The sequence below is a fragment of the Trachypithecus francoisi genome, unplaced genomic scaffold, assembly GCF_009764315.1.
Source record: "Trachypithecus francoisi isolate TF-2019V2 unplaced genomic scaffold, Tfra_2.0 Lachesis_group8, whole genome shotgun sequence".
Classification (NCBI taxonomy): Eukaryota; Metazoa; Chordata; class Mammalia; order Primates; family Cercopithecidae; genus Trachypithecus; species Trachypithecus francoisi.
The window spans coordinates 82,066,474-83,219,906 of record NW_022681473.1 but is presented as its reverse complement, the minus strand read 5'-3'; the positions used below and the strand labels follow the sequence as shown (position 1 = coordinate 83,219,906).

Sequence of the window (1,153,433 nt, the reverse complement as noted above, 5' to 3'; positions counted from 1 at the left end):
TGTCTACTAAAAATACAAAAATTAGCCAGGTATGGTGACATGTGCCTGTAGTCCCAGCTACTTGGGAGGCTGAGGCATAATTGCTTGAACCTGGGAGGTGGAGGTTGCAGTGAGCCAAGACTGCACCACTGCACTCCAGCTGACCTGACAGAGAGAGACTCCGTCTCAAAAAAAAAAAAAAAAGAAAATCTGTGTTTCACTTTTGACTCCTATCAAACTTAATTACTAATAGCTTATTGTTGACTAGAAGCCTTGATGATAACATAAAAATACATATGACATATGTTATATGTATTCTATACTATATGCTTAATCTAGAGAAAAGAAATATTATTAAGAAAATAATAAAAAGAGAAAATACATCTGGAGTACTGTACTGTATTTGTCGATAGTATAAGTTTCTGTTGTTTGTTTATGAGATGAATCATCTGTCTCAAATGGTGGGCAACTACAGCTGCAGACCTCAATCTATGGTACACATTAAGCAATTCAGCTTTTTCTTATAATGCCATGACTTTTGTCTGTTTCTTGGGGGCACTTTTAGCATCACTAGTGGCATTTTGTATGGGTTCCATGGTGGTGTTCAAGGTTTATAGTACTGCCTTAAACGTGATGAAAATCAGGCAAGAACCATGAGAGATCACTTTTTATAGCAATAGGCAATTTACTGGAGAGATAAATTGCTCACATGGCGATGATTAGCATCACAGAGCATTTTAAGTGGATACTCGCAATTCTTGAGCTCACTGCCAATAGTAACAGGAGGTGGCTATGAAATTATTACAGTATAACCATATATATTACAATTAAGTTTATGAAATTATGATTTAATACTGCATCTTCATGTATGTTCACATTTCTCTTGACTGTGAAAGGTTCCAGGTATAGTCTGTTTGTGCATGTAAATTTTGATTAACTTTTTATAAATCTGTGTATATTTTTATGGTAGTAAATAATAAAATAGGCTAGTATCCACATATATTTTATGCATTAATGAAATAACTTTTTCTTAATTTTTCAATATTTCTAGGTTACACAGTTCATCTGAGTTTTTTCAAATTGTCATAAAGCTCCAAAAATTTTTTCAATACATTTATTTTAAAAAATCTGCATGTAAATGAACCCATGCAGTTCAAACCCACATTGTTCAGAAGTCAACTACAGCCATAATAATTACAATAAAGAAAGACTAGGTTTCAGATTATAGTTCCACCTTTCAGGGGTGGGCAGTGGATAATTCAAGAGCTTTTCAGAAATGTCCAAAGTTTTATAAGTTTAAGACCAGCCTGGCCAACATGGTGAAACCCCGTGTCTACTAAAAATACAAAAATTAGCCAGGTATGGTGGCATGCGCCTGTAGTCCCAGCTACTTGGGAGGCTGAGGCATAATGTAAACTTTACGAACATTTCAGAAATATGTTTTAGATTGTTTATTGTTGAGAGGATTTTTTCCAATAACGTGTTATATGCTTAGTTTTCCGTATCGTGATTATAAACTTAAGAATATTGTTGCAAAATTCTGTGAAAAGATAATGTAAATTCTGTTAACTGGTTTTTCAATTTAGATTTCCTTTTTCTCTAGAGTGTCACACTTTTCTAGGGAAACTTTCTTAGGTCAGTTAGTGAAACAACTAGTGTTTCATTCAATATCTTAAAAAACTTCCACATCATATGAAAAATTTACCCTGTCCCAACCCAAATGAAAAAAAATTATAATTTATAGTTGGTGATAAATTTTTACATGTAAAAACTTTAAAAGGAAAATGTATTACTGATTGGGTAAATTAGTATTATTTTAAACCAATTTCTTGTGGGTCAATAGTCTTTAACCAAAAGGTTCTCTCTCATTTTGACCATGAAATTTCAAAGGACTTTTCAGAAAATTCACTTTCTTCATAGTCTTGCCCTGTCACTAAAAATTTAGAATCTAAAACTGCTATGTCCTCTGTCATAGGGATGATTGGCATTAAAGACAAAGAACTTGAAAACAACTACAGAGCAGGAAAATACATGACTTTAAAAAACAATAAATATTATAGGTGACTTTGTTGGATATTTGTCCTAATAAAAATTAGTAATTGCCAGAGACTATGATTTTTTCTTTTTGTAAATTTGCATTTATTTTTATTATGCATTAGCTTAAATAATCAAATAAAACATAATGTGAAATAAATTCTTGCCTTATAGCTTGCTACAATTTCCTTTTTCAAGAGACAACCATTTTGAACTCTTTTGGTAATTCTATTTGGTATTTGCCTTCATATTTCTAAATGACAAGCTTATAGTACTATTAATTTTTTCAGTTTTAGATACTATTTTCTCACAACTATGAAAAGTGAGAATTTAGCTCTTTTACATAATCCTTCATACAGATAATTTCTCCTCACTCCACTCATATCTTCAGAGAGTTATATAATACACTCTCCACTACATTCACATTTTTATTATTATGCCTTTGCATGTATTATTCACTGCCAAAGCAAAATGGTATACTATACTTTTGTTTCTTTTATGACTATTATGTTAACTGGAGTTAGTTGCCTTTTCTTTTTTTTTTCATCTGCCTGGCTTTCTTCACATTTGTGGCTAAGTTTTCTCACCCTCCCTACAGCTCTAAATAACATCTCTTTGTCCAATTCTGCATACTTTTCAGATTATCGGTTTCACTGTTTCTTTTGTCTTTGGGGATAGCTGTTCCTGGTGCCTTCCATCTTCTTGCCCCAATTTGGACTGGTAGCTCTCTAGGCCCAGTGCAAAACTGCGATTTGGAGCTTACTTTTGGCATTCTCTTGAGAGTTCCTTTCTCCTTTGCCGAATTCCTGGTTTCCTGAATCCCATGTCTCCTTCTTTCTAAGTTTACTCCTTAATTTTGGGGGAGCATTTCTCCAGTGCTTTCTAAGAAAGGGCACATGGGAAGTACACATTGAGCTTTTATGCATATTAAAATGTATTTATTTTACTCTTTCATTTGATTGATAGTATGGTTAGGTATAGCATTCCAAGTTGGGTGTGTTTTCCATCAGAAATTGGAATGCCATGCTCCATTTCCCTCTAGCTAGCTTATGATATTACTACTGAGTGGTCAGATGTGATTCCAGTTGAATGTGATAGCCTTCACCCCCATTTTTTCATCTGGGGAAGCTTTTAGAATCTTCCTGTTATTATCAAATGTTCTAAAATGTTTTCAATGATATATCTTGACTTAGGTCTGTTTGCATTTGTTGTATTGGGCATTCAGTGAATTCTTCAAATCTGGAAATAAATGTTCTTCAATTTTGAGAAATTCTATTATTACTTTTATTTTATTTTTTTCCTTTTCTCTTTAATCTCTTTCTTTTTTTTTTTTTTTTGAGGCGGAGTCTCGCTCTGTCGCCTGGACTGGAGTGCAGTGGCCAGATCTCAGCTCACTGCAAGCTCCGCCTCCCGGGCTTACGCCATTCTCCTGCCTCAGCCTCCCGAGTAGCTGGGACTACAGGCGCCCGCCACCTCGCCCGGCTAGTTTTTGTATTTTTAGTAGAGACGGGGTTTCACCGTGTTAGCCAGGATGGTCTCGATCTCCTGACCTCGTGATCCGCCCGTCTCGGCCTCCCAAAGTGCTGGGATTACAGGCTTGAGCCACCGCGCCCGGCCTTCTCTTTAATCTCTTTCTGAATTAAGATACTGGAACTGCTAGATGGATCCTTTAATTTTATTTTTTTCTATTTGCTTTTTTTTTTTTTTGGTCCTTTTGCTCTACTTTCTGTTCCCTGGTTATTCCTTTTTCTTATGGCAGTCTATTCCTGTCTCATAGATGCAATATGTTTTTTAAAAGTCTACTTGAGAATATTGCAGAGGCTTGTTAAGAAGTTAAACTTCTGCTATCTGCATCGTTTCTCTTTCCCAGGCATTTAGTTTTCAGTTTTTTTAATCTGCTAAATCTGTCATAAAGAGTTAAATAAAATCAAGTTATTCTTAACAAAAGTAAGGTTATCAGGAACAATTACTCCAACAAAGAACCTCTTAAGAGAACCAATACTGATCAGCATGTTTCCTAGGTTCATCAACAGAATAAAGAAGTCATTAAGGCAGATACTAATTAAAAGATGGTGAGAAGCTTGTCTCTATTTCCACTGAAAACAGAGAAGGATAAAACAGCCTTAGGATACAAAATGAGTAATATTTTATATAGAGGAGAATCAAATAGAAAGGATACGTAAGATTTGGTCTGCTCAGCTGTTCCTTCGGAAAACCGTTTCCTTCTCCACAATGTCATCTACATGGTTGTATCAGGAACTACCACAATATATGACTTTGTCCAACACTCACTTACTTGACTAGTCCAGGTGTGGGAATCTGATCCAAGGTGACTCAATCACAGTTCTTACCTAGGAAATGTTTAAAACTGAAACCGCGAAAAAGAGACCAGTATGTTTCTGATCACTCAAACTCTAAGATAAAGGAATTGAGAGCTTTTAGGAAACATGTTTCCTACTAGGTGAACCTGAGAAACAGAGGAGTTCTGCAGTGGAAACTTGCACAGACACACAAGCAGATGCACAGACAAAAGCGATCACTGAAGAAGAGACTCTCAGAGGCATGAGAATCAGTTTCCTGCACCCAGTCTCATCTCTGTTTTAGCAATCTCAGTATCCTCATTAAATTCCTCTTTTGGCTTAAGCTAGTTTGAATTGGCCTCAGTATTGCAATAAAAAAAATCTCTAGCTAATACGCTCACTTTATTTGATGCTTCCTGTGAATCAGGCAATGTGTTGATGCTTTATATACTTTATCTCATTAAATCTTCTCAACTTGTAAGGTTGGTGACATTATTTTTCACATAAGAAAACTTTAGAGATCTAACTATTATATAATAGGCAACTCTACCTAGATGTTCCACAGGTGTCTAAAACAGAACTATTTCTCTATCTGTAAAAGAGGAAAGGCTAGACTCACTGCTGGAAACGCTCTTCTCTCTACACAAACCCAGCCAAGTCCTTCTTACCTTCATATGTCAGCTTAAGTGTCCTCAGATAAGACTATCCTGCCTTCTCAATCTAAAGTAGGTTCCCTGGTGGTACCCTGTTATTTTCCTCACCAACAATTGTAATGACATATTTAGTATTTTGTTTTGTTCTTTCACATGCTGTATACTATGAACTCCATGACAGTAGGGAACATATCAACATTATTTGCCATTCTAGCCCCTGCATCTAGCATAGTTCCTGACATATGGAAGGTGCTCCATAAAATGTGCTTGAATAAATTAAAGACTTCTAAATGTTTCCTTTCATATACCTCTGAGGCTATACTCATAACTTTCAACAACTGTTCATTGAGTGACCAGTATGTGCAAGTCACTGTGCTAGGCCTGTTGAGACAAAGACAAATACAGTCAATTCCTCAACAGGCCTAGCACAGTGCCTTGCACATAATAGTATACAGCATAGTATAAAGCCCAGAAATAGGAATAATTATAAGACGAGAAGTGTTATAACAGAGATATGAAAAAAGTGCTGCAGTTGCAAAGAAGGAAGTAGTTAAGATATGATCCAAGAAGTTAAAGTCAGGAAAAGAAAGGAATTTCCAGGGTTCAGATTGTCACATTGTGTATAATGTGTCCATTTTGATACAGCTGTACTTTATATCTGCTTCTAATTTATAAGACCTGGAGTAGAAGTCCTAGTAAATACATTCTCAAGTAGAGATGCAAGAAAAACACATTTCTCTTGAATCTTATGATCATCGTTACCACTTGCTTTATCTCCACATCACTGTAAAGACATTGAGCCTGGCCTCCTGCCTCAGCCCAAGCCTCTTCAAAAGATTCCAGGCCTATATTACAAGTCAAGCTTTTCTTCCTTCCATATTGCCAGATCTGCTTTCTCTGGAGCTGAGATTAGGGGACAATGACTTTTGATCCCTTTTAACACTCAAAGGATAATATTCTTCTTTTAAGATGCTGTCCCACATGTTCTCATTATAATGAGTGGTTTATGGAAAATTGCCGGAGTCCTGTAACTTCTGTCTGATGCCTGTCTTCTCTCCTGCTGATCTTTAACCAGGTGATCCACCCCAACACTGGTTGGGGAACATTTCTCTAGTTATGTTCCAGAATAGATTTCTTCTTGTTCTTTTATTTATTTATTTATTTATTTTGAGACGGAGTTTTGCTCTGTCGCCCAGGCTGGAGTGCAGTGGCCGGATCTCAGCTCACTGCAAGCTCCGCCTCCTGGGTTTACGCCATTCTCCTGCCTCAGCCTCCTGAGTAGCTGGGACTACAGGCGCCCGCCACCTCGCCCGGCTAGTTTTTGTATTTTTAGTAGAGACGGGGTTTCACCGTGTTAGCCAGGATGGTCTCGATCTCCTGACCTCGTGATCCGCCCGTCTCGGCCTCCCAAAGTGCTGGGATTACAGGCTTGAGCCACTGCGCCCGGCCTATTTATTTATTTATTTAAATCTCCTTTACACCTTTATTTGTCAAGAACACTTCAAATAAAACCTTCTTTTGGGATTTGCATGTATATGTATGTGAACAAATTGGGTTCACTTAAAGAAAAAAAAAGTGGGTTGGCAAACTGTCATTATCACTAGTTATCTAGTGAAAGCCTACAAAGGATGCAACAGGAGGAAAGATGTAGATAGTATGTAACTGTGTACCTTTTTAATCTCAGAATTTTAAATATTTAACACCATTGCCATATAGTTACATCAGTGACTGTTAATCAGAATTATCTCACAGATTGTCGTCAGAATTAAAGATAATGTATGTATGGTGCGTAGGAGTATTTGAAACTACATCAGTACACTTAGTTTTTACCTTAATTTTCTTTCAGCACCACGGTCAACGTCAAAAATCTGGAAGGACATTGAAATATCCTTAAAGTGAAATTGTATGTGACTTAATTAAATTCTATTTAAGTGTATCCGGTAACTCTAACTATAGAAACAGGGAGACGAATAACCAGAGTAGTCAGAACCTCAACATGGGTAGGGGACAAATCTCGTCCTTCTTCGCATTCTCCAAGGTGACTTACAGAACGCTTAACGCCTTGCATACGGACAGGCGCCCCAAATTTAAGTTCGCGGTCATCTTTAAAAACCCCCAGGGAGCTATGGACCCAGGGCTCGACCAGCTCTAAGGTCCCACCGTCGCTGATCTCAGGTTACCCAACCCTCCTCTCGGGTTACCCAACCCGGCCTTGCTGTAGTCCTCGGGTCTTCGGCCCCTCCCGCCCCTCGCCGGCAGTGCCCGCCGAGCCGGGCTGCCCCACTGCGCATGCTCCTCGCCGCGCGGGTAGAGAGCGCCGGGGCAGGGAGGCGAGCGCCAGGCGCTGGTCCCTCCGGGCAGGGGAGGTAGGCCTGGGCCTGACGCCGGCCACGCAGCGGCGGTAGAGTGAGCACCCGGGCGGCGGCGTCCTGGAGACCCGCGAGAGATGGAAGCGGCGGCGACGCCGGCGACGGCCGGGGCGGCGGGGTGCGAGGAGCTAGGTCGGTGTTGTGCCTGGGCAGGGACCCTGGGCTGACGTAGGCGGGGGTCGGGTGCGCCCACACCTCCCGGGGCCCCGCGCTCCGCCACGGCCGCTAGGAAGCGGACCCTGCCCCCCGCCCATCCGCATCCGGGTTCCACAGGGAAAGACGTGGGGCCGAGTGGGCGGTGTGTGTGTGTGTGTGTGTGTGTGTGTGTGTGTGTGTGCGTGCGCGCGCTCTTGAGGTTATGGGACTAAGCACGGGTTCTAATTTAAACCCAGCAAACAGACCTCCCCAGGAAGCTGGAATGAGTTGAGGCCTGATTGCTAACTGACCCTGTGGTCAGCATCCGCAAAGGAACCGGTTATCTGACCCCGAGAGCTTGGTCAGACGAAGCCCAGGCCTCAATAGGGCGTTAAAATGTGTGTGTGTGTGTTTGCGCGCGCGCGCGTGTGCTTGAGTGTGTGTGTGTTGAGTGGGGCGGGGCCCTGTGTATACACGTCGAAGACGCGAGAGCCTGCGCCGCGACTTTAACAGTTTTTTTCCCAAAGATGCTTTAAGGAAGTTATCATTGTTCTGCCTTTCAAATGCTGCAGCCCCTTTCGGAATCTCCAGATGAATCCTCATTTTACCCCTTGTTATCCCAGAGTTTCGAACAGGTCGTGCTGACCAGAACGAACAGGAGATACCTGTAGCTTGCTCACTTGGCAAAGTTTGTTTTCCTGCTTTCCTTCCATCCTGTTTCTTGGCGACAGGGCGTGTTTGTTTATGGTTTCCCGCTGTCCAAAACAAAAAAGTAGGGATTAGGGTGGTAAAATGATCGCTCTGCCAGTTACATGTACTGTTCTTGGAAGTATTTTTCATTCGATGCTGATTAAATGTAATTAAAAGATTAAATCTAAATGTAATCTTCAAGAAAACGGTTAAACTTTTAAAAATGCCGTATTGTAAGTAACTTATAAGTTTTATTCCTCTAATAGCTTGCAGGGCACTTTGCAGTGGAATTTTTTTCAGGCCATAATAGTAGAAACAATAAACTTAACATTTTATTGCATGCTTACTGTGTGCAAACACTGTGCTAAGTGCTTTACCAATGCCTTGTCTTTAACCCTCACAGCATTTGGGATAGGTGCTATTATGATCTCCATTTTATAGATACAGTAATTTTAAGCTTATTAATGGCAGAACCCAAATGTGAACTCAGGTTTGCCTGTTTTAAATTCATTAACAACCTGTCTTAGTGAGGATATGGAGAATGGGTATTCTCATGCATTGCTGGCAGGAAAGGGATAATACAGTTATCCTTAAAAATGTACATATCCTTTGACCCAGCAATTCTCCTTCTGAATATTTCCAGAGGAAATAAGTAATGTAACAAATACCTGTATCAAGAGGTTTTCATTATAGTATATAGATAAAAGCTGTTAACTAAAGTACAATGAAATGAAATTGGTTAAATTGTGGTATAGTTGTATACTGCCTAACCGTTAAAAGTGATATGGAAAGATGTTCACCATGTACATTTTCTTTAACTGAAAAAAAGTTTCAAATTATTTCCATTTTTTTAAGTTTTATGTATTCATTAATTCAACACATATTCATTGAGCTTCCCCTACGCACTTGAGATACATCGTGAGCAAAACAGATAAAAATTCCTGTTCTTATGGAGCTTGTATTTAGTAAGGGGAAGCAGAGAGTACGCAGTAAAGACAATAACCAGTTAATTATGTAGTATGTTAGGTGAAAAGTGCTATGGAAAACAAGAGCAGGGTAAGGGAAATCAGGAATGAGGGTGGGGGCTAGGCAGTTTGCAGTATTTTATAAAATGGTTGGGATGAGCCTTATTGAAAAGGTGCAGTTTGAGTAAAGACTTGGAAGAGGTAAGGAAATTAGCCAAATGGATATCTGGGGAAAGACTATTCCAGGCGGAAAGAATAAAGGAATAGCAAGGAGACCAAAGTGGCTGAAGCAGAGTGATGGAGGTAGCGATGAGGCCAAATTATGTAGGGTCTTGTAGACTGTGACTTTTACCCTGAGGGAAGCGGGGACCAGTGCAGGGTTTGAACAGAGGAATGTCATGATCTGCCTTGTTTTAAAAGGATTGCGTTGACTGCCCTGTGAAGAATAAACTGTAAGGGGGCAAAAGTAAAAGCAGGAGAATATTTCAGTAATTCAGGAAAGATGTGGGTGTCGTTCAGAGCAGTATGGCAGTGGCAGTGGAGGTGAAGAGACATAGTTAGCCTCTAGGTATATTTTGAAAGAACCAGTGTAATTTCCTGAGAGTGGATGAGGGTTAGAGAGTAAAACGGAGGAGACAAGGAAGACTCCAGAGTATCTAGAAGAATGAAATTGTTATTAACTGGGATATTATGGTGGTTTTGTAATATACCTACAGATTCTTTGATGTTTCTCTCTTAAGTAGGAGAAACTTAATTTTCTTCCTTCGAGTTGGGGCTGGACTTAGTAACTTGTGTCTAATGAAAGATTTTGGTAGAAGTGATGATGTATGACTTCAATACTAGATAATAAAGTGCATTGTACCTTCCTCCTTGCTTTCTCTTTTTGAATCATTCACTTGAAGGAAAGCTAGCTGTCATGTTGCAAGGAGACTCAAGCGGCTGTAAGGAAAGCTCCGTGTTGCACAGAACTGAGAGCTCCCGACAGTAGCCATAAATTGTTATACAGCAATAGATAACTAATACAAATGGGTAAAGTTGCAGGAATAGCAGGCTTGCTGGTGAAGACCAGTTCAGTTTGGGGCGTGTTAAGTTTGAGATGTCCATTAGATATCAAAGTGCAGATGTCAAGTAGGCAATTGGATTTATGTCTAGCATTAGTGAAAGGTCTGGTCTGGAAATGTAAGTTTCGATGTTATCAGCATATGAATAGTATTTAAAGATAGGAAACAGATTGAGAAGATATGAGAGTTGTTTGTGTGTATGTGTGTGTGCGCCTGTGAACATGTACTCTAAAATGTTAACAGTAGTAATTTCTGGGTAATGAAGTAATTTTTAATTTCAAAAATGTTGTTTATATATTTTCTGATTTTCTACAATGACCAAGTGTTATTTAATTTAAAAAAAGAATTTCCAAAAATGGGTATTTATGTAAAAAGCACTGGTAGAGATGTTAAGATACAGGTTCTCGTAAGGTATATGAATAGCTTAAGGTCTGCACTTTATTTCATAGCCCATGGGGCCCTCCGGAAAGTTTCTTGCTGTATATATTTCTTCCACCTCAGAAATGAACAAAATAGTTACGGTTCTTATTTTATATCTAGAGAGTAGTTTATAGATGCAGGTGACAATATTATGTTATTTTTAAAAATGAAACTATTTCTATTTTCTTTTAGTTTGTCTATTGCCAAAATACAAGTGATTTTTAAATTTTATTATAAAAGTAATGCAAGTTTGCTACAACTGCTTTTCTTTTTCTTTTTTTTTTTTTTTTAACATTTTCCAGAGAAGGAAAAGTGCACTAATGATCCAATTGTCCATCTATATTCTGGTAAATTTGTTTACATTTTGTTATATTTACTTTCCCTGATTTCTACTTAATTTTTAAAAACATGATTGGAATCCTATTGCAAATATTCAGCTTTTTCCCACTTCGCATATGATACCGTGTTCCCTGTTTTACTCAGACCTCAGTATTGCACCATAATGTCAGTGCAATACTTCATAAAGTGACTGTGCCTTAATTTAGTAATTTTCTAATTGCCACACATTTAGTTTGTTTTCCAATTTTCAACATCAATAATGTTTTAATGAACATTCTTGTGCAAAATCCTCTTCTGCATACACTAGCTTGCCAGAAGTAGAATTACTAGGTGAAAGAAATAAACATTTTTAAGACTTTAATACCTAGGATATTGCTAAATTAATGTTATTTTAGAACATTCTGTCTACAACTTGAAATTTACATTGGTTTTAGGCTTGAAAATTGAGATTCAAACAATTTTCTTGCCAAATAAGACAGCATACAAGCCCTGCCTAATTTAAGAATGTTCCATTTGTATGCACCATTAATGTATCCCTATGGTATACTCTGTAATACACCTAACATCAGATATATTGTGTATAATAAATGTTGTATAATATTGAATCAAGCTAGTGTTTCTTATTTATCTATAATTTTTCCACTCATAAATCAGTAGCACATGTATTCCTTAATAGTGTTTTAGTTTATAAGACATCATTAATTTTTACAATAATAATCACAGCATTTTCCAGAGCTGCCCAATTTAGTACTTAACTAAAAATTACAACAAAACATTGGGAACATAATAGACATTATATATGATGTAAATTGGGTTGTATAATCTTTAATTCCTTTGGGGTGTCAGTTTTTATTTCATATATTCTTAACTCTGTTTACTATGTTGAGTTGTTGAGTGTTTATCTCCCTTACCAGTCTTATTTACTTCTGGCAGGTATAACATGTTTTGCCCATCTTTGCATACTCAATCTTATAGCAGTTTATAGCTCATAAATGCTCAGAAGTATTAATTATTAAATTATTTCTAATTTTTGTCAAAGATTGGCATTTAAAAATCCTATACAGCTTAATATGCTTCTAATATATGGAGGAAGAGGAAAAAAAATGTTTATTGATTACTTATTTATGTGCCAAGGTCTAGGCCCTACGCTCATATATGTTATTTCATTCTTCATATTCTATGTAACATATATAATGTATATAATAATTTCATATACATTATCATTTGTGATGACATCACAAAACCCCTGTGTAATAGAAGTTATTATTTTCATTGTACATATGAGAAAATAGGCCCAGAGGAATCTGGTTAAAATGTAAATCAGATATCACTCCAAAGCCCAAAACTCTCTAGTGCTGTGCTGTCCAGTACAATAGCCATTAGTTATATGGTTGTTGAGCACTTGAAATATGGTGTGTTCAAGCTGAAATATGCTGCAAGTGTAAAATACATGCTGGATTTCAAAGACTTTGTATGAAAAATAGAATCTAAAATATCTTAATCTTTTACTGTTGATTACATGTTGAAATGATATTTTAGAGAATCAAGTTAAATAAAATATTAAAATTAATTTCCTGTTCCTTTTTTCTTTGTAAAAAACTTACTAGAAAAGTGTATATTTGTGTACTATAAATTTACATTTATATTTATATATAAATTTACATTTATATATAAATGTAAATATTTAATATTTACAATAAAATATTTATAATAAAATGTAAATATTTAATATAAACTTACATTTTTATTATAAATATTTTATAATATTAGATATAAATAAAAATTAAATTTAAATAAAAATTAAATTTAAATAAAAATTAAATATTAAATTTAAATTAATTTAAACTTAAATTAAATTAAAATTAAATATAAATATAAATTAAATATAAATTTACATGTATGTTACATTGCATTTCTATTGGAAGGCACTCTCTAGTGGCTTTTCATGTCACATGGAATGGTCTACAAGGCTGTGTACAGTCTGCCTTCTGTCACATCTGATCTGATCTCATCTCCTACTCCCCCGCACTCATTCCTCTCTAGCTACTCTACTCTGCCCTCCTTGTTCCTTAAACACACCAGACTCCCATCCTGAGGGCCTTTGCCTTTGTTCCTGCTGCCTAGATTACTCTCCCTCCCACAGGATGTGGACGCTGCTCACTCCTGCTCCTCCTTCGGGACTTCTTTGGCTGTCTATCCAAAATTAGAGGCTCTCTGTCTCAATCCTTGTGTTTCTCCTTAGCACTTAACACTATCTAACTTATCTCTGTTTTACTTATTATCTTATTGTCTCCTTCACTAGAATTTGAGCTCTATGAAGGCAGGATTTTTTTTTTTTTTTGAGTTTTAGTAATTATTCTCAGCATCTAATGGTGTTTAACGTATATTAGGGCCTCATTAATATTTGTGAAATTGAATAGGAATCCCTTGTAATCTCTTTAATTGAATACATTCAGTTGTGAGGCAGAGAGCATTTGTGTTGAGGGACTGTTGTTAGTGGATATTAGTGAAGATGACAGTCTATTAAAAGGGGTTTTTGAGAAGGGCCAGAAACCAGTAAATTTTGTGGAAGGGCTTATTCCTCTTTGCATCAGCTTCCATAATGTGTTTGCCTGTAATGTTGATGTGCATAAAAGCCATCATAGTCTTTGACATCCTTTTCACTAACAAACTAAAGGTAAGCCATGGGAGGCTGTTGTGCCAGGAAAAACAACTCCTGGTAACCACTTTCCTATATATGTCTTTCCAGGAGTTCCACAGGAAGTTCCCAGAGAGAGTATAAATGCTAATTCTTTACCTCATACCTCACTGCTTTTCATCTGACATCACGGTGTGAAATAACCAAGGGAAGGATATGGTGGTAGTGATGGGTGCTGTCTTTCTTGAATCTGAGCCAGAAACCTTCCATAGGAAAGGGGTGTGATTCTCGACAACACTGATTTGAAAACTTATGAAGCTTTCCAGCTTAATCTTCTGCCATATACATTTACCTTCAGTTTCAGTGACATTACACCAACCTAAAGTTTCTCAAGCACGCAATTGTATTCAAGCCTGGAATGTCCCACTCAGCCTTGTGACCAATGCCAGTGCTAAAAGCTCTCCTAAAAAATTAAGAGTTAAGTGTAAGACAATAATATTACTGCATTTTTCTATATTGTATACCTAAATTGGAAACAAAAATGCAATTTAGCATTTTATATTTAGTATTACCTGGGGCTTCTAAAAGTTATAAATGACTAATTGACTCTTTATTAATAAATCTAATGTTCAGAGATCTAGGTATATATAGGCTATTACCATTTAAAGATGTAACTTCTTGGGTACTAAGTATTTCCTAGATATTTCTAGTTAGGTGTCTTTCAATTTACTCTTTAGATTCAAGAGCTGTTTTATATCATTCAAGTTGATATGCTCAGTCTTAAAACCTGATTGCTTTACCTTTTCTTAGTTTAACAGATACACGTTTTTTAGTATGTAATGTTAGCTCCCTATGTAGACTAAAGCTGGAGGGAAAGTCTTAGAGATTTTTCAGATGCAGTAAGCCAAGACCATGCCATTGCACTCCAGTCTGGATGAGAGAGTGAGACTCTGTCTCAAAAAAAAAGAATATTTAAGCACATAGTTAGAACTTAGCTAATAACGTCACATTGCATGGTTCTTTAATGGTAGAATCAAAATAGTAAATAAATATGTACTTCTTAAATTCCTAACACTATTAAGAAGTATATTTATCTTTAATTAACTTACTTTAATCTCATTGTAAGAGAGTTAGAGGAGTTTCCTGGAATAATTCAGTTACAAATTTTTTTGTGGGCACATAATAATTGTACGTATTTGTGGAGTACATGAGATATTTTGATATAAATGTACAATATGTAATGATCAAATCAGGATAATTGGGATATCCATCATCTCAAATATTTATCCTTTTTTAGTATGTGTTGGGAAGATTTCAAATCCACTTCTCTAGTTATTTTGAAATACATAACAAATTATTGTTAACTACAGTTGCCCTATTGTGCTACAGAACATTAGATCTTATTCCGACTACCTGTCTGCATTTTTTGTACGCAGGAATAATCAAGTTTTTGTTAAGGTTTTAAACGTGAAGGATGAGATGACTTTAAAGCAAATATATATATGAAAAGCTGTTTTTCACAGTAAGTCATGTTTAATGTTTTCTAGACAATATAACATTGAAAATTCATGACTTTAAGAAGTAAGGGAAAGTGTAACCATAGGGATCACACTGTTGAACACAGTTAAATAAATATGACAGCTGCTAAACAATGTGAGAAGTTTGTTCAGAGTAACTGAGGTCCCAACTAATTTTTACTTGGGATTCTGAACATTATAATACTATTTTTAAAAACTTAATTCTGTGAATTACAAAACTAGTATTTATAGGTAATTTTAACAATTCTAGATTTCCAGGGTTATCTAAAAGGATATGAAAAATAAACTTTTCGATAATGCCATTACAAATAAACTTATTATTTACAGTTCATAGTGTTGTTAAAGATATGAAAAAACTTACCATTTTCCGTACTTTCCTTACTGCTGTGATCTCTTGGGCAGTGTGCTTTAAATAACAGATTGTTCAGTTTTTGAAATATTGGTAGTGATAACTATCTTTATTGAGGACAGATAGTGTACTTAGTACAGCACAGAACATGCTGCACACTTCCTGACAGAAAGAAATCAGAAAGTTCAAATAACTGATAATTTAGATAAGCTAAATGAATAAAAGCAAATGAACTCTAGTCAGCAAGGGCAGTGGAGTACATTTAGAAATAAAAATATTAACATATTAGTGGTTGAAACTGATGTTCGTACAACTAATAATGATGGTTATGGATTAAGTAGTCTCCCCACTCAATTTATATGTAGTCATAGTGCTGCGTACTTCAGGATGTGACCTTATTTAGAAATAGGGTCATTGTAGCTGTAATTAGCTAAGATGAAACCATGGCCAGGAGCGGTGGCTTATGCCTGTAATCCCAGCACTTTGGGAGGCTGAGGCAGATGGATCACCTGAGATTAGGAGTTCAAGACCAGCATGACCAACATGGTGAAACCTTGTCTCTACTAAAAATACAAAAATTAGCTGAATGTGGTGGTGCATGCCTGTAATCTCAGCTACTCTGGAGGCAGAGGCAGGAGAATTGCTTGAACTTGGGGGTGGAGGTTGCAGTGAGCCAAGATCGCGCCATTGTACTCCAGCCTGGTCAACAAGAGCGAAACTCTGTCTAAAAAAAAAAAAAAGATGAGGTTATGCTGGAGTAGGCTGGGCCCCTAATCCAATATGACTGGTGTCCTTATAAAAAGGGGAAATTTAAACACAGAGAGAATGTCGTGTGAACTTGAAGATGACTGTCCATAAACCAAGGAGAGAGGCCTACCTGGAACAGAGCTTTCCGTCCCAGCCTTTAGAAGGAACCAACCCTCCCAACACTTTTTCAGACTAACAGCTTCTAGAACTTTGAGGCAATAAATTATCTTGTAGTACTTGATTATGAGAGCCCTGGGAAACTAATGTGATGGTTTTATAAGAGTACCAATTTATTCTGTATAGAGTATAACAAAAAAGGATATAAGGGAGAATGTATCGAAATGAAAATTTAATGTGTCACTTAAGATACATATGAATGAAAATGAGGTAAAGACGGATACCAGAATGGTCAGAGATATAAAGTGGTTGAATGGAAGGCAGGCAAAGAAGATCCAACATGCATGTAATTGAAATAGCTAAAGAAGTAGTATTTGAACCAAATACATATTTAAAGCTATTATCCAAGAAAACTTTATAGTAGAAATAAGAAAAAACCTAAATCAACATCTCAAAAGCGGCCCACTGTGTCCCTGGGAAAACTGACTTAGCATGATCAACCCCAAGACATGTGGTAAAGTTATTAGACTTTAAAGACAAAATATTTTCAGGACCTCTAGGAAAAAGAACAAGTTACTTATGGCTGAGAAAATTAGTCTGCCATCAGACTTCTCAAAAGTAGCATATAAAAGCAAGGCAAACGTGGAGCAGCATTTTCAAGAAACTCAAGGAAAGAAAGTGTGAGCCAAGGATTTTATATCTAGTTGTTCTTCAAGTATCCAGTCTATAAAGAAAAACAGTTTGAAACATGTAAAAACTCAGGGAATACTGTGCCCATGAGACCGTCCTGAGGAATCAGTTAGAGCAGTGGTCCTCAAAGTGTGGTCCCCAGACCAGCAACATCAGCAGCACTGGGGAACTTATTAGAAATGCATATTTTCGAGCCCACCCCAGACTTGCTGAGTGAGAAACTTTGGGATGGAGTCCATCATTGTGTGTTTTAGCAAGCCCTACAGGCCATTCTGATGCATACCTTATAAGAAGATCTTCCAGCCAAGGGATGATTGAGGAAACTTTGGCAGAGAACTGATAGTGAATATTGATATTGATTGCAGCTATAGGTCTAAGAAATGAGTAGAGACACAGTTTGAAGAACAGTATGAAAAACATCCATATGTATTGTCAAAGTAGAAAGAATACAACTAAAAATGAGAAAATAAGGAACAGAGAAAGGAAAAAGTAGAATTAAATTATTAATTGTGGTATAGGTAATAAGTAGAAGTCAGAGAGTACCACTTAAAACAGTCAAACAAGATAGTAAAAAATTAAGTAAGAAAAAAGATGATTAAAGGCGTCTAAAAAATATAATGACAAAGAAACCACTAGAACAATTCAATTAAATGTAATATATAATCCTGGATGGAGGAAAAAATTGCTAAGAGGAATTTGTTGGTATAACTGATGAAAGTGGAATATGGAATGTAGTTTAAATAAAGTATTACATCAATGTTAACCTGAATTTGATAACTTAATATGAATATTTAAGAGAATATTCTTGTTCTCAGGAAATACACACTGAAAAAAAGTGGCAAAAGGGCAAATTTTGATACTGAAATTTTAAATATTGGAATGACTTAGTAATTTTCTTCAAGTATTTAAAAATGTGATTACTATATACCTGTACAGTATGATTCGAAGCTAAGCAGAGATGAAAATATATTTGATCATTCACATTTCTCATGGTGTAATTCTATGGTCATTTACTATAAATCTCTTATGGATAACGCAGAAAAAGTTTTGCATTGAATACTTAAGCTTTCACCTTGCACTGCATATTCCAAACAGCATATCCAGCAAATAAATTTAGTTGCTTCTTTTTAAATGTACTAAAACTCAGGGTATTAGTATGAACTAACTTTGGATGGAAATAGTAAAGATGAGTACAAATAGTATTTCCTAATATTTTAAAATTCATTTATACCAGCTTTATCCAAATTTTTAAAGCAATAGTGAAGTACTTTGTTTTTCTTTTTTAAAGAGATGGATGTAATGAGGCCTTTGATAAATGAGCAGAATTTTGATGGGACATCAGATGAAGAACATGAGCAAGAGCTTCTGCCTGTTCAGAAGCATTACCAACTTGATGATCAAGAGGGCATTTCGTAAGTGTTATGGTTTATAAGTCTCCTTTTCTTTTAATTCAGTATGTATTTTGTAATCTTCTGCAGGGAAGACATTCTGTTACATTACAAGACACAAATAGAAGACATATCTCCACCTTCAATGAGTTTATAGTCTGTTTGGGAAAGAAATGCATTTAGATCACAGAGCAGTGTATAGGAATTACTGCAGTGACGATGCGTAACAAATGCTAGGGATCTTGAAAGAAGGGAGATGTGATTAAGTGGAACAGGAATGTTAAGAGAAGTGATGTCTGAAATGATCAGGAGGTAGTAAATGCTTCTTTATGCTGAAACAAAGTCATGGAGGTAGGAAAGGAAACCTTTTTTGACATTTTGTCATCATTAATAGATTCGAGTAACTTCTCATTCTAGTGATAGTTTAATGGTTAAGCAAAGTAATACGCAATTGATCAGAAAAGAAGAATATAAACTGAAAAAATATTTAGGTAAACATTTTTGTTTCATAAGTTTAAACTTTTTGCTCTTCATTTTTGTTTCAACTTATTTCTTCCTGGTGAAGAGACTTCCTTCAGATGCCTCTGGAAACTACTTTTAGGTCAAATCCCTTAGGGAATTCATAGTATCTAAAAATTAATTAATGCTTATCTTACCTGTTGATGCATATAGTTTTTAAACTTGTATTTTTTTAAATTAACTTCTTAGGTTGACAATCATAGATCAAATATGTTTAGTGTCATGGTTACATAGGTAGTGTCAATACATTGCTTTGTTACTAGCCAGATACTCAACATTGTTTTGAAAATCATAGCAGCAAAATATCTCATGAGAAAATTACTTTTCTCATAAGTAAAAAAAATTTATTTCTTTACTGTGTACAAAACCACACTGTAAAGAGATGCCTTTAGCCTTTTTTAATTTAATTTTTTACTATCTTGTTTGGCAGATATTTCACTTAGCTATCTCATTTAATATCCACAATAACTCTTGTTATTCCGCTTTTAATTAGCAAAGATAGGACTTGAACCAAGTATGACTTCTAGCCCAGTGGTGGGATGGAAATGTTATTTGGTTCCTTGCCTAGATTAATTTTCAGTTCCCATCTAGTACTAAAACCATGATCATGTTATAATAGATTTTGTTTTAACATATTTAAGTCTTACAACTTTTACTTTTCAGATTTGTACAAACTCTTATGCACCTTCTTAAAGGAAATATTGGAACTGGCCTTTTAGGACTTCCATTGGCAATAAAAAATGCGGGCATAGTGGTAAGACTTATCTTTGTAATCACCAGTTAAGATACAGTTATCAGTCTCATTTATAGCAGCCTAATGTCTGACCTAGTCAAATATAACCTGGTAAGGTGACGTTTAGATGATCATTTAGATGTTGTCTTGAAAAAATTGTGTCAACTGTGATAATGATATCTAACAAAAAATACTAATTACTTTATTCATTTCTACCTCATTACTTATTTGTAATATTTAGCCAAGTAAAGCCACAAACCTAAAACAGTCTTTGATTTTTCCAGGTATAGTTATATCTTATTATTATTTTGGATTTTCAGGAATTGAATTTAGCAGTGTAATCATAGCAACAAATATATTTATAGATCAGATTATTGATAATGTGACATTGTATAGTTTTTTAGAGTCTAATATACAGTTTTCAGAATTTAAATAACAGTTAAGAAAAGTTGATCGGGCGTGGTGGCTCATGCCTGTAATCCCAGCACTCTGGGAGGCCGAGGTGGGTGGATCACGAGGTCAGAAGATTGAGACCATCCTGGCTAAAACGGTGAAACCCCGTCTCTACTGAAAAATACAAAAAATTAGCTGAGTGGGGTGGCAGACGCCTGTAGTCCCAGCTACTTGGGAGGCTGAGGCAGGAGAATGGCGTGAAACCAGGAGGTGGAGTTTACAGTGAGCTGAGATCGCACCACTGCACTCCAGCCTGGGTGACAGAGCGAGACTCTGTCTCAAAAAAAAAAGAAAAATAATAACAATAACTTTTAAAAACCAACATGTAAAGCATTGTTAGAGGCAGCTATTGTAATTATTATAATTACAGAGATCTTTGTTAGGGAGAAACCCATTTATGACGTAATAAAATTGTATTTAACCTTTTTTGAATAGACCAGTTTCTAAAAACAGTTTTAACTATCTCTGCATTTGACTGTTTTTTCCCCCCAATTTAGATGATAAAAACTTTTGATTATAAAAATAAACTTTGGCAGGATTTTGGTTGTATCTTGATAATTATTAGCATCGCTTTAATTTTAGTAAATAAATATTTGAAATATTTTATTTACTACTTTTTGAAGTAATTATTTTCTAAGCATGGTTTCTGACACATAGTAAGTACCCAACAAGCAGTCTGTAGAAGTAAATTGCTCGCAGTCTCCGTTTGACATTGTGCTTTTTAGGGATTTCAACAATGATGCATGGTTGTGTATTATTATAACGGTGGGTCACTGATAGTTGTAGACTTGCCATCTGATATTCAATATGATCTTGTGTTCTATCCTACTTTGTTATCTATGCTCCGTATTTGTAGGTTTGAGTAGCTAATAAGATGGAATTATACATTGTTGTCTTAAATATTACTCGAAATTCTTTCTGCATCAAGTTTATTAGTTTTCCCTTATGCAATGACTAATCATTTTGCCCAACAAATATTTATTCAGTGCACATGAAAAATCCATTGATTCATTGCTTATGAGATTACTCAATTTCTGTTAAATATTTAAACCTTATACATTTTTTTCCCCACAGCTTGGACCAATCAGCCTTGTGTTTATCGGAATTATTTCTGTTCACTGTATGCACATATTGGTACGTTGCAGTCACTTTCTGTGTCTGAGGTAAATGTGGATTTGTTAAGCCTATTTATTTTAAAGCTATCTTTTTATTTAGAGCATCAGATAGTCTTATATTCTACTGTGCTTTGTATTTGCTTTAAGCTCTGATATAGATACATCTAAGGTAATGAATATGGAAGAGGGTAGCATTTCATATGATTTAAATCTGATTAGAATCTATTTATTTTTAAAAGGTAGCCTTATTAGTGAAATAGTATGGTTTCTCAGTATAAATGGAAAAAATTAGAAAACATATATAGAGGCAATGGAGACAGTGGTGTGACTTTTAGCTATAGCATAATGGTCTTCAATGTGTTAGTAATTCTGTTTTGATTATAATGCCTTTGGTGCTTTCTGCTGATGTATGGGTTAGTAGAGAGTCAACAACATAATATTATTTTTCTTCATTTTTGTATCATGAAATACTTCTACTGGACAGTAGACCATATGTGTTCTAGTAGCCTAATGTCAAATCTTGACTCTCTTTTGTTGTTATTACATACTGTTAAAACTTTGGGCAAATCATTTATGAGCTTTATATAACAATGTATACTTGGGAAAAAAAAAAAAGAGATAATGGAGAAATAGTACCTACCTCATGGGAAGATTAAATGAGATAGTTTATGTGAAACTGTATTGTGCAGCCTTGCACAGATGTATTATTAATTAATGCTATTCTAAGAATGGAATAATTTAGACATGAATAATGTAGTTGATGTTTTAGGCATTTGAAATATTTAAATTAATAAAGCACAAATTTAAGTTAAAAGTTGTAAGTTATGTGCTAAAGTTACATAAACTTTAGCAGTAGATAAAATTAATATGCTGGTAGAAAGGACAGATTTAAACTTTTAAAACTTTATGAGGCATGCTTTAAAAATATGAAGATCTTAACATTTTGATAACTCATCTGTCAGTGCATAGCCTTGCATTTATTAATTCCTATTTATTTTATGTTTATTTAAAGAGGTGGTTTTATGGACCAACTTAAAATTTTTCTTTTTTCCTTTGTATGTATGTCATTAAATTACAGGTTTAAAAAGTCAACATTAGGTTATAGTGACACCGTGAGCTTTGCTATGGAAGTGAGTCCTTGGAGTTGTCTTCAGAAGCAAGCAGCGTGGGGACGGTAAGTACTTACTCTGTTATTAATATGTGATTATTAAAATTATATTAATTTTAGTATTTTAATCTAAAAAGATATATAAATAAAAATATGATAAAGCTGGAAAATAGACATATGTAACCCTTAAACAGACTTGGGTTCTAATCTGAACTTGACCGTTTTTCAGTTTTCTGACCTTGATCAAATTATTTATCATTGTGGTTTGGTTTTCTCACTATGAAATGAGTTTATAGTAATACCCATTTCACAGGATCATTATGGTAGATGAAATAAAATGGTATTTATAAAGCATGACCTGCTCAAATAATGACATAATCATGTTCATTAATTTTTTAAATAAAGGAAAACAAGAAAAATGTTGTAGTCTCATTATTTCAAATGAAGTTGTAGTATTATATGCTTATCTGAGGTATGGATATCTTTTAGCATAACCTTATTTTATTGTCTTGTTATTTAAATGTAACTTTATTATTGGTGGCTCTGCCTAATCAAAGTCAGATGAATACAGGACTAGAAAAATAAGGAAACATAAGCAGTCAGCAAAGTGCTACCTGTTGTACAGACGACATGTGAGATGGGAATTAAAAGAAGAACAGTGTTAGTAGAGTAGTTTATAGTTAAGTATGGCCTTTCTGGAGATTTTCAGGAAGTTAGATTTGGTATGAGCTGCTCAGAGTTCCTGATAATGCTGAGTAGGAGAATATATGCTATAATAAAATGTTTTAAAACTTTTGAAAAGAGAAATAAAATATATTGACATTTCAGTAGCTCTTATGGATGCTTATTTGTGGATATCTTTTTTCAGGAGTGTGGTTGACTTTTTTCTGGTGATAACACAGCTGGGATTCTGTAGTGTTTATATTGTCTTCTTAGCTGAAAATGTGAAACAAGTGAGTATTTTTCTTCAGTTAGTGAAATCATTTTCTTCTAAAGCCCTAGTTGTGGCTTCATATTTCTTCTGTGGAAGCCATGGTTGAATTTGAAAATGTGTTCCCTTTCATAAATGATCTTCCTTTACAGATTTTCCTTTAGTCTTTTTTTCTTGCAATTTGGATTTCTGCTGTAATTGTTGATTTTACTGTTTTGCTATAATACTGATAATGCTTGTTTTCTCAGATCAGAATATGACATAATTTACTGATTTCTTAGCTACGTGAAACTTAGATCTCAAAAGCATATACAGAGATGCTTTGGAAGCATATTCTTTACATTGACATTCTATAAAGAACTATATAAGGCTTTAGCCAGTAGCCTAAATAAAATCAAATAAAAATAGTGAGCATTCATTATTAAAATCCAGTAATTATAGACATTGTGTAAAAAGATACTGTGTCCAAAAATGAACAGCTTTCTGTAGTTCTTTCAGAAACTTTCTCATATTATGAAGGTTTGCTTTAAGAAGAAGCGGTGTGCAGTCTTGGAAGAGATTGACAGTGTATTTGGACAAATGTGGAAAGCACTAAAATAAAAAATCCCTCCATCAAAACAATACTATAAAGCACTTTTCTTTATGACTGGTATCATTATTCGTACATTATCCTCTGCTCTTCTTTAATCATTATTTTAATCAGTAATGTTTATTAATTATCCACATGTCCATGGTACAGTAAACATTTTACATAGTAATATATAGGATTGTCTTCTAGATATTTTTATGCAAAATGATGAAGTATGTTTTCTAAAGAACTTATGTTTGTGTAGATTCTTGTGCATTTGTGTGTATTGGCTCTCTTTTCTAAGTATAGACCATGCTTCATTTCACTGAGAATTGGCAAACTGTTTCTATAGAGGGCCAGATAATAAGTATTTTCTGCTTTGCAGGCCATATAGTCTCTGTTGTAACTATTCAATTCAACCATAGGCAACAATATATAAACTAATAGATATGGCTGTATTTAGGTAAAATTTTATTTACAAATATAGGTGGCCTACAGACGGTAGTTTTTTAACCTCTGATTTAGACTATCCCTATATGCTGTATTTGACCCATTCACTTAGATTTTTGTGTTGGAAGAAGTCATTGAGTTAAACCCTCTTTTATAAAAGAATTCATAGCTAGTTAGGAATTGGGGCTTGGATTTCTGGTCAGTTTTCTTTCCAGCGTACCATGTCTCAGCATCTAGAAAAGTTTTGTTTATATCTGGAACCTTGAATGTCTGGAAACTTAAATGTCACTTGTTCTGTGAAACCTTTCTTAACTGTTCCTTCCATGCTTTCCTTTTCTTTATCTCTTGCTAGAATTTATTGGTTTTTCTCGTGGCTTCTGTGTCACTTTTTTTTTTTTTTTTTGAGACGGAGTCTCGCTCTGTCACTCAGGCTGGAGTGCAGTGGCCGGATCTCAGCTCACTGCAAGCTCCGCCTCCCGGGTTTATGCCATTCTCCTGCCTCAGCCTCCCGAGTAGCTGGGACTACAGGTGCCCGCCACCTTGCCCGGCTAGTTGTTTGTATTTTTTAGTAGAGATGGGGTTTCACCGTGTTAGCCAGGATAGTCTCGATCTCCTGACCTCGTGATCCGCCCGTCTCGGCCTCCCAAAGTGCTGGGATTACAGGCTTGAGCCACCGCGCCCGGCCTTCTGTGTCACTTTTAAAAATAGCCTTAATCATGCTGTACTGAAGTTAATTTACAAGTTATTTTTCACCAGTAGACAGCAAGCCCCATGAAGGAAGGGACTCCCATATCCCTTGTGTTCATCACTGTAAACTAGCATCTAAGAGTGCCTGGCTTATCAGTACCCAATATGGTTATTGGCTCTGAAGAAAAATGAACTCCCGGCACTGGGAGAGATTATACCTTTTTCGTGTCTTTATTTCTCAGACCTAGTACTGTACCTGGTTGATTGCACAAGTGTCAGTAAAACTTTCTGGACTGAAAGGGTTTAATCCTTTTGTTTGATTTCCGCAGTGATGGTCTCTGCTACTTTTCTTGCTCCCACCCTGTGCAAAGACCCATTTTTCCCATTTTCTCTGTCAACTTTTCTCTTTCAGCACCTACATGATTGTTTTAGCTTGGTTTCTCACTTTCACAGCCATTTTCCTGTGTCTATAAAAGGAATGGTGTCCTTAGGGTTTTCAAGGTAAGTGATCATATCATCAACAAACAGGGACAGTTTGACTTCCTCTTTACCAATTTGGATGCCCTTTATTTCTTTCTCTTGTCTGATTGCTCTGGCTAGGACTTCCAGTACTATGTTGAAGAGGAGTGGTGAGAGTGGGCATCCTTGTCTTGCCCCAGTTCTCAGAGGGAATGCTTTAAACTTTTCCCCATTCAGTATTATGTTGGCTGTGGGTTTGTCATAGATGACTTTTATTACATTATGGTATGTCCGTGACTGATAAAATAATTCAGCAAAGTTTCTGGATACAAGATTAATGTACACAAATCAGTAGCTCTTCTTATAAACCAACAGTGACCAAGTGGAGAATCAAATCTGGAACTCAACCGCTTTTCCTTTTACAAAAGCTGCAAAAAAAATTAAACTACTCTCTGGTTGCAAGATGGCTGAATAGGAACAGCTCTAGTCTACAGCTCCCAGTGTGAGCGACGCAGAAGACAGGTGATTTCTGCATTTCCAACTGAGGTACTGGGTTCATCTCACTGGGGCTTGTCGGACAGTGGATGCAGCCCATGGAGTATGAGCCAAAGCAGGGCAGGGCATTGCCTCACCTAGGAAGCACAGGGTATCGGGAAATTCCCTTTCCTAGCCAAGGGAAGCCATGACAGATGGTACCTGGAAAATCGGGACACTCTCATCCTAATGCTGTGCTTTTCCAACATCTTAGCAAATGGCACACTAGGAGATTATATCCCATGCCTGGCTTGGAGGGTCCCACACCCACAGAGCCTTGCTCACTGCTAGCACAGCAGTCTGAGATCTAACTGCAAGGTGGCAGCAAGGCTGGGGGAGGGGCGTCCACCATTGCTGAGGCTTGAGCCTTTGTTGAGTAGGTACCTACCTTGAGTAGGTAAACAAAGCAGCGGGGAAGCTCAAACTGGGTGAAGCCAACTGCAGGTCAAGGAGGGCTGCCTGCCTCTGTAGACTGCACCTCTGGGGCCAGGGCATAGCTGAACAAAAGGCAGCAGAAACTTCTGCAGACTTAAACGTCCCCATCTGACAGCTTTGAAGAGAGTAGTGGTTCTCCGAGCATGGAGTTTGAGATCTGAGAATGGACAGACTGCCTCCTCAAGTGGGTCCCTGACCCCCGAGTAGCCTAACTGGGAGATACCTCCCAGTGGGGGCTGACTGACACCTCATACAGCCTGGTGCCCCTCTGAGACGAAGTTTCCAGAGGAAGGATCAGGCAGCAACATCTGCCGTTCTGCAATATTTGCTGTTCTGCAGCCTCTGCTGGTGATACCCAGGCAAACAGGATCTGGAGTGGACCTCCAGTAAACTCCAGCAGACCTGCAGCTGAGGGTCCTGACTGTTGAAGGACATCTAATGAACGGAAAGGACATCGATACCAAAACCCCATCTGTACGTTACCATCATCAAAGACCAAAGGAACACAGCTCCTTGCCAGCAACGGAACAAAGCTGGATGGAGAATTGACGAGTTGAGAGAAGAAGGCTTCAGACGATCGGTAATAACAAACTTCTCCGAGCTAAAGGAGGATGTTTGAACCCATCACAAAGAAGCTAAAAAACCTTGAGAAAAGATTAGACAAATGGCTAACTAGAATAAATAGTGTAGAGAAGACCTTAAATGACCTGATGGAGCTGAAAACCATGGCATGGGAACTACATGATGCATGCACAAGCTTCAGTAGCCTATTTGATCAAGTGGAAGAAAGGGTATCAGTGATTGAAGATCAAATGAACGAAATGAAGTGAGAAGAGAAGTTTAGAGAAAAAAGAGTAAAAAGAAATGAACAAAGCCTCCAAGAAATATTGGACTATGTGAAAAGACCAAATCTACGTCTGATTAGTGTACCTGAAAGTGACAAGGAGAATGGAACCAAATTGGAAAACACTTCAGGATATTATCCAGGAGAACTTCCCCAACCTAGCAAGGCAGGCCAACATTCAAATTCAGGAAATACAGAGAACACCACAAAGGTACTCCTCGAGAAGAGCAACTCCAAGACACATAATTGTCAGATTCACCAAAGTTGAAATGAAGGAAAAAATATTAAGGGCAGCCAGAGAGAAAGGTTGGCTTATCCACAAAGGGAAGCCCATCAGACGAACAGTGGATCTTTCGGCAGAAACTCTACAAGCCAGAAGAGAGTGGGGGCCTGTATTCAACATTCTTAAAGAAAAGAATATTCAACCCAAAATTTCATATCCAGACAAACCAAGCTTCATAAGTGAAGGAGAAATAAAATCCTTTACAGACAAGAAAATGCAGAGAGATTTTGTCACCACTAGACCACCAGAGAAATGCAAATCAAAACCACAATGAGTTCAGAAGGAATAGTAGCAGCTCCTCTTTGTACCTCTGGGATGTACCTCAAAATAGTAAGAGCTATTTATAAAAAACCTACAGCCAGTATCACACTGAATGGGGAAAAACTGGAAGCATTCCCTCTGAAAACTGGCACAAGACAGGGATGCCCTCTCTCACCACTCCTATTCAACATAGTGTTGGAAGTTCTAGTCAGGGTAATCAGGCAGGAGAAAGAAAGAAAGGGTATTCAATTAGGAAAAGAGTAAGTCAAATTGTCCCTGTTTGCAGATGACATGATTGTATATTTAGAAAACCTCTTTGTTTCAGAGCAAAATCTCCTTAAGCTGATAAGCAACTTCAGCAGTCTCAGGATACAAAATAAATGTACAAAAATCACAGGCATGCCTATACACCAATAACAAAAACAGAGACAGCCAAATCATGAGTGAACTCTCATTCACAGTTGCTTCAAAGAGAATAAAATACCTAGGAATCCAACTTACAAGTAATGTGAAGGACCTCTTCAAGGAGAACTACAAACCACTGCTCAGTGAAATAAAAGAGGACACAAACAAATGGAAGAACATTCCATGCTCGTGGATAGGAAGAATCAATATCATGAAAATGGCCATACTGCCCAAGGTAATTTATAGATTCAATGCTATCCCCATCAAGCTACCAATGACATTCTTCACAGAATTGGAAAAAAATACTTTAAAGTTCACATGGAACCAAAAAAGAGCCTGCATTGCAAGACAATCCTAAGCCAAAAGAACAAAGCTGGAGGCATCATGCTACCTGACTTCAAACTATAGTACAAGGCTACAGTAACCAAAACAGCATGGTACTGGTACCAAAACAGAGCTATAGACCAATGGAACAGAACATAGCCCTCAGAAATAATACCACACATCTACAACTATCAGATCTTTGACAAACCTGGCAAAAACAAGAAATGGGGAAAGGATTCGCTATTTAATAAATGGTGCTGGGAAAATTGGCTAGTCATGTATAGAAAGCTGAAACTGGATCCCTTCCTTACACTTCATACAAAAATTAACTCAAGATGGATTAAAGGATTAAATGTTAGACCTAAAACCATAAAAACCCTAGAAGAAAACCTAGGTAGTACCATTCAGGCCATAGGCATGGGCAAGGACTTCATGACTAAACCACCAAAAGCAATGGCAACAAAAGCAAGGATTGACAAATGGGATCTAATTAAACTAAAGAGCTTCTGCAGAACAAAAGAAACTACCATCAGAGTGAACAGGCAACCTACAGAATGGGAGAAAGTTTTTATAATCTACCCATCTGACAAAGGGCTAATATCCAGAATCTACAAAGAACTTAAACAAATTGACCAGAAAAAATCAAACCCATCAGAAAGTTGGTGAAGGATATGAACAGAGATTTCTCAAAAGAAGACGTTTATGCAGCCAACAGGTACATGAAAAAATGCTCATCATCACTGGTCATCAAAGAAATGCATATCAAAACCACAATGAGATACTGTCTCACCCCAGTTAGAATGACGATCATTAAAAAGTCAGGAAACAACATGTGCTGGAGAGGATGTGAAGAAATAGGAACACTTTTACACTGTTGATGGGACTGTAAACTAGTACAACCATTGTGGAAGACAGTGTGACAATTCCTGAAGGATCTAGAACTAGAAATGCCATGTGACCTAGCCATCCCATCACTGGGTATATACCCAAAGGATTAGAAATCATTGCTATAAAGACACATGCACACATATGTTTATTGTGGCACTATTCACAATAGCAACGACTTGGAACCCACCCTAATGTCCATCAGTGATAGACTGGATTAAGAAAATGTGGCACAAATACACCATGGAATACTATGCAGCCGTAAAAAAAGATGAGTTCATGTCCTTTATAAGGACATGGATGAAGCTGGAAACCATCATTCTGAGTAAACTATTGCAAGGACAGAAAGCCAAACACCGCATGTTCTCACTCGTAGGTGGGAATTGAACAATAAGAACACTTGGACACAGGGTAGGGAACATCACACACCGGGGCCTGTCGTGGGGTTGGGGGAGTGGGGAGGGATAGCATTAGGAGATATGCCTAATGTAAATGATGAGTTAATGGGTTTAGCACACCAAAGTGCCACATATATGCATATGCAACAAGCCTCCACTTTGTGCACATGTACCCTAGAACTTAAAGTATAATTAAAAAAAAAAAAAACAAAAAACAAAGCAAAACAAAAGACCCGCAAACACACAGGATAGCACCTGACACAGTTATCACTCCAAGTATTTGTTGTTCCAACCTCTCTCCCTCAGTCTGAGCTAACCTATGAGGAACAATAAAATAATGTAAAATAAAAATTGTAATTTAAGCAAAAAAAAAAAATTAAACTACTTAGGAATATAACTAACCAAAGAATCAAAAGACCTCTGCAAGGAAAACTACAAAACACTGCTGAAAGAAATCATAGAAAACAAAAACAAATGGAAGCACATCCCATATATGTGGATGGGTAGAATCAATATTGTGAAAATGACCATACTGCCAAAAGCAGTCTACAAATTCAACGCAATCCCCATCAAAATACCACCACCATTCTTTACAGAGTTAGAAAAAACAATTCTAAAATTCATATGGAGCTAAAAAAGAGCCTGCATAGCCAAAGCAAGACTAAGCAAGAATAACAAATCTGGAGGCATCACACTACCTGATTTTGAACTATACTATAAAGCCATAGTCATCAAAAGAGTGTGGTACTGGTATAAAAATAGGCGTATAGACCAATGGAACAGAATAGAGTACCCAGAAATAAAGCCAAATACTTATGGTCAACTGATCTTCAACAAAGCAAACAAAAACAAAAAGTGGGGAAAGGACACCCTTTTCAACATATGGTGCTAGGATAATTGGCTAGCCACATGTAGGAGAATGAAACTGGATCTTCATCCATCACCTTATACAAAAATCAACACAAGATGGATTAAGGACTTAAGACCTGAAAGTATAAAAAGTCTGGAAGATAACATTGAACAAACCCTTCTAAACATTGGCTTACGCAAGGATTTCATGACCAAAAACCCAAAAGCAAATGCAATAAAAACAAAGATAAAATAGCTGGGACCTAATGAAACTAAAGAGCTTTTGCACAGCAAAAGGAACAGTCAGTAGACAGACAACCCACAGAGTGGGAGAAAATCTTCACAATCTGTACATCTGACAAAGGACTAATATCCAGAATCTACAACGAACGCAAACAAATCAGGAAGAAAAAAAACAGCTGCGTCAAAAACTGGGCTAAGGACATGAATAGACAGTTCTCAAAAGAAGATATACAAATGGCCAACAAACATATGAAAAAATGCTCAACATCACTAATGATCAGGGAAATGCAAATCAAAACCACAATGCGATACCACCTTACTCCTGCATAATGGCCATAATCAAAACATTAAAAATGTAGATGTTTGTGTGGACGCAGTGATCAGGAAACACTTCTACACTTCTGGTGGGAATGTAAACTAGTACAGCCGCTATGGAAAACAGTGTAGAGATTCCTTAAAGAACTGAAAGTAGAACTACCATTTGATCCAGCATTCCCACTACTGGGTATCTACCCAGAGGAAAATAAGTCATTATTCGAAAAAGATACTGGCACATGCATGTTTATAGCAGCACAATTCACAATTGCAGAATTGTGGAAGCAGCTCAAATGCCCATCAATCAAGTGGATAAAGAAACTGTAATATATATATCATCATATATATATCTATCATATATATATATGATGGAGTACTACTCAGCCATAAAAAGGAGTGAATTAATAGCATTTGCAATGACCTGGATGAGATTGGAGACTATTATTCTAAGTGAAGTAACTCAGGAATGGAAAACCAAACATTGTATGTTCTCACTGATACGTGGGAGCTAAGCTATGAGGACACAAAGGCATAAGAATGATACAGTGGACTTTGGGGACTTGGGGGGAAGAGTGGGAGGGGACAAGGGATAAAAGACAACAAATATGGTGTAGTGTATACTGCTTTGTTGATGGGTGCACCAGGATCTCACAAATCACCAGTAAAGAACTTACTCATGTAACTACCACCTGTACCCCAATAATGTATGGAAAAATAAAATAATAAAATGTTTTTAAAAAAGGGAATGATATCAAGAGATTAGTGTTGTAACTGCTGACAGTTTTAGCCAGGAGAGTACTTTTAGATGCTGTCTGCATCTGAGAGTCCCAATAAATTCTGTAGTTTTTCTTTCTACCCTCATTTTATTTTATTTTTCAAAATATCCTACTTTTAAACTATTTATTCTATCTTTTACTAGATATTTGCAAATAATTAGGTTCTTATACACAGTTTCTGGCAGAAAAATCTGTAATGTAAACCATCAGACACAGGTGTTCCCTCATATGTATTGTGACTACAGAATAGAGTGAAAGGTCTTAGTGAGAGCAAGTAGCCATGGGAGATGTAGAGGACATAGAAAAGAGTAACAGTAATTAGAGTTAGAGTCCTGTTTATATATTCTTTTGTTTATCAAAATAAAGCATCAGTCCTTCCATTAGTATTACTTGTTAGAGATGTCATCCTTTTGATTTTACAAATATTTAATTCTACAAGTTGCATTTTCCTAGGACTCCTAACCCCATTAAGAGGCTTTTTATTAACAAGAAGTGATAAGACATACCATCTTACCAGTCATTTATATATAATATGATGGAAATTATGCCTTTCTAGGGTTGTGCAACGTGGTAGTGCTGTTATCTTTTCTAATACTTATCTTCTAAAGGAGTTACAAGCTCTGTTTGAATTTAAGAATAATGTTAATAATGCCTTATAATTTTATATTTACAAACCATGATATACATTATTTAATCTTTATAACTACTCTGTAAAGTAAGTACTATGCTCATTTTATGAATGAGAAAGCAGTCTCACAAAATATGAGTAGTGTGCCGTAAGTCATATGGAATTAGGTTGAAACCTAGATCTCTGTCACATCCAGTATGTTAATTGTTCATCACCCCACGGGACATTGTCTTGTTGGATTTTAGCTGTGAGTGTGTTTGTATGACAAAGAGTAGATAAGGTGGATAAAATAAATGTTTATAAGCTTAGAATTGGTGACTTTCTCCTATGAAATAGTATCAGTTACTTCTCAGGTTGAATGGAAAAGTTTAATTTGTTTGCACATGTCCTAAGAAGATCAGGTAGAAAAAGTGATTCTCTGGAGGTAAGGAGAATGCCTGCTGTAGACAGAAATGTAAAAGTCCTTTTGAATCGTAAAGGGTAACATGGGAAAAAAAAGGCAGTCAAGCTTGAGAAAGTAGTTGAGATGGTCACTGAAGCAGCATGACATCAGAGATTTTCACTCTCTACAGAGGTGTTCTTTTACATTTGATATCTTTATACAATCGTAGACACACTAGTTGATTAAACCTTACCAATTGCTACTTATTGTTATAGTTAAAAACCATAGGATTGTTACCCTCCCTTTAATGTACATGAAATTTAAATGTATTTTATTAACCCCAAAAATTAAGGGTTTAGTTGCCACACAAACGTAGAAACCTGCTATGTAACTGCCACAGGACTATTCTTGGTCCCATTAAGTCTTTATGCACAATCAGTAGGGGATAAAGAACCCTAGTGTTTCTGATGAGTCTAGTCCATAGTGGTTATGTTGTTCCTGTCTGTTCTTACTCTAGGATACTCTAGAAAATCTCATATAGATAAAATAGTGGTATGTGGGCTTGGAGAATGGGGGAGGAATACAGTATTACAAATAAAAAATGTAGCAATATCAAAGATCATTGTAGAATAGGAGTTCAAATCTCTGCTTTCTCAGTTTTAACTCACACATTGAGCAAAACCCCCTTATCCCTGGTCTAGCATCAGTTTCCTTATTTGTAAAATGGGAATAGTAACAAAATATGCCCTTGTTTCTCATAAACTTATTGTGAGGCTCAGCTGACACAAGGTTTATGAAAGCCTTTGTAAAATGTAAAACATTATACAAATATAGGGTACTATAACTGTAATTCTGCATTTGGCTTTACTGACAAACATAATCTGCCGTTGGAATTTTAACTATTAAATTACAGAATCATTGAAAACTTAATAAGTGGTGGATTTTAGTAAATTTGAGCTCCAATGGAAACAACTGAATTTAGTAATTTTATTTTATAATGTTTATTTCAGTGTTTTACATTTTGGTAAACATGTGAGATCATAGGAAGTCCTATTAGATAGCCAGTCTCTGTCTCTAGAGGGCACCAAAGGACTCAAATGTTTACCTGAATCTTGCTCTAGGTATGTATCTACATTTTTATTTTATTTTTTTAATCCTCAGAATTTTTATAACCACTTTTTTGCCAAAAGTGCTAAAATACTATATTTGTGATAGAATTAATTTTAAATTCCAAAGCGCCTAATAATAATTAAAACAACCCTTTAAAATATTGGTTTATATAACTGCTTTTCTCTTGCCAGCTAGCCTTGTTAGAGCTTTACTTTGATCATTATCTAATCTAATTATTGGAGATACTGCTTTCATAACAAGTATTTGGCTCTAAATAATTTAGTTACTAGAACATTAAATCAACAATCAAATATGTTTGTAAAAACCAAGGAATGTAAATCCCCAATTTTGCTTTTATTTTAAATTATAGAAAAGAAAATGTAAAGTTTTGATGGTCAGTTACAAGATAGTCATGTGCTGTGCATTTCTTAAATGGTACATGGTGTAACTTGAAAGTCTGTTAGTCCAGTATAAGTTATAAATTGCCTGTATAGGGCAAAAATCTGATAGATATTTTCTCTACAGTCTAAGATGATGTGTACATTTATGCTGACACTAAACATTACTTATGGTAGATTATACATGTAAAATTAAAGTAGAAGAAACACTTAAATTGTTAATCATATCAGAAATTTGTTTTAATCTTCTGATTTGTTGGCCTCTTAATTACTACATTTAGAGAGAGGTATGTAAGAGTGGAGGCCAGGTGGCTGCTTGGGCAGGGCCCTTCTTTCTGGGTTGCAGTATTTTGGCCAGGCTAATTCTAGAGTCACAGGCCTGGGTTTGAATCCTAGAACCACCACTTACTGGCTTGATATTACATAAGGTTTTAAAAAAATATTTCTCTAAGCCTCAGGTTCCTCAACTATAAATTGGGATTAATATTACCACCTGCTTTAGAGAGTCATTTTGAGGATTAAGTGAGATATTGTGTATAAAGCATGTAGTTCAGTACCTGATACAAAGAATGTACTCAAAAAACACTAGCTGTTATTATTACAAGGTCTTAAGAATTTTTAGAATGTGTGTATCCAGAGACTCGACAATATTGATGTGTTCGAAGGAGGGTACACTGTTTGGGGGCAAATAAGTTTTCACTGGTATTCAAGTTATAGTATGATCTGCCTCTGCTGTAAATTTTTAAGACTGTTTCTAAAGTCCTCTATAATTTCATTTCTATTTTAGTAAGTAGCATTATGTGATTAATTGGATCACAGATAGTTCTTAATATATGGAGTCTGTAAATCACATTTGTTTTGAAATCTGAAAATTGGGTTATAGGAGTGGCTGAATAAGTTTTAATATAAAGTTGATTTATCTTGTAGAAGTTTTTTGCTCTAGCAAAAATTTATGTACTGTCTACCATATGGCCATGCATGAGTGTAGTGGATTTTTAATAAATATTTATTGATGGTGATGATAATTTATAAATAATTGCTTTATAAGAGTTTTAAGGTTAGGCTATAATTTTAAAATTTTGCTCTGACTACATTTTTGAGAGATAATTGGAGCTTGTTTCCTATCTGAAGAAAACAAGCTAGAGGAGAATACTCAGTGGCCATCCTAGACAAGCATGGTCCCAAATTTGATGATCTCGAAAAGAGATACTTGAGCCTTTGGAGGTATCATGAGCATGATAGTGACAAAGCTTCAGAATACATTAGTAAATCTATCGTTATAATTTTCTAATGAACTTTATATTTACAGTATGATAAAAGAAATTACCTTTCAAGATTATTTTATGTCAGTTATCCTTATATTTGATACATATGTTTCTAGGAAACCAGAGTATCTTGAAAAAATGTAAATGTAAATATTTTAAAATATAGCAATGTATTATGAAGTGTATAGATTGTAATTTTCTTTGTACATGTGTTTTATGGTTGTAAATTGATGGAAGTTTTTGCCCTTCTTCATTCTCCTGGTAATCCTATATAGGTTCATGAAGGATTCCTGGAGAGTAAAGTGTTTATTTCGAATAGTACCAATTCATCAAATCCATGTGAGAGAAGAAGTGTTGACCTAAGGATATATATGCTTTGCTTTCTTCCGTTTATGATTCTTTTGGTCTTCATTCGTGAACTAAAGAATCTATTTGTACTTTCATTCCTTGCCAACGTTTCCATGGCTGTCAGTCTTGTGATAATTTACCAGTATGTTGTCAGGGTAAGTATAAAATGTTTTTAACTAAGTTCTTATCTTTCTTATATAAGTAAAGTTTTTGTTTACCGTGGAGGTAAAAGTAATGATATGTAAAGACCCCTACTTCATATGTGGCACACAGTGTACAATCAAGAGATGCTGGTTTCTTTTAGGGGGATGCTGTTGAGTTAGAAAAGTAAATGACAGAGAGATTAAACAGGCTTTGTGGTCAGATCTTGAATCTCAGTAAATATGCTTCTGGGCTTTGTGACAGTGCTTCAGAAGATAGGAATACCTACTCTGTTAGAGTTATTATGAGATTTAGGATTGTGTTCTTAGTACAGTGCCAAACGTGAAAGCAGGTACTCATTAAATGTATTATTATTTAAAATACTCATTAAATGTATTATTATTTAAATCTTGTGATTTAAACCAATCACAAGAGATGCATTTTATATATATATATATATATATATATATATGCCATTCTATAATTTCCTTTGACTTCTGAACTTTTATTTGCTGCCACTGCTTCAATCCACTGCCACTACACTAGTCTGAAATCTGAAGTATATGCAATTACCTCAACTGATTTCATTGTCCCATAGTCTGGGGATTCTTAACCCAGTTTCCTTAAAATAATCTATTGTTGAGATTCAGGGATTCTTCAAATTCCTTAAAATAGTTTGCAAGATTTAGTATTTCTGTTTGTATGTATGTGTTTTGCTGTTGAGCAGTTATATAGCTTTCATCTTGCAAGGGTGCCAAAGACCAAAAAAAGGTTGAGAATCCCTGCTCTAGTCACTCCTGATCTAATTAATCTTATATATTATTTCCAAGGTAATTGTTGTAAAATCTTCTTTAGCAATTTATTAAAAATTCTTACTATGGATCTGTGTTTCATTTCCTTCCTCTTCGAATTTCAAAACCTGTAGTTTCTCTTATAGCACTGAGTGGGAGGAAACAGACAGGAAGTTCCTGTAGGCTTTCCAGAGTTCATGGCCCCTTAGCTAAACATGTAAGAGTCAGTTAAGCCGAAAAGGAGGTTCCCAAAATAGAAGAAACAGCATGAGCTGCTGTTTGGAGAAGAGAAATAGCATCCTGCTTGCTTTAGATAATAGTTTAGTATTGAATGAGCCAAACATTGTAATACCCTTTCATTCTAAACCCAGTGTGTATGGTTTTAGTCATGTATCACCATTATATCACACAATTCTATCTATGCTTCAGATGTCCTAGATCTCTCTGTTCCCCAAATTATCTTTGAGCTTTCACACTTCAGTTGCTTTGTTCATCCTTTTTACTTGGCCTTGAATTCTACTTCCAATCGGGCAAAGCAGAGAATGTAAGATGGTGAGGAGAGTAGGGACCAGACTTGGGGTATCTGGAAGAAGTGGCTATTTAGAGCTAATGTGCACTTTGTCCAGATGATGAGAGTTGGAATAAGCCTGTGAGTCAGGACCAAGCAATCAGAGCCAGAGTCAGGACATATATATTCAAATAATAAGGGTAATGACAACCATCAGATCAAAGAGTAAGCACTGAAACAAGAAGGAAACCTGTTCTAGGCAGCAGCAGAGCTGTAAGGTAGAAAGCCAGTGTCAGGAACCAGGCATCTTAGAGAACTGAAAGAGCAATGAAAATAGAGTGGAGAATGAATTTCTATTGGGCACCAGCAGCAGTGGTTGATAACTTGACTGTATGGCTCTCAGCTTGGAACTTGAGTGTGCTTATGTATTTCCTGTTGTGGCAGGAACCATACCTAGTGTGCACAACCTGGGATTGCAGGTGGAAGCAGGTAGTCAGGAGCATTTTGCTCAGATGGAATGTATGGGCATGAGGGAAACAGTTGCTTTTGGCAGTGAAATCCTAACAGCTTGGCTACATTTAACATACCGTGCCTTAAGTGTTTATTGAAAAAATTATTCACTTTTATAATATATTTGCTGTGGTGAAGCTCAAAATTACATGATTTTTCTTTCAATTTTAAATTATTTAGAATAAGTAAAGATGTAACTGGTCTTCTTTTTTTCTTCCTTTCTTTAGAACATGCCGGATCCCCACAACCTTCCAATAGTAGCTGGTTGGAAGAAATACCTACTCTTTTTTGGTACTGCTGTATTTGCTTTTGAAGGCATAGGAGTGGTAAGAATTGAGTTATTATTATTATTATTTTTTAAAATCTTAATTCAACACAATGATTTATATAGCCTAGCTATATTTAAAATTGCATATTTTTCTTTTTTATTTCACTTTATTTCTAGAACATGATTTCCAATTTGGTGTGATAGATTAGAATTATAGTTTAGTCCTTCCACTAACAAGGAGCTTAATGTTAGACATACCACTTAGACTCTCTACTTCTCTTTTTCTTTATCTATAAAATGAATAAATTAGCCAGATCATTTTTAACATTTTATTGTGGAAAATTTCAAACCTATACAAAATTTAGAAAGTAGTATAATGAACTCCTATGTAAACGTCACCTGGCTTCAAAAATTATTAACTCAAGGCCAGTTTAAAAAAAAAACCTATATCCCACATACTCAGGCACATCTGAAGCATATTTTATAGATGACATTATTTGAAGAGAATCGGAATAGTTGCAGAATCACTGCTATATAAGAAGAGTTGGGTATAATTCTCCCTGTAGTTTTATGAGTATAATGTTTGTTTTGAGAAACAATGTTATAAAGCTAATACTAAGAGACACTCCAACGATTCTGAGGATTCTAAGATATTAAATATTTCCATGCAGGTAGCTCCCAGTTAAAGCCTAACATTTGTAGACTTGGGGAAAATAAGAGTCTTGCTGTGTGCTTTGCTCCATAGTTTATGTTTCATAGTCTGATGGTAGGTATGGGAGCAAAACCATTTGTAAACATCTATTTATATTAACCCCAGACAAAATAGATCTAAAATAAAATTTTATACCATTTTACTTGGGTTTCTGCTCTCTGTGAATTCTCCTTCAGATAATTCTCCCAAATTCTTACAAATTTTCACAGCTACAATTATTGCTGTTGCAAAATAACTGCAAATTTTCATGTCTGTCTTCAACTGATGAGCACTGGTTAACTATTGACATTTCCTCTGAATCTCAAATTCAACAATTCCAAAGTCTGATACATATTTTCTCATCGAAAACCAGCTTTACTTTCTCATTTCCTTTTTCTTTTAGTTTTATCTTCAGTTGCTTAACCTTGAAACACTGGAGTGGTTCCTTTTACTTTGTTCTTGGTTCCCTATTTCAATCAGGAATTAAGGCGTGTTAAGTCTTCTTTAATATTTCTCATATTAATTCCATCAAGGAGACTATACATAAAACAATTATAATGCTGCATGACACAGAGAAGGCCTCAGGAAATGTTCATTTCTTTCTCTTTCTCCCTTTCTAGCTGCACTGACACCATTCCTGGTCACTGCCCGTATTTCCTATCTGGATTATCTCCAGAGCATCCAAACTGTTCTCTGCCCTCTTGCTGCTATTAACAGTTAATGTTTCCATCTGGATCTGACTGACTGAAAAGTGGAAAAAATACTAGATTTATCATCTCATAGAGTTATTGTGAGGATTGCATAAGATGCTATATGCAAAGCTTTTAGAATCATACCTGGCATATCATAAACACTCCAGTAAATACTTGCTATTATTATTACTTAGCTATTTCACTATATGGCCTAATTTTATGGTTACAGTCTCTGAAGATTTGCCTTAAAAAACTTGATTTTTCAGTCAGCCTTTTCTTATTTTCTTTAAAGGTTCTTTTTCAATAAAATAAAAATCATTAGTTTTACTGACTTTGACAGTAGATACAGGTGGGTAGATGTAAAACCAGTTATAGATATGTGTGTATACATGGGTTAGTATACATGCATATACTTCCTAGTTCTGTCTCCTGAGAGGGGCTGCAAGTAGTGACACCCCAGTAGCAATAAGCACACACCCAGATCTTGATTTCCAAATACCAGATCTTCATTTCTAAATACCATTCTACAAGAGAATCAAAGTTCTTTGGAGAAATGGCTGATTTTAGGGCTGAAGCAAGGAAATGCAAGATGAGGCTAAAGCATCTTGTAGTGTCAGAAGGTAAGAATATGTTCAAGAAACGAAAGAATGGAGGCATGTCAAAGGGAAACAGAAGCCAACCTGATGGAATTTACAATGGCCAAAGGTGGAATAATATGAGTAACAAAACAAATAACAGAATATTGGATTATAATTCAATATTTTAAAAAAATACATAAAGCCATGCTAATATGCATACATACATACATACATACATGAGATTCCTAGAAATCCTCTTCCCTCCAGGCAATATAACTAATCCCCCTCCTACTCCCCAGGGAATGGGCTGGATTTAGGGACTTACTTTCAGTGAACAGAGTATGATGAGAGGGAAGAAAAGTAACTGTATAATAGAGAAACCTGACAAACATTACCTTAACCAAGTGATGAAAATTAACTTCACCAGTGATAAATCATGTTAATAACGTGTGATGAGACAGGCACTTCACCTCTATGTTATCCTTCTCTAAAACCTACAATACCAGTCATGAGAAAAACCTCAGACAAGCCTAAATAGAGGGGCATTATGTAAAATACCAAACCAGTGCTCCTTAAAACTGGCAAGATAATGAACAACAAGCAAAGATTGAGAAACTATCACAGACAGGAGGCATGGTGACAAAATGCACTGTGGGTATCCTGGATGGAACTCTGGGACAGAAAAAGGATATTAATGGAAAAACTAATGAAATCCAAATGAAATTTGCAGTTTAGTTAATAGTGATGTACCAATGTTGGTTTTTAGTTGTCGCAAATGTACTATGGTAATATAAAAAGTTAATGGTAAGAGAAACTGGGTCGGGGTATATGGGAGATCTCTGTGTTATCTTTGTAACTTTTCTGTAAATCTAAAATTATCCCAAAATAAAAAGGTTATTAAAACCAACTAGCAGGTTTACCTGCCAAGAGATGAGTTTAAATCTTTTTAAGAATTTTAAAATAGGTAGCATAAATATATAGCAATGGAAGTGTACTTCAACAATTATATATGTTTTAAAGGAAAAAAATTTGCATATAGCCTATAAATAACCAATTTGTATGTATAAGAGACACTGTTATTTGTAAATACTTGTATTCCCTTAAAAAAGAAAGAATTGTATTCTTTTCTTAGGTCCTTCCACTGGAAAACCAAATGAAAGAATCAAAGCGTTTCCCTCAAGCATTGAATATTGGCATGGGGATTGTTACAACTTTGTATGTAACATTAGCTACTTTAGGATATATGTGTTTCCGTGATGAAATCAAAGGCAGCATAACTTTAAATCTTCCCCAAGACGTATGGTAGGTGTATATGAATTTGTCAATATTGGTTTATATATTTTATAATGTACCACTGTTTGATGATAAAGGCATGTTCTTGGATTTATGGTTTAAACGTTTAAAATTTTTACTGTGATTTCCTGGAATCCCATCACTCTGGGAGACAGAGGTGGGTGGATCATCTGAGGTCAGGAGTTCGAGACCAGCCTGGCCAACATGGTGAAACCGTGTCTGTACTAAAAATACAAAAATTAGCTGGGCGTGGTGGCAGGTGCTTATAATCCCAGCTACTCAGGAGGCTGAGGCAGGAGAATCGCTTGAACCCGGGAGGCGGAGGTTGCAGTGAGCTGAGATCGTGCCATTGCAATCCAGCCTGGGTGACAAGAGCGAAATTTTGTCTCAAAAAAAAAAAAAAAATTACTGTGATTTATTTATTTGTGCAAACTGGAATTTTTTCATTCTCTTCAGAGGAGAGTAAATATGAATTTAGGGTTCTTCTGGGATTTTTTTTAAAAAATGTTTAAAATTGGAGGTTGTTCCAAATCCAAGTCAAGTATAAGAGTAGAACAGGGATTATTTTCATATGGACACATTTTAATAAAAAAATTAATACCTGTCCTTATTGCCCAAAAAAACCAAACAATCAGGGTTCCTGATAGAATAATAGATTACATCATACTTGCTATTTTGGTCAGCTTCATAGTGTGTATTTTCCAACTCCTTTCAGAACACAATTGGGACACATTATAAATAATAAAACAAAATGGTGCATCATCTTAATGTTCTCTTTAATATTGGGACCATATCCTGCTAAATAAAGCATCATATGTATATGATTTTTCCTTTTTCCAGAGGTTTGTCTTTGAAAAATTTTCAAAGATAGTGGCAGTGATTACCATGCAGACTTACTTCCTTATTTACAAGATGGAAGGTAACTCCTTAGTTTTCACATATGCAAAGAATAAATTCAGAATTGCTGACTGAATTATTGTCACATTACTACATTAGCTACTTGGATTAAAAAAGTCTGTGTAATCTTAAATGTCTTAAAATATTAGTGAAAAAGCAACAACAGCAGGAATTATATCTTCTGACTGGCCTCCTGGTGAGAATCTGTCTGTCATTTAATAGTCATTTGAATCCTGGGCATTGGAGTCAAAAATGTTGCTAGGACAAATGTTTGTAGGAAGCCATTTATGATAGAGCAAATGTACCTAGGATAGTTTCCAGATTGCACAAGGGGCACACATGTGATGTGTCTGTATTTTTTATTACAATTTTACTTTAACATAAGTGTATTTCAAAATGGAAACGTTTCAAATGTTATAAATATATTTCAAGGTAGAGTCATAATTGCAAATAAAGATATATGGTTATTTAGCATTTATTTTATTAACTCTTTATAGTTAACTATGTAATTTTGTTCCCTTTAAATGTGCTTTTTGGTTTCTTTTTTATAATATGAAACTAGAAGCTTAATGAACTAGAAGCCTAACAGCTTAGTATAAGAGAATCAAGCTAAAAATATGGTAGTAAGTTCATCTTTTCAAATACCATACAATGTTTGGAAAATAGAGTGATTTTTTTTTTTCCTTATTTAGAGTAATATTTTGAGCCAGGTATGGTGGCTTATGTCTGGAATCCCAGTGCTTTGGGAGGAAAAGGTGGGAGGATCACTTGAGGCCAGAAGTTTGAGACTAGCCTGCATAACACAGTGAAACTCCAACTCTACACAAAATTTAAAAATTAGCCATGCATGGTGGCCCAAGCCTGTAATCGCAGCTATTTGGGAGGCTGATGTGGGAGGATCACTTGAGCCCGGGAGGTTGATTATCCAGTGAGCTGTGATGGTACCATTGCGCTCCAGCCTGGGAAACAGAGAGACATTTTGTCTCAATAATATTAGTAATAACAATAATAAGATTTTGACTAAGTCTTAAAAATCATTTTAGAAATAAATTTGACAACTATTTTTAATGTCAAATATAAAATGTACATGGAAGTAATGTCAGAATTCTTTCCTGGTCTTATTTACAAAAGCATGTAAGAGTATTTTAGGGGGGAAGGTTCTGAAGTGGGAGTGTGCACACATTCACATTAAAAGGTTTGTATTCCCAGGCACGGAAGAATGTGGTGCAGAAATAGTGGGCAAGAATAAGACAGGATGCTTTTGGTATTCACAACTCAATCTTGGAGGGTGACACTGTCCCTGCAGTAGTTCGAATTAATCCTTCCCTTTTCCCACGGCCCCTTTCTACATCTGACCTTATTTCTAATTGCTGTGACTTTCCAATTAGAATGGAACTAGTTGAGATTCTTTATTTAAAAGGGACCATTAGATAGTAGTTTCTATTCAAGGACGTCTAGCTAGATACCACTTTTCATTAGAGGAAACCCTAGTACAAGTATCCTAAGAAACAACAAAAATCTGGAAAAAACAGGAAAGCCAGTCAAGATAAATATTTTCCTTTAGAGAACTTGCGTTGGTTGATGTCTTTGCACTGTGGAGATATGCCTTATGCAGCTTATAGTCTGTTTCTGTGTGGACTCTGCTGTTGTGGGACAATTAAAATGATAGTCACAACTGTGGGATACAAGAGAAGAGTTGCTTGTCTTTTTACAGTCATGGCATTCGGTAAAGTGAGAAGTTTGGACTAGAATAATTATGGGATTATATCTAATATTTCTTTCTTAATATACTATATATGAGTCTCTCTTTCACTTCTTTCCTGGGCTTCACATGAGAGGCCTCGGAAGTTAGAGATTGTGCAATGTACTCTATTGGCGGAGTATGAAAGCCAATGACTGTTGTAAGAGTATCCTAGAGAACTAATGGCTACTAGCTATGAAAAGCTATAAAGGGCGTTTGGTACAAATTGACAAAGTCTCAGAGTATATTTTGGTTATTTCTGCAAGAAAAGATTGAATTTGAAAGAGGCCATAGGATAAAGCAAGTATGGATTAGAGAAGCTCCAAGTTATTATTACCCTTAATTTTTCTGAACTGTCATCTTTGAAAATTAGTTATGAGCAATACTGTACATGTATTGCATTTAGCTTTCGAAGGAAAGAATGTATTTTAAAGGTTTTACTAGTTTAAGGCATTCAATCTAGTGATGAATGCTACATAATCATAGTTGTCTTATTTTTTAGCCTAGAATGAGATGAGGCTCTTGGCAAGGATTGCAGATAGTTCTCAGTTAAGATGACTTCTTGACAGAGCTAAATGCTGAAGATTCTCAACCTGAGCATCATGAAGGATCCAAGAGGGAAAGTGACTTACCAGGTTGTTTCCAAGGGTAGCTTCTGTATTCAACCTTGAGAGACAGAGAAGCAGTCAACAACTCATTTCCCAAGTTGGTTTTTAAAAAAATTAAAGTTATTCATACCTGAAGATTGACTTATTAGCCACTGTGGGGAAAAGAGTAAAAGCATTATTAATTTTGATAATCTATGTTTTCAAAACTGATATTTTCACTGGAACATTAAGATGTTTTCTCCCTATAATCTGATTCAATATATTGGCTGAAAAATAATTATTAAAAATACATTTCTGTCCTTTACTAAGGTATTAAATTCTTTACTATCATTATAATAGATTTTGTTTCCAAACATAAATAATTTTATTCTTTGAAGTGCTATTAATATTTATCATGTTGAATGGTTGTAGTTTCTAAGAATTACCTATCCATATCTATTTTGATAATTAATATTTAATAAGTATCAATCACCTATTAATACTAAATGCATTGAAGGGATATACAGAGAAGAATGAAACAGTCTGTAACTCAGGAGCTTTGGCAGCGAGGAGTTTTAAAAGACCATTTAATGTACACTAAGTGTTGTTTAAAGTTGTTTGATGTTTTTTATACCCTCAAAACAAATTCCTGTGACTTTAAGAAAGGTTATTTTTCTTTAGAAAGAGGGTTTACTGGGTGGATTTTTCCTTTCAACTTTCTTCATTTCTAAAACGTAGTACAAAAGAAGCCTTACAATAGTTGCTGCTTAAAACCCAAATGAAGAAAAGGTTGTGATAATATCTATACAAAAGTTAAGTAGAGAAAAATAGTTTAGAGTGATTGAAAATACAGATTCCAAACATAGAAATAAGTCGGTTCTTAGGCCGGGCACGGTGGCTCAAGCCTGTAATCCCAGCACTTTGGGAGGCCGAGACAGGCGGATCACGAGGTCAGGAGATCGAGACCATCCTGGCTAACACGATGAAACCCCGTCTCTACTAAAAAATACAAAAAAAAACTAGCCGGGCGAGGTGGCGGGCGCCTGTAGTCCCAGCTACTCGGGAGGCTGAGGCAGGAGAATGGCGTAAACCGGGAGGCGGAGCTTGCAGTGAGCTGAGATCTGGCCACTGCACTCCAGCCTGGGCGACAGAGCGAGACTCCGTCTCAAAAAAAAAAAAAAAAAAAGTAATAGTACTTATATGCAAAATGATGTATTTTTATTTTTAAAAATACTAAATATATTATTAACCACATTTTAAAAACATGTAAGTGAAAAGACAATTAAGACAAAGGAATGTCCTTTTGTTAAACTAATAAACTAACAAGAATATTTGTTTAATTATCCACAGTTACATATCAGAGTATAGGAAACACAAGTCTTTCAGTTATGTTGTATATATTCAGTAACTTGACCATTTGTGTTTAGCCTTTAAGTCTCAAGCTGAGAAATACATCCTTAGCTAATTTTTAAAATTAAGTTTTAAATGTTGTTAGCTCTAAGGAGTTCCTTCCTTCCTAATGGTGCTGTGTATTCTCAAATCTATTTTTACTGAGCTTTTAAATTTCTTCTTATTCTTGTATGATAAATATGTTATAGCAGAATACTTATTGAATCTTTTCTTGCTTGGCCATAGTTTAGAGACTGTTTATAATCATTACTACTGTCACCACTCCAATTCAGCATAGTATTGGAAGTCTTGGCCAGAGCAATCAGGCAAGAGAAAGAAACAAAGGGCATCCAAACAGGAAGAACTGCAGGATCTGCAAACTATCCCTGTTTTCAGATGACGTGATCCTATATCTGGAAAACCCCATAGTAAGCCCAAAGGCTTCTGAAGCTGATGAAGCAACTTCAGCAAAGTCTCAAGCTGCAAAATCAATGTGCAAAAAACGTCAACATTTCTATACGCCAATAACAGTCAAGCTGAAAGCCAAATCTTTATGTGGCAATTGTGAATGGCGTTGTGTTGCCCCAATTCACAAGTGCCACATAAAGAATAAAATACCTAGGGATACAGCTAACCAGGGAGGTGAAAGATCTCTACAACAAGAATTACAAAACACTGCTCAGAGAAATCAGAGACGACACAAACAAATGAAACAACATTCCATGCTCATGGATAGAAAGAATCAATATCAAAATGGCCACACTGCCCAAAGCAATTTATAGATCTAATGCTATTCCTATTAAACTGCCATTGACATTCTTCACAGAACTAGAAAAAACTATTTTAAAATTCATGTGGAACCAAAAATGAGCCTGAAGGGTCAAGGCAATCCTCAGCAAAAAGAACAAAGCTGGAGGCATCACACTGCCCAACTCTAAACTATACGACAGGGCTGCAGTAGCTGAAACAGCATTGTACTGGTACAAAAACAGACACATAGACACATAGACCAATGGAACAGAATAGAGAGCCCAGAAGTAAGGCCACACACCTGCAACTATCTAATCTTCGAAAAACCTGACAAAAACAAGCAGTGGGGAAAGGATTCGCTGTTCAATAAATGGTGCTAGGATAACTGGCCAGCCATATGGGATAGACTGAAACTGGACCCCTTCCTTAACACCATATACAAAAAATTAATTCGAGATGGAATAAACGCTTAAATGTAAAACCCCAGACTATAAAAACCCTGGAGGACAACCTAACCAGTACCATTCTGGACATAGGAATGAGCAAAGATTTTATAATGAAGATACCAAAAGCAATTGCAACAAAAGTGAAAATTGACAAATGGGATCTTATTAAACTAAAGAGCTTCTGCACAGCAAAGAAAACTATCAACAGAGTGAACAGACAATCTACAGAATGGAAGAAAATTTTTGCAAACTGCATTGAACAAAGATCTAATATCAAGCATGTAGAGGAACTTCAGGGAATTTATAAGAAAAAAATCTCATTAAAAAGTGGGCAAAGGGTTTGGGAGGCTAAGGTGGGCAGATCACAAGGTTGGGAGTTTGAGACCAGCCTGGCCAATATGGGGAAACCCCATTGCTACTAAAGATACAGAAATTAGACAGGTGTGGTGGCGGACACCTATAAGTCCCAGCTACTTGGGAGGCTGAGGCAGGAGAATCACTTGAACCAGGGAGTCAGAGGTTGCAGTGAGCTAAGATTGTGGCACTGCACTCCAGCCTGGGCAACAGAGTGAGACTCCGGCTCAAAAAAAAAAAAAAAAAGTGGGCAAAGGACATGAACAGACACTTCTCAGAAGAAGACATACGTGCTGCCAACAATCATATGAAAAAAAAAACTCAATATTACTGATCATTAGAGAAATGCAAATCAAAACCACAGCATGATACCATCTCACACTAGTCAGAATGGCTATTACTAAAAAGTCAAAAAATAACATGCTAGTGAGGTTACAGAGAAAAAGGAACAACACTTATTATAAACTGTTGGTGGGAGTATAAGTTAGTTCAAGACATTGTGGAAGACAGTGTGGTGATTGCTCAAAGACCTTAAAACAGAAATACCATTTGATCCAGTAGTCCCATTACTGGTTTTATACCCAAAGAAATATAAATCGTTCTGTTATAAAGACATATATGCCTTTGTTCATTGCAGCACAATTCACAATAGCAAAGAAAATGAATCAACCTAAATGCCTGTCAGTGATAGACTGGATAAAGAAGATGTGGTACATAGACATCATGGAATACTATGCAGCCATAAAAAAAGAGTTGAGATGATGTTCTTCGTAGGAACATAGATGGAGCTGGAGGTCATTATCCTTAGCAAACTAACATGGGAACAGAAAACCAAATACTACATTTTCTTACTTATAAGTGGGGGCTGAATGATGAGAGCACGTGGACACATGGAGGGGAGCAACACACACTGGGGCCTATTGAGGGTGAAGGGTGTGGGAGGGAGAGGATCAGAAAAAATAACCAATGGGTACTAGGCTTAATACCTGGGTGGTGAAATAATCTGTACAACAAGCCCCCATGATACAAATTACCTGTATAACCTGCACATGTACCCCTGAACTTAAAAGTGAAATTTAAAAATCCTTGCTGCTTTAAATCTTAAGACATCAGAAATAAAGCTCCATTAATGTTGACTTTATATACTTATATATTAAGTACATTTATACTTAAAGCTCCATTAATGTCAAGGTTTATATACCTTGACATTATATACCAAAAGTAGAATATAATCATTTTAAAATGATTGCATTTTTTTGTAAGAAAGAAAACACTTCCCTGTGCATGGGAATTTTAGGTGGGAAAGTAGAACTCTTAAATGAGAAAACTGGGAAGATGTTTCTGTTGAAAGAGGACGTAGGTGTTAATCACTGCCCCGATGCTGCAGCACACTGAACCAACAGTGTTTTCTCTGCTTTTTACTTAAAAAATGCAGGATGTTTGGGCTTTTCTTTTAAATGTTATAAAATGTTAAAATGTTTTTTTAAAATACAGCACATTAATTTTATTAGTCTGCAACCCAAAAGAGTGGATTCTACAACGTTCCTTCTTCTAGATCCTACAATTCTGTGTTTTCTCTTCATGTCATTATCATCATTTAAAAAGTCTTTTTCTGTGCTTAAGAAAGTTACTGAAGTCTTTATCAAGACATGCATGTGAAGTTTTGACAGGTTATCCACAATGTAGAAATCTAAAGATATTTATAAAACTGAAAATTGCTGTGCTGTTTTGAAGCACTGTATATCAAAGAGATAAGTTAATTTGCACAAAAGAATAACAACAACCTTACCCAGCAAATGTATGTCCCTTATTTAATGTAAATTTAAACATAGATTGTGTGTATAATTTAGAGAACTTTGCAAGTTGAAATGGTTTAGATGCCTGCTTTGAGACTTAAGATGGATGACATTTCTGCAACTAATGACATACCTCCAAAAATTTTCACCCAAGAACTATACTTTAGTTTAATGCGAGTTTTTATTCTATATAAAGATTAATGACAGTATGACTCAGGATTTAAGACATACAGTAGGCTCAATTTTTAAAAAGAAAGTTGAGAAAGCATTAGCTCTTCAGGGGGCTGAGTCTAATCTTCAGAATATTGGCTTATCCCAAAATGAAATCTTTTTACCAATATACCCCAAACCCTGGCATGCATGTTCAAGCTTTCCATTTTGTGAAAATGAATTGTTCTTGTATCCTCTAGAAATTTAGTTAGAGATCAATTTGCCTTTTTTTTAAACAAGCATTTTTAGTTAGTAAGGTTCTGGCCTAATTTGGTATTCTGGATTTCTTATTTATCTTAATATTAAAATTAAAGGAGGAAAGCTAAATTCACATTAAAAATGACTAAATTTTGAAAATTTTTTCCAACAGGTTATATCAATCAGTGAAAATTCTGTATTCCTTTGGCATTTTTGTGACATATTCAATTCAGTTCTATGTTCCAGCAGAGATCATTATCCCTGGGATCACATCCAAATTTCATACTAAATGGAAGCAAATCTGTGAATTTGGGATAAGATCCTTCTTGGTTAGTATTACTTGTAAGTATCATTATATATTTATATCGTAATTTTTATTGTTGAATTTCTTAAAATGAAAGCTACATAAGACATATTTTTCAATATTTTTAAAACAATTTTATTCACCCAGCTGGGTTACTTTTCAGGTTAAAATTCTGTTTTTCACCTGTAATCCCAGCACTTTGGGAGGCCGAGATGGGCGGATCACGAGGTCAGGAGATCGAGACCATCCTGGCTAACACGGTGAAAACCCGTCTCTACTAAAAAATACAAAAAAAAAACAAGCCGGGCGAGGTGGCGGGTGCCTGTAGTCCCAGCTACTCGGGAGGCTGAGGCAGGAGAATGGCATGAACCCGGGAGGCAGAGCTTGCAGTGAGTTGAGATCCGGCCACTGCACTCCAGCCTGGGCGACAGAGCAAGACTCCGTCTCAAAAAAAAAAAAAAAAAAAAAAAAAATTCCGTTTTTGTACTGCTACATAAGAAAAACACAAACCAGATCCTATCACACTTAAAATAACTAAAGAAGTTATTTTGAAAATTACATTACTGGTAATTAACATGTACGTGGGACTCCTTCCATTTTTGATACACATTTTATTTTGGTTCTAGCTTTCCTTGGGTTTTTTATTCCTGTTTTTGCATATTTTAACAATTTTCTTATCCATAACTACCTACAGGAAAGTGTTTAATTTTACTTGTATTGGTCTTTCATAATTTTAGTGGCTTATTTTCTTATTATTTGAAGAAGTGTATATAATATTTTATTAAGACTCTTTATCATAAAATGCCTTCTCAAGGTAGCGTTCATAATAGAGACTCATGGAACAGGAGCTTGAGTTCAGTATAGTGGAAAGAATGTAACTTTTGGAGTCAGACAGATCTGGGGATTCAAAGTCAAGCCTACCACTTACTTGCTGGTGTTTTCAGGCAAGTTACATGCCATTGTTGAGCCCCTCTTTCCTCAACTATGAAATGAAGATAAAACTTCCTTATGGCATTTTGGTGGTGTTAGAAATAATATTAACAAAGTATTAATAGCTGGAAGTTATTATGATCATTATTGTAACCATTACTATAACTACAAATATACAGATGATTGCATCACCAAACTAAACTAGGATTACCTAAAATGATACCTGGGACCAGATTACTAGTGTTCTGGGGAACAAGCAGCTTTGGAAATTCCTTGTGTAAGATACTAATAGACATCTTGCACTATTTAGAATGATAGAGCTAGAAATTCGAGGAGGCTCAATAAATTGATTTGAGCAGCCTGCCATGGAGTTCATGCCTAGATTTAAAGAATTTAGTATATTACATTTGGTTTGAAAAGGGAAATGCAACGCTGAAAAAGTAGATAAAATGTATTTTTCAAAGTAATTACTTAAATGAATTATATCACTAATAAGAGAAATCATATTAACGAATGAAGTCAATAAGTCCGTATTCTGATGACTAATGAAAAAACATTCAGTAGCAAAAAGATATTTTAAAACATTTTGAAATATTTTTATACATTTATTTTATTGACATTTTGGTATTGACTAAATAAAAAGACTAATTTCAGTAAAAGTGTTTTTATCAACAGATGTAAGGCAATTCTATTCTGAAAGTATATCGTCTTTTAAAGTTGGTAATGGAAATTCAGGTAAAGGAGTTTGAGGGCAATGGTAAAAGGGGTCCAGGATTTTTTTTTTTTTTAAAAACTTCAGCCATTTCTGCACATTGGCTGGCATTGTTGTATTGAAGTTATTAATCTGCTGAGGCACAGACCACACCACATCTGCTTCCATGATTTTGTTCCCAGAAGCCAGGGGCTTAGTTCATAGCACAGAGAACTGCAGCCTTTTCTTGGTTGCTGCTTTCTTTTAGTTAAAAGTCATTAAAGCTTCTCATCCATACAAGGGATATGCCTTGGAGAAAGAGAACAAAAACTATGTAATATTTCCTTTTGCTATATTGGGACACATCACTGGACAGTGAACTTCATTTGTGTCTTTGGCACATATCCTTCCAAATTAAAGTAAAAGCCAACTGATATTCATGGCAAAACTGCTTTTTATTCTGTTTTCAAAGGCATGTGAAAAGATTTGGGGGCTTGCACTTTACTGACCAATGTGTGTAGACAGTTGATGGGACCTAGTCATGTTTGTAGAGTAGGCTGTGCAGCAGCACTAGCAGTGAGAGTGGAGGCTCAGCCTGATTTGCATTGAAAATTGAATGTCTTTCAATGTTCCATAATCCTTTCTGAGTACTGAATCCATGTTTGTTGTATTGGTCTTTAAAGAAGTGGACTTACCAGCTTGGATTATGTTGGTTGTGTCCAGGTATCCATTTAGCATTTGAATCATGATTTCAAAATATCTTCTTCGTGAAACTCAAAAACTTTAGAAATGATTCAGACTCTTCCTGCGTGTTCCCTTTAGGTGCTTACCTGGTATATAGGCACCTCACAAGTGAAGAAGGAGGGAGGGTAGAAACCAGCCAAAGGTCACTATGGACATTTTAGGAGCAAACCTGTACTATGAGCCATTCCATTTTTAAATGTATTATAATAAACACTAAGACCAGTATTTCCATTCTGTGTATGAATTGAATCAACAAAATATACTAAGTACTCTTTACTTCTGTTATTCTCTAACTTGTTGATCCTTCTACTGTTTGTAATTTTTAAAGAGTCCTTGTTTTTATAATCTATAGTAGACTATGACTATATAAGTATCAAAACCTATAAATCTTTAGTAGTTTGTAGAGAAAACTCACTAAAATCCTTCATTTAAGTTAGTTGCCTCTGCAGATTAAAAACGTACCATTCTGTTTCCTGATATCCTGTCTTAGAGTCAGTAGTTTTGTGGAGAGCACCATTAACTATTTGTTTAATTAAAATTAATGTGCTAAGTTATTTTCCACATTTTTGTTTTTGGTGCTGTAATATCAAGTGCTTTGTTTTGTGCTCTGATATATCTGCATTTACCCTTCAGATGCAAATAATAGACTTAAATGGGCTTTTATTTTAATATCAGAGGGAACTTTATGCTCTAAGGATACTTTTTCTTGCTGTATATAGTTTTGGTAGACACTGAATAAGTATGATTAGTACTTAATAGATGTATTCATAATAGCTGTCTGTTAATGACATAGTATTTGTAATGAATAAAACTATCCTTACTTTAAACTCCCCTTTGAGTTTTTATTAATATATGTTGGATTCGGCTAAAAGTATATATACTTGTCTTTTTTGTCTACTAATAACATTACCAATAGCATATTTCAAGCCATTTTTACAAGCAAATATCTTTCAGTTATGTAATGTTTAAAATCTGACTTTAAACAGATTTTAGATGGGAATTATACTTCGTGATTTAAAAGTGTTTGCTAGATGGAAGTTTCATCTATAAATTCTAAAATGCTATAGTATTCCCCCACATAGTTTTCCAACAATATTTCACTGGATTTACTAAGGACAGCTTAGATTATAGATAAACAAAGAAAAATGGATTCCAAATTGAAAGCCTCTTCAGGTGGCAAGATAGTGGTAATATTTGTTTGGCCTCACTTTTATACCACTACTTACTGTAAGTAGGTGAAACAAACGTGTCTCCACGAATAATTTTGTTCAATGAATTTTGAGAGGTCCTAACTATGTTTGAGAGTTATGCTGTATAGTTCCCCATAGAGCGAAGTTAAAAGGCTATAACAAGCATCTATTAGACGAATAACCTACTTTATAAGGTATTTCTACTTTCGAGTTCTTTAGAGCTAGTTATTTCTACTTCTTTAGAATCAATTATTTCATTTATAAAAGGGTTATGCCACTTCAGCCCTATACATGTAAAGCTATATTTATAATTTCAAAACAGTTTTTAGGGCTTTAGCTTTCACAATAATTTGAATACAGAATGATAAATAACAACTTCTGGTTATATGAGGAACATAGTGGGAACTTAGTTCAAAATTGATCCCACAACCTCCTGGAAAATGTTGAGAGCCACAGAAAAAAATAGAAAAAGGAAAAAATAAAACGTCATAAATTAAAAATTAAGAAGTAGAGAAACCAGAGTACTGCAAACTGAAAGCTAAATTACTAACAGGAATATATATATATATATATATATATCTCCAACACATGCCATAATTGGAATCCCCAAAGAGGAAACATGATATAATCTTCATCAGTGGCAGTGGTGATGTAGTTGTCACAGCCTGCATATGAGTAAACACAGCTGTTGTTTTTGGTGGCAACTCCAAACCCTCAACAAATCATTTGGACAAATAAGGAAGGAATATGAGTCTTGGTTTTTTTGCAAGTCTTCTGTTGATGCATTTTGAAAAGATCAAGAAAGTACCAGACCAGAACTTGCAGAAAACTTGTCAACAGTTTGGAAATCTGCTGCCAATAGTGGAGTACTATTTTTTTTTTTTTTTTAAAGAACTTTTCATTTTGAGGTAATTTACACAGAAAGGGTGTAAAAGGAAGTAGTTACCGTAAACCTCTAGTCAGCTTCGTCTAACGTTCACAGCTCCCATAATCACAGTACAATTATTAAGACCAAGAAATTAGCATGGATACAATGCTATTAACTACTTTATAGACCTTGTTGTAATTTTGCCAGTTTTCCCACTAAGATCCTTTTCTGGTCCAGGACATTAGCCATGGTCCCACTTGAATTTCGCTGTCATATTCATTTGTCTCTTCCAATCTTGACTGTCCTTGACTTTCTTTGTCTTTCTTGACCTTGACACTTTCGAAATGTCAGTAATTTTGTAGAATTTCTTTCAATTTGAATTTTTCTGATGCTTTCCCATGATTAGGTTGAAGTTAAGCATTTATAGCAAGAATCCCATGGAAGTGATGCTGTGCACTTCTCAGCGTATCACATCATAGTATCAGTGTCTTATTGGTGATGTTAACTTTGCTTACTTGGTTAAGGTGGTCTCTTGACATATTTCTCCACTGTAAAGGTACTAGTTTTCCCTTGTAATTAATAAGTATCTTAAAGGAAGATATTTTGAAACTCTGTAACTATCCAGATCTCATCATTTTTGCCCACTAATTTCATCATTCATCAGTGACTCTTCCTATCCCGTGATTATTGTGGTATTTGCTGAATGCTTTTCTGTTTCCATTGGTCCTTCTATTTTGATAAATCGGAATTCTACTTTAAAGAATAGCTATCTCTTCTCTCTCATTTATTTATGTCCCACCACTGCATGTCTTGTGCATTATTGAGCTGTATGGGCAGACAAAGTAATGTAAATGCTTTGGAAATAAACTATCAAAACCTCTTTGCCCAGAATTTCAAAGCAAAAAATTGAAAGTTGTTTACATAAGAAACTGTTGACAAGTGAAAGTCTAGGAAATGTCACCTACTTTTAGTATTCAGGTAAGTAACAAACATTTAAATAAGAAAAATAAATGTATTTTCATTTTCTAGGTGCCGGAGCAATTCTTATTCCTCGTTTAGACATTGTGATTTCCTTCGTTGGAGCTGTGAGCAGCAGCACATTGGCCCTAATCTTGCCACCTTTGGTTGAAATTCTTACATTTTCTAAGGAACATTATAATATATGGATGGTCCTGAAAAATATTTCTATAGCATTCATTGGAGTTGTTGGCTTCTTACTAGGTACATATATAACTGTTGAAGAAATTATTTATCCTACTCCCAAAGTTGTAGCTGGCACTCCACAAAGTCCTTTTCTAAATTTGAATTCAACATGCTTAACATCTGGTTTGAAATAGTAAAAGCAGAATCATGAGTCTTCTATTTTTGTCTCATTTCTGAAAATTATCAAGATAACTAGTAAAATACATTGCCATGTACTTAAAAATGGTAACAATCTGTTTTCTTTGGCATAGTATTATTATTTTGGAAGTAATCATAGCTGTTTACCAGTAGTGGTAAACCTATGACAAATCCTTGCTTTTAAGTATTAGCAATAGTTTCAAAAATTATGTTCTGAAAATTGAAAAAATAGAAAAATGTAAAAAAATTAAAGAATAAGAATACTTCTATTATTCTTTTATCTCAGTAAGAAATACCTTAACCAAGATATCTCTTTTGCCTCTCACTTGAGAAGGGAATAGGATTTCAACAATAAGAGAATAAAATAAGAACATATATAACAAAAAGCTCTCTCCAGATCATCCCTGTGAATGCCAAAGTAAACTTTATGTATAATCTAAAAAAAAAAAAAAAAACTCAAATTATGTTTTTAGTAGCCAAATACTAATGAATAGCTCCTGGAAGTATAGAAAACTCCCATTTTAATGTAATATAAGCATCAGAAAATTGCAAACATTAGAATTAATTTTACATTCTAATGGTAGTTGATCTTCATAATCAAGAGTCACTGTTCAAGATCATGACTTAGTGTTTCAGTGAAATTTGAAAACAGACTTTAAAAGTTATCCAGTGCAACTTCCTTATTTTTCGTCAGAGGAAATGGAGGCCTAGAAAGGTTGAGTAACTTGGTCAAGACCACTCAACCTTGAGATTAAGAGAACCTAATCTTCTGACTCCCAGGCCAGAATGTTTTATTTCTCATATCATGTCCAAGGAAAAGAATAAATTATGTTCAGCTTAATTTTAGTATTGAATCTATTTGATTATATTTTAATACGTTGAAAATGAATTCATGATTTTTAATAGTATATGTGACCTGAGCAGAAAATCAGAGAACTCTAAGAAACCTACACTGTGGCCATATAAACCTCAGCAAGAGAAAGAAGCTATGTTCTTTTAAAACAGAATAGAGACCACTTGCTGGTGAAACTCCTGGCTAGTAAGATGTGTGTCCAGCTATACTATTTGTGGCTTGAGCTTTTTTTATTATTACCTTCCTTTCCTGAGTTTTGTAGGCACCATCCTCCTGAATGGCAGAAAATAGACACCTCAGAAAACAGAGGATTTGTGGACTCTTTCCAGCCCTGTGGCTTTTCTTATCACAGCCTTTTATTTATTATGAGCAGAATAAAAGAATCAGCTGGGTGTGGTGGTCTGTGCTTGTAATCCCAGCTATTCTGGAGGGTAAGTTGGGAGGATCATTTGAGAGACCAAGAGCTCGAGACCAGCCTGGGCAACATAGTGAGACCTCGACTCTATAAAACATAAAAATTTTAAAAAGCTTGACATAGTGGTATGTACCTATAGTCCCAGCTACTCAGGAGGCTAAAGCAGGAGAATCCCTTGAGCACAGGAGTTTGAGGGTGTGGTAAGCTATGAATGTGCCACTGCACTCCAGCCTGAGTAACAGAGGGAGATCCCAACTCTTAAAACAAAAACTAAAAAAAAATGTATACAAGAATCATAAATCATGAAGAGATTCATGCTTAGAAAAAATCAAGATAATAAACCCCCTTCTAAATATTGAGACACTCCATGCTGCTTTCAGACAAATAACTTCTAATTATTCCATATTTTTCAAATTATTAACCAAGATAATCTCGATGGGGAAAATGAAAATTATTAATAATAGAATTGTCTCCTGACTTAAAAAAAATTCATACTTTAAAACATAAACTGTTTACCCAGGCTGGTGATACTCTAGTTTGTTAGTATACTACACTTGAAGATATCATCAAGATCACTATAGTTGTATATATTCTCTATTTTTATATGTAAATGTTAACTTAGTTCAAGTATTTTTTGCTTATATCATTAACTGATCATCAAATACAATCCTAAAGATATATCAGAAGCTTTATTTTGGTACAAAGTCATAAGAATCAAAACTTTGTTAGCCATTCACATTAGGTATCAACAGTCATTGTTTGAGATACTTTTATATCAAATCTGTTACACTGAGCTTTTAGTCACACTAAGAGAATGCAGAAGAAGTTATAGGAAAACGAATCTTCACTGAAACTAGTATTATATAATCTTGAATTAGATGTTTAAAAAACTTTATAGCTTGATATAAAATGAGTTGAAAATTATTTAATAGGAAGCAGCCCTAGGTTTTTGTCACCTGTTTTCAGATAGTATTTCTAGTCTATGTGTATTATTTCATTTTTACACTTTGGCCCATTGTTTATTTTCCTTATGGAATTCATCAGATGCAATGAAATTTGAATAGTTGATCATAGCAATAAATTTTAAATTCAACACAAACACATCTTGAGCATGTTATCAGCCAGGCATCCTTCAGCGATAAGAATGTGGAATCAACATCCAGTACTAAATTCAATAAATGATGAATACTTTAAATACAAGAAAAAGTTAGATTGCAGAAAAGAAGAGGGGCTAAATAGGAAGAAAGTTTTAATTCTCAACAAGAAACACTATTTAGATGGAAAGCTTAAATGTATTCTTATTAAGGGTATTTGATGATACATTTTATTTGCAAAAATAACCAGTGGATAATTTTTTCTCTGAAAATTTAGCTTTAATGAGTCATAAAATTTCCTAAAGATTTTGGAGATGATATTTCGATTATACCAGCTCTTGCTTTTATTTTGGGAGCCTGGAGAAATTAGAGTGATTGCACCTGTCAAATTTTGTATCTCATTGCTTTTGGATCATCACACCGTGACTAAAGTGACTTCAGCATTTTGTCAGCCACCACAGTGAAGAACTATTCCCTGAAAGTTAATCAGTGGCCTGAGAGCTTTTTTTTGCTACTGAGGGGGAAGAAAGGAAAGCTTTATTTACCTCTAATTGAGCTCCGTTCCAAGTCAGTTATCACTGTTCCCTTACACCCAAGAGTTTCATCAGTATCGGAGTCAACTTGTCAAAACACTGGTTCTCAGATGTTTTTTTCAGAGGATCTTCTTTTCCCCACATGGCCAGATTTCTTTACAATTAAGAAAATAAGAGATACAGCATATTCTTGGTTAAAAACCAGTTTAGATGGTGTTACCAAATGAAAACAAGTCTGTATTAGCAAATGCCACATTATATTTAGTCGTATTCTCACTAAATTCTCCTTTATTAAAATGATTTCTGCATCTTGTCTAGACAATGCACTTACATATTTACAAGTGTTGTATGTCAATGTGCATGTTTTGAATTTCCTAACAGTGCCTAATCTTAGTAGTTTCAACAGTAGTTATGCAAAATCTCTTTAACTGCAAAATACTATAAAATATTACTTGAAATATTAAAAGTATTAGTGCCATTTCTAGCTGTGGCAAGGCACAAGTCTTACTATGACTGACTTATGTCTTCTCGTAGATTTCAGTACAGCATCTGAGTAGTGGATCTGTTTACTGACAGCATACACAAATTAGGTCTTGACCTAATGTCTTCATTAAAAGGGAGAAGATTTGAAATAGAGCTAATGTAAATAAATAAAATTATTTAAATAACATCAGTGGCCGAATACCATCTGTTGAGGAATAACTTGGTAAAAATATAGAACATTGATAATATACAATAATGACTTTCTAAAAAATGAATCCGATCTTTTTGGCTCACCTGGCTTCCCTTAATAAGAAAATTTGAGAAACTTGGATCCGAAAAGTATAGTAGTATACTTCCTAACATTAAATTCCTGACTGTAATAGTTAATACTTTGGCAGCATTATGGTTAGTCTTGTTTATGCCATTGGCACTTACTAGGCTAAACTTTCTGAAACTGATTGGTTTTGACCTATGAGATAAGGAAACATGCTTAAGAAATGGCTAGAAATGCTATTTATTGCCCTATGATAAGTGAAATAGCAAATCACTCTGATTCTTAAAATTTCATATTAAAATTAGTTCCTACATGCATGTGTGCACAAGTATACGCACACACACACACAAATCAGTAATCTATGTGAACTAGATACGAATACTAATTTGCTGTTCAAATTGGGTCCAGAAAGGTGCTGTTTTGAAAAGAACACTAAAAATATTTCCTTAGAGTTTTCTTGATAACAAGAAAATACATGTTTACACCCCGAAGAAATTCAGCTGTGGGTGGATATTTGTTTTTCAAAATGATTTTGTTAGTTTGAATGAAACCTAAATATCATTGCACTCAAGTCAATTCTTTTAACATTTTTCTTTACAACAGAATATGAAAAACTCTGTCTTAAAGTATTGTAACTTTTCTGAATTTTCAATAAAATATTTTGGTTGTGGTTGCCTTTTAGATACATTTTTATAAGGTTAAATGACATTGATAAGTGTCATAAGCTAAAAATGGCACTAGTATAATATTCTCATAATAACATTTTAATCGGTCTTTATGGTTAATTCTTGGTTATGCTGGAAGTTGATATTGTGTACTTCTAAGATTTAAGAGCAGAAGTTGATTAAAAATGAAAGAACACACTCAAAACTGTGACCTGAACTTCCTGCAGCATGAATGCAGGATGAGCTGTCTGCAGATGCTGCATTCATGATTTAATTTACTGCTTTTGTAAGGTCAAGAATATGTATCAATCATTTTGTTTGCTTTTGGAAAGCATTATGCCAATCCTGTAATAAAAGATCATAAAGATATTTATACCTTCACATTAGTAATCCTGCTCTTGTGAACTTAGCATAAAGACATATCATAGTTCACAGAAGAGAGCTGCTATGCCTAAAGGTGTGTGACAGCATTATGTGTTAATGTGAAAAATTGGAAACAACCTGCATTTCAGCAAGAGAGGGATCATAAATTACGATAACCTGGAATACAATGAAGATTATATTACACCAAATGTATACTGAGGACTGATAATTTGGGAAATTAAAAAATACATAAAATTAAATTTTAATTGCAGCTCTACAAAATATGCTTCTGGGCCAAGACAAGGAGATTTGTGGAAAATGGAACCGTAATGTCAGGATAAAGAAATAGGTTTTACTGTTTTTAAATGACTAGTGAAAGGAGGGATGTGAGAGGAATAAGCAGAAATGGTTTTGGGAACAGGACGTTGATAAAGCCTTAGTAGTAGTACATGCTTCTGGCAAGCAACAGAAAGAACACAAAGACACACACACACACCCCAAATTAGATAGGGATAGGACTAGGTGCTTGTAAACTGCAATGAAAAGCCCTGTGGGGTACTTGATGGAGGAAAAAAAATAAAGATGGTTGGTACTGTAACTGGTAGAACAAGGTACTACTCTGTCATTTAAAAACCAATGCACAACATTTTCCAAAGAAACCTTTATGAATTATTGGAGAAAGCTTTCTTTTGGAAAGGTTGTGCATTAAGTCCTGGGGTACCTGTGTAGGATGTGCAGGTTTGTTACATAGGTAAACGTGTGCCATGGTGGTTTGCTGCACGTCTCAATGCATCACCTAAGCCCAGCATGCATTAGCTATTTTTCCTAATGCTCTCCCTCCTCCCACCCCACCCCCAAACAGGCCCCAGTGTGTGTTGTTCCCCTGCCTGTGTCCATGTGTTCTCATTGTTCAGCTCCCACTTATAAGTGAGACCATGCAGTGTTTGGTTTTGTGTCCCCTTCGTTAGTTTGCTGAGGATAATGGCTTCCAGCTCCATCCATGTCCCTACGAAGGACATGATCTTGTTCCTTTTTATGGCTGCATAGTATTGCATGGTGGCGTTCCTTTTTATGGTTTCATAGTATTCCATGGTGTATATGTACCACGTTTTCTTTAGTCTATCATTGATTGGCAGTTGCGTTGATTCCAGGTCTTTGCTATTGTGAAGCATGCTGCACTGAACATACTCATGCATGTATCTTTGTAATGCAGTGATTTATATTCTTTTGGGTATTTACCCAGTAATGGGATTGCTGGGTCAAATGGTATTTCTAGTTCTAGATCTTTGAGGAATTGCACACTGTCTTCCACAATAGTTGAACTAATTTACATTCCCACCAACAGTGTAAAGGCATTCCTACTTCTGTGCAACCTCGCCAGTATCTTTTATTTCTTGACTGTTTAATAATTGCCATTCTGACTGGCATAAGATGGTATCTCATTTAGGTTTTTGTTTTTTTGAGATGGAGTCTCGCTCTGCTGCCCAGGCTGGAGTGCAGTGGTGCCGTCTTGGCTGGCTGCAAGCTCTGCCTCCCGGGTTCACGCCATTCTCCTGCCTCAGCCTCCTGAGTAGCTGGGACTACAGGGGCCTGCCATCATGCCTGGCTAATTTTTTTGTATTTTTAGTAGAGACAGGGCTTGACCATGTTAGCCTGGATGGTCTCGATATCCTGACCTCGTGATCCGCCTGCCTCGGCCTCCCAAAGTGATAGGATTACAGGCGTGAGCCACCGCGTCTGGCCTCTCATTTAGGTTTTGATTTGCATTTCTTTAATGATCGGTGATGATGAGTTTTTTTCCATATATTTGTTGGCCACATAAATGTCTTCTTTTGGGAAGTGTCTGTTCATATCCTTTGCCCACTTTTTAGTATGGTTGTTTTTTTCTTGTAGATTTAAGTTCCTTGTAGATTTTGGATATTAGTCCTTTGTCAGATGGATAGATTGCAAAAATTTTCTCCCACTCTGTAGGTTGCCTGTTCACTCTGATGCTAGTTTCTTTTGCTGTGCATAAGCTCTTTAGTTTATATACCACTTGTCATTTTTTGCTTTTGCTGCAATTGCTTTTGGTGATTTTGTCATGAAATCTTCGCCAGTGCCTATGTCCTGACTGCTATTGCCTAGATTTTCTTATAGGGTTTTTATAGTTTTGGGTGTTACATTTAAGTCTTTAATCCATCTTGAATTAATTTTTGTATATGGTGTAAGGAAGGGGTTCACTTTCAGTTTTCTGCATATGGCTAGCCAGTTCTCCCAGTACCATTTGTTGAATAGGGAGTCCTTTCCCCATTGCTTGTTTTGTCAGGTTTGTCAAAGATCAGATGGTTTTAGATGTGTGGTGTTGTTTCTGTGTTCTCTATTCTATTCCATTGGTTTATGTGTCTGTTGTGCATTGGTTTTTAAAGAACAGATTTGGTTTCAAGTTTCCCTGTAAAGGTAGATTTGTTTGGTGGCTTAAAATGTGAGGGAATTGGGACTTTTGGTCATCAGTTTTCTGGTGCCATGAAGCATGGGACTAGCAGGTGTTAATGATAGAAACTAAAGCTAATATATCTGCCTTGCTGAGGAGTTATGAAATAGTTTTGTTATTCTGCATGCTGGATCTCTGTGCGAAAGGACAGGGACTGGCCACCAAATGCCCAACCTGCACTGAAGGGAGAGGAAGGGTGTGCTGGGTGTGAATCAAGGGAGAGCAGGTGTAGAGTTGAATAAGAAAGTAAAATAGACCAAAAAGAAAAAAAGAGGTGGGTGGGCAGTGCAGAAGTGAGCACCTCAGATCATGGACCTGTGGTGTCTTCTTATCTTTGTAGCTCCCACACCCAGCAGTACCCCCAGAAGAGCACAGAATAAGGTGCTTGAAAATCTGATCTTGTCACTTTCTTAAATCTACTGTCTTCTCCAGTCTTGGTTGTACAAAGATCGAGCTCTTTAATGTGGTACTGTAGCTGACCTCACTCCCTGCCTCACCCCAAAAGTTGCAGCAACACCAAACTGCTGTCAGCACCCCAAGCACAGTACACACACTATTTCTTCTGCATGACTCCAGAACCTTCTCATACTAAAATGATTTCCTTCTCCCTCCCTGGTCAATTATTTCTTAAGATTCAGTTTAGGAGGCTCTTCTACTAGGAAGCCTTCACGTACATCCATACCTGTACCTAGAGTGAGTTACATATTCCTTCATTTTTTTGTTACTTCTCTGCCCTCCCCTAGACACTGTGAGCTCCATGAGCGAGGTAGTTTGATCAATTATGTTCAATTCTGAAAATTCAGTACTAGAAGAATGTCAGGCACATAGCAGACACTCAAAAAATTTTGTTGAACGAATGAATGAATTGACAGAAAAGCCCCTATTAGAGCTCTGGTACTTAAAATCTTCAAGTGCAGGGGCAAAACCATGCTTTCTGTGCTGTCTCTCCTCTGCCCCTGTGTCTTTTTGTTGAATGAATGTGACCAACCTTTTCCACATTGTTCAGCAGGCTACAATACTGTAAAGCAAAGACATCCATGTCTGAGTGTCTTACAGAAAATCATATGAATCAGACAAATCTTAAAAACATATTCACAAGTAATGTATGTGAAGTCTGTAAGAAGGAAAAAATTAAAAACCCTCAGCCCTTTCCGTTTCTGTGTTTTACATGAGCAGATTAAATTTTGTAAATAAATCAGTTATACTTTCTACCCATTGTTTGTAAAATTAGACGTAACCTGTACTGCAAGTGATCCTTTTCTAAGAAGACAAAAGCATAACACCCAGAGCTATTTTTCTAAATTTTTGATGCCTAAAGGTTCCCTGCTTGTAAAGAATCATTTATTCAGTAGTTTTTTGTGGATCTTCTCACAAAAGAGGGCATTCTCTGGCTGTTTTGAGAACCTACCTATTGTCTGAGTGCATTCTGGTATATGTCATAAACGGAGCCCACTCAATGCGAAGCAAGAATGAGAATCTCTATGTGTTGGGAAATGTGGCCTGGCCAAGGTGGCCATTGTATAGAAATAGCTCAAAAAGTAGAAAATAAGAATCTCAATGAGTGTCTGGAAGTGGGAATTATGTAACTGAAAATGCATTTGCTCCAGCGCATTGCCTTCCATGAGATGTTGCTCAAGTATGTAGTTTGCACATACAGCAGAGTGTGCTCTGTGGAAAAAAAAATTACCTCAACCAACCAGTATTAGTACTTTTCAGTATAAAACAGATAAATTTAGCCACTGGAAGAGGACAAGAGGCATCAATATAACACTTTGCACAGCAAAAACCTATCTGGGTCACCCTTTTTAGGATACGCTTGGAAAACTAGCCACCCAGTGTTAATGGCTGGTAAGTATTATACTGAAACGAACTGCTGGAAATCACACATAATCAATGATGCCCATCAAATGCATACTGGCAGAGATTTTGCTTTTTAGCCACTGTTGTATAGATATGAACTGCTTAATGACTTCTGGTTATTGTGATGCAGAAAATCCAAACCATAGGAGAAGATATTTTCTATAATTAAAATTGCTTTGGAGGCACTACATAGATGGGAAAAGATGTGTTGTACTCAATTCCGACAGAGGCCCAGATTATTACAAGGTTAGAGGAGTAGCCCCTAAATGGAAATCCACACACTAATTGTTTTTCAGAGGTTAACTAGCAATCTACCATAGTACCTCCTGACTGAAGTATGATGTTCAAGGAAACAGTGAAAATAATAATTCTGATCATCTTGCAGTTCTTGAGTGTACACCTTTCAACACATTCTGCCAGAAGATGGGCAGTGACTGCAGATATATTTTTTTTCTCTCAGAAAAAAAAATGTTGGTTGCCAGGGGGAAACATCTTAGGACCTGAAAAATCATGGATGGGGAAATTTCTCCATGACACTGATAATGCCAATAAAGACCGTTTCTATCACTTTCAAATGTGGTGTATCTTAGCAATAGCCTTAATTATCTTGACAAGCCAGAACTTACCACTTTGGGGATAAACTTTTGCCAATTTCCAATGATGAGGGTAAAGGGTTGGGATTAAAACAAAACAAGCTGTGGAACAAATGCCTCAGTCACTAGGAATTTGACTTATCCCCAATACTTGATTATTTTCTTTCTCATTAGAGAAAACAAAACAATGAAATCTTGGGGATGCTTTAAAAAATACATCAAGATGCCACAATAGAATATGAAGAATTGCTCTGCAGCATGCTTCCCAACATTTCTGGCACCAGAGACCAGTTTTGTGGAGGATGATTTTTCCACAGACGGGGTCGGGGGGTTGGTTTTGGGGTGAAACTGTTCCATTTCAGATCATCAGGCATTACCAGATTCCAATAAGAGGCGCACAGCCTACATCCCTTGCATGCACAGTTCATGAAAGAGTCCCGACTCCTATGAGAATCTAATGCTGCTGTTGATCTGACATGAGGCAGAGCTCAGGTGGTAATGCTTGCCAGCTGCTCACCTTTTGCTGTGTGGTCTGTTCCTAATGGGCTGTGGGACCCATGCCCTAAAGAGTGCAATGTAATCAGAGTAGATTAGGAATCTGTCACTAAGCCCAAGTAAAACCAATCAAACTTCCAGGTTTTGATTCCATTGTGGACTTAAGAGTTTTCAAGGTACTGCTCACTCATAAATCTCTCCATTCATTCCCTGTCCGTGTTTGAGCTGGACTGAGATAACATTCTGATAACAGAATTATCAGATGAAGCCCTTGATCACTTGCTGACATTCCTAATGACCTATCATTGTAATTTTAAGTTTTTTAACTTAGTAGCAATAAAGAGGCAGGAAAGAAACATACTGCATGTAGAACGTAATGCTTCTATTGAGCCAAAAACCTGGTGAAAGGTTAACAGTGAGATCAGCCATCTTCTACTGACATGAAATAATTTTTCTTACTTTTAATATTACCTTCAGTTTTTATAATTTAAATATGTGTCATGTCTCTTTCTGTTCACTTAAAGTTAATGGTCCAAGAGTCCACTTAACAACCAAGTGGTTTGGGGATAACAAAAATAGATTGTTGCTGGTGAGAGATTGTTGGTGGAATGAATGAGTCTGGGAATTGTCTAGACTACACAATGCCTGAATATGGTGAAAGATTGCCCTCAAATGGTTTTTTCTGGTTGTGTCCAGGGACATTGGAAATGTGTTAAGAATAGGTACATGAGTGGGAGTGTTACAAGTTCTAGGATTTGCTTTTGATGAAAACAACAGATTTTTGAGGAAGATTAATCTTTTGAGACCTAATATATAAGAGAGAGAAATGATCACATTAGTGTTAAATAAATTACATCATCAGTCATGTTTTAATATTGAGACAGAAGGGCAGTGGGTCAGAAACCTAAATCTGCCGAAGGATGCAAATAATTTTTCTTTTTGACAAGAAGATTCACTTGCCAAAATTTCAACGCAAACTTAAAATACTGCATTTTTCCCCCATGGTATTCTGGGCATATTCTCTCAATGGTTACCCTGATAGAGTTCATTGATATTTGTGAAAAAAGAAAGAAATGAAAAAAAAAAAAACCCAACTATTTTTGGTATCCACATGTTTTTGTAAGTCTGGGGCTGGAAATAGTTCAACAGTAAGAAAGAGGAGATAAGTTTCCTAGACACTAAGTCTGTTCACCATTCTTCAATTCAGCCCCATTTTCAAAATTGATTAACTCAATGAAACTGCATCTTGATGAATATGGCTGATAGGAAAAAATTGTTATCATAGTGTATTAATCATGACAATTAATATAGCAGCTGGAACAAACCACCCCTAAAATCCTAGTGGCTTAACATAATAAAAGTTTCTTTCTTTCTCATGTCACAATGTGCTGTATTATCAAGCTCATTGCCTCCACATAGGGATGCAGGATCCCGGCTCTTTGCACCTGTGTCACTACCATACTGAACACATGGCCTCTAGGGTCCCCACAGAAGAGGATGAAAAAGCACAGGCAACCATGCATGAGCTTTTATGGCCAGGCCTAGAAGAAGGGTACATCACTTCTACCCACTTCCTGTTACCTAGAACCTAATCACATGGCCCTATGTTATTAATTCCAACGTGTGCCCAGAAAGAGGAAATGTTATTTTATATTAAAAATCAATTATGCTATTGCTTAAGATCCAAAAAGCATGTGAATTTTAATACTTCAAAGAAATTTTGAGTTTAAGGATTCCAGTTGAAGTTATACTATGGACTCCTGAGAACCCACATTTGCACTCTGCCATCCTAAGAAGCATCTTTGGTGAAGAAGTTTGAGAAGTTAGTAGCAATGGGCTCAAACTGAGCTGTCCACACATTTTCAGTCATCAACATTAGAGAGTCAGAATCAGGTACACAATTAACAGACAATGAAATTTCTTCTCACACATTCCCTCTTGTCATTCCCTTAATGAAGAAAATGACTCATGAGAGACTGAAACAGATGAGATGCTGATCTTATTAGCGCTGTGATCCAAACCAAGCAGCCTCAACAGGGGAGCCTAAAAAGAGACAGTGATAGAGGACTACATTATATTATTAAAGAGATAGAAGGAAATCCTGTCATTTGCGGCAATGTGGATGGAACCGAAAGACATTATGTTAAGTGAAATAAGCCAGGAACAGAAAATTAAACACATGTTCTCACTCACGTGGAAGTTAAAAAAGGTGATATCATAGAAGTAAAAAGTAGGACAGAGGATATTAGATGATGGGAATGGTAGGGAGAAGGGAGGGATAGGGAGATATTTGTTAAAGGATAAAAAGTTACAGATATGAGAAATAAGGTCTAGTGCTATATACCACTGTAGGATGATTAGAGTTAACAACAAAATATGTATTTTCAAATAACTCAAAGGATATTGAGCATTCCCAAGGCAAAGAACCAATAAATGTTTGAGATAATGGATATGCTAATCTACCTAATCTGATCACTATAGAGAATATACATCGAAATATCTCTGTACCCCGTAAGTATGTACAACTATTATTTGTCAGTTGAAAAAGTTAAGGTGGAAGGAATTCAGTCCGTTCATCTTTTAACATTTGAAAAAAGAAAGGAGAAACTTTGGCAATGGAGAGGAATATGAAATGATGTCTCACATGTATTTTGATACCGAAATTTGCGTGCACTTTTTCTCTTCAAACTTTAATTGACAAAATTAAGCCAGCATCATACAGGAAATGCAGCCATGGAAATAAATTTAAAAAGTCCTTCCAAGCACAGCAAGGTGCCAATAAACATTTGATGAATTGAGGAACAGATGCAAAGAATAATAGTGCAGTACTGATAGCTTCTGACTACAGCACTTTATCATTTTTCATTAAAAGGATAATGTCAGGCTGGGCGCAGTGGCTCATGCCAGTAATCTCAGCACTTTGGGAAGCCAAGGTGAATGGATCACTTAAGGTCAAGAAACCAGCCTGACCAACATGGTGAAACCCCGTCTCTACTAAAAATACAAAAATTAGCTAGGCATGGTGGCAGGTGCCTGTGATCCCAGTTACTCTGGAGGCTGAGGCAGAAGAATTGCTTGAACCTGGGAGGTGGAGGTTGCAGTGAGCTGAGATTGTGCCAGTGTACTCCAGCCTGGGCAACAGAGTGAGACTCTGTCTAAAAATAAAAAAAATAAAAAATAAAAAATAAAAGGGTTAAGTCAGTAATTAAACTTGCTGTCTTGAGTTTCCGTACTCACTTAAAGAGATTTAATTTCTGGAAGTTGGAATAGCATTAAATATTTAATTATGGGTCAGGCACAGTGCCTCATGTCTGTAATCCCAGCAATTTATGAAGCTGAGGCAGGAGGATCTCTTGAGGCCAGCAGCTCAACACCAGCCTGGGCAACACAGACCTCATCTCTACAGAAAAAAAAAAAAAAATGTAATTATGATATGGCTGTAAGTAAATAGTTATTATAAGTTTCGTATTTTTAAGTAAAACCCATAGTCTAATACAATATTAGAATAAATATCTCTGGACATAATAGGTAAAAATGAAAGCAACTAAACCTTTAGAATAGGGTGCAGATCCCTCCAAATCACAAATGAAGCCCTATTCCTTTGTGCTCAATTTCACCATCAATTGCTGCTTTAGCTTAGTTACTGCTCACAGTTAAAAAACATCAAACTTAGGAGGTGATTCCATGATGATTTTAGTTCCCATCAATTATGTTCCCTTATTTCTGGGGTTTCCCAGTTTCAGCCTATGGTTTCCAAGCTGGGTAGTTGTCATCGTCTTAAATTGATGACCCTTCTTTGTGGTAGCGTAGGATGGCACTAGCAGAATGAAATGGTGGTCCTCATGCTTGCTTCCATTAGCTTCTCCCAGCAGAGAATTTGCCTCCTTTGGCAGCCTAAATTTTAAAATGCTGTCTCATCCCTCTCTTTTGTATCTTTCTTGTTAATTTTATCCTGTTCCCTTTCCTCTCTATTGGTCTTCACTTAATGGAGGTCCAATGCACTGAATAAAATAAGAATTTTTCCAAATATGTCCAACAGCTACTCTGCCATTGGTTGCTGAGAATTGCCACCCAAGGATCATTATCTATAGGCTTTTGACAAGCTCAGCAAGACTTAAGGACACTTGACTTCTGTGAAAATGAGGAAAACCAAAAGTAATTAAGAATAACATTTCTTTAAAGTTTATAAAGAGCTTCAGTGTTTTCCCTCTTCGTTTGGACTTAAGGAAACATTTTAAAAAACAAATAAAACTCCCATTATTACCTTCAAATTTGGTCTCATAGAACAATAAGCATGGCCCATTATCTCCTAAATAATTCATAAGGACAATTATCTATTACATGATATCTCATTGCTCTCCTTTAATAGAGTGGGTCTGCTATAGATAATAAACAGTAAAAACAAATAGTTACAGGGCTCTATGGGTGCCCTTTATATGGGTGGGGCCCTTTATACATAGTGTCTTGTTGAAGTCTTACTATATGAGGGAAGCAGCATTGTGATCCCATTTCACAGAAGAGGAAACTGAGACTGAAGAAAGTATGGAGCTATGCTAGTAAGTGGAGAAGCCGGGATAGAAATCTAAGTACGACCAACACTAAACCCCATGCCCTTAACCAATGTATTACTTATTATATTTCATTGCTTCTCTGTACAGGGAGATGACACTGAACAGTTGTGGATCAAATTAATTATCATCCTATGGCATTGTTTAACTTTAACGATAATAGCTCTTGGCATTTTTCAAAAGTCAGATGATGAAGCAGTAAATTCTTTGGTGATTATGTGAATGCTTCCAGGATGTTCTAGTCTACGTAAAAATGTCAGGGAGTAAAAGAAAGGAGACAAGCTCAAATCAGAACAGGTCAGATGTAAAAAAGAATTTCTCGAGAGTACAATAAGTATGGAAATGTTTTACCGAGAGATGGAGTAAGTTATCTTGAGATGCCTGCAAGAGATTTAAAGATTTCAGCTCAGGACAAAAGAAATTGGCTAAATTACTTCTGAAAGTCTTTAAGGGTTTTCATTTTTAAGAAAAATTTGGAAACAAGATCCAGATGTCTAAAATGTCTGCAGTTATAATAAGGAAAAACCAAACAATCTCAAATCTCCCTGAATGTAAGAATTATTTAGACAATTTAGATTTTGATAACATTCTATTACAATTAAGACCCCCAAATAAGAATAAAAAGTCACATACAATGATAATTTCAATGTTAATTCAATATGGCTACAATATTTTGGATATATATGTGTGCGTGTATGTATATGCATACACACATGTATGCATGTGTATACATATATATCATTAAAATCCTTCTAAAGAACATATATATATATATATCATTTAAGTGAAAACGTCTAAAATGTAATGATTATTTGAGTTGCATGTTCAGAGATATAAAAGCAAATCAAATGATATTTCAATTTTGTAAATATGAAAAACTTAAAGCAGTACTACAAATAACATAATACAGTTTTTGAAGTCCAAATACAATGGATTTAATTCATTTCAACCTCACAAACATTGAGGGAGCTGCTACAAAGTGTTAATCTCTACGTTAAGCACTGAGCTTTCATCTCATGATATAATGGTGGGTTCAGCACACATTTGCCTCTTCTGTGAGTCCCCTTTGAAATAGCAGTAGAGATATCAAAGGGAATAAATGCATTATAGCAAAGAGAATTGCAGGAGAGTCATCAGCAAATAAAAGGTTCCTGAAATATTATAAACCATTGAAAGTATGCAAATAAACAGAGCAGGAAAAAAGTGCAGCTCACAGAAAGTGAGCATGAAGGGGCTGCTGTGGGAACGGGAGCCAGTCCTCTCAGCTGAACTCTGGGGAGCACTGAGCCCCAGACCTAAAGGTATGGAAGCTAGAATTGAGAGACAGGGAAATTAATCATAGGTCTATCCATGGAAAAACTATGCCCATTCACCCCACTCCCCAATTCTAAAAGCTAAGCTAGTTTTAAAGAATTAACACAAATCCTTTACAAATTATTTCAAAGAAATAGAAGAGCAGATAATATGTCCAAACTGATGCAATGATGCCAGACACCAAATACCTTATACGAAAACCAAACAAAGACATCACAAAAAGAAAATTTTCCTTATGGATATAGACACAAAATATTCAACAAAGTGCTAGAAAACTGAATCCCACAACATATAAAAAAGTTATATGCCATAACCAAGTGAGATTTATCTCAGGAAGGCAAGGTTGTTTTAATATCCAAAAACCAACATGATACACCATATCGATAGACTAAAAAATGAAAACCATACAGTTATCTCAACAGATGCAGAAAAAGTACTCGGCAAAATTATATACCCTTTTATGATGAAAATTCTCAACAAATCAGAAATGTGATAGAGCACACCTGCAAAAAAAATCTGTAACTGACATGATGCTTAATGGCCAAAGAATGAATGCTTTCCCATTAAGATCAGGAAGAAGGTAAAGTTGCTCATTCTCACCACTTCTATTTAACATTGTGCTGGAAGTTCTAGCCAGGGCAATTGGACAAGTACTATAGATGGAATGTTTGCTTGTATCCCCTCACCTCCCAAATTCATGTTTGGAAGCCTAAATCCCCAGTGTGATGGTATTTGGAGTTGGGGCTTTGGAGAGGTAATTAGGTCACAAAGGTGGAGCCCTCATGAATGGGATTAGTGCCCTTAAAGGAGACAAAGAGACCAAAGCTCACTCTCTCTCTTGTCACCATACAGCAGAAGACAGCTATCTGTGAACCAGAAAAATGGCATTCACCAAGAACCTGACCATACTGGTGCCTTGATCTTGGACTTCCAATCCTCCAAAACTGTAAGAAATAAATGTCTGTTATTTAAGCTACCCACTCTACAGTATTCTGTTTTAGTAGCCCTAACTGACTGAGATAGAAATAAAATGAAATAAAAGACATTCAGATTGAAATGGAAGAAGTAAAAGGATCTTTATTTGGAGATAACATGACCTAGAATATAGAAAATCCTAAAGAATCTAATAAATTACTATTGGAACTAATAAATGAACTGTAGGATACAATATCAGTATTCAAAAATCAATTATATTTCAATAGAGTTGCAATGAACAATCCAAAATGAAAATTACAGCATTATTCACAATAACCAAAAGGTGAAAACAACCCTAATGTCCACTGACAGATGAATAAACAAAATGTGGTGTGTATATATATATATATATAATGGAATATTATTCAGTCTTAAAAAGGAAAGAAATTTGGCACATGCTACAACATGGGTAAACCTTGAAGACCTTATGCTAAATGAAATAATTCAGACAAATACTGTATAATTCCACTTATATGAGGTATCTAGAGTAGTCAAATTCATAGAAACAGCAGGCAGAATAGTGGTTTCCAGGGACTGGGGAGAGGGAGAAATGAAGAGTTATTGTTTAATGGGTACAGATTTTCAGTTTGGGGTGGTGAAAAGTTCTGGAGATGGATCATGGTCATGGTTGCACAGCAATCTGAATGTATTTAATGTGACTGAACTCTACACTTAAAAATGATTAAAGTGATACTTTTATGTTACATATGTATTTTTACCATAAAAAAATTGAAATTAAGAAAACAATTTCATTTATAATCACATCAAAAAGAATAAAATACTTAATAGTAAATTTAACAAAAGAAGGGCAGAGCATATACTCTGAAAACTGTAAAACATTGTTGAAAGAAATTACATATGACAAAGAAATTAAAAGACAGCTCATGTTCATGGATCAAAAAACTGAATATTGCTGAATGACAATACGCCACAAATTGATCTACAAAGGCAACATAATTCCTACCAAAATTCTAGCTTCTGCTTTGCAGAAATTGACAAGCTGATCCTAAAATGTATCTGGAAATTCAAGGGATACCAAATATTGATGTGGTTCTCATTGGCATTTCTGATTCCTCCTCCCTTGTCTCCATCAGGGAAGAGCAGAACCTCCCCTCTCACTCAGTGGCAATGATGCAGTAGGCAGTGTAAATGGACGTTCCAGATTCAACAGGAAGTAGATTTGCCAGTGGGGCCAAAATGGAAGCTGAACTTTCATCCACATCTAGACTTGTACACTATACCTAAAAAGGGTGACTGCAAAAAAGAACATTAAATAGGATCCAGAGCCTCACAACATAATATCAAACTGTATAGGATACAATAAAGAAATCACTTGCCATTTCAAGAGCCTCAAGAATCGCAACTTGAATAAGAAAAGACAATCAGCAGATGCCAACACTGTGATGGCGTAGATGTTGGCATTATCTAACAAGGATTTTACCCCAGCCACCACGAAACAAGCAATTATGACAGCATTTCAAACAAAAGATAAAACAAGAAGTCTCAGCAAAGAAATAGAAGATATGAGAACAAAATGAAAATTTTAGAACTGAAAAAATGTAATAACAGATATAAAAGATTCACTGGATGGACTCAATAGAATAATAAATACAACAGAGGAAAGAACCAGTAAACTTGAATGTAGGCCAACAGAAATGACCCAATTTGTAAAACAGGAGAAATTAGATGAAAAAGAAATGAACCTCAGGGACCTGTGGAACTATCTCAATTGATCTAACACTTGTATAATCAGAGAGCCAGAAGGAGAGGAGAAAAAGAGTAGGGCTTGGAGTATTTGAAAAGATAATTCAAACTTTTTTGAGCAAGACATTCCCATTTAGAACATTGAAAAATTTCAGAGACCTTTCCACCATCATTGCCATAATTTCAATTTGTATCCACAGGAAAAAATACAAATAGCAAAAAACTGCAATACATTTAATGGTGCTTTTGGTAAATTTGTTTGTGTTGCCACAATTACCTTGGGAACTGGCAGGCATGAGTAGATACATGGAATCTTTTCCTCAGCCTTCCAAGCAGCATTTGTTGCATACCATGATTTGCTGATTCCATGACATAACTAACTCTCTGACTTCTGAGGATGGTCACCTTTTCCTTCATTTGCTCATTCATTCGATAAGTAGTTACTGTTCCCTTACTCTGACCCACATATTGGTAAGTGCTGTTTTACAGAGAGAGTTCTGCATTGAAGGCTGTTGTCTGGCAGTCCATTTAGTGTGTTCTACACTTCTGGGAAGTAGCTCCTCTTGGCACTGGCGCATGTAAGCTTATCATTGTACAGCCTGCTGTAAATCTGATGAGGTCATAAGTTGGCCTTTCTTAGTATTGCTTTTTGAAATGTGATAAATTTTCTTTATTGTAAAGCAATTTTATTTAAAGACATGAAATTTTCCATAGCCCAGCTTACTCATGGTTGGTTTTGTTTTTGTTTTTTACAAAGTTTTGTGCTTCAACCATTAACCAAAATCCCAGCCTCATTCAGAATGAATCTTTTAAATATAGAAGCCCCTTCCAGTTCCCCATGACAATTGCTGCCTACTTTGGCTATTATCATCTCTGTTGAAACCACTGTTGATAGGCTTAGCCAACATGCATGTGAGTTACTATCAAATGAATTGGAAATTTGGGTGAAAGGAACTGGTTTCCACTTGGATTGGATTTTAGACCAGAATCTTTTTGTTCTTAAGTTGTAAGTATTTTGTCCCATCTTGCTGTGCTGACCAAAATGGCAGAAGGCCACATCAGTACTGAATCAACAAGTCAGTACAAGTTACTAATTAACTGAAAATTCGTGACTAAAATTAAATGTGATGTCAAAGAATAATTTTCAAAAAACGATAGAAATTATGACTTTCAGACATAAAATGAACACATATCAAAGTTTTTATTTAACTCATATGTGTAAATTTTGATGCAGTACAGAAATATTAAAATGAATTTGCAAAAAAAAATGTGCTCTATCCATAGAGCAATAGTCAATTTTATCCCAACTGGACATACCTAATTTACATTCTTACAGACAAGAATTGTTTGCACTGCTGTCAGTTTGCTGCAATGTAACTTCTATCTCTACAGAATTATAAAAGAGCCTAGTCAAAGTCACCCCTAGATGGAATTAAATAATTCCTGGGGCCTTCAGCCTTTCATTGAAAGGATATCCAATAATCTCTTTTGCTCATTTTAAAGTCTTGTATCTTTCTTTGCAGTGATAAAAGTGATAATTCTGCCTTAGCACAGTTATGGAAGGCAGAATAAAGAAGATACTTATTAATACCATACAGAAAGAAATCACATATCTTTTATGGCTTATGCTTAGTTTTTTAAAAAATACATAGAATAATGAAAACATAACTATTAATAATCATGAGGAGTGTATAGATATTACCTCACTGTCATTATCTAAGATAACAAGTGGAAATGTAACAACTATTACCTAAATTCAAAATGGACACCCATGGTAAATATGTCTTTTGTTTATGCACAAAGAGTATACACTCTGTCAAATCAAAATAGATTTTCTTAAAGATGTGAAATTAATCCAATCAGTTCTTTCCTCCTTTAACAACAACAGCAAAAATACACTGCCAGGTTAGTGAGTCAAACAAGAGAAGTCTAGGAATATGAATGGGGAAGAAAGGCTGTTCTGGTTTAATGTAAACAGCTTAAATACGATATTCAAAGGAGTCTGAGAAGCAATTTCCTAGGACTGTTGACTTACTTGCTTTAGGATTAATTTATTCTTTTTTCTTCAATGCAAGTCCAATGCATTTTAATTTTCAAATAGTACTATGTTCAACAGCATTTATTGTATGTTCTTGCTATATGCCCAGAACCTCAGAACCATGCTAATATTATCATCTATCATTCAATACTGTAAAAACAGTGCTATTATTACATCTAGTTGTAGTCAGGTCTTCTCTAGGCTTCAGCCATGAGTGGAGGAGTGGCAGGAGCTAAGATCAAGGCACAACTTTTGATCTCAGCTGGCAAGAAAGGAAAGTGGGTAGGGCAGGGCTGGTGAGTGCTTACTTCTTGGACTCAGGGTTCCACAGAGCATCAAGATCTAATCAGCTATGCTTCCTCTGTTACCACTCCCCTATCTCTGCCTCTCTCTGCTTCTGGAACCATCTTTTTCTTCCTGTCCAAGCTCAGAAATGACACCTCCATCCTTCCCTGAGCTCTTCATCAAAATTTCCAGTGCCCTTTTGATTGCACCAGGTATTAGAAAGGAATCCTTTGATATTAGTCCAATTGATGATCTTCTGATTCTTTCTGAGAGGTTTGAATTTTTATAGAAGATATTTGATAACAAATCTCAAACTGTTCATTTTTTTTTAACTTGTTATTTCTTCTTTCTTTTAACCATTTAGTCAACAGACATTTTGAGTACCTACTACTTGCTAGGTGTTCTAGGGCTAGGGGCAGTCTTCTTCCTTCATAGGTCTGCTGCTTACCTACTTGCTAGGGAACCGATGGGGAGCCATTTCTCCTTTGGGAAACCTGGGTCTAGCACTGATGAAAGAAAGTTTCATGGTTGCTTGTTAACCGCATCCTCCAACCTGGGAGTGCCACGGAGGCCAGTGCAGAAACCAGGGTTCTCAGAGTTTGTGTGAGGGACTGAGTCTCTGGAACCTGGACTGGGGGAAGGCCATTTACTTTGAAGAGCAGGGGTGAGAACTGGACTTTTCATCTGCATTTCCTGGGCAGCCTTTTTCTGTGAGCAGAACTGAACTGGATTTTTCATTTGCATTTCATGGGCGGCCTTGCCTTCAGTGTCACTGACAAGGGAAATACCATATGGGATTCCTCAGGCCTCCTCCCCCTCCTTCTCAATGTCCCTCAAGGTAGCACCCACTCCCATTTGTTTCTCTCTTGGGTGGGAAGGTACATGACATGAAAAATCCTGAATCTCACATCAAGATGTCTTTCGAAAGATGAATGGGCCAATTCTTAGTATCATCTCAAAGCAGGCAAGGCAAAGGCAGGATATTTATGAGGTTTTGGAGTGTAGTTTGAGTCAGGCCTTTTGTTTCAGGGGACTTGATTAGAAGTGGGTAATCTCATGACGTATTAGGATTAGTGGACAGAGTGAGGCAAGGGTTTTGAAGACAGTCTTGGACTGTAAACCATTGTTTGAGACTATATTGTAGTAGACCTGGACTATGAATAGTCTAATGTTTAAATAAATTTTCAGGATATTCTTGAAATGGATAATAAAGTTATTTGCAACTTTATCTTCCATGGCAAGAATGTCCTGGAATAATCATGTTGATGAAGACAATGGATAATAAAGTCATGTTAATGTAGACAATAAGCCCTGTGGGTATAGATAATTTCAGTTCTCAAAGATTAATGGCAACATTTGTCATGTATTGAGTGGCTACTACGCTATGTACTGGGCTGGCACTTTTAAGTTGCAGCGGTCTTCTATTTTCTTCCCTTTTATTTTTCCTCGTAAATTAAGCAGGTGTCAGTTCTGTATGCCTTTAGATACTTGCTATTCAAACTGTGGTCCTGGGACCTGCAGCATCATCAGCCTCACCCGGGAGCTTGTTAGAAATGCAGACTCTCAGGCCCCACCACGGACCTACTAATTAGAGTCTCCATTTTAACAAAATTTCCAGGAGAAGGGTGTACACATTAAAGTTGGTTAAAGTTTTGGGCCAGTTTTGGCAGAATGACATTAAAAATAAAAATTTTAATTTCAGTTTAGAAACATTAAGGACATCATGTTCGTTGGCATCTAAGCTTTTGAACTATACTTGTTAGTATTTCATAGACATTATCTGATTTAATCCCTGCAACAACCTATGAAGTAGGATTTTATGGATGAGAAAACAAAGACTCACACTGGCAAAGCATGTAGCTCAAAGTCACATCATCAGTATTAAGTGACAGAGCCAGGATTTGAATTCTGGTATGTCTTAACACAAAAGCCAAGGTTCTCAACCATAATGCCATGCTGCCCCCGAAGACTCTCTAGATGAGAGTTCCCCACCATCACACCCAGACTCCTGCCTTCATCTCCTAACAGCTCTACACATATCTCCTTGGTGCCTTCTCCACCTCCTCCGAGCCAGATGTCTTGCACAATCCAGACCACTGAGTACAATCTTTTTGACCTTCAGTCCACTGTCATGGTTGATATGCTTCTTCTGGATTGATGACAGAAGGTAGCCTCCCTGCTTCTCAGACATATTCAGGCATAGGAATCTCTTCCCATGGCTACCAATAACTTAGATTTCAGTGTATGCTGCCATCCTTTGTCTCTTCCCCAGAAACACCACCATCATTTGCCAGCACAAATGGAAAGCAAACTTTCAGGACCCTCTATATGGAAAAGGGCATAGGTGAAGTCCCCAAACCCTGGCCTCCATCCCTGGTCTGGTGATGAAAAAAATCCCTAAAAAAATCTCTGACTCTCAGGCCGGGCGCAGTGGCTCACGCCTGTAATCCCAGCCCTATGGGAGGCCAAGGTGGGCGGATCACCTGAGGTCAGGAGTTTGAGACCAGCCTTACCAACATGGAGAAACCCCGCCTCTACTAAACCTACAAAAAATTAGCCGGGCATGGTGGCACATGCCTGTAATCTCAGCTACTCAGGAGGCTGAGGCAGGAGAATTGCTTGAACCCGGAAGGCAGAGGTTGCAGTGAGCCAAGATTGCACCATTGCGCTCCAACCTGGGCAACAAGAGGGAAACTCGGTCTCAAAAAAACAAAAAACAAAAAACAAAAAAGAAAACAACCTCTGACTCTCCCATCCATTATGGTTGGTTCTAGCACTATTTGCCTTCATCACCACCTATAGGATCAACCTTGATGTGCTCAAACCCCAGAAAATTCTATACTTGAAAGTCATGTGGATGGTAGGATACAACAAAAGCACTACTAACCTTTCAAATACTGTGTTGATGCTGGTTTCCTAGGCAGGAGGTGAGAAAAGAAGACTTCAAGGGAATGATCTTTTTTCTTAATCTTTCAGCTTACTGTAAGAATATAAATGATCAGGCCGGGCACGGTGGCTCAAGCCTGTAATCCCAGCACTTTGGGAGGCCGAGATGGGCGGATCACGAGGTCAGGAGATCGAGACCATCCTGACTAACACGTTGAAACCCCGTCTCTACTAAAAAAAATACAAAAAACTAGCCGGGCGACATGGCGGGCGCCTGTAGTCCCAGCTACTCGGGAGGCTGAGGCAGGAGAATGGCATAAACCCGGGAGGTGGAGCTTGCAGTGAGCTGAGATTCCGCCACTGCACTCCAGCCTGGGTGACAGAGCCAGACTCCGTCTCAAAAAAAAAAAAAAAAAAAAAAAAAAATATATATATATATATATATATAAATGATCACTGTTTTTCAAGCACTTAGCATCTGGAGTGGGACATTTATTTTTTGCTTTCTGAAAGACAAAACTAACAAAGTGGTCTAAGAAAAAAATCCATGCACCCAGAAATCCAGAGAAAATGACATATTCTTATTGGAGTACAGGTGAAAGAGGACTTCTGAGAGGACCAGGCAAGGTAGCTCATGCCTATAATTCCAGTGCTGTGGGAGGCTGAGACTGAAGAATTGCTTGAGGCAGGAGTTTGAGATTAACTAGGGAAACATAGTGAGATCCTGTCTCTAAAAGCAATCATAAAATTAGCCAGGTGTAGTGGTACACCTGCAATCCTAGTGCCTGAGGCAGGAGGATCGCTTGAGCCCAGGGGTTTGTATGTTATGGTGAGCTATGATCACACCACCGCACTCCAGCCTGGGTGACAGAGCAAGATCCTGTCTCAAAAAAAAAAAAAAAAAGAAAAAGACTTCAAAGAAAATCCGAGTGTAACTGTTTGAATGTGTCCTCTCCCAAATTCAGGTGTTGCCAATGTGACACTATCAACAGGTGGGGCTTTAAGAGGTGATTAAACCGTGAGGACTCCTCCCTCATGAATAGGATTTGGTTCCCATATAAAGGGCCTTGACAGAGGGAGCTCCTCCCTTTTATCCTTCCGCCTTTTGTCATGTGAGGACACAGCACTCCTCCCCTCTGGAGAATCCAACATTAAGGTGCCGTCTTGCAAGCAGGATGCATCCTTCACTAGGCAAGCTGAACCTGCTGGTCTCTTGAGCTTGGATTTCACAGCCTCCAGAATTATGAGAAAGTAAGTTTCTCTTCTATAAAATACCCACTCTCAGTAATTCTGTTATAGCAGCACAAACAGACTTTAAACAGCTTTAGAGTGTGATTAGAGTCAACAACCCTAACTAGGGTCCGTAAATGGCATACTCTGTTATCTCTATTGCAAAGTCACTGCCTAACTCCAGGTGCACCACATTTTAGCACATTCCCACTTTGGCAATGTAGTGGTGGTGGTGGTGGTGGTGGTGAAGGTGTCCAGACAGAGGGGACAGTAAGAGGAAAAAGCCCTAAAATGACTGGGATGTTTAACACAGGTTTCTTTAACTCCCCACAACCTGTAGCAGGTACAAATAGGTTCACATTAGCATTAACTCCCTCATTTCAATGGCTCATCTTTGTTCTTTGCCTATGCTTTTCACTTATTTTCAGATGTCTCTAGAAATGTCTCACACACATGTAATAACGGTCTTCTGTTTCTCTGTTCCACCTTCCTAGTTGGTGTCTATCACCCACAAGCCACTTAAGGAAAATGCTTTTCCTCTGCTGTGACTGCTGTTGTCCTTCATGACATACTGCCCAGCCCAGGAAGCAAGCTTCAGACATTCCCAAAGTCACAACACACTCGAGGTGCCAAATGACAATGTGTTCCGTAAATCAAACGACGTGATGGAGGTAAGTCTCGATCATTTTACAGGTTTACTTTGCCAAGATTGAGCATGTGCCTTGGAAAAAGGAACACAAAATCACAGGAACATCTGTGATCTGTGCTGTTTCCAAACAGGGTTTGAGGACTTTTGTATTTAAAGGGGAAAGAGCAGGCACTAAGGCAAAATGGGAAGAAAAGGGGGTAGGGTAAATAAAAGAGAAAAGCAATTGCATTCTTTTGAGGCTTTGATCAGCATTCACTGAATCCATATTTAAATGTTGAAGAAGGGGGTAGAGGAATAGTCAATTATGCATTCATCTGGTGTGTGGTTAATCAACATTTTTACGTAAGATAAAATAAACAGTAAAGCAGTCAAATATGCATTTGTCTTAAGTGAGGGAGGGAAGACTCCGAATCCTGTCTTTGTCCTATACCTGTGAAGATAATCTGTTAATTTACATTGTCTGGTGAAATTCAACAGAATTGTTGTAGGGTAAAGATCTTGGGGTCAACAAGGAATTTCCGGGTAAGCAAATTGTGAGGCAGCCCCCATGGGGAGGTCAGTAACCTTCTTTCTTTTTATCAATTTAGGAACAAAATGGGAGGCAGTTTTGCATGACTCAGTTTCCAAGCTTGACTTTTCCCTTTGGCATAATGAGTTTGGGGTCCCAGAATTTTAGTTTCCTTTCACAGTGTTGTGGGCCTTTTTCTTAGTTCAGCTAAAGGTGAGGTCCTTGTCACACGGCCACAAAAATTTAGGGTCACAGACAAGTTGAAGGATGAGCAGGGCAGGGTTTATTGGGTAAAAGGAAAAAAGGGAAACAGGGACTCTCTGCAAAGCCAGAGTGCCTGCTGGTGCGCTTCCAGCCTGGCAGTTGGAGCCCCAGGTTCCACACAGGAAGAGGAGGGGCCAGGCTCCTGCCCACTACAAACAGCGCAAACGTCTGTGGCTCTGCCCAGGTGTGCACTCCTCCCAGTGCATAGGCTGGTTGGAGTTTCGCCAGGGAGCCCTTCCCACCTAGCAGTTTCAACAGTTTTCTCCAGAACTTGTTAGACTGCTAAGCCACACCATATTACATGCAGAAATGAGAATAACATCCCTTTCCCCCCGTTTGAGTGGGAGGCTTTATTGCATGGTGTTTAAAAGCATGGGTTTGGAGGACAGAAATAGATTTTATTTATCTGACTCTAAAATATGAATTAAAAAAATCTATTTCACAAGATTGTTATGTGGATTAAATTAGTGGCACAGAAATCTGTAGATACTGCGGCTCACTCTTTTCTGGGCATCATTAAAGTTCAAGTTCAAATGTTGGTCTTTAACACGATCTCAGAGACCTGTCGAAAAATGCCAAAAGGAAATGAAAACTTATATCCACAGAAAAACTGTTACTTGAGTGTTGATAGTGGCATTATTCATAATGTCTCCGAAGTGGAAACAACCCATGTATCTACCAACAGACGAATGGACGAAGTATGATCTAGCACCGCAATGGAATATTATTTTGGCAATAAAAAGAAATGAAGTGCTAACGCATGACGCATACAAAGATGAACCTTGCAAACATCATATTAAGTAAAAGAAGACAGTCACAAAAGTCATGTATTGCATGATTCTATTTATATGAAATATCCAGAATAGGCAAAATCACTGAAAAAGAAAGTAGGTGAGCAGTTGCCTAGCGCTGTGAGAGTGGAGAATTGGGGGATGATAACTAAGGTGTGAGAGATTTTTGAGGTGATTCAAATGTTCTAACATGTGGTGATAGTTGCACAACTCTGAATGTATTAAAACCATTTAATCATACACTTTAAATGGGTGAATCATATGATTTGTGATGTAATAATGTTACTGTAGGTAGCTAGTCAGACAGGAGCAGGGCAGGAGAGAGCTTCCGCCAACCCCCACCAGGAATATCAGTTGACCGTCAGGTGATGGTTAGGCAGTTTTTAAGCTATTTCGCTAAAATAATAATTGGTTGCAGCTGTCGCCAGGGACAGGGCGCCTCCCAGTAGATAGAAACATCTGAAACTGATGATCAGCAGCTTCCCAATAAGCTCCCAGGAGTTGGGCAAGTGGGCTCAAGCATGCGCACTAAGAGGGAAAATGGCAGACGACCTTTGTTTAGGAACACTGGATTGGTAAGGGGAAAATGCCTCAAGGGAGCATGCACACAACTCTGGTAAACACACTGTGCATGCGGCCCCTCCCAAGTGCTAGCAGGCCACTGTGCATGTGGACAGCCCACCTCAAGGGAAGAATCAGGGGAGAAGTAGTACAAGACCCTGGAAGCATGAAAACATATAAAACCCCAAGTTGAAAGGTCAAACCACACACTTGATCTCTCAAGTTGCCCGCCTGGCCCTCTTCCGAGTGTACTTTTCTTCCTTTCATTCCTGCTCTAAAGCTTTTTAATAAACTTTCACTCTGCTCTAAAACTTGGCTTGGTCTCTCACTCCGCGTTATACCCCCTCAGTCTTCTGAGGAGGCAAGAATTGAGGCTGATATAGACCCGTATGGATTCACCACTGGTAACAATAAGAAATATACAGTCATCCTTCAATGTCTGTGGGGGATTGGTTCTGGAATCCCCCTCAGAAATTAAATTTATGATGCTCAAGTACCTTATATAACATAGTGTGGTATTTGCGTATAACCTATACACTACCTCTCATGTACTTTAAATAATCTCTAGATTCTTATACTTATTACAATGTAATGCTATGTAAATTGTTGTTATGCTTTATTTTTAAAATTTGTGTTTTTGTTTTTTTTGTGTGTTTGTTATGTTTGTGTTATGTATTGTATTTTCCAAATATTTTCATTGAATTTACAGATGTAGAGAGCAGAGGGCTGACTGTACATTTGGTCTTTGTCTTAGGTTTCTAGCACACAGCTCCTAAATTCCTTAGAATCTCTAGAGGCATAAGGGTGCTGTTTTTATGCTAATGAGATGATGGGTGGCTGGTTGTGGGGGCAGTCCCTAGACAGCTTCAGGTAGGGGTTGGTCACCAGAAAAACCAACGGGTAATTAGAGGTTTAGAATTATCAGCTCCACTCACAGACCTCCAGGCAGGAGAGAGAAGCTGGAGATGAGTTAACCACCAGTGGCCAATGATGTAATCAGTCATGCCTATGAATGGAGCTTCCATTAAAACCTCCTAAATGAAGGAGTTCAGAGAGCTCCCGGGTTGGTGAACACATCAGGGATGCTGGGAGGGTGGTGTGGCCCTGCTCCCATACCTTGCCCCCTGCGTCTCTTCCATTTGGCCGTTCCCTAGTTGTGTCCTGTACAATAAACTGGTAACAGTAAAGTTCTTTCTCAGTTCTGTGAACCATTCAAATTATAAAACTCAAGGAGGGGGGTCCTGGGAACCCCCAGTTTATAGCTGGTCCATCTGGAAGGCCCAGACTTGTAATTAGCCTCTGCAGTGAAGGAAGTCTTGTGGCACTGAGCCCTTAACCTGTGGGGCCTGTGCTCTCTGGGTAGTTATTGTCAGAACTGAATTGAGTTGCAGAACACTCACTTGGTGTCTGGAGAGCTGGAGAAGTGGCTGGCAGGTGGAAAACCCCCTGTGTTTGGTGCCAGTGGTGTTGTGAGTAAAGGGAACATGGATATCTCAGTAAAGCTGTCCCTGAAAATGCCTATAGGGGGCTTCCTTAGCAGCTTGAATTGGCCCGCAGTGATGGCTGGGCCTTCCCAGGCTATGAGCCCTTCTGAAGAAACCTTGCCCGGATATCTCAGGCCTGCTCCTGACAGGGTGTAAAACCTTGAGCAAGTTACCTTGCTTCTCTGAATGAGTTTCCTCCTCTGTGATATGGGGATGAGAATAGTACCTTCTGTATAATGATACAACACCTGTTCTTTGCACAGTGTCTGGCAGATGGAATGATTTGGATAAATGTGAGCTAACATTATTAGGTGTGAAGTGCAGATAATAATATCTACCTCACAAGGTGGCCATTGATGATAAAATGAGTAAATGCAAGGAAACCACTTAGCAGTGTGCCTGGCAAATATATGGTGAACAATGAATGATAGAGAGGAGGAGTAGCTATCATTATTATAGTTCATAGTATTATTTTAGCCTGATTCAGGAACAGGAAGGGAGAAAATAAGGGACAGGGAAGAAGAGAGAGCTTCAAAATCTCAGTCCTCACGTGCATACACTAATTTTTTAGAAATGATCGCAACAAAGAACCATGGTTGTCTCTGGCTTTAAATTAGTGCCTTGGCATCATCCAGACCCTAGAATTGTGGCTTATAATGAATCCTTCTGGCTGCCCCAAGGTAAGAGGGAAAGAGGGGGTACACAGTGATGAGGGGGCCTCCCTCTTCTTAGGAATTGTTGGGTGGATGCATGGAGTTAGAGGTCTGACAAAGACTTCCCCGCCCCTCATATGGCTCTACTGCACCAGCCAGACTGGCAGAACTGGCCCCGTAGCCTGGGCAGTGGTCAGGCTAACCTCAGGTGGCCCTGCTTGGAGGGGCTTCAACCTCAAGTTGGCGGAGTTTCCAAGGAAGTGAGACAGCCCCTCTCCTGACTTTGCTTCCCTTCCTCCCCGGGATCATCCATGCCATTTAGTTATGTTAATTTTGGGGGTTTTGTTTTAATTTTTATTCTCATTCATTTTCTCTGCTTAGACTGCTCAAAAGCCCTTATCTAGTGAATTACTTTAAATTACTTTAAAAACAACAAGAGATTTATTTCCCCCCTCTCACTCTCAAATCTTCATTTTTTTCTTGGTTTCCACTCCAGTGCTCCTGAAACAAGCAGTCAGAGCTGAAGTCCTGTCCCACAGGGAGCAGGCTCATGAACTCTGAGAGGGCCTGGGGAAGCTCCCGTGGAAATGGGCATGGGGGGGCCTAGGCTTCTTTGCTAGCCTCCAATAACAGGAATTTTCTGGACTTTTGTTGAAGATCTTCACCAAGACCTATTAGAAGCTTGAGTCATGGGTTCACAAGAGCTAGAAAGGTCTGGAAAGATGAGGTCTGGTGTTTGTCCTCTAGGCTGCTCCTCTCTACTTCTTTTCCCATCTCCTTTTTCCACTCACATCCTACATCCAATGCATATTCAATTCCTAAGAGGTCCACTTTCAAAATATAGCCACATCTGATCCATTCTCGCTCACTGCCACACACTAGCCATGCCACCATCTCCACTCAGATGGATTCTAACAACAGCTTTATCACAAGTCTCACCTGTATTAATCTTGCCTGCCTGTAGTCAATCATTCACTATAGTTGGAGTATTTTTTTATTATCAAATATATCATGTCCAGGAAACAAATTTAAATAATTTAATTTGATTTAAGTAATAATTTAATTTGATTTAAATTTTTTAATTATCAAATATATCATGTCTAGGAAACAAATTTAAATAATAATTTAATTTGGTTTCAATAATAATAATAAAATGAACACCCCATGGCCACCCCCCAGCTTAAGAAATAGAATTTACAATACTCTAGATATCCCCTGGATTCTCTCACAAATTGCATTCTCCTGCCTCCCCTGAGAGGTAAATCACATCCTGAATTTTGTGTTCATCATTTTCTTGCTTTTCATATTTTAAAAATAAACTTGTATCCTTAAATAATATATTGATTAGTATTGTTTGTTTTGGACTCATTAATTCTTCTTTGACTTGCTTCTTTTTTCAACATTGTTTCTGAGTTCATCTGGTTGAGGCATCTTAAAAAAATCAGATTGTTGTTCATCTGCACAAAAGCCTTTAACAGCTGCCAATCACACTTAAAAATTACTGTTAACCTTGTTCTTTTTGCTTAGTATTGTTTTGGCTACATGGAATCTGTTTTTTGGTTCCATGTGAAATTTAAAGTAGTTTTTTCTAATTCTGTGAAGAAAGTCAATGATAGTTTAATGGGAATGCATTGAATATGTAAATTACTTTGGGAAGTATGGCCATTTTCACAATATTGATTCTTCCTATCCAGGAGCATGGAATGTTTTTCCATTTGTTTGTGTCCTCCCTTATTTCCTTCAGCAGTGGTTTATAGTTCTTGAAGAGGTACTTCACATCCCTTGTAAGCTGTATTCCTAGGTATTTTATTCTCTTGGAGCAATTGTGAATGGGAGTTCATTCATGATTTGGCTCTCTGCTTGTCTATTGTTGGTGTATAGTAATGCTTGGGATTTTTGCACATTGATTTCGTATCCTGAGACTTTGCTGAAGTTGCCTATCAGCTTAAGGAGATTTTGGGCTGAGACACTGGGGTTTTCTAAATATAGAATCATGCCATCTGCAAACAGAGACAATTTGACTTCCTCTCTTCCTATTTGAATATCCTTTATTACTTTCTCTTGCCTGATTGCCCTGGCTGGAACTTCCAATACAATGTGAATAAGAATGGTTAGATAGGGCATCCTTGTCTTGTGCCTGTTTTCAAAGTGAATGCTTCCAGCTTTTGCCCATGCAGTATGATATTGGCTATGGGTTTGTCATAAATAGCTGTTATTATTTTGAGATATGTTCCATGAATACCTAGTTTATTGAGAGTTTTTAGAATGAAAGGATGTTGGATTTTATTGAAGGCCTTTTCTGCATCTATTGAGATAATCATGTGATTTTTGTAATTGAGTCTGTTTATGTGATGGATTACATTGATTGGTTTGCGTATGTTGAAATAGCTTTGCATCCTAGGGATGAAGCCAACTTGATCATGATGCTGGAAGCATCATGCTAACTGACTTCAAACTATGCTAAAAGGCTACAGTAACCAAAACAGCATGGTACTAAGGGAGGAGACCCCCCTTCATATTGTCTTATGCCCAGTTTCTGCCTCCAAAGAAAGAAAAAGTAAAATCTAAAAGTCAGAAATGAAATCCACAGGCAGACAGCCCAGCACCACACCCTGGGCCTGGTAGTTAAAGATTGACCCTTGACCTAATGGGTTATATTATCTGTAGATTACAGACATTGTATAGAAAGCACTGTGAAAATCCCTATCCTGTTCTGTTCTGTTTTAATTACCGGTGCATGCAGCCCTCAGTCATGTACTACCTGCTTGCTCAATCAATCTTGACCCTCTCACGCGGACACCCTTAGAGTTGTAAGCCCTTAGGAGGGACAGGAGTTCCTCACTCAGGGAGCTTGGTCATTGGAGATGTGAGTCTTGCCGAAGCTCCCAGCCGAATAAAGCCCTTCCTTCTTTAATGTGGTGTCTGAGGGGTTTTGTCTGTGGCTTGTCCTGCTACATTTTTTGGTTCCCTGACTGGGAAGCGAGGTGATTAACAGGGGGTCAAGGCAGCCCCTTAGGCGGCTTAGGCCTGCCCTGTGGAGCATCCCTGTGGGGGACTCTGGCCGGCTTGAGTGACACAGATCCTGAGAGCGCTCCCAGGTAGGCAATTGCCCCAGTGGAATGCCTTGCCAGAGCAGCATGTGGCAGGTCCCCATGGAGGATCAATGCAGTGGCTGAACACCAGGAAGGAACTGGCACTTGGAGTCTGGACATCCGAAACTTAGTAAGACTAGTCTTTGGAACTTGCCCACTCCATTTGAGTGGAAGCGTGGCCTGATCACCCACGGCATGCCTGTACCGGCACTTTGGCTTTGTTTTTGATTTGACTTGGATTGCTTGATGCTTTGGTTTTGGTTTTGACCTGGCTTGAATTTCTTGATACTCTGATTTCGGTTTTGATTCTGGTTTGGTATAAACTGTAAAAGTGTGTGTGTGCCCTTTTAACCTGTTCTTTGTTTTGTGGTGTGCGTGTGATGTGAGCGTGGTGTTTTGTCTCAAAGAAGCATGGGTCAGGCACAAAGTAAGCCCACCCCACTAGGAACTATGTTGAAAAATTTCAAAAAAGGATTTAAGGGAGATTACGGTGTTACTATGACACCAGGAAAACTTAGAACTTTGTATGAAATAGACTGGCCAACAATAGAGGTGGGTTGGCCATCAGAAGGAAGCCTGGACAGGCCCCCTGTTTCAAAGGTATGGCACAAGGTAACCTGTAAGCCAAGGCCCCCAGACCAGTTCCCGTACACAGACACTTGGTTACGGCTGGTTTTAGACCCGTCAACACCCCCCCAACCCCACCCCACACAGTGGTTGAGAGAACAGCAGCATAAGTGGCTGGCAGAGGCAAGGAAAGACCAGCAAAGAAAGTGAGAGAAAAGAGACAGAGAGGAAAAGAGGTAGAGACAGAGAGGAAGAGACAGAGAGACAAAGAGGGAGTCAAGAAGAGAGGAGAGAGATATACAAGTAGTTAAAAAAAAAAAAAGTGTACTGTATTCCTTTCAAAGCCAAGGTAAATTTAAAACCTGTAATTGATAATTAAAGGTATTCTCCATAACCCTGTAACACTCCAACACCACTTTGTTGTCAGTGTAAACAAGGGCGTAGCCGAAGGCGCTGAGGCCACTGACAACCTGTGTAGCCTTCTTATCAAAAATCCTTAACCTAGTAATCTGCGGATGGCCCAAATGCATTCAGTCTGTAGCAGCAACTGCTTTGCTAACAGAAGAAAGTAGAAAAATAACTTTTAGAGGAAACCTCATTGTGAGCACACTTCACCAGTTCAGAAGTATCCTAAGGAAAAAAAAAAGATGATTTAACATTAACCACTGAAAATTCCCTTAACCCAGCAGGTTTCCTAAGAGGGGATCTAAATCTTCATTACCATTCAAAGGTCCCACCAGACCTAGGAGAAACTCCCTTCAGGACAGGACGATAGATGGTTCCTCCCAGGTAATTGAAGGAAAAAAGAAAAAAAAAGTTATAAAAGAAGAATTTATGCAAGAAGTGTTGTATAATTTAAAAGTAACTAGGCCTCCTGAATGTAAAACTATTAAAAAAACAGTTTATGTGCAAGGTGTATAAGGAAAGTAAAATATACCTTTGATAAAAAGATTATAAGTAGGCATAAGAATGTAAATGTTTACCTACATTAAAAGGTTAAAAAAGTATTGTTTTGAAGGTTTAAGCAAGTTTTAAAACGTTAATTGTAAAGAAAATTCTGTGTGTAAACATATTAGCTAAAGTTAAAGGGGTATCATCCAGTTTTTCTGTGAGCTGAACATTAAAGTAAAAATACAACAGGTTTTTCTTAAAGCACTAACTTGTTCTTTAACAAAGATTATAAAAGGTTAAAAAGGGTATAAAAATCTTACCTTATGGTGTGACATTAAAAATTGAATAAATATGTCTACAAAGTTTTATTAAAACTAAGTTTAACATTAATAGCACAGTAATATAAGGTGAAACTTTGCTTATCTGGTATAAAAATCATACAGGAAGCATTGTCAAATATAAAATGGTGTTTGGATTCTTTGGTCTAAAAACTAATTAAAAATAGTTACTAAAGGAAATTTCTCAGTAGAAAGGCACCAAGGACGACAAAGTCCACTGCTGATCTCCCCATATTTAAAACAAAAGGTCAGTTTCTTAGAAATTACATACTTGGTTTATCTTCCACTTTCCTTTCCCTGAAAACTAAAAGTCTTTTAGCATGTGTACCACCCCTAGAATTTCCGGTAAACCAGCACCAGTCTGAGGATCACGTTCTCATCAAAGGGTGAAAAGAAAGGAAACTCGAGCCAGCCTAGGAAGGACCCTACCTTGTGCTGCTAACCACTGAGACTGCTGTTCACACAGTGAAAAAAGATGGACTCATCACAACTGAGTCAAGAAAGCGCCACCCCCTCCAGAGTCGTGGGCCACAGTCCCAGGGGAAAACCCTACCAAACTAAAGCTAAGAAAAATTTAACTCTTTCATCTATTCTATTACTCTCTCTTCTTTCCTCGCTCTGTCGCTGACCATCTAGTTATTAACATAACCAAGTCAATTTCGCCTCAAACTATTGCATTTAATGCTTGCCTTGTTATACCCCGTGGGAACTTGCCAAGTCAAAGGCAGCTCTCTACTTCAGAAAAGTACCTCTGTCCCTCCTGACTCTCCTCAGACTGGGCATTAGTAAATTAGGACCATTTAATCCGGGGAAATTTCAACAAAGACTCCAGTGTCAACCAGGAGTCTTGCCCCCCAACATAGAGCTTTTAGGCCGTAGTTGGTCCAACGGTCTGCAGACTACTAAAGAGCAAGGATGGACTGCCTCAACTGGTTTTTGTAATTTCCTAAAATCATGCAGTGATTTTACTGGAGGATCATAGAAGTTAAAGACTTAAACTTTGGCAATTAAGACAGGATACCAAGATGCAAATGCCTGGTTGGAATGGATCAAATATTCCATCTGCACATTAAACAAAAGCAGTTGTTATGCTTGTGCACATGGCAGGCCAGAAGCCCAGATTGTCCTCTTTCCACTAAGGTGGTCCTCCAGTCGACCAGGCATGGGCTGCATGGTAGCTCTTTGCCAGGATTCTACAGTCTAGAGTAATAAGTCATGCCAAGCTTTCTCTGCTATATCCCAAAGTCTGGCACCCTGTGGGTCAGTCCCCGAGGGCCATCTGGCTTCCATCTCCCAATACTAAGTTCACTTCGTGTCTCTCATGGCAGGGAGGAGATTTAGCATTCCTTGGAGACCTGAAGGGATGCAGTGAGCTTAAGAATTTTCAAGAATTTATCAATCAGTCAGCCCTTGTTCATCCCCGAGCAGATGCGTGGTGGTATTGTGGTGGACCTTTACTGGGCACACTCTGCCGAATAACTGGAGTGGCACTTGTACTTTAGTCCAATTGGCTGTCCCTTTCACCCTGGCATTTCAACCAGAGGGAGGAAAAATAAGACATCATAAAGCAAGAGAAGCCCCTTATGGGTCTTTCGACTCTCACGTCTATTTAGATGCAATTGGAGTCCAGCGAGGAATACCAGATCAATTTAAAGCTTGAAATCAAATAGCTGCAGGATTTGAGTCAGTATTTTGGTGGGTAACAGTTAATAAAAATGTAAATTGGATAAAGTACGTCTATTACAACTAACAGCAACGAGCTTTTCATGAGTTAAAAGAAAAACTCATGTCGGCTCCAACCCTGGGGCTACCTGACCTGAGAAAACCTTTTACACTCCATGTGTCAGAAAGAGAAAAAATGGCAGTTGGAGTTCTCACCCAGACTGTGGGACCCTGGCCAAGGCCAGTGACCTATCTCTCAAAACAACTAGATAGGGTTTCCAAAGCCTGGCCCCCATGTCTAAGGGCCCTGGCAGCAACACCCCTGTTAGCACAAGAAGCAGATAAACTAACGGTTATGCCCCCCCATGTTGTGTTAACTTTGATGAATACCAAAGGACATCATTGTCTAACAAATGCTAGATTAACCAAGTACCAAAGCTTGCTATGTGAAAATTCCCACATAACCATTGAAGTTTGCAACACCCTAAACCCTGCCACCTTGCTCCCAGTATCTGAGAGCCCAGGTGAACATAACTGTGTAGAGGTATTGGACTCAGTTTATTCTAGTGGGCCTAACCTCTGAACATGAGTAGACTGTGAGCTGTACGTGGGTGGGAGCAGCTTCGCCAACCCCTACAAAGTGACTCTGAAGAAGATGACAAGCCCTGCTTCAGTCACACCCGGAAGCTGACTAGTCCACGCATGGCTGAAGAATGAGAAAACTCATTGCAGGACTCATTTTCCTTAAAATTTGGACTTGTACAGTAAGGACTTCAACTGGTCATCCTCAGACTGAGGACTGTTCCCAGTGTATACATCAGGTCACTGAGGTAGGAAAAAAAGTTGCTACAGTCCTATTATTTTATGGTTATTATAAGTGTACTGGGACTCTAAAAAGAACTTGTTTGTATAATGTTATTCTATAAAAGGTATATATCCCAGGACACGACCAACCTGATGTGTGTTATGACCCATCTGAGCCTCCCATGACCATAGTTTTGGAAATAAGATTAAGGACTGAGGACTGGTGGGGGCTCATAAACGATAGGAGTAAAGTGTTAGCCAAAACAAAAGCAAAAGGGGTGCCCAAACGAGTCACCTTGAAGTTTGATGCCTGTGCTGTCATTAATAGTAATATGTTAGGAATGGGATGTGGTTCTTTTAATTCGGAAAGAGGCTTTATGGCAGAAAATAAGTACATTTGTCATGAATTAGGACTGTGTGGAAATGAATGTGGATACTGGTCTTATGTCATTTAGGCTACTTAGATAAAAAACGAAAAGGATCCTGTCCACCTTCAGAAAAGGAAAAGTGGCCCTTTCTATACCAGTGGTCAGTGTAACCCCTTAGAACTGGTAATAACCAACCCCCTTGATCCTTGCTGGAGAAAAGGGGAGCATGTAACCCTAGAAATCGATGGGGCTGGACTAGATCCTTGAGTAAATATTATGGTTTGGGAGGTTTATAAACGCTCTCTTGAGCCAGTATTTCAAACCTTCTATGATGAACTGGATGTGCCAGTAGCAGAAATTCCAGGAAAAATAAGAGATTTGTTTTTGCAATTAGCCAAGCATGTAGCCGAGTTTCTCAGTGTCACTTCATGTTATGTATGTGGAGAAAGTGTAATGGGAGATCAATGGCCTTGGGAAGCCTGAGAATTAGTACCTACAGACCCAGTTCCTGACGAATTCCCAGCTCAAAAGAATCACCCTGATAACTTCTGGGTCCTAAAAGCCTCAATCATTAGACAATACTGTATAGCAAGAGTGGGGAAGAACTTCACCCTTCCTGTAGGAAGACTCAGCTGCCTTGGGCAAAAACTGTTAATAGCACTACAGAAACAGCCACCTGGTGGAGTTCAAGCTATGCTAAGAAAAATCCATTTAGTAAATTCCCCAAGTTGCAAACTGTGTGGATCCACTCGGAGTCCCACCAGGACTGGACAGCCCCCACTGGATTATACTGGATAGGTGGGCATACAGCCTATACTAAATTACCCAACCAGTGGGCAGGTAGTTGTGTTATTGGCACTATTAAACCATCTTTCTTCCTACTGCCTATAAAGACAGGCGAACTCTAGGCTTCCCTCTCTATGCTTCCTGTGAAAAAAGAAGCATAGCTATAGGAAATTGGAAAGATGATGAATGGCCCCCTGAGAGAATCATACAATATTATGGGCCTGCTACTTGGGCACAAGACGGCTCGTGGGGATACTGGACCCCCATTTACATGCTCAACCGAATCATATGGTTACAAGCTGTCTTAGAAATAATCACTAATAAGGCCGGCAGATCCTTGACTATTCTGGCCTGGCAAGAAACTCAGATGAGAAATGCTATCTATTAAAATAGATTGGCTCTTGACTACTTGCTAGCAGCCGAAGGAGGGGCCTGTAGGAAATTTAACCTTACTAATTGCTGTCTACACATAGTTGATCAAGAGCAAGTAGTTGAAGACATAGTTAGAGATATGACAAAATTGGCACATGTGCCTGTGCAAGTTAGGCATGGATTTCATCCTGGGGCCATGTTTAGAAAATGGTTCCCAGTGCTAAAAAGATTTAAAACTCTTATAATAGGAGTTATAATAGTAATAAAAACCTGCTTACTGCTGCCTTGTTTACTACCTGTACTTCTTCAAATGATAAAAAGCTTCATCACTACCTTAGTTCTCCAAAATGCTTTAGCACATGTATACTATATGAATCACTATTGATCTGTTTTGCAAGAAGACATGGGTAGTGAGAATGAAAGTGAGAAGTCCCACTATTGAGTGAAGTTCTCAAAGGAGGGGAAGAAGGGAGGAGACCACCCCTCATATTGTCTTATGCCCAGTTTCTGCCTCCGAAGAAAGAAAAAGTAAAAACTAAAAGGCAGAAATGAAATCCACAGGCAGACAGCCCAGCGCCACACCCTGGGCCTGGTAGTTAAAGATTGACCCCTGAACTAATCGTTAGCTATAGATTACAGACATCGTATAGCAAAGCACTGTGAAAATCTCTGTCCTGTTCTATTCCATTCTAATTACTGGTGCATGCAGCCCCCAGTCAAAACCTCCTGCTTGCTCAATTGATCACATCCCTCTTGTGTGGACCCCCTTAGAGCTGTGAGCCCTTAAGATGAACAGGAATTGCTCACTTGGGGAGCTTGGTTGTTGGAGATATGAGTCTTGCCAAAGCTCCTGGCTGAATAAAGTCCTTCCCTCTTTAACTTGGTGTCTGAGGGGTTTTGTCTGTGGCTTGTCCTGCTACAGTACTAGTACCAAAACAGACATATAGACCAATGGAACAGAACAGAGAGCTCAGAAATAACACCACACATCTACAATCATCTGATCTTCAACAAACCTGACAAAAACAAGCAATGGGGAAAGGAGTCCCTATTTAATAAATGGTGCTGGGAAAACTGGCTAGCCATATACAGAAAACTGAAACTGGACCCCTTCCTTACACCTTATACAAAAATTAAATCAAGATGAATGGAAGACTAAAATGTAAAACACAAAACCATAAAAACCATAGAAGAAAACTTGGCAATACCATTCAGGACATAGGCATGGGCCAATGCTTCATGACTAAAACACCTAAAGCAATTGCAAAAAAAGCCAAAACTGACAAATGGGATCTAATTAAACTGAAGCGCTTCTGCACAGCAAAGGAAACTAGCATCAGAGTAAACAGGCACCTTACAGAATAGGGGAAAATTTTTTGCAATCTACCCATCTGACAAAGGTCTAATATCCAGAATCTACAAGGGACTTAAACAAATTTACAAGGAAAAAAACCAAAAAACCCCATCAAAAAGTGGGCAAAGGATATTAACAGACACCTCTCAAAAGAAGACATTTACGTGGCCAACAAACACATGAAAAAAAAAAAAACTCATCATCACTGGTCATTAGAGAAATGCAAATTAAAACCACAATGAAATACCATCTCACACCAGTAAGAACGGTGATTATTAGAAAATCAGGAAACTATAGATGCTGGCAAGGCTGTGGAGAAGAAATAGGAACACTTTTACACTGAATATAGTATAATGATTTATATTTCTTTTGGGTATATACCCAGTAATAGGATTGCTGTGTCAAAATGGGTATTTCTAGTTCTAGATCATTCCAAAAGGAATATAAATCATTCTACTATAAAGATATATGTACACATGTTTATTGCAGCACTATTTATGATAGCAAAGACATAGAACCAACCCAAATGCCCATCAATGATAGACCAGATAAAGAAAATGTGGCACATATACACCATGGAATACTATGCAGCCATAAAAAGGAATGAGATAATATCCTTTGCAGGGACATAGATGAAGCTGGAAGCCATCATCCTCAGCAAACTAACACAGGAACCGAAAACCAAACACCACATATTCTTACTCATTAGCGGGAGTTGAACAATGAGAACACATGGGCACAGGGAGGGGAACAATACACACTAGGGTTTTTGGGGGTGGGGGGCAAGGGGAAGGAGAGCATTAAGAGAGATACCTTATGCATGTGGGGCTCAAAACCCAGATGATGGGTTGATAGGTGCAGCAAACCACCATGGCACATGTATACCTATGTAACAAACTTGCACACTCTGCACATGTATCCCAGAACTTAAAGTAAAATAAAATAAAATAAAATAGAATTACAATTAGCCCAGGAACAACAAAAGTTTGAAGTGCGGTGGATTTAGATATGGATTTTTTTTTTCAACCAAATGCAGATCAAAAATACAATATTCAGGGTATTTGAAACCCAAGTATGCAAAGAACTGATCTTTTCTTTTCTTTTTTTTTTTTTGTTTCTTTTCATCTTTTTTCTTTTCTTTTCTTTACTTTTCATTTCAGAGACAGTGCCTCGCTCTGTTGTCCAGGCTGGAGTGCAGCGGCATGATCTCAGTTCACTGCAACACCCACCTCTAAGGTTCAAGTGATTATCATGCCTCAGCCTCCTGAGTAGCTGAGATTACAGGCACGCACCACCATGCCTGGCTAAGTTTTGTAGTTTTAGTAGAGATGGGTTGTGCTATATTGGCCAGGCTGGTCTCAAACTCCTGGCCTCAAGTGTTCCACCCGCCTCGACCTCCCAAAGTGCTGGGATTACAGGCATGAGCCACCACACCTGGTCAAGAACTGACTTTTCTTATATGCGGGTTCCACAGAGACCACTGGGGGACTTGTGTCACAGATTTGAGTACACACAGAGAATCCTGGAACCAACCCTTGTATACTGAGAGATGACTGTAAATCCAGTCTCCTTTCTGGTCTCAGAAGGCCCTACACAACTGGCCCTTGCTTCTCTTATCTCATTGCCTATATTCTTGTCTTCATTTGTTCTGCTCTGGCTACACTGCCTTTCTTGTTTCTCAAACATGCCAACATTGTTTCTGCCTCAGTTTCTTTGAATTGGCTGCTCTCTTTGCCTGGAATTCTCCTTCTATCTTCACAGAACTTGCCTCCTTACTTCCTTCAGCATTCTTCTCAAGAGTCGCCTCGCAGAGGGGCCTTATTTAATTTACTCTATTTAAATAATTCCTGCCATTCCCTGCACTATCTCTTGCTTTATTTTTATTCATAACACATCATTATTTGTTCTTATGGGCTAATTTGTTTATTATCATTCTTCCCTATTATAACATATGAGGACAAGTACCTTGTCTTGTTCACGTCTCTATCAGGGCCTGGCATGTGTTAGGCATTCAATAATATTTTTGTATTAATAAATAATTGAATGAATGAATGAGGGGGCTTAATCTATGTCAGTTCACTTCTTCAAATCACCCAAATATGCAGTTAATCTAGATGTAAATGTTATGTATGCTTTGTAAATGCAGCTCTAAGATAAATACTTGCTCCTATGCCAGAGCCCACACAGTGCAGTTGTGCAGGTTGCACACTGCACAGTGTTAGAAGGCACCATACACACACACACACACAAGAAATTTTGGAACAGCCACTGTCTCATTACTCACTAAAATATTCACTGTTTGTTTTGCTTGTCTTTAGTTGCATGTAATAGAAAATGCAATTCAAAATTGGGATAAACAAGAAAGATTTGTTCATCTGTGTGCCTGGAAAGTCCAGAAGAAGAATAGGCATCAGTGTGGCTGAATCAGCAGCTCAACTGTGCTATTATCAAGGTTGCACTTTCTTTACATGTTTTTTTTTTTCTGTTCTGCCACCCAGAGTGTTGGCTCAATTTACAAGTGGATTCCAGCAGATTGGATGGTGCCTGACTTTAGTTCATGGCTTGCGGAAGAAAAGGCACAGCTTCCGCCCTGGCATTCAGCAGGAATCCTGATTGAGCTAGATTAGATCATGGGCAAAGTCTCAAGAACATGACTATGGTGAAGACAGTCACACAGGCTGCTTGGCTGTGCTTATCCAGGTTCCTGTGGGCCTGAGGGTGAGGTCAGTCTCCCCAGGCACAGGGCCTGCATGGGAAGGGTGGAAACCTTGGTACTATAAGCCATGGGTGCTGGGTAGACATTATAAATGTCCACTGAGTCATCCTTTGGGTGCCGTATGGGAGCTGTGAAGTCAAGTAAGATCACAGACCTGGGAGTGATTTAATGAAACAATAGAAGTAGAATAATACTGGCTATGAATTTTGTGAGCATTTCTGCCTAGGGCTAAGTGCAGCCCCTACATGATGAGGTTTTCAGTTAGAGAGAACAATATTTTTAGGAGACAGAACTGAAATTGGTCCTGACTGAGTATGAACTCTTCCCTTTGCTGGGTAGTTTTCTTCTGAGCTTTAGGTAACTTGGCTGATAGAGTGAGGAGGAAGAGAATGCTGTGCTCACTCAGGGTCAGCACTGCCTTTGATGCTGTCTGTGTTGGCTAATTTGCATTCCCAGGGCAGAGATCAAAGAATTTGAGATTCTGCTTCTTTGGAGCGAAGAAGCTCATAAGGAGGTCTGAGCAGTCAGTAAGTGATTATGCTGTGTCTGGCAATATCATGACCTTGGAAAAGAAAGTCTCAACCTTGGGGGAGGCATCCTTTAGAGAAGCTTAGGCCTCTACCCTGCAGAGTTCACTTCTCTGCTTTGAGTCACTCTGTACTTGAAGAATGATTTGACACATTATACCTGAGTTTCAAAGAGGAACTAGGGAGTAGGTATGATAATAAATGTGATGGAAAGGAGAGGAAAGAATGACTGGAGCACATGCAGGTGTGTGTGTGTGTGTGTGTGTGTGTGTGTATGTGTATGTGTGTGATGATTGGACCAGTAGAGATGGATCAAAAAATGACTTCTTAGAGGCTACCTCTAGGGATATTCCGGAAAGCTTACTGACCCCTTAGTCCTCCTCTCTGTCTGTCTGAAGAATCTGGTCTTCAGGTCTGAGTCACTTGGACATGAAGTTCCTAGCAGGGTGAGCAGGAAGGGAACTGATGCATTGATTACATGCTGCCCACATAGGCACAGTGCCCACTGCGTGTCACCACAAAGCCAGTGAGTGGGCCTGCCTTTCCAAACTCAGCCAGAAAGTTCAACTATGCCACCAGCCGTGAACTCCCACTAATGCCTGGAGGAAGTACTATAAGGAAGGAGAACTCTGTCAACTTAGTAGAGATACAGGAGAATCTTCTGGACATCAGTGTAGCATGCATGACTGTGCTTTTCAGGGCAGGGGAAGCTGTCATGCAGGTTCTTTCTGCACTTTGCTCCAGTCTCCTCTCTGCAAGCAGTTTTCTCCACTGTCCCATACATTCTGCATGCATATGGCTTGGCATACCATGGTACTGGTTTTGACTTCAGCTTGACAAGACTTCACAGCTCCAATGGTAAAGACCCTCTGAGTATACTTCTGTGCCTTTAAGTTAGGAGAGAGAGAGTGAGAGTGAGAGAGAAGGGGGAGAAGGGAGGTGTTAGGATTGGCCACTTAGGCCCATTTCTTTAGTATGGATATGTGGGTAAGATATCCAATATTTGAGGCATGCTTATACCCAAACTAATTTCTTATTTACCTGAAACTCAAATTTTGCTAGATGGCCTATGTTTTTATTTCTTATGTCTGGCAACCCTACATGGGGCACTCCAAAGGAGTCTGCTACAGGGGCCAAGGAAGTAATAGTGATTAAACAGTGTTATTTTTGTCTTTTAGTCTAGGACTCAAATATCAGCTTTACCATTTATAATGAGTATGAATCATGTAATCTTCTGAGTGTTAGTTTCTAATTGGGAATAATTATTTTATTAAGTAAGAATCATTTACATCCTGCTTTGCTCCAGTAAAACAATAGGAAATGTAGTAGTGAACTACAAAGGTCAAATGAGTATGTCACAAATTTGACCCTATGTGGCTCCAGATTAAAGATCCTATCAGGTAAAATAAAAAAGGCTCCTTAAAAACAGTTAAGATTCAGTTTAATCTGTTTTCTGGTGCTATAACAGAATACTACATAGTGGATAATTTGTAAAGAAAGAGATTTAGTTGGCTCATGGTTCTGGAGACTGGGAAGTCCAAGAGCATGGTGCTGGCATCCAATGAGGGCCTCTGTGCTCCATCATGACATGGTACAAGGGTAAGCGAGTGTGTGAGACAGAGAAACAGGGGCTGAACTACATCCTTTTATCAGAAACCCACCCTCGAGATAATTAACCCACTCCAGAGGTAATGGCATTATGACCTCATGACCTTATCAACTCTTAGAGGTCCCACCTCCCAATATCCTTACATTGGCAATTAAATTTCAACATGAGTTTTAGAGGGGATGTTCAAACCATAGTACTCAGTAATTTTTAGTTCCATTGGAAGCTTCACCTACCCCTTGCTCTAATCTACCCTTATATAATGAACAATACCCATGTCTAACCCATTATTTTTTTCTGGGGACTTCTAATCAATACCCTGAGAAATACTGATGAATTGTTAAGTGCACTTAATGATGTATCTAGGAGTAATGGCAACCATGTTCTTAAAAATTATGGCTAAGAATTACAAAGAAAATGTAAGAACTCTTAAGGTAATGGAATTGTGAGGGATTTTTCCTTTGTAATTTCATTTATGGCTAATATAATGTTTTATGTGTAATAACCATAAATTATAAAATACCTTTTGGGGGGCATTGTAGGGATCTGTACTGTTTGTTCAAAAAAATATATTGTGCAGTCTACTTGGGAAAAGGTTTGCAGCAGTTTCTGTCAGTCAGTAACAGCTAGTTTGATGAATAGAAATGAAAAAGTTGTCAAGCCATGCGATGGATGCCATTATTTATGAAAAAGACAGACCTGGCAGCCCGAAGACCTGGAGCTGGGAAAAGGCAGGTCATTCCTGAGGCAGCTTATAAAATCTGAGCAAACACAGGCTGCAAGATGAGAAACCTCACATTTCAGTCTCTCTGACTGTTGGAAGAAAGTCAGTGATTTGGCTGAGTATTAGGAATTACTGAAGCCAGGGACTCAAACAACAACAGGACTTAACTATATTTGTCTCAAGGTTGTGGTGAGAATAAATGAGTTGATGTAAATACTGCTTAAAACAGACAATTACAGAGCAAGCCCTATATAAGTATTAGTTATTATTATTATTATTATTATTATTTCTGTTTCTGGCTTCATGTCAATCTTATTTTCTTTTTTTTCCCCACATAGGAAATACAGCTACTGATAGCTTTTGGGTTTTATATGTTATCATTTGCTTCTATGAAAAACATTTGTCTTGATTTCTAAATTCAGTTAGAAAAATTCCACAAGTCTAAGGGTAAATTAGAAGTACAACAGCCCTTGTAGAGACTGACGACCAGATCAAAATCAACTGGTTGATCAAGGATACCCTAATCCATGAAGCCGTTAAGGTGATCTTGATTACTAATGTCACTTGGCATCTGGAAAACACAAACAAAAATTATCTCTGGAGGAAGATAAAGTCATTGTAGGCATTAAAATATTATTCAAAAGATTTTTTTTCAAATTCTATGTCTGATACATAAGGAATGATAACCAGCTATTCTCAAACATGAGATAACAAGAATAATCATCAATAGAAACAACAGATAATACTGATAGACTGGCAGGGGCTCCAAACACTAGAATTATTTGACACAAACTTTAAAATAAATTATGCTTATTACATTTATGAAGATAAAAAGCAAGTTTGAAAGTTTCAGCCAAAAGCTTGGAAACTACAAAAAGTGACATAAACATTCTGAAAAGACTTCTGCTTTTGGGTAGGATTAAATAACTGGCAGCAGACCAGCACACCCACCTAGAACAATTCCCACCTAGAAAACATGGATATAATTTAAAAAGCATCTCCTCAAGGCAGTGGAGAGCTGCTGAGATGATGAGAATTAGTGGGACTAAGACTCCAGGAAGGAAAATCCTTAGCTGAAGGAAAAACCTGAGCTAAGCCAGCTTCCACAGCCACTTTTATCCTAGAGGCATGTGTCAATTCTGAACATTTGATGCACAATTCATGAGGGTTGTTGCAAGGAAAGAAAGAAACCAGCAGAGAGATGTCCTCAAGCACATACTGGTTTTTCCTTCAAGACATTTGCTGAATACTAGGGATGCATGTGGTAGAAGCCTTCAAACTCAAGTGGGAAAACTTTTGAAACATAGAGGATGGCTTTTCAGCAATTTTGTAGGATAAGGAGACCACTCCATCTCTAACCTTGTCTTATAAAATTGCTAAAAAATACACAAAGTTGTTAGCTGAAAAGCCTAGAAAGCCAAAGGTAGGTGTTTCTAATTGGATTAAAGTGATAAACAACCTCTCCATGTGCCCAGTGGAGGGATAAATCCTTTCTAGAGAAGGTTCTGAAGTTTCAACACAGTTATACCTACCATGTCTGGCAATTAAAAAAAAATTATTAGGGAGGTCAAAGATAGGGTCCTATGTCTAAAAACCAAGAGAAACAGGTCCACAAGTGGTCAAAATATCTGAGTTAGCCAACAAGAATTTAAAAAGAAACCTGATTTATTTGTGTGTGTGTGTGTGTGTGTGTGTGTGAAGAAAAGGAGAAAAATGAAAGGCTGAAAATTTGTATTAAATAATTGAAATATAAGAAAAATTAAATCAAAATTCTAGAACTAAAAATATTATAAAAAACACTAAATTAAATTTTTGTACTTTAAGATAAGAAAGATTGATAATTCAGTGGTTATATCTGACAATAGATTAGATACAGCTGAATAGAAAATTAAAGAACTAGAAGATAGTTCAGAAGAAATTATACAGAATAAAATACAAAAAGAGAAAAGGATGAACAATACAAAACACAGGATCAGAGACACAGCAGAGACAGTGAGAAGGTATACTACTGTATGCTTAAATAAATTTCCAGAAGGATAAATGAGAAAAAAACCCACAGGACAGATGCAATATTTGAAATGATAATGGCTGTGAATCTCCCAAACAGATGAGTGACTTCAATTCACAGATAAAAATAAGTTCCACAAACTCAAGTATGATAAATAAAAAGACACCTCAAAGTGAAACTGGTGAAATCCCAAGACAAGTAGAAAATCCAAAATTAGATGGAAGAAGAAAAGGTCACCTTTAAAGGATCAACTATTAGACTGAAAGTTGGCTTTTCAAGAAAATCAAGTGAAAGTCAAAATAGGGAGTTTTTGCAGGAAGAAAATAACTGTCAGCCTGGAATTTCATACCTAACAAAAATTTCCTCCAAAAATGGAAGTGAAACAAAGACATTCAAGATATACAAAATTGAGAGGATTAATCAGCAGTAGACTTTAAAGGCTGTTCCTCAGGCAAGAGGAATATTATCCCTGAAAGAAGCTTATACTGGAATAAAAAATAAACAGTGAAAAAAAGGCAAATATATCAGTAAATGTAAATGAATGGTGCTTTTACAAGACAACAATAATAATAATATATTATGACATAGATCCATATGTTAGTACAGAGGAAGGCAGAAAGAGAGGGAAAAAAGGAAGAAGAGGGGAAGAAAAAGGAGGAGGCAGAGAAGGAAGAGGAAGAGAGATAATTTAAATATAGACCAGCACACACTTCAGCAGAAGCATAAAAGTTGAGAGAGTAAAATTATGTTAAGCTTCTTGCTTTATTGAGGAAGAGGATAAAAACATCAATTAATATTTGCTTTTAGTAATTCAAGAATTCATATTGTAGAGACTAGTAAAAGAGCCTATCACTTTCAAATGAGCACAGAAAAACAAAATAAATTATAAGAAATAATCCCCCCAAAAAAGGCAAAAAAGGAAAAGAAAGGAACATAGAATAGGGAGGGCAAACAGGAAGTGCATACACATGTATGTACAAATCAATACTGAATACATATAAATCCATGTGTATCAGTAATTATATTTAATGCAAATACCTTAATTGATCAATTAGAAGGCAAAACAATTTTAGACATTAAAAAAAAAACAGAATCTAAGCACATGCTACTTACAAATGACACACATTAAATATATAGACACAGAAGGTTGAATATAAAAGAATAGAAAAAGACGTGGCTATACCACTATCAGACGAAACAGATTTTATGGCTGAAAGCATTATTAGAGATGAAAGAGGTACTTCATAATGATAGAAGGTTCAACTCACCAGGATAATATAGCAATTCTAAATTTATGTGGATGAAATAATATGGCTTCTAAATGTATAAAGCAAACATTGACTGAACTACAAAGAGGAGCTGACAAATTAATAATTATAGTGGGAAATTTAGTGTACCTCTCTCGCTAACAGATAGAACAGACACCAATCATTAAGGCTATGGAAGATTTAAAGAACATGATAAACTTAACATAATGAACATATCTAGAACATTGCACCATGATAGCTGTAGATAGACCTTCTAATGAGTCATAAAGCAAGCTGCCACAAACCTTAAAGAGTGGGAATCACACAGCATATTTTTAATAACAATTTAATTAAGCTAGAAATCATTAATAAAATAACTAGAAAGTTCTTTTATATTTTATTTTATTTTATTTTATTTTATTTTATTTTATTTTTTTTTTTGAGACGGAGTCTCGCTCTGCCGCCCAGGCTGGAGTGCAGTGGCCGGGTCTCAGCTCACTGCAAGCTCCGCCTCCTGGGTTTACGCCATTCTCCTGCCTCAGCCTCCCAAGCAGCTGGGACTACAGGCGCCCGCCATGTCGCCCGGCTAGTTTTTTTTGTATTTTTTAGTAGAGACGGGGTTTCACCATGTTAGCCAGGATGGTCTCGATCTCCTGACCTCGTGATCCGCCCGTCTCGGCCTCCCAAAGTGCTGGGATTACAGGCTTGAGCCACCGCGCCCGGCCGATATTTTAATATATTTATAAATTTTTAAGATGTCAAATTTTGAAATGCATAATAAAAATTGTATGTATTGAAAACATTGGAATATAGTAAAAGCATGCTTAAAGAATAATGTTTGCTTTTAAATGCATGTATTTGAGAAGAATAAAAGTGACTAATGAGCTCAGCATTCATCTAAAAAAGTTGTAAAAGGAACTGCAAATGAAATCTTTAAAAAGTAGAAGAAAGGAAATAATGACAAGAACAGAAATTAATGAAATAGAAAAAAAGTACAAGTCAACAAAGCCAACATGTTTTCTGACAGCCGAGAGGGAAAGGACTTAAAACTTGCTAAATGCTTACCATGTTCTGTTTGGTCTGCTAGGACTTTTAAAAATACTCTCTAATTTAATTATTTTTAATTTATTGAGATATAATTCACATACCATAAGTTCACTGATTTAAAGTGTACAATTCAGGCCAGGCACAGTGGCTCACGCCTGTAATCCCAGCACTTTGGGAGGCTGAGGCAGGTGAATCATGAGGTCAGGAGTTCCAGACCAGCCTGGCCAACATGGTGAAACCCCACCTCTACTAAAAATATAAAAAATTAGCCGGGTGTAGTGACGGATGCCTGTAATCCCAGCTACTTGGGAGGCTGAGGCAGGAGAATTGCTTGAACCCAGGAGGTGGAGATTGCAGTGAGCCAAGATCATGCCACTGTACTCCAACCAGGGCGACAGAGTGAGGCTCTGTCTCAAAAAACAAACAAAAAACCCCAAAATACGCACACAAGGTTGTGCAACCATAATCACAATCTAATTTTAGAACATTTTCATCTTCACAAAGGAACCCTGTACTCCTAGGTAGTCACTCCCCATTCTCATTTACTCTCCCCTTCCCTGTCCAGCCCATGGCAACCACTAATCTACTTTTTCTCTATAAATTTGCCTTTTTTTTTTTTTTTTAACATTTCATATAAAATGAATCTTACCGTAGGTGGTCTTTTGTGACTGTCTTCTTTCACTTAGCATAATGTTTTTGAGATTCATCCATGTTGTGGTACATATCAGTACTTTATTCCTTTACATGGCTGAATAGTATTTCATTATGTGGATATACCACATTTTGTTTTTCTATTCATTAGTTAATAGAAATTACCTTGTTTCTACTTTCCATTATAAATAATGCTGCTATGAACATTCTTATCTAACTTTCTGTAGATGTATGTTTTTATTTCTCAAATTGAAAGAGTTCTTTATTTATTCTAGATACAAGTCCTTTATTAGACTTACTAGCTAGCAAATATTTTTTCCCATTCTCTGGGTTGTCTTTTCACTTTCTTGGTGGTATTGTTTTCTACAAACATGAAATTTTAAAATTTTGATATAGTCCTAAGAGTTTTATAATTGTAGCTATTACATTTAGGTCTATGATCCATTTTTAATTCACTTTTGTACATAATATAATATTTATGACAGCTCTGTAAGATGGATGTTGTTATCTTCCTTTTATATGTAAGAAAACTGAGACTCAGAGTCTAAATGAATTCCCATGATCAAACCCTTATACGTTGAAGCTAAGATTCAAACCTAAATTTTCAAACCAAGCTCAGAAACAAAGTTCACTAAAGCACAAAGCCTGCTTAACATTTCTAGCGTTATAATATCTCAGTTATTTTGGAGTACAAAGTATGCCTGTATTCTGTGATGAGATCAGATAGAGAAAATGTTGGCATTGTTTCAAGAATATACTAGTTTAATGAAATCCTATTTCATTACATGCTTAAATTGAAAAAATTAGGTTTTTGGCAAATATCTTCTGAGGCTGGAGTTCATTAAAAGGACACATACTGTGAGATGAAAATACATATCAGAGGACCAACTAAACTCTCTAGAGCATAGTTAATGAATCCCATAAACCACATCTCATTGCACTTTATTTCTTAATTAAATACTAAACTATTAAAATATACATTTTCTACCATAAAGCTGGCGATATCACTAATATCAAAGGACAGTAAATAGATGTCTTAAACCAGCTGCTTCATGCATCAAGTAACTGATGTTTTAACTGATGATTTGAGAAAACTCAAATAGAGCATAAACAAAAAATAGTTACTGCAGAAAGAAGAACAAAATGTGGGAGAGAAGGGAACTGTCACTTATTTTTGAGGGTGAAAGATTTAAACAATGTTTGTCTATAAAAATGTCAGCCTGAAATGACAGTCAAATGACATAGCTGTTTTCTGGAGAGTTTGCTGGAGAGTGTGAAAGTCCGCTAGTTCAGACCACTACAACAAATTACCCTAGACTTGGTGGTTTAAGCAGCAAACATTAATTTCTCACAATTCTGGAGGCTGGGAAGCCTAAGATCAAGGTGCTGGCAGATCTGGTGAGGGTCCACTTTCTGCTTTACAGATAGCTGTCTTGTCATTGTACCCTCACATGGCAAAGAGGGAAGAGAGAGAAAGAGAGGGAGCAAGCTCCAGTGTCTCCTCTTATAAAGGTGCTAATCCCATTCATGAGGGTTCCACACTTACTACTTAATTACTACCTAAAGACCTCATCTCCTAATACCATCACATTATCACATTGGAGGGTTAGAATTTCAACACACTAGTTTTCAGGACACACAAACATCCATCTATAACAGTCTAGTATAAAGTACAGACAGAGAAGGAGAAAAGGCAAGGGGGTAGGAAGAGATGCACAGGTGATGAATGCTTTCTTTGGTATAGAAAATCTAACTATTAAGTCCTCATTTCCTGATTTGGAGATGACCTAGAAATTGCACAGCAGTTTAGACAATACAGAGAATCAACTCAAATTCAGCCTTCCAATACATTTCCCAAGAGATAAATTGGAAGTACCTGATATAAAAAATTGACAATAATGGAAGGAATGGAGCAAGCAGGATTTACTGACATTACAAATGCATTGGCAAGGAAGTAAGAAGAGAATTTTGCTTTTGGGTTACTAATACATGAACAGCATGATATAAGCATGTAAGGCAAATTATTCAAAAATAATTTAGTGAACTTTATGCAACTACCCGAGAGCAGTGGCAGTCAAGAGATGCTTTGCTGTTGTTGTTTTAAAATAAGCGTTAAAAATGCTTATTTTTAAAAACTTATTTTTTTAGAGACGGAGTCTCACTTTGTCATGTAGGCTGGAGGCATGTGATGGTACAATCATAGCTCACTGCAGCTTCAAGCTCCTGGCCTTAAGTAATCCCCTGCCTCAACCTCTTGAGTTGCAGAGACTATAGGCACATGCTACTGTACCTGGCAAAATTTTTTTTTTTTTTTTTTTTTTTTTTTTTAAAGAGAGAGGATCTTGGCTGTGTGTGGTGGCTCATGCCTGCAATCCTAGCACTTTGGGAGGTCAAAGTGGGTGGATCGCTTGAGCCCAGGAATTTGAGATCAGCCTGGGCGGTATAGTGAAACCCCATCTCTACTAAAAAATCCCCCCAAAATTAACTGGATATAATGGTGTGTGCCTGTAGTCCCAGCTAAACAGAAGGCTGAGGCAGGAGGATCACCTGAGCCTGGGAGGTCAAGGCTTCAGTGGGCCATGATTGTGCCACTGCACTCCAGCCTGGGCGACAGGAGTGAGACCTTGTCTCAAAAAATAAGATAAAATAAAATAAAATAAAAAATGAAAAAGAAAAGAAATATTGAGTCTTGCTAAGTTGTCCAGGCTGGTCTCAAACTCCTGGGCTTAAACAACCCTTTTGCCTTGGCCTCCCAAAGTTCTGGAATTACAGTGGGAGCTACCACACTTAGCCTAATATGATGGAATAAATAGATGGCAGTTATTTTGTTTTTAAGGTTTGGCTTGGCATAAAACAAAACAGAAAACTGGCAACTATATATCATTTCAAAAAAAAAAAAAGCAGTCAAACTGTTATAGGTTGAGTTGTGTCACTCAAAAAGATGTTGAAGTTCTGATTCTCAGTAATTCAGAATGTGACCTTATTTGGAAATAGGGCCTTCACAGAGGTAATCAAAATGAGGTTTTTTGGGTGGGTCCTATCCAACATGGCTGTGTTCTAACAAAAAGGGGAAATTTGGATATAGAGAGACACATGGGGAAGGAAAACTATGTGAAGACACAGAGAGGATGCCATCTACAGGCCAGGAAGTGCCTGAGACTATTGGGAACTAGGAGAGAGGCATGGAACAGATTCTCCCTCACTGCCTTCAGAAGGAACCAACCCTGCTGACACATCAGTTTCACACTTCCAGGCTACCGAACTGGGAGACAATAGATGTCTGTTGTTTAAGCCACCCAGTTTGTGGCACTTTGCTATGGCAGCCCTAGGAAACTAATATACAAAGAAGAAACATTGTTGGTGCCTGAAATCTTCAAGTCTGGGGACTACCCAGTAAGCAGATTCTAAAGAAAAATAAGATAGTCTTATTTTTCAAGAAGGAAATCAATCAACCTCAATGCAGTCCCTGTCACATACCAGGCACTGGGCAAGGTTTGGTTTTACTTGTCATCTCATCTAATTTTCATGGCAGCCTCCAAACATTTGTTATTAATCCGATTCTTATGGATGAGGACATCAAAGCTCAGAGAGAAAAATTTGACCTTGTTCAAAGTCATACTACCAATAAGTGGTGAGTCTAATTTTAAAAATAATAATAGCTAATATTATGGAGCATTTCTTGTGTCCAAGAGTTATTATAACTCATTCATACATGCATTTACATGTACTGATTAATTCAATCTTTACAACAATGTTGGGAAATAGCATCCATAAACAGTTCTCATTTTAGTTAGTCCTTTTTTTAGTTTCTTTTTTAAGATAGAATTATCTTCAAGGAATTTTTGCCATAGATATCTTGTCAATTCTTTTTTTTTTTTTTTTTTTTTGAGACGGAGTCTCGCTCTGTCACCCAGGCTGGAGTGCAGTGGCCAGATCTCCGCTCACTGCAAGCTCTGCCTCCTGGGTTCACGCCATTCTCCTGCCTCAGCCTCCCGAGTAGCTGGGACTACAAGCGCCGCCATCTCGCCCGGCTAGTTTTTTGTATTTTTTAGTAGAGACGGGGTTTCACCGGGTTAGCCAGGATGGTCTCGATCTCCTGACCTCGTGATCCGCCCGTCTCGGCCTCCCAAAGTGCTGGGATTACAGGCTTGAGCCACCGCGCCAGGCCGTCAATTCTTTCTTAGATTAATTCCTTGAGACTATAGTTTTATCTCTGTTGTAACATTTTCCAGTTGCTTGTAAAGAGGAATGCTATTAATTGTTGTAAGTTGTATAACATTGTGGATAAACATAGGCTTGAGAACCACACTGCCTGCAATCTCACCCCTCACTCTGACCTTGGACAAGGAATTTAACCTCAGTCTTGTGCCCCTGTTTACTTTATCTGTATAATGGAGATTATAATAATAGCGTCTATGTCATGTGGTTGTTATGAGAATTAAATGAGTTAATACATTTAAATCACTTAAATAGGTCTGTCTTATGATAAAGATTAGCTCTCAGTATTAATTTATTGCTGTGATCTCATTTTGCAGGTGACAAAGTCTGTAAAATATACATTTTTGCCTTCTTTAGCCAGAAACATAGGCTCTCGAATCAGTAGGCCTGGGTTTGAGCTGCAGTTCTGTTCTGTCACTAGTTACACACCTACTAGCTGTGTAACATTTGCAAACTCCTCTTGGTCTTGCTTTCCTCCACTGGGGGATTTTAATTCTGTTTAAGAATAAACAAAGTTTTGTTTCCTTTTGGAGTTTTGAAGATTGCCCTAGCATATTTATTTTGAACTAGTACAGATGGAAGATGACAAAATGACTATTATCTAAAATACCAGAATTACTTTGAGTCTGTTATAGTGTTAAAGAACAAGTTTAGCTTTAGGTAGGAAATGAAAGAGAAAGATAGAGACAGGCAAAGACGTACAGAGAGAGAGAGAGAGAAAAGAAAGCCCAATAAATACATCTTTTTTTTTTTTTTTTTTTGTGAGACGGAGTCTCGCTCTGTCGCCCGGGCTGGAGTGCAGTGGCCGGATCTCAGCTCACTGCAAGCTCCGCCTCCCGGGTTCACACCATTCTCCTGCCTCAGCCTCCCGAGTAGCTGGGACTACAGGCGCCCGCCACCTCGCCCGGCTAGTTTTTTGAATTTTTTGTAGAGACGGGGTTTCACCGTGTTAGCCAGGATGGTCTCGATCTCCTGACCTCGTGATCCGCCCGCCTCGGCCTCCCAAAGTGCTGGGATTACAGGCTTGAGCCACCGCGCCCGGCCATAAATACATCTTAAGTTCAGTTACATCTATTGATAATACATACAATTTATTAATGACTTCCTATAATTATTAAAACAGGTTTTATAAGCCTTGATGCCTAGTCAAACATAGATAAGGGCAGATTTTTAAAATACAACAATTGAACATTACAAGAGTTTTCATTGGTTTGCCTTAACCAAGAGGAAAACATCACAGTCAGTTGTCAATTTGATAGAGAAGATAGCATAACAAATGTAACCCTACTTGGGATCAGCAAATGGATTCCAAATCTCTAGCTTCAGATTCAGTTACTTTGTCAGTCCTGGCCTTTACAGTATAGCATCTGTATAAACTAAGTGCTTTCAGGAGTCCTTAGCTGATGCCCTTCTTCATGGGACATTGCTATTTTAGATTACATATTTTTCTTCTTCAAAGAGAGGCCTTATTTTATTCTCTTTTATACTTCATGGGGTTGTTATAGGGATTAAATAAGATAGTGTAAAGTTCCTAGCACAGTGGCTGGCAATAAAAAAAAAAAAAAAAAGATCCTACAATTATACTTCCTGAAAAACTAAAACATTAACTTTCTATCAGAAGGAAAATAGAGATGATTTAATTTTCTTTTTCAGTTCTTTTTTGTTTCCTGGAGAAATGTTTCCTTTCACTTCTCTATCTTGTTTGTTTTTTTTTGTTTTTTTTTTTTTTGAGGCGGAGTCTCGCTGTGTCACCCGGACTGGAGTGCAGTGGCCAGATCTCAGCTCACTGCAAGCTCCGCCTCCCGGGTTTACGCCATTCTCCTGCCTCAGCCTCCCGAGTAGCTGGGACTACAGGCGCCCGCCACCTCGCCCGGCTAGTTTTTGTATTTTTAGTAGAGACGGGGTTTCACCGTGTTAGCCAGGATGGTCTCGATCTCCTGACCTCGTGATTCGCCCGTCTCGGCCTCCCAAAGTGCTGGGATTACAGGCTTGAGCCACCGTGCTCAGCCTGTTTTTTTTTTTTTTTTAAGTCAGTTGGCTATGTCAAGGCCCTTGAAAATTTTCAAAGCCTAATTTTTGTAGTCTTATTTTCAAAGAATAAAACAGTGAATTTAAAAAGAGAAAACACAGATGAAGACCAAGAAGTTTATGAAATAGTATTTGACAGTTTGGTCATCAAAAACAGCAATGCATTTGATTCATTCCTGACTTGGGAAAATAAATGCCATTTATTAATGCTGATGCACATTTGTTCTCTAGAAAAATCACACAAAAACCTTGGAGCACAACTCTGTAGCACCGTAGGGCGCCATCCAAGCATCTCTCTTTCATCACTTCTGGAGAAGTTTGCAAGGTTGTCTCCTGAGTTACAAACGCAAAAGAATAGATGGCATACAAAGAAGTTCCACAGAATAATAATTCCTTTTATTTTGAATTAGTCCTTCAAAATGGACCACAGCCATCTCAACTTATTATGTAATCTTAACCAAACTATATATGTACGAAAATATGTATTTATATTCCATCTACATCTTAAAAGGATTTTAAAGTGGCTCAAAATAAAGGACTTTCAAAAAGAAAAATAAAATTAGAATAGAAAGAAAATGATGTAGGAAAAAGACCATTACCAATTCTCAGAAATAGCAGGGTTAATGTATTTAGCATACAATTTTGTTGTAAACTTCCTGGAAGCCCAGGCAAAAAGGGAGTCTCATTATCAGAAAGTCATGTTGTGAGCCTGTGTAAGCCTTGAGGAGTGGGGTTTTTTCGAGCCACTGATGATTATATGGTACTCTCTGCTACATCTTTTTATCCACTGATAAAGCTAGGAAAGAAAAATTAAGCCCTTGTGATGCTGACTCCCAGCCATCCTCATGCCATTGGGCCACAGCACAGCCAGCCAAAGATGGAAATAAAGGCATTGTGTAACTTCTTAATGCAGTGGCCTCACAACAGATTTGTTTTGTCCCTTTAGTTGATGATTTCTTGGTTTTGTTTTGGCTAAAGTGAGTTGACCAATTGCTTTGATGTGATTAGAACCAGCCCATATCATTTTGGCCAACACATCTGGTTGCATGTAACAAGACTATGACTTATCCCGTCTCCCTTAATTCCCACACCTCCCAAAATGTTTAGAATTATTATCATTTTTTCACATGAAAGGGAATCTGGAGCTGGGCAGAGAATGGGTCAGGCAGCTTCATAACGGCAATAGGAATCTCGGCTTTTTTGCTTTTTGTTCCACCATCCTTAGTATGTGACTTGTCCCCTTTCAAAGCTGGATAGTTCTGGAGGCATGTGTCTATGTTTCAGGCAAAGCATGAAAGATAAAAGAATGTAGGGATTTTTGGCCTGGTGCGGTGGCTCACGCCTGTAATCTCAGCACTTTGGGAGGCCAAGGTGGGTGGATCATGAAGTCAGGAGATAGAGACCATCCTGGCCAACATGGTGAAACCCCATCTCTACTAAAATACAGAAAAATTTAGCCGGGTGTAGTGGTGCATGCCTGCAGTCCCAGCTACTCAGGAGGCTGAGACGGGAATTGAACCTGGGAGGTAGAGGTTGCAGTGAGCTGAGATAGCGCCACTGCACTCCAGCCTGGTGACAGAGCAAGACTCTGTCTAAAAACAAAGAATGTAGGGCTTTTTAACAAGCTTTCTAAGAGCTCAACATTCCTGTGTCTCTTATGAGCCATAACTTAGTCTCATGGCCACTCCTAATGGCACAGGAGCCTGGAGAAGAGAGTATTTTTAACTAGGTAACTTGACATCCCAAACAGAATTGGGTGTTGATAAGGAAGAAAGAAGGAAAGAATGGATATTGAGTGTGCAATTAATAGTGTTTGTCACACAGCCTTTGACTTCTGTACCTTAAAAAAGGATAAAGAAGTAAAACATAACCCTTTCCCTGCATTTCAGAAAGGCAGGATTTTTTTTCCCCCTGTAGGTTAGTTCTGAATCTCCTTTGTGTTTTTAAAACAGACTGTATTTTTTAAAAACAATTTTAAGTTTACAAAAAGAATGGAAAGATAGTACAGAAAGTTCCTATTTACCCCTCTTACCCAATTTCCCCTAACATCTTATAGCAGGACACATTTCTTACAGTTAATCAAACAATATTGGAAACTTGTTCAAGTGCATAGTTTATTCATATTTCTTTAGTTTTACTTAATGTATTTTTCCATTCTAGGATGTCATCTAGGGTACCATATTACATTTACTAGCCATGTTTCTTTAGGTTTCTCTTGTCTGTGACAGTTTCTTAGACTTTCCTTGTCTTTGATGCCCTTGACAGTTTTGGGGAGTTCTGGTAAAGTATTTTTTAGGATGCCCTCAATTGGAATTTGTATGAATTTTTTCTCATAATTTGTCTAGGGCTATTCATTCTTGGGAGGGAGATAACAGAGGTAAAGTGCCATTTTAATTTAATAGTATCAAGGATACATACTATCAACATGATTTATCACTATTGTTGACCTTGATCACCTGACTGAAGTAGTGTTTGTCGGGTTTCTCCACTACAAAGTTACTATTTTTGTGTGTGTCTTTCCATAATGTACTCTTTGAAAGGAAGTCACTGTGCACAGACCAAACCTAAGGAGTGGTGAGGAGTTAGCTCTTCCTCCTTGAGGGAGGAATATCTACATATATTATTTGAAATTCTTATACAAGGGAGATTTATCTCTTCTCTCTCATTTATTTATGTATTCAATCATTTATTTATATAAATATAAACTCATCAATATTTATTTTATATTTTGGGTTAAAATTCAATATTACTTTATTTTGTTGTTCAAATTGTTCCAGTTATGGCCATGGGAAATTCTTTCAGTTGGTTCCTATGTCCATTTGACATGCTCCCATTGATATGGTTTGGCTTTGTGTCCCCAACCAAATCTCATCTTGAATTGTAATCTCCAGGTGTTGAGGGAGAGACCTGGTGGGAGGTGATTGGATCATGGGGGCGGTTCCCCCATGTTGTTCTCATGATAGTGAGGGAGTTCTCACAAGATCTGAAGGTTTTATAAGCATCTGGTATTTCCCCTGCTCACACACACTCCTTCCTGCTGCCTTGTGAAAAAGGTGTCTGTTTCCCCTTTGCCTTCCACCATGATTGTAAGTTTCCTGAGGCTTCCCCAGCCACGTGGGACTGTGAGTCAATTAAACCTTTTTCCTTTATAAATTACCAGTCTTGGGTATTTCTTTATAGCAATGAGAAAACAGACTAATACATCCACTGATGCAGGATTTTTGCTCGTTTGTTTTTGAGCACTTTCTTACTTCTTGACACTACAAGATGCTCCAGATTCATCGTGATATTTCCTGCCCCAGTTCTAGAATAATTTCTCCAAGGAGGAGGGCAGAATTTTAAAGATATCATTTCTCCCACCTTTACAACTGAGATAATGGATGTAGATTAGTTAACTCATTTACATTTCCAGAGCTTTCTGGTATTAGAATCAGTGTAATAATTCCAGGTGCTTTCCACTAGATCACAACTTGTGTGTACTTATTTCATATATCTTATTAGGATTTATGCAAAAATGTCAAGTCGGCATGGACTTCTGAAAGTTCTTAGTATAGAACCCTATACATAGCCCTGAGAATTGTGAAGTTGTAAATGTTGAAACCTAGTGAACGTCACAATCTACAGGAAAAGAAGGAATATTATAGGCATATAGAGATCTTATGGGGAAACCTTGGTTAATTCACCTAGAAGCCGTCATTTTTCAGAGAATCAGAATCTCTGTGAGAGTCTGAGAGGTTACAGATGTAGGAAGGAGCCCCTAATGGGAATACAATCTCTGTCAGGGCCATAGAGATCCTGTGACTCAAGTCAGAGGGACTGGGTTATGCATCAGGAAGCTGGCTCTCTTTGTAAGAATCCAGTTATTTTGCACGTGATTCCTAGCCCTGCAAGGAGCTTATAGAAACTCTTGGAATAATTCTAGAAATGTCTCAAAAATTTAGGATGCTTTGGACATAAGATTAGCCTTTTGAATCAAAGGGGGGATTATTACAAAAAGAAGTATGTGATTGATAGCTCTCAGACATTTTGGAGGCAGAATGTACTCATCAGAACAGTACCTGGAAAAGATACTAAAACTGCCATGCTGGGATTACAAGCATGAAGTGTGTTTGCCCTGTGATTAAAACTCATTACTGTTCACATCCTATGAATTTGAGGAAAAAAGACTGTTAATCAAAATGGACCAGTGGGATTTATCATCCTAGACTCTGTTCCCTATTGATTCATTTTCTGGAAAAAATCCCATAGGGTGTAGATCCAGAGTTCCTCCAAGGAACTCCCATTCTTCTATTTCAATTTAATTGCCTTCCAACATTTTAGTGCCATATTAAATGTACATTTTTAAAGGTTCATTTCATACAGATTCTATTGGTCTCTCCAGTGTATTGTGTTTGCTTGCTTTGCCTGCATGTTCAGAGGCACCCCTGCCATGAAAAGTAGAATTGCAATCAAAGAATAAATCATCTCCATCATCACTTGTACCGTAATCTGTATTTTATTTTCCTCCACAATTTCATCATAAGCAAAAGATCAGATATGTTAACATTCTTGGTAAACATCACAGTTCCTAGGAGGCACTTTCAAATTTCTGAATAGACATAATAATTGCCTGAGTTGTATATAATATGTTCCGTTCTCTCCTTTGCCTTTGAGGGTGTTACCAATGAGCCTTCATAAGTGCTAAAGAGCATCTATATTTGTCAGGGGACAGCCAAAAGACAAAAACCATGCCAGTTATTTTATAAGAGGGAGAATTTAATACAAAGGACTGTTATCTAGGTATAGATAAATGCTAACTAGGTAACTAAAAAAATCAAAAGGGAACAATAAGTTTTCAAGAAGTAGCAAATGCAGAAAGCAGCCACTACCTGGGCGGTGAGTCAGGGGCCTGGGGGGAAGGGAGGAGGTTGAAATCACTGAGACCTAAAAGCTTGAAGGAGAACTCTGACAAGATATAACTTAGAGACTTCACCAGGTAGTTGCTGGCCCCTCCTCAGAGGTCTGGGTCTCGAGTCCTTAGTATCTCTCTGCCAAGCACAGAAATGCCCCAATCAGCTGAGTAGCATACCCCACATCCCTTAGAGACCTAAGTGTAGTACAATAAGCCTACCTCGGTGAATGTTGGAAAAGCTGCTGCTTCTGGGGAGAACTGCCACTGGTGGGGAAAAGAAGACAAGTTGCTGGGTGACACTGACAGGAATCTGCGAAGGGAGGTGAGACTATGCAGAATGGTGGTTAGAAGAACCAGCTCAAGTTAGGAGAACTGCTTCGTATCCCAGCTCTGCCATTTTCTAGATCTGTGACCTTGGGCACATTACTTAATCATTGCTAGCCTCATGTTTCCCCATACATAAAATAGGGCTAGTGTCCCTTATCTGTGACAGTCTGTGTGAAGTGCCTAGCAAAGTACCTAGTATATAAGCCCAGTGCACTATGCTTGCTTTTGCTGTTAATAAATGCATGAGAATTTAAATCAATGGTTTTTGACCCAGGGTGATTTTATCCCCCAGGGGATAATTTAACATGCCTGCAGATATTTTTGATTGTTGTGACTTGAGGGCAGTGCTTCTGGCATCTAGCAGGTAGAGGCCAGGGATGCTGCAAAACATTCTACAATGCACATGACAACAAATAATTATCTGGACCAAAATGTCAACAATGCTGAAGTTAAGAAACCCTGGCTTAAATAAAAACAAAAACTATATTCTAAGAACTACAAAGAAATATTAAGTCAGAGGGAGGAGAGTTAAGTGAAGACTAGAGTAGTCTGAGCATGCCAAGGAGGAGGAGTGCGTGCAAGGATGAGTGGATTTGGATAGTGGAGTAAAGAGAACATACCAGGCAGAGGATGACATGAGCAAAGGTTTGAAGGTGGGACCTGTCTTCTTCTGAACTTTTATGATTCAGTCGCACATCCCAAACCATACAGGGAGGCTGTGAATCACTGACTCGGAAGGGGAATGCCAAATATGAGTCTCCGTTCAGGTGGCTTGTAATTGAAATCTCACAACCACCTGTCATGAAGAGAAGAAGCTGCCTTTGCCAGACATATCCCTGTCTTCTCTATCCTGCCAATCAACCCTTCACGCAGTCAAAATAACCTCAGATCGTGATGGGGCACACAGCAAATGCTACTGCCTTTGCAGAGTCCTCCTCCAGGAACTTAATGACCTTCCAGAGTAATGGCTTTCATAGCAAGTGAGTCATTTTGGCTAAACTGTAGATAGCTTGGCAAATCATCTGGGCTTTGTATCGCATACTTGACCTCATTCAGATAATCTTATGCAGTTACTATAAAAAAAGACCCTGATCACAGTCAAGGCTGGAACATGCATGAATTTGCCTGACAGCTGCCATGTTTTAGAAGAATGGAGAAAACATTCAATGAGGTGTCAGGGGATTCAGCTCAGTTACCAATAAACCATGCAACTTTCCTTGAATAAATCCATGCACATGTGTTTGCCTTAGGTTTCCTCAAACTAAAAATAATGCCAAATGCTTGCTCAGGTTAATTCAGGATCAAATTTCTAAGATTTTATCTTGGTTCTTTCTTTTCAGAATCTAAGATTCCCAGGTCTTCTCTACTGATGTTAGGAAACCCCATGTAATTTGGGTTGTTTTTGTTCTTTTGTTGTTGTTGTCATTGTTTGTTTTTCCAAACCTCCCTGTCCCTGATAGAGTGGAGACTCCACAGGGGCAGGGGATTTCCTTTGTTCATGGCTGTATCCTCAGCACCTAGAGTAGTTCCTGTCTCATAGTAGGCACTCAATAAACCTTTGTTGAATGTTGAATGATCTTAAAAATCTTGGGATCTAGGGGTGGAGACAAAAAACAAAAAGAAGCAAAATGATAACTGAGAATTTAGACTAGAGAGAGGATAAATAAAAGCTTAAAGAGATGTTACTTGACTAAATCTTGTAGTATAAGTAGGAGTTTGTGAGTGAGGGAAACCAGGGAGAAGACTTTTCTGAACAGAGTATCAGACATGCAACAGGGTTGGAGAGCATGGAAGAGCCAGGTTCTTTTCAGAATCGCAGGTAGTTTGGCTATAGCTGGGCACAAGATGCAAGGGGCAGACATCAAGAGAGAATCCACAAGGACTGATACCAAACTGGGGAGAGCTTTGTGTTCCTGCTGGCATGGGAGCAACCAAAGGATGAGCGACTGCGGCATCACAAAGCTTTTCTTGGTAGCAGTGGGGAGCATGTCTGGGGCTGACTGCAAGGCAGTGGTTGATTAGGCACAAGGTCTGCCTGTGGCGAGAGGGATGGGGCAGAGGGATCAGATCAAGATCTCTCTAATCCATTAGAGCTTCTAAACTAACCACCAGGGGCTTATCTGTTTTCAAAGACAGTAAATAAAGTTCTTAAGATCTTCAAGACTCAAAACACCTGGTAATAGATTAATTATTCTGCTATAGATTATATATTACGCCAAACTCAAGTGAGATACTAGAATTTCCACTAAGAGTTTCTAGTTTGTAATGAATTGACTGGTTTTTGAATCAGTCTTAAAACAGGCAGGTTTCTGTATTTAGATCATATTTCATAAATTTTCTTGGAAATTTCAATAAGGCATTCTTATCATCATCAAATTATTCTGCAGGCTTTTATATGAGTATACAGGCAAATACTTGTTTTGAACATTGACTAATGGCATAATTTTCTCTACTAGACTTCTGTCAACCAAAGTAATGAGGAGGCTCGCTAAAAGAAAAGACATTTATTTGGGAATAAAGTATTACAGTTGAAATGCATGTGCCATGCATGGTAAACTATGTGCATATTCAGAGAGGTAAAGGAAGACAAATATTTTTAAAGGAAAAAATGAGGAGGATTACATATGTGCTTTGAAATGATTATCCTTGAATGCAAGGATCAATGACAAGGGTGGCACCAGCCCAAGGTCAAACAGGCAGTTGCTGGGCACATGTCCTCCCAGAAGTATTTTTGTGTTTGTGAGGCTGCAATGGCCTTTGTGCAAGACTGTAGTTTTTGCAGAGTCTTTTTCGTTATATATGTACAAGCATGAGCACCTTCTCTTCATGGCCTTCCTCAGCATTATTTGTCAGGATTTTCTTAACATTAGTAACTTCATTTTGATTCTGACAACTTTCACACTTCTCACTTCAGGAAATATAATGTTTTCAATATAGTCATTTTCTACCAAGCAATGTCAAAGTTACCAAATGGGTTCAAGAAAAAAAGATGAGAAAAAAGTTTCTCAAGATCTTATTATTTTGAGACTGAACATGTTCTTCTGGACAAAGGGACTCACATTTTGCTTATTAAAGCCTTGTGTTTCCCTTTTCCTTTAGCAAATATTTTCACATTATTGTCAAGGTCTCTTCACTGTCCCTTTATCATTGAAAGTTGCTATCTCTCCATATATAAGGTACACGGATGTGCTTTGGTCAAGGAATAGGCCAAGGCGGACATTCAGGCCAGAGTGACTCAGTGAGTTTAGGATGCAGGCACATACTTCACTTGTTATATACCTGTTTGTGGAAGCTCATACTTGGCTCTATGCCACTATTGTCTGCAGAAGGTATAACTGCCCTGCTGATACTGTACAGGCTTTTGGGCATGGCTTGACATGGCTCTTGTGTAGGCACTGGTGCCTGGAGAAAGAGAGAGAGAGAGAGAACCAAAGCTGTCCATCTTGCAGGCAGGCAGTGGGGAGCCAGGAACTGGCTTGTGCACACAGAGAGAGAGAGAATTAAGTTGTGGACCCTGAAGGGAGAGCCAGCTTCACAGCCGTGTGTGGGAGCAGCAGGCTCACGTAGCCGAAACAGAGCGGGCAGTGAGAGAAAGCTGCTTGTAAGAGAACTGCTAATAAAAGAGCTGTTTTGAGTAAGCTGCTGATGAGAGAGCTGCTGAATAAAACTACATTTCACCTGCTTACGGCCCCCGAGTGTTCTTTCAGCAATCTGCTCATCCACCCACTCTCCTCGGACTTCAGCAGGGGCTGGAACCTGACCCCAAGCATGACATTTGGCATAGTTGTGGACCTGACACCATATGTGCCTGTCTTCATATCAAGAAGGACAGAGATTATTAGGGTCCAGATACCACTCACATTGTTGGACTTATTGTTCACTTTTTGAATTGGGAGAGGTGGCAAGTGTCTCTAAGAGTCTCTAAGACTCTATTTCTACATTCGTAATTGTGATGCTTTTACAAACAGCAAGACCCCTGTGTATTTAGCAGAGCACACACTCTTCCCCTGACACACATAAGACACAAAGAGCACCACTGGATGGATAACAAGGAGTATGGTATCATTAGTGCAGAGCTACCTCATTACTGTGTTTTAATTAACCCTCTAATTACTTTCAGCTGCTACTAATGAACTTCAATCATGGCCAGAAACACACCCTTTAGTTAAATGTACTGAAAACTGCATTCACTCACATTTTCAGGTCAGTGGAAAGGGTATGTTAACAGGTTTTTTGATAGTAAAAGTCATGGTCACTTTTCCTAGGGATTCAGTCAATCATGTTGATCTTCCATCAGACTCATCATCCTTACTCCATGCTTTGGCTCTAGCTTTTCCATGAGTTTTCTCTATTCAGGGCTGAGGGATTCCCAGTCTATTCCCTAGATGCAGTCTCAATCAATCTAATTTCATGCAGTTCACAAAAATCAGGCGGAGTAAGTTTTAGCTGAAAGTACAATTTTTCTCCCTGGTGAGCATCTTCTGTTTACACATTCAGAGTGATTGTATAGGCTCTTTACAGACTTGCTAAAGCTTACAGAGAACTATGAACAGTCTTTGCTGTACCAAAAGTATTTCGTTTTATTTCCTTCCTCAGGTGTTCACTGAGCATTTACTATTAATATATGCTTCCATCAAATCACATGGCTGCAGAACATTTTTCAGTGGTGTTCTATTGCCTGTAGAATAAAATTCAAACTTCTCAGCCTAATGTTCCAGGCCCTGCTACACTTACTGTTACCCCTCCTCCCCAATTTCCACCAACACACACACATGCAGACAGACAGACACACACACATGCAGACAGACAGACACACACACATGCAGACAGACACACACACACATGCAGACAGACACACACACACACATCCACACACACTCCATATATGAATGCCATTCCTTCCTTTGGACTTTGCTTATTCTGTGGCAACTGCCCAGAATACTCCTCCCATCCTTATATATATGAACTCCCACCATCTTTCAAAGACACATTTTACATGGACTCTGTAGTGTGCTGGTAAATATTTCCCTAGCAGTTCTCCAGAAAACAAGCAAGCTGATTTGTATTATAGCATTTGTTGATTCTCATAAAGTAAATACTGATGCTATAGTCATTTTCAATCAAGGTGATATAACTGAACCTAGAGTTAGGAAGACATGAGCAGTAGCCACCATGAGAAAGTATTTCTATCCTCAGATACAATAAAATTAATCTCAAGAGCACAAGTAATAATAAATTAGTAAATAAGAAATAATGAGTTGAATATTTATTACCTTTATCTGTAACATAGTTTACTTAATTGTGCTTATTTAATTTAATTCTTAATGACGGCTGTATTTAACAACTGGCTTATCCTGAAAATATGACAGCTGGCTCTTGAAAGCTGGTACAAGCCAGCTCCAGTAACCCACTGCATGGATCCTACGTTTACTTCCCCAGCTCACAAAAATCTCCCTCTCTGTCTGCTTTCCCTCTATGTTACTGTTTTTGACAATTTACTCAAACAAATACTAAGTGCCTATGAAGTGTCAGGCATTCTAGCTCAGAGGGTCAGGTAAAAACCTCATAAGGAAACAAAAACAATTTCAGATGGAATAAGATCCATGAATAAAGGGTAGAAGCAAGACAAAGAGTGACTGAGTGGTGAGGAGTACCACTTCCAGGGATGAGGGAGACTAGCAGATGAGCGAAAACAGGGAGAGGAGGTCGAGGAGTAAGGGCTTAGTTTTAGAGAGGTTCAGTTTCAGATGCCTAGTAGACATCTGAGGAGCAAGGTGCATTTGGACAATTTCTATACAGACTCTAAGCTCAGGGTAGAGTCAGGGCTGAGGATATAGCTGTGGATGTCGTCAGCATAAAGCTGGTATTGAAAGTCACAGAGGGACTAAGATCACACAGTGAAGGAGTCAACATGGAGAAGCAAAGAAGGTAGAGCCTCGAGATATTCCAACAGTTGAAAACCAAGCAAAGAGATTAACCTGCTTTCTGTAAACCTTTCGTGTGTGTGTCTTCTTTCTTCAGCTAAGGTGTAGGCTCCTTGAAGACAGGAGTCATGTATTCCCCAGTATCTGTCACATAGTAGTTACCACACTTACCTTTGTGGGGTTATAAAGGGGGAAAACAGCCACAGAAGAGTGACTAGAACTCTTCATAAAAAGGAGAAAAGGGGGCCAGGCACAGTGGCTCAAGCCTGTAATCCCAGCACTTTGGGAGGCCGAGACGGGCGGATCACGAGGTCAGGAGATCGAGACCCTCCTGGCTAACACGGTGAAACCCCCGTCTCTACTAAAAAATACAAAAAACTACCTGGGCGAGGTGGCGGGCGCCTGTAGCCCCAGCTACTGGGGAGGCTGAGGCAGGAGAATGGCTTAAACCCGGGAGGCGGAGCTTGCAGTGAGCTGAGATCCGGCCACTGCACTCCAGCCTGGGCGACAGAGCGAGACTCCGTCTCAAAAAAAAAAAAAGAAAAGGAACTGAGACATCAGCATTTTTTGTTGCATACAAATCACAGTATTTCCAGGTATTCAAATTATCGCCAGCAATATTCCTATGCGATAAGACTATAGGAACATCTGTGTTTGCACTGGATTTCATATTTAATAAAGCCCTTTTCCCTATTCAACAGGCCACATGGTAGGCAGAGTAAGTATTATCACTATCATTCTATGGCAAAGAAAGCAAGTTCACAGAAGGCAGAGACCAGCTGGAGGGCAGAGACCAGAGGAAGGCCATGTCTGGTGCAAAACCAGGGATAGAACTCAGATTTTCTGTCTCCCTGAAGTTCAGGGTTCTGGGGAGATCAATGGTTGATTCCTCAATGGAACCCCAAGACCCAAGAAAGCATCAAGTTGAAAGTATCTTTAGGAGCACAGAGCAAAAACTCCCCTAGAGAACAAATAGCACTTAAGCCTAGGAAGGAAAAAAGCAGTCTTGGGACCAAAGTCAGAAGTAAAGAGGTTTGTGTTAGCATTATTCAGAAAAGATATTCCTTATCTTGACCCAAGGTGTCATTTCACTTTACTAGGTTGGGAATTTATCTTTTAAATAATAGACTCCGGGGTTCCGGAGACAAGAACGTTTCCTTCATCTGTAAACACAACCAAACTTCCTTTCTTTTTAAAATGACTGAAATGCAGGCTCTGAGTACCAATAAGGAAATTAATGTAATTCGCCTATGCAGCCTTTTCTACAAGGACAAACATAGAATGCATATTTTGTTATTCCCTCTAACCCATCATCTCTCCAGATACTTCAAAAGCTAAAAGCAGATTGATCTTTGATGTACTTATCTGGCATTAGCTGCTTTTCCATCTTCGCCTTTGCATAGAATATAATTCTTACACAACTGATGAACTTGCAAGTGCCTCTTGGCCCTTTGAATCAAATCCTTCAAATCTCAGCATTCCATTTTCAGCTATTTATTCATGCAACAGAAAGAGCACTTATCTACCTAGAAACCACAATTTGAAATGTCCTGCACGTAGAAACTAGTTTGACCATTTTAAGAAAGAACTGTCTGGGGTTGTTTTGTTTTTAAATCAGCAAGTCAGTCTCAATCCGCAAGTCACTTCTGGAGATAAACCTCTCAATCCACATATTTCACAGACACCAAGAAGGGGAAGGAAATCTTGGCAGGCAGCAGGGAGCTGCTAGATGGGCAGAAAGTGGACTGGTTGATGAATGAGAGTTTGTGTGAGCCTAGGAGAGCTTTGAGGGAAGTAGAGAACAAGAGTATGGGGAGATAAGAAGTTGTGCTCAGTTGGGAAGATGATGCAGCCTCAAACGTTAGAGAAAGAAAATTTCAGGAGAAAATGGAGGTGTGACCTGAGAGGAGGTAGCTAAGATAGAATAGAGTTGAAAGTTATGAATTAAGGAAATCATGTAACAAGTTGAAAAGATGGAGAATACTGTCCTGTCTATCTTGGAGGGACTCATGGAGCTATCCTTCCACCTGTGGAGGGGAGCCCCTCCGCAGACGCAAAGCTCTGTCAACATGACAGCTCCATTTACTAGTGTGTAGCATTAAATCAGTAAATAAAACTCACAACGCTAATCCCACAGTCTTAATCCATTCTGATTGCTGTAACAAAATCTCATCAACCGGGTGGCTTATATACAGCAGAAATTTATTTCCCACAGTCTGGAGGCTAGGAAGTCTAAGTTCAGGCCACTAGCAGGTTCAGTGTCTGGTAAGGGCCCATTTCCTCAGAGATGGCACCTTCTTGCTGTGCCCTTACATGGTGGAAGGAACTAACTAGCTCAGCTCTCTGGGGTCTCTTTTATGAGGGCACTAGTCCCAGTCATGAGGGGCTCCTCCCTCCTGAAGGCCCCGCCTCCTAATACTATCATCTTGGGTACTAGGATTTCCACATATGAATTTTGGGGTGACCCGTTCAGACCACAGTACCCATCAAAGTGCCTCAGCAGTTGCGGTCCTTTTGGCAGCAGTCTGGGGTGAGCCTCTGGGTAGATGCCAAGGTCAGGTAGATTCTTGGTAAAATGACCCAAAGCAACAAAGAGTTCATGTTTGTGTGCCATCAAAACACCTCCACCCGTGGTGATTCCTATAAGAATATCAAGGGTGCTAGAAATGAATGTCTTAGTATCTGTGAGGGCTCTGACAAAACTTATTTCAACCTTTGAGTATGAACGGAACAATCTGAGGGTGAGAAGAAAGGTCAAATATGAAGAGAATATAATCTTGCTGAACACATTATGGTTCACCCAAAGGACACAATTCTTTTTTTTTTTAAGACAGAGTCGCACTCTGTTGCCCAGGCTAGAGTGCAGTGGCATGATCTCGGCTCACTGCAACCTCCACCTCCAGGCTTCAAGCGATTCTCCTGCCTCAGCCTCCCAAGTCGCTGGAACTACAGGCACACACCACCATGCCTGGCTAATGTTTTTTCTTTTGTATTTTTAGTAGAGGCAGGGTTTCACAATGTTCTCAACTGCTGTTCCTCAAATGGCTGTTCTCAAACTCCTGACCTCAAATGATCCAGCCACCTCAACCTCCCAAAGTGCTGGGATTAGGCATGAGCTACCACGCCCAGCCAGGACACAACTCTTTATATGCACAATCACAGGCTGAATAAGGCTTATATGCTCTGAAATGCAATCTCCTGTCTCAAAACGTAGACATGATATTGGGGTATGAAGAACTGTACAGGGTACTAGATGTTACTGAACCAAACTTGGATCTACTCTCCCAGCATGCAGAAAAAGGCAAACCCTGACAGTGGGATTTACAGTGAGAGAGAATGAATCCCAAGCAGGGCACCAAGCAAGGAGGACAGGCAGCTAATACTTCAGACCTGAACTCCCTGATGGCTTACAAGCAAGGATTTTCAAAGGCAGCAGTGAGAAGTCTTCTGAAGTGAGTTAGGGTCTAAGGAATTTTTGAAACTTCCTTATCCATTTTCTGGTTCCAGTCTGTCTGAGGTCTATGTGACAGTGGTTGGCATTTTCCATCAGGTGGGGGTCCTGGCTTTTGAAAAACAACTCAAGGACATTTGTCAAAATGTTATCTTTAGTTTCTCCAGGGAACCAAACATCTTGTGACCCTGGCATACTTGGGTGGCTATTGTTTAAGTCATTATTATCTTCTTGTTTAGCAGGTTATTCATTCACTCCCCTACTTGCTGGTTGTGGGGCTGAGTGCCTGAAATTTCTTTTGAAGAACTCAAAATCTTTTATTTCTATGCTGAAGGGATAGGGGAGCCCAGCAGACCCCTAAGAGGGGGTCCCTGCTCTGTCTCAGAAAGAAAGGAAGAGGAAGCCTGACTCAGTCTGAGGAGCACGGGCTCTTTCTCTGTGGAAATGAATAGCTGCTGAGTAGTAAAGTGGATGAAGGAGGGTGGAGAATATTTCGGGCAAAGGGCAAAGCACATGCAAAGGCCCTGAGGTGAGAGAGAGAGAAAAAAATAAGTTGAAGAAATTTAAAATGTCTGATTTGGCTGGAATCAAATGAGGAAGATTTAGAGTGACTAAAGAAATAGGTAATGATCTCAGTATCAACTAGGGCATCTTTGGTTGCAGGTAAGAAAAGAGCCTCAGTCACCTTAGCAGAAGTTCAGAGGTAGCAGCAGGCAGAGGCAGGAATGAGCTTCTCTTCTGGTATCTCCTGCTTAGGAATAACAGGCATTTGCCAGCAACACCTCTGCAACATGTGTGTGCACGCACACACACACACACACACACATGCGCGCACAGTGTAACCTCCTGACAGGTTCTTCCTGACTGCTGCACAAACAAAATCAATTAACAGAGACCATGGCATTTCAGTAAAGAAAGTAATTGATGCGAGGCCAGCCATGCTAAGCGGGAGATGGAGTTATCACTCAAGTCAATCTCCTTGAAGGCTCACAGATTAGGAGTTTTTCAAAGGTAGTTTGGTGGGCAGGGACTGGGGTATGGGGAGTGCTGATTGGTTGGATCTGAGTTGAGTAATTTCTGGGTGAGGCCACAAGAACAATTGGCAGGTCCAGGTAGAGCCACTGGTCCTCAGACAGGCAAAACACCTGAAAAGTATCTCAAAAGGCCAATCTTAGATTCTACAATCATGATGTTCTTTGTGGGAGTAACTGGGGAGCCGCATATCTTGTGACTCCCTGGAATAATGGCTGGCAATCATTTACCTGTACTTAGCAGAATTCAGGCACCTCTATCCTCCTAGCCTAGTGCTGTCTTATTAGCTTTACAAAGGTGGCTGAATTTTGGGGAAAGGCTATTGTCATTTAAACTGTAAACTAAATGTCTCCCAAAGTTAGCTTGGCCTAAGCCCAGAAATAATTAAAGGCATTTTGAAGGCTAAAGGCAAGAGGCAGGGTTGGCTAGATCAGATCTCTCTCACTGACACAATTTTCTCACTGAAAATTTTTGCAAAGGGCATGTCAACAGCAGATCTCTTTCCATGTGACTTGACAGAACTGTATCACATGCTTACCCCTAGACCATTCCCTGCCAAGGGAACAGAAATCACTATCATTCACTCTGTGGGACCAGAAGAATATGCCACCCCGAAATCCCAAAATATGCCCCTTTGGTGTCAGGATTATTTTGAGCTGACTATTTTGAGACATAGCAGACACAGGAGAAGCTCCTTGAACTGAGTACACTGCCCTTTTGTAAGGGAAATGTACTTTATGTACTTTGTAAGGGTGACTTTCTCTCTATGCCAGGAGAGGAGGAAGACTCTAAATAACAAGAGACTGTTATCAAAGGAGGAGGCACCAAGTAAAATCTGCATAGCAAACCCTTCCTCTCATTTACTGTACTTTTCCTGATCACCCTCATGACTTTGTTTTTAGCTGCAGATAGTATTTAAACCTGAATTCTAAGCCAACTCTCTGAGAGTTACTCATTTCATGGGATATACATGTTAATACACTTCTCTTTGTTTTTCCCTTGTTAATCTGACTTCTGTTAAAGAGGCTCCAGTTTAGAACTTAGAAGGGTAGAGGAAAAACTATTTTTTCTTCCCCTATATTTGAATCAGGCCTTACCTCGGACCTACGGGTCGAGTCACCTTCCCGGAAACCAGGTGGAGAACTGGTGGACACTGAACAAAACTGTGGTTCTGCTAGCAAGAAGTAACAGAGAAATGAATGTCCTCAAATCATCTGGCAGAATTTTCCATAACTTGTAGGCTGTAACAAAAACTTGATCTTTAAGATACAGCTGTTTGTGTGAGGTATATCTCTCTTTGGGAAAGAGTCCAGTTAGTTGGCCATAAGGTTTAATTTTGTTTTAAAAACAGGTGAGTCTGTTCTGACTTGGAGGAATTATGTTTCTGGACAATTCTGGCAAAGTGAGGAAAAGCCTTAATTCTGTGTTTCCCAAAATTTCTTTTAGTAGGCACCAACCCTACTACATAATAAGTTATTAATTTTTTTAAAAAAGTTTATAAATTTGAGGTGTAAATATATACCACAAAGTGTATTAATCTTAAGTGTAGAGCTTATTGAATTTTTCCACATGTGAATGCTTATGTAGCCACTACCCAGGTCAGTATATAAAACATTTAACCACTACCCAGATCAATATAAAACATTTCTTCCCTTCTGAGGTTATAGAAAAAAATAAAGAAAAAGAAAAAAGATATTAAGCATTTCTATGCAGCCTCCTTGTGCAAGTAAAAAAAAAAAAAACTAAAGAAAAACATTTCTAGCACATTTCCCTAACCTAACTCCCACCCTAAAATAGTAACTATTATTCTGGCTTTTATAGTCATTCATTAATTTTGCCTCTTCTTGAGCTTTATATAAGCAGAATTGTGTTTGTATATACTGTTTTGTGTTAGGTTTGCATCACTCAACAAAGTGTGTGTGAAATTCATCCAAGTTGTTGTGTATAGTAGTCCTTTCTTTTTCATCACTGAATGGCATTTTGTTAGATGAATGTATGTGTGTATATATGTGAATACGTATATATACATGAAAAAGTGTGCATATATATGTGTGTAAATACACATACATGCACACACACAGTTTCCCTTTCCTGATAATAAACATTTATATTGTTTTCAGTTTGGAAAAATTATGAATAAAGCTGCTGTTAACATCCTTGTGTATGTCTTTTTGTTGTTGGAAAAAGAGTATCCTGATCCAGACCCCAAGTACAAGTTCCTGGATCTTGCACAAAAAAGAATTTGTGGGGAGTCACAGAGCACAGTGAAAGCAGCAAGTTTATTGGAAACTACTACATTATAAAGTAGGACGTCTTCAGAAGCCAGGAAGAAAAATGCTCCATCCTTTGTTAGTGTCTCTACTTTTAAAACACTCTTAGGAGTTAATTAAACATGGAATGTGCAGATGTGCTCACTAAAGGTAGGGGCTATTGCTGCTATAATGACCATTAATCTTTAACCTAAGCCTGCTCATTAATTTTATTTTTAAGTAAAGTGGGCTGCACACTTAGGACATCTGGGCATCTCTAGGCTTGGCAGGAAATGTTCTGGATGGCCATAAATATTTTGTAATTATAATTGGTGGTCAGCTTAGAATGTGGCTGTTTTCAGATCCTAAGCGTTAACTTTATAGGTGTCTTGAGAGTGCCTAGCTATTTACTTCAAGATGGAGTCACTCTAGTCGTGTTTTATCAAACTAGAGGTTTGGCCAACTAAGGTTCCTCTAGCATTTTAAGGAACATATGTACTCATTTCTCTTGGTTATTAGGTATCAAAAATATGATAGAAATGTTTTTCAAATGCTTTATCCACTTATACTTGCTCCAGGAATGTATGAGGGTTCTGGTGGCTCTTATGTTCACTAACACTTGAAATTGTTAGTCTTTTTAGCTTTAGTTATTGAGGTGGACATGCAGTTGGAAAACTATGGACATGTAGTTGGAAAAATTGTTGTGGTTTTAATTTGCATTTTTCTGAAAAGTCATGAGGCTGAACCTCTTTTCATAGATTTATTGGCTATTTCTTCTTTTGGGAAGAGCTTATATAAGTCTCTACCCATTGGTTATATTAAATTGTTTATCTTTTCCTTATTGATTTGTAGGAGTTCTTTATGTATTCTGGACATGATTCTTTTCTTGAATATAATTATTATAAATATTTTCTCCAAGTAAATGGCTGCCTTTTCACTTTTTAAATGGTATTGTTTAAGGAACAGAGTTCTTAATTTTAAGGAATTTTTATCGCTAAACCTTCCCTTTTATGATTAGGATTCTCTGGGTATTATTTAAGAAAGCTTTGCCTACCCCAAGGTCATGATGATATTTTCTTCTAAAATTTGTATTGTTTTCCCTTTAGCATTTAGAACTATGATTCATATGAAATTAATTTTGCAGACACTGTGAAGAACAGCCCAAGGTTATTTTTTTAAAATATAGAAATATGCATTTGTTCCAGTAACATTTATTTAAAGGAACATCCTTTCTCCCTATAATTGCAGTAGTTTTATATAAATAAAGTGACTGTATAACTGTAGATCTGTTTCTGGGCTCTCCATTCCATTCCATTGATCTATTTGTCTTTTCTTGCACCAACACAAATTTTTAATCATTATAGCTTTATAGTGAGGTTTTAGTTAAATCCTTGAACTTTATTTTTTTAATCCAAAGTATTCTTGGCAATTCTAGGTCCCTGAATATAAATATTTTAAAATCAACGTTTTAATCTCCAATGAAAAACCTACTTGAATTTTGATTGAGATTGTGCTGAGTATGTAGATTAATTTGCACATAATTACATCACAAAAATATTGAATCTTCCAGACTGTGAACATATCTTTCCACTGATTTAGGAGTAGAGATTTCTCTCAATATTGTTCAATAATTTTCAGCGTAGAGGTATTGCGCATCTTTTGTCAGATTTACTCTTCAGTTTTTTTAATATTATTTTAACTGATTTTTTTACTTCATTTACAAATTGTTGATTGCTAGTACACAGAAAACCAATTTTTATATACTGTCTTTGTATTCAATGATTCAATGACCGTTGAATCATTTTAGTTCTAATAATTTGTAGAAGTTTATTTTGGATTTTTTTCTATAAACAGTGAGTTTATCTATGAATATTTCTTTTGGATCTTTACACCTTGTGTTGTTATGCCCAGACTGTTTATTCCCCGAAGAAGACCACCAGAGTCCAGAGTCAAAGCCAAGCGGCAAGGATCTTTAATGCAAGTTCGAACTTGGTCCCTCCGTTCTACAACATACAAGAGGGCCCCGAATGATGCATATGCCCGCTTTTTATAGTCCGATGTATACAGGACATGTAGGGTTACAGAGGTACAAAGGAATTCTTTTGGTTGCAACATCACAACTGGTAATTGGTTAATAATTTAAGTTATACAATTAACAGTTTTCTATTTGTTCCCGCGCATTTAGTAAAACTACAAACGGTTGTGACCTTATCAGGGGCTCTCTAGGTGGTATTTCTGAGATGTGTGTGGGGGGGAATGTGTTTGTGTTGGGTTCAGGAAGTCGGGACAAAATAGAGGGATGTGTTTGTACTGGGCCCAGGACTAAGATATGTGGCAGACACCGGTAATTAGAACAGAACAGAGCAGGACAGAGACTTTCACAACGTTTGTCCTTACAATGTCTGGAGTCTATAGATAACCTAATCGGTTAGGTACAGGGTGGATCTTTAACTAGGCTCAGGGCGCCGCCCGGGCTGTTTGCCTATGGACTTCATTTCTGCCTCTTAGTCTCTTCATTTGATCTCTTTCAGTGTTTATTCCCCTTGCCTGATAGCAGTGGCCAGAATCCCCAGGTTAATGCTGAATAGATAAATTTTTTCCCCATTTCTCATTGTGAAGGCGCACTTTTGCATTCTGAGAGAGGGGAATGTTTAAGAGGAACACATGGTTTTCTAAGACAGAAATTGGAAGCTGTTGCAAGGTTGAAAAAGGCTCATGTTGGTTTGGGATTAATACTGCATGGAGCTTCAGTGATGACTGGGTCAAGAATGAGAAGCAGCTCCGGAGCTTATTTTGAAAGCCTATGTCTCTTCTGAAAGAAATTTTGATGTTTTTAGGCCTCATATGAGTTATAAAGTGCAATTGTGGATGTGTTGAGGAATGGTAAAAGACTGTTCAGTAAATAAATTGACCAAAAAGGAACTAACACTTCTGCAGAATGTAAATGAAAGAGGAAACCCAGGAGATAATTTTATTAAAAAAAGTAAAAACCTCAGAGAAAAAAAGCATGAGAAAAAAAAAGTCACCAGTCAACATTACAAGAGACACATAAAGGCACATATCATCACTCTACAGATTTTTCTCAGAATGTTTCAAACACACACACACACACACACAAACCCCACAAATAGTGACAGTGACTTTTAAATACATTATAGCTCAAAGAACAAACCAAGTCAGAGGTGGAGCTGTTTGAGATAACACAGATAACACACATATACATGCATTGAGAAAAGCATGTGTAATGAAGAACAGCCTCCAGAAGTATCTGATCTTCCTTTCCTGCATTGTGTGTAACTAGTAATGATGGTATCTGTAATAAGTATCTATTCTTCCCATCTTGTAAGATGAGGAAGGAAGGTCCTAATGGAGGGACTGCTGTAGCCCTGTTAAATCTCCATAACCCATCTCCTGACTATGTTAAATCTCAATAACCTATCTCCTAACTATGTTAAATTTCAATAACCCATCTCCTAACTATGTTAAATTTCAATAACCCATCTCCTAACTATGTTAAATTTCAATAACCCATCTCCTAACTAAATGTGAGACTGTCGTGTCAGCTAAATCAACACTTCCCACCCTTAAGGGACATTTATGACTTGTCACTTAATTACAGTGACTATGTGTGTCCAGGTCTGTGAAATCACAGCTGGGAAGAGTGATGCAAATGCCAATTTCTTCTATCTTCAATTGATTACGAGTCCTGAAATGTGACACAACTGTTAAAACTTTAAGGCTTTAGAAAGTAAAATGAAAATTTAAAGTAAAATTAACTTTAATCATGTATTTCATTTTACCCAACCTATCCAAAACATTATCATTTTAACATGTAATTAACATGAAGTATTTTTACATTCTTTTTTTCTCATATTAAGTCATCAAAGTCCAGTATTTTACACTTTACCACATCTCAATTCAAACAAGCCTCATTCTAATCGCTCAATAGCCACATATAACCAGTAGCTACTGCCGGGACACAGAACCTACTACCCCAAAATATGGCACCTTGGCATCCTGAGGATTTTAAGCTGAAGGAAACTGAGAAAACCACAGGAGAGAAGGTCTCTTTGACCTTCCCCCCATCCTCTCCTGAGGCAGGCCTTAGAAACCGGGTTTCCCTTGCCCATTCTCCCATGAAGCAAGCCGTATGTGACTTTTCCCTGAAAACAGGTCATAAATTCTCATTCTAGAGGGTTCCTCCTCATACCAGGAGGAATGTCCTCACCTCTGACGACATAGAGACATGGAAAACAATTGGAGACAAGCAGGCCTTGCTAAGTTATCCCTAGTTTATCGTCATGAGATCGTATCTCTTTTTGTCCAATCACGTTTCTCTACAACTATCCTCTTCTTCATCAGACTTAGCTTACAGCGCATGCAGGTTTCCCTGTTTCATTGCGTCCACATTTCCTTATGAAGGCTCCCGTATCATGTAAAATTTCTCAAATACATATAATATGGCTTGGCTGTTTCCCCATTGAAATCTCAACTTGAATTGTATCTCCCAGAATTCCCACTTGTTGTGGGAGGGACCCAGGGGAAGGTAATTGAATCACGGGGGCTGGTCTTTCCTGTGCTATGCTCGTGATAGTGACTAAATCTCAGGAGATCTGATGGGTTTATCAGGGGTTTCCACTTTTGCTTCTTCCTCATTTTGCTGTCTTGCTGCCACCACGTAAGAAGTGCCTTTCACCTTCTGCCATGATTATGAGACCTCCCCAGCCATGTGGAAGTATAAGTCAAATTAAACCTCCTTTCTTCCCAGTGTTGGGTATGTCTTCATCGGCAGCATGAAAACGAACTCATACAGTAAATTGGTACCAGTAGAGTGGGGTGTTGCTGAAAAGATACCTGAAAATGTGGAAGCAACTTTGGAAGTGGGTAACAGGCAGAGGTTGGAACAATTTGGAGGGCTCAGAAGAAGACAGGAAAATGTGGGAAAGTTTGGAACCTCCTAAAGATTTGTTGAATGACTTTGACCAAAATGCTGATAGTGATATGGACAATACAATTCAAGCTGAGTTGGTTTCAGATGGAGATGAGGAACTTGTTGGGAACTGGAGCAAAGGTCACTCTTAATTATGTTTTACCAAAGAGGCTGGCAGCATTTTGCCCCTGCCCTAGAAATTTATGGAACTTTGAACTTGAGAGAGATGATTTAGAATATCTGGAGAAAGAAATTTCTAAGCAGCAAAGCATTCAAGAGGTAACTTAGGTGCTGTTAAAGGCATTCGGTTTTATAAGGGAAGTAGAGCATAAAACTTTGGAAAATGTATAGCCTGACTATGTGATAGAAAAGAAATACCCATTTTCTGGGGAGAATTCAAGCCAACTGCAGACATTTGCATAAGTAGTAAGGAGCTTAATGTTAATCTCCAAGACCATGGGGAAAATGTCTCCAGACCATGTCAAAGAACTTCCCAGCAGCCCCTCCCATCACAGGCCCGGAGGCCTAGGAGGAAAACGTGGCTTTGTGGGCTGGGCCCAGGATCCCCATACTGTGTGCAGCCTAGGGACTTGGTGCCCTGTGTCCCAGCCACTCCAGCTGTGGCTGAAAGGGGCCAACATAGAGCTCTGGCTGTGGCTGCAGAGGGTGGAAGTCCCAAACTTGTCAGCTTCCATTTGGTCTTGAGCCTGCAGGTGCACAGAAGTCAAGAACTGAGGTTTGGGAACATACACCTAGATTTCAGAAGATATATGGAAATGCCTGGATGCCCAGGCAAAAGTTTGCTGCAGGGGCGGGGCTCTCATGGAGAACTTCTGCTAGGGCAGTGTGGAAGGGAAATGTGCGATGGGAGCCCCCACACAGAATCCCTACTGGGGCACTGCCTAGTGGAACTGTGAGAAGAGGGCCACCATCCTCCAGACCCCAGAATGATAGATCTACCGACAGCTTCTACCGTGTATCTGGAAAAGCTGCAGACACTCAGTGCCAGCCCGTGAAAGCAGCCAGAAGGGAGGCTATACCCTGCAAAGCCACAGGGTGGAACTGCCCAAGACCATGTGAACCCACCTCTTGCATCAGCATGACCTGGATATGAGACCTAGAGTCAAAGGAGATCATTCTGAAGCTTTAAGATTTGACTTCTCTGCTGGATTTTGGACTCACATGGGCCCTGCAACCCTTTGATTTTGGCAACATTTTTCCCATTTGGAATGGCTGCATTTACCCAATACCTCTAACCCCATTTTATCTAGGAAGTAGATAGCTTGCTTTTCAGTTTGCTGGCTCATAGGCGGAAGGGACTTGCCTTGTCTCAGATGAGACTTTGGACTGGAGACTTTTGGGTTACTGCTAAAATGAGTTAAGACTTTGGGGGATTGTTGAAAAGGCATGATTGTTTTTGAAATGTGAGGACATGAGATTTGGAGGGGTCAGGGGTGGAATAATATGGTTTGGCTGTGTCCCCACTGAAATCTCAACTTGAATTGTATCTCCCAGAATTCTCACATATTGTGGGAGGAACCCAGGGGGAGGTAATTGAATCTTGGGGGCCAGTCCTTCCATAGCTATTCTCCTGATAGTGAATGAGTGTCCAGAGATCTGATGGGTTTATCAAGGGTTTCTGCTTTTGCTTCTTCCTCATGTTTTCTCTCTTGCTGCTGCCATGTAAGAAGCTTCTTCATTATGTTTTCTCTCTTGCTGCTGCCATTTGCTGCAAAAATGAGGAAGAAGCTGCTGCCATGTAAGATGTGCCTTTTGCCCTCTGCATGATTATGAGACCTCCCCAGTCATGTGGAACTGGAAGTCAGATTAAACCTCCTTTTCTTCCCAGTCGCAGATATGTCTTTATCGGCAGCATAAAAACAGACTAATACAACATGTGTCTGCTCTTCTTCTGTTAATGTATCTGCCAACTCTATTTCCAGACCCAGCCAGGGACCCAAAGAGGGTTGTGGAAAACCTTTCTTTCTTACATTCCTGTATTGAATAGTGTAGTTTCTAGGCTTGATTAGATTCAGGATAAACGTTTTTGGCAAGAACATTTCATAGACAAAGTTGTATGCTTCATTAGGAGGCCCAAGATGTCATGTGACCCAGTTATGATCTGAGATTAAGGGAGTAAGCATCAGTTTCCTTCATTACAAAAGTATAGTTTTGCTTTTACATTTGTCAAAAATCTATAAGCTGAGACTTTGGCACCATGAAAATATCATCTTTTGCAACCAACTTTCAGTTACTGATTTGAACAGCCATTGATAATGCATGCCTGGATCCATTATTATATTAAACGTTGGAAAATAGTGACTCTCTAATTCCATTAGTCCTTCCACATTCATCAACTAGTATCCTTCTGTAAAAAAGAGCTTTATATTGTGTGAGCTGGCAACCTGAAGGGAGGAGACAAGAGCTTTGTCTTATCCCTTCCCTCCCCTTTTTGAGGATCACTATGGCTTGTGGACTTCAATTTACTTGGTTTGTTATTATTTCACTTGATGTTTAAATTATTAAAAATGTTTTGGCCTCTTCAAGCTCATTCCTATAAAACAACTTTTTTTTTTTTTTTTTTTTTTTACTTCTTTGGATACTTTCCTAAAAAATAATACTTCATAATCTGTTTTAAAGTAAAATAACAGTAACATTTCAGAACAACAGGAAATGTTCTCTGTTTAATTTATTCTCTGGAAAATAAAATAATAAAAATAAGTAAAAGATTTCAGAATAAGAATATTCCACATTTCATAACACATAGTTACACTACAGTGGTTTTTAAATGTTCATTTCTTAGAACAATATTGGCAAGATTTTTGTCTTTGCCAAAAAGCAAAATATATTTTAACTTCCTCTGTCTAAATAACAGGATGGTTATTTATTTTAAAAATGAAACAGCCAATTCTGCAGCAATAATGGACTGCTCCTGCCAATCTTCCACTCTCAAATAAATGTATCCCCCAACAGGAGTTCCATCAACTGTTGTAAAAAAGAAGATTATAATCTGTCAGTCACAAATGCACTCATAGCATTGTATTTTGTTTCCTTATGACCAATTTTTCACCTTTTCCTCAAACTCATACCTTCTCCCACACTAATAAATTAAGAAATTTGTTCTATTTTGTTTTAAAAGAAGAAAAGCAGAAGGTATAAAAATTATCTTTCCTTAAAAAAAAAAAAAAAAAAGCCAAGCTTTTTCCTCTTAGCAGCTGGGATCATCTTTTACTTTCCCAGAGACACCAGATGAGTATGTCTGGGATGCTGCACATTCATTCATGCCTCTACTGTGTATGTTTTCTCTGCTCAGTGAAGCCTGTGAGCGTGGTTAAGCCATGATGGATGTGTCCCTCCCTGGGCTGGTGCTTGCTGTGCCAGCTTGCACGACAAAGCAATCCAGGTCAGCAATGACACACTGGACACATCCCTCCAGTGACCTCACAGCCATTTGGTTGTGTGGCTGCATCTTGTTCAGTAGGAGTCTTGGGTTTTCTCGGTAGCATCAATTTACAATGTCCAAGATTTCTGCAGATGCAGACCAGGTTTGGTGCTCCCAGAATGTAGGATGGGCAGGTGGTATACACTGACTTTCAGGAAAGACAAATCTAAGCTTCTCCTCTGTTTGCCCACACTACTAATCAAAAGTTGATGTTGAGCACAACTGCAGACTTTATCTTTCCCACTCTATTTAAAACAGAGCAGGATGAAATTTCTCAATCAAGTGCTATCCACTAAAAATATAATGTGAATCACAAATGCAAGCCACACAGGTAATTGAAATTTTTCTAGTAGCCGTATTTAAAAAGTGAAAAGAAACAGAAGAAATTAAGTGTAATGATATATTTTCATCAATCAAATATATAAAAAGATTATTTCCATATGTAATCAAAATAAAAAATCATGAATGGGATATTTTACATTCTTTTTTAATGCTATTGGATTCTGGTGTGTATTTTATACTTAGAGCACATCTCACTTTGGACAAGTCGCATTTCAAGTGCTTGGGGGCTCTGTATGGCTAGTGGCTGCTGCACTGAACAGCACAGGTCTAGATTGTGGGTCAAAGTAATCATATTTTCCTCTGTAGAGGAAGTAGTTGTATGTTCTTACTTGTTCTACCTGATGACAGTTTATTCACCAGGTACAACTTGTTGTTACATTCCACTAACAAGTGGTCAGAAGTCTGAGCAACACAGGGATACTAGAACTTGCTAATATTTGAAGAATCCTACTGTCTCACCACGCTTTTAGTCAGTGGCCACCTTTGTTTAAAGTGCTGATTGACAGTAGCGTGACTATAGTTCACATTAATACCTTATACATTTCAAAATAGCTAGAAGGGAGTAAATCAAATGCTCCTAGGACAAAGAAAAGATAAATAGTGAAGGTGATAGATATCCCAATTTCCCTGATTTGATCTTTACACATTATATAAATGTATGAAATATCACATGTATGCCCAAATATGTACATCTATTATGTATCAGTGTTTAAAATGCAGAACTGGCTTGAGTTGATAACTTTTACCCTACAGTGTGTCAGGAGCAATCCCTGAGATTACAGAATTTAGATTAATTATAGCTTTGCTTTGTTTTGAGGATGCTCGCATAAGTAATTTCAATAAATCCAGATTCCTTAGCCTATCATCAGACATTGCTGATTCTGCACCATGCAAAGGTGTGTGGGCACAGGCTGCTGAAATGTTTCCTTCCTTTCAGCTTCCCAGAATGAACAGTTCCTTGAGACACTCAGAGCCAGCCAGTTGGGCTCAAAGACACCTGCTTTCCATGGGAGTTTGCCAAGGAATCAATATGCCAAGGAATCTCCAGTATATTTAATTTACCTGGAGGTCCGTGCAGGGGCAACTAAGAGGCACCACGGAGAGTTTCCAGAGGAAGCATGCATGAATGGAGTATATTTATCTGGTCTATGCAGGTATCTGGAATTTGTCTTAGGCAGGCAGTAAAAAGAATTGTGCATTTTATGGTTATATTGATAGTGAGGTTTTCCTTGCCATGGCCAGAATATATTTAGAATGTGACTAGGAACATACGCAGAAAATTGAAACTGGACCCCTTCCTTACACCTTACACAAAAATTAACTCAAGACGAGTTAAGGATTTAAAGGTAAGACCTAAAACCATGAAAACCTAGGCAATACCATTCAGGACACAGGCATGGTCAGAGATTTCATGACTAAAACACCAAAAGCAATGGCAACAAAAGCCAAAATTGACAAATAGGATCTAATTAAACTAAAAAGCTTCTACATAGCAAAAGAAACTATAATCAGAGTGAGCAGGCAACCTACAGAATGGGAGAAAAGTTTTGCAATCTATCCATCTGACAAAGGACTAATGTCCAGAATCTACAAGGAACTTAAACAAATTTATAAGAAAAAAACAACCCCATCAAAAAGTGGGGAGAGGATATGAACAGATACTTTTCAAAAGAAGACATTTATGCAGCCAACAAACATATGAAAAAAAGCTCATCATCACTGGTCATTAGAGAAATGCAAATCAAAACCACAATGAGATACCATCTCATGCCAGTTAGAATGGTGATCATTAAAAAGTCGGGAGACAACAGATGCTGGAGAGGATGTAGAAAAATAGGAATGCTTTTACACTGTTGGTGGGAGTGTAAATTAATTCAACCATTGTGGAAGACAGTGTGGCAATTCCTCAAGGTTCTAGAACTAGAAATACCATTTGACCCAGCAATCCCATTACTGGGTATATACCCAAAGGACTATAAATCATTCTATGATAAAGACACATGCACATGTATGTTTATTGCAGCACTAGTCACAATAGCAAAGACTTGGAACCAACCCAAATGCCCATCAATGCTAGACTGGATAAAGAAAATATGACACATATACACCATGGAATACTATGCAGCCATAAAAAAGGAAGAGTTCATGTCCTTTGCAGGGACATGGATGAAGCTGGAAGTCATCATTCTCAGCAAACTAACACAGGAACAGAAAACCAAACACCACATGTTCTCATTCATAAGTGGGAGTTCAACAATGAAACCATATGGGCACAGGGAGGGGAACATCACACACCAGGGCCTGTTAGGGGGTGGCGGATAAGGGGAGGGGTAGCATTAGGAGAAATACCTAATGTAGATGATGGGTTGATATGTGCAGCAAACTACCAGGGCACCTGTATACCTATATAACAAACCTGCATGTTCTGTACATGTATCCCAGAACTTCAAGTATAATAATAATAAATAGAGAATACGGCTAAGGATCATGATGTTGTTGGCATGACATAATTGATGAAGGCCTGTTTTGATTTTAACAATTGTCTACACCAGCATGTTCATAAATTCACCGCCCTGCATTATTATATATTGCAGGAAGGCCTCCGTAGATTAGATATAGCTTGCCTATAAAGACTGGCAGCACCAGATAATTTTCTTTAAAAACAAATTTCTGATAACACCTTATCTCCATTTCCCGTTAGGTTTGTCTTACACACATACACACCCACAAAGCTGTTTCCAGAATGAAAGAGCTTGGCTAGTATATCGCTGCCTTCCAAAGGATTCAGCAGCCAGAAGAGCGTGCCTTATTGTCATAATAATCACACAGATGGGGCCACCTTGCAGAGTTTCTTTTTCACCTTTTTCTTTATCCCTTGCTGTCTTTATCACAAACCATGGCCTGCTGCTACACAACAAAGCTGGAGGCTTCATTCTCCCTCTTTTTGAAATAATCAGACCCAGAGGTCTTTAACTTGTCAAAATTGACCTTGCTGCCCTTTCCCAGTGTTTGGTGTGACACCATTATCTTGAGCACCATTATGTCATAGAGCTGTAACACTTGGGGTGTGCAGAAATAACTCTCAGTGTGATGCCTAGGTGGCAATTCACTAGAATGTTCACCTAGGTTATTACCTAGAGATGGGTGCCAATCCTCCTCTATGATACTGACAGTCTCGGGGCCAGGCATGCTAAAGACTCCTGTTCTGTAATGTATGCTGCAGTTAAGCAGGCTCTGAAGATACTTGCTAGAGTTCATGTGGAGTTTTTGGCATGCTTCCACAAACTAAAGCCACATCATCATCTCTGAATTTTTCAAGAGGACATATGCTAAGAAGGTGAAAACTGATAGTTGCAAACTTCCAGACTTCTCACTAAAGTCATATCAGAAAGATCTGACCATAGCTCAACCTTCCCCCTCCAGCAGCAATTTTACTAATACTCTGCGGGTTCAAAGCAACCACTCTTTAAAGCAATAACCCTCAAAATATTCTGTTTACAGTCTGATAATCTCAGTGCAGCTGGGAAACTAAAGCTTCCTGCTTACAGTTGAGTTGTTGAACATAATGTTCACCAAAAGCTCTGTGGGAATGTCTTTAAAATGCAAACTTCACAAATCTCAGGAATGTTATCAGCCACTTGCAGTACTACATTTACTCTTAAAGCACGGCAAGTTCCCACTCTGGCTTTATAAACATGGAGGAGTCTGCTGACAGATCTTTGCCTGTGTGCAGTAGAGCATAAATATTAGCTTTCCACCAACACTTGAGAGCAGGGCAGACAAACATGTCCATTAGAGTGAAACAGTTTGGCCTTTCCAAGATCAAAATGATGTTTTTGAGTGTTTGCAGAATTACCATTATTAACATGTGAGTGCTCTTCCTCTTATTCCTGAAAGTAATAGAAACTTGTGCTGTGAACATCAGGCATCATCTCTCCAGTCTTTGAACCATTAGTGTAAGCAGATAGCATTTATTCAATGCCCCACAAACAGGAATCCTTGGGTTCCAGAGGCAAGACTAATTCATGCTGCCTTAGCAAACGGAGAATGGAATTGACCACAGTCCTAGTATAAATCACCTACCGGGTTGTTTAAATCCAATCACAGCACTATGGCTCACCTCTTTGAAGCAGGTGAAGATGATAGAAGCCCTAGAAGGAAATAACCATTACCTTCCCAGGCCATCATGCCTCTTGTGAAAGCTGTCAGAATCAAAACAGGGTCACTTGTGTTAAAAACCCTGACAAATAGAACCAGGAAAGGCCATGAAGAGAGAGCTCTCATGCACAAATGACTGATAACAAAAAACCACAACCTTACACAAAGGCCATTGCAACCTCACACACAAAAATACTCCTGCAAGGACATCTCCCTAGAAACTGCCAGCCAACCCGAGTCTGGTGCCGCTTTTGTTATTGATCCTTGTAGCCAAGAATAATTATATCAAAACAATCATGTAATCCCTCCAACTTTTTCCTTAAAACCCTTTATCTGCCTTTACCTCCTTGAATATGCACACAGTTTACCATGGCACATATATTCTCATTGCAATGCCCTGTTCTTGCATAAATATCATTTTTCTTTCAGAGAGCCTCTCTGTTATTTAGGTTGACACTCCATTGATCATGTAGGCAGGTCATATGGAAATGTCATCGTGGCATTTCTTGCTAGAAACCTCAGCCCTTGGATAACTAGGATGAAATGATCCTTCCATGCAGAGGTGGCCGTGTGGGAACAAAAAAGCCAGCATGTGTGGAATAAGAGGATCGACTTAGACACACAAACATAGAAGCCAGGTAGAATAGCGAGAGAGGGCACAGCATGCTTCACTAGAGACTCACCTTCACTGCACATATATTTGAAAGGTACATACAAGTCATCTGAGTAATGTCTTTACATTATAGAATACCAGCTGTATTCAGAATCTATACCTTCTTATTGCAATGCCATAACTTTGTCTACTGATGAAACAACTTACTCTTTTCCTATCACTCGGAAATCCTTCCTCTGTCAGCTAGTATCATCTGACAGCTATAATATTTCAGAACTGTCATGATACCTATATATTTCTGATTTTGAAACATTTTTTTAAGTGGGGAACGTGTCCCATATTCCTCAGAAAATCCAAGGCCTGTGGAAATGTGTTTAGCTTCAGGGAATAAAGATGCAGTCAGGGCTACAGATGCTGGCAAAGTTGTGGAGAAAAAGCAGCACTTATACACTGTTGGCAGGAGCATAAATTAGTTCAAACATCGTGAAAATTTTGTGAAGATTTCTCAAAGACCCAAACATAGAAATATCATTTGACCCAGCAATCCCATTATGGGGATTATATATACCCCCCCAATGTAAAGCATTCTATTATAAAGACACATGCATGCATATGTTCATTATAACACTATTTACAATAGCAAAGACATGGAATCAACCTGAATGTCAATCAATGATAGAAAGGACAAAGAAAATGTGGTACATATACACCATGGAATACTATGCAGCCATAAAAAAGAATATCAGCTGGGCATGGTGGCTCATGCCTGTAACCCTAGCACTTTGGGAGGTGAGGTTGGTGGATCACCTGAGATCAGGAGTTCAAGACTAGCCAGGCCAACATGCTGAAACCCCGTCTCTGCTAAAAATACAAAAAAAATTAGCCAGGTGTGGTGGCAGGCACCTGTAATCCCAGCTAATTGGGTGGCTGAGGCAGGAGAATCACTTGCACCTGGGAGGCGGAGGTTGCAGTGAGCCAAGATTGCGCCATTGCACTGCAGCCTGGGCAGGAAGAGTGAAACTCTGTCTCAAACAAAAACAAAAACAAACAAAAAAACCAAAAAATACCAAGATCATATCCTTTTCAGGGACATGGATGGAGCTGGAGGCCATTATCTTTAGCAAACTAATGCAGAAACAGAAACAGAAAACCAAATTACTGCATATTCTCAGTTATAAGTGGGAGCTAAAGGATGAGAACACATAGAAGCCTAGAGGGGAACGACACACACTGGAGCCTATCGGAGAGTGAAGGGTGGGAGGAGGGAGAGGATCAGGAAAAATAACCAATGGATATTAGGCTTAATACCAGGGTGATGAAATAATCTGTATAACAAACCCCCAAAGATACATGTTTACCTATGTAACAAACTTTCACATCCTGCACATGTACCCCTAAACCTAAAATAAAAGTAAAAAAAATGCCGTCAGGAGAGTGAGGCTCTATAGATATTGACATCCTTCCCGAGGTATCAGGTTCAGCGCAATCTCTCAGTAAGTAACTGTCTACTATAATGTACTCACCCTGAGACTTTGCATTGTGGTTGTAAGCAGTCTTGAAAATCAGTAGCAATAAATGCATTTAAATATTACTAAAATTCGTCCCCAAGCTCTCCCTCTAACTTCACTTGAACATGAGTGCTGCATAATTTAATATGAGGTCTGTAGCCTTGTTTCTTGTATACTTTCAGAGTATTTTGGGGGTCCAAAACCAAAGATACTTTATCCTTCAAAAAAGCCCTCCACATATTCCAATTAATACTCAGGGTCTTTTTCAAATTCTTGGTATTAGCTCCCTGTTAGTCATCTTGATAATGTCCCTTGTGTGTTATAATCTTTCGAGTCTTAAATGCTTCTCAGCAGCCATGAACTCTTCAGATTATCTCCATGAGGATTAAACAACAGCAACTACCTGGACAAGAATCACAGAATCCAATGAGATTCTAGTTTGCTCCTACAAATGTCTACAGAAAAGAAAATGTGATGGCCAAGAGTAATGACAGATAGTTGGTCAAACTCTGAGTTCAGCTGAGAGAATCACTAGAAGAAAGTATTGTTTAAAAAAAAAAAAGAAAAGAAATGGAGGTCATAGTTTAGATATAACCCAAGGCCAATTGCCCATAGCCAGGTAGCCAGAGCTGAAGTCATCCTAATTTTTCAGAAATGCTAGCCTAATAAATGAAACACAAAATATAAGCTTTATGTTTTTGCCAGCAGTATTCAGTAAAAGTAACCTAATCAGCAAAAGTCAGATCAACTTAAACAGCTCTACTTGCCCTAAAAGAATGTTAATGTATTAACAGCCAATCACAAAAAAGGTCACGATACTTCCTCCTTAATGCTTATAAACTGCACAGTAACTATTGTAAGCAGAGCTTCTTACCTCTTCTGGTTTGAAGCCTCCCAGTTCCTCAGCTGTTCTTTTGAGTGCACAATAAACTCCTACAATTTTTAAATCTGATCTAATTTTTTGTGACAAAACTTTCATTCCTATGTCTTTGAGGAAATGCACCAAAAGCACTCACCACTCCATGTCTCTCTTGAAAGCTAATCTCTGTGGTATTGTCTTTCCACTGTGCCAATCTGAAAGGGCCCAGGGGAGGGAGAAATGGTGTAGGTCACTTTTCATGCTGGGATAACGGACAGCTGAATCATCCTGAATGAGTGCAATTGCATGGGTGTTTATTACTACAAGTTATGTGGCGTTTGCCACAGATATAAGTCAGCCCAGATGCATCCTCATATTTGTCATCCTGTAATAATAATCAGAGTATGAAAGTACAAAAACCATTTGGGGGCATTGACGATCTCTCAGAAACAGAGCTTTCCCATCCACCCTGGCCACATTAATAGAAACATCTCTCCTCTGTATCTTTTTTTTTCTGAAAGACCCTGAGCCTTGCGAACTACCCCTATCTGCACCAGCAGTGTCCTACCTTAGCAACACTTTGTAAGAGTTCCGGCAAGACATGAGTGAGCTTCCAAGTGATGAGAATTCACCCGATGCTGATTACTATAATGAATCATCTGAGTAGGAAGAACAGATTTTACCTTTTCTTTTTTTTTTTTTTTTTTTTTTGAGACGGAGTCTCGCTCTGTCGCCCAGGCTGGAGTGCAGTGGCCAGATCTCAGCTCACTGCAAGCTCCGCCTCCCGGGTTTACGCCATTCTCCTGCCTCAGCCTCCCGAGTAGCTGGGACTACAGGTGCCCGCCACCACGCCCGGCTAGTTTTTTGTATTTTTTAGTAGAGACGGGGTTTCACTGTGTTAGCCAGGATGGTCTCGATCTCCTGACCTCGTGATCCGCCCGCCTCGGCCTCCCAAAGTGCTGGGATTACAGGCTTGAGCCACTGCGCCCGGCCCAGATTTTACCTTTTCATGTGCCCTCACCATTTTATCCTTTACCACCATTAACCTATGATCAGTACACTTTGCAACACTCTCCAACCAGGGATTCCATAGCACAGAAATGGGTGAGGACGATGGGCTGTTTATACCTTCTCTTGACCATGGGAGCTGGATGAAAACCTCTGGGCCTTGCACTGACCATAAGTCTCTGCAAACTTCTGGTGACCACCTCACATGCCAGGGGTCTGTATAAGATAGTGTCTGGTTTGGATTTCCAAAAGAAAAGGTAGGGTCATATTCAGCACAATAACAATTGCACACAGGAATTCTCGGTTTCTTAAAATAAATAAATAAAACCTCCCTATCATTACTCTTGGCTACTTCAGCCTCCTTCCCCACAGCTCCTGCATGGTTCCCAGAGCCCATGTTTCCGATGCCTTGTCTGGGGGAACCGCAGGAAGCATCTCCCCACTGTATCTCAGGAGAGCTGGGGGCAGCCCTGTGGCAGTTTGGTGCCGCTAAAAGGTGTATCACAGGTTGACAACAGAGATGCCCTCTCTGTCCTAGGGACTGAGGCTTCTATGGCAACAAAACAACCACAAAAATATAAAGAAATAGCCAGCAGCTCTGTCTCAACCAAATCCTTGGGGCTGTTGGATACATTCTCCCTAAACACTGCACCTTGACATCATCTGCTGTATTTTTAATAATCTGTGTTTCTAACCTCAGTTCTGTTATTGTGAGCATCTAAGCATTTCCTTCATGATGGATGATGGCCTTGCTGTGTTAACATCACAGTGACTTTCCTTTCCCTTTCAGCCAACTACAGCAGTATTATCATCTATCTACATACTAATATTTAAACATATGTATTTGTGATTTTAAAGTTTCCAACAATACATATTTGTAGCACAATTTCCAGCTATTAGCAGACAAATCACTTGTACATTTTTGCTGATCTAGAGGAGTGTCAGAGGTGGTATTGGCATCTGATTACTCATTTTCATTGCAGCTTCTGTCACATTCATACAACAAACAGCCATCATTATATAAAAGACAGAAATATATTTCCCAGAAATATTTTTTTTTGGGGGGGAAAGAGCTTAAAGTCCTCAACCAATTTTAAACATACTTCCCTACTGAACCTTGAAAATAAAACATCTTCATTCATCTTGTCCTGTATGGTATGATTGGACACATGGATTGAAGGGGTACAACAAAATTCCACCACGCATTATTGAAGCATATAAGAACTGCCTCATATTCACCCCCAAACTATTTGCTTCAGATTGCTGTAAGCAATCTTACAGTGAGGCTCAGGGACCTATCGGAGTGAACTGATGGGGTTTTCGGGTGGGCCATCCATTCCGCCCCTAATGTGGAGAAGAAAGGAGTGGGCTAAGGTTATAGCCCTCCACCCATAGGCAAAAAATGAAACGTGAATTGAGAGGCATCTCTCACCTTCGGATAACCAGACTAATTACTATAAAAATAGTCATCTCTTTTTTGCGGCCATTGCTGAAGTGGCAGAGACAAAATGAAATTCAATCCATTTGTCACTCTGGACTGAATCAAGAACCATAAAGGACATTTCAATGAGCCTTCCCACATTCTCAGGAGGATTATGTTTTCCCTTCTTTCCAAAGAGCTGAGACAGGAGTACGATGTTCAATCCATGCCCATCTGAAAGGATGATGAAGTTCAGTTGTGTGAGGACACTATAAAGGTCAGCAAATTGGCAAAGTAGTCCAGGTTTACAGGATGAAATATGTCATCTACATTGAACAGGTGCAGTGGAAAAAAGCTAATTGCACAACCGCCCATGTGGGCATTCACCACAGCAGGGCGGTTATCACCAGGCTAAAGCTGGACAAAGATGCAAAAAGATCCTTGAACAGAAAGCCAATTCTTGCCAAGTAGGAATGGGAAAGGGCAAATATAAGGAAGAAACAATCAAGATGCAGGAATAAGGTAATCTTATTTACAAATAGTCTATATCTCCCTGAGTCTGTTCTAGATTATTAAGAAAAGGCTCCTCAACCATGGCCTGAGGAGTAAGGAAGTATCTGTGCCATTCAAGCCATCAAAACACACCTCATTCTAATATCTCAAAAAAAGATCATCACCCCCTTCTCTCAGGGGTCTGTTTTCTTTCTGGAGCCTTGATTCCTATTTCGGTTGTACTGTAGGTCCAGAGACATCCCACCCCCAAAACCCTAAAAGCTTCTTCCTTTCTCTCTTTCCTTTTTTTTTTTTTTTTTGAGGCAAAGTGTTTCTCTGTCACCCCGGCTGGAGTGCAGTGGTGCCATCATAGCTCACTGTAACCTCAAACTCTAGGCTCAAGTGATCCTCATCCCTCATCCTCCTGCCTCAGCCTCCTGAGTATCTATGTCTATAGGCACATGTCACCACCACACCCTTCTACTTCTTTCTTTTTTCTTTTTTTGTTTCACGTAGGGTTTCACTATGTTGCACAGGCTGGTCTCCAACTCTGGGCCTAAAGTGATCCTCCCACCTCAGCCTCCCAACATGCTGGGGTGACGGACATGAGCCACCACACCTGGCCAGAAGCTTTTTTATTAAATACTATAGGGGAGATTAACATTATACTATCTGACTGTTAGCACAACATATTTTCCTGATACTAAGCTTATTTCGTTATTAAGTGGTGAATAGGACATACTTTTGGAGCTATCCTACCCATGGCGGTGCTGTCAAACCTTTATTTAATTAAAGGGTGCTATTCTTACATACTGACAAGAAACCCCTACATATTGTTGACAAGACATGCTAATACAAATTACCGTCCCCCTCCCCAAATTAGTGGATAAAAAGTAGTGCTGTACTATAGCAGAAACGAGTCTCTGTGGAGTTACTCTAGCCCTTCCCACCAATAGTCTCTGGGAGTTGAGGAACAAGTTGGTGGAATGCCTTGCCGGGATTTATAGTTTCGAGTCCTTTCCCTGGGAGATTGTGTGTAAAATGAATGACATGCATGCTTGTGAAGTGTTTTGTTTTAGGCATCATCTCTTAGGTATTGTATCTTTTAGTGAATGGGACAGGGGAGGTACATTTTTGTACTGCCAACAATGGTCAATATTATCCATTTTGGTGGAAACTTTGAGTATGACTCTGTGAGGATTTTGTACTTTTAAAAATAAAGTATTTTGAATTTTCCGTTTGGTAATTTATTTAAAAATACCTTAGTATAAATAGTATGGTACAAATTCATGTGCAGGGTAAACTTGATCTACACAGTTGGCATTTGGAGAAAACTAATCAGGAATTCACACAGCAGATATAAACAGTGGACACTTCAAATATTGTTATGTAAATTTACACAAAAGCAAGGCATGCAAGAAATAATTTTTTATTAATGAATGAGTAGTGCTTTAGATGTGTGGTTGAGAAAGATTTCACATAAGGGAGATACAAGAATTCAGTAAGCCTTGCAGTCCAACACCTTCAGAGGGGTGCCTGAAATCTAGAATTCCCTTTGGTCCTGTTTTTCCTGAATGAAGAGAGGACTGTGTTTTCCTCATCTAACTAGAAGCCTTTAGGATATCATGGCACCAGTCTCAAATTGAAATTTCCAGGCAGATACTTGTTGAAATGCATAAGAACAGAGCAGGACTTTATCATGCTTACAGAAGCAAGCTATAAGACCATTCTGTGCCAGCATGCGAATAAATATTGTACATATGGCAAAATTTGTAAGGCATTTGCTTTTACTGAAATTTAACACCTGAAAGCAATATTGGGGGTAAAGAATTCTGTAGCCTCTATATTCTGTAATTACCAGAGGCTACTCATATTTTCAAAATATTTTAACAATCACTGAATACAAAATTGGGGTAGATGCATTTGTAACACATGTATTTTGGGGTTCATTTATGTCACTGGACATAAAACTCTCCGTAGCAACCTCTACAGCAACTTAAATGGAGGGATGTAAAAAAAATTTAAGATAGAGGAATATGCACAGTTAGTAATTCCTAACACCACTCATCCTTCTCACAAATTCACACGTCAAAACAAACAAACAAAAAGCCCAAATTACATTAATCAGAAAATTTTGTTTAACTGACAGTGCCATTCATCCTAATGACAGAATTCCTCCAGGGAGAAGAACGTTTTCAGAAATTTGACCAAATCCTTAACCTGATGCCCTCTATCGGTCCTGCAGCATAGCTAGTTGCTTGCTGATTACATCTTCTGTTTTTCGAAGGGTAGTTGTTCTCATTAGTATTCACTCACTAGGAAGCAGAGGCAGAGGCCACCCTTTCACCAGTTTGCTTCAGGGACTGGTAATGAAAGGAAGAAATCACTCCACGTTTCCAAAAGAGGACCTAGGACACCAGAATGAGACTTTGACATTAGCTTTGTGCCTGGAGAGAAAAGAAATGTTTCACTGCTTTGTGAGCCATCCTATCTATAAATAGTTTTAATTACCTTTAGAATAATGGCAACTTCAGGTCTATTATCTCCAACCAGGAACTCTCACCTGAGCCTCGGTACGTCAATCCAGCTATCTAATAGACCCAGTATTTCACACATACTCATTATGCTTTCCCCAAAACCTGTCCTTGCTGCTGCTTCTCCTCTGTGTCTATCTCAGTGTATCTTCAGTTCATCCATCATCCATAACCCTATATGTATCCATATTGCTGCAATATGAATGATTAATTAAATAAAATTTTGTTTCTTATTCATGGCAGGGGAGTCTCTGTGTCCTTTTTGTCATTCAATGAACTGGGCTGAGAGATGCCATTTTTTGCGTGTGGGTTCCACGGTCATTGTGAGTGTGGCACACTGACCAGGCAGATGACAAGGGCAGAGAGAGTAAATTTGGCCTGCAGCCTATAGTTTACCAGCCTCTGCTTTAGAATGTCAAGTCCATGAGATCAGGGGCCTTGCCTGTCTTCTTCATTCTATATCTCCTATGTGTTCAATAGTACTTGATCTTCAAGGAAAAGAAAGTATCTTCATATTGTATTTAAACCTGAATCTGCAAGAGGAGCTTTTTATTTCAAGCAGACTGCAGAGAGAAAAATCTTCACTAGAATCTGGTGCTCTCTGGCTAATGAAAGAAAGCACTCAGTATGTATGAAGTAGAGAGTTAATTACTGTTAGGCTTGTGAGTAAAAGAGACTTGTGGATTAATTAACTCAAGACTTGGTGAATGCATTTAAGGCTTGAAAGCAAAATCAATTTCTTTAACAAATATATTTAACAGCCTAAGTGAACAAATAAAGTTTCCTAAAACAACTCTAAAAATCTTTGCTGTATAACAAATATATGGTGCAGTTTATAGTCTTATAAAAGTAAATAAAATTTTTCTAGTTGAATAGCTGAATATCTTGGAGAACCATCAACTTGCTTTTCAATACCTTGGGACTATTGGTGGGGAAGGGAGAGATATATACCCAAGATGTATTTGACGAGACTCATTGTATATCAGTGGGCATTAAAAGGGAGGATATAATTATAGAAAAAGAATGATTTGAGCCAAATTTCCTTCTAAAAACAATCACAAATACAGTAAATATATTTTAAAAAATATATCCTTGAAAACATTGGAGAATTGACAAGTGTGTTAGTCATTAGGGATGTTTACCATCATTTCAAGTTCTCTGAGCACTCACGTACTCAGCATTGTTCTTCCCACCCTCTTGAAATTGGTGTGGCCATGTGACTTGCTTTGGACAGTAAAATATGAGCAGAGGCAACTGATTTGTGTTACTTCTTTGCAGTCTTTTAAGGTCAATGTATGATTCACCATTCCCTGTGCCATGGTAATCATGGCTCCCTGAGTGAGGAAAATGGGGAGCACACCATCTGCCAACTTGACATAGAGTTTTGTTATTAAGAATACATTTCTAGCCAGGTGCGGTGGTGTGTGCCTCTAGTTTCAGCTACTAGGGAGGTTGAGGCAGGAGGATGGCTTGAGCCCAGGAGTTTGAGGCCAGCCTGTGCAACATAGGGAGACTCTCTCTCTCTCTTGTTTAAAGGAATACATTTCTATTGTTTTAAGTCACTAGTCTCGGGCAGTTTTGTTACCTCAGCATACCTTAGTTTCTTCTGACATATATATTAAGATTGTAAGAAGTTATCAGACTAAATTGTAAAGGAGAGTGTGAATTCAGAGGGCTTAAGCAAGAATAGAGTAAATAGAATCTGCTTTTACCCTGAAGACAGTGGCTGATCTGGTAAAACCTGAACCTGGTTTTGATGGTCTTGTAGTGCTGGAGATAGACATCAAAGTCTGGTGATGACCAAATGAGACCCCTGACAAGCTAAGCTGGATCCTAAAAAGGCTATACATCAGAATAAGGGTGAATTAAAAGGAAACTCATTCTCTGCCCAAAGGATTTCAAGGAAAGTTACTTTAACATTAAATAGAGCCAGGAAGGAATAAAAACAAGCAAGCAAACAAACAAGAAATAAAAGCCTCATTCTTGTGAAACTGAAACAAAAAATCAGCCCTCTCATGGACTTATAGTTCAAATTCACATCACAACACCTGATGGTATTAGCCTGGAAATGCCTCTTAGATGTCTTACAGTTGAAAACACAAATTTTTCATAGAGAAAAGATCTTTTAGCCTAAAGAACAACACAAATGATGGTGATCAGCCTACATAACTTTTACTAAGTACACAAGGAAGCAAAGCACTTTAATTGAGAATCAGCCAAACAAAACAACAACAACAACAACAAAAACAACAACAACAAACATTAGCAGACAGAGAGCCATGAGGACTTTGGATATTAGAATTCTCAGCTGTGTATCTTTTTTAAAGGCTTATTTTGTTTACATAAATGAATACAAATTTGAAAGTAACTGCAGGGAAGGAGGAAATTATTGAAAATGATCTAGGAGATTACACAAAGAATCAAGAATCAACTAGAGCCTCTAAACATGAAAAATGCAGTTTCCAAAATGTAAGACCTATCAGACAGATTTAAGAGCCAATTATACATAGCTGAAGAGAGATTTATGGAAATGGAACATAGGTCAGAAAAAGTTAGATAATATGCAGCATAGAGAGATAAAAATATAGAAAACATGAAAGTGAAGCTAAGAAGCATGAAGGACAGAATGAGAAGTTCTAATGTATATTTAATATATATATAATATATATTTAATATGCGTGTGTGTGTATGTGTATGTGTATATATGTATATTTAGAGTGCTAGAAAGAAGAAGAGTAGATGAGGCAGAGGCAATACTGGGTTAGATAATGGTTAAGAATTTTCCAGGACTGATGAGAAACAGCAATTCATAGATTTAGAATTGTGATTCCCAAGTAGGATAAACACAAACAAATCCCACCAAACTATATACAGTTTTGACATACAAATAAATCTTAAAAGCAGCTAGAGTAAAAAAGCTTACTTTCAAAAGAGCAATAGTTACACTGACAACTAACTGCTCAAGAACATCAGTGCTGGCCAGTTGCAGTGGTGCACACCCACTGAGGCTGGAGGATCTCTTGAGTCCAGGAATTTGAGGCCACAGTGTTCAGTGATTGCACCTGCAAATAGCCATGGCACACCAGCCTGGGCAACACAGCAATAACCCATCTACTAAAAAAATAAACAAAGAACATTAATGGAAGCCAGAAAACAGGAGAATGTTATCTGCAATGCAGTGCTAACCCATACTCCAAAACCTATAAAACATAACTTAAAAATAAGAATAAAATTAATACTTTTTTTTCAGGAAAACCAACATGAAAAGAGCTTACCAAAATGAGTGTTGATTAGAAAGAAATTCTAAAGGATGAACTTCAAATAGATAAGAGATAATAACAGATGACAGCCTGAGGTACAAAATTGGGGAAGAAAGAAAAGGTAGATATGTGAGTAATGAGAAATGAACATGGACTGTGCAACAATATTAATAATTTGTGTGATTAAAAAATAGAATGAAGAAACAATAATATCCAAATTATCAGAGGTATAAATAAAATAAAGTGCTCTAATGTCCTTGTGTGGTTTGGAAGGAATTAATTCTAGAGGTTTGTTAATTATGCATGTTTTAATTTCTAGGGTAGCCACTAAAAGCATAGACACTTCTGAGCTAATGGAATTTTAAAAAATCCATCCAAAAGAAGGCAAGAAAGAAGAGAAAACAAATATAGGCTAAATGGGACAAATAGAAAGCACATATCACATTGGTAGATTGATATCCACTAATATTAACAGTATATCAGTAATTGCGTTGAATGTAAGCATATTAGATATCTCAGCTAAAAAACTTAAAATCTGAGAAACTAGGGGAATAATCCTGCTTATAGGAGTATATGGAAAGGTTGAGATTAAAAAGAAAAGATACACAATGTGAATATTAACCAAAAGAAAGTTAATATGGCTATATTAGTATTAATTAAAATAGCTTTAGAGCAAAACCTTTGCTAATGATAAGAAAGATCACTTTTTAATGACAAAACATTCAGTTTACCAGAAAACATATAACAACTCTACTATTTTATTCATCTAATAATATGACCTCAAAATATATAAGTTCAAAGTTGTTAATACAAGGACAAATAAATCTAAAATTGTAGCAACAAATTTAACATAATTCTTTTAGTCATTGGTTCAAGAAGCAGACAAATGAGTTTTAAGTATACACTTTTGTGTGTGTGTGTGTTAAATTTTAGATTCAGGGGAACGTGGGCAGGTTTGTTGCACGGGTATATTGCATGATGCTGAGGTTCAGGCTTCAACTGAACCCATCACCCAAATAGCAAACTGTATTAGTCAGGGTTCTCTAAAGGGGCAAAGCTAATAGGATAAAAGTATATATGAAGGGAAGTTTCTTAGGGAGAATTGACTCATGATCACAAGGTGAAATCCCACAACAAGCTCTCCATAAGCTGAGGCGCAAGGAAGCCAGTCCAAGTCCCAAAACTTCTTAGGTAGGAAAGTTGACAGTGCAGCCTTCAGTCTGTGGTCAAAGGCCTGAAAGCCCCTGGGAAATCATTGGTGTAAATCCAAGAGTCCAAAAGCTGAGGAACCTGGAGTCTGATGTTCTAGGGCAGAAAGCATCCAGCATAGGAGAAAGATGAAGGCTGGAAGACTCAGCAAGTTAGTTCATTCTACTTTCTTCTGCCTGCTTTATTCTAGCCCTGACGGCAGCTGATTAGATTGTGTCCACCCAGACTGAGGGTGGGTCTGTCTCTCCCAGTCCACTGACTCAAATGTTAATCTCCTTTGGCAACACCCCCACAGACACACTCAGGAACAATACTTTGCATCCTTCAATGCAACCAAGTTGACACTCAGTGTTATCCATCACATGAATATAGAACTCAACAGGTAGTTTTTCAATCCTTGCCCCCATCCCTCCCCTCTTTTGGAATCGCCAGTGTCAGTTGTTCCCATCTTTATGTCCATATGTATATAAAACTTCAGCAACACAAGTAACAATTGTAACCTGCTGGATATACCTGACAAATATAGAATACATATTATTTTCTAACATACATAGAATGTTTTTATAAATTGACCAGTAGGGCCACCATGTATGACCAATACATTTCAATAAATTGCACTAATTCAGAGCATTCTCCCTCACCACAGTGCAATAAAACTAAAGATATATATCAAAAATATCACAAGAAAATCTCTATATTTTTGGAAATTATAAATACTTTATATAATACCAAGATCAAGAAAGAATCAAAAAAGAGAAATTAGAAAATATTTTATGCTGATAATTAACAAAATATGACAGATCAAACTTGAGATGCAGCTCAAGCAGGACTCAAAAAAATCCATTAGCAAAGGAAAAAGACTGAAAGAAATAAAGAATTAAGCATTCAAACAGCAAAATAAAAAAATTAAAGAGGTAAGGATTCATACAGCAAAGAAATTTTAAAGAAGAAAACAATAAAATTTTAATAAAGTAGAAAACAAATATGTAACAGAAAAGTTCTTTGTAAACTAATAAAACTGACAAATTCTTAGCAAGATTCATAAAAAGAGAGGAGGTGGCCAACAACAGAAATAGAAAGGAACCTTGTTATAGATGCTACGGATATTAAAACAGAGTAAGAAGATTTTGTGACTAATTTTAGGGCAGTAAATTTGAAAGTTTATATGAAACAAAAATGCAGTATGTCAGAACTGATGACTAAGAAACTTTGAAAATGAATAGAGTGGGTTGGGTGCAGGGGAGGCAAGGGGATCACTTAAAAAAAATAGAGTGAAAATCATTTAACAAATTGAATCAGATAGCAAAAAAGTTTTCCACAGGGAAAACTCAAGCCCCATCTGATTCTAAATGCAAATTCAATCTGATATTTAAAGAAAGAGAAGGAAGGAGAAGGAAAGAGAAAGAAATAAGTGGAAGATGAGGAGAAGGGGGAGGAAGGAAAGGGGGCAGGGAAGGTATAAGGACTGGAAAAGAAGAAATAGAATTGTCATAATTTGAAGATAATACATATATTTTTAAAATCTAAATGAAATTGATAAAAGAATTTAGAAAATTGCTGAATAACCAAAGCATTATAGAAAAGTGAGTTGTATTTCTACATATTAGCAAGAAAATGCTGAATAAATTATATTTTAAAAATATTCCACGTCCCAACAGGATCAGTGTTACCAGTTGCAAACAGCACTGACTCTGGATGTTGGGTAGCTCATATGGATGCTAAGCTACCAGGAACAATGGTTATAGCCATGCTGTAACAAAAAAAGGAATGAATGCAACCATGACTGCCCTAGTGATGCTGACTCTGCTCTGGTACTCAGCCAGAGTTCTGCCACAGCACCCTCCAGCAAACTGTTTTCTATGTGGGGCCACTTTCCTCAAGTTGCTCACTTTGTAATTAAAATCTTATGTGGGTGGATCTGACTGGTGAGACCCAGGCCACCTGTGTTTGTTACACCTGCGAAGGACACTGGGGAACAGAATTTTCTGGATTAACTACCATAAAAATATAAAATATCTTAAATAAATCTAATAAATTATGTTTAAGACCTTACAGAGAAATGAATAAAATATTGCTAAAAGAAATTAAAGCAGACCTAAATAAATTGACAAGTATACTATTATCATGGGTTCAAAGACTCAATGTTGTGAAAATGTAAATTTCCCCCAACTTTTTCTAGAGATTTTTGTAATTCCAAAAAACATTCTAAAACAATCTTTATGCAGTTCAACAATATGATGTCAAGATTTTTATAGAAATGACTAAAAGCCTGGCATAGTCAAGAAATGGGGAAGGGGGAGTTTTGTCTACCAGAAATCAAGGCTAATTTTAAAGATATGGTAATCAAGAAAGACAATGTGGTTTAGTGAAGGGATAAATCCATCAGAAGCAGAGTAGAGAGCTCTGAAATAAATCTATTAACACATGGGCACTGAAACACGATGGAAGTGGCACTGTAGATTAATGGAGTAAGATCAGTATTTACAATAAAAAGTGCGAGAAACCTGGATTATTGATATAAATAGAAATAAAACCTGTTTTCCTTTACATCATACACTCAGCCAATTCCATTTGGAAGATAAGATTATTAAGGCTAGAGGATAATTCTTTTAAAAAGCTTAAAAATATTAATAATAAAAAGTTTGATAAATTGGACCACATTAAATTAAGAAATTCTGTCCCTCAAAAAACACTGTAAAGAAAATAAAAAGACAAGGTGTAGAGAGGGAAAAGATATTTGTATCACATAAAACCAAAAAAGTACTACAATCCAGAATTTATGATGAACTTCCACAAATTACTAGAATCCAGAATTTATGATGAACTCCCACAAATCGTAAGAAACAATAGACAAGAAGCCAATAGGCAAAACATGTTGAACAAGCACGTTGCAAAAGAGGATATCCAAATGCACAAAAAGCATAAGAAAAAAAAGTGCTCAACATTATTAAGCACAAAGAAAATGGAAATTAAGGAGATAATATTGAATATCCTCCTGGCTGGTAAAACTAAAACATCTTACACTACCATATGGTGGCCAAGATAGGAATTATAAGTTGGTACCACCACTTTGAAAAACAATTAATTCAGCTAATTTGAAAATACACCTATCCTAAGACTCAACGCTCCGTTCCTAGGAATATTCTGTAGCAAAACAGGTGCACATGTGTAGCAGGATATATGCATGTGCAGAGTACAAAAGAATACACACTGATGATTTCTTTATATCAAATTGAAAACCAGGCAAAACAAAATGATATTATTTAGGTTGTAGACAGTGGTCAGAAATGGATATGAAAAGCAAGAAAATGATTATCACAAAATTCAGGATGGCCGTTAACTATTTGGGGTAAAGAGGTTTGTGATGGGGAAGGGGCACAAGGGGGCTTCTGAGGTGTTGACAATATGCTTTCTTGACTAGAGTGGGAGTTACATGGGTATTTGCTTTATAATTATTCTCTAAATCATCCATGTAGACTTTATGAACCATGTTGTATGTCATATTTCATAGTTGAAAAAGAAGTAGAATATGCAATGTTTTAAATTTAAGGAAGACTCTTGCCACACTTGCCCAGTCTCCTAATGCTGCTCCATTTTCGTAGTAGTCTTGTGGCCACCAAAATGTAAATATTCCCTGACTTTCTCTTTTTTATTTGCTGACAAGGAAAATAAGTAGCCTAATGCTTGAATTCTCTAAATACTTATTTCAACAAAATTATTTTTGTCTATGAAATATGGTAACACAGTTTATCTTATTTTTTTAAAAAAACAATGATTCAAAGTTTGAGCTTATCATTTAATTCCATATATAGTAGGTGCTCAAATCTATTACATTAATGCATATCCCACACATGCAATTATTTTGAGTAAGACTCTCTTTTATTCTTTCAGGAAATTTCCACCTTGGTTTTCAGTATCACCTGGAGCCTCCCTGGGGACTTGTAAAAGTTGTTGAAAGTACTAGAAACCAGAGATGAATTAATTTCACTTCTCACACAGAGAAAGAAAGTGGATTTTGCAAGCAACAGACGGGTTAGGATTAGATGAATTCTAAGCAGGATTCTGGGAAGTGTTGATTATGAGCATATAGATTTGATTTTAGTACTCATATAAAACAGGATGTGAACTTTTTTTTTAGAACTAAATAGAAGGCAAAGCTTTTTTTTTTTCCTGCTGCATAACCAGCATGAACTTTCTTTCCTTCAATTTTGATAAGAATTATGTAACGTACTGTTTCAAATTTTGCTATAAGCTGCGAGAAACAGCTTCAAGCTCGACTATATCAACTACGAAAACCTTTACAGTCTGGATAATTGGATCCTATTTTCTGCCCCTGGTTAGTCATCCTATTCTGATTTAAACTCATTGGTCCTGCTTGGTAGTGTTTATTTGTGGCTTACCATTATTTTGCATGATTTTTCTTTCCTATAAGACATCTCAAATCCTTAGTAAAACAAGATAAGGACAGCAGGAAGGGAAGGGGAAGGTGAGAAAAGAAGGCAAGGGATACAAATCTGACCACAGTTTTTAGCATGGTTTCATGGTGGACAAATCTAACTTTTTCTTTAATAAAAGTAAGATTGGACCATAGATAAGGAAGATGGAGGCATAGGTCCCCCTGTTTGGGCAAGGTCCTATGTGAAGTCCCATGATACCCTTCTAGTGAGCATGGAGAAATCTATACTAATGGCAAAGCACCAGGAGATTCAGACTATGTGCCCTTAAGCCAAGAAGGTTACCCAGAGGGAGCTTCTGAGTGGCAGGACTTGTGCTTGGGTCCAGGGTCTGGTGTCAGGCTTAGTATTTTTATCCGTGACTAGGTGAAGACCTAGAGACCATCCTCATCAAAGCTGCTAATGCAGTATATGATAATCTGACCAAGTCTTGAGCTTGGGAATGAAAAAACAATACTGGGTTCAAATCCTACTTCTTCCCATGTATTAGCATGTTACCTCGGGCAAGTTATTGATGAGCCTTAACCCTATAACCTATACATTGGAGATAATAATAATACTTCTGTGGTTTCAATGTCCCCTCCAAAACTCATGTTGAAATTTGACAGATGATGTAATGGTATTGGGAGGTGGTGCTAAGGTCATGAGGGCTCCACCCTCATGAATGGATTAATGGCATTATTCAGGGAATGGGGTAGTTATCACAGGAGTGGGATCCTGATAAAAAGGTAAGTTCAGCCCCCATTCCCTCTCTCTCTCATGTGTTTACTCGCCACATGATGCCTTTTGCCATGAGGTGACCCTCTTCAGATGCCAGTGCCATGCTCTAGGACATCCCAGCCTCCGGAACTGTGAGCCAAATGGACGTCTGTTCTTTATAAATTATACAGTCTGTGGTATTCTATTATAGCTGTAGAAAACAGACTAAGACACGTACCTTCAGGCTTATTATGCAAATTAGAGGCAATATACAAAGCACCTGGCGTGGAGTAGATACTCCATAAATGTTGAATATATTTGATTGCAAAATTAGGATCTGAAAAGATTAGGCAGACTCAAGAGAGGAATCAAATCTAATAACATATAGTAGTTTTATTTTATAATTTTGAATTTGGTTCAAAACAAAAAATAAATAAAACAAAATAAATTTTAAAAGTCCAGGGAAGAGAAATGAAAGGAGTAAGTTCTTTCTACAAACCTGTCTGCTCTGGACTCTGACAGGTTCACTGTCTGCATTGGACTCTGTAAACATTTTAGCCAAAATAAACCCTGTGAGGATTGATTTTAGTCAAAAGCAAACTCTCTTTTGTCAATCATGAGACTTTGCACTGCCCGACAATGTGAGCTCGTGGTTTTTCTCTCCTAGTAGTCTCTGTCTGGCAATTCTCCAGCAGTAGAACCTGTAGATCCTACCCCAGTAGTTTTTAGCCCCCAGTGCAGACAGAAACTGGAAAGCATTTGCTAAGTTACATCTTTAACCCTGTGTTTCCCTGAACCCACCTCTTCACTCCCTAGAGCACATCCTAGGAAACCTCTGGTCCTCTTTAGAATTCAGAGGTAGAATTACTGTTGGCAAAGACCAGAGATATTCTGGATTAATATTTTATCTGGCCTATAGTTAATAACAATATATTGTTTACTGGAAAATTGCTAAGAGGGTAGAATTTTAAGTGTTCTCACAACAAAACATATGTGTGTGGGGTAATGCATATTTTAATTAACTTGATTAGCTATTTCACAATGTGTACATATTATCAAGACATCACATACACTATAAATATATTCAATTTGTATTTGTCAATTAAAAAAATTTACAAATAATTTCTGGAAAGGTTAATGAAAGCTCCCAATTCACAGATAAAAGAATAAAATTAATTCCTTAAATTTCTTTCTTTATGCCTGAAGGGGCTAGGAGGGACGAAGGTTTTTCTGTAGTAGTCCTGTTCACCAGGTCTGAGGAAAAGTGTAAAGCTGACTTTTATGCTTTGGCTCTGCTAAACTCATCCATTCATCCAATAGAAATTTTTGATGAGGGCTACCCTGTGTCAAGCACTGCACTAGGAACATAAAAATGAATAATGCTCTTTTCTTAGCCCTCTTCACTGGTCATGGCTCAACCACGCCAGTGGCTACAGACATCCCTCAAAAAGTTACTGCTTTTCCCTGAATGGTGGCTCAATCCCTCCAAGCTCATCTTCCCTCCATCTACTGAGCTGTCATCACACATCAGTTCTCCAGAATCCCCGATCTGCTTGCTTTGTGACTCATCTTTTCTGGTTTGATTTATATCTTAGACTGTTATCTTGGCTCTGTCCCAGAACCCTACAGAAGGCTGCATCTGGTGACTGTCCCCCCGCTCCATGCCCCATTGCCACAGGCAAGTCAGACTCAAACCTGGGTCATGGCAGGTTTAGTCAGCAGCCTTCTCCAGGCCTTCACCACCTAGGGAGTGAGAAAGGGCAAACCTCAGTGGATCTCTCAACATGCAAGGCCATCTCTCACACTGGCCCATTCCACAGCCAGCACAGCTCAAAGGCCTTCTCATACACCCCAAGAGACCCTCAAGAGTAAAGCTGGTGGACTCTCTGAATTTTCCTTGTGAAATAATCTACATGAATGCACAGTGATTTAATGCTGGTGTGGATGGTATTCCAGGACCTGCATGGGATAGAAAGCCTGTGGCATCCTGCTTGCCTTCAGCCAGGTCGTCTGCTGGATGACAAGCCTATGCCTGCTTCAAAGCCAACCTGGCCTGTGCTCTCCACATCCCACAGCTTGGCAGCTTAACTAACTAATGCTTCAAACAGCTGGGCCCCTGGCTTCCGGGTGACTTCTGCTGTGAGCAAGTTGAAGCAGCATATGCTCACGCTAGAATGCAAGAGCCCGTCACAAGAGCTCAAATTGTGACTGTGTTGCACAGCAACGAACTTTTCTTTTCTGTCATTTACCCACCTCATCAAAAACCAGAGTGTGTTCCTTGCCCTATCTTCCTTTTAGAAAAAAATAATGAAAGTGTTATTCCCCACACTTGAAGGGGCCCGGGGGGTTTCTATTATGAGAAAATATATAATGTAGCCAGGAGAACTCTGGACTGCAAGCTGAAAACCAAAATATATTGAGCACCAACTATTTTGCAGTACTTTGCTCTTCATCACAACCCCAAAAGTGACTTTCATCTCCATTTTACCAATAAAGAAACTGAGACTCAGAGGAATTAAATAACTTGGCCACTGCCATATGGTTAATAAATGGCAAGGTCAGGATTTGTACCCAGGTCTACCCTCTCCAGGCCAGGTTGGCTTTGAAGCAGGCATAGGCTTGTCATCCAGCAGACGACCTGGCTGAAGGCAAGCAGGATGCCACAGGCTTTCTATCCCATGCAGGTCCTGGAATACCATCCACACCAGCATTAAATCACTGTGTATTTCTGTAGATTATTTCACAAGGAAAATTCAGAGAGTCCACCAGCTCTACTCTTGAGGGTCTCTTGGGGTGTGTGAGAAGGCCTTTGAGCTGTGCTGGCTGTGGAATGGGCCAGTGTGAGAGATGGCCTTGCATGTTGAGAGATCCACTGAGGTTTGCCCTTTCTTACTCCCTAGTCCTGGAGAAGGCTACCATCTGCCTTCTACTCCAGCTGCCTCTTTAGAGCAGTCCAATTCCCGCCCCTTCCATGCTGACCCTGGGAACTTCGCTCTCAAATGGGAATACCTGACCTCACAGAACTTGTAATAATCGCATGTGAAGGTGTATGTGAAGGCATTTTGAAAACTCCTAATCCCTCAGTCCTCAACTGCACACATGTGGTGAGAGCTACTGACTTCAGAGCATTTGCAAGTGCCCTGAGTGACTGGAACTTGACGTCACAATTTGGAATAGAGAGGCAAGGTCCCCAATTGAGTTGACGGTGAATTAGTCGAAGTGAGGAATGCTTTGGTTTCTGAGAACCCTAGGGTTTAGACGTTCCTCACTCCCACCCACTCTGGTATAGCTCAGTATGGGAACAGGAAGTTTTGACTCAGAGTCCTTCTTTTTTCAGCTCCTGGGCTAAGAAGTTGGGAAATCGCTGGTGAGATCCAGGTATGAGTAGGAGCCTTGGGGGCAGTGTGGGCTTTTTCTCTTCTGCCAAAGACAGAAAAGGGGGAAGTGAGGGCCCTGTCATCTTTGGGAAAGAGAGTAGCAGTAGCAGCAGTGAGAGCCAGTAGTACTGACGAAAGCAGTGGGCAAAACCAGGAGGAGTCCCTAGGAATTACAGCGGTCCCAGTGAGAGGACGCCAGAATTAGGGCAGCCGGCACTGCCTTCCTGGAGCAGTTATAGAGAGTGTGAGAGTGGGGTGGACCGATGAGCCAATGGGGACTCACAGAAGGAGGCCTCTGAGACACAGCAGCATCTGGGCAGTAGTTCAGAGCAAGGAGAGACGAATGACTGATGGGTTACCTTCAGATTGGACCATTCAAATTAACCGCAGAGAGGACATTTTGTTCATCAGGGTTGGTTAGGAGTCACTTGTATGTTAACTTGGGCAAACAGGATCACTTTAACTTCACCAAGATTCACTTTATCTCTATAATTCATGTCTTCCACGTCAAAGAAGTTAACCTAATTCTGGGGATAGGTAGGGTAACGGTCAGTTTGGGTACAAGCATATGTCACTAAAACAAAACAGCATTCCCATCTTTTAAAAACAAGAATAACCTTTTAAAAAAATTTACTTATAGCAAGTTTACTGTATATTCATTGAAGATAATTTAAAGATGAGGACAAGTCAAAAGAAGGGGAAATTACCCATTTTCCTTTGACTCAGAGTTAGTCAATCCCTTGGTGGAAACTTTGGTGGACTTACCCTTCCAGATGTTTTTCTACCCATGTATTTTCTACAAATAACATCATACTATTCTTGATGATCTATTATGTGTCTTTTATTCACTTGAAATAGGTTTTTAAAAATCTCAATAATGACTCATCTTCAATATAATTTTCAATGCTAGAATCATTACTATTATACAATATTGATGTAACTTAATGATTCTTCTATTGGTTGAATATTTACATAGCTGAAAATTGAATTTTTTAAATTTTGGGGGGTATTTAAAATAGAACTAAAAATATAAAGAATAGTTCAAAAATATCCATGTGAAAGTTGCACTTTGACTACTATTAAAATATGATAATTCTTGTATTTAAATCTTTGTGCTTACTTTTAATTATATCACTAAAATAAATTCTTCTAATCCTTCTGAGAATTTATCCTAGCCATCCACAGCCAATTCTGCAATACCCCGTTATTTACATGGGTCATCACTATTTAGTGGGTGAAGGGCCTGCCTGAGAGCATTAATACCAGGAGGCTAGTATCACCAGGGGCCATCTTGGCAGGTGGCTATCACACATGACAGGGACATTTTTTAAGTCGGGGTCAGTTGTCTTGTAGAGTACCACATGTTCTGGATTTGTATGATTATTTTCTCCTAACTAGATTCAGTGAATGTTGTGCATTTCCCATTGTATTACATCAAGATGTGCATAATTTCAGTTTATTCTGTTTCTGGTCATGCTAAGATTGGACACTTAGTTGAGGGGCATTGTAAGCACACTAGGTCTTTGGTTGACATGACTTTCTTGACTGTCTCTTTTGGTGAAGCATCAAATTTACATGCCAATGCCAGGCCTGATTTGTCCACAGAACTATAAAAAGTGTCCTAATGCATTTTTCACATTACTAACCTTTTTGCAACAACCTGCTCTCTGCATCCATGTGTCTGTGTGTTTGACGTTGATATTCATAGGCATTATGAATTGAAGAATGCAAATTTAATAGAGAAGAGGTAAAGGGGTATACCATGGAATGAACTCTCTGATAACAGAAACTGTCTTATTTTTCTTTGCCTTCTGACTGTGTTATATAATGTTAGACGAATAATAGGCACTTAGCAAATGCGTGTTGAATAAATACAAGAACAAACAAAACAGGGAAGAATCTGGGAGAAGTAGAAAGACACTTTCCAGGCCGGGCGCGGTGGCTCAAGCCTGTAATCCCAGCACTTTGGGAGGCCGAGGTGGGTGGATCACAAGGTCAGGAGATCGAGACCATCCTGGCTAACACGGTGAAACCCCATCTCTACTAAAAATATGAAAAAATTAGCCGGGCGTGATGGCGGGCGCCTGTAGTCCCAGCTACTCAGGAGGCTGAGGCAGGAGAATGGCGTGAACCCAGGAGGTGGAGTTTGCAGTGAGCCAAGATCACGCCACTGCACTCCAGCCTGGGCGACAGAGCGAGACTCTGCCTCAAAAAAAAAAAAAAAGAAAGACACTTTCCTGTTTATAGAAATCTAGAAACCAGAATATTACCTTTCATCAAAATAAATACGTCCCTGGAAACCTCATCCACTTCCGTTCCTGTATTAGGATGGTTTTAGGGGCTCCCATCCCTACTCTCTTCAGGTCCTGTCACCAGAAAGGGTTTGGGTCCTGAGAATACAAATATCCAGTCTCCAGGGTTCCTTAGGAAGCACATTGCATTCTAAACACACCTTTTACTTTCTCTATCATGCTTATAAATAGCTCATGTGACGTGTTGAGCCTTATTCAACCACTCAGTCACTCCAGGAAGAAAGTAAAGTACAGAGTAATGATATTTTCCTAATGGCAAGAGCACGTTAAATGGAATTGCCTGAGCTAATCTGAGTACACTTCTGTGTTCAGAATTATGCTCTCAAATTCAATTTCATTTTCAATTTGTTTTCTTTGTGCCATCCTGATTCATGAGGCCTCCCTCTGAGTTGCACAGAACTGTGGTAATGTGTCCCTTGGTGAACAAAATAATTAAGACAATGAGCCTTATTTTATAACTGCCTTTTTGCTATAAAAAAGAGGACATGGGAAAGCCTGGGTACCAAGCAATTAGAGGCCCACCTCTTCTAGCCTTAGCGAACTCCCTGTTACCCAGCTGAGCTGGGTCAGTGGAGAATGACCTGCTCAGACATTTTCTTTCTCTGATTCATATACATAAATGCAAGAAATGAGCAGCCCAGAGCATAGTAGAATAAAGAAAGGAGGGTGGTAGAGAGATTAAACTGAGAGCCTACTATGCCTTGAAACAAGGCCAGGCATTGTCCCACAAGCTATCTCACCTGAGAGGCGGATGTGGACTGAAGAACATCAATGGCTTCCTGAAGGCCACAGGCAATCAGGACATGGCAGAGGTGGGAGTCTAGAGCAACATCTTTTCACCACCAAAGACAGTGCTCGAAACACCACACTACCACAACAGTGGGCCTCTCTTCTTAAGCTGGGATAAAAAGCCCTTCACCTCCAACCATTTGAGGCTTATCTTCCACAGCTCCACTTGCCAATACATTCATACACATCCTTAATTGCAGTCACAGTAGACTGTTCTCCAAACAAACCACACACTTTAGAAAGGCATCTAATTCTATTTGACAGGTAATATAGTGTGTTAGTCTGTTCCCACATTGCTATAAAGAGCTACCTGAGACTGGGAAATTTATGAAGAAAAGAGGTTTCATTGACTCACAGTTCCACAGGCTTAACAGGAAGCATGACTGGGAGACCTCAGAAAAGTTGCAATCATGATGGAAAATGAAGGGAAAGCAAGCACCTTCTTCACATGGTAGCAGAGATGGGAGAAGTGCCACACACTTTTAAAGCATCAGATCTCATGAGAACTCACTCACTATCATGAGAACAGAAAGGGGGAAATCCGTCCTCATGATCCAGTCACCTCCCACCAGGCCCCTTCTCCAAATCAGCATGAGATTTGAATTGGCAGGGGCACATTCAACATGAGATTTGGGCAGGGGCACAATCCAAACCATATTATATGGCTACATTCAAGAGGCATATAGTGCACATTCTCCTGTCCACTCTTGTACCAGTCATCTTCTTCTTCTGTGGAAACACATTTATAAGTTTTATATAAGTTTTATATAAGTTTTTTTTTTTTTTTTTTTTTTTTTGAGACGGAGTCTCGCTCTGTCACCCAGGCTGGAGTACAGTGGCCGGATCTCAGCTCACTGCAAGCTCCGCCTCCTGGGTTCACGCCATTCTCCTGCCTCAGCCTCCTGAGTAGCTGGGACTACAGGCGCCCGCCACGTCGCCCGGCTAGTTTTTTGTATTTTTAGTAGAGACGGGGTTTCACTGCGTTAGCCAGGATGGTCTCGATCTCCTGACCTCGTGATTCGCCCGTCTCGGCCTCCCAAAGTGCTGGGATTACAGGCTTGAGCCACTGCGCCCGGCTTATATAAGTTTCTTGTGTCTTTTCAGACATACATTTTATGCATACATTACTTATTAGGGTTCTTCAGAGAAACAGAATCAATAGGATGGATGGATGGATGGACAGATAGATACAGAGATAAAAAGGACCTTTATTATGGAAATTGGCTCATACAATTATGGAACCAAGAAGTCCTGCCATATGACATCTGCAAGATGGAAAACCAGGATGCATCTTGGAGACCATGTGTCCCAAGTGTCAAGAGATGAGGGCTGCCTGACTTACATCAGATGAGTGATGAATATGTCTTGTCTTTATTTATTTTTTTGACTTACCTTTATTTTATTTGAGATGAGGTCTTGGTATGTTTCCCAGGCTGGAGTGCAGCAGTTATTTTCATAGGCACAATCATAGTGCATTACAGCCTCAAACTTCTGGTCTCAAGTGATCCTCCCACCTCAGCCTCCTGAGTAGCTGGGACTACAGGTGCCCACCACTGCAACTGGCCATCTTTTCTTTGTAAGCCTTTGTAATTTGGGGATAAGCTTATTGCCACACCATAGCCTATTCTATCCTGACTATTACATAAATCACTATACTCAATTTGGTGAGCACTATTTGGCTAAACAATAGTTTCTTATTTACTATTTTAATAATATTGCTGTGTGTATATAATTGATGGAATATACAGGGTACTATGATGTTTTAAAACATGATATAAATGGTATTATACTCTAATTGTACAACTTTCTCCATTAACATGAGTTTTGGGGGATTTGTCCATGTTGATACATGTAGGCTTAAGTTGGTTTATATAAAATATACTACAGTTGATTCATCAAAAAAGACAAAGGAAAGAAAAGATGGAAAACCAGGGAAACTGGTGTAATTCACCCTGAGTGCAAAGGCCTAAGAACCAGGGGAGCTGATGGGGTAACTGTCTGAGGTCAAAAGCCTGAGAAATCAGAGGGACACTGGTGTAAGCTGCAGAGTCTAAAGGCCCAAGAACCTGGAGTTCTGATGTCTAAGGACAGGAGAAGATGGATGCCCCAGCTCCAGAAGAGAGAGCAAATTTTCCCTTCCTCTGCCTTTTTTATTCTATTCAGACCCTCAACAGATTGGATGATACCCTACACTGGTGAGGGCAGATCTTCCTTAGGCTGTTAATTCACATGCTTAATTCTCCAGGAACACCAACACAGATACACTCAAAATAATGCTTTGCCTGCTATCTGGGTACCCCTTAACCCAGACAAGTTGACATCTAAAATTAACCATCACAGTTACCAGATATTTATGTTTACTCTATTTTGTTCACTTTATTTACACAAATAATATCTTCCATACTGCTGTTCTGTACCTTCCACTTTTCCTTAATCATGTATCTTAGAGATAATTTCATATCCAACCATAAGGCGCCTTCTCATTCTTTTGTGGTGCCAGTTATTCTGTTACAGAACTGCATCAGAGTTATTTTTCCAGTTCCCTGTGACATACGCTTAAGTTATTTACAGTATTTTGCTGTCAAAAACAGTGCTGTCATCATTAACTCAGTACAATTTGCACCAGGGTGAGTGTACCTCTAGGACAACTTCCTAAAAGAGAAATTGCTAGAGTAAACGTAGGTGCATTTGTAATCATGAGAGATTTGCCAAATTATTCTGAGTAAGGTCTCATACCAACTTACACTCCAACCAGCGGCACAGGAAAGGGTTTGTTTTCAACACAAGTTTCCATACAATATTATTTACTTTTTAAATTATTGACAATCAGATAGATAAAAATAATCTGACCATATATTTCAGGCAACTATGCCTTTGCTTTTGTAGTTCCCTCTGCCTCATATACTCTTCCTCCTCTGAAGGGTGACCTTTTCTCTACTCTGAGGCCTAACCCGGGGTCACGTCATAATGAGGACATCCACAATTCCTGTAAGCACTCCCATAATATGTTGTCCTTTCTCTATTGTTGTACCTTCCACATTATTTGTTTAGGTGTCTATCTCTCTGATGAATTTCTCCAGGGAAGGGTTCTTGACATTCACCAGGTGTCCTTAGCATTTAACCCCAGGCCTAGCAGATGTGTGTCCGTTTAATAAATTTAAAAAGTACTTTCATGACATTTAGGTGGGTGGTAAAATTAGCAAACTAGATTTTTGCAGTTTCTCCTTTCCCAATCCCTCTCCAGCACTTTGTCCTCTTTGACACACTAGAGTGGTGCTCTGCCAAATTGGAACCTGTCTAGGTCAGGACCATTCTCTGCTTTGTCACTGAGTCCTCATTCCTTGAGAACAGGGACATGGTGACTAAGAAAAATTTTGGAGTTAATCATCACATCTGATTCTGTACATCCTGGGGATGACCTGGCTTTGACTTCTGAATGCATATGAGCAAAGTCAGAAAGAACACTGACTCCTCCCTCCTGCCATGTTTGCCAGGCTCTGAGGAAGCTCATCTCACTCAAAACTTAGCTAGAAAGGTGTTATCACTTGAATATTTTAATCGTTGAGAATTTCCCAATTTTCCTTGCAAGTTTGCATTGCTGAAATAAAGGGTTATATTATTGCCAAATAGAACAAACCAGATATTGCTTTTAAATGAAAGCATAGAGCTGATTTACACACTGAATATGAATTTTAGATTCCTGAGAGCATGTCCTGAATATTCTCAAAAGGAAATTAATGTGAATCTATCACCAATGCTGCCATTTTTCTTGCATATGCGGTGCGTTTTCCTCCTGTCCCACCTCGCAGCTGGGTTAAATGAAGGGGAATGGTAATGTATCACATCTACTTACCTTGATTTCACTGTTACTTATCATAAGCAATTTATATGAGACTGACACTAATTAATTCCAGCTTCATCTATCATGTAGTTCAACATTTAATCTAGTCCCATGCATCAGATAAAACTATAGTACTCTGAATTCTGGAATCTCCTTACCTTGAGTGATAAAGGAGTTCATAAACCTAAGACAGCACTTTGTTTTGTCCATACTCCATCAACTACAAGTAGATATTGGCTTCACGAGAGTTCAGGAGAGAGAACCATCAAGATTGATGAGCTCAGACCTAACGTGGAGGTGTGTGCAACCATGACTAGTCTCTCAATTCTTAATGACCCTCAAAATAAGAAGTCTATTCTGAGGACTATATATCAGAAATTCTAGAAACCCTCACTTTGAGTCACTACTATTTCTAGTACTTCTTTAGAATGTGTTGTGGATTTTTTTTTTTTAAATCCACAGTCTAGACCAAACATATTCTGAGCTATACAGCTTTGGAGAGCCAAACAAGAGGCCAAGGCCTGTAGTTTCCTCAGTTGCCCTGAACGACACCAATGCCTGCCAGCCTGCCTGCTTTTCCTCCTTCTTGACCCAGAGTCAAGAATTCCTGACCGTCAAATGTAGACTTGGCCCTGCTCCACGCACTGGCTAGTAGTCATGTTATATGTGAATGGATATCTCACCACTGTTCTAAAACTGGAGTCTGCCTTGTTCTTTCTGGGCCTATAACTGTGGACCTGTGATTCTCCCTGACTTGAGGTTATATGTCCTCAGAAGGTTCTCTTTTGTCAATGCCATCTCCCTCTGCTCCACCTTATGCGCTGAGGCTCATTTCCTGCACTTGAAGCTTTTGGCTGGGCTTCTGATTCTTGCTGCCATCAACCATGTTTCAGCCAACTTTCTTCATCAGCCACTTGAGGGTGAAGATGTCCTATAAATCTCTGGGATCATGGACATTGGCAGCTTGTCTTGACCTGTCACTTCTCCCCATTGTCCCTGAACACCTGGTTCTAGGTGCTGGACGTCCTTCTTCCCTGTCTCATTAATACAACATCTTCTACCTCCCTCTGCTCCTCTTTTAGCACTTGTAGACCCCGAGAGTTCATCCGAACCCTGCTCTGTCCCCTTTTCCTGTGGTTAAGCCATTCTTCTCTGGTGACATGATAATAGACAATAGGCCTAGCTAAATTGTATATATTTTTTAAAAAGTATCTTATTTACAAAAACAAGAAGATATGCTCAACTTAAAAAAAAAGAAAAAGAAGTATATCAAGTAAAAAGTGAAGATTTCTCCCCTCCAAGCACAGTCCATCCCTTTTTCCAAAAGTAAAAATTTAGTAATATACCTCCAGACTTTTTATTATGTATACACACATTATAAATAAATGAATATATATAGGAGATACAATTTTTAGGGAGAAAAATAGTACCATTTGCTGTACATGATCTTCAATCTGTTTTTGTTTTCATTTAACTCTATATAGTGGACAAAATTCCATGTTAGTATATCAACTTGTGTCATGCTTTTGAACACCTGAGTAGTATTCCATTGCATTTATGTACTGTTTTCTGTTTACCTTCACTCTTTTGCTATGTTCTTAAATTGAATCCAGTTTTTCAGCACTTCACATAATGAGGGGATATAAATTTTTGTACTAAATGGTACAAATACTTCCACAAGTTAAATTTCTAGGTATGTACATTTAAAATTTTGATAAATGCTAAGCAAATTATTGTCCAAATACATTATGAAATTTGCATTTCTACAAGAGCAAATGACAATGCTCATACCCTTGCCAACATTGAATGTGATTCATCTTGTATTAGCTTGCCAATTCTGGTGAATGAAAAATAATATCACATTAAGTAGCATTTCTTTGATTTTTAGTTGAGTAGCTTTTCAATGTTTAATAGTCACTTATTTTTTCTCTGTACATTTTCTATTTAACTTTTTAAAATGTTTCTATATTGTAAAAATGTTTCATAAACTGTAATTTAGATATTATTACTTTTTTGTTATATGTTTTGCAAACATTTTCTCCTAATCTGTTGTTCTTTTTTTTTTTTTTTTTTTTTTTTTTTTTGAGACGGAGTCTCGCTCTGTCGCCCGGGCTGGAGTGCAGTGGCCGGATCTCAGCTCACTGCAAGCTCCGCCTCCCGGGTTTACGCCATTCTCCTACCTCAGCCTCCTGAGTAGCTGGGACTACAGGCGCCCGCCACCTCGCCCAGCTAGATTTTTGTATTTTTTTTAGTAGAGATGGGGTTTCACAGTGTTAGCCAGGATGGTCTCGATCTCCTGACCTCGTGATCCGCCCGTCTCGGCCTCCCAAAGTGCTGGGATTACAGGCTTGAGCCACCGCGCCCGGCCATGTTGTTCATTTTTTAAAAATTTATTCGTAACACATTTTGCTATGTAACGGTTTTACATTTTTACATAGTCAAATCTGTCAATCTTTTCCTTTAAGGCCTCTCCATGTCATGCCCCACTTAGGAAGGCCTTCTCCACTCTAGGAGTATACAAACATTCTATATGTTTTTCTAATACCTTCATAGTTTCATTTTATATGTTTAGTTCTGTAATTCATATTTACATATGTTATTAGTAAGGGATCTTTCATTTTTTCCAAAATAAAGAGACAGATATCTGAGGACTATTTATTGAACACTCTGTTCTTTCCTCACTGATTTGTAATAACAGTTTTTAAACACTAAATTTCCATTGTATTTGGAATTGTCCGAATATGAATGGAATATACTGTCTTTGGGCTTGTTTCTGTTCCACTTATCTGCTTGTGTATAACTGCAGTGTGCTTTATGTGAGCCCAGGATTAAATAGCTCATTCTATGTGAAGAACGCATGGTTAACCTTTATTTTTATTTGTATTGTAAAATAAAATTTAAAGGCTGTTGATTTGGACTGAACTCCTGCACTAGGTCCAACAGACCAAACCAAAATGGAGTCACGTATGCTGAAGTTCCATGCCACCACTGCTCAGCTGGTTTATCTGAACTTCTGAGAAAACAAGATAGAGCACGATAATGCCCAAGTCTCCAAACAAGCCAGATTTAGCTGGCATGATAAGGAAGTCCCTTCTGCTTTAACCTTTACAAGGAAAACAACTTTGAAATGATCAATCCGTGTTTTGTTCTCTATTTCTGCTTTCCTCAGCCTTCTTCTGTGTATAAACCCAAGTTCCCCTGCTCAGTTCATCAGAGGACCCATTCTATTTTATGGAACTAGATGTTGCCTGATTCTAGAATTGCAAATAAAAGCTAACTAAGATCTTTAAATTTGTTGTAACCTTGTTTTTTGATAGTATCATACCAATGAACACAAGTTTAGTACTCTGTGAACATTTTTAAAAGAGAATTTTGAACACTGATCCATTTGGATATCCACTAGCTTTAGTAGAAGCATAAGGAAAAGAGATTATGTGAATCTGAAAATTGAGAACAATTTAAAAGATTCATTCTCCTGGTTCTGCTCTCTGTAGCCCACCAAAAGACCTGCAAGGGTTGTCTGCTCATCATTCCTTCAGTTTACATGTATTGCATACTCCCTTACTACCTGTTGTGTAGACAGTTGTCCCTCAATATACACAGGGCACCGGTATCAGGACCCTGCGTATATCAAAATCCGTGCATACTCAAGTCCTGCAGTCAGCCCTGCACGAGTGTAGGCAAAGTAGGCCCTTTGTATTTTTGGGTTTCACATCCCAAGAATGCTATATTTTTGGTCCACATTTGGTTGAAAAAATGTATGTATAAGTGAACCCACACAGTTCAAACCTGTGTTCTTCAAGAGTCAACTGTACTGTATTAAGCACAGGAAAGAAAAAATAATTAAGACTCAGATGTTGCCCCAAACAACTTGCATCCTCATTATGGGACACAGGAATATGAACAAGCATCAGTTTAAAAAGGTATGGTGAAGATAAGAACAAGATAGAGTGGTGACCCAAAGTGGGGATAGATAGTCAGGGAAAGGGAGCAGATACATAGCAGGGTCCTGAAGGACAAATATTGGACTCACCACATGAAGGAAGGCAGGCTAGGGGATCCAGTAGAGCCAGTGCTGACAGAGGCACAGGCTGGGAGTCAGCCTGAAGCTCAGAGGCTCTGGGGGGCAGGTGTAGTGGTTGATGATGCAGGTAGAGAGACAAGCAAAGAAGAAATCAGGAAGGGCTTTTGAACTTCATAAATGCGAAGAGACAACAGATGATTTTCACAGGAGAATGACATTACCATTTTTACATTTAATAGATTAAGTAGCTATATTGTTTTCCCTTCAAGTTGCATTAATGATTAATCATTTAAAGAGCAAGATAATTCACATATACACTAATAGCCTATTACTAGATTTTTACTGGCAATAGGGAAACCAGGCAACAGAGTATGAACAGAATGTTAGGTAATACAAGTTGCTTACAAATCATAGCCCTAGAAAGATTTTCTAAGTTATTAAAATAAAAGAGACTTAATTTCAGGCTACATTTTAAATTCCTTCCAAGTTAATCTTTTCCCTGACTGAAATTTAGAGATGGGACATCTCTAAATCTTGCCTTTTCGGGGTCTAAAATAAGGTTTTAGGTACAGCCGGTTCACAATGACTCACACTCGGTATGGGGATAATTGGCATGCGAAGCAGACCAGGGATGGCAGTACTGTTTCCTTTTCTTCTTTGCTTTTCTTTTTTTTTTGTGGGACAGACAGGGTTTCATTATGTTGCCCAGGTTGTTCTTGAACTCCAGGCCTCGTGATCCTTCTAGAGATGGCAGTCCTCTTGAAAAGGGTCTCCAACCAGATGGGGAGTGGGGAGGGGGTCCCCACCTAAGCAGTAAGGGTCTGGAGGCCAATGTGCTTAGAAAACTGTTTTCTTCTCACTGTGCCGCCCGGGATACAACCCACTGTCCTTCTGCATTTCCTTATGGACTAAAAAAGAACATGTGCCTTTCCTTTTGTCTTAAAAATTTTCACCATTTTTAGCCAAGTTTATACTTGAAAGGAGTCCAAGAAACACTCCTGATCTTGTCCTCACATGTAGAACAAAGCCCAGATCCAGCTGGAAACCTTCCAGTGATTCCCAGGCAGGTGTCATCCATCTCAAGATACTGAAAGCTCACGGGGAGAGTGAGAACAGGAAATCTGAGGCTAAATTGAATGGGAGAGTCATTGGGCAGGCTTGCTTTTTCTATTTTTCCTGATAATGGCTCTGCCACTTGTTATAGGATGTGGTTGTTATGGTGACAGGGAAAGGAAGAGCGGGTAGTAGAGAGGGTGAACTCTGACGAAATCCTAAAATGCAGCAGGTAAAAGAGTTTTGGGTATGTTTGTTTATACTTATTTAGCTCTGCTTGAGTCTTAGGGCATCCATAGCCTGCTGCCATGATGAGGCCAAGAAGATCTAGGATTGTTTCCTGTCCTCCTGTGCCTCAGTGTCCCTCCAGCGTCCTCAGGCATTGTTGCCAAGTCCATCTCATTGTGTCTGACCAATCTTGTTTGTGTTTAATAATTTATCTCTCAAAATTTCTTTTATCTTCTGATGCAGTTTTGCTTCTCTCATGCCACTCTGGTAATCCATCAATCTTTATCTATTTATGTCTGCTGTGGTTTGAATGTGTCCCCTGAATTTCATGTGTTGGCAGTTTAACCCCCAAATTGATATGTTGATAGGAGGTGGGGCCTTTGGGAAGTAATTAGAATTAAAGTTATTAGGGTGTTCCCCCCCAATGATGGGACTGGTGGCTTTATAAGAAGAAGAGAAACCTGAGCTGGCATGCTCTTACCCTTTCACCATGTGCTACCTTCTGCCATGTTTCGATGCAGCAATAAGGCCCTCATCAGATGCAGTCCCTTGACCATGGACTCTATAGCCTCAAGAACTGTAGGAAATAAATTTAACTTCTTTATGAATTACCCAGTTTGTGGTATTGTGTTATAGCAATGCAAAAGGGACTAAGAAAATCGGGATCATTGCTATGACATTGCTATAAATATATCTGAAAATGTGAAAATGTATAAGCAGTTTCAGAGGTGATGGGTAGAGGCTGGAATCATTTGGAGAGGCAGGCTAGAAAAAGCCCATATTGGCCAGGCACAGTGGCTCACGCCTGTAATCCCAACACTTTGGGAGGCTGAGGCGGGCTGAACTCCTGACACTTGAGGTCAGGAGTTCAAGACCAACCTGGCCAACACGGTGAATCCCCGTCTCTACAAAAAATACAAAAATTAGCGGGGTGTGGTGGCACAAGCCTGTAATCCCAGCTTCTCAGGAGGATGAGGTTGGAGAATCGCTTGAACCTGGGGGTGTGGGGAGGTTGCAGTGAGCCGAGATTGCACCATTGCACTCCAGCCTGGATGACAGAAGGAGACTCCATCTCAAAAGAAAAGAAAAGAAAAGAAAAGAAAAAGCCTATATTGCCATAAACAGAGCATTAAGGGCACTTCTAGTAAGAACTCAGAAGATGAGAAGACTGACAAAGAAAGTCTGGAACTTCTTAAAGATTGGTGAGTGGTCATAACCAGAATGCCGATGGAAATGTAGACAGTAAAGACCATTTTGATGATGTCTCAGATAGAAATGAAGGCTATCTTACTGGGAACTGGAGTAAAGTCATCTTTGTTACACAGTAGCAAAGAACATGGCTGCATCATGTCCATGTCCTAGGACTTTGTGAAAGGCTAAACTCATGAGTGACAGAATAGCATATCTTGTGGAAGAAATTTCTAAGCAGCAAAGCACTCAGGCCGCTGCATATTTGCTTTTAACTGCTTACAGTTAGCTGCTAGAGAAAAGGGAAGCAGAACAAAAAGATTTAGAAAATTTGCAACCTGGCCAAGTGGTGGAGAATGTAAGAGCGTTTTCAGGAGAAGGTATAACCCAAAGACAATTTTTAAAGAAACTAGCATGGCTAAAACGAAGCCAGGTGCTAATCCTAGGACAATGATGGAATGGCCCCGAAGGCATTTCAGATCTTTGAGGTTGGCCGTCTCATCATAGGCTGAGAATGTGAGGGCCTGGAGGGCAGAAAGAGCTCCCTGCTTACTGTCCTACACTGCCTCAGTGTCTGCTCCTTGTATGTCTGCTCCCCAAATTCCAGTCCAGCACTCAGTCACCCCATCTGTTGCTCATATGGCCCCACATGCAACTCAACCTGTTCATAAAAAAGGTATAAACTGTAAACCTTGGCAGCAACACACCATGGCTCAAGCAGGTCCAGAGGTGGCTCATGATACTGCTCCAGAAGGCACAAGACATATGCCTTGACAGTGGTCCACATGGTGCTGACTCTAAAGGTACAGAGAATGCATGGGCTTTGGGGTCATGGCAACTTACATTTAGATTTCAAAAGATGTATCAAACAGCTTGCAGGCCCAGGGAAAAACCTGCCACAGGGGTGAAGCCACCACAGAGAGTCCCTACCAGAGCAATGCCTAATGGAGCTATAAGAGTGGGGCTACTGCCAGAACTCCAGAAGGATAGAGCCACCGGCAGCCTGAAACACTCATCTGAGAGAGCTACAGGCACTGGACTCCCATCTGGGAGAACAGCCAAGTGACATGTACCCAGCAAAACCATGGGGGCAGTGCTGCCCGGGGTCTTGGGAGCCTACCCCTTGCCCCAGTTTGTCCACGAGATGGCTCATGAAGTAGATTATCCTGGAGCTTTAAGATTTATTATCTGCCTTGCTGGGTTTTAGACTTTGGGCAGATGACACCTTTTTAATTTTTTTGTGTGTGTCTCTCCCTTTTGAAATGAAAATGTGTACCCTATGTCTCTCCCACCATTATTTGTATCTTGGAAGTAGATAGCTTGTTTTTAATTTTACAGGCTCACAACTAGAAAGAGTTTGCCTTGAGTCACAAATGAGACTGTGAACTTTGAACTTTTGAGTTGGTTCTGAAACAAGTTAAGACTTTGAGACTCTTGGGATGAGATGAATATATTTTGCATTGGGAGAACATGAGTTTTGGAGGGCCAGGGGCAATACCATGGCTCAATTTGTCTCTGCTAAAACTCATGTTGAAATTTAATTGCCAATGTAATAATACAGGCCAGGCACCCTGGCTCATACCTGTAATCGCAGCACTTTGTGAGACCAAAGTGAAAGAATTGCTTGAGGCCAGGAGTTCAAGGTTACAGTGAGCTATGATTGTGCCATTGCACTCCAGCCAGGCAACAGAGCAAGACCATATCTCTAAAACGTATAGAAAAATAAAACAGACTGGGCATGGTGGCTCACACCTATAATCCCAACACTTTGGGAGGCTGATGCAGGAGGATCACTTGAGCCTAGGAGTTTGAGACCAGCCTGGGCAACATAGCGAGACCCCATCTCTACAAAACAAAAAATAAATTAGCCTGGGTGTGGTATCATGTGCCTGTGTTCCTAGCTACTCAAGAGGCTGAGGTGGGAGGATCACTTGAGTCCAGGAGGTCAAAGCTTCAGTGAACTATACCACTGTATTCCAGACTGGGTGACAGAGAGAGACCCTGTCTCAAAAAAATTTTTTTTCAGAGAATGGTATTGAAGGGTGTTTGGGCCTTTAAGAAGTGTTTGGGTCATGGGGGCTCTGCTGTCATAAATGGATTAATAAAGTTCTCACTCTTGCAGTATTGGATTAATTACTATGAGAGTGAGTTGTTATAAAGTGGGGCTGCTCCTTGTGTTTCATCCCTTTTTCTCATATACCCACTTCCCCTTCTGCTTTTCTGCCACATTGTAAAGCAGAAGGAGGCTCTCACCAGAAGCAGAGAAGATGCTGGTGCCATGCTTCTTGGACTGCCCAGCCTCCAGAATCATGAGTCAACTAGACCTCTTTTTCTTTTTTTTTTTTTTCCTTTTCTCATTCCATTTTATGCTTATGTGAAACCTCTTTTCTTTATAAATGACCCAGCCCCAGGTATTTTGGTATAGCAACCAAAAACAGACTAAGACAATGCCTACGCTTTAATTAGAAACAGAGCTCCTATGCAGTAGAGCATCTGTCACCTGTTTTCCCTCAGCAGCATACCCAAACCTGAGCTCCATGCAGGCAGGATTCCCACTACATGCTTAGTAACACCAAGCACCAGTGCCCAGGACACAGTGGATGGTAATGAATCTTCAGTTTTTTTCTCCTTTTCTTTCCTCTTCCTGGACTTAATGTAATCCCTTTCTGAGGATATTTGAAAGTACAAGTTATTTCTCAATGTAGAATTTCCTCTGCAACAATATACTAATTTTGAAATTTTGATTGAGGTGCCACAATAAATGCTTATCAAATAACATTATCAACTTTCAGTAGGCTATCAAGATGCATATTTTCACAAGAAATATTTGAAAATCTGTAGCATGACCTTGAAGACCTCTTAACTATAAGAAGGACACAAAGGGTCTAGAGGGTGGAGTGAAGAGAATTTGATGAGGAAGAATTTCGGAGTGAACACTGCTTTGAAAACCAGAAAAACTCTTCTCCCACCTCTAAGAAAGATAAGAGATTGGAAAAGTGACTCCTAGAACAATCTCTGGAGAGTTAGCATATGACCTCACAGTTAGAGGGTCACAGTGGACTACTTCCAATCTGGGAATTCCAGAAGGCAAAAGAAAAGAAATGGAGATTTTGCAGATTCTAGCTCTCCCCACCCATTTCCAGCCCCCACACTATCCTGTGTGTCCATGAGCACCTGCCATACCTTGTACCCTGCGGTCTGATGCAGGCCTCAACACATGGGGAGCATGCAGAGCTGAGAGGATGCTGTGGGCAGGGGTTGGCCTCCAAGTGAGGAGGAAGTGTTGGATTTACAAAGGCAAACCCTAGCAAAGCCTTTGATTAAGACTAAAGTAGAAATTAATGTATGATGTCTATGGTTTAATGTACTTTAGATTTTGTTTTCTTTAAAAGTGGCTTTCTAAGCTGTGTGCTCAGTGTAGTTATAAAAAAAACATGGTTTCAAAAAAGAGTGCACAGTACGTGAGTTTTTTCTCAATTGTGCCTCCCGCAGTTTTTCCCTCATGATATAAGAAGTTCCAGGGATGGGACAGTACTTTGCTGAGAAACTCCTTTGTGCCAGGCTTGGCTACATGCAGTCATTTAATCCTCTCTGCAACCATAGGAAGTGCCCATTATCCTTCACATTTCATGGATGAGGAGTCCAGGGGTCAGGGAATTCAGATGACAAGGCCAAATTCTCATTGCTCGTTGGTGACAAGTCAGTCTTTAATTCCAGATCTGTTGGATGCCCATTTTATGTTGCCTCTTGAAGGCTAAATTTGCAAACCCAAACTGCAAAGGATCCCACTGCATCCCACCTCCACTCTGTTGCAGCCTGCTCCTGCCCTCACATTCCTGCTCCTCCCCCAGGTGACTGCGTTGCTCATGTTGACCAGCTCTGGTCTCTTGGTGAGGCCTTCTGCTTACACCCCTCTCCCACAGCACGAAGCCACTATGACTACTGCTATTACTCCTGCCATGACTAATGCTACTACTGATACTGTTCTTCTCACCCCTCCCTCTAATAATATTTTTGGCTAATGTTAATGAGTACACTCGCTGGTCAGGTACATCTCAGTGCTCTATAAACGTCATTATGAGTCTTTACAGCATGCCTTGCAGAGGGTGGAGGGTGGAGGCATTTAGATAAATATTTTAAACTGTTAGTTGAATTCTTCCATTTTTTTTTTTTTTTTTTTTTTGCAAACATTTGTCTTCATGTAAACAGAAGCTAGCATATTTGTTCCTGGTTCTGCCAGATCTGCCATCTCAACATTTTCTTGCAGCCTTCTCTTGTGTCTTAGTCAGCTAAAACAAAAGACCATGAAGTAGGTGGCTTAAACAACATAAATCTCTCAGGGTTCTGCAAGATAGGATGTTCAAGATCAAGGTGCTGGCAGATACAATGTCTGGTGAGGGCCCAATTCCTGGTTTCCATATGGCTGTCTCCTCACTATACCCTCATATGGCCAATAGAGAGTTAGTTCACTCTCTGCTCTCTTTTTAAAAGGGCACTAATTCCATTAGTGAGGGCCCTAACTTCATGAATTAATTACTTCCCGAAAACTCTTCCTTCAAATATGATCACATTGGGATTAGGGTTTCAACATATGAATTTTGAGTGGATGCAAAATTTCAGCCCATTGCACCTTGTATCAGTGGTATTTTCCTAAACCTAAGGAGACCACATATCCAGTTTATCTGGGTGTATTAGTCTGCTTTCACTCTGCTGGTAAAGACATACCTGAGACTGGGAAGAAAAAGAGGTTTAACTGGACTTATAGTTCTTCATGGCTGGGGAGGTCTTAGAATCATGGCAGAAGGTGAAAGACACTTCTTACATGGCAGTGGCAAGAGAAAATGAGAGAGAAGCAAAAGCAGAAACCCCTGATAAACCCATCAGATCTCATTAGACTTATTCACTATCACGAGACGAGCACAGGAAAGACCGGCCCCCATGATTCAATTACCTCCCCCTGAGTCCCTCCCACAGCATGTGGGAATTCTGGGAGATACAATTCAAGTTGAGATTTGGGTGGGGACACAGATAAATTATGTCACTGGGACAGTCTAGTTTGCAGCTATTGTTCTTACGTGACTAACAGAGCCATCTTTCATTCCCAAAAGTGTATGGTTACCTTAGTAAATCTGCCGTTTGAGCTGAGGTAAAACAGCAAGTGTTTGGCAAGGACGCATGGCTCACTGCAGCCTTTAATCCCAAACTGCTGTCAGAAAGCCCTGCCTGCCAGGCATCTTTGCAGCAGTCATGGGTCTCATCTGTTTCCTTCTCCTGGCCCAGGTGGGGAGCTTTGCTCACATGAGCATGTCTGGTACATACACATTGTGGCTACTTCCATACTTAGTGGGTTGCACTAGCCCAGAATTGGGCAATAATTTCTCTTCACAGGTTGAAGAAGAAGATGATGTGATTTGCAATTTATACTAAGGAAAATAAATAGCCAAAGAAACACGAGGGTTGGGGAATTTTTATGCCTACATTAAGATTAATTTCCCTGGCCTGATAGGAGTATAGTACAAAAAAAGATTAATTTTCCTACTGTGGTAAAGCCTTTAGAATGTATCTATCATTAAGAAGTGTTCAGGCTCAGTTGATGGGGTGATGGCTGCACAGAACTGATTTGGTAATTGCAACTTGGTCAAACATTAAGAAGGTTCTGGGTTTTCTTTTTTTAACCTCCATGTGCAATTAGAAAAACATTGAACAACTTCAGCTGTTAAAGAGCAATTACCCCCTGATTAGGGGTTTCCTGGAAGAAGAGAGCCCCCCCCCCAAGATACTCTCATTCAATAATATAGCAAAGTTAAGGATATCTTGAAGTCTCATACCAATTTTGCAGTGGTGGGCAGATGTGATTTTTGTTTTATAGATGTTGATATGATTTGGCTGTGTCCCTACCCAAATCTCACCTTGAATTGTAGCTCCCAGAATTCCCACATGTTGTGGGAGGGACCTAGTGGGAGATAATTGAATCATGTGGATTATTTCCTCCATACTGTTCTCCTGGTAGTAAATAAGTCTCATGAGATCTGATGGTTTTTTAAGAAGAAACCCCTTTCGCTTGGTTCTCGTTCTCTCGTCCACCATGTAAGACATGCCTTTCGCCTTCCACCATGATTGTGAGGCCTCCCCAGCCATGTGGAACTGTGAGTCCATTAAACCTCTTTTTCCTTATAAATAACCCAGTCTTGGGTATGTCTTTAACAGCAGCTTGACAATGGACTAATACAGATGTGAAAACTGAGACTTGGAGTTAGCCCTAGATTCTCCCATGTGAACTCAGGTTGGATCCATGTATCAATGTAGCCAAGTTACTTAACTTGAGCTTCTGTTTCTTCTTTTGTAAAATGGTGGTACTAATAACTAACCCATGGAAACAATAAAGGTAGTAATGCGCTTGTCAAGAAAAGAGTCAAAGTCTGTGAAATAATTAAAGAGATTTATTCTGAGCCAAATATGAGTGACCATTACCCAGCCCTCAGGAGGTCCTGAGAATATGTGCCCAAGGTGGTCGGGGTGCAGCTTGGTTTTATATATTTTAGGGAGCCATGAGATATCAACCACATTTAAGAAATACATTGGTTTGGTCCAGAAAGGCAGGACAGCTCAAAGTGGGGACTTCCAAGCTATAGGTAAATTTAAACATTTTCTGATTGACAATTGGTTGAGTTTGTCTAAAGACCTGGGATCAATAGAAAAGAAATGATCAGGTTAAGATAGAAGATTGTGGAGACCAAGGCTTTTTTGAAGTCTTGTAGTGGCTGCCCTTAGAGACAGTAGATGACAAATATTTCCTCTTCAGACCTTTAAAAGGTGCTAGACTCTTACTTAATCTCTTCGGGATTGGGAGAGCCTGGAATAAAAAGATCTAGCTGTGTTAATAGAGATTCTTTACAGATGCACATTTCCCCTGACAGAGGACAGCTTTGCGGGACCATTTCAAAACATGGCAAAGAAACATGTTTTGGGGTAAAATATTTTGACTTTCTTCTTTGTCGTGTAATGTTATGCCAGAGTCAGATTCGAAAGTAAGTCACAATATATATGGTTAAATAAAATCCATCTGATGAGAATTTATGGTTTGTGGGGCATGACTCCCCAGACCCCTTAGATAGAAATTTGGGCACGATAAAAAAAAAAAAAAAATCAGAGCTTAGTCCTCAGCTTTAAAGTACTTTATTGGGCCCGACCCACACCACACACTCAATCGATGATAAATAACCTTGTGAGTATCATGTGGTCCTCCTCCTCCTCTTCCTCTTGATAACTGTCATCATTACTGCCTCTGTTTACCATGGACATGGCTGGAGACCAAAATAGTCAGGTGTCTAGTAGGAAAGCCTCAAAAAGAAAGGTTTTCTCCCTGCTTTTCAAGTCCCTTCCCAGAGGACTGGGAGCAGCTTGGAGGGCAGGGACATGTGTGACTCATCTTTCTCCATGCCAAACACCATGCATGGTGCTGAGCACAGGTGAGGTCGATGTGGCAGCTGACTTGGCATGTGCAGATCAGCACTGCATTCCTGCAGCAGCTGTTGAAAATCGATCTCTCAAATCCAGCCTGTTGTTTGGCTCTGCACACTGGCTGCCTGAAGTAGGTCATCAAAAACTGCTTCATTTTCCCAGGCCCTTTTTTGACTTAGCTTTAGGGGGGTCAGCCAGCATGCACATTTTGGTCTGACCCAAGGGCATATCAAGTAGCTCACCAATTTCCAAGCTCCCAACTTATTATCATGAAAGAAATTGCACTGATGCACTATGAAAGTGCTTCAGATCTGACTGCAATTTGTCAGTATGGAATTTTCTAAAGAGACGAAACAGATAATTGTATTATTATTATTATTATTTTATGATTAATAATGTAATTTTTATTTTTATCTATTTTAAATTTTTTAAAATTATACTTTAAGGTCAGGGAAACATGTGCAGAATGTGCAGGTTTGTTACATAGGTATACACGTACCATGGTGGTTTGCTGCAGCCATCAACCTGTCATGTACATTAGGTATTTCTCTTAATGCTATCCATCCCCTTGCCCCCTAACCCCTGACATGCCCTGGTGTGTGATGTTCCTCTCCCTGTGTCCATGTATTCTCATTTGTCAACTCCCACTTATGAGTGAGAAAATGTGGTGGTTGGTTTTCTGTTCTTGTCTTAGTTTGCTGAGAATGATGGTTTCCAGGTTCATCTATGTCCATGCAAAGGCCATCAACTCATCCTTTTTTATGGCTGCATAGTATTCCATGGCGTATATGTGCCACATTTTCTTTATCCAGTCTATCATTGATGGACATTTGAGTTGGTTCCAAGTCTTTGCTATTGTGAATAGTGCTGCAATAAACATATGTGTACATGTGTCTTTATAGTAGAATGATTTATAATCCTTTCGGTATATACCCAGTATTGGGGTTGCTGGGTCAAATGGCATTTTTGGTTCTAGATCCTTGAGGAATCACCACACTGTCTTCCACAATGTTTGAAATAATTTACACCCCCACCAACAGTATAAAAGTGTTCCTATTTCTCCACATACTCTCCAGCAGCTGTTGTTTCCTGACTTTTTAATGATCGCCATTCTAAATGGCATGAGATGGTATCTCATTGTGGTTTTGATTTGCATTTCTCTAATGACCAGTAATGATGAGCTCTCTTTCATATGTTTGTTGGTGGCATAAATGTCTTCTTTTGAGAAGTGTCTGTTTATATCCTTCACCCACTTTTTAATGGGGTTGTTTTTTTTTTCTTGTAAATTTGTTTAAGTTCTTGTAGATTCTGGAATTAGCCCTTTGTCAGATGGATAGGTTGCAAAAATTTTCTCCCATTCTGTAGGTTGCTTGTTCACTATAATGATAGTTTCTTTTGCTGTGCAGAAGCTCTGTAGTTTAATTAGAACCCATTTGTCAATTTTGGCTTTTACCACTGCTCAGGGAAATAAGAGAGGACACAAACAAATGGAAAAACATTCCATGCTCAAGGATAGGAAGAATCAATATCGTGAAGATGGCCATACTGCTCATAGTAATTTATAGATTCAGTGCTATCCCCATCAAGCTACTATTGACTTTCTTCACAGAATTAGAGAAAACGACTTTAAATTTCATATGGAACCAAAGCAGAGCCCACATTGCCAAGACAATCCTAAGCAAAAAGAACAAAACTGGAGGCATCAGGCTATCTGACTTCTAACTATACTACAAGGCTACAGTAACCAAAACAGCATGGTACTGGTACCAAAACAGATATATAGACCAAGAGAACAGAACAGAGGCCTCAGAAATAACACCACACGTCTACAAACATTTGATCTTTGACAAACCTGACAGAAACAAGCAATGGGGAAAGAATTCCTTGTTTAATAAATGGTGTTGGGAAAACTGGCTAGCCATATGCAGAAAACTGAAACTGCACCCCTTCCTTACACCATATGCAAAAATGAACTCAAGATGGATTAAAGACTTAAATGTAAGACCTAAAACCATGAAAACCCTGGAAGAAAACCTAGGCAATACCATTTAGGACATAGGCATGGGCAAAGACTTCATGACTAAATTGTGTTATTATTAATAGTTATTCTTTATAACTTTCTCTTTTACACATATACATGTATTTTTTACTTGTAACTATATCTTATATACATGTTCTTCATAACTGTACCTTTTAATCTGTATAACTGTCTTTTATATTTTTTCATGACCAAACTATATCTTTAATATGTATATCCTTTATAGCTATTTAATATACATATATCTTTTGTATATTTTTCATCACCACAAACTGAAATAATAAAGAATAATCTTACTAAGTTTGCCTTAGAAAAATAAAAATGTATTTTTGAAAATTATATATTTAATCATCTGAATTAATATGAAGGGAAGTAGGAGAGTCAACTAGATCTTTTACATTTATTGTCCCTCTAGCATATCTGTAAGATAAAGAGGCAAGTGTTTATTTGAAAACACACTAGAATTTATACATCCAAATGGGAATTGTTCTTCAAAACAGCCATCTTTGGAGACTGTACCTTTATTCCTACAATGCTGTAGTCTCAGAGAATGTGAGGAGACCCCTTTCTAGGAGCTGCCTTTAGAAGTCAGTTTATAAACCATAGAAGAAAATTAACCTCAGTTCACAGCCATGGTTTTCAACCTTGGCTGCATATTAGCAATACTGAACCAGGCTTGTTCTGCCTGTGGTGCAAGAAGCCAATCACTGAGGTGATGAGTTTTGCAGTAGAGAAAGATTTTTTCACAGGGCAGCCCAGTGAGGAGATGGGAAAACAGCTCTCAAATCTATTGCCTGAAAGTTAGGGCTCAGGGATATTTATGGGGTAAAGGAGTGGGGTGATCTAAGGCATGGGGAAAGGTGATTGGCAGTGGGGAAAAATAATGTAATCAATGATTTGCACAAGCATAGTCAGGGTTCATGGCTTTTCATAGAAAACGTATTCAGGAAATAATGGCATTAGCGTGATCTGAGAGAGGAGTTTATGGTCCTCTGATGCCAGAAGGTCACCTCTTCGGCATTTACACAGGCCCATTTGAAGGGTCAGTGATCTCAGCTGCACTCAAACTGGACAAGGGCTGCCCCCAAGATCCTGAAAAACAACTTAGGCATTTATTACCATGGTAATATATACATCAGAGGTGTTAGCTATAAGGAAGCTAGTGAAGGCTAAGTTACAGTATGTGGTAGTGTAGTATGGCTTTCAGCTGTGTGGGTTAAAAAACATCAACAAGGGCCGGGCGCAGTGGCTTAAGCCTGTAATCCCAGCACTTTGGGAGGCCGAGACGGGCAGATCACGAGGTCAGGAGATTGAGACCATCCTGGCTAACACGGTGAAACCCCGTCTCTACTAAAAAAATACAAAAAACTAGCCGGGCGAGGTGGCGGGTGCCTGTAGTCCCCGCTACTCGGGAGGCTGAGGCAGGAGAATGGCCTAAACCCGGGAGGCGGAGCTTGCAGTGAGCTGAGATCCGGCCACTGCACTCCAGCCTGGGCGACAGAGCGAGACTCTGTCTCAAAAAAAAAAAAAAAAACAAGAAGTGAGCAACTGAAAAGATTAGGGCTTGGTTTTATTGGAATCATTTGGGGAGCTTTAACAAAATACCAACCTAAACCAATTAAGTTGGAACACCTGGGCATTCTAATTTTTCAGGTTTCTCAGGTCGTACTAATGTGACAAAGATTGAGAACCACACCTCTTTCTTTAATCAATAGATACACCCAATTTCTCGTTGAATAATTTTTTTTTTTGAGTCTTGCTCTTCACCGAGGCTGGAGTATAGTTGTGCAATCATAGCTCACTGCAGCTTCCAACTCCTGGGCTCAAGATATCCTCCCATTTCAGCATCTTGAATAGCTGGGACTACAGGTGCTCTCCACTACATCTGACTAACTTTTAAAATTTTTTGTAGAGACAAGGTCTTGCTATGTTGCTTAAGCTAGTCTCAAACTCCTCACCTCAGGTGATCCTCCTACCTTGGCCTCCTAAATTACTGGGATTACAGGTGTGAGCCACTGAGCCTGGTCCTCTTTGAATAATGTTGGCCTGTTTCCAAAATTTAAACCTGTTATTAAAAGACAGAAAATTGATACTTTTGAAAATGTACATCAAGAAAATATGCTACAGCTTCCAAAATCACCTCCAAAATTTTTCTGAACCACGGGATCTTATTGTTAGAATAAGCATGTACCTTCCCAGGGAGACCATTTGGAAAAGTACAAAGCCTTTTTTTTTGAGACGGAGTCTCGCTCTGTCACCCAGGCTGGAGTGCGGTGGCCGGATCTCAGCTCACTGCAAGCTCCGCCTCCCGGGTTTAGGCCATTCTCCTGCCTTAGCCTCCGGAGTAGCTGGGACTACAGGTGCCCCGCCACCTCGCCTGGCTAGTTTTTTGTATTTTTTTTAGTAGAGACGGGGTTTCACCGTGTTAGCCAGGATGGTCTCGATCTCCTGACCTCGTGATCCGCCCGTCTCGGCCTCCCAAAGTGCTGGGATTACAGGCTTGAGCCACCGCGCCCGGCCAAGCCTTTTTAAAAATACAAAGTTGTTCATTTATTCTCTTATTAATGAACATCTGGGTTGTTAAGTTTTTGGTAATTATGAAAAAAGCTGCTATGTACATTTGTGTGCAAGTCTTTCATTAAAATATTTTTTATTTTTCTTGCATGAATATCTAGGAGGGAAATAGCTGAGCCATGACTCAGCTGTTTATAAGATGTATGTTGGAGGCTGGTTGTGGTGGTTTATGCCTATAATGCCAGCATTTTGGGAGGCCAAGACGGGAGGATTACTTGAGGACAGGAGTTGGACACTGCAGAGAGATATGATCGAGTCGTTGTACTCCAGCCTGGGTGACAGAGTGAGACACTATCCCTTAAAAAGAATTTTTTTTTAAGAATGTATGTTTATAACAGACTGTCAAATAGTTCTCTAAAATGATTACAGTACAGTACAGTATCCGAGGGGGCACACATGTTTTAAGAGCCCCAGGAGATAGCTGAAACCAAGGATAGTACCAGGCCCTATATATACTACGCATGAATTTCTTTTTCCTTCACAATTTACAGACAGAATATTCATTTTTATCATAGATCTTAGCAACCTTATTTCTTTCCTTATTAACTTAAGAACTTTCATCTTTTCACTTAAAGGAAGAATTTTACGGCTTCTCTATGTCATATCCAAATTGCCAGCATCTCTACTTTTGCACTCTGGGGCCATTATTTAGTAATGCAAGGATGACTTGAACACAAGCACTGAGATACGCAACAGTCTGATAACCCTGAGGGCTACTAAGTGACTAACAGACAGGAAGCATCTACAGCATGGACATGCTGGACAAAGGGATGAGTCACATCCTGGGCAGGGTGGCAGGAGATTTCACCATGTTGCTCAGAATGGTGTGCAATTTAAAACTTACAAATTGTTTATTTCTGAAATTTTCCATTGAATATTTTCAGACCAAGGTTGACCATGGGTAACTGAAACTGTGAATAAGAGGGGACTACTTCAGAAATGTGAAATGGTTTAGAAAAAAATAAAAAAGAAAATAAAGAGAAAAAAGAAGAGACTATTATCTGTAATTTCATTCTCTAACCAACAGTGTCCTCTTTATCGGTGATAGCAGGACATTTAATTTTAGCCACTCTAAAAGAGCATTAGAGGAGAGCATTAGGGAAAAGAGCTAATGCATGCTGGGCTTAATACCTACATGATGGGTTGATAGGTGTAACAAACCACCAAGACACACATTTACCTATGTAACAAACCTGCATATCCTGCACATGTACCCTGGAACTTAAAATAAATAATACATTTTTTAAAAAAGATTATATCAATCCTCTGTCAGAAAACATCATGAAAATAAACCAGTAAAAAATTAAAATAAAAAATGGCCAGGAGCGGGGACTCACACCTGTAATCCTAGCACTTTGAGAGGCCAAAGAGGGCACGGATCACTTGAGGCCAGGAGTTCGAGACCAGCCTGGCCAGTATGGTGAAATCCCATCCCTGCTCAAAATACAAAGTTAACTGGCTCACTTGGGAGACCAAGGCAGGAGAATTGCTTGAACCCAGGAGGCAGAGGTTGCAATGAGCCGAGATGGTGCCACTGCACTCCAGCCTGGGCAACAGAGTGAGACTCTGTCTCAAAAATATATAAATAAATAAATAAATACTAAATAAATAGTTTTTATTGTGGTAAAGACACATAATATAAAATTTAACATGCTAACCATTTCTAAGTGTAAAGTTCAGTAGTGTTAAGTATATTCACACTGTTATGTAACCAATCTCCAGAATTTTTTCTTCTTGCAAAACTAACATTCTATACACATTAAACACTCCCACATTTGCTCCTTCCTCCAGTCCCTGACAACCAACATTCTACTTTCTGTTTCTATGAATTTGACTATTCTAGATATTACACATAAGTGGAATCATACAGTATTTCCCTTTTGGTGACTGACTTATTTCACTTAACATAATTTCCTCAAGGGTCCTCGGGGGTCATCCATGTTGTATGAAAGCTGTTCAGTATGTTCTAGCTATTAGTCTTTTGTTGGATATGTGGTCTGCAGATATTTTCTTTCAGTTCATAGCGCGTCTTTTCTTTCTCTTATAAAGGTCTTTTATAGAGCAAACCTTTTTAATTTTGGTGGGATCTAATTTATCAGTTTTTCTTTTTGGGGACTGAGCTTTTGGTGTAAAGTCTAAGAATTCTTTGCACAGCCCTGTAGCTTAAATATTTTCTTCTGTAGTTTTCTAAAAGTTTTGTACTTTTATATTTTACATTTAGGTTATCCATTTGACTTAACTTTTATATAAGGAGTGATATTTAAGTCAAAAATCATTATTTTTGCCCATTTTTTATTGGGTTGTTTGACTTTTTATTGTTAAACTGTAGGTGTTCTTTATATGTTCTGGATACAAGTGGTTCATCTACTTTCTTTTTAAAAAAAATTTCTAATACCTTTAGTTGCCTTTATCTTCCTTTTTTTTATTTTTTTATTTTTTATTTTTTATTATACTTTAAGTTCTAGGGTGCATGTGCATAACGTGCAGGTTTGTTACATATGTATACTTGTGCCATGTTGGTGTGCTGCACCCATCAACTCGTCAGCACCCATCAATTCATCATTTATATCATGTATAACTCCCAATGCAATCCCTCCCCCCTTCCCCCTCCCCATGATAGGCCCCAGTGTGTGATGTTCCCCTTCCCGAGTCCAAGTGATCTCATTGTTCAGTTCCCACCTATGAGTGAGAACATGCGGTGTTTGGTTTTCTGTTCTTATGACAGTTTGCTAAGAATGATGGTTTCCAGCTGCATCCATGCCCCTACAAAGGATGAAAACTCATCCTTTTTTATGGCTGCATAATATTCCATGGTGTATATGTGCCACATTTTCTTAATCCAGTCTGTCACAGATGGACATTTGGGTTGATTCCAAGTCTTTGCTATTGTGAATAGTGCCGCAATAAACATACATGTACATGTGTCTTTATAGCAGCATGATTTATAATCCTTTGGGTATATACCCAGTAGTGGGATGGCTGGGTCATATGGTACATCTAGTTCTAGATCCTTGAGGAATCGCCATACTGTTTTCCATAATGGTTGAACTAGTTTACAATCCCACCAACAGTGTAAAAGTGTTCCTATTTCTCCACATCCTCTCCAGCACCTGTTGTTTCCTGATTTTTTAATGATTGCCATTCTAACTGGTGTGAGATGGTATCTCATTGTGGTTTTGATTTGCGTTTCTCTGATGGCCAGTGATGATGAGCATTTTTTCATGTGTCTATTGGCTATATGAATGTCTTCTTTTGAGAAATGTCTGTTCATATCCTTTGTCCACTTTTTGATGGGGTTGTTTGTTTTTTTCTTGTAAATTTGTTTGAGTTCTTTGTAGGTTCTGGATATTAGCCCTTTGTCAGATGAGTAGATTGCAAAAATTTTCTCCCATTCTGTAGGTTGCCTGTTCACTCTGATGGTAGTTTCTTTTGCTGTGCAGAAGCTCTTTAGTTTGATTAGATCCCATTTGTCAATTTTGGCTTTTGCTGCCATTGCTTTTGGTGTTTTAGACATGAAGTCCTTGCCCATGCCTATGTCCTGAATGGTACTACCTAGGTTTCTTCTAGGGTTTTTATGGTATTAGGTCTAACATTAAGTCTCTAATTCATCTTGAATTAATTTTCGTATAAGGAGTAAGGAAAGGATCCAGTTTCAGCTTTTACTTATGGCTAGCCAATTTTCCCAGCACCATTCATTAAATAGGGAGTCCTTTCCCCATTTCTTGTTTCTCTCAGGTTTGTCAAAGATCAGATGGCGGTAGATGTGTGGTATTATTTCTGAGGACTCTGTTCTGTTCCGTTGGTCTGTATCTCTGTTTTGGTACCAATACCATGCTGTTTTGGTTACTGTGGCCTTGTAGTATAGTTTGAAGTCAGGTAGCGTGATGCCTCCAGCTTTGTGCTTTTGACTTAGGATTGTCTTGGCAATGCGGGCTCTTTTTTGGTTCCATATGAACTTTAAAGCCTTTTTTTCCAGTTCTGTGAAGAAACTCATTGGTAGCTTGATGGGGATGGCATTGAATCTATAAATAACCTTGGGCAGTATGGCCATTTTCACAATATTGATTCTTCCTATCCATGAGCATGGTATGTTCTTCCATTTGTTTGTGTCCTCTTTGATTTCACTGAGCAGTGGTTTGTAGTTCTCCTTGAAGAGGTCCTTGACATCCCTTGTAAGTTGGATTCCTAGGTATTTTATTCTCTTTGAAGCAATTGTGAATGGAAGTCATTCATGATTTGGCTCTCTGTTTGTCTATTACTGGTGTATAAGAATGCTTGTGATTTTTGCACATTGATTTTGTATCCTGAGACTTTGCTGAAGTTGCTTATCAGCTTAAGGAGATTTTGGGCTGAGACAATGGGGTTTCTTTTTTTTTTTTTTTTTTTTTTTTTTGAGACGGAGTCTCGCTCTGCCGCCAGGCTGGAGTGCTGTGGCCAGATCTCAGCTCACTGCAAGCTCCGCTCCCGGGTTCACGCCATTCTCCTGCCTCAGCCTCCCGAGTAGCTGGGACTACAGGCGTCCGCCACTCGCCCGGTAATTTTTTTGTTTTTTAGTAGAGACGGGGTTCACCGTGTTAGCCAGGATGGTCTCGATCTCCTGACCTCGTGATCCCGTCTCGGCTCCCAAAGTGCTGGGATTACAGGCTTGAGCCACCGCGCCCGGCCGACAATGGGGTTTTCTAAATATACAATCATGTCATCTGCAACCAGGGACAATTTGACTTCTTCTTTTCCTAACTGGATACCCTTGATTTCTTTCTCTTGCCTGATTGCCTAGCCAGAACTTCCAACACTATGTTGAATAGGAGTGGTGAGAGAGGGCATCCCTGTCTTGTGCCAGTTTTCAAAGGGAATTTTTCCAGTTTTTGCCCATTCAGTATGATATGGCTGTGGGTTTGTCATAAATAGCTTATTATTTTGAGGTACGTTCCATCAATACCAAATTATTGAGCATTTTTAGCATGAAGGGCTGTTGAATTTTGTCAAAAGCCTTTTCTGCATCTATTGAGATAATCATGTGGTTCTTGTCTTTGGTTCTGTTTATATACTGGATTACGTTTATTGATTTGCGAATGTTGAACCAGCCTTGCATCCCAGGGATGAAGCCCACTTGATCATGGTAGATAAGCTTTTTGATGTGCTGCTGAATCCGGTTTGCCAGTATTTTAGTGAGGATTTTTGCATCGATGTTCATCAGGGATATTGGTCTAAAATTTTCTTTTTTTGTTGTGTCTCTGCCAGGCTTTGGTATCAGGATGATGTTGGCCTCATAAAATGAGTTAGGGAGGATTCCCTCTTTTTCTATTGATTGGAATAGTTTCAGAAGGAATGGTACCAGCTCCTCCTTGTACCTCTGATAGAATTCAGCTGTGAATCCATCTGGTCCTGTACTTTTTTTGATTGGTAGGCTATTAATTATTGCCTCAATTTCAGAGCCTGCTATTGGTCTATTCAGGGATTCAACTTCTTCCTGGTTAGTCTTGGAAGAGTGTAAGTGTCCAGGAAATTATCCATTTCTTCTAGATTTTCTAGTTGATTTGTGTAGAGGTGTTTATAGTATTCTCTGATGGTAGTTTGTATTTCTGTGGGGTCGGTGGTGATATCCCTTTATCATTTTTTATTGCGTCTATTTGATTCTTCTCTCTTTTCTTTTTTATTAGTCTTGCTGGCGGTCTGTCAATTTTGTTGATTTTTTCAAAAAAACAACTCCTGGATTCATTGATTTTTTGGAGGTTTTTTTGTGTCTCTATCTCCTTCAGTTCTGCTCTGATCTTAGTTACTTCTTGCCTTCTGCTAGCTTTTGAATGTGTTTGCTCTTGCTTCTCCAGTTCTTTAATTTGTTTGTTAGAGTGTCAATTTTAGATCTTTCCAGCTTTCTCTTGTGGGCATTTAGTGCTATAAATTTCCCTCTACACACTGCTTTAAATGTGTCCCAGAGATTCTGGTATGTTGTATCTTTGTCCTCATCGGTTTCAAAGAACATCTTTATTTCTGCCTTCATTTCGTTATGTACCCAGTAGTCATTCAGGAGCAGGTTGTTCAGTTTCCATGTAGTTGAGCGGTTTTGACTGAGTTTCTTAGTCCTGAGTTCTAGTTTGATTGCACTGTGGTCTGAGAGACAGTTTGTTATAATTCTGTTCTTTTACATTTGCTAAGGAGTGCTTTACTTCCAATTATGTGGTCAATTTTGGAATAAGTGTGATGTGGTGCTGAGAAGAATGTATATTCTGTTGATTGGGGTGGAGAGTTCTATAGATGTCTATTAGGTCCTCTTGGTGCAGAGATGAGTTCAATTCCTGGATATCCTTGTTAACTTTCTGTCTCGTTGATCTGTCTAATGTTGACAGTGGAGTGTTGAAATCTCCCATTATTATTGTATGGTAGTCTAAGTCTCTTTGTAAGTCTCTAAGGACTTGCTTTATGAATTTGGGTGCTCCTGTATTGGGTGCATATATATTTAGGATAGTTAGCTCTTCCTGTTGAATTGATCCTTTCCCATTATGTAATGGCCTTCTTTGTCTCTTTTGATCTGATGGGTTTAAAGTCTATTTTGTCAGAGACTAGGATTGCAATCCCTGCTTTTTTTGTTCTCCATTTGCTTGGTAGATCTTCCTCCATCCTTTATTTTGAGCCTATGTATGTCTCTGCATGGTAGATGGGTCTCCTGAATACAGCAGACTGATGGGTCTTGACTCTTATCCAGTTGCCAGTCTGTGTCTTTTAATTGGAGCATTTAGTCCATTTACATTTAAGGTAAATTGTTATGTGTGAACTTGATCCTACCATTATGATATTAACTGGTTTTTTTGCTTGTTAGTTGATGCAGTTTCTTCCTAGCCTCGATGGTCTTTACATTTTGGCATGTTTTTGCAATGGCTGGTAGCGGTTTTTCCTTTCCATGTTTAGGGCTTCCTTCAGGGTCTCTTGTAAGGCAGGCCTGGTGGTGACAAAATCTCTAAGCATTTGCTTATCTGTAAAGAATTTTATTTCTCCTTCACTGATGAAACTTAGTTTGGCTGGATATGAAACTCTGGGTTGAAAATTCTTTTCTTTAAGAATGTTGAATATTGGCCCCCACTCTCTTCTGACTTGTAGAGGTTCTGCCGAGAGGTCTGCTGTTAGTCTGATGGGCTTCCCTTTGTGGGTACCCCGACCTTTCTCTCTGGCTGCCCTTAAGATTTTTTCCTTCATTTCAACTTTGGTGAATCTGGCAATTATGTGTCTTGGAGTTGCTCTTCTTGAGGAGTATCTTTGTGGCGTTCTCTGTATTTCCTGAATTTGAATGTTGGCCTGCCCTACTAGGTTGGGGAAGTTCTCCTGGATGATATCCTGAAGAGTGTTTTCCAACTTGGTTCCATTTTCCCCCTCACTTTCAGGCACCCCAATCAGACGTAGATTTGGTCTTTTACATAATCCCATACTTCTTGCAGGCTTTGTTCATTTCTTTTTCTTCTTTTTTCTTTTGGTTTCTCTTCTCACTTCATTTCATTCATTTGATCTTCAATCGCTGATACTCTTTCTTCCAGTTGATCAAGTCGGTTACTGAAGCTTCTGGATTTGTCACGTATTTCTCGTGTCATGGTTTTCATGTCTGTCATTTCATTTATGACCTTCTCTGCATTAATTATTATAGCTATCAATTCTTCCACTCTTTTTTCAAGATTTTTAGTTTCTTTGCGCTGGGTATGTAATTCCTCCTTTAGCTCTAAGAAGTTTGATGGACTGAAGCCTTCTTTTCTCATCTCGTCAAAGTGATTCTCTGACCAGCTTTGATCCGTTGCTGGTGATGAGCTGCGCTTCTTTGCAGGGGGAGATGCGCTTTTATTTTTTGAATTTCCAGCTTTTCTGCCCTGCTTCTCCCCATCTTTGTGGTTTTATCTGCCTCTGGTCTTTGATGATGGTGACGTACTGATGGGGTTTTGGTATAGGCGTTCTTCCTGTTTGATAGTTTTCCTTCTAATAGTCAGGACCCTCAGCTGTAGGTCTGTTGGAGATTGCTTGAGGTCCACTCCAGACTCTGTTTGCCTGGGTATCAGCAGCAGAGGTTGCAGAAGATAGAATATTGCTGAACAGCGAGTGTACCTGTCTGATTCTTACTTTGGAAGCTTCCTCTCAGGGGTGTACTCCACTCTGTGAGGTGTAGGGTGTCAGACTGCCCCTAGTGGGGGATGTCTCCCAGTTAGGCTACTCAGGGGTCAGGGACCCACTTGAGCAGGCAGTCTGTCCGTTCTCAGATCTCAACCTCTGTGTTGGGAGATCCACTGCTCTCTTCAAAGCTGTCAGACAGAGTCGTTTGGCTCTGCACAGGCCTCTGCTGCTTTCCCTGTTGTTTTTTTAGCTGTGCCCTGTCCCCAGAGGTGGAGTCTACAGAGACAGGCAGGTTTCCTTGAGCTGCTGTGAGCTCCACCCAGTTCGAGCTTCCCAGTGGCTTTGTTTACCTACTTAAGCCTCAGCAATGGTGGGCGCCCCTCCCCTAGCCTCGCTGCTGCCTTGTGGTTAGATCGTAGACTGCTGTGCTAGCAATGAGGGAGGCTCCGTGGCCGTGGGACCCTCCTGGCCAGGTGTGGGTATAATCTCCTGGTGTGCCCGTTTGCTTAAAGCACAGTATTGGGGTGGGAATTACCCGATTTTCCAGGTGTTGTGTGTCTCAGTTCCCCTGGCTAGGAAAAGGGACTCCCTTCCTTCTTGCGCTTCCCAGGTGAGGCAATGTCTCGCCCTACTTCAGCTCTCACTGGTTGGGCTGCAGCAGCTGACCAGCACCGATTGTCCGGCACTCCCCAGTGAGATGACCCCAGTACCTCAGTTGAAAATGCAGAAATCACCGGTCTTCTGTGTCGCTCGTGCCGGGAGTTGGAGACTGGAGCTGTTCCTATTCGGCCATCTTCGCCTTTATCTTCTTAATAGTATCTTTTAATGAGCAGATTTCTTTTTTAATTTTAAAAAAATGTATGGGTACATAGTAGGTGTATACATTTATTGGGTACATGAGATTTTTTTTTGCACAGGCATGCAATGTGAAATAAGCACATCATGGGGAATGGGGTTTTCATCCCCTCAGCATTTATCTTTTGAGTTACAAATAATCCAATTACACTCTTTAAATTATTTTAAAATGCACAATCAAGTTATTATTGACTGTAGTCCGCCTATTGTGTTATCAAATAGTAGGTCTTATTCATTCTTTCTAACTGTTTTTTGTACCCATTAATTATCCTTACCTCCCCTCCCACCCCCACTACCCTTCCCAGCCTCTGGTAACAATCCATCTACTCAGTGAACATACGTTTTTAATTTTGATGAAGTCAATATATCATGATGAAGCTTACAATTAGTTCTTTTGTGTCCCAGTTAAGAAATATTTTTCTGTCCAAAAGGCGTGAAAATATTCTCCTAAGTAGTCTTGAATTTTTATGATTCTGTCTATTACATTTATGGCCATGACCTATCTTACATTATTTTTGTATATGAGGTGAGGAGGGAATTGAAGTTTTGGGTTTTATTTTGGATTTGTTTTTTTCCACACAGATTTCAGTTTTTCCAGCACCATTTATTAGAAAAGATTTGCTTTCCTATTGAGTTGACTTAGTGATTTGGTTCAAAATTAGTTGACCATATATATATGGGTTAATTTCATGACTCTATTCTGTTCTCTTGAACTATTTGCTTATCCCTGTACGAAAACTACACTACCTTTATTCCTGTAAGTTTACAATACATCTTGAAATCAGTTTATTATGCTGGTCCTCCAACTTTATTCTTCTTAATCAATATTGTTTTGGTTATTCTATATCCTCTACATTTCTATATAAATTATAAAATCAAATTGTCAATTTCTTCTTAAAATCTTGTTAGGATATTGATTGGGATTTCATTGAATCTGTCAGCAAATTTAGGAAAGCAGATATTTTAACAATATTGTTCTAATCCATGAATATGGTATATTTTTTCTTTGATTCAGGTCTTCCTTAATTTATCTCAGCAGTGTTTTATAGTGTTAAGAGTAGAGATTTTAAACATCTCTCATTCGATTAATTCTATATTTGCTTGTTTTATCATACTGCAGATGGTATTGTTGCTAAATTTTTATTTTCAATTAATCATTGTGAGTATATAGAAACACTATAGATTTTTGTAAATTTACCCTGTGCTCTGTGACCTCACTAAATTCATTTACTAGGTCTAGCAGTTGTTTTTTGAGATTCCATTCACAATAGCAAAGACATTGAATCAACCTAAATGCCCATCAGTGATAGACTGGATAAGAGAAAATGTGATAGATATACAACATAGAATACTATGCAGCTATAAAAAGGAATGTGGTCATGTTCTTTGCAGGGACATGGCTGGAATTGGAAGCCATTATCTTCAGCAAAGTAATGCAGGAACACAAAACCAAACACCACATGTTCTCACTTGTAAGTGGGAGCTGAAAGACAAGAACACATGGACACATGGAGGGAAACAACACACACTGAGGCCTATTGGAGGGCTGTGGGGAGAGGGAGAGCATCATGAAGAATAGCTAATGGATGCTGGGCTTAATACCTAGGTAATGAGATGATCTGTGCAGCAAATCACCATGGCACACATTTACCTACATAACAAACCTGTACATGTACCCCGAACTTAAAATAAAAGTTGAAGGAAAAAAAAAGATTCTGTGGAGTTTTCTACACACACAATCGTGTAATCGGAGAATAAAAAACTTTTTTGCATTTCCTTTATAATATGCATACCTTTTATTTCTTTTTCTTGCCTTATTGAAATACTTTCATATTGAATTAAAGTGAGAGCAGACATGCTTGTTTCCTGTCTTAAGGAGAAAACATTTGTGGTTTCACCATTAAGTATGGTATTGGTTATAGATCTTTTGAAGATATCTTTTATCAAATTGAGGAAATTCCTTCTATTCTAGTTTTCCAAAAGTTTTTGTCATGAATTAATGTTGAATTGTGTGAAATAACTTACTTTGAATCAAATGAGATAAGATTTCTCTTTTTTTCTGCTAATATGATAAATTACATTATCAAATATAAAACAAACAAATATATACAAATATAAAACAAACTTTACATTCCTGGAAAAACCTTTTTTTTGGTCATGATATATTGTCCCTTTTATATATTACTGGGACCAATTTATTAATATATTATTATGGGTTTTTGCATCTTTGTTCATGAGAAATATTGGCTTGTAATTTTTATTGTCCTGTTATGACATTATAATACTGTGTTATGCTAATTACACAAAATGTATTGGGAAGTGCTTTCTCTATTTTCTGACTGTAAGCATAAGGTTAGTATTACTGTTTCTTACATGTTTGATAGACTTCACAAGTGAAACAATGTGGGCTGATAATTTTTTTGTGGAAAGATTTTTTTATTAGAAATTCAACTTTTTAATGAGATCATGTCCTTTGCAGGGACATGGATGGGGCTGGAGGCCATTATCCTTAGCAAACTAACACAGAAACAGAAAACCAAATACTGAATGTTCTCACTTATAAGGGAGAGCTAAACGATAAGAACATATGGACACATAGAGGGGAACAACATACAGTGGGGCCCCAGGAGGGTGAAGGGTGGGAGGAGGAGAGAAGCAGGAAAAATAACTAACGGGTACTATGCTTAATACCTGGGTGAGGAAATAATCTGTTCAACAATCCCCCATGACACAACTTTATCTATGTAACAAACTTGTACATGTACCCTGAACTTAAAATAAAGGTTAAAATAAAATTCAACTTTTAAAATAAATATGAGAATATTCATTTTTTTTCGATTTTACTTTTTGTCAGTTTTGTTAATCCATGGCTTTCATGAATTTTTTCCTTTTTGTCTAAGTTATTAAATTCATTGGCATAAAGTTTTTCATGATAGTCTCTTATGTTGTAATGCCTTTAGGGTTTTCAGTGATACTGTCTTTATTCCTAACATTTGTATCTTATTTCTCCCTCTGTCTCTCTTTCACTCGTTCTTAGTCTTTCTTGGGGTGGAAACTTAGATTATTAATTTTACATCTTTTTTTATTTTATAATATAGGCATTTAAAGTCATGGATTTCACTCTAAGTGTTGTTTTAGCTGTATCCCACAAATTTTAATACACAATTTTTACATTATCATCCAGTTCAAAATATTTCATTTTCCTTATCATTTTTCTTTGACCTGTGAAGAAGTATATACTTAATTTGCAATTAGGGGTTGTGCAGAAATAGTTAACATGGCAGGCTTGAGACTGCTATCTCTAGAAAGGTCTGCTTACAAGATTGGCCCTTGGATGCTATCTGGGAACTTAGTTTTCAGGAGGGTTCCACCATTCTGTAACTGATAAGAGTGGCTCACTATGTCTATACTTTATACAAATAAGTGCTTTGTGATAAGTATCTGCTTTCTTTCTGGGTTCTGGAATTTGGGTCCATGGTAGGTAGAGGATGCGTATGTGAATGATCTCCCAATAAAAACCCTGGACATCTAGGCCCAGGCCAGCTTCCCTGGTAGAAAACACTTCACACAAGTGTTGTCACAATTCATTGCTGAAGTAATTGTTTCCTGTGTGACTCTATGACTCCACTAGGAAAGGACTCTTGGAAACTTTTGACTGTTTTCTCCAGGTTTTACTCCATGCTCCTTTTCCCCTTGCTGATTTTGTTTTGTGCCATTTCCTTTGCTGTGCTCAATTTTCTGTTGTCTTTCAAATACACTTTTCACATCTCATATAACATTTTTTCACTTTAACATTCCCATTTTTAAATATAGTTTTCATTTATATGCTAAAATTCTCCATCACACTTATTGTTCACCTTTCCCACTGTATTTTTTATTTTTATTTTTTTGAGATGGAGTCTTGCTCTGTGCCCAGGCTGGAGGGCAGTGGTGCAATCTCAGCTCACTGCAACCTCTGCCTCCCTGGTTCAAGGGATTCTCCTGCCTCAGCCTGCTGAGCAGCTGGGACTATAGGGGCATGCCACCATGCCTGGCTAATTTTTGTATTTTTAGTAGAGACGGGGTTTCACCATGTTGGCCAGGCTGATCTTGAACTCCTGACCTCAAATGATCCACCTGCCTTGGCCTCCCAAAGTGCTAGGATTACAGGAATAAGCCACCGTGCCCACAGTACCCAGTCCTACTGTCTTTTTAAGAGATGAGGACATGTTTTGTTTTGTCTAGGAAAATGTTTGGATTTTCTCTTTTACATTTATTTATGAATAAGGAGGAGGAAAGTAAAGTAATATAAAGCAGACTGGACCTAGAGTTAAAAGACTTGAATTTAAGCTCCAGTTCTGCCACTATTTGTGTTTTTTAATGCTTCAGGCTTAGTATTATTATTATTATTTCAATCGTTTTGGGGAAACAGGTGGTGCCTGATTACATGGATAAGTTTTTTAGGGTGATTTCTGAGATTTTGGTGCACCCATCACCCGAGAAGTGTACACTGCACCCAATGTGTAGTCTTCTATCCCTCACCCACCTACCAACCTTCTCCCTGAATCCCCAGAGTCCATTATATCATTCTTATGCCTTTGTGTTCTCATAGCTTAGCTCCCATTTATAAGTGAGAACACATGATGTTTGGTTTTTCCATTCCTGAGTTACTTCACTTGGAATAATGGTCTCCAACTCCATCCAGGCTGCTGAAAATGCCGTTGTTTCATTTCTTTTTATGGTTGAGTAGTATTCCATGGTGTATGTGTATGTATATAGGCATATGTATGTGTATATATATGTGTGTGTGTTGTGTATGTGTGTGTGCGTGTGCGTGTATATATATATATAAAGTCTCCATACTATTTTCCATAGTGACTGTACTACTTTACACTCCCAACAGCAATGTAAAAGTGTTCCCTTTTCACCACATTCATGCCAACATCTATTATTTTTTGATTCTTTGATTAAGGCCATTCTTGCAGGAGTAAGGTGGTATTGCATTGTGGTTTTGATTTGCATTTCCCTGATAATTCCCACTATCTTCTTTAACATATTTTTAATATTTATTTTAAAGTATTATTCTGTAATTCAACATTTGCACCATCACTACATTTCCTTCTATTGATAATTCATTTCCTGTCCATGGGTCACATTTCCTTTCCTCTTTGCATATTTCATAATTTTTTAAATCATATGCCAGCCACCTTGTGGAAAGAACAGTCAAAACTGAAGTAAAAAAACATTTACCCCAGCAAAGGGCACACTCAGTCTCCTGTTAGGCCTCAAGTGTGGGGATCTGAGTTAATACATCTGTAGTTACCAGAGTCTAGGCTTTGTTGCAGCTTTAGTTAGGGTCTATGTAATGCTAGCTTCCAGGCTGGATGCAGTGGCTTACACCTGTAATCCCAGCACTTTGGCAGGCTGAGGCAAGAGGATAGGTTGAGGCCAGGAATTGGAGAACAGCTTGGGCAGCATAGCGAAACCCTATCTCTATAAAAAATATAAAAACTAAAATTAAAATAAAAAATGTAGCTTCAAACGTATTGAAGGTGGGAACATAACTTTCTCTTGATGAGAGAACATTGATGAGACTGGAGATTTCTTTATGCTTTATATCCTAGCCACCAGCTTTCTCAACCTTGAGAAATCTGCTTCATAGCTCAGCTGCCAGATTCTGGGTAGCTGTCGAGTTCTCTTTTTTTGCCGGTCCCACTGTTGCTTTTCATGCTTCAGTAATCTCTCTTTCCCGCTGCCCTGTCCCATGCCTTGGAGTGTAGCTACAGAACTTTCCATGAAGGAGTGCCATGGTGGGGCTTATCCTAGTGTTCTATTACTCTTCCCTCAGTCATCATCTGGTTATGGGAAGACCATGACTCAAGGGTCCTCTCTCAGCTGTCTTATCTTAGTCTCAGCCTTTGGTGTACTACACTCATGCATTAGTAAGGGCCCACGGGTAGGGACTGGCAAGTAAGCACTAACTCACTCTATGGCCGAGGTTTGCTTAGATTCTAATTTGTCATGTGATACGTGGTCACTGAAAGTTCCATTTCCATTGTGTATTCTTGATACCCTTGTCAAAGATCCATTGACTGTATATGTGTAGATTTATTTCCGGGTGTTCTAATCTTTTCCATTGGTCTATATGTCCCTTTATGTCAGTATCATACTCTTTTGATTACTGTCATTTTGTAATATGTTTTGAAAGGAAGTGTGAGGTCTCCAGCTTTGTTCTTTTTCAAGATTGCTTTGACTATTTAGGGTCCTGTGGGTTCTATATAAACTTTAGGATTGTTTTTTCTATTTCTATAAAAAATGCCATTGGGATTTACGTAGGGATTAGATTGAATCTGTGTATTCCTTTGGGTAGTATGGACATTTTAACAATATGAAGTCTTCTAATATGTGAACACGGAATGTCTATTTAATTGTGACTTTTTATGTTTATTTCAGCAATGTTTTGTAGTTTTCAGTGTAAAAGTCTTTCATCTCCTTAGTCATGTATACTCCTATTCTTTTTTTTTTTTTTTTTTTTTTGAGACGGAGTCTCGCTCTGTCGCCTGGGCTGGAGTGCAGTGGCCGGATCACAGCTCACTGCAAGCTCCGCCTCCCAGGTTTACGCCATTCTCCTGCCTCAGCCTCCCGAGTAGCTGGGACTACAGGCGCCCGCCACCTCGCCCAGCTAGTTTTTTGTATTTTTTTAGTAGAGACGGGGTTTCACCGTGTTGGTGCTATTGTAAATGTAATTATTTTCTTAATTTCATTTTCATATTACTTGTTGTTAGTGTATGAAAATGCAATTGACTTCTGTATATTGATTTTTTTGTATCCTGCAACTTACTGAATTTGCTTATTAATTCTAACAAGTTTTGTTAAAGAATCTTTAGAATTTTCTAAGACATAAGTAAGACAATGTCATCTGTGAACAGACAATTTTACTCCTTCCTTTCTAACTTGGATGCCTTTTATTTCTTTCTCTTGCAGATTGCTCTGTCTAGGACTTCCGGTATTATCTTGGATAGAAGTGGCCAGAGTGGTCACCATTGTCTTGGTCCTAATCTTAGAGAAAAAGCTTTCAGTTTTTCACCATTGAGTGTGATGATGTTAGATGTGAGCTTTTTATAAATGGGCTTTATTAAGTTGAGGCAATTTTACTTCTATTACTTTATTTCTAATTTGATAAGAGTGCCAAGAATACACAATGGGGAAAGGACAATCTCTTCAATGGTTTTGGGAAAACCAAGTATACACACGCAAAAAAGATAAAATTGGAGCCCATTTTACACCATATAGAAAACCACCTCAAAATGGGTTAAGGACTTAAACATAAGACTTGACACTGTAAAACTCTTAGAAGAAAACATGAGGGGAAGCTTCATAACATTGATCTTAGCAATGACTTCTTGCATATGACATCAGAAAGCACAGACAACAAAAGCAAAAATAGAGAAGTAGGATTACACATAACATTTAAATACACCCAGTGAAGGAAATGCACAGCAAAGGAAAAAACTCATCAGAGGGAAAAGGCAACCTACAGGATGGGAGAAAATATTAATATTTGTAAACCATGTATCTGATAAGAGGTTAATTGCTATAATGTATAAAGAAATTCTTACAACTTAACAGCAAAAAACCCCCAAATAACTCAATTTCTAAAAATAGACAGAGGACTTTGTCTTAGTTCATTTTGGCTGATATAACAAAATACCTTAAACTGAGTGGCTTTTAAACAACAAAATTTTATTTTTCGTAGCCTGGAGCCTGGGAAGTTCAAGATCAAGGCGCCAGCAGATTAGGTGTCTGGTAAGGGCCCACTTCCTGGTTCATAAATGGCAATCTTCTCATTGTAATCTCACATGGTGAAAGGGACAGTGAGCTCTGCAGGGCCCCTTTTATTAAAGCACTAATCTCATTCATGAGAGCTGTTTCCTTATGATCCAATCTCCTCTCAAAGTTCCCATTTCTAAACACCATCACATTGGAGATGAAAGTTTATGACGGTTAATATGAATGTCAACTTGATTGAATTGAAAGACATAAAGTATTGATCCTGGGTGTGTCTGTGAGGGTGTGTTGCCAAAGGAGATTAACATTTGAGTCAGTGGGTTGGGAAAGGCAGACCCTCCCTTAATCTGGGTGGGCACAATCTAATCAGCTGCCCACCTGGCTAGAATATAAGCAGGCAGAAAAATGTGAAAAGAGAGACTGGCCTAGCCTCCCAGCCTACATCTTTCTCTTGTGCTGCATGTTTCCTGCCCTTGAACATCAGACTCCAAGTTCTTCAGTTTGGGAACTTGGACTGGCTCTCCTTGCTCCTTAGCCTACAGATGGCCTATTGTGGGACCTTGTGATCATGGGAGTTAATACTTAATAAACTCATATATATATATATACATATTCCATTGTATATTCCATTAGTTTTGTCCCTCTACAGAACCCTGACTAATATTGATTTTGGTACCAAGAGTCATTCTAGAGGAACAGAATATTAAGGATGGAGTTCTTTCATTGATTTTGGGGTTTCTGCAGTTGGCTGCTTACTATGATTAGTACTCCAAAATGCTAATGACTCTACTTCCAATAGTATGGAGAGCACTGATAGTTCTTGATGGGAATTGTTTAGCGAGTTATGCAAAATAAATGCATTTGACATGCCTGATTCATTATTCGTGAGAGGCAAGGAGTTTAGTGACTCTATACATAATACCTTTGACCATTATGTGGAGAACGAAGGAACATAATGAAGCTGGTTGGTTGCTGCTAATTTCCATGGACAAAGTGATGAAAGAAAATGATGAACTCAGCAATTCTATCTCCCAGCTTCAGAAGCAGATACTGAACCTCAAATATGCTAAGATTGCCCTGAGTGAGAGTCTTCTCTCCTGTAGAGAAAGAGCTGAAATTGTGGAAAAATAGACACAAGCTCTTATCATGCAAGTGGCTGACCTGCAATCAAAGGTGCATGCACAGCCTTGCCAGGTGTCTACTGTTAAAGTGAGGGCATTGATTAGAAAAGAATGGGACTCTGCAACTTGGAATGGGGATATGTGGGAGGACCCTGATGAAGCTCAGGACACTGAGTTTGTAAACTCTGATAAACCTTTTTTGCCAGAAGAAACAGCTTTCCCTTCCCCATCCCCAGTAGTGGCAACATCCCCTCCCAACCCATGCTGCCATCAGCCTTTCCACCTTTATCTGAGGAAATAAACCCTGCTCTGCCTAAGGTAACAGTGATGGCCTCCCCTGAAGCAGTTTCCAGGCAAGATAATGTTGATTCTCCTCAGGAGCCACCCCAGCACCTCTATTTGCTTCTAAACCTATAACTATGTATATTTTCCATTAGTTCTGTCACTCCAGAGAACCCTGACTAATACAGGTTTCAACATATGAATTTTAGAGAGACAAAAACATTCAATATATAGGATATGTAAATAAACGTTTCTCCAAAGAAGACATACATATAGACACAGGTATATGAAAAGATGTTCAATGTCAATAATCACCAGGGAAATGCAAATCAAAACCACAATGAGACATCACCGCATACCTGTTACAATGTCCATTACAAAAACAAATCCTATAACAAGTGTTGGCTAGGATGTGGAGAAATTGGAACACTTGCACTCTGTTGGTGGGCATGTAAATGCTGCAGCCGTTATGGAAAACAGTATGGAAGGTCCTCAAAATACTAAAAATGGAACTACCATAGGACCCAGAAATCACATTTGTGAATATGTGAGCTTGAAGGAGGTAATATAGCCAGTGGCTAAGGATACAGGCTCTACAGTCAAATTATCTGGTTTCAGAACCTGGTTTAACCACTTACTAGCTATGTAACCCTCAGCAAAGTACATAACTTCCCTGTGCCTCAGTTTCCTCATCTATAAATTGAAGAAAATAATAGTACCTCCCTCTCAGAATTGTTTTTGGGGCTTAAATATGATAATTAATCCACATAAAGTCCTTAGAACAGTGTCTGGCATATAGTGAGCACTTAGTACATGCTAGGTGGAGACATGTGGCAGGCAGTTGGAGATTCACAGGTTCAGACAGCAGTCGTCGCCATGGGGATGAAAGTGAGCATCCAGGAAGCATTCACAGAACAGGGTCCTCAACCAGGTCTACAGATGAGAAGCACCTGAGTAGCATTTTCAAAGTACATGGGGGTTTGCAACCCCGGCCCTCATAGGGTGTGATTCTGTAGTGTTGAAGTATTCTCTAAAATCTTATTTTGATATATATCCCTAGGGGAAAGCCACTCATATGGAGCAAAAAGTGACCCTAGAAGAAGCTTCGCAAACAAGTACAGCATTTCAGAAGTGCACAAAGGGGATTGGGAAGAAATGAGTGGATGGTAAAAGGATGATAGAGGATAGCACAAACAGTGTGTGTGTCTGTGTTGTCTTTAGGCTTCATCCAGCGTGGCTGCCGTGTGAGTCCAGGTGTTGGTTCACCCCAGATGTCAACCCAGGCAGAAATCTGGACCTAGATTTAAGTCCTTTTGATGGCTGAGGGTTTCATAGAGGGCCCAGAACTGAGGGGTCCAGAGGAAGATCCTAGAAGGATGAGGAGAAAGGTAGCCAGGTGGCACCTCTGACCAGACTTTTCAGTCAAGGAGGTGGAAGACAGGGTTTCCCAAATTTTGCTGTTTTAGCAAAAGCATTTTTATTTACAATCAGGGCCCACAGCATGAGGTCATTCCAAATATGTACACTGCTTGATGTCCTGGGCCTGGGTTTTACCATTCTTTTTCATTCTCTCAGCTCCTGATTCATCACCAAAAACCTATGGATCCAAGAAAAAATTCCAGTTAGTGGATTGTCAGTGCCGAACCCTGGCAAACCAGGTAACAGCTATGGGCCCAGGAAACTGAAGACAGCCTTCAATCCATAGTTACTGAGCATGTGCTGTGCATTCAACTCAGTACTGAAAGATAGAGATAAGGAGAGGAAGTGTGGACATACTGTCACCAAGAAATCGATGCCTCCTTCTCCTCCAAATCGGGAATAAAGAGCAAATCTCTATAGTTTGTCAGTTTGTGTCTAGGGCGAGGGGAAACAGCGAGAACAGAAAACAATACGTGCCTGACCAGGTCGCGGCAAACTCTGCCCAGGGCCAGGAAAAGTGGCTGAAGCTCAAAGAGAATCCTTAGGACTCTTCTGCACCTCTCTGGGACTGAGGCGTGGACTGAGCGGCCTCTCTGGGTGGAGCACACTACCATTGCCATCATCAGGACTATAACACCTTCATTCCTAACAGTTAGGTCAAGGACCTCTAGTATTAGAATCAGATTCCTAGACCTGCCTCAAATTTCCAACATCAAAACCTTGTTGGCAGAGCCCAGAAGATTTGCATTTTTAACAAGCTCCCAGGTGGCTAGGTGACTAAGCACAGCACCCAGCCTAGATTCTTCACATTACAGGGGCAGAAAGAGGAACCAGAATAATGCTAAGAGGTCAGCACAACAAGAAAATTCTGGGCTCTTCATTCAGGAAAGCCGCTGGCTGGCCAAGGTCCCCAGGCACACTGTGGACATGCAGTACTTAGCCCGCTGCACTTTGTCCCTGCCACACATTCCAAGGTGGGATGAGGGGGGACAGAAGTAGGGTGCTGCCATCAGACAGACTTGAGCTCCACATCTAGCTCTAAACATAGCTCTGAATTCTGGCAATTATTCCATGTTTTTGAGTTTCAGTTTCTTACTATGAAAATTGATCATAGTATCTTTTTCCAAGAGTTTTGTGGGGATTAAATGACATAATGCATATCAAGCCGTTACCACAATGCCTGGTACAAAGAACGCACTAATGGATGTTACTTGACACTAATTTATCAACAGACTGTGACCTCCCAGAGGGCAGGCAACATACCAGACAGACCTGGCCCACAGAGGGCACTCAGTTAGTGTTTGTGGAACTGAAGAAAGCTATTAATTCTTTTGGCACTAAACAAAGATCTGAGATTTCTACAAATATAAAGTCCAAAAATACATAACCATAGAAAGGAATTGGGGTACAGCTGCCCTTCCCCCACTTCCATGTCCCCGACCCCACTTTCTCTCCTCCCCTTCCTGTCCTTCTACTTCTCTTTTTTACTTTTGAGACAGGATCACACTGTCACTTTGTCACCCAGTCTGGAGTGCAGTGGTACAATCTCAGCTCACTGCAGCCTCAACTTCCTAGGCTGAAGTGATCATCCCACCTCTGCGTCCTGAGTAGTTGGGACCACAGGAATGGGCCACCATGCCCAGCTAATTTTTGTAGAGACAGGGTTTTGCCATGTTGCTTGGGCTGGTCTTGAACTCCTGGGTTCAAGCTGAGGCAGGGGTGAGGCACCACGCCCGGTGATAGCCCCTCCTTTCTTTGTATATGACTTTTCTCCTTCATTTTATGTAGTTATAATAACAAAAGCTAATAATTACTGGGTGCTAGCCACATGTCAGGCACTGTCCTCAGTTCTGCAGATGTATTATCCCAGTGAATCCTCACAACAACCTGGGAGGCTGACTATGGCACGATCCTCACTTTAAGATGAGTAAACTGAGGAACAGGGAGGGTAAGAGATTTTCACCAAATCACACAACCTGAACGTGATGGAACCAGGAAGGGAGGCCAAGCAGACTTTGTGCTCCCAATACTGGAGAAGTGTGAGTGTGTGTGTGTGTGTGTGTGTGTGTGGTGTTCCGTGTTGTTTGTGATGTGGTGGCTATGTGTGTGTAACATATGTATGTGTACAGTGTGGAGTATGGTGGCTATGTGTGCATAGTGTGGTGTGTCTGTGGTGTGATGCATGTGTGGTTGTGATGTGTGTGTGATATGTGTGTGTGTGTGTGTGTGTAAGGAAGGTCAATGGGGGAGTGTGGAATGCTTGCCCTCTGCACCTGCCCCACCTGAGGCCCTTGCAGAGTTACCAAGTTCCAGCCCTACTGACCTCTCTCTTCATCCTTGCTAACAGGAAGAGATCCTGCCACACCCGGGGGAAGGGGAGAAAGTAGCCAGGAGGCCAAGGGAGGAGGATGAGGGTCACCTATGAGAAGGAGTTGGGCTCTTCTGCCCCAGGCCTTTCCTCATTCTGTCCCTTCCTTGGTCTTGTGTGCACCAAGTCCCCAAGACACCACCAAGAGTGTTTGCCAGGTCCCGTGGCTGTGAGCATCTCCTGGATCAGCCTGAACCCATGGCACTGATGAGCTCCTTGTCCCAGCATGAAGTTCCCCCAGCCTTGGGGCTGTGATGCCAACAGGACAGTGTGGTCCAGCATGCTGCCTGGTCTCACCCTTGCAGCAGACTCACTCCCACCATTTCATGAGTTTGTCGTGCAGCTGGTGTGCCCCAGATCCAGGCTAGAGAGCATCTGCCTGGTGCTGCACACCAACGATGGGTGGAGCTGGGCTCTGCAGCCCCTCTGCATGGCTGCCCTTGGAAGAGTCCTGAATGCAGTCCCGTGGGTTCCAAAGGGCCAAGAGGATCCTCTTGTACTCCCTGCGGAAGTTTTGGTTCAGGAGCCCATAGACAATGGCATTCAGGCAGCTGTTGAAATAAGCCAGTAAGTAGCTAGTGACAAATAGCCCCTCAGGGATCTGGGGAGCCATTTCTTGTGGGTTGATGGCCACAGCGAGGCCGATGCAGTTAAGTGGGGCCCAGCAGACGGCAAAGATCACAAACACCACAAACATAGTTAGAAAGCTCCGCAAGTCGCTGGGCCTCAGGCACAGCGTGCTCTCTGGCTTGGCTTTCCTGCGGGCTTGGAGCACCAGCACCCAGATGCGCAGGTAGCAGAAGGACACGACAGCGATGGGGAGGAGAAAGTGGATGACCACCACTGCTGCTGTGTACTGGGTGCTGGCTGTCTGGATGAAGGTGCAGGAATAGATGCGTGGGTCGTACTCCAGGGACCCCACAAAGAAGTTGGGCAGCAACGCCACCACGGTGAGGAGCCAGACAAGGCAGATGTGCAGAGGGGTGTGCCAGCGCCTGTAGATTCGGTGGTAGGCCACGCTGTGGCAGATGTAGCAGTAGCGGTTAATGGCGATGGCAGTGATGTTGAAGACAGAGCCGATGACGCTCAGGCCCATCACAAAGGCGCTGGCCTTACAGTGCTTCTCCCCCAGCGCCCAGCCGTCATAGAAGATGGCCACGAGGATTAGCGGGTAGGGGTACAAGGCTACCACCAGGTCAGCCAACGCCAGACTCACCAAGAACAAATTACCTGAAGCAGCAAACAGAGCAACAGTCAGCATGAGACCCCACGACTTAGATTCTGTAGAACATCCTACCCTCCACGAAGTTACTTTTGGCAATGTGAGTGGAAACAAAGTGGCTCCTAGAGGTGCAGAACTGAAGACTCAGATCGCATTTCTGCCATTCACTAGCTATATGACTGAGGCAAGCTATTTAAGCTCTCAGAACCCCATTTTCCTAATTTGTGAACTAGGGTCAGTGATACCTACCTCATAGTATAGCTGTAAGAATTAATGATACAAAGTTCTTGGGGATTTAACAGGTGCTCACACATGCTAACTGTTTCCATGATAGGCACAGATGCTCAGGGGCTTTGCATCATTTAAGCTCCAGCAAAGATTTCGGAGGAGGGGGGTCTGAAAGTCAGGAGTGTAGATTTCTCATCACTACCATCCCTCTCTCTCATTCCCTCACCTCCCCACACATCTCTCTGGTGGTCTCCTTTTGCATTTTCTCCCCACTGGTTAACAGGCTACTTTCTAAGTGTCTTTAAGTGGCTTTTGTAAATGTGAATTGCATTTTGCAGCTGGGCTAGAAGAAAGGTGTTGAGAGTGGGAACCATGTGTTTCTGGCATTCCCCTTTGTGCCCTGTCTGAGCCAGTACTCCCAGCCTTGTGGCCATGTTGACAGACACTTGCAGTAGTGGCACTGAGCCCCAGCCCTGTGGGGTGAGGAAGAGCTGTCAGCACTCCTAAGCCCACAGTCTCTGGGGGACCTCCCTGCTTTGCCTGCACCATGGCGGCCTTTCTGGACTATCTAGGCAATTATCCTTTGAATGGAGCCTTCTCCAACATCACCAAGCTTGGTCAACCAGAGAGAGCCTCAGGAAACCACACACCCATCAATTAATATGATTCAGGCATGTTCTAAGCTGAAGTCCTAGGGTGGAGGCAGGGCTTACTCCAAAAGAACACAATCTCTGCTCCTCAAGTGTTTGCATTCTAAAACCAACGCTGACTCACGAATAGAGCACCAAGAACCTAAAAGTTCGGACAATACAAAGCTCATAGTGTGAGCAGTTCCATCACTAATGCCAATTGTCTCATTCACCAAGTGTTGTACTTTTTGAATACCTACTGTATGCCCAAAAGATAACAGATTCTCCCTCCAGCAGGGGCCCTGAGTGATGCAGTGTGCACTGGGCATGGCTTTCAAATTTTCTGATCTCTTACCACATGGTGAAGCCTCTGGTCTTAGGGTGGCTGAATGCAGAGGGTGGCTTGGGATGGTGTGCAGGAGTAACTCCCAAGTCAGCAAAGACACAGACATGGAAACTCCATGGCCACTATGTGTCTGTCCCATTGCCACAGAGGCTATGATGGCTTCAGGGGTCCAGAAGGTCAGGCAGATGGAAAGAGCCCCCAGAGCACAGCAATTGGAGAGGCCAGGCTGTGGATGGATTCACATGGTACAGAAAAAGGGAGGCTGAGAGCCACCCAGCTGGGAGTTCACCTGAGTCAGCCCTTCAAGTCAAGTAGACGCCATACCTGGACTTACCCACAAGGGTAGGGAAAGGGCTGCCTCCAGCCTTCCCACATTCACGCCATCTCAAAGAAGATTTCCCGTAGCATGGTCCGTATGGGGATGGGAACCTGAAAGACCCTCGGGCAGCCTTCACGAAGGACCTATTTTGTCCTCAGAGGTATGGAGTCAACCCCACTCAGAACCCATACAAGTCTACTGGAGTCCTAGGAGTTCTCAAGACCTAACTATAATACTACTGTGTCCACAGCTAGGTTAGGAAACCAGGGAGACAGGATGTAAATGAATAGAAAGGAGATTGTCTGGACAATTAGTGCGCTTGTGAAGTAGTGAGCTTCCCTGTCTCAAGATTGTCCACCAGGTTGGATGGCGAAGGAGAATCATGACTCGACTGAACTGCTGGATTCCTACCTACTCTACTATTTACAGATTTATTTACTTCATGGGTTAAAAATGGCCTCATTTCCTTTCTGGTTTGTAAAGCGAGGCAAAAAATGTGCAACAAGGACCTGCTTAGGATGTGGAGGGGTTTCATGTCTTTTCATTTAATTCTCAGCCCATTGGCTGTCTCCACTGCTGGATCTCCATCTCTGACTCACCTACACAGACCTCACTTTGTTCCAAGATCACGAGGGATTCCCTCTCTCACATTGCTTGGCTTCAGCTGAATCAGGAGCCCTTGTCTCCTAGAATCTTAAGTGTCCTTTTGAAATCTAGAGGGTTGTGCTGAAGTCAGAGCAACCTGGGATAATCTGAGTCCTGCCACTTTCTGGTCGAGTGAATTTGGGTGAGTTCCCGCATTCCTTTCTTGGTGACTATTCCTTTATGAGCTCCCTTCTTTTCTTTCGGAGTGCTGCCACCACTTCCCCCTGCACACTCTTAGGGTTGGTTCTGTGAAGAGAATCACTTCTCTCCGGCACAGGAAGATGGGTCTCCACAGGACCCATTGGGCACCTAGCCCAGCAACACACAAGCTCGTGGCACTTGCAAGCTGAGCAGAGAAAGTCAAGAGCTGTTGGGAGCCGGTGCCAGCTCTGCCAGCTGTTTCCCTGGGAAGGCAGAGTCAAGTTCTGCTGTGTTAATGTGTCTTATCCCCTAATAATGCCCCAGAGGCTGGGAAACAGCTTGTAAATAGTAAGAAGAACACATTCAACTCCACGTGGAAAGTGATTCAATTACTATCCCCTATTACTCTGGCTGTTCCTAAAAGGCTGAAATCAACCACTTCCTGCTGCAGATTCATCTGCCCAGACATCCCACTGTCTCCAAGCTTTCTTGGCACAATTCCAAATTAGGTGAATAAAATTCTTGTTTTGTCTTCCATCTGTAAGCAGCCAGGTTCTATGTGGATGATAGTCAAGGGGAGATCCAGTTCTCCATCCATTTCTTCCCCAGACAGGTGAGAAATCACTCAGTATGCACACAGCACTGCAGTCACTCTGTGCATAATGAATATTTATATCACGAGTCCTGGCGTGACTCGTTTCCATCTGCCTCCAGCAGATAGGGTGTATTAGTGGAGAGAGGCTTTGACAACAGGGCTTTGTTCACTAACATGGAATCCCCTTCCAGGATTCATACGCAGAGTGCATCCTTTCACACACACAACCATCACAGCTTCCTCCCTCTTCTCTTCCTCTTTCTTTCTGGAAAAAGTATTTCTTAATGGAGACCTGGTAATCTAGGAAAGAGCCAGCCAGTGCTGAGCTATCTAATATTCGTCAGATAGGAGAATTCTGGAAGGTAAAGCTCCCTGTATCCCTTGCCCCTTTTCTCTGTGCTCACCCTTCATGCTCAGAAGAAAAATTTGGTTAAACATAAATTCTCCTTGGTCATTGAGCTAAAAGACAAGATAGAAAGAGAGAATCATCAAGTCATTTATGTGACAAATATTGCTGCGTACATACTAGGTTCTGCCTGTGACTATGTCAGAGGGACAGGCTACCTCCCCTTACAAAGTTTATGGTCTCTTAGAGAAGACCATTAAACAAATAAAAACAAGGTGCCAAGAGGGTTATACTGGGGAAGTCAACAAATGATCTATGTTTTCTAACAGTGTTAAACTTTCTGTGCCTTGAGGTCTTCTTCCACTCTTCCATCTGTTTAAATGTGTAATAGATTTATTGAGTGCCTACCACATTCAAGTAAGACACAGTGATGGATGAAAAACATGGCCCCTGCCATTGAGATGCCCATGGACCTGTTGGGGAAACAACAGAGAAACAGTAGCCATTCAATGTGGTGAGAGCTGGAAGAAAGGCCAGAACAAGGTGGTGGGAACAATGGGGAATTTGTGAGTCAACTTGGAACTGGGGACAATGGCAGGATATGGGGCTGGTCAGGCAGGACAATTCACCAAGGAGCCAGACAAAATTACCAAGACTTTTGCAACAGGACTCCTCACTCCCAGAATGGCTGTTTACCTTAAATGAGATCTTGTATGAGAAAGGTTATGAGAAATAATAATCCCCAAATTAATGTGAGATGTTCTTATTAGTTATGTTTTGGGGATGGGCATTCGAAGTAATTGACCATATCATTTATTCACAACTTGATTTTCAAACAAACACTAAAACAATGCATTCATTGTAAGCTCGTAATTAGATTCCCAAATCTCTTGAGAGCAGATACTTTTTCTTCCAAAGTCACATATTTATGAAAATCTTAGGATGTGTGGATGAATCATACAGGAGCTGAGTTGAAATCTAACTTTGATTTAGTTAAAAAATAAAAAATGGCTAATTAATAGAGTACACAGATATATACAGGGGTACTTCAGTCACTTAAAAGAAGAAAATATATTTAAAAACATAAGAAGTATCCATTTTAAAAATAACTAAGATGCTGTTACAAAACATTCTTCAATAACCATCAGAAGAGATCATTTTGAAATTCTGATAGGTAACATTTTATTACTTTACACTTAATAGCAACAAAACAATTGATATAACATGGTAAAATTGATAGTATAGTTTTACATAAACGGACTCCATTGTTTTTCACAAGAATTCCTTAAGGTTGATAGCATGATTTCTGTTTTATAGATAAAGAAACCCAGTTTGTATGAATTGCTCATAGCCAAAACACAGAAAGATTGAGAAAGAACAAGAAGAGGAGAAAACCAAAGAAAAGAAACATCGAGAGAATTAAGAGAAAAGGTGTAGAGAGTTTCTTGGTCATCTACAAAAGTGAGAAAAGGCAGAAAAGTGCTTATTGGACTTGGCAATTAGGAAGTCAGCAGTGACATTAATAAGAGAAAATTCTATTGAGTGCTGTGGGATCCAATTTTGCCCTGGAGATTGCTCTATCGGTGTTGCCTTCAAGAGAAGGAGACAGAGAGTGGTGCTTAGGAAGGACTATCCCTTTGATAGGGGACTATGGAGGGCTTTTTTCCCTTTTCTTTCTCTCTTTCTCTCTCTTTTAAAGGAAAGAGACTTGAATCTGGCATATAATAAGCACCTAGTAATGTTAGCTATTATTTGTTATTGTTGTTTTATATTATTAGCTGTACTGACAGGTCAAGAAAGAGGCTCATAAGGTGGGACTGGGATCCCTGTGAGATACGTTGTGAGAAGTAGTAGGGAGATGAAGATGAAGAAAGTAGGACATTCCCTCTAGATGGTAAACTCCCTAAGAACTGGGGCTTTACTTCCCAATTCTCTATCTTCTACTCCTCCAGCAGTAAGTATTTTAAGTTGTAAGAGCCAATAGGAGCTTTCAGTATTCTCTGAGTTTTGTGGTATATCATATCTGAATGCAGAATCCAGCTTTCTGGAGATGAAGACAGTCAAACATGAAAGTCTTTATCCCTTGAGCTACTGAGAGTTACGTGGAAGGAATTAAAGAGGATTATTTGCTTTCCTGATTATTCAGCTAAAGACATAATGATGGGATTTAAAAACTGTTCATTTTTGCTCAGTGAAGAGGCAATAAGGTATTCACAGCTGAAATGCAAAGTTGGACAGCTCAAGAAACATTCAGGAAGGAGTCCAAGGTAGCCCAGTTTGGTCTTGCATGCTGAGCAGGTCAAAAGACACCTGACGCCAAGTGATATCTCAATGAATGGTCGGTGGTAGGATAGAAGCCTGGATGGAGTGGGCTCCACTTCATCCTGGAATTCCTGGAGGGTAGAGGCTGTGGGCCTATTAAGCATTTCCCTCTAGGCTTTCCAGAGCCTTTGTCCAGAACCACACGGCTTATCAAGCATCATTGGCTGCCTCAGTCAACAAGTGTTGGAAGAGAAGAGGCAAGAAACAGGCGCCACAGTTCTTTTCTAATCTAACTGGGGAAGCAAAGCACCTGCATAGGCAGAATATTCCCACCAAGAACCTCCCAGGCAGTTACTCGTTCTGGATAGGAGATGGTGTGAATTCTCAGCATCAGTGGGGACCTGGAGGAGGGGCTGCTTTGCCAGCATAGACAGAGTGACCTTGGACAAAGATCTGTGTGTTCAGCAAGCAAATCCTCCATGTTTTCCTAGGGAATCTTAACATCAAATAGTTCATATATTTCTGCTTTACCAATCATCAGCGTACCCCAGAAATGCCAATTTGTGCATTCACTAAACCTCCCAGACAGCCTCTTTAACCCATTTGCAGCACAAAAATCCATTGTCAGACCATAGCTTTTGACTGTTACTTGGAAAACTAAGGTGGGTGTGCCTATGGAGCCAGGAATGACTGGTGTTGTTATGCCTTCCTCTCTGATAACGGAGTGTACTTGGATGTTACAGTGAGGACATGGTTCTCTCAGCTCTCTTACATGGCCTGCATATTACAGGCAGCTTAAAAGTGGCAACCTTGGGCCAGACCAAGAAAGGGGCTGTATTATAAAGGGGCTGGATTAGTCTGTTTTCATGCTGCTGATAAAGACATACCCAAGGCCAGGCACAGTGGCTCACACCTGTCATCCCAGCACTTTGGGAGGCTGAGGCAGGCGGATCACCTGAGGTCAGGAGTTTGAGACCAGCCTGACCAACATGGAGAAACCCCGTCTCTACTAAAAAACACAAAATTAGTTGGGTGTGGTGGCGCATGCCTGTAATCCTAGCTACTCGGGAGGCTGAGGCAGGAGAATAGCTTGAACCCAGGAGGCAGAGGTTGCGGTGAGCCAAGATCATGCCATTGCACTCTGGTGTGGGCAATAAGAGTGAAACTCCGTCTCAAAAAAAAAGACATACCCATGGCTGTGCAACTTACAAAAGAAAGAGGTTTCATTAGGCTTACAGTTCCACATGGCTGGGGAAGCCTCCCAATCATGGTGGAAAGCAAGGAAGAGCAAGTCGTGTCTTACGTGGATGGCAGCAGGCAAAGAGAGAGAGCTTGTGCAGGGGAGCTTCTCTTTTTCCATCAGATCTCATGAGATTTATTCACTATTGTGAGAACAGCATGGAAAAGACTTGCTCCCATGAATGAATTACCTCCCACCAGGTCCCTCCTACATGTGGGAATTCAAGATGAGATGTGGGCGGGGACACAGCCAAACCATGTCAGGGGCAAACTGCCCGAGAGGAATCACTAGGGTACAACCATGGCATGGCTGGAAACTGCTGAGCAACTTTAGCCACACAGGAGAATCACAGAACAGGCATGCCTTCATGTACAAGGTGCCAATAGTCAGCTTAAAGTGAGATATACTTTGGGCTGTTCTCAAAGCAATTCAGTTTCATGAAAACCCATATTGATTACTTATGCAGTGCTGAGTACTGTAACTGAGGTCTATCCCAGCTCATGGAGCAAAATCAGTTAATTTCCCCCCACTACCTGGTGTCTTGTCTATTTCCAATTTGTCTCATCAGAGATGTGTTCTGTTCTAACTATGCGTCTGGCTCTGTGGACAGAAACTGAATGAAAGTGTCTGCTCTCCACAGGTGCACAGTCCAGTGGGGAGGGACAAAGAACAATAGTACAGTGAGGGGGGTGCTGTACTGGGGAGGGCACAGGTATCTGAGAAGCCCAACAAAGGAGACATTTACTATCCCCTTCATGGTATTAATAATCTACATTGATAATCCTGCAGGGGAGTTAGGGAAGGGGTTGAAGGAGGAGCAGCTATTGACTGGGCAGAAGAGGCTGAGAAAGTACATCAGGGAGTGCAGACCCTTTGGGAAGTGGCAGCAGCTCACTGTGGCACCAGTGAGAGGAGGGCGATGAGGCTGTAAGTTAGGTGGGCTAGGCCAGTTACAAATGGCTATGGGAGCTGTGCTCTGGAGTTGAACGCTGTTCTGGAGAGGGAGGGCAGCCACTAAAGACAGGGCAACTCTTGGCAGTGGTAACAGCGACTGGAGGAGGAAGCAGGAAAAGCTTTCAAGCACTGTGGGTAGTGTTTGCTCAAGAGATGATGAAGGCATGAAATGGGGACAGTAAGAATAAGGAGGCAGGAAAGGGAGAAACTGAGAAAGAGTGGAAGGTAAAATCATTAGGACATGTGGAATGAAAGAGTAGGAGGAACCAAAGGAGTGAAAGAGTAGGAGGAACTACAGGTATCCGAGAGATGAAGAGAAAAAGGAGATCCAAAAACTAGCACCAGGTAAGCCAAGGGAATGAAAGGTCCTACAGAGGGAGTGGCCCTCAGTGTCACACACAGCACAGAGGAACATTTCCAGAGAATGGAGCTCAGAGGACTGAGGATAAATGGGAAGCAATGGGGTAGAGACAGTGGATGTCCACAACTACATTAAAATGTCTGGCTGAGGCCGGGCGTGGTGGCTCAAGCCTGTAATCCCAGCACTTTGGGAGGCCGAGACGGGCGGATCACGAGGTCAGGAGATCGAGACCATCCTGGCTAACACGGTGAAACCCCGTCTCTACTAAAAAAAAAAAAACTAGCCGGGCGAGGTGGCGGGCGCCTGTAGTCCCAGCTACTCGGGAGGCTGAGGCAGGAGAATGGCGTAAACCCGGGAGGCGGAGCTTGCAGTGAGCTGAGATCTGGCCACTGCACTCCAGCCTGGGCGACAGAGCAAGACCCCGTCTCAACAACAACAAAAAAAAATGTCTCGCTGAAAAGGGAGGGAGAGAGGTAGTGATGAAGTTAGGAGGGACATGAAGTCAAGAAAAGAGTCTTTTGTTCCTTTAAAACAGGAGACTTTGTGTATAGTGTGTGTGTGTAAAATGGAGGAAGTTTCCAGAAGAGAGAAAGGAACAGCTCAAAAATGCAAGAGATAAATATTAGTGAGGTGTAGCTCAAGGGTCAGGACAGCAGTGACGAGCCCAGGACGGAAAGTTCTTAACTGTTCTCAAGAGAGTCCAAAGTGTGGCAAGTCCCTGGGAAGCACACTCTGACAAGCGTAAGGTGCCAACTCAGTGCCATGGGCTGTGCGAGACACTGAGAATGTAGCAAAGAGTAAACACATTTGGCCTTACCTTTTAAGTTGGGTCAATGCTCTGACCCTACCTCCCACCTTGCCTCCACTCCTCCCTGTCTGCCTTTCTCTAGTGCTATCTCTGAAGTCAACCCACCACATGCAGCAACCGAAGCTGCAGATAGGATATCCCTGAAAAAAAGGACAATTAATGTAACCACTCACCCTGCCATCAGGAGCGACACTGTTAGGGATGATACAGAGCTGCTCCGCAGAAGAACTGGGTTTGTGATAGGCAAGGCAAGTGTCTCCTGGGAAACATGCTGTGATCTCAATATGGGCTATGCATCTTGGCTATCGGAAATATATGTATTCTCATTGTCACAGACTTAATTTTTTAATACCAATGATGTAAGGAGCCAGACTTCACTATGGAAAGGTCTGAAGAAACGTTTCTTTTTTTTTTTTTTGAGACGGAGTCTTGCTCTGTCGCCCAGGCTGGAGTGCAGTGGCGGGATCTCAGCTCACTGCAACCTCCGCCTCCCGGGTTCACGCCATTCTCCCGCCTCAGCCTCCTGAGTAGCTGGGACCACAGGCGCCCACCACCTCGCCCGGCTAATTTTTTGTATTTTTAGTAGAGACGGGGTTTCACCTTGTTAGCCAGGATGGTCTCGATCTCCTGACCTCGTGATCCGCCTGTCTCGGCCTCCCAAAGTGCTGGGATTACAGGCTTGAGCCACCGCGCCCGGCCAGAAACGTTTCTTAAAGTAAATCCAAGCTCTTCAGTAAGACAAGGCCTGATTAAGAGTAGAGTAGGTTCTAACTATTCAAAGAGCTGTAGGTTTTAAGCATCTTTTGAAATCTCACTCTGCTGAGATCATTTAGTTCAAGTCAGTACTACAATTGTTTGTGACTATCACCAATAAAGCCAGTGGTCACATAAGAACTGGTTAAATTGCAAGACTGTAGCAGTGGCAGGAATTGATGTCATTTAGATATAGTGTTAATTTTTTTTTTTTTTTCGGGTGCTGGGCTGTAGCAGACACATCGGGAGGTAGGAAAGATAGAACAGAAGATATGCCAGCAATTGAACATGCTCATGACCCTCCCCAGTGACGCTTTTAAATTGGTAAGGATTCTGTAGACCCTGCCAGGATCACAGAAAAGCCCAGCCCTTTGTAGGATGCAGTGGGGGAGGGGTGCTTTTCTCCTTCCAGCAAAAGGAAGCAACTCCTACTTCCCTCAACCACCTTTCTCATGGTGGGCAATCCAAATTACTGAGTAGGGAGCCACGACCTGACAGACCTGCTCTAAATACTCAATAAGTCAGGGACAGAAGGGGCCAATGTCAGAACCAGGAGGGCCCATTTCTCCCCCGCAGAGCCAGGAGTTGTCTCCCTTTTGCCTCCCTGTTCAGGGAATGAATGTTTATGATGGCTGCAAGGGACAATGTGTCAAAAATATTAAATGCAGTTTTCTAATCATAACCTGTTCTTCCCTAATATATAAGCTTTTCTTCAAAGGACACAATATTTTGAACAATGTATACCAGAAAACAGCCACCACTACCGAAGTGGCTGAGTTAGAAAGCTTACTTCTTCTTCATAATGTTATGTTTCACATATGATGGCTGGATACTCACTGTTGGAGCAGTTTTTTGTTTGTTTTTTCAGATAAAAATCCTAGAGTCAGCCAGATGCAGTGGCTCATGCCTGTGATCCCAGCACTTTGGGAAGCTGAGGCGGGTGGATCACTTGATTGAGGTCAGGGGTTTGAGACCAGCCTGGCCAACATGGTAAAACCCTGTCTCTACCAAAAACATAAAAAATTACCCGGGTGTAGTGGCACACGCCTGTAATCTCAGCTGCTTACGACCCTGAAGCAGGAGAATCCCTTGAACCTGGGAGACGGAGGTTGCAGTGAGCCTAGACTGTGCCACTGCACTCCAGCCTGGGCGACAGAGCGAGAGACTCCATCTCAAAAAAAGAAAAAAAAAGAAAAAAAAGAAAAAATTCTAGAGTCACAGGCCACACCAAATAGATACTACCATTTGCTAAAAATGGTCTAACTCCTTAAAAAAGGATTTTTAAGCTATATAATTGTTTTTCTGCTGCTATCTTTCCATTTTAATTCACTGTAATATTTGAATTTGCCCCCAAAGCCCAACTTGAGAGACTGCAAACTTAACAGGTCACTGAGCTCCCTCCTAGGCTGAAATGGTCAGCATGCCCCATGACCTGTGAGGGTGAGAGTTCAGACACCTACCCCTCCCCCCCACTCTGGTTTTCTTTCTTTGAAGACCTGACTAGGGGAATATTGAAATGAGAGTGGATTGAAATAGGAGAAATATTTTCAGGATCGCAACACGATTTAGCCAAATCATTGCTTTAATTTTCACAGTTAATCCCAGGAATTCCCAGTCTTCAGAAAAGACCACAATATTTCAAAGCAATTTAGTTCAGTCCAAGCAGAATCTGCAATTTCTGCATTTACACTCTGTCCACTGGAATTGGGTCTTCAGATGACCTGGAGATAAGTTTTTGACACAAAACCTACTGAAATGCTTCCATTGATTAACTCATTTTTTCAGCAAGGAATTTCTAAGCACTACTACATAAAGCTACAGTGTTTGGCAAGGAAGGAAGTGGGGTGTCAAGCACAAATGGTGTTCTGTGGCCTGATGTGGGCAGCTCTGGAAAGGCACACATTGGAGCGCGACGGGTAGCTATGGCATCCAGCAGCGTGGGTTCCCACAGCGCCAAAAAGCGCGCCAGTAAAACTTTCCGTAATTCCCTCTGTGCCAAGTGCATCCTGGGCAGTCGCATTTTGGAGGGGCAGAACTCACCCTAACTTTTGAGCGCAGAGTCAAACTTAGGGACTAGGTTAGAGTGAAGGGAAAGGGGAGCCCGGGCTGAGGAGGGAAAAGGCAGCGCGTATCCCAGGGTCAGGGACAAGACCAGAGGACAAGGAAGGGCCCTATCCCAGCACCCAGCGTCAGGAATGGTGCTTACCTGCGTTTCGGAGCTTGCGGTTCCTGAGCACTGAGAGGATCACCAGGAGGTTGCCCACAACGTCCACGGCGGTGGTGACGATGAGCACCACGGATAGCGCGGGAGCCACCCAGGGAGGTCGAGGGGTCCTGGAGGGTTGCGCGCTGCCAGTACCCAACCAGCCTGGGCGCACTGCCCACCCGCCGGCCTCGCAGCAGTTGGCGAAGGAGCCGTTCTCTGACATCGCAGACTCTCCCTCGCTGCGCTTTGGCCACCGCGCGGCCCCAGACAGCCGCAGGGCGAGCGCAATACTGAGCCGGGCGCTCCCTTCCCTGCCCAGCTCCCGTGTGCAAGGGAGGAGGCCAGTGGGGAGGGGTCTGGAGGAGATAACTAATTAAGCGTGGGCAGGGGATGGAGAAAAATATAGGAATGGGAGGAGGACTTGGGGTGCAGCCGTTGCAGAAAGGAGTGCGTCCCTCAGCGGTGCGCTCAGGAACAGCTGGGACCGCACAGCTATCTCTGCCACCCTGCCCCCAGCACGTGCCTAGCTCATCTCAGGCCGCGGAGCGCGTCTAGCCTCTGTCCCTCGGTACACAACTACACCCGAGACCCCGATTTCCTCCACAGCGTCCCCAAGAGAAGCTGTGTCCAGCTAGGGACATCCAACCCAGGTTTATAGACTGGAGAAGGTGCTGATGGTCGGGACCTCCCATCGGTTGTCAAGAAAGGCAAGGCTTGAGGTCCCACAGGGCTGTGCAGCTCGAAAGAGAATGCAGCTCCTAAGATGTGGGGACAGAGCCCAGAACAAAGTAGTGTAGACTTACATTCTAGGGAGCTGCAGAAAAATACGAACCTAGCCATTTTCCGAGCACTTGCTGGGTATTGTGGGGGGCATTAGTGATGTCTCTACTTGGTCCTCTTTATAAAGCCAATACTTTAATATATTTACCAATATATATTTACACATAATACTTAAATAGATGTATGGCCAATATTGGGGGTTATGATGTGGTTTTTGGAGGGGTTAGGACAAGAAAAAGAGTGAGGCATATTACAATAAAGAAGGAACTCGGGTGCCCTTTATTAAAAGTGTTTGAGTCGTGATCTGGTGATAATAATAATAGATAACTTCTCTTGGGGGATAATCTTATGTCAAGTTTGTCCTAAGCACTTTTCACACTCACTAGAATCACTAAAATCAAAATGACTGATTATCCTAAATTTGTGGAGGAAGTTAAGCAACCAGAACTCTCATACAGTGCTTTTATGAGAATGCAAAATGGTACAGCTACTTTGAAGAGCTGTCTGTTAGCTCCTAATAAAGTTAAACATACACCTATTCTATGACCAGAAGTTCCAAATGAAAAGGAAATATATTTCCACAAAAAGACATGTACAAGAATGTCCAGAGCAGCCTTGTTTGTAGGAGCTCAAATCTGGAAACACCCGCAATTTCCATCAACAGAAGAATGGATAAACAAATTGTGGTATGACTTTGAGATGGAATACCACTCAGCTATAAAGATGATTGACCTACACAACAGCATGAATTGATCACAAATATGTTGTATTGAACAAAAGAAGCCAGATACCAAAAAATATATACTATATTATTCCAATTATATGAAGTCCAAAATCAGGAAAAATTAATATATTTTCTAATAGAAATCAGAAAAGTGGTTACATTTGAGGGTGGGTATTGAGAAACGAACACCAAATAATTTCTGGATTGTTATTTTTACATATGTTATTTTACATAAATTATATTGCCCCTCTCCCTTAAAGGGGGGAAAAAAAGAAGGAAGGATGCAGTGCAGAGGGAGGGGCTGATGAGGCAGAGGTGTGAGTGGATGATGAAGGGAAGGGAGAGGGAAGGGAGAGGTGAAGTGAGCTCATCCTTGAAGTGAGCTAGTCCAGAACTCCTTAAAGTGAGCTCATCCAAAATCCAAGGAAGGAATATTATTTGTTAGGAGAGGGAGGCTTTCTTTCTTGTAGTAGAAAGGAATCAGAAGTCAGATGCAAATTCAGATGCGCTTCTAAACTGGTGTGAGGAAATAAGAGAGCTCCTGTCTGGCTTCTGTATTCTCAGGGAGTTAGGGGCTACTCATTAGCCAGGATTCAGGGAAACAGTGAGGGAGGTTTGAAGACAAAAAAAGGTATGAAGGAGCATTTCAGAAACTGGGAACATTAACTAGTAAAGTGTAACAGGTGTGTTAGGAGCATGAATGTCCCCCTGCAGCTTGAGATGATGGCTTCAAATGATGCCCCTCAGCCTGGCCAGTGGTTGTTATCAGCAACTTGGAGCTGCTCAGGACAGGCATGGAGAAGGCAGGGTGAATTTCAGTCAGAATTGGGGTCTGCTGGGTAGGAGCAAATAACAGAAGAAAGTTCAGGGGCCTGGTGAGAAGATGGATCCTGGGGTTTAAGTTAATGAGGGGTGATGAGAAAACAGAGGGGCTGATGGGCTGTGAGACAAAGGCAGAGTCAAGAGATTGGAGGCCCTGTGACGTCAAAGATTTGTGGTGAGTGAATTAGGAAATGTAAGTCGTGGTGCTGAAAGGGTGAGTTGTTTGAGATGTCTAAGGGGTGTAGATTCTGTTGCTGTGAAGGCTCTGATGGTGATTATGGGGAATGGGTTGCTGGTGGAAGGTCAGAAAAATGTTGTTAGAGATGAGAAGGTCAAGGAACTGAGAAGTCGGGGGTGGATATTAGGAAGTCGGGGGTGAGAAAAGGAAAACTATGAGTCAGGAGGCGAATCCCCAGTGAATGAGAAAGAATGACCAACAGGTCTGCAGGAGAGCAACAGGAAAGGGGAAAGAGACGCCAGTGGGCAGTGTGAAAGCCAAGGGGCTTTTTCAGGAAGAAGAGACCGCCACGCCTTCCCTGTCTTACAGGTGAAAACACTTCGTGGCACTTCTCAGCTTTCACAGGACAACATAGCAATAGGTGAGTTGGACACAGTATAAGTTGCCTCCATCCAGACACACCCTCTAATAACACACTTTTGGTTAACTGAGCATGAAACATAGGAATTTGCCCTATGCTGCCTTGGAATGTGATTGTCCATAATAGCATCTCTCAAGATAGGCACAAAGAATTGGGATGTTAACCTGCCTAAGAAGTCAATTCTATATCCTGGCATGGCTGGCCAGGCTGTGCCTTAAAAGGGTGGGGGAATGGTACAGCCACTTTGGAAGACAGTTTGGTGATGCATTACAAAACAACACATACCGTTACCTTAGCATGGAGCAATTGTGTTCCTTAGTACTTACCCAAGTGAGTTGAAAAATCAATGTCCATAGAAAGACCTGGGCACCGATGTTTGTAGCAATTTTACTCATAATTCCCAAACTTGGAAGCAACCAAGATGTCCTTCAATAGGTGAATAAATAAACTAACTGTGTGGCACATCCAGACGATGGAATATTATTCTGTGTTAAAAAGGAATGAGCCATGATGCCATGAACAGACATGGAGGAACCTTAAATGCATATTACTAAGTGAAATAAGCCAATCTGAAAGGGCTACATACTGTTTGATTCCAATTACATGACATTCTGGAAAAGGCAAAATTATGCATACAGTAAAAAGATTAGTGGTTGCTAGGAGTTTGGGGTGAGGGAAAGATGAACAGGTTAAGCATGGTGGATTTTTAACGCAGAGGAACTGTTCCATATGATACTATAATGGGTAATACATGTCATTATACATTTGTCAAAACCCAAAGAATGTACGACACCAAGAGTGAACTGTAATGTAAACTATTGCATTGCAGACACTGCTGTGCCTGAATATAAACTAAAAAGATTATTTGTACAATAGGTAAAAATACTAGTTGCTGCCAACAGTGAATGAAATTTTATGGGAAGAAAATAAAACTCTGGAGGAGAGGGAAAAAGACAAATAAGAGAGTTTCAAGATTTCTAGATGGTTTCTCAAAGAAATAAATCAACATTTTGAATGCTTACAGAGTATCCTAGGATTTAAAAATTGAGCAGAACTGCTTTTCTCAACACCTATCTCAAGTTCAAACTCAAATTAATATCTGCGCATAGAAGCTCATTGTCATGCATCCCAACAGTAACACCTTTTACTCCAGAGAGTACTTCAAACCTTTCCCAAACATCTTTCAACCAGGATATCTTGGGAGGCAGCAGTGATTGGCCCAGCTGGGAAAGAAGGAAACAGACTGTCAGAGAAGTGAATTGCCAAAGTTAGTGGCTGATGAGTGACCAGCGGCATTATGCAATCTGTTTTATTAAGTGTGTAATGAGGTCCAGGCACAATGGCTCACACCTGTAATCCCAACACTTTGTGGGAGCCAAGGCCAGAGGATCACTTGAGGCCAGGAGTTTGAGACCAGTCTAGGTAACAGAGTGAGACCTTGTCTGTACAAAAAATAAAATAATTAGCAGGCACAGTGGCATGCACCTGTGGTCCCTACTACCCAGTAGCCTGAGGCAGGAGACTTGCTTGAGCCTGGGAGGTCTAGGCTGAACGAGCTGTGATCACGCCAGGGCACTCCAGTCTGGGCAACTCAGTGAAACCCTGTCACTAAATAAACAAACAGATAAATAAATAATGTGTGACAGCTTTTACTCCTTCAGTATGAAATATACAAAGAAAATAAGCAAAATTTTCTTTTGGTAATAAGCTTGTAGCATGGCTGACAAGCACTTTTAATAATGCTATAAACAGTAACTAGCACAGTTAATATCTAGTAATTACTCTGCATTACGCATAGGGGACATCTGGATTCTTTTGTTTAATCCTCTCATCTCTACGTAACATATTACTGTGTACTGTGAGGAAACTGAGATTTACACAGGTTAAGAAACCTACCCAAGGTTGCCCAGGTAGTGGTTTCAGAGCTAGGATTGGAACCTAGGCTGCCCCATCCCAGAACCTGGGGCTATTTTACTCTTGCAGCGGGATATATTAAAATGTCTGGACGCTTCTTACCTCATAAGAAATACAGGGAAACTCAACAATGTTGAGTAGGTTGAACCCTGAGAGAAAATAGAGTAAGACTCCAGATGTTCTTGCTGTCAGTTTTGGAAAAAAAAAAAAATGGTTTATATAGATCACTAGAAAAATACACCACTGCCTAGCATCATGAAACTGCCCTAATCTTTCCCTGAAGTGAAGAATGGCCTGGAAAGAAGGATGCTCTGCAATAAAAGAGTTAAAAACAAGACACAAATACAAAGCCACCACCTTCTGGGCAGCCTCCCTCACATTTCCCAGCACATGCCCATGGCAGAAACCAGTTGGGCGATCCTGTAGCAGGGCCAGACTGGGCAGGGTCAGAGCAGGCATGTTCTCTCTGCTGCTGGTTGCATGATCTTTACCTTTCCTGACTTTCTCTTTCCCTTCAGGGGAATCAGAATGGGAGTTGCTGTGCCGGTTATTTCAGATTTGAATCTAATCTAACAGCTCAATGTTCAAGCAGAAGGGTCTTACTCTTCCCTCGGGATACAGTGACCCTAAGTAAGATTGGTCAGTGCTTCTCTATTATCACCCACTGCCCAGAATCAATTGTTTAGCAAATAAATACATACGTATTTAAATATATACATATATCTACATATGAATTATGTATAATTCAATGTTTGCCAGTTTATTCTAGAATCTACAACCCAGGAACAGCCAAAAGGAATAGCTGCACAGGGCCAGGTGTGTGTGTGTGTGTGTGTGTGGTGTGTGTGTGTGTGTGGTGTGCAGAGCTTCTTTCCAGGCACACCATCACCTGGTACCTTGATCTGTTCACCAACATGGGAGCTCTCCAGGTATACTGGTTCAAGAGTTTTTATAGAGCTCAGTCTCCAGTGCTCCTCAACATCCCTGTGCCAAGCAATGCGAACGCATCCTGGAGGTCTGTGGATGGAGCAGAAAGTTCCGATCCTCTAATGACTCGTTATTTCTAGTGAAAAGCCCCATCCTAAGCTGTCTAGGGGCCATATCCTAAGTCACTTCCTTAGGATAAACTCAGGGGTGATCAAAAGAATCTCCTCCTTATGAGTAACAAAAGACATACCTAGTACTCAGGAAATTCCAAGGGTTTTAGGAGCTCTGGGTCAGGAACCTGGGACAAAGGCAAAATATATTTTTGTATACTGTAGGAAGTTAAGTCCAGATCTAGCTGTGAGCCTGGATGAGCTGTATAAACTCTCTGTACCTCAGTTTGGACATCTATAAAAATCAGGATAAATATACCTATGTCACAAGGACGCTATGAGGAATAAATGAGATGCCTGGCTCATAGTTAGCCCTGGTAAATAATAGCTATTGCTGTTACATTTTCCAGAACTTTCAGATTCGTGTCTTATTTAATCCTCAAGGCTAGAGCCTAAATGTTTTCATTAAAAATTGTTTTATTCACAAATATTTGACCATATTTACGCAGTACCTGGTACATGTGATATTTTGTTACATGTATAGAATGTGTAATGATCAAGTCAGGATATTCAAGATATGCATCACCTCTAGTATTTATCATTTCTATGTGCTGAGAACATTTCAAGTCTTCTATTAGAACTATTTTCAAATACACTACACATTGTTGTTAAACTATGGTCACTCTACTTTGCTATGAAACATTAGAAGTTACACCTTCTATCCAACTGTGTATTTGTGCCCATTAACCAACCTCTCTTTATACCACCCCCCGCCACACACACACAAATACACACACCCACAAATACACACACCCCTCCCAGAGTCTAGCCTCTGGCATCTATCATCCTATTTTCTCCCCTGCATGAAATCAACTATTTTAGCTCCCACATGTGAGTAAGAACATGCGATATTTGTCTTTCTGTCCCTGGTTTATTTCACTTAGCATAATAACCTCCAGTACCATCCATGTTGCTGCAAATGGCAGGATTTTATTCTTTTATATGGATGAATAATATTCCATTGTGTATATACACCACATTTTCTTTATCCATTCATCCAGTGATGAACACTTAGGCTGAGTTCATATCTTTGCAAATGTGAATAGTGCTGCAATAAACATGAGATGCAGGTATCCCTTTGATATACCGATTTCATTTCTTTTGGATAAATACCAGTAGTGAGATTTCTGGATCGTATGTAGATATTTCTCAAAGAAAAAATCAAAAAACATACAAATGGCCAACAAGTAAAGTATATGAAAAAAAATGTTCTGACATAACAAAGTACCACAAAAATTTTTTAAAAAAGTGTTCAACATCACTTATCATCAGGGAAATGCAAATCAAAACCACAATGAGATATCATCTTACCGCAATTACAATAACTATTATATAAAAGACTAAAAAAAAAAATGTTGGTGAGGATGTAGAAAAAACAGAATTCACACATTGTTGATAGGTATATGCATTAGTACAGTTACTATGAAAAACAGTATAGAGATTTCTCAAAGAGCTAATATATGAATGTTCTCATTTTACACTGAGGCCCCTGGAGGCTAATTGTCCTGCCCAGGGCTCTATAGCCTGTGCGGAAGCCAGAGCTGGAACCAGCCTTGCCAGCCCCTCCAATCCACCTCTGTTCTCTCTTACTCTTGGGAACACACTGAGCTAGGTGGCCCACCCGTCGTTAGAACATATCTCCATCCACCGGGCACAGTGACTCACACTTGTAATCCCAGCACTTTGGAAGGCTGAAGCAGGTGGATCATTTGGGGCCAGGAGTTCGAGACGAGCCTGGACAACGTGGCAAAACCCTTTCTCTACAAAAAATTGTATTTTTTGGATGTGGTGATGCATGCTTGTAATCCCACTTACTTGGGAGGCTGAGTCAGGAAAATCACTTGAACCCAGGAGGCGGAGGTTGCAGTGAGCCTAGATTGTGCCATCGCACTGCAGTCTGGGCAACAGAGCAAGACTGTCTCAGAAAAATAAAGGAACAAATCTCCTTCAGATCGAACCTCAATTGACAGTTTGCTGTGTGCCCAGCTCACACATGTGACTACCTCGGCAGAACTAGCTAGCTCCTGAATTCAGTGTCTTGGACCCATGCTCCACAGGTGTGAAAAAGCCCATGCAGAGCTAGTGTAACCACAAATGGCCATCACACATAAAAATCATTTCTAAAATTCAAAACCTGGTGCTGCTATGTCTGACAGTCTGGTCTCTAAGAACATGATGTTGTGGGTCTTCCCTGCAGGGCTTTGACACACTGAGAGTGGAGAAGCAAGCTTATACATTTGACCAGAACTGAAAGCTAAGCTACAGTTGAGGATACCACAGGAGCCCCCCTTCTAACATGAAAAGGAGCCATATTGTGAACATAAAACCACTGCTCACCCCAACGGCTCCATATACCTGCCAGGCTAGGATACACCAAGCATATCCTCACCTCTTCCCAGGCTCCGCCCTCGCCCCTCAGTGAGCTTTCTCTTCTTGCTACAGTATCCAACTCTAGGACCAGGATTTTGCATGGCATCTCTTTATGGTCAGATGTCTTATTCTGTTGTCAGATCTTGGGTTCCTTGGTTTTCAGTTGGTTAAGTGCAGTCAGCACTCCTTTGTCATCCTTAGCCATGACCACTCACTTGGGCACGGTCTTAGGTAACCCACCTGGCTGTCTCATTCTCACCTTAAAGCAAATGCAAATATGACTACAGATGCGTTAAAGAGCACTGTGGATTTTATTTTAAATGTCTTGGGTATACAGGACAGAGTGTCATGTATACATCATATGGCAAAATAATTTAAGCCCCCCACTTTAAACCGTCCTCTGTCTTTTCCTAAAGTTCCTATCCCATCAGCACCTGCCCTGAATCTCTATCTTCTGCTTTTTCTCCCCTTTGCCGCAGTCTTTCTCTTCCTCTCCAGACTGTTTGTCTGTGGGTCCATCTTTGAGTAGAGAAATGTAGCTCTCTACTGACCTCCTTACCCATCAACCTCTTTGGCAAAACAAATGTTTGGTGCTGCTTTTCTTGGTCTCTCTTCTTCTCCAACTGGAGGAAGGAAATTGACCCTTCTTAGAAAGGAGTAGGAAAGATATGAAATGCCTATTGCTGACTTTTGTTTTCTGTCACATAAATACTATTTTATAATGGGAAAAAGAGGAAGAGGTTGAACGTATATTAAGTTCCGATTACACACCAGATATATTTTCATTTCATACTCAAGTTAGTAGGTATGTCTTATATATCCAGGCATGTGGCAACTTACTTAATTAAGGTCAGGGTCCATTTCTTCAGGGAATTATGCCAATTTTGTTTGATGACAGAATTATGGCTGCTAAGGTAATGTCTAAATATTTTCATTAGAGGCCAACAATTGGAAATATAAAGACCTCATAAAAATATTGATGTCTGGCTTCTCTTGAAAAATTGGAGGTCTGGTATGCCTATCATGACTATAACCAGAACCTAATAAAGGATGCCAGTCCCACCCAACTTAGATGGGGTCCTGGCTTTTCAGGACATCGTAGTACCCACCACTCCCCACTGTGTTCTTGATGACGAAGTAGAATCAATTGCCATCTATCATCATGCTTACATTGTTTCCTTACAGTAAATAGAAAAGTATAAATATTTTAAACAGAGGCAAATTAGAGACCTAGAGTGCTCCATGCTTCTTGTTCCTACCCACTGGTTCATTGGTCTTACCCGCCAGATCCCTGTACGCATTGGCATGCGAAAGCCCATTTTACCGAGTGCTTCTTTTGTACCTTCCCATGGTGCTGGTGCTACTGGATATTTGGCAGGTATCCCACAATTCCTGATGAATTGCAATGAATGGAAAAAAAGAGAAAAAAACCCAGAAAGCTTCACTGTTTGTTTGCTCTACTGCTCGCCTCTCCTCTCCTTCCCTCTTCCCTGCTGTGGCCTGGGGAAAAGTAGCTCTTTCTCATTGCCTAGAAAACCTCAGTGTCCTTTTGGCCTACTTAGTCCCAAATCCTTTGAAACATCAATGACTACGAAAACAAGGGAAATATTTCAAAATTATCTATCTTAGCAGGACTCTATCAATAAATCATGGCAGAGGACTCTCAACAGCTAGTTTGTTATATGCCAAGTCTGTGTTAGAAATGAATAATTCACAGTTCTATAGCCCCCACATTGATTTATACTCTATTAAACCACTGAGTTTGGGCCTCCTTTCTCAAAGAGAAGAGTTCAGGTTTTGGCAGTCAGGCCCAGGGAAAGGAACAGCATTGACAGAGCAGTGAATTATAGAGAGATTTTCCAGTATGCCTAACAGCGCCTTTTCCAATAGAGACAATTGGGTGACCAGGCACAGTGACTCACACCTGTAATCCCAGCATTTTGAGAGACTGAGGCAGGAGGATCACTTGAGGCCAGGAATTTGAGACCAGCCTGGGCAACATGGTGAAACCCTGTCTGTACAAAAAATGTTAAAAAATAACACACATTTGGCTACCTGGATAATCAAATGTGATCTCACTCTCATGTCTTTGTCAGTCTTTTCATATAAATAATTTTAAGAATTAGGGAGAAGGGAATTCATTGTCACACCATCTGTCCAGACGTTTTGCTGTAGAAAATGTGGGAGTTAAAACTATATAGCTGCACATGTATCACAGAACATAAAGTAAAATAAAAAAGAAAAGAAAATTGTCACTAGTCTAAAAAATAAAAATATAAACAAAAAACAAAAACAACTATATAACTTCTTTCCCAGTGAAACTGATGCTTCCTGGAGAAAGCATCAGTTCTGAGGCTAAGATGAAGGGGTAAAGTTAGGGTCGATGTAACCTCATTTCTTACTTATACCTGCCTCTCTCTATAGGCTACTTCACCTTTATTCTATACCACTGTTGGTGCCCTCCTGGCTTCTAATTAATGTATATTCTCTTCCTCAATTAGACCCAAACAGTTTTAGGATGGACTGTACCTTCTTTTGACTTTTCTAACCTCATTAGCACCTGCCATAGTACCACACGTGCAGCAAGTGCTTAAAAATGCTTTTTGAATGAATGAAAATGTTTTCCCACTGAGTGAAGACTCTCTGAATCACCTTCCATCACTCTGTCCCTCTCACAGCTCTTTCTCCTTGCTTGCCTCCTCGGCACCGAGGGAGACTCTGAGTGGTGCGGGACTTGGGAAGGAAGAAGCTGGGGCCAAATCTGCCTTCAGGTTTCCCACTTCAAGTCCTGCCTGTTTAATCCTAAGTCTGGAAGACTCATAAGAGGACTTATTTCCCAGCTGGGAGCAGTGGCTCACGCTTGTAAATCCCAAGTCTTTGGGAGGCCAAGGCAGAAGTATCACTTGAAGCTACGAGTTTGAGACCAGCCTGGACAACATAGGGAGATCCTTTCTCTATAAACAATTTTAAAAAGATTTATTTCCCCCAGTTGAACACTCATAAGGAGGATTTGTTTCCCCCCTGGCAGTATCTATGGCATATTTTTCTTGGCGGGCAGGGTTCTCCCCTCTATGAAAAAATTGGGGCATAGATAGGCATCATTGCAGCATTATTGCCTGGCACATGCTACTGGTGTGGGCTCACAGAAAGGGCGGCCTGCTGCAGACCAGGCCCCTGAATGTACAGCATGCTGCTCACAGAGCAGGACCAACCTAGCTTTTGTGGTCAATCGGCCTCACACCACACCTCAAACCAGTCCACCAACACCTCATTTTTATGCTATAAAAATGAATTTACCATACCCATCCCCAAACCTACAGGTTCTCTTTCATTTCCTTCTAAATACTCCTATATTCATCCACTTCTTCCCATTTTGCTGCAACTCTCCTATAGGGTGTAAGATGACAACTGCAGGAACCTCTGATTAGTCTCCTTCCTCCTACCTTGCCTGCTTCCAACCTCTTTTTCATGCAGAAGACAGGGCGTTTTAAATATTTATTTATTTATTTATTTATTTTTGAGATAGAGTCTCACTCTGTTGCCCAAGCTGGAGAATAGTGGTGCAATCTCTGCTCACTGCAACCTCCGCCTTCCAAGTTCAAGCGATTCTCTTGCCTCAGCCTCCTGAGTAACTGGGATTACAGGCACATACCACCATGCCAGGCTAATTTTTGTATTTTTAGTATAGAGACAGGGTTTCACTATGCTGGCCAGGCTGGTCTCGAACTCCTGACCTCAGGTGATCTGCCCACCTCGGCCTCCCAAAGTGCTGGTATTACAGGTGTGAGCCACTGCATCAGGCCAACAGGGATTTTTTTTTAAAAGTATAAGCCAGACAACTCCTTTGCTCAGAATCCTCCAGTGGTTTCCTTCACACTTAGAAGAAAAACTCCAGGCTCCTTCCCATGGCTGTATGATCTGCCCTTCTCTCCTGCCAATGTTCCGTCCTCTCCCTTTATTCCAGCTCACCGGCCTCCCAGCAACAGGATCTGTGCTTCTGTTGCCTCTCCTCTCTGAAATGATCCAATTCCCTGCTCAGCCCTGACTGTCTCTTTCCTAAGAAACGAAGTTCCAGCCAGAGGAATTATAATACCCCCACCACCCTAAGCACTGTCATGCCACCCTGCTTCATTTTCCTCCTGGCAGTTAGTATTAGCTGCAATTATCTACTTCACCTATTTCTTTACTTGTTTTTTGTTTGGTTCCCCCTTATAACAAGGTACAAACAGCACACAGATTCTGAGTTGATCCTCTCCTTTGTTGAGAGGATTCCTATAAGCTGTAGTTGTATACATAAACTCTTTAAAGATTAATATCAGAAACCTCAGAGTAGTTAGGTTTGGTCAACAAAAAGAAGAAAAGAATTATTATTGGCCAGGCATGGTGGCTCACACCTGTAATCTCAGCACTTTGGGAGTCTGAGGGGAGGATCACTTGAGGCCAGGAGTTCAAGACCAGCCTGGCCAACATAGCAAGACCCCATCTCTACAAGAAAACATTAAAAAAAATAGCCAGGTGGTGGTGCACACCTGTAGTTCTAGCTACTTGGGAGGCTGAGGCAGGAGGACCACTTGAACCCAGGAGTTCGATAATGCAGTGAGCTATGACTGAGCCACTATATTCCAGACTGGGTGACAGAACAAGACCCGGTCTCTACCAAAAAAAAAAAAAAAAAAAAGAGAGAGAGAGAGAAAGAAAAGTATTGTTAATTTTTTAGGTGTGACCAATGGTATAGTGGTTATGTATCTAAAAAGTCTTGATCTTTCAGAGATACATACTAAGATATTTAATACTTACAGATAAAATGATATGATGTCTGAGATCTGCTTCAAAATAAATCAGGGCAGGACAATGGGGAATGAAAATGGGTAGGCATCTTGGTGAATTGGCTGTAAGTTAGTAATTACTAAAGGTGGGTGATACATGCATGGGCATTCATTTTACTAATCCTTCTACTTTTGCACGTGTTTGAAATTTTTCATAATAAAAAGTAAGAAAGAAAAATATCCTCACAACATTTTCAGATGCCTATCCTAGACATATCAAGGCTCTGACAAACATTTCAGATCATGCAGACTCAACTCATCCTTGTATTGGGCTGTAAACATCTCATTTTAGCAGCGGGCAAAGATCCACAATGCCCCTCTAGAATGTAACCCCATGAGAACAGGGAACTTAATGTGTAGTGGTCATCGAGTGCCTGTTATTCCCAGTCCCCACACCAGCTACTAGGAATAATCAGACACTCCATAAACATTACAAAATGGCTAAATTGCCCATTTTGGTTAATGACCTTGTTATCATCCCAGTCATTCGAACTACACCTTCAGAGCCACCACTGCTGCCCCCTTCTCCACATCCTCTCTCACAATGGTCCCTCTAGCCCTCCCCAATGTCAATCCCCTTTATCACCTCTCACCTCCACCATTGCAACAGCCCCTGACTGCTCTCTCTGCTGCTAGCCTTCTCCTCCCAACAGCATACTTTAAATGCTACCAGAGATTTTCCAAAGCATGCTGAAACCTGCTTGAAAACTTTTACTGGTTCCTCAATCTGACCCCATGTGAGTAATAGGCATATTTTATAATTTCATAATGTCTTATAGATGTCAAAGCTCTCTCACATATGTCATTTGATTTAATCTCTATGGCCCTTTGAGGCAGAGGGTTTTTTCCCTATTTTATGCCAAAGAAACTGAAACTCAAAAACTTCAAATTAAAAAGCTGGTAAGTGACAAAGCTTGGGCCAGAATTCAGTGCTCTTAAGATAAGAAGTTATACACAACACTTTCTTTATTCATTCATCTATTGATGGACATTTAGGTTGATTCCATATCTTGGTATTGTGAACAGTGCTGCAATCAACATAGGAGGGCAGATCTCTCTTCCATATACTGATTTCCTTTCTTTTGGATAGACATCCACCAATCAAATTGCTGCATCATATGGTAGTTCTATTTGTAGTTTTTTGAGGAACTTCCATACTGTTTTCCATAGTGGCTCTACTACTTCACATTCTCACCAACAGTATATAAGCATTCTCCTTTCTCCATATCCATGTCAACTTTGTTATTTTTTATCTTTTTTTATAATAGCCATTCTAACTGGGGTGAGATGATATCTCATTGTGGTTTTAATTTGCATTTCCCTGATGCTCAACCACGCCGAACATCACTGATTAGTAACGTTGAGCATTCTGTCAGATACTTCTTGGCCATTTCTAGGTCTTCTTTTGAGAAATGTCTATTCAAATATTTCGCCCATTTTAAAATTGGGCTTGTTTCAGTGTTTGTTCATTTTGTTTTTGTTTTTGATTTTTTGCTATTGAGGTGTTTGAATTCCTTGTAAATTCTGGTTATTAATCCCTTGCCAGGTGAAGAGTTTGCAAGAATTTTCTTCCATTCTGTAGGCTGTGTCTTCACTTATTGTTTCCTTTGCTGTACATAAGATTTTCAGCTTGATACAATCCTCTTCAGTCATAAAAAAGAATGAAATCCTTTCATTTGCAGCAACATGGATGGAACTGGAGGATATCATGTTAAGTGAAGTAATTTAGGCACAGAAAGACAAATATTTCATTTTCTCACTCATATGTTGGAACTGAAAACGTGGACTCCTGGAGGTAGACAGTAGAATAGTGATTACCAGAGGCTGGAAAGAAAGAAGGAAGAATGAAAAGAAACTGGTTAAGGGGTATAAAAATACAGATAGATAGAAGGAATAAGTTCTAGCATTTGATAGTGCAGTAAGGAAATGATAGTTAATAATAATTTATTGTATATTTCAAAATAACTAGAAGAGAAGAATTATAATGTTCCCAACACAAAGAAAAGATAAATGTTTCAGGCATAGTGGCTGTGCCTGTAGTTCTTACTTTAGAGGCTGAGGCAGAAGGATCACTTGAAATTAGAAGTTTGAGGCTGTAATGCACCATGATCACGCCTGTGAACAGTCATTGCACTTCAGCCTGGGCAACATAGTGAGACCTTGTCTAAAACATAAATAAATAAATAAATAAATAAGAAAGGAAGAAAAAGGAAAAAGAAACAAAAGGAAAAGATAATTGTTTGAGGTTACGGATATCCCAATTACTCTGATTTAATCATTACACATTGTATACTGGTATTAAAATATCATGTGTATTCCCAAAATATGTACAACTATTATATATCAATTAAAAATATAGTTTTAAGAATAAGGAGTTAATGAAAGGGAATGGGACTTGCTTAGAGGTGGGTGGGGTGGGAGCAAACAGAGTGAATTAGATTATTCGCATTTTTTTCTGGATTCTTCTGTATTATTTAAAAACTACTATGAGGTAGAGAATTTCACTTGAGAATTCACTTGACTCCCAGGAGGGCTGTTTCTTTCAATGAAGCTGCCAGGGTAGAAGGTAAAGTGTACTTCCCTGCGGGTGGTCTGGCAGGGCCAGGAGACTGGGAGGGAGAGCTTTTAGCAGTGACTGAGTGTGCACCGCTCAGCCGGAAGCCACTTCTGGAGGCCTGTAAGAAAGCTTGCTGCGTTCATTCCCTCAGGGCTCTTTCTATCTGTAGTAAAGACTAATGGGTCACAAACTGGAGGCCTGTGCGCCAGGTGCTGCTGGCACCTGTGATCTTTTGATCCATATAGCATGAAACAAGTTTTGAGGCAACATTTACAAAAGTCCACAGTCTATGTGGCTCCTCTTCAAACGTCAGAAGCTCTGATAGCCACGGCCTGTCTCCCAGCACAGCCACCATTGGCCGGACGTCATGGCAGCTGCCCTCCCAGGAAGGCCTATGCCTCTAGCCCTGCCTAAGCTGATTCACTTGTGCATCATTCCTGCCTGGCTCCAGGAAGCATCTAAGTTTGGGGCCCCAAAGATTCATTATTCTTGAAGACATTTGGAGCACATGTCACCCTAACATAAGACAGGGCTGTGAGGTTGTAGAGTTCTTTGTGGATTGTTGGATCTTTTCAATGATAACTTATTATTTGTACAATGGATCTTTGAGCAACACAGGTTTGAACTGCACAGGTCCACTTATATGTGGATTTTTTCAATAAAAGTTATGGTGAGTGTGTCTGCCTCTCCTACTTCTCCCTGCACCTCCTGTACTCCTTCTGCCTCTGCCACTCCTGAGATGGCAAGACCAACTGCTCCTCTTCCTCCTCCTCCTCAGCTGCTCAACCTGAAGGCAATGAGGATGAAGACCTTTATGATGATCCATTTCCACTTAATGAATAGTAAATATATTTTCTCTCTCTCTCTTTGGTAGATATGGGGTCTCCCTGTGTTGTCCAGGCTAGTCTCTAACTCCTGACTTTAAGTGATCCTCCCAACTTGGCTTCCCAAAGTGTTGGAATTAGAGACGTGAGTCAGTGCCCCCAGCTTCTCTTCTTTATGATTTTCTTAATAACATTTTCTTTTCTCTAGCTCACTTTATTGTAAGAATATAGCATGTAATACATGTAGCATACAACGTATGTGTTCATTGGCTGTTTTTGGTATCAATGAGGCTTCATTCAACAGTAGGCTACTAGTCATTAAATTTTTGAAAAGTCAAAAGTTACACACACATTTTCAACCGTATAGGGGTCAGTACCCCGACTCCCATATAATTCACGGTCACCCATATATAAAGAGAAAGCTAATCATCCAATACTCTTTCTACCAGTCCACAGCTGCCTGACCCACACTTTTATCATATTTACCTGTGATCTGGTCACACAGGCTGTGCCCATCTATCCCCATGTCGCTGTCTCTGAGCTCATGTTTTTCCTCTCACAAAGAGCATCCTTCCTGCTCACTGAAAGCCCCCCAAAACAGGGACTCCTAATTGGATTCATCCTTATATCATTCAAATCATTTCCTATACATTTATAAACATATATGTATATTGTTCTTTTTAACCTCAATGATTTATACTTTAATCTTCAATTAGAATGCAGGACATTCTAGAATAAGGGCAGGAATTTTGCCTGAATTGTTCACTGCTATATTCTCTGCACCTGCTTGACACATAATAAACTAATAAATATTGACTTCTTTGTTCAGTGAGTAAAATGAATGAGTAAACTTGTTTTCTGGCTTCTAATGTCTTAGATTTCTTTCCATGCCAGTATATATATCTCTACTGAATTCTTTTGAAAGCTGCATAGTATTCGTGTACCATAATAAACACCCCATGGTATTTATATTCTTTTCTATTTTGCAATATTTCAAACAGCATTGTGTTGACCATCTGTCTTTATGTATAATACACATACATGCTAGTAATTTTTGTAGAAATAATTCCTGGAAGTGGACTTTGTTGCAGGGGGTGGGGTGGTCAAAGGATATGAAAATTTAAAATTTTGATACATACAGCCATTTGGTGGTCTTAAAGGACTATGCCAATTTTTAGTTTAAACAACAGAGTATGGCAGTGTCTTTTTTTGCTATTTCCTTTCTATCTTTAAGCATTATCTGTTCTGTAATAATTATACTTCCCCTCTTCTTCAGGGGAAGAAAGGGAGGAGGACAGAGGAAAAGTCGGAAATGGGGAGAGGAGGAAGGACCTGTGAGAAAAGAGAAATGGCTCAGAGAAATCTGAGCTATGTGAGGTTTGCAAAATTTTTCAGGTCCAGACAGGCACGAGTATAGGACTTCAGTTATGCCCCCAGCACCTATGCCTGGGGACAATTGTTTAAACTCATTTTGTTGCTGACTAGCTGTCTCGCCCATTATCTTCATGTTCTTGGAATTTGTGATAAAAAGAACAGTGTATAGACAATTAACAGCTTATCCACATGTAACCGCTGCTGATTGAAGTGTATTTCAGGGTAACTTGAATCTGTGTTCCTGAGCTGCAATCCTCAAGCTTGGCTCAAATACACCCTCTACTTACATTAAATTTGCTTCAGCTTCTTCCTTTTAATTCGACACCTGTAAAGGAAGTGAGCATGCTGTGCCCTGCGTGACTCTACCGTGAAGAGATGGACAAGAGGCATCTCATTTACTTTTATCAATGTTATAAGCTTATTGCTCAATCTGGAACATTTTATTGGCTGCTGGTACTTTTCTGTGACATACCCGTGGGAAGATTTTCAGAACACAGGAAACTGTTGCCAGCATAAAAGAAGAGGAATTATAATTTGTTCTCCATAAATATTACAAGATTACCACCAGGTACATGAGGAATAAAAATTTTTTCAAAGCATTTTCACCTGTATTATCAGATGTAATATTCACAAAAACCATGTTAACATGTTTCTCTATTTATTTATTTTATTTTATTTATTCCTGAGACAGGATATTGCTGTTTCCCAGGCGGGTCTCGAGCTCCTGGCCTCAAGCAATCCTTCCACACTGGCCATGCAAAGTGCTGGGATTACAGGCATGAGCCAGTGCCCAGCCTGTCTCTCCACTTTTATTGATCCTTCTGAAGGACAGAAAATCCAAGTGATTAGCCCAAATTATTTAGTCAAAGGCACAGACAAGTCTTAAACCTCTGTCTCCTGACTCTCATCCCAGTTCTCTTTCCTCCAGATTCTGCACATTTTAATAAATTGCCCTTGAGTCAAATGAAGTTCACGAAACACATCTGAGATTTTTCAGTGAATCTGTTCCATTGTGATGCCTTCAACATATTGTTGAGAACTGACCATGCTGACGTTACATTATGGCACCAAGAGGGAGACAATGATTACTACGAAAAGAGCTCCTCCGCCTGGGCAACACAGCAAGACCTCCATCTCTCCAACAACAACAATAATACAATTAGCTGGGCATAGTTGTGTGCCCGAATAGTCTCAGCTACTTGAGAAGCTAAGGTAGGAGGATCACTTGAGCCCAAGAATTTGAGGTTACAGTGAGCTATGATTATGCCACTGCACTCCAGCATGGGTGACAGAGCAAGGCCCTGTTCTGAAAGAAAGAAAAAAGAGAAAGAAAAGAAAGAGAGAAATAGAGAAAGAGAGAAAGAAAAGAAAGAAAGAAAGAAAGAGGGATGGAAGAAGGAAGGAAGGAAGGGAGGAAGGAAGGAAGAGAGAAAGAAACCAAAAAAGAGCTTTTGTGTGTACACTTGACTCGAATCAAATAACATCCTGAATGGTGTAAAGCAGCTGAAATGATCTTTGCTGTCAATAAAATGAATACATACAACTCTAAGATGCAAGAAATTCCCAACCCAGGGTCCAGTTTTAAAACAAAAATAAACAAAAAACATTTACCTAGACTATATTCTCAAGGGCAAATATTATTTATACACCTTTGTCTTGCCAATGCCTGGCATGGTGCCTGGCACATATCTAGCACTATCTGCTAGATAATAACAATGACAGTGCACTCATGTTTAAAAACATAAAAGGTAGTAACTTCTCTCATGTTGCTAAAGAGGAACACAAGTATTTGCATAAAGTTTTTTGTCTATGTGCAGAGAGTATCTGCAGTTTTTGAGGTGCATGGAAGTTATAATAATTAAGAACAGTGATTTCAAAACCCAGATTTCTGTGAAAAGTCTGTTTGTGGCAATTTAAGCTTTCTCTAACCCTCTTTTCAAAATGCTTCCAGGATCCATCCACTACCTACACTCCTACATTTCTAGATATCACTTCTAGGTACCAAAATCTGTATTAGGTACCTATTGCTGCCTAACACCATCATCATAAAATTAGCATCTGAAAAGAACAAATACTTACTGTCAGGCCTCTGAGCCCAAGCCAAGCCGTCGCATCCCCTGTGACTTGCACGTATACCCCCAGATGGCCTGAAGTAACTGAAGAATCACAAAAGAAGTGCAAATGCCCTGCCTTGCCTTAACTGATGACATTCTACCACAAAAGAAGTGAAAATGGCCGGTCCTTGCCTTAAGCGATGATATTATCTTGTGAAATTCCTTTTCCTGACTCATCCTGGCTCAAAAAGCTCCCCCACTGAGCACCTTGTGACCCCCACTCCTGCCCGCCAGAGAACAACCCCCCTTTGACTGTAGTTTTCCTTTACCTACCCAAATCCTATAAAACAGCCCCACCCTTTTCTCCCTTTGCTGACTCTCTTTTCGGCCTCAGCCCGCCTGCACCCAGGTGAAATAAACAGCTTTATTGCTCACACAAAGCCTGTTTGGTGGTCTCTTCACACGGACGCACATGATGCTATCTCACAGTTTCTGTGGGGTGGGAATCTGAGTGTGGTTAGCTGGTGTCTCTGGCTCAGGGTTTCCCACGAGGCTATAATCAAGATGCTGGCTGGGGCAGCCATCCCAGGACACATGGGGAAACCCCCTTCCAAGCTCACTCACCTGGTTGTTGGCAGGTCACAACTTGACAGCTGGCTTTCTTCAAAACGAAAGAGTGAGAGTGAGAAAGGTGCTCAAGACAAAAGTGACAGCCTTTTTGTAACCTGGGAAGTAAGATACCATCACTATTGAAGTAGTCTCTATTGGGATGCAGTCACTAGGTCCAGCCCATACCTCCTGAGGGAGGGATCACACAAAGGCATGAACACCAGAGGGCAGGAGTCGCTGGCGCCATCTGCCACATTTACCTTCTTACTATGCACACCTTGCATTCTTTCCTTCCTTATCTCTTCCCTTCCTTCCTCATTCTCTCTCTTCTTCCTTTCAGGGCTTACTGTAAGTCTCCAGTGGCCCTCGAACTACACCAGGCATTGCGAATGCAAAGCTTATGAACGCTGAGGTTTGCAGCCCAGTAGAGAAGAAAGATCCAGTGAAATAATGTTTTCAAACCTTCAGCTACTCACTGTTTTGGCCATGGGCACGGGCTTCTTAAATCTTTTCTAACTCAATGTTTTTCTTTAAAGCGATGCACCTTTAAAATACGGCCTCATCCTAAACCCATGGTTCTTGACTTCGGCTGCCTGGTGGCGTCACCTTGGGAGACTATTTAACCTGGAGATGTAGGGGATGTGGCAGCCCGTTTCCCCGTCCCACACTTGCTTTACCATGTACTTATGCCCACCCCAGTTGGGGAGGTGACAGCTTACCTGGGAGGAGATCCATTCTTTTGCTCTTTGGAAACAGACTCCAAGCTTTGCCCCCTATTATTCCCCTGTTCTACCCTTCACAACATCCCCTGTCCTTACCCCTTTTCTGAGTATTCGTCAACCAAAGGGCAGTGCATCAGTGAAGGACAAATCTCCTTCACAAAAAAGATACTTCCTGTTTGTTTTATTAAAAAGAAATGGAGCATTATTGTGGGCACTTGCGACCCCCAGTGGTAGAGAAGGGAAAATACATCCATTGAGGTCGGGGTAGGAGAGAAGGGAAGGAAGCATCTTTCACCAGCTCTCTGGAGCCTTTGTTTACACTACAAATGCAAAACAATGTCTCCACGGGGCTAAAACAACACACACAAATAAGAAAACACTTCCACCTCTCATCCCTTGTCCTGTGCAGTTTTATTCACATCTAAGTCAGGTATCACATCCACCAATACAAACACAGCCAGAAGCTGTAAGTGTCATGTTCCCCCATCTTGCCCTTGACCTCTTGGAGTACCGATTGTTAATGACCACCGTCCACTGAGACCACCCCTACGCCTGCCTGCCGACCACCCTCAGTGCTGTTTAAAAGCTCAATCCATGAGCAGCCACCTATGCCAGGCTCTGGGCTAGCACTGAGTGGAGGTGGAGCAAAGGTCAACCAGATGCCCACTGTGTTCAGGTCATCTGTCTGGATGTCCCCTCCCTTGTATTTACGGCTTCTGCCAGGCAAGAGGTTGGGGAGATTTATTCATTTCATTTAACAAATAGTAACTCACTGTCTACTGTATGTCCCGCACTGTTTCAGGCAATGAACAAAAAAGACCTTGCTCTCAGGGAACTTACATTCCCAGCTACGGAACCTCATGTTCTTGTCTTTACTTAACCCCGGGGTCCCAGAACCTGCCCGAATGGAAAAAAATCTGAGTGATTCTCCAACTCCTGTCCCCTGCAAGTGAGGTTACTGAAGCCCACAGAGGTAATGAGCCTGGCCTGAGGTCACAGAACAAGACACAACAGACTCTAGACTAGATCCCAGCATCTCTAGAGATAAATGTCAAGACACTCACAGCTGTGGGCACAAAGCTGTCTGTCTGGATGCATTTTGGGAAAGTTAGAGACCTAGTGAGTGAACACATGTTAATACATCAATTCCATCAACTGACGAATGAATCAGGTAAAGAGAAATAATTATATCTTTTGCTTAAAAAGCAAAGTACTCTCAGGGACTCAGAGGCTCCTTATGAGACTGTCTTTCTGCCTCCCTGAATTTGGGCAGGATTCATCTGGAAGCATCCTCTGTGGGTGAGGGGAGCAGAGGCACATGGCACAGCGAGAGGCTGCCCAGTGTAGCACGAGCTTCTCCAACATCCAACATCCACCCAAGTACCCCTCCTGACCAAAGGGGCTAATCCATATCCTCAGAGACCTGAGGAGATAGTTGTATGCTGCAGGAGGAAAAGCAAAATTGAAGTCTCATATTTTACTATAAAAACCAATATGAGTGTTGCATTCTGATGCACTAATATATTGCTATGCTTAACGTAAAAATGATATTTTTACTCAAATTCTGAATAAAATCAATTCTGTAGAAGGATATACCATCTTTATGCAGAACACCTTACCCATTACCCCTGGGCCTAAGGGCCTCCAGTTTTAGAAGCACAGACCTGGTTCCAAACCCAACTCTGTCTGTGGAATGCTAGCAAATTAACTTACTGCCCTGAAACTCAATTTTCTTATCTGTAAAAGCAACACAAAGTTCTGAGCTCTGGAGAGAGTAAGGACTACTGAGAATGGTAATACCATTGTCAATACAGAATTTTACAAGTTACTAAGCATTTTCCATGTGTTACCTTATTTTCATAGGAAGAGAGCAGGTTCTGGAAGCCAGTTAACCTTGGCTCTGCCAGAGTGGCTCTGTCGGTCTTGGGCAAATGGATTAACCTTTGTGAGCTTCCACAGCCTCATTTGTGAAAGAGGCATGATAATGACACTGTGGGTTATTGTGATAACTAAACACAATATAAGGTGTGCAGGCTTCAGTAAGTGGCACATCTCACTAGCACCTGGAGCAGCTGCTGTGAGTGGGTGAGAACACCAACCCAAGTCAGACAGGCTCGACTCTCACTAACTGGGTGGCCTTGGGCATATTACTTAAAATCTTTGTGTCTCAGTTTCTTTTACCTGTTAAATAAGGATGAAAATAGTACCTTCTCAGAAAGTTGCGAAGATAAAATGAGTTACTATAAGACACACTCACAATAGTGGCTGGCTCAGAATGTTGGGTATTCCAGTAAGTACCTGCGCACAGTTGGTTGGCCTTATCATTGGCCTCTTTGGTTAGGAAACCAGAGGCTTAGAGAGGTTCCCCTCCATCAACCTAACTTCTCTTCCCCAAGTGGAAGATCTAGTATTTGAAGCCAGCTTCCCTGATTCCAGAACCAGTGGTCGTTTTCACCGTGCCCCACACAGGAGTGGGGGTTGCACACCCTATAGTAGTTTATCTTCCACAGCAAGCTTTGAACCACTCAGGCACACGCATAGAGGTCAATGCCCACACAGTGTTACAGTGTTGCCAAATATAAATAGCAGAGATTCTCAGGTTAATTACTTCTAGTTCATGAAATAATGCATCATTGCTTCCTGGAGAGGTTGGAGAATAGAAAAAAACCTCTGTGCCCCAATGACTCTAATGGAATTTCTCTCTGAGATGAAGCAACCTTCTCAGTTACCTTAAGATACTGGAAGAAGCCAGCATTGTTCTGATACCTATATGAGCCCAACAGAGTTGCAAAATGTAAAAACTGTGAGAGATCACAGATCGTGTCAATGAAGGAGAAACCTAGGCTTTTACAGAATTAAAGTCAGTTTCACTGAGTCTTCCTGAGGATGGCAACCCAAGTGAATCTTTGTTTCAGTTAGACTGCTCCAAAGCAGCATATGAACCCACAACTTACATATTAGATGGTGATGTGCTCAGAAGTTACATTAAAGCAAAATCTCATCAAAGTCTGGGTGTAAGAGCACATCTGGTTATAGATCGCAGAGGGAAAATCATTAATACTGTCAGACGTTACGTACAAGAAAAGGCAAGGGCTGAAATCATTGAGCTTATCTTTTCTAAAAAACACAGTGATTCAGGCAAGAGACATGAGAACCTGAGGCATGGCTTCTTCACTGCAAGGGCTGGCTGTGAGGCTGGCCAGAAGCAGATGTTTGCTACTTTGTCTCATAATTATTTTCTCTGAATAATAAGGAAGTTGAGGTCTATGGCTCTTAGACCCCTTGACCTACAGCGCTATATTTGTTTAATCTGTTCTATTTAATAACCAGAGGCTTCCTCATTTGGGCCCCACCATACATTCTCCGCCACTGAAAAGGGAAAAACAAACTCTGTTCTTTACTCAGTTACTTCACTTTTGACACCAGATGTGTGGGTTTTTCACATAACAATTCTCCAATGCTCTGTAGACATTAACTGGGTGTCTTACAATTTAATTCTGAGAGTTAGCACAGACCCCTCCATTAAAGGGCTCAGCCCCATGAGATGGCCCCCAACTTCAGATACCAAATGCAAGTACAAGGTTGTGACCTGTACTTCTGAGCAACTAGCCATAAATCAAGGGTTCCCACGACCTCCTCCTTGGGTTTAACCGTTTGCTAGAATGGCTCACAGAACTCAGAGAAATACTTATGTTTACCAGTTTGTTATAAAGTTATGGAGCATGTATACGAACTGCCAGATGAAGAAGTACATACGGCAAGGTATGTGGGAAGGCCACAGATCTTCCACGTCCTCCCAGGATGCACCGTGCTCCAGGTCCTCCATGTGTTCAGCAACCTGGAAGCTCTCAGAGCCTGTCCTTCTGAGTTTTTATGGAGGCCTAATTATATAGCAGCAATTGATTAAATCATGGGCCACTGGTGATCAACTCAACCTTCAGTTTTTTTACCCTCCCTGGAGACAGCGGGCTGAAAGTTCCAACCTTCTAATCACATGGTTGGTTTCCCTGCCAACCAACCTCCACCAGCAGACACTATAGGACACTGTAGCCAAAAATAATTTTATTTGCATACAAGAAGACATTTATCCTTTTGGAGATTCCAAGGGTTTTAGGAATGATTCCAAGGGTTTTAGGGGAGGATGAAATAAAAATGTATATTTCTTAGTACATAGCAATATCACACCCACCTATTTAACACTACCACTCACCTCTGTCATTCTGTGTCCATTTTTTTTGACTATTACAAAAGTTTATTTAACAAAAATTTAATATGAAAATGTACCCGATCTAATTTTTACATCATAGAAAACAGTCCCTTTGGAGAGGGGACAAGAATTCCTCTGCTGAACAACCATTATTTAGACCTATTCCAAGGCTTTTAACGTGATGATACTGCTTTATACCATGTCTATCTTCTCACCATGGTATCTCCAGTTTTGAGGACAGTGCGTGCATACAGAGGGGCTTACTAAGTGGTGATGCACTTAGATCCAAACAAGGAGGCCTTTGCCTGGATCCTGCTCCTGCCCTCCTCCAGCTGTGTGGGGTAAAAAGTCTAGAGGTCCAAGGGGAATTGTCCACCCAAGGCTATGTCCTCCTTCTAAGTGACTCTAAAATTATCTACCTCAAAGGCCCAGGACCCACGTCCATGGTCTCTATGTGCCTCTTACCTGGGCCTATTCTCACAAAGGTGGATGATGCCATTAGAATGAGCGCCTTAGGCCTGAGGCATGTCCATGGAGTGGTGGGTGAAGTTGTGTGTGCAGTTTGGACATGCAAGGTAGAGCATCCACACACCTGTGTGCAAGGATGCATGGTACAGAACTCAGCTTGGGTGGGAAAAATGTTGTCAGGCCAAGGATGGAGGGCTAGGGCCAGCAATCTTTGCACTGTCACTTTTGAGCACAGAACTGTGGGCATTCCAAGAATTCTATATTCAAACCTACTTTTTCAGGTCATCTTGAAAGTGAATTGGTCAAAATAGTATAAAACATTTTATATAATGATTTGTTACCTAGATTTGTAATTGTGAAATATCTATACACTTGCTATGTGGATCTCAGAACGTGATGAGAATTTATTGAATGAATAAATAAATGAATAGGTTTATTCCTGGATTTCACCATTTGCCATTTGTAGTGACTGGATGAAAAAAATGAATGAATGCTTCATGCAAATAAATCCCCACAAAGGCAAATGCATTTTATTTAAAGTGAAGATACAGCTGCCAAGGGAATTAATCTGTCTACCTAGTTTGAAATATTTTTTTCTCAGGGCAGCTCTGACTTGGATGCTTCCATTCTATAAGTCAGTGACAAGTATAAGTAATAATAGTGAACATTTATTGGGCTCTATGTTCAGGACTGTTTTAAGCCCACCATATAGATTAACTAATTAAATAGTCACAATTCTATGAGGTAGGTGCTATTATCATTCCCATTTTACAGATGAGGAAACTGAGGCTCATTAAAGTTAAGTAACTTACCGTCGGTCACACAGCTAGTAAGTTACAAAGCTAGAGCTAAGTTCCCAGGCAGCTTGTGCTCCATACATTATGCTATGGTATTTGCAGAAATCAAAGTCCTCCTGTGTCTCCCCCTTGTTATCAATACCCATGGGGTCTTGGAGTCTGAGCCAGGATCTATGGGTGTCAGGGTCACACTCTTTAATGGCCAAGTTGCCTTTGTATGTGTGAGAAACAATAAGGGATTACATTTGAAGTTTAGTCAGCAGCATGACTAATCCCCCCACAGGGAAGGCGTTCATCCAATTTTTACTTTCAATTTCCTCCTACAGCTTTAGAGGAAAACAAAGAAAGGACGAAGAGCATCTCATGGTAAAGGAAAGTTACTAGATTTTCATTTACTGGTCGTGATACCAAGGGTCCTGAATGGGAAAAGTAAATCGTAACTCCTTAAAGGTAAATTTTTCACATGCTGTAAACTTTAATTAGTAAGAATATTAACAGCCTGCAAATGATCTCCTTCCACCTGAGTGGATTACTGTTATTAAAATAGGAAAGCTCAGTATCCCCTTCCTTCCTCCTCTTCAGCTGTAGGATTACCAGCAGCAGCTCTAAGAAGGACCCCCTCATCTAAACCAGATGAGGACCAGAGATAGAGAGAACAAGGATGAGGGAGAAAGAAGGGAGGAAAGACTGAACATAGATTCAAGGTTATGGAGCCCCCAGAGCCCTTATGTCCCCAACTGCGTATTTTCAACAGATACTCAGTGTCTCCCCTGTGTGAGGGGAAAATTCAATATCACATTAACAAATGTCCATCTCCGGGGTATTCAGTAGCCACTGGAGTTTCAGGCAGCATCAATGTTAATTTAAAAATATGGATAGAATTTTTTGCATAATAAAAAGTTTTTTCTTTATTTCAGTGTTATTCTCTGCTGCATTATTTATAATAGCAGAAAAAAAAAGACATGCCTTTTGAATTTTGTCACTGGTACTGAAATAATGTCAGTTCGCTTTTCCTTTTTCACTCATTCTGATCTTCCGTTTCCAAATTTACAAACCTGTGTCTCATAGGGCTGTTTTGAGAATAAAATACAATAAAATAAAACATTTATATGTTCAGCACAATTGCCATTTACTAGTAACCACAATTTATTGAAATGATGTAATGTAAAAATTCCCAACACATGGTGGGCATTTAACACATTTGCTGAAACAAAACAAGACAAAGCAAATTTAAAAAAAAGGCTGGAAAATGGCAAAACTTAAAAGGATAATCCTCTCCTCTTCTAGGCTTCCATGGATGTGTCCCAAACTAGAGTGATGGAAACAAATCAGACTTCAAACTTGGGATATTCCCAGTGATTCCAAAGAAGGTAACAAAATGTAGGCTTTGGCATCAGTTCTCCTGAAACACAAACAGCATAAAGTACTCAGAATAGTAACTTGCAGTCCATAAAACAATGGCCCATGTTCTCAGATGGTCATTTGCAAGGTCCATTTGTCCTGCACCTGCACACACTTTGAGCTTCCACTGCCAGTGATTGTTTCTGTTACAGTACGTAGCTAGTTAGGGATGAGCAGGGCAGAAGACGGATACCTTCAATTCCCCAACACACAAACCAGGAATGTCAGCTGACCACCAGATGATAGTCAGGTGGTTGTTAACTGTCTCTCTCAAATAATAATCGGTCATAGTTGGGGCTAGGGAAAGGCAGTTTCCCAACAGACAGAAAAACCTGAAACTGGATCAACAGCTTCCTGATAAGATCTCAGGAGTTGAGCAAGTGGGCTGAAGCACATGCATCAAGAGGCAAAATGGTGGAGTTTAACTGGCATATGACCTTCCTCCAGGAACACTAGACTGGTGGGGGAAGAAGCCTCAGGTGAGCATGCATACAACTCCAGTATACACCCTGCATGTGCTCCCCTCCCAAGTGCTAGCAGGCAACTGCACATGCGGAGAGCCTACCCCAAGGGAAGAATCAGGGGAGAGGTAACAGGAGACCCCAGAAGTATGCCAACATATAAAACCCAAGTCAAAAGGCCAGAATGCACACTTGATCTTTCAAGTTGCCCGCTTGGCCTTCTTCCAAGTATACCTTACTTCTTTTCATTTCTGCTCTAAAGCTTTTTAATAAACTTTGTAAAACTTGCCTTGGTCTCTCCTTCTGCCTTACAACCTTCGGTTGAATTCTTTTTTCTAAGGAGGCAAGAATGGAGGTTGCTGCAGACTCATACCCGTATCAATTTGCTGCTGGTAACAGTCTCCGTGACCAAATCTGATCTATGCCTTGAAAAAGTCACCTTATCTTTCCCCTCTGCTGGCTTCCAACCCTTTCACAGAGGGTTCTTCCCTGGTTATCGCACAGCCTGCTTCTGGAGTACACACGGGCCTGGAGTGGGAAGCCCGGAGTTTCTGACCTTGCCCTGACCCTGCTTTACCAGTTACCCTTAAGGACGCCACTGGCCTTTCTGAGCTCCTGTATTCTCATCTGCAAAATTGGGACAGCAGACTGTCTGGCTACTGCCCATTGTGCGTTGTATGTTTGAGAACCCAGTGAACTATTATTTCATTTCTGAAACCTTGACTAAACCCTTGCAACCCTCCCCATTAGCTAGCCACTCCCTCATGGCACTGCTGTCCTTGCCATGTATGTATCTCTGTTGAAGCACTATGGATACTATAACTCGGTTTCATTTCTCTTCCCTGCCTCTTTGGATCTCAGTCTCCTTGGTGCCTGGACAAAATATTTGTTAAATGAGTGAATGAATGAGAAGACGCTGAATTGCCAATGCTCTAGATAAGGGTAAACTTCTTCTGTAAAGTCCAGATGATTAATAGAGTTAGTGTTTCAGGATTTTCTGGGCTATTGTAAATACCCAACTCTGCTGGTGTAGCCCCAAATCAGCCATCCACATACATAAATGAATGGGTATGGCTGTATTCCAATGAAATTTTGTTTATGGACACTTAAATTTGAATACCATTTGATTTTAACACATCATAAAATATCATCCCTTCTTTGATTTTTTTCACATGGGCTGTATAAAAGCTAGAAGGGAGCCAGATTTTGGCCCACAGGCCATAGTTTGCTAATTCCTGCATCAAAGTAATAGTAAATATTGATTTTTTAAAACATATATATATATACACACACACATATAAATATATATATGGTAGACATTACACATTATTTACTTATTTATTTTGTAGAGACAGGGTCTCACTATGTTGCCCAGGCTGACCTCAAATTTCTAGCCTCAAGCGATCCTCCTGCCTCAGCCTCCCAAAGTGCTGAGATTGCAGGCATGAGCCACCATGCCCAGCCTAGATATTGGTTTTATTACAGATATTATTGAGATTGTCCATGATCTCTTTACTTTCACATTTTAGATAATGGTATGCATCAAGTGTATGACCTCATGCATATGTTTCTCACAGTAAGGGAATCTCCACTTTTCACCTGCCGCTCTGTCTTTCTGAGAATGTGATCCACTGCCTTCCCCTCACTCTGTCCCAACAAAGGCTCTGTGGCCTTTCTACCCCTGAGAGCCTAGCCTGGGCTGGCCCTCACCACACTGGTCATCTTCCCAGCAGGGGGTCCCACGTGAGCTGTCCATGCTTCCACAGAATAAGGGTTACAAATGTTCTGACATTCTTTGGACATGCAGTTTGGTTTAGAATTGGGGTAAGAGATCTAATTTATCTCTATCTTTTCTTATCCATTGTGCAATCATAAATAGTAATTCATATTATAATATCTGCCATTTATGGAGCAGTTACTATGTGTTCAACATTATTCTAAGAAATTTTTCATATCTTATCTCATTTATGAAATGAATTTGAAGTAGAATTGATGTGCCCATCACTAAGATTGGCTTCTTCCTTTTTCAAGAGCTATTTAACATAGGAAGGTTTGTAAAGACCATTTTTCATACAAATCTGTATGAACAGATTTTTTTGAGATGGAGACTATTATAGACTATCATTTATCAAGAGTTTAACATATATAAGGCAGCATTTTATGAATTCTTCCATTGGAGTAGGTAATATTATTATTTCAATTTTTGGTTCAAACCAAGGCTTATGAAAGCCAACTAACTTGGCTGGGCATGGTGGCTCACACCTATAATCAAAGTGCTGTAATCCCAGCACTTTGGGAGGTCAAGGCAGGCAGATCATTTGAGGTCAGGAGTTTAAGACCAGCCTGGTCAACATGTTGAAACCTCATCTCTAGTAAAAATACAAAAATTAGCTGGGTGTAGTAGTGTGTGCCTGTTATCCTAGCTACTCTGGAAGCTGAGGCAGGAGAATGCTTGAACCCAGGAAGTGGAGGTTGTAGTGAGCAGAGATAGCACCTCTGCACTCCAGCTCCAGCCTTGATAACAGAGTGAGACTCTGTCTCTAAATAAATAAATAGATAAAAGAAAGCTAACTAACTGGTTGAGTTATTTAGCTAGAAAATAGTAGAGTGAAGTTTTGACCCAGGCAGTCTGATTCCGAGCCTCCTCCTAACTTCTAATAATTCTGCCCCAAAATTTTAAAGCCATGAGTGCATTTTGACATTTTACTATCATCATTCTGAAGTACTTGCTGGGTCTTCTCATCACCTTCCTTTATGTTATTTCGTTTTAGAGACAGGACCTCACTCTGTCACCCAGGCTGGAGTGCAGTGTAATGATCATAGCTCATTGTAACCTCAAACTCCTGGGCTCAAGCAATCATCCTGCTGCATCCTCGTGAGTAGCTAGTACTACAGGCACATGCCATCATGCCTAGCTACTTGTTTAATTTCTTTTGGTAGAGGTGGAGTCTCATTGTGTTTCTCAGGCTGGTCTCAAACTCTTGGCTTCAAACAATCCTCCCACCTCAGCCTCAGCCTCCCAAAGTGCTGGGATTACAGGCATCCAGCTCTTTATGTTATTTTTCTATTGTTTAGTCTTCCGTATTCATTGAAAAGTCTGTATTTCTCCCACCATCACCATGACATCTTCCCCATCTCCTGTATTACCTTGAACTTGAAAGCTGCAGTAATTTTATCTCTCCTGTGGCACCAGTTGATAACATTATTGGCAGGGAAAGGACTATTAAGGTTTCAACAGTTGACCTGGTGACCTTCATTTCAAGTTCAGAGGATTTTTTAAAGGTCTTTGCTTAGGGTCTCAGCCTTTTTCTTACATTTAAAAATATCCAGTGTTGTCTCCTGGGGCTAGCTTAAATGCCACTTCTGCCATGAAGACCTGGGGATAATGAAATGCATTTGCATTGTATCAAGAAAGCAATATTCAATTGAGGTTTCTGTATCTCAGCAGCCTCAGTTGTGAAAGAGGGATTGCAACAGTGCCCAGCTCACAGGGCTATAGTGAGGGTGAAATAAAGTGGTACATGAAAACTGTCCCCAAATGTGTCAGGCATGGGGAAAGTCAACACGCTCTTAATAATTTTTGCTATTTTACAAGTAACCAAATCATAGGAGTGGCAACTGCAGTAATGATCTTTGCAATTTTACAAAGCCCATCATCAAAATTGGTGTGTTAGTCCATTTTTGCACATCTATAAAGAACCACCTGAGACTGGGTAGTTTATAAAGGAAAGAGGTTTAATTGAATCACAGCTCTGCAGGCTGTACAGGAAGCATGGTTGGGGAGGCCTCGGGAAACTTTCAATCATGGCAGAAGGTGAAGGGGAAGTAGGCAACCCTTACATGGTAAGAGCAGAAGGAAAGAGAGAGAGAGAGGAGGGATGTGCCACACACTTTTTTTTTTTTTTTTTTTTTTGAGACGGAGTCTTGCTCTTTCGTCTGGGCTGGAGTGCAGTGGCCGGATCTCAGCTCACTGCAAGCTCCGCCTCCCGGGTTTTACGCCATTCTCCTGCCTCAGCCTCCGGAGTAGCTGGGACTACAGGCGCCCGCCACCTCGCCCGGCTAGTTTTTTGTATTTTTAGTAGAGACGGGGTTTCACCGTGTTAGCCAGGATGGTCTCGATCTCCTGACCTCGTGATCCGCCCGTCTCGGCCTCCCAAAGTGCTGGGATTACAGGCTTGAGCCACCGCGCCCGGCCGCCACACACTTTTAAACAACCAGGTCTTATGAAAACTCACTCACTATCATAAACAGTAAGGGGGAAGTCCATCCCCAGTCCATCCCATGATCCAATCACCTCCCGTCAAGACCCTCCTCCAACAATGGGGATTACAATCCAACATGAGATTTGGGCAGGGACACAAACGCAAACCATATCATTCTGCCCCGGCCCCTCCAAAATTTTATGTCCTTCTCTCATTGCAAAATACAATCATCACTTTTCCACAATTCCCCAAGTCGTAACTCATTTCAGCATTAACTCAAAAGTCCACAGTCCAAAGTCTCATCTGAGACAAGCCACGTCCCTGCTGCCTATGAGCCTGTGAACTCAAAAATAAGTTAGTTACTTGCAAGACATAATGGAAGTATAGGCATTGGGTAAATACACCAATTCCCAAAAGGAGAATTCAGCCAAAACAAAGGGGCTACAGGCCCCATGCAAGTTCAAAACACAGCGAGGCAGTCATTAAATCTTAAAGCTCCAAAATAATCTCCTTTGACTCCATGTCTCACATCCAGGCCATGCTAATGCAAAAGGTGGGCTCCCAAGGCCTTGAGCATCTCTGTCCTTGTGGCTATGCAGGGTACAACACCCCTTCAGCTGCTTACATGGGCAGATATTGAGTGAGTATGGCTTTTCTAGGTACATGGTACAAGCTGTTGGTGGATCTACCATTCTGGGGTCTGGAGGATGGTGGCGGTCTTCTCACAGTTCCACTAGACAGTGCTCCATTGGGGACTCTGTGTGGAAGCTCCAGCTCCACATTTCCCCTCTGCATTGCCCTAGTAGAGGTTCTTCATGAGGGCTCCATCCCTGCGGCAGACTTCTGCCTGGACATCCAGGCATTTCTATACAGCCTCTGAAATCTAGGTAGAGGTTCCCAAACCTCAACTCTTGACTTCTGTGCACATGCATGCTTAATACCATGTGAAAGCTGCCAAGGTTTAGGGCTTGCACCCTCTGGAGCAGCAACCTGAGACATATCTGGGGCCCTTTCAGCCATAACTGGAGCTAGAGTGGCTGGGATGCAGGGAGCAGTGTCCCAAGATTGCACAGGATAGCAGTGCCCTGGGCCTGACCTATGAAACCATTTTCCCTCCTAGGCCTCTGGGCCTGGAAGGGAGGGGATGCTGTGAAGGTCTCTGAAATGCCTTTGACGCATTTTCCTCATTGTCTTGGCTATTAACATTTGGCTCCTCTTTACTTACGCAAATTTCTGCAGCTGACTTTAATTCTTTCCAATAAAATGGGTTTTACTTTTCTACCACATTATCAGGCTGCAAATTTTCCAAACTTTTATGCTCTGCTTCCCTTTTAAATGTAAGTTCCAGTTGTAGATAATCTCTTTGCTCATGCATATGAGCATATGCTGTTAGAAGCAGCCAAATCATGTCTTGAATGCTTTGCTGCTTAGACACTTCTGCCAGATACCCTAATCTCTCTCAAGTTTAACGTTCCACAGATCTCTAGGGCAGGGACATAATGCTGCCAGTCACTTTGCAAAAGCATAGTAAGAGTGACCTTTATTTCAGTTCCCAATAATTTCCTCATCTCCATCTGAGACCACCTCAACCTGGACTTCATTGTCCATGTCACTATCAGCATTTTGGTCACAACAATTTAACATGTCTCTAGAAAGTTCCAAACTTTCCCTCATCTTCCTGTCTTCTGAGCTTTCCAAACTGTTCCAACTTCTACCTGTTACTCAGTTCCAAAGTTGCTTCCACATTTTCAGCTATCTTTACAGCAGTGCCTCACTCCTAATTAGTACTCCTAGGTACTAATTTTCTGTATTAGTCCATTCTCACATTGCTATAAAGAACTACCTGAGACTGGGTAATTTATAAAGCAAACAGGTTTAATTGGCCCACAGTTCTACAGGCTATACAGGAAGCATGGCTGAGGAGGTCTCAGGAAACTTACAATCATGGTGGAAAGCAAAGAGGAAGGAGTCACATCTTATATGGCCAGTGCAGAAGGAAAGAGAGTTGGGAGTGGGGGTGTCACACACTTTTAAAGAACAAGATCTCATGAGAACTCATGCACTATCATGAGAACACACTCACCATCATGAACCCAGCAAAGGGGAAGTCTGCCCCCATGATCCAATCACCTCTCACCAGGCCCCTCCTCCAACATTTGGCAGTACAATTAGACATGAGATTTGGGCCGGAGCACAAGTTTAAACCATATCAATTAATCAGAAGCATGAGCCATTTATTTTCCCAGTCCAGGCCCAAGATGGCTATGTGGTGTGTGGGACTCACAGATCTGCCCAGACATAGCGTACTTGGTTCCAATGGTCACACGCAGGGGACAATTTTGTGTTTTAATGATGTGAAAAATGACATCAATAAATTTAATGAAAAGATTATTCCCATGTTTATGGAATCAACAATGGCTAATGGAATCATTTAAACATCTCAGTCATAGTCCCAGTACATTTTATACAGAAGTTGATATGCTGTAGGTGGTATTCAGAAATCTGGGGATTTGAGGTTTGTGAGCATTGCTTGCGATTAGTGCCAAAGATAAACAGGATGTGATTTTTTTTTACAAGAAATATGACCATTATCTAATTCTTCTAGGGGTTGGTAGAAGGGCAAGAGGGCTGCTCTTCTGTCCTGTTTTTCTATGCTATAAACCAGTATTTTCTAAACTATTCCTCAGTACATTATTTCCATGATTGCTTAATAGTGTGACGCTAAAAAAGCATTCCCCAGTCAAATGCATGTGGTGAACTCTGACTTTTCTTTCTATAAACCAGGCTTCCTGTGAAATACAAAGTGTGGATTGCTCTGCTCATACCACTGATGAGGCTGCTGCTTTATCCATGCTAATGAAGGCACAACTCTCATGAGATTACATTTTTATTGGCTTCTTAGGCACTTAAAATGTACAGATTATGGCTCTGTTGGGGTTATTTCTCCAGAACATTAACCTCACCAATTACAAGTAAATTTTCCCATCATTTCTTCTTTTTCACAGTTTTGTTTTCTGAGAGTTAGAAAACTAGATGCCTTCCACGTACTAATAGCCTCAGTTCACCTGTCCAACCTTATCCCTTGTTGCTTCCATTCTTTTCCTTCTACTTTGATTGAGTCTTTTGAATTCCTCAGTACTTCCCTAAATGTTTTGACCTTTTCTATTGACCATACCCTGCTCTGCCACACCCCTCATTCTCTGCACGAAGGGTACTGATGTGTATGGGCTGTGTTAAATGCCATCTCATTCATTCAGCTGTCAAACATTTAGTACCTATTTTGAGTTGTGCATTGTTGTAGTATCTTAGTGAAAGGATTAGTGAGTGAATGGTTTTATTCATCCCTCAGAGTTGGAAATATCTGTTAAATAATGCATGGCTAGGCATGTTTATTTTTCAGGAAGAAAAGTGCTCTATAAATCAGAGGACTATTATAATATTTACATGTTGAGCTCATGAAAAATGATGTAAGCAGTTTTCACTATAATATGAATCCTGATAATTTGCATTTATATAGCACATTGTTGGCACAACAACTTTGTCCCTTTGAGCAGCTTCATTTAAAGTGGTTTTGCTTTAATTGTCTCTCACAGAGCAGCTATAAAAATGATTGTAAAATAATTTGCAAGTGTATGTGTTATTCATAAATGGTAAATAACAGTTAAATTGTAAAGACAATGCAATAGAATCTGACATTTCTCAGGATAATATTTTAGTTGCTCACCTGATTGATATAGTCAACTCTGAATCATTAACATCTGGATTAGGACAGATGTGTGTCTGGGGAAGGAAGAAGGAGTGTGCACTTAACTTAGAAGCATCCCTTGTTTTACCCTTTGATTCTTTTCTGTGTCTCACAAGATATTCACAAAGCATATATGTGTTCACAGGCTAACAATGTGAGTTCAAAGGTGTAAGTTGTTTCAAATATTAACTAATAAATGATATCTGAACATTTCATTCTATCCTTCATCAATATAATTGTTTTACTCTTTGCAAAGCACTGTGAATGGCACATTGGAAACACCAATCAGTGAGTCAGTCATGATCTTACAGCATCAATGCAACAAAGTTAGTCCCTGGTGATATTTACATAATCTCTTTCTCCTCCAGTGCTCTGGAGGTAACATCTATATTCACCATCACTGCAGAGTGAAATTTAGGTCTTCCAACCTCTACTCACTTTGAGTGTAGTTGCTCTGTGGTTTCTTCATGGAGTCTGTGGTTTTGTTTCCAACCCATTATTGATTCTTCTAAAGACTGGTTGAGGAGCAAGGCAGGAGTGGTTATCAGTCTAAAGGTGAAGAGCTTATAAGTTACGGTATCAATGGCTTATTCAAAGTCACACAAAATAAACAGGATATCGAGCTTGAACTCAGATTTCTAGAAATGAGGGAGGGAACGGTGCTTACAAATATGGGATATATCTATAATATGATGTCCTCTATGTCATATACTTTGCAACTAAAAAAATTAAAACTGGAAATACAGATGGTCCTTAACTTAAAATGACTCAACTTTATCATGTTTCAAAAGTCACATGCATTCAGTAGAAATGTAATTCAAGTACCCATACAACAATTCTGTTTTTCCCTTCTAGTGCAATATTCAATAAATCACATGACATATTCAACACTTTATTATAAAATAGGCTTTGTGTTTGTATTAGTCCATTCTCATGCTGCTATAAGGACATACCCAAGACTGTGTAATTTATAAAAGAAAGAGGTTTAATTGACTCACAGTTCCTCAGGGCTGGGGAGGCCTCAGAAAACTTACAATCATGGCAGAAGGGGAGCAAACATGCCTTTATTTACAAGGTGGCAGAAAAGAGAAGAATGAGTGCCCAGGGTTCAAGTGCTGGAAGGTGGACTGGAAGGGGGGGAACGCCACTGGGGTGACTCTGCTGGAAGCTTTGGACTCCATCCACCTGCCCACGTGCAGGGTTGACAGTCCCCTGAGGCTGCCCCTGCAAGCTGTGTACAGGATGGGAGGTGACTGAGGGCTGAGTGGGGCTGAGGGTAGACTACTCCATTAGGGATTCTGGAGTTGATCCTTAATTGAATCCCCTAGGGAGTCCACAGGAGTATGATTGCCAGGGTTCAAATCCTGACTCCACCTCTTCCTTGGGCAAGGATGAAGTGGAAAAGCACCTAGCATTTCCAAGCTATCCAGTACACAGTTTTAAACAGTCAGAGATCCATCTAGTGCTTTCTACCAATTCCATACGTGGTCCTTTGTCCTTGAACTCAAAAGCCAAGGGGCCTCCCAGGAAGCCAATTCTCACTGGGTATGTCTTGGACTGACTTCCCTTCCTGGGTTGAACAGGTATTGGCACTGTGCTGGTGGGCCGTATGGAGAGTGGCTTTTTGAAATTTGGGACAGTGGTCACATTTGCCCCTAGCAATGTCACCACTGAGGTTAAATCTGTGGAGATGCACCATGAGGCCCTGGCGGAAGCCCTGCCAGTTAACAGTGTAGGATTCCATGTGAAGAATGTGTCTGTGAAGGATGTTTGGCGGGTGAATGAGGCTGGAGACAGCAGGAACGACCTCTCCCATAGAGGCTGACAGTTTTGTGGCACAGGTAAGCTCCAGGGAGCAAAGGGTCTTGGCCTGGTGCAGGAGGGAGTGCTTCAGGATTAGTCCTGATTTACACTGAGGCCACAGGTTTTGCTGCCATCTGTCTAATTCCACCCTGCTGCCCCACCAGGTGATTGCCCTGAGCCACTCTGGGCAGATCCACACTGGCTACTCCCCTGTGCTGGACTGTCATACAGCCCACATCTCCTGCAAGTCTGCCCAACAGAGGGAAAAGATTGACCAGCACTCTGTCAAGAAACTGGAGGAGAACCTCAAGGCTCTGAAGGTAGGGGATGCAACCATTGTACAGATGGTCCCTGGCAAGGCCATGTGTATGGAGACCTTCTCTGAATACCCACCTCTAGGTGAGCCAGGTATAGTGCTACTAAGTCATAACAGGAAAGCACAGTCTCCATTCTGTAACTGAGGGCAAGACAGCAGTTAAGGAACATTTCCTTCTGGGCCAGTTTTCAGGCATGTCATTCTTCCATTTCTCTTCCAGGTTGTTGTGTGGGACATGAGACAAGCAGAAGCTGTTAGAGTCATCAAGGCTGTGGACAAGAAGTCCTCCGCTGCTGGCAAGGTCACCAGGTCTGCAGCAAAAGCCAGCAAGAAATGAAGCACACCCTCCTCTCTGTAGTGTCCTCAGCTCCCCCTTACCCCCAATAACTAAACATTTAATGAGTGTGTGTATTTCCTAAATAAAGTGGATAAAACTTGACTAGCTGTCCTGGTTTCTTTCAAAGAAGAAAGCATAGGTAGATGGGGAACTTCTAGGCAAGATAATTATGATTTAAAGCCCATAGGCTTCCCAGGGTCATAAAACAATTCAGGGTTGTCTACCTCATTCTCATACCCAGGGTATCATTCCAACCTCTCTCCCATTTCCTTCCCTCTGTGGCCTCTCCTCCCTGTAAAACTGGTGGATGTTTTGAGGTGTGAAAAGCATACTCATAACAGCACTGGGGTAGGATCTTAGTGCCAATAGATTGGTCCAACTCTACTGTATGATTCTTGGTGTAACCATTGTTCAGTGCTGAAGGTTATTCAGCTAATACAGTCAGGTGAAGACTCTAACTAGTTCGTTTAGAACTTGGGTTCAGAAGCTGGTGCCCAACATGTTAAATTTAAGTTAGGTTAATATGCTTGAGGGTAAGGAATGAATGGATGGAGTTCTTGCAGCCTTTGATCTTGTTGTTATCAATTAATGGGTGCAACAGGATAACTTTTCATGGAGCTTAATAAACTAAATTATTTGCTCATTCAGCATATCCTGGGAGACAGAACCCAGGGTCTGCCTGCAATGTGTTCTTCACCCATTTGTCCATCAAATATTGGCACTTACCATGTGCCAGATGCTGTTCTGACCACATGTACTTATTGAGTGGGTGGACACAGAAGGCAAATATCAGGTAATAGTACATGAAGAAAATAAGCAAAGGAAATAGTAGAGATGGGGAGCAGACCATGAAGAATGGAAAGTATGGAGACAAATGGAGTCTACAATAATAATCCAAGCAAGATGATGACTTTGACCAGAGGAGTAGTCACAAAGTTAAATGGTGAGAGTTGGTTTTGAATATATTTTAATATATTTTCTAGGTGGAGCTGACAGAAATCTCTAAATACTGGATGTGGGGTATGAGGAAGGAAAGTCAGGGGTGACATCCAGGTCTTTGGCCTGAGGAATTAGAAGAATGGAGCATGTCTGATGAGATGTGGGGATGCATTGCCTCTTATTAGAGATGCCGGGGCAGTTAGAGATGGTCTGGATTAAAGGGAAGAGGTCCAGGATGACATAATCAGGGGAGCAATTCTACATGGAAACAGTATCCTTTGTTCCTAAGCATCTGCTAGGAGGTGCTAGGATGTGCACATAGATTCTGTTCCACCTGGAAAGGGAAATTAATCAACTTCATGATTGTGATCTGTTTTATGATTGGAAAAACCATTAAGCTTCAAACATTGAGAATGCTGACTATGAAAATGGTTTTGTTCCCAGGAGGATTGTTGGAGTCCTTTCTGGGTCAGATTTGGAATGCCATCATTCCCTGCCCATTCCTAAGATTCTGGTGTCCCAGGGTTAGACTAGGAGTGAAGTGGGCTATTTTTCTCACTGATCAGTAACAATAACATTACCTGTTCCTGTCTGTCATGTTGCTTCCCACTCAAGTGCAAATCTCCTGGGAAGCCTGAGACCCAGCTCAAACCTAGAAATAATAGCAAGATGACATATCCGAGCCGTCATCAGGCCAGATATCAAGAAGCTCACCTATCTTTAGTGCTGGGAAGCCTGTCAAAATTCCAGCTGTTGTCAGCATGAATTGGTGCCTAATGGGACCTGGACCAAGCTTTGGAACACCTCAAGCCTGTCAATGTCATCAAAGGCCATTCAGCCTGCACGGGAGAGCTAGGCAGGTGCAGGAGATGTGCAGGGACAGAATGCAGAATGCTTACCTGTTGTATTCCTCTTCTTCCCGGGACTGTGCAATACAGTCTTTTTTGTCCAGAACACTTTATTTTGTCTTCTACAAATCACAACTGCAGCTTTGCTAAAAATGACTGGGGAACTAAACATATAACCTGTCAGTATTTGGGTCTCTAATATGCACTCAATGAACATTTGCTCAGTAGGGAATGAATGCCACTATATATGTGCTAAAGCAAGTGAATGACTGAATGTCAATTTACTCTTAGTTCTCAAGAATAATCATAGTTTTAGTGCTTGTTTCTTAAGGACATCATAAAAATTTAATTTAAAAGGAAAACTAAAATTGTCAGGGTTAATCCTCCAAGTGTCATATTATTTTTAACATTATTTTAATTTAATTAATTTTTATTTATAGATGCGGGTCTTGTTTCATTGCCCAGGGGCTGGTCTCGAACTCCAGGATTCAAGTGATTCTCCCACCTTGGCCTCCCAAAGTGCTGGGATTACAAGCATGAGAAACTGTACCTGGCTCAAGTGTCATACTCGCTACTCAGTCATTTCTCACTGCTCAGGAAGAAGGGAGAACCTCAAAACACCTAGTAGAATGAACATAACAAAAAATGCTGGTAAGTGGGGAATGTCATCTCATTAGAAACTCCAAGAACACGTCTGCACAGCACTACAAGCATAGCGCCACAGAACTGTCCAAAGTTTTGTACCAAACTGTAGCTATAGCAATGTACACCAGGACGTAAGAGCACTGACCTTTTATCGGAGAAAAAGCTTTGTAGTCATCTTAGGCTACAAGGCCGGTGCCTGCTGGTCCAGGGCCCCTTTGTAATGTTGGAAATGGACATAAGCCATACTGACCAGTTACAATTATTAGGTTCTTTTCTGACAGATATTGGAAGCCATCACTTGCTAGATCCTCCTCACCCCCTCCCTGCCACCAGGTAGCACAATGAAACAAGTCTCAGACTGAATTAGCAGGTATAAAACATGTCTGTTGTGTGGTTTGAAGTCTTGGCATCCTAGCCTTTCAGTCTCTGATGAGCATTTTGCATGCAGGTGTGACAGGATCCTGGCAGCAGGCTTCAGCTGGTCTTCGGGTGGGGACAATCATCTGGAAATGGCTCATCAGGATGGAGTCCTTAGGCCTTGGCTGCCAGTTCAAAGGGTCAGGGCTGCTGGGCTCACCTGTTTTTCCACAGAGGTGCCTGTACAATAGTTCTAGTTAATCTACAGGTCTTGAACTCTGCTCATTTTACCAATAAAAAATATTTTCTAATATCCAATATGACAAACAACAAACCGTCTGGTGCTGACTGGACATAAATAAGGTTGAGCTTGTCTGAGGCTTGTGGTAATAAAGCCCCTGGAGTGGGGGCTTCTGGTTACTGTCTCACAAGCTACATAACCACCTCTAGAGTGTGTGTTCCCAATGATGGTGCTTCAAATGTTAAACAGCCACCCCTACTGTCTAGATTAAAACTATCTTGCAGACCACATGACTCATGGGGACACTGCATTGGAAGTCCTTGGATGCACTCTTCTCTGAGAGGTCACGCTGCCCCCGACACAGCCAGCCCACTTCCCAGAAGCCCAGGTTTACTTTCCTGGCAGGAGCTTCCCTGCCAGTCATGGGTCAGCAGTGGGGGAGCTCCCTGGCTCTCCTCCCATCACCCTTTCTGGTGAAAGCCTGCTGAGCCCTATAGTTTCCTCTCTTCCCAGCAGCCACCAGCTACAGAGCTTACCTGAATTATCTCAGACCAAAGAGAAAACGCTCTGGCTCTCAGATTTTTGTTTGTCTCTGTCAAACTCCAGAGCTCGAACAAAGTTCCTTTCTGGTTGACTCTGAACCCATCTCCTCAAGCAGGTTTGGGAGGCTGTGCAGCTCACACCTGACTCCCTGGGGTGGTCTATGCCTGTGTGAAGGGACCTTGCCCTGGGAAGACACCCAGACCTAACCAGCGCCAGCCACTTGACACCCCAGGCTAGCGCTTATGGCTCCTGGTCCTTCAGACTCAGAGGACACCTGGCTTACTTACTCCACCCAACTAAAGCCAGGAGGATGGGGTGTCACCTATCCATTCATTCATTCACTTCCTCTTTTACCGGATTTCATCGATGAAAACTGTGGTTGAGCTGGGTTGAACACTGTCTTGCCTACCCAGATCTCACAGTTTGGCAAAGAAGACAAATAAATATTCTGAAAATTATAATGTGATATGAGAAATGCCATGATAGGGCTAACTTCAGGAGGCTATGGAAGAACATAAGAGGGGCAACAATGGAGCTTGAGGAATCAGAGAAAACTGATTCTAGAGGTAAAAAGGACTCTAAAAAAACATGTACAGTGGCCCATACAGGACTCAGCAGGGAGGCCAGTGTGGCTGATTCTGGCTGCAGATTGGCAACATGAACAGAAGGCCAAGTTCTTTGCTTTGTTTTATTTTATTTTATTTTATTTATTTTTTTGAGACAAAGTCTCACTCTGTCTCCAGGGCTGGAGTTCAAGGGCATGATCTCAGCTCACTGCAACCTCCACCTCCCGGGTTCAAGCGATTCTCCTGCTTCAGCCTCCCTGGTAGCTGGGATTACAGGTGCCTGCCACTGCGCCCAGCTAATTTTTGTATTTTTTTTGGTAGAGACAGGGTTTCACCATGTGGGCCAGGCTGGTCTCGAACTCCTGACCTTGTGATTCTCCCACCTCGGCCTCCCAAAGTGCTGGGATTACAGGTGTGAACCACCGCACCCTGCCAAGTTCTTGAAGGCCCTTGATGCCAAGCTAGGGAATCTAGGCTTAGTGCTGAGAGCAGAGAGGAGTCATAGGGTGCTCAAGTGGGTGCCTTTCCTTTAAATGAGAAGTGCAGGCTTTGAGCTTTCTCAGAAACTTAACTTGGGCCCTTATGCAAAAAGAATATCAAGACTAGACCTGACCTGACAGCGCTATTGGCTGCCAGGGTACCTCTGTCCACTTTCATTAGGCCTCAGAAGACCCATAATGATGGCATCAGTTTCACTGGCATAGAAATAAATGAGCAATACTCTACCATCTGAGGTGGTCCCTTTTCTGGGTAGAAGCTAAATTGAAATTCTAAAATGACTCTATTGCCATTCTTCTGAATGCAGTTGACTTCTTTTTGTCATATTAAACCAAGTTCCAGACACTGGAAACAGAAATCCCAGCTGCTGTTGTCCATTCATTGAACAATTGGTATTTTGGCCTTGTAGGGAGACACACCAGCTTATGTTTACAGAGCTGTTTACATTTGATGATGACAACAATATAACTGAGAAAAATCACCCTATGGAAAAATATGTTTTTCTTCTGTTCTAAGAAAAGTCCCACTGCATCAGCCAGAACAGTGTGTCCAGCATACATAGACAGCAGCAGACTAAGACCCATGAAGAGAAACCTGCCCCTCTCCATCCTGTCTACCTGTAGGGTCAACTGGGGTTTGGAAATATTTCCAGAGAAAAATTTCACATCTTACTCACTCACATTCCCATTTTCCATGATCAGCCAAGTCCCAATTATTTCCTGTATTGTCTCTGCCACGTTAATTTTGTGGGACAATGGTGGGTAGGACAATGGTGCGTAACTCAAACACAGGGCCGATCTAAATGAGAAACTGTCAGAGGCTCACGGGATGATTGCATTATTCATGAAAAGACATCAGAACAATTGGAGGATAACATTAGATTTTAACTCACAGCAGCAATTACAAGGCAATTATCCAAAATGGTATAATTGTCACAGTTACAGGGTATGTGGCAGAACCTACACCATGTTCTTGCGACCTCTTTCAATGCCATGATGAACACTGGTCTGTACATTGCAAGAGGAAATTCTGCAGAAGAAAACATGTATATTCCCTCCCCTCATGCCCCACGCAGCAAGCAACCAGAGGCTCAGTGAAAACTGTAGCCTGAGGCCAGGCTTAAATCTTGCAGGAACCCTTGTCTTGCTTATGCCAAACTGTGCTGCTGTCAGTTATTTGACCCTGTCCTTGTGTGTGAATTTCAGCCCACACATGGAGCCGGAATCCCACTTCCAGATGCAGTCTCTCAGCCAAGGGCACTCCAAATGTGGCAGTGGGAAGAAGGTATGTGCTTTGCAGGCAGCAAGCTGGGATTTACTCACTGTTCTAATGCTTACTGATGGTGCGATTAAGCATCTGCTAGTATAAGGGTAGGTACTATGATACCCTTATAATTAGAAGATGCACTCAGTGCATATGACATGATAGTTTACATATCTTCTTTAAGTTAACCTCCAAGATTCCTGGTTTTCATGCATTTATTTATTTAACAAATATTTATCCAACATCTTTGTATTAGGCTCTGTTCTAGGAGATTGAGTTCTATTAATGATAAAATAGAGCCCTGCCTTTATGAAGCTTCCCTAATGGGAGTAATATTGTACAACCCTCAGAGGCCTGAAAGGTACAATGTACTGTCTATAGCATCAGTAGAGCAAGATGAAAATTGGGATCAAAATATTCTAATCTTTCTGAATCGTGATTCTTTCCTTCCCTTTCCATCTCACTCTCCTTTCCCCCTCTTCTATCTTGGCTTTAGAAATATGTGTCTTTTCAAATCAATTCAACACACATTTCTTAAGCACCTATTAACTTGACAATATCTAGCAACATTTAAAATAGGTATATCCATTGATATAACATGTTTATTATTAGATCTTCATTGTACAATATACTGAAATAGGATTGCTAAAATATGTCAAATGATATTCATCACAGTATTTTTCGCGATTGTCACAAACTGAAAATAATGAAAAATGTATATAAATAAGTGGGGGCTATTAAATAAATTAGGGTGCATTCATCTGGTGGGATATTATGCAGCTGCTACAAGAATGTGCTAAGAATGGAATGATGTTCAGAGACTCCCACCAGGTGAAAAAGGCAAGTTTCAGAATAGTGTGTACAGCTGGATCCCATATTTGTAAAACAAATTTCACACGTACAGAAGAAAAATGACAGGAAGAATATGCATCAAAATAGTATCTGGGGTGCCTCTTGGGAGTAAGTTGGGGATAGGAAAGACTTATGTTTTCTTGTCTTCTGATTTAAACTTTATATAGATTACTTTTATAGTTAAACAAATATATATTTGACTCTTGAACAACATGGGTTTGAAGTGCTTGGGTTCGTTGTTAGTGGATTTTTATCAATAAAAGTTGCACTAAATGTACCTGCCTCCCCTTCCACCTCCTCCACTTCTTTCACCTCTCCACCCATAAGACAGCAAGACCAACCCCTCCTGCTCTTCCTTTTCCTCCTCAGCCTACTCAATGTGAAGGCAATGAGGGTGAAGACCTTTATAATGACCCACTTCTGCTTAATAAATAGTAAGTATATTTTCCCTTCCTTATTATTTTCTTAATAACATTTTTCTCTAGTTTACTTTATTGTAAGAATACTGTATGGTTTATATATATGTGTGTGTGTATAGACTGTTTATGTTATTGGTAAGGCTTCTGGTCAACAATAGGCTATTAGTAGTTAATTTTGGGGGGAGTCAGAAGTCATGTGTGAATTTTTGACTTTGAGGAAATGTGTATCCCTAAACTTGACCTTGTTCAAGGGTCAACTGTACACAAAGAGTATGGATCATCCCCTCAGTCTCAGGCTACTAAGAGAGTGGGGCTTCCTGACCTTGAGGAGTGTGATGATTAACTTTATGTACCAACTTGGCAGATATTTGGTGAAACATTATTCTGTGAAAATGTTTTTAGATGAGGTTCACATTTAAATTGGTGGCTTTGAGTAAAGCAAATTATCCTTCATAATATGGGTGGGTCTCATCCAATCAAATGAAGGCCTTAGTAAGACAAAGACTGAGGAGCTCCCCTGAGCAAGAGGGAATTCTGCTAACAGACTGCATCACAACTCTTCTTGGAGTCTCCAGCCTATAGGCCTACCCCACTGGATTTTGGACTCACCAAGCTTCCCCGCAATCACTTGTGCAAATTCCTTAGACTAAATCTCTCTCTCTCTCTCTCTCTCTCTATATATATATATACACATACACACATGTGTGTAGTATTGGTTCTGTGTCTTTGGAGAACCCTGATTAATATAAAAGGCTTGGGGTTTAGTGGCGTAGTGATACATCAGGGAGAGGAGTGGTTTTTCTGAGTGTCTCCTGAGACTAAGCATGTTGTTAGTGGGCACACCGAGGAGTGACTTGGTGGGGGGAGGGGCTACAGCTCCATGATCTCCTTCAGCCACCCCAAACAAACATGAACCCTGAGAGAGTGCTGGGCCTACAAAAGTGGCTTCAAGAAAGCCCTCATAGAAATTCGAGGAGGTTGCCTCTGAACAAAGTATGAAGTTTTGGGAAGTTCCCATTCCTTGTGACCAGTAAGGTACTAGGCCCTGGCCTGAAAGTCTCGCATGGCCCCTTGGCAGCATCCACATCGCCAAAGGCTCTCATTCTTGGGCACAATCCCCTCCCCCAGTGGACAGACCAATGATCCAGGGATGTCCCAGGAAAAGGGACAGAGGTCCTCCTTGATGCTTTGTTTTGGAAGGTTATGGATTCTGCTTACCACCACTTCCCCTCAGCTCTCCATCTTGAAAGCTTCAACTTCCATAAACTCATCCATGGCTTTCAAATACAAAGAAGCCAAATCATTAAAACTTGGTTATGATGACTTTGTAGGCTCAATAAAATTATTTAAACTACACACAATAAAAAATAGAATATATTCCTTGTAAGGAATAAGAATGAGTTCTCACTCGTTAGTTTATAAGAGGGCTGGTGGTTTAAAGGAGGCTGGCTCCTCCCCATCTCTCTCTTGCTTTCTCTCTCACCATGTGACTCATTGACTCTCCTCTACCTTTCGCCATGTAGGCTTCCTGAGGCCCTCACCAGGAGCAGATGCTAATGCCCTGCTTCCCATATAGCCTGCAGAACCATGAGTCTGAATAAACCACTTTTCTTTATGAATTACCCAGTGTCAGGTATTCCTTTACAGCAATGCAAAATGGACTGACTGAACTGGCTCACTCTACTGGACTGTGTTTCTTATCTCCAGGCTTCTTGAACTGAGGAGAAACTAGAACCACAGCACAGCATATGCCAGGCACAGTGCTAAGCACTCAAATAAGCCTAATCTAATTTAACCTCTATCCTGATTCTGTAAGGTAGATAGAGTTTTGGTTCTCAAACTCAGTATTCAGAAGAGAAATTCAACAATAACAGTGTCAAAAAAGAGAAAAAAAAAGAGAAATCAGAAATTCAGAGAAGTTAAAAATACTCTTGCAAAGTCTCAGACCTGGCCAGAAGGTGTATTCTTTTTCTAGAGCTGCCATTACAAAATACCACAAACTGGGTGGTTTTAAAACAATATAAATTCATTCTCTCACAGTTCTGGAGGCTAGAATTCCAAAATCAAGGTATCAGCAGGGTTGGTTCCTTCTGGAGAGTCTGAGGGAGAAACTGTTCTGTGCTTCTCTCTAGAGTCTGGAGTCTTTGGTCTCTTGGCCTGTAGACACATCCCTTCAATCTCTGTCTCCATCTACACATGGCATTGCCCCCATCTCCATCTGTGTGTTTATGTCTCCTTCCCTCTTCTTATAATGACAACAATCATTTTGGATTGGGAACTCCCTAATATAATATGATCTCATTTTTAACTTTAGTACATTTGCAAAGACCCTCTTTCCAAATAAGGTCACATCCGCTGACACTGGGGACTGGGACTTCAACATGTCTTTTTTAGAGAATACAATGTAACCCACAGCAGACAGAGTCAAATCTAGGTCTCTCTGAAACCAAAGCTCTCAGCAGGGCACTGGGAAATCTTGATAGTGCAATTAAAATAGGAATTTATAGATACAAAATGAGGTTAGATGATTGTAAAATCATTCTAGCAGTCTTGAAAATGCATGCTAGATGACTAATTAATACAAAGCATCACAAAGATACTTGGAAATATTTACATAAGCAATGCCTGAAATAATGTAAAAATGAGTAATTCAGTAAGTACAGTAGATTGGAGCACATCTGTGAATATTGGGTTCATCAAAAAGCGAATTTACTTTTTAATTTTTAACTCAATGAGCACTAATTGGAGACAAAAAAAATGTACAGCCTCTACCTGTCTGGAGAAGTTGGCATAATTCATCAGTAACTCAACATGACATTATATACAGAAATATTTCATTCATTTTCTGTTGTCCCAGTGTGTAACATCAGATAGTGAAATAGATTCTCTCTCACACACACACACACACACACACACACGTGCACAATTATTACAAAGGGAGCAACACTGGCAGCTTTGTGTTAAGGAAGACATGAGATTCAATCGCAATTTGTACATTTTTCTCTCAAGTATTTTTCAGTTCCACAATAATTTTCATGATTTAGATTTAATCATTTGATCCCGATTTTTGCTGGAAAGTCAAATTCAAAATAAATAATTTAATTTGCTGACTGTACTGTATGAACATTGCTCTTCACATTATCTAAATTTAAAATCTATGCCACATGACCAGAAAATTAGATTTTCTCATTGTTAAAAATGATCAGAATAATTCAGCAGTATGCCTCCAGGTTATGGTTTCTCTAATTACCTTGTATCCTGAATTCTTAATTAATTATATTCTGAGACATGTAAAAGTCCCTTTGTGTTTAGACCTCATTCTAAGACTTTTCTGTGGTAGGTGAATTATTTACACAGTAAATCTTATCACTGAATTTCAGTTTTGTCCTTCAAGTTGCTGTCCTTTTGGTCATTTAAATCCCATTCCTCTCAAAGTCAATTTCCTACTATTTACAGCAAGCATCCCAACTGCTAGCTTTCCCATACACCAAGATCCCCTCACCTGTCACTGAATTCTCTTGTGACCTAGTTAAATGCTGTTTCTTTCTGGGTCACAGAAATGATACCGTTTTAAGTGTCAACCTTAAGAAGCAGCTCCTGAAATTGATCAGAGACTTGGCTTCATCAGAAAATCACTGGGTGAGATGGGTGATGAGCCTCAATACAGATACACAACTGCATCAAAGCCCTGGAACTCCGATGTACACAAAATACATTTATTTAAAGATGTTGGATAATGCTCCAAATAATTTTCTCAGAAATTATGGCTCCAGAGATTACCTGAGCTTTAAGTCAAAGGATTTTTCTTTTTAATAAATATTTTAAAGCATTATGAACTGAACTGTTTCTCCAGCAGCCAGGTTAGATGGAACTCCTGGAAATGATTAAAACCCATTCTACACAGTGGGAACTGAGTGGAAATTAGGAAAAATAATATGTAGTAACCATTTACATGCTTATTACTTGTCGGACACTGTACTAAGCTCTTTGTATGTGTTGCGTCATTGTCTTCTTGTAATCATCCTGTCTTGTGGATGCAGCAACTGAGCTACAAGGTGATTAACTCACTCAAGTTAACACAACTATGAAGTGTCCGTTCCAAGTGAAAAATCTAAAGCAGTGCTTCCCAGATGTTAAAGTGCATATGGATTTCCTGGAGAACCTGTTGACATGAAGATTCTGATGTGGAGGTTCTGGTATTCTGTATTTCCAGCAAGCCTCCTATGCTGGTCTATGGACCACAGTTTGAGGAAATAGATGGAGACCTTAACTCCACAGCCTAAGCTCCTGATGAACCTCATAGGGAAAGTCATGCTTTAAGCATTCCTTTATGTTTTTCTACATAATAGAGATAAACAATCTCAAGGTTATAGAATTCTGGCCATCCATACAGGGCCTGATGTTATGAGTAGAGCTCAGCATTTAGGCTCTGGAGAATCGCTTAGTTTTTCTGGATAACATCAATTTTTCCTGGACCTTCCTATCCAAATGCATGGCCTGAAAGCCTGGCATTTGGTGTTTCAGAGAACAGGTTCTGCTATCTGGCTCCCCTCTGTGCACCTGTCCCTGGACAGGCAGAGAGGAGTAGCACAGGTGATAATGTTCATAGAAGTTGAGACAGAGACCCAGTAGTCATGGTGGCATCAAGGTGTCATGATAGTCCCCAGCCCAGAGTCACCTGGAAATCTACAGCAGCAGTGTGGCTTCCAGACCACTGGGCCAGCTCCACACACTTGGGAAGAGAGTGAGTTATGTAAGTTGCTGCATAGTGTGTGTAACTTAGTGGGATTATTATCTGGGAAAGCCATTAAGGCTTTCCTCCATTCACAAAAATTGAAAACTCAACAAAATTAGAGGAAAAAATGGGGAGAAACTCTCAGACTTAAAAATGGACATTCCCTTCGACCTAAAATTTCTGCTTCCAGAATGCTATCCTTCAAAAATCCTCACACTTGTGCACATCTTCACAAAGATGTTCATAGGAACATCTGTAATAGCAAAATGTAAAACAGTCCATCAATAAGCGTGTGATTCAATAAATTATGGAAGGACCATTACATGGTAAGAAATACAGCCATTAAAAAGGATGTGGCATTGATCCATGAAGATGTCCCAGGCATACTATTAAGTAAACACAGCAAGTTTCAGAACAGCATATGAAGTATAGCATATTTATATATATACAAAACATAGCGTATTTTAATATAAATATATATTATATAACTCTCATCTACCAATGTGTATTTGTACATTGTTTTAATAAGTTTGGGCTGCTATAACAACGTACCATAGACTGAATTGCTTATAAACAGTAGAAATTTATTTTTCACAGTTCTGGAAGTTGGAAGTTTGGCGCCAGCATGGTGGGGTTCATGGTGAGGGCCCCCTAGCAGGTTGAAGACTGCCAACTTCTCGAGTAACAGTACAAAAAAATTAAAGAACCGCTTTTTTTTTTAAAGTTTAACAATTTTTCATTTTTAAGCCACTTGTTCCTGTTTGGCTTGTTAGGCTGTCTTAATTTTGTGCCAGTTCCAAGTTATCACTTATTATTAGATATTCAGGTTGTTCCAAAGTCTTTTTATCGCAAACAGTATACAGTAGGCATAACTGACTGAAAATTAATTAGAATTTTAAAACAAAAGAATGTGGACAAAAATGGAAGGATTTTGAGAAATAGACCAAACTGCTTCACGCCGCATATGTAGGTTGGAAAACTGATCCGTTGTACACCCAAACTACCAGTTATTCAAAACTAGTCACCAAAAATGATAATTTTTGCTTGACTCACCGATATGACATTCTGTCGACCAGCTTGCATTCACCCCTGATGCTTTTGATAGAATTGTGTTGGCCAGATCCTTTGCTCCAGCAGAAAAGGACAGGTGAAGATTGGAAGAGCAGTCCCACGTGAGCCACATGGCCTCAACTTCCCACAGTGGACATTGTGGAAAACGGAGCTTGTTAATTGCCAAGAATTTGGACAAACGGGAGTGTCAATTTGGTAGACAAGCCAGAAGGACTGTACATGAAGGATTTCACATAGCGGGACTGACTGCTATCCTTTGGAAGGCATGCTTACAAGGTTGGCCTTTGGCTGGATCTGGGAACTTGGACTTCAGGAGGGTTCCTATCACTTTTAGAATAACAAGAGGGGTTCACTATTCCTAAACTGTGCAAACAAAATTGCTAATGCTGAACACCTAATTCACTTCTAGGAGTCTGGAAATTTAGTACATCCCAGGCAGAGGCTGCCATGTGATCAGCCCCCCAATAAAACCCCTGAGTGCTGAGGGTTTTCTTTTTCTTTCTTTTTTGAGACAGAGTCTCACTCTGTCGCCTAGACTGGAGTGCAGTGGTGCCATCTTGGCTCACTGCAACCTCCGCCTCCTGTGTTCAAGTGATTCTCATGCTTCAGCTTCCCAAGTAGTTGAAATTACAGGCACCTGCCACCATGCCTGGCTGATTTTTGCATTTTTATTAGAGATGGGATTTCACCATGTTGGCCAGGCTGGTCTCGAACTCCTGACCTCAGGTGATCTGTCAGCCTCAGCCTCCTAAAGTGCTGGGATTACAGGCATGAGCCACTGCACCCAGTGCTGGGTGCTGAGTTTCTAATGAGCTTCCCTGGTTAGCAACATTTCACGTGTTGTCACAACTTGTTGCTGGGGGGAATTAAGCATGTCCTGTGTGACTCCACTGAGAGAGGACCCTTGGAAACTTGTTCCCCTTGGACTTCACATAGCATGTGCCTTTCTTTTTGCTGATTTTGCTTGGTTTCCTTTCATTGTACTAAATCATATCTGTGAGTATGACTATGTGCTGAGTCTTGTAAATCGTCCTAGTGAATTATCAAACCTAGGAATAGTCTTGGGGACCCTGACCCAAGGACAGAAGAAAAAAGTGACCTTTCTTTAGATAATTATTTCCAAGCTAGGAGCCAACCCTTTTAACCTAATGAAACAGCAGAGAATGAAGATAGACATACAATGCTTTTTTCTTGTCCTCTCCCCATAAGAGATCAATGCTATTTAATTTTTTTTTTTTTTTTTTTTTTTTTTTGAGACAGGGTCTCACTCTGTCAACCAGGCTAGAATGCAATGGCATGAACATGGTTAACTGTAGCCTTGAATTCCTGGGCTCAAGCAGTCCTCCCACCTCAGCCTTCTGAATAGCTAGGACTATAAGCATATGCCACCATACCTGGCTAATTTTTTTTAAAAGTTTTTGCAGACATGGGGTCTTGCTGTGTTGCTCAGGTTGCTCTAACTCCTGGCCTCAAGTGATCCTCCTGCCTTGGCCTCCCAAAGTATTGGGATTCCAGGCGTAAGCCACTGCACCCAGCCAATCGATGCTATTTCTTAACTGACACCTCTGAAATGCTCTATCGTTTCTGAGGCATGGATGGAGATTTACGATAATTCTCTTTCTGCTAAGGGTGGCCACATGAAAGACATAGACATCAATATTTTCCTGATGCTTAATTTATGAACACATCACTGTGGTGTGAGGTTCAAAGGCAGGAGACTTCCAGCATTTTCAACACTTGCCCCTCTAAATCTTTCTCACTGAAGTTGCAAAATTTACTAAAATTAGGTAGGTTTTAACAGGACAAGGAAATTTATCTGGAGACATCACTGATTAGTTTTTCAATTAAAAACATTTAACCAAGGCCACATAGGTACTGGGAATCTGGGATACAAAGAAAAGACATGACTCCATCTCAAAGGGTTACTAGTGTATGGGGGAGCCTGGGTGTGCTGGAGTTGGCTCACACTGGCTTGTGAGAGCTGACTGTTAGACTCTCAGGAATTTTGTAAGCTAGTTCCTATTACTTTGGTAGCCTGAAATCAGCCATGATCAGAGTGTTTATACAATGGAAATTGGCAGAGGCAACAAACTGGTGCTCTACCTCTTTCAGATGTTTGTGAAACATTTACCTGAGAGAACAGACAAGCATCTAGAGGACTGCAGTGCAGTGAGTACTGCCAAAGATTAGCTCTGGAAATCAACATAGATTTCAAGCAAAGAGTAGGTGAATATGTAGCTAGGGGCCATTCCCCAGTTCTAGGATGCTGGTTGGGTGGGGCAGGTGGAGCTCTGCTGCTGGCACAGGTAGGGACACACTGTGGTGGCCAGCGGGGTCCACGGAGAAGTCTTTCCTTGCTTGTGCACAGACCGCAGAGGCAAGGCAGAGGGCATTCCTCCCTTTCTGGAGTTCTTCCTGGTCCCAGGCTAACTCCTTGTGATGTCACTTCTTTTGTAAATTACAATTAACCCTTGCACACCATGGGGGTTAGGGGCGCCAACCCACTCATAGTAAAAACCCATGCATAACTTTTGACTCCAAAACTTAACTACTAATAGCCCACTGTTGACTAGAAGCCTGACCTGTACCATAAACAGTGGATTAACACATATTTTGTATGTTACATGTATTATTTTCCGTATTCTTACAATGAAACGAGCCAGAGAAAAGAAAATGTTAGTAAGAAGATCATAAGGAAGAGAAAACATATTTACTATTCATTCAGTGGAAGTTGATCACTGTAAAGGTCTTCATCATCGTCTTCACATTGAGTAGACTGAAGAGGATGAGGAAAAGGAGTGCACGGTCTTGCTGTCTCGGGGGTGGCAGAGGCAGAAGAAAATCTGCATTTAAGTGTACCTGTGCAGTTCAAACCTGCCTTGTTCAAGGTCAGCTGTATCAATTTGAGCCCTACTCCCTGTCTCTAACCTCTTCTATGATTATTTTAATAGACCTCACTCCATATGGAACATTTTCTGGAGCTTTTTGGAGGAAAGCTCAAGTGCCAATTGTGCCCCCAAACTTTTGGAAAAAAACTTTTTTTTTTTTTTTTTTTTTGAGGGAGAGGAGTGCTGGAGCTGCTGTCTAGAAGAGGTGGGGATGTGCTTAGATTTCCACAGATGTAGGACTTGATTATCTTTATTTGTTCAAGCCTCCAGCATTCTTTTCAATTTTCTCACCAGGGAAAAATCTCACAAGGTGTGTGCTCAGTAAGAAGTTACATAAGATGGCCAGGTGCGGTGGCTCAAGCCTGTAATCCCAGCACTTTGGGAGGTCGAGACAGGCAGATCATGAGGTCAGGAGATCAAGACCATCCTGGCTAACACAGTGAAACCCCATCTCTACTAAAAAATACAAAAAAAAAAAAAAAAAATCTAGCCAGGCGAGGTGGCGGGCGCCTGTAGTCCCAGCTACTCGGGAGGCTGAGGCAGGAGAATGGCGTAAACCTGGGAGGCAGAGCTTGCAGTGAGCTGAGATCCGGCCACTGCACTCTAGCCTGGGCGACAGAGCGAGACTCCGTCTCAAAAAAAAAAAAAAAGAGGTTACATAAGATTTCAACGTGTGTACCAGGACAGATGGAAGTTTTTCTGGAGGTAAAAAGCCTTGGGGGGTCGGGGAAGCCACACTAACACAACAAAACTAAAACATCCCTTTCAGACCAGAGACCCCTCTCTTTCAGGGGTAGACTAGGGCTAAAGAGCTTTGCTCTGTACCACGTCTTTCTACCATGTCCTGTGGAATATGCCCTCCTAAATACCATGTGAGCAATGAATTAAAGTTAAAGATAAAGGAAAGGAAACACTTAAAAAGAGTCAACACAATTGCTGGTTTCATTTTTTTCTTTTTACTTGAAAACTTGTTTTAACCATCAAATTTTGGCAGTTACAAACCTGTACACTGTTGTATTTTTTGTTGTTGTTGTTTCTTTTTTTTTTTTTGGCTGTCTTTTTTTTGTTTGCTTTTGTTTTGTTTTTCTCTTTTCTTTTTTCTTTTTTCTTTTCCTTTTTTTTTTTTTTTTTTTTAGAAAAAGAACACAAGACTGAATACTGCCACCAGCAATATATGCAGGAACAATCCACTTTCTTAAGGGACAAAATCCACTCTAAGTGTTAGCTTTCCCCTTTGCATAAGGTTTGGTGTGTGATGTGTGTGCAAGTTGAGGTGGATGTGCATGTGTATGAAGGAATGACATACCTCATTGTGACTCTGAAATTGCATAAAAATAACATACTTAATAACTGGGCAAAACACATTCATTTTTTTACAAATGTCAATAAAAACATTTTTCTTGAAAACAGAGAAAGTTAAATGAAAACAGTAAGAACCAAAGAAAGGTTACAGTACATTTTGAAATGAGTAAAAAACATCATATTCAAATCTAAAATCCTTTTTTTTGTGTGTGCAGTTACCTCAAAAGTTTGCAGACCAACAGCGTGGATGACTTATAATTATATTCGACCCCCCAAATTAAAGCATCCTGATAGGCATCAAATATAGTATCTACAAAAGCCTGGAAAATTGAAACCATTTATATACAATTTTATAAACATTTTAAACACCAAAACATACATCTTTTACAAACCAGCCTGTTTGCAACAGGCAAATGTACAAGACAATCTCTCTGATACAGTGCTTAAAAAGAACTGCTTCCATTTCCAAACACATTTGCCACTCCCAAAATGCAGTAGTGTGGGCTCATAAGATTGTTAAATAGTAGCAATTCAGGTATTTGTTTGCCAGAAGTGTACTACAGTACACACTAATCGGTCCAAACACGCTCCAAATGACTCTATGATTCTCAAGTGCATTCTAAACACTAGAAGAGACTAATTATGGCCTTTGTGTATTATTACCTACTTTAATTATTGCTTTTCATTATTACATAAGGAAAGAAATATCATATTCTTTTCCTATCTCTTAGCCAGCTGGCTAAATATTAACTGATGCCAGACCCACAAACGGTGACTTTAAACCCCAGCATTACACAACCAGAAGCTCAAAGACATTGTGGATTTTCATCAGAATAATGTGCAGTTGAACACTGTGGGACACAAACCAGCAAAAACACATAACCACCTTCTCACAGAGCACACAAAATGATGACATGGAATAAATGCCTCTTCAAATCTCCATTTCCCATGGTTTGAAGCTAAAAACATAAAACATTAAAGCCTAACCACTTTAGCAATACCTGTGCACTGGGAAGGCAGCGGAGTGAAGAGCCAGACAATTACCTGGACAATCCACGCAAAATGAACACTAGATCTTCCTGAATTACTTCACATAAAACTGTTTTCTGGATCTTTAATAATTTATTTTGATAATCTCTTTTCTCAATTCCCCTGATTTTGATGATGCAAACATAGCATCAGTGTGGGTAGGGTGGGGTGGGAAGTAAGTAGGAGAGGACTGATGGTAGATATGTTCTACTTGCTTTTTTTTCCAGAATGTGCTAGTAATTTGCAAGGAAAGTTCCAGGCACATCCTAGAAACTAGTTCCCCTTTCCAGGCTTTCACATTGATTCTCTAACTGGACGAACCTCAAAGCATGGACCACCTACTCATGTTACTAAATCTTTTACATGGCATTTCATGAATAGGCAGGTCAACGGTACATGGAAAGCTGGCATAGACTAGAACGCAGCAGCAAAATAGTCATAGAGGAAAGGGAATAAATGAAGTATGCACTTTATTCACCTTTTACTACCCTCAAGTTCTTGCTTACTATATGACGAGCACCAAGAGTCTAGCTATTCTCAACCTAACCAGAATGTGTGCAATACTAGTAAAGTGCCTACAACAGATTATGGGAAATGGCTTCCAGGAGGTGGCACATACATGTTAGAAAAATGAGAAGGACACCAATTGATTTAAATATTTTCCACATGGTTCATCATGGTGGAGGGGGTAGGACAAAGAGTAGCCAGTGTTGGTGGGAAGAAAAAAATGCAAAACCAAAACCAAAAATGCAACCAGTAGGTAACAGTATAATCAAAGTTTCACTACAACTGATGACTGGTCTGAGCTGAACTCTGTAATTATCATTTCATCCCTATTATACAAACATTCATTTGGCAAAAGCAGCATTTCGATGAATGTCTACAGAAATGTGAGAATTCTATAACCCCTCTCCCTAGAGGGGCTGCAAGGAAACATAAGATCAACTGGCTTCCAGAAAAATATTCTCCATGAATTTCCTTTTATAGCATATTCCAAAGGAGGAATGGTGGAAGTCAGAGGGTCCATCAGAACCAGGTGGCTCCCATGCTCAAGGCAGTGTAGGGGTGAACAATATTATGTAAAAAGAATATTGGCCAGATTGATGGGTTCTAGTCCTTGTTAAGCTAATTAACTTCCTCTGTGAGCTTGGGAAGTCCTTTCCATACCCAAAGAAGGTATGTCTCCTCTTTGATAAAATAAGGAGTTTGGACTAGCAAATAGGACTCTTCCAGCTGTTTTGAATCAGTGGTCATCCCCACCTAGTAGCATCTTGGCCTGATTGCAAAGCATTTCATAATCTACAGGGAAATCTAACTTTCCAAAAAGTGAAGAGATAGCATGTGTTTAAAGATAATAAATTAAAACATAATACATGCTTGCCTGGTATATATTTAGCTGCAGAGCTATTCTGCAGAAAATCAGGGGACAATATCCCAAAGAAAGAGATATTTTACATAGGTGACAGCAAAGGGTGGGCACAATTTTCTTCAGTGGCTTCATGACTGCATTAGGATCTATTTATTCTTTCATTACTGTGTCAGTCAGGCATTCTCCCTTGAAGAGATGCTGTGTAAGCAGTAGTGACTCATCGGCATTAATCTCATTCTAATATTTCCTGGGGGCAAGAAATGAATTGTTGGTTTTACTTTGATGGTTTTTATGTCATTGCATTACTTAAAGTGTAGCAGTGACTCTATTCTAGGCCATTAGTTTGTCATTTTTTTCCATGACTCTTGCAAATGTGCTTCTTACATAAGAAAAATACCAAAGACTTTATTATCGAAAGCAGCCTTAGTGAAATTCATTTATTTCAAGACCACAGTGTGGATAATGCCTCCATGAGTAGGTCTGACCAAGAGACAGGAAGAGAAAGGCTGAAAAACCTGTGAAGTGTATCCACTTACTTAGAAAGTTTGGGAATGAAAAGGGATTTTTTTTTTTTTTTTGCATAAACTTTCAGAAACACTGACTCATAAAAAAGAAGTAAGTGGATTAAATGCAACTGAAATAACTAAAAATATGTCTGAGTGAATAATGCACAGACTTGGGACAGTACAGTTTACACACCAATGCCATATGTCATCAGAAACTGTGGACACAGATTTGCTCATTAAGCAGATAGTGCAAATATGCATATATTTACCATGGCCACTGCACAGGCGGCCATAATCTGATTGAAGCAAAAGAGGAAAGTCACTCAACTTATCAACTTTAAGTTTTGAGGACTGGATTTTTATATTTCCAGTGGAATGATTCTCCTGTTAATTTTGGAAATCATGGCCAAAGCCCACAGATGAGAAGGGAATCCCAGGGTGTAACCAAACATTACACATTTTAAAAACAGAGGGTAATTCTGGAAAATTATAAGAAAATACTGTTTTTAAAAAGCACAGTTTTGGGCTGAGTACGGTGGCTCATGCCTGTAATCCCAGCACTTTGGGAGGCCACGGCAGGCAGATCAGGAGGTCAGGAGTTCGAGACCAGCCTGGCCAACATGGTGAAACCCCATCTCTACTAAAACTACAAAAAAATTAGCTGGGCGTGGTGGCACACACCTGTAATCCCAGCTACTTGGGAGGCTGAGGCAGGAGAATCGCTTGAACCCAGGAGCCGAGATTGTACCATTGCACTCCAGCCTGGGTGATAGAGCAAGACTCTGTCTCGAGGAAAAAAAAAAAAAAGCACAATTTTGCTTTATTGGCAGTACCAAAATAAAGTTAACTGAACCGGAGTAAAATATGGCATTTGATGTTTCTCTAACACCATAGAGATCAGAGAAATTGAAAGGTATGCCATGCTCGCTGACAGAATTTTCAACATGGTCCATTTCCCAAAACCTTCACATTAGCTTTCCTCAAGAGCAGCCTTACTGAGTGCAAGCACGTATTTGTACATAGGCCCAGACAGACACGCACTATTATAATTTATACACAATAACTAGTCTACTTTCTTTTTTTCTTAACATAATTGTATTTATAACGGTGACGCTACCGATTTCGAGTAACAGACACCTTTCCTCTGCATTATCAAGAACTGTGATTATCTAGGCTGCAAACTTTGAAGGTATAGTTTTTTCTTTTTTTTTTCTCCCTGAATTTGTGAGTTTTGCTTAAATTTCTAAAAATATCTCATTGTAGAGAACCTATACGAACAAAGCCAACTTCTGTAGCAATGTTAGATTTACTGACGGGAATATTTACCAGAAAACACAAAACCAACCAGATAATCACATTCTTTCTAATGTTCAAACAATTCCAACTTCCTCTCCCACCCACCAAATGGAACCCAAAAGCCTCACGTTGCTCTTCATTGATACCTTTCTCAAAGATCATAAAACCCAACTATATTAGATTGGATGCGTAACACAAGCAAACAGAAATAACTGAGCATACTAAACATGTTATTCAAACCTAATTTTATAGCTGAAAATTGGGCAGCTTATCAAAAAAATAGAGTTGATATAAAAGGCTTCAGCCCATTTTCTGGTTTATTTAATATTTGTTTCTCTTTTCTTTCGCCTAAGAGACTAACTTTTCCAATAATCATTACTACTATTTTCATTTCATTGGCTCAAAATTACATGCAACAATGCCTCTTTGATTGTTGCCAGTTTTTAATACTGCAAGGACTGATGCTGTAACACTTTCCAGGGTACAACACTGCACAAAACCATACAAGACTGGCTGTATAACTTAGTGGGTGAAATAATTTTTCCCTCTTTGCATTTTTAGCTGTGAACGCAGGTACCTCCATCAAGGATTACCAGACACCTCTCAAAAACAATTTCTGAGCCTTTCATTTTCACCCAACTGGAATCAAGCTTGCTTGTTGGGACAGTATGACTTGTGAAGAAGTTTCTAGTGGAAAAATACCATATTCCCTTCTCTTTCCACAGACGATGCTCCACTGGGATACAAGCTTCCACTTTTCTGTAACAAACAGGGTGAACTACCCAAGATGTGATGTCTACACTTGAGTCTGGTGCTGAGTCTCCACAAAGGGAATGTGAAGGCTGGCGAGGCTGAGCTCTCCTACGCTCTCGTAGTCACTCATGGCTACTTCGGAATTGTCAAAGCCGCAGTTGGCTGACACATCTGAGGATGAGGTGCCTCTGGAATTGTGCAAGGACAGAGACACGCTGTCTGCTGGGCCTGTGGGCTCTGTGCCCTGGTTCATGCTCACAGCAAAAGTACTAAATTCACAGCTGGCAGGCGGGCCCACCAAATCCGTTTCGTTGGGGAATGGGTGAGGAGGGAGGTACTGGCTAGGATGGAACTGGGGCCTTCTCCTGCAGTCCGGGCTCAGTGTGCTGGCCAGGGAGACAGGCTGGGAGGGTGGCAGGGCCTCATATTGGTCCGGGAAGTCCTCCGGGAGAGGGGGAGGCAGCTGATCCTGACTCAAGAACTCCTCTTCATGAGGGGGTGGGTATTCACTGTCAATGTCATAACCACCAAGGTAGTAATCACTCTCCAGCTCCCGTGTGCTCCCCTGGTGTGCAGACCCTCCATCCTGGTTCTCATAGTTGGGCACTTCCTCTATGTCTGACAGGCGGGCCCCTGGCATCCAGTCAGAGGTGTCCCAGTGATAGGCTGCAAGAAAAAAAGCATGACAGTTAATTTCCTCTAGACTGGAGTTGGTGCATGGCTGGGAAAGGAGCAGGGGAGGGACCTGACATGCAATTTGTAGCATCCAAGAGACCCTAAGAAGCTTCTTACAAGGGTCTATGGGGCCAGCCATGCTTCGGCCTGTGGCGAACAAGACGATGGCAACTCTGACAGGTTGCTGCCTGGTTGCTGTAGAGCCTCACACTTAGCCATGCCGTGAGATGACGAGCGAGGACACGCCAAGGAGACAGTTCCAGGACCCCTGAGAACTGTCCCCACTCCCTCTTCCTAGTCACATGCTCTTGCACAGCCAGACTGGCAACGTGCTTGCAGAGAGGTCCATCAGCTGTGCTGTGGACCACAGGAGGCAGGAAGGTGTGCAGGCAAACGGGTGAAACACACGCACAGAGGATGAGGCTAGGAGGGGAATGCTGTTGGAGCTTTCACCTCCAATACTGAGCGCACGAGACACCTGAGACATGCAAAATTCAGATCAGGGCAGAGGGACAGGAACAGGGTAAGAATGAACTCAGCAATTCAAAACACACGAATACAAGTTATGCTAGGGTTGCGGCACAGTCACCTCGGTTGTAGTTCTGTCCTTGGTCCATGACAGACACTGTTTAAATACAAAGTGAAAAGTAAAACTGACAATCCAAACCACATGAAGAGGGATAAAACAGAACATTTGAAATGACTTTAAAAAACATGCTCCTAAAGGCCTATGGGCTATGAATAAGTTTAGCCTTTTTTATTTCTTCCCATTGTTATTTAGGAACAAAACAAAGCAAAACAAAACAGATAAATCACATTTATGCCAGGCCCTGATTTTATCAAGTTGCTAATAAAAGTTACCTGGTTGAAATAAGTATCCATAATATTGCAGCTCTGAATGATTTCTTAAGGATTCCTAGCTCATAGTAGGAGCTCAATGAACACATGTTGAATATAAAGATAAATTTAGTATTAATCTGGATTGCAACTAATTGGGTGCTCTTCTCCTGAAAGGGATTTTATAAAGAGAGTACCCCACATATTTTTTTTTAATAAGTTATGAACTAGGTTTTGTTTTTCAAAATTGTAAAACAGATCCATAGAGAAATACCCCACATCTCATCGGAAACCAGCTGTTCATTGCCCACTCTGTGGCCAATCCATTAAAAGCACTCCTAGTCCAAAGTAACATGGAAGCAAAATTTCAAGAAATGCTATGGAAGAAAAAAAGTAAATACCTTCATTCTCTATAGTGTCAACTACATTGTTGACAAGCTGAATGACAGTCACTATGGAGGCTTGTGGTCAGGAAAAGAAGATCGGAGGGAGGGGAAGGACAGCTTCAGGTTAGTTGTGTATTTTAAACACACCTTAACTTATTTTAACAACAACAACAACAACAACAACAACAATGAAGGTGAAGCATGCAAACACTCAAAGCCTCCCCACAATCTGTTAGGGAGTGTATCAGTGGACACCTTTATCTAGAGGGTCCCGGGATTTGTGGAATGGAAGAGAAATGGCAGCAAATCCAAGGCCAGTCCTCCTGAAAGGCAGGATTGGTCATGATTGCTGGGTCATAAATTCACCCCTCATGACTTAGCAAAATCAATTTAGGAAGGTAGCGGCTCATCAAGCTCATGCTAATTTCTCATTAGCAACTCCCAAAGGCTCTCAGAGGAAGACCTCACTATTCCCGGGAATAATTATTTGTTGGTCAGTCATGCTGCTCTGAACCAAATGCCAGTGATAGAGGATAACCTTTGCAGGGCTGATGGCTTCACGGTCACATAATGCCACTGACAGCCCAGAACGACCCAAGGCCTAGCTTCCACCAGTAAGGTGTGGACAGAAGTCAGCATTTGGCCTCTCAAATAGTTAGAATAGAGAAGGAGATATCTGTGGTCTATATGGGTTGCCTTAATGCTCAGTACAATAGCTTGTGGAGAGGTGATCAGGCTTAAAACAAGTTTGATGAAAGTTCCTAACACCACCTGCCTCATTTGGGACCAACTTGGAATGTTAAGCATAAAAAGGCAAGAGTGTGATCCTCAGGGTGCACACAGCAGAGCCCAGGAGAACAGTTAACCAGGCATCATTGTTGGATCTGCTGCCTGGAGTCTGGACTGTCTACGTTCTTAGGTGCTTCTATATAAAGTGCAAACTAGCCACAGCTTTTCTTCTGGCTAGGGAGGAGGAAAAGAGGATATATCAAGGCATACAGTTCTGGGCGTGTGTCTTTGACCTTCCGATAATGGTCAGAAAAAATCCACTGTTACACGATTTGTTGTCCCAGCAGACAGATACACTGAAGGCATCTGCACTTCTCAGAAGTGCCAGCATTTGAAAGTGGTGATGAAAATAGGCTCTTTTACTTCCATGATTGCTTCTATGGTCTTGGAGCTCACCTGCTTCTGTATTTGCCTTGGAGGCAAGGGCTATGCCTTTTTCATTTTGTACTCTGGGTAAAGGACTTAGCATATGGAAAAAATTCAGCAAGGGTTTATAGATTGAATGATTACATAAATTAATAAGTATCCATTTGTTGCTAGTTGCTGACAAATGGGAAAATGACCTAAGGTAAGGCTGCTTGTCTCTGTGGATGTCTGTTTGAAATTATTCTTGGTTTACCTAGCACATTGAAAACACTCACTGTTTTATGACTGTTCCTGCTTCCCTCCCTTGCCCTGGGAAGAACAACCCATCCTCCAAAGCTGGTTCCTCAGCTCAGAAAACCCAGTCCAGCATTAGTACCCTCTCCACAAGCATAAGTTCACAAGAGGTAGAGGTAGCAGCTTTGGAGTGCCAACAAAGTCTGTGAACCATGAGAAATTGCATGCAACATTTTGGGTGTATGTGCATTTTTCTAAGGAGCTGCCTCATAGTTTTTAATAAATTCTCCAAAAGCCCATAACTCAAATGATTATAAGGGGAATTCAATTGAATGAAGATTCCACTGGTTCTATTAGAAGGTTTTTGTCTCTGAACTAATTTCTAATGACGGGCATGTTGGATATATAGTGAAGAGGGAAGAGATCGTTGGTAAAATAAAAAAATAAATAAATTACTCTGTCTGCTAGAGAATATAATTTGGGATGAAGTAGTTCCACCACGAACCAAATCAAAGAGGACTCACTACTGGAGGCCCAGGGTAACTTCGTCAATCCCTGATACAGATCCTAGGCCTGCTCACAGTGACAGCTCAATGGGGGCTCCTTTGGCAATGACACCCAACAATGGAGTAAACCAGGAACCTGGTGAACACGCTCAAAAGCCCATGAACAGGTTGAGAAACAAAGCCAGTCACACCACCCTCCTCCCAACCACGGTCTTTCACAACAGGAAGCAGAACCCACCCACTCCGAACAAATCTGATGACTTCTTACCATTGTCGTCACCAGAATCTGACTGGAAGGAGCTGAGGGATTGAATTTCAGAGTTGCTGCCTTTATTACTACCTGCAAAGCAGGTCACTTCTCCCGGGTCATCAACCGCTTTGTCTTCGTGGACAGCCAAAGAGAAAGCAGAAATTACACTGGTTACCTTGTGCCTATTTCCTCCTGCCCACCCTCGCCCTCCCAGCTAGTTCACTTCTCGAGGCTCTTTCATTTGCTTAGAGAAAATAATTTAGCTCCACAATAGAAAATTGATTGTGCCATTGGGGGCAAAGGTCTGTCAATCAAGTGATTTACATTATGGATTTGAAACCCTTAGCCCATAATAGATGAGCTTCCAAACAGCTGACAGCCAAAAGTAGCGGTTCCTTCCTCAAAGTGAAGCAACTGAGTGAAGAGTAAAAGGAGGATGAAGTGGCTGCATTGCTCTTTGCCATTCAGAGTTAATTTACATCATTTACATGAACTGATGAGGTGTCAACACCAGGTTAAATGAGATTACTTTTAAAATAGGGGTATAGATATTTTATAGGCGAGAATGCCTTTACAATTTATCCTAACTTCCATCTCTGGACAGTGAGTGGAGTTTTCAGCTTTGCCTTCTAGAGGGCAGTGTTGTATCATTTTTGGGAGTGACCACGTTCTACACCCTGTGTCAGGTAGGAGGGCCGGCAGTGGTGTGGATATGCCCTTATCCATATATGTCCTCCTTCTTTACTGCACAAAGACAGCCAGAAACACACAGATGCACGTGCGTGCGCGCGCGCACACACACGCACACCAGGGCTACTTTCTTATTTGATGGACTAAAGGAATCAATAAAAACAGCCTATATCTTGAGGTTGTCAAATGCAAAATGAATTAGTAGCCCAGAAATTGTCTCACCAGCTAACTCTGCCTTGCTTAACAAAGAAGGAAATGTATTCAATACAACCCAACAAGACTTTGGGGGGAAATGTGAGTTTTGGCCTGAGGGGAATTCTGGAAATAAAGCTGTCACATCAGGAAGGGAGGAGGGCAGTGATCACCAGGAAGAGCTGCAAATCATCATGTAATGCAATGGTACAAAGAGATGCAGACTTGTGATTAAGGGAACATTTGTTCCTCTCTGTGGCTACATGTTTCTTCCAAAAAGGGCCATGTCAGGAATAGGCTTGGTGGCTCTGCATCTGCTGTCAGAGGCTGAGGCCACACGAGTTGGCTAAACAACCGATATAAGTGGAGAGATATGCCAGGGAGACAGACATTCACCTCCTAACAGCCACATTGCAGAGAATATGAGGATGAGCTTCAAAAAAGCACAAGGTATGCACAAGCTTAACCCTGAACACAAGGAAGGAAATGACAAATAATCCACTCCGGTGAATGAAGTGCTGAGCATAAAACTCCTTTCTCCACTCCTTCATCTATTCAACTCCCCCCTTTTTTATTGCTAAATAAAAAAGAACCTATTAGCCATTGGATTGGCAAGATTATAGTAAAGTCTAACTCAACAGATAATTTGAGAGTGAATATATTTATGACTGAAATTCAAGAGCAACTGCTTAAAATATGTGTCTACAGAAAGACAGAATCAGCAGATAGCATGTTGGGGCAGCGCTAGAATAGAAAGAATTCATCCTTGGCCCTCTGCTATCACCAAGAAATCCTCTTCCTCTAATACCGCTCTCCTTCCTTCCTGCCAAAGCTCCCAAGAACAGTGCTGGTAAGAGCACAGGTTTTAATCCTGGCTTCTCCTTTTGCTAGTTAGGTGCCCTCAGGTGAGTATTTCACTCACTGAATGGAGTTTTTTCCTCCATGGAATGATGGCCTGGTAATGGTACCAACATGGGGGCACTGTGATGGTTTAAGGAGATGATACAACACGCAGCAGTGTGCTTCACATTCACCTGCTGCTCTGACTTTTTCATCAAACCTCTTGGTTCTCAACCCTTGCATTCTGGCTTCTGCCTTGATGGCTCTACTGAGAGGAGCTTGAGATGCTAAGACTCCTCTCATCATCAAGCTCACTACACATCTATTTCAGCCTGTGTCCTCCTTGGCAGTTTCACAGTAGTCAATACTGATGACCTTACTGACATTCTCTTGGCTTCTGGACAGGGGTCATTTCCTTTTCCCTTTTCTTTCTTTGTTGGAAAGTGTTTGTCTTCTTGCCTGGCTCCTCCCCTTCTGCCCAAAGCCCACATGTAGTCATCTACAGGGTTCTTTTGGAGGCCTGGTTTGACCATCCTCTCTGTTCTTGTTCCCTTGGTGAGTTCACCCTCCTACAGAGTCCACCATCCTACATGCAGATGTCGTTCAAACTTTCACTTCTAACCTTGACCTCTCACCTGAACAACAGAGCCAGACATCTCTCGGGTAACCCTTTACGTGTCCTCTACACTGAGCTTCTTCCCGTTCCTGGGAGACCATCTCCAAAGTGTCCTACTGAAATCTTATTCATTCTTAAAGATATCAGTAGGAATACTCCCTTCCTCCATGAAGAAAACCTTTATCTCCCTGGCTGCCCATGGTCTCTAGCTCCATCTGAAACCTTCCTGCTCCCTCCTTCTCCCTCAACATATGCCACAGTACTATAACCATAGCCTTCTAGGACACAGCTGCTACTGGGATATAAAGTCATTTGTCCTGATGAAGTTATAGATTACAGCAAAGATTCCTTTAGTCTCCTTGTGATGGATACTAACAGCAGGGAAAACAATCTCTCACATAGATGTTCACAGAGACTACCTAAGTTGCTCTCTGCTTTCCTCCCTCTTTGGAAAGAAAGCCTGTTCAATTTCTTCTCCTAGGATCAGCCAGAGCCAGCTTTAAAAAATGTAAATTAGATCATGCCAGTCACTCAGTTAAAAACCTGCAATAGTGTTGCTGTTAAAATGCAAGCACCAACTGCACCGACCTCCTCTGTGCTCTTCTACACACCAAGCTTCTTCCCATCCCAGGACTTTTGCACCTGTGGCTCTTCCCTGTGCCTAGAATGTTGCTATATGAGGCCAAGTGAAGGGGCAAACACCACCATCTGGCTCAGACCACCTTTCTGCCTTGTGGATCCCCCGCTTGTTTCATGGCCTCTATATTCCAGTCAAGAAGAAATGACTTGCTTTTCTTCTGATCACATGGGTCCCCCCTGTGGTGGAATATCCTCCTTTCCCCAGACTCTTTAACTCATCACGGTCCAATTGAAGTGCCCCTCTGCTTCTCTCAAGTCTTCATTCTAAGACTGGAAATACTCTCTTCTTCCAACCTTCCAGAGTGCACTTCTGGACATCACTGACGTGGCTTTTTGCATTTTGTACATAGGCCCAGAAACACACACTATTATAATTTATACACAATAACTAGTCTACTTTCTTCTTTTCTTTTGCACTTTGACCAGTGGCCCGCTATTGTGAGAAGGGGATGGGTTTTGGAGCATGGAAGACTTGGGTTGGGGTACTGACTGCCTCTAACTAGCTGCCTGACCTTGGGCTCATGATGTTACCCTCTCTGAGCTTCATTTCTCCCATCTGTAAATGGGAATCGGAACCAGGACAGTTTTCCAGAGCCTGTGTGAACACTCCACTCCAGCACGTCATAGCGAATGCTCTGCCCACAGGGTCTCTCTTTCTTCCCTTAGCGTCCTCGCACAACGCCCCCTGCAGGTTTTCTGTAAGCACAGAGGGGTGAGCATTACCACTTCCTACTCACTCTCAGTTCCCGTGTCCCAGCCATTCTTCCGGATGGAGTCGCAGTCGGAGCGGCAGGGTGACACGGCGGGGAGGTTGGGGGCCACGCTGCACACGACCACGCCCCGCCGGGCTGTCAGGATGCGGGGCGACTCGGGGTGAAACGTGGTCATCTCCTGGTGCTCGCCTCCCAGCCCGTCCACGATCTTATCCAGGTTGCTCCTGGAGTCGCTCTGGAAGCAGGGTGTGTAGGCCATGGGGCGCACGGGGACCTGCGGGGGCCCCACCTCCTGGTAGACGTTGCGGCCGTCCCCACTGCCGCGCAGGTTCCGGAACGGGATGCCGTTGCTCTTGTTGAGCAGGGCGGCGGTGGCCGGGTCCTGCACTAGCGTGATGTTGTTGCGGGAGTAGTTCTTGCGGAAGACCTTCTTGCGGAAGACAATGAAGAGGACCACGAGGATGAAGATGACGAAGAGGACTACGGCGATGCCGATGAGCTCCTCCTTCCCCACGTAGGAGAGGCCGGCCTGGATATTGGGCACCACTACGGGGCGCAGCCCGCAGTACTGGCCCACGTAGCCCGGCGTGCAGTTGCAGAGGAAGGAGCCGAACACGTTCACGCAGGAGCCTCCGTTCTCACACTCCTCTCGTTCGCACTCATTGATGTCCTCCTCACACCTGCGGCGACACAGAAGCCCCTCCCCACAATCAGGACCTGTGCACACACGATGGGATACTGGAGCTCGAGAAAACACAGATATCTTTAAAAGAAAATGATGCACCTAAAGGGTACAGATGAAGCAGGACAAAGATGGTTGGTTTGGGGGGGAGGGGAAACTAATTTAGGCATTTATATGGACACTGTGGTCCCCAAGTCATCACTTTGCGTTAAGGTGTTCCTTCCAACCCAATCTCTCCCAGGTCTTCCTTTCCTACCTGGGTTGGGGAAAGGAAGAGACTGAGGTGGGAGAGGAGAGGAGGAGAAAGAGAAAGAATAACAGATGCTATTGAAAAGGTACTGGTCTCCAAATCCGCGGGAGGAGATGCATCTCAGAATTTTAAATTGTGCAATTTTAGCAAGGACATGCAACACATATCTTTCACGTTATGTAAAATACTTCTCCCCCTCACAGAAACTAGTGCTGGCCCTAGTATCCCATAATCAAAAATACCAGTGTTTCTGCAGTGAAACATATGGATATTCACACTAAATGAGAGAAATAAAGAGTAGAAAGAGCCTCAGAACAGTTTTGAACAGGTTTTGCCACCCAATTAGTTTGCCACTAACATACTCCAAACCTTTAAGTTCTCAGAGCTTTTGGGATTGTGGAATTGCAGACAAAGAGCTGTGAATCTATATATCGTATAGGTTTTCCCCAGAGGAAAGTCTTTGGTTCTGACATTTTCCTCTAATGGCTACAGTAATTTTTGGTCCCTTTGGGAAGCTGGGGGAGGCAGGAGGTGGGTGGGTGGAGGGCTACATATCTTCAACATTCTGTGCTTATGTTAAAGGCTAATACTCACATAGATTTTTAGGAAAAATGACTCAAGCATTCTAATGAAAAATAATTAAATCAATTTTATTCTCTTTAAAGCAATCCATGGCTCACTTTGAGTATAATTATAAGGCAAGTGTTTCAGTCTTATTCTTTCTTAGCTTAATAATATTTGAGTACATAGACCTTCTTTTTCACTTTTCTCTATTTCAGCAATTGTTCTGATATGTTCATTTAAAAGGTCCAATCACCTATATTTTTGGTAATCTACCTTTTAAAATGTACCCAAATATCCCTAATTTGAACAGATAGAGGTGAGGTCAGCCGGAAATTAGTCAGAATCACAGAGTATTTAAAAATAAATGCCGCTTTATTACTTTAAATTACATCCAACGATTCAAAGTCAGCTAAGTATTTCCTGGTAAAGTCCTCGGGAGATTTGCTCTAATGAATACATAAGAATGATCTGTAATTAGAATATCACTTGCTTGAGATTACATATATATACTTCTAAAACGATCAAGGATGGCTGAAAGTGGCAATTTAAAATGGTCTCTTTCCTTTTGGCAAACATTTAATTTATTTATTTCTTAGGGAAAGAAAGGTTTGCAAAGGGTAGGTAAGTTTCAGTTTCTCAGAATGATCAAAAAACAATAGGCAGTAGAGTCCGGTTAATGGATTCTGCGGAAATGGGTAGTGTGTCTGCCTCAGAATTATAATAGAAATATTAGGTGGCCTAGATGACTTTCTTTTCTCCTAGTTACAGACTACATAGTAATCATACACAATTTTGAAGATACAGGGAAACATAAAGTAGAAAATATGAATTACTCATGACCCTACTACCCAGAGATAATTCCTATTAACATTTTAGTCACCTGTAAGCACTCCTTATATGTCTCGTGCAGATGTTAACTCTTTGCCTTTACTATTAGTGGCAAATATTTTATCCTCGTTAATTGCTTACTGGTTTGTTGCAGCAATAAAGAACAATGTAGAGAAAGACACTTATATAATCTCACTTACGTGACTCCAGTGAGCCCAGCTTTACAATTGCAGATGAAAGTGTTTCCTATTGGATCGCAGGATCCTCCATTCCGGCAGGGGTTTGGGAAGCAGGCTGTAATCTCAGATTCACAGTTTCTCCCCGTAAACTGTGAGAGACAGGTACACTGATAGCCTGGGGAAACAGAGGACCTCATGAGCCATGGATGCCCCTGCTAGGGCTGAGTGCTTGGACTCAGCTATAACATGTCCTCCTAATTCTTTGTTGAGCTGTATCATAGGAAGGGCCCAAATTCCAAAGGTGGTTAGCAAATTGATTGCTTGAAACATCTTGCCACTAAAATGCCAAGTTGCAGTTTGGATTTCCTGCTAGCCCACAAAAATTCACCTAATTAACCACATACACGAATGCTAGTGAGAATCGTAAGACCTTCCCAAGGGACAGATTTCAAGAGTGGAATCCAAGATGGGGAGGAAGATGTTTTCTCCCCGACACTATTACTGCACAAGGCAGATGCTTCCAGATAGGAGTGGTTTACTATTGATACCACGCTACCTCCTTTCCTATGTCACTGTCCTATCTCCTGTGCCCTTTCTCCTTAGTCAAGTACTGAAATCCCACCTGGAAAAGGAATGAGGGGAGAGCAGGTAAAATGATATTTGCCAACTCAAATGAACCCTAGATTGGCAAAGGCACAGGGAAATGGAAACAATTCCAGCCTTTGCCCAGCTCCCCTGGTCTGATCCTGATTTTTGCGTTTTTTTCACTTTCTCCCCTCATAAGCCCATCATGCAGAAATTGGTAGTAATATAATATCCTCACTACAGAGAATATGAAATATCAGATGTGGAAAGAGGCATTATCGACCTCTCGAGATGCATTATCTCTTGAGATGGAAAGGATGAATAACCAGTAAGGGTGTTCTTTCTTCCCTCCTTAAAAAAAAAAAAATGTAAGATTTGTTTTTTAAATTACAGGTATACATGCACATAGTAAAGAGGAAGGTAGTTCTACAAGTTTTATTTTGTCCACCAGCAGTCTTCCCTCCCATTTACACTTCCTCCGAAGTAACCTGGGTGTTCCTTTCCCTATTTCAATATTTCCTTCCATAGTAGTTGACTATTTTGTGATTATTTTAGTGTTAGGCATTTTCTATTAGCTTTCCACTATGCCTTTTTTATTTCAAACCTTCAGCCTCACCACATAGGAATACCTCTTTTGCTGACCCAATCTCACAATATATTGTAGTATTGTAATTTTGGTTAAGTCAATGATCAGAGTTTGCATTATGATGACAATGAAATGTTATTTGCAGCTAAGTCCTATAGTAAGCTCGATTATATTTTTGTATTCATGCATAACTAGTTTTCCCAAGAGTTAAAAAATGTCCAGTGTTTTCACTTGCTTATTTCTGAATATTGATTGTTGATTTAACTAGAAACTCTTCATCAACCAGGTCTCTCCGAGTTTAGTTGTCTCTGCTTCCCTGTATTTTCATCCCCTGAATTAGTCTCTCCTGAGGCCCTCTGACTGGCTCCACCCTGAATGTTGTCCTCTGGCCCTGCTTTCCTGCTCTCCCATGTTGGATCTGGTGAGTCCTGTATCACCTGTCTGCCTATTTCTTGGTTTACTCTCTCATTTCACTAGAACACATTCCACAGTTACTTCCTCCAAAACGGTTTATAGGAAGGAAATCTGGTGACACTTTGCATAGCTGAACATGTCTTTACTTCACCCTGACAGCTCTTTGACAGTTAGGTTGTGTAAAAAATTATAAGCAATCCCTCCACGTTGCTTTTGAGAAATCCAAAGTCATTTTGGCTCTTGGAGTTTGTATGTCATTTTTTTTTTCCCCTCTCTTTAACATCTTGGAGGATCTGTTTGCCTCCAATTTTCTGAGATTTTGCAGTGATATACTTTACATGGGTTTATTTTCAGCCAATACTGGGTACTCAGTGGGCTCTTGCAATCTGGAAATTTTTGTGTTTTCACTTTGGGAAAATTTCTTTTATTATTTCGTTTGTAATTTATTTTCCTTTGTTTTCTCTATTCTGTTTTTATGGAACTTCTATTTTTTGGATCTCAGATCTCCTGGACCTTCTTCTAATTTTATTTTTTCTCTCTTATATTACATCTCTGTGAGGTTTTGCTTTACTTTTGGTGAGAGTTTCTTATCTCCTTCACTTTTATTGAGATTTTCATTAATTTGTCATTTTCCAAGAACTTTTTTTGTGCACTGAGTTTTTATTTTATATTTCTTTCACATGTAACATCCTGCTTCTGGGTTGTAGTTACAGTATCTTCTCTTATCTGTCTGAGGATATTAATAATACTTTAATGAAGTTTTCTCCCTGCAGTTTTTTCCAAGTTGCTTTTCTCTGTTTCTTTGTTTTGGTCTCTGTGATATTTGATTTTATGTGTCAACTTGGGTAGCCTATTGATAGCCAGATATTTGGTCAAACACTAGTCTAGATGTTGCAGTGAAGGTATTTGGGTATTTGTGGATGTTATCAATTTATTTATTTATTTCTATTTTTAGCTGTCAGTCTCATTGGGTATGATAAAATTTATAATCAGTTACCTTTAAATGAAATATATTACTCTCCATAATTTGGGTGGGCCTCATGATTCAGTTCAAGGACTTATGAAGAAAGAATCTTGCCTCAAGACTGTAACATGGAAGAAATTTTACCCGAATTTCTCGCCTGCTGGCTTACTCTGCAGATTTTGAATTCAAGACTGAAAAATCAACTCTTAACATGAATTTTCAACCAGGCAGCCTGTTCACACAATCATGAGCCAATTCTTTGAAATCAGTGTCTCTCCACATTCATGTATGTGCACATGCTCATGTATGTGCACATGCTCATGTATATACACAAATGGTCTCTGCCTTATGATTGTTCAACTTATGATTTTTTGACTTTATGAAGGTGTGAAAGCAATATATATTCCGTAGAAATGTGTTTCAGGTAGGCTAGGCCAAGCTATAATGTTTGGCAGGTTAGGTGTATTAGATGCATTTTTTACTTAAGATATTTCCAACTTATGATAAGTTTATTGAGATATAACCCCATCATAAGTTGAGGAGTAGTTGCATATATCTCCTATTGGTTCTGCTTCTCTGAAGAACTCTAATACATTTTCTATCTTCCAAATGAGAGGATTTCTTTACTTGTAACCATTGCTTATTAGTTCACATTGAAGAGTGTAGCAATAGAAAACTAGAAATCTGATGAGAAGCTCTGAGCACATTAATGGGGCTCAGCAACTGTGAAACTCAGTCAGTAGCTTTGGCATGGTCATTTTCCCTAGTAACGGCTCATCTTATCATCTGTTCAGAGGGAAGGTAAAGGCCTGGTTTCTAATACTGGGAGGTTGGGTGGTGGCAGAGGAGGGGTGGTTGTGAGTCTCAGCATCCAATGGGCACATCATATTTACTTTAACTCCTGTATAGCACAGTGTCTGGCGTGCTCCAGACCTGAGACCCTGCATTTCAACATCACCACACATAGCATCGGGGGAGCGATTGCCTGGTTGTGCAGAAGGAGGGTAGGAATCCAGATTGAATCCTGACTGCCTCTAAACCGTTTTGAGCAATTCTTATTTTAAGCTCTTTTCTCCATCCCTTCCCCTTCAGAAGTAACTGGTGCCTCCAGTTCCTGAGTCTTTGGGGACTCAGTCCCCTGAGTTTTTCGGAATTCAGTCCCTTGTACCAGCTGGAATCCAGGTCTCTAAGAGCTTTTCTTTCTTTCTTCCTCACCACCTGTCTCTCTGCCTTCCACCTCCAAACTTGTGTTGGTGTTGTCTCTTTCCCCATTCTCCTCACTTCTATGGGCTTATGACTCATATAAAAATAACTTTACTTCCATAGTAGTGGGGTTGCAACAGCAAGCCGCCACCCTTACCCTGAAGTGGCCAAAAAGGCTTTCCCCATATCTAAGACCTTTTGTTTTTTTTTTTTTTTTTTTTTTTTTTTGAGACGGAGTCTCGCTCTGTCGCCCGGGCTGGAGTGCAGTGGCCGGATCTCAGCTCACTGCAAGCTCCGCCTCCCGGGTTTATGCCATTCTCTCGCCTCAGCCTCCCGAGTAGCTGGGACTACAGGCGCCCGCCACCACGCCTGGCTAGTTTTTTGTAGTTTTTAGTAGAGACGGGGTTTCACAGTGTTAGCCAGGATGGTCTCGATCTCCTGACCTCGTGATCCGCCCGTCTCGGCCTCCCAAAGATCTAAGACCTTTTGTAAGTATGAATGCAAGGAACCATTCTCACTCTTACTTGAAGGGCTCTTGGGCTTCTCCTCTTCCAAATTTGTCAGTGACTGATGCTGGGATTATATAGCTTGATCTCTATAGATACAAGATAGTTAGAAATGTGTGGTTTGAAATGGCATATGGTCTCATGGATGTTTTGCTGAATCCCCATTACAGATAACTCCCATGTACAGAAGGAAGAATGATTGTGTGTGTGTGTGTGTTCATAGGTTCACAGAGAGAAAATCTTATCTTCAAGAGGCAGGTGCAGGAACCAAGAGAGAAATCTATTTATTTCCAAGTGGAGGAGACTACGGAGCCCCAGCCTTCCTGGCAACAAGAAATACAGAGGGTAAGAGACTGAGGCTCAGAGAGAGACACATACATATTAGAAAATGAATGCCCTTAAACGCAAAGCCAAGGAAAGGCCAAGGAGCTCCCAAGGAAAGGCCACTGTTGATGCCAGCTATGTCTACAGAAGGCCAGCCTGAGGTCTCTGGGTAGAGGCAGAAGTCTGAGGTATGCTGGCTTGAAGTTATGCTGATTTGGGAAATTGCTCACCTTAATAGAATTGAAAATTGTTGAAGGCAGCTGTGATTTGGAAAAATGCTTCTTTGTGTCACCTGGCTAGTCGTTGGCTATGATGGCATGCCTTTACACAAAGAGTAACTTGTGAGGAGGAATTAGATTCTTTTTTAGACTCTAATCTTAGACAACCACAATACAGGACTCTGAAAAGCACATCAATGATGAGGAGGAAAGTCAGGAATGGGGGGAGTCCAAGGCAAGGTAGGTAAACTCAGCAAAAACTCCCTCTCCAGCTCCTCTTTGGCAAGTGACTGACTGACAGCTTCTTAAATAAAACTATATCAGAAGCACATGGGGGCAGGAGAGGGCTGTCCAGATCTAAGGGACATTTAAATCACTATCATGGAAACTGGATTCTAACTCAGGTCATGGGACTGATTTTTGATCTGATGGCAGAGAAGCAATTTGATGTCTCTGTGCCTTGGAAAATCAGAATTTAAAATAAGAAACTACCTCTAGAGCACTATTTTACTCACACACAGTTCCTTCCGAATTTTGTCATTTTCATCACATTCTGTGGAGTATCTAGCACTACTTGATGCAGCAGCCAGCTTGACTGATGAACATATCCACACTGACTGAGTGCCTAAGTCATAGATGGTGGTGTGGCTGGTGCCAGCTCATACAGGGTCCCAAGAGGTGACTGTTAAATATTCAGGAATTTGGCAGGTCAGTTGTTAAACCATGGGTAGCCTGACATCAGTCATGGTGGAAGTACTTACACTGCAGTCATCAGGAAATGCTACAAATCAGGACTTTTATTTTTAGAGAACTTCTCCTCTGGAATAGGGACTATGGCAAGCACTGAGGATACAAAGACAGAAAAACTCCATTTAGAAGCATGCTATAGAAGAGGCAACTGAGGTACAGAGAAGCTGATTGCTTTGTCATGGTCACGAAGTTGGTGTGGATTTGAACACAGGCAGTCTGGCTCCTGAGTCCTGAACTGTATTTCTAACAACTACACTTCGTTACCCTCTCTGTTTATCAGAAAGAGCAGCAAACTGTCTAGGATCTCATGATCGCAAACCCTTGGGGCATAGGAGGCAGAGCCATTTGGAAGAAATCTTGCTTTTATAACTTTAAATTTGGAGGAGATTTATGTTAACACAATGAGAGGGAAAAGTCATTGGAATTTTAAAAAAGTGGTCAGATTAGTTTGTTTTTTTAATGCAAGAAGAGTGATATCTATTGTTCAGCCTCTGTGAAAAGGCTTGTTTATGAAAATTAACCTGTTCTCACAAAATATTATTTATAATCTCATTATCTTGGTATGAGCCCTATTATTAATTTTAAAAATATCAATAATGATTATTATCATTCATTAGTAGCCATAATAATACTAAGTAGTCTAATGCTTTAGTGTTTTTAAATCACTTTCAGTCATTCTATGAAGGATCACAATGATCCTATGAAGGAGAAAGAATAGGCCTTATTAACATCTCAGCTCCCAGGGCTGCTGGAGAGGTTAAGCTATTTGTTCAAGAACATATAGTCGGCCGGGTATGGTGGCTCATGCCTGTAATGCCATCACTTTGGGAGGCCGAGGCAGGTGGATCACCTGAGGTCGGAAGTTTGAGACCAGCCTGACCAATATGGTGAAACCCCATCTCTACTAAAGATACAAAATTAGCCAGGCATAAGGGCGCATGCCGTAATCCCAGCTACTTGGGAGGCCGAGGCAGGAGAATCACTTGAACCCAGGAGGCGGAGGTTGTGGTGAGCCGAGATCACGCAATTGCACTTCAGCCTGAGCAACAAGAGCGAAACTCCGTCTCAACATACCTTAGTAAGAGATTGAGTTTAAACTTGACTCTAGGCTTTCTGATTCTCACATCATTCTACAAGACTGTATTAGAACTTGTCACTGAGTCCGAGCTCATTACTTTTTAGGGATAAGAAAGAAGAGCTTGTGGTTACTTCCCATCAGTCTCCGGGAAGCAGATAAGATATGGTGAGATGGACAATTTTAGACACTCCTTCTGGGAATCCAATCATCATTAAATAATCAAGATAATCGAATAAAAAGTTTCTACTCTTCCCAAGCATTACCATATGTTGCTATAAAACACAGATAAGGTGAACAAAATTCTAAGAGATATCTAGGCATTTTTTGATCACAAATAATATTTAACACTTTTGTAAATGTGAAAGAAAAATATCAATGGTTAATCTCAATGTATTCTTTAAAAGTTGATTTTTTTTCTCGTTCAGAGGGGAAAATATCAAATAAGGAAATAATTCACAAGAATAATAGCTTATCACGTGATGTGAAAAATTTTAAGAACTCTCTGTGTATTCTATCTCATTTAATTCTTACAACAACCATATGCCATAAGTATCGTTATTGTAGTTATTTTACAAATAAGAAAACTGAAGCGTCAGTAAGATGGGTTTCACAAGGTTACACAGTCAATGAGTGGCAGATGCACTTTATGCCGGTTCTCAGATTTTAGAAAGGAAATGGTCCTACTAGTGTGGAGATACATGTACCAAAAAGTCATAGCTTCTTTCCCCTCAAATCCTGGCAAAATGAGAAGTGTATTTTTAAATCTTGCCTCAAAGCTGTGTTTCTGTTTACAATCCTTCTAGTTATAGCAGATGCAGATGGTTTTGAAATCTGCACCCAGAGCAACTTAAAATGAATCCTCCTTTCCTTGCTCAAAGAAGAGCATCGCAAAACCTATTAAATGCAAAAATGGAAATGGTATAAGCAATTATAGCATTAATTTGGGCTGTGTAGGCAAATAACCAAGATAATTCCTGTCTTTCTCCTTTGAGTTGGTAGTCATTTTCCAACCGATTCATCCAGGTTATGTCTTGAACTCTCTACCCTGCTTGCCAGTGTAGGTGAACATCATTCTGATCAGGTTTGGCTGCCTTGATAAGGAAACATCTGCCTGCTGCACAAAAATGGAAATAATAACAAATGTGTAACTAGCCCCTGGGATCTGAAGTCAGCATCAACCACTCTGCTTGCTGAATTACGGACTTCATTTAGAAACTCCAAGAACTTACAAGACTCGGCGGGGGTGGGGGGTGGGGCGGGGGGGCGGGGGGGCGGGGGCGGTGGCTGTGATGTGGTGGTGAGGCACTGGGTACAAGTTTAGGTTCTGGTGTTACCCACCACCTGGGTATGACCACGGCCTGACCTCTAGGAAGTTCCTTATTTTATCTGATGAGGCTCACTAATACTCACTTCATTGAGAATAATATGGTTCCTGGATTCATAAACCACAATGCAGCATACAACATTAGGTGCTTTATTGTTGTAATTATTGTTAATTACTATAGATCCTGAAATCAGCTTCTTCTCTGTATTGCCCATAAACCAAACAACTGGAAATCATGGGAGTATTTTTATTCTGATGTTTAGGTTGAAGACTGGGAAACATCCAAACCTCTAGTCCGTGCGAGCCTCAATTAGTATGAGAAAACTAGTGGATAGGTTACCATGTGAGATGCTAATTATGAGTGAGCATAAGCCCTGTTGCAGCTGAAGTTACTTTGCCATTTCAACTTTTAGTCATTCTGACTTTTCTCTTTCACCAAACGGTACATTCAACACCTTTAGATCTTGTAAAACAAAAATAAATTTGAAGGTGAGACTTTTTCCCTAGGAAAGCTGACTCACATTTTATATATTGTATATTGGGCCAAGCCTCTAATATTTTCTTTGAGGATCTGGAAATCTTTAATGTGTTAACATTAGCCACACAATACATTCTCACCTTCTAGTATGTATCTGCACATAACCTACTTTAGGGTTTGAGCATTTCTATTAGTGTCTATAATTATTGATGCTGTTACAATGAGGTTTTTTCCAAGGTACCAAAAATATAAGATGAAGTCAGTATTTAGAAGACAGTCACCCAGAAAATTTTTTTTCCATAAGCTGAAAAGCTCAGCCAAATTATGTCCACAGCATATTTACTGGGAGTTTGACATCTCCCTTCTCGAAGCTCAGTGAGCCAGTGGGTGGAGCATGTACAGGAACCCTTGTTCAATTCCCTTAAACCAGCTGTTTGGAGAGGGAGGCCACATCAGTGGCATCCATTGGTCACAGAGAAAGCAATAGGACCCAGAATTCAACACAGAGCTCAGCACCAAGCAGGTACTTGATTAAAGTTTGATGGACTAAATTTATCTAGATTCTTACAAGTTAGGGACACAAAGTATTCAGCAAAACATGATCCAAACTGCTACTAAAAACAGTTTTATGCAAACTATTTGCAACATCCAAGAACTTGTTGTTTCATGCAATTTGACAGGGAGAATACTCACAACTGCTTAGAGGAAGTGGCAGACACTATTACTCTTATCTTTGAAAGGGAGCTCAGAGTTACCAAAATCTCCTGACTGGGGTACAAAGCTCCATCTTTATACTACTTTTTTTTCAAGTGCAGGCTGTGCATCTGACTCTCAATTCCTGAATGTCCTATGTCTGTTTACCTTTCCTGGAATCCACTGACTTGCACTTCTTCAAATACAGAGTTTTCAGGATTCTCAAATGTCAGTGGTTCTTAAACAATGGGTGTGCATAGAAACTCCTTGGAGGCTTGTTAAAAATAGAGATGCCTGAATTCCACTCCTGCCAATTCAGATTCTGTATGTTTGTTTGTTTGTTTCCCCTTAACTTCCAACTGATACATTTTCTTGGTAGGGAAGTTCAGAAGTCTGCAAATACGATTCAGTGACCTAGCAGAAAGTTCCTGATGTGGACAGCAAATACTGGAGGCAAGTAAATAGCAATCAAATGGGTCTTCTATAACAAGGTCTCATTTTAACAAGGTCTTTAGGTGATGCTGATGCATCTCAGAGTTTGAGAACCATTATATACAATACAAGAAAAAAAAAGTCAAAGTTTCCCCAGGATTCAGGGCAGTTCAGAGACAGGGAGATAAATCACTATATCACCTAGGGATCTTGTTAAAATACAGATTCTGATTCAGTGGATTTCTGGTGGGAACTGAGATGCTACCTTTCCAACATTCCCAGTGATGCCAATGCTGTTGGTCCCTGGAACACACTCTGAGTAGCGAGAGTAAGAGTACAGGCTGGTGGGGAAGGGGTCCACAAACATGGATCAAATCCCATCTTTCCCACTTTCAAAATATTTTTTTGTTTTTCTTTTTAACCATTGCATATTTAAGGAAAAAATATAAACCAATACAACTACATACTGTTTTGGGAAACTAATTTTTTTTTTTAGAGAAAAGGTCGTGCTCTGCCATTCAGGCTGAAGTGCAGTAGTATGGTCATAGCTCACTATAATCTTGAACTTCTGGCCTCCCAAATCTCTGGGATTACAGGTGTGAGCCACTGCACCCAGCCAGTGTGCTTTCACCACTTTACTAGCTATGTGATGCCAGGCTACTGACAGCCTCTCTGGCCTATTTCTTTACCTGTAAAATGAGGGTGAGTAGGTGGGAGAGAATAGTACTGACCTCAGAGTACTGTGGTGAGAAATGTCCCATGGCATAAGCACTTTCAAGGTAAGCACTTATCACAGTACTAAGCACATAGTAAGAGTCTAACAAGCGGTAGCTCTTACCATTAAGAATATCCCCAAGTTTCCATTTCAGGAGTTAGGCTTCTGGTTTCATGCCATGCTGCCTGAATGACTATTTATGGCATGGTGACTGCCTGGCTTCAAATGTGTTTTCCATTAATGGGCTTGAGCTAAGCATGATAAGGCATGGAGGACTGAGTACTCCTTATTCAAACTGTGGGTGTTGATATATTATTATTCAGACATTGGGCTGATCCCTGCCCACTGCATCTGGAAATGCAGGGATCACAATGGGACCTAGTCATGGCTTCTCCACAGTGGTTGCTATTTCCAGTTAATGTTTATGAAATACATATAATTTTAAGGCTTTACCGAGAGAGAGCCTTCTCTCTGTGGTTGCTTTATAGAGTCATATTTATACTCTCATTACAAGTCAGTGTTCTGGAATCTGACTCCCCTGAGGTTCCTATGGCCTGCTCCTGGGACAGCAAGAGTTATAATGCTGATCAAACCTGCTGACTGTGTCATTCCAAGCTAGTAGTTGTGGCCTCCCTGACTTTCACGCCAAGGGTTTGATTGGGCTTAGAGGTGGTTGGGGCAGAATCCTGCATCCCTGAAAGAAAAATGCTTCTTGTTGTGTGTTGCCCGCTTTAACAATTCTGAATGTACTAGGATAGCCTCAGTTTGAGAATGGAGCCTGCCGCCAGGAGAACCAATGACCAATACTCCAGGATTCTTCAGTGGTCAAGGGGATGCTTATGCTAAAATATGTATCCTAAAATTTTAGAGCAACACATAGCACAGGGTCCAAACCACAGAAAATGTTCAAACAATTAAGTTTTGTTATTAGTCTCATGTGCAAGGAATCTCATTTCAAGCTCCCTGCCTCTACTATCTCTAGCCCAAATTTCCCCTTTGAACACTTCACGCAGCCTAGTCTTTGATCTGAGGGAACAACACTGTCTCTTCCTGTGATTAGACTTCCCTGGCAGCCAGAGGGAATTCTTGAAGGCATAAATATTCTTTCATTAAAGACTTGGTCTTATTGTTCTTTTTAAACTATCACTCACAGCTCAGAGGATTTTTCTTTTAAGTAACCTTATAATTAGCTACATAGTTTCATAGACATGAAGTAAAGTCCAAATTTTGATTCTTTCTTTTCTTGCCTTTTTTCTCTCCCTTATTTGGCACCAATTTAAGGAATTTGCAGATAGGATACAGGATATAGCAAAAATTCCTCTATTGATATAATATTGATCCAGATAATAGGGGCAAGAAAATGGGTTCTCTTTCCACTTTTCTTAGAAGCCAAGGTTTCATCCCTATAGCCAGGAAGAGGTAGATACCTCCTCACACATCAGAAGAGGAATCTCGTGCCCTTGGCTCCCTAGGAAAGCAATAGAAGTCCTGGATTTCTTGGGTCTCCTGGTGAGTGGCAAGGAGTTTGCTAGCCTTGGGCCCAGTCCTGCTGTCATGAGACTCCCAAATTCCCCCGCCTGGGACTGTCTGGGTGTCTACTGAGATAAGAACCCACTGGCCAGGCTTGGGAATAGGCTTGGTGTGGGATGCTCCTGCAGGGCTCCCGCAACAGAACAGAGCTAATAGGCCTGCGAGAAGAGAACTGTATAGACAAAGGTGAGAAAAGATACCATCTTCATTTTAGGAAAACATAAGCCCCCAGAGACAAAAGAGAAAATTGAACTGACAAAAGGCTATTTCACCTTGGAAGAAAGAATACCTGTTGTAGAATCCTGATCCAATGCCCAATCACAGAAGGAAGAAGGGAACAGGAAGACAAAGAGGTAGATGGGAGCGTGTGCTCTATAGGCAAGGCTGGGGCCCTAGGGAGGGCAAGACAAGTTCTCTAGGTTATATGAAAAGTATATGGCAAGCGGGTCATCAGTGCTGAAATATGGTTAAATGAAGCGATTTAAAAATAGAGAAAATTGCTATTCCCCATGTGGGTCAGAGTCATTTAATTAACATACTTCCACTGAATACTTAGCTAAAGGATTTCATGAAATTTTTTTGAAAAGTGAAATGCACACTGCAAAGCAAGATTCCCTAGTCTTTTTCCCTCATACAGCAATTATTATTATTATTTTAAAGATAATCCATTGTGGAAGCCCATAGCCCTGCCAGCAAAAACAATGTCCTGCCATCGTTAAAAGTATGTTACAATTTGTGGCTATGTACCCAGCATTTGACATGGAGTGGTGTTCTATTTCAACCCAATTTAATTATATGCTCCTTTTATATATCGTAGATGGCTCACACTAGCAGAATTGTTTCGCCTGGTGAAAAACTGGCCATGACTTGTCATAATGGGCTGGTTTATAGAACCACTGAAGTATAGTTACTGCCCATCATTTGGGAATTATGGCACCATAACAACCCTTTATTTACATATACTGCTGAGACAGTAAAAACAGCAAATAGATTTCTTAAATCGAGACGACAGAAATTTCCCCCCAGGGCACCTGGCCCTCATTGTGGTAGTAACATATGCAAGTCTAAACAACTTTGGGGTCTGTATTTCAACAGTGCATCATTTCATGGACAGTTTATAACATTCTAATAATAAAATGGACTTTAAATTTGGAGTTGGGTTTCATGAACATTAGATGGTAATGTGCACAGCAGAATCTCTAAGTGATTTGTGAGGAAGGTTTAAATTTGCTAATCACACGACTGCTGAGCGACTCTGCAAAGGGGCTGAAGTGGAATCAGTGGTTGGGCTGTTGGGAGGTGTCAAGCCTTCAACCGGGAGCATGTCTGACCTAGTTTACATTAACACAGACACTGCATCTTGGTAAAGTCAGGGATTCTTTTATCTCTAGACTCCTGGGACTTAAATAATCTTGGCTTTTCCCTCAGACAAAAGAAACTCTCTATAAATCCTTTTCTTGTTTTCTTTTTTATGCCTACTCTCCTCTTTCTTCTTCATGATGTACTTTGTGAGAAAAAAAATATTAGAGGAAAGCATCATGCCTTCATTGCCTGCTTATCTGTCCTGAGATTTTATGTAAATTTCCTTCTCCTTATTCTTGACTTTCTACTCCTTTATAAAGCTGTAACTAGACTTATTTTTAATACACACATTGCGAAAGTATGTTCCAAGATCTCCTGTTCCTGGAGGACAGCTTCTAGTAAGCTTTAGCTTCTAGTAAGGTTGTATGTCTTAGCTTCTAGTAAGGTTGCATGTCTACATCTGGTCAGCAATTTCATGTGCGTGGGTGTCATAACTCAGAGTGCTACTAGCATTCTGCAGTGACATGCGGGTGGCTCATGAGGGCATATTTAAAAGGGGGTCCTATTCGCCCAACCTCCTCTGGCTTGAAAGGCCAGGGGTAGGACAGGGGAGTGGGCGGAGTTGATGGCCTCTCTGGGTCCCTGTGCCACTGCACTGCACCTATGGGGAGCTGCAAACGATTGGCAAAACTGGACACTCCTGTAACTGTCAAGAGCTGAGGCTTCCCTAAAGCAGATTGAGAAGGTTGGAGAGCATCTTGGGTGTGAATGAATATTCCTCTCTAGTAGAGCCCTTGCGTTGGGAGGGCAGGGATCCCCCTGCAGTTCATTCCCTCTCCCCTTAAACCCCCAGGCCAGTGCCCACTGTGTAGCCACACTCACCCCCGGAGGGCAGGCCAGTGCAGCTGCCCCCGTGCTGACATGGGCTGCGTTCGCACGCGTCTGGATACAGCACGCAGCCCAGCTTCAGCTCCGTCAGGCCCACCACCTCCGCGAAGCTGCTGCGCTTGTTCTGCAGTGGCAGCTCGTTGTTATTCAGTATCACTGAGTCCAGGCAGCCCTGGAAGCCGCTGAGCACCTGTGTGACTCGCGTGTCAGTCAGGCTGCGGATGTTATCCGCTTGCACCAGGGCGCCGAAGTAGATGCTACTCTCGGTGCTCAGCGTCTGGAAGTAGAGGGGCGCCCGGCGCCGCTCCACGTAGCTGTCATCCAGGGACAGGCTCGTGAAATTGCGGTTGAGCTCCAGGAAGACCGAGTGCCAGCTCCCGTCGTTGACAGCACGGCCCGAGATGCCCAAGATTCCTGGGCCGCTGCCGCAGTCCAGCTGGAACCACAGCTTGCCATCCACAATCTGCATGGGGAAGGAACAGTGCAACACTTTTCAGTATTCAACTGGGCGTATGTTCCCTACACCCTGCTCCTGGCCGGCCCGGGGGCTTCACAAGAAGGCTGGAATGGGGACATGACTTTTGCCCTACTCATAAATCTGTTGTGGTTTGATTTTTAACCACTCTGCCTCCCCCTTACCTGCCATGAAAATGCATGCCTTATATTTCACATATTGTGATTAGTAATATGGGCACACCTTCATATATCCACAATTATATTTAAGAATGTTTCTACTCCTTGGGTCTTTACCCTTTAAAATTCCCAGGAATATCTGGTTTAGGGATCTGTTTATTCTTTGCACCCTTCTTAGTCATTACCACCACAGGAATGATTTCGGTGAACTCATTAGCATTTATTGAACATCTACTATATGCTAAGCAGTGTACTAAGTGCCAAGGAGACCATCTGAGCAAATAGAGTTATCATCTCTGCTCTCATGTGGCTGCAGTCTAGTAGGGTAGATGGCCATTAATCAAATAATCACACAAATACATATATGTTCCTTGAATACATTTATATGAGTGCTCCACAGGGGAAAGAAAGAGGCCCGGTAGAAATGAAAAATTTCCTAGTTCCCGGCTTTGTATACATTTAAGATTTAAAAGCTGCTCTATATTAAACACTAGCATGTTCTTAAAATAATCTGTTAGGATGATGCTCATGGTTTAGGTGAAGGTTATCTTCCAAGGTGCTCAGGGCTTGGCTATTTGCTTAAAATATCTCGATCGCTTGTGACACCTGGCCCTCCAGAAGGATCTTTTGTTTAATGGCCCACACTTTGTGAATGCTCCCAGCCCTTGTTTGGGGTGCGACAACAGAGACCAGTCTGCTGCTGGAGTGCATTGGTGGAGCAAGGGCATCACTGCCCCCAGGAGGCTAATCCTAGGAGACATCACACACAGGAAGAAAGCATGTGCTATGGAGGATCCTTGCTGGCAGAGAGCTGCAGAGCAGGGACTGGCCCTCCATGGAGTCCCAGGTTCAACTGCTGCAAAGAAAACAGGCCTTTGAATCCCCTGTGTCGTCCACCCTGTTCTACATTTCTCAGAAATGCAAGGTGGCTTTGGGATCTGGGGAATGAGGGCTGCACCCCTGTCTAGCGAAGTGTACATTTGCTCATGAAGGGATTCGCAGCCAGAAATTGTGAAACAAAAGTTTCTTTTCTGGCCTATGTCTATGACCAGCAAGAGGACCCTGTGGAGGCCAGTGTCTGAGTCATGCCAGGAACACTAGTCTGTTGGCATTCACAGTTCTGTGCAGAGAACAGACACTTGTTGGGAAAAGAAAAGAAAAAGGAAAGAAAAGGAAATGACAGGACAACCCAGAGCTTCCAGGTTACAAACAGCCAAGGAGATACAGAGAAAATGAATTCACAGAAATAGATTGAAGCAGTCTTTGTGAAACATGTTTAACTCATAATAGACATATTTGGGATTATCATAGCACCTCTCATTCTCACATGTGGCATATTTCTCTATGCTTCAGTACAGACAACTGAATTCTTAGGGACTCTCATTTCTGCCTTTGTAGCTCCATATTCTTCATCCTGCATAAAATTTCATAGGTCATGCCACATAAACATGTGTATCTAGAAGGCAGGGGGCTTTGTGAAGCAGACAGAGCTGTGGGAATTTTGGAATGCTGAATAAAATTCAGGCTTTGTCATGTACCACTCAGGTCTCCTGGAGAGAATGGTCTGGCCCCTCTTGGGTTTGGCTCTGGAGAGCAGAGAGAGAACTGCTGTGGCTTATTTTCCAAGGCTACTGTGTCCACTGCAGAATGGTTAGCCATATCATACACAGTTAGAACATACATACTCTGCTCTGTCATACAAATGTAAAAAGACAACTATTTATGATCTTTTCAGAGAGCTTTCAGGTGTAATTTTTTTTTTTTTTTTTTTTTGACAGAGTCTCACTCTGTCACCAGGCTGGAGTGCAGTGGTATGATCTCGGCTCACTGCAGCATCCAACTCCCTGGTTCAAGTGATTCTCCTGCCTCAGCCTCCCGAGTAGCTGGGATTACAGATAAGCACCACCATGCCCAGCTAATTTTTTGTATTTTTAGTAGAGACAGGATTTTACCAGGTTGGCCACAATGGTCTTGATCTCCTGACCTTGTGATCTGCCCGCCATGGCCTCTCAAAGTGTCGGGATTACAGATGTGGGCCACTGTGCCTGGCCTCACGTGTAATCTTATGCTATCATCTTTGTCATTTTTTTCCGGTTCCACAAAATTGAATGAATAGATATTGTAAATCACACCAGAATACTTGCTCTATGGCAACTCCTGGATAATTTCCATATTTGTATTTTAATGTAAGTAATAAATCACCAAATGTGACTTTGGGGAGTATCTTCTGGCACAGTCCACCTGCTAACTCTGTGGCTACAAACTGGTGTCCTCAGTCTATTATGAAAAATTAGTGGTGAGAGTGCAATTTATCTAAGTTTTTGTAAAAAGATGTTCAATTAACATATTACTTGGTTCATTCTCCTCTCTCACCCCCACCTCCTACCTCTTTGAATAATCACCAAGTTACATATTCACCAGGGAGAAATGACAAGACTCCGATGTACTCAAATATATCAGAGTTCTATAACTGAGGAACATAAAATTATCCCATACTAACACAGCACAGTTAAGCTTCCTTTTTATTTTTATTTTTGTTGCAAAAATAACAGCAGCAACATTGCTGAATGAAGAAAGCCAGATGCCTACACGATTCTCAGCCTCTTACAAACAAAAATCATTTGGACTGTCAAAATTCTAGGAGGTTGAAATTACCAGCTTTGTTTATATGACAAACTAGAACACTGATGCCAAAAGTTATCTTGTGAAAAGTTAATAATCTTTTGCTATTGCACAGGTATATTATTCCAGGGAGTGAAAAGAACACTTTGTCTTTTCATGTCTATGTTCTCTCATACCGGAAAACATATTCTGATCATATTTAATTCTTCTCTGTCTTCAGAGTAGGGTTCACCTAGTTTTAAGGGTCTTCTTTAAGAGAATGATGCTTTCTCAAATCAGAAGGGAAGCTATTTTAATAGAAATTGAGGTGTGCATGAAAGTGTAAGAAAAGTCTGTAGCAATGATACTGAAATGATTTGCTAGGGTTGGGGTGTAGCTAGGTAATTTGTTCAATGAAATACTTAATTGAGAGAGTGTTGCCCTAATGTTATAAAATATTTAGATTCTAAGGATCATTTGAAATCAGTGATGTGCTTTCCCCTGGATTTTTAGTATCTTGGGGCTTGGACGACAAGACATCAGAGTTCTAAGAAGTCCCACTTTTGCAGGAAAGTAGGATTTTGAGTAAAAAGTGTAAATTATGGCATGAAGTCTTACTGCTTCAGATCCTTGGTGTGTGGTTATAGCAAATGCATAATAATCATGGAACTTGTAAGAGGATTATTCAATATTCTTTGAAAAAGGGATGTTTTAAAAACTTTTTTTTTTTTTTTTCCCTGAGTTGGGCACAATAGCAAGTGCCTGTAGTCCTAGCTACTTGGGAGGCTGAGGCAGGAGGATCAAGTGATCAGTTTGAGACCAGCCTGGGCAACATTGTGAGATCATATATCAAAAAACAGAAAACCCCACAAACAAACAAAAATACAAAAACCCATTTTTAAGGCTGCCATTAATAGCCATTTGGTATACATTAAGTGTTTTAAATGAGTAAATGAATGCATAATCATCCCAGCCCTCTGAATTTCTTCTTTCGATAAACTATAGGAGTTTATCAAAAGGTATCTAACTCCCAACCAGCTCTCCCCTGTCATAGGCCCAGACCCAAAGTGATATTGACTGGCTGTCACTTTGAGCAAGTCATTGAATTTTCTCTGAGCCTCAGTTTCCTCACAGGCAAAAAAAGTAGACACTCATACCCACATGCAAGGGGAATGAGAATTGAAATTACATGTATGTGAAAGTACTTTATAAACTCTTAGGTATTTTATTATTACTACAAAATGTAATTATTAAGGTTAACTTACTTTTTGGTGACATTCTTAAATAGATCATTGAAACTCTCAAATCTTGTAAGGAGTTTCCTTGTTACTCTTTTGATCTATATAATAGGAAAGATCTGGCCATGCCAAGTGGGCTGTTTTACAAACCAAATGAGCTTTCCCTATCTTCTCTTCAGTTTAGGGGTTTGAAGCTAGCCATGTCTCAGAATCATCAGAATGTAGCAATGAATCATTTATAACTCCCCCCCCCAAAAAAATGTGATAGTTCTAGATTAACAATCATATTCTCCTTGTGCTTTTGCCATAATATTAGAGATGAAAGACTGACACAGAGATAAAGTGTTCTCCTACTGATTTCTCCTTACATCTCTTCTGGTGATTTGACATGTTTCTTTCTTCTTCTTCTTCTTTTTAAAAAATCTTTTCCAGATCTCCCTTTGAGAAAGAATGCCATGTTTCTTTTACAGGTGTGAGGAGAATCACAGAACCTATCTATTTTCATTGTTGCTTTGGCTGCCAGGAAACTCAGTTATGGTTTGGGTTCTACTGAAGAAGTTCTCCTTGGTCTAGATTTTCTCATAATGATATTCTACTCCACCCGACTTCATTGGTTGGCTCTTAACCTTGTATTTTCATCTTTATAGTACTTTCATTTTATTGCATTTGGATGCTTATGGTAAGCCTTGAATTTCCTTTAGAAGAAGATAGGGTATCAATGGTAAACAGAAAAATGAGTGCGTTTTATTGTTGCTGAGAGACAGTGATATTCTTTGTCTGTGAGTATTTTCACTTCTCAAGGTCTCTGTGCAATTCTTTAATTGTCTGTAAGGGGCGCCCTTCACCCCACTGAGTACTTTAAGTACTTTTTAGAGAATGTGCTCTGACCGGAAAAATATAAACAACCAAGAGGTGCAATTTAAACAAAGCATTTCAGCTTAGTTGTTGAACCAAAGTGCAAGGCACATACTGTACCTAAAGCCAAGGAAATTAAACCTTGCATGAGGCTGAAAATGTTAAGCAAACAGATTCAAATCCCCTTAGTGGATATTCCTGGCGACTGTAGGAGAATAACTGCAATAGTTTAGTACAGCTGTGTCCTGCTTTGGGCAAACCCAACATATGAAAAGCAAACTTATAGAACAGACAGATTGGGAGTGATTATTCACATCACAAAGGGATTAATGGAAGGGTTCCTTCAAATAGCATCCATCTCTAGTTTATTAGAATTCCATGTACCGCGATTCAATTTACACAACTTTCAGAAACATGCTTGTTTCATGAAATGCAATATACCTTAGGAGCTGGAGCTGCCTAAAAGGCTTAATTATTCTTCTTTCCTATCCTCAGGGATCTGCACATTTTAGACTTTTGCCAGTGAAGTGTCAAATTACAAGCTCCATTTTAGGATCAAGCCATTCAGGTTCAATATTTTTGTTCTCTCTCAGATTTAATGCTCTATAAGAGATTTACTAATAGAAACTATTTTCAACCACCAGCCCTGTTAGAGCATGAAGGAGGAGAGAGAAAGGTCAGTGAGGCCCAAGCAGAGCCCTAAGAGCTGGTAGCTCTGAATGCTCAGAACACTTTCCCAGCAATTATACAAAACTTCAACTCTCAGGGCTATTTAGAAAATGATCTACTGACCCAAGGCACGCTGCTTCCGGGGCCACGAGAAAATAAAGGCAGGACTTAGGTTTTTGAGTTTTTCTTCTTTCACCATGAATATCTGATTTGAATGCATCATTCTCTAAAACTGTGCATCCAAAGTACTTTTCTTATTTTCTTTTAAAAACATTGCTTTCCTTTCCAGATCTTAAATTAGAATTCTGAGTTGAATGAATGATAGTGGGAGACTGCTTACAAAAGTAACCAACTTTTAAACTTCGACTCCCCGCTCACTCAACTATGGCCATCAAATAATATCTGGCAATATCAGATGTGGGTAAGTAAAGCCCTATGTGATCATTAAGAGAAACCCACTGGCATTTAATGTTCCCTATTTCTCTCCTTCCTCATCTGTCTTTAGGACTAAAGCTTGGGCCACCTAATCAACTTGAATCTGACATATCAAACAATCAAAGGGCAGAAGCTGGAAAGGTCCACCATGTACCCTTCAAGCCCAAACCTTGGGAAGAAAACGATTTCTTGCCATTTCCATGTGAAAGGGCATTTTCCACTGGATGGACTCTGAATGTTTTTGAAGAGCATTTACGATAGGCTGACATAGCAACCTGGTGAGAATAGCATGAGATGAAACACATCTTCTTCCTTTTCCTGCCATCTTTCCTCCATCCTAGAAGGCTGAATCTGGTCTACAGATGCCCAGAATGTGATTTTTTAAAAAATGAGCTGTAATAGCAAGATGGAGAGTAAGGAATAGTATGGAGATTAACAGCATGGAGTGAGAGAGACTACAGTGTGGGGTCCAGGCCTCATCACTTATTAGATATGCAACTTTGAGAAAATAACCTCTCTGAACCACTGTCCTCTTCTTGATCAAATGGGGATAACATATAACAAGCTTATCATATTAGCTGTATAATAAAAATAAATGATGCACAAAAAGCTGTTATTATTATTATTTTGTTTGCTTATTTTTTTGAGGGGGTTTGTTTTGAGATGGAGTCTCACTCTGTCACCCAGATTACTGTGTAGTGGCCTCAGCCTCCCAAGAAGCTGGGATTATAGGTGCCCACCACCATGCCTAATTTGTATTTTTAGTAGAGACAGGGATTCACCATGTTGGCCAGGCGTGTCTCGAACTTCTGACCTCATGTGATACACCCGCCTCTGCTTCCCAAAGTGTTGGCATTACAGGCGTGAGCCACTGCACCTGGCCCATTACCATTATTATTATTGTTTTCACGAAGGCACCAGAATCCTTGAGCTGAATATAGATGTCAGACTTGCTTTAAAATAAATCTGGCTGCTTTAGGAGAGTTTTTGAGGCTAGGAAATGACTGAAAAATTGGGCTACTTGGGTCATGATAGGATACGGGAAATCTCTTATACCCCCTGTCTCCAATTTCCTCCCTGAGCAAGAACAGAAATCGCCTTCAAAAGTCAGTGGGGATAGACCCATGTGTTAGAAAAGGATACTGCCAATCCTTTTAAAGGACCACCCCCGTTGTGGAATTGATTAGGAGACACATTCTAATGAACTGTTGAGCGATTACAGCTCAAAGGAGGCCAGCCCTTGAACCCACTCTCAAGAGAGATGCCCCATGTACCAAGAGCCAATTTTGAAGCTGAATGTTCAAAAGGAAATGGGATGTTGGCTCCCTTCCCAGTTCTGCTGCTGCTCCCCTTTGCCCAGAAGTCTGCTTCTGGTCTTATGAACTTAAAAGACAAAATGATTTCAGCCGTTCCCCAATCCAAGAGCCAAAACACTAACATGAGAACTGACTGCAGAAAAAGATAACCCATTTTAATTACCTTCAGAATTATGCAGGGATTTGCTCTGGTGTACATTATAATCCCATTGCTTTGCAGGGTTCGAAGACGCAGAGCTAGTTTAAAATCCTCTTCTTTGCTATTTTCAGAAAGCCGATATTTGATGTAACTGTTTCCAGCAAAGCTGAGAGAAGTGTGCCCTGAAAAGACCGTTATGAGAAGGCATATATATTTTTAACATCCAGAAAGGAGCAGAGACACATGAAATCACCCAACAACCAACAACCAAGTTGATTAAAGACCATGCATGAGAAGTTAATGAAGGTGTTGAGGAGAAATTATTTTTGATTAAAAACAGGTTTTCCATTTCACATCACACTCTAATTTCAAAGTGAAAAACATATTAACCAGTCAGACACCAAATCATCTTACTTGCCTCATGCCAAGAGCCACTTGGTAAATTCCACAACTTGGATTTTCTTAATGTTACAAAATTTCCAACTCCTACTTTCTAAAATGAGCATTATTAAAAGATACCCCAACCCCCAATCACTTAGGCATTCAAGAACTTTCAACTCCATGAAACAAAGAAAACAAAACCATTTCCAAATGATATCCATGTTCCCCAAGTATTCTAATGCCTAATAGCTAATTTATGTCATTTGAACTAATTTTGCAAAAAGGTAACTGATATAAAGGAAATTCATGTAGTCACACTTTCACTTTCTGACCATTACTTTTGAGACTCCCCTTGAATTTTGTCCAACTCAATTGCTCAATTCTCAGATTACTCTTTTTAAAAAAATTGCTTTCAACTTTATGTTTTAACAAGAAAAGTAATGGCTGAAAAGCTATCTTGCTGGGGTGTAAGGTGGAATGTGTGGAAATATACCAAATGGACAATAAATATAGATAATCAGAAGTTTTCTAGATAGAAAGGAGAAAAGTCAGCAGGAAGTGACTCCAAAACTTAGAAGACTTGGCTTTGTGATCCCCCTGCACATCCACCTGCTATGTGCATGGGGACAGCATAATTTTCTTCTAATTCTAAGCCTTGCATGACTTAGGTAAGCATCCAGGTGGTCCCTTTACCTAATTGCAGCTCCATTCTTGAAATCAGCTAAGAAGCAACTTTGGTTTCTACTTTTAGGAACAGTGCTTCTCTTTGTAAAGCCTGAATTTCTAGAACTCAATTCTTGCAAAGTTCCTTGCCCATAGTAGGCATAGTTATGTTTTTATTCCAACTATTTATTGGATTCCAAAATTGTTATCAATGTGCCTGTATTTTAAATATACCTGAAGAGGATTCTATTGGTACTCAAAATGAAGAATATTCTTTTTTGAGTAAAGAAGTGGCAGAGAATATATGAATCACATGAAGTACAGAAATTGAATGAAGATCAGAAACAGGATCATTTAGATTAAAATAACTTAAATACTGATTTTTCTTTTTCTTTCCTTAAGATGCAGAGGTGAGCACCTCTCCTGCTGGAACGTGAAGTTAGTTAGAAATTTCCAGTAGGGAGTCTCCTTACTTGGTTCACCAGATGGGGTTGACTCTAAGGAAGGTCAACAGGATTGGCTCTGCCTTCTGTGGGTCCTGGTTTTGCGGCTGTGGATTTGTGCAGCACCCTGAGCATCAAAGGCCATGCCACAGATACTCAGATTCCTCTGCCCAACCAACAGCCTTTTATTTTCCATAATTTCACACCCTTAACAGACATGAGACGTGATAAAAAACACATGTTGTAGTCTTCTCCATTATGTAAGAAGCCCACAGTCTTTACATGTTCCCTTAGCACAAGCTGCAGCTGTGATAAATCCTAAGTAAATGTGAGTGTGGATGTTAGCTATGGTTCATTCTAAAGGAAAATGCTGCATGCCTAAAGAAACATTTTCTGGGAGGACTTGGATGGTGTAATTTACTCAAGGGCAAGTGTTTCACGAATATGAAATTAGATCCTCATCATTCCACTCTGCTCTGCACCTGAGCACTCTCCGAGCTTTCCTGGTGGACACTGGCAGAGGAACGGTCTCCTGCTGGCTTCATAACCGACACACTGCATGTCTCCCGGACACGGCTTCTCCGCACAAGGATCGTTGGACCCCGGGCACAGTCCTCCTGTGACAAAGGTGGAATATGCATGATCAGTACACAAAGGGATTCACCCTGCACTCCAGGGAAGATAGAAAAAGTTCAAAGGGAACACACAAATGGCTCAAGAGCTGGGATATGTGGGCTCTGAGCTGAGTCACAAAGACGCCACTCAGAAGTAGGGGCACCTGAATGGGCTTCATCTGGTGTGGATGTCCATCCAGCATCCCTACATCTGCCAAATTTCACTGCCAGACTTATGTAGATTAGGTACAAAGAGTAAACAGAGCTCTTTGTTTTAGGCTAAAATATGTTAAGTTACACCTGGACCAACTTCAGCTGAAGAAAGATCACAATGCAAGGGCTTGTAGTATTTACTGGAGTGGAGTTTCTGCAGATTGGAGGCTATTTGAATGTATCCCTTGAGTTTAAATTTCTTCTGCACCTCCCTCCTGCCCTCAGAACTTGGGGGTTGATTTCAGAGGGGAAAAAAAGACATTTCTAAAGAAAAGTATGACTAATTTTAAATTGTAGAAGCACGACTCACATTGTTTCCTAATCCCTTCTACTACATGCTGTTATTGATTAGCTGTAAATGTGTCCTACATTGATGTGCCCCATCAAATAACAGCAGAATTATCCTTGGCAAGGGAAGACTTCCTTTCTACCTGTTCGATGTTCACAGCACTATAAGATGAAAGGTTAATCCCTCAGAAGGGAAATCCTGGAAAGCAGATTAACTGATTGAGGCAGAATTCAGGACCCAAGTGAGTTATTTTAGAACTGTGCAAATATGAACCCACTGAAGGAAGCACATTTTCCAAAGGTCCTGAGTATTTCACATGTAATTAGGCTGTTTTCCACCCGGTAAGAGTTTCAGCGGTAAAATAATTATAAAAAAGGAGACACAAATTAAAAATAACCCACAACTCAAACAGTGGTTTCCTAAATGGGTTAGGCATAGCCTAAAGGAGCGCCCTTTCCCTGTGAACTGAGAATGTGCAGCATACCAGCAGCTCATTTCCCGGCCAGATCTGGCCCATGATCATGCTCCTTTTCATCCTAAGTCTTTCCTCATCATTAAGCATATTGTCCCGGCCAGGTGCAGTGGTTCATGCCTGTAATCCCAGCACCTCAGGAGGCCAAGGTTGGAGGATCACTTAAGGCCAGAAATTTGAGGTTACAGCGAGCTATGATTATGCCACTGCACACTAGCCTGGGCAACAGAACAAGACTCTGTCTCAAAAAAAAAAAAAAAAAAAAAAGCATATTGTCCGAAGGTACAGTCATTTCTTTGTGCAGAAGAAAGCAGGAATTTAATGCTAACTACTTATAAACATTTAAAAAACTGTAATCCTTGACAGGAGCAATATAAGTAGCACCAGCAAACTCAGAATTCATAAATCCCATTTTCCACTGGTTTATAGTTCAGTCATAAAAGACACCCTTGGCACTGATCCAGCTTACAAAGTCTTAGAAGATAAAGGCATTTTTAACTAAAAATTTGGAAAGAATTCTACAAATGGTTCTATATGACTTAAGTGCCCTGAAATATATCTCCCTATTTTCCTCCCCAACCAAATCTGTAGTCCTGCCATGTATTAATCAATATTCATGGAACTTAAAACAGCTGTGTGACCATCTCACGACCTATTTCAAGAAGCTTTTGAAAATTAGTTTTTAAATAACTTTTGGTGCATTTATTCAACAAATAATTTTTTGGGGCCAAAGAGGTATTAGGCCTGGGAACACAAAGATGAAAGGAAATGATGCCTCCTTTCTCTCGCCTCAGGAAACAACATGAAAACACATGACGATAATATAATAAGATAACTGCTTTGGCAGGTATGTGAGCACAATGGAGTGACCAGAGGAGGAAAAATTCTGTCTCCTGGTAGAATGTCAGAAGTCTTCCCAAAGGAAGGGAATATTTTAACTCAGGCATGAAGGATGAGATCCTTTGAGTAACAAAGGAATGAGCTAACAAATAGCTAGCAGCTTAACCTCAGGCCTGCCTTAATGTTTATTCATAATAAGTTCACAACCCTACCGGCTGACTCTGCTGTTTTCACATGTGACTTCATCTCAGTCTCTGATAGCCTGCACACGTCTAGCTTGCTCCTAAATATTGACTAGTAGTCTATGCTTAAAATGCAAATTGAGCCCAATACTAACCTCAGCCATGTGGAGGTAGCAATGTGCATATATGAATCACAACATGCATCCCATCAAATAGATGTAACTTCTGGGTTACTTGGGCATTACCTTTCAAGTATGTATGGAAACAGTAGCTTATGTATTTAAGAAATCTGTTACTTTCTATTCCGTGGACATGCCTTTTCCCTTCTATTTAAGCCAGTCGAAGTCTCAACCTCTTTATAAGTTTCTGTGTTTCTGAGATACAGTTATAGATATTACATTCATAGCCTGTTCTGCTCTAATGTAATGGCTGCATTGCAAAGAAACCTTGAATCATCAAAAATCCAGTTTAAAAGCCACTGTTCCGAAGGGGGAAAAAAGGGCCAGATAATTTCAGGTGCATGATAGCAAAGATATTTATACCTATAGGAATAATGGTAACTTTTTAAAAAACAGCTATAAGTGAATACAATAAAAATTAAACTCTGTATTTCAGAACAAATCTAGCATTTGGGTACGTCTACCTTTTATTCACATGTTTTGGCCTTTTCTTTTACATCAGTCCTGCCCTGGTAATTAGCACAGTGATGGTAGCGATAGCCTGTCTGGAATGGCCACTGTGAAGATGCCAGCTGCAGCGGGGGAGGCGTGGCTGGGGTTGCATGCTCCACGGGGCTGGTGGGAGCCGGGTACAGGTGGGAGCCCCACCTTCCCTACTGAGTTGGCAGGTGTGAGCCCCGCACTCCTGGGCACAGCCACAGCTGCCCAGCCACAGCTCTGGACCTGGGCATCCCTGCACTCTTGAAAGACCAGGAAGCCCCACCCCCTTCCCCTGCAAGCTCAGAAGTACCTGCTCCTGCTCCCTGGCCTCTCCCTGCTCCTAGCACCCACTTCAATTTTGAAGCAAAGTTGTGGTCAAACCTGGGTTCTGTTGCAACCTGGCTGGGTATGCATGCATTCAGGGTGGTGCTAACACAGCAGCCCACCTGCCGCCTTGGGCCCGTCTGAACTTTGCACATAGATGAGCACGGGAGGGAGGCTGCGGGGGTGCTCAGGGTGGCTCAGCACAGGCCTGCAGGTGCCCTTCAGCATGAACAGCCTGGGTACCATGGATGACACATTGATGGTGGCAGGAGGCAGACAGGCTCCTGGGCAGAAAAGGGCAGGTCCCCAGTGATGCCCCACCTTCAAGCCAGGGACTGTCTGAAGCCTGGGGGCTGGGCTGTCAGTTCCAGGTAGTCCACGGACTGGAGTGAGAACTTATGGTGCTTTTTCTGGGTCTGCCCATGGCCGGCTATGGACCAATCAGCATGCAAGTCCTCTCTTCTGAGCCCATAAAAACCCTGGATCCTGCCAGACTCAAACAGATATCCAGACTAGCAGCTGTAGAGAGGAGCGACCCACTGTGGGTCTCCTCTCTGCTGAGAGCTGGATACTCCTTGGGACAACCTGCCTGCTGTAAGGAGCTACCCACCACGGGTCTCCTGAGAGCTGTTCTGTCACTCACTGAAGCTTCTCTCCACCTTGTTCACCTTCCACTTGTCTGTGTAACTCATTCTTCCTGGACACGGGACAAAAACTCGGGACCTGATGAATGGTGGGACTGAAAGAGCTGTAACACAAACAGGGCTGAAAAACACCTCCCCTGCTCTCCACATTGTAGATGACAAGAAGGAGAGAATTGCTGCAGTCCTTCAAGGAGCCCAGACCTAGGGGATCCCCAAGTCAGGGCTGTGATACTCTCTTTGAGGCTCTATGGTTCTTGCCATCTCCAAGCTTCTGGGCACCACTGCATTCTGCATGTCTGGATGCAAGTGCCTGCAGCAGAAGCCATGTGTGGTACATCTGGTCCAGCTGGGGCCTCACACACAGCTGGTACGTGGGCCAGCGCCTGCAGCTGCCTGCCCTGCCATACCAGTGGGCGTGCCTTGCTGTGCACAGTGGCCAAACCCCATGCTTGCTCATGTGCCAGCGTGCCTGGCTGTGCACAGTGGCCTACACACCCCTTGCTACTCCACGCTTGGCTCACCCTTGGCAAGTGTGGGATCTGGGCCAGTAGTGTGAGCCAAGTGAAGCCTGCTGGGCTGAGTGGACAGAAGAAGCCCAGTGGGTGTGAGAAATACTCAGGCAAAAGGTGCCACCAACCACAGAGGCTTTCAGCTGGAGAAGCAACACCCCAAGGATCCTGTGACAACAGGGTTCCTCACTTTCTTACCCATATCTCCTGTTTTAGATTAAAAAACAGAAGTACTTAGACCAGCAACTGGAGCTGAGCCTCATAGCTCTTTTTCTTATTTCCTTCTGTCATAAGCTATAGGATGTCATCTAATTAAATCACAGTCATTAATTAATGCATTGTTAGATCCAGTCCCCACTGTGAAAACTGTAGCTTGAGGATGTGTTAAAAAATACCCAAATATAAATATTATAAGTACATTCTAAAATGAATAATATCAATATAAATATTAGATATATAATAATGAGTATTTACATTCATTCCAGCAGCAATGACTTTTCTATGTTCCTTTTCTTTCTTTCTGTTTTAAATTGGTTCTTTAGGATTAACGGGATAGTTTTTGGCAAGGATATTTTTTGTACCTCTTGATGTTTTAAAAATCCTCTGGGGACTCCTCCCTGAGTTCTAGCCTGGAAATGCTCAGCCATAAACATTTGGGCTCTGGCTGCTGTTGTCTGTTTGCTCTGCTCATGGGCCTACTCTCTTGTGGCTGAAGGAAGTATGAAGGCAGATTAGAATCTGCAGCCCAGTGTAAATGGAACATCCTCCTTAGCAGGGGACAGATGTGATCATGTGTGCAAACTTCAGTGTATGCCTAGCAAAAACTTTTAGTTTTTGAAAAACAGATTCTTCAAAAGGAAATAATACCCATATCTCATATTGCAGTTCTTTCCTCTCTATGAACTGTTGTAAAAAATTAAGCCCTTTCTGAAATATATATGGTCAGAGAGACTTAACCTTTGTATGCCAACCCTGAACAATGTTATGCGCCCCCTTGGTCTCAGATATACCCATGTCTGGGTCCAGGAAGCACTTTTCTGGGGATAGCAACCCTCTTTCCAGCGAAAGCCCTAAATTCTTTATCTAAATAAAAGCTGATAAGCTTTAAATGGATGCCAAAGGGTTAACATTCTTTTAGAAATCACATGTTTCTGTCATCCCCTTTTCAGGAAGTACATACACCTGTTATTGTTAAGAGCCTTAAAGACCCTCTCTCTGGTGGCAGACAGTGCTCCATCAGCTTCAGAGTACCAGTTAAGAGAAAGCAGTGTCAACTCCTGCTGGCTTCTGGGAGAAAGTTTATCTAATTAGCTATCATGAAGTAATGCAGCTTTAATTAACTTGTGCTGTGTTTGGTGACAGCTTGGGGGATGTGGGCTCATAGGCCGATATGCTCTGCATCTCAGATATCCATCATTTGGTACCACAGTAAGCATGAAGGGAGAAGGGTCCTACTTCATCAAACCAACTGATGCTATTTATGGTATTTCAGGGCAGGATCAGACGTGTGTAGCTCCTGTCAGGAAGCAGGCAGAGTAAGCCCTGTCCCCATTCCCAGTTTCTCTCGGGAAGGTGGGGTAGTAAAACAGGAAAGGATATTGCATTAACAAGATGCAGACCTGGATTTTGGCCCTGGCTAATTTTTTAATTTAGTCACTGTGTGGCCTTGAACTACTCACTTGCCTTTTCTAGGTCTCGATTTCCTTTTCTGAAAAATCAAGATAATAATTCTTTACAGTGCTGTGAGAATGAAATGGGTTAGTGTATGTGAAAGCAACTTGTAAAGGAAAAAATTTATTATAAAAACAAATTACTACAGGGTGAAAACTGGAAACACAAACTTGACCCAGCAACATGGCAGAGTCCTGAACTCAGATGTAACTTTTCCCTTGCTGCCCTTTTTTGGTCAGATTCATGATTTGTAAGTCCACAGTAAGTGATAGGAAATATGAAATACTGTGTGCACTGTAGGCACAGAATAAGGCCTGGGGCTTGTTACTCATCTGCGTCACAGGAACGTGCACCTGTGTTGAGCCCTGCACCACCTTCTCGATCTCAGGTGCAGATGTTTTTTTCACGCACCTTGTCCACCAGGAGAAACACGCACACCATGTGACCATTCCCTGAAAGGTTTTTCACCTTCTGATTTTTTTGCTCAGGTGGAAATTTAGGTCACTTTCTTTCTATAGAGGTGACAACAGACAACTCACTTGAGCAGAAGCATCAAAGCTTTGGAACATGCAGGGAGGAGAAGGGTGATCCTCTGGAGGTTTTAAAAGGTTTCACTACCATATTTATGACTCTCCTCTCCTCTCTCCCCAGCATTCCCGCAGCCCCCTGGATTAAGTCTCTGCTTTTAGCCAATACATCAGTATCTAGCTGTGATTATTATGCTGCCACTTTAAGCTGATTCAACCTCTTGATTTATGTTGCTGCCTCATTACATTGAATAATCCAATAACTAATGGTAAACATCCCATGCCCTGAATTCATGTACTTTACCCACATGCCATGTCCTGGCAAATGTCACATAAGTCAATAAGCTCCCTTCTTAATTCATGGCCTGTAAGAAGTTTTAAAAAACAGAAGTCTCAACTTTGAAGTCATTTCTTATGGTTCTCTCGGAAGCAGAGAATCATCCAGAATGGTGTTTGCTTGACTCAGCCATATTTTCTGTATGATTTCACTAAAGGCCAAGTGCAATTTCATTCAAGACCTCCTCTCTGGGGCAGCTGTGTATGGATGGAATATAGAGAGGAAAACACATACACTGAGAAGCTGGTATCACCACCAGGATGGGGACCTCCACACCTCTCCTGGCAATGTGGGACTCATGCACACTGGAGATGAGGGATCTGCCAAGGTGTATTTCTTATGAATGAAAAATAGAAACTTCCCAGTTTGTAGGGCGTTAACCTGTTAAGATTAATAGACAACACTGAAGGTTACTCAAAGCCACTGGGATTGGCTCCCTCCTCAGAAAATTAGCATTAACAAACCCGAGCCAAAGTGCAAACCCAATTTCAGATTCTTCTGTGCTATATAAAAACACATCACAAACATGTTTTAAGTGTCTGACTGCCTCACAGAAGCCGTCATCATTTTATTTTACAGCGCTTATTAGAAGTGCAGTGGCCACCTGTCAGCAGGCCTGCTTTACCTATCCTACCGTATCCCTCCCAAGGACTGTCCTGACTTCTTACCATCCACCCCACTGAGCTCTCTGTCATTGGCTCAATCCATGATGCTGTTTCATTCTCCATGGGAATGGGGATCACATCAGCCTCTTTCACCACTGTTATCTCCAGCACTCCACCCAGGGCCTGGCGCAAAACAGTATTCAATTAACTGCCGAGAGAATAAGTAAACAAAAGGATGCTTAAAATGCATCCTCTACCTGGCAAAGACCTATTATGACATGCTTCATTGCTTCCGATGCCTTTCTTGTAGTCCTCCAAGTAGAGCTGATAACCCCCTCCTTTACGCTTCCTCCGTGCCCCAATAACACCATCTATAACTTTTTATAGCACACATTTGTTTACTGCCAAGGAGCAAAGGAATTTCTTGGGTTTGGCTAGGAAGAGGATGTAAAGGGTCATAACAACTATCCTTAGTTACCCAGAGGCAGTTTGCAGAAGCAGGGTTAGTCAGGTTGGATCTGCGTGGCTCTGAGGGATACAGCTGAATGACATGACAAGGAGAGAGGTTCTGGTATGCTATAAGGCAGAAGATAGTCTCAGGGCTGCCTTGTAAGCTTCCAGTACTGGTGCTTGAACTTGGCTGAATTACTATGCAGGAATATAGAAAATAGGATGTCTGCTGTGCGTGGGAATTTGGATTAGGAAACTTCTGAGTTCCTTTCAAATCTGTGCAGAGATGGTAAGGTGCCGTGGTTAAAAAATGCTTTGAATAAGACAGTCAAGGATGAATCCTGGCTCTGTCATTTACTAGCTCTGTAGCTCTGTGATTCTGAGTGAGTCAATTGACCTTTCCAAGTTTTGGTTTCCTTAATTTTTGAAAAAAGTTAACGAGACCGACTCTTTAGGATTATAGTAAGAGTTAAATGCAATTGCAAGTATGTGAACAATAGCATGCAAACTGGTCATGGCTTGATAAACATTATCTGATCTGTCTGTCCCTGCCTTGATCCATGCACTGAATTGCACATCAGTTCTCACCTCTATGCCTTGGCTCTTATGCCCTTTGGTTTTCAATCTCCTATCCTGGTCACCTAGATAATTCCAGGCATCCTTTTCAGACCTTGCTCAGGCAGCACCACCTCCAGTGATTCCTCTTTATATTCTGAGAAAACCCTATGGCAGTGGCATCCCCCACTGGTTGAAGGCATGGCTGGTGTCTGACTCATTTCTGTACAGCACAGGGCTTCGCCCATGGCAAAAACACTCCATCCATTTCATTTGGAGCACTAGGTTCCATTCTATATTCCATATCTTAATAGAGACTTGACAAATCCGGCATCCACTTCTTCTACCACACCCATAAACACACTGGTTGTAAACTCTGATGGTCTCACTGGCAGTCCATCCTACTGGACAAGTGCATCCTTTTGGATATATTTATATATTAGATTTTTGAATGCAATTTTTCAAAAATGGACAATCAGCAAGGTCCCATAGGCTGCCGTGATACCCTTTCCTCTTGCACATCTCCTATATGGGCTCGAGGACATCTATCATCCTCAATTCATTTAAGTTGGTGTCAGTCTTTCTTGCTGAAGTGACAATGTTCATTGCACCTCTGAAGTTCACCAGGAACCACCTCACAACATCAGACCTTTGTATCTCTTGAAGTTTGTTCAGACACGATGTTTGTTGGTAGCTGGAGTCTAATGAGCTTATTTGGCACCAAAATTCAAGTCTGCTTTCATTTTGTTAGAATAACTCAGCATTTTGGTTCAAGATGCTAATGATGATAATTGGACCAAAAAAACTCTGTATGAGAAAAAGATAAGCTGGAAGTTGTGAGGAGGATAGAATATTGAGGCCAGATTTGTCTAAACACTATTACACAGCCCAGAGTGGACAGTTATCTCTACTTATCATGCTAATTATTCCACCAAGTGGTGGGAAAGTCCATCTAATGAATTTGCCGACCTCTTAGAGTAAACAGAAGAGCAGCCAATACTAATTGTGTGTGAGGGTGTGTGTATGCACCTGTGGGTGCACGCACGTGTGTGTGCTGTGGGGAGGGACCTTTATTGAATTCAATTATTTCTCCTTTCCAATAAATGAGAAAATGCCTAAAAATGCCTAATGCATACCTTAACAACTCATAGTTGTATTTTTATTTGAAAGATAATTCTAGAAGTGAGAAAGCTATTGCTATTAAAATAAAGAGCCTGCTCCTGCACCTGGAGGAAACTCTTTCCTCTTTATCTCGCTGTGTGATTTCTCAAAGTGTGGTTTCCTGACCAGCAGCATTAGAGTCACCCAGGCTACATGTGTAGAATCCTAGGCTCCACCCCAACTGTCCATATCTAAGTGTGGGGCTCAGCAATGGGCATTTAGTAAGCCCCATGCACAAAGGAGTCTGAGAGAACGTCTGCCTTACTGGGATTGTACTGTGAGGCTGGAAATCAGTCTGCTAGGAAAATTGCATTACGGTCATGAGTTGGTTAACAATGGGGATATATTCTGCAAAATGCATCGTTGGGCTATTTTGTCATTGTGCAAATATCACAGAGTGCACTTACGCAAACCGAGATAGCACAGCCTACTACACACCCAGACTATATGGTACGGGCTATGGCTCCCAGGTTACAGACTTGTACAGCATCCTACTGTACTGAACACTGTAGGCAATCGTAACACAATGGTAAGTACTTTTATATCTAAACAAAACTAAACATAGAAAAAGCATAATATGGTATTACCAAGTTTGGGACTACCACCGTATATATGGTCCCTTGTTGATGAAACATTGTTATACCACGCATGACTGTATTTGAGTATTCTTATACAGTACATAGCACTGAGGTTATGATTCACATTCAAAAAGGAAGAGTCCCTATTCTTAAGATGCAGATAATAAAGTAGGGGCCCAAGAGGGCCCTTTCTTGAATCAGTATGCTACTCTTATCAGCTGTGTGGCCCCGGGCAAGGCACAAAGCTACCACATCTATAAAATGAAGATTATCATATATCACCTGCTGAAGACAGGGCTGGGCTAGATGACCTTTGGAGCTCCTTTACCACTAAAATCTAGAATTTCATTTTATAGCTTAATTATAAGAGTGACCTGAAGGTGAGAAAAGGCTGAGAGCATGGCCTGACTCTGCACAAAGCTCTTCTTGAGCAAATGCTGTCTTTTCAAACCCAGAAGGCCTCCTCTTGGGATGACTGGGGCCTGACTCACAAAACCTTCTGGCATTCTAAATTTACTGGGAATAGAAAGGTTTATGGAGACTAGAGAACAGGGGTCCTAGGCAGAGACATCACCTTGAAACATATTGCATTTAGGACATTAGCGTCTTATGTAAAACAGAGAGCAAACCCCTCTATCTTCAACAAAAACCACTCCTCCAAATCCTTCTTTTAAAGAATTATTCAAAGTCTGCTCCCTGCCCCCACCCCAGTCTCTTCCTGATGAACTCATCCCTGAAGACCTAGCACATTGGTGGTCTCTGTGTATAGATACCACAGACAGCTTTCCTTTGGCCACAGGAGAGATTCTGTCCCTTCTATACTCTAGCATTTTCTGTAGCACTGTTATAGCAAGTAGGTGCTTGCAAGCTGACTTTACAATTGTCAACTCCTAAGGGCAGGAGCTGTATCTTTTTTACTTTGAATCTTTAGTGCCTAGGACATTGTTGCCTTCGCAGATTTTTTGCAGAAATAAATGAGTTCTCAGAGTACAAGGATCAATTAGCTGGTATAGTTTCTTCTTCAGAGTCTTCCCTGTCCTGTTCTGAACCCCTTTTGAACCCTGGTGTGAATCACCGCATACAGACCCTAGAAGAGCTTTGGTGTATAAATCAGTTTGCCAACAAAGGAAATCTAGGTAAGGCCTAGACAGCTGGCATTCATAAATTCTGCATGTTGGTGACATCTGCCAGAAATGCATTTCACCTAGCATGCATGATTTGAGTGACTTTGCAGCTAATTTACATATTAAACAAATCTGGACATCCCTGCTTCTACCTGATGCACTCACAAACAGAATTCACTGGATACCACAGAGAGAGCAGCTGACACACTGATGGGCTGCTTGGAGGCTGTCAAAGTCTCTCAGAGGGAGTTATGACCCCTAGGGTCTCCCCCTGATGACATCATTTCCCAAACTGCAACCAAGAACTTTCTGCAAGGGAAGAGGCCAGGGGCCCTGCCTGTCCCCAGTTACCTAAAGGATGTTTTACAAATGGCCTCCCTCTGGCCATGGTCCCTTTGGACCAAATTCATACTGGCTAGAAAAACTCTGGCTGCAATTTCCTTAGAAGAGGGCAGTGAATTTATGGCTCCACATGTCAGACAGAGGAAAAGAGAGAGAGGGCAGTGCTTCTCATCGATCACTATGGGCATGTGACTCTGTGCAGCTATGGCCTTTGACCAGTAAAGGTCAAAGTTCAGTGACGCCAGTTACATCAACAACACGAACCATTCCTTCCCTGCCACTCTGAGGGCTGAGTCCATCCCTTGACTGTGCTCCTGGACATCTGGCCCTTGTTTCTCACTGGAGCAAATCGAACTGCCCTTACTCTTGGCAACAGCTTCCTAACTTGTTTCCGTGCCTCTGGCCTGGCCTCCTCTAATCCATTCCCCTCTGCAGCCAGCACACCCTCTGTGAAAGACAGATCGGATTCTGTCACTTCTTCGCTTCTCATCAGCCAATGGCTCTCACTGCCTTGGGATAATTTCTAAATTCTTCATCTTGGCTAATGGCCCTTGTGTGATGTCTGGGCCTGCTCTCAAGCCTTATTTCACATCCCAGCCCTGCTTATTGCAACCAGAGGAAAGCTCTTTCCATCCCCAGTGTAGGTTCCTCTTATGCCTCTAAGCCTTCTTCATGCAAGCTGCCCCTTGCCTAGAAGGCTCTCCCTCCCCTACCCTAATTCCTACTGGACCCTTATCTCCACCTAGAGGATACTCTCTTTGGGAAATCCCCCCACTGGCTGGGTCCTCCATAGGACTTTGTACATTTCTTGACAATATGTATCAAATAGGCTCGCCTGTTTGTCTGTCTGTGCTGCTCACTGAGCCACAGCTACATGGGACTGTACCTCCTGCAGCCCCAGCATCTATTACAGTTTTTGGGCACACAGTAAGTGATCATTTAATACTTCGTCGAATGAATGATTGAACGCAGGCATGCTGGAATGATAACTCAGTCTACTCCTACAATCTCAGGAGTTGGGAGGGAACTCTCAAAACTGCACTCACCATTGCAGGTGCAGCGCACGTTCCTGTAGAAACGCGGACACACAAAGCTGATGCGAGCCGTGCTGTAGGTCATGAGCGCGTGGGAATCCAGTGACAAGCCTTGCTCACAATGCTGTTCCTGACAGTCCAGCCCTGAGCAGTTCTTCTCCAGGATGGCTGAGATGCGCATGATATTCTCCAGGTGTCTTCTGGCATTGGACAGCTTCTGGATCAGGTAGGCTGGCTTGTAGAACTCACTGCTGTGCATCTCCACCGCAAACAGCATGTCCAGCTGGTTGGTGCCTGCCACGGGCTGGATGCTGATGATGCGCAAGCTGTCCTGCTTCTGGGTGAGGACTGCATTCCGCAGGGTGCGCCGGAACCCATGCATGTGCAGCCCCACAAAGTCCTCAGGGGACACATTCTCAAAGCGGATGGTGACAGTGTTCTGCAGCATCTCATGCACCAGCTGTTCCACATGCACGACCACATCAATGGGCACCTGGAAGCGACCATCACTCACAGACACATTCAGGACATACTTGCCACTGTCCAGGCCTCCCAGGGCGATGATTTTCCCATCATGACTATTCACTTTAAACAAGCTTTTCTGCTCTGATTTCAGGGCAAACGTGAGCACGTCATACATGTCTTGATCTGTGGCATGAATCTTTCCAATGACCCCACCAGGAAAGTCATCCTCCATGGTGACAATGAAAATTTCCAGGGGAATGGCTGTGGGCTTGTGGGTGCTTTCCTCGATGACTCGCACGCGAATGTAGGTGTGAGAAACTTGCTGGGGTTTGCCTGAATCCTTTGCCTAAAACAACCAAGAGGTAAAAAGGCAATGAACGAAGAAAACTAACCATAGCAAGTTTTTGAAAACCCGCAGATAGAAGACGTCTGTACCTTTACATTTGCTTCTTCCTTCATCCCTTGCCACTATTCTGAAAAATGCTGAGGACGTGTGTTTAAGTAAGAGGAGTGATTTATCACCTTCCATCCCCGTATGTATACTCTGCTATGGACGATAAAATGTATCAACACAATAAAGCCGGCTGGGGTGAATAGAGAAGGAGGACAGAGGGCTACAAGAGTCAACAAGCCCACAACAGGCTGACCTTGTTTTAATTTTATGCAGCAACCACAGGGGAAACCTCACAAAGTGGTCTTTCCACTTGGAGGAGAAATTTCTGTTTTTTGTTGGATTATTTCCTTTTGACTGAACCCAGATAGCACCTTTCTGCATATGTAAGAAATGACATAATTTAAGTGGGAATTATATCATGGTAAGGCTTCAAATAAAATGTAACACAATGAAAAGAAAAGCTAAGTAGCTTGATAAAAACCCTTTTTCTTTTCCTTCCATGTATAATAATTAACAGAACATCCACTCTGGCAACAGGTCTTTACTGAACACCCATGGCATGCAAGGTGGAAGTATTCAGAAGGGCAGGGCTTCAGAAGGGCAGATTCCCATGAGTTGGGTTCGTGGAGCAGGTATCTGAAAATGTGAACCCTGCAGACCAGGTGGGATCCGGTGAGAGATGTGTTCTTGTATGTGGAAGGCAGTGAAAAAGCCGGTGCCTGGGCATCACACAGACCTGAGTTTGAATCTTGTCTCTGTCACCCATTACATATCCGGCTTTGAGTATGTTACTTAACTTCTCTAAGCCTCAGTTTTTGAATTTTTAATATGAGTAAAATAGTAGCATCACTTCACAGGGTCCTTCTGTTGTGGGGATTCAAAGACAGAGTCATTGTAAAGCACTAAACCCAGGTCTCATCCATAGATACACTTAGTACATGATGGTTCATGTCATTGTTATTTTTATTTGTTTATTTGTTTTGTTTATTTAGAGGCAGGGTCTTGCTCTGTCACCCAGGCTGGAGTGCAGTGGTGGTGCAATCGCAGCTCACTGTAGCCTCAACCTCCTGAGCTCAAGTGATCCTCCCACCTCAGCCTCCTGAGTAGCTGGGAATATAGGTGTGCACCACCACACCAGGCTACTTTATTTTTTGTTTTTGTTTTTGTAGAGATGAGTTCTCACTATGTTGCCAAGGCTGTCTTGCACTCTTGAGCACAAGCAATCCTCCTGCCTTGGCCTACCAAAGTACTGGGATTACAGGTGTGAGCCACTGTGTCCATCTGTTGTTATTTTTATTATTGCCATCATCACATGCTTTATTTGATGGATGATGTGAACAAGAGACGCTGGAATGTAAAATTCATGGAGGAGGAGATAACTTTAGCAAATTAGATTGAACTTGAAGTCAAACCGTGGAGCGCTTCAAAGGAGAGTGGAGTTTAGACTTTATAGGCCAGAGGTTTCCCATTCACAAGTCAGAGGTCAGAAAGATGAAAGAAAGGCATGAAGCTGCTGGGTATAAGGTGAGAGAGCAATAGGCCTGTGGCCAGAGAAGGACTGGAGAGTGGTGTCTGTCAAAAGGTCCTGAAATTCAAAATCTGAAAGTCTGGGGCAGAATTCAGCCTGCGGGGCCTAAGTTTTCAAACACTAGGAAACCAACAGATAGTTTTAGTTTAGGGCAGGGATCAGCAATCATTTTCTGAAAAGGACTGGATAATACATATTTTCAGCTTTGTGGGTTATACAGCCTCTATCACAACCATGACAGGCTGTCCTATGCAAGGAAGGCAGTCACAGCACATATCTAAATGAAGGAGGCTGTGTGCCAGTAAAACTTCATTGTTAAAAACAGGCTGAGGGCAGGATTTGGCCCAAGAGCTGTAGTTTGCTGGTCCCTGATTAAGGGGAATGACATAATCTAAGTGGAATGATTAATATGGGAGGAGTGAAGGGTTGGGTCAGAAGAGAATGAAGCTGAAGCCAGAGGAAGCACCCAGGAGGCTCCTGCCACAGTAGCATGATGATGGGGCTGTGCAGAATACAGTGAGGCAGTGGCAATGGGAATATGACTGACGAAAGGAAAAATACGCAGGACTCAGTGGTAGTTTAATACAAGGGACTCAGAGAGAGACCCTTTTATAAAGATTCTAAAACCTAAGATGTGAAATCTGCTCCGTATCTGGAGAGGATAGGCAAACTGTGCTAGCTTCTGTGAGAAGGCACTGAAAAGTTCTCCTTGCCTTGAGTACTACCCTGTGATATAAAATCACTTACACAATATTGTTGGAGGAGCGGATGGCAATTGAAAAGTTCATTGATGTGCTTGGAGCTGGCAGTCCTTAATTTAGAAGGTTTCATGGAGTAAAGTAAGGTGTAATTTATTCAAAGAGACAATGTATATCAGTCAATGCTATACCAATATCAATAATTACTATTGCTATTATTTTCACCATTAATAATGAGCCTAGATTGTCCTCTGTAGGCAACAGTGGATAGAAAAAGTCACTTAGTTTCCCTGATGGGATCCAAATCTTGGTATTTGCAGAAATCGTACATGGGAACTTTTGGGGGCCCTCTCATTTCCTGCTTCTTCTATACTCTGCATACCTGCCACCTTTGCCTCTTTGTCCCATTTCATGTCACACAGGCCAATGACCATGAGGAACTGACATGCTGGAGGCCATTGCCAGCTGAGTCCTTTGTCCCCTCCTGCCTCACTGGGGAAGGCCTATCAAGCGGAGGCATGACACGGCTAAATCCCCTTATGACAGGGATTGGTAGCTGCCCCAAGTGGGGTAATGTGGTAGGTAATAGTATAAAGCAGCAAGAGTTTTTAGAATGCAGATTTAAGCTCAGTGACCATCTGTTGGGCATACTCTACAGGAATGTCCTTCCTGAACAATGATGCTTCCCTTCCTTCCTGTTCAATTTCACACACAGAGGCAGCTTTTATTGGTGTGAAATTGAATTTGAGATTAAAAGGGGAACACTCCTGCATGGTAATTAATTATGTTGACTTACTCAGCAAAGAAAAAAATCCACCAAAGAGGACAGAAACAAGCATGAGAAAGAAAGACAGCGCAATGGAGACAGAGCGTGATGCCATACCTGGACACACAACACGTATTCCAGAGACTCTGTGTGCTGGAAGACTACAGCCGACCGCAAGATCCCATGAGGGTCCAACACAAACTCTTCCTCTTCATTTCCCGACAAAATAGAGAATGAAAAGGGAGGCCCATTGTGAAAGGAGTCTCTGTCTGTCACCACCAGCTGCAAGATGCTGGTGCCCACTGGCTTATTTTCCTGCATAAAAGAGTATATAGTAAAAAGGAAGATAAAATTACACTTCTCTTCACAATGATTAAAAACAAAAACAAAAATCCATCATTACAGGCTGAGAGTGCTGAGCTAGAAAACAGGGCTTTCAGCAGAAGGGATTCCCTGTGATATTATCTCGTCTTCTGAACACATGTTGGTGTCTGTAAGTGTCATGTTTCTTATCTTTGGCTGCTTCCCACAACCACCTATGGGACAATCCTTTACCGGTGTGAACACAGGGACTTGGAGCTGCATGGGTTCACAGGTTCTGAGCATGGTGCTGGGCACACCTTGTCCTGGGTGAGCTGGCAATGCCCAAGCTGACCTGAAGAGCTCCATTGGGATGGGGAGGCACTTCCTCACACACACATGTCACAACACAACTATGCTGAGGCCCAACACACCATGTCACGGCATTGGATTTTCTTGTGGGACATCCTGGCAGCTTCCTAGTCAACATACAAAGGCATATTCCTGGTGGAAAATGGGGCTTAATACCTTACCTCATTCTCCAGAACACAGTTTTGCCACGTTCCTTTAGGGAAGGGAATTGGGGTAAAACATTCCTCAATTTGACAATGAACAGAAAGGGAATCCTTAATTTCATCAGAATTCTTGGAAGTCCTGATTCTATTACGTAAGCATTATTTTGCAGAACTTCTCTGTTTTTTTCCCCAAATGGGAATGCAAAGCTCCTTCTTGGGTCAAAGGTTATCCTCAAGTTGAAAATGCCAAATTAAATCCTCTGTAGCTCAGGCTTTGCTGTCCTTTCCCCTACTCTGTTGAGGCTTCAGCAATACCACAGCTTGGGCCCGAAATCAGTTGTATCAGCTCAGGCCTCATGACGCCATCGATGTAAGGATTAAACGAGTTTGGGTTGCAGAGATGGAGACGATGATACACTACAGTTTGGAGGGCAGGCCCAGTCAAGTTTTATGTGCTGAATTAGTCTTATGAAAACCATGTGTGGGAATGAGAAAGTCATTCTGGGTTGGGAAAACGGAGGCATATTTTTTGAAGAAGAAAGAGAAAAGGACTGTAGAGACCTCTTATTTTGCTCCTTTTCACAAGTGTCCTGTTGGTCATCAAAAACTAGACACTGTCTCCCTCTGGAATCAGTCGTGGGACCATCATAGCCCCACATAGATTTACTATTTCACGCTGACAACATATTCAGCAGCACACAAAACACAAGGCTGACTGATTTGTTTGCTTACTCTCTAAAGGCCGCTTCCTGCATAGAAGACAGGGAGAGAGACAGTGTGGCGCTCAGGGTCACCATCTGAGAAGAAGGGTGTAAGGTAACACAGACATGCCTGCCCTGTGGATAGGGGCCCCATCATCGCTCATGGGCTGAGCCTCTCCGTGCTTTCACTGTTGACCTCCTGTTGCGCATTTGAAAACAGTCTGTCAAGCTGATCGATGCGTGTCATAAAACTGAATATTGAGTAGGAGCAACCCACTTTGTTTTGGGATTAGCAAACAGAGGCCATGAGGGCACAGAGCACCCTTGTGAGCAACAGTCATGGAGAAGAGTGAGCTGAGGGAAAGAGAAATGGAGGAAGGTATGGACTCTGGGCAAAGCTCTGGGGAAGCAGGAGTGTGGTAAGAATGCAGAGCTGCTGGAAAAAGCATCAGAGAGGAGGAGAAAACCACAGGGAAAGAATCAGATTTCGCTGACAAAGGGGTGGGAACCAGCGGACAGCTGCTTCCTTCGAGGCTGCCTCCCAGTCTGATTGCTGGACAGCTCAGTGGCCCTGGGGTCTGAGGAGGCCAGCTATGGCTGGTCAGGCTCAAATTCTTGAATGTTATTCCAAAGGGGACCCTCAAGACCTGGCCCACTCACATTTCACCTTCCACCCACAAAATCCTGGGACTCCTTGGGAGTGATTCTGAGGCCAAACTGGATCAGGCAATAACTTATTCTCTAGAATACCTGTGGCCCTCCAAGACATGCACATCACTCTGTCTCCTCTAAGTTCTCTACACTGACAGTTTTCCTGGGCTGGATTTCCTGATCCTCGTAAAGTTGTGCTTTTAGCTCCTGGAATTACTAGGAAGTAGTGGACGCTCAGTACCTAGTACTGTGCTCATGGAATAAAAATAGATGGGAAGAAGAGCCACTCTCTCTTATAGCAGAATACCAGCAGTAAGTTACTCTATCCTGCAGTCTGATTTTAAAGAGCAGGTGGATTTAAAGTGTTAAACAAATTGGTTATGGAAAATTAATTTTAATGAGTATCAGCTCTATCCTGATGCCCAATCTGTCTTTGACTGATGAGACAACGCGTATCAATCTCTGTCATCTGCCAGAATAGCATAAAGCTGCTTAAAGGCAGCATGCCACTGGGGAAAGAGAATTCTTTTGCAGAAGATAGTCCCAAGTTCAAATCCTGACTCTGCCACTTACCAGCTGCATGATCTTGGGTGAATTACTTAACCTTACAGATCCTTAGCTCTTTCAATTATAAAGTGGGGGCCAATCCACCATTCCTCTTCACAGGGTTGTTGTGGGGAGCGACAGTGTGCATAAAGCGCCTGACACTTGAAAAAAATCCACCCCTCAATAGCTCTTACTCACATTTATTAATCAGCTGTGGTAGAAGAACTAGGTTCTTTTCATACCTGCCCTATGAAGGGATGAGATGACGTTAAGTAATAATAGCAATAAACCACAATGAGTAACCACAGCAGAGGAAGAAAGCTGAATGCAAAGGGACAAGTGCTTGGCAAGCAAGATTTGCTCACCTGAATCACAGCAGTATAGTTGGCAGGTGTAAACACTGGGCTGTTGTCATTCACATCGGAAATATCAATGTTGACAGTTGCAGTTGATGACATCGGAGGAATGCCACTGTCTACTGCCTGGACAAGCAGAGAGTATCCAGACACCTGCCAAGGTACAAAGAGGTGACAGTAAAGAGGTGTAATGCTTCCTTCCTTCTGTGCACACGCAGAGGAACTGGAGCTTCAGGCTGTGCTTCGTTAAAGATCAATCATCTTTAGTTTGATTTTCTAGACCAGGTGATTCTTGGCACCACTGACATTTGGGTCTGGATAATTCTTTGTTGTTGGGGGCTGACCTGTGCTTTTTAGGATGTTTAGCAGCAACCCTGACCTCTATCAAGTAGGAGGCAGTATCACCCCCTGCCCAGTTATGACAGCCAAAAATGTTTCCAAACATTGCCAAATGTCCCTGGGGGACAAAACCACCCTGGTTAAGACCCAGGCTCTGGGCCTTTGCTCAATGCAGCAGTTGTCATCGCTGATCTGTCTTATTTATCAATGTTAATATTTCTGGGGTTATGGGCATGTATCACCCAGTAGAATCTATCTGCTTTTCAGTATTAATACCATGTCATCCTTTTCCATATTTAATTTCCCTTTGAAGATGCATATTTTTGGTGAAGAAAGACAATGTTTAGAAACTTCACTTAACCTTGGACAGAGAAACTTTTTGGACTATTTTTTCTGACCTAGATGCCTTCAGGTGATCTTTTTGTATCTGCTCACTGAGGGCTAAAGTTGCTCGTAAAGTCAGGACCACAGGGTCCCAATACCCTGAAAGTATTTTTCTGTCCCCTGGCTCTAGGAAGGGCTAAAATTCAAAGCACCTAGAAAGATATATATTTATCTTTTCTTTAAAACCTCCATAACCAGCATCTATTATAGGTAGAAAATTCTATCAAAGGTCTAACCCTAATATTTCATGCTCCATTTTAGCCCATCCTTATTTATTCTCATTACTTAGAATGGAGAACCTTCCTATTTACACCCCTGGAGCTTGTGCCCCTGATGCTAGGAAAGGGGTGGATGTGGATGGGAAGGACACTGTCCTAAATTAGCTTACCCGTTCCCGGTCCAATTTCTTCTTAACTTTCACAAGTCCCAAGACAGGATCCACAGTAAATTCATTGTCCCGATCTCCATTCACAATGGAAAAATGAATCTGTCCGTTGGGCTGGCTGTCTACATCTTCTGCTATTAGCTTCATGGAAAATAAGCAGAACAAAGAAAAGACATGACATAAGAGAGCAAAGGTTGATTCTTAGGGTTCCAGATCTGTTTAAATGGGTGCAGCTGTGACAGTTTTCTCGGGAGTTCTGCTCTCTAATGTTAGTGACCACGCCCCCAGCAGAAGAGATGATTGATCAGCTGAAGGAGGGTGGCACCAGGCCTGCAGCTGCCATTTTATTTCTATGTTAATTTTTTACCTGCCCACAGCCTGATGCCTATTAGGCCTGATTTTTCTCAGGGTTTGAGACAGTACGGTTAGACCCCAAAGCTAATGGATAGGAATGCTTTATATCTTCCCAATCCTGCAAGCTATGGTCTCTGCCATTGAGTCAGGGATTCTCTAGGCCTACGCATTTCCATGTTAAGGAAGCCAAGAAAGTTCCCCTTCCCCCACAGCAAATATACCGCCCCTCTGTCTATTGTTCCAGGTTGATGATGTTGAAATTTGTATGTATGGAAATATTCGTGTACTTTCCAAGAAGCAGAGCGGACCTGAGGAGTGCACTTCTGATGTATAAGAAATGCACTGTCCTCCAGCAGAGAGCTGCTCCAGCCTCATCCTGCAACGAGATGACTTGGATGGAAGGGACCTGCCAGCCAAGGGATGGGGAAGGATGGTGAGAAGGGGACTTATTGTTCCAAAATGTAATTTGCGGTCTAAGAGAATCTGTGTTCTCAGGATACATGGCTTGTTCTTACTGTCAGAAAAAGTTCCTCCTGGAAAAGTCTCCTTTAAGAGTGGCCAATCAATCTTAGGTTTGCTCCAAATTGTAGCTGCCCAACTCTGTGTGTCTGTGTGTGTAGGCGGAAAGGAGGACAGGGATTTTATTTTGTCCTCAGCAATCTAACAATTTTAAATTGTAAATTGACAAATCATAGTTGCATATATTTACGGGGTACAAAGTGATATTATGATTTACGAACACAACGTGGAATAATTAAATCAATCTAATTAACATATCAACTATCTCAAATACCTAGCATTTTCTGTGGTGAGAACATTTGAAACTTAGCCATTTTGAAATGTACAATATACCACTATTAACTATATTCATCATGCTGTGCAACAGATCTCAAAAAAAAAGAAAAAAAGAATGTATTCCGCCTAGCCACCTAATAACCTGTCATCTATGTTCACATCTAAGTAGGGGGCCATCATTAAAAATTCATCCCCTGATCTGTGTTGTTTTCTCAAAAAAGATATGCTCCTGGGAAATAAGTGATTATCAATCACACCTTCATATAAATTAATCTATCAGACTCTTCCTAATATACAAATTACAGAAGGAACCATAGAAAGATGGCTCCCATTCTTGGGGACAAATGGACACTGAAAGGGGGAAGTGTGAAGAAAATCCAAGACAGACTTTGCTTTCTTCTTCACTTTATTGTGGATGACTAGTCCCAGACATCTAGAACCATCCCCAACCTCAGGTACCTACCAAAATGACAGAGTCTCCCACCAAGGCGTCTTCACTGATAACCGCACTGTAGACGTCTTGGCTGAACTTGGGAGGGTTGTCATTAACATCCGTGAGGTTGATGTTGACAGTGGCCACAGCGCTGAGAGCTGGGGTGCCACCATCTTTGGCTTCCACTACCAGGTAAAACCTTTTGCATAATTCATAGTCCAGGACTTCAGAGACAGAAATACCCCCTTTGAAGAAAAATGGGAGCTTTATATTTGATTAGGAAAAAACACTGGTCAGCAATTCTCTAATCATGGTAATATTTCTAACATCCTCTCCAGCCAATAATTTAAACATTCAGGAATTTGTTTATTTAATGCCTTACTGAAAGTATTACAGAAATCCGATTAATGCTGTCAGTGAGAGCATAGCTAACCATCAAACATAACCCTGAAGAAATGAAAAGTCTTTACATGTTTCTGTAACCGTTTATGAACATCTCTGAGGCAGTTGAAAATCTCTGGCATCTTCACTCTCACACAACTAACGAGCAGGAACAAAAACAAGCATCCCTGATAGGTGTCTTCTGATGCCTCAGGTGGACAGAAGAAGACCAAGAATGAGCTGAGATGTGGGGATGTGATGGTATGACCCCATTCTTGTCAGCAAGTACATACTTGCAGACTTCACTGAATGTGATTAACCACAAAGTTGCCTTGCCAAGTTAAAACACACTTATCTAAAACAATTATGGCACAAAGAGGGCAAAGATCTCAGAAATCTCAAGGTATAGTGACATAATGGAAAAGGAACTACTTGGAAATCAGACAGCTCAGCAGGCACATATTGAGTTTAGTGCCCGCAGCTACAGAATAGAGATGATAATGTCCGTGTTACAGAATTGCTTAAATAAGTAGAACACGTGAAAGCAGCTAGCTGGGTGTTGGTGCTATATCCCTCCCATCCTAGCCCTTTCTGGGGAGGTAACCCAATCCTGCAGTCTGCAGTCATTGTATTGCCTGCAGAACACTTCTCAAGGGCATTTACTTTCCTCCCACCTAGTAAACAATCATGAGGACCGGTGAGAAGGTCATGACCATTCACATTTCCAGACAGGCAACTTCTCTAGTTGCTAAGACTGCCAATAGGCTCTTTCTACCTAAGGCAAAACACAGAAATCATACCTAACAAGAGCCTCTTTCTCCCCATAATTAAGTTTTCTTAGCACTTACCACCCCTAGTGCTTATTTTGCATCCCAGTCTTGCTAACCAGTGCTAAATTTAAATAGTACTTAGCCATTTCCCCATGGTGTTTACACACAATGGCCATAACTAGACAGGCTAGGGCCAACACATATTTAAATGAGGGAAACCCTCATACATTTTATTTGAGATAATGACTTTAGTAAACAGTTATTGCCAGGAGAGACTGTGATGCAATTCTTCCATCAATATTTTCACCTTCCAATACTTAAGGGCCAAGACTGCATTTCTTACATTTTTGGTATTCCTATAGTATAGCAGTGTTATATTAGAATATGCATTCCAGAGTCAGAAAGATCTGAGTTCAAATGTTGGATAAACCACTTATTAACAGTGGACATTGTGGTAATTATTCAACCTCTTTAAAATTCTGGTTTTACTTAATAAGAGCCTGGAGTATTTGCTATGTTAAATAAACATTGCTAATTATAATGGTTTCTCGTTTATATTTACTGGATTATCCAAAGGAAAATGGACCTCCTTTGCCACCTTGTTCAACAGGTGCATACTCCTTGAGTGACAAGGGAACTATGTTCAAAGGCTGGAAGGTGAGATACTCATCTTTGTTATCTGCAAAATGGGAACTGCCTTGACTATTCATAGGGGAATTGGGAAATAAGTGAGAATATCCACCAAAGAGCTTTGGGATAGAAATCTGTACACTCTATGAAAACACAAGGATGAGTATGTTTAGTCTTCAAAGAATATCCAGGCTTGTTTTCTAGAATTACGACCTTTATTTGCCTGAAGCACTTCTAATACTTATTAACTTGGTGGTGAAGAGAAATCCCCAGGGTTCTCTCTTATTCTTTCCCTTTATTTCGAAGCACCTTTATATTCCCTAGGTGATGCTACACGTTCCCCCAGAGTTGGAAAAGGATGTGGTGAGAAATGAGTTTTCTGACCAGGAATTGTGAACTGGATTCAAACAAAGCACCAGTTCCAGCTCACTGATGAGTCTATTTGGGGTGCTGGGTTGAGAAGGCTGCATATCACCATGCAGATCACTTATTAGCATCTGCCTATGCAGGTCATGAAAGAGTGGCAGTCCAAGTGTGGAGAGTTGCACATGGAGGCTCATCCCCACGAACATTTTCCAACATGTGCACATATGACTGAAGTCAAAACACCCAACAACACCAAACAGAAAAGCGAGAAAATCAATCAAACTCTTGTTCTTGGAATACAAATACTATTTCCTCTCCCCATTGAGAAACCATATTGCTGCCCCTGAGTCCTCCCATCTAGAAATTCTGGAGCCAACCTGGGGGTCAGATATTTGCTAAGTAAGCCCACAGCAAGGAGCTTAAAATTTAGCAGGAGCCATCCTTAAAAGCTGGAGGGCACTTTGTGGTCTGGATGTGGGCCCTGCTACCAGATTTGTATCCTCTGTGAAGGAGGTAGGAGGAAGAGTCCGCCAAGAAGGGCTGGCAGAGGGGAGGAGAAGTAGGATATAGTGAAGTCTTGCATTCTTTTTTTTTTTTTTTGGTGTTGGACACGGTCTTGCTCTGTTGCCCAGGCTGCAGTGCAATGGCAGGAATGTGGCTCACTAGAGCCTCTGGCTCCAGGGCTCAAGTAATTCTCCCATCTCAGCGTCCCAAGTAGCAGGGACCACAGGTGCATGCAACCATGCTTGGCTAATATATTTTTCTAAATTTTTGTAGAGACAGGGTCTCACTCTGTTGTCCAGGCTAGTCCTGAACTCCTGGACCCACTCGATCTTCCTGCCTCGGCCTCCCAAAGTGCTGGGTTTACAGGTGTGAGCCACCATGCCAAGCTGAAGCTCTGCATTCTAAGTACAGTGCTATTTACCCACCTGTCTTGGGGTTGATCTTAAATTTCCCTTGTTCGTTCCCAGACCGGATGAGATAAGTGATCTCAGCATTTGTGCCAATATCTTTGCTGGTAGCAAAAACAGCAAGAACCTGGGTGCCAGGGGAGGTGTCCTCAGGCACCGTCACCAGGTAGTCCCTCCTCTCAAACACAGGGGGGTTGTCGTTAATGTCCAGGACGGTGATGGTGACAGTAGTGAGAGAGGACAGGGACTGTCCAGGACTCTGGTCAGTGGCCCGCACGCTGATGTTGTATGAAGACTGCTGCTCGCGGTCCAGTGGCTGCTCTAGGATGATAATGCCGGATGAGCTGTCAATGGAGAAGACCCCACCAGCTGAGTCTGCCAGGGAGTACACGACCTTCCTGTTGATGCCTGTGGGAGAGACACAGGAACATGAGCGGGCAAGAACAAGGCCAGATGATCTGCGCTAGAATGTTACAGCTTTGCAGACTTTTGAAGGGCCACAACAAGAAAAACAGTTATTACAGAAACAGACAGCTGTGGCTCTACAAAAATGTAAATTTCAGTTTGTGGAAAAAAATGAAATTAAAAGGCAAAGAAACTGGGAAAATATCGGCAACAAATATCAGAAATAGTTGGATATTCTTAATATACAACTTGCCCCCCACAAATCTTTAAGAAAAACTCTCAGAGGCTAATAGATGCAGGGGTAAAGATGTGGCACAGAAAGAGAAATAGAAACCAACCCGAACCGATTAATTAATTAATTACTTCAACACAGATTTATTTAGAATCTACCAGGCACTTTCTAGGGGCTTGCGAGTCTAGCAATGGACAAGTCCAACATTTCTTGAGGAGATTTTACATTATAGTGGGGCTGTAGTGGTGGTGAGGGGAAGCCACTGGTGAGCTGTGAGATGGGAGTCATGAGATGTGATGTAGATTTTAACAGGATCCCTCCAGCTTCTGCTCCTGAACAGATGGAAGGGCAGCCAGAGAGGAAGGTGGGAGACCAGTCAGCAGCCTCCTACAGCAACATAAGCACGCAATCTTCGTGGCCTGAACAAGGCAGATGGTGTCGGAAGTGGTGAATAGGGGTCAGGTTCCACATCTATTCTAAGCACCCAGCTGGTGAGAAATGAAGGATTCCTGGATGTATTCTGAACTTGGAGGTGGTGAGAGTGTTTTCTGATTGTGGAGCTGGTAGGATATAGGATGTGAGAGAAACAGAGGCTTCTAGAATGACCCTTAGGTTTTGGCCCGAGCAACTGGAAAGAGGAGGCTGTCATTAGCTGAGATGGGGAGGGCTGCAGAAAGACTAGGCTTTCAATGAAAGACCAGAAGCCCTATTCTGGAGAGATTAAGTGTGAGATGTGCATTTGATATTCAAGTGCAGATGTCAAGCAGAAAGTCAGATAGAAGAGGCTGCAGTTCAGAGGAGAAGGCCAAGATGGAGCTATAAATTTGAGTGTCATTGGTGTACAGATGTCATGCAAAGCCATGAGAAATGAATGACATGACAGGGATTATAGAGGGAAAAAAGAAATCCAAGGGCCAGTGAGCCTGGAGCACTCCATCAAGGAAGGGAGAGGATCTAGTCCAAGGGTGCTCTCCTGCTCTACGATTTCAAGAAATGTACTTAGTTACCAAAATACCATTTTATATTACTATGTACTAAAGCTAAAACATATAAACCAGGAAATGTCTATTAACCACCAATTAATTATTGAATAACAGTTGGATTGACTTCTAGTTCTGAATATTGATATAACTGGTTTCATTAGAGGATCTCAGCACTTGGAAACAGTTTAGAAACCTCAAGTTCACTTTAGTTGTTAGGATTTATAAGAAGTAAATTGTAACAGCCTTGTCGGCTGAAAAAGCACCATTCTGTTCCTAAATACTCTTAATGAAGACAGACATTAGTCAGAGGTCTTTAATTATGACAACCATCTGAAAATGTCTTTTGAGAATCATGGAACCTTAGAATATAAGCTCTTAGAGGGGAGGGCCTAGCCATCTTTTTTCTTATTATAACACCTCATTTGGCAATAATAAGAGCTAAACATTTTACTTTCCTAGTGTACAATTTCTCTTAAGCCCAAGTTCCCAGCAAACCAATAAAATCATATATTTGGAGGGATGACATAAATTGCATTATGTGGCTTTAACCAAAAGGTCAACACTGAGAGCTTGTTCTTGGTTCCATTCCAGAGAGTCCATTTTTTCTGAAATTTCATCATTTATTTCTTTTTCAAAACAACCGCCCTGTGATGTATACACATCAACCTGTGATTTTATTGATGCTGGGATTAAAAATAAGAAGGCTTTCATCTTCTCTTGCTGCCTCCTTGAAATAAGGCTTCAGAGCAGCCATTTAGGGGTGCTTTCTGGCTATTGTTGGAGTGACTGCAAGACTGAATTCTTCAACATGAATCCCTAGGGGAATATACAGAGGGGTTGCAGAGGTGATTGAGCTTACACCTGGAAAACAATGGCCCTGTCTGGGTGTCAGAATAGGTTGTGTGCCCCAGAAGCTGCCTTGACTGATTCAATGGTCTCAGGATGCCTCTCAAAGTCACAAAAATGCATTTATGGAAACACATCAGCAATTGACATAAATATACCACACAGGTTTTCAAATCACACACATTCCCTACAGAATTAACTTCCACCTCCAGCATATGGTACGCTGCTCTTGCCAACAAGAAGAGCAGGCAGGAAATTCACGCAGGGACTTTCATTAGTTCATGTGCTGGGAACTACAAATTCCATTTCACTAATGCATTAACCAAGGACTTGCCTGGTGCAACCAGCATTTTTAGGTGGGCATGAGGAAGAACATGCAAAGTCCTGTTTTCCCTAGGCTCTTTGCCCAGTCTCCTTAGGGATTTCAGGAGATCTATGCTTGGAAATTTTTCCTCTTCAGGCCTGAAGATCAGTTATGGAAGAAGGTAATTTCTGACACACTGTTCTGAAGGCCATGGTGCTGTGAAGGCCATGGTGCTGTGAACAGATGAGTGAGGAGAGGTAGGGGCGGATTTGCACGCTGCTGCTCTTTGCAGCAGCAAGGCCAAAAGGGAAGGTGCTTTTAATGGCTGCCTGTGTTTCCTTCACTGAGACACATAGCTGAAATCTAATTCTATCACTTCTGTTCCCGGCCTGCAGCTTTCTCTTCAGCCCTGTTTAGAGGCACTCAGCTGGGCTCTGATCCCCTAGGCAGGAGATTCTTGTTCTCCAAGCTTCCTGGTCAGCTGACTAGCCCTGTTGTTGGAGTGCTGCATTTACAGGACTGACATTAATCAGCCACACAAAGACCATGGCTCCCCTCCGGGCAGATTCTGTTAATTTAAACTCCATGACAGGGTTTTTCTGCTTTACCATAGCAGAAAACCATCCCTTTCCCCTGCAAGTTGCTGACCCACACTCCCCCCACCTCCTCATACATTTTGCTTCTGACAATATCTTGGGCATTCACACCAAGAGGAACTGGAAGATTTATTGTTCCTCTCTCTTTTCTGTTACCAATCAGACTGATAAGGAAGCAAGACCAGAAAGGGGTTGGGGAGACCCAGGCCAAAAAACCTGTTAAATGGCATCACTTAGAATTTGCTGCCTCTCAAGAAAAGAGCAGGATATATTTTTGGAGCATATTAAACCTCCAATTTAGACACAATTGCAATGGATTTCAATACGTTTTAGAAGTAAAGTCAGAAGCATAACGGCCAATTTGGAAAAAGTATTTTTGGGGTAGCATTTGTGTCTTTGCCATGTGGGCAAATGGGGTGCCATCTTTATAATGAATGCAGGTCATGTTGCTAGAGTGGACACTTCTTATCCAAAGGGATTTGATAAATGCCATCCTTCAAATTGCTATTCCTTTCTACATACACAGCAGAAATGATGAACCCAAGTAGAAGACTTGCTTGCTAATTGGTCTAATGCTCCTACTGCATGTCATGATGTGTTACATTAAGGTATAACATTAATCCATCATTTTGCCTCTGTGTTTTTAACTATATAATTCTCTTCTCCAATTTGAGCCTAATTTAATGAAGATGGAGATACTTAGCTTCTTTAAATGCTGAAATGCCAGGCTACCAAGAGAAGTGCGACCTTCATTGCAAGTGAGGTTTCTGCATGTTATCTGTGGCAAATGGAGCAGACAGGCCTTCAGAGAATTGAAATCAAGGAAAAAGAGAATGATTAAAATCCCTATTTGCTCAAAGAAAGTAATAGGTAGTGGCATTTTGTGGAGTGGGATAGGAGGAAGAAAATAGCACATAAAAATTCCTAGTAGCTGTGAAATTCAGGAATGGGTTGTGAAAGACAGCTATATTCTGCCTCTCAGAGGGTTTATAAATGGAGTCCATGTTCCTCTCAATGGGCCAAATGGAAAGTTGAACTTTTTGGACATGGGACTGTACATAAAAGTCAGTTTAAAATGCATTAAAATGAAGGCAATGTGGTCTAGTACTGGAAGTCAGGGGACTTTACCTCTAGGTCATAGCCTGACCAAACTACACAAGTGTCCTTGGGTAAGTCACTTCGTGTCCCTGGGTCTGCATTTCTAGAGTGGCAGAACTCAGGTCAGTTGAGGTCTAAGATTATTTTCCAGCACTATGACTCCTTTCCAAGTTACATAAAGGGAATCGGTTTCATTTCTATTTCCAGTGAATGCTCCCTGCAACTGCTCATTAAGTTGCTGGACCTGGGCCTAAGTGGGTCAGCATCAACAAAGGAAAAATCCACATTCAGCTGGATCATGACAAGCTATTAGAATCTTCAGGATGGAAGGAAAACTTAACACAGCAGATTCATACCATTCGGTTAAATGCTCAGAATTCACACATACAGCTTACAGTTATACAGGTCCTTACACTTCAGTGAGAAATAACCCCCAGTAATAGGATCATCCCTAGGGATCTAACCTACCAAGTGCCAGAATAACGTAGCTTTAAATCTGAGATTGCTAAAGGTGTTAAAATCAGCACTGAAACCAGACGGCAAGAGTCACCAACACAGCATATACACTGAGCTATTTTTGACCTGGTCTTTAAAAAGTATTTTCTCTCCTCCTCCTAAGATCAGGATCACTAAAGTTAAGGAACCAGAAAGAGCTATGTTCTGCCTGGTTTGGTGTCTTTTGCTGGCAGCTGCCCTGACTTCTCTGCAGGGCCTTGTCTCTGACATTCACTCCTATGTCTTTTGTTGCCTGCATGGGATCTAGCCTGCAGGTGACACACAAAAAATGTGGGTTGCATAGCAGTGGTGAGAGAAGGCATCCCTGTCTTGTGCCACTTTTTAAGGGGAATGCTTCCAGTTTTTGCCCATTCAGCATGATATTGGCTGTGGGTTTGTCACAAATAGCTCTTATTATTTTGAGATACGTTCCATTAATACCGAATTTATTGAAAGTTTTTAGCATGAAGGGCTGTTGAATTTTGTCAAAGGCCTTTTCTGCATCTGTTGAGATAATCATGTGGTTTTTGTCTTTGGTTCTGTTTATATGCTGGATTACGTTTATTGATTTGACATAATGTTGGAAGTTCTGGCCACAGCAATCAGGTAAGAAAAAGAAATAAAGGGTATTTAATTAGGAAAAGAAGAAGTCAAATTGTCCCTGTTTGCAGATGACATGCTTGTCTATTTAGAAAACCCCATCGTCTCAGCCCAAGACCTCTTCAAGCTGATAAGCAACTTCAGCAAAGTCTCAGGATACAAAATCAATGTGCAAGAATCACAAGCATTTTTATACACCAATAATGGACAGAGAGCCAAATCATGAGTGAACTCCCATTCACAATTGCTTCAAAGAGAAGAAAATACCTAGGAATCCAACTTACAAGGGATGTGAAGGACCTCTTCAAGGAGAACTACAAACCACTGCTCAATGAAATAAAAGAGGACACAAACAAATGGAAGAACATTCCATGCTCATGGATAGGAAGAATCAATACCGTGAAAATGGCCATACTGCCCAAGGTTATTTATAGATTCAATGCCATCCCCATCAAGCTACCAATGACTTTCTTCACAAAATTGGGAAAAACTACTTTAAAGTTCACATCAAACCAAAAAAGAGCCCACATTGCCAAGACAACCCTAAGTCAAAAGAGCAAAGCTGGACGCATCACGCTACCTGACTTCAAACTAGACTACAAGGCTACAGTAACCAAAACAGCATGGTACTGGTACCAAAACAGAGATATAGACCAATGGAATAGAACAGAGCCCTCAGAAATAATACCACACATCTACAACCATCTGATCTTTGACAAACCTGACAGAAACAAGAAATGGGTAAAGGATTCCCTATTTAATAAATGGTGCTGGGAAAACTGGCTAGCCATAAGTAGAAAACTGAAACTGGATCCCTTCCTTTTTTTTTTTTTTTTGAGATGGAGTCACGCTCTGTCGCCCAGGCTGAAGTGCAGTGGCCAGATCTCAGCTCACTGCAAGCTCCACCTCCCAGGTTTACACCATTCTCCTGCCTCAGCCTCCCGAGTAGCTGGGACTACAGGTGCCCGCCACCTCGCCCGGCTAGTTTTTTGTATTTTTATTTTTATTTTTTAGTAGAGATGGGGTTTCACCATGTTAGCCAGGATAGTCTCGATCTCCTGACCTCGTGATCCACCCGTCTCGGCCTCCCAAAGTGCTGGGATTACAGGCTTGAGCCACCGCACCCGGCCCCGTCCTTACTCCTTATATAAAAATTAATTCAAGATGGATTAGAGACTTAAATGTTAGATCTAAAACCATAAAAACCCTAGAAGAAAACCTAGGCAGTACCATTCAGGACATAGGCATGGGCGAGGACTTCACGTCTAAAACACCAAAAGCGATGGCAACAAAAGCCAGAACTGACAAATGGGATCTAATTAAACTAAAGAGCTTCTGCACAGCAAAAGAAACTACCATCAGAGTGAACACGCAGCCTACAGAATGGGAGAAAATTTTTGCAATCTACTCATCTGACAAAGGGCTAATATCCAGAACCTACAAATAACTCAACAAATTTACAAGAAAAAAACAAGCAACCCCATCAAAAAGTGGGCAAAGAATATGAACAGACACTTCGTAAAAGAAGACATTTATGTAGCCAACAGATATATGAAGAAATGCTCATCATCACTGGCCATCAGAGAAATGCAAATCAAAACCACAATGAGATACCATCTCACACCAGTTAGAATGGCAATCACTAAAAAAATCAGGAAACAACAGGTGCTGGAGAGGATATGGAGAAATAGGAACACTTTTACACTGTTGGTGGGACTGTAAACTAGTTCAACCATGGTGGAAGACAGTGTGGCGATTCCTCAAGGATCTAGAACTAGAAATACCATTTGACCCAGCCATCCCTTTACTGGGTATACACCCAAAGGATTATAAATCATGCTGCTATAAAGACACATGCACATGTATGTTTATTGCGGCACTATTCCCAATAGCAAAAACTTGGAACCAACCCAAATGCCCATCAATGACAGACTGGATTAAGAAAATGTGGCACATATACACCATGGAATACTATGCAGCCATAAAAAAGGATGAGTTTGCATCCTTTGTAGGGACATGGATGCAGCTGGAAACCATCATTCTCAGCAAACTATCGCAAGAACAGAAAACCAAACACCACATGTTCTCACTCATAGGTGGGAACTGAACAATGAGATCACTTGGATACAGGAAGGGGAACATCACACACTGGGGCCTGTTGTGGGTTGGCAGGAGTGGGGAGGGATAGCATTAGGAGACATATCTAATGTAAATGATGAGTTAATGGGTACAGCACACCAACATGGCACTTGCATACATATGTAACAAATCTGCACGTTGTGCACATGTACCCTAGAACATAAAGTATGATAAAAAAAAATGTGGGTTGCACTAAGTTGCGGTAAACTGGTTTTTACAAAGGGATTTAAACTTAAAAGAGTAAGTATCTTGGGAAGAAATAACTTGAAGCAATTTCACCAATCATACTTTAGTAACACTTTTAATGTGGGTTCTAATCTCTAATTTTTATATCAACTTTATTGAGGTGTCATAATTTACATATCATAACATTAGTACATTTTAAGTCTCTACCTCATACATTCTCACAAATGTCTACCTTCATGAATCCACTGCCCTCATCAAGATCTAGAAGATTTCAATCCCTGTTTAGGTTCCTTCTTGTCCTATTGCAATTAGTTTCTCAATCCCATGCCGCAGGCTATCTAATAAGTTGGTGTTGAGCCAACACTTTCTCCTGGTTTTATTACTATCTATTCATCAGTGCTTGAAACACCACAAGTATGTTTAGATTTCAGTCTTTATGTCCCAGGCTTGGTGATTAACTCACGCCCTTATTTAAACTGGAAGGATTATCCTTTGAAGAAAAATGATCAACAAAGCTTGGGTTCTTGAGTATGTCATTGCATTCCTTTGCCATGGCCTTATTCTTAAAATACAGCGTTGTTTCTTTTGAGAAGTGGAAGGTTTCTGTCTTTCTTGCAGCAGACACTGGCTATGACACTTCCATTTAATAAGGACTTGCCAAGTGCCACCTGTCTGCTTGACTACTCTAGGCATTGAGTTGAGAGTAAGTGGAGTCCCAAAGACATCATCCCTAACTCTGCAAGCTTAGCAACTTGGGAAGAATTACTTGAACTAGACGTAGTAGTTTAGAGGTTTACTTTTCTGCATGTCAACCCCCTAACTTCCTGTCTCACATAAATTGGAATGCTGGGTTGTTTTGATTCTGCCTCTGAGATATCTCTTGAATGTCTTGTGGCCAGGTGAGGCTCTCATTCTCTCTTGTCTAGACTGCTGTAAGAGACTCCTAATTGCAAACTGCAGCAGAGTTGATACACTGTCGTCTAAACTTAACCAGGGCTAAGTTTCTAAAATTCTGGATCCAGGCTTGCCCCAGCTCCTCAGACAGCCACTGTCTTCCAACTTCCTATAAACAGAAGCAAAAACTTTTGAGAATGGCATTCTAGTCCTTTGCAATCTGGTCCCAACCCCACTTTCCAGTGTCATCTCCAGCTCCACTTCCATTCTGTACTGTCTACCCCAGTGCTGCCTGAAGGTCCCCCACATATCTCCTTCCCTGGTCTGCATTTGTGCTTTGCCCTCTTCGAATGTTCTCTTATCTCTTTCTCTTGTCGAAATCCTACATATCCTTTGCAGGGTCTCCTCTGGAACAGCTTCCTTAATTTCCTCAGTCATTTCCTCCTCTGTGTTCCCTTAATGTTATTTTTGCCTCTATTTTTTGCATTATCATTAGTTTATATGTATATCCCCTCTCCCAGTAGATTAGTGTACCTTTTAGGTAAAGGAACTGTGTCTTATTATCTTTGAATCCCAAAACTGAGCACAGAGCCTGGCACATAGACAGCAATGAATGTTGAACTGCAGAAGAAACAACCAGGGGACCAAGCAAGTATACATTCCTGCTCACATAACATACGTAGGTGATGCACACAGTACACATACATGTCCATTGCAAATGTATGTGCTGAAAGAATGAAATAACCTTGAAAAAGGGCAATGTGGAGAAAACTGCTTTCTTTTATTAAGAAATGTTTAGTTTTTTAATATTTAAAAATGTAGGCCGGGCGCGGTGGCTCAAGCCTGTAATCCCAGCACTTTGGGAGGCCGAGACGGGCGGATCACGAGGTCAGGAGATCGAGACCATCCTGGCTAACACGGTGAAACCCCGTCTCTATTAAAAAATACAAAAAATTAGCCGGGCGAGATGGCAGTCGCCTGTAGTCCCAGCTACTCGGGAGGCTGAGGCAGGAGAATGGCGTGAACCTGAGAGGCGGAGCTTGCAGTGAGCTGAGATCCGGCCACAGCACTCCAGCCTGGGCAGCAGAGCGAGACTCCGTCTCAAAAAAAAAAAAAATAATAAATAAATAAATAAATAAATAAATAAATAATTAAAAATGTATATAAAACATTCATATACATATACAAAGCTTTTGCTAAATAGATGTTTGCATTTGTGAGAAAAAAATGGTACCTACCCAATTTTCCAACAATGAGGACTGGTTGAATCCATCATCCCACGGTCATATGGTGTATATAGGATACTATGTACAATGTCACGTAAAGATGTAAAAGAATACATAAGGGCAGAGAAATACATTTGCAGGTCATCAAAAAAGCAAGTTACAAAATAATATCTAGTTTATGAGCCTAGTTTTGTGAAAAAAAAAAAAAGGCAGAAGGGATTTCTATCAAAATGGTAACCATGTTAAAAATCACTTGTTTTCTTTTTTGTTTACCCTTCTAGGTTAACAGCATGTTTTTAAACACACAGCATGTTTGTAATAAATAAAAGAACTATTATAAAAATTATGTACATGAGAAATAGTTCTTCAATATCAATTTTGGAGAGCAATCAAGTACTCAAGTTATTCTGCAGGCCAGTTTAATTCTCAACATACATACCACTTGAAATTGCAGAAAAGATACATATTCCATAGGTTACTTTTTCTGGATATTCTATGCTTCATTATAGTTCGTCTTCAGAAAGACACTGGCTTTACTTGGAAAATCATTTTGTCAAGGTCTCATTATAAAGTTATTTCAAGAAATGTGATTTAAAAATAATTTTCTTTTCTTTTTTTCTTTCTTTCTTTTTTTTTTTGAGACAGAGTCTCACTCTGTCACCCAGGCTGGAGTGCAGTGGCATGATCTCAGCTCACCACAACCTCCGCCTCCTGGGTTCAAGCGTTCCTCCTGCCTCAGCCTCCGGAGTAGCTGGGATTACAGGCACATGCCACCATGCCCGGCTAATTTTTGTATTTTTAGTAGAGATGGGGTTTCACTATGTTGGCCAGGCTGGTCTGAAACTCCTGACCTCAGGTGATCCACCCACCTCGGCCTCCCAGTGTTGGGATTACAGGCATGAGCCACCATGCCCAGCCTTAAAAATGATTTTCATAGTTAAATTAAGCAAAGAAAATGGTTAGCCTAAAATTCTTCTCTCATCCTCTATGGAAGGCAAATAAAACCCCATTACAACGAAACAGCTTAAACAAATGGCTCCTTTTTCCTCTGTTTGAAATATGCCTGTGGATAATATGAAATAAAACAGAAAGTTGCCATGAGGAGGCCCATGGAATTAGCAATTAATTTTTCAGTTGGCAATTAATTTTAAATAGACTCCCTAATTACTTCTGTTTTAAGTGCCTTTTAAAAGTTCTCCACTGGGCGATGACTAAAGCTGGCATATTCCCATGGGCAGAAAACCAACTCCTGGGGTCAGTAGCCCCTTGGTTTTTTGAAAAGTCAAGAAACACAGAAGGTAACATCAGTCACAGAGTCCAGGAGACCCTGATGACTGCACCAAAAATCTACCAAGGACTTGCCAATTGGACTGGCTGTAGCTCTGCTGGATAGGAGTAACAACATGACTGTGGGCTCCTGTGCAAAATAAAAATACAGGGACTCTTGTTTAAACAGTATTAAGACACTCAACACAAGCCAGAGGAGAGCATTAAATGAAATACAGGGCCCTTCCAAGCAAGGAGCTCTATTTGACTGCACATCTATAAAACTTCCCATTGCTGGATGAGATTATAGTTATACCTTCTGTGATACCTAAAAAGTTGCAGCTCATCTGGGTATAAACTTTTTCAACTATCTATGGGTTGGTATGAAGCTATGCCTGGGATGATTAAGTGTAAGCAAATGAATTAATCAACTAAATACTCAAAACTCCATGTTTATTGGTACACGAATGTCTGTGGTGGATAGCAACGGGTTTTCTGTATGGGCCACTAAGTGTGACCACTGGATCCATTCATTCATCCATCTAATAAATACTTAACTCCTGCTGCATGGCAGGTACTGGGGATACAAAGACAGATGGCTCCCACCACTTATGTCCTCTCAAATGGCTCTCATTTCTCAGGAGACAAGCATGTATAGAGTTGATTGTTGGAGAGGAGTGGTCAAAGGAAGTTTCTCAGAGAAGAAAACAAATGAAGTGAGTCCTGAGGGAAAGAGAGGAGTTGTCAGTAGCAAAATAAGGTGGAAGAGTGACAGGAAGAAAGGGCATTACAAATTGTGGGAACATGTGTGAAGTTAACAATGCTGAAATTGCAAGGTATGCTCAGAGAAGGATAAAGGGTTCAGCATTATTAAATCCCTAAGTTTAGAACAGTAGAGGCTGAAACTGTCTATTTTCAGAGCCAACTGCAAGTTACCAGAGGTGTTATAACCAATTATAGTTAGTGTAAACTAGAAACTTGGCCTAAGTTAATGGATAAATTAGCAGAAAGAAAAAAGAAAGATTGGAAGGAGCAAGGTGGAGAGGATGCGTGGGTGGGAAGTGTTTTGTAATATGTAAGAAGTTATTAAAAGAGCTTACGAGCAGATGATGGACAACATAATCGTGCCTGTCAAGGAGGCTTCACAAGGTGAAGCGGTAGGATGTATCCTGCAGCAAAGCTGATAAGCACATTTCACCGAGCCTCAACATGCCCTGGTGAGGCAGGGAGTCAAAGCTTGGGGTCCTTGGATTTTCTGCAGAAAATGCCCAGGGGTGGATGGAGATTTTCCTAGCTATATTAGTACTCCCTTAAATCCGTCCTCTGCATTGCTGAGTGTTGGATCAGGACTGATCCAATTAGCAGCTCAGAGGCTTTTTTTTTTTTTTTTTTTTTTTTTAAATAACCAACCTGTGGCATCTACAAATGAGGTAGCATATGAGTGAGGGAGCTTTTGGAAAGAACCACTGTGATCAACTGTTAGGGGTCAGAATTCCCTGCTAATGGGTGACTGTGCTAAAACACTTGCTTAAGGCACCTCCTTTATGGAAGGAATTAGCTGTTTCCTTTGACAGCTAGTGTTTTGACCCCTGTTTGGAAGAAACTGGATGTTTAAAAGGGTAATGATAACAAGAACTTACATATGTCAAAGGCAAAAACTTCTAAATAGGGAAAGGCGTAACAGTCAACTACAGAGAAAATAAATGTCCAGCTCCCTCCTAGACTTTCTGAATTAGGTTCTGGAGATGGAACCCTTGTCTGTTTGTTTGTTTAGGCTGTTTATTTTTAAAAACTCTCCAAAGGATTCTGACACAGAAATGCTAGAGTGTCATGGCCCTGCATCTGGTTGGTTGCAGGCACTGTAGAAGGTGTCCTAACACTGGTAGGAGGTAAAGAATTCAGGGAGGGGTTTATGGAGCCCAGAGCCCTTCGCTCAAATCACTATCCATTTAACAGATGTCTTGGGAGGGGCCATGTAACCTTTTTGAACCTCGATTTCTCCATCTATAGGTGGGAGCATCCAGATCTGTAGGTCCCCTGGTAAGATCACATGCATGTTTTTTGAGCTCTCTAGAGAAAGCCTTAAAATAGAAGATGATATTTTTGATATCTACAACAGACAAAAGGCTTCGACCACAATGTCCTCCAGAAAATGACTCATGTTTCTCAGTCTTTAGGGAGGATTATTTAATTTTTACTGACATTTTAATAGTCCCTTAGCCACCTTCAAAGATTTAACACTTTGGAGAATAACAGCTTTGGGGAAGGGGGTAAAATACATTAAATCAGTGACCTATGCAGCTTAGACATAACAATTTCTAAGGCAGTAGGAAAAACCAAGAATAGATGCTACTTAAGAAAAAACAGGCTGAAATCAGAATGGAATCAATCTCTTTCAAAACATTTTCCTGTCGAAATTGTTGGAGTATAGAAAAAAGCATTAGTCTGAGGTGATGATAACCTCCTTTTTGATCCAGCTTTGCCACTAATTAAGTTATCCTGGTAAAGTCTCTTTGTCTCTGGACCTCAAGATTTGACTGGATTTTGCCTCGGGGTCTTTTCAGTGATAACATCCTAAGATCTAATAGGATGGCATTTCCGTAAGAATTGGACCTAGTGCCCCATGGAGGGCCCATGAATCCATGAGAACAGCAACAAGGAGCAGCCAATAGCTTTCCACCATCACTCATCCCTGCCTATGTCAAATAGCTGTGCTCCCAACACAGATGCACTGCTTCTTCCCAAGGTGGGCCCCGTTCTAATTGCCACTGATCTGCACAAGAGCCCCTGTTCCTTGGAGAGTGGAACCTATGAAAAGATAATGTCTATGATCAGGGAATCTTAAGGATGTGTAGATAGACTTGAAGATGGCCATGAACTTGCATTAGTATACTAGTTCTCTCTTGCTCCATGCCAAATTGCCCCAGAACTTAATAGCATAACACAACAAATGTTTATTATTTCATGGTTTCTATGGATCAGGAATCCAGGCATTAGTTAGGTTGGTTATCTGTGGCTCAGCATTTCTCTTGAGGTTGCAGTCAAGCTGTCAGGCAGGGACTGTAGTCTCATCTGGAGGCTCAAATGGAGGTTGGAGGGTGGGTCCATTTCCAAGAGCAGTTGTTGATAGACCTTGATCCCTCACCATGTGAGCCTCTCTCAGGACTGCCTCACAGTACCACAGCTGTCTTCCCCTGCGGCAAGTAATCCCACAGAGAGTAGGAAAGAGTGTTGTAGACTGAATTGTGATCCCCTAAAATTCATATGTTGAGGCCCTAATTTCCACTGAGACTGCTTTGGAGATAGGGCTTTTAGGAGGTAATTAATGTTAAATGAGGTTGTTAAGGGCGAGGTCCTAATGTGACAGGATTAGGGACCTGTAAGAAGAAAAGAAAGACAGATCTCTCTACACCCACGCACCCAGGTACCCCTAGGAAAGGTCATGTGAACACATTGGGAGAAGGAGCTGTCTACAAACCAAGGAGAGAACCCTGGACAAAACCTGACCAATGCTGGCACCCTGAACGTAAATTCCCAGACTTCAGAACTGTGAGAAAGTAACGTCTGTTGTTGAAGTCACCCAGTCTAAGGTACTTTGTTATGGCAGTCTGAACAGACTAATACAAAAAGCATTGCCAAGATGGTGCCACAGTCTTCTTATAACTTAATCTCTGAAGTGATATGATCACTTCTGCCACATCCTGTTCATTAGATGTGAGTCAGTAAGTCCAGCCCCCTCTCAAGGGAAGGGGTGTGAATATCAGGAGGTGGGGAATCATTGGGTTTATCTTAGAGGCTGCTACCATAAGGGAGGAATATGGCATCTTTATTTTCATTAACCTCTAACTGGCTTTAGTGTCACATTCCATAATAAATGTAGGCAACAAGTCACTGTGGTATGAACAGCACCTGTGGTTTTGTAACCAATATAAATCAGATATTTTCTTATTATTTTATGGTTGTTGTACCTGCCTCTGCTTACCACTACTTTGAAACATGGGAGTTATTAGACCTACTGCACTAGATTTTGTTATTTAATATATAAAAAGAAATTCATATTACTATATAACAACTGAAAAAATGCTTGTACAAATCTATTTTATTTGAAACTTTTTGTATTTATTTTTTGAGATGTAAAATATTATTCTGAGAGGTGATTCACAGGTGTTACCAAACTGTTAAGGCATTTGTGACACAAAAATATTAAGAATCCCTAAGCAAGTGATATTCAAAGTGTGGTTCTGGGAACAGCAGCATCAACATCACCTGGGAACTAGTCTGAAATGCAGATTATCAGGAGGTCCCTTCCCTGACCTACTGAGTCAGAAACTCTATTGGAGGGACCCAGCAATCTGTTTACGCCCTCGAGGTGGCTCTTATGCTCACTGAAGTTTGAGAACCACTGATCTAGAGTCTCATTCAGAAATTGCATTTTCCACAAGCTCCCGGGTGATACTGAGACTGTCAGTCCAGGGACCACTTTTTGAGTACCACTGTCCTACCCGACTATAGCATCACTATTAACTGAATGTCTGTTAACCAACCCTCCTGTGGCCCCTATCATGATGTCTGCAGCCCTGCTACTAACTAGCTGTGGCTCAGGGCAAGTTACCTCACCCCTCAGAGTTTATTCATATATTAAATAGAACGAAAAAGTATGCTAAGTTGCAGGGTTATTACGAGAAATGGGAATAATGTATCTAAAGCACTTGGCACAGTGCCTGAAGTGGAGCAGAAGCTCTGAAAGCAGACAGTATTAGCCATATTATGAATATCATTTAAAGCTCCTATTAAGTAACTGAGGTTGCCTAGGAGGGTTCAAGACTAGTAGAGAAGAAACACGCATGCAGCTCTCTGTCAGGATAATCAGGACATGCGTGGGAGCTCAGAACAGGGATATCGAACCCCAACGAAGGAAAATGTGGCCTTACGAGTTCAAAGTGCTTTTTATTCACTCTTGGACCAGTCTCACACTGATGCTTTGAGGTCAGCAAAGGGAACATTACTGTCATTCTCACATTACAGAAGAAGAAACTAAAGGCTCAGAGAAGCTAAAGACTTGCCCCAGGTCACTAATCATCAGGTCTTTCCCCATGCTCTTGTGAGCTCTTGATCAATCCACTTACTAGATGTGTTTCTGGGTACACTTGGGGATGTCCCTGTGGCTTGATCTCCAGGGTCTGGAGAAACCCAGGGGTGCTGTCTCAGCTGAGAGATGAGGCTGCGAGGAAGTTGTCTACTTAGAGAATCCTAAAAGGGAGAAATGGCAGGATGTTTGCATGCCTCCACTGTGGAAGACATGGACAGAGCCAGTTTCTTCCAGATGCCACAGACTGCGCCTTCTCTCTGTCCCACACACTCACATACCGATGCCAGTGAAAAAGCATGCTTCAGGATTCACCTCTGCTGTCAGATGTGCCTTTTTTTTTTTATTTTGCTTTTGGAGCACAGTGGAAAGGTAGTATATTTAGTCAAGTTCCTTAAAGACTGGAGTTTCAGAGAGTAAATGCTGAATGTATATTGTCTTCCTTGTTTGTTTTCCTTCGGGAGCTCAGAAGGGTGACGATAGAAGATTTGACATCAAATACCATCACCGAGAGTTGGAACTTTGCTTTAGCTATCAAATCTAAAAGGGAGTGTCTAGGGCTCCAGTATAGACAAGCATTTCGGATTCTTACAGATTGGTTTGAGCAACACTTCCTCAGACACTGTCCCAAGAAGATGCAGGAAACTGAGAACCCAGGGCATGTGAGATGCTTTTCCACTAGAGTTGCAGCATCTCGTCCACATTTCCAGTGGACTTTTGTCACCTCCAAACTTTTCTTCCCAAGTCTTGGTTCATGGTTCTCAAAAAGTGGCAGCCAAAAAAGGCTGAGATGGGTCAGAAGAGGCAGGAAAACCACTGGATAGATTCACTGAAGGTGGTTTGGTCAGAAAGATCTCCATCTAACAATCGTTAGTGGTCATTTTCATGCATATTCCTCTCAAATAAATACATTCCTCCTTCATAGGCAGCTATGCTCTCAGAGCAGATGGTGCCCTGGCCAGCCCTGTACTTCCTCTGACAAGATCTATGCTTTGGAAAACCCAGTTCATTCCAGCATCTTCCCTATGAATGCAAAGTGCAGGGGTCAAGATGCTATGTCTCTCATGAAATACTCACTACACAAATTCCCAACATGGACAGCAAGCTTACACCGTTATAATGAATGCCAGCACAAAATGGAGGACGCTGAGGACAACTGAGACGCACACTTGGGGCAAAACAGGGAAGTTCTGTCAAAAGATAAGTTTTCTTAGTGTCTTTCCTCTTTTCCATTAATATGAGGATCAAACTATGAACTTTAGGGGAAAGGCAACATTCTGGAAGACTCAGAATTTTTCATATTTTCTATTCATGCAATTTACTGATTGGGACCACTGCCCATTCATGTATTAAATAATTTGGCACCTACAGAGCCCTCACTGGGCGAGGAGTTTCTCTTCATTTTTTTACTGACTCCCTCTCACCTTTCTCCTCACCCTGAAACAAACTCCTGCATCTCCTCAGGTCACTCAGCCCAGCGGCTGCCCTGCTTATCTCAGATGGCAGCCCACTTCCTGTATAGAGACATCCGAGGGCAGGCGTGTGCCTCTCAGTGGGTTTCCTTAGCATCTCCCTTGGAGCATCTCCCTTTGTATTTCAGTTTTTCCTTTCTGCCTCTCTCTTTCCTTTTACTTCTCTTTTATTTTTATTTTTATTTTTTTGAGATGGAGTCTCACTCTCTTGCCCAGGCTGGAATGCAGTGGGGTGATTTCGGCTCACTGCAACCTCCACCTCCTGGGCTCAAGTGATTCTCCTGCCTCAGCCTCCAAGTAGCTGGGATTACAGGCTCACATCATCACACCTGGCTAATTTTTGTATTTTTGGTAGAGATAGGGTTTCACCCTGTTGGCCAGGCTGGTCTCGAACTACTGACCTGAAGTGATCTGCCCACCTTGGCCTCCCAAAGTGCTGGGATTACAGGCGTGAGTCACCACACCCAGCTCTTTCCTTTTACTTCGAAAGCCAAGTAGTCCCTCCACACCCCTGAGGGTAACTCTCCCTGCTCATGAGTGATGTCACCTTCTCCCACCTCTTTGGGACCCACTGGGGCAATTGTTCTTTCCTGCTTTCATCGTTGCAGCAGAGGCAATGAGTGCTCACCAAGTCTCCCCGGGCCTCTCCTATGTGTCCTTGCTCCTATGCAGGTGGGCCAGCCTGAGGGACTCCTTCTGGGCAGTGGATAGTGGTGGAGTGATGTGGTCTTCACTAGGCTGAGGCAGCTAACAGCCAGCATGCTGCCTTCATCTCTCTCTTCCCCTCTGCCATGACCTTGGAAGCCAAAGGTCAGAAGGTGGTGGGACCAGATTTCTGAGTCACTAGATAGACTCCCACTGACCTGTACTTCACCTGGGCAAGAAATAAGCTTTTGCTTTGCTAAGCCATTGAGTCTTTTTACGAATGATCTCAGTCTTGTCAAGCCTGTCCTGGCTAATACACATCTCTCCGTCTATCTGTTTCTCTGTCTCTCTCCTCTGTCTATCTCTCTCCATCCAAGTTCAAGTCCCAATCCTTAGCACTTTGGTAAGTGCTAATACCATTTGGTGAATCGTTCCTGAGTTGTCCCAGTTGAAGCTTCCTTGCTTACATTGCAATGCTCCCACGTGGACCTATGGAGAGTTTTACATGTGCTATCTGACCAATCCTTACAAAATCATTAGTTTTACAGATGTAATTTTATTACCACACTCCTCATAGTTTTCTAGGAATCTTGTTGTACAGGCCTGTTTCCCACTACGACTGTAAACCCCTTGAAGGCAAGACTGTCACAATGAGCAAACATGTCTTTATTCCTGACTTCCTTCTGGAGGTTCACACTTGAATTCTCAATGTGTCCCCATGTTTCATCTTCCTTCCATGCCAGGCTGTACTGTTGACCGCCTATGCTACTTCTGCTCATGCAGCACCTTCACCTGGTGCCCATGTTTGAAATTTTGACTAAATAGCCTACCTTGCTTTTGGTCTAGTCAGTTGCCAAAATCTACAGATTTCACGTATGAAATCTCAATCTGGCTTTCACCAGCTCCTTATTTATTTTTTACTTTTTAATTTTTTGAGATGAAGTCTTGCTCTGTCACCCAGGCTGGAGTGCAGTGGCGTGATCTCAGCTCACTGCAAGCTCCGCCTCCCGGGTTCCCGCCATTCTCCTGCCTCAGCCTCTTGAGTAGCTGGGACTACAGGCGACCGCCGCCACGCCCGGCTATTTTTTTGTAGTTTTAGTAGAGACGGGGTTTTAACGTGTTAGCCAGGATGGTCTCGATCTCCTGACCTCGTGATCCACCTGCCTCGGCCTCCCAAAGTTCTGGGATTACAGGCATGAGTCACTGCGCCTGGCCCACCAGCTTCTTATTTTTAAATCCCAAAGCCACCACTCTCATTTTGGCCCTTATGGTCCTTCTTAATACACTCCTAGGAGCTTTCCTAGGCCCTGGTTTTCCTTGTTCCAATTCATTTCAGAGACTCCTATCAGATTAGCATCCCCCAAACTCCGAATTCATTATTTCTTTTCTCAAATGTGCTTAACGGTTCTTTTCCATCTGTTTAATTAAGTGGCCTTCACAAACAACCACAATCAGGCCCCGTCTACTTTTCCTATCTCATTAATCTCTCCTCCCTCCTGGACCAAGTGATGTTCTCTCAACTATTTAGTTGGGTCCACACTTTCCCAACTTCCTGGCTCCTATCTTCCTGAATGCATTCCTACCCCTGACTGTGGAAATCCTATTCATTCTGGGAAATTTGCTTTTTTAAAATTTTACTTTAAGTTCTGGGATACATATGCAGAACATGTAGGTTTGTTACACAGGTATATATATGCCATGGTGGTTTGCTGCACCTATCAACCCGTCATCTAGGTTTTCAGCCCCAAATGCATTAGGTATTTGTCCTAATGCTCTTCCTCCCCTTGCCCCCCACATTCCAACAGGCCCCAGTGTGTAATGTTCCCCTCCCTGCGTCCATCTACTATTAATGGTATGTGTGTTCCCTTTAACAACTATTCATTTTACTACTATTCACCTTTAACTTCCCTTTTTCATAAATGTTGGGTTATGAAGTCATGTCACCAGTTTATGGGAGCAAAGATATTTCCAATTGAACTTAATGCTAAAAATCTAGAGAGCTGCCATGGTATTTCTTAGAACTCATAAAATGGGTGTAAAATTATCTTGTCCTCTTCCGTTTTTATTTTATTCCTGACCCAGGCAATGACTCTAACATTAATGTTAGTTCATTATAAGTGATTCATAGAAAAATAGTTGTTTGGCTAAAAGCAATAATATATTTTAAATTTATCAAATCAGGATATGAAGGTTTAGCAAATCATAGAGTCAGATTTCAGATTATATCCTTGTCTTTTCTTTGCAACTCATAATGTAGTCAATTGTAGTACATTTGTACTACAATGTAGTACAAAATGTAGTACATTTTGTAGTCAATTGCTGGCTGTCTTAGTCTGATTGGGCTATAAAAAATACCTGAGACTTGGTAATTTATAAACAACAGAAATTTATTGCTCATAGTTCTGGAGGCTGGGAAATCCAAGATCAAGGCACCAGCAGATTTGGTGTTGGTGGGGACACATTCTATTTGAAAGGGGCCTCCACCAGACACTAGGTGTTCTTGCATGACAGAAGGGACAAACAGGCTCCCTCAAGCCTCTTTTATAAAGGCACTGAAGAGCCCTCAGGACCTAATCACCTCTCAAAGGATGCATCTCTTAATATGGACACATTGGGAATTAGGTTCCAACATACGAATTTTAGAGGGACACAAATTTCGGATCATAGCACTGGTGGAATAATTTACAACTTCTGGTAAAGCAATGTGCTTAACCAAAGAAGTTTCATGAAACAAATATGCCTGTCATTTACACAAATGAAGCCAATGATCTTCAGTAGGATCAAAAACCAATTAGACAACTTGGATGAATCTTAAGAGAATTATGCTGAGTGAAAAAATAAGACCAATCTCAAAAGGTTACAAACTATATAATTTAATTTAAATAGCATTTTTGAAATAAGAAAATTATAGATATGGAAGTCAGTGGTTGTCAGGGGTTAGGGATTGGGAAGGAGGTGTAGGGAGGGGGTAGGTCTGGCTCCAAAAGGGCAGCAAGTGGGAGGTGTGTAATGTATGAATGTGGTGTTTACATGAAGCTGCACAGGTGATAACATTGCATAGAAATATATACACGCACACACCCTGAAATTTGAATAAACTCTGTGGATTGTACCAAGGTCAATTTCCTAGCTCTGTTGGTATACTATAGTTAGGCAAGGTGTTACCACTGGGAGAAGGGCTGAGTGAAGAAGCTCTTAACTTCTCTATATATTATTTTGAAGCTTCCTGTGAACCTGTAATTATTTCAAAATAAAAAGCTTAAAAATCAGACCTTTCCTTGTCATACTAGAGAAGGATCTGCAAATGAGGTCAGGAGGTAACACAAGTGTATTATTCCATTCTCATGCTGCTAATAAAGATATACCTGAGACTGGGTAATTTAAAAAGGGAAGAGGTTTAATTGACTCACAGTTCTGCATGGTTGAGGAGGCCTCAGGAAACTTACAATCATAGCGGAAGGCCAAAGGGAAGCAAACACATCCTTTTTCACATGATGGCAGAAAGAGGAAGTGCCAACAAAAGGTGGGAAAGCCCCTCATAAAATCATCAGGTCTCATGAGAACTCACTTACTGTCATGAGAATAGCATGAGGATAACTGCCCCATGATTAAATTACCTCCCACCAGGTCTCTCCCACAACACATGGGGATTATGGAAACTACAATTCAAGATGATTTGGGTGGGGTCACAGTCAAACCATATCAATAAGTAAGAAAAGTGGCTAGCAGAGGCAAGGTTAGTGCTGTGGCCAATGTCAAGGATGCAGCTGCTCTTTAGCTCCTGCCATGGGGGACCTGTGTGCCTGGAATTGCTGAGTCTTCTGAGTGCTGTTGTTTTTATAAAATGCTGCAAATCTAAATTTCTAATAAAATTCTGACTTTTAAATATTATCAGCTATTTTTCTTTTGTTTCTTTCTTTCTTTCTTTTTCTTTTTTTTTTTTTGAGATAGAGTCTCGCTCTGTTGCCCAGGCTGGAGTGCACTGGTGCGATATTGGCTCACTGCAACCTCTGGCTCCTGGGTTCATGCAATTCTTGTGCCTCAGCCTCCCGAGTAGCTGGGACTACAGGCGCATACCACAATGCCTGGCTAATTTTTGTATTTTTAGTAGAGACGGAGTTTTGCCATATTGGCCAGGCTTGTCGTTAACTCCCAACCTTGTGATCTGCTCACCTTGGTCTCTCTTTTGAACACTGTAGAGGCCAAACTAGAAAGCTAGATTTGTGTGCAATGGCCATTCATGTGCAAACTCAGCTTCCAGACAGAGGTTCATTTTGGCTCCCAGATAAATGCAATCCTCAGCAATCTGGTAATCTCAGTGCATAGCTCACACTGGTTTGTAATCTCTTAGGAAACAGGGAGAAATGGTCACTTTTGAGGCAGTAAATGTTCTTATCAGGCCACTAATGAAAATGTCTTAAGCCACCAATCATTGACAGGGAGTCTGAAGAATGTCAGCATTCAGTATGCTGTCTAAGGCATAGAAGGTGGTCAGTCTGTGTTTTTAGAAATATTCATTTGTTCTTCCTCAGCTGTCTTAGTGCTTGTACATTTTAAAGCTAAAAGAGACCTACAAAAACTGAGAAAATGAACTAAAATCTGGTATCTTATGCCACAGTTTTCATGTGGCTGATGCAATGGCTTGGTGACTATACTTTATACATAGATGCCAGCAGTACCCTTATAATCTGTGTCTCCATTTGAAGCTTTGAATATAAGCCTCTTACTCATTATCAAAAAATGAGTTGATCAAGGTGCTGGTAAGATCCTCATTCCAGTTTTGGTTCCTTAAAGTCTTTATCATCTCTGCCCTGTTAAATATCCAGAATCTAGACACTCCTTCCTCCCCAACTCCCAACCAGGCCATCTGACTCAAAAGAAGTGAAAGGAGGACATAGTATGTTCTTCACAACTTACAAAACAGCTCCAAGCACACTATCTGTGAGTCAGTAACACCCCAATCCACCTCCGCACATTTCAAAAGCACCATGTGCACTAATCAGACATCCGTGTCCAGTCTAGTAGCCTGGGTACACTCAATTCCTTCATGGAGTGCCGAGAAAAATTCCGACCTTTCAGCTTTTAAAATTTCATCTATGGCCTAATTATACATTCTCAAAATCAAATTTAAAATGATTAAGTGATTCATTTCCATTAATTCTGTTCTCTGTCCCCAAAGTCATCTGCTAATAAGAGTCCAGAGAATGTTTTCTAATCCTCCTTTAAAAAAGAGACTATTTGTAGGTATTACATAAATATATATCAGTAAGAGGTCTTTCTTGTTTGCCATTTTTCACAAAGCTCTTTAATATGTAGACTTTTAAAAGGGTTGGTTCTCAGCCTTGAAAATTATGCTAATGATGTAAGAGCAATAATTCAAATTGTAGCCACTAATTTCTCTAAGGGAAAATATGCACAGACCCTGGGCTCTACGTTTGTTTTAAACTAATTATCATGTATTTACTTTTTCGTTAGTCCAGTAATTTTTCTTTCAATTCAGAATTAAGCAATATGACACTGAATTATATAAAGGCCTGTTTAGCATAGCAGACACACCTCATCATTTCCTAGTATTCTGATTTACAGCTCTTAAAATGCACAACCGAGAGGCTGTCTATATGCCCTTTTGTATTTATATTCCATCATGCAGTCACCTCAATAACTTATGCATTCTCAGAAGGTCTACCTAGCAATTCACTCCAGTCTTTTCTAACTCACCATCTCATTATGTAAAGTGGATTTGAACATAAACTTTATTAGCAACTTTCAGTTCTAATTCCTTATTTCCCCCACCCCCACTCTGCCGAACAATGTCAGTTTATATGTGACAAAAATGCTTTGGAAAATGGCAGTTTAAAAAATCCATGTTGGACTGGCAGCACATTTAGTAATTAGTTTGTGCACAGCTAAAGCATGTGACCCAGTTCGTCATAGAAATGGAAACGAATCGAATTCTCCCTGCTTTACAACATAGCCTTTTGACTATGTTTAGGAGGAAAAGACAATGAGGAAATCTATCATTTTTATTCAAAAGGTCAAAATCTAAAAACAACAAAACAAATCCCAAACAAACCAACCCAAACTCCTTTGCTAAAAGGTAAAGGACTTCTGAGTATCTCTTCTTCAAACTCGAGAAAGAGGAGAGCCAACTTGCAGACTTTCCTCACGCATATGAAGTGTATCAGGTGAATAGTTGAAATGGGGTTTAATGTACATGTTCTTGTGGTAAAGAACCAAGGGGGCTGATGAAGGTTCTCATAAAACTAAAGGAATGGCAGCACCTGAAGACAAAGTGTCCACTGTGTGACAGGGAGATGCCTGCAACTGACTTACCAACGTCGGGGTCCACGGCTTGAACTCTGGTCAACAGAGCCTTGGTGGCTGTGTTCTCATAGACGCAGGCGTTGTAGTGGTCAGAAGAAAACACAGGGGGGTTATCATTCACGTCCTCCAGGATTAGGTGGATGTTCGACTGGCAGAACCTGCCACCCCCATCAGTGGCTTTGGCCATCAGGCTGTACACAGGGACCCTTTCCCGGTCCAACAGAGCCAAGGTTTTTAACTCGCCTGTGAAAATAAATGGCAGCACGATTGGTCTGAGTTTTTAAAAACTGTCTTTCTTTGGAGAGCAGAGGACCAATTATATACACAATTCTCAACATAGGAAGGACTCATGTCATTTGGCCCAGGTGTCCCATACTTTAAAATGTAGTAAATCCAACAATTTATGTGTCATGGAAAGATGTATGGGATTCTAGATGCAAAAACAAAACAGCTGTGTGACCTTCAAATTAATTAATCCCTTTTCGAAACCTCTGGTATAAGGGGCTCTTTCTTTTGGCTACATAGAGAAGCCTCAAACCTCTTTAAATCTCTCAAGATCTACACTGGAGATCAGTCTCTGGATTTCTGCTATATGTCCAGAAAACACACAGAGAATGGACTTGTAGCTCTAGTTCTCTGATGATCAATATTGTCAACAACCCACAGACCCAGAAGGGCAGTCTCTCTGCCTCCAGATATTCAACTTTTTACTCCATCATTTGCAGGAAAACAGGTAATGAAAACAGAAGCTGGCTTTAGGGGAGCAGGGTCTTGAAGGACCGCGATTGTGCAAAGGTTAACCCTTAACTTGCTGGATTGTGGAAGGGCCTGACGTTGCTTGGGGAGGAGTCAAGTGGGAGAAAACTTGAGGAGCATGGAAAAGCAGCTCCTTAGCATCCCACATGGAGTAATGTTATGTCTGTATTTTCACCACTGGAATAGCTGTATTGGTGCTGGATACCAGCTTGTGTGCAGATATTTTTGTTGTTTAAGTTTCATAAGATAATGACAACAAGCACAGTGACAAACCTGAATAAATGTTATTTGGTGGAAAGTATGACTCATGAAATATTATTACTCCTAAATAAAATGAGTAGATATTATTTGGATGAAGCCCCCTATATTTATTAATTTATTAATTTATTTTATTTATTCATTTATTTTGAGACTGAGTCTTGCTCTGTCACCCAGGCTGGAGTGCAGTGGCACCATCTCTGCTCACTGCAAGCTCTGCCTCCTGGGTTCACACCATTCTCCTGCCTTAGCCTCCCGAGTAGCTGGGACTACAGGTGGCTACCACCATGCTCAGCTAAATTTTTTTGTATTTTCAGTAGAGACGGGGTTTCACCGTGTTAGCCAGGATGGTCTTGATCTCCTGACCTCGTGATCCACCTGCCTCGGCCTCCCAAAGTGCTGGGATTACAGGTGTGAGCCACTGCGCCTGGCCGAAGCTACCTATATTTATTAAAGGAGTTCATCTTTTAGCTTCCCGGCCATGGCCAGCCAGTTCTCGGATACAGGCTGGATCATTTCCCTCTCCTACTCAAAAAGCATCCAGGGCATTTGATTGGAACATTCAAGACACTCCACAATCTGGCCTAAAGTAGTTTTCCCTCCACTTTTGTATATGACATTACCTGGATGCACTATGCTCTCTGCTCATGTTGTTCCTACAACTTGCAGTTTCCTGTTTAAGCCACTGAGAATTCTGACTCAGTTCAAATGCTAGTTCTTCCCTTAAGCAGTTTCCTTGTCTTATCAGAATATTAGTTACATCTTCATCTGTGCCCAGATATGGCTCCCCTTATGTTTCTCCTGAACACTCATTTCATTGTGCCTTACATTATTATTATTAGTTTACTTGCCTGTCTTCCCTACTGGATTATAATATCCCTTGGGCATGATTTATTTTGTTTATCTTGGAGTCTACCACAAATATCCCATAAAGTGCTTTTATGTCTACTGGCTACTCAATACATGTTACCTATTGAATAGATAGTCATCAGGCCCATATAGGTGAGTAGTATATTCCCATGTAGCTAAGTCAGTGCTTCCTTGTAGGATGCAACTTCTTATGGGAGTGGGGCAGGGAGGAGCCACTACCTTTTTGGAGGCTCAATAGTCAGTTATTGTTCACTAGAATCAACACAACACTGAAAATATGCAAGTCAGCCAATCTTTACGCTTAAATTAAAAATGTCATCAGATGGGTCATCCAATCTACAAAACTAAAATAATTTGCCTCCATATAAAAGGCTTTTCCATTAGCTCTGGCCTTCAATGCAGGCATCTGCCTTTAGTACCTTGTCAATTTTACCTGAATGTACAACCAAGCAAATCTGAGGGCTCATAGGTTTGGATAAACTAGGCAAGCAAGTTTGATAAAAACTAGACAATTGTGTTAATAAGAACCAGAAAGGGACCCTAAAGACATTTCAAAGTGAGAAAAATTCTCCTTCCTATGAATTGCTGTCTGGTTTTTATGGCAACCTGCATTTGTGATATAACTTCATTTATACCTGTTACAAGCATATACCTTAAAACTTACAGATACGAGAAACAAGAGAAGCAAACAGAGATGTCTCCTTACTTGATGCTAATAAATGTAGGTAAAGTCTGGGCAAGTTTTACAAAGGAAATAAAAAGTTTCTGTGGTCCAGAGCACCCATATTTGGATGTGCTCCTATAATTTCTTAGAGCCCAAGATACTGAGCATCATATTCTTGGGGTGCAGAGGATGATACCCCAAAGTATCATGCTTTGGCATGCTGAGAACCTTCAATTAAAAAAAATTTGGAAGGCCTTAAAGCTGCCTTAGAACCAAGAACTTTCAAACTTTCTCTTATTCCCCTCATCTCTCTCAAGTGCAGATGAAGACTCTCTTTGAAATTTCCTCGTCTGACTAAGAAAACTTCTTTCCAAAAGAAATGCATTTGTCTTAGGATCCCCCTGCATACAAATCTCATCAAACAACAGAGAAAGATTGACCACTAGAGAAGAGAAAAGAGACTAAAAGTCATCACCACGTCCAGACAGATTTTCCAGCTCTTCTTCTGAGGGCAGCTCCGAGAGATTAACTGGGAGACTTTATCTGCATAACCAGATAACCTTTGTTCACAGTCAGTTCAATCCCTTACCTTCCCAACTTTTTCCAGTTCCATTGAGTTTGCTAGGAGAATTATTTACAGAATAATGGATGCCCTCCAGGTTATTCACTTCCCCTAAAAATCATTGACTACACCTCTAAAATTGCCTACAGTCCCCCAACTTCCCTCTCCCCTAGCCTTAACCATCTCACCCTTCTTTGAGTCTCTTATTTTTGGGGCTGTGGTACCTGTGTTCACATAAGTAAATCTATATGCTTTTTCTCCTGTCAATCTGTCTGTGGTCAGTTCATTTCAGCAAACATTCAGAAAGGATGGAAGGGAAATTGTCCCTCCATCCCTATAAGAGCAAGTATACTACTAACTATTTACTAGTGATGAGACCACGTAAGTTTAACTTCTCTCATGTATTAACAATGACATTTACCCAAAGAATAAATTTCAGCTTACCACTTTCTGGATCTAGAAAAAATTCACTGTTTCCAGATCCATAGAGTGAGTATCGTATATCTCCATTGGATCCAATATCAGCATCCTTTGCATTGACTTTCAGGATGATTTTATTTGATGGAATGTCTTCAGGAAGTAATGCTGTATATGCAACCTGGACAGAGGTGAAGAAAGGTAATAAAAATCATTAGCGTTTGTGGGGGCAATTGCCATATTTAGCATTATATAGGATTTCTTTAAAAATTCATTTATATAATTTAGCTTTTGTTATTTTTTCCTTCACTACAGAAACATATTACAATATATTATGAAACATCATATATCTGCTACTCTACCACTCCCGTGCTTATTCATTTAACAAATATTTATTGAGCATCTACTATGCGTTAGGTACCATTCTAGACACTAAGAGTACCATGGCAAAGAAAACAGAAGAACATCTCCACTCTTGTGGAACCATAACACACACCACACATTGACCATATTTGTCTGTTTTTCTCTTGAGCCCCAATGAGTCCTAGGAATTCTCTTCAACTCTTTAAAGAGCCACTACCAGCATTTGGCATTAGTATGAGAGACTAAATCTATTTGCAATACTTTTCTAATCTATAGGACACCAATATTGTCTCTCGGTCTACATGATAGAAAAGAATAAATAGTGATTTAATTTCGGTATGAGAAAACATAAAATCTAGTACTTGTACCTTGCATTGACATTATGTTTTATATCGTAGTAGAAAGGCCGCTTCACAAGGAACTGGAGACCAGTGTTCAGCACCAACATTACCACTAACCAAATGTGTAAACTTATATAAACAAGTTAATATCCTGTAGAGTGGTCCATTTCTCTTTTATGATATCAGTGATTTAAACAGAATAAGTACTAAAGTGCTTTATGACTTACTCAAAAAATTATTTAAGACATTTTTTTTTTTTTGGTGGGGGCAGGGTACAAAATTAGGTATCTGATCTTACTACCTATACTCTTTTCATGTTTTCAATATTTCTTCCTAAACGTCACCTCCTACCCTCTTATACCCAATTGCAGATAAGAGCAGAAGTTTTCCTGGCCTTAAGAAGCAAAGTGAAATGGGCTTTGATTTAATTTTGGAGAAGCACAGTAAAAGCAGAGCCCTATTCCCAAATCTCACCTGCTCACACACTGGGTTATTGTCATTCACATCACTGACGCTCACTTCCACCATGGCCTGTGTGACAAAAAGCCCGTCAGTGGCAGTGATATTGAGAAAGTAAATGTCCTGTTCTTCTCTGTCTAGAGGCCTCTTCACATAGACCTTCCACTCACTTTGCACCAGGCCCAGGGCAAACCTTCCTCGAGGGTTTCCTCCTGCAGTCAAAAAAACAGAAGAGCTTTTGAAGATGTGCAATGAAATGTCTTAATCTACACCTACCTTGAGAGGTGCATGTGGAGTCATCCAGGTACTCCTCAAACTGTATCATTTAGGATACTAAAAAGATACTGAAACTCCCTTTGATTCTGGGGCAACAAAGCATGATATTTACATGCTTGGCTTCTGTGAAAAGCAAAACAGTAACTTCCCAAGATAATAAAATCCACTTAGAGAAGCTGGAGATGATCTCTTGTTTAGTTCCCCTTAAGAACAATCAAATTCAAACTGTGAACAATCAATGGTCTTCTCAGGCTGACACAATTGTCTTTCCACTTAGTCTCAAGAGAGGATGTAAAACACTCTAGCTCTTGTTACCAAGACAATTTCATTAGCCGTTGATTATGCAGTCAAGGAAAGGCAGTTAGTTCTATTAAGGAATCTTTTAATGAAGGCTTTATCATACAGCTGCGCTCTTCTCATAAGAACTGGAGTTTGGGGGAGAAAAGTTTTCACGACAGAGGAAGTCCCATTAGTGTTAAATAGCCCTAACGAGGGGTCATTTAAAAAGCAGTTCAAAGATAAGCATTGCAATTAGATCAAATGTATCAGAGTGAAGCTGGGGAACATGGAAGAAAAGAAAACAGATGAAGTGGAACAGCTTTTTAAGATGCTGAAGCACTGACAGCGGTCCCAGCAATATGACTTTTCCACATCATTAAGGTACATGGGGGCAAAAGCAGCTTGGGGAACAAGACAGGAGGAGGAAGGAAGAAGATCACAACCTTGACATAATCTGCAAGAGGGGAAAAATGTCCTTTCAGATACCGAGAAAGACTGGGCAAGACCGCTGGCAATAAGTCAGGAGTCAGGTTTGATGATCACTATTTCATTCATTTGGACATTCAAGTATTTATCATATACTCTGGGCCAGGCATTGTTCTAGGCAGCAGGGCTATGTCAGTGGACAAAACCAGCAAAGATATCTGCTGTCACGGCAGAGATCACATTCTGGAGGGAAAGACTGAAAATAAACAAATAAGGAAACTATACTGCATACTGACTACTACTTCATTGAAAACGTGGAGCCATATCCTCTACTTACAATGAATCTTTACAAAGCAGAGGGCAAGTATCAGGGTCCTACTGAAGAGACGGAGTGGGATTCTGAGTGCCAGACCACATTCTTGCTTATAAGGCAAGGGGCTGCTTACTCTGAGGGCCTCAGCACTGGGAGTGGGGGCAAGTCACAGTGGAATACAATGAAACCAAATCAGCCAGACAGTGTAGAAAAGGTGAGAGGTGCATATTCCTCTGGGGCAGTGGTTCTCAACTGGGGACGACTGTGCCCATCCCCTCTGTGGGGATATTTGTCAATGTCTGGAGACATTTTTGCTTGTCACTTTGGTGGGAGGGAAGTGATTGTGGTGGTATGTGCTACTGGCATTTAGTGGGTAGAGGCCAGGGATGCTGCCAAACATCATACAGTGCAAAGGACAGCCTCCCTCAGCAAAGAATTATCTGGCCCCAAATGTCAATAGCAGTGTGGCTGAGCAACCCTGCTCTAGGGAGCTTCAGGGTCCTCCCTGGGATATCACTTTCCTCCACCACTGGCCAGGATTCAATTATGCTTTAGTTGAATATTATTTCAATGCACACAAATTTAACCTCTCTATTAAATGCTTTCAGTGCAGGCCCACACTGTTCTTTTGTTACATGAAATGATTAATGGTACTTTGTTAATCGGAGGCAGCACAGCCAAGTTGTGTTACATCAAGAGCAAAAGTTAAATCTAATTAAAATCAGTTGGTGGTTGGCACTGCTAATAGTAACAGTAGCTTTAAGCTACTCTGTACTCATTACTTTGCTAAAGTCAATGGGATAGTCCCTTTAAATCATCCATTGACAATTCAGAGGCTATCTATAAATAATTAAGGCTGAGTATTTTACAGTTTTTCCAAATAGAAAAGGACCCTTCAGAATGCCTAAGAAGCTTTTTTTTTTCTGAAAATAAATGCAAATGAATTAAAGTGATGCTTCACTCACCTCTTTCTTCACCATCTTTCACGTTTTAACTGCAGAAATACATATTTTAATGAAAACAGAAAGTCTCAGATAAATCATAAAATGCATAGTGTTTCAAGGGGAAAACATCACCAAGAGAACTGTCCCATAAAGAAAAAGGAAGAGAATCATGCTGAAAAGTGTGGCAGCCCCAAGCATTGACACGTTTGCTCTACTGTGGATCTTATTCTGCAGTGATTAATTAACTTTCCTACTAACATACTTAAGCAGAGTCTATGTCCTAAGAGCATTCTAATTAATTCATTTTTCACTCTGAATGATGTAGTTTTTCTAAAGGGAAGACACCTGACTACAAGTATTGATGATTCTTTACAATCTTTTGGCACTTTGTTTATGTTCTGCCTTTGAATGTGACAACATCAAAATATTAGTTTTAACCCACCCCCCAAATAGTTTTTAGGAAGAACGTTCCCACACTGCCAACCCTCTCCTCTTTCAGCTAAAGGTCAGCTGCCCCCTGGGAAACTACTCTGAGATGAAATCCTTGGCCTCTCAGGGCAACAGTGACATTTTCTGTGCCTTCCTAATGACTGACTTTGTCTATCTTGGCTTTCCCCTTGAATTGCGACTTGCTAGTCTGAAAGACAGAAAAGAAATCCAAAAAAAATTTGGTTGTCAGAAGAAATACCCCTTGATTTGTAGTTATAATATAGGATTTCTCAGGGAAGGATCAAACCATGCCATCTAATGTGTGTACGTGGGTGCACATGTGTTGCTATGGCCAGGAGAAGTGTGCATGTGAAGCCTACTGTGATCAAGCCATTTGTTTTGCTCAGTATTGCAAAAGGTAGAAAAAAGGAACATGCTTAAAAGCAGAACCTCTCCACCAGAAAGTTGTTATTTTCATTCCTTCAACTGAGATATTTGGCTGGACTCCTTCTTTTTAAATAGGAAGAGGTGACACAAAGACTAGTTACCAATGTGGGTAACACGTTTACGACAAACCTGTGTACTCCAAACTAAGGCTGAGTTAGCAACAGCCAACAAGCAAAAAACGCAGTCTACTCAGAGATCCTTTACTCAGCTCCAGAGAGGCTTCATTACACTCGACTCCTTATCCCATCTTCCTCCTCTCTTTACTCTTCTCCCTGCCATCTTCCATCTTTCTTTATAAAGCAGAGCACATAATGAAAACTAGGGGTGTTTACTCACCTGTAATATGGTAGCTCACTTGGCGATTAATGTCGGACGTATCTCTGTCCCAGGTGCTGAGGACGGCTACCACCTCGCCCGGTGGGTCGCTCTCCTTCACATTCCCTCGGTACACTTCCTGCGCGAAGACTGGTGCATTATCATTTATATCTGTCACTCTGACAGATACCAAGGCCGTGGAGGAAAGAGAGAATGCCTCTCCAAGGTCAGAGGCCACCACAGAGAAGGTGAATGTGGGGTCTGTCTCATGATCTAGGTCCTTCAAGGTACTGATCCAGCCCGTGTTGCTGTCAATATTGAATGCTTCCATTACCTTTTCGGGCTGGGAATCCGAGTGGAGGGAGTAAGTGACTTGTCCATTGGCGCCCCAGTCCATGTCAATAGCTCTCACTTGTGTGAGTTTGGTGCCAACAGGCATCCCTTCCATTATAATGGTGTCGTAGCTTGAAGTTTCAAAGACTGGCTTGTTGTCATTCAAATCCAATACCTTGATATCTACATCCACAGTAAACACAATGTCTACTTTGTCCAGAGGTATAGTGGCTGCTACTTTAAAGTGGAAAGCTGGGCTGGTTTCATGGTCAAGGCGTTTGTCAAGTTTAATGGTGCCTGTTTCCTGTTCTATGACGAATATGCCCCCTTTGTTATTTTCTGGCCGTTCCCCATTAACTGTGCTGAACCGGACATTCTGACTGGGCAAAATCCTCAGGGTATCCACTGTACTCCCAATGGCTGTATCTTCTGCAATGGTAAAGGAATACTGAGACTGGGTGAATGATGGCAAGAATGTTTCAGGGGGCAAGACGTGGATATAGACAGGAATGAGGGAGTGCTTTACTGGGATGCCCCCATCTACTGCTTTGACAAAGAACGAAAGCACTGTATTTTTCAGCTGGTTAAAATTACCCTTTGTGACCATCCAGCCATTGTCAGGATCGATTTCCAGGAGGTCAGCCACTGAAACAGAGGCCTCGCTATAGAGGGAATAAGTAATCCTTGAATTTACTCCATCATCGGGATCTATGGCTTGAACTTGAGTGACCAAATGGCCCCTTCCAACATCTGCCCTGACACTGGCTCTATATTCCACTGTCACGAACTGAGGAGCATTGTCATTTTCATCCACAACAATCACTCTCACAGTGCAGAAAGTTGTTCTCCCTCCACCATCAAGGGCCCTCACAAAAATGCTAACATCCCCTTCTAGAGGGTTTTCCCGGTCTAGCCTTTCTGTGGTGATGACCTGCCCATTGCTGTCTATGAGGAATCGATCCTTGGCAAAGTCATTGATGATGGCATAGCTGATCTGCCCATAAGTCCCTGGATCACCATCTGTGGCTCGAACATGAATTACCTTTGTTCCTGCAGCCGCGTTCTCTCTCACCTCAGCTACGTATGTGCTTTGTGAAAAGGCAGGGCTGTACAAGTTAGCCCCAAGTACCCTAATATGCACCTGTGCGGTACTGGTGAACAACCCATCAGAGACAGACACATTGAGACTGTACAGAGGCTCCATCCGCTGCTTCCGGTGGTTGGACAATGTGATAACTCCACTCTTGCTGTCCATCAGAAAGCTCGTCCGGTCATTCCCAGATAAAATGCTATATTCCAACCGGTCAAAATCAGAGCTGTCTGCATCAGAGGCTTGTACACAGGTTACAAAATGGCCCCGGGGAGCTAATTCACTCACGTATGACTCATAAATGAGCTGATTAAAAACTGGAGGGTTGTCATTTACATCAGAGATGTAGATATGAACCAGAACCTCACTGCTCAGTGATGGGAAGCCACTATCTGTTGATCTGACTTTCAAAGTGCAGTGTTGTACTAACTCATGGTCCAGCATCCGTGCTGTCAGGATTAAGCCACTTGAGCTATCTATGTGAAAATAATCTGTGCTATTGTAGGTATCCTGGACAATCTGATAATGTACCATTTTATTGTTTTCTGAGTCTGCATCAATAGAGACAATTTGTAAAACAGGTGTCCCAATAAGAGATGCTTCTGATAGTGTTGTATTGTATGTGGGCTGATCGAAAATAGGGGGATTGTCATTTACATCATTAACTAGCAAGTCAATAGTGACTTCAGCCCTAGCACCAGTGAGGGCATCGCTGGCTCTTATTGTCAGCTTGTAAGCAGATGTAACTTCATAATCCAAAGGGCTAACGACTTTCAGGACCCCAGTGTCAAAGTCAATGTTAAATTGTTTAAAAGGGTCCCCATCAATAATGATATATATGATGCCTTGGCCCTCTGGACTGGTGGCATTGATGCTTAGGATGGGTGTGTTCATTCTGATGTCTTCATTGACAGATGCTGTATAAAAGGGTTTATCAAACACAGGCATTGCTTTGTTGACAATAGTGATGGGAAGCTCCACAGATGTAGACAAAGAGGGTTTTCCACTATCCTTGGCCAGGATGGTGACTCCATACTCAATGTTGGACAAGTCAGAGTTGAATGCTTCCTTTAAAATAACATTCCCTGAATTAGGGTTAATTTCAAAGTGGCCATAGTTGTCCTGTAGGACGTATGTCACTTCTCCATTTGGACCTTTATCTTTGTCAATGGCTGTCACCTGATAAATCAGAGTCCCAGGTTCCGCATCCACTTGAACAGCAGCATAGTATGGGAGGCCCACAAAGACTGGAGAATTGTCATTTATGTCTTCAATGTTAACCCTGACCACCACTCTGGCCACTCGCAGATGGTCCAGCTCACGGCTGGCTTCTACCACCAGCTCATATAACTCTTGTTCTTCACGGTCAAAGGGGACTCCAGTCGTCTGAATGACCCCTGAGGTAGATTTTATCTTGAACTTATTTCCTGGGTTTAAGATGCTGTATTTTAAGGGCTCATTAAGGCGGTTTCCAACTGCATTGACAATAGCAACTTTGGTTATGTTAGTGTTGTTCTCTGAGATTGAGGTGGAATAGAAGCTTTGTGTAAAGTGGAGGCCACTGTCCATGGCTTCTTTAACCATGATGGTGACCATGGATGTACTGTAGAACTTTCCATCAGATACCTTAACTATCAGCATGTAGTGATCCTTGGAGAGGTTGTTGTTTTTTATGGTAAGCACTCCACTGTTTGAGTCAATTAAAAAATGATCCAAGCTGCCTTCCATTAGGCTATATGTCAGTTCAGGGGGTACCTCAGAGTCAGGATCTGTGGCACTAACTTTCAGAACCTCCACTCCGACATAGGTAGGTAGAAGTAAGACAGTCTCAAACACAGCCTGAGTAAAAACAGGCGGGTTATCATTCACATCTGTCACCTCAATGTTGACTTCAACGGGACTCTCTGCAGTCAATTGGGGGCTACCACTGTCTCTCACATGCACATGAAAATGGAAATGGGCAATGGTTTCATGGTCCAGGTTGGCAATTGTTCTAATTGCACCTGTACTGGAGTCCACCGTGAAAAACTTTTTGGCTGTCGACTCCACAATCTGATACACAAGCAGAGCATTCCGGTTGCTGTCAGCATCTGTGGCTCGAATCACCAGTGGGCTGTTATCCAAGCTCCTGACAATGCTATTAATTGGGGCAGCCTCACTTAGGCTGCCTGAGTATTGAGAAAAGAGAAAAACTGGGGCATTATCATTTTCATCAACAATCTGAATATTGACTGTAGCATTGGAAGCCATTCCTGCCATATTGGTAGCCTGAATGATGAGCTGATAAGAGGACGTGCGCTCATAATCCAGGGCCTTCCGAGTGGTGATGACTCCAGAATATGGATTTATGGTAAAGATCCCATTAATGTCTCCATCTTTGACTTCATAAATGAGGGTAGATTGACTGATGGCAGAGATTAGAATGACTGATGTTCCAATGTCAACATTTTCATTTACTTCTGCTTGGTAGTCTTTGTGAATGAACTTGGGGTGAGAATTGTCAGACATGGTGACAGAAATGCGCACAATTGCAGTGGCAGACATTGGTGGGGATCCCTGATCTGTGACTTTGATGGATAGGACAAACTGACCCATCGTCGTCATGTCTGGTTCTTTGCAAATGGTGATGATGCCTAGGACCGGTTCGATCTTAAACGTGTTCCCAGTGTTCCCTAAAATACAGAAATCAATGGTGAAATGAGTTACATTGTGGGTCACTGAAATCTTTTTGATTAGCTTTTTTCTATAGGTACTTTACTGCAATGTGGCAAGTAGAAAGCAATTATAGTACTCATCTGTGTCATTCTGAAACGAGAGGCCTCTCTTTCAGGGGTACTGAAAAGCAACAAAAATGAGCTTCCCAGTAATATGGTAAATTTCAGATCAGTAGCTTCTAGATCCAGGTTAAAAACAACAATGACAATAACACAGTCTTGTGTCATTCAAGTTGGTAAATAAGAGAGCCTGAAGGAGAGATTTTTTCTGCTAAGAATGTGTAGGATTTCCTTATTTCCAGCCTTGTGAGAAGACAGATAGATTGGGAAGCCCACATATGAATGCCACTGGTTTAGGTAGCAGTGTCATATTTTCTCTTCTAGGTTTAAAGAAAGAGGGTTGTGGGAATAGTTTCAGAGCATTATAAAGTAGTCAGTTGTTTTCAGATTATCCCGAAAGCAAACTTTACTACATGGAATTGGTATTATTTCACCCTATCAAAAATGACGTTATCCAAAACACCACTTTGGTGAAGGGGTTTGTTCAGTCAGGCATGGAAAATTCTTGGCAGGTCATCATTTGCCTTGTAAGTGTGAGGAATTTTCCTGACTCCTCTTCTATTCTCCACTCATGCTCTACCCCTCTCCCATGCCTCTGAATGCACACATGCACACACCTAGACATAAAAGTAAACATACAAATTTATAGGGCATTTGCTCAATCTGTAACCATTCTATTCACCAAGCATTTGAGATGTTTCTAGTGTACCAAGAAACTGTTAAGAATCTGAACCAGCACTGCAACCAAGAACATGAGACATAATCCTTGTGAAACTGAAACCTGGGCACCCCACTTTGACATAGCTGGCAGGAGAAGGGCTATGGCCATGACACTGCAGCAGTTTAGAGTTCTGCTTCAGAAACATGTGGTGGTTCGAAATCTGAGATTGTTGAGAATGAGAGAAATAACAGAGGAATAAAGAATGAGGAAGACACAATGTGGAGTATGTAAAGAAGGTAGGTGGCGACAGAGCTGAAAGGCGGTGGGTAGTGCGAAGTTGTATCCTTCATCAAGTTGTTTTTGCTTTTCTTATCAAGCTTTCTCATACTTCTCAAAGAACACACATACTTCCATGTTGAGATTCTTTCCAATCAAAAGTTAAAGATCGTGGTTATTCAACTCTATCTGGACTTTTCTTTCTTTTTGAACATTGTAGTATGATAGGCATATAATTTAAATGTTGGAATCATTAAAATAGGGACCAAGATTTTCAGGGCAGTTATAAGGTGTCTCTAACATACGTCTTCCTACATGCTAGTTATATAAAGTTTTCCATGTCTGAACGCAAAATGGTCATGTTCATGTAACATCTATTTCAAGAAGATACTTGCTTATTTTAAAAGACAAAGTATATCTAATAAAGAGGTCATTTTAATTCCAGCCCCCCAAATGTGAATATTAAACAATGTTGTCATTGGTGTCGGCATGATTTATTACTTTGCAACCTAAACATGGCCATTTTATGATGACAACAATAAAAAGTTCAATGATCTTATGAGTAAACTTTCAAGCCTGCAATGAATAGTGTCATAGAATTGAGTGGCCAACAGGTGATTCACAGACCTTTGTAGGGGAAATCACTTCAACTAAGCAATGATCACCTTCCAGTGATGGCACCAACATGCAACCTTGACTGATGAATGCTACTGGAGCCAGGGATCTCGGTGTTCACTGATTATGGTGCCCCACTGCAGAGTTTCTAGGTAAGTCCTCCCTCACTCCACACCTGGCAGATTTCTTCATATCCAGCAAGATATGCTACGGTGGAGATGATGGGGAGCCAGGTTTTGACCTCAAATATAATTTATGGTTTTTTTTTTTTTTTTTTTTTTTTTGAGCTGGAGTCTCACTCTGCTATCCAGGTTAGAGTGCAGTGGTGCAATCTTGGCTCACTGCAACCTCTGTCTCCTGGGTTTAAGTGATTCTCCTGCCTCAGCCTCCACAGTAGCTGGGACTGCAGGCATGTACCACTACACCCCGCTAATTTTGTGTTTGTAGAGATGGGGTTTCGCCATGTTAGCCAGGCTGGTCTCGAACTTCTGACCTTGAGTGATCCACTCACCTCAGCCTCCCAAAACGCTGGGATTACCGGCATGAGCCACTGTGCCTGGCCTCAAGTAGAAACTCATAACCCTGCTATCCCATGGCTGCTTATCTGCTTGCGACACCCTTCCAGAATGGTGTGCTGATACATCAGGTCCAAAGTGGGCCCTCCTCCTCTTTCTCTCTTTGACACATTGACCCATTCTCTTGGACTCCACTTCCTGCTTATTCTTTCCTGCTACACTTGAATCCTGAAAAACTGACCTCTGTTTGTTTTTTGGAATCTATGGTCTCTGTAGATTTTTGGCAATTGAATAAAAGCTGTGCTATCATTCCTTATCTAGTACACAACACAGCATCTGCTACAAAGAAGTTGCTCAATATTTGTTGACTGAGAGGAGAGGTAAATCTAAAAATATATTTTAAACTCTCTGTTCATATGCATCTTGGGATCCATATGCCCCCACCCGAACTAACTCAGTCCCAGTCTCTCTTGTACAATCCTGCCTCAGACTCATCATTGACACCAAACACAAAACTCAAAGTAGATATAAGACCTGAAGCTCTGCACTCAAATTCTGCCTCAGTCCTTCAGGCCAAAATAAAAAGCTTCCGCAGTCACTTTAGAGGACAGGCAGGAGACAGGAAATTTATAGCCCACCAATAAACAGAGTGAAATCTTGCTTATCTGATGTGTGTGAGAAAAGTTAAATAAAGCATAATACTTTACACAACCATTTGTCATTTGCTCCAAAGTGTTGAAGCATCTGGGATCTGCCTCTCTCCTACTTTTGTCTGGGAAGAAACCTGCTCCCACCCTCGACTAGGAAGAAACCAGTGCAGTCCAGTGTGGGTTTGTCTGTCTGTGAAGAGGCTCACTGGCCATTTGAGATTTATTGTGAATATTGTAATCCTCACTAGTTTCTTACATATAATCAAAGGTCTTTTTTTTTTTTTTTTTGAGATATCAGTTGTTCCCATGGTTTTCTGGGAGTTCGTGTTTTCTATATAAAAGATGTTTTAAGGAAATAACTGTTCTGTCTTGTAGTCAGTTAAAGAAATGACTGGGCACCATGTTGTAGTCTGTAGAGGTCAAAAGATAAGCAGAGCAGTCTTTTTGGTTGGATGGTAAGTTAAATTACTCCTTAAGAAACTCCAAATCGATTGAAACATTATCTGGCTATCTCAAAGGAGTATAAGTAGCAGGCTTAATGACAAATATAAAAAGCAGGTAGAGATATACAGCAAATGTTTAGAACACGGTAAGAAAAGTAGAAATAAAACCCTATATCTAAATAATTACAGTGACATGAAACAATGTATATGCATGAAGGAATATGGGGAAAAGAAAAACACACAATATTGGAAAAAAACAATAGAAAGAATAAAAAGAGTTATTGGTTTAGGTGACATTTTCTGGGATATGATTGAAATATTCATGTATTGGAAAAGTTTCCTTATATTATTTGTGGAACCCAAAGAACAAAGATTATGTAATTAAGTAATAAAAATGTCCTGTGATAAATAAAAGATGTAAAATAGCATTTCTAAGACAATACTGGTCAGGCTTTAGATTGAAAGGAAATTCCATGGAAACCAAAAAAAAAAAAAAAATAGGTAAATTCTCTCTGGGAACTTTGCTATTATGAATTCTTATCTTTTCTTTTTCTTCTTTTTCTTTTTTTAAATAGAGCTTAGCACAGACCGATGTAAAATGTGAGTGCCTAATACAAGAAATAGTTTTAAGTTATCATTTAATGCAAGAACTTTTTTTAGAAGGTTGTTGGCTTTTCTTTTTCTAAAATTTCTAGTCCAAAACTGTCATCCTAGCATTCATATTTTAATTCAACTCCTCTCAAAAATGCTCTACATTTAAATGAAGGGAGAGAAGCCTTTCCATCCCTGGCATGAAAGGAGATTGCATTTGGCATTATTCACGACAGACATAATGTTGCAGAACATTTTGGAAATAAGTGGCTTGAATATTCAAAAAAGATGGAATGGGGAAGAGAACATAGGCAGAGAAAGGATATTTGTTATTTTTAGGTTTTTTTTCTTGCTTAGCTATTCATCTCTCGTCATAAAAGCTTTCTAGCTATCAGTCTTCAAACCATCAGTAAACTATGGTCTTGCCTTATAGATGTTAAAATTAATTTTAAAATATCTAATTTTAAAAAACTTTAACAAAACAAGAGCCTGTATTTATTTGTCAGGTTTAGCAAGCAGTTCAGAATCCATATCTACCACCTACTCTGCTACTCAGGTTGCCTCCAAAGATGTGAATTTGTGCTGTGAGGTTGAAGGAATTTCTGAAGCCCACAGACCACCTAGTAAACAAAGACTTGTTAAGATTCAATTCACAGAACACCCTGGTAGCCCTCAGATTATTGGTGGCTTTGGTTATTTTAGTCTGAGGCCCTGGCTTGTTGGCCTACAGGTAAAAGCCAGTAAATTTATTGTGTATTTATTTTCTCTTCTCTATTCCAGAAAAATCCAAGATCGAACACAACAAAGGAAACTTTCCTTGCTGTTAATGATGGAAAACCTATTACTGAAACGTCAAGAACTTTATCCACCATCATCTCCCAAATAGGACAGCGGCTTGGCCAAAAAAGTTCATTTAGAGATGTTCTATTGTTAATGATCTGAATTTTACACGGTGATAAATGCTACTGAGGGTCGAATGCCATGCATTATGCTGAAATTTGTGCAGTGCAACAGCTCTCACCTGCTTCTATGGTATATATGAGTTCTGCATTTTCTCCTTTGTCTTTGTCCAGAGCTGTCACTTGCAGAACAGCTGATCCCAGAGCAGCAGATTCAAACACAGACACTTCGTACAGTGGGTTGGTAAAATAAGGGCTGTGATCATTAGCATCCTCCACATTCACAATGACTCGGGCCAAGTTTCTTCGATAAGGAAACTCCTGATCTCTGACCTTTAGGCAAAATACAAGAAGTGGTGGGACTCAAATCTTAAATAGCAAAGAATTCACATGGCTATGTCTGGGGTGAAGACAAAATGAAATAATGCATGCAAAGTGCTTGACCCAGTTCCAGGCTTCTAGTAGGGGCTCAATAAATGGTAGTATCATCAAGTGAGGAAACATTGGGAGGAAATCGTGAGCAGGGGTTACAATACCTTTACTGTTCAGCCTAATGTCTGGCCTGTGGTCTGTGCTCAGTCTGTGTGTGTAGAACTGATGCCTTGATATCACAGACACAGTGCTCTGCTCTGGCTCTCCCCATACAGTGGCCTCCCCCTTATTTGTGTACACAGCTGATAACAGAATAGTGGATAGAGGCTCTTCTGCAGGGGTAACTAAAGACTGGAATTAATGAACACAATGTAGGGATTTCCATTCATCCATTCAACAAACATTTATTGTCACCTATCTGTCTAAGTCCCTGGCTTTGCTCTGGTGGTTCAGCAGTGAATTTGATACAGTTTCTGCCCTCAAGAAGCTTAGAGTCAAGTGGGAATACAAACAAGTAAATAGATGGGTATAATGCTCAGGGCTAAGTATTCTCATGGGATGCACTAAAGGTGCTCGCAGAATAGTGAGAAGAAACTAACCTAGCATTTCGCTTCCTGAAAAAAGTAACAAGAACAAGTAGGAGTGGTAAAATGGTGGTGGTAGCAGTGTGCGGCATTTTCAGGCAAAAAAAAGCCAATATATACAAAAGCCTAGAGCTGAGAGAACCCTGACCATTGGGAAGATGAATCAAATCTTAATTTCTTACTTAGAGAAACGTTAAATAAAATGTCACACTTGACACAACCATTTGTCATTTTCTTCAAAGTGCTGAAGCACCCCCTTTCTGATTTCACCAAAAAACCTTGCTTGGCAGTTTTAAAGTTTCCTTTAGTGTGTATATGGCAGAAGCTTGCAAATAATCATTTCTTTAACCACAAGGTTTTGCTATCATTTGATGTAGCACTAATCAAATATGTGCTCTTGGCTTTTTCAATTTTAAACTCCATACCTGCAGAGAGATGTGAAGAAATTAGAAAATATACCGAAAAGAGCCAACAAAGAGAAACGGGTTTTCAGAAATAGTACCTAGGAGGAATGAGTAAAATGACTAAAATGGCTTAGCTAGGAGAAAGGCAGTGTAAAGCATTTGTTTGCTCGAAATATTCAATTATGTAAGTGATAAATGGTAGAGGGTGACCAAATGGATTTCTGAGTTTGTTAAAGAAAGAATGAACAGAAATGGCTTAAAGAATCATGAGAATGGAGTTAGTCACTAGCACAAGGTTTCTGCCCTTGGAGAAAACACATGCAGAATTAGCCCAGTGAATATGCTGAATTTCCCTGTCTGCAGACTGGTCTGCCATACCCAAGGACCAAGCTGAACTCTTTATTTGGGGATTGTTGAAATCTAGGTCAGTTCCAATTAAGCGTAAGCTCCTAGGGTGCAGGAACATTGTCTTTTTTGTATCTTCAGTGCCTAGAAGAGTGTTTGGTGCATAGTAGGTGCTTGAGAAATATATGTTAAATGAATGAATGAAGGGCCAGAGTGATGACTAGAAGACCTCTATAAGTAACCCCATCTGTTTCCTGGAGTCTTAGTTGGAAACTATAGCTAAGTGCATGACACTCAAACTTCCTCTTGTCGGGGAAGGTTTCTAGTCTTATGAAAGAAAAGTAAAACTTAGTGGAACATTACTTTCAGCTGCTTAGGAATTTATACTGTCTTAGTGTAGTATTTTAGCGCCAATCAGGGCAGAAGATTAAGTCTGTCCTTCTACCTGGTCTTAAAGGAACACAGTGGCGGCTCTGACAGGAAGTGGCTGTGCAATGCTGTGGGGATTCTTGGCTGGTTGGAGGGATAGACTTCAGGCCATAAATTAATCAAGGATGTTTCTTATTAATCTCTACTTCCCAATTATGTGAACTAGCTAAGCACTACTTTAAAAGTAAAGCAATTTCTCCTACATAATTTGGAGGTCCCATAAACACAAACTCAGATTGATACTCTCTGTAGGCTTTAGCATGTATTGAGATCTCTCTTGTGTGCCAGTATTTACTACTAGGTCCAATGCCAGTACAATAAGTAATAAATTGGTTTTCCAAATCTTTCCAAGGACTGAGTATTGCATAGGCTGACTAAATGATTACCCTTGTGATTAACTTCTCAAGGAATGTCTTTTCAATTTTTCTTTGAAATCTTCTGGGTGCAAACGAACCTCAGAGCCTGGGAACATGACCTGTTCCTTCCCTCTCAAGTCAGTCAGTTTGGAGCATTTACTGAGCAGCCCCTGCTGCAGAGCTTATCTAATATTTTAGTTTGGCAAAAATACAGAGTTGCTATCTAACAACAGTAATTCTTCATTAAAATAAAAAGGCAAAAATGAAAGCAATCTCTCTGTGAAAAGACTAAATTTTCAACTACTTACAAAATTTAGGGGCCCTATACTTCTGAAGGCTAATGTGTGTGGCCTGAACAGTCAATGGTTCTGTAGGAGAGCAAATTAGGATTTCGGTCCTACCATTATGTTGAGAATGTGCTTGTCCTGGGCCTCATGGTCCAGCCTCTCGGCAGTATAGAGCACGCCAGTGCTAGGGTCAATCCGGAATTTTCTCATGCTGATGGAGTCGATGCTGCTATGAACAGTGTAGCTCAGCTTGTGCTTCTCATCTCTATCTGTGGCTTCAATCTGCAAGATCTCTGTGTCTGGAAGCACATCCTCGGAAATTGTCACATCGTAATTCGGCTGAGAGAATTCTGGGCCATTATCATTATTATCCAGCACTTTGATAAATACCTATAGTTAAAAGAAGACAAGAATGATGACTAATGCCAATTTGCTCATTGCTAATAAAAGTATGCCCTCCTGCCTTTTTTCCCCCCTTCCATGTCCTTGGATCCTAGCTTCTAGTAGCTCTTGTAACACAGAGGAAGCTCTCTTACAAAAGCACTCTGTAATTAGAGGTTGACAATAAACCAGTAGTTTATATTAGCAGGAACATAAATTATGAGCTGATCAATATTCTCACTATTAATTGAACAGCTGCAACAGCCACTTGAAGGTGATAATTCTGTGGAATTCTTTGATGCACAAAGTATATGATCACAAGGTGACCTTAGTTTGTTAAGGTGCCATTATCTTAAGTTCTTATTATGTGTTTCTCTTGGTGGACTTCTGTGGGGGCAGTGACAGAATGGGAAAAGGGGCACAGAAGAGGCAAAGGAGCCAATGAGGTGGACTCAGAGCAATCACAGCTTCTCAATGGCAGTGTCCACACACTGTGGTTGTCCTGATAGGAGGGGTTTAGCAAAGAATGTGGCTCTAATGACAGCTAAGGTACGAAGTTTCCCAATAAGTTTCCTAATTGTTTTCTTTCATAAAGCATTTTGTTATGTAAATTTTCAGACAAAATAAAATAGTGTAATGAACACTCCAGTATGTATCACTCAGCTTTGATAATAATCAATTGCTAATCTGGTTTCATCATACTGCCACTCGTCCCTGCCTATTTCCCCATATTATTTTAAAGCAAATCCCACCCATCATGTAATTTCAGTATGCATCTTTAAAAGACAGGACTCTTAGAATAAACACAAACACACACAATCCCATTGCTGCACCTAAGCAGAGAAAAGAGTAGTTCCTTAATATCATCAAACAGCCCATTGGTGTTCATACTTCTTTAATTGTTTTTAAGTATTTTTTAATCACATATATGCATATATATATTCATAATTTCTTTTAATCAAGATATGCAAATAAGGTCCAAACATTGCATTTGGTTGATACATCCATAAATGAGTTAATTATATTTTAATTTATAGGTTCTCCTTCAAACTCTTCTCTTACTATTTCCTTGGATTTTTTACTGTGTTATTGCTAGTATTGAAGAAACTGAGCCATTTTTTCTTTAGTTTCCACAGTCTGAATTTTCCTCATAGCGCCCCTGTGGTTGTGTTTTACATGTCCCTCTGTACCCTGTAGCTCTTATAAATTGTTTGATCTAAAAGATTTGCTAAGATTCAGTTTCCTTTTTTCTTGTTCTTTGCTTTTTTTTTTTTTTTTTTTTGACAAAAATCCTTGATGAGTGATTTAGTGTACTTCCATCGGGAGATACATAGTATCTGGTTCTCTCTCTTGTTCTGTGATATTAGCAGACACTGGCAATCATTATACAGATAATTCATTAAAAATTTCAGATTGATAATGTTCTAATTCTATTATTTTCTTCCTTATTTATTAGCTGGAATAGTTCCCTAAAAAGAAACTTCTCAACCATTTGGTTACTGTGAAGTACATTTCATATAGGAAAGGTAGGATAAATAATTCTTTCTCTTTATTATTTTGAAATAGTGAGTTGGTTCCTTAGCTCCTCCCAAAGTGACAAATGAGGTACTCTTTTTCAACCATTATTATGAACTCATGAATTTAATAACATCCGATTTGTTCCTCTCTATTGCAGTTATTATATTAATTATGCATAAATAGCCCTAACTGTAGAAGCCTCTTCCAGTTAGTTCTTGACATCTTTTGGCATAACCCTAGTAGTCTAAGATAGCTTCCTTGCTTTCTGATAATTGCTACTAGTAATTTTTTTCCAGTGTTATTTTGCACATTTTCTGCCCCAATCTTGAATTACCCATTTCTCCAAAATGGCTTGTTTTCTTTTTAGTTAGAAATGATATTTAGATACCATGATCCACTGCTAGGAATACTTATTGCTACTGGATTGGCTATTATGTTTCAGTTTTATTCACTGGACAGAGTCAGGAAAGGTTTGTGGTTTTATAAAAATAAATATTTCATGAGTTCATATTGCTACTTCCTATTAAAAATTGGAGCATCAAGGTTTTTACTTAATCTCATTGTTTTTACATTTGTATCTCCTTTTCCTCATGCTGAAATTTCTCATGCTTAATGACATCATCAAAATTATCCATTGCTTTATTTGAACCACATGCACAAAAATCTCAGAATAATTCCAACATTCTTATTATAATTATAATTATGATCATTAAAAATAATTTTCATATTATTTTGTAGTTCTTTTTATTTATTTTTATAATTATATATGTACAATTATAATAATTATAATAAAATAAATTATAATTTATTCTTAGTTGGATAAATAGTTGCAATTATTATAGCATAATTGCAATTAAAAATACTATCTACTTTCTATCAGGTGCTATACAGGTTTAAGAAGAACAAGCAAGAATAACCAGGAATTTATCCAACTAGGAATATATAGTCAAACCAGTGTGTTCAAAGTCATTTAGAATAGATCTTCTTGGTGTAGATGTGCCACCAACTAGATATACATCTAACATCATTTGTTTCCATTTGTGTTCAAATTTTAGACTTGCTTTTTAAATATTTAATTTAATATTATATGTAAAGGTACCAAAGTCAAATTTACAAAAAAAAAATTTAAAGTAGTTCAGCTTCTATACCTTCCCCCTACACTCTATTCCCTTCTCCTACAGATAACTTTACAAAAATGTATGGTTTACTCACCAAACATTTTGTTAATATAAACATACTTTATACACTCTTCCCTGCCATGCTATTTCATTTAACATTACAGTTACAGTTAACATAACATTAACATCAGTTCTCAACTGGGAAGGGTTTTGTCTTCCAGGGGGCATTCAGTAGTGTCTGGAGGCATTTTTGGTTGTCACACTTGGAGGAGGGCTGTTACTGACATCCAATAGGTACAGGCCAGGGATGCTGCTAAACATCCTACAACAAACAGGACAGCCCCCGCAATAAAGAATTATCTGACCCAAAATATCAGTAGTGTTGCTGTGGAGAAACCCTGCATTATATCCTGAAGATAATGCCATAGAAGTACAGAGATACTCTTCCAGTGAGTAGATAAATCAGTTAATTCAACTAGTTTTCTACTGGTGTTCATTTAAGATGTCTCCAATTTTTGATCTTAGAAAGAGTGTGCAAGGAAGAACCTCGTGCCCATTTTAAAAATATTTTTTGCTAGCATATATTTGGGTTCTAGAATTGGGATGGTTGGATCAAAGTACAGGTGCTTAGTTTTATTATTATATATGTTTCCATATTTCCCCTGCCCAATGGTTTTATCATTTTGCGTTCTCATGATAATATGTAAGAATGATTGTTTCCACAACCTTGCCAACATAATATGTAGTAAGACTTCTAGATGTTTTGCCAATCTGATAGATGAGAAACGGCACTTCAGTATAGTTTTAATTTACCTTTCTCTTATTTTTTAGTGAGGTTGGAGAAACTTTTCATATATTTAAGATCCATTTGCATTTCTTTTTCTGTTAAATTATTTGTATCTCATCTCATTCTTCTACAGGTTAGATGGCCTCTCGTTCTTTATTTTTGGAAGTTTGGTGAAAAAATGTTTTCAATTTTGTCATGTATATTTATTTTGCTTATGGTGTTTTTTTTTCTTTTTTTGCCATGTAAAAGTGAATACATTAATCTTTTTCCTTATTATTTCTGGATGCTAGTTCATAGTTTAGAATATTTTTTGAGCTTTCAGGTTATAAATGGACACATTCATTTTAAAATATGCATTTGCATGTTTTCTTTTCTTTCATTTACATCGCTAATCAAGTTGGAACTTTTCCTGGCCTACTGCGATTATCTTCCATATGGCTCTCCATTTATCTCAATGCTACTCTTTAGAAGACCATCACTTCCCACTGATTTGAGAAGCCACCTTTATTGTACTCTATATTTACACATGCAGTTAGCATATTTCTGGATTTTCTATTCTGCTCCATTGGTTTATCTGACTTCTCATGTATCAGTATCAAAATGTCTTAATTATAGAGGCTTTATAGTACATTTTAATGTTTGGAAAGGCTAGGCTCTCTTTTTCTTCTTTCCCATGGTTTTCCTGGCTATTCTCGCTTGTTCTTCTTAATAAACCTGTATAGCACCTGATAGAAACTGGATAGTATTTTTAATTGCAATTATGCTATAAGGACAGGTTAATAAAGGAAAACTGACTTCTTTCTAATGTAGTCTTCCTATCCAAGAATATGGTTTGTCTTTTTTCATTTGTTCAATCTACTGTTTTACCTTTCTGGGAACATTTAGTTGTCCTTAAATAGGTTTTGGACACATTTTAAAGTTTATATATGTACTACCCTAAATAGAGTCTTCTTTTCCAATATACACTTTTTTTTTTTGGTTATATATATATAGGCTATAGATTTTTGTATGTTAAATTTTTAACCTGTTATTTTAATAAATTTTCCTATCACTTATAGAAGTTTTTCTTTTCAGTCTTTTGAGTTTTTCAGATATATAATTATACTACATGCAAACAGAGATAGTTCTACCTTTTTCTTTATGACACAAACTGGTTTATCTTGTCTAATTGCATTGGCTATTACAGCATGACAGTAAATAGTAGTGAACATAGTGATGCTCTTGTCTGATTCCTGACTAATAGAAAAAATCCTCTAGTTATTCTCCATTAAATATTATGCTAGTGTTTGGCTATATTTCAGAACATTATTTACTTTTAAAAATAAATGCAACCAGATTATGGCTATCTGCTTAAATGGCTCCACTATCACTCACTTTGGTACAAATATGCCTTTTTTGAGGAAGAGACAAGTGGTGGTGCTACCACCTCTATGCTGGGATAACTTGCCATTCAGAGTCAGCTGGATATGGGACAAGTTTGCCCTGTAGTAGTTTGTGGTAGAAAAAGGGTTAAAAAGTGTGCCAGTAAAGTTTTGGGTATTGTTCTTATCTCCACTGTATTTGCAGAACCATACTGGATTCTTTGAATGCCAATTCTTTCATTCAGAAAGTTCAAGTTAACTTAGTCAAGATGCTAAAATATTTGTGTTCAGTTATATTAATGGGAGGAAAAAGCCTTTCCGGCCAGCAAGCCTGCCCTGACCTTCATGAAGTTTCAAAGTTGATGTGCTGTTGAAAAGCTTGCCTCTTTTTGCTTGCTTTGTCTTAAGCCTAATCTACAGTCAGAACAAGTGTTTCTCTGTAAAAGACTTCCTTCTCCTCATTTACTTTTTATTTCCCACAGTCGGGGCCATTTGTGAGCTCCTGAACTAACAAACAAAGCAAAGTAACTCTCAAAGATGTTGTGTTCAAAATGGTAATTGAAATGCCTAAAGAAATACAATGAAATCAAAGCAGGAGGAAACTCGAATATAGGAAGTCTCTTCAGAGCTGGTTTCAATGCTGCCCACCACAAACACTTTGGGTTTTGCAGGCTCTTCTAAGCTAAGTCTGGGTAGATGCCAAGCTCTGCTTCACAAAGGCTCATGGTATAAAGTGTCCGTGGGGCGAGCTGTAGGGTGAAGGCGCTGTCTTTTATTAGAACCAATTAAGTCCTAAATTACTGAAATTCTCTTCTGCCTCTGCTGGCATTTCAAAACCGTATTTAAAACATTCTATAGTTGTGATTTCAAGGGTGAAGCCCCTTGTATTCTCCTCAAGCCTGTAAGTTTTGTTTTTGAATGTATAAGTAGAAATATCACATCAGCTTGTACTTGTTCTACAGTTTATAAATCTGTATCACATTTATTTCCTAGACTTTATTATTTATGGTTTACCAGTGGGGAAAATGAGAATTAGAGAAGTTAAAACATATGGCTGAAGTCCCTATGTCAAGGCTACACTCAACCCCAGGTATTACAGAGCCAATTCTGTATTCACCTCATCCTATCATTTCCATGTGCATTGTTACACACACATTAAAAGTAAATGCACGTAACATTTGTACATACAATGTGTACAAATATTATGTACTTTGCTATAGAGAAATCCTAATTTACAAAATAGATAACTGATTCCATTCTCATTTCAGGAAAATTCATATGAGGTTATTTTAAATATAAAGATCCCTGGTCCCTTTAAAATTAGAATCTATTTTCAAAAATTGATCTCCTCATAAGTTGTCAAGCCCAGATCTATTACACACAGTAAAATTTTATTATTATTATTTTATGAGACAGGATTTTTCTCTGTCTCCTAGGCTGGAGCACAGTGGCACAATCATGGCGCACTGCAGTTTCAGATTCACACCTCAGCCTCCCAAGTAGCTGGGACAATCGGAGTGCACCATTGGGACCGGCTAATTTTTTGTTTTGTAGAGATGAGTTCTCGCCGTGTTACCCAGGCTGGTCTCAAACTCCTGGCCTCAAGTGATCCTTCCACCTTGGCCTCCCAAAGTGTGGGATTACAGGCATGAGCTGCCACAACTTGCTGTAGGGTTTTTTTTTTAAATTAAAAAAGAAAGTCTTACATTTTAAGATTTGGCTTGCTGCCTTATTTTATCTGTATACATTTGTAGTTGTTCCAGCATTTTCCTAATCTAAATACACAAGGGAAGTGTAGGCCAGTGCCTTTTTTTTTGTTTTTCTTAGATGGAGTCTCGCTCTGTCACCCATGCCGGAGTGCAATGGCATGGTCTTGGCTCACTGCAACCTCTGCCTCCGAGGTTCAAGTGATTCTCTCACCTCAGCCTCCCAAGTAGCTGGGACTACTGGCGCATTCCACCACCCCCGGCTAATTTTTGTATTTTTAGTAGAGACGGGGTTTCACTATGTTGGCCAGGCTGGTCTCGACCTCCTGACATCGTGATCTGCCCACCTTGGCCTCCCAAAGTGCTGGGATTACAGGCGTGAGCCATCGCACCCAGCCAGCCACTGCTTTTTTCACTGCCAAGAGGCAGATGACAGAAAAGGAGATGAAAGAAAAACCCTGATGAGGGAGATGCCCTGTGGGAGTCTGTTGTTCTAGGGAATCATAGAGCAGCTTTAGCAAAAGTGATTTGTTTCTTCTCCACTTTTAAGTAGGTTCAGGATGAAGGGAGGCCATAAAACAAAGTCCACATCTTCAAGGTAAAAACCTACTTTTAAAGGAAGCAGGCCAATTAGAAACTCCAAACACAGCAGTTAGAGATGACAGAGGAGGAATGAAATCCTCAAAGCACTGAAGGTCAAGACTAACCTTAGGAATTCAGGTCACAGCCCTACCAGCCCCAATACATACAAGTCCTTTGGCAGAAAGACTGGCCAATTTCATTAATTGCCTTTGTGAGGTTTTAGAATTTTGGAGATTATCTGAAAGAGGCTTTTTAATCTCAAATTTGGCTGTGGAGCATACAGATACAAGTTGATTTTCCTATCTTTTAAATTTTATTTTAATTAATTAATTTTTGAGACAGGGTCTTTGGAGTGTAGTGGTGTGATCATGGCTCACTGCAGCCTTGACATCCCAGGCTCAGGGGATCATCCTGCCGTCCAAGTAGTTGGGACTTATAGGCATGTGCCACGCCTGTCTAGTTTTTTTTAGTTTTTGTAAATTCTGGGCTGGTCTTGAACAACTAGGCTCAAGCAATCCTCTTGCCTTGACCTCCCAAAGTGTTGGGATTATAAGCATGACCTCTGTACCCAGGCCTTTAATTTTTTTTACAGACAGGGTCTCAGGGCATGATCATAGCTTACTATAACCTTGAACCTTTGGGCTCAAGTGATCCTTCTGCCTCAGCCCCTTGAGTAGCTGAAACTATATATGCATGTGACCACCACACCTGGCTAATTAAAAAAAAATTATTATTATTATTATTATTATTGCAGAAATAAGTTCTCACAGTGTTGTTCAGGCTAGTGTTGAATTCCTGGCCTTAAGGGATCCTCCTGCCTCAGCCCCCCAAAATGTTGGAATTACATGTGTCAGTCACCGTGCCTGGCCTTCCTACCTTTATAAGTCTAAAGGATTACTTGAATAAGAAAAACATTAAAACCACAAAAATCACATGAGTCCCTGAATCAAATTAATGTAACTTTTAGATTATAATTTGGACATGGCTGTCTCTGCTTTTTTTCATAATAACATTAATAGCCACACACATATTTTACAGCTAATTTTAAGTTGAGAAATAAACATTAATAAAGCCTGTATGTGTCTAGCATATCACAGAGTCCAAGAATCTTCTCGTAATAGCTTATTTCATCTTATAATTTATGAGGCATGTAAAGTTTTATCCTCATTATGCCGAAGAAACTGAGTCTCAGAGCAACTGAGCTGCCTTCTCTAGTAACACAGACAGCAGTTGGTTAAGTGCTGACTTCAACTTGGGTTGCCTAATTCTGAGTTGGTGCTCCTTTCATCATACCAGATGATTTCAATAATGAGTTAAACTGTGTATTTCATATATATATAAAAGTGTAGGAAAATGTTCCTGGACTCGTATATGATTTTGAGAAGAAGCAGGTTTATATCTTTTTACCTGTGTACACTAGGCAGGCCACCTAAGCAGTCTGTGTCTCAATTTCTCACTGGAAATGAGTATAATGATAACACCTGATTTAAGTATCCCAGAGTTACAGGGAAAAGAAGCTTAAGAATGAGCCTTATTGCCAGGTGCAGTGGCTCTGTGGGAGGCCAAGGCGGGTGGATCACTTGAGGTCAGGAGTTCGAGACCAGCCTGGCCAACATGGGGAAATCTCGTTTCTACTAAAAATACAAAAGTCAGCTGGGCATGGTGGTGGGCGCCTGTAGTCCCAGCTACTCCAGAGCCTGAGGCAGGAGAATTGCTTGAACCTGGGAGGTGGAGGTTGCAGTGAGCCGAGATTGAGCCACTGCACTCCAGCCTGGGTGATAGAGTGAGACTCTGTCTCAAAAAAACAAAAAACAAAAAAAAAACCTTATTACTTCAATAATTATTATATAAATACCAGGTATCCTATATTACTATGTATTTTCATCCATTAACTCTTTGAAAGAGCCATGTTCTAGTTTCATTTAAACTTGCTCTGATGATTCAGTAACTCAGATTGGTTTGGCAGATATATGGGGAAAGTTGCTAAAATTCATTATTTCTCATCCTCGGTAATGTGTGTCTCTGGGGCCCAAAAGCTCAGTGGGTTGAAGTGAGAGCTATAAGGAGGCTGAAGTATTTTGCTCTCTTCTTTGAACGGCTGACTATCAGACATTCTGATAGCCACAGGCGGCATCAAGTTCCCCAAGCTGCCATCTTAAGAGTGTCTCCTTCATAACTAGTAGGGCCAGGTGAGTTTCTTTTCCTGCATTAGAACAGATATCAAAAATTTAATCTTGCTTTTAAGAGAAAGCATTGTGTAGAGGTTAAGAGAGCAGGATCTGGAACCTGGATATAAACCCTGATCTACTCTAGTTATTTAACCTTGCTTTGCTTCTCTTTCCTTATCTGTAAAACAGGCATGACAGTAGTAGGTTATTTTTCTATTTGTACTACAGGCTGGGTGCAGTGCCTCATGCCTATCTATAATCCCAGCACTTTGGGAGGCCGAGACAGGCAGGTCACTAAAGCCCAACAGTTCAAGACCAGCTTGGGCAACGTGGCAAAAACCCACCTCTAAAAAAATACAAAAATTATCTGGGTGTGGTGGTGCATGCCTATAGTGTCAGCTGCTTGGGAGGCTTGAGGTGGGAGGATGGTTGGAGCCCAGGAAGTCCAGGCTACAGTGAGCCGTGATTGTGCCACTGCACTCCAGCCAGGGTGACAGAGTGAGACCCTGTCCTGGAAAAAAAAAAAAAAAGTTACCATAAACTTAGAAGCTTAAAACACTGATTATCTCATAGTTGTGTAGGTGAGGACTCAAGGCCGAACTCAAGGGTTGGCATGAATGTGTTCCTTTCTGGAAGCTCTGGGGATGACTGCCCCAAGCTCATTCAGGTTGTTGACCAAATATAGTTCCTTGTGGTTGTAGAACGGAGGTCTCTGGTTTCTCTGCTGGCTGTCTGCTGGGAGTCTCTCTCAGCTTCTTCAGGCTGCGTTAATTCCTTGCCATGTTGCTACTTTCACATTCAAGTTAGAAATGATGTCTCAAGTCCTTCTCACATTTTGAATATCTTACTTCCCCTTTTGCTGTCTCTCTTCTGACTCCAGCTGGAGAGTTATCTGCTTAAGGGCTCTTGTGATTCGACTGGGCCTACCTGGATACTCCAGGATCCTCTCTGTATCTTAAGATTTATACCCTAATCATATCTGCAAAGTCCCATTTGCCATGTAACATAACATATTCATGAATCCAAAGATTAGAACATGAACATCTTCTTGGGGAAGTGAAGGAAGGAGAGCCCTGTTGACTACCACAAATAGCACCTGCTTCACTGAGTAACTGTAAGAGTTAAATGATTTTGTTTTTAAGGATAAATATATGTAAACACTTGGGTTTTAAAATCTATTTCATGTGTTTCAGTCTGTTATAGTCATTATTCCATTACTCTTTTGGATATTCATATTATCCCATCTTTAATCAGTGGAAATCCATTTGAGTTTCCTCTTGTCATGCTTTACCATGATTCCAGTAGGCTTTTCTGGCAGGAAAAGATGCCCTAGGCTCCTGCTCCAAACCTGCAATTATCCATTTCTATGCAGAATCCTGACTCCTTTCCATGGTAAGTGGTATGTAAAGACCACAGTCTGGGCACTATGGGTAGAATTCCTCTTAAAATGACTTTGTAGTGCTACTTTATGTTTGGATGGATGATAACCCCATCCTCCTAGGCATTTCATTATTCCCACTCCTTATGGGCCTCTGTTTCTACCTGGATACTCTCTATTCCTCCCCTGCTCATAACAGCCAATGCTCCTTGTGATTCCTCAACTCTTTTCCAACCAGACACAGTACGGATTCCTTCAACCTTTTCATCGCCCTATGCCAGACACCCTTCAGACATCCTCACTCATCTCTGGGCTTCTAAGACATTAACACGAGGAACACTTCTGTAATGTTTAGTACTGGTAGTACCCCTTTCTCCCACAGACTCTTCCTTTAAAAAAAAAAAAAAATTCTCAAAGAGAGTTAATTTCCTGTTTGCTGTCCAGGGCTTTGGTGGACAAACAGTCCTTCTTAACCCAGAACAATAGTGCTTTGTAACACCATGGATAACAGGCAGGTTATAGTGCTTTGTAACAAAGCAATAGTGCTTTGTAACACCATGGATAACAGGGCGCCTGTAGTCCCAGCTACTCGGGAGGCTGAGGCAGGAGAATGGCGTAAACCCCGGAGGTGGAGCTTGCAGTGAGCTGAGATCCGGCCACTGCACTCCAGCCTGGGCGACAGAGCGAGACTCCGTCTCAAAAAAAAAAAAAAAAACAAAAAAACAAAAACAGGCAGCCCAGTGACAGAGCTGGGGAGCCTTCAGAGGACAATGATTCCCCCAGGTATGTGCATATGTTTCCCAGGGAGTGTCGGGGGCTGCATGTTTAAATTTTTAACTAGAGTTACTGGCTGAAAAAAAAAGTGTTAAGGAGTTAGTTTACCTTAACCATTTTTAGATCACATACCCATTTGAACATCTGATGGAAATTATGGACTTTCTCTCTAGAAAAACATATACACATGCCAAAATTTATTAACAAGTTCATGGGCTTCAAGGACCTTTTAGGAATGCAAACTGTTTTGTAGGGTTCAAGTTGTTTGTATAACTAGGTCCTGATTTGCATGGGTTTGTTAAGAGACAGCAGGATTTGAAGTGGGGCAGGGGTCTGGATAAGAAGGCATCAGGGTGCTGGTTTAAAATCACTCCAGTGAACATTAGTCATTCTTTGGTTCAGGGAATTGCTAATTCCGGTGCCACTTCATGCTCTATCTGCTATCATTCCACAACATTAGTAGCGTAGAGAATGAATAAGCTTTTAAAACTTGGGATAATTCTCGGGACACAGTGAGCACTAAAAAATGCCCGTTGATTTTAGGCAAAGAGAAGACTATTACAGAGCCACCAAAGGCAGCTATCCTGGGATGGCACATGAGGAACTGGGAAAAGCCCACTAAGATAAGATACCTTTGGCTTGGTGTGGCCACAGAGCCCTTGACAAGTTCTACCTCATGTGCACTGAGGGTGCCTTAAGGCACTGTCTTGCACTTTCCACCCCAGAACAAGTCAGAAAGTATCCAGAATAGCCCTCACTAAAGGACGGGGATGCAGCCACTGGATCTTCCACTTCATCTGAGGCACTTCATCTGAGGTAAATCCCATGTGTGCCTCAGAGAAACTAACAGGTGATAGGAATAATAACAACAGCAGCAGTAGCTGGTATTAACTGAATTCTTACTACATTTAGACCTCATGCTGATACTCTGCATGCATAAACTCATGTAATCCTCATAGCAACTCCCATGTTGTAGGTATTGGTACCTCCAAACAAGAAGACCAGGGTGCAGAGAAGTTAGGTGACTTGCTTGAGGTGACTCATCTGTTTTGTGGCAGAGTGGAGATTGGGATGCAAAATTACCTGCTACAAAGCCCATGCTGCCAAATACTAACATTGTATTACAAAAAGCATAATAATATCCCCTACAAAATAAAGAACTAGTTTATGCAGAGGCCCTTGTCCATCGTGCTAGGAGGTTTTTGTCAATGTTGGGATGCTGTATTCTTACGTTTAGTTCACTGGAATCTTTTCAGCCTAAAACCCACAGGACCTTCTTATGTTTTGTGCTCACACTAAGGAATCTCAGTAAAGAAAAGGATGTTTATCATTAGATATTGTAGCTCTGAGGCACAAGAATCCTGTGAGAGTTGGGAGAATAGGACAAAACTGAAGGTGAAGGAAGGGTTTTCATGTGGACACAGAATCACTGAGGATCTGATTTATTTGACATTTGTGAAGCCAAGTTCAACATGTTGTTTATGGATGACTTGAAGCCCTGTCATATCATGTTTTATGATTCCAAATGAACAAAGCAGAGAAAAGTTCCCACAGGAAAACTGAACAGGTGTTTTGGGGCTACAGGACATTTATTCAGTTATATGGTGAAGGTTATCTGTTTGATGGTAGAATCATTAAGTTGCCCAGGGTCATGCATGGGAACATGCTTTCATGGTTTCTAAAAGAAATCCAGAATGCCTTTTATTTCCCAAAACATCCTTTTGTAAAAGTGTTCTTGACATGGAGGGTGCTGACTAATTCAAAGAAGCACTCCCGCCACCACCGCCAGGAAAGCTGTGGTAAATATGAGAGAGGCCTAGATGGGCAGGGGCTGGTGAGGTGGTCAGTCCCTAAGATAGCTCAGTAGACAGAGTAATGACTTCCTGATGGTAATACCAATGACATACAGGTATGTACTTTGGAAACTCTTAGTTCCCACTTCATACAAAGGTCATGACTCTGGAGACACAGAGTGACTTGAATGCTTTTGACAAGAAAATCTCTTGGCATCCTTTATTAACTTCCTTATCTTGGCTCTACCAAAAGGTGCCTCAAAGTTCACCTAATTCTCTAACTCCTTCTAGACAGCCCTGGAGATAAGCCTAACTGTATACTAGTCAGAAATAAAATAAACAAAAACAGGACTCAAACGGTGTGTACATTCAAAGTTTTATAATACATGTTTCCATATTAACTTGAAAAAAATGAGCGCATGTCAGTCACCTGGATTTAAAACTCTGAATCACTGTGACCTTAGTACTTAGCATCTAGAACTGCTCCTAGCCCATGGTAAGAACTCTAAAGATATTTGTGGAACAAATGCTGTTAAATGATTTCTCATCTGGTTCTAATAAAATTCTAAAGTAAAAGTATCATTGATAATTTTTGTTGTTGTTAACATGAATTAGTTTTGTGCTTTGGAGATCCAGCATATCTGCTGCGTAGACTCTGCTGAATATGTATCTACTATTCATTCACTTGTTCCAAAAATATTCAATTTTTAAAATATCCATAATGGTATTCTGGGCATACTGAATACCATTTAATTCAACTGGTATGAAACTCTGGAGAAAAGTCTGGAAATGAATATGGTTTCATGCTTTATTTGTATTTTACTCAAATATGTCTTATGTTTTTAAGTGGCACTAAAAAGTCAAGGTTGAATACGCTAAGACAAGGCTAATTTTTAAAACTTCAATTCCCATTTAAAATGAATTAACACTTAAGACAGCAATACAGCAGGTGGGTTGTTTTGTATTAGTCTTCGGGGGCGTGCTTTTGGACTGTGTGGTTCTCATAACACCCCAGCCATGGGTCCTTTCCACGTGTCTATATTTTAGCCTTGAAAATACCCTGGAACAGTATGGTTTTCGAAAGGGTGACTATATAATTTATCGTCCCAAATGGGGCAATTTTGAGAGTGAATGGGGTCCTTGACCCTGGCTGCATGTCAGAATCACATAGGACTTCTGTGGCTGTATTTATTGAATTTCATATTTTAGAAAACTAATTTTGGTTTATTTTTACATTCTACATTCTTTGCATTTCATTTTGCTGATCAATGAACAATATATTACTTTTATATAACAACTATGAAAAGTCAGTTAAGGGAAGGAGAATAATTACGCCAATGCCACAGACATAAATGGGGCTTTTTAAGGCAAACAGGGTCATATGATCATCCTAGTTACTGGGACAGGACACAGGTTGGAGGATCAGAAATTGTTTCACACTGGCTGCTGTATTATGTGCAAGTCACTTCTCCTGTCTAAGGTTTTAGTTTATTCAAATGAAAAGTAAAGGAGTTGTACTAAAATGAACCCTATCGTTTTCTTCAAATTCTACCATTCTTTGATTATACATAGATTCAAAGGAAAGAGTTTCATTATATTTTTCAAATAGTCTCAAACTAAGAGGCAGCTGGCTAGGCAAACACATGAAATATTCATCCTCTCTTCTTTTTAAAACAACATAGTTGCAAATGCTTACATCATATTTAAGATGAATCAATGCTTGCTTCAGGGTTGGCAAAAATTTCATCTTCACCACCTGAAGCATTGTGTTCAGAAAGATTCTAAGGACACATCTGGGCTCAGCAGAAAAATGGGCCTTGATGAATTAGTGATGCCTTCTGGGGTTAGAGGAACCTCAGAGCTCAGCAGGGACTAAGAGAGGGGTTACAGCATATGCATATGTGCCAGCTCTCTGCCATAACTGGCCTAGGTATCTGGTGCTAAAAAATAAGACAACAAAATCTTCTCATATTTAGTACAAGTCTGCCTCATATTGATATGTAACATTGTGCTAGTCTCAGAAAGATTTACTGAGCCACATGAGAAGCCCAAAGATTTTCTTTTCCTCCTGCTCTCAATGTCCTTTCACATGTGCTCAAGTTGCAAAGTATGAGGAGTGGTCCTCAACCCTGGCTGCATATCAGAATTACATAGGATTTCTGTGGCTGGGGTCCAGCCACTGGTGTTTTTAACCTCTCACCACAACCAAGGGGTTCTACTATACAGACAGCAAGGATAAAGAGGCTAGAATGGCAGAAGAGAGTCAGGACATCTAGATCCCAGTACTTTTTCTTTACTAAGGCTGCATGACCTTGGATACATTACTTAGCTTATCTAAGTCTATAAATGAATTTGGACTCTTAGGTATTCTTTAGCTATAACTTTCTGTGACTTAAAAAAAAAAAGAGGAGGTAAAGAATAACATGGTGTGTTAACTCAAGTAAAATAGATGTCCTCCTCTTTGTAAATTCAAGGAAAGTTGACTTTATTGTCAAACAGATAAATCTACAGTAGATGATCAGGAAACAAACACGCATCCCTTTTCCATGCATGATCAATCACAACTTCTTGAAAGCAGCAGCTAAGTCCTATGATATCATCCCTTTTCTTAATTGCTCTTGAAAATAGTTTTTGTAAACACTAGAAAACCATGGACATAATTTACGACTTCCATTACATTTTTTTTTCATTGCTTGCACCCCTGACTTTGGCAGCTATTTCAGCATTCCTGCTATTCAGTAATTTAACATCTCACCTGAGTGACAGCAACATTTGTCCCATCAGTGACTTCCACACTCATATTATAGATGGACCTCTGCTCTGCGTCCAAAGGTTTTGCGATGACAATTGTCCCAACACCCTTCTCTGCGTCAAAAGCGCTGTCAAAATTCCCCCCTGATGATTTCACAGAAACATGAAATTAGCAAATCTGAGAACTTATTACATGTATTATATCATATATCTTTAAAGGGAGCTCTTATACAGAAATATTCTTTTGATAGGCATCCCTGTGGCTCAATTTTGTACATCTTAAATGGGACCTGTTATTTTCTAACTTGATTTATAGTTCAAAACACAGCCTCTACAATGCATAACAAATGTCACGAAAAAGGAATATATTGCAAAGAAAAACCTCAGCAGTAAATGTTAGAGTAGTGAAGCATAAACTGACCCCATTAAATATTTAGAAACCTAAAGGCCCTTCAACCTCTTGTGGCTTCACCATTAGAAATTTGTAGATCTTTTTTTTTCCAAAGTAGGTTAAATTCTAAGTAAATAAATAGTCCAATTATTATTAATAGAATGGGTACACATTTAAAATCTATTCCAGGATTGATGGTAAACATTTGGCTGCTAGAATTCAGATTCCCTTAATTAAATGTCAGAAATAAAATTACGAATTCTAAACAGTAAAAAAAAAGCAAAAAAATTTTCTTATTAAAAATTCTATATCTGCGAGCTGGGATATTTATAGAAATACTTATGTTGCCATCTTGGTAGTATAAATTATTTTTCTCCTAAAAAGGCAGAAAGCCTAGGGAGAGTCACAAAATAAAATTGGGAAAGAAGCAGAAGAAAACATCAGCTTATATGACACCAAATTACAAAACAATTTACATGAAAGTTTAGAAAACTTTACCTTCCCCTCAACCCCCTGGCCACATGTAACTCACAGTCTGTGAGTGATGTGCTTAAGACAACACTGCCATTGTTGAAATCACTGCTGATGTTTCCACCTCTGGCAACCAAAGTGTGGTTTATGATCTTCCCAAAATGAAATGTTTTTTTTGAGGGGGAGAAAAATAATGGTATGAATGTTGGAACAATTTTAATTAAGCATGAGTGTATGTTCACAAGCTCTGCTTCTTCTGGCCTGAACTTTCATGGTGTTGATTTTGTTCTCAGACAGTAATTTTATTTAACTACAGCATATAGGGCAATGTATTTATTGAATTTCATATTTTAGAAAACTAACTTTGGTTTATTTTTACATTCCACATTCTTTGCATTTCATTTTGCTGATCAACAAACAATACAACATATTACTTTTATATAACAATTATGAATAGTGAGTAAAGGGAAGGAGAATTTTACCTGAATTACTAGAATCTGATATACAATGACATGAAATAAATAATATGGTTTACTTAAAAAAAAACCTGGCCATATATATATTTCAAATACTTATTACTTGCCGCTATCATATACACTTAAGAATATTTAATTGCAAGAGAGAATATAATTGCCCTTGACATTTAATTAAAGTTATGGCGATATGAGAGTATCAGAGAATTGCTTGGAGATTATATACTTTTTTAAAAACTTCATCTAAAAAGAGACTCATCTTCCAATTAATATCTTTAATTGATTTGATGAGGAGCACTAAATATTAACTCCAAAAAAAATTGTTTGAAGTTAGGATAAGGAGAGAGGGGGGAGTCTAGGCTGAAAAGGGAAGGAAGCCTTAGGTCATTACCATTTCTTATTCAAAGGGAATGTTTCATGTTGATAACAACATGAAACAAAATGGAAGTCTGATTTGAGTGTCCTGAAAAACCATCTTCATGAACACGAGAAAAAAAAAAACAACAACATGATCATTTGCTATTAAGCAGTACATTCTGAGAAAAAATTTGCCATGGAAACTTTCAAAGAAAGGCCATAAAATTGCCTCATAAGTCCTGTATGGAAGGAAAGATGAGAATGCAACTTCTCAGGTTGTTTCTAGTGGGTATTAAATCCCATTTTAAATCCCATTTAGAATGTTTTCTTTACCAAAATGTTAACTTTCTTAAATCTTAGGGCCATGATATTATTTGGAGGTGGGGGAAGGAGTCATCCTCTAATGTTGATTATTTTTAAATGTGAAAATGTGTGAGTCAAGTCAAAATAAAGATTATGCAAATTATAAAACTTCAGTTTGCTCCAGTTTAAAGATGATTAAAAATAAACTTTAGAGAACCAGCAAGCATAGTTTGAGTTTGAGTTACTGTTTAAATGGGGCAGTCCAATTTGCTCTCTTTCACTGACTTTGACTCACATTTTCCCCAGGGCCCTGTACAAAAATACATAATCATCTCATGCGCTTAGTGGCATAACATTTACATATGGCATATAGAGTGTGTGCTTTTTCTTAGTCGTTTTTCATATCAAATAACATTTTTGGCTAATTTTATGGTTTTTTTTTTTTTTTTTTACAGTTTTCTCTCTTCCTGTGTGTGTTCATATATGTATTTGTGTGTGTATGTGTATGTGTGTATCTCCCTCAAATTCTTTAGAACAGAAACCTCTAAAGGGACAGGGGAGATAGACCATTAGAAAAGCAGAGCCAAGAGCACTTGAGGGAGAGCCTACAAACTATGTCTCTCAGTTTACCAATATAGTTAGCAGCCTCGGACACTCATTTCCAGGACATTTGTTCCTAGTTAGACTAAGATTTAATGTAAAACAAAATCTTCCGTGAGTTTTAAAATGAATTTCTGACAAGGGACACAGAATCTAGACCAGCAGTTTACCATCAACCCTCACACAATTTAATAACCTACCACTTAAGCATCCCATTTCATAAACGACTCTATATCTCTCCCCCAGGTCTCATTTTTCAGGCTCCCTTTTAGCCTGAAAGTGATTTCATTTTCATAGGAAACCATATCCAAATCGTCCAGAGTGAGAATATCAAAGGCAAGGAGTCCATTTTTGCTAGCAGCATTCCACTTAAACAAGGTGTGCTTCCTCAGAGCCAGTAACAGAACATGCAAAGCCAGAGTGTGTTTGGTGCAGCAGCGTTAGGCTCAACAAAAGGTGGGGAGGAGGGAGGACACTGCAGAGCTGGTCTGAGTTTCAACAAAGTGGGAAATTAGAAAAGTCACAGCCTGAGCATTGCTGCAGGGGTGTGCGGCAGAGATGGTTAAAAGCAAGGTTGTGAACAGCCCACATAACAGATAATTCACATTAGGGACATATCTCTTTGACCATTTTCGGTCAAGACAGGTGTAATAGAGTAAACAAAGAGCAGATGAGGCACACTGGATTTCTATTAGATTCTAAAGTTAAACATCCCAAGTAGGAATGTCCTAAAAGGCTTTAAAGATGGGACATAAGTGGAAATATTTTGAGCCAGCAGCTACTGCTTAAATGTGCTGGGCATTGGAGCTGGGCCATGATTCACTCTAGTTTTTCTTTAAAGAAGGGTACGAAGCACCCCTGTCCCTTCATAAAGACACCCAGTGGTGAGAATCACACAGCTTCCCCTTTAGAGAAGCTTCCAGGTACCTCCCCTAGCATATGATTCTATTCCACTCCATGCGTAATTATAAAAATACCAACCCACATCTAGTTGTCACCAAGGGGGAGGTGTTATGTGAGCAGCTTCCAGAACAGGGAGCTGCCGACTCTCAATGAATTCAGGGAGTTGTGCACAAGCTGTTGATTCAGGTTTAGCATGTACACTGAAATTAAGAAAAAATGCTAAACACCAGTTATGGTTTGATCTTGAAAATACTAAACACTAATTACCATTTTCCCCTAATTTTCTGCCTTGAAATGAAAGCAAGCACAGTACCTGGCTGAAAAGGATATTTACTTGGGAGATAGGGGACACCAGGTGGAGGTCAGGAAAAAGTGGTCGGAAAGAAAATCCCTTCTAGAATCGAGTTTAAAATTCATTTTCTTAAAACCATTAATAGTATATAAAGTGTTTCTAGGCTTCTTCTTATTTTTCTGAAGTTTCTTCAGATGTGCTCCTATGGACCAGACTGTTGCTATGGAAAAATGAGAGGCTTATTTGGGATCAAATTAGGGAAAAGGGGCAGAATAGGGGAAATGAAGTGTTTGATATCAGTTGAATAACTTGGAGCAAGGGTCACCCTGATGCAGGAACAGCTGTAATAGAAATAACACATGAACATGGTTTCTCTCCATATCACTGGGTAAGAGTCTTTTGTTAGAGAAATACAGCCACCTGATTAGGGAAGACCCAGAGGTTTCCAAGCTCTAGCTGAAGAACAAGGCTCTACTAGTGCTACCAGAGACTTCAACTGGCCTACTTGATTCATCTCTAAATGGCGATGGCTCCGCTGGGGACAAGGTTCAATAAAGACAGGCAAAAGCTTATGACACAGCAGCAGCCTGGAGCCCAAAGTCTGAAGGAACCTATGACAAATGAAGGGTAAAAGCAGCCTTCCTGCAACACAGAAAGACATTTCAACTTGAGTTGGAACTATGTGCTATCACTTACCAACGGAGAATCATTTTCAAAGAGCAGCCTTACAGTAGGCGAGATAAAGAAAGATATTTTAGGTGCTTACGATTTACAAAGAAAACTGTTTTTGTAACCTAAGTCAGGTGAAAAGCTAAAAAATGGGTGACAGCACCCCCCATCCATCTGCAAGTAAAGAGGAACTGTCTGAGGTGCGTAATAAAGGTGGCCTTCTCTATTCCAATATTTGCCAACAGAATAAAGATACAGGGACTGAACTGTGAACCAGATTGCATGCACATTAGAGAGTCTGTAAATCAAGGAGCTGTGGAGTTGAAATCCTAGTCCCCTGAGAAGTGTGAAGATATGTGATAAAGCCACAAAGGATTATGGGTTATTTGTGTTCCCTTCAGTTTCTTTCCCTTTTAACACAGAGAAGGAACATGCTGTGCGTTGGGCTGTTTAAACGCAGAACAGCTGAACTTTATTATGTTTCCTTTTAATTACAGCTTTCTTAACTCAGTTACAAGTAGGGCTTCTGTTTCTGGAAGCTGAAAAGTCTCACTGCATAACATTGTAAGCAGTGGTCTCCTTGGAGGCACAAGAAAGTGTGTGACAGATCCTCTATGCAAGGGTCCAGGCTTGGTAACAAAACCTTGCTCGCTACCCCATTTTTGTGAATTCATATCATGGTGGGAGGCAAAGACATGCAGTTAAGCAAGATTTGGGTTGATTTGGAAATGCAGAAATGAGGCGACTTTACTCTCAGGGGAAAAGCATGCTGAAACACTATTTCTGCTCACTTAATGAGAATTTATTAGTTATAGCATTTGTAAGCTGTAAGTGCCATGCCAAGATGATGTCTTCTCTGTAACTCAGTGTCTCTTTAGGTGTCTGCATGCATTAGGTCTAAAATGGAACCAAATCCTCACTCCCTTGGAAGAGTCATAGAGTATTTACCTCGGCAAGGCCTATACTTATACCTGAGACCTCATTTCAGATCTATGCTGACATTACGTACCTAGTGCCTATTCCAGGCATTCACTGCTATGTTTCTTAAGCATTGAGGCGCAATGTTCCCTCTTTCCCCTGTATGTTAGCTTGGCCAAAAAAGATGCTTAGGTAAGGAGGAAGGGAACAAAGAGATGAGAGTTTCCATGGCCTAAGATAAATAAGCAAGAAATCTTGAGAGCGAGAATAAAACATCTGAATATGATAAAGGAAACAATAGGTATTTAGAGAGGGGGAAAGATGTTGTCAGCAGATTGACAAAAAATGACTCTGATGGATTAGAAAGATTTTCAAAAGGAGGATTTGGTGGAACGCGGACCGTATCGATACTGAAGCAACCAGCACCTGGGAAAAGGATTTTACTTCTGTGCTGAAATAAAGATTTGGTGTTTCAAGATGTTGTTGGCTGGATGTGGGGATGGAAATAAAATCATGTTCTGTTTGGGCATCTGGCCCAGTAAGTTCAATTTGGAAAAGAAGCTTGGCTAGATGTTACCCAATTTACAGCGAAATCTCTGTGATGGAAGCATCCAGACCAGAGGGACAACCCTGTAGGTCCTCATTCAGAGACTTACAAGTGCCCTGAAACTGAAGGGAGCCTCTAGGAAGAGCATAGCATTTAGAAATACACCAATGAAGAAACATGAAAACTGATGCCATGTTCTTGATGACAGACTCTTATATTTAAGGTAGCTTAAAGGGACTCCTTCCAAGGAGGGCTCTCATCTGTAAACTGCCTCTCTCTTCTTAGACGAGTGATGTTTCTATTTTGTCAAAGGTGCGTAGGTTGCCATGGCCAGTAGCACAGTGGAAGGTCACACTGACTCTGAGTAGGTTCCAGGAGGCATCAGTAGGGTTAGCATAGTGGCTGCCTGGGGTATCTCCATCACTCACCATAGTTTATTCCACTTATCCTGGGTTGGTAGCAACAGAGGTATTGGCAGGAGGAAGGAATGAGGACACATGGGCCTTAACCATAGGGGTTAAGAGTGGAGACAGGATAAGCACAAATGAAAAAATACAGCAACACTCATCATGCTGACATGAGAAACTTGCAAATCAGGTTACATGCAGTACTGCTAGGCATGCTTACCTACAGACAGTCATACACACACACATGCAGGAATGATGAAGAGTTGCAAACCTGACCTGGATAACTAGGGTCAAGCAGCTGGTGAGACTGACCATTACAGAAAGGCATGCCAGTAGGATTTCAAAAGCTGAATACAAGTGAGGGCATCCCGGGGCACAGAGGTGGTAGGTGGGATGTACCACGGGTCAGCAGGTTGCGTGCACGGATCATGCCAGGGAGACATGTGACACTGTCCGGCTATAGAGGTGCTTGGAAACTGGAGTGTCCAAGGAGGAAGGAGAAAAATCAGTGGCTGATGAGAAAGGGCAACTCATCTCATCTCAGGACAGCACACTAGACATTCTGTTGCCTATTTGGTTTCTGCTGCACTCTCCTTTAGGTTATTTAAAAGAAATCACTTTTTTTTCTTTTACTTTTTTTTTTTTTTTGAGACAGAGTCTTGCTCTGTTGCCCAGGCTGCTGGAGTACAGTGATGCAATCTCAGCTCACTGCAACCTCCGCCTCCCGGGTTAAAGCAATTCTCCTGCCTCAGCCTCCTAGTAGCTGGGATTACAGGCGTCCGCCATCACGTCCAGCTAATTTTTGTATTTTTAGTAGAGACAGGGTTCTGCCATGTTGGACAGGCTGGTCTTGAACTCCTGACCTCAAGTGATCCGCCCACCTCAGCCTCCCAAAGTGCTGAAATTACAGGAGTGAGCCACTGTGCCCGGCTAGCAATCACTATTGCACATGTCTCTGGAAACCTGGCACTAGTGGCACGTGTTAGAACTTAATTGCACTTTTTTTTTTGTTTTTTGAGACGGAGTCTTGCTCTGTCGCCCGGGCTGGAGTGCAGTGGCCGGATCTCAGCTCACTGCAAGCTCCGCCTCCCGAGTTTACGCCATTCTCCTGCCTCCGCCTCCCGAGTAGCTGGGACTACAGGCGCCCGCCACCTCGCCCGGCTAGTTTTTTTTTGTATTTTTTTAGTAGAGACGGGGTTTCACCGTGTTAGCCAGGATGGTCTTGATCTCCTGAACTCGTGATCCGCCCGTCTCGGCCTCCCAAAGTGCTGGGATTACAGGCTTGAGCCATCGCGCCCGGCTCTGAATTGCACTTTCTGTGACTCTGATTGGGGGTGGAAGTGAAGAAATCATTAAAGGTGACTGTACAGACAACCAGACCATGACTATGTGCAACCCTTTGTTGTGCCAAGAAAGAAGAAACTGCCTCAGATAATATCTTATGAGCTGAAAATTACTGAGAAGATAAAGAAGTGGAGACCCCTTTCATGGATCAGAAGAAGTTTCATTTCAAATATGTTGAGTAGGAATGAAGAGAGAAGTGAAAGCTTGGTGTGAGGATGGCTGTGTACAGGATGGCATGATTAATACCAAGTAAGTAACACGAAAACGTTCCACCGTCATTCCATCAAATGAAACATGTAGAAAACAGCTCTTTACTTTTTGGAAGTTCAGAGGACTCTCTACAGAGGTTTGATTGCGGGCCATGGGGCATTCTTTTTCTGTGCCTTGTTAAAACCGTTGTGGAACTTTCTAAATGCTTATCCCAAGCACAGCAATTCCTAGGGAGAGAGGCATGTTCCTGCCCATCCTATCCAGGCAGTGACATGGGGAAGGAAATGATTCCCCCAGACCAACTCTCTCCTGGATCCCCTGCCTCCCACTGAGAAGCGTGGGAAGTCAGCTTTAGCTCAAGGCAGTGTCGGATTGGGCGACACACACTCTCCCCTCTGTTTTAGCAACAGCCTGTTTTGTTTCCTGGTCCTCGGCACTCATTTCCTCTCCAGTGCCTCTCCCTGCTGGTTTGTCAAGGGCCATAGTGCTGTTTTGCCCTTTCCTTTTGCAGCCTGGCGTGCTTGCTTGCTTTCTTTCAAGGAATTTAAAGGTTGGCTCCCAGGGTCTATCCTGCATGCTTCCATCTGCTTCCTCTATTCGGCTTGCGGGGGAGGCTGACTGGCTATATATCTAGGTTCCATTTCCTGCCCTTCCTTTTGTGGACGACAGCCAGGGGACTCTCCTGACGGGGCTATTGGTGTATGAATGGTACTACCGCTGCAAAACAGAGGGACTGGAATACATTTTAATTTCTTTTTCAATTGGAAAAGGCCCAGTTAAATAAACCAACCTACAAAAAGATAAAAACAAAACAACAAAAAGCCCACATACCTCAAAAGCAAAGAAACAAAAATCAAAACAAACCCCCCCCAAATCCAAACCCTATCAAACTCGAACAAAGGAAGTCATTGGATACGAGTAACGCAATAGCTGTTAGAGGCATATATGAAATCTGTGGGCTGCACTTCAGCCTGTCACAGGCAGTTATGAAAGATGTAATTCAATTTGCTTAAAAAAAAAACCGTAAAAGGCAGATTGGATAGCTGTATTTTAGCAAATGTGTTTGCACTAAGGGTACCTTCTGTTGAACAGTTCTGCCCACAAGCTGTCTGTAGAATATAGAACATCTCTCGAGCATGCTTGCCACCTTGAAGCAGGGCAGTCGGGAGCAGAAAAAAAAAAAGAACAGAATGCAGAAAAAAGGTGAAGAAAAAGAGAGAAATGAAGGACAGCAAGTCTAGTACCATCAATACATTTAGAAATGAGATTAGCCAAGTGTGACAATAGAATTTAAATGACACACAGAAAGACATTAAGATCGCAGTAAATAACGTACTATGGGAAATCCAGCCAGAGAGCACTTTCGGTTCAGCTTAGCTACAGAGTTGGAACGAAAGCACAGGTCGATTATTCATTTTACTGGCTCTTTTGCATTCCAGCACTATATATCTTTTAATCTTGGCACTGATTGTTAGTTTTTTGCTTTCTTTCTTTCTTTTTTCTTTTTCTTTTTTTTTTTTGCTAGTTGCTTCAGTCAATTATTACATTGCACGATACTGCTCTGTAAGACACGAACTTACCAACTATGTCAAACCACAGAGGGGTGTTAGCTGGCTGCACAGACACCACCCCTACAATTTCAGTCACTCTATCACTTTCCATGACTGTGAAGTTATAAAACGGCTCATCGAAGGTCAATGGTATAGGCGAAGGGGGTGGTTTCTTAATCCATTCAATGTGGAGGCGAGCCGTGGAGGATTTCTGTGGGCGCCCATTGTCCACTGCCTTTATCTACTCACACAGGGAGAGAACAGAAAGATGTCTCAGACCTCCGATTGTTGTAGAGTTTGGATCTGTCACTCATGTTGCTGGGCCAAGAGTCCATCTTCAACACAGTGTCAGAAAGGGGAAGAAACGAGCAGAGTTCTGGGGAGAAAAGACTTTGGAATGGAGGGGAACAACCCAGCCATGTGTAGACCTTGCACCATGTTTGCCAGAGGCTCTCTGGACCACCATCAACATTACAGATATGGAGATCTTGAAAGACAAATGCTGCACTTACAGTTTGTGGTGATTTGTGGCCCTGAATAATAGTCACATGAATAGAAATAGCTAATTTGATTCCTGATAGCATGATCCTGAGCCTCACCTCTGGTGGTGATATGTGAAAGGGAAGAAAGTGCATTGTGAAACCTTATATATGTGTGAATGATATGTGCAGAAGTGTGTGTGTGTGTGTGTGTGTGTGTGTGGTTGTGTTTTGCAGTGTGTGGTTGTGTTTCTCAGCTCCTTCCTTCTGCTCTTTGTGATTGATAGCAGCACAGGATCCCAGGAGCAAGATAGAATGGGCTGGGAAAGGGGGCAGCCTGGAGCTAGCTGCCTTGAGGTCCTTCAGTTTTGCCATCTGCAGAAAGGTAACAGAGAACTCTCTCGATAGCACAGTCCCCCGAAGCAGCGTGGAAGGGAGGACAGGGCTAATGACTCTCCTCTGTGGTCATAATTCGCTGATATAAGGGCTGAGGAAGCAAATCTCCCCACCCAGCTGGGCAGGGTGAAGAGTCCAGGTGGACCCTGGACTCAAATGGGAGGGTCAAAAGCTCCAAGAAGCAAAAGCCAAAACAAAACAGAAATAAAAATAAATTTTAAAAGGACTTTCAAGTATTACATTTAAAAAATAACATTTATAGGAACATAACTGATAGCTACAGCCTTTCCAAACAGTGACAATGCATAGCACCCTCATGCTATGTGTTCATGAATGATCGCTTTGCCCTAGAATATCCCTGTGGGGTGAGAAAACTTGAGGATACATGTCTTAAGTCAGGTTCCCCCAGGAGCTAAGACAGGCATTTGAGTACAAATGGTTTTTTAGGGAGAAGTGCTCTCAGGTGAAAGGGAATAGAGATCAGGGTGGGCAGGGTGGGAGTTAAATCAGGATGTGGTCCTGGCTGACCAGAGGGATCCCATGGGGAGCTCTGAACCATTAATTGCATCAGAGTTGAATCCAACTTGAGGCAAGGGGATTGGACTTTTGTATCTGGGTGTCAGTCAGTCAATGGCTGTGGGCTGCTAGACTGGAGGCTGGGAATGTCATCCAAGGATGACTCTCTGGAGAAAAGGGCAGCTGTGAGCCATGGACAGCCAATACTTGCAGCAATTGAGGGACAGATAAACCAGTCTGAGAATGGGAGCTGGGCAGGACACCAACAGTATCCACTTGAATCTATCCAGTCCTCAAAGATTCCCAAACTGCAAGTCTCACACACCTGCAATGGCACATAGCACATCAGAGCTCCTAACAGTAGAAACAGAGCTGGTGTTTTACTATATTTTTTTCTCTGCCCACTGTTCTGACCACATAACTGAGCACAGCAAGGAACCCACATCTAGACCAGAGGAAAGAAAGGAGAAATCAAGAGACTCAGGCCATCGTTTAAAATAATAAAGGACAGACCTAGCAGGGAAGGATAAAGACAAAGAGAAGAGTGGTGGATGGTGCTGACTTTTTTTTTTTTTTGAGACAGAGTTTTGCTCTGTCACCCAGGCTGGAGTGCAGTGATGTGATCTCGGCTCACTGCAACCTCTGCCTCCTGGGTTCAAGTGATTCTCCTGCCTCAGCCTCCTGAGCAGCTGGGATTACAGGCGTGCACCACCATGCCCAGCTAATTTTTTTTTTTATTTTTGGTAGAGATGGGGTTTTACCATGTTGGCCAGGCTGGTCTGAAACTCCTGACCTTAAGTGATCCACCTGCCTCAGCCTCCCAAAGTGCTGGGACTATAGGCATGAACCACCGTGCCCAGCCGGTGCCAACTTTTGGTAGTTGTTGGGACCCTGGACCATGATCATTGCTTGTAAGGATGCCAGCTGCCTTTCTGGAATAGGCGCTACCTGGCTAAAGTGGTTGGGGTCGGGGGAGCACACTGGCACTGTAGATACAGGAGCTTTAAGTTTCCACATGGGATGGTTCTCATGCTTGTTTTTACTTTTCTAATTTAATAAAAAATTCAGTCACTTTATACATGAGTTTTCCCAGTTTTGATGGAATAAACATCACTGTGATTTGTGTCTCACAATTTACACAGCTATATCCATGCTCTATCTCATTGTTGATAATTTCAAAAGTTGTTTTCTATGGGAAGTCACGGGGACATGTTGAGAGATATGTTCAGTGGTGGGTAGGATGTGTTGCTCTGCTGTTCCCCTACCTTTAGTTTACATCTATGTTCAGCACTTTGAGGATGATGTAGGGCTGCAGAAAGAGTGGTTGAGTATGTGGTGAAACAGGCTGTGGCCTGGGAATGGGGAAAAATGCTGACAGGACACAACCAAAGGAAATTGTCTCGTCATTTAAGAATATCAGTGAAACAGGCAAGAGTTCTCACCTGCACTTGCCTCCCAGAAAGAACCCTTCCATAGCTGTGTGGTTTCACTTTTTACTCTAAAGATTTATTGTTCAAAGGAGTATACTCGAATAAGAACATAACCACTTCCCCCCATCCGCCGTGCTGCTGGAGTTTGGAAGATCTTACCGTTAGGATGTCATAACTCCCTGCTGTAAACTGCTTTCTAGAAGAAACCATCCCAGTTTTAGGGTCAATAAAGAATTTTCCGTCATCATTCCCATCCACAATACTGTAGGAGATTTCTGCATTGGGGCCCTCATCTCTGTCAAATGCAAAAGCCCTGTAAATCGGTTCTCCTCTCTTCTTTCGGTCACGTTCTGGCAGCTTGATCTGGTAGACCTTTTCTGGGAACTGGGGCTTGTTGTCATTTTCATCCAGAACCTGAACCACCACCCAGATGGTTGACTGTTTTGGAGAGGGACCACCATCTGTCACAGTCACCTGAAAAAGAGAGTATGATGTGATCAGAAAGGAGAAAAATTATTCTTGCTATTACACATTAACCCATGGGTGTTTCTTCTAATGTATGGACAATGCTATCCTATCCAAATTCTTTTAGTATTCATTTTCTTCTCTCTTTTTTCATCTTTCTATAGACTGAATTGTGTCCCCCTTAAAATTCACATGTTGATGCTCTAACCACCCATGTGTGGTTATTAAGGTTAAATGAGATTATAAGGATGGAGTCCTGATCTGACAGAACTAATGTCCCTATAAAAGAGGAAGAAACCCTAGAGATCCTATCTCTCTCTGCCATGTGAGCACACAGAAGAAGGTAGCTGTCTGCAAGCCAGGAAGAGAGCCCTCACCACAAAATGAGCCCTGCTGGAATGTTGACCTTGGACTTTCCAGTCTTCATGCTGTAGTCTGAATGTTTGTGATCCTTCAAAATTTATATGTTAAAACCTAATTTCCAATGCAATAGTATTAGGAGGTGGGGCCTTTAGGTGGCGATTAGATCCCAAACCCTCATGAATGGGATTAGTGCCCTTTGAAAGAGGCTGAGAAGGCTTGCTTGTCCCTTCCACCATATGAGGACATGTCCAGAAGGCACCATCTAGGAGGAACAAGCTATCACTAGACACTGAATCTGCTAGTGTCTTGATTTTAGATTTCCCAGCTTCCAGAATTGTGAACAATACATTTCTGTTCTTTAAGTCATCCAGCCTATGGTATTTTGTTACAGCAACCAGAGCAGGCTAAGACACATCTCCACATAAGATTTGATTTTTACATTGTCATTGAACAAAAGGAAAACTGTGACATATATTCCACTGTTTGATGTCTGATTTTAAGTACATTACAATGTCTTTAACAATCACAAAATATTTTTCTATTTCTCTCTGGAAAATGGGAGGGGGATGTACACCCCTTCCCATGTCACTATGATGCTGTTCTTATGCGTGCCTGTGAAAATTGAGACAGAAAAGAATAATGAAGAGCACATACATAAATAATTTTCATGGAAGATATAAAAAGACTTTGCATCCTAGTGTGAATAATTTTCTTATTAGTCATAGTGATAATCAGTATGATATTAATACCTAACATGTGGATGGTGTGACACAGTTTATAACGCACTCCTTCATGCATTATCTCATTCACTTTCCAAAACATCCTCTTCAGTAAGTGAAGCAGGTTTATTTATTCCCATTTCACAGATGAGAAAACAGAGGCTCAAAACAAACCATTGTTAATAAGTGGTAAAGCTACGTATTAAACTTTTGGAAATTCTTAATGTTCTGTTTAACAAAAAAAGTGGAAGAACCCATATTTAATCTTTAAATCATTAGCTTGAATGAAACAGATTATTACTTTCATATATGTGTTTGGAGGCTGGAAAGAACATAATGATGCACTAAGCATCAATAGGAGAAAAACAACAGTAAATCAAAGCAGCTGGTCTGCTATTTTTTCACTTAATAAAACAACCTGACAGGTATAACTGAAACAAAGGCCAAAAATGTGGGAAAACACATTAAAGGCTTTTTGCAAAATGGAATTGCAATCTAGTTTAGTTTCTCTTACAAACTGCCTAGGAGGATAGCTTTAATAGACTTAAGATAAATTTTCATATTAGTTTTTGCTTTCCTTAAAAAATCAATCAAGTTTCCTTCCAAGGTTATTTTCTCAATTGCTTTGTTGTGTTTCACAAAAGAACCACATTGGGACCAAAATGTGCCAAGGTTGGATGTTGACTCTTGAGCTAATTCCTTGACATGCCAGTTCTGAAGAGGCACATTCTGCCGCTGCTGGTGAATGCAAATGTTACACTCCCAGGTGACCTGTGTTGACCAAACACATTGATCTCTTGGCTGCTCAACTACTCTGCCTCTCTTTTCTGCTTGAGTAGCCTGTCCAAATTCAGACAACTCTCAATGTCTTCATCGTGCATAAAATCATCTCCTTGTCAATTAATGCCCTGCAATGGGCTCTGAGACAGTGTTCTGGAGCTGCTTCAGGGCCAGGTGGCTGCCAGGGAAAGGAGTCCCTCTTGGCAGCAGTTCGCTGCTCACTAGAGGATGCTGCTGCTATAAAATGCTTCTCTTTGAAGCAGACTTGGATTTACAAACCCAAGTCTTTGAGGTGTCTACCTACAGGCGGGAAGTGTGGTAGCTGCACAGCTCTTGAAGAATCTCTCAGGAGTGCTATGCGTAGCGGGTCACTTGTCACCATGTTAGAGCAAGCACCCAGCTCCCTCAGGCCATGAGGGCATCCTTCAGGTCCTCTTTTCCTATCCTTTCTCTGGAGCTTGCCTACTCACCCTTTAAGTCCAGCTGAAATGTCACTTCCTTGAGGCTGCCTTCTCTGACCCCACAGACCAAGTGTCAGCTTTCCCGCCCTCATTCTGTACTGTTAAATCACCCTATGCTTTTCTTTTGTAGCACTTACCATTGAGGAAATTAATTAAATACATGATTCTCCACTTAAGTGGATAAACTGCATAAGGGCAAAGACAGACTGTGCTTGTTTTCTCACTGCTCTCACCCCTGTGTCAAGCCATAGAACATGCTCCATTCATGTTTATTTAATAAATGAGGCTCTAATACAGGTCCTACTTGAGCAGTCTCTTTAGCCAAAGCAGTCTCACCTTGCAAAACCTTCTGAGATGGTGCAGGGCCCTTTACAACATAGCTCCAAACTTTCCTGACTTTTTGCCAATTATTCCTCCATCTCCTTACCCATGGTTTCATCTACTACCTACATGCTGTTAATTCTCCAATGTGTAGCTCTTGTGCCTAAGCCTGTTTCCTGATCACCAAACCAACATGTTCAACTATTTACTAGTAATCTACTTTTTGGATCCTAGCACCCCAAAAGTCACAAACTGAAATCAATACCCTCAATCCTCCTCCTTTTCCTATGTCCATTGTCTCAATAAATGGCACCCCAATCTACTCACGCACTGGTGCACACCAGAATCCTGGGCATCCCTCTGTCTAACTATCTATATCCAATTGAACTTGGGGACCAACAGGTATCTCACACACACCCCTCGCCTCATGCCAATCTCTTCTGCCACACTGCTCTATTACAGGCCCGCCTTGCATCTTGCTTGGATGGCCACAGTAGCCTCCTGGCCTCCCTGCCTTCGGCCTTTGCCTTTGTTGTAGAGTGATAAATCTGGTCATGTTGCTGACTTGCGTAATACTCTTCAGGGGCTCCTTGAGGACAAAGATCTGGCTGGATTCTTTCTGCATCCGGCCGACCTTGACGATCAGCCTGTACTGTCTGCCCCTTTCCCACCTCTATGCTCAGTTCCATGGTGAGCTTGGGAGGTCCTGAGCATGCCATGCTCTTATAGCTGCATTCCTTTGCACAGCCATTTGTCTTCATGGAATGCCCTCCCTAGGAATATACTTGAGTCATTCTAGAAGCCTCAATCCAAACATTCCTGTGAAGCCATTCCCCGCCTCCTGCAGACCTATGTAGGTGCTCTTAGTATGTTTCTATACCACTATGTGCATAGTTCTAGGACACTAATTATCATCCTGCATTTTAAGTGTCCATTCGCTTGTTGGTCTCCATTTAATCCTTCTAGACTGTGAGCAATTTGAGATCAAGAGAACTGTCTCTTATTCATTGTTATGTTCTGGCACCTGGTACAGCTCTGAGTGACAAATAAATATTCTATGAAATCAAGAATTCATTTACCTACAACTCTTCCCTATGACAATAAGTGAAAAGAACATTCAGACACTGAGGGCCTCTGTATGAAAATGAATATATAATCTCCCAAGTGCTTCTAGTGCTATGATTCTACTCATGGGGGGTCAGCTAGAGGCGGACAGTTTTAACCATGCACTCTGAGGTTTATACCCACTTTACATAACTGAGAACACTACCAATCTAAAGATTATTAAGATTATGCAAGCCGGGCATGGTGGCTCACGCCTGTAATCCCAGCACTTTGGGAGCTGAGGCGGGTGGATCACGAGGTCAGGAGATCGAGACCATCCTGGCTAACACGGTGAAACCCCGTCTCTACTAAAAATACAAAAAATTAGCCGGGTGAGGTGGCTGGTGCCTGTAGTCCCAGCTACTCAGGAGGCTGAGGCAGGAGAACGGCGTGAATCCGGGAGGCGGAGCTTGCAGTGAGCCAAGATTGCACCACTGCACTCCAGCCTGGGCAATAGAGCGAGACTCCAGCTCAAAAAAAAAAAAAAAAAAAAAAAAGATGATGCAGAATGATTTTTAGCCACTCCTCAAACTGTGCTCGCTTTTGTGGACATTCATCCAGTCTCCTTAAATGATTTATTCCCACATCTGGCTCCTTCAGTGCACTGTGAGCTACTCAAAAGCAGGAACCTTGGCTGCTTCATCCCTTTCTGAAACCTAGTGTCCTCTCGATAAATGTTTGCTGAACTGAACTACACTGCTAACCTCAAAGTCTTAATTTTCATCATTATTTCTCTGGACCCACTCATCTGCTCTGCCACATTTGTGCCTGGAATATTAATCATCAAGGATTAATGGAATCATCAATGGCATCATCAATCATTCCATCAGATTCTCAGACTTCAGACTTCATGATACTTTAGGCCTGAAACCCCCCTTGGAATTAGCCCATATGAAAGGAGTAGCAGCAGTGAAGACCAAAGCAAAACGAGCTGAGATAAATCCCTATCATCTCCTCTTCTGCATCATTGCTCATTAAGGATGCAAGAAATGCAGCATTGTTTACAAGTGATCCATGTGTACTCTTGCTTTGCTACAACCTCACAAAAGAACAGAGAACCATCCTCACCTATATTTTCTGCCCTTATTGTCAACCAATAATTAGTGGTGCTAGCAACTAATCCAAAGCCTGAAAGATTAATTTCTTTAAATGATAACAGCTACCACCTAATAAAAGGAGCCACAAATAGGCTGGGCGCAGTGGCTCGCGCCTATAACCCCAGCACTTTGGGAGGCCGAGGTGGGTGGATCACCTGAGGTTGGGAGTTTGAGACTAGCCTGACCAACACGGAGAAACCTGGTCTCTACTAAAAGTACAAAATTAGCTGGGCGTGGTGGCGCATGCCTGTAATCCCAGCTACTCAGAAGGCTAAGGTAGGAGAATTGGTTGAACCCAGGAGGTGGAGGTTGCAGTGAGCTGAGATTGCGCCATTGCACTCCAGCCTGGGCGACAAGAGCAAAACCCTGTCTCAATAAATAAATAAATAAATACATAAATACATAAATAAATAAAACATAAAAAAAAAGAGAGCCACAAATAGTTCAGTGGTCTGTGAATGCCAGGCAGAGCCAGAAGGCAGGACAGTTACAAGAAGAAACATGTCTTTAAGTCTATTCCTGGAAGAAACAAGAGCTTCGTAGGACCAAAAATGGTCAGACACTGAGAATTTTGAAGTTATAGCAGCTGGTGGGAGGGCACACTTCTCACTCACTGAAATTGTCTGATGTATTTATTTTTGTTGTCTCCTTTCCCCAAGTAGAAGATAAGTATATAAACTGCCTAAGAGCAGAGATCTTGGCTCTTGTCCACTGTCTTGTTCCCAGTGATTATAAGAGTGTCTAAGAATATATTCAATATTTTTAAGCCGAAGAGTTAAACTCTAGCATTTTCCTCATCCATTAGTTCACCACAAATGGTTATTTCCAGGCTACTGTATTTATAATGGAAAATCCTTCTTCAGATATTACATATCCCCCTCCCCTGTTTTATACAGTGGTCCGCTCCTATCTTTGGATTCGCTTTCCACAACTTCAGTTACCTGTGGTTCAGCACAATAAGCTATTTTGTGAGACAGAGAGAGAAAGCGATCAATCACATAACTTTTATGACAGTATATTGTTATAACTCTTCTCTATCATCATTGTCGTTGATCTCTTACTGTGCCTAATTTATAAATTAAGCTTTGTCACAGGTATGTATGTATAGGAAAAAAAATAGCATATGTAGGGTTTGGTATTATCTGCAGTTTCAGGCATCCACTGGGGATCTTGGAACATATCCCCCAAGGAAAAGAGGCAACTACTTTATTGGTCCTTGACACTTTATCATTATCTAATATGTTATGTATTTCATTTACATGGTTATCACATATCTGCTTTTACTAGATCCTGAGCTCCACAGAGAATGAATTTTCATCTATTTTGTTCAAACATATTCCTAGCATCTACAACAGTGCCTAGAATGTAGTAAGCATCCCATAAATATTTGTTGAATGAATAAATACAATATTTATCCAGTACCTTTTAGGTAACAAGCTCTTTTTCAGGCGAACTGGGAGATCAACCACATAACCAACCAACAAACACAGATTCTGACCAAATTCACAATCCCCCATGACCTAAATCCTGTCATATTTGGGACCTGCAATCACATGGCCTCAGTTTTGGTATATTCGGTAAGAGGAACTCAGTGCCTTGTTTGGCAGCCCAATTGTGGTTTGATAGATTCAATTTTCACAAAGCGCTACTTAATTTTTTTAACTGACAAATAAAAACTGCAAATACTTACGATATACAACATGACGTTTTGATATATGTATACACTGTGGAATGGCTAAAACAGGTTAACATATACATTACCTCACATAACTTTTTTTTGTGGTAAGAACACTTAAAATCTACTCTCTGGCAGGGTGTAGTGGCTCACACCTGTAATCCCCACACTTTGGGAGGCTGAAGCAGGTGGATCATCTGAGCTCAGGAGTTTGAGACTAGGCTGGCCAACATGGTGAGACTCTGTCTCTACTAAAAATACAAAAAATTAGCTGGGCATGGTGGCGCGTGCCTGTAATCTCAGATACTCAGGAGGCTGAGGCAGGAGAATCACTTGAACCCAGGAGGCAGTGGTTGCAGTGAGCCAAGATCATACCACTGCACTCCAGCCTGGGTAACAGAGTGAGACTGCCTCAAAAACAAAGTGAAACAAAACAAAACAAAAAAACTACTATCTTAGCAATTTTAAAGTATACAATATATTGTTATTACCATTAGTATAATCACCATGATGTAAAACAGACCTCTTGAACTCGGTCCTCCTGCCTAACTGAAATTTCATATCCTTTGATCATCAACATCTCCCTATTACCAATCTCTCCTGTCTCCTCTTTCACCTCTAATAACCACTATTCTACTTTCTACTCTTATAAATTTGACTTTTTAAATTCCACATATTTGTGAGATCATGTGGCATTTATCTTTTTATTTGAGTTAACATAATGTTCTTCAAGTATATCCATGTTATCACAAATGACAGGATTTCTTTCTTTTTTTTTCTTTTTTTTAGATGGAGTCTTACTCTGTTGCCAGGCTGGAATGCAGTGTCACAATCTCCACTCACTGCAACCTCTGCCTCTCAGGTTCAAACGATTCTCCTGCCTCAGCTTCTGGAGTAGCTGGGATTACAAGTACACGCCACCACGCTCAGCTAATTTTTTTTTTTTGTATTTTTAGTAGAGATGGGGTTTCACCATGTTTGCCAGGATGGTCTCCATCTCTTGACCTCGTGATCCACCCGCATCAGCCTCCCAAAGTGCTCGGATTACAGGTGTGAGCCACCATGCCCAGCCGATTTCCTTCTTTTCAAAGGCTGAATGGTATTCCATTGTGTATATATACAAACATAGTCTCATTCATCCGTTGATGGACACTTATGTTGTTTCCATATCTTAGGTGTTGTAAATAGTGCTGCAATGAGCATGGAAATGCATACTTCTTTTCTTTTTTTATATAGGAAAATATTGTCTTTATTTTTTAAATACAGTTTTCAGTATCATATTTCCATAAGTTATGGGGTACAGGTGGTATTTGGTTACAGATTAAGTTCTTAATGGTGACTTGTGAGATGTTGGTTCACCCATCACCTGAAGAGTATACACTGCACTATATTTGTAGTCTTTTACCCCTCCCCCACCTTCCCCCAAGTCCTCAAAATCCATTGTATCATTCTTATGCCTTTGCATCCTCATAGCTTAGCTCCCACATATCAGTGAGAATACACGAAGTTTGGTTTTCCATTCCTGAGTTACTTTGCTTAGAATAATAGTCTTCAGTCTCATGCAGGTTGCTGCAAATGCTGTTAATTCATTGATTTTTATGGCTGAGTAGTATTCCATCATATATATACATCATCTATATACACATATATATATACACACACACACATACGCACATACACCTCCCCCCCACCCCACACAGTTTCTTTGTCCAAGACTTCTTTTCAATATACTGATTTCATTTCCTTTGCATATATACCAGAGGTGGGATTGCTGGTTCATATAGTAGTTCTATTTTTAGTTTTTGAGGAATCTCCATACTGTTTTCCATTATGGTTATCCTAATTTACACTGGCAAAACAGTGTACGAGGGATTCCTTTTTTCCATATCCTCACCAACACTTCACAAAGCTTTTCTTAATATTAAACAGAAATCTAACTGCCTGTACTTACTATCCGAGACTGCCTGGAGCTTCCTATAGACTATTTTTACCCTTTGTAGCTATACAGAAAAAGTCAAATTCCTCTTCCATGTTGCCCCAGCAACCTGTTGTTGTGTAACAATTTTCTGTTGTGTAACAGAAAATTATGTAACTTAAAATAACTGGAATCTTTTTATTGTCCTTCATGGTTCTGGGGGCTGAATGGAGGCAGTTCTTACTTGGAGCCTCTCATGCAATTGCAGTCATAGGTAGCTGGGGTTACAGTCATCTGACATATCTGCTGGTTGATGATGGCTATTAGCTGGGACCTCAGCTGGGTTCTAAGAACAGGTGGCCTGAAGGAAAGTGGCAGCCATCAGTTTCTTTTTTTTTTTTTTTTTTTTTTTTTTTTGAGGCGGAGTCTCGCTCTGTCGCCCGGACTGGAGTGCAGTGGCCAGATCTCAGCTCACTGCAAGCTCCGCCTCCCGGTTTACGCCATTCTCCTGCCTCAGCCTCCCGAGTAGCTGGGACTACAGGCGCCCGCCACCTCGCCCGGCTAGTTTTTGTATTTTTAGTAGAGACGGGGTTTCACTGTGTTAGCCAGGATGGTCTCGATCTCCTGACCACGTGATCCGCCCGTCTCGGCCTCCCAAAGTGCTGGGATTACAGGCTTGAGCCACCGCGCCCGGCCAGCCATCAGTTTCTTAAGGCCTGGACTCAAAAACTGGCACAGCATCACTCGCACCACATTCTCAGAGTCCAGATTTAGGGGGTGGGTACATAAATCCTGCCTCTAGATGGGAGGAGGGCCAAATAATTTGGGGGGCTATATTTTAAAACTGCCATACGTATAAAAATCCTTAAATATATTTGAGAAATCTCAACCCAGGTTGAAAAACTAATTCATATAATTATCTCTCAGATGATTTATTATATATAATGAGTCCTCATTTATTTTATTGTTTACATCTTTCAGGATGTTTTCCCATATACCAGCTTCCTTCTTAAAATACGATGGCCAGGATAGAACAATCGCATATTAAACTTACTCAGAAATGTGCAAAGCCCCTCTGTTATCCTAGAGACAATCTCACACCTATTTCTTCAGTCGATGACTATGCTTATTTTGGGTAGCAGCCATGTCACACAGCACTGTGATATGAATGAATTAAACCACTTAGGTCTTTTCCTAGAAAAAGCAATATATAATATAACCATATCTGTAAGTGTGTGGTTTCCTTTTGGGGGTACAAGTGCAGGATTTCATATTTGTCTCTACTAAATTTCATGTTATGGAAACTTTGGCTCCCTACTCCAGGCTGTTGGGATAATCATAATGATAACAGGTAACAAGCATTAAAAGCCTGCGATGCATCAAGCATTCACTGTGAGATGTAGAGCCCTGCATGGTCTTCTTTAATTGTTACAACAGTCTCACAAGACAGGTACTGTTTTTATACCAATTTAACAGACAAGGAAACTGAATTATGAACTGATTAAAGGTCACACCATTTTTAAGTGGCAGAGCCTTGTAGGGTCAAAGGTCACACTATTCTTAAGTGGCAGAGCCTTGTTTTAAACCTGGCAGTTTTGGTTCTAAGCCAGGGATCAGCAAACTATAGCCCATGGCCAAAATCTGGTTGCTTGTTTTGGTAAATAAAGTTTTATTGGAATGCAGCCATGCTGCAATAACATATTATCTATGGCTGCTTTCCTGCTACAAAGACATGGTTGAGTAGTTGAGGCTGAGACTGTATGGCCCACACAGTCTAAAATGTGCCCTTTACAGAGTAACTTTGCCGACCCCTGGTCTAAAATATTATGTGCCGCTGCCTCTTTGGTTATACTGATAGCACTTATTGCACGCTTGCTTTGCTCAATCCTCTGCTTGATCATTTACCTACGATTGTCACTTTTTCACAAGACTCCTGTAGGCATAGTCATTTCTATTCTGCAGCTGGAGACGGTGAGGCTTAGACGTTAAGAACATTTGCAAGGCCACTCAGCCAGAAAGGGACAGAACACGGGTTTGCGCCCAAGTCAGTTTGGCGTGGCAGCACGTGCTCTTTTCCCTACCCTGCGCAGCCCATGTAGAAGCATCTGTTAACCATCTGTTTAAAATTCCCTTCCCACGTGTGCCTGTGGATCAACATCGAGCACTTCGATGTGCTGCTAGAATCAAGTCTCCTTTTCCTCCTTTGATAATAGGGACCATCTTTGACTGGCTCCAGTCTTTTGGCACCTTTCTGTCCTCAATGCTTAAAAACTGTCACTGGGTTGTGGGGTATGACTGCAACTTCTTTCAGCACCCCAGACTTGAGAACTTTATTTTGTGCAGTTAGATCCTCCCCTACTATCTTGTTACATGGTTACATCATCAGCTCCCTCTCACAAAATTAGTTTTACCTTTCTTTGCACAAAAATTATTCTCCCTGATCATGGAGACGGGAGGGAGGGCGTGGGTGGTCTTGGTTTCTCTCTGTCTTATTTATCAGGCACTCCGTGTTAACCACGTGTAGGTACTCTTCCAAATGCTTAACAAATATTAACTCATGGATCCTTTTATCAGTCTTGGAGGAAGATGTGATTATTATTCCCACATGACAGATTAGAAACGGCACAGAAAGGTGAAGCATAGTGGGATCCAACCTGGTCTGGGGTCTGTGCTCCTAACCATCACATTATGCTGCCTTTCATCTAAATGCTTGTCGCACCCACCCCGTGGGCAGGCCACCTTCTCCTTCCTCTGAATACAGTTCAAACATGTCCTTTCCCTGGCCTCAGCACCACAGTTTCAGCATGTCCTGTGCAGGGATGGCAATTATATAGCATGTGGGCTTTGGCTGCTCTATCCTGCCAGCTGCACCTGGAGGCCACAGGAAACATGAACAATTCACTGTTCATTCCAAAGGTGGAACGTGGTCTCAGACTCTTACGAGATGGAGCTTTCCAGACAGCTGTCACTACCAATCCATCAGCCACTGTCTAGGTGTACTTCTTGTTCTAGGTGAAACAGCCCAAATAGCACGTATTTTTACAGTCATACTGGGGTTGCCTTTATTCAATAAAATATATAGGAAGTCATTGGCTTGAACTGAACTCCTGCACCAGGATCAACAAACCAAACCAAAATGGAGTCATGCATGCTAACATTCCAAGCTACCAAGCCAACGCTAAGTTGTTCATCTGACCTTCAGAGAAATCAGGAGAGAGAGAGAGAGAGAGAGAGCAGCCAAATCCCCAGACAGGTCAGGTTTAACTGTAACAACAAGGAAGTCCCTTTGCTTTAACCTTTGTAACTTCGAAATGACTGATCCGCTTTCTGTTCTGTTTCTGCTTTCCTCAACCATTTTCTATCTATAAAGCCAAGCTCCTCTGCTCATCAGAACATTTATTCTATTTTATAGAATAATATGTTGACAGATTCTAGAATCACAAATAAGAGCCAATTAAAATCTTTAAATTTGTTGTGATTTTGTTGGTCAACACTAAAACTGCATACCCTCTCCCTAGCCTGACCATCCCCCAACTTCTTCCCCAGTACTCTGTGCCTTCCTTCACTCTCCTGATTGCTGTGAGCTATTTTAGCACTTCATACTCTTCTAAGGTAGAAGACAGAGCTCAAAATAGATTTATTTCTCCCTCCCCCTCTTATTATCAAAAGTCTCAGGGTCAAGCTGACAGGTTCTGGGCAGGGAAGAAATCTAAAGATGAAGTCTTTTAAACTAAGGCAGAATATCCAACCACATGCAGCAAGAAGGCTTTCAATGTGCTGCCACATCGATCCTCTCAGCTCTTGGCTGAACGAATGTGAACTCATCTACATGGGCCACTAGGCTGGTCATCTCTGGCTGGGATTAGCCTTTCCCTTTACCTAAAGATATTATACAAATATTATCATTTTCTATGTGTATCCTAATGGGTAAAATGTTAGGATGCCCTGTGATAAATTACTAATAATATGTTAGCCTTCTCTTGGATCTGATTGATTTAAAACAATATGCCTAGAGAAGTCACTGGATCCTAGGGGCACAGTCTCTATGGGTAGGAATTTAGATGTTGTGCCTGTTGAAAATTAATTGTAGCAAAGACGCTTATCTATTTTCACTATTTACAAGACCCTGTAAATCACCACTTATGTGTGCTTGGCTGTCTCTACTTACTGGTCACCACACAGGTAGAGAAATGTATGAAGAGACCCACTGTTGAGTATTTTCCTACCTCTGTCATAGTCTCATATGTCCCAAAGAATCCCAGGATAAAGGGAAACTGCCTTTCCTTACCTCTGTTATACTCAGGAAAGCACAGAGTCACTAGATGTTAAGAGAACTCAAGAGTAAATGAGAGCTTAGGTATCATTTTTGTTCAATCCATTTGTTTTACCGATGAGGAAACTGAGGTCCAGACAGATGTACTTCTTAGCCTAATATCATCTTATTAGAAATAACCTCAATCTTTCCAAGAGTTCAATTAGTTCCAAGCTGGCTTTTGAGCCTCAAACAAGGCTTGCATTCATAAATTGTCATCTATGTGTGTGTGTGTGTGTGTCTGAGTGTGTGTGTGTCTATTTGTGTATGTGTGTTAATTCGATATTGCAGAAGTTTTAATTTAGGTGTTTTCCAGAATGTTGAGCTCTAAAAAACAATAAAAAAGAGAAGAATTGCATTTAAAGTAGATGTAATGTTTACTCTCCACTTTTTATCTTCAAAATGTTTCACAAACCTTAAATACTTAATCCTTTCAAGATAGTAAAAAGGTTGAAAGAAACTATCTCCTCTTTACAGGTGGAGAAATAGAGAAATGACCTTCTCAAAGAATACTCAGGAGCTGTTATAAAGTTTGAGGCTGGAATTCAGACCTTTTTGTCTATGGTCTCAGACTACTGCATTCCTGGGAAGACAAGTGCTTCCTGCCATTTCTAGAAAGAAAAGTATACACAAACAGTAAATTAAAGGGTAGGTCTCAAAGGAACAGCAACTCTTGAAGATAAACTTTCTGAAAGGTGAAGTCATTGAACTAAAATTAACCTGCGCTATCACACATGGAGAAAAAGCAAAAGAAGGCAGTATTAAACCATCTGCCCTTAATGTCATGACATGTGGTTTCTCTTATTTGACCTATGATTTGGTATTAAGAAATAAACCAGAGATGGATAGGTGTCCCAGTCACTCCCCACTCTGCTGTCCTCATTCTGTGATGCTTCAACACATGTCTCTGCTATTTCCAATGTCAGTAAATCAGTTATTTCAGGAGATGTATATTTACTATGTTGAATAAACTTGTGGAATGGTTTATAAAGGGAGGTCTTCATCAGAAATAGTGTCAGAAATAAGGAAAAGAAAGAATGAGGGTTGAAAGGAAAGAAAGGAAGAAAAGAGAAGGAAGGAGAAAGGAAGAGAATTAAGGAAGAAAGAAAAAGAGGAAAACAGGATTGAAGAGTCATATAGTTTGGCTGTATCTCCACCAAAATCTCAACTTGAATTGTAATAATTCCCACATGCCAAGGGTGGGGCCAGGTGGAGGTAACTGAATCATGGGGGTGGTTTTCCCATACTGTTCTTCTGGTAGTGAATAAGACTTACGGGCTCTGATGGTTTTATAAATGGAAGTTCCCCTGCACAAGCCTCTAGCCTGCTGCCATGGAAGACATGGATTTGCTCCTCATTCACTTTCCACCATGATTGTGAGGATGCCCCAGCCATATGGAACTGTGAGTCAATTAAACCTCCTTCTGTTATAAATTACCCAGCCTTGGATATGTCTTTATTAGCAGCATGAGAACAGACTAATACAATAAATTGATGCCAGGTAGTGGGACGCTGCTGTAAGGATACCAAAAAAGGTGGAAGCGACTTTGGAACTCAGTAACAGGCAAAGGTTGGAACAGTTTGGAGGGCTCAGAAGAAGAGAGAAAAATGTGGGAAAGTTTGGAACTTCCTAGAGACTTGTTGAATGGCTTTGACCAAAATGCTGATAGTGATATAAAGTCCAGACTGAGGTGGTCTCAGATGGAGATGAGGGACTTGTTGGGAACTGGAATAAAAGTCACTCTTGCTACGCAAAGAGACTGGTGGCATTTTGCCCCTGCCCTAGATGTCTGTGGAACTTTGAACTTGAGAGAGGTGATTCAGGGTATCTGGAAGAAGACATTTCTAAGCAGCAAAACATTCCAAAGGAAGCAGAGCATAAATGTTTAGAAAATTTGCAGCCTAACAATGCGATAGAAAAGAAAAACCCAATTTTGTGGGAGAAATTCAAGCGGCTGCAGAAATTTGCACAAGCAATGAGGAGCCAAATGTTAATCACTAAGACAATGGGAAAATGCCTCCAGGGCATGTCAGAGGCCTTCAAGGCAGCCCCTCCCATCACAGGCTTCCTGGAGGCCTAGGAAGCAAAAATGGTTTTGTGGGCTGGGCCCAGGGTCCCTCTGCTCTGTGCAGCCTCAGGACATGGTGCCCTGCCTCTCAGCTGCTTCAGTGCCAGCCATGGCCAAAAGGGGCCAACATACAGCTCAGGCCGTCGCTTCAGGGGGTAAAAGCCTCAAGCCTTGGCAGCTTATATGTGGTGCTGGGCCTGTGGATGCACAGAAGTCAAGAACTGAGGTTTGGAATCCTCCGCCTAGATTTCAGAGGATGTATGGAAATGCCTAGATGTCCAGGCATTTCTGGTCAACACATAGGTAGTAGATTAGTAGCTGATCTGCTATGGATCTAGCTAGAGCAGTTCAGAAGGAAAATGTGGGGTTGGAGCCCCTACACAGACTACCCACTGGGGCACTGACTAGTGGAACTGTGAGAAGAGGGCCACCGTACTCCAAACCCCAGAATGGTAGATCCACCAACAGCTTGCACTGTGCACATGGAAAAGTGCAGACACAATGTCAGCCCATGAAAGCAGCCAGATGGGAGACTGTACCCTGCAAAACCACAGGAATGGAGCTACCCAAGGCCATGGCAGCCCACCTCTTGTATCAGCACGACCTGGATGTGGGACATGGAGTCAAAGAAGATCATTTTGGAACTTTAAGGTTTAATGACTGCCCTATTGGATTTTGGACTTGCATGCGGCCCGTAGCCCCTATGTTTTGGCCAATTTCTCCCATTTGGAATGGGTGTATTTACCCAATACCTGTACCCCTATTGTATCTGGGAAGTAACTAACTTGCTTTTGATTTTACAGGCTCATAGGTGAAGGGACTTGCCTTGTCTCAGATGAGACTTTGGACTGTGGACTTTTGAGTTAATTCTGAAATGAATTAAGACTTTGGGGGACTGTCAGGAATGCACGACTGGTTTTGAAATGTAAGGACATGAGATTTGGGAGGGGCCAGGGGCACAATGATATGATTTCGCTATATCCCCACCCAGATCTCACCTTGAATTGTAATAATCCCCACGTGTCAAGGGTGGGACCAGGTGGAGATAACTGAATCACGGGCGCGGTTTCACTCATATTGTTCTCTTGGTAGTGAATGAGTTTCATGGGATCTGATGGTTTTATAAATGAGAGTTTCCCTGCACAAGCCTCTGGCCTGCTGCTATGTAAGACATGGCTTTGCTCCTCATTTGCCTTCCACCATGATTGTGAGACCTCCCCAGCCATGTGGAACTGTGAGTTAATTAAACTTCTTTCCTTTATAAATTACCGAGTTTCAGTTACATCTTTATTAGCAGCATGAGAACAGACTAATACAAGGAGTTTTCTCTGAACTGCCTTTAATAACTTACATTTTGCCTAAAAAGTTGTGCTTTTAGGAAAGAATACAATTTGAAAATGCTCAAACTGAAAATGCTCTGATCCATGGAACCAAGGGAACCCAGGCCTTGGGGCCAGTGAATCACGTTACTCATTTTGGTGAGCTTTCTTTTTTTCCAAAGACATTGCATTATTGGGAAGCACCAGGAGAAAGCTCATAGTCCGTCCTTTCCAAGTACCCATGGTCTGTCTTTGGCAGGCCACTGATTCCTACAAGTGTGTGAGCCACTCCAGGGCCTACCACAGGACTATACATAGTTGGTTCCCAACGAATATTTGTTGGTTGAATGCATGCATTCATGAACCTTGCATTTTAGGACAATGAAGGTATCTTTTCTTCCCTGTATTTAGACCCAACAACTGCTAAATGGCAGCTTTTTTAGAAAGATCCTTGACCAATTCATTTTGGCAGCATTTGCTATTACAGCTTTGTCCAAATCTTTTATTTGCATTTCAGGAAATAAAGTATTTCCCAGCCTGACATCTCTTAAAGCTTTTTTTTTTTTTTTTCCCTGCAGAGAGGTATGCATCAGCTACTAATCTCAGCACATTTCCATTTCCTTCCAGGCTCATCTGCTCATCATTTTCTATTCATAAAACTTGCTTGATTCTAATCTTCCCTATCAGCAGGAACTAAACACCTCCTCAAAGTTTCTTTAGCACAATGGTGATTACCACCCATGTGCTCACTCCCCCTTTCAAACAGATGGGTCCAATCTATGTGCTCACATGTGGGCCGTTAAGAAACTTCTGCCATGAACCAAGATGTGACATCATATTAGCCGCAGGTCTAAATCCCTCTGCACTATTTCACAATTCCCTTGACATCAACGCCTTAGTCGATATACTATTCCACATTCCCCTCTCCATGAAACAGAATCCACCAGACATAAATTACAACAGAAAGTATATATTGGTAGCTTCCCTTCTATTTCATAGTGCTGGACTTCATGCTTTAAGTTACTTTTGTCTTGGCAGATTCTCATGCTTTAGCTCCATTGATGATGCTATTTGGATTTAAGCACTAACTCTTCCACCAGGCACCAGATTTTTGGCTTTTCTTTCCACGGTAAAGGCTTCATGCAAAAATAAGGACACGGCTCTAATTACTAGCTGAGCAAACACTGCTTTCTCCTCTCAGCAATACAACAGGGATTTCCAGGCAATTTAGCAGGTAATTTAACACCTTGCCTACCTAAATATATGAATTTTAAATAGATCAACTTACAGAAATTAGGCTCATGTGTATGTATAATATAGACTAAGGTAGAGATCACGAACTGGTGGCCCAGAGATATGCTTTCTTTTTTGGCCCATACAGTGTATTGTAAAAATTTCTGCCACCATTTAAAATGAGAGAGATTTTACATAAAAATTCAAATTCCCAGCTTTTCCTAAAAAATAAAAAAAATACTGGCCCACCAGTCTCTACTGTGTCCCTAACACTACCACAATGTCAGTTATCATTCATCATCACGGTTGTGCAGAAGCTTTTCTTAGAATAGAAAAGTACTTCTCACTACTCATGTTCCTATAAAAAATGGTTATAAAATATAAATGGGGAACACTGCAATTTTAGACAAATGAAGAGAGTATATTTCTTACTGTAAATGAAAAACATTTAATATGTAAATAGCCTGCTACTGATATCACTCATTTATGATGCTTCTGTGGGCATTTGCGTTTGTAACCCTTGGTTCGAGGTCTTGATAACAATCTCTCTGCAATGACAGTATGTACACTTTAATGTATGGTAAAGATAAAACTGTAACTCTTGGAAGAGACCATTCAAAGCAGCAGAGTTGCACATTCATCATTCCTTCTCTAGGTATTATGATTTCAGATACTATAGTTTTAGAAGAATCAAAAGAAATTAGAATAAAAAATTAAGACATCTTTATCTATATCACAGTTTAGAACAGAAATATGAGTCATCTTGGACAATTCTCTTGTTCCTCCCAACATCTCATCAGTCATTGACTAAGGCCATAGCTGGCTGTGAATTAGATATTGGCAGTCTCTTAGTCGCTTTCTATTGCTTATAGTAGCTGAAACTGGGCAATTTATAAAGAAAGGAAACTCATTTCTCACAGTTAGAGAGGCTGAGAAGTCCAAGGTTGAAGGATGCATCTGGTAGTGAAAGAGACCAAATGAAATCTACAGGCAGGCAGCCCGGGCGGCGCCTTGAGCCTAGTTAAAAGTTGATGCCGGACCTAACCGATAATGTTATCTATAGATTTCAGATGTTGTATAGACAAGCAATGTGAAAGTCCCTGTCTTGTTCTTTTTCTGTTCTAATTACTAGTGCTTGCCATATATCTCTCAACTTCCTGAGCCCAGTATAAACATATCCCACCATATGTCTCCCTACCATATATCTTTCAATTCAAAACTACCATATATCTCATCTTTAGAAGGACACCACCTGGAAAATCCCCGATAAGAACACAGCCGTTTGTGAGAGCACGGGAACCAATAAAAAAACTGCTAAATGTATAAACTTAAAATGTTAACCAATTGTAATGCTGTAACCTAGAGAATTCCCTCGTTCCTCTGCAACTTTACAAGTCCTGTTTACATTAGGCTATAAAAGGCAAGCGCACGCATTGTTCAGGGCCCTCCTGTATGTTGTGGAACGGAGGGACCAAGTTCGAACTTGCATTAAAGATCCTTGCCGCTTGGCTTTGACTCTGGACTCTGGTGGTCTTTTTCGGGGAACTAACGGTCTGGGCATAACAGTAGGAGTCTTCTTCCTGGTGGGGACTCTGGAGAGTCATGAGGCGGTGCAGGGCATCACACAGGAAGGGGGCTGAATGTACTAACTTGCTAGCTCAGGTCTCTCTTCCTCTTATAAAGCCCCCAGTTCCCCTGTTATGTAAACCCATTACTCTACTAACCCAATAAATCCATTCATAGCAGAGCCTTCATGATCCAATCATCTCTTCAAGGTCCTGTCACCCAATACTGCCACATTGGGGATTAAACTTCAACATGAGTTTTGAAGGAAGCAAATATTCAAGTCGTAGCAAGCTGCCCTTCTCAGGGCACATGTGGCCCTGTGCCTGGATGCACAGCTTGGCAACAATGAACGTGGGCTGGATTCAGTGCCCTGGGGCCCACTTGGCCAGGTATCCCTGCATAGGGCACAACCTACACAATATAACAATGCCCCTAAAGTGCTACTTCTTAAATGTCAGTTATATTTCTTGGCACCTTCTCTACCATTGATGTCAAGCTCTCATCATCTCCTTCCTAAACCATTGCATCTGTCTTCAAGTTGGTCTCTCTGACTCCAATATTGCCTCACCCAATGCCATTCTCTAGAAGACTGAAATTCCAAGCATGTCAATCTTCTGCTGAAAGGTCTTTACTGGCTCCTTATTGCTTACAGCAGATTTCATCAATGGTGTCATGGAGAACACCAAGCCTACAAGGGGCTCCCCTTAAAAGAGTGGCCAGGATCCTAGAAGTTTGAAGGACATTATAAACCCCTCTTGGAGCTTTACAATGTGCATGACTGGAGTAAAGACCAAGGGAGTCTAAGCAAAGAAACTGCTTAACCATTTAAACCAGTGTTTCTGAAACATATCTGATGGCAGAATTCTGAGTGGTGTAGGTCTGATATTTCAAGGAACATACTTTAAGAAGTGCTTACTTACAGGATTAAGTCCATACTCTTCAGTATTAATACACAAGATCCTGTAGTATTGATACCGTCTATCCACTGTGCTATTCTTAACCTCCAGTGTCTATCCCCCCTACATCTAGAGTTTTAATCACACAATCAGATCAATTAATTCAACATAAATTTACCGTGCCTGCAATGTGCAGTGTTTTAGATGCTGGGTGTCTTAGTCTGATTTGTGTTGCTATAACAGAATATCTGAGACTAGGAAATTGATAAACAATAGAAGTTTATTTGGCTCACAGTTCTGGAGCCTGGGAAGTCCAACATAAAGGTGCCATCACGTGGCCAGGACTTTCTTGCTGCATCATTTCATGGCGGGAGGTGGAAGGGCAAGAGCAAGAGAGGAGGAAGGCATAGCTTATCCTTTTTATCCAGAACCCACTCCTGAGATAAGAGCTTCAATCCATCCATGGAGGCACAGCCCTCTAAGCTAATCACCTCTTAAAAGTTCTACCTCTTGACTGGTTGCATGGGGGATTGTTTCCAACACATAAACTTTGGGGGACACATCCAAACCACAGCACTAGGTAAACAGTGGTAAAGCAATATGGGCTCCTTTCCCTCAGGGAGCTCACAGTCCATTTGTTCTCCCAACATGGAGCATGTACGTCCAAGGCCCTTGCGGCTTTGATTGGGGCTCCCACTGCATGGAATCTCCCTTACTCCCTATTCTTGTAGTTCTTACAAAATCCTCTGAGGCCTGCTGTACTGTCTGTCCCTTTATGATGCCTTCTCAGATACCACATTCAGATAGAATTACTCCTTTGTATGTTTCACTCGACCTTGTTCAGATGCTAACATGTCCCCAATTCCATATCTAATTGTTACATATCTGTCTTCTTTCACACCCCTGCCTGCTGTTAGCTTGGAAGCTCTCTGGGGGGATAAGACAATGCCATATCATCCATTGTACCGGCAGCATCCAGCACATGTCCTGACACATAACAAATACCGAACTTATATCAGTTCCTTTTGGTTTTCATAAGAGGCATCAGGAACAAGGCCTTGCATTGGTGAAGAAATTATCCTGTTTTGTTTTCCCACTTCTAATAGCATGTTATTTTAATTTTGAGTTGGATCTTTGATTGTTAATAAATTAGGTAGATATCCTGTTGGTTGGAAACAAACATTATTCATTATCCTATTAACAGAGCTATTAAAAACCCTGTGTACTCTTGTATTCATCACACAACAGGTAGTATTTGTTCTTTACACATAATAAAATTCAAGTCTGTGGGGAAATGGGTCTCAGGATACAGCTACTAAAACAGAAAGATGGTTCATCTTGGAAAAAGTATTTTAATTACTTCCACAAGACGAAAGGGAGTACATGTAAATTTTAAATAAAGATCAACTCAGTAGACTTAGATTCAAACAGATAAATTCAAGGTGAATACTGTAATTAATAACTAATATTTAGGAAGTATTCTCATGTATGTGTATTCAGCATATTTATTATACATATATTTATAGTCACCAGTTCTTGCTTTCCAGGAGAATGTGAGACACACATATTTAGTCCCAGGTCTAAATGAAGTTCCTCTTCTGTGTTCCTTCAGAATTTATGCTCATTTCCATCAAATCACCTATGCGCCTGTATTTTAACCATCCTGTCTGTCTCTCCAAAAAGTATGTATGTGGCCAGGTGTGGTAGTTTATGCCTGTAACCCCAGCAATTTGTGAGGCGGCGGTAAGAGGATGGCTGAACCCAGGAGTTCAAGATCAGCTTGGGTAACATGGTGAGACTTCGTCTCTACGAAAATTTAAAAATTAACCAGACATGACGGTGTGCACCTCTGGTCCCAGTTACTAGGGAAGCTAAGGTGGAAGGATTGCTTGAGCACAGGAGGTAGAGGGTGCAGTGGGCCATGATATGTGCCACTGCACTCCAGCCTGGGTGACAGAGTGAGACTGTTTCAAAAAATATATATCTCTCTCTGAGTTCTCTGAGGGCAGACGTTGTGTCTTTCATTTTTCTATTCCTGGTGCCTAGGGCAGGATAAGTAAAGGAAATATATGGAAGAGGTAAATTGCCAAAGACAGAAAAACTCAGACATGAAAAATATTAGCAGAGAAATAACTCAATGTATCCAGAAAGTGAAACCAATCACAAATATAAAATATAAAACTGACCAATCAAATGAAAAGTCTGGAAATGTTACTACTGTAATAAAGAGTGTTTAAATAAAATCACATGGGTGTTCTAAAATCTCTTTCATTATAAATTCTTGAAAATTTGAAATGCTTTTTAAGCACTTACATGATTTTTAAAATCCACTTTCCGTGAGATAAGGGGAAAAAGCAATTATCTTTTGACCATGAAATCACATGGATTCAGAAATCCAATAATTTAAGAGAATTAATACTCTCCTAAAATAATAATTTTTTTAAAGCCTGAAACTTCCATTCCACTCCCAGTTAACATTCATCTGCTTAACTTCCATTTAAAGACTCTACTCATTCTTCACTTTTGCTTTTCAACAGGGGACGCAGACAGCTAAGGAAGAATGTTCTCATCATTCCGCTCCAGGCAGCCCCTATCATGAGGTCTAAGTAACGTGAAACAAGTGGCTGGTGAACTTTCTGCAGATGTCAAAAGCCAAATAGATTAAATGTGTTCAATAATGAAAGATAAAGGAGAGTCACACTGCCTCTGGAGTCCATGAAAAATGTATAACTCAGTTGTGTATCTGTAAATTCTAGAAATAGTCTTTTTGCCCAGCCAAAAACATTGAAAAGGTATTTCAAAAGAAAGACTTTCAATAAGTCCTCAGTTGTTTTGCTGAGTGAAAGTAGAATACGAGTAGTTTTTACAGATGATGATTTATAATCTTGGACATTACTCTCAGAGTGTTATTATCATGATCAAAGTTAACTCCCAACTAGAAGCTAAATTAATTCAGGCTGGAATCATCCTTGTGCTTAATGGATATATCCTCACCATTCATTTAGTGAAGCAGGGCATAACATTTAAAGATAGTTGTACTTTCTCCCAAAACTTTCTCAGAAGATCAGGCCCGCAAGTACCTATGTGTGAAAGGTCTTGAGATTTCTGGTGGACAGCACTGGAGAAAAGTGAGCAATGAATAATGAATGTCTCTTTGTAAGAACTTTATTTAGTTGGGAGACAAAGCTGTTTCTATTTTATGGCAAAAGCATTTTGGGGGAAATATTCCCAAACCACGTTTCAGAGTATGTGAAAGGCAGCAGAGATTGCCAAGCATGTGCACAGTTTAACACCACAGTGCACACTCACGGAAAGTTATTTGCTCCAACTGTCCTGAAAAATCTCATTCTACACTTAACATGTAACTTTGTGAATAAACACCTTTCTTTTCCTTCTGGTTTTGTCAAAAGAGTATGTCAGGGATTCTAATATCCAGCCAAACTAGGAAGAAATAATTCACCAAAACATATAGAGAATGTTCTGGGAAGTCGTGCCATATAACAGTAAGAGGAATCAGTTTATGAAACTTCCAAACTGATTAGATTTTTGCTACATTAAAAATTCCATCAGAAAGCTTACAATAAAAATGATTCTTGGATAGGCTTTAAGGCAATAGGGATATCTATTGATCATAAAGAGTTATCTGTTTGCATACTTCAATGGATAAGATCATTACCATAACATGCAGGCTCACAGTCTTCCCTGGAAATCTCCAGAAATTACAAAAAACAAAAAGATTGCATGAGGTATCAGGTCACTGCATCACCAGCAGCTGAAGGCTACTTGGCAAGGATGTATGGCTGTTGTCCAAGTTCTGCTCCCTTTGGTTTTGAAATCAGATAATCAGAGTCCTAAGACATATCACTGCAATCCAGGAAAGGCTTAGTGTGAGACCCATCTGTCCTCTTATGCCTCTTATGTAGCTTCGCCTTAGACAGACTTAGGATCCCTAGGTTGGCCCAGATCTCAGTGCTCTACCTTGGTGCTTTTGAGTTTGTGGGTCTGCTGCCAGGGTAATTTATTATTGAAAGCTATAGAATGACAGGGACTCATCATGTTCTGAGTCTTCAGTCACAACAATAATATTGAGGACCCTTTGTTCATACTACTTCCAAGCACTTTAGTATCTGTGATCACATTTGATTTTCCCAACAACTTGACTAGGAAAGTTGGTTAAGCAATATTAACCCCACTTGATAATGGATGAAAAACCCAGCAAGATCAAAAGCTTTGCCCAGAGTCACTCAGCTCATAGGTGACAGCATAGCGACACAAGATTCAGCATGTTGTGAAATCCAGGTGGATAACACAACAAAATGGACATACTCTTCCAGGAAAAAATAACTAAACGTATTTGTTGCATAAGTGGGGAAGTAGCATGTCTTCATCAAAGAACTGTATTGTTTATATAAGAGTACTCTGAATTCACTATTCCTGATCTGTACTATGTATTATGTGTTCAGTAATTACTCCTTGAGGACCCGCAAGGTAAAAGCACCGTGGGAGAGAGATGATGATGAACAAAAACATGGTCCTTGCCCCACAGGAGCTTCCCATCTGGAGGAGATGACAGCCATGATTACAAATCACAAAGGGATGCGGAAGTGAGACAAAGCTCTGTATGCAGGCTGTGTGCAAAAGTAGTCAGGCTAAAAATTCCCAATGGGATCATCAATGCTTTGGTACCATTTTAAATGTTACTCTAGTATCTTGGGGAACCTGGTGTTTTAAATAAATGCCCTTTACTGTTGGGGAATTAAATGTCCCCACAGTAAAAATCTGTATTATTGAGTTCTCTTCTCATAAGGTGATTTGTCCGGAGCCATGAGGCCCGGAATTAGCCGACCTCTGTTGCTTGATCTCCGCAAAGCGGAGACAAGATGGCACATTTCTGGGTTCTTTATTACAAACCTTTCCCGCGCGCGCCTAAAGTTTTTCCCGCGCGCGCCTAAACCCTTCCCGCGCGTGCCTAAACCTTTCTCGCGCGCATGCAAGCCTTTCCCGCGCGGGCGCATTTTTCCCGCCCAGGAAGATATGCAGCCTACGGCGCAGGCGCGATCCCGCGCCCGGGAAAATTACAAACCCATGGCGCATGCGCAATTGTAATTTGAGAAAATCCGCCCCCCCCCCCCCCCCCCCGTCACCGCCCTGGCGCAACCTCTTCCTCTGCCAGCCTATATAAGGCATTGCACCGCCACCATTAAATGAGACTTGATCAGGCAATTTTCTTGTCTCCGTTTCTCGTGTTTTCTTGTCTCCTCCATTCCCACTCCCCCTTCCAGGGCCCGTTCGACTGTCCTGCAGGTCCGGACAGTGATTATGGAATTCTTCCTCATAAAATTGGATGTTTTAAATCTATCTGGAGTGATGATATATTTGTATTATTTCAGAGGGCTTCCTAGAGGATTTCTCAATGTCCTGCTTAACCTTAAGACCCTTACTTCTCACGAAATGCTATAGAAGAAAAGATCACAGGTTTTACACATCCTTTTGAAATGTAAGAAGTAAAGGTTTATAAGGTTTATAGGAGAGCAAGTTTATTTGTCCCAATTCTCCCTACCACTCTGATGCCCTGTCTCAATGTGAACAATGAAAAATCAGTAGCTCTATTTGTTTCTGGTATCTTTTTCGAAACAAGCAGGGAGCCAGATTCTGTGAGGCCTGATTCCAAGGATGGCAAGGAGGAGGAATGAGGTTTCTTGATAACACGGTTACACAACTGAACAATTCTTGACACTGTATGGCTCCTGGGATCCATTATGTGAGTAATACGTTTTCTGAACTAAAACAAAGTTCATTCTTCCCAAATTACAGTAATTAATTCCACTGAATTAAAAAAAAAAACTAACTGAAATACATGGAAAATTCTGACTGCTTATTTTTAGTAATTCTATGTAAAAATTAAACAAGGTTGATTCTTATCTAATGACTATGTCATCAATTTTTGTAATCCACATGACTTTATTGTGTGTTCTTTATGAATATTCTCTCTCTCTCTCACACACACACACACACACACACACACATACACATACACAGTGATGTGTATATATATACACATCATTTAACTGTGGTTTAGGAAGATGCTCTGGGTGAGATTTTTAACCTGTCTTTGAATTGCTGTAGATAGGGATTAGGATCCAATTACTTGCATCTGACACCACCACTTTATAATAGAACAAAATTCTCTTTACTATTCCTTAGATTTTAAGCACCATGGCTACCCACAGAGTCCCTCATCATAAGGAAAGGACCCCAGATGAATGGAAATCAAAGACAAAAATCAAGGGCTGGTATATCCTCCGTTACACAGTGTAATCCGCAGACCAGGCAGATTACTTGAAATTCCAATTTCTTTCCCCTCTGCTGAGAGTACACTTCGTCTTCTGCTTCTCCAAACATGTTGAATTGTGACTGAGGATTCTGTGAGATATTACTGTTTCAGTCTTCTGAAAGTTGCAATTAAATACACTCTAAATAGATGTCACCTTGCCACCTTTTTGGAAAGGTATAAGAGAAAAAAAATTAGCCATCAAAGGAAAATAATTCATAGTTAAGTCTCTTTCTTCTCCCTTAATCACATTCCGTTGTGTCTTCATGGCAACAAATGTCTGTAATCAGACTCCGGTTCCAGCTTTTTAAAGACATCAGTGAGATGGGAAGGGGTGGGAGGATCATATCTCTTTTTAAAAACATAAAAGGAAAAAATAAAAGACCACCCTAGAAGTAAATGAATTTGCACCTGGGAGATCTTTTAAATAAATGAATCAAATTCTCACTTTATTGCCCAGATACTAGGAATCTTTCTTTTCAAAAGAGTATAGGTGTTGCTATATTTATGACTTTCTTCCTAAAGATGAAATTTCTACAGTATCAGTAGCTAAATGAAGCCTGAGAACTTCCTGGAGAAATTGAAAGGACAATGCTAATGGCCTGGGGTTCACAGAGAAGGTATAGGTCCCTTACAACTAATTTATTTTCCTAGCAGGCTTGTGTGGATCCGATCAGACACCTCAAGGGTCAATTGCCATTACTTACTTTTCATTACTTAACAATTCTGTCCCCAAGTGTCATTCTTCTACTCAACTTCATTCTTTCGCAGTATAATTAGGTTCTACTGAATCAATGGAAATCATTTTCATGGTTATCTGAACATGGTTAGTGGTCTGAGGTAAGGAATTATGGCTTGCTCTGCACAGGTGCACATTTGGGCTTGGTGAGCATCTTAGAAGGCTGGGGTCAGGAATGTCATCATCCTCATCATTTCCCAAAGCTGGTAGGCTGTGGTTTACCTGAACTTGAACCCTCTGCTGGTGACTCTCAAATGGCAGCTCCAGATATAAAATGTCTGGGTCAGCACAACAGTTTGGTTGCCAATAATGTGACTTCTCTATGATCTGAAAGAGTAACTCAGCTCTCAACTAGGAACTGTGCAGAAGCTCAAGAAGGATCAGACAATGCCTTCAAAGAGCCATCTTCACAAGAGTGGAGAGTAAGAGAAAAATATTGCTTCTGGATCAGACAGGTTTGCCATAAGAATGCTGGTTTTTCCATTGCTTCTGAGCTGTACAACCTTGGGCAAATATAAATTATGTCTCAATATCCATATTTGCTACTTGGGAATAGTAATATCTACGTCACAGAGATTTTACTAGAATTAAATGAAATAACATGTTAATTATTCCACAAACATCTATAGAGAACCCATTACTTTCCAGATACTAGGTTAAGCACTATAGGTACAAACATAAATGACCCTCCACCTCTGTCTTCTAAGGGCTTTGAATCTAGTATGTAATAGTCCAACACAGTGCTTTACGTATAGCCAATATAGGTTTTAAATGCAGGTTTATGGTTTTACTAAATCAATGTAAATAAATTTTTCTTTAAAATTGTTAACATGCTCATGGAAATAGAGCACTAACTGCTGTCATTAATTTCTATCTATCTATCTATCTATCTATCTATGCTCATCCATCCATCTTTCTAGTCATTCATTTGTGAATAGTTTGTGTACATCAGCTTAACACATTTACAGCTGGGATGAACAAAGAATTTAGTATTCAGTAGACATCTGGAATGACTAAAGATTTGAGAGCAAAAGCTGTATAAGTAATGATTTTTATGACACTAGCCTCATGGAATGGTCTTAATGCAAATGACATTGTCCGAAGACAGTGAGAGCCTCTTCCAGGAAAGACCCTTATGTGAACTGCCATGATTATCCTCTGAAAACTCCAATTCAGTATTGCAATCATGAAAATGGCTATGATTAGCCCCCTAGTGACCTGAGAGTGTTAATGCTACTTCCCAAAGTGTCAAGCAAACAATCAAGAAGAGCATTGGTGCTGGAAAAATCAGGCTTGTCATTCAGCACAAGGTGGTTTCAGATATGCATGCCCTTAGTCAGACAAGACATGCTCAAACTCCACTGGGAGTTCCTGCAGGGAGGTGTTCTAGAATCCTCCTTGCCTGTTTATTATCACATTTAATTAGCCACCAAATTCTGTTAATTCTACCACCTAGATCTATCTAAAAATCTATCATCTCTTCTCCATCTCCTACCTTAGTTCAGATCCCCATTCATTCTTACCTAGATCTGAGCTATAGCCTCCTGACCGGTCTCCTTTTATCTGCTCTTCCTCTATCCATAAGCCATGCTCCTTTTTGTAGGCTCAGGGATCATTTTTTAAAGCACATATGATAATTTGTTTGTCAATATTTTCAGTATGATCTCCCAGCAAACATGCACGCTGTGCCTACTCTTTCTGTCTCTGTAGTTTTGTTACACACATACCTTGTTCCTTCTCTCTGATATATATACATTGTTCCTGTTTCTCCCTGACTACCTGGCAAATGTCTACTTTTCTTTTTCTTCATTTTTGAGTACTTATAGTGTTCCAAGCAAATAAGAGCATTGCTTTTTTAAAAAAAATAATTGACTTTATTTTCTAGTGCATTATTATTATGATAACCAAGCAACATTATTTCATTTAACTTCCAGAGTAAATGTTACTTAGACTTTAGGGTTCAGTTAAAATGCCATTATATTGTGATTTTCAAAAATCCTACTGCCCTGAACAAGGTCAGCCTCTGCTTCTTCTAGTGCTTACCAACCTTTGGAACAGACATCTATGTAATCCCTTCTCCACACATCTTGTGCTTGTTTGCTGGACTTGCAACAAAAAGAACTTGCTGTATTCTTAGTATCTAAGCCAGTGCTGGATACACATTACTAACTCAAACATGTGGCATCCCACTGACACAGGTGACACAAACTGAACCACAGCTTGCTTCTCTCTCCCTTCCAGAGATAATCCTTCTTCCAGAAGAAGCAGGTAGACTCCCATACTCAGGATCTGGTTATTAAGAATTCTTACCATAATTAAACCAGTAATGTACTCCTCTGTATTAAAACATCAGATACTCAGAGTGCTTCGGAGGCTGGAAAACCTCATGTAACTTCCAAAGGTGCCGATTTATCACAAGAGAGTTATTGGGGACCCAGAACTTCCTGGCATATTAGGTAGTAGCATATATTAAACAGATGCTTTGCAGCAAAGGAAAGTATACTTAAAAGCACTGCTCTGTTAATTGAATATCAGACTAAAGCTCCTAATTAACATTAGAAAACCTTCAAAAATGGACATAAAGAATATCAAGAAGCATTTATATACCCCCAAACAATCATCTCTATTGTGAGGATTCCCAAATCTGTACCTACAGCTTCAGTTTCCTGCACAAGATTTCATCCCATATATCTAAGGTCTCAATAGGAAGTTTCACATTTTTGCCTCTCTTGCATCTAAAACATAACGTGCCAAACTCAACTCATATCTTCTCTCTCAAGTCACATTGGCCTTTCAACCCAGGGACCACCATGTTTTCATTTACTTAAGCTTATAGAGCTGTGGGCTCTACCCTCTCTGTCTCATACTGATGGTTCTTCTCAGAAGACTGCTGTCCATCTCTTTACGTACATTTCAATTGCTCTCCCCTAGACCTGGACCCACAATTTGATAACTAAGTCACAATCTCATATCTGGTATTCAAGCCTCAAGTCTTTTCCTCATCTAGGACATTGTACACATGGTGCTAAAACAATGTATCATTTTGTAGATAAACGACCACCAAGACTACCAAATTCTATCACAGCCTTGCCTCATATTACCTATTCAAATTAATTTCCTAAACTTTCATGTACAAGTCTTCAGCTAGTAACACCAGAACGTGCCCAGCACTTGAGTCTTCCCCCAAACCTTCCAGAATGTAGACTTGTTTTACTCATGTGTTAGGTGGTTACTGAGCTTGTTTCTTCCAGTGGCTTCCAGTTGGATTTACACTCTCTAACAAGGCACACATAGCCTGCTGACATCCAGCCTTGTGCCTCAGTCTTTGCTACTCTTGTGTCCCACTGTCCCTGTCTCCTCTACTCCACATCTTCCCTCCTCTCTTGGCTCTAGTCAGCTACTTACCCCTCAGCAAGCCTGCTGTTCTTACGTCTGGAACACCCTGTGCTGTGAAGTTTTTTCCTGGGTCTAACTTCCAATGTTTTTTAACATCAAACTCAGTGGTTACCCCACAGGGAAGTGGTTCTTCATGACTTTTCCACCATCCAAATCAAGCACACCTGCTCTGTGATCTCTCCCAAAGCACTTATCAAACTGTCCCTTGGAAGACAGGGGTGGAGGGTCATTTGTGTTTGTATCCCCAGTGCTTAACCTCTAGTGCTTAATCTAGTATCTGGAAAGTAATGGGTTCTCTATAAATGTTTGTTGAATAATTAACATGTTATTTCATGTAATTTTAGTAAAATCTCTGTGAGGCAGATATTGCTATTCCCATGTAACAAATATGGACATTGAGACATACTTGAAATTTGCCCAAGGGTTGTACAGCTCAGAAGCAATGGAGAAACCAGGATTCTCATGCAAACCCATCTGATCCAAAAGCAATGTTTTCTCTTATTCTCTACTGTTGTGATGATGGCTTGCTGCAAAGAGGTTTATTGTCAATTTTTTCAGTTATTAAACCATAAATGCGTTGACGGTATAAGCAATATCTTATTCATCTTTGTGTCCCTAGCCACAGAGCAGGCATTCAAAATATGCTTACAGGATTAATGAGTAGGTGAGTGAGTGAGTAATGGATGAAAAAAATGCCTGTTCAAACCTCATCCTACTTCCAGGGGCACTGATTGCTATTTTGCTTCTAGAAGCTTCTCCTCTATGTCTCAAATTTTATTTTGATCTTTCTGTAAATAGATTCTAATAGCATTCAGTCACTCTCTGTATTATAATTAAATTATACATTGTCTTTACTCATGTTTGCTTCCTCACTCCTTAAACCTTTCTGACAATGCTACCAGTATCTAGAATAACAAACAATTAGTAAATTGATATGAGTAAATTAGTAAATTAAATGAATACAAAAATATATCCCCTGATGGCAAAAATAAAACCAGTACAAAAACTAAAACAGAAGTTAGAAGATAGAGTAAATCTGAGGAAGGTGACAGGAAACTACAGGCAATTGGAATTTATGATCTATAACTGAATATGAAACTCTGAACAATTAAAATCATTCATTCAACAAACATTTATTAAGCAATTTTTATGTGTTGCCATTATGCTAGGTACTGGAATTATGGCACAATATAATTTATTGAGGAGACCAAAGCATCTCCCTTAAATTATTCAAAAACAACAACAACAACAACAACAACAAACAAACTGTTGTATTACAAATATAAAGAGAGGATACAGATGAAGGCACAATCAACTGTGCCCTTGGGGGGTCTTCTGACTGCCCTAAGGTTTTTTTTTTTTTTCCCCCAAGAGAATGAACCTAAGGCCTCACAGGAATCAGCCACCAGAGAGTAAGACACTATCATTATCCTAGACTTGAAATGATATGAAAGCCATTTGCTATGCATAGGTCACCAAGAAAAAGTAAGGGTGGAACCCGGATCAGCTGAAAGATACTGCCACTCCTTGTTTAAGTGCGTGTTTCCTAAAGTCTGTATCTCTGTGGTCTTCAGTGAGAGCTGAACATCTATAAGATGGAATTGAAAGATGGGTGCTGTAGATCTAGGCTCGTATTTATCAACGAGGGCAGTATTGAACATTTGGGGTCATATAATTTTGTTGTGGGGGCTGTTCTGTAGGATGGCTGGCAGCATCCTTTTCTCTACCCACTAGGTGCCTGCTTTTTGCTAGTGTGACAACCAAAAACTGTCTCCAGGCATTTCCAAATGTTCCCTGGGGGTAAAACTGACACCAATAATGAACAAATGATCTATTCAAGGCTTCAGAAATATTTACAGGTTTGCGAGTAACTGGAAAGCAGAACATCAATGAACTTCCTTACATACATTTACATATTCAACAGCAAAACGTTGAGTTTTAGGAGGAGGATAGAGTGTTGGACTGAAGGACATTCTAATGGCACCACAAATACCGTGAAATATTTTGCTTCAATAAATGCAAGTTGTGTGGGTGGGTGAGGGGGTGGGTGATAGGGAAGACAACTCAAAACCAAATCTGACTTAGCACCCAATTTCATAAAGAAGGATCAACTATCATGGAAAGAACCTGTTCTGCTCATTTTAAAGAAATTGCTTTAGTTCTTAGGCATAAGAAGACCTATGATAAAGGCAGGAAGATGAAAAAAATATTTTTAAGAACTACATGATTAAAAATAGTCTTTTTTGATTTGAATGGACTATTCTTAAGACATAAATGGGCATTTTTCAGAAATTCCTAGAAATAATGATTGTGGAACTAAGCAGAATTTTGACACATGTTAAAAAATACATTAATAAACAGGTTTGAAAACTTCTAGGAATCCCACCTGGAGACTGGGGTTGGATGAACAAAATTTTCTTCTAGCACAAATTCCAAAGCAGGCAAACATACATTTTATAAGGAGTATCATCAACTTCACAGTAACTTAAATTCTGTATAAACCACTAGACTTGGAGTTAAGATAAAAAGGACTACAGTCCTGTTCCTTTCCTTGCTACATTAGCCTTGGATTGGATCCCTCTAAAGCTCATGTCCTCACCTTCCAAACAGAAAAATAACGTCAACCTCATGGAGCTGTAAATGTGATAATGTACATAAAAATAACTGCAAACTCTAAAGCTCAGAGTTTATATATCAAAATTTTGATATATTAATTTTTCTTTTTGAGACAGGATCTCACTCTGTCTCTCAGACTGAAGTACAGTGGTGTGACATGGCTCACGGCAGGCTCGAACTCCTGGGCTCAAGCAATCCTCCGCCATCAGCCTTCTGAGTAGCTAGGACTAAGGCATGAGCCACCACGACTGGCTAATTTTTAAAGGTTTTTGTAGAGATGGGGTCTCAGTAGGTTGCCAAGGCTGGTCTCCAGGCCTCAAGTGATTCTCCCACCTCAGCCTCCCAAAATGCTGGGATTACAGACATTATCTACCTGGCCCAAATATATTAACTTCAATCAATTTTTATATATGTTATATATGTTTTATATAGGAAAATCATGGAAACAGGAAAATAAAATATTTTTAAAAATCACTCATGATCCCACTACTCAGAGATAACCATTAGACTCTCATAGATTCTGAGCATGGAATTTACTAAGAATTCTAGAGTAGTCTTGTAGTCTCAAGAGTATTCAGATTAAACGGATGTTTAAAAATTTTTTTTAAATTAAATTTTGACTTAATTTTTTAAAGTAGTATGACCACCTGATCCTTCCATTCACTAACTACCATTTTCATGTTAGGGTTTCCTTTTTTAAAATTTCAGTCTGGGGGCCAGGTGCAGTGGCTCACGCCTATAATCCCAGCACTTTGGGAGGCCGAGGCCGGCGGATCACGAGGTCAGGAGATTGAGACCATCCTGGCTAACATGGTGAACCCCCATCTCTAATAAATACAAAAAATTAGCAGAGCGTGGTGGTGGGCGCCTGTAGTCCCAGCTACTCGGGAGGCTGAGGCAGAAGAATGGCGTGAACTCAGGAAGTGGAGCTTGCAGTGAGCCAAGATCACGCCACTGCACTCCAGCCTGGGTGACAGAGTGAGACTCTGTCTAAAAAATATAAAAAAATAAAAAAAATTCACTCTGGTCCATTTGTAGTTATAAGTGTGATGACTGGATTTTCACACACATGAGAGGTGTGTCTCCCTCAAATCTTATTACCCATCTGATGTGAAAAAATAATAATAAAAATTCAGTCTGTTTTCCTGTATGGAGCCACAGTAATAATAACAATGACATTTATCGAGTGCTCTGTGTTTGTCAGCCAGTTTGTTTGCAAGCACACAACTGAGAAAGCAGCACTGGCACCTTGTCCTCTACCAGGATGATCAAGTGCACCAGTAGCAGAGTCGGGAAAAAAGAACTTTATACCTGGAAACAAACAAATAGAGCAAATCACCCTATCTTCAGGATAAGCAAAGCTTTGGGTCCCTTTCTGTGAATTGTGATTCTCAACAGAAACAATGTAACCCCTGTGTAGTGAGCTGAATGATGACCCCAAAGGTATCAAATCCTAATCGCTGGAACCTGTAAATCTCACCTAATTTGAAAAAGGGGTCTTTGCAAATACGATTAAGTTAAGGATCTTGAGATGAGGAGATCATCCTGGATTAACCTGGTGGGCCATAGATGACATCACTAATGTCCTTGTAAAGGAGACACAGGGAGATGAGGTTACACTTGGAGGAGGAAGAAACAGAGATTAGAGGGATGTGGCCACAAGTCAGGATGCTGCCAGCCACTTGAAGCTCCAAGAACCAAGGATTCTTCCCCAGAACCTCCAGAGGGTGCTTGGCCCTGCTGACACCTTCATTTCAGCTGAGTGAAATTGATGTTGATCTTCCTGAAATTGATGTTGAACTTCCAGCCTCTAAAACTGTGAGAGAATAAATTCTTGTTTTTTTTTTTTTTTGAGATGGAGTCTCGCTCTGTCCCCTGGGCTGGAGTGCAGTGGCCGGATCTCAGCTCACTGCAAGCTCCGCCTCCCGGGTTTACGCCATTCTCCTGCCTCAGCCTCCCGAGTAGCTGGGACTACAGGCGCCCGCCACCTCGCCCGGCTAGTTTTTTGTATTTTTTTAGTAGAGACGGGGTTTCACCGTGTTAGCCAGGATGGTCTCAATCTCCTGACCTCGTGATCCGCCCGTCTCGGCCTCCCAAAGTGCTGGGATTACAGGCAATTCTTGTTTTAAGCCAACAAGCTTGTGGTAATTTGTTTTATAGCAGCCCCAGAAAACAAATATGCCAATTTTTTAAAAAACAAGAAAACACCAAAACCTGGACTGTGTCTTTTATTCCAGCAGCCCAGTTCTGCTGAAATCTAAACTTCTTTGTAAACAACGCAAGCAAAAACATTTTTGTCTCCTAGTGCTACTGACTGCTTTTTTAACATAGCTATTTACATATTATTTAGATACATCTTAATCACAGGGCACACATAATTTCCTCTCGTCTTTCATTTATCTTTTTTAAACAAAGGCACACTGCCTGTGGGGTAGCCCTGCTCCACAAGGAGTAGATTTAAAAACAAAACAAAACAAACAAACAAACAAACAAAAAACCAGAAAACAAATTCTAACTATTTAGAACTCCTCTTAATAATACGGACAACTTGTTTTCTAGTATCAGTTAAGGTCAAACATTGATGATTTGATGATTTCAAAAAGAGCCTCCGAGGATCCTTAGATTTCTAATGAAGATGGTATCTGGGATGAGAAGCTTTAGACCACCACAGCAATGTAAAACCACTCCCTGGGAGGTGTCAGAGACCCAGTTGTTCAGTACACCCGTGCGGAGGCACGGGAGTGCTGCCACTGTCCAGCATGCTGTCTCAAAGGCTGGAGAACGCTGAGAAGAACAGCAAAGGAGAAGTATAAGCATAAAAATAAAAAGCAGCCAAGGAAAAGGAGCTGGGGAGGCCAGCCTCAGTGGCAGCATGGCAAACGGCAACAGGGGTCACAAGCTGCAGGTTGAGAGAAGACTGGAGCCTGCAGGTAAGCTGTGAGAGAGAAGCACATGGAAAGTGCATCCTGTCACTTTAAAGACAAAGATCACTCTAAGGCACGTGAGGAAAACATAAAGAACCCTGCACAAGATGAACACTGGAGACATTAAAGGATGCCAGCCACTGCTCCTTAGGCACTGTGTGCTGCCCATGGTCTATGTCAGTTCTGCAGCCCTACCACGCCACCGACACCTGACTGATGATGATGCTCAGCACTGGTCCTCCTGTCTGTTTCACCAGGCCAGACTGCATTTTCTATTTTATATAATTTTTACTTACAAATTAATTAAAAATAAAAGGTTATCTACCAGGTCTTCCTCTCAGACACTCTCATTTCATACCATGTTTTTTTTTAAGCATTTATTACAGTTCTGACTACATAATTATTTATGTCACTTTTACTTAATGTCTGTCTTCCCTGACAGGCTGTATCTCCTATGAGTTGGTGGCAATGTCTGTCTCAAACACCATGTATATTCAGTCTCCTAACCAGTGACCCTTGGCACTTGATATATTTCTGAAAATAAGTCTTTGATTATCCAGTTTGTTCTCTGAGGGCACCAGGTATCAGAAAGAGGCCAAATTGCTAAAAATCAATATGCTGAAATAAACAATATATAAAACAACCAGTTTGCCAGAAGCTAATTTGCCAAAAATCAATGTGCTAAATTTACCAAAACATTGTTTTCTTGTAGTTGTTTATGAAGTTAATTGAAATTCACAGTAGATTGAGTGGTTTTAAAAGCTTTTGAATATTTTAGGGAAGCTTTAGATGGCAATTTTTTCATTTTGTCATAAGAGCCGTATTTTAGTATATGTTCATTTTATTGAGATTTAAGAATCCTAGGGAGATTTAGACTTCTCTTGAATAGATTTAACACTAAGGTAAATGTGATAGTGTCCTGTTCTCTTGAGTAATCCCATCCTTATTTCCTTTCCATTGCTTTGGACAGTTTTTGCTCTTCCTGTTGAATCTGTCGGCCCACTGCTACTGAGCTGACAAATCCCACTTAATACATGTTCCAGATACTAGATAATAACAAATTAGCTTATCATTTGGCATAGGATGATTTTGGCCATTTCAGATTTCTTTAGCTGTTTTAAAGGTCATTTTTTATTATTTTTGAGTTTAACCATTCTTTAACTTTCAACCAGAGTGACTTAGCCATAATTTGGTGCTTCTGGCAACATGTTAAATTTTATCACGTCATGTGTGAAGGGGTTGTTTTGAGCATTTGAGTATCTTTCTATCCTCTGAATGTCATTTAAACTATTTTGAATTGTAGGCATTTTATCATTTGTTTCCTAACCATTCAAAGAGCATATCAGCTTAAAATTTGTATTTCTAAAACTTAGTAACCACAATTTCACCATTTCCCATTGATATGGTTGTTCTGTGTCTTTTCTCAGCAAATTCATATTTATGATGAATGTATGGGATACCTGAAATTGCAACTGTTGACTATAAATATGCTTTTCTGAATATTAAACATATAATAAAACAAACCACTTCTACCCATAGTTTTTAAGAAGTTGACTATTCCTTGAAATGCTTCTATAAATATAGAAAAGGAAAACTCTGCAGTAGAACTTTCTAGAAGTTGTCATAGCTATTAAAACAATTCCATCTTATAGTTGATCTTTTAGTAAAGTTTTTTAATTTTATATTTTTGTTGGTATATAATAGATGCACATGTTTTCAAGGGACATGTCCTAATTTAATATACCTATATTATTTGTAAAGACCAAATCAGTGTAATTGGGATATCCATCACCTTAAATAATTATTTTTTCCTTAGTAAATTTGATGAAGTGACTTAGAAAGCAGCATTATTTGAATAATTGATTAAACAAGCTTTTAAATGATAAATTTTAAAAAGTTAAAAAAAAAATAAACTGTCTACTTGTAGAGGGATAATGGAGACATGAAAAGTCTCTCCAGTATGGCACCCTGACAAGGCTTTTGCAATTATTCCACTCTTGGCTCAATAGAAAAGGAGTCTCTATATAAAGGGGATTATAGCAGAGAAAGGGATGTCTAATTCAAAGGAAAATAGAACCGCTCTTTATCAGCCGAGGTTAGTATGCTTCTAAGAAGCTTGCCTAGGACTTTTATAAATCTCAACTGCATCTGAGGCAACAGCTTATAGAGAGCAAATGCTCTTTTAAGGTGTCTTTTAAGATGCTAGACTTCTACATCCATAGAATCGGTTAAAAAAAAAAAAAAACCTTCCTATGTAACAAGATCCTTTTTCTTTTTTTTCTTCTTAGGTAATTGAAAGTGGGTATTTAATTGACACCATCATGCTGGGAGCTATGTTTATAGAAAGTGGATGCCTAGGGATAGGAAAAGTCAAGCTGAACGCTACACTTTGATGAGGTAGTTGGGAGATGGATTTTTCTGTCTGAGACCCAAGCTTGAACCTGAAGAAGATTTTCACCGTTGAACTGTCACAATTTTTAATGTCTGTGGGCAAAGGTCTTAGGTTCTGATGTGATTCATGTCAGATGTCAGTGGAGCTGGGAGTGTTTTTCCTGGCTGGCCTTCAGCATTCAGTCCCCCATATTTAAGAAGGGGCCCATTTCTTAGGAACAACTGGCAATGGGATAATGATCTCACAGTTTTAACAAGGTTGTGAGATTATATTGGGTGATTTCTCACTACCTGCTCCCGACTTTCCTTTTGATGGGTAGCTTAACAGATATGGTGAATTTTATAAATTTCTTTTCTAACATTAGTCAAATTGGATTTAGGATTTTTTTTTTTTCATTCTTGTGTGTTTCTCATTGTATTCAGGTGAAAGTTTTGGTTTGCTCCTGAACTCCTATTGCTGTGAGAGAAGCGATAGCTGGCAAATGGCCAGAATTAAAATAGATATTATAATATAGTTGCTTCTTAATTACTCAACGTGAATTAACCACGCCACTATAATTTTATTCCCATCTTGTGGTCTCCTGCTCCTCTGGCTTTGGACCCATTTAATGGTGTATACTTTAGGAAATCAAAACAATCTTTATGCTAGGTAAATCTATGGCAAAAGTTTGAAGCAAAATTTAAGCAGTTTTAGCAAGAGCTGCTGTTATCCCTGCCCATTTCTAGTGGGGGTAATTAATTCAACATTTAATACACATGAATACTTGTGACTGTGTATTTAACATACCCAAACCATCTTCATCATGAGACTTAGTTTGCTTAATGGAAGGGATAAACTGCATAGCACAAAACCAGATTTAGCTAGATTGTTGTAGTGTTGAAATGACTTTGAGGTCTAGAAAGCAGCATTATTTTAGTAATTGATTGACTATGAAACTGACTCTACAAATGTCCATCAAATCTTGTAGCTCCTCCTATCAACAGGTGAATTCTATTTCCCTATCCTCTGAATCTGGGATGGCTTAGTAACTTGCTTTGACCAGTAAAATACAGTCTAAGTGACATGGTGCAAGTCCAGATCCTGAGCCTCAAGAGGTTTTGTAGTTTCTGCTCTTGCTGCACTTGGAAACCTAAAACTACTATGTGGCCAACCTAAAGGATGAGGGGCCACATGAGGAGAACCAAGTGCCATAGCCTGCCAACTGCCAGACATGTGAGTGGGTCTATCCTAGATCGTCAGTTGGCCCTCTCACCAGTTCACCACAGTTTCTTGAAAAATCCCAGCAGAGATCAGCTGAGCCAGCTCAGACAAGAATAACAAAACCCACCAACAACCCACCCACAACATTGTGAGCTAAATAAAATGGTGTTGTTTTAACCCACCATGTTTTGTTAAACAGCAATAGTAAGTAATACAGTTGGTTTTGTATTTTATACCTTTGAATCTCCAAGAGCAGCCTCTATCACAATGGAACTCAATAAATACCTGATGATTGGTAATGTGGTTTGGCTGCATCCCCACCCAAATCTCATCTTGAACTCCCACGTGTTGTGGGAGGTACCTGGTGGGAGGTACTTGAATCATGGGGGCTGGTCTTTCCCATGCTGTTCTCATGATAGTAAGTCTCATGGGATTTGATGGTTTTAAAAAGGGGAGTTTCCTGGCACAAGCTCCCTCCTCTTGTCTGCCGCCACATAAGATGTGCCCTTCACCTTCTGCCATGATAGTTAGGCCTCCCCAGTCATGTGAAACTGTAAGTCCAATAAATCTCCTTCTTTTGTAAATCACCCAGTCTTGAGTATGTTTTTATCAACAGTGTGAAAACAGACTAATACAGTAAATTGGTACCAAGAGTAAATTGGAGCCCTGCTGAAAAGATACCTGAAAATGTGGAAGTGACTTTGGAACTGGCTAACAGGCAGAGGTTGGAACCGTTTGGAGGTCTCAGAAGAAGACAGGAAAATATGGACTTCCTAGAGACTTGTTAAATGGCTTTGACCAAAATGTTGATAATGATATGGACAATGAAATCCAGGCTGAAGTGGTCTAAGATGGAGATGAGGAACTTGTTGGGAACTGGAGCAAAGGTGACTCTTGTTATGTTTTAGCAAAGAGTCTGGTGGAATTTTGCCCCGTGCCCTAAAGATATGTGGAACTTTGAACTTGAGAGAGATGATTTAGGGTATCTGGTGGACAAAATTACTAAGCAGCAAAGCATTCAAGAGGTGACTTGGGTGCTGTTAAAGGCATTCAGTTTTATAAGGGAAACAGAATAAAAGTTTGGAAAATTTGCAGCCTGACAATGCAACAGAAAAGAAAATCCTATTTTCTGAGGAGAAATTCAAGCCATCTGCAGAAATTTGCATAAGCAATAAGGAGCTGAATGTTAATCCCCAAGATAATGAGGAAAATGTCTCCAGGGCATGTCAGAGGTCTTCAAGGCAGTCCCTCCCATCACAGGCCTAGAGACCTAGGAGGAAAAGATGGTTTCATAGGCCAGGCCCAGGGTCCCCATGCTGTGTGCAGCCTAGGGACTAGGTATCTTGCATCTCAGCCACCTCAGCCATGGCTGAAAGGGGCTGAAAGCTCAGACCATGGCTTCAGAGGGTGCAAGCCCCAAGCCTTAGCAGCTTCCATGTGGTATTGAGCCTGCGAGTACACAGAAGTGAATAATTGAGGTTTAGGAACATCCACTTAGATTTTAGAAGATATATAGAAATGGCTGGGTGTCCAGGCAGAAGTTTGCTGCAGGGGTGGGGCTCTCATGGAGAGCCTCTGCTAGGGCAGTGTGAAAGGGAAATGTGGGGTCAGAGTCCCCACACAGAGTCCCTACTGGGGTACCACCTAGTGGAGCTGTGAGAAGAGGGCCACTGTTCTCTGGGCCCCAGAATGGTAGATCCACTGACAGCTTGCACTGTATGCCTGGAAAAGCTGCAGACACTCAATGCCAGCCAATAAAAGAGCTTGGAGGGAGGCTGTACAAAGCCACAGAGGCAGAGCTGTCCAGGGCCATGGGAGCTCATCCCTTGTATCACTGTGACCTGGATGTGAGACATGGAATCAAAGGAGATCATTTTGGAGCTTTAAGATTTGACTGCCCCGCTGGATTTTGGACTTGCATGGGGCCTGTAGCCCCTTTGTTTTGGCCAGTTTCTACTACTTGGAATGGCTGTATTTACCCAAATGCCTATACCACCATTATATCTAGAAAGTAACTAACTTGTTTTTGATTTTACAGGCTCATAGGTGGAAGAGACTTGCTCTATTTCAGATGAGACCTTCGACTTTGGACTTTTGAGTTAATGCTGAAATGAGTTAAGACTTTGGGGGACTGTTGAGAAGGCATGATTGGTTTTGAAATGTGAGATTTGGGAGGGGCCAGGGATAGAATGATATGGTTTGGCTGTATCCCCACCCAAATCTCATATTGAATTCCCACGTGTTGTGGGAGGGACCCAGTGGGAGGTGCTTAAATCATGGAGGTGGGTTTTTCCTGTGCTGTTCTTGTGATAGTGAATAAGTTTCACAGGATCTGATGGTTTTAAAAAGAGGTGTTTCCCTGCACAAGCTCACTTCTCTTGTCTGCTGCCACATAAGCTATGCCTTTCACCTTCTGCTATGATTGTGAGGTCTCCCCTGCCACATGGAACTGTGAGTCCAATAAACCTCTTTCTTTTGTAAACTGCCCAGTCTCAGGTATGTCTTTATCAGCAGCATTAAAATGGACTTAATACAATTGGCATGAGCATCAAGGATACAACATTTGTGTCTCATAAGATGCACCCATAGCCACAGACAATATTTGACTTTCAGAAAAATTCCTTAGGCAGTTGAGGTTTGCACCTTTAATATTGCAATCGCTATTTGTTTCAACTGAGGATTTATTAGGATCATTGCTGTTTATGTAAGTGTATGTAAATTACTCCATTATTTCATTCCCTCACCAGTACAGAGCTGTTTTAAAAAATTAGCTTCAGTGAGCTACAATTTATATACCATAAAGCTCACCTGTTTAATGTGTACAATTAAATTGTTTTTAGTATATTTACACAGTTGGGCACTCACCATCATAATCAAATTTTAGAATATTTTCAATATCCCCAAAGGACACAGTTTTTTACTTCATTTTTTCTATTACTAATAGCTAATAAGGTCCTTTAACCTTTCATTTAATTTTATAATAACCTATTTCTTGCATTATCCTGATTTGTCATATTGCAACACAAGCAGCGTGCATTATTACTAAATAAATATGCTATTGGATACATGGTACTGGGGGACAACACACACTGGGCACCAGTTGTAGGAGTTGGGCGAGGGAGAACATCAGGAAGAATATCTGATGGCTGTTGGGCTTAATACCTGGGTGACGGGATGATCTGTGCGATAAAACACCATGGCACATGTTTACCTGTGTAACATCCTGCACGTGTACCCCCGAACTTAAAATAAAACTTGAAAAACAAAAGAAACGCACGTTACAACATTTGGAATCCTGGACTATCACACAAAAATCCTAAACGGATAAAAACACTGAGTTCAAATATCATTTACATTAAGGGATCTTATTTAGCATATTTTGAATTTGAAGCACTGGTATAGTTTAATAATGTCATTTAAAAATGAAAACAATTAGGCAAATTTAGATGGCTTACACTTCAAATTGCTATTAGAAAGGATGAAGAAGAGTTAAATTACAGAAGCTACAGCATGAAATCTGGAAATAAGGATGAAGAAAAAGATAAATGAAAACAGTTGAGGGTACATGGCACAGTTCTAAAAGTGTTAGAAAACACTTTTCACCACTCTTTCGTCCAATGTGGAATTCTGTCAAATTAAAAGTCCTTCACCAAATGCTTCACAGTTCACTATGTTAAGACATGTTTTTCAGTGAAAGCACATCTCCAACTGTATGGCAAAAATGGCAGGAAAATAGATTCATTTTATAGAAATGAACTATGTAGCTCTCTTTATGTGTATCCATCTATTCCCTGAGAAAAGGTTAACCTAATTATATTTTTGAAGCATTTTAAATTATAGACTAAAACAATGGTATTAGCAATGACTTATTGTTTCATGTTTAGCATATTAAGCTTTAGGTAAAAGAAGATAATCAATCCCAGAGATTCAAAGATATTAAAGTGGTCGTGAAGATCAATTGGTAATTACTCCTCAGCAGTGCTTAAAACCTCAGGGTTAGGCACTATGTTAAGGAGAAGATATAGAAGAAAATCAACTTCTTACTCTACTTAAAAAAGATCCTCCAGGATATTTCTGGAAGGTAGATGTATTTCAAATTCTAGATCCCTATATCCTATGAGTTCTTGTCATAAATGACATTAATCAAGCTCCTGCCCCTGTGGTACAGAAATAAATCCAGGAAGTTTAACGTGACAAACATTTCTTGATCCTTTTAAATGTGCTATAGGAGACATAAAGGTAAAGAACATGCCACTTCTGCTGGAGCAACCAGACAGCATTACTCCTTGCTTTTCCCCAAGCACCAGGTTTCCCTTAAACAGGGGAAGGGCAATGGAATGTAGTCTTACTTGAATCTTTTCCAGTGTGTAAGCATCCATTTATTAATTACTAATACCATATCTACTTACAAAGAAAGTTTGTGGAGACTTACAGAAAATTTTATGCACACACACACACACACACACACACAGTTGGTTCTCCTGTATCCATGGGTTCTATGTCTAGGATTCAATCAATCTTGGATAAAAAGTATTTGGAAAAAAAAAGCATCTGTACGGAACATGTATGTACAGACTGTTTTTTCTTATCCTTGTTTCCTAAGCAATACAGTATTAACAACTATTTACATGGTATTTAAACTGTATTAGGTATTATCAGTAATCTACAGATGACTTAAAGAATACAGGTGGATGTTCATAGCTTGTATGCAAACACATCATTTTATGTAAGGGACTTGAGCATACATTGATTTTTGGTATCTGAGGGGGTTCCTGGAACCAATCCTCCACAGATATTGAAGGACGACTATACATATAAAATCAAAAGAAAGATAAAAAGACAAGAAATGGTAGATAATAATTTTAGAAAATCTAGGGTAAGGGAAGCTACTACAGTTTAACACAACAGTTTCCTTCTATAAGTTGGCTGAACTCCTCATCTAATATAGGAGGAAATGCTAACTGGCCCAGCTGCAAACTCTGAGATGCCTGCTGCATGGGTCTGTCCTAGGAAACAGTGACTAAAATAGACAGCCATGTGCTGAGCAGCACTTCTATAAAATATTCAGAGATAGGTGTATATGGCTGTGTAGTACAGCTTCAATAAATATCAGGAACCTAATACTGTAAAAATATTTCCATGGAAAGCTGAAGAAACCTAATCCAGGTACGTGGTGTTCTGGTGACTGGACTTGATATAAGGATATAGCTCAAAACATAGAGAAGAATCAAAGGCTAACATTTCTTACCTATTTCTTTAGAGCTATCAACTGTTAGGAGATGCAGAGCCCATCATTCAAATATAAGATTATTAGGATTAAAAACTCAAGATCATTAGACTTGACAGTGCATTCATTCTGTAATGAGACTCTAAGCATCAGGACTGGATACAGCAAAACTAATGTTCACTTGTAGAAATTCATTCATACATATTTACTGAGCACTTTATATGTACCAAACACTAATCTAGAAGCCAGAGATTTGGTAGAGAACAATGTATGCTTGGTTTCAGTCATTACTGAGTTTACTGTAGAGGATGGAGAGGTTAGACAAATAAAAAATAAATATTTTTAAATGATAATTTCAGATGCTATGTACTAGGAAGACACTAGTAAAAAAGAGTAATAACAAGGTTCATGCCATTTTTCATTCTGACTGCTGACAGCCTTCTGCCCCATCACAATCCCATCCCTGTCTGCTCCATATGTGGGCACATTAAGAAATCCCAGATACTTCCTCCTTTGGTGCTAGCAGGAAGTTCAAACCATGTGGGCCCCAGCTTGAACGCAGGAACCCTCACCTAGTCCTACCCCCAACCACCGTATAGCCCCAAGCTCATCTCCATTTCCTACTTTCAGAAGCCATTTGTGGACCAGCTTGGGAGCCCACCCTACTCTCCCCAGAAAGCTCATATGCAAGTAATAAATCTTTACATATACTTTTGGTGTGTGTGTGTGGCATTATGGTCTTGACTTTCCAACCAAAGTTTAGTTGGAGGGTCTATCTTGCCACCAGGGAGTGACCACATCATGAAAATCGGTCAATGTCTCAGGATTATAGGCACAATAAGAAGAGAAGCCAGGTCTCTTGGGGCAGAGCTTCTGAAAGTTCAGTGTCACTTCTACTATAAGCTACTGGTCACAGCAAGTCACCAAGCCAGCCCAGACCCAAGAGGGCATGGAAATAGCCTCCAGCTCTTGAAAGAAAGAGTTGCAAGAATTTGTGGCCATTTTTACAATCCACCATGACTATTTAGCTGAATCTAGCTTGCTACCATCCAGTTTACTCATTTCATGATGAGTAAAAATATCACAATAAAGATCATGGCTGGTGATTTTATCCTGATGAAGGGCTTCTCTTCTTTTTTAAGAAGTGAGGGTTGTGGTCCCAATGAGCCAAATCTTTCTCATCCTTGTCCCCATCACACTGACCACAGAACCTGCATATCTTAGGCTCTGAATGATAGCTGTAGAAGTGAACTAAAATCAATTTTAAGTTAAGAACAATGTAATCACTAAGGCACAGGAATTAAAGGAAAAAAAAATCTGTCATAAAACATTTTGAAAAAAATCTTCCATATATGTTCATACATTATCTCACAACACATTCACATTTTTCAGCCATTTGAACACAGCGGTATCAAACTGAGGTCTCTTGTCAGGTGGGTGACAAAGCCATTCTGGATAATTCTGACAGTTTAATAACATAATTAACCACCTGATCTGTAGGAGGGTGAGTCATGATGAGCTTCCTGACAGAGCTGTGAGAAGATACAACTGCTCATCTTTGGAAGTACAATGTACACACCCACAATTGTATATATGCCCTTTGGCTGAAGCGCTGAATTAGGACCCCCATTGGAAAGCAAACATGTCTATTTGATGATGGATATTGCTCCTTTTCCTAGTCCTCAAAATGCCCTTCTGCATTTGCATCTATTGAGCAAAATAGTTATTGAATATGCTAAAACTTAGTTAGGTATTGGGGACAAAGAAACATGGAGGATTTTTTGACATGAAGAAGGAAACTAACAGTTGATATATTACTGTATGCAAGACATTCTGTTAGTCTCTTCACACATGCTTTCTACACTACACGACACATAAAACAACCCAATAAGGTGGTTATTATCTTCATTTTACAACTGAGGACACTGAGACTATCACAGAGTAAGAATTTGCTCTATATCATTCAGCAAATGTATGGCAGAATCTTGATTCAAACCTTGGTCTGCCTGAACTTACACCCAGCCTCTTTCCACCAATATAGCTTAGCATCAGCCTGCAACCATGGGGTTCTTCCAGCTCTGCAAATGTTCTATCAGTTGTTATTCACTGTAACAACATTAAATCTCTACTACAATCATAAAGGGAAACTTCCCTCCTTTTCCCAAATGAATCTCTCTCTAGATTCCATTTCTACATCCTAGCAATTAGGCTGGGATGATGTGTTCATCAAAGTGGCCCTGGGGAGTGAATTGCCTAATCCTTCATGTCGACCCCAAGTACACATGCAAGTAAAAAAAAAAGTAAAATATATGGACCCTAAGTCCAACTCACCTGTGCCAGAAACACTGCAGTTGTTATAGTGATTATTTCAAGAGGCAGAGTTAAGAACCTTGTGGAAATGAGTAAAACCAAGATATATGCAAATTTACAGTAAAAGTACAAAGATAATTGTATATTTTTTCCAGAAAACTCTTAAGGAAGCCTTTTTTTTTTTTTTCTGAACTGGAAACTCAAAGCACAAGTCGAGAGTAGATCAGTCCTCAGCTCATATACTGATGGCGAATGAGAAACAGCTAATTAGGCAGGCAGTTGCTAGCAGGATGACCACCTCACTTCATTTAAAGGGAAGAAACACAAATGAAGCCAACCAAACTTATGATGTCTATACAGTCCTGCAACTGAACACCAGCTTCTGACATCTGTGAGAAAGAACTATCCTTGTTCCTTCCTTCACTCCTTCCTTCATCACCGTGTTTTGCCTATTTATCCAGGTATCTTTTATCTTACTGCTACCACTACCTGCAGCTGGATAGCAAACCCCTCACACCTGGATCTGCCTCCTCTTAACCGACTGGTCTGATCCCAGACTCCTTCTAACTCCAAAGCTATCTTTTCCCAGATAAACTGTCTTTGTATATTACTTTGATCATGCCACCATTCTGCTCAAAAACCTTTTATGGCTCTGTATTTAATCAAGTATCTAGTTGAACCTACTTCAATTTCCCTCCTCTACTGCTTTCCAATTCCTACTCCCACTGGCAGGTAGGCTACTCCTGTCACAGTCTCCCAAGGGTGCCATATGCATCCCTCTTTATGTCTCTGCTTGAATCATCAGTGTTCTCTTCTTTTACATTGATCTTCTTCTTATCCAAGGCCTAGGTCAAGTCTCCCTTCTTCTGTGAAGTCCTCCCTGTTAAGTGCAGCCATTAACTTTATAGCACATACAAGCTGTTTCTCAAAGTTGGGCATAAAATTTTACCATGTGCTGTCCTACAGCTCATCAGTGCTTCACCTGTGTTATTCTGGTATTCTCAACTGTTCTAGGGTAACTTTGGGTGTAATTATCATGTTTTACGTGCTGGAAGTATGTGTGTGTGTGTGTGCACGTGCATACATGAGTGCGTTTATGGTTAATTATCAACTGTGGACTGTCAATTAAATCTCACACCAAATATTTGTGTATTCTCATGAGTGATAATTTATATCAATTTAACATTAATTTATTTTATTTTTATTTATTTTTATTTTTTATTTTTTTGAGATGGAGTCTCGCTCTGTTGCCCAGGCTGGAGTGAAGTGGCACGATCTCAGCTCACTGCAAACTCTGCCTCCTGGGTTCACCCCATTCACCTGCCTCAGCCTCCCGAGTAGCAGTAGCTGGGACTACAGGCGCCCGCAACCACGCCCGGCTAATTTTTTGTATTTTTTTAGTAGAGACGGGGTTTCACTGTGTTAGCCAGGATGTGTTAGCCAGATCATCTCGTGACTTCATGATCTGCCCACCTTGGCCTCCCAAAGTGCTGGGATTACAGGCATGAACCACCACACCTAGCCAATTTAACATTAATTTAAATATTCCCAGAACATTTATTACATTTATAACTTTCAGTTTTTTTTTTTTTTGAAGTAGGCTAGTTGTCCTATAAGTCCCAAATCCACGTAACAAAAACCACCTGAACTCCATAAACTACTGGGATTTTTTTTAAAAGTTAAAGATGTTGTCAGGTAACCCCCAACAGTCTTTTCTTTTTAAAGAAGCAATAAAATAATTGAGACCAGGGTTTTGAGAACAATTTGGTATTTCCCTTCATGGATCATTCATTCATTCATTCATTCATTCATTCATTCATTCAACTAAATAGTTCCAGAGTGCTTATTAGATGCTAGAAACTGTGTTAGTGCTAAGGATACCAATGATTTTATTGGTATTAAAACTACCTGTAGCTAGTTTCTAATAAGCCAAGAGGAAAATGCAGCTTCATAGGATAAAATATGTGGAAACTGGTAGATATTCCACAATCTAGTAATAGCTGAATTAGGTTGAGGGACGAACTGGGTTGTTCTGATGAAGAACTTGTTCTAGGACCTTTTGATTTCTTTCCCAATGTCTGCCATGGATGAAAGTTTGACTGAGGTTGGTCAGAACTGTTTAATCATCATAGATTTCAAATTTTATTTTTTTTCCTTTTTTGTGCTTTGGGGTAATATGATGTGGATGGCTTGCAGAGTAGAGATTAGAAACAACAGTGTACTGAGCCTCATCAGTGTTTTAGTGTGGGAAGTACAGTTTTTCTGCTTTTTAATGAATTCTTGTACAACCTAATGGCTTTGCTCCAAAAATGTCCTACTGGAGTGGAGGATTACCTTACATGGGTCATTACACTTCCAAGCTTTAAGCCTCAGAATGAACATTAAATTAAAATTCCCTGCACCTAGTAGGCAGAACATTGTGACACTCAAAAGATGTGAAAGTGCTAAGTGAATTCTGAGCAATATTATCACCACTGCATATTTATTGAGTTCAACAGGGTGCTAAGTACTGTACAGACAGATAATACAAGCAGTCTACAAAAAAAAAAAGAGAAAAAAAAAACCCACAGCAATAGTCTTATATGAACTCTCTCATTCATCTGCCCTAGGAACAGACACTGTAACTAGACTTGTTAGAGAGAGTCTCCTCTTTTCAAAAGTATCCTCAAGGTTCTTTATGCTTTTGTTTGATTTGAACATACTCAATTTTCTACAGTTACCATTTATGAATGTGACCAAGTCTCCCAATTTCAAAATTACCATAAGAATGCTGCAGGCATTAAACTGAAGAAGAACTTCATCCCTTTGCAACAGAAAATTATGAACTGAGTTTTCTGGGAAATCTTAAAGAAATCAGTTGTAAAATACGATATACATACTATTATGTTTTTGATTGAACTGGGAAAATATGCATTTTCAAATTTAATAATATTGGTCTTCTTAACTAGCCTTCAATTTTCTGAAAAATGCAAATTTGAAAGCAAAAAGAATTTAAATAGTTTAGTTTTAAATTAAAGAGTGAAAACTATTGAAAGTTAAAGCATGAAGTGAGTTTCCTATTTTAAAACAAATCTAGATACAAATAGAGAAAAAATTAAAGTACAGGGCACCCAAGATGTAAGAACCAATACGCATGTGGATGAGCACAAAGAATAACTTTGCATATCCAGAAACTAATTGAGTTTCAGAATCCTGGCTTACTTTATTTAAATGCCAGCCCATCAGGGTTAAGAAAAAAAATTGAGCACTTTAGAGAAAATGGGTTATAAACTGTCATTGTTGAGTTTAGTGTTCTGACAACTTTGAAAGTAACTACAATGTAATTTCCCAAGTTGGTAGCTAAAATAATAGAACATCTGGATGCCATTGAAATGCATGACAATCAAGGAGAGAACAGAAAAGCAGTGAGAACAATGCTTTTCCCTTTGCTTATCATTCTTTGGAGTTTTCAACTCTTACTCCAACCTCAATTGTGGTAGTCAAGGGCAATTCCTTTCTCAAAGATTCACCTATGATTTCTAAGATCCCTGAGTCCATCTCTGGGTCTACTTACTGCTTCCAGAAGCTGTATTTTCCCCCAACTTGGCTTCTTAATCTCTTATGTCAGAATTTAAGCCTGAACACCTGTGTGAGGTGGTAAGCAGTGTGCAGTGTCTTTTATGAATTGGTCAGAGTGCTGATTTCAAGCTTATAAGCTGGGGCTGGCCTTTGGAAATGTACACATCTCCAGATAACACCATTTATTAAGCAACTTCAGGCTCATGCATTCTGTCCCTCCGGGGGCAAGTAACCCTACTGTGGAAAACATAATTAAGTTAAACTGTAGGTAGTTCAGATATATTTGTGTTACCAACTGGCAACCTTATAGATGATGTTTTCTTCTACAGTTTCTGAACTGCCCTTGTCATTTGTTGGGCATTTATAGTTAGATATTTATGCCTTTGGAAATCTTGGGCAAAAGCCTAGATAGCTAAAGCTCCTCTCAGGTCAGAATTGCAAAGTCGAGTTGATATTAGTTTTCTCTTTCCTCTGTCTAAATACAATGAAAAGAGAAGGTAAGAATGTATTTTCTTTCATTTTAATTCAGCTAATATTTAGAGTCTAATAAGTACAAGGTCAGTACCAGGAAGAAAACAAAAACAGTCATTAAGGACTTTGTAATCTATGATTTCACAACAGACTCATATTCATGAATTATGTATTTCTTTACATTTTTACTCTCAAAAAGGGATATTTTATAGAAGCATATTATTTTTCATGCCCTGCCTCCATGAAAACCACATTTCAAGGTTGTCTGAAAGTGGGGTTTCTCTGAGTGCAGAAATGACTTATTCTTGGCATGCACATGAGAGTCTTTCCAGAGTTCCTTTTTCTTAACAGCTCCAAGTTGGAACTGATGGGGGATGTGTGGCAGGAGACAGGGGCTGCTCTTCTTTCTTCTTATTCTACCTGCATCATCTGAAGGGATTTTGCTTTTAAACATGGGAAGGCATATGTGCCCTCTCAGAGACATGTCAAGTCTCAGCTACAGTTTGGTTTGGATCCTTTCCCTCTTTTTACACTACAATTTGTCACCAGTAGAGAATGCAGACAGCTATGCCAAATGCGAATGTCGCTTGCATGCCCACATTTGGCAAATGTTTATGCAGATCTTTAGTTTGGGCTTTAAATAATCCATCATCAAGCAGATGATTTCTAAGGTACTATTTAGCTCTGAAATTTTATGATTCTGTGGGATTTATTTGTACTTTTGTGAAAAGGTGCTTACACTATATCATTTTGTCTTCAATGACAAAATGTTGTGAGGTAGAATATCAAACTACACTGGAAGAAAGGGGAGTAGTTGATATTTGTGGGTAACCTGTTCAGATGTCTAAAGTTAGGTTACATGTTTAGGCTCTTGATATAATTTTTCAAAGGACATGAATTAATATGCAGTACTCTTTTTTCCAAATGTTTCAAAGATATTTATATAAACATTTCTTACACTGTGTAATTTTTCCTACAGTAGGTAAATGCTATAAGGTGGAGTATTACAGCTCCAGTCAAGGGATAGATTTTTGTTCATATCTGGGTGCAATCTGATCAAGTATCTGAAATAATCTGCCAAATTACATTAGATGATGTGCAGGGTCTTTCTTTTAGCTGATCCACAGGCAGAAGGGAAAGTTAGTAAATGGCTTGAAACTGGGCACCAAACCAACACTACAGAAGTATCACTAGGGGCTCCTGGGGGGCTGGGCTATATTCATGCAATATTTTAGAAAAAGTGATAGATGGTTCCTACTCAAGGTCATTAGAAACTCTACCATAGATTGCTATTTAATGAGATCCTATGCAATGGAAACAAGTAACATATTGAATGTAAATATATTAATATAGAAAAATGTCCATAATAAATAAGCAAGGATATGAAACTATATATAGTATGTATTAGATTTTTTTCACAAATTTTATGCAGGATTATATGAAATACATGTGTATACATATATACATAAATGTAAAAGAAAGTTCTGAAAGATTATTTACCAAAATTTAAAACACAATCATCAGTTCATGGAAAAATTATGAATATCGTTAAATGCTTTTATTTGCTTATCTTTGTCTTCTGTTTCTGTTTTTTTAAATTTTCTTACAATGAACATGTATCATATATTAACATAGTTACAAGTTTCACATATTTCCATAATTGGAAATAATTGTATTTTTAAAAATCCTACCACAGGCACTATGTAATTTCTAAAAGAGGAGTTTTGGAATAGGCTTTTTCTCCCTTTCACTTGGGTATGTACATGCTTTACACCATGAGAAACTGAGTTCACTCTTCCTTACATGTTGATGTCCTTGTGGCATGACAGGAACTTTTAAAGGAATTGCTTCTGGAAGCATCATTTTTGAAGACAGGTAAACGGTTTTGTGCATGTATCAAAGCACACATCATGGGTCTGTCATGGCCTTGCACAGAGATATTTGTAATTCTTCATTCAGAGGTGAAGCAAGCATGCCCTGGCTACTGCTGATAGAGACAGAACAACACCTTCTGTTGTAAAAAATGCTAAATAAAAAATTCCATTCTGTCCTGGCTGACACCAAACAAACACATCTCTAATTCCTGCATACCTCAAGAGTCTGTCTACTGCTGTTATGTCTCCCTGCCAACAAGGCTATAATATTGCTTTAAATTTGACTGCAGCCTTTCTGACTTTTTCACCTAATGAGAAAAGATTCTTAGACCTTGAATGGTAAAGATGGGACATGCAAAGTTAAGACTTTGGCAAAGTTATTTGCAGTGACAAGAAGAATGCCATATACCATGAAGAGAAAATCTCAGTCATTTGGTATCTTATGGGATCAAAATTTGCTTTCATAGCCTTCAGTTCAAAAACAAAACAAGAACAAATTAAGCTTCTCTCAATATGGGGAAAGTCAGAACACTGGATCGGTCAGTCTACTTTGTGGTACTAGTTGCTTAGTTTAAAGTGCTTTGTTTTTCTGAAGCTTCTTAAGAGGGCTACTAATGAGTACCTATACATTTCCAAAAATATTGACCTTTTTCTATTTTATTTGAAAGTAGTCACCTAAAAGTAGATTTTATTTCAATTACATAACAGCAAGGTATACATCAGCCTGGAGCTTAGCCCCACATCTAATTTTAAGACTTATCAGCATCTTTAAAAGTCTAGGGTGGCATGCCAGGAATTATAATGGGTACCTCATGAAAAATCTAAGATCTTTCTTCTGAATTATGTATTTATGATCTCCCGAGGATGACAGATTTCAGGTAGGTAAACGTGATTTAGGAACTGCTTTTAGGCTCCAAACAGGAGCTGGGGTTGGCAAGCCACTTCAGTACAGACTGGGATGCAGTGGGAGAAAGCCCTTCCCTGTTCTGCATATTAGCTGGCACCCCAAGGGCTCCACAAACCTCTCACCTAGGTGCCTCCTCTGTGTGCTTACTGTACATTCTGTGAATCTCCGGACAGTACATATCACTATACCCTGCAAAGCCTGGATTACCTGGGTTGTGGGTTACCTGGAGCCCTACACTTCAACTCAGCCAACATACATCAAGTGCATATTATATCCCTGGCATTGTTTTAGGTGCTGTGGTACAAAGTGGAGTAATCTGGCCCTTCCTCCTATGGGTGACCTTCACTAAAGGTAGGGCCAGGAAGAGACAGGATGAGAAATCTCAGTGGAGCTTATTTTGCAGCTTGCTAATGAAGCTAAGAATAGCCTGAAGGAGAGGTGGAGTTTGAAACTACCCAGGGCAATGATTTTTAAATGATGGTATCCGCTGCTGAATATTAACCATGCTGTGGGCTACCTCCACAGAACATCTCCTGAATAGTCACATCCAGTTTCGTATTTCTACACAATTAAGGTTTTGACATCTGAATGAAACACACAAAAAATTCCCATTAGATGTCTAAATGTTAAACACATTGACTGCATTAACAAATAAACACAATTTAAGACCTTAAAGGGGTTATGATTCTGGGAGAAAGCTTAGGGGTTAGTGATAAGGCTGGATAGGCCTGAACACGGCTGACCTGGGGAAATTAGCTATTTTTCCTGGTTTTAAGACTAACTAATTTACAGAGCTCCAGGATGCTTGGAAATGCTACTGCTCTATTATTGGAGCTTGGGTGCCTCGGTCTACCTATTGGATGCTGGTTTAGAAAGTCAGAGAGAAAGACTGTAGATCCAACAGTAGAGATCTAATGACCTTCATCATAGCCATGCCAGACCCACGGTTGATTCATTAGCCTGTCTTTGGAGAATAAGCTATTCCAACTTATATAGTTACAGCTTATTTAAGTGGATGGTGGCCAGTGGAAGCTGATAAATTTCTAAAATTTTGGGATCTTTTTCAGAAAAGGGTTGAAAAAATCAATATATTTTTGAGTGCATACCATGTGCCAGGAACTTCTGTAGTCTCATTCATAGATGCTATCTTATTAAAGTATGGTAAGTATATTCAACAACTATGAACCAAACTATAAATATGATATAAGGCCTTAAGTGTTCTGAATTTTGTCACAAGATGACAGCTTCAGGAATCACATGGAAAATATTAAAGCTTCTAATCATAATAGCTAACGTATTAAACACTTAACATGTGCAATGCATGTGCAACATAAATATCCTCACCAAATCTTATAAAGGTATTATTATTGTCCCAATTTTATAGGTAAGGAGACGGAAGTTTAGATTAAGTAGTTTGGCTCTAGGTCACACAGCTAGTGAGTTATTATGTCTGTCTCCAAATCTTGTGCATTAACCATCTCTATCTACATTTATAGTATATTAGTTTGATGTAAATGTAAAGGGATGATCACAATTAGGACAGTGTTTTATAAGACATTTTTTTCACTGTTTGATTGAATAATTGTGTAACATCCATACAGTGCTATACTCCCAAAAATTAAACAACCAAATTTATTATAGGTTTTCCCAATTTTGAAGGCTGGTATTGTTCCAAGATTCTAACCTATTTTCCTTGGCTCTGACGTGCAGGGCTGTCCTGAATTATTTTCATGACAATGTTCTGCATCCTCACGCTGACAACTCTCTTGGTATTTCAGTAAACCGGTCTTGCCACAAAATAGATGAGGTTGGTAGCCCCCAATTTGCCACAAAAGCAAGTTGCTTGAAAGGTCTTGAAACAACAGCTCATTTGAACAAAGCTGTCTGCTGTAGGCAGGAAGCATGCCAAAGTAGTTTTTCCTGATTATTAATAGAAGCACTTGAGTTGAATTCCATATTTTAAACTTGCTGTCATTATATTTTAAATTTTCCCACGGACAGATTTGAAGTCCTCAACTGGTTCAAACACATCGGATATTAGGCATGAGCTTCAGTGGTTTGTGAAGGCCTCGATAAAATTAGACTGGACAGATCATTCTGTAGCTCAGAGAGTGTGTGGCATAAAATAAACTAGGAAAGCCACACAAAGGAAAGAAGGAAAAGGAGCCACGGAAGTAAAGGGCAGAGAGTCAATTTACCATCATTGTACTATGGGGAAGAAGCCAGTTTGGGCTCCCAGGATGGGGGATTCACAGTCAGGAGTTCTCATGATTGTTCAGAGACATGCAGGAAACTTCTAACCTCTTTTGTAAGAAGGTAGAAGCCATTTGTGCAATACCAACCCTTCAGGGTAATAGGCTCCCTTCCACCAACCCTCAGAACTCAGCCAGAGGTTGTGGATATTACAGCTGCTTGGCTCAGAAGACTAAAAGGAAGCAGCAACATAGCACCACATTTGGAAACCATTCACAAATGAAAACAAAGCAGAGTCTCAGCTCCCTACAGCCTGTGTGCACAGCTCAACAAGCTGTGACCTGCGCAGAGCAATTATCTGCCTGTGCACGGGTGAGCAGAGCAGTCAAAACTGGCTCAATTCCATTGCCAGGCAGAGCCACTGGATGGAAGGACCTCCCTAGATCCAAGTGAACTGGTTTCATCTACTGCTGCTCTACTAATTAGTGTTCAGGTTTAAGGAGAAACAAAACAAACACAACCTTTCACAAACAGGTAAATTAGAGGTGGTTATTCATGGAATCAAAGACTTACTCCAGACAACTCTCCCAATATATGTAAGTGTTTGCCTGCAGCTTATTAACTAGTAGGTCAACCAGGGACACAGAAAAGCAAAGTTAAAAAGAGCTACTGCCAGATGAGATGCTCACACAACTTGAGGTACCCCAAAGATCCACAGCACCCTTCCGTTCCTTGGCTCAGACAGAAACGCCTGTGTGGACAATTGTTCAGCTGAGATCCCAACCAAGTCCTCATATGCGATCATTTCCAAAGTCAACAGACTCTCTTAAGACTCAGCCATAGGCTCATTTCTTATTTATTTTTTGGGGACATTTTAAAAGATGGGTACATTTAAAAAGATGTGAGGTGAAGGGAAGATAAGAAACTAATTAGATCCTACAAAATATGTGAATTACTTACTTCATTCTGAGAGGATTACAAATTATGATGCAAGTAAGAAATCTTCCTTTCTGTCAAACGTTGCAAAACAGGGGTTCGTTGGCTTACAGTGTTTTTAAAAAAAAATGATGGAGTTGTCAACATGTAATATAGAGAGATGTGGAAAGCAAATGTGATTTGGTTTTTTAGGAAGAAATTAAGACTTCCTGCTGATACTGGGCCTACCTGCTTTCACACCTGCTGCTGGCAGAGCCTCTTTAGAAGAAGGGACAGGTGGAATCCACTGTTCCTCCCCCTCCAAGTCCCCACTGCCCGCACACATGCTGCTCCTCTGAATTCCTTACCTACCCAGACCCATGGGCATCTTGGGATCTCTGTTTTGAGTGTACTAGCTCTGAGAATTAATATTTGCTCTGACAGGTTTGTTTTTCTGCGTCAGATTCAATATTTACTCTTTAGACAATAGGGAAATTTAAGTAGTACATCTGCAATTCATACTGGTGGGAAGATCTCAAAAAGGATTATTCTTAAGGGCCCATACCAACCTGGACAGTTCTGTAAAATTAGGAATAGTAACCCTCGCTCCCATCTCACAAGCATGCCACCACCACCACCACCACTACTGCCACCATTACCACCACCACCACCATTACCACCATCTCCATCACAATAGTCACTGCCACCCTCATCTCCATCCTCACCACTGCCACTACTATAGTCACAACTGCCATCTCCTATACCATCACCACCATCACCACCACCCTCACACCACCACCATCACACCACCATCATAGCACCATCACACCACCACCATCACACCACCATCATAGCACCATCATACCACCACCATCACATCACCATCACACCATTACCACCACCATCACACCATCACACCACCACCATCACACCACCACACCACCATCATACCATGACACCACCACCGTCACACCACCACCAACACCCCCACCATCACACCACCACTATCACACCACCACCATCACATTACCACCATCACATCACCATCACACCACCACACCACCACCATCACACCATCACACCATCACCATCACACCACCACCATCACATCACCATCACACCACCACCATCACACCACCACCATCACACCGCCACCTTCACACCACCACCTTCACACCACCATCACACCACCATCACATCATCATACCACCACATCACACCACCATCACACCACCACCATCACACCACCACTATCACACCACCACCACCACTGCCATCACATCATCATCACACCACCACCATCACACCACCACCTTCACACCACCGTCACACCACTACCACCATCACACCACCATCATACCACCACCATCACACCACCACCATCACACCACCACCATCATACCACCATCACACCACCACCATCATAGCACCATCACACCACCACTGTCACACCACCACCATCACACCATCACACCACCACCATCACATCACCACCATCACACCACCATTATTACACCACCACCACCACCACTATCACACCACCACCACCACCATCACATCACCATCACACCACCACCATCACACCACCACCATCACACCACCACCACCACCATCACATCACCATCACACCACCACCATCACACCATCATCACACCACCACCATCAAACCACTATCACACCACCATGATCACTACCACCATCACACCATCACATCACCATCACACCACCACCAACACCACCACCATCAACACCACATCACACCATCACACCACCACCATCACCACCACTACCATCACTACCAACACCGCCATCACACCACCATCACACCACCACCATCACACCACCATCACCACCACCACCACCACTATCACCACCACCATCAACACCATCATCACACCACCATCACACCACCACCATTACCACTCCTTGTTTAGCTAGACTTGGAATGTCAATGGCTATCCCTAACAAGCCTACTATAACATTTTGGGGGGATTATTTAAGAATGACATGAGGCCAGGCGTGGTGGCGGCTCACGCCTGTAATCCCAGCACTTTGGGAGGCCGAGGCAGGTGGATCCCGAGGTCAGGAGATGGAGACCATCCTGGCTAACACGGTGAAACTCCGTCTCTACTAAAAATACAAAAAATTAGCTGGGCATGGTGGTAGGCGCCTGTAGTCCCAGCTACTCCAGAGGCTGAGGCTGAAGAATGGCGTGGACCAGGGAAGCAGAGCATGCAGTGAGCCGAGATCACCCCGCCACGGCACTCCAGCCTGGGCGACAGAGCAAGACTCCGTCTAAAAAAAAAAAAAAAAAAAAGAATGACATGAATTTAGAAAAATCTCCTGCTGAGGAGGGGTTTGTTCCTCAGCAAGAAGCATTCTTGTGGGTAAAGCACTGGGATTTCTGAGAAAGGTATGCTGGCAACAGTCACTGAGAAGAATGGAGGAAGTAGGCACTCAGGAAGCTAGAAACTTGAAGGCAGGGAAGGAGTTAGGAACCCGTCTATGCCACAAGAGGACCTTCTGTGGAGAGTTTTAACTTGGGAGATAATTCTCCCTTGGGATATGGAGCATGAAGCACAGGAACCCACAAATTTAGATGGAGGTTTTTCTACCGTATTGTAGTTGCTGCAGTCCCTAATAAAGTCTGATTCATTTGCATAGCCTTGTGAGGTGGTGGTGTGAGGAGGGGCAGGGGCAGGCCAGTCGATGAAATCTGGCTGCTTACTGGTCTGCTAGGGCTGCATAACCAAGGAACACAGACTAAAGTGCCTGAAATGACAGAAATTTGTTTTTTCACAGTTCTGGGGGCTAGGAATCTGAGAAGGTATTGACAGGGCTTAGTTTCTTACAACATCTCTCTCCTTGGCTTGTACAGACAGCTGTCTTCTCCCTGTCTCTTCAAATGGCCTTCCCTCTGTACATATCTGTGTCTAAATTTCCTCCTCTTATAAGGACATTAGTCAGTCATATTGGATTAGGGCTCTCTCCAATGACCTCATTTTAATTTAATGACCTCTTTAAAGGCTCTTCTTTCCAAATCCAGTCACATTCTGAGGTACTGGAGGTTAGGATTTGAACACATGGATTTTGGTGGTGGGGGGTGGTGCACAATTCAGCCCATAATACATGCTTTACAGTTACTCCTCTGCTGAGTACAAGCTGGTACCCACCATGTGGACATAGCGTCCTCGCAGACGGGCTCGGTCCTGGAGCTCAGGGCACAGCCCAGCAGCAGAGTGAGTCTTGTCCAGAGTTGGGTGGATGGGGCAGGCCAGAGTACCAGGCTCTGAGGATTAGCTGAGGGGGTGGTGGGTGGACAACCAGAGTATGAGAGAAAACCTGCTCTTTTCAGATGCATACAGACTGATCCTTGAGGCTGGGTTAACTTGACACTTGGATCAATCCCTTATTACAAAATGAGAGTGAGAAAAGATGATTCAATTTGCCACATTTCAATAAGCTGATGGATATTGGTAGCCATATTTGTTCCATAAAGAGAGAAAGACCTATCCTGGGCACTGCCATGAAGTAGCTGTATGACCTTGGATCGCTCTCCTCTTTTCTAGGTCTCAGTTTCTGTATCTATATAATGTGAGAGCACAGTTGGGAATATATGAATTAATAACAGTTTCTTGATGCCAAGACAGCAGCTAACAAAAGTAGCTCCCTGCTTGATCTGCAGTTTAGTACTCTAGGAGACCTTACTGTGAAAGTCAAAGGAAAAAATGTCCAGTGGGAAAAACACACCAATTTCAAGAAGAAAACCTTGGTACTTGGCCCAATGCCAGGCCTCGAACAGGCATTCGATAAAGCTTTCATGAAAGGAAGTAAAAACAGAAAGAGTGCATATCAACTTTATCGAGGTTGATACAATAAGAATAACAATGTGAACAAATGAGAGAATGGAAGGAGTGAGTGGAAAGAGGTCAGAAGCTGTGTCACAAAGCATTAATTGCGTGTGGTGCCTCCTGGGAGCTCCGGAGCACAGAAGGTGTTATCAACTCTCCTTCTGACGCTGATGCCTGTTCCATGCTGCTATTTTTATGCACAGACATACCATTTTTTGAGGGCCCATGGATACTTCCTGCAGAGTTTTCTGAGGGTGGCAGAAAGAGACGCCTAAGGAGAGAAACTTCCATTTTTCTTGAAGTTAAATTATGAAACTATGGACTGTTTAATGGGTTGAAATGAGCCTGTAGTTCTTCTCCACCAGAAATTATCATTATTTTAAAAGCAGATGCTTTACCAAAGTAAGGAACTGCTAAGGGTGTACTCTCACCAAAGAAATCAATTTGCATCCTAAGGCAAGAGAAAACGTTATAAAAACTTAATAAACAGCAATATTTTTTCCCTCAGAAAATAAAACTATAAAAAGGGATGAGAACTTCAGACTGGAAGAAAAAATATTCACATGAGTTGTATGTTACAGAGGACAATGAATGAGTTTGTTAAAAAAGGCAGATATCAAATAATATACATTCCTGTGTATCCAGCCTATTCCTTTGTAATCTGTTATTTATACTGACTTCACTATTACATTTAACCACATTCTCTGGGCTATTCTAAGTTCTATGCATACATATGACATAATTTCTCATCCACTGTCTTTACACTGGTTACTGGGCCTTGTCATCTTCTTTTCAATTTTTTTTTTATTTTTTTTGATTTGCAAATAAAACACTCTCTGTGTTCTCTTTGGGAGACTTTTATCAGAACCATCCAGCCCTGAACGGAGAAGCATTTCAAGATCAAAAGGGAGGCAAATAATACTCTTCAGCAAGCAAGATAAAGATTCACACATAATTAAGCCAGGACTATAGGATTATTTAAGTAGATGTATCTTTTAAGAATGATCGAAGTGCTATAAGCTTTTCAAACTGCTGGAGCCAGTCCAGGAAAAGAAAGGGAACTGGCAGTGTGTTTGTGGAGGACAAGGAGAGGAGGAAGGAGATGGAAAAGAGGGAAAGGACAAGCAATAGGCAACTGGCGTCTTTGTGTGCCAGGCCTTCTATGCAGTTTGTGAGGCAAGTTTATTAACCCCATTTTCCAGATGAAGAAAAGGAGGATCAAAGTTAATTTAACTTGGCAACGCTCATGCAGATGAAAGAAGCCAAGCATGCCTGCTTTCTGTCTCTACGTCCATGCTCTTTCCTGCATGTTAATTCTCTCCCCTTCAAGGTCTCATTTAGGAGTAAAATAACGTATCTTAATGTAAGCATTCATTCACACACTTATTGAGCATCCCTTGTTTCCTGGGTGCCAAACAGATGCTTGAATACAGAGATGAGTAAGACATTCTGTGCTGACAATGGCTACCATTCATGGAACATGTACTGTCTAACAGACGGCGTCCTGAGCATGATTCACCTGTCATTTAATCTACTCTTTATACCAACCCTATGGTAGGAATTGTTATCCCCACTTTACAGATGAAAGGGGACCCAGAGAAGTTCAATAGCCCATCTAAGCTCTGTGAACAGTACCAAAATACAATTACAGGCACACCTGAATTTAACATTTGAGCTTTCCCACACTACCTTAATTCACTGTCTTGATAAATCAAGTTGCATGCCCACAGGGAGCTTAAACATCTCATAGGTTAAAAAAAAAAAAAAAAGGAAACAAAACCCAAAACACCCACCCAAAACAACAAAAAAACCACAATCCATACAAGTGATTATATAATAAGAAAGAGTTAGTGCATTTATTTCCTATTTCACAGCTGCCTTCTCCGATAATGAAGTAATCTGGGCTAAAGTCACAACCAACAAACTAAAACGTTAATTCACTGTTTCATTTACATGTCCATTATCAACTCTCGGCATCTGTATGCTGGAATTAGTCTTCTATCTCCACTATAATCATAACTGGGTATCAAGGAAGGTATATGACTTTGAACAAATGAGCTAAAAATTCTTTATTTTTGCATTTTATGGTAGGAAGAGAAGATCAAGCCAATATTTTCACATAACAGACTTCCAAACCAGGCAAGAGTTAACACTTAGAATTCACTGAAGAAGTATAAGCTGTACTTGTGAATTTGCCTACAGTTCTTTGCTGCTCTTGTTGCTTTAGCAAGTCTTTGGATTCTGATAATGACAACCCTCCTTTTATAGTAACAGATTTTAGGCAAATGCTCTACAGACTGAAAAACCCTTGCAGCCCATACACCATCAAGCTAAATATCTTAAACCAATGTATAGATGGAGCGTCAGCAGTATACAAGCAAAGTGCCTTCTACCACAGGAATAGCAAACTACCAACAAATCATTAATGTCCTCCTGGTTATCTATTCAGCAGTGTACCTGCCAGGTCAGCTTCTAAATGGGTCCTTTCAAGAAAAGTCAATTTTATTTTATTGGGAAGGACAGATATGAAATAGAGCCAGAAGGTTAATATGAGTTTAAGAGGTGCATAAGGTTATCTGGCAATTAAACGCTCTCCAGGAGGTTAATTACCCACACCTAGGCCTTACAAGTCACAAAATATATCAGCAGTTTCAAAATTTTGTGTATAACAGACAACTCTATTCTACATTCTCAGTGATATCATTTCACTTATTTTTTGCAGGACCAAGTTAAAGTAACATTCCTTCTATGGTCTATTTAGGAAAAAAAAAAAGAAATGTTGTTCAAACTCCTGCAGCAATGTCATATAGAAGAAAAAATATGGCCAAAATTGTACAATCTTAGAGAGTGAGAGTAAGACAGTGTGCGTAAGACAGAGAAAAAGAGAGAGAGAGAGGACAGAGGGAGAGAGAGATTGAGATTGAACTGGTTTCTGAAAGCCTTAGCAGATTTACTAAATGAAACTGTGTGTGTGGCGAGCCTGGGAGCTGGGTAGGGCAACGAGGTTGCTGGAGGGCAAGTTGGTATGTTTCTGATGACCTGTGGTTTTAAATGTCTTCACTCTAAAGACTACAGAAAAGCCAGTGTGCTGTTGCTAGCTGAAATCATGATAGGATTTGTGTTAGACCTACTTGACCCACTGCCCTCACCCTCATTCAAACCACCATCATCTCTCATCTGGATCTCTATAAAAGCTTCCCATATTTCCCTGCTGCCACTGGTCATCCTCGACCCCTACCCCAAGCCTGTCTCTGCCCAGCAAGGCAGTCAGCCATCATTTATGATGGCAGTCACATCATGTCACACCTGCTTAAAGCCTTTCCATTGCATTCAGGAAAAATTCAAAATCCTTACCACAGTCCCCTCTATTTGTCTTTCCAACCCGCTTTCCTATAACCCCTACCCTCCCACTCTCACCCTGCCTTTACACTGTTCATCACAGTGGTCTTGATTCTATTTCTTGAACAGAATCTTAACATCATGTCATCAAATGCCACGTCAAACAAGCCCTCCTAACTAGTCTACTGAATGTTGCCTGTCACCACCACCACCCCAACTTTCAGGCACTATCACGGAACCTTCTTTGAGTGGCTTCAGAGAGCTTCTTTCTGAAGTTACAGCACTTATCATTTCCATGTGCTTCCCCATCCTTCCTGCTCACTTTGTGTCCCCAGGACTTAGGGCAGTCCCTGGTACACGGAGCGAGTACAGGGCTTGCTACCTGGGGCTCCTTCTGCATTTCAGTGATCTGGAGCTTCTATCTTTCCTGGAGTGGAGTGGTGCTGTTAAATCTTTAGAAAGCTTCTAATATTATGTCATCATGTGATAATACTTAAAACCACAACAATTAACAATGATAACCACACTTCACTAAGCACCAACTTAGCACCAGATACTGGACTGGATGTTTTACATGTATTTTATATTTTAATCTCCCAACAGCCCTATAAAGTTGTTCATTGCTATGCTGTCCTACTTCCCTATGCAGATGATACCAGATACAAGTTGAATAGCCCTAATGTGAAAACCCAAATTCCAAAATGCTCAAAAATCTGAAAGTTCTTGAGGGCCAACATGATGCTCAAAGGAAATGTTGAATGGAACATTTTGAATTTTGGAGTTTTGAATTAGGGATGCTCAACTAAGAATACTGAAAATATTCTAAAATACCAAACATTTCGAATCCCAAGCATTTTAAAAATTATTTTTTATAACAAGGCATAATAGATGTATATAGTTTCAGGGTACATGTGATAATTTAATACATTCGTGTACTTGTGAAGATCAAATCAGTGTACTTGGGTTACCTATCATCTTAAACATTTGTTACTGCTTTATGCTAGAACCATTCTAATTCTTCTCTTCTAGCTATTTGAAATATGCAATAGATTATTATAAACTCTAGTCACCTGAATGATCTATTTAATACTGAGTCTTATGTGTTGTATCACACCATATGTTTTTACTAATTTATTAACTTCTCTTCATACTCCCCACCCCATCCCAAGCACTTTGGATAAGGGGTACTCAACTTGTAGTGATCAATGATATTCTAGATCCCAATCTGTGTTAGTCCAAGGTACTAAAACATTACTCAGTATTTATGTAAGTCTGTAAAGGATGTGAATCCATTCAGGGTTCTTTTGGGGAGTGAATTCAAATGCTAGGAAAATATTCTTCCTCTTTGCTCTACTATAGATCCATCCTGTGACAGTCACACTGCACCACAAACCTCCTGATGACAGAGACCACCTTGCAAGGGACCGAGCAGTAAGTGATCTCAGCCAGACTCCTCAGATAATGAGACACCCTTCCTGCTTCCTTCTGGGAAGTAATGGGTTCAACTATCTAAGAACACAGCCTCTCCAGGTGTCCTGGACTGTCTTCTGGAAAGGAAAGAACCCTATGAATATAATATAAGGTCTTATTTTTCTGGCAAATGTACTTAAGTTCTGGACCAGGTAGGCAGTGCAGCCTGTTAATAGGATTTTGAAAAAAGAATTACTATAATTATTTTTTTTGGCAGCCTGGAGTCTTTTATCTTTATGAGATGATAATAATGTTTTAAAAGGATTATCATAGTGTTGTATGATGATGATGATAATAATAATAATCCTTTATTATATATAATGCTTTAAGAGTTTTAAAAATACTTTGATACAAAATAGAAGGTTTGATCCTAAGAGTGATCTCTTGAGGTATAAGGGATTGTAATTGTTTGCCAAATTTCATAGTAGGGGAAACTAACGTTCAAGGCAATTAAATAGCTTCAAGCTATTCACAGCAGGGCAGCTTCAAGACCCAGGGAGCCTGATTCCTAGTCCAGTGTTCTTTAAATAAATCAAGACTGGTGAGCTAATTTAGAGGAGGAGACCAGAAGAGATTCTATCATAAGATGTGAAGTGTGTGTGTGCATGTGCGTGTGTGTGTGTGTGTATGTGTGTTTGTATGTGTGTTAGGAGGGGTGGTGGATTCCAGAAAGTGATTCTTACGAAATAAAAGGTTATTTTAGAAGCGTAGACACATTATAAAACCTTAACAAAGCCTTGAGTTCCTAAGCATTGTCATCTGTTTCATATCACACCGTCACAATTAAATCACGGTGTCATACAAACTACCCAGGCTTCAAGCGTCCCAATAAAGACGCTTGATACTTAAAGAACGTTCTGCAAAGCTCTTTCGTATTTATTTTCTCATCTCATAGCTTTTTATTCTCTCTTCAGAAATAACGCTTTTAGTGTTTATTTTGCTGCAGTTTCTGTCTTAATGAATTAAAGGAGTCCATTTTATGGTTTCAGCAATAGTCATCTCTGGCAGTAACTCAACCAGCAGCTTTCTCTCAGTTCTTTCCCCAAGAAAAGAAAAGAAGAAAGCAAAGCTTCCTCATAAATGGTGCACTTGCACTCTTTCTCTTTTTACATCTGTGGCCCCAGTGGCTCACAGGGCTCTGCTCTTGAACTTTCTTTTCTGATTATTGACACGAGGGCCTGAAGTCAAGGCAGAGATGATGATACACCATTGTCTTCAGCAAAAGGCAAAGGCTGCTCTACCACCCTGGCTCAGCACACAGGAGCATCTTGAGAAGAATACACTAGAAATCCCTAAATTCAGAACATAGCAGCCCAAGAGAAATATCTTCACTTTGATATCCACTGTTCAAATATATTGAAGGTGTAGTTTATGTTGAAGGTTAAAGAAGTTTAGTGAAAGTCAGTTTTAATGAATTCCAGTTCCCTCTATGCGCTTACCTCCAGAAAATGTTCTGCCTGCTGTTCTCGATCCAATTTCCTTGAAGTTGTTGTAATCAGACCTGTGTAGAAATGAGAATATTTGACTTTTAAATATCTGGGGCAAACAGCTTACTGAGTGTGGGGAAACAAGTCCAGTTAAAGGAAAAGCAAAACTGGTATGGAACTGTAACTTTCCAATCCCCCATGACAATCAGAAGGGTCTCAAGAATCATTCTTAAAAGAAAGTAAAATTTACAAAGAAAACCTGAAAAATTGTTTCAGCCTATCTACCACAGTTGGCATACTGTAATTACTTTGGGGATGTAAAAACTCACTAAAGAACTTCTGTTTTTCTGATAATGAAGAGTTCCAATGATTCATTTGCATATGACTGAAATTCTACAGTAGAAACCTCATTAAAGAATTTAGAGTTCCTGAACAATTAATAGGTTGTTTATGCTGATTAGATTCAGGCTATGAAACAGTACTTTCTTACTTAACTTTTATATGCACATATAATTTTTGCTATACTTGACAAAGAAGGTTATTTCTGTAATCGCTACTTATACACATAATTATTTCAGATTTAATAACTTACACATCAAAGATCACATACTGTAATTTTATCATTTTGTTTTATATGTTTGAATCTTTATACAAAATAAGTTCCACATGAAAAATATCTATCTTTTCTTCCAATGGTGTTTCTCATAAGTGAATCACCCCTTTGAGTATAAAGACAAAGAAAAGAAAATGAGAAGGCAAAACCTTCAAGGCCTCTCAGCTTATTGCACCAATTTGTCTTTTGCAGGTTTTATTATTCCTTTTGTCAAATGGCAATTAGGAGGTCAAATTTATTTTCCATTTCTTGATTCCACGATGTCCCTAAAGAGAATATGGGGTGGGCTGTTTTCCTCATATATGCTGATGGACAATGGAGGAACAGAGAAAAATCATATGAAAAGCCTGTCCCGGTGCTGGTGAGGTAGGTGCAATGTGGAAAGGTATTTCCAGGGGCTGTGAAAGAGCTCTTGACCTCAAGCTTCTGTCTTATATAGAAGTGGTGGGTGGGAGCACACAGATTTTAGAGAAAGCCAAGAAGAGACCACAGGAAATTAAATGGCTCCCCACGGCCTTCGAAATAATATCCCACTCAGAGTAACATGGCTGTTTACAAGCTAGCCCCTCCTCTCCACCTCCACACTCCCCACAGGAGGAAAACCTGTGTTTTCAGTGCACAAATGATCTGACTTTCCATGAATTCATTCTGGAATGTGCCCCACAGATTTTTTTTCTTTATCTTTTTTATTGAAAATATATATTGAAATATATTAAAAAATATATATATATGGTAGAAAATGAGCTTATGATTCAAGCATACCATGTGAAATAATTAAATCAAGTCAATTAACACATCCATCACCTACAATACTTACCATTTTTTTGTGGTGAGGACATTTGAAATTTATTAGCAATCTTGAAGTGTACAATAAACTATTATTAATTATATTCACCCAAGCTGTACATTTCTACACTGAGCTAGATTTTTTATTTTTAGCTCAGATGTTAGCCTTTGCTGACCCTGTTTAACAGGGCTAGGTGGCCATCTGCTCTGCCCTCATGTAAGTGGTGCTCTCCATTATTGATCTCTGCCTTATACTAGAATCCTTTGTTCACATGTCTGTATTTCCCTGCGAGACAAATTGACAGAGTTACTTCATGAGAAGGGCTTGTCTTTTGATTTGGAAACTGATGCCTACCTAGTTCCTCACCTAGAACAAAGAATAGGAACTCTTTAACGCTTAGTTAATGAAAAGTTGCTCTGGAAGAGATCCACTGTATTTTATTCTTCAGTTTTGCTACAGACTTGGAATGTGTTTAAGAGGGCATTGTTTTGTGTGTGGAGGGTGTATTTGTGGTGGGAAAAGTTTGTATGACATGTGTACTCATAAAGTTTGCAGAGTTCCTCTGTGTGAATGAGCAATGCTAGGCACTCTTGGATGTGAAGAGCTACTGTCAGAGATTAAGGAGGAAAGACTGCCACCAGGAAGGTCAAGGAGGATCGGTGACTTTCCTTCCTTAGCTGACCATCAGAATCACCAGGGAAACATCAAAAACATGGATTTTGTCTCCCTGCTCCATCCCTCATTTACTCTATCAGAATCTCTTGGGATGAGGCCCGTGACAGTCCTCTTACTCTAAGAGAAAGGTGCTATCCAATTCTACTATCTTTCACTGAATCTCACTGTAACTTTTTATTGACCTTACTTCTTCTGACCAGACATGCCCAAGAACGAAATAGACTGAGCTGCTCTAGCATCTCGATCAGAACATTGGGCTCAGTGTGTGTGGGTGTGGGGTGGGATGATGGAGATAGCCTGTGAGTGCCTGCTCGGGGGAGGTGAGGAGAGGAATAAAGGGCAGCACAGCGCTCTGAGTCACATTGACAGAGGGTCTGTGTGGTCACCCCAGTGGATGTCCAACACACACATCTGACACCTTCATTTCTGGGCCATTCTATTGGACAAGGTCATATGTCACAGAGGCTCTTTCAAAGTGGGGAGTAACTCTCTTCTCACAAGTCAGGGGAAGCTTTCATGGAGCCTCCCCTCTCCTGTGTGGGGGCTCCTCTATTAAGAGTCCACAATAGGAATGAGATATGCTTGTTATATTGAGGCTATAAACGAGTCAAATGGCTGTTGGCCTTCACCCTGCTGCTCTTTCAGCCACAAAAGACCAGGACCCCTTTGCCCTCTGTTCCCCTGGGGACTCACTATCATCACAGGTGCTCCTTGCCCAGGGTCACATGGCCACAGCCCACAGCCCACTGTGGTGTGGCTGTGCACAGGGAAGAGGGAGGTCAGCTTCCTCTCCTGATGATTCTTAGGGCAATTCTTTAGGACATTTACTTGTTTTCACAATGCCCACATGTAATTGGGAGAGCTGCAGGGTCCCCTTCACCTTCATACCTTCACCTGGATGTGTTTCTCACATATTGATCAGCCCACAGAGAGAGACAGGCTTCCTGAAAAGTCTGAAACAACATACACAACAGGGAACTTGGAGCTGTGAGGAAGACAAGCAGTTTCTGTTTCTGGAGTAAAAAGACACAGGAAAGCCTCTGCTGGTTACAGTTCTCTTGGCTTCTACCACCTTTATTTTCACAGATATGAAATAAAAGGCAAGAAATAAAATGTAAGTTAAAAGTGGAAATTGGTAGGAAATCAGATGAGGTGGTATGAGGATAGGGAGTGTCTGTTTGCTAATGGGTACCAGGTTTCTTTTTGAAGGGATAAAAATGCTCTAAAATTGCAGACTATGGTGATGGTTGCACAATTCTGTAAATATTCTGACAACAATTAAATTGTATCCTTTAAATGGGTGAAGTTTACTGCATGCAAATTATATACTAATAAAGCTGTTAGAAAAATCACTAGAAAATCATAAACTCTGACTTTAAGGTTTTAATAAGTCTTTTATATTTGGAAAAGGTAGGCTCTTAAAAATATTTAAATGAATAAATGAATGAATGGGTTAGTTAGTTTAGGCCTCAGGCATGAAGAAGGGTTGAAATGAGTAGAGTTGATTGGGCTTGTCCATTGGAATCTGGAACATGGAAACATTGCAATTTTACAGTTACAGCAACAACTGGTAGTTATTTGCAGTTGAAAATAAATAAATACATCTCATTATCAAAATCTTGATAAAATAAATCTTGTTATCAACCCAGGGTCAGCTAAACCACTAAGGTATAAAAGCTTTCCTACTGCTCAAAGTACCTTCTTACGATGAGCTACGGCAACTCAGCAGCACTGCCATTTTTTACAGTCAGAAAAGAATGAAGTGAGCCATTCTTCCTGGCCCAGAGGAATTAGTTAAAATGACCAGTGCTGCCCCTTCATTTATAATAACTTTGTTGTAGCTGAATGCATTTGGAACAAATAGAGAATAAGACAACAAGACAATAGAGAACAAGATAAAATAGAGAGAATAGAGAACAAGACAAAACAGAGCAACCTCCCTCCTCAACCACTCTGACTCATTACTGGGGAAGGCAACCCCATTCTGTAATCTATACAACAGAGGTGTGTGTGCATTACACATATAACTGTAGACCCACTGGGCACAGTAAATTGGGGACTGACATGATGAAATTGAATTTCAAAGATAAATCATAGGCAAGCTTTTGAATGTGGTTTGGAGATATAAACAAACACGTCATTTGATATAATTACATATGCAAACCTCCAATTTAGGAGGGGAAGTACGCCAGTCCTAAGTGAATGATACTCAATAAGGGGCGGGGGAGACATATGGCTGGAACTGTGCAATTACTTAAAAATGGCTGCTTTTGATTTTTTGTTATGGAGACAGAAGAATCTAATGACCTCTCTCTCTGAGAAACAGCCTGAGCATGAAAATGTGGCTGCCTGTTTGAAAGAGAACTCAAAATGTTCTAAGTAGTTATGGTCAGAGAAGTGATACTTTTAAGGATGACACCTTTTCCCTGATTTTTCTGCCTGTGCATATCCTGGGTCGCAGCTGTGTAATCTGCTGCCATGACATTCACGTTTTCTTTAAGTGCTACTTGAAGCAGTGCGGGTCTTAGCTGTTTCAGCATAATTCTGCAAGACTGTGGGAAGCTGAGTTTGGTGTTTTAAAAATACAACTAGAATTATCAGCTCTGTGAGTGACAATTAATTCTTTCCTCTGTGTTTTTCACATCCCATTTCCTAAGCTTCTCACTTCTTCACGTCTGTACCCAGCTATCTGGTAAACCGTTCAACATCCTTCCAGACAGTTGAGTTGTTACTTTCTATGTAAAGCCCTCTCGGACCTTTCCTTACCTGGCATGTTGCATGTAATTAATTCATTTATCATCTGAATCTCCATCTAGACTACAGTTGCAGAAGGCAGAGGCTTTGGGTCTTTAAACACAACTAAGCCCACAACCTAGATCAATGCCTCCTCAATTTTTTGAATAAAATACTACTTTTGCAGCACACAACATTTTGCTCTAATTATTTGCTAAAGAGTCAGTCTTCCCTAATAGGGCACAAGGAAAAAGGTGGTGAATAAATCTTATTTATGTTGTATTCCTGGTGTTTAACACAGAAACGGGGACACTGTAGGTACCAAGCAAAATTTATCTGAATGAAGGTGATGTGGATGTAGTCTTCCAGAACTCTCAATGTCATTTTGTTTTACAGAGTGGCCATAATGGTTCCAATGCATGGGTGTTAAAGCTGTGTGAATGCTCTCCTCTATCCTTTGAATAACTTTAATGTTTTCCTGTTTTTGGAGGTCATCAGAGCAATTCCTGATAGCCTTTAAAAAATTTTTTTCAGCTGCCAATGAAATATTTTTAATCTTTAATCTTATGCACAAATGATTTGTGGCCATTCCATTGTTCTCTCCCATCCTGATTTCTACCTAATTTAGGGAGAAAAATAGGAAAATAATAAGATAGTTGTATCCAATATTTATTGAGTACTGAATATGTACCAAGCACTACATTAAACAGTTCATATACATAATCTCATTTTATCTCACAATAGTCAGATATCATATAGTCTAAGAATATACATCACATAGTCGTTTTTTAAAAAAACAAACCTAATACATGCCTTTACCACAACTTCAATTTTTCCTCTTAACTCTGAAATTTCAGAGAAATTGGAATTATTTTAATTCCATTTGTAGGAAGAAACAGTTAAATAAACTTGCCTGAGGTCACCAATGACTATACCACAATTCAAACCCAGGAATTCTTGGCCAGGTGTGGTGTCCCCATGCTTTGACAGGCTAAGGCAGAAGGACTGCTTGAGGCCAGGAGTATGAGACCAGCCTGGGTAACATGGTAAGACCCTGTCTCTTTAATAATAATAATTAGACAGGCACCTATAGTTCCAGCTACTTAGGAGGCTGAAGTGGGAGGATGGCTTGAGCCCAGGAATTTGAGGTTACATTGAGCTATGATTACGTACGTCACTGCACTCCAGCCTGGGTGAGAGAGAGAGGACTCGGCCTTTAAAAAAATGAAACCCCGGCCGGGCGCGGTGGCTCAAGCCTGTAATCCCAGCACTTTGGGAGGCCGAGACGGGCGGATCACGAGGTCAGGAGATCGAGACCATCCTGGCTAAAACTGTGAAACCCCGTCTCTACTAAAAAAATACAAAAAATTAGCCGGGCGAGATGGCGGGCGCCTGTAGTCCCAGCTACTCGGGAGGCTGAGGCGAGAGAATGGCGTAAACCCGGGAGGCGGAGCTTGCAGTGAGCTGAGATCCGGCCACTGCACTCCAGCCTGGGCGACAGAGCGAGACTCCGTCTCAAAGAAAAAAAAAAAAAAAAATGAAACCCCTTAAACCAAAAACAAAACTAACTCTGGAGCTTCTTCAGTGTTTTCCTTTTATCTCCCTAGCAGAAGATGTGGGGCATTAGCAAAGTCATCTGTCTAGGGGCCAGGAGATCTGGGTACTAGAATCAGCTCTGTCAGTAACTGGTCTTAAGATCACAAGGAATAAGATTCCTTCTCTAGGCCTCAGTTTCCTCATCTAGGAATGTTCTATGCATCTTTTCAGTGTGAAGAATGTACAGTAATATAAGGAATATTACAAGAAGATCATTAGTCTTCTTCCTTCCCTGCTTTATTCCCTGAGCACACGTTCTTCTCAATGGTCCTGAGCCCAGCAGTGCAGGACCTGGGTGGGTCACCCAATCAGGAACAATACATGGCTGTGTTCTAGTTTTTATTTATCCACAAAAATGACATGAAATTAAACATCCATATGCACATTTCTCAAAAGGAGGAAAGTAAAAATATCAGTTAACTATAAGTATGTGCTTTTAAATAGGAAAGTACACACACTGGCTATTCTCACATTTATGAGGTCTTCTATAAGATTCTGATTTCTAGAACCTCTATTTCCACCTCTTTCCCTTCAGTCCATTAAGGAGCATTAAAATATTCCCTGCAGTATTTACATATGGACATCAGGCTATGCACTCAATTTGGAGAGAAATGAAATGCATGCATAGTGAATTCAACTTTCAGGAGTAAAGGAAAAATTAAAGTTGGAGTGAAGACTTGTATCACATTTCCTTAAAAAATAAACAACTAAGTAATATGTATTCTTAGACCGGATGATATTTATTTGAGAAGAAAAAATACCAGAAAGAAAAAAATACATATACAAGAGCTACAACATCAGTTATAAGGGGGTTAAAAAAAGGATTCTGGAAACTGCCCCCACGAGACATGCTTCTTAAGTAAGGGTTGTTTCATCAGGTGTAAAGACTTGGAGTTGCTCAATTGAGCACGTGGTGCTGCTATTAAATTTTCTTAAGAAAAGTTGACAGGGGAAATCACCCATGGAGCTTAAGCCTGCAAGCTGGACTTCTCTTTATAAATAGAGATTTCCGAGAAGCTAATAGAAGCTTTAAAACTGTAAAAGTGAGGGTACATTTTAAACCAAAGTATGAAGATGCTGTGGGTCAAACATGGTTTATGGCTGTTGGTTTCTGTAATAGACACATTTCATTAAAATGTGTCTTCTTTGCAAGCCAATGGATGGCATTTCTGAATTGTCTTAGCAGCAGGGAAATCCCAGGCAGTATTTTTCTGCCAGAAATACTTTTCCCTTTGGATTCAGGATTCTGTAACCGCTACAGGTAGCAAAGGGAACAAGCCATCTTGCAGAGGAAAACTGTAGAGGCTGGCACAGACCTGGCAACTTCCCTTCAGGCCTAGTTGACCGATGGAGTTGCCCACAGCCTGGAGGGAGGGTTCTAAGGTTCAGGCAAGTGCTGCTTCCTAACTCTACTGCTATATTAGATTGATTAGAAGCATCTGAGTCAAGTCCACCTGTCAGCAGAGGGAAAGGTAAGGTGGGGCCAATGAGGGAAGAGGTAGTGAAGATGATGTTGTATGGTAGACAATACTTTCAAAGTCCTCCTCCTCTGTATGATCCTCTTCTGTACCCAGTGGTCTTGCCATCCTCCTGCACACATGCATGCATGCATGCATGTGCACACACTCATACAGTTAGAACCAGAGATGCTGTGTACATGCCTAATTTTACCAGAATACCTGGATACTTTCCACTCCCATCTGTTCTTCCATCAATTTCTCTCCTCATCACCAGTCTCCATGGCTCTCCCTCCCAATTGCACAGAGCCCTCTGGTTCTGCCTTCCAATGCTGCCTAGATGAGGATGCATTTATGCACCTGAAGAAGTCTCTAGGCTATTAAGTTAAACCTTGAATGCCATATTGGATTTCTTCAGAGAAATTAAGCCACAGATGGTAAACCAATACGAAGGATGTCGTATGAAACGATGCCATCTTTAGGTGCTATTTACATACCACTGATGTGCATGCTCAGATGTGCAATATGGCGCACTTCTCCCCCTTTCACTTTCTGCCAAGATTTTTTTCATAATTCTGAATATTGGATAATCAAAATAAAGAAGCATAAGTGACTGGCAATCTAAATTCCACTATAGAGATGGATCCTAGAGATTATCTAGCCCAGGAAGCATTGTAGTATACTGGCTAGCAGTACTCAGGCTCTGGCATCAGACTGCCTGGCTTCCCATCCCAGTTCTACCGCTAGGCAGCTGCATATCCTTGGGCAGGTTACTTAGCTTCCTCATCCATAATGAAGCTTATTAAATTAAATAATTAAAATGCTTAGCATGGTTCCTGGCACATACTACATGCCCAAATAATACTATTCTTATTATCACCTCTAAGAACAGTGCCTGGAGTATCATATGTGTTCAGTGGTTTAACTTTGTTTCCTTCCCATCTAAACATTTGGGCAGCAAAAATTCTAAAACATTTAATACAAACTCTGTCATCTGACAGATAGGGAACCTGAGGCTCACAGGATAAGTAACCTGTTCAAAGACTTACTGATTTAAAAAATCCCTTTGTCCATGCATGGTTACATTTTATTGAGAGGATAATATACACTTTTGCTACTTGAAGCATAGCATGCATTAGCATCATGGGAGCTGCTTAGAAACGCAGACTTGTAGGCTCCCCCCAAACCTAGATAATGTATGCACAAGAATTTTAAGATGACTGACTGTAGATCATTTTTGGTTTTCAAACTTGGCTGTGCCCTGGAATCACCTGGGGAGTTTTAAAAAAATACTCACGTCAGGGTCCCACACCCAGAGGTTATGAATTATTTAGCATGGGGTGAAGCCTAGGCATAGGGATTTTAAAAAAATTCTCCTAGGTGATTCTAACATTCAGCTAGGGGTAAGAATCACTGTATATCTAGTTGTTATCTTCTGGATGATGGGGTTATAGTAATTACTTTCATTGGCTTATCTAAATATCTAGTTTTTCTAACATCAACAACACTCAACTTTATGAAATAAAATAATTTAAAGGACAATAAAATAGAGGCACCAGGAACAGCCTCCTGTATGCCATCATCTGAATTCTATGATGTTCTGGTCTGAATCCTTCCGCCAAAGGACTAAACTATGTGGTTACCATGTTTGTTTGGACTTTACTTATTAATTAATTAATTAATTTTTAAAGAGAGGGTCTCATGTCAGAGGCTGAGTGCAGTGGCACGATCATAGCTCTGCAGGCTGAAACTCCTGGGCTCAGGCAATACTCCCCACTCAGCCTCCCAAGTAGCTGAGACTACTGGTGCATCATCATCCCCAGCTAGTTAATTTTTTTTTTTTTTTTGGTAAAGATGTGGTCTCACCATGTTGCCCAGACCAGTCTCAAATTCCTGGCCTTAAGGTCTCCCAAAGTGCTGGGATTCCACGTGTGAGTCACCTTGCCCAGCCTGTTTTGACTTTAGATCGGAGGCATGCTAGGCATGCCTAGCAAGGAAGATAGGAAGTCCTGTCTTCCCTTACTATACTGGCTTCCATGAGCTATAATTTCACTTCTTCATTCAGGCATACTTTCTTTTACTGCCTGGCCCCATGCGGCCACCCAGATCTCCCTAGCAGAGGTGGAACACCTCCTCTATACAGATGCTTTCTCTTCCCCACAAAAACACATTTGGACACAAGGCAAAAGACAAAAAAGATACAACAATAAGTCTCTATATTTTCTTTCATCAAACTAACAATCCAGTGAGAGAGGTAGACACGTAGGAGAATCACTACAGTACAAAGCAAAATCTAACACACACCCTAGACAACTTTGAGTGTCCTTAAGAAGGAAAGATTTATGCTGAATTGTACAATTAGAAAAGATAAAGGAATGAGCTGTATTTGTACCGGGCCTTTAATGTTTAATAAAAACCTGACAGAGAAGTTGTGAAAAGTCAAAATGTCCAATCTCCATTTAAGATTAACGGGACAGGCACTTTGGGAGGCCGAGACGGGCGGATCATGAGGTCAGGAGATCGAGACCATCCTGGCTAACACAGTGAAACCCCGTCTCTACTAAAAAATACAAAAAACTAGCTGGGCGAGGTGGTGGGCGCCTGTAGTCCCAGCTACTCGGGAGGCTGAGGCAGGAGAATGGTGTAAACTCGGGAGGCGGAGCTTGCAGTGAGCCGAGATCCGGCCACTGCACTCCAGCCTGGGCGACAGAGCGAGACTCCGTCTCAAAAAAAAAAAAAAAGATTAATGGGACAGAAGCTTAATAAAAATGGTAAACTTGGGTCTAAAACCTGGCTCTGCTATTTTTTTTTTTTTTTTTTTTTTTACCTGTATGAACAAGGAAACTTACATAACTTCTCTGATCATAGTCTTATCTTCTCTGAAATGGGGACAGTACTAGGTTCCTCATAGGCTTCGTTAGAAACAATAACGAACTTGGCACGGTGGCTTGTACTTAGATGTGATTTAAAAAGAGACACAGTATCTACAAAAAGCAGTGTATTATATTTTATTTTTATTAAAAACCCTAATAGCCCCGGGGTGCTATTTCTAGCCTATATTAAAAAGGAAAACCTTATTGTATCTGGATTATTCAACCCCCAAAATGTCTGAAAATTTAATAACCAGGCAACTAAAAGTTGAAGTTTCTTTTTGTTCAGATGAACACTCCAAAGTTCTGTAATTCCTGACACACTTGAAGTGTGAAAACAGCCATTGCACTTCCCTTAGAAATCATGTCACTGCAAATGATTTGTTTCTACATCTGTTTTCATCTGACAGATAAAATCAGGAGGATGGATAAAGTACAAACTACTCAGAGAATGTGCAGTCTTGAAAATGCATGTGTGCTTTGTAGGCATGCAATCCTTTAAGATCATCTTTGCTCTATAATTTATACAAGACCCCTTACGTAGGAGTGATGTTTTGAAACTCAATTTTTAAAATCTGGAAAAAATATAACTCGTATGGAAAGCTTTGAATGCTGTCAGAAGACTGATAATGCTTTTTATTAAAAAAAAAAACACACATTTTCCAGTTAATTTTCACTTAATTCAAAGTTTTCCTTTTGTCTTAAATTTATATTTACATTGTAAAACCTCATTAGTTTTCATTTCACTTGTCTGAGAATATGTAACAGTTCCATAGCTGGTTGAAGTTTACCTTTGTACCACCTAGGTAAATTAACAGGATGAAGAGGTCTCAGGGGAATATTTATTGTACTCAAGATAAACCATTTGCAGAGCACTTCAACTTTAACAACCACCATTTTGATGTTGTAATTGCAAACAGCCTATGTAACTATTCATTAGAATCCGTCCAAGCAGGTCTTTCGTTTGGCAACACTATGCTAATAGTAACATTAACCTTATGTGTTTATTTGAGAGCAGTAAATGTGTGTTTCCTGAAATATTCTAGAAATACACATTTTCAACTGCTATAGTGTGCTCCTCAGAGTCTGAATCAGTGGCATTTCACTGTCTTTCTGTTCTCAGGGAGGAAGTATCATCTCTTATAAGAATGATACAATTTGTGCTTAATCATTTACCAATACAACTTTGGGCAAATCTTTAAAAATGTGCACCTCAGTTTCTTCCTCTGTAACATAGCAATCATTTTATGGAGGAGCAAATAATCTCTTCATCACTAAGGGGAACATACAATATTTTTCCCATATAAACATAAGTGGAAACAAAGGAGAGATTAGTATTATTTATAACTGCTCTATAACTCCTTGGAAGAAATGCTGTATAAGTCAGGGAAGAAGAAGCCTTGTATTTTCCCTCTGCTCTTTAGCAGAGGACTTCATAAACAATTCCTTTATATCATTTTGTATTCTGTTTACATGTTTTTTTCTGTCAATAGACTGTGGCTTCTCCAGGGCAACCATATTTTTATTCATTTAATGTTCATTAAAGGAATACCTTTTAACAGCCCAGGCTAATCATTGTATCTTTTGTGCTTAGCACAGGGCCTGGCATATGAAGGGCATCCATAAATATTGGTCTATTGACTAAATAAACTGTAATAATAATAATACATAATTAAATATATAATATATAGTAAACACAATCAAATAAATATATAATAATGAAATGTGTCCGTAAGTGTGTGCACATACACACAAGTGCTACCATCCAAAGCAGGTAATGGTCTATGCATATGAAAATATTCATTTAGCATTTATATTATGGCTTGTAAAAATTTTGGGGAAAAGTTTCCAAATTCAGAACAAATTATGTGCTGTGATGATTACTGCTATGGGTTTTTAACATAAAATGTTACAGGTTCATAAAAAGCCATGTTTTTTGTGTCATGTCAGAGTCTGCAGTCTGTTTGGTTAATTGAGGTTAATGGAGGGAAATGGCAGATTGCCAGTGCTAATGAGTTTATCTTGATTCTTTTTAATACGTATTTTATTTCTCTTTTGTATTTACTTTTTGTTTAACTAAATTATGTTATTTATCCAAGAATCTGTCACATATAAGTAGGGATTGATAGCCCATCAGAGAGGGCTCAGCCCATGTTTCATTTCTCAAAAAACATTTTTAAAAAGGAAAGGAGAGGTTGCAAAAAATAGCCAGTCTCTGATTTCTCTAGGTCCACCAAGCACCCCACAATAAATACCAAGATGGAGGATAAGACAAAGCGCCCTGTAGGATCACACTCACTGGTTGGAGTCTAATGAATTAATCATTCCAAAACTCTACAAAGAATCTAGCAAGGAATGTGCTAAAGGCATATATCAGCCATGTCATAGAAAAAGTGAGCTAGGTGGCATTTTAGTTTCTTGTTCAGAAAAGAAAAAGAAATGCAAATCAAACGAGAGAATCATTGAAAGAGTCAGGAAGAATCAGAGAGCTGCAAATACTGGCTCTATGAGATCAGGGCTAGTATGGGGGTGTGGGGAGAGGCAGTAAGCGCCAAAGACTGCCATAAGCATCTGTATCTAGCTTGTTTATTCCATATTTATCCACAAGATAAATATAAGTACATATCACTTGTTGAGTGTTACATCATTAAGTAGCTAGATCTGTTCGACTCATAAATTTGTGCCCTGAACTGGTTGGTATACTGTAATTATACAAGTATTTGCTTGGCTTTACTGGTTCCCTTGGTATAAGTGGAAGAAGGTTGTTCAGATTTTCCTATTTCAGAAACAAGAAGAGTGGTAGAAGACCTGAAATGTGTACACCCCATGGTAAATTTAAAATTAAGAGCTGCAACTGGCGGTGGGTCTGCTGGGCACTCACATCCAGGGTCCCAGGACTTTCTTTCCTTTCACCTTTACTTTTCATCCCAAGATTGATCTCCATCCCACCCATACAGTTCAGCAATGGTCCCAGGAGAATAGGTGCAAAATGTTTCTTCTACATTTTCAGCCATTTAGCAGTCTTTCTTTGGTACTAAGGGTTTGCAGTAGGTAGGTACGCAAGAGGTACCCATTTAAAAACCAACTAGTCAAATGAACATGACACCCAGATTAAAAGACATTTTCATCTTCTTTGTTTGCACTCTGAAAAATTCAGTATTTTCTGAACAAATGGCTGTGCATTAAGCCTGAGAGTGGATTTTTAAACCATTCACAGCTCTGTGTCAGTCCTTCATTTTCAGGGAAAACCAGCTCAATGCTACTGTGGTTGTAATTAGTGGATAATTAGTACTTGTACATGTCGATGCTACATGTCATGGAACCGGTGCCTGGTTCAGCATCCACTCAACAAGATTATTTAATTTTGCTGTAATTTTAATTCTTTTGAATCACATTAATGCCTTGGCACTAGAAAATCTGGGACTAGCTAGTTCAACTAAGGTTTGAAATTGTGTTAATGGATTTCATGTTTTCCATGAAAAAGGAAGTTGTTGGAAGTTTTCTGCATTAACAAACTGAAGCTGCATTCCACAGTCTCATGGGCCATTTTGGGCTTAGTTTTTCAAATATCATGTGCACTACAATGCCAGCCCCACCACTGGCTTGGCACTAGGGTGGTTGACTTTGAACGGATGCTGAGAATAAGGGGGAATGGGAATTGAATAAATAGAGGCATGTGGTTAGAGGATTGGGTGAAATTATGCAAAAAGTTAACATGGGGGACAGAGGGGTGAAGGCTTAACAGCTAGGGGTGCAAGAAAAGGCTTCCCAGGAAGGGATCTCTTGGGTTGGGATGAGTAGAAGTTTTCCAGGTAGACAAGGAGTAGCTTTTACCATATTCTGATGGGAAAGGAAAATCATACAAGGAAGAAGGACCCTGGTCCCAACCCCAAGTTACCTCAGGAGACCTTAGGGAAAACCCTGGAATTTTGCTTTACATATTATTGGAAATGGAAGAAAAGAAATATCCTTTCCCTTAGGGGCATGCAATCAGTCAGTTCTCTTAACTGTCAATGTGGAAGTGTCTTCATACATTACGAAATAGCATTGGGGGCAACAATGGGAAAAGTCCCCACTCCATTCCTGTCACCCTCAGAATAAAGAGACCAAGACCACATTAGAAGCAAGTAAATAACCCTCACAATGAAACAGGCAGGAAATGCTGGAGAATGCCAGTCAGGTACCATTTTTTTTTTTTTTTTTTTTGAGACAGAGTCTTGCTCTGTCACTCAGGCTGGAATACAATGGCATGATCTCGGCTCACTGCAAACTCTGCCTCCTGGGTTCAAGAGATTCTCCTGCCTTAGCCTCCCAAGTAGCTGGGATTACAGGCATGTACTACCAAGCCTGGCTAATTTTTGCATTTTTAGTAGAGATGGGGTTTTGCCATGTTGGCCAGGCTGGTCTCAAACTCCTGACCTCAGGTGATCCACGCACCTCGGCCTCCCAAAGTGCTAGGATTACAGGTGTGAGCCACTGCGCGCAGCCCTGATACCATTTAAATAGCTCTTCCTCCCCATTCCCTTGTCCTCCTCTCAGAACACATTTGAAGGGTGAGCAACCATCCTGGTTTGCCCAAGACTGTTCTGGTTTGGGCATGAAAAGTTTCAGTCCTACTTCCCAATAAATTTCTCCATATCGAGGAAACTAAGATGGTTGATGACCCTAGTTTCAGTTCGCAACTGAATGCCAGGTATCTGTGATTAACTTCCCAAATGGTAGATTGTCAAAGCTGAACCCACATGAGTGACAGCAATTATTAGGTTGGCTCTGCATCCGATGTTTTGCAGGTGAGGAAAGTAAGGCCCAGCTAGGAGCAGTGACTTAGATTCATTCATACAATGCTTAGCTCCAATTAGGTAAGCCCCTGCTCAAAAACACTCAGAACTGCTTTATGATTTTTTTTTTCTTTCTCATATAATCACATGTTTCTAAAAACTCACAGCTTTTCCCTGACATAGTTAACAACTAATTAAATTGTCTGACTATTCCCTATGTGGCAGGCAGTATGCTGAGCCCTTTACATGCAAAATTTCACTGAATCTTCATAACAATTCTAAATTACTATAAGTTGCTAAATACTATTCTTATCCCCATTTTGTAGTTGAGGAGATTAAATCTTAGCAAGCCCATGTAACTTGCCTAAGGTTTTTCAGTGAGTACGTGAGAAGAGATTTGAAACTCAAGTTGTCTGACTCCAGAATCCTTATTCTTAACCACAAAGACACAGGACTCCTTTTCAAATTTTATCTTTCACTGTTTCTGTAAAATTACTCCACCATGTAACCACAATACGTGAACGTGCACAGGGATGGTTTCCACATTTTCACACTTTATTTCTATTCTGTTTCATTCTTTCATTCACTGGAAACGCATCTTCAGATAAGAAGCTAAGCTTGCTTTGCATTGTCCAGTGAGTTTGGGCCCCCCTCCTCCTCCCTCCCACACTGATACTGCTTCAGAAAAGTACAGATTTGATGTGCTGGCAGTGTTTTCTGTCTTAAGCCGTTGAGCTCTTATAGGATCAATCCAATTAAATGTCATGTGGTGTCCCATTAGCTGAAGGAGACCCTAAAGGGATTCAAATGCCATGTTTCTCGTAACAGCTCTGCAGCACCTTCACCATTTAGATTTCTGCTACTTCCTTCTGAGGGCTTCTCCTCTTAGGTTATGGGCTCTTCCAGCTCTCCCACTTGCTAACTTCTTCCTTCTGAAAGCGAAGTCTTCATATCTCAAATACATTCTACTCAATTCACCAAAGCACTGCAAATTTATTACCAGGTTCCAGCTGCCCTGAAATTCTTCCTGTTCCTTGACCACATAAAGCTCGTTTCTGCCATAAGCCTTTGCCCTTGACCTTCTCTTGGCAATACCCTTTTCCTCTCCTCCTCCCTTACCCAGACGTCTGCATGGCTAATTCTTTCTTTTTCAAACAGATCCCAGTTCAAATGGCACCTCCCAAGAGAATCCTTCCCTTCTCTGGTTACATCACCTAAAGTCTCCCCTGCTTTGTGTTAGTTTCATCCATCCCTATCTGTCTGAAGTCATCCTGTAGGTGTATTTGTTCACTTATCAATTGTCTAACTCCTTTTCTAGAATGTAAGGTACAAAAAGGAATTTCATCTCGATCCTTTGTATGCATTGTCACATACATGGCACCTAGGAGTGCTGTGGCATATAGTAAGCCCTCACTAAAAGACTACTGATTGAAAGAATGAATGCCTATATAAAAAATACTTCCAAACATTGCTGAATCCCTCCTGTCCTTGCATTTAAATATTTTGCATGCTTTTTGTCCTATGTGAATTTTCACATTGAATGTTTTTAGTATCATTTTTGACTCTACCATTAAAAGTTTCTAGATATTTCACATCAGGGAACTAGCATGAAGGACAGTGAATAGGAGTCAGAAGGATCCAGGCTCAGTACCAAGTCTCCCTGCTGCCCAGCTAAATGACCTTGGGCAAGTGATTTCAAACTCTGTGAGCTTCAGCTTTCTTACCCAAACAACGAAAATATTTATATCTACCTCATGGGAAGAAGAGTGAATATGAATTGAGATGAGATGTGTTGCAAGCACTTGCAATGCAACAAGTACTCAATGTGGTCCTTGCCCTTCCCTTATACAGTTATTAAGTACATTTAATTTTTTGGTGGAAAAAACCCTAAAATTCATATGGAACCAATAAAGATCCCCAAAAGCTAAAGCAATCCTAAGCAAAAAGAGCAAAGCTGGAAGTATCACATTATTTAACTTCAAATTAAATTACAAGGTTATAGTAACCCAAATCACATGGTACTGGTATAAAAATAGGCACATAGATCAAAGGAACAGAATAGAGAACCCAGAAATAAAGTCACACATTTATATCCAACTGATCTTTGACAAAGTTGACAAGAACATACATTGAGAAAGGACAGCTTCTTCACAAAATAAATGGTGTTGGGAAAATTGGATTGCCATATGCAGAATGAAACTGGACCACTGTTTCTCACTCTGTATTAAAATCAACTCAAGATGGAGTAAAGACTTAAATGGAAGATCTGAAATTATAAAAATACTAGAAGAAAACCTAAAGAAAACTCTTCTGGGTATTGATTGAGGAAAAGATTTTATGACCAAGATCTCAAAAGCATAGACCAAAAAAAAGAAAAATGAGACTTAATCAAACTAAAAAATTTCTGTGCAGCAAAATAGGTAATAAATGGAGTGAATGGACAACTTGTTGAATGGGAGAAATTTCTTGCAAACTATTTATCAAACAAGGGACTAATATTCAGAATATACAAGAAACTCAACAATAACAAAAAGTAAGCCCATTAAAACTTGAGTAAAGGACATGAATAGACATTTTTGAAAAGAAGATATACAAATGGCTAACAGGTATTTGAAAAAATTCTCAACATTATTAATAATCAGAAAAGTGTAATTTAAACCACAATACGATATTATCTTTCTTATCTCAGTTAGAATGGCTATTACTAAAAAGACAAAAAAATAACCGGTGTTGATGAGGATGTAGAGAAAAGGGAACTCATAAATGCTATTGGAGGGAATGTATATTAGTATAGTCATTATAGAAAACAGTATGGAGAATTATCAAATACCTAAAAATATAACTACTATTTGATCTAGCAATCCCACTACTGGTTATCTTCTAATAAATAAATAAATAAACAAACAAACCAAAAAATACTTGCACTCATATGTTTATTGCAACACTACTCACAATAACAAAGCTATACAATCAACCTAAGGAATCAACAGATGAATCTATGAAGAAAATGTAAATATACACAATGGAATACTATTCAGCCATAAAAAGAATGAAATCATATCTCTTGCAGCAACATGGATAGAACTGGATGGAGGTCATTACCTTAAGTGAAACAAGCCAGCCAAAGAATGTCAAATATCACATGTTTGCACTCATAAATGGTGCTAAAATATGTGTACACATGGATGTAGAGAGTGAAATGATAAACAATGAAGACTCAGAAGGGTGATGAGAAAGGTAGGATAATGAAAAATTAGTTAATGGATATAATGTATGTTATCTGGGTGATGGATAGAGCCTAAAAGCCATGATTTTACCACTATGCAATCTATGCATGTAATAAAATTGCACATGTATCACATAAATTTGAGCAAATTTTTAAAAATTTAAAAAGTATATTTAACTTTTATAATTTCACATAATTACCCACATGTAAATACTAAGGAATTAATATTAATTGAACATAGAGAGCTTAGAATATAGTTAAGAAAACCTTAGAGCGCTCTGTTTTCTTTAAAAAACTAGGAGTCTGAAGGGGCCAACTATCTAAAAAAGATCATTATTAGAAGTTTGGTCTCATAGCAATGCCTCAAGATCAGCATTCTTGCTATGAGTTGAAAGTTTCTCCCAAAAGGCATGTGTGGGAAACTCAATCCCCAGTGCAACAGCAATGGGAGGCCTAATGGGAAGTGTTTAGATCATGAGGGCTCCACCCCTATGAATGGATTAATGCTAATTATTGAGGCAGGAGAATAGGGTCTGGAGGTATGGAGCCTAAGACTGATTCACACTGAGTTCCCAGAACTGAATCAAAAGAGAAACTCCACCTCTCCACACCCAAATAACAAAAGGCTAAGAGGCTACTCCCTTTGCACTGCTTCCCAGATGAAAAATGAAAAGTACCTCTGATTGGTCCCCTCTTACAACCAGTCTTCATGTGCAGAAGGTGTAACTTTGTAACTTCACTTCAGCCTCTGATTGGTCCCCTCCCATAACCAATCAAACATGTACATAGGGTGTAACTGTAATTTCACTTCAGCCTCTGATTGGTTCGTTCTTGCAACCAGACATTTGCACAGGGTGATTTGTAGTTACAAATTGTAGTTAACTTTGAAGTCACAAAGTGAACTTTGTAAATTCACTTCAGCCTCTGATTGATCACCTCCCACAGTCAATCAGACTGGTTGGGACTACTCCTTCATTTACATAGGGTGTAACCAAGTAACCAATGAGAAACCTCTAGAAGGCATTTAAACCCCAGAAAATTCTGTAACCAGCACTCTTGAGCCGCTTGCTGGAGCCCACTCCCATTCTGTGGAGTGTACTTTCATTTCAATAAATCTATGCTTTTGTTGCTTCATTCTGTCATTGCATTGTTTGTGTATTTTGTCCAATTATTTGTTCAAAACACCAAGAACCTGGACGATTAGCAGTCAAGACCCTCCATCAGCAACATTACAAAAGGTCTTGAGGCTGGGAGTTCTCACTCTCTTACCCTTCTGCTTTCCTCCATGGGATGAGACAGCAAAGAAGGCCCTTATCAGATGCAGACCTCTTGACTTTGGACTTTCCATCCTCCAAAACTACAAGAAATAAATCTCTTTCCTTTATAAATTACCTAGTCTCAGGTATTCTGTTATAGGAGCACAAAAGATAACCCTGCTGGCCGAAAATTCCAGGGAGATGGATGTAACTGCTGCCATCAGACAAAAGAGGTCAGTGTGAAGGTTAAAAGATCTAATCTTATTTGTATCAATGGGCTGGATTCAAATCTCAGAGTTCACTTTAGCCTCTTGCAGATAAGACTATCAGAGCAACTCTCTGCTCCTCTGGGCAAGGATCTCTTACTTACACATCCCTTTTACCCAGGTATATACTTCCTGTATAAATGGTGCAGCTCTGTATCTTTTTTCTTCTATCATGTCACTGTTTTTGGTAAGGGACTTTGTGGCTTTTGGTAAGAGAGACTGCACCAGAAGAAAATGGAAAAAGTTCTCGAATGCAGAGAACAAGGTTATACATCTAAGTTTCTGCCTTAGATACTTTATGATCTTATGCAAGTCACACAAGCACTCTGCGACTCAGTATCTCACCTGTAACAGGGATAATAATAACTAATCTAATCACATAGATCATCCATTTACCATCATCCATGACATTTCAACAACTGTGTCTTTAGTAGCCTAAGGTCCCAACTCAACCTGATATTCAGAGCACATTACGACCAGATCCCAGCCTTTCTTTCCAGTTCTAACTCTCCTTTGCACTGTGCCTGTACTTAGCACTTTAATAACTGCCAGTTGAGAGAATGGATACAAATGAGAGAGTCCAAATAAGACAACTTTAAATAATCTATTTCAAATAGAAAGTATTTTCAGCTAAAATGAAACAGCAATTAAAGTCTCTCCTCTTTCAGGCCTAAATATATAGATGTGAATAAGAAAGAATACACATATACACCATGGAATACTATGCAGCCATAAAAAAGGATGAGTTTGCGTCCTTTGTAGGGACATGGATGCAGCTGGAAACCATCATTCTTAGCAAACTATCACAAGAACAGAAAACCAAACACCGCATGTTCTCACTCATAGGTGGGAACTGAACAATGAGATCACTTGGACTCGGGAAGGGGAACATCACACACCGGGGCCTATCATGGGGTGGGGGAGGGGGGAGGGATTGCATTGGGAGTTATACTTGATATAAATGATGAATTGATGGGTGCTGACGAGTTGATGGGTGCAGCACACCAACATGGCACAAGTGTACATATGTAACAAACCTGCACGTTATGCACATGTACCCTAGAACTTAAAGTATATTAAAAAAAAAAAAGAAAGAATACACAATAATAAGTACTCCAGCCACCCCGTAATTGAACAATCTCACTTTGACTAAGATCTACTTCTTCTCAATCTTCCTTATTTCAAAGTCCAGTTTAAATTTCATCTCATTCTTTGATTCACTCAACAAAAATGTATTGAAATGGAATGGTTTCAGGCTGGGCACCAGGTAATTTTACCTCTTTCAGGAGGTTTCCAGGTGTGGCCCTTTGGATATAAGACTTGCCACTTTGTACCTCTGAGTGAAAATCATGAGGGCCTTAGCTGTATTTCAGGATAACCAGAACCAAACAGACTGGATTTCAGTCCAAACTTTACTATTTTGATTTCTGTGTGATACTGGGCAGCCTCTATTTCCTTATTTGTTAGGTGAGGAATAAGACCAACTGTATGTGCTTTTTAGTAATATAAATTATGATCATACATATAAAGCATCTAGCATAAAGCCTGGAGCATTATAGGTGACAAGCACATATGAATAACTGCCTTATCCTGTCCTCAGCTGGGGCCAAACTAAACCAGTTTCCATTTGGAATAATCTTCATTTTGGTTCAATGTATTGTATTACAGCGGAGGTAACAATAATTATTGTAAGCCAGAACAGATACTTGCTGCTTGTTGCTTTACAAGCATCCATAGTTTCTTTTTTCTTACCTCTGTGGCCTCCACCTCTATGCTCATTGCCACCCTCTCCTATTATTATATGTTGGCAGGGATCTCACAAAAGGTTGCTCCTGTCAACAGTCTCAGGATGAAAACAAAAGACCAGAACATCCAGGCAGCAGCATCCTCTTTATAGCTTTCTCACTTGTTAAAGTGAGAGGCTGGAGTGATCACCCAAAATTACTCAGTCAACCTAAAAGGGGAGATGATTTTTTTCTCTTGCAAAACCTTTAAACAAGAAATAATACAAGAGAAATGAATCTTGTGTTTCACTTTTCTCCGAATGGTTCTTAGCGGAGAATACAATCAAGTTAAATTTAAGTTCAATTTGACCCAAGTTTTTGTAACATAAACACACCTCAAACGGAGGGTGATGGGAACTTCATTACTTAGAATTGGACAAATAACCTAAGGTGGTATGATTATAACCTGGCAGCAGCAATGGTTTGCTTAGCAAACTGCCTGAACCTCTACTGGGAACATTTAACACCACTTGTATTTTGAAATCACAGGCTACATCTACGGGCAATAAAGACTGTTATCTCTCCGATTCATTGCAGTTGCACAAACACCCAGTTAATTCAGCTATAACACATCTGCCCAGAGAAATATTTACTTTTGGAGCCTCCTGGGTATGCTTTAAATTTCTCCTAATTGCTACCCATTGAGTTTTAAGTTTAAGTGTTGCTGAGATGAACTTTAGGTCCTTCTCCTATACTGTGAAGTTCACCGCTATATAGTCACAAAGAACAGATTATCAAATGATTGAGCTATACATTTAGGAACTGTTTTCTTTTTCCAATTGCACAGATGAGATTCTCTCTAAAACTAAGAAGATAAGTTTTTCTCACTGTTCGTTTAGCTTCTCGGTAGAGAAAACAGACGATAAATGTTTCTCAAGGACCACAAAGAGAATAATACTCATGCTTCCTGCTTGAGAATTAGATTTCTCCACTACTGAAGCTGTAGGAAATGAATCCTCAGGGCACCTTTTTAAATCATGAGGGTAACAAGCATTCTCATCCTACTAAAATGATAAGAAAACTGAGACAGAGGAAGATCAATTTCAGAGGAGGAACAAGAAATAAAACCTAGCAGTTCTAATTCTCAGAGGAGGGCCTAATTATGAAGACGTCTTAATGAACAGAACTCATTTATCATACTCCTTCCAAAATCCTCATTATGTGCATTTTTTTTCTAGATCATTTTATGCCTTGAAGAAGTAAGATACAGAGGCTGAGCTAGTGGCGTATGCCTGTAATCCTAGCACTTTGAGAGGCCAAGATGGGAGGATCGCTTGAGCCCAGGAGTTTGAGGCTAGCCTGGGCAACATAGCGAGACCCTGTCTCCATATACACACACACATAAAATACAAAAATTAGCTGGGCACAGTGGAGCATGCCTATAGTCCTAGTTACTTGGGAGGCAGAGGTGGGAGAATCACTTGAGCCCTGGAGTTCAAGGCTGCAGTGAGCTCTGGTCACGCCACAGCACTCCGGCTTGGGCAACAGAGTGAGACTCTGCATTAAAAAAAATTAATTAAATTAATATTAAAATAAGGAGTAAGGTAAAGTAACATAATTCAGAACCAACAAGAAGGTCTAGAGTGGGCAGGGGGAAAAGAGGGAGTAATTAACTTACTGAACTCAGGGTCTCAATGTTTCTAAAAGCACTAAAATCCATGCTTTCCTGTGCATCATAGTATACAACCATAAATCTCCTTCTTTCTCTCCTTGTCCTAAAGCTCAGGAGCTCCTCAGAGGAACCAATATCATAGTGCTCTATTCTCCACATCTCCAAACTCCTTCTTTCTCCATCACACCCAGTATTTGTCTTAACAAGTGTTTCTTTATTATTATTATTATTTTAAGATGGAGTCTCACTCTGTCAATCAGGCTGAAGTGCAGTGGCATGATCTCAGCTCACTGCAACCTCCACCTCCAGGGTTGAAGTGATTCTCCTGCCTCAGCTTCCTGAGTAGCTGGGATTATAAGCACATGCCACCACACTTGGCTAATTTTTGTATTTTTATTAGAAATATAATTTCACCATGTTGGCCAGGCTGGTCTCAAATTCCTGACCTCAAGTGATCCACCTGCCTTGGCCTTCCAAAGTGCTAGGATTACAAGCATGAGCCACCATGCCTGGCCCACAACAAGTGTTTCTACTGATAAATACAGAAGAGGCCAGAAGTCCAGGAGGATTCTTTACTCACCTGGTTTCCTACCAATATTCAGATTTGGGACCATCTCCATTCCAGACTCCTGGAAATTTTTTTTAATTACAGGACTGGAGTACAGACTAGTTTGAAAAGTAATGAATAGAGATCATGTCATGCTGAGAAAACAGTGCACCATCAAATACTAACACAGTATAGCACCACGGAGGCATCTTCTGAACACCAAAATACCAACTTAATTGCAAACTTTTGGAAGCAAGAAAATATATCTCAACCTTCTCTGCATCTCAGTGCCTATCAGTTAACCCCCACTTGGAAGTCTCCCCAACCCCTTATTGTCACCCAGGATGGCTTATACAGTCTTCTTTGCACCCATATAGTGCCATATGAAAACACCTGTTATTGCTGATGTACTTGTCTGAACTCTACCATGAGTTCTCTAAAAGAGCTATATTCTCACTATCTAATACAATGTAGCCATGGTAAATACGCAATAGAGTTTTGTTGGATGACTACATATAGTGGATGTTCACTAGTGTTTATTGAATTGAACATAATTGGATACTTAAGTTAAAATATAAATAAAAATGACACTTGGAAAAATGTTTGTAGTTTATGATTTCTTTGCAGAGCCCGAACTATGAGTTGGTCTTATAAAACTGAGGAGATAATTGAATTTCAATTTAATTCCCTTTGAAAATAAATATGAAAAATTAGTTTGACCTTCTGAACCCAAGGTTGATAGTAAAGTAGCCTAAATTAAAAGCTGAATCAAACTGACACATGGCTTTTAGTAATAATCCCAAACAGAATAAGAATTACTAACTGTTAGAGTTGGAAAATGTTAGAGTTGATCTCAGAATCAATACATGAATCCCTTCTGCAATATCACTACCAGATGGTCAACCAACCTCTACCTGAATTCTCCTTACAGCTTTATGACAAGTTACCCTTTACTTCAGAATCCAAAGGAGGAATCATAAATTCCTCCTCACAGTGATTGAAAGATGGATCCCTGTAATATTAACTGAGTTCCGCCTTCTAGCAAAACAAAGGAAAATCTACTCCTGTTCTGCTTAGCACCTCTTGGAATATGTGATGACTAACTCACACTGACTTCTTCTTTGTCTTCCAAAGATAATTGTTATGTTCCAGTTCCTCTCTCAGATTCAAGTATTTCAGTTCACGTTCCTTCACGGTTACCTTCCTCTGAATACGCTCCTTAATCTGCGTATCTGGTCAGGTCCCAAAGAGGCAAAGGGGTGGGAACCACTATGCTGACTGATATATACATAAACATATATATAGGCCATTCTAATTGGCACGAAGACCTGCCCTCATTCTGCTACTTCGTTTGTCACCAGGGCCTAAACAACAATATGGTTTCCAGAGATTTTCCATTGTAAAAGACAACCATTTAAAACAAAAGGCAGAGTCCTCAGCAGTATTTACTTCAAGATTTTCAATGTCTGGAAACATTGCAAAGTCCATTTCTGCTATAAAGATATTTCTGCTAGATTTTCTTGCCCATCTGACAATGGGTGGGCTGCAGAGCATGGTGGATGGATGCCTGACTCTAAAAGGGTCTTTCAAATGTGATCGTGATGTGAGAGTACCAAGTCCTGGGAACCGTGATTTGATGAGTAGGTCTGGGGATGAGAAGGTACCTACTGAATATTTTTTTTTTTTTCTGTTTGGTTAGCAATTAAACATGGTAGAAATCATATTCATTCATTTTTTAAACAAATTTTATTTATTTGAGATGGAGTTTTGCTCTTGTCGCCCAGGCTGTAGTGCAGTGGCGCGATCTTGGCTCAATGCAACCTCTGCCTCCCAGGTTCAAGTGATTCTCCTGTCTTAGCCTTCCGAATAGCTGTGATTACAGGCACCCACCACCATGCCCAGCTAATTTTTTTTTTTTTTTTTTTTTTTTGCATTTTTAGTAGAGACAGGGTTTCACCATGTTGTCCAGGCTGGTCTCGAACTCCTGACTTCAGGTGATCCACCTGCCTTGGCCTCCTGAAGTGCTGGGATTACAGGCGTTAAGCCCATGCACCTAGCCACATTCATTCATTCATTCATTCATTCCAGAAGTTATTTAATAAGCCACTACTATTATCTAAGCACTGCACTCAAATGTAAAGGGGATATAATGAAGAGCAAAACGGATCTGATGCATGCCTTCATGGAATGTACAGTCTAGTCTAGCAGAAAGACACATTAAATAAATAATTGCACAAATATGGGACTGGAAACAATAATTGCTTTGAAGGAAAATTAGTGAATGCAATAAAAAGGATGAAAGAGGATCAAACTTAGATTGCAGTGTACAGGGAAGGCCCACTTGATCAAGTGACCTTAAAGGTGAGTCTTGGAGACGGACACAATTTAGTCAAGCTGAGCACGGGGGCAAATGTTCTAGGCAGTAACCAGCATGTTTCCATTATTAAATAACTTCTGGAATGAATTAATGAATGAATGATGGTGACAACTTGGTGAGTAAGGAAAAAACTTGACAAACTAGTGAAACGGAAAGAAGGCTAGTGTGGCTTCAAAGTGTGAGCCAACACACCTGTAATTTCAGCACTTTGAGAGACTGAGCTGGGTGGTTCACTTGAGGCCAAGAGTTCCAGACCAGCCTGATCAACATGAGGAGACCCTGTTCCTACTAAAAATACAAAAATTAACTGGGCATGGTGGGGCATGCCTGTAAATCCAGCTCCTCACGAGACTGAGGCACAAGAATCGCTTGAACCTGGGAAGTGGAGGTTGTAGTGAGCAGAGAATGCGCTACTGCACTCCAGTCTGGATGACAGAGCAAGACTCTGTCTCAAAAAAACAAAAGGCAAAAATTGTGAGCCAAGGAGTGATAATAGCGTTGGATGAGGCTGGAGGGCATGCAGGGGCTTTGAATGTCAGGCTTAGGATTTTTTAAAAATTTAGTTTTCTAGCAATGGAAAGCTACTTAAGGGTTTTTGAGGAAAGCAGTGGCATGACTGATTGTCAGCCTGGGATTCAGAGGCTTCCTGAGCCTTCCTCTTATCCTGTGAGTAAGCTCCAGCTAGACACGGAGTGTTTTTATGTCCAGACAATTTGTTCACCCTAACCTGTCTCACTTCCCTGCCACAGGTGTGACCCATTTATAAAATGCTTTTTCTCTTTTGAAACTCAAACCATTTCTTTTGCAGATGTTATCACAAGGTAAATAATCTAGCTTCTACTCTGCTACAGAAAATTTCAGGCAATGGAATTCAGGAAACTTGTGTCATGAAAAAGTCTGGCCCCAATTCCCAGGCACTCGCAAGCTGGCTCAAAAGGATACCTGATATGTCAACACAACTCATCCCCCGAAACAAGGCAGTTCGACACATTAACAAAGTGCTTCCTCCCAGAGGTAATTTGAGTATCCTCTAAAAGGATGCTATTTGCTGCGTTTCATTAATAAAGAAACATGTAATGCGGTTGCAGATCCCTATCTGGAAAAGGCTGCACAGTGATTTTGTATAATTGGACAGTGACAGGCTCTAGTTTTGTGCTGATCAGCAGGGAGGATGTAAAATTTGTGAATGTGAAGTCTGCTTTTAAGGAATGCTCCAGAATGGAAAACAGTTATTTCAACAAAAAGCGATGAAACGTCCCTATCACAAACATACTGGCTTAAGAGAAACAAGAGGCTGTCTGTGCTTCCAAAGTATGTTCATAAAGCAAATGCCAAGTCACCAGGAACAGCAGCCATCTCTAGGTAGCAGCAAAAAGAATAATTAGAGCATTAATAAAAATATTAACACCACTTTTATGTTATCTCCTTCTAGCCAGGAAACACCACTGTAGTACCCATACAATAGTAATTCTTGTGCCATTTGACAGCTTAGAAAACTGACACAAAGGGGTTAAATGGCTTCTCTGAAGTTATGTGGCCAACTGGTGGCAAAACTGGGTCTTGGATTTCTGATTCATTTTCCTTTTGCACTCCATGCTGCCTATTTTGAATAATAGTAGTAACAGCTGCCTAGCAATTAATGTCCATGCTCTCCTATAATCTTCACAATCACACTGCAAGGTTGGTATAATTATTCCCATTTTATGGATCAGGAGCAGCAGTTCAGACAGTACATGATTGGTCCCAGGGCCTGTGGCTAGAAGTGACTGGGCTGAAATTGGAAACTAGGATTGTCGGTCCTGAAAGCACATGTTCTTAATCACTGCTAATTATCACCCCACCTCTGGATATACTGGCCAACCCCTCTTCTCCTAACCCAGAATGGAAAAACTGGCCTTTTGTTTAGATGGGGTCATAACAAAGACAGGCAAACTGCTGAGGAACTGGTATTGTCTTTAAAGTATAAATTCTGTGTAGGACGGACCAGATCTGGGATCAAGAGGCATAAGAGGGATGTTGTCAACATCTGCATATTCATGAAGGCACAAACACAATGAACACAGGCTTGCCTATGAAATAATAAAAGGGAGTTGTTGAGTGTTGAGGACTCCCCTATGTGCTTGCATGGGTGCAAGTTATTTCATTCAATTTGCACTATAGCTACGTAGTGTGTATTTTGCAGTCATCACTCTACAGGCGTTAAGGGACTTTGTGAGATCACAAAGCTAGAAAGCTGTGAAGCTGGGATCTGTCTGAAGCCAAGTCCAAGCTCTCAAGGGTGAAAGAATTAATTCTCCAGTTAAAAAGAACATATTACTTGAGGTTGCAAGAGTCAACTTAGATGCTTTATCCTAGAGCATGGAACAGGGTGAAAGCATAAGTAAGACGAAAAAAGATCTAGATAAGTCAAAGTTAATGGTACTTTCAAAGGTGTCTTGGAAAACCAGGGATGCTTCACAGGACCCCCTGTAATCTTGTAAATTAAAATAACTGAAAACCCCTATGTCTATCCACAAACTTTACTCAAATGTAAAGCGGATATAATGAAGAGTAAAACAGATCCGATGCACGCCTTCATGGAATGTACATCTAGCAGGAAAGACACATGTTAAACAAATAAGTGCACAAATATGGGATTGGAAAAAAATAAGTGCTTCAAAGGAAAACTAGTGAATGCAATAAAAAGGATGAAAGAATATCAAACTTAGATTACAGTGTACAGGGAAGGCCCATTTGCTCAAGAGACCTTAAAGGTGAGACCTGGGAGACGGACACAAATTACTTCCACATTTTACCCAATCCCTAGGAAAGAGATTCCTTGCCTTGTTGGGGAACATTAATGCTGCTCGGATACAACCGATCCTGAAAGTTTACACCAACGCTGGAGTGGCACTACAGAATATTAAAGCTTAGAAGGTGCTCAGAAGTTACCTGATCCAATTCTCACATTTTACATATCAGAGATTGAAGTAACTGAGGCCTAGTGTAAAAACAGACCCATTTGCTAAGTAATTTAAATTATGTCATCCATGGTGCTAGGGGTTTGACATACGTTTATTCTAATTCTCATGAAGGTCCTGCAGGAAGGTATTATTTTTTCATTTCACAAATAATGAAAAGTGAGGTTCAGGAAAGTTGAATAACTTGATCAAGGTCACGCAGCTTGCAGGTGATGCAGTCTAGATACAAGCCCATGTTGTGTGAGTCCAACACCCAGTGTTATTTCTCCATCCCCACAGCTCTCTCTTTTACTAAGATGTGATACAGCCTTAGGCCCACGTGAATTGGAACCACCTGGATTACTGGAGGAATAGAGATTTAGATGCCCCCGCTGATATCCTGAATCTCCTATGGGTAAAGACCATGTCTTATTCTTCTTTGTGTCTTCCATTTTATGTGCAGAATACATAGAAGGTATTGAAGATGTGTATTTGTAAAAAGGCTACCTTACTGGTGTAACAGAATTGAGCCCTATTAATTGAGGTCATATTTGGCCAACCACTATCCTGATAATTCTTTACTGAATTTCATTTGTATTCATTTGGCAACTTCTGATAAGAACTCTGAATGAGTTCTTGCAACTTTGTTGTCTTGCCTTCCAGTCATAAAGACATGCTCTGCTCCCAAACCAGAGAAGACAAAAATGAAGGTAAAATATGAACTCAACAAGCAATGCAGGTTTCATGCTGCTCTGATGATCTTTCCTAATGGAGAGCCCAAGGCAGGTTCACATCCTGTTACCCTTCCCTGAGACAGGCTCACCTCTATTTGCACAAGGAAAGCACACACATCATTATGCCACTATTGAAAAGGCGTTGGTGGCGAAAGATGTGCATGATCCACTTTTATATGAGAGTCTGACATTTGGGCAGTAGAAAAAAAGAAATCAGTTCAAGCCAATGACATTTCTATGGGAAAAGCCCCAGCTCCACAAAGGAGTGAGTGAAAGTGGCAGTTAACCCCATGGATGCCTTATTGTTCTTCACTCATGACTGGGAACACTATGACCTCCTCGAGGAGGGCTCAGAGAAAGGGGGCTGCCACCTGTTGCTAGGGATGACATCAGTGCCCCAGCAAGAGCCAACATTCTTTCGGCGGCTTGTGTGTGTGTGTGTCATTAATCAGCACTGGCTCCTCTGCAGGCAGGCCCATTCACTAAGGTCTTGACTGTCAGCACTCTGGCTTCAAACTTCCAAAGGAATCTGCCAGAATGCATGGTCTTCATCCTAAAGGAAATTGGCCCATGTTCAAAATTACCTTGGATGGGAGGGGTAATAATAGTGTGGTGATGTTCTCTTGGTTTTTTGTTTGTGTTGTGTTTTGTTTATGAGCCTGTTGGGGTTAAGTAGGAGGGGAAAGGGTTCAAGAAGGTGTGGAGAAGGGCAAGAAGCGCTTACCTCATTCCACTTGCCAGGAACAGGAAAGAACTCCACACAACACATCTTTTGAACAAAACGGATGCTGCCACATCTCACTAGTTTATAAAAATGTTTTAAATGGCTCAAGCCTGTAATCCCAGTACTTTGGGAGGCCGAGATGGGCGGATCACCAGGTCAGGAGATCCAGACCATCCTGGCTCACACGGTGAAACCCCGTCTCTACTAAAAAATACAAAAAACTAGCCGGCTGACGTGGCGGGTGCCTGTAGTCCCAGCTACTCGAGGGGCTGAGGCAGGAGAATGGCGTGAACCCAGGAGACGGAGCTTGCAGTGAGCTGAGATCCAGCCACTGCACTCCAGCCTGGGCAACAGAGCGAGACTCCATCTCAAAAAAAAAAAAAAAATGTTTTAAATGGTAGACAGTTCCTTTAAGAATCAAATGCAAATGTGTAGCTAAATCAGATCTAATACCAAGTTGGCATCACCGATATGAAAGTTACAAGTGGAACCTTAGGCATCACTCCTTCATCTTACAGGTGAGTAAACTGAGGCCCAGAGATTATCTGTCTTTGTCTGGTCTGTGCTGGCAAGATACCTAGCCCTCGCTGTAGCTGGCTTCCGCTTCTTCCTGGAAACAAAGCTGGACTAGACTTCCCATCTCCTCACACTCCATTGGCTGGTGTCACTCACATGATTATGCCTTGCCACATAAGCACAACCATGTGACTGATTCCAACCAATGGAGTGTGAGGAGATGGGATGTCTGCTCAGGCTGGTCTGGGATAAGCTCCCATTGTCCTTGCTTCATGCTCTTTCCCCGTCTACTGTCTTGCAGCAATATGGCTGGACTATAGCTCAGCTCTCCTACCTTCCCTTTCACCCACCACAGTGCTATGCCATGTTGCTATCTCTCACTTCAGCAGAACAATTTACACCAGAAACCCATCCCTTAAGAATGTATCTTAAATGTCCTTCAAATTGATTCATAACTATGGATTAGAAATTAAAATAATATTAACCTATCAATATTAGCTGCTCCTTAGCCAAATTAACACCTTTATCAATTAAATTATCAACCAGAGATGTCTTACCCTGACTCCTCTTAAGCTTAATGCCCCTAGTTTACTACTTTCACTACTTTTATAACTCAACCCTTTTTTTGAGCCACTTTTTAGCAGCAAGCTGTCAACAGCTAATGTCACAAAATTTGTATCAAGTGACATGGTTAAGGCATCTATGAACAGAATGCTAAATAGAGAAAAATATAAGCTTAAAGTGCAGTGTGTATTTTTTTTTTTTTTGCCTTTATTTTAAAAAAATTTTTAGAGATGTGGTCTTGCTGTGTTGTCCAGGCTGGTCTTACACTTCTGGCCTCAAGTGATCCTCCTGCTTCAGTCTCCCAAAGCACTGAGATTACAGGCATAAGCCACTGTTCCTGGCCTATTGCAAGCAAGTTCTAAGTAGAAGAGAAGGAAGACCAAATTAGAGGAACTGGTATCTTTCCACCACAGGAAATGTCACTGTCATTGTAACACCATGGCTACATGATAATATGAACAGAAAGGTTCTTGAAGTATCATGAATAAGAGAGAAGGTGAGGACCCTAACAATTTAGACAGGAGAACATGGGCAAATAGACCATTTCCCTCCCAGAGTTTGGAGCTGAGACCATTAAAATGAAAAAGAAGAATTCACACGTGACTGATCTGTGATCCCATCATTTTTAGGGTTTTGGTGATCAGCCAGTGAGGTGACACCAATTTCTTCACAATTCAATTCAGGGAAGTTACAAAAACTCTAGAAGAACTACCTCTAGGGGACCTTTGAAAAATATAATTCTTGCTCTCACTAATCTTTCCTATTTTGAGTATTTTGTTTTTTCTCTCTTTTATTAATTAGAAAGAGAAACCTTGCTGTCAAAAGAACCAGATGAACATGACTACAGTTGGTACTTGTTAAATTTTCAAAAATCTGTTATTTTTACTGGAGTCATTTTTCTGTACTTGACAACATCATGTTGTGAGAGGCATCTGGTCAACCGTTCGTCTCTGGCAAGTGCACAACAGAGACGAAGTGAGGTCAGATAACTAGGGGCAGTAGCATTCAAACCAAATGCCAACGTGCATTTGTGGGGAGTTCTGGAGGAATCTTTATTTTTGAGGTGAACAGAGATTCTTCTAACCTTTTCCATCTGACAATATTAAAATGATTTTGACTGTAGAACAGAACTGGATAAAATGACCTAACAAGCTCTTGGAGGAACGTGAGCGCAGATCAGCACTGCAACTGTCATGGATGACAAATGAGACAAATGCGACCCCTTGCTGAGGATTTTTAGGGTAGATATTTCAGACCAAACATATGACCAATTTACAAGTGTTCCTTCTTTATTAAATGTAGCCTGCAAACAAAATCCAAAACAAATAACCCATCCACCCTTGTTGGGAGTGGGGATGGGAAGAAACACTAAATAGAAAGTGAGGAATTCATAAAAGCATCCACTTCAAATTGCAAAGAAGTAAACAATCAACGTAAAATTTGACTATATTACATAAGAAAGATGTTTTTCTAAAGGATCGAGAGTTAATTTAATGTTTAAAATTCTGGGATGAAAGCATATATCAAATTTATTACCTAGTTCATGATCTCTTTCATAAGCTACATTGCCAATTATTTTTCTTTAAAGAGTTGTAAATGATCTCTTTAAAAAATCTCTGTGTGTGTGCTGGTGTGAATGACACATTTGCCAACCACAGATACTGTGTTAGATGTTTTATCTCTATTAACTCATTTTATGGAATAACAAAAGGCAAACTTAAAGGAGATCTGAGAGCATAGTTAAGAAACAGCACGTCAATAATCAATCTCTCACCAAAATGTGAGATTGTAGTCATTATCTGTCCTTCAGTTAATCTACAGATATTGAGGACCATCTCCTGAGTATCAGATGACAGAAGAAGAACTAAGATCAATGAGACCATCACTGTCTTCAAGCAGCTCATAGCCTAGTGGAAGAAGCCTAAATGGTAAAATAGCTCATTACAATACAATAGATTAGTAATGGTAAACTAGTCACTTTATGTACTTTCAATTACTGGAGCACAGAGTAGTAAGTCAATCACTTTGAAGGGGCAACAAAAGAAAGAATCCAGTGGGTTTCTAAGGGTGAGTAAGAGTTTGCTTACTCACCCTTAGAAAAGGACATGCCATGCTGAGCATGTATTTTGTGTAAAAGAGTGATAGTGAGAATGAGCATATATACCTGGAAAACACAAGACCAGTTATGGTTTTGAGTGTGTGTGTGTGTGTTTGGGGAAGGGTAGGTCATGTCAAGATTGAAAAGAGAAAATGTAGAGAAGGGCAAATTATGAAGGTTCTTTCATGATACTCTAAGGAGCAGGGTTTTATCCTTTGGTAGAAGAGAACCAGTGGTGATTTTTAGAATCTCCAAAAGATGCTAAATGTTACATAGGCTCATCTCTATTTTCAAACAATAACTGGCAGTCACATGAAAGCTGGACTGGGAAGGAAAAAAATGAATGGAATTGGCTGGTGCGGGTCTTCTTTAAGCCACAGTGGTGGCAACGAGTAAGAGGAAATGAGCAAATTCATGAAGAGGGAGTTCAGATCTATCATATATGATGACGAGTGTGATGTGGGAAGATGGAGACAGCACTTAAGGGTGATAACTTCTTTTAATGTGCTTTTTAGCTTGATCAACTGAGCAGGTGGATGTGCTACTTCTTGACAAGGATAAATTTACATTGGTAGAACTATGGGACATGCTGGATGTAAGATTTTACACATAAAATCCAGACACAGTCACTACTCAAGAGGCAGTTTTATTTAAGTCTCAGGCTCAGGAGAGGGATGGTTATATTTGTCAGTTCATCAGCAACTATACTCTCCCTCAACTGCAGGTCTGACTCTGCTCAGTAATCTCTGTTAGCTTCTCCACTGCCTGTGGTATCAGGTGCAAACTCATCCTGGTCTTCAAAGCACACTGTGATCTAGTCTCAGTCTCTTCTCCCACCCTTAACTCCTTCAACCTGAATGCTCAAGACAGAAAAACCACTCAACCTTCCCCCAGTACACCTCATCATAGTTGCTCTTATTTCCAAAGCTTAGAATTCCCTTTCTATCCAGATTCATTCCATGTGCTGAAATCTGAACTGTCTCAGGTTTCAGCTAGCTTGGCCTTAAAGTGTTCCCCCAAACTCTCTTAGTCCTAAACAATTTCTGCTTCCTCTGGGCTTCCGGAACACGTGCTTCACACCCCTGGTACATGGTCTTATGTCTTCCAGCCTACTCCATCACTGTCTTCATACGCCAATCTCCTGCAATGAACTGGAGTCTGTGGGGAGCTGGGCCATTCCCACAGCACATCCTAAATAAAGGAGTGCTGAGGGGAATGGCTCCTTGGGCTTACAGCATATAACATTCTTTGCTGTGCTCATGGGAGCACAGAATCTTCTTATCACATTGCCAGCTAAAAGCTTCAGGGCTGATCAGTCAGTTCCCAGTGGGGAATAGAGAATTCAAGATGATGTGATGAAACATGACAAATGACTTAGTGAGCTGACAAAATTGCAAAGATTAGACCTTCCTTTTTCTCTGGTGTTCATCCGGCTTCTCTATGTATCATGACCCTTCCTGCCCAGCCCAGAGTGTCAAGACTTCCATGTGCAGAGCACAAGAAGAGGGAAAATGTGTTTTCTTTGGCAATTTAATTGTGAAGTTTTGATGTTTATGTACTAATTAGATGTTTTTAGTGATTTTTGCTACTTGCATGAAAACACAGACATCTGTGACTCTAACTATGGCTAAATCCAGGCTGTAACCTCAGCTGTCAGCAGTTTAATACCTTCCAGGAAAACAACATGGCTCAACCTCTGCTTTTAACACAATTACTCCGTGAAAGGAAGCAGAGTAATGAGGAGTGGACCTCAAAGAAGAGGCATCCTCTTCTTTGTAAATTCTCTCATCACTCAAGAATTAGAGATGCAGAAACAAGTAGAAAAATGCTCCCCACCCCCAAATGCTACCTCTAGTTTCTTCTGTGCTTGTATGGCTGACATCTTACTTGTGCCTGCTCCTGATAATGGCTCCTGGCGTAATATGCCCTGTTCTTATTTCACATTAGTTGACACAGCACTAGCAACTTGGATTTTGAGTGCCAATAGGAATGGACATGTCCTTAGAATCTGGTAATAAAATACAACTCCTTCTGCATCTATACTGGTCTGGTCTGGCATGTTCATCTCATTCTGGTAATTATAATAACAGTTGTAATAATATTAATATAGAGGTAGAAAAAAATACAGTTCATCTGCTTGGCTACCAAGAGAGTCACTTTTCTGCATCATAATCACCCACATTCACAGATGTGTAAGGCATGCATCTTACATCTGCTTGAAGCTCTTCTGGCTTTCCAACAAAACACAGAGATTCTTTGTACTTCTCCATCTTATAATTCCTTTCTCACAATCTCCACCTGACCTATATAAATAACCAGGGCTTATATTAGGAAAAAATTAGATGCTGATTTATTGATAATTTGTTAAATGCCTCTCCTCTCCAGTTCTTTCTGAAACATTCCCTTTTGCAATTTCTAAAGACAAACAAGTTTTCCACCCTCCTCCAACGTGAATTTCTTGATGCTTTCAAACAGATCAGTAGAAATGGGACCATTTATTTATTTGAGTGGACATGTGTCAACATATTCTTTAAAAAAAGGACACCAGTCCATCATAGCACAGTGCAAAAAAAAAAAAAAAAAAAAAAAAGCACTACACACCACACACATTAATGCCCATCCATTACACCTCAGAATCCACATGTGAAACTGTCTTTATGATGCTAGGAGGTCCTCAGAGGCAGGATATTGGTCTTGGAATTGAATTCATTTCAAGGGTTCACCACATATGGTAATGGGATCTCCTCTCAGAGCTGTGAGGCAGTTCTAGATACATCATGGATCACCGCCAGGGTTCAAAAGACCACACACCTTTCTGTCCCCTTCATGTGACCATCTTTAATCAAGGTTACCCCTGAATATTTCTGTGTATCCTTGCCTGAGATGTAATTGTGCATTTGATGTGCACTTGGACAATCAGTGTCTGAACAGCTGACCACATGAGCCTTCCCTGGAAAGCCACCCTTCTTCTGCTTGCTTACTCCTGCCTTGCCTCCCAGCTCCACTGGCTACTGTTGGGTTTTTGAGCCATTTCTAACACCACCAAACATATTTCTTTCGCTCACTCCTGTGACTATTGTTGCTTCATAATCAAATACTTACCTAGTGAACTGCCCAGATTAAAATATATATGTGTAGATGTAGAGGTAGAATAATATTTTTTCAATGATTAAGTTTCACTAGGTCTGCTGATACAGCTGTTATTGCCTTTGGACCTAAATGTTGATGAATCCCCACCATGAAGACAGCTGTTGCTGTTTCAGACATAATCTAGAACAAGTCATATTTTATGTGCTTATGATTGTAGAGAAGACTCTAAGTGACAGCTATATGATGAAAGTTGTTCAGCCCACGAAGTCAGTAACGGCTGACTCTGCGGTTTACTTTTGTCTCAAAGCCATAAAATCCAGAACAAGAAAAGGCCATGTCCACAGTGTAAGACCACAATTGAAATCACAGCATGAGAGACCCAGAGTTCTTGTTTCCTGTTTTCTTTTTGACATCATAGTAGCTCTTATACGAATTTCAACCATTCTCAAAAGTCTTGACCATGGGATACCGCTCCATCATGCTGACGAAATTCCACTGGCAAGAGCAGGATGCAATCTGGACCTAGCGTGACTGTTCAGTTATTGCTTTTGGACATCTCAGCAGACACACCTCTGCTCTAAACTTCAAAAGACAATGCCTTTTTATCTCATTGCCCAGGCCCTGCTGATCTCTGGCACCCCTATCCCGGCCCTCACCACTTTCTAGGACATCATAAAAGACACTGAGACACTCTTGGTATCTTCCTTATGTTGGGACTCCAGTGTCACTGCAGGAAAAGCATCTATTTCATGCATTTAAAGGCACCTTTATAAACTCCCCACTCCCACCTCGTCCCAGCAGCACAAATGGCCATGTGTTTCATATCTGCATTTTACTCTCAGGTTAGATGCTCAGTTTGCCAAAAATAATAATAAATAGTAAACAAATGTTGCTAGAAATTCAATGAGCTATTTGGATTGTTATTATGTAGAGCTCTTGCTAGTTCACTAGCTTAATCAAAAAAAAAAAAAAAAATCCTAAATGGTGCGTATCGTTGCTGCACTAAGTCTGCTGTAGCTTTCCTCTTAAGTTTCTCCTCTATGCCACCTGGCATGTACAGCCATATTCTCAACATCTAGCTAAGCGAAAACCACAAGAAAGGGCTCTAAATTTTGGCTGATGCTTCAGCCATTTTTTCCTAGTATCTTTTCAACTTTCCCCAGAGAGTTACTATGTAAAAACAACACATTCACAGGGTTGGTGACAACACATTCACAGGTTTGGTGTCCACAACTGCAGGAGTTCCAGTCTGAGTTTCCTGACATGCTCTTGGCAGCCCACCTCCACCCTGCTTATTTCTCCCGCTTGGCTACTTCCTGCAATGTGTCTTCATCACTCACAATCAGCACTCATAACTCACGTTATAGAAACAAGGCCATCTTCTACCATCAGCTTCTCGCCGTTTTTCTTTTATGCTCTAGAGGGTCTGAACCTAGGCAGCAGCCCTCCTGAGATATTATTTCACAAGAAACAAATGTTTTTACCTGAAACACCTACTTTTCCTCTCAGAGACTTCCTGAATTTTTCATCTGCAAAATAGGGATGATTATGAAGAAGTGTGAGAAAAGGTGTAAGATAATATTTGTGAGAATGCATAGGAAGAAAAAAGTGGAAGTAGAATCCTTATTTGATGTTTAGGGCCACGAACTGATAACAAAGCAGTAAAAATAATTTTCCCATCAGCTTTCTAGGCTAACGACTGTACCTTCATTTGGTTGTAGAAACTCAATGTACAACACGATCATGTAAAAATGGGGACCTATATTATTTTATTCCCTGAGTTCTATTCGTCAATAGGGATGAATACCAGAAATAGCAAGAGGTTGGGAATTAATCCCTACTTGGATTTACATTTAAGCCCCACTCATGTGAGCTGGGGCAAGCTGGTTAGTATTTTAGTATTTTCAACTATTAGAAAGAGGTAGGAAGAGCTAATCCACCTTCCCTCTGGGAAAGTTACATAAAAATGCCTACCACATTTTCTTTTCTTTTCTCTTTTCCATAAGCTCCATAGCTTGATATGTAGTACAAGAATTTAGTATCCCCTATCCCCAAACAGGAGCCTGCAGTTAGATAGTGAGGATTTGATGAACTGAAAAGGGGCCAGGAGAATGATGGCAATGTTGCTGTTGATATTGATGATGATGACAATGATGATGATGATGACAATGGGCGAGTCATTGAGTACAACCACTTTTTATACCCTTTACCCGTAAGGCACTGACAGCTCATTGAACAGGGCTTATGCTGAGCTGATGGGGCACGCTGAGCCAGCTGTCTTTCTAAAGGAGAGTTTATCCATTCAGAAAATGTGATGGGCCCTCAAGGAGCTATAAGCATCTCTACTTTTAGAGAAGAACTTGAGAAAACAGGTGGCACAGCAAATATCTGAAAGATTAAAACTGCTCAGGGCTTGTTTACTTAAGTCAGCACTGAGTCAACAACCTCCGGGGAGGCAGCAAGGCAAAAGGGCAAGATCACTGGGGCTGGATTCTGAAAAACTGGATGAACTCAGAGCAAGGTTGAGGTCAGTCAGTCCAGCCTCCTCCTCCCCTGTGTCTCTGACAGATACCAAGCAAGCCCCGTATTGCCTGCTCTTTCTGATTGAGACCCTGCCTCACCCCACTCACCAGGCTGTGAATGATGCTGAGTCTGAACCTGTGCTGTGCAATATGGTAGCTAATATCTTCACATGAACACATGAAATGCGGCCAGTGTAACTGAGAAGATGACTTGTAAATTTCACTTAATTTTAAATAGTTCAAACTTAAATTTAAAAACTTATATTTAATTCCACTTTTGGACAATTCTCAAATATATTTGGAACAACTTGGTTAAGTGAGCTTATTTTTCCAACTGTAAATTTCATGAAATCTAAATACAGATAAAGTATTTCTGAGGAAAACATAACATTCATATTAATATGTGCTGTTAGCGTAAAATGCACATTGGATTTTGACGACTTAGTATAAAAATATAAAATATCTTATTCGTGTTTTAATATTCATTAAATATCAAAATTATAATGTTTCCTGTATACTGAGCTAAATAAAATATGTTGTGAAGTTATTTTAGCCTTTAATGTGGCAAGTAGAAAATTTAAAATTAAATATATGGCTCCTATTACTTTTCCATTGAACAGCACTGGTCTATATAATGCAGAATTGGATATGAAATTTCAGATATTGTTTGACCACAAAAAATGTGCTGGGAATATCATATCCTTTGTAATGGATTTGTTGGGTCTAACATGTCCCAGGCTTTAGAGCCATGAACTGAATTTCAATCCAGTTTCTACTAATTTCGATTTTGTCAACCCGTTCTTAGTATCTGAGGTTTTCCTGAATCCTAATGAAATATCTGAAACTATTCACTGTCCCTTTTATCTTCATGTCCTCTGAAAATTTGATAAATATTCCTAGTTGGTCAAATGACAAAATGCTGTGTACATCTGGGAGGGCTTCAAAGATTTGTGAATTCCACAGCACACTCCAACGTCCCATCATTTGTAAAAGTAAAGATGTCTCCTTTCACAGTGCCCATTGAAGGCACTCATCCCTACTCTACATGTTAATTTCACAGTCCTCACATAAACTTGGCTACCTCAGAGTCCAGGGCTGTACCCACTACTTCCTGTCTACGTGCCCACAATGCAGAGAATAATCAAATGCTGTTCACTGAACTTCTGCCAGCAAAATTATTGCCCAGGAAACATGAAATGAATACATTCAGCCTTTCATGATTATCTTTGTTCAGCAACATTTACTCACTTTAGTTTACTGGGCAGATGGCTGGATGTACTACTGGAGATATATTTTGGGGATGACCAACCACTTGGAGTAATAGGTGATCAGCCCAGTCCCATTCTGAGGTTGCGAGTGTGATGTTTGGTAATACCACTGGAAAACAGGCATGCTTTATACAAAGAGATTAAAAAAAAAAAAAGCTTAACAATGTGACTCTCCTGTGGAGATATAATCCCCTGCTTCAACCAGCACTCTTCCTGTAGAACAGGGTCTTCTCTAGCTTAATCCCTGGTACTGGTACATTTTCTTTTGTGCCACAGCTGTTTTTCCCCACCTCACCTTGTCCCCTCTACCCCTCTCCCCTAACAAACACACTGCGATCTGTCAGTCAGGTGTTTAGGGGGAGAGAAGATGTGGTAAAATGAGCAGAGGAAAGCGTGGTAAAGAAATAAATGGTAAAAGACATTTTACCAAGAGTTCCAAGGGTCGAGTCTGCATCAATCTGCTTTAGTTCTTCCATCAATAAAATGACATCCAAGCTGATAAAGTCCTCTACCCAGATATACTATATAGCTGACCAATTAATGAAAGTAACTCACTCTTAAAAATCCAAAGAATGCCATTAAAGCTAAGTATTTTTTACACAGAAACCATGTAAAGTAATTAGCAAAACTACAGCTGCTGTGAATTACTTTAAACGTAATTACTTAGAACGCAAATTTAAACTTGAGAACCCATTACTGGGATGGCAAAAAAAGCAGAACTAATGGTGGTCTAAGCCATTGTAGTGGAAAGTTTATGTTGGTGTCTAGTGGTTTGGTTATGCCATTACATCAAGAAGACGTCTACATGCAATGAGCAGGTGGCTTGAATTATAAAAACTTCCTACATATTTGTTTTTGAGAATGAAATGGAAAGTAAAGTAGTAAAGGTATCTATACATTGGAGGCTGATGAACCTTGCCCAGGGCTAGGATTCACTTGTGAGCCCCTAGGTCACTAGATCAGCACTATGGTGGATTTTAACGGAACAAAGGAAATTAATCAAGTGCTGACTGGCTGTATTCTAGTTGTGACGAAGGGAAAGTCAACAACCAAGCCCTATCTTTATACCACCGAACACCGTATAATTTTGTTTCTATTATCCAAGATGACTTGGTAATTAAAGTTCCTAGTAGGAACGTATGTCAAAAAAGAGAAGAGCTGATAGTTTGAATCAAATGTGGAGCCAGGCAACCTAGTTCTATGGGCTCGTAAACCCAAAACCCTGTGGGCCTCTGGCAGCGAGATGGGCAAATATTTAAAGTATCTCACAACCCCATTCCTCTTGTTTCCCCGTGAAATGTGGCGATGGACAAAATGGGATGGATTTAATGCATCCAGTAGCTTAAGTTTCAGTTATGGTAATTCATTGCATATTTATGAAATGAGGACTAAATGAAAGATGTAATTCTGCAAATGTGAGGTTACAAAGCTAATCCAACACAGATCTGCTCTCAAGAAGCTTCTAATCAAGCTTCAGAAATAGATCAAAACATAAATGCTTGTACCCAGCATAAATGTTTGGTCCGCTGAAGGCAATAAAGGAACGTTGAATAGATGAACACAGGCAGAGAGGGGTGGGTAAGAACCACATTCAAGGCAAACACACTGGGAAGTTGGAGTCAGAAGAGGGCACTTCCAGCTGGGAGGGCCAGGGAAGGTTTGTGGCGTACCTTAAGAGGAGCCAAGCACAAAGAGTCAGGAGTAAGTAGATGGGATGATGAGAAAAGAAATACACAGAGAAACAACAACAGTCATAATGAACAATAATTATTGCTTATTTTACTGAGAGGTTTATGTAATGATTACCCTCTGTCCTGCCAACAAAACCAATTTATAGATGAAGAAACAAATGTAGAGGAATTAAGCGATTTGTCCATTGTCCCAAAGTGATAGGGCCAATATTCCTGAATTCATTCAATCAGTTATTAATTCATACAATATTTATTGTCCTCACAATGCCAAAAATTGTTCTAGGTGCTGGAAATACAGAGCATGTCAAAATTGACCCCGTTGCGGTCCTCCAAGATATTGTGTTCTCCTGAGAAGAGACAAGTAACCAATCTCATTCATTCATTCATTCAGTCAGTCACCTATCCTAGATAGTGATACAGGCCAGAAGGAGAATGCCACATGATAACTAATACATGTTGGGTGAATAGTGTAGAGAGGGAGATTGACTATTTTAGTAAGAGGGATATGGAAGGCCTGAGTGAGGAGGTGTCATATGAACTGAGACCTGAATTATCAGAAAGCAATAACCTTTCAGAAACCTGGAAGAGGTCATTATAGACTCATGGGGCTACAAATGCCGTGAGGTAGGAACTTACAGGCAGGACTGAAAGCAGGCCATGGAAGATGCTACAAGAAGAGGGGAAAAGGAGATGACCTGGTGTGGTCATGTAGGATATTACGGAACTTGAATCTTACTTTTTTCAGGAGGAAGTTATTGTTGGGTGATAAATAAGAACTGATATGATCCGACTTGTTCTTTCAAAAACATTACTTTGGCTGCTGTGTGGAACTGGAGCAAAGGAAACAGGAATAAAAGCAGACAGAACTGTTGTGCTTTGCAGTAATCTGGGTGAGAAGATGATGGTTGTGACAGGGTTTCAGCAGTAAATACAGTAGTGGTGGTTGGGTTAGGGACAGGCCAATAGGACTTACTTACAGCTGGAAAGTGAAGAGTAAAAAAGAGAGAGATAAATAATGGGTGAGTCATATTTTTTATTTCTATTTTGTTTTATCTTTCGTTGTCGTGCTTTGGTTTTTGGCCTGGATAGCTAGGCAGACGGTAGCACCATTTATGGAGATGGAAAAGCAGCAAGAAGCAGCAGGTTTTGGTACTGCGGGTAAGAGGACCGGGTAGAGAGAAATCAAGAATTCTGTTACACGCATCTTAAGCTGGACAAATCTGTTAGCCATCTGAATGTGTGTGTTCAGAAGAAAATTGGACATACAGGCAAGAGGTCCATTTTGGTGAATCATCCATGTATAGATCTTCCAAATGCTAGTCTCTCTGATTTCCAAACTACCCATTCTGGCTGGAACTTACAAAATTGAAAAGAAGTAATGGGAAACCAGATTGAAAGATGGGTTGGGATTCTGAGGGAAATGTGTAATGAACTAGTTTCTCATCAGTTTAACTCCTGAATGCTGCAGCAGGGTACAGTATAGCTAAAGCCCTTGAGTGAGTGGATTTTTGCCACTATTTGCAAAGAAAGATAGTTAAGCTAATTTGAAAATATGCTACAGACAAAGAAATAAACAATACCTTATAAAGGGGCAATTTAATAATTTCTAAGCAAAATTTAAAACCAAAGATTGAAAACCTTAGAAATATTTTGGTATTGCTATGAGATGTATGGAGAGCTATGAGAAGTGGCAGGCAATGTGTGTAGAAATCGTTTTTCTAGAATCATGAGAGACCCCACTTTAGTGACAGCACAAATAATCTATTCTAGTGAAAAATAGGATAGCGGATATATTTAAAATTCACTCAAGAATTAATGCTAATTAGGCTCACAGTCCGGCAGCCAAGAAGAGACAATGTAATTTATTAGGATCACAGTAGGAAGAATAACAAGGAACTGGACTTTCCAACTGCAACATATGGAAACAATTAATGTAATGATTTTAGCTTTATTGTGAAACAAACCCCATTGTCTCTTAATACTGCTAGAGCAACCAATTGCTTTAGTAAAGGGAGTTCTGAGTGTCCCTAGAACATTTATATTTTAGTAAATTTTTGGAAAGCAGATACGATTTGGTAGCCTTTACTGAACACTGAAGTATACAGAGCATCTTGGTGGGAAGGTAGTCTGCATGGATGATTCAGGCCCTGTCTCCAAGGAGCTTATCTATCACCTTAGAGTAATATTCTGAAACCAGGCGTAGCCATAACTGGTAATACCACAAGGCAGCAGATGTGGGCCACTGGCATGATAGAAAGTGCCACCAGTACACAGAAGCAGGTTCCACAAATTCTGGCTTGGGCATTCAAATAGGTCTCATGGAGAAGGAACATTTTAATTGGATACTGAAGGACATGCACAGGGTGTGTGCACACATATGTGAGCGCACGCACGCGCACGCACACACACACACACACACACACACACTTTTGTCAAGCAGAGAAGGGGATTTAATTTTATTTATTTAATTTTTAGACAGAGTTTCGCTCTGTTGCCCAGGCTGGAGAGCAATGGCGCAATCTCAGCTCACTGCAACCTCTGCCTCCTGGGTTCAAGACAGTCTCCTGCCTCAGGCTATGGAGTAGCTGAGATTACAGGCATGTGCTACCACGCCCAGATAATTTTTGTATTTTTAGTAGAGACAGGGTTTCACCATGTTGGTCAGTCTAGTCTCCAACTCCTGACCGCAGGTGATCCACCTGCCTTGGCTTCCCAAAGTGCTGGGATTACAGGTGTGAGCCACTGTGTCTGTCCAAGAAAGGGATTTTAAACAGAGCATGAGCCCAAATGCAGGACAGAAGCAAAGGGAAATGAGGAAGAAGCCAGGGCTGGAAGAGGTGGTAGCACCTTCAGGGAGCATCTTCCCAGTTTCTATATTTAAAGGGGAAATTATTACAGGGATACACACATATACAAAAGAATAGCTATCGTTTCCCAGCCCTGGTGCCTTCAGACTCCTTTCCTCCCATTCACCGGTTTCTGAGAAGCAATTAAAGCAACGGGAAATATCCATGGGAAGAAGACGGTCTCTGGGGAACTGGGCGTGAGTAGGAGAAGCCTCATGTTCTTCGTCCCAGGCAAGTTACTGATTTCTGCGTTTTCATCAAAGCCTTGTTTGTGGCTCTGAGGAACACAGGACCAGTTTTATTGGGAAACGTGGGCCAGTTTTCTGTAAATTTATCTCTTCAAAGTGTCTTTATAAATTCTTAAAAGCAACTCAGTTTTATGGCCTTAAAAGAACAGTGAAATTAAATATTTTAAAATTATGTTATTTGAATATCTAACCTTCTTAACTAGCTAGACCAATATATGTGTATGACCTATGGTTTTGATGAGAATGGAGGTCTTTTCCAGATGGATTTGCATGGCCAGGAGCAGTGCCTTGTGCCCAGTGGATAAGAATGGGGGTGTTGGCTGCCAAGGCCTGGGAGCAGAGGCTTTGCAGTCAGCCCTGGTTACATCTTGTGACTGTGGAGGGGGGTTATTACTAAAACCCTGTGTTTCAATACCTATATAAAAGACATAAAACAATACTTCCTTCCCAGATTTGCTGAGATGATTACAAGTGAGTCTATGTGTTCCACACTGTCAGCTCTCTGTGGCGCTAGGTATATAAAAGTGAGTCCTTTACCTTCAAACTGTTTACCAACCAGAGGAAAAGACAGACAATGAAAATGAATAGTTTATGCAAGTCATCAAATTGATTTTCATTTCTTTTTTTTTTTTTTTTTTTTTTTGAGACGGAGTCTCGCTCTGTCACCCAGGCTGGAGTGCAGTGGCCGGATCTCAGCTCACTGCAAGCTCCGCCTCCCGGGTTTACGCCATTCTCCTGCCTCAGCCTCCCGAGTAGCTGGGACTACAGGCGCCCGCCACCTCGCCCGGCTAGTTTTTTGTATTTTGTTTTTTAGTAGAGACGGGGTTTCACCGTGTTCGCCAGGATGGTCTCGATCTCCTGACCTTGTGATCCGCCCGTCTCGGCCTCCCAAAGTGCTGGAATTACAGGCTTGAGCCACCGCGCCCGGCCTGATTTTCATTTCTTTAAGGAAAAGCATATCCTAGATGTTAGACACAACATCAAACACTTAGAACTTCAAGAGCTGGGGAGTAAAAATTTGACAATATAGCTTTGGCATGGCCTAATGGAGACAAATGGTGACCTAGTGGATTCACATTCCCTACACAATCCAGGGGAAGAAAACAGACTGGAGGAAAAACTGGAAATCTGGAAGTGTGCAGGGGACTGACCATTTTGGCAGAGGTGTCTGCTCTCATCATGAATACAATTTCAAAGAATTTATTGTGCACCCTTGACTCAGACTGACTGAGAAAGAATGGAGTAGGGACATGTGGTTTTATTTTGAGACCAAAAAAAAAAAAAAAATTGTCTCAACTCCTATTAGAAGACACAGATGTCCCCATGGAGACTATAATCTGAAGGAACCCATAGTTCCAGAAGGGATTAGAGGAGCAACAGGCCTTTTCTACTCCACACTTGGGAATGATTCACACACCAGGAAACCATGTTCCATACTGTGCCTGTCCTTGAAGTTGAGTGCATTGACCAAACCCAAACAGGTCCTCATGGGAAGTAGCCTGCAGCATCAAAGGGTTTGTTTCCCTGACTCCCTTCAGCCCAGCCGTCTTCACGATCCCACATTACCTGCACACATTCCTGTCTTCTTCCACTAAACCACAAACTGTCTGAGCCAGGTCTAGGCACACTCAGGCATTTCCCCTCCCAACATCTAGCACAGCAAACTTTTCTGTGAACAGTATCCATTTGACAACTGGCTGTAAAGTAAAGAAGACGCTGGAACTGTAGGAGATGAGCAGGGCTACCAGCCTTACTTTGTTTGTCAAGTATATCCACAAATCAAAGGAGGCCAACCCCTTTCCGCAACTGAAACCAACATCACGCACTGAGTTGGTTTATACTGAAAACTTCATCTGAAGAAATGCTTACTCCAGAGAGCAAGCTGCATTACTGATGAGGTTAAGGTGCCTAGCATACCTAGCTAACTAGCTATCCATTACTGAATGGTTGTTATTAATATGTTCTTCCTGCTAAACTACGTGCTATTCATGAAATATCATTTAATCTTCACAATATTCCTTTAAGGGAAGTATTTTCATATTAACCCCATTTCACAAATGAGGAAGGTGAGACTGAGAGGGGCTAAGTAACGTTCTCTAGAACTAGCAAGGGGTGATCTTGGGCTCAGCCTTAGGGCTAACGGTGTCTGGTGCCAGCTCATGAGAACCAACTGTGCTTTCATCTTTCTCAATTCCATGTTCAATGACTTCACTTTGGTAGCCTGAAATTGGCTGCAATGGGAGTATTTACACCGTAAAATTCAGCAAGCACTACCAATCAGGGCTTTTTTGTTGTTGATGAGCCAATTCTTATCAGTATGTCCACTGCCTAGGGCTGTCTGATTCCAAAGACTCTGTGCTAAGGAACCACTACTCCCTGTGTACTTGAAAAATAATAGCACATGAACTCAGCAATAGCTGCATGTTGAAATGAGAAGGGCAGTGCATATTAATGAGTGCAAACAGAAGGATAGGTATGTGGGGAGGCTACGAATTTTAAGATTTATCAAGAATCCCCCGCATACAGGGCACAAGTACAATATCTGGAAGACTCGTGTCATCAGGAAGTTAAGATCTTATAAAGCAGAAGGAAAAATAGTTCATCAATTTCCACCACAAGCTAGGACAAATAACCTTCAAGAGCAGCCAGTGTCCCCTCTCTCGTTCCTGGAAGGAAGAGCAGACACCAGCATTCTGGTAGGGCACAAGGTATACATCCAATTATAATGGCAATAAAAAAAAAAAGGCATTTCAATCAGCTCCTATAGACCTGCTCATCAGTTCTCTAATGTTTTATAACTCTTAGGTGGACAGGTGAAACTTTTCTTCACCACATACAAAGGTAAGAACCCAGCAGTCTCTTTGGGTATGATTTCAATTATTTCTTACAGAAATAAAGTGAAAAGAGAAAGAAAATGAAGAGAAAAGAAAAGAAAGAGGGTGCATATATATATATATATATATATATATATATGAATATGAACAAAGTAGGTGTTTAACAAATGCTCGCTGAAAGAATAAGAAAAGATAATGAGGTAAAGATGATTCACTTATGATTTCAATTTGATCTCTCACCATCTAATATCTACATCGCTGATGTAAGAATGTATCTAAGGCAGACTGATCTGGCTTTAAATCAGGATGGAAGACCCAGTTTCCTTTTTCTGACATCCCTGCGTTCCATGGCAATGTGTGTAGCCCACTGTGATGAGGGTCTGGCTAACAAAGTACTGAGCTGCAATAAAAACTCCTGCTATGCAACTTTGGGGAAAATCTTTCCAAGTCATGAGTAATGGACATCCAGAGCAGGGACCCACTGGCATCATAAGGAGACAAGTCCTCATCAGCAGCTAAAAGGAAAAGGGAGTGAAGGAAGAAAATAACCAATTTCAGGAGAGGTCTAGAGCTCTGCCTTCACCTTGGCAATAGCTTTTCCTCTCACTCAGGCCGGAATTACAAGGGATGGCTGGGATATAGTCGCAGATAAAGTGCAAGCAATTCTTTAAATCATAAAACCCTAAGACAAGCATCAAATGCTGATTTGTATGGTGCTCTCTAGAGTCCTGCTTGCTATAAAACGCTATCCTAAGGTATCTATAGCTGTAAACTTCCATTTTAAGATTCATAACTCCACACAAGTTTAATGGAAATCAATAGATCCAGGAATCCTATATTCTTTATAATTAGGAGAAATGCCAATCTTCATCACAATCCAGGGTGAGATCTGTTTCATCACGTGCCCCGACACTTTTCCACACACCAAATATGAGAGACAAATAGCACCATTAATGCCTCACAGGGCAGGTGCATTTTGCAGCTATATTATAAAGATAAATGGAGCAGGTGGGACTCAGAACAGGGCTGTAGAAACAAGAGATGGAAACGGAAGCGAGTGGAAGGAGAGGAGAGTCAGTGTTCAGTTCTGGAGGAAGTAATCCAGAGATACTTTGCAGCATTCCTGTGTGACCCATACTCGTTTCTGGACAGCTTCCGACTGTCACAGGCCTTATTTAAATGTGGATCTTCATGCCTGCCACCAGTCCAAGGCAAGAAGCATGGCCATCACAATCGTTTGTTGAATCCTGGTTCTGGGACACAATTTTATAGACTGTCCATGTCTTGGGCTCAGATCCCCCAGGAAGCAAACTGAGGTGGAGATGAGCATGTAGCTTGAAGTATCAACACATGTGGGGCTGTAAAGGGAGTAGGATTGGGCAGAGGGAGAAAATGAATGACAAAAGGCATTAGTGGATCCAGGAGGAGCTCTGGAGCTGGGAAGGTACTGCAGTGTTGTTCTGCTCTGAGGGAGGCAGGCGAGGCAATTATATACTCACAGATGTGGACCTATCCCTGGAGAGGGCAAGGGGGCTCTCTTCACCTGAAGGCTATTCCCAGAATCTGCTGAGAGTCATCAACTGCCAACACTCCCAGAAGCAGGAGGAATTGGTGACTTAGTCCTGGAGGGGCCTGTACTAATTACCCCCAAAGGTAAGAGTGGTCGAAGGTGCCACTTATATGCAAAACTATTAAAGCTCTTCCTCTGATTTTCAGTGGGGTCAATGACTATAGTTTTTCTTCAAGTAATCATCTTCATATACATTCTTTGTAGAAAGTCTCATTCCTCCAAAATAAAACATGGCAATGCAATTCATCTGCTCTTTTCATCCCAGAAAGAACTTTGCCATCTTTCCTACCCTACCCATCACTACTGTCATAGGAATAGAGCATGAGAGAGCAAATCTCCAGAAGGAAGAGAAAAAGACCTTCGGCCTCCAATGTCTTGGTTCCTTGACCACTTTCCTCATGGCCAGGTGAATTTCTACTGAAATCCTCTTTCCGGCTATTCTATCCTTAACAGATGACATCAACCTACTGAAATCCAGGTCTACTAGCGAAATAAAAGTAGGCATATTTTTTCACTCGAGGAACATACAACATGAAGACAGGCACATAATCTGCTTGATAATTTCCTGTTCTGTACTTTTAACATTTATTTTAAAACCCTGCTTATCCTGGAGCAACCTATTCATCCAACCAAACATGAAGCAAATGTCTACTATTTCCAGTATTCCTTGTTTAGAGGGCCAGAGGTATTAAGATCCAGAAACATGATTGAGGAAATTCCATTTAATTGATAGGCTATTGGTTGCAAAACTGTAAGCTCATTGGCAGTAGGAAATGTATCTTGCTGGACCTGACATCTCCCAGAGCCCCTGGTAGAAAAGCTGCTGTTCATGTCGAGCCCATTTTTCAGCTATTGGGCTGAAAAATGTTATAAGAATTCTGACCTGTTTCCTAGATGAAGAACAGTCTAGAATATCCTTGAAATATTTAACTTCTTCAGAAACGTGCATGCTATGTCAGTTTAAAATACTATGTAATACTGATGTAGAGTTTTTCCAATTATGACTAGGTTCTTCATCCTAGCTTTCAAAGACTCAATCCAGTGTCCACAATTCACCTTGTTTATCTTATTTGGAGCAATTGTGTCATTTGGAGTCCATTCCTCAAATGTTCTGTTGTCCATAACATCCTCGTTGCATAGGAATCCTAAACTATACATGCTTTCAAAATAAGGATCAAATTTTTTTTTTTTTTTTTTTTTTTTTTTTTTGAGACGGAGTCTCGCTCTGTCACCCAGGCTGGAGTGCAGTGGCCGGATCTCAGCTCACTGCAAGCTCCGCCTCCCGGGTTTACGCCATTCTCCTGCCTCAGCCTCCCGAGTAGCTGGGACTACAGGTGCCCGCCACCTCGCCCGGCTAGTTTTTTGTATTTTTTAGTAGAGACGGGGTTTCACCGTGTTAGCCAGGATGGTCTTGATCTCCTGACCTCGTGATCCGCCGGGTGCGGTGGCTCAAGCCTGTAATCCCAGCACTTTGGGAGGCCGAGACGGGCGGATCAAATTTTTATTTATTCATCTTTATATATCTTTTTTCTAAGTTGCTCAACTGAGTTTGTGGAGAGTTTCTGAGAGAGATTAAAGCAAACCATTCATACCACAAAAGAGCAAAACAGAGAGAGAATTAAAGTATTAGGATCAAAGAAAGGGGGATATTGCAAAAATGCCAAATGGAAGGCTCAACATTATTGACTCATTTTCAATCTTGGGTCTGAGCATCCTAAAAACCAACGGGAAAAAGAAAATAGGAATTGTCCTAGTTCTTATCAGAAAGAAGCAAGCAGAACAGGTCTAACAAAGCTATGCCTAGTATGATTCTCACAAGGGATTGTGTAACAAGGGATGCAATTAGCATTTTACAGAAAATACATTTAGAAATTGTATATGTTGTTTCCTACAGAGTCCTTCCAAAAATGGTGATGGCTATGTCCTTTTATCACTAATGTACTGCAAACTAACAGCTGCTAGATAAATGTTATCAGTGTTGACAACTCTGGGTGCACATCCATATTTAAGCAAAATGTTCCTTCTTTGGGAATACTCTTCTCTAGTACCTTCATGATTTGAACCTTATCTATTCTTCCAGACTCAGCTCAAAACTCAAATCTGACCTCCATGAAGGCTTCCTTCCTCATGTCGACTTTCTTACTCTGCATTAATGTGAGAGTTCTGCATACAGAACTTACTATTTTTGTTTAAACATTGTTTTAGAGTTGTTCAGTAGGTATGCCTTTCCCTTCAACTAGCTGGTGTGAAACATTAAAGATGGCTGTGATTTCTTTTGTACTTCTCTCATTGATAAGAAGAGTCTAATTATCCTCCCATTAAATCTAGCCTGGCCTAGGTGACTTGCTTGACCAATAGAATATGGTAGAAGTAATGTCATGGCAATTCAGGCTTATCCTCTCAGACAACTAGCACATTCTGTCTGGACTTCTTAGAACCCTGATGTGCCATGTTGTAGGAATTCTAAGTTATGAGAAAAGGCCATATGCAGGTGCTTTGATCAATAGTCGCAACTGAGCCTAGCCTTCCATCCATTTATTTTATGAACTAGGCATATGCTGAAGTTGTCCTGGACTCTCTAGACCAGTCCATTGACCAGCTGACCACCACCAAGTGACCTCCATCAATGCCATCCAGAACTAAAGAATTATCATCCAATTCCTGCTTGAATTCCTATAGAATCCTAAAATCTAATGAATGAAATGTTGGTTATTGTAAGACATTAAATCTTGGGATTATTTGTTATGTAACAATTGATAGCAAATGAATCGTAAGCATCCTGAGGCTATTTGTTGAAGTGATTGGATAAATGGAGTAGAATACATGATGTAAATCTAAATCATGTGTTTTACTTCATTCACCCATTCACTTCAACAGAGAGCTGTGGAACACCCATCATGTACAAGGCAATGTCGTAGGAGCTGGAGATAAAATAAAATGAATGAGACAAATATCTCTGACACACTAGTAGGGGAGACAAAGAACAAACACGAAAACAAATAATGTTATTAAATACTTTTGTAATATCCAAATTGCCAGGGACAGCACTAACTATAGAATGTGACTAATGAAGGCTGCATTTCTATGCACACACAACACAGCTAAATGTGTCATTCCCAATTTTACCTAAAAAAGCAAACAAAGAAACTTAACTGAATCCAAGCATTTAGTAGACTAAGTTACTAACAAGACAAGTCAGATAAGCCAGAGAAGTTTATAAACAACCTATTTCTAGTACAATGGGTATAATGAAAAGATGTTTACCTGTTTTCTCTGAAAAGCAGTGTCTTCTTTGCCGTTGGAGTCCTAAAACTTTTATTAGGAAAAAAGGGGGCAAACCCCCAGCTTTTCAGAAATGTAGGTTATTCCCTAACCAGCATAGAATGTATTGCTCCATAAAATGTCAACATCAAAACAGTATAGAAAAAATAATTACAGACAGTGTTAGTGTTGTAAGCTGATAAGGACCAGATGGTCTTTTGTATTTATGGTTTTCCTTGTGCATACAAATGCTTTGGGGATCTAATTAGCCTTCTACAAAACTCAAACTGGGTAATTACTATCATTATCCCCTTTTCAAATAAATCTGAAGTCTAAACTGCAATTATGTTTTTTATCTTACATTTGGTATTCACACATTTTAAGAATTGTTCTTTGCCATCTACTCAGAAAACTTCTTAACATGGACTGAAGTAAATAAAGTGCAGGAAGATTATTAAAAAACACTTTTTGGAAAACATGGCTCACTCTGTTAGAGGAAAGTGCTGACAACCATGGAAGCAAGTACTTCCTCAACAAGTCCTGCCTCTGTCACATTTTCACTCCAATCAAGAAAGTCCCTTTTCCCTGAGACTTTATATTTCCAGTTATGCTTTGCACAGCAAAAGAGAGGAATCACTACATGGAGACATAACCAGTCATGCATGTTAGAGAAAGGATTCTCTACGAGATGTGATGTGGCAGCTGCTTCAATTAACTTCTGACTCTGCCCCCAAAGTGCAATACCTGGGCCGGCAATGAGCTATGAAAAGGCAGCAGTGCGCATAACAAGCCTGGTATGTCATCGTTATGGGTTTTTTGGCCTCAGGACAGTCAAGTCACGTGGTAACATCTCTGTATTGCAAAGCAAAGGGGATGTAATCACGTGTGCCCGTGAACTTATAACAGGGAATTCATAAAAGTCTATCTCCAGTGAGAAGTATGTGAAAAGGGGTGTTAGGAAGCAAACATTTTATTTTAGGCACAAGGCCAAGGATCAGAGTTATCGGAGGCGGGAGGTGGTATGTGTGACTTCCTTGATAGAACAAAATACAGACAGTGACAGGTATCAGAAACTACTTCTTCCTCAGCATCTCCCAGTGAGGAAGTCAGGAATATTCAGGATGTTGGCTTGACATCTCAAAATTTAGCATTATGATTACTGATCCAGGGGGCAAAATCCAAAAATAATTGATAGAGGGAAACCTCAGACCTGCAACTCATGAAAATAATGGATAGAGGGAAAACCATGACCTGCAACTGAGCAGGGTACTTGGCACTGGGGAGGCACTTTTACTAAAAGGAGATGCTATATGTCAATGCAGGCTTCAGAGGCACCCCCACCCCTGGCCTGCCTGACAGAAGGATGGCTCAGCGGGGCTGCCACCTTGGCCCCCAGCCTTGGAGACCGCCCTGGGCTGCCCTGGCAGGCAGCAGCAGAGGCACCCAGGCATTGACAAGGATGGCTGCAAGGTCAGCATTTTATTCTCCCTGATATGATGATAGTAACCTTTGCAATGCACTGAAAAGAATCTAGAAGGCATGTAGCCATTCTTTTATCCATTCAACAAATATTACTAGGCATCTACTTAGTGTGATAAGTCACGTGAGGCAATCTGTGCAAGTTCAGATGTCAAGAAAACATTGGCCTTGGAAATACTGTCACGTTCCAACCATAAAAGTCCCCTACCCGATACTGTACAAGAACGAAAGTGCTTAGGTGGCTTGGTGTGTTTGCACACAAGCAGTGGTAAAGTTTTTGCATCTTAGACTTCTGTGCAAGCCTGGGATGTTTACAGATTGGGAATGATCATGGTTGGGGAATTCATAATGCCAAGGACTGTCTTCATCTATCTCTGAGTGTTTGTATCTCATTGTAATAGCACCTTAATATTTGTACAGTCATTTTTATAGTTTACAGTGTATCTTTACCCTCATCATCCTTCTTGTTGGAAGCATAACAAGTGATCTTATCCCGATTTTACAGATGGACAAGATGGATGAGAGACATTAAGGGACTTGCCCAAAGCTATGCAGCAGTAAGAATCCTAAGCAGGACTCATATGCAGGTTTTCTCACTACATGAAAAACCTGCAAACTTTCTGAACACTGCACTGGCTGATGAGGGTTTTTCCTGAAGCCTCTGAGCGAAGTTGGGTGCCAGGGCAGCTCACTGCAGGGCTGTCTGGGCAGCTTGTTTAGCTGACTTAGGCTGCCTGGCATCTCAAATGCCCCTCTACTTCTGAGGATGCAGGTCCAAAGCCCAGGGCAAATTTGAATTAGGGCAGGACCACAGTATCTGCATTAATTTGCAACCTGATGTAGCAGAAAGAGCAAAGATTTTCAGTTAGTAGGTTCAGGTTCAAAGCTCAGCTTGGTCCACATGAGCTCTATGAAGTAATTTAATCTCTTTGGGACTTGGCTTCCTTATAGGTAATCATGTCTGTGTTGTATACCAATTGAAACCAAAACATAAGCATCCTGAGGCTGAAATAATGCATTGTGCTTCCTTTATTCATTCATATTACCTCACAGGGTCACTAGGATAACTGAATGAGATGGCATGGACAAAGCCCAGGTACGATGCATGGCAGAGTAAGGGTCAGCTCTCTTCCATTCTCTGTCACACTCTTCTGTGGGTTTTGTTTTACTCTGCAAAGGAGAGAAGGATATGCTTAAGAGTTCCCATCATGGGAATGCCCCAGCACTCTAGGCATCTAGATGAAGCCTTTTTGCTGGCTACATGTCAGCAAGGCAGCTGGAGGGAAATGCCAGTCATGATATAGTCTGCTCTCTCCTAGTAAGTAAAGGATAAGAAGCCATGTCTCAGTGCTCTCTAGAAATGCTCAGCCAATCCTCAAATGGGCAGTAATGCATCATTATCTGCATTGTTTAATGATGGAAATTAAAGGGGAAAAAACAGCAACCATGTCTGCATTTTCATAAGCATTTCTTGCTGATTTAAATATAGTCTGTGAATTCCCTGGTCAGGATGAAATCCAAAATACCTTCCGTATCCACTTAGTGGAATGGGCTTCCTGCCAGTCAAATGGTTCTGTGGGGCCCAGAAAATAATTGAGATGACAGTCCAGTTTTGCACGGGAGGTTAAAATATCAAATTGTATCAGTTCTATGTCCTGATGCTGATTCACCCTGCCAGCTTGCCGGGCTCTGCGGATGACAACTAAGGCACTGAACTGGCCATGTTCCCACATGAAGGCATCTCTGAGTCACGGCACTGGAGAACCCAAAGGCAATCACAGCACAGGGTGAAGATGGGAAAAGAGGATGAGACTTAAAGCCCAGGCAGATCTGGAAGGAACTTTTCCTCTACTGGCATCCATGGCTGGCTTGGATCAGTTCCTCAGGTTCTGAAAAGCAGAACACAAAGGAAGATGCACAGTCCCCCTTTTCAGATACATGCATCTCATGACCTGCCACAGCTGTTCCCATTTGGAGGAATGGACATGTGGTTCAGGTTGGATCAATGACTTTCATGAAAATTCAGACTTCCTCAAATGGCTCCGACAAGTGTGCACTGTGCCTCCCTTCAACCTCATGTTGCAGAGATCTCAACATTCCAGTAGCATTTGGTATCTATATATAATTTTTCAGTTATTAAGAACCATGATTTTTGTTTGCTTGAGTTTTACAGTTATAGCAATAAACTTCATTTCCAAACTTAAATGATAAAGTGACAAAATGATTATAGCACGTTTGCAGGGGGTACCCCCAAAAGACACATCTATTCTAGCCCTTGGAATATGTGAATGTGACCCTATTTGGAAAAAGGATCTTTGTAGATATAATTAGGTTAAAGACTTCAAGACGAGATCATCCTAGATTACCGGGGTAGACCCTAAATCCAATGATACATATCCTTATAAGAGAAAGGCAGAGTGGGATTTGGAACATGGAGAGGAAGGCAATGTGAAGACAGAGGCAGAGATTGGAGTGATGCAGCCTCAAGCCAAGGAATACCTGGCGCCAATGGAAGCTGGAGGAAGCAAGGGAGGTTGCTTCCCTAGAGCCCTCAGAGAGGGTATGGCCTTGCTGAAACCTTGATTTCAGAATTTTGGCCTCCAGGACCGTGAGAAAATAAATGCTTGATGTTTTAAGGCATCAGGTTTCTGGTAACTTGTCATATTGGCCCTGGGAAACTAAAAAGCTATTACAGTAGGTTTATAATTATGCAGATGTTTAGCATATATGTTAAGTAAATATATAAATACACATTATGTATCTGGAGAGAGAAAGAAATTGAGAGAAAATGTATAGTATATGGTGAACACTTTTCAGGTGTGGTAGGGGACAGGGTCTCTCTCTGTCATCCATGCTAGAGTGTAGTGGTACAATCTTGGCTCACTGCAGCCTTGGCTTCCTGGGCTTAAGGGATCCTCCCACCTCAGCCTCCTGAGTAGCCGGGACTACAGGTGCATGCTATCATGCCTGGCTAATTTGGTATGTTTTGTTGAGACAGGGTTTCACCATGTTGCCCTGGCTGGTCTCAAACTCCTGAACTCAAATAATCTACCTCTCAAAGTGCTGGGATTACATGTGTGAGCCACCATGCCCAGACCAGACACTATTCTTCTGTTATGCAGTATCTAAATTCCTTCATCATCCTGGGTTGAACAATGGACAGCAAGCCACATTCACATTTGCCAACTGTGCCTCACGTTGGGGAAAACACAGTGACATAACACTGAGGCCCACAAAATGGGAATTGAGAAAGAAAACAATACAGGGCTACCTTTTACTGAGAATGATGCATTAAATACTCTACACAGTTGGGTTACCTGAAAGAGTTCATGCTAACTGCATTCATAAAATAAGTATTAAAAGGTGAAGGTACAGTGTGCTCAATATTTAAAGGAATCTCTGGCATGAAACTTACAGTAATGATTCATAGAAACTATTTTATAACTCTGCGTCCTTATTTTTATGTGTATGCATTTACACTAAAACTTTCTCATATGTTTCTAACCTGTTCTATTAATAACAATAAAATAATAGCCATAATAGCAGTAATTAATAATTACTGAGCACTTAGGACTCAGGCACCAGGCTAAACTGTTTATGTGCATTATTTCATTTAACAAATCCATATAGAGTTCCTCTGAGGAATGTATTATCATATCTGTTTTTAGATTTAAAAGCAAACGTCATGTTCCGCAGGATGAAGTACCTCACCCTTTCTGGTGGTTCTCACAGTTGCCAGGAGTGACAGGCTTCTGTCCCACAGCTGCTGGGCCCAAAATCTCCTGACTCCAAGCAGTATACAGGAGGCTTGAGGAAAGGGAGAACCTAAAATCCATTCTGAGATTCTCTTTTGTCTTCAGAATCAGTCAGAGGACACTGATGTAGTCCCTCTAAACTCCCTGTTCCAATATATTTAAGAAAGACAAGGGCAAAAAAAAAAAAAATCAGAATACTAAAATGAAGACTGCCAGGAACTGACAGGTATTAAAATGATGTGTAGGGTCTGGCCAGGGACAGTAGGGGAAATTGATGTTTTGAGGAGGAAGGATATGGAGATGGCATGTATAGACCATTAGGGAGCCTGGCCTGGTATTGTCCATGGACGTCACTGACACCAAACTCATGAACCATTGTAGCTCCAGCTCTTTCCTGTAAGGTGATTGTATACATTATATTTCCACTGCAGAAAACACACCTGTAAAGTGGCTAGGTGTGAATACAACCCACATAGCCCATAATACTAAGTGGTGATTCTCAACAATAGAGTCTACCTATAAATAAACACCACGACTGACTAGTAAATGATGAAAAGCACAATACAATGAATAGAACCAGCAGGCCCTCAAATGCATCCTCCTCACTGGCTGAATAGACTCACATAACTCAGGCATTTCTGTCGCAGAATCATTTCGACGCTCAGGTGTCTTTTCAAGCACCATGCTCAGACATTAAATGGTTCCCAGCAAAGTGGTCAGGCCAGGTAAGTTAGGGATCTCAGAGAGAGATGGGGGATGGGGGAGGAGAGAAAGTGATATTGAGAGAGAGACAGAAAGACAGAAGCGATCTTGATTTTTTTCACAACCACGTTGCAGTGCTATTTGGAAAGAACTGCAGGACTCTGTGATGCTCCCTGAACTATGGAGAGAGGCACCCAGCTCTTGAGTATACATGGTCCTCACAGTATAATTTATTAGACTTAGAAAAATAAGTTGCTCCCCAACATAAAAAAGATGACAGACAGCATTAAAGGTAGTTTCTGGGGACTCTTGCTCTAGAGTGGCAGATACTAATGCTGAAGCCCTAGAGATCCTAAGAAGGCGTTACACTCACTAATTACTCATCCATCAGGCATGTACTGATTCAAATGGGAAGGGCTAGATGGTTGATTCCTGAGCAAGAGAAGATTTGGTCTGGAAGTCAGTCGGGCTTAATTTATTTGTGTCTGTGCCTCTAGCTGTTAGCACGAATATACTCATAATATTATAATAACTAATTAATGCGTTAACCTAGAGAAATGTGGGTACTTGGGAGAATAAAATGGGCTGATTATGCTTGTAGGCACAGAATCTGAATTTTCTTAGTCAGACATGGCTTATATGATACTAGTAGGGACTCCAAGAGGTTAATAATCAATCAATGAATAAACACTCTTATAGTCTGAAACATGACTAATATCACTACCAGACCAATCACCACTGGGTTCCTTTAAAAACACTGACATTTCACAAGAAGAGATTAACAGGTATTGAAAATGAAGTATGCCCAGCACAATTGGCCAAGTTTCACTTACTCCTTCATGTATACAACCCAGGATAGCAAAATTCATATCAGAATGTCTTCATGTCATTTCCTATGAGACATGCTTCAAGTGTCCAATTCAATTGTAAAATTTGGTGAGTCCAGATGTGTAGAGAAAAGTAGATGAACCACATTTCAGAACTCGTGTTCATTTAGATTTAAATACAACTCCAAGCAATGCTTTCCCCATTTACGAAATCTGGGCTCCAAAAGTCCAAAATCGTAATACAGCATATTTTAATTCACTTACAGGTAAAAGAAGAATCAGAGAGATGCTATTAAAATTGACAATCACAGTGGAATACACTGGAGATCTTAGCTAAGGCAAGCTCATGTGGAAACAAGAGTAAAGAATGCCCAAGACAGAACGGTCCTAAAAGGCCTCTGACTGCTTTACTGCATTTGGTTCAAAATCATGTTTAAGAGATGATGAAAAGACATAAGTATGAGTTCAGGGTTATGTACATACTTGCATACTCATGCCTGTCTGCTCTCTGCATTACTTAATGTAGCTTAAATTTAATATGCAAATATCACCCTATCACCCAGTCCAATGAGTACCTCTCAACCTTTCTGAAAGGCATTTTATGGAGTTCTGTTTATTGAAGGTAAAGTCAATAAAATGCATATAGTGACATTCAGACTTCCACATGACTGTGATCCATCTCAGAGTGCGCACCAAACATAACATGAAGTACATGGACCTCCCAAACCTCAAGAGTATCTGTCACCTGAAGGAGGGATGTGCAGTATATTAAGGTAAAAACCGCAATATTCAAACAGCATTCAACTTTTGCTGAGATTCTAATGTATTTCCAGGAACTCCATATGCCTGACATGCTGATTCATTTATTTTGAAAACAAAAGCCTCATGTATAATAAGGGATGTCATTATTTAGAATATGATAGAGTCAGAATCATTTACATAGTATATAGGATACATATTCAAAAGTTCAGCAAGGAAAGATAAACCCCATTATTCATAGTTACCTTGCTCTTATTTCCTTGGGAGATCTTCATAAAGGCAAACACAGGCAAACCCTCATGAAGTTACTACAGTTCTTAATGTATGTTCCTGTCAGCCTGTAGGTTAGTTGACTACTTAGTGGAAATGAAAGGTGCATTGCTATTTGCTAAGCCCTTCTGTGAGAAAGGCATTTGTGACTTCAGTGCCATTAATGGCAGAGATATTCTACGCTTATTACCATTCTCTGTAATGATTCATTGCAAAAGTGAGAGAATTTAATATTTTCAACAAGCTGGAGGCAGTTTACATTGTCTTTATTTTGTTACTGAAACAAATGATGCAAAAATGAAAATCATCTTTCCTGACCCCCTCTTAGCCATTCTCTCTTCTGAGCCATCCTCTCTTCTAAGATAACAGGACAACAGGGCTAGACACCTGTAAATCAGATCTGGGGCTCTGAGAAGAAAGAGTATGCAAGAAGTCTGTTGCTTCATCTCTAACCAATACTCAATGGGACAGTAGGTTTCCAGTCATTCCTTCTCTCCCTTACACTATTTCTCAACAGGCTATCAGCTTTGTGAGAGAGGAAATGTCTTTTCCCTTTTGTGTATCTTTGCATTTCCCTTGTCATTTTGATCCTGACTGACTCTTGCAGCCTAATGCCTGGCACTGAATATTTGTTCACTAAAGGTCTTCTGTTGAATGACTGATCCTTTGAATGCTGACAGAAACGGGCAAGTTGGAGGAGGATGAAGGAACCACTCACGGGCTGCATCTGCAGTGATGGCCAGAGGTACAAGTAGAGAGGCTATGTAAGACCAGCACTGACGTCATGGGTGATATTGACATTTGTAGCCAAGATAACTTAATTTTGCTTCCGACGTGTCATTAAGTTATTTGAAAAATGAAACAGCTGAGGCTAACAATGAAAAGAACACAGCTGGATTGTCATGTTTCCTTTGACAGAAATAGGCTTCCTGAGCAATATAGTCTACACCACTTACCTAAACAAAAGACAGAGTTCTGAAGCCTGAAGCCCAGTGAAAGCAGAGTCTTCAGTAAATTCCAAACTGTGCTACTCAATAGAAAGCCCAATAGCTGTCATGAATCTTGCTGACTTTACTTTTTTATCACAGATTGATTTCTTCTTTATTGTTGGATCTTTGTTTCTCACTGCCTAAAAATGTTTTTGTAAGAGCCACTAAAACTCACTGCCCAACAATTAAGATGATCTAATTTGTCTAAATTCTACCACACATGTCCCTGACCCAGTAAGTCCTTTAAGAAGATGGTACTGAAAGGAATGTAATTTCGGAAGAACTCTGACTGGAATATGGATTAAGGATAAGGTAATGACAAGTCTCTGATTTATAGAAAGAAGAGTCCCTGGTATAACTTAGCCTCAGCTTTTCTTTTTTTCTGCTCAATCACATATCATGGCCAAAGTCAAAGGAAATCTCTGAATCTTTTAAGAATAGAGGACTTGCAGGGTGCAGTGGCTCACATCTGTAATCCCAGCATTTTGGGAGGCAGAGTGGGTGGATCACTTGAGGTCAGGAGTTTGAGACCAGCCTGGCCAACATGGTAAAACCCCATCTCTACTAAAAATACAAAAATAGCCCACCGTGGTGGCACTCACCTGTAGTCCCAGTTACTCAGGAGGCTGAGGTGGGAGGATTGCTTGAGCCTGGGTGGCAGAGGTTGCAGTGAGCCAAGATGGCACCACTGCATTCCAGTCTGGGCGATAGAGTGAGACCCGGTCTCAAAAACAAAAACAAAACAAAACAACAACAAAAAAAGAGGACCTTGTAGGCACTGCTTACATCAATTTCTAATGCTTTGTTACTGAACACTCAATGACCCAATATAATTTTCATAAGGAAATTATGGCCACTTCATATTGAAATATTTATTTGGAGTTTCAAGACAGAACACTTTTTTCCTATGCTTTAATCTTCCCTTAACACAAAAGATTGTAAGTATTTAAGTCACTCCAGTTACATCAAAAGAGAATAATCAGTTTCTGTTCAGTGCTAGCTGAGTTAAGTAGCAGCTCTGTTTCCAGAAAGATAATAATGTCAAAAATTAGACAGAAAACAGCAGGCATTCTGGGGAATTTAACTGTTGAACAAATGGCTGGAAGGTGCTTCAAAGTCAATTTAAATAATTTTTTAAAAATTACACCCTGAGTTGAAGCCTAGGAACTCTTCTTCTCTATATAATTAAAACATAATGCTTAAGAACTCCTCAGACAGTGATTCCTGATATTTTAATAACAAAGTAGAAGGCCTTCATGATATGGCTTATTATTAAACATACTTTTTTTTTTTTTTTTGAGACGGAGGAGTCTCGCTCTGTGGCCCAGGCTGGAGTGCAGTGGTGCGATCTCGGCTCACTGTAAGCTCCGCCTCCTGGGTTCACGCCATTCTCCTGCCTCAGCCTCCCAAGTAGCTGGGACTACAGGCGCCCGCCATAGCGCCTGGCTAATTTTCTGTATTTTTTAGTAGAGATGGGGTTTCACTGTGGTCTCGATCTCCTGACCTTGTGATTCTCCTGCCTTGGCCTCCCCAAGTGCTGGGATTACAGGTGTGAGCCACCATGCCTGGCCTATTAAATGTATTTCAATGTACTAGAGATTAAATCAATTTCAGTGGAGAACTAACTATAGCATGCAGAAGAAGCCTGGTTCAACAAACTCTTCTATGAAGTGGGTTTCTCCATATCCGTAACACAAAGATGTCCTGCTGAAAATTTTGTCTTAAATATTCTGTAGGAGAGTAGGTCAGAGTTATAAAAAGAAAAAAAATCTGAATCTAAGCATCATAGTATGCTCAAGAATGCACAGACCTCATGATGATAGAGGCACAGGGGAGCAGCACAAGGACTGCCCCAGAGCTGCTTATGTAAGTGTGTCCAGGTTGCCATCACCAAAGACCACAGACTGGATAGTCGAAACAACAGGCATTTCGTTTCTCACCATCTTGGAGCTGGAAGTCTGATATCAAGGTACCAGCATGGCCAGTTTCTAATAAGGGCTCTCTTTCTGACTGGTAGATGATTACCTTCTTCTTGTGTCTTCACATGGTCTTTCCGCTGTGGGTGTTCAGAGGGAAAGAGGGATGGTGGGAAGACAGAACACTGTGTGGTCTCCTCCTACAAGGACACATTAATCCTATTGGATCAGTGGTCCATTTTTATGACCTCACTAAACCTTAATTACTTCCTTAGATGCTCCATCTCCAAATACAGCCACACTGGGGGCTCGGCTTCAGCATATGAATTTTTGGGGAATACAAATATTCAGTCCATAACACTACTTATCTCATTCTTGTACAGTGCTCATTGATTCCTGTGCAGTGCGCATATGTTCCTGTGCTGTGTGGAGAGCCGGGTCCTCAAAGTGTGCATAACTGGCCCCAGCTGAGGAACTCCTGCAAAGGATCTCACTACCTCTGCTTGCTGAAGTCTGCAAGAAGCCCTGCGCTCTGCTCTTTGGAGGAGATGAGCAATAATCATGATTCAAAGATAAGAAAATAAGATTTATAAGAAGCAGTCAAAAGAACAAGAATTGTCCAGCTGAGAGAAGATGGAGAAGATTTAACAGTCTTCAGTATAGGAGGAGATACTACGAACAAAATCTTGTCTGGCTGTTCCTTATTCTAGTCAGGAGAAAATACGATGAAGCTACAACACTGGGAGACTCCTTGACAATACAGGTTTTTCTACTGACCATGAGGATTCAGAGATAGGGAAAGAGAAGACAAAAGGGGAATTTGCATTCCCAAAAGCTGTAAAGAGTAGGTTGGGATCCAAAATGGCCAGAAGAAATCTTGGTAGGTCAGAACCTCAACACGGAGTCTATCATGTTAGTTTTTGTCTGTTGTGTTTGGAATGCTACCCATTTAATATCTCACTGCAAAAATCTCTGCATTTCTGCATCTCTGTGTAGGGCTGCTGTGGTCTAGAAGATGGCTACTTATAACATAATCTTCTATCCAGCAGTGGACAGAGGTGCCTCACTTCCTTGCCACAAGGACTGAAAAGTTATGTGTGTACCATGATCAGCACATACTCAGGCATCAGTCTGTGCTTGGAACTGTTCATTTAATGTCTGTATCCACAGCACTTAGCATAGTTCTCAGTAGCTAGAGACAATAGATAAATTAATCTTTCTATCCTCAAGTAAAAATAGTGATACAGACAGGCAGAAGATGAACCTAACTGAACCCTGACATGCTCCATTTTACTTTTTCTGTTAACTTCACTTATTGAAAATCACTTTTAAAACAACACCATTGTAAAGTGGGTTGACGGTGATCAGATTCATATTTATGAAGCGATACATTTCTCCTTCTATCCTTTGCGTCCAGTTGACCCATAAGTGACAGGATGAGCAAGAGCCTGGTAGAACACGGTTTGTTGATCAATGTACTGTTTAAAAAGAGGAGTTGACTGCTTGTCATCCGTATGCTAAAAAATTTGCTTTTTTATCCCAATCCCCATGTCAGTCCTCTGAATTTAAGGACACAGAGAATGAAGGACACACTGTGGAACTAGTCAACAGTCTACTGGATTATGCTGATCTCTACTCAATTATTGACATTTGTAAAGTTCACAGGGTCATCATCCTAATTTTTAGAACGTTGGCAAACAAAATGGTGTTCTTAAAGTCACTCTCTGACAACACATTTGGTTGATGTTGGCCTGGAAAACATAACCATCACATTTTCTGTTATCTGGCGACATCCATCAGATTAAAAAAAAAAAAAAAAGGCTGAGCCCAAGTGAAACTAGGACTCCCTTATATCAAGGCTGTGAAAGCTCTCTTTTCTATTTTAAAAATTACTTACTCACAAGAGATTCAAAGCTCCTCAACTGAAGTCCTCTTGTAAGTGAAAAGTTCCTTTTGTTTGCAAAGCCACTTAAGCATAAATAAACAGAGTTAGTGACAGTCAATCCACACCTATGTCATAGAGCATTAGAGAATAAAAGAAAAATCAAGAACCAGGAACATACCACTTATCAAATAAACAGAGTAAATTGTAACACCATGATTGTAGTTAATTATTATCCACAAAGGTAGCAGGTACAAAATGAGGAGAACTGTGCTGAGAGCAAGGATCAGGGGCAATGTTTCATAGCACATGAGCCACTTTGTCAGGGGTAGTGACTGTAACTCACGCTCTTATGTTTCTCCAAAGACTGAGGAGTGAAGAGAGGCACTTCCTTTCTGACCTAAGGCTGGAACAGGAATTAACCTCTGATGATACATCTCAGGTGAAATCTGGATGAGCAAATTTATTAGCCGGAAGGTGGAATCCCGTCAATGCCTCTCTGCCTCCTGCAGTTGAACCTGCAGCACAGGGAACTTCCCTTAGGAACCAGTCAGGGGCTGAGTTCCACTGTGGAAATGTGTGTACAGCCTTGCCTTGTTTACCTTCTCAACTCCTCTCCTTTCGTGTGCCTCTGAACAGGACCTGGCCCTGAGGAGGCCTCACCTCCTGCCTGCAGAAGAAGTGACTGCCTAAACTTCAGGAGCAGTCAGGTCGAGTTCAATACATGCTTTCTAAAGCTGATTTTCAGGGGCTGATTACCCATTTGTTGCCTGGCTCAACCCCTAGCTGCATACAGCTCCTTTTCCAGTAACCTGCCTGCCTCTCGGCCATTTTGCCTCTCATTAGTGCCTTTCATGAAAGCATCCTGGGAAGGAAGGGGATGTGAAATTTAAATGACTGCCGGTTTGACAGCAGGAAAGATCAAAAATACTGAGTGACTCCAGATTTTTATATTTTTCTGCAGATTTAAATTATCCATACTGTGCCTAGTCCTCATTAGCATGGATAGGCAAGGTCTTGCTAGAATGGCTATATTTACTATATGGCAGGTTGTGCCAGCGAACTATCCCACAAGTCTTCACAGATGTTCTGTGTTGATGATCTTTCATAAAGAGTGGCTGAAGCAAAGAAAAATACTGCAAATATAATCCTAAAAACAGTAACTGTAAACGCAGACTTCCAAATGTCACCTATCACCCTGGCTACATCAAGAACCACTTATTTAAGCTGACATATTTCCCCCAAGAAACTACAGATGCTCTTTATACATTGTACAGCTATCCAGTGAAGGGCCAGAAAAGCTGGCAGTTTTACAGAGGGAGACATAGAGGCAGAGGGAAGCTCAGTGGCTTCCATAATGTCAAAGAACACAGAAGCTCTCCATTTTCCTAAATCACTGGCTCACTGGACAAGGCACTCAGTGCTCTGAGCTTCACTTTCTGCTTGTGTCTGGTTTCCTGAGGAAGAAAGAATGATAGGTTTTAATTTCTTCATATTTTATTGTAGCAATTAACCCTCTGTATTAGTTCATTTTGGCATTGCTGTAAAGAAATATCGGACACTGGGTAATTTATAAAGAAAACAGGTTTAATTGACTCACAGTTCTGCATGGCTGGGGAGACTTCAGGAAACTTGCAATCATGGCAGAAGGCAAAGGGGAAGAAAGGCACGTCTTACATGGTAGCAGGAGAGAGAGAAAGCAAAGGGGGAAGAGCCCCTTATAAAACCATCAGATGTCATGAGAACTCACTCACTATCAAGAGAATGGCATGAGAGAAACTGCCCCCATGATCCAATCACCTCCCACCAGGTCCCTCCCTCAACACCTGGGGATTACAATTCTAGATGAGATCTGGGTGGGGATACACAGCCAAACCACATCACCATCCATTCTGAAAGATTCAAAAGAGAAATCAGAGACTCAGTGAGGAGACTGTCACAGTGACTCTTTTTGACAGAGAAGAACCAAACCATGCTGACAATGCCTATAATTCACCAATAACCTGAATGAGTCAGGAGAGAATATATAAGTCTGAGTAACTCACTGTAAAGTTGGAATTTATAGCAGTAAAACTACAGCTAGATCACTTTTAAACAAAATAGCCACCTCTCTCAGTGTGAGAGAAGATTCCAGCTGACCTAGTTTGGTGCTGAAGACCTGAAGGAGGGAAACAAATTTCAAAATTCTTGACTTAATACCAATAGCAATTTGGTTGCTGGCAATTCACATTTTAAACATGTTAGCCCTTAAGCTCACTGCTTTATATGTTTTATCTGTAAATAAGAATTTCCAAAAAAGCTATGAGCTAGATGTTTCATGCTTTCATTTATCTAACTCTGTTGATCACCTGCCACGAATGCTGCTAGATGCTGAGAATATGGCATGAAGAAGCCATGCTTTCTAAATCCATGGGGTAAGCATTCAATAGGGGTGGTGAGAACATAAATTACTGCTATATACCTGGGACAACCTGCCAGAAGGCTGTCACAAGGGGTGATGAGAGTCTGAAGCTGAGAAACAAAGGCGAAAACACATCCAAGAAATATTTAGGAGGAAAATTGGAAGGGTTTGATAATTCTTTGATGTTGGAAGTGAGAAAAATTAGAGGAGAATGGCTTCAGATTTTTAGCTTGGTTGACAGTGGGATCTCCATTGGGGAAAAACATGCTGTGGAAGATTTAGTGAGAAGACAAGTTTGATTTTGGACAAGCTGAGCCTACGGAGCTGACGGGGCATCCAGACACACATATACTCAGCACACAGAGATTATCTATGACTCTGAAGCTTAGGTAAGAGATGGTCAAAGTTGTAGGTGCCTACGGGTGTCATCAGCAGACTTGTGGTAGTTAAGCCACAGGAATGGATGAAATTGCTTGGTCTGTAGGGAAATAAAAATTAGAGGGCTGAGCATGGTATCCTGGGGAAAACCAGCATTTACAGGATGAGGAAGTGGAATCATCAAACAGACCAGAGGGCTGATTGAGAGAGCACAGTGTCACAGGCATCAAGGGGCAGGGAATTCCAAAGTGGGAGTGGCCAGCCACATCCAGTGTTCTACAGTGAACCCACATGCCATTTCATTCACCAGGTAGGGAGAGCCATGCAATCCTGGCAAAAGCATTTTCACGAGAGAGGCAGAAGCCAGATGGAGAAGGGCTGATGAGTGATTAAGACGAGAGGAATTAAGAAATGAGTACCAATTACTGTCTAATACCTGAGAGCACAACAGAATCACCCAGGGGAGCTTGCTAAAAAAAAAAAAACAAAGATTTGGGCCACACTCTGAATCTTCTGAATCAACCCTTCTGAATGGAGACCTACAAATCTGTATTTTAATAGGCTCCTCTGGTGATTCTGATGTACACGTTAGTTGGGATCAGTAGACTATTATTTAAAGATACTTGGTACAAAATGGAATGAGAGACATGAGGCAGGAGTCTGATTTAGATGAGGGTGGGAAGCAAGGATAGGAGGAGAGACAGACATATTTATAGGTTGGTGCTGAAGAAGGGGAAGGAGGTTGGACACATTGGCTCACATCTATAATCCCAGCACTTTGGGAAGCTGAGACAGGAAGGTTGCTTGAGACCAAGAGTTTGAGACCAGTCTGGGCAACACAGCGAGAATCAATCTCTACAAAGAATTTTAAAATTATCTGGGCGTGGTGTCACATGCCTATAGTCCCAGCTACTTGGAAAGCTGAGGTGAGGCAGGAGGATTGCTTGAGTCCAGCAGTTTGAGGCTATACTCCAGCCTAGCAGCCTGGGTGAACAGTACGAGACCCGGTCTCTTTAAAACAAAACAAAACAAACAAACAAAAGTAGGGGAAAGAGAGGTAATGGTGCCAGAAAAGAAGAGGCAGATGATCCCAAGCAGAGATATTCACTGCTTAGCACATAGAAAGAACTTGATAAAATGTCAGTCACCTCCTCTCCTTTCAGTTTCCCTTTAGTAAAATGACATTTCTAGCTTAGTTATGAATAATTGAATTCTCTCACTGCTACTATATCTTGATTCATTTCCAGTTGCACTGACTAATAAAGAATGATCAACTTGCAGGGAAAGATCTCAGTGTATGCTATGAGTTAATTGGCCCTGCTAGAGAGTGCTGCAGTTTTAGTCGGTATCTTATATAAGAAAGGTTGTACATCCTCTTTTCTCTTTTCACTGTTTTAATCATGAATGACTGAAAAGCTGGGCTGCCTAAGAGCAGAAGGTAAGTTCTACCAAATTATGAAAAGAAAGCTTGATGCACTATTCCCTTCAAAAAGTCTGTGATAGGGTCATTTCAAGGAAGAATTCCTGTGGTGTGTGTGCGTGAGTGTGTGTGTGTGTTTGTGTGTATGTGTGTGCATGAGTGCACGTGTGCCTGTGCACACACATGCATGCACCCTTCTTGTTTCAGAAGATCCAGCTGCCAAGTCATCACCTTAAATAATAGCTCCCCACACATGACATCATAATAGTCTCCACAGCAACTGTGAATGATATTACAAACCTGTCTGGGGCTAAATGGGAAGGATAAGCAAAAAGACAAGAGTAGACCATCTCCTAAGCAACAAATGCGCTTTTTCCATGGAAACACCGCCTTTGGAAAAGAAAAGGAAACACAGATAATAGACATAGGTACACAATAGTTCCTAAATATAGCATTTCACCAAGCACTCTGCCAATTGCAATTTAAAGACCATTCAACCTATGAGAATAATCACTGGAAGAAAAGCTTCCCCTAGTTTAATGTTTCAAGAGAGGAGGGCAGAGGCATTTTTCTTGAAGTCAGTTATCACATATTATCACAGCGGCTCACAAAAAAGGGCAAATGTGAATGGAGTAAGATATTAGTAAGCTTTCAGGTTTGCTTCACTTTAAGAAAACACAAAGAACTGAAGCTAAACTTAATAAACCAGATAAATTATAAGGAGGTAATTAACATTATAAAAAGGCCCTTATGAAGAGAGTCAAGTAAGATTCCTTTGAAATAGAAAGCTTCCCTAGTGAACATAAGACAAAATTTACATTCTAAAAGTTACTTAAACAATGATTTCAGGGACTATTTGCTAAATATACCAAAGGGTCAGTACACATGTGCATTACTCGGTAGTAACGACCCTGTCGTTCATGATCCATTATGGTCGGACACCATGCTATGTCTTAGGCATCTGGTATCTGAACTATCCCATACAACAACCCAGTGAGGAAGACTGTACTGACCTGTGTGTCAAATGAGGAAATGGTGGCTGGGCGAGTCAACATTTCTGAGGTCACACAGTAGGTGTCAAGCTCTGACTCGTACCTGTCTCCTGACTTCAAAGCGCCATGCTCCATCCAGTCATGGACTCTGTCACCTCTACACAGCCTTGCTCACTCACAAAGATGTTCATATTGTACCTTTTCCTGTAATCCCTTCATGATTGATGTCAACTCATCCTTTTAATGCCATCACCCTATTTATCAATGGCATGCACTCTGCTTTCTACACTGTAATCATGGACTGTTAGAGGAAGCAGGCCCTTCAAGAGAACCTGTCCAAGTGTCTCATTTTATTGCTGAGGAAAGTCTAAAGAGAGTAAATTCCATTTACAAAAGTGAGACTAGAATCACGGTCTTTCCTTGGCTCTCAAACCACAGCTTCTCCTCACCTCACATCTTTTATGACTTCATCCTTTTATTTATTATTAATAAATTATTTTCCTAAGGGAACATCTCTCTCTCTCCCTTTCCCTCTGTCTACCCCTACCCAACTATAAATTTCAAAAGATTTAGGAGCCATATTATATGATAAAAGTTTAAATCCCAGGAAACACTTTCACAAGACTGCCTTCAACTCTATGAACTGTTAAATAAGGAGAACTTCAGAGGAGGCATCTGCCTTTATCCATCCTCCCCCAGCCCGTCATAAAGTCATACATCCTTAGGTTGTATTTATCTTCCCTGATGCAATAGAACCTTCACCTATGAATCAAGCTATCGACCTTATTTGCTCATAGAGAGACACTGAAATCACTGCTCTGTGTCTTTCTTACTAACCTTTATATAAAGAGATCTCTCTCTTATTAATCGGTGATGAACATTCATTAATGTTAACATGAGTTACACACATATCAAAGAAGACCCCAATGATTCGACAATATTTAATTTTCTCCAAAGGCCTTTAAAAAGTAAGACATCCGTAGATTACCCATAACTAATAAATGGGGATTTGTAGGCTGATTAAAATTCACAGAGTGAGGAAGTCTATGCCTATTTCAACAATGTTACAGCTTCATTAATAGAATTCACTCATTTTTTCTTAAGGATATCACTGGGTAAATTCAGTGTAGTTATATCAAATGGCTCTTACTGGGGTGGAGAGTATTAATGACAGGACTCACTCCATAGCAGAACAAGCACCATGCATAGTTCATGAGAAGTGGAATAAGCAAGCTTAATAGCTGGCAGATCCAATGGAGCAGAGGATATCTGCCCTGACAGCCCTGTGACAGCCATCCCACTTACTCCAGGCTTTCCTTAACTCTTTGTTGGTTTAGAGAGAAAATCTAAACCTCCCTACAATCACTCAAGTTTCTTATGAAAACCTTCTCCATTTCTCCATCAAGACAAAGTTCTAAGATTACTCCCCCAGTTCATTCTGGATACACTTGAGTGTCTTTGGGAACAAAATAAGTGGCCCCCCAAAAGACCCATGCAACTATCAGGAACAGAAGCCACTGGGCTCTTTTATAAATTAACTCACTAAGAAAAGCATCAAGGTTATTTTTTGAGAGGAAAAAATTGAGTTACGCTATGCCAATTTCAAATTCCCTTTTTCTTCATCTAAAAAAAGTCTTTCTGCTTAGCTAAAAAATTGATGCATTAAATTCCTTTTTGGATCTTTCTAACCTAAAAAGTTCCAGGTGGTTATCTCTAAATTCCCTGATTAAATCAGGGAATAAATCAGGCTAGCAAAGTAAATCTCGACTTTTGAAACTATTATCTCAATTGTCTTTCTTTAAAATTAACTTTCAATAATTATAATTTAGACAAATATAATTCCAGCGCCTTTCTTAAATTGGGGAGAAAAACAACCTTAGATAAATTCACTCAGGCTTTGGGGCTGCTCCAGGGGCTGCAATAAAAGTTTTCCAGAGTAATACTTGGTCACATTCCAAACCTGAGGCATCTTCCAGCTAATCCTCCATTAGGATGTCATTTGTTTGGTTCACTTCAAAGTTCTGGCTACTCTCTGGCATTTTTCTGAAAACAAGGAGTTATCTGTGGAAATAATTTTGTCAGGCAATTTGGCAAGTCGCTTACAATACTCATTAATTTCAGTACTTTAATTAAACCCAGGAAGTCACCCTGTCCAATGTGACTGTCCTCTCTGGGTTACAATTCATCTTTGCCTTCAGTAGGACCCAGTGTTTCAAAGTGACAAATGAGAGAAATCTCAGGCCTGGGGTTAGCTAAATGTGTCTTAGCACTTGGCCAATATTGACTATCCTGTTCAAAAAAATAAAAGAAAACAGTTAAAGGACAGATACTTGGTTTACTGATTTGGGGGCTGACAATCTTCTACCTAACCTACCTCACCCCATAAAGCATCAAATGGCCACAGCCAAAGACAACTTTGGGGAAATAAAGAGTAATCAGTGTGGCATCTGTGTGTATGTACCTGCTAAATTTGACAGTAACATCTTCGCTCTCTGGGCCATCAGTCTGAGCTTTGTTGGGGGCTCCAGCTGACAGTATGATTGTGGAGAGCTTCTAGAGGCTGGTGTTGCAGGCCTCAGGTGTCATTCTTGATGATAACCACCACTGTCTTGGGCAGGGGGAGTTGAAACATGGATTAATGTCATCCAAACAGAATGCCTTCCAGGCTATAGGATCTGACAGCCAGTGTATAAGATGGACAGCCCATGGTTTCTTCACAGCCCCACTCCTCCAGGCACTGTCAGAAGACTAAACCAATAAAACAAAAGGAACCCAGAGAGAGAGGTGCTGCATAGCCATAACATAAAAGTCACAAAAGCAAGCAGTTATTGGGCCATAATACTATAATAGACTTAACGAAAATGTGGCATGGGCAGCATAGCATGAAACCAATTTCATCCTCTTCCCCCAGCATCCATCAAATCTCCTTTTCTTGTGTTCTCTGTCTCAGGGAATGGCCCTACACCCACCATGATGGGTTAAATTGTATCTTATTTGGAGATAGGGTCTCTACAGAGTTTACCAAATTAAAATGAGGTCATTAGGGTAGGCTCTAATCCAATATGACTGGTGTTCTAATAAAAGGGGAAAATCTGGATACAGAGACAGAAATGCATAGAGGAGGGTGATGTGAAGAGACATATGATAACAATAGAAATCTTCAAGCCAAGAAGAGCAGCTTTGAACAGATCATCTCTCACAGTCCTCAGAAGGAGGCTGTCCTGCCAAAACATTGATTTCAGACTTCTGGCCTCCAGAACTGTAAGACAACAAATTTTTGTTGTTTAAGTCACTTAGTTTGTGGTGCTTTTTATAGCAGCCCTAGCAAACTAAAACACCCCCAAGCCAGACTCTGACATTTCTCTGTCTAAATCCACAACCAAGTGGTCTGTGGTCCCACTGATTGTATCTAATTACTATTTTTGGAGTTATTTCTCTCTACTCCCTCATTAGACCTTAATTCAGGCCACCATTGTCTTCCACCTGGATCACTAGCAGAGGCCCTTGAATTTCGCCACCTCCCAATTCTCACATTTGCCAAGATTGTCTTTCTGCATTGCAAGTTCATTTTCAAACATTCAGTGCACCCCTCCTAGCATTAGAGTAGAGAAAGTGTCCTTAGTCTAAACATGCCAGGCCCTTCAGAATCTGACCCAGCCAACTTCTAGGTTTTTATCCTGCTAATTTCTCCACTGTCAAATCCATGGTTCCAACTTTAACTGGCTTCCTAAGTCTGTCAGACATCACCCATCCCTGTGTTCATGTTCCTACCTCTGCATAGGAATGTCTTTCTTCTTGCTCTTCATCTGGCAAAATACTATACAACCACAGCCAGGTGTCATCACCTTCAGGGGCTTCTCTAAGAAACTTTCCCTGACTTCAGTAGGGCTTACTTTCTTGAACTGCTCCCATAGTAGTGTGCATGATTTCAAAACTGTCTTTGCATTGTAATAGCTTTTTGCCTGTGAGCTCCCTGGGAGCAGAGGTCATATTTTGTTTGCCTATATATCCATTTGTTTTTGTATGTAGCATAATGCTGGCCACATAAAAATAGTTTCATAAATATCTGTTGCATCATGGGGTAAACATTTTCAATTTCTTTTTTTTTTTTTTTTTTTTAGACAGAGTCTCGCTCTGTTGCCCAGGCTGGAGTGCAGTGGCGCCATCTCGGCTCACTGCAAGCTCTGCCTCCCGGGTTCACACCATTCTCCTGCCTCAGCCTCCTGAGTAGCTGGGACTACAGGCACCCGCCTCAATGCCCGGCCATTTTTTGTATTTTTAGTAGAGATGGGGTTTCACTGTGTTAGCCAGGATGGTCTTGATCTCCTGACCTCGAGATCCGCCCACCTCGGCCTCCCAAAGTGCTGGGTTTACAGGCATGAGACACCATGCCCAGCCACAATTTTAATATTTTAAAGCAGGCAATATAAATTCTGTTACACCCTGAACGTTATAATTTAAAAACCCACACAATTTAGTATCCTTTCTAATGCAGTAAATAAAAATAAGAACTATCTTGCTTTCATATAACATCTACATGCATATTTCCATTCTCTTTTTAGTATACATAACAAAAACCCGAGTTGACACATCCTCTGCTAATCTAAATGATTTAAGACCAGGTCCTCAAGTCAATTCAATGCAATTCTAACTTAATAGCATATAGGTAATATGAGTACTGCTGTGTGTTGAACATTAAGATATTAGAGGCGGCAAGAGAAGAGAATGAGGAAAGCAAGTGGTGTGAGGAAGATTGAAAATGCTAAAATAAGTAAGACAAGGTCCTTGTCTTCAGTAAGCTCACAGGTCACTGGGGGACGCATACCTTCTTCATCTACAATATTTAATCATATCTAAGCTGCTACATGGGACTATGACAGGTCAGTATGACAGAAACTTTTTGCATTTGGTTTCTTTTTTAAGTTTTTAAGACAACATCAGAGATGAACACCAAGGATTTCAAGAGCACAAGGTAAAAGACATTCAAAGACATCGCTGGGGTCAGCCTTGTTATGGGAGGTGCCTTGAATCCAAGCTTGCTAGGAGGCCCCTCGGGGGGATCTCGTGGTCAGGGGCTGACATATTGTCATGGAACCACCCAGGAGTAGGGTCATAATTCTTTAAGAGGAAGCTTGTTCACACAGCAGAGGCAGATATGAAGCTCCTTTTGCAGCCAAGTGTCTTATAGGGAGTCTCAGGGAAGAAGAGCATCATTTCAGGCAGAAGATTTAAACTCTTTTTTATTAACTTTTGGGGCTTTACTAAGAAAGCACTAGAGCACAAATGAGAACTCGATGTGACCCTGCAATTGAAAAGCCCTCTTTCCTAATCTTTTAGCTGGCTTTCCACTTCTTCCTAAAATGTCATGAAAACAGGTTACGCATGACTTCTGATGTGTGATGCTTCCTCTAGACAGTTGATATACAAAAACACACAGCAATCCTATTTCTTATCATAAGGGTAAACCTCAGATGCTCCACAGAAGTCAAGGCTGAGAAAGCAGCAATGATGGATTCGCAATCAAATTTTACTCAACAATGATCTCACCCTCTGTCTCTCTATTTGCTTGTACAAACACAGTATTGTACACACTTTACTACCTCCAAAGAATTACTTAGCAAGGGATTATTGGAAATATTGTTTATAATCAATAAATACTATTTAGTGCAAAAATAATTTTATTACCAAGAGAATTAACTGCATTAGTCTTGGGAACTCTTTCAAAATTATGTTCCACCACATGTTTTTTTGTTTTTTTGAGACAGAGTCTCACTCTGTTGCCCATGCTGAAGCCCAGTGGCGCAATATCGGCTCACTGCAACCTCTGCCTCCTGGGTTCAAGCGATCCTTTTGCCTCAGTCTCCCGACTAGCTGGAATTACAGGCGCACTACCACGCCTGGCTAATTTTTGTATTTTTAGTAGAGACAGGGTTTCACCATGTTGGCCAGGCTGGTCTACCATATTTTTTAAGGTGCTGGGGGAAATTATCTAGGAGCTAATGGATAAGAATTCGCACCTACAATGGAGTACCTACTCAACAAGCCCCTAAATCAGTGGATCTAAAAATGTCAATGCGTTAGAATTACACGGGTTGTTAAAATGTAGATTCCTGAGCCACTATCTACAGCTGCTGTGCCAAAATCTGATTTTTAAATAAGCATCCTAGGGGTTTCTGATAGAGGGCTCTGCTGATCATGACATGAAAAACAATACTGTGAATATTCATTGATTGAGGTTGGCTTTTATTACAAGCATATACAATTTTAATGCCCTTCTTAATATACAAATTCAAGCAATTCAAATAACAGACCTTAGGAATCACAAACATTCAAAGAACAGAATGGATTACAAGAACAAGACTTTACAATAAGATAACAAGTAGAAGAACAATCCTGATCGTTAATGCTAACAGAAACAAGATGGCCATGAGCTGCATGTGCTGTGGAACCTAGTGATGCTGCAGCAGCATTTGGCATTGGAGGAAGTAAGCCAGATCACACAGTGAAGTTTATGCCAAGCATCTTTGCGGGGCACTTGATTCTCTCCATCTCCCAAAAGAATTAATCTAGTTGAATAAGCTTCAACATCTCAAGGAAGAGGAGTTGGGGATGAAATATAAGCCTTAAGGATAATAAAAAACTGCTAGTGATTTTATCCATCTGGAAATAGTTGTTTTGCAAAGACCTTCTTAAAACTCTTTTTTCCTTCTCCCCACCTTCTGCATAATATAAATAATTCTCCTACTCCTTCAATTTATCTGTTTGAATACTCTTGATTCATTGATCAACCCAGAGCATATGTAACTATTTCCCCTTGACTCACTGGGAAGAAGACATATGATCAGGATATAAGGCAGAGTTACATTTTGGAATCAAAATTTAAGGAGGCAGTTGTCAAGATCAGCTTTGATTTGGGGATGGTGATTGTATGGATTGCATGTTTGTGTTGCTCCCAACCCCAAAATTTGTATGCTGAAACTCCAATCTCTAATATCACAATAGTTTTTTAGAGGCCTTGGGGAGGTAGTTAGAGTGGAGCCCGCATGATGGGTTTAGTGCTGATATAAGAAGAGACATGAGAGAGCTTGCTTCTTCTCTCTCGGCTCTGTCATGTGAGGACATAACAAAAAGACAGCTATCTGCAATCCAGGAAGAGGACCCTCTCCAGACACTGGATCTGCTGGCTCCTTGATTTTAGAATTCCTAGACTCTTCCAGCCTTAAACGGTGATAAATTTAAGGTGATAACATGGTGTGCTTAAGTCACCCACATCAGAGTATTCTGTTACAGCAGTCTGAACTAAGATAGTGATAAAAGAAATAACTAAAAAAAATCAAGTAAAAGAGCCTTTGATAGAAATAAGCCCAGTAGACTTAATCATCAGTTAAAAATATAAATCATTTTTTAATAATGGAAAATAAGGGTTAATGAGAATGTACTTAATAAATTAAAACAAGTTTCCTTAATTAGCTTAGAAGATGGTTTGACTGAAATTTGGTTAAAAAATCCTTATTTTTGCTACAGTAAACTACTGGGGAGAAAGGTAAAATGTTTTTTTTTTTATTTATTTTTTATTTTTTATTATACTTTAAGTTCTAGGGTACATGTGCATAACGTGCAGGTTTGTTACATATGTATACTTGTGCCATGTTGGTGTGCTGCACCCATCAACTCGTCAGCACCCATCAATTCATCATTTATATCAGGTATAACTCCAATGCAATCCCTCCCCCTCCCCCCTCCCCATGATAGGCCCCGGTGTGTGATGTTCCCCTTCCGAGTCCAAGTGATCTCATTGTTCAGTTCCCACCTATGAGTGAGAACATGCGGTGTTTGGTTTTCTGTTCTTCTGATAGTTTGCTAAGAATGATGGTTTCCAGCTGCATCCATGTCCCTACAAAGGACGCAAACTCATCCTTTTTTATGGCTGCATAATATTGCATGGTGTATATGTGCCACATTTTCTTAATCCAGTCTGTCACAGATGGACATTTGGGTTGATTCCAAGTCTTTGCTATTGTGAATAGTGCCGCAATAAACATATGTGTGCATGTGTCATTATAGTAGCATGATTTATAATCCTTTGGGTATATACCCAGTAATGGGATGGCTGGGTCATATGGTACATCCAGTTCTAGATCCTTGAGGAATTGCCATACTGTTTTCCATAATGGTTGAACTAGTTTACAATCCCACCAACAGTGTAAAAGTGTTCCTATTTCTCCACATCCTCTCCAGCACCTGTTGTTGCCTGACTTTTTAATGATTGCCATTTTAACTGGTGTGAGATGGTATCTCATTGTGGTTTTGATTTGCATCTCTCTGATGGCCAGTGATGATGAGCATTTTTTCATGGGTCTGTTGGCTGTATGAATGTCTTCTATTGAGAAATGTCTGTTCATATCCTTTGCCCACTTTTTGATGGGGTTGTTTTTTTCTTGTAAATTTGTTTGAGTTCTTTGTAGATTCTGGATATTAGCCCTTTGTCAGATGAGTAGATTGCAAAAATGTTCTCCCATTCTGTAGGTTGCCTGTTCACTCTGATGGTAGTTTCTTTTGCTGTGCAGAAGCTCTTTAGTTTAATGAGATCCCATTTGTCAATTTTGGCTTTTGCTGCCGTCGCTTTTGGTGTTTTAGACATGAAGTCCTTGCCCATGCCTATGTCCTGAATGGTACTACCTAGGTTTTCTTCTAGGGTTTTTATGGTATTAGGTCTAACATTTAAGTCTCTAATCCATCTTGAATTAATTTTCGTATAAGGAGTAAGGAAAGGATCCAGTTTCAGCTTTCTACTTATGGCTAGCCATTTTCCCAGCACCATTTATTGAATAGGGAATCCTTTCCCCATTTCTTGTTTCTCTCAGGTTTGTCAAAGATCAGATGGCTGTAGATGTGTGGTATTATTTCTGAGGACTCTGTTCTGTTCCATTGGTCTAGATCTCTGTTTTGGTACCAGTACCATGCTGTTTTGGTTACTGTAGCCTTGTAGTATAGTTTGAAGTCAGGTAGCGTGATGCCTCCAGCTTTGTTCTTTTGACTTAGAATTGTCTTGGCAATGCGGGCTCTTTTTTGGTTCCATATGAACTTTAAAGCCTTTTTTTCCAGTTCTGTGAAGAAACTCATTGGTAGCTTGATGGGGATGGCATTGAATCTATAAATTACCTTGGGCAGTATGGCCATTTTCACGATATTGATTCTTCCTATCCATGAGCATGGTATGTTCTTCCATTTGTTTGTGGCCTCTTTGATTTCACTGAGCAGTGGTTTGTAGTTCTCCTTGAAGAGGTCCTTTACATCCCTTGTAAGGTGGATTCCTAGGTATTTTATTCTCTTTGAAGCAATTGTGAATGGAAGTTCATTCCTGATTTGGCTCTCTGTTTGTCTGTTACTGGTGTATAAGAATGCTTGTGATTTTTGCACATTAATTTTGTATCCTGAGACTTTGCTGAAGTTGCTTATCAGCTTAAGGAGATTTTGGGCTGAGACGATGGGGTTTTCTAAATATACAATCATGTCATCTGCAAACAGGGACAATTTGACTTCGTCTTTTCCTAACTGGATACCCTTGATTTCTTTCTCTTGCCTGATTGCCCTAGCCAGAACTTCCAACACTATGTTGAATAGGAGTGGTGAGAGAGGGCATCCCTGTCTTGTGCCAGATTTCAAAGGGAATTTTTCCAGTTTTTGCCCATTCAGTATGATATTGGCTGTGGGTTTGTCATAAATAGCTCTTATTATTTTGAGGTACGTTCCATCAATACCGAATTTCTTGAGCGTTTTTAGCATGAAGGGCTGTTGAATTTTGTCAAGAGCCTTTTCTGCATCTATTGAGATAATCATGTGGTTTTTGTCTTTGGTTCTGTTTATATGCTGGATTACGTTTATTGATTTGCGAATGTTGAACCAGCCTTGCATCCCAGGGATGAAGCCCACTTGATCACGGTGGATAAGCTTTTTGATGTGCTGCTGAATCCGGTTTGCCAATATTTTATTGAGGATTTTTGCATCGATATTCATCAGGGATATTGGTCTAAAATTCTCTTTTTTGTTGTGTCTCTGCCAGGCTTTGGTATCAGGATGATGCTGGCCTCATTAAATGAGTTAGGGAGGATTCCCTCTTTTTCTATTGATTGGAATAGTTTCAGAAGGAATGGTACCAGCTCCTCCTTGTACCTCTGGTAGAATTCAGCTGTGACTCCATCTGGTCCTGGACTTTTTTTGGTTGGTAGGCTATTAATGATTGCCTCAATTTCAGAGCCTGCTATTGGTCTATTCAGGGATTCAACTTCTTCCTGGTTTAGTCTTGGAAGAGTGTAAGTGTCCAGGAAATTATCCATTTCTTCTAGATTGTCTAGTTGATTTGCGTAGAGGTGTTTATAGTATTCTCTGATGGTAGTTTGTATTTCTGTGGGGTCCATGGTGATATCCCCTTTATCATTTTTTATTGTGTCTATTTGATTCTTCTCCCTTTTCTTTTTTATTAGTCTTGCTAGCGGTCTGTCAATTTTGTTCATTGTTTCAAAAAACCAACTCCTGGTTTCATTGATTTTTTGTAGGGTTTTTTGTGTCTCTATCTCCTTCAGTTCTGCTCTGATCTTAGTTATTTCTTGCCTTCTGCTAGCTTTTGAATGTGTTTGCTCTTGCCTCCCTAGTTCTTTTAATTGTGATGTTAGAGTGTCAATTTTAGATCTTTCCAGCTTTCTCTTGTGGGCATTTAGTGCTATAAATTTCCCTCTACACACTGCTTTAAATGTGTCCCAGACATTCTGGTATGTTGTATCTTTGTTCTCATTGGTTTCAAAGAACATCTTTATTTCTGCCTTCATTTCGTTATGTACCCAGTAGTCATTCAGGAGCAGGTTGTTCAGTTTCCAAGTAGTTGAGTGGTTTTGATTGAGTTTCTTAGTCCTGAGTTCTAGTTTGATTGCACTGTGGTCTGAGAGACAGTTTGTTATAATTTCTGTTCTTTTACATTTGCTAAGGAGTGCTTTACTTCCAATTATGTGGTCAATTTTGGAATAAGTGTGATGTGGTGCTGAGAAGAATGCATATTCTGTTGATTTGTGGTGGAGAGTTCTATAGATGTCTATGAGGTCCGCTTGGTGCAGAGATGAGTTCAATTCCTGGATATCCTTGTTAACTTTCTGTCTCGTTGATCTGTCTAATGTTGACAGTGGAGTGTTGAAGTCTCCCATTATTATTGTATGGGAGTCTAAGTCTCTTTGTAAATCTCTAAGGACTTGCTTTGTGAATCTGGGTGCTCCTGTGTTGGGTGCATATATATTTAGGATAGTTAGCTCTTCCTGTTGAACTGATCCCTTTCCCATTATGTAATGGCCTTCTTTGTCTCTTTTGATCTTTGATGGTTTAAAGTCTATTTTATCAGAGACTAGGATTGCAACCCCTGCTTTTGTGTGTTCTCCATTTGCTTGGTAGATCTTCCTCCATCCCTTTATTTGGAGCCTATGTATGTCTCTGCATGTGAGATGGGTTTCCTGAATACAGCAGACTGATGGGTCTTGACTCTTTATCCAGTTTGCCAGTCTGTGTCTTTTAATTGGAGCATTTAGTCCATTTACATTTAAGGTTAATATTGTTATGTGTGAACTTGATCCTGCCATTATGATGTTAACTGGTTTTTTTGCTTGTTAGTTGATGCAGTTTCTTCCTAGCCTCGATGGTCTTTACATTTTGGCATGTTTTTGCAATGGCTGATAGCGGTTGTTCCTTTCCATGTTTAGGGCTTCCTTCAGGGTCTCTTGTAAGGCAGGCCTGGTGGTGACAAAATCTCTAAGCATTTGCTTATCTGTAAAGGATTTTATTTCTCCTTCACTGATGAAACTTAGTTTGGCTGGATATGAAATTCTGGGTTTAAAATTCTTTTCTTTAAGAACGTTGAATATTGGCCCCCACTCTCTTCTGGCTTGTAGAGTTTCTGCCGAGAGGTCTGCTGTTCGTCTGATGGGCTTCCCTTTGTGGGTAACCCGACCTTTCTCTCTGGCTGCCCTTAAGATTTTTTCCTTCATTTCAACTTTGGTGAATCTGGCAATTATGTGTCTTGGAGTTGCTCTTCTCGAGGAGTATCTTTGTAGTGTTCTCTGTATTTCCTGAATTTGAATGTTGGCCTGCCCTACTAGGTTGGGGAAGTTCTCCTGGATGATATCCTGAAGAGTGTTTTCAACTTGGTTCCATCTTCCCCCTCACTTTCAGGCACCCCAATCAGATGTAGATTTGGTCTTTTTACATAATCCCATACTTCTTGCAGGCTTTGTTCATTTCTTTTTCTTCTTTTTTCTTTTGGTTTCTCTTCTCGCTTCATTTCATTCATTTGATCCTCAATCGCTGATACTCTTTCTTCCAGTTGATCGAGTCGGTTACTGAAGCTTGTGCATTTGTCACGTATTTCTCGTGTCATGGATTTCATCTCTGTCATTTCATTTATGACCTTCTCTGCATTAATTATTCTAGCTATCAATTCTTCCACTCTTTTTTCGAGATTTTTAGTGTCTTTGCCCTGGGTACATAATTCCTCCTTTAGCTCTGAGAAGTTTGATGGACTGAAGCCTTCTTCTCTCATCTTGTCAAAGTCATTCTCTGACCAGCTTTGATCCGTTGCTGGCGATCAGCTGCGTTCCTTTGCAGGGGGAGATGCGTTCTTATTTTTTGAATTTCCAGCTTTTCTGCCTTGCTTCTTCCCCATCTTCGTGGTTTTATCTGCTTCTGGTCTTTGATGATGGTGACGTACTGATGGGGTTTTGGTATAGGTGTTCTTCCTGTTTGATAGTTTTCCTTCTAATAGTCAGGACCCTCAGCTGTAGGTCTGTTGGAGATTGCTTGAGGTCCACTCCAGACCCTTTTTGCCTGGGTATCAGCAGCAGAGGCTGCAGAAGATAGAATATTGCTGAACAGCAAGTGTACCTGTCTGATTCTTACTTTGGAAGCTTCCTCTCAGGGGTGTACTCCACCCTGTGAGGTGTGGGGTGTCAGACTGCCCCTAGTGGGGGATGTCTCCCAGTTAGGCTACTCAGGGGTCAGGGACCCACTTGAGCGGGCAGTCTGTCTGTTCTCAGATCTCAACCTCCGTGTTGGGAGATCCACTGCTCTCTTCAAAGCTGTCAGACGGAGTCGTTTGGGTCTGCACAGGCCTCTGCTGCTTTCCCTGTTGTTTTTTTAGCTGCGCCCTGTCCCCAGAGGTGGAGTCTCAGTTGAAAATGCAGAAATCACCGGTCTTCTGTGTCGCTCGCGCCGGGAGTTGGAGACCGGAGCTGTTCCTATTCGGCCATCTTGCTCCGGAATGAAAGGTAAAATGTTTTAAAGCACAGGGCTTAAATCAGTACAAGATTTATACTATTGATATTTCTACATGAAAGTACATGTGCCATGGAACAATTGTGCAAAAGGTCAACAATAGAACAGAAGACTTGAACAATGCTCTAAGCATTGTTCAAAGACAAAAATATATAACGCTATATCCAGTGGCAACAGAGCACGTATTTTTCTCAAGTGCACATGGAACATTCTTCAGGATAGACCATCCATTAGGCCATAAAACAATCCTTAATACATTTAAAAAGATTGGAATTATACAAAGTGTGTTCTCTTGTAACAGTGGAATAAAATTAGAAATTAATAGCAAAAGGACATTTTAAAAAATCTCATATATGTAAAAATTAAACCACACACTCCTAAATAATCAGTAGGTCAATGTAGATACAAATCCTAACAGAAATTAGAAATACATTGAAATAAATGAAAATAAAAGCACAACATAGATGAACCCCACAACTTATGGGATGCAGGTAAAGCAATGCTTGGAGGAAAACTGATAGCTATAAATGACCTTTTTTATAGCTATAAATTTATAAAATATATTATAAAAACCAAATCAATAAGCTAAACTTCCAGTGAAAAAGGAAGAGCAAATTAAACCTAAAGCAAGTAGAAGAAAGGACATAATACGGTTGGCGGTGGAAATGAATGAAATAGAAAAAAAGAAGTCAACAAAACTAAAAGTGGTTTATTTAAAAAGCTCTATAAATTTGACAAAATTGAGCTAGAATGATCAAGAAAAAGAAGAGATGGGACTGAAATTGCTAAAATCAGAGATGAAAAAGGACTATTAACTTTACAAAAATAAAAGAGATCATAGCGACATATTATGAATAACTATATTCCAACAAATTGGATAACTTAGGAAAAATGAAAAAAATCCTAGAAGGAAAATACCAAACTTGACTCAGGGAGAAACAGTAAATCTGAATAGACATGTTTCAAGTGCAGAGAATGAATTAATGATTAAAAACAAAACAAAAAATCTTCCCACAGATAAAAGTCCAATTCCAGGTGGCTTCGCTGGTGAATTGGAACAAATTTACAAATGAATTAATACCAATTCTTCACAAACTCTTCCAAAATACAGGGGAGAAGAGAACACTTCTCAACTCATTCTGTAAGGACAGTTTTATCCTGACACCAAAATCATCACAAGAAAACTAAAGACTAATATCTCTTATGAATACATATGCAAAAAGTTATCAACAAAATACTAGCAACAGAATACTAGCAAAAGAGATATAAAAGTTATATCTTTTATGAATATATATGCAAAAGTTATCAACAAATACTAGCAAACTGAATCCACCAAAGCATAAAAAAGGTTATACAATATGGTTAACTGGGCTTTCTCCCAGAAATACAAAGTTGGCTTAACATCTACGAATCAATTAATATGATACATGATTTCAATTGAATAAAAGACAAAATCATACAACCGTCCCGATGGACTCAGAAAAAGTTTGATGAAATCTAACAACCTTTTCATGATTAAAACCTGAAACAAATCAGAATAGAACTTTCTCAACTTGAAAAAAGGCATCTATAAAAAACCCACAGCTAAAATACACTTAGTGGTAAAAAACTTAATCCTTTGTTCCTGAGATGAAGAATAAGAAAAGGGTATATGCTCTTACTGCTTTGACTCAAATTTCTAATGGAAGTTCTATCTAGGGCAATTAAACAAGAAAAAGAAAAAAAAATCAAGTTGGAAAGGAAAAAGTAAAACTATTTCCATGTGTAGATAACATGATTTTTTATATAAAAAACCCTTAGGAATACACAAAGAAAAGTTGGAGCTAATAAATGAGTTCAGCAAGGTTGCAGGGTATGGGCTCAAAGTATAAAAAATAAATGTATTTATATGCAGTAGCAATTAAACATCCAAAAATAAAATTTAAAAAGCCATTCCAGAGGGGGTTCCAAGATGACTGAATAGGAACAGCTCCAGTCTACAGCTCCCAGCATAAGCCACGCAGAAGATGGGTGATTTCTGCATTTCCAACTGAGGTACGGGATTTATCTCACTGGGGCTTGTCAGACAGTGGGTGCAGCCCATGGAGTGTAAGCTGAAGCAGGGTGGGGCATCACCTCACCCAGGAAGTGCAAGGCATTGGGGAATTCCCTTTCCTAGTCAAGGGAAGCCGTGAGAGATGGTACCTGGAAAATCAGGACACTCCCACATCAATACTGTATGTTTCCCATGGTTTTAGCAAATGGCACACTAGGAGAATGTATCGCGCACCTGGCTCAGAGGGTCCCACACCCATGGAGCCTTGCTCACTGCTAGCACAGCAGTCTGAGATCAAACTGCAAGGCAGCAGTGAGGCTGGGGGAGGGGTTAGTGCCATTGCTGAGGCTTGAGTAGGTAAACAAAGTGGCCAAGAAGCTTGAACTGGGTGCAGCCCACCGCAGCTCAAGGAGGCCTTCCTGCCTCTGTAGACTCCACCTCTGGGGGCAGGGCATACCTGAACAAAATGCAGCAGAAACTTCTGCAGACTTAAACGTCCCTGTCTGACAGATTTGAAGAGAGCAGTGGTTCTCCCAGCACAGAGTTTGAGATCTGAGAATGGACAGACTGCCTCCTCAAGTGGGTCCCTGACCCCCTAGTTGCCTAACTGGGAGACACCTCCCAGTAGGGGCCAACTGACACCTCATACAGACTGGTGCCCCTCCGAGATGAAGTGTCCAAAGGAAGGATCAGGCAGCAACATTAGACATTCTGCAATATTTGCTGTTCTGCAGCCTCTGCTGGCGATACCCAGGCAAACAGGGTCAGGAGTGGACCTCCAGCATACTCCAACAGACCTGCAGCTGAGGGTCCTGACTGTTAGAAGGAAAACTAACAAACAGAAAGGACATCCACACCAAAACCCCATCTGTACATCACTATCATCAAAGACCAAAGGTAGATAAAACCACAAAGATGGGGAGAAGCCAGAGCAGAAAAGCTGAAAATTCTAAAAATCAGAGCGCCTCTTCTCCTCCAAAGGAAGGCAGCTCCTTGCCAGCAATGGAACAAAGCTGGACAGAGAATGACTTTGACGAGTTGAGAGAAGGCTTCAGACGATCGGTAACAACAAACTACTCCGAGCTAAATGAGGACATACGAACCCAACGCAAAGAGGCTAAAAATCTTTGAAAAAGATTAGATGAATGGCTAACTAGAATGAACAGCATAGAGAAGACCTTAAATGACCTGATAGAGCTGAAAACCATGGCATGAGAACTACATGACACAGGCACAAGCTTCAGTAGCCAATTCAATCAAGTGGAAGAAGGGGTATCAGTGATTTAAGATCAAATGAATGAAATGAAGTGAGAAGAGAAGTTCAGAGAAAAAAGAGTAAAAAGAAACAAAGCCTCCAAGAAATATGGGAATATGAGAAAAGACCAAATCTACGTCTGATTGGTGTACCTGAAAGTGATGGGGAGAATGGAACCAAGTTGGAAAACACTCTTCAGGATATTATCCAGGAGAACTTCCCCAACCTAGCAAGGCAGGCCAACATCAAATTCAAGAAATACAGAGAACGCCACAAAGATACTCCTCAAGAAGAGCAACTCTAAGACACATAATTGTCAGATTCATCAAAGTTGAAATAAAGGAAAAAATGTTAAGGGCAGCCAGAGAGAAAGGTCGGGTTACCCATAAAAGGAATCCCATCAGACTAACAACGGATCTCTTGGCAGAAAATCTACAAGCCAGTAGACTGGGGGCCAATATCCAACATTCTTAAACAAAAGAATTTTCAACTCAGAATTTCATATCCAGCCAAACTAAGCTTCATAAGTGAAGGAGAAATAAAATCCTTTACAGACAAACAAATGCTGAGAGATTTTGTCACCATCAGGCCTGCCTTACAAGAGCTCCTGAAGGAAGCACTAAATATGGAAAGGAACAACTGGTACCAGTCACTGCAAAAGCATGTGAAATTGTAAAGGCCATCGATGATAGGAAGAAACTGCATCACCTAATGAGCAATGTAACCAGCTAGCATCATAATGACAGGATCAAATTCACACATAACAATATTAACCTCAAATGTAAATGAGCTAAATGCTCCAATTAAAAGACACAGACAGGCAAATTGGATAAACAGTCAAGACCCATCAGTGTGCTGAATTCAGGAGACCCATCTCACATGCAGAGACACACATAGGCTCAAAATAAAGGGATGGAGGAAGATCTACCAAGCAAATGGAAAACAAAAAAAAAAGTTGGGGTTGCAATCCTAGTCTCTGATAAAACAAGCTTTAAACTAACAAAGATCAAAAGAGACAAAGAAGGCCATTACATAATGGTAAAGGGATCAATTCAACAAGAAGAGCTAACTATCCTAAATATATATGCACCCAATACAGGAGCACCCAGATTCATAAAGTTCTTAGAGACTTCAAAGAGACGTAGACTCCCACACAATAATAATGGGAGATGTTAACACTCCACTATCAACATTAGACAGATCAACGAGGCAGAAAGTTAACAAGGATATCCAGGAATTGAACTCAGTTCTGCACGAAGCAGACCTAACAGACATCTACAGAACTCTCCACCCTAAATCAAGAGAATATACATTCTTCTAAGCACATCACACTTATTCCAAAATTCACCACATAGTTGGAAGCACTCCTCAGCAAATGTAAAAGAGCAGACATTATAACAAACTGTCTCTCAGACCACAGTGCAATCAAACTAGAACTCAGGATTAAGAAACTCACTCAAAACCACTAAGCTACATGGAAACAGAACAACCTGCTCCTGAATGACTACTGGGTACATAACGAAATGAAGGCAGAAATAAAGATGTGATTTGAAACCAAGAGAACAAAGACACAACATACCAGAATCTCTGGAACACATATAAAGCAGTGTGTAGAGGGAAATTTACAGCACTAAGTGCCCACAAGAGAAAGCAGGAAAGATCTAGAATTGACACCCTAACATCATAATTAAAAGAACTAGGCCGGGCGTGGTGGCTCAAGTCTGTAATCCCAGCACTTTGGGAGGCCGAGGCGGGCGGATCACAAAGTCAGGAGATCGAGACCATCCTGGCTAACACGGTGAAACCCCGTCTCTACTAAAAAATACAAAAAACTAGCTGGGCGAGGTGGCGGGCGCCTGTAGTCCCAGCTACTCGGGAGGCTGAGGCAGGAGAATGGCGTGAATCTGGGAGGTGGAGCTTGCAGTGAGCTGAGATCTGGCCAGTGCACTCCAGCTTGGGTGACAGAGTGAGACTCCGTCTCAAAAAAAAAAAAAAAAAAAAGAACTAGAGAACCAAGAGCAAACACATTCAAAAGCTAGCAGAAGGCAAGAAATAACTAAGATCAGAGCAGAACTGAAGGAGACAGAGACACACACACACACACACACACACACACACACACACAAAACCCTTCAAAAAAATCAATTAATCCAGGAGCTGGTTTTTTGAAAAGATCAACAAAATTGATAGACTACTAGCAAGACCAATAAAGAAGAGAGAAAAATCAAATAGACTCAATAAAAAATGATAAAGGGGATATCACCACCGATCCCACAGAAATACAAACTACCATCAGAGAATACTATAAACACCTCTACGCAAATCAACTAGAAAATCTAGAAGAAATGGACAAATTCCTGGACACACACACCCTCCCAAGACTAAACCAGGAAGAAGTTGAATCCCTGAATAGACCAACAGCAGGCTCTGAAATTGAGGCAATCATTAATAGCCTACCAACCAAAAAAAGTCCAGGACCAGATGGATTCACAGCCAAATTCTACCAGAGGTAAAGAGAGGTGCTGGTACCATTCCCTCTGAAACTATTCCAATCAATAGAAAAAGAGGGGATCCTCCCTAACTCATTTAATGAGGCCAGCATCATCCTGATACCAAAGCCTGGCAGAGACACAACAAAAAAAGAGAATTTTAGACCAATATCCCTGATGAACATCGATGCAAAAATCCTCAATAAAATACTGGCAAACTGGATACAGCTTATCTACCACGATCAAGTTGGCTTCATCCCTGGAATGCAAGGCTGGTTCAACATATGTAAATCAATAAACATAATCCATCATATAAAAAGAAAAAAGCCACATGATTATCTCAATAGATGCAGAAAAGGCCTTCGACAAAATCCAACAGCCGTTCATGCTAAAAACTCTTAATAAACGAGTTATTGGTGGGATGTATCTCAAAATAATAAGAGCTATTTATGACAAACCCACAGCCAATATCATACTGAATGTGCCAAACCTGGAAGCATTCCCTTTGAAAACTGGCACAATACAGGGACGCTCTCTCTCATCCACTCCTATTCAACATAGTGTTGGAAGTTCTGGCTAGGGCAATCAGGCAAGAAAAAGAAATAAAGGGTATTCAGTTAGGAAAAGATGAAGTCAAATTGTCCCTGTTTGCAGATGACATGATTGTATATTTAGAAAACCCCATCATCTCAGCCCAAAATCTCCGTAAGCTGATAAGCAACTTCAGCAAAGTCTCAGGATACAAAATCAATGTGCAAAAATCACAAGCGTTCTTATACACCAGCAACAGACAAACAGAGAGCCAAATCATGAATGAACTTCCATTCACAATTGCTTCAAAGAGAATAAAATACCTAGGAATCCAACTTACAAGGGATGTGAAGGACCTCTTCAAGGAAAACTACAAACCACTGCTCAATGAAATAAAAGAGGACACAAACAAATGGAAGAACCTTCCATGCTCATGGATAGGAAGAATCAATATCGTGAAAATGGCCATACTGCCCAAGGTAATTTATAGATTCAGTGCCATCCCCTTCAAGCTACCAATGATTTTCTTCACAGAATTGGGGGAAAAAAAACTACTTTAAATTTCATATGGAACCAAAAAAAGAGCCTGCATTGCCAAGACAATCCTAAGCCAGAAGAACAAAGCTGGAGGCATCACGCTACCTGACTTCAAACTATACTACAAGGCTACAGTAACCAAAACAGCATGGTACTGGTACCAAAACAGAGATCTAGACCAATGGAACAGAATAGAGCCCTCAGAAATAATACCATACATCTAAAACCATCTGATCTTTGACAAACCTCACAAAAACAAGAAATGGGGAAAGGATTCCCTATTTAATAAATGGTGCTGGGAAAACTGGCTAGCCATATGTGGAAAGCTGAAACTGGATCCCTTCCTTACACTTTACACAAAAATTAATTCAAGATAGATTAAAGACTTAAATGTTAGACCTAAAACCATAAAAACCCTAGAAGAAAACCTAGGCAATACCATTCAGAACATAGGCATGGGCAAGAACTTCATGACTAAAACGCCAAAATCAATGGCAACAAAAGCCAAAAATGACAAATGGAATCTAATTAAACTAAAGAGCTTCTGTACAGCAAAAGAAACTACCATCAGAGTGAACAGGCAACCTACAGAATGGGAGAACATTTTTACAATCTACCCATCTGACAAAGAGCTAATATCCAGAATCTACAAAAAACTTAAACAAACTTACAAGAAAAAATCAAATAACCCCATCAAAAAGTGGGTGAAGGATATCAACAGATACTTCTCGAAAGAAGACATTTATGCAGCCAACAGACCCATGAAAAAATGCTCATCATCACTGGCCATCAGAGAAATGCAAATCAAAACCACAATGAGATACCATCTCACACCAGTTAGAATGGCAATCATTCAAAAGTCAGGAAACAACAGGTGTTAGAGAGGATGCGGAGAAATAGGAATGCTTTTACACTGTTGGTGGGACTGTAAACTAATTCAACCATTGTGGAAGACAGTGTGGCGATTCCTCAAGGATCTAGAACTAGAAATACCATTTGACCCAGCCATCCCTTTACTGGGTATATATCCAAAGGATTATAAATCATGCTGCTATAAAGACACAAGCACACATATGTTTATTGCAGCAGTATTGACAATAGCAAAGACTTGGAACCAACCGAAATGTCCACCAATGATAGACTGAATTAAGAAAATGTGGCATATATACACCATGGAATACTACGCAGCCATAAAAAGGATGAGTTCATGTCCTTTGTAGGGACATGGATGAAGCTGGAAACCATCATTCTGAGCAAACTATTGCAAGGACAGAAAACCAAACACCTCATATTCTCACTCATAGGTGGGAATTGAACAATGAGAATACTTGGACACAGGGTGGAGAACATCACACACTGGGGCCTGTTGTGGGGTGGGGGGAATGGGGAGGGTTAGCTTTAGGAGATATACCTAATGTAAGTGATGAGTTAATGGGTGCAGCATACCAAAATGGCACATGTATACATATGTAACAAACCTGCACATTGTGCACATGTGCCCTAGAACTTAAACTATAATTTAAAAAAAGCCATTCCATTTATAATAGCATCAAAAATAATGAAATCCTTACGAATTAAACAAATAAATTCATTGCTTGTACTCTGAAAACTATAAAACACTGTTGAGGGAAATTAAAGATGGCAAAGCAATGGCAAAACATTACATCTTCAAAGATCAGAAGACTAAATATCGTTTGTTAAGATGTAATGCTTTCCAAATTGACCTAAAGATTAAATGCAATACTGACAACATTTTCCTGGCTTTCTAAAAAAGAAAGTAACAACCTGGGCTGGGTCCAGTGACTCACACCTGTAATCCCAGCACTTTGGGAGGCCCAGGTGGGTGGATCACCTGAGGTCAGGTGTTTCAGACCAGCCTGGCTAACATGGTGAGACCCTGTCTCTACTAAAAATACAAAAATTAGCCAGGCATGGTGGTGGGTGCCTGTCATCCCAGCTACTTGGGAGGCTGAGGCAGGAGAATTGCTTGAACCCGGGAGGCAGAAGTTGCAGTGAGCCGAGATCGGGCCACTGCACTCCAGCCTGGGCAACAAGACCGAAACTCCACCTCAAAATAAATAAATATATAAAAATAAGAAGAAGAAAAGAAATTAACAAGCTGATTCTAAAATTTACAAGAAAATACAAGGAAAAAAATAGCCCAAACAATCCTAAAAAAGAACAAAGTTGATTGAGTCACTCATTCTGATTTCAAAACTTACAATAAAGGTATAATAATTAGAACAATTTCATAGTAGCACTGGAGTAGACATATAGTCCAATGACACAGACCTTAGAAATAAATGCTTATATTTATAATCACCTGATTTCAACAAAGGTGCCAAGACAATTCAATGGGAATGGAATATATTGTATTGACATAACATATAGTTCTGGAACAACTGGATAGTCGTAAAAAAATGAATGAAGTTGGATCTCTACTCACATTATACAAAATAATTGACTCAAAGTGAATCATAGATCTAAATGTAAGAACGATGTAACTTTTAGAAGAAAATGTAAGATTAAATCTTCATGACCTTGAGTTAGAAGCAAAGACTTCTCAGGTGTGACACCAAAAGCACATGTGACAAAAGAAAGAAGATAAACTGGATTTCATCACAATTTTAAAACTTTTTTTCTTCAAATAACATCATCAAGAAAGTGAAAAGACAATGCATTGATCAGCAGAAATCATTTGCAAATCATAAATCATATGAAGAATTTCTATCCAGAATACCAAATGAGCGGCTATATCTTAATAATAAAATGATAAACAAGCTAATTAAAAAGTGGGCAAAGGATCTGAGTAGACATTTTTCCAAGAAAGAAATACATATGGCTAATAAGCACATGAAAAGATACACAATGCCATTAGCCATGTGGGAAATGAAAATCAAAATCAAAATAAGATAACACATTGAACATAGTAGGATGGCCAGAATCAAAATTAACAGATAATGATAAGTGTTGGTAAAAATGTTGGGAAATGGAACCCTCATACATTGCTGGGGAAATGCAAGAAGGTCCAGTACCTTTGCAAAATAGTCTGGCAGTTACTTAGAATGTTAATATCATGTAACTACATGACCTAGCAATTTCATACCTATGTATATTCCTAAGAGGAATGAAAATATGTATTCACACATATTTACTCTCCAAACCCCATCTTGTAGCCTCTGTTTTGGAGCTGGCCTGGGAAAATGGGGCATCTGAATCCCTAAGAGCTCTCCTCATCAGGGTATCAGACAACTGTACTGGGAACTGATCATTGGTGTTTCTAGTACACGAATGTTCATAGCAGTATTATTTATAATAGCCAAAAAACATGGAAACAGTCCCAATATCCATCAACTGATGAATGAAGAAATAAAACATGGTATATCTATATCGTGGAATATTATTCTGCAATATGACAGAATGAAATACTGATACACTCTGCAATATCAATGACCCCTGAAAACATGTTAAGTGAAAGAAGCTGGTCATAAAAGATTATATATTGTATGATTCCATTTATATGAAATGTCCACAGTAGGCAAATGTACAATGACAGAAAATAGACATATGGTTGCTAGAGTCTGGGGGGATTAAAGGAAAATGGGAAGTGACTGACAATGGATACAAGGTTGCCTTTTGGGGTGATAACATGTTCTAAAATTGTGGTGACAGATGCACAATTCTGTGAATATACTAAAAATCACTGAATTGTAAACTTTAAAAGGCAAGCAAATGAACAACACACATCCTCTATCACTTATTTTACTCCCCAAACACCAATGATCAGTTCCCAGTACAGTTGTCTGATACCCTGATGAGGAGAGCTCTTAGGGATTCAGATGCCCCATTTTCCCAGGCCAGCTCCAAAACAGAGGCTACAAGATGGGGTTTGGAGAGTAATCCCAGATGAATAAAGAGAGAAGAGAGTTGGTGGGTAATTAAATATGCATACATATATGCTTGTGTGATTTTAAAAAGTAAATACTGAAAAACAGTGATTATAACAAGCATCAGCACAAGTTTTCATTCTCATCACTTTTAAATTAATCCAGACTTGGGTTAGAGGCTAATTTTGTTATTTTTAAACTTAGCTTTTAAAAAAAGTAATTAATCACTTTTGAACTTCATAGTCTCATTCTCAAAACTGACATTTTAAAATGAACTCTATTTTTCCTAAGTCCTGAATAGAAGGTAGAGTGATTTGTAATTCTACAAATGAGGAGAATCAAGAGCCTAGAAGTCACACCTGTGAACAGCCTCCTCTGGTGAGTTCCAAAGTCTTCCTGACCAAAGGAGGGAAAGAGGCATTATTTTAAACAATATTAGGATGGACAGAATGAAAAAGCTGCATATGTGGAGCCCACTGAATACTTGAACATGATCTGCAGGAAACTCTGATCTTAGGATCCAAGGTTTTAAAGAACTTAAATGATTCCAAATTTAGGAGATACTCTCAGTGTGGTAGGTAAGGAAGGTTTACTCTACAATCCCATCCTACCTATTAAACCGCATTACTCAGTCTTTTCCTCCAAACACCGGCATAGTACACATGCATACTGAATTAGGTATCACCATTTCCCACACATCTTCCCACTCTTGTGCCCTTGCTCATCCCGTTCCCTGTGCCTGAAGTATCCTTTCAGGGTTCTACCTCCACCTGTCAAAACTGCATCCATCCTTCCAGATCCATCCTGAATGCCACTATCTTTCAAGAAGCGTCTCCTGATTCCTCCATCCACTGCCATCGCTCCCACCTGCAAACTTCACACAGCAGTTCCTTCAAACATATTTTATTTAATTATATGTTGCAGTACAGTATAAATTGTCCCCACACTAGAATTTAAGTGAGCAAGGGGTTTGGTTCCAGCAGAGAGAACACCATCATTTTTCTCCAGCACAACTTGTGTTATTTCTATTCAATCAATCTTTATCAATTCAATTCTCCACATATTAAACAATGATTTTCTGATTGAATTGCATAGAAATCTTGGTTTTATTCAGATAAAGAAGTCCCAGCTCTTATTTCTTAATTTTTCTTACTCTGCTGTATCTATGTTCCCCAATGAACCAGCATTCTAAGTCCTACTATATTCTCCAACTTTCTCTTATTCTTCTAATTGAGAAAAAAAATCTACCAGCAAAACTGATAAAATGATTTCTTGTCATTCTCATTATTGGGCATGGGCCCTGAGTCAGTTTGCGAAGTGCGGGATTTTCACAGGGGTGAGGTGGAGAGATAAGTAACCAATTGTCATTTCTGTAGCTATTCTGGGACAAAGAGACAAAATGTGTAGTATGAAACTGAAAAGGCTTTGTATGGAAAAATACTATTACAAGTAAAAAAAAGGAAAGAAAAACACGGAGATGCTATCACTCTGTGTTTATTCTGAACATAGGAAGACAATAAAATAGTTATTAAATGTTCCCAATGTGCCTAGTACTACATTAATTAAGCACTATTTATGTATTGTCTTATTGTCTCTTTTAATCCTAATGGGGTTGCTGTTAGGTAGGTCCTACGTTCTCCCCTCATTTGGAAGGTCAAGAAACTGAAGCACAAAAAACTTAAGAAACTTACTAAAGGGGTATGCAGTGAGAGCAAATGTGCTTGTCAAGTTTTCTTCCACAGTATCAACTAACTTCTCCATTCTTCTTTCTTATAGAGTGTACAGATGTTTGGACTTTTTGGCCTTTTTAGAATATTTTCGGAATAACCTTCAGTGAAATCACTGCAATTTTATTTCCTCCCTCCCCCTATTATACCTATACCACTGGAGTATATCAAGAAATAGAAGGGTGGGGCGGGGTGCAGTGGTTCACGCCTGCAATCCCAGCACTTTGGGAGTCTAAAGCAGGCGGATCTCTTAAGGCCAGGAGTTTGAGACCAGCCTGGCTAACATGGCGAAACCCTGTCTCTACTAAAAATATAAAAGTTAGCTGGGCCTGTAGTCCCACCAACTTGGGATGCTGAGGCACAAGAATTGCTTGAACCCGGGAGGTGGAGGTTGCAGTGAGTCAAGGTCACACCACTATAGTCCAGCCTGGGAGACAGAGCTAAAGCCTATTTCAAAAAAGGCTGGGCACAGTGGCTTATGCCTACAATCTCAATAATTTGGAAGGACGAGTGAGAGGAAGGAGGAGCTTGAGCTCAGTAGTTTGAGATCAGCTTGGGTGACATCGCGAGACCCTGTCTCTGTAAGAAAAAATGAAATTAGCCAGGCATGGTGGTGTGGTCCCACGTACTCTGGAGGCTGAGGATGGAGGATCACTTGAGCCCAGGAGGTCAAGGCTGCAGTGAGCTATGATTGTGTCACTGCACTCCAGCCTGGGTGACAGAGTGAGACTCTGTCTCTTAAAAAAATAAATAAATAGAAAGAAGATAGTCACTTAATAATAATCTTCTTGTGTGGCCGTTTACTAATTTTTCCCTAAACTAGGGAAAAATGTTTTTGAAGATCAGAGGCAATAATATGGCCAGCAGAACAGGACAAATCAAAGATTCAAAGTTAAAGAAAGAAACTTGGTTTAATTCGTCCTTAATCTTGGACTTGGGGATATTCTCCTATAAACACTAAATGTGTTCAGACAGGAACACCTTACGGGAGGAGGCAGAGGATTCAGCCTGCTGCAGTCTTTATACATTCAATCATCCCTTCCACAAATGTCAAAGTGCCTACTGTGTGCCAGACACTGTAAGTGAGCAGGATGAACATGGTCTTTATTCTGTGAAGCTTGTAGGAGTTAGGGGAAGAAAACACTAAAGAAATATTTGAACTATATCATTTCAATTATGATAAGTGCAAAAAAGAAATGGAGGATTCTTTGGGATTATATAAAAAGGAACCCAAGCTGATCTGAGATGCCAGAGAAAGCTCCCCTGAGGACAAGAGGCTTAAACTGAGTTTTTGAAGGTAAAAGGTGGGATATCTGAAGCCTGTAACTTGGGAGGAAAAAATGAAAAATGACACTCGAAAGTCTAAAAAAGAAAGTTGGGCCTAAATACTGGTCAACTGATTCAACTTAAAGACAGTTTTTAAGGAGTGCAGCTTAGTACTTTAAAAATGAGTATTACAACATAAATAAACATTACCAAAGCATTTTCAGATAAAACACAAACCTGTTTGAAGGTCTGTGTAGAATTTATTAGAATTAGTTGACAAAGTCCTGGTTGTGTCTAAAAAATTTTAAAAGAAATAAATGTCCTTAAGAAAAATTTGTGTATGACAAAAAGCTACATATCGGCTAGATGCTCAATAAAAATTTTCTGCAAGGGTAACTGAAATACCCCTTCTCGTGTGAATTTTATTGCTAATTTAATTTAATCATTTAATTCAGCAAATCCCTTTTACAAGTGCACTAGTAAATGTCACCTCAATCAAAATTAAATTACCTTAAATTTTCACATAATATCAACTTAAGTTTGTATTATGAAGAAAAAAACTCAAAAGGAATCTGCTTAACAATGCTTTGTGCAGTATCAATGTACAAAAATGAGAAGCCTGAATGGGAATTTATTTCTAGAATTATTGATGAAGTTTCAAACTTAATAAATAAATCTTAATTTTATTTACTAACAAAAAAATAGCTTTACTCTGCCTATTTCAAGTAGTTTTATGTAAATTATCCAATGTCTGAACTCCACAAAATGGTAACATATGATACAGCTTCCAAGCCTATTTGTAGAGTATAACTGAAACTACATCAATAAAAAATGATGTGCTTAAATCATAGACACACACACACATACACAGTATATCCTTCTAGTTTACTCTCTTATTCACAAGGTGAAAAGTCTTATTTGCAGGTTGATAGTTGTTGGTTTTCACTTTCATATTTGATCTTTAGGTTACTTTTAATTGCAAAACTTGCTTTGATACCAAAATACATTGTTTTGTTGAGCACTTAATTCAGCTTAGACAACACCCAAGCTATAATGAGCTTTTGGTATGCTTGTTTTTCATAAATTCAAAAGCTAAATCCAAATTCAAATTTCACCAGAGATTTGTTTAGTACACATTTAAAACATAGGTTAACATGCAAACTAATGTGCATTACATCAAATATACACACCCTGTCAAAGACACCAAAAAAATAGACACACTTGCAAATTCCAAACAGGTTTTAACCCACATTCATACTAAATACTAGTCAGAAACTCCCCTCCCCCATTTTGAGCCTCTGTAAGCACTTTGCTGTTATCAAGGAATGACTTAAAAGTTTGCTTCTGCTACAGAAGTGGCACAGAGACACAGTGGAGCAAAAGTGTCCATCGTTCACTAGAGTTCTGACAACTGAACCACCCACAGTTAATTATTCAGCAATCATGAATAAATATCAGTAAAAAAGAAATCACCTCTTTGCTTTGTAAATGCTCAAGAGTACAATATACAAAATTCATATAAACAGCGAAACAGCTGCATTCATAAACAGCAGCATTCATAAACCATGGCCACAGAAATGCAAAATTCGGGAATATCTCTGAGAAAAACTCCCGTTTATCTATAGGTTCTCTCTTTCTTGCTCTGTGCCATGATACTGTAGCCTCCAGAAGCCTGGGCATGGCACCAGTATGCTTACTAAGTCTTCCCAGCAGGCCCCCGCAAAAAGAGGCTCTCAATGTTTCCTGGCTGACTCCTTGAAGTTCCTTCCACCCTTCCAGACAGACATGCTGTTGCCTAGGCATTGATGGCTGCAGTGGAATATTGCTGTGTTGCATGCGAGTATTATTATTATTATTATTATTATTATTATTATTGCTGAATTCAGGACTATATTTTCATGGAGAATATTATCTCACTATTTATTAGGTTTTTGTCAGTTCTCTGATTCGCATAGGCATAATCACCCAGGAATACTACTATACAATCAGCCAGCCCATTCTAAAAGCTGTATCCTGTTTCATTGTGTGGTTGAGAAAGAGTGGCTGAAGAAATTCTGAAGTATCACGCAAGAAGAAGAAACAAGCAGAAAATATATAACCTGCAAACTCACATATTTCACACCCAAGCAGGTGTTTTCCATTTAGTTTTCTATTTAAAACCGAGTAATTGCAATATGAAAGCGTGAACACAAGGTTGAAAAGTAACAACTAACAGCATATCATTCCACAAGGAGTTGCAAATGAAAAGTAAATTAACTGAGCATTGACAAGTATCAATATCCTGGTAACATAAAACCCATCAGAACTCATGTGTGTAATATTGCCTCAAACAACTCACTAGAAATGGAAATAAAATGCATTAAATTAATGTTTGAAGATTCTAAGGTTAGAGAATTGATATTTGTTCACAGCAAAAAGGCAGTGATGACTCAGCTCTTTCAGATATATGTGAAATTTGTTACACTTATCCGTGTATCATAATCTTATGGTTCCTGCAGGGATCCTAGCTTTTAATTTCCTGAACATACTTAAACCCTCCACCACAGTGTTGGATGTCATGGTATTTGTAGTATTTCATTTTAAGATTAAAAAAAGTTCAAGAAATGGAAGGTACTCTATTTACTTGATCACAAATCTAAGGAAATTTAGGTAGATATGATAGATGCCAGGTCAACGTCTTATCAGGACAAAGGAAATTGGAAAGGGTTATAGAAAGGGGAAAGTGGTAATATTAAAGGTATATAGAAAACTGGCCTCAAAATTAATCAGCAAGAAAAGTAAAGTGCTGCCTTTTCCATTTTAAAGGTAAATGAGAAATTGGTAGCAATTTTATGACTAAATAATGTGACTCATGTGGAAAGAACAGATTATAATATCATATAGCACATAAAATATGGGGACCATTTTAATTACATGGTATTCATAAGGATGCTCAGCATTTGAATTGTTTACCCTACTATGAAATACATGTTTAAAATATAGTTCTACTTGGTTAATTTGTTTTACAACTGAACAGCAAAACAATAATTATCCCTTTATATATGCAAGAAACTACTAAACATTTGCTTTAAAGCTAGTTTAAAACAGTGGGGGAAGGCAGATAAAGTCCTCTCAGAAGACAAAATACTCTGTTATTAACCAAATGCTATATTAAAATTTCTCTAGAATTTCATTAAAAAAAAAAATCATGTAATTGCTGTCTTGTTTCTTTACTCAGATGGATTACAGATGAAGTCCACCAACTGCATGATTTTGGGCAAGTCATTGCCCTCAACCCCCCTTCCTTAGTCTCCTCTGTCAGAAGCCAGGCTACTTTACCTATCAGGGTGATGCCTGAACTGGTGAGAGGCTGCAAGGGAAATCATATCATAAGGCAAATTCCAGTGAGTATTTTCACTGATCACCAATAAAAATTTCAAAGCATCATAGAAAATTCAAATCTATCAAAATATGAATTGGTTTTCCAACTGAAATCTTTCAATCAAGGGTACAAACATTAGGATAGACTATTTAGGTGAACACTGCGGACGTCCATGGGTTGTGATGGTTAGTGATACCTATTCATGGCTAATGGTGAGGTGGCGTGGAACAGAGAAGATGAAGATGCAGGGAGGCACTAAAGCTCCTCTGAAATCTCTCCAAGTGTCAGAGTCATGATAATGACCATTGCCTCCCAGCCGCCTTCACTGTCTTGGGCAGGGGACCCATAGTGGGTCAGATGATAAGAAATGAAAGTGAGGTGTGGGCACTTCCCACCTCCATCTACTCCAAAGCTTATACAAAGTAGTTAAGAAACAGGCTTGTGATTTTGACAGAACCAGCTTTGAGTGCTAGTTCCACAGTTTACTGATTTTGTGCCTCGAACAAATCAGTCAGCCATTTTGAGTCTCAGCTTCCTGAATTCTAAGATGTGATTTAATTATAGCAACCTCAGGAAATAGTAGTGAGGATTAAATGAAACCACACACATAAAAAAAAAAATAGCAGAATGACTGACACCGAGACAGCACTCAACAAATGAGAGTGCTTTTATCATTGCTATTATCATCTTCAGCAAGTGGAGACATTTGCTCATCGGTGAGCTGGAAAGACAAGGTGGGAGAGCAGAAGCAGCCCCAAAGCAGCCCACCTCTCCTGCATGCCTGAGCTGCAGGCAAAGCCCAGGTACTGTCTAAAGGGTGCCAGCTCCCTAACCTGGCTAAGTCTCTATTCTCCTAGAAGGTCATGCATGCTGCACTCTCCTCCAGGCAGAAGGAGGGCAGATGCTTGCAAACCAACAACCTGGTAGGGATGGTGTGGCTTCCTTACAAATGACAGTAGAATTTTCTCCCCAGTAATTTTTTAAAAGTAAAACCCCATTAGGAAACTCCTGGGACAGAACATTAGGCACAAACACTGCCGTAACAGCAACTGCATATCTAGCTTGATGGAGAAAACACTGGAATGCTTTCCTGACTTTACAGAAATAAGTATAATATAAACCAGGAGGGAGTCAAGGACTAGGGCTCAGTCACCAATTGTTGACAGTCTAATGAGGGAAAAACACCAAAGTTTTATAACACCCTAACTCACTCAGCTTGCAAATGAGGAGACAACCTGAGTTTTTGATTAAAGGATGACATTCTGTGCTCACTGAATTTGCTGTCTGCCACATGCAAGCACATTTTTCTGACTGGTCACCCATTCTGAAATCAGATGCTTGCAAGCAATCTGGCAAAGGGGCCCTCGCCAGGAGTATTACACATCCATCACTGAACCAGGGGCAAAAGACTGGGGACACTTTTGGCAGCAGACCAGGCTCTGCCAATAAATAGGGATTGACTTGGGGAAGAACTACTTTCCCCAAATCTTCTCATTTGTTAAAAAAAAAAAAAAAAAAAGAGACAATCATAGCTTTTTATTGCGTTATCTTGAGGTTTAATTTTTGTGATATCTATAAGAGTACACAAGTAATCTGTAAGTGACTTAAATGATTTTTAACTATTATTATTCCATTTATCCCTCTGAATTTCCAAACCGTATTAGTCCCCTCTCTCCTTAACTCTTCCTTATGGAAGCCCCTTGTTTTCCCATTATATACTAATGTGTATGCTCATATAAGGACCTTTTCCCCATCAGATAATTACTTGTCCCAGGGCAGAGATCATGTCTGTCTTGCTCATCACTGTTCTTCTATGCTTATGGCTGAGTTAGAGTGGGTGCCTGTGGGATAAATGACCATTGGCCCCATCACTCTGCAGCCCACCTGGAAGTGACAGAAGGATCATCATCCAGAGTGAGGCTCCATCATGGCCTCCTCTGACACATGTGCTGCCCATTTACAGCCTCAATGATAAGAGGGAAGGATGTTTTGATACCTGCACAAGAGACAATAAGGATTTGTCAAGTCCTTCTTGTCTGTCAGAGTAGGTGGTGTGTAGGAATTCAAAAGAAGATGTAATCCACGCTCCTGCCTTGTAGGAAGTCTGTGACTGAGATTCGAAGTGCAGGAGGAAGGACACAGTAATGATGCTGGAGGTACTGGGGAAGCCTTCACCAGGACACAAATCTGTTTTAGCTTTATACACTAAGAACAGCACTTATCCGAGGCCAGGCACTGCCTAGTGCTTCCTGTACATATCTTGTTTTCATCTTCATAAGCATCATGCAGAAGGCATTAAATTTACAGATGAGGAAACATAACTCAAAATGGTTAAATAATTTGTTCATGGGCACTCAGCTAATGTCTAGCAGAGCCCACAGATGAACCTGGACCTGCCTGATCTTGAATTCTTTGCTCCAACCAAACATCACTCCTTCCTTGGTTGGGCTGAGATGTAGCTGTGCCATACCAGGAAGGGGCTCAGAGGAGCAAAGACCAGCCGTCTTGGAAGCCAAAGCTGCTGTTGGGAGTAGGGCAAAGTGATACAGGATGGGTATAGACAGAGTAAGGTGACACAGGATGTGTATAGACATTAGGGTCAATTACTAAAAGCAGTCAGTGCCAAAATACCCATATCTAGTTTAAGGAGAAGAAGGAAATTCTGTATTTGGAAGAGTAATGTGGTCATGCAGGACAGCATGAGTTGGCCTAGGGGATAATCTGTGAGACTGGAGACTACCCACGGAGGATTATAGACTAATTACCTGCAGAAAAGATAATTCTTATGTCATTTATTTCCTCACAATTCACAGCCTACTACTGTAGATGTAGAAGGTAGTAAGAACTAATTAAATATAATTAAGTTTATAAGGTTATTCCACATTCCCTGAGTACTAAGTCATAATTAAAAAGAAGAAAATAATCTCTGCTCAGCAAACTGGTCCATATATATTAGCATCTGCCTTTTTACAAGCACTTTTTGCATATTTTGATATCTGCTCAGCAGTATTACTATGGGAGATAAACTCTCAAGAAGTTCCCTCCTGTTTGGTAATACAGAAAACTCATTAGCATAGCTGATGGGCACTCACGAAAGAAAACAGAACCCTTGAACACATACAAATGTTGACGAGGACCTCAAAAATATGCATGTGACATCCATTTCAGTGCAAATGAAAGCTGTGTTGGTGCCCGCTTCACGGAAAATGATGATGCATGTTACAGCATTTTGAATATAAGTAGTTGGGAGGGAATTTTACACTGAGAATGAAGGGAAAGACAAAATATGCATCCCAGTTTGTTTTCAGGATCCAGAACATAAGAATCCAGTCCCAGTGCAAACAGAGATCCTGGAATGGCTAAAAGTCAGAGAAGAAGAATGCATTTTAAAAGCACATGTTGTTGTTCTTTTTTGGTTTTCGGTATTATATTTCCAATGCTAGCTACTTAAGAGCAATCTGGTGATCTGTTTACAGCTGTTCAATTTCACAAACATGTAATAGACACCCACTCTGCACAAAGCCTGATGTTAAGTGTTGTGACAATCCAAAGATGAAGCAAGACATGGAAGCATAAAGAAATAAATGGCACAGAAGTACACCCAAGTGAGGACTCTGACAGAAGACAAATAAAGACATAAAGCCAAATATCTAATGATCGAAATGAAATCTAAATTTTGAAATCAAAATGAAATCAAATTTGTCAGACATGTGGAACTTGAGAAATTCCAGTACCTTGCTGAAATCAAGGCATAATTTTATTTCATAGGGCTTTAATAAAAAGCAAAAACTCTTTTACTGAAATAATCAAGCAATTAATCTTGAGAATTACAGATGAACACAGTTCATTATTCTTCCCTCATCTACGCTTTGGTGCGTTAAGGCTTTTGGCCTTATTCATATACAATCTAGTCTCTCTGAAAGAAGCAGAAGTTACTATGAAATTGCATGCCCCTAGAAATGCTTTTCCCAGCATATGACAAGAATAGCAGCCACAGTGTAGAGGTGGCAGTAGCAGAGAATTGAAGAAAATCTGTAATTCTCACTAATGACTTGGAAGCCCAGTGAAGCTTACCAAACTTCAGGAATTACTGAGAAAACATAAGCCATCACAACATGACTTCTGTACATTTATTCTGATTAGTAAAGTTTGGGTTAAATGATTTATCACCCTATCTCACAGTGTGCATACTGAAAGTAATGAAGTCTTTGCAATATGAACCTTCCGTATGCATGAGGCTATTAAATCTTTGTTGAGAAGCATGTAGAAGCTGCAAGGATGATTACTTTAGTTTTTGGCTGATATCTGGCAGGCCTAACAAATACATGAAATGAAAATTTACCAATCCTGATTCCACCAAATCCATTGTTCACAGGACACAGAAAGCTTGTCCTACTTTATTCTTTTTGGAATAAGCCTAATGCACATCTACTATCTAGAGATCAAAGAAGCAACCACTTTTAGGCTGGAATAGATTATAGTAGCTGTTTAACAACAACGCAAACAGGCAGAAGTGTAAGTCCTTTCAGGAAGCACTGAGTAGGTGGATCGTCAGTGCCTCTGCGATATGCTGCATGCTTCAGCCACATTTGTATCCCTAAAGATTCTTGCAGGAACATGACATCAGCCAATGAAGCTGTAGGGAGATAGAATACTTAGTAGCGTAGACTCAAAAGTCGAACTGCCTGGGCTCAAATTCTGGCACCGCTTCTCATCATCTGTCATCTTGAACAGGCTAATCTGCGAATCTGTTCCTGTCTCCCCATCAGCAAAATTGGGATAAAAATAGATGTAAAAATTAAATAAGGTAGGCCAGGTGAGGTGATTCACACCTCTAATCCTAGCACTTTGGGAGGCCGAGGCAGGCAGATCACCTGAGGTCAGGAGTTCAAGACCAGCCTGGCCAACATGGTGAAACCCTGAAGTAAACCCTCTACTGAAAACCCTAAACCCTCTACTAAAAATACAAAAATTAGCCTGGCGTGGTGGTGGGCACCTGTAATCCCAGCTACTCGGGAGGCTGAGGCAGGAGAATTGCTTGAACCGTGGAGGCGGATGTTGCAGTGAGCCGACATTGCGCCACTGCACTCCAGACTGGATGACAAGAGTGAAACTCCAACTCAAAACAACAACAAAAAATTAATTAAGGTAATACACATAAGCAGTTAGCACTATGCTGTGCCTAAAATGTGAACTCAATAAATGTCCGCTTCCTCTTACTGAGGGAGAGGCAGATTCAAGTATGTTCTAAACACCTGGCTGGAACATCAGTCTTCCAAAGCCCCAAATACACAAAAAGTACGCGGCAGTAGATGGTAAGTACTAGCCATTTTGAAATCGGGACCTGGCTGCACTGCTATTTTTTTTAATGTGAACTTTCAGAGAGAATGAAGCTGTGGAACTAATGAAGTTTATTTCAACACTAAGCTCTGGTGCAGAACGACAAAGAGAGAACTAGACTTCTGAGCTACATAAGCTTATTCTATATATAATAGGTTCCATTCTAAAATTCCACACATTATGCCTCTACCTCCAACTTTATGTCCTTCATCAATCCCCTCCTCCTAGTCACACTATCTCCCTACCACACACATGCCTTGCGTCGTATGCTTTGGTTTTTGAGACACAGTCTTACTCTGTCATCCAGGCTAGAGTGCGATGGTGTGTGCAACTCCTGCTCACTGCAACCTCCATGTCCTGGTGAGAGGTGACAACTTGCTAGCAGCCCTTGCTCTCGGCGCCTCCTCGGCCTCGGCGTCCACTCCGGTGGCGCTTGAGGAGCCCTTCAGCCCACCACTGCACTGTAGGAGCCCCTTTCTGGGCTGACTGAGGCCAGAGCCGGCTGCCTCTGCTTGTGGGGAGGTGTGGAGGAAGAGGCGCGGGCTGGAACCGGGCCAGCGCGAGTTCCCGGTGGGCGGGTTCGGCTTGGCGGGCCCAGTACTTGGAGAGGCCGGCCGGGTCTGCCGGCCCCGGGCAGTGAGGGGCTTAGCACCCGGGCTAGCAGCTGCAGAGGGTGCGCCGGGCCCCCCAACGCACTATGCTCAAGTTCTCGCCGGGCCTCAGCTGCCTCCTCGCCGGGCAGGGCTCCGGATCTGCAGTCCGCCAGGTCTGAAGCTTCCCCGCACCCCCCGCACCACCCCACCGCGCACCCCCCCCCCCCCCCCCCCCCCCCCCCCCCCCCGCTCCGAGGCGCTGGGTCCCATCAACCTCCCAGGGGCTGAGGAGTGCTAGTGCAGCTCAGAACTGGCAGGCAGCTCCACCTGCAGCCCCAGTGCAGGATCCACTAGGTGAAGCCAGCTCGGCTCCTGAGTCTAGTGGGGACTTGGAGAACCTTTATGTCTAGCTAAGGGATCGTAAACGCATCAGTCAGCACTCTGTCTAGCTCAGGGTTTGTAAAGACACCAATCAGTACTCTGTATCTAGCTAATCTAGTGGGGACTTGGAGAACTTTTATGTCTAGCACTCTGTGTCTAGCTCAGGCACTATAAAACGGACCAATCAGCTCTCTGTAAAATGGACCAATCAGTTCTCTGTAAAATGGACCAATCAGCTCTCTGTAAAATGGACCAATCAGCAGGATGTGGGTGAGGTCAGGTAAGGAAATAAAAGCAGGCTGCCCAAGGCTTGGGTTGCTTTCCACACTGTGGGAGCTTTGTTCTTTTGCTCTTTGCAATAAATCTTGCTGCTGCTCACTCTTTGAGTCTACACTGCCTTTATGAGCTGTAACACTCACTGTGAAGGTCTGCAGCTTCACTCCTGAAGCCAGCGAGACCACAAACCCACTAGGAAAAACTAACAACTCCAGACGTGCCGCCTTTAAGAGCTGTAACACCTCCAAGGTCTGCAGCTTCACTCCTGTCAGCAAGACCAGGAACCCACCAGAAGGAAGAAGCTCCAGACACATCTGAACGTCTGAAGGAACAAACTCCAGCCACACCATCTTTAAGAACTGTAACACTCACCGCGAGCGTCCACGGCTTCATTCTTGAAATCAGCGAGACCAAGAACCCACCAATTCCAGACACACTGGGTTCAAGTGATTCTCCTGCCTCAGCCTCCCCAGTAGCTGGGATTACAGGCACCTGCCACCACACTCAGCTAATTTTTGTATTTTTACAAGATTTAGAGACAGGGTTTCACCATGTTGGCCAGGCTGGTCTCAAACTCCTGACCTCAGGTGATCCGCTCGCCTCGGCCTCGCAAAGTGCTGGGATTACAGGGCTTGAGTCACTGCACCTGGCATCCTATGCTTTTTTATTTTATGATGCCTGTGTGAATGTTTTTTGCCTGTTTTTACTCTCATCTCCACTCCTGCCCTCACCTTCACTTCCTCCTCTCATAGCAGCTAGATGGCCTTTTAAAAAACAGTTGGTTCATATCACTCCCCACTTAAAAAAACCTTCTTCTGGCTTCTTGTCGCACTTATAATAAAATCTAAACTCCCATATGCTCCATCCCTTCCTCCTTCTCTGATGACATCTCTCCCCCTGACTCCTGTCTCAGAGATCTCTGCTCTGGTCCCTAAGTTTGCTCCAGCCTCAAGACCTTTGCATTTCTGTTCCTTTTACTGGATCTCTGTCCCTCTGTTCTTCCCAGAGACAGATCCTTCTCACCATTCAATTTCAGCTAAAATCTTACCTTTCATCTTTAGAGAAGGTGCCTTCCCCAGCCATCTTCTCTAAAGTAGCCACTGATGCCCTCACTCAACCAGTCTCTATCATTCTTTTTCCTACTTTTCTTTTTCCAGGAGTTTTCACTCTGAAATGTTATTATTTCTTTTTAAAATTTTCTTGTCTATGATCTTACTACAATACATGTTCCATCAAAGCACAAACCTTGATTGGCTTATTTATTGTATCTTCTGCACTTACAACACATCCTGGCAAATAGTAGACACTCAATTAACGAACAAACGAATGACTAAATGAGTTAATGTACAACTCTAAGCATTTCTTTGAGTTCTAGTGTAAGTTGCTCTTATTCTACAAAGCCTTCTCTAATGACTTTACTTAATCTAAATTCCTATTGCACTTACTATCAGGACTAAGCACTTTATTATAAACATACTTGTCCTTTTTCATTTGTAGAAACGTTAAGTCTTCCCTCCCCAACTGGTTTTTAACTTTCTTGAGGGCACCAACCCTCTCAAATGTAGCTGTAAATCAGGAGTAATCAGAAGTTTATGCACTTAACTCAGAGGAAAGGCTGACTGGGCCTCACTAGGGGTCTCTATACACTTTTTAAGGCATAGTTTTAGCAACTATAATTTTATAACTTCTCCACTCACAAAAGTGGATTTCATGGGAGTGCTATAAGCAGGTTCTGACTACAATAAGTGATAACTAAGAATAAGAGAGAAAGAGGACAGCTATATAAAGAAAAAAACAGATACAAGAAATCAAAAGGCACAGATCATAGAGGGGATGCAAATAAAGCATGTATTGACATATAGAGAGCATTTATGGTGACAGCCAACAACCTGTCTCCCTCAACTATGCCTAAAGTGTCATGAAAGACACTTCATTACAGCACTGCGTGATCATAGATCTTTTGTACGATCACCTGCAGTCATCACTAAACCTTTCAATTTAATTGTGATCAGTTTTAAAAGGCACAGGGAGTATTATATAGCTTGGAAAAACCTGTAATCAAAAGAAGTACTTTGAAGTCTAAGCTCCCAAAACATGTACATTTTAATTGTCTAGACAACTCCTCTGTGTATCTCCTTCCTGGTGAGGTCAAGTAAATAAGGTTTTCTGGCTGTGTACTTAAGATATAATTTTTACTGATGAAACCGTTTTCTTAGGAAATCAGTTTAGAATGTGAACTTTAATCTCTGCAATCATTAATTCATGTTACTAGGGGACAACAGTTTGATCGGATATTTGGCTGGGATCATGATGGGGGCTGGTGCTTAGAATGTCTGATCTTCCCACTCATCTTTCTTCCTAGGATGTTGAGACAATTTCTGATATGGTTTGGCTGTGCCTCTGACGAAATATCATCTTGAACTGTAGTTCCCATAATCCTTACATGTCGTAAGAGGAACCCAGTGGGAGGTCATTGAATCATGGGGGCGGTTACCTCCATGTTGTTCTCATGATAGTTCTCCCAAGATCTGATGGTTTTATAAGGGGCTCCCCAACTACCCACTTCACTCTGCACTTCTCCTTGCTGCCACCATGTGAAGAAGGACATGTTTGCTTCCTTGCACAGAACATGATTGCAAGTTTCCTGAGGCCTCCCGAGCCATGCAGAACTGTGAGTCAATTAAACCTCTTTCTTCATAAATTACTCTGTCTCGGGTATGTCTTTATTAGCAGCATGAAATGGACTAATACAATTCCCTTGAGCAAAAAATGTACTCCCCTGAATATTAAACTCAATAGAGAGGTTGAGAAATAGCAGAGAGCTGTTCTTATCCCCAGATCTGATGCAGTCCAAAGAGGCTGTATTCTCAGAAGCTTCTTCTATGACCAGCAGAGCAGGATAGCATGCAGGAAAGGGCACAAGCTGGGAGTCAAAACAATTATGAGAGGAGCTGACATTTATTGAGTATTTATTTTTGTGTTAGGACCTGTGCTGAGTACTTTTGGCCACTACCTCACTTAATCTTAAGAACAATTATAGTAGGTCTTCATCATTATCATTGTCATCATCACATAGGAGAAACTGAGGGACAGAAAGCTTCTACCTGATCAAGGATATCCAGTTAGTAAATAAAAGAGCCAGGCCTCAACTATAGACTAACTCCAAAGTCCAACTTGCCAATTACACTGCATATAATCCTCTAAAGCCTCTAAAGATCAGGCTTCCATTGTTCCTGCCACTTTCTAGCTGAATATCTTGCAAGTCAAATGACCTCTGAGCCTTGGTATTCACATTTATAAAATGAGGATAAATGTACCCATACTCTCTCACTCATAAATTCTGTGAGGCTCAAATGATACCTTCAAAACTCTGTAAAGGCTGGGCATGAGGGCTCATACCTGTAATCCAAACACTTTGAGAGGACAAGGTGGGAGGATGACTTGAGGCCAGGAATTCGGGACCAGCCTGGGCAACATAGTGAGACCTCGTCTCAAAAAATTTGTTAATTAGCTGGGTATGGTGGCATGCACCTACAGTTCTAGCTAATTGGGAGACTGAGGCAGGAAAACTGCTTGAGCCCAGGATAGAAGGCTAAAGTGAGCTGAGATTGTGCCACTGTACTCCAGCCTGGGTGACAGAGTGAGACTTCGTCTCAAAATATATATATATATATGTGTGTGTGTGTGTGTGTGTGTGTGTGTATGCAAATAAATTTTTAAAATCCTGTGGAAACTTTCATGCTTTTATGCGATATACAACGGTAAGTACTGTGTGTCTGATTATGCACATAACTTCTGGGTGAACATCCACCTGGTACAGACAAAATCATGTTCTTCTCATACCTAAGAAAACCATTTTTAAAAAGAAAAAGCCAGCAACATTGTATACCACAAGTTCATGTTTGATCATTCCCCAATCCCCGTCAGAATATTCAATATGGATTTCAAAATTATTCTCCATCCATGAGCTTCAAAGAAAAAGATATCCGGCAGAGACTGTTCTCTTAAGAAACTTAAAATGAGGCCGGGCGCGGTGGCTCAAGCCTGTAATCACAGCACTTTGGGAGGCCGAGACGGGCGGATCACGAGGTCAGGAGATCGAGACCATCCTGGCTAACACGGTGAAACCCCGTCTCTACTAAAAAAAATTACAAAAAACTAGCCGGGCGAGGTGGTGGGCGCCTGTAGTCCCAGCTACTCGGGAGGCTGAGGCGGGAGAATGGCGTAAACCCGGGAGGCGGAGCTTGCAGTGAGCTGAGATCCGGCCACTGCACTCCAGCCTGGGCGACAGAGCGAGACTCCGTCTCAAAAAAAAAAAAAAAAAAAGAAACTTAAAATGAAACACAGATCTTTTAAATGAATGAGAACTTTTGTATTCCCATGGATTACTGATGCATTTTTCTACTATGCTATTTCAAAAATTTCCCAAAGGCTTTTCAAATTTTAATTCATATCGGTCTGGATGTTGAACTTCGTTATAAACTCGAGCTAGTCATGCATCCCTGGGTCATTTTGTTTTGTATACTGTTATCAGTAATATGCAATAGAAGCCAGTTCCAGAGAAAAACCTACATTTTTCAGAATGTACTTGTGGTCAACATTTTCTGCACTCTCCCAGGGAGGCAAGGAATATGGCAAACCTCTTACTCCTGCTCTCCACACAAGCAGCCAAAGAAGAGCTGCCTGAGAAATGGTCCGAAGGCTCCAAGAGCCAAGAGCTCCCCAGCCATGAAGGGGCCTCCATAATGCACATGGTAGAGCATGGCTGGAGCCACAGAGCCTGAAGTTTACAGTGTGACTTTGTCCGTTCATTAGTTCTGTGAATCTGGGCAAAAGATCTAAACTCTGATTTTCCATTTCCTCAGCTATGAATCAAGAATAATGATGCCCTATGGGTTTGCTATGAGAATTAGAAAATGTCTGTCACTTGTAAGGTACACAAAAAATATTGGCCAAAAAAAAAGGTAGGAGTATTCATTTACTTTGAAAAGATGTGACAGATAATTATGTAAAGGATATCAGTTAAGCTACAGCTAATACAGTCATAAGAAAATTCCCCTAGAGTTTTTTCCAACCAGAATATGACCTATAAATGACTCTGTTATTTGTGACATCAGACACGTTTTCAACAATTGGGTAATTCATTAAAACAGTGTGCAAGCCATTAGTACATGCAGGAGAATACAATGAGACAGGGATATGGAGAAAGGATATTGAGGATGGGGTCTGTAGAGATGATGAAAGGGATGAAATAAGAGATAGGCACAGAGAAGAAAAGAAGAGTTAAACTGGAAGGGAAAGAGGACAAAATCCACAGGAACGTTGGTCGTTCAAGCAGAAAATAAATTCACAAACTCTTAGTAACACTAAGTGAGTGGACCCACTATGAGAGAGCTACACAGTAACTGTATTTAAGCTCACCAGAATTCCATTGGCCTTACTGAGAGAAGCAGGAAATCAGCACTTGGTGGTACTATGATAGGCGGTGTCTGCCAGAATTGAAGCCTGACAGAGATTATTTAGTCAAAACTTTTTTATAAACACAGCCAGTATGAAGGAGGTTTGTTGTTCTTATAATTGGACACCAACAAGCTGCTATCTGCTTCAACAGAATGGAGAAAAATGCTCATTCTCACTGTACCCATGGTTTACTCCCTTGCACTGTCTGTGCATGAGATGGTCAACAGAGAGATAGTTCTCTCTGCCATCAAAGCGAGAATGGTGGTGGCCTGGAGCACTGTATCTGCAGGTCACTTGATCTGGAAGAGACCTTCACCAGAGCACAGCACCCATAACCTCCATCAGCCCAAGGAGTGTCCTTGAATGTGCCAGCAATCAGAACATAAAATTGTGTTGACTCTACAAATGTGGCTTCAAGACAGGTCCCTGGAGTCCCTTCTAATCAGACTGCTTCTCTGAACTCATTCTGTATAGAAATTCTGGAGCTGATGTCAGAATTCTTCAGAAAGTGGCACTGGGTAGTCAGAGTTTACAGGGTTTACAGAGTTTACAACACAATAGCGAAGGCCTCAAAAATGGGGTGCCTACCCAACACAAGTAGGCTCGCCCCAAGAATTCTTAAAAGGAGAATATATGCAAACATGTGGTGTATTTCTTATCAACAAAGTGGTTGCCCTGTGTGAGTTATTTATTGATAAGGATGACCTGGGAAACATCACTTTCATAAACTTCCTTGCTCCAACCAGCTCTACGTCACTCCAGTCCCCTCCAAACTTGTATGAGCCATACTCATAAACATCGCCCAGTGTACTCTCTTGTTCCAGGTTAGTCAAGAAAAGGTGTCAATTATACCTTTCTGTCCCAGGAACCCAGATCCCAAGCATGAGAGCATGACAGAAGGTTGGGAGAGCTAGTCTCAGGCACCTGACCAACACCGTTACTGCAAAACATGAATGGCACTGGAGAACATGCCTATCGGGTGTCAGTTGTGAAGGTGAAACTCCATATAAATGAGGTCATATTTATTTATTCTGTCTAATGCCTGATACACTACCAATGAATACTTAAAATATTTCCTAATGAGAAAGCATGTCCTGTACCTTGGAATAAGATGTGGGAATAAGCTTGCCTTTATAAAGGACTTAATTATTACTTCATTATGTGAGCTACAAAGGTCTTGTTCTTTTCTTTCTTAGTTCATAGACCAATCAAAGAAAGACCAAATTCAACAACTGGGGAAATCCTGGGCCAGGAAGTACTACCATAATGTTCTGGAAGAAAAGCAATTTGTGTTGTGGACAGAATACATTTCTCTCCCATTATAACCACAGCCTGTTAAAAGCCTGTCAGGAAATAAATAAAACACTTTTTGTTCCGTTGCCCACATCCCTGTGCTCAATTCAACAGATTCTAGCCTTCTCAGAAATGCAATCTAAGGTGAAGCCAAGAGGACACACAGGCTGGGGAGGGGAGGACTCTCTGAGAAGCCTTGATGGGGATATGGGCTCCTCCATACTTGCTTCACAAGAGACTCTGCCTCCATCATCCTCTCCTGAACTCTTATGGTATTGAAGTCAGATTCAGCCGAGAGGCTCACATCAATCTGAAATCCCATCATTCCTGCCAAACAGAAGCTTTCATCTTACAAAGGAAAAGGAGGCAGTGAAAAATAAGGCATGCACATGGTTTGTGTGGAGTACACATGGGCATCATTGATATTCTTATTCCTAGCTCCAAAGGATACACACACACACACATACACACACACACACATTCATGAGTCTATATGTATTCATATATATGAATAAGCAGCTTAATAGGTACGATTTTTCTAATACTTTATTTTAAGCTAACCATACTATACATTTTTTTTCCCTCTAAGCAATCTACCTCATTCCCATTTAGATGTACTACTAAAATAGAAAGCATTCTGAAGCATATTGTGGATTTTGGCAGCAAATATCAAGGGTAGAAAATGGGGGGGTGGTGCTGGATTTTACAGCGGTACTACTGCAAAACGTGTAGGCAGTCTTTTGACTAAAGGACTCTGAGTTATGAACAACTGATAAATACCAACAGACCCTAAGTGTCATGAGTTCAGAGACTAAGTTGTGCTTTTCACCACTGTATCCCCTGTATCCAGCACAGTGCTTGACACATACTAGGTATTGAAAAGATGTGTTCAATAAAAGTCTAGCAGGCTGATTGAATAAATAAATGAATGACTAAGGTCATACAGTAATGAATACACTGGAATGAAAAATGGCCTTTGTTTCATGGTTCAGAAGACCTGAGGAACAAAGGAGCCTACATAAAATTCTTCTCTTTGTTTGTTTTTGTTTTGAGATGCAGCCTCGCTCTGTCACTCAGGCTGGAATGCAGTGGTGCGATCTTGGCTCCCTGCAACCTCCACCTCCTGGGTACAAGCGATTCTTCTGCCTTAGCCTCCTGAGTAGCTGGGATTACAGGAGCCCACCACCATGCTCAGATAATTTTTGTAATTTTAGTAGAGACGGGGTTTCTCCATGTTGCCCAGGCTGCTCTCGAACTCCTGACCTCATGTGATCTGCTGGCCTCGGCCTCCCAAAGGGCTGGGATTATAGACATGCGCCACTGGCCGGCCATCAAATTCTTCTCTTCTGCAGCAGTGTAAGTTACAGGATGGATATCCCAAAGTCTTGCACTCTCACCTGCAGCCCCTTAAATCCTGACTCTGGTTCTGGTGCCACACCTCCCACCATGACACATGTCCCTGTTTACAGATGGGAAAAAGGAGGGTCAGGGAGAAGGAATCCTTGCTTCTCATGTTTTGTTGCGAGCATGTGTGCAATGTTGAGTAGAAATCCTGTGTTTCTGGCACCACAAACTAGGAGTGGGAACATATGTGACTGAAATAATGCTCTATAACAAAAAATTGCCATACCTCATTATCATTTTTCGTTTCAACAGACTTTCCTGACCTAGCCAGGGAATGGAATCATGTTATATTGGCATGCATTCCCATAAGAGATTAGCAAATATGTTTTCAATAGAATCTGCTCATAATCTTGGGACTCCTTTCATATGAAGCCTTGTGAAATGCAGTACTACATTTTGCAACAAGGTCAGTGCTGCAGACTGTTAGATTTATGTTAGTTACCCTTCTAGAAGGTAGAAGACATAGGGTGTACTTGATTGTTAGTTGATGCCATGGATAATTGTTGACCAGCCAACTGACTATAAAGAAAATGTTCTCAGAGCCCAGTACAACTTAGCTCAGGATCTTTCAATCCGTAGGTCCTCTATAAATGGGATTAGATCACCTCACATTCATTAGGATGGCTAATATTAAAATAAAAAGAAGAAAATGACATATAACAACTGTGCACTGCAGAGAGGAATGTAAAATGGTACAGCTGCTACAGAAAAGGTATGGTAATTCCTCAATACAATTACCATATGACCCAGAAACTCCACTCTGGGTATATGTCCAGAAGAATTAGAAGCAGAGACTCAAAAAGATTTACCCACATTCACAGCAGCATTATTCACAATAATCAAAATGTAGAAGCAACCCAAGTGTCTATGGACAGATGAATGGATAGAGAAATGTGGTATGCACACACGATGGAATACTAGCCAATCTTGAAAAGGAAGGAAATTCCGACACATACAACATGGATAAACCTTGAGGACATTATGCTAACAGAAATAAGCTAGTTACAAAAAGACAAATGCTGTATGAGTCCACTAACATGGGGTTCTTAGGGCAGTGAAATTCAAATTCATAGAAAATGAAAGTCATCAGGGGCCTGGGGGAGGGAAGAATGGGGTGTTGTTTAACGAGTATAGGGTTTCAGTTTTGCAAAACAAAAACAGTTCTAAAGATTGTACAACAATGTGAATACACATAATACTACTGAATTGTCTACTTAAAATGGTTAAAATGGTAAATTTTATGTTATGGATTTTACCACAATTGAAAAAATAAAGTCCATAGAAACAAAATATGCACCATACCTTTAAATACCTAAAGAAATAGAATTCCTTAATATCATCAAATATCCATTAGTGCTCAAATGTTCAGTTATCTTATAAATGTAATAAATGTTCTAAAATATAGTTTGTTTCGGTCAATATCAAAAAGTGACTCATACTCTTAAAAAGACAATTAGCGCCAGGTGTGGTGACTCACACCTGTAATCCCAGCACTTTGGGAGGGCGAGCTGGGCGGATCATGAGGTCAGGAGTTTGAGACCAGCCTGACCTACACAGTGAAATCCCATCTCTACTAAAAATACAAATATTAGCCAGCGTGGTGGCATGCACTTGCAATCCCAGCCTACTCAGGAGGCTGAGGCAGGAGAATTGCTTGAACCTGGGAGGTGGAGGTTGCAATAAGCCAAGATTGTGCCATGGCACTCCAGCCTGGGTGACAGAGCAAGACTCCATCTCAAAAAAAAAAAAAAAAAAAAGAAAAAGAAAAGGAAAAAAGACAATTAGGAGATTTCCTGATACATTGTTGGGCAACATCATTGTTTACAAAAGAGTTAGTGATTAGATAAGTTTAAAACTGTGACATGTTTGCAAGCCTAATGAGACTGTGTCTTTTTTGTCATTCCCCTAATATTATCCCTTATTTTTGAGAACAGTTTTAGGTTTACAGAAAAATTGAGCGTAAATTACAGAGTTCCTGTATCCTCCATCCACCACTTCCACCTCACTATTTCTCGTTTTATTAACATGTGTCACAATCATGAACCAATATTGATATATCATTTTTAACTAAAGTCAATGGTTTACATTAGAGTCCATTCTTTGTGTTATACAGTGTTTTGGGTTTTGACAAATGTACAAAGTCATGTATCCACTATGTGTCTTATTTATCCTACATCCCTCAAACCCAAGAATGAATACTGAATAAATGACTAGGTAGTCCGCCCTTTCAGTTTAACTACTGTTGAAACAAGACAGATCCAAAGAAATAAAGATAGAAAATGTTCATTTTCCTTTGCAACAATTCATATGTCAAAAGTTAGATTCTTGCTATTCTGCCTGCAGCTAAAATGATAAAATTCTATGCCTTTTTGGGAGGAAAAATATTTTAAGCTTCTGTCATGAGCTTTGTAAAATAGCTGGGATGCTTATAGTTTAGTAACAATTGACTTGGTATTCCTCCTAGTCTCTGCAATAGTGAAACTGCATTAGACATGAAAACGTTTTCTGAAAGATAACATTACAGGTAAAATAAGGAGATTAAGAGTTAAGTAATTAACATACTAAGTGTCCTATTTGCTATGGTTCTGCTGTTAGTGATGTGGTTGTTTATGTTAAACTAATGTACTCTTTGGATTAACAGAAATACATAAATACATCCCACAGTGTTCCTAAATACTTCCAAAATCATCTCTCCCTCAGTGTTCTTTTCTCACAGTGCTACATGTAAGTAAGGACTATGCCGAGGAAACCAATCCAATGCAGAAAGCTCATTTGTGGCAGATGCAGGGACCTGTTAAGAACCATCAGCTATCCTGGTCTTACTTCAGAGAATAGGGATATTAAACTTCAGCCTAAGAGGATGTGAGGTCACCAAAGCCACATTTGCAAAGGTAGAGGGCCATCTTAAGTACTTTAAATGGGTTTTATTGCTTTGTTCCTAAGGCAAGTAAATTTATATTTGGCTTGGAAATAGAATTATTTCAAAGAGTCCTGCCTTGGAGCTAGCATTTTGGAGACCCCATCATAAACCCTCCAGGCCATTAGTTTGCCCTATTTTTTATTTGACTGAGGACGCACACAGAGGTCAGACTGATCAGGCTTGTGTTTGAATTGTCTGTCCAGTAGTGAAAATGGGTCTGTGTTGACTCATCCATTTCTAATCAATTTTCTCTTGTAATCGACTTAGTACAGTTTAGGCTTTATGTTAAAATCTCAGTTCATCTGATCACAAATACTGAGATAGAGAGCTGTTTACAAAAACTGGAAAAGTAAAGAATGTAGGCAAAAATAACAAATGCCTGCTACACATATCTCCTTCTTTTCTGTTCCTCAGCATCAGCAAACTATGCCCAGCATATAATGAATAGGCAATGAACCCCTGCTTACTGAAACGCTTATACCTGACCCAACTAGATTACAAAGTAGAGGATTTTTCTATGAATCAATAAACATTAGCTTTCAAGTACTTGTTTCTTTAGCCTCTTATATTTGGTCAGCTAGTTTTACGGTTTGACAAAGGTAGTGATAATTAACTAAAATCTGAGTTTGCTTTTATTATGAGAAACTGTATTTTAGAGAGCCTGACCTCTTCCTTTCACATAATTTCTCAGATGCTTTTTGGTCCACCCACAATTTTGCTTCTACCTACTCATGTTGTTTATTTTCACTTACCCCCCTTCTACCCTCTCCAAACACAGCTGGGTGCTTGCTTCCTAAACTTCTCCATCTCTGTAGCTCAGCCCTTCTTTCTGTCAGACACAGACTTCCTGCAATTGTTGAGTCCAACTAAAGTTTGAAAGGCCAAGTTCAAATCTTCCTTCTCTCAAGTAGCCTTTGCCAGACTTACTCATTTTGAATTAATCTGCACCTCCCCTATATTCCTACAGTATACTGCTTATACCATGATTATACCACTTATGAGTAACTTCCCCAGACTAGAAAAATTCTCTGTGTCAGCCTTTACCTACTGAGTACTTGAATCATACATAGAACTTGAATCCTAGCAGCTTCGTGGAGAATACTTATTAGAATGACATTCAATAACACCCAAAAGAATACAGTGAGGAAAAAGGTGAAGTTCTATAAGGAGAGAAATTTGTTCCAACTTAAAAATCTACTGAAATTTAATTTAGTCCATTTGGGCTACAGATGAGCATCTGGACATCTATTTACATTGGTTTGAGTAGCAGCCTAGTGTTCTGTGTACTTGCTGTGGGTACAAGATTGATTTCCTGTATTTAAGCATCCCTTTATGACAAACGGTGCTTGATATAGAAGTAGACAGCAGCCTCACAATATGAATAGCCTCAATTAGGCTTCAGTTATATGTGTCATATCTCTGTTATTGAGATCTGAAGGGAAAGAATGCTATTTATGTTGTGTGTGGGGGCGGGGCAGGGAGAGTGAGAGAGAAACACCATCAAAACTCAATCAAGAAAAAAGCTTAGTTGAGTAAAGCAAATATGATATATCCATTTTGCTGAGCAAGTGAACAAATTCAGGCTTAAGTAAGCAGCATGATTAAATTAGGAGGAAAAACTTGTGCTTAGTGTGTATTTACATACAGTCAGGACTTGGTATTTGTAAACTGAAATTTGCTCTATTTCTTCATACTGGAAGCAACTCATTCAACACATATATATGGAGTGGCTTTAAGTGCTAATCATGTGTCCTTTGACAAAGTTTTCAGTAGTAAAGGAGAAGGGCCATAGCACATGAATCTGTGGTGACAGCTGCCACTTGTTCACCCGTATCTGTTTTCCTCTTTCACGATAACAGGAAATCATGGTCATCCCACTGGAAACCACACACATTTTCCAGCCTTTTTTACAAATGGGTATGGCCACTTCAGGCCAAAGAAATGTGACTTCCAGGTCACTTCCAATGTAAAAGTCAAGCCATGTGCCCTGGAGTTCCTTCCTTTCCTTTTTTAGTAGCTGGAACATGCCTATAACCCAGCATCAACTATGGAGATAAAGATAATACCCAAAGAGATAGTGGGGCTCACCATAAAGAAATCATCATCTTTGATTAATTGCTCAGAATAGTGCCACCCAATCAACTTGTACTCTCACCTCAGACATGCCACATTAATGAGAAATAAACTGTCTGTCTTCATTACGCCACTGCATTTTGCGAGTGTCTTTGTTATGACAGCTTAATTTTTACCCTAATTAATATAATTCCTCATTAATTCCCTAAGAGAAATTTTCCCCCAAACTGTTGGAGGGAAGCTTGGCTGCAATTCACCTTCCTATCTAGATTCAGAATGTGGACAGTCTATAGATAAGCATATTTTGTGGGAAATGTGTCACATACTATTTACTTTTTTGTGGATCTTTGGCTGCCTTCTCTCCACCCAAACCCATCTGGCTGATGTCTAACAGAAGAATGGTTGATTTTGTTCTTATCCCATCTGATGAATGGCCTGAACCAAGTCTCTTACTCTTTTCATCTAAGACAGAATAAATACCCATTTTCCTCTGTGGAGTGTTTTGTTAATTAATGTCAGTAGGGCAGAGAGTGTTCCAAAGTAGAACTATTATTGTAAGCCTCCTTCACTTCAACTGCATAAGCAATGTTGGAACTAATCACTCAAGAAGTAAAATCAGTAGGAAGTTGCCAAGAGGGTCAGACTGTAATTAATCAATGAGGTCACTGCCAATAACAATAGTACATTCTGTTACATGTGTAACTGGATTTAGTGGATGTACCACACTCATGAGTTACTGAAAAAAAATTCATCTCTGCCCTGGAACAGCATCTTATTGCAAAAAGCAAACAAAAAATGGTCATGCCAAAATGACATCAAAAAGGACCAGCAATGGAAGCTATCATTAGAAACACTGTTGTTCTAAAAAAAAAAAAAAAAAAAAAAAAGCAAGGTAAATAGTAGAAAAGAGACACCACTGTTGAAAATATGCATGCTCGAGAGAAGTGTTGAAGATGGCCGAATAGGAACAGCTCCAGTCTCCAACTGCCAATGCGAGCGACACAGAAGACCGGTGATTTCTGCATTTTCAACTGAGGTACTGGGGTCATCTCACTAGGGAGTGCCGGACAGTCAGTGCTGGTCAGCTGCTGCAGCCCGACCAGCGAGAGCTGAAGCAGGGCGAGGCATCACCTCACCTGGGAAGCACAAGGGGGAAAGGAATCCCTTTTCCTAGCCAGGGGAACTGAGACACACAACACCTGGAAAATCGGGTAACTCCCACCCCAATACTGCACTTTAAGCAAACGGGCACACCAGGAGATTATATCCCACACCTGGCCAGGAAGGTCCTACCCCCACGGAGCCTCCCTCATTGCTAGCACAGCAGTCTGCAATCTAACCGCAAGGCAGCAGCGAGGCTGGGGGAGGGGCGCCCGCCACTGCTGAGGCGTAAGCCGCTGGGAAGCTCGAACTGGGTGGAGCTCACAGCAGCTCAAGGAAACCTGCCTGTCTCTGTAGACTCCACCTCTGGGGACAGGGCACAGCTAAACAACAATAACAACAAAAGCAGCAGAAACCTTTGCAGACGCAAAGGACTCTGTCTGACAGCTTTGAAGAGAGCAGTGGATCTCCCAACACGGAGGTTGAGATCTGAGAAGGGACAGACTGCCTGCTCAAGTGGGTCCCTGAACCCTGAGTAGCCTAACTGGGAGACATCCCCCACTAGGGGCAGTCTGACACCCCACACCTCACAGGGTGGAGTACACCCCTGAGAGGAAGCTTCCAAAGTAAGAATCAGACAGGTACACTTGCTGTTCAGCAATATTCTATCTTCTGAAACCTCTACTGCTGATACCCAGGCAAAAAGGGTCTGGAGTGGACCTCAAGCAATCTCCAACAGACCTACAGCTGAGGGTCCTGACTGTTAGAAGGAAAACTATCAAACAGGAAGGACACCTATACCAAAACCCCATCAGTACGTCACCATCATCAAAGACCAGAGGCAGATAAAACCACAAAGATGGGCAAAAAGCAGGGCAGAAAAGCTGGAAATTCAAAAAATAAGAGCGCATCTCCCCCTGCAAAGGAGCACAGCCCATCGCCAGCAATGGATCAAAGCTGGTCAGAGAATGACTTTGACGAGATGAGAGAAGAAGGCTTCAGTCCATCAAACTTCTCAGAGCTAAAGGAGGAATTACGTACCCAGCGCAAAGAAACTAAAAATCTCGAAAAAAGAGTGGAAGAATTGAGAGCTAGACTAATTAATGCAGAGAAGGTCATAAACGAAATGACAGAGATGAAAACCATGACACGAGAAATACGAGACAAATCCACAAGCTTCAGTAACCGACTCGATCAACTGGAAGAAAGAGTATCAGTGATTGAGGATCAAATGAATGAAATGAAGCGAGAAGAGAAACCAAAAGAAAAAAGAAGAAAAAGAAATGAACAAAGCCTGCAAGAACTATGGGATTGTAAAAAGACCAAATCTACGTCTGATTGGGGTGCCTGAAAGTGAGGGGGAAAATGGACCAAGTTGGAAAACACTCTTCAGGATATCATCCAGGAGAACTTCCCCAACCTAGTAGGGCAGGCCAACATTCAAATTCAGGAAATACAGAGAACGCCACAAAGATACTCCTTGAGAAGAGCAACTCCAAGACACATAATTGCCAGATTCACCAAAGTTGAAATGAAGGAAAAAGTCTTAAGGGCAGCAGAGAGAAAGGTCGGGTTACCCACAAAGGGAAGCCCATCAGACTAACAGCAGATCTCTCGGCAGAAACTCTACAAGCCAGAAGAGAGTGGGGGCCAATATTCAACATTCTTAAAGAAAAGAATTTTAACCCAGAATTTCATATCCAGCCAAACTAAGTTTCATCAGTGAAGGAGAAATAAAATCCTTTACAGATAAGCAAATGCTTAGAGATTTTGTCACCACCAGGCCTGCCTTACAAGAGACCCTGAAGGAAGCCCTAAACATGGAAAGGAACAACCGGTACCAGCCATTGCAAAAACATGCCAAAATGTAAAGACCATCGAGGCTAGGAAGAAACTACATCAACTAACGAGGAAAATAACCAGTTAATATCATAATGGCAGGATCAAGTTCACACATAACAATATTAACCTTAAATGTTAATGGACTAAATGCTCCAATTAAAAGACGCAGACTGGCAAACTGGATAAAGAGTCAAGACCCATCAGTCTGCTGTATTCAGGAGACCCATCTCACATGCAGAGACATACATAGGCTCAAAATAAAGGGATGGAGGAAGATCTACCAAGCAAATGGAGAACAAAAAAAAGCAGGGGTTGCAATCCTAGTCTCTGATAAAATAGACTTTAAACCATCAAAGATCAAAAGAGACAAAGAAGGCCATTACATAATGGGAAAGGGATCAATTCAACAGGAAGAGCTAACTATCCTAAAATATATGCACCCAACACAGGAGCACCCAGATTCATAAAGCAAGTCCTTAGAGACTTACAAAGAGACTTAGACTCCCATACAATAATAATGGGAGACTTCAACACTCCACTGTCAACATTAGACAGATCAACGAGACAGAAAGTTAACAAGGATATCCAGGAATTGAACTCATCTCTGCACCAAGCAGACCTAATAGACATCTATAGAACTCTCCACCCCAAATCAACAGAATATACATTCTTCTCAGCACCACATCGCACTTATTCCAAAATTGACCACATAATTGGAAGTAAAGCACTCCTCAGCAAATGTACAAGAACAGAAATTATAACAAACTGTCTCTCAGACCACAGTGCAATCAAATTAGAACTCAGGACTAAGAAACTCAATCAAAACCGCTCAACTACTTGGAAACTGAACAACCTGCTCCTGAATGACTACTGGGTACATAACGAAATAAAAGCAGAAATAAAGATGTTCTTTGAAACCAATGAGAACAAAGATACAACATACCAGAATCTCTGGGACACATTTAAAGCAGTGTGTAGAGGGAAATTTATAGCACTAAATGCCCACAAGAGAAAGCTGGAAAGATCTAAAATTGACACTCTAACATCACAATTAAAAGAACTAGAGAGGCAAGAGCAAACACATTCAAAAGCTAGCAGAAGGCAAGAAATAACTAAGATCAGAGCAGAACTGAAGGAGATAGAGACACAAAAAACCCTCCAAAAAATCAATGAATCCAGGAGTTGGTTTTTTGAAAAGATCAACAAAATTGACAGACTGCTAGCAAGACTAATAAAGAAGAAAAGGAGAAGAATCAAATAGACGTAATAAAAAATGATAAGGGGATATCACCACCGACCCCACAGAAATACAAACTACCATCAGAGAATACTATAAACACCTCTACGCAAATCAACTAGAAAATCTAGAAGAAATGGATAATTTCCTGGACACTTACACTCTCCCAAGACTAAACCAGGAAGAAGTTGAATCCCTGAATAGACCAATAGCAGGCTCTGAAATTGAGGCAATAATTAATAGCCTACCAACCAAAAAATGTCCAGGACCAGATGGATTCACAGCTGAATTCTACCAGAGGTACAAGGAGGAGCTGGTACCATTCCTTCTGAAACTATTCCAATCAATAGAAAAGAGGGAATCCTCCCTAAACTTTTTATGAGGCCAACATCATCCTGATACCAAAGCCTGGCAGAGACACAAAAAAAAAAGAGAATTTTAGACCAATATCCCTGATGAACATCGATGCAAAAACCTCACTAAAATACTGGCAAACCGGATTCAGCAGCACATCAAAAAGCTTATCCACCATGATCAAGTGGGCTTCATCCCTGGGATGCAAGGCTGGTTCAACATTCGCAAATCAATAAACGTAATCCAGCATATAAACAGAACCAAAGACAAGAACCACATGATTATCTCAATAGATGCAGAAAAGGCTTTTGACAAAATTCAACAGCCCTTCATGCTAAAAATGCTCAAGAAATTCGGTATTGATGGAACGTACCTCAAAATAATAAGAGCTATTTATGACAAACCCACAGCTAATATCATACTGAATGGGCAAAAACTGGAAAAATTCCCTTTGAAAACTGGCACAAGACAGGGATGCCCTCTCTCACCACTCCTATTCAACATAGTGTTGGAAGTTCTGGCTAGGGCAATCAGGCAAGAGAAAGAAATCAAGGGTATCCAGTTAGGAAAAGAAGAAGTCAAATTGTCCCTGTTTGCAGATGACATGATTGTATATTTAGAAAACCCCATCGTCTCAGCCCAAAATCTCCTTAAGCTGATAAGCAACTTCAGCAAAGTCTCAGGATACAAAATTAATGTGCAAAAATCACAAGCATTCTTATACACCAGTAACAGACAAACAGAGAGCCAAATCATGAATGAACTTCCATTCACAATTGCTTCAAAGAGAATAAAATACCTAGGAATCCAACTTACAAGGGATGTAAAGGACCTCTTCAAGAACTACAAACCACTGCTCAGTGAAATCAAAGAGGACACAAACAAATGGAAGAACATACCATGCTCATGGATAGGAAGAATCAATACCGTGAAATGGCCATACTGCCCAAGGTTATATAGATTCAATTCAATGCCATCCCCATCAAGCTACCAATGAGTTTCTTCACAGAATTGGAAAAAACTGCTTTAAAGTTCATATGGAACCAAAAAAGAGCCCGCATTGCCAAGACAATCCTAAGTCAAAAGGACAAAGCTGGAGGCATCACGCTACCTGACTTCAAACTATACTACAAGGCTACAGTAACCAAAACAGCATGGTACTGGTACCAAAACAGAGATCTAGACCAATGGAACAGAACAGAGTCCTCAGAAATAATACCACACATCTACAGCCATCTGATCTTTGACAAACCTGAGAGAAACAAGAAATGGGGAAAGGATTCCCTATCTAATAAATGGTGCTGGGAAAATTGGCTAGCCATAAGTAGAAAGCTGAAACTGGATCCTTTCCTTACTCCTTATACGAAGATTAATTCAAGATGGATTAGAGACTTAAGTGTTAGACCTAATACCATAAAAACTCTACAAGAAAATCTAGGTAGTAGCATTCAGGAGATAGGCTCGGGCAAGGACTTCATATCTAAAACACCAAAAGCAACGGCAACAAAAGCCAAAATTGACAAATGGGATCTAATTAAACTAAAGAGTTTCTGCACAGCAAAAGAAACTACCATCAGAGTGAACAGGCAACCTACAGAATGGGAGAAAATTTTTGCAATCTACTCATCTGACAAAGGGCTAATATCCAGAACCTACAAAGAACTCAAACAAATATACAAGAAAAAAACAAACAACCCCATCAAAAAGTGGGCAAAGGATATGAACAGACATTTCTCAATAGAAGACATTCATACAGCCAACAGACACATGAAAAAATGCTCATCATCACTGGCCATCAGAGGAATGCAAATCAAAACCACAATGAGATACCATCTCACACCAGTTAGAATGGCAATCATTCAAAAGTCAGGAAACAACAGGTGTTGGAGAGGATGTGGAGAAATAGGAACACTTTTACACTGTTGGTGGGATTGTAAACTAGTTCAAATTATGGAAAACAGTATGGCAATTCCTCAAGGATCTAGAACTAGATGTACCACATGACCCAGCCATCCCACTACTGGGTATATACCCAAAGGATTATAAATTATTCTACTACAAAGACACATGCACACGTATGTTTATTGCAGCACTATTCACAATAGCAAAGACTTGGAATCAACCCAAATGTCCATCTGTGACAGACTGGATCAAGAAAATGTGGCACATATACACCATGGGATACTATGCAGCCATAAAAAAGGATGAATTTGCGTCCTTTGTAGGGACATGGATGCAGCTGGAAACCATCATTCTTAGCAAACTGTCACAAGAACTGGAAACCAAACACCTCATGTTCTCACTCATAGGTGGGAACTGAACAATGAGATCACTTGGCCTCGGGAAGGGGAACATCACACACTGGGGCCTATCATGGGGAGGGAGTAGGGGGGAGGGATTGCATTGGGAGATATACCTGATACAAATGATGAATTGATGGGTGCTGAGGAGTTGATGGGTGCAGCACACCAACATGGCACAAGTATACATATGTAACAAACCTGCACGTTATGCACATGTACACTAGAACTTAAAGTATAATAAAGAGAAAAATAAATAAATAAATAAATACATACATTAGAAAAATGGAAGAAAAAAAAAAAGAAAATATGCATGCTCTCCAAATCTATAGCATAAACTTATTGGGAAAGGTCAGAACTTGGAGATCCTTAGACCTATACAGTCAACCTTTTGAGGATGAAGCAAGGTGGGAGGCAGACTATCTAAGGACACGAAAGTCTTTAGAAGACTCAGAGAAGACTTTGAGTAAAATGGAGGGTTATTATCACTGCTGGCCAACCTTGTTTCTATTCCACTATTAAGGAGCAATGAACAAACTTGTCTTTTGTTGAGATTTGGCTTTAGATAGGTCAGGAAAAGGCTTAAAATGGGAAAAAAGTGAAATTTTGCCTCCAATTTTTGTCCTGTCACTCAAAAATGCAAAGAATTGGCAGGAAGGACCAAGTGTTTCTTAAAGGAAGGAAGAATACGTTCCGTATTAGCCCTTTAGCACATGATTCAGGGGCCAGAGCTTACAATTCTATATACTCTGAAACCTCCCTGAGGATGAGAAGTTCTGTGTTCTCAAGTCCCCATGGTACAGCCTGAATTCAATAAACTTATCATTCTAAAAACACAATGAAATATTCAAACTCAAGGTTTTATTTTGTTAAGCTAAATATGCTACATTACAGCCTTTTTCATGTTAAAAATAGAAAGTTAAAATGGATGGGGACATGTTAGTCTAGTGCAACTGTAAATAATTCAGTGACATTTATCAAAAGCCTAAAAAATGTGCATTCCTTTGACCTGCAATTCTACTTCTAGAAATTTATTCTAAGGGGAAAGTAAAGGCAGATTCATTTACAAGAATATTGATCATAGCACCTTTTAAATAATGGCAAAAAATGGAAAACAGTCCAACAGTGGATATTTTAGACAACAGAATAAGTAGTGCATGGGGTCTACTGTAATGAAATTTCACCAATAACCAGGTTAATATGATTACATACCTCTCTTTCTATAGATCAAGGTTTCTGTGTAAGAATACTAAATAGAATATCCTGAATCCATCTAAATTTAGGAGGACTGTAAAAGTACACACAATTTAACATAAAATTAAAAATCCTTAGGAAATGTAATGGTATTTGGTCTTCTCTAAAAGAAAGTCAGTGAGGACAAGAAAATTCAGCTATAAGAAGATTCCTATAGCTACTATCTATATAAACATACACTAATAAGAAATCTATTATGTGGGTTTGCACATCTCATTTCTGCCACGCTTCTCATTTGAAATTACTACATTGACATTACATTTGAAATTACTACAAGGCAAGAAAAGCACCTTTCCCTTAATTACCTGGACTCTATGTTCTAAAAACCTCTCCAGTTAGTATTATTCAGAAACATTATTTAACAAAAGCGATTCAGAGAAATACGTTGCTGAAATATAGCCCATTTCTTAAAAGTATGATATTTCAATGCATGAAACTATGTTCCCCCCAAAAAGAGTAGAAAAATATTACCATTATCCAGACTCATTATTTGCAATTAACAGAGACACATTTTAATCATGATTAGTAGAGTTTCGTAATCCTCGGTTCTGGGTATTTGGCTGAATTCCAAAAATTTAAATTTATTGACAAAAAAAACTAGAGGGTAACAAGGTAACTATTATCCTGACCATGATTATTATTTGTTTCTTCTAGCTTTTATTTGAAGATATTTTCAAATCACAGAAAAATGGCAAGAAGAGTCCAAAGAACTCTGATACATCCTTCACTCAGAGACGTCTTTCGAAATTTGACCAGTGGTCCTTTATAGTGAAAGAACCCAACTTGAGATGATCTGTGGTACTGAGTGATCGCAAGGCTTTAGTTTTCTTCAATCAGAACAGTCTTCAGTCCTCTTTGACTTTCATGGACTTAGTATTTTTTAAGACTGCAGGCTGTGCTATAGGTGTACTCATTGCTACTGAGGTGCCACTCCTCCCAGGACTTCTCACTGGGCAGATGCTATGAAATGTCTTTTATATAAACACACACAGACATACACACACCATTGTATCCATTATATATTTATTTCTATGGCTGAATATATACTTTGAGAATATACCAATACCTCTAATTCTAACCCAGTATCACAAGAGTCAATCAAGACTTTACCTTTTCTATCTGAAACATCCTTCTCTTCTCATGGGGAAAAACATTACCACTATTCAGTATATCATCAGTCATCTCCTGACATGACCAGTCCTTGCTCCTCCTTGTAGCTTCCTTCTTCCAGCTCAGACCTAACACTACCCAGCCACCTTCTCCCTTTACATGAGACTGCTTATTTTTGACTGAAATAAAGGAAGGAAGGAAGGAAGGGAGGGAGGGAGGGAGGGAGGGAGGGAAGATTGTTAGTTTTTTTTTGGTAGTAATAAGTACCATGTATTTAATGGGGGGAAGAAAACAGGAAAGAAAACAAAGGAGATAGAGGAGAAAGAGGAAAAGAACTGGGAAAAGGAGAAAAGAAATAGCAGAGAATAATGGCTAAGAGCATGGACCCTGGAATCTGACTTAGAGCATGGAACCTGGAATCACGCTTCCTGAGTTTGAGTCTTGAAGTTGTTATTAGCCAATTGACTTAACCTCTCTGTGCTCCTGTTTCTCCAACTTAAAACAACAAACATGTATCCATCTTAGGAGACTGCTATAGGGATTAACGTGTTCATACATGTAAAGCATTTGGAGCTGCACTGGTGCCTTGTAGGAATAATTGAATGTTAATTTTCATAACTTATCCATGGAAGTTTATTATTTCTCTTTTTAAGCTAGTACTACAAGACATGTCTCTGATGAGACTACTATTTTAAGACACTAGTGAACTTAGACAAACTTTTTGGCTTTTTAGGAAGGCAAAAAGTTCATGTCTACCAATCCAGGCGAACACACACTAGTGGGAAATCTGTTGTGTGGCTTTGTACATTTCATCTTTTTACCTTAAGATGTCCTGGCAAGAATGTTGATAATACAAAGTACAGACAGCGTAAAATTAAATTTATAGTCACCAATATTTGAAAGATTGATGATGAAACTTATTATCATATCCCGCCCTAACTCCTTCTTGTCCCCCAACCCTTCATGTCTATACAACGTTCACATCATACAACAGAATCTGGGACATCTTGGTTATCAAGAATTTGCAAATATTAATCAATTTTTCAATAACTTCATTGTCTTTGACTGCTTTAATCATTTCTTTTTTTGTTTTTTTCAGAAACTCAGAGTGAAACATAAGTTTATTTGAGAAAGTCGAGTGACAGGTGGAGCTTTGCTTCCAGAACCCCAAGGAAGATCCTACTCAGCTGCCTAATGATAACATTTTCATCAGAATTCCATTCATTTCATCTCACTGACTTCACTCTCACCTTTATTTTGTTTTCGTCATTTCTGGAGTGGGTCAATTACTTAACCCTGAATAGAGACATGATATAGCAGAGTCTTAGGGTGGGTTCTGGCTCATTCTTCATGAAGAATAGGATTCTATTTCTTTTGTCCTGAACAGGGTAAAGTATTCATATTACAAAGCTCTACCTACCTAGTACTGTTTGTTGATATTTCTGTTATTTATTTATTTATTTATTTTTTATTATACTTTAAGTTCTATGGTACATGTGCATAACATGCAGGTTTGTTACATATGTATACTTGTGCCATGTTGGTGTGCTGCACCCATCAACTTGTCAGCATCCATCAATTCATTATTTATATCATGTATAACTCCCAATGCAATCCCTCCCCCCTCCCGCCTCCCCATGATAGGCCCCAGTGTGTGATGTTCCCCTTCCCGAGTCCAAGTGATCTCATTGTTCAATTCACCTATGAGTGAGAACATGAGGTGTTTGGTTTTCAGTTCTTGTGACAGTTTGCTAAGAATGATGGTTTCCAGCTGCATCCATGTCCCTACAAAGGACGCAAATTCATCCTTTTTATGGCTGCATAGTATTCCATGGTGTATATGTGCCACATTTTCTTGATCCAGTCTGTCACAGATGGACATTTGGGTTGATTCCAAGTCTTTGCTATTGTGAATAGTGCCGCAATAAACATACGTGTGCATGTGTCTTTGTGGTAGAATAATTTATAATCCTTTGGGTATATACCCAGTAGTGGGATGGCTGGGTCATATGGTACATCCAGTTCTAGATCCTTGAGGAATTGCCATACTGTTTTCCATAATGGTTGAACTAGTTTACAATCCCACCAACAGTGTAAAAGTGTTCCTATTTCTCCACATCCTCTCCAACACCTGTTGTTTCCTGACTTTTGAATGATTGCCATTCTAACTGGTGTGAGATGGTATCTCATTGTGGTTTTGATTTGCATTCCTCTGATGGCCAGTGATGATGAGCATTTTTTCATGTGTCTGTTGGCTGTATGAATGTTTCTATTGAGAAATGTCTGTTCATATCCTTTGCCCACTTTTTGAGGGTTGTTTGTTTTTTCTTGTATATTTGTTTGAGTTCTTTGTAGGTTCTGGATATTAGCCCTTTGTCAGATGAGTAGATTGCAAAAATTTTCTCCCATTGTGTAGGTGGCCTGTTCACTCTGATGGTAGTTCTTTTGCTGTGCAGAAGCTCTTTAGTTAATTAGATCCCATTGTCAATTTTGGCTTTTGCTCCTGTTGCTTTTGGTGTTTGAGACATGAAGTCCTTGCCCATGCCTATTTCCTGAATGGTACTACCTAGATTTTCTTGTAGAGTTTTCATGGTATTAGGTCTAACATTTAAGTCTCTAATCCATCTTGAATTAATCTTCGTATAAGGAGTAAGGAAAGGATCCAGTTTCAGCTTTCTACTTATGGCTAGCCAATTTTCCCAGCACCATTTATTAGATAGGGATCCTTTCCCCATTTCTTGTTTCTCTCAGGTTTGTCAAAGATCAGATGGCTGTAGATGTGTGGTATTATTTCTGAGGACTCTGTTCTGTTCCATTGGTCTAGATCTCTGTTTGGTACCAGTACCATGCTGTTTTGGTCACTGTAGACTTGTAGTATAGTTTGAAGTCAGGTAGTGTGATGCCTCCAGCTTTGTCCTTTTGACTTAGGATTGTCTTGGCAATGCGGGCTCTTTTTTGGTTCCATATGAACTTTAAAGCCGTTTTTTCCAATTCTGTGAAGAAACTCATTGGTAGCTTGATGGGATGGCATTGAATCTATAAATACCTTGGGCAGTATGGCCATTTTCACGATATTGATTCTTCCTATCCATGAGCATGGTATGTTCTTCCATTTGTTTGCGTCCTCTTTGATTTCACTGAGCAGTGGTTTGTAGTTTTCCTTGAAGAGGTCCTTTACATCTCTTGTAAATTGGATTCCTAGGTATTTTATTCTCTTTGAAGCAATTGTGAATGGAAGTTCATTCATGATTTGGCTCTCTGTTTGTCTGTTACTGGTGTATAAGAATGCTTGTGATTTTTGCACATTAATTTTGTATCCTGAGACTTTGCTGAAGTTGCTTATCAGCTTAAGGAGATTTTGGGCTGAGACGATGGGGTTTTCTAAATATACAATCATGTCATCTGCAAACAGGGACAATTTGACTTCTTCTTTTCCTAACTGGATACCCTTGATTCTTTCTCTTGCCTGATTGCCCTAGCCAGAACTTCCAACACTATGTTGAATAGGAGTGGTGAGAGAGGGCATCCCTGTCTTGTGCCAGTTTTCAAAGGGATTTTTCCAGTTTTTGCCCATTCAGTATGATATTAGCTGTGGTTTGTCATAAATAGCTCTTATTATTTTGAGGTAGTTCCATCAATACCGAATTTCTTGAGCATTTTTAGCATGAAGGGCTGTTGAATTTTGTCAAAAGCCTTTCTGCATCTATTGAGATAATCATGTGGTTCTTGTCTTTGGTTCTGTTTATATGCTGGATTACGTTTATTGATTTGCGAATGTTGAACCAGCCTTGCATCCCAGGGATGAAGCCCACTTGATCATGGTGGATAAGCTTTTTGATGTGCTGCTGAATCCGGTTTGCCAGTATTTTAGTGAGGATTTTTGCATCGATGTTCATCAGGGATATTGGTCTAAAATTCTCTTTTTTTGTTGTGTCTCTGCCAGGCTTTGGTATCAGGATGATGTTGGCCTCATAAAAAGAGTTAGGGAGGATTCCCTCTTTTTCTATTGATTGGAATAGTTTCAGAAGGAATGGTACCAGCTCCTCCTTGTACCTCTGGTAGAATTCAGCTGTGAATCCATCTGATCCTGGACATTTTTTGGTTGGTAGGCTATTAATTATTGCCTCAATTTCAGAGCCTGCTATTGGTCTATTCAGGGATTCAACTTCTTCCTGGTTTAGTCTTGGGAGAGTGTAAGTGTCCAGGAAATTATCCATTTCTTCTAGATTTTCTAGTTGATTTGCGTAGAGGTGTTTATAGTATTCTCTGATGGTAGTTTGTATTTCTGTGGGGTCGGTCGTGATATCCCCTTTATCATTTTTTATTGTATCTATTTGATTCCTCTCTCTTTTATTCTTTATTAATCTTGCTAGCGGTGTGTCAATTTTGTTGATCTTTTCAAAAAACCACTCCTGGATTCATTGATTTTTTGGAGGGTTTTTGCGTCTCTATCTCCTTGAGTTCTGCTCTGATCTTAGTTATTTCTTGCCTTCTGCTAGCTTTTGAATGTGTTTGCTCTTGCCTCTCTAGTCTTTTAATTGTGATGTAGAGTGTCAATTTTAGATCTTTCCAGCTTTCTCTTGTGGGCATTTAGTGCTATAAATTTCCCTCTACACACTGCTTTAAATGTGTCCCAGACATTCTGGTATGTTGTATCTTTGTTCTCATTGGTTTCAAAGAACATCTTTATTTCTGCTTTTATCTCGTTATGTACCCAGTAGTCATTCAGGAGCAGGTTGTTCAGTTTCCAAGTAGTTGAGCGGTTTTGATTGAGTTTCTTAGTCCTGAGTTCTAGTTTGATTGCACTGTGGTCTGAGAGACAGTTTGTTATAATTTCTGTTCTTGTACATTTGCTGAGGAGTGCTTTACTTCCAATTATGTGGTCAATTTTGGAATAAGTGCGATGTGGTGCTGAGAAGAATGTATATTCTGTTGATTTGGGGTGGAGAGTTCTATAGATGTCTATTAGGTCCGCTTGGTGCAGAGATGAGTTCAATTCCTGGATATCCTTGTTAACTTTCTGTCTCGTTGATCTGTCTAATGTTGACAGTGGAGTGTTGAAGTCTCCCATTATTATTGCATGGGAGTCTAAGTCTCTTTGTAAGTCTCTAAGGACTTGCTTTATGAATCTGGGTGCTCCTGTGTTGGGTGCATATATATTTAGGATAGTTAGCTCTTCCTGTTGAATTGATCCCTTTCCCATTATGTAATGGCCTTCTTTGTCTCTTTTGATCTTTGATGGTTTAAAGTCTATTTTATCAGAGACTAGGATTGCAACCCCTGCTTTTTTTTGTTCTCCATTTGCTTGGTAGATCTTCCTCCATCCCTTTATTTTGAGCCTATGTATGTCTCTGCATGTGAGATGGGTCTCCTGAATACAGCAGACTGATGGGTCTTGACTCTTTATCCAGTTTGCCAGTCTGCGTCTTTCATTGGAGCATTTAGTCCATTAACATTTAAGGTTAATATTGTTATGTGTGAACTTGATCCTGCCATTATGATATTACTGGTTATTTTCCTCGTTAGTTGATGTAGTTTCTTCCTAGCCTCGATGGTCTTTACATTTTGGCATGTTTTTGCAATGGCTGGTACCGGTTGTTCCTTTCCATGTTTAGGGCTTCCTTCAGGGTCTCTTGTAAGGCAGGCTGGTGGTGACAAAATCTCTAAGCATTTGCTTATCTGTAAAGGATTTATTTCTCCTTCACTGATGAAACTTAGTTTGGCTGGATATGAAATTCTGGGTTTAAAATTCTTTTCTTTAAGAATGTTGAATATTGGCCCCCACTCTCTTCTGGCTTGTAGAGTTTCTGCCGAGAGATCTGCTGTTAGTCTGATGGGCTTCCCTTTGTGGGTAACCCGACCTTTCTCTCTGGCTGCCCTTAAGACTTTTTCCTTCATTTCAACTTTGGTGAATCCGGCAATTGCTTTAATCATTTCTATCTTTTCTCTTCCCACAGGATGTTAGGGTTTTTTATTTTTTATTTTTATTTTTTTTATTTTTAGCAGTTAGCATTTCTTAAATGAAAGCTTCTACGTAAATACAAAGTGATATCATTTTAAATTACAAATCTCTAGCTCAAATAATCTAAGTAATTTCCACAGTCTATTCAAAACACAGCTCAAGGCAAAGTACTATCCTCCAGCTGAGATAATTACTTAATTTTCTACCAATCAGTCTTTTTAATTTTTTCTGTCTTTTTTTCAATCTCTGAAGATGTTCTTCAGCATATTTAGAAAATGAAGTGGCCCCTAAGAAATATTCTAATTTATAAATAGTTAACACATTGACCTCAGTGAAGATCACAGACTATCAAAGGACTAAAATATATGCGTTTCCCACTCCTTTTCTACCATCTGCATCATCTTGTCAGTAGCCTGTTGAAGACCTCTGAAACACTAACTCAACATATGCTCTCACTTTTGGTTGTACGAATGAGTTAAGGGGCATTTGGGCAATAAGATGAAAAGGGGAAAAAAAGCTGCCAAATATGTTTCTTTAACGTTTCAGGAGCAGACTTAGCTAAAATGCCAGCTCAAAAAAAAAGCCTTCTGTACCATGAAAACCACTTCAGTAAACTCTATGAATTACAGGTAAATCATTTTTTTAAAAAATGGTTAAGAATACACAGAATGGATCTTTGCAAAATTCAAGAAGCACCATTAGAGTCACCAAAGCAAAGTTGCTGTGCCCTGGGGAGTTGATGAAGCTATGTATGAACAGCTGATGGGATGAATGGCGCACCTGATCTCAAACACATATAATAGGTACAACAGTAATAGTTGTCATTTATGGAGATTCAAAAAGAGCCAAGACATGTTACTTCCCTTAATCTTCTCAAAAACAAGAAAGGTAGCAGTATTCAACATAACCTTTTAGACAAGGAAAAGAAGAGTTGAGATTATGAAACTTGCCTGAGGTCACCTGGAAATAATTCAAACTCTATTCTATCTAAGAACAATATTTGCATTGCCACAGAACTTGCACTTCTCTTTGTTTAGCACCAAAAGAAATTTAAGATTTCTAACCTAGATGCCCCAATCCAAATACTTCATCGGCTTCCTCTCTGGTTTTAATACACTATGTGAAATCATATTCTGCAGGTGAGTAGAGTCAGGTACCCTCATCCCTAAAATCTTTACCAATTAAAATGAAAGAACGATGCATCTGTTGTCTGGGAGGAAATCAAATTTTAAATAAACAGAACATCAGCTCCCCCAACATCAACTACAGTGACAATGGGGGTGGGTTCTGAGGTTGAAGGGTATAAGGGCTCATTTTGGAGCTTTAGAGGCAGGACTGGGTAAAGGAGGAAACTTTTGTGATGAAAATTTATCAAGAGAACTATTGGCAAAGAGAACAGCAGAGTAGGGAGAAAGGCTCAGAATAGGAGGCAAGGAGGCCAAAAAACCACATCATTTACACTTTGCAGTTTTGCTGAGGTCCCTGGAGACAGATTATGTCAGGAATATTATCTTAGGTTGCTTATATCTGAGCTAATATATAGGTATCTCACTTTAAGAGGCTACAGATCCATTTTCCCCCATTAGGTCTGGTTTCCACAGACCAACCTGGTGTAAAGCTTTCCACCGAATCCCTGCCTTCACCCAACAGAAAGGAGGGAAAGACAAAAGAAGGAGAAAGCTATCTTGTAAAGCTCCCTAGACTTTTCCCCTGTTCTTCTTCATTAATAGGTAAATGAATTTCTCTATTCAAAGAGAATATTCCAAGTCCCCTCCCTTAATGGGAAAGATCTGTATAATGCTAATTAGATCCACTAAATGCAAAGATATTTTCTTTTAGACAAGGGAGTCTGAATTAAATTTAATTTCATGTAATTGAAAGAAATGAGTAGTTTTCTTTTGAAAAAAATATTCTGCAAAGTGCTAATTTTGCTATAATAGTCTAATAAAGGAAACCAATATTTACAGGGGAGTATATTAAGCAAAACACAAAACTGTTAAAAGATTATTTAAAAGGTACCTTATCATGTACAATGTATTTTATCTTCACTGCTTCCAGTAGTACTTTTAGTGACTAGGCTTTTGGCCCAGATTTTGCTTTTATGCTCAAAAGAGGTCCATCCTTACCTTAAGATAATAATCAGAGTACTGCATTTTCCAACTACTGGATAGGACTTTTATCTTAGAAGCAGCAGATCTGAAGATGACCCAGAGGCTATGTAATTCACTCCTTTAAACAGATGGAATCTAGGCTGTCCCAAAGAATGCCATGTCACAGTATGCAGCATCATACTTCACATTCGCCAAGCCAGGAATAATGCTTAGAGAGCATATGCCTCTGCAGACCAGCAGATTTCAACTGAAGTCCAACTTTGGAAACATTCTCCAATGCCTCCGAGCCTCAGTTTCCTTATCTATAAAACTCTGTATATAAGAAATACCTCTCAGAAATGTTATATGAAGGATTGCTAGAATTATCAAATTAAAATATAGGAGGTTCAGTTAAATTTGAATATCAGATACATAAAAATTAATTTTTAGGATAATATTTTAGGATATTACAGGATGTATTATTTGCATCCTATATTTTGTCTTGCAGTGTCAGAGGCATTTGAACCAGAGCAACTCCATCTTGAATAGGAGCTGGATAAAATGAGGCTGAAATCTACTGGGCTGCATTCCCAGACAATTAAAGCATTCTAAGTCACAGGCTGAGATAGGAGGTTGGCCCAAGATACAGGTGATAAAGACCTTGCAGATGAAACAGGTTGCAGTAGAGAAGCCAGCCAAAACCCACCAAGACCAAGATGGCGACAAGAGTGACCTCTGGTTGTCCTCACTGTTACATTCCCACCAGTGCCATGACAGTAAACAGATGCCATGACTATGTCAGGAAGTTACCCTATATGGTCTACAAAAGGGAGGCATGAATAATCCACCCCTTGTTTAGCATATCATCAAGAAATAACCATAAAAATGAGTAACCAAGAGCCCTTGGGGCTGCTGTGTCTATGGAGTAGCCATTCTCTTATTCCTTTACTTTCTTAATAAACTTGCTTTCATTTTACTCTATGGACTCGCCCTAAATTCTTTCTTGTGCAAGATCCAAGAACTCTCTCTGTGAGTCTGGATTGGGACCCCTTTCCTGTAACAGCAACACTAGCTATGTAGGTTAAATAATTTATGTATAGCATTTTATATCATACCTCACATATACCAATATACGTATGTGTATGTATACACACACACACACACACATATGTATATGTATGTATTTTCTGAGCAAAGTGCAAGGGCAAATAAGAAGTTTATGGCATAATCCCCCCTTGAGAGACCTTTATAAGCTAAATGGTAAGATGATACATCCATTCCTAGAACAATCAGAGGATAACAGTGAATCAAGGCCAAACTCATAGATGTTATGTGTACATAAGAAGGGGTAAAAATCAGATGATCTGAACTGTCATATGAAAGCATCACAGAAAGAGTACATCTTGAAGTAGGACTTAAAGGAACTGTTACAAAAAAAGTGAGAGTAAGGAGGTGGATATTCTGAATGAGGGATCACCTCAGTATAAGCAAAACCCCAGTGGGGGATCAGTCCGAGTCTGTCGTCCTCAAGAGTCAGTAAGAACAGTCTCACTGCAAGGAGGGAGCCATTGAACAGGACATGGAGGAGAAGCTGTCTAGACAGGATGAGAGCAAGTTACGGAAGGCTCTGGATACTGGTGTAAGAAGGAGACTTGCTGCTTACACAGGGGCCATAATTCCTCTCCCTGTAAGGAAGATAGGCAAAGCTCTGTAATCCTAGTAGGATCTGTAATATGCTGGAAGGGGAGGGCCAGACTTGTATTTGGTCTGTAAGAAATGCAAGGGAAGTACAGCCAAGAGCCAGTTCCTGAGCAGAAGTGAAGTGGAAAACGAAGCCAACCGCCGTCCAGCTTGGGCAATGAATGATGGAATTAGCTAGAGGGGCTAAACCAACTATGTGGAAACAAATCAGACTCTAAGAACCCCAAAGCAAACTTGGGGGAATGGAATGAAACCAATGTTTGGAAAAGTTTCCTGGGCTGCTAAATTGTAACTCTGGTGTTTAAAGAGGGCTTCCAAAGCTTGGCAGGAGAAGATGAAACTGCCAAGGAGGCAATGTAGGCTCAGATGTGGTGGCTGGGGCAGGAATTTAGCCACATATCCCCAAGAGAAGGCCAGATCACAATGGCAAAAGTGGGGATGGCCAGAAACATTCAATTTGAAGTCATGAAACAGGACTCTAGCGACATGGATAAAGTGGAGGCAGGAGGTGACACCAACTTAATAGATATTTAGTAAGTACCCAACATAAGCAAGATAACCAGGCTTTGCAGAGAAGACAAGAATAAGACATCAACATCTTCAAAGTGCTTCTGATCAAAAGGAGAAGAATTAAAGATAAGACAGAGAACCAAAACATCAGCCAGATTCTGATAAGTGCCAACAAGAGGGCATTAGCAAGCTGACACGGGTGTGGCTCAGATGGGAAACTATCTTACCAAATCCGGGGTGAGGATGGGATTGGAGAAAGATTTTCTGAGTTGGAGCTTAAATATGGGTAGGACTTTTGACAGGCACAGCTAGTATTAGAGGAAGAACATTTCAAACATAGGTAATGTCAAAAAATCATGGTGGCATCACTAGACAAAGTGGGACACTGGGCATCACATTGGGTCCAGGATATACTGAGGCATCTAAGTCAGGATACTCTGGAGTTTGACTAGAAAAGCAAAGCCGGTGTTCAAATGAAAAGTAAGAACTTCAGTAAAAGATACGAGTCATTATTCATCCTCACCTATTCTTTTCCTTAACACCAACAAAAACTTACATTTTCAATGTTTTTCCATGCTAATTTAACAAAAATAACAAAGGCAAGATTACAAGCCAGGGTGCTTTACATGCCTTAAACAATTCAAGCAGTCATTGAACGTAAAATGTAGCCTGAATAACTGTGTTTATGTAATATTGTAGCCTATGCCAAATTATTAGTTTACCCTAACTATTGATGTGTTTAAAGCATATTAATCATTTTAAAATATTCAGAGATTATATACTTACTGCATTTTATAAGCTTTTGATAATTTTTAAAGGAGACATTCAATTCTCTTTACCATTTTGGGTGCATAAATGTTTCACAAGGTGCTACAGTGTGGCTAATCCTACAACTTCTAATATCTTGTCATAACAGGTGCTGATTATAGGGAGATTTCTCTGATGTCAGTGCTAAGGTAGCCAGAATTCTGGAGCTATGAAAAATAGGAATGGTATTTCTTTCTTTAAAGTGGAACACGAGCCTTTACTTAGTATGCCCAGTAGTATTTGATTGAGGTCCTGAAATAAAGGAGCCCTTCTAGTGATAGACTTCCTATATTGAAGTACTCTGTCCCCAAATTTAATTATCTTAGAGCATAACTACAATATATGATAGAATGTACCCTTTTATCCACAGCCTCCAGCAATTTGCTGAGATGGAAAGGTGGCCTATTATTGAATATATCTCCAGAAAAAAAGAGATTCCATAAATTTAATCAATAGTACACTCTAGTAGCTTACAACCCTCAGAAGCATCACGGTCTCCCTTGGGCACTACCTATAATTCTCTGGTCATAATTTAAACCAATTTCTTTTCATTCTGTCCTCCAGTCACCATCTGCCTCTCACATTTCTCTCATCCTTCAGCTTTATCTTCTACTTTATTTTGTCCCTTCAACCTTTCCTTAACAGGTTCTGCTTCCTAATTCTTGAGTCATTTTCACCGGTCCATTCCTGGACTTTTCCAAATATTTAATTTGTTGTAGGATCCTGATGTAGCAGTTTAATAAAAATCGACCACTGATCTTTTATGCTACACATTTTACTTTTAGATTAATCTCGATTTTAGCTTACAACACAATTAACGGAAGTATAGATACCCATCTTGTTTTTCATAATGAATTATCTTAGTGAAACTTAGAAATGTCCTTCTAAGGTAATACCATTCCAGTCACCCAAGATAATAACTGTTTTTATTTTCATCAGTTTTTCATTCCTTTCAACTCCTCTGTCAAAGCCACATAGTTAATTACCTTTCCAGCATTGGTTTTTATGATATATTAGATGATTATGGGGGAAAACGTTACTTTGCCATGTACTTTTCTTCCAAAGAACATAAAGCATCTCTCATAAGTGATCTAATGTGTCCCTAAAACACTCATCTCTGAGAGATGGAAGGTTTTATTACCCCTTATTTTATAAACAGGGAGAGTGAGGCCTAGGAAGATTATATGGTTCAGGTGAGAAAGACTGGTAAAACAGAGACTAGTAATGGTATGCTTTTTCCACACGCTCTTCTCTGCCTAATGCAGCTAGAAGATAGCACTGTTTAATAATTCTTTCAAATTTGCAGTCCATTATCAAAATAGGAAATCTTTTTGGCAGATCTGTGTTGTGGGCAACAAGGCACAGTGGAAAGCCCATGTGGTACACAGTCTGAAGACATAGGCTACCACTTCTTAGATATGTGACTTCCAGTAGATTACTTATGTTCTCTGTGTTTTTGTTTGGTAAAATGATCATGATAACAATACATGACCCACAGGGTCAAGTAGGGGGTATACTAGGGCTTTCAAACTGGATATAGAAGCTCTCAGTAAAAATAAGCAAACCACCCTCAAGCCCCTGAATTTTTAATGTATTGTATAATTATTTAAAATGATTTAGCATACTCACAATCTGTTAATACAGAGAACCAAGCAATCCTGTGAATATTATTAATCAGTGTTGGTCAAAATACAATTTTAAAAGATCTTTAAGATTTAAAACTCAAATTGTTACTTTCTGGTACTATTTCAGTATTTGTTTAATAATTTATTAGCCTGCACATATTTTTTAAACACAACACGTAGAGTTTACATACTAGCTGTGAGTCCCATCATACTGTGCATACTATAGAAACACTATGAGAGACACTTATAAATAAGTCACTATTTGTTAACTTATTCTAATGTATATCAATTGTAAGTGACTCACTTTTCAGTGTATGTATTTTCTAGTTCAGCTTTTTCTCCTCTTCTCTCTCTCTGTCTGTCTCTCGTTATCTTTATTTTCTCTATCTCAATCTCTCTCTCCCTTTTCTCCCACAAGGCATAATAGAAAGAAGTAAAACAATAAAAATTATATGTCACAAAAAGAAAAAAAAATGCATATCACAATAGATATTTTTTTCCTTTGGAATAGGCCAGGTATCTCCCAATACGCTGTTGCCCTATAAATTTCTTTGCTGATCCCTAGGCTGCTGACCTGCAGGAATCTCACTGACACAATATTAATTTTTTCTAAAGTAGCTTTCCTTTCTTGAGGAAACTAAAAGTCTGCATAGTAAGGTGACTGCTGTTAATAATATGTTGTATATTTGAAAATAGCTAAAAGAGATTATTTTGAATGTTTTCCCACAAATAAATGATAAACATTTGAGGTGATGTATATGCTAATTACCCTGATTTGATCATTCCATAATGTATACATGGATTCAAACATCATATTGTACCCCATAAATATATACAATTATTATTTGTCAATTAAAAATAATACTTAAAAAGAAAAAATAGTCTGGGTGTGGTGGCTCACATCTGTGATCTCAGGACTTTGGGAAGTGAGGTGGGTGGATTACCTGAGGTCAGGAGTTTGAGATCAGCCTGGTCAAAATGGTGAAACCCCGCCTCTACTAAAAATACAAAAATTAGTGGGGCATGTTGGCGACCACCTGTAATCCCAGCTACTCAGGAGGCTGAGGTGGGAGAATCTCTTGAACCCAGGAGGCGGAGGTTGCAGTGAGCCAAGATCATGTCACTGCACTCCAGTCTGGGCAACAGAGAAAGACTCCATCTCAAAATAAACAAACAAACAAACAAAAATAAAAAATAAAAATAAGATAATGCCTGACACATAGTAGGTTTTCAATATATACTAAAAGAATGAATGAATGATTTGAATGTCTATTTTGTGGTATAATAGTCTGTGACTCAAATATATACAGAAAAATAAACTGTGTACATCATAGTGAACCTTAAATATAAAGTCTTACTCCTTGGCCTATATGGTGTAATATTCTTGGCATCTAGCTCTCTTATGTGATTATATATTGATGTTTTAAAAAATAGCATCAGTGTACAAATATACTGCTTTAATCTCTTCTTTGTGGTTATAAAAAGCAAATCTAAGCTAAAGAAGAAAGTTTTTCTGCTGTTTCCTTTTGTAAAGAAATCTCTTTTTCTACCACGTGCTGCAAGGTGGAATCCTTCTTTCTATCTTGCTCCCTTCTCTGTGTGACAAAGCTCCACTGATTGGAACCTTTGCCTTGAAGTTACTGCTGGCTTTCAGAGGAGGTATTCCACAGAGTATGTAAACAGTGCGCTTTGCCCAAATCGGTAATTGTTAGCATTTTATCACAGAGGCTAGAATTTGAATCAATTATCCAAATGGTAGGAAAGTGTTCCAAGGACTGTACTTACTGAAATAAGAACAGCATATATATCCTGCTTGGGAATGAACACAATCCTTAACACAGAAACATTAACTCTCCTCTTGGACTGAAGGTTTATAGATTTACTTGTGATATAATCCACCTGTTTGTAAAAATGTCCCAAAGACCTCACTGCAAGATGCTATTTAATGACACAGTCAAGGTCATGTTAGGGTTGAGAGTAACAAGTAATTAAAACCCAACCAAGTGACTAAATATTTCTCTAGAAATTAACTTTGGAGAGGCCCCTAATCATCAGAGAAAATGAATACAGCTTGGTGACAAAGCTGGCACCTACATAGAGACTGCTCCTGCTTTGGGTTTAGCTTTATGGACCTGAAGTTCTCCTTTAAGAAACTACTCTTAAAATGTACATCTGTTTCAGAATCCAGTCACAGGCCTACACTGGCAGGGAGTATACTTTGGATCAGCACAGCACACATTTTTAAACTCCCAATTTATAATTCATTATATGACAGCTAATTATTAGATCAAAGTAATTAGTATGTAAACCTCAAACTAAGTATGGCACATTTGAATACAACTTAAAAGGCAAGATCTCTGATACTTTTAAATAACTTTCTTTTATTCCAAGCTCCACCTTTCCATTCCTAGTCTCAAAAAATAGAAAACAGTCCTGAAGAAAAGCCTTCTTCCTTCTGCTTATTAACAATTTGTAAAAAAAAAAAAAAAAAAAAAAAAGACCCCCTCTCAGGGGAGAGGGAGAGGAAGAAGCAAAGAGGTATATATTTCTTCACGTTATCACTCTATTTAGAAGTGTCAAGTGTGGAGTTCATATATGTGCTTATCACTAAATTATAATGACAAATCCATGAAGTAACTGTTATCAGCCCCATTTTACAGATAAGGAAACTGAGGCTTAAAGAAAATGTTAACATTGTCACAGGGTGAACTTCTCCACACACACAAAACAATTCTTTTACAAGGTTTTTAGAGAGGACTTATATACTTTGTACTTAGATAATGAAGTTGAAGTTATAAAAGATGTAATACAGAAATAATTTTAATACAAATTTGATTCATCTTATTTAACTATGACTCATATACAATGTATTATTATAGGTGTGGTTTCCAGGAAATCATTTACAATCAATTCATGTCATTGCCTGAGGAGCAGAAGAAACCAGCTGGGACAAGGGGTGGTGGGCACTGCATAGGAAGCCAAGAGAACCGTATTGATTGTGTATCTTGAGTGAGCTAGATAATGGGTTGGTGTCTACCTATATTAGCTCAATAATCCTTACATCACCTGTACTTAGTCTTATGCATTGTTCCCCCAAATTCATGAAATACCTAAAAGATAGTAGTAAAACAACAGGACAACTAATTAATAAATGAAAAAAATCAAGGTAAAGGAGAAATAACAAGGACAGTTATTTTTAAAAAGTCAGCCATAAGGCATAATCATGTTTTGTGTGGCTGGGAGCTTGAGCTCTGAAGCCATCAGACCCGAATCTAAGTGCAGGCTAGCAGCTTTTAATTCCTACTCCTTAATAACTCTGGAACCTTGAGTTAATGAGGGAAACACTAAAAGCCTCAGTTTGCTTACGTGCAAAGTGCAGATAATGAAAGCATCACTGCCCCCATCACAAGGTTGCTATAAGGTATGCAGCCAAAAATATATATTAAATACTTGGCACTGTGCCTGCAATGCAGGAATGCTCCACAAATATTAGCCATCAATACTAAAAATAGCAATCAATACAGAGTCCATGAAGATGAGTGTCAAAGGCCCAAAATGTTTACTAGAAGCTCACCATGATTTGGCTCGACCTCAAACCCATTAAGGTAAGAGCCAAAACGATGTTTCCTAATTGACAGGTTGTATCAGAAGAAAACAAAGCAACCACCGAAGAGAAATATAGCTGGTTCCTCCCCCTGTTATGGGGACCGGTGAACACGTTCCCATAGTGAGTCATATTATGCCCCATTTTATCAGTGAAGAAATGGAAGCCCTGCAAGGTTAAGCCCCAGGTTCAGAGGCACACAGCAGAGGCCATGCAGGACACAGGACTCCCTCCACTTGAGTTGGCTGCCAGGTTAAGGAGTTTGGAGCCACAGAAAGATTTGGAGGGGATGGATTCATGGGAGAAGATACTTCTGTCATCTCTGGCAGGCACTATGGACTTATTTCAGTCTCTTGTATGTTTGGTGTGGGGTTGGGAAGTTTAAGGAGGGATTTTTATTGCCTAAAGCTGTTGCTACAGTATTATCACAGACATTTGTATTTAACTTTGTCCCCAAAGACCATAACGCTTCTAACCAGATGTGTGGGGCTGACTGTGACAACCAGCTTCATCCATGGCTACACTATTTTCAACCAGCATGAAGACGTAAATCAAATTTCTCTTCCCTCTAGATGCCCTTGTGATGTTTTGATGCATGTCAGCCTTGAGAAAATATGTGTTTGCTCTTTTATTACATTTACCTTCAGAGGAACATGCCAGTTATAAGTTGTGGCTGAATGGAGAACCTCCATTTAGGTGATTTCAATTTTCTTTATTCATTTTTTAAAATTGACCAATGTATTAGTTTCCTGCGGCTGCCATTACAAATTACCACAAACCAAGTGGCTAAAAACAATATAAATTTTTCTCTCACAGTTCTGGAGGCCAGAAGCCCAAAACCAAGGTGTTGGCAGGGTTGGTTCCCTCTGGAGGCTCTGAGGGAGAATCTGTCCCATGACTCTCTCTCTTATCTTCTGGCAGCTGCTGGCTACCCTTGGAATTCTGTGGCTTGGGGCTGCATAGCTCTAACCTCTGCCTCTATCTTCACATGGCCTTCTCCTCTCTGTGTATCTCTATGTCTTCTCTTTTTCTGTCCCTTATAAGGACACTCATCATTAGATTTACAGCCCATCTTAAATCAAAGATGATATCATCTTAAGATCATTAACTTAATTACATCTGCAAAGACCTTCATTCCAAATAAGGTTACATTCTCAGGCACCAGGAGTTGAAGCTTGGACATATCTTTTTGAAGCCACTATTCAGCCCACTACAACCGGTAATGACTGTGTTGTTTATGTTCACATCCAATAAAACAGAAAGCAGAGGGATATTGCTAGGGGCCACCGAAGAGTCTTCCTGCTGGGATGTGGGGCGATCTCTTCATGAGGCTTCCATAATTTGCAACCAGCATAGCCATCCCCAGGGAGCCAGGAAAGAGAGGCAGAGTTAGCCACTCCTTCAGGGTCATCCCATGGCACACCTATTTAAGTATTTATTACCCAAAAAGGTAATTTAAATGATGCTTCCCCACTAGTATGTTGGCTTGTGAGAAATGGGCATCCTTTTTCATTGCTGTCCTGATAGCGCCTGCATAAGTCCTAAAACACAGTAATTTGCTAAATTAACACAGTTGAAGCTGCAGCGAAAATGGAGAAAAATTAAAGAAAATAGAATAGGAGATACAAGATAAAACGGCTTCCTTCAATTTTGTACAATTAATCATTGTTGCCTAAATCAAGCCATGGCATTTCTCAATTTTGACATGGATATATTTCTAACAATCTGCCTTTTCTTTTTCACTTGAATTCTAGGCACCATCTTCTCATGGGTTCAATTTTTAAAATTTGGTTAGCAAGATACAGAATGTTTTTCAGTCACCTCATGAGGAAATCAAATGCTTAAATTATAAGTACTAAAAATTCAATGTATATTATGGAAGATGAAGGATTCTGTTGTCATGGTAACCCAATAGGCTGAACAAGGACAACTTACCCATTCAGCAGTTAGCTACTTCAATTAGTAGTTAACTAGTTAAAAGCACCTCAATGTACACAGTCATTTTAATTCTTTCATTCCTGTGAGATTAATTTGTATACCTCACCTGATGTGTTAGTGATTGTAATAATGCATTTTTTTTTGTAATCTTCCATTTCACTCTATCATTAAGGTTGCAATATTGACAGTTTTTTTAAGCATGGGCAGATATTAAAAACCTACTCTAGTTGCACAGAGAGCAGCATTCTTTAAAATATCCCTTGACATTTAGCGTGTGGATGGGAAAATACTGAACGATCCATAGTGTTTATTTCACTTGATTTTCATCATCACATGTTCAGGGTTATCATTTCATCCTGAATCTATTAGCTTTTCAGCATAAAAATTACCCATGAAATTTGATGATAGAATTATATTGTAACCTAAGTAAATAGTACATATCTTGAAAATAATAGGTCCCCCAGTAAGATTACTCAATTGAAGTTGTCATCCAATGTCTCTTAGGGGCACAGCATTTCACCATAAGGTACACTGGATGATGAGCCCCATAAGGGCAGGGACCATGTCTTTTTCACACTCACAGGAATCTCTAGTGCCAGGCACACGGAGCACTCAGCTGTCAGCATCCAAATGAACAAAAGAGTATATGGTGAGGCACCTGTCAGGGCTGTAAAAGTCATACCTCAATTTAAGAGCGAGGCTTCAAGCTCCGTTTCTATCCCCAAATACGGGACAGTGAAATGTTAAAGTTATCTGATGTTTTAAAAAATGCAAAAATGCTACATTCCTGAATGCCCTTGCATAGGCACCCAAGAAGAAAACTGAGAAAAAACAGGATAGTGAGTAAAGAAAGAAATCAAATGCAGAAGGAAGTCAAAACTGAGAAGGAGCCACAAAGGAGAAGGGAGATATAGATAAAGAAAACTAAGAACCAAAAAAGAAGAGCTAATTGCTAAAGGAGATGCAGAGAGAGAAATACAGATACAGAGAAAGAAGAAATGTGAGTATTTATGCAAGTCTTACCAGACCTATGCAAAAGACACGGGAGTATTCAACGGAATGACATACCCAAATTTTAGGCCAAAGATGATATTTCACAAAATGTATACTAAGTCACAGTAAAAACTGCGAAGAGAAGTGAGGTGCTAATGGATGGTGGTGAAAGTCACACTATAAAAAAATGACCCTTCCAGCTGGGGCTAACAGGCTGAACTGTGTTCCACTAGGGTAGGAAGGATCCTGATGACTGTTGGGTGTGAGGTACAGGTTCCGTGGTGGTAGCTGCTGCTTGTCACAATTCTGAGACCAGCAGGCATCCTTTGCCCACCCTTCCCTCACCCTTAGCTGTCTATGCCCCAGCACGGAGTAGTATGGGCTTGGGAGAGGACATGCCATCCTTAAGGAGCAAGGAAAGGAATCCTACCAGAGCCTCCCTCTAACCATACGTATCTTGTCCATCCAGTTCCCTTTTCTATGCTCCCATTCTTTACCTCTTTCCCCTTAATTCATTCTTCACATTTAGGTTCTCTTTAGGATCTTAAAATGATCATGATATTTCTAGACAAAGACTTTTAGAAAAAGACTAAGAAAAGGTTTGGATTTTTAAATCTTTTTTGTTTTTAGTTTTGATTTTTAATCTTAGGACCCAGCACAGTCTCTGGTACAGAATAATCATAAAATAGTAATCAGTAACTTTTACTGAACACTCATTAGATGACAGACTTTTCATTCCCACAGCAACTTCATGGGGAGAGATGTTCTTACACATGTTTACTGAATGAAGGAACGAAGGAACAAACAAGCAAACTTCCACACTTTGACACTGAAATCATATCTTGCTCATAGTTTAGTTCCACAAGCTATTAAGTAATGAGAATCTTGAGAAACCTGAAAACGACTGGTTCTTTGTGGTCAAAACAGCGTGCAAACAGATAGGGATGGTGCCTTTTTCAATCTGAGGCATGAAAAATGCTATATAAAGCTTGCTCTTAGCAAATATCCCTTGAAGGCTGGCAATGTAAATTAAGTTGTGCAGTTATTTAATGTATGGAATTATCTGCACATAAATACCCAAATCTTACCTATGGTCTTCTTTAGAATATTCTGACGGGTAAAATTAGTATAAATGAAAGAAGAGTGGCCAAGGATGGATGGCTGTTGAAACTGGAGGATGGGTATACAAGGGCCCATTCCACTGTTCTCTTCCCTTGTGCATATGTTCACAAATTTTCATAATCAAAACTTCATGAAAAATTCTCAAGGTAGCATCACTAATGATTGTCCAACACCACGCTTAGATCCTGTCTCACACACAATCCTTCACTGGACATTTGATGAGAATTTCCTATGTGCTGGATCTGTTTTATGTGCAAGTACAAGATGACCAAGGACTGGCTTGTCTTCAGGAGTCCCACAGTCTATAGGAGAGACACAAAGTTTGAATCTCTTATTACCACTGGCAGATGCTGGAAAGCACTGTGAGGGAATAAGGCTCAGGAATGAATTCAACTTAAATCAATTATAATTTTGCGTACTTGCCAATTGCTGCATACTCACCTTGCTCTTTACTCAACAGCCATCGCTCAATTTTACTACATGGCACCAAAATGACTGTCAAATAAACACTGACCTCAGTTCTCATCACCAACCAAAACTGGATTTCACAGACCCTGCTGTCAGAGACAATGAAAGAACACATACGGTCAGACAAAAGAGAGCCATAATGTATCACAGGCTGACAAGGAGGCCTGTGTTGAGATGAAGCACTCAAAGTCATAGCTCCAGAAAGCAGGAACTGCAGGAAATCACTTTTCCAACTGATTACTGAGATTAGCCACTGAGATAGTGGAGGCTTGCAATTCCCACTGCAAACAGCAAGCTCCTAATAAAGGCAGCAAGCGGCCGGGCGCGGTGGCTCAAGCCTGTAATCCCAGCACTTTGGGAGGCCGAGACGGGCGGATCACGAGGTCAGGAGATCGAGACCATCCTGGCTAACACGGTGAAACCCCGTCTCTACTAAAAAAATACAAAAAATTAGCCGGGCGAAATGGCGGGCGCCTGTAGTCCCAGCTACTCGGGAGGCTGAGGCGAGAGAATGGCGTAAACCCGGGAGGCGGAGCTTGCAGTGAGCTGAGATCCGGCCACTGCACTCCAGCCTGGGCGACAGAGCGAGACTCCGTCTCAAAAAAAAAAAATAAATAAATAAAGGCAGCAAGCATCTCAGCTCTATTAAATATGCAAAATGACACAAGTAAAGGGGGGAGACTTTAATCCAGTGGGGTTCCCTTAATCCAGTGGGGTTCCCATTACATTTCTCATGAATACAGTGGAATATATAGCAAAGTTAACAATTTCTCTTGGAGAAAACAACAACAGAAAAAACAAGAACAAAAATTACACGAGCGCTGGTGTTTCTGCTCAAGATCCCACCAGTACAACTGGAAATCTACCAAACTCACCAATTTCTCTTGGGAAAACTGAGGCAATAGTGTTTTTGAAGCCTTGTTCTCAACTTTCATTTTCTTTCTGAGTTAACATTCCCTCCCTCTGTCCCCCTCATCGGGCTTCCTCCAAACAAACAAAAGCCTGATATGTCATTTATACTTTGGCTGAAGGCTATGCACACATACGTGTGATTGCATAGACTTTGCATTTTAACAACAGTAGCTAGCATTTATTGAATGTTCTGAGGGCTTTGCACGCACTTTCACATCACTCTCACCTCACAGCAATGCTATAAAATAGGTATGCTTGTTATCTTTGTTTTACAGAGCGGGAAATGAAGGCACAAAGAGGTTAAGTAACATAAGATCACGGAGCTAGTATGCAATAGAGCAGGGATTGCTTCAGGCTGACTGACACCTGGTCTCAGCCACTGGGCTATACTGAAGTCATGAGAAGCTTTTACTTTACTTGCAAACAGAGGGCTTGGAAATATGCACAGTGAAGTTCAGTTATGTGACAGCTGACTGGGAGAGGCCTTTCAACTCCCCAAAATCAAGTTATATCTAAACTTGCTCCCAAAGTAAAACTGCCTTCGTTTGCATAAGGACAGGTTTGTGTTACCAGTTTACAGTCTAGTGAGGGGAAGAGAGAGGTAAAGATAATTAAAATACAGTGACCTGAGGGTTGACAGGTATCCATGTGAAGACACCACCTGAGGTCAGAGCACACCGGGAGTACCTGTCTGGAAACATCTGGGAAGACTGCAGAGGGGAAGATCTTTCAGCAGAGTTTTGAAGGACGAGTTGGAAACTGTTAGATAAATAGGGTGAGGATGACATTCAGAACATGTACAAATGTGAAAAAGGAGTTAACAAGACTAGAAAAGCAGGCAGGGGGCAGAGAGTGAAGATCTTGCATCCCAGGTGAAGGAGTGTGGACTTTATTCTGTTAGCAACGGAAAGACATTCAAGGGTTTGAAGGACTACATTATAATCAGTCCAATCAAAATGTTCTAAACGTTGCCTGAGATTTTCTTACAGTTTTGTGTACTAGGGTCTAAGAGGAACAAATTTCATGTTCTTTCCATTGCTAGCATCAATCCCAGTGAGGCAATGTCATATACAAATGATTTTTCCTCACTATAAGTTATACACACAATATAAAAATGTACTCACTAGTCTACTTCCTCACTATCTCATCATGCCTTCGGGATACTACAAATATTGCACCTGGTAGGTCGCTATCTAATTCATGGATAAAGGAACAATGTCCATGTTAATATGCATATTAAATATCAACAGCTTTTAAATTCTTAGCTTGCGGGAACTTAAATATGTCTAGAAATTGCAAAATGCATTGTGATTGCCTCCACTCTGCTGATTCTCTACTAACAGGTTGATTTGCATAATGACAGGGACCTTATTGATTTATTCCTTGGTATATTCTCAGTGCCTAGAATAGTGTCAGGTGGCCTAGGAGACATTCAGTAAATATTTGTGGATTGACTGAATGGCATGAATTTTAAGCTGGGTTTCGAAGCAGGTTAAGTTGAGAGAAATTCAGTCTCAAGAATTTCTTGAATTTCTCAGTTAAAATGAGTAATTTATCATGACGCCTATCCTTGTCCATCTCTTGACTGAAACTTAAAGAACACAGATAATTTTTATTACTGTTAGTAGTAATAACAACAATATATTTGAGTAACATGGTAGTGTCTGAAGTTGACGGATATAAATCTATGTTTCACTCAATCACAAAATATTGGGGGAATGCCTGCTCAAAATGTTTTACTTATAGGAGTACATGATCAAAAGGTTGGAAGACCACTGCATTAGTCAATCACTAGCATTACTTACAGTCCCTCCCTCTTACTCACATATTTGCTGTTGCTTATATATTGTCCATATTATGCACAGAGAATTATTTTTATATTCAGATAATGAAGTAGCTACCCAGAAGCCAATTAGAAAATATTTTCTGAGCAATTACTCCACAGATGATATTGGACTTGGGACAGAAGAATCCATGGGTAGAATGTAGCAGAGAAATAACAGGCCCAAATTCAAAGCTGTTCATAAAGTTTTTCAATTCATATGTACTATGGCACTGTATCATGGTTAATTTTATGCATCAACTTGAGTGGGCTAAAGGGTGCCCAGACAGCTGGTGAAAACATTATTTCTGGGTGTGTCTGTGAGGATGTTTCTAGAAGAGATTAGCACTTTAATTAGCAGACTGAGTAATAATCCACCTTCACCTGGGTGGGTGGACACCATCCAATCTGTTGAGGGCCAGATAGAACAAAAATCCAGGCAAATTTTCTCTCCCTCTATTTTCTTTAGCTGAAACATCAACATCTTCTCCTATCCTTAGACATCGGAGTTTATGGTTCTCAGGCCTTCAAGCTCCAGGAATTATAACAGAGTCCCTTATGCCCCTGCCCTTCACTCTCTAGTTCTTAGGCCTTCTGACTCTAACTGAATTACACCATCAGCTTTCCTGGTTTTCTAGCTTGCAGATAGTATATCATGGGACTTCTTATCCTCCATCATTCTGTGAGCCAATTCCCATAATAAATCTCCATATATATATATATATATCCTACTCATTCTGTTTCTCTGGAGAACCCTGACCTACGCATTGTGAGATAATATATCCACTTTACAGGTAAGAGGACTGAGGCTCAGCAAGGTTAAGAAATTTACATCAGAGTAACTGGGAGAACATAAAATAAAATCAGTACATATTTATCTCAGCCTTCTATATTCAAGGGGTTATTCTGGAAAATATGTGAGATACAGAGTGTAGAGAAAGAGTGAGAGAAGATAGGATAGCTTCCATAAGGAATTTCCCATTCTATATGGTGTATATGATACAAATAGGAGGTATTGTATATGAATATAAATATCAATGGCATATGAATAAACACCCAAGTACTGAATCATATATGTAAAAACAGAATGTTTGTTACTGAAGGGCTTAGAAGTGATCATCAGAGTTAAGGAAAGTCAGGAAAGAGCTTAGTGAATACTGCCTGTGGGGAGGTGAAACCATCCAGAAAACAGCAAACAGGTAGAAAATAACAAGGACCCGAGGCAGGGAATTTAATTACCCACTTTAGTGAATAAATGTAGACACAAATCCTCTTTCTTCATGAGCAGCAGACATTCTTATTCATTGTTTAAAATTATCAAAATGGTAGGTCAGGCATGGTGGTCACGCCTGCAACCCCAGCACTTTGGGAGGCTGAGATGGGTGGATCACTTGAGGCCAGGAGTTTGAGACCAGCCTGCTCAACATGGTGAAATGCTGTCTCTACTAAAAATGCAAACATTAGCTGGGCGTGGTAGCACATGCCTGTAATCCCAGATACCTGGGAGACTGAGGCAGGAGAACTGCTCGAACCCTGGAGGTGGAGGCTGCAGTGAGTCAAGATTGTGCCACCGCACTCCAGCCTGGGGGACAGAGCAAGACTTTGTCTCAAAAATAAATAAATAAATGAACAAATAAACAGATAATAAAAGAATCAAAATGTTGATGCCAGTTTGAAACAAACCAATACTCCCTCTGAGAAAATGAAAGAAGGAAGTCACAAGAAGTATGAGAGAGAAGAATTTTTATGGAGTTAGATAAAGTCCTATATGTAAAGAAATATATTTCAGTACTCTCAAATATTTTCAAATGCTTAGACTTTTATGGAAATTTTATGAATATTAAACAAATAATTGACTTTTTTTGTATAAATGTCATACTTTCCTTCAAACAGCTCTCGGAACATTATTAATACATAAGGTAGGTAAGTGTCATAACGGAAGCATTTTGGATAAACACACACACACACACACACACACACACACACGAAAGAGAAGGATCTGAAAGACTGTCAATACTGAAGGAGAATAGCTAAAAAAGTGTCAGCCATGCTATATTCACTAGGGTACTGTGGTGACAAAACCGTCTGTGAAATTTGGAGAATTTTCCTTGCAAGTGCCTCAGATAGGCTGTTAAGTAACTCAAAGAGAAATTTTCCTTCCCACAGATAAGTGCTGCCTAACCAGCCTCAAATTACTTTTTAAACTTTCTGTCAAAAAAGTTGTTAATATAAGAGAGTAGCACATTGACAGGTATTCTTCCTTTTCTAAAAGTTTCTTTTGGCATTTTTAAAGTATGAAAAGTTTTTGCAGTAAATACTCTGGTATTTCTGCAGAAATACTTTTATAAGGCCAATTAGAGAGAACAATGGAATAACAGAAAAGAAATATAAGGACCGGATAAAACACAGAAGCTGAAATATCTGACTCATTCATAAATTGACCAATGAATAACAGCAAAGCTCCAACCAGAGATCTGCCAGCACCTACAGTGAACAAAAATGATGTCTGACGAGCAGAATGAGGTATTTAGAAAGCCCAACACTAAAACTGAATGACAGAAGTTTTTGTGACCACACACAGCATAAACAGAGTCTTTTTCCTTTTATTCTTTGGATTAAATAGCCATGTGATCAAATTCCAAGATTCTACAACCAGAGAATATGCCCATATAAAGAAAAATGGATCTTAGAACAACAAAAGTAAGTAGGAAAACACGGGGGTAAATTTTTGTGACCTTGGATTTGGCAATGGGCTGTAAGATGCAAAATGAAAATCACAAGCAATACAAATTAAAAAAATAAACTAGACTTTATTAAAATTAAAATGAAAACCCATTGTTCTTCAAAGGCCCTTATCAAGAAAGTAAAAGACAAGCCAGATATTTGCAAATCATATATCTGACACGGGTCTTCTATCTAAAACATTTAAGTAACTATTTACAACTCACAATAAGAAGAAAAATAGTTCAATTTTAAAGTACTTAAACAGACATTTGTCCAAAGAAGACATACCAATGGCCTAAGAAGAACATGAGATGTTCAACATCATTGGCCATTAGGCAAAGGTAAATAGAAATCACAATAAGATACCACTTAACATCCAGTATGATGGCTAAAACAACAAGTCAGACGAGTTTTGAGGAGTGTGTGGAAAAACTGAAATGCTCATAGACTGATAGTGGGATGTATAATGGTGCAGCTGCTTTAGAAAACAGTAGGGAGGTTCCTCAAAAAATTAAACATGGAGTAGTAACCATATGCTCCAACAATTATGTTCCTTGATATATTTTTAAGAAAAGTGAAAATATATACCTATACAAAACTTATATATATATTCATATCCTTGTTCCTAATAGTCAAAAGACAGAAACAATCCAAATGTCCATCAACTGATGAATGGATAAACAAAAGGTGATGTATCCATACAACATTCAGCCATAAAAAGAAATGAAATACTGATACACACAACACAAATGATCCTTAAAACATTACGCTAAGTGAAAGAAGCCAGTCACAAAAGACTACACGCTACATGATTCCACTTACATGGGATTCATATGAAATGTCCAGCATAAGGGCTGGGCACAGTGGCTCATGCCTGTAATCCCAATACTTGCAAGGCAGAGGAAGAGGATCATTTGGGACTAGGAGATCAAGACCAGCTTGGGCAACTATTTAAAACATTAGCTGGGCATGGCAGTGCATGCTGAGAGTCCCAGCTACTCAAGAGGCTGAGGCAGGGGTATCCCTTGAATCCAGGAGTTCGAGATTGCAGTGAGCTATGATCATGCCACTGCATTCCAGCCTGGGCAACAGAGCAATAAGAAATACATATAAAGTAGGTTAGTTGTTGCTTGGGGTTCAGGGCATAAAAGAGCTGAAAGGTAACAGCTAAAGGGTACAAGGTTCTTTTTGAGGTGATACAAGTGTTTTAAAATACATTGTGGTGAGGGCTGCACAACTGAATATGTCTAAAAACCATTGAACTGAACACTCTAAATAGGTGAATTGTATGGTATGCAAATGACATCTAATTAAACTGCTACCAAAAAAATACATGCACACACAAAAAACAAAAAGCATGTTTTAAATACTATATTATCATAAATCTCAATTTCCTCACCTCTTAAATGGAGAAAAATAATAGCAACCTTATTGGTGGTTGTGACGATTAAGTAAGATGTATAGAAGGAACTGAGCAGGACACCTAGCATGTAACAGCGTTCCAAAGGATTTCTTTAAATCACTGCCAGAAGCCAGAAAATCATTCTGGCCCAGTGTTACTATGCACCAAAGACTTTTCACTGATATTAATACCCTCTAAAAAATCCTCCTTGATCCACATTGAATGGGGCTCAGAGGTGCATGAAGGTAAAGAATTGGACCCCTGGAAGGTTTCCAAAAGTTAGCTCTTTGTCGCTGAGAAGTACAGTTTTCCAGCCAGGTGCAAAACAGCTATTTGGAAAGCCTCCTGAAAAATACTTCTTTGGGTAATCAAAAATATAAAAACACTACACAAACAATTTTGTCCTTGTATTATTAATTACCTTTTGGGACAGAAATAAAACAAAACAAATTACCCCTGCTGAGTAGTGTGATAACCAGAGACGGCACCAGATGAGCTATGCCTGCTTCATGCCAGAGACAAATAGGGCTTGCTCGGTGCCAGAGATAAATTGGACAGCCTCATTTCCTACTAGAAATAACCTCACAATACAAAAGCAGGTTTCAAGTACTCAGCAGCTTAAACACACACGTGCATACACACACACACACACACACACACCACACACATAAACAAAACACTTGCATACTTGCATATATGAATCTGTCACATACCACACTCACATTTTGGCTTCTGAGACCATTTGAAAAGTAATTGAATGCTAGTTAGGCAAGAGCTTATCTTCAGGAATAGAAAATTCCCTCTTACCTAAATAAACATTTTCTATAGTTACTGAAATAAATTCCTATCAGTGGTTTGTAATTAAGCTTCCTGGAATAAGCATCCTGACAACCAAGTGCCTCTATGAGAACAGAAAGTACCCTCTGCTCTCCTGGGCATCACAGTCTTTTGCATGGCTGGCAAGCCCAGGACTTTTCTAAAGAAAGATGTGCTTTATAGGATGATTCATATCTCTAAGCATTTCTCACAAACCAGGGGCCAGCAGCAAATGCCTGAATGTGATAACAGGAGATATCTACCCTGGCCAAATAAAAGAAGCCACTCCAAAATAAGGCTCATAAAATATGTGGTAAGAGCCTTCGGGCCTATGAAACTTGCACATTTTGTCAAAGGCAATCCTGGTGAATCTTCACTCCAACTAAGTCAGCCCTCAGGAATAGAGGATGAGCTCTTTTATTTTCCTTATTAAATTCAGAACATTTCTAGGTTCCTAATATATCAGAGGCCAAGATTTCAGGACATTTTAAGACATCATAGGATTTCATTTTCCTCCCTTCCACATCAGGACAAAAGTGCAAGTTTGATCACCTCCACTACTGCTCAGGAATTTAAAGGCATCCTACAGTCCGACTGGGGCAGAGAGCTGCAGTCTGTATCTGCAGCATGGCTGGATTCAGGTGAGGCACAGAATCTGACACAGAATTTATCAAGAATGGACCAATCTCATCTTGGGAAGGTCAGAGCTGAGGAGATCAGTGTCCTGGAGTTAAACAGGAGAGAAATCTGGGTGACTTCTGGCTTGACAGTTGGTCACAGCAGTGGGGACATGGCGATACAAAGTATGCAGCCACTGCACCAAGAAATCTTGTCAGTCTACAGTAAATACTCTGGACAGCTCCTTGGGAAGGGATTCAACAAACTCCCTTGAAGTCTTTGCTTTGTTACAGGTCATCAGCCCGAGCACAGTGGGAGTCACAGGTGGAAGGGAGTCCTGGGAGATGGAAGGACCTGAGGTCGCTCCTGCTGCCTCCTATAACAGGGTGGTAGTGAGGTACCGTGAAGGGATAAGTGGCATAACGGTAAGGCCGGAAACTTACGTCAGATGGAGTCAACATCCTCCATAAAATCTGAACCAAGTTATTTATTCTGCAGAAGATGAAGATGGAGGAGGGGCTGCACAGGAAAGCAGAAAAGTTTCAAGTAGAAATGAAGAAGAACGCAATAGGCAGTGAAAGAAAGATGAAAACTATGAAAAATGTGTTTGCCAAGCAGAAGTTAGAGACAAGTTACAAAGCCGAAAACTAGATACGAATGAGTTGATATGAATTCAACAAATATTCATTGAATCCCTACTCCAAGCCAGGTTTAGATCAGGGGCATAAACAAATGAAGCAGTCTCAGGAGCTCAGGGCAGAGCTGGGAGACAGATATGTAAATGGGACGTTACATTTTAGGGTGTGATGAGTGTTGTAATTGGGCAATCATGGAGCATTTTTGAGGGATAATCTGTAATGGAATTGATTAGCAATTCTGTGACTTTTTTCTCTCCTGTATTGGGTTTGGCAGCCTAAAAAGAGCAGTTACAACCAAGGACTGCAGGGACCCAGAGTTACAGCATGATAAATTGGGTGTGGAAACTTAAGTGTGTTCATGAAACAAATGTTCCTTGTAGTATTCCAGCACCTTGGAGAGTACCGTGCTCAGTGTAGGGCCTCATAGATATTTCTGAAATCAGAAGCTGAATCCATGAATTAATTAACAAATCACCACAGCTTTTCAATGGGTAGGGAGACAAGTAAACAGAAAAAGAGAACCCAAAGGATTATGAGAATTCAGTGTCAGGAACAGGACTTGATAAAAACATACCAGCTTTGCCAAGGAAATGGGCTGAAGAATAGAAATGACTTAGATGGAAATGATGAACTTTTGGTAATCTCCCAGGAGGCATTGTAGGCACTGAGACAAATGGTGAGGGCAAGGATAGAGAGGAGGACGGCAAGCAAGGCACAGGGCACATGGTTGGTGGGAAAATATCCAGGAGGCTGGTAGATAACAGCTAAAAGAATAGTAAAAATTTAAAAGAAGAGCCCGGATACGTTACCTTGAATCCTCCTCCTCCAGGTTATGCAGAACAGGAGAATAGCCTTTAGTTGATATGGTTTCCAGAAAAGTGCAGTCCTCTACAGTGAACTGAGCTGGCTCTGGGCAAACTCATAAAATAATCATCATAGCCAACATTTGTTGAGCACTTATTATGTCCCAGGTGCTGAATTAAGTGCTGTGCCTTCATGACCTCACATAACACTCACCGTAATCCACAATAAACAGTATATTATCAGTCTCATTTTTAAACCGAGCAGACTCAGGCTGTTAAGGTTTATGCTTACCTTGCCTAGTCACAAGCCACTAGTGGCAGAGCCAGGATATAAATGCAAAATCACACTCTTAACCAATAGGCCACAGAAAGGAATGACATAAATGTAAGGTCTGTGGTGAGTGTGGTAATTTTATGTGTGTTTGTGTGTTTTTGATTAAAAACATAGAACTGCATGAAAGCTGTGGAATGAGTCTGTAAATCCTGCTGATTCTGCCAATGACTGAGCAGGGCTCTGACCCAGTCTTGAGGAAGAAGAGTAGCTGCCAGGATTAGTCAACACAGGCCACTGCTTTCCTTGTCTGCTCAGACACAAGGCACAAAGGGGCAGCGATAAGAGAGCAACTTCTCTGCTCAGCTTGGCTCTGGGTGTTAGCTGAAAAGGAAATGACCAGAAGGTGGCCTAGACACACCTGAATGAACAAACCAATACAAGCCTTAAAGAAAAACTAGATTTGGCCCAGGAGTTAGAGGTACACAAACTGTTATCCCAGAGGGCGCTTGGTTTAATAAAAAAGAAAAACATCTTCAAATAACCACAGCTTCCCATTTCAATTTAAAACTAATTTTATGGCACACAGTTTAAGTTATTTCCAATGCAAAGTTGCATATTACTCCTAACCATAACCAAAGGAAACATATTTTCTCATTTCCCACTCAGCTACTGAAATCGCTAATGCTGCAATACAATCCCTATTACATTATTGTAGTGACAATCACAGAATCGCAGCATCATCTCATCAAGTCATCTCATTTTCCAGGAAGAGAACATTTTTCTGGGTTTGTGGTATCTGTAAATTTTCAGTTGAAAGCACCAACTAGTCCTAGATATGATGGGAAAAAAATGAAATGAGAGTTGATTGATGTGTATAGTGGGTGTGTGTGGTCTCAAAGCTTTTGTCATGACCATAGGATTGAAAACCATCGCTCTGTAGTAGTAGATATTTTCTTCCTATGATACTGGCAAATTAGCACAGTCAGACAAATGAATAAAATGATGCTGCTGGCTCTTTAATCCCCAGTGGCATCTTCTCCCGCAAATTTTGAGCTTCAGTGCAGCAGACATGGCAGGATCAGTAGCTGCAGAGAAGATGCTTCACACTTCTCCAGTGACAAGACCAGCAGTGCACATGGCCAGCAAAGAGACTGGCAACTATGCACCATGACACAGACAGCACATGGTTCTTCATAAGGAAAGGAGACTTTGCCTGTAACCAGCATGTAGGGGCAATAGACAACATAAGTCCTGGCAAAAAAGCAAGGCAGAGAATATACTCCTGACTTTTATATTATATTTAGAAGAAGTGAGATCAAAAATTAGGATTAGAGTTAGGCTATAACTGCTACCATTGATCTCATGCACTAAGCCAGTGGTTACTTCCTACTTCTACAGTATCCCCTCCAGTTACGGTTTTGAAATAGACCGTTAATTCTGCCAACTCCTCCATTCTTTTTTTTTTTTTTTTGAGACAGTGTCTCGCTCTGTCACCCAGGCTGGAGTGCAGTGGTGTGATCTTGCCTCACTGCAAGCCTCCTGGGTTCACGCCATTCTCCTGCCTCAGCCTCCCGAGTAGCTGGGATCACAGGCATCCGCCACCACGCCCAGCTAATTTTTTGTATTTTTAGTAGAGACAGGGTTTCACCGTGTTAGCCAGGATGGTCTGGATCTCCTGATCTCGTGATCTGCCTGTCTCAGCCTCCCAAAGTGCTGGGATTACAGGCGTAAGCCACTGCGCCCAGCCTTCTCCATTCATTTTCTTTCTTCCCTGAACCAGATCCTATCCTGGCCTGCATCTCACAATAACAAAGAAATAGGGAGCTGGTCACAGTGACTCACACCTGTAATCCCAGCACTTTGGGGGGCTGAGGTGAGCAGATCACCTGAGGTCAGGAGTTCGAGACCAGCCTGGACAGCATGATGAAACCTGTCTCTACTAAAAATACAAAAATTATCCAGGCATAAAAGTGGGTGTCTGTAATTCCAGCTACTTGGGAGACTGAGGCAGGAGAACCACTTGAACCTGGTAGGTAGAGGTTGCAGTGAGCCGAAATTGCACCACTGCACTCCAGCCTGGGCAACAAGAGTGACACTCTGTCTCAAAAAAAAAAAAAAAAAAAAAAAAGGAAAGAAATAGGGGATTCTGGAATTTATGTCTACAATTTTCCCATCAATGCTCCCTAGAGTTTAGGTCTGCTCCCAGTGTGACCAAGGGCCCAAGGCCCAGGTTCCTTCATTGTTTTGCACAGAAACATCTGGTTTTAATGTGTACTACCAGCCTTCTCACATTCTGAAGTTAAACAGATGCCCGGTAACCTACAGAACCCAATGTCAGAACACACTAGTCATGAATTCCTTATTTCAGGAAGAAACATCCCTCTAAACTCTAAGCTCTTTGAAGCTAATACTTGTGCCTTATTCATCTTTGTATCTAATAAAGTAGAGATGTGAGATACATCTTTTGGCACTAAGCAAGAACTCCGCAAACATTTGTGATACCTGACATTGGGCTTATTATTACTTCAAAAAGAAAAGATAGAAAATACCTTATATATGAACAAGATCTGACCTTTGATCTAAGAATAAAGAATTGATGTTTATAGTTGCAAAAATACAACTGGAGTATTAATTTTTAGCAGCATTATTGTAAAAGGCCATAAGGTGGTGATATGACTCCTTGAAAAACCTGTTTTGTTTTTTTGGCTTAGGAATGAGAAGAAGCTGAAAAGTGCTCTTGTTTTTCTGTCTCTCAATTTCTTTTTTTTCTTTCTGTCTCTATCTCCCTCTATTTCCTTCCATATTTCCTCTACTTCTTTCCACATTTCTAATTCTTTTTTCTTTCTTTTCTTTTCTTTTCTTTTTTTTGAATGGGTCTCACTCTGTCACCCAGGCTGGAGTGCAGTGGCATGATCTCGGCTCACTGCAACTTCCACCTCTGGGGTTCAAGCGATTCTCCTGCTTCAGATTCCCCTGTAGCTGGGATTACAGGTGCCTGCCACCATGCCCAGCTAACAATTCTTTTTTTTTCTTTTTACTGTAAGTTTTTAAGATATTATGAAAATATCGGGGACCATGTTAGATACTGCAAAACATAAACAGTAGGCATTACAGCAAAAACATCAACAAATCCTGAGACTTTAAGGTTAAAGGCTTTGTTGTTTATCTTGTAAATAGCAGACCATGAACTTGAATTCAGAACTCAGTAATCTAAACACCATAACTCATTTCACCATATGAACTCATTTTCATCTCTCCCTCTCTCAACAGAAAATGAATAAAGAACATTCCCTATTTTATTGGCAATAGTAAATACAAGCTCCAGCATACATTTTAAGAACCAAAAATAGAATATTTTGTGTTTCTTTCTCTGTAAGATTCTGAAAAGTGAGCTTGTATTTACTAATATAATTCCCATTTAATATTTTCCATGTGAGTATGTGACTTTTATAAAAAGAGTACTCCAATCTAAATTATTTACAATTTAATTATTCACATTGTAATTTGTTATAAACACATCAAATCTCTATTTTAAGGAAGAAAGAGTGTATCTCTTTAAGTGATTTGTTCATGATTTTCTACTGTTATTCAATAACTGCTTGATGCTGAGAAGGCAGAAATTTTCATTTGAATTCTTATATTTAAATTTTTACATCACTGGCTGCAACCCCAGGGTATGGGCAATTTGTAATGTTAGCAATTTTTTAGGTGCTGAATATTAAAATCTACTTTTGTACTTCATGGATTATTTCTAATTACATGCACAATTGCTGATCCATCTGCCTTCTACATAGATGTCTGTGGTTATACATGCTTGAATAATTATTGAAAATTAAATAACATCACAAACAGTCAAATTAATTTCTTTGAGCATACCAAAGGCAGGAAGCCTGCTCTAGGATAAAACATTATTTGCCTGGAGAAACATAAAGACAGATTTATCTTATACACCAAATTTCTCACATTCTATTCTAACTTGATAGAGTTTTTTTTTTTTTTTTTTTTTTTTTTTTTTCTTAAACCTCAAAGTTGAAACACACAACACTTGAGAAGTATTATGGAATAGCAACACACCTTAGCTAAATGAGTAATTTAAAATTTTAGTCTAAATATATTTCACTGTCAAAATAAGTCCTTAGTGTGTCTCTTGTAATAACATGACCAAGTATAGCAGTTTCAGTAAGAAATGGTTTCCTTGAATATTTTAAGGTAATACAGAATTGTAAAAGGAAAAATTCATTGCTTGACTTCTATTTCTACAATAGCAGGATTCACTGTAAAGTACAGAAGGTTGAACTGCAGGGTCTATGAAAATTGAATTAATCCAAATTTCAGCAGAAGGCTTGAAGAAAATGTATTGATGACAAAACACACACACACACACACACACACACACACACACCAAGTAAAACACGGGACAAACATCACCGAGGCCCAAGTTGCAATCAGATGGAAGGCAGAGGAAAATGAGGTTCCGTATTTTAAATGCAACGAAGATGGATAGATATTTACAGAATAGCCTTCCCAGAGTAGAAAGGTTTAGAAAGCCCTAGAGAATGCAAGTTTGAACCTTGTATTTCCACTACAGGTTCTTTCAGAAGGTGAAATTTGGACAGGACCCAGACACCTGCTGTAATTGAGGGTATTTGCTCACCTCCAGTTGGTCTCTAACAAACCTTTGGAGCTCAGCCTTGCCTCACAGGGATCAGATCAGGGCTGTGAAGAATAATGGGTGGACAGGTATCAACACTCTGTCTGAGACTCAGCCTCATCTTGGCCAGAGAGTTCAGAATATGGGGACTGGACCATGCTTAAAGACTGAAGAAGTGTGTTTTCAAGGTAATATCAATATATGAAGAATAAGAGGACTTCCAAATCAAACTTAATAACCAAGGAAAGATCTGCATTTCAATATGGAAGGGTACTCCTTTTGCTAAGCACTTTAAAGACCCAAATATACCCATGCCAGGGACATTTTAGCATGAAGCCTATAAAGAAGTACACTTGCACACACAACACTCTTCTTCTTCTTCTTCTTTTTTTTTTTTTTTAAAAAGAGATAAATGTGGCAACCAGGTGAAAGGAACAAGGTAATTCTAAAAGTCCTAGCTTTCACTTGGCAGGAGATTTGGGTAATAGCTTGCCAATTGCTGGTAACTGCTGCCAAGTATGAGGACTGCTGTGCTCAAATTGCTGGCAATGGCCACCTATTGTTTGAGAATGACTGTCTTAGCAGGGGACTCTGCAGAGAGGCTACTCAGGTCAGCAGGGAAGAGGATTTGACCAATACTCCCAAGTGGTCATCATAGCCTAATGCAATGAAGTCACAAGACAGCAGCTTTAGAATGAGGACAAGTATGAAAATTTCCCTGGAAAAGATTCTGCATCTTGAACCAGTACATATATTTAAATCTGCAGATAGATATATCCTCTGCAAAATAAATTACAAAATAATATCAATAATTATCCACTCTAATCACTGAACATTTACAAAATCACAGTGAGCAGCTTGCTGGCTCTTCTCTCTTGGCTGGTGTTCTATTTCTTTAAACTGAGTGGTAATACAGTACACAATAGTTCATATATGTGATAAAAAGACCCGCTTTGGAAATTTTGCTTGAGGAACTCAAATACAGACACCTTGACATTTCTTTTATAGCCTAATTTCTTAGCATTATCTGTGAAATATCACTTAAAGTGATTTAAAACAAAAATTGGCTTTTAATTCTTGAAAGTTTTTCCCTTTTCTGGTCAAGAGACAATGCAGACTCTACAAGCTCTAGAGTATATCAGAGCTGAGATTAATCCTAACTCTTCCATTTACAGGTTGTATGATTATGGCCCATTTCTAAAACTCTCTGAGCTTCAGTATCCTTGTTTATAAAATGCAGCTAATCATAATGCCCTCCTCTGGCTTATTGGAATGAAATGAAATGAGAGTATATGTGTAAAGCAGTTCCTATCACTAAAAAATGTAGGCTATCATTAATCTCTCTATTCATGTATTGTACAAAAAAACAGGATCTTAAGTCAATGAATCTGGCCTTGGGTCCTGATCCTTCTATTTACTAACTGACTCTGGCAAGTTAGATTTCTAAACATTAATTTATTCATTGATAAACTTGGAGTGATTATATAATGCCACATTATATAATACCACTTCAGTGTGTTATTTTGAGTCTTAAATAATGAATGCTAAGCATGTTTGGCAAAGATAAACCAAGATATAAGTTATCATCATCATCATCAACCTTCAGTAAATGCCAAAATCATAACATTGTCATATGTCTTCCTCTACCATAAACTGAGTCTCACAGCATAATCCATCTTCCAGCTCAATGGGGCCATGTAACTGAAGAGGAGAGAAAGGTACTTCAATGACTGCTGAAATACCAGTGAAAATGATGGTAAGTGAAAAATAAAGCCTTAATTTCCAGCATTGTAAGAGTAAATGGTTCCTTTATGATTAAAGCAGCAGAAAACAGTTTGAATGGGCTCCTTGATTTGAAATATTGTAATGTACAACTCGTTCTGCTTGAATCAAAATATGGGTTATTGCTGGCCCTAAATGAAAATGTCCTGAGAGTGGGGATACTATCCAGTACTAGAAAAAATGTGAAAGAGTCTATAAGGAAGTGGATATCCAATAGTGTCTATTATCTTTCTCAGAAGAAGGGGGCAATTATGACATTTTTCAGCATTTAGAACCATTTGGGACATACAAGAAGTAATCTATAAAGGTGTTTTCAGGCTTATACAGCTTTAGAATCTGACAGTTAACTTTAAGATCTTGGCAGTCTAATTAGCCAGGCTTTCTGTTTTTAATCAATTGACTTAATACACTAAATAAGAGAATATAAGCTTGATGCCAACCCTACATGGTTGACGCTGTTGGCCAATAAAAACTGCAAATGCCAACTTCTCTCACTACTTTATTAAATTTTAAATTCCACACAAATAACTAGTCTTATCATTTCAGATAAGCTTTGGTTTAAATTACATTTAAAATATTCTTTTTCACTTACTAAGGAAAATCCCCCCTCCTCACTTCTTCCCTACCTTCCCAAATCCAAAACAAAAACAAAAAGTATTTTTCAAAAACATCTTTTACTGAGGTGATTCATAAAAGTTACACTGCTATAGGTTCCTAGGGAAACTTAGCCAAGAATCTATGTGCCAAGTCCTTTGTACAAATTAATTTTTAAAATTACAAAATACTTTGAACACAGTTATAAAGGCCCTAAAATTTGAAAAGTTATCATCATCAGTTCAGGGAAAAGGCATGAACTTTTTGACGTTTAAGCAACATCATTTTGCTAATTTCCTTTCTTTGCTGCTCCTTTTTCTTATGAAAAATATAAAGATAATTCAAGGACTGAAAGGGCAGCCTAAAAATGCCGTTGTATTTAACCAGAAGAGGTTAAGCAAACAACTCTGCCTGAGAGAGAATTACATCGAACAGACCTTCCCTAGGGAGGGTATTCTGTCAGCATGACCCAGTGTTCAAAGGCCTCAACAGCATAACGGGTGATCAAAGCCCTTGCTACGACAGTATAAAATCCACTTCATCTCCATTTTCCTGAGGGGCACAACAAGGCTTAGGGAAGCTAGGTAACAAGTCACCAACATGGTAAATGACTGGACGATGAATTCAGTTCAGATATATCTGACTAAAAAGCCTGTAGTTCTTCTATTTCTCATCAGACAGGATCCTTCTGTGTATACTGAGGCCTTGGGACTAATAAAACACTCTTAGGTCTCATCTGGAACAAATATTCTATAAATCAAGTGCTCAAGCTAGTGCCGCTTGTAGATTCCAGCCAAGGCAAAAGACGTCTATCTACCTGCCTCCTTTACTATGCCTCTCCACACAGGGCCAGGAGCCCAAGAAGCCAAGGAGATGTGCCCCCCAGAGCCTCTGCACAGCTCTTCACACATCAGCTAAATCTAGCTTCTAGACCACTCTAGTTCCAGGAATTCTGAAATTATCTGCTCAAATGCCCACCTACTCTGTTTCAGGGCCAAGTGGGTCTCTTCATCTGATCCATTATCTGTAGGGCAGCTTGTGCCTCCTACTACCCAGGGCAGAAGGCTGGCTGAAGGATGGCTGTTGATGAGGGACAGAGCAGAGTGTGGGCCTGGGGTCTCTACATACATGCATGTGGTACACAGCTAGGGGTGAGAAGGAGAGAGGGCAGGAGCAGGGGAGGTAGGGCCTGCTCTCTTCCCTCTACCTCGTGCTGGTAGTTGGAGGGCTGAAACAACTCAAATTTCAAACCTGGTCTTTCAGGTTTGAACATCTGTCAAATTGGAATATAGAACATATTTTATTAGTTTTATTTATTACATTTTACATTTTTAGGCTTGCCGTATGTAACCACCCTTTGTTCTCTTTTTGATCCCAGACCTGCAAATTTTAAGGCTATAGGCATGTTTTGCTTGGCTGGCACAAAATATTGCTTCTTTTCAATTTGAACTAACATGTATAATAATCAGGGGATTTCACAAGAAAACAGTACTTTGTAGAGTCTCTTGAAGAAAGCAATCTGGCCACTTCAGGGCAACCTTCCTGACTCAATCATCTGTTGGGATTAAATAGCGGCTGCCCCCTTTTAGGCAGGGTAAGACTGGCTATTTGGCCACCTTTATTGGTTTACAGTAAAGCTTCCAACCAGAACTTCAAAGCCAATGCCCTGCTTTCCTGGGAGAAGCAGCTCAATGACCAGCCACATTTCACTCCCTAATGTTACCTATCTGCTCATGTAGGCATCTGAGCATAAGACCCCTGATCTAAAGAGACCTTATGTATTATATGAATCATCCCACCTAATAGGATCATCTGGGGAAATTAATCTAATTGAGTCTGTTTTTTGAACAAGGAGTTGTCATTTGGGGTGATTGAAGATATAACCCCCAGCCTCACAACTCTCTCATTTAAAACAAGAACATGTAGTAATTACTTAGATTGGGAGAGAAGCCTCTTAACTATGCATTTTCCCACTGTTCAGGGCAGGCCGACGAGCAGTTAGTTAGGGGAGTCCTTTCTGATTGTTCTCACTGGTAGCCCCCTTTCCCCACCCACTAAAAAAGCCTTGTTGAAAAATAATGAATCCAAACAAGAATATAATCTGCATCCCCAAGTTGGAATCTTAATATTCAAAAGAAGGGCACTTTTATTTGTGCTTCACTATGTACAGCCATTTTTTTGAAGATTGAAAACTCAATGGTGACCCCAACTTAAGTTAAGATCAGTAAACACCAGCATATGGTGCATGAAAGCAAAATTAATTATGGCCTCAACCTCCCTTCTCACTTCTTTCTCCCCATCATGTATTAATCTTCTGGGTACTGTTCTACATGTTAAAATACAGAGTATGAATTGCTGTTAATATGCTGTTGCCAGGTTAAAGTAGTAGAGAATGTGAAGATGTCAGAAAACAAATCCCAGAGAGAAATGAAACACTGTTTTCCTTAGCTCATGATTACCATACAAATAGACTCCTTCTGAATTTAAATTACAATGACAAAAAAACCCTTTACATTCCCTTAAACACACTGACAGGGATGGAAGGGCAGAGGATCCGCACTCTGTAGATCAGGATATTATCACCATCCCTGTAGTTTCAGATGCAAAAACACAATCCCACAACACAAGCTCGCTTTGAAACTTGGAAAGTATCATGTTGCAAAACATTACAGCAGACGACATTTCTTGAATTAAAAGCAAAAATCTGTTATCTTCAACCACAAGGAAAAGTTATTATAAACAACGTATGGAAAAATCTAACAAGCACGTGGAGAGAGGAGTGGAGAAAGAATGACAATTTCTCTAGTAGAGCTGTGAATGTTTCCACGATCAAAAGCTTAATTTTAGAAATGCCCAGTCACATTCAAATATCAGTTATGATCTCAAGCTGGAGAGGTTATTTGCTAGGCAACTACCAGAGGTGGCTCTGAAAGGGCTTTGTTGTATAGCATAAAACACCCATGACTGAATATGGGATAACACTGTCTGAAATAGATGCTTGGCAAGGCAAATTCCCAAGCAAAGCAGGACAGTAGAGAAAAGGATGTGCCTGGCTATCTCTCTGCTTCCATGCCCTCATGAGCACCTTGCCTTTTCTACCCTTGAACAACTTACCAACACCTATCATGTTTAAAGAGCAAGTGCAAATCTTACCTACTCCCTGACCCTTCGGCTTGGAAGATTAATGCATAGCCTCTAGACTGACTATAAATTTGAACCACATTACTTGTTATCTTCGAAAGAGAAAATTCTAGCAAATTTATTCTATCACTAATTTAGCTATTCATTCATTTATTCATTCAACAAATATTTAGTAAATACCTACTATTGGCTAGTCACAGTTCAAGAAACTATATCCAATGGTGAACAAAAGGACAAAAACCTTGTATCCCTGGAGCTTCCAGTCTAGTGGAAAAAATAAAAGATCAACAAAATAAATAGGACACATATATACCTTGTTAGATAGTGATGCGTGATAAAAAGAAAGAAAGCAGGGAAGGGGCACATGAAGAAGTGGGAATTGCAATATTGGATGGGGTAACCAAGGAAGGTCTTGTTAGAGGTGACATTGAGGAAGGCCTTGAAGAGAACTAGGGGGCCAGTCACATGGATATCAAGAAGAAGAGAGGTTCAGGCAACAGGAAGAGCAACCGCCTTGGGGCAAGAGTGTGCCTGAGTGCTTGGGGACATGAGGAGGGCAAAGAGGGAGTGAGCAAAAGGACAGAGAGGTAATGAACGGTTGCACGGAGCGGGAAGGAAGGCAGCAGATAAGACCTGTCCTTAGAGGCTTTGACAGACACCAAATTCTTTAAGCATCTGTAAAACAGTGAGCATTATCAACACATGTCTGCATCAGCTGTGAAGAGTCAATCAGACTTTAGCACAGGGTCTGGCACACGTAAGTCTCAAAACCTAGGAGAGCACTAGTATCTTCTCTGTGATTACACCTAACCACAGGAAAGGCTTTTCCCACTCAACCAGGAGCTCCCTGAGGGCTGAAGCAGTTGGTGATACCTTCCCTGTCCCCAGAAGAGAATGCTGAACCCTGGAAGCCTCTGGAGTCTTTGTGAATCCTGAGAGCTTTCCGGACTGGGGGCAGGGCTCTGGGTCACCCATGCTACAGTTGACCCTGTTAAAAGTCCTACTTTTACAGTGCAATTTGGTGCTTGAAATGGGGGAGGTAGGTGATGACAGACACGGTTTGTCCCAGGGCACATTTGATTGGCAGTTCTAACAAACTGGTAGTTCAACACTTGCTTTTGTTTGTTTATTTATTTATCTTTATTGATACTTAGTAGATGTACATATTTTCAGAGTACATGAGATAATTGGATGCATTTATATAATCAAGTCAGGGTAACTAGGATATCCATCACCTGAAATATTTGTTTTTTCTTTATACTAGAAACATTTGACTTATTCCCTTCTAGCTATTTTGAAATGTACAATCGATTACTGTTAACTATGGTTACCCTATGATCTATAGAATACCAGGTCTTATTTCTTCTATCTAAGTGCATATTTGTAACCATTAATCAATCTCTCTTCAATATATATCTCTGAAAAGATATCAGCTTCTCCCAGTTAACATCACTTTAGAAATTCAAACATTTTAATATTTAACTGGGTACTATATGCCCCAAAATAGAACCAATCATTTGAGATTCTTTTCTACACAAGGGCTGACTACAGGGATCACACACAAAATAGCTTCCCTAGTACATAGAAGCATTATTTTACAATCATTGTTGTCTTGACAAATAACCTAGAATGCAGGGAAAAATTAAAGCTATAAAGGGTAAGAAACAGTAGTGATCAATAAAAGTGAAATGAAGGACTGCAAAAACAGAACAAAAGTCAGCAGAAGTGTGCTCTGACAGACAGACCTTACCTATCTTGAGGGAAGATGTGTTACTCATTTTGTGCTTCCAGGGCCTAGCATAGTGCCTGACATAGAGTAGGTTTTTCATATCTGTTTGTTAAATTAATTCATCCATAATTAATATACAAATCAAGGCAGAACAATATCATCAAGTCATTAAAGGTCAGAGAGTGTTGAAATTAGCTTACTTCTGATGAGTTCATGTTACAGATCAAACCCATAAGGCATACAGTGCACTATGTTCAATATTTTGTTTATAATAAGGTTTACAGACATCTAACCCTAGTGTTACCACCACTCCTCTCCCTCTATTTTAACTATTAATACAATGATTGGCTGCCATCAAAAATAAAGGATCTATACCAGGTGGTTTAGTCACCTAGATTTCTCTTCTGCTTAAAAAAACTTACATACAATAATTGTACCTATTTATGGGGAATAGTGTGATGTTTTGATACATGAATACACTATGTAAAAGTAAAGTTGAGCAATTGGCATATCTATCACATCATGTATTTATCTTTTTTTGTGCAGTGAGAACACTCAAAATCCTGTCTTCTAGCTATTTTGAAATATGTAATGCAATACTGGCAACCAAGTCACCCCAATGTACAATAGAACACTAGAACTTATTGCTTCTGTCTAAGTGTAACTTTATACACATTGATTAATCTCTTCCTATCCCCTCCTTTCCTCTATCATCCTAAGCCTCTGGCAACCACTATTCTACTCTCTACTTCTATGGGATCAACTTTTTTAGATTCCCCATGTGAGTGAGATCATGCAGTATTTGTCTTTCTGTTCCTGGTTTATTTCACTTAACATAATGTCCCCCAGGTCCATCCATGTTGCTGCAAATGACAGGATTTCATTCTTTTTTATAGCTGAATTGTATTCCATTGTGTATGCACATCACATTTTCTTTATCTATTTGCCCACCGATGGATGCTTAGGTTGGTTCCATATCTTGGCTATTGTGAAAACTGCTGCATTAAACATGAGAGTGTAAATATCTCTTCAATATACCAATTTCATTTATTTTGGATATATATCCAGTAGTGGGACAACTGGGTCATGTGGTAACTTTATTTCTTTTTCAGGAATCTTCATACTGCTTTCCATAATGGCTATAATAGTTTATATTCTCATCAACAGTGCATAATAGTTCCCCTTTCTCCATATCCATGCCAACATTTGTTATTTTTATTTTTTGATAATAGCCATTCTAATTGGGATGGGGTGATATCTCATCGTGGTTTTAATTTCCATTTCTCTGATGATGAGTAATGTTGAGTATTTTTTCATATACCTGTTGGCCATTCATATGTCTTCTTTGGAGAAATGTCTTTTCAGGTCTTTTGTCCATTTTCGAATCAGAATATGTATGTCTTTTTAAATTTTTTTTTGCTGTTGAATTATTTGAGTTCCTAATATATTCTAGCTATTAGCCCCTTATTAGATGCATAGCTTACAAATATTTTCTCACATTCTTTAAGTTTTCTTTTTACTCTGTTGTTTCCTTTTCTGTGCAAAAGCTTTTTACTTTGATATAATCCAATGTGTCTAGTTTTGTTTTTGTTGCCTGTGTTTTAGGGTTTTATCCAAAAATTCTTTGCCCAAAACAATGCCATAAACATTTTCCCTATGTTTTCTTTTAGTATTTTTATCATTTTGGGTCTTACATTTAAGTCTTTATTCCATCTTGAGTTTATTTTTGTATATGGTGAGAGACAGGGGTCTAGCTTCATTCTTTTGCATGTGAATATTCAGTTTTCCAAGTGCCATGTACTTAAACATAGAAGTATTAGTACATAGTATTAGTACATAGAAATATTGTTTTACAATCATTGTCTTGACAAATAACCTAGAATGCAGGGAAAATTAAAGCTGTATGTCCTTTCTCCATTGTGTGTTCTCCATTGTGTGTTCTTGGCATTTTTGTTGAAATTTTAGTTGGTTCTAAAGTCTGTTGCTTTTGATTCTGAGGTACAAATTTCTAATTTTAGAGAACGTTTCTGTAGTTTCCCCAGGTAGACTTTCATCATGTAAAACAGATTATTCTAAACCTATCATAGATAAAGTAAGTGTTTTAATAGTGTGAAGCGCCATATAATAATCATGACTGCAATTACTATTATGATTTTTATTAGCAAAGACCAACTCCCGTATTTCTCCTATTTATAAAAGTAAGGGCATTTTCCAAATGATTGTCTGCTTTCTCCCCCCACATATCAAATCGCATTAAAATCAAACATAATAGAATGACAGTTTCATAGAGGCAGAAGGGCACCATGGCACTGTGTTAACCATGCCCAAGTCTTTAACCATTTCAGTTAATGTTTAAGACCTGGCACAAAGTTGATGCTGCAATTCCCAAAGCACTTTGAGAATGGAGGGTAAACCAATTTAAAAAGGGACTAATGATCTCTTAATTTTCCTTTGTGAATACTTATGAAATTTCTCGTACTATGTGAATTCTGACAACTTGCAGACTATGTCAACATAAAATTTCCCCAGAGATGACATTTTGAAAACAGTTCAAATGTCAAATAGGAGTTTAAACAAAAGCAATTAGGAGAATTTCTGCCATGGTTCAATTTCAGAAAGGCATAAGAATCTTTTGCTACAAAAATGAGTTGAGAAATCCCTGCTCAGTATCAGTGATGCATATTATTCCAAGCATGTATTCATTTATTTATTCATTCATTCATTCTGTATTACCTTAGAGTATCTGCTTTGTATAAAGTACACACAGACTTCCATCCTTGGAATGGATAATAATTTTCTTACTCCTCATTGCATCCTGGTACACACCGCAGTGCCTAGCACACAGTACGTGTTCAATAAATATCACTGAATGTTGAGTGAATGAATAAATGAATGAGTAAGTAAATGAGTAAGAAGCACCGTTTTCTCTATTTGGATAAATCATATTTTTTTGTAATGTAATTGCCAATATCTTTCTTATGCTATGGATGGCCTAATATAACAACAGAACATTTGGCTTTGCTTCTCCTTTTTACTTCCTTTTCCTGCAGCTTGAATATTAGAAACTAGAAAAATGAACCCGAAGAAAACTAGAAATCATTGCACAGAGAATCCACTCACTTTCCTTTAGCTGGTAGTGGTCTCTGTAGATGGTGAAAAACGTAGTTCTGTAATTACACGGAAAGCTTAGCAACTGGGATCCGTGTCAAAAAAAAAAAAAAAAAAAAAAACCAAAAAGCAGGCCATAGTTCACTTTAGGACACAAGGGCACCAAGCATGAACACTACTTTGAAGGTATATGAACAACCTGAAGACACAGAAATTACTGAAATCCAAAAGGTCTGTCATGGTCAACAGTGAAACGTTCGTAATTTGTAAGATTTATCCAACAGGAGTCTCATGGAAAGAGGCCTCTCTTACTTTCTTACCTTCTATGATTAATTTCCAAAATGTAGGCTTTTAAAATAGCTTGTTTACAACAATCTTCCTTTAATAAAAACGGGCCAGAATGGTGTGGTCCCACCTGCTGTTTATGCAGAGATGGCCACTTCACCAGTGCAATCAATCCAGGAGAGGAGCCCCTGATCCCGGAAATAAATGCAGCAAAGCTTGGCTACTGATGTGGATGTACTTTCACTCTATGGGAGGAGTCTTCAAGGTCACCCTTCAGAGCCTAGTGATTCTCAGCCTACTTACTATTCTAATACCTTATTTATGGGATGGCTCTGCAGATGAGAAGCAGCAAATTAGAAGGCAGAGCCCTGAAAGAAAGAGGCAACCTGAGAACAGAAGCGTACGCTGGCAAGCTGAGCTCAAGGGAGGAGACCCAAATATTACTGCACTAGATATCCCAGACAATAATGAACAGTCCAAGTGAAAACCTTGTATGCATGATAGGCTACATGATTTGCAGGGCTCAGCGCAAAATAAAATTGTCAAGTCCTTTGTTCAAAAATTGTGAAGAGTTTCCAGACAGTGACAGAAGGACACCAAGCATGTGGCCCTTCTGAGCACAGGGCCCTATGCGATGACATAGATGGCAGGCACATGAAGCCAGCCCTGCTTTTTATCATTTTGTTCAATAGATTATGTTTGAAAATTGAAAGACACATTAATACACTTTAAAAAGTGGTCCAGAAATATAATCTTTTTTTGTGTTTTATATGCCACTCAAAATGTTAAACATCAGTTATCTGGAATAACCCTAGGCATAGATAATTCTTCTGACTTTGGAAATAATAGATATGACTAAAATTCCAAGAGAGCAACTTAAACAACAAGTTCAGAATTCACATTTACACACAGGTTTTTCTTTTACTGTGAGGTGTTTTTCTCTTATAGACAGCCTGTTTGTTCTTTAGGCCTGAGGAATTTCCTGTTTTTTGTGTTCCTCCCACACCTACGCACACAATCCCAAATCCATAAAGGCTTATTAAATCAGAGTGGGATGAAAGCACAAAATAATTTAAGTCATTTACTAGCTATTACAACCCAGCAAAAGATTGATAGAGTTCTACTAAAAACATCTCTAATATTTCTAAACATATTCAGGCAAATATAAATCCACCAACTATATTTGATTAAGTATAAAAGTGAGAATTTGGAGACTGATTGTCTGAGCCCACTTTAAACTGAAAGTCATTTCATTGGGCACTAAAAATACTTAAATATGAAAATTAGAGAAATATGTCTAAATCTAGTTTCCCAATAAAACATTTTAATAAATATCCCCATTTCCCGGGCATGAATATCATTTCTTCAGAAGAATGCATTTCTCACTATGACAGAAAACAATTTAACTAAGTAAAAAATGAACAATTTAGTATGTACATAGTCAAGATGAAGTATGTCTTTATAAAATAGGAAATTTTACAAAGAAGAGAAATTTACTTAAGTGGCTGTGAGGTAAAATTGGATTTGTCTTGGTTAACTGACGTATCTGCAAAGGCCACATATTTAAAAATGGTCATTGGCAAAGGCTGAGCATTTTCTGCCTTTAATAGTCTGTTTCTACTATGATGGATTTATTTTACATCTCCTCAGTCATGTTCTCAGAGGCTTTCCTTCCTAAAACAACCAATAAATATTATAACCATTCATTATTGCTGGAAAAAAAGGTCCCATAAGCAACCTTAATATTATTTACTTAATCTCTTCATTTTAAAGCTGTGTGGCAGTAGCATTAAATATCAGAGCATGTTGAAATTATTCTGAGCTGCGAGGTCTTAAAGCGGTAAGGTCCTTGTTTTATTCATCCTTGTACACCCTGTGCCTAGCATTGTACCTGGTTTATACCAGGCACTCATAAAACATGAACATATAGTATATATCAGAGGCTTTCAAGGCAATTTAATCAGACTGATTATTCATCGATTTTCAAGAAAAGATTCTTTATAAGCAATACATTTAATAATAGCTGTAGGCCGGGGGCGGTGGCTCAAGCCTGTAATCCCAGCACTTTGGGAGGCCGAGGCGGGTGGATCACGAGATCAGGAGATCAAGACCATCCTGGCTAACATGGTGAAACCCCATCTCTACTAAAAATACAAAAAACTAGCTGGGCGTAGTGGCGGGCGCCTGTAGTCCCAGCTACTTGGAGGCTGAGGCGGGGGAATGGCGTGAACCCAGGAGGCGGAGCTTGCAGTGAGCCAAGATTGCGCCACTGCACTCCAGGCTGGGCGACACAGCGAGACACTGTCTCAAAAAAAAAAAAAAATTGCTGTAACATTTAACATTTGTTGAACATTTTGCATGTGCAAGGCTAAGCTAAGTGCTTTATAAAATACAGTAGCCTGCCTAATTTCCTCAACATCTCAGCTAGTATACCCATTTTCTTGATGGGGAACCTGAGCCATGTGAAGTTAAGAAACTTGGCTATTGCCATATGGGTAGTATGTGAATGAAACGGGCTTCCAACTGAGAGGATTCCATCCTTCTTGTGGGTGTACTGGTGAATTTCACAGGGTAAAATTCTGAGAAAACAGGTGTTTATCGTGCAAATCTTGTTTAACAGTTTAAAGATAAGCAGAATTGTCTAAAATAGAATAATACACTTAGTGGAATTGTTGGCAACTTTTATGGAACACTATAGATAAAATTTAAACCACCAAATACTCATCTAAGAACTATTAATAAAGAGAGACAGGGCTTAATTCACATACATGCTGTAGATTATGACATTTTAGATTTTGATCCACAAAATTTCGCAAATGAAAGATAAAAAGTGATGGTCAACATCCAAATAGCATAGATGAAAACTCCCAGCAATAACACGACTTATAAAGACAAATATCTTTCCCTGATATCTCCCCTACTTACCAAATCTAAAGGCTTCCTTCTTCTAGTCTTTAACAAAATTGTGCAGCAACTGACATTAGGGAATAGCTCTTCTTTCCTGAGCCTGTCTCCTGACTGGCGATCCACAGTTAGAGTCTGTTAAGATATTTTCGCTTAAATAAAGAGAAATCTATTTCAAACGTTGACAGCAAAATTATGTATTATTGTTACAAGGGTATATTAGGGAATTTAAATGCAAGGAGCATAGCTGAGTTTCAGTAATGCCTATCAGAGTTTGTCTGTTGTCTGTCTGTCTGTCTGTCAGTTGCTTCATGCACAAAGGCACCCTACAGTTCTCAGGTTTATAACTCCACAATTCCACCATGGCCAGAAATTATCTCTGAATCCCAATAACAAATTCCTGGAAAACAGAATCCTGGAGCCAGTGTCTACCCCAATCTAATTGGCTGAGACAAGGAGGGAAAGACTGGGGGTCAGTACACACAGGAAAGGAGGCTGCTATGGGGTATACGGATACCATCAGAGTTATTTCTAGCAAGATATCTTCTCTGTGAGGTTTCACACCTGCTGCTCCTTTTCACTACACCCTCGAAACTGTCTTATTCTCTCATGTTCAGCTCTTCTCCAAGTCACCAAGACCTGAGTAACTGCATTTCTATCATCTCTCCCATCAGTCTCCTTTTTCCCTTCACTTCAATGCCACTCTCATACATAGACTCAAAGACTGTCAGAGATAGATACGGTCTCAGGGACCTCAATGGCAAATAAATGTCATTTCCCAAAACCAGCTCCCACTCAGGGTTAGGTTGAAATGGATGCAAAGCGTGGGCAGGGTATGAAAGGCCATTATAATCGATTAATGATGTCTGCGTGGGAGTAGGAAATGCTGTAGCAGTATACACAGCAGGTATTGATGGTTTTCATTGTTGCTCAAACTCTTTGATTTCTAGGCGAGGATTCTGTGGCCGATAGAAATGAAGTAAACTTGTTCACTGTTAATAATAGTGATAGGGTCTGGACTAAAATCTGGATAAGCTACGACTACCAGTGCGCTTTCCAAGGCATCATATAAGTTTACTCTTGGGAAGTTGAAATATTGAAGATAGGGAGAGAGGTTTCTAGGAGTCTGAGAGAGAGTCCCTTGTTTACCTCCATCACAGTCCACTTATCAGGCACAACTTAATTTAGAGAACCACATATATAAAAATCAACAGATGGTCACAGTCTTACAAGATGAAATATAATTAACCCAGGTAAAGTGTTGTTCGTAATTTGAAAACGCCAACTGCCTAAGGCCTTAATCATACAATGTGGACATTGAATTAGCTAAAACAAACTCCGTCCATGTGCAGATAATATTTAACATTTACTGAGAGTATACTACATGCACAATACCCTTTAAAATACTTTACATATCTTAACTCATTTAATGTTAATGGCAAGCCAGTTCATTAGTTGCTATAATTATTCACTTTCACAGAGTAAACTGAAGCTCAGAGAAGTTACTTGCTCAACATCACGTGGCCAAGAAGCTGGGATCAAAATGCAGAGTCTCATGTCCAAGCTCATGAGTACTACTCCATCTAGTTTCTTTCCCTCTGAAGGTTATCATGAAGCCTAACTATGACTATGTACAGCAAAGTAGAAAGCAAATGTGTCTTTCTACTACAGAGCAACAGCAACAGGACTGCTATCAATAACTCAACAAGGGTTGGTCTTATAATTTTATTGTTAAAGTTCCATATGCTTTCCCAGAATAATCTACCTCAATATTAATAAAGTTTATGGATTTTTAAAAGACTTACACACTTTTATAAGAACATCAAGAAGCTAAGAACAAAATCATTCGAAGATGACAAAAAAGGACAAGATCAGAATATAAAGTGGTAGCAATACTAAAACTGGACTTTAAGTTCTCACAATCAATAGATAAACTACTCTTCAAACTATAGAAACAATTCAGATAGCAACTTCAATGCTTTTTTTAAAAAAGGTGCTTTCAGAAAATTTATTTAAAAGACTGAGAAATGGCAAAATGAATGAAACTGATGAGATCCTGATTTATGAAGCATACTGAATGCCAGTCAATAGTAACTTCTATGTGACCTCATGGCCTTCTATAAAAACACTCTTGCAAGAAATGATGGTGTTATCCATGAGTTATCTTTCAGAAGTCTTGAAATGACTATAGTAATGCAATGACTTAGAAGTCTCTCGTCCAACTTCTACCCTTTTAGAACAACCCAGATAGTTAAATTCAACTAGATCATAAGTACTACAACATAAACAACAAACAAAAAACTATCTAGCTAAAACCAAGCTTGAGTGGTTCAAAAACTGCTGAAGTTCTTACCATTTTGCCTAGCGAAAAGAGTACTGCACTAGGAGTCAGTGATCCTTGATTCTGCCATGGGGTCTTCCTCCCTCCTTTAGAAGAACCTCACCCTTCACAGCTATTCTCTGAATTGTACTCACATTAGCTTCCTAGGGCTGCTGTAACTAAGCACCACAAACTGGGTAGCTTAAAAGAACAGATATTTATTCTCATAGAGTTCCAAAGGCTGAAAGTTCACAATCAGGTTGTCAGCAGATCCATGGTCCCTATCAGGACTCTAGGGGAGCATCCTGCCCTGTTTTTTTTTTTTTTTTTTTTTTCCTGGATTCTGGTGGTTTCTGGCAATCCTTGGAATTCCTTGGCTTGTGGCACCATCACTCCAATCTCTGCTTCTAACTCCAGTCTCTGCCTCCATCTTCTCATGGCTGTTGTTGGGGCCTCCAACACAATAACCCCAAATACAGCACCTTGGCATACTGAGTATTTTAAGCTAAAGGAAACTGAGAAAACTACAGAAGCACAAAGATATCTCTGACCTTACCCTCTTATCTCTTTTAAAGGCCTTCATGTGACAGGTGTCCTGCCTTATACTCAGAGGGAAGGAATGTTACACAAAGAGGCCAAGAGGAATCTATACAAAGAGGCCTTGCTACATTTCCCCAGTTTATTACCATTAGGATATATGCTCAGGGTCCAATCATACTTCTATACAACTGTCCATTTTTCATCAAACCTAAACATAAAAATAACACGGTTTTCCCTTGGCTTTGGGTTTTCATTTCTGAAGACTCCTCTGTCTTATGTGGCTTCAAATACATTTGTATGTTTTTCTCTTGTTAACCTGCCTTTTGTTACAGGTACTTCCGGCATGAATCTTGTGTTAGGTGAGGAAAATGTTACTTTTTCTCTGCAAGTTGTCTTCCCTCTGGGTCTGTGTCTCTATGTTCAAATTTCTCTCTGTTTATGAGTACACCAGTAACTGAATTAGGGCCCATGCTCATCCAGTATGAACTTATTTCAACTTGATGACATCTACAAAGACCTTACTTACCAAATAAAGTCACATTCAGAAGTATGGGCTTGGAGTTGTGTATCGTTTGGGGGAACGAGTCAACCCCTAACACACCTATAAAACAAAGAGTGTGTGCTCAATCATCTGAAAGACTTTCTCCACCAAGTTCTAGGATCATTAATGTATTTATTGAGTTTGTTCATGTTTTTCAAATTCAATAGCATTTATTTTTAGCATTAAGTCCATCAATCAGACCAATCCTAGCTCTGCACTGACCAGCTGGGTGACCCTGGTCAAACTACTTTTGTGCCCAGAGCCCAGAGTTCTTTTCCAGGACTGTGGTGATTGCTGAATGAGCTAATACATGAACATGTTGGCATGGCTCGAGACAGTGAGTAGATAGGTGCTCTGGGTTAAGGCTCCTCTTTCCACCATCCCTTCATACCTGACAGACACACAGCCCAGCAGTATCTAGGAGTCTCCCTAACAATGGCATCCAAGAAAGGAGAGAGGCGGGCAGTGGTTTCAATTAAAATTCACTGTTTCCCACAGAACAGAAGAAAGTAATAAAGCAATGCAGTAAATTGCTGCTGTGGAAATAATGCCCAGATAGAAGAAATAAAAGAGAAATTTATGACCTTAATCAATCTTTTTCTTTTTTTTTTTTAACACATAAATACAGCTCCATCATCTGCTCTATTTACGTGACTCTATCACCCTCCGAAATAATTCTCAGTAATTTCCAACAGCAGCTACACCATGCAGCTGAGCCCCAGGGTAAGGCTAGCTATCTAGAAATACCACCTCCACCACTACCTTTTCTCAGTGGATCAGCAGGACATGAAGCAGCATGGAACAAGGAACAACACAATTCTCCTCCTAGAATGAACTATAGCTCTTGGAAGTACCTCTGAGCTGCCCCTGCCTGGGGGAAGGTCCCAGCCAGGTCAAGAGCTTTATTTCTCTTATGCTCTTATCATTTAGTTTATGACTGCTCATTCCTCTCTTCTTTTTATTAAAGCTCCCTATCCCTGCCTGTAATTCAGTTTTATAAAGAAACAGCATCTAGAAATCATATTCCAAGTAACAATCCTGTTAACTCGAAGATCCAAATCTGCTTCTCATAAATGGGGTAAAATACATGCTGTTGCCCTGTCCTTTGGAATCTAACTTAATTGGAGAGTCAAATTACTTCCTATCACTGATAGCGGCACTAGTTTGCACTTAGCCCAAGTATTCACAATCCCGTGACGTATTGGAAGATGGGAATCCAGTGCGTGGCTCAGGGGCTGTGTGTAGTGGCTTATGCCTGCAATCCCAGCACATGGGAAGATGGGAGGATTGCTTGAAGCCAGGAGATCAATAATAGCCTGGGCAACAGAGTGAGACCCCATTTCTAAAATAATAATAATAGTATTAATAATAATAACTGGGTACGGTTGCACATACCTGTAGTCCCAGCTACTCAGGAGGCTAAGGGAATTGCTTGAGTCCAGGAGTTTGAAGCTGTACTAAGCTATGATCATGCTACTGCACTCCAGCCTGGGCAACAGCAGGAGACTCTGTCTCTTAAAAAACAGATAGTGGTCTGGGACACTGGTCCAAGTCCTTATGCATCGGCAGTTCCCTGGGGCTTGTAAATGGGCACTGCATACTTAACAGGGATGCCCACACCTTAAAGAGCCTTAATCTACGTACATGACTGCAGAATCCCTGTCTGAGGTCACAAGGATTTTTCTTCCCCTCTTTTCATCTAGGATTCATCTAATGTAGATTGTTTCATTCCAGTGATGAAACAATCCACATATTGATCCGTCAGAAGGCTGGCATTAACAAGGAGCAGGATTTGGAGCTGCTTAAGCATTTCAAGGGAAGAAACCCTGAAACTCAAATTAATCCCTTCATGCTGTTTTCTGGAGAAGGCTGTTCAAAATGGGCTCTGATGAGAATTTTCTTACCAGCCAAATCCTCTCCAAATACTAAGAGGTGAGAAAATGGTTACTTAATTCACATGTATTCTGTTTGAAGTTTTGTTATTATTATTATTTTTCTCTAATAGATTCTATTTCAAGTATTCATAGAGCCTTTAAAACACAAAGAACGCAGAGTCAGAGGGAAGTGAGAGGCAGCTTTGGATCTTCTCTTTTTAATTTTTAAAAACTTGTAACAAAAGGCAGGTTAACAATAGAAAAACATACAAATGTATTTAACTGAAGTTACATATGACAGAAGATTCTTCAGAAATGAAAACCCCAAGCCAAGGGAAAACTGTGTATTTTTTTGTTCAGGTTTGATAAAAATGGTCAGTTTTGTAGAAGTATGATTGGACAAGGAGGGTACGTCCAAATGGTAATAAACCGGGAGAAACTTAGCAAAGCCTCTTTGTGTGACATTCCTTTCCTCTAGGTATTTCATTTTATTATTAATAATATTTATGTGTACATACATATACACACATATTACATATAATAGTTATAGTTAACAATGCCATCACATCTCAATAGCCAGTCATTCATTTTGCACAGGGTGCTTTGCTAGGGGCCATGTGGAATGGGGTTCTGTAAAGTATTCCACATTAGTGCAGTGGTTCTCAATGGGGGCAGTTCCTCCCATCCCCAGAATGTATGATAATGTCTGGTGATATCTTGGTTTTCACAGCTGAAGCAAGGGGTGATCCTGGCATCTAGTAGAGGCTAGGAATACTGCTGAACATCTTCTATAATATATAGAACAGTTCCCCACGATGAAGAATCATCTGACCCAAAACGTCCACAATACTGAGGTTGAGAAACTCTGAAATTGGTACTTACATTCACAGTAAGTATAAAAAAAAAATGAAGCTACATGAAGGCAGAGCGAGTCCACACTGTGGACTTAATTTCCAACAGCAGCTACACAAAGCAGCCGAGCCCCAGGGGAAGGCTGGTTATCTGGGAATACCACCCCCATCGCTACCTGTTCTCAGTGGGTTAGTAGGACATGAAGCAGCATGGAACACAGAGCAACAGGATTATTCTCCCAGAATGAACTGTAGTTCCAGGAAGTACCTCTGAGCTGCCTCTGCCCAGGATAAGGTCCCAGCCAGGGCAAAAGCATCATTTCTCTTATGCTATATAATATAGCACGCTCTCCCATGCCAGATGGCCCACCCTGACCCAGCCCTCTACATCCTTGGAACCCCATGACCCCCACCCTCAACCCACAGTTGTGAGCTGATCAAGTGGGGAGCTGCACAGCTTCCCTGGGGACATAATGACAATGCAGAAAAGTTCCCTTTGTCCTTGTTCATGTGGAGCACATTCACGTGGATGCAAAGGTCACCGCTGAATTTAAATAACCCCCGTGATAAATCTGCATGAGCCCGATTTGTTCTACTGGACTTGTTGGATTAAATGAACACAATTTAATGTTCTATAGGACAAGGGCTCCTTTCATGGCTGAAAGAAGGAGCAAGGGTGATTTACAGTTTCATACATACTCATTCGCTACATTATCTGCCTTGTGCCTGTAGTTATGAATATCAACTCACCATCCGGCGGCCATTTCTACCCGTTCAGGAGAATTTAGCTTTTCATTAGGAGGGGCTCTGCCATCCGGAAAGAAACAAAGAATAAAAAACAACAACAGATTTCCACAGTGTTCACTGAAAAACAAGCACCAGTATTTGGATCCTTGTCCCTCACCTTTTTTTCTTCTTTAAATCCCTATATTTTTAAATAAAGTAAGGTTTCCTCCTCTTTTCCTACAAAGGGTGGTTTTCTAAGCAGATTACCACCACACGGAACTGTGCATAAACACAAGGCTTAACTTACCTAAGATACCAAATTATTTCTGAACATCTGTATCTTATGAGCTAACACTTTTTATAATGATATATTAAAATAATGTTTGTTGATTCATTAAAGTAGGTCTGAACTCCACTTAATAATAAATTCTGCTTGATCCTATCCATTTGGAAATAATACAAGTGTATCCAAACATGATATGACCCAGGTTTTTTATTAACTACAAGTCTTAGGAATCCATGGGATATTTTGCTCATGGATAGTTAAAGAGACAGGATTTTCATTTTTCCCCGCTTGATAAAAGAGACAGTATAAGCATGGATATGGGAGTTGATTTTTGGGAGTGGGTTAGTGAATTAACTCTGAAACCCCAGCCCTGTAAGATGTTGGGGTAACTCATAAAGTTGGCTATCTTGTCTTCAGGTGTCTCTGGGCACCTTGTTACCTCCCCTCTTTTGTTTCCCATAGAGCCTTGCTAATCAGTCTCTCAGGAGAGCAACATCAGCATCACCTAGAAACTTGTTAGAAATGCAAATAATCAAGCTCTAGCCTAAGACTCTATAGTCTAGCAAGCTCACCAGGTGATAATTTTCAGGTTGAAGTGCGGTCTGGATTTCTCTCCCTGTTACCCCCTCTCTTATCCACTATGTTGTATACCATACACCAAAAGGCAAGCTGCTGTTACATGCAGTTGGTTAAAAAACTAAAGACATCCAATATTTTAATAAGCGATCTCCTCCAATTTTAACAGAGAAAGGACATAGCTATTCTGGGAGTAATCAAGAGTTAAAGGTAGAATTTGAGGTATTCTTATAGCACACACACTTTTGAAGAGGGTTTCTTCCTCCTAAGTCATCTAAAGTGGGGGTAGCTAGTCTACCTACACATAAACTATGCTTTACTCAGGTTTATTTCAAGATGCTCACAGAAAGCAAAAGAAAGCTGAACTTCACCTCTACTCAAATACAAGCTGAACTTCACCTCTACTCAAATACATGCCAGCAAACGGAGCATGGGTCAAAGGGAGACAGAGCAACTGCAGAAAGAAACTTAGAAATTTCTTGCCCTGGACAGTGAACCATCAAAAGATCTGGAATAAGCAACGATCACTTTCACAGGCAGACTTTCAATGCAGCATATGCTAATCCTGGATCTACGTTTTACAGACACAAAAGAAAGAATAAAGGGGTCTCTTTTATATATGTGTTTTCCCCTTTAAAATAATTCCTTTGAGAAGTAGGCCCCTCAGAAGGAAGATTGGAAAAAACAAAAAACAAAACAAAACACACACACACACACACACACACACACACACACACACACACAAAGACCCTTTAAAATTTAACTGTTATCAAACTCAGAAACAAAAGAAAAGAGATGTGCATATTTGTTACTTCTAAAATCTTACCACATTCCAAAAAACAACACTCTTTAAAATTTAACTGTTATCAAACTCAGAAACAAAAGAAAAGAGATGTGCGTATTTGTTACTCCTAATATCTTACCACATTCCTGATATTTATGATTCTTAAAATTCGCTTTCTCATAATATCATGCCTCTCAAGCTATCCGGTAAGCTTCACTTGTTTATATTCCCTGTATAGTTGTCTGGCCTCCCTCTCTGCAGGTCAGTCCATTCTTCAGGCCCCCTTCAGGTCTGCAAAGTGCCCCCGTTACCCAGCTCTGCTCTGACATGTTACACTCTTTATAGCTTATAGTCCACAGAGTTCAACGGTTTTTTTTTTTTTTTTTGCTTTTGTTTTTGTTTTTAAATAAATTGCCTTAAATGGTTGCCTTATATCATACGTATGATGGTTCTCTTTTTCCTATGAGGCTAAATTCCCTGAATGCAGGAAGTATCTTCCAATGTATTTCTGTTATGTCTCCCACACTGCTGACACCTGGGGTCTAGATCAACAGCGGTACAACATGCACTTTATAAAACTGAGTTGAAGATTTCAGTGCTACCTAGCAATTGCTAAGGTAAGATGTGGCTGCATTTCAGAAACACCTTCCTCAGGACAGGGGGGTCCAGAAGCAGTGTGCTTGTGGCTTACATAGACTTTTTTCTAGTGGGAAATACGGGATGATGATTATGATCACAACAGTTAACATTTACTGAGTTCTCTACTAAACACTGGTATCTCGGCCCTGTACTAAGTGGTTTCCACGGTGTAGACATGACTAAAATAAACCTTCCAAAGCCCTAGAAGAAATTTCCACCCCTGTTCCCCAATTCAGCCTAGATGACCAATGAGGGCCAGCCTGGACTCCCTCAAAAGAACTGGAAGGAAGCAACATTCCTGCTCACCCAAAAAGGCAAGTGAACACCAGCCTGCTGGTATCTCCACCTCAGACACGGAGGTAGGCTGCATTTGATTGAATTTAACTGCTTGACCTGGAATTAAGCAAGAGTTCTCTCTACCAGCCAGAAAATACCACACAGCATTACAGCTTTTGTTTTCCTTAAGCCACAGGAATTACTAAAGAAAGTCCACAAACTACTGATTCTATGTGATTCTAGATGTGGTAGAAAAAAACCCAGTTATTTGTGTAGAGAACAGATGTTCAATAAGGAAATCTCTCTCCATTTGGGGGTTGGGAATATCTGTTACCTGCTACAAGCTGTAGATCATAAGTATTGACATTATTTGCATTGGTCTTAATCATTTTAGTCTTTATTCTGTAGCACATTGCCAAAACAAAACCAAATTCTAAAAATTCCAACTCTTCGGCAGAGGAGGAAATGAAAGCTTAGTTTACTAGAGTCAACATCCATTTACTAGAGTCAACATCCATTTGAGAAAAAATCTAAATCATAAACCTTTCCTAAATATACTGGTTAGTATGCCTCTATGTATGTATGTACGTATGTATGTATGTATCTATCTATCTATCTATCTAATCTATCTATCTACACACTGGTTAGCTACATGTCCAGCTTCGTTACTGAAAAATGTTATATTGATGTAACTATTTCAGACAAATGACTTCAGACAGTCAGGAAGAAATGCCAAAAATTAAGGCTTCTATTAGAGAGTTCCTTGAGCTGTCTGAAGGCTGCCTCCCAGGCAGCATGATACTTAGAGCAACACCATTAACAAGAATTTCACCAGGCCTGGAATTCTGTGAATCTCATTAGAAATAGGCATAGCATGACTCTTACAGAGCTTTGTGGTTTACCAACAGCCTTCAAACACATCATGATGATATTCAGACTTCATGAGCAACCCTTGCAGAGTAAGCAAGGTCATTCTCATTTTCCAGATAAGCAAGTGAGGTCCGAACAGATTAAATGAATGTAAGTAACTACAGTAAAGTAGTTAGAATGGGGTATCAGCTTTTGTTGTGGGATACCAAGCACTGTGCAAAGGATTTCAGGTGAGGAATCCTATATTCCTTGCAACTATTTTTACTCACTAAAAACTACATTTAAGAGAGGTTCGATAATTTGCCCAAGGTCATGAAGCTGGTAAATTCATGAAGCTGGTGAAAACTGTCCAATACAGTCTGTTTCCCCACCCCCTGTGTTCTATGGTGTTGCCTAGTTAGAAAGCATAGAGCAAGCATTTGAAACTCAAGACTTCTAACCCCAAATGTGACTTCCTCCATGAAGTCCTCCCTGACCATCACTCCCACCAACCCTATATTTAGAGCAGCTCCCCTACTGGAATCATTTATTGAACTCTTTTGCTATATCATAAGTATTTGTTAAGTTCACATAAGTTTGGGTCCCTAAAGGCTCGGACCGTATCTTAAGTTTATAACCCTCTTTATTAGATCTTACTTGAAAAATAATAGGTACAATAAATGGTTGGTGATTGAATAAATGGATAAAAAGAGCAGTATTTTCTTATCACATGTCTGGAAACTACAAGGTATGTTATATATTTATTTAGACAATTAGATAAGTTAGACAAAAATGTCACTCCTGGCAAAAACGAGTTTTAAAAATCTATGGCAAGAAGAGAGAAATTATGAACCTGCTTAAGGATCTTATTAGCAACGTAGGCTGAACAGTGATAAAATAGGGCTTTCTGAAAAATTACGTTCAAACTTTGAATGCACATGTTCTTCTCTGAACTTCACATCCAACCCAAATTCTTCCCTCTTCCCTGTGACAGTTATTTTTTCTTTTTTCTTTCTTTCTTTTTTGTTGAGACAGAGTCTTGCTCTGTCACCCAGGCTGGAGTGCAGTGGTGCGATCTCTGCTCACGGCAAGCTCCGCCTCCTGGGTTCCTGCCATTCTCCTGCCTCAGCCTCCCGAGTAGCTGGGACTACAGGCGCCCGCCACCATGCCCGGCTAATTTTTTGTATTTTTAGTAGAGACGGGGTTTCACCGTGTTAGCAAGGACGGTCTCGATCTCCTGACCTCGTGATCCGCCCGCCTCGGCCTCCCAAAGTGCTGGGATTACAGGCGTGAGCCACAGTTATTTTTTCTATTCAGTCCTAAGTAAAGGAAGACAACAGTGAAAACTTCCCTTTTGCAGTTTCTTTAAAAAAAAAAAAAAAGTGCTGGGCACACTATTAATGACTCAAGTAGCAATGGGATCAAGATGGAAGAAGCAGAATGTGACTAGGGTATTTCAGACTCCACTGGGTTATGAAATGTGAAGATATCTGTGGCCTCAACTTCTTTACTGTGACATTGTTTTTTGCTTTTGTTTTTTTGTTTTTTTTTTTTGTTTTTTTTTGAGACGGAGTCTCGCTCTGCTGCCCAAGCTGGAGTGCAGTGGCCAGTGGCCGGATCTCAGCTCACTGCAAGCTCCGCCTCCCAGGTTCACGCCATTCTCCTGCCTCACCTCCCGAGTAGCTGGGACTACAGGCGCCTGCCACCTCGCCCGGCTAGTTTTTTTTTGGTATGTTTTAGTAGAGACGGGGTTTCACCGTGTTCGCCAGGATGGTCTCGATCTCCTGACCTCGTGATCCGCCTGTCTCGGCCTCCCAAAGTGCTGGGATTACAGGCTTGAGCCACCGCGCCCGGCCTGTTTTTTGCTTTTGTTCTCTCTCTCTGTCCACCCCAACCCTCACTCTTAAATTTGCAAAGTGATTGAATTCATTTCGCTGTGGCTATGTTCTAAGGAGCTCTTTGCCATACCAAAAAGTAAATCAGAAGGGCTTCCCAGGAAAGTAGGAGGCCTGTTCCCCAGATGCATGGAGAATTTTATCCACTTAATGGGGCTCTGGAAGGTTGGGCCAAGGCTCCAAATCTGAGTCCTCTCCTGCAAGTACAAGCAGTCCTCAACAGATACTGGTAGTTAGTACTCTCTTTGTCTTATAGTAAAATACAAGTCAAATCCCGATTCAACACTGTTAGAATGCAAAAGTCTGCTTAACTAAATGATTGATCCACTCATAATTAGAGAAAATCAATACTTTTTTTTCTTAAACCCTGACATTCTCTTTCATTATATTAATGGGAATCTGACACTTATAAAATACTTGAGGTCAGCTACATGTTTCTGTTTAACAAACATAGGCAGGAGAAACAACCATCAACTAGATTAGTAGTTTATTAGGAGAGCTGAGTTTGTCCACACCAACAAATCTCAACTGAGCCTAACTTTTTGACCAGTATCAACTCACTTGCGCAGGGTGAAATTAACTTAAATTATTCTAAATTTCAATGAATTAAAACCCCATCCATCACAACTCTTACTATTTTACTCCTTTGTTCAGACCTAAAGGAGGCAAATCACAAAAAAGCAATGAACCTCTCAGATCTGCAAAGAAATTTTCCAATGTACATACCTGTCTCAGAATGCATTCAGCCAAATGCACACCTGCGACTGATCCTTAGGCCTTTCTTATCCTTACTCAATCAATTAAGTTTTCATTACAATCTCTAAAAACGTTTTGAGCAAAAGACTAGAAAATTGAAATTATACATATTTTATGTAAAAATTGAGACACTGGAAGTTCTTTTAAATATGGATGCTTCCCTGATGGGTAGTACAGGAATTGCAAAAACATCTGGAATTTAAGGTGAAGGCTTTAAGGAGATCAGCAAGGGAGAAGTGTCTAGAGGTAGGGGCATCACAAAGCCAGCTTGCCCATAGAATCCAGCAGAGGCCAGGTTACTCTTTTTCAAGAAACAGAAGGAAGCAGCTGGCTCTCTGAGTGGACTGGGAACCACATTTTATTATTATGAGTAAAGCAAATCTAAGGCCTTCTGTGAAAACCTGATTTTGATTAGCTAACTCCCGCTCAATGTCAAGTGAAATTAAAACATACCAAAGAGACAGAAGTGGCACTCACCTTTACAGAAACTATTCTCAGAAAGGAAGAGGTTATTCTTTAGAAAATAAAGTAAATGAGCACAGCAAGGGTCAGGCTGATGAATTTAAAAGGTGGACTACGAACTAAAAAGAAGTCATATAAGCATTCCCTTACCTGTTTTGATATTGATGGCAAAAAAATTCTGAGGATTTCCACTTGTAATCCTGTATGTCAGTTTTTCATTGGAACTGGAGTCAGGATCTTCAGCCTGGATCTGAATGACAGATATGTCTTTTGGAGAGTTTTCCATGACAACAGGATAATATATAGGTTCGGAAGTCAGCGGGGCATTGTCATTCACATCTTCAACTTCAATGTAGACCTCAATGGTGGAGTAGAGTGGAACAACGCCCCTGTCTGTGGCATACACTGTTAGCCAGTATGATCCCGTTGTCTCCCGATCAAGAATGTCTGCGGCAGTGATGACCCCTAAGAGAAAAAAGAGAAAGTGTGACTGTCACAGCAAAAGGTAAGACATTAAATAAATAATCTCGAATTCCAAAGGACTGCACTAAATAATCCTGGTATATGAAAAACACCCAAATCCATAACATAAGGTTAAATTAAGATATTCTTTACATAAGAAAATGATTTTCAGCAGGACCATATTAAATAGTTCTTCTACTGTTTATAGAGTATTAATTACATTCACAAATACTTTATTTGAATTTTGGAGATAGATATCTCTCAAACAGACATGCGCACAGATGTACACACACAGAAGAGATGATATAGGGGAATGAGAAGAGGTTGGGCCAGGGGTCAAAGCACTTCCCATGTTTCATGGGAAATCAGTGTAGGATCAGGTCAATATCTCCATTTGACCTGATATTGAATTGACTTCTTATGCAATAAAAAGCTCTCCTAGGGTGAATTATTTTATATATTCATTTACAGAAAGAAGAAAAACCTTTCAAATATTCTTTTTTTGCCTGTTAGAGTAGAAAATATTTTGCCTGCAAAGATATAACCCTCCTTCATACTCTTTCCCTGAAAATCAAATGTCACAGCCATGCCAACATAATCAGAGAAGAAGTCATATCAACACATGTTCCAAACGAGTTCCATCCCCCTTAAGAACTCTACAGAGGGCCCTAATAAACTCTGAGCCACTTTGAGATGCTCATGGACAATCATTTTAAATTAGGAGCACAAAATGCCCAATCTTTCCTATTTCATGGTTGAAACAAGTGCCAACCAGGAAATCAGATGTCTGCCTAAAAAGCCAGAGAAAACACAGTGTTCTTGTCTATCTTTACAACACTTACCCAATCACCAGGCTACAGAAACTTACCACAGGGACAGGATCATGAGCCCATCGTGATGGGAAAACTCTGGGATCACTGTATAAAAACTGTAAAAGTAGTCAGGAGGCTCATAGAAAGCGTGAAATTCATGTAAATCCTTATACTATAAAAGACATTGTGAAAGGAGTCAAGAAACAGTTCTCCAGCTCTGCCCTAAATTCTCTATCCTCTGTATTCCTGTTAAACTTTTGTCTAAATAAGGCATATAACTTAGCCTATAGACCCTGCATAAGCAAACTGCCAAGTACAGCAACTGGGAGAGAGGAGGGCATCTGTCCAGAAACAGTTATGCTGGAATACTCAAAGTTTCCTCAAACTCAAGACAGATAAAATATTTAAAGGGTGATAACCTCATTGATGTTGAAATTTCAGCTGCAATGTTAATTCACCAAAGAACTCTGCAAAGTGGTGGGCCGTGGGACAAAAGTTAATCTTAAATATTCTCAGTGGAAATATGTAAAACAATTGGGTCCTGTAGAATATGGTTGATATCTGGTAGTTAGAAGAGAAATGCCAGTCTGTCATTAGAGGAATAGGTACTAGATAACAGAATAGGAAGAAAATGAGGAGAAGTAAAAGCAACCACAACAACAACAACAAAAAACTATTATAAACACAGTGATGTGTGCTCATTGATTGAATGAATAAAGATAGCATTATAAACTGGGTTGACACTGCCATCTGTAAGACCACCAGGATGACTATACAGTGGAAAGGAGAACTCTATTGGCAGCCGATATCGGTTTGCAAACTGGGAAGAGATATTGTCCGGTGTGTGCTGAAGGTGCTCTCTTTTCCAAGAGGGGAAGGCCAGGTTGGTTTTATTCCTCACAGGGCCCATAGTACACAGTGCAGTCATACATATTCAGCAGATTTGGGAGAAACATCATACATATTTATGAGAAGAGCTGAGCGTATTCGCAGTGGGCAAACATACTTGCAATATACATTCTATGTTCACTTTGGCGCAGGATTTTAGCATTAAAATGAGGTGGAATTTGGCTCTTTACATCAAAAGATGAACGATAGGACACAAAGACAATTTGTGTGCAGACTTCATAAGCCAGCTGATACTGGCTTAAGTCTGCAGTAGCTTATTAGAAAGCAATGTTTGTGAGACAAATCCTCGTTTAACCAGAGTTTTAGTGGTCTGGGTTGTAAATCAAAGTTAGGACAATTTGCCTGGTAGCTCTTATTGTTAGAGAGTCTAGTAGGAGTGTGGTTTTTCCTGTAGGAATTTAGAAATCTGCCATGCCAGCTGGGCCCTGAACCGTCAATCCAGATGTTACTGTTTTCTAACCTTAGGGTTCATCTTAGTTGATAAAGGACCATCTATCTATTTTGGTCTCTCAGACAGAGTCAATTGTCAACATGACATTAAGGAACAGACAAGGAAGGCTCTGAGGGTTGGATACCTGGCCAGGTGTGAGCACATCTGTCAGTACAAGACACCAGCACATTATAGACACCATGGACAGTTTTGTGGAACTATCATAGCAGACAGTGCCATGAGCTGCCCCTCAGGTAAACTGGAGCTCTGCAAGTCAGAGAAAAGATATGTGACAGGGAACTAAGCAGTCTCTGGGATGGAAACTAAGAGTAGAAAGGTGTGAGCTGCGGTGAGGGATACAGGTCACAAAAAAAAAAGATGTTCTGCAGGCTCCGTGAGACACCTCTTCACTGCCATGAGACCTGTCCATTCAATTTACAGGCATTCACTGGACCCTGTGCTGCCATTGGAGGAACGGAGATAATGAGAGGGTCTCTGTCCTCAAAAGACTCCCAGTCCTTTGGAGAATGCAGATCTTTATTAAGCAGATCTGTACTGAGGGGATAAATGCATAGCCAACAGCCAGAAGGGATCATCTGGTTTAGACCAATATACTAGGAAGAGCAAAGACTCAAGAATCAGAAGGGGATGGGAAGCAGGGGAAAAAGCATTTACTGAGGATCCATAATGTGTTGTGAGACTTGTAATTCAATTTCCCTATAATATAAACTTTATACTTCTCTCTTAAAGATAAGGACACGATGTTGGTAACTTGCCCAAGGCTCCACAGCTAAATGTAGAAGAACCCTAGACTGTCTGCCTTGAATAACCCAGTTTCATATCTGGAATCCTTTACTTCCTACCCAATTGACCATAGAGAAGATGTTCAACCCAAGCAAATCTAGTTTTCATACCCATCTCTCAGTGTTGTGGTAATCATTAAATGTACACCAAGAGTTTGGCAAAATGCATGTGGCAGAGTAGATGCTCAGTACATGTTAAATCTATGTGAACCAAAAGCAATTCTATACGTGTTCTTAATGGTAATCAAACCCTAAAGCAGGGGATGATCTTGAAAGGTAAGAAGTTAGGGATGGATTGTCATGCAAGATGTTTTTTCTTCTCTGGTCATGTGCCATTCTCGCAGTCTTTGTGATTTGCCCATTACATAATTTTTGGGGGAAAGTATCTAGCCTTTTTGGGGAACATCAAAGTAAGGTCACTAAAAAGAGAACATAATTCAATAAGCAATAAAATCAAGGAAGTTTTTCAGTTTTATTTGTCCCCTTGCCCGACTAACTCCCATGACTACATTTCCACAGTGTGTGTGTGTGCACGTGCACACACACACTCCAAAGCATATACATATAGAGATTTGCAGTCACAAAATTGGTTTGCCATTCCTGGAAGTCACTAAATTATTTATTTTCTTCCACTGGTGAAAAAGGAAGATGGTATATCACAGCCTTTGGACATAAAAGGGTTTTGAGAAGTCCTTAGATGAAATGCCTTCACTAATACAAATTAATATACAAGGTGGGATTTCACCTTATTTTACTCTTAATGAAGGATCAGACATTTTCCTTAAAAATTGGATTTCTCTCTTGTTAAAATAAAAGATGTCTATGGCTATATTTACCAAGTAACTAGAAGTGTGAATGAGTATCTTGGAACACAATGTTCAGATGTCAGTTTTATGATCCAAAAATTTGAGGACAAATTGTAAAAGGACTGAGTCTGAAATGTGTTAATTACTGAGTTTCATCCAAGGCTCAGTATTAATCATATTAACACCACCGATGTCCACTAATAGCATTTCTTCACACCTATCCTCTTATAGCTAATGATGGTCAACATAGTCACAACTAAGAATGTAAATCCACATTACCTCTTTTATCAATCAAAAACTCACTTTTAAGATTGACCAAGGAATGCCAAAATCACGTCTTGAGGGCCATTAACATTATGACAACCACAATGCATTCTTTATTGCTTTTTTTTTTTTTTAATTGAGGTATTTGGAATACAATAACCTGTCCATGTCTAAAGCAAACAACTGATAAGTTTTGATTTTCATGAAACTGTCACCACAATCAAAACCACAAACATATCCATGGTCCTCCAAAGTAGCCTCTTTCTCATTTTCAATCCCTTGCTCCCAACTCTTTCTACCCCCAGGTAACCACAGATTACCTTTCTGTCATTATAAATAACTTTGCATTTTCTAGAATTTTATATAAGTTAAATAATATAGTATATACTGTTTTTCTGTTTTCTTTCACTCACAATAATTATTTTGAGATTGATCCATGTTATTTTGTGTATAACAATAGTTAATTCCTTTTCATTTCTTAGTAATATTCCATTGTGTGGGTATACCACTATTTTTTTACCCATTGACCTATTGGTGAATATTTGAGTGGCTTTCAGTTTTTAACCATTACAAATAAAGCTGCTAAGAACATGCATCTCAAAGTTTTATATGGAAGAATACTTCCATTACTCTTGAGTAATAACTTAGGGATAGAATGACTATATCACAGGATAGGTATATATTTGCACCGTTTCACATTCCCACTGGCAGTGAATGTGGAGGGTTCCAGTTGTTCCACATCCCCACCTGTGGCTGACTTGGTATGGTCAGTGTCTCAAATGTAGAAATTCTAATGGGCATATAATGGTATCTCATTGAAGTTTTTATTTGCATCTTCCTTATGATGTTAAGCATCTTTAAAAGTGCTTATTTTTCACCTGAATATTTTCTCTAAGATAAAGAAGTTATCATAGGTTAAGTGTTCAAACGTTTTGCCTATTTTTAAATTTGGGTTGTTTGTTTTCTTGAGTTTCAAGAGTTCTTTACATATTCTGGATGAGTCTTTATCAGATAAGTGATTTACTAACTTTCCCCCCCAGACTGTGGCTTATCTTTTCACTCTTATAATAGTAATGCTGGAAGGTAAAAATCTTATATTTTCATATCCAATTTATCAATTTTTCTTTTATAAGTCATGTTTTGTTATTGTATCTTAGAAATCCTTGCCTAATCGAAAGTCACCAAAATTTTGTCCTATGTTTTCTTCTGGTCTAATAGTCTTAGATGTTGTATTTATATCTATGATTCATTTTGAGTTTTCTTTATGGTGAAAGATATAGATCTAAGTTGATTTTTTGGTATGCAGATGTTCATAGTTCCAGTCCCGTGTGTTGTAAAGATTCTTCTTTTTCCACTGAACTGCCTTTGCATCTGTGTCAAAAATCTATTGCTACATGTATGGGTCTATTTCTGGACTCTCCATTATGTCCCATTAATCTGTCTACCATTATGCCAATACCACATTATCTTGATTAATGTAGCTTTATAAGTCTTGAAATCAGGAAATGTAAGTCTTCCAACTTTGCTCTTTTTCACAATTGTTTGGGCTAATCCAGGTGATTTGCATTTCTATATAAATTATAGAATCATCTTTAAAATCCATAAGACACATAGGAAACACACTAGGATTTTGATTGGGATTAGATTTACCCTAAAAATCAATTTGGTAAGAACTGGCATCTTGACAGTTTTGAGTCCACTGATCCATAAAAATGGTATTTATCTTTATGTATTTGTCTTCTTTCATTTCTCTAAGGAATGCTTTATAGTTTTGGTATACAGAGTTACACATCTTTTGTCAAATTTATCCCTAAACATTTCGTGTTTTTGATATATTATAAAATGCATTATTTTTATTTTAATGTCAATTGTTTAGTTTTAGTATATAAGTTACAGTTGATTTTTGTATGTTAATCTTGTGTCCTACAACATTGTTAAACTCACTTATTAGTTCTAATCCATTTTTTAAAATTGTTGTACTTTAAGTTCTGGGGTACATGTGCAAAACGTGCAGGTTTGTTACATAGGTATACATGTGCCATGGTGGTTTGCTGCACCCATCAAACTGTCATCTACATTAAGTATTTCTCCTAATGCTATCCCTCCCCTAGCTCCCCACCCCTTGACAGGCCTCAGTGTGTAATGTTCCCCTCCCTGTGTCCATGTGTTCTCATTGTTTAATTCCCACTTATGAGTGAAAACATGTAGTGTTTGGTTTTCTGTTCCTGTGTTAGTTTGCAGAGAATGATGGTTTCCAGCTTTATCCATGTCCCTGCAAAGGACAGGAACTCATCCTTTTTAATGACTGCATAGTATTCCATGGTGTATATGTGTCACATTTTCTTTATGCAGTCTATCATTGATGGGCATTTGTGTTGGCTGCAAATCTTTGCTATTGTGAATAGTGCTGCAATAAATATATGTGTGCATGTGTCTTTATAGTAGAATGATTTATAATCCTTTGAGTATATACACAGTAATGGGATTGCTGGGTAAAATGGTATTTCTAGTAAATTTCTTAGTAATATTTCTAGCATTATTTGGCTCACTGGATCTAGACCCTTGAGGAATCGCCACACTGTCTTCTGCAATGGTTGAACTAATTTACACTCCCACTAACAGTGTAAAAGTATTCCTATCTCTCCATATCCTCTCCAGCATCTGTTATTTCCTGACTTTTTAATGATTGCCATTCTAACTGGTGTGAGATGGTATCTCACTGTGGTTTCAATTTGCATTTCTCTAATGACCAGTGATGATGAGCTTGTTTTCATATGTTTGTTGGCTGTAAAAATGTCTTCTTTTGAGAAGTGTCTGTTCATATCCTTCACCCACTTTTTGATGGGGTTGTTTTTTTTTCTTGTAAATTTGTTTAAGTTCCTTGTAGATTCTGGATATTAGCTCTTTGTCAGATGGATAAATGGCAAAAAGTGTCTCTTGTTCTGTATGTTGCCTGTTCACTCTGACGACAGTTTCTTTTGCTGTGCAGAAGCTCTTTAGTTTAATTAGATCCCATGTGTCAATTTTGGCTTTTGTTGCCATTGTTTTTGGTGTTTTAGTCATGAAGTCTTTGCCCAAGCCTATGTCCTGAATGGTATTGCCTAGGTTTTTTTCTAGGGTTTTTATGGTTTTGGGTCTTACATTTAAATCTTTAATTCATCTTGAGTTAATTTTTGTACAAGATGTAAGGAAGGGGTTCAGTTTCAGTTTTCTGCATATGGTTAGTCAGTTTTCCCAACATCATTTATTACATAGGGAATCTATGACTTGTTTTTGTCAAGTTTATGAAAGATCAGATGGTTGTAGATGTGTAGTGTTATTTCTGAGGGCTCCGTTCTGTCCCTTTGGTCTATATATCTGTTTTGGTACCAATACCATGCTGTTTTGGTTACTGTAGCCTTCTAGTATAGTTTGAAGTCAGGTACATCATGCCTCCAGTTTTGTTCATTTTGCTTAGGGTTGTATTGGCTATACGGGCTCTTTTTTGGTTCCATATGAAATTTAAAGTAGTTTTTTCCAATTCTGTGAAGAAAGTCAATGGTAGCTTGATGGGGATACCATTGAAACTATACATTTCTTTGGGCAGTATGGCCATTTTCATGATATTTATTCTTCCTATCCATGAGCATGGAATGTTTTTCCATTTGTTTGTATCCTCTCTTATTTCCTTGAGCAGTGGTGTGTAGTTCTCCTTTAAGAAGGCCTTCACATCCCTTATAAGTTGGATTCCTAGGTATTTTATTCTCTTTGTAGCAATTGTGAATGAAAAGTTCAGTCATGATTTGGCTGTCTGTCTATTGTTGGTGTATGGGAATGCTTCTGATTTTTGCACATTGGCTTTGTATCCTGAGACTGCTGAAGTTGCTTATCAGCTTAAGGAGATTTGGAGCTGAGACCACGGGGTTTTCTAAATATACAGTCATGTTGTGTGCAAATAGAGATAATTTGACTTCCTCTCTTCCTATTTGAATATCCTTTAATTCTTTCTTTTGTCTGATTGCTCTGGCCAGAACTTCCAATACTATGTTGAATAGGAGTGGTGAGAGAGGGTATCCTTGTCTTGTGTGGGTTTTCAAAGGGAATGCTTCCAGCTTTTGCCCATTCAGTGTGATATTGGCTGTGGGTTTGTCATAAATAGCTCTTATTATTTTGAGATATGTTCCATCAATACCTAGTTTATTGAGTGTTTTTAGCATGGCGGGGTGTTTAATTTTATCGAAGGCCTTTTCTGCATCTATTGAGATAACCATGTGGTTTTTGTCATTGGTTCTGTTTATGTGATGGCTTATGTTTATTGATTTGCGTATGTTGAACCAGCCTTGCATCCCGGGGATGAAGCCAACTTGATCATGGTGGATATACTTTTTGATGTGCTGCTGGATTCAGTTTGCCAATATTTTATTGAGGATTTTCACATTGATGTTCATCAGGGATATTGGCCTGAAATTTTCTTTTTTTGTTGTGTCTCTGCCAGGTTTTGGTATCAGGATTATGCTGGCCTCATAACACGAGTTAGGGAGGAGTCCCTCTTTTTCTATTGTTTGGAATAGTTTCAGAAGGAATGGTGCCAGCTTCTCTTTGTACCTCTGGTAGAATTCGACTGTGAATCTGTCTGGTCCTGGGTTTTTTTGGTTGGTAGGCTATTAATTAGTGCCTCAATTTCAGAACTTGTTATTTGTCTATTCAGGGATTCCACTTCTTCCTGGTTTAGTCTTCTCACCATTAAATAAATTCCATAGTTTTCTACATAGATGATTGTATCATCTCCAAACAGAGAGAGTATTACAACCACTATCATCACTATCATGACTTCCATACACATCACTATTTAATTACTGTGCACCTGGTATTCTGACAGGTACAATAAATTCAGTCCTCATTAATTCTTTAAAATCCCTCATTCATTCAACAAATATTTATTACTGCGAGCACTCATGAGGTAGTTACTGTATTTATCCCCATCTGACAAATAAAGAAACAGATATAGGTTAAGCAACTTGCCAGTGATCACTCATCCATTAAATATAAAATTATCTTCTCAAACTTTAGTTTGTCAGACTCAAGACCAGTTGTTAACTAAAACCATATTGTCTATTTAATCAATATTTATACCAAACCCAGATACAGTATCATATACAAAGACATTTTTCCCCTCTGATAGAGAAGTGTCATTAATTGAGCAAACATTATTTAATTAGTATTTTACTTTCTCACTCATGTTTTCCATACTGAATGTAGAAATCATAAAAAGATACTTTTTGGCACATCTTGGTATATCTTTGTAGAATATAAAAATTTTAAAAAGCATTACTGACTCTCTTCAAAGAGAGTCTGTTTTTATTTATAAAGATAGGCAGAATATAAATGTCTGTGACATATTCATAACCCATTACCCAACACAGTCTTGGAGTATTCATCCCCAGAAAGGGGTCTCCTTCCATCTTTCTGTTCATAGTGGGTTCTATAATGGCAGAGTTTCTGGCTGCCTGACATATAGTGGGCACGCAGTAAGTGTGTGTCCATGACACTGATTCAGCAGTAGGCTAGTTTATATCAACGAAGGGATACATTAGCCTACCTCAGACCTGGAAGAGACCTCAAAGAACACTAGATAAAATTCTCCTAATGAAAGCATCCTTTCCACGACATCCCTGACCCAGAACCCAGACTCAGTTCCAAATCAGGTGATAGGATCCTCACTATTTACTGGGCAGTTTTAGCTAACACAAAGTTCTTCACTCTGAGGCAAGAAGTTGGTCTCTATAATTTCAAATGCCATTTCTACCTGTATTCCCATTCACATTCCAGAATAAAACAGAACATCTTTGCAAATAACCTTTCTTTTATGACACCTCTTTCAGTATCAGAAGATAACCATCTCTTTGCTGGGCTTTTCTTCTCCAGTCTAATAATTCCTTCCTCATGTGCCATATAGGTTCTTCTTCATTCTGATCTCTGTCTCTGATTCAATAGGATAGGACCTCCATCCATTCATAAGTGTATGCTGAGTGGGGGTAGAAATGAGTGATTAAGAATACCTCATTTAAAAAATAAACTATCTACAATGAGCTTCTAGCATGTTTCAGGTAGTGCTGCTCAGTGGAAAGGACTCAAGTGAATATCCCAGACAGCAATGCATCCTATCCCTCACGTTTTTACCTATCACTGAAATGCCCAAGGTGGATTAGGTTGAGATGCTCAAATAATAAAAATGTCATTTTCAAAATTCATTAGAAATACAGTTTGGATTTCTTATGTGCTTATGTTTATAAAATTGTTCTTTTCTGTTTTTATCTTTATTTGCTGTATAATAAAGGCAGTAGCAGACCAAATTTCTCTGGGCATCTTATTATTTAATTGAGTAAGTAGATACCCAGAAAGTATTTATTTATTTGTATGTTTGTTTTGGCAGAACTATGCACAGATTGAACTTCAATTATTTAATTCCAGCATGAAACATGTGTTTGTTTTAATTAACTTTTATTCACAAACAAGTATTAGAAAAAAATGTGTATATTGTGTTCACTGAATCAGTCCGAAATATTTGAGATGAAAGAGGAAATATATACAGGTGTTCATAATTAGATAAATATTACATGCTGGGTTGTTTACCTTATCTACTTTCTAGCTATATCTCCATATGCCACATGCCAAGTCTCAAATGACATCTTGCCCCAAAAGAATGACACCCAAACACTCACAACAGCTCCAAACAACCTATCAGCATATGGATCAGGGAATGCTTTGGGGGTCATGTGTTTATAACATGGTAAAAATCACCCTGCTTGGATAATTATTAGAGATTCTGAGGCCATTAAAAACAATCTTTAAAAACACCTTGATGACATATTTGTTGCAGATGCTCCTAACAGAGTCTGTTCAATTGTGCATGATACATTTAATGCTTATTTCTAATCACTGAAAATGTAAATTCTCAATTTTCAGCACATTAAAGATTTTTTAGCTTCTTATTCTGAAATAATAATAACTTCATAGGAAGGTACAAAGAAATATATGGAGAGTTCCCTGCACTCTTTACCTAATCTTTCCTAATATTAACATCTCAGTGCATTTTCACATTGCTTATTTCTTCAAGAGTCAAACTCTTTAAACTAGATTTATTTCTGAGAGCACATGCACATGAAATTCTTTCATGGGCTCCATTACCACTTTTAGCCAACCCATGCCTGTCTCTAGCAAGATCACACAGATACTATTTTTCTTTCTTGTTCTATTCATCTTTGGACCTGTATAAGATTCTTAACGCCTTCACAGAAATCACTGTTCAGCACAGTGTGTGGTAACAGTTAAGGAAGAATGGGTATTTTATCCTCATAGGCCCAACCAGGGTCACTCCACTCACTCCCATAGTCATATCTGTAATTGCTGTCAGTCTGAAATATATGGACAGAGCTGAAACAAATTGAAACGGCACGAACAGAGATTAGTAGAGAAATTGTGGGTGGAGATAATCTTAACTTAGATGTTTATAATGCTTCAAATACATTTTATTTTATTTTATTTTATTTATTTATTTATTTATTTTTGAGACGGAGCCTCGCTCTGTCGCCCAGGCTGGAGTGCAGTGGCTCGATCTCAGCTCACTGCAAGCTCCACCTCCCGGGTTCCCGCCATTCTCCTGCCTCAGCCTCCCGAGTAGCTGGGACTACAGGCGCCGCCACCACGCCCGGCTAATTTTTTGTATTTTTTAGTAAAGACGGGGTTTCACCATGTTAGCCAGGATGGTCTCGATTCAAATACATTTTAGTGTGTTAAATACAATTTGTAGAAGGCCATTGGTTTGGACTGAGTTCCTGCACCAGGTCCAAAAGATCAAACCAAAATGGAGTCATTCATGTTAAGTTCCATGCCACCAAGCCAACACTAAGTTGTTCATCTCACCTTCCAAGAAAACAAGATTTGATATATACATACATATGTAAATATATATATTTTTTACATATTTATATATAGTATATATATACTATATATATAGAAAAATAGCATCTGTGTGATCTTGCTAGAGACAGGCATGGGTTGGCTAAAAGTGGTAATGGAGCCCATGAAAGAATTTCATGTGCTCTCAGAAATAAATCTAGTTTAAAGAGTTTGACTCTTGAAGAAATAAGCAATGTGAAAATGCACTGAGATGTTAATATTAGGAAAGATTAGGTAAAGAGTGCGGGGAACTCTCCATATATTTCTTTGTACCTTCCTATGAATTTATAATTATTTCAGAATAAGAAGCTAAAAAATCTTTAATGCACTGAAAATTGAGAATTTACATTTTATATATGTATATATAAAATCCCCAAACAGGACAGTTTTAGCTAGCATGATAAGAAAGTCCCCTTTGCTTTAACCTTTACTAGGAAAGTCATTTTGAAATAACCAATCTGCTTTTTGTTCCCTTTCTGCTCTCCTTAGCCCTTTTCTGTCTATAAGGCCACCCTCCTCTGCTCAGCTCATCAGAGCATCCATTCTAGTTTAGAGAATGAGGTGTTGCCTGATTCTAGCATCACAAATAAAAGGCAGTTAAGATTTTTAAATTTGTTGTGATTTTGTCTTTTGGCAACTCTCTCTATATTACATGTGCACATATTTTTATATACTTTATATGTTACATATTAAGATATAACACACTTAATTGTATACTTTAATGCACTTTTAAAAAATTGGGGATTTTAAGTGAATTGCCCAACTAATCAAGGGGCAAAGTCAGGCCTGGAATGTGGCACACTGAATAGAAGTCACACACTCTTTTCATTACATGAGGTATGCTGCTGATCTATCCACGTGTGTCCATTATCATGAAAAAGAAGGCAATGCCAAGCCCTTGTGCTTCTCACAGTGGGTTAGTATCAGCTCTTTGGTAATAGGAAATGCAATGATTTTATTACTTTCCTCAATTTCTAAAATTTGCTGCAATATATTATTTTGAATTCAATATTATATGTTCTCTGAAGATTTTCAGATGTTGGATTGGTCTGGAACCAGGCAAATTGCAATGCCAACTCTTCCTTTAATATCCGTCACTCTTTTGCTTTTGTGCACATCTGCTCAGGCTGCTCCTTCAATCCATCTCCGCAAAGGCCTCCTCCGCTCCTCAACCCACAAGGAGGATTCAAAGAGCACTGTCACCCAGCCAGCCATCCAGGATGGGGGCTGACCCCTCCTGCCTTTTATTTTAGCACTTTATTTCTGTCCGTCTACCTTCCTACTGTGAGCTCCCCACTAGTAAGAAACATTTTGTTTTGCTTTTCTCTATCCTATGATGGTGGCTAGAAATTTGGAACACTATAAAAATGTGGAATGAGTAAATGAAGAATAACATCATAACATTTGGTAAATTTAGGCAAGTTGGAATGTCTGGTTCTTTAAAGACAAGCTCCCCCTATGAATACATGCACTTGAAAAAAAAAAAAGAGTCAACTAGATATTTTGTTATCCTGTTATCACCGGACAAAATAAAATGTGGAGAGAATAAGCTTATAGTCAATTTCAGACTTCTCTAATGTATATGAAGAAGTGATAATTAACAGACTCTGAATTTCAACTCTCCACCTGTGAATTATCCTAAGTAATAAGACAATTTTCTTAAAATTATGCCCAGTTTTGGGTTTTCCCTTTGCTACCTAGAATGCAAATGGAATCATGATAATATCCTCAAGCCTAGAAGCAAAGACATAGTTTGACAAAGGCATTAGCTGATTTTATCATGCACTTATATGGTGCCCGGCCCACAGGCACTGCAGGCTGCCACAGATTCTGCAGGCTGCCAGAATCAGTGCCTCCAGGCCCCCCGATAAAGCGCCAGCAAGGCACTCTAGGTGGGCTCTCATCCACAGATTTGCATCCACCCTGGACACTTTTGTTCTACTCTGTTCCCTCCTCCTCATGAGGATGCCCATTGATTAGGCATCTTTCATCTTTGCAGAAGGAGAAGAAAAACCCACAACACAGTTGTTGAGAGCAATTATGTCCCGAAATGCAAGCCTCCTTCATTGCCTGTTACTTCTCAAGGCTGTAAGCTGGAGAGCTGCAAGGAAGACTAAGGCAAAGGGCTTCAGGCTAAATTCAAGCTTTTATTTGGAGTTAATGAAAATGGACAGCTCTCCTTGTCTGTTTGGGACTCAGGAATTCTAAAACGTAGCTGTATGCTCAAAGGCCTCCTTGGCCATGACGTTCTGCAGGCTCAGAAAACACATACGTGCTTCTTGAAGTTTTCAAGGTAAACTTTTCAGGACCCGTTTTTAGAGGATTCCTAATACGCACCTGTTCTCTCTACAAAAACTCTTGTCTGTGTAGTTGGCACCAGGCACCAACAGCTTGAAGACAGGAAACTGACAGAGTACCAAGCTGGGAATGACATGTACAGCTTGTACTCCCTTTTTCTCTCCTATAACTTACACGATTCCCAGCCTCAAATCCTTTCTGTGGTATGTGCTAATTTGCATAACCACCATACACAGCACAATGGTATAGATTCATACTCCCAGAAAGGAAGGTGGAAACCTAGAGCAATGGAAAAAATACCCTCCAAGAATATATGAAATGAGGTCGAGATGTGGCTTGTGTGAAGTGACTGAAAATGTGGAGGCTGTAACATGAAGGGTGGTCACTGGATTCTATTTCTTGAGAAGAAGAAATGGTCATAAACTTCAGCACAACAGATTTTAGTTAGACATCTAGAAATATTTTCTGATGGTAATGGTCAATGAACAAAGAAATACCTATCTGAAGGAAGCTGCAGTTTATTTCTATTCTTGTTTCAGAGATAGATACATAGATAGATAAACAGACAGACAAGCAGATAGGTAGATGATAGATCAATCTCTTGAACAGCAGAAACTTTTGGATCATTCAAACTAATTACTAGGTGAATCTCTGCATTTAAAAAATCAACACTTCATTGTAGAAGAAAATATGAAATATAAATATGTTTTTCAAAGTGCTCATTCATGGTCCAGAGATAATAACTGTTGGTGTCCTTGTTGCATTGCCTTTGTTCTATATTATTTTCACCCCAAAGCAGTATATTTATCTGTAATTTTATTTAGGTGCAAAAGTAACTGCGGTTTTTACCATTCCTTAATATATCCTCATCATTGTACACGGAACATCCTTCCACATTAACAACTGTAGTTCTATGACTCACTTTTAATAACTGTAGTGATGTCCATTTGCCCACTAGCCCAACAACATATTAAAATGTAAACTATGTGTAAGAATGTTCTCTGCTTCATCACTGCCATATACCCTAGAATAGCGTCTAGCACACAGACATGAGGTGCTCAATAAATATATTGAAATATGTATGAAACATATATTCATGAAATATTCATGTGATAGTTACCATTTACTTAATGAAGTCTACTCTCACGAGGTCACTTATTAGGTCATTTAAAAATTTTTCACTAATATAACTCATGTTTAGATGAATAACCTTGTATCCCTATCTTTTTTCAATTATTCTTTAGGATAAATTCGCAAAAGTAGAATTGACAGGTCAAAGGAGATACATATTTTTCAAATGCATTTGACTAAACTGCCTTTCAGAAAAATTGTGTCAATTATATTTTAACCTGCAGTTTCAGATCACATTTTGATTAAATTGTTATAAGATTTGCATTATTTGTTGGGGAAAAAAACACAAAAATTAAAAATGCTACAATTTACCATGTAGAGAGATAATAACTGATCTCCTAAATCAACATCCTTAAACTGCTCCTTTTTGTATTTTAATAATTTTACTCAAGGACAAAATTCCATGATGTTTAGTAAGATAAAACATCATTGATGTTGATGTTGATAGAAAGACGGTGCTGAAAATTCTGTTGAGGATTTTGCATGAGGCATAATTTAAATTAAAATTTGTCCACAAAAGAATTCTTCAGCTTTGAAAAGTGTTGTGGGATTTTTAAATAAAATTTCAGAACATAACCTTCAGCTCTTCAAGCAAGAACATTTTCAGGTGGATGTGCTGTCAGATATTAGCCATACTTTAATCCAATTTTTAGACTTATTTAATACTGACTCTGTAACTCAGCACAAAGAATGTCTGGGGTCTCTAAGCAATTGGGCTGAGAATTTGAGTTTCACTTAGAAAAGCCTTTTCTCTTTCAAGAAGTTACACTTGGAAAAAAGGTTCCCTAAAGTGAAATGACTTGGGCAAACGCTTGGAGCATATGCCCACACCCACATACTCTTAAAAGCCCAAATATTTCCTCTGTGGGCAGTGCCAGATAGGACAAAATATACTCTTAAACATGTAACGAATGGACTTGAACTTCTCTCCTTTTATGCTGGAACTTTGTGGAAATTTTCCTTTTCAGATAACTTTTTCTCCAAGGCAAAAAGAACACTTTTTTTTTCATTTCTTCTGTATCAAAATCTGAAAAATATAAGCAAAGCTACATCCACCCTGACACAAATCTCACACTTGCTACCCCTTATAAAGTAACAGCCTTCAGTAACTTCTCAATAAAATAATGAAAGCATATAGCTCACTTATTCTTTTCTCACGTGAATGAATGCCCTCTGACTTTCACAGGTGATTTGATGTTTACCAAGAAAGCATTTTTACTGGGGTTGCAAAGATAACTGCACATATGATACAGAGACAACTTTGACCAAAATAGCAAAATTTACTGCCCTGGCAAAACACATTCTAGGTAATGGAAGTGAAACACAAAACAAGCAAAGGAAGACAGATTGGGGTCTTAGTTTTGTATTATTGTTTCTTCCTTCGACTACGTAGGTTGTGTGACTTTAAAACTTATAACTACATTTATTATGAGAAGTTTATAAAAGCTTACGATGGGAAAAGTGCCCTACAGAATGTCTATTTTCTTTCATCCTTTTAGGTTAAATCTCACCAAACTGCCTTTTCCTTTGACCAGTGTTGACAAAAATCACATAGCCAATGTCATAGTTTGGTACAGTAATTAGTTTTGGTTGATTCGGTTATAGGGGGTATACACACACATGCAAACACACACAGGGTGTGTGTGCATTATAAGGGGCATATACACACACATACACACATATGTTATACAGGACGGGTGTGTACGTGTATATATGTGTGTATATACATATAAGGTGTGTGTGTATGTATCCTACATATGTATATATACATGTACTTGTATATGCTGTATATACATGTATGTGTACACATGTGTATATATGTATACTCCACATTTCCTCCAATTTTCCTATATGTGTATATATGTATATGTAATATAGGATGTACAGATATAGGATGTGTGTATATATATACACCCTATATATGTATATGTGTATGTGTGTATATATGTGTACATATATGTGTGTATATACACCCCCATATATATACACACACACACATACATATAAAAGCATACATATAAAAGCATCAGAGCTCATAAGTGAAATCCTCAAAACTACCTTGCCTTTTCTTTGCAATGGAAACAATAAACTCTTTGCTTTCCTATTTATAACCAAATAAGCAACTACAATAGCACAAAGAAATCAGGGTCCAGAAGGAGGGAAGTATATGGTTTTCTCTAATTGAGTTTCTCCTGTTCTCATCTTCTATAGATTTCTTGGATTGTTCTCCAATTTTCATTCGCATTTCATCCCATTAAATGGCTCTAACCTCTGACACACACATCCCGCCTTGTATTCATCTTCTTTTGGTAATTGAGATGAAATGTGCCCACTTGCTCTGTCAACAGCACCAGATGCACTGACAAGACATCGATAAATACTAACTCACTGTGTTAAACCAGGCTTTGACAAGAAAACAAAAGAATTCTCATCTGTAGTCCTTAAAACAGAATTCAGAGTGCATATGCACACAGCATGAATATCTGTGAAATGCATAGATGTTGACTTGCAGTGAGAAGGGAAAAGGAGAAAAGAGAAGGCTGTTTTAATATTAGTCTGTTGTTATCATACTGCCTTTATGTTGCAGATAGAACAGTTCTTTAAAAATTTCTATATTTAAATGTGCTTAGTGATTGTAAGCTGTGTAAATACCAATACAGGTCAATGTTAGTTTTAGAACAAATTATTGAGATTTGCGAACAAATTGATATGCAGTTTCTTTGAGACAGGGAAGAAAAATCATGATATTTTTTCCCCTTTGTGAGAATATTTATTTAAGCACTGCTCATAATGTGAAGCAGGTAACATGAATATAATCAGAAACAACTATTTTAGGAACTTGGAAATAGGCAATAATAGTGTGAAATCTGGACTGGTGTGAAAATTCAAGATAATATGAAAAATATTCTGACCTTATATTAACATGCTATTTAAAAATCGTGTGAATGGCTCAAATGAAGGATTATGATGCTAGTTATATTGTACGTACATTACTGATAACATATCCAATATCCAAAGGGAAGCTGGCTCACTGAAGTAAAAATGTATGAGAATAGTATTGTGGAGGTATCCCTCAGTATTTGTAGCTTTTGGCTCAATTTAGGTCAGACAATAAGGGAAAGCTAGCAGCAAAGAGAAAAGAGGAAAGGTGTCCAGAAAGGAGGATCCTGGGGCCATTCTACAACCACCCTTCTTCCCTTCACATATCTAGAGTTTGAGTTGAGCAGAAGTGAAATTCCAGTTACCTATGTGAGGTTGCAACAGAAAAGTTTGCAAAAATGCAAAATGTGCTGTTAAAAGAGAAATTAGGAACAGCCTTAGAGTTCAAGGAGACCATTCTGGACTGTATGTTGCATGGAGAATTTTTGGTTTTGAGGTCAGTTCTGACCAGCTACCTGCCCAAAATCTTAGGCATGCTCTGTAGCCACAGATGTGCTGTCCTGCCTTTCGGAGAAGATGTCATTGCACGTGACCTTAATTATGGCATTTATGGTTATCCCCTCAACTAGACAGATTGTAATATCCCCCAGGGCAGAGAGGATCCTTCCTGTCTTACTCAACATGGACTCCAGCACCTACAGAGTGCTTGACAGTTACTGTACATAGTACATGAACAATAAATATTTGTTGAATGAGTGAATGATGTTTCTTCTCTCCAGTGGAGCTTTGACTCCTGACTGCATATGAAGAGTCCAGCAGAGAACTATTATCATTTATCACATCTATTAACAATGTCCTATATGTGGTGATGAGTTATAAGAAAAAAGAAAACACACACACACCTAGTTAGTCCCAGGAGGGCAGAAACAGGAAGAGCTGCTAAAATTAATTAATTAAGAACTGCTTAAATTAAAATAGTAGGAATCCCACCGAAGAAAATGTAAGCTCCTCACTGGTTGGCACAGCCTTTTTACACAACTCACAGAAAGCTGCAGCAGATGCAGCTCTGCTGCAGAGGTATCCCAGAGAGGGCAGTGATGCACACCAGCACCACACTGGCACTTTCAGCTTCAGCTCCTCCAAAATGCATCTGCTGCACAGCCAGACTCTGAGACCAGAGATGGAAACAGACACCCACAGTCAGGAATCAAGTGTAATACCTGGTGAGTCCAGGAAAGTCCAAAGAAGTCCTACAGCAATTGTAGAAGCAGCATCAGTCAGAACCACTCTCTCCAGCAGAAGTTAAAGAGCCCTTAATCAGAAAAAGTTGGATGGTACATGATCTGATGGGTGCATCAGCATCAAGAATCGGTCCAAAGGACGTAGCAGGCAGGCCTAGACAGTCTCTAGCAGGCACACACAGCCACCTTCAGGATCCTTCCTCTCTTCTGACCCACCTCATCTCCCTCCACTCACTGCTCCATCCACCTGTCTACTCCAGATACGTCAGAACTGTCTGAATGTTTCCAAAGTGCTTTGCACTGTTCTGCCTGAAATACCCACCTATCTCCCCACCCCTCAATACACACACTTTAAGACACAAACTGAACACTTCCTCACTTCCTTCTTTATGAAATCATTAATTCCAAAACAGACATGCGCTTATTTCACCACCATACTTATAACCTACCCTTATTTTGGCATTTAATACACAATCCTGCAGTTTTCTATGTCTGACGATTGAATGAGTGTTTTACAGGAGAGCAATGTCTTATTCATTTTCTGTCCTCCGAGTATCTGATACACATAATCACTAGGCAAATGTGTACCAAATGAAAGGGAAACATTCCTGAACTGCAGCCAGTCACAAGACTGTCCTGCCAGAGAAAATGCTAACAGGTAAATCTTGTTGGGGAAATCAATAAATTCCACCAAGATAGCTATTCTTGTAGAAAGAGAAATTATAACAAGGAAAAGGAGGCAAAAATATAATATATTCATAAGCAATTAAAGAGTGTTTTAAAGACATAGCCAACATAGGATTTTAAAATCAGCTATAAAAGGCTTTATTTTTAGTGGGTAATCAGTCATTTGCATGTTTCCTGCAGAGAACCAATATTAAACTCCTAAGTAACAGTTGTTCAGGGCCAACAGTCTTTTGGAAACCCTTCCTTCTGTTTCTGCTATCAAAGTTGAGCTCTGAGCAGAGACCAGAGAGGTTTCAAATGCTACTTAAACAAACAGGCATAGTGGTAGCTAGGAACCATCGAAAAAAGATGGGTGGAAAAATCACTAAAACAAATTAGACCTGCTCCTTAAAGCCCAGGTCTGAGTACTGACCTCCCAAGAAGTCTGGCTCATTCATGGAATCCGTGTGGTCTCCTGGCTCTCACATTGTATTTTCCATGGCACAACTTGTCTTTGGCATATGATGTGGACCTGACAGTTACGGCTGTTCTAAAATGAAAAACTACAACTATTTAGTTTCCATTACATAATAATTCACAATCTCTGATGGAAATGTTCAAGTCACTTAGGGCTCTGATTTGGAACAATGTATCTCTTTGAATTCAGATGACAGCAGTAATTTATTTGGACAATGTGATTCATAAAGTGTGCCTCTCCTTCACCATAACCTCTGCCACTATAAAATGACACTGCTTCATGGGACTACCTCAAAAGAGCACGAAACAAATCCCTTTACATATGTGAGAATCATAATCCATCTAAAGCATAGAGAACTTTGTATTCCCACAGGAACAAAGTGAAACAAGTGTGCATTATTTTTTAAATTATAATTAGTAATGATCACTTAAGATAGGGAATCCATGTAATAGAGCTGACATATGCATTTTTAAATAAAATGAATAAATCAGAGTGTGTTGTCTGTATTAAGAATAAACAGTGATTTTTAAAACTTATGTTTGTGTGAGAAGAAAAGAAAGAGAGGTTTGAGAGATTGATTCTAGAGTCAGGTGGCACAATGAGAGTTCAGCTGAAACATCCTAATTTTATTTATTTCATGTATTAGTGATATGCCCTTGTGGAAGTAACAACTTCTAGGTACCTGTTTCCTTATCTGTAAAATAAGAATACTATCTCATAAAGTTGCTTCAGACTTAAAGAATATAATGCATTTAATCCACCTGTTACAATAATAATGATAGTAAACACTATTTACTATGTAAACTGGTTAGCACAGTGCCTGGCACATAATAAGAACTCTTTAAATATTATTATTCATAGCTGCTAATATTACTATTTTCAAATGACTACTACTTTTTTGCATAAGGCAATATGTGTATTATAATCAGGTTTTTATTAAAATGCAAGAATCAAACATTATTTTCCAAAATCGATGGACACAAGTAAGCAAAGTCGATGGAAATTTTCTTGTTGCCACAGTCTGAAACTGCTAGCAGCCGCTTCACGCTCAGCTGAAAAATGGAACCCTAACAACACCAAGGGACTGTGAACTGAGCCTTCCCTCAGGACTTCATCAGCTAGTCTTAATCAAGTTCACTTCTCAGACTAAAGCCAAGAAGGTCAAATAGGTACTGTAATAAAATTAGAGCAATAGGCTACCTTTCTTTGAGTGTTTACTTCACTGTACATACAGGCATTATATTAAACCCATTTTAGAAATGAGGAAACAGGTTTTAAAGTTTTAGTAACCTTTTCAAGGTTACATCACATAAATGATAGAAGCAGGATTTGCATTCATGTTCAATTGGCACATTTTGAGAACCTCAGTACAGTAAGACATCATGATGATCAAATACAAATGTCCATCTATGGAAAGCCTCAATGCTTAGCATCCTTTTGGTCTGGGTGAAAGGCCGATAGTCTTGAGCTCACTACTTACCAACCCTTGTCATTCCAGCAATAGTTGCAATTGTTAGGAAGATATTTTTTCATATCCTGTCCATATATTTGCCTGCCTACACTTTCCACAGCACAGAATAGGGATTCTGTGTGAAACAGCACAGAATAGGGATTCAGCCTCTTCTGCTTCACATGTCTTAAAACACTAAGTGAATCTATCTTCTCTCTGCCTTTCCTCCTCTGGATTCAATATTGCTAGTTGTCTTTGGACATCACTCTTATAAGATGCCTGTTACTCATCCATTCCTCAGTGCTGTGCATCTCCTCCTATATGTTATTCAGAGTGAAAATATCTTCTAGTGCAATACTCCTGATGCATTGACCTGCTCAGAACAAAGAACCAGATCCTGAGAAATGGTTCATCTAAAACCCACACTTGTCTATCACTGTCCTCAGAGACTGCTTTAGACTTCATAGGAACAAACTACCCTACGCCCTGCTTCATCTTCAGGTTATGGTCACCTAAAACATCAAGGCATTTTTCAAATGAACTGCTAGGCCATCTCTCCACCCTGCATTTCTACAGTGAAAGATTTATGTTTATTCCTATATATATATTTTTTGCCTTGCTTCTGGCCCAGCTTTCCAAACTAGACAGGTCACTTCAATTTTAATTCTTTCACAAAATTAACTATTATTCTCAGGAGTCTATCACACACAAATGTAAAAAGCATATGATTACATTAAACTATTATAACTTGACAGCCTATTAGAGACAGGTGGAAATACACACACATACGCGCGTGTGCATTTTTGCTTCTCTCATTAAATTGCGAACTCCTCGAGTTCATGAGCACGGCATCCTTCTCCTTTTAGTACATCATGTGGGCACAGAGGTCACTGTATTCATTTGGACTGAATGATTATTAATTTGCACATGTCAAAATTCACTGCTAGAATTGATGATAAGCCAAGAGGCAGGAGAGAAAATAAAATGCCACACATCTGAAGTACAGGTTCAAAGGCAACGACTGGCACATGTTGCTTCCCTGAACCCAATCTATCATAAAGAGTTGACAGAAAATGGAAATTCATATTAGAGAAAAGTCCGACAAAAAGACAAAGAAGAGAGAAAGACAGGAGGAAAACAGGCATGCGCACATGCATACACTTCCCCACACACACGCACTTCCCACACACACAAATGACTGTTGAAATTCCTTAAAGTAGTTACTAGACGGCTTTCACACATGAATACCACCATTTAATGGCATTAGGTCTCTGACTCTGTATTGCTATTAATAGACAGCCTATTAGGGCTTTGCTATTTACAGGCTTCCACAAGGCAATGTGATTTCCCAGTAGTATATTACCATTAATTGGTAAAAGGCACTCTAGGAATACCAGTCTAAGACAATAGCTCAGCCACAATTAAAACAGAATTGCATTTGCTGACCTAGACCACAAAGCAAAGTGTGCCTGGGAAATTCTCTGCAATATTTTACAACCTGAACTAATTAAAGATCACATTCCCCATACAGCCAGAAAAGCAAACATGAGAAATACCCCCAGCCGAAGACTTTCTAGTTTGATGGTTACTATAATGAGTTCAGTCCCAAAGGTATAAGACAATAGGAAGCAGCTTCTATCTGAAGCTTGTGGAATGAAACTCTGACTTCCCTTAATTTTGAAGCAATTCCTTCTTGTGCACTATCAGTCTCATCCAAAAGCTGTCATCCAATTTTTCTGCAATGAACATAGGGAATGTAAGGGGGAAATTGATCTCATTGTAACCTGCTAAATTTCTTTAACAGATTTAATGTTGAAAAAGATTAAAAATAGCATATCATGATTGCCAGACTGTATGCTGGATAAAATTCATTTATTAACTTAGGAGAGTCTTCCTTCATCTAAAGTAGGCAGTAGACTAAAACTGTTTTTACTAGGTGATTAAAGTATCTTTACACAGCAGCCCTAGGCACCTCAAGTTATTGCTCTATTGCCTGGAGGTAAATTAAGGTGATACTTTCCCTTTTCCACAACTCTAATAGGATTGTACATTCTGCTGCTGGCAAAACCGATTACACTATTACCTATTGCAAAAGCCTCATTCCTGAATGCTGATGTGTGTTCTGTCACATCTGACTTGAAAAAAATTACCTCTTAGCACTTTGTTCTGATAAGGGGAAAACTTCCAAGAAGGATGTTTCTGGAGAGAGAGAGAGAGAAATATATAAAGGAAAAATGCACATTAGGCACTGATGTGAGTTAATAGATGTCACTATTTTGAAACATTTCATCGTATTTTTCCTCCTTCAAATTTCTTTTACAATCAGCCTAAGTATGTTAGCCAGCATTTTAGAGCATCAATCTTGTCCTGATAAATACAGGTATTTTCAATCTCCAACACAAAACCATTCCTAGAAGAAAAAAATACCTTATAGATCATAAAAGCACCCTATAGATTATCTATGACCATATCTGAGATTAAATTAAATTACATAATAACATAATCTAATTTAATACTGTATGGTCCAATACAACTCCTTTGGAATTCATCCTTAAAGGGAAAAATAAATACATGATATGTGTGACAGGTCTTAGCATTTTAATGTCAATGAGCCTAGCCTTCTAAATTTTAGTCAACAAATATTCATTAAGCATCTACTACATGACAGGCATTTTCTCAGTCTACAGATCCAGTGGAGAATGTAAAACCTCAAGGAGGCATGAAAACATTTTAAATTTTACATTATTTACCCCTACTATCACTAGCATATTGCTTAGACTTCAGTCCCAATCTGAACATCAGAAATTTCTATGGTATCAGACCCCTGACATTTGTAAAGGGAATGGATACCCTGAGAATTAATACTCCAAGCTCTGAAGCTGTCACAGTCTCTTCTGGCTCTATTCTATCACTTTTCTGAGAGAAGTCACACTTCTTGTGCATCTACTTCCAACACCAGCTAACTAACTGACTTTGTAAGTTTTTGAGGGTTTATTCTTTCAAATCATGGTGACTTTTCACACACACACACACACACACAAACACACACATACTAAATCAAGACTTTGTGCACACAGAAGATGACTCAAGATGACACTATGAATAATACAGCCAAGCTCAGATGTGGATGCTGGGCAGTCAGCTAGACTCACGGTCTCTGCAAATTTTTTTGCTTCCATGCAGCATCCCGAAACCAGATGATAAAAATTAGATTCTCAGCAAAATCAGGACTGCCTATGTCAAACACCTACAAAGTCGTTCTTGAATAATCAAAATCATTGATGTTAAATCCATGAATACTAAAGGTACACTCTACTGGGTACTATTATTTAAGATTTCATTCGCTTATCACTTTTAATTAATCTTTAAATAGTAAATGGCAGTTGCACTTTATATAATAAAATACATGGTTCCAAGCCAGCATTTAGGAAATGAACTTAGACAATTGAGCCAGCCCACACCATATAGAGACTTTCTCAATTTCTTTCCTGCCTCTCCTTAGCAGAGTTAGTCCCTTCATCCACTGTATTTCCAAAACAAATTTTGTGTACCATTAATAAAGCACTTACCATTCTCTTCCCTTTTAACATATCTACTCAAGGTCAGAGGTTGTGTAGTAACTGCCTTTGTATCAACAGCACCCACCACAAGATAGGGCGCAGAGTAGGTCTTCAATAAATGTTTGCAAAATGAATGATACCAAAATAACACATAACAAAAAATAAAATTGAAAAAAGGAATAGCACAGTTTATGTCTCTATAAACACATGGAGGCTAAGGTTATTTTTAAGAGAAAGATAGCCTTTTGGTTCTCTGAGCAGCACCATGACAGTTAGCAAGCACAAGTGCTGTACAAAAAGTGGCAAAAAGGGAACCGAGAAGAAAGTGGTTGATTCATTTTCTATGATATATTGGTATAATGTAAAAGTACCTGCTATGTTCAATATAAGAAATATTGGAAAGGCACTGGTCACAGGGACTCATGGAACCGATTTTGTATCTGATGGCTTCAAGGGTGGACTGATTGAGGTGAATCATGGTGATGTGCAGAGTGATGAAATTGCATTCAGAAAATTCAAGCCAATTACTAAAGATGTTAAGGGCAAAAACTGTCTGAAAACTTCCATGACATGAATCTTACCTATGACAAAATGTGTTTCATGGTCAAAAAGTGGCAGATCTTTATTGAAGCTCATGTTGCTATTGAAACTATAGATGGTATTTACTTTGTCTGTTCTGTGTCAGTTTTACTAAAAATGTGCAATGGTCTAACTATCATAAACATCTGTTGAGTCAACATAAAAGGTATTAAAAGGGATCTGAAAACAGGATTCTCTTGTGTTTATGCCTATTTCGCCTGCAGAAAAGTCTCCGCAAGAAGTATGATACTGATATTAAAGATTGCAAACCACCTCATCCGAGGCTCCATCTAATTGCTGGGCTCTAGAGAGAAGACACTTAGAAAAGCCCTCTCTCCTCCAAATTTGCTTTTAAGTGAGACCTTACAAAATTGACCACAAGCTGGATTCCTTTATATAGTATCCTTGTCCTATTGATAGGTAGCTTCTGACCAATTTAAACTGTGTCACCTCAATAATTGTCAGATGTCATATCACAAACCTGGAGACAGACTTGGGTCAAGTTGTGACTCTCATTAAGTAGCTGTGTGACTTCCAGCCAACTATTACATTTCTCACAGCCTCAGTTTCCTTCTTTATAAGATGGAGATGAGAATGGTACCTCACAAGGGAGTCAAGAAAATTAAAAGAGAAATGTATGTGTAAGAACTGCATCAACTTCAGCTTCTATTTGTGTAGAGTTTTCCATAAAAAAATCTTATTTTTTCCAACCAAGAGCTCTACATTACGCATCTGTTGGTGGCATTTAAAATACACAGACATTAACTTGAATTTGTATATTATATGTAAAAGTAACCCTCTTGATACAAACTCGTTATCTAACAAAAAGGGCTCAGAACTTGAGTACCAGGCAGCAGAAAGGGGGTTGTGATCCCTTTTCTGGTGCCATGAAAGGCTAAGGCGACAGAAGATGGGGGAAATGTGACACTAGCTGGGTACTAAATTAGGTATGGAAGGGGAAGCCCAGGCGTCTATAGAAACTAGTACCAGAGAGACCTAATCTAGGCTATAGAATTCCAGACAAACTCCGGACAAATGCTACTGAATATCATCACCTAAGTCAGGTTACATTTGAAATACCCTTGTACTAACTCTCCATTCGGTAGGTAAGAGAGTTGAAAGGGTGGTTATGTGCTGACCAAGTGACCCTAACTGAAGCCCTCACTCATATGCACACAACAGATTTAATCAATCAACAGTCTCCAAATTTACGCACTGATAATTGGTTGTGCTCATCTTTTGGATGGATCAACACTAGAGAAAATGCATGTCTAGTAAAGATTTTGCAGATTACCAAAATAAATAGCTAACACTTGGAAATGTCTCTTCAACTCTGATTTAAACCAGCTGATTTGGGTTCAAATCGCTGAGAACTAAGAACCAAAATAATCTTCAGCCCATGTAGCTCATACTACACAGCTCTGTTAAATTACTCTATCAAGGGTCTGTAAAAACAGTACACTGTGTACATAGTGTTATTACTCTCTGAGGATCTTCTATTGGATGTTATGTCTCAGAAATCACTGGAGTTGGATGGGTGTTCTCTCCATTGTAAAGCTGAACTCCATTTTACCAGGTACAGGGAGATTATTCCCAGCTATGACTGAAGACAGGATAGTCTGTGTGTCAGTGATTGAAACAGCAAACTTCTCTCCTCTGAAAACTTTGTAGGTGTCTCAGTAAACAATTTTCAAACCTGATCAATGGTTGCTTTCTGCTTCTCTCCTCCACACCAGCAAACCAGAGATAATGTGCTCCTAAACCACTTTAGAGAAACAATGAAAATCATAGTGAAAAATATCTTCAATTGTTTTGAGCCAAACAAGCCAGTCAACATTTGTTGAACACTTCATTGTACACAAATTGTTGCAGCTGTCCAATCCCACTGAACTAGGCATTTGGGAGATGCATGCTGGGCAGAGAGACCTGGATTTCAGCCCCAGCTCTGTCACTAATTAACTGTGTGACCTTGGAATAACTAACCCTTGCTAAGAACCTCAGCCATTTCATCTACTTACAAAGAATACTGTCTCTTGCTCTGTCTACCTCACTGCTTTGCTATGTGGATCAAATAAGACAAGTTTACAAAAGGTCTTTGAAATATATAATTTGCTAGGCAAACACAATAATTTATTATTAAACAGAAGATGCTGCATATCCTTGAGAAGGTTATGGACTAGCAGAAAGAAAAAAACATGCTACATTGTTGTTGATTTTCTTTCTATTCCAAATCATTATATATCTGCTAACATGAGTATTTTAAAGAAGACTATCAAAAATTCATTTCCTAAATCAGTTTTCATGCTGTCCCTATATAATGTTCAGTGATCTCATTATTCAAGCAAATAATTCATGTATTAGGGTTATTAATGTGTTGAGATTATCTGGTCTTATGAACCATTCCTGATGGTCAATACTGGGGACTTTTATAAGGTAGGAATAGCATTTTCTACATGTTCTGTTAAGTGTTTCCTGACAACACTGGAAGCAGCATTTAGGATACTGGCAAGGAGGGCAGGTTATGCAACAGGCTGGCTTGGCTATAAATCCCAATTATTAATTATGAGAAATATTGGGCAAGTCACCTAAATATTGTAATAAGTTCCTCATCTCTATAATATGTATGATAACAGAAACTCTTATGCTACAGTTATTCAAAATTAAATAAGAAGATGTATAGAAAGTATCCACACAGTGATTGACACACTATGTTTGTTACATGTAGTTTATTACATGGTGATCACAGTTATAAAAGTAGAAGCTATAGTGTACTCAGACAATGTAATACATGCAGGAGATAACATGAAAGTCACTCACATACGTGGGTATGTACATCCTCCATTCCAAAATTAACAATAATGATATTTTATCGAGTGACTATTACGGGCCAAATGCATTATCCCTAAGTAGATGATAGTAGCCACATGATATGGTTTGGCTGTGTGTCCCCACCCAAATCTCATCTGGGATTGTAATCCCCATGTCTTGAGGGAGGGACCCTGGTGTGAGGTGGTTGGAGCATGGGGGCAGTTTCCTCCCTGTTGTTCTCGTGATAGTGAGAGAGTTCTCAATGAGATCTGATGGTTTAAAAAATAACAGATTTCCCCTGCACTCATTCTCTCTCTCCTGTCAGTCTCAAATATTTCTTTATAGCAGTGTGAAAACAAACCAATACACCACATTTTTACCAAAAAAAAAAAATCAGATAACTTACTCAATTTGCATGAGATCATACAGCTGTTAAATTGCAGAATTAAGATTTGTCCCAGGTCTGTGTAGCTCCTGCTCATTCCACTAGGTCATTCTCACAGCCCACTGCTGATTCCTGTTCAGCCTGAGAAACTCCTGTATCTCCTAGTGTCTTCACTTCCCATGTGGTTCATTCCCAGGGGTACTAACAGAATGAAGTTTGAGCCATCAACTCATGTTGCATTGTTACCACTAGCCTTCAGCATGTCTGTTAATCCCTTTTACTTCCTTCTCTGTCTCCTTAATTATAAGCACTAGGCCACATCCTAAAGGATTCAGTGAAGATTGACACTTCATAGCTCCTGTGGCCTAGGAACTCAAAAATCTTTCTAGGGACACACACTGTAGGTATTACAAGTGCTATGTGACACATGGGAAGAAGCGAAATCTTCCCAGTTGAGGCCGAGAAGGAACATGCAAGCCCATCCTTGAGTATGGAAGACCCATCCAGTCAGCATGAGTGAAGTGTTAGCATATTCAAAGCACAGCAAGCCATGTAGGTGTCTGCGAAAATAATAAAATATTGAGAGGAAGCTTACTTAAGAGACCTGAGCTCTAGGCAGAGTTCAGTCCAGGCCAGGGGAACTCTAAGGACTTAAGGCAGGAACACCACCAGTAAGGAGCCAGTGTCTGCAGCTCAGAGTAAGGCCAACAGCCAAAAGGCAAGAGCTCTGGGCACAGGGAGGAAACTTCTGCCCACTATATGAGGGTCTAATGCAAACAAACTCCAAGAGGCCAGGGCAGAAGTGACTTAGCTGGAGGAAAAATTCTGAGAACTCAAGCTAGGATTTGGGAAAGAATATTCGTTTCTGGAGAATGGTACAGGCAGGTTTGAGACATCTCCATCAAAGGTCAAACCCATCTATGAGAAACATCTTGGCTAGACTTAGAGAAGAAAGCATAAAAATAAATTTCACCTTGAGAATGATAAGTCATTTGAAATCTACTTAAGTTTGAGGGAGAGAAGAATCTCTGTAAATTGTAGAAAATGTAAAGAAAAAAAAAAAACAAAACAAAACAGAAACTCTGTTAACTCCCCTTATTTTCACCTCTGACTTTTATTTAACCTCATTTGTTTTTGCCAGCAGTGAAACCCACAGAACATCTTGATGATGACTGCCTCAGGGAGAAGGGAACCAGCATTTGTTCAGCATCTACTGAGTACCAAGAATTTTAAATGTTTTATTTCATTTAATTCTCGCAAATTACCAGGTGATGCTCAGAGAAGTTAAATAATTTACCCAAGGTTACAAAGCTCAGGCTTTCTGTTGCTGCCACAGGGTTGGTACCAGATTAAGATGCTGGGACCATGTGATATCAATTATGGTGGGCTCCCAGTATGAACTCCAAAAGATAGGAAGGCATTTATCAACCTTCCTATTTTCCAAACCATAGATTAAAATGGGCCGGGCGCGGTGGCTCAAGCCTGTAATCCCAGCACTTTGGGAGGCCGAGACAGGTGGATCACGAGGTCAGGAGATCGAGACCATCCTGGCTAACATGGTGAAACCCCGTCTCTACTAAAAAATACAAAAAACTAGCCGGGCGAGGTGGCGGGCGCCTGTAGTCCCAGCTACTTGGGAGGCTGAGGCAGGAGAATGGCGTAAACCCGGGAGGCAGAGCATGCAGTGAGCTGAGATCCGGCCACTGCACTCCAGCCTGGGTGACAGAGCAAGACTCTGTCTCAAAAAAAAAAAAAAAAAAAAAAAAGATTAAAATGCTCTGCACACTGTCATCATCATTGTCATAGTAGCAATAATAATAAAACTACCATTTATTTAGCAAATCTACTACTATTAATATATCACTGTTTTAGAGTATTCACATATTATCTCTGATACAGAATACAACCTTGCTAATTGTTATGATCTCCTTTTTAAACATGTGGAAATTGCATCTTAGACAGGTTAAAGCATTTGCCAGAAGTCACACAGCAAGCAAATGTCAAAGCCAGGACTCAAACTGAAACCAAGGTTAGTGAGCATGGATGGATGGTTGGATGGACGGATGGATGGATGGAAATATATATATAGTTGATGAATAGCACTCATTAAATATTAGGATCATTTTAACCAAATCGAAGCTGTGTTAAAACACAAAGGAGTGCAATCTTCTGTAATAGGAGTACATATATAATTATAAATTAGTTCAGAATCACCTAGGTCTAGAAAGTTGCTTTGGCTGGAGAGCAATTACTGCATAAGAATACACTGGGTACCACTACATTACTGCATAAGAACACACTGAGTACCACTTCTGCATGCTGCCCCATCAAACTACTTTGGAGTATAGACCACGCAGATGGATACAGGGGCTGTGGATACAAAAAAAGCTAGTGAGGAAGTATTCAGCTCAGGGTGGTACATCACCTTCCTATGGTTCAATCCTTATAGGAGCCCACCGAAAGAAAATAAGCACAGGTCTGTCAAGAGTCATGGCCAGGCTACCTGCCTGTATCATCGATCAAGAGTAGTCTGCATGATTCTCTTAAGAACTAATGACAATGGTCACAGGTTGTCTAGCAGAAAGAATTATCCTCAGCAACAAAATGAATTTACAGTTCTACTCTTAATGTGAATTACTGTTGGAGAAAAGAAACTCAACACATTTCTCTAATGTCATCCCCCTACTGCTCCTCCCAGAAATGCTACAGCAATGCCAAAGAGCCCAGAAATTCCTACATATACAGCACTATTTCAGGCCTCTGTACTTTTGCAAATGCCATACACTTTGTCCGGAATGCCTTTTCCTTCCATTTTCTGCTTGGAGAATTTTAAACTATGTTCAAAATCCCAGTTATAGTATCCCCATTCTCCAGGAAGCCTTCCTGATTCTTCCAACAAGGTTTCTCAGCTCAGCACTATTAATATGTTGGGACTTAACAATTCTTTGCCGTGAAAGGTGGGGCTCTCCTGTGTATTGCAGTATGTTTTGCAGCATCTCTGGTCTCTATCCATTGGATACCCATAGTACCTGGCCAGTTGTGGCAAATAAATGACTCCAGATATAGGCCAACGTCCCTTAGGGACAGGAGGAAGGGAGAATTGGCACTAGTTGAGAGTCACTAAGCTAGAGTATTTCAGCGCTAAATCTTTGGTGTGGTTACAATGGCCTTTCTTGAGATCTAAGTAGAGGAATCAATCATTAAATGTCCTTCCTAATCCCATGTTTCTCTGCTAACATAGGGAAACATTAAGATCTGAAAGAAGAATTTTGATAATGGTCCTCTAGGCAAACTCAAGGCCCCTAACTGTTTTATTTACAATCCTCTTCACAGAAGAGAATTATGCCACCAAGGTCAAGGAAATGATGAATTATAAAGATGGGAGTTAAAACCATATGACCTTGGAACCTTTACCCTAAGTTTTCGTATCTAAAAAGTGAAGCTAATTTTAGCTATCTTGTAAGGTTTCTGGGTAAAATGAAATATATACATCAAGCTGCCTAGCAAGATCAGCATCCTCTTTCCTCCAGAAGACTGGGAACAGGTTAATGTGTGAGAAAACGTTTTATGAATTCTATGAATGCTTTATAAACTGCAAGTGCTAACCAATTGTGAGATTTTACTGTCTAATTTTTTAAAAATCAGGATAAAAATTGAGCTTTTGTCCCTCGATGCAACATCCAAAGAAATTAAAAAAAAAATCTTTGGGAGGATGATTTGAATTAGAAATAATAATCGCTTCTAGGTAAAAGCAACAACAACAACAAACAAAACAAAACAAAAAGCAAACAAAGAAAAAACCCCACCACTTCACAGCATACAAAATCCTTTCATACACAATGTCTTTTGATAGCTCCACTTCTCAGGACGTTGTTATTTGAAAGGTGAGAAGACAGCCTAAGAGAACTAAAGAATCTATCCATGTTCCCAGAGCTGCAATGTAAAGTTGAGACTCAGATCTCGTTTGCAACAACAGACCTGTTTCCAGTGAACACTGTAATAATATTTTAAATGCAGAACAAAGAGCCATTCAGCCCCAGCCTTTCTGAAATTTGAATTACATTCCTATATGCAAAGCTAGGAAGACAGTAGAGACCATTAGAACTGATTATGCCAATGGCTATCATCATTAGTTGCATATAAGCCAGCATTAAGGATTTGCAGACATAAAAAAGAGCTATTTCTTTTGTCAAAAGCAATTATAACTAATTCTTAAAAAAGTATATGTTCAACCCAAATCAGATGAAGGAATAAGCCAAAAGGAGAGTGGGCTCTTTCCATACTGCATGCAAAATCTCTTAATTAAACCCAGACATTCAAAAGTAGTTTCAGAAGAAAAGTTAATGAAATGGGGTAGGGAGGGAAAACATCTCCAGAGAACCCTGCAGACTAGTGTTCCGAGCTGCCTTTTTTGCTGCTCATGGGAGAAAGCGAAAAAAAAAAAAAAAAAAAAAAACTACAAAAACACATTTATCTATTTGGAATCCAGAATGGAACTGAGCTACTTTTCAGCCCTCTGCAGAGAGCTGTGTCATAATGTATTTTCCCAAACTCTGACCAGCCTGACAAAGAGTAGCTGAGTTCTGGATACACCCTTCTTCATCTCAGAGAGAAACTAATATAGTTTGATTTAGAGCAATGATGTCCTATTAACATCTGGTAGGTGTTACAAATTTGGAAAGATATTAAAGTAAGAAGGAAAATCTCGAAAAGCAAAAAGCAAAGATATTCAAGTGTTTGACGGAAGTGCAATTATCCAAGACCATCTCTCCTCTATGTTCCATGGCAAAAACAAACTATAGTATAGAGGCAACTGCAATCCCAGACCAAAGACCAACCTAACAGACTTTCCATAAGATCTCACCACAATTGAGTGAAGAGCAGGGAAAAAGGATGAGTACCTTCAGGGACTAAATACAGAGGAAAGTGCATTCCAACCAGATGGAAAGAATGCATAATGATCTGGGAATAGGCCTCCAGAGTGTGGCTCTAGCCCTGACAGTATTCATTCATTCGTCAAATATATATTATAATTTTTTACTATTTCTGTTCTGCCAGATACTGCACCAAGTGCTGGGGCTAACATAAGAAGCAAGAGTGGGCATGGTTCTCGTTCTCATGGAATTTATCATCTAGAAAGTGAGATAAGCATTCACATTAACAAATGCAGAATTCTAAGCAGTGAAGTAAATGAGTCTATGAGAGATCACAAGAGTAACATCAACGCAAAAGGCAACCACCACCACCACCATTTACTGAGAACTTACCAGGCATAGTACCATGCACTTACCTTATTTGACTCTCCTAGGTGGATGGAGTAACCTACTACTATCGCCCAATTTTAACATGGAAGATATTAACTTTCCTAGTTTTATGAAGTAACCTGTGCTTATCACTTTAGTGTTGAGGAAATGGAGACATAGAAAGGTTAATAAATTTGCCCATGGTTTTATAGCTAGTAAGTGGCAGAGCTGAAATTCAAAACCAGGCAGGTAGATTTCAGTGCCCATGCTTTTAGTCAGTGTGTAACAAAGACTCCTTATCCAGGCTGAGGTGGGAGAAGGCTTTGCTGAGCAAGTAACACTTAAACTGAAAGATAGCTATGAGTTTATCTGAAGGGAGATCAGAAGTTAATCCAAAAGGAGCCTGGGGGATGATTCCAGGCAGAGGAGGGAAACTTGAGAGTACAGGGAGAACAAGCAGGATATAATGTGATTCTCTACATCTAGGACCTGATTCTTAAAGTGTAGCCCCTGGACCAGCAGCATCACTGACCCTTGGAAACTTCTTATAAGTACAAATTCTTGTACCAGGTCTACTGAGTATGAAACTCAGGGCTAGAGGGTGGAGGGGGAGGGCAGTGCTAGTTATCTATTTCTGTGTAACAAATTGCTACAAAATTAGCAGCTTAAAACATAAAATATTTATCATTTCACAGTTCCTGTGGGCCAGGAGTCTGGGTACCACTTAGCTAAGTCCTCTCCTCAAGATTCTATAGGGCTGCAATCAAAGTGTCAGTCAAGCTATGTTCTCCTCTGGAAGCTCAACACGGGAAGAATCACTTACAAGTTTATTGAGGCTGCCGGTAGAATTCATTACCTTGCGGTTGTAGGACCGCGATCCCTGGCTTCTTGCTGGCTGTCATCTGGAGGCTGCCCTGCAGGTCCTTGCTGTATGAGCTTGCTCAACATGGCTACTTACTCCATCCATCCAGCAAAGACTCTCTGAAATAAATCTGCTAGCAAGTCAGAGTCTTATATAAGCTATTGTAATCATAAGAGTGACACCCATCACCTTTGCTATTTTCTCCTGCTTAGAAAAAGACACAGATCCCTTGCACAAGAGAAGGGGATTATACCAACGTGTGCACACCAAGGGGCAGGGATCATAGGGGCTACCTTAGAGTCTGTGCCCCATAGACCCAGTACCCTGTGTTTGGCAAGTCTTCCAGATGAGTGTGATGCATGCTTATGTTTGAGAATCAGTAGTCCAGACTATGGATTTGAGAGAGAATTAGAAGGTAGGGTCATAAGAACTGGGAGTTATAATAATTCTATTAGCTTATACAGTCTAACATTGAGGTTAAGAGCATGGGCTTGGAGCCATTAAGATCTAGGTTCAAGTCTCTGTCATTTTCTAGATTGTATGACTTTGTGCAAGTTACTTAACCTTGTGCTTTTGCCTCTTTATTTATTAATATATTATGGCAATCCCAAGGATCCTACTTTTTAGAGTTTAGGGTTGTTGCAAGAGTTAAAAGATTGCTAGAGTGAATTATATCTGTATGTCTGACACTAAGGATGTGCTCAATAAATATAGGCTACTGCTAACATCTGTGGGATTCAGTTATTTCTGTAACATAAGATTAGATCAGATAATATGTAAGGCACTCGGTTATAGAATTCAAATGTAACAGATAAAAAATCATGCTTTTCAGAAGAGCATAACTTTTTCTCTGATATCTAGAATAGTAATAGCAACACCCAGCCTGCAAATGTTTTATTTCCTGTGCTGCTAGAAGTGAGCAGCCACCAACCTCCTTGGTTTGCTAGGAAAACCTCATCTGCATGGTCCTCTTGGAAGGCATGGATTAACCTCCAGAGACCCAGTTCCTATATCTGCCTACTTTGAAAAAAATAACATGAAACAGACTAAACCAAGCCATAGCAACACCCTCAGGATTGTTTCTAAACGATTACTAAGTGGGGACCCCATTCTGTAGGAACCAGTGATCTTAGCTGTCCTGAATAAGGGGGAGAAGATGTTTCTTCTGGAAAAAGGCAATGACCCTTTTAAACTCTGCCTTTTCCTCTCCCTTGTTCTTTCATGCCTCTTTCTCCCTTATCCAGTCAAGGTTAGGCTCTCCAATATTCAAGAAAAGCTTTCCATTTAATGAAATGATTGCCAGTAGGAACCGGATGAGAGTGGGACACTGAGCAAGATCCTGGGAGGATATAGGGGAAAATTAATTTCAAACCCTCCTCTAATTGTTGGTGCCCAGAAAGGTAAGGATCAGAGTTCATCTCTGTGAAAAGAAAGCTGCTGTGTTTAGAAAAACCATTTGAATGGGCTTTTAGCCACGCAAAGGCAGACAAAGACTTAGAGAACAGAGTGGAAGATACAATAGAGAAAAACATGAGGAAATGTCTGGAGGAAACCAAATCTTGCAGTAACTAATTCTGGAGACATGGGTGGTATCATTTAGGCAGGGCTAAGAGAGAGCAAAAAAAAATCTGGGATTTTAAAAATCGTACTTAATTATAGTATCTGGCACAAATAAATGCTTTATAGAATTAACTAAGGAATTAATGAATGAATGAAATGGAATCCTACATTCTTTTCCCTGTACTTTGTAATTTAATCTTTCATTATTGACTACTAAAATATGAGATGGACATGACCCCAGGAAATAGCAGACATCTGTAAAAAAAAAAGCACAACAAAATGTTCCTCCAAAGCAGACACCACCATCTGCCTAGGTTGGAAAGTATAATTTAGTAAAGAAACAGGCAGAACACGTAGTTCAGAGAGTGTTAATACACAGTCAATAAAGTAACTAACCAATCCGTAGTAAAAGCCCCCCAAAGGACAATTCTGGTGTGTTTTATTCTGAGAGCAAATTAAAGCAAAACAAAGATGAGTCTACAAAAAAAAAAAAAAAAAAAAAATTCCAGCAGCCTCTCCTCTATTTCACATATGAGTCCTTAGAGGAATTCATGGAAATTATCCATCTCTTTCCCATATCTCCTACCTATAGTGTACAGTGCCAACCTAAAAATTCCTTTGTTCATGTACAGCTATTTGTATGAAATCTGGGTTCATGGCTTTACCCTTTTTTATTTCCTGCATGCAGAATATGCTCAGAATTATCTATTCATGAGCAGCATTAATCTAGAAAAAGATTCACAGAGTTTTGATAAGGCTGCAATTACCCAGTTGCCCAATCAGAAGTCCTGTCATCAAATCATTAGGGGTTGTTTTAATATACTATAATTCTTAGGCTGCATAAAAGCTGGTGTTTCATTCTTTGCAATTGAGCACTGTTTCCATGTCTTTCTGGTTTGTTTTAGCAGCTGATATAATTCCCATGGGAACTATGGTATTTAATATATATGAATTTGTAACTGTATTTGTTTGTGTGTGTGACGAGAAAGACGCGGACAAATATTTTCATTCACATACTGTATACATCACCATAGAATTAGCTGTTCAGACACTAATTTGGTATTTAGGCCCTTTTGTTTCCATGCAATCTATTGGATTTGGTACCCTCATTAAGATGATTAAAATAAGCCATTGTATCAATATGTGGTCCAATTATTCCAATAGCCTAAATACAGCTACAGTCTGGTCCTTTCCTGTCTCTAGAGAAGCATGACTTTGCAGACAACTGTCTTCTGGACTTTGTTCAGGGCGCTTGGGGTACTTCGATCTCCCTAAGGTCTTTTAAAATGAAATCTGTCAATAAGCAAATGAGGCGGAGGGCACATATGCAGATGTCTTTAATCTTCAGCATTTATTTAACACCTATCCTGTGCCACCATTTCCAGAGAGAAAGTAGTGGACACATATATAAACCAATACTAGGATTCCCAGGGGTTTAAATTAAATAATGGCCTGTTTTCATTACATTGTTGTCTACCACGGCACATGTCAGGCTTCTTTTCAATTTGTAGAACAGTTTGATTTGAAGTCAACAAAATATTTTAAATGACCTGTTTTTCCTTAGAGGTTCCCACATATAAGCTTAACTCAATATTCTTTAACCCAAAAATCTTGTTTTCTAAAAGTGTGTACCGAGTAAACTGCTAGGCTATACAAATATATATGTGTGCCACATACATTCACACACTTTGAGAATGCACACATTTCCAAAGACATTGCCCAAAAATTACTTGTCCAATTAACTTCTTTATGAACAAATAAATTCAGTTCACCTACAGACCCACTACAGTAACAGTCTAGCAACCCTGCAGCCTGATTTTAGAATATTATTAACGGTGGTTATTAGCTGAAGATGCAGCGTAGAAGCGAACATATAGAGTGAGATTTACAGTTATTACTCTGTGGAGAGAAAGCAAGAGTGACTCAGTCCTTCTCATCTAACTTACAGACAATAAGCTGTGAGTTTAAGATTAAACGATTTGATTTTTTCAGTAATTTACATAAGATAAAACTGATGCATCATCATTATCATCTTCCATCAACCAACGTTTTAAAGCTCTGTTTTGCCTTCCCTGAGGAGGCCTAATGAAGACTACATTCCATTGTTCTGAAGTAGTTTTCATTATCGCCCTTTCCCAGGACGATTTTGAATTGAATGCTGTACCTGCATTTATCCACCTCGTGCAAATGGGCACCCTTATCAACAACATTCTTTAAGCAGTATTTCCCAGAGGTTTTTCTTTTTCTTACAATATAGTCAAATACTAAGAAATAGTCTAAATATAATTTAAATGTGCCCAAACTGAAAAATTTACTTTATGGTAACAATTCTAGCATAAGAAAGTAAATAAAATATAAAATAAGAGAAAATATAGAACTGCTAAGGAGGAATTTGTGAACTAGTACTAATTATTTTTATAATTTACATAGCATAGATAGAAGGCCAATTTGGGGTTTCTATGCCAAGAAGAAGACATACCTTGGGACAAAAGATAATGGATCAGAAAATTTATGCAGATGTTCACATTGGAAAACTGAAGGGACTGCAGCCCTTGACCACTTACTTGTGTCACGGGCTAATTCTTATGATCATTAACACTGATTGTGACATGTGACATAGCACCCTCATGTGAGTGTACCACAATCATAATAACTAGTGGGCAATCTAGTGGGAAATGGCATCGTGGCAGTGCTGGTAATTGCAACTTGAGTTCTACCAGTGACTGACCAAGTCAGTTAATAATCCTAAGAATCAGTTTGCTTAGTTTGAAGGATTTAATACATAAATGCAATAAATGGGCATTTACTGAGTGTCTTCTCTGTGCCAGATACTATGCAAGGATCTAGGTTATCTGACAGTTTCATTAGACTGTAAACCTAGTGAGAGAGAGTTTGTACCTTACACACGTATCATTGTACCTCCAGGGACATGATGTGTTTGGCAGTGTTTGGCATAGAAGAGGTGTTTAATAAACAAGGATAAAAGAAAGGATGGAAAAAAGGATAGAGGAAAATACAGGTGAGGATAAAAAATGAGATAGAATACATACCCACAGAGATCTCACAGTCTAGTAGACAGAGAGCTACATAAAAATATGTTACAAAACAGCTTTGCTTAGAAACAACAAAAACCTGTAATCCCAGCTACTCAGGAGGGTGAGGCAGTAGAATCACTTGAACCCAGGAGGCGGAGGTTGCAGTGAGCCGAGATCGTGCCATTGCACTCCAACCTGGGAGATAGAGTGAGATTCAGCCTCAAAAATAAAAGAAAAAGAAAAGAAAAAAAAAGAAAGAACAGATAAAAAAGATGTGTGTGATAGGGGAAGCACAGAAAGATTATGAAAGCAGTCAGGGTATGATGGACATGTACATAATTCCAGATAAATGTACTCTTTCCAGATTGCCCAGGGCCTGTGCACATACTGTGTTACCTGTACTCTCTAGTTCACTTAGCTTGTCCAAGCACCAGCACTATGGTGGTTTTCTGTGACACATTTTACCAAAGGACAAAGTCAATATCTCTCAGTTTATTTATTTAGCTGCTCCCAATAGCTAGCTGTGCCCGTGTAATTCAAAACACCAAAGAGCACCTGTGACTCTTTCCATATTGTACATGCAGTAATTCTTCTTTCCTTTCCCTCCTTGATTTATGATGATAACTGTTCTTCGTGACTGCTTCTGAGACTGCTGGTCAGCTGGAATCTGCTGGCTGACAGCAAAGGTGTTATAAATCCCGGAAACCTAGAAGGAACTTTCCCTCTCCCTTTCTCAGACTTAGGGATGCTGCACTGTTTGCCAGGAATGCAGTGTCAGCAACAGAGGCGAATATGTAGTTGAGGAAGGGCCTAGGCACAAAAGAAAGAGAGACAGGCTGCTCAGGCCTGACTCAAGGCATGAAGGCTAAGGAAGAGGTTTGAGAAGTTACTGTATTGGGCTGCCAGAACTGCAGAGCGGAAAGGAATGTGGAGCTGAGAAAAGAGAAAGCATGTGGATGGAGCAATTCTAATCGTGGCGTAGGTATGTGATGGGGCCAGGACAGCGATGGGCTGGAAAGTCAGTACGACCTGTGTTGGAATCTGGATTTAGTTTCTCACCTGCTAGGTGACTTTGGGGAGCAATGTAATCTCTTTAAGCCTTATTTTCTTCAGTGGTAAAATGGAGAAACATAAAAAATACACCTAACAGGACTGTTGTAAGGATTAAAAAGGAACCCCGCAGTTCCTACCTGGCACCATGATAAGGACCCAAGAGTTACCGATGGCTACTGCTATTATTATTAAATCTATAATATTCATGCCAAGAATTGTAATTCACAGAAGTGTTCTCATAAGTGAAAAAGACTATTCATTGTAATAATGTTGGAAATGATGATAAATGGAAAACAATCTGATAATGTCCACTAACAAAAGCAGGGCTCATGGTATAGAGTATTCTTACTATATTAAAATGAATGAAATCTATGTGTACTGACATTGCAGATGTCTAAATGTATAGTTAAGTAAAAAAAGACCACTTTCAAGAATATATATATAGTCTTATCCAGTTTCTCTAGGTAAGCAAATTAAATGTATTTTTTAAAAATCTAAAAAATATCCACATGAAGTAATTAAAAATAATTATCTGCATGGAGTAAAATTAAAGGAAACTTTAATGTCCTAAATTATACTTTATGTATGCTTTCACAAAAATCGATCCATTTTATAGTAATAATTTTTATTGCCATTTTAAAGACACAGATGTTAAGATAGCAGTGCTTTTTAAAAATAATCTTATTCCCAATAGTCTCTTTGCTGCAGTGTCCCGCTGGCCACACAACTCAAATATCTGGTGTTTTTCTAATTTCTATACAGCAACTTAAAGCCTCACTGCTCTGAAATCTCACAAAGGAGAGAATAAATAAAGTAAGGTAATTAAGAGAACTAGAACGCCAAGTACAAAGCATTTATATTTTAGATGTTGACTCAATTTATTTCATTAGTTTGCTTTTTAAAATCCTGAGAAATTATCTGAACCAATGCAATATTAGTTTTTGTTGAATAATACCAAGTGAATAAATCCAAATCCACCTTCAATTAGAAATCTTCTTCAAAAAATTCCTAAACAAAATAAACTAGATTCAAGCATATATTCACTGATATAGGTAATACTCTTATTTTCTTGAATTTATGTTTCCTGTAACCATATAGCTTATATTCTGAATAGTTTTTTTCCAAAAGCTTTGGAATTTGATTTTGGAAATAATGCAAAGCTAGAAATATCACTAGCATCCCAATAAATAATATAAAGAGGTATTCTTTAGAAACGTATTTCTGAAATTATATATAATTTAAATATCATCATTGCCCAGATATTTCTATTTGAATAGGCAAGAGGTGGAAACAGTCCAATTCTGTTTAACTGACTGAAATGATATAGCATTTTCCTTGTAATGCATACTCACATATGGGACATAGAGTGGACAAATACTGAATTAACACAATGATCATGGTGACAATTCAATTTTTCCTTCCTGACCATCAGTTCAGTTTATCTTAAATGAAGTATACTCTTAATCATCTTTTTGGAGGCAGAAACTTCTAAGTTTGCAACAATACCTTCTCATTTATATGAGTGAGCAAAAGGGGCTGGACCTAACATTAGTAGTTTTCCTCAGCCAAAGCTTCATTCACACAACAAATGTTTGCTGGGCATCCCCCTAGGTATCTTCTCTTACTGTCGTATTCGTGAAATCATACCTTCACTCCATATGATTGATTCATTTAGACGTTTCTGGTCATGCAGCATCCAATGGAAGTATTTCACTAAAGCCAAAATCAGCAACTGGACAACTCCCCGGGTGCTTATAACTAAGCATTGATGTTCACTTACAGTCACAAAAGAATGTGCATTGCTTCCATTTTCGTAACCCTGGAGCCTCTCTGATCTCCCAGGAAAAGCCACACGCATCATAGAATGCTGCTGATAATGGACATATTACCTTTTGCTAGTAATGTCAGAGAGAACTAGAAGACCTGTTTCATGTAAGCTCACTAATGGAACACCAAGTCAGCTGTTCCTCTTGCCTTTCACCCTATGAGCTGTATTCCAGAAAAAACTCATCAATGCAGTTGTGGTATTGGGAGACCCTTGATGCCAATGCTTTCCTTAATTCATGGGTAAAAGCTCTGGTATGTGTTTCCTCCATAATTCGAGGTACACAGAGGTGGCCGACTCCAAAATATACTGTCTTTGACTCTGAAATATACTGTCTTTGAACTTACTCCAGTTTAAAGTTTGCATGCTTGGCACTGTTTTAATTGCTTTTTATTCACCCTGTTGGTGAGGGAGGGATTCCCACCATGGCACTGTAGGGTTGGTTGACCATATGACACCAACACTAGACAGATGAGATGGACAGTAGTTTATTAGTCATGTATACACAAAGTCCAGGGGAGAAGTATACCACACAGGGCCACATGGGAGTTGCACTTGGGAGTAAAGTGAATAACTACTATGAAAGGCCAGCTTTGTAGTTTCAAGAGGGTAGAGTGTCCCCTGGTTCTCACGGGGCAATGTGATTGGCTTGTTTGAATAATTCTGCAGGAGGGCAGGGAACTGAAGCATACTAATGAGGAATACGCAGAAATTTTACTTAGTCCCTTGGATAAAGAAGGGTGTTTGACCAAGGGACCTTATCTACAGATGCAGAATGGGAAAAACAGCTTGTATTTAGGCCATTCAAGGCCTGCATGATTTTATCAGATGTTAAGGCAGCACATAATATTGAGCCTTAATTTTAGTTCCTACACCCCAAGCACATAGTAAATACTTGCTAAATCAGTCAATGAATAAATGTTGTAAAAATGGAAGCATTTTAAAACTTTGGAGTCGCTGTATTTGGTTCATGACCTTAGGCAAGTCACTGAACGTTCTAATTGTATTTCAGTCAATTAAACAATGTTTAAGGCTGGGTGCAGTGGCTCATACTGTAATCCCAGCACTCTGGAGGTTGAGGAGGGTGGGATGCTTGGGCCCAGGAGTTCGAGACCAGCCTGAACAACACGGAAAAATTCTGTTTTTTTCCAAAAATACAAAAATATTAGCTGGCAGTAGTGATACACACCTGTGTTCTTAGCTACTGGAGAGGCTGAGGTGGGAGGCAGAGGCTGCAATGAACCAAGATCACCCCGCTGCACTCCAGCCTGGGCAACATGCAAGACCCTGACTCTAAAAAAAAAAAAACAACAACGAAAAGAAAGAAAGAAGAAAAGAAGAAAGAAAGAAAGAAAGAAAGCAAGAAAGAAAGCCAGCCAGCCAGGCACGGTAGCTCATGCCTGTAGTCCCTGCACTTTGGGAGGCCAAGGTGGGTAGATCACTTGAGTTCAAGACCAGCCTGGCCAACATGGTGAAACCCCATCTCTACTAAAAATACAAAAAAATTTTAGTAGCCGAGTGTGGTGGTGGGCACCTGTAATCCCAGCTACTTAGGAGGCTGAGGCAGGAGAATCACTTGAACCCAGGAGGCGGAGGTTGCAGTGAGCAGAGATCACGCCACTGTACTCCAGCCTCAGCGACAGAGTGAGACTCTGTCTTGGAAAAAAAAAAAGTATAAGATAGAAACTATCTTTTCTGTTTATCTCAGGAGGTTGTTAGGTTGTTTGGGTAAACAAAATTGTTAATATATGAGGACAATGTCCAAGTCCTTTGAGAGTCCTAGAAGACCCTATATCATCTCCTGAGTGAGGAACTCATTGGAAGCAATAATTGGTAGTTACCAAGGCCAAATGAGCTAAAGGGCAGTGATGGTAAAGCTGAAAGAAAGAGACGGACACCAAGCTTTGTGTTGAAGTTAAACCTACGGAATTTCAAAGTCCAGCAGGAAATTTTACAAAAAGAGAATAAAATGACTCCCATATGTTAAGTCTGGGTAACTGGGAAAATGATGTTGTCATCTGTAGTAACATTAAATTCAACAGCAAAACTGGCTTGCAAGAGGGGCAAGGTGATGAATTCGGTTACCAGCTGAAGATAGTTTCTTTAAAATAAACATCTTGATCTTCAAAACTAGTGTTTTCAAGGCCTAGGAAAACATTTTATTTTGAAAATATTTGCCTGGCCTCACATAGCCAGTGTTTAACCTATAGCTAGCTGTCTTAAATAACTTCTCTACGCTGGAATCTTTTCCCCAAGGACATGTCAGTAAAGTAATATGCCTCTCTAGCTTGCTCACAGGTATACAAGGCCCTCTGGCTTCTACACTGAAGGCTATCACCTGGGACAGTGTTACTGACTTCTAACACGCACACGGTTTCATAGCCCTGTGCCATGCTGCCATGTTGGCAGACCTCCTGCAGCACATCCTTGTGTAAGTTAAGCAAGGTCAAGGCTGATTATGACTTGCATAGCCTGAGCTGTCTAACTGGTCTTGTGTTTTAATACAGACATAGAAAAAATCAGTGAACCTTGAATGCATTCAACCTTAGATATTTACTGGACACTTGCTCTAGGGTCAGGTACCAGGTGTTGTTAAGTATAAGAGCTACAAAAAGAAATAACACATTTTCTGCCTTTGAGAAGCTCACACCCAAGCCAGAACACAGACAATAAAATAAATAAGTACACTAGCAAACTTTAAGTGCTAGAATAGATGTAGACATAAAATGTGAGTAAGCAGTTGATTCCAGTGAGATAATAGATAAGGTCAGATAAAAGACACTGGAGAACATTTAAATTAAAGACATACCTATAAGAACAAGTGCATATAAAAGGATAGAAACAAGAATTATCCAGAAAAGAAAGGAAAGTCATACTCAATTTTTGTGTTTAGATTGCATATATTATTTTGTACCTATTACTTGGTTCCCTAAATTAGAAGTCTGACAGTTTATATTTTTAAAATGCCCTGTTTTCCACCTACACAAAGCAGGAGGCCATGGACAAAAATATACTTCACACCAGAAACTCCAAAATAGTGAAATCTACATTGTCATCTGTTCTACAGAACAAACAGTCTCACGTTACCATAGAAATCTCCATTCTTTTCTGTGGGAAAGTATTTTAAATAAAGCTGTCAGACAGTCTCAATTAAAAATAATAAACGAAAGACCAATTATGGTCCCTTTGGATTCACTAATAAAGTTCATTAACGAACTTACCATCAGGTATTCAGAAGCTAAAAGGTAGCATATGGAGGAATTTCCAACACAATTAAAAGACACTATTTATGTTTTCCATTACCACCTTTGGCTTCTGGCAGTCTGGACAGAATTAAATAACTGTCTATACAAAATAGAGCTTCACATGGTGGTCATGGTGGACGAACAAATACGCAAGTAGAGGAGAAAGTCACAGGAAATATACCTGATATGTGCAACTTCCTGTAATTTTCCAGAAGAAATCTGGTTAACTTTTAGTTCCTCAGTACTACTCTCTTCAACTTGATGCTCTAATACCAAGTACTCATAGTACCCACTGCATTTAAGTAAATGTGAGGCTCCCTTTTCTCTCCATGTTGATTCCTTCCCCTAAGCACTCTGAGTGTCTTAGTTTATAGAGTTTTTTCTTCTTACAGAGATCAGGACCTATCACACAGCCCATTTACTAGGTTTTGATAGAGTCAGTGCATTTATGTGTCTTCCATTCACCCCCAAGTACTGCTGTATTCATTTGCTCTCTGCTTTCTGCAGCATCTCATGTTATTGTCTCATTTTGTGCTTTCTGCTGAGAAGTCCAAGGAAATTCTAAACTCTCTTTCTGCCTCCAAGATAAGAGATAGTAACCTAGGACGGGCAGAATCAAACCTGACTTGCTGTAATTTTCCTTACGACCCAAATGTACTTAGATGGCTTATATAAATGGTTTTGAAACTAGGTTATATAAATAATAGATATTATTGTCAGTCTGACATTTCCATCTGGTCAATTGCTTTCAGGTGGTTTCAACAAAAAGATGGTGATTTAGCCAAATCCAAAATAAGTTAAAGGATGCTTTCTTGATATGCGTATCCCAAGTCATTTTCTCAGTATTTTGTAGACCTCTTTACTGTCCACTCACCTAGCCCTGGCACTCTCTCCCATCCCCCCACACACTTGTATATACACACACACACACACACGCACACACAGACACTCACTGCTGCCCAGCCCGGTGCCTCCATTAGACATGTGAACCTTGAAAGGGAGGTGATCTCTCACTTAAGACGTCTCATAAATCACTAAACCTTCTTCCTTTGCTCCACATTAACCTTCGGTCTTTAATTTCTTCCTTTTCACTTGATTTTATGACCTGCTCTCTCCATAAAGCCTTTTTATGAGGATTTGTATAGAAGTGACTCCCTACAAATAAACTTAAATTTATATTTGATTATGATGCTAGTCTATAACGTTAGATTTAAAATATCACACTCCAAATGTATATTCATAAATATGTGAACCAATGATAATCAAAACTCTTTCTAAAATTTTGGAATATTCTCAAATATTTCTCAATCAGCTGAAATTTTTTGTTTGGTTGGTTCTTTGCTTTTTGTTATTTTGCGTTTCTTTTTTTTTCCAGTCTTCCTCTGGTAAACAAGTAATTGCTAAAGAACTAACAAAGAATGTTGGTAGTTTCTAAAGTTAGAAACTGAAGCCTTCCATACATACCAGTGAGAGTTTCAAGGCTTTGTCTCTGTGGGGGCCATGAAACCACAGTCAGCTTTTCACATGCATATGTAGGTTCTTTTGAACTGTTTCACCTTCCCTCTGACCCTGGGATCCCACAGTGAAAAAAAGCCAGGGCAGCATCCTAGAGTATATCCACATCTATTGTTCATCAGTGACCCAAGGACTAAAAAATAGACAGCCCAAACAAAATGGTCAGCAGATCGCTACTGGTATGTGGATGAAGTTCTCTGCCAGGAGATGAGCAACATGTCTTGGAAGAGATCATTAAAAACAGCATAAGGATTTTTTAAAAAGATGTAGAGAATCCCAGAATTTCCCAGACCTGAGAACTAAGGAAGACAGGTACCCCAGAAACTAGAGGAGACACAATCCCCACCCTCAAAGACCTTCTCATGAAAAAGACAGAAAACGAGGCACACGTATGCAAAAATAGGCTTTAATCAAGACCCAGGCTGATAAGACCAAAACCACCATTGTGTCAAAGTGGGTATGAAGACGGGAGAAATATTTAAAACCAGTGGGCATGTGGGAAGGGCAATGTGCCCATGAGGCCTGCCAGGTGCAGATCATCAGAAAGCCATTATTGCTTGTATTTTTCTAAATAGAACAAATCATGAATAGAATCAGGAGGGAAAAGCGATTAGAAAGATAGCCAAGCACATTTTTAGCCATCTCTAGTATTTTCCCCACTGTCCACCTTCCTAATTCTCTTTTGTCACGGGCCTGGGAGTAACCTGACAACAGCCTATCCCCTTGGCATTACCTAAATCCAAAGAAACACTCTTCCCTTCACCTCTGTACTTGGTAACTCTCGTTCCACCTTCTAGTTTCTGATTTCCGTCTCCAGGGAGCTTTCCCAGGACCCTGGTTTCCAGGAGTCACCCCAGGCTCTGAGCTCCTGGAGTCTCCTGTTCTCACTGAGACCCTCATCTCCCTCTGGTCCCTTGTCTAAGGCCTTTTGACACCCACACTGCACCCTGAGCATCGTGAGGGCTGGAATGGCATCCATCCCCTTCCCCTTCCTGTAGGTCCAGCACACTTTTGATACATGAATTACAAACAGTTAAGGTAGAGTCTGTGCCCTTCCTACCACTCCCAAGCCCAAAATTATTTTAGGTGCAGTGGCTTGAGGCTTTTTGCAGGAGTTCGTCATTATCCTTTCTATTTCATATGTACTCTTTTCAGGCCAGGCAACATATTTGTATATCACCTCTAATGTAAACTTCTCGTAAAGAAATGTGTCCTTGGCACAACCACTCTTCATTAGCAGAGGGACTACTCTTCCTCATTAGCTGGTCTAGGACCCCCCATTAAGCAAAACGGCACTGCATCTGAAATGGGAACCACCAGAGGAGTGAGTCTCAGCACAGGGTTTATAAAAGGCCGTTGGAGCAGTGCAAGGGAATCTCTTTCTTCTTAAAGGAAAATCAGGCTGCTCCTTTATCTTCTGACAATCAAAGGTTACATTCTCCAGTTGGATTTAACATTGCCTAATGACAAGGCATCTATGTGATGCGGTGTTTGTAATTCTCAGCTCCATAGGAAAGGTGGCAGCGGATGTGTCCTGACAAAGAGCCTTGAGTGACAGCACATCTTAGGAATGCTGAGGAGGTCACTTTAGTCGTCTTTCCACATATAAGGCCCATGAAGCACCAAAATCATTCTGGGCTAGCAGTAGAGGAATAGTATCTTCGTTTAACTATGTGAAAAATAAAAGCATTCTGTTTCTTGCTAGTCCCTGTGTTCACAATTCTTTTTCTCTGTGAGAGAGTTTGCTGACCAAAGTCCTCTTCTGTACATGGTGATTGGGACCCTGGCTTTAAGAGTTGGTATTTAACTTAAGTCCAAAACCGGAGAAAGCAAATGTCTCACAAGCACTGGGAGATATTTATCAAACATTCTCACAGGAATACGTCCTAAAATCTATTTCAGTCTGTATTGACCCCTTAAGATGAAATAATTAAGGACGTACTCACTACATTTGCAGGTGCAGTTAAATGAGGTGATGTTCCAAATACTCTAAATGATAATAAATTTTCAAAATAATAGTAATCAACTAAAAACAAGTCTCAGAGAAAAAAAGATGAAATGCTAAAGACAGATAGAAGGTGTGAAAATATAATAAGATGGTGGCTGATGGATTTGATCTCTCTCTCTACCCCTTCATCTCTCTCTGCACAACCCCACCCAACACACACACATAAGTGAGAACACTGCTAATTCCAATCAAATTAACAAACATTTACTGAGTGCCTGCTCTATGGTAAGTACTGCACCAATTAAGTATACAAACATGAAGAACATAGTTTCTGACTCTAAGAAGCTTATAAGTCTAATTAGAGAGATAGATACATGAACCCAGAGTCACAAGCGAAGGCTGCCATGCACAGAAAGCGGTATGCACAGAGGCACAGGAGCATACAGGAGGCTGCAGCTCAGTGGAGACTTTTCCCAGGAGTTTACATTTCACCTAAGGCTTAAAGGATAAACAGGTTTGCAAAGCAGATACAGGGCAGAAGAAAATTCCAAAAATGTGGAAGAACAAACTGGAAGTCACAGATAAATCAAGAGCAAGCAGCCTTCTTAGAACCACAAATTGGCCTATAGAGTGGTTCCTGGGCAGGGGAGCAGGGCAGGACTTAGATCATAAAGGCCCTTCTGCCAAGCTAAGAGCTGAACATTGCCTACTGTCTCCAGAAGGGTTTAATTGCAGGATACTAATAAGGTGGGTAAAGGGGAAGCAAAGCAGGTGGTGGGCACTCTGGAGGCCATGACAGTTATGTCTTGTTTCCATTGACAAGTGAATTCAGACATGGAGAGGGTGTTAGTAGTTCAACTTTTATGTAGAATATTCCGTTGTAGTCAGAGCTCATGGTACTGTATGCTGTACACAGAAGACAGTCAAAAACATGTGTTGACTGGAATTATTGTCTTAGTTGGAAACATCTTTGGTGTCCACAGAGTGAGACAGTTTTTTTTTTTTTTTCTTTTTGACTGCAAATACTATGTCCCAATGCCTCAGTATGTACCCTTATCTCTTGTCTGTATTCTCAAAATGCTTGCTGGTTGTCACAAGACAGACTAAACTAGAGAGTGTGGATCAGTCCCTCAGGTCAAACCTATGACGACTGGTAGAAAAAAACATTCAAAATAAAGCTGCAGAAACCAGGTTACCAAAGAGCCGTCAGAAGTGGGGCAGTCAGTGCTGGTCAGGGTATGGGGAATTGACAGCCACTTACAGAACTGCTGAAAGTAAAAGTTGTTCATATGATTGTTATTAAATATAGCATTTCCGAACATTCAAAAGTGTAGAGGAAAAATATACACCCACATACTGCTCATTTAGCTTCAGAGTTAAAAACTCAGATATAACTGAAACTCTTGTAAAGCCTCTCCATGTAGTATCACTAACATATATTTCTCACTGTTATGCACACTTTTTGATATGTTTACTCCATGTGAACTCCCCAAATAATACATAATCTTTTGCATTTTAAAAATAGTCTATACATTACATAAATATACATAAATTATGTATGTAACTTATGTAATATATATATAAAATGCATGAAAAGTAAGCTGTTTTGAAGATTTTTACCTTTCAATAATATGTTTTTTGAGATTTATTTATGCTACTAAATGTAGCTCTGGTTTATTCATTTCACAGATGTACAAAATATTCAACTGCATGAATATACCACACTATATTTTCAGAGATGGACTTTTAAGTTGTTCCCAGTTTCCTGCCATTAGAAGGAATGTTAGAATAAACTTTCCTGCATTTGTAGGTAAGTTTTCTTGGGTACTGATTAGTGTAAATGCATTTACAACTGTCCTTTGCTAGATATTGCCGAATATAGTTGAAACAATTTACACCATCCCCATCTAAGTATGAGTTTCTATTGCTTCACAGCCTCAAAACCACTTAGCTATAGCCAAGTTTAATTTTTGCCAACCTGAAGGGCATGAAATGGCTCTTGTCATTTTAATTTGTCTCCCTGATTACATGAAGGTGAGTATCTTCATGGTTACTGGTCATTTTGGTTTACTCTCCGTAAAATGCTTAGTTAAGACATTAGCCATTTTTCTATTAAGCTATTTGCTTTATTGTAAGATTTCTTTTTCACATGTCAACACTAACATTTTGTTAAGAGTTTTTACAGGAAACAAATTAGTGCTATGTATTAAGGCCCTTAAAGATGCTCTCACCCTTTGACCCAACAATTACACTTTAATTTAAACTAAGGAAGTAAAAAAACTGTGCTAAAAGATTTAGGCCTCAGATACTCATCAAAGCATTACTTATAACAGGAAAATATTATAAGCACTGCTCTTAAATAATAGGCATAAAAAGTAAATACATGAAATTCTCCAACACAAAGGGATTGACATATCTATCAAATAGACTGCTATGCAGACATTAAAACTAATGTTACAGAAGAATGTTAAAAATATATCAAATGAAAAAAGCAGGTTGCAAAAAGTTCTCAAGGAAAAAATATGATACTAAGTGCAGTTATTGCTAGTTTATGGGATTAAAAGTATGTTTCCTTCCTTTTATTCTTATTTTTTCTAAAATTTCTATGAAGGATATGAAATACTTTTTTAAAAGCTGTCATGTAAAAATAATGGGACAACTCTTTAAGAATTGGACTATCAGGAGAAAATGCATCTAAGAGACAGAATTTTGAAAAGTACCAGATTACCAGTAGCACTGAAAGCTACAAATAGGACCAGTGTGTACATGTGTGCAGGACTTGTGTTTCCAAAGCCAGGCATTTCAGCCAAACCCACAGAAAATGATCACCCTTGGATCACTGCTGTCTCACCTAATGAAAAATAATAGCCCAAGAAGTTCTGTGGGTTCCATGTACAGCAGGGCTTGGTGTTTCCCAAAGGACTTACAATCTAAATAAGACAGATGAGACAATTAAGATCAACAGACAAGAGATGGGAAAGGCAATTTGTACCGCAGTCATGAAATGGGCATATGGTTTCTATGTTCATATTTACATTTCAAGACAGGTTTAAGAAGATTTAAGCCAGATCTAAATAGAAAATACAGCAGAAACCGGATATGTAAGGGTTACAAAATAAAAAGTATATATTATATAGCTGATGGTGGAAGACATTCAACTTAGAATGAAAAAACGGATTCAAAAACACCTTGATCCCAAAGTCTGATGGCCTAGTCCACTAGAATAATTGTCTTTAGTTTATGAAATGTTTGCTTATAATTATCCAAAATTTTGAAAGAATCAAAGTCAAGTGTGGAAGAGAGAATTTCCTTCAGAATCAGATAGGTCTGGGTTCTGCCTCGGGCAATAAATCTCTTAGGCTCAAATTCTTTATCATGAGAATGTAGATAATAACACAGTATCAGTGTGGCATGACTACTGGACTGTTAGAGATAATGAAAATAAATACTATATGTGACATGAAAATATTAATCATAGGAATATAGTGTTCCTTCTGCACTTGGAATTGGAGCATCACTGGATAATATGTTACAGATATTTAACTGTTAAAACATGTAAATGAAATGAAACTCTAAAAGTCTTGATTAAAAGTCTAATAGCAACACAATTTATTTGGTTTCAAGCTTTGCTTCTTCGGTTTAGTGTATATTTTTTATCTTTAATAATCACAAATTGGGCCGGGCGCGGTGGCTCACGTCTGTAATTCCAGCACTTTGGGAGGCTGAGGTGGGAGGATCATGAGGTCAGGAGTTCGGACCAGCGTTGGTCAACATGATGAAACCCTATCTCTACTAAAAATTAAAAAAAATTAGCTGGGCATGGTGGCAGGCGCCTGTAATCCCAGCTACTCAGGAGGCTGAGGCAGGAGAATCATTTGAACCCAGGAGGCTGAGGTTGCAGTTAGCTGAGATCGCACCATTGCACTCCAGCCTGGGTGACAGAGCGTGACTCATCTCAAAAAAATAAAAAATAAATAAATAAATAAATCACAAATTAGAACATTTTAAAATAAACTTTAAAAGAAAGATGAGGCCAATACTAGCTCTCTCCATTTCTTTCTCATGCAAAATACACAATTAATATTTTAATGTAGCTGCGAAAATAGTATCCAACCATTTCTCCTTTGTTTTGCCAAGAAGAGACAGATGGTGAATCAGCTTATAAATCAGCCCCCAAAATTCTTGAAGGCAAGTAAGTGCTTTATAAATCAGGGGTTTAAAAAGGTCTCATTTTTATAATAGTTATTACTTTGAAGCAATCTTTCCCTAATTATCTTCATAAACATTAAACAGGGCTAATTTATGAGTTCCTGAACAATTTTGGGTTTTTGAATGAAACAATCAAGATCCCACATGTCTGCCTTTTCTCTTTTAATCATCAGTAACATATACAATGACCTTGATCAGTCCTATGGTTCGTTAAGTTATGACCCTCAGACAATGAAACCATGCTGAGAAATTATGATTTGGCTCAAAATTCAGAATACATGTGAAAATGACTTTGAGATGACAAGACACCTTGAAAGTTTGGCTATGGCTTCACATTCAAGAAAAAGAAACCTGGCCGGGCGCGGTGGCTCAAGCCTGTAATCCCAGCACTTTGGGAGGCCGAGAGGGGCAGATCACGAGGTCAGGAGATCGAGACCATCCTGGCTAACACGGTGAAACCCCGTCTCTACTAAAAATACAAAAACTAGCCGGGCGAGGTGGCGGGCACCTGTAGTCCCAGCTACTCGGGAGGCTGAGGCAGGAGAATGGCGTAAACCCGGGAGGCGGAGCTTGCAGTGAGCTGAGATCCTGCCACTGTACTCCAGCCCAGGTGACAGACTCGGCCTCAAAAAAAAAAAAAAAAAAAAAGAAAAGAAAAAGAAACCAGCAAAAAATCATAATAACTTATAAAGATTGGCACAGGGCTTCTAAAATTATCCACACCCTCTGATATGATTTGGCTGTGTTCCCACCCAAATCTCATCTTCAACTGTAGTTCCCATAATCCCAATGTGTCATGGGAGGGACTGAGTGGGAGGTAACTCAATCATGGGGGTGCTTACCTCCATGGTGTTCTCATGATAGTGAGTGAGTTCTCAAGAGATCTCATGGTTTTATAAGGGAGTTTCCCCATTCCTTCACTCTGCACTTCTCCTTGCTGCTGCCAGATGAAGAAGGACATGTTTGCTGCTTCTTCTGCCGAGATTGTAAGTTTCCTGAGGCCTCCCCAGCCATGTTGAACTGTAAGTCAATTAAACCTCTCTCCTTTGTAAGTTACCCAGTCTTAGGTATGTCTTTATTAATAGCATCAGAATGGACTAATACATCCTCCAAACATTGCTTGGCTTTGCACTGACCCTATGGCAGTTTCTCTGAAGGAAAAAGAAGAATTATACTACACCTGGCTTTAAAATACACTAAAAGCCAGTGCAATAAAGAAGCTATACAAAAGGTTATATATGACAAGGGAGATTTCAAAGGCTTCTTCCATCAAGTTTATTAAGTACTATGTTAGGCCAACCATATTCCAATTTGATGCATTTTATTATATGAAAATGTGCCCTTTTGTCTAAGAGAATGGAATCTCAAATTCTTAAAACAAGATGCATGGCATGGAGAATTACTTCAAAAAGTGATTCTTCTGTTATTACAGGGCTACAATCCCTGCTCTAGCCACAATTCTAAAATCTCAAAAGCTCTGAAAACTGATTTAACTGCAAAACCCAATCTAACCAGAAACCATGTAATGATTAAACCCGACCTGGCCCAATGTGAGGCTATTATACTCAGCCCTCTAGTGTGACTCTCCATATGTTTTGCCACTGACATCTTAAAGTATTTGATTACAAGGCACTACCCTAGGCTCTACAGAGAATGTCATGCATATGTTATATGTGGGACTTCTCCTATGTCATATGCTTACTCCCAATTGCCTTTCTAAAATTCTGAATTCCAAAATACATCTGGCCCCAGCGATTTTGATATAGGACTATGGACCTGTGTTAACATTTGTATTTTCCTTTCTTCTTACAGAAGGATAGAAGAAGGAAGTTAATGCTGCAGTCCTAGGATTGGAGAAACAATGGCACTTCAGAAAAATGTTCGAAAACAGAAATGCTATTACCTCCATATTAGAAGAATATGGCATAAGCTCAGCCCTCAGCAACACCCATCATCAAGTAAGTGGTTTGTTCTGGGTGCTATACAGAACAGGTGGCACAGGCACAGCTTTAAGGGACTGGGGATGCATGACAGACCAACATCAAGAAACAAAAGTGTGAGTAATGAGCCCTGGACATATGCAGACATGATAAACTATTTAACTTATGTATAGGCCCAAGGATAAGGGCATTTGAGTACTGACAAGTGGGCTAATCATGGGTTTCTGTCTTTACACAAAGTAGGGACTGAAGAAGGACTAACAAAAAAAAAGCAAGATAATAAGTAGAGTCCCCAGTGTGTGTTTGTGTGTTCACAAAAGAGGAGAATTACTAAATACGTTAAAAGATATAAGGAAAGGAGGCAAAGTTCTGGCTACTTGGCCAGGCGAGCGGACAGAGACGATGGGGATGCTGAGTGCACAGATGATAGATTTGAAGCATGGCTTCTGAAACAAGAGGTAAATCTCTAATGATTCGACATCCAAAAGTCATTTTTGTCTTTTTAAGTACACCCTTCAATTTTGGGTCTTTGATTGCTTGTTTTCCATTTTTCTTTTCCACTTCCTGGTTTAACTATTTGAGATTGGCAACAGTAATAATCATCCCATACATCCATACAGATAGTAATTTACAATTTAACTAATACTTACATAATATATTTTTGGAGACAACAATGTTTGAAGGTATTAGAACAGATATTATCCCTAGAAATAAAATTTAGAGTCAAAGAGTCAGAGCTCACATCATATTTGATCACTCCTATCATTCCTACCTTGGATACATTAATTAAGCTTTTAAAGCCTCCATTTCCCCATCTGGAAGGTAGCACAGTAGTACCTACTGTACAGAATTAAGATAATGAAATCAGGTGATGTACATGAAAGTACTTTTCAACACTTATTAATACTAAATGCTACTGTTTATGACAATGGTGATTACGTCTGTGACTTCGCTGATGTTTTACTCTTAGGCATTATCTCCAATATTTTTTTTCCCTCTTTCACCAATCCACAATTTACTTTTAAAGGCAACCTTTTTTTATATTTTAAGTTCTAGGGTACATGTGCACAACGTTATACTTTAAGTTCTAGGGTACATGTGCACAACGTTCAAGTTTGTTACACATGTATACATGTGCCATGTCGGTGTGCTGCACCCATTAACTCGTCATTTACATTAGGTATATCTCCTAATGCTATCCCTCCTCCCTCCCCCCACCCCATGACAGGCCCCGATGTGTGATGTTCCCCACTCTGTGTCCAAGTGTTCTCATTGTTCAATTCCCAGCTATGAGTAAGAACATGAGGTGTTTGGTTTTCTGTCCTTGTGATAGTTTACTCAGAATGATGGTTTCACACACGAAAAAATGCTCATCATCACTGGCCATCAGAGAAATTCAAATCAAAACCACAATGAGATGCCATCTCACACCAGTTAGAATGGCGATCATTAAAAAGTCAGGAAACAACAGGTACTGGAGAGGATGTGGAGAAACAGGAATGCTTTTACACTGTTGGTGGGACTGTAACTAGTTCAACCATTGTGAAAGGCAATGTTTTATAACAGCCAAAATCAGTCCCTGGAAACTCAATTCAATTTTCACTTAAAAAATAATTCTGATAATTGCATTGGCTTAATATGAACAATCTAGCATAATGCTAACCAATGTCTAGCAAGATACTCAACGTTTAAAATGCAATTCCGTTAGCTTTCAATTAGCAGTTTTCACACGTACGGGAAAAATAAATTGATTTAGCACCTTTCTCCTGTCCACAGTAATGCAAAATTTTTTTCCTTGCTATTATTGTACCCCGGCTGCAAATATTAGTTACCCTAACTGCATATCATGTAAATCAAATAAATGCTTTTTCTCCCCCATAATCACGTCAGCAGCTGCTCCAGCATGTTTCAATGGCCATCCACTGGAACTCATTAAGAAAGCGTTATGTATAGTAAATTAAAATGCAAGGTCTATGATCTGCAGACAAAAAGATGAGAAAGCTTATCAAATGTATGCTTTGGCCTTCTCATTAGCTCACAGGGTTTAAATGGCGTGGTCCTCTCAAACAGGTCCCAGAGCATTTTATTTGTTATAAGCACAGCAAAGCCAGATAAGCTTAATGTGCTAGAAATATTTTAACATTCCAAAAGAATAACTTTTAAACAGAAACTGGGCTTAAATGAAAGCTCAGGATATTCTAGGTACATTCTAAGAAGCACTTATTTTTCCAACTTACCCTTCCAATGTTCTTCCACAATTATCAAATCCATCCACTTTGGCATTACTAGTCAATGTATGATTATCACATGCAACAGCATTATTTCCTATGCTGTTACCCATGCAGACCATTTAAGAGGCCCTCTATGCACTTCTGCTGAGGCATCAGCTGTTCCCTGAGCTGAAGGAAACCCTGTTAATGGGAGCAGAATGTGGGTCTGGGGAAGTCCCAAATCACTCTATATGAGAAACACCTCAAGTAATCGGAGACAGTGACTTGAAAAATTAAAGGCAGGGGAAATATGACATCTGCCTTCAGATATCTGAAGATGGTAACTGCATCCAAGGATGAAACTTACTCTGTGGGGACCCAGAGGGGACCTACATGTAAGGACCAATAATTAGAATACACAAGGAAGCACACTGTGGTTTGCTCTAACTTGTGACAGAGTTGTGTGCCGTTTAGAAGATCACCACTTGTGGGGAATGTTAAAGGACAATGCCCGCACCAGTTTGGACTAGGTGATTTCTAGGGGCCCTCCCAACCATTGGGTGTTATTCTTGATTAAAACACTTATCCTTTACACTTCCGGCTGAAACCTCAAGATGTCTATTGTCTTTGGATTCCCAGCATCTGACACCATGGCTGGCACACACTCCTGAGACCAGGAGCCATGCTTTATAAAGCCCTTAACCATGTGCTAGGTGCTTAGTATCCAACATTCATTATTTTACCACATTCATGTTGTTTCATCACAAACCTAGAAAAACATTACACCTATTTTAGAAGTTAGGAAACAGAAGGTCAGGAAAAACAGGTAAAACATCCAAAGTCACACCAACAGAAAGGGCCTGGAGAACTGCAATTCAAGCTCAGCCTTTTCTAACTAATGTCTGGGCATTTACCCGTTGCAGTTCTGTAGTTGACAAACCCCAGTAAGATATGAGTACCAGACTACCAGTGTAAATAACCTGGAGTGCTTGTTAGAAATACAGATCCCAAAAATTAACTTGAACAGCTGATGGAGTGAGTCTCAGTGGGACCCAATGGCCAGTGTTTTCAATAAACTCCCCAAGTCAATTCTGATGCCAATAAAAATAGGTACCATTGATTGGATGTTTGTTAATTGCTAGTCACTATACTAAATAGTGCTTTACAAGGATTATTTCATTTATTTTTATTTTCACAGAAACTGTATGATGTAGATTCTAGTGGTATTCAACACCATTTTACAGGTAAGAAATATGAACTTTGGGCCGGGCGCGGTGGCTCAAGCCTGTAATCCCAGCACTTTGGGAGGCCAAGACGGGCGGATCACGAAGTCAGGAGATCGAGACCATCCTGGCTAACACGGTGAAACCCCGTCTCTACTAAAAAAAAAAAAATACAAAAAACTAGCCGGGCGAGGTGGCGGGTGCCTGTACTCCCAGCTACTCGGGAGGCTGAGGCAGGAGAATGGTGTGAATCCGGGAGGCGGAGCTTGCAGTGAGCTGAGATCCGGCCACAGTACTCCAGCCCGGGCGACAGAGCGAAACTGCGCCTCAAAAAAAAAAAAAAAAAAAAAAAGAACTTTGGAGGGTTTCAGGATGTTTCTCAAGGTTACAGACGCTGTCAGCTGGCAGACCTGGAATTTGTAGACAGGTAGTCTTGTTCCAGAACCAGCAACTCTAAACACTAGGTTACATTATCTCCAATACACACATCAATGATTCAATAATTTGCTAAAGAATATCTGCCTCTCACTTGTTCAGAAAAGACTGATGTAAAACGAGAGCATGCCAGCAATTATAGTCAAGGAACAGTACATAAACTGGTCAATATCACACATAATCAGACATTTTTTGAGTGTGGTTACAAATATTTGCTCCTCTGTGAAGGTAATAGTGAAGCAAAATAAACTTCTCACTCTACCATGCTTTCAAAGCACATCAAACGATGCTGTCACCCCATACACCATCAAGAAGCAGGCTGCTCCACGCTGAATATGGGGCTTGTGCATCTTGTTTCTTTGCACAGTCCTCAAGCTACAGCAGACACCAATGTGTGTTTGCAGAAGGAGAGGATAAAAGGCTTAAAAAATGCCAATGGGCAACCGAGTTGACTGCAGGAAAGTGAAATTCCTCTCTGACATGAGAACAAGAAGTACTGGAAGTTCTATTGGCCAGGGAATAAGACAAACACTTTTTTATTAACCTCTTACATTTTGTAGGAATTTCAATTCCTAAAACACAATTCTTAATGAAAAACATCAACAAAGGAAAATCTGTCACTCTATAAGGTTGTTGAAGTGGAAAGCTAATTAATAAATAAGATACTGACTTTCTTCAGCATGAGCAAAGAAATAAATCTTGGTAAAACAAGGCCTAAGACATCCTATGTTTTAGCAGATAGTAAGAAACAAAGGAGACTCTGCTTTGGAAGAAGTTCTCTAGGTGGTCTTCCACTCTTTCCTTTTTTTGCTCACTTTGTTTTACTTTCCTTTGCCATTCTTGAAACAGCAGCATACTGGATTCTCCTTAACACTTCAGACAAAATTTCTTTGAAGCTTTCTGGAGGCCATTATCCTAAGCAAATTAACACAGGAACAGAAAACCAAACACCACATGTTCTCACTTAGAAGTGGGCGCTACTGTAATCCCAGCACTTTGGGAGGCCGAGATGGGCGGATCACGAGGTCAGGAGATCGAGACCATCCTGGCTAACACGGTGAAACCCCGTCTCTACTAAAAAAATACAAAAAATTAGCCGGGCGAGATGGCGGGCGCCTGTGGTCCCAGCTACTCGGGAGGCTGAGGCGAGAGAATGGCGTAAACCCGGGAGGCGGAGCTTGCAGTGAGCTGAGATCTGGCCACTGCACTCCAGCCTGGGCGACAGAGCGAGACTCCGTCTCAACAACAACAACAAAAAGAAGTGGGCGCTAAACGGCAAGTACACACGGACACAAAGAAGGGAACAATAGATACCAGGACATACTCGAGGGTGGAGGGTGGAAGGAGAGTGAGGATGAAAAAACTACCTATCAGATACTATGCTTCCTCCCTGGATGATGAAATAATCTGTACATCAAACTCCCGTAACACGTAATTTACTCATATGACAAAATTGCACATGTACCCCCTAAAACAAAAATTAGAAAAAAACAAAAATAAAAACAACCTCAAAAAGCAAAATAATAATTCCTTAAAGCTGAGATGAGGCAGTATTTTCTTTAAGGAGACAGAGAAGTAACTGAAGAAAATGTACACCATATTAAAATACTCATGCATTCAGAGCATGAGATTCTGATCCTAAGACTCCCAATGGATACTTCAAAGAGCTTTCCTGATCTCCCAAGCTCTTTTTCAGCAGATTGCTATCTGCAGTATCAAGGGTGGGAGTACCTTCAAACATATAATTAAGTATTTGCTGCACTGCAATAAGTACCATGATACAGGCTGCTGTGGGTACAGCAAGTGGAGGCGAGGGTGAAAGAAACTTCCTTAGAGATATCTTCTAAACACCATCATTCCCCTATTTTAACATCTAACATTAACCTTTCAAGGACTGTATGTGATCTGGTCCCTGCCTCTAACTCTAGCCCTCTTCCCTGTGCCTCACCTCCTGCCCTACTTAACACTCACTTGCTGCTGACACCAGCCAATCTTTTTTTAACGTTAGGTCTTCACACAGTGTCCTCTACTTGGAGGTCTCTCCCCACATCTTGTCTTGTGGTGTCTTTTTATCAGGTGTGAACTTAAATGTCAGCTCATCTGTGTGGCTGTTTTAACTGCTCAAGTAAGATTCTTCATCACCATACCCACCCTTGTTTTCAACATTATGATGCTCATTTTTTTCCATCTCCCTTTGTAAAAAAAGTATTTATAAATGTGTTAACTCTAATTTTTATAAATGTATTTACTCTGATTTTTGTAAATGTGTTTAATCTGATTCTCTCTATCATTACTTCCAGACCATTAACTTCATGAATGAAGGCTATGTCTGATTCAGTTGCTATCCCATAACCAGACATGGCAGGGAGGAGGGGAGAGTGTGATAGGCAGTAGAAAGAGCATGAGCATGGGAAGTCCTTATCTCTCTCCTCTCATCCACAGAGAAATGCAAAGGGACCCCCAACAGGGCTGGGACTAGGGATATAAAATTTAAGTGGTTGCCCAAAGATTTCAAACCTATTAAGTAATATCTTAATGCAAACTTTTTAAAAAATCAAAATTAATGCAACCCATGATACACCAAATATCAAAATTTTGAATAAAGACAAAGTCTGTATTACTGATTTTTCCTTTAGCCGTGGACTCCAATATGGCTAGGCATGGCATGGCCCTTCAAACATTTTCCTAGTTCACATAGCTCAGAACAACAACAACAAAAAAGGATCTTCTGTTTGGTTTCTGGATGATTTCACTACACGTCTGTAGGGCAGTGGTGATGGTTCATTCAGGAGGGGAGTTTCCTCCCCTATTCAAGGAGAAACATTCTATATCAAAAAGCTTCCCGTTACATATCTACAACATAATTATACTTCAGCTATACAACGTCCATAACATTTATCTAATGAGAGTAGAGGTACTAGGTGCATGTGTTGTGCATGTCAGTATGTTTCTGCAGGGTATGAAGGTCACTCTCTCGCAGTGGAATGCTAAATTTCATCTATTGGTCTCACAAGCAATGGTGGCTTTATGCTGGTAGCAAGCTCTGTATCACTGGGCTGTGAGCATGCACAGACACACATCTTAACACTGTTTTTAGAAAGTTTTCAATTTCATATAAATGCTCTCTTGCCTGTTAAAATACCACTGTTAGAAAAGTGAAATCCAAACCAATACACATTGTCACAGACAAGAAAGCAGAACTCCCAGTCCATTCATTTGTGTGATTCTGACAGCTGCGTAATTAGTCCAGCCCTGCCGCTCGCCTGTGGGTTAGAGCTGGACCTGTGCAGAACATGGCAATGCAGGGATCATGGCTATGCTTCAGCAGAGACCTGATTTCCCAGATGGCACCTCTCTTTGAAGAACATCACTCATTCACTAGAAAATAAAAACACATCAACAAGCTGCCGGGGACCAGACAAGAGCTTAATTATCTACCTTCTCTTTAATACATGGATTCAATATTTATGCTTCCATTTCTCTACCCTCTGAAAGAGATATGAAATCCATTTCCCAGAACTCACTTTACAGAGTATCACCTAACATTAAGCCATGCCCGATATCCAAGGCAGGCATCATTGGAGGAAAAAAGAAGACACAGAACAGCTGCTTTTTAAAGTGGGCTAATCCATAGGTCACGGGCAGCAATAAACCCTGGACCAAAGACAAAACAAAGGAAAACATTTTCTTTTTTCTTTTCTTCTTCTTCTTATTTTATTTTTGCCATACACTAACCATAGCTTCTCTTGCTTAATATTATACTTTGAAAGAGCTCCAGACATGCATATAAGGCATGCAAAGTGAAAGATTAACCAGCATTTGAAACAATGCAAAAATACAACATGTCCTACAACAACTAGATTCTTATTTTGGGCCCCAAGGAAATGTGGGTTTGATGATTGGCACAATAGAATGTATTATGACATCAAACCTCAGTTGGCTGTTCCCCCAATTAAGCAGTTGTGGCATTTGCATTACCCTCCAATGAGCAGGAAGTGAATGAGACCCCATCTGCTCCAAAATTGAAAAGGTTTGACCAAAATTATCTGTGCAATGCTTTTCATTCTATCATCAAATACTTCCAAACACCTCTTCTTCCAGGCATAGGCAGTGAAGTTGGAGAGAGTTGTGAAGAACCAGAGGAGTTTGTTTAACGGAACCTGACAATAACCCGGAAGGTAGGTACACAAGTAGGCCGATTAACACAATGTGGAAGAGGACTGTTAGGCCCAGAGATACCTTGAGATTTACCTAAGCTACAAAGCTGCCAAGGAGTGGAATCAGGCACTGAAAGCTGCTCCTTCACACTTTCCACCACTCCATGCTCTCTCACCTCCTGGGCACTGCAGGAGCAGCTCCAATGGCCAACTGGAACTCCCCACAGGTAAGAGGATGCACCAAGTCCTCTAAATGTCTGAAATGGATTCCAAAGCCCTCTGGCAGCATGCTCTCTCAGAGCACATTAAAGGCTGGGCATCCCACTGTGCTCCTATGTGCCCAGGGCTGCACCATTCAGGCATCCACACTTCATGGACTGTGTTCTCACAGGGTCCTTCTACTGCCAAAGGGTGGATGAGCATTGCACCCCAGCAGGCCATGATGCAGTAAGGGTAAAGGATTATAATTGCATCTGAAAGTTGTCAGTGAATATCTTTTTTGATATGGAGAAATATAATCAATTTTCTTAACACATTATAATAAGTAGTTGCAAATTTTGCCTAAGTTCCAATTTACCAAACAGCTATCAAGTGGCTGTGCATGGTCCCTGGAAGGCATGTACAATGCTAGTTGGTGAATTCTGTTGAGCAAAGTTAATGGATTAAAACCCTGACACAAAATCAGAGAGCAAGGACTCTGGTGTTTGTAGGACTCATCCCATCCCTTCCATCCCTTCCTCACAGCCTGCTCAGGGCCAAGATCAAGCAAAATTGTGCTGCTTCTTGTCATTTTTCTCTATAGTATATTATAAGCTATGAAAGCTCACCATGTAAAAATGTCATTGGACAAGCCAATGAAAAGCCATTTATCTCTAAAACAGTCACAATGCTCCACACCACCATGGAAACTGAGCAGGTCAGAGATATAAATAAAGAAAGGTCACTCTGCTGGTGACTGGGAAGGGGAACAGCAGAAATAAGGGGGTGCAGATAAGAACACCAGATTTCTCAGAGTTTCATGGCAAATTACAGAAAAAAAGCTTGACCTCATTCTAATATGAACATTCTTCCCTACTGGGTTAATAGTAGAGAAAAATATATGTTACAGGTTCTGGAAATTTAAAGAAAATGTTTCCATGGAAAGTGTAAGTATATAAACCTCCATATACAGGGCAAAGACTACAAGTAAATGTCAAAACCTGAAAAGAGCAAGGGAAACACTGCTTCCAAATACAGATTAATGGGCATTATCATATTTATTATTTATCAGTTAGCCCTGCGTGGTTCTGCCCACTGCTGCAAGTCTCCAGGGTAAAAATATCATCAAATTCCATTAGATAAAATATTTAAAACAACTGAGCTGGAATACCATAGTCTCATCGTAGCACTGTTTACCATAGCATGAAAAAAAAAGGAAATAACCTAACAATAGGCAATATGTTAGGGAAAACTAGAAGTTTTCTTCTGGGCACAAGCAGTAGGCTTTAAAGAGGAAGATGATGCTTTCTTCTCAGCCACCACCTGGGTAAGAGACAGGAGAGCTGCTGGCATAATTCTGACACAGTGGTCTAAGACATTTCAGTTTATTTACTTTCATGTATGGGTATATTAAATACAGTCTTTGGGCGATTAAGCTAATTTGGATATGGTGATTTTTAATAAATTTTTTTAAGCCAGGATATCGACTAATGTTCGTTGGTTTGTTTTTCTTCCCCACTTTTCTGCTAACAAAGATGAGTCATGGCTCTCTTTGCACAGAAACTCATGGGCAGCTACCAGAGGCTCCCCAGTGTGATCACAAGCCTGCAACTGCACTGCCACCTTCTCAGAACTCACAGTTCCCAAGCCATACCACATTAGACCTGCAATTCTTCCTTCTGAAGCATGCTTCCATTTTATTTCTGCCTATTCATGTTTACTTATTACCCAAAACGTCTGCTTCAGAGAGGTTTTCTAACTACCCCAACTCAAGGAGCTCTTGGCCCTTCTCTAACCTCGTAGGGCAGAAATCCATAGAACCATGATTAAAGAGGGGCTTAGGGGACTGGTGTTCCAGAAAAGGCCTCTTCTGCTAACTGGAGGCTCTTTCTGGTCTTTATCCATAGGACCTCCAGGCCCTTTTTGGCTTACCTTCGCTGTGCTCTCATAAATCACATTTTATACTGTCTCCCCTCCAATCTTGGATACACTGCTTGGGACTGCCTTGCCCATGTTCTTTCCTGCCCCAGAAGTGGACAATAGGTTCACCTCAGCCCTTACCTCCTAGCTGAACATCCTCTTTACCCAGGTATCCGTGGTCATATAGGCATAAGGCAGTCTCATCCAAGCACTGTTCAGCATGGCATACATGCCCAAAAATGGAAGCCCCTACACATGCCATGGTAGACTGCTTGAAAGAATGACAGTGCATTCACCAATGGAATAGTATTTAATCATTAAGAAATGGCTGAGAAACATTTATTAATAGATACAAATATTCATAATTTACTAAATACAAAATAGTATGAATAGTATAATTCTATTTTTTAAAAAAATATATATGCACACACAAAGATATGAAAAGCTAACATATCAAGGTGTAGGCAATTGTTATCTCTGAGAAATGTGATTGTAGTTCTGGTTTGACCACCACACCTTGTTCATCTATATTTTATAATTTGTCTACAATGTCCATTCACTGCTTTTATAATAGGAAAACAAAAGTTTCTGTGGTGCTGTTTTGCATGATTTTTTTTAACAGAATCACTGGAAAAGGGAATGAGAAGGAGGTTCTTACTGGTGAAATGGTTGAAAACTACTGTCTTTGACTACATGTTATACATGTTACAATGAATCATAGGTCACTTACTATTTCATGTGCTAAGTCGGCCTCCGCAGTGAAACTATAACCTCCATAAGTAATAGTATTATAAACAATAGCTAATTGCTCCTGAACATTTACCATGGACCAGGCACTGGTTTAGGTGTTTGATAGGCTTCACTTATTTAATCCTAGGAGAGACCTTATGAAGTAGGTACCATTATTACCTGCGCTTTTGGAAGAAACCAAGTAGTCAAGTAACTTGCCCAAGTCACCCAGCTAAGAAGTAGTAAAGCCAAAATTCTAGTCCAAGTCCTTCAGAAATTACATCACATGAGACTGAAAGGCAAAAATCCTATTGCAGATTCTCAGAGTTCAACAATCCAAGCCACAACAGATCACATATGCTGCCATCTGTAACATCCTTCTATCTTATCTCTACTTATTTATTTGGTCTCATCTATGAAAGCTGAACTAGGGTACCATTTTCTCTAAGAAGCTTTTCCATGTTGCTAAGTAAAAGTTAGGCATCAATACATATTTGCCAAATAATAATAATAATATAAATTAACATTTATTGTGTGTTTATTGGGCTACTGGTTTGCATCTGATATTGACATTTTTATTATTCTCATCATGTAAATAAGGACAATAAGAGGGTAAGTAACTTTAAGATCTAAAAGTAAGGAGTGGAGCTAGGATCCAGGTCCAGTTGAATTTTGCTCAAGAGTTTGTGTTTTATATCACCATTTAACTAAGGGAATTTCTGCTGAGTAGCAGCCCTATGAAAAAGACCATATTCAACAAATGGCCATTGTTCCACCCAAAGTCATGTCATACAACCAAGCTAGTAGAAGCAGACGATTGTCAGTGTTTTTCTTGTCTGCTCAGTTTGATTGCTCAGATCACTACCTGTAAGAAGCCATGCTTCAGCCTGGAAAACATCAGTCCATGAATTAACAACATAATTACCGTATGATATCAGCTGACACCGCACAGTAGTGAACAGGTGTCCTGGTAGAGTAAGATTAATGAAGTGACTGCAGCAGGAGCTTGTCAGAGTCACAATTTCTGGGAACAGAGAGAGTCATCATGTTAAAATTGCAAGGCATGGATAACTAAAGCCGTACCCAGAGAATAATCTTGACTCTCCAGGATGAATTTCAAACTATCCCCCAATCTTTAAAATTGAAATTATATCATCTTCACATTCATAGAATTGAGGAAAGTATGTGAACACCATTCTAGTGTCAAAAATATTCAGGGATATTCCCCCAGAGGACACATTCTTGCACAGTGTTTAGTCTACAGTCTTACTATCCTGATTTCCTGATCTCAGTTGATCCCCAAAGGTTGCAGATTCTTGGAAAGACAGTACATGGGAATTCCCTGTTCTATAAGCATATGGGCTGTGGCACTGAATAAAGCTAACAACTGTGGAACCTCAGTCAAATTTCCCTAAGCTGCCTAAGCCTCATTTTCTTTATCTGTATAATGAGGCAATTCATAGAATTGTAAGGATTAAAATAGATGATGCCTATTAAATAGGGCTGGGCATGTGAAAAAAAAGGTAAATGTTAAGTATTACTTTTATTATCTATTACCTAATAAACACATGCACACACGTCTACTCTAACGATACTGCATTTAAAATTTCACTGGACTTTCAAAGTCCAATCCAGTGGTTCCATCTAATAAGTCTCAATATTTTTCAGCCACATCCAAATGCCTATCAGGGTTCTAAAACACAGAAGGTCAACTCAAAGGCCTACCATAAATAAAATTAAAATATATCCTGATAAAGTTAAGTGAGGTTTTGAATCCCTTCCTGCTGACTTCCATTAAGTAATCAAGGTTTCCACCAATCATATTCACTTCTCATGGGGGCAAACTTGACACTAGAGTGGGATAAAACAGAAAAATCAAAGACATATAAATGTTGAGTTCCTATATGTCTTTTACCAAATGATTTCCAGAGGCTGGCCTAATTCCAGATGATGTTGTTGGGACCAGATCAAGCTGGTTGCACTATAATCCTGGGAAGAAGAATTACTATAAAATCCATGTTTTTGCAACTAGAATGATACTCTTTATTAATCTTCATGAACAGTCAGATGCTATCATTTGCATACTTTTTGGATTGCAGCTTACTCTGGACCTGCATAATCCCAAATCATAGCCACTAGTCATGTGTGGCTACCAAGTTCTTGAAATGGAACTAGTCTAAATTGAGGTGTGCTGTAAGTGTAAAGTTTGCACTGGATTTTCATGGCTTAGTAGGCAAATAATATAAAGTATCTTATTAACAACTTTTAATATTCATTATATGTTGAAATAATATTTGGGTATAGGGAGTTAAATAGAACATTTTATTACAATTATTTTTACCTTTTTTTGTCTTTTTTACTGGAAAATTTACAATTACATATGTGGCTGTAACCTGAAAATATGTGTATCTAATATGTTTCATTTAAAAAAAAATAAAAGAATTTCCTTGAAAAAAAAACTTACATATGTGGCTGGCATTATATATTTATTAGATAGCACTGATTTAGATCATGAGGTCTACAAGTCATATATGGTTGTACAACATTGCATTTTTCTTATATGGTCATTTATTTCATAGTTTTGCATTTCACCTGGACAATTAACAGTTGTTACTTGGGGGAAAACACGAGGGGTAGGCAATAAAATAATGCCCAAAACAAGACAGTCCCCGAATAAAAGTTATTTTATCTTGTTGAATATAGTTAGTAAAAGCTTAAGTTTAAATAAAGTACATTTCTTTAGTCAAGTACTTCTCAGAGCTATACTATGCTTATATGTAATCTGATTCTCAAAGATAAAAATAAAGTGGTCATTGGTTCTTAGACTCATTTGATCCCACATGACTTTTATTCTTTTCTTTCTTTTTCACAAAAAAAATAAATTTGGAAAATGGTTCTAGTCTTAATTTGAAATCTGGATAGGTACAAAAAAAAATCTTCTATTTGGGACCAAAGAACTTGGAAAGCTGACTAAAACAAGGAAAAGACTCAAAGAAAGAGGAATCAACCATTTCGCTTGGCTTAAAGTACAGTGAGCTTGGTATCAGCACATGATGAACACCTAACTGACCTCATTTGATTTTACTGGTGAATAGGAAGCAAAGCAGCATCTGAGTAATAATCTGTCTTGCTATAACTCATTCACTGACTCCAGGTCCTGACAACAGCTTTTGGATACTTTCTTAACATTCAAATCCTTTCAATACGGACTTATTTTTTTGAGAGAAGTGCAGGTAATCAGCAAAGATATGAATGGTGTTGGGTAGAAATCAGTAATTAAAACAGGGATATCAGGCTAGGTGTAGAGGGTCACATCTGTACTCCCAACACTTTGGGAGGCCGTAGTGGGCCAATTGCTTGAGCCCAGGAGTTCAAGATCAGCCTGGGCAACATGGTAAAAGCCCATATCTATGAAAAATACAAAAATTAGCGGGGTATGGCAGCACACACCTGCAGTCCCAGCTATTCAGGAGGCAGAGGTGGAAGGGTTGCTTGAGACCAGGTTGCGGGGAGAAGGTCAAGGCTTTAGTGAGCTGTGATCTCACCACTGTACTCCAGCCTGGGTGACAGAGCAAGACACTGTCTCAAAAAATATAAACAAATAAAATAGGAATACCAAATTAGGGTCACTGTGATGGATGTTTATGATACACTTCATGACTCTCCCACTCACCTTTTAGTCTTTTCTATCGGAGAGTGAATATTCATTTGTTCCATTTATCACTAATTGAATCATGGTATACAAGGTCACAATAGCACCATCCCTGTAGGGTATGTGGTCCCATTATAGTCCTTTAACTACCTTTCTATGCTCTTCAGAAATGTCTTCTCTGCCATATTATCTACCAAATACCACCCTTAAGTTATTGCTCAATCCCTCCCCAGTGGCAAGACGTTACGATGTCCTTCATAATTTCAAAGGACCTCCACTGATTTCTAATTGCCTGTTGGTCTCTACTGCGGGATTACTAGATCATTTCCTTGAAGTTATCTAAAATTACTTTAAAATCCACGTTTTGGCAACAAGAATGATGCTCTTTCTTAATCTTTATAAACAGTTAGATACTATCACTTGCATACTTTTTGACATCAGTTCCTACAACATGAAATAAAGGCCAGAATCAGAGTCCAGAATCCAGAGTTAATTAGGAGAGCTCAGCAGCAGGCAGCAGTCACAGTGTGGAACACTAATGCTCACTGGCTGAGAGTATACCCACAGTTAGTTCTTCTAACTCCCATTGGCTGAAAGTAAACAGTTAATTTCTAAGACCAATCATTAGACAGCACTGTATCCTAATGGACTGTGTTCTCTCTCTCTCTCTCTGTCTCTCTCTGTCTGCCTATCTATGTATAAAGATCCAAAGAAAATTTCAGAGAAAATAGTGCTATAAAGGATCAGAGTTGTTTGAAGAAGTCTTTAAAAAGACTAGGACTGAAAAACATGCGTTGCACTTGTTTAGGCATCTACTCCTATGTGACCAGTTGGTGTGGGGCACCATCATAGCTTGGGAACATGACATGCAAAAATGCACAAACACAATTACTCTGGTCTAAAAATTGGTTTTGCTGCAACAAAGTTAATGTAGCCTACAATTAACTTCCTTCTCCCCTATAAAGGACTTTTCAGATCTTGTCCCTGCTCATTATCCAGTTGCCAATTATCCACTTTCCTCTGTTTCACATGATAGGCGATACCAAAAGTAAATAAAGGGAATGTGCATTACTAAATCTCACGGAAATATCTACAGTCACATGAAAAGGAACATCCAAATATTGCCACAGTCATATGTAACTAATGTCCATATCCCTTCATTCAAGAAGGTTTGTGTCTCTCCTCCCTCAACGTTTTTCAAAATGTGGTCTCTGGGGAATGCTGACTGTTGTTAATTACGCATATCAAACCCCGCTGTGCAAGAGGAAATTTAATTATTCTAATTTTCAAGGTCATAGAAATATTCAAAGGTACCAATTTGACAGACCAAAGCATAACGCTTGCTCAAGGGAATCAGAGACAAGACATGTCATCGAAGGCTGGTTACAACCTTATCCGTGGAGCTGTGCTGAGGCTTCACTAGCTACACCACCCAAATTAAAATCCTTAGGACAAGCTCCACCAGAGTGACCCACCAATGAACCTGGCCATAAATCAGAAACACTTCTTTACCACACGAGGGGATTGGGTAACTCTTGGTGAGGAGGGCAGTAAGGCAATTTTCTTTCCAAGGTCCCTCAAGGCTGCAGCTTTCAGTCAAGTGCTTGAAAAATCACTTTGCAAAATCACCTAAACCTTCCTGCTCATCTACTGGAGGTTCGGCAAAGAGGAAAAGCGGGGGGGTGGGGGGTGGGGGGGATCGTCTTGTCTAATTCTAGACTAAAGCTGTTCTACAATCTCTGAGAAAACTATCTCCAGAGTAAATTTCAAGACTGACCAGTAAAGATCAGGATTCTGTTTTAAAACTTCTTGATTTCTAGAGAAACCCAAGTTTGGAAGTCCAAGTTTACCAGGATTTTCAATATTGCAATTAAAAGGGACCATACTGAAAGGCTAGTTTCTAAACAATGCAAATTCATCTAGTTAATAATATCAAGAGAACATAATCTATAACTGTTCCATAGTATCAGTTTAGCATAGTCACAAAGGCAAAGGCTATTTTAGGCTTCTAAAATTACCACCCAAGATGTAAACAGACTTAGGGATTTCATGGCTTCTGGAGCATATCTTCTGATTCACCTGATTGAGATACAGTTCCAAATTCCCATGTTTAATTCCAAATACAAGATTTACCTCATTCCTCCCACTCCTCCATAAACAGCAAATTCTTGCTGCTGCTAATTGTTTCCAGTCTTGTGTTGGAACCAAGGCCTTGTAGGAACCAGAGGCTGTGACATAATGTCTCCTTTAATCCCTCTCTCTAGCTCATTCATAAAGATCTTCCAAGAAGCCTCCTAATGGGAATCGTACCCATAAATCCCTACTCTACCGCACCCCCCACAGCCACAGGAAACCTTGAACACAATTTGAAGTAGAGTCCTACCCTTCAAGGAGGCTGTGCAAACTGTCCTTGAAGAGGATGCAGTTCAGTCATCCAATGCCAAGTTTAAAAACGCAAAATTGTGAATTTTAAATATTAAACATCATGTTAATCACATTTAAAAGAAGGAGAAATTTTTAGAAGCAAGGCCTGAAGGCAATGAATGGAACCTCAATGAGGCTGCCAACGCTGAGTACAGGCAGGTCAGGCAGGGGCCATATACACAGTTGTCAAAGCCGATTGGTGCTGGGGCAGCATTGGCCCCTGGCTAAGGAGGTAGTTAGAGTTGGACAAGACAAGGTATGGGGAAAGGAGACATGAGCTTCAGTGTACCAGGTCAGAGTCACTTTCAGAAAAAGCAAGTTCAATGGTTGGCCATGGTAACTTCAAGGAAAGGAAGTGGCCCATATTGTGGAAGGGAAAGCAGCCAGAACTTTCAACAGAAAGTTAACAGCAAAAGTAAAGATGAAGCCAATCTAAGGGGCAAAATACCTATCTATTGTTCTTGGATAATTTATATAAAATATTGTTTTGAATTCTGGAGGATGAATGACTTTCCACAGTTCTTTCCTATGTCATAATTCCATTTGTTTCAATTCTGAGAAAAATTCCAAGTCAGCATAAGGTACACGAGTATGAAGACTGTATTAAACTTTGAGCTCCACTGCTAAGGATGTGTGTAACCTTTGCAAATTACTGAACTTCTCTGTGCTTCAGTTTCCTCATCTGAACTTTACCCTACACTGATTTTCATGAGGATGTATTTTCCCTAAATGCACTCCTGGCCTTTCTCCAACACTTGACCCATTCTATTCATTTCTAAGGAGGGGAAGGGGTGACTCATTGAGTTAGTGCATTTGGGAAGAATGATCAGGTATACTGCACTCAGCTCTACATTTCCTTGTCTTGGGATTAAGCTACCAGTAGGGGAGCCCAATTCCCCTGCCCCTCCCAGAGCTCAGATGCTGCTGGGGTCAAGGGGGCCAAGTGAGGAAGTTTCCACTTCTGTATGACTGGTGCGTACATCTGCCTAGTTCTGAGACTCAACCTTCGCATTCTCATTTGGCTATGACACTAACTTATATCCACCGAGTTAGCATTTGTAATTGATAAATACAATACTTTGGCCTGTATTCTTTCACTTTATTTCCCAATTGTTTGGTATGCAGGCTGAGAGGAGTGATGCTTTTTATTGGCATTGCTCGGGCTCCTCAGCAGTCTACAAAATAGGGATGAGGATATTGTGAGGAGTAAATGAGAAGGCATCTGCAACTGCTTAGCATTGAGCCTGGGCCGGTGTAAGATTTCACTAAATGTTGGCTAAATTGGCAACCCAAGAGGCCCTGGCATAACATGTCAGCCAGCCACACACATCTCAACTGGAGACAGAGGCTGGCACCTGAGAAGCCCCATGCTGCCCTTTGGAACTTCCTGCGTAACAACATGTGTGAGCCTTGTAGCATATTCTAGAATAGCAGCATGAAAAACCAAACAGCAGCATTCAGAGATCAGTGGCTCTAAACGGGGCTTATTGACAAGTCAAATCCCTAAGATTCTGAATGCAAAAGTGCAGGGAGAAAGGAAGCGTGAAAGCGCCAGTTCTGTTTTCCCAGCACACTTTCAGCAGGCAACAAGGAAGATAAATTAATGAAGGTGGTGGTGGAGCGGGAGAGTCCAGACCTACCAAAAACTCCAGCTGTGGCTAGAAGGAATTTATCACAGAGAACAAAAAATGCGATTTGAATCCTGAGCAAACACCTTTTCTAAAAACTAATTCATGCTCTAACCTCAGAAATGTTTTTGTTCTCTGCCTGCAAATGTGTTCTGTGCTAACTCATGCTTATTGTAATATAGATTTCACATCTTTAAGATTAGTAAGAGTGATAAATCAGTATTTATATGAAAATTAACTGTTTCCATGACTATAATTTAATGACAGAACAGTCTTAGAACTTATAAATCATAATGCCATACATTTGTCTGCCCCCAGAAAACCACACACTGGCAAGTGTCCCTTCTTAAATAGAAATGCATAGAAGTTCAGATGCAATCATGAAAAAAAGAGGGAAAAAAATCTTGGAGAGAGAAAAACGGACCATTCAGCCTTTGAGATAGGTAGATTATGACAGCTAACAGTTACTGAATCCTTATATTTTTTGCCTTATGTTGTTCCAAGCACTTTCATAAATTAATTTACTTAATCTTCACAACAACTCTAAGAGGTAAGTGCAATTTTAATCCCAGTTTACATTAAGGGAACTGGCCACAGAAAAGCATAAAGACTTGTCTGAGGCCACACAACTAGTAAGGGGCTGAGCCATCAGTGCCCCAGCCATGTGGTACCAGAGTGACTTCACTCTGCCTCCTTTCCCAAATTCTCTCCCAAGCTAGAGAATGATCTTTAAAAACTTAGGGTCAATTTGAACCTAATTCTGGATTCTGCCTTCTTGTCACTGTGTTTGCAAGTTTTTATTCAGCATCTACCCTGCTGCAAAGGTTCAAGCTGCTTTGGACAGGCCTGACTTTCCCTCCTACCACTCACAAGATTAGCCTTGGATAAAAGAAGCCATTCTGGTTCTTCTCTTTCCACTTCTCGTTCCAAAAACATTTCCACGTCATTGACTACTGGTCTTGGCGCACAGCAGTAGGTGGTCATGCTCACACAAGGACACAGGAGAACCTCACACAGATTCAGCAAAAGAAAAGCGCTTCTAAATAAGACCAGAAAATTTCATCTGTGCTCTTACCATCATTGTCCTCAAATATACAGGTGTTACCTTACTTTGTACAATTACTGTAGTTCAGTTTGGGGAAAATGAAACATTCATTAGAATGGTGTTTAATTGTTTAATACTATAATATTGTTTAGCTGTTACTACACATTCAGCAGGCCAGGATGGCACAACTTGAAGTGCTCCACCTTTATTCTGTCATTAATCTCCACTTACAAGTAGACATTACTGTCCTCATCTTACAGGAAAAACAAAAAGGTATGACTCCAGCAGATTAAGTAACTTCCCCAAGGTGACTCAGGGAGTGAAAAGTGGAGCAAGAATTTTGGTCTAAGTCAGCCTAACTCTGAAAAATGTGCTTGAAACCACTGTACACACACACACACACACACATATGCACATACACATATATCTGAATATACACACACATATATGTACACACACATACATACACATATGACACACACATGTGTGTATCATTTTCAGTTAGAGGATATTTAAAATAATTATTAGGCTACATTCAATCAACACTTTTTGGCTAATTTGTTCTGTAGTATGTCAACTCCTGCAGATTTAGAGGTAAATTGTTGATGGGGTAATCAACCTCAGAATGCTTATAATCCAGGTAATTTTAAGAGGTAGACAGTGTTGGAAATACAAAGATTTAAGACTGCAAGCTCAAATCTATGAACTCAGGGGACTATTTGCAGATATTTCCTCTGATGACTACCTAGAACTACCTGGAACTACAGAAAATAGTTTTGCTTGCTGTAAAACTGAATATTAAAAATACTCAATGATACAAAACACCAACAGGTCAAAGACTAGAAGATTCTGTTTTTTCCATTAGGGTGGGATTATGAATATAGCCTATAGGCTTTGCAATTTAATGCATGGAAAGGTGTATTACAGAATCTCCTTACATTCAAGAAAATGGTAGTATGTCTTCTTTTAAGTGAAAATAAGAAAATTGTGTAAAGGAATCAATCACCTTGAAAAATGTTTATTTCATAAGTTGTGGTTTTGATTTTTTTTTTTACTGAGAAGATCATTCTAACTTGATATTGGTTAGAAAATCCAAAAACCAAACTTGCTATTAGGACCAAAAGAGAATAAAACAATCTGTGAAGTGTCTCATTGAGGAGTTGGTGGGTATGCCATAGCTCAGCAGAGACTAATAATTGTTAAGAGCTTGAGCTGAGGAGTCAAAGGGCTTCTTCCTCATGCCAGTCCATGAACACTAAGTGAGTTGTCCAGCATCTCTCACCTGATCATAATTTCCTCACCTGTAAAATGGGGATAGTAACACGTTCCCATGTATAGTAGCAAATAGTATCACCTAGGGCTATTTTGTGATCGTGTATGTAAACACATAGTATCATTTATAACAGGAGGTAGTTATTAACTTCACATCTAGTTTGACATGCCACTGGCATTCCTTTTTTCCACCATGATCTTAACTTGTTTGGGCTGAGGCTCAGTGACTTTAGGTCAGTGAAATATTGCATGAATATTTGACTGCACATGACAGATAAATTCCCCAAGGAGGCTGATTAATATGTTCATAAATAGGAGTGATTAGCAAACAAATGAATTAAGAGTTCAATTTCCACTTCAATTGTGAACGTAATTTGTTAGCATCTGACTTTTTGCTCTAACAGCAGGTTTTAGAAAGGGAAAACACTGATTAACCTGAGGTCATAACTACAAAACACCAAACTGTGAAATTCCACTTCTACTTGTAAAAATCAATCCCAGTGTCCTGAACACTCTCATCACTGAAGAGAATAATAAAGAAAAAAGACCCACGGAAACAATCACAGACCACCTCTCTCCATCAAAAAAATGAACAGGCTCCTTGATGGGCTTATAGGTAACTTTTCCTTGTTGAAGACAATGCATACACACATATACACACTCATATATGCAAAACAAATGTTAGGCCGTTCTTAACCTAAACTACCATCAGAATCACTCATAGATTGTCTTAAACACAGATACTCAGATGATTCTAAGGGTGAGTCACAGTGGACCATTATTGATCCATATGCGATGGCTCACTCTGCTCTCTGAGTAATGTGCTTCAACAAGCCAGACAGTGGATGGAAGATTTTTTTTCCCTCCTTGAAAGGAACCAGTTGGGAATTCTTCTGGGAGAACAATGAAAACCAGTGATTCTCAACCCAAACAGTATCGGAATCTCCTGGGGAGCTTTAAAGAACACAGCCACCCAAGCCCCTCCCCAGAGATCATGATTCCACTGCTCTGTGATGGAGCTGTATCAGTATTGTTGAAAAAAATTCTAAAGTGATTCTAAAACACAGTTGGGCTTGAGAGCTACTGACTTAAAACGGTGTATTAGTGTATTAGTTTGCTTAGGCTGCCATACCAAAGTACCACAGACTGAGTTTCTTAAATCACATATTTTATTTTCTCACAGTTTTGGAGGTTAGAAGTCCAAGATCAGTGTCAGGTCAGCAGATTTAGCTTCTTTTGTGGCCTCTCTTCCTGGCGGTCGTCTCCCCATGCCTTCATATCCTGTGCCTGAGCACAAATATCCCCCTAATGGCCTCCTTTTAATTTAATTTGCTCTTTAAAGACCCTGTCTCCAAACATAGTCACATTCTGAGGCACTGGAGGTTAGGACTTTAACAAACTGTGCCTTTGGAATGTATTATGTGCCATCAAAATGACAGAACTTTTTTCTTCTAAGACAGAAGCCATTGAAAGGGTGTAGTCATTACATTTCAAATGTGTATTTTCTAACTTCCTGTTGATGTGTCTTGAAGAAGGAGAAGGTCATATGCATTGACAGCTGCCACAATCAGATGTCCTGACTGCTATAAAACTGATCCATCTATTACTAAAAATTAGTGTGCTTCTAAGAAAATAACATAAACTGTATGCTGCTTTTTTCCCCAGTAATATTCATTAATATCATTAAAGTATTTTTCTTCTCGGGAGCTTAGTGGATATGTCCTCCTATGTCTGAGACGGACTCTAAATAATTTACCATGTTTCATTCTTTCTTCTCATGACACAATTTTTATTTATTTCATTTACCAAATTTCTATATAGCACTCACTGTGTGCAGGACACTGGTCCAAGACGTTTTACAAATAGGCTCATAATGTAAACTCACATTGTTTAGCACGTGCACATTTGTTGAGAAAAGGTGAATTACATGACAATATAATAGTACAAATGAAAGGACGGCGGACAGGAGACCAGGGTTCAGATCTTCTACTTCATAATGATGTGACTTCACCTCTGGGGGCTCAGTCATCTTGATTAACTGGGTAACTGGACTGAATAAACCCCCAGTGGGCATGTCACTTCTGGAAGGGAAAACTGGAAATCACTCGCCTTTGAAAAGAACTGGTGAGAAAGGAACACAACCACCACCCCTCCCCAGGTTTATACAGCAGATACTCTCATGTATATGGTTCACAACATTTTATTCATACATGTAGAGATATGAACGAAGATTTGGAATCAAATTTTGGTAGAAAAAATGTCAGACTTTGAATTGGAAGTTCAAATACCAGCTTTCTTTTAAGCTATATGATGCATAGGAAATACTCTCCAAGAAACTGAGTTTCCTCACTTGTGATATTAATTCTCCCTCTGGGGTGTTTTAAGTTTTAAATTAGATTCTAATACATAAAGCCATTTTATAAATGATAAAAAAATAAAGTTTGTAGGGCATCATTATGATCTCCTCTTCCTCCTCCTCTTCTTATTCATCTTCTTCTCCTCCTCCTCACGCCTCTTCCTACCTCCTCCTTCTTAACCATCTCCTAATGCTGCTTATTATTTTCATCACACCATGACACTTCAGAAAAAATTATTTGAAATGAGGTGCTCATTGAGAAATAGCCATCTTTCCACACGGAATAGATCAGTTTCTTGCAAAAGCTCTGCAGGACGTATCTCAAAATGTAATGTTTAAGGACAAAAGTAAAGTACACACTTCCTGCCAGACTAGCCTTGGCGACTTAAAAAATTAACCGGACAATTCTCATGTGTAAGAGACCACATGGCTATTCATGTTTGGTTTTTAACTTCTGTTCTCATGGCCAAGTCAAGGGCTTAAATCACTTACTGGCAAGAGTTCAAAAAAATCCAGGAGAACCCGAACATTTCTATAAAAGCAGATTTAAAAAATTGAGCGGTGCTAAGTTGTTAGAACAAAACACATATGCCAGAAATATTCTCAGTAGTTCTGCAAAGATTAGACAATACAGTACAGTGTGCACTTGGGGACTTTCGGCTACCGACATCCCATTGCTGCTCCTCAACAGCTGTGCTAAATTAGGAAAGCATATTTTTAGAAACAATAAACTAGGAAGAACCTCTCCTCCCTCAAAAGACTGGTTTTCTCACTTGATTTTTCTCTCATTGATTTAGAAGATTTCCTAATTGCACCTCTAAGTTTGAAAACACAAACTCATGCAAAAGTATAAGACATGAAAGTGTCTCTTGACTAGACATTCAAAATAGTTATATTCGTAACTAAAATAGAATCAAAACAGACATAAGAGAAAGTCAGCATTTGTCAGGTAGATTAACTGCCCCTTAATTGTGTTTGCATATCATTGTCGAGTTGTTAAAGGGGCTTACATATATCATGCATGGTTTCAGTTGTTATTAAAAACATATTTTAGAAATAGGAAAGAAGGGAAGCTTTATCTCCATTTTAGAGGATGCAGAGGCTCAGTGAGGTTAAGCACCTTAGGTCAAATATCTCATCTAATAGGTAGCATGAAAAAAAAAAAAAGAACCTGTCATCTGGGGTTCCTTTTAGCACACAAGACATAGACAATATCCTGTTTGGGGGTTGTGACGATATGGTCCTTTGGATACCAGACTAGCAGGCAAATATAAACACATTAAAGCATATTCAATTCAGGCAGATACATATAGTGATGAAGCCAGACCTGCACAAATCACACCTGAATTTCCTTTGCCATCAGCTCTGTGGGAAACTCTTGGTGTCTATGCCTGACTGCTACTTTACAGAGTACATTAAGTCTATATTTGCAAAGTAATTTTTAAGTTTCATCAAGGCAGAGAGGCTATAGATGCGTTTTATTTATTAGTTTATTTATTTCTATACTTATTATTTTTATTATTATTTAGAAATCTGAATACCATGCTCAAATATATTTCCTGGCCGGGCGTGGTGGCTCATGCCTATAATCCCAGCACTTTGGGAGGCCAACATAGGCGGATCACGAGGTCAGGAGATAGAGAACATCCTGGCTAACGTGGTGAAACCCTGTCTCTACTAAAAATACAAAAAATTAGCCAGGTGTGGTGGTGGGTGCCTGTAGTCCCAGCTACTTGGGAGTCTGAGGCAGGAGAATGGTGTGAACCCGGGAGGCGGAGCTTGCAGTGAGCCAAGATCAAGCCATTGCACTCCAGCCTGGGCGACAGAGTGAGACTTTGTCTCAAAAAGAAAAAAAAAAAAAAAAAAAAAAATATATATATATATATATACACACACACACACACATACACACACACACATACACACACATACACACACACATATATTAATATATATACGTATATATACATATATATATATTATATTTCCTAAGTTTTGCACTTAAAAAGGAAGTCATTTATTTTAGGGCTTCAATAGAAGACCTCATTAGAGAAATACACTAATTTTTAAAAGCTTTCCCTTCTTGAGTAGCTCTTGAGTAACTCTTGAGTTGTGAACGAGTCTGCTGAAAGTGGGTATTTGAAAGTAAGACTAAGCCTTGGGGGTATCCTTCCAGAGTTCTCTCAAGTAGTGTCCATTTGCAAGAAGTTGATGAGATTCTGGGTGAGACCCATCCCTAGGAGCTCCCTGTAGTGACGGAATCTAGAGTTAATTCAGGTTGTTACTATTTATGTTCAAAATTCTTACCTAGGTCCACTTAGGCTTGTGTGTTGCTTGAGAGAGAGAAAACCTGTTTTGTGGTGCTTTAAACAGAGACTCCTCTAATTGTTTAGTTTTTTTTTAAGTTTTAAATCAGTGGGACAGACAGCAGATTCTCCAGGTCCTGATAGAGAGCAATGAAATGAATCAAGCAGCTGAAGACTGATATTAAAGCCAGCACACACTGTGGAGTTCCAATTGGTCATACCCCTCCTGATTTGGGGGTTGACTATAATTCACAGTCGGTGCTAAAATGCTATAAGAAGTATTTATTATCTTCCAGACACAATTTACTGCCTTTGATTATTCATTTTTCATTACTATGGAAAGCAAGATTAAATTGTTTCAGAAGCAATTGCTTATATTAATCTTTCAAACACATGCTCCATGTAAAACTCTGTGTCAGGCAAACGGATATAATTCCTGCTGCCAAAACAGCCACAGATAAAAGTAAACCAACACTAAATAAAAATAGTTCTAGAGTCCAAGATGAGGTGGAAAAACAGGAGCAGACAGAGATGATACAATGTAGAGAATTCAAAGAATGTGGGGGAAGCTGGGAGGACAGCCAATTTATTCCATTAACATTTTAATTTCAAAAGTAATTTAAATTAGCATTATATTTAACTGTGAAATTAGATTACTTCTCTGTTTAACATGCAATACACTTATGAACTTAACAAATGACAAGTAGTGAGACAGGAATCATGTCACATCTTTGAACTCACACGAATTGCATCTTAGTGCTGCAAGAGATTGGAAACAATTGTTTTATGCAACAGGAGCCTGAGACCCAGCCAGGTTAAGGAATGTACCTGAGGGCACACCGTTAGCGAACAGCATAGCCAGAACTACAACCCTACAACCAACTTACAAAGGCAAGCCTATTCCGTTATACTTCTCAGGTTAATGCATATTTAGAGAGTTTGGGGTTGGAAAGCACAATTATTACTAACCTTTTGGTAAAATATTACCTTCCCTTCAATTTTCCCTCCTTATTGAAACTCTCCCTTTCACTGCCTCCCAAAACATTTCATGGCATTCTATTTTATCTCTGTCCTCTTTCTTCTTGGTTTCTTTGACACCTCCACCACTGACCATGCATTGAATGTCTGCTAAAAAAGGTAAACTTCAAAAACAGCCCTAAATAAAACCACATGTTTCTTATTGAAGGATGCTTCCTTAGGAATTTTTCTTCTTATCTTATAGGGAGAGTTCTGGCTTTCATATTGTAGAATAAGTGTACCTAATAAGACATGGCATATGAGAGGAAAATGCTAAAATATTCTCAATTCTCTGTTTTAGATCAGAGGCACTGGACTGCCTGTTTTTTTTGTTTGTTTTTTTGTTTGTTTTTTTTAAAGAGCATTAAAAATTGTGGTTTTTTTTTTTTATTATTACTTTGTGGTCTTCTGTTAGTATTTGTGCAACAATGGTTGCTGTAAATGAAGGAATTTAGACATTAGAGAATCCAGTAATACACAGCATGAAATTGAACTTGAGATTCTTGATGCTTTTGCAAAAACAAAGTAAGCCTCTCCCACAGTCAGTGATCTGCCAACACAAGAATTTCTGTCCACATGTTTTCCTCACACATGTAACCTTAACCAGATCTGTGTCACTTGGATGCCTGAGATGGAATGATTGTGTAAACACCAAACCTGATCATAGATCTGGTGGTGTAGCCAAACCTTTCATGGTACTACAATCTACTGGTGCAAAGTAGAAGCCTACAGGTCCCCCAATAACTTCTAAATCCAGTTACTTTCAACTTGGAGTACAAACTTTACCTTGTGGAAAAGCACCATCTACTACACGGGGATAAAACACTGTAAATAAAAACATTAGACTACTTGGTCTTCTCTCTGTTCTTACACTTCGTTTCTATTGCAACTGTCCTGACCTTGAGTTAGCATGTAATTTCCCACATCATAGCAATAATATCCTAGTCTCAAATCTCTACTTTGTATTATTTAACCAAAATGGTTTTGATTATGAAATTAATTTGATTTGATTATAAAATTCAAACAATACATTAAAAATGAATTAAAAAACTATATTCTAGAGATGGATACTGTTGATAGTCACACAATAATGTGAGTGTACTTAATACTACAGAATTGCACATTTAAAAATGGTTGAAATAGTAAATGTTATGCTATGTATATTTTACTACAATAAAAAAAATCCTCTGTGACACAACCAAGGATAACTATTGTTTAACATTTTGATTTATACCCTTTCTGGACTTTTTAGAAGGAAGAAATAACTCCTCTCAAGTACACATATTTTTTAAATAAGATTACACTACTATAATATTTTAGACTTAAAATCATAGATCACAAAGATCTATGTTGATAAATAACATCATCCATAATGGCTAGATGATGTGAAATTATTTAACATGTCTCTATTTTATTTTTAAATTCTTATTTAACATGTGTTTATTTACTTAACCAAGTCCCCCCTTTTAGATATTTACATTATTCTTAGTTTTTAATCATTATTTCCACAAAGTTTTCTAAAATCAGAATTGCTAGGACAGCAGAGGCAGGCACATTTTCAAGTTTTCAGCATAAACGGTGAGAATACCTTCCACATATACACTTTCAAAAACAAGTGCCTCTCTCTTGTATGCCATCATCCAATTACCCTTCCTTAGCCCAGGTCTAACTGTCTCTGTCTCTGTCACTGTATCTCTCTCCCTCCCACCAATTAAAGTCATCAGTGACCCCCATGCTGCGCCCCAGACTAATGATTGAAATCCAAATTCCATGTTCTGGCATTCAAGACTGATCACTATCAAATTTCAACTGCTTTTTGAGATCTCGTCTCTTACTACTTCGATTCATGCATTACACAGAAGACCCAAGTTGGGTTACTCCCAGTATTCCCATTAAGATCCTCCATTCTCTGCCTCTGTGTCTTCCTTACTGGAATATCCTAACCCATCACTGACACTTGTTGAAAATTGATTCCTTTTTTGAAGCCTTGTTCAGAGTGGATTTCTCCATGTCTTTCTCTATAATCCATCATAACAATGTTTATTGAGTGTATATTTCAAGTGTACTAATCACTGGCAACCTCATTTTGTTTACTTAAAACAGCTCTATAAACTAGGTTGAGGTAATTTCTCCCTTTAATACAGATGAGGACACATAAGCTTAGAGAGGTTAAATAGCTTGCCTAAGGTCATGCAGCGAATAAGGACAGATGGATTTGAATTCAGTCCCTCTGCTGACAATTAATACTGTGTAATTAACACTGGGCAAAAACTAACTTGGCCTTTTCTCATGTTTAAAATGAATGAAGGTGGGTTAAATTACTACCAAAACATACTCAATTCCGATATTCCACGAGATGCTAAGAGTAGCTTAAATATTTCACGTGTCGCTTTTGAAGCCCTTCGCATCCTTCAAAAGAAGCATGAGTTTATTTGCTGCCTACTTAGAACATTATTTAGGTAAATAAGATTTCAAGATTCCGTCCTATTTCTGTCACACTGGAGACAGAAATAAAAAATCACAACACATTTAATAAATGTCATTGCTATTACTACTCAGGGATCAATCAATTGATGAGAATGCCGGCATAAATATTAACTAAACATCCAAAGACAGGGCTTGAGACAGCGCTAGGAAAATGTCATAAAACTTTTTTGTGGAAGACTGAAATTTCTAGAGGCTTCCATGACAAGTATAAAATAAATCAGTATGTCTTATCTTGATATTTCTTTCTAGGGCTGCTGTGCAACACGTCACACCACCCTGGCTTTTGTGCTCAGAAAGCAAAACAACACAGAACAGGGACCAGAATATCAAAGTGGACCTGTTAGAAATTGGAAACTCAGAGTTCAAAATGGAACAGATGGACCCCAAAGCTGGTACAGGGCATAGAGCCAGAGACTTGTTTTGATGAGACCTTGCTTTAGGATCTGAGATGCAGATTTTTCATCTTTGCCCATAAGAAGAGTGGTCCCTGATGCCAACCGAACCACTGAAGAAACAGTGCTAGATACTGGCGCTATGGACCAGTGGAAAAGCTAGATGCTGAGCTGACAGTGTCTGAAGTCTACAGGGTAGAAACCTGTCCCTTAACAAACGGATCTGTAGCAAGGTAAACAGGACTTTGGGTATCAAACTAAAGGGAGAGGCCGAGCACAGTGGCCCATGCCTGTAATCCCAGCATTTTGAAAGGCTGAGGCAGGTGGATCGCTTGAGTCCAAAAGTTGGAGACCAGCTTGGGAAACAGGGCAAAACCCTGTCCCCAGAAAAAAATTTTAAAAATTAGCCAGGCATGGTGGCACGTGCCTGTAGTCCCAGCTAATAGGGAGGCTGATGTGGGAGGACTGATTGAGCCCATGAGGTCAAGGCTGCAGTGAGCCATGATCTGCACTCCAGCAGATCCAGCAGAGCCACTGCACTCCAGCCTAGGTGAGAAAGCAAGACTCTGTCTCAAAAAAGCAAAAATAAAACCAAAAACACAAAAACTGAAGAGAGAATAAAGAACCCTTCTGGCCTGTGAATTGTTAGGATGTGCACCGATGAATGAGAGACCATCATCACATGTGCTTTAATTCATGCATATATATGTTAGTATCATGACAACTAATTGACCACATGGATAATTTAATATTAGGAATAGTGTTTAATTTAACTTAATATCTACAGCACTTACCAGGGTACTAAACACAGAATAGGTAATGAAAATGCAAAGAGGCTGGGCACAGTGACTCACACCTGAAATCCAAGAACTTTGGGAGGCTGAGGCAGGTGGATCACCTGAGGTTGGGTGTTCAAGACCAGCCTGGCCCACACAGTGAAACACCCTGTCTACTAAAAATACAACAATTAGCTGGGTGTGGTGGCACTCACCTTTAATCCCAGCTACTCAGGTGGCTGAGGCATGAGAATTGCTTGAACCCAGGGGCAGAGGTTGCAATGAGCTGAGATGGCACCACTACACTCCAGCCTGGGCAACAGAGCAAGACACTGTCTCAAAAAAAAGAAAAGAAAAGAAAAGAAAAAAAGAAATGAAAGAAAATGTGAAGAAATAAGAACAGAGCGGGAGGGGGGGTGGTCCTACTTTAAGAGCTGTATTATCATATCACCTCTAGCTGTGCCTTATTATTGTAACACCAGTTAGTAGTGGTCACAGTAAAGACATCAGGGAAGAGCCTGTATGGTAAATGCACCTGATAGCAATAGCTTAAGCATACCCTGAGAATGACTCTGTCTGGCAGACACACCTGAATGTGAGTTCTGAGCTAGGGAATCTGGGAGTGACCAATCAGGAGATCCATTCCTTGTCTATGAGGAACATCTGAGCCCCTCTCCAATCCCGTGGAACACAGGCTGCACAGGGAGGCTTGACGTCGTGAGTTTTGAAGTAAATCACTCTTACCAGGTGGAGGTCGTTAAGGGGAGGATCTAGGTGAAAATGCTATATAAACTGCATGCTGTTTGCAAGCAGTTGCGGTTTTCCTGCCCAGCCTGCCGCCACGGAACTCTCCCCGCTGTATGCAAGCCCCCAGTAAAAACTCATGTCTCTGGGTCTCTTCCTCAGCCAGTTGAAAGTGGTTCCATTCCCATTGGAGTTGATATGCATTCGGCATGACAGAGCCACCCAATGTTGTACTGAAATTTCATATATGAGGACACTGGCTTTCAGATCATATGGGCCATATGTTATTAAAAATAAACACTTGCATTTAATGAATACTTGCTACATAGCAAGTAATGTGCAAACTACTATAAGTTCATTATCTTTATCCAATCCTCAAACAACTCTGAAGCAGGCATTACATATCCATGCCACAGAGGAGGAAATGGGCCCAGCGAGGTCAAGCAGCTGTGCCTCACAGCTAATCAGTAGTGGAGGATGACTTTCAGTTGAGATCTGCCTGCTCTACAACCAACACTGCGAGCCAGCACCAAAGTTGCTAGACAGGAAAATGTCAGGTGCAGGAAATATTTCAGTCCCCGAAATCCCATCTTCATCCTGATCAGAGGTTTCTAGAGTGATGACACCTCTCAGGGGTGAGCACAAGCTTGTCTCACCACATTTGATGCAGAAATATGGCAATCTGAGGATTCTTCAGACTAATGGAGGAAGAGCATATTTAACACTGATTTATTTTAAAAAGTAAATAGAACTATGTAAGACATGAGCCCTTTTTATACTTTGGCTGTTAGTAGAAATGATGTAAATAGCTGTGCATGGAGATTCTAAGATAGCAACAGTCTGCCTTCATCCTCCTTGCTGGAGGTCAGTGCCAATGAGGAACACGAACACCCTAAGCAAGGCAATTCCCATTTCACTACTACCTTACTTTCCCGAACTAGGAGTTCTTTGAGTGCCGGATCCACTAGCCTCATAGTGGATTAACTGAGACACTCTTCTCCTCTGATCAGCATCCTCTGAAATTCAACCCTTTCAACCCAAGGTGATGGTTTTTCTTTTTCTTCTTTTTTTTTCTTTTGAGACGGAGTCTCGCTCTGTGGCCCAGGCTGGAGTGCAGTGGCCTCCGCTCACTGCAAGCTCCGCCTCCAGGGTTCGTGCCATTCTCCTGCCTTAGCCTCCGGAGTAGCTGGGACTACAGGCACCTGCCACCACGTCCGGCTAATTTTTTATATTTTTTTAGTAGAGATGGGGTTTCACTGTGTTAACCAGGCTGGTCTCAATCTCCTGACCTCATGATCCAACCCACCTTAGCCTACCAGTGTGCTGGGATTACAGGCGTGAGCCACCATGCCTGGCCAGTGAGGGTTCCTCTTAAGAAGTGGCTTTTCGATTCCTGGGCAAGATGGCTGAATAGGAACAGCTCTGGCCTGCAGCTCCCAGCGAGATCAACGCATAAAGAGGGTGATTTCTGCATTTCCAACTGAAGTACCTGGCTCATCTCACTGGGACTGGTTAGATAGTGGGTGCTGCCCATGGAGGGTGAGCAACAGCAGGGTGGGGCATCGCCTGACCCAGGAAGTACAAGGGGTCAGGGAACTTCCTCCCCTAACCAAGGAAAGCTGTGAGGGACTGTGCTGTGAGGGACAGAGCTATCCAGCTCAGAGAGTACGCTTTGCTCACTGTCTTTGCAATCTACAGAGTAGGAGATTCCCTTGGGTGCCTACACCATCAGCGCCCTGGGTTTCAAGACAAAGCTGGGCAATCTTTGGGCGGATACCAAGTTAGCAGCAGGAGTTTTTTTTCATACCTCGGTGGTGCCTGGAATGCCAGCGAGAGGGAACCATTCACTTCCCTGGAAAGGGGGTTGAAGCCAGGGAGCCAAGTGGTCTTGCTCTGTGGATCCTACCCCCTCCCGGGGCCCAACAAGCTAAGATCCACTGGCTTGAAATTCTTGCTGCCAGCACAGCAGTCTGAAGTCCACCTGGGACACTTGAGCTTGGTGGGGAGAGGGGCATCTATCATTACTGAGGCTTGAGTAGGCGGTTTTCCCCTCACAGTGTAAATAAAGCCGCTGGGAAGTTCAGACTGGGCAGAGCCCAATGTAGCACCGCAAAGCCTCTGTAGCCAGAGTGCCTCTCTAGATTCCTCTTCTCTGGGCAGGGCATCTCTGAAACAAAGGCAGCAGCCCCAGTCAGGGGCTTATAGATAAAACTCCTATATCCCAGGGACAGAGCACCTGGGGGAAGGGGCAGCTATGGGCACAGCTTCAGCAGACTTAAACGTTTCTGCCTGCCAGCTCTGAAGAGAGCAGCAGATCTCCCAGCACAGTCCTTAAGCTCTGCTAAGGGATAGGTTGCCTCCTCAAGTGGGTCCCTGACCCCATGCCTCCTGACAGGGAGAAAACTCATAACAGAGCTCCAGCTGGCATCTGGTGGGTGTCCCTCTGGGATAAAGCTTCCAACGGAAGGAACAGGCAGCATTCTCTGCTGTTCTGCAGCCTCCACTGGTGATACTTAGGCAAACAGGGTCTGAAGTGCACCTCCAGCAAACTCCAGCAGACCTGTAGAAGAGGCGCCTGACTGTTAGAAGAAAAACTAACAAAGAGAAAGCAATAGCATCAACATCAACAAAAAGGAGGACTATTCAAAAACCCCATCTGAAGGTCACCAAAATCAAAGACTAAAGGTAGACAAATCCATGAAGATAAGGATAAACCAGTGCAAAAAGGCTGAAAATTCCAAAAACCAGAATGCCTCTTCTCCTTCAAAGGATCACGACTCCTTGCCAGCAACGGAACAAAACTGGATGGAGAATGAGTTTGATGAACTGACAGAAGTAGGCTTCAGAAGGTGGGTAATAACAAACTCTTCCATTCTAACCCAATGCAAGGAAGCTAAGAACCTTGATAAAAGGTTGCAAGAACTGCTAACTAGAATAACCAGTCTAGAGAAGAACATAAATGACCTGATGGAGATGAAAAACACAGCATGAGGACTTTGTGAAGCACATGCAAGTATCAATAGCCAAATTGATGAAGTGAAGAAAGGATATCAGAGATTAAAGATCAACTTAATGAAATAAAGCGTGAAGTCAAGATTAGAGAACAAAGAATGAAAAGGAATGAACAAAGCCTCCAAGAAATATGGGACTATGTGAAAAAACCAAACCTACCTTTGATTAGTATACCTGAAAGTGATGGGGAGAATGGAACCAAGTTGGAAAACATACTTCAGGATATTATCTCAGAGAATTTCCCCAACCTAGCAAGAGAGGCCAACATTCAAATTCAGGAAATAGAGCACCACAGAGATACTCCTCGAGAAGAGCGACCCCAAAACACATAATCATCAGATTCACCAAGATTGAAATGAAGGATAAAATGTTAAGGGCAGCCAGAGAGAACGGTTGGGTTATGCGCAAAGGGAAGCCAATCATCCTAAAAGCAGAGCTCTCTGCAGAAATCTTACAAGCCAGAAGAGAGTGGGGGCCAATATTCAACATTCTTAAAAGAATTTTCAACCCAGAATTTCATATCCAGCCAAACTAGACTTCATATGTGAAGGAGAAATAAAATCCCTTACAGACAAGCTAATGCTGAGGGATCTCGTTACCACCAGGCCAGCCTTATAAGAGCTCCTGAAGGCAGCACTAAATATGGAAAGGAAAAACCAGTGCCAGCAACTGCAAAATCATACTAAAATGTAAAGACCATCAACACTATGAAGAAACTGCATCAACTAATGGGCAAAATAACCAGCTAACAACTTAATGACAGGATCAAATTCAAACGTAACAATCTTAACCTTAAATGTAAATGGGCTAAATTCCCCAATTAAAAGACACAGACTGGTAAATTGTATAAAGAGTCAAGACCCATCCCTTTGCTGTTTTCAGGAGACCCATCTCACTTGCAAAGACACACATAAGCTCAAAATAAAGGGATAGATGAAGACTTACCAAACAAATGGAAAACCAAACAAACAAACAAACAAAAGCAGGGGTTGCAATCCTAGTCTCTGATAAAACCGACCTTAAACCAGCAAAGACAAAAAAAAAGACAAAGAAGGGCACCACATACTGATAAAGGGATCAATGCAACAAGAAGAGCTAACCATCCTAAATATATATGCACCCAATAGAGGAGCACCCAGATTCATAAAGCAAGTTCTTAGAGACCTACAAAGAGACTTAGACTCCCACACAATAATAGTGGGGACTTTAACACCCATTGTCATTATTAGACAGATCGAGACAGAAATTAATGAGGATATTCAGGACTTGAACTCAGCTCTGGATCAAGTGGATCTGATAGACATCTGTAGAACTCTCCACCCCAAACAACAGAAAATACATTCATCTCAGCACCACATAGCACTTTATTCTAAAATTGACCACGTAATTGGAAGTACAACACTCCTCAGCAAATACAAAAGAACAGAAATCATAATAAACAGTCTCTCAGACCACAGTGCAATCAAATTAGAACTCAGGATTAAGAAACTCACTCAAAACTGCACAACTATATGGAAACTGAACAATCTGCTGCTGAATGACTACTGGGTAAATAATGAAATTAAGGCAGAAATAAATAAGCTCTTTGAAACCAATGAGAACAAAGACACAATGTGCCAGAATCTCTGGGACACAGCTAAAGCAGTAGTTAGAGGGAAATTTATAGCACTAAATGCCCATAGGAGAAAGCGCAAAAGATCTAAGATTGACACCCTAACATCATAAAATTAAAAGAACTAGAAAAGCAAGAGCAAACAAATTCAAAAGCTAGCAGAAGACAAGAAATAACTAAGATCAGAGCAGAACTGAAGGAGTTAGAGACATGAAGAAACCTTCGGAAAAAAAAATCAATGAATGCAGGGGCTGTTTTTTTTTTTTTTTTTTTTTTAAAAGATTAACAAAATAGACTGCTAGCCAAACTAACAAAGAAGAAAAGAGAGAAGAATCAAATAGACACAATAAAAATGATAAAGGAGATATCACCACTGATCCCACAGAAATACAAACTACCATCAGAGAATACTATAAATACCTCTAGGCAAATAAGCTAGAAAATCTACAAGAAATGCATAAATTCCTGGTCACATACACCCTCCAAAGACTAAACCAGGAAGAAGTCAAATCCCTGAATAGACAAATAACAAGTTCTGAAATTGAAGCAGTAATTAATAGCCTACCAACCAAAAAAAAAAAAAAAAAAAAAAAAAAAACCCAGGACCAACCAGACGGATTCACAGCCGAATTCTACCAGAGGTACAAAGAGGAGTTGATATCATTCCTTCTGAAACTATTCCAAGAAATAGAAAAGGAGGAACTCCTTCCTAACTCTTTTTATGAGGCCAGCATCATCCTGATACCAAAACCTGGCAGAGACACAACAAAAAAAAGAAAATTTCATGCCAATATCCCTGATGAACATCAATGTGAAAATCCTCAATAAAATACTGGCGAACCAAATCCAGCAGCACATTAAAATGCTTATCCACCACGATCAAGTCGGCTTCATCCCTGGGATGGAAGGCTAGTACAGTATATGCAAATCAACAAACATAAGCCATCACATAAACAGAACCAAAGACAAAAACCACATGATTATCTCAATAGATACAGAAAAGGCCTCTGATAAAATTCAACACTGCTTCATTCTAAAAACTCTCAATAAACTAGGCATTGATAAAACATATCTCAAAATAATAAGAGCTATTTATGACAAACCCACAGACAGTATCATACTGAATGGGCAAAAGCTGGAAGCATTCCCTTTGAAAACCGGCACAAGACAACGATGCCCTCTCTCACCAATCCTATTCAACATAGTATTGCAAGTTCTGGCCAGGGCAATCAGCCAACAGAAAGAAATAAAGGGTATTCAAATAGGGAGTGAGGAAGTCAAATTGTCTCTGCAGATGACATGATTGTATATTTAGAAAACTCCATCATCTCAGCCCAAAAACTCCTTAAGCTGATACGGAACTTCAGCAAAGTCTCAGGATACAAAATCAATGTGCAAAAATCACAAGCATTCCTATACACTAATAATATGCAAACAGAGAGCCAAATCATGAGTGAACTCCCATTCACAATTGCTACAAAGTGAATAAAATACCTAGGAATACAACTTATAAGGTATGTGAAGGATCTCTTCAAGGAGAATGACAAACCCCTGCTCAAGAAAATAAGAGAGGACATAAACAAATGGAAAAACATTGCATGCTCATGGACAGGAAGAATCAATAGCGTGAAAATGGCCATACGGCCCAAAGTGATTTATAGGTTCAATGCTATACCCATTAAGCTACCACTTATTTTCTTCACAGAATTAGACAAAACTACTTTAAATTTCATATAGAACCAAACAAGAGCCTGTATAGCCAAGATAGCCCTAAGCAAAAAGAACAAACCTGGAGGCATCATTATACTTGACTTCAAACTATACTACAAGGTTACAGTAACCAAAACAGCATGGTACTGGTACCAAAACAGATATATAGACCAATGAAACAGGATAGAGGCCTCAGAAATAACACCACATATCTACAACCATCTGATCTTTGACAAACCTGACAAAAACAAGCAATGGGGAAAGGATTCCCTATTTAATAAATGGTGTTGGGAAAACTGGCTAGACATATGCAGAAAACTGAAACTGGACCCCTTGCTTACATCTTATACAAAAATTAACTCAAGATGGATTGAATATTTACATATAAGACCTAAAACCATAAAAATGCTAGAAGAAAATATAGGCAGTACCTTTCAGGACATAGGCATAGGCAAAGACTTCATGAGTAAAACACCAAAAACAATTGCAACAAATGCCAAAATTGTCAAATGGGATCTAATTAAAGAGCTACTGCACAGCAAAAGAAACTATCATCAGAGTGAACAGGCAACCTACAAAATGGGAGAACATTTTTGCAATCTATCCATCTAACAAAGGGCTAATATCCAGAATCTACAAGGAACTTAAACAAATTTATAAGAAAAACAAAAAACAAAACAAAACAAAAAAAACATCGAAAAGTGGGCAAAGGATATTAACAGACACTTCCCAAAAGACAACATTTATGCAGCCAACAAACATATGAAAAAAAGGTCATCATCACTGGTCATTAGAAAAATCCAAATCAAAACCACAATGAGATTCCCTCTTATGCTAGTTAAAATGGTGATCATTAAAAAGTTAGGAAATGACAGATGCTGGAGAGGATGTGGAGATATAGGAATGCTTTTACATTGTTGGTGGGAGTGTAAATTAGTTCAACCATTGTAGGAGACAGTGTGGTGATTCCTCAAGGATCTAGAACTAGAAATACCATTTGATACAACAATCCCATTACTAGGTATATACCCAAAGTATTATAAGTCATTCTATTACAAAGACACATGCACACATATGTTTACTGGAGCACTGTTCACAATAGCAAAGGCTTGGAACCAATCCAAATGCCCACCAATGATAGAATGAATGAAGAAAATGTAGCACATATACACCATGGAATACTAGGCAGCCATACAAAAGAGAGTTCATATCGTTTGCAGGGACATGGATAAAGTGGGAAACCACCATTCTCAGCAAACTAACACAGGAACAGAAAACCAAACACCAATGTTCTCACTCAGAAGTGGGAGTTGAACAATGAGAACATCCAGGCACAGAGAGGGGACTATCACACACTGGGGCCTGTCGGGGGTGGGGGGCAAGGGGAGGGATAGCATTAGGAGAAATACCTAATGTAGATGACGGGTTGATGGGTGCAGCAAACCACCACGGTACACGTATACCTATGAAACAAACCTGCACATTCTGCACATGTATCCCAGAACTTATGTATAAAAATTAAAAAATTTTAAAAAAGGAAGTAGCTTTTTGTTGCTACTTTGCAAGTAGCTCAGCCTTCCACGAAGATCTTAAGGGTTTGCTGATATTTGGGCCTTCTCTGACCAATCTCAGGACCCAAAGCATGTAGGGCCCAGTGAAAATGCTATAATCCTAGAATTCAAAAGTGACCAGAAAAATATCTTTTTAAAAAATCACTCTGAAGAAACAGAAAAGCTTCATTTACAGAGCTGTTCACTACAGCATTATTTACTACAATGGAAAACAATCCAAAGAGTCCAACAAGCAATAACTCAAAACAAGTTAAATGTGACACATCCATATGATGAAATACTGTACAGACAATAAACATAACATTTATAAAGGGTGATTATTATCATTGGAAAGTATTGTTAAGTCACCTGATAAAAATGCAAGATATGAAACTATGTAATCAATGCAATCTCTATTACTTAAAAAAATCAAATAAAGGAGAGGGAAAGGAAATGCTAAAAAGTTAATAATCACATTACAATCTGATCATAGTCATCATTTTCAATTTATTCTCCTTTATATGTCTTCAGTGGTTTCTAAGTTATAGTTTCTATGATCAGCAAGTAATCCCTCTACAATTAGAAAAAAAATTCAAAATGTAAGGAGGTCAGCATCAGGTTGAATATCAGGTCAATAAAGAAGAAGTGATGAATGTTTCACTTTGACATTTTTCACCATAGAAATTTGCAGAATTCTTTCTCCTTCTTCAAAGATCTTTGCAAGGCCAAAATTAAATTTCTGCTGGGAAATAGCAGCTACTCTATTACAGTTTACTACTATAAGGCAAAATGATCAGTGGTCAGTCCTTGCAGCTTCCCAAGAATCAAAGCATTCACAAATTCTCTGGCCACTTTACAAACCCTTCATGGTTTATTTTGGAGCAAGAGAAATAGCAAGTTGTTGAATAATTATAAAGTTATTGTTGTGGCAAGGTCCGTAGGATAAACACTGTAGCCTCAGCAGACAAGCTATTGTGAAGCATTCTCCTCCAATCGTTTCATAAAAACATTACATAAAATATTAAAACAGTTTTGAATAAAAATAAGCAGGCATAATTCCCGTCTAATTCAAAAACTAAAGTAGCAAAGTGAGACGTCAACCCCTTTTTGTTAATTATTATTTTAAGAAACCACAAGGTCACAATAGCAATATTTAACACGTTCATAGCTATTACTATGAATGAAAGCAAACAGTGCCAAAGCAATCAGGAAGAATGGGTCAGCTTCGGCAAAGGCCTTTGGACACTAAAAAACAAAACAAAACAAAAAACAAAACGAAACAAAACAAACAAAAAAAACCTTTGTAGGTGTGTCTACCCTCTATTTGTCCTCTTTAAATGGTTTAATGGTTAATTTTGTATAACTTGGCTAGGCTATGCTACCCAGTAGTTGGATCAAACACTGGTCTAGATATTCCTGTGAAGGTATATTTTAGACATGATTAATATTTACAATCAGTAGACTAAGGGTAAAGCAGATTGTCTTTCAAAATGTAGGCGGGCCTTATCTAATCAGTTGAAGATCTTAAGAATAACAACTGAGGTTTCCCAAAGAAGAAGAAATTCTCGAGACTGTAACATAAACTCTTACCTGATTAGTCAGCCTGCTGGCCTGCTTCTCCAGCTCCACAATCATGTGAGTCAATTCTTTAAATTAAATCCCCCTCCCCACCCTCTCTCTATAGACATAGATTCAGATATAGGTAGATATGGATGCTGAGAATATATTCATATTCTCTGGAGAACCCTGACTACAACAGGCAGAGTGACCATATTTCCTAATTAGTGTGAGGCAGTGTGGTTACACCAGTTGTTGTGATATAATTATTAAGAGGTAGCCCTTTCCCTCAGAAACACATCCTGGATGATAAATTACACGATCTCCTTACACGTAGAGCTAAAGATAGATTTATGGTATTCCAAAATAATGAGATCCTTTTCCTTTCACTTAAGACGTTGTTTTTCTAACTTCTTCATGATTCACAATAAGAAATATATTTTATGTCACAAAACTGACCCTTATGAAAGGCAATGCAATGAGCTGTTTTATATTTTATTATGTGTCATTTCAAATGCTCTTTGCAACCCACTAACTTCATGGCATGATCCATGGATAGGGTCATAACTCAGCTTGTAAAGTACTGACTTGGAGGAATCCATGGCTGTCCAGTGTATGTTGCTAATTATTGTCTCAGGACACACTAAAGACAGGAAGAGAGGAAGAGAGATGTGCATGTCTCAGAGATTTTCCTCTGCCTATACTCCATACAGTCTTTGTTATTATTTCTCCTTAATATAAATGAAGTGATTTTAGTGTAAACACATCAAACAGAAATATGATTCCAGAGCCATTGTCCTTTAGTGAATCTCAAGTTTCCTTTGAGTGACAGACATAGAGAAAGGGGAAGAATGAATAACACTAATATCCTATTCGGTGATGCTGCCTCCAGTCACTTACCTCTAGTCTGTTCAATGTTCCTTGCAAGACAACTGATCTGACCACTGGGCATGCAACAAATATCTACTGATAGCCTGTGCCAGCCACAATACAAGACAAAGTTTTCCCTGCCACTAAGTCCCAGCAGCTCTTCGCTGAAAAAAAAGAAGAAAGTCCAAAGCCATGTTCACATTCCAGGCTCTACATCCCAGCTTCAGCCTTCTTTTCAGCCTTTTGTTCCTCTTACTACACCCCCTTCTATACCCAATACAACATTTATAGACATGTACACCCTTGCCTCCTGCCCTCGGCCTCTGGTCAAGCACTCACCTCCTTTGAAAGAACACTGTCCTGCCTCCTCCATCCTATGTGTCCTGCCACAGTTCTCTTCAAAGCCCCTTTAACCCCATCCCCTTCATAGGGCCTTCACAGATGCTGTCAGCTACTGAAAAGGAACGATAGCTTCAAGATGGAGTTTGGCTCAACCTAGAGGCACCCAAGCTCAACACAGGCACTTTTCCATCAAAAGTTGCTCTGGGCACTGAAGAAGTGAAAGAGGCTCAGGGAAGATCAATAAGAAACAGGGGCAGAAATAGGATTTGAAGTGGCAGGCAAAATGTCCAGGGGCTAGTAGAGCCCATTTCACGAATAAATGAGTTAGAACTTGAATGAGAAAAATTGTTGTGGAAAGAGGTTGTGAAATAAAGAAAGCAAACTGGTCTTTCTCACTGGTCATTGCAAGGAGAACTAGATGTATTCCAAAGACTGTACGGAGTACAGGCAAAGGAAAATTTCTGAGACATGTGTATCTCCCTGACGGCACAGTGAAAAAAAGTTGACCAGAGAGCGCAGTAATACATGACTTAAAGGTTTGCTCACTTATGGACAAAGGGACACCAGGCACAGCTGACAGCCTGTAATGCCAGTCAGACCTGCGTTCACAACTTCTTCCATCACACTTGTTGGCTGATTTAGGCACAGGATCTTTCACTGTCTAAATGCCAGTGTCTTCACTTGTCAAATAGGGAGGAAAAAACAGCAGCTGAGTATCAGGAGGAGCTATGAGGGTTCAGCTCGCTGCCTGGCCATCTGCCTGGGGCTCGGCCCATGACCTGCCCCTTGCCTTAGCATTTCGCCTACCCCACTTACAGACGGAGAGTTGACTCAGTCCTCAAGAGAACAAAAATAGAAGAGACAGCCAAGAGGAACGGGAAACAAATCTTCAATGTTTTGAGGTAGATTGTCACTCAATAAAATGCAACAATATAATTTTAAGCAAAACACAATATTTCAGAAAGCTTCCTCTTCAAGTCTGCTTAAAGACAAAAATGTAAGATCTCTCAATGTTGCTCATGCAAATTTCATAAATCCATGTAAGCACACAATTCCTCAGTTACCATACACATGGTCACTTGCCCATAAAACAGGGGGAAGTTGAAAAAATAATTCAGGTGCTTTATGCAGGCCTAGATCACTGCAGAAACAGACTGAAAGAGGCTCAACAGATATTTAAACAACACATTAAAACCTCCTAATACAGAACCAGACATCTTACCTAATTTTGCAGACAATAAAAACTGAATAAATGGAAACTGAGTATTTTCTTATCAAAAATAGAAAACCATTACTTGTTAATGTTTAGGCTCTCAGCAATAGGAAACTACTAAATAGCAAGCCACCAAAAACTAAGGTTAAATTCAAAGTGATATTCAAGTTATAGTTAAGTTACAACATTAAAAGTGGTATTTGACAAAAAACTGAAGAATTATTCTTTGAGATGTATTTAAATAAAAGCATCCAATCCAAACCTGAGGAATAACTGGTGTGTCCTTTTGAAACACACATTTCTATTGAATAGTGTGATATCAATGGGCAGGAGAATTATCTGAGACAGGAAAACATCCGTTAATGGAAAATGAGAAAGTTAATAAACAAAATCATACTGGGTATTTTATGAGCCCTGCTGAAAATACCATTCATAGAAATAAAATATCATCGTTATGACTAAGCATAATAAACCTATTACTAGTCTTAAAGACTATGTGTGATAGAAATCATTTAAATCAATTGAGTTACTGTTTCTTAACAATTTGATAAAAAGGAAAAATACTGTAATTGGGAATCAAGTGCTCCTTTGGGAGCTCAAAACAAGCCAGCTGGGTTTGTAAGTGCACTTTAATCTGTTTGTATATTTTTCCCTTGTATTAAAAAAAGGAAAGGCACGAAAGATTTACTGAGTCAAGATGCCACAGTACTGAAATCTGTAGAGTTTAAATTATTAGTAAAGATTTAGTTATGATGGATAGTTCTGTCTACTCTCAACCCCCGCATCAAGGAGTTGAAAAGCTGACTGAGAGCAGTTTCTTGCCATGTCTTCTGGAACTGCTGAATCCTTCAGGACCAGAACTTTGATGTGAAATTCCACTCGATACTAAGTTGAGTGGGAGACAAGAAGAGGGGTTCTAGGATGTCCCCCTGAACTAAGACTGAGCATAGCTCTCCACATGCAATCTTGGTTCAGCCTTTTCTACCACTGCATCCTTACCGAGCGATATATAAAAGTGTGGCCACTTTTGGGAAAGCAGAAACCATGATGTATGGACTTATCAAAAAGACCTTTTCCATTTATGATTTATAATTATCATCCATAAGTCATCCTAATAAATACTAAGCACCAGTAAAATTCTAAGGCAGGAGTCGGCGAAGTTTTTCTGTAAAGAGTCAAATTGTGAATATTTTGGGCTTTGTGTGTCAGATAGTCTCTGTGCCAACTACTAGACTCTGCCCTTGAATGACAAAACCTGTGTTCCATTAAAACTTTATTTCCAAAATCAGACAGCCAGATTGCAGGCTTTACTTTGTTGACCCTTGCTCTTACAATCACCTACAGAAATAAGAACGGGCATAAAATCTAAATGGACTTTTTGTGTTCCTCCTTTCTTGGTTATTCTTAAGGAAATGATCTCTCATATAAACCAAATTTCCTATATTCCTGAAGACACTAAGAGGTTAAGAGGTTATCCTCTCAAGATGGCAAGTATCCTATGAGCCAACAGGCTATGATTTTGTCATTTAGCCTGAGGAATGGCAGGAAGTCTCGCAGATAAAAAAAAGTCCATCTGAAATCAACTCACTAGATCCTGATTCTCATTTATCTCCTTTAAGACTAGTCAGGATCCCTGGCTTTAGTGACAGGTACACAGCTGGAAGTTAAGAAATATAAAGTATGGGAAAAGCAGAAAGTGGACATTCAAAATACCAATCCAATCATGAAAATAAGCACTATTGTGACACACTTAAGGATTAAAGAAAGCTGAGGTCTAAAAGAAATATAAAGATACTCCCCTATCTCTGCTCTGTATCTTCCAATTAGTCTTCATGGGAATTTTCAGTTTTTTCAAGCCCCTAACTCTCTGTTCTAGGTATACTCTATCAGAATTAACAAAACCTGGAGCCCCGTGAATAGTCCTGGATCTATGCAAGTTAATTAGATCCCTCTCACCTGCAACCTATTACAAGTTTCCCCAGAAGTCATGTCTATTTAGAAATGTGGAAGTCCTTTAAACTACATTTAAGAATGCTACACAAAGATGAAAATAGGAGCACAGCACAACATCATGACACATAAAAAGTTAATAGCAACACAAACGTTAAGCTTTTAAGAAAGCTGTTTTATAATTTGATCACTTACATAAGGAAAATCAAATCCAGAGGTCACATAGCAGCTCTGGTTTCCAAAGGAGCACTAATAAATGAGAATGGAATATGAATTGGGGGTAGGAGAACAAGGAGCCTGTGACCAAGAGCTTTCACTCAGGGAATGTAAGTCAAGGGTCTGGTGGAGAGGGGACTAGGGAAACACTGAAGTTCCTTTTGAAAACTCTTTTGCTTCATCTGTAATATTTAAAAGACAGATTGTTATTTGGCTTGGAGGTCCAGATACTATAAAAATGTTTTCTCTCCAGGCCCAGTGATTTCCTAAAAGCTATGATAGGTACACTTTTGTTTTGGAAAGACTGCAAGCATTGTAAGGACAGGGCTCTCTCTTGGTTATTTACCAACAGCAACTAAGGCAATTCCCAGCAAGATATGCCCATAAAAACCAACTTTTGGAAACAGCTTTGATTCAGAAAAGAATCCAAGGAAATTCCCTAAGCAAACTACATTATGCATCTGTCACTGCAGACAGAAATGGGCACACACAGGTATGCACCCTCTTGGCATGGTCCCCAGAGTGGTAGGGCCAATAGGCAGTTCAAATGGGTCCTGGGGAGGCAAGAACAGTGAGACAGGCTCACCGTAAGTAGTATCCTTACCAAAGTTGCTCGTAGCCTTCTGATGACTTGGCCTGCAGCAGGGTCACATTTGGAGGATAACAACCAGGACCACAGCAAGACATGGAGTCTAATCGATGCCAGGAATTATTATCATTAAATATTTGTTTTCTCTTTGTGTGTGTGTGCGGTGGGGGGGTGTTTAACTTTTTCACTGAAGTTTGTTGTTGCTGTTGTTGTAATTATTCCTAAATAATTGTGTTTTAAAGTAATTTTTTTTCTAGCCCACCGAAAGTTGGATTCTTTAAGGTCTAAGGGGACCATTACCTAAAATGCATTCACTAAATGATGGATTTACTAAGAGATTTGCTAAGTGACATGAAATACCTCGGTTATCCAGTATGAGGAAATTTTCCAGACACATGAATTATTCTCCTTCATTTGTGGAAATCAATTAAAAGATGTTTTGATTGTTGATGGAATAGAGTGGGAAGAGAATTCAGATAACCTACATACAAAAAACTCATTTTGATCAAGAGGCAAGTGGGACTTCAACAACTGACTTGCTGAGGTCACACTCCCAATCAGTGAGGAGGAGACTAGAATTCCCACCTGAAAATCATCCCGCTAACCCTCCCCCCCATTGACTCAACAGGAATTCATTAAGCACCTGCTGGTTTAAAGTTAAAGCACCTTCTATTCCTACTGCTACTGTTCTCTCCTAAGTTTAAGGAGAATAGTTCTCACCTGAGTTTAAGGACAACCATCACTTGGAGATCCACAGTGAGCTGCAATTGTTCTGTGTCATATTCAGGAAAGTCAGGGTCTATTACTTTATGTGTTTTGTTGTTTTGTTTTGCTTTTAAATGTTCAGTTAGTCAATTTTCTCTCATCAAGAGTGGTTTAAGACTAAAAAAATTCCCACCTATGAAACTCTGCCCATGCTATGGCTCTGCCCAGTATATTTTCCATTGTGTATCTTTTTCCTTTCAATTGAGTTCCCATTCACCTGTCAAATGGCTTCAGCTATCACTTCCCCTCTGAAGATTTCCCTGATTCATACACTCCTTCTCTAGGAATGATAACAATGACTCTCCCAGGCTTATTATTTACCTTAAGCATATTTCTGTGGCTAAAATCACTCGTTATGCTACTTTGTATTTATTGGTTTAGACACCTGTCTTCTGACTGTATTACATGTTCTAAGAGGACAGAGACCATATCTTCTCATTTTGTTATCCCCGTAACTCAGCATTGCACCTAAGAGGCATCCAATACATATTATACTGAATTTGAGAGTGTGTACAATTTAAAATAGAGTCCCTGTAATGAGTTTAATTATCTAATGAGAAACACAACCCTGTTACCAGCTGACAGTGAACTCTTCCCCACAGCTGTGATTTAGAAATAACTTGCATATTAGGTTAGCATTTTAAAAATAGGAAATGAACCACAACAAAATCACCATGGATTCTTATGAACTATCAAAACAGCAGGTTATGCAAAAACAGTGATGTGTAGAAATTCACCTCTAAACCCAAAAAGAGAGCTTATAGAATCAAACAGTTGCCTCTATACCTTCATTATGCTTTATTCTCCTACTCTGGCCCTGATTTTGTCCTGTCTGACTGGTATTTTCCAAGGCACATATCCAAGCTGCCCTGGTGAAATGCCCTAGGACACTACCTAACTTCCCACATCTGTCCTGGTGCTCATCATCATCTGCTCCCACCAAAGGTGAGACGCATCAATCTTTCCCAGCAGGATGTGGACAGATCTGCAGCTGTAAAGGAGGCTAGAGGAGTCATCCAGAGAGTCTCACCAATCTCTCTCTGTGTTCACCCTCTTAACTAGAGCCTGCTACACAAGGGCATCTCACAGGTGACCTCACACCCCACTAAAATCTCATTACTTAGATGTTAACTGCTTTCCAAGGACTGGCTTTCTATTTGAACCATTTTTACGTCCCAAGTAAGTCAGTGCTGTTAAGTCAATAAAGCACTGACAAAATTTGGAAATAATCTGAACCAAGTGGCTCTTCAAGTGGTTTCTTAGATGCACTTAAGAAAACATCATATCCATTTTCCCAATTAGAGAAAAAAGGTATAAAAGACACCATCTATTTTTCCAATTAGAGAAAAATGTATAAAATACACTATCCATTTTCCCAATTAGAGAACAGTGTATAAAATACACTAACTTGAGTGCCATATAAATTAATTATCATTGATTGATGTTAACGTGGAAGGTGTTTTTTTTTTTTTTTTTTTTGGCTTCCAGGAGACTGCCTAACTGTGTGGAGATGGTTGGCTCTGAATCACATGGAATAGGGTTTAAAACAAAACAAAAGATAGCCAGGCATGGTGGCACTTGCTTGTAGGTCCAGCTATCTGGGAGGCTAAGGAGGGAGTATCCATTAAGTTCAGAAGTTTGAGATCAGCCTAGGCAACACAGACACCTAATCTCTAAAAATCAAAAGAAAAGAAAAGAAAAAATAAAAAAAATTAAAAAAAAAAGGAAAAATGCTTATGCTGAAAGATTGGTACTTTTTCTAATACAATTATTCACACATTTATCAACTTTGAGGTGATAGGAGCTATAATAAAGCACATTTCAGGGCCCAATTTGCACCTTGCAAAGCTAGCAGAAACAGGGAAACCCCCCAAAATTGGTCCTAGGTGTCAGATGCTTTGAACCATCTGCCGGCAAATGGATTTATGCCTCCTGTCCTTCTGTCCTTTCCAACACTACAAATGTTATTTTTCCAACCACGGCAATCCAGTGTCTTCTTAAACCACAGTCACTGGCATCTGAAGCATAGAGGTAGAGTACAGTCTAATAAGGCTCTACATTTCCGAAACGATGGCCAATATGAGGTGAATCAAATGCAATCCTGCTGCTCCAGTGATGCAGGAGGACAGATTAGCTAATGGCCTGAGGCATCTGTTCCCACTCCAAGGCTCCTGATTCCATGCCCATCCTTATTCAGAAATGCCAAGAACACACAAACATCTAGGAATGTAATACCCAAGGCATATAACAAATGAAGAGGCTGATCAATCTGTGGAATGTCCTCAGCACTCACTGCTGAATAAACTAGATCAAACGAGAACACATTTTAATTTGTGAAATGGCAGGAGTATTCTAGGTTTGTAACTTATAAAGAGAACAAGTTAAACAAGCTATCCACACTGAAACTGGCAGGAAAATCTATTTTATTTTCCCAGCACATCAGGGAAAGAAAGTTTGGTATTTTTCAATTCAGAATGTCTTAAAGCAGAGATGTCACTGAAGAAATATTAAAATACAAGCCAAATGTATCTAAGTAAGTGTATTCTTCAGATTTTTTTTTTTTTTTTTTTTTTTTGAGACGGAGTCTCGCACTGCCACCCGGGCTGGAGTGCAGTGGCCGGATCTCAGCTCACTGCAAGCTCCGCCTCCCGGGTTGACGCCATTCTCCTGCCTCAGCCTCCAGAGTAGCTGGGACTACAGGCGCCCGCCACCCCGCCGGCTAATTTTTTGTATTTTTAGTAGAGACAGTGTTTCACTGTGTTAGCCAGGATGGTCTCGATCTCCTGACCTAGTGATCCGCCTGCCTCGGCCTCCCAAAGTGCTGGGATTATAGGCGTGAGCCACCGCGCCCAGCCTATTCTTCAGATTTTTAAAAGCCCAGTGACGAGAGGGTAGTGTGTTTTGTTCTCCTGCTGAGAAAATTATCCTTTTATTGTATACAGCTTTGTCGAGCATGTTTCCAAAAAAGAAAATCATCCAAGCCCATGTGTTGTATTTCTCCTAGGCAAAGAGGTAGTAGAGAAATACAAAACTAATGCAATGCTTTAAAAAAGTAAAACAAGAAATGACAAGCTACATTTAAAATTTTACAAAAGTAACTACATTTTATTTTGCAATGAAACGCCACCAATGACTGAGCTTAGCAAAACAAAAATGACCCAGGAAGTATAACTTTCTAACTGACTTAAAGTACTCTGTATTGACCAGATCACCAAATCCATGGGATATTTTTCTAGTTCTCTTTTTAAGCATCAAACTCTCAATTGTTCTCTAGTTTCTGGAGCAGTTGTGGTTTCATGAAAGGTTCTAGTTCCTCAATCATGAATTGGTTGGGGATAAGGGGCAGGTGTCCATGATCTCTCTTAGCTTGTTTTTAGATATGTGAATTTGGTTGTTAGCAAGATAACTCAAAGCAAAGCCTAAGGAGTGAAGCCAAGAGTGACAAGGATAGAAAATGATATCTCAGTATGCCAAACAAGAGAAAATCATTAACCAAGCAGCAACCCACCAAAGAAGGGGGCATAAGGCAGTACCCCCAGGCCTCCAAATGCGAAATGCAAAACAGACAGAGAAAGTGGGTGTGGCTGTTACCTGTTTCTATAGCAACTCCTGGAAGGACAACCTGTGCCAGTATCACCAATATGCATGCACAGATCCCAGAATCAGGGGCAGAATTGAACCAATAAAACTGTCTGCTTCGTGAGAGGACTCACTGAGACCAGCCATGCCTTCATCTCAGAAATTTTCTGAGATGCTAAGAAATTTTCTTCTGCTAAGAAATTTTCTGCTAAAAAATTTTCCTCTCCCACCTGTTAACATATATGGAAATAATATTCTTGGTGAAAGCTCAAATGATTATACAGAAAAGTGTCTTAAATTTTCAACTCTGTGCCATTCAGCAAACTCACCCTGATACTATTTCCTTTTTTTTATTGCTTTTGGTTCTAGCAGGAAAAGCTGAAATTCTAGACATTCAGTTGAGTATGAAAGGGCCTCTTATGGCAAGATCCAGCATAGGGAAAGCCAATTCAGACAGAGGAAGCTCTCAAAACTGAACCTTTCCTTTATTCCGTTCCCACAGAAACAGAAAATCAAGAAAATAATAAGAACACAGAGGTGTAGTTGGAGAAAAATGTGACCTCCATTTAACAGGTGTTATCTAAATAAACTAGGGCTCATCGAACAAATGATCATGGTGATTAAAAGGTACAGATGAGACAGAATACTCAACATATAAATAATAACCACCATTTGCTAAACATCTACTATGTTCTTTTAATATATCACACCTTATCATCACAATAAATTTCAGGAAAGAGGAATGCCATTCTTCCTATTGTATAGATGATCATGGGCACCACTTGTCTGGCCTTATGCTTCAACAAAAATGTTTTCAAACACAGAAGGGATCCTTCGTTGACATTAAAATTGTATAGAATATGATTTCATCCATATGACATATGTAAAAGGCAAAATTATGGAAACTGTAAGAAGATCAGTGATTGACAGGGGTTGGGGTGTAGAAGGAAGAAAAGGCCAAACACACGATTTTTAGCTCAGTGAAAATAGTCTGAATACTATAATGTTGGATACATGTCATTATACATTTGTCCAAACCCACAGAATGTCCAGTACCAAGGGTGAGCCCTAATGTAAACTGTAGGAGTTGGGTGAGTATGATGTGTCAATGTAGGTTCGTCAGTTGTAATAACCATACCACTCTGGTGTTGGGGATATTGACCATGGGGAAGGCTATGCATGTGTGTGTAGGGGGGTATATGGGAAATCTCTGCTTACCTCTCTGTTTTACTGTGAACATAGAACTTCTCTAAAAATATAAAGTCATATTAAATATATATATGTGTGTGTGTATATATATATATATATCTCACCACCATGATAGTTGGACTTTTACTCTTTGTTAAGAAAACATAAGAAGATAAAATTATAGATTGTGAATTTTGCTAATTCTTTTTTTTTTTTTTTTTTTGAGACGGGGTCTCGCTCTGTCACCCGGGCTGGAGTGCAGTGGCCGGATCTCAGCTCACTGCAAGCTCTGCCTCCCGGGTTTACGCCATTCTCCTGCCTCAGCCTCCCGAGTAGCTGGGACTACAGGCGCCCGCCACCTCGCCCGGCTAGAATTTTTTTGTATTTTTTAGTAGAGACGGGGTTTCACTGTGTTAGCCAGGATGGTCTCGATCTCCTGACCTCATGATCCGCCCATCTCGGCCTCCCAAAGTGCTGGGATTACAGGCTTAAGCCACCACGCCCGGCCAAATTTTGCTAATTCTTATTACAGCTAAATATGTTAGAAAAAAAGTAATGTATCTATTATGTGGGAATCATAAAAGTTATTGAGTCTCAAGACAATGGTTGGTACCTATATAGATCTAAGAGTCCCACGTGAATGTGAACAATCTCCAATCTTCCATGGGTCAAACAGCAACAGGTAACAAATCCTGCCTTACATTCTGCTACTTTGCTAGGTAAACTCTCAACAACAACAAAAAAGGCCTGGTCCGGTGGCTCATGCCCATAGTCCCAGCACTTTGGGAGGCTGAGGCGGGTGGATCACGAGGTCAGGAGATCAAGACCATCCTGGCCAACACGGTGAAACTCCATCTCTACCAAAAATCCAAAAATTAGCTGGGTGTGGTGGCACGTACCTGTAATCCCAGCTACTCGGGAGGCTGAGGCAGGAGAACTGCTTGAACCCAGGAGGTGGAGATTGCAGTGAGCCTAGATCGCACCACTGTGCTTCAGCCTGGCAACAGAGCGAGACTCTGTCTCAAAAAATAAATAATAATAATAACATGTTGGGGATAAGATGCCCATCCAATCCTGCAGAGGCAAAGATATCAACACAGCACCAGGTTTAGTTTGGTTCTTTATATCTTTGGAGAAATATGAAAAATTTGGGGAAAGCCCAGACAAGAGCAATGAAAATGATGAAAGAGTTGGAATGTAAGAGAAAAGGCTGACGAATGAGGATTAATTAGCCTGGGGAAGAAAAGACTGTGGGGAACTTAATATCCTCCTTGAAATATGGCAAAGGCTATTATACAAAATATGATCACCATGATTCACAATTCCACCGAGAATGCAAACAGAGGAAACAGGCTTATGAGAAGACACGATGAATTTAGATTCAGAAAAGATAAATCTTTTCATTGTAAGAGTTGGAGGCACTAAAATAGGTGGCAACTTAAAGACTTTGCGAACTTTGCTTTCCTGCAGGGCCTGCTCCTATTCCGTCGGCCCCTCCCACCCAATTTAAACACCACCTCCTCTGAGAATCCCTGGATTCTCTCCTTCCACACTAAACAAAGCCAGTGTTTTTCAGTGTCACCAGAAGGGCTTATCAAAAAACAGATTCCTGGGTCTCGCCCTGAGAAAAGGTTCAGGTGGGCCCTGTGAAGTTGTATTTCTTACAAGTGGTGGGTATGTAGACATGCTTTCAGAAGCAATGAACTAGATACAATGTCTCCCTACACCTACCTCTCATGAGAATTCATCTGTACTTCTCTGGGCACTGGACACTGCTCTTATACCACAGCATTTTATATAATTGCCTACTAGATTTTGGTCTGATGAGACTTTGAAATTCCTACAATGCCTAGCAGAGTGACACTAACATGGCAGGGCTCAAAAAACATTACCTTTAACTTTTTTCCTAGAAAATTAAGGTCAGTCTAACTTGCCTAGAGGCCTTCACTGATTTTATCATCATATATATATATATATATATATATATTTTTTTTTTTTTTAACCGTTTCCTGGCCTAAGAGACTCCACACCTTTAAGACCTTCGATGTATGCATTTGAAGTTGTCCCGTATACCAACAGTACATAATGAACAAAATAAAAATAAAATTGAGTATGATATGTAAAAATTTTCACCCCATAAGGTTTATTTTCCTCATTAGAGATTTGGCTTATGTCCCCAAGATTATATTCCAAGAAAATGGCAGGAAAGGAGCCACATTTTTTATTTATTGTTTATTTTGCCTGGTTCTGGCAGGGAGGCCAGGGAGGTCAATGAGCAAATGAGGACCTGGCATATCTGAAATCATGCTGGTTGCAGCTGAAGTCTGGGCCAGAAACTGATCTGGAAAATTATTCCGTACACTCGCTCCCTCTTCTCATCAGCTACTAAGCTTACTCGTTAGCTGAGAACAAAAAGCCAAAAAAAGGGACACAAGAATGTACAGCAGCAAAAATAAGAACCCCCTAATGGAAAAACTGGAGAATGTCTCTTGGGCTTCAAGTTGACTCAACAAAGCCATTGTCAGATTGTATGTCCAGTACTAGGGCATCACATCATAATCTCTCAGATGCCTCAGAAGCACGGTTAAAGCTCCGCCCATCCACAAAGCAAAATGGTCCCAGAGTAATTACTCTCTCTCCCCACTCCCCACTGTACTTGAATTTTTTTTTTTATGATTTCTCTCTCTGTCTCTCTCACTCGCGCGTGTGCACATACACACACACATACGCATACACACACCTATAAAAAAATTCAAGTACAGTGAACTTTTAAGTGGCTACATAGCATGCAGGTGAGAAAGGCAGGGCAGAAAACAGCACAAAGGATTTCTGGATTTGTAGAATTCCACAGCTGCAGCACATCTGATGATTTAAAAAAAAAGATCACCAATCACCACACACACAGCAGGTATAGTCATAATCCTAAAAACACCCTCAGGTAAAAGAAATGTAAAAAGTAAACTCTTTTAAAAATTCCTTACATTTTTGACCCTTATTCGTTCCATGCACTTTTTTTTCTTTTCCCAGGATCGAACAACATATACTTCTTATTTACTTCTTCTTACAAATGAGTCGAAAAAACCAGCTCAGTGGTTTGTAGTTCTCCTTGAAGAAGTCCTTCACATCCCCTGTAAGTTGGATTGCTAGGTATTTTATTCTATTTGAAGCAATTGTGAATGGGCGTTCACTCATGATTTGGGTCTCTGTTTGTCTTATATTGGTGTATAAGAATGCTAGTGATTTTTGCATATTGATTTTGTATCCTGAGACTTTGCTGAAGTTGCTTATTAGCTTAAGGAGATTTTGGGCTGAGACGATGGGGTTTTCTAAATATACAATCATGTCATCTGCAAACAGGGACGATTTGACTTCACAAACCACTGCTCAATGAAATAAAAGAGGACACAAACAAATGGAAGAACATTCCATGCTCATGGACAGGAAGAATCAGTATTGTGAAAATGGCCATACTGCCCAAGGTAATTTATACATTCAATGCCGTCCCCATTAAGCTACTAATGACTTTATTCACAGAATTGGAAGAAAAAAAAAAAAAAAAACTAAAGTTCATATGGAACCAAAAAAGAGCCTGCATTGCCAAGACAATCCTAAACCAAAAGAACAAAGCTGGAGGCATTACGCTACCTGACTTCAAACTATACTACAAGGCTACAGTAACCAAAACAGCATGGTACTGGTACCAAAACAGAGATATAGACCAATGGAACAGAACAGAGCCCTCAGAAATAATACCACACATCTACAACCATCTGACCTTTGACAAACTTCACAAAAACAAGAAATGAGGGAAGGATTCCCTATTTAATAAATGGTGCCGGGAAAACTGGCTAACCGTATGTAGAAAGCTGAAACTGGATCCCTTCCTTACACCTTATATGAAAATTAATTCAAGATGGATTAGAGACTTAAATGTTAGACCTAAAACCATAAAAATCCTAGAAGAAAACCTAGGCAATACCTTTCAGGACATAGGCATGGGCAAGGACTTCACCCCTAAAACACCAAAAACAATGGCAACAAAAGCCAGAATTGACAAATGGGATCTAATTAAACTAAAGAGCTTCTGCACAGCAAAAGAAACTACCACCAGAGTGAACAGACAACCTACAGAATGGGAGAAAATTTTTGCATCTACTCATCTGACAAAGGGCTAATATCCAGAACCTACAAATTACTCAGTCAAATTTACAAGAAAAAAACAAACAACCCCATCAAAAAGTGAGCAAAGGATATGAACAGACATTTCTCAAAAGAAGACATTTATGCAGCCAATAGACACATGAAAAAATGCTCTTCATTACTCGCCATCAGAGAAATGCAAATCAAAACCACAATGAGATACCATCTCACACCAGTTAGAATGGCAGTCATTCAAAAGTCAGGAAACAACAGGTGCTGGAGAGGATGGGGAGAAATAGAAACACTTTTACACTGTTGGTGGGACTGTAAACTAGTTCAACCATTGTGGAAGAGAGTGTGGTGATTCCTCAAGGATCTAGAACTAGAAATACCATTTGACCCAGCCATCCCATTACTGGGTATATACCCAGAGGATTATAAATCATGCTGCCATAAAGACACATGCACACGTATGTTTATTACAGCACTATTCACAATAGCAAAGACTTGGAAGCAACCCAAATGTCCATCAATGACAGACTGGATTAAGAAAATGTGGCACATATACACCATGGAATACTATGCAGCCATAAAAAAGGATGAGTGCATGTCCTTTGTAGGGACATGGATGCAGCTGGAAACCATCATTCTCAGCAAACTATCACAAGAACAGAAAACCAAACACTGCATGTTCTCACTCACAGGTGGGAGTTAAACAATGAGAACACTTGGACACAGGAAGGGGAACATCACACACCAGGGCCTGTTGTGGGGTGGGGGGAGAGGGGAGGGATAGCATTAGGAGATATACCTAATGTAAATGATGAGTTAATGGGTGACAGTTAACAGCACACCAACATGGCACATGTATACATATGTAACAAACCTGTACGTTGTGCACATGTACCCTAGAACTTAAAGTATAATAAAAATTTTTTTTAGAAAAAGAAAAAACCAACACACTCGCACAATTTAGTAGTCAAAAAGATTGGGTCCACTCCACTCCACTGTATTCGGAAAAATTAAAGTTCTGTTTTCCCAACCACTGGTATAGAATGCTGTCTGAGGCTGGCAAAACACAAAAGAAAAATAAATCTATAAGTTAACTTCTAGGAACCACAACAAGAAACGACTCTAAGCTGTAAGCACTACCCTGCAATCATGCTGGCTCCTAACTATGAAATATGGTCATTATCTTATGGAACTGATCTAATTTTGTACTCAATGTCCTAAAATAAAGGGTTTCTTTTGAATACCAAATACAAGGACTAGGACCAAAAAAATGATAATAATTTGACAGCACTTTACAACACAGCTTTTCTTCCTCCTCCTGTCACACTAAATAGCAGCAACTGACAAGTGCTCTACAGGATGAATGAATGAAAGAAGATGCATTTGCTGAGCTGAGGAAATTCCACAGTTAAACTGTAGTGGAGGGTTGATATTAGCTCATTAGAGGGCTTAATACACAGGGCACAAGCAGCATATTTCACGAAAATTTACAAATGTATTGAAATGCAGCTGGAATGACACAGGATGGTATTTTTTTCTCAAGTACAAAGGGAGAAAAATATGCTTAATGCTTTAAAAGTGTTGCTGTTCAGGCTGTACTGATGTGTTATATATATATGTATATATATATACACACACACACATACACACACACACACACATACATATGAAAGCTCCATTAATTCAGGTTAACAAAGAAAGCAAATATACTGTGGTGACATTTATTAACATCTGTGCTAAAATCATGAATAAGAATTATATATAACACTTGGCCAGAGGAACTTAATTTTAAATATCATGAGAAGAAAGCCCAGAGAAGATGTATAATCTTTCCCCATGAGACTTATTTGCAGCAGAAGAAATAAAAACAACACTTCTATACATAATGTTTAATTCATTAACAGTTGACAGGATTATTAAAGAAAAATATTTAAATATGGGCATAATTTTAAAATGAACTTTTGCTGAAAATTATTCCATTTTATTTTCTCATCAAAGCCAGCCCTTCACCTAATCCCATAATTTGAAAGAACAGAATCAAGGTCACTCTCTCATTTACTCAAATCATTAAAAATGCCTTCCTTCGCATCGCTACGCCGTAATTTCCATAGTTCATGTGCTTGCTAATCCTCTCATTTTCTTAACATCACCATTTATTTACATAAGCACATGTTCCATATTTTATCCATGCTTCTGAAGATTTTTCTGCGCTCCCAGAATATGATCCACTAATCATTAAGAAGACTCCCAATATCAGAAATGTCCTTGCAAACCTGGAACCCAGCCTGACCAGGCAAAGAAAGATGAAATCCCAGTGAGGGCTGGCGTTTGCTGAGCGTTCACTCTGTGCCCTGCCTTAAGTGAGTTGTTTCATACATTTATTTAATTCAGTGTCATCTTCCAACCCAGGCTGTGATTACTTCTCCCATGCTTCAGGTGGGGGAACTAAGGCTCAGAGAGTCTAAGCAACAGGCCACAGTCAAGAAGCTGACCGGAGAAAGAACTGGAGTTTAAACATGAAGCTATCCCCCTGCTATGGACCACATGATACCCTCCCTACACCCCCATCAAACCCATATGTTGAAGCCCTAACCCCACTTTGTGGCTACATTTGGAGTTATGAGGAGGTAGTTAAGGTTACATGAGGTCATAAGAGTGGGGTCTTGATCTGATAGGATTAGTGTCCTCAGGAAAAGAGACACCTCAGATCTCTCTCACGCTGGTCTTTGCACGTGATCAGTGGAAAGGCCACATGAGGGCAAAGCAGCCATCCAGCAGCCAGAAGGAGAGCCCTCACCAGAAACTGAATCCTGCTGGAATCTTTATCTTGAACTCTCCAGCCTCTAGAACGGTGAGAAAATAAAGGTTTGTTGTTTAAGTCACCCATTCTGTGGTATTCTGTTACAGCAGCCCAGCTGACTGACACACCCATTCTAAAGCTCTTTGCCACCACTTTGCCTCATGGGCTGGGAAGGTTCATTCCCATCAATTTCTGCAGCAAAAGCTTCCTTTTGATCCTCCTCATCTTTTATTGTCTCCTTATTAGTGACATCCATATGAATGAAATGTATGATTCTGCAGGAGGCTCATCATAATTTAACAGGAATTAATGTCCTCTTATTATAAAGGACCCTACAAGCCGATGTTTAATAGTCAGCAACAACTGGAATTAATTCGTGTCAGATGAACATCAAGAAAAATCCATTTATGACCCCGAAGTCATGAAATTTAGCATAATTACACATGCTCTTGTTTGGGTAATTTTTTCTCTCCTCATTAAATTAGGTGCCTACATTAGATTTCAGTCTGATCAGTCTTGACTACTTACATTTATGTAATCAAGGGCATTTCCTCTCAAATCAACCAGAAGTTACACAAGCAAACTATAGTAAATGCATGAACCAAATCAAAGGTATGAGTGCTGAAAAACTTAGAAAATTCATTCTTAATATTTATTCATGTTATCCCTCAACAAATATTTATAGAACACTTACTATGTGGTAGTCAGTGTTGTAGGTTTGTAAGAGATGTAGGAAGTGGCAAGGCATAATTCTAAGAAGCTCTTCAAGAACTGTGCTTGCCTTCCCCCTCACCACTGCAGCTCCAGCCTTTAGCACACCAGAACCTCCATCACAAAGGGGAATAAAATAAACCCATTCTCTTGAAAATATCCCGTAACTGTTCAAAGTCAATCTCCATCTCCCTGGCTGTCTCTTGCTAACAGAGTTTGCCCCCAGTATCCTTTTGTAGTACCTCCTTAAAGAATTTTCCTATCTAATAAAATCACCTGGTTTTAAGCCTAAGCAGAGATAGTACAAGGTTGGTATCTGGCAGCTAGAACAATTGAGTGTCACCTTCAAACAAGTTTAGCCTCTCATAGCCCCTTTCTGTGGTGGTCTGCATAGGTCAAGCCTTCTAAGATATTAAGAAGAAAAACTTAAAAGGCACTGACTTGACAGTATCATGATAAAAACAGAGTCCCCTTCATGCTCTGTAGAGTGGATTCCTCATCTGGCCAGGAAGAGAGTGGAAACCTGGAACTGCCTAGTGTTTGCCTGCTAGGATGCCTTTATCTGATCCACCTTGGAGATTTCAGCCACCTGGATTTCAGAGATACCTGGAATCTGGACATTGGGTAACTAGTATGATTTGCTGTTACTGGTTCCTGGAAAGGAGTTGAAATCAAAATGTTCCTCCAGGCCAAGTGCACACAGAGCATCTCACTGGAAGAATCTGAGTTCCCTCATCCTTCTGAAACAATTCTGGAAGTCTACCACCATCTGCACAGCTTTCATGGCAGCAAATTAATCCAGGTTACGAAGCAAAGATATCAGATTAGTTCACGCAGAGGAGAACACCGTGGTTCCCTTGGTTACTCCAGTTTAGGAGGCACTAAGGCATTTATTTAAGAAAGGAGCACTTACTTATAAAGGATTTTTTAAGGACCCTTTATGTGCTAAAAATACAATCAGAGAGGAAGTGTATAAACTGCTACTAAAATACAGTTTTATCAGAGCCTGGGGTAACACAAGGAATCAGAAATAAAATATATCAAGTTCTGTAATAACACCTAAAATAGCTTATTTCCCAGAAAGCAAGACAATCTCCATAGGAATGTTAAGACAAAGTAATAGAAAGTATGGCTCAAATGGTAAAAGAGTCTCTTTAAAAAAATTCTGCTGCTGCCAAATTAAAAAACAAAAACTGAACTCATAGTGGAAACTAGGAAGGATGTATAAGGAACATTGTATCAGTCAAGCACACGTACTTATGAACCAAGGAATGAAGATTTTTCTCAGCTTTTACAATAACGAGACACATTTCAAATTTGAGAATATGTCTTGAAATATTCACAGTTTCAAAATGTTCACAGATTTAACTAGGAAAATGGGGGAAAGCTCAAAACAAAACAATTTTGCTAAAGAAAGCAGAATTTCACTGTTCACTGAAAATTTTAAAGTTCTACAAATTACCTAAGGACACAAAATTTCTAGCCATTCTCATTCCCTAACTTCTTATTGCCCCCTTTCCAAATATATATTTTTCTAAAAGTCCTCCAATTGATGAATGAATCTTTTGTTGTTGTTGTTTTGAGACAGGGTCTTGCTCCTGTCACCCAGGCTAGAGTGCAGTGGTGTACTTGAAGCTCACTGCAGCTTCAAGCTCCTAGTCCCAAATGACCCTCCCACTTCAGCCTCCTGAGTAGCTGGGACCACAAAGCATATGCCACCATGTCCAGCTAATTTATTTTTGTAGAGATGGGCTCTCGCTGTGTTGCCCAGGCTGGTCTCAAACTCCTGGACTCAAGTGATCCTCCCACCTTGGCCTCCCCAAGTGCTGGGATTACAGGCATGGATCTTAATGTATAAACTGGAGCCTTGTTTGAATGCCATCCTTAGAAGCCACTGGAAAGATTATTAAATGAGATCATATTATAGAAAGGTCTTGCTGAATAATAAACCTCTTTGGAGAAGGGCTTGAGAAAGGTTGTGCCACAATGAATTTCACATTGCAGCACATGCTGTTCTGAGGATGCTCCCAGGTACACCCTCCATGATGCCTGTGCTTCTCCAGAGCACCATGAGAAGGCACTGGAAAAGTATCCTCCATGATCATAGTAAAGCAACCTCCATGCCCCAAAGTGAAACATCTGTCAAACAGGAGAGATCTGCTTGCGGAAAAATGGTCATGAAGAAGAACACAGGATAGGGTGGTATATTAATCAGTGTTATTCAGAAAAAAATGAACCAATGGGGTTCATACACAAAGAGATTTATTATGAGGAGTTGGCTTGCATGATTATGGGGGCTGAGAAGTTGCACGATGTTCTGTCTGCAAGCTGGAGGCCCAGGAAAGTCAGTGGTATAATTGCATGCCAAACCCAAAGGTCTGCAAACAAGGGAAACCAATGGTATAAGTTACCATCTGAGTCTAAAGGCCCAAGAACCAGGAGCATGCATGTTTAAGGGTAGGAGAAGATGGATGTCCTAGCTCAGGCAAAGAGAGTGAATGGCCCTTCCTCTGCCTTTTTGTCCTCCATGGGCTCTCAGTGGATTGGGTTGAGTGATACTCACCCACAATGGTGAGGGCATTCTTTACTCAGTCTACTCAATCAAATGCTATTCAGATGCATCCTCACAAACAAATGTAGAAATGTTTTACCAGCTATCTGGGCATCCTTTGGCCCAAGCAAGTGGACACATAAAATTAACCATCATGGGAAATAAGAGGTATCTGGGGAAATTGCCAGTAGGTCAGCTTCATCCACCTGCCATATTATACCATGGCAACATGGTCTTCACACAATGGAATTAGGCTGTGACCAAAGACAGGCAGAAGACCTCAAAGGTCAAATGAACACTCATTGAGAAATAGTGTTGGGAATGTGACAAAGATGGATTATCTACTAGGTAGATAATCCAGGGGTAGATAATCCAGGGTAGTTTACTTGGGATTCCATTCTCCCAGTTCTTTTTATTTTCTTCTTCCTGCCTGACAGAATTAATCACTCCTTCTTCTGACCCTCCCATACCCAGCATAAATTCCACTAGTACAGCACTTGTCACGGTGTGTTTTAGCCATCAACACATCTGTCTTTCTAGCAGTAAAGCTCCTTGGGAGCAGGAATAATGTCTTTTTAATATTTGTACTCTCTGTGGTAGTGTCGGGACTGGCATATACAGATCCTTGATATTTGTTGAATGGAGGAACTAATGAATGAGTTCATGGATGAAAGTTCCAGAACTTTTGTTTTTCTCTTCAGGGTAGTATATACAACAAACTTTTTCTTTCTTTCTTCCTTCCTTCCTTCCTTCCTTCCTTCCTTCCTTCCTTCCTTCCCTCCCTCCCACCTTCCTTCCTTCTTTTTTTTTTTTTTTTTTTTTTGAGACAGAGTCTTGTTCTGTGGCCCAGGCTGGAGTGCAGTGGCACGATCTTGGCTCACGCAACAGCCACCTCCTAGGTTCAAGTGATTCTCCTTCCTCAGCATCCCGAGTAGCTGGGACTAACAGACACCCACCACCATGCCCAGCTAATTTTTTGTATTTTTAATAGAGACGGGGTTTCACCATGTTAGCCAGGATGGTCTCGATCTCCTGACCTTGTGATCCTCCCACCTCGTCCTCCCAAAGTGTTGGAATTACATGCATAAGCCACCGCGCCTAGCGCCCATACTTATTTTGTAACACTCCATAATACAAACTTTTCTGTCCTGATGGAGCAACTGAGCCAGTGCATTGTCCTACACATTCCCCACGCTGGGCCTTTAGTAACGCAGTTGCTCTGGCCTAGAACACCCCTGGAAATCAGTTCTACCTCTGCAAATAGCAACCCCAAATTTTAAGTCCTAGCTCAAATCTAACTCTTTTATATCTTCCTATATTGTACCTCCAGCTCTCATCTCTAAACTCCTATATTTACATTCTGCAATATCCACCTGGCACTTAATCACATACTGCAATGAATTTTATTTAACTCACTGTTTCTGGGAGCCTTCTCGATGTTACAAAGAACATTCCTTTTTAGGGAATAAGAAGGGAATAAGACTGGCTCAGGTAAACACAGAAAGTGAAAAATCCTTGAATTAAACAATTTAAGAAAATATTGAGTGTGGGAACCTAGAAGAGTGGGTAAAGTAAGAAGAAGAAACAAAGAAAACCTCAAATACAAAATCAATGTAAACAGACATCTTGCTCAGGTACCACAGACTTTTTCTGCTTGTTGCCATTACATCTATTTGTCACCCCATACCCATCTTTATTTTTCTTTCTTTGGAGACAGAATGGTGGAGAGGAGCTCAAGCTCTGTATGTAAGCTGAGGCCATAGTACTACCAAGTTTGCAAGTAAACTTGTCTGTAAGACTGATGGGCCTGGTATCTTGTTAGTGAATGAAGCATGGTTGGGTGGAGGTAGAAAGGATGAGTGGATGAGTTTTGACTTCTAATTCCACTTGTTTATGTCCCTTGTCACCATCTTCCTTTCAGATTTTCTCTTTGCCTTTGGTTTTTTGCAGTTTTAAATATGACATGTCTAGCTATGGGGTTTTTGGTGCTGGTCTTTGTTTTGTGGTTTTTGATACTTATTCTGCTTGGTGTTCCCTGAGCTTCTTGGACTTATGGTTTTGAGTCTATTATTAATTTTGGATAGTTCTTTTTCCTTTTTTTATTTTGAGATGGGGGTCTCACTCTATCACCCAGGCTGGAGCGCTGTGGTGCGATCTCAGCTAACTGCCGTCTCAACCTCCCGGGTCAAGTGATCCTCCCACCTTAGCCTCCCAAGTAGCTGGGACTACAAACACGCGTCATCACGCCCAGCTAATTTTTTTGTATTTTTTTTTTGTGTGTGTGTGTGGAGACAGGGTTTCACCATGTTTCCTAGGCTGGTCTGGAACTCCTGAGCTCAAAAGATCTGCCCGCCTCAGCCTCCCAAAGTGTTGGGATCACAGGCGTGAGCCACTGCACCCAGCCCAAAAATTCTTGACTAATATTACTCTAATTATTTTCTCCCCTAGGACAGAAAATAAACAAAGACTCACCCTGAAAACATTATACATCATTTATGCTTTCCCACAGCTCTTGAATTTTCTGTTTGTCTCTTTTGTCCTCATCCTTTTCTTGGTTTACATCTCAGTTTTGGTAGGTTTATTAACTTATCTTCAAGTTCATCAATATTTTTTCCCATGGTTGTGTTATGTCTACCTATGAACTTGTTGAAGACATTCTTTATTTCTGTTATTGTGGGTTTTAGTTTTTAATTTCATTTATTTTTATTCTTTTTTAGTTTTAATATCTCGGCTTATATTACCCATATAAGCTTGCATGTTGTATATTTTTTTCATTAGAACCTTTAACAAATTAAATATAATTATTTTAAATTACATGATAATTGCAAAATCTGTGTCATAGCTGAGTATGGTTCTGAAGCTTGCTTTATGTTTTTGGATGCTTTTTGTTTCTTTGCCTTTTGGCATGCCTTGTAATTTTTTTGTTGAAAGCCAGACATGTTCTGTAGGATAACAGGTACTGAAGTAAATAGGCCATTGTGTGAGAATTTCTATTAATCTGAGATGAGCTGTGTTTAATGTTTATTGTAGCTACTGGTGCCAAAGTCTTCAAATTCCTATAGCAGGCTTCTTTGTTCCTCTCCTCCGAGCTTTGGAGCTTACCTTTGTACTGATTCTCAGAGAGAGTATGTGCCTTGCAGCTTTTCAGCTGGGCTCCACTATTATTATTACCGGAGCCTTGTCATCGTGGTAGAGGGTAGGGGAGGAGGCTGTTGCAAGTCTTCTTACTTAAGTCTCAGGCTTTCAGTGAGGCTGTGTTTTAAGTGTGTGAATTTCAGATGTGTTTCTGTCCCTCTTCACAGGTAGAACTTTATTTCTGCCCTACCTTCAGCTCTAGTCCCTTTCCTGGTTACTTCCTTGAAGCTCCCCTGTTGACTACGGTTTTTATTTCTTTGGACCAAATTGTCTTCTCCCAGCTGGGGTAAGTTTTCAGAATTGTCCTGTGGGGAAGTGTTTCCTCCTAGAGATGAGGTCTTTGTTAAGGAGAAGAGTCAGGAAGGGTTTCATGAAGGCTACTCCCCTTCAAGCTCCTGTCCCAGGGCTGCGAGGATCCTCTTACTGAGTACCTGGTAGAGTTCCAGGGGGAAAAGCCTGTGAAAGTGTGAAGACCTTGTTAGACAGCAGCTCCCAGGAGCTCATTAATCTCCCACTAGCCTGCACTCAGTTTACAGCAATTCATCAAAATAACTAGTAATGTATCCCTGCCAGCTTATGGCATCTGGTGGTTTCTGCTCCAAGTAACCAAATATCAAGAAAAGTAAATTTCCAGTTTTTTCATTTTTCTCTTGTTGTAAGAATGACAATAAGGACTTCCAAACTCTATACATGTCAGGGTTGAAACAAGAAGTCTTCTTTATGGTTTTAATCTTTTCAGGTTTTCTATTTGTTCTTAGGTCAAGTTTAATAATCTATATTTGTCCCAGGATTTTTCCATTTCATTTAGGTTTTGTAAATTATTGACACATTGTTTTTATGGTATTCTCTTAGTGAGTATCTGTACATACTTATATGACTCTTAATTTCTACTAAACCTGAAATTATGTATTATTTTGAATATTACTGATTTGTGCTTCCTCTCATTTGTTGTTCATATCAACTTACTTCATAACTTTATTACATATTATATTAATTTTGATATTTATCTCCCTTCTATTTAGGTGGCTTACCCTGTTGTTACTTATCTAGTATTTAAATGTCCAATTGTCTGTTTTTTTGGAGAAAAAAACTTTATAGAAAGTACTTCCTCCATAGGGTTGTTTATAAGAAAATGCACACCTGACAGGAAGTAAGTAATGCAGAAATATGCCATGACATGACCTTTTATTGCCAAACCACAGTACTTTTAATTTCAGAAATCTTTGTCTTTATTTTGGTTTCTTATTTGGTCCATTTATAATACTTGCCATTTCTCATTAACCTGATCTTCTGAATATTAGGTCTGTTTTTTGAGGACTGTGATCTGCAGAGAAAACACTTAGAAGGACACAATCAAAGTCGAAAGCCTATACCTTTTGTGGATAAGTGATCCAAACCTAAGAGAGTTACAAAGAAAATGGCTCTCAGTTGTTTTCAGCCAGACTTCAGGCCTTCTATGGATTTCTTTGGCATTACTTCACTAAGTTAATGAATCATCACTTGACATTTAATAAATACCTGATGAAATTATGCATATGTCTTTTTAAAAGTTCAGCTTCAACCCATTTTGCTAGATAAAAATACTAACATGGGCAAAAAGTCACCCACGTAAATAGAGAAAGCTACTCCACTGCGAAGTGTATTTTCCCTTCCTGACAATCTCAGAGGCTCTGGGCTAGAGCCAAGAGAAGCCAATAGTCTGTGCCTAGATAAGAATATATACATCCCAAACCCACCCCAACAGACTCTTGAAGCATAGCAGGCAGGAAGAAACACACTTAGCAAACTCAGCTCTGTCTGTATTGTACCTCCTTTTGGCCAGATCTGCCTTCTTGATGACATACCCTGGATCCCTGGTGAACACACAGATAGTAGTGCTACAGAAGGTTTACACAAGGATCTCCTAAAACATCTAGGCTATCTGTGGCTGAGAACTGATTTGTGTAAGTGGTTGTTAAAAGGTAAAAGCTCCCTTAATCCACTGGCACTTAAGAGGCTCACCAAATCAACCATTGCTCTCCATTTCCTCTGTAAAATACGAACCCATGGCCATAGCTGGAATAAAGGGTCATGGAAAATAGGCATTTCTGTAGGATATTTCCTCTTCTGCTCCCACCAACCAAGTTGCGTGCTTGTCAAGAATCAACCAAGTTTGTTCCCCAAACTAGGTATGCCAGTTTTACTTGTTAACAACATTTTGTAATTTAGTTAAATATTTCATACGAGCGTGCATGGAAAGAAAATTAAGGGAGAATCAATTTTTTAAAAATCACCCATCAAATTAGATGTGGACAAGGCAATCTTAAAATTTTACAGGAATATCGTTAACTATTTCCTCTATTGGTAAAGGAATCTCTAGTCTGAATTCTATCCTCAGGTTATTTCGTGTTTTGAAATTTTCACTCCATTATAAAGAAACTCCAAAGGAAATGGTCAATAGATGATATGGGCTTTATGCAAGAAACATGATGTGTGATATCAATCATGGGACTCTTAACAAAACAACCACAAAACTCCCAGTCTTACATTAAAATGTTGGAGAACTCATGAATAATTTACATCTTAGTATGTGTATATATGTGTATGTAATTGCTAATAATCCCACACTCTCACTGAATTATTTGGTTAACAAACGACTCGAGGTCCTGATCATATCAGATATAAAGGATTCTATATAGTTTCATTGAACAGATTAATGCTCCTGATTTCCTGCTCATTTTTACTTGTCTTTACTATACTTACCTTACCAAATACTTTCTCATATTTCTCCTTCATTCTCACTACAATCCTCTGAAGTAAGATTGTGTTTATTACGGAAAGAAACTGAAAATCAGAGAAGCCAGGATTCAAACTCAGAACATTGTCCCAAGCAGTATTTTCAAATTAATGTGAAATCAAGTTAGTGAAAAGCAACCAACATTTCTAAACAAAATAATGGAATGGAATGGAATAGAATAGAATAGAATAGAATAGAATAGAATAGAATAGAATAGAATGTAACAGAACAGAACACGAAGGCATCATTTAAGGTGAGTTATTTATTATAGGTTGAATTGTGTCTCCCTAAACACAATGGGTTGGAGCCCTAGCTGGGTAGATATCCCCCACCCAAGTAGATGTCAGAATGTGGCCTTATGTGGAAATAGGACCTGTACTAGAGGCAATCAAGTTAAAAATAAAATTAGTAGGGTGGGCTCCAATTAAGTATGACTTGTGTCCTTATAAAAAGATGACTTTTTTTTTTTTTTTTTTTTTGAGATGGAGTTACACTCTTTTGCTCAGGCTGGAGTGCAATGGCATGATCCCAGCTAACTGCAACTTCCGCCTACCAGGTTCAAGCAATTCTCCTGCCTCAGCCTCCCAAGTAGCTGGGATTATAGGCATGCACCACCATGCTCAGCTAATTTTTGTATTTTTAGTAGAGACGGGGTTTCGCCATGTTGGCCAGGCTGGTCTTGAACCCCTGACCTCAGGTGATCCACTTTGGGAGGCCCCAGCTTCCCAAAGTGCTGGGATTACAGGCGTGAAAAGGTGACATTTGGACAGAGACAGACACACACAGAGGGAAGACAATGTGAAGATGGGGAGAAAATGGCTGTGTGACTGAAGTAATACATCCATAAGCCAAGGAAAGCCAAGGAGTGCTGGCAACCACCAGAAGCTAGCAAGAGACAAGGAAGGATTCTCCCTTAGAACAGTCGGAGAGGGTGTGGCCCTCCCAACACCTTGATTGCAGGCTTCTTACCTCCAGAACTGTCAGACAATACATTTCTGCTGTTGTAGCCCCCCAGTTTTTCTTATGGTGGTCCTTGTGTACATGCGTATGTGTGTATGTGTGTATTTGTGTGTATCCTGGGTTATAACATAAAATCTAATTCCTACTGTAGATTATAGTCAAAAAAAAGTTTGTAAAACAGTATTCCATAACACAGGCAAAGAGAGTGTCGCTGATACCTATCTGGGCAATCCCCTTAAGGCAGAAGGCAGGCAAAAAAAAAAAGAAAAAAAATTCTGGGAAGGAGAAGAGGTGGCATGTTCACAAGTGGGGGATGGAAGGCAGTTTCTGGAAAAAGCAAGCTTCTCTGGGAAGATGAGTGGAAAAAGCAACACAATTAAATGGAGTAGCTGGTGATCTGGTGATGCATGCGTGAGACTTGCTATGAGTCCATTGCAAGGGGAAACGAAAATAGCTGGTCTGGCAGGTGTTTGGGGAAAAGGTTTTAGTCAATCCACTTTGCATAAGTAAAAGTGATTTAACCCAGCCAAAGCTTCAAAAGAAACTATGTGAGGCATGTTAATGATATTGGGAACTCCATCTAGACGGGGAGAAAGTCAGAGTAATGGAAAAGCGAACCTTAGGGGACCCATGCACTGCTGACAGCAGACGGCAGAAGATTGCTTAATATTCTGACACAACTAAACTAATTCCCTTTAAGCTTCCTTCCCATACCATAAACAAGATCCCCCCCATCCCTTAGAAATTAACTTTTAACATCTGGGCCAATGTACTGCTTAGTGCCCAAATCCCCCCAAAAATCCCAGATAATTTATTTTAATATAAAGACCAAACCAAAAAGCATTTTGCTAACAGTTTTATCCCCACTACAGTTTAGTGTAGCACACATTGGTGGCACAAGTGAGGTGTCATGAAAATCCTGTAAGATAGGATTGTACTATCATTAATTGATAAAAACTGCACTATTACCAAATCTCATTTATTTATAAAGGTGTGTGGTCCATAAAAGTAACAAACAGAGCCAGGCATGGTGGCTCATGCCTGCAATCCCAGCATTTTGGGAGGCCAAGGCGGATGGATCACCTGAGGTCAGGAGTTCAAGACCAGACTGGGCAACGTGGTGAAGCCCTGTCTCTATTAGAAATACAAAAATTAGCTGGGTGTGGTGGCGGGTGCCTATAATCCCAGCTACTTGGGAGGCTGAGGCAGGAGAATCGCTCCAACCCAGGAGGCGGAGTTTGCAGTGAGCTAAGACTGCGCCATTGCACTCCAGCTTGGACAACAAGAGCTAAAGTCCATCTCAAAAAAAAAAAAAAAAAGTAACAAAGAGTCAACAAAACACAACTTAGTGACTTATTCTGTTACTAAGAACAGTATGATGAGATGGGGAGACCCACCGTGGCTGACTCCTGAGCTGTGATTTCTCATCTCAACCTCGCACTTCCATGGGGTCTCTGGCTGTTCTCCACCCATGGGCCAGGAGAGGCCACTGATCCATACCACATACCTCAATACCCAATTCCTGCTGGCCACAAACCACTCCATGATTTTATCCATACATGTAGACGGGATCTTCCATTGCCAGGCTGTATGAGAGTAAGTGTATGGACTTGTAAATTCTGCCCCTCTGGCTTAGATAAAACACCTGTATATGGGACAACAAGGCAAGCAGGAAAACAGAGCTAAAAAGTTTTAGATAAGTAAACAAATCCTGGTTTGGGACTAGTTACACTTTAACACTATACTCAGCTGCCTCAAGTGTCTGTTTCCTCAGAACAAAGTAGATTCATGCTCATGTTCATCTTGGAAAGTTTCTGAGCATTAAAGTTGTAAAATGCCTGGCTCACGAAAGTGCACCATTCCCTTCAGATTTATTAGATGTAACACCTACTTACTCCCACGCTTGTAGGTGAGGGAAGCTATTATCTTCTTCTGTAAACATCGACAGGGTCTGGATGTGCCCATGACTGACTGGGTGTTAGAGTGGAATGGCTGTAGGGGAGAGGAGACAGGGTAAAACACTAGTTTCTCCCAAGGGGAGAGACACCCAAATGAGTTTATACTGCAGTACAAGTGGCTAAATATTAACGCAGAAAGAGAAAAAAAGGAGCCAAGGATGCCCAAGGAAGACAGCAAAAATTGTGACACTGGGCCAGGTGCGGTGGCTTATGCCTGTAATCCCAGCACTCTGAGAGGTCAAGATGGAAGGATCACCTGAGGTCAGGAGTTTGAGACCAGCCTGGCCAACATGGTGAAACTCTGTCTCTATTAAAAACACAAAAATTCATCAGGTGTGGTGGCAGGCGCCTATAATCCCAGCTACTCGGGAGGCTGAGGTCTGAGAATAGCTTGAAACTGGGAGGCAGAGATTGCAGTGATCTGAGATTGTGCCACTGCACTCTGGCCTGGGTGACTGAGACTCCATCTCAAAAAACAAAACAAAAAACAAAACAAAAACAAAACAAAACAAAACAAAAAAACAAAGGTTGGCCGTTGTGGCTCACGCCTGTAATCCCAGCACTTTGGGAGGCCAAGGTGGGCGAATTACCTGAGGTCAGGAGTTCGAGACCATCCTGGACAAAATGGTGAAACCCCACCTCTACTAAAAAAAATACAAAAATTAGCCGGGTGTGGTGGCACACACCTGTAATCCCAGCTACTTGGGAGACTGAGGCAGAAGAACTGCTTGAGCCTGGGAGGCGGAGGTTGCAGTGAGCCGAGATCTTGCCACTGCACTCCAGCCTGGCCGACAGAGTGAGACTCTGTCTCAAAAAAAAAAAAAAAAAAAAGTGACAGTGAATCTGGATCATAGGGATGCAAAGCAAGGACGAAAAAGAAGGCATGAAAAAAAGGGCATCTTTGTAGAACAGAGAGAACTGTGATGAGGCTGTAGTGCTGAACTCTCGACAGACAAGGTAAGAGATGAGGCTGGTATGAAAGACCTGGGCATAATTGCATACAGCCTTGGCTTATAAATACTAATGAGCAAAAAAGTGACCATGTACAGAAGAGACCTGATAGGCAATCAGAAAAGCTGCACTGTTTCTACAAATACCTAATGAGCACCCACTATATATGATAGGTGAGACTCTTAAGTGCTGAACAATGTTAATACTGTCAGTCAATTCAAGTACCTATTTAAACTCAAGTCGTTCAGCATTACAGGAAGACAAAGCAAGAAACTGGTAAAGGACCAAAAGAGAATATATCTGGAAAATTTGCAGGAAAATGTCTTTAGTACTCCTGAAAATATTTTAGCTAATGGTATTAAGCAGGACAGTGGTTATTGTATACTACTCACTCTCAACTGGGTTGGAAAGGACCTAGGGTTCATTCATTCATTCAGCAAATATTCAACACCTACTATATACCAGTTACTCTCCTAGCCAATGGGTGTGGCAGAAAACAAAACAGACATCCCTGCCTTAATGGGAACTGAATTCTGAGGATATATTTAATTTGTTTTAATTTTAAAAGTTAGGCAGTGTAGGAAAAGAACTAGAAACTTTTACAACTTTTAAAGACTCCGGTAGCCTTCATCTGTATAACTGGTAAGTACAAACATTCTACGGCATCCACAATAAGAACATTTTTCCTATTAATTTTAAATTGTCCAAGAAAATGGAAAGATTTTCAATTTGAAAATGAGAGTTTTTTCCTTTAATTCTTGTTATATATAGAAATAAGGAGTTTTTTGATACAAGGTTTTTTTTTGTTTTGTTTTGTTTTTTTGTATCTCAGGAAACTGAGATACCAAGAGATCAAGGAATTTGCCCAAATCCCACAGCTGGGCAGTGATGGACTGTGATTTCAAGCTAGGTAGCAAAACTGCCTCTAGCTTGTTGGACCCAAAATAATAAGAATGGTTATTCCTGAGTGGTGGTAGAAAGGGTGAGTTTATATTCCCACTTTTAATTTTTTTCTGTTCTTTCTTTCCAGCATAGGCCGGAGCACAGTGGCACAATCTCAGCTCTCTGCAGCTTCCAATTCCCAGGCTTGAGCGATCCTTCCACCCACAGCTGCATGCCACCAGCCCCAGCTAATTTTTTTGTAGAGACAGGGTTTTGCCATGTTGCCCAGGCTGGTCTCGAACTGCTGGGCTCAAGCAATCTGCCCATGTTGGCCTCCCAAAGTACTGGGATTACAGGTGTGAGCCACTGTGTCAGGCCTAAAAAGTTTTAATTTTTGTAATCTATCAGTGACTTAACCATACTATAGTGCCTCCTTAATAAACCTTACTTGCCAATGTTATTCTTTCACTGAGTGAATTACTGAGCACCTCTTACATGTCCAGTGCTGTGGCAGGTTTCTAGGAGTGGAAAGGAATAGAAGATGCAGTCCCCGCCCTTGACAAGCATCTCTCTTCTTTAGGAGAAAGAGGGGTAGATAATAGAACATATACATCTGTAACAGTTAGAAAGCAATCAAGAGCAATTCTTGAGATATTAAAAGATAACAAGTCAGTAGCATATGAAATCCCCATGTTAGTGTCAACAGAAAGTGAGACCCTCCCCGACCAGAAGTTAAAGAAACTCTAGTGCCACTTACAAAAACAACTACTTCTGAGTGAAGCCCTTCCTGCTATTCTGTTTAATGATGCTTCTCACTAACGAGCCAGTAGATTAGGTCTTGGAAAAATACTGCACTCATAATTAATTAATCCATTAATTACACTGCCAATTATTGTAGATCATAAGTAAATTCAACATTATTTTTAATACCTTTGTTTCAAAAATCAAAATTGCAAAACATCCCTTCCCCTGCCCTCCTCTATCTAAGCCAAACACAAGCTGTGCTTATCCAGATCGAGATGTCGGTCGTTGATCTATGATGCCTCACCCCTGAAAGACTTGGGATGCCGGTATTCCTGCTGATGAGAACATATGGTTCAGATGGTTTGGCAGGCAAAATCCTGGCAGAAGAGTCTCAAAGCATCAGCAGATGCTGCCATAGCACAGACATCCAAATGGTGGCATAATTGCTGCTGCTGCTTTGATGCCACATGTTTCACTGTGATGACAGCAATGCCTTTCAAAGAGAGGCTGGTGGCAAAACAGAACCTCTCCCCAGTCCCCAGACACACATGAGTGTGTGTGCATACACACACTCAGGCACGCACACACACACACACACACACACACACACAGGTACACATGTGCATGTAAAACCAGGTAAGGTCCGCCTTCCATAGGTCTCTTTCATCTGTCTCTAATGGTATAAAGCCAGCTGGAAAAGAAATAGCAGCTAGAGAATTATTTTGTTCTTTGCCTACATAACTGACACATAGGTTCCACTTAGAAAACGGAAACTCACAAAGACCAAAGAAAAGATGGCCTGTTAGAAACTCAGAGATGGGATCAGACACTCCTACCCATACCCATCCCACTGCCTCTAGTTCCTCCTACTCCTCCAACCCCCAACTGAGGCACTGCCAGATTTCCCAAAGCTCCCTATCACTAATGGCTCAGAATCCTCTTCATCAGATTCATTCAGTCAATCAACAAATATTTGCTGATCACCTGCTATGGGCTAGGAGAGGAGGGGCTTCAAGAGCAACAACCTGTACATAGCTGAAGGGTTCTGGAGAGCTTTCTCCTTCCACAATTGCCAAGTCATTTTCAGCCACTTATTTTACCTTTATTGAGCAAGGACAGTCTAGCACTACTCAGCCTGGAGACACAACAAGAAACCAGACAGATGTGGTGGTCCCTTTCTCTAGTAAAGGAGTTAGCCAGATAAGCTATCCAATGTAGTGCAGTGTGCAATGTGCTATATTACAGTATAGGGTGGTGTAGACACTTCAAGGGAGCAGCATTCAGTATAGATTGGGGATTAGGGGGAGAGGTAGAGAGCAAGAGACAGATACCCTGAGTCCCAAGGATAAATTGTGGTGAGCCAGGTGGCCAGGAAGAAAGCAGCGCTGAGGCAGAGGGAGCAACTTTAGAGTGAGACAGAAATATGTCCTGGCTCACCAAATGCCCCAAGCCTTATTTCTTCATCTCTTAAATGGGAAAATCGTAATACTAAATAAGAAAATGTGAGTAAAGATCTTAGCACTCAATAATTGGTAGCTATTATCATTATCATTATTTGGTAATACTATTAACAAGAACAACAATGCCTGCAGATGCTTAGAGGTAAAAAAAAGTATGAAACATTTTGGAAAATGAGCATGGTTTGATTTGGCTGGAATATAATGTGTATGCGTGCATGCCTGTCTCCCCAGAGACATGAACTGGCCAATGAGTAAATGACCTAAAAGCACAGAACTGCATGTGATAAGCCAGCACATACCTGGCTGTTCTTATGGGAGAAATCATAGCTGCTTCTACCCTGAATGTAATGCTGAATGCCAGAGGAATGAACACAAGTGAGCATTCCGAGACATCGCCACCACCTCACCAGACAGTAGTTCAACTCGTGGGTATTGTGGATTCCTCATCTATGAAAAGAGCACGAGGACACTGGTCCTGTTTATCTCAATGAATTGTTGATGTTAACGATCTCATTCCTAATTCTGGGGTGCTAAATATAACTCTATAAGGAACATGTACAACTATGAGGAAACACGGCCACTGTCATGCTAATTTAGGTAAGTCTCTAAGAAGAAATGAGTAAATGATCTAAAAGTACAGAACTGCAGAGCTGTCTGTTTTGAATGTCAAACATTTGTATACTCCACATTTGTCATTAACTGAATGAAAAGTGGACAAACTAATGAGCTGACAGAATACAAATGCAAACTACATACAAATAATAAGGACCCACACTTAAGAATACACATGGTCCTCCCTTACCACAGGAATTAAGTTACTGTGAAGACAAAAGAACGAAAGATTACACACACTGATGCTGTGTAAAGTACAGATCTAGAACTAAGAGGTTGAGATAAAGAACTATTTTCCTACAGCATTGGGGCCAAGGCTAAGGGGTGACTGACACTCATTTTGCTTCCCAGAGAGATAGAAATTAGGAGAACAAGGGGTCACCTAACCTGGGAATAAGCAAGCTAGTAAAACTGGGGAGGTGGTGATGTCATGGACTTATACTTATTGGCAAGGTTGCAGGAACACATCTAGGTCTTCGACTGTCTGTCCCCTAGATTCCACTTAGAGTCTGTCCACTCTGGGCTCTGGCATTATCAAACATCGGGGAGGCAATAAAAGACTGAGTGAAAGGTTTGAACAAGTACACGATTTTGTCTGACACGGATGTAAAATCAAATCTGCTGACTTCTACCTCTTCTCAGTTACACAGCCTTAGGCTACTTGGAGTTGTTAACCTCTCTGGAGTTGTTTTTAAAAATTAAGTGGGTACTATGGGAAATGCTCAGTAGAGGATTTTATCGAGTCATACAAATCAACAGGCAAATAAAAGACAGCTTCAGTGGTTTCCCACTGCACATAAGCTGATGTCTAAACCCTAATCTGCCATTCAAAGGCTCTTTTGCCAGAATGTAGCCCCAGTTCAGAACCACAAGATTGAAGAAGCACTTGTTCAACTCTAACTGTGCTTCTCCAGGACTACATTTTTGCTCACCCTGCTCCCAGACCTCACAGGCTCCTCTCATCCTCAGTCCTCCCAGCTTCTACCCATTCCTGGAAGTCCTGCTTTGGTCATTCCTGCTCCAGGAGGCCATATTAGAGTTTTCTTCACTTCTCCTTTTGTTTTTTTTTTTTGTTTGTTTGTTTTGAGACGGAGTCTTGCTCTGTCGCCCAGGCTGGAGTGCAGTGGCCGGATCTCAGCTCACTGCAAGCTCCGCCTCCCGGGTTCACGCTATTCTCCTGCCTCAGCCTCCGGAGTAGCTGGGACTACAGGCGCCTGCCACCTCGCCCGGCTAGTTTTTTTGTATTTTTTAGTAGAGACGGGGTTTCACCGTTTTAGCCAGGATGGTCTCGATCTTCTGACCTCGTGATCCGCCCGTCTCGGCCTCCCAAAGTGCTGGGATTACAGGCTTGAGCCACCGCGCCCGGCCGGCACTTCTCCTTTTGAATAGTTAGTCTCACTCAGACAAGACCTGGTTTTCTTTGCAGGGCAATCCTGTTCCTCATTCTCCTTTCAAAAAAAAGGAGAATGTCTAAAGTTAGTGGTTCACATCAAAGCTCAGCACAATCTTGGGGCACTGCGAGGACTATCAATTCTAGTGGTCAATCCATTAGCAGCAGGCAGACATCCATCCTTGGAAGGCATGGTAAGTGATGGTGAGCAACAACTATGGCTCCTTGACGCCGGTGACTTCAGATGTTCATTTCAAAAGTGAAGGAGAATAGGTTTAGGCTGGGCTCCTTAAGATGGTCATGGCTGCTGCTGGACAAACTCTCCATACTTGCTTTGATTCTCTCCCTGTTGGTTAGCCCAGGCCCAGTCCCACCACAGCAGCCCAAGAGCCCTGTTCCCTACTCAAGTCCTACCTAACTCTCCCTGTCTACCAGCCTAAGGATCCCAGTCTTGGGAGGATTATATAGGAAAGAAAGCTTTTAGATCTTCCTTTAGTCTTTTTCCTAATCTATTATGGCATAAACTTTATTCCCGACTTTACAAGAACTTTATTTTTTATTTCAGGAGCCCTTTCTTCTCTCAACAAAACCTAGCTCTTAAGATCAAAAACTTTGCTTTTAAAACTCTCATTTTTGATGTGGACTTCAAGAGTCTATTTTGAAAGTTTTGGAAAAAAAAAAAAAAAACAGGCTTTTTTCTTTTGTTTCCACTGCTTTTCTATGGACGTGCCTCCCACCTGCTCTGCTCCTGCCTAAAATGCCCCTGATTTTCCACAAGGTAATTTGAAGACCCTGAGACCCTGACTGATTAAACAGACACCACACATAAGATAGGGTAAAAAAGAAAAACTCCAAGTTTAACATCTCAACGTGTTACATTGCTGTAATTCCATAGTATTTGAGGAAATAAGTAGTGGAAAAAGACCTGACACGTATCCTGACACTCATGTGATCATGGGCAATTACCTTCTCTGCGCCTCTATTTTATTATCAGTAAAAGGAAAAGTCCATTTTCCTCACTTCTAACTGCTACTGTGAAGATTATTGTAAAGTGCTTCACCAAGAATAAGCCACATCCATACCACACAATAAATGGTAGTTATTGTTAAGTACCACGCATCTGAAAACTAGGTCTGTTCTGCCTTAAGATATTCTAATATCATTAGTCTTTACCATTTAAATCTATTTTTGTTTACCTTTCCTTGCATGTAAGCCTTTTCCCCCGAACTTGTAAGTTTGCCGACTTATTTTCTTACCTTTAAACAAGAATACAAATAATCTACCTTGTGAAATAGTAAACATCAAGTCAAGGTGTGTATGAATACTTAGCCTGACACCAGGACAGAAAACAGTAGTCACCATTATTATGTCCTTTATGGGCAAAAGCCAGGTTCCCAAGAAACTCATCTATGAGCTGGTCTCAGACTTCCCAGTTTCCAGAACTGTGAGAAATCCATCTGTTGTTTGAGCAGTCCAAACTGACTGAGACACCTTGAGAAAAGTTTTCAATGATCTGTGTGTTACTTTTCTTATCTTTAAAAATGGTGCATTAAATTAAAAAATTAAACATCAATGTTAGAGTGCTGTTCTGAGAATAAAACATAAGATTTCATGTCTTGCTATGACACCTACTGGGTATGGCAGGGGATGGACAGCTGAACAAAGAGGAGTCTTGCCCTGAAGATGTTCCAGGAGAGTATAGGAGAAAGATTTATACCTAAGAAACTGCCATACAAAGCCAAGCAACAAATGCATTTGAAGCAGCAGAGATAAAATGGAAAGAAAGTCCAGTTCAGGGAAAGGGACATGATCTTCAACAAGTCTGCCATCTGGTCCAAACAAGACAGACAAGCCTATAGACTGCCCATGAAGCATTCTTCTGTAAAGAATTTCTTAGCGTTTTCCAGGCAATTATGCTCTGAATCTCCATACTATTTTGGATATATTTTTATTATAGTATTTTTGTCATTGATTTGCATGTATTTCTTTGAAAACCCATCTTCCTTAGGAAATGAATAAGCTTCTTCAGGTCAGAACTACTAGGTCCTGTTGCTTATATAAATGCAATCCCTTATCCCTCTACAAGGAAACCCTAACATCTGGTATATCAAAGTAAATCCTAAATAAATGCTGTTGAAACATGTACCCAATTCTTTATCCTGCTATGTCTGAAATATGTCACTTTAGAACAATTAAGAATTAAATTATAGCCATGTCTTCATCTTTTGCATATTGCTTCCCTATCATTTCTCTTTCAGGAAAGATGTTAACCCAAGGTGTTGATCACTATGAAACAAATAATGAATAAGTACTACCTTCCACCCTCAGTGATGGTTGGGAGATCAGGAGGTGTCTCCTCTGAAGACTGGACATATTTAAAATGACCTGACCACGTAAGGGAGTGAGGGAAAGGAGAAGAAAGAGCAGCACCAGATAGATTCAGTCACAAAGTGAGGGCACAGTTCCTCAAGGAATTTAATTTCCTTTACCTACAAAAACCATATAAATAATTGTGACACATCCACAAAACCATGCTGAAATAATAAAAATGTCATTGCTTTATCAGCTTGGAGTCTAAACATAAAAAACTATAGTCACTGCTAATCTACTTTTCTCTGCTTCTACATGCTGCCTCAAATAGCCTGGCAAAAAGCCCCAAAATGGAAATTAGTGGCTCAGATTAAGTTCCTGCGCCAGAAAAGATCTTTGTACTGTATTTAAAACAAGGACAGTATACCATGGTTCAGTATTGACAGGACAATTACTCTAAGAAGATAGAACTTAGCTCCTGAAGCTACTTAATGAGGAAAAATCAGGAGCTATCTATTGACCCAAGTAGGAGATGATCTGCATGAAGAAATCCATGTTTCCCAGCTTTTCCTCCACTGCTGTTCTGCCTCAGCACCACTCCCATTCGAAGCTCTGCCTGACGTGTCAGTGGCTCATCAAAATCCACTTATACAGGATCTTCTCGCCTTAACCTTTCTCTGTCTCCTATATTTTTAATCTAGATAGAAGGTCTCACCATACCATGCATACCATGACAAGCCAGAAACCTGAGAAGCATCATTAATTCCTTCTTAGTCACTTACCCCTACATCCAGTCACACAGACACAATCACTGATTGACAAATTACGTGAACTGTCTCTCCCTAATATCTTCAGTTGGGCTCTTCAATTTATTCCTTCTCCCCTACCCTTGCTTCAGTCCCTTCTTTCTGGTTTCCAACAACTAGTCTTCCTGGCCCCAGTCTATCCCACCACCTTTTCCCTCTCCCTGCAACACACACAGATTTTGGCTAGTTTTCCAAAATGAAGTTCTGATCTTGTCACTCCCAGTTTTAAAACCATTTAATGTAACCACTCCCACTCACCAATAAAAGAAAGAACCTTTGTGCCTCTCCACAGCTCAGAGCTCTAGCCATGCTGTATACACCTCCCAGTTTTTTCACTCTGCCTAATCTTTGCAAATGCTACTCTTGTGTTCCTGGTTTAGAATAACACCTATTCCTCTATTGGGACTTGTTTCCAACTGGACCTCTTTGAGGAAAGGATGCTCTGACATTCCCTCTGTCACACATACACACACACACATACACACACATGAGCACACCCACACACATACTAGCTCCCACAATCCTTGGGCATTGCTGGCTCATAGCATTTATCACAGTACATTATAAATCCCCTCTGAGCCACAGATATCCTAACAAGACAGTGGCGACAGCAAATGTCTTTGGATGTCTAGAATCCTACACAGCTCCTGCCACTCAGTAAGCACTTAGAAAATGCTTGTTGAAAAGGAATGGGAAAAGATGAATGAATGAAGGCATGATATATTCCACTTATGTGGTGGGATGATGTAGGATCCAGTCGCAGATCTGTTACCCAGTGTCACTCAGGCTGTAATAGGAGCAGTTTAATCAGCTGAACATTCCAAGGAAATCCCCAAATAAAACAGCCCCTGGGGAGCTCTCCCCTCAAACTGAGTACCAAATGGCTCACCACTTATTTATTGTTTCGTGAATCTTCTCTTGTCTTCTCTCAAGTTTAAACTACCCAAGGGCAGTGACTGACATCCATTCATTCAACAAATATCTAATGAATACTAATAATGTGTCAGGCAATAATAATAACTGACACTTACACAGTACTTATTGCTCACGCACTGGGTGAATTCCTTTCTGTTTTATTATTGCAGTAGGCAATGAACTAGCGACCAGATACATGAACGATCTTATACTATGTGGGAAATGTTTCATCTACGCATTCATTCAATGTCTTTTTCAACAACCATTTATTGAATGTTCACTATGTTTCAAGTCTTGTATATGTTCCCAGGCATTTTCTTGAGGTAGGTGTCCGTATTTTACCAATAAGGCAACTGAGATACAAAGAGATCAAGTAATTTGCCCAAATCCCATAGCTGAGCAGTGACAGACTGTGATTTCAAGCTAGGTAACAAAACTGCCTCTTGCTTGTTGACCTAAAATAATAAGAATGGTTATTTCTGAGTGGTGGTAGAAAGGGTGAGTTTATTTTCTCACTTTTAATTTCTTTATTTTCTTTCTTTCTTTCCATCATAGGCTGGAGTGCAGTGGCATGATCTCAGCTCACTGCAGCCTCAAATTCCCAGGCTCGAGTGATCCTTCCATCTCAGCCTCCCAAGTAGCTGAGACTACAGGCACATACCACCATGCCCAGCTAATGGCTTTGTATTTTTAGTAGAGAAAGGGTGTCACCATGTTGCCCAGGCTGATCTTGAACTCCTGGACTCAAGCGATCCACCCACCTCGGCTTCTCAAAGTGCTGGGATTACAGGTATGAGCCAGTGCACCTGGCCAGTTTTATTTTCTTTTGTGTTTCGCATATTCATGTTTTCTACTTTTCCTCTAGTAAACCATGTAATCTTGAATATCATTTATAAGAGGAAAAAAACTAACTGACAATGCAATGAAAATAGTTGCTACATTATAATGAAAATGTAAAAACAGATAATAAAATGCAAATGAGGTAAGGTGTCTAAAATCAGCAAGAGGTAGCCAAGCACAGTGGCGCATGTCTATAATCCCAGCACTTTGGTAGGCTGAGGCAGGTGGATCACCTGAGGCCAGGAGTTCAAGACCAGCCTGGCCAACATGGCAAAACTCCATGTCTACTAAAAATATAAAAATTAGCTGCGCGCGCTGGTACACGCCTCTAATCCCAGCTACTCGGGAGACTGAGACACGAGAATCGCTAGAACCTGGGAGGCAGAGGCTTCAGTGAACCGAGATTGTTCCACTGCACCCCAGCCTGGGCAACAGAGCAAGATTCTGTCTCAAAAATAAAACAAAATAAGACTCTGTCTCAAAAATAAAATAAAATCAGCAGGAGTCCACATCTAGACTCTCCACCTATGGACACTTGGAAACACTAGCCCATTTACTGGGATGCCAGCTAGATCAAACACAGCCACAGCATTTAAAGATGTACCATAATTTAAATGCTTACAAGGTCTCTTCCTGACTTTAGAAAAAGAAGTAATTGAAAAGAAATAGACAGAGTTGGTGCTTGGTGCTACTTTCTTATAGGAGGAATACTATGATGCAATTTTCAAGTGAAAACATGCACATTCAAGCTCTGCCTTCAGCATACAGAGTAGGCACTAGGTGTGCCCATGCTGTACTGTGCAGGCAGGAGCTGGCACATCCTCTCTCTGCTCTTTCTTTTGGTTGTCTGCGGAAATCTGGGTCACTTAATCACATGACTGACCCACATTTACAGAAACCCAGCCTTCCCATCCTATTAGAAAAACAGCAGCTCCGTGGAAGCAAGCCTTATGAATAACTAAATTTACAGATAAGCTTGCTTTAATTAGCTAGAGAAGAGGAGCCCCACTCCTTCTTCTAGACAAAGCCAATACTGATTTCCCTACATCTCGGCACATCTGTAAACAGCTCCTGGTCTCTTCCACTGCACTGATTAGTCTCCTTTAAATTCCTTTTGAATATAATTAATTTGCTTCCCATACTTTTTTAACCCGTACATCGGGAAGCACATTAGCTGAACCTTTGAACCATCAGTCTTCCAGGGATGATAGCAGTGCATGATCTCCCTGATGCTGAGTACTCTGGCTTCTGTATGTGCTGAAATTTGGTTTGCTTTAGATTTTCACAATGAATCAATGCATCATGGGACAGAGGGCTGGGGGAGGAATTCACTTAAACAAGTTATGGGTCGAAGTTCTTTTCTGTGGTCTCATGGTCAGAATTCCAAGACACATCTATTTTCTTCCCTTTTCCTAAAAAGAAATTTGATGAGAAATATAACTTTGTTATTCAAATGTGCTCAAAGAATTTTCCTTTCTCTTTAGGGTAACAACTCTTTACCTGTTTCCTCTCCAATGCACAAGAAGAACAGACACTTGTTAAGGCCTCCTAGCAGTAATGAGGGTGGTCTGACTCAAAACGAGATGGTAAGAAGTGACCAGTTTGAAGCCTTCAGAGATTTACACAGGGAAATGCCCTTCTCTGCACTGCTCCCAACAAAATCACTGATTGAGGGTCAATGACCACCCCCTTCCCATCACACAAAGAAGAAGGGTAGTATTAATGACTTACCACACTTAAGTCTGAACATGTTCCTTTGGGGAGGCGAAACCTCCCTGGAAAATCCATATGGATTTCTTTGTTGAGCTTTAGAGACTATTGTGAAATATAGCTTATAATCTGAGGATTCCAGATGAAATAACCAAAAAAAAATTGTGGGTTCAAATTTATATCTTTGGATTATCAGGAAAAGGAATACACGCCAAATTAAATCTGATTTTTCTTTTCCTTTTTTAATTTTAGTTTCCTTTCTCTCTCGCTCTTTTAAATTCTTTCCTTTAAAAAAAATGAAATGTGTTTGCTGAACTGGTAGATCAGGGCAATTCTACAAATCTGGCATATCTGCATGTCAGCAAGGCATTTGACAAAATCTCTCAGGAGATCCTAGAGGACAAGACAGGAAAAATGTGGGCCAAATGACAAGCCAAATAAAGGGGTTTAAAACGGATTGAATTTCAGTATTCATAAGGCAGAGTGTCAACTTGGAGAGAAGTCTCCAGTGGCTTGCCTCAGGGCTCTGAATTCACTCTTGTATCCGTCAACATTTTTCCTAATGGCTGGGATTAGGTCATGGCCTTCTAACCAAATGTTCACATGCTTCAAAACGAGGAGGGAAAACAAATACACTGGGGGACAAAATGAGGCCCAAAATGATTTCAAGGGCTAGGACAGTTGTTCTTAAAGTGTGATCTGCACATCACCTACATTAGAATCATCTGGAATGCTGATGCCTCACCCAGCAGTTCCATTACTAGGTATATACCCAAATGAATATAAATCATTCTATTATAAAGATACATACATATGGATGTTCATTGCAGCAGTTTTCACAATAGCAAGGACATAGATTCAACCTAAATGTCCATCAATGATAGACTGGATAAAGAAAATGTGGTACATATACACCATGGAATCCTATGCAGCCATAAAACGGAACGAGATCATGTCCTGTGCAGAGACATCAATGGAGTTAGAAGCCATTATCCTCAGCAAACTAACGCAGGAACAAAAAACCAGATACCCCATATTCTCACTAAAAAGCAGGAGGTGAACAATGAGAACACATGGACACATGGTGGGGAAAAACACACACTGGGGCTTGTAGGCAGGGGCTAGGGGTAGGGAGAGCATCAGGAAGAATAGTTAATGGATGCTAAGCTTAATACTTAGGTCATGGATTGATCTGTGCAGCAAATCACCACGGCACACATTTACCTATGTAACAAACCTGCACATCCTGCACATGTACCCCTGAACTTAAAATAAAATCTGAAGAAAATAAAAATTTTAAAAAGGCAGAAGTTTGGCTTACCAGTACCTGCTGAGTCCATGTGGACCACTCTTTAAGATACATTGAACTGGAACACAGTCACTTCCTTCTCTGTACACACATGGAAAAAGTCATGGAACTGTAGATATCTCAAGATTAGCTAAACTTGAAAGCTTTTTCTTTTTTTCTAAGTATCTTTCGAAAGGAATCCAAGCTGGAGGCTGATGGGTATCTAGATGGTGGCAGAAGGATTAAAGCCAAGTGACACTCAGGATGGAGGAATGTTCCAGATCGACCCTTAGGGGTCCCTCTTATGAGGCAGGATCTCATAATGATCTCCTGTCAGGAAAGGAAAGGTTTTCTTCGAGGTGCCTTCCTGGGAGACAGCGCCTCAGCAGGTGATTCCATTAGCTTTGTCACTTTAATAACAACCAGATTTACCAAATGAAAACTGTACAAAATATTGAACAAAGAACAATATAAATATTGCTTGTTCCTGAAAATGACACTCCAGCTGACCCCCCACTGGGAGTTTCTGTGAATTTTATATTTTAAACGCCAATTCTGGAATCCACTTCTAAGGACCAGTTTAAGACTCATGCAACTTTCAAATCTGAGGAAATTAAAAATACATGTGAAGCTATGTCTTTTTACTATTAAATACTGACGGTTGATATTAAAATCAGGAATCAAAGGAAAATCCAGCTCCTGCCCCTTAACATCAAGCATTTTCATGAAGTCTCTGTCTCCGAACACAATATGCAATTGATTTCAGCCAGAGTTCAATTTTCTCCTTGATATCCTGGCATTTTATGAGATTGAGCCCTCTGAAAGGAACTGTAATGCAGCAATGAAGAACCAACAAAAACTCATGAAACAAAAATCCTGCTGAAAGGACAAAAACCACCCACCAATGTTTGAGAAAAAGCATCTCATATTTCCTTCATTTTCTTTTTAATGCCTGGTACACTCATCTTCTCATAATAAATATTCAATCAATATTTCAAAAATATTTCCCTTTAAGAAAAAAAGGAGGTACTTAAAATAGGATAGTAATTCATAAATTTTTCATTTTTCCTAGACTGTTAATATAATTCACCAAAAAACCCAAATTTTAAAATGAAAAAGTTAATTGAATCATTATTTTTAACTACCTATCTACCTGCTTAAACAAAAATATATCAACTTCTTAAAAGTCAGATCAAAGGTGTTTTGGAAGGAAGGATAATTGATGTTACGTTTTATAACAGGTTAAATTTGAAAACAAATGTGAATGCACCCACCACATGGAAAGAGTGGCAAAAAAAAGTGGTGAAAGAAAGATTTCACTCTTGCCACCAAGGCTGGAGTGCAATGACGCAATCTTGGCTCACTGCAACCTCCGCCTCCCAGGTTTGAGCAATTCTCATGCCTCAGCCTCCCAAGTAGCTGGGATTACAGGCATATGCCACCACACCCAGCTAATTTTTGTATTTTAGGAGAGATGGAGTTTCACCATGTTGGCTAGGCTAGACTCAAACTGCTGACCTCAAGTGATCCACCCGCCTCAGCCTCCCAAAGTGCTGGGATTATAGGCGTGAGCCACCGTGCCCGGCCCAACTCCTAGATATATAAGAATATAAAAGAAGTTCCAGTCCCTAAGTTCTTACTTTCTCTTTTAACATTTGGATAAGTGAGTCACTAGATAAATGAGTCATGTTGCGTCTCATTCTTAATATGGCTATAATCTATTATAAAAACAAAAGACAGAAAACAGACTTGTCATTGCCAGGGAATGAGGGGAGGCAGAATGAGGAGTGACGGTTTAATAGGTATGGGTGATGGTAGGGTGATGAAAATGTTTTGGAACTAAATAGAGGTAGTAGTTGTACAACATTGTGAATGTACCAAATGCCACTGATGGGTACACCTTAAAATGGAGAAATTTATACTATGTGAGTTTGACCTTCATAGAACAAAAACAAAACCAGAATTCTAAAGTTTCTCCAAGGACTTTATCCCATCAGCAGCTCACTGACATAGAGAAGTTAACTGAGGGTATGAGGGTGAAAAATGGGAGTCTAGATTCCAGGACCCACTCATAGAAATGTGATCCCATATCCTTCCCAAACTATAAAAGAATTCTAGCTGCTAAACCAAAGACTGAAGTATCACCAAGAGGTAATCTCTCACTAGAGAGTTGGCTTGAGGGTGAGGGGAACTGATTTTCCTCAGCTCTATAAAGCAAGCTAAATTGTGTTGGCTGTGTATTATCACTGAAGTGTGGATAATTATGCCTCACAGTGTTACTATGAAGGACACATGGGCATCGTCTCACGTGATGGAGCACAGTCAACATGGTTTTTTTGGGGGGCTCAAACAAAAAGAAAAGAAACATCTGTATAAACTACAATGGACAGATCAAGCCGACAGCCAAGCCTTGCTGTCTTGGAAGACGAAGACAGAGCAGGCATATAGAACTGATTAAAGACCACAAAGCACTGAGAGCCACAGAGCAAGTGGAATTTCATGTACCAGGTCCAAAGTGTTCACTTCAAGCATGAGAAAGAGGCACAAGGAATGTCAAAGGTCAACTGCAAATGGGAATCTTGAAGGTGAGAGACATCCATTCCATGTGCTGAGTGCATTCACATTTGTTTTCAAATTTAACCTTCCTCACACAAAATCCCTGTTATAAAACGTAACATTAATTATCCTTCCGTAAACACACACACATACACACAAACACACACACATGAATCAGTTTACATGATGGCATTCTGACTCAACGAAATCATCAAGCAAGAGAACTATCTATCTTGTCTCTCATGGTTACTTCCTCCAAACATTCTTCCAGCTCAGAACCTAACCAGTCCCTTTAGGTTGACTTTTTACCTCATCTACCTCACAGACACTCTGCAATATCAGTCTTCCTGATTCCTTGTTGACCTTCTTCTGTACTTATTTGGATAGAATGAAGAAACCAAAATTCTTCTACTCTAAAGACTCTGTTCTAGTAATTTCAGCAATTCTGAAACAGTGACAAACATAGGTTCAAACCCAAATGTAAAAAGGTGGATTTTTTCCCCCTAGTACTTATGATGTTTTTGATCACACCTCTGAAGATTCTGCTCCTGACTGTTAAGAGATGAGGAAGCCAAATCCAAGATAACACACAAATCTTGGTCTCATTTGTTCATAAGCGCCTCCAGCTGTCAGAAAATGAACTGTCCCAGTACAAGGTTTAAGTCATTTTTTTTCTCATCTACCATCCAACAGTGACTTTGGTGGAGGCAAGGCAGAATCATCTGCTTCAGTCTGGCTTAACTTAGACCTGTCTGGTGTAGAAAGAAAAGATGCTTTCCTGCTCATCATGATGGGGACATTTTTCCTGGTCCCGTCAAAAAGGATAACTCCATCAAAAGTAGCTTCTGCTACCTTCCAGAAGAGAAACAAAGCTATGGCTTGGCAAATACAGAAATGCTTGACACTTGAATGCTTTTGTGGTTCAAACTTATGAATGTATTTTGGATTAAGGAAAGCGAAATAAATATATAAGGAATCTGGGCAATATCCTCTGCATGTAAAATAACTCGCTTATAATATAACACAAAATCACTTGTGGAACAAGTTTAAAACTTGGTTTTCTAAGCTGAAGGAGGAAAAGAGAGTATTTTTAAAGAGGTTGGAAAGGTGTTTCTTACAAAAAGCATGTGGAGAGAGGGGTGGCGGGGGATATGATGATAAGGCCAAAAATCTAAATTGGAAAAACACTGCTATTGTCTGAAAGTTTTGTGCACCCAAATTTCATATGTTGAATTCCTAACCCCCAAGGTGATAATATTAGGAAGCAGGGCCTTTGGGAAGTGATTAGATCACAGGGCAGTAGTCCTCAGTAATGGGATTAGTGCCTTTACAAAAGCAACCTGAGAAAAACCCTTCATCCCTTCCACCATGTAAAAACACAACCAGAAAGCACCATCTATGAACCAGAAAGCAGGTCCTCACCAGACGCTGAATCTGTTGGCTCCTTCATCTTGGACTTCCGAGCCTCTAATAATGTGAGAAATACATTTCCATTATTTATAAGCTACTTAGCTTATGGTATTCTGTTATAGCAGTCCAAATGGACTAAGACAAACACCAACGTATTTTTGCAAAGAAATACCAGAAGAAGTCAATGCATATAAAATAAAAATTCAGAGACTTCAGAATGAAGATATTTTCAAAAATCTTTAAGAAGATGGTGAAAATCAAGGCCCTTGACATAGTTGAAATAGCATGTAATGCCTTATGTAAAAACTGCTGCCCGAGATGAACCTACATTTCCAACTGGGGTATAAAAGATAAGTACCTGCTGAAGAGAGGCAGGGGTATGGAGGTCTTGGCAAGCTTCAGTCACCAATAATAGGCTTATGAGACCTTAATGAAAAATAGAAGAAAGATTATATCTTGATGATGAAGTGTCCTGGATAATAGAAATATAAAAAATATGAGCCTAACCACTGGCCAAGAGAGCATTAAACACATTTTAAGAGAAGAGCAAGCTAGGTGACCAGAACACACTGGAAATCTGAAATAACTGCATTTATAAGAAAGTGAGGCTGGGCGCGGTGGCTCAAGCCTGTAATCCCAGCACTTTGGGAGGCCGAGACGGGCGGATCACAAGGTCAGGAGATCGAGACCATCCTGGCGAACACGGTGAAACCCCGTCTCTACTAAAAAAATACAAAAAACTGGGGGGCGGAGCAAGATGGCCCAATAGGAACAGCTCCAGTCTCCAACTCCCAGCGCGAGTGACACAGAAGACTGGTGATTTCTGCATTTTCAACTGAGGTACTGGGGTCATCTCTCTAGGGAGTGCCGGACAATCGGTGCTGGTCAGCTGCTGCAGCCTGACCAGCGTGAGCTGAAGCAGGGTGAGGCATCGCCTCACCTGGAAGCGCAAGGGGGAAGGAAATCCGTTTTCCTAGCCAGGGGAACTGAGACACACAACACCTGGAAAATCAGGTAACTCCCACCCCAATACTGCACTTTAAGGAAACAGGTACACCAGGAGAATATATCCCACACCTGGCTGGGAGGGTCCCACGCCCACGGAGCCTCCCTCACTGCTAACACAGCAGTCTGCGGCGATCTAACCGCAAGGCAACAGCGAGGCTGGGGGAGGGGCGCCCGCCATTGCTGAGGCTTAAGTAGGTAAACAAAGCCGCTGGGAAGCTCGAACTGGGTGGAGCTCACAGCAGCTCAAGGAAGCCTGCCTGTCTCTGTAGACTCCACCTCTGGGGACAGCCCACAGCTGAGGTCCAATAGGGGAAGCAGCGGGGGCGGTGCAGACGCGAACGACTCTGTCTGACAGCTTTGGGGAGAGCCGTGGATCTCCCAATGCGGAGGTTGATATCTGAGAACGGACAGACTGCCTGCTCAGGTGGGTCCCTGACCCCTGAGTAGCCTAGCTGGGAGACATCCCCCACTAGGGGCAGTCTGACACCCCACACCTCACAGGGTGGAATCATCCCTGAGAGGAAACTTCCAAAGGAAGAATCAGACAGGTACACTCGCTGTTCAGCAATATTCTATCTTCGGCAACCTCTGCTGCTGATACCCAGGCAAACAGGGTCTGGAGTGGACCTCAAGCAATCTCCAACAGACCAACAGACAGTACTTCTGACTGTCAGACGGAAAACTATCAAACAGGAAGGACACCTATACCAAAACCCCATCAGTACGTCACCAGCATCAAAGACCAGAGACAGATAAAACCACAAAGATGGGGAAGAAGCAGGGCAGAAAAGCTGGAAATTCAAAAAATAAGAGCGCATCTCCCCCTGCAAAGGAGCGCAGCTCATCACCAGCAACGGATCAAAGCTGGTCAAAGAATGACTTTGACGAGATGAGAGAAGAAGGCTTCAGTCCATCAAACTTCTCAGAGCTAAAGGAGGAATTACGTACCCAGCGCAAAGAAACTAAAAATCTTGAAAAAAGAGTGGAAGAATTGACAGCTAGACTAATTAATGCAGAGAAGATCATAAACGAAATGACAGAGATGAAAACCATGACACGAGAAATACGTGACAAATGCACAAGCTTCAGTAACCGACTCGATCAACTGGAAGAAAGAGTATCAGCGATTGAGGATCAAATGAATGAAATGAAGCGAGAAGAGAAACCAAAAGAAAAAAGAAGAAAAAGAAATGAACAAAGCCTGCAAGAAGTATGGGATTATGTAAAAAGACCAAATCTACGTCTGATTGGGGTGCCTGAAAGTGAGGGGGAAAATGGAACCACGTTGGAAAACACTCTTCAGGATATCATCCAGGAGAACTTCCCCAACCTAGTAGGGCAGGCCAACATTCAAATTCAGGAAATACAGAGAACGCCACAAAGATACTCCTTGAGAAGAGCAACTCCAAGACACATAATTGCCAGATTCACCAAAGTTGAAATGAAGGAAAAAATCTTAAGGGCAGCCAGAGAGAAAGGTCGGGTTACCCACAAAGGGAAGCCCATCAGACTAACAGCAGATCTCTCGGCAGAAACTCTACAAGCCAGAAGAGAGTGGGGGCCAATATTCAACGTTCTTAAAGAAAAGAATTTTAAACCCAGAATTTCATATCCAGCCAAACTAAGTTTCATCAGTGAAGGAGAAATAAAATCCTTTACAGATAAGCAAATGCTTAGAGATTTTGTCACCACCAGGCCTGCCTTACAAGAGACGCTGAAGGAAGCCCTAAACATGGAAAGGGACAACCGGTACCAGCCATTGCAAAAAAACATGCCAAAATGTAAAGACCATCGAGGCTAGGAAGAAACTGCATCAACTAATGAGCAAAATAACCAGTTAATATCATAATGACAGGATCAAGTTCACACATAACAATATTAACCTTAAATGTAAATGCTCCAATTAAAAGACACAGACTGGCAAACTGGATCAAGAGTCAAGACCCATCAGTCTGCTGTATTCAGGAGACCCATCTCACATGCAGAGACATACATAGGCTCAAAATAAAGGGATGGAGGAAGATCTACCAAGCAAATGGAGAACAAAAAAAAGCAGGGGTTGCAATCCTAGTCTCTGATAAAACAGACTTTAAACCATCAAAGATCAAAAGAGACAAAGCAGGCCATTACATAATGGTAAAGGGATCAATTCAACAGGAAGAGCTAACTCTCCTAAATATATATGCACCCAATACAGGAGCACCCAGATTCATAAAGAAAGTCCTTAGAGACCTACAAAGAGACTTAGACTCCCATACAATAATAATGGGAGACTTCAACACTCCACTGTCAACATTAGACAGATCAACGAGACAGAAAGTTAACAAGGATATCCAGGAATTGAACTCATCTCTGCACCAAGCGGACCTAATAGACATCTATAGAACTCTCCACCCCAAATCAACAGAATATACATTCTTCTCAGCACCACATCGCACTTATTCCAAAATTGACCACATAATTGGAAGTAAAGCACTCCTCAGCAAATGGAAAAGAACAGAAATTATAACAAACTGTCTCTCAGACCACAGTGCAATCAAACTAGAACTCAGGACTAAAAACTCAATCCAACCGCTCAACTACATGGAAACTGAACAACCTGCTCCTGAATGACTACTGGGTACATAACGAAATGAAAGCAGAAATAAAGATGTTCTTTGAAACCAATGAGAACAAAGATACAACATACCAGAATCTCTGGGACACATTTAAAGCAGTATGTAGAGGGAAATTTATAGCACTAAATGCCCACAAGAGAAAGCTGGAAAGAACTAAAATTGACACTCTAACATCACAATTAAAAGAACTAGAGAGGCAAGAGCAAACACATTCAAAAGCTAGCAGAAGGCAAGAAATAACTAAGATCAGAGCAGAACTGAAGGAGATAGAGACACAAAAAACCCTCCAAAAAATCAATGAATCCAGGAGTTGGTTTTTTGAAACAATGAACAAAATTGACAGACTGCTAGCAAGACTAATAAAGAAGAAAAGAGAGAGGACTCAAATAGATGCAATAAAAAATGATAAAGGGGATATCACCACCGACCCCACAGAAATACAAACTACCATCAGAGAATACTATAAATGCCTCTACGCAAATCAACTAGAAAATCTAGAAGAAATGGATAATTTCCTGGACACTTACACTCTCCCAAGACTGAACCAGGAAGAAGTTGAATCCCTGAATAGACCAATAGCAGGCTCTGAAATTGAGGCAACAAATAATAGCCTACCCACGAAAAAAAGTCCAGGACCAGATGGATTCACAGCTGAATTCTACCAGAGGTACAAGGAGGAGCTGGTACCATTCCTTCTGAAACTATTCCAATCAATAGAAAAAGAGGGAATCCTCCCTAACTCATTTTATGAGGCCAACATCATCCTGATACCAAAGCCTGGCAGAGACACACACAAAAAAAGAGAATTTTAGACCAATATCCCTGATGAACATCGATGCAAAAATTCTCAATAAAATACTGGCAAACCAGATTCAGCAGCACATCAAAAAGCTTATCCACCATGATCAAGTGGGCTTCATCCCTGGGATGCAAGGCTGGTTCAACATTCTCAAATCAATAAACATAATCCAGCATATAAACAGAACCAAAGACAAGAACCACATGATTATCTCAATAGATGCAGAAAAGGCTTTTGACAAAATTCAACAGCCCTTCATGCTAAAAACGCTCAAGAAATTCGGTATTCATGGAACGTACCTCAAAATAATAAGAGCTATTTACGACAAACCCACAGCTAATATCATACTGAATGGGCAAAAACTGGAAAAATTCCCTTTGAAAACTGGCAAAAGACAGGGATGCCCTCTCTCACCACTCCTATTCAACATAGTGTTGGAAGTTCTGGCTAGGGCAATCAGGCAAGAGAAAGAAATCAAGGGTATCCAGTTAGGAAAAGAAGAAGTCAAATTGTCCCTGTTTGCAGATGACATGATTGTATATTTAGAAAACCCCATCGTCTCAGCCCAAAATCTCCTTAAGCTGATAAGCAACTTCAGCAAAGTCTCAGGATACAAAATTAATGTGCAAAAATCACAAGCATTCTTATACACCAGTAACAGACAAGCAGAGACCCAAATCAGGAATCAACTTCCATTCACAATTGCTTCAGAGAGAATAAAATACCTAGGAATCCAGCTTACAAGGGATGGAAAGGACCTCTTCAAGGAGAACTACAAACCACTGCTCAGTGAAATAAAAGAGGACACAAACAAATGGAAGAACATACCATGCTCATGGATAGGAAGAATCAATATCGTGAAAATGGCCATACTGCCCAAGGTGATTTATAGATTCAATGCCATCCCCATCAAGCTACCAATGAGTTTCTTCACAGAATTGGAAAAAAACTGCTTTAAATTTCATATGGAACCAAAAAAGCCCCTGCATTGCCAAGACAATCCTAGGTCAAAAGGACAAAGCTGGAGGCGTCACGCTACCTGACTTCAAACTATACTACAAGGCTACAGTCACCAAAACAGCATGGTACTGGTACCAAAACAGAGATCTAGACCAATGGAACAGAACAGAGTCCTCAGAAATAATACCACACATCTACAGCCATCTGATCTTTGACAAACCTGAGAGAAACAAGAAATGGGGAAAGGATTCCCTATTTAATAAATGGTGCTGGGAAAATTGGCTAGCCATAAGTAGAAAGCTGAAACTGGATCCTTTCCTTACCCCTTATACGAAAATTAATTCAAGATGGATTAGAGACTTAAATGTTAGACCTAATACCATAAAAACCCTAGAAGAAAATCTAGGTAGTACCATTCAGGACATAGGCATGGGCAAGGACTTCATGTCTAAAACACCAAAAGCAATGGCAGCAAGAGCCAAAATTGACAAATGGGATCTAATTAAACTAAAGAGCTTTTGCACAGCAAAAGAAACTACCATCAGAGTCAACAGGCAACCTACAGAATGGGAGAAAATTTTTGCAACCTACTCATCTGACAAAGGGCTAATATCCAGAATCTACAAAGAACTCAAACAAATATACAAGAAAAAAACAAACAACTCCATCAAAAAGTGGGCAAAGGATATGAACAGACATTTCTCAAAAGAAGACATCCATACAGCCAACAGACACATGAAAAAATGCTCATCATCACTTGCCATCAGAGAAATGCAAATCAAAACCACAATGAGATACCATCTCACACCAGTTAGAATGGCAATCATTAAGAAGTCAGGAAACAACAGATGTTGGAGAGGATGTGGAGAAATAGGAACACTTTTACACTGTTGGTGGGATTGTAAACTAGTTCAACCATTATGGAAAACAGTATGGCGATTCCTCAAGGATCTAGAACTGGATGTACCATATGACCCAGCCATCCCACTACTGGGTATATACCCAAAGGATTATAAATTACTCTACTACAAAGACACATGCACACGTATGTTTATTGCGGCACTATTCACAATAGCAAAGACTTGGAATCAACCCAAATGTCCATCTGTGACAGACTGGATTAAGAAAATGTGGCACATATACACCATGGAATACTATACAGCCATAAAAAAGGATGAGTTTGCGTCCTTTGTAGGGACATGGATGCAGCTGGAAACCATCATTCTTAGCAAACTATCACAAGAACAGAAAACCAAACACCGCATGTTCTCACTTATAGGTGGGAACTGAACAATGAGATCACTTGGACTCGGGAAGGGGAACATCACACACTGGGGCCTATCAGGGGGAGGGGGGAGGAGGGAGGGATTGCATTGGGGAGTTATACATGATATAAACGTTATGCACATGTACCCTAGAACTTAAAGTATAATAAAAAAAAACTAGCTGGGCGAGGTGGCGGGCGCCTGTAGTCCCAGCTACTCAGGAGGCTGAGGCAGGAGAATGGCATAAACCCAGGAGGTGGAGCTTGCAGTGAGCTGAGATCTGGCCACTGCACTCCAGCCTGGGCGACAGAGCCAGACTCTGTCTCAAAAAAAAAAAAAGAAAGAAAGTGATGGGCAGATCTGTGGATGTTTTGTTGGCTCTATTGGAGTAGCGGGTAAGAAGCCATAAAAGGAAGCTAAAATCCTTCCTATGGTCAATGACACAGTGAACATTATTTAAAAGTCAACTACTGGGGGCACGCCCAAGATGGCCAAATAGGAACAGCTCCAGCATCCAGCTCCCAGTGTAAGCAACACAGAAGTCAGGTGATTTCTGCATTTTCAACTGAGGTACCAGGTTCATCTCACTGGGGCCTGTTGTACAGTTGGTACTGCTCCATGGATGCAGCCCGACCAGTGAGAGCTGAAGCAGGGCGAGGCATCGCCTCACATGGGAAGAGCAAGGGGGAAGGGAATTCCTTTTCCTAGCCAAAGGAAATTGAGACACACAACACCTGGAAAATCGGGTAACTCCCACCCTAATACTGCACTTTACCAAGGGTCTTAGCAAAGGGCACACCAGGAGATTATATCCCACACCTGGCCTGAAGGGTCTCTGGGACACATTTAAAGCAGTATGTAGAGGGAAATTTATAGCACTAAATGCCCACAAGAGAAAGCTGGAAAGATCTAAAATTGACACCCTAACATCACAATTACAAGAACTAGAGAAGCAAGAGCAAACACATTCAAAAGCTAGCAGAAGGCAAGACATAACTAAGATCAGAGCAGAACTGAAGGAGACAGAGACACAAAAAACCCTCCAAAAAATCAATGAATCCAGGAGCTGGTTTTTTGAAAAGATCAACAAAATTGACAGACCGCTAGCAAGACTAATAAAGAAGAAAAGAGAGAAGAATCAAATAGACACAATAAAAAATGATGAAGGGGATATCACCACTGATCCCACAGAAATACAGACTACCATCAGAGAACACTATAAACACCTCTATGCAAATAAACTAGAAAATCTAGAAGAAATGGATAATTTCCTGGACACTTACATTCTCCCAAGACTAACCCTGGAAGAAATTGAATCCCTGAATAGACCAATAGCAGACTCTGAAATTGAGGCAATAATTAATAGCCTACCAATCAAAAAAAGTCCAGGATCAGATGGATTCATGGCCAAATTCTACCAGAGGTGCAAGGAGCAGTTGGTACCATTCCTTCTGAAACTATTCCAATCAATAGAAAAAGAGGGAATCCTCCCTAATTCATTTTATGAGGCCAACATCATCCTGATACCAAAGCCTGGCAGAGATACAATAAAATAAGAGTACTTTAGACCAGTATCCCTGATGAACATTGATGCAAAAATCCTCAATAAAATACTGGCAAACCGAATCCAGCAGCACATCAAAAAGCTTATCCGCCATGATCAAGTGGGCTTCATCCGTGGGATGCAAGGCTGGTTCAACATACACAAATCAATAAACGCAATCCAGCATATAAACAGAACCAAAGACAAAAACCACATGATTATCTCAATGGATCAGAAAAGGCCTTTGACAAAATTCAACAGCCCTTCATGCTAAAACCTCCCAATAAATTCAGTATTAATGGAATGTATCTCAAAATAATAAGAGCTATTTATGACAAACCCACAGCTAATATCATACTGAATGGGCAAAAACTGGAAAACTTCCCTTTGAAAAGTGGCACAAGACAGGGATGCCCTCTCTCATCACTCCTATTCAACATAGCGTTGGAAGTTCTGGCTAGGGCAATCAGGCAAGAGAAAGAAATAAAGGGTATTCACTTAAGAAAAGAAGAAGTCAAATTGTCCCTGTTTGCAGATGACATGATTGTATACTTAGAAAACCCCATTGTCTCAGCCCAAAATCTCCTTCAGTTCATAAGCAACTTCTGCAAAGTCTCAGAATACAAAATCAATATGGAAAAATCACAAGCATTCTTATACACCAGTAACAGACAGAGAGCCAAATCATGAATGAACTCCCATTCACAATAACTACAAACAGAACAAAATATCTAGGAATCCAACTTACAAGGGATGTAAAGGACCTCTTCAAGGAGAACTACAAACCACTGCTCAGTGAAATCAAAGAGGACACAAACAAATGGAAGAACATACCATGCTCATGGATAGGAAGAATCAATATTGTGAAAATGGCCATACTGCCCAAGGTAATTTATAGATTCAATGCCATTCCCATTAAGCTACCAATGACTTTCTTCACAGAATTGGAAAAAAACTGCTTTAAAGTTCATATGGAACCAAAAAAGCCCCTGCATTGCCAAGACAATCCTAAGCCAAAAGAACAAAACTGGAGGCATCATGCTACCTGACTTCAAACTATACTACAAGGCTACAGTAACCAAAACAGCATGGTACTGTTATCAAAACAGAGATATAGATCAATGGAACAGAACAGAGCCCTCAGAAATAATACCACACATCTACAGTCATCTGATCTTTGACAAACCTGACAAAAACAAGAAATGAGGAAAGGATTCCCTATTTAATAAATGGTGCTGGAAAAATTGGCTAGCCATAAGTAGGAAGTTGAAACTGGATCCTTTCCTTACTCCTCATATGAAAGTCAATTCAAGATGGATTAGAGACTTAAATGTTAGACCTAAAACCATAAAAACCCTAGAAGAAAACGTAGGTAATACCATTCAGGACATAGGCATGAGTAAGGGCTTCATGTCTAAAACACCAAAAGCAATGGCAACAAAAGCCAAAATTGACAAATGGGATCTAATTAAACTAAAGAGCTTCTGCACAGCAAAAGAAGCTACCATCAGAGTGAACGGGCAACCTACAGAATGAGAGAAAATTTTTGCAATCTACTCATCTGACAAAGGGCTAATATCCAGAACCTACAAAGAACTCAATCAAATTTACAGGAAAAAAAAAAAAAACCCTTCAAAAAGTGGGCAAAGGATATGAACAGACATTTCTCAAAAGAGGACATTCACACAGCCAACAGACACATGAAAAAATGCTCATCACCACTCGCCATCAGAGAAATGCAAATCAAAACCACAATGAGATACCATCTCACACCAGTTAGAATGGCAATCATTAAAAAATCAGGAAACAACAGGTGCTGGATAGCATGTGGAGAAAAAGGAACACTTTTAGGACTGTAAACTAGTTCAACCATTGTTGAAAACAGTGTGGCGATTCCTCAAGGATCTAGAACTAGAAATACCATTTGACCCAGCCATCCCATTACTGGGTATATACCCAAAGGATTATAAGTCATGCTGCTATAAAGGCACATGCAAATGTATGTTTATTGCGGCATTATTCACAATAGCAAAGACTTGGAATCAACCCAAATGTCCATCAGTGACAGACTGGATTAAGAAAATGTGGCACATATACACCATGGAATACTATGCAGCCATAAAAAAGGATGAGTTCATGTTCTTTGTAGGGACATGGATGCAGCTGGAAACCATCATTCTCAGCAAACTTTCGCAAGAACAGAAAACCAAATACCGCATGTTCTCACTCATAGGTGGGAACTGAACAATGAGATCACTTGGATACAGGAAGTGGAACATCACACACTGGGGCCTATTGTGGGGAGGGGGGAGGGGGAGGGATAGCATTAGGAGATATACCTAACGTAAATGACGAGTTAACGGGTGCAGCACAGCTACATGGCACATGTATACATATATAACAAACCTGCACCTTGTGCACATGTACCTTAGAAGTTAAAGTATAATAATAAAAAAAGTCAACTATTTTTAAAATGTAAGCTACTAAAATTTTTGCCACCAACTTAAATGGCTGAAAAAAAGACACAATCTGCAGCATTTGTAGTTAAGTTCTTCATAGAGCCACAGTGTCCCCATTTGGTTCATCAAAATACACATTGAAGCTTTGAACCACAAAAGAACAAAGATAGTGGAACAGATCCCCCATGTGCTCAGAGGCAAAGCTGATGTCCAGAAAACATGTCTTCCTCATCTAATTCATTCTCCTTTGGAAAGGAATCAGAGGTAGACACTGGGCTGGTGTCGCGTCTACATAGCCAGCCCTTCTTTCTTTTCCTTTCCTTACAAAAATACCTACTGAGCAGTGATCATATGCCAGGTTCTGACTAAGCCAGACACAGGACCCAATAGTACATTAGAAATAAACCCTGCCTTCAAGGAGCCTACAATCAAGCAGAAATAAGGAATAAGAGGAATATATAGCTGACCCTGAACCAAGAGAAAGTATTGCCAATTGATGTACATTTAAGCTGACCCTATATGACCACATCCTGGGCATGCTCAATAATTCTGATAAAACTAAATGACCCTGCAGAGCTAGTTGGAAACAGTGAGATAGCTTACAGTAGGAGTATCAGCTAGAAAAGTTTTATCACTTTTTATCTGGGCAGCTGCACAGAATCACAATACAGACAAAATATACAACACAGAGTCAGAATATGACTTAGTGACTGGACAAATGTTTACTTCCTGGGTATTTGTGAAGCACAGTTCTATTTTTAAGAAATTATGCTGCACCTCAGTATCCTTATTTGAAAAATGGTGATAGGGCTGATAACCCATTGGGTATTTTTATTATAACTATAAAATAACACATGCAACAATACATTTAAAACTCTTAGCCATTATACGTCCATTATATGTCCTTCTTTAAGATGTTTTCTGAAACTACAGCTTATGGTCATAAGCATGTGTTCCCATGCATGAGCCTGTGTTGGGTTTCACTCATTTCTTCCTAGTCTTACATGTACAGACTGCACAGGTCTGAAAATTTATACCTCAGTATCCTTTAAGCCCTTTAAAAAGCTGCTTCCAATTGAAAGTCATCTTTTTAATGTCTATTGAAGAGAATTTACACTGTATTGATGGCCTGGACATAATCATTACCTTCCAATAAAAATGACTCATTAAATAAAAAGCAATTTTCACCTGTGAGCTCTTAGAATATATTTGCTTACTTATGGAAATTCAGTAGCCTCTTGCTCAATGTTTTCTGCATTTCTCAGTATAATTATCTGGGGTTCATATATATGTCTATTCAAAATTTGCCAAATCTGAGCAGCTCAGAAACACTAAGAAGACAGAAGATAATAACAACAAACACCAAAACCACAACCACCATCCAAAGTGAGAGATTCTGGGATCCATTTGAGAGGGGCAGTAACCCTTCTGACCTTTATTCAGCTTCTGGTTAGAAGGCAAAACACAGCAGGACTGCTGGTTCCAACATCTTTATTAAGAATCCCATGAACCGACTAGGAAATATTTCCCTGCAACAACCAGTAGACATGTTCTTGAAAGTGACAGAGCATCTATCTTAAGCTGTTACCAAGCTCTGCATGTTAAGTGAGCATTTGAGGTCCCCAGAATGATTCACTATTCGTCTGAGAGCCCACAGCACATTTGCTTGCAATCCCCACACAGGCTGCTTTCCCACTGTATTTCCCTCTGTCTGAAACCAAAACTGATAGCAGACAAAGCAAACAATTTAATTTTACTAAAAGGCTGGAAACTTGACCTCACAGCTGGAGAAACTGCTTTGGTTTGATCTGGACAAAATAATGCAGAAGCCTGTCTTTCCCCATCCACCCCCAGCTAAGTGGGCTGCCAGTCAATTCCAGGGGAGACTTTGCCACATCCCAGTACTCAGCCCACGGGAAGACAGAGTACAGCGGGAAAAACTGTTTAACATGCACTGCCTTAAGCCACATGGGGATGCTTTCTATTTATTTGTGTTTTTCATAGCTCTCTAATATTTTATAAAATGCTACTGTTTCTCATTTTAATGTCTGGTGTTTTAATGTAGGGCTTATTTATCTTACCAGAAACAACATAATAATTGCAGAGTAGAAAAACACTTTGGGAAAAGAAGTGTTTGCATATGTTAATGACTTAATTTAAAGAGTTCTGTGAGTAAAAGCAGAAAACGTGTGATAAAAGAAAATGTGCTTTCATCTTTGCTTCAAATGATTTTTTTAGGTCAGTAAACAACAAAATATGAACTACCGAGTTGTAAAATACCATAAAGGATGGTCACCAAACATATCACAATATAAGTATAAAGTGCACACAAAGTCAACTCTGGCATCGGCATCTAATAAAAGGTGATGCTTACTTACAACCATGTCAGTAACTCCATGTCTCAGTAATAAATACAGCTAACAATGAAAACCTAAGACCTCAAAAGGACCTGCTAAACTATTAAGAGAACATTGAACAAAATAGTACCCATGCTTACAAGTCCTAGGTTCAAGGCTCAGTTGTGCCACTGACTATCCCTGGGGCTAAGGGAAAATAACTTCATCTCCCTAAGTCTCATCTTCCTCAAACATCAACCATGGGCATGGTTCAACTCAAGGCTCATGGAGCCTCAACTCAAGGCTCCAAAGAATCCTTAAACAATTTTTACAAAATCCGACTCTAGACGGGGTGCGGTGGCTGACACCTGTAATCTCGGCTACTTGGGAGGCCAAGGCAGGAGGATCGTTTGAGCCTAGGAGTTCACAACCAGCCTGGGCAACATGGCAAGACCATATCTCTACAAAGATAAAAATAAAAATAAATTAGTTGAGAGTGGTGGCATGCATCTGTAGTGCTAGCTCCTTGGAAGAATGAAGTGGGAGATCACTTGAGCCCAGGAGTTTGAGGCAGCAGTAAGCTATGACCCCAAAACTGCACTCCAGCCTGCATCTTGGGAGACAGAGACAGAGTGACCCTGTCTCAGAAAAATCCAATTATATAATAAGTTTAACAGGATATATATTAAATCATTCTAATTATTTGACAATTACTAATTTAGGTATGGGGTGTGTGTGTGTGTGTGTGCATGCACACGTGCATATGTTTTATTAAACAAGTCAGCATACTTCCACTTTCTCTGCATGAATGTTTTACGCTCCCAACTAAAACGGAATTCCTCTAAACCAGAGAGCTAGCTCCATGCCCAGCAATTCAGACAACATGCCTGACATAGCAGCTCTTCAGTTCAACTTTAAGTCATGTTTAAACATTGGACAATAATAAAAATAACAACTGCTATAAGACGGTATTAAGGAAAATGGAACTTCAGAAGGAAGATGGGATATATGCACACAATTAACAAGAGTAAAGGGTAGAGACAGTGTTTTTCCTCTTATGGTACAGACATGATGAAGTGAAGGGAAGTTTGAGATGGGGTCCATTTACATCACAACTTTAGATTCACTGTTAAATAGTTTTAAAAAGGTTACTTCTATGCTTAACAAATCTGCATTTATAATTGTGTATTTCAAATTACATTCTTTCTACAGTTCATAATGGGTTTTTAAATCACAAAGAGTAGTTATCAGAGTTTGTGGCAATCAGTCAAACTTATTCTCCATCTTTCTTGCCTTCCTGCAAGTTAAAATACCAGGTAACAAATCTAAAATTTCTTCAGGACTTTATCCAGAGGTCGTCTCTCCCTAGTGAGGCCTTCCTTGGAACCCACCACCACCTGTACAATTTCTTGATCCTTCAATTGCATTATTTTTCTGCTTAGCACTCAATAATAATCAAGAAAAACATGTATAATGTATGATAAGATAGATGGTTTTAAGTGCAATATCCCCACTAGAATATGCAATGCTTAATTTTAGGTGTTAACTTGACTGGATTAAGAGATACCAAGATAGGTGAAAAAGCATCATTTCTGGGTATGTTAGTGACGGTGTTTTGCAAGAGACTGACATTTGAGTCAGTGGGCTAAGTAAGGAAGATTCATCCTCATCCAATGTGGGTGGGCACCAACCACCTAGCTGGGAACCCAGATAGAACAAAAAGGCAGAGGGAAAGCAAATTCTCATTCTCTCTCTCTCTCTCTGAGAGGCCTTTGGCCGCAGGTTGAGAGTTATATCATAGTCTCCCCTGGTTCTGAGGCTTTTGAACTTGAATTGACCCTACTTGAATTGATGCTACTGGCATCCCTCGTTCTCCAGCTTATAGATGGACTCTCTTAGAACTTAGCTGCCATAATCACATGAGCCAATCCCCCTAATAAATCCCCTCTCATACATCCATATCCATATATATCTATGTCGCTCTCTCTCTCTGTGTGTGTGTGTGTGTGTGTTGTGTGTGTGTGTGTACATTATCTTTACTGGTTCTGTCTCTCTGGAAACCCTGCCTAATACAGAATGTTACAAGAATAAAGATTTTTGCCTACTTGGATCACTCTTTTAACTCAGTGCCTAGAATATTGTAGGAGTTCATCACGTGTTCATTATAACATCATATACTACATATTGCATAATATATAATACATATTGTACTGAATATTACAGATATTCCCTTTAAGCTCCTATCAACAAAGGCACATGAGAAAACAGAATGCACAAGGTAGACACAAAAATGTGCACAAAAAGATCCAAACATACCTACTCCAAGCGCAGTATGTGGTCGGGACAAGAGATAGAACCATGGATTTAGACGAGGCTGAGTTATAGCCTTGGCTCTGTTAGTAGTTCTGTGGACCTGGGCAAATTATTTCACTTCTCTAAATTTCAGTTCCCATGCCCACAAATTTAGAGCAATAAGAGTACCTACCTTATAAGTTTAATGTGAGGCATGAATGAGCTCAAGTACATGAAACACCTTGCAGAGTATCTAGCACATAACAAGCTCTCGGTAAGGACTAGATGATGGTGATGGTGCTAAGGAGGAGGAGAAGGTAGAGGACAATAAAGACGATTACTATATTGTGACTAGGAAGGAAGATGGAAAAATAAGTCCAGCAGATGAAACTCTCAAACTCCTTCACTGTAGCCCTACTTCCCTCCCAATTTCCAGCTCATGAATTCACACACGTACATTCCATAAAATAGTGCTCTGACTTTGGATACTTGCTAGAAAGGATGGGGGCTTTTTAAAAAATCATTTGCCGGTTGGGCACGTTGGCTCATGCCTGTAATCCCAGCACTTTAGGAGGCTGAGGCGGGTGGACCACGAGGTCAGGAGATCCAGACCATCCTGGTTAACATGGTGAAACCCTGTCTCTACTAAAAATACAAAAAATTAGCAAGGTGTGGTGGCGAGCACCTGTAGTCCCAGCTACTCAGGAGGCCGAGGCAGGAGAATGGCATGAACCCGGGAGGCGGAGCTTGCAGTGAGCCGAGATCAGGCCACTGCACTCCCGCCGGGATGACAGAGCGAAACTCTGTCTCAGAAAAAAAAAAAAAAAAAAAAGTTTGCCCATGTCAATCAAGAATGTAAAATGCTGCCACTTTTCCTCTTTGTAGTTCTAAGCAGTCCAGGTTCCAGAGACACAGAAATCACAAAACCTTGACAAACCAGAACCCTTGGGAAATGTGCCATTTTGCGCATTTGAGTTTTCCAAGTAGTTGAGCAGCCTGTCAGATGGTTATCATAATTTTATGGGCTTTGTTTTGTTTTGCTTAGTTATCCATGCTTGATTTACAAAATTTTTCCAAAGTGCATTGTAATTCTCTTTCCAGGTCCAGTTTGTGCACCACCAAGATGTGCTCAGGCCAACCTGTACCACAGACACCTAAACATCGATGTTCACCCTACTCCCTAATAAGAACTCTCTTGCTCCTGCCACAGAATAAGGAAGCCCCCCAATCCAGTACTCATTGATAAAAGAGAGATAGTAATGTGAACACTGACCAGACGGTACCCTCAGAAGTACTGGCTTCCCACTAGTATTTCCCAGAAGTTTTGTGACTTAAGGGCCTATGTGGCAGATTTGGCCAATAAAATGCCAGAAATGGGCAGGAGGCAGCAGAGAAACTGCTTCCCCTTCCTTCCAACCCCAGGCTAAATGGTCCAAAATAGAGTGGTTCTCAGTGCCCTTTCTGGAGACAGGCGGAGCAACTGAAAGCAGGCTGAGTATTGTTGTGAAGCTGTGACCAACATAAAAACACACCAATTTATATGTGGTCTCCATTTCATCCCATATGACTTCTTTTTCCTCACTCTTGCTCCCTGTGATTAGTCTTAGTATGTACTGTAACTTGTCCTTCATATTCTGTTTCTAGGGAACTTGGACCTTAACAATGATTCCAACTTCATTACAATCATCACCGAGCTATTATGCTGCATGGGAATGAAGCGATGAGCACTCTTTGGGCTTAAAGCCTTCCTTTTGTGGGGGTGGGGGGTACAGAGTCCTGCTCTGTTGTCCAAGCTGGAGCACAGTGGCACCATCTTGGCTCACTGCAACCTCCACCTCCAGGGTTCAAGCAAACAGCCTCCTGAGTTGTTGGGATTACAGGCATGCGTCACCACACTTGGCTAATTTTTGTATTTTCTAGCAGGGATGGGGCTTCACCATGTTGGCAAGACCGGTCTCGAACTCCTGGACTCAAGTGATCCACCCACTTCGGCTTCCCAAAGTGCTAGGATTACAGGCATGAGCCAGTGCACCTGGCCTGAGCTTAAAGTCCTTAAGGAGGTACTTAGGGCTGTTTATTCTGAAAATGTCTGAAGTCCCAACATTAAGCCTTCAGACTGGTTCTGACTTGCCTCCTGCAAATCCCAGCTCCACCACAAGCTGTGAGAACTTCGACAAGAAATTTAAAATCAAGTTTTTGTTTCTCATTCATAAGATGTGGATAATCAGAGTACATACACCATAGAATCCTTGTGAAAAGAAAATGAATCAATACTTATTTAACACCTGGCACAGAAAAACACGCAATGAGAGTTAGCAATCTCTTTCTCCTGCTGCCTGATTTATGGGGTTATTTCCAACTGCTGTATGACCATCTACTGAAATATCTCCACTTTGCAATTTCTAAAACGTTAGAGGATTATATACCAGGAAATATATCTTATTAGAATTGTGTGCAAAGTGAAAGTAAGTAGGGACTGAATAAAAACAACAGAGTTAATGTATATTAGTGCAAACTCTGTAGAAAGCTCCCAATAGTCATTATTGCTTACATCTTGGTTCTTGAACATATATTACCAAATTTTGACGTTCTAAATGAGCTAAAGTATTATTATCCATGTTTGAGTCATGCTGTATTCCTGTACACCCTTGAGCATCTACACTATCTCAGTTGTGAAACACAAGAGTTTAGTGACCATAAACAAAACTCAAACTCACTCCATTTCTGATGGTTTACCTCCTAGGATAAATATCAGTCTAGGATAAAATAGCAGTCAGATGAAAGAAAGAGTACACCTGATATTTTAGCATCTAAAGCACTATTGTATAAAATGGTTATCCAATATTTAATAACTGTGTTTTTATTTCAAGGCTTATTCAGTTTAATCATTATTCCTTTATTAATCAAATATTCTATTAGAAGTATCCTGAAGGTATGAGAAAGAAATACCTAACTCTATCCAGGATCAGGGAGAGATGTGTGACACATATATGAGGACAGAGGACCAACACACGTGAAGAAGACTAACCTCACTTTCCATCTTCACAGCCCCATTCACAACCTCAGAGCTCATACTTGCATAGCCTGAGTAAAGAATTTCCTTTCAAAGCTGACCTCAAAATAATGTTTCTTTTTAATAATCATGGTGCTTTATCTAGAGTTTAGTCAATGAAATCAGAAGCATCCTACCAAACCAACGGCCCACAGGGATGGAAATTATGGATTCTAAGATATGCTACTAATATATAGAGTATAAGTTAGATTATTTATAGTAAATTTCAACAATAATGTGCAAATTATGATTAATTGAAACTCCTTATAATTTAGGGGAAACCCTCAAGTTACACTTTTACAATATGGAGAATGAGTCTGAGTCAAAGAACTCTGGGACAGTTATTAGTGCAGCTCTTAAAGGCCCTCTTAGTGTGCTTCCTGGATGCTGGTATATTGTTACTGGTGACCGCCCAAAGATATTTTATGAGTAAGAGTGGGCCCAAGAAACAATGCAATTCTTTCAACAGCCAACTGCTCCAAAAAAGCAGTGAGACCAAAGCTCTACACTACTGAACTTACAGATTTTATTTTTTTATTTTTTTGAGACAGAGTTTTGCTCTGTAACCAGGCTAGAGTGCAGTGGCACAATCTTGGCTCACTGCAACCTCTGCCTCTCAGGTTCAAGCAATTCTCCTGCCTCAGCTTCCCGAGCAGCTGGGACTACAGGCGCACGCCACCATGCCCAGCTAATTTTTGTATTTTTAGTAGAGACAGGTTTCACCATGTTGGCCAGGATGGTCTCGATCTCTTGACCTCATTATCTGCCCACCTTGGCCTCTCAAGACCTTGCAGATTTCTTATTCTTCAAAGGCTGCTTTAGCTACAGAATTTCCAGGGCACCTCCTCAAGCAACATAGAGACCCCAAAGAGTCAGATTCACTCACATACAAACTTGGTCTACGTCCTTAGCACCATTTGTCTGTTGGTTCAATAATATACAAGAGAAGCAACAACCTAAAACCTGGTCTGGTTGTCTTTGGCATCAATCTTAAAATCAGGACTAGACTGTGTGGCCTGGCCCAGCTCAGACACTTCCTCCAATGACATTAAAGACTTCTTTCAGAAAAATGTTCATTTACCAGTATTGCTGGGCAGATGCAGATTTAACATGAAGCTATTAAAGCCAATACTTCCAAGCTCCAAGGAGGATCCTAACAATGATTCTCCTTGGAGCCTCACTCTGTTGCCTAGGCTGGGGTGCAGTGGCCAGATCTCAGGAAGTGGGTTTATGCCATTCTCCTGCCTCAGCCTCCCAAGTAGCTGGGACTACAGGCGCCCGCCACCTCGCCCGGCTAGTTTTTTGTATTTTTTAGTAGAGACGGGGTTTCACTGTGTTAGCTAGGATGGTCTCAATCTCCTGACCTCGTGATCCGCCCATCTCAGCCTCCCAAAGTGCTGGGATTACAGGCTTTAGCCACCGTGCCCGCCAGCAAAATATATTTTAACCAGATCAATTCAAAACTTCTATTCTCTTTCCCCTTGATTACATTTTACATCACATTACGTGAAGTGGTTGCAGCCAGTATGGAGATCTGTCTAAAAGAGAATTAAGTCGAGGATACATTTAATTTTCATTTAGTGGGATTATTTATATGACTCATCTTCAATTATATATATATATATATATATATATATATATATACACACACACTGTTGTTAGCCATTCCAGTGTAGAAATGGCTTCCAAAAACACTCCCACTATCCATTGCACTGAGACACCCAGCATTTTAGCATGGAAGTAAGACCAAAATTGGTATCACCATATGAATATAACCTGAGGTGGGTGGCACTAGAATTACGGCAGTGGTGGAGGAGAAATTAGACTAAAATGAACAGAGCCAGAAGCTATTCTGTGGAAAACTACCAAATGATTAGACATGTAAACTTGTCACTAGAAGACGTGGTTCTTGCCTACAGAGTCAAAACGAAAGTTCTCTCCTGGATGATGTGGCATACAAGTTAAAAATGCACTGTAAAATTTTTCTTTTGTTGACAAAACTCACAGACACAGAAATTACTAGTTTTTGTTGTTGTTGTTGTCGTTGTTTTTTATGGAACACAGACTTGTAGCAGTATTATTAATAGTAAGAGTATCTGTAACAGTTTGTATGAAAAAGAAACTTGATAGAGGTTTTTCCAAATTTGACAGAATATTAAAAATTGACATGTGATTAAAAATAACAAGTTGTGACTTTGGAGAAATGGTTCTAAACTCTCAATAATAAAAAACACAAATTTCAGTCAAACACACTGGTGAAAAAATTAAATAATCTTTCTTATTTTCTATGGCAATGATTACAAAATTGTTATCCTAGGGGAAGGCAATCAAGCAAAATTTCAACCCAAAAATGTAAGAAAAAAAGCATTAGAGATGTTTGTCAGGCATTTAAAAAAACACTGTTATTCTTCTGAGTTTTGTGATATCTGTCATATTTGTTGACTTTCAAACTTTTAAGTTGCTGTGATTGTTTTCCTTGTTCTAAACAAACACAACTTTGTTCTTATGACTTATTCTTTTTCTCAAAGCAGGCATTTGAAATAGTATGAGCTTCAAGCCCCACAAAACTGGGATTCATTTCTGGGATTAGGCATTCCTCGACAATTAACCCTTGCTTATATAGCATTATCAACTCACTTCAGTGCTCTAGTTATCCTTCATACTGTTGTGTCTCCAACTGGAATTTGTAAAACTCATTCCACAATGCCGAAGGATGACACTAAGGCCACAGGGAACATGATGAATGATCAGTAGAAGACACTCATTTATGTTGTATCACATGCTATACAATTAGATTACATGCTTTTCTGTCTCTACTATAAGTTTTTTTAATTTTTTAATTTTTTTTTTGAGGCAAGGCCTTACTCTGTCATCCAAGCTGGACTGTAGTGGCATGATCACAGCTCACTGCTGCCTCAATTTTCCAGGCTTACGTGAACTTTCCATGTTAGCCCTCCCCTGCCCCACTAGCTGGGACTATAGGTGAGTGTGCCACCATGCCCACCTTATTTATGTATTTATTTATTTATTTAATTTTAGAGAGAGGGTCTCACTATATTGCCCAGGTTGATCTTGAATGCCTGGGCTCAAGCAATCTTCCTGCTTTGGCCTCCCAAAGTGCTGGAATTACAGCTGTGCACCACCATGCCCAGCCTCTACTACCAGTTCTTCATTTAATCATCTGTACCAGTTGGCACCACATGCCCAGACAACCACCATGGCTCCCTACAAGCTGGTGCTGATCCACCACAGAGAGAGCATGTGGAACCCGGAGAACTGCTTCAGTGGCTGGTACAATGCCAACCTGAGCCCGGCAGGCCACGAGGAAGCAAAGTACTGCAGGCAGGCACTGGGGGATGCTGGCTCTGAATTTGATATCTGCTTCTCCTCAGTGCAGAAGAGAGTGATCTTGACTATCCGGACAGTGCTAGATGCCACTGATCAGATGTGGCTGCCAGTAATGAGGACTTGACACCTCAATAAGGGCACTATGGGTGTCTGACGGCAGTCAATAAAGCAGAAACTGCTGCAAAGCATGGTGAGGCCCAGGTAAAGATCTGGAGGTGTTCCTGTGATGTCCCACCACCTCTGATGAAGCCCAACCATCCTTTCTACAGCAACATCAGTAAGGATCACAGGTATGCATACCTCACTGAAGATCAGCTACCCTCCTGGGAGAGTCTGAATGATGCTACCACCAGAGCTCTGCTCTTTTGGAATGAAGAAATAGCTCCTCAGATCAAGGAGGGGAAATGGGTACTGACTGAAGCCCATGGAAATAGCCTCCCAACCACTGTCAAGCATCTGGAAGGTCTCTGAAGAGGCTATCATGGAGCTGAACCTGTCAACTGGTTATCCCCATTATCTATGAATTGGACAAGGACTTGAAGCCCATCAGGTGCATGCAGCTCTTGGGGGATGAAGAGACCATGGGTAAAGCCATGGAAACTGTGGCTGCCGAGGGCAAGGCCAAGAAGTGAGGGCTGGCGGGCAGGCTACTGTCCCCAAGAGCACCCTCCCTGTCTGTCACATCCCTGTGCACCTCCCTCCTGCACATGTCACACCAAGCTCATCTGTAATTGTAACTGCAGATGGGGACCAGTGGCTCTCATTTACATTTTAGCCATTTTGTCTCCTGTAGCCACTCCCTTTACCACCTAGTCAGAATAACACTTCTAGGGCATGGGTTATCAGTCCAAACTGAGGAAAAGTTCTCCTTTTCCAAGAGACTTGAAAGGTAGTGACTTGGGTTTTTGCCAGTGCTTTGTTTACTAAGGACTTGTGGGGAGGAACCATTCTAAGTCATGGCCAATGTGGAGAAGAAAGAGCCGATCTATTCCTGGAGCCAGTCCTGTGCTCTTCAGAGTCAGGCCATTGCCTGGGGGCTCTAGTCACTCAGTGGAAGATGAATGCAACCTGTATGGCGATGTGACAAACAACTCTTTCCTCCCTCACCCCAGAGAAGCTGGCTCCAGAAGGTTGAGATCAATCCTGACTTTAGTGTATGTGTTACCTTTACTTTTATAAAAGTATAGTGTATATAAATAACCCAAAACAATAACCTTTCTGGGGTTTCTTGTGGCAGTTGAAATAGTCCCACATGTGGTCATCACACCAATATGGGATAAGCTCCTTGACCTGTGCGAGGTAGGAGTGCCTCCTGCTGTTTATTTTAGAATCTCTCCCCCACCTTGTTTCATGGCTGTGAAATGCCTCTTGGTCCTAAGTGTGTCTTTCACTGACTGATTTCTGAATCATATTCTAGTTGCTTGGCCCTGCTACATAGGCCCAGTGTTCATTTGAGCACAACTGTACTAAGTTCTTTTTCCAGATCAGTATAATAAAGGAATGATGTACAATTTAAAACATCATCTTTACATCCTCTTCAGTTCAAAGCTCTATAACAACAGAGAGCAGGTGCATGATAAATGTGGAAATGAGAGAAGGAAGAAGTAGAGGTCAAGAAAAAGGAAAAAGGAAGGGGAAAAGGAAGAAAGGCAGGCTTTTGGCCGGGCGCGGTGGCTCAAGCCTGTAATCCCAGCACTTTGGGAGGCCGAGGCGGGCGGATCACAAGGTCAGGAGATCGAGACCATCCTGGCTAACACGGTGAAACCCCGTCTCTACTAAAAAATACAAAAAAAAAAAAAACTAGCCGGGTGAGGTGGCGGGCGCCTGTAGTCCCAGCTACTCAGGAGGCTGAGGCAGGAGAATGGTGTGAACCCGGGAGGCGGAGCTTGCAGTGAGCTGAGATCTGGCCAGTGCACTCCAGCTTGGGTGACAGAGCGAGACTCCGTCTCAAAAAAAAAAAAAAAAAAAAAAAAAGAAAGGCAGGCTTTTAAGGAAGCAAATGGAAGAAAAAAAATCACAAAAATGAATTAAACTCTGTTTTACACATCTTGAAGGTAACTACAAAGTCTCTGTTTTTTTGTTTTGTTTTGTTTTTGTTTCTTGTTTTTTTACCATTTGCCGTATCTTTTAGGGTATGTGTGTGTACCTCAAACTTTTATCTTAATTCATTTGTTTGTTTGTTTGTTTTCGATATAGGGTCTCACTCTGTCACCCAAGCTGGAGTGCTATGGCACAAACATGGCTCACTGCACCCTCAACCTCCTAGGCACAAGTGATCCTCCCACCTCAGTCTCCCATGTAGCTGGGACCACAGGTGCACGCCACCATGCCCAGCTAAATTTTTTATTTTTTATTTCATTTTTGGTACAGGTGAGATCTTACTTTGTTGCCCAGGCTAGTCATGAACTCCTGGGCTCAAGCGATCCTCCTGCCTTGGCCTCCCAAACAGCTAGGATTACAGGCATGAGCCGCTGTGCTTGGCCTTTTATTTTAATTCTTTCAAATTTTATTCACTTTCAGTTCAAGACATTTCATATTCGATCTGTTATTTTACTCAGTATTATTCTCACCAGCATACTGCTTTTTAAAACCAACTAGAATATTAACTATGTTATGCAAATGAAAATCTGTGAATTTAATCACAAAGAGTGACCCAGAGGAGCCGCTAAGTCCTACAACATCCAATGGGAAAATTTCGAGAGTCCTATTATATTCAATAACTCGTATACCAATGCCCAGAATTTAATATAAATCGAACTGAATCCTACACACAACTCTTTGTAGATTCTGTCTGTTGATAAGACATGCTTTCATAAAAACTGGCAAGTGACAAATACAGACTACAGCCCATTTTAATTTTCATTTCATTTTCTTTTCATTGAAACATTGTGAATGTAGTGGCATCACATAAATATTTATCAAACTCTATAATTCTTCCAACTGTAATGATAAATAAAAGTATCTTTCAATGTGCATACAAAACACTAGCAGAAAACCATTCTTAGAAGACTGAAATGATATGCAAGCTATCTGAAGTCATGAAGGACAATAAATTTATCCCACTGCCTTCTGGAGAGCCACAAATTCATGCAGCAATAATCTGGTAGTTTTGGTAATCTGTGCTTACTAGGATTCTGAAATAACACAGCATCACTTGGCACTGGGGAAATGAGGACCCTGACCTGATGGGCTGGTAAGCCATCGAAAACGTCTATTATTAAATATAAAAGGAAGACTGCATACAGAGAAAAGACGACCCAGGTTTCCAGGTTGTAGGTTTGCCAACCTGTTTGGATTACCTCTTTATGACTGTCATTATTTTTATCATTTACTAGTTATACAGAGACAATAGCAGTTCAAGCCTGATACACAATGCAGACATAATTACAGATTTGAACCGACAGTACTCTATTAAAACCTAAATTGCCTCAGCCCACAGTTAACAAAAGGTCAAGAAGAAGGCACCTGCTGAAAAGAGTAATAAAAACATGCCGTTTATGATTTTCCAGAAGCTTCTAATCCTTTCTCCCACCTGGCTTACATGACAACTACGAAGTTCATCAGAATGTTGTAGAGTGTTCAGGACTCCTCAGGGAAACATTATTTTTTTTCTCTCGAATAATTATGGCCAGAAAGTCTAGAGCCAAGAAAAGTTTCTGCTGTCACTTGATCATAACTTCATTCCTCTCCCTTGCCTGCTTGGGTCTCAAGGGGAAAATTTAAGGGCAAGCCTGGGCCAAAATGCAACAAGCCTCTTTTGATTTAGATGGGCGAGAGTAAAAATATCATCTCAAAAAAAAGAATGAGGACAGGGGACGCCATTTAGTGTGGATTTGTCATGAATTAAACCAAAGTCACCAAATAATATCTGTCTTACTCCTCAACTTGTCAAAGAGGAGTTGCCAGGCAAGTTTGGGGAAAAGAAGTTGGAAAGATTAACAACCAGCTATAAGACAAAATATGATTTCTAGTGCTTCTGAATATGAGACAAAATAAGTTTATATTATATTACATTATGCAAGAGATATGCTACTATAGGAATTAATCACTCTTTTAAATATCTCGGCTGAAGCTAATGGTTTCTTCAATGACAAAGAGCTCCTCATTTTTCAAACAATACAGCTCTTCCATTTCTTGATTTTCACTCACCCACTCTTGACTATGATGATTAGAGGCTTTGGACAAAGAATATTAGACTCAGCACTGGCAGCTAGCGAACAGTTCTTCAGTTGAACTAAATAAATAAAAGCTACTCAATTGTTTGCCTTTATTCTTTCCTTGGCCACCAGCTGAAATAAATCCTTTTCCCTGTAGAAGATCAAAGTACAGCATCACAATGTTTGAGAGCTTGAAAGATCCTGGTACCCTACCATCCGGCCAAATCCCTCTTTTTTCTGTCTGGTGACACAGGTTCTTTAGCAAAACAAAACTTGTCCTTTCATGGTAGAAAAGATGTGGAGAGCATAAGTTAGATGGGAAGATATAGTCCTCTGGTTTCACTTTCTTACCTTGCAAAATGAAAGCATTGGATAAGTATTCTCTCTCTACTGTTGGTACTGAAATGTACCAACACATCAAAGCAGTATTACAGAAACTGTAGTAGAAATTGCTAGAAAATGTCGGTATACAAAATATTTTAAAACTTAAAATCTGTTTTAGAAATATTTAAATAAGAAAAATATTTTATCAGTCAAGGTCCTGGTGGAAAACAGATGGCACACTCAAACTGGATAATGAGGAACATTTAATAAATAGATTATTAGCAAAGGAGTGGGCAGAGTTTAAAGAAGTAAAACAAAAGAAAACAAAAACAGTGTGGTAATCTAGGGCTAGTAACAGCAAGGAACTGTTACCACCCATCCGTGGAGGGATGCATCCAGTCCACAGTAACCAGTGTAGAAAGAGTCAAAGGGATGAATATCCTGACCTGGCTCTCCTTCTTTCTTAGGTTCCCATTGGTTGAACAAAGAGATGTCAGACAGCAAAAGAGCCCACTGGCCAAAAAGCCTCTGGGCACAGAGCAGAAAGAAGAGTCAGAATGGATCAGAGAGGTGAATGGGAGAGAGTTCGCCCAACTCTGAACACAATTATAAAGTTATTATTTATTTATTTATTTATTTATTTATTTATTATTGGAATAATCTGTTCACAATATATAGTAATTAGCTTGATGGTAATTAATGTGTCTCAAACACCTCTTTGGTTTGTCTATTTGAATTCAAAGAGTACATCAGGTCTCCTAAGCCTCTGCTAGGTCTATCAAAGCATTTGGAATAAAGAGCATTCTGTGCTCAGATATGCTGGGGAAATGCTTTCAAGAGCCTCAATGCAAAGAAAGGTAAATGTAAATGCACAGGCACGGGGCCTGTGAGTCTTTCCTCATAACAGCAGATATAAAAAAAATAAGAAAATAACTGTCCATACCTCCTGGGATGACTGAATGAGACCATCTGTTTAAAGCAGTGTGCACAGAACTTGGCACACAAACAGATGGTGCTCAGTAGATGTTAAGCACTGCTGCCACTGTTACCAGCATCATCTCTTGCATCTGCATTGTGACCTGTCAGATACCCATTTCTTATACCCGTGCCTCTTTGTGTTACTAGCGCCTGGCGCAGTGCCTTACACATAGGCAGTGCTCAATTAAAGTAAACTTACGAAGACGATTGTGAGAGTTGTCATGCGCTATGTCATGCTATTCTATTATTCAGTAACTATTCACTCCTCTCTCCCTCTCCCCTGCTGGAGGAGTGTCATAGTCAGTTTAAGTTGCTATAAAAAAAATACCTTACAATCTTACACTGTTGGTAATTTGTAAGCAACAGAAATATATTGCTTACAGTTCTAGAAGCTGGGAAGTCCAGTATCAGGGTGCCAGCAGTGTTTGGAGAGGGCTTGCTCCTCATAGATGCTGCCTGCTACGTGTCCTCATATGGCAGAAGAGCAGGGGAGCTAGCTGGAGCCTCTTTTATCGGGACATTAATCCCATTCATGAGGGTGGAATCTTCGTGATTCAATCCCTTCCCAAAAGCCTCACGTCTTAACACTATACATTTGTTATTAGGTTCTAACATGAGTTATGGGGGTGGGGGAGGGGTGCACAAACATTTAGGACATAACAAGGAATATTCTTTTCTGCTCCACAGTGCTGAGCTTGACCCCATGACCTGCTTTGGCCGATGGAGCGTGAGCCAGTTTTGAATAGAGGCTTTAAGAGGCACTGCAAGTTTGCACCAGCCCTCTTGAGCCCCTGCCTCTCACTTTGAGAACATCATATTCCAGATAGTGAGTACTCCTTCAGCCTGGGTCCTGGAATAAAAAGACACGTGGATCAGATCCTAAGTCAATCCAGTCTGCCACAGTGCTGTTTCAGCTGTTCCCTCAGAGTCTGGGGCAAGAAAAAAATATTTCCATAAGCCAGTGAAGCTTCACAATTGTTTGTTATATAGCAATAATCCAGAAAAATCTGACAAATACATATGTGTAACAAGGTTATGATGGCATGCTGGACTGAAGAAGAGGGACAATAACATGAGATTTTGAGTCCATTACACTAGAGTTCAAATCTTAGCTCCGAACACCTACCAGATGTGTGACCCCATCTGGGCAAGCCTCAGTGATCCCTACCTTGTTGCATTACTGTGACAATTAGCAATAGTACCTAAAATGTACCTTGCACAGTGCCTGTCACATGATAGGTACTTGATAACTGGAAGAAATACTCCAATTAGTAATAAAGGATGGCAAAATACCTTCCCAATTATCCATGATTAAAGTGCCAATTGGAAATTGTTCATCTCAATTAAATATTTCTTTAATTAAACAGATAAATAGAAAGGGTGAAACCATTGCTCAAGTTTGTAGCTTCCAAAATATTTATAGAAAATTACATTTTGAGATACATACTGTGCTCTTTCTAAAATGGTGTAAAACCTCTGAGTAGTCAAGAATATGAATCCCTGTTGTGTCAAATAATAAGAATGCATTCTTTGTGAAGAAAAAAAAACGATTAAATTGCATCTTCCAGACTAGTGATTTAAATCGTGATCAAATCCACTATAGTTTGGGAGGCCCCCATTTAATCCATTTACTGTGAACATTATTAAACATTTATTAAATGCTTGTGCATAGCAAAGAATTTCAAAGGTATGGTTTGGTTCGCAGAGCTCCAAGAAAGTCAAGAACATAAAACTACTAAATGTATCAACTAATCCCAGCATACACACTTTCACAAAACGTTAAGCACTACAATTACTGAAGCACAGAAATAGATTTTTATCCATTGGGAAAGCATTCAGAAAAATATCACCACTAATAAATAATAAAAGATTTATTTGAATTGTAAAATTTGACTAGAAAAGAAATTTATTTAAGACATGAGCTCAAGTCTCTGCCTTTCAAAAAACTAAGAAAAAATAATTTACAGAAAAGATACATATAATCTGGTAGCCACTGTCTGAGTAGCTCAAGCAAATTTAGGGTAGTGTTTGCAAACCACATGAGGAGGAAATGCTTGAAAAGCTTAAATGAAGATTCCTGGGCTCCCACTCCAGATCTATTGAATGACAATCATTGGGAATTTGGCCTGTGAATCTGCATTTGTTAACAAACCCTCCAGGTGACTCATGTGTACTCTGAGAGCTGCTAACCAATGCAAACACTTGGGTAATCTTTGGCAGCTGACTTAAAGGTTTTAAAGTCTCAAATCCAAGCAAGTCTAGGCCATTCTATGCCCACAGGTTAAATAAAGACAAGGAAGTCTAGACCTGAGAGTCAGTAATCGCTACGGCGCTAAACAGCTTTTCATTCTGCCAGCAACTCAAACCATATTTTTTTTTAGCACTTGGAAGCAAAGAACTGATGGATCATTCAACAGTAGCATAAACTCAACAGCACCAAGGTGATGGCTTCTCTTATTGGGCATACAATTGCCAAACTTCTCTTTAGCCCTAGCATCACCTGGAAACAAGTCCAGGTGGTCATTCCTCATCAGCTCCTTGGGCTTAGATTCTAAAATCTACAAGTGCTGAGAGGAGAGAAAGAAAGATGGTTAAGATTCTATGGACACTCTAATCTTCATAAGAAAACTCAACAAGCCCAAACCTTTTTTCCCGTAATACAGAGAAAAAACCCAGTTGTGTTTTCTAAGAGAAGGGAACAGAATGAAATAACAAAGGAGGAAAGACATTGCTACTATAATTTTAAAACTATGAAAAAATCAGAAACATGTAAGAATTGAAAGGAAAGGGCACTGGATTAGGACTGAGGAGATGTGGGTTCAAGATGCAGCTTATATCCTCTAAAACCTATGTGACCTTATAAACTCACTTAGCTACTTTTTAACTCAAAGGAGTTAATGTTTATAGGAAAGAGGTTTTTAAGTCACAAAGCAATGTGAAAATATAAGTGGCATTAGTATAGTTGATGACAAAAGTTTTTATTTTTATTTTTAATTGTTTTTTTTTTTTTAAGACAGGGTGTCACTCTGACACCCAGGCTGGAGTACAGTGGTGTGGTCACTGCTCACTGCAGCTTCGTCCTCCTGGACTCAAGTGATCCTTCTGCCTCAGCTTCCTGAGTCACTGGGACTACAGGCATGCACCACCACACCCAGCTAATTTTTTGTATTTTTTTGTGGAGATGGAATTCCACTATGTTGACCAGGCTAGTCTGGGACTCCTGAGCTCAAGAGATCCACCTGCCTTGGCCTCCCAAAGTGCTAGAATTACAGGCATGGGTTACCATGACTGGCCAATTAAAGCTTTTTTTAAAAAAAAAAAAAAAATATATATATATATATATATATATATATATATATTATATATATATATATTCAGAATATAATGGAGCAAATGCAAATACATATCTTTTCTAAATAACACCGAAGGTAGAAACATTGTAGCAAGTTACCTGTGGGAAAATCTAGGCCACTAATACCAAATTGTTCCTACTTTTCACTGTATCAGGTAAACCAAAATGCAACTTCTTGATTAAAGAAAAAAACAACTCGGTATGACTTGATGTAGTCATCTATATAGCAGTGGTGAATGATTCAGTTCGAACTTTTCCTATGACCTACCTACCCACATTTACCTGAGTCTCAAAGCTAAGTTCATCACTAGAGAGCCATAAAAACAATGGGACTATAAAGAAATCAGGAAGGTTAATCAATGACCAGCACCATTAGTCAATAAGTCCAGGGTTGCAAGGATTTTGAAACCTGTTTAATACTTTATTGCCTTACAGATTTTAGCTCAACACCAAATTTCAGTGTAGTTGGGAACATGCAAGGAAATTCCAACTTATCTTGAGATGGGTGAGAGCAAGGTACACTGCAGTTACACGAAGCTAAGTTTGAAAGTAGGCTCCATATTCTATGTCTTCTCTGAACCTCAGTTCATGAGTTGGTAATTATCAGTCCCACCTCATGGTGCTGTTGGAAGAATTAAATAAGACCTGTCTATAAAACCCTCTGTACAGTGTCTGGCACATTGTAAGTACTCAATGAACTCATTATTATTAGTAGTAAAGTATTAGTACAGAGTAGGCACTCGGAAAAGGCTAGTTCCTCTCTTTTAACATTTTGTACTTAAAAGGCAGAAATATATTACAACCAAATTTTAAGGGATACATGATAACATATAGTATGTGGCAAAGTCAGGGTGAAATTTCCTAACATTGACTTTTTAATCTACTATAGCTATGAAGACCAATTTTACAATTTACACTGGCCATAATTAGAGCCTATGTATACAAAAGCTCTAGTTTAAACTTGAGATGGTACATACAGCTTTCTTGCTACCTAATATTTAATATAGTTTCTTAAATCATTTTTCTGGTATTGTGGATATACAGTTAGTATGTCTATAGGGATACCTTCCTACCACCTGTTCTAATCATCATCACTGGGACTGTTATGAACAGAATGTACATATATGTCCCCTACAAATTCATACTCAGAAGCCCTAAACTCCTATGTAATGCTATATAGTGACAGAGCCTTTGGGAGGAAGTTAAGTTTTGATGAGGTCATGAGGGTACAGCCTTAATGATGGCATTAGTGCCTTTATGGGAAGAAAAAGACCAAAGCCTGCTCTCTCTGCCATTTGGGGACACGGCAAGAAGTTGGTAGTTGGCAAGCCCAGAAGAAGGCCTTCATCTTGACTGTGCTGGTGCCCTGATCTTGGACTTCCAGCTTCCTGAACTATGAGAAATCAATGTCTGTTGTTTAAATCACCCAGTCTGTGGTTTTTTGCTGTAGCAGCTTGAGCTGACTAAGGGAGCAAAAACACTCTATGAATATTGTGGATAAGTATCTAATGTATGTAAATGAGCTCTGAAAATGGTAAGGTGCTAATATTACCATTTAAACAAGACTAGGGAAGACACAGGCCCTCACTTGAGATGTCTACAATCTAAAGTCTAGAGAAATGCACAGTGCTAACAAAGGAACAGAAACACACACATACACAGAGACATGCATGTGTCCAGGCACATGAACATTTTAAAGACAAATAGCGACAATAACAAGTATTTCTAAAAACCTGTATCTTTATCTATGAATGAATAATTTAAAAAGTAAGCCAGAAGCAATAAAAATACTGGAACAATTTTGCCCCATATTTTTAAACGTTTTGTAAAAAATCCCCTTACAAATAAATTCTTAAAATCAATTTTTATAAATAAAATTCATAGCAAGAGTCATTTATTCCATTAAGAAAGCATTTGTAGAAGCACACCTCCTTATATTAATGGAGGTACAGAGTGCAAATGCCCATTGTTCAAGGACCAGACGAACCCATGAAAGATAAAAGACCAAGCAACTAATGCAATATCACTTCTGCAAAGCCTTACTGTAAAGGGAAAGATTCTTATATAAGATCCATTTGAAAATCCATTTCACGCTTCTAACTTAAAGCCAATTCAAATGTAATTTACTTTATCAGATTCCTTCATTTAGAGAGGGTCAGGAGTATAATCAACAGAAGTGACAATTACTTAGCCTTATCAAAAGATGACCTGGTAGCAGTAGTGCTGAGCAAGAAAAAACAAAACAAAACAAACCAGGACTCCCACTGGAAACCCCAGCTGTTAGTGTCTAAACAGATCTTCTAACAAACCAGAACATTCTAAGAAAAAGCATCTACGTGCGTCGTCTCTGCACCAAATGCAACCTCACTTGTCATTCTATTTTAGTGGCCTAACATTCCTTTACTTTTCCAATGTTGACCATTTAAAAGAGTTGAAACAATACTCTTGGCACAAAATATTACACTTACCACTCTCGTCATCTATACTGAACCTTCCAAGACCACTGCCATCCCTGATGGAGTACTGGATCTCTCCATCCCTTCCGGAGTCTTCATCTTGAGCAGTCACCTGCAGCACGCTTGTTCCAATGCGTGAGTTTTCTTTTACAGATCCAACAACAGCAAAGTCTGGGAAATAGGGAGTGTGGAGGTTTTCATTGACATCCACCACTTCCACCTCAACAAAGGAAACAGATGACAGAGAGACAGGCCGCCCTTTGTCTTTGGCCCGCACAGTAAGGTTATAGAATTGCTGTTTCTCATAATCAAGCTCTTTGCTCAAGCGGATGGCCCCACTTGCTTTATCTATTTCAAATCTCCCATTATAGTCATTGACCAAGGAATAGCGTACTTGACCCCCCAATCCAAGATCTGGATCATGGGTCTCAAGCCAAGCAATGACAGTGCCAACAGGGAGATCTTCAAGAACCTTCACACTATAGCTACTGGGAATGAAAGCCGGGGAGCAGTCATTGACATCATCTAAAAAAACTTTAAGAGTGACAACTGAAAACAGTTGCTGACCACTTTCTGCCTTGTCCCTGGCTTCTATTTTCAAATAATAATTGGCTTTGGATTCCCGGTCCAACTGGTCGGCTACATAAACGATTCCAGTTGAGCTATTGATGGCAAACTGCTGTGTATCTGTCAAGACCGAGTAAGTAACTTCACCATTAGAACCTAAGTCTTTGTCTCTGGCTTCCACTTGAATGATTTCAGTACCAATGCCTGAACTTTCAAGAATGTTAACTGAGTAACTGTCTTGAATAAAAACTGGGCTATTGTCATTAGCATCCTCCACATTGATGGTCAGCAGTCTCCATGACGATTTCTGTGGATTACCTAAGTCATAGATGGTGATATTAAGGAGATAGAGGTCTGTGTGTTCTCGATCCATAGGCATAAGGACTTTCAGCTGCCCAGTTTCCATATCAATATTAAAGCAACTATCCGTATTTCCATCTGATATTGTAAATAGCACTTTTCCATTAAAGCCAGAGTCAGCATCATAGGCTTTAATCTTCAGAATGTTAGCACCAACTGGCAGATCCTCCTTTACAGCCACATCAGAAGGAAAAGACTTGTCAAAATAAGGTCCCTGCCTATTAATTGAATAAAAGTCAAGAAATCCATCTTCCAGATTCAGTTTCCCATTTGCTTTTGCCTTAATGAGTAGTTTCTCTGCCAGCTTTTGAGCCACACGAGTTTCTCTGCAGCTGAAGCTCTTTGAAGACACCTTCCCATGTAGGACGGAAATATTAATAGACATGGGGTCTGCAAGATTCTCTCCATCAGTTGCTGTAATTCTGAGGGCAAAATTGCCATTTTTAATGCCAGAATTTGTCAGTGATTTTTTAAGCTGTAAAACACCAGAGTCTGGGTTTAAATAAAAGAAGCCAAGTTCATTTCCAGAAATTATTTTGTACTTTACAAGTTCAAGTTCATCGATATCGATCGCTGAGACTGCTGTGATGTGTCCACCGACCGGAAAGTCATATGAAATAACTCCCTGGCAAGCCACTTTTTCAAAGAGAGGGCTGTTGTCGTTGACATTTCCTATTCGAATAGTCACATTGACCTCACTTTCATGGCGGTACGGCGAACCCCAGTCAGAGGCTCTAACAATGAATCTGTAAATTTCTGGGGAGGATTCAAAATCCAATTCTTCAGTTGTGCTAATAACACCTGTAAACTGGTTAATGGCAAATGGTAACAAATTCAGGCTAGCGATACTATAGGTGATGTACCCATTTTCCCCTTTATCCTTATCAGAAGCTGAAACTGTTAGAACGCTGGTTCCCACCGGAACACTTTCATTCACATTAGCATCGTAGAGTGGTTGCTGAAATTCTGGGGTGTGGTCGTTCGCATCTTCTATGCTGATGGTGACTTGTGCTTTTAAATCTCCTTCCTTGTTTGTCACCTCCAGTTTATAAACCTCCTTCTTAACAGTATTCAGTGGCTGTGCTGTAACAATCAGACCCGACCGAGGATTAATTTTGAAGTACACTGCATCCTCACCAGGAGATAATTTGTATTCCACATCTATCGGTTCAGGACTTAGTTTTACTATAGCAACCACGACACCAGGAGGGGAAAATTCAGTTACGCTCACATCGTACACTTCTTTTTCAAATCTAACAGGGACAGTGTGTCTTGTGGGGTTGCCAATGTGGACTGCCTTTAATGCTGAAAATTTTTGAGGAGATCCCTTGTCTTTTGCTTGAAGAGTGAGATTGTAGCCATAGGGAAAGCTCTCCCAGTCAATCTGCTTCCTCTCCTTAATCTTGTACTCATTCAACCACTTTCCTTCCTTAGCCAGGAAGAACTGATCTAAAGGATCCCCAGCCACGATGGAAACAGATTCGATCTCTCCATTGGCTCCATCATCTAAGTCATCAACTGTCACTACTGCATATGTCGGCTCTTTTTCCAATGAGAAAGGAACATGAGTGACTACCTGGATTGTTGGGGCATGTTCATTTATGCGCTCAATGTGAACATAAAGCTTTGCAGTACTGCTCACTCCATTGTTTCCATACAGTTTCATTCCCCGGTCCACAGCCAAAATTTCCAGATCATACCTATTCTTTTCATCATAATTTAATCGGCCACTTAAGGAGATGACACCACTCGTGGGGTGAACTGAAAAGAGATCAACTTTATTTTTAAAGTAGTAGTAGAATTCTCCATTGGAACCAATATCTGCGTCTGTTGCAGTCACCTGGGCGACACTAGTCCTTAGAGGTGTGCTTTCTGCTATGGTAACAGAGTATGTTGTGGGTGAAAACAGAGGTCTCAGATCATTCATATCTAAAACCTGTATATTCACTTTGGTCCATGCTTCCAAATCCTCTCCTCTGACAGAACCTTTTACTATCAATAAATAATTATCCTGGATTTCCCTATTTAATATGGCAGAATTGCCACCTTTAGTTCTTATTCTGAGAAAACAGAAATCTGCAATGATGACTTCCTCTGCTTTGAAAAACCCTTCCTCGTCTCCGGACACTATTCTGTATTTGATATCCCAGGACAGATCTATTAAGGTGATGCCCATTCTACTCTGGCTGTTGACGTAGGTCCTTGCTGCTGAGTTCTCATACACGGTAGCATTATAAATGGAATGTGTGAAGTGGAAGTTCAGGGGCCCAGTCCCCGGCAGCCCCTGGGAGACGGTGGCCAAAAGCTTGAAAAGCAGGAGGATGAGGCAACAAGGAGGAGGCCGTGTGCCCACACAGTGTCCCATAATTATATCCATCACATCATACTTCCATCCTGGAGGGGAAGAAAGAGAGAGAGAGAAAATACAAATTAACCATCCTAGAAGAAGTGGGAGAGTGGGAAATAACTATTAGGAAACCATGCTTTTCAAAACTTTATCATAAAATCTTTTGACTAAAACAGCAATATAAGAAAAAATTAGAAACCTTGCCACTACTAGGTAATGAGGAACCCAAGATTACTAGAATTTAGCCGAATCTTGTAAGAATTTTTTTCAAGTGACACTTTGTTAAATAACACTTTTTTACTGCTGACAGGGTTGTTCATTGGTACAAGATGTCTTACACTCTGAAGGTCAATTTAGAGGTATATATTGGAGGTCTTAAGTGCATTTACCTTTGACTTAGAACTGCCTTTGTAGTAATGATCCTATAGAAACATTTAAACAAGTATCTGTTATAGCACATTTTAAGGTAACAAAAAAAATGAAGAGATGCTAAATGCCTATCAATAGAGGACTGAATAACTCATGATGTATTCATAAAATAAAATAATATGCAGTCATTAAAAATAGAGATATAAAAGTTGTGCATTTTCAGATGCAGTAAGATGTAATGCTAAGGAAAAACAGGCCATCAAACAGTATATATAGCATGAGTTCTATTATTATATAAACATCTATATGTGCAACTGAATCTTTATATTTAAAAAGGATTAACTGTGTTGCGGGATTTGGTGGCATATCTGCATTTTCTAATTTTTCTTCAATGAACATTGTTCATCAGTAGTTATATAATTAATTTTATAATTATAATCTTTTAAAAATGCTTCAAGGTATTACCATCTTTCATTGTGCTTACTTTTAAACTGATCAAGGCATATACATAATGTAATGCCATGAAAATGAACAAAGTGTCAAGTTACAAAGCAGAGACAATAATCCCTAAGGAGTTATATGACTGGAGTGATATCCAAACTATTCAGAACAAGGGAGGTAAGAGTGATTACTTGCAAGAAAAACTTAGGAAATCACAAGAGATACTTCCAATTACTTTCATCAATGACTATTAAATTTGGACGGTTTCTACAGTTTCATGACTATGTGGGTTAAAATATACAAACTTTTTCCTATTTTAGCCAGTAAAATCAATCAAGGAGAGGGGAGAAAGGAGGTATTCAATAAGAAAAAATTAAGTCTATTCATACCCAAAGGATCAGACTTCTAGAACCCCCGAATATTAATTCTTCTGTTCAGTCTTACACTCTGCAAGCCCTTGATATTCTCCTTTTCTTCCTCTACAGGGGGAATGTGAAGATGACAGGAGATGGGAAATGAATTTCTTTGCAGGCATGCAATGATGTAGGCACTGTGTCAGTCATTTTTCCACTTTGTTATATTTAATCTTCACAACAATCCTAAGTAATAGGTACCATTTTACCCAATGACATATTAGAAAACTGAGGGTCAGAGAAGTTAATCTTACTTAGTTGAGACATTTGCCCAAGCAATGTTCCCCAGCCAGCAAATAGCAAAGCAGGATCTCAGACCTTAATCTTTCCCTAAAATCCATGCTTTTCCCCATCACACAATCACTCTCTCAAAATTACCTGCAAGCAAGAATGAAATAATTAAGGATCCTAGAAGCACATATGACATAATTTAATTCTAATGAAATAGTTAACATGTATCATTGATTTTAAAAAGCATAACCCATCCCTGCCCCCAGCATATCTTTTTGGTTATCTCCTCTCTGGTTTTAATGTAGTTCTAATTATTGGCTGCAAACTGAAAAAAAAAAAAAAAAAAAAAACCCCTATAGGAGTTTAACATATTAAAATATTACAAATTATATTTATGGTTTATAAAACCCTTTCATATCCAAGATTAGCAAGGCACATATTATTATAACCTTTTTGTTAATGAGAATATAAAACCTCATTTTCCTATCTAGACTTTATTAGTTAATTCTAAATAGACTTAACTTTTTCTTGTTGAATACCTCCTTCCTCCCCTCTCCTTGATTAATTTTACTGGCTAAAATAGGAAAAAGTCTTTATCTTTTAACCCACATAGTTATAAAACTGTGGAAACTGTCTAAATTTAATAGTCATTGATAGAGTCTAGCAAACTCTAGATTAGAGCTTAGGCTCTCTCCATACCCCACAAGGCTTTCCTATTTTTTTGTTTAGCTCCGCCTTACGAGAGACTCTCCTGAAGTGAAACCTTGAGCATGTAAATGCTGGTTCTGCCTGAGAATGTAAGATATCTTGCTGCTATCATCTGCTTAAGTATCCAGTAGAAAACATGGAGTTACAAATATAAAAAGTCAAGTTTAATTTACGGACTTTACAGGCATTTACAGACAGCAAAAACGAAAAGCCAAAAAAGGGAGTAAGTTTCTACAAAGGAAGTTAATTTCACATGCAGTTCTTTAGAGGCATCGCATGTGCTAAGTAAGTAGAACAGGCAGCCTGTGGACAGCAGCTCTGGTAACTAGGTCAGGGACCAAATCAGATGGCCGCTGGTGACCCTGCTCAGTAAGTTCCTAGAAAGACACTATTGGGCTGCTGGTCATTTCAAAGGAAACTTTATTAAGAAAATGATACATTTGGGGTTTTCTGGATGCAGTAGGTTCAAATGTCCTACCTAGCAGAGTGGCGAATCCCAGTGTGCTTGAGTGTCTACTTTGCGGAGTACAGTCAGCTGAAATATGGGAACAACAGAACCTCTCTTTAGTGATCACAGAAGTACACTAGCAGAAGGTTTAGTAGTATTTTGTATGCTTCAGGAGTCTCTTCTATTTCATCATCTCAAAAGGTTCCAAAGTAGTGGAGAAATTTTTAGGCTCACTGTGGACATGTGAGTAAGCAAGTCTCTTGTAAGGGAATGCAAAGGTTAGGTTACAGTTTCTCAAGGTGAAACACTGGGATCATTCCCAGAATGCTCCAGAAAAATACAAATAAAGTTTCTGCCTCATTTCCTACTCACGATTCTATGCTGAGAAGACTTCCTGTAACAGTAATTTTGCTGATCCTTTGCCCAAGGAGTCTGGACTCCATGGTCATGAGACAGGAAAACTTCCCCCATGAAAAATCCAGTTCAACTGAACTTTTCTGAGTCTGCCCCCTCATTCGCACTCTGGACTTCTACTTAAGGAAAACTGATGGGAAGTACATAACTCTATTCCCAGCACCCAGTATAGCACCCCCCACACAGGAAGCAAACAACACTGGTTTGTTGAACAGAACACTAAGTACTAATGTAACCAGAGGCCCAGATGCCTTTAATATGCTCCGTTTCCTATTCCCCAACAAAAAGCACATCTTACTTCAGGAAACCGAATCAAGAAATTATACAGGTTCAAAGGAGCCTTAAAGATCATCTGTTTCAACCTCCTGAGTTTACAGATGAAGAAACTAGGGTCCATAAAATGAAGAGATTCCCCTAATACCAGGTCTCAAGTCTCCCAGGTTCAGAGCTAATGCCAAACTGAAACACAGTTCAATTGAACTAGTTTTCATTGAGTTCCACTACAATTTTAGAACTGTGGTTTATCATTATGTTGGAGGCCTCTTCCTTTTCTGACACCATATTTCTCTCCCTGGTGTTATTTCCTCCTCTAAGTAGTTAGCTGTTTGTAAATAAACATTAAAGTGCCCTAAGGGGATAGTTACTTTTACAAATCATTCTGTGAATCTTTCAAGGCAAAGAATGCTGTCATAATATGAAAACATACCATTCAATTTAACTATTCAAAAATTGGTGCTTTTGCATAGTGAATTTTTCTTTCAGCAAGATACACTGCTGGAATTGTTTTCTTATAAACCAGAATCAGTGGTCTTAAATGCAAATAGAAAATACTTCAAAACAAGCATAAATGGAGTGGTATTATCACGTACTGAAATGTAGACCTAACACCAAAAAATTGAGCAGGGCTAAGTTTGCCAATTCAGTTGTTGAAAACAAAATATCTTTTAAGGCTTTTGTATTTTTATTGTGGCACAGGAAAAAAAAAGCCCTATCTGACACAAATTATTTTTATAAGCCTTGTAGTTTTCCCACTGATTGGGAAATAAATGAGTGCTAGAAGCTAGGAATGTTGTACAATTTTGCAAAGCAAATTCTAGAATCAAATTTTGTCTTCTTTTCTTTTTAGTATGCCAAGACAACTGTTCAGGTTTTTTAAAAAATAATATTGCCTTTTCCATATTGAAGCCAAGCTATTTGTGAAACCAATATGATAGTTACAGTGTTTTAGGTGCTCCACACATTGATTTATTCTACTACTTCTAGATTATTTTAAAGAAAGCACTTAGTTCCCAACCTCAGAGCCTATTTTCTACAACTTACTAACATAATCAATAATTTTTGATATAATTTCCAAAGAGATTATCAAGCCATCAATCTTCAAGACATTTATTTTTCAGAGGCATTCCTGGTGTGACTCCCCATCCTGCCCTTCTGTTCTGTTAGGATGGATCTTACTGTGGGATTCAGAAGGGCATGCAGATTTTTCTTTCCACGGATGAATAAATACCAGAGACCTTGGGGGCAGGGAACAGCAATCACAGAGACTACCTCTCTGGGACAGCCTTGGCTCTGCAGGATACCTATGCTTGCTTTGGTAACCTGATAAAGCTATTTTCTGCCAACATTAATCTGGTCTGCTTAAATTGGTGAGACTTCTGAACACTACAAAATGTATTTTAAAAATATATTTCATTTTCATTCCCTCTCTTCCTATCTTTTCTATTGTGAGGGAATTCTGTTAGCCAAATTGGGAGGATACTCAAGAAATTTGCTATGTTAGGCTGTAAAGCAAAGAACAAAGTCAATATAGAGTCCCCTTGACAGGAGTCCTTGAAGAAGGTGACCCATGTTCAAACTGCAAATAGAAGATCAGTCTCTGCTTCGGTGTATGCAGTGCCAGAGCCAATGCCAACACAAAGGCAGAGCATGCAACGGCTATAGAACGTGCACTTTGGCACTTGACTGCCTGCATTCAAATCCCATCTATGTCATTTACTAGCTTTACGACCCCAGGCAAGCTATTGAACCTCTTCGCACCTCAGTTTATTCTTCTATAAAATGAGAACAATAATGCCTACCAAATAGGATTTGAGCTAATAAATGGAAAATATTTAAAACAGTTCATGGCACATAGTATATAATTGTTAGCTATTATCATTAGTTAAGGCAGATTTTAGAGAAGACAAAATCTGGGGATCAACACAGGGAGTAAAATTTACAAACTACTCTACATTTTATTTTCCAGTAGAAAAAAAAACACACACACATCAAAGGTAAAGGAAAGAATGTCTTTTCTTTACTAAAAGCTATGTTAGCCTCAAAGGTCAGACAAACCTGAGTTGAATCCAGGATTTGCCATCTAGTGGCTGGGTAACTTTGGGGCTAATATCGAAAGCTTCATTAATCTCAGTTTCTTATCTTTAAAATGGGGATTATAAGAGTTCCCACTGTCAGGTAAAAGGCTTAACATAGTGTCTGGCACATAGTAAATATTCCATGAATATTAATTGACATAATTATTAAGGTTTTCAGAAGCAGGAACACAAAACAAAAAACAAGTAAAACTGAGGTAAGGATAAAGGGTCCAGAGAGGGACCACCCCTAATATGAAAGCTACCCTTTCACAGATCACAAACTTGTGCCAGGGGTCAGAGTCAATGCCACAGAGTGGACTTGTGCATGGTGACACGGCCAAAAGCTATTGCCAGAGCTCTGTAATCGATTTCAATCCCTGTGTATGCACTTTCAAACTCTGAAAACTACAGCTGCATTAGGGAGCTATTCCTTAGACCTAGCATTTAATTCCTGGGGAGTTCAAGCAAGATTTCTCCTTGCAATGATGAGTCCCAGAACAGCCAGATACTGCTTAGCCCTATCTTCTAGAGCAGCCTATTCTGATACCACTCAAATTACCATTCTCATGGCACCACTTTATGTTCTGGGTCCTTGCTCCTGAAATCAGTTATAGACTGCTCGTATGACATACTTGGGAATAAAGTTTTACTCTCTGGTTGGTGCTAATGGCTGTTTGAAAAGAAGAAAAAGGCTTTGATGCAGGTTATTTTTTAAAAAATACAAACCATTGTAGCTAGAAAATGTATAAGATAATATACTAAGTATTTGAATCACAATAATTTAGGTTATGCCACTATTCACATTATATAATGAAATACTGAGCCAAAGTCATATAAAGTCACTGCGTTTTATAGCCAAAGGGATCACAAACTTTTCTACCCCAACACCCTAGTTTAGCCATTGAGGAAACAGACTGAGACAGGTTATGTGATTTGAACAAGGTCACAGAGTTTGCCTATAAAAAAGCTAAAACTAGACCTGAGGTCTCTGCTGTTAATTTGACTCTGACAGCTCTTGTTTCCTTTAGGAATGCAGGTCTCTATCCATCTGCACCTATAAGTTTTACTCAGAAGGTTTAGATAAAATGCCACCCACCAATTCTATGAAGCTATTTTGGAGATTTCCCATTCAAATGTCAGCACCACTTCTTCTAAAGCTGTGACTCTTAAACTCTAGAGAGCATCAAAACCATCATAAAGCTTGTTAAATTTCAGATTTGTGGGTACCACTGCAGAGTTTCTGACTCTGTTGATCTGGGGTGGGGTCTGAGAATTTACAATTCTAACAAGTTCTGAAGAGATGCTGGTCCTCTCTTTGAGAGGACCCCACTTTGAGAACCACTGCTGTAAACATTGTCTGTATTTTATTTCTACCTACCTTTCTGACAGTACTGTCTTCCTTAGATTAGTTACTTATGTGTATCTTTAAAGTATACACTAGACCATAAGCTCCTTGAAGAAAAGTTATGGGCCTTATTTCTTCTTATAGTATCTAACAAACAGCCTTGAAATGGTAAAAATGTAATCAATTTTTGGTGAGGCAGACTGAGCTAGTCAGCACACACCATTAACTCTACAGCAGACTCCAGGGAGAAGATGAAATGAACATCAGTCCAATTAGGAATTATAATCATAAAACTTAGAGACCCTGTGGAAATAGCTAGCCCACCATTTCCCAAACTGTGTTCCATGACACACTAATTCTGTATAGGTTGGCGACTAAAATATACTTTAGGAAACACCAGTTGAACAAAGATAAAGAGGTTTCTTAAGGTAGAACTTCCTGGAGCCATTAATATGCTCCAAAATAAACTTCCCTCATCTCCCATCCTTAGTCACCTCTAAAAATTTACTCTGCTTTTTAATCTCCATATGTAAGCACAGTAGATATAGTGCCCTCCCCTAGTCTTATTTGAGGCGGGTACGTTTCAAGACACCCAGTGAATGCCTGAAACCAAACCCGATTGCCAACGATCGATTTGTGTTACCGTTTATGTTTTCCACCCACATACTTAATGCCTTTTCCATCTCATCTAAGCACTTATTACACACTGTGGCTGTAACTTTTGCAGTTTCAGGTGTGACAGCAAAACTAGCACAGATTTATGTTTTCTTCTTCACAACTTCGTGGACAGAAGATTCACTCTTACTCTAGGTCTTAGCAATCTCAGCATTTTTTTCTTTTCTTATGAAGTCAGGAACTTTCACCGTTTCACTTAAAGGAAGCAGCATATAGTTTCTTTCCAGCATATTGAAACTGCCAGCATCACTACTCTTGAGCTTTGAGGCCATTATTAAGTACAGTAAGGGTGACTTGAACACAAACACTGCAATATCAGGATTGGTGATCTGATAACAAAACAGCTACTAAGTGACTAAGGGGCGGAAAACATGCACAGCATGGACACGCTGGACAAAGGGAGTACTCCCATCCGAGTAGGACGTCGGAGAAACAGTGAGGGATGAAGTCAGAGTCCATCAGGTAACTCAAAATGGCATGAAATTCAAGACTTATGAATGATTTATTTTTGTAATTTTCCATTTGATGTATTGGGACCATGGTTGGCAGTGGACAAGTGAGACATTGGGAAGTGAAACCACGGATAAGTGAGGACTACAGCACTTATTGTCTACTAAAGTTCCATGGTGCATAGTCAGAATTCAGTAAATACCTGTTACATGCACAATCATGCTATGTAAATTGGGATCCCAAGGGACATAATAGGTACAATTTCAAAAATCTATTTGATCATGAATTCCTTTCTTTCTCCCTATACCCCACACCTATACTGCAAAGTCTTAAAGAAAGAGTGTTCTGTGAAATAGAGTTGGGGCAACATTGAGTCTAAGCTAGACACTGTGGCTCTAGCTGCCTGGAAAGCTTTAGAAGTGAGGTATAATCAATCCCAAGATTCTAAAGACTAGTTCATTATTCTCCTTCATCCTACACCATATCATAGGGTACAAATTCTCATGTTAACTAAGATGAGTGTTATCCCTGAAGAAACTGTTCCAATACTTGTCACGTAAACACATCCCCACATTTCGACTGAAGAATGAGACAACTGCTCCATAATTTGCTGTGCTAAACATTTATTTCTGATTAGAAAAAAAGTAAATAGAGAATTTGCACAGTTCTGTGAGCTACAAGGTCTAACATGAAGAGAAGAATCTTCTCAAAGTTGAATAACCATCCATATATTTTTGTAATTTTTCTTATCTAGTTTTACTTAGTCAATGGCCAAAAGCAGTTGGCCAAGTCAAAAATATCCTGAGATATAAAACCAGAAGCCAAGGTCATATTTCACCTCTCTGGAAAACTCTGCTTGCCTACCCTGAGCTCTAAGTCGAGTATGGCTTTATAACAAGAAGAGTATTTTATTTACAGGGATATAATACCACCTTTGTCATTCTCCACAAGAGAAAAAAAAAATCCCAAACCAAAGCTTTCAGCTGGTTCTGCCAAATAGCCAAGTAGACCATTACCAAAAGCCAACCTTTTTCGTTATAATAATGCTCTAAATTCTAACTTTTTCCAATGATGCAAATCTTCCTGTCTAAGAGTGGTCTCTTAGGAAAGAAGTCAGTCGGCGTGAAGCAAGAGTAATTCAAGTTGGTTCTGAGAAAAATGGAAGATTCAGCCACACAGTGGCAGTATTATGAATACCCTCCTTTATTTTCTCCCCACGTGCTAGAAATATTTCCATATAACACTAGTTAATGTCAAGTATCATTTCATCAGTAAATGCTTCAAATTCAGGAGTAATTCAACCAGGGGCTATCAGAAGGAAAGATTAGCATGTTGTTCAAGCCTTTTAAAAATCACTTCTCTCTCTGGAGAAAGAAATTCATCATGGTATAAGAGGAAAAAAAAGTAAGGAGAGGATATAATTTGCTCCTATGCTTGGTTGTCTGATAAAAATATTCCAGAAAAATGCATTATTTCATTTTTTCTCTTGTAGGCCTCGCTGACAGAAACCAAAGGGTAAATATATTAGTATTCTCTCATGCTTAAGATTTTAAAAAAGGAAAAAAAGAAAAGAAAACCTTTTCCAGTAATAGCATTTACTCTGGAAAAACAGCTTGGAAGAGAAAAGGGGCCAAATCATTTCAAATGGAACAAATAAATAGTGTTAATTCCAATAGTTGAGGGGCAAAATGCCGTTCAGAAAATAAAAGTGCTTGGAGAGCCTCTGATTGCTACAGTCTGACACAATGGATTTTCACTGCTCTGCCAACTCCCTGCCATCTGCTATATTTCCAAAAGTTAACATCTTTTTAGCCATCCCAATTGCCATTCCCCTTTAAAAGTGAGTCTCCTTCAAGGAAAAGAGGATCTACAAAGTAAAATGAGAAGACAGGAAAGCAGAAGATAGAGGACCTTCCCTTGTTGCACCCCTTTCCTGTTGAGAAAGAGATGGAGACATAGGGCAAGGGGAAAGCTAGTGCACGCTGGGGAGCGGAGGCTTGGGCATATGCAGAGCTGCCATACATCATTGAGTTGAAGGATCATCATGTGACCATTTTCCAAAGAATGGAAACTCCAAAAAAAGATGTCATAAATGATAAGACATCCTGAATTTTGTGGAGGACTTATGAGAGAATAATAATCCAGTTCCAAATCTTACCATGTTTACACACGGGACAGTTCTTGCCCTAGACAAAGCAGACACAGGCTCAAGCAGGTGGTTCTGTAAGTGCTTGTCTATTTGGCTAAACATCCCCCAAGAATGTAAGGCAGCAACACAGAGTTCATCCACGGCAGGTAGACAATGAAAATTTGCTAAAATGAATTGAATGAGAAGAGTGATACACACTCAGCTCTCTAAAATGGGATAATATTAGCTATGTCTGCCTTCATGAAGGTTGGGATATGAGCAGATGAGTACCAGGAGAGGAGGAGGGAGAAAATAATTGTGCAAGAAATAAACAAACAATATATCACAAAATGACTGAGACTCTAAAACAGTATTTCAGGCAGCAATCTGAATGAACTCAAAAAGGAGAAGAAGAAACCAAACAGCTTAACATTTATTAATAGAAGGACGAACACACTGCGGAGAGGTAGAAATTATACCATGGGAGGAGGAAAAGAAGATTATTCGGAAATAGGCAGCAATAAGCATTCCAAGGATTTAAAAGAGCTTGCATGTGGGTCAAGGAATACAATCTAGAAGTTTGCTGACAATCCAGAAATCTTGTCAGTCTTGTCTCCTGATATTACCATCACTGACAACAGTGTCTTAGCAAACAAGGCAAAATGCAAATCTTGTTCCTTCAGCTTCCCATATTCCCCATTAAGGTTATTTATTATTGACTGGTGCATATAAGCCCACATTGTCTGGATTAGTACTCAGTGCTAATGAGACCAAGGTCACCCCTTCAATCACCACATGGGACTACCCAAAGAGTCCTTCTTCCTAAGAATAGGTCAACACGGACAGCTCTCAACTACCCTCCATCTCCACTAAAGAGCCCGAGGCTGCAGAATCCTGAGTCAGTGGGATCCTCTTCTTACACAGTCACTTAAGAAAACATATTGTCTTACAGGGACAGGACATTTGTAGACATTTTTATAGACAACACGCCTTAAAGAAAATGTCCAAGAACCTCCAGCTAGTTATTTCAGCATAAGTAACCTCAGCCTCACATTCTAGGTCCAGGACAGGGTTACTATCCCAAGGCAGCCACAAATAGACCAGGTGTGAGATCGCCCAGCCCCTCAGAGTTGGCCTGAGTAGAATGCTGTCCCCTAGAGGTGCTGCCACAGAGAACAAGACAAAGCCAGTTGATGGAGCTCATCCTAAGAGAAAACTAGTCTTCTGGATCTCCACAAATCCTGCTGCACATCCCAAATTTTGACAACTGCATCTTAGCAAACAAGGCAAAATACAAATCTGGCTCCTTCAGCTCTCCCATAGTCCCCGTTAAAGTTATTTATTATTGACTGGTGCATATAAGCCCACATTGCCTGGATTAGTACTCAGTGCTAATGAGACCAAGGTCACCCCTTCAATCATCCCATGGGACTACCCACAGAGTCTTCCTAAGAACAGGTCAACATGGATCTTAAGAAGAATTAGAACTTGGGGTGGGTAACATATGGCCAATGAAGTGACTTCCTAGGTCATGTTATATCCTTGAAATGAGGTTACCAAGGGCAATCAGCTTGTTTTGCTCCTTCAATCCCCTCTTTGGGAACCTGGTATCATTTTTGAAACTGAAAGCCAGAGTGAGAAAGCAATCCAATGCAGACAGTTCAAAGAGAAAATGAATGCATAATAACTCAGTGAATTCAAATACAGTTAGGGCCATGGAGACATAGCAGATTGCAGTTCACAGACAATGAGGTGAATGAGAGAACAACTAAGGGGCCAGGTATTGCTTGACTGTGCAAAAGATGACAGCAACCCTACAGCCTTAAGCCACTCACCAGTCTGACATCTCCACTCTCATCCCCTCCACAGCACTCCTGCTACAACCAACCAGCCACATAGCTGAAACCTGCACAAATCCTAGCCCTGCAGAAACATTTCAATGCCTTTCCCGTGCTTTCAGGATAGTAAAGACCAAAACTGGCAAGGCTGTGGCTGAAACATTTCCACCAAATTTGAGCCTGGCTTCTTTTTTTTTTGAGACGAGTCTCACTCTGTCACCCAGGCAGGAGTGCAGTGGTGTGATCTCAGCTCACTGCAAGCTCCGCCTCCTGGGTTTACACCATTCTCCTGCCTCAGCCTCCAGAGTAGCTGGGACTAGAGGCGCCTGCCACCATGCCTGGCTAATTTTTTGTATTTTTAGTGGAGACAGGGTTTCACTGTGTTAGCCAGGATGGTCTCGATCTCCTGACCTTGTGATCCGCCCGTCTTGGCCTCTGAAAGTGCTTGAATTACAGGCATGAGCCACCGCATCTGGCCCCTGGCTTCTTGTTTGGCTTATCTCAAACCACTCTGCTTTCCAGCGACACTGGCCTTTTTTTGATCCTAGCCGAACACTTCCCACTTCAGGAGCTTTGCACGTTTCCCAAGTTCAACTGGCTTCCTCTTTCCTGATTTCCCATCATGAAAACATGCACAGAGTCACTGCAGCTTCCATATTCTTCAGGGCAGATTTATGTGATCTCCAAGATTATGTATGGCCCCTGTTATGTGTCCTCAGAGCACACAGAACATTTCATTTCATTTGCAACACGTACTATTATTCTAAATATATTTTAGTAAGACTATTTGACTAATATCTGTTACTCCAACTTGACTATAAACCGAATGAAGAAAGGCACTTTCTCTTTGGACATCAGTTACCCCACACAAAACATACATACTACTGGACACATAGTAGGTGTTCAATAAATATTTGTTGTTTAATGAACTACAAATGTGTTATGAAACTCCAAGAAAATATAGGATTAGATCAGTGTTTTCCCATAGAGTAAGGGGCAATTTTGACCCCCATGGGACATTTGGCAATCTTTACAGACATTTTTGTTATCACAATGAGAAGGATGCTGCTGGTATCTAGTGGGTATAGGCCAGAGATGCTACTAAATGTCCTACCTAGGACAGCCCCCGAAACATAGAACTTACAGGCCTAATATGTCAATATTATTGAGGTTGAGAAACCCTAGATTAGCGGAACTAATTCAACTATAGTGGGAAGGGTAGAGCCAATGATATATTAATAGAAAAAAGCAATTCCCAAGAGGAATTTTTTCATAGCTGAGGCACTGCATAGAGTTCCTCTGTTGCCATTGAGAGGTTCTGGGGATCATGCTCCAGGCAAGGTCAGCTCTGCATGTCTGAGGTTAGAAATTGGGTTCCCTTCTACTGGATCTGGGATGACTTCCATCCCTACAATGTAAACCTGACTGGGTTCTGAGGTCTCCACCCACAACAGAGAATTAAGGATCCATCACCTCTTGGTGGTAGAACCAAGATTTCTTCAGGAAGTATTCTCATGTAGCAAGGCCATTAGTCACCTTGAGAGCTAGAATCCCCGTTTGTTCCCAAGGACTAATGTTCTCCAGTTTTTGGCCAGCCTGACTTGTATCTCACTCTTTACAGAAGCATTTATTCTGCCAACAAAATTAAGACCCCAGAAGATTAATCTTCTCAGGTCAACACAGGGCCACCTCTCCAGAGGCTCGCATAATTTTCTCTGCATGACTACCAAGACCACAGCCTCCCAGGCCTTCAAGTGGCCTCACTTTTTCATGACTTTGAGGAAATCATTTTACTCTGCAGCATGGTTTACGAGGCAGTGGCTGTCAAATCCTGCCCCGCATTGTGAAACCAAGTATAATTCCCATAATTCTACCCCAAGCTACAATAACCTAAACAGATTTTAAATGCTTCACCTTAATATCAACAGTTTCTGCAAAGGAAATAGAATCATTGCTTTGACAAGCCTTAAACTAAGAAGCCTCATTCTATGTACGTAAGTAGATAGTTTTCTTCTAGTCTACCCCTGAGTATATGTAGTTTAAAACCAAGTATACACATTGCCACTAATTATGTATTACAAATAAATAGTTTACACAGCATATGTAAACTGTGAAACGGGGAAAGCAGCAATTTTGAGCATCCACAGCAGATGTTTAGGGCAGCTGTACAGGGAAGCTGACAAGAATTTAGATGAAATTTATTTTAATGTCCCACAAGAGTCAGGGAAAGTTTGTTTAACCTTTACCAAACTATTCCACCCAAGGAGTTCAGATCTGACTTTTCTTTTAGAATAGATTTCTATTGTTGTGTTTAACATGCCTTTCCTATTTCCCTGTTTAAAAAAAAAAATCTAGAGAAAATGCTCTAGTGATTTGACCATTATGAACAAATGTCATTCAGCCACCACAAATGTAAACCCAGAAATGTGCTTTTCAATGCCCATGTTTTGGCAGCAAATGTTATAAGAGTAAATCATATTAATAAAGAATTTAGCAACAGAAAATTATGTACAGCAAGTACTTCGAGGTTTGAACTTGAATAATCCAATAGACTATACTCCTGTTTTCAAGAACTATTTTCCGTCAGGAGTGGTGGCTCACGCCTGTAATCCAGCACTTTGGGAGGCCGAGGCAAGTGGATCACCATCACCTGAGGTCAGGAGTTCGAGACCCACCTGGCCAACATGATGAAACCCCGTCTCTACTAAAAATACAAAAATTAGCCGGGCATGGTGGCAGGTGGCTGTAATCCCAGTTACTCAGGAGGCTGAGGCAGGAGGATGGTTTGAACTCAGGAGGTGGAGGTTGCAGTGAGCTGAGATCCCACCACTGCACTCCAGCCTGGGCAATGAGAGGGAAACTCCACCTCAAAAAAAAAAAAAAAAAAAAAAAAAAAAAAAAAAAAAAAAAAAACAACTATTTTCCAGATCAAAAAGAAAAATGTTAGCTCCCAGCCTTATGTGGCTTAACAATACCATCCTTCCATTACTTTTACGTTTTTGGGAGAAAGAACAAATGATAAAACTGGCAAAAAGTTACTTAGACTAAATGTCTTGAACCAGAAATTTGGGCATCAACTACTCTTTGCCTCACACATATTTTTGCAAGATCAAGTACCAGGCATTCAAGAAATTTCTTGAATTGGGAAACAGTAGCAAACAGCTAACACAGAATAAGCTCTTAGCAGGTTGCCAGATCTTACACATCATTTCTATGTTATCTAAGCTAACTTAAAGGTTTGTGTTTCTAGGGTCAAGGATGTTAAGAGGCAGGAACTTCAGGGGCTATTTAGAGCAGCAGCCCTACCAGGGAAGAAAAACAATGCTTCTGAGGGCTGAGTATATGTCACACAGGCTGGTGGATGGCTACGATAAAATGAGGTCCCAAGCCCCGGACCAAAAGTAAGTGGTTATAATACTATTATATTTTAAAAGGGTTTGTATGGAAGACCAAAGAACATGCTTATTTGCCATCCTCTCACAGAATCTTAGATGAAAGTCATATAGTCTACAGCTCTACTTCTCCTACTTCAGTTTACTTGGATTCAACATTTTACTACCAGATCAACAAGAATAATTATCTGATAGTTTAAGATTATTTGATTGTGTTAATCATATACCTTCTGGTTATTGGGTTCTATAAAAAATGGCCAAAAAAATCAGTTCTGTTCTAGGCAATCATAATATTGATCTCTCCACTAAGTAAACATGATGCAGATAAATTATTTGTGTAATTTTGACCTTTAAAGTTCATGTAAAGGTATCAAATCTTTATCATCTGTATTATAAAATCCACGTAGAGGCTGGGCGCAGTGGCTCACGTCTGTAAATCCCAGCACTTTGGGAGGCCAAGGTGGGCGGATCACGAGGTCAGGAGATCAAGACCATCCTGGCTAACACGGTGAAACCCCGTCTCTACTAAAAAAATACAAAAAATTAGCGGGGCGTGGTGGCGGGCACCTGCAGTCCCAGCTACATGGGAGGCAGAGGCAGGAGAACGGCATGAACCCGGGATGTGGAGCTTGCAGTGAACCTGGGACGTGGTGGCGGAGATGCGCCACCGCACTCCAGCCTAGGAGACAGAGCGAGACTCTATCTCAAAAAAATAAAAATAAATAAAAATTTAAAAAAATCCACATAGAGTCTATAGGAGTTGGAGACCCTGCAGGACTATCTGTCATGGCAGCTGGGCTATTAAGTTTGAGCACTCTCGTTCTTTTGGAGGCAGCAGCGACGCAAAGGCTCCTGGCCACCCACGTCCGTTGGGAATCCAGCTTCTCCAGGACTGTGGTCGCCCGTCTGCTGTGGCGTGAAAGCAGCCCTCCGAACTTACCATACACTGGCAGGAGGACCCAGATCCCGAGAACTAAAACTTCTATGAGAAGAACCCAGACTCCCATTGTTATTATCTGCAATCCCATACATCGGAACAAGCCTCGTTCAGTGGGTCTGAGGTGGTTATTCTATTGATAATCCAACCCTCACACGATTTTTTACCCTCCACTTTATCCTGCCCTTCATTATTGCAACCCTAACAACTCTTCACCTACTTTTCCTACACGAGACAGGATCAAACAACCCCTGCGGAATCCCCTCCAATTCCGATAAAATCCCTTTCCATCCCTACTATACGATTAAAGACATTCTAGGCCTGATCTTCCTCCTCCTCATCCTAATAACCCTAGTATTATTTACACCCGACCTTTTAAGTGATCCAGACAACTACACTCCAGCTAACCCACTAAACACCCCACCTCATATCAAACCAGAGTGATATTTTGGACATCTGGAACATGCGAGTTGTCTTCTTCTTTGGCGTCTCCACTGTCCTGGTCCTTGGCAGCACCTTTGTGGTCTATCTGCCTGATTACAGGATGCCAGACTGGGCCCATCATGGAGCTGAGATGCTTGTGAAATACCAAGAGGCCAATGGCCTTCCCATCATGGAATGCAACTGCTTCCACCCCAGCAAGATCCAGCTGCCAGAGGATGAGAACTGACCAGTTGCTGAGTGAAGCTCAAGAAGCACCACCTTCCCCACCCCTTGCCTGCCATTCTGACCTAATTAAAGGGGCTGAAAGTCTGAAAAAAAAAAAAAAATCCATAGGAGTCAATGTATACCAATCTGATGTTTTTGAAACTTTGTACTTTGTTGTGTCTGTTTGATTTTGGGATTGATTTTGGAAAGACTGTCCTACTATATCTTGTTCTTCCTTCTCCACTGATTCCATTTTAATTTTATTTTCAATTTCCTTTTATAACATGTTCATAATTTATGTGACATACTGTGTCCCCTTGATTCTAGACTAGGGTAACCTCAAAACCACTAACCTATAACTGCAAAAAACAATGTGCATATACTTAACATTACTGAACTGTACATTTAAAAATGGCTAAGATGGTCAATATTACATGTTTCTTTTTTTAAACAATTCAAAATTATATATAAATATATATACATACACACACATATATAGATGTGTGTGTATATATATATATATATTTTTTTTTTTTTTTTTTTTTTTTTTTGAGACGGAGTCTCGCTCTGTCGCTCAGGCTGGAGTGCAGTGGCCGGATCTCAGCTCACTGCAAGCTCCGCCTCCCGGGTTTACGCCATTCTCTCGCCTCAGCCTCCCGAGTAGCTGGGACTACAGGCGCCCGCCATCTCGCCCGGCTAATTTTTTGTATATTTTAGTAGAGACGGGGTTTCACCGTGTTAGCCAGGATGGTCTCGATCTCCTGACCTCGTGATCCGCCCGTCTCGGCCTCCCAAAGTGCTGGGATTACAGGCTTGAGCCACCGCGCCCGGCCTATATATTTCTAAATAAGCCTTCTCTAGGGATGGTACTTTTAAGGTTTTTTATATAAAGTGCAGAACACCTGAGCTTTACAGCAGAGCGACAATATTTTTGGAATGAGAGTGGGAGGTAGTAGTTATTGACTGCATAATTTCACACAATTACCTCACTTAAACCCAAGGACATGCACAATAATTATAATACATCACCTTCTGTCCATCATCTGATCAACTGCAAAACTCTTGCCTGTCAAGAAAGCCACTTAACCTAAATAACAAGTCAAAGAGTGAAACCTTCAATTTGAAATCATTTGGGAATTTTGAATACATTTGGTGTCTAAGTCAGGAGGGAAAGATAGGTGGGGATAATTTTTCCTTTTCTTTCTTTTCTTTTCTTTTCTTTTTTTTTTTTTTTTAACAAAAACAAGTGTTTAGATTTCTCATGTAGACCAACAGAAGATAGATCTAACACATAAGATGGGGACAAATGGACTACAGGTAACTCCCAAAGATGCTCAAAATGAACAGAGGACAGAGATGGTTTCATGTCTAATGTTGCTGCTGCGGCATCATCAGACATCGCGGCGACATCATCAGACATTTAATGTAGTAAGCATTTCTCCTTTGTAATATATGCAGAGCTCATCAAGATCCTGGTGACACCAGTCCCTTCTGGATAAGAATTTCCACGGGTCTAATCAGTGGTGAACACGCAGGGCAGTCCCTCCAGCCTGACATTCCCTCACGTACGCCTAATTTAATTGTGGCCAATTCTTATCTGAGTCAGCTCTTCACCCATAGAAGAGAGAAACTCTGAACAGGTTTCACATGTGCTGGCCTAGGGCTGTTTCGACTGACATCTTCCATAATTGAGGAAGCTATCTTTTCTCCTTCAGGTAATGTTTCCACATTCTACCAGGGAAAGAATGATAAGCTAGATATGAATGAAAGGCATTATTTGCAAGTGGGGTGTGCCCTTCTAACTCATGGGCAGAATCACTTCTTTATTGACAGCATTTTCTGGAATCCCACTATAGATGATTAAAATTAAAAAGAAAGAAGAAAAACCTTAGGCAACAGATCAGCTTTTTTGTAGAAGGCATAAAATGGATCCTGACAGAAGTGGAACCTGTCAAAAGTCATAAGGCATAATTTCATTAAATTTTAATTTTGTTAAAACTAAAAATGGATTACTCTTACTTTTAAAGATCTACCAAATGGAATGACGTTACTCTCCTTTTTTTATTGAGACAGGGTCTCAGTCTTTCACCCAGGCTGGAGTGCAATGGTGCAATCATGGATGGCTGCAGCCTTGACCTCCCAGGCTCAAGGGATCCTCCCACCTCTGCCTCCTGAGTAGCTGGGACCACAAGTGCATGTCACCACACCTGGATAATTTTCATGTTTTTAGTAGACACAGGGTTTTGCCATGTTGCCCAGCTGATCTCAAACTCTTGGGCTCAAGCAATCCACCTGCCTCAGCCTCTGAAAGTGCTGGGATTGCAGGGTGAGCCACCGCACCTGGCCTTCCTCTTTAAGTCATTACTCTCCCTTCTTCATGATCTCACTTTAAATGACAAGACATGGCAAAATACTTGAATACTGGTCAACTACATTGCTTACCAATTCAATTTTCACCCTCAATTTTCTCACCAACTGTAATCTATTTAAACTGAGGAGTAAATGCAAAAGTTTTTCTCCCTTTTAGCTTTTATTGGGGAGAGGGGGAATCAAGGAAGAACCATGATTAAAGAGATGTTTTAGGTAGAGTATAAATGCTTTGTAGCTCCTCTGTATGAGATATAACTGAGGAGAGTACCAAACATCCTGCCCTTCCTTCAAAAATGCCTTGCTACTGTTTTCATGGAGAAAAAAAAATACTTTTAAGGTAAGACGTATATTTATGAGGCAGAAGTAGAGAGAATGATAATTTGAACATAATTAGAGTTTATAAAAAACTTTCATGATTTTTCTAGTTTTTGATGAAGGCTAGAATCTGGAGAATTTTGATCATGTTACGGGACTTACAGCTTTAAATTCTCCACCAAATAAGGGGATTCTGAGAGAAAACACACTTGTATATAGAGAAGAGAAGAAGGCAAGGTGCAGAGAGACAGCTGGATGGACACTGATGACTTACTACACCATCCTCTTGGTCCCAGGTCCCAGGGCCAGCTGCTGCGTTACTTGAATCCTTGATTCTCTTATACTAGAATTTCAGTGATTCCAGGGTATTTCAGAGAATTAAATTACTAATATGACTTAAGGAGAATCTGAAACACACAGGAATCATTATTATAATAAATATTTGTAACTTTACAAAGGATCAGACCAATGGTGCTGAAGCCCAAATACCATTAACACGATTCCACACGTGGAATCACAAAGGAGCCGAATGACCTAAGACAGCTGTTTGACCTCTTCATTCCTCCCCAGTTATTTGGGTAGGACTTATAAGTATCTGGGCTTCTGTTCTGCTGATTTTCAGCTTGGTTTCCAGTTTTTATACATAAAAATATGGTGCTTGGGTTCTTAGCATGACCTTAGAGCCATCAATTATCTAAAATTTCTACTTTTTAATGCTGAGATCACTTAAACCCCACTGTTAAGTACACGGGTCCTGCAACTCAATTTAATTCAGCCAACATTTATGAAATACCTAGCAGAGATCAACTTCAAGGAAATTAAGGGAGGGAAAATACTAATATAACACGGCAAATACTATAAAGCAAGGAAACGAAGGGCTATGAGGACACAAAGCGGGGACTAATTGCTGTGTAGGAGCAAGAAAATGGAGGAACTCTATGGAATAGAAGGCAATAAATAGTACCTTACTAAGTGCCTACCAAGTGCCAGATATTGCGATCATGTATGCCTTAAATACATTATTTTATTTTATCCTCACAATAACCTCAGTGGGTATCATTATCTCCACTTTACAGATGGTAAAACTGAGGTTTGAGGGTGCCCAAGGGAGAGAATACAGTCATGGGTTTTAGTTTCTGTTTCTGGTTGGGCCAGTAAAGCCCCTTCTTCAGCCCTCTTTTCTGCTTATCACTAAAGACAGAAACCAAAAACCATGTCTTCAAGCTGCTAAAAGCCTAAAACAAAACAAAACACAGTAACAACAACAACAACAACAAATTAAGGCAGGTTGGACAAGCTTGGGTAATTAAGGTATTTGGCTTATGTTCCCATTCATATGTGGTAGAGCTATAATTCCAACTTCAGTGTATTTCATTCCAATGCCTAGGCTCTTATCTACCATGTTATTATGCTCTCATCTGAGGTGGGTCACAGAAGACAGAAACAATTCTAATGATTAACTGGAATCTTTTTGGCCCAAAATCCAGAGGGAGCAGTGGGAGTGAAAACACAGATGTGAGAAAGTGCAAGAACTGTCTAAGAAAGAATCAGTGACCCAGTTTAGTTCAACTGAAGGAAGCTCATACACAGGGTGAACAAAGCTTAAGCCCTAAATGTCAAAATGAAGACCATGAACTTTAATCTTGGGCACTTCAGGAGCCCCCTCCCTGCCTGATTTTCCTTTAATGATCAGGTTAGCACCATGATGGAAGAGCTGCTTCAGGAAAATGACGGCTCTTGTAGCTAACATGTGTGAGATATAATTGAGGGGAGTAGAGAGATAAGAAGCAGAAGGGTTTGATAAAGAACCCCAAACTGAAAAAGAAAACAGCATGGCCCTTTAGTCAAGTTAATTTATCCCAGCTTTAGTACTTTCTATATGTATTATTGTGTAACGTATTATTTTTCCACTTATAAATCCCAATGGTTACATGCAAAAACAATTTTTTGTCAGCAAATTTTCTAAATGAGTGGGTCTCAAGAATATAGACCAGAAAATTCCATTTGAAAATCAAGAAAATCTGAGTTCCAATTCAGTTTTTCATTTACTTTAGACTACAATTGTGTTAGGACATTCACAGAGCCAAAGACAAGAAGGTTAGTACCTCAGTTCCGGAGTATCCAAGTCCATGATGAAGGAAAAGAAGTCAAGACATGGTTTTATAGTCACTTTGTAAGAAAGAAGGTCAGCTGCTTCCAAAACACCCATGACAGACACTTTAATAAGAAGGGGTTTACTGCTAAACTAACACTCCACACCTGCCCTGAGGGGCTATGTTTAGTGCTATTTTACCATTATCTGCATTTCATGTGCTTCTGCCACAAGCGTTTATTTTGTTAAACAAACTATAATATATGACCTGCCTGAAGAGAAAATATTTATTCAGATCAGAAAAGGACTTTTAATACCTCAGAGAGGTTTTCATAAAACTCTCATTTAGGAAAAAAAAAAAAAAGAAGAAGAAGAAATAAAACATACCTTATATGCACTGCATTTCATTATCTATTCAACCACAGATAATACTTAACTGTGCAATAGCAGTGCTAAATCATGTTAAATTATTCTTGATCTACCACATTTTAAAGATAGGCTGAAACTTATCTCAAACAGCCCTCCTAATTATATATTTTATCTGACATGATAAAGTATTTCATTACAGGTTTTATTTTCTTAACATTCAAACAACTGTGTATAGCATTCAATAACATCTGAAAAGCTGTAAATGTATGTTTCTTTCTCTCTCTCTCTCTCTCTCTCACACGCACACACACACACACACATACACACCCTTTACTCCTGTCAATTTCCCTAACAAGAAATCCCTTCCTTTACTCCATTACCATAATTTGCAAACTAAAGTCAATGGGAACTCATTAAAATACTTCACATTATTCAATATTTGTTGTGTTTATCAGATATTTAAAGCCTTTCCTTCCAAAGTGCTAATATTCTAAAAAATAAAACAATTACACATTTTGAAAGGCATAATAGCAACATTCAAATGAATATTTACCCAAATAAATAATAATAAAGCAATAAAGTACTCCATTTATTTGCATATTTGTGTCCATCACCCAACACAATGCCCTTACAGTTAATTAAAAACTCAAAACCCATGCGATACAGCTGAAGGAACTACACTCAGAACATGAAGATCTGAGTTGTACTTCTGCTTGTCTTGGGACCCTGGGCAAAACACTTAAACTCTCTGACCTTGCTCCACCTCCTCAACCTCACAGAGCTATTTATAAAATCATGTTCCTGAAAGCATCCTGAAATTTAACGGATAAACTATCTTTCATTGTACCGCTGAGGAAGCCAAGGGCAAGACAATGAAAATGTCTTGCTCAGAGTTAAAAGGCAGAGGGCAACAGATAGCTCTGCTAGATTCGCCAACAGGCAGACAAATTGTTAGGACATGAATAAAGCAGAGAGGGGGATAGGGCAGCTTCCATGGATTAATGCCAAATTCTGCAATCATAAAATCTAGAAACACACTTTTAATTTCAACATACATGGAGTTTTGTAATATTTCAAAGAGGTCTCATTTTATTTTGACTTACATAGATGGGCACATCATCATCTTTCGACGTTTACTGCATCTGAAGGTCTTAAATGGTCTCTAAGAAGGGAATGTTTTTCCTTCAGTTCTCTTTCCACTACATTTCAACTGTTTTTGTGTTTGTTAGCTTTCTTCTCATGCTAAGTGTTGCAACCTTCACTTTAAAAATGCAAAGTCATGCTAACACGGTGAAACCCCGTCTCTACTAAAAAATACAAAAAAAAAAAAAAAAAACTAGCCCGGCGACGTGGCGGGCGCCTGTAGTCCCAGCTACTCGGGAGGCTGAGGCAGGAGAATGGCGGTAAACCCGGGAGGCGGAGCTTGCAGTGAGCTGAGATCCGGTCACTGCACTCCAGCCTGGGCGGCAGAGCGAGACTCCGCCTCAAAAAAAAAAAAAAAAAAAAAAAAAAAAAGGCAAAGTCACTTTAATGTTTGACTTTAAAAGCGTACCTGATTTCTAATGACTGTGAAAAACACGTTCAAATAAAGCTGGAGCGTATTAAGTACAGGTCAAATCTTTCTCTAGTATCACCCAGTGTGCAAGCTTCATTCTTCCCCGACAGTTTCTTACTGCAGAAACTGTCAAGGTTTCTGACTTATTGATTGGTAAGGCAAGCTCCCAATGTCTTGGAAAAAGCTAACAAGCTAGAACTGGAGAGAGGGATTTTTGTTGCTTTTTTGTTTGTTTTTGGTTTTGGGAAATTTTTTGGCACTCAGCAACAGCTTCTCCTTTGCAACCTGTTCAGAACTCCTTGCATGAAGCTCCCAGGCTATCACAAAAGAGCTGGTGCTTGTGCAACCATTAAACTCTGTTTACTGTCTCAGACAAGAAACAAAGAAAGATAGGTGCCCAGCAACAGAAGCGTAGCAGGAAGAATTTAGGTTGGCCCCCAACTTTCAGAAGCTGAGGTTAAAACAAGTTAGCTAACAGGGGCAGTTTTCTTTCAGCAACTCCTTGAACCCTCAGGACTCAGCAGACTTGAGGTTTTAACAACTTTTATGGATGTATGAATGTGGAAAGGAGAATGACTAGTACCTCCTCAGGAACTGCCTGCCAAGATCTCCTTACTTTTGAGTTCTCCAAGGCTCAGTTTTTGGAAATGTGAGCTCTGGAGAAAATTCAGAAGTCACAGGCCCTTGTGGCAGGTAGGTGACAATGCGGACTCAAGGCACAAGTCTGAAAGCACAAATGCCTGCCTCTATCCTGGCCTTCATCTACCCAAAATGAGGAGTGGGGAGACTTTTTTTTTTTTTTTTTTTTTGAGACGTAGTCTTGCTGTGTCACCCAGGCTGGAGTGCAGTGGCCGGATCTCAGCTCACTGCAAGCTCCGCCTCCCGGGTTCACGCTATTCTCCTGCCTCAGCCTCCGGAGTAGCTGGGACTACAGGCGCCCGCCACCTCACCCGGCTAGTTTTTTTGTATTTTTTAGTAGAGACGGGGTTTCACCGTGTTAGCCAGGATGGTCTCGATCTCCTGACCTCGTGATCCACCCCTCTCGGCCTCCCAAAGTGCTGGGATTACAGGCTTGAGCCACCGCGCCCGGCGAGACTTTTTGATATCCAATCTGGAATTCCAGTATTTTAATTTCAGCAGGTGCCGAAGAAACACAGAAGCTCTTTGAGATTCTAGCAGAGACATTTATACCCCAACTCTATGTATTGCAGTTAAATTTGGAGAACAGTTCAGTTCTCCGTGATGAGCAGCAAGTCTCTGCTTAGTGTTTTCTCCGTGCACAGCACCTTGTTAGCTGGACACGGGATAAACAGTAGCAATGTCACGTTTGCCCTAGAAAACTTAACTCACCACACCACCCTTTACCATATGAAAAATGCAATTCAAATTTCTCTTCTCATGTCATATTTCTTTAAAATGTATTTACAATGCCAAATGCTTCAGGGTACAATGAGTCAAGGTAAAAATTTTACTCCTCTCAGAAAAACTTGACCTATATCAGAAAGAAATCCAAAAAAGGTTGCCAATCATTTACAGCACTAATATGTTTTAAAATCTCTGCCATCTGTACAAGACTTTCCAAATTATTCAGGTAATTTTAAAATGTACTACCTAGCTTTGTCTTCACTGCAACTCCTTAAAGTGGGCATTATTCCTCATTTTTACAGATGGGGAAGCTGAAGCTCAAAGAGGTTAAGACTTGGGCAAATCAAGCAGCTCATACGGTCCCAGAGCAAGGACTCAGACAGCACAGGTTTCTGGTTCACAGTGGCCTCTATTACTACAGACACCAAACAAAATTACTTCAGCTATACTTCAAGACAGAGAAGGCAAGCATTAATACTGAAGAGGTTTGTTCCTCTTCAGCAGATTTTAGTTTAAGTTATAATTGGTTTCGTGAAAATTTAATCTTGGGAAATTTCTTTTGAGAACATTTTTGAACATCCTTTGTGACATGTCAGGCATTTCTGTGCGGCTGCTCCCCTCTGACAGAGGCATAGCATGGCTCAGGGACTAGGCTAAGCCCAAGGTTCCCTCAATAATTTCCCCTCTGACCTTTGGGAGGACCACATCCTTCACATCCTGATATCCTTTTCTGTTCCCTTTCATGGATATAAAGTTATTTTTAGTCATCTCAAAATAGGTGAAAAAGATCACAAGTGATTCTTTTCAGCTGCCTTGTAGACAATCATCCTCCTAACCTAAGAATCTAAGATCTGTTTGTTTGTTTTCTAAGAAAGACTTGCTTAGGATGAATTTCTTCTCCCTGCATCTTTTCCTGACCTCATTACTTCCACAAGCAATCCTCCAAGCTAAGTATGTATGTGTGTTCCCTAAGTCAGTTTGACACTCATATTATTTGAATACATTTACCACTCATTCTGCTGCTTCCCATTCTGCATTGCCAACACGTGAATCTGCTTACTGGTGGGTTAAATGAAATGTAAATTCCAAAATCCAGCCTTCTTGTGGGGCTTTGCTGCACTCTGACAAACCCCCTTCATCTCAGGATGCTTCTTCTTGTAAGGATCTTCTTGTTCATCAGGGCTGTTGTCTTGCACCATCTACTGAGGAACCGGTTCAAATGACTGACTCATTATCTCTCATGAACCATCACACTCTGGTGAACTGGGCCTGAAACACACCTTGATGAATTTAAAACAGGGGCATGCTCTACTTTACAGCTTCTAAGAGCTTGGGAAAAGTGCTGCAGGGGATGCCTGTGCCAGGTGGATAGTTTGGGTCACCAATTCCTCCCCGAATGGGTCACCAGATCGGAAAAACATCACCAGGAGTTTACTTGGTTTCCTCACTAAATTTTATATCTTATTTTCTCTCCTAAACTAATTGTTAACTATTGGAACTTCACAGCAAAATTAGAAGTCTGCCTGGAGTCACACAAAAATCAGGAATTAATACACTAAAACAAAGAAATAAACAAAAGCAAAAAAACCTCTCTGAAAGCACAAGAAAAATATTTGATAACATTTCTATAATCCTGGCAGAGGAGAAGTCTTCCTTAGAGAAGCCATAAAGAAAAAACTAACAGATTTGAATACATATAAAATTAAACGCTCTGAGCAGAAAAACATACTGCAAACAAAATTAAAAGACAAACTAGGAAAAAGCCTTTTCAACATATATAACAAAGAGCTAAGGTCCCTAATAAATAAAGAGCTCTTATTAAATAAAAACTAAGTGGAACACAAATAGCTTAAAAAAATTTAAGACAAGGATAGGAACTACCCCTTCACAGTAGTGTGTCTTCACAAAGAGAAAAAAAAAATTCTATAAAAAGATGTACATATTCCACATGACTAGGGGAATACAAACTTAATTTACAGCCTACCTGAGGCTGGGTACTTGATAAAGGAAAGAAGTTCATTTGGGTCAGTGTTCTGCAGGCTGTACAAGAAGCATGATGCTGACATCTGTATCAGGTGAGGGCCTCAGGCTACTTCTACTCACTATGGAAGGGGAAGGGAAGCCGGTGTGTGCAGAGATCTTGTGGCAGGAGAGGAAGCAAGAGAGCAAAAGGGGAGGTGCCAAGCTCTTTTTAACAGCCCGCTCTCCTAGAAAAAAACAGAGCAAGCCCTCACGCATCTCGAGGGACGGCATTAATCTTTTCAAGAGGGATCTGCCCCCATGACCCAAAGGTTTCCTATTAAGACTCACCTCCAACATTAGGATCAAATTTCAACATGAGGTTTGGAGTGGACCATAGCACCCCCACATGTAATACCTAGCAAAAGAGGCAAGCAGAAACTATAGCACCAATTTTTGTATGGTATTGAAAAAAAAAAAAGGTCTGGATGATTACATACTCAAAAATAACTCAAAAGAAGAGGGATTAGAATAGTGAAAGATTTTATATTTTATTTCATATTCTTCTTTATTGTTTGAAGGTTTTAAAGCAATTATTTATAATCTGATAATGTAAACAGTCTTTTAAAGCCTCAAAGTCGATGGCGGCCTAGTGCTTTACTCCACTGAACTGTCCTCACTGTCATGTCACCCCACCTCCCTCCCCAGGTGGACAACAGCTGAAGTCACAGTTTAAAATACCTCCACTTCTCTATGCCACACAATTCATCACCTCTGTCTTCACTGAATCCACTTTTTAAATATGGGGAAAGCCAAAAAGGTGGTAATAGATGTTTTATGGCTGCAAACCTGAGGGCACATAGATTTGAATTACATCTAACTTACTGGTCAACTTCTAAAGTCATTATGTCCCCTATACACATGGCTTGTGTCTTGAGAGGTGACACTTGTGAAGTGGTAGCTCTTACAGAAGCCAGAGCATTAGATGGGAAGACTTGAGTGCAAGTTCTTTCTCTGTTACTGTCTAGGCAGATAACCCTGAACAATTTCTGATTCACCCCTGAGGCTCAGCTGTAAAATAAAATAAAATACCCAGAGGATATCACTACTTAGTTCATTTACCTTGTACGATGATTACACAAAACTCAATGATCAACAAGAAGCCTTTTGTGTAGAACAAAAGCATTTCAGTTATTCTTATCTCCTCTACATATTTCACCAACTGGGGATCCCTTTCAAGAGGACCAGATGTTAAAAATGCAAATATCCCTGAAGTATAGCATCATTTGTCATCCTAGTTTCTACTGCTTTAATCAAATAATCTGGCAACTAGCTAAGTATGATTTTGTGTTCAGAGTGGAGGAGTTGACAGGAGTTAGGGAGCTGCATTTGGAAGCAGGAGGGCAAGAGTGAGTGAGGTATGGAAGTCAAAAGCACTTAATATCCAGGCAGAACTGAGAAGAAAAAGGAATGAGAAAGATATTCAAATCTTAAATGGGTGAAGAGCAAGATCAAGATAGAAACTGGGGCCCAATCAACTCCCAGAGCTGTCTGCAAGACTGAAAATCATAGCCTCCATGGGAACCACCCTATCCTCTTGTTGGAAAGAGAAAAAGAAAGGTAGACACAAGGACTCATGGAAGTTTCTACCTCTTCTCTCTCCATCTTTTTGTAACTGTTTAGACCAAGAGCAATAGTCCAAGAATTCCAAGATTACCTTGAAACCGCACTCCAAAGTGAGAATACCACACTTATTTTAGAAGTTAAAGAGGCCAACTAGCCCCCTTGTTTTATTGGTGAAAACTCTCTTGGGTTAAGTGACTTCCTCAGAGTCACTGCCAAATGGCTACTTATTGGCAGACCCAGTGGTTGGGATCCGGAGCTTTCAGCTAGTGAAAGGGTTACTGCTACTGACTCCCTGTTTTAAACATGTGTGGAGTCAATGATGTCTGAAAATCATTCAAGGGCTACAAGCAATGGGAGAGATACATTTAACACGCTGTCTTATAATTCTGGAGAAAGCCACTGTCTCGACAAGTGATTAAAGAAAACGAATCTTTTAACTTCTTTTTACAAGAAAAGAATATGCAGACTAGTAAGTGTTTTTAAAATATTTTAAAGGTTGCCATATACTATATCTCTCGGCTTCTGAATATTCTGAAATGCTCTGCCCCAAAATAAGAATCCATCAGAGCTTGAGCCCTCCAAGAAACTCCTCATTGTCCTAGTTTTGCAATCACAATATGACCTATTTCTGTCCATTCCCTGCTTCACTCTGCTTGAACTATAAAGAAACGTGAATTCTCTGATTCCATGGCTCTGACTCTTGGCTTTGCAAGTATAAAAAAATAAAATAAAAGAGAATCTTCTCTTCAGTCCAGGTGCCTTTTAATAGGAAGCCTACATAAGTCTTTTTCTTCCACTTTTTCTTTTCAACACAGACAAAAAAGAAAGAAAAATTCAGTAACAAGTTGCATGATAAGCAAAAGTAACTCCATGTCTTTTAATAAATATTATTTAAAATGTACGTATACTGCATACAGAATATCTTAAAATTCTGATTATTCCTATTTCCCCTTGAAAAGTGACTGAATGATGGAAAGGAAATTTCAAGTTGCCTCTCAAGCGCAATAGTAGGATAAAAAAGCAGTTACTCTGCACTGGGCCAGTGAATGCTGACTCCAGAAAGCTTCAGTCCCCAGAATTATTAAAGAATTATTATACTTTTACTCAGTAATTTAAATAACAATTGAGTCAATATAGGTCCCTATTTCTAAGTCTTGAGAGTAAATAGCCAATAGAAAATAAGCCTCCAGTTTCTGATGAAGCAGGGATAGAGGCTGGGTTCCTCAAGACTGTACAAGGAGAATACACTAGTGGGCTCTGCCTGGTCCCAGTAGAGTGGGTTAGGAGCAACAGGCTTCATGCTTATTTATTTGATGCCCTTTGGTGGAGAGCCAGCCATGGTCAAATAAGGTCCAACATCACATCTACTATATCTACCATCACCTATAACCATCCTGATGGAGGCAATGAAAGGAAGAGATGTTGTCCTAAAGGAAAGGCTGGGCTTTTCGGCAGGTAGATGGCTGGTTGAAATGCTTCCTTCTTTGTCTACTGCATCCAATAAGTAATACAGACATTAAGTGTGTTTCATTCACATGGAAGGAGATTAGAAGGATTAGGATCAACTGTTTCCCTGGTTTTTAATTCCTTTAATTCAGAAGGTAGTGTGCACAAAACCTAGGTTGAAGTCTGCAATATTGTACAGGATTGTTTTTGCCAACACAATATTCATTACCCTGGTATTGCTGAAATAACATCACATTTCTTTAGAGAGCAAATATGTCCAACCCCGTGCCATTTCACTTAAGACAACTCTACGAGGTAGGTTTAATTAGCCACTTTTCACATTTCAGCAGATGGGTAAACTGAGGCTTCAAAGAAAAACTACTTGCTCAGAATCACATAGTTATTATATGATGGAACCTCCATGGCTCTGGCGTTCAGTACTGGTTGTCTGCAATATTATGTTGCCTACTCAAGAATTACTGTGTGTTTTAAACTTTCTTGCCAACACGGATACGGCTTGAGAGCCAGACCACAAGCTAAAAGGGCTTAATAATGCATAAAAGAAATGTACGCATCCCCACAAATAAAGAATAGCCCGGCCAGGTGTGGTGACTCATGCCTGTAATCCCAGCACTTTGGGAGACTGAGGTGGGCAGATCACGAGGTCAAGAAATCAAGACCATCCTGGCCAACATGGTGAAACCCTGTCTCTACTAAAAATACAAAAATTAGCTGGGCGTGGTGGTGCATGCCTGTAGTCCCAGCTACTCAGGAGGCTGAGGCAGGAGAATCACTTGAACTCAGGAGGCAGAGGTTGAAGTGAGCCGAGATCGCACCACTGCACTCCAGCCTGGCGACAGAGCGAGACTCCATCTCAGAAAAAGAAGAATGGCCCTTAATCTGTGTTACTCAAGCTGCTGCAGACATGCCAAAGTCCTGCATTCCAAAAGCACAGGCACAATTTTAGCCACATGTCAAATGAGGGCTAAAGTAAGGAGTTGCCTGTCAGCATGAGAAAACATCTACCTGTAATTAAAACACAGTTTTAAAATGGAGTTAAAGAAAATGAAGAGGAAGAAGACTAAGGTAGAGACAAACAACAACAACAAAAAACTGTTATTGTGTACACCTAGGGAGTCACTGATAATAGGGCCAAGGTTTCTAACTTAATAGCAACTATCAACCTAAGGGCTTTCTACACTTTCTCAGCAAAAATTTCTTTCACGTAGCTCTAGCCAAAGGGAGCAGAATATATTCACTGTTTGTGCTGTAAGGAACCAGAGAAGTGGTGTCTTCAGGTCCCCACCAACTGTTTGGAGCTGTCAAGGCTGGCAGGCAAATCAGAAAGGATCAAGTCAAGTTTGTCATAATTGTACCTTAATGACTTCACATGCTGTATGAGTCTCACCTGCTCCACATGTCAAACAACAATCCCCAGAGAATGTTCAGATTCCAGAGATATCTCCCCAGAGACTTGATATAATTTAACTAGCATGTTTGAAACAGTTTTTAAATATGATCAGATTAAAGGTTCTGGTTCCTAGAATATCTCTGCTAGAATCCATCCTCAAATTCCTGGTGTCAGTCTTCAGTGAAGTCCTCCGGTGAATATACAGAGTTCCAATTTGCAGAAACTTCAGCAGTAATTGGTCTTTTCATCAGTGTATCTTTAATGATAATGGCCATGAAATAGATTTGATGCCACCATGAAATAGATTTGATGCCACCATTCCTGGACAGGCATATCTCATGTTATTGCACTTCAATTTATTGTACTCTGCAGATTATGTATTTTTTATAAATTGAAGATCTGCAGCAACCCTGCTTTGAGCAAGTCTATAGGCGCCATTTTTCCAACAGCATGTTGTCACTTCATGTCTCTATGTCACATTTCAGTAATACGATATTTCAAACTTTTTCATATTTTATCTGTTAGGATGGTCTGTGATCAGTGATCTCTGTTACTACTGTAATTGTCTTGGGGTCCCATGAACCACACCCATATAAGAATGCAAACTTAATTGATAAGTACTGTGTTCTAACTGCTCTACCAATAAGCCGTTCTCATCTCTCTCCCTCTTCTCAGGCCTCTCTATTCCCTGATACACGGCAATATTGCAATTCAGCCAATTAATAACCCTACAATGTCCTCTAAGTGTTCAAGTGAAAGGGAGAGTCACACATCTCTCATTTTAAATCAAAAGCTAGAAACAATTAAGCTTAGCGAGGAAGGCATGTCAAAAGTCAAGACGTGTTCAAAGCTAGGCCTCTTGTCAAAAGCCAAGACATGTTGAAAGCTAGGCCTCTTGCATCAGTTAGCCAAGTTATGAATGAAAAGAAAAAGTTCTTGCAGGAAATCACAAGTGCTACTCTGGTGAACACATGAATGATAAGAAAACAAAACAGCCTTATTGCTGATATGGAAAAGGTTTCAGTGGTCTGAACAGAAGACCAAACCAGCCACAACATTCCCTTAGGCCGAAGTCTAATCCAGAGCAAGGCCCTAACTTTCTTCAATTCTATGGAGGCTGAGAGGGTTGAGGAAGCCGCACAAGAAAAGTCTGACGCTAGCAGAAGTTGATTTATGAGGTTTAGGAAAAGAAGTCATCTCTGGCTAGGCGCGGTGGCTCAAGCCTGTAATCCCAGCACTTTGGGAGGCCGAGACGGGCGGATCACGAGGTCAGGAGGTCAAGACCATCCTGGCTAACACGGTGAAACCCCGTCTCTACTAAAAAATACAAAAAACTAGCTGGGCAAGGTGGCGGGCGCCTGTAATCCCAGCTACTCCGGAGGCTGAGGCAGGAGAATGGCGTAAACCCAGGAGGCGGAGCTTGCAGTGAGCTGAGATCCGGCCACTGCACTCCAGCCGGGGCGACAGAGCGAGACTCCGTCTCAAAAAAAAAAAAAAAGAAGTCATCTCTATAACATAACAGTGCAAGATGGAGGCAGCAAGTGCTGAAGTAACTGATTTAAAAATCAGTTTCATCTGTAGACAAAACAGCCTTCTATCAAAAGAAGATGCTTTCATAACTAGAAAAAAGTCAATGCCAGACTTCAAAGCTTCAAAAGACAGGCTAACTCTCGTTAGGGGCTGATGCAGCTGGTGACTTTAAGCTGAAGCCACTGATCATTCACCATTCTGAAAGTCTCGGGCCCTTAAGAATTATGGTAAATCTACTCTGCTTGTGCACTGTCGAAAGAACAAAGCCTGGGTGACAGCACATCTGTTTATAGCAGAGTTTACTGAATATTTTAAGCTCATTGTTGAGACCTACTGCTCAGAAGAAAAAAGAAAGAAAGAAATAAAAAAGATTCCCTTAAAAGTATTAACTGTGCCAGGTGCGGTGGCTTATGCCTATAATCCCAGTACTCTGGAAGGTCAACATGGGGGTATCACTTGAACTTAGGAGTTTGAGACCAGCTCAGGCAACATAGAAAGATCCTGTTTCTACAAAAATAAAAATTAAAAAATTAGCCAGGCATGGTGACATGCACTTGTTGTCCCAGCTACTTGGGAGTCTGTGATGGGAGGACTGCTTGAGCCTAGCAGGCAGAGGCTGCAGTGAGCCATGATCATACCATTGCACTCCAGCCTGGATGACAGAGCAAGACCCTGTTTCAAATATATATATATACACACACATAAACACACACACACACACGTATGCGTGTATATATTACTGCACATTAACAATGTACCTGGTCACTCAAGAGCTCTGATGGACATATACAAGGAGATTAATGCGTTTTCTGCCTGCTAACACAACTTCCACTATGCAGCCCATGGATCAAGCAGTAATTGAAACCTTCAAGTCTTACTATTTAAGAAATTCATTTCAAATGGCTATAGTTGCCATATATAGGGATTCCTCCGATGAATCTGGGCAAAGTAAATGGAAACTTTTTGGGAAAACAAAATCATCATTCTAGAGGTCATTAACATGATTTGTGATCCTTGGGAGGAGGTCAAAATATCAACATTAACAGGAGTTTGGAAAAAGTTAATTGTAAACCTCATGGGTGATTTTAAGGGGCTCAAGACTTCAGAGGAGGAAGTCACTGCAGATGTGGTGGGAAAAGCAAGATAACTAGAATCACAAGTGGAACCTGAAGATGTGACTGAGTTGCTGCAATCTCATGATAAAACTCGAACAGGTGAGAAGTTGTTTCTTAAGTATGACCAAATAAAGTGATTTCTTCAGATATAATCTATTCCTGGTGAAGACACTGTGACCTTTGTTGAAACGAGAACCAATTACTTAGGAGTATTCCATAAACTTCATTAATAAAGCAGCAGCAGAGTTTGAAAGGACTGACTCCAATTTGGAAAGTTCTGCTGTAGGTAAAATGCTATCAAACAGCATCGCACGCTACAGAGGAATCTTCCGTGAAAGGAAGAGTAAATGAGGAAAATTTCATTGCCATCCCCTTAGGCCGGGCGCGGTGGCTCAAGCCTGTAATCCCAGCACTTTGGGAGGCCGAGACGGGCGGATCACGAGGTCAGGAGATCGAGACCATCTTGGCTAACACGGTGAAACCCCGTCTCTACTAAAAATACAAAAACTAGCCGGGTGAGGTGGCAGGCGCCTGTAGTCCCAGCTACTCGGGAGGCTGAGGCAGGAGAATGGCGTAAACCCAGGAGGCGGAGCTTGCAGTGAGCTGAGATCCGGCCACTGCACTCCAGTCCGGGCGACAGAGCGAGACTCCTCCTCAAAAAAAAAAAAAAAAAAAAAAAAGAAACTGCCTTAGCTACCCCAACCTTCAGAAAACATCGCTCTGATTAGTCAGCAGCAGCCATCAGCATCGAGGGGAGACCCTCCACCGGCAGAAACATGGTGACTCACTGAAGGCTCAGATGACCCTTAGCATTTTTTTAGCAATAAAGTATTTTTTAATTAAGGTATGTACATTTGTTAAGGCATAATGCTATTGTATTCTTTATAGGTTACAGTGTAAACCTTACTTTCATATGTACTGGGAAACCAAAAAATTTGCATGATTTGCTTTATTTCTATTTTCACTTCATTGTGATAGTCTGGACCTGAACCCACACTATCTTCAAGGTAGGGCTGTACTGGTATGGTACTTCATTATCTTGCATTCATGTTTTCTTCTTGGACCTTAAGACAAGGCCTACATCTAACCAGAGTCTGATTTTCAGCAATCAAGGTCTTCAATGATGACTATATACACATTTTCAAAGCCCTTTCATACACCTATAATCTCAATGTTCATGGCATTGAGCCTCAGCCACATTCACTTGAGCAATCACCCTGATCTGGTTTATACGCTCTTGAAACAAAATAAGTGAGCAGAGACTCAAATAGGAGTTTCCGAAAAACAGTTTACCACAGAGGATATTCCAAAGGAAAAGCAGGTTGCATTTAGATTTAATCTGACACTAATAGCTGTGTCTGGGGTTACCATTAGAGGTTATTATCTCTGCTCAAGATACAGCTGCTCCCCACTAGGTCTACACAAAACCACAAAGTCAGGATTTAACTGCCCAAGCCCAGCTCTGTAGCTTGCTCTGAAATGCTGCATAATAGTGTTTATGAAGAGAAAGGCAAACCTCTTTGAATGTTTTTCCCATTTCTCTTTCCTTTTTTTTCAGGAAAGTGATCTGTTTTCAGAATCAGTAAATTTTTTTGTCTAATTAGATCATCTTAATTATGCCACTGTAACCCCTCTCAGAATAAATTAATAATCTAGAGTATAGACCTAAAAACAACCAAGAATTCTTCTTATAAATAAGATCCTTCATTCTCTTCTCTCTTTAAGAGTTATCTTATTTCATGCCAACACCTTATCAAATTTACCCTAATTATACAATTTCCTATCTCTAGGAATTTGAGTTTTATATATCCAACAACTTTAAGCATTATTCTCTAGGAAAGTGAGAGAACAAAGAAAAGTTTACTATAAATTACATTCAAACTGTGAGGGAATATTAACTGAAAAAAGGAGGAAAATGGTCTAAGGACAATATAAATAAAGTAAGTACCACTTTTTTTTTTTTTCAGATGGAGTTTCACTCCATTGCTCAAGCTGGAGTGCAATGGCACAATCTCAGCTCACTGCAACCTCTGCCTCCTGGGTTCAAGTGATTCTCCTGCCTCAGCCTCCCAAGTAGCTGGGATTGCAGGTATGCGCCAGCATGCCCAGCTAATTTTTTTTGTATTTAGTAGAGATGGGTTTTCATATGTTGGTCAGGCTGGTCTCGAACTCCTGACCTCAGGTAATCCACCCACCTGGCCCTCCCAAAGTGCTCAGATTACAGGCGTGAGCTACTGCACCCAGCCATAAGCACCACTTTAAAAATAATAATTAACCATCAATGTGGGTTCAAAAAAATGAATTAGATCCTTAGTGCTATCTTAACCACCACACACAAAATATACATCAACTCAGAGTAAAGTCCCAAACTAGTGAACTTGTTAACTATCAGTGTTTTTTTCTTTAGACCTTCAGTAAAAGAATGCACGGGCCAGCATTTCCAAACTGTTAGTTTCATAAATGTCAATATGCATTTCTTGGATAAAGGATGTTCTACTGTTATGCAAATCAGGGAGGGCTCCTTCCTGCATGTCAATGGTACCTGGGACCAGTGCTGAAATAAACTGGCTCTGCCTAAAAGTAACTAAGACTACCTAAAAGTAATCTCCCAAATGTGTTTTATTAGGTTGGTGCAAAAGTAATTGCAGTTTTTGCCATTGCTCTTTGTAAAAACCGCAATTATTTTTGCACCAACCTAATAAATGAAAATCCCCAGTTCTCACCTGCCAGACTTTTGATTCAATGAGTCTCTGGAGCCCAGGACTTTGTGATTATGATGCTAAATTTGGAAACTACTGCAATAACCCATCCTGGAGTGTCACAATGCACACTAGCAAATTAAAGTTTTGGGAGAAGCATGCATAAGAAAAACCTGCTTACTTCCTTTACCCAGTGTTTGACAAACTGATTTGACCATAAAACCTCCTTCTGTCTTCCTCATCCCTACTCCTCTCCCATAACTATTCACCTGTTTTCACTGAATACAGTTTGAAAAACACCAGTATAAGCATTCTCAGAATATCATTTTTATATTTACTTGATTAGAAATGGCAAGAGCATTGCCTATATTTATACTGGGCATTTCATATCCATAGCTCAGTTTTCCTTATCTCCTAAACATGCATCTACAAAACTATATAAGAAAAAATTACTTTTAGAAGCAGATTCCCATAATGCTTCAAATCCTCAACGTTACATGCTCCTTAAGAGTAGGAACTATGTCTCACCCATTTTTCTATCAGCAACACTTTGCACAGGACATAAAATGCATCACTGTTGTTGGAGCTGATGAAAGGAAGATTCACACTATTATACTTACTGAACACACAGAGATTAAAGTAGTTTATAACGACTTTTTAAAACATGAGTTGAAGAAAAAATGGTTTATTGTTGCCTTAAATCTTGGGCAACCAAAAAATGTTTGAATTCTGCCACTTTGTATTTTTCCCATCATTCAGTGTTATCTGTTGAACACATATTGTCCACCGCTTGCCACTTGGACTCATTCAAGAGTATCAACCAATTATATTCCAGTCAACTTGAGCAATGAAAGAAAACCACACACAAACATAGGGGAAGACTTTTGTGATATTTTACCTCTTAATTGTGAAACACACTGATTACTCTAGGGGAAAAGACTCTTGCTTGCCATTTTATTGCTCAGTGCCTTTCACAGAGATGTCCAGTAATCACTTGGGCTTTGTTGTTGTTGTTGTTGTTGTTTAGATTGTGTATGAGTGCATGCATATAAGCAAATGATCAAAGCTCTCCCACAAGAAGGTTCCATGAGGGGAGGATGTTTGTTGTGTTCATTGTACATAGAATAGGCCCCATAAATAGTTGAGAATAAATGAATGAGTGAATTCCATATTCAGCACATGGACTCTCTACTGCACTCAGCACATGCAGTTGCAGAATCCGGCATTCGTGTCACAGGGTCTGCCTGTACCATCTACCAAAACACCCTCCGTGGCCAGTGTCTCAGAGCAAGATTTGTGCCTACCAGTTCTCCCAGTATCTTCCCCAAGCATTAAACTTCAACTTTTTAAACGTCTGTGTTAATTCAGGAAAGACCTGTGGATTGGTCAGTAGTATTGAATATATTTAAGAAAAACAATGCTTTTACTCTTATGGGTATTTCAATTCCAAAAAACTATGATTCCTGTATCCTCTGAGCAAAAATATTTATTTCCGTAAGCTGGAGTTTTTCTTCAAGGAGTTGATCTCCTAGGAGTGTAGGGAGCAAAAGGGAAATAAGTAATTAGGGCTAAATAATCTGAAAAGGAGGAGGATGTTGGTGCTCAAACCATACATACTTTACAGTACAAATCTCACTGAATTAGAACTCTCCCTATTACCTCTCCCTTCTGAGTATCATTTATTTTCAAAACATACTACCATTGCTAACTCCCAGGACTGTATGAGCTATAAAAATGAGGGAATGCTTTGAAATGACTATGTGAAAAAAGAAATTGGAGGCACAAAAGGCCCTATCTTCTTTTGTCGGGTTCTTTTCCCATAGAAGAGTAAAATCACAACTTTTCCTCTTCTCCAAAGAGTGTGGAAGCTGATTGCTTCCTGATTCACCACTAGGTCACTATGGGATGGGATATCAAGTCTGCTACATCACCTGTCTATTTATCCGTCTACTCCTTTCTAGAAATCCACGCTACGATATGGTGTTTCCTCTACAACATGGAGTTGGAGTCTGCAAAGTACTTTACAAAATACGAAGTACATTACAAAATATTTTCAGAGTAAAGACATATAATTTCAGAGCAAAGGCATGGCCGGGCGCGGTGGGAGGCCGTAATCCCAGCACTTTGGGAGGCCGAGAGGGGCGGATCACGAGGTCAGGAGATCGAGACCATCCTGGCTAACACGGTGAAACCCCGTCTCTACTAAAAAATACAAAAAACTAGCCGGGCGAGGTGGCGGGCGCCTGTAGTCCCAGCTACTCGGGAGGCTGAGGCAGGAGAATGGCATAAACCCGGGAGGCGGAGCTTGCAGTGAGCTGAGATCAGGCCACTGCACTCCAGCCCGGTCGACAGAGCGAGACTCCGTCTCAAAAAAAAAAAAAAAAAAAAAAAAAAAGAAAAGAAAAAAGCAACCTAGAAGTGGCAGAAGATTGAAAATAACTCCCTCCTCTCACTGTGGGCAAAGTTCCATCACAACTGGGGACTTTTGTACTGAATAAATGCAAACAAAAAAATAAGGACTATTAGAATCAAGGCCCAAGGCCCTATATCTGAAAGCTTGATAGGGCTGAGGCCACTTTGGGGAAAATTGCTCAAGATCAGCCGGTTCAGAATAATGATTATACTAGTACCCCCTCTTCTGATCCTGGTCAGAACTCTTCCTTCCCCTATGTCTCCTACACATTATGTAATTCTAGGAGTTTAAAGGTAGAAAACACCTTTGAAAAAGTGTGAATGCTAAAAAAGCACCAGGCATCACTATTTAGTCTCCAGCATACACTTACTGACAACCAAGAAAAAGCCATATATACCTGCAATAGACTTTACTCCAACCCAGCAAAGAGAACTTGATATTCAGCAATACCTTAGAGCATGGCTTTATTTATTTTTTGCACAGCCAGTTCTATACATTTCCAAAGAACAATCTTTTCTCCCTACCAAACCAACCCTGCGTCCTTCTGCAAGGCTACCCTGGCCAGCACTTTAGGCAACCCCCCTTTCTGATGCTAATGAAATGGAAACAACCAAATCTTTTGGTTTTCGAGCAAAATTACCAATTTGCAATCACTCAGCTGTAGTAGGTAAAACTGAAAGAACTTCCACTGGAGCAAAAAAATCTAAATACTCCTTAGAACAAAAGAATATGATTAAAAGAGAGAAAGAGTTTACATGGAATCTCCCTGTCCACATGTTTGCAGGGAGAGGAGAGAAATATTTTAATCATCCATGTCCTGGTTTTCTTCATTCATTCATTCAGTCAGTCAGTCATTCTTTCCATTATTTTTAATTCTGATGGCTGCACTCAAAATAATTCTTGCCTGTAACCTTAAGTTACCAGGATACTCAAAATTTTGGCCATATTGCAGTGAGTCTAATGACATGTCAACATTCAGAATCATCAGTCCTGAAGTCCCCAAATCCTCATCTGCCACCGCCTTGATGGTGCAGCCAATATGTTCCACGATTGGTTATTCCTTCTTTGTTGAAATGAAACCATGGGTCTCCGTTTTCCCAAAAAGGCTAGCTCCAAAGTGGAGAAAGATTGGAATGTGGAAAATCATTGACTGAAAGCTACAATGTGGCTATTAAATAGTTTACTCAGCTCAATACCCAGGGGCTAAAGGTCTCACAGACTTTCCCTAAACCAGACCTAGAATCAAAATAGAGTTGACTGAAATAGAATGATTCCAAAGTGTGATTTAATCATTTTTTTTCCTCAACACAAAGAAAAGGTGGGCATCATGCAATTCCAGCAGCAATTTATTTTTGTATGCATTTTTCAGCTTAATTTTGCTGATATATTAGAAAATAGATAGACAATTTGGCTGTATAATTTGCCAGGACTAACTGAAGCAGTCAATTGTGGGGTACTCAAGAGGTAATCCATCTCCAATTCAACTTGTTAAGCATGGATAGCTGGGGGTATATTTTTGGCATGCCATTAGGAGAGCCATTGTCAATAGAAAAACAGACATTTAGATTAGTTTTTTTAAATCAAAGCAACTGTTAAATATGCATTTTGTATATATTTCTTCAACAACCAACAGTTATACTCCTGCCAACAAGCACGTTATCTTAGGGCACAGATTGTGTCTGAGTACTGAAATCTCACTCCTTTTCAGTGAAAGGAAACCTTCTGTATTTACTGCACTCCAATTGGAGTGTCTTTTTTATACTTCCTAAGTAAGCTGGTCCCCCTACTCCTCTTTTTATCCCTAGTTCTGCTTTGCTCAAGGCATGTCAGAGAGCTGTAGACTCCACAGAGGACCTGGGTGATATTTGAGCCTAGTATTTTCTATTCACTTTTTACTTTTGAATCCTTTTTTTCACCAAAACATATAATCACTGGAAATCCCGTAGGAAATCTTTTAATGATTTAATCATTTTTGCATGGTATATAAGAGATTTAAAATAAAGCATTTCACTTGAGATCAATGCATTATTAAAGTTTTATCAGAAAGTTCATTTAATACAATTTTAATAATATTCATTATGTATGAAGACAAATTTCAACCTTTCCCCTTTGAATAAGTAATATATGCTGTTCAATTTACTTTAAATTTATTTTATTTAAACATTCTGATTGGAGCAGGCATGGTGGCTCACATCTATAATCCCGGCACTTTGGGAGGCCGAGGTGGGTGGATCACTTGAGACTGGAAGTTTGACACCAGCCTGGGCAACATGCAGAAACCCTGTCTCTACAAAAAACAAAATTTAGCTAGGTGTGGTGATGTATGCCTGTAGTCCAAGCTACTGGGGAGGCTGAGGCGGGAGGATCGCTTAAGCCTAAAAGGCAATGGTTGCAATGAGCTGAGACTGTGCCACTGCGCTCCAGCCTGGGCAACAGAGTCAGTCTCTCTCTCTCTCTCTCTCTCGATAGATAGATAGAGATATGATTGTCTTCAAATAAATTTTAAAAATTTAAAATAACACTATATTAGGTCTTATTTTAGGTCTAACATATATTAAAATATACATTGAGGTTTATTTTTATTTTTTTTATTTTTTAATTTTTTTGAGACGGAGTCTGGCTCTGTCGCCCAGGCTGGAGTGCAGTGGCCGGATCTCAGCTCACTGCAAGCTCCGCCTCCCGGGTTTACACCATTCTCCTGCCTCAGCCTCCCGAGTAGCTGGGACTACAGGCGCCCGCCACCTCGCCCGGCTAGATTTTTGTATTTTTAGTAGAGACGGGGTTTCACCGTGTTAGCCAGGATGGTCTCGATCTCCTGACCTCGTGGTCCACCCGTCTCGGCCTCCCAAAGTGCTGGGATTACAGGCTTGAGCCACCGCGCCCGGCCATACATTGAGGTTTAACTAACCAATATTGTGTCAACAGTAAACTTTGTGACCTTATAGTGGAATGTTTGCATCATGTCCTCAAAAAAACTTAGCTTTTTTTTTGTAATTTTCATGGTTTCAGGCTTTGATTTGCAAGTGTCTCTCAACAACTAACCATAGAGTGAGTATGAATAATTTTTAATCTCAGTAAATAAAGAGCCAAATTGGATCTAGTAGGCACTGTTTTTTTACATTTTTAACACCTGATATGCTATAGAAGGACCCTGATCATGTCAGCTTGAAGATCTGCTTAGGAAAATCTCAAGGTTATTCACAGGATTATCATTTTTATCCTCCTTGCCAACTTGTTTGTGTATTTCAGTATCAATGTTTCTTATGTTTCTTCTCTTCAACCAGAAGCCCATGAAAGTTGTAATTAAACGACTGTATGTATATTTAGGAGTAAAATAGGCTTGAGCTGACATACGAAGGTACCATGCCATGTACCCAAGGCACCATACTACATACCCAAGCAGCTGAGTTCAAAGCATGGTCATGTGAGCTTCCCTCACTATCACAGCTGTGCCCAGAAAGTTTTCAAATGGTTCTACTTTAAAAGGAAAAGTTCCAGTGAAGGAGTGGGAGGAGAGCTCCATTTGGCAACTGAGGGTAAAAAAGCTTGGCCCTGTAGTTTGCAAGATAACACAGCTAAAAACGAGCCTCAGGACAACTCCAGGGTCCCAATTCTGGCTTCAAACTCAGCTCTTGTGACATTCAGTTCCCTGGAGAATTTCTGCAAGGTTCTAGAAGGCAAGTTCAGTGGTGAAATAAACATTAGCCCAGCAGGAAGTGGCAAGAGGATACTCAGAGTACTGGCAGCCTGTAACTGCTTGTGGCCAAAAGTCAGAACCCTGAGGAGAATCAGAAACAAAAACCCAAACTCCAATTTCCAGACCCATAACAAGCAGATAATAAAAGCAAACAAAAAAACCCCTACAGTATACACTTACCCCTCTACTGCTTTGGAAGATTAAAATTCTCTTTCCCGGCCGAGCGCGGTGGCTCAAGCCTGTAATCCCAGCACTTTGGGAGGCCGAGACGGGCGGATCACGAGGTCAGGAGATCAAGACCATCCTGGCTAACACGGTGAAACCCCGTCTCTACTAAAAAATACAAAAAACTAGCCGGGCGAGGTGGCGGGCGCCTGTAGTCCCAGCTACTCGGGAGGCTGAGGCAGGAGAATGGCGTGAACCCGGGAGGCGGAGCTTGCAGTGAGCTGAGATCCGGCCACTGCACTCCAGCCCGGGCGACAGAGCGAGACTCCGTCTCAAAAAAAAAAAAAAAAAAAAAAAATTCTCTTTCCCTTCTACCAAACCAGTCCAGCATTGTCCTTGTTTCATGCAATGAGGGGCTTCATATTTTTTTTGCAAATATAAAAATTATCCAATTTGTACTTGTTTAAGTTGCATACCTGAAGAAGTATATCTCCATGTTCTCATCTGAACCTTAGAATCTGTTAAAAATCAAATGATCCAATGACCTTAATTATCAATTAGCTAAAACCACAAAACTTCATTCCTAGGATTGGACCAAGTATCTAATAATCTTTTTGTAGTCTTCACTTTTGAGACTGTCACACAACTTTCCCTGAAGTTTGAAGGTTTGAAAAATGGTTTTTCTGAGGCAGTTCTACAGAGTCATTGAAAAAATACACAGTAGGGGAAAATAGGCTAAGCTGACCGCATTCATAACAAACAATGCTAGAGCATGCAAAATATCCTTGGCACTTAGCCTCTGAGAATTTTATCATACCAAAATCCATACAGTCAGTTCTGCTCCAATAGAATGTATGCATTGCTGAAATTCTTTGTGCTCTGCAAAATCTCACAACAAAAACCAAGTGGCTGACGAAAAATAAGGTTTGAGGCTGCGTGCGGTGGCCCACACCTGTCATCCGAGCACTTTGGGAGGCTGAGGCAGGCAGATCATGAGGTCAGGAGTTCGAGACCAGCCTGACCAACATGGTGAAACCCTGTCTCTACTAAAAATACAAAAATTAGCCGAACATGGTGGCGCATACCTGTAATCCAAGCTACTCAGGAGCCTGAGGCAGGAGAATTGCTTGAAGCTGGGAGGTGGAGGTTGCAGTGAGCCGAGATTGCGCCACTGCACTCCAGCCTGGGCGACAGAGTGAGACTCTGTCTCAAAACAAAACAAAACAAAACAAAACAAAAAATGAGTTTGAGGTACAACAATCAAAACCATTGTCAGTAACACATTAAAAAGAAGCAGAAACCTAATAAAAATTGTAGCACAGTTTTACATGTGTTAAACTGTTGAGAAATATGTAAATACAGCAATAAACATGGCACATTATCACATAAAAAAACTGGAATTTGCTGTGGAAATGAATGTGGTTAAGGGATGAGGTTTGTGGGTTATTGTGAAGGGGTGGAAGAAGGGTGTTCTGAAATCAGACAGAAAGTTTGTAGTCCCAGATGTGGATGGGTGGGGCTCCTAAAACACGGGTGCATTTTTGGTTTTCCTATGTGGCATTCAACTGGCTACAGTTTCCACGTTCACCTGGTGTTTTACTGGGAGAAAATCATACATAAGCAAATACAGCATTTGTTTTATGCTTGTCTTGAATATATCAATTGCTTTGGAACAAATTTGCCTTTTCAAAACCAGTGTGACAGCAGAACTGACTTTAATAAGAATTGATTATGGGTTATAAAGATTACAATTTAGAGATTAGAAAGCTGGTAAGTACTTAAAGAACAGCTATCATAATTCAAGTCCTCATATTACAGATAATATTAAGATATTAGCATGTTGTTCGAGTTTTGTTTTGTTTTGTTTTCACCAGAATTTGCCCCTATAGCTTCAGGGACACTAACAAATTTTCAAGACGCAGTCTAAACTAGCCAAGGTTCCAAAGGAGAGATGTTTTAATAGGAAAAACAAGCACTTAGGTCACAGCCCAGTTCCAGGTCCATGGATATGGTTTTGCATCTGATATGTACGGATCTAGATGCTTTAAGAGTTGTTTGGGGCTGGGCATGGTGGCTCAAGTCTGTAATCCCAGCACTTTGGGAGGCAGAGATGGGCAGATCATGAGGTCAGGAGATCGAGACCATCCTGGCTAACACGGTGAAACCCCGTCTCTACTAAAAAATACAAAAAACTAGCCGGGCGAGGTGGCGGGCACCTGTAGTCCCAGCTACTTGGGAGGCTGAGGCAGGAGAATGGCATAAACTCGGGAGGTGGAGCTTGCAGTGAGCTGAGATCCGGCCACTGCACTCCAGCCTGGGCGACAGAGCAAGACTCCCTCTCAAAAAAAAAAAAAAAAAAAAAAAAAAGTTGTTTGGGGAACTCATATTATTATCCAACAAGCACACTCCTACTGACTCAAATGACAAGATACACCTAAAATATACACAGAAAAAGAGAAGGTTTTCAGTTTTCTGGGTTCTCTCCATTTATCACTTTGAGATTCGTGAGAGCCCCAGGACTAATGTTCACAGTAATTTCTAGGACGGCTGTTACTAGTATTACTGATAAAGAAGTCACTATTTGTTTTGTGTGGTGCAAAATGATTAGTGGGCTCTATTAGCCTTTTAAGGGTGATTCATCTACTTTCAGAGGCTTGGAAACCTCTGTAAAAGAAGCCCCATTGGCCGGGCGCGGTGGCTCAAGCCTGTAATCCCAGCACTTTGGGAGGCCGAGACGGGCGGATCACGAGGTCAGGAGATCGAGACCATCCTGGCTAACACGGTGAAACCCCGTCTCTACTAAAAATACAAAAACTAGCCGGGCGAGGTGGCAGGCGCCTGTAGTCCCAGCTACTTGGGAGGCTGAGGCAGGAGAATGGTGTAAACCCGGGAGGCGGAGCTTGCAGTGAGCTGAGATCCGGCCACTGCACTCCAGTCCGGGCGACAAAGCGAGACTCCGCCTCAAAAAAAAAAAAAAAAAAAAAAAGAAGCCCCATTTTCCTTAATATACATGTAGGAAGCATAGAGGGAGGGAATTTCCCTTCTCCAAATTCAACTAAAGAGGAAGCAGAAAAGATTTTGCAATGCACTTATCCACTGTGTCCTGTCAGACTGCTGTGAAAACTTTTCACTGTGTAACATTCTGTGAATATTACTAAACAACTCCCATGTACCAAGCACTAATGAAGACTGCAGAATCATGAATTCCTGTAGGCAGTAGCTGGAGCCTGCATTATTCAAAACTCCACAAGGAAATCCTTTGAATATGCCCAGGTTGAGAGTCACTGATTTTGTACCTCAAAAGGTATCCTAAGACTGTTATGCTTTATGTACGGGATGTATACAGTTAACATTTTAGAAAGGTAACAAAGTTCAAAAACTTGGAAGAGAAGAAAAATTGATTATGCAGGCGAAGTATCTGTTTTTTTTTTTTTTTCTTGTTATTTTTACTCAATGTAGATGATTGGGATAAAACGTAGAAAGGGAAGCGTTTAAGGTTTTCATGGGTATGAGCCATGCTGGGCCATCTCCTTTTGATTTTGAAAAGAAGGTAAAGCCCTCCTGCTGACACACTAAACCAGGGTGACTGAATGACAAAGATACCGGACAGTGAGGGACTGGGATGAGAGTTAGGTGTGGGAGAGACACCAACTTTAAATCTGGGTACTACTCTACCTATTCAATCTCCAGCAGTCTTGACAGCAACCTTTGAGCCACGGTCAAGAAAATAACAGTCTTCTCTTTTACTGATAGCGTCCTCTTTTCACCCTGCTTTCACCCGGATTGCTTCTTGTCTCTTCTCAAAGTCTAACACGAAAGAAACCTGGTTTGTTTTGCTGATATCCCTAGGTTGTTTAAGTGGATGCATCAATATGTCCTTTTGAAGAAAACATTTCCCACATGCTCTTTGGAGCAAATTCTATAACATAATAAATAAAATAAGGTGACTTAAATTGGGTATCCCAACATATACCTTTCCTTCATTTATGGCTCATGAGACAGAGTGATAAATAGAGATAGATTGCAACACACATCACAAACCTTGCACAGCAGCCATAAAGAAAATATCATTAAAGGGATCTCCATCCCCAGTAAAATACATCCTATGCTACTAGCAAAGGGTCCTTGTAAATCACTAGTGCTTAAGAAAATAAGACGTAATCATTTTTTTCAATAAAGCTCAGTTGGTTTCCAACTGCATAAATTCCATAGTGATGGGCAATCTGTTTTTGAAATGTTTCTTAACCAAAGGTACATTTTTCCCAGCGATAACAAGCAGCTGAAAGTCTAGTTGTAATTACTTTAAATAGGACAGATTAAAAGCATAACCTTAAGATACATATATATATATGTCACATATATACATATGTGACAGAGATTCCATCTCAAAAAAAAATTTTAATAAAAATTAAAAAAAATTAAAAAGAATGGAAAAAAATCTGGTTGTGCGCTACACTCAAAAAATCTCTGGCTCTTGCAAGACAGTTGCTTGGTGGCACCAGATGATTTCCAATAGCTATTACCTAAATTTATCCATGAAACTACTCATCATGATACAGAAAAAGTACTTAGCATGTCAGATAAATATTGTTGTGAAAACTTTAAAAAGGTTATTTTAAACACATGACAGGTCATGTGTTACCTGTCAACTACAGTAACTTGTATGTGTATATACATGTATATACATATACATACATATATACACATACACACATATACACACACATACACTTTTCAGGTAATGAATACACTAAAAGCCCACAGTTCACCAATACACATTATATCCATGTTACAAAACTACACTTGTATCTCTTAAATTTATACAAATAAAAAATCTATATAGTTTTCTAAGTACTTACTGCTAAGATTCTTTTGCTAAAATTCTTATTACTAAGATTGTTTTGCCTGTGGTTCAGTTCATATTTCAATTCTGCACAGACACAAAATTTTCCTCTAAGCATACAGAAAACAAGAAGTATAATTAGTAATGTATATTTATCGCCATGTGTATACCCACACTACAGTAACTGACCAATTAATGTAAATGTTACTATTGTACTTTATTTAAATAGTCTCTAACTTTCCTCACTCTGATTACTAAAATGCACTGTAATTTTCAATCGGTAAAAATGCAATCTGTTAAAGTAAAATATTCTTATCTTGGGATAAGATCAGAACTCCTATTCCCAAAGTTTACAGAAATCATTGAAAATGTTGACTACACATACACTACATTTTTTCATTGGCCCATGAAAAGTTTTAAATTAAAATAAACATCATGAATCAAAGGGTGGTTTTTATTGTTTTTCTTTGAAAACAAGTGAATAGACATTCCACCAATAGTCATAAAATTGCCAAGATTATTTTTCCTTCACAAATTAAAAAAAAAAAAACAGAGATCTAACAGGATAAGCTACAGAAGTTGAGCACTAACTCTCATTCCAATCTTCCCTCAAGAGCCAATTAGTTGGAAGCCTTAGAAAGAGAACAATGTACCAATTCTTTGAAGCAACAAATTACAGAAGCCCTTACCTTTTAGTCAGAATAAGTGACAGATAACCAGCATAATAAACTCAGCAGGCATGCCCGCCATGCACATTTCTCAGTGGGCTCCTCCTGCAGTACCCAAAGAACTGTGCATCAAAACTCCAGCCTGTCTGATCCATCCTTCATTCACTGTCTGAGATACCAGCTACCAGGGTAACAAGAAGGGCCTCACGAAGTGGCAATCTCAGTTTCTTAAAAACCTTTGTCCTGAAGAAGAGAGGAGAAAAGGGCAAGGGGTGGGAAAGAAACAGGGAGAGGAGCAGAATAATTACTTTCCTGAAGGTGAAGTGTTTGCCATAAACTAAATGCACAGCAACCAGCGTTTTAAGTTTGAATGATCCTGCTTGCAAGCTCCTGAAAGAATCTGCCCTACCTCTGCCTCTTAGGAGAAAAGTGTGTGTGTGTGTGTGTGTGTGTGTGCGCGCGCATGAGTGAGTGTAAAAGAGCGCGAGAGTGCAAGCACCAATGTATGGACAGGGAAGGGAAGGAGAGATGGCTGGAGAAGTGAGGGGGAGGGCTGGGGGGAGAGCACTAGGATGTGACCCACATATGGAATGAGCATTAGAACAATGAGGACAGGACCGCCAAGCCGGTGCACTCTGGGGCAGCAGTTTTCAAAACAAGGCTTCACAGCTTTGCAGGAAAGGGGGGTGTGGGGAAACATAACACAAAACAAGCTAATTGAAATAAGCAACTGGATACAAAACGAGCTGGCCAAATCACCAGTAATCAGCAATCGGGACATGGTGGGCTCCTGGATTTCATTTTTATGCAGCCTGTGGGTTTATTCCCCTCCTTGCTAGAAAGCTTTTGGTCCCCGGGGTGTAGAATTCCAGAGGACCCAATTAACACCATACTTGGCTAGTTCCCTGGTATGATCAATATGAAATAAGCTGCCTTTTAGCATCTCCGTAAAACAAAACAGCCCAGAAACTGGGTCTGCTATTTTTTTATTTCCTTTGTAGACTGACAGCCAAATTGGGAGGGTGGGGCGGGGGAGCCACACACATTTCAAACATTAAAAAAGGATACAGAGGGCATGACTTGGCTGAACATATTTAAGAACCTTAGGTCTAATAAAGTTTTGAAGTCAATAAGATAATCTCTTCTGTATCCTCAGGTATTTGGTGTCCAGAGGGCTATTCCATACATGAGATTTTCTGGGCTTAACTCACAAGGGGCTCTAATGATTGTTAGGTTCTTCATAACATAATTCTAGTGTTTTGGCAAATGATTGACTCATATACATTTTAACTAACCTTTTGTGGTAAACAGGACTTAGTTCTCAGAATAACTTTCATAGTAAGTCTTCCTTAAAAATAGTGTTTTTCCTCTGTTTTTGATTTCATTTCACAATCAAACAATTGGTTTTCTTCATAGCCCAGAGATAAAACAACATCCAAAGCAATATTGGTATATTTCAGCATTTCATTAACTAAAAAATGAAACCATTCTCATGTGAGGCTTTCCTGACAAGCTCTTCATTCGCTAATATTTTATTCCTAGTGCAACTAGTTTAATTTGTAATTTCAAACTACTTCTACATTCTGTTCTCTGCTTACTCTGAAAACACAGATACTCAACCAACCTGTGAAAGAAAGAGATGGCAATAAAACTTTCCAAAAAGCACATGCATTCATATGGCACATGCGCGTGCGTGCGCGTGCACACACACACACACACACACTCCTGTGAAAACCTGGAAGGCAACTTCAAAGTGAGTGCCATGTTCCTTATATTGTACTACTAATCCTCCAATTTCAGAAGTGTGTGACCAGGAAAAAATGTTGCTGTTAAGTTCAGGGCTACTAGAGATAGGTTTACATTTGGTTAAAAGAAAAAAAAAATCCCTCTGATAAAATTACTGAAGATCAAATTTCCATAAGAATAAGCTCAATAAAAATGTTCATAAAGAAAGAGATTACTAATTCCTATGTGGTACTAAAGGTTTTAAAGAGTTAAATCACAGCATATGAAAACCTGTGTTTAAATAATTTTTAGGCAATGACAAAAGCTGAGGAGGGAAATAAAGTTAATAAGTGACAGGAATGAGGGGCTGTCAGCACTAACTCCAAATTTCAGGTTTCTTGGCTTGATCCTGTATTTTATTTAACACAGATTTCTACATATGCAAAATTTGCCTCTTCTTGTGAGGTCTTGTACAAGGTTGAAGAACCTTGGGCTGTGAGCTTATCTGAGAGATACAATGAAGCGGGATGAACTGGTGGCAGGGGCTGGGAGCACTGGTTGCAAATATTAGATGCTGTTTACAGCTGCAGCTTCAAGGCAAAGTCTAAGCAATGACACTTCCATGTAACCAAAGAGTATTCCTCTGGACAGTGATCTTGTGGATGAGGCAAATCTGATCTTCTGACTAAATGTGCTCAATTTCAGTCTGCATACAAGAATGCTTTCCATTTCCATTTACTTTTGTTTCATTGGATTGCATTTCTGCCTAGCCAGGTAGTGAGCCAAATTAAACAAAGGAAAACTTTTGAAATACTCTATTCCAGCTTCAAGATGATGTTGTTTTCTTCTGTGCTGTTTTGAAAATGAGCCAGGATGTAAACAGGCTGTGTTATCTTGTATGGAACTGCCTCAGGCAAAGTATTCCCATTAAGCAGGAACAGATCCAGGTGGGGGGATGCCTGAAGCTGATTCCATGTGGAGGACTCTCTTTAAGTATATAACATTATGAATTCAAACTTAAGTGGAAAGCCAGGCACAGTGGCTCATATCTGTAATCTCGGCATCTTGGGAGGCTGAGGTTGGAGTATAACTAGAGCCCAGGAGTTGGAGATCAGCCTGGGCAACACAGAGAAACTGACTCTACTAAAAACAAAATTAAAAAAAAAAAATAGCCAGACATGGTGGCACATGTCTGTAGTCTCAGCTACTCAGGAGGCTAAGGAGGGAGGATCACTTCAGCCCAGGAATCTGAAGATGCAGTGAGCTATGATCACACCACTGCCTTCCAGCAGTGCAAGGGCAACAGAGCAAGGTATATATATGTGTGTGTATATATATGTATATGGGTGTATATGTGTGTGTGTGTGTGTGTGTGTGTGTATATATATATAAAGTGGAGAGACTTGGAAGAGGCTCATGAGGGGGAAGGGTACTAAAACTGAAGCTACAATAACTTTACAGTGAATACACCTTTACTTTCACTGGGACTCTAGTAAGAGCACCACTATGGACTCTACTAAGAGCACCCCCAGTATTCCATAGTAGAGTTGGGCATATATTTTCTCATTGGTAGTAATGGGAGGAGATAGTCACCTAGAGAAGCTAAAAACATTTAGTCTAAATATTGAAGTAAAATGATAACAGCGAAAGGAAATCTATCACAGGCTTTCATTTTCTTAGAAGGGGAACTAGCTATACAAAGGGCATGAGGGAGTTAATGAATCCATTAATTCAATAAAGCATAATATCTCCTAAAAAGACATTTGCTTTTTAAAAATAATTTCAAATTTACAAAAAAAAATTGAAAGGTGAAAAATTTGTTCAAAGAGTTTCCATATACCCTTTACTCAGCTTTTCCAGATATTAATGTTTCACGTAACTACATAACAATGATAGGAAATTAACAATGATACTATAGTCTTAACTAGTTAACAGACGACTCCATTTAACCAATTGTTCCATTTATGTCCTTCTGCTGGTCTAGAATTCAATTCAGGAACTCACACTGAATTTAGATGCCATTTCTACTAAGTCTCCAATCCAGGACATTTCCTTAGTCTTTCTTTAGAGTCTCTCGTGATCTTGACATTTGAAGAGTACTAGCTAGCCATTTTGCAGACTGACTTTCTATCTGGGTTTATCTGATGTCACCTCACTACTAGTTTGTGGCATGCATTTTGGGACAGAATACCATAGAAGTGATGTTATTTCACTTGTATCATATCAAGAGGTACACAATATTGATATGTATTAGTTATTACATTTGGTTAAAAGAAAAAAAAATCCCTCTGATAAAATTACTGAAGATCAAATTTCCATAAGAATAAGCTCAATAAAAATGTTCATAAAGAAAGAGATTACTAATTCCTATGTGGTACTAAAGGTTTTAAAGAGTTAAATCACAGCATATGAAAACCTGTGTTTAAATAATTTTTAGGCAATGACAAAAGCTGAGGAGGGAAATAAAGTTAATAAGTGACAGGAATGAGGGGCTGTCAGCACTAACTCCAAATTTCAGGTTTCTTGGCTTGATCCTGTATTTTATTTAACACAGATTTCTACATATGCAAAATTTGCCTCTTCTTGTGAGGTCTTGTACAAGGTTGAAGAACCTTGGGCTGTGAGCTTATCTGAGAGATACAATGAAGCGGGATGAACTGGTGGCAGGGGCTGGGAGCACTGGTTGCAAATATTAGATGCTGTTTACAGCTGCAGCTTCAAGGCAAAGTCTAAGCAATGACACTTCCATGTAACCAAAGAGTATTCCAAAGAGCTGATGATACTAACTTTGATCACTTGTTGGTGTTTGCTAGGTTTTCCACCTTAAAACCACTATTTTCTCCTTCTAGTTTATAAATTTCGTGTGGGGTGATACCTTGGGACTAAGTAAATATCCTGTTACACCATACTTTCACCTGCTATTTTCAGCATCCATTAATGATTCTTGCTTGCAACAATTATTGCTGTGCTGTTTACCAAATGGTGTTTTTCCATTTCCCATTCTTCTTTCTCCATTTATTAACTAGAATTCTACTGTAAGGAGGGTGTGTCCCTTCTATAAGAGGGACTTTTAAAAGAAAAAACTATGAAAAGTGAATTACTCTGAAACCAACATAGCTGATTTATCTATAAAATAAGACCTCTCAGTGCCACCTATGTTTTGAGAATGTGAAAACTCCAAGGTCTTCCCTTTCAACCTTCTGCTGGGATTTCAAGATTCTTCAGCAGATCCATTGCAACAAAGGGAAGGACAGAAACAAAGAGAGGACTGAGAAATGGCATCAGCTTCCCAATAGCAATAATTGGGAACTTGGAAGCAAATAAGTTCCAAGAGAACTTATAATATGGCTTATAATAAGAGAACTTGGAAGCAAATGGGTGGCTTTTCTTACAAATGTCTATTAAGGAGACATATCCAGCAGGTCCCATTTATGTCCTTGCTCTGATCCAGAATTGAATTCACAAAGAATTCAGCATTTAGTTCTCATGCCTGGGTTGGTCTGACCCATTTAAAGGATCATCCCTACCCAGCATGATGCACCTGTCCCTGCCAAAAGCACCCATAGGATAGTCCACAATCCAGACCTCAAACCCACTTACCACCAGCTCCCCATTTATTCTTGGTCCCCATGCCAGTGATTCATGTGTGCCCTGTCTTACCTCACCTCCTCCAAGTCAATGCAGGATCTACTTTCTGTGAGTTCTAGGTATAAGCTGTCCTCCTAACTTTCACTCATCAAATAATGACCTTCCAGTTGGCACAGGACCCACAGACCAGTCATTTTTGCCTCTTCACATCTACAAACAACTGACAGACAACTGCAGAGGTGGTTTGAGTATAAGCCATTAGACCGAAATTTGTCATGCAAATCACATGAATGCAAATAAACTCAAGCAAAAGGAGATTCTGTGAGAGGAAGGATGGGTATTCATTCCAGAGGAGATGACCACACTGCTACGAAAACAGGGGCTCTCCCAACTCCCAACTAATGGACAAGTCTTTATCAATTATCCCTTCCTGAAACTGTAAAGCAGACGCTAGCTCTGACGTTTATACCTATATCAATCAGACCCTGCCATAAATAGCAAGGGGAAGACTAAGAAGCAAAACATTGAGTCAATTACTTCCCAGAGAAACCACTCCAGGAAGTAAGATGCAGACCCAGGAGGAACTCTGATGCATTATGCAGAATGAAAGCTGGAGGCCACAAAGGAGCCACCTAAAGCCCTTCCTAAGCATCCATGGAGAGGTGTACTGAGGCACACTCCTCAGAGGACCAGAAATCCACTGGACAGGATTAAGAGGGAAAGTCTTGTAATGGAAAGGTTACACAGTAGATTGAAAACTGCATTACATCGTTTCCTTACTTTCCAGATACATATTCTAAAAATCCTTTCTCAAACCACTAAAATATCAAACAGAATATGTTGTCAAATGTCATGGGCCTTCAACTGGAATCTTTTTATAACCACACACAATTGCTAAAACAGGGTTCTACACTTATTACTTACTATTGGAATCTAAAACTCTCTAAACTACACTTGAATAGGCAGTCAACACTTTCTCAAGGTTTGCAATATCAGCTGCTAAATTTTCATCCAAAATGAAATGATCAGGTGGTGAGGCGAATCTAACCCATCTCTTTTATAACGCCATTGTTCCTTTGACTAGACATCCCAAGCCACAAATATTTCACAAAGGAAAAAATTTAAAAGTTAGTTCAGCACCTAAACTGTGCTCCTGGAACTCTAAGTTACAACATATTTATTGCTCTTAAGTTCATTTTTATGGCCAGAATCTCAAAGACCTTCTAGACTCATGAAGAGCTAAATACTGAAGCAATGTCTGCCACTTGGTTGAAAGTGTAGGACTCGACTCTTCAAATCCTTAAGTGATCAAGACTGGATTAGTCAGTCTTTCAATATGTTACATATCTAGGTTGTACTTTTAAGAGTCAGAAACTGTATGTTCTCTGATCTGAACCTTCTAAAATTACAAGACATTCACAGCCTCAAGGGCTGCTAGATAGTGTGATGAGAATTTCCTTCCTGACAAATGAGAAAATAACGCTTATCACTGTGCAATAGAGGGGAAATGGAAGAGAAGCAACGCGACAAAATTTGAAAACTAGTGCCAATAAAGCAATCCTAAATGGTACCTCCAAATTTAAAAATAAATTCCTTAGGAAAATGGTTTCCACTTAAAAGTTTTCCTTATTTGAGTTTATGAATCAGCACAGATTTAAAACTGTAAAATTGTACAGAGGCTTTCAACCCTCCTCATTAACTGTATCAACCAAACATCCATGGATACATCACTATTTAGAATCTACTTTGGTAGATGCTAAACATCTCTGATTCACACCGCAAAAAACTCTAATGAGGTCGGAGCAGGCCCCTGTGACTCATACCCTGAATAGTGCTACCAACCTATTTTTCCACAGGCACCCACTCTGTTCATTAGCTATGCACTAAAATAGAAGATGACAAAGCCCGAATCTGTGCTTATTTCCACAGTTGTTATTAAGTAAATACCATTTTGGTGAATAAAATTAAACTAAACCCACATACATGAAATGACTTCTTTCCCTTCCTTGAAATCTTATTAACACAACACTACCAGAAAATTAATCAACACCATACAATTGTTAAATGATTAATAAAAACAGTGATTATAGTTATTCCAAATTGAGAATATTTCTCATTCAAAGTAGGTCTATGAGTTCTGTTTGGATTTTTCTGCCAGTATGAAAAAAAATGTTTATAAATGCAGAGACTGTTTGCAAATGCATCGTCTTCTATGCCACTATAGAGGTTAGATAATATTCCACAAAGGGGTGATTTCTACCAATGGGTTTTAGCAATTTTTTCTTCTTTTCCCTAAATTAAACTTAATATACAAATAAATGGTACCAAGGCTGAAAGAAAAAAAAAAAACTTAGAAAATAAAATAACCTTTTGAATAGGAAGCTTAACATGAGAAAAGTTTAGGTAGATAATTACAATTTATATCACCACAATAAACTGCCAGTTTTTCACCTGACTAAACGTTAGTCTAGCTCATTATATAGCCATGCTACAGAAGAAAAGAAAAAGCCCATGTTTTCCTTAGAACTTCAGTTTCTGTAATGTAAAACCACTAGGAGGTTTGAATATTATTACCTAGTAGTATTTTAAAACTTTACAAAGAAATACTTTACATCTTTTCTTAGGCCATTTCTACCACCTATGCTAATAATTTCCAATCAAAACAAGGAAACCATGTGCTCATTATGGTGGAGTAGGTCATATACCACAACCATGAGTATGTATATACATATTTACAATGTGAGTGTACATGTGTGAGAGTATGTGTGTATCTGCATGCATGTATGCATACACATTTTCATCCCTGAAGCACAGTTTCAGGAGTTAACCCTTTGCCCTTTCATTAGTATGGTGCCAGTAGAATTTTGGGACATTTTGGAGAGTTAGGTTGTATATTGAATGATTCAGGGCCCCCCAAAGCCCTTTGGAAAGAAGTGAGGAATTGTATGGATTCTTCTGCTTGCAGTTTCACCTAAACAAACAACAAACAACAGCAACAAAACTCTAGACCCAATATGAGGCATACAAGATGATCTAGTTTGGACATCTGATCCTTCAATAACTGAGACCCTCTACTCCCCTGGAATAACTGTGAAACAAATTGTAAGCTCACTTGGAATAAAGGAACAATAATAATAATGTAACTGGCTGTTGTGATCCCCAAAGCTGAGACTAATGGATATAAGTGTCCTCAGTAAAGAGTGGTGCTATACTTGTCATCTAGCAAAGCTGGCTCTGCCCCCATTTGCCATTCCCCAGATAACATAGAAGAGGATAATCAAAGTGTAAAGGTGACTTGTTGACAGAGAGCTATGGGCCCAGAAATAAGGCATTTTGTTCCATCCCCCTCCCTCCTAATGGAAGGGGCTGTAGATCCTACAGAGGAAGAGAGAGAAATGCTGCCCCAGCCACCTCCATCCCAATGAGCAGGGCCCTCTGCACTCAAGTGGTGGAAGCGCTAGGACTTCCCAATTACAATCTTACCCACTGTAGTGCCCTCTCTTTTTTGCCACCTATCTACTCTCTTCCTTCAACTGCATGTCCTTACTACATTTGGAAGTGTCAGCAATCATTAAGAAAAGAAGAGAAAAACCAACTGGACTCTCTTCCCTTTCAAATGTAACCCCTATGTGAGTGTAGGCCAGCTGACTATCTAGATGAAGACAAACAGCTGAGAATGACAGAGGAGATCAGAAGTCAAAGTCTGACCCCATGCTGCTGGTCACCAAAAGCACAGGAGGAGAGGCCTCAGGCCCCCATAATTGAGAAAGAGCTCATTTTCTATGCAGCATCTGCTGAGAAAAATTCCACGAAAGGTCAGTGGCACCAAGCCAAATGTGGAAGAAGTTAAATGCCACCCTGCTGCCATTATCTTCAAGGTACCAGAACAACCAAACAATCCCAGAGAGAGAAGAAAACACTATGAAAACTGTGAAGAGCTCATTTTTAAAAAATAATATAAAGGTGTGTTAGACCAGAAACACCAGAAACTAAATGTCATGCGTGTATTTGACAAATATATACTGAAGGTTTTTACTATGAGCCATGTGCTATTCTAGTTGCAGCTAATACAGCAGTGAATGAGACAGACAGTATCTCCGCTCTTAGGGAGCTTGCATTTAGTGGCAAGAGACAAAAACAAATATGAAATTTCACATAGTGACATAAGCTATGAAGACAGCACACCTTGACAAAGCGATCAAGAGAGACTTATATAAAGAAAAGGGTCTATTTTAGATAAGATTGTTACGGAAGGCCTCTCTGAAAGCAAGTCATTAATTAAAAGATCTGGGGAAAAAGTATTCCAGACAGAGGAAACAGTAATTGCCGTCTCTGACATAACAGCCTATCTGCCTTCCTGTAAAGTTTCAGTGAGCACCTACTTGTCACAAAAGTGTGTAAGACAAAGCCCCGGACTTTGAAGTTCTTATGGTCTAGTAGAAAACACAGACACAGTAACATGATAAATGCACACCCAAACTCTCACAGGAACATAAATGGAAACAGCCCATGAAAGTGACCTCAGAGCATGAACTTTATTGAAGGGCTGTGCTTTGCTGTAAGATATGGTAAAAACAAAATCTTGAGCACAGGAAATATAATGAGTCAAGGAATAATGACATGAAAGTGCATGACATGTCTATCGCCTACATCTGTACCCTGTAGAAATTACTCTTGTAACATATATGCACTTAATTGTGTTAATTCATTTCATGATTCCCCCCATTGTTAGGATGTGCACTCTTTGACAACAGGAGACTTACTCATTTTGAATCGTGAGCACCTAGCATCAATGCCTGGCACAGAGATTTAGTGAATGTCTGTTGAATGTATGAGATGAGGAGGAAAAAAAAGGTAAATGTCAGTTTGTAAAAGTTAGAACATGCCCTGCTGCAGAGGTAGATTTCTCTCTGGAGCTATGGGGGCCATGGAAGGCTTTACAATTCATAACAAATCTTCAGGATGACAAAAGTGAACTTAACCTACTAGTGAACCCGGAAGCTTCTTTTGCAAAACCTATATTGGTAGTGCTGACAGCTGCTACTGATGTTGTTTAAATGAAGATATGGCTTTTTGTTTCCTTCACTGAAGAGACATATATTAATTACAGTGCTTTTTAAGATAGGAGACATGGTTTTAAAAGCTTGATAATCACTTCTCCTAAAGGTTTCCTGCTGTGGTTGTCAAATAAAAATCTTCACCCATTCTCTGTGACCCACTCCTCCGTTGTTACCTTGCTCCACGTCGAATCAGTCAATTCATGTGTATTTATTGTCTTCCTCCTCTGTGCACAGCAAGGAGCATGGTGTGAGAAAACACACACTGCACACATTAGAATCATAAAGCAGCCTTAACAGCCTTTGGAAAGGGCAAGAAAGTCTATGGCATCTTTGTCTTTACTGCACCTATTATCTAGACTAACTCTTTCATCTTACCTTTAAGATCTAGTCCAACCCAGGTAACTAGATTGGCTCTTGGAAGAGCTCAGATGATAATGTGAATTTCCTGACTCCAGGTCATCAGGGAGCAAATCTTGTCTTTCTTGGGTACTTCCAGGATGCCTAATACAAGTGCTCAGCACTTCCAAAGCTCAACGCATTTGTTCTGTTTGATTAATCCATCCTGTACCCCACCATTATAAGTACTTTTCCTTCTGTCTCTGGACTTTGCCACACCCTCCAATCTCTTCTCCCTTTCCAGACCTCAGCCAGATATCAGGCATGATGCTTATGGAAGCTCCAAAGCCACAGAGAGCTACCCCTCTTCTGTGTAGCTCTGCTCACCAGCAGGAACTCTGGCACTGCAACACATGAAACGTTTTGCCAACCAGAAACAACACAGATCTTCACACACACAGGGCACTAAGATTAGATAAGTGTTCTGAACTTCAACAGCAATGAGGCAGAAGAAGTGGAAGCTGGGCTGAAAAAAGAGAACCATTGCTTCAGGAGATACATCCAACTTACAGAAAGGAGCCAGGGAGCTCCATCTATCAGGTTTAGTGAGAGTCCCAATCTCCCTCATATGCTGACAAGTTCAAAACATTCAACTTTGTTGAGATTGAAAACTCTTAGTTATTTAGGCTGAACAGGTTGTCTGGCCTGGAGGAAAAAAAAATCAGAAGTTGTTCAATGACCATCTTTACTAATATGATGGATTATCATGAAGAAGACAATGAAAGGTGACTTTCCACTCGGAGATGCTGAACCAAAGACCCAAACCAGCACAGAAAGCATGAGACTTCAACAAACAGGAAGAACATCCCTTCCTTTGTGCTGCTATCCTTAAGTTACTTCATAATGATCTAATAACACTTCATTTTTTTAAACACTAGTTTGGAAACTAGAAAGCTAAGACACATAAAGGAGATGTCACTGTACATAGGGAAACCAGAAACCCATCAAGAGAAAGAAACAATTTCTCTCCAAAGGAATGGGACCCATGGGAAAGGATTGTATATTCTGTGTAAACAAAGAACTTCTCCAATAGTCCTGCACATTTCCATTTTCTGTGCACAGAGTCATTCCCTAAGCAGCATGCATTTATCTCTCCAAGACAGAAAACCATAATTTAATTAAAGTTAAAATGAAGAACTTAAAGATTTGCTACCTTATTAGATCCCTTTGAAAGAGCTAAATGTTTCCCTGCTCAGATCTCCTCTCTTCCTGTGCTTCAAGATAACTACTGGGAGATTTATGTGCCATGAATTTCCAATTACTCATCTCCACCAGCTGGGCTGTCAGTCACCACTTGTCTTATCCTGGATGTCTTCACCACCCCCATTTCCTTGTTGTGCTCACAGAAACAAGCTTATTCTTCCAAAAAGAGCTTACCACCAGGCAGGCAAATGCTGGTTTATTATGTCCAGTTAATGCTGGACGGAATTTCTCTTTCAAATTACTGCCATCCCACTTTCCCAAAATATTCAAATAAAACAAGAGTTGCCACAGATTGTGGACAATTTAAGATTTAAAAAAAGAATTTACAGGCAAAATTATCCATCCTGCATCCTCACAGAGTCCACTGAAGCAGAATTGATGAGCTCTCAGGAGCAATCCCCCACTCCTTTGACATCTGGAAGCAGGTGTGAGAATTCTAAATGATAACTACACTCACTTGGAAACCAGGGCAACACAGAAACAATATGTTTGCAAATGCAGGCTTACAAAATTGTCATAGATTTGGAGGGGAAAATTAATGGTGGAAGCTCTCTACTGCTCTTGGTCATTAGTTTTGTCTGGAGAATGGATTAGGGCATCAAAATATTCTTAAAAGGAGTCTTAAAAGGTCATAATATCAGTTACCAATAAATACCTGAAAAATAAATGACAGTTGTTATTTGATGGTCAGAATAATAGTGAGTTTTTATTGTATGGATTTCTTTCTTGTGACTGTTACAAAGTATGTATTCATTTAGTTGACAAATGTTAAATACTTACTAGGTACAAGGCTCAGTTTTAGATACTAGGGGTGATACATAACTAACCAATACAAGGCCTTCCCCATAAGGAGCTTGTAAAATATTTGCATAAATAATTTTAATAAAAGAAAAATTGGCACCAAAAAGTCAATGAAACACTATGAAAATTCAGAGGAAACAAGATCTTGAAGCTAGCTGCAGGAGAACAGGAATTTAAGGAGAGCTTCATGAAAGAGAAGGACTTTGCCAATGATGAACTAAACCTGATAGTCAACTACAATATTCCAGGGCTCTGAACCATCTAATTCTTCGGTTGCCCCTTGTCCTTGTCTTATACATTGCTTTGCTTGTTACTAGAGTGTAAGGTAGAAGCAAAATAACTAAAAGTCAAGCCCTAATTTTGTTGCTTATTTGAAGGATAATTGGATGCATACAGAGGCTTTAATTACTAAAATGAAATCTAGAGATCACTTAATACTCACTGTTCTGGATCACTGTGTTGTTTAAATGGCACAGAAGGTACCTTCAAGTCCAGGAAGAAAGTCAGTGCTCTTGTCTAGGTTCTGAGCCTGGGGAATGCTAGAGCACAGGGACTGCCATGATTTAAGGCATCATGTGCAATGGCTATCACTTCAGGCACCATCCGCTAACAGGGAGGTCATGGATGAGATAGAAAAGGCAGGCTAACCACTGAGATCAGCTCCATTTCGTGCTGAGCCTTTTCACGTGCTTTGAGACATCTATTAAATATTTCATCCATTTATCCCACTGATTGTCAAAAATCCATGAAACAGACAGGACATAACAAGTTGAACTTAACATGCACATGGCCACTAGCAGCTTCCTGAAGTTGCTTCCTACTCCTAGGTCACCAGGTGGATGACCAGCAGTGGCCCAATATCTATAGTTGATTCTCACATTGGCAGCTACCATGGCAGCCATTGTTTCTGGAGCCCTCCCTTTATACCTAGTATAATGAAGTGTTTCCTCTTTGTGTACATTGTCTCGTTTAGCCCTTTAACAATCCTTAAATGCATGTATTATTCCACCACTTCCCAGAGATGGAAGCTGAGTCATGATACTGTTATGTTACTTGCTTAAGGCCACACATTTGATCAGGATTTGACTTCAGTATTTTCCAACTCCAAAGCCTGTGGTCTTAACCATGCACTCTTAGTTACAACTGTGTACCGCTTCCCAAAGACTGTGTAGGAATTAGAAGTGGAATTCTGAGATTTTTAACCCCGGGGCAAGCATAAAGATTGCGAGTCCTGAGTTGGACAAGAATATCTCAACCACAACTGTATAACTTGAGTTTGCCCAGAGTAAACACCACAGAGCCAGGGGAAACCTGTAAGGTTGCCTCCTCCCTCTAGTCTTATCTTCTGTCTACACAATTACCGGAACAGCTGCCAGACCCGCCATCCAACTGACCAAAATTTAGTGGCGGCTGCATGTGCCCTGGTCAGACAGTGGTTCTCCAAGGTTGTACATTGAAATCTGATGTCTGGGTCCCATCCTGGAAATTCCATAGTTTAGGGTGAGTCCTGGGCTTTTAAAAAGCATCTAAGGTAATTCTATTGTGCATGCAAGAATGACCATTGTTGTGTAAAAGAAAAACTCAAGGGTTTGAGGTCCCTTCTCTCCATAGTCAGCAAAACAACTGGCTTCATCCCAGGCTTTTGCTGAAATACATTAATAAATCCCTGTTGACGATGGATCATTCCCTTAAGAAGAGAACAATTTCCCAACTGTAACTTAAAATCTAAGGAGTAAAGAGACGAAAAGCCAAGGAGAAAAAACATTTCTAGAAGATTAAAATGTATTTCTAACAAAATTTAAATACAAGATAACTGGTCATTGTGGGAGGCTGATTTTTTATCCCACCAAAGATAACACATTTTTGAGCCTGCATCCATAATTCAGTGAAAGAATTGTATTCAGATATGGCACAGTTCAGGACAGCAAATACGCAATTTGCAAGTCACTACTTTCTTTTCCTCAACTCCCTGCCCAAGGCCCACGGTGGCTCCCAATAATCCAACACAGACTCCTGGCCAAGTCACTCTAAATGCAGTCTTAGAAACCTCTTCCACAAGTGCTCTTGGCAGCGTCTGTGAACCAAGTCTCTGGCTGAATTGAATGGTATTTTTCATCCATACAGGAGCCTACATGCATTCCAGGGTAAATAATTATCTTATTCTGTCTTGTACTCAATAGTTCCACCTAGAAGAGTTTATGGCAAGTAGTAAATGTTCAGTAAATGTAAACTGAATGAGTAAATGAGATGATGACAGGAGAAATGCATTTTATAGAAAACCTCCACCTTTCTGATGTCCTTTTCTTAGCAGTCAAATTAAGATTTCAGGTTTGCTCATGATGGGGTGATCAGAAAGACCCTGAAAGGAAAAACCATGCCAATGGGCAGTAAATAAAGTAAGCAAACTACACTAGGATACATCAGTAGGGATTGATAGAGATTACACAAGCACTACTAAATCTTTCAATTATGTCTTTAAAAACACTAGACTTGAAAGAGAGAAACAGAGAGGAATGCATGCCTATAATTAACATTCTGACAAATACCTGACTCTAGATTCTACATTTCATTTTATTTATTCATTTCCACCTTTCCAAACAAAAAGAGGGATGGAGTGAAGGATCTGCATGGTTTACAAAGGCTCATATAATCCAGCATGATGATATTCAATAAAACAAAATAAGAAAAAAAAGGCAAAATCAGGTTCTATCTTTTTCTTTGTGCTAGCAACAGTCAGCAACATAGAATGAACTTTTGATGCTGTCCTCTTTTCTGCATGACACCTATACTAGTTTCTCAAGGCTCACAAACACTTCCCAAGGGATACCTTCTCTAGCTTGTCCTACATAGGTCCACACTTACCTCCACTGTAGCATGACCTGGCAATTGCTCGTCTCTGTAACTTAGACTCCTCAGCAGTACAACAAAAGTGGGCACCTAGCAGTGTTTGTTGGATAAGTGGTATGGATTGAATGTGTGTGTCTCTTCCACCTCCAAATTCATATGCCAAAACCCTAATTCCCAGTGTGGCTATATTTGGAGACGAGGTCTCTATGGAAGTAATTAAGGTTAAACGGGGTTATAAGGGTGGGGCCTGATTGGATAGGATTAGTGTCCTTTTAAGAAACACACCAGAGAATTCTTTCTTTCTGCATGCATGCATGCACCAAGGAAAAGCCATTTGAGGGCAAAACAGGAAGGCAATTGTCTGCAGGCCAGGAGGAGAGCCCTCACCAGAAACCAAATAGGCCAAAACCTTGATCTGAGATTTTCCCAGCCTCCAGAACTGTGAAAAAATATAACCATTGTTTAAGTTACCCAGTCTTTGATATTTTGTTATGGCAGCCCAAGATGACTAAGATGACAGGAAACTGAATTTTAATAATGTGTTGGAAAAGCTACTTCATTAGAAATCTGAAACTCTATCCATTTGTATACTTGTACACGAGTGGCTTTAGCTTTAGCCCAATACTGCCTTTCCTCATCTCAAATCTGGGTAATATAAAACTTCCTTTATCTACTCCTAGTGGCAGTGTAAGGGTCTGAGTACCTTTGAATAATAAGAGATCCTTATGAAAGCAAGGCTGTGATGCATTATTACTATCAACAGACCTGTAGTCCTTTCCTATGTGCTCTGACCATGGGTCTCCCATGGCTATGGGGCTAGAAGAGACCTCCTGATCCTTTTCTTGAGACCCGTCTCTACCCATGAGACCATCATTGTCTAACTGCTCAATTGGGAAAACTGATCACTAATATATTAAATAAAAGGGTATAATTATATATTGAAATCGGATAAGGAAAATTTATATAACATATTTATTTTATATATATATATAGAGAGAGAGAGAGAGAGAGAAAGAGAGAGAGAGAACATCTGAGGTTCTGCTTCAAATTCAAAACCGTGGTTATATATCAGGGTTATGTGATCATGAGTATGATTATAATTTTCTTCTTTATATTCATGTACACTCTCCAAATTTTCAGCAAACAATTGAATTACTTGTATATTAAGGAAAATAAATTTTAACGCTTGAAAAAGAAGAAAAGACTGATGACCTGCCCAGCAATCTCACAAGTGAAACCCCCCACCCCCAGCAGAAGGTAAGAGAGTGGCACTTGGAGTAAGAAGAAAGCTCATCCCTCCTCCATGGCCTCCCCTTCATTTCTGCCTTCCAGCTCCCACCCTCTTACAGGAAACCAAAAAGGCTCAGGGAGGTCACATGCTAAGGTTCCCACACTGCTGTTGTCCTCTATCACTTCAGGTCATTGAGAGCTTATGTTTCTTCTCCTTCCTGCCTCCCTTGCTTCCTTCCTTCCTTCCTTTTTTCCTCCCTCCCTCCCTCCCTTCCTTCCTTTCTTTCTTTGCAGAGTCTCGCCATGTTGTCCAGGCTGTGGCTATTCGTAAGTGCAATCACTGTCCACTATAGTCTTCAACTCCTAGGCTCAAGCAGTCCTTCTGCCTTGACCTCCTGAATAGCGGTGACAATAAGTGAGAACCATCACATCCAGCTGAGAGCTTATTTTATTCAGAAGTGTTTTGGATGTCTCATCCTTATCACTCTACCCTTCTTAAAATACCTGTGATATCAGAGTTCAGTGGGAAATGCAGCATTTGCACAATGCATGCTTCTAGCCCACTGCCAGACATACAGACAATTCTCAATACATGTCAATCCTCTCTCCGCCTACTGAACCTTACAGTTAAATGCCTCTTTTAAATAGAAGTGTCATTTCAGGTGGGGAGAATTTGCTATATGCAGTATAACCTCAAATTTTTATACACCATCACAAAAATATGCAGGGACATAAACCGGATTTGCTTAATAAACACTGCTAGCATCCTCATTCTGTGTTTTAAAACTACACATGCTAATTTTCTGGAAGACAGAAGGCAAGTGTCACACAAATTAAGTTTCCTCACAAACAAAAGCAGCTGTCTCTCTCACCTCACTTCCCATCCCCATGGTCATGTTCAACAGCTCTAGCTTTGAAACTACTCTGGAGGTACGTTAAAATTTGAGGAAAAATACAGTTCTGGACATCTGGATTCATTAAAAAATAACCTAATGCCTTCTTTCCCTAAAGCTAATAATGATAAACCCATACTTAAGGTAGTCACACACTTATGCTAAAGATACACACTTAGCATATTTTAAAAATTATTATTCTGTTTATCATTAATCTAAGACTAGGCTTAACCAAAAGGCTGTGCTTTGATTACAGGCAACCAATATCCATTAATAAATACACTTGTTTGGATTTCACATCTATGGTTCAATTTTGCCATTTTTTAGATAAAAGAGGTTGAAGGACAGGCCAAACTTTCATATGCTAGCATCCACATATACTGTTACTTACACAAATAAATACATTGTTTGGGGGACTAAACTGCAAGCATTTAAAAAAAAACATGATATTGCTAACTGATATTTTTTCCTTGAAAAAAAAAATTGAATATTTTTAACTGTGTTCTCTCTTCTAGGCTGAATCCCAAAGTGCAAGGAGTTGGCCAGAGGAACACTGAAGGCAAGTTTTAACAGGACAGGGAGCAGAGCACACAAAGATCCAGGGCGAGAAAGAAAATCATGTATTGGAGAATTTGCATGCTTTTCTGGATGGCTGGAGCACCAATGGTGAGAAAAGTTTTGCAAATCTCCAAAATCCAGTCTAGCTCTGAAATATTCTGATTCTGGTGATCAGAGTAGATTGGAATTTTCTCTGTGGCTCAGGCCTAGGAAAGCAGAAATAACTTTTGACCACCAGAATACAATGTGTATTTAGACCAACTCTCTTTGTCCAGAGGAAGAAGGCAAACACTATGTGTCTGTAAGGCAAAGACAGAGACTCTGGGCTCCTCCTTCCAACTGAGTTTCTAACCAGCTAGTGTTCCTCCCCTCTACATCCTGAAGCACAGAGTTGGGCCCCAAAGCTGAGAGTTATGAATTAGATACCATCCCAAACATTAAAGATGTGATCTCTAACATTCTTACCCTGTCTTCTCTCTACACTCCTTGCTGGGCTTGATTTCATGAGTACAAGTGTCAAGCTCCCACCGAAGGCAGAAGGAGAGAAAGATCTCTTTAGTTAACATGTTTAAAGCGTCAACCCCTCCAACAAGGATAGAGTTCTTGAGATATCTCAGGTCAGCACCTTGATTCTGCTGCCTACACATCTTTGTACTGGACAAGTTACATAAGCTCTTTCAACCTCAGTCCTCAATTGAAAAATGGAGAAAATACCCACCTACCTCTGAGTGTGTGTGTGTGTGTGTGTGTGTGTGTGTAGAATAAAAAGCATTTAGCAGAGTAAGCGCTTAATGAGTGTTAGATATTTTTGCTATGGTGGTACCTTAAGAGGACAGTTAAGGGGCTTCTAGCTTCTCATATGTATTTGCAAACTCAAGCCTTTCAAATTAGTGTTTATAATATCACCAGTCTAATTATGTGAAAATTCTCCAATTAGTTAGAGAAGTAACTTGGTGCTACAAGTGTCTGGTGTGCAGTGCAGAAAGCCACATAAACTCAATCCACTCCTTCTGCTAGTGTTCTCAGAACACCTCTTTTAAAATATATATATATATATATTTTTTTTTTTTTTTTTTGAGAAGGAGTCTCGCTCTGTCGCCCAGGCTGGAGTACAGTGGCACGATCTCAGCTCACTGAAACCTCTGCCTTCCAGGTTCAAGCGATTCTCCTGCCTCAACCTCCTGAGTAGCTGAGATTATAGGTGCCCACCACCACGACCAGCTAATTTTTATATTTTTTTGTGGAGATAGGGTTTCGCCGTGTTGGAGAGGGTGATCTCAAACTCCTAACCTCAGGTGATCCACTTGCCTCAACCTCCCAAAGTTTTGGGATTACAGGCAGGCATGAACCACTACTCCTGGCCTCTCTTATTAAATATTAACACCACAGAAAATAGAACCTTTGGGCCATGAAAAAGCAGATTGTGCCAGAAAACATTCATTCATTTATTCAATATACTGATGGCTTATTATGGGACAGGCACCATTAAGGAGCCAGTGATACAAAAAGCTGACAATAATCTTTGCCCCCAGGGGGCTATATTCTAGAGCAAGGAGACTGAAAAGAAAGAAAATAACCAGAATATATGAAAGTCAAATGATGCAAAGGACTACGGAGAGAAAGAAGGCAGGAAAGAGGGATAGGCTGGCAATAGGGTATTCAGATAAGGCCTCACTGAGAAAGTGACATTTGTATAAAGACGAGAAGAAGGTAAGGGAGTGAGCCATGCAGACGATGGGGAAGAGCACAGCAGGCTGAAGATACAGCCAAAGCAAAGGTCATCAGGTGGAAGCAGGCCTGTTATACTCAAGGAACAAGAGGGGACAGTGTGGCAAAACTCAGTGAGTAGAGATTGGTAAAAATAAAGTCGGAAAAACAAAGGGCCAGATTCCGTAGCGTCTTTGTGACATTTACTCTGTTAGACAGGAAACCCTTAGTGTTTTGAGCGGAGAAGGGATAGGATCTGACCAATATTCAACATTACTGAGCTGATGTGTTGCAAATAGATGACAGCAAAGAAGGGCAGAAGCGAAGAGGCCAGTAAAGAGGCTATTGCAATAATCCTACAGACAGATAATGGGCCCCAAAGCTGAGGGTTATGGATTAGATACCATCCCAAACATTAAAGATGCAATCTATAACATTCTTACCCTGTCTTCTTGACTTGGACCAAGGTAGTAACCATGAAAAGTGGTCAGATTCTGTAAATATTCTGAAGATACGGCCAACAGGATTTGCTGACAAATTGAATACAAAAGATTACACATATATATGTAAAATTGTACATACATATACACGTGTGTGTGTGTGTGTGTATATATGCATGTGTGTGTGTATGTATGTATCATGGAGACTCCAAGCTGGGAGGATGGAACCGCCATTTATTGAGATGAGACAAGGAAGATGGCAGAAGAAGCAAATATGTGGGGTAAATAATTGGACAGCCATCTTGGACATATGAAGTTTTAGATGCCCTTTAAAGATCCTATTGAGCACGCTGAGAAAAATCACCGAATATATTAGACTCTGGAGCATAAGTGTACTAAAACATAGGTTAGAGAGAAGGAAAACTGTTCACCTTAACCTGGACATGAATTGGAATCATCCAACCCAAGAGATTAGCCCTTCAAAACTAAGTTTCTAAACTGCCAGCCAACATGTGTGACTAAAACCACCAAACAGATAACTTACAAAACACCTGCTCATAGATGAGCCACAAAAGGGATATTTATGATTCCTTTCACAGCCCTGCAAGTCTCTGCATTAAGGCCTAACCTAGTCCTCTGACCCCAAGCCAATGGTGAGCCCCACAAGCAGGGCCTGAAGCTCAGAGGAGATTATTGTTTAGGCTCCAGCAGTTCTGAGGTAGTGTTGTCAGCACATTCACAAAGAATAGAAGGGGAGGCAATGAAATGGGAAACCTTTCTTTTTTCCAGATCGGGTTTAACTGCCCATCACCAAAGAACCAACCAAGTGTGGTCCAGCCAGCCTAGAAGATTAAAAAATGCAAATGTTTCATTTTTGATACTCTTTCTTTAGCAACTTTTTTGAATACTCACAGACACAGGACAGAATTTTAGATACCATAGGCTTATTTTAGTTTAAACAAAAATCCTTGTCTTCATACAACTCTAAATTTAGGAGTAGGGGAGGGAAGGCAAGCAAGATAGGCAAACACGTGTCAGTTTATAATACGGATAAACAGGTTGATAAGAATTAGCAGTTAAAATGCAGAAGGCATATAGTCATCCATTTATTTATACACTGCTATATTCCAGGAGAGGATTTAAGATGAGGAAAGGCATAAATAAGCCAGCACGTAGAGTTAAACGACAGGAGATGCAACAAGGGGACTCAGGTATTGACTGGTTTAAGGCTGAAGAGATATCCCTTGAGCTAGTTTCTTCATCTCTAAAGCAGAGGATAGGGCCAGATGACCTGTCATGGTTGACTACTGGTGCAATGTTGTAGAGTAGATCTTTAGAATTTACTCATCTTGCTCAATTAAAACTTTATGTCCTTTGATTAGTAGCTCTCCAACTCTCCCTGCCCTTGAGAGCCTGCCAACCATCATGTCACTGATTTTATAAATTCGTCTACTTTAGATTTTCCTTTCTGTGACTTCCTTATTTTACTTTGCATAATGTCCTCCAGGTTCATCCATGTTGTCTTATATTGCAGAATCTCCTTCATTTTACAGGCTGACTAGTACTCTACTGTACGTATATACCATGTTTTTTATCCAATCACCTGTTGATGAATATGCCTTAACCTTTTTCAACTTCACAGTTTATCGTATTTCCCAAAGGTACTTCTCAGCCCAGCATCAACTTCCATTTTACAAAGATATGCCTCCATACACACACTTATATCAGAGACAACTCATTTGCTCTGCAGTTTTTCTGTGCCTGCAAAATGGCTCCAAACTCAGGCCACTTTAATAAATGTGGCTTCCCAGAGTTCTATGGCCATTCCGATGTGATCACTTCACAGCAGCACAGTTCTAGAAGAGCTGCTACCTGGGAACCTGTGGCACTTCCAAGCAGACTGGCTCTCTCACAGAACCAGCCATCATTTGGAGAGCTGAACTTGCTTCCTCAGTAAATGTTACAGCTGCTATTTGAAGAGCAAAAGAAGAAAACCCACACGGATAACTTAGAGAGGAGCACAGGTATTTGGAATGGTGAGGGGAGATCCTGACCAATTAGGAGAAACATGAAATAGAGGATTTGAAAGACTTGGGATTTTCTTAATATTGCCGCCTACAACTCTACTTCTTGACAGTAGCATTTCTGATCCAAACAGCAAGATGGGAAATCCAGCTCTAAAGTAACTAAATATAGCTGTAGTACAAAATATTATACTGTACATTAGGTAGAAACAGAGCAATTATAACGGACCCATAGTGCTTCTGAACAAGTTTTTCAGCTGCACTGTACATTTACTGCCTTAGATATCACAGCAGGTTTTCACTCCAAACCACCTAAGTATGTAGATTTTTAAACACCACTTAAACGATCTTGTCCCAAAAGAATTAAGTTACCATTTATAGCCTATTCTTCTATTAAAAATTAATGAATTTACTAGTTCCTAGGATGGAGGCCTTCATTTGTTTTATAATGAAAAAAGCTTTGATCTGCAATTCTCTAAGGCTGGTGATTGTTTTTATACTTCAGTTCTTCTCATTAAAAATAAATACCTCCGTTCTCTAAGATACACCTGCAAAGCACTTAAAACACCCATTTGAACAATAGGAAACCTATTTTAGTCTCCCTGCTAAAGAATCTACTGTTTAAAGTGCTTCTGCAATGGGAAAAGTTCTTTTCTTCAGTACCCAGGCACCATTCTGGGTGGTGAAGGACCAAAATCCAAGTTTTGCACCTAATCACTATTTACAGAGCAAGCTCGAAGGGCAACTTCTTAAAGCCGAAGATCTGAGCTGTAATCAGAATTCCACACATATTGTCTTCTGTTCAAGAGGGAGTAATGAGTCAACTTGAAGTCAGTTTGATTCGTTGAATACTTTGGGCTACACCCCTAATGCAGTCCAAACTACCAGGAGTCGCTTTTCTCTAACAGATGCCGTTAATAGCAAAAGGCAAATGAGCTCTTAGTGTATAACAAAAAGATGGCTGGCAACAGCTAGACTTTTCTTCTCCTATGCTATCCTATAGTAAAAAGCTCTTAACTGTGGCTTAAATGTGTTATGTATTATTGAAACTAGAGAAATGTGAAGCTTTTCTAAGTGAACTAGTTATCAGAGACTACTGCTAACTCAAGCATGGTCCTTCAGGAAAACAACTACACCAAAAGCACATCCTGTATTTGAATAACACCATCCATTCCACTCAGTTACCATGTGCAGATTACATAGAGAACTGAATGAACAAACGGGGTAAGTTGGAGTCATTCCCTCCGTGCATATAAGAAGGTTCTCAAAGCTATTTCCAAGGACTTCAGCATTCACATCCCATTACTCACTGCTTGATTATCCAGGCTTCTGCAACATGAAATTTGGAATAATCAACAACCGTGGACTAATTCCATCACTGGCAGTGATTGCCTAGAAGTTGATAGAAAAGACTTGAACCCTGAATGTTTCCAATCCACAGACACTGCATACTGAACCTCTGCAATAAATCAACTGCCGGAATGACAAAGTATCACCGGCAATGTGTATCCCCACTGCCAAAACTGGGGAGAGTTTCCCATTAGGAACTGTCTCTGATCTAAAGCCTCAGGTCAAGAAGAAAGGGAAAGCAGTCAGTCTCCAGGGAGAGAGAGGGAGTCACGCTGTTTTAAGCAGCAGTCTTTGCCGACACTCTCATCTTGGGGAAAAGCACAAGCAGTGGCACTCAAGATTGCTGCCAAGCTATGTGCCCACTGCCTGCCATCCTGCCAGCCACACCCCAAGTCCTAGAGGAGAAGTAGGAAACAAGGTGGAACATTCTAGAAAACAAAACATACACTCCTCCAAATAAGCCACATTGCCATTTCTACCCTCTGCTACCTTAATTCAACACATATAGACAGACACATAAGGACCACAGATACTTTTTTCTTAATTTTGGCACTAAATTTAAAATATACAAATGCCTCTTCTTATGATACAAAACAGGACATGTGCAAGGGAACCAGACAGATGATTCTTCTGCCAAGATAACTGTTTCTTTCTAAGCATAAAGGGAATACATTAGAAGTTGGCTAAGATTATTTCATAGAAACAGAGACCTAAGTGTCTGTCCCAAGATATCACATAGATGATCAATAGCCACTTGTGTTGCCCCTCAAATGAGCTACAATAGCATTGTAAGAATGGGATACTCCCCTCAATAGAACATGTTCAGCACTTAACCATCTGAAATGTGCATTACTTCTCCCAGTATCCTCTTTCCTATTCCTACACATAAAAGCTGTTTTCGCTTTTTTCCACAATAGAAAGACTATTTAGCAAAATCATAACAACATTAATAATAATAATACATTCATAGGTAATAGCTTGTCCTTACCAAAAACCAGATGTGCATGCAATTGTATGTTTAACTAGAAAAATAAACTATGGTTTCAGAAGTTGTAATCTTAGCTGTGCACATGCAACACATAAGCAGAGCCTGCAGAGCTCTCTTATACTCTGCACTCTCTCATTCCTCCCTATTAAAAATGAAAGACATCAGTCTTCTGTCTTCAGCATGCAGCCTCAACTTCTCTGAACACTCCCTAGTTCATGTTCTAGAGATATTCACTGATTTAATGACATTCCACTGCCCTCCTGTGTCTCCACTCACCTCTCATTCCCACTGCAGGAAGGAACCAGAAAAATAATACCTATAATGTCATTTTCCTAATAGAAAATTCTATCACCCATGAGCTATGAGCATCTAACTCCCATCTAGATGAAAACTCCTGTTTCTGATGTCCCTGAGGTAATAGTATCTTTGGCTATATTTCAGCAATGCAATTTCACCCAGAAGATATTTATAGAGGATCTTCCATGTGCCAACACTGTACTTGGCTCTGGGAAACAAAGAAGCATGCGACCGTCCTGGCCATCCTGTGGAGAAGACTGCCCTGCCAGCATTCCCCGGGCACTATGTGAGGTACTCTGTTGGAAGCATGTGCAAACAGCTAAGGGCAAGAGCAACAAAGTCTTCTTAGTACTCAGCCTCTGCAAAGTTCATCAAAAAATCCAACACAGGGTTTTCAAACTCACTGTGCCTAAGGTTGACAAATGAATTCAACATGCAAGAACCTGAGGGTGGGAGGGGCCCATTTCAAGAGCCCTGACTATCTTCCCACCCTAATCCTGCTGGGTCCTGTGCTCCAGTAAGGATTTTCCAGGCTCTAATTTCTTACAACGTAATATTCTACTTCTGACCCTTTTATCTTTTCTTTAACCTTAAAACCGAATAGATGGAGTCCTAAGAGTTGGAACAAAAGCCAGTGAACAATAATGGCATTAGGTATTCCCTGCCTCCTTTGCAATACTCATATCAGATCCCAAGCCTTTTGCTAACATAATTTGTTTTTCTCCCATTGTGAACCCCACCCTCTACCCAAATGGAAGCACTCCCTGTAGCTCTCGGAGGCGTTACCCTGTTATGCTTTCCTATCTTTAACATGCTGCATCCATTGCCATAATGTTTTCCTTCCCTTTTCTACAGGTCCAACCATCAAAGTCAGCTCAAATGTCTCCGCCTATACCACCTTCATCCGAATAAAGGTGCACTTTATTCTGCACCTAGCTTTCTTTTTTATTCACCTTGCATTTACTGAGGCTTATCCTATGCTGTGCTTGGTTCTGAGGATGTAGAAATAAATGAATGTAATTTGCTCTGAGCCCTCAGGAAACTCACAGAAACGTATAAATATAGAAATGCAATACAAAAATATAAGAGATTTAATAAAGTTCCCAGAATTCTTTTGTGTCCCGAGACACAAAAGACACGATATCACCTTCTTAGATGGGTCAGAAAGAGGGACTTATCACCCCTTCTAAAATTTAAGGTGTCTGAAGGGCAGGTCAATGTCTGGTTCAGACATCTCAAGGTGCACTAACACAATACACTGTAAAATAAAATAATCAACGCATGCTTGAATGAATGACATATCAAATTCACCCTGTGGATCTCACTTTATGCACAGGCCACTTTAACAAATGCTTCCAGAAAACGTGAAGACATGTTATTCCAGTCCCACTGAGAAGCAGTAAGACAAGTACATCACTTAGCTCTTAGTTGTTTCTGAATTGAAGGTGAAACCAGAAGCCATTCAAGTGAACAGGTCATCATTAACTGTAAAAGCTGCCAAAGAAACTGGATTCAACTCTTTGGGCATTCACTGAGCTGCTAGTTCAAAAGTCTCTGAAACCCAAACCATGAAAACTAATGAGCAGAGAATCTAGGAGGTATTACAGAGCCAGTGTACCGATAGAACCAGGATTACCTAACTGTCACAGCACCCAGGATGTCTCAGAAAATGAGGAAAGCTTAGTTCTTGAGGTGGCGGTTTGGTGTCAAAAACTTTGACTGATGAACTTTATAATGTTCCAACCTACGTGTCAAGTAAAAAACCCGAATGCCTCTTCACTCATGGGCAAAGCTTGTCACTGACTAATAAGTCTCAGATTTTACTTCTAGTGAAAATAAAAGGGTTAGTAGTATGATCTTTTCTGGAAAGATAACACCAGGATTATGGAGGAAGATTTTTCCAAGTATGAAGACAATTGGGCTGGTCTGTAGACAGAGCAAGGAACACTTACTAAGTGCTGGACACAGTCATAGGCTTTGGGGATACAGCGATAAGCAAAAGAGATAATCATCTCTACTGTCTGTTTAAAGTTATAGATAAGTGAATAAGTGAACAATTTAGTATATCTCATGGTGATGATTACTATAGAGCAAAATAAAATAAAAACGACATCACAGATTTTCTTTGCTCTAGAGCAAAGAAAATTTTCAATTTTCAATTGCCTGGTCAGGGAAGGCCCAAGTGAAAAAAATGCATGAATCAGAATCGGTGATATAAGTAAACAATTATGTACAGAGCACAAGCTATGTACAAAAATACTATTAGGCATTGTCAAGTACTTCAAAACAAGATATGTTTTATACACTTAGGATCCTTAAAGCATTTAGAAACAATTTTAATTGACATAAATTACATATATATACATTTTCTTTCTTTCTTTCTTTCTTTTTTAGATGGAGTTTCACTATTTATGCCCAGGCTGGAGTGCAATGGTGTCATCTCAGCTCACTGCAACTTCCGCCTCCTGGTTCAAGTGATTCACCTGCTTCAGCCTCCTGAGGAACTGGGATTACAGGCGTGCTCCACCACACCCAGCTAATTTTACATTTTTAGTCGAGACGAGTTTTCGATATGTTGGCCAGGCTGGTCTCGAACTCCTGACCTCAGGTGATCCATCTGCCTCAGCCTCCCAAAGTGCTGAGATTACAGGCATGAGACACTGTGCCTGGCCAACATCATGCTTTTATCAATGAAGACACTGTGAAATTATTAAATCCTTAAAGTCATAAGGGAATAAGATGCAGAAAAAAATGGCTAATACAAGGCAGGTGACAATAAGTCCTGAAAAAGGGATTTAAAATCTTCAGATCAGACTAGGGACATTAGGAAGATCCTCAAGGAGCTTCAGGCATTTGAAACAGACCTTAAAGAAGGGACAATGTCTCTGGGAGGCTGAGGTGGGTGGATCACCTGAAGTCAGGAGTTTGCGGCCAGCCTGGCAAATATGGTGAAACCCCATCTCTACTAAATATACAAAAATTAGTCGGGCATGGTGGTGCGTGCCTGTAATCCCAGCTACCCAGGAGACTGAGGCAGAAGAATTGCTGGAACCCAGGAGGTGGAGGCTGCAGTGAGCCAAGATCACGCCACTGCACTCCAGTCTGGGTGACAGAGTGAGACTGTGTCTCAAAAAAAAGAAGGGACAATGTTTGCACAAGTCAGATGGTGGGGATGGAGATTTGAAGAGTAGGACCCTTGAATATGAGAACGCTAGTTTAAGCTACTAGGAAAAGGAATAATCCAAACATACAATCATTTCTCCCAGCTCCCACTGATCTCCAGGCCTAACGTTTTCATGCAGTGGACCAGTGAGTGATGAGGGTGGCTGCCTAACTCCAGAGAAGCCTTTGTTTCTCATTTATTGATTCAATACCTTTGATTGAGCACTCACCATCTGGCAGTTACTATGCTAGGCTCTGAGGAAAAGTCACTTAAGACTCATGCCTGCCCTTAAGAATATCATAGTTTAGGACCGGGGAGAGATGAATGAGTCAGTGATTGGCATTCAGTGCCACAGATGCACAACTGGAGTTAAGCACAGGCCCTGTGGAAATGCAGAAGAGAGGCATCCTAATCAGCAAGGGAGTTTGTGGAAGGCTTTCTAGGCAGGCAGATCCTTGAACTCATTTGCATGTGTTTAATTACATTTTTCTTTTCTTGATTACAAAATACATCTATACTTGTAGAAACTTGCAAAATAAAATAAATTATAAATATAAAGATATAAAAATCACCTATAATCCTATCATCTAAAGAGCTTGTATTAATTTTAAGATATTTCCTTCCAGTGATCTTTTGCAATCTCTCTTCCACTTCCCACTTAACATAGTTACAGACAGTAATGTACAAATGGGAAAACACATACATGTGTTTGTGTTTCATACTCTTGTCATTTCATGTTATAGGTTTTTATCTTACCAAAAGATCTTTAACAATACAAAGCTAACAGCTACGTAATATTGCACAGTATTTATTAAATCATTCCCTTACTGCATATTTAATTGCTTCAAATACAGTATGTTTTGCTATTATAAGTAGTAGCAATAAACATATTTGCACATAAATATATATTTCATTAAAACAGATTCTTAGAGGTAGAATTATTAAGTCAAAGAGAATCTAGATTTTAAAAAGTTGGCTTGAGCTTGAAGAACAAATAAAAATAAAATACTAGGAAAAGGAAGAACAAGGTTGACACAAGGAATTATATGTATGAAGGTCTCCCAAGAAACACCGTGACAAGTTTCAGGAAATTCAGGTCATTTGGTAAGGCTAGATCACAGGGTATGTGGGTGCTGGGTGAGGGAGTGGCCTAATAAAGATGAAGCTGGAGAAATGGACAGACAACAAAGCATGAACAGCCTTGGAAGCTGAGTTATAGAGATCTAACTGATCATAGAGTTAGTTATGAGGACCTCTGAAATATCTTAAGAGGTTCATGATCCTGTTTGTGATTTAGAAAGGTAATGCTTGCAGCAATGACAGATAGCTGCAGCTGGCAGAAAAGACAACTTTGAGGGCTACTGCAACGATCCAGGAGCAAAGTAAAAATTACCTTAAGCAAGATAGCAGTAATGCACAAAAAGGAATGCATACATGTTTTCAACATTTTCATTCCCACTAATTAGTTACTGCTGTATTTCTTAAATGTCACTTTCCAGTTTCAAAGTACACCTTTTCAATCAATTCCAAAATCTTCTGAGCATTTTTGAAAAACTTTTTCCAAACCACTGTATCCAGGCCACTCAAATAATTTCTTTTCCTATACCCAATGTTCATAACTGCTACAAGAATAGGCTTTTGTCATATTAAATCTGTTATGACAAAATGGAAAAGCTAATCAGCGAGTCAAAGAACCTCAGCTCATGTCTTGGATCATTCTTGAGCAAGTCACTAATGTTCCCTCTTCCTTGGAAGGACACTTTAGCACTAGTTCAACAATATAGTATTTTTTTTGTAATTTATGCATATCTATGATTTTATACTAGATTTGTAGGAAAAGATTAGTTGAAAAACTTTATTTTTACTAGAAAAGACATTTGCTTGAGAAACTTAAGTCAATTAATAACGATTCAAGAGCAAGGTAACTGAGATCATGGCTCAAGGCTGACTGGCTTCAAATCCTTGTTCCACTACTAACCTACCATGAGACTTGGAGAAATATTCTGAACCTCAGTTGTCTTATCTGTTTAGTAGGAATTTTAAAAAGTACCTCCTCTTTATGAGGTTGGTCAATGGGTACACATATATAGTCAGAAGGTGTAAGTTCTAATGTTCTATAGTAGAGTAGGGTGACTCGTTAGCAGCTACATATTGCATATTTCAAAGTACCTGGAAGAAATAACTTGAGATGTTCCCAACACATAGAAATGATAAAGACTCAAGGTGATGAATGTCCAAAATACCCTGACTTGATCACCACACATTCTATGCATGCAACAAAATATCACGTGCCCCCATAAATATGTAAAATATTATGCATCGATGAACAAAGTACCTCTTTTTTGGGTGTGTGTGTGTGTGTGTGTGTGCATGCACTCACACATGCATGAAGTGAGATAATTGAATTAATATATGCAAAGCACTTGGAAAAGTAAATGAATGATACATAGTATGTGTTCAATAAATTAAATAATTATAATAATTATTCGAAAAAGGGATACATACAAAGATACTAAGCTGCTTGAATCTACAAGATTTGGTGATTGATTCCAAAGACAGTAAAGAACCCTTATAACTTCCCATGTAAGAGGTGGGGGTGGCATAACGGCTGCAGCAAGAGTCAGTGAAGGGAGGGGCTGAGCTACACACTGGGGTTGATCACTCCATGGACAGAAGGAGCTGAGCCCTGATGGATATTTAAATAAAACTGCATCTCCTAAGGTCACTGTAGTATGCACAGCACACAGGGCTTATGAAGTCTGAGATAAAAGGTTTAGTAATACAATTTTAAATAATATTTCTTTTCCTTGGACCCACATTCACATTACTCATGCTGGGATTTCATCCACTTGGTCTGCCATTTCCTATTTAAGATTTATTGTTTTCATTTCCTCATCTTCTCTTGGCATTCCTGTGATCCTTAAAATCCAACAGCACCCACCACCAGAGGAGGGGAAGCCACTCATGATGTAAACTCAGAGTGAACAGGATGCACTTCATCAACAAGCATGCAACGTATCCTACTCCAGGTACACAGTCTCCACAGAAATATCCCTCCCTCTAGCTCCATACCTTTACTAATCGTTACTGATGACAGGAAACCTAAGATGAATTGCTGCATGTTCCAAATTAACTACGTGAAATAAGATTCAAAACTAAAGAACTAAAGAATTGACTCACAACTTGTTTTTATTCTTCTATTTATTTTGACAGGTTCTTATAATTTGCTTATATAGGAAAATTACATGTGTGTGCTTATATATATACACATATAAACTTCATAAAAATATATAGTTCATAACATACATTTAAATAGTTGTCTACAAACACAATTTCCATCACTATATATTACATAAGGAGATTTCTAGATTTAACCACCAAAAAATACAATCCAAAAATTGCACTTAGGAAACCCAAAGAGGCCCAGCAAAACTCAAAGGTGTAGAACATCCAAATACAGACCTACCTATAAAAATAAGTACTATGGTGAAGCACAAAAATGAGAAAATGTTTGTACTAAAGTCAAAATTATTTATAATCATCTCAACACTATTCTATAGAGAGCAAACCCTAATGAGATATCCCTAACAAAGCCACTCTCTAATAGTTCATTAATTACTCATGAAAGTTTATTCAAGGATTAAAGCATACCTTAAACTTGTAACTTTAACATAAAATACATAACTACAAGCTCATTCACCAATCAGTTGAGCAAGGCCAAGTCCTCTTACCCAGCCACTTCTCCTCCCCTCAGGAGTTTCTGCTGGTTAGAATTTCAGTGTTTTCTTTTTTGAGACAAGGTCTGACTATATAAGCCAGGCTGGGGTGCAATGGTGCAATTACAGCTCACCTTGACTTCCCAGGCTCAGGTGATTCTCCCACCAGTCAGACTCCCGAGGAGCTGGGACTATGGGCTTGGGCCACCAGGGCCAGCTAATTTTTATATATTTTTTAGTAGAGGTGGGGTTTTGCCATGTTGCCAAAGTTTACCCTTTGATTAAAAAAAAAAAGATTGACGTTTTAGAATCAGGGGTTATGTGTGCAGGTTTGTTACAGATGTATGTTGTGTGATACTGAGTTTGGAGTACAAGCGACCCCATCACTCAGGTGGTATGCATAGTAAGCAACAGGTAGCTTTTCAACCCTTGCCCTCCCCCCTCTCTCTCCACTCTAGTATTCCCAGTGTCCATTGTTACCATCTTTATGTCCACGTATGCCCAGTTCTAAGCTCCTACTTAGAAGTGAGAACAAGCTGTATTTGGTTTTTTATTCCTGTGTTATCTCACGACAACAGCCTCCAGCAGCATCTATGTTTCTGCAAAGGATGTGACTTTATTCTTTTCTATAACTGTGCAGTATTCTAGGGTGTGTATGCACATTTCCTTTATTCAGTCCACCGCTGATGGGCATCTAGGTTGATGCCATGTCTTTGCTGTTGTGAATCGTGCTGCGATAAACATCCGAGTGCTCGTTTCTTTTTGGTAGATCAGTTTATTTTTCCTTGGGTATATACCCAGTAATGATCTGCTCTATCTTGCATGAAACAGCACACAGAGTTAATTGTCTGTGATTTCCAGTTAAGCATTCTTTAAAAATAAAGCAATAATTTAGGAATACTTATAAAATAACCTTCTAGATGTTATATCTTGGCGGAAATTTTCTGGAAACTCTCTTTTTCCTAGCAGTTAACTTGGTTTCCCAGAAGCAACTATCTTTACACAGGCACATTTCATTAATTTACATAATATTTAATTAAAACATATAAGTACAACTGGTATCAGCAAGTTTGAAAACAACAAAAATTGATTCTTGTAAACACCTAGCAACTGCTAGGTGTAAAAGTATGTGGGCCTAGTAAAAAGTAAGCTACAGCTGCAAGCAATCAGTGAGTCACAGGCATCAGTCAGATTGTTTTAGAGTAGCAACAGTGTGTCTTGGAGTCAGAAAGGAACATAAATGGGTTAGTTACAAAAGTTACTACTATAAATGGAAATTATGTTATTAAAAATAAGATTGTCCTATGAGGTTATACCAGCTAGCTATTGCCACAATAATGCCACATAACAAAGTACCCCAAATTCAATGGTATATGCCAATAAGCACTGTATTCTCACGCTCCGAGGTTCCCAATTCAGCTGTGATCTAAGCAGGTCAGTGGCTCTGCTTCACACAGTAGGTCTAGGTCTAGCTGAGCTTGACTCCCCACTACAGCTTGTGCTACGTCTAGTCTATACATACTCATTCAGGCACCCAGGCCGAAGATGCAGCAACTACCTGGGGAAGTTCTTCTCATGGCAATAGCAAAGCACAACACACCTTTTAAACCTAGTGTCACGAATGGTAACATTCCATTGGCCAAAGGAAGTCACACAGCCATACCAGAAGTCAAGGAACAGGTAGTAGACAGCACCATCTTAGATGCCAAAGAAAGTCACAGGCCAAGGTCAAGATCCTGGCGTGAGTAAATATACTCCTCCCATAAAGATGGGGGAAGCGAGTGAATATTTTCAACTTTCCACCTCATGTACCAAGATAAAATGCTTACTTGCAGTCCTGAATATGTAAAATTCTGCTTAAAACTAATTTTCAGTGTCACTTTTGGCTCTAACGTCTATGATTTTACAATTTTGTGATTAATTTGATAAAAATGTATTATATTGCTAGGCAGTTGATTGGCAATGTTAATAAAAATTAAGAAGGGTTAGTGTATGAGCCATTGTTTTGTAAAATACTTTGTGCTAAAGAAAATATTTTGGTTCGGGACTATTTGCCCATGCAAATTCAAGCACAGATAAGTACAACTTGGCAGAAAAAGTATTCTGTCATGTGTCAACAAAGTGGTCTCTTTTTCATATTCAGTACTTTATTTAATAAGATATGAGATTCTTTTTTAGAAATATTTATGTGTCACACATGTGTGACATCATAAACAGATGATCAACTATATACTTTTAAAATTTATTCAAATCTTAATGGTGAAAACATTCTAAAGATGAGACACCTAATCCAACTTCTTCATTTTTTAACCTAGGAGAGTTGCTGGAAAACTGGAATTATGAAAAATAAAAGGCTATGATAAGCAAGCATAAATGTACATAAGTCTTGCATTTAAGACTCATTGTCATCCAAATGAACATTTAGAAGTATTTCTTATTTTACACAACTCACGTGCTCCTGTAAAGTAAACCAATCAATTGGTAGCTACGTGTTACATTGCTGGTCGAGACTTAAGTGTGGTCTTCTGAAACAAGGAGGAGTAGTGACATTGTGAACATGATGAACCTAACAATCAAGGCGGACTTTGACGGACAGATGGGTTGGATAAAATGAATGAAAGTAAGGAAACAGATTCCAGAAAAGCTGGGAGAGGGGTGTCATAAATCAAGTCATGGAAATAAGAATAAGCATGCTTATTCTTATGTTTGCCAATCAGTAGAACCAGAGAAGAGCCGAGAGGCCTGTTTGCATTTAGAAAAAAAAAGGTGGAATAAGGTTGAAGCCATTTATTGCAGCATTGGAAATCCAGACACAGGAGTTTGGATTTCAAATGATAAGGGTGTTAAATGTAAGTGGCTAAAAGTGGGAAATTACTGTGACAACGTGGAAGGATTGCTAGGGAGAAAGAAAACAGACATAAACCTCTTGGAGAGGACTACATCCCTAAACCAGCATGAGACAAGGAGATGAGGGTCTGGCCTAGGATTATGGCAACCGTGATGAAGAGATGGATGGAGAGGCTCCACTTTCAGTGTGGTACCTGGGAAGACTGGAGAATCAAGGCTTGGAGTTCATGGCACACACTGCAACAGAAGTTCCCCGTTACTGTTGCTGTGGTTTGCATATTGCACTAAATACCTGACAAACATAACTAAAATATTGAAGTAACTACTGTGTATGTGTGCAAATGGGTCCACCTTTTAAAACTATCTCCTAACTATCCCTATTTACAAAGTTGCTGTGCTTTCATAGGAACCTAAAAGTTTCCAAAAGCTGTGAAAAGCTCTTTATGTAAACATCTGTAGAAGTAAACAGCACAGCAAAATAAATATATAAGAAAGGCTGGACAAGTGCCCACAGACTCATAGACAAGGTCAAGAGTTCAGTGTTCTATTTTCTTTTCCATTTAAAAAAGGTAAAATGAGACTATTAAGATGATATTTAAGATAAATATAATACAGCTCTGTCCCTAAACTAGTAAAGAAAACACAGAAAGAGAACAATATAAAGCTTTTAACTAAATGTAAAATATTTTCAAAGGTTTAAAAATATCTGTACACTCTTGGCCAAGATGTTTTCCAGAAGAGGTCCCATATAGGTTAATTACTTGAAAATCCTTTAAAATTGACATATCGTATTCACAGAAGATAAGAGTTGAAAAGAAAGCTGAAATGGACAAGAAAATTAATACTTCAGAAGTGCTGAAAAATCTGGGTCTTTAAATTTAAAGCTACCATTTAAAACATATTTATACTATTTAATTTCTTAGAAAACACTCTTTTTGTCATTCATACAAAATCAAATATCAGTGACTCTCCAAGTTAATAGAAATTTTAAATGAAGACCAAATCAAGAAGGTTTACAATATGTATTATTTCAGTAGTCAGTAGGGGTTTATTTGTTCAAAAAAAGAGAAATCTCCCTTAATTATCCTCAACCAATTCTCTATTGTCATGTTCTAAATTATGCATGTGAGGAAAACAGTGAAGAAAGAACGCAGAAGAAAATTTAAAAATTCAGGAACCTTGGGATGCCCCAAAGGATATAGTGCCCCAAAAGGATATTGAGGGTACAAACTGATTAACGTAATAATGAAAGTTTCAGAAATATTAGGACCTAATTTTTTAATAAGGAAGCTGAGGAATGGTATCATAATTTTCATTAATTTTTGGTAACAGCAGACATTTCATTATGGGCTATAAAAACAAATGTGTTAAGCTCCACACTAAACTTGCAACCTGCTGATAACAAACCCCTCATAAAGTTGGTTTATTATATCAGAAATATTCTAATAAACATAATCATATTCTACAAATCAAGCAAGTGTACATGCTAACTTACGTCAGCTCAGAAGAAGAATGGTGACAGCAAATGGAGGTAAGGACATCATTTTGTATCTTTGTAGAATAACAGGATCCAAGAGACTTAGAGCCCCATGCAGACATGAACTTAACCCTCAGAAATCTATTCTAGCCACAGAGCTTTATAGTCTTCTTCTCATTTAGTCCTGTAGCCCTTTCCGTTCTTCTTCCCTCACCATCTTCTGGAGCCTCTGACTTTCATTCCATTTTACTCAGCTCTGTAACAACTTCATTTGCCAGCTTTTAAATTATTTTGATAAAGTGTATGATATTATACAGTTATTACAACTAGGACCGCAGGAAACATTACCAGATCGATATCACCATCTCCCATTAAATGGCAATTCAGTGTGTCAGTAATTTCCTTTCATTGCACTTCAAATCCTAAAATACCCAAGATCTTTTTTATTATGTCCTCTACAATCCCTGCGGGCTCAGAATGTTACACAATCTAGAAAGGGGCAGGGATAGGAGGGCAGAGGGAGATGAGGGAGAAGGGCTTAATAGGACTGCTACAAGGATGTTAAAGAAGTAATTTTACTTTTCCCCAAAAGCTGAAGCTATTTTAAAGGCAGAGATACAAGTTCCCTAGAAATAGATTTGGCATCACTTTTATAAAATACATGAGGTAAAGGCAGGGGGTATAACATTTGGGAAAACATAAAAACTGGTGGATCAGACCCATAATTTCACAGATACTATTGTTTAGAATAGGCTGCGATTCATTTAAGTAAAATAGAGGATTGATTTAAAGAAAAATGTGAGGTAAGTAGTAGTATGGGGGATGCCAAGCAAGGCCAAACAGGTTGAAAGTGCTGTTAGGAAAAATTTGTTTATGAAAAACATAGTCCTCCAGGGCCCTTGGAGTAAGCTTCTCCCAGTTTCCCTGTTGACAGCTACAACACTGGGCAAGGCTCATGGCCAGAGCTCCATCTGTCAGCTGCACAGCAGGTTTGCAGATGAATACTTTATTTGGCTCAACAGTTCTTAATTTTGCAAAAGGTCTAGCAAGCTTCCTTGGCAATACTTCCCTTAACAGGCCTATTCAAAGTCTTGCATAACAGAAGTAAGGATGGCCTGAGAATCCCTTTCCTTAACATTTCAGTCATTTGGGGCACATTTTCCCCAGGTTGTCACACCCCACACCCCATATTCTCCTTAAATGGCCCCTCTCCCATGCAGCTTTCCCTCTTCATTCTCTCCCATCCTCCCTTCAACTTGCTTGTGATTTCCCCCCTTTAAATATCTGTCACATTTTGCTTCTTTCTTTCTACTGGCCTAAATCATATTCTCCCTTTTATGTGGGTTATATTATATTATTCATTAGAAGCTCCTTGAGCAATAAGATCCATGTCTCATTTATCTCTATGACCATTCTGTCCTCTAACCCATCAACACCACTGCTCAGTAATTCACAATATGTCATGCATTTACTACGAACTCAGATAGTAGCTTAATTCTGTAACGAGAATGCAAAGTTTATGCTGGAACAGAGAATCCTTAACCAGAAATTGGCATAACCCACTCAGCCTTATGTGCTCGATTTCTACTCTGCTTGGAGCTTTCCGTGCAGGTGTGACTCCCAAGGAGCAGGGTCAAATGACCACTGGTAACCCCCTCCTCAATTTCCCCTTCAAGCCTTTACAGCAGCTTTGCTGCTCCTTCCATCACCTCTCCATTTGATGTGTGCAGAACTATACAACATCAATAATAGGGAGTTTCTCGATGCAAAAGCCAGGGATTTTTCCTTCTGCAATCCCAGAGAAGTGAGATAGAGGACAATGACTGCTTGACAGAGTTGGTCTCAATTCTTTTGTTATTATTATTATTATTATATTATTGTACTTTAAGTTCTAGGGTACATGTGCACAATGTGCAGGCTTGTTACATATGTATACATGTGCCATGTTGGTGTGCTGCACCCATTAACTCGTCATTTACATTAGGTATATCACCTAATGCTATCCCTCCCCCCACCTCCTCCCCAAAATAGGACCCAGTGTGTGATGTTCCCCTTCCTGTGTCCAAGTGATCCCATTGTTCAATTCCCAACTATGAGTGAGAACATGCGGTATTTGGTATTCTGTTGTTGCAATAGTTTGCTGAGAATGATGGTTTCCAGCTGCATCCATGTCCCTGCAAAGGACACGAACTCATCCTTTTTTATGGCTGCATAGTATTCCACGGTGTATATGTGCCATGTTTTCTTTTTTTTTTCTTTTCCTTTTTTTTTTTTTTTATTATACTTTAAGTTCTAGGGTACATGTGCATAACCTGCAGGTTTGTTACATATGTATACTTGTGCCATGTTGGTGTGCTGCACCCATCAACTCATCAGCACCCATCAATTCTTCATTTACATCAGGTATAACTCCCAATGCAATCCCTCCCCCCTCCCCCCTCCCCCCTCCCCATGATAGGCCCCAGTGTGTGATGTTCCCCTTCCCGAGTCCAAGTGATCTCATTGTTCAGTTCCCACCTATGAGTGAGAACATGCGGTGTTTGGTTTTCTGTTCTTATGATAGTTTGCTAAGAATGATGGTTTCCAGCTGCAACCATGTCCCTACAAAGGATGCAAACTCATCCTTTTTTATGGCTGCATAGTGTTCCATGATGTATATGTGCCACATTTTCTTAATCCAGTCTATCATTGATGGACATTTGGGTTGATTCCAAGTCCTTGCTACTGTGAATAGTGCCGTAATAAACATACGTGTGCATGTGTCTTTATAGCAGCATGACTTACAATCCTTTGGGTATAGCCCCAGTAATGGGATGGCTGGGTCAAATGGCATTTCTAGTTCTAGATCCTTGAGGAATCACCACACTGTTTTCCACAATGGTTGAACTAGTTTACAGTCCCATGAACAGTGTAAAAGTATTCCTATTTCTCCACATCCTATCCAGCACCTACTGTTTCCTGATTTTTTAATGATTGCCATTCTAACTGGTGTGAGATGGTATCTCATTGTGGTTTTGATTTGCATTTCTCTGATGGCGACTGATGATGAACATTTTTCCATGTGTCTGTTGGCTGCATAAATGTCTTCTTTTGAGAAATGTCTGTTCATATCCTTTGCCCACTTTTTGATGGGGTTGTTTGTTTTTTTCTTGTAAATTTGCTTGAGTTCTTTATAGGTTCTGGATATTAGCCCTTTGTTTGATGAGTAGATTGCAAAAATTTTCTCCCATTCTGTAGGTTGCCGGTTCACTCTGATGGTAGTTTCTTATGCTGTGCAGAAGCTCTTTAGTTTAATTAGATCCCATTTGTCAATTTTGGCTTTTGTTGCCCTTGCTTTTGATGTTTTAGACAAGAAGTCCTTGCCCATGCCTATGTCCTGAATGGTATTACCTAAGTTTTCTTCTAGGGTTTTTATGGTTTTAGGTTTAACATTTAAGTCTCTAATCCATCTTGAATTAATTTTCGTATAAGGAGTAAGGAAAGGATCCAGTTTCAGCTTTCTACTTATGGCTAGCCAATTTTCCCAGCACCATTTATTAGGGAATCCTTTCTCCATTCCTTGTTTTTATCAGGTTTGTCAAAGATCAGATGGTTTTAGATGTGTGGTATTATTTCTGAGGGCTCTGTTCTGTTCCATTGGTCTATATCTCTGTTTTGGTACTAATACCATGCTGTTTTGGTTACTGTAGCCTTGTAGTATAGTTTGAAGCCAGGTAGCATGATGCCTCTAGCTTTGTTCTTTTGGCTTAGGATTGTCTTGGCAATGTGGAGTCTTTTTGGTTCTATATGAACTTTAAAGCAGTTTTTTCAATTCTGTGAAGAAAGTCATTGGTAGCTTAATGGGAATGGCATTGAATCTATACATTACCTTGGGCAGTATTGCCATTTTCACAATATTGATTCTTCCTATCCAGGAGCATGGTATGTTCTTCCATTTGTTTGTGTCCTCTTGTATTTCACTGAGCAGTGGTTTGTAGTTCTCCTTGAAGAGGTCCTTCACATCCCTTTTAAGTTGGATTCCTAGGTATTTTATTCTCTTTGAAGCTATTGTGAATGGGAGTTCATTCATGATTTGGCTCTCTGTTTGTCTGTTACTGGTGTATAAGAATGCTTGTGATTTTTCCATATTGATTTTGTATCCTGAGACTTTGCTGAAGTTGCTTATCAGCTTAAAGAGATTTTGGGCTGAGACAATGGGGTTTTCTAAATATACAATCATGTCATCTGCAAACAGGGACAATTTGACTTCCTCTTTTCCTAATTGAATAGCTTTTATTTCTTTCTCTTGCCTGATTGCCCTAGCCAGAACTTCCAACACTATGTTGAATAAGAGTGATGAGAGAGGGCATCTGTATCTTGTGCCAGTTTTCAAAGGGAATGCTTCTAGTTTTTGCCCATTCAGTATGATATTGGCTGTGGGTTTGTCATTTATAGCTCTTATTATTTTCAGATATGTTCCATCAATATCGAATTTATTGAGAGTTTTAGCATGAAGGGCTGTTGAATTTTGTCAAAGGTCTTTTCTGCATCTATTGATAATCATGTGGTTTTTGTCTTTGGTTCTGTTTATATGCTGGATTATGTTTATTGATTTGTGTATGTTGAACCAGCCTTGCATCCCAGGAATGAAGCCCACTTGATCATGGTGGATAAGCTTTTTGATGTGCTGCTGGATTCGGTTTGCCAGTATTTTATTGAGGATTTTTATATCGATGTTCATCAGGGATATTGGTCTAAAATTCTTTTTTTGTTGTTGTTGTATCTCTGTCAGGCTTTGGTATCAGGATGATGTTGGCCTCATAAAATGCGTTAGGGAGGATTCCCTCTTTTTCCATTGATTGGAATAGTTTCAGAAGGAATGGTACCAACTCCTCCTTGTACCTCTGGTAGAATTCGGCTGTGAATCCTGGACTTTTTTTGGTTGGTAGGTCCTGGACTTTTTTTGGTTGGTAGGCTATTAATTATTGCCTCAATTTCAGAGCCTGCTACTGGTCTATTCAGGGATTCAACTTCTTCCTGGGTTAGTCTTGGGAGAGTGTAAGTGTCCAGGAAATTATCCATTTCTTCTAGATTTTCTAGTTTATTTGTGTAGAGGTGTTTATAGTATTCTCTGATGGTAGTTTGTATTTCTGTGGGGTCGGTGGTGATATCCCCTTTATCATTTTTTATTGCATCTATTTGATTCTTCTCTCTTTTCTTCTTTATTAGTCTTGCTAGTGGTCTATCAATTTTGTTGATCTTTTCAAAAAACCAGCTCCTGGATTCATTGATTTTTTGGAGGATTTTTTGTGTCTCTGTTTCCTTCAGTTCTGCTCTGATCTTAATTATGTCTTGCCTTCTGCTTGCTTTTGAATGTGTTTGCTCTTGCTTCTCGGGTTCTTGTAATTGTGACGTTAGGGTATCAATTTTAGATCTTTCCTGATTTCTCTTGTGGGCATTTAGTGCTATAAATTTCCCTCTACATACTGCTTTAAATGTGTCCCAGAGATTCTGGTATGTTGTATCTTTCTTCTTATTGGTTTCAAAGAACATCTTTATTTCTGCCTTCATTTTGTTATGTAGCCAGTAGTCATTCAGGAGCAGGTTGTTCAGTTTCTATGTAGTTGAGTGGTTTTGACTGAGTTTCTTAGTCCTGAGTTTTAGTTTGATTGCACTGTGGTCTGAGAGACAGTTTGTTATAATTTCTGTTCTTGTACATTTGCTGAGGAGTGCTTTACTTCCAACTATGTGCTCAATTTTGGAATAAGTGCGATGTGGTGCTGAGAAGAATGTATATTCTGTTGATTTGGGGTGGAGAGTTCTGCAGATGTCTGTTAGGTCCACTTGGTGTAGAGTTGAGTTCAATTCCTGGATATCCTTGTTAACTTTCTGTCTCATTGATCTGTCTAATGTCGACAGTGGAGTGTTAAAGCCTGCCATTATTATTGTATGGGAATATAAGTCTCTTTGTAAGTCTCTAGGGACTTGGATTATGAATCTGGGTGCTCCTGTATTGAGTGCATATATATTTAGGATAGTTAGCTCTTCCTGATGAATTGATCCCTTTACCCTTATGTAATGGCCTTCTTTGTCTCTTTTGATCTTTGATGGTTTAAAGTCTGTTTTATCAGAGACTAGGATTTCAAATCCTGCTTTGTTTTGTTTTCCATTTGCTTGGTAGATCTTCCTCCATCCCTTTATTTTGAGCCTATGTATGTCTCTGCATGTGAGATGGGTTTCCTGAATACAGCAAACTGATGGGTCTTGACTCTGTCTAATTTGCCAGTCTGTGTCTTTTAATTGGACCATTTAGTCCATTTACATTTAAGGTTAATATTGTTATATGTGAACTTGATCCTGTCATTATAATATTAGCTGGTTATTTTGCTCGCTAGTTGATGCAGTTTATTCCTAGCATCGATGGACTTTACATTTTGGCATGTTTTTGCAATGGCTGGTACCTGTTGTTCCTTTCCATGTTTAGTGCTTCCTTCAGGATCTCTTGTAGGACAGGCCTGGTGGTGACAAAATCTCTAAGCATTTGCTTGTCTGTAAAGGATTTTATTTATCCTTCATTTATGAAACTTAGTTTGGCTGGATATGAAATTCTGGGTTGAAAATTCTTTTCTTTAAGAATGTTGAATATTGGCCCCCACTCTCTTCTGGCTTGGAGAGTTTCTGCCGAGAGATCTGCTGTTAGTATGAAGGGCTTCGCTTTGTGGGTAACCCGACCTTTCTCTCTGGCTGCCCTTAACGTTTTTCCTTCATTTCAACTTTGGTGAATCTGACAATTATGTGTCTTGGAGTTGCTCTTCTCGAGGAGTATCTTTGTGGCGTTCTCTCTGTTTCCTGAATTTGAATGTTTGTCTGCCTTACTAGGTTGGGGAAGTTCTCCTGGATGATATCCTGCAGAGTGTTTTCCAACTTGGTTCCATTTTCCCCATCATTTTAAGCACTCCAATCAGACGTAGATTTGGTCTTTTCACATAATCCCATATTTCTTGGAGGCTTTGTCCATTTCTTTTTACTGCTTTTTCTCTACACTTTTCTTCTCACTTCATTTCATTCATTTGATCTTCAGTCACTGATACTCTTTCTTCCAGTTGATCGAGTCGGTTACTGAAGCTTATGCATTTGTCACATAGTTCTTGTGTTACGGTTTTCATCTCTATCAGTTCTTTTAAAGACTTCTCTACATTGGTTATTCTAGTTAGCCATTCGTCAAATCTTTTTTCAAGGTTTTTAGTTTCTTTGCACTGGTTACACAGTTTCTCCTTTAGCTCTGAGAAGTTTGATCGACTGAAGCCTTCTTCTCTCGACTCATCAAAATCATTCTCCATGCAGCTTCGTTCCATTACTGATGATGAGCTGTGGTCCTTTGGAGGAGGAGATGTGCTCTGATTTTTTGAATTTCCAGCTTTTCTGCACTGCTTTTCCCCCATCTTTGTGGTTTTATCTGCCTTTGGTCTTTGATGATGGTGACGTACTGATGGGGTTTTGCTGTGGGTGTCCTTTCTGTTTGTTAGTTTTCCTTCTAGCAGTCAGGACTCTCAGCTGTAGGTCTGTTGGAGTTTGCTTGAGGTCCACTCCAGATCTTGTTTGCCTGGGTATCAGCAGCAGAGGCTGCAGAAGATAGAATTTTGCTGAACAGCAAGTGTTGCTGTCTGATTCTTGCTCTGGAAGCTTTGTCTCAGGGGTGTACCCCACCATGTGAGGTGTGAGGTGTCAGTCTGCACCTAGTGGGGAATGTCTCCCAGTTAGGCTACTCAGGGGTCAGGGACCCACTTAAGCAGGCAGTCTGTCCATTCTCAGATCTCAATCTCCATGCTGGGAGATCCACTGCTCTCTTCAAAGCTGTCAGACAGGGTCATTTACCTCTGCAGAGGTTTCTGCTGCTTTCTGTTTAGCTATGCCCTGTCCCCAGAGGAGGATACTACAGAGGCCAGCCGGCTTCCCTGAGCTGTGGTGGGCTCCACCCATCAAGCTTCCAAGGGGCTTTGTTTACCTACTTAAGCCTCAGCAATAGCCAGCACCCCTCCCCCAGCCTTGCCGCCACCTTGCAGTTAGATCTGAGACTGCTGTGCTAGCAATGAGGGAGGCTTCGTGGGCATGGGACCCTCTGGGCCAGGTGTGGGATATAATCTCCTGGTGTGCCGTTTGCTAAGACCCTTGGTAAAGTGCAGTATTAGGATGGGAGTTACCCGATTTTCCAGGTGTTGTGTGTCTCAATTTCCTTTGGCTACGAAAAGAAATTCCCTTCCCCTTTGCGATTCCCAGGTGAGGCGATGCCTTGCCCTGCTTCAGCTCGTACTGGTCAGGCTGCACCCGCGGACCAGCACCAACTGTCCGACATAACACGCCCCAGTGAGATGAACCCAGTACCTCAGTTGAAAATGCAGAAATCACCTGTCTTCTGTGTTGCTCACATTGGCAGCTGGAGGCTGGAGCTGTTCCTATTCGGCCATCTTGGGCACGTCCCCGGCCTCAATTCTTATATGGTCATATAATGAAAAGTGTACAGTCTCACACAAACTACTCCCAAACTAAGAAAGAAGTGAAAGGAATCAGTATAGACTTCTTCCAAGAGTTGTCACATACTGGTTAAAAAATGGGACAACAGTTTTGCAACATAAAATAAATTCACTTCCAGTACCTAGAAGAAGGCAGAAAAAGCAAAGTCACATTTAAAAGATTAATGGGATCTGGCAGCATAGTTTCTTCAGATGAATGGGGCAAACCCAATTTACTAAGCCCAGCATATCAAAGGAAATTGTTACCTCTCTCTTTAAAAGATAAATCAAAATAGCTACAGAAGGGAAGAGACAAATGAAGAGTATTAAATGTCACTCAGTCAATCAGTATGTATTGCAACAACTATGTTGCAAGCACTGTTCTGGGCACTGGAGGGAGAAGAGTGAACCAAACAGATTTCCTACCCTTAAGGACCTTAAGTTTGTGTGGCAGAAGACAGAGAATACAACATATAAATAGGCCATTTCAAGTACCAAAATATGCCGTGAAGAAAATGAGATATTATTATCCTAAGAGAGAGTGGCAGAGGAAGGACTACACTAGCTAAGGTGATCAGGAATGGCTGCTTGGAGGGAGTGAGTAAATGAGGACAGAAAGCAGCAGAGGGAAGACATGAAGGACAAGGAAGCAGAAGTGCCACAGGGACACTGGAGAGGGTTAAGGTCCAGAGGGAAGGCCAGTGTGGTTCAGAGACTAGGGATTCAATGGAAAGAGATGAAACCAGAGTTGCAGGCATGGAATCTTGAGGCTAAAGTAAGGAATCTACATGTCACACTGGTCTTCATGAGAAGCCACTGGAAGGTGTTACGGCACAAGGAAGTGAGATAGCCTGATGAATACTCTGGCTCAGTATGCACAATGGACTATAGAGTGTGAGTCTAGAGGCAGGGCTTGGAGGCTGCTGCAGGAACACAAGGGAGAGATCCTGATGGCTTGAACAGGGGTTATAATAACAAAGATGATGAGAAGTGGCCTGTTTTGGGATACATTTTGGTAGTCACACAGACAGGCTTTGCTAATGGATTGAATGTGAAAAATGAGAGAAAGAAAGGAATTGATGATGACCCCTTGCTTTGGGTCCTAAGAGATTGGAAGGATGGTGGTGCCATTTATGGAGACTAGAAAGATTGGGGTATAGTGGAATAACATTAGTTCTGTTTAGATATGTATGTATATGACATCTCTCAAATATCTAAGTGGGAGTCCAATTGGATATATAAATTTAAGAGCAATTAGCCAACAAATAATATTTATTTATTTATTTATTTATTTATTGAGGTGGAGTTTTGCTCTTGTCCCCCAGGCTGTAGTGTAATGGCACGATCTCGGCTCACTGCAACCTCCACCTCCTGGGTTTAAGTAATTCTCCTGCCACAGCCTCCTGAGTAGCTGGGATTATAGGCATGTGCCACAATGCCCAGCAATTTTTTGTATTTTTATTAGAGACGAGGTTTCATCATGTTGGCCAGACTAGTCTTGATTCCTGACCTCAGGTGATACACCCACCTCTGCCTCCCAAAGTGCTGGGATTACAGGCATGAGCCACTGCACCCGGCCCCTGTAGATGAGATTTAAAACCAATAGACTAGATGATATCACTAGTGGGAGAGGACAATGTCGACAAAGAGAGAAGGAGACCCGAGTTCAAGCTCTGAAATACTCTCAATATTTAGAGGTTGGTAGGAGGATCAATAAAGGAGACTGAGAAAGAAAGTCCAGTGAAGTGGGAGGAAAACTAGGGCAGGGTAACATAATTGAAGTCTAGAACTTAAAGTGTTTTAAGAAGATGGGGCCGGGTGTGGTGGCTCAAGCCTGTAATCCCAGCACTTTGGGAGGCCGAGACGGGCGGATCACGAGGTCAGGAGATCGAGACCATTCTGCCTAACACTGTGAAACCCCGTCTCTACTAAAAAATACAAAAAAAACTAGCCGGGCGAGGTGGCGGGCGCCTGTAGTCCCAGCTACTCGGGAGGCTGAGGCAGGAGAATGGCGTGAACCCGGGAGGCGGAGCTTGCAGTGAGCTGAGATCCGGCCACTGCACTCCAGCCCCTGCGACAGAGTGAGACTCCGTCTCAAAAAAAAAAAAAAAAAAAAAAGAAGATGGAAGTAGTCATATGTACCAAATGCTGCTAAGAGACATCACCCTCTCTGGCAGCTTAGCATCTTAAAGTTCAAATCAACAAGATGTCATCAATCACCTGGAGAGAGAGCCTTAATGGAGAGGATAGGAGCCACAGTCAAAATAGTAAGCAGACATCCGATTCCTCAGATGCCTCACCATCAATTATTTCTGAAGTGTCCACACTAATAACTTAATGCATTTAAAAAGAAGTGAGCTTCAACAGACAGGAAGAAAATGAATTTTGGGGTGGCCCTAGAGGATGTCAAATAGAAAACTTCTCAAAGCTCAACTTTCCACATGGGCTGCTGAATGAGAAGGGGAAGTGCGGTACAGTGGCTACATTGTTATCAAGATAATGGAGTTCTCGGGACTTTATTCTGAAAATTATTTCCTCCCATTTCGAATATGGTGATACTCAACACTAAGTACTCATGACATAAAAATAAATTACAAAGAAGGTAGGTAAATATTGCATTGCCCAGGAGAGCTTGGCACTCTAGACATGCACAGTATTATTATTACCCTTTCTTTTGCCATCACTTCTAATGAGAAATCCTCTTAATACAGTTTCCATATTATAACCTCAAACCACAGGCTCTTGCAACAGATAACGTAAAGATCAGTTGAAAAGCAAAAAGTTCTGCTTGTTCAATGTCCCGGCTTCACTTTTTCATGAGGTGTAGATAGAAGAATAAAAGTAAATCAATAGGATACTTTTCACTTTCATCTAAATATTTTGTGAAAGGAACCAGTGTCTACTTGACCCACTACACAGCTGCTTGCTGGTGTGAACACAGACCTAAATGATTTGAATTCAGGGCACTTCTGAGTGGTCGGGGAGCTACATGGCCAGGCAAAAGAATGTTTCTAGCTCATTAAGACTACACACCTCTCAGCTTCTATGGCATTTCTGGAATCTGTCAACATTGCGAGTTATATCATAACTATGAGGAAATATTTTTAACTTAACTTTTGACCTTCAGTCTAATGAATCCTCTAATTCTACCAGTTCAAACTATTGAATAATTCAAGAAATAGTGTTCTGACCCAAGGCAATTTGAGATATGTGATATTTTTCCTTTGAGATGAAGAGGGAAAAGAGCTGATTCTGCATTCCATTCCAGCTCATCATGTTAAAAACACCTGAATACATCCATTTTAAATTTTTTACCATGCAAAGTAAAAGACTGAAATGGAAAAAATAATAGCTTCAAACCATAGTCTCCCTTTACTGTAACCAAAATCTCCCTTGAAAATGTTTCTTCATTTTTCTTCCCCTTGCCTTAAAAGGAGGAAAATTGTTCGTTGAAACACTGCTTACCAAGCGGTATGTTTGTACATGTTTCTAAATGCCAATCAGAAGTTTTCTGAAGTCAACGGTAACTTATATTTTAGTCAATCTCCATGAATGCCTGGAGAAATATGTAAAACACTAATCAGGGTAACCACAGTTGCATACTTATCATCTGAACGGAAAAGAAGTAAATATAGAAGAGCAACCAGAGATTAAAATAAATTAGTAATGTGTCTTAAAGCTCAATTAGTTTCTATCTATGCAAGGAACCAAACTTTTACAACGAATGGGGAAGGTTGGGGGTGAATTTTGAAATTAAAGGCTCAAGGAAAATCATTTTTACCTTTTAAAAATCAAAAAAAAAAAAGGGAAATCTATACCAATTTCTTTTACAATTGGCAAACATGTTCAGATTTTTCCAAAGTAAGTCGTATAATGTATGGAAAAGATCTCTGTTTAGGGAAGTTAAGGCAGCTAGGTCCATGCTCTTCACTAAAGAGCTGAGTAGCTTTAATGTGGGGTAGTGGAAAGGGCATGGGCATTGGCAGTACAAAGGTTTAAATTCAAAACCCATCTCTGCCTCCTGCTGTTTCCCTGCACAAGGTCCTCAATCTCTCTGAGTATCAGTTACCCCACATGTGAAATGGGGATAATAGCTATCTGTCAGGGTTAACATTGAATGAGATAATGTACGGAAAGTTATTAGCACAGAGTTGGGACCTGTGTTTGTTTCATTTCTCCTTTTCCTTTACTAAACTGATTAGGTTTTTTGTTTCTGTTTCTGTTTTTGTTTTAAAGAAGGACTTAGGGTAGATAACTTAAATTCCTTTAATACTCTAAAAAAGCCTATAATGCTGGTAATGTACACTGAAGGAAGAAAAAACCTCAATTTTCAGTAATTTGTGTACCTACAAAAGAAAGTGCTACATCATTCAATCTGAAGAACCAACTCCCCAGAGCCTAATAAATAAATGTTAATACATATCCTGCAAAGGACACAGCCCTACGCAGTTCCATAAAGGATTTTCACAAATTTCAGTTAATTTTAGGGTGTTAGCTTAGGAAAAGAGTATCAGCAAATAAATAATGATAAGCAATAACTTCTGATGAGAACAGAATTAAAGATTTCTTTTTATTTTCCTTTAATATTCTTCTAGGTAAAACTATGTTTCAGCAACTTAAATCAGAGGATATAAAAAAGGACAGGAGGTGAGAAGTCCAATTGGTAGACCGCTTTCTTTGGGATCATTTCCCACCACCACTGTTTTTGGGGTTTTTTGTTGTTGTTGTTTCATTTTCCATACTTCCAAACCCTGGAGCTGCTCCTTTCTAAAAGCTATTGTTCCCAAGCTGCCACTCTTGGCCCAAGGACCCTCCACCAAACTCTGTGCTCCTTCCAGGTTTCTAAGGAGACCTCTAGCTTTTGTGGTCTCCTTCCCCTTGTCCCGAGTCAATACGTATCTATCATTCTCTTCATATGCTTAAAGTTAACTAATCAGAACTAATTACCTAATTAGATTTCTGGGAGAAGGTTTCAGCATTTACTTAGAAATTCTTTAAGAACAGGCTGGGCGCGGTGGCTCAAGCCTGTAATCCCAGCACTTTGGGAGGCCGAGACGGGCGGATCACGAGGTCAGGAGATCGAGACCATCCTGGCTAATACGGTGAAACCCCGTCTCTACTAAAAATACAAAAACTAGCCGGGCGAGGTGGCGGGCGCCTGTAGTCCCAGCTACTCGGGAGGCTGAGGCAGGAGAATGGCGGAAACCCGGGAGGCGGAGCTTGCAGTGAGCTGAGATCTGGCCACTGCACTCCATTCCGGGCGACAGAGCGAGACTCCGCCTCAAAAAAAAAAAAAAAAAAAAAAAAAAGAAATTCTTTAAGAACAAGAAGGAATGTGCCCAAAATTAGCAATCCCCACACCATTTCCATCTTTAAGAAATGTAGGCACACACAAATAAATAAGAACTTGTCTTTGCCTCCATTTTTTTCTTTGTCTTGAATAATAAAGAACATCATAAAGTCATGAATGCCAAATAGGCTTCTTTTTGAGTAAGCATTTTTGATAAGCGAGTTGGTGCAAAAGTCGGCAGGATGGGAATTGAGAAAGCTACACCTGCGTGATAGGCAAGGCAGTGTCAGGCAGGCAGCCTCTCAATGCCCTTCCACAACAGACTGGAGCAGTGGCAAAGTCCAAAGTTCTTTCAGAAGATTTATATCAGCCCAGGGCAGCACGCAGACACATGCTAATGGGCCATTTGCTCATAGAATGTAACTCTATGGGTGATATGCCAGAGGTAACTGAGAATTATGGAGCATGAATCACAGAGAATGAAGATCATCAGGTGAAATCAGGAAAAGGCACCCAAAAATCATACCTAGATTTTCTAATGGCATTTCCATAAAACTTCTTGCAAGTAGTCACCACCCCAACAAACAGAAGATACACTCTCTCTGCAAAATGGAACAAGGAATTAGTCTCTGGAAACAATTTCTGCCATCCCTGAGCAGAGAGCTTTCAACTCGAGGGTGGGCAAAAAGGCTTTTTCAGCCACAGACACTCCAGACTGAGAAGGCTGAGGCTGCTAGAGTGGAAAGGGACATGTATTTCTCCAAGGCAAAATGTTCTACTAAATTCCCTAATATAAAATATACCCACTAGAGTTAATAAAAGGAATGAAAGCACCCTAGATTACACTTAATTTTCTGACACAGACAGTGATAAAAGCTGAAAAGTACCTATCAACTGAGGCCACACAGCTCAATATGCCTCCCTAATGACATTTTATCAAAGAGGATTTGTACGTGTCAAACACGGAATAAATAGCATTTTGGTCCTGAAGACACTGCTGCATCTCCTGCCCATAGTAAAGAGAAAATACACTGTCGAGGCTTTTTAGACACACTTTTTCATAGCAAGGCCAGGTTCTCAAAATGGAGAATGAAATAAACAATATGAATGGCTCAGAGAGCTACTTCAATGAATTTCAAAAAGAAATATCTTTTTCCCTTAATGAAACACTAGTCAGTATTCCTTTAAAACAGGCATTTAGAACCTGAGATAAATCTCCTTCCAAGTCAAAGTCTTGGAGGAAAATACTACAAATTGTATCCTACGTTCAATAATAAAAAGTAATTATTGAAACCATAATTTTAGCTGGGACAAATGTTAAAGTTAAGTTCAAGAAACAGCAAGAAATGATGGACTTGAAAAGGCCAAGGTAGAAAGGAAGGAAGGGAAAAAGAGGGCTGGAGCCTCCTGCCCTTTCTCCGATGCTATGATCTGAATATTTGTATTCCCCAAAAATGTATTTGTTGAATCTAACCCCAAGGTGGTACTAACAGGTGGGACCTTTGGGAGGTGATTAAGTCTTGAGGGTAGAGCCTCATGAGTGGGGTCAGTGCCCTTACAAAAGAGGCACCAGAGAGCTCCCTTGCCCCTTCTACCACACAGAGACACAAGGAGATGATGTTGTCCACGAGCTGGGAAATGGATTCTCACTAGATGACGAATCTGCCAGTGCCTTGACCTTGGACTTACCAGTCTCCAGGACTGTGAGAAGTAAATTTATGTTATTTATAGCCTACTTAGTTGATGGTATTCTGGTTATAGCAACCCAAATGATCTAAGACACCCGACCTTAGTAATCCCCCAGATTCCCCCAACCCCACACCAGAAGTGTTCCCTTGCCCTCTAAGAGAAGGCTTAGTACCATAGTCTAATTTCCTGTTTACTCATCTGTCTTCCCCATGAGACTGGGACTCCATGAAGACAGAAAAAGATGTCTTCCCTATTCACCAATTTATCTGCAGCTCCCAACACCATGCTTGGAACTCAGTCAATGCTGAAGGGTAAGGGAGGGAGAAGAAAAACCATAAGGCAGCATAGTAGCAGAGGATATATAAAAGTATTTGTTTTTAATCTCCTTAACAATTTTTGTTCCTAGTCTAGTCAAGCAGAAGGCAATGTGTTTTCTATCATGCAAATACAGAGTTTCAGTGCCCAGATCGCTAAAAAAATAAGTGAACTGGCTACAGCTGACTCTTCAGTGGTCCTCTTAATTCACACACTGAGTCCTGAAGAAGACACTCTAATATAAAAAGCTCTGGGAACCTGTGGTGATTTCTGGACTCTTGGCTTAGCAATTATTTTGGTTTTTTTTCAACATTTTTTTTTCCCTTTACTGAGTGCTAAAAAAAGCCCCCAACAGAATATTTACAGAATTCAGTCCTTATGATCTTAAAGGTGGGCATGGGGTGTCTCTGACTTGGAATCCTCTTTACCCAAGGAAATGTGGCTTTCAAATCTAAGGTGAAATAAATATGTGTTATTCTTCAAATGATTAACAGTAGGAAAGGTGTCTTATCTCTCACTGTGACAGCCCTAAAGAAAAGATGTCAGTGAAGCCTAGGTATGGCCAAGCTGAGTTCCGGGACCTCCACAAGGAGCCTGGAATGAAAGAGAGAATCTATGGCATCACTGGGAAGAAGCATGGCTAGTGTCTCTGTCACTTCTCTGTCTTTGTAACACGAAGTCAGAAAACATAAATACGAAGTGCAAACCAAAACAATATTCAGGATTCATGTGTTTATACTCTAAAAATGGAGAAAATGAAAATATTTCCATTGTCATAGCAACCCAGATTCCCCCACAGTTTAAATGCATGGTATGCAATAGTGGTTATTCTGAATTACTAGTTAAGCTCCCTCTAAATGCACAGTTTGCTCTACAGGGCAAGGGGTAGATATTACTCTTAGTGTCCTTAAAACAACCCAAGACTGGTTTCTTCAATTTAACCATTTCAATACACATTTCACTGACATTATAGATAAGTACTTTGTGTCTCTTCTTCATATGTGGAAAATGATGCAGTAAGCCCCTACTCTCCTGAAACATATACAACAAGAAAACAAGCCTTAGAATTGGAGTCTCGGCCGGGCGCGGTGGCTCAAGCCTGTAATCCCAGCACTTTGGGAGGCCGAGACGGGCGGATCACGAGGTCAGGAGATCGAGACCATCCTGGCTAACATGGTGAAACCCCGTCTCTACTAAAAAATACAAAAAACTAGCCGGGCGACATGGCGGGCGCCTGTAGTCCCAGCTGCTTGGAGGCTGAGGCAGGAGAATGGCGTAAACCCAGGAGGCGGAGCTTGCAGTGAGCTGAGACCCGGCCACTGCACTCCAGCCTGGGCGGCAGAGCGAGACTCCGTCTCAAAAAAAAAAAAAAAAAAAAAATAATTGGAGTCTCAAAGTATTCCAGATACACATCTGAAGTAAATATCAGTGTTCATGTCTCTTAGTTTTTCATGAGACAAGGAAAATGTTATATTACTCTGGTTTCCATTATTTATCATTTATATCATTAAATTAGCCAAAGTCAACAAAATGAGACCCTGAATGCACAAAGTAGAAGAGGCATACTGCTAGAGTCAACGTGAGACGATGGGGTTGGCAGTGATTGGTCAATAGCTCAAGTGTAACTATATGTCTATAAGTAAATTAACTACTCTGTAGCTTAATTTCTCAATCTGTAAAATGGGGGTTATGATTATCTACTTTATAAGTATGTCTCGGAGCACTGCCTCACTAGCATAATGCCTGTAACCCAGTAGTTGTTCAGTATATGTCAGCTTTCTTTCCACTAAGGGCTAATATAAAATGCAGATTCTTGCTCTTGGGGCTTCTAGAAATATGGCTAACAAAAGACATCAAGATGAAGAAAGAGAGGGAGAAAATTAAAAGCAACACAAAGTAGGATATGATCAATGCTGACATGATACAATGGGCAAATCCTTCATAATTTGTTCATTTTTAATCCTTTTGAATTAAAGTTAAAATTATAAGCATGCAAATATATATATGCATCTCTCTCTCTCTCTCTATATATATATATATATATACACACACACACACACACCCCTATATTCAAATACCACATTTATCACACAACACTTTAGAATAAATGAAATTTTACTCAGAAGATCCAATCTACACATCCCGTGAAATCTTCACATGAGAAAGAAATTTCAGAAGAAGGAAGAAAAGTTTTTCACAAATCTTTAAAAATCTTTATAAAGCAATGATACGGGTATTGCTCCCATAGCATTGATGATAGGAAATCTTTTTCAAGAAATCAATTTTCTATTTACAACTGTCTAATGTAACACAAGGGCGAACACTATATAAGGTGTGTGTGTGTGGTGTGTATGTGTGTGCATATGTGTGTGTATATATATATATACCAAATTCCAGACTCTGCTATGGCACAAAAACCCTGAGGAAAACCAGAATAAGTGAATCGAGAAAAAAAAAATGATGGACAGAATGCCTAGAATTGTCGACAACACTCAACCCTCACTGGGTTAACACAGAGAAATGCTGAACTACACGAATGGTCAATTCTCCAGCACTGAGCTGTGAATACTGGAAACAAAGCTGTGAAAACTGGAAACCAAGGATTCCCAGGTAGATGAGATCAACATGTCATTTATTAGAATAAACAATGTGGTATAGCATCCAGCTACAAAGTAATGAAGAATAAAAAAAAGAGAGAGAGAGAAAACTGAAAGATTATAATAAGGGAACTGGGTCTAAAGAGAAATACCTACATTTTGGTAGCCACACTGACCACAGTAATTGCCTCTATGATTCTGTATTCTTTTATTTATATGATAGCATTGGCAAGCATCCTTCAGAGGCATTTGCAATCACTTGCATTTTGGACAGGTGTTGTAGATTCAGATATATGGACATTGTCAACCCATTCCATATTCTGGGAATGTTTCCTAACCCTGGTCTTATCACAGTCCCATGTGGGATATTCTAGTTTTTCTCAAGAGATATGTACTAAAATCTCAAATAATTAACAAAATAAAACTTGTTTCCATTTTCTTTCTTTAAATTACTAAAAATATATCATGCTGTATCCTGCTTCATAGAGGTCTAGCAAAAACTCCACTGGATGGGGAAAGAAACTTGCCTAATTCCCTGAGACTCTGGATGTATCTGCTTCTCTTTTCTGGGTTCTGACCTGAGGGACCAGGTCAAGGATCACTTGTATCTCATAATGACTCAGGGATTAGGTCGACCAACTCTGAGCTAAGGTTTCTTCAGCTGATGGGAGAGCTTGATATGTCAAATAACTCCTTTGAACTCAGTAAAGTTGACTACACACTTGCTCTTTGCATCCAGTCCTCAAAAGAACCATTGAAGCAACTTCTGAAAAAAGACACTACTTACAGGAAAATGTATGAGAAGGAAAGATGAGGAATTCTGAAGGCTATTAAAACTACTCACGAGCTGTAATTACCAATAAAGGGCAATTGAGGAGGTCTCCTTCTATTTCCTGATTTAGTCAATAGAATTTCCAATTTCCAATTAAATGTCACTTCTTAGGAGGTTCTTGCCACTATTCCATCTTTTCAGATCCCTCTGTGTTAAATGAAAGCTAATCTAATATGGTAGCCTCTTCTAATATGGTAGTTTCTTTAGGTCACATGGAAACAAAATAATGCTAGAGCCCATTTATTGCTTGAGAGACCTCAGAATTAAAAAAAGAGAGAGTAAATATGTATAAGGGAGAAACAACATAGAAATAAGAAAACCTGGAATGCAGGCAAAAGAAAATAAAATACATTTAATTAGATAATTAATTAAAAGGCACAAATATGGGTAATTTTAAATAAAAGGAATGGTAAAATGCCTTGTTACCCAACCAGCATGAATAGGTTGAAGAACTACTGGTTTGTAGTTTCAAAGTACATTGCACTTAACTTAGTTGTGTTATTTTTAAAATAAACCTCTGGAGCAATCAAGAATAAATATATGTTACAATGCCACCCAGAGATTGGAATAATACAAATGTTTGGAAGCTACAAGGCCCTTAGATTGAATGCTGTACTGAACTGGGTCCAATTGGTGGCTGTAATTTTGTTGTGCTACTCTGAGCTGAGCTAAAAAATCATGCAGTTAGATTTTTGGACAGAAATTCTATACATAAGAAAATAGCCAAATTAAAAGACAAAAAGAGCAAGGGAAAACTAAAGCATTGTTCCTAAAATATCTTACCCTACAGCACAGTTTCCAATCCTTTTGTGTAAGAGGCCCTTTTAGTATCCAAAGTATAATGAGGAATCCAGTTTTAATTCATTCAGTCTACAAACAATGCGTGTCAGTCACACACTCTAATTACTCAGAGATCTAAGGCCCCAGGTTGGAGACAGTAGCTTAAAGATATCTTAAAACTGGGTGTACCCCTCCTTACCTTTCCTATTTAATGATGTAAGCCCAGTAGATGGCTTTGTTGTTTGGACGAATTCCTCCTCATGTTTTAAAATTCCTCCTTTGAAGAAACTGAAATAATTTTGCCTCTGAAAATACTGCCTTTTCACAAATTTTCTGAGCACAGGGATCTGGGATGATTTATGGGAACAACACTCATCTGAAGTAGTACATTGTCACAGCATTTTTAAATATGAAGAATGATATAGCTCTTTCTCTTTCAATAACTCTGCTCTATAATAAACTATTAGCACACTACCCACAGATACAACAATTTTTCCCCAGCTATTGAAACTGTTTAACATCTGCAGACAAAAGGCAAACAGGATACCCACACTTAAGTTATTTTACTGTCTGTCTGATGTCCTACTTGTTGGCATACTCAGTCAGCTTGCAATTCTCAAAATTGTCTCGACTCTTGTATTAAAGGATGTTCTAAAGTCCACTTTGACTTATTAAAGAGAGGCCAGCTACTACACATACCCTCTCAGGTACAACCTAAGATGGTAACAACACTGTTTAAACGTCAAGATAAACAAGGGACCAGGTGATATATTAACTTTACAATCTGTTTGTTACAGATACATAAAATAGGCTTTCTAGTGTACATCATGAGTCCTGAATTAGTTCATGGCCCATTTCCTGTAACATACCTAGATGAAGACACTGGTACATTTACCCACAGGGCCTTAATGGCCTTAAAGAACTATTGAAAGTGGGAGTTTATAAAGATTTTAAAGAAATTGTCAGCAAAATTCAACTAAGGGATGTAAGTCCAGATATTATTAAGACATCTGTTCCAATTTCATGCCTTACCACTTTTATAACCAAATAAGAAAGCTGATAAAGATTTCTTCTCTTCCTTTTCCCCACAGGGCAAAATTTCTAGAGCTTTGGGTCAAATATTTTTTAACATAACTCCTGAAAGATAAATAGGGTTTAATCACACAAATGACCGCTCTTAAAACACACGCACACACCTATACACTCACACACACACAGCACTTTTAGCTGCTAAATCTGGAACATTTCTATAAGGAAACAAAAACAAAACTGACGAACAGAGAAGGGTAGAGAGGAAAGGGGTTACAGCCAAAGGCTGCATCTGCCCAAGAAACCGGGTCACACTGACAGCTTTTATCCAATGGGTGCTTAGAATTCTACATGACAGCTGTACAAAGCTCTTCAGCTTCACTTTCCTGCCTCAAAAATAGCAGCTGTTCAGGGTGTAATAGATCCTCTCCCTGGTAAGTAAAACTCTTATCTTTGAAAGACTTGAGGGAAAACTCAGTTCCATCTTAAAAACACCCCAACCACATCTTCTGCTCTCCATTCTGTATAGGGAAAACACCAAAAGGAAGACGAGATGAAAGCAGGTTGAAAATCTCTCCCTTTAAAAGCTGGGGAGTTTGGTTAGGTTCCCTCCAGCATTGGAGAACGTTCAGTGCATTGGTTTTCAATGGCAGGTCTGGTTCCCTTCCAATTTATTTCAATTCAATAACATTTCAAGTAACTTAGAAGCCATATAATTATTTACTAGTTGTTAGATGTAGAGCAGGACTTCTGTTCTTTTGAAGTTCTAAGTTCTGAGCACAAATACATCCATACCACCAATCCAAGGTGGAACTCTTCTTGTAGCTTGGTATAGCTCTCCTTTTTTTTTTTTTTTGTTAGCTTGTAATATTCATTTAAAGTCCATTCGTGTGTGTGTGTGCGTGTTTTGAAATTTCAACCCATTTTCTATTACTACTCATTTGTACAATTAGCCTTAATTACAAACGTGGCCAATGTATTTGCTGCCCCAAATTATTGCTGTCTTAAGTGTCAAAGAAGATCTTCTGCCTCTTCACAGATAATTAACATACCCTTCAGTCATTCTTTAAATTGTGTTTTTCCGCTTTAAATGTCAAGAGTTTAAATCTTATGAAGCAGGAGAAAGTTCAGATTTCCATATTGTATTTCCTGCTCTTTCCTTTTCGTACTTTCTGAGAATTGCTTGAACCATTTCATTCTCTAATTCTCTTAAATAATATTCGAAATAAAGACTCCTAAGAATTAAAGGTGTATTTTACAGATGCAGGAGCATGCTCAGAGGGGCACAACAACTTACTCAATATTGCAGTGCTAAGGAAGTGTCAGATCAGGATTAGAAAGAAAACTAGCCTGGCCATAGCTCTTTCCCTGCCCAACAACTCCCACCCCTGCCTCCCACACACAGCCCAACCACATTCCTCCTTTCCTATCCAATTCTGTTAATGCTTCCATCTTTCTCCTTGCCATCTAACCCCTAATCCTTCAGCTTCCTCTCCATCCCACTCTGAATCAATGGTTAAAGTGTTGGCTCTTCCATAAGGCCTTGGTCTCTAGTTCTGTGTGTTCATTCCACCTGCTCCATCCCTTATTACCACTCATCCTAACCAGCCTCTATTGCATCTCTTTCTCTAACCCCCTTGTGCCTCCAATTCATTGTGTACACTGCCTGCCTACAGGTAACTCTTCACTAATCATGGTTCTCATAATAATGTCAAGATGCTCACATTTTTCAGGGAAGCACAACTGCCTAACAAATAAAGTTCTAGCTCCCTTCCTAATATCCAGGAATCTTGAAAATTTGGCCCCCATTTTATCTCCAACTACCATCCTCCACACAACCAAAACTCCAATCAAATGAAACCATATACAGTTTCCTCACAGTGCACCTCTGTGTTCCCCAGCCGTGGGTCTCTTTCATGCTCCTACACCCAGTTGGAACATCTCCTTCTTGGCACAATCAAGACTGCAGCTAGTGCAAATGCCCTCTCCCATGATCCCTCAAGGCAGATACCTTGTCTGAATATGACACCACTTTGATCCCTTGGAGTTCTTGCCATTGTATACCCAGTGTTTTAGTTTCTCCCGTGAATGACTTACTTCTCCCACTCAAGAAAGCAACGCAGCAGTGTCTGTTTCACTTGTGGGTCCATTTCAGCTGTTAACATGCTAGGCACATAGCAAGCACTCATACTTATTGTTCCAATGAATGTATTTGGGATCTCAGAGGCTGGGTCTCTCTACAGGAGTATATTTCTATACAGAGCCAAGTCTAGTCTGACACACATCCGCCAATAATAAAACTTGAGAACAAGTAGATACTTTGTCATCCCTGAAGAAATGTGAATAATAGTAAATTACATTAAAACAGAAAATGCATTGGGATATACCTGGGGGTGCAAGAAAGAAAGAGGTTTCATGTTCTTGGTACCAATAAAGTATCCAAGCAAGATAGGGGAATGCATATGTGAATGTTTGGGGTGAAAACTGATTGCATAATGCACCCTTTTGACCAGCAAACTCTGGTATGCAAACCTCTAAGCCACTCAACAAATATCTTTACAGTCCATGGAAAAACAAAATGCTCAATCATAATTAGGTTATATTGTTCATTAAAATGCAGTTCTAACTGCACCCCAAACTTTCATGAATGGAGATGAATCAGCAGTCAGTAATGACTTAAAAGGGACAAATCAAGTTATGTAATTTCTGAGTTTTCAATCATGCATCAGTCTGATTTCTTCTCTTTCACATGTCTTCCCCTTGCCTGTCTTTCCTCCACTACACAGCCATTCTTCAAAGGCTCCAGAGAAGGCTAGGAGTTTACAGTCCTCAAGAGAACTGGAACAGGTTGTGCACTTCACATTTTGTTGATATTTTTTGAGGCAATTTTTTCCTGCCTAAAATTTTGAAAGATGGAAAATCCATTAGGTAATTATGTCCAACCCAAGAGACCAATTCAAGACTGTTCCCTATAGTTCACTCTCCAGCAATTTTCCAGTCCACTTCCCTGGGGAAATGTTAAAGTCATCTCCCCAACAGCTACTTTCAAATTTAGCCTAAACCTGGTACCACTGCAAAGCTTTAAATGTAAACTTTATTACAAGACCTGAGCTGAAATTACAAACAGCCATTAAAACCAGGATCTCTGTTTTTTGCAAGGAGACAAGACAATCCTAGGTACAAATGGAAAAGATCACATCAGGCTTTTATGCATTTATGAGCCTCACCATACCTGTCCTCCCACAAGTCTTAGCACATGGTAATTTATTTTTTGGTTCTGTCATTCTTAAAAGAAGTGACAACCTCTGAGGTAGGGACAAGATTTTTATTTGGATATTTTTTCTAAGCTGACACCAGAAAGGTCAAGAGCAGGTTACAGTGTTCTAAAACCCTCAAAATTCAGTAAGGAAGAGGAGCAAAGTTTGTTCATCAACATAGGACATGTTGCTAGTGTTACAAGGAATCCAAGCTTCCCAAGGGTTGAGATTATATGATTTACAGCCTAATTGTGGTCAAGAGTATACAGCACTGGAAGTAGGGAAGATGTGGATTCATATCCTGGCTGCACAACTTATTAGCTATATAATCTCAGACAAATTAAGTAAGGTCTCTAAACCTATTTCCTCAATTTAAAAATGAACATAACGATACCTACCTCATAGAATTGTGATGAGCTTAACATAACATATGCATAACACTTTGCACAAAACATCCTACAGCCCAGAATAAATCCATAATAAATATTAATGTAATACAAACCTTTAAATTACCATTAAGCTTCACAGAATCTCAGCACCTTGCATTTAGAAAGGGCTTGGTTTACACATGCCAAATGATACATGGATTTTCTTTTGGTTTCATACTTTGGTTTTCTAATTCTCTATCTCTTTTTTATTTATCTCCTTATTTGTTCATAATATTAATAACTAATTTTATCTTATAACACACAGTCTTTTATCAACTCTATAAATGAGTCACATTTTTCATATACTATATATATATATATATATATATATATGCATACACACACACACACACACACACTCTTTAACAATTATGATCACTGGAAATTCCTAAACTTTAAATTCCAAATATTTAAAGCATTCCCTCCATTGCTGAGGGAAATCAGGAACATTTAATAATGTGTGTAGATTAAACAGTGTGTACTCGTTTAAGGGTGATCTTCTTTGGACACCCATTTCCCTTCTGGAACTCCATGTCCTATTCCATAAAGGACCTATTTACTGTGCCAAAAGCTAGATCCTACATCAAAGAGAAGCAATAAAAGGAGAGCTGAAAAAAAACAAAGATATTCAGTGTTATTTGGACTCAGCAACAAAGTTTTACCTATTATCAGATTTCAATATCTTCATAAGAATGATAGATTTTTGTGCTTTTTAGGACAGTTTTTCACAGAAAGCTAAGGATATTTACAGCAAGCACAACACTCTAGTTTTACTTAATTTTCTCTCTGTCATGGGGTAGATGTCACCTCCACATTTCAACTATTTGGGCAATGAATGCTGTTTCTGGTTTCAGCCACTCCTGACATCTTTGTCATAACAAAGGCCCTGTTAACTTCTTCGTGACTGTGAAATATGAATGGCATGGAATTTTTCCTTTACTTAGTTTTAGAGCAGGTTCATTCATATAGGCCCTTTCCCTCAAACGTTGAGCACTTGTGCCAGACTCCATTTCATTGCCATAAAATTCTATAGGGCAGGTGTTACTCTTATCCCCTCTTTGCAGAGGACACTGAAGCACAGAAAGGTTAGGAAAATTCCAACATCCCAGCAGCTGAAGACTGGCACAGGAAGACCCAGTTCAGAGCAGTATCTTCTTAACTACTCTATTAGAATGCCTCCTTAATATTCAGAGTGCCCATAATGGCTCCCCTCCGCTGGTGAAAATGTAGAAATCTGATTGTTTCCTCAGTGATTCAATCAATCATTCATATATTTAATATGCTTTTATGTAGTGAGTCCATACTCTATAGCAAGCACTGTGCTACGGAGTGAGTATCCAATAATAAGTTAGACAAATGTTGTATTTGCCCACAAGGTGTTTGTAAGCTACTGAGAGTTTTTCTTTAAAAAAACAAAAAAAAAATACCCGGCCGGGCGCGGTGGCTCACGCCTGTAATCCCAGCACTTTAGGAGGCTGAGGCAGGCAGATCACAAGGTCAGGAGATTGAGACCATTCTGGCCAACACGGTGAAACCCTGTCTCTACTAAAAATACAAAAAATTAGCTGGGCGTGGTGGCGGGCGCCTATAGTCCCAGCTGCTTGGGAGGCTGAGGCAGAATGGCGTGAACCCGGGAGGCGGCGCTTGCAGTGAGCCGAAATGGCGCCACTGCACTCCAGCCTGGGGGACAGAGCGAGATTCCGTCTCAAAAAACAAACAAACAAACCCTAAAATAAAAATTATCTAATTAATTAAAATATTCTTAAACTAAAGTTAAAAGTATGCTAATAATTATTACATAAAGTCAGGATCACTGCTGCAAACCCAGGGAGGGGCCTGTGAGGGGACACAGCAGAGGCAGCCACTTGGGTGTGAAGGGTGAGGGTACAGACCTCTCATGCTCTTTAGAGGGACATTAGTAAGAGTTAACTCTAGCTGTAGCTTCTGCAAGGGCAAAGTAGCTACTATATTTGCTGCCGTAAATTTTGGATATGTTTTCTGCTCAGTAGAAATGTTCATCCAATTGCTGATGTTAAAAAATAACAGTAAGTGGCTGGGTGAAGTGGCTCACACCTGTAATCCCAGCATTTTGAGAGGCTGAGGAAGGCAGATTACCTGAGGTCAGGAGTTCAAGATCAGCCTGGCTAACATGGTGAAAACCCATTTCTACTAAAAATACAAAAATTAGCGGAGCGTGGTGGCAAGTGCCTATAGTCCCAGCTACTCGGGACGCTGAGGCAGGAGAAACGCTTGAACCTGGAAGAGGGAGGTTGCAGTGAGCCGAGATCACGCCATTGCACTCCAGCCTGGGTGACAAGAGTGAAACTTCGCCTCAAAAAAAAAGTTATAATAATAATAACAATGAAAGATGGCTACTAATCCTCCCCTCACCTCACCCTGGCTCTCTGTGACTCCTAGGAGTAAAATTTCCATAGGGTAACAAGTTATAAGTAGTTCTCTACTTTCTAGCCTAACATCAAAAATTAGTTTGGAATTTATCCGAGGCTCCCCACTACCTAATGATTTGAAAGGTTTAATATATAAAAATGTCGTACTTTTCTCAAATGCTCAGTGGAGAGGGTTAAGGTTTCCAGCAAGCAGGATCTTAAACTGTTTGAAACTTTTTACACACATTGCCCTTTAAAATCTTTCTAAGATGCATTAATACAGCTTTTTATCTTTGTAACAGTCTGGTGAATAAAATAAAACTTATCTCTGATTAATTCAGAATCTTGGCTCCTTCTGCAAGATTTCTCAGGATATCAACATTTCTTAAATCTCGTCTCATTGTCCATATTTGGGTGTGGAGAACACAGCCCCTGGTGTGAAAGAGGGGGCACAATTTTAACAGATGACAGAAGGCAGTGTTGCTGGGCTTCTACGTTGCCTCTGCCTTCTAGGTAGCATAGCATACTGGGTAGAAAGGACGAGGATGATGCAAAAACTCTTAACCCAGAGCCCATCAGAGTGTGGCCTGCAACCAGAGAAGTTCTGCTTTTTTTTATTTTTATTTTTATTTTATTTGAGACGGAGTCTCGCTCTGTCGCCTGGGCTGGAGTGCAGTGGCCAAATCTCAGCTCACTGCAAGCTCCGCCTCCCGGGTTTACGCCCTTCTCCTGCCTCAGCCTCCCGAGTAGCTGGGACTACAGGCGCCCGCCACCTCGCCCGGCTAGTTTTTTTTTTTTGTATTTTTTAGTAGAGACGGGGTTTCACCGTGTTAGCCAGGATGGTCTCGATCTCCTGACCTCGTGATCCGCCCGTCTCGGCCTCCCAAAGTGCTGGGATTACAGGCTTGAGCCACCGCGCCCGGCCAAGTTCTGCTTTTATCTGCTTCGAATTTGGAGCTTCTATGGAGGATTTCAATGCAAATAAACAATGCTTTTTCTTTACAAGTTTAGAGAACTCCTGATAACTGATTTGAATTAGTAAGTATCCACATCCAAGGGAATCAAATCTCCAAGTGATTTAGGAATTTGCAATGTGATCTTTTCCAACTGAAGATTCTATAACTCAGTGAATCTGCTCTCATCCTGGACCATTTACCTTGGATGTTTCTGCAGTAAACAAATTCCTCACAAAATCTGACTTTCTTAAAACTCACCTTTTAAAAAAATACTGGGGAGAAAAAATATGACTAAACCACAGTTAAAATTTTGACTAAAAATAGTATTGCTTCATATTAAAAGAAACCTGAGTTACTGGGAAGAAATGCTCTCTATAAATCCCACATACTTAAGCTTTCCAGTTGGTTTCCTTTCCAAAGAGCCAATAAATATGTCCTAGGTGCTCTTGGCAAGTGAAAGCACCAAGGCCCATTCCACAGAGGAACAGCTCAGAACAGAAATCCAGGAAATATGCAAATCATATTAAGAACAAAGAGCAGTGCTGATCACTAGGAAGTTAGTGTTTTACATGGCTAAATATACCAAGTGGAGGATAGATCGACTGAAGAGAACCCCCAAAAAGAGAAGGGCTCAAATCTAAACTGCATTGGTAGGAGGAAGGGGAGGAGAAGGCACCCCAGAGATGGAAGAGTGGAAGGTTGGGTACATGGTGTGATGAACTTGTTTTGCTCCCTCTGAGTAGATGCATTTTTTTTTTAGCTCCACTCAGTAACAGGGAAAAGGGAGAACCAGCTTCAGCATTACAGCAAGAAACTTGGCCAGACTTGTAAGGGTCCTGACTAGGGCCTCCCAGCACTGCCTAAAGGAAAGAAAAGGCTAACTGCAAGGCACCCTGGGCAATGGGAGAGAGGCAAGTGAGCCTGCAAAATACTGCAAAAAAGGCAGCAGTAAAAGGAAGGGGTGGCAATAATTGTAAGAGGAACAGGAGGTACCCAAGTTTTACTAGTGGTCTCAGTGCGATAGTCAAGCAGCCTAGGAAAAGCAAAATGGAATATCTGCAACGCATTCCTCCCTACCCAAAGTTCTAGAGAGCAGGAGGGGAGGACGGGAGCTGATGAAGAGATGCCTTTTTAGTAGTTTTGCTGGTGGGGCTTCATAGAGAAATAATTAGTCATATTGCTACTGGAGGAGGGTTTAGCTGCAGTTACTTGCTTATTCTTTGCCAAGTAAGTGGCCTAAGTCAGTGGGATTTGTAAATCTGTCTTTTAGAGCTCCCCTGATTCTGATGCACAGCCAGCATAGGGAACTATGCGTTAGAAACAGCTTTCACACCAGCAAGTGACTGTGGACAGGGCCAAGGCACAACGGTAGAAATAAAATGAAATGAAACGAAAATGTAAGGAAAGGATACATGGTTCCAATACAGTGCTTGCAGCCAAGTAAATTCTTTGAGGTTCTCTGTTAACATGATTTAGGGAAAGACTGTTCTCTCTTTGATGTCATCTCAAAGAAGAACTGTAAGCGTAGGATTCCTATGAAATGGTCATAATGGTCCTAGCTCTACAGCTGTTTAACCATGTCAGCATAACCATGTCATACTGGTCACACTAACCAGTATGGTTTGTAAGTGTGGTTGAGATGCTCACAAACAAAAGTCAGTTAAACCCAAAGGATTTCACTTCTCATTCCATTCCATTGACCTTGCTTCATGCAGACACACAACTTAATAGAAAGAGCTCTCAATTCCAAGGGTTGTGCAAAAAGCTAGTGTTAGGCAAAGTTGCTAAATTAGTTCTCTGCATTCTCCCCTCTGACACTTCATTCTTCTCTGATGTGTGGGTTTTGACTCCACAGGGCCTCTGCAGAAGCTCCAGCTTGCCAAGCAGCTTCCATTCCTCACACATTTCTTAACAGCTCAAGGCATTCCAACCTTGCTAAGTCATGACGTGGTAACGGTTGAAAATGGAGTAACACAGAGGCCCAGATAACCTAAACATCTCTAAGAGTAACCAAAAGTTGGCTTGTGTAGAACTTTCGGGTCTGTTAAAGCAAAATAGCAGAAAAGATACGGTTTCCCAAGCATACTAATAGCACTTTCAACATACACTCAGCTTGCTGATAGGGCCTTTCTGGATCATGGGTAACTTAAAATAATGGATAAAAGTAAGTAAGATCTTGCTTACTCATTTATTATCTCTTTCCTCAAAAAACTATCAGCTTCATGGGAGTGAGACCTTATCTGTCTTGTTCATCATATACCCCCGGGGCTTGAGAAAGCCTGGCTAGAAGTAGGCACTCAAATTTCTTATTTATTCAATCAATCAATGCAAAAGTCATTCATAATTATAAAATATAACTCATGGGTCTTTACCCAGTAAATTTATTATTTTTAAACTACATTTCTACTCCAATTAATGCTAAAATAAATTTGAAGCTTATAAGCGTATTATTGGAGAAGTGAAAGGTAAGAAAACTAGAATAGGAAAAATAACTGGTTGTGGAAAAATCTACAATCAGATCATTGTGAGGCAATTTTATTTCAATCACTTCATCAATTATTTTCAAGTATTTTAAGAACTAAGTACCTGCTTTTTTTTTCTTTGCCTGTCACATTCTAAATGTTTCTAAAGAAATTAAGACAAATAATTGGATGCATTATATATAACATTACTTACACCATAGTTTTTAAGGAAGACAATGAACTAAAACACATTTAGGTTCTATCACTTGTGTGAGCCCAACAAGTGTGGTAACCTACCTTAGGCTCAAGGGCTTCATCTGTAAAGATGGATGACAGAACCTCCTCAGAAGCAATGAAGCTGATCAGACTATCTAGATAGTACCTAGCACAGTATCTGGTGAATAGTCAGCTTTTAATTAATAGCAATGCTTATTATTGCTGAAGGACTTGAATGTTTTTATTCTGGCTTAAAGGGAACTTTTCTGAATCTGTATATTTACTAAAAGTATCCTAAGAAAACACCACATGTACCATAGAATTTGACTGATCCACAGTAAATATGACTATCTTTATCACATCACTCCATTGATTTGACTTTCTGTAGCAACATTGTGAGAGCGGATGTCATTTTACTAAACTGGTGCAAAAGACACACTTATGCCTGTAAATTCTGTTTGCAAACTCCACTAAGAAATGACAGCTATTCCCAGAACATTTCTTGTCCTCTTCCTGCCTCTTCCTACCCTTACAGAGAAAATACAAGCAATGGTTCTGAAGCACTAAAGTGGAAATCGTTTCAGAGACCTCCTTCTCAAGTCTCAATTGTTTTTCTCTTTCAAAGCACAGTCCCTCTAGAATAAGCCACTTCTCACGTGTAAGAGTTTAGCAGTTCTTCAGAATCCAGCTCTAATAATTACAGACATTCTCGAAGGCAGTTTTGCTTTCTTTTTCCCTTCTGATGTATTAAACTGGCTGTCAGAAATTAATTCAGAAAGGAATAACCAAATACCTCCAAATTAAATCCATTGTTAAACACTGCTTGGAATATAATTTTTCATTGCTAATACTGGACTACCAATCTACAAAGCTGACTGACTTGTTATTTAAGAAGACACTGGGCATTAATATTATATAACTGCATAGGCCTTTCCATAAAAAAATAGAAACTCTATTACTGGTTTATATTATAATAAAAATGCTTACATGTTAAAAATAGAATACTCTCCCTTCAGTGTTCATATGCCAGTTTGTATCTGTAAATAGCAAGAAATGAATGTTTTAAGATCCACCTACCAAACAAGAATTTAAAATGTCATATAATTGGTTTATATTATAATTAAAACTTAGATGCTAAAAATAGAAAAATATCCTTGCAGAATTTATGTACCACTTCATATCCGTAAACAAGAAGAAACAAATGGTTTAGGATTCATTTGTAAAAGAATTTAAAATGTCCGGGGCAGAGAGAAATTAATCTTTTTAAATAAATATAATAACAATAAGACTTCAACTCCTAAAATTATTACAACCAGAAAAGTTCAAGAGTGAAAGAAATGATACATATCACCTCATCTATTTTTCCACCACAGGCAAGCACTTTATGACAGATGAAAGTCTATTCTATCTTACACCAGAATTATAGATTTGCAATCAGGTAATAATATCTGCAATTATTTGCAAGAGTGGCATTTCATTATGTAGTTAATATTAAATCCTTTTCTTGGTTGTAAAGTCTCTCAAGCTCTCTCCAATGACTTCATGGGTGTAACACAAGAGCTTCCATCAGATGGAGGAGGGTTTGCTGCTGGCACTTCAGGTTTTTATAAGGCGTTTGCACTGTCTTTAAATCTATTTCTTCATAATGACACTCTCTTTTGATGCTTCACTTTTGCATATGAAGCTGAAGGAGGGAATATGAAGTTCTTTGTTACTGTGATACGAGTAACAATCTTTCCCAGTACTCTCAAGTCTACGCACACAAAAGCCAAGAAGCCTCTTAAAAGAAGGTGATTTATGAACTTGTAAAACCCAAGTCAATCAATATGTAATGAAGTAAAGAGAAAAAGAAAGAAAAGCAGGCAGGTGTGACAGAACGCTTGGTCGATGGCAATCACTGACATGCCTGGATTGAAAGCATTCAGTTCACTTGCTAAGACCTCCAATTCTGATAAACACTGATTGATGAGTGAGAGACACATTTCAGACTGCACGTGCTTCTGCGTTTTCCTTCTCCTAAGTCACAGGTGGTGAGTCTGTACACACAAACATGGGCTGCCTTATCACAATCTCCCATTCCCCTTCTGATCATCGTTTTCATCTCAGTTACTCCCTGCAAGTTCATCTGAGGTAATGACGTCTGTTTCCAGAGTGATGCAGCTGTCAAAATGTTCCCGTATTTCATGAACAAAATGCAGGTACTTTAACTTACTTTTAAATCACAAATAAATGTTTTAAAATGGCCACCCCAACCTTAAAATTTACCCTTAAATGTTATCAATGTTAAAATGCTGAAATTTAGATGGCCAATTTGTGATGGGCCACAGAATTCAGATGTTAGAATATTGGATTCTAGCCCTACTTAGTTGTGTGACCCTAAGTAATCCATTCACCCTCTCCGAACCTCAACCTATCTGTAAGAAAAGATTAAACCAGATTCATTCTAAAGTTTCTTCCAGTCCTCAAGTTCCATGATTCTTAATCTTTTTCAGATCATTAATGTAGCTATTTGTTTGGAATTTATTCTGCCCCTTGGGAATTGTCTGTATGGGCCAGGTAATTTTAACAGGAAACTGTATGTCTTACTAAAATATATGTGAGTGTGTCATTTTGATATGTTAAGTTTTGAGATCTTATGCTTGAACTCCAAGTACTATTCCCATCAGTTGCTTCTCTCTCTTTTTCCAATATCTACTATTTTCCACAATGACAATATAAACAAAGAAAAGTGGGGGTAATTTTAAAACAAATTAAAAATTTTTTCTCTTAATGTTTGCATTCTCAAAGTGCTGATGGGTGGCAAGGACAGGGTAAATTTTTCTGCACAGATTTAGTCAAAGGGTAAACTTTTATGCGTCCTAGCAATACAGATATGGTATTTATAACATCTGACAGCTATTCTAATAATCTTTCTCCAACATCCATTACCTTTCATATTTACATCTTTCCTTTGGCAATTCCAAACCGAAGGAAAAATATGCAGAGGGTAACGCCATCTGTATGAGACATGAAATCTAGTGTGAGATGTGTTGATTCAAATACTAAAAATGACATACTCTTCCAACTCATTTTCTCTGATTTTTCCAACTGATACATGAGAGTATGAGATATAAATGCAGCCATTCTTACAAAAAAAAAAGCCTTCAAAGATGAATTTAAAACATAGTTCTCTTTTCTGCGGGTGAAAGAAAATGTTTGCATACTAAGAATGAAGGAAAAAGGAAAGATTAGGGCAATAGGAAGAAATTCCTTTTGAAAGATGAATCCTCGGGCCAGGTGCGGTGGCTCAAGCCTGTAATTCCAGCACTTTGGGAGGCCGAGACGGGCGGATCACAAGGTCAGGAGATCGATACCATCCTGGCTAACACGGTGAAACCCCGTCTCTACTAAAAAAATACAAAAAATTAGCCGGGCGAGGTGGTGGGCGCCTGTAGTCCCAGCTACTCGGGAGGCTGAGGCAGGAGAATGGCGTGAACCCGGGAGGAGGAGCTTGCAGTGAGCTGAGATCTGGCCACTGCACTCCAGCCTGGGCGACAGAGCGAGACTCCGTCTCAAAAAAAATAAAATAAAATAAAAAAATAAAAAAGAAAGAGAATCCTCTATGGGGAAACCATTTTAATCATTTCTTTAAAATCCTTCTTAAATGTTCATTTAAATGTTATTCTTATTTAATGTTAAAGTTATTATCTACATGAACTTGCTTTGTTTGAGACAGGGTCTTGCTGTGTTACCCAGGCTAGAGTACATCACACTACAGCCTCAAACTCCCGGACTCAAGCAATTCTCTAGCACCAGCCTACTGAGAAGCTGTGACAACAGGATCATGCCACAGTGCCCTAAGGACTTGCATTTTTTAATGGAAAGGGATCTAGTTCATTTTTAGGAGGTAATCTGAAACTGGAAATCAGAAGCTTGAATATAAAAAAAAAAACAGGTGAACCTAAACATCTTACAATAGGCAGGCTTCCTCAAAGAAGTCAACCATAATACAGAGTTGAGTTTGCCAGCAAATGTTCATCAGTGCCTAACAACTGGTAATGCTTGGTAGGAAGACAGACTTGCTCTCTCTTTTATAGAGGAAATTGAAAAATGACTCCCTTCTGATTTGGAAGGGATAGTCACAGAAGTTTAAGTTACCAACACAGAGGTATCCCATGTGTCTATAATCTTTCTTCATGCTTCTGCCAGGTGGAAAAAATGAGGACAGAGTGAAAACGTGTGGTGAATTACTTCAGCAGTTGCAGAAGAGGCACGTCACACCCAGCAAGGGCAAAAGAACACAAAAAGGAGCAGGGATTTGGGAGTCCTACAAAAAACAGAAACAAAAACAAAGACTTGGTTTCAAGGCTCAGCCATGCATCCAAGGCTAAGGCAGATACAGGATCAGGTAAGGCAAGAGCCTTCTTTATTTTGCCATCGTGTGTGAGTTCAAGGTCCACCCTGCTAACCTACCCAACACACTCACATATATTCCTGACAACACTCATTCAACTCCACATCGGGAGCCTAATTCCACAGCCACACCCCAGACCCTTGTCATTCCTTGGAACTGCCACATCTCTGGAATCACTGAGACATCCCAACCTCTCTAATAATTTCCAATCCTTCTACCTCTTCAACTCCCTTAGAGCTCCCTCTAAACTGGTTGACTTTCACCAAGAGTTCTAGTCCTTTGACCTGTGACAAATGTATCAGTCTTAGTTTCATTTCTTTCTTCACCTAGTTTTCCTCAACTTTCCCATTCATGAGCATCTTAAATTACATCATTTCATACTCTTCCAACCCACATCTCTTGACAACCTGCAACTCTCAGTAACCCCTATGTTTTGTTTTCTATAGTACCCAGGTTGCTGTGGACTACAGGAAGTTCCATGTAACAGTGTAATGTACGTGTTCTAATATATGAGCTCTAACCCCAACACAGCCCCTGGTGCTGCCTGGTAAACTTTGTACTTACATTTGGTATACTTGCTGCCACATTGCCTGCTCCAAACCTTCATCAGTTTCCTTAGAATCTCTACCTTTTCCACAATCACGTCAGTCTAGCCTAGCTGCCTACTTAATTAGTTAGAAAGTCACTCACCTTCTTTCTTCTCCTCCTCCTCCTGCTGAAAGGATCCATATCCCCTCTTTGTCTTAGAGCAAATAGTTCTCCTTTTCCAGTCCAAGGTATATCAGCTGCACACTATCTTTTCCCATCCTGTTTCTTTGAAGAATTTTTCTCATTTAATTATCCCTCCTCTCCTACATTTTCATCTGCTCCCTTTTCAGATGATGCACAGGAGACAATGCATCTGAAGCTCAGGCTCCCATTTCTACCAGCCCTCTCCTCTCTGCCTACAGACACATTTGTTTACCTCGTAGCCTCATAAAAACCTTCCTGCACCCGACTTTCTCCTTAAGCTTCAACTTCAACCACCTCCCCTTTCCTTTACTGCCAAACTTCTTAAAAGGGTATTCAATACTTGCTGCCTCAGCCTCCCTCTTCACTCCATCCACTGCCATCTGGCAGAGGTCCTTCCCCACATCCATTGAAATTGCTCAGTCAACAGTCAGTCATGGCATCCTAAGTGCCAAATCCAATGACCTCTTTCAGCGTTCATCCACTTCCTCATCCTTAATCACTCTACTGACAGGAGATGAGAGTGATGCACGCTTTCATTCTTGAAAATCTGATTCTTTGGCTTCCAAGACACTCCCCTACCCTGGGTCTTCCCCCATCGCACAGATTGTTCTTTCTCTGGTTCCTTTTCCTCTGCCCAATTCTTAAACCTAAATGTTCAAGTTCTGTCCTCAACTATCATCTTTTCTCACTCTAAAGCAGGGGTTACAAATTACAGCTCACTGGCCAAATCCAGCCAGTAGCCAGTTTTTGCAAATAAAGTTTTATTCAAACATAACCATGCCCCTTCATTCATATATTGTTTATGCTTTCAAGCTACAAAGACAGAGTTGAATAGTTGTAATAGAGACAGTGTGGCCCACAAAGGCTAAAATATTTACTGTCTGGTCCTTTTACAGAAAATGTTGGATAATCCCTCTCCAGAGAGCTTGCATAATGGCTCCCAAAGGGTGGTCGGTCCCAGACCAGCAGCATTGACATTATCTAGGAATTTGTGTGATATACATTTTTTTTTTATTATACTTTAAGTTCTGGGGTACATATGCAGAATATGCAGGTTTGTTATATAGGTATACATGTGCCACAGTGGTTTGCTGCACCCATCAACCTGTCATCTACATTAGGTATTTCTCCTAATACTGTCCCTCCCCTAGCCTCCCACCCCCCAACAAGCCCCGGTATGTGATATTCCCCTTCCTGTGTCCATGTATTCTCATTGTTCAGTTCCCACTTATGAGTGTGAACATGTGGTGTTTGGTTTTCTATTCTTGTGTTAGTTTGCTGAGAATGATGGTTTCCAGCATCATCCATATCCCTGCAAAGGACATGAACTCAACCTTTTTATGGCTGCATAGTATTCCATGGTGTATATGTGCCACATTTTCTTTTTCTAGTCTATCGTTGACGGGCATTTGGGTTGGATCCAGGTCTTTGCTATTGTGAATAGTGCTTCAATAAACATACGTGTGCATGTGTCTTCATAGTAGAATGATTTATAATCCTTTGGGTATATACCCAGTAATGGAATGGCTGGGTCAAATGGTATTTCTAGTTCTAGATCCTTGAGGAATCACTACACTGTCTTCCACAATGGTTAAACTAATTTACACTCCCACCACCGGTGTAAAAGTGTTCCTATTTCTCCACATCCTCTCCAGCATCTGTTGTTTCCTGACTTTTTAATGATCGCTATTCTAACTGGCATGAGATGATGCTCATCATCACTGGTCATTAGAGAAATGCAAATCAAAACCATAATAATGTGATATACAACTTTTAATCCCCACCGTAAGCCTACTAAATCAGAAATTATGGGACTAGGTATAGGAATCTATGTTTTAACAAATGTTTCAAGTGAGTCGGATGCTCATTAAAGTTTGAGAATTGCTGGTCTATACAATCACCCTGGACAATCTCCAGGACTTTAGTTACCACCGATGCATGCACTGGTGACTCCTGATTAAAGCTCTACTGTGCTGTAAATTAGTATTTCCAACTAACTACCGAATATTTCCACCTGCAAGCTCTTTTAGTCATTCAGCAAAACCTTTCTCAATACCTTTTATAGGGTAAGCTGTGATCCATGCAGGAGCCGAGTTGCCAGATAAAATATGTCTCGTGCAATATTTGGGACATACTTGTGCTAAAGAATTAGTTGTTGTTTTTCAAATTTAACTGGGAGTCCGGATTTTTATGTACTCAATCTAGCAATCCCATAAAGGGATTATAAAAGGAGCACTGAAAAGGTTTCTGCCCAAAAGAAGCACAAAGTTCAGCCAGGAACCAATGATATAAACATAGCAAAAGAAAATATGATAATCTCAAAATCTCACCTTTCAAAAATTTTCCTCCCTGTTCTGATGTTATTTAACAGGGGCATGGTCTTTGTGAGTTAACCTACTTCAAAGTTCTCTTCTAAATATCCACACAAAAAAGAGATTCTGACTCTAGTGTTGAGTGGTAAGGCAGAGAGTAACATTCTAATCAAGTGTGCATATAAGAAATTGACTAGAATATGAATTATAATGAATAATAAGAAAGACATTAAATTTATTTGGATGCTCTTTTCCTTAAATTTTGATGTTTATCAATTGTTATATGCAAGGAGTAATAACATAGTTGAAGCTTTCTATTTTAAAATATTTTAATAAAGATTGGTTCCATTGTTTAAAAATGATACCCAAATGAAAAGTTCATGGTTTGGAATCTGGATCTAAAACTAAAGTCCTTGGATTATGGTTTAAACTCCAGACCACAAACCAAAGTACTGTGGTTCATCTGGTAGTATTTTAGCCTATCATCAGGACAAGGATCCAGGGAGAACTCTAACGTTGCATTTGCAAACACTGATGACAAGAGTCAGTGTGAAGCATTCTATTAACCAGTATCTTTTGTAACAAGAAAGCAGATTGCTAAAACAATAAATTTGGTAGGATGCAAAATGTTTAATTTTTTTAAACTCTTCTGAAAGTTTTCTATTTAGGAAAAAGACAATTTCCTAAAACATAAAGCAAGTCATTTTTTTAAAATCAAGGCTTTCAGCAAAAAACATTTCCATCTAACTCTCAGGAAATTCATTTTTAAAACTTTTCCCAAAAGCCCCAAAAGAAAACTTAACTGCTATTATAATTCACCGACGCCTGCACACATTCAATGGAATCATCTGTGGTAATGGAAACAATGACAGCAGAGACAAATGAAATTCAGACTTTATCCCAATTTAGCTAATATATACTCTTTAACTTTGTCTCCCCTTTTCATTTTACTCAATATTGGTTGATTTCAATTCAACAGCTCTTGTACTCAACACTGGTTTAGGTGGAAAAAGGAAGACAATAGGAAACAGGCAGCTTCCAGGCACTAGGATAATCTACAAAAAGAATACAACTATTACCCGATTTTACTTTTCTAGCATTGTGTCATAATCCCAAATGTACAACTCATAAATTATATTTGTTTCTTTACAAAAAATAACTTGTAAAGTTTAAGTGAAAGATTTTACCACAATTAAAAAAAAAAATACTCTGAAAAGTACACATTTTTTTTCCCTAGAACATATCCATTAAATAAAATAACATTTCCTTCTAATTGTTCCTTGGATAAATACGAATTGCCAGGACAGATCAAGAGCATCAAGCTCAGAACTCTGACTCTTTAAGTAGTAGTTAGTGAATAATAATTCATGCCCAGCTCCTATATCAGGATGTACCAGCACTGAATATAAGTCCTATTTGCAGGGGTGACCATAAGATTCAGTTATGAAACCAATTCTCTGGTAGTTCAGAAACACACTTTCATGTAACAAGCAGAACACCTGAACTACAGCAATATTAATTTTTCTCTCTTGATAATTGCCTATAGGCCTTATTTCATCCATAGACCTTAAGCTCCTTGAGGTCAAGAACAGTGATTTATTTATCTCCTTGACCTCCTAGCACCCAGCAAGCTTCCACAGTATAATAGGCTCCTGAGAACATTTATGAGTCAGTGAAGAACAGCATAGGAGATGAAACATCCTACCAAAAAAAAAAGGGGGGTTCTAAGCTTTTACTTTAAAAATTGCACTTAAGTTGCCATTCAAATATTGTTCCACTATTTTAACCACTAGTAGTTTTCTATTGTCCTTTATCATGATTGTGAAGGAGTAATGCCTCTCTCAGCAGAATTCAAGATAACCTGTTTTTATCAGATGTCTGAGCAGTCCCTCACCATCAGTAGACAGATAAGACACTTTGGAAAGGTCTGGTTTATAAAAGTCTAAAGGAACATCTTTAAAGAATTTTTTGTTTGATTCAATACCTTAATCCAGGGATGTGTTCTTAATCCTTGAAAAGAGTCAAATTCTCATCCTAGAGTTCTCAATGTTAAACACAATAGTTGCTCAAATCACCTTTGCCATCAATGTCATCATTCTATTTCTCAATGTGTAAAAGATCATGGTGTAAGATGAATGTCCTTCTTTCCAGTTCCTAAGCTTTCTTATATCAAGTATAAGAGTGTAAAGTGTGCTTTCCTTGAGTTAGCAGTTATTTTAGCCAAACTCTCAGTGCAAACTCAGTGTCTTGACAGCTTTGTATCTGCAGGTGTGTAAAAATAACTCCGCTGTATCAAAATAATATAAAGAGAATAATTACTCAATTAGTTAACCATTTAAAACATGGCAAGTTTCTCAAACTGCAAAAGGCTCATTCAAATAGGAATGTTAAAAAAATTGTACTTTTACAAGCATATTTTAAAATAAAAACATCTATCAGACCAATGACTGATAAATAAATAACACCCTTTAACTAAGCAAATGAAACACCAGCAATATTCTGTATTCACTAAAGGTAGTTGATTCTTACTGAATTAAAATAGGACCCCTCCATCTTGAGTAACTATTAACACATCTGCTCAATCAGATGAAGTCAAATGTGAATTACAGAAAATTTAATTTTAAAAAAAGTATTACATGAACATTTACCAGCACAGACTCACATTTTCTGTGAAATATCTTTAAGAACTCATCACAGATGTAAGTAAATAAAATATCTATCTAAAAATAGAGCATTCTGCAATCATAAAAATACTTGAAACAGCAAAGAAACACATCACAAATGAGCTTTTGCAATACTGTCTTGGAATATAATTAAGTGTATCTTCTAAATATGAGTACTCCATTTCCTAAGGCACCTGTAATGCTAAGAAGCAAAAGAGAGTTGCAAGGAGATCCCTGAAATGAAAAGCCTTACTCATAAGGAGGAGTTCCCAAGAAGGAGCTGTTAAGCTCAGCAGCCTCAGATAGAAAGTCCAAAGCTAACAAAGAGTTAAACACCCAGGATAGCTCAGTAATGAATGCTTAGTAAGTTTGGCCAACGAATATCAAGTAGATACCAGGGCTAGAGCAACTGCTAAAGGGATGACCTCCTTGAATCTCATTTGCATAGCAATGAGATGTCACAAAGGCATTAAGTCTGAAACTGCAATGCTGTTTCTAATCCATGCTTTATTTTGTTGTGACATTAAGCAAACTGCTTTACAAAGTAAAAACAGAAATGATTCCAGCAATGTGGCAGGGGGGGGGGGTATGGGGGGATTCTACAAGGATGAGGATTATAAAATAGACTGGAAAACAGTTCTGCAAAAAGCTACTGAGTCACTGAGCAAAACCAGCTGAAAAGAACAATAAAATAACGTCCCAGGATATTTCCAAAAATGAGACCAGGTAAGTACGTTGCTGGCTTTTGTCAAAGGATATATATTATTTGAGCCAAGAATAATGCATGTCTACTCACAACAGACAAAACAATATGTCAATAAAATGAGCCAAACTCGCTCAAAATGTATCTGTTACGACCTTAGGCTGTTGCCTACATTGATGCAAAAACCTTCCATTACAGTTTGGGATTTGGGTTTATTTATTTATTTATTTATTTTTGGTCTTATTCTGTTTCAAGTAATTGTGCTTGCAAGTATTACTATTAGTTACTACTAAGGGAGAGTGGGGGCTTTTACCTCTACCATTGAAGAATGCAACTTCTTTTAAATACACTGGATTAAATTACACATACAGCCATGGCTGCAAAAGAACAAGAAAAAACAGCATTGTAAGTCAAGCTTTTGTGTTACAAGCAGTTACAAACTGAAAAGACATTCAAGAAAATCTTGAATATTCAAGTTCTATCTGTATTTTTTAAAAAGGAGAAGAAAAGGAAAATGTTTCAAAGCTTTAAATGTCACAAGTTCACTTCTTTCCTAGAGTCTTATACATCAAAATTCAAACTCACAGTACAATTAAATGAAAAAAAATTTCAAAACTAAAAAACCTCCTTGAACACGCAGCTTATCCAGTTACAGTTTTTTCACTGCAGTAATTACCAAAGGACATAAAGATATCTGCTCATTTCTGTCATAAAGACAGGTAAAATGAAACTGAACTTTTAGCTGCCTATTACTCAAATTCCTGAACCATCTTTCGAAAGGCATCAAAAATAACTCTTACCTTAGTGATTCTGATAGAACCTCAGGTTATTGACCAGACATTATGAATCTGCTTGAGGCAATGAAATTAATATTTCAGTAAGTCCTCTTCCACAAAACAGGAAGCCTTTTAGTAATGACCTTGGACCAGATAATAGGAAAGGCAAGAAAAGCTGGGTCCAAAGCCAGAGGGTAATTGTGATTCAAAGACTCTTTTATGCAAATAAGACCCCTAATCAAGTGAATGCCATTTCTTTTTTTTTTTTTTTTTTTGAGACGGAGTCTCACAGCGCCCAGGCTGGAGTGCAGTGGCCGGATCTCAGCTCACTGCAAGCTGCCTCCCGGGTTTACGCCATTCTCTGCCTAAGCCTCCCGAGTAGCTGGGACTACAGGCGCCCGCCACTCGCCGGTAGTTTTTTCTATTTTTAGAGAGATTTCGCCGTGTTAGCCAGGATGGTCTCGATCTCCTGACCTCGGATCCACCGTCTCGGCCTCCCAAAGTGCTGGGATTACAGGCTTGAGCCACCGCGCCCGGCCTATGCCATTTTCTACATTTTATCTTCCATCTTTTATTACATTCAGCTAAGAAGCCAAAATCAGAAAACAGTAGATTTCTAACTTCCTAATTCAACCTCTCCTGTGCAACACAGCCATGGGGAACTGCATGACAGTCATTCAGAATCTTATAATAGCCCATTCCCAGGAGTAACATGACATGGACTCAGAGCAATTCTGAAGTTAGTTCCAGCAACTGATAAATTACTCAGGCAGGGGGCAATAACACATATTTATTGGGCACTGCTTAACTTTTCCACTTTCTTTTGTGGAGTCAGAGAGCCTGGAAAGGGAAAAGTCATTTTCAAGAGGGAACATCTGCACTGCTGACTCAGGAGATGTTTCATTTGCTTCTCGCTTCCTGGGTGCACACTCAAGTTTTAGAAACTCAAACCATATTTGCCATGCACGGGCAGGTGTTTGATGGGGTACTACAACCTGGAGAATCTGGATGATTCTCCAGGATCTCTATAGGATCACTATGAGGAAGGCTGAAGACATGCCAGAAACCCAGAATCCAGTAAGAAAATAAATAGCAGGTGGCTCAGGGAGTTCTTTTAGGCAGCGGGGTAAAGAGCACAGGTTGTAGAGTTAGGATCCTATTCTGACACCTCCTGAACAATGTTACCTTGGGCAAGTCACTTAGCAGCTCTGTGCCTCAATTTCTTCATCTGTAAGGTAGAGATAATAATAGTATTTGCCTCATAGAGTTGTTGGGGGATAAATCAGATAATACACGTAAAGCTCTCAGCAATGTTAGTTGTTATTAACAAATGCAAAAATGAAAGAAAAGTTGCAAATGGCAAAGTGATAAACAAATGGACGTTACTGTTATTAATATTGTCAAGAACTCCTTTTTGATAGTCTACTATCAATTCAATACCAACTGACCAGCAGGAAGTTTAGAAGTACTCTCTTTTTTTCAGGATTTTTTATCCACATTTTTTTTCCTCAAGTTTCCCACATAAACTTTATAATTCCTATGGTGAAAATAAGATAACAGAAACAGCCCTTCATAATTAAACACATGCATAGTATTTGTTCTCATTACTATTATTATTCAAATAATTTGGGGCAGTATAGTTCTGTGCAGGCTTCTCAAACTTGGATTGACAGCAGTTACAATAGTGATTCTTAAAGATCCTAGGTAAACAAAGATGAAATCTGGAGCATGAGCCCTTTCCCCATCTCTAACAGCCCCAGGCCACCCTAAGTAAGCATGCAATCTAAGCAAAAACAAAAAACAAAACACACAAACAAAACCTGCTTGCTATGCAAACGAAATTTCAACATACCCTCAGTTCCTTTTCCAACCAGATTGGCCCCTCGGATTCCCTATGTGGACATTCCAGAGGTGTCTCTAAGTGTATACTGGAAGCAACTTTTGGGTGGTCAATTTTACTTAAAGATTTGGAGCAGGGGGGAACTTAAGTGCTTTGATAACTAAGTTAATATGTTTCACATTTAAAGAAACATATTATGGAACAGACTGTAAAATTAGCATAATTTTTGAAGAAAAATAGCCCTCAAAGAAATCCACCTGATATTCATGTTCTATCTTTGGGCCCATACCCAGATTCTGAGAATATGAGGCCATCCTCCTTTCCTACTATGGGGGTTGCTACTCTTAATGTTATCATTATCAACAAGAGCTTTAGATTCAAATCCCAACCCTGCCAGTTAAGGCCTATGACCTTGTTTCTGCTCCTAACCATATCTTTGTCACTTGTGAAATGATGATATTAATATCTACTTCATAGGACATGGGTGATACCAGAACAAAAATGCATATGCAAAGAGCATGATAAAGTAGACACTCGGCCGGGCGCGGTGGCTCAAGCCTGTAATCCCAGCACTTTGGGAGGCCGAGGCGGGCGGATCACGAGGTCAGGAGATCGAGACTCATCCTGGCTAACACTGTGAAACCCCGTCTCTACTAAAAATACAAAAAACTAGCTGGGCGAGGTGGCGGGGGCCTGTAGTCCCAGCTACTCGGAGGCTGAGGCGGGAGAATGGCGTGAACCCGGGAGACGGAGCTTGCAGTGAGCTGAGATCCGGCCACTGCACTCCAGCCTGGGCGACAGAGCGAGACTCCGTCTAAAAAAAAAAAAAAAAAAAAAAAAAAAAAAAAAAAAAAGTAGACACTCAATAAATTATAGCTATTTTCTTCTTTCCCCACGCCACATTCCCCTTTTCCTACACGTTATTCAGGATCTCAGATAATAATACTCAGAACTCCACCAAATACCACCTATAATTTCTCTTTAAGATGCTAAATTATTCTACCATCCAAAATCTAAAATATCTCATTCATTCATTGGACCAGTATTCACTGAGTATTTTTTGGCAGGCACTGTTTATGAGTGAAAGGGCTCAAGAGGCAAGAAAGTGTATGTGAATACACCATTTCAGGTCACCATTCACAGACGGCAGGTCTTGTGTGACATCAATGGCTTTAAAACCTTCTCATTTGGAAGAAAGAGGGACACAACATCAAAACATGCTGGAATTCCAGATAACTCTAGCGTGGTATAATATTCTTACCAGTGTTCACTAGGATACTGAAGTCCAAATTTATTTCTCATCAGGGATATTAATGATGATTAAAAGTTATGTAAAAGTCCAAGAAAAATAAAGAAAAAGCCCCCAGTCCCAAACAAAGGAGAGTCACCAAGTAGAAACTGTTCGAACTTGGTCACCAGCATATAATCTACACAGCTTGCCTGCTTACTATCCAGTTGAATGGTAACATTGATCATACCATTTACACTCAGCACTCACAGACTGCTCCAGCCTGCCTGGAAATCTGCATGGAAGCAAAGGATCAAAATACCCTTTCATCTAAAGAACTGTGAATTAACTCTCTGCCTTTTTAATTATTCTCAATTACTTTCCCACTATTTATAAGGGTTTTTTTCTTTTGCATAACAAAATCCAACTCTAATCAATATATGCAGTATATCCCAGTTGATTAGTATAATTCTTGCTCCACCATGATGCTGGAATTGTGCCAGCCTTACCTTGCACACAATTAAATGTCTGGTAATGCCTGCTGCTACCCAGCAGGCCTCATGAGTTAATAGGAAAAAAACGGGATTTACATTTGCCTCTATCAGCCCCTATGTGCCCTTGCTCCCTCTCATCTGCTTATAGACATGTACAAAGTGTGCCTGGAGAAATAAAGGCCTAAAACAATCACACAAAACTAAAAGGCATGGGAACATGAAAGAAGGATCTCCAAAGTCTAACTCGTCATCTTCCCATTTCAGTAAATCTCTCCAGAAGTAAGATACCCCTTTTCCTACTCATGATTCCAACATTAAACTGTGAGCAAATTCTAAGTACAAGAAAGCTTCAGGGATCTAGACTCCAATATTATGAATATGTGCAGTGTACCTTCAAGCCAATTTTTTAATAAACACAAATCACTTAATAAGAAATTAAGAGTATTACACATTTCTCATGCTCCTGTGGATTTGGTGTTAATGAGATTTTGTTTGTTAAGCTCACAGAATAACACAGTGTCTAAAAGACAGACACAGTCTTTTCCAATTTCTATTCATTCAGGAAATAGTTATTGAACATTTTTTGTAGTAGGACATTCCCAAGACACGCACCTGCTCACATGCTGATTTCACCAGCCTGCCCCTCAAATAATGCGTATAGTGCAGTGTAATTGGAAAAAAAAAAAAAAAAAAGGAGGGGAGATTTAAATTTTACAAGACTTGCATTTTTATCTTTTCTATTATGAACTGTCATATTACTTCATACATTCGCTTTACATAGACAAGCTTTATTATGTACCAGAAACTGTACCTCCAACCTTTAGAGAAAGATTTTCTTGCCCACAATGGTCACTATGGAGTGACCTATACCCCTGTGAGCCTCTGGGCCTCAGAATATACTGGAATGCCTCAATCCCTTATGAAGTGTGTTGACTGTAACATAGTGTAATAATAGTTACGGCACAGGTGTTTATGAATAATTTAATTTTTAAATAGAATTGAGAAAGTCTCCAAGGATCCTTATAATAATAACATTCCTACTTATGTGTTCTATGCTTTCTTGAGACACAAAAAACTCAGCACTGAGATATGCTCCTACCTCCCAGTCTATTTTACCTTTGACTCTGAACATCAAACGCCATGAAAATGTACCATTAGGTACCTAACACCCTTATCATACATTCCTTGAAAACAAAGTGATGCTACTGAAAGGTAACTGGACACCTGGATGCATCCAACATGCCTTCTTGATGTGTTCCCACCACTTGCTTAGAACACATAGGAAAGATCCAGAGCTTGAGCAGATCAGCCAATAAAGAACATGCGTATTTAATGCCTAGAGGATCTTTCCTTCAACTGTGAAATATGGACCTCAGAAGTAATATATCTTTTCAGTACCAGAATCATAATGCAGTCTTAATATCTCAAAGGGATATTTTTCAATATTTGGTCATAGATGGTCAATTGTGGAAGTCCATAATCACTAACCAAGTTGAACATAAAAAAATACAGTCATTCAATTTTAAATATTAAACATTGGCAAGATCTAGTAGTAACAGTGGGGGACCAAAGCTTAATATGTTATCCCACTGAGTCCAGGGAATGATGGCCTATGGGAGAAAGAGACATCCGCACAGGTAATTTCATTACAAGGCATGTGAACAGTGCTGCAATAATACTACCAAGTGTAGGGGGGACCTGAGTGCAGAGATACGGAAAAACAATACAAGAGGTCAGGTGTAAGCAATACTTTCAGGACAGCATGGAGCTCCAACCAGTGACTACAGGACCTAGGGAGTTGGGAGAGATAAAAGAGCCAAGAAGCACCAAAGAGAGAAAAAGGCAGAGGGGCTGCAGAAGACAAGAGGCCCTGAGAGAAGAGGGGCACTTCTCTTCTCTAGATGTTCTAAAGGCTAGAAACGGGAGTGTCAGCAAAAGTGCTGACATTGTCATTGTCAGAGGTATGATTCTGGGTTGGACTGGCCTGGCCCTTCTGTCCAGAATTTTTTTCTTTTTTTTTTTGAGATGGAGTCTTGCTCTATCACCCAGGCTGGAGTGCAGTGGGGCAATCTTAGCTCACTGCAACCTCTGCCTCCTGGGTTCAAGTGATTCTCCTGCCTCAGCTTCCTAAGTAGCTGGGACTACAGGCATGTGCCACCACACCCAGCTAATTTTTTTTTTTTTTCGTTTTTGAGACAGAGTCTCACTGTTGTTGCCCAGGCTGGAGTGTAATGGCACGATCTCAGCTCACTGCAACCTCTGTCTCCTAGGTTCAAGAGATTCTGCTGCCTTAGCCTCCCAAGTAGCTGGGATTACAAGTGCCCACCACCACACCTGGCTAATTTTTATATTTTTAGTAGAGATAGGGTTTCACCATGTTGGTGAGGCTGGTCTTGAACTCCTGAACTCATGATCTGCCCAACTTGGCCTCCCAAAGTGCTGGGATTACAGGTGTGAGCCGCCGTGCCCAGCAATGTTTGTATTTTTTAGTACAGAGTTTCACTATATGTTGGCCAGGTGGGTCTCGAACTGCTGACCTTGGGTGATTCGCCTGCCTCAGCCTCCCAAAGTGCCGGGATTACAGGTGTGAGCCACCACTCCTGGCCCAGAAAGTCTAAACTTTAACATTTCCTCAACATCTCCATAAACTAGGTGTTCATTTCTGTTTTCTCTCATTCCAGTTCCATCTTCTCCCTTTATTTTCCCCTCTGATGCTGCTTCTCGTCATAGCAGTACTGAAGGAGAAGGTCAAGCTCTTCAGCTTATTATATGTTTGAACAAAAGTATATTTCCAATATGCATACCCTCTTGCCTCTCTTTACGAAATTTAATATACAAAATCTGAACTTAAAAACAGACAAATGTAAGAGAGACAAATTGTTCTTTACTTTATAAAAATAATTTGCCACATCTGTTTAAATGAAAAGTGTATTTTGCCTAGTTGAAAGAATTTAAGATGTGATTTGTTTTAAAAAATGTCATTTACATTCAATGTTTAAAAACATATCTATTATATAAGAACAATCTAGGTTTATTCACTTGGATTATTATAGTAACCACTGATGAGCTGTATGAAAGTGATCGATCTCTTTCTCTTTGGAGATGAGGTACAATATGTTATTAATACTACCTATTTAACAAAAATATGCAGAATGTAAACTGAACACAAGGTGTGCACTGCTGAATACAACTTAGAAATAAAGTGATTAATGCAAGTTATTACACATACAAAATGTGCACTTCCAAATAAAAGATTATCTAATTATCGTATAACTCAACAAGATCCAGGGAATTGATCTGGCAATATAATACGTTTTGTCTTACATTTCCCATCCGATCGTTAATTGCCTAGATTGCCCAATTTCCTCATTGCAGCAGTTGTCTTCCGAATAGAAATACAAGTCCCATTGTTAATCCAGGGACTTCCAAGCAGATGATGTCACTTCAGTTCACCATCTTACTGACTTAGGATCACTCATACATTATGACTTACACTTATTTAGCTAACCATCATTCAGCTGAGGAAGCTAACTTTTGAAGGGTCAGATACCACATTTATTTAATATGCTCCATGCAAAAATTAATCCAAGATAATAGGAGCACTCTTAATGCACTTTGCCAACAATGACATTGACCTGAAGAACCCAGCACATGCCACCAAAAAGACTAACAATGTAATGTGTACTTAGTTCAACCAGACTGTGAATGATCTGCTATGTCTACAGGAAAGATGGAATGCTAGATTACTTTAAATAGCTCCAAGTTAGAGAACATACCTATGAAGATGAGGAATTTAAAAATCTTATAAAAGTAGCTGTTCACGTTAATACTAGTATAGGAGACAGCCAAAATCTAAGTTATAAACAGGTAATGAAAAATCCTCAAGGACTGACTGAACCATGTTTCTCCCTACCTCACTTGCCAACATTCCCAAGTTCTCTTTTTACTAACTCCAGTACTTTCAGGCACTTATAATCATCAAATGCAGTTCAAAAAGAAATATATCACACAACAAGAATATTAAAAAAAGAATTTCAATCTTCTGTATGATTAGAAACTGTTTCACGCCAACAGTCAGGAATAAAAAGGATTTGAACTAATAAACCATTAACCGAAAAACTGAAAAGGATGTAGAGAAATGTGAATTTAAATGTAAATTCTGCCATCAGGTAAATATAATATAAAGCTAGTAGTTACAAAAAGGAAGTTACTCTAATTACTTCTAAGACGCTAGACCAAAAATTCCACAATAGTAATTCTACCTCCCAATTCTTGTTTTTCAGCAGTACTGAGTTTTGCCTAATGTTTCATAATGTTTACAAGATACCATGCGTCCACTCCATGGAACTAATCATCAATGGGAGAAGCAACATCATCCTAATCAGTTGCACAGTTTAAAAAAAAAAAAAAAAAAAAAAGCTCATGTCACTGAAGTCAAGTAGCACAAAATGACAAATGGTCAAGTTCCAACAGCTAAAAAGATCCAAGACATTATGAGCTTTTAATGAGTGAAATATGCCATGAGAAAGAGACCTTCTGTCAATAAATCCAAATCCTTGTTCACTAATTAAACCATCTTATACAGTGTCTGAATATGTAGACACCAGACTTCAACATTTCTTAATTATATTCAATTCCAGGCATATTTTTCCATTTAATTGACATTCTGAAATGCCTTTACAGTCCTATCAAATAGGTACCAAATTCTCAAGAGAGATTACCACACACTTCTGAATTCTTATTCATTTGATTGAAACTGTTATTAGCAAACTTTTTTTTAAGTGGAAAGTGTGGGAAAGATTCACACCCCACTCTATCCATAACATGGGCGATGTTAAAGTCGTCTGCATTTGGCCCACTTTCATGTGTACATTTCTTTGCAGTGAAGTTCTCCATAGCCAGGCCAATCTGATGAAACCCTAGCTGCAAAATCCACCCTAGCATGGGACGGGACCACATGAATCACATAACTGCTCACCCAATCACAACAGCAATTGCCATCATTAAGCCACCACTTAGAACCAACAGAGAATTTCAAACCACAATCAAAAATAGATTTCAGATGTCCAAAATATTGATCACATACTTAGACTTAAAAAATCAACAAAATGTCCTGTGCTATAAATGCTCTAGGTTTCAAAAGAGACCAAGCTGATCCTCCTACCAAGATATAGCCTCATTTTGCTTTGGGAAAAAAACACACAGAGACATGCATAGAATTTATCTGATAAAAAAAAAAAAAAACTGGTATTTATACTATCATTAAGCACATTTGTCACCAAATTTAATCTGTGTCATCTGGAATATTCTTAGATGTTTACAAGTATTAAATAATGTTCAATGATATTTAGTAGTATTAATAATTTGGGGCTTATCTCAAAATATAAAACATCAATAGCTGCTCCAGAGTGTCACTTTTTGACCTTCCACGATACTGAAAAGGCTACAATTTTTATCATATTGTTTGGAATTTAATTTAGTTGAAGTCCTGAAGTTATAATTAAACTTCCAGTTAACCTTTCATATCTGTGCCTCATTCAACAGCTGTGCTTATCTCCAACATCTCAAAAAAGAAAAGAAAGAAAGAATTAACGGAAATATTATTTGCAACTGCTCTGAAAAGTACAAGTAGGATCAAGTCACAGAGAACGTCCAAGGTAAAAAGTCTAGCCTTTTCACTCACATTCTGGAAGCTAATGTTACTTTGTATGCCATTTACTTAAAACTTTTTTTTAAGGTTAAAAACCAAGCAACAGATCTAAACGATGAATACCTAAAGGACAGAACACCTCAGAGTGTTCTGTGACAAAGTTAACCCTGAGATTTACAACTAAGTCTCAAACATAGGAAAACAGAGGACTAAAAGTACACCGTGTGCACCTGCATGCAGGCTCCCAGACACATTGAAAAAATCCTAAAGGCTACCTTTGAAACTAGGGGGTGGGAGACCACAAGGGGACAGTGGAGAAAGGACATGAATAAATTCTGAAGTCTTCTCAAAATATTAACTAACATTCCGACAGCCCATTTGACCTGCCCCATGAATATGTTCTTCCAAAAAGGAGCTCTGCCCTGCCCCCCTGACAAATGAAGGAATTAATTTATTTCGTAGTGCCTTGCATACATTAGGGCTTTAGTAAGAATTATTAAATGGAGTTATATTCACTTTAATAACTTACACTCCTCTTAAAAGTTTACTTCACCTCACATTTATCTCTCCCTCCTCCTTGAGGCTCCTGTTCATAGACATTCTTTTGTCAATTAATAAACATTGTTAGATGTGACTTCTAGTGTACACACACAGGCATCTCTCATTTTCCCAATAAACAGTACAAAGCAGAAGCAATGGATATATTTTACTATTCTTTGAATCTTGACCACTGTCTTGTGAAAGAGGTAGATTCAATAAATACTGCTGAAAATAACTTTAAAAGAAATTTTTAAAAAATTAATAACAGGGCTAGGGACGGTGGCTCATGTCTATAATCCAAGCACTTTGGGAGGCTGAGGTGGGTGGATCACTTGAGACCAGGAGTTCAAGAGCAGCCTGGCCAACATGGCAAAACACCCTGTCTACTAAAAATACAAAAATTAAGAGGGCATGGTGGTGTGTGCCTGTAATCCCAGTTACTGGAGAGGCTGAGGCACGAGAATCACTTGAACCCAGGAGACAGAGGTTGCAGTGAGCCAAGAACACACCACTGCACTCCAGCCTGGGCAACAGAGAAAGACTCTGTCTCTAAATAAATAAATAACAAAAATAAAATAGGGAAAATAGAAGAGAAAGCAAGGCATTTTTTAAAGAAAGAAAAAATAAGTTAAATTCCATGTAACTTTGCAGAATTTTTAAAAGGGATCTATTTCAGATGTACAAAGGCAAAAGTTAATGAAACAACTTTCCTTTGTTAGAGAGTCTATAATTCACAGTTTTGGAACCCCAGAAGGGGAGAAAGTTGAAATACTACCATCTGCTCAAGGAAGGACAATCCTGTGGCCCTCCTCACAACTCCTTCAGGTTCTCTGCATTCATGCATATCTAGCCGGTAAAGGAAGTAATATTTTGTTTATGTGAAGAGTTTTATTCATTAAGTTCTGAAAGCTGTTTTCTATTTTCTATCATCATGCCAGTAAATCCATTCTCAAATTTTCATCCCTTCCACTTAGCAGAAAAAAAAAGAAAGAAAGAAAATCTAAGTCCTAGAATATGCTAAAATTAAGACTAACCTGAAAATGCCGTTCCAATTCAGAATTGCTAGAATGGGTCATTTGCCACCATTACATGTAACTGATAGCCTATTTTGGTAGACCAGAAACTGGCTTGAACCCACTAGACAAGTGTCAAATATGTTCTCAATAAATTCAATCTGTGTCATTAAGCTGAATTTGTTTTTCAAGGAAAGGCAGCCTTTCCTGAAAATTATTCTTAGAAATTTGGAGAAAGGAAGCAATGTAAAACAAATAAAAATAAAAAATAAAAATAAATAAAAAAAAAGAAAAAAAGAAAAGGAATAAAGCTTATTAAAGGAGCAGATACCCTGCAATTGACAGAAAACCCAATAAGTTTGAGAAGCCTATAGAATTAAATTGACCAAAACACAGAAGAGGTATTTACTCTCCGAGTCTTCCCAAAGAAAGTTGTCACACTGTGGTGATCCTCAAGAGGTCAGGATATATTAAAAAAACAAGGCCGGGCGCGGTGGCTCAAGCCTGTAATCCCAGCACTTTGGGAGGCCGAGACGGGCGGATCACGAGGTCAGGAGATGGAGACCATCCTGGCTAACACGGTGAAACCCCGTCTCTACTAAAAATACAAAAACCAGCCAGGCGAGGTGGCGGGCGCCTGTAGTCCCAGCTACTCGGGAGGCTGAGGCAGGAGAATGGCGTAAACCCGGGAGGCGGAGCCTGCAGTGAGCTGAGATCTGGCCACTGCACTCCAGTCTGGGCGACAGAGCGAGACTCCGCCTCAAAAAAAAAAAAAACAAAAAAACAAAAAAAACAAAGATCCACTCCTTACAATTTGGGTAGAAAGATGCTGACAATGACATATTCAACAATTAGAGATCAAAAAAGCATTGCAGAAAATTTCACCAATAAGTAAAACTGCATACGTAGGAGTTGTGCTTCCTTTAATATTTTTAAGACCATGCATATCTGTAGAAATCAGAGGCTCTGCTAACTGTAGGAAGGAACTGGGCAGAACACAAATCCTTCACTCCAAGTCTGTCAGATCCCTTTCTTTTAAATTTCCACTCCAACTCTAATGTTTGCCACAATCAGCAAAGAAGTGGTTCATCAATAGTCCTTCTTCAGCAATCAAAGGAAATCAATTCAAATGGACAGGCCCACCTGCTCCCATCAGATGATTCCCTACTCAAGCCTGCTGCAGAAGAAGAAGAAGAAGAAAAAAAAAAACACCTGGGGACGACCCCACAATAGAAAAAAAAAAAAAAAAATCAAATACTCTCGTTACTATCCTTTTCCTTCTTGCCCTAGAGGAAAAAGCCAACCCACCAGGCAACTGGACAGATGTGGGCTATGAAGGAATGCCATACCCAAACTCCACAACTGGTAAAATAAAGCCACAATGCTCTTTTTTGCTTTGCGAGCTATTATTATAGCATAACAACACAACAGCCACAAGGAGCACTCCTCAGACCTACTGGTAATGACTAAATACACTCTCCTGCCTGGTAATTGCCTACTTCTTTCTGTTTGACATAATTCATCAGCCAGATTAGCGCAGGTCATTCAGGATCGTACGAAGAAAGCAGGGATGATAACATAACCTGACACATCAAAATGTTCTTCTATGAGCAGCCTGAAGAGCCATAGCTTTACAAAAGCTGTGGGCTAGCAAAATAACCATATAGCATACAGGTCAGTGGGTATCCACCGTTTATTGCTACTCATTTCATTTTTGAGTAGCTCAGCACAACTGTAATTGCTAGTTAACAGACAGACTGGGTCCTATTAAAAAAATCCCCAAAATGACTCCGCCAGGGACCAGAATAAATAAAATTTGAAAGAAAGATTTCTAAAAGGCTTGAGAGCCAGTCGCTGGTCAACAAACACTGGCTGTGAAAATCCTGCAGCGACAAGAGATGGAGCCAGCCCAGCAGCTGACTGATTTCTGATCTCTGAGCCAGCTGCCTTTCATGTGGAGTTCTCTGTGTGGTGTGATTCAGATGATATGAAGACATTATAACTGGACAGTTCTGGGAACTTTCTCATCCCAGTGCACTGTGCACAGAAACTGGCCCCACCATCACTCATTGTTCAAGTTCCAAAAAGGCAACAACTGAGATTCATGATTGAATATCAACATTCGGTTTAATTCTAAGAGACAACTTTTCTCCTTGTAAAATGTTAAAAAACAAACAAACAAAAACAACAACAACATCAACAACAACAAAAAACCTCCCCCTACTCCAACCCTATTAAATAAAAAGCACATCAAAGTGCTAAAGTTATTATGCATTTTGTCTTTGTCTTTTGGAGCCTTGGTTTCCTTGGCTCTTCCTTATTCTCTCACTGTTCAACTGCTCCAGTTTAGGAATAAAGAAAGAAAAAAAAAAAAGAGGAAGAAGAAGAAGAAAGAAAAAAGCAGAAGCAGTTGGCTTTGTGCAATTTCTAGGATTCTGAAGAATCACAATCTCTCAAATCTCTTCTCTCTTCCATCCCCTCCTCCCTTCCTTTTTCTCAGATTCAAATCTCCACGTCACACCAGAACATCATTCAAGCGTTCTGTAAATGTGAAGAGAAGTTCAGTGCCTGCTGGTGGAGAAGAAATTTGGGCTCTGTTTGATCGATACTGAGATGTGGGCACCTCGGTCCTCAATTCCTAGATGGCGGGCTTCCCCTTTCCACCACCTGAATTTGCCGCCTGGATCCGGGCAAAGTCGTCTGCAGTCTTTCTGGACGCTTCTCTGTCTCTCTGCTTTTATTTTAACTCAGCCTGGGCGCAATCAGATAATCTAATCCTAGCAACAAAGCCAGGAGCACAAATCCACCGTGATGAACTGGTCGGCCTGCTCCCCCGCCCCTTCCTCCCATTACCCCGGACTCGCCTTTGAAAAGACTAGCGTCAGGGCCAGAAAATTAGTATGTCCGAGGCAAAGAGGAGAAAAGCGGCGGAATACAAGTGGCCACGAGTGGTTTGGGTTTTGTTGCTGTTTATGTGTATCTTTAAAACATCAAGGCCCCACGCACAGGAACCCCAGCCGCTCAAGCCCCGGGTGGGCCCGTCGCACCTCCACAGGCGCTGCCCAGACAGCTCGCCCCCTCCCCCCGCGCGCCCTCCCTAGTCTGGCTGGGGCCGGGGCGGGTGGAGGGAGGTTCTCGCGGGTTTGTCTGACACTTGTAAATGGAAGTGGGATCCAACTTGGAAAACAAACGCGCCAGAGTCTGGGGGCGGAGAGGAGCGGGAGGAGGGGAGAGGGGGAAAAAAGACTTCAATCATTAGCGCGGTCCCAGCGTCCCTCCCGCCCGCCGCGGCTGCTGCAGGTTCGCCCAAACCCGAAGCTGAGTCCCATTGGGCGCGCGGCGGCGGCGGCGGGATGGACCTGGAGCTCCCGGCCAAGGCGCTAGGAGTCCACCAGATTCCGCGTGCCAGAGCCACCGGCTGCCCACGCTCCGGGCCGCGGGCGCCACTCCCTCCTGGGATCCTCTCCTAGTCCTTCACAGAGACATCGCAGAGTCTCCGCAGCCTCCCTGCCCCCGACGTCCATTCCGGGGACCCCTCTCCACCGCCTGGTTTGAGCCCATTATTCCAGCGAGCTGCAGCCTCAGGATGTCACTGTCAGCACACCCGCACCCTGGGAGCGTCCCCGTTCCTCTCATCCCGGGTAACTCAAGCGGCTCTCTTAGCTCGCAGCCAAACTCCTGCATCCTTGCCCCAAGCACCCCCCGACCCCGCCCCCGCCACCCCCAGCCCACAAGAGGAGAACGGCGGAAAGTGAATAAAAGTTGCTTTCCGCAAAGCCTAATCGTAGTCAATGTTTAACCATCTCGGAAAACACACGCGACAAAAGTCAACGAGAGAGGGGAGGAGGGAATTCAGATCACAGCACAGCTAAAAATATCCGGGCTCGCCATCGCGCAAGCCGGGGGGCCAGATGCACTTTAGCTCAGCGACTCCCACTGGCGGAATCCTCGCGCTCACTGCGCGCCGCGCCAAGATGGTCCAGGCCACCTCTACCGCCTCCCCGCCAGCGCCCCTCAGCCCCCTACCCTTGCCCTGCACACACACTCGCCTGTAGAGGGGATTTACCCCGCACCGCCCGGGAGTGGGGCCTGAGCTCGGAGCTGGTGCCCCTGGCGTTCTCGCCCACAACCCGGAGACAGCTCCTCCACACTCCTGGGACGGTCAGCCCCGCGCTGCTTTCTTTTCAAAGACGAGCAGCCTTCCCACACGCCCGCCAAAAATCATGCACTCTCGCAAAGCATTCCGGTTCCCTCTCCTTGTCAAGACAGCAGGGATAGTCTCTGCCCCCAACCACTCCGTAAAGGATGTCGCCCTCAGTCGAAGAGCTGCCGCCGCCGTTCACTACATCTCACCCTGCCCACAAGCCCCGCAAGCCCGAGTCAGGCGTGGGGAACAGACCCCCAGACTAGTAACCCCTTCCCTTTCCTAGCGAAAGTGGAGGCTGGGCTCCCTGCTCTGCGCCGCGCCTTGCCTAGCGATGACCCAACTTGCACCTCCGGGTCCCCTAAGTGCATCATCCATCGGCATCTAAACATTCCCCACTGCGCCCGAGAGGCACCGGTTGCCAAGCAGGCTCGCCACCTGAACCTTCTCATCCACCTGCAGGGGCGGCTGGGAGCCGTGGATGGGTGCACTGATCCGCAACCCCCCCTCGCAACCCCTCCCCTAATCTTCAGCCCCAAACTTGGCCAACTCTCCGTGTAAACCTCCCGGCTCCCGCCGTAGGGCCAAGTCACCCTCCCCTCCAGTTTGCAGCGGCAGCAACGGTGGCTCGGGACTGCGCGGAGGCTGGAACTTTACAAGGTGAAAAGTTTCCCCCACGCGCTCCGTCGGTTCTCGCCTCCAGAGCCCACCTCGCAGCCCATTTGCACCCAGCAGCTGAGGCTGATGCTCGGGCAGGCGCGCTCCAGCCGGTGCACCAGGCAGCGAAATCGTCACGTTACAAATCCCCACGCACCCTTGCCTCCGCCCGCGATCCACGGCTCAAGGAGGCGCTTCCCCCGTGGTCTTCCTCACCCAGTGCTCGGCGCTCTCGTTCCGGGCGAGCCGGTGCCCCGGTTGCCGCCGCCGCAGTGCTCACCGCGCGCTAGCCGGGATTGAGGCCGCCAGCAGAGAAGCGCTCTGCGCTCGGGACGCCGCCGCCGCCGCTGCCGCCGCCGCCGCCGCCGGGGGTTCGCAAGCGGAGGAGGGGAGCCGAGGGGAGGAGAACAGCAGCGGGAGGAGAGGGACCGGGGCGCGAGATCCCAATCCGCAGCCGAGTTCACAGCGCAGCCTGCCGGGAGGAGCGCCGGCTCTCCTATCTGTTTCGAGCTGCAGCCGCCGCCGCTACTGCTCGCCGCCTGGTTGCTCCGGGCTCCCCATCACAGCCGACGCCGACGCACGGCCAAGCCCCTCTCTCATCTCCCCCTCGCGCTTCTCTCTTGCAGTCTCCTCCTCCCAAACCGCGAGCGAAAAGGGCGAGGGGGAGAGGAGTCTCGGCGTCTGGGATGACTAGCGATCTCGGAGCGTGGCGCAGGGGGAGAGGGGGCGCGCCGGAGGGGGCGCGCGGGAGGGGGCGGTGGGGGAGGCGCGGCGAGCTGGAGGGCATTCCCGGCGCCGGGCCTGGAAGCTGGACTAATTTTAGAGCTCGAGTCTTCCCTCAGCCCTCTGGGGCTCTAGGATAACACCAACGTCCTTTCCTGCCGCGGAGAGAGCGTGGTGCTTGCTGGTTTGGGAGAGCTTTCGCACACTGCGTTCAGTCTCACCCGCACCACAGCCCCGTGCAGGTAGAGAACGCGTTACTCTCCTGGGACAGAGAGGAAACTGAGGCACATCGAGATTAACATGGTTTATCTAACGTCCCAAGGTTAGTTTGCAGTGTGAAGATTAAACCAGCGAATGCCGTGCCTCTGGACTAAAAATGTGCCTCCCAGTGAGGGCTCCTACGACTTTCCTAAACATTGAGGTCCTGGGGTCATCCGATTACCTTGTGGAGGAGGGAACTAGACTAAGCAGCTAACATGGTGCAATCTCTTCATTCTTGACCTGCCCCCAATATGTTTTAAACATTTTTTGCCTTAATGGGGGAGAGGGACTGTGAAGGGAGGGATGATTGATTTGGGGCTTGATGATTGCGACTCCACCCTGTCAGCCCTCCTGGTCACTTCTGCAGCACCCACCCAAGTCCCAGGACCCCCTGACTGCACTCCCTCCATTCCCACACTGCCCGGGTGGAGAGGGGACTCCACTCGTTCCTTGCTCTGTGTATCCTCACACTTTTGTCTTTCTTTTCCTCCTAGCAGAGAAGCAACCTTAATCCTCCCTACTCGCCACCTACACACGCGCACACACACACACACACACACAGAGCAACTCACATCTGTCTCTAAGGCAAGCACAGCTGGCGAATCTCCTCCTATGCTCTCTGTCGGGCACTTTCTCCCCAACTCTGCCATTGACACCAGGAGAAAAGGGATCCCAGGACTGCAGATATCTTCCCCAGAGGAAATCGTTACTTTTTTTTGAAACATGAAATTCTCTTTGGAGAGCGAAGTAGGTCTGCTTCTAGAGGGCTATGTGCTCAATCAGTAGAGCAAGCGCTTTAAAAAGCCGATTGAGTTTACCTTTCTGGCCTTCACGCTCCCAGCCTGGGACCTCTGCCCTGTTCACAGCTACACAAAGGCCTCGCCACGCCCCACGGGTGGAAAGTTCCCCTTGAAAGCCTCCAGCAGCCTCGCTGCCTTGACTGCCACATAAAGCACCCGGCATGCTCTGGTCATTCCGCCCTGAGAGTTTAATGTGAATACTAAGGAACAGTGACAGCTCCTCATACATCAGCTAATTCGGGGGTAATAAGCATGATGTTACCAAGGGCTTCATTGTCACGGAAGGCCAGAAGATAGGTCTGGAGTGAAGGAAACCACTAACAGTAGGGCTAGGAAAACTTACCTCCTCTCTGAACTGTTAGCGTCTAATTAATTTTATTCTGATTTTAGTTTTATTCAGCAACTTTCTAAGGCACTAAAAGTTTATTGTCATATAAATATGTCCCTGGCATGGCATTTTCCTTGTGACACAGAATGCAGCTAACTTTGCATCAAAGGTTTTAATGAATCAATGTATTTCCCACCTGAGTACTTCTAGGGATGTGCTGAAACGAGTTGGCTGCTGCAACCAGCCACTTTGGGTAGAGGCGTCTGGTGGTGGTTTGGCCACTGGGATGCTCAAGGAAGGAGTGCTGGCAGAGAGGCAAGGCATCTTCTACCTTCTGCCTGGGAAGACTGCCAGGTGAGTGGAGGAGTGGCCACTTCTGCTGCTGGTGTAGCTCTTGGATTTCAGCTTCTCCAAATGTTCTTTAATGCCTCAGAGGTGCCTTACAGATAAGTACAGAAATCTGTCTAAATTTCAGCCTCCCCATCCCTAGGCAGTACATACATAATAAAGTAAACAGTCTCTACTCCCAGGGCTGACATAAGCCATTATAGCCTGTGGGTAAGAGACTTCCTGCAAAAATAGTAGAGTGGTTTATCTAATGGGACACTTCTCTGGTCATTTCAGATTTGCATGTCATTTACTATTCATTGTGCTAATAATTCTGATTGTATAAGAAGACTGTATTTTTTTTTTAAAGTGCCGGCCAGACACAGTGGCTCATGCCTGGAATCCTAGCACTTTGGGAGGCCAAGGCTGGATGACCGCTTGGGGCCAGGAGTTCAAGACCAGCCTAGGCAACATATCAAGACTCCACCTCCTCAAAAAAATTAAAATTAGGCAAGTGTAGTGTCTACATACAGTGTCTCATGGCTATATACTCAGCTACTTGAGAGGCTGAAACAGGAGGATCACTTGAGCCCAGGAGTTTCAGGTTACAGTGAGCTATGATAGCCCCATTACACTCCAGTCTGGCTGATGGATTAAGACTCTTTCTTTAAAAACAGGTGATGTGGGTTGGGAAGGGGTGCTACTGTGTGTCAGTACAGTGGAAGGCACAGAGTTGAAAAAACAGTGAGTTTTATGAGAGTCAAGAATCTGTCGGTCATGTTTTACATTTCTATCCCTGCATAAAGCCTGGCACACTCAATAAATATTAGTACATATTCAATAAATATTCAAAGAATTAACAAGTGATGAAAACTTGCAAATCTTCTATCAAACCCAATGATTATGGTATGTAGGACACTGAAGTCCTCATAGGAAAGGAACCTATAAACCAAAAAATTGCAAATCTATGATAAAATCATATTACTTGCCATATATCACAGCCTCCATATACCACTTCAAATCATCTGGGCCTTACCTGTTGCTTTAAGCCACTGCAGGAGCAACCAGTTCTAAGTAGTCTCCAACCAGCTTCAGACAGGTACAATCTGAAAGTGCTTTGCTCTAGGTTTCCCTTGCATCTCACCCCCACCCAGGGCTTTTTGGGTGAAGTTACAATGTGAACCAAAACCTAGAAGCATGAGAGATTAAAGAGCCTATGGTGGGAGCCCATGGATAAATACTCCTTTCTCCAACTGCAAGGAAAGGATTCAGAAATGTGTTCCATGGAGCTTCTCAGATGGTCTTTGCTAAACAAAGCAGACATTCTCCGAAGCAATGGCCAGCTTGATAACACATCCTTGTACTGGCACTCCATCCTTCCCTGGTTCTCCCCATCTGCTCCTCACATGCTTCCTGGGATCACACTTCCCAATAAAATATTTTCAGCACGTCCTTGTATCATGCTCTATTTTCTGGCAATCTTAGGCTAAAACACCTACGAATGCTAAATACTTAAGTCAAGGAACGGACAAATGATTTTTCAAACTGCCCTATGAGGATTTTACTTTTTCAAATGTGTACCCAAGGTCAACTGTTTTGGGGACCCATTGTACAACTAGAAGTTTTCTGAGTTAATTTCAACTTAGACTGCAAGGTTTATTAAAGAGTAAGTAATTAAATTATGCTAATTTGGAATTTACATATATGTAATTAAAACTCAAAACAGTAACTACAGGAATTTTTTAGAACTTAGACCAAAATGATCTTGTTACGGAGGAATATTTTATCACTGACATTTTTAAGAATTGTAGCTACAAAGTAATACAAAAAAAAGACTGATTTTCTTTTTAAATTCTCTACAGATAGTGCTCCCACCCACCCCTTTGCCTGCTTGCTGTGCAGACCTCTTCTATTGGCCCACCCTTGGTACACCACTAATTGTACTTGCAGGTGGCCTTCTTTGCCACTCAACTATCCTAAGGCTGATCAATTTCAATTCCTCTTATTTTGGAACAGCAACCAAACTAAACTTGGACACACTGAACTACTCTATTTTCGGCAAGCAAATTGTCCTACTAACTGTCTTTATCCTTTGGGAAACTCCTTCTATGCCCCTGTTTTGTCTACTGCTCTTTCTTCTCTTTGGCTGCACAGAGAATAATAAATGTAATGTCAGAGACTCATTTTTAACACATCTGTAATTCTATGTTCTTTAGGCCTCTCCTTTTTCTCTTTCTTACTCATTTGTTCATTCACTCACCCATTCATCCATTCAAAAATTATTTTTGAGCAGCTGTGTGTAGTTGGCTCTCTGCTAAGTGCTGGGGATATAATGATTAGCAAAAACTGATGAGATAGCTACCCTCATAGATCTTTGGGCCAGTGGAGAAGTCATTAATCGAATGATCAAACAAAAGCAAAAGTGAGAAGGGTTACAAATGGATGATTCAAGTGGTTTAGTTAGTACCACTGCCATTCCAGTGAGGGGGAATTTTTATTCCTCTCTTTACTTTATTTTACAAGCTAAAGTTCAACACGAACCATGACTAACGAGCATAAAGGATATTTAGTGTTATACCTGTTATATGTTTTGACATAATGTTGTAAATAAGGGCAAATGTTATCAGGTACCAAGGTATGAATAGTACCAGGATCCCACTTCATCATCTTTAGCAAAATTTTCATCCACATTCTTGGCCTCTAATTAAACCTGCTTTTCTTCAAGTGTCTTGAGAATGGAATATTAGAGTTTTCCATTCAAAACCTCTGTTTTAATCTTTCGTAATTTATTAGTTCTTATTGGTGTCCCTATATTTTACTATAATAGATAAGTTATATTATGAATGAAATATACTTATGTGGACTAGTGTACTTTGATTTCCATTTATAACATATTTCTGGGGCAAAAGCATTCCAAGTTTAAAATAAGTGGCTTGCTGACTTTTGAAACATGACTTGTTTACAATGAAGATGTTTCTTTACCAATCAAAGGGAAAGTTGTAATCTAAAAGTGAGGTAATAATTTATTATAGGTGTATTAGTCCATTTTCATATTGCTATAGGGAACTGACTGAGACTGGGTAATTTATAAAGGAAAGAGGCTTAATTGACTCATGGTTCCGCATGGCTGGGAAGGCCTCAGGAAACTTATAATCACGGCAGAAGGCAAGGGGAAGCAAAGCGTCTTCTTCATAAGGCAGCAGGAGGGAGAATGAATGCAGAAGGAACTGCCAAACACTTGAAAAACTGTCAGATCTCGTGAGAACTCATTATCACGGAGAACAGCATGGGGGAAATTGCCCCCATGATCCAATTACCACCACTTCATCTCTCCCTTGACATGTGGGGATTATAGGGATTATAAATCAGATGAGATTTGGGTGGGGACACAAACCACTAACCATATCAATAGGTACCATAAAGTCTTAGAGTTAGAAAGGAAGATAAAGCTTATCTATCTATTTCACTGTCTTTTCATTTGCCTACATCATAGCTGCTATTTCTTTTCTCTAGTTACTTCTGTAGTCCACCTCCAAAAATAATCTAGGCATAGAAGGAAGACTTTTGTCTACTTGCTAAAAGGAAAAAAATACACAATCTTCTTCCTCATTGGTTGACTAAAGGAGAAAAGAAAAACTAGAAAGAAATACATCTCAACTAAGGAGTCTCAAAACCAAAGAGAAGGAAAAAAGCCTTACCACAATGTTGGTGAGTAAATTATAGCAATTTGTTTTTTATCTGATCTTAATTAAAGCAGTGAAATACTGTTAAGAATAAATGTTGGCATATTGCCTCAAATTAAGGAACATCGACATCCTTTTCATTTTGAATTCATGAAAAGGGCTATTTACTCTTATTTTTGAATACTTTGGCTAAACAAGTTAATACTCATTTCTTTTCACCAGGGCAAATGTTAGCCATGAATGTCAATGTAATTTTTCAAAAGTGAATTGCATCAAACTATTTGCATAACAAAAAATCACTGCAGAACAAGTACCTTGCTGCCTGCAGTTGTGTTGTCAAAAAGAAACTGCAAGAACATCTATTTTCTTTCCTTTCTTTTTTCTTTCTTTCTTTCTTTTTTTTTTTTTTTGGACACAGAGTCTCCCCAGAGTCTCCCGGCTGGCTCCTTTTTGTATTTTTAGTAGAGATGGGGTTTTGCCACGTTGGCTAAGCTGATCTGGAACTTCTGACCTCAGTTGATCTGCCCACCTTGGCCTCCCAAAGTGTGAGATTACAGGTGTGAGTCACCACACCTGGCCCTCATTGTCTACTTTCAAAGCTGATAACTTTGTTCACCTGTAAATAATTAGTTACCAAATATGGTTGATTTTCAGTAAAGTGAAACAACTACTGATTATGAGGAAGTAGCGGGTTCAAAGAATTGATAATAGGATTCAGTTTTTTTCCACTTCAAAATTTGCTTTTCTAAATTTCAATCAAACTCTTCAGCCATACTACCTTTATTTTCAGTTCTTTGCTACCCTGCCAGGCCTAGGAAATTTTCTGGTGACTGCCAGTCTGGGTCTAGTTTCCGTGTTCTCATTGGCAATTGGTCTTTACCTCTGCGATACCACTTCTCACACAGCCTCATCCTCATCTTCTGTTTTTGTGTCTCCAGCGACTAGGAGCCTCTTTAGGATAAAGGCTGATCTTTTATCTCTGTGTTACCAAGGTGAGCTTCACATGGTGAGTGCTCAACAAAATGTTTGCTTGTTGAATGAATAAATATTAACCAACCTTATATATTTGGGTTTTCGAGAGATCAGAGAGAGTGAGGTTATCATACATCTACACTGTCTTACATTTCTCTAGAGGGAAGCCTAAGTCAGTGATTCTCAAAATGTAGTGCCTGGACCAGCAACATCTGCATCAATTTAGAACTTGTTAGAAATGCAAATTCCCAGGCCCCAGGCTTAGTGATGCAGACATTCTGGGGGTGCAGCCCAGCAGTTTGCATTTCAACAAGATCTCCTGGTGATTCTGATACATGCTCAAATTTGAGAACCACTAACCTAGATCTTCCCACTCCTAACATGCACACACTGCTCACTGTTCAGTGTATATCCAGGTGGACCCTGATCCCATGTCTTCAAAAATGAAAGTACCATACTTCTTTAACCCAACTTTTAAATCTATGCAAAGAAAGTCGTTAGTTAACCTAATTTGGCAAAAACTCCAAATTATCCTCATTGCTCCCCGATGGTGAGGTGTTTGGGCTTGAAATGCCAAATAATTGCTTCAATTAGCCAATTCATTTTGCTTAGGTAGGCACAGCTGGAGGTAATAGCGTCCACTGTATCCTAAAGGTGTTCCAGCCTCTTCCCCTAAGGTTGAAGCCAACTACAGACCTGCTGAGGAGGGGGAATTAACCACTTGGCGAGAGAACAGAGCCAGTATCCTCACCTATTTGGCCACGTTAACAGTTTTCTTTCTTTTACATCCTGGTTCTTTTGATTTTATGCTACTAAGGTCTGGCCTGTGATTCATAGAGGGAAGTGCTTCCCCATATAGTCAAGCACATTTGGGGAGCATCTCCCCATAGTTGGAGATGCTATGTTGGAATCATAATAGAAGAAGGGAAGTAACTGGAGGAAGTTCGGCTGTCTATTGTCTCAGCTGCTTTGATTTTCCTGTAAAGTAGCATTTTGCATGGATGTGAACTGGAATTAAAGTTTGTGCACCTTTTGAATGTTATTGCCATCATAGTTACAGGGACACACTTTATTTTTGAAACCCTGGGATGAGAATTTTGAGGCAAGTAATTACAAGCAATCCTTGTTGATGTTAAGAAACAATCAGATTACTTACAAGGATTATGCACCTTGAAGAATAAAATAATGCTTCAGGAGCTACTGACATAGGAAGTATTTTCATTTTCTTCAAGTTGCACCTAAAAGCAGTAACTTTTTTTAGCCATGCTTCAAGTATTACTTTCCATTAAATATTTGAAACCTGGTACCAATAACTTTTTGTTTGCCTTTAAGACAAAATTGACTCACTTGATAGAGTCTTCTATCTTTCAGAGTTGGAAGGCTTAGGTGAAGAAATGTCTGAAGAAAATTTCATTTCTCAGCACATATTTCTGAACCTGTTTGGGAGTGACAGTAATGGTATTACAAGGTATTGAAGCGGTGTTCCTGGAAGCTAGTAGAGAGGTCAGAGCAGTGTGAAAATTTCCAGCAAATCTGTCAAGCATCCTGCAGCTCTGGAACGTAGCACAGAGTGTTTTCATTAGTGGTCAGAGTCAAGGAAGATGGTCAAGTTCCGATACTGACATTTAGAGATCACACCATCGCTGATGTTTAGTGTTTTTTAGCTGGGACATGTGTCCAGTGGAACATTCTGAGTGGACATGCATATTTTAGCCCATTATGGTTAAAATATTTGGAAGCTATGGAAAATTCAGGAAGCATTAGGTTTAATTACTGTAAATTTAGGTGTTACTTATGGCAGAGGAGTTTTAAAAATTGTAATATTCTAATAACCTGGGAATAATCCACTCAATAAGAGCCAGGATGGAAAACAAACCCACTACTTTTATTCATTTCATAGCCCATTTATTTACTTGTGCAAGCATACAAGTGCATCACACAAACACTCCTGAGTGTTTATTATATTCCAGAAGCAGAGAGCCTAGAGGTCAACATGACAGCTCCTGCCTCAAGGAGCTTTCCTTCTTCTCTAGTTGCTTCTACTTACCTCCATTGTACCCTGGAAAACAAGTCAATAGTAATTGTAATTTAGTGTAACATGTATACTTGCCTCCTTTCCAGAGTGGCTGTCCATTTCAGAATAAATCTTAGCCCCCAACCTGCTTCTATTGTACAGAGAAAAGGAAACAATTGTTTTTAAGTGAACAACTATTTGAAGAATATTTCCAGAGCAGCTTCTAGGAGCTCAAATCTTTGTCTCTGCTCCACATAGTGTAGAGACCCCAGTCTGGTTTCTCAATAGTTCCCAGGAGATTGTTCCAAATAGTAGGGTTTTTTTGTTGTTGTTGTTGTTTTGTTTTGTTTTTTTGGAACAACTGAATTCTTTTGAGAATAGGAACAGCTGCTGATGGGAGATTGCTCAGTATAAATCATTATCTTACCCTAAAAGGATTCGAAACAGCCCTTTTGAGAATGGACTTAGGCAGCTTTGTATTTATTTATTTTGGTGGTATGTGCCTGTGCAGGAAGGAGACAGCTTCTCTCCTACCTCCACTCTAACATGGTACACATTTTGTCACATAAATGAGCATTTCCCTTAAAACTGATTGATTTGGAAGGAACGGTAGTGTTTAGTCTGAATGATACTTCCAAGCTAAGAAGTGTACCATTGTGTTTTTTGGCATGAACAAGGGTTAATAAATAATAATCTTTCCTAATTCTTGCTTTTCACAGTGCCAGTCTCTAATTGACTTGGCATTTTGGGTAAAGCTTGATCATGTTCCTGTTGAAGTCACTGAGAATCTCCATCAGCAATCTTGCAGTAATCTTGCAGCAAAATCTGCCACTCAAAACTTCATGGCTCTTGAATAGAGCCAGTTTGAAATCTTGGCCAGGATCTTTGAACTCCAGCCCAGCCAGGCTGATGTGACTCTGGATTTATCTCTCAGCAGGATGTCTCCCAGAATTGGCAGTCTCTGTCATGCGACAGAGACACACAAGGATTCTGCCAACAGCAAAGGGCAAGGAGCAAAGAAAGAGGAAAAGGAAGGGACATTTTACAGTATCAAGATATTAGTGTTTGCACTTTGTTTTTTTTTTTTTTTTTTTGCTCTAAACCAATAATTTCTCTCTCTCTCTCTCTCTCTCTCTCTCTCTCTCTCTCTCTCACACACACACACACACGTTTAACATATTCCATCTAGTTAGTCTAACCCAAAATGCTTGACTGCATTAATCATTCAACCAATGGTTTTTATATGCTAAATGTAGTGTTTGTCTTTTACAAATTGGTTCTGGCCATGATTACTGCCCTCAGTGTGCTTACACTCTAGTTGTGGAGACAAGTTTTATACTGATGAAGACCAGTAATTGTGAGAAATATTATCTAATGACCTAAAGAATGGGGCACATAACTAGAGATTTGAAATTTCTGCAAAACGAGAAATTATTACATGCTGGGATAGAAAAGCATCATTGAAGAAGTGCAATGTGGGCTGAATTCTAAAGAATAGGAGGGATTCAGATGCATAGGAAGAATGAATCGGTCATCTCAAATGACATGAAAAGGGACAGAGATGGAGGGCAGATGTGCACAAGACCTACTCAAGGAAGAGCAAGAATATTGCACTCGAGCTTTAGTGCAAACTAGTGATGTAAAGACCATATTTCATAGGACCTGGGATGCTAGGCCAGGGAGCTTGAATGTCATCTTAAGGCAGCTGAGAGGCCTCGAGGATTTTCAGTTGAAAAACAAGATAAAGATAGTGTTTTAGGGGACTAATCATGGTGACATGACCTTTGAAAAGGGAGAAACCTAGAGGTGGGGAAACTGGTAAGAGAAACTAATGCAGGGGATGAGGGCAGGACTTGGGGTTAGATGGATCTGGATTCCAGATTCAGCCCCTCCATTTCTTAGCTTAGGTAAGTCACATAATCCTTCTGAGTTTCAGGTTTGATGACAATAATATTTATCCTCTTCTATTGAGAACCTAGGCACGTTTTTAGGCACTGGGGTTATGGAGGTGAGCAAAACAAATAAAGTCCCTTCCCTGAGCTCCAATTCCTTATGGATATAGGAGAATTGGAAGCTAATTAAATGAGCTAATGTATGTGTGTTCCTGATACATAGTAGATGCTCAATAAATGGTAACTAGAAAGTCTACTGTAGTAACAGTCAGGTAATGAAATAGAAAAATTGCAATATGCTTTTCCAAAGCCCTTAGTTGCCAGAGAACAAGCACAGGTTTACATTCCAGGATGTGGATTCCATCCCACTGGCTCTTTCTTGATGCAACTGCTGTCCTTTTGTTCCAGTTGGCTTGGGCTTCAATAACTTGAACATTTCAATCCCTGCATGCACTTAACATTCTTGATGTAAACCCACTAAGTTAGACTTTGGTGATCCAGAACCATTTCCCTTTCTGAGATGCCTGGGTCGTGGAAGTCTCTGTCACAGGTCTTTCCTCTGTCAGAAGCAAAAAGCTTTTCCTTTCCTCGGTCAATCCCACCATGCCCTGCTTTTCACCTGACAAGATGATGAGAACTTGAATTATCTCCTGAACATCTTGGTGCTCAGTGCTCAGGCCAACACTGCTAAAATATAACCTATCTCTGAAGGATTTGTTCATGATCTGAGCACTTTTTTCTCACCAGACAGTTGACCAAAGGAACCAATAATGTTTGATATCTTTAATATTCTCCCAACCAATGCCAAGCAAAGCACTGAAACACATTTTGTCTTTATTACACATTAGCAACTATATAATTTGACTTACAGTCTTCTACCTTTTAGTTATTCAACTGTGTTTACTGACTGTCCATTAGTGCAGAAAGTTGCTCTGAGCGGTAGGACCAGAGGTCTGAAACTAACAACTGTGCTTCCCAGTGTTGTACCTCAAAAGAAATATTGCTAGCCTAGAAGACAGAAAACAAGGGTTCTTCCAGCCCCACCCTGACATGGAATCCTGAACAATGCATTTAAACTCACTGTGAAATTGGAACAATATAACAAGCAGCTAATATTTATTAAGTTACTTTATGCTTGGCAATGTACTAAGTGCTTTACATACATTACCTTATTTTATTCTCTACAGCAACCCAGTAAAGTTCATATTATCATTATTCCTTTTGTTTTATACATAAGTGAGACTTGAAATTCCATCCATTGCCCTACCACAAATACAAAAACCAAAGTTGAAATGACACCTCTCTTAATCCAGAACCTGGGGCCTTAACTTCCATTCCCCAGGGTTATAATAAACATCTGACTAGTTAATATATATAAAAATGCCCTTTCAGCTTGTAACAAATATAAAGTGCTCCTTTTTTAACTGTAAAGGAAATAAAAGGTTGCATCTGATTCTTGTTTACTTCTTATTCATGCTTGGCATGAATAAGTGGATGACTGAGCAGTATTTGTTGGACAAGACATTCATATACGTGTGCTACCTTCTCTGCAGCCTTACTGACATATCTAATTAATCTCCATGTCCACTGAACTGCCTAAAGCATTGCTATATACAGAAGGGGAATTTGATATTATTTATGTGTTTAAATGAAGTGTTCTTACCTCTAAAATTCTGTCCGAAGTTTCTTCACAATTTTGAGTACATACATAGATACAAAAGGCTAAACAGTTGTACTTAGCAATTTCTACTCTGTTAAGTGGAGAACCCATCCTACAATACTGTCATAGTGACTGCAGTGGAAAGAGAGCACAACAATGCCATGGGTGCACTAGACAATGCTCATTCTCCGGGGGAATAATAAAGAAAGACATCCCAGAGCAGTTGTTACTAGGAGGATTTTGAACGAAAGGAATAGCAGGTGTCTGTGACTGTCTTACTAGGATAAGATGCACCAACTCTGCTCTCCTGTAAAAGAAAACTTTTACAGTTTCATTCTCTCTTATCTCTCTTTGTGGCCTAACATTGTCAAAATAACAATGAAATATTTCTTTTAAACATTTATGGTGTTTGTCTCTTTTTTTTTAAATAGCCATAAAGTTGTAGACAAGGCATTGAATCAGACAACCTTTTTTGCAGTACATCAGACCCGCCAGTTTCTTTTCCAGCTGCTGCTGTGCACCAGCTCCCATGACTCCACACAGCCCCAGCCTAACAGGGCTTTGCCTCAGGCCAATGGCAAGAGACTCCACCTGGTGTTCATGCATGTGCAACCCAGAAATGCAGGAACATTGGCACTCGGTGGAGTGAATCTTTGTCCAGCAGCAGATGGTTGCCTGTGGATAGTCTCCTTCCGTCTTCCTATGGATGATCTTTTGATTCTGATTATAGAGCTTCCCAGGCAGTCCCATGGCAATCTGCTGGAAAATGCTTTATCGTATTGACTCTCCTTCCTTCCCAGCCTCTCTCCCCTCATCCCCTGCTCCTGCTTCCTTCGACTGTGTTTCCAATCAATTAATAGTGCACATACCCTCTGTCACAGACACTTTCTAGAGGACCCAGGGTATGACAAACATTGAGGATAGAAAGTCAACATCTTAGCAACAACTATCCTTAATATGAGGCCCTTATTTTGGACTCATGGATGCCAAACAGGACAAAGAGAAATGTGAAAGTGGACTACCCTAATGCATAAAAATCATGTTTCTGAAGAATATTTAATGAAAATGATCTGGGTTAGTGCTCGTAATATTAAAGATGAATAAAAAGTGGGTCATCTCTTTTCTGTGATCTACTTTTATGTAAAATAGGTATTTATCTGTATGCAAGAATGACAGGAAAGAAAAATGCTAAAATGTTAACTGTTGTTATCTCTGAGTGGTGCTGTTAGGAGTCGTTTTTATATTTCTCTTTACGCCTCTCTGTAATTTTCCCAACTGTCTATGACCATGTTCTACTTTTAAAATTAGAGAAAAAAAGAATAGCTATTAGTAGTGAACCTAAAGAGTCATTTATTCCTTCCTTTAAGTTTTTTCTTCATAAAATATGTGTTTCTGGCCAAAGAAGCATAGTGCCATTCAGATCTTCGTCTTTTTCACACATCAGGAGTTGGTATGTTTTCTGTTGCAATTCAATTGCCAGCTGAAGCCCAGAGATGGGTTCACACTTCAGGTCTGTGGGACCTGCCATGGCTGTGAGGCAGAGTGCACATTTACTGGTGGGAGGATGATAGTAATGAAATGATGAAGGGGAAGAGCACTGATTGAGTACTGACAGCATAAAGGTGTTGACAGACCACAGAGTTGGACACGGTCTCAGGGTCTAGATTTAATCCACATTTCTAGGAGGCATCCTGACAGCCTTTGGCATCACTGTCAATTGGTGATGATTGATAAGGAGAAACAGGCAGAGAGGCTTTTCTGGTATCATTTAGCACCGCAATTACTTTACATACGGCTGAATTAGGTGGATGCCCCTAATCGCCTAAGGACAGTGGGAAGATTGTGCCGAACCTGAGAGTATAACTGAAATTCCACCACTTTTACCTCATTGTGATGGAGTAAGCAAAACCTACGTAGGTTTGGCAGAGTCCTTCAATGTGTTCCTGGGGATATATTATATTCTACCATTATTAGTCCTTATCATTTTGTCTTGAATATTGACTGTTTCCTTCTTTAACCATAAAATAAAAGAAGGTTAAAAGACAAGGAGTAAAGAAAAGAGAGAATTTTACTTCAAATACTCTACAGGAACAAGCTATTGCCTGCTGTAAAGAGAGTAAAGGGGTTATGTAATAGGTAACAAATCTATTTAAATATCTATCTTTGTATCTCATATTACCTTAGATCTATTTGACTGCAAAGTTCATAGGAAGATGGCCCCCAATTCATCACTCCTCTCTATATTTGTTCCCTTTGCCATGTAACTTTATAGTTGCTCCCTCTAAACTTGAGGGCTGTAAGTCTTGCTTTTACTAACTACATATGGGCAGAAGTGATAGCCCTGACTTACTTCCATTTACTCCCCTGTCCTTTTGACACTATCACAAGAACATGCCCCCCACTGGCCCAGTTATCCAAGGAGGATGAGCAATTATTAAAGCTGAGGCTCCTCAGATGAGTGCAGACTAGATCAGATGGGCTTCAGCCGACCCGTAGGTACACAATCAGAAGTAATGATTGGTTCTTTCAAGTGGTTATTTCAAGCCACTAAGTTTAGAATGATGGATTGCAGAGCTTTCTCTGTATTGATACAATAGTCTTTCTCTTTCTATATCCTAAATTCATGTCCATTTATTTATGTTGTAAACCATTTTTTTTTTTTACTAGCAAAATGTTTGGCATGTGATATGTGATTTATTTATAGTGTTCATTTGAATAAATGGTTCCTCACAATCGTTCCCAAGCTACCTTTCCCGGTTTAACTCCCTATTATGAGTTGCACTGTATGTCTTTCAAAAAAGATATGTGGAATCCCTATCCTTTGGAACCTCAGAATATAAACATATTTGAAAGTAGGATCTTTACAGACATCATCAAATTAAAATGAAGTCATCAGCATGGACTCTAACAGGACTGGTGTCCTTATAAAGAGGTGAAATTTGGACACAGAGACATATGTACACATATGGAAGAGAAAGTGAAGACACGGAGAAGGTGGCCACATGGCTGTAGTGTTGCACCTACAAGCCACAAAATGCTAAGGTTGCTTCTGGCAACCACTAGAAGCTAGAAAGAGGCAAGGAAGGATTCTTTCCTAGAGCTGTCAGGAAGAGCATGATCCTGTCAATCTTGATTTTGGATGTCTAGCCTCCAGAACTGTGAAAAAATAAATTTCTGTTGTTTGAAGCCACCCAGTTTTTGGTACTTCATTATGGCAGATACAAAAAACTAATACACTTCATAATTCTTCTTATTATCTGAGTCATGCCAAGCCCCTCCTACGGCCATTTACTTAATCCTACAGGCCCTTATACATACAATCTGCCTTTTCTGGAATTATTTTCTATTTTTTTTCTTTAGCTATGTAACTTCCTATTCAATTTCCAAAACACCACAGAAAGCTTATCTCCTCTGCGATGCCTGATCCAAATATCACAGGCAGGGTTAATTTCTCCTTCTGTGTTTTCCCTCTGTGCTTCAGTAAATAAACCTGAGTATTTGTCACATGTATTATATATAGTATTCATCACATTGTACTACAAGTAACTGCTTGGATGCCTTTTTTCCCCGCAAGACTATAAACTCTTGGAGGGCAAGAACTGTGTATTATTTATTTCTACTTATATCCTTTATTTCTACTATTTGGCTGATATAGGCCCTTGAAAAATGCTTGCTGACTGACCAAAGAGGTTTGAAGGATGGGGCATTGTTTTGGAAATAAAGACCTGAGATGTGGACAGAAGATAACTTGTTGGTGGCAAGAGGGCACTGGGGTCTGTGAGAAGAAGGTATTACATGGTGATGGGAGAGGTGGGCTGAAAGGAGAGTGTGCATAGCTACTTAAGCTCATTCTGGAGGGAGAGCCCAATTCTCTCCACAGCAAAGATGCAAGATAAGGATACTTCTGGTTTGAGTCTACATACTTAACATCTGCTTATCATCTTTGAAAGCTCATAAACTTAAAGAAAAATAATGAATAGAGCTGGAAGCCTCCTCTAACCACTCCACTTTGAGCCTTCATTTTGGAATGTTAGATCTTTTTGAGAAATATGTAAATGAGCAGTGCCTTTGAAGCCAGGGAGACTTAGGTTGAAATTTCCCTTGTTCCACGTGCTTACTGTGTGACCTTTGGAAAGTTCTTTTACCTCTCTAAGACTTTGTTTCCTCAGTTATAAAAATGGAAATGATGCTTTCTGCTTTATAAGGCTGTTATAAGGATCAGATAATACACACTATCTGAAAAAGACTGGTGCATAGTGTGTGTTCTGAACTGTCAACTTCCTTGCTTTAGGCCTAATCAATTGATAATTCAGCCCAGAATGGGAATGTTGCCTCTTTTGCAATACAGACAAGTGATTAACGGATTCTGATCTTCAGATCAAACTTGTTTTTCCTGTGGTAATCACAGTAAAATATGTGAAAGTCATTAAAGGACAGAAAATATTGATGCAAACCCTACAACTCTGAAGAATTTATGTCAACTTCAACCCTTTATACAGTTTTACAGATGAAAAACTTCCAGACACCAGGTTTAAAATGAAAGTGGACTTACTCTACACTCAAGCAGTCAAAGAGGTCCCGTTTTGGTGATGACACAAGTACAATAACTCTTGGTTAAATTTTATCTGGGTTCACAGCCTTTTAACTTTTGGATAAAAATCAAAGTATGATACCTGGATTCAGAAAAGAATATAAATAATGTATTTATAAATGCCAACAATTTTGTGGTCTCATTTCATACCTGTCACCTCATATTAGGAAATACATCATTCTGTGGTTATTCAAACACACCAACCTTTCTTTCGTCTTTAAAACTGCTTCAATTTCCATTATTAAAGTCTGTTCAGAGGCAAATTGTTGTTTCTGAAAAGTACAGTTCGTGAAAAACATCTTCAAGCTGAGCAAAATTATTTCCATAGCATCTGGTTCCTTCATGTAGGCATTTATTTTTATTTATTAGAAGAGACTTTTTGGCAGCCAAATATACATTCAGCAATAGGTTGGCAGGTATGCCAGATATTTGACATGCCTCTTCTTACAGCCTTGAGTCAACATTTATTCAAGAGGGCCAACGCCAAGGAGGTTGGAGGTTCTTGTATGGAGGTTCTTCTCAGGTTCAAAGAGGCAACAGAAACAGATAGAGCTTTGCCTTATGGTGAATACAAATATATTTAAAATGTATTTCCCCTTGGAGATTTAAGTTTTACTGTGTGTAGCAAAGAGAATGGGAGTTTTAGTGCCTTTCTTAACCAAGTTCTCCTATTAAATTGTTTAAATTACATATGAGAAAAATAAAGTTAAGGAAAAGCAATATAAATAACTGAATTGTACAGCATGTCTAATAAACACCTCTAAATTAGAAGGGCTTATAAAAAGAATATTTTGAATCTTTTGCTAATAATATCAATACAAAAACGCTTAAAAATTAATACATGTAGTGCTGCCCTTTTTCCCCTCCAGGAAGCTAAAAGTGCTTCACTAACATTCTTAGCCAACTTTTAATACATGCTTTGGGTTATGGAAAGCACAGAACTTTTTTTTTTCCTGATTTTTGTGTGAGGAGAACAGATTAAAAAGAGGTTAAGTAAGTCTCTCCTGACTGCGAAATCCCACATTTCATTTTATCCCAGCCCAGAGATCTGGCTTTAGACTCCTTACATCACCTTCTCCCACCCAGAGCCAAGTGGCTTCCTTCATAAGTCCAGCATTCATGCCTGCCTTCCAATTATGAAGTTATTTGACTCCCCTCCGCAAATCTGCCCTCAGGCAAAAGGCTGTCAGATTTTGGAGGTTTTATGCAATGTTCTTTCCACCACAAAGTTCTGTGTAACAATCAGAGATACTCAAGGTATTAACTGAGATAGTACAAAACTAGCTGGAAAAAAAAGAAAAAAAAGTATGATTCAGACCTGACTACTTAAAATTGTTAACAACTTTAGTTTAAAAATAGAATTGGGTTGTATTAGTAATTCATGAATCTAGTACCATCTCATCTAAAATTAGCGCTCCATTCCGCATGGCAGAACGAGTTTTCTGTTATAACATAACTTGAGCGGTAACAAGAAAACAAAATAAAACAAACAAACCAAAAATGCAGGTTGGTTAATATCAGGTTACTTTCCTTGTAAGGATTAAAGCACAGAGGACTTTCATATTATGCTGGCTCAGGTTGACCAGATCTTTCCCAATCGGTGGCTTTGAATCTCCTGTTTTTAGGAAAAACTGGTCTGTTCGAAGACTTTTCTTCTTCCTTATAGTTTCAGTTTTATTATATAGTACTTAGTATGAGGGTTATATTAGTCTGTTCTCATGCTACTGATAAAGTCATACTTGAGACTGTGTAATTTATAAAGAAATTTAGCATTTCTCTGATTACTAGTAAGGCTGACATCTTTTCATATACATACTCTTCTGTTTAATGGACTTACAGTTCCACATGGCTCGGGAGGCCTCACAGTCACTGTGGAAGGCAAAAGGCACATCTTACATGGTGGCAGACAAGAGAGAATGAGAACTAAGTGAAAAGGGAAATCCCTTATCAAACCATCAGATCTCATGAGACTTATTCACTACCACAGGAACAGTATGGTGGAAATTGCCCCCATGATTCAGTTATCTCCCACCGAGTCCATCCTAATTCGCAGCACATGGGAATTATGGGAGCTCCAATTTAAGATGAGATTTGGGTGGGGACATAGCCAAACCCTATGAAGGGGTTTGGTCTGTTGGGTTCTAGTGCAGGAGTTCAGTTCAAAACAGTGGCTCCTCACACATTTTATTTAATAAAGCCTCCAGACAGTCTTGTAAGATAGGCATTATTATTTCTGTGCATGAAGTTGTCTATGTCTACATTGATTCATCAAGCATTTGTGGATAACCTGTGCCCATTACTGGATACAAAGATAAGAGACCTTATGTTAAGACAATGTTGTAAATTGTAAGCTTAAGTACTACCCCATCACACCAGAGGAAAAAGCATACAATGATAAATTTTAAAAGAGATTTCCATGCTTTAAAACAAGAAAACTGGCTGGGCATGGTGGCTCACGCCTGTAATCCCAGCACTTTGGGAGACCGAGGTGGACAGATCACCTGAGGTCAGTAGTTCAAGACCAGCCTGGCCAACATGGTGAAACCCCGTCTCTACTAAAAATACAAAAATTAGTCAAGTGTGGTGGCACATGCCTGTAATCCCAGCTACTGGGGAGGCTGAGGCAAGAGAATCACTTGAATCCAGGAGGTGGAGATTGCAGTGAACCAAGATCCCGCCATTGCACTCCAGCCTGGGCGACAGAGTGAGACTCCATCTCAAAAAACAAATGAACAAACAAACAAAGACAGTTATCTCCTTGGATCATAGATGAAGTAGAAATGCAAAAGAGAAAGCAAGCCTGAGAGTGTGTCCTACTAGTCTCCTGGCTCCCTGTTCAGAAATAGGCAAAGTCAGCCAAGAGTTGAGTTTATGCAGGATAACTGGACTGAAAGTGTTTCCCAAGTGGGATGTGGACCTGAGCCAGGCTCACTTCTTGAAACTAGTGCTAGGGTTGCAATTCCCACTGGTGAAATGATGTGTAAAAAGGGTATTGCCAAGTGGCTTCTAGATTAGAGTTGATATGTAGCAATAGAGCTATGAAAGCTGGAGGGCATAGTCCCAGCCTCAGGACAGAGAATTGAACCATGCCGGCTTCTAGTTCTGCAAAAGGATGAGTGAAAGCAAATTCAAAAGTTTGAAGGGGAGGGGGCAGAAAAAGAGGAGGGAAAGGAAAAAAGATAGGAAGCAGAAGAAGGAAATAAGAAAGAGAAACAGAGAAATCTTTCTAACAAGGTAAATCTGCACCCCCAAATCCAAAGTACACTTAAAGGGAACAAATAATAAGGAAGTCCAAAAAGTCCGTAAACAGAGGATGAGGTACCACTGAATAAATAAAATAAAAGAATTTGAGTAAAGATTACATAATAAGTATGTTTATTGTTTTTAGAGAAACAATAAATACTTCCATTAAGTAGGAAAGATCGGGAAATATTTTTAAAACAAAGTAGAAATAAAACAAAAATAAGTAGACATGAAAAATATTTATAGCAAATATCATACTTTATGGTAAAATATTAAGGACATTTAAAAAATATGGAATAGGAAATATATTTCACTATAATAACTTCTCTTCAACATTATATTAAAGATTACAGCCACCAAAATAAGACTTGGAGAAAAAGTATTAGAATCAAAAACTTATCTTTTGAATCAAAACACAGCATTTAAAAGTGAAAAGACAAACTATGTATTGAGAGAACATATTTGCAATAAACCCATGAAGGTCTAAAATTGAGAATATTTTAAAACAAACTCTTACAAATCAATAAAAACTCTTATAAATCAATTAAAAATCTCCAGTAGAAACATGGGCAGAAGTCGCTGAACAAGCATTTCACAAAAGAATCAATCTGTGAAGAATATGCATATGAAAAGATGTCAACCTCATTAGTAATCAGAGAAATGCTAAATATATGAATTCTCACCCGCCATATTAACAAAAGTTTAAAAATGTTCTTAGAATACCAAGTGTGGGTGAGGATATCAATAACTGGAATTCTTACACACTACTGCTATGAATATTGAAATTCGAAGACATCTAAATCTAAATCTATATCTAAATCTTTATCTACATCTATGTCTATACCTATTTATCTTAGAAAAACTCACATATCCACCAGCATACTTTTACAATATTCATAGCAGCGTTGTTCATTGTTTGCAGTAGCTTATTAACCCAAATGTACATTAATGGGAAAATGGATAAATTGTGATTTTTATTTTTATTTATTTTTATTTTTTGAGATAGGATCTTGCTCTGTCACTCAGGCTAGAGGGCAGTGGCGCCAACTCCTGTTCTCAGGTGATCCTCCCACCTCAGTCTCTGGAGTAGCTGGGACTACAGGTGAGCACCACCACACCTGGCTAATTTTGTTTTATTTATTTTTTGTAGCGACGAGGTCTCGCTGTGTTGCCCAAGCTGGTCTTGAACTCCTGGGCTCAAGGATCCTTCTTCTTTGGCCTCCTAAAGTGTTGGCATTACAGTGAGTCACTGGGCCTGGACCCAAACTGTGATTTATTTAAATAATGAAATACTGTACAGCAGTAAGACTAAATGAACTAATGATGCTCTCGTTGATGTGGATAATTGTCACAAATAATTATGTTAAGTGAAAAAACAAAATACAGAATACATAGGACATACCAGCATACCATTTACATACATTTAAAAATGTAGAAAATCAAACTATTTTAGGGATATATACTGTTATGAAAAACAAGGCACTTATATACATAGAATTCAGAATACCAGTTACTTCTTACGGGTAGGTGGGTAAAAACTGGGGAAAGCTATAGCAGAAGTTGTAAAGGTTTATGTGTAATTTCTTGAGTAGATTATTTGATGCATGAGTGTTGAAATTATACTTAATAAATGGTAAAATTACTTTGTATGTATGATATTACAATAATAAATTAATAAAAGAAAGCAGATAGGGGACATAGAAGATAGACTGGGAGGCTCCAAAATATGTTTCATAAAAATTTCAAAAAAAGGAAGTAGAGAGTGGAGAAAAATAAGTCTGTGTTCTGGAACTCACAATGTGTAATGTGAATGGAGCCAGAGGGCAAAGAACAGCTCTGAGCTATGTATGCCTTACAACCAATACTTGAGGAGAGGATGAGAAATTTTCTATAATAGAAAGATTATAGGGGCCCTCAGATTTGAAGTGTAGTTTGAATGATGACAAGGATGAATAAAAATACACATGTAGGAACAAGTCTAAGGGTGAAGAGAGTATTTTTGAAACTATCAGTGAAAGAAGATCCCATATGAGGAACAACAACCAAACCAAAATAGGACTATTCAGTAGCTAACTTATTTGCCAGAAGTCTAATGGAAGAGTAACTGAAAGTTCTGAAGGAAAATCACTGTCTAGCCTGATTTATACACCCAAATAAACAATCATTTAAGAATAACAGCAAAAAAATGAGATATTCAGATATAAAAAGACTGTGAGTTTGTCACCCTCAGACTCATGAATAAGACATTCCAAAAAATAGAATAGTGAAACAAGAGGGAAGGACTGAAATACTGGTGGGCACAGAAGCTGATAAAATGTGGGGAAATTTGTTAAGTTTTTGGTAAACTCACTTTGTTTTTTTTGTTTGTTTTGTTTTGTTTGTTTTGTTTAAGACTAAAATGAAAACTATAGTTAACTCTAATAAGGAAGATGAGTGGGGACAAGTTGAGAGAAGACCTTCAATGTGTAATTAAAAGGTTAAACATTCTAAGAGTCTCAAGTTGTTTGGGAATGAAATAGAAATACTAAATCAGACATTATTATTATTATATTTTATTATTATTATTATTATTATTATTATTATTTTCCAAGACAGAGTCTCGCTCTGTCGCCCAGGCTGGAGTGCAGTGGTGCTATCTCGGCTCACTGCAACCTCCGTCTCCTGGGTTCAAGCAATTCTCCTGCCTTAACCTCCCAAGTAGCTGGGATTACAGGTGCCTGCGACCACACCTTACTAATTTTTGTAGTTTTAGTGGAGACGGGGTTTTACCATGTTGGCCAGGCTGGTTTGAACTCCTGACTTCAGGTGATCCACAAGCCTCAGCCTCCCAAAGTGCGCGATTACAGGTGTGAGCCACCGTGCCCAGCCTTAAATAAGACATTCTTTCAAGTATTTATAAATATATGCTAAAAATTTAAGCAGTAAAGAACAAAAGTCTAACCTACAGCTTCCAAGCCATCAGGGAAATTTCAAAAAGGGATATAGCAAAATATATTACTTCTTACATAAGGCAGGCTAGGAAAATAACAACAACAACAAAAATATATGGCAAATGAAAATTACAAAAACTAGAAGATGGTAGGAATAAATTCAATTATATCAGGAATCATGACAAATATAAATGGATATCTTTCTAAGTGCCTTCTCAAATGAGCAATTTAACACATCTAAAACTGAATTCCTGATCTTCACCCCCCAATCCTACCTAAGGTCTGTATCTAAGATATTCCTTAGTTTACTTATGGCAACTCTGTCCTTCCAGTTGCTCAGGTCAAACCTTGAAATCTTTGATTGCACGTGTCTCACATTCCACGTCAAATCCATCAGTAAATCCTGTGGACTGTATCTTGAAAATATTTCCAGCACCTGATTATTTCTCACCGTCTTCACTGCCATAGTCCTAGGCCAAGCCATCACGGTTTCTTCTGTAGATGATTTCAATAGTCTCCTAAGGGGTCTCCTGCTTCCACATGGCCATTGCTTCTCACATACTGCCACTCATACTCTATCCCCCACCCCACGCCACAGGCCTTCTCCAGACATCAGGCAGAATAATCCTTTTAAAAATTCAGCTGGCTGCAGTGGCTCACATCTGTAATCTCAATGCTTTGGGAGGCTGGGGCAGGAGGATTGTTTGAGGCCAGGAGTTTAAGACCAGCCTGGGCGACATAGTGAGACCCTGCTCCACACATACACACAAATAATAATTAAAAAATTAAAAATTAACCAGGTGTGGTGGTACACATCTGTAGTCTTAGGTACTTAGAAGGCTGAGGCACAAGGATTGCTTGAGCCCAGGAAGTCCAGGGTGCAATGGGCTATGATAACACTGCTCCAGACTGGGTGACAGAGTGAGACCATGTCTCTTAAAAAATAAAAACGAAATGTAATTTGCATCAATTTCCTTTTGTGCTTAAAGCTCTTCAATGGTTACCATCTCACTTGAAATAAAAGCCAAAGTCTTAAAATGGCCCAAACGGTCCTGCACGATCTGACTCCAGTTGTTTCCTTGGCTGTATCTCCTACTGCTCTTCTTCTTCCTCACTGTATTCGTTTTCTCTTGCTGCTGTAACAAATTACCACAAATTTAGTGGTTTAAACAATACGAAGCTTATCATCTTACAGTTTTAGAGGTGAGAAGTCTCACTGGGCTAAATGCAATGTGTTGGTGGACTGCCTTCCTACTGAATTCTTTAGGGAAGAATCCATTCTTTGTCTTTTCCAGCTTCTAAGAGCTTTCCACAGTTCTTGTCTCATGTTGTTCTTCCAGCAATCACACGGATCTGACCTCTGCTTTTGTCTTCACAATCTTGGTCCTTTCCCTTATAAGGACTCTTATGATAACATTTGGTCCACCAGCTAATCCAGGATAATCTTCCCATCTCAAGGTGCTTAATTTAATCATATCTGCAAAGTCCCTTCTGCCATGTAAGGTCACACATTTACAAATTCATGGGATTAGGATGCAGACATCTTTGGGTAGCCATTGCTCTCCCTATCACATGCACCACACTGTACTGACACTGCCTCCTGGCTGTTCCTCCAGCATCCTGGTCATGCTCCTGCCTCAACTCCTTTGAGTCTTTGTTCAAATGTTCCCCACTCAGCAAGGCCTTCTCTGACCACTATATTTAAAGTTATACCTCCACAATACTCTCAACTCTCAACTCTCAATTCCCTGTTTTTTCTCCCTGTAGCATTTACCACCTTCTAACTTACTGCAAAATTGACACACTTATATATTACATTTATTTTCTGTCTCTCCCCAGTGCCTCTCATAAAGACTAGTCTATTTTATTCATTGCTGTATCTTTGGTGCCTAGAGCAGTGTCTTGTCCCTGCTTGGTGCTAAATAAGTATTTATTGAGTAAATGAATGAATACATGATTAGATTTACCTACTGATACACCACACACACACACACACACACACACACACACACACACCCCTCAGATGAGGAAGAATAAAATGGCTGAGAAGAATATGGGCTCAGATGCCCTAGTCCTATGGTTGAAATCCAGCTCTATCTACCTTGGCCGCATTAATTAACTTCTCTTTGCCTCAGGGTCATCTACAAATTGGGGGTAATAACAATATCCACCTCATAGTTTCATATGAAGATTAAGTAATGAAGGTAAAATGCTTAAGCAGTATTTGGCTATTTATTATTACTATTACTAAAAGGAAAAGCCTTTCTGATTGAATTAAACAGAGAAAATGGAGAAAACGTAATCCTTGCCCTCCAAGAACTTGTCCAGAGCAGTGGTCCTCTAGAGTTGGGTGCAGGTGCCCTCGGGTTGAGCAAGATCATCAAGATGAGAAATTTCATTCATTTTTGTTTTTTATCTTTATAAAGGAAATTATCAGGATATCACAATAGTTGCTGTGTGGGCATCTGTGGGCTCTCTGTCCCTTAGGGAGGGTGAAGCATGATTTGAGGGGAGCAGCAGTTCTACTACCCACAAGGGGGCAGGAAGGTTTCCTTCTTTTCACATTCCCTGCCCTTTACTATGTTTGCTGTGTCCTATGGGTGTCTGTTGAATGGATTTGTAAATAACTAGCTCTGACAACATGAAAAAGGCCCCTTCCAAGAAATAATGGACGGAAGGTAACACTTGTAACACAAACACAAGCAAACGGTATAGAAGGGTAGACAATTTTTGTCAGCCACATTTTGAGGTAAAAACAATGTTATTCTAATCAGATCTGCAGATAAGTAAGATAAAAATATATATCAAGATGACTACTTGAAATACTGATTATCACCACCCTCTTAGCAAGCTTTCCCCTAAGTATAAATTGTATTCCACACTATTAGCAGTAATGAAAGTCTGAAGTCATTGTAATTATCAAGACATTAAGAATATCATTTTTACAAACCTTATTATATTAAAAGTTTTGTATTGTCCTATATGATTTGCAATATACATCATATATCATAAATATAGTACTGTAAATGATCTATAAATAACTACACATTTATTGGTTCCATACACCCAAGCATGTTCACTGATAAGATGCTGGTATCATATAAATATGGAGCCCGTATAAGACAGCAGATGATTACAGTGCATTCTGAAGAGACACTTAACAAAGGTGACCACAGGGGCATATGGGAGCTTATCTGTGAGGAGGATAAACCACCTACAGGAAGGACACTGGAGCTGAGGGCTGAAGAGCAGGTAGTTCTTAGCCAAGCACGGTGTAGGTGGGGGTATTCCAGATAGAAGGAGCAACGTCAACAAGGGTATGGCTGACTTGGAGGCCTGCGGGTCTTGCAGTAGGAGGGAATTGTTATTGAGAGGTGAATGACATCCAAGTCCACATATGAACAGCTGAACAGAGGTGTTAATTCAGGCCTTCTAGTGTCAAAATTCTAGTCTTTCCTTGGGAAAGCAATAAGCTGCACAGTTTAAACAAACAAACAAACAACCAAAAAACAAAAAACTCACAGGCTTTGGAATCAGAGAGTCTGAGATTTGAGTCTAAACAATGCCACTTGCTCTGTGACCTAGATTAAATTGCTTTTCTCTTTCTGTTCTTATTTTTTTTTCTTAAGAAAGAGTCTTTGCCATCTAGGCTGGAGTGCAGTGGAGCAGTCTTGGCTCAATGCAGCCTCCACCTCCCAGGTTCAAGAAATTCTCGTGCTTCAGCTTCCTGAGTAGCTGAGACTACAGGTGTGTCACCAAGCTCAGCTAATTTTTGTATTTTTAGTTGAAATGGAATTTCACCATGTTGGCCAGGCTGGTCTCGAACTCCTGGCTTCAGATGATTAGCCCGCCCTGGCCTCCCAGAGTGATGGAATTACAGGCATGAACCACTGCGCCTTGCCAAAGTTGTTTCTCTTTATAATCATTGATTCCTCAACTGCAAATTCCAAAACTGCGATCAGATCACTTTGACGGTCTCCCAAGATGGTATACTTAGCATGATTACTTAGTCAGTGTTTGACTTATAGAAAGTACCCAATTATAATTTAGTAGGTAGGAAGGATTTTTAGTAGGTGGGAAGGAATTTTACAAAAGATTAGCACAGGGAGCACTGGTTCAGAGTGCCCTTGTGCAACATGTGTATCTCCCTGAGAGCTAGGACATATTTTGCTTGCACATTCTACACTGAAATCTCTTATGGGAACAGAAGAAAGGCCTCAATACTATAAAGTAGAAGATTAAGAAAATGAGAGGCTGGGAAATGACATTTATGATCATGTTGAAATGGGATGAAATATTGAAGGAGGTAAGATAGAGCTCTGAGAAACTCCCTCGAAAAGTGTCTTTTCAAAGGAGCTTTCTGGGCAGGGGAAGCAGAATGATCCTTCTGTTTGGAAGGGAAAATCTGGCATAAGCTGCTGCCTTGCTGTATGCTGTTCCAAGGACAGGGCTTGTCTAGGACTGCAGAGCGGGACAGGGCAAAAGTCTCCACTGGTTTATGCCACTCGGATGTCCTTAACAGTGCTCTGCAGAAGGCAGGGAAGTCCAGTAAGCAGAGTTATAGACAAGGCAATGTCGAGAAGAATTCGTATCACTAAGAGAAGAAAGGGGAATAAAGATGGGAGAAACAGTGTTATTATTGTGTATGTATATTAGATGGGAGGATTTTTTTTATTTTTATTTTTTTGAAGTAATGACTGGAAGAGAATTCAGTCATTTTATGTTAAGGGCATATGACCAGCCTGTGTCACTTGACCACTCCTATCTCTGGTGGGAAACGCAGACAGAAGAAAAACATCAATACCAATAGGTGTCCATTACTCAAACATCAATGGTGGAGAGATCAGAGAGATTCACGATGGAAGTTTTGGAATGCTATATATAACTTTTAATGAGAGCTTCTACTTAAAGAATCTTCCCATTCTTTAATTCCATAATTGTAAAAGATGAGTTATATGTTCTGAAAATATACCATGCAGAAACAATATTATATATTCAGTATTAAGAAGAATGAATAAAACAAAACAAAATAACAATAAACAAACTACCAGGAATAACATTCTCCAGATGACCATGAGACAAGAGCCTAAGAAGCAATCACAGACCATCTATTGGACTTCATAAAAACCTAACTACACAAAGTCCTAGGAGACCTGCTACCTGGATACCTCTAGTGAGATTAATTATCTGTCTCTGATTTCTGTGAGGTGGCCAGAGAATCTTGGAGCAATCTGGACGCAACTACAAGAAATAAATCAGAGAAGTGAATATTGCTGAGGAAGATGCCCTGTCAGTTATGAGATACACAGCAAAAATGTACCATAGGACTACACCAGGCAGGCACCGAGTTGAAATCAAATTTTCATAGCTAACATGCATAATAATATAATATAATAATACCAATACATCTATAGTGTGCATTGTTTGCCTATTCTAAATACTTTATATATCATTTAATCCTCACAAGAATCCTATCAGACGCGGATGTGGTATTGATCTCATTTTGACACCAATTAGAGGTAACAAAAATAATGAGGGGGTAAAAGGTCACCTATTAAAATAAATAACATATTCCTTGGTGAATTACAATCCTCTTTTACCTATAGGAATGTCAATTTGACCCTATCTTCATCTAGCACAGCAATTATCTTTAAATATTATCATTGATTTATTTTATGTAAAGTTTTATGTGAGAAATCAAATCACGGTAAAAGATTTTCCAGATTATCAGGGGTAGCCTTAGGACCCCATATCATCTATTGATGTTTCTGAAAATGTTGCTTGTCACTTTTGACTTGGCAAAATGAACAACTTTGCAACTCTGTTGCTATAGAGTGTAAAGCATTTGATTTATAAGGTTGCCAAGATAGGAAATAAAACACTTTTTGTAATTAACACTCTCATTAGAATGTATTTCTTATTTTTCCAAGTTAACGGTAGAGATGCTACTTAGGAGAATTAATGAAGAATTGTTCAGAGATAGATTATAGATATTTCATAACATCAGATTTGATAAAGGATGTCAGCTGACCACCAAGGAAACAATATATTTAAGTACAGTTTAGCTTTACCTCTAGCATTTCTATACTGTAGAGTGTTCTTTGCACCATCTATCACTCTTTTAAGAAACTATATTGTCAAGCTACTGGATTGCTTATTCCTCATTGCTACCTGATGCACCAGGTTGCTATTTTACCCCTTGGAGATGAAAAACACAATCAATAAAGTCAAACTATTGAATCAAGGTTAGCTATAAATTGAGAGCTAGACTACAGATCTTCTGAATTTGCGTAGTTCTTAATTTATTGAACTGAACTGCTCTTTACAACCCTTATTTATTAGATATAAAATTTTTCAAAATAGTAAAATAAAAGTAAAGAGAATTGCTCATACACACACCACTGTAACTATTTTTCATGGTGCTTCTCACTCCCTAGCCCTTGTTTACATGCATGTATATTTCACATGTGTGTAATATAGGTACACCCAACATAGGCTTTGGGATTACCCTCACTTTCTATTCCGTAATAGGAATAGTTCAAGTCCTCATCCTGCTCTGCTGCAGGAAGGGCAGCCTGTTATTAGGCCCTCCTTCTCAAGACTTTCTATGTATCCCAAAGAAAGCTAAGTGTTTCACAAATTTCATTCTGCTACAGAAGTAGCCTAGACTTAGGGATGTGCTCATTCAACAACTGGCTCTCTAGAAAGAAATGTGTATGTTTGAATCAGAGTAGGTGTGTGTATAATTAATTTTACTGATATAAAATATGTGTAACACACAATTTATAATAATAATAAAATATACAATATTTTCATTATAAATTCCGTATAGCAATTGATTTTCACAGACTGCTTTCATTGATTTTTGCCAAACTTAGTGTTCATGGATAACACATGGTTGCAATTGACAACAAGTATGGTTCTGACAATAAGGCTGGTTGATATTTGGTTTACATTATAGAATACGGTAAAAGTGAAACAATGAAACCATATGTCAGAACCTCACTCATTCATCAAGGATAAGAGCAACTTTTCACTGAATTGAATAATCATTTTTGAATACTAGAAGGGTATTCCTGTGTTTTGTGTTATTTTTAATATAATAGACAGATATGACACATTTAAAGATTTAATCTACATTATTAACGTATTCTGCATCACTTTCTTAAATCTAGAAAATCAACAAAACAACAAATAGAGCCCTGTTTGGTAGCAGTTGCTGATTTCAGTGATGTAAATATAACTGCTACGGCTGACTTCGAGCTAGTACCATGACATCAAACATGGAGTTGGGAAGAACTGTGCAGTAACATACCCTTATACAATATTTCTGGCCAGGCATGGTGGCTCATGCCTGTAATCCCAGCACTTTGGGAGTCCAAGGTGGATGAATCACCTGAGGTCAGGAGTTCGAGATCAGCCTGGCCAACATGGCAAAACCCCGTCTCCACTAAAAACACAAAAATTAGATGGGTTTGGTGGCAGGCACCTGTAATCCCAGCTACTTGAGAGCCTGAGGCAGGAGAATCACTTGAATCCAGGTGCCAGAGGTTTCAGTGAGCTGAGATAGCACCATTGCACTCCAATCTGGTGACAGATTGGAAAAAAAAATGGAAAAAAAAGATGAACAGACTCCATCTGGAAAAAAAAAAAAAATTCCACCCTACAGATGTAAGAGACACAACATAGATGATAGCAAAATATAATAAAATAATTAGGAAGTGATGAATCTTGCATACTTGTTACCTTTATTTTCAATAAAATTTATTTAAGTAGATATTAAATATTTTAATTTCAAATAATGTTTGCCTTTAACAATCATCTAACAGAATTTCTGAAAATTTAACAATTGTGTCTTAACAGTTGTCATGAGCTGTCTGTAGCACGTGACTTCCTGCCCCTGCTTTTCCTACACAGAGTTCAAGTCCAAGCTTCTTGAAATTCCCTGTCTACTACTGCTACCCACAGTGGGGAAAGGGAGAAGAGACACAGGCTATTTTTCAAAAAGGAAGCAAGATCTACAGAAGTGCAACTCTACCTACATTGAGACAAACTCACTATTATACAGAATAGTTAAATGCCACATATCTTTGCCTTGCAGAGAGGGTTTTTACTTCACCTAGTGTAACCAAAGGGCCACCAAAACATCCCCTCCAGACACAGGGATTGTCTTCATAAAACAGAGCCTGTTTTTCGCCTTACAAGACGGACCCTGCTTATCAGTTAAAATAGATCTCTCCTAAAAAAACAAAATTGTCTCTTAAAAATATATGTCTACTCTATGTTATAATAGACTCAATCATACTGTATATGTTATATGTATCTACAACATGTACATAATTGTAATTGTTATGGTAATCATATTGTAAATGCTATGTATATTTTACATTTCCTACTTTGCTTTTCTCATATTATATATGATAAGCATTTTCCTCTTATGTTTATAATTTCCATTTTATTGACTGCATATAACATATTTTCTACTTATTATAGTAATTTTCACTCAAGTTCATTTATTCATTTAACAAAATTTATGGAGAACCTACATGCCAGGTGTTTTGCTACAGGCAATTGGTGAATAATGCATAAAATTATAATGGCCCCACTTCATGGAACTCACAGTCCAATAAGGGAGAGAAACATTACACCAAACACACAAATACTTACAAATTGGGATAAAAGCTTGAGGGGGGAAGGTCACCATATGATTGGAGGAATTAGCAGAGGCAGATCATAAAGGATCTTTTAGGCCATTTTAAGATTAGATTTTATTCTGAGAGTAATAGAAAGCCTTTGAAGGTTTTTAATAGAGAGTTAATTAAATGCAGTTTGCATTTTTAAAAGCTCCCTTTGACTGTTACTTAGAGAATGGGTTGGGGTGGGAGCAAGATCAAGAGTGGGGGGATCACTTCTGAGGCTGAGAAGAAGATAGTCGTTTGCACCAGGGCAGTTTCTGCGATGGAATCAGTAAGTGAAGCCTTTGGAGATATCTGTTGATATTAGAACTTACAGGATGTGGAGCTGACTTGATGGTGGGGGTTGGGCATGTAGGTGGATAGAGACATTTCTTGTTCAAATAAGAAAGTGGAGGAGGAACAGGCTTCAAGGATTGGTGGGTGCTTCGCAATAGAAGGTCAAGGGTTCAGGGTATTTTTTGATTTTGTTTTTTTTTAATTTAAACATATTTAGTACTTCAAAGTATGGTAAGATGAAGTTTATCTCTCTACTTATTTTCTTTTCTGATGACTAACATACAAAGTAAATTTAAAGTCTCAGAGAGCAAATTAAAGAATACATGATAGGCAACAAGATATGCAAAAAACAAAAGAACCTTAGAAACTACTATAGGGAAGAGAAGAATAATCAAAGGAGTTTTTGTCAAATCACAGAGAGTCATTGGAAACATACCACATTATGAAATTCTGCAAGGACAACCTAGTTATTGACAAAAAAAGACTGGAAGCTTATAAGTTTCATGTATGTGCTTTTCGTCCTACTTATTAAAAATGGCTTTTCTTTAAACCAGAAAAGATGCTAGGGGTTAAATATTATCATATGTGGGGAGAAATGTGTTTATAAGTGATTTAGCTTATATTGAAGTTATATCTTAGAAGATCTGAGTTATGAGGTCTCTGAATAACTTACAAAGGTATTTTTAGTTTCATTTCTACAAAATGAGTCATCTGCACTGTGACACCACACGTACGAAGAGACCTGATTTAGTTACTCTGGTTACGGGTGATTTGTTCCTGACCTGGGCAATGTGGGCTCCAGAACGTTGGTTATGATTGCGATTTGGGTCCTACAAATTAAAAGGATTTTATTTAACAACATCTTAAAATGTTCTTCACAGGGGTCTTAGGAGGACATCCAATACTTCTGTTCAAATATATAGGTATTCAGCAAACTACACATAATGTCATAGAGTATGAACTTGGAAAAATATTTAGCCTCTTGTAGCCTTGGTTTTCTTATGTGAATTGTAGGGACAATAATACTTAAATAATAGAGTTGCTCGAGGATTAAGAGATCCTGTTTACAAAAATGTTTCACACTATCTTTGCAATAGAATAAACACTTAAAAGCTGGTAACTATTATTATTTTATTCACTAAGGTAAGGTTTGACATTCTGTTGCTTATCTCAAGTCTTCCCTGATAGAGATTTGTTGAAATCCTTATTTCCTGTATCTTACTAGATTTTTATCTTTTTGTCACTTTATTCCATGGTGTCTGCTTATCTTATGTGGTATTAAAGCTTTTGCCCGCAAAAACTGCTGCTGAACTATCATTTATTGAGTCATCACTAAGGGTTACAGAATCTTTACAAGAGACTATTCCTGCCTTGATTTTGGCTGAGGCCCCAACTCAGCAGGTGGAAGTGCTCTGGTACAATGCAGTGAGGTACCACTTAGGCAGGATTTGCAAAAGAGGCTTCAGACTCCAGTTTGAATCAACCTTGAATATACTCTTGAATCAACACTCACATATAAAAGAATTGAGAGGTGGCAATTAGAGAATTGACATGGAAAAAGTTGTTGAAGTGTTGAGGCATTTTCATTCATATCACCTCCCACTCTGTCAACATTCCTACCAAGCTGAGTGAGAGGTGTTTCAGTGAAACCTTTGGGAAAGATTGAGCTCTGTTCTGAAGGCCTCGGCCAAACCTACAAAGGTTAGGTTTGGGGAGTATGGCTGGTTAGTCATGTTCGCTGCAGAGGGACGAGAGGTGGCAGTGCAGGAAGCCTGAACCCCTGAAAGTTTGTCTGAGCAAAGGATGGGTTGCCAGAGAAGCAGATGCAGACAAATCAAGACCAGAATCAGCCAGAGCTGTTTTAAAATGACTGTCTCCAGTGAAGAAGAGCGTCCATTCCCAAGAGGATGAAACAAGATGAACAGAAATCTAAAAGTGAGGAGAGAGTGACCAGCAATATGGAAACCAGGGTAAATAAACTGAAATTTATTCTTTAAGAGTAGGAACTAAGATATAATACCCCCAATTTACAACTCAAAAACTAAAATAGCGAATACTTACAAATACTAACATCTACAGATGATTACAAAGGGTGTAATCAGTTTGGGGCAGCTTGGTGTTTGTGGGGTGCCTAGCAAGACAAGATAGGGAGTCATTGTTCTTCTGCAAGATGATTTTTTTGTTCGGTATGTTTTATCATTATTATGTGCTTATGTGATGTGGTTACAGTATCTTGGTACTTATAACAATAAAAAAGGTACACACAGCCAGGCACAGTGACTCACGCCTGTAATCCTAGCACTTTGGGAGGCTGAGGTGGGAAGATTGCCTGAGATCAGGAGTTTGAGACCAGCCTGGGCAACGTGGTAACATCCCATCTCCACCAAAATATAAAAGAAATCAGCCGGGTGTGGTGGCGTTGCACCTGTAGACCCAGCTACTCGGCAGGCTGAGGCAGGAGAACTGCTTGAACCTGGGAGGCGGAGGTTGCTGTGAGCCGAGATCATGCCACTGCACTACAGCCTGGCAGCCTGGGTGACAGAGCAAGACTCTATCTCTACCAATAAATAAATAAATAAATAAATAAATAAATAAATAAAAGGGCGAAAAAAGGTACACACACACAAACACAGTCAGAGACATGATATTTTAAAGTATTCCAAGAAATGAGAAAAGGTAAAATATACTAATAAAATATAAAAGGAAAGATCATTTCGAACAAAGAGAGTTAGAGAAAACTTCAGGAATGAAGTGATTTATAAAATAAAGCAGATTTTGACAAGACAATGGGAAGAACAAGTCATTTTAGTCATGTATATGCAAGTGCTTGTGTGTACATGTGTTACTGGGTGAGATGTGTGAATTATACTAATACAAGCTATCAGCTTGAAAACTATTTTCCTTTGTTCACAGATAACTATAAAAGCCAAATGAAATTAAACCATAGTGAGATAATTATAAAAAATATTTTTTTTTACCTCTAATACCTAGCAGGTTAAGTGGTACATAGTAGGCACTTGGGAAATGCAGGTAAGCTAATTAGTGTAAATGAGTGAATAAATTGCAAGTGATTAAGAAGTTACTTAAAGGGAGTATGCACATTTCCAAAGGTGAAGACATAGCCGCATGTATAAAACATATTAATATACAATATGACAAATGGATCATAAGGTGGAAAACGCTCCTGCCCAGAGTACCAAAGCTATAGGGCAAGGCCATTATTAGCTTTGTGTTCTACAAACCATCTAGCAGATATGGAAGCTCAGTAAAAGCAGAGGTATATGATGAATTGCTTGTCTCTGGTTTTTGTACTCGCATCATTTCAAATACTAATTGGAGAGAGGTTTAAGGTAAGGTAACAAACAACCAAGCGGAGGAAGTCCAGATTTATTGTCCAAAATGCCAAAACAGAACAGAACAGAACTGAATTCTAGGTAAAAACAGTCAGAATCTGACTGATTACTCATGATCATGGTGACCTGAGGGTTTCCAGAGCATAATTAAAATAACGGGACATCTTGCTCTCTGCATTTCTATCTTTCTAAGTATAGATTCTACAGATTTGAGAACAGACTATTTAGTTTTATAACTTCAACCAAGTCTTTGCTAGACTGTATACACATCTACCTTTTCCATTGTCATATCTCCATGCCTATATAATCTTTGGCCCAGAGTTGATGTTTTATTAATATTGTTTTGGATGAAGAAAACAATTCCTAACACTCTGACTTCATTATATCACTTCAAAATTAACTTTGATATTCTTTGCTTCAGTGCCTTCAATGATGGTGAATTCATACTGGCTGGAAAAAGCTTACTCCATTTGCAGAGAGTGGTACATGGTTCATATCCTTCTTAGTATCTGGCCCAGATCCAGAGCAATTATTGCCTCATGTATGGTACCAGTAATAACAAATAATAGGGGCTTGAACCTGGGAGGCAGAGGGCAGAGGTTGCAGTGAGCCGAGATCGTGTCACTGCACTGTAGCCTGGGCGACCGAGTGAGACTCCATCTCAATTGAAAAAACAAACAAATAAACAAACAAACAAAAAACAAAAAAAGAAGAAGAATAGGGCACTAGTCCCTCCTTTGTTTATTTATTTTTATTTATTTATTTTGTTGAGGCGGCGTTTCACACTTGTTGCTCAGGCTGGAGTGCAATGGCACGATCTCGGCTCACCACAACCTCCGCCTCTCAGGTTCAAGCAATTCTCCTGCCTCAGCCTCCCTAGTAGCTGGGATTATAGGCATGTGCCACCACGCCCAGCTAATTTTTTATTTTTAGTAGAGATGGGGTTCCTCCATGTTGGTCAGGCTGGTCTCGAACTCCTGACCTCAGGTGATCAACTCGCCTGGGCCTCCCAAAGTGCTGGGATTACAGGCATGAGCCACCACGCCTGGCCCTTTGTTTTGAATTCTATGTATATATATAAAGATTGAATTGGCTTTTTGGTCAACTATGCCAAAGTGTTTATCTGTATTTAATTTATAATTATTTCACATACTTTTTCTACATGTGTGCATACTAAACTATGTGTGTATTTTGTGAACCAAATAAAGTATTATGTAATTATTTCTATTAGATTTGGGGAGAAGGACTTTGTTCATGTAAAAAAATCTTGGTAAAATTTGCATACAGTAAAATGTGTTCTTTATAATGTATACCCCTGCAAATTTTCACAAATTTATTGTATCATGCAATAAGTATACAGTTATATTTTATTGTAATTTTAAATTGCATTTCTGTAGTCACTATTGGTGTTGAGCATCTTTTCAGGTGTTTATTCTTAGTCTTTCTATCTCTTTGACACAGTGTCTGTTCAAATATCTTCTTCATTTTGAGACAGAGTGTTACTCTGCTACCCAGGCTGGAGTGCAGTGGCACAATCTTGGCTCACTTCAACCTCTGCTTCCTGGGTTCAAGTGATTCTCCTGCCTCAGCCTCTTGAGTAGCTGGGATTACAGGTATGTGCTACCACGCCCACCTAATTGTTGTATTTTTAGTAGAGATGGGGTTCACCACGTTGGCCAGGCTGGTCTAGAACTCCTGACCTTGGGTGATCCACCCTCTTCAGCCTCCCAAAGTGCTGGGATTACAGGCATGACATCGTCTTCATTTTTAATTGGTTTATTTTATTACTGCATTTGAGAGCTCCTTATATAATCTGGATATAATTGCTTTTTTGGTTATACGATTTGCAAATATTTTCTCCTTTGCTGTGGCCTGCCTTTTAATTCTACCAACATTGTCTTTTGAAGAGGAGACATTCTTAGTTGTGATGAAAACCAATTCATCAAAAATTTTAATGGATTGCATTTGTGGCGTCATATCTAAGAAATTATATTTAACTCAAGAACGCCAAGGTTTTTCTCTTATATTTTCTTCCAGAAATTTTATAGTTTCAAGTTTTACATTTAGGTCAATGATCCAGTCTGAATTAATATTGGTGTAGAGTAAGAGAGATGAACTGAAGGTTATTAATTTTTTTCCATTGTTATACAATTGTCCCCCAGAGCCATTTGTTGAAAAGACGTTCCTTTCTCCATTTACCCTTTCACAAGAGTTTAATTGATAGCATATGTGTGGTCTATTTCTAGACACTCTATTCTTATTCATTTATTTATATGTCTGTGCTTTTTCTAACACCAGACTATTTTGTCTTCTGTAGCTTTAAAATAAGTTTGAAAATCAGGTAAGATAAAACTTCCAAATTTGTTGTCCTTCTTCAAAACTGATTTCACTATTTTAGTTTTTTTGCCTTTCTAGAATTAGTTTCTTAATTTCTAAAAAAAAAAAAAAAAAATCCTGGGATTTTGACTGGGATTATGGGGAATCCATAGATCAGTTTGAGAACATTGATATCTTAACAATATCATATCTTCCAATCCATGACTAGTATACATTTCCTTTTTTTTTTTTTTTTTTTTTTTGAGGCGGAGTCTCGCTCTGTCGCCCGGACTGGAGTGCAGTGGCCGGATCTCAGCTCACTGCAAGCTCCGCCTCCCGGGTTTCCGCCATTCTCCTGCCTCAGCCTCCAGAGTAGCCGGGACTACAGGCACCCGCCACCTCGCCTGGCTAGTTTTTGTATTTTTAGTAGAGACGGAGTTTCACCGTGTTAGCCAGGATGGTCTCGATCTCCTGACCTCATGATCTGCCCGTCTCGGCCTCCCAAAGTGCTGGGATTACAGGCTTGAGCCACCGCGCCCGGCCTACATTTCCATTTATTTATATTGTCTTTAATTTCTTTCATTAGGGTTTTGTAGTTTTTAGTATACAGATCTTCTGCTTATATGATTTTACATAAATGTTTCATTTGTTGGTGCCATCAAAAATGATACTAAAAATTAAATTTCTGATTAACTGCTAGTATATAGAAATATGATTAAATTTTATGTAGTAACCTTGTATTCTTAAACTTTTATGCATTTTATGCATAGTTGTAATAGCCTTTTGGTAGATTCTTTGAGATTTTCTACATAGACAATAATGTCATTTGCAAATAGAGCCAGTTTTTGTCTTCCTTTTTCAATTTGTACGGCTATGCCTATCATTTCTTTTTCTTGCATCTCTATTGTATTTTTCTTTTTTTATTTAGCCCATTGTTCTAGCTTGTCAAGAACTTTGGATCATGAAACTGTCACTTAGTTTTTTAATTGTTTATCAAGTTTCACCAATTTCCTCCTTCTATTTTTCATTTAGAAGTACTGAACCAATATACAACTACTATGTACCCACAAAAATTAAAAATAAAAACACTGGAAATAAGTGTACCAGATAGTTTATACAAAACAAACACACCCATTTCTTTTTTTTTTTTTTTTTTTTGAGACGGAGTCTTGCTCTGCCGCCCAGGCTGGAGTGCAGTGGCCGGCTCTCAGCTCACTGCAAGCTCCGCCTCCGGGTTCACGCCATTCTCCTGTCTCAGCCTCCCGAGTAGCTGGGACTACAGGCGCCCGCCTCGTCACCCGGCTAGTTTTTTGTATTTTTTAGTAGAGACGGGGTTTCGCCGTATTAGCCAGGATGGTCTCGATCTCCTGACCTCGTGATCCGCCCGTCTCGGCCTCCCAAAGTGCTGGGATTACAGGCTTGAGCCACCGCGCCCAGCCACACCCATTTCTTGTTATGAAAAATTGAAAACATATACAAATGTGGAAAAACAGTATAATAAACACTTTGTATCAATCACACAACTTCAAAAATTATCAACACATGACCCCTTTTATTTCACCTAGATCTTCACCAACTCCCTCTTTGTGCCCCCATCACTACATCATTTTAAAGCAAATCCAAACAACATTATTTTCAGATAGGGATTGACATTAAACTTGTCTGCCATGCTATTCAAAGTTAGAAATGGCGACTTATTCATAATTTTATATTCACTGCATAGCTTGGCATCTTATACATAAAATATATAATCAATAAATTATTACTGAACTAAATTTTTGGGAATATCTCACTTTAGTACAGTTCTAGAAACCACTTCTCCCTTTTCTTTTTGAAAATCAATCTAGTTTATTGTGAGGTCCTTGTCTATACTTAGTTGTTTATTCAATCTTGTTTTTGGAAGTATTGTATTAAATATGTATGAGAAAATATCTATGTAATATATATATGAGTATTAAAGCATAGTAATGCAACAAATGCCCAACATCCAACTCAAAAACCAGAATTACAATAAATCACTAAAACTGCTGGGCTCCTTTTAAATCCTCCATTCTAATCTCTCTTGCAGAAGTCATCTTGGCTGTGAATCTTATCATTCAGATTTCAAATAATTATATACACACACATCCTTAAGTAAGATATTGTTCAGTTTTGCTCATTTTTGAGGCTTATAAAATGCCATTATACTGTAGTTAAGTTTCATGAATTATCATTTTAAAAATTAGCATGTTCAGACAATTTATATGTAATGTATTTTAGTTATGGTTGAATTGAAACATACATCTTATTCTTTATTTCTATGATCTATTCTTTGTTCTTTTTTTCTGCTTTTCCTAATTTCTTTTGGATTAAGTGAACTTTTTTATGATTCTCTATTATCCCCACTTGCCTTTTTTGTTAAATCTTTTTAATTTCTTAAAAATTGCTCTAAGATTTACAATATATGTCTTTAACTCATCATAGTCTACCTCCATATCGTATTATACTGCTTCATATGTAATGTTAGAATGTTAGAATAGGATACTTCCATTTCCTCGCTCTCAACTTTCATACTATTGTTGTCACACAAATTTTTTTCTTGTATGTTATATACCCTGCTTTAGACATCTGATTTCCTTTTACACTTATTTAAAATTCTAAAACATTTAAATATTCACTCTCATATTTACCATCTCTATTGCTCTCCATTTTTCCATTCAATCTAAATTTTAATCTGATATTATCCTCTTTCTGCTTGCAGTCCAGGTAAATCGTTTCAGCTTTTGATTCTCTGGGAAGGTCTTTATTTTACCTCTCTTTTTGGTGAATAATCTTGCTGAATATAGAACTCTGGATTGGGAATTTTTCTTTCAGCACTTTAACAGTGAGACTCCCTTGTCTTTCAGCTCACAAAATTTCTGTTGAGAACTCTGTCTTTCTCATTTTTGGAGCTCCAATTGCATGTATGTTACACAATGTGATGACGTTACCATAGATCTGGGATTCTCTGATCGGTTTTGTTTTCTCCTCTCTCCACATTGCTCAATCTTTTTCTTTTTGTCTTTAACATTGGTTGATTTCTACTGTCCTATCCCCAAATTCACTGATTCTTCCTTCATCTATGTGCAGTTTGCTGTTAAGCTTGTTTAAACAATTATTACTTTCTGATATCCAGTTTTTATTTTTAGCTTTGTTATTTTATGTTTTTATACTTTCAATCTCTTTGCTGAAATTTCTCATCTGTTTATATATGTTGTCAATTTTTTCCTAAAATCTTTAGTATATTCATCATAATTATTCTAAAGTCTCCACCTCATAGTCCTAAAACCTGAATTATCTCTGAGTCTGACTCTGTTTATTGCTTTATTGCCTAATAATGGTTCTTTTTTTTCTTGCCTTTTTTGCTAGTCTCACAATTTTTGATTCAGTATGGGGTATCATTTGTACAAGGACAGTAGCGACTGAAGTAAATAGCATTTATACCTGGAAATGGGCATGCCTCTTTTTTCAGTCTCCTGGCATGTAAAGTTGAGTCCATCTTGTCAGTAGTTCAACTAGGTTTTGATTTTCTTGTTGCTAAAGTTACTTTCAGTGTATCACAGGTTATAAATTGCTCCAGCTGCGAACAGTGGTTACCTTGATCTTACTTTGGGGCCTGGAATACTGAGGTTTTTGTCTGTGCTTATGCCCTACCCGGAGCTTTCAGAAGTCCCTGTATGCCTGTGTCACAAGGTTCTCTCTCCATATGATTGCCCCTTCCCCAGAGGTAGACTGCTATTCTTGTTACTTACTGCTAGGTTCGTTGTGAGATACAAGGGATAACTTGGTTCTCCTGAGCCAACCTTCTTCTTAGCCAGGACCTATGCACCTTGGTCTTGGGAGGAGAGCTTTTTCAGTGTTCCTGCCATTTCCACTTATGGCAGCCAAACCGCCCTGTATCGATGGCAGGTCTTAGGTAGAAGGGTTTTCTGACCTTCCCCTAGGGTAGCAGACCCCCATTTTGTATTGGTGCAGAATGGTGGGACGTAAAGACTTTTTTTCTTCTTCCCTTGGAGAAAATAACTTTGTTTCTATCTTTCAAAAAGATTCTGATGGCAGGAAGCAGAGTACCATACCCTTTCTCCAGAGGCAGATACATTTTGCTTCTGTTCCTTCTCCAGGGACCCTGGGGGCAAGAGGATTTGCTGGCCCTCCCCAAGTGGCTTAAGGCTTTTGCTTTTTTTTTTTTTTTTTTTTTAATGAGAGATGAGTCTAGGGAAGGGGGTGGTGTTTGGGGCCTGAATCCAAGCAGCTGTTCACCTTTTGCATACTCGCACCAGTAAAAGGCAATCTCTCTGGTTTTCTGTTCTAACTCTAGTTTTTCTTGAGAGCAAGCACCTGTTGGAGGCCCATGCAGAAGACCTTGTGTGTGAGTATGAACTACTTTGTATCTGGGTGACTAGTTATCCTAAATGTATATGCTAGCCCATATTTGACCTTTATGAATTTATTAAAATTGTAGCTGATTTCTTCTTACCTTTATCTAGCGTGACCTTCCTATTTCTCTTGTGCCTTGACAAGGGTAAACAATTCCTATATCTTGTCTCTTCTTGGAGGGACTTGTCTGTTTCTAGAATTCATTTCTCATGGTTGCCTTATGACCTCAGATCTCTGAGAGGTTCAATAAAAGTTTTGATTTTATATATTATCTGACATGTGCTATTGTTATTAGGATAGGAACAACGGTTTCTTCTAGATTTCCATAGTTCAAGTGGAAGTAGGGTTTGTATGATCTTTCTTGATACAGCATTGTATTTTTAAGATTCATTTGTGTTGTTGCATATAGCTGAAGATTATTTATTTCCCCTGATATATGATATTCTATTTTGTGTATATACCACAATTTATTTATTTCCTATAAATAGGCTTTTGGGCAGTTTCTAGTTATTTATTTTTATGAACAGCATTGCTTTGAACACTATTATTTATAGCTATTGGTGTGCCTTTGTAAGTTTCTCTAGCTTCTACACCTAGGAGGTATTGCTGGATTATAAATATGCTCTTGTTCAACATTACAAAATAATGCCTTGCTTTCAATTTTCATGTATGCCTCCACACCTTTTGAGCAATATCACATATCTTTATCCTCTTTTGGTTATCACCTGTTTATCCTTCCATTTTTTATAATCTCTTATGTCTGAATTGCTCCTGGATTTTTGTTTGGATTGTGGCTTCTTATGTGGCTTATGATCCAGCTCTTGCACTCTGGTCTTTATGTTATTACTTTATTTGCCTGATTTTTTACTCTCAGTGCTTTCTAAACTATATTGGCTTGGACTTGCTACTATAATTTGTATTGCTTTGATCTCTATAGAATATAATTCCGCTCATTTTATTCATCCCCTCAGTTTCCAATCTCAAGCTTGGGCCGATTGAGCCAGTGTAATGACTGGGTATTTTTCCTTGGCCTACTGTATGTGTATGTATATGTATATGTGTGCATGTGTGTGTGTATTAGTATCTGAACGCTTGAAGTCAAAGTCACTCCATCAATCATGTGTGTGTGTGTGTGCATATGTGTGTGTGTGCATATGTGTGTGTGTGTGTTTGAGACAGTCTTGCTCTGTTACTCAGATTGGAGTACAGTCATACTCCAATGGAATCTTTCACTAAATTTGTCTTTATATGTATTATGCAGACTTGAACACCTGGGCTCCAGAGAGATCCTCTTGCCTTGGTCCCCACTGAGTGTTGGGATTACAGGCATGAGCTACCATGCCTGGCCAGTCATTATTCTTTAGATAGATTTAATTTCACTGTAGAAATTGACCTGATTATTTAACTAGTTACAACTACAACCCACATTTTTTTGCTTTCAAGGGACTGAAGAGAGATCAAGTCACGATTTAAATACACAATTCAAGAAAAGTGGTTTATTTCTTTTTTTTAATGCCTTCAAACTATAGGATTCTTAGCTGACTTCATAAAGCACAAATTAAAAATTTTCTTTCCGCTTTGGTCTCTTTGAAATGAATCTATGAACCAAGATTAGAATGCCCATGGGAAGGCATTAATGGTGGAACCATAATACATATAAAGACAAATTTAGTGAAAGATTCCATGTTTATGCCCTTAAGGTCAATTTGCCGGGAGTATATTTTATGATAGCAGAAATACAGGAAAAGAACAAGATAGAAGTGAGAGAGAAACTAAATAAAGGAACTCTTAGTTTCTACATGCTACTAGTTTCATTTTCCCTAGGGAAATATTGTTTTAAAGCAGCTGTGAGGTGCATAGAATCCTCTTCCCTTGATAGTGTTCATTATAAAATTAGGAAAAAATCCATGGTCTGTGCGTTCAGAGAGATTAGAACCTAACAAAGATTAGTATGCCAATGAATACCAATGAATGCATTAATAAACACATGGTAGAAAACACATATAAATACATATAGATATTCAGAAGGATGTAACTGAGTGTTAAGAAGTAGCTGGATCAGAGTAGGTTAGGCAAGAAGGACAGTTTGAGAATAAGCAGCCTCATCAAAAAGACAGTGTAGTATGAATACAAATATTTTCTTATTCAGAGGTATATTTTAAGAATCTGTATCTTTCTCCCCTGCCAGTTGGACATAGCATTGTACTGGGTGCTGCTGATGCCCTGCTGAGACACTCTTTACTGGTCCTGCCTCTAGCGGTGGTGAGTGTTGATTGCAAAGGGCTCACAGCTGTCCCCTCCTCTGGGGCACAGTCTGAGCTATGTGGTCTCAAAGAGTGGCTCCCAAACAAGCAGCATTAACATCACCTAGAAACTTGCTAGAAATATAAATTCTTGGGCTCCATCCCAGAACTACTGGATCACACACTCTAGGGTTGGGCCCAGAAATCTGTGTTTTAATGAGCCCTCCATGTAATACTGATTCACAGTGAGGATTGAAAAACACTGTCCTGGCTGATGGGAATCACTTCTGAGAGTTCAGACACCACCCTCACCCCACCGCCACAGCTGATGACTATTACAGGGTACAAAAGACCAAATTCCCTTCCTTTGGGGTAGGGGGAAGGCGGCAACTCCATGGTGTGATTTATACCCTACAGAAAGAGTCAACAAACTGTGGCCCCTTGGCCAAATCCAGCCCACTGCCTGCTTTTGTAAGTAAAATTTTATTGAAACAAGGCTGGACTCATTTATTTTATTATCTATGGTTGGTTTCATGCTACAATGGCAGAATTGAGTAGGTGCAAGACACACTATTCTGCTCTTTACATGAAAAACCTGCCCAATCTTGTTATAGAGCCTCACCTATCTGAAAGCATCAGGCCGAGGCTAGATATCACTGACTACATCCTTGCTTGATTCTCTCACTTCTCTATTCTGCTTCCTTCCCTCCTTTACAGATTGCTTGCCTAATCTCTACCAGGCTCTGCTTCTAGGAAACCTGAAAGCATACTCACATGCTAATTTGTTGTTGTTGTTGTTGTTTCTGTGTTAGCCTTGGCTTTAAGGGAGCCCTGAAGCTCCCTGTACTGATGCTGAAGGAGCAATTCCCCCCAGTTGATCTTTTGGGTCAGAGCTACTCTTCTTAAGAAGGGATGACACTTCACTTCTCATCTCTGCAACCCCCAGTTTTTCCTTGGGTTACTTCTCCAATAGTGTTTCTGTGACTTCCTGGAACAGTCTTTGTTACGCTGGTTCCAAGCGTCACATGTTATTTTATTTCATTTGTCTTTATAATTTATAGGGCACCAGAAGCCTATATGACATTTCTCATTATACACTTTTGTCACCGTCCAAGGATCTTCGGTAATTCAAATAAAAGTTACACAAAAACATGCCCCGCGGCCCGGCACGGTGGCTCATGCCTGTAATCCCAGTACTTTGAGAGGCAGAGGTGAGCAAATGGCCTATGCCTGGGAGGTGGAAGCTGCAGTGAGTCATGATCGTGCCACTATACTCTAACCTCAGTGAGCTCTCAACACAGTGAGAGCTCAAAAAAAAAAAAAAAAAAAGAAAAGAAAAGAAAATCAATTGATCATAGATGTGGGCGCTTATTTCTGGGCTCTTAAAACAAATGCACCCCAACCACCAGCAATGATAACGTCTAGGCAAGGGTTACATGAGGGTATTATTGCAATTCATTAAGTTAAAAATAAGGTAGAGAAAATATTTTGTCTACAGTTTGCTAAATGTTCACTGAAGGAATTAAGCTTTATTTAAATAGCACCAAGTTCTGCAGTCTACTTCCTGAGTTGTTTATCTTTTTAATAATGAAGCGGCACTGAAGTCTTTCCACTACAGTGATGTTTTCATTGTGTGATACTTGCTGTTGCTGTTGAGGCTTAGAAGAATATTTGTGCTTTGTAATGTAGAATGTTTTGTTCATATATATATATATATATATATATAACTGACAAGCTAAAGGAAATAGGACTAACACACAAAATGAAAAATATAACTAGTATCAACAGCTGAAGTAGTAAAAGTCTTTTTTTTTGGAAGGATAAAGAGCTGGAATGAGAAGAGAGAGTGAAACTTATTAATGAAATAGGATCAAGTATGATGAGGTTGCACTTTAATATTGGCTGAGGATTTGGGCTCAGATGAAGAGTGGAGAGACTGTTCTTGTCTGTTTTTGGAGACAGTTGATCATTTCATTAAAGTCTGAGTCTGTTTCTCAGGCTCTAGGAAAAAATAGTTTATCCCTCTTTATTTGACATACTCACAAATAGAAAATACCTGTTTGCAGGTCAGAGAACCACTGTAGGATTTTCAAATGAATGGCTTCAGATGGCTTGCAGGAAGATGGAATGGTGTCAGAATAATTTCTTTACTAGAATAGGATTTTATGAGCTGAAGTTCACTTTAGAATGTCATTTGTTGGTGAACTTCTGCAAAGAATTTTACATCCTAGGGACTTTTACTAAAACTCTTCTTGGCACACTGCTTGGTTAAAAATTATTCTTGAGTACTAATAGAGTAAGCAAGGAAGCCCTCAAGATTTAGAATTATATACTCACATACAGTCCTTAGATTTTGATATAATAATTCAAGACTTATAATTATCAATATGAGAGTAATAGATAATACAATACAGTTGTATACCATTTGAAAATTCTTTCAGAGCCAGGCTTGGTGGCTCACTCTTGAAATGCCAACACTTTGGGAGGCCGAGGCAGGTGGATCACCTGAGGTCAGGAGATCAAGACAGCCTGGCCAACGTGGTGAAACCCCATCTCTATTAAAAATACAAAAATTAGCTGGGTGTGTGGGAGGTACCAGTAATCCCAGTTACTCGGGAGACTGAAACATGAGAATCACTTAAACGTGGGAGGCAGAGGTTGCAGTGAGCCAAGATCGTGCCACTTGCACTCCAGCCAGGGTAACAGAGTGAGACTCTGTCTAAAATAAATAGTAAAAATAAAATAAAATAAAATAAAATTCTTTCAGAGTGCTTTCATGTATTTAGTATTATTTTACCCTCACAACAATACAACAAAAGGGAATGGGTATTTAATTAGTTAATTAACTTAATAACCAAGCTCCAAATTAGCTTATGATAATAATGAATAATGAATGTTTAATATATATGTACTAGATCATAAATAGGAAGAGAGGCTTTGGACAAAATCAGAAAAACCTGGGTTCAAATATCAGCTGTGACTCTTACTAGTTCTATAATGTTGATTACGTTATTTGATATCGCTGAACCTCATCTTTAAATTAGGAAAGGGTGTTGCCGACAAATACCTAAGGTTATGTATTTAAACTCCCTGTAACAGAGTGATGTTCAGCGGGTTTTATTTCCTTTCCTACTTACCCTCAGCTATATACCTCTGAAATCCGAAAAATACAGAAAGAAGCTCCCAAGTCAAACATGTAAATTAGGTATTTGGTAATTGAAATAGAAGAAAGACTATTTTTAAAAAGCATGAAGAATAAAGTACCATAACCTAAGGTAAGTGAATTTCTAAGGTATGTATGAATTTAGCTCTGAGTTTTCTCATACCTATGCAAAAAGGAAGCTCATTTGTTCCTTGATATTCACTGCACCCCAAAGAAAGCATACACACTCACAGACAGAAACTAACCTCTTCTTGAAATTAAGTTAAATGTGAATTTCTGTGCTCCCTTTCAAAACTGGCTATTTGCAGGCATAGTGGACACTACCTGGCAACAGTTTTCCAAAAACAATAGAAATACTGATAAGCCAGTTTTCATATCGACCCTCAGTAAAGGCTCAGGGCAAAATCCTTTATCAGCAGTCAGTGAAGGCATTTCTATGGAGAACTGAGATAATTTCACCCAGGTACGTGGCTTCTTAATGATCTAACACACGATGTTAGAACCTAGAAGGAAAGATATTTAGCATACCCATTAGACTGTCTTTTTCAAATATCAGATGTCTCAAGCTAGTCTTTGGCAGGTGCAGGCTCACAGACAATTCATGCTTCTCTTACAACTACCCATGGAACAGCTATTCTTTAATGTGAGCTAATGTGAAAGCCATGTGCTTTAGACACCAGATATGAGGGACATAGAGTTATCATTATGTTATGAACGTTAAGAGCTTTACTCTCATTCTTGCCAAGTTGGAGGGCCACGTTATTTCAGTAGAGGCTTGGGGAACAGGAACATATGTGGTTAGTGTTGTGATTTTCCTTACAAAAGAGCTCCTTTCTCAAGCGTTTGCGAGAAACCCTTGGTTGCACTCCTCAAGTTCCGAGCCTTATAATGCGTAAAGGACAAGTATCATCTTTATGTTAGAGGGGTGAAAGGTCTTTCCTAAGGCTGCAGTTAGTAGCACAGGCATTGCTAGAATTCTTATATCTGATTTCCTGGACCAGAGTGATTTACAGTTGTATGTGTTGCCTAAGCCGGTAAAACAAACTAATCATGATTCTAATTTAGCACATTACTTCTTCCATTCCTTTTGTTCAATCCATTGTAGCATAAATGGTCAATAAACTCATTTCATGTCACAAAAACTTGTGTGTTTCCATACATGAGATTTTTCACACTCAGCTAGTTGCCCTGATGTCAGTGTACGTTTTTAAATACTTTGGCTTGGTCATGCATGTAGAGTGGACTTGATTTAAAAAATCGATTTTGCATTATTTATGTTGCTCTTACAAATATTTCCATGCCTTTTTATTGTCTTTCTTATAAGAGACCATAATTCCAAGATTTGGAGTACAGAATGTGCTTTGGAAGTTTAAAGTCAGCCACCCATTCCCATATTTCACTCATAAGTGGGGTTGTGTTAGTGCTGGTAGCATTTGTTTGAGAGATTAAAGTGGTGTTTGCTCAATTATCTGCTCACTTATTTTTACGATTCTTTTGCTGATAATGTTGCAGCTTTCATTTGCTATATTTCTGATATGCACAGCAAAGAGGGATTATGGAAATAACACCAGAGCTCAATTTTAAATCCAATGTTGCACCTGAACTCTCATTAATTTGGTATTTCTTCATAATTATCTGTCTCTTGTAAGAGAGAACATTTCAGAAATAGGAAATATAACATATTCTTCTAGGTTTCATCATAGACTTAAAATTCAGTGGTTACAGTCTGAGTTCAGAAATTTCAAAGTGAAAAATGGAACTTGACCTTACCCCCAATACCTTAACCACTCCCACATGAGTAAATGATGTAAACACTTTGCTATGCATCCTTTTTGAAAAATTTTGATAAACATTTAGTCTCAACAATTTAAGGGCCTGCCACAAAAACATATTCATAAATATATTGTATCAATAGGTTAAATTGAAAAGATTGTGTTGAGAATAATGACGGCTGTTTAGTGAAGCATTTTAGAATGTGCATGTCTGATTTTTAAGCTGTGATTAAAAACAAAAAAATCAAATGAAAATAATATTAAAATGTTCCTGTGGAAATACACAAATATCTAACAACTTTGCATTCCAGAACCAATCAGTAAAGTTATTGATGAGTAAAGTTAATATTTTTATGCCTCAGAAGTTTAGAGAAAGAATTTATGGTATCTTTGAAGACAATCTCCATTAGTAAGTTAGCATGAATTAAGCATTTGCATATTTTCATCTACTGGTAACCACTTCAGCTGAGAATAATATTCATTTAAGAAGACTACATCACATATATGAGCCAGAAACATCTAGCCCTGTTCTGTGCCTAAGCCAGTTTTCATGTTGATCCTCAGTAAAGGCTCAGGGCAAAATCCTTCCAAGCATCTTCCTTTGCAGGATTCATTTGGTGAACTTCTGTAAAGAATTTTACACCTTAGGGACTTTTACCAAAACCCTTCTTGACACACCACTTGGTTAAAAATCATTCGTGAGTATAATAGAGTAAGCAGTAAAGCCATCAAGATTTAGAATTACGTACTTATAAAGCATCTGCAAAGCATCTTAATTTATCTCAAGAGAAGATCTCCAGGACCTCTGTAGTACATAATGAAGGCACAGAAGGTATGCAACGAAAATCTGAGTTAACCAAAGGCAAACACAAGGTAGGATCCCTAACTCCTTCTCTTATTTCTTCAAGACTGAGTATAGAATTTCCTTTGACTGAGAAGTTTTCCATTATCCTAGGCCTGGGCTTACTGGCCTTCCTAAGTTCCCATAGCCTCCTGTGCACTTGGAACATTCTATTATAATTATGGGTTAGTTGGACTTCTAAATAGTAGGCCTTTGAGGGTAGGGATTATATCTCATCCATGATTGTCTTTCTATTTCCTAGGACACTTCCTGATACACAGTGATCTCTCCATAAGGATCAAATAAATAAATACATAAATATATGAATAAATGTTTGAATTAGCGATCCTTATCAGTGGCTTTTAAGCTCTACCCAAGTTGCTTTAGAGTTTTTGTTAACCATCAGCACTAGTTGGTTAACATGCTTAAGAAGACTAGCTTGCTCTTTTCTGAGACACAGCATGGTTGTCCTCACTTTTATAATTCCTAGAGATGAGAGCTATTGTCTGAGCTTTGTGCGGAATTGAACCAGGGCATGATAATTCTGATACTCTTCTAGACAAGGACATTTGGGAACTTGAGGGTGTGCCTCCCATTTGAGTCACCTGAAATTCTATCCCAAGAATTAAACACCCTTTTAACAGGCAATCTGTCTTGTTAAGACAGTGCTGACATCTTGCTCATTTTGCTTTGTGGTTGAAGAGTAAAATATATCTGCTGATCACAGCCAGGACACTGATGGACGTTCCCCATACTGACAGAGCTGTGGCACTGCATTAGAGTGGTGGGGATGATGCCAATTCTCAGGATCTCCTGCACTTCAGATTCGTGTGCTTGGGATCTGGCTCAAAAAGTGGCTCTCTAGTGAGTTAGAACATTTTTCACAACTGAATTGTAGATGTCTGGTTTCTTGTCTTATTTCTTTTTTTTTTTTTTGAGACAGAGTCTTGCTCTGTCACCCAGGCTGGAGTGCTGTGGCCGGATCTCAGCTCACTGCAAGCTCCGCCTCCCGGGTTCACGCTATTCTCCTGCCTCAGCCTCCCGAGTAGCTGGACTACAGGCGCCCGCCACCACGCCTGGCTAGTTTTTGTATTTTTTTTCTTTCTTTTTTTGAGACGGAGTCTCGCTCTGTCGCCCAGGCTGGAGTGCAGTGGCCGGATCTCAGCTCACTGCAAGCTCTACCTCCCGGTTTTGCGCCATTCTCCTGCCTCAGTCTCCAGAGTAGCTGGGACTACAGGCGTCTGCCACCTCGCCCAGCTAGATTTTTGTATTTTTTAGTAGAGACGGGGTTTCACCATGTTAGCCAGGATGGTCTCAATCTCCTGACCTCGTGATCCGCCCGTCTCGGTCTCCCAAAGTGCTGGGATTACAGGTTCTTGTCTCATTTCTTTGCAAGTCTATACACCTCCTGAAGGCAGGATTAGATCCTATTCATTGTATTTCAGCTCCTTGTACATTATTGTAGTGCAAGAAGAAATGCCAAAGTAATTTTTTCTGTCCAGTGGGGTAGGATGTTTTTAAGGTAATATTAAAGTTAGAAATTATATCAAAAGATCAAGAATCCAAGTTGCATATATTATCCCTTTCCCTTTTATAATTAAGTAAGAGAAAATTAAAGCAAACAGTTTCACCATGTTTATATTGGAGAGGAATCCCTTATGTTCTTGAATTGCACAGACTTTCCAGTAGAAAATTAAATACAATCATGTTTGGTGCTATAGAAATAAAGGTGGTGAAGATCATCCCCAAATCTTTAATTTCTGGAATTAATTTAAAAACTCTAAGAAAAAAAAACCTCTGAAGAATAATTAGTTTTTAAAAAATCTAAAAAAAAGGGGAAAGGTGGAATTGGTAAATCTAAAAAAAAGGGGAAAGGTGGAATTGGTAAAGCAAATGAACAATGCAGAAAAGAATGAAGCAAGAGCAGGTCTGAGGACTTTAGCTCATTCACTCTTGCCCAAGAACTTAACACATTTTTTTCTCAAGAGCAGTTAGAAGTGATCAAGAATGTCTCCATTCCATCATCCATTCAACAGCTATCCACCAAGCAATGTGTTAGGATTGGCAGATAAATAAAACATAGTTCATGCCTTCATGGAGCTCACTGTCTAACGGACAAAAAATATAAACCAAAATATTCAGAATAAGGCTAGAGATAAGTAGAAGGCATTAAAGAATGCTTGGGGCTGAGTGCAGTACCCTACACCTGTAATCACAGCTGCTCAGGAAACTGAAGTGGGAGGATCCTTTGAGCCCAGGAGTTCAAAGCTTCAGTGAGTCATGACTGCACCACTGCACTCCCACCTTCTTGGGGAATAAGAGAAAGCTTCAAGGAAAAGGTGACACCCAAGCTTAGTCTTGAAATATTGAAGCCTAAGGTGAGAAGAAAATTCTGATTACAAACCATAGAGGTTTTAAAAATCCCCAAAATCCAAAGCAAGCAAACAAACAAAAATCATTATGCTCTATGTAAAGTAGTAAAACTATTATACTTAGGTATTTCATGGTTTAAAAAGCAAGGCATGATGTTATTGGAGATGAGATTGAAAGATAAGCAGGAGTTACTTCTTTATTACTTTGTTAAGGAGCTCAAGCCTGTAGTGTAAGTAATGTAGGTCATTAAAGAGCTTTAAACCAAGGGAACATTTAGATTTTAGATAAATCATGATAGTGACTAATAGAAAGATTAATTTAAGAGAGAAAATACTGAATTTAAGGAGTTGCATGAGTGGCCCAGAAGGCAAATAATAAGTATTTAAAACTGGGAACATAGTAGGAATAGAACAAAATGATATTTTCTGGAAAACATTTAGAAGGTCAAGTTGAAATGGCTTTATATATGTAATACATATACCATATAACTTAATACATAAATATACATAAATATAAAATATATTTCATATATTTTATATATTATGCATTATAACTATTATAATTAATGTATTATTTATGTTTATATACATATATAATTTTAAATTTTGCTTATGTTTATAAAAACTATAATTAAATATGCATCTTAAAACATACTAATATATATATAAATATATTTTGTGTGTGTGTGTGTGTATATGTATTTAAGCTACTTTGCTGATGGTACATATTTCAGAAAGTAATTGTTCTATGTTCCAAAAATCCAGTGATACAATCTTGTCATTGACACTTATGCCTTACCTCCAATACTTTTATGGATGAGAGTGAATGGTTGGGTTTAGTGACTATGAGCCTAGTGATCATTAACTCTTTCTCTAGTACACAAAATCTTAGATTTTCAGGATCAAGAGGTTGTCTGTGAAATTCAAGGCCATACAATCTTTTACTTTGTGAATACAATAAAGAAATACATTGCTTGAAAATTAGAATTATAACCATTCCAGAGTAGCCAAATGAATCCTCTTTTAATTTACTGGACTATTCTGTACTAAGAATTGCCACAAGGAATCAATAATTTTAACAAGCATCTTAGCTCTATAAAATAAATAGGATTTAACATCCACACAATCCTATTTTAACACTATTAACCAAGGAGTATGCAAATCAGCAGCATTCTGGTCTATGCTGACACTTCGTTAACACTTCATTAAGAAGACTCTGCTCTTGATACTTGAAATTGTGCCAGAGATAGAATATTTCTTTTCCTTGAAATCCACATATTTTTCCCCAAAGTTCCAGAGCTTCTTGTAATAACTATTAATATTCATATATATTTTCAGCTGTAATTAAAAAAAAAAAACTTATGGCTTCTGCTAACATGCCTAAATCTCACCAAGGGTCAGAAGTTCTCAGAATGTCTCACTAAGGATTAACTTGAGATCTAAAGTGAACCTGGCTCTACTTGAAAATGGTTGTCCTGACAAAAGACCTTTGTGGTAGTGGGGTTATGAAATAATCTTGGATGGGATGGGTTTGTTTAATTCATCCATGTATTTATTCATCTAATAAGCACTTAATCAAATTTAACTATTTAATAAGTACTTAATGTGTTCCAAGGATCCTGTGAAGATAAAAGATAAATAAGTTTTAGTCCCTGTACTTGAAGATTTCATTGATTAACTTGGGAACTTATATATAAATAGATGTATTACAATTTATGTTAAATTTCAGGACAGAATTATGAACACCACCCTACAGGAGTCCTGTCCCTATGACATTGACGTAGGACAATGGATTTTTGGTCTGAGCATTGAAGGATAACTAAGAATTTTCCACGGTGAACAAATGTGTGTGTGTGCATGTGTGTGTGTGTGTTGATGGCGGTGGGGAGGGGATGGGGTTTGATAGAACCCAACATGTTTAAAAGTCCTGAAGCATAAGAGAGAATGGGGTACTGAGAAGATAAGCGTTATGGGAGCATAGAGCATTTGATCATAACAATAGACCTGCCCTTGGTAATTTCAACTGAACAGTTGGACCTCAAAGAATTTTAACTCCTACAGTCCTGTTGGAAGGACTACGGAAAATGTCAACTTATAAAGTTATAACTTACTGAGCAATACATGAAGCTATAATAGACTTCTGACTGTGAAGGATCTGGGAGCTGAGGCTGCTGAAGCCCCACATAGACCCCCAGTGGAGACCCCCTCACTTTTTACTTAAGTACATTCATGTACTTAAGTACTGGTAGATGATCAGTTGCTCATGACTTGTAAGCTTATATTCATCTAGAGTAAACCCAAACTTCTTTGTTTCTCCTTCTCTACGGAACTGTAATGCCACCCTGAGAGTACAGGCAAAATAAATGTCAGCATCTACATCCCTAGCATGCTGAGAGATGTGTTTTTACACTTTCAGTAAGGTACCTGTATGCACATTGCAGCCAATGTGCTGAGACAAAGTGTCACTTTGATAAGAAAAGATGGGAAAATGCAGGCCACATTTAAATAGTGACACTTCTGGAATACTGAGTCAGTTTCATGAGGGACTGATTGTTCTTCATCATTATTAATTAACTACTGCTGAGCCCCTACTTTGGGAATAACACTAGATGAGATGCTTTTTCCTTATAGAAGGCATTTGTGTTGGCAAAATCTTTTAGTCCTTTTAAGAACCTGGAGACAGATTATTTGTTTCTTGAGGGCAGTGGCTGTCTCTGACTTGTGCACCACTGGGACACTTCAAAAGTGTTTATTATGTATTGAATGAATAAATGTTTCCTATGTAGTGTTATATACAAATTTTTCTAGATATTTTTTAAGGTTCTGTTTGTAGGTGTTTAAACTTGGAGGATGAGAAAAAGCAATGTAGGTATCAGTCTGTATATTGGAAATTTTCCTATCAATTTATTAATATGATCTTCCTTGGAAACAAAGAAAAACACAAGTCATAAAGATCATATTTAGAGTTCAGCTAGTGAGTCTGTCTTGGCTTGAAATAAATAGAAAAGAAACAGATTTTTTCATATGGATCAGCATGACCCAGTCAGAAGACTGCCTTAGCTGACTATTTCTTTAGCTAAGTAAGAAATAGCTGTTTAGCTAATACTAGTAAGATCCTCGCCCTCTGCCCCAGGTTTCAAAGGAGACAACATTCAAGGGAAAGCACTCATGTCTGAGGCAATGGCCTTGGGGTACAGGGACCAGCTAATCTAGGAGGTGATGACTGAGCCCTTTATGAAGGTCTGAGCCCTTGTCATAGCCTGGGACTGATATCTGCAGTTGTCACTACATTCACTAGAATGATCTCTTGAGACCCAACATTACGTCTCTATTCTATCTCGGACAGGAAAAGCCAGACACCAAAGCTGAACCATAGTTCAGAAAGAGTCATCACATCTACATTTGCTTTAAGCCATATTCACTCTGAGGGCCCACATGCCTAAGGAGGAGTCTTACAGGGCTACCATATGGCAAGCTTGCGGGCAGGGCCATTCCGATTGCTGATCATTGGAGAGTTCCAGGAGTCACTGGAGAATTCCAGGATTTGGGCTGGGAACAGTGTAGCTGTGGGATAGCCCTGATTTTCAATGCTGGCAACAGGGCTAGGGTCGTGGGGCCATGGAGGTGGTGCAACTCCCCTCTTTGTTATCAACTCCAAATAATGAGACTCCTTTTCTTTTTAAAAGAAATATGTTTGATATGTTGCTTACATTGTTTGAAACATTCAGATAAATTAGAAACAACAGACTGTCTGTTAATAACTCAATCTGGTACATTGGGCTTTCTGTGATTTTTCTAGAAATAATCACTCCTAGGGCAAGAAGAAATGCCTATTTCACATCAGGTAAATGCCAGTCAGAGGAAGGGCTCATTGAGTTTTTCATCTTAGTTTTAATTATGAGTTACTAAGCACTGTCTGTAAGGTATACACTGTGTTAAATGCTTCCATGCATTACCTCTTGCTGGTGTAAAGTGTTTGCCATTACTGGCTATGCAAGAGATATTCAGACAAAGCTTGCTTCCTTTATTTTCTTATCTCTTTCTCTCAAAGTTCTGTGCTTAAAGAAAACATGAGCTGACATTTACAAAGAGGAAAACTAACCCAGTAGTTCTGCTTGTAGCACTGTGGGCTTCACTAGGAATAAACAACTGATAAATGTCCTAGTTTGAAATTGTACCTCATGCATTACTGACTGGCCAGGAAAGCAACTGTATGGTGGCTGTATTGTGGCAGTTTATTGGCGAGAAAGTTGGTTTCACGATTAAAATGCTCTCTTGTTCTTAGTAAAACAAGGTCTCTGTCACACATGAATTTAGATATCATAACTATTAGAACAAGAACCAGCACTTCTAAGAAAGTTTCTGGCAATTGCTTGGAAAAATTAGTTAAGACTGGGTACAAGGTTAATGTATGCTTTCTTGGATGAAACTGCAAAGAAAATGAAGTTGTAGACTCATAGAGCTCCCTTTGAGCTATTTTTGTTTAAATGATTCTTTCCATAAAAGGTGGATTGTGTGTGTGTGTTTTCATCTCACAGTGTTTTTGAATGTTGACGTGTAATAAAAAATTATGATTTCTGATTTCTGTTAAGTGAAAACATTTTATAAGACTCAGATTACTTATTTACTTGAGATCTTTGTTTCACTGTTAGTAAAAGTCAGAATGTAACTAATTCATCTCATGCAGAGATTGAGGAGCAGCTTGTAGATACAGTGATGGTAAGGAGTCCTGTGAATATTTTCGTGGCACAGAAATGCCTATTATCAATAATAATAGTAATAAGCAGTGAGGAATTCAGTTGAAGTCGAAGGCAAGACATTGTCATATTGTTTTCTTATGATTAAAAAAATTTTGGCTTTCTTTTGCATGTGACACTTTCAATTGTGTTGGAGAGAATAAGAGCTCTAAATGTGGTACTTGGTTGTCTAAGGAATTCTTGATGGAGACAGATTTCATGTGAAATCTAAATTGTGTCACTCACTGTCTGAGCTTTAGCATTAAGATCTTTAGAAGATAATTTGTTTATTCTTAATATAACCCCAGGCTGAATTCTCTTAGATTATCGTAGAAGAAATGTTACCTGAAAGTAGAAAATATTCTTGAGGTTGCTTCAGACTTGAGCATAATTTTTCTTGTCAATCTTGAAGGTTATTACTATTTGCATATATACTACTTTTCTTTCACGTCCCTGGGAACTAAAAGGTAGCTTGATTAGAAGTAGGAGAAAAAGAGATCATTTTTATACTGAAAACATACTAAAAGTGGTCAAAAGTATTTTTCAAGACTGAGTACACTGATAATATCTATAATATCTATGTGCCTACTTGGTATATCCCTGAGTTTCTGCAAAGAAAGTTCTTAAACTTTTAGCTATATGAACAGCATACAAAAAAAATTACTCCTGCTTAAATCTTTTTTTTTTTTTTTTTTGAGACAGAGTCTCACTCTGTCACCCAGGCTGGAGTGCTGTGGCTGGATCTCAGCTCACTGCAAGCTCCACCTCCTGGGTTCATACCATTCTCCTGCCTCAGCCTCCCGGGTAGTTGGGACTACAGGTGCCGCCACCTCGCCCGGCTAGTTTTTTGTAGTTTTTAGTAGAGACGGGGTTTGATCGTGTTAGCTGGGATGGTCTCGATCTCCTGACCTCGTGATCCGCCCATCTCGGCCTCCCAAAGTGCTGGGATTACAGGCTTGAGCCACCGCGCCCGGCTTTTTTTTTTTATCTTATTTTTCCAAAATTTCAGTTTATTTTGAGGAATAGGTACTAAAATATATATGAAATTACTGCAAAGAGTAAATTAAAAATATTTTAGTTACATAGAGTGTTTTTTGTGTGTTTTCCATGTGGAAATTAAAAGGGCAAGATTCATAGTAAATTCACTTGATTGAGCAAAGTTCCTTCACTCATGAAAAGCAGTCTTGGTGTAGAATAGTATATACTTTGGATAATTAGAAAGAAAGAGGCAAGACAGTGGAGCCTGGTGAGCTACAGGGAGGGCTTGTGACTCTAAAGCCCAATCTTTACCTCCCAAACACAGGGAAAAAGGTAGGTTTGCATTCTGTAATTACAGTGTGGGATTTACAAATGCTCTGATGAGTGCTAGAGTGTAACATGTTTCCTGATGAGGATCAGAAATCAAGTTACCCTGGAGGAATTTGGTTTTGTTTTTAAGCAGATGTTCACAGGGCTGCAATCTTTATTAAACAACAGCACCAGGGAAATGTTACAGACAAGAATGCTTCCTGTCCATCACAGTTTAGATTGGTTTGGCAAAGGATTAGTAATGATTTGGAAAATTCCAGAACTAGTTTGATAACAGAATTTTAAGAACACTTTATGCTGAGGCCAGAAAGGCGACTTTGAACCTCTGAGGGCAGTCAGTTACCCACCCCAACTACATATGTTTTATTTAGGACACTGTCCTAAGCCTTTGGAGAAATGCATAAACAATTTATAAGAGAGTCTATGCTCCAAAAGATCTTGCAATTTAGTTGGGGAAAGAATACAGAGACGTATGAAAAATAAATGGAACAAGGCAATATAGGTAAAGTGCCCAATGTAAGGTAGGAAGAGTAAAGGTTAAAGAAAAAATTGTGTATGACTTAGGATTCTTTAACTCAAATCAACAGAAAAATGCTCTTGAAAACTTGAGAAAAAGATAATTTATTCAAAGACTTTTAGGAACTGCCAGGAATTCTTAAGAGTCTTGCTTGGAGACCTGGGGACACCAAACTTGGAGGACCTAGGAAGCAGGTTTGCAGGAGCCATCTGGAAGATGGAGGTGCTATCAGTCCTGGGATTTGAAGAAATATTAAATGTTAGATCACTCAAAGTTGGGGAAATTAGGTGATTTTTAGAAATCCCACCATAGATGTAGAGACGATGTTTATAGCATGCTTGGGGACAATGCATAGATTATTTTGCTTGGAATGAAGGCTATATGCATAAGTAAAGAGATCAAGCTGGAAAAAATAAGTGGGAATTCATTTATGAAAGGCCTTGCTGACATTGTGACTCTATCTTGCTGGCAGTGAGAACTAGTTGGGATGTTTAGCAAGAGTGTAACATGGTAAAAGCAATGTTATAACCCTATTCCCTACAATGATAAGAGGTCAGAGAAAATGGCCACTCCTTTATTTCAAGTATTTTGAATTCAGTATGTAGATGGCCTTTTCCTGAACTACTTAAACTTCTTTGCAGTAGTCTTCATCATTATTTCTGTAGGTGAGTGTTTCTCAAAAGGGCTTGCAAAGGCTACCTAAGTATCAGAAGTGATTGGGGACACTTGCTAACATGTACCTTCCCAGGACCCTACTGAATCAGAATCCCCCCCTCCACCTTTTTTTGGAAAAAAAAATGTATTATTTTAGTTATTTTTATGTACAGAAAACTCAACAGTGTACATTTAACCCAGTTTAGTAGCAAGTTCTTTAGCCTTTGCCTTTTCCAACTTGGCAATGCAAGCCACAGACTTGGGACCCGGGATATTGCCTCCCCAGTGAGAAAGGTTCTCATAATATCTGTCATTGTAATTGGTACAGATGGCTTCTACCAGCATAGCCAATGCTCCTTTGTCTTTTTCTGAAGTCAACAGTGGTGCAGGTCTTCCTGTGGGCTAGTAGACATCCCACTCTTGCCTTTCCCTTGGTAATGCAGTGAAGGGCCCCCATCTCACAACACAGGGCAGTCAGGAAGACAATCAGCTCGATGGAATCCACTTCGTGTGCAGTCACCACCAGCTGAGCCTTCTTGTGGTCCTGCAAGGTGGTCACAGTTTTAACCCCTGCTTGAAGGACAGTTGGTTTTTTAGTGGGGACAGCCCCTTTGCTGGCAGCTTTCTTCTCAGCCAAGGCCAACAGGTTCTGCTTCTTCTCTTGCTTTGTCTTTGATCTGTACCCATGGGTCAGCTTAAGTAGTCAGTAGCTATTTGGCAGTTCAGGGCCTGGGTGAACAGGTTGATCGCAGGAGGCACTTTCAGCTGCTTATAGAGGATAGCTCTTTGCCAGCTGCAACGTGATATAGTGGGGCTATTTGACAAAGCAGGCGAGGTCCCTTTTGTGCTGGATGTCTTGTCCAATGCCAAAATTCTTTGACTTTTCTCAAACAGGAATTCACCCCTTTCTTCACAACAGCAGGGACTGAGCCACCTTCTTTCCCTTGCCCCTCTTTCCTTTCGGCATCTTGGGTGGTGGGAGGAGAGAGCAAGTCAGAATCTTTGGGAGTGGGGAGCAGGAATCTGCATTTTCAACAAGTCCCCTAATGATTCTTCTATGCACTGATATTCAAAACCCACCACCTTAAGGGATGCTTAAATGGACAAGACAGGTGCAAAGCAAGGGTAAGATCCCTTTTCTCTACTTTCCTTCTTCCTCTTCTCCTCCTTTCATTCTCCATATTTTGCTCTTCTTCCTCTGCCTTCTGTCTCTCACCTAATAAACACTCTACTCACTGGGGACCCATTGTATGAAAAATACTACCAAATTATTTATGGACATTGGAGACTTAAAGACATACCTGAAGAGATTTAAATATGTGTGTTCAAAATATGCATTGGCAGAAAATCAGTGCTATTTTAGGGGAAGCCTTTTATGGACTAGATGTTTAGCATTTGCTTTAAGTGAAGCTCACTTGGATTTGCAACCTTGATAGTATCTGAATTAGAAAGATCTGGGGATTTTAAGCTGGTGGTTAAAACACAGCTTCTGGTGAAAAAACAAATGGCAAGAAGCAGAGTAACAGAGGCTCCTTCAGATCAACTGAGAATGTCAGTATGAGGGTGTAGGGCCACTGATGAGTGGTTAGTAATGCTTGGATTGACTCTCCCCTGTTGTCCACTGCTCTTGTTTAAAATGTCATAAAGGAAACAATATTTATTTACCCACACACTATGCACTGGCATGGCATTGAAACTGCCTTTGCAAAATTATGACAGTAAGAGATCTGACAGGGCTAACTCCATCTTGCTTCTGGCCTCACAGGTTGGCTATCTTTGCTCTTTCCTGGGTGTGGGCCAAGCTAATTTCGGGAGAATTTAGTTTACAGTTTAAATAATAACAGCATTTCCCCCAAACTGAACTGTTCTTGTAAAACTAATGAAAGGCCACCAAGTTAGGAGGATGAAAGGGGTTTGAATTCTAGTAATTACCAGCCATTATTCCGGAAGTCGTAAGATTTGCAACTTTCCCAATTACTCCTGCAGATAACATTACTACTGTAGAATGGAAGATTGGCCTTTTGAGATGTCTTTTCAGGTTTTTGCATTTCTGACAACTGTACAGCCCCACTCAGACCTGCCAACCTTTCCTGTGGCCCTCACCCACGAACCAACTCAGCACAAGAGGACAGTTTGGATTCCCTGTGATTTCATATTTGACCCAGCCGATCAGCATGGCCCTTACCCTAGCCCCTGACTACCAAACTATCTTTGAAAAAATCCTAACCTCCAAGGCTCTGGGGAGATTCATTAGAGTAATAACTCTGTCTCTCCTATGGCATGGCCTTGTGTCAATTCTACTCTTTTTTTGTTTCTCCCCCTGAGACAGAGTCTTGCTCAATTGCCCAAGCTGGAGTGCAGAGGCGTGATCTCAGCTCACTGCAACCTCCACCTCCTGGATTCAAGTGATTGTTATGCCTCAACCTCAGTAGCTGGGATTACAGGCATGTGCCACCATGTATGGCTAAATTTTATATTTTTAGTAGAGATAGGGTTTCATCATGATGGCCAGACTGGTCTCGAACTCCTAGCCTCAAGTGATCCTCCCACCTATGCCTTTCAAAGTGCTAGGATTACAGGTGTGAGCCACAGGGCTCAGCCTAATTCAACTCTTTCTTTACTGCAATGCCATGATCTTGGTAAGTTAATTTTTATATTTGCAGTGGGCAGGAAGAACCTGTCACGCGGTTAGCGTACCAATTGCTTTGTAGATAACATCTCAATTAGTATTCATAGAAATCCAGTTATTAGAACAATACCTAACACATAGTAGGCATTGAATGAAATAATTGTTTATTATTTACTCACTCATTCACAAATTCATTCAATAAATGCTAGGCAATGTTCTAGGCACTGGGGACATAGCATTTAAAATAAAAAATATCCCTGCTGTTATACAATGTATATTCTAGTGTGGCATGATATTTTACATTAATCTTATTAAATTGGAAGGTTAACTTGCTTGAGGTTAGACAGCTAGGAATTTGTAGTCTTGCTGTAGGTAAGAGACCCTCAGAGCTGTTTGGTTTTCAAACTCTTATATTTTATACAACATCAGTACAACTTCAGGTAGATTTTTCAAATAAAAAGCTATCTTCCTTCTTCTGAATATGTCGGTCACCCTCTGGAATTAAAGTGAATTTCTTAGAGAGCCACCTTTATGGAATAAGATGAAGAGGGTTGAGAAGCCCCCAAGCCATCCATTGCCCTCACCTCTGGCTCTGTCAAAGTACTGGAAACTGACTCTAGAACTGTTCATTTACGTGCTGTGTGGAAATGTCCTGTCACGTGTGTAACTATAATCCTCTCTCTGATATTTCTGTCCATCCCTTTCAGGAAGGACAGTGTGCTCCTGCCAGTGACACGGCTGGTCAATAGTCCTGAACATTGGGGAGGTAGCCGAAGCATGTCCTCGGAGCATGTCACCCGTGTACTGCTTTCTGCTTCCTTCCTGTCCTACTGCTCCTTTTCTCTGAAGGCCCAGCATGCTGACATTATAAGGTCACTCAGCCACAGATGACAATGATCTTAAAAAATTACTATATAAGCTGGGCGCGGTGGCTCACGCCTGTAATCCCAGCACTTTGAGAGGCCGAGGAGGGTGGATCACGAGGTCAGGAGATCGAGACCATCCTGGCTAACACGGTGAAACCCCATTTCTACTAAAAATACAAAAAAAATTAGCCGGGCGTGGGGGTGGGCGCCTGTAGTCCCAACTACTAGGGAGGCTGAGGAAGGAGAATGGGGTGAATCCAGGTGGCGGAGCTTGCGGTGAGCTGAGATAGTGCCACTGCACTCCAGCCTGGGCGACAGAGTGAGACTCTGTCTCCAAAAAAAAAAAAAAAAGCTATGTAAAAACTGCAATGCCTTCTTCTTCTGGGAAGAAGTGTTTATATTTTAGAAGAGGGCTACTTAACCCAAAGGAATGACACTATCAAAGATTGCCTAGAAAGAGTACTGTCTCTGAGGCTCACTCAGATGCCCTTCCTCTTTGCAGATTGCCCTCGATTGAATTCATAAAATTTGGCTAATCCTTTTTTTATAAGGCTGATCACAGACTAATCTGTTTGGTAATTAGTTGTGATTGTGGCCTTGCTGTAAGACAGGACTGAACCTGCATCCTGAAAACATTTGTGTGCTTGCAGTACCTCGAAGAGTCTTTGCCTTCTTCGGGAGCTCCATAATGGTTTTGTGCATTGAATGGAATTGAAGGAGTTGTCTGGGGGAAGGTAGATTAAAGGGGCACAGTGTGAGCTTTTTCTTTGAGTACATTCAGAAAAATAAATGGAGGTAGGGAAGTGGCTTGGGCATTCCAGTTCATTCTCTAAAGAGATCAGCTAAATACCATTTGTTTGATACCAACCATATACTCAGACACTACAAATTTGGATATTGCCACTTGTTAACTGGGTGACAAACTTGGACAAATTACTTTCTCTTCAAGTGACTCAGTTTCTACATCTGTAAAATAATACATTTATTGTGAGGACACAATGAGTTAATACATGTAAAGCACTAGGCACATTCCCTGGCACGTAATAATTCCTCACTAAATGTTCTTTATTTTTTAAATTATTATTCTCACAGCAGTTTGAGATCCATGGATATTCCCATTTTAAAGATAAAATAATGACAAAAACTATCATTTCTTGTGTGCAATCTTGTATTCAATTTTTCAGCAAGCTTCTAGAAAGTACCGTTGTCATCTGTACATTTACAAGGAGGAAGTGGGCTGTGTTCAGGGTCACCCAGCTGGATAAGTAATGGAATTGGAATTCAAGCTTAGCTCTGATGAACTCCTGAGGTTTCATTCTTTTGACAGTGACAAGCTGCTTCTAAGGAATGATTGCCACTTCAAAATTGCACTCAGCCTTCTTAAAATACTTCTGTTCTTCAAATGAAATACCTCACATCAGTTCTAAATCTGTAATACTTGGGGAATTAGAGCCTCACCCCATGTAATGCTGCAGTATGTTCTCTGTGCTACTGAAACCTCTGGCAGAAGGGTTTCCTCACCTAAGGCATCTGCCTTTCACTGGTGAGCAGCTGATCTTTAGATCATCTATGAGCCACTTTGGGAGCCTTCTGGATAAAGGATGCTTAAATATATAAGTCAGTGTTTCTGCTCAAGACATATTCATTGCAACTACTGAATATATTAACTCATTATACCTCTCCCAAATAATTAGACAGTATGTGCAGCAACCATTATAAAATGCATACATTTCAAACCCGGAGCTGGCATTTTACAAGGTTTCAGTTATTAACATGTAAATTCTAACTATTTCCCTACCAAAGGTAACTGATGGTAAAATAAAAATTGTTGAATGTAACTTTTATAGGGAATTTGAATGAGAATGGATAGGGCCAAAGAAAAACCTTCTCCTTGGAAATTGGACCCTTGCCAGCTTTTGACTTCTAAGAGATATCTGAAATCTGGGGAAAAAATAGCCAAGTTATAAAATATAATGTTTTTTTTAAATTTTTGCTTTGTTTCTTGAAAAGTATAGTAGCATTCCCACGTAGTCCTTAGTTATGTTGGATCATATCAAAACTGACTTAGATAGATCTTCTTAGATAGTCAACATATTTTGCTTACTAACCTGAAGAGGTCATTTACACTTTAGTGTGAATAAAACCCAGACCTTATAGGCGATATCCAAACTGTTTTTTTTTCTTTCCAAGATCTCTACCAGTTCTTGAAAAAAATTTCACAAGTCTGTGGCAAAATAAGTAAAATGAAGTGCAATGTGCTATATTTTTCACGAAGTTGAATTAATTCAATTGTAAGTGCTAATCTTCTGTTTTGAGATTTGATATTTGTAAAATTTTCTGGGTTGAAATGTTCGTTTTATTGTGAAATGATGGTGGTAGAAGACTGAAGCTTTTACTTTTTTACATTCCTGGCAAAATCCAAAGTTGTTAGCTTTACTTCTGTTTGCCAATTTTTTGTTTGCTTTTAATTGATTGGCCTGTGGAATATGTGTCTGGGAACCACTGGTGTGATAGAAAGAGCCCACATTCTGGAATCAAAAGCCCTGGGGTTTTCATCCTTGCTGAGTCTGTTATAAGCCAGATGAGCTGAGTCCTTATTGATCCTCATAGAATCTCTGTTTCTCCATTTGTAGTGTGAAGGCAATAGAGCTGTTGAGAGAATTAAATGAGATCACATGTACAAAATGTCTAGCTCATATTTATGCTTAATTGACAATAGTTTGTCCTCTGTTTTTTCATTCAAGAAGCAGATTTTGCAAAGAGAAGATGGAGGATATGATTATTGGTTAAGATTTGGGAGAGGAGGAAGTAAGATAAACAAGTCACACAATAGGAAATGAAGGCTTCAAAGGCAGATTATGTGTGATGAAAATCTTTCTTTCTGTACTTAATAATGTCTTCTGATATTGAGGAAGGCTTCAGAGGTTAAGATATGTCTTGTTTCTGGTCTCCAGTATCTGGCACAGAGCAAGCTCAGAGAAGCGCTACTACAAATGGTGTGATTCGGGAAGCAGATTCTGATTTGGATAGTTGCCTGTGGAAAGTGTATCGGGGTAGGCTTTCCAGTGATGTCTATGGGGAAGGTGAAACAAGAAGGACCAGACAGATGTCTGTACCAACTTATATGAAATTTCAGAGCCGGGATGTCCCTGCAGAATTGTCTCGAATCAGGGTAGAGTGTTCAGGCCTTGATAACACCTCGGTGATCAGTTTTAGGATGTGGATTAACACAGGGAAAAGGAATGACTTGGGAGAGGTGGCTCTCTTCAGCTGAGGGCAATCTTGGGAGGAGATTTATCTGTGAGCTCTCAGTTGCCATTATGGGCTAAATTGTGTTCCCTAAAAAGATATTGAAACCCTAACCCCTGAAACCTGTGAATGTGACCTTATTTGGAAATAAGGCTTTTGCAGATGATCAAATAAAGATGTTGTCATTAGGATGTCCCCTAATCCAATAAAAAAGGGGAGAATGATCCCAGCACTTCGGGAGGCTGAGGCGGGCGGATCATGAGGTCAGGAGATTGAGACCATGGTGAAACCCTGTCTCTACTAAAATTCCACACACACAAAAAAGAAAAGCCGGGCATGGTGGAAGGCACCTGTAGTCCCAGCTACTCGGGAGGCTGAGGTAGGAGAATGATGTGAACCCGGGAGGCGGAGCTTGCCGTGAGCCAAGATTGTGCCACTGCACTCCAGCCTGGGCGACAGAGCGAGACTCCGTCTCAAAAAAAAAAAAAAAAAAAAGGTGGAGGGGAGAATGGACACAGAGACATACATCTGTAGAGGGAAGATGATGTGAAGACAAGGGAGAATGCCACCTACAAGCCAAGGAGAAAAGCATGTAATAGATTTTCGACCCTCCCATCTCTCAGAAGGGCCAACCCTGCCGACACCCTGATTTTGAACTTCTATCCTCCAGAGCTGTGAGACAACACATTTCTGTTGTTTAAGCCACTCAACATGTGGTATTTCGTTAGGGCAGTCCTAGGAAACTAATGCAGTTACCAACACATTGAGCAGCCTGCCATGCGTGCTTCAGTCCTGAAGTGAGGCCATCTGGTAGCACACCACAGTAGTTACTAAAGGAACTCCATGATGCTTGAGGAATAGAGAATCTTCAGGTCCCAGCTTGGACCAATGCTGCGTCGTATTTTTCTACTTCCTAGGAAATGGACACATTCTTCACCTACTGATGTCCACACACCTCCTTGCAATGAAACACTCAGCCATATATGGTTATCTTGAGCCTGTCTTTAGAAACTGACCAAGGGAGAAGATCTGCATATGCTCAGGAAACATACTTACTCTGAAGTGCCCTAGAAAAGAGGAATATTTATGGAGAAGGATTTCAAGGCAGGCTAGGGCTGTTTTGGGGCTTACTACCACTATTCTGTTGTCAGCTGGAGCAGCTTGTTCAAGGAAATGAGATTTTGAACAAATCAGTAGTCCTGGCTATGAAGAAGGAAGGAGGTACCAAAAATAAAGAATAAAAAATCTTTAAGTCAGGTGCGATGGCATGTGCCTATAGCTCAGGAGGCTGAGAAAGTAGGATTGCTTGAGCTCAGGAGTTTAAGACCAGCCTAGGCAATATGGCAAGACCCTGTGTCTAAAGAAAAAAAAAAGAAAGAAGAAATTGTGTCACAATATTGTTCAGAGTAAATTTTGTGTCACAATATTGTTCAGAGTAAATTTTTTTTTTTTTTTTTAAACAGGGTCACACTCTGTCTTCCAGGCTGGAGTGCAGTGGCACAACCTTGGCTCACTGCAACCTGTGCCTCCTGGATTCAAGTGATTCTCCTGCTTCAGCTTCTCGAGTAGCTGGGACTAGCGTCACCATACCCAGCTAATTTTCATATTTTTAGTAGGCATGGGGTTTTATCTTGTTGATCAGGCTGGTCTCAGACTCCTGACCTCAAAGTGATCCACCCACCTTGGCCTCCCAAAGTGCTGGGATTACAGGCATGAGCCACTGCGCCCGGCCCAGAGTAAATTTTGAATGAGCAATTTCTTCAGGACAGAAGAGAAATGGGGATAAATTCAAATCATTTCAGGTCGATATTTGCTAGGACTACATGCATCTTCTGTATTATATTTGGATTGTGCATAGCTTTACAGAAGCAGATGATGTATCTCTGTGACTTATTTCTGTAGTCTCAACACTAACAGGATGAACTACACTGGAGACTGAGGAAGTTTTTTTTTTGTTGTCACCCACGTAACTTAGGGCTGGGGTATTTGAAATCAGACTACATAACACTCTTGTATTTTTCCTGCAAATTGTGGGTATTAGCTACATTCTCCTTCCATTAACAGAACAGTGGGAGAGGAGGAATCTGTTACATCACTCATGCCAGCACTAAATTGTCATCAGAATTCGAATTGCAAAATTTTTATTTCTGGTCAGAGGCAGGAAGAAAACCACTTGTTTTTATAAATTGAGCTTCAGGTAAGTACTCAGGGTTTGAGTTTGAAATAGGTAATTGTTAAATGGATATCGAAGGCGTGATTATAGACCTTCAATATTTGCACATTCTCATCTTTGGATTGTATATACATGCATGCCCATTAAGGGAACCACACAACTTAGTGCAGAAAGGCCCAAATTCCATCTCTTGCTGCAAACCACAGAACACAGCAGCACAAATTCAGGACAAACACATAGTGGGTGCTCAGTAAAGATCTTTTGAAGGAAAATCTGTGCTGCAAAATAAAAACAAGTGTCCTGAAAGAAATATGCCAAGTCTCTACTAGAATTTCTCTTTCAGGAAAGTAGATCAAGCTCTTAGATGGTGCTTGACTCAGATCCCCCATGTTTCCTTTTACCATGTTTCATTTCTCATGTCCTCTCAGAAGTCCAGAAGTGTCTGGAATTTATTTCCTAAGTGGGGAGGAGGCAGGGTTGTGAGAGTCCAGCTCTCACTGTTTAAGGTAAGGGAACTCTGGGAGTAACTTCCCTTAAGGCTTCAGTCTGGAGCTAGCTACTCTTAGCAGTATTTTGCCAGGGATCTCTCCTTTGCTGAGCTGCTTCTTGCCCCATTCTGTTCCCTGATCCCATGACTAGTATTCCTGGAAACTTTTTCTTCATACATTACTTGCATATTTATTCTCATCTCAGAAAAACCTAATCTAAAATCATTCTCTCTTGATTCTTGGTTCATCTTAAAGAACTGCCCCATTTTTCTGCTCCCTTTCACTTCGGTTTTGCAACCTTCCTGCATCGAATTCTTTTCTCCTTCCTTGCTCAAACCACTGAATTCAGTGTTCCACACTAAACACTCAACTGAAACTACTCTTCTCAAGATCACCAGGGACCTCTATCTGGCTGAATTCAGTGGGTACTTCTTGCTCTCATTGTACAGGACTTCTAAGCAATATCTAGATAATCTGACCATCCCCTTCTTATGGAAATGTTCTCTTTTCTTGTCTTTCTTGATACCACCCTCTCAGAGTTTTCTTGTTACCTGTTTGGTCATTCCTTCTTCATCTTTGAGCTGGTTCCTTCTTCTTTGTTGGCCTGTTAGATGTTGGAATACATAATGGCTTAGATCTTGGTCTCTTCCTTTCTCCCTCTATGCTGTGTTTCCTGGATATGCTGAAGCCTGCCCAATTTGTGCCTCTTCCCCTGATTCTTCCATTAAAACTTGACTTGTAGGTCCAACTGTCTACCATACTTCTTCACTTGTGTATTTAATATGCATGTAAAACCAAAAAGTCCAAGAGAGAACCATTGTTTCTATATGGCAATACCACTTAACAACACAATGAAAAATTCTTTTTTACTCACTTTTACAGGTTTTCATAAATATATCACTTTCCAATATGCTACCAAAACTCGAAAAAGAAGGCATTTCCCATTTCTCTATTCTGCCCTCCCTACCACGTAGAATCAATCAGATAGTCCCATCGACCATGTCGCTACAATATATTTCAAATCTGACTCTCTTCTCTTCATCTCCACTGCTACTACCCGGTTCTAGTCATCATCTTTTATTACCTAGATATCTGAATTCATCTACGAACTAGTCTCTCTTCCTTTGCTGTCCACTTACTCTTCTCATCACTTCCCTAAATCATCCTTGTAATACATAATAAGATTGCACCAATTCCTTTGCTTAAAACCCTCCGTGGCTTCTTTTCACCCTGAAAATAAAATCTAAAACCCTGGCCCAATTTACAATCCTTGCTTACCTTCTGATTCTTCTCTATTCCCTTAGATTCAGCCATTCTGAACTTCTTTCTCTGCTGGCACGTTACAATCCTTTAAGCCTGGTGCTCGTAGTTCTTCCACATACAATATTCTAGACCTAGTTCTTTTCAAGACTGATCCTACTATAGGTGGGAAGCATTTGCCTCAGGCAAACTCTTCCAATTGTCATAAAACTGAGTAACACATGAATTCTATATCCAAGGAGTGTCTATAAATAGTCTAAAGAGTTTAGGATCATTCCAGTCAAGCTAGAATAAACTTGAACTTCTAATTTGGATCTTAAAACCCAGAGATGGGTTTGTATTGTATAGAATTCTCCAGATTCTTAGCCCTGCCATATCAACCTGTGTTAGACTTCCACTTGTTGTCAAAAAAATCTGCTTTTATTGTGAGGTTCTGAAAAGCAGAGTCTGTACCACTCACTTGGAAAACTGACACAGCATATGACACCTATTCAGAATATCCTCAACAAGGGTTTACTCTATGATTTAATGACCAGTGAAGATTGGATTCTGTGATTAGCTTTTAAATTTATGTAACTTTCAAAATACTCGGAGCTTAACTTTCTTTATATGCACTTTATACAAATGTGGTAAAGATCAAAGGACAGAGTGGATATCAAAGCTTTAACCACATGGCTGGTACACAGTAGACATTATAGAAGTCTTCATTTCTCCTTTTCTCCTTCCATATCTTCTCTTCTTAATCATTTCTTCCTACTGTAGATTTAACTATTGTTGCAACCTCAGTGCTAAGCCTAGGACTTACATTCTTTTCTTTCTTCATTCCTCTTAATGCTTCCTTCCTTCTCAGCTTTCTCTATTTTAACCTTTTCCTTCATCATCTCCTTTTCCTCTTTTCTATTCTTCTCTTCTGTCCAATATTGGACCAACCTATACTTTTCTCTTCTTTCTCCTTTGCCTTTCTTAAAGTTTAACATTAATACTTACTCCCTCTAACCTACCAAAAAGAGAGATAGTGGAGACTGTGCTCTTTAGGCAATCCTAAGTACCAGTTCTCTGTCTGTCTCCAAGAAAAAAAAAAAAAAAAATCTGTGCGCTGGAGCTTGTCTTCTACTCCTTACTGAGACAAAAGTGCTTCCCAAGCACATGCAACCCAAGTGGTAAAATATTAATAGAAAAAAAAAAAACCCAGCAAGGCAAGGGCCACAGCAGTCTGAGTATGAGACCAGCAGGTCTTTTGGAGCCCTATTCTGTGTGGAGCCAATGGGAGGACTGACATTTAGCGTGCCTCCACACAGAGATGCAGATGGCTTCTAAGCCTATTTCAGTGAACATACGAGGAAGCGGGTGGAGGAGACTGGACAGAGCCACAGTTCCTATCCATGGCATCAAAATACCAAGATCTGAAGACAATTAAAAATGGATAACTTGAGGGAAAGCACAGAGGGAGACAGTTTGAGTCTTATTAAAGTGTATTGACAACTTCTTTTGTTTTTGGGAAAAAGAAGGAAAAATTATTTCAACCTGTTTATAAGTCAAAGAAAAGAAATATCCCTCAACATTTGGCCTCTTCTAAATAGGGTTAGTAGGTAAAAATAAATGCAATCAAATTTCTGACAGTATTTTCCTTTAAAAAGATGCAAATAAATTTGTAATACTGCCAAGCTCCAAAATAACAGATTGAAATACTCAAGATTATAAATTCAAATTTTTTTTCAGTTGAAATGGTATTTCAATTTCCTTCCCTGGAATACCTTGGGTGGGGGGGTCACTATCTTTAAATGCTTTCTGGTTTTAATTTTTTTTTTTTCTTTGAGTAGTGGATTCTAGCTGAGATACAAACATTTAAGTAGATTTGATTAGCGATCACTTGAGATTCCTCAGTAAAACCCCCAAATGGGGACAGTATCCATATATGAAGATGAAAAATCTACAAGCTAGAGGTAATTTATTATTTTCTTATAAGCATTTGCATTTATAAAAGTATGTTCTTGCCGGGCGCAGTGGCTCACGCCTGTAATCCCAGCACTTTGGGAGGCCGAGGAGGGTGGATCACGAGGTCAGGAGATCGAGACCATGCTGGCTAACATGGTGAAACCCCGTCTATACTAAAAATACAAAAAATTAGACGGGGGTGGTGGTGGGCACCTATATATAGTCCCAGCTACTTGGGAGGCTGAGGCAGGAGAATGGTGTGAACCTGGGAGGCAGAGCTTGCAGTGAGCTGAGATCGGGCCACTGCATTACAGCCTGGGTGACAGAGCGAGACTCCGTCTCAAAAAAAAAAAAAAAAAGTATATTCTTTTATTGTTGGTTCTTACTTTGCCATTACACAGCTTACTAGCTCATCTTTATAGTATAGTGTTTAAGAGCTTAAGCTCAAGACCTGCATTTCCCTATATTTTATTTTGGGTCAAATCCCATCCATCACTTACTGGTTGAGTGACTTTGGTCAAATTTCTTATTGCTTTCAGCCTCACCATATTCATCCATAGGATGTGGATATTAATATTGCCCCCTAAGGTTTTTGTGAAAATGACATATATGATTCAGCATATAAGGCATTGAGGATGTCAGAAAGATGGCAGAATCAGAATTTTCAACCCTTGTATCCTGACAAAAACACTGATTTTGACAACCATCTGTGGAGGAGAGCCCAGGAGTTAAGCAGGGAGGTCCTGTCACTCTGTTGGAAGAAAATAAATCTGTGAGTAGGCACACTGAAGAATATAAGAACAGTTTTACTCTACCCTAATCACCCCTACCCAAGGTAGCACAGTTCATTGCCAGTACAGATCCCCTCGTTTATGAATTTATCCATGGGGGAAGGTACGAGCACAGCTGAGTGCCTGCTTCTCTAGCTATGCAGCTTCCTGCCCACAAGGCCCACTTCCTTCTCTCTGCACTCAGAATACTGAGGGGATCAGCATGGCTGAATAGTCTGGGGGCAGGTAGGAGCAGGGAAAGGGGGTGGGGCCTCACAGTAGCCAGGCATGGAATACAACAAAGGGCCAAGGTTTCTACTAACTGCCTTATGACTTCACCAAGATGCCTACCCATTTATCTAGTAGGATGCATCACCTGCATATTTCCCACCAACATACCCATGCACGCCCCACTGCTCTGTGTGCCCTCCCCTTGTACCGTAGTTAGTGTTAGTAGGCCCCTGCAGACCGCCAACTAGCAAAACTTTGCTGGCTTGAAAAAGGATACTTAACCTTAACCACTTCAAGATACTACCTTAGGGAAATTAAATGGTAAACTCTCCACATCCAGCCTAGTTTTGTGGAATTGAGAAAAAGGATACAATCCTAAGACTTCCCCTTCCCAAAAGTAACAAAAGGAGTGGAGAAGATTCATCCATAGAAAAATCCTGAAAGACCACAGGAACACCTAGGCAGTCTGACTGATGAAAGTCTTTTTCTCCCAAAGCCTGTCAAACAAAAACAAAAACAAAAACAAAAACAACTGGAAGAGGTGACTGCTTCCTCAGCTGTGAATACTGCAGCAGGAGACTTCAAGGAGCATGAGAAATCAAGAAAATGTGACATTACCGAAAGGACACAATAATTGTTCAGTAACTTACCCCCCAAAATTAGAGATCTCTAAACTGCCTGACAATTTGAAATAATTATTTTAAGGGAGTTCAGTGAGTTATAGAAGAACACGTACTGCTCAATGAAATCGGGAAAACAACACCTGAGCAAAACAGGAAGTTGAACAGAGATAAATATCATAAAAGGAACCAAAAAATTCTGGAGCTGTTTGAAATGAGAACTTCAGTGGAGAACTTCAACAGCAGAGTTGATCAAGCAGAAGAAAACATTTGAGAATACAGAAGCAGGTCATTTGAAATTATCCAATCAGAGGAGAATAAAGAAAAAAATGAAAAAGAGTAGAGAAAGTCTCTAAGATTTATAGCATACCATAAAAAATCACTGTATGCATTACAGGATTATTAAAAAAAAAAAAAAGAAAAGAGAATAAAGGGCAGAAAGGCTATTTAAATAAACAACTGCTGTGTGCCTCCTACATCTTGGGAGAGATATAGCCATCCAGGTTCATTTATCTTAAAAGTCCCTAAGCTGGATCAACCCCAAGAAGATTACACTGAGAAAAGTGATAATCAAAGTATCAAAAGTAAAAAGCAAAGAGTGAATTTTCAAAACGGCAAGAAAAAAATCTGCTCATGACATATAAAGGATCCTCCATAAAGCTATGGATTTCTTATCAGAGACCTTGCAGGCCAGGAGGGTAGTACAATATATTCAAAGTTCTGAAGGAAAAAACCCTGCCAGTCAAGAATATTAAACGTGGCAAAGCTATCGTTCAGAAATGAAAGCAAGATAAAGACTTTCCCAGACAAACAAAAGCTGAGGAAGTTCTTCATCTCCTGATCTGCCTTACAAGACTCTAAAGTGAGTTCTTCAAGTTCAAATGAAAGGACAATAATTAGGACATGAAAACATGTGAAGATATAAAATTCACTGGTAAAAAAAAATAGTCAAATTCAGAACACTTTAATACTGTAATTGTGACATATAAATCAATTTTAACACTAGCATAACATTTAAGACAAAAGTATTAAAATAACTATCCTATAATGTGTTAATGATTACACAACATAAAATATGTAAATTGTGTCATCAATAACATAAAGTGTGGGGAGGATATGCAATCAAAAAAATTTTCAGCTTAAAATCAACTGTTATAAGATATTTTATGTAAACATTGTAGTAATACAAAGAAAAAACCCTTTAGCAGATACACAAATTATAAAGAAAAACATATCAAAGTGTACTACTAGAAAAATCATCAAATCACAAAGGAAGAGAGAAAGAGAGAAAGGAATAGAAATCTACAAAATAGAAAACAATTAACAAATTGGCAATAGCAAGCCCTTAGCTATCAATAACCTCTTTAAATATAAATGAATTACATTCTCCAATCAAAAGATATAGAGTGGATAAGAAATGGATAAAAATAAAAACAAGATCCAACTACGTGCTGTGTCCAAAAATACTCACTTTAGCTTTAAAATTATGTATAGGCTGAAAGTGAAGGAATGGTGAAGGTTATTTCATATAAATGGTAACCAAAAGAGAGGTTGGGTGGGTATATTTACATCAGACAATATAGACTTTAAGTAAAAAACTGTCACAAGAGAAAAAAGGCGGTTATAATATATACAGTAAATATTAACAGAAGCAAATGGAGAAATCGACAGCAATACAATAATAGTAGGGGACCCCACTTCAACAATGTATACATCATCCAGGTAAGAAATCAACAAGGAAAGCGTACGTTAGACAACACCATACGAATGGTCTTTGACTTACGATCAGGTTATTTCCCCATAAACCTATCATAAAGTTAAAAAGTTGTAAGCTGAATCATTGTAAGTCAGGAATCATCTGTAGACAAAATAGACCTGACAGACATGTACAGGACATTCAATCTAACAGCAGAAGAATACATATTCTCAAGCACACTCATTCATTTTACAGGGGAGATCATACGTTAGGCCACAAAACAATTTTAAACAAATTTACAAGGATTGATATCATATCAAGTATATTTTCCAACCACAATAATGCAAAACTAGAAATCAATATTAAGGAGAATAGGAAAACTCACACATATGTGGAAAGTAAGTAATACACTCCTAAACAACCAACAGGTCAAAGAAGAAATCAAAGGGAAATAAAATCTTTAGAAAATGGAAACACAACATATCAAAACTCATGAGATGCAGTAAAAGCATATATGAGGGGGAAATTTATGGCAATAACTGCCTATATGACAAACGAACAGTGATTTCAAATAAACAATCTAACTTTACACTTCGAGGAACTAAAAAAAAAAAGAACAAAGTAAGTCGATAGCTAGCAGAAGGAGGGAACGATAAAGATATGTGAAGAAATGGACAAGAGAAACAATAGAAAAGAACAAGAAAACAAAGAGCTGGTATTTTCCAAAACATAAACAAAATCAACAAGACTAATACTTCATGATCACTTACATGTAGAATCTAAAGAAGTTGAACTCATAAAAGCAGAGGAGAGAGTAGAATGGTGGTTGCCAGGTGGTAGGGAGTGAGGGAAATGGGGAGATGATGATCCAACGGTACAAAGCTTCAGTTTTGCAGTATGAATAAATTCTGGAGATTTAAGTATAGAATGGTGACTATTTAATAATATTATGCTGCAGAACTTTAATTTGCTATGATCTAGAGTGTTCTCACCTCCTCCAAAGGTAACCATGTGAGATGATGAAGATGCTAATTAGCTTGATTGTGGTAATCATTTTATAATGTTTACATCTATCAAAACATTACGTTGACATTTATGCAGCCAACAGACACATGAAGAAATGCTCATCATCACTTGCTATCAGAGAAATGCAAATCAAAACCACAATGAGATACCATCTCACACCAGTTAGAATGGCAATCATTAAAAAGTCAGGAAAAAACAGGTGCTGGAGAGGATGTGGAGAAATAGGAACACTTTTACGCTGTTGGTGGGACTGTAAACTAGTTCAGCCATTGTAGAAGACAGTGTGGTGATTTCTCAAGGATCTAGAACTAGAAATACCATTTGACCCAGCCATCCCATTACTGGGTATATTCCTAAAGGATTATAAATCATGCTGCTATAAAGACACATGCACACGTATGTTTATTGCGGCACTATTCACAATAGCAAAGACTTGGAACCAACCCAGATGTCCATCAATGACAGACTGGATTAAGAAAATGTGGCACATATACTCCATGGAATACTATGCAGCCATGAAAAAGGATGAGTTCATGTCCTTTGTAGGGACATGGATAAAGCTGGAAACCATCATTCTCTGCAAACTATCGCAAGAACAGAAAACCAAACACCACATGTTCTCACTCATAGGTGGGATTTGAACAATGAGATCGCTTGGACACAGGAAGGGGAACATCACACACCAGGGCCTGTTGTGGGGTGAGGGAGTGGGGAGGGATAGCATTAGGAGATATACCTAATGTAAATGATGAGTTAATGGGTGTAGCACACCAACATGGCACATGGATACATACGTAACCTGCATGTTGTGCACATGTACCCTAGAACTTAAAGTATAATAAAAAATATTAAAAAGTGTTGTATACCTTATATTTATACAATTTTTATTTGTCAATTATACATGAATACATTCAGAAAAAAACCCATGGAGCACACTGTGTATGGGATATGTGCAGTGAGTCAATACTATGTTCATTAGTATTATTTCTGTTGCCTGAAGGGTTTGGATTACACCAGCATAATAACTTCTGATATTTCCATAGCACTTTGCAAATTTCAAAGTATTTCCATTCATATTTTATCACGCATCCTGTGAGGTTGGTAGGGCAAAAATAACCTGGTCCCACATGACGTGTTATATTTAGACAATTATCCAAACTTATGCTATTGAAAGCATTAGGTCAGGGTTTGAACATTGGTGCTTTTTAACACTATTTCTAAAATTATTATTTTAGTCTATTGCTAAAATGTTGTTGGCCTATTATCTATGAAAGGTTAAGACATTTAAAACTCAGTGAATCCATTCAATATACCTAGCACTGTTCTAAGAGATTTACATGAATGATTTTATTTTTAATTCTCACAATATTATGTAAGTAATATTGCGTAGGTATTATTATTCCCCTAGTTTACAGATTAAAAATCTTAACATGTTTAAACATGTTTACTACTTTGTTCAAAGGCTCACAGTTCTTACATGGGAGAGCTAGGATTTGACTTAGTTTAATGTAACCTCAGCATCTGGCCTCTTGGGATAGTAGCTATCTTTTAGGTAAAAACATTCAGGAGTATCTAAGAATGATTGAATTTTCAGCTGGGTAATCTTGGGTAAAATCATTGAATTTCTCTGTTTTCTTGTTTTCTCATCTGTAAATTGGGAACAACAAAAATAATTCAAGACCATTTCCCAGATTTGTAAGCGTAAAAGAAAATATTTACATACACTTGGAAAAACTAACACCATATTAGTCATTATTAATGTAGTAATAAGTCAGTTATGTGCATGTATGTAGCTAAAATTATCATCAATGGTCTGGTTATAATGTTTTTTAAGTTTTTAAATGCTGAGTTGGCAATATGTAAATAAAGATAGGAAAGGAACTGTGTCAGCCTAATCATCACGGTTGTAACAACTGTGGTTTCTTTGGGAGGCTGAGGCAAGTGGATCACCTGAAGTCGGGAGTTCAAGACCAAGCCTGGCCAACATGGTGAAACCCCTGCTCCACTAAAAACACAAAAAAATTAGCCAGGCATGGTGGCGGGCAACTGTAATCCCAGTTACTCAGAGGCTGAGGCAGGAGAATTGCTTGAACCCGGAAGGCGGAGGTTGTGGTGAGCCGGGATCATGCCACTGCAACCAGCCTGGGCAACAAGAGTGAAACTCTTGTCTCAAAAAAAAAACAAAGAAAGAAAAGAAAAGAAATGGCTACAGTGGCAGCAACAACCCCACAGCTCAGGTAAGCTGACTTCCTAAACTCACATTATCCACTGCCAGGTCTGTGTCAGTGCTGGTGCTTCCAGTGATAGCTTCTGGACCAGCAGCTGATGAATTCCAGACACCACTCTTTATTGGATTAGAAGTAATTTTAAATTCATGGTAGGTGTTTTAATATTTGTGCAGATAACAACCCATATGGACTCTGCTACTGCAATTGATCTTGGCTGCTCCTCGACTTGCAGTTCACTTAATGCAATTGTTTGAAGAAAGGTGTCTGAGTAAACACCTGTGTGGACAGGCTCATGGGCCCCTTCACCAGTGTTGCTTACCTTAGTATTGAAATAAAAAATCAAATAGTTGTGAAAGATAAGACAAAACACTGCACTCTCTTTTTAAAGTTTGTTTCCAGGCTTACAGGATGTCATGTCTTGCTAAGTTGTGATAATATCAGTAAAGGCAATAGCAGAGAGCCTGGATATAGGAGCACCCAGTAAATGACTCTTCTCTTCCTTTTCCTACATCTATATTCACCTTAGAGACTAGAACAGAAAGTTACACATGGGAGTGGCTTAAGACTGTAAGGTTAATTGCCAACCCTGAAAGAGCGGAGGAGGAGAGTGGCAAGAGTGGTGCACCCCGGCACCTTCATTGGAGTCCTTACTCTAGCACATATTAACACTGTAGGCTTGAAGAAAGTATTTAATGTTCCTGACCTGTAAAATGGGGCTAATAGTAGACACAGTTTTGGATTGAGGATAATGAAGATTACATAAGTAAAATTGCATAGGCTGTATAAAAATGATACAATCAATTTCTGTAAGATCTCTACTGTTTACCTTCTTCTCTCCAAATATGAAGTTCTAAATAAAGGCCCTCAAGAAAGAAGTCACAGATGGCGGGACAGGACAAGCAGTACTTTGTGTTTCTCAATATGAGGTGCTTGACACTCATTATTTTTGTACTTACACAGTTCCATGAAGTAGGATCTATTACCTCCACCCTCCAGATAAGAAAATGAGCTCATAGAGATTGTCAGATGTCCAAAGTGTTCCATCTAGAAGGTGAAAGATCAAGAATTTTGAATCCAGTGTTCTTTATTGAACAAAATACTGAATCTGGAGCTTGGTGACCTTTATCCAAATAACAACAATAAAGCTAATATTAACTGAGCCCTCACCATGTACAATACCTGTGCTAAGCCATTCCAAGCACTCAGTTGTGTCTACAATAACATTATCCCCATTGTACATGGGAGTAAACTGTGAGGTTATCTGGCTTGCTGCAGGTCATGCAGCCAATAGACGGCAGTTGGTATTTGGCTCCAGGCAATCTGGTTGCAGAATCTTTGCTCTTAGTTCCATAAAATATTATCTAGGACAGGGTTCACCTCTGCCATTCTCAAGCATGACACTTCTCTGCTCTGAGTCTCAGCTTATTAATTGGTAAAACAAGGAAGTCATTTAGATTAACCATAAAATCCCTTCCATGAGTCTATGCAATAGACCAAATCAATGTTGTCCTAATAAAAATCACAGAAGGGTATGTCCTGCAGGTCAGGCCCATGCTCAACCAATGAATCAGGAAGTGGAGCTGCTCAGTAAGTAACAAGGACTGAGTGTCTTTTCATCTTTCTATGAGCTGTTGACGCAGAGCTGGGGCTTATTGGATTCCACAGAAATGTATTATCTATACAATACAAATTTTATGTGTGGCAATTCTTCCTTATAATTTTATTCTCAAATTTGAACTTTCTCTCACTGCAGTAGGAGTCAAAATGTATGTGGCAAGGGCAGGGGTTAGGGGCGGTCACCAAGAATGGCTTCATTTCAGATTTAGGACAAATAAAGTGTCTTCAATCACTTTGGTCTTTTCTCCATTAGAAAACTAGGCCTTTAAAATTTCAGTCTAAAAATTGTAAGCCATATGGCAGAATTTCAGGTGGAGTCTTTATTTTCTGACATTTTTATTTCAATCTTCCCTTATAGAAATTCAACTAACACATGTTCAAAACAGTGCAAGGAAGCCCAGCCCTGATGTATGGAAAGTGAGGGGAATTCCCAATGAAGAATTTTTGTTTCTCTAAGAGTGATCCCCTCTCTCACTGTGCCCTTAATGTCTGATTATTGCACAGAAACTTCTGTGGATATGAAGAAAACTATGGGTTGGTTTTCTACCAAAATGAACACTCCTCCCTCTCTCACTTTTATTGCGACGGGATCTTGCTCTGTTGCCCAGGCTGGAGTGCAGTGGTGCAATCATGACTCACTGCAGCCTTAACATCCTGAGCTCAAGAGATCCTTCCAACTCAGCCTTCTGAGTAGCTGGGACCATGGGTGCATGCCATCTTACCTGGCCTTTTTTTTTTTTTAACTTTTTGTAGAGGTGAGGTCTCGCTATGTTGCCCAGGGTGGTCTGGAAATCCTGACCTCAAATGACCTGCCCGCTTTGGCTTCCCAAATTGCTGAAATTACAGGCGTGAGCTACTGTGCCTGGTCCATGCTTCCTTTATAAACAGTTTAGCATAACATTTCCAGGGTTTATAAGCACCCCCAACCTTGTCCATGGCCGATGACTTTAGCTAAATACTCTCTTCTTTAGGGCTTTGATTTTGTTTTTTCCCCTTCTTAATTTTTCATATTTCCTTACTCATTTTCCTAACTTTTCTTCCTGGCAACTGAAGTTTAGTAATAGGATCTCGGACATGGAAGAGACCTGAAGCCCACTGAACCTTTTTCTTGCCCGCTCCATATGACCAGCCAGGGCTGATTGCACTTTTCTTGTGACAAGGAACTCATCTCACATCAGCAGCTGTTCATTTGAGTTTAAAACATTTATTATTTTATCAGTCATTAATGATTACTTATTAATAATTGACTAATTCTATTAGAAGCTTTAAAATTTTGTTGTACACAATCCTACTTTCTTATATAGTGGGTACTGTTGAAGCCCAGCCCAGATTCCCTTTCTCTGCTGCACATCATCCCCAAGTTACTATGAGTGCTGGTGATTACAGTTTACAGCTGTTCTCTCTCTAAGGAATTATACATTGGTAAATGAGAGCAGAAATTGCTATGTGCTTCCCTGCTCACCTACTGCAGACTTCAGGTGGTGACAGACTGACAAAAACCAGTCCAGTTGCCTCAAGGAAGGACTGACTCTGTGATGCCCAAAGTCAGATACTTGCTTAGCATTTGTCCTGCCCTGTCACTGATTCCCTTGCTCTCCCTCTCTTGAGAGCACTCCATTTCCCCTCTCAGGTTCTGCTTGTAGACATAGAGTAGTTGGTACCACAAACAATGCTGAGATGGTATTCTGAAATTAGATCCCCCACTGGCTGGGCTGCAACGGGGACCCCGTCATTGTCCTAAGTGGAATCTTGAGAGTCTCTGGCATGCAGTAGCAGTGTAATTGCCAAGATGTTCTCCTGAGGTCAAGTGGGATAGATACATGTGGAAGGGATGCACTATCTAGTGCAATGTGAAGGGTGTTTGAGATCTATCAGTATGTAACAACTCTAAGGACTATGGCATTAACTGGCTGTCCTAAGCATCATTGATTCATGTAAGAGGGATAATGACAGTTTCAGATCTAGATAACAACAATTTAAATCAAAGTGAGTAGCAGAAAACGTCCTTGGAAGCTTTTTCAAAAGAGCCCTCATCTCCTGTAGAGGGAAAGTACATCTGAGAGTCAAAACAGGACTTAATTAGAAGAGAACAGGTCTTCATAGAAGCCTGAAATCCCTGCCTAGCTAAGTCTTCTATGCCTAAATCATCTTAATGGGGAAGGAGTGGGACTCTGAGACTCTGGATGGGATAGTTGGTAGATGCCCTTGAGAACCTTGAATCCCCCAATTCCCCTGAACTCCCTGGCCCTGCGGAAATAGCTTTCTTCACTTTGTTGGCGATAGAGTACTGCTGCCCTGCCTCCTGACTTAAATACTATGAGATGCCATAAATGAGGCCTCCTGCCTGCCTTTCGAGATGCCTCATGATCTGCCCTACCTCCTCTGGTCCCTAGGTGCATAACTGAAGTTACAACATAACCCAACTCTCTTACTAAGGTAGGAGAGAGACTATATGCCAAAATAGCTTTAGGACTATGCTAATATATATAGGCCAGGAGTCAAAGACCATATCTGTAAGTGGGTCTTAAAGATGCTAGATCAAGGGCATACAATATAAAGCTTGTTGGGACAGGGGCTGTGTGTGGCACTTTTCCATGACACAGTATTTAGTACCTTGGCAATAACCCTGAGTGTGAGGATGGCTAAAATAATCTTGGAAGTAAGCAGTGGTTCATGTCAGACAAAATAGGGATGCCAGGACTGTTATTGCTCTCTGTGGAAAGAGGAATATAAAAATGCCCAGATAAGTGGGTATGCTAGAATAGAACTACTACAGGGGACTGGAATAGCTGACCATATTCTTCATGAAAGCCCAGAGGACACTGTTTACCAGGTGATAGGGAATGTGCTGGTGAGGGAGGCACCAGCATCCCTGATAGTCTCCTAGTGGCTGCTCTATGCAGACAGAAATAAAAAATAGATGATCCTATTATAGAATTGAGCTCTGTGGTAGCAATAGAGACGATAGGATCATGGTATAACAATGGGTAGGTGACAGCATCTGCAATCAGAAGCAAGGTAGGTGTAATTGCTGTCATGGAGAACAAGATTGGACAGGCCGATAGGAGGGCTATCCCAAAGATATCTGGGAAGAGAGTTCATAAAACATGATGTTTTCAAAGGCACAAAAGGAGGTCACCCAATACATATATTGCTTAATAGATAAAATTAAGAGATCATAAATCGATCAGAAGATTGACATCAGCTGCCACAACAGAAGTCATAATCTCTTTTTTTGACCCCTGAGATGGTTCTCACTCTCCAAGACAATTAGCTGATGAATAGGTGGGTCCCCATGGTAAATCATCTGAAACATCATGGCAAGTGTATACAGTAATAACACCTGCAGTTCTTCTCCAATGGCTCTTCACTTCAGTATACACAATATAGTGGAACAAGGGGGACGTCTAGATCTTTCGAGAACTTTTGGATAGAGACTCTGGGGTTGACATTGCTATTTGCTGCCATGGTCCCTCTGATAGAACGGGCATGTGGTGGATGTTAGAAAACAGATTCACTGAGGTCCACAGACTCACCTGATCATGTCGCTATTTCCCAAAGATATGATTGGGAGAGGCGTTTAGCAGTCGATAAAATCCTTATACTGGTTCCGTGTTCTGTACAACTAAGAACTGTTAAAAGAAAGATCAAGTTGAAGGTCCTAAAACTGTCCCAAGTAAATAAAAATAGGAACACATCCTGGAATGACGGCATTTAGTGCCACCCTTATGATTGGTGGTCCCCATCATATCCCTTTTTATTTCATCATTCTGGACCCTACAAAAACCAATAGATCATGACGGGTAACAGTGAACCATCTTTATGTAACCAAAAAGCAGTCCCAATTGTGATTGTTATATTGGATGTGGTAGATTTATTAGAGAAGATTAACACAGACTTTGATGCATGGTGTGAAGCTATTGATCAGGCAGTTGTGTTCTTCTCCATACTAAATAAGAATGATCATGAAAAACAAAAATATACATTTATAATATAGTTCCAGGTCTTTAAATTCTCATGTTTTCTGTCATAATTTATTCCAATGTGGCCTGAACTGTCGGGACAATTCAAAACATCATATTAGTCTACAAAATTGATAATGCCATTTAATTTGACCTGATAAACAGTAAGCGGCAAGTAATTTGGATGCCTTGGAATGAAACATGCACCCAAGAAGATGGGTGCTGAATCTTACAAGGATTCAGAATCTGCCATATTGGAGAAGATTATAGGAACCCAGTGGTCTAGGCATGCCAGTACCTCTCTTTCAAAGTACAGTACAAATTATTTCACCTTGTTCCTTCTCCACTAAGAAAGAAGCAGAGCACTTCAGAGTCCCCTTTGAATTTTGGAGGTAGCATATTCCACACGTGGAAATACTCTTACACTTCTAGAGTTGAGAAAGATATGTAGAGAACTATATCATTCTAAAACCTCTCCTGACAAGATTTTAGGACCTGATTGAAATTGATTATCTGACTATGATTTATCAAGGGATTGTGTGGCCAGAGCTATAGATCAACAGATGTGTTCTGTCCTGTGTGAGATGCTGAGATGAGAAAGCCCAGACAAAATTCATCATTAAATGGAAGTGGTACCTCTAGCATCAGGCTTGAGAAGGCCCAAAGGGCACAAGTAAACTACACAACAGGAGACCCAGACCCCAATTTCACATCTTGTACTGCTGCTGTTTCCTTGGCTCCCATGTAGGCCCTCATGCTGGGTGCTCCCCATGACCAGCTGATAAAGGAGGAAAAAGCTGAATTTGGTTCATGGATGGGCTGGCATGGTATGTGGATATGAACCATACATGAGCTGCTGCTGCATGCATGACAGCCTCACTCAGGAGAGCCCCTAAAATACGGTGGGGAGGGGAAACCCTTTCCATTTACTGTATTTGAATAAAACTAGATAAAGCGGGGGAGGGAAAATGGCAGACACACACACACACACACACACACACACACACACACAGAATAGAAGCAGGCCCTAAAATGCCACGGAAAAAGTCAGTCAAACCTCCCATTGCTTTATGTTGCCTATACATGCAACAGCAGTACCACAGTTCCACAGGGACGAAGGGAAAGCTGATTATTCGCTTTCTGTGTAGAGAAAAGTGGTTTGGACTAAGGATCTACATAGACTTATGGGCGATGGTAAATGGCTTAGTTAGTTGGTCAGAGTTGAAACTTTGGAAAGAGCAAGGTTGGACACCTGGGGACAAAATGTACAGAGAAAGAGCCATGTGAATCAAACTATGGAAGTGGGGAAAATGTGTAAGGATTTTGTATCATATGTCAACATCCACAAGAGAGCATCCATGGCAGAAGAGGCATTATGTGTCCTGAACAGGCTAATGCAGCCAGGAGATGTAAGCCAATCTTTTTCCTTGGCTACCTCAGTAAAAAGATTAGCCAAGGTGGCAGAGATGGAGGCTATTCATGGGCTCACCAAGGCACATCTAGCTACTGCCATTGGCATCCTGCCAGCAGCATAGATAAGTGATGAGCCTCTAATATAACCTTAAAAGAGACCAAACAGGCATCAAGTTGATAGATTGAATCTCTTTGATCTTGGAAAGGGCAGTAATTCATCCTGAATGGGACTGCCATGTAGTCTAGACATGGGTTCACCTCTGCCTGCCCATAGTGCCTTGGTCAGCACCAATATCCAGAACCACACAGAATAACTGATCTAACAACACAGAATCCTGTATAACATTGCCCACTTTACAGGAAAGGAGATGTGGCTGTGAGCACATTGCTATGGCATCCATTGGTCCTAGCTCACATCCTAATCCTGAAATTTATGACATTGTAGAGCAATGAAATAACCTGTTGCTGCCACAGCTGAAGCACTAGCTTTGAGAAGATACCACAGAAAGATAAGGAGCTGTCGGTATACACTTTAAATCATTAAGCATTATGATAATAACCAACAAGTAGAATATGTGAGTCTTAGAAACAAGGGGTGAGAGTAGAAGTGGCATCATTAATATTCACTCCCACTCTTTTAAAAATTATGATGTTTTTACATCTAATTTTTGAAAATGTTTGTGCTGCACATTTAGAGGTCTTAGGCCCAAGAGGCGGATGCTTCCACAGGGGACACAGTAAATGTATTCCTAATGTAAAGCTATGGCTTCCATCTCATGCTAGCTACCCTCAACCCAGCTGACTATCAACAAAAGAAAAGAGTTGCTATAGTGGTGGGGATATTTAACCCTGATTATCATAAGGTTGTAGAGTTGCTCCTACATAATGAGGTCAAGGAGAAATATATTTAGTATATAGATAATTCACTTGTGCATCTCTTGATACTCTCATGACTATTTGTAAGTGCAAATTGGAAAATAGAATAATCATGGCCTAATGAGAGCATAGTAACCAGGGTTTCAGACACCCTAGGGCTAAACATTTGGGGGAACCCATCAGACAAGTCACCTAGACTGGTAGAATTGAAGGCCCAAGGGGAGGGAAATTTAAAATGGTTTTAGAAGTTAGGGATCATGAATATCAGCTATGCTTTAACAGCAGCAGCAAAGGTTGTAATTTATCCCAATTAATTATCCTCTTGTAAACGATCCCAAAGAAATTAGGATCATCAGAATTCTGAAGAAGCTATACCTCAATAGAGTGAATTTAATGGAAGAAACAAATGGATCGAAGTGGTGCAAGGGGTCGATTGTAGCGGCTGCAATTGTGTAGTGGTCTGCTGCCTTGCTCAGATTTTTTTTTTCTTCAACTTTTAAGTTCAGGGCTATATGTGCAGGATGTGCAGGTTTGTTACACAGGTAAACATGAGCCAAGGTGGTTTGCTGCACAGATCATCTCATCACCTAGGTATTAAACCCAGCATGCGTTAGCTATTCGTTTGATGCTCTCCCTCCCTCTACCACCGAACAGACCCCAGTGTGTTCTTCACCATGTGTGCATGTGTTCTCATCATTCAGCTCCCACTTATAAGTGAGAACACACAGTGTTTGGTTTTCTGTTTCTGCATTAGTTTGCTGAGGATAATGGCTGCCAATTCCATCCATGTCTCTGCAAAGGACACAGTCTCATTCCTTTTTATGGCTGCATAGTATTCCATGGTGTATACGTACCACATTTTCTTTATCCAGCCTATCATTGATGGGCATTTAGGTTGATTCCATGTCTTTGCTATTGTTAATAGTGCTGCAATGAACATATGCATGCATGTATCTTTATAGTATAATGATTTGTATTCCTTTGGGTATATGCCCAATAATGTGATTGCTGGGTCAAATGGTATTTCTGCTTCGAGATCTTTGAGGAATCACCACACTACCTTCCACAACAGTTGAACTAATTTACACTCCCACCAGCAGTTTAAAAGCATTTTTTTGGGCCCTCCACGTCCTTGAAGTTGCTCAGATGTTTTAAATTAACCAGTGTATCCATAACCCACCTGCTGGGAATGTTGGCTGAAAATAATTTACAGCTGTCTCCTTCTTTGGAGAATTGTATTAGACTAAAAAACAAAACAAACAAACCAAAAAAACACCTCACCTTGTAAGCTATCCCTCCTCACTCCTTTAGGGACAACATTCAGCTAAAGACTCACTGGCATAGTGATATAAAGGTCCAGCCCACTCACTTCAAGGTGGGACTGTCTGTAATATAATTTGTTCTTCAGAGCTTCTCTGTGACACCAAGATGAAGGTAGTCTCTAGTTGAGACCATTTGGCTTTCCTCTCATTGCTTTATTCCACTTCACTCACTTCCTTCTGCGTACACCTCTTGAGTAAACCAGTTGAATGAATATGCAGGAACCCCACATAATACACCCCTGAATCTTACAAAGATTCAGGATCTGCCATATCAGAGAAGATTATAGGAACCCAGTGTTTTGGGCATGCCGGTACCTCTCTTTCAAAGTAAAGGACAAATTATTTCACTTTGTTCCTTCTCCATTAAGAAAGAAGCAGAGCACTTCTCCTGTTGTGTAGTTTACTTGTGCCCTTTGGGCCTTCTCAAGCCTGATGCTAGAGGCACCACTTCCATTTAATAATGAATTGTGTCTGGGCTTTCTCATCACAGCATCTCACACAGGACAGAACACATCTGTTAATCTATAGCTCTGGCCACACAATCCCTTGATAAATCATAGTCAGATAATCAATTTTTTTTACCTACTATATAACTTACTTTTTATTGAAAGTATCTTGCATTCATGGTGGATACTTTCTGGGTTTTACCACATATTTTAATGATAAAAGTTAAATTATTTTTTACATGCAAGTAGTGTAAATGATTTTCCCCACATGGGAACACTGATTATAAAAAGATGACATTCCACATGGGTTAAGTGTCTTCTTAATTGAAAAGCTAACAAACTGTCCAGTGGAAGTTGTAGCTTCCACTCCTTAGATCTTGTGTAGCCATGGTTCTTTCTATGACAAGAGAATGGCTAAAAGGTAAGGGAAGATAAGGGAAAAGAGTAAGGTAGCATGATACAGGAATAAGTTATCTAATTCCTGTTCTTTCATTTTTATAAACTCCAAAATAGAGACCTCTTGACATTCACCTCTAAACCCATTTTCTTACTTGCCACTGAGAACAATTCGGTTTAATTCAGAATGGTTTAAGGAGAGCTAGCTAAGAACGTACTCAGGTATGACATCACATTTTATATTTTGAAGGCTTCCTGTCTTCCAGTAGGCATTGTTGTGCTCTGACCCTATGTTCCACTTCAAATTATTGTCATATTAGCTGTATTGAGTCCCTGCTTGGCTAGCTGGCCTAGTGCTGAAGTTTCCTCAAGACTTAGACTTTTGATAGTTTAGATGAGCCCTGCTGGCATCTTTAGTCCCGGCCCTACGTCCTATTTTAGCAATTCGTGTCTTGCTTCATGTTGCCAGGCCTCACTGATGCTAACTGCCTCTTTGCCTATCTGTACCTTCCATTTTTACCTCCTCTGAAACTGACCCTTGTACTTCTTCCTGGACTACACTTTTCTGGATCCTATGTCCTGTCTGCCTGCCTAAACTTTTTGCTGGCACCTTCTCCAAGGGATGGTTCATCCCAGACAGTCTAGGTGACTAATCTGGCTCTGTCTAGATTTCAGATGCCCTTTACTTTCTCTCAGCTTTTCCATTCAACTCCTGGGAGACCTTGTGGAAGGAGGTTGCTTCATATCTCTGTTCCCTATTTCTTCATCAACAAATGAGGCTAATAGTTAGTCATGAGGAATAAGCAAGAAAATACTCATAAAGCGTTTAGAAGTATGACAAATAGTATGACTCAATAATGTTATCTACTTATGTGAGTTAGTTGTTATAATCTTCCATGCAGATCTGTTAGGGAAACTGAAGCCACTTAGGACTTTCAGGAAGGAAGGGATTTAACACAGAGAGAGACTTATACAACTTGGAACAGCCTGGGACAGGATAATTAGGAAGATCACTGTTGGATTTCAGAATATACAGATGTCCAGGAATCACAGAGGAGCCTCTGCCTGTGGTCTTGACTGCCAGGATCATGGAAGTGAGTGATTATCAAGTATATGTCAGAAAGCTTCTGGAAAAACACTCTACCTGTTAATGCACATTTGCCTGCACATAGCTGAAAATAATGGTTTCATTTTTCTTTTATGTTTTGCAAATCTTCTGCAAGTGCCCAGTTGTTCAAACACAAATATCGGAGGAGGCAAATATGGAAAATACAGGTTCTGGGTTTTTGGCCCTTGCAGTAGAGTTGAGAGCTTAGAAGTACAGGTATGATGTGTTGAGTATCAATGGACAATAAGTACCGCTGTTGTTATTGTTAATATTATTGTGGTTTTCACCCCAGCTTTATTCTGTTAGGAATTGTGTAAAGGGAAATCTACTGAGAGAGAAGTCAGAGAATGTGATAACTGGAGGTGGGCATCATAGCCTTCCTGGAAACTTTTGGGTTGGATTTCAGTTGGATAATCTGCATGGAGGAATGGACAAGCTCCAAAATAGAGTCCAAACAATGGACTTTAATAAAGACTTTCTGAGAGCTTAGTCAGAGATAATGTTGGGCAACTTATTGCTAAGCTTCCGAAAGCAGTTAAATAAAAGAGTCAGAAACAAAGATGTACCTGGTGGAAGAGAGTATAATTCCCGCGGGCTTATGGTCTCACTCCAATCCCACTAGTAGTTAGCTAGTGACGTTGGGTAATCAATTCATTCCTCTAGGCCTTATTCTTTACCTGTAAAATAGAGGAGTTGGATTAAATCACTCCTGTGATCAGACTTTACTGCTGACACTGCATTCCATTTCATCTCATCACGCTTGGCTCCAGCAGTGATGCTTCTCTCTGTTGAATATTGGAATGACCTCTCAGTCCTGGCATGGTGTACACAGAGATCCAGATGCAAGGCATTATCAATCACAACACTAATGTTGTGAAGCAAGTGTAGGTAAGGCTGATTGCAAGTAGCTCCTGTATTCCCAGTGGTTTGCACCAAGCCTGTCACATGGAAGGTACAATAAAATGTGTTAAATGAATGAAAGAATATTTAATCCAACTGTTACACTTCGGTGACAAGGGAGATAACTTATTTCACTGAGGATTCTGATTACCCAGAGGAAAACTCCAAATGGCAATCAAAGGATTTGTGGATTGTGAACAGGAAGTTGGAGAGCACTGGGCTGGGAACTCCATGGAGCCACCTTTGCAGCTCTCAGGCACTATCTGTCTTACGTGAAAAAACACAATGAGTTCAAGGTCACTGCACACATGTTGAACAAATTAATGATTGTAGAGCTGTCTAAGCCCTAAGGCAGGAGAAAGTGTCCTCTGGGATTATAGAAAGGCTGTGTTAAGTGCTTATGATACTCCACGGGAGAGGGAGCTAAATCCAAATGATCATTGGAATACTTCTACACTTGATTTGTCAGTTCAGGGGCTGAGCTAACAAATCTCTTCATACTTCCTAGGGTCATACAATTTCAGAGGCAGAATCTTGGTTACTCTCTAGCTATACTGTTATCTGGTACCTGAATTTCCTATATATAATTTTCAAAAAAGTTATTGTGCAGCTGCTATTTGAATCTTTCCATGAACTGTGAGCTTACAGCCATTCGATTTTATTTTCGTTTAAAAATGTATGTGAATCTGACATTTCTCCCATAGTCATCAGTGTTTTAGTTTATTATTCAATGGTGCCCCTGATGTACTCACTTCTATTTCTCTCCCTCCTTATGTCTTAGCTAGAGAAGACCTGTTGTTCAGTCCACTTTTACCTCCATTTTCAAGGAGCAAGATTATAGTGTTGGGCAAATATGCACATATGTGTATTCATGCAAATACAGTTGCATACCTTTGCATCAAAGTCAGGTGCTCCTTGTTAAATTTTTTTCCCTAGAAAGATCCTTCACAAGAACCTTATGGAGCAGGGGTAGTTCTTTAAAGATCTTTCCAACCCCAGATGGGCTGCTTGTGTAGCACTTCACCTTCCTGGTAGACTCACTAACTAGAATGCTGGAGCCAGAAGGGGCCTTGGTGAGAGATTAATAAAATGTTCTTCTTTTATTAAAAGAGTATGTAAGCACTGAAGTGTGAGATAGTGGCCTAAATTCTTTCAGCTAAGTAGCTGAAGAGTCAACCCTCAATCTCAGGGCTCCAAAATCTTGCTTGTGTGAGCAGCAGTACCTGGCACTGTGCTGGTCCGAGAAAGTGCATGAATCACACATATTGAGAGATTGATTGCTATATTATTTTTTAACATGTCTATAGTTTGGCTTTCAATCTTCTTTCGAAACCTAGAGTAACATACCACTGTGATTCTCTGTAATTACTTTGATTCAATAACTCGCATCATTCTTGGTTGTCTATGTGTACATAAATTACTGCCAAACAAGAGAGAAGTCAGGAATAGAGAGAGGGATCCCTGGTACTGAGAGGGATCCCTGGTACTAACTGAAGGCAACCCAGGGGTACAACTTTCCTTCTTACACCCCCAATCTCAGGAAGTCAGTAGATGGCAGTGGTAAGAGCCATGCAGATCTGGATTCAAATCCTAGCTCTAGCTCTAGGACTTTTGGCCCGAGTGCTGTTACATGAGTTTCCTAGCCCTACTGGGCCTTGCTTTCCTTGGAAGTAACATGGGTTTCATAAGAATAATGAGAGGCATATAGACAAAAGCACTTTTCCTGGTAATTTGGACATAGTAAGCACTCAGCAGATAAAATATCCTGTTATTATTATTACAGCGTATTTTGTTACATTGCTTTATTTCCCATCAAGTAGGTGTTTAATAGATATCTGTGGAATTAATGTATAGCGTTCACATGATCTTGTTGTTACAACAAGGGACAAAGGATGGTAGCTTTCATTCTCAACCCTGACAGTCAGAGGAAGAGGGTTTCTGGGATCAGGAATAGCAAATACAGGTCTAGACCAGGAATTGGTAAACTATGGCCCACTGGCCAAATCTGACTCACTGTCTGTTTGTAAATGAAGTATTATTGAAACACAGGCACATTTCTTTGTTTATATATCATCTATGGCTGCTTTTGTACTACAACAGCAGAACTGAGTAGTTGCCACAGACGGAGACTTGGGGTTATCGTCTTAATCCCATTAGTAATTAGCTAGTGACATTGGGTAATCACTTCATGCTTCTAGGCCTTATTCTTTATCTGTAAAATAAACGAGTTGGATGAAATCACTCCTGTGATCATTTCACTGCTTATATTCTATGATTCTTTAGAAACTAAGGCTAAGGCAGAGAGGAGAGATTTGGACTGACATTCCTTTATGTATTTGAACTCCATTATCCTTTAGGCTGTAGACAAGGCTGAGGAGGAAACCTGAATTGATACAGAGATGGGCTTGAATTCAGAGAGAATTGTAAAATATACTTACATTCCCCAAAACTGGAAATGAAGTATAAACTTTTTAAAAACATTTCAAATTCTAAGGGGAATAAAGAGGATGCATTTTATAAAGCTATTTTTGGGTTTTGTCAACTACAATAACCACATGGTTCAGATATAAGAGCCAAGCACTAAAAGCATTAGATGGAATTCCTTCCTTAGAGCATTGCTAACACAAGACTGTGGCTACGGAGCACTTAGTTTGAAAACTTTAAAAAGCCTTTTAGAAAGTTCTTAGGAGAAATAGATTTAATCTTTTAAAAAATTAAATATATAGATGTATACATGTTCCTTTGAATATAGATATCGATATATCATTACCTGGCCCCTAACCTGACACTTAGTAGTAGCTAAATAAATACTTTTGAATGAATGAATAAAATTCATTGGAACCTCTGTATTATACTACTCTTTCAATTCAAGAAACATTTATTTTGTGGTTTTTATTTGAATTTTAGGCCCTTTTCAGGAATTACTACCTTACATAGAACAATGAGCTCCTTTTAGCACTCTGGACGTTATAAATAATGCTCCATAGATGAGATCTAAAGAGGGAATCCCAGAATCACAGTTCTAGAGCTGATAGGCTGAACCACTTCCTTTGCTCTTAGATGTGTCCTTCTCCATCTCTTCCTTATCCAAAGTCCCAGGTCTAAGTGAAGGCAAAGTTAGGACTAAAAGTTATTCTTCAGATTCCAAATTCTGTGTTTCTTTCCTATGCACTATCTAGATTATATCAACTTACATTTTAGAATATTATAATGAGATTCTAACATAGAGCATCCTTGAACTTGGTAAGGCTTTGGATGATCTGGTTAGTGGCAATATGATTGATTAATTAACTTATTCATTCAAGTATGTATTAAGCACCAACCATATCTGTTGCAGTATGCTAGGTGCCCTCATGGATGAAAAAGAATGAGACACATCATTTTTCCTTAGCTTAGGGGTCCCCTGCAGGAAGCTTTTTCTCAACCAGAGCTACCCATCAGACTCACCTCCAGCACTGCACTTACTGTAGTGTGTTGGAATGTCTTCTTACCAATCTGTCTCTTCCATTAGTCTGTGAGATGCTTTGGGGGAGAAAACTAAGTCTTACTCATCACTGGGCATATTCTGCCCTTTCTCCCAAAATGTCATTTGAACTGCTTTAACCATATCTCATGATATATTTGGGAGAGAAAATGATAATATATGCCTTACTAGTTTAACACATATGTTATGGACTGGATGTTTGTGTCCCCGCAAAATTCACATGTTGAAACCCTAATCCACAACTTGATGGTATTTGGAGATGAGCCTTTAGGAAGTAATTATTGTCAGATGAGGTCATGAAGGTGGGACCCTTGTCCAATGCCATTAATGCCATTATTGGTGGATACACCAGAGAGCCTCTAGTATCCTCAGGTGCTCCTTGGCTTGTGGCTGTATAACTTCAATCTCTGCCTTGGGATTCATGGCTATCTTCTCTCTGTGTGTCTTCATATCATCTTTCCTTCTGGCATGTCTATCTCTGTGTTTCTTCTTGTCTTATAAGGATGCAAATCATATAAGAGAATTGGATTAAGGCCCATGCTAAAGACCTCATGTTAACTTGATTACAGCTGCAAAGACCCTCATTCAAAATAAGGTCATATTTGCAGATATCAAGAGTTAGGAGTTCAATATACATTTTGAGGGGTCATGCAATTAATCTATAAGAATGACCTAGACCAAAATCCTATTTTTTCTCTTTTTAACCATGATAGCATCAACTTATACCATTTGGAATCATGCATTATGTGCCAGTCACAGTATCCAGCATTCAATTATTTCATTTAATCTTCTCAACAAGCAGTGAGAGGTGGGAAGTGTTAGGCTTGTTAACAGCTGTGCAATGGAGACTCAAGGAGGTTGAGTACCTAAATGGTGGAGCCAGAATTCCATTTAGATCTCACTAATTTTGAAAGTCTACATTCTTAATCACAATGCAAACATTTCTCTCTTGCTTACTCTCTTTTTTTTTTTTTAATTTTTAGCATTCATGAGCCTATTAACTATTTTAGGATTTTTATGTCCTATAACTTATAAATTCTTTATTAATGTCTGCACTGAACATTAATCTGTCATATATTTAGCCTCAACTTGAGGCTGTACATATAGACCTGTTTAGATTCTCTGAGACTCCACCTCATGCCCTCTTTACCTCTTTAGGTTAGTTAATGTGTCACTGTAGCTTTGCATCTTTCCCTTTGTCCTGGTAACCCATATTATCCCTGAAGACATTTCTGCATTCTAAGTCAGGTTCCAAAGAAAAACTCAATAATTCTTGTATAGGATCTGTTATTCCAATCTTAGCCTGCAGTCAGTTTCTGTATTGAGAGACCCTAACCCTCATACTGCTGTGTTGAGTCACAGCATCTTCCAAATTGACCTCAGATACAGGATTTAGTCATTTGGAACTCCACCATGCACTCTGCTGACTTCTTCATCCTCTTTTCCTGCCCCCAAACCTCAGTCAGAGGCACATTCATGTGCCAGCCTCATTTAGCTCTGCATGGATTTTTCCAAGGCATTTGGAAAAGTTGTCAAATTATTTACAATTGTATTTCTGCAGTTTGGAGCCATTTGAAAATTCAAGATTGATTTTCAGCTGGGCAATGCAGCCTCAATCCTAATAAGGTTCAAGCACTGAAAAAGTACAGCAATGAACCATTGATTAAGTTGACACTGCAATCTATTTTCCTTGCCCCTGGTAGGCTGAACTGGCTGCTTGTACCTGCATTTGTTAAATGTTCCAGGCTTTTGTCTTTGTGAGTAATCTTATCTGAAACTAGAGCTGGTCCTGTGCTTGGTTGCTTTGCCTGTGTATCTGTCAGTGCCTCATTCCACTTGTGTGAAAATGAAAGCTGAGGAAATTAAGGGAAGCGTATAGGGAATTCACCAATCTAAAAACCTAGTGTGCTGGCCTGCAACTGTGCAGTTTCAGGGCTGAGAAGGAAGACTGTAGTTGGAAAATGAACATGTCCATGGGGAAATAACATAGCAAGAATGCACACTATAGTGTGTGTGTCAAGTTTGGGGCAGGGATGGCCTTTCCACATTAGGGAAGGATCCCTAGACAGTGGCAGCTCTGTTGCAAACATAAATCACTAGAATATATAACACCAAATCCTCTTCCTTTTTTCCTAATTCACCCACTTTTCCAACTGTTTGAAATGATGTTTCATGTTGACTCAGAATCTCTAAATTTATCTGCTATGTGACCTTGGGAAAGATGCTTAACTTCCCTCAGCTTCAATATATTTCCTCATCTGTCAAATGGGTATGTTACTGGTATTGCCCTCACAGGGTATTGCCAATGATCAAATAAACTAATGGCCATGATGAGCCCAGCATACAGTAAGCATTCAATAAATTAATAGATACAGGCTTGTTGGAAACCAACAATTTTCAACAAAAAAATTTTCATTGCAGTTGTATTTAAATGAGTGGATAAAAAGAAGTGGTTTGGCTCATTCCCACAGTGGGAATGGGTGAGAGAGAGCAGCTTGGTAATGGGAGAGACCCTCTGATAGAGTAAAGAGTTGGGTCCATAATGTCACAGTGTTGGGCTCTATACCAGCAGTATCAGGATGAAAACAATATCCCTGGGGAAAAGTCATATTGCTCACAAGCTGCCCCCCCAGGATGCTCCTCCCCAGCAAGGGCATCCTCCTCACTGTTTTCCCTTCAAAGTGATTTCTAGTTGCACAACAGTTATTCTAGCATGGTAAACATCAGATCTTTCAAATATAATGTAGATGAATTTTAACCATACACAGAGTAAATATATACATATGTCTACACATATATATAATCTTCCATGAATATTTATAGGAAATATATAAAAGATTCACACTCACTCCCTCACATCCTGGGAGAAGAATGGAGCAATACGATATTTCTTGACCTGACCCCTCAACTTTATCAGAAGGCAAATAATCTAGCCTTAGACATGTAATTGCTCAAATAACACAGGTCCTAGAGAAAGCTGATACACATGTGGAACAGGGTCATAGCTCAGACATTTTCATCAGTCTGCTCCTTCACCAATAGCCCCCCAGACATTTCCTACAAGCTCTGTGCTTGCCTCCAGATTATTCTGAAAAATTGTAGCAGTCAGGTTTGTGCATTTAAAAGCATAGATGTGTGGTGAGAGAAGCTTGAGTCAGACTCCTGATAAAGTCTTTCCATGAAGAGCTGGAGAAAAGGAAGTGGCTTCAGCAGCACTATCCAAGAAAAATTTGTGAGAAGAAGGAAAGGTTTTTCCCTGTGGATCCAGTACAGTAGCCACTAGCCACGTGAGGTTATTGAGCACTTGAAATGTGGCAAGTGTGAATGAGGTATCACATTTTTAACATAATTTAATGTTAACTAATTTAAATGTAAATAGACATTTGTGACTAGAGGCTACCATACTGGGAAGCACAGCTTTAAAAAATAGGCAGTCCAATCTGCTTTTAAGGATGAGCAGAAAGTAGATGTAGAAGATGGGATGAATTGGAATGGAAAAGACAGAGAAAGCTGACAACAGGTGAAATCCTATTTTCTCTTCTGACGAAAACACTCAATTGCTTGATGGCATACAGATAAACAGAAGATTTAAAGATTAATTATGAATTTCTCAGTCATTTACTGAGAAATTTTATGTGTCATTTTATAAGTTTATGCTAGAAACTGGGGATAAATAAATTTTTAAAAACCCACAAAGATGTAGCCTTTGCTCATAAAGTGTGTATATTCAGAATCAGACAGGCACATACCAGAATGACCTTAAATAGTGAATGGTTTTTTAAAAAAGACAATGAAAAATAACCAAAGCGTTGTAACATTTTTGAAACACATAAAAATTCAAATCATGTTTGTAAAGAATTATAAATTATGACTCCATGAAGTTAATGTACTTTTTATTTAATGATAATCAAGAATTGACAATTATTGCTATTTTCTAACTCTTCGATCATTCCTCTAATAAGTGTCTGTGTTGCCCTGACTCTCCGGCCAGGATGAATAGCATAGAGAGCCCTTGCTTTGTGGTGAATATTTGGCCTCAAAATCCTGGGATGTTTGGGGGTGAGATAAGTAACCCAGGAGTGGTTTCTCTGCATAGCTCTGGACTGTCAACATACCACATTGCAATTATTTATAGAACAAACAAATACCCAGGAGTGAATACAGCTGTGTATACAGTCTGCCTTCTTCAAGATAAATCAGAACTCTAAATATTTGCAAATATGTTGCCCTTCAACAACTGCTTCCTGGCGACAATAGTCCTACCACTACCACTTACTATATGAATATATTATTCTGCTTTCCAGGCTGATTATTTTATTCTAAGTCAAAGAGCCCCCTTCCTTCTTTTCTTTCCTCCAGGTTTTATTTTATTCCTTAGTATCTACTAAATGTTTAGTGCTTTCCATGTACGCTGTAAAGTTCTGGACATGCAAAAATGAATACAACTGAGCCTCAGTTTCTTTGTTTGCAGAGGAGGCAGTGTAACCTGATGATTGAGATAATAGACTTTGAGGCAGGTGGAATCATCAGCTTCCTATGTGATCCTAGGAGAGCTAATTCACTCCTTTATGCTTTGGCTTTCTCTACCATGAACTAAAGGTAGGAAAGTGCCTGATTTAAAGGGTTACTATGATAATGAAGAAGATAATGCATATAAAGCACTCAGCACTTTACCATGGTAAGGACCCAATAAATGTTAGTTTACATGATTGTGATTATTATTATAATTAACTTCCCAGGGTTTTTTTAGGGGGAGGGTATTAGGTTGAATTAGGTAATGCATGTGAAAGTTTACATATACGCCACACTTTTGCTTCAATTAATCATGTTTTTCATATTCTATTACACCATTTGAGAGACTAGTTTCCTGTTACTATTTATATTTCTGATTTTCCAAATAGACAACGTGCTATGTGGGGGAGACACCTTAACATATTCCTCTCTGTATAACACAACGTCTGGACTTTTGTCATTGCTCAAGAAGTATTTATTGAATGCTTCTTTCCTAGATGCAAGGAGCAAACAGTGAATGGAGAAAGGCAGAAGTTCTTAATTCACTTTAATGGGACTGGGCATCCAGAGCCCACCCTCTTCCTCTCTCCTTCTTGAATATGAGATGTCTAGATAAAACATACATTCTTCTCTGATCCTCCAGGTTAGGGTGTGAATCTGGTGCTTTGGGGATATGTGCTCCCATCCAGTGTGATGGTGCCAGTGTGGGTAAATTGGAACAACTCAGAACTCCAGCATACCTACCCAGGTTCTCCTTCCAAACTCACCAGTCAGGTAGGTCACCTCACTCACCTGAGGTGGACTGAAAGAAGCTGGGAGAGATGCCAGGATTGACATGTTAATGGAGTCACTTTGACATGGAAAGAAATGTCAAGATTATAGAAGACTGCTTATTTCCAACTGGAATGATTATAATATCAATTTTATGGATAATAAATGTTAGAGTTTAAGACCTTGCCCAAGCTGGTAAGTGGCAGATCTAGAATGTGAATTTAGGACTGAAAGAATCCAGATCTGAGCTACTGCAGGGAGATGCTGCACTATATTCATCTTTGCATTAGTAACTTCTTCATTCATAAGTTACATATTTATTAAAATTACTAATATTTGGTAGACACTTGCCTAATATAAGGAAAATCTTTCAGAACAGAAAAATCTCTGGGGTTCTGTCTCAGGTCCTCCCTCTTACAACTAAAAAACTCTGGCCATAACACAACAAGCCTAACGTAACAAGCCTAGGAAGACTGAAAGATGGAAAGAACATGGGCTGCTTAAGGATATTAGGTCTTGAGGTGATAAGTGTATTGCCTTCTGATGGAAGCTACAGAAGCGTCCAGCCCAGAACTACTAACAGACACAGGCACAGACAAAAATCTCTAAGAAAGGAGACTTTTCCCCTTAGAAAAGGACAATGGGAAAAGTGGCCTAACAACAGGAAAACTTTTTGACAATATTCACCGTACTTAAGCCAAACACTGAGAGAAAAATAAAACCATACCACCCCTACCCCACAGTTGCAGGTCACCAGTGAAAACTTAATCATTCATCCCACTTCCCAACCCCTTGCCATTTAGAAGCAAATATTGTTCTTCACTTCTCCATTGGGTAATGTCAGCTGGGCCAAGCAGGGAGATACTCTTCCATTCTTTGCTCAGAAGAAGCAGATGGCAGCATTCCAATTACCACCAATAGTATTGTAAGGCTGAGTGGGCAGCTATCTTCTATCCTCTACCCAGCAGAACTAGGCAGTACTCTGATTCTCTTACCAAGTTAGTGGCATTGGGGTCCAGTGACAAGTTGAGCCTCCACCACTATCTGGTGTCAATGAGACTGAGCAAGATCGAGAAAATCAGGGTAATTAAGTACTTCATTCCTACCAAATCCATGTTTGTGGAGCCCATTGAGGGGCTGAGCCTCCACCCCCACAGCAGCAGTGTTTTGTGAATCAGCCCTGTGCTTACACTCCACTTGGGTGGCAGCAGGGCACAGAGTGGGAGCCATTTTTTACTCCCACTTAAAGACAATAAGACAGTATGATGGCTGGTGCTCCATTTTTCAAGGGAAGAAATAAACAGAGTTAAGAGGGGGCTGAACTTCAACTCTATACATTTGTAATGAGGCATTGTAAGTTAGTGTCCTCTTGCCAGAAGGTGCTGGTGGGTGTTGGTGTTCAGCATCTCAGCAGGATGTTGGGCCTCATGCTACACCTAAACAGAGAGTGACTGCTAAAAATAAAAAGAATAAATAAGATACAGTGCCTCCTAATATAATATCCAGTATAAATAGGATACAATAGAAAATCACTAGTCATATTAATAACCAGGAAACTCACAATATGAATGAAAAAAGACCATACACAGGTACTGACATCAAGATGAATCAGAATTACCTGACAATAATTTTAAAGCAGTCACCATAAATTTATTTCAACAATTACTTTGAAACAAATGAAAAGATAGAAAGTATCAGTAAAGAAGTAAATCTTTTAAAAAGAGAACCAAATGGAAATTAGATAACTGAAAAATACAATAAATGAAATAAATGTGCTCAAATGTAGAATGGAGATGACAAAAAACAAAATCAGTGAACTTGAAGACAGATTAATGGAATATACCCTATCTGGATATAAGAGAAAAGCAGACTGAAAAAAAAATGAACAGAGGATCAGAGACCTCTGTGGGACATTAATGAGACCACTAGTATTTATATCATTGAACTTACAGAAGGAGAAGAAAGAGTGGTACTAAAGAAGTGTTTAAGAAGGAAAGGCTGAGCACTTTTCAAGATTGGCAAAAGAAGAAACCTACAGATTTAAGAAGGTGAGCAAACCCCAAATAAGATACACTCCAAAAAATCAACACAAAAGTGCATCACATTTAAACTTCTGAAACTAAAGAAAAAGCAAAACTTGAAAGCAGCCAGAGAGAAATAACGTGTCACTTATAGGTGAACACCAATTAGAACGACAGCAGATTTTTCGTCTGGAATCATGGAGGTCAGAAGAAAGTGGTGCAACAGTTTTCAGTCACTGAAAGAAAAGAGCTATTAAGCATGAATTCTCTATTCAGTGAAAATATCTTTTAAGAATGAAAAGAAAAGAAAAAGACATTTTGGCCGGGCGCGGTGGCTCAAGCCTGTAATCCCAGCACTTTGGGAGGCCGAGACGGGCGGATCACAAGGTCAGGAGATCGAGACCATCCTGGCTAACAGGGTGAAACCCCGTCTCTACTAAAAATACAAAAAACTAGCCGGGCGAGGTGGCGGGCGCCTGTAGTCCCAGCTACTCCGGAGGCTGAGGCAGGAGAATGGTGTAAAACCTGGGAGGCGGAGCTTGCAGTGAGCTGAGATCTGGCCACTGCACTCCAGCCCGGGCGAAAGAGCAAGACTCCGTCTCAAAAAAAAAAAAAAAAAAAAAAGAAAAAGACATTTTGAGATGAAGGAAAGCAAAAAAAATTTGTTGCTGGAAAATATCTCTTTGAAGTATGGCTAAGCAAAGTTCTCTAAACAGAAAGGAAATAAGCAGAAGAGGCTTGAAACTTCCAAAAAGAAAGAACAGTGGAACGGGTAAAAATATGCAAAAATATAACAGTATCCTACCTCTCATAGGAATTTCTTAATATTTGATGATTGAAATGAAAATTATAAACATCTCTGTTATGGTACTCAATGTACGTAGGGAAATACTTAAAATATATATACATAAAAAGTAGGAAGAGTAAAGAGATATATATGACAATAAATTTCTAGACTTCATTTGAAGGAATAAGATATACTTACCAGTAGACCTTAAGTAATATATACCTATTGTAATATTTAGAAAAAACACCAAGACCATTGTAAAGTGAAATACTCAAAAATACTATAAACAAATCATGAAGAAATCCTGAGTAAGTTCACATAACTCATAGAAAAGGAAAACAGAGGAATGAGGACATAGGAAACAAAAAGAAAACAAATAATACAATGGCTGACTTAAATCTTACCATTATCAATAATGACACTAGGTGGTCTAAACACATCAATTAAAAGACAAAAAAATTGCAGTGTATGTGTGTGTGTGTGTGTGTGTAATATTTATCCATTTATTTCAATAGCTTTTAGGATACAACTGGTTTTTGGTTACATGGATGAATTATATAATTGTAAATTCTGAGAATTTAGTGCACAGTGACTTGAATAGTGCACATTGTACCCAATTTGTATTTTTTTTTTTTTTTTTTTTTTTTTTTTTGAGACGGAGTCTCGCCCTGTCGCCTGGGCTGGAGTGCAGTGGCTGGATCTCAGCTCACTGCAAGCTCCGCCTCCCGGGTTCACGCCATTCTCCTGCCTCAGCCTCCGGAGTAGCTGGGACTACAGGCACCCGCCACCTTGCCCGGCTAGTTTTTTGTATTTTTTTTTAGTAGAGACGGAGTTTCACCGTGTTAGCCAGGATGGTCTCGATCTCCTGACCTCGTGATCCACCCGTCTCGGCCTCCCAAAGTGCTGGGATTACAGGCTTGAGCCACCGCGCCTGGCCCCAATTTGTATTTTTTTAATCCCTCAACCACCTCCTACCCTTCCCTATTCTGAGTCTCCAAAGTCTGTTACACTACTACATTAATTTGCATACCCACAGTTCAGCTATGAGTATAAGTGAGAACATAAGGTATTTAGTTTTCCATTCCTAAGTTACTTCATTTAGATTAATCGCTTCCAGCTCCACCCAAATTGCTGCAAAATAAATTGCTTTGTTCTTTTTTTATGGCTGAGTAGTTTTCCATGATGTGTGTGTGTGTGTGTGTGTGTGTGTATGTATGTTATATATATGCATATATATAGTATGTATATATATGTGGTGTATATATAGTTTTCTTTATCCATTTATTGATCGATGGGCACTTAGGTTGGTTCCATATCTTTGCAATTGTGCTGTGATAAACATATATATGCACATGTCTTTTTGATATAATGACTTATTTTCCTTTGAGAAGATACTCAGTAGTGGGATTACTGGATCTAATGGTAGATTACTTTCAGTTCTTTAAGAAATCTGCATAATATTTTCCATACAAGTTGTGCTAATTTACAGTCCCACAAGCAATATGTACGTGTTCCCTTTTCATCACATCTACACCAACATGTATTGATATCTGACTTTTTAATGGCCATCTGGCTGGGGTAAGATGGTATCTCATTGTGGTTTTAATTTGCATTTTCCCTGATAATTAATGATGTTGAGCATTTCTTCATGTTTGTTGAACACCTGTATTTCTTCTTTTGCAGAATGTCTACTTTTCCGTTGATGTCCTTTGCTTACTTTTTGATGGGATTATTTGTTTTATTCTTACTGATTTGTTTGATTTCCTTGTAGATTCTGGATATTCGTCTTTTCAGATGCATAGTTTGTAAAAATTTATTTTTATTCTGTGGATTGTCTGTTTCTTGGATGATTATTTCTTTCTGTGCAGAAGCTTTTTAGTTTAGTGAGGTCAAATTTATTTATTTATGGTTTTGTTGCATTTGCTTTTGGAAACTTAGTCATAAATTATTTGCCTAGGCCAATGTCCAGAAAAGTTTTTCCTAGATTTTCTTATAGGATTTCTATGGCTTTAGGTCTAAGATTTAAGTTGAGTTGATTTTTGTATATAGTGAAAGATAAGGATCCAATTTTATTCTTCTGCATGTGGCCATCCATTTTTCCCAGCATCATTTATTGAATAGGATGTCCTTTCCACAATTTATGTTTTTGTGTGCTTTGACGAAGATCAGTTTGTTATATGTATTTGGCATTACTTCTGGATTCTCTATTATGTTACATTGGCCAATGTATCTACTTTTATACCAGCATCATGCTGTTTTGGTAACTACAGTCTTGTAGTATAATTAGAACTCCTGTAGTTATGCCTCCAGATTTTTTTTTTTTTTCCTTAGGATTCCTTTGGTTATTTGGGCATTTTTAGTGCCATATGAATTTGGGGATTTTTTTTTTTTAATTCTGTGAAAAGTAATGTTGGCATTTTGATAGAAATCACATTGAATATTTAGATTGCTTTGGGTGATCTGGTCATTTTCATGATATTGATTCTTCCAATTCATGAGCATGCATGTATTTCTGATTGTTTGTGTCATCTATGATTTCCTTCAGCGTGTTTTGTAGTTCTCCTTGTAGAGATCTTTTATCTACTTGATTAATTATAATCCTACACATTTTATTTTTGAAGCTATCATAAAAGGGACTGAGATATTGATTTGATTCTCATCCTGTTCACTGTTCGTGTTTAGAAGTGTTACGTGTTACTGGTTTGTGTACATTGATTTTGTAACCTGAGTCTTTGCTGAATTTATTCATCAAATCTTGGAATCTTTTGCAGGCATCTTTAGAGTTTTCTAGGTATATGATTGTCATTAAACAGAGATAGTTTGACTTCCTCTTTTCCATTTTGGGTGCCCTTTATTTCTTTCTCTTGCCTAATTACTCTGGTTAGGACTTCCAGTGTTATACTGAATAGAAGTGGTAAAAGTGGGCATCCTTGTCTTGTTCCAGTTCTTAGGGGGAATGCTTTCAACATTTCCTCATTCAGTATAATGCTGGCTGTAGATTTGTCATATACAGCTGCTATTATTTTGAGGTATGTTCCTTCTAGGCCTAGTTTGAGGGCTTTTATCATAAAGCCACACTGGATTTTTATCAAATGTTTTTTTTCTGCACCTATTGAGATGATATGGCTTTAGTTCTTAATTCTGTTTATGGGATATATCACATTTAGTGAGTTGTATATGTTAAACCATCCCTGCATCCCTGGATAAAGCCACTTGATCATGATTCATCTTATTTTTGATGTGCTGTTTGAGTTTGTTTGCTAGTATTTTGTTGAGTATGTTCATCAAGGATACTGGTCTGTAGTTTGTTTTGTTACGCCCTTTCCTGGTTTTGGTTTCAGGATGATACTGGCTTCATAGAACAAGTTTGGGAGAATTCCTTCTTTCTCCATCTTTTGGAACAGTTTCAGTAGGATTGGTATGAATTCTTTGAATTTCTGATATAATTTGGCTGTAACACTCTCTGTTTCTGTTTTTGTTTTTGTTGTTGTTGCTAATGTTGGTGGTGCTAATTTTTCATTATTGATTCAATTTCACTGCTTTTTATTGGCCTGCTCAAGATTTCTATTTCTTTTTCATTCATTCCAGAATGGTTGTATGTTTCCAGCAATTTATCAGTTTTTCTCTGGATTCTCTAGTTTGTGTGCAGAGAGGTGTTCATATTTGTCTCAGATGATCTTTTGTATTTCTGTGGTGGTGGTAGAAATGTCTCCACTTTTATTTTTAATTGAACTTATTTGCATCTTCTGTCTTCTTGGTTAATCTAGCTGATGTTTTATTGATTTTCTTTATCTTTTCGAATAACCACTTTTTGTTTTGTTGATCTTTGTAATTTTTTTTGGTTTCAATTTCATTTAGCTCTCTCTGATCTTTGTTATTTATTTTCTTCTGCTAGCTTTGTGTTTGGTTTGTTCTTGTTTCTTTACTTCCTTGACCTGTGATGTTAGATTGTCAATTTTTTATGTTTCAGAATTTTTGATGTAGGCATTGAGCACTATAAACTTTCCTCTTACTACTGCTTTTATTATATCCCAGACATTTTGATAATTTGCATCATTATTATCATTCATTTTGAAAAAATTTTAAATTTTCACCTTAATTTTATTGTTAATCTAGAAATCATTCAGGAGCAGATTGTTTAATTTCCCTGTATTTGTGTAGTTTTGAGGTTTCCTTTTGGAGTTGATTTCTAGTTTTAATCCACTGTAGCCTGAGAAGATGCTTGATATAATTTTGATATTTAAACAATTATTGAGACTGGTTTTATGGCCTGTCATGTGGACTATCTTGAAGGATGTTTCATGTGCTGATTAGAAGAATGTGTATTCTGAATTTCTTGGGTAGAATGTTCTGTAAGTATCTGTTAGGTTCATTTGTCTTAGAGTGTAGTTTTGGTCTGGTGTTTCTTTGTTGACTATGTGCCCCACTGATCTTTCTATTGATGTTAGTGGAGTATTAAAATCTCCCACTATTATTGTGTTGCTGTCTCTCTCTTTTCTAAGGTCTAGTAGTAATTGTTTTATCCATCTGGGAGCTCCAGAGTTATGTGTGTGTGTGTGTATATATATATATAATACATGTATAAATATATATATACATACATATATAAATATATATTTAGGATTGTAATATCTCCTCGTTGGATTGATCCTTTCATCACTGAATAATAACCTTCTTTTTTTTTTTTTTTTTTTTTACTGTTGTGGCTTTAAAGTTTGTTTCATCTTATATACTTCTGCTCCCTTTTGGTTGCCATTTGCGTGGAATATCTTTTTCTATTCCTTTATCTTCAGTCTATAAGAATCCTTATGTGTTAGGTGAATCACTTGAAGATAGCAATATTTGGATTGTGATTTTTAAACCCATTCTGCCAATCTTCATATTTAAAGTGAAGCATTTAGACCATTTACATGCAATATGAACAGTAAGGTAAAAGGTATTATTCCAGTCATCATGTTGATTGCTAGCTAGATGCTTTGTTTTCTTCATTGTGTTATTGTTTTATAGACCTTGTAAGTTTTATGCTTTCAAGAGGTTTCATTATGTTGCATATTGACCTGTGGTTTCAAGATTTATGGCTTCTTTTAACATTTCTTGTAGAGTTTGTCTTGTAGTGACAAATTCCCTCAGCATTTGCTTGTCTTAAAAATACTTTATTGTTAGCATTAGGAGATATACCTAATGTAAATGACGAGTTAATGGGTGCAGCACACCAACATGGCACATTTATACATATGTAACAAACCTGCACATTGTGCACATGCACCCTAGAACTTAAAGTATAATAATAATAAAAAAAAGATAACAAACTCTCAAAAAAATTTTTTATTTACCCTTCATTTATGAAACTTATTTTTGCTGGATATAACATTGTTGGCTGACAGTTATTCTATTTAAGGGGACTATTTCTTGGAGACTTTGTTCATTTCTTTAATTATTTTTTCTTTATTTTTGTCTAATTGGGTCAATTTCAAAGCCTTGACTTTGAGCTCTTAAATTATTTCTTCTACTTGGTCTACTCTACTGTTAAAACTTTCCACTCCATTTTGTAATTCCCTAAATATGTCTTTCATTTCCACAAGTTCTGTTTAGTTTTTCTTTAAAATACCTAATTCTTTAGAAAATTTTTCATTCATATCCTGAATTACATTTAAAATTTATGTTGTTTTTCACCATTCTCCTGTATCTTCTTGAGTAGCTTAATAATCAACCTTTTGAATTCTTTATCTGATATTTCAGAGATTTCATCATTGTTTGGATCCATTGCTGGAGAACTAGTTTGATCTTTTGGGGGTGTTATAGAACCCCATTTTGTCATATTGTCATTATTATTTTTCTGGTTTCTTCTCATTTGGGTAGACTATTTATTCTAATTATTCTTGAATTTATTTTTGATTTGACTTAAAAAAATGTTTTTCCTCCTTGAGGATGTGACTTTAGTGTTTGATGTGGTTTGGCTGCGTCCCCACCCAAATGCCATCTTGAACTGTAACTCCCACAATTCCCAAATGTTAAGGGAGGATCCTGGTAGAGGTAATTGAATCATGGGAGCAGGTCTTTACCATGCTGTTCCCATGATAGTGAATAAATCTCAAGAGAGCTAATAGTTTTAAAAACTGGAGTTTCCCTGCACAAACTCTCTCTTTGCCTGTTTCAATTCATGTAAGATGTGATTTGCTCCTCTTTGCCTTCAGCCACGATTGTGAGGCCTCTCCAGCCACATGGAACTGTAAATCCATTAAACCTCTTTATTTTGTAAATTGCCCAGTCTCAGGTATATCTTTATCATCAGCATGAAAACAGACTAATACAGTGTTTATAATTTATTATATCCTTATTTGGCTTTTGGTGCTTTCAGGGTAAAGGCTCTGTATGAGTTCCCTGGTTATAGTGAGTCTTTGTATGATGGCTTTCTCAGTTGATGGTTGTAGTAGCAATGTGCTTGGTTTTTTTTTGTTGTTGTTGTTTGTTTGTTTTTTGTTTTGTTTTGTTTTTTTGAGACAGAGTCTCGCTCTGTCTCCCGGGCTGGAGTGCAGTGGCCGGATCTCAGCTCACTGCAAGCTCCGCCTCCCGGGTTTACGCCATTCTCCTGACTCAGCCTCCCAAGTAGCTGGGACTACAGGCGCCCGCCACCTCGCCCGGCTAGTTTTTTGTGTTTTTTTTTAGTAGAGACGGGGTTTCACCATGTTAGCCAGGATGGTCTCGATCTCCTGACCTCGTGATCCGCCCGTCTCGGCCTCCCAAAGTGCTGGGATTACAGGCTTGAGCCACTGCGCCCGGCCTGTGCTTGGTTTTTGAGCAGGTTTACTATCTCCTGTGGGGATGGTATGGCAGAAGTATCTTGAAGCTTATCTTGTTCCCCAGTGTTTTACATTACGGAAAATGTATATTTTGTAAGTAGTTTATTTACTGGGTTGAACAATTCAGGCTTCAGGTCAAAAGGGGAGGTATCCATGTATAAAAACTAGTTGTGGCTACAACAGGTGGGTAAATACAACCCTAATGGAGGGCAGAGATCCCAGCCTTGACAGAGGTGGCTAGAGAATCTCTCAGTGAAACACAGTGAGGTCTTTTCTGTGGGGAGGGAGGGAGCCACCTCAGCTCCCCTGCCTGGCCAGCAGAAAGATGATCCACCTCCCAGTCACACTCCTGATCCATTATTCCATCTATTCAGATGAGATAGTCTCCTCTTTTATCTGCAAGAATACTGATGTTCCATGTAAAGAGGCATTGTCCACTCTACCCCTCATGCAAACCTGCACCTAGAGGTTGCTCCTGTTGTGGGGATGCAGTCATCCTGAAGTACTCTAGAAAGGCTAATTGCAGGTGCACCCGTCATAAGCTCCCATTAGCGAAGCTCCAGCTGTGTCTACAGTGGTGGATGAAGGGAAGAAAAGGTCACCTCTCCAAGACCCTTCACAAGCACCAAGTCTTCCTGATTATTAGGGTAGAGACACAGAAATTCCCTGTTGAGCCCAGCATTTCACCTGTGCCTTTATTGAAAGAAATGCCCACAAGCACAAAGTTCTGGGACTCAAGACCTGCTATTTGGATTCTTTTGTACCATGGAGTGCTTTATTGATGTGGTACACTCGTCTTTCCCTAGGAATAGGAGTCCCTGAGAGGCAGACTACTGTGAATGCTTCTGCTCCTCTGGGTCTAACTTCCCAATGGGGCTGCCATACTCCAGGCTGGTACTGGGGAATGTCTGCATAGGATCTAGTGATAGTGATGTGACCTGTCCTCAGGTTTCCTGGCAGTGGGTACCAGCACCAGCTCTGATGGGGTCAGTGGAGTGATGTAGACTCTGTGAGATTCCTTGTTTATAAATATTAATATTTTGGCTTTCTAAAATGCCAGTTATAGTATTAATGATGTGGTCACATGGACAGACTCAGGACCTCCAGGTTAGCCAGAGTAATGTAGGCAATGGTGAAAGTTGAGGTCACACACAAGATTTTTCCTTCCCGAATGCTGTATTTTGACGAAGCTGTAATGGACTATGTCAGTGGTGCTTGGAAAAGATCAACAGCTGTGGTGATGGTGGTGGAATCTGTGCTTACCTTACGTTATCTGGAGAGGTACTCTGTTGTCTCAGGCATTGGGCTGGGACATAGAGCTTCTAAAAGTTTCTGTCCTTTGTGTTAATCTGCTAGGGTAGGTGGAGGGGCAAAGGCACATGGGGTCTGGGTCAGGCAAGTCCTTGCTCTGGTTCTTCATGTGTAGAGCAAGAAACTATCCCAGTGGAGATTTGAAGGCAGTTCTCTGGTTGCTGGGGAAATGTTTCAGGGAGGAGTGCACGCGCCTCTGCTGCGCGGAGGAGTCTACATGGGAAGTATGGAGTAGCAGGTGACAGTAAGCCCCACCCAGCTCCCATGCACTTGGCAAGGCAGGCCTCACACTCACAGTGCTCCACTGGCAGCAGCTAGCTAAGTTCCAGGCAATCTGGGTTTAGAACTCAAAACTGTCTGAGGCCATGAGCATTCCTTAGGTAGACAGCAACCCTAGCTTTCAGGCCACACCCTTCCTGGTCTGCCCATGAAATAGGAGTGACCAGTTCTTGCACTCGTGGTTGCAGCACACTTCCCACTTGCCCCTTGTTTCTGGTCAGGGGATTTCATCTCCACTTGATATTGTATTGCAAATCTCAGTTGGGAGCTTTTTGCCAACTGCCGCGGCCACTTGACTTAGCAGGCTGACTTCCGGGGGTCCCCTGTGAGGTAGGATCAGGAATGACTTCCGTCCATGCCACTGGAGACTAGAAGCATATGCAAAGCATGTTTCGATGCTACTCCTTCCCATGTACTCCCCACTGCTCACTAAATCAGCTCTGGTGCTGGGTAGAGTTAATGCCTTCCCCTGTGGCCTGGATTGCCAGGTTCCCCAGTGGGAGTGTATATCCCAGAGGCAGTTTATCCCTGTCTCACACTCTGGGGTCTTACAGTTTTCTACCTGGCTCATGATGGAGGCTGAAACCTGCTGCTGCTTTCAAAGGGTCTGTAGTTTCTTTAGGTTTTCCTGTTAAGTTAGTGCATTGCTTCTTGGAAAAAATCCACAGTGTGAATATCCACACAAAATCTTATGTTTCAAAGTGGGAGATGCATGCTAACAATGCCTCCAATCTACTGTCTTGGAAAAAAGCCCCCAAAACACAGAGTGGATTTAGAAACATGATCCAATCATATGCTGTCTACAATAAACTTACTTCAGATACAACAAGTTATTCAAGTGAGAGAATGAAAAAATAATTATACTATGCAAACATTACTTAAAAATAAAGTAGAGTGGTTATAGTAGCATCAGTTAAGGTAGACTTTAGAGCAAAGAAACAGTCTCTGTCCTAAGAAAGCTTATGTTATTTGGACGTTACATTTTTCAATTTTTAGAAGTTAACAATAGCAACTGTCACCAAAGCTAGATCATGGATTTGGGGATACAATTAACAGTACTTTTAAAGTTAATATCTTTTCAAGTATAATCAGCCTGCATTGTTTATTTTTAATTTGTATTGATCATTGTTCTATGTGCTCTTGGGAGATGAAGCTGATAGGGAAATTCCATGTAAAACATGGCATAATGGGAATTTTGAGTGGTTTTCTGAGACACAGGGGAGAAATCTTTTGCATGCCAAATACTCATAGGTGATTTATTGAAGCGTAGCAGAATAAGAAAGAAATGTCTCTGACCTGATGGAAATTAGGGTGAGGTTGATTAGCCAGTGATAAACTCGGGTTGGGAAAATACAATAATAGTGGGGTCAGATTAAGGAATTTAGAAAGAGGAGCAGTGAACGATTACCCGTTGCCTTGATCTTGTCTGTTATCAAGTTTATAGTGAAAATTAACTACATATAATGATGAAATCTTCTTCTAGGTAGCTGCTCAATCTGGACCGCAGTGATTCTTTAGAAATATCTTAAAAATTTATCCTGTAATATTAAGTAAAATAAAATGGAATTTCCCCTCCACCCCAACACTGTAGTTACAGCCTTGTAAAAAATGTTCACACGTAATGACAGGAACTGAAAGGGAAATCAAACCCACGAAGTTAGCCAGTCTTCTAGGCTGTAGGATTTGGGATGACTTGTGATTCCTTCTGAATGAATTTTATTGATACAACGTAATCTTTGAATAAGAAGAAATTGACAAGAAATGCATATGCTGAATTCAGAGGAGGAGCAAAAGGCTCATGAGTTCTGTTCATGTTTGTGGGTGAGATCTGGAAGCAGGAGGGAAAGCAGTGGACTTTTCCGCGGCATGAATGTGGATGCCTGGCCAATGCTTATTTGGGAATGTAGCTCTAACTAGTAGAGCCTATTGTTGGCTGAGGCTGACGCTTTAGGATTTGCTTTCTGATTGCTGCTTGTGCGTTGATTTGTCTCCCACTCTGTTTATCAAAATGACAGATCTAATTTAAAGATGCTTTATATTTGCATTTTTTCTAAGCATTTTTATGTTAATTTTTACAAGAATGTGGCGAGATAGGCATGAGAAGAAGTATATCTACATTTCAAAGGAGAGGATACTGAGAAATACAAAGACTTCACCACCTGGTACCTGTGCAAAAAACCATTCCATGCCACAGTTTTCCTATCTATAAAGTAATGATGATAATCTAGTTCAATTAGGAAGTTTTGTAAATAAATTAAATTAACTCATATATGTTACTTTGAATGGAGCCTAGCACAGAGTAAGGGCTCAACAAATGTTAGGTATTATTATTTAATACTAAACACTATTACTGTTTAATTATGTAATGACTGTATTATATTATATTACATTTACCTCTCAGTGTTTATTTAATCCACTGTTGCCTTCAGGGTTACAACGCTGTTTTCTAGCTTCCTTAGGTCCTATATTCCTTGAGAAAGCAATAAGGTATAGAAGGAAAAACAGAGTGGGCTTCGAAGCTGGAAAAAAATCTTACTTCAAATTCTATGTTTTTGCATTCAGCTATGAGACTTTGTAGAAGTCACTTAAGTTCCCTGAATCTTAGGTTCCTCATTTTAAAATGAAGACAATGATACTAATATCAATAGTTTCAGGCTTGGCCTGAGTTCTCTAAAACAGAGAGTCTGAGTAAAGAATTAATTGCTGGTGCTTTTGCGGGGAGTGGCCATCTCACAGCATTAAAAGTGACAAAGGAAGTACAACAGGGAAGAAAGAAAAATTATGTAATGGGATGTAGTACCATGCTGGCCACTGTGGCATGCTGAGGCACACAGAGAAATAGTGGGTCACTTGGGAACTATACCAACTTGGCCTTGCAGGATGTCTCCAGAGAAATAATGCATTGCCTCCAGACTAACTGTCATCGCGAGCAAGCAGAGGGCACTTATCTGCTGGCTTCCTTCTGTATCCTGTCTGCAATTGATCACAATTTGTCCCACAGGGAAATTAACTTTGACAGCTGCTCAGAAAGTCAGATCCCATGTCCTGTTGTATGGCAGTTCCTTGAAATCTGGAAGTAGGAGTGGTGAAAGGAGCTGGAGACTACAGGAATGAAGCTAGTCAGCTCAAGGAGGCAGAACTTCCCAGCTCTGCACAGTGTGTCTGTGCTATGGCAGTGGCCAAGTGAGGGCCAAGCGGCCAGAGGCATAGGAATTTGAATAGGGCCATACGAGATTCTTGTTATGTCTTCATAGTGTACGATCAGATATAGGGCTGTACTAATATTAGTTATCAAATTTTGTACACCATATTGGATAGTGGTGGAAACAAGGAGACAGGCTTGTTAAGAGGAACTCTAGAAGACATTTCTTTTTTATTCTTTTTTATACCTTCCTGCTTAGACAATAGAAGACACTTTTAAAGCCACAACAGACCAAATGGATCAGATATTTTCAAAGTAGCGTCATCCACTGGTGTGCACCTTGAATGTAAGGCTACCACAGTGTGCATGTGCAACACTTTATTTCATCAGCAGGGCCACCTAAAGGTCAGATACATAAAGAAAGGTAGTTATTAGCAAGAGTGTAGAAAACATTTTTATTATTTCAAAAAATGCTTATAAATTTAGAAACTTCTGTCCCCTATTGTGCAGATCATATTTTCTCAAGATGGCCACACCAATGCATATCTTATCCCAGGTGATGTTACAATGTGACATTGGTACTGTATAGGAAATGAGTTAAATGTTCCCAACCAAAAACATGCATGCAGTAGAAGAGATGCTACATATTTTCCAAGATCGTGTCATAAAGGGCAAAATTGCTTCTCACTAGCTCTGTCTCTTAGTAAGTGCACCTTGAGAGCCTGTGCTAACATATAAGAAGTCCAGCTCCCCAGAAGCTGCCTGCTAAAGAGATGATGTGGGGAGACTACAAAGAGACAGAGAGAGATTCCTGAGGAGCTGCAGTTGTTTCAGCCCCAGCTGTTGGAGTCTTCCAGCCCAGGGATCAGACAGCTGAGTGAAGAGACCTTTGAGATCACCTCATCCCAGTCGCCATCTGACTGCAGTTTCATGAGACCTAAAGCCGCAGCCACCCAGTTGTGCTGCCCCAAATTTTCAGCCCATAGAACACATGAGCAAAAATAAATGATCATTGTGGGTTTCCGCTGATACATTTTGGAGGTAAGTTATCTGTGGCTATAAAAACTGTGGACATCTGTGCAGCCACAGGCGCTTTCATTAGAAAGCTGCCACTATAATTGTTTAAAAAGTGTTCTGCCTTCATTTTGTTTAAAATCATTTTGTTAATAAGTGGTTTTACTATCAAAAGTGCTTTTTTAAATTTTATGATCAAAAATGCTCTTTAAAATGTTATCAAATTTTAAAATAAAATCCTAATCATTTTGCTAATAAGTAAAATATTTATGAAGTGCTTACTCATTGCCCAAACTGATCTAATTGCAAGGAATACAAAGTGAGAAATAGCAGTCTCTGACTTCATGAAACTTCACTGCCCAGTTGGGAGGTGAGCCCTAAATGTATACGAAGAACAAATGGAGCTTAAGATGCAAGTTAGCACATGATATGGAGGTGCCATACAGTTTTGAAAAGCTTTTCATCTTCTCCCTTTGGAGAAAAAAAAAAGTACTTTTGCACTAGGTAGAGGCTGATTTACCTGAAAACTAATGAAGCTTCAGAGTCCTTTACTTATAAAATAAGTCTTTTTCAATGCCCTGGCTGTGATCACCCAGTGATGCACATGCACACAGGCACACACACACACACACACACTAAAGTATCCTTAATCTTATACTATAATATTTTTATACTATATAATAAAATATCTTACTTTGCAAATTATACTATATAAAATATATAGATGTACAGTGAGATATACTATATATTGATATATATGATGTTTATACTACAAATTATATATAGTGTATTATACACAAATTGTATATACTCATATAGTATAATTTGTATATATTAAATAATTATATATATACACATATGTAATGTTATAGCAGAGAGAGACAATTTTACATGTCCGATATTCAGAAGAATCTTCCATAGACCAGTTTCTGGCTTCTACATAACAAACCATGCCTTTCTTCCACTACCCATGTGCTTCCAGCAGGTGCTAGGCATATGAGGTATTCTCTTATCTCAAGACAACTTCTGGTCCTAAATTTATTTTGTGATACCAGTTGAGTCAGCACAGTGCTGATGTAGCAATAATATATCTTATATATATATATGTATACACACACAAATATATATAATATATATTTTATATATACAAATTCTTTTGTACATATATTGCATATATATACAAATCACATATTTTTGTATAGTGTATATAAATTATATATATAATAATTTATATGTACATATTTATATATAAGTATAAAGTATATAAGTAATTTATATATCTACAAGTATATACTTGTATATATATTATGTATATATACACAAATTATATACATATAGTGTATATATACAAATTATATATTTTTTATATACTATGCATATATAGTATATAGTATAATTTGTGTAAGATATTTTAATTAAAATTTGCAACTGATATCTCTTTCCACTCTAGCTTCACCTCCATCCCTCTACCCCTCCTGATGGGTGGTTTTGGAGTAACCCTGGGCATTGAGGAGGTTAAGTTGAGGATATTTTTGGTTTAAATTTGGAGGATCATATTTATGTGACTCACAGTCGATTCTCTGTAACATTAAGTCATTGCTAGCAATCCTGATGTACGAAGCTTCCAAGAGTACTCCTGCTACCCACTGGGCTGACTCAACTGGTGTCATGAAGTAAAGTTTAGGACCAGAAGTTGTCTTGCAGTAAGAGAACACCCCATATGGCTAGCACTTGCTGGAAGTGCATGGGTAAGGGAAGAGAGGCAGGGTTTGCTGTGCAGAGGGCAGAAGCTGGTGTATGGAAAATTCTTCTGAACATCAGACATGTAAAATTGTATCCCTGCTACCTGGTCAAAAGAGAAGTTCTCCCCTGTCAGGAAGATTCTCAGTGATGTATTGTATATAATTTTAAAAGCTGATGACTAGCTCAAGCATTATAAAATCCAGAAAATTAACATGACTTTTCCTTATTTAAGTACCAAATCAACAGGAATTAAAAACTTTTCACAGTGTGGTCATACCAGTCGCTTTTTTTCCTTAATTGGATTATCAAATAAACCAGAAGTCTATTTGTTACTGCTATTCAAAATCCATCTCTTTCTCTTAATAAATTACTATCTTGGGTATGATCTGAAAAAATTAGTTTTTACAATTTTCCTTTCCATGTCAAAATAATTTCACTGATTCCAGTACTTATCTTGTTAGCTTTCCTTTCATATTTCATTAACTTTTAATTTGATTTTTCTATATTATTTAACAAGGAAATTTAAGATAGAAGAAGGCATGCTTTCATGTTGTCCAAATTGTCAGTATGTAATTTCTCACTTGCTTTTAATTTGTTATGTTGGTGATTTTTTTTATTATTGTAAATAAAAATCTACATCCATGCCTAATTTTTAGTGGTTTTTATTTGAAAAGGACTTCTAACTTGTAGAAGCTTCAGACTTCACACACCTTGATTCACTCCTGCCTGTGCAGCATGGGGAGAGGTAAAGAGGTCTGTTAAAGCGTGGCTTCCTGCTGGAATTCTGCCCTGATACCCCATACCTACGTTAAGCAACAACTCAATTTCCACCTGTGCTCATCTAGAGCATTCCCCACTGTGAATCAGCACACCCGTTATCTTCTACATCTTACAAACACTCTGTAAGGCAGTGTGATGGTCAATTTTATGCTTCAACTTGGTTAGAGTCTGGTACCCAGTTGTTTGGTTCAATACTAGTCTGTATGTCTCCGTGAAGGTATTTCGTAGATGTGGCTAACATCTACAGTCGTTCAGCTTTAAGTGAAGGAGATTATCCTGGATAGTGTGAGTGGACCTCATCCAATCAGTTGAATGCCTTAAGAGCCAAAACTGAGGGTTCCTGGAGAGGAAGGAATTCTGCCTCAAGAATACAGTATTAAATCCTGCCTGAGTTTCTAGCCCGTTGGCCTATCCTGTGGATTTCAGACTTGTGAGCCATAATCCTAGGAGCCAATTTATTGAAATCTCTCTTTCTCTCTCTTGTTTCTCTGAGGAATCCTGGCTGAAAAACTTGTAATTATTATTATCAGAGTTTTATAGAAAATAAAACTGAATGATCCTGAAGATTTGGTACTTTATCTCCCCCAACCTCTCCTTTCACATGTATAAAGTATGGTAACAATGACTCTTGCCCTGCATTCATTACAGGACAGCTTTGAGGTTCAATGGGAAGTGTAGGTGAAAGCATAATAATTATACAAATAGAATTCATTGTTAATTAAGAAATTAACTTCATGATTTCCCTACCTTGCCCAAATGACTGGCTTTCCTCTTCCTGAGTATTAATGTCTTCTTCCTCTTGCCACCTCTTTCTCCTACCTCATGGCCCCTTCTTTTCAGTGGTAATTATATTACAACGTTTGTGCTTTCATATGTTATATTTTGTTTATCTTTGGAACACATCTAGTTGGATAAATGTTATACCCATTTCACAGATGAGGATTTGACACACACAGGTGCCCAAAGTAATACGGCCAGATAATAATAGAACTGAAACATTCTTCCACTATCTCAAAGTGGAATAAAAAATACTATAATTTTTTAATCAATTTGAACCTTGGGACCATTGCCATAAAAAAGAATCCCTTACTTTGCAGAAAATTTGTTTTTAATTCATGTCCCCTTCCTGCCCTAAAGGGAGCAAATTATAGTTTCAGTGATTAAGCTTTTAGAGTCAGTATTTCCATTGGAAGACTCTGATTCACCTGCCAGTACAAAAAGAACTCTTGATTCACCTGCCAGTACAAAACTGAAGCTATCTAACATTTGGTGCCCAGCTGGCTGAAGAAGATTAAACTCTAGAAAGGTATTTAAATAAAATTTAAATAATTTATAATGTGCCTCCCTCTGCATAGCAAGTCTGCTCTTGTGCAAGTGGAAGAGGTAGCAGTGAAGCCTTCAACAGAAGACTGCATTCTGGAGGTAAAGAATACCCAGAATCTGCTTCTCTATGTAGATTACAGCAGACAAGAAAAGTTGTTATTTTTTCAAAAATTAAATCTCCAAACTACTCTTAAAAACTACTTTAATTGGCCGGGAGCAGTGGCTCACGCCTGTAATCCCAGCACTTTGGGATCACAAGGTCAGGAGATCCAGACCGTCCTGGCTAACACGGTGAAACCTTATCTCTACTAAAAATACAAAAAATTAGCTGGGCATGGTGGCACATGCCTGTAATCCCAGCTACTCGGGAGGCTGAGGCAGGAGAATGGCGTGAACCTGAGAGATGGCACTTGCAGTGACCCGAGATCATGCCACTGCACTCCAACCTGGGCGACAGAGCGAGACTCTGTCTCAAAAACAAAACAAAACAAAACTAATTAAAAACTGAAATGCACAGACGATGCAGGGTTTATGTTGAGACTAGCATTTGGTTACTATATTTTTGGTGTGATATTGACAAACCGGGGGCAAATCTTAGGATTGTGAAGACACCGTTTGTTGTAAGAGAAATAGTCGAGGAGCCAGGGATGCTTAGCCCAGTGAAGGCTTAGGGGAAATAAGGAAACTATTTTTCAGTAATGGGAGGATATATGTTTATCTCCAGACAGGGCCCATGGTTGGAATATAAAGGGAAGCAGACCCAAATCCTTTCTAATGGGGAGCCCTGACTAAACATGGATCAAAATGGTTTTTGAGTTGGGGATCATTGGTGCTGAAAGGTGATGGTTGGTATGATGGGATGCTGATGTCTGAATTTCTACTTTAAAATGTGGTGTTTTGGATGTCACAAAGCCTAAAGACTCATTCATTGCTAATATTCAAATATAATATGTTGATTTGAACTGTCTTTCCATTAAAAACATGTACTAGCTTAAGTCTGATAGGCAGAAAATTATGATTTGCTCATTCGGTTTGTCTTAAGTCAATTGGTATGCATGAAAAACCTTTTACTCATCATTATATATCTTATTTCTGTCTTAGATTATTTATATGTAAAATGGAATAAATATAGTGGCACTTTATAAGGCTATTGTGAAGATCAGCTGGAGATAATGTACATAAATTGTTGAATGCTTGCCATTTATTAATTTCCTGATAAATGTTAACTGTTATGATTGTTGTTATTTTTGTTGTAATTGTCAAATGTAAATTTATTCTGCCTATAACCTTGTGAGGTTGAGGATGTCCTCTCCATTTTACAAATAGGGCATCAGAAGCCTAGGTCAAGTAAATTGTTTGAGTTTCCACAGATGTCAAGATGCAGAAATGAAAGTTAAACCAGTGCCTTGCTCACATCACAGCCACAACGGTTTCTTTGGTACTTTATGCAGCTGTGAAACCCTTTCGTGTTTCTCAGATACTTGCCACAAAAATGACCCTGTTGTATCATTTTGATGTTTTATCATTATAGTTCCAACAGAAGCAAAACTGGCTTTGTGTTACATACATACATCCACACACACTAACGCACACAGCCTCAGTGACTAGCGTAGAAAATGTAAGCATCAACGTGACTCTATTATTTGAAACATTATTTACTGATGGCTCCAGCAAAGCTTTTGATCATGCCAAGCTGTGTAGCTCAATGAAATCCATGTATAGAATCCTATCTAGCTGCAGAAAGATTGCATCAGAGAAGGCTGAATGGTTCAATTGCCGTTATTCTAAAGCTAGCATTCTGGGGAGAGCATTAGTATTCACACACATCAAAAGAGTCACTAGAATGGAAATTGACCCTGTCTTGTAATATAAACAGGTCAGCTGTTTGAGAGTTTTCAAAGACAGTTATGATGTAATAGCCTATATACAGTGCTCACAGGCTAATCTGTTTTAAGCTTCTCCTCTGGTGTTTCTCTTTCCTAGGCATAAAATAAAAGGAAAAGTGAATACAGATAAAGAAGAAAGCTCATCCCCTTTGCCATTTAAGCAATGGCCTATTGTCCAGCCTCCATAGGGATATGGTATTGGTAGTAAATTCAATATTTATATCACTGGGGATGTTTTCTTGATGACTTTCTTTTCATGTGAGATGTTATCATCTTGTGATTTATGATCTATGCATCTCTGCTGACACTTTTTTCTAGTTTTTATTGTTCATAGATGTATATAACACCAGGCAAATAGCTAATAGTGATGGAGGTGACTGCAGGTGCAGCAGACATTTTAAATATGAACACAATTAAATGGAAATCTGAATTCTAGCCAGCAGGATTTTAACAGTAATACAGTACACTGGGGTGGCCTGCAATATTGATTCTGTGGTGTCTCTATAAGCAGCGACTCACAGCGCTTTTGCCACAAAAAGATGTACATGTTTCAGGGAGCCATTTCCCACTCCGAGTGGTAGGTTGTAGGAGGACTTTGGCTGAGGCAATTCATTCAGATGTAAAATGTAAGTCAAGGGTGAAATCATGCCTTTTTAAATCTAGGTGACCCTTTCTCTTTAAACTTGCTGATTTCTCTAGTTTCTTGACACACCACCTGCCATCCCAATCCTATGATAATTATTAATGACTATAAAAATTAAGAGTGAAGAATTAATTTACACTGAAAAATATAAAATCACAGCTTTTCCCAAAGTGACTTTTCTTAAAATTGAAGGTGAAAAGCTGCCAAGAAATTGCAATTGGCAAAAATGCAGACTGATTTAACTCATTTCTATAAAATCACTAAAGTTGAACAGGTAGCTATAAACACCATGTGTATTTTACCTAGGCCAGTCTTTTGGGGAGGCACATTTCATCTGTGAGACTCAGATTCAATGTCACATATTCTGAAACAGGTTAAAAGGTATATGATTCCAAGTCAGGTCAAAGGCTGGTGAAAAACTTATATGGTTGGACTGTTGTAACTTCTGTCTTCACAGTCTATACTGTAGGTATCTGTAGCCTTTCCCTGTAAAGACTTTATAATCAATGGTGTACAAACATGAAAACTTTTGAAAAATCTCTCAATATATGATTTTTAGTAAAAAGTTACATGCAAATAAAATAGTACCTTACTGTGTATATTTTTCCAGTTTCTATTTTTGACTTACGTATGTAAGAAATGACGTTTGTCAGCAAGCATCTTCTTCCAAATTAACTATTCTTCAGCTATCCTATAGAGTAAGTTGGCCTAGATATTTTATGGACAGTGAGTTCTGTAACCACCTCCTTTTCTCCTGGAATCCTTTCAGTACCCCCCAGTTGTCCGATAGAAGTTTACGGTCTTTCATTATAGCCCTTGATACAGCCTTACCTGTATTCCCTGTGTTTCTACATTTCCAAGTTATGCATCTCTCTCATAATTCCATTAATCTTAGAGAGGAGGGAGCCCAATAAAGTAGAAAACGATGTCACTAAAACCCAATCCAGCATCTCGGTTCTGCTGTTTCCTGTTTGTCTTTGATCGAACTTCCTTGAGTTTGGGGTTTCTAATGTGAAAATGAAGAAATACTTTTTAGAGTTGTGAATATTCAATGAGATAATGTATGTCAAATGCTTTATACAATGCCTGGTGTGTAGATGTTGCTCAACAGATGTTGGCTTGCTTTTTAGCCTGCACAAAAATGATAAAAGAGATGTGATGAATCACATAATGTTTTACTTTCCCTGACGTGCATTATTTGCATTTTAAAAGGGATCTCTTGTTGACTCAACAAAATAAAATATTGATGGTCTTAGAGAGTAAGGCAGGCTGGTGTGAGAGTTATTTTTAAGTAAGGAGATGTTTTAAGGCCACCAAATCTCCCAATAGTGAGGACACAGTCTACCTATGGCTCTGTTAACACAGAAATAAGAACATCATAAAAATTGCATTAAATGATGCTTCTCATATGTTCAATGATCCTGATTTTAGGAAATTAAAGATCATTATTACTTGACTTAATTTAATTAACAGAGCCCATCACCTTAGAGCCCCTGTCTTCTACACAGAGAATATGAATGCAATGATTAAATTAATTCACAGCCAATAAAAATTCTCATCGGAATGAAAATGGAAGGAATTATCTGATTGAGAACCCTGAGTCAATTATATGCCTTGGGTATTTCATGAAAATTCATTGAAATTCACCTGTGCTGAAATGGAGACGAGACCATGTAGCCAATGTTATTCATTTATTCATCCATCCATTAATTCATCTCATGTTTACCAAGCCATTTCTCTGTGGTAGCCAATATGCTAGATGTCCTATGATAAATACAAAGATGAATCAGATGTCTTTCCTGGCTACCCCCATAAACTTGGAGCAAGACATACTCTCAAATGAATGTAATCCACAGAACTTGGAATACAGAAAAATATATCAATTTTGATTTGCAAAGATCATGAAAACATTCTTTGAATAGATGGTGTATCTAGGCCTTGGAATTGAGATGGTTTAATAAAATTAGTTCAACCATTTTTCATTGAATATGTACCATATGTCAGAAACTATCTTAGTGCTAGAGATAACAATTTCAGATGGAATGGGATTGTGTGCCAGCTCTACTATTTTTCTAACTGTGAGCTGTAATAAAATTGAATCTCTCAAACACTGTTTCCTCCATGCAGATAAAATAAGCTTTGACCTGTTAGTCAAAGTGAAATGATACATGTAAAGGTAATTATGTGCTTAGTAAAAGTTAGCTATTATTATTGCAATATTCCATTGATCTTCTCTTTTCTATTCTTCTTCTAAATTCTTCTATATTTGGCTAACAGTTTCAACCTCATTAAGCAAAACTTTCATCAACAAAATCTAACAAAATCAGCAAAACTTTGGTAGCTTTTCAGCCTCTTCTGAGAAATCTAAGTTTATTTGGTATTCAAGGCATTTCATGAGTTGCTTCAAACCCTCCTATCAAATGTACTATTTAATTTCTGGATAAACCAGGTTTCAGGGTGCTATTAAAATATGCCCTGGGCTCTGTTGCCTTTGTATCTTTACTTATCTTTGAGAGAAAGTCTTTGCCTTTCCTAGAATTAGTGTCCTTAGTTTTTGAAATTGTACCCATGACCCAGCTGAAATGTCACCTCCTCTGTTAAGCTCTCCCATCTCATTATCTCTCTTTCACTATAGTGTTGATTATGTTAACACATTGCTCAAGAATGCTGTTGGTTTCTCATTCCTTGATAAATCAAGTATAAGTATTTTAGCATGACTTTTAAAAATTCATCAAAATGTGGCAGTAACTAAGTTTACTAATATCTGGTGTAATCTAATAGCACCTTTTCTTCAATGAAAAGGCATACCCTTTATAATTGTTATCTGCATAATTTCCCAAACAGTTTTATTAATTTCTGATGCTATATTCTCTACATGGAATGTCTTTCCATGCTACTTTGAAATCTTAGGCTTCTTTTAAGGGCAAGCTCTGGGAAATCTTTCTGGATTGCTGCAGTAGGAATTGATCTCTCTGTCTTTCAAGTTGCCTTATCATCCTTTTACACACCATTACAGCACTCCTCAACACCTCAACTCACAGAGCTAGCTGTATGTTCTTACCTTGCGTAAAAGAATATGAATTCCTTAAGGCAGAATAATTTTTATTTATAATTAAATGCCTCATTTGTATTACAGTGCCTGACCCATAGTAGAACTCAATAATATGTTTACTGAATGGTTTATAGAGCATCGGCTGCTCCAGGGACAGAACAGTGACTTTTGCAGTGATGCTGTATTTGCTAGATTCGAGGAGTGGCTTATGGAGAATTTTAGGAGGCTCTGTGCTTCATTTTGGTGCTATAAGCATGTAGAAGGAATTCCTCTTGGTTTTCTCCATCTCAGAATTTGGACTTTTGTTGGGACTCTTATGTAAGTTGCTCTGCTTGCAATGGGCTTTAAATGAGAGACCTCAAGGGAAACGGGTGGCTGACACCAGTTGGTCTGACTGGTCCTGCTGGGACAATGAACACTGGGGAATGCTTCAGTACCGAAGCAATGAGCACTGGGGAATATTTTCATAGCTGAACTTCCTTTTTGGGGATAGGCTCAATCCTTGGCTACTGTCTCACCTCCCAGGTTAGTTGCTGCCTTTGTAAGGACTCAGTAGTTATGTGTCAGGCACCGGGCCTGACATAGTGTAGTTTCTCATTAAAAATTAGTCTGATTCCTTTTTCCTTTCCCATTTTTCATTCAGTTTAGGACTATTTAATATAAGATATAAATATACAAATAATCTTAATTCCCCCCAATCCAAATTAAATCTTGAAACACAGTACTATGTATTGATGCTGTAGCTCAGGATTGCCTCTGTATGCTCATGCATGATCTTTCTTATTTCCACTTACAACCTTCTTATAAAGGGCAATGAATAGAGCACATTAGGGCTACTGAATATGACACTTAAGCCATGCAATCGCCTCTTTTTTGGATAAGTTTTAGGTGGGAGTAAGCTCCCTGCTTGGTTTTCTTAAGAACGTGTAGTGCTCTTTAGTGTTTGCTAAATAGCCACGTTGCTTTGTTGTTTGGGCACCTCAATTCAGGACTTGAAGTCGGAAGAGACTCTAACATAGCATTTCTGTCTTTTCTACTCGTGAGGTCACATGGTATAAAAGCAAAAACTGAACCTGGAAAGTGGGACTGAATGAAGCCAGGGATTGAGTCTAGCCCCCAAAATCTGTTCAGGTACTGAAGCATTCTCCAGTGCTGCAGGACCAGTCAGGCCAGCTTGTATCAGCCGCCCCTGGTTCCCTCAAGGTCTCCCATTTTATGTCCATTGCAAGCAGAGCAACTTATGGTGGAGTCCCAACAAAAGTCCAAGTTTTGAGATGGAGAGGTCCATGAGCAGGAGGATGGGAATAATGATGGGAAGGGCAAGTGGGGAAAAATAACAATAGAAATACTGACGACACAGTTCATAAGTGATAAAAATACAGTTGACTTCTAGAACAAATCATGCTCTGCATTTTGATTGTACTAATCTTGAAACAAGGAATGAAGTTCAAGACCTTTGTCTACATAGTGATCTTTACATTAGTGATGTGTGCAAAAGAAGGCTAGATAATTACTTTTGGAGGAGAGAATCAAACTTCATATTTGTTTGTTTTTCTCTCAACTATGAGATTTTGTATTTTCATAAAAAGAAGAGTCTTTACATCTCCAGTCATCACTGAGCCCACTGGTGTGGTAAAGACTCCAGAATTCCTGATGGTATAATGAAGCTGCCCAAGGATCTTCAAAACCCATTGCCTGTGTTGCTTACCTGTAGTCATTATTTTGGCTATGGAAGTCAATTCGAATCTCAGAATCTACTCATCTTCTCTACATTAGTATTTTTTTCTCCTGCTAAATGGGTAAAATGAATGAGGATTCTGAGCCCAGGAAAGTATGTTGAGGAAAAGAAAAAGTCTATTTCTGCTTCGTCTCCTCTCTGGTAGATTTTGGCTGAAAAGGGTGTGAGATGAAGGATGAAGAGAGGGCTGTGGTTGGTGAGAAAGAGTGAATATTGGGAGGATCTTAATGTGTTTTAAAATGTAATCTTTAAAGCTCTTGTCATTGATGTAATTAATAAACACCAGGATGGAAACATTGAAGGGTTAGAGGTAGTTTGAAATTGAGAGTAGATGGACCTTTTCAAAATACAATTTTCCTGGTAACCTTAAAAGAATTTGAGCATTGACAATATAATAAAATAGGTACTCTCACTTGTACTCATGAGGTTTAAAAAAATTGCTAGCAAAACACTAAAGACTTTTGATTAGATAGCATATTTTCAGTTTAGGTGGAAGCAAAACTTCTTATTAGTTTTCAGCTCCATCTGATCTGATCCTGTGACATCGCCAGGTCAGTTCATAATGGATAATATCACTGAAGGCGTAGATTCCTGGGGCAAACAGAGGAAGCCAATTCTGTGAATAGCAGTGGGAGTAATCTCTGAGGGCTTGTAACCCTAAAGCAGCAGGCAAATCATCTTTAGAAACAGTGTATTTTAGTCATGAAATCTCCAAGTGAATTTGGAATCACTCAGCTTCTCATTCAAAGATAAACAATAATACTTTAAAGATACAGTACCAACAATGATGTGAATAATGAAATTAGTGAATACTATCACTGAAGAAAGTCAAATAAATAGTATCTTTTTTAAAAAAAGGAACAGCTTTACTAAGATATGTTAAAATAAAAACTCTAGACAAAATAAATTTAACAGAGTTCATTTGAGTAGCGAATGATTCATGAGTCAGGCAGCACCCAAAACTGGAAGAGAGGTTCAGAGAGCTCCATTCTAGGAGTGTGGGCAGTGAGTTCACTAAGAAAAAGAAAATATTCAATTGGTTAGAGTGGAAAGAGCCTAGTCAGAGGATGGTTGGTGATTACTGATTGGTAAGGTCGCTAGTTTGTTCTTACTGTTTTCTTTGGTCTTTGGTTTGCTTATGTAGAAATTGAAAGCACTGCAACCTTGCCAGCCTAATGGCCTCTCAATTAAAACAATTTTAACAGATATAATTTATATATCATAAAATGTATCCCCTTAAAGTATACAATTCAGTGGTTTTGGTGTGTTTGCAAAGTTGTGCAACAAACACAATTACATAATTTTAGAACATTTTTATCACCCTCCAAAGAAACAAAATGCCCATTAGTAGTCACTCCTCATTCCCCTTCCCCACAATTCTCAGCAACCAGGAATCTATTTCTGTCTTTATGGATTTGTCTATCCTGGCAAAGTTATATAAATAAAATCATCCAATATGTGGCATTTTGCATCTGGTTTCTTTCAATTATTGTGATGTTTTCAAGGTTCATCCGTGTTGTAGCATGTTTAGTATCTTTCCCATTTTGTGGCTGAATAATATTTCATTGTATGGATATATCACATTTTTCTTATCCATTCATCGGTTGACAGGCATTTGGGTTTTCTTCTATTTTTTGGCTATTATTCACAGTGCTGCTATGAACATTTATGTACAAGTTTTTGTGTGGACATATGTTTTTAATTCTATTGGTTATATACTTAGGAGTGATAGTGCTAGGTCATATGGTAGCTCTGTGTTTAAACTTTTAAGGAAATGACAAACTGTTTTTCAAAATAGCTGTAGCATTTTATGTAAATCATGTCTTCCCTCTAGCTTTGTTAAGGTATAATGGACAAATAAAAATTGTGTATATTTAACCATGCAGCATGGGTATCTCCACTCCTATATTCATGGCAGCATTATTCACAATAGTGACAATATGAAAATAACCTAAGTGTCCATCAGTGGATGAATGACCAAAGTAAATGTGGTAAACATATGTAATAGAATATTACTGAGCCTTAAAAAAGAAGGAAATTGTGCTATCAGCAACAACATGGGTAAACTTGGATGACAATATGTCAAGTGAAACAAGCCAGGCACAAAAAGACAAATATTGCATGGTCTTCATATGTGGGATCTTAAAAAGTTGAATTCATAGAAACAAAGAGTAGAAGGTGGTTACCAGTAGTCAAAAGGTGGGAGAGGTGGGGAGAGAAATGATGTCTTTTTGATTTCCAGAGGTGAAGAAGTGTATTCGGCCCTGGAGACCATGTTATCTCTATAGCTGTATTTTTAAAAATGTATCATATTTTGAGGATTTTAAAGGGTGTAGTTTCCTACCATCCTGGCTCTATATCGTCTGTTTTGGCAAAGTCCCCTTCATGAACACTTATAGGCAGTTTATAAAGAGAAAAGGCCTAGATCAAAGAGTGAAACAAGTCCTTGGGCTCCTGCATGTACTCTGTCTTGATAGTATTTCTTGTATTCTTCCTCCACTGAGAAGTTACTGCTTCCATTTATCACATTTGGACTATCTAATTTCAACAGCAGTAAGAACATATAATAACTGAGCTTCTACCATGTGCCATGCACTATGCTTATTACTGGGAAAATAAAAATAAATTTGAAATAAAACAATTAGGTATTACAATTCCCTATAGGTACTAGTAAGGGCTTCAGTAGAGATGCAAAAAAATAATTTTTCAAAGGCAGAATGGTATAAAGCAGGGTATCTCAATTTTGGCACTATAAATATTTTGGGCCTGATAATTCTTTGTTGTGAGTGGTTTCTCTATGCATTGTGGATGTTTAACAGCATCTCTGGCCATTACCCACTAGTTGCCATTGGTACCAACCCGTTTGTGACAACCAAAAGTATCTCCATACATTGTCATTGTGGAAGTCAGGTTTTAGGACTTTGGGGAGGTAACTTAATGTTTCTGTTCCTCATCTTCAAAAATGAGAATAATAATAGCTACTTCATAGGATTGTTGTAAGGATTACATAAGATAATACATGTAGAACCACCTAACAAAGTGCCTGGCACATGTAAGAGCTTGTTTGCTATTTATTCAATATTATATATTGAGTACCTCCTAGGTCCTAGGCTTTCTGTGAGATGTTGGTAAACAATGGTGAATAAAGCCAAGATAATCCTGGCCCTTTTGAAGCTGGTTGTCATTTGCACCTGAAAGCTACTGTGATTGCTGTGGTCATATTGTCTTGCAAATAGGATCTGCTTATGTTTTGTGTTCTTCACTAGACTCTGAGTTGCTTTAAGAGAGAAACAAGCTAATTTTGTCCTTGTATTTTTATCACAGATTATCTAGCAAGTGTCAAGCACATAGTAGGTACATGAAAATTGTTTGTTGAATAAACTAACAAAAAAAATGAACACTGGGCAGTTGTATAGATACACTTAAATGCTTTCCCGATGAATGCTGCTTGAACTCCAGCCAATTCCACTTTTTGGGCCATGGGTGAATTGTTGGCTCTGGCTCTACATTCACTTTTCTCCTGCACTGTGGCATGGCAATTCAGCAAGGCTTGGATCTCAGTTTGAACATATTGCAGAGGGTGGCCATGATCGTTTTGTTTTATTCCCCTCTAATGTTTCCACTTTCATTAAACTTAGATGTTACAATGGTAAACTGAGAGAGGGCAAAAGAAATGAACAAGTGGGATATTATCTTGTTTCCTTATGTGAATGAATGGCTGGAATTATGGATAATTATGTAACCAGACACCTGTTCTTTCAGTTGTTCAATCATGCATTATTTTTTCATTTGCAACATTTACTGAACATCTCCTGTCTAGTCTGGATCCTTTTCTGCCTCTCTGCTCTTTGATTACTGGGGTCAGTGCCTTGCTGTCCCATGCTCCCTCCCGTCTCCAGGCTTTTCCATATTCTCTTTCCTCTGCTTGGGCCATAATTCTAATTAATTCTTATTTATTGTTGAGCTCTTAGTTCAAATTTAACTTAGTTAGCATCCCCACTTCCACTCCATCGAAGATTAGAACAGAACCCACAGCTTTGAGCACTCAAAGCCCTGGAATTACCGTATTAGATTCATACCTGGTGATCCTTCTAAACCTGAAATCCTACAGAGCAGCTGTTCTGTCGATTTTTCTCACTACTGTTTCCTCACTTCTCAGCACAGTGCCAAGCGTACAATAGGTCCTTGGTAATGTTTTCAGACTGATTGCTGACTAATTGACTGCATGAATGAACAAATGCTAGGCACTGCTCAAGTTTTCTCTGGCTTTTCTTAGGTGTTCTAAAAAATGCTGAACTGAACGGGGATTCTGACCTGTTTCAGGAGTGATAAGTACTTGCTGGGCAGGCTCTCTCTAAGGCTGACCAGTGAGTATTCCTCTCAGTATAGGAGTGAGAGTGAGAAAAAATTGGGAGAGGATGGACAGTAGGGCCCAGCCTTCTGCTAAAATGGGACCTGAAATCATCTTAGAGTAGCTGCCATCTTTGCCATAAAGTGTTTGATGGTATCAGCTACCGAATAAAAACTGTTTCTGTGCTCTCCACTTGACATGTGCACTATTTTTTTTCCTCTCACCATTTGAAGCTAATATTCTTCTTCACTGACTTTTGGCTTTTTGCCCTAGAAAACAGTGGTCTTTAATTCTTGAACTTATTTTTCTATTCAAAGCAACTTTCCCGGGTCTGGTAGGAGTTGGCTAGCCTCTGTGCTTGTTTGGCTTCTTAGTAAAAGGCATGATGGGGGAGGTGGTGGGGGAAGTGATGGGCAGATATGTTTTAACATACATAAAATGTATTCTGTAAGCCTATAAAAGTCAAATTTAAAATATGCATATTTGTTAAACAGTCCTTGGGCTGAGATGACTGGCATTTTTAAAAAATAAATGAATGCAAACAACCTTTATCTGGGCTTGCAATGTGCACAGTGAAATATTAACCACTCATCTCCTATGAATACTTTCCTTGCTCTGCACGGACTGGATGTTCTGCTGATTTGTGGCAGTGACACTTTTGGGTTTGCCAAGGAGAGATGTCTTGCTTGTTTCTCTGGTGACTGTGAAGCCTTGTTCACATCGTTGCTGCTGCCCACCAACTCTGAAAATACATCTTGCTGCACCAGACTGGAGGCCAATGGTGCAACATGATGCAGCACATTGCAAAGCTAAAATCTGAAACTCTAGCATGAATATTTATTTGTCATTTTGGAAAGCGACTCTGTTTTCCTGAGGCAGAGGCTGGAAAGAAAGACTGATGACCAGCCTCGAGTGGGCGGAGTGAGGAGGGAGAGGAAAGATGGAGAGGGGGTGATGTTGGTATGTATGCTTCCATTCATTTCCTGATGGCTGATGCAACTTGGATAAAGGGCAGTATTTTCCACCCCTTTGTGGAGGCCTGTAAATCAGCCGAGGTGGTGGTTACTGTAAGTTAATTTCCATTAACCAATTTAATTGTGAAATCTGAAAAGACCACTTTTAGCATCAGATCCTAGAGGTATCATCTGTGGATGAGATTTTTCATTTCTCTGTTTGCAGCAACCTGGAATTAGACTTGTTTTGTTATTTAAAAAACTTGTTCGTACAGTGGTTTCAATAATTAAACCAAAATGTCACTATATCCATATGCCTTTTTATATCCTATTTCCTTGTGGAAAGGTTTATCCCATAGGAAGTACCCCCGTTTCAGTCAAGTTCAGCTTTTACCTTGGGAAAGATAAAAAATTAAAAAAAAAAAAACAAAACCAACTTGTCTTTTCAAATGTTTTACTTAAACTAAGGACAATTAAAATTATTTATACACACCCATGCCACGGAAGTAATGAGATGATTAAAATATTCTTAATGAGCTTGCATTTTCCGATTGTTTGACTTGATGTACCAATACATATTTATGATTTTAATTATTGTTTTGGCCTCAGAAAGTGTCTGTTTTTTAAAGATCAGCAAGGTTAATAAGAGAGTTGATACATTGACTTCTTGATTCTTTCCTTAGACTATTAGCAATTAGAATAATATACTGGGGTGGGGAAATAACAAATTTGCTTAAGTATCTTCTAGGCTCTATTAACACTTAAATTGGAAAGTCTCTTAGTTTATTTTTTTTAAGTAATCTTTAAGCCTAAAGGGTCTGGTGAGTATAGCCTAATACATGTAGCATTTAGAGGCAATTAATTTGTATGATTGAGAAGAGTTTTATCTATCTCCGCCTCTTTATTTACCTTCTTCTCATCTCAATAGAAGAGGGTGGGACTGAGAGGGGGAGGCTAATCCCACCATCTGTGCTCTGGCACCTCTTTTCTCTAAGATAGCTCATTTCATCAGTTATTCCTCTATCCTGTTTCTTCAACCTCTGCCACTCCTTTCTCTCAGACTGAAAAAACACTAAGATCCCTCCAAGAGGATAAAACAATGTAATTTAAAAAAAAAAATCCTCCTTTGACCTCTTATCACCACCGCTCCATTCCTTGCTTTTTCTCTTTCCCTTCACTTCTAAGCCATCTTCTTTCTTGCTTATTTATTCTTCAACCTGCTGCAGTCTGCCTTTTATGCCATCTCTCCGTGAAAAAAGCTTATCCCACCTTATTGGTAGTATCCGTTTTACTCCAGCCTGTGGACAGTCATCTGTCCTTACGTTACTTCTCTCTGTGGCAAATCCCTGTTGAAATACTGAACTCTTACCTTCTATGGAACCACATCTTCCTGGTTTTCTTTCTTTTCTTGGATTTGCTTTCCTCAACGCAGCCTTAAATATTGGTATTCCCCAGGATTTCAGTTTCTGCCTTCTTCTCTTTTTTCTCCCTCTGTATTTGTTCCTTGGGTTGATTTCATCTGGTCATGAGTTACTCTTGGTCATGATGACATGACTGAGAGCTAGAGGATTTGGAAGAAAGAATATAGCATTTAAAGTCAAATCCACCTGTCTTTGAATTATGGTTCTGCCACTTACTAGCCTAGTAGCAGATTTAAAGCAATGATTCTTACTCTACTCTGATGACTCCCAGTATCTTTAGTCCATATTGTCCTTCTGAAGTCTAGTACTACATAGCTCTCATCAGAAGTCTCTTGCATGATGATTCGTGGGTATGCAAGCTCCTGGTGTAAGAACGAATACCTTATTCCTGATCAAACTCCACCTCAGCCCTTCTTTTTAGCCTGTTTCCCCTCTTTTAATGAAAGAAATTGTCAGATATTCAGGACCCGTGTTGGCCATTTCATCTCTATCTTTCCTCTTTTGTTAATTCTACAGTACTCATCAATATCATCAATGAGTCCATCAGTCTCTGTTTTCATTTCCACTCTAGGTCAAGCCTCATCAACCAACTCTGGATTATTAAATTAGTTATTCAAAAAGGTTTACCAGCTCACCATATATGTGTTTTCAGTCTATTTTCTATAAAGTTCACAAATTAATGTATCTAAATCACACTCTTTAAAGTATCTTATTACTTTGATGAAAATAATTAAACAATTAGTAAGAACACAACACCATTCATGAGTGCTTCTTGCATTTTTCTACAGCCACTTCACAACTGATGACTGGCAGTCCCCACCTATATTAAACTCCATTTCCCCCCCAAGAATTTCTCATATTTTATTTCATTTTTTTGGATTACACTAAAATTTACTTGTTACAAGGAAGGTGCTTCTACTCATTCTTCTCCTGGATAAATCCTGTGTGCGTTTCAAAACTTGGTCCCTTGTGAGAATGTAAAGAGGTGCAGCTTCTATGGAAAATATTTTGATGCTTCCTCAAAAAGTTAAGCACAGAATTACCATACAATTCAGCAATTCCACTTCTAGGCATTTCCCTGGTCGTCTAGTGGTTAGGATTAGTGCTCTCCCCCTTCTAGGCGTATAACCAAAGAAAATTGAAAATAGGGGCTCAAAGAGACATTTGTACTTGAATGTTCATAGCAGCATTATTCACAATAGCCAAAAAAATGGAAACAACCCAAGTGTCCATCAATAGATAAACAGACAACCTAAATATAGTATATTCATACATCAAAATATTATTCAGCCATAAAAATGAATAAAGTTCTGATATATGTTAAAACATGGATGAACCTTGAAAACATTATGCTAAGTGAAATAAGTGTCACAGAAGGATAAATATTGTATGATTCCACTTGTATGAAATATCTAGAACAGGAAAATTCATAGAGATGAAAAGTAGATACGATGTTATGAGAGGTTGGGAAAGGGGAAATGGGAAGTCATTGCTTAATAGGTACAGAGGTTTTGTTTGGGTTGATGAAAAACATTTTGGAAATGGTGGATGTTTGCACAACTTTGTGGATATAATGAACGCCACTGAATTATACTAACAATTATTTCCTAGGAACTCTGATTCGTTGCTGGTGGGAATGCAAAATGGTACAGCTACTTTGGCAGACAGTTTGACAGTTTCTTACAAAACTAAACATATTCCTACCGTATGAATCATTAACTGTGCTCTTTTGCATTTACCCAAATGAGGCGAAAACTTATGGCCACATAAAAACTAGCAAATGAATGTTCATGGCTACTTTGTTCATATACGCCAAAACTTAGATGCAAGCAAAATGTCCCACAGCAGGTGAATGGATAAACAAACTGTGGAATATCTGGACAATGGAATATTATTCAATACTAAAACAAAATGAGCTATCAAGCCATGAAGAGACAAGGAGGAAGCTTATGTATATTACTAAATGAAAGAGCTAATATCAAAAATCCATGTACTGTATGATTTCAAGTAAATGACATTCTGAAAAACGATGGCGACAATAAAATGATCAGTGGCTGTGAAACTACTAAGCAAGACAAGAGAAAGGGATGAATAGGCAGAGCACAGAGGATTTTTTACGGAAGTAAAAGTACTCTTTATGGTACTGCAGTGGTGCATATATGTCATCTTGCATTTGTCAAAACTCATAAACTGTACAACACCAAGAATAAACCCTAATGTAAACTATGAAGTTTGGGTGATGATGATGTGCCCATATAGATCCATCAAGTGTATCAAATGTACTACTCTGATATCAGATTTTGATAGTGTGGGAGGCCATGCATTTGTAAGGGTCAGGGAGTTTAAGAAAAATCCATGTACCTGTCTTAATCCGTTTGTGTTGCTGTAAAGGAATGCTTGAGACTGGGTAATTTATTTTTAAAAATAGGTTTATCTGGCTATCTGTTCTGCAGACTGTTTAAGATGCATAGTGCTGACATCTGTTTCTGGTGAGGACTTCAGACTGCTTCCATTCCTAGTGGAATGAGAGGTGGAGACAGCATGTGTAGATATCACATGTTGAGAGGAAGAGAGAGGAAGAGAGAGAGAGAGAGAGAGAGAGAGAGAGAGAGAGAGAGAGAGAGGCCAGGCTCTTTCTAACAACGAGCCCTCCAGCCTTCATGGAAACTAACAGAATGAGAACTCACTTATTCCTGCAAGGACAGCACCAAGCTATTCACGAGGAATTTGCTCCCTATGACCAAAATATCTCCCACTAGGCCCCACTTTCCAACACTGGGGACCAAATTTAAACATGATATTTGGAGGGTCAAGTATCCAGACTATAGCAGTACCTTCTGCTAAGTATAGCTGTTAATTCAAAACTAGTCTAAAAAATAAAGTCTGTCTAAAAAAAACTTCCTCTTTTCAACCTTCACTGTATGTCTCTGTACTAGTTCTTTCCCTTCATCTAGAATCTATTCAGTTTTCTTCCAGCCCAGTAAAACAAACAAGTGAAACCCTGCTCTTTTGTGTCTTTATCCCCTTATGCTACTATCCTACCTCTAATGCCGTATCTCACTCCCTCGTTTCTTATACAAGCATCTCAGCGGTGTGAATCTTCTCTGCTTGTTGGTTTTACTTCTTTTTTTTTTTTTTTTTTTTTTCTTTTTTGAGACGGAGTCTCACTCTGTCGCCCAGGCTGGAGTGCAGTGGCCGGATCTCAGCTCACTGCAAGCTCCGCCTCCCGGGTTTACGCCATTCTCCTGCCTCAGCCTCCCGAGTAGCTGGGACTACAAGCGCCCGCCACCTCGCCCGGCTAGTTTTTTTGTATTTTTTAGTAGAGACGGGGTTTCACCATGTTAGCCAGGATGGTCTCGATCTCCTGACCTCATGATCCGCCCATCTCGGCCTCCCAAAGTGCTGGGATTACAGGCTTGAGCCACCGCGCCGGGCCTACTTCTTTTTTTTTTACCTTTCACTCCTCAATCATCAACAATGTGGCTCCCATCCATGTCAGAACTGACAATGCAGTCAGTAATGACTTCATGTTGCCAAATGAGATAGGCACATTTTGTTTCTCATCTGATTAACCTCATGCCAGCATAGGCTCCTGGTAGTAATCACCTTCTTAGGATTTATTTGCCTTGGTGTTTGTGGGGTAGCCTTTTTTTGCCTAAGTCAAACGCTTTTCTGGCAATGTCTTTCAAAAATACTTCCTATCTTCCTCTGTGTTGTTGCCCCCATCCTCTAAAAACTCTGTTTGTAACCTGCCTTTTTTCATATTCTACATGCTTTTCCTGAATTAGTAATTTCTTGAGCATGGTTTTTAAGAAATTTCTATATGCAAATTATTCCCAGTTCTACATTTTTTATCCCTAACTTCTCCTCTCCAATCCAGACTCCAATTTCCTGCTGCTGCTGAACTCTCCATCTGGAGGTTCCATATTTACCTCCAGTTCAACATGTTTAAAACTGATTTCAGTGTCTGCTCCTCCCACTCCAGCCTGTTCACCTTCCTGAATTCATTATCTTTTAACATTGCAATGTCATCCTCCTCCTCATAGGAAGGTTATGAGGGATACATGAGTCAATGTATGAAAGGGTTTAGCACAGAGTCTGGCAAATATTTAGATCTCAATAAAATTTTGCTACTATTGCTGTTGTTATACTTATCTCAGCCAGTGTTATCACTGAACCACTTATACAAACCAGAACAGCCAATATAATTACAAATCTCACTATCTCCAAGCCCCTATTTCTCTCCCATGACCAAACAACTATGAGATCTGGGCTTTGCTTTCATATCCAACCTTCACTTCTACTACTACCTGCATCCAAGTTTTGTTCTAGCAGGACTCATAACTTGAGTATTTTTATGTTTTTTTAGTCATTCTCCTCTCTTCTTTTCCTTTTTGTACACTCCCTTATGCCTGGAATGCTATTCTTTTCTCTGTTCACCCTCATAATTTTCTTTTTTAAAAAAATGATACATTATATGTGTGTGTGTATATATATATATATATATATATGGTAAATTTGGGGTACATGTGATAATTTGATGCATTCATATAATTTGTAAAGGTCAAATCTGTGTGATTAGGATATCCATCACCTTAAATATGTGTCTTTTCTTCATTCTAGAAGCATTCAAATTGTTCTCTTCTAGTTATTTTGAAATATACAATAGATTATTGTAAACTATAGTCAACCTTCTGATCTTTCAAACACTGAGTGTCTTATTTCTTCTACTAAACTGTATATTTGTACCCATTAACCAATTTCTCTTTATTCCTCCCTTTCCACTCCCTTACCTTCCCCAGACTATGGTGACCACCAATCTAGCTCTCTAACATCATGAAATCCACCTTTTTGCTCCCACATCTGAGTGAAAACGTGCAATATTTGTCTTTCTGTGTTTGGCTCATTTCACTTAATGACCTCCTCTTCCTTCTATGTTGCTGAAACTTGCTGAAACTGACAGAATTTCATTCTTTTTTATGGTTGGATAATATTCCATTGTGTTTATATACCACATTTTCTTTGTTCATCTGTTGATTTGCACTTAGGTTGATTCCATATTTTGGCTATTGTGAATAGTGCTGCAATAAACATGGGAATGCAGACACCTCTTAGATATGGTAATTTCCTATCCTTTGGATGAATACCAGTGGTACAATTACAGGATCATATGATAGTTCTATTTTTAGTTTTCTGAGTAACTTTCATACTGTTTTCCCATAGTGGCTCCACTAATCTACACACCCACCAATAATGTACAAAGGTTCCATTTCCTTTTCATCCTTATCAGCATCTGTTACTCCCTGTATTTCTGTTAAAAGTCAGGGTTAAAGCACTGGACTGCAGACCAAGAGCATTTTTTCATATACATGTTGGCCATGTTTATTTTCCTTTGAAAAAATGTCTATTCAGATATTTTGCTCACTTATTAAACAGATTGTTAATTTATTTTTGCTATTGAGTTGTTTGAGCTCCTTATATATTCTGGTTATTAATCACTTGTCAGATGGATAGTTTGCAAATGTTTTCTCCCATTTTTGGGGTTGTGTCTTCACTTTGTTGATTATTTTCTTTTTGGTACAGGGAGTTTATAGCTTGATGTAATCCCATTTGTCTATTTTTACTTTAATTGCTGGTGCTTTTGAAGTCTCCTGAAAAAAGAACACTGACCATGCCAGTGTCCTGTTGCATTTCCCTAATGTTTTCCTTTAGTAGTTTTATAGTTTCAGGAGTTAAATTTAAATTTTTAATTCATTTTGATCTGATTTTTGTGTATGATGAAAAATTGGGGTCTAGTTTCATTTTTCTACATATTGTTATTCATTTTTCTTAGCATCATTCATTTAAAACACTATCCTTTTCCCATTGTATGTTCTTGGCAACTTTGTCAAAAATGAATTGGCTGTAAATGCATAGATTTATATCTGGGTTCTCTGTTCCATTCCATTGATCTCTGTCTGTTTTTATGCCAGTACCATGGTGACTTGGTTACTATAGTTTTGTAGTATATTTTGAAGTCAGGCAGTATGATGCCTCCAGTCTTGTCCTTTTTGCTCAGGATTGTTTTGGCTATTTGAGGTCTTTTGTGGGTCATATGCATTTCAGGATTGCTTTTTCTATTGATATGAATACTGTCCAGTATTTTGATAGGAATTGTATTGAATCTGTAAATTTTTTGTATAGTATTGTCATTTTAACAATATTAGTTCTTCCAATTCATAAGAATGGAATGAATACCTTTCCGTTTGTTGTGTTCTTTTCATTTTCTTTCATCGGTGTTTTATAGTTTTCCTTGTGTACATCTTTTACTTCTTTGTTTAAATTGATTCCGGGGCTTTTATATTTTTGTATTTATTGTAAATAGGATTGCTTTCTTGATTTCTATTTCAGATTGTTCTCTTAAGTTATATATAAATGTCACTGGTTTTTGTATGTTGATTTTGTTTCCTGCAACTTTACTGAATTTATTAGTTTTAATAGATTTTTTTGTGGTGTTTTAATGTTTTCCTAAGTATAAAATCATGTCATATGCAAACAAGTCTAATTTGACATCTTTCTTTCCAAATTTGAATGCCCCTTAGTTCTTTCTCTTGCCTGATTGCTCTGGCCAGTACTTCTAGTATTATATTGAATAAAAGTGGTTAAAGTGGGCATCATTGTATTATTCAAGATCCTAGAGGAAAGGCTTTCAATTTTTCACTGTTCAGTACCATGTTAGCTGTGGGTTTGTCATATATGGTCTTTATTATTTTGAGGTATGTTCCTTCCATACCCAGTTTGTTGAGGATTTTTATCTTAAAGGGATGTTGAATTATATTGAATATTTTTCAGCATGTATTGAAATGATTATATGGATTTTGTTTTTGTTATTGTGATGTATCACATTTATTGATTTGCATATGTTAAACTGTTTTTGCATCCCTGGGATGAATCCTACTTGAACGTAGTGAATGATCTTTTTATTGTGTTGTTCAATTTGGTTTGCTAGTATTTTGTTGAGGATTTTTGCTTCTATGGTCATCAGAGATGCTGGCTTGTAGTTTTCCTTTTGTGTTGTTTCCTTGTCTGGTTTTGATATGAGGGTAATGCTGGCCTTGTAGAATAAGTTTGGAAGTATTTTCTCCTCTTCAATGTTTTTGAAGAGTTTCTGTAGAATTGGTATTAATTCTTCTTTAAATGTCTGGTATAATTCAGCAGTGAATCTATCAGGTCCTGGGCTTTTCTTTGATGGGAGACTTTTTTATGGCTTTGATCTCATTTATCATTATAGGTTTGTTGAAATTTTCTGTTTCTTCATGGTTCATTCTTGATTGGTTATATATGTTCACAAATTTCTCCATCTCTTTTTGGTTTTCAAATTTGTTGGCATATAGCTTTTCGTAATAGTCTCTGATGATTCTTTGTGTTACTGTGGTCTTAATTGTTCAATTTTTTTCATTTCTGATTTTATTTGGGTCTTTTATTTAACTAAAAGTTTTTATTTTGTTTATTTTTTCAAAAAATAACTTTTTGTTTTGTTGATCTTGTGCATTGTTTTCTAAGTTTTGATTGAAGTTATTTCTCCTCTGACCTTTATTATTTCTTTTTTTTCCCTGCTAATTTTGGGTTTGGCTTATTATTGCTTTTGGAGTTCCTTGAGGTGCATCCTTAGGTTGCTTATTTGAAATCTTTCTCCTTTTTTTGATGTAAGCATTTATTGCTATGAACTTTCCTCTTAGTATTCCTTTTATCATACCTCATAGATTTTGATATGTTCAAGTTTCATGTTCATTTCTTTAAATAATTTTTTTATTTCCTTCTTAATTTCCTCTTTGACCCATTGGTCATTCACAATCCTGTTGTTTAATTTCTGTGGTTGTGTATTTTCCAAGGTTCCTCTTGTTATTGGTTTCTAGTTTTATTCTGTTGTGATCAGAAAAGATATTCAATATAATATGTACTTTTCTGAGTTTGCTGAGACTTGTTTTGTGGCCTAATGTATGATCGATTCTGGATAATATTTCATGTGCTGATAAAAATAATGTATATTCATTAGGAGCTGGGTGAAATGGTCTATAAATTACAATTACACTTATTTGGTCTAATGTGTAGTTTAATTCCAATGTTTCTTTGTTAACTGTTTTTTGTCTCAATGTTCTTTCCTTTACTGAGAGTGAGGTGTTGAAGTCCCCTACTATCATTGTAGTCAGTCTATCTCCCCATTTATATCTACTAATGTTTGCTTTATTTATTTGGGAGCTCCAATTATTATGTCATCTTGATGAATTGGCCCTTTTATCATTATATAGTGACTATATTTGTCTCTTTTGACAGTCTTTAATTTTTAGTCTATTTTATCTGATATAGGTATAACTACTCTGCTCTTTTTTGGTTTCTAGATGCATGGAACACTTTTTTTCCCACTCTCTTTCAGTTTCTGGATTTATAGGTGAAATGGGTGTCTTGTAGGCAGCATATCGTAGGGTCTTATCTCTATCCATTCAGCTACTTTATGTCTTTTAATTGGAGAATTTAGTCAATTTACATTCAGAGTTATTATTAATAATTAAGAACTTACTGTCATAATTTTGTTGCTTGTTTTTGGTTATTTGGTAATTCCTCTCTTTTTTTTCTTCCTTTCTTACCATCTTCCTTTGTGGTTAAGTGATTTTCCTTAGTAGTGTGTTTTAATATATTTACTTTTTATTTTCAGTGAATCTGTTACAGGCTTTTGCGTTGTCGTTACCATGAGGCTTACAAAAACCATCTTATAGATATAATAAGTTATTTTAAGGAGATGACAACTTATCTCACATTGAAAACAAGCAAAGAAGCAAAGAAAAATCTTTTTAAAGGCTCCACATTTTAACTTTATCCTTCATCTTCACATTTTGACTTTGTTGACTCAATTTATATATCTTATATTGCCTGTCTCTTATCAGGTTGCTGTAACAATTATTGATTTTGATAGATTTGTCTCTTGAGCCTCACACTAGTGTTATTAGTGAATGGCACATCACAGTTACACTATTAGAGTATCCTTGGTTTGTCTGTGTACTTAATTTTACTAGTGGGTTTTATAGCTTCAGATATTTTCTTTTTTTATGTTGATTTTTTTTTCTTTCAGATTGAACAACTTCCTTCAGCATTTCTTTTAAGATAGGCTGACAGTAGTCAATTCTCCCAGTGTTTGTTTGTCTGAGAAAGATTTATCTCTTATTCAAATTTAAGGTTGGCTTTGTTGGATATACTGTTTTTGAATGGCATTTTTCTCTTCAGTATTTTGGAATTATTCCATTACCTCCTAGCTTGTATTGTTTCTGTTGAGAAGTCTGTTGCCAGATGAATTGGAACACTTTTATGTTCTATTTGCTTCTTTTCTTTTGCTGCCTTTAAGATCCTCTCTCTGTTCTTGGCTTTTGAGAATTTGCTTATTATATGTTTTGGTGTAGTCTTATTTGGGTTGAATCAGCTTGGTGTTCTCATAAACTTTCTGTACCTGGATATTTATATCCTCAAATTTTGGGAAGTTTTCTGTTATTATCTCTTTGAATAAACTTCCTAGCCTTTGCTTTTGTTCAGCTTCCTCTTGAATACCAATAATTCTTAGATGTGGTCTTTTGAGATAATTTTCTTTATCTTATGGGCAATCCTCTTCCTTTTACTCTTGCTTCTTTTTTCTCCTCTGACTGTATATTTTCAAACAGGCTGTTTTCAAGATTGCTGCTTCTTTCCTCTGCTTGATCCATTCTGCTGCTGAGTACCCATAATTAATCTTTTAGTTCAGCAAATATAGTTCTCAGTTCCAAGGTTTCTATTTATTTAAAAAATATTCCAATTTCATTAAATTTAACTAATAAATTTCTGAATTGGTTTTCTTTGTTATCTTCAAAATCATTGAGTTCCCTTAATATTGCAATTCTGAATTTTTTTGTCAGAGAATTCATATATCACTGTCTCATTAGAGTCAGTCACTGGTTTGTTGCTTTATATATTTGAGGAGGTTGTGATTCCCTGTTTGCTGTTGTTTCTTGTAGATATATATCTGTGTCTTTGCATTGATGGATTAGTAATTTATTCTAGTCTTGTATGTCTGGCCTGTTTTTCGGTTTTGGCTTTTGTTTGTTTTTAAGAGATGGGGTCTTGGTCTATCACCCAGGCTGGTGTGTAGTGGCATGATCATAATAGCTCACTGCAGCCTCAAACACCTGTGCTCCAGGGATCCCTTTGCCTCAGCCTCACAAGTAACTGACACTACAGCCTCACAAGTAACTGACACTACAGCTTCATGCCACTATGTATGGCTAATTAAAAAACATTTTAGCAATGGGGGTCTCACTGTGTTGCCCAGTCAGGTCTCAAGCTTTTAGCCTCAAACAGCCCTCCCACTTCAGCCTCCTGAGTAGCTACAGGTACAAGTTTTGGTTTCCATTGGATATTTTTGCTTAGAAATTATTTTTAATTTAAGTGTTTATTCCCTTTCTTGTTTCCCCCCACTAGGTTGCTGCCTCCTATTTGGCAGTAGATGGGGTAGTAAGACCATGTTTACCTTAGTTTTAGTAAACAATTTGGGACAGGGAGTACCATCTGTCCCAAATGGGGAAGGTTCCAAAGGGAATATCCAGGTAGTGTAGCAAAGGTGGCTACAGGTTCACGCCTAGTGGTCTTGTACAATGAACTTCCCACAGAATGGTGAAATTGAACAGCTACTCTGATTTGGTGTCTCCTTTGGCTGAGTTACAGAGCAGAGTCCAGGGCTGGGGATGGAAGTTCCACCTCCCTACTTTTTATCTGGCTGTGCTCAGTTATATTTCTCCCTTCAGGCACTTCTCATGCTTCCAATGGGTTGAAGCAGGGACAACCCAAAGGAGTTCACTTGAGTTTCCTGCCAGCAAACTCAAGGTGGGGAAACTGGCTTTCCACCCCAGTCCTACTTTTGTTCAGTGTAGAAACTGAATTTTCCCTGTCCCAAATTGTTTACTAAAACTAAGGTAAACATGGGCTTACTACACCATCTAGTGCCAAAAAGGAGGCAGCAACCTAGTGGGGGGAGGGAGGGAAGAAAGAAAATAAATACTTAAGTAAATTAAAAATAATTTCTAAGCAAAAATATCCAATAGAAACCAAAACTTGTACCTGCAGGTACTCAGGAGGCTGAAGTGGGAGGATTGTTTGAGGCTAAAAGCTTGAGACCTGCCTGGGCAACATAGTGAGACCCCCAATGCTAAAACTTTTTTTTAATTAGCCAGACATGGTGGCATGCAACTGTAGTCTCAGTTACTTGGGAAAATTTTCCACATGCTTGGTTCTCAGCAGGTCATGAAGAGGGGTGCTGCAGATATGGAAGTCTGCTTCTCTTACTGTCTGTTTGGAGTTTTTCCTGCTTCTCTGTGGCCCTGAAAAGTGTCTTACCTTCTTATTTGAGTTCTGGGATATTGCTGGTGATAATCTTGGTGCTGCATATTTGTTTTTGGTTTGCTGTTGGGGGAGTAAAGCAAGCTTGCTTCTATGCTGCCATTTTGTAATCAGAAGTCCCTAACTGCTACATTTTCTAATCATCATTCTTCTACTCTGAGTTCATCATCACCTCCTTTAGGGAATCTTTCTTGCCTTTCAACTCTTGGTAACATTATATGCTATTCTTGAATTTAACATAGTGTTCTATGCTTTTCTGTGTCACACAAGCTTACCACAATGGACAGTGAATTTCAAGAACCATTTGTTATTCACTTTTATTTTTCTTTCAACCAGTAGAGTGCCCAGCATATATTATGTATTTAATCAAAATTGGTCAAATTAAGCTAAACAGTTGACCGAGCTTAGACACTGAATGATAACAACCTCAAAGCCTTATATTCTATCTCCTCATATGTTTCAGAACTCATCTCTACAAATAAATCCCCATTAAATTTTCTTTATGTTAGATTCCAGCTGTATTTTGAAAATTAAGGAGGAAGACTTCAGATCCTGATCTTCCCATTTTTAACTTGCTGATCAAGGTATCAACGTCTTAAGCAGATATTTAACCATATGTAAAACTTGACAAGTTCAAGAGTAGAATCCCCAGAATCCATATGTTCATTTAATCAGTATTACTAGGCAAGACCTCTTTATAAAGTATTTTTATTTTTACTTAGAAAAAGTAGATTACAATTTTCCACTAATTATAACTGTGGTAGAAATCAATATGGTAATATCAGAAAGCATGGAAATATACAGGAAAGAAAACAAAAATCAGCCATAATTCTGCCACCAAAGATAACAACTGTCAAAATGTGGTGAATGGTCTGCCAGAATTTTCCATGATATTTCTTTGCAACAATACTACAATTTGCTGTTTTGAGGTCTCTTTCATTTTTTTTTTCTTAGCAATATAAGAACATCATTTTTCCAGGCAATAAAGATTTGCCTCTAATGCTGTTTTTAATTTCAGCTTGGTGTTTTATTGTATGACTATAACCCTTTATTATGAACATTGAAGTTTCCAAAAATGATTATGAAATTTTTGTGTACATATTGTTGCTATATTATCTATTTAGGTAGCTTGCGTGATGGGGTATTTATTTACATATATTAGTATAAGGTTTAAGTATGCAATTACATTTTAGAATCTTGTTTATGTGAATGTTGCCCTTGAAAACATGGACAAATAAAGGGCCACAATGATTCATGTCTTCCAGTTCTGTAGCTAAGATGAAAGTAATACTTACTTGTAGATTTTTGGTGGTGATTTTGCAAGTGATTCATTTATGTGGGGTTGGTAAGTCATGTAACTTTATGCTTTTCAATGCTTTGCCAGTAAAATGGAACTTATAATACTTGCCTCATCCTCCATGGTGAAGACAGGAGAGTATATCTAAGCACTGAGAGAAGTGAAATCACATATAGATTATGATTTTCTAGTTTTTCTTATTGTTCTTCCTTATTGTGATTTTGTTTGGCATTAATTTTTCCACTCATCCATCTTATAAATGATGACTCTCTTAGGTGTAATTTCCTTTTTGTTCGTGTGTGTTACATGGGTTTCTTTTCTTACAAGGCAATATTTGGTGCGACACAGGAACACATAATAAATATATTTTTAAATTACATTTCAAAGTGAGCTATTGTATCAAAGTGAACCTTAAAATATGGGAAGCCTCTGAAGTGGAGGAAAAGATGAAACAAATGGATTAAATGAGATGTGGCCACCACGGGGGATATTCTACTTCATAGAAGTCCTAGAAATCTCAATGAAATTACTACATAATTTACACATCTTCATAAATAATCCATCTCAACCTTTTTCTTTAAGAAGTCAGTTTTCAAGTGCATAAACTAAGCAATCCTGGTGACCCACCTCCAACATGAGATGGGGAAATCTATTTCAAGCTTAAAAAATGACTTCTTGGCTTGTGGTTAATGGAATATTTGCCAGTTTCTTTATCGAGGCCAAAGGGACATTAGAAAATGCACACTCTTTGATCATTTATTAATGCACCATGCTCTGTGACTGTTAAAATAATTTTAGCATTCAGGAATTGGCCTAGGAGAATGGAAGAAGCTTGAGAGGATGGCCGAACTGTATTTTGAAAAGTGCTTTTATCATCCTGGCTGAACTGTGCTATATAATTCTTGCCCTTGCTATAATTAGACACAGGTATCAGTATTACAATACCATTTTTATTAGTGGGGCAAAAAGGAGCAGGGGAGATGAAGAGGTAGTATTTTATTCTTTGAATAACTCAGAGTCTGCGCAAAAAACGAGAGCACTAGGTTCTGATCCAAAATTCCAGCCACCCCATCATCCTGCATTCCAAGGCTCATAAGCAACTTAAAGTATTAGAGAGTATAGATTTCCTTTCGATGATGGATGAAGGTCTTACCTTAGTCATGATAGGAGCCTCACATGTGCCTAAAAACTGGAGATTAGCCCTAGCCCTGTGGTGACCAGACATGATTGTCCCTATCTTCCTGGAGAGATGTTCCATGGGTGAAGAGATCATCCATCATCAGTAAAAACAACATTCCCTTCAGCCTTCTAACACAAAGGATTCGTCTCCCAAATGTGAACATCTGGAAATCTTATCTAGGCTTGCATAATGGCCAATGTTTAAGCATAATCTGTGTATAAGTAAATTCAGCTGAGAGGCAAACTCTGAAGCCTTGGCACTACTGAGCTCTCTTCTGTTAAGTTTTACTGTCTGCACAAGAAAATTAACAGGAGGTGGACAAGAGGCTCTAAACGGATGACATTACAAAGAATATGGCCATGCTTCCTGCCATAAAATTGTATTTGCTATGCAGCACCACTGTATGGTTAAGCAGCTCTCAGTGCTATGAGCCAGTTCCTCTGCTCTTTTGGACAAAACTGTCTTCTGATTTTAGGGATGTGTGTCCATGAGGAAGGGTGGGTATACAAGAGGGTACTGAATTTATGTTCTTTGTGTATTATTGGCAATGAATGTTCCAACTTTCTTGCGTAGATTATCTGTACTAATCTCTAAAATGTCTTCAGAGGGGCATTATTGTATAGTTGAGAATCTGGTATACAAAGGGTGACTTGACATGGCTAGAAGTGATGTAACACAGATTAAAATCCATCGATATAACTTCATGAGTTTTCTTACAATTTCTTCTATGAACATTTTCAAGATTCCACCATTGGGCATTTGTTGACTTTTTCCTTCTGTTAAATTGCTGGAGAAAATTACTGGAAAGCCGCTTCTGCCGATGAAGAGAATTGGTGTACATGGAAGGACCACATGGAGTCCATGGGGACAGCTGCTGGCTTACCTAGGGTTGGTGATGTTATTGAAAATCCAAACTCAAGAAATCACACGATTTTCTGCCTTCTCTTGGTTTTCAGGGCTCTTCCATGTGGATGACTATTGGTGGGATTATCACTGATGGAGCAATGCATGCCTTATTACAAGCCTCTTTCACACCAAGCTGCTTATAATTTGATCTGTGGTTTTGCAGAAGTTCTGGGCCTTTATTGAAAGCTCAGAGTTCTTCAATAATACCAGGTGAAAATGGAAAGAAATACTATTTCTAAGAGGGAGTTCTGATACTTCTTTTTGTCTCTGTACCATTTAGAAAACTGGGAATATTTTAGTTTCATCAAGATCTTATTAAATGTATTACATTAGGTAAGAGTTGGTCTCTTCGGTCAGGCAGATCTAAGTTTAAATTGTGGCTCTGCCACTTCTAAGCTCTCTGACTATAACAACAACTTTAACGACTTTACCTGAACTAGTTTTGCTATCTGTGAAACAGAGACATTCATAATTCCTTACCTTATAGGGTTGTTTTGACACTTAAATAAAATAGTTACAGTAAATCACTTAGTACAGAGCTGGGCAATGTTGATGTTGATTGTTATGTTTATTTTTACATACTGATTCAAATGATTCTAGAAAACATTTATGACATTATTAAGCAAAAGTAGTAGAAGGTGATGCCCACAGTTGTTGCAACTATATAAAAATAAAAATGATTACAAATGGAGGCAGAATAGCTGAGCTTTACACCTTGGCCTTTGGAGTCTGACCTGAGTTCAAATTTTGGTCCAAAACTTCTCTGTGTGATTCTGGAATTTTTTTCTTAACCGTCCTAAGGCTCACTTTTCCCATATGTAAAATAAAGTTAGTTATAGTTCATATATAATCAGCGTGCTTTAAGGATTAAATGAGATTGGTCCTATAAAGTTCTTAGAGCAGTGTCTGACAAGTGGCAAGAGAGCAATAAATATTAAATATTGCAAGGCAATAATAAATATATTTATTTCAGTCTGATGAGATTGTCAGCATTTTAACTTAAGTAACATTTATCTAAGACTATTTTTTCGTTGTTATATTAGTATTAAAGTGGGAACCCTTCCACAGAATCGGTGTAATCCAAGTCTGCCTTTAGAATTAAAATTCGAAGTGGTATTCAATATTTATGTCCCCTGACTCTTGTGATCATTTTTAGTAGAAATTCCCTGAAAATATCCAAGGAAGCCCACCTTGTGACAACCCAGACTAAAGAAGACAAATCAAAGGCAGCAAAAAGAGGACATGAGTAGTTCTTTGCTGCATATGAAAACAGGATTGTTGTTTGGGATTATACTTTTCCAGATGAGGAAGTTGAAATATAATGAGAAACTCATTTTTAGTTCCCTATGGGAACAAGGATGACAGGGCATCCTTGTGAGTGGAGAAGCAAAGGAAGTGGCGTGATGATTCCAGTAATGTCATCATTATCAATTAGGCCCACCAAGATCCTCTGAGATGCATGCACTTCTAGACTCCAAGTCTGTCACATGGAACCCGTGTGTCAGAGCCAGGAGTGACCTTAGCAAACACCTTGTCAAACCTTCTCATTTGCAGAATGGTGAAGTGAATTGGTGCTTATGCAGCTGATACATGGAGTAACCACTGTTTAAACATTCTGTCACAGCTCCTAGTCTAGTGCTTTTTCCACTCTGCAGGGACTTCTCTGCTCTAGCTAAATTTGAAGAAATTAGCTTGCAAAAAAAGGCACATTCAATAAAGAAATTAAACAGTTTGGGGGCCAGGAAAGTTCTTTAACTTCTCTGAATTTCAATGGCCTTAACTGCACTCAGTTGAAATGAGTAAATTAGATAATGTCTTCATAACATTAGCCAATAACAATAAAAATTAACAAATATTGAGCACTTATCATGAGCCAAATGTTACTCTAACTGCTGTCTTATATAAATATCTCAATCTTCAGAATAATTCACATTGTGGAGTAGTTACTATCGTTATCTCCCTGTGATAATAGAGACAAAACGAATTGCCCAGAGTCATATGGTAGGTGATGGAGTGAGATTTTATTAGTGTTCTGACTTCAAAACCCACATTCCCATTTATCATGAAATTCTGCCTCCTTAGTGGGTGCTGCATACGTGGAAGCTCCTACTATTATGACTAACCTTACCTAAGGTACACTGACAACCTGAGTGATGATGGCATTTGCTTTCTGGTAGTATTTTGTCAGTATCTGTGACACAGTAAAGGCAAAATGGGTGATGTCTCTAATAGCTAATCAGAACAGTTTCCCTGATTGTTTGGATTGCTACCTTAGTTCTTAATGCCCAGGTAATTGCAAAAATGGCTCTAAGTGAGTGGAAGATGAGAAGACCCCCAAATTAAGGTGCATGCCAGCAAGTGATGCTTCCCTCCTTTCAAAGGGAAAAAAAAGAAAGATACTAATGTTTGTGAAGTGCCTG

General features: G+C 39.7%; 3 protein-coding genes, 1 long non-coding RNA gene and 5 pseudogenes across 7 annotated transcripts; 6 read left to right on the top strand and 3 right to left on the bottom strand.

Annotated features, from left to right (window-relative positions):
- The first annotated feature begins 7,070 nt into the window (after positions 1-7,070).
- Positions 7,071-60,346, top strand: SLC36A4 (solute carrier family 36 member 4). 3 transcript variants are annotated; one of them, XM_033204429.1, is made up of 11 exons: positions 7,071-7,467; positions 18,313-18,436; positions 19,595-19,685; positions 21,192-21,280; positions 22,311-22,406; positions 23,209-23,293; positions 36,046-36,273; positions 38,296-38,394; positions 41,430-41,599; positions 50,131-50,287; positions 55,715-55,893. In XM_033204429.1, the coding sequence occupies exons 1-11, from the start codon at positions 7,413-7,415 to the stop codon at positions 55,742-55,744; spliced, it is 1,224 nt and encodes a 407-aa protein (XP_033060320.1). In that variant the 5' UTR covers positions 7,071-7,412; the 3' UTR covers positions 55,745-55,893. The 3 variants fall into 3 exon arrangements, with proteins under 3 accessions (XP_033060320.1, XP_033060319.1, XP_033060321.1); XM_033204428.1 differs by having other exon boundaries at positions 7,254-7,467; positions 50,131-50,300; positions 55,715-60,346; XM_033204430.1 differs by lacking the exon at positions 7,071-7,467 and having other exon boundaries at positions 21,192-21,251; positions 50,131-50,300; positions 55,715-58,466.
- Positions 60,347-80,987: 20,641 nt separating this feature from the next.
- On the top strand, positions 80,988-210,651 carry LOC117080824. The gene is made up of 3 exons (XR_004435967.1): positions 80,988-81,145; positions 81,619-81,795; positions 210,416-210,651. It is a non-coding gene; the product is annotated as an uncharacterized LOC117080824 (long non-coding RNA).
- A 1,870-nt stretch (positions 210,652-212,521) lies between these two features.
- On the bottom strand, positions 212,522-226,002 carry MTNR1B (melatonin receptor 1B). The gene is made up of 2 exons (XM_033206121.1): positions 225,683-226,002; positions 212,522-213,857 (listed from the first exon to the last, which is right to left on the bottom strand). The coding sequence occupies exons 1-2, from the start codon at positions 225,903-225,905 to the stop codon at positions 212,992-212,994; spliced, it is 1,089 nt and encodes a 362-aa protein (XP_033062012.1). The 5' UTR covers positions 225,906-226,002; the 3' UTR covers positions 212,522-212,991.
- Positions 226,003-235,230: 9,228 nt separating this feature from the next.
- Positions 235,231-264,716, top strand: LOC117081354 (annotated as a pseudogene).
- A 21,570-nt stretch (positions 264,717-286,286) lies between these two features.
- On the bottom strand, positions 286,287-1,003,478 carry FAT3 (FAT atypical cadherin 3). 2 transcript variants are annotated; one of them, XM_033205378.1, is made up of 28 exons: positions 1,003,106-1,003,478; positions 857,076-860,384; positions 679,891-680,205; positions 486,769-486,830; positions 419,481-419,795; positions 416,531-416,741; positions 407,070-407,209; positions 390,863-391,138; positions 388,094-388,304; positions 379,146-383,219; positions 375,711-375,907; positions 374,560-374,713; positions 371,015-371,248; positions 346,227-346,616; positions 343,181-343,395; positions 341,572-341,709; positions 340,470-340,613; positions 337,509-337,706; positions 333,553-334,351; positions 320,893-321,027; positions 318,948-319,105; positions 311,032-311,500; positions 297,069-297,222; positions 294,569-295,224; positions 290,873-290,986; positions 288,725-288,784; positions 288,076-288,111; positions 286,287-287,477 (listed from the first exon to the last, which is right to left on the bottom strand). In XM_033205378.1, the coding sequence occupies exons 2-28, from the start codon at positions 860,365-860,367 to the stop codon at positions 286,855-286,857; spliced, it is 13,770 nt and encodes a 4,589-aa protein (XP_033061269.1). In that variant the 5' UTR covers positions 860,368-860,384; positions 1,003,106-1,003,478; the 3' UTR covers positions 286,287-286,854. The 2 variants fall into 2 exon arrangements, with proteins under 2 accessions (XP_033061269.1, XP_033061271.1); XM_033205380.1 differs by lacking the exons at positions 288,076-288,111; positions 288,725-288,784.
- LOC117081909 lies at positions 453,725-453,809 on the top strand (annotated as a pseudogene).
- On the top strand, positions 845,557-846,428 carry LOC117080388 (annotated as a pseudogene).
- LOC117080389 lies at positions 876,330-877,200 on the top strand (annotated as a pseudogene).
- Positions 1,003,479-1,063,206: 59,728 nt separating the features above from the next.
- LOC117081535 lies at positions 1,063,207-1,064,105 on the bottom strand (annotated as a pseudogene).
- Positions 1,064,106-1,153,433: the final 89,328 nt, after the last annotated feature.

Coding starts and splice junctions, on each gene's coding strand:
- FAT3 (XM_033205378.1), bottom strand. CDS start 860,367: ATGGATATAATTATGGGACACTGTGTGGGCACACGGCCTCCTCCTTGT. Junction 407,210..416,530: donor TCTGTGGTTTGACATAGTTG/GTAAGTTCGTGT, acceptor TGAAATCATCAG/GGGGGAATTTTGACAGCGCT. Junction 287,478..288,075: donor AGGACAGAACTACAACCGAG/GTGACTGTGCCG, acceptor TTTTTCTTGCAG/CCTATCACTGGGACACCTCT.
- MTNR1B (XM_033206121.1), bottom strand. CDS start 225,905: ATGTCAGAGAACGGCTCCTTCGCCAACTGCTGCGAGGCCGGCGGGTGG. Junction 213,858..225,682: donor CCGCAAGCTCCGAAACGCAG/GTAAGCACCATT, acceptor TTGCTGCTTCAG/GTAATTTGTTCTTGGTGAGT.
- SLC36A4 (XM_033204428.1), top strand. CDS start 7,413: ATGGAAGCGGCGGCGACGCCGGCGACGGCCGGGGCGGCGGGGTGCGAG. Junction 22,407..23,208: donor AAGCAAGCAGCGTGGGGACG/GTAAGTACTTAC, acceptor ATCTTTTTTCAG/GAGTGTGGTTGACTTTTTTC. Junction 36,274..38,295: donor TTTACCAGTATGTTGTCAGG/GTAAGTATAAAA, acceptor TCCTTTCTTTAG/AACATGCCGGATCCCCACAA.